This window comes from Capricornis sumatraensis, chromosome 3 (assembly GCF_032405125.1).
Source record: "Capricornis sumatraensis isolate serow.1 chromosome 3, serow.2, whole genome shotgun sequence".
Lineage (NCBI taxonomy): Eukaryota > Metazoa > Chordata > Mammalia > Artiodactyla > Bovidae > Capricornis > Capricornis sumatraensis.
In genome coordinates, this window is record NC_091071.1 from 18,257,635 (window position 1) to 19,411,067 (window position 1,153,433).

The 1,153,433-nt window shown below is 42.9% G+C and overlaps 4 protein-coding genes and 2 pseudogenes across 6 annotated transcripts; 3 read left to right on the forward strand and 3 right to left on the reverse strand.

Annotated features, from left to right (window-relative positions):
- Positions 1-56,246: 56,246 nt before the first annotated feature.
- HS3ST4 (heparan sulfate-glucosamine 3-sulfotransferase 4) lies at positions 56,247-541,071 on the reverse strand. Its single transcript, XM_068969257.1, has 2 exons — positions 540,356-541,071; positions 56,247-56,883 (listed from the first exon to the last, which is right to left on the reverse strand). The coding sequence occupies exons 1-2, from the start codon at positions 541,069-541,071 to the stop codon at positions 56,247-56,249; spliced, it is 1,353 nt and encodes a 450-aa protein (XP_068825358.1).
- Positions 541,072-808,350: 267,279 nt separating this feature from the next.
- Positions 808,351-809,848, forward strand: LOC138076760 (heterogeneous nuclear ribonucleoprotein A1-like; annotated as a pseudogene).
- Positions 809,849-1,007,968: 198,120 nt separating this feature from the next.
- On the forward strand, positions 1,007,969-1,021,495 carry ZKSCAN2 (zinc finger with KRAB and SCAN domains 2). The gene is made up of 7 exons (XM_068968785.1): positions 1,007,969-1,008,373; positions 1,009,374-1,009,560; positions 1,011,762-1,011,853; positions 1,012,183-1,012,309; positions 1,015,601-1,016,284; positions 1,018,077-1,018,568; positions 1,019,891-1,021,495. Exons 1-7 carry the CDS (start codon positions 1,007,969-1,007,971, stop codon positions 1,020,811-1,020,813), a joined length of 2,910 nt encoding a protein of 969 aa, XP_068824886.1. The 3' UTR covers positions 1,020,814-1,021,495.
- An 11,675-nt stretch (positions 1,021,496-1,033,170) lies between these two features.
- On the reverse strand, positions 1,033,171-1,043,296 carry AQP8 (aquaporin 8). Of its 2 annotated transcripts, XM_068968368.1 has the most exons (6): positions 1,043,212-1,043,296; positions 1,042,814-1,043,067; positions 1,039,802-1,039,928; positions 1,037,675-1,037,889; positions 1,035,331-1,035,465; positions 1,033,171-1,034,124 (listed from the first exon to the last, which is right to left on the reverse strand). In XM_068968368.1, exons 1-6 carry the CDS (start codon positions 1,043,221-1,043,223, stop codon positions 1,034,076-1,034,078), a joined length of 792 nt encoding a protein of 263 aa, XP_068824469.1. In that variant the 5' UTR covers positions 1,043,224-1,043,296; the 3' UTR covers positions 1,033,171-1,034,075. The 2 variants fall into 2 exon arrangements, with proteins under 2 accessions (XP_068824469.1, XP_068824470.1); XM_068968369.1 differs by lacking the exon at positions 1,035,331-1,035,465.
- Positions 1,043,297-1,075,871: 32,575 nt separating this feature from the next.
- On the reverse strand, positions 1,075,872-1,143,559 carry LCMT1 (leucine carboxyl methyltransferase 1). 2 transcript variants are annotated; one of them, XM_068968959.1, is made up of 11 exons: positions 1,143,366-1,143,559; positions 1,117,788-1,117,879; positions 1,115,602-1,115,723; positions 1,108,164-1,108,240; positions 1,105,775-1,105,836; positions 1,093,090-1,093,192; positions 1,086,268-1,086,388; positions 1,082,024-1,082,125; positions 1,080,700-1,080,791; positions 1,078,916-1,079,013; positions 1,075,872-1,076,035 (listed from the first exon to the last, which is right to left on the reverse strand). In XM_068968959.1, the coding sequence occupies exons 1-11, from the start codon at positions 1,143,470-1,143,472 to the stop codon at positions 1,076,013-1,076,015; spliced, it is 999 nt and encodes a 332-aa protein (XP_068825060.1). In that variant the 5' UTR covers positions 1,143,473-1,143,559; the 3' UTR covers positions 1,075,872-1,076,012. The 2 variants fall into 2 exon arrangements, with proteins under 2 accessions (XP_068825060.1, XP_068825061.1); XM_068968960.1 differs by lacking the exons at positions 1,093,090-1,093,192; positions 1,105,775-1,105,836.
- On the forward strand, positions 1,079,428-1,079,737 carry LOC138075523 (protein CEBPZOS-like; annotated as a pseudogene).
- Positions 1,143,560-1,153,433: the final 9,874 nt, after the last annotated feature.

Here is a 1,153,433-nt window from a genome sequence, read left to right on the forward strand (position 1 = left end):
AACAAGATGTGGTACATATATATAATGGAATATTTCTCAGCCATAAAAATGAATGGAATAATGCCATTTGCACCAACATGGATGAACCTAGAGATTATCATACTAACTGAAGTAAGGCAGACAGAGAAAAATAAATGTTATATGATATCACTTATATCAGTCAGTTCAGTTCAGTCGCTCAATCGTATCCAGCTCCTTGTGACCCCATGGACTGCAGCACGCCAGTCTTCCCTGTCCATCACCAACTCACAGAGCTTGTTCAAACTCACGTCTATCGAGTTGGTGATGCCATCCAACAATCTCATCCTCTGTTGTCCCTTTCTCCTCCCGCCCTCAATCTTTCCCAGCATCAAAGTCTTTTCCAGTGAGTCAGTTTTTTACATCAGGTGGCCAAAGTACTGGAGTTTCAGCTTCAGCATCAGTCCTTCCAATAAATATTCGGGATTGATTTCTTAAATGAACCTATTTACAGAACAGAAATAAACCAACAGATGTAGGAGGTGGCACCTTAGATTTGTTCCTTGACCTTTCAATATGTCCTTATCTTTCTGAGCAACTTATCATTTATAAGGCATAAGATGTCCCAGCTTGCTGCTGCTGTTGCTAAGTCGCTTCAGTCGTATCCGATTCTGTGCGACCCCATAGACGGCAGTCTACCAGACTCCCCGGTCCCTGGGATTCTCCAGGCAAGAATACTGGAGTGGGTTGCCATTTCCTTCTCCAATGCATGAAAGTGAAAAGTGAAAGTGAAGTCGCTCAGTCGTGTCCGACTCTTAGCGACCCCATGGACTGCAGCCCACCAGGCTCCTCCATCCATGGGATTTTCCAGGCAAGAGTACTGGAGTGGGGTGCCATTGCCTTGGCAATACTAAACTTATCTCCAAGATAATCTCTTACCCGGTCATGCTGGGCTTTTGTCCCATTTCTTTAAGCAGTACAAGCTCTTCTTTTTGCTGTATGGCTTTTTGCATGCTTGTCCAGCTATCTACATAGCTTTCCTCCCCATATGTCTTTCAGATACATAGTAAGAGTATGATAAATGGAATTGACTAAATAAAAATGTGAAATAAGCACATTTCTTTTTGAGTTCAGAAGACAAAAATATGGACACATGAGCAGCAATTACCCTATCAGGATTCTACTCTGTGCAGCAAGGAACTTGGGAATATATTCAAGCAGGTTCTTTTGACTTCTTGCTGGCAACGTCACAGAAAGAAAACTTACTCCATGGGAAAAGAAAGGAGTAGAGCAGATGACCACTGAGATTCTTCCGATTTTAAGAATTTGTATTTCTGGTATTCTACAAAATATGCTTAGGCAGACATTTTCAGTGTCTCTTAGAGCCCAGCATGTAGCTGGATTTCTAACCTTCCTTTTCTTCTAGCATTTTCTGAGATTCTTGAGCAGTGTGATGATTTCAAATGCAGATTTTTCCATTGAGGTTGTCATCAGTTAAGAGACATTAACAAGCATACTCAGGAAGAATTCAGTTGTAGCAATTTATTCTTTCCAACTTTGGAAGGCATAATTACATGCCTTTCAACGGGGCGGAGGGGGAGGTGGATGCCATCACTAAGAATCTTTTGTCCTAGAAATCAGGGTAGTTTGGAGGGAGGGCAGCTGGACTAGCGATGAAGAAAGTGGATTTGTCTTATAGATTCCATGCCTGCTGGTTAAGATTTTAGGTTGAGTTAAGATGAGAATCTTAGCTTAACTATCCAAGAAGTGTGGAAAATTTATAGTGCTCCAAGTCAGTGAACCTCAATTTCTTCATTTACAAAATGGGCAAATAAAGTCTGTCTATCTATCAGGAATGCTATAAGGATAAAGAGATAATATCAGTGAGAACTTCCCTGGTTACTCCGGCTGTTAAGAATCCATCTGCCAACGCAGAGGACATGGGTTAGATCCCTAGTCTGGGAAGATTCCACGTGCTTTGATGCTACTGAGCCCATGCACCACAGCTACTGAGCCTGTGCTCTAGAGCCCAGGAACTGCACCTACTGAGCCCAAGGGCCCTAGAGACCACGCTTTGCAATAAGAGAAGCCACCAGAATGAGAAGCCTGCACACCACAACTAGACAGTAGCACCCACTTGCTGTATCTAGAGAAAGTCCTCACAGAGCAACGAAGACCCAGTACAGCAAATGTAAACGAATAAATAATTTTTTTCCAAAAAAGAGACAATACTGGTGAATCAACTGGCAAAGAGCAAGGTACACACAGTAAGGGCCAAAAACATAAATGGTTGCTGCTGTTACATAAATGACATTAAGCAAGTTACTTAAGCTCTTTGAATTTCACTCTCTGCATCTATTACACTGAATGGTCATTATAGTCAGCCCTCTGTATTCACAGATTCCACTTCCATAGATTCAACCAGCCTTGGATCAGAACTGGTGGATAAAGAGGGCTGACCGTAGTCTACCTTTCTATGTAAGAGACTTGAGAATCTCCAGATTTGGGTATCTGCAGGGGTCCTGGAACCAATTCCTCATGGACACAGAGGAACAGCTGTATGCTTACCTTGTGAAAAGAAAGTGAAAGCATTAGTCGCTCAATGGTGTCCAACTTTAGGTGACCCCAGGGCTTCTCTGTCCATGGGATTCTCCAGGCAAGAATAATGGAGTAGGTAGCCATTCCCTTCTCCACGGGCTCTTCCCAACCCAGGGATCAAACCCAGGTCTCCTGTATTGCAGGCAGATTCTTTACCATCTGAGCCACCACGGGGTTTTATTAAGTCTTCACTGCTCTAGAGTATGTATGAATTCCCAGCATGCTGACAGGCTCTAAGTAAATGCTCTGAAATGTTGGTTAAAATTTAATCTGATATATAGCAACCTATACAAGAGGAAAGTTTAGAGTTTAGCAATATGATGTTCTTTAATCAAATTCTCAGACCAAAGATTGGCAAAATATAATTTTTCCATGCAGCCTTTACATTTACAAATTTACACCAGACAGGACTTAATTGAAAAATACCTCTCTCTATTTGGTTTCCGAAATATAAAAGTAGCTGAAAAGGCTATGACATTTTAAAATACTTCACGTCTCCCTGAGAAAATATATTTAAATGCAAAATACTTTGGGCTTCTTACTTTTACTAATGAGACTGTATAGGTGACAAAGATGGGGGGCAAGTCCAGGGTTGGCTGTTCTGATCAACTCCTGTTTAATTTCCTGGTCCTACTCTGTCCACACACAGTGGATAATTCACCAGGAAACCCACAATTAGACTTTGGGTTCTATATAGTGTGGGCGGCATATGTACTGTAGGTGTGAAATACTCCTCTCTTTGTACACATGTTACTTGACTTATCATCCTCTGGAATGTCCATCGCCACTGTCACTCTACTCATCCAAGTCCTCCCAGAAAAATCCCTACTTTGGTTTCAAATTTTAGCCCAAACAATTAACAATCTCTCTGTGTGTGCTCAGTTGCTCAGTTGTGTCTGACTCTTTGCGATTCCATGGACTATAGCCCACCAGGCTCCTCTGCCCATGGGATTTCCCAGGCAAGAATACTGGAGTGGGTTGTCATTTCCTCCTCCAGAGGATCTGTCCACCCCAGGGATCAAACCCATGTCTTCTGCATCTCCTGCATTGCCAGGTGGATACTTTACCACTGAGCCACCTGGGAAGCCCAACAATCACTCCATGGTTCATCAAACTAGAAGAGGTGTTTCAAATAACCTGTTTGAGCAGACAGGAGGTGCTAGTACAATTACCAGGAACTCTGGGATACAGTGAAGGACAGGGAAGCCTGGCATGCTTCAGTCCACAGGGTCGGAGAGTCAGACACAACTGAGTGACTGAACAACAAGTGATATACCTATATTAGGAGAAAGAAAAGAGGGAAGACAGTTTATGTTAGGTGGCACAAGAAAATCAACTCACCATCTACACAATGAGAGGGCAAAAAAAGTATAAAGTTGATAAATAAAAAACTATACAATAAGAATATTACCTTAAAATATAGAGGTTACCACCTAGAGAGCTAAGAATGATACTGGTTACAAGTGGAGATTTAAAAAAAGGGGGAAACGATTTAGCAAATGACTGTTGCTTTTTTATGGTCTATTCTATTCTTTTATACTTTTAAAAATCCATATTCATATATTGTTCTGATACGATAAATTAAATTGCTTTTCTCATGTGCCTGGATAGTCATTCCTGGGTATCTCTGGGATCCCCAAATATAGCAACACATTGTTTACAATTATGTTTTTATATTTAACTCTTTTTATCAAATACATGTTCCTCATTGGCAGGTATTAATACTCTATCTTAATTGTCTCAGTTACCCTAATGAGTCCGGCACACAGTAAGTACATAGAAAAAGATGGTTGAATGAGTTCCAGGGAACTGGGATTGGAGAAGGAAGTATATTGAAATGAAGCTTTCCATTTGGAACTTAATTAAATCATCATATTCAGTTCAGTTCAGTTCAGTCACTCAGTCGTGTCCAACTCTTTGCAACCCCACAAATTGCAGCACGCCAGGCCTCCCTGTCCATCACCAACTCCCGGAGTTCATTCAGACTCACGTCCATCGAGTCAGTGATGCCATCCAGCCATCTCATCCTCTGTCGTCCCCTTCTCCTCCTGCCCCCAATCCCTCCCAGCATCAGAGTCTTTTCCAGTGAGTCAACTCTTCGCATGAGGTGGCCAAAGTACTGGAGTTTCAGCTTTAGCATCATTCCTTCCAAAGAAATCCCAGGGTTGATCTCCTTCAGAATGGACTGGTTGGATCTCCTTGCAGTCCAAGGGACTCTTCTCCAACACCACAGTTCAAAAGCATCAATTCTTCAGCACTCAGCCTTCTTCACAGTCCAACTCTCACATCCATACATGACCACAGGAAAAACCATAGCCTTGACTAGACAGACCTTAGTCGGCAAAGTAATGTCTCTGCTTTTGAATATGCTATCTAGGTTGGTCATAATTTTTCTTCCAAGGAGTAAGCGTCTTTTAATTTCATGGCTGCAGTCACCATCTGCAGTGATTTTGGAGCCCCAAAAAATAAAGTCTGACACTGTTTCCACTGTTTCCCCATCTATTTCCCATGAAGTGATGGGACCGGATGCCATGATCTTCGTTTTCTGAATGTTGAGCTTTAAGCCAACTTTTTCACTCTCCTCTTTCTGAAATGTAATATTCATTCATACTGAATATTTAGTAACTTGGGGAGCTTCCCAGGTGGCACTAGTGGTGAAGGATTCACCTGCCAAAGCAGGAGACACAGGAGAAATGGTTTCCATCCCTGGGTCAGGAAGATCCCTTGGAGAAGGGCATGGCAACTCACTCCAGTATTCTCACCTGGAGAATCCCATGGACAGAGGAGACTGGTGGGCCACAGTCCATGGGGTCACAAGGAGTCAGACACGGCTGAAACGACTTAGCACACATGCAAGCAATACCAAACTGACAATAGTGCTCTGATGAATAAGGATACAGCTCCAGGAAATGGTGAAACAAGGGACCTGAGTTAGGCTAGTGGGGGTGACGGGGTGGTCAAGGAGGTCATAGAGGTCTTAAAGGATGATGTTCTGAAAACTGGAACTAATGGGTCGAAATAAATCAAATATAGTCACTTGTAAGAAGGCAACAAAGGATAGTCCAGGCTTTACATTCTGCTTCTGGTCTTGTTGCAACTTAATGACTCGGGAGAAAAAAAGGAGCTTTCAGCCAGATGTTTTCAGAGTTCAAGCCAGAGAGAGTTCAGGAGCCACAAATGTTGAAAGAGAAAAGGACTGCCGTAGGAAATGGTATAAAACACACCATTCAGTAAAAGGGGGAGGGAAATGGTGTTTACAGCTGAATATGTTGTGATTTCTCCCATTAGAAAAATGAAAGTTGATGCCCCTTCAACTGCTAGCTTCTGTCCTATTTCTTTTGTCTCTTTGGCAGGAAAATGTATGCTATTCTACAGTTTCTAATTCTTCTATTCTCTTTCTCTTGAATGTGCTCCATACAAAATTCTCTTTTTTTTTTTTGATCAGTAGTGACCTCTAATTTACCAAATCCTGGTATGAATGATTGGTCTCATTAGACCTGAACTCTCAGGAGCACTTCCCATCATCATTCATTCCATTCATCAGATGTTCTTTCTTCACTTGACTTTTCTGGAGTTTCCTCCCATCTCATTGGTTCTCCTTTTCAGTTTATTCTGTAGATGCTCATCTTTCCTTAACCTCTTAATATTGGAGTATCAAGAACCCAGTCCTCAGACCTCTTCTCTATTTGCACACAAACCCTTGGTTTCATTCAATGTCATGACTATTTCTGGTGACTCTCAGTTTTGTATCTTCGACCCAGAATTCACTCCGAATCTACAGACTCATAAATCAGGCTGCTTAGTCAGTATTTCTGTTAAGATGTCCAAGAGACATCTCAAACTTACCATGTCCAATGCTAAACTCTTGGCCTCCCCAAATCCTACTCCAAATACAACCTTTCCCATCTCATGTTGAGGTTATCAGTGTGGAGGACAATGAACATGCATCTTTATCTAACACTATTCAAAAAAATAAAATAGATCACGAACCAAAATGTAAAAGATAAAACTAAAATGTCTAGAACAAGAGAGGAAAAAGATACCTGTGATCTTGTGTTAGACAAAGATGTCATAGAATAGAACACAGGAACTCGAAATCTTCAATGATTTGAAGGAACTGCTTATGTTACAATTACTCAACAAAAATGCTTTCTAATTCAGTCTCCCAGAAAGCTGAAGATGCAGGTGGGGCTGAGATATGAAGGAGGGGATCATCAGAAGGCTTTAAAGAAAACATCAGCCCCACTCAACGGTCCTTCCACCTTCATCTTTATCCACTCAGTTCAACTCAACACATACTTAAACATGCCAGTGTAGAGCTGGTACTCTGCCAAAAGGGTAAGCACACATCAGAATCACCTGGAGGGCTGGTTAAAACACAGATTGCTAGACTCTAGACTCTACCTCAGACTTCCTGATAATGGAACTTTGGGCTGTGGGGCAGGGGTGTTGGGGGGGGGCGGGGTGGGGGAGAATTTGCAATTCCAAAATTCCAACACTCTCCTCTGTGATTCTGTGATGCTAATGGTGCTGTTCCTTCTCTGGGGACTTCACTTCCAGATCTGCTGCTCGAAGCTAAGGAATCTGGAATTGAAGATACAGTTTTTAAAAATGAAAAATGGTATTTCAAGAGAAATAAATGTATATAACTTAAAAAACAAAAGAGTTTGTAATTTCTTGTTAGATCAGTGATATGATGGAGCCAGCTTCTACTGGCTTGCAAGAGCTGATTGATGGTTTGAAATCCATTATGATGTGAATATTTACACCAGAGAAATTGTCAGACTCTACAAATGAGGACTTTGGTTTGTTTCCTAGAGAGCTCCTTGTTGACATTGGCCAACATGCTGATGAATCAGACAGAACCACCCAAGGTCAAATTCTAATTTTCCTGTGTCTGTTAATATGTGAACCTGTTAGCAAGGCACTTAATGTCACTAAGCCTCAGTTTCCCCATCTACAAACTGGCTCACTTACCTCTACAGTATTGTTGTAAAGATTAACTGAGGATAACATGAAGCATTTAGTACATGGCACATTTTTATGTTCCCATAGAAGAGCTACTATTTCATTATTATTGGGAGCAGACTGAAATATAAATGCAAATAAACAAGTTGGATACACGTCCTCATAGAAGGATGCACAGAGGGTCATCAGGGTGGCATGAAAGAAGATTGTAACTTCCACATTAGAAGGGGATGGTCAGGGGCATCTTCCTTAACCATTTTTTTAGAATCCAGTAGGATGGATGTATGAAGGAAGGAGAAGGGAGGGACCCAAGAATCTGGCTATCGGGGAGGAACCTTATGAAATTAGATAGGACTTGATTCCCACACAGTGAAATCCAGGTTCTGCACATTGTTAAAAATGTGTAAGATTCAGTTTGCCATCCCTTGATCATGTTGAGAGCCCTGTTCCTGTTGGCCCAAACTTCATAGCTGGTTGCTTTGACATTGGAGCTGTCTGCTCAAGACTTTCATGATGAAAATGAATGGGGTTTATGCAATACTTGACAGTTTACACAGGATCTCCACTTCCTTATTTCATTTTCACAAACAATGTGATAAGAAATATAGGCTTATTTGTTCATTCACCTATTTATTCAGAGACTGTTCAGTGGGCACTGATATTGTGCCAGGCACTACACAACACCCTTAACACGTTGCAGTGAATACGACCAATAGGGTCCTTGCCCACATAGAAAATGTGGTTTTAACCCACTCTTCATTCATTTCCTAGTTTAATTATCATCAGAAAAGTAAAACATGAGCTTATGATTAAGAAACACAAAGTCTGAGAAAGTGACATTTACCTTGATATCTAAAGGATGAAGGGGAATTAGCCAGTGATGTTGGGTAGGAGATACGTAAGAGGACTGCACGCCCAGGGAGAACTTTGTACCCAGGAAGCAGCAGAAACCGGGATTGTTGTTGATGTAAAAGAAGGGCAATGTGGCTAGAGATCAGGAAGCAAATAGGAAATGCATGACATCCGCCTGAGAGAAATACCACGGTACAGTTATGCAGGGCCTTACAAGCCAAGCTAAGGATGTGGGTCTTTATCTTAAAAAAAATTAAGGATGCTAAGCAGGAAAGAGCAACATGATCAGATCTGCATTTTTGACAGCTCTCTGTAGAAAAGGGAAAATGTCTGAGACAAAGTTTGGAAGGATATTCTGCAAGATTTCTTGATTCTTTGGATGCAGATGCTGAGAAAGAGGGTAAGGTCAAAAATGAGTCCTAGATTTTAGATGTGAATATCCAGGTGGGTGGGATGCTCTAGATGGAAACGAACACAGGAGGAATTCAGTTTGGGAACCTGGGGTTGCTGTGGGGGAACTTGGGACCATGTGCAGTATCTGGATAATGACCCCAAAGCCAGCAGATATCTGGGAATGGACCTCTGAGGAAAGATCTGGGCTGGAATGATAAACATCCAGAAAAGTAAAAGTGTATGCTGCTTGGTTGTGTCTGACTCTTTGTGACTCCGTGGACTGTAGCCCACCAGGCCCCTCTGTCCATGGAATTCTCCATGCAAGAATAGTGGAGTGGGTACCCATTCCCTTCTCCTGGGGAATCTTCCCAACCCAGGAATTGAATCCAGGTTTCCTGCTTTGCAGGCAGATTCTTTACTGCCTGAGTCAGCAGGGAAACCCAAACTTCCAGAGTTACCAGCAAATAGATGACAATGAAAGCTGTGAGTGTGAATGTTCTCTTCTGGAGGCAGGGAGGCTGGTGGAAGAAACAGGGTCTGGGATCTCGCCCTAAGTAATTACAGTGAAAGAGCCAGACAAGGAGAGTCAGAGAAGACAGAGAAACATGATGGGGAATGTGATGAGAAATCAGCCAAAGAAAGAAAATTTTTCTAGAAAGAGAAAGTGGTCAATAGTCCACATCAGTTAACCTGTAAGCAGTAAGCCAAGCCAGGAATGGAAAGAACTCCTTGGACCTAGCCCAACGGAGTAATTAGTGAAGGAAAGAAATATCTGGGGGACTGCTGAAGGCAGGGGGCCAGATTGGAGGAGATGGATCTCAAATGAAAGTGAAGAAGGGGCATCAGTGAATTCATTGAGACATTTCCTTTGAGTTCTTTGCTATGAAGAGGAAGCAAGAGAGGGTCAGTTACTAGAGTGAGAGATAGAGGACATTTTTGTCTTACATTCCCATTTTGTGCCCCTGAGGATGCCTCTCTGCATCAAGTAACAATGGCAAATCAATCAGCGAATTGATTTTTTTTTTTTTTTTACAGTTTGATTTCAGATGAATTTCAGTAAATAGACCTAGAGCCAAATCCAGAAGTCCAGGTCAACTAAAAAAATATTTTTTTTAAATGGAGTATTTTCTACACGGCAGGCTCCCCACTGGGTCAGTTCTCCACATTATCTCATTAATTTCTCACAGCTCACTAGGAAATCAAGTTATTCCAGTCTCCATTCACCAGCCATGGAACAGAGGCACAGGAAGGGGTCTGAAACTTGCCTAAAGTCACCCAGCTGGTAAGGGATGGAGTCTAAATTCAAGTTGGACCTGCCTGGCACCAAGCCCTGGACTCTTCATTGCCATGCTTGGGCTCACGTCCAGTGCACGGGAGAGGTCTGGAGTGCTATGCCAAAAACTGTCATTCTGAACCATTAGCAACAAGGGACAATAATACTTGAGATCCCAGAGTAAGAGTTTGAGCCTCAAAAAGCATTACGTAAAGTTTTTCTCTGATAACTGGGAAAGGTGGGCTTAAACTGAGGAGGTCTTCCTTCTTCTTCCCTGGTGGCTCAGAAGGTAAAGAATCTGCCTGCCAATGCAAGAAACCCAGGTTTGATCCCCGGGTGGGGAAAATCCAATGGAGGAGGAAATGGCAACCTGCTCCAGTATTCTTGTCTGGAGAACCCTACGGACAGAGGAGCCTGGCGGGCTACAGCCCATAGGGTCGCAAAGAGTCAGACACGACTGAGTGACTAATACGTTCACTTTTCCTTCTCACCTTTACTTAAATATACTATTTCCTCTCTCAGATTTCCGTGTAATTGTCGCTTTTCTCACTAAGTGGGGTATTTCTTTTTATGACGTGGAGTCACATAGCTCTGCATTTCAGTTGCATAGTAGCATTCCACTGCATTTCAGCACTTAGAGTTTTCATGTGATGTTGAGATGAGTAGCATCTAGCTTCCCCACCCCTCTTAGAAGTTAGATTTATGACATCAGGGAGTCTTCCTTTGCTCCAGCACACAGCAGAGTCCTTAAAACGTATCAGTGCTCCATAAACATTCATTGGATTAATGGATTGTGGGAGCATCTCAGCGGGCTAACGGGGATGAGGTGTCATCACAACCTGTGCCCTTGTTCTGGATACCCTACAATGCTGAGGTGAGCAAGATGTGTGTTCCCTAGGAGACAGTCATGAGGTTGGGAAAGAGAATGGTGGCTCAGGTACTTAGGTCTAGAGATCTGTCTTAGTAAATCAAAAAGGCCAAACAGCTAAGCCATGCTTTAAATCCCATGCTGGGGACTCCTGGCTGATGAAATTTGCCTCTGGATCAAAAGGACATTGAACTGGAATAATCAGATGTTTCTGCTGTGCTTTTTAAATGAAAGGCTTTTGGTGTATACGGCAGACTATGTACAAATGTCAAATCAGTCTTGATGGGTGGGGACACCATGATCAGGATGTCCAATCAGCTCCTCCATTCATTCTAGAATTCTCCCTGGCCCCGCCATCTCCTCCCTCTGCCTTCCTCTACAACATATGCTCAGACTCATAATTACGGAGTTGTTACTGTTGTTATTGTTTAGTTGCTCAGTTGTGTCCAGCTCTTTGCAACCCCATGGACTGTAGCCCACAAGGCTCCTCTGTCCATGGGATTTCCCAGGAAAGAATACTGGAGTGGGTTGCCATTTCCTTTTCCATAATTATGGAGTCTTCCTCATAAATCTCTCGCTAATTTGTCTTCCCCTCTCCAATCTCATTGCCCTAATTCAGGATCTCACTATTTCTTACCTAGACTTTCATTTCAGCCTATTGGTATCACCTGCCATCCCTTCACTCAGGAGAAATGATCTTTGGCAAACATCAGTCGGCGCATGTCACTTCCTTTATAATGCATATCAGCAGCTCTTGCCCTACAGAGTGCATACTCTCCAGGCAGGCGATGATGTCCCCTCCCCCATACCAAAGTTTCACTGGATCCCTCCCACTCCATCTCTGGCCCTTTCTCCTGAAGGAGAACGTTTGCTTTAGTCATGGGAAGTCCCTGGCATCCCCAATTATGAATATTCAAGTCACCATGCCTAGGAAAAGGCCACTTTCTCCACCCAGAAAGTCAGGGCCATGTGGCAGAGTCCTGCTTGTAAGAGAGTTTGGGGCAAGGCAAACGTCTAAGACGACCTCAACGGAGACAGGTTACCTTTTCTAAGGCAAGGAGGGGCGACAGTTGGCCTGGCAACCTGACTGAGGCCCCGAGGGAACAGAGAAGCCCTTATTTAAGGAGTGGTTTGCAGAAGGGTGAGCAGCTCGGAAAGTTTAGTCAGGCGTGGCAGCTGGAAAGTTCTAACTGATGTGGCAATAACAGTCAAGCTACACCCAGGGGGTGGGAAGGGGGGCGTGGTTATACTGGGTAAGTTCAGGGGATTTTCTGAAATTTCCTCCTCCGGGTCCAGTGGGCACCTCATTCCAGACCCTGAAGTCATAAAAGAGATGGGAGTGGGGGCGTCATGTCTCTCTGGCTGCTTCCTGCTGAACAGGGGCGATGACCTGGGTTCTGGAGCAGAGGATCACCCTAGGGCTCCAGATCCTTATTATCTAGCAAGGAGGTGAGGTTTGGAGGAGAAGCACTGTCTTAACTTGGTCCCAGGAGACGGCTCTAACCCGGTCTTGGAGGAACCTCTGAAAGAGATTGAACATACAGGGTCTGAATAAGAGAAGTAAGGTGATGAATACCAGGGGCTGTAAGAGTGGGGCTAGCCAGGTCCATTCTCCCAACTGTTTAGCCCATTAGTCGAGTTAGGGTCTCGGTTACTATGCCTGACTGATTGGCATAGTAGCAGCATTCTTCTGACAGGAAGACACAGGTTCCACCTTGTGGGGCTGTTAACAAGTCTAAAGCCCTTCTGTTATGCAATACCACTGAAGCCAGGGAATTAACCTGTTGTGGGAGAGAGGCTACCTTTTGGACATCTCAGAAGTCCTGGTCTGTATGTTCAGCTAGGCTCTTTAGGGAAGTCTGTGATATTCCCAGTGCGGGTTGCTCCCAGGGCTGTGCTCCCTGCTCCCAAGACTGTTAGGAAGGTTAGGGCTACTGTTGGCGACAGCCGTGTCCTATGTGGGTAGGCTGTTCTGACAGGGACCGGTGTCTCGTCTCCCGGGTATATATTGATGTCTGGGACCAGGATTGCCAGAGGGCAGGGGGTATCAGTGGGCTCTATTACTTTAAAGATTCTCTGGGGGCATAGAAAATGGGTGTTGTTGGGGACCCCTGTGGTTCTGTTCATTGTTAAGGTGTTATTGCATTCCCCTGGGGATGGGGTCTGTTAGGTCATTGGTAGAGTTGGTAGGGTTGATGCAGGTGGCCCGTCCTATCAATTCTATCTGGGTATTGAAGAGGCAGGTAGAATTGGAAGTGAATGTGGACTGATTTAAGTCAGTAATGACATATCCAATGGCTGAATAGCCCCATCCTTGTAAGGGGATGCAGAGCCAGCAGTCCTGGGTAATATTAGAGCCTGTTGTCTTGAGCAAGGAATGGATCATATTTGCTATGAGAGCGGGGTGTAGGGGAGGAAAGAGAAGGGGAAGTTGAGTGGGGGGGGCGGTGATGCTGGGATGCTGAGGGCACAATGGTCCCAGGCTGTACCGTAACACTGTGTCTTTGGTGGGGGGTGGGAGGTAGGGATGAAGATATTTTTAATGGTAAATTTTTGTCCAGGTCTTGGCCTCTCCTGAATATGTGGATGCTCACCTGGACTCTAGAGAGCTAGCATGTATCGTGAGGGTCTTTAATGGTATACGCTACTGGATTACATTGATTAATGACACAATTGTGTTTTGGTCTGAAATGGGCCAGTGGGGAGCTCAGGTATCCTGAATATGCCATGGTACAGCTCCAGTAGGGGCAGAAATAGTGAGGGGGTTCACCACTTGCACAGTCTGAATTGGAGCCCCACTGGAGATCTTTTCAGCACAGATATTTGGGGTTGATAGCATACTGCGTTTCCCACTGGAGGCCCTCACAGGAGCCCCAGATATTTCTGAGGTTAATGATTTGCCATGCATCAGAATAAAGGGTTACTTGTGACCCTTGTGGGACTCTGGTGGCTCAGAGGTTAAAGCGTCTGCCCACAATGCGGGAGACCCGGGTTCGATCCCTGTGTCCGATCCCTGGGTCAGGAAGATCCCCTGGAGAAGGAAATGGCGACCCACTCCAGTATTCTTGCCTGGAAAATTCCATGGACAGAGGAGCCTGGAGGGCTGCAGTCTATGGGGTCACAAAGAGTTGGACACGACTGAGCGATTTCACTTTCACTTCGTGACCCTTGTAGAATGGTCTGATTGATGACTTGCTGGTCTTTGGAAACCTGAAACGCCCAGCAATTGGTGCAGGTGAGATTAGTTGGGAGAGGGGTAACAATTGAAACGCACATTAGTATGGAGAGCTGAAAGAGCATGTTAAGAGATGCTGGGGGGAGAGTGATGTTAAGGGATAGCGCGGAAGGCATAGCACCCCTGGAGTAGGGCACTGCTGATAAGATAGGAGGCAATGAGGAGGATACGGGTGGTGGGAGACCAGGTTTGAGGGGTTGTGGCTATTAGGCCTATGGCGAAGGCTATTGATAAGAGGATGGCCACAGAAGAGGTAGAAGGGGAGGGCCCAACTGAGGTGGGGGTAGGGGCCTTTGGGGTTGGGAGTGACCTTAGCCAGGGAGAGAGGAATGTTCATTAGGGTGTAAGATGATCCAGAGGATGAAAGTATAGAAGTTGATCTCATCTGGGCTTAGGTTATGGAACATCCCCTGAAGCCAGATTTGGGAGACCAATGTGGTTAGGTCCTTGAAGAAGGTTCCCATTGGGGCGCTAGTCCAGAGGTCCTGTAAAGCTGGGTCAAGAACAGCTGAGAGTTGTCCAGGTCATTCAGTGTCCTCTTAGATGGTCGGCAAAGGCTGTTTCTGAGTGATTTTTAGACAGGTGGGCCCTGTGAGGGAAACTTGATAAGAGTTACTTGGGGATGATGGTTTGGGTTCAGTGGTAGCCCTTTTGAGGCACATGAGGTGTATCCAGGAGGCAGTTCCCTCAAGTTTGGCTGCATTGGGGGTAAGGAGAATGATTCTGAAAGGTCTCTGTCATTTTGGAGTTAGACCACTCTAGGGGTTTTCAGATAAGAGAGATAACCATGTCTCCAGTTTGTAGGGGAGTCAAAGGGGCTTGAGGATTCCAGAGTGCATTGCAGAGTTCGGCCAACAGTTGGGGGTGTATGGTGGTCAGGAGAATAGAAGGTTCAGGGAGAACCCTGGGTGTGACTATGGGCCTTCCATACATGATCTCAAAGGGACTCAGCTTGAGGGGCTTCCTTGGCAGGGTTGTACTTTAAGAAGAGCAATAGGTAGGAGTTTGGTCCAGTCCAGGTGGATTTTGAGGGTTAATTTGCTAAGAGTTTCTTTGAGTACCCTGTTCATCAGTTCCACCTCTCCTGAGGACTGGGGGTGGTATGGGATATGGAACTTCCAGGGGATCTGTAAGAACTGAACGATCTGTTGTGTGATCTTAGAAGTGAATTCTGGGCCACTGTCTGACTGGAGGGACGAGGGTAGGCCAAATCTGGGGATGATTTCTGCGAGAAGAATTTGAGCTACAGCTCGGGCTCTTCTATCGGCTGTGGGAAATGCTTCTAGCCATCTTGAGAAGGTGTCTATGATGACCAGAGGATAGCTGATCCGTTGAACCAGGGGCATATGAGGAAAGTCTATTTGCCAATCTGCCACTGGAAGGCTGCCTCGCATCTGATGAGTAGGGAAGGATGTGGGTTTGAAGTTAGAGTTAGGGTTAGTGTGTTGGCAGATCTGTCAGGAGTGTGGATATGGTTTGGGATTAACTGTTGGAGCACCTTGGTGGAGGGGTGGAAGAGAGAGTGTAAATAGGAAGGAATCTGGTTGTGGGTGAATCAGTCAGGGTTAGGGTTAAGACAGTGGGGGATTGGAGGGAGGGATGGGTTAGGGCTACTTCTTTGGCCTTTTGATCTGCAGCATTGTTGTATGTTGATCCTGACCCTTGGATCAGGACACTTGGTAACCCTAAGAGCCTAAGGCATTAAGGAGTTTGGTCGTATATTGGAGACAGAGTTCTCAGGTCAGACTGCAGAGAAGGAGGTCATCTACATATTGGAGGAGGTGACTGGGGTCTAGGTTAAGTGATTGTAGGTCCTTTTGTTAGGCTTGTCCGAAGAAGTGGGGACTATCCCGGAATCCTTTGGGGTCCCCTGCAATGGAGGATGGGGGCTGTCTTAGGTAGGAGTGCAGCCTCTAGGAGCTTGTGGATGAGGTCAGAGTTGATGATAGGTGACCCTTTTGGGGTAAGGTATCCCCTTTCTCTCCTTATTAGAAGATTTGAATGGAGTATGTTGCAGACATATTTAGAGCCAGTGTATATATCGACTTGCAAGCCTTTGGCAAGGGCAAGAGCCCGAGTGAGGGCTATTAATTTTGCCTGTTGGGAAGTGGTGTGAGGTGGTAGGGGCAAGGCCTCGATGGTCTCTGTCTAGGGGATGAGGTGGAGGTCACCTTGGATTATGGCATATCCTGCTGCAAAGGGTGGGGACTTTGGGGAACTACCATCATTGAACCAGTTAGGGGTATCAGGGTCTAGGATATGTTGGTTTGTTTGGTGTTGGAAGGGGTTTTGAGTAAGGTCGACCATTTGGCTACAGTGGTGTGTGGGTTGGCTCCTGTTAGAGGGTGTGGGCAATAGGCTGGCAGGGTTGAGTGGGGTACAAAGGGAGAAGGAGACCTGGGGGTCAAGTAGAAAAGCACGTAGGATCTGTACCCAAGATGGAGGAAGGGAGAGAAAAGCCTGGTGTGACAAGAGATCTCAGAGTGTGTGTGGGGAACAGACCATTAGGGGAGCATGTCTAGGGAGGTTATTAGCCTCAGGTACCAGGATCGCAATGGCAGCGATGGCTTGTAAGCAGGGGGACCACCTGTTTGTCACCATGTCAAGCTGTTTCGATAAGTATGCTATTGGAGCCCAGATGTCCCCAGTCTGTTGGCACAGGAGACCCAGAGCTTGGCCTTTGTTGATATGAGTAAAGAGAAAAAGTGGCCAGATGTACTCTGGCAAGTGGAGGGTTGGCACTAGGAGGAGGCTCTGTGTGAGTCAGCATATGGGAAAGGCCAGTGAGGAGGGGCTGGAAAGGGGTTCATCTAAGGGCCCCTCTGTAGCTTCGTACAGTGGCTTAGCGACGAGGGAGAAATTGGGAATCCAGATGCGGAAAAAGTTTAAGAGGTCAAGGAGAGACAGAAGCTCTCGTTTGTCCAGGGAGGAGGAGAATCAATTAGGGCCCGGATCCTATTGGGCAGGCTAGTCTGTTGCTGGTGTGTCAAGGAGAGCCCCAAGTAGGTGACGGTTGTCTGGGCCCCCTGAGCCTTGGATCAGGACACTTGGTAACCCTAGGAGCCTAAGGCATTAAGGAGTTTGATCGTATATTGGAGACAGAGTTCTCAGGTCAGACTGCAGAGAAGGAGGTCATCTACATATTGGAGGAGGTGGCTGGGGTCTAGGTTAAGTGATTGTAGGTCCTTTTGTAAGGCTTGTCTGAAGAAATGGGGACTATCCTGGAATCCTTGGGGGAGAACGGTCCATGTCAGCTGCTAGGAGATTTGGTTCTCAGGGTCTTGCCAGGTGAAGACAAAAAGGGGTTGAGACTGGGGCTGAAGGAGGATGGTAAAGAAGGAATCCTTAATGTTTAGAACTGTAAAGAAGGTCACAGCCGGAGGAATGGTGGACAGAAGGGTATAGGGACTGGGGACCACAGGGAATGTGATTACGGTAGCTTCACTGAGTTTTTGGAGATCTTGGACCAATCTCCAGGAACCTCCCTTCCCTACTGCCAGGATAGGGGTGCTGTGAAGTGAATGGGTGGGAACTAAGATAGAAGCTTGGAGAAGGCACATGATGATGGATTTAAGTCCTTTATTGGTTTCTGGGGTAGGAGCATATTGTTGTCGGGTGACTGTTATCGATGGGTCTTTTAGGGTGACTAGGACAGGGGGATGGTGGTCAGCTATGGTGGGGTAATCGGTTTCCTAGACCCTGGGATGCATGGTCGGTAGATCATGAGGAAGTTTGGGAGCTGGGGTCTGGGAGGATCCAGGTGCCACCTGCATACAGAGCATTGAGACTGAACTGAGAGGAGGTATAGTAATGGACACCCTTAGCTTGGACAGTAGATCCTTTCCCAGGAGTGGGATCAGGCACCGGGGCATTGTAAGGAAGGAGTGTATAAGGGTCAGTTTTCTGAATGTGCAGACTAATGGGGGACTTATTTTAGGTCTTATGGGGGCTCCAGAGACTCCATTTATTGTTACTTCAGATATTTGGGTCAGACCGGAGAAGGAGGTCAAGAGAGAGAAGGCGGCTCCAGTGTCTACTACAAAGGAGATCTTTTGCCCAGCCACCACTCAGGTCTGGGACACAGGCCGGGGGGCTGGAACCTGGGCCCCATCAGTGGAATAGTTCTCACGGGGTTGGACTGGGGGTCCAAGGGCAAGCATGGATCTCCCCAGGGGCGCCAGGGTGTCCCTGTGGGCAGTCCATCTTCCAGTGTCCCCACTGGCTGCAGGTCGGACAGGCTTTGGTGGGGGGCCGTGGGTTTGGGGATGCCTTTGTCCAGTGCCCCGGTTGGTTGCATCAGAAAGACGGTCCAGGAGGGGTCTTAAGCCCAGGTCAGGGAGGGTTTTGGCCGGGTTGATCCTGTTCTCTTATTGCTGCTGCCAGAAAGGCATGCTTCGCCCTTCTCTTATGGTCTTTTTCCTTTTTGGCTTCATCTTCTCTGTTTTTAAATACCTCTAGGAGGTCCTTTTGGGGAGTCTCGGGTCCCTTCTCCAGTTGTCTAATATCTGGAGCAGACTGGCTATTAAACTGGACACGGAGGTAGAGGATCCCAGTGGGAGTAGTGATATCTAAGTTAGTATAATTTTGGATAGCCTCCATGGCGGGCCAGGAACAAGGCAGGATTTTCATCTTATCCCTGAGTGACCTCTCTTACCTTATCGTAACTGACATGGGTATGGGCGTTTTTCTGCAGGCCCTCAATGGGGCAAGAGATCATGTGATTGAGCCTCCAGGTGCCAGGGTCATCAGGCTGGTATGTGCACTGAGGTTCAGTATGTGGTACCAGCGACTGGACTATGTTGGTCCTGGTTGTGTAAGCAATCGGCATGGGCTCAAGCTGCTTGCCACATGCGGTCTTTCTTGGCAGGAGTGAGGGTGGCATTAAGGATATAGTTTATATCACTCCATGTGAGATGACAGGCCTGAGTAAGCCTCAGGAATTCCTTTTTATACTTGCTAGGGTTTTCAGAGAAGGATCCCAGTTTCTCCTCTATCTGGCTCATGTCTGATAATGAAAATGCACGTGGACTCGAGTGTGGCCCTCCAGTTCTGCTACCTCTGTCAAGGGAAACGTGTGTTGGGTACATGATCGTGTGGTGGGGAGCAAAGGAAGGGGGGAAGGGGGTCTTGGGGAGTGTGGGGAGGGGGCCTCAGAGGAGGCCCCAGAGTCGGGGGAAGAATGAGGGTATGTAGGTCAGCGGCCTAGAGGAGGTGGGGGAGGGAATGAGGGCATGAGCGGTATGGAGGGGGTTCATCTGCGGGGTCAGACTCAGGGGCTGCAGAAGGTCGTGGTCAGCTGCTAGGTGCGGAGGAGGGTATCTTTTTGTTTAGGAGGCAAGGTGCGTAAGAACCTCGTGAGTGGAACAACTTTTGCATAAGGTCTACTCCGAAGAGCCCCAAAAGCTTGGGCATAACAGACCTCCAAACACTTGCCATTCTGTTTGAGGAAGTTGGTGAGGTCTTGGAGAATGTCGAAATCAAATGTGCCAAATTCAGGCCAGTGGTTTTGTTATCCAAATGGTATTGAGGCCAGATTTGCATGAGAAGCCGCTCTAGGTGATTGGCCTTGAGTTCAGTGAGTAAGAGCGGTTTGAGATTTTTGAGGACGCAGGCCAGGGGAGTCTTTTGGAATAGATTGGCCAGACCCCGTGATTGGTAGGCAAATAGAGGTTCCTACTGTGAGTCTGGATCATCACCCATGGTCAGAAGAGGAGTGTGTAAGGAGATCTCTGTATCGATGTGGGGCGTCCCCCACTGTCGATTACAGAGTGGCCGAAAAGCTGGAGGTCCCTGGGACCCAGAGAGGACCTCTAGAATATGTCTGGATCTTACCTCAATTTGGGGGTCGGTGGGAGTGGAGTGTGGCGTGGAGAGCAGTCAAATGGCAAGAGTTCCCCATTCCGGAGGTCATCAGAGGAAGAGGGGGAGAGCAGTGAAGCTGAAAGCCTGGGGGTACGCAAGCCACCGGTAAAACCTTAGAACAAGACTTGCACCACTCACATAGGCACAGGGCGTCCCCAGAGGGAACTTAGGAACCCAGGCAAGAAATGAGGTCGGCGGGTAGCTGTGCTCACAGGTCTCTGAGTATAGAAAGAAAGGGAGAGGGGAAGAATAAGGGAGGGTGCCTTGCCCCAGTCCTGCATTTCGGCACCAAAACTGCTGACTTATCAGAACTCAAATCAAACATTTAAATCTCCCTCAAGCCATCCCCCAAAGCCTAGGATAATTCAGCCTTATGCAGCTGACACTCAGACAATAATCCATTGTCTCTGATACCCCTGAAATTTTACAATGATCTCAGAACTCTCAACACATTCTGCTGCATTTATCTGCATGTCTGCTTCCCTCACTAGACTCTGGGAAACTTTGGAGGTTTAGGGAAATACAGGCTATGGTCTCATAAAGTTCTAAGTTTAAATCTTGGTTATGTCACAGCATGGCCCTGGAGTATTTATCTACCTTTACACTTGAGAAATTTTAGTCTGTTAAATGGGCTCAATAGTTACCAACTTGTATTCTTTCTATGATGGGGACTGTGTATAGAATGCTTAGCAACATCACTGCTTGGTTTAGCGTATCGCACCTAAAGCCCACAGAGGTAATACGATGAAAATTATCAAGGCACGTTTCATGTCCATTTATCTTCTCATCCCTACAACACAATGCTTGGAACAAAGGAGGTATTAAATATTGTGGAATGAACAAAGAAAGCTTTCATAGTGAGGTATGGGGACATATCCATGTCTTCTATCTGTACTCATGGACCGGAATTTCACCATCCAGCTTTGTGTTCTTCCAGGCACAGAAACTGGAGATTTGATATTTTCTCAATCAACCATCCTTGAATCCTGTCTGTACTTCAGGTTACTGTGCTGTATTCTTTCATGTGTAAGCCCCATATGAGCACCTCCTTTTGTATTTTTTTTGTTGACCATATGATATGCGGGAATACTAGTTCCACAACCAAGAATGAAATCTGCACCCCTTGCATTGGAATTGCAGAGTCTTGACCACTGGTGTTGGAGAAGACTCTTGAGAGTCCCTTGGACTGCAAGGAGATCCAACCAGTCCATTCTGAAGGAGATCAGTCCTGGGTGTTCTTTTGAAGGAATGATGCTAAAGCTGAAACTCCAGTACTTTGGCCACCTCATGCAAAGAGTTGACTCATTGGAAAAGACTGTGATGCTGGGAGGGATTGGGGGCAGGAGGAGAAGGGGACGACAGGATGAGATGGACGTGAGTCTGGGTGAACTCCGGGAGTTGATGGACAGGGAGGCCTGGCATGCAGTGATTCATGAGGTCGCAAAGAGTCGGACACAACTGAGCGACTGAAGTGAACTGAACTGAACCACTGGACATCCAGGGAAGTCCCCAAGCATCCCCATTTATAAATAAGAAAATAGATGCAGTGAAGGTAAGTAAGAGGTAAGAAGCACTGGAAGGGGTTAAAAACCAGGATCTGCCTGATTCCAGATTGTAAACTCCAGCTCCTCTAGTTAGCAGTAGCAGGATTTTTCCCAATTGGAAAGCTCTCCCAGGTTTCCCAGGTGGCCCTGCTGTTTCTTTGCAGAAAAAGATTCAGAGCATAGTCCATTATGCCGAGGCTGTTGCCTTGAAACATAAATAGTCACTCACTGTGGAACTGTTTGTTATGAAGAATGTGCAGACTGGAGAGAAGTGAGACATAAAATCATTATTTCATGCAGAAAGACATTGCCAAAAGGATAGAATTACTATATTAATTCTGTCCTTCAGCCCCCAGCTCATCTCTCTGCATAATGTCTTAGTCACAGAATGTATTGTTGGGGACTTTTCCACGCTGATTTTTTTGCAGAAATTGAATCATCCAAGACTTCCCATTCTATTCCCTTTCTATCTCTCTTCTGTTGGTCCTTCAAATCGTCTCCCTCCACTCCACCCTATTTCACCCTACTTGTTAGTCCCATTTCTTCCCACCAACCTCCCTTCCTTCCTTCTGCTACTCACTCAGATGCCTCCTTTATTCCTCCTTCTCTTCCTCCAAACCCCTCTGTGAACCCTCCATTTCTTCTCTCTCATTTTTCCATCTGCCAAAGGTCATCTTCTACAATAGGCTGGAGAAGCTCCCAGTGGAAATTCCACATTAGCCTTAAAAATGGTACTATGGCGAGGGTGCACATAGGGATCATTTAGAGACTCATCTAGAGACTCATCCTATAGAATCACCCTCTGGAGTCAACCCATATATTCATCATGTAAAGCTATCCTAGAGAACTATCCTATAAAACCATCATGTAGAGGCTTCATACAGCATCTCAGAGTTAGAATAACAATGACTAAGACAGCGGGGAGGTAAACAGCATCCGTTTACCTCTGTGTTTATATATCCATGAATCGTTCTTAATCCAAGACATTCTCTTCTTTTTTTGCCACTTCATTTTTTTTTAATTGAAGGATATTTGCTTTATAGAATTTTGTGGTTTTCTGTCATACATCAAGAATCAGCCATAGGTACACCCTTGTCCCCTCCCTCTTGAAACTCCCTTCCAATCCCCTCCCCACCCCACCCTTCTAGACTGTCACTGAGCCTTTGTTTGAGTTCCTTGAGTCATCCAGCTAATTCCCATTGGCTATCTATTTTACATATGGTATTATAAATTTCCATGTTACTCCTTCCATACATCTCACCTTCTCCCTCCTGCCCTCTCCCTATGTCCTTAGGTCTGTTTTCTATGTCTGTTTCTCCATTGCTTCCCTGAAAATAAATTTATCAGTACCATCTTTCTAGATTTCATATATATGCATCAATATACGATATTTATATTTCTCTTTCTGAGTTACTTCACTCTGTTTAACAGGCTCTATCATTCTTAACGGCACAACATGATAGACATTTCCAATTCAGTTAGAAATCCAATAGCTTGAGCTTCCCTGGTGGCTCAATGATAAAGAATCTGCCTGCAATGCAAGAGACCCGGGTTGGATCCCTGGTCTGGGAAGATTCCACATGCCACAAAGCAATTAATTCAGAGTGCCACAATTACTGAGCCATCATTCTAGATCCCGTGAGCTGTGATTACTGAAGCCCATGTGCCTGAGCTCAAGCTCTGCAATAAGAGAAGCCCCACAATGAAAAGCCCTCACACCGCAACCGAAGAGTAGTCCCTCCACAACTAGGGAAAAGCCTGCCCAGCAACGAAGACCCAGAACAGCCCAAAATAAAGAAATAACAATAATTTTATAAAAAGAAATCCAGTAGCTTTCATTTGATGTAGTTGGATGGATCTGGCAGGAAGTGTAAAGCAGGTCTGAACAATAACAAAAAAAGAGTTAAAATCATAATATCCCAAGTTGGATAATGTTTGCTGTCCTGTGGCCTCACTTCAAAAGATTTATGGGCTAATTGTACCAGGTGCATAGAGAGTTGTCATGTGGAAGAGGAATTTTCATGGTGGTCTAGCATGATCACGATTATCTAATGCTGTTCTACAATTTCTTTTAAATTAACACCAACTCTTACCATCACGAGTTGAACACCTGGTGTGTTGGGCACTGCTCTGGGAGTTTTAAATTTACCACCTCATTTAACCCTCATGGCATCTGTGAGAGGCAGGGCTGAGCATGTCCAGTTCAAACATTAGCAGAGGAAGCTCAGAAAGGGGAAGTAATTTTCCCAATGTTACAATGCTATGAAATATAAATAGTAGTTATAACTGTTGCAAGGAGGACACAAAATCGTCCAGATCAATAAAATGAAAATGCTACAAATATTTACTGAGAGTTCATAAAAGTAGACTGAAAAAACTGAGCCTTACTATGTTTTTGTCTGGCAAAATAATATTTTAAAACTATTAACTCTCCTAACTTATGAGTGTAAACAATTTCAACCCAAATCTGAATAATTTTCTCATATCTTAACAAAGTGATTCTTAAAATTTAAAAACAAACCTCCTGGAGCAGCTAGAAAAATATTAATAAACAGTGAGAAGAATGAATGTAAGTATAAACTAATAAACCAATTTACTAACAGAATGTGTTGCTGTTAAGTCGCTCAGTCATGTCTGACTCTTTGTGACCCCATGGGCTGCAGTACACCAGGCTTCCCTATCCATCACCATCTCCCAAAGCTTGCTCAAACTCATGTACATTGAGTCAGTGATGCCATCCAAACATCTCATCCTCTGTCATCCCCATCTCCTGCCTTCAATCTTTTCCAGTGAGTCAGTTCTTTGCATCAGGTGGCCAAGGTATTGGAGCTTTGGCTTCAGCATCAGTCCTTCCATTGAATATTCAGAGTTGATTTCCTTTAGGATTGACTGGTTTGATCTCCTTGCAGTCCAACGGACTCTTAAGAGTCAAAAGCATCAGTTCTTCAGCACTGAGCCTTCTTTATGGTCCAATAAAAAATCATTGCATATAACAATGTTATGCTATGACAATGTTATGTCATATGCTAATGAATAATGTGTGTAGATTATAATACTAATAAAACTAATATACTTTTTAAAGCATTATGGAACTGGTTCAAGAATGGATGCTTTGATCAAAGAAAAAAGCAGAGATGGCCCATGAAGAGATCAATATATATATGAATACATACAATATGATAAATATGTCATTTTCCATTCACAAGAGAAGGAAGACTCTTATTCTATATATGGTCCATCCACAATACATTTTAAAAAATGATAACAGTAAGAAGAAGAAAGACAAGCAGAAAGGAAACATTGAATGGCTGCTTGAATATATTAAACAAAATAAATAAGTAGATTAAAGCATTGTAATTTTGCAAGCAAAGGAGGAAAGGAGGGAAAGAAGGAAGGAGTGGAAACTAAAAATAATGAAAGATACTCTGGGTAATCAAATGTGGCACAGATAGGAAGACTTTCTGGTGTAACTCAAAAGGAAAAATAAAAGAATATATTGACAGATTTGATTACCTTAAACATTTTTAAATAAAATACTTATATCAAAATATAGAACTGAAAGACTAATTACAAACTGTGAGAAAGGTTTTACAAACAGAGATAAGATAGTTAAGTTTTTTTAACGTTTAGGTTTATTCCATTACCATTTATGTAACATTTTAAATATGCAGAGCTTTTACAAATCAATAAGAAATTATTGATAGGAAATTACTGATAGGAAAAACGGTCAAAGGGTATGAACTAGCTGTTCCCAGGAGGAAAAAAAAATACTTAATAAACACATGGAGTGTTGGATTCACAGCAGTTAAACAAAAAGCAAGAAACGATTGTGAACCGTGTTTCACTCATTGACTTGGGAGTGAATTAAAACCGCTGTTGATGAGAGTGTAAGGTGAAATACATGTTCATACAATAATGAAAATGGGCGAGGAGCTATGTATCAAAAGCCTTCGGAAACGTGCATAACACTTGACCCTGCAGTAAACATACGTGTAGTCCAACTTAATGAGTCTCCTAGAAAATGCATTCCAAATAAGCAACATGTACATCAATATGTACTTGGATGAAGATATCTCCAGCTAAGGGTGTAGATATTCACCTCAACCCGTGGTAGGCAGCTTCCGACATTCAATTCCTCTATCTTCTACTATTTACATCTCTGTGTCACCCCTCTAACTCCTTGCACTTAGCCACTTGCTTCTATAGCAAATAGAATATAGCAAAATGATGGGCTCTATCTTCTGTGGTTAAAGTTACAAAGACTGATGTCTGTCTTGCTGGCACTCCCTTCTCCCTTTTGCTTTCTGGATTGCTCTGATGAAGCAAACTACCAGGCTATGATTTATCCCATGCAGAGGTCCATGTCAAACAGGACTGAGGGAGGCCTCCAGCCAATGATGAGGAACTGAGACACTCAGACCACCAACTTGTACAGAACAGAATCCTGCCGACAACCACATGCATCTGTAGGAAGTGGGTCCTTCCCAGTCAAGCCTGTAGATAAGACCAAATCCCCAGTCAAAGAATCAAGGGGTTCCTTGATTATAGTCTATGAGGCCCAGCTAACCCATGCTCAGATTCCTGACCACAGAAACTGTGAGATCATAAATGTAGTTTTAAGCTACTAAACTTGGGGATAATTTGTTATATAGCAATAGATAGAATTATCTACATCTAGACACAGTTTTATTTATAGTGATACAAAACTGGAAACAATAAAAATGTTCCTTGAGAAGAGACTGAGTTAACTATGAAGGATCCAGATAACCATATACTGTGATTATATTAAAATTTTATTTATTGCTATAGGAAAAAGTTTATGACATACAGTAAGTGAAAAAGCAAGCTACCAAACAGTATATGCGATAGGAAATTATTTTTATAAACTCAATAAATCTGTATGAATGGAAACATACTGAAAGAATACACAAAGCTTTCCTTATCCCTTTTGGTAAGACTCTATAAATCTGTGGGTGGCTGGAAGGTAGCAAAAGATAAACAGCAGGAATCTCATTCATTCCTTAATTTCCATTTAACAAGCTACTGTGGGTTAAACGGTGAACACAAAAAAATTCCTTATCCTCATGAGTTTTAGATTTTAGAGGGAGAGACAGTTAACACATCTGTCCATAACATAAAGCCATGGGTTCAGGAAGGGATAAGTTTATGAAGTGGAGTGAATGATATAAATAAAGGGGCAGGTTTTCTTGCTGGTTCAGTGGTAAAGAATCCACCTGCCGAGGCAGGAGACACGGATTCGATCCCTGGTCTAGGAAGATCCCCATTTTGATTTCTTGATTTTTTCCCCTCCTTCCGTCTTATCTCATAGTGTCTGAATTGGGGTGCTTCTTGGTTTTTGGAAACACATCCAGCAGAACTGTTTCCTGACCCTACAACTCCTCTACAACACCTGCAGTGCTAGCCTCCGAAATTGAATCTACCCCTCATCCCAACATCATCCCAGTCAGGCCTGGCCTTCCTCATCCATGCTGTCCCCTGCTATGAAATGATGGAGGCCAGTTGCAATGCAACCTGTAAAGTGATGAGTACCTGAGGGTGACCCTATGGACAACGAGGGATACTCAGGGCTTCTGCTCTGGGTCCCTGTGTACAGCATGTTCAGTGTATAACCTAGGGAGCTTATGAGGTGGCCCTGCGTCCCTTAGTGTAAGTTTTGGTCTAAAATCCACTGGTTTCCCACCCAAACCTAGGCTGCACAGCAGAATCACCTGACATCAGAGAGAGAGAATAGAAAGACAGGGAGAGTGAGAGAGAGAGGCAGCAAGGGAGGAGTGCAGAGAGAGAGGAGAGCGGGAAATCCCCGAGTTTCACTCCAGACTCAGAGAATGGAAATCGGGGAGCAGAACCGGTAATCTTTATTTTTAATAAGTATTTCACGAAATTTTCAAGAAGCCTCTCTATGTCAGACATTTCCTTTGCCTGAATGGACTGTGGGCTCTCCTGGTGGCTCAGATGGTAAAGAATCTGCCAGCAATGCAGGAGACCCTGGTTCAATCCTTGGGTTGAAGACCCCCTGTAGAAGGGCATGGCAACCCACTCCAGTGTTCTTGCCTAGAGAATCCTGTGGACAGAGGAGCCTGTGGCTATAGTCCTTGGAGTCGCAAAGAGTCAGACACGACTGAAGTGACTAGCATGCGCGCAAATGTATTATATCCATAGCACCATTCAGGTGATCACACAGGTGAATCCCAGGTCCTAGGGCTGATCGTCCAGGAGGTGAATTACCCAGACTCCCCTTCATCCTCTTGCCTTCATCACAGAGGATGGAATTTCAGACATGGTCAGTGAATCTGTGGGAGGTCGTGTGAAAGACCGTGGAATTTTCTCACTGGGGATGACCACTGAGCAGTCTATTGGCTGCGCTCCTCAGCCACTCTTGTTTTTAAGCCCATACAGGCCTGAATTAATTTACTTAATCCATGTAACTCATAGACTGTAACAGTGTGCTAAGTCTATGTTGCAGGCTTCATGATGTTTCCTCAAAATCCATGTTAAAGTCCTTACTCCCATAAGCCCCAGTATTTGGAGACAGTGCCTTCAAAGAGGTGATGAAGTTAAAGTCCAATATGCCAAGGCGTCCCTGGTGGTCCAGAGGTTGAGAATCTGCCTTGCAGTGCAGGGGACACGGGTTCAGTCCGTGGTTCGGAAAGATCCCTTGTGCTGCGGGGAAACTAACCCCGGGCCCTGCAGCCTCTGAGCCTGCGATCTAGAGCCCATGTTCCCCAATAAGAGAAGCTACCGAAGTGAGAACTGGGGAGTAGCCCTCACTCGCCAAAGCTAGAGAAACCCCGCGCACAGCAGCAGACCCAGGACAGCCAAAAAATAAAACAAAATCCAATGCGACAGACGTCCTTTCAAGAAGAGAAGACGTGGAGGACGCAGCCACACAGAGAAACGACCCCACAAAGAGGCAGCAAGCGGGTGGCCAGCTGCGAGCCGAGGAGAGAGGCCCAGAGGAAAGCAGACCTTGTCCAAGCTCCCCTGCCCCTGACGCATTGCCAGGGCACGCTGGGCTCATCGTCTAGGGCTGCCATAGGCAAAATGCCGCAGACTGCCATTCCCCTGAGTGTCTGTGTCCTAATCTCACCTCCTTTTAAGGACATAGTGGATCAGGTCCCTTAGGACCTCATTTACCTTAATCACCTCTTTAAAGATACCGTTCTCCAAGTTCTCTCACCTTGTGAGGTCCTGGGGATCAGAACTTCTACATATGAATCTGAAAGGGATACAATTTAGCCCATAACAGAGACCTTAAGAAAGATAAGGAGAAAAACGGGGACTTCCCTGAGGGACCAGTGGTTGAGATGCCACCTCCCAAGGCAGGGGATGTGGGTTTGATTCCTGGTCAGGGAACTAAAATCCCCCATGCTGCGGGGCAAATAAAGGTTGCGCCACAACTACTGAGCCCACATGCTTTTTGCCCGGACACTGCAACTAGAGAGAAGCCAGCAACAAAGATCCCACATGCAGCAAATAAGACCTGACCCCACCAAATAAATAAATAGTTTAAAAAAGAAAGAAAGAGAAAAAGAAGAATACTGGCTTCTCTGGATAATGTGCTTTGGCCCAAACCCTGTACTGGGTACATCCAATTCTTGCAAAAGCTCCAGGAGGGAAACCAGATGATCTCCCTTTTAAAAGTGAAAGAGCTGAGTCGTGGAGAGTAAACATCCGTTCACCTCCAACCCCAGGTGGGCAGGGAAGGGCTTGCCTGGTCTGAATTTATTCACAGGGCAGCCCTGGGTCACCCTACCAGCCTCATCTCTAGGCTTTCACAGCTCCCCACCAGAACCAATTTTTGTAGAACTGGCCAGTCCCAACTGGGAAACTAATGGGACTGAGCTCTTAGGCTCGCAAAGGCCTGAGATTGCCGTGCAGAGCACTCAGCGAAGTGCTCAGACCTGGCAAATGCTCTAAACAGTGATGGCTCTGCTCATCACAATGATTATTTTGTAGCCTCGAAAACTCTGAGTGCAAGAAAAAGAGGTCATCAAATTGGTGATTTTACCATCTGCCTCTAGGTACCTTGGCCGACACAGGGAAACTGAACTAAGGATGTTTTCACACACATTAGCAGCCCTGGGATTGCAGTCCCTGGGGTCTCAGAGAGACGGACACAACTGAGTGACTGAACTGAACTGAACAGCCCTGGGAAGGAGGCATCGTTATTATATTCTGTGTAGCGATATCCCTAAAGAGGCCCAGATGAAAGTGCAGAAGTCCAAGCTTTGTCAGCTCACTTGAAGGGGCTCATCTCAGTAGGACTGACCATCAATCTCAGCCGCTGCCGCACCTCCACCCCTTATGCCTCACTGTGCTTATGCTCTGAGCATCCACATCCCTGAGATGTAAATCCCAGCAAGTCTCTTCTCAGCCAGGGAACACAGGACCTCATCCTGTGTCGCACCTGACTCCTTCTTCCAGTCTTCGCTAGTCAAATCTTCTCAGTCTTAAAAGGTCATCCCTGCAGGTCCGTTCCTGGGTCTTTTCTAGTCCCCTGAGGAATCTTCCATGTTGCAGGGTAGAGGAGAAATATTTAGTGGATATTAGCGCTGAGGATGGACCCTTCACACCCCATATTCTTTACTGCTCCTAACTGGTCCAGACTTTAGGGATGAGGGAGGTCATAAAAATGTTCATATATTTTTTTCTGTGTTTAATTCGTAAGCCTCCAACCCACCGTTACCAATAAGGAAACCGAGAGTGGTCTGGTGAGATGCTAAGGTCAATTAGCTCCTGAGATGAAGCCAGGATCAGAAATGAGTTCTTCTAAGTCCAGAGGTCCAATCAAGGATCATTTATGTATTCAACATAAATGAATGGAGCTGAAACAAAGAAGCAACCTCAATCCATTGATGGATAAATAGATAAGCAAAATATGTTCTGTACATGTGATAGCATATTATCCAGGCTTAAAAAGAAATCCTAACATATGCTGCAACATGGAGGGACCTTGAGGACATTATGCAAATGAAATAAGCCAGTCATAACTGGAAAAATACTGTGTGATTCCACTTATATGGGGTACATAGACTAGTCCAGCTCATTAGAGACAGTAAGTAGAATGGTGGCTGCCAGAGTTTGGGGAAGTGGGTGATGGGGAGTTCCTATTTAAGGGGCCCAGAGTTTCAATTTTGAAAGTTGAAAAGAGCTATAGAGATGGAGGATGATAACTCTTGGATGACATCATGAGTGCATTTAATACCAGTGAACTATACGTGTAAACACAGTCTAGCTGACAAATTTTATGTTATGTGTATTTACCAGAATTAAAATATCAGAAAAATACATGGACTAAGCACCTGCTGTGCCCTAGGTCACCTTCTAGTCACTGAGCATTCGGTCTCATCCCTGCCTTTCTAGTGGGCGGGGAGGGTAATGTGAATACTATGTTAAGAGGTAGGGAAAGTTAAAAAGTACGGGGTGAATGGTGGAAATTTTATTTTTTTGTTTTTTGAGATTTTTTTAAAAATGTGGAAACTTTTTTAAAGTCTTTGTTAAATTTGTGATGATATTGTTCATTTTATGTTTTGGGTTTTTGGCAGTGAGGTACATGGGATCTTAGTTCCCCAACCAGGGATTGAACCTGCACCCCTTGCATTAGAAGGCAAAGTCTTAACCACTGGACCACCAGGCAAGTCCAATGGCAGTTTAAATTTTTTGTTTCTGGCTACACTGGGTCTTCAGATGCTGCTTGAGCTTTTCTCTAGTTGTGGTGCACAGGCTTCTTATTGCAGTGATTTCTCTTGGTGTGGAGTGCCGGCTCTGGGGTGCATGGGCCTCAGTCATTGTAGTTGCTGGGATCTAGAGTACAGGCTCAACAGTTGTGGCATACAGACGCCATTGCTCAGGGCCACTTGGGATCTTCCCAAATCAGGGATAGAACCTGTGTCTCCTGCATTGGCAGGTGGGTTCTTTACCACTGAGCCTCCAGGGAAGCCCCCATGGGGCTTCCTTCCCGCATGAATAAGAAGGCAACCTTTGAGCTTGAAGGAGGAAGAAGAGCGAGGCTGTGGTTACCAGCATGAAGAGCATCCCAGACAGAGCAAAGACAGAGGATGAACAGGGCACTGGGGCACACTGGCTTGATACACAGCAAGAAGGGCAACATGAGTGAAGCAGAGGCTGGAATAGATGATGACAGAGAGGACGATAAGTCATGAAAACCACTGGAAAGACAAGGCTTTCTAATATGAGAAGGACAGGAAAGTCCATATCACAGACTCCATGGTCCCCATGGACCAAGCTGGTGATGTCCCCCCAGGATGGCTCAGGTGGGACTGTAGCAAACCAGAGTGCTTGCCTCACCTGAATGGAGGAGCCCCTACTCATATTCATTACAAACGCCCCCAAAGGAGAAGGCGAGCCTGGTGTTGCCTGATCTGCTTTTCAAAGGAAGCCAGAAATCTGGATTTTTATATGAACACTCCTGATTTTTTTTTTTTAATGTTAGCAAGGAGTTCCTTTTTGTCAGAGCACCATGTCTCCCCCTGAGAAACCTTTGATTATAGAATTGCAACAAATTGACCCAGTTTGAGGTCTTTGCATTATACAGGGTTGCCATGTGACCCTCCATCACCAGACCTGTCTGATAGATTTTAAAGCATTAGAGAAGAATCAGGCCATTATACTCATCTGTATTCAGACATGAGATTTAACCTCTGTCCATGCAGCTACCGGAGAAGGCAATGGCAACCCACTCCAGTACCCTTCCTTGCCTGGAAAATCCCATGGATGGGGGAGCCTGGTAGGCTGCAGTCCATGGGGTCACTAAGAGTCGGACATGACTGAGCAACTTCACTTTCACTTTTTACTTTCATGCATTGGAGAAGGAAATGGCAACCCACTCCAGTGTTCTTGCCTGGAGAATCCCAGGGACGGGAGAGCCTGCTGGGCTGCCGTCTATGGGGTCGCACAGAGTCGGACATGACTGAAGCGACTTAGCAGCAGCAGCAGCATGCAGCTACCTCCCTGTGTTGCAATGATCTGTGTATATGTCTGTTTCTTGTACTAATTTGTGAGCTAGTCAAGGCCAGATACTGGGCTTTCCTTGGTTTTGCACTGCTAGAGGAAGGCCACACCCATAATAGGAGTCCAGTAGAATTTTTTGAATAAAACCATAATGGTGAATGTAAAAATAGCTTGCATAGGTATTGAGCATAGAATGGAAAGAAAAGACACAAAAATAAAATGTAGATTGTGTTAGAGGTTGGCATGCAAGGAATTTATTTTCTTTTGTTTCCCAAATTCCTCACAGTGTTATTACACTGATTTTGAAACTGTTAAGGGGGGGAAACTGAGATGGTTGGATAGTATGACCGACTCAATGGACTTGAGTTGGAGCAAACTCTGGGAGATAGTGAAGGACAGGGAAGCCTGGCATGCTTCAGTCCATGGGGTTGCAAAGTCAGACACAACTTAGCAACTGAATGACAATAACAACAACAATGAGAGAAAATGTTACCAAAAAAAAAAAAAAAATCAATTAGTCTTCCAGGCCTCTCCTTCCAGAACTGCTTGCCTTGGGATACAGATTCTACTGGGGAGAGTTCTCTACATCATCCTTGCTGGCTTTAAGCACTTGCTCACATCACTGAGCTCAGAACCAGTACAACATTATAGTTGTATGTACAGAATTCATAATCCAGCCCAGCCCAGATAATTCTCACTAAATTTCCTGGATCTTTCTAAGAGAGGTTGTATGTAAGAACTACTGGTGTTTCTGCAGTGAGGACAAGCCTGGAGAGAAGCAGGGTCTGGGTGATGGGACAAAAAGAGATGACATGTTGACCTCATAGATCATAGTGGATGGCCTGCATACCATTTCTTAAGAGGTGCGAGTAACTGTGTGGGAAATCAATTCAGCAGGCAAGGCATCAAAGAGCAGAAGCCAAGTGACAATTGAACACTGGGGACAAAATACGTAATAAACATCCATCCACTTCTTTTTGAGCCTACCACTCCATGTACTCCATTTGGGGAAAGGGATGTGATTTGGGTATTTATAAGTGTGCCATCATAGGCAGATCGATGCACTGTGCCTGGGCGGGGGGAGGAGGGGGTCCCTGTAGGCTCTGAAGTGTGAACAAAGCACTGGTATAAGAGGCAGCAGAACTGATCAGTCCTAATTGAAATGACCTGTTTACAAAATCTCTGTCCTATGAATTAAACCAATAGAGTGAAGAGGAAAATGGAAACAACTGGTTACGATGGATTCTGGTACTGAAGACCCAGCTCAATCCTGCTGATCGGGTCTGACTACAGAGAATAAAGAAACTAGTAGTCAAGTGAGAACTCAGCCAACGGCTTTATGAAAAGCCAAGGCCCTCCTTGACCCCCTTCTCTCCACAGTGGGAGGGCATGGTTTGAGACTGACCCTAGAGTGGAGGTTTCCAATTCTACTCCTGATGTTTAGGGGTGATGTTGTTCTGTATAGCAGACCCAGAGATTTCCATTCCATGACTGAAAGGAAAGATGCTGGGGAACTGAGCTAACTCCTCCTCCAATAAGAGGCAGGTCCAAGAGATCAAGATCCAAGATTCATGTGAGCAGTGACTAAATCCATAGGCAAGTACTTCTCAGCACATGATATGCTCTCAACAGTTACAGTGGCTACTCTACCTCCCATGAGAAAAAACAAGGAAGATGGGTGGAAGCTCTGCTTATATCCTTTCTTGAAAGGTTGGAAGCTTTAAACAAACATTCCTCTTTCTGTAGAGACACAAAAATGAGGAGGAACATACCTACTGTGGATTAGACAGTGTCCTCTCTGCTTTGCAGGAATGCTACCACGCATCGAGGGGCCTCCCTGGTGGCTCAGCAGTAAAGAATCTGCCAGTGCACGAGACATACGAGATGTGGGTTTGACCCCTGTGTTGGGAAAATCCACTGGAGGAGGGCATGGCAATGTACTCTAATATTCTTGGCTGGAGAATCCCATGGACAGAGGAGCCTGGCAGGCTACAGCCCAGGGTCACAAAGAGCTGGACCCTACTGAAGCGATTTAGCATGCACGCACCACGGATCAAGTCCTTTCCAGCGCTCCAGTGTCTTTCCATATATTCTCTCATTTAACCCTCCAAACAATCTTATGAGGTAACTAAAATGAGATGAGTCCCAGAGAGACCAAATGATGCAGTTAGGAAGTGACCAAGCCAAACCAAGAACCCAAGGACGTCACATCAGAGTGTGGACCCTGCTTTGGAGCTGACACATGCAACCCTACACCAGCCCTTTGTCCTGTTTGACAGGTTAAACTTGAGGTTTGTCCCAGATGCCAAAGAAAGGTGGGTCTAAACTATATGCCTGCTTGAACCCAGAGCATGTTCAAATACATCGTAAAAAGATTGCTGCATGTAAACAGGCATAAAACCTTGACAGTCTTGTATTGGATGGACAGGTCAAAACTCACTCGAGAAGATCCCACAATTCCAGTTGAGACAATGCATCATGGTTCAGGCCTGTTATTTAATCTTAAACTCCAGTCACCTGATTGCACATGAGACCAGAGGAAGGCAGAAACTAATGTGCTGTCTACCTCTCTGGTCTGGAAGGTGTGAGTCTGCAGTTGGTGAGGGTGCAGGCTGCCCTGTTATCCGTGGTTGCACATTAGAACCACCTGGGATAAATGTTTAAAAGCATTTTTTTTCCCCACATTTCTTTAAATGTATTTATTTTTAATTGAAGGATATTTGCTTTACAGTCTTATGTTGGTTTCTGTGTGTGTGTGTTTGTCATTCAGTCGTCTCCTACTCTTTGTGACCCCATGGACTGCAGCCCCCCAGGCTCCCCCGTCCCTGGGATTCTCCAGGCAAGAATACTGGAGCGGATTCTCATTCCCTTCTCCAGTGTTGGTTTCTACCAAATATCAGAATGAATCAGCCATATGTCTGCAGGTTCCCATGTAACTGAGCTGAAGTGGAGCCCTGGCATAAAGGTGTTTTTTATTTAAGTTCCCCCATGGGATTCTAATGCACAGCAATTGTAGAGAAACACTGGGCTGGGAAATACATCCTAAACTGACAATTAGAATTAAAATCTTCCCCTAACCTAAACTTCATCTAGGATACCTGGGGCTTGACTGAGCAATGACACTTGAAATGGAAACCATCTGCCATTATTTATGGAGTTTAATTTCAGCTCATGATACTAATGCTGGAATCTGGGAGGAGGGCTTGGGAAGGGGAACTTGGGGGGGAGGGTGAAATTGAAGGATGAGGCCATACATATGGGAAGAGAACCAGCAATGCACTGCCCTTGTTTAGCAAACACACCCAGTGCTTAATGGTGCCTAATGGTGCCTGTAATTGATGTCTAAAGTTATTTAAAAATAAATTTACTAGAAAATAATTAGCAATTTTATAGTTCACTACTTCCTCATTTTGTGGATAAAAATTTCAGTGGTTTTGAAAAATCAGGCACCACAATACTGCAGTGCTGTGAAATCAGTTGCCCAAATGGAGGGAGACATGGATCCCCTAAAGAGATAAATACACTTAAAAATTGCTTGATTAGCTATTTTCATTCATTGGAATGTAAGCCTATCTTTCCCTCCACCACCACTCCTACCCTGCCAATCTCCCATTTAAATCTGTAATGAATTATCCTTAATCAACATCCCGGGAAAGTTGTAAGAAGGCTGTTTGGGGATGGCTTAGCTTTGACCTTGGGAGTTCTTAACCTTAGCAGAGGGAGTAGAGAAGAAAATTGTTTTCTCATTAGGCCAGACACATCTTTCCTTAATGAGCTTGTAGGAATATTCATTACCCCCCATTAGCTTACCTCGTCTTCTTTCTACCCAGCTAGCCCAGGGCTGCAAATAGAAATGGAAAGACAGAAATAAATCTACTAAAGATTTTGTTAAACATTTTACTAAAGAATTTGCCTGGACGTCTCTTTCTGGAGCCTTCTGCTCACAGCCAATGGGGAAAGGAGTTGCTATTGTTTTCAGTTCAGATAGAGGCTCTCCATGTCTTTTACAGACTTTCTTTCCACACCTGTGAAATGGGTGAGATAAGTCTTTCTTCTGCTTGTTCCTAAAAGTTTGGGTCCATGGATCTGCAGTGTCAACATCCCTGGAAGCTTGTTAGAAATGCAGAATTTCATACTCCTCAAAACTACTGAAAAAGCATCTCCAGAGATGTGGACTAGATATTTGCGTCTTGGTTAAGTTCTCAGGTACTTCTGCATGCTTGAGTTTAAGAACCAGTGCTTTACAGGAATGCTGTGAACAACAAATAAGATAAATGAGAATATACTCTTGAAAAAAAATTGAAAGATGCTCTCAAGATTGTGGTTATTACTGTTTCTGCTCATATTACAAAGTGTAAATGTCACAAAAATATTAGGAGGTTTAGGTCTAGAAGATTTATTCTGTAGCTTCTTCAAAATCGTCTATGTTGTTAAATTGAAACTTTTAGAGGTAGATGCACACCCTAAAGCAGGCTAATGCAAGACTCCAAGGACAAGTGGGGAATGGGATGAAGCAGGGACACACACCCTTCCCAGGAGCACTCCAATTCTGTATAAAAACCATGGAATTGTGTAGGCCAGAGACAGTGGTTCTGCAAGCTGAATTTGGTCTGAGGACTAGTGATTTGCATGGGATAAATGTTTGAACTGCGCAAGAAACCTGTGTTCCCAATATTCTTTTTATTGCTTTTCTTCAATTTTTGATATTATAGAAATCACTTGTTTAGGAATCTAGTGGGTGTCAGTCCAAAAGGTTCTGCCTCGTATTAGGTTTCCCGATCATTTAGTTTTATTTTCATATGACTGTTGGTTAGCTGTGTTTCACTGAACATTTTCATTCGTTGGATATCAGTTGTTGGAAAAACAGTTAAATATGACACTTTTTTACTGAATGTATTGTGTTTATGTCTGGGTATTTACTTATGACTTATTTTTGTTAGGAAAATATTATGGCTGCAATATCAACTTCTTTCAGCATTAACATTGTGTTTGAGATGTGAACTAAACTGTTTTAAAGTATCTTTTTCCTATTTTTAAAATCCACTACGGTATAACGTAGCAGTTAAGATTTGAGTTTTTAGAGTAAGACCAGCTTGGGCTCAAATAGTAGCTCTGTATACGGTAGTTCTGTATCTGGCTGTGTGACTCTGGAAAAATAACAACTCTTTATACCTCAGTTGTATTATCTGTAAAATGAGGTCAATAATTGCTACCTTACAATGCTGTTTTAAGAATCGATGAAACCATGTGCCTTGCCAAAAAAAAAAAAAAAATAATAATAATCAGTGAGATAGGAGGGACTTTCTTCTCAGTCCGGTGGTTTTTGCCTTCCAATGTAGAGGGTGTGGGTTCAATACCTGGTTGGGGAGCTAAGATCTCACAGACCTTGTGATCAAAAAACTAAAACATAAAACACAGAAGCAATATTGTAACAAATTCAATAAAGACTTTAAAACTGGTCCACATCCAAAAAAAAAAAATCTTTAAAAAAAAGAACAAATGAGATGAGAAATGAATTCAGTTCAGTTCAGTTCAGTCGCTCAGTTGTGTCCCCCTCTTTGCGACCCCATGGACAGCAGTATGCCAGGCCTCTCTGTCCATCACCAACTCCTGGAGCTTACTCAACCTCATGTCCATTGAGTCAGTGATGCCATTCAACCATCTCATCCTCTGTTGTCCCCTTCTCCTCCACCTTCATTCCCAGCATCAGAGTCTTTTTCAAATGAAGCAGTTCTTCCCATGTGGTGGCCAAAGTAGTGAAGTTTCAGCTTCAGCATCAGTCCTTCCAATGAATATTCAGGACTGAATTCCTTTAGGATGGACTGGTTGGATCTCCTTGCAGTCCAAGGGACTCTCAAGAGTTTTCTCCAACACCACAGTTCAAAAGCATTAATTCTTGGGCCCTCAGCTTTCTTTATAATCCAGATCCCACATCCATACGTGACCACTGGACTAGACAGACCTTGTTTGGCAAAGTAATGTCTCTGCTTTTTGATATGCTATCTAGGGTGGTCATAACTTTTCTTCCAAGGAGCAAGCATCTTTTAATGAGTTAATATCATGCTATATGTGTCATTTGTTAGTATCATTATTAATTTTAAAATTTATATAGTATAATATTGCTGCTATGTTTGTTCTAGGAACAGTATATTGTATCGGCAGATGATATCTGGTAGGAGAATGGTTCCTTATGAAATAAACCAATTTTCAAAAAGAAGCTAGTGGAGTCCAATAGTTTTCCTAAGTGACAGATCATTTGAGACATCTCCTCATGGTCTAATAAGATCACCTGGGAGAAGATGTTATCATTTCCCTCTGAGGAAGGGGGCTCTGTTTATTCTTTCTAGACACAAAGTACTTCGTAAGATCAAAAATGCAAAGGGGCGAGGGGGCTGACTAGAGTAAGGTCATCTGGGCGAGGCTTTCCTCAAGGTCATCCTTAGTAACACTGGTTAACCATGAAGAATAGTCTTTTTATTTGTATGAAATAGAATAATACAATGGCCATTTAAAAAAATAAAAAGAAAAAAGGAGGGATTTTGCAAATAGAATGGTCCTTACCCAGCAAGTTGGAGAACTATGAGGAAGTTCCTTTCTAGCAAAAATGACCAGTAGCCTCGCATATTCTGGGGGGCAGAAGGCCTTGGTGTAAGTTCCTGTTCTTCCTGCCCGCTTCCTATGTGGCTATAACCTGTTCACTGCCTGCGGAGGCAAGCTGGGAACAGGAAACTAGACAGAGTGGGAAAACTTCCTCTGCGGCGGATCACTTAACCTCTCTATCTTTTGTTTCTTTCTCTGCAGAATGGGAATCATAACTGAAATCTGAGTCCGTGGATGGAAAAACAATTTATAACCTGCGAAGACAAGAAGTCAGCCCCATAACTCATCTGTGTCAGTCCAGCAATAGCTCAGTAAATCTCTTTCCTCTGGGGTCCACATGGTGACAGAGAATGGTTGGTCTGGGAAAATGTCGCAGTAAGAACTTGAATGTAAAATCTCACCTTGGCTTTTCTAGAGGAGCCTAGAGATTCTCCAAAGAGGGAGATGCTCAACTGGATCCTGGGTGGGATTCTGGCACTGCCACCTATTAGTTACATGATCTTAAAGTGACCTCTTAACCCCTCTAGGCTCCAACTTCCTCATCTATAAAATGGAACGATATGACTACCTACCTTATAGGGTTGCTTCAAGTACAGAATGGCAACCCATTCCAATATTCTTGCCTGGAAAATTCCATGGACAGTCCAGGTGGGCTACAGTCCATGGAATGTGCCGGTCGCAAAGAGCTGGACATGACTGAACATGCACGAGCTTAGGGTTGTTAGGTAAAGTTAAGTACAGTAATCTATGTGAGGTGCTAGATATGTCTTCATTGGCTTGGTGAATATTTATTGAGTGCTTACTGTATGCAAAGCGCTCCTGTATTTCCAGGCGCTCAGGACAGAGTGGTAGACCACATCCAGGAGGGTCTTTGCCCACCTTCAAAGCCGCCCCCTCACCACTGGGTTAGGTTCCAGTGGATGAGACAGAGAGTGAGCAATCATGATTGTTCATCATCACCAATCATGGTGATGTACACTGTCATGTAACAACAGGCACTGAAAAGTGCTATGTATAAAAATAGTACAGGTTAAAGGCACACAACCCCAAGGTGGAGGGGTTGTGACTTTAGATAGAGTGGCCAGGGATGGTCTTTCTAAGATAGGGATCTTTGAGCAAAGACCTGGTGGAATGATGCCATGGGTCACGCAGACGTCGGGCTAACGAGCATTCCAGGTGGCGGCAACAGCACTTGACACTTAGTACTCAATGAACACTAGTTTAAAATAAAGGGAACAGATGGCATCTCATGCTTGTGCTCAGTTGCTAAGCCAAGGACTGGAGCCCGCCAGGCTCCTCTGTCCATGGGATTTCCCAGGCAAGTATACCAGAGTGGGTTGCCATTTCCTACTCCAGGGGATCTGCCTGACCCCGAGATCAGACTCACATCTCCTGAATTTTGGCAGGTGGATTCTTTACCACTGAGCCACCTAGATGGCATTTCGTCAGACATAAATGTGGGGATTTTTATCCATGATGATAACATGCTGAAAGGAACACTGATTGAGGTCTGGCGTCTCCAGGGCCTTGTCTCCAAAGAGATAAAAACTGTCTGGACAGTTTACCTTACCTTTTGGAGTCCTTAATGATGTTTTCAGAGGGAAAATCAGATGCCCATCCCAACCTGGCAAAATACACAGTGGAGATGTGCATAGCTCTGCTCTTTCATTTTTTCAGCCCTTCACAGGAGAGCAGTATGCTCAGCGGGTAAAGTAGCAACCATAGGAGAGTGAGATTAAGAGAAGGTAATGGGCCTGTTCACAGTCAAATATTGCATATTAACACACATGCATGGGATCTAGAAAAACGGTACAGACGAGACTGTTTCCAGGGTGGGAACAGAAACAGAGATGTAGAGAAAGGACACGTGGACGCAGGGGACGAAAGGGTGGATGAGACGAGCTGGAAGATCAGGTGTGACGTAAAGACACCAGGCTTCTCAGGTGGCACCAGTGGTAAAACACTGGCCTGCAAATGCAGGAGACCTAAGAGACATGGGTTCGATCCCTGAGTTGGGAAGATCCCCTGGAGGAGGGCATGGCAACCCACTCCAGTAGTCTTGCCTGGAGAATCCCAAGGACAGAGAAGCCTGGTGAGCTACGATCCATAGGGTTACAAAAGGTGGTACGCAACTGCAGCGGCTTAGCATGCCTGCACAGGACCATGTGTAAAAGGGATAGCAAGTGGTAACCTGCTGTGAACCACAGGGAGCTCAGCTTGGTGTTCTGTGATGACCTAGAGAGTTAGGACGGAGGGTGTGGGAGGGAGGTCCCAGAGGAAGAGATGTACGTATACATATAATTGATTCACTGCATCGTACAGCAGAAACTAACACAGCATTGTAAAGCAATTATATTCCAATAAAAAGCCCCCCCCCCCCAATAGATAATTATGTGGCAGGGAGTGCACTCAAGTGAACTCAGATGAAGGCTGAAATCTTTTTGCCTGGTGCTCTCCTCAGTAAATAACATGTTTACTCACTCATTGCATTCTTCATTCATCCCTGTGTTCAATATTTGCTGTATCAATCCTAAGATGCGGCATCAGTGGAAAAGAGCTGAATGAGACATTCCTACCCTATCCCCCCAAATGATGGCTCAGAGAAATAAATGATGGGATCTCCATGGCATTGTAGAGTATTTAAAATGCAGAAGATGGTATGGCCAATTCAGCAAGGGACTCATGGAGGGAACATTTCCATCAGGTCTTTAAGCATGAATACCATTTTGTAGGAAAAGAAAGAATTGTTGTAGGGAAACTATCACAAGTACAGGTAGAGCAGAAACTGTGTGGGATGATGACAGATCAGTGTGGCAGGACCACTGAGCAAGCAGTAGCCACTGAGTGGCAGACTGGAGGGCATGGTTTGGGCACAGACTGTAAAAATCTTTATGCGCTAATGAGGAACTTGGAATCTATCATGAAAATGAGGAACCGATAGGGAACCATGAAAAACATTTTATCGACTTGCCAGCATCTCCTTTTGGAATAATTCTCCCCCTTTCAATAATTATGTTTTCCTAATCATAAGGGCCAGGGGCTGGCTCTGTTTGGTCCCCAGGTGGGACTTAGGCCAGGCTAGGAGAGCGCTTTAGGTCCTTCGTCACAGTGATTGGTTCCCGAGTGGCCATGTGACCCATTTTTGATGGCGTTCTTAGGAAAATATGTTTTCTGGGGAATCGTTAAGTGTTATGTAGGTTGCACTGCAAGCAGTCATAGTCATATAATGTGAAAAGACTCTGAGAATAAGACTCTTAGAAGAGATCCGTGAAGGTGAAGGCAAAATACCAGAAAACAGAGTGAGTGAAGGAGAAAGGGTTGAAAGCGATGAAACTCACTGATATTATTCAACCCTTGAATCTCTGCCTTAAGCCAACACATTTTAGAAATCTTAGGTTCAATGAGCCAGTAAGTTCCCCTTAGTCCCTAATCTCATTCGAGTCATGCTGTCTGTCACTGCCAGTAAAAGAGGTGACTGACTAATGTAAGAGGCAGGAGTAGTTAATTAGCTGTTGTTCAGTTGCTAAGTCATGTCCAACCCTTTGTGACCCCACGGACAGCAGCATGCCAGGCTTCCCTGTCCTTCACCATCTCCCGCAGTTTGATCAAACTTATGTCCAGTGAGTCGGTGATGCCACCCAACCATCTCATCCTCCATTGTCCCCTTCTCCTCCTGTCTTCAGTCTTTCCTAGCATCAGGGTCTTTTCCAGTGAGTCAGCTCTTCGCATCAGGTGGCCAAATTATTGGAATAGGATGTTATCATTGGTTTCCCTTGTCAGCTTACATAGCTCCAGATTCAGAACTGATTATAAATAAGAAAGGGACTAAATTAGTGGAGGGGTGACCATTGATGAGAAGACTTCAGAAGACCATAAGGGAAATGTAAATTTTGAGTATAAATATGCCTTATCCAATTATTTGCTAAATCTGATAGTCCTAAGTGGAGGTGATGAGAAGCAGCTGAATTCTGGATATACTTGCTTTTAAAGTATATACAGAGGATAGAAGGAAGAGAAAAATGAGGATGAATATAAGTTTGGGGCTTGGAAAGACCAAGAAGCCATTTACTCAGATGGAAAGACATTGAGGGGGAACAGAAGTGGCTGGGTTAAAACATCTGGAATCTGACTTGAGTGCATCATGATTGAAACACCTTTTGTAATCCCCAAATGGGCAAGTCAAGGGTTTGTTTGATGTAAGAATCTGGAGTTCGATAGAGAGATCTGGGCTTCAAGTGTGGGATTGAGAGTCACCAGCATAGGGATGGTGTTTGAAACCATGAAAATATATGAGATCATCTGGAATAAATGTAGGTGAAGAAAGACTAAACCCTGGAAAATGAGGAACCAGAAAGTAAATTTGAAAAGCAGCCAGCAGTGTCGAGGGAAAACATAGAAAGTCAGTGATGTGAGACCAAATGAGGAAGGTGCTGTGTGGACAGAGGAGTGATCAGCTACTGAACACTGCTTATAGGTGTAAAGGGATGAATATACAATTACTCAAAATACATCAACTATCACTATTCTCAATATTTGTCCTTAACTCAGGATAGAGATTTTGGGAGTTGTTTACCCTAATGGGGATTGTTGACATCCTGACTGGGATTTAATAGGATTCCTCTAACTTGGAACTAGAAAAATTGATGCTTTTGAACTGTGCTGTTGGAGAAGACTCTTGAGAGTCCCTTGGACTGCAAAGAGATCCAACCAGTCCATCCTAAAAGAGATCAGTCTGAGTGTTCATTGGAAGGACTGATATTGAAGCTGAAACTCCAATATTTTGGCCACCTGATGTGAAGAGCTGACTCATTTGAAAAGACCCTGATGCTGGGAAAGATTGAAGGCAGGAGGAGAAGGGGACAACAGAGGTTGAGATGGTTGGATGGCATCACTGACTTGATGGACATGAGTTTGGGTAGACTTCAGGAGCTGGTGATGGACAGGGAGGCCTGGCATGGTGCAGTCTATGGGGTTGCAAAGAGTCAGACACGACTGAGCGACTGAACTGAACTGAATATGCAAAAAAAAAAAATTATTTATAACTACAAGCGTCTCAAGCCCCAGTGATGTTTCTTCTGTTGCTTGACAAAAAGCTTGGAGGTAGGTAGTTACAGGGTTACATGATTCAGCAGATCAATAACGCCAAGAAAGAGCCAGGCTCTTTTCTTGAGTCCTACTCCAACGTCCACATGTTGGCTATGCATGTACTCATGGTTACAGTTTGGCTGCCACGACTCTAAATCTACCATCCTTTCACAATAACAGTCAAAAGAAGAAAAAAATGAATTGCTATCCTTCCTTATCCTATCACTGGCCACTTTTTATTTTTAATCTTTAGAGATTATATTTCTCAAAGGCCCTGAGCTGTCTGTCCACTGCTCAATTCTCACTGACCATAAGTCTCCTTGCAATGGGGAATTAAATGAGCATAATTGCTTATATTGGTCATGGTTCATTCCTTGAACCATGTTGCGGAAGAGGTCCACTTTCTATATGTATATTGTCACATCTTTTCAGAACAAAACCAGGGTTCTATTGTCAAGAAAAAGGGGACTAGAGAGTTGTTGAATAAGCTATCAACAATGTCTGTCAAAATAATTATGGCCATTGGCCCCATAGGTTTGGGAGCTAGCTTATGACATAGTTGGAACAATGGGAGTAAATGAAACCATGCAGAACATCCACATAATGAGAAATGGACCAAGGATAGCAACCTCCACCATTAATGGGAGAAAAAAGAAAGAAGAGGAGGCACCTATGAAGGAGAAAAAGAAAGAGGGGGGAGAAGTTTGAGAGAGAGACGATATGGAAGATAAAGCAGGTGTGCTCATGGAGTGAAGGGGTAATCAACAGTGTCAAATGTTAAAGAGAGATTGAGTAGATAAAGGTTGAAAATGCCCTCTAAACTTGGCAATTGCAAATTTTATTTTTTCTCTTTATGGGTTGCAAAGAGTCAGACATGACTTGGTGACTGGACAACAACAACAGAAGCTGATAGCAGAGCTCAGGTCAGGGGTGTGAGAAGAGGAAAGTGCGAGAATGCAGAGGGTAGAATCTACTTTCCAAAACTTGAGCTCCAAAAGTAGGATGGTGCATGGGGTCTTAAAAAAGTGCTACAGAATGTTTTTGCCTTTAAATTAATGATGGTACCATCTGTTTTAGATTGACATTAAATGTAAAGACCAGGGAAGAGGGGGGTGAATAAATAAGGTACATGACCCCAGAGGTTAAGAACTGGGAATTCCAAGGAACTTCCCTGGTGGTCCACTGGTTAAGACTCCAAGCTTCCACTGCAGGGGGTGCAGGTTCAAACCCTGGTTAGGGAACTAGATCCCACATGTCATGTGGAGCAGCCAAAAAATTAAATAAATAAATAAATGAAATTAACAAAGCAAAAAAAAAAAGCTTTTAAAAATTGAACAATAAAATAGAAAAAGAGTTAGGGATTCAAGGCAAAAGTAGGACATGAGTCCGGAGAAGGCAATGGGACCCCACTCCAATAGTCTTGCCTGGAAAATCCCATGGATGGAGAAGCCTGGTAGGCTGCAGTCCATGGGGTCACTAAGAGTTGGACACAACTGAGCGACTTCACTTTCACTTTTCACTTTCATGCATTGGAGAAGGAAATGGCAACCCACTCCAGTGTTCTTGCCTGGAGAATCCCAGGGACGGGGAAGCTTGGCGGGCTGTTGTCTATGGAGTCGCACAGAGTCGGACACGACTGAAGCAACTTAGCAGCAGGACATGAGTCATGGGTGGAGGAATTAAGGATTCATACCGTAGCTAGCAATTTATAATTTAGAATATGAAATCTATCATAATGATAATAATAGCTGGCTTACTGAGCTCTTTCTTCCCTCCAGTCCCTCTTTTAAGTCCCTTAACTGTGTCATCTCCTAGTCTTCACTCTCTCCTTTGAGGTAGGCACAATTGTTGTTTCCATGTGATGGATGAGGGAAGGCAAGACCAAGAAGAAGCAGAGAAAGATGACCTTGACTTTCTCCATGACATCCACTTTCTTGACCAATCGAACACAGGGGAGGGGAATAGATAGGGAATAGAACGTTTGAAAAAAGGTGGAAATCTCTGAAACAAATACAAGGAGCCTGGGGGAAAAAAAGTTATCCAGGGAGAAATAAAGGAATGAGTAACAGAACTGAGAACCTAACTGAGATTAGAAACCGGGAGTTACAGAGACCCCCCATCTGCATTCTTTGCCAAGAGCTCCAGAGGAGAATATATAGGTGGTGGGATTCATCCTGGCTGGAGGACTGGTCTGTGAGTCTATGATTTAGACTCAGTGCTCAGATGTGCTGCCTGTGGCATAAACAGTTCCCATTTCATTTTATTTTTTTTTTGCTTTTTCTTTCCTCTCAGCAGGATGGCCAGCGTAATGAAAGCTCTTATTTCCAGAGCCCTTCCCCCAAGCATTCCCAGAAGCAGATCCTCTCCCCTGGCACCCTTTAGAAGCCCTTCTACTGGGATAAAAATGAAGAAATCTTTTCTTCCTGAAATGACAGAAGAGAAGCTATCTCCTGCTCCATCACACAGTCTTGCCTTTGATCGTTGAAGCCACGGTGGAATCTGTAGCCATCATCTCGAATGTTACTTGCTCTTTCCTCTTGGGATAGAAGGAAGCAAAGTGATTGCTAAATATGGCTTTTTCCATGAGTTATCAAAAAGAACACACACAACGTTTTTTAAACATACCATTTGTTGGAGTTTTTAAAAATTTTTTTATCATTCCCAAGGCTGTTTCCATGATCTTAGAAACAAAAGCTCATCCCCTAAAGACATGTACATTGAAGGGGAAATATCCTTTATTACACAGACACTGGTGTAATCAAGTTGCTAGCAAAGATATGGCAGAGGTGGGTCTGTCAAGGGGATTGGGGTTCTTGAATTTTTTTAGGGAAAAAAAGACTAACTCCTTCTATCCAGCAGAGAGCTGAGTGAAGGCTCCTCTGTACTGTCCCGTTTTTGCCTTGGTGAATCCACTCTCAGGGTGTGCAGGACGTGAAGTGAGAGGCTTTTAACCTTTTGAGAACTGCCGTCTGTCATTTTTCCAACCTGGTTCTAACCTAATCCTGCAATTCCAGCTCTTCTCATTCTCTTTTCTCTACCAGGATATTTTGTGTTTCTTCCAGGCAGGGAAAAGTTAAAAAAAAAAAAAAAAGTTAAACATGTCCAAAAAGCTTCATACCAGCTCCTCTCTTGAGTTGAAGTTTAAAGGAAGGACATATCCAACATCTTCTATAGCCCCAGAAGCCCTTAATAATCAAAGTCCAGAACTTAACATCCCCCGGGAAGCCATTCTAGCCCTTCTCACTTATTGACTGGGTGGCTCTTGTATCTTTCCAGACAGATGGACTTCTCCTTCTCCTATTAAAGCTTCATGAGGATAGGTCACCAGACTTCTTGTTCACAACCTTTCTCTTAACAGCTAGCACAGCTATGAAACAAATTCCTGCCAAATGATGGAATGGAATAAGTGGCGGGGATCTCACAGCCTACTTGGCTTGCTTTTTTCAGTTTTTAAATTTTTTTTTTAAAATGTTTACAGTGTTGTGTTGGTTTCTGCCATACAGCAACGTGGATCAGCCATAATTATATATATATCCCCTCCCTCTTGAGCCTCCCTCCCTTCCCCCATCCACCCCTTCTAGGTCATCACAGAGTGCCAGACTGAGCTCCCTGCGTTATATAGCAACTTGGTTTACTTTAACAACTATCACTGCCTAAAACTTCCCTCTTGAGACTAATTCAGTGGATTCGAGATAAAGCTGATTCCCTGTGGTCTCCTTGGGACTTCACCTTGCTCCTTATCCGTAGGTGCCTCTCCTGGTTGACAGATGAAACGTAGACTTGACAAAGAGCAGTGGAAAGATGTGTGCACTGGTCAAACACACACAGGTCTAGGTCCACACAAAGGTGTGTTCTTTGCAGAACTCTAGAACACTCATCCCTGCATCATTAGTATCTCAGAAGGTAGGGCCTCTTACTTTGGCAAAACCATTTAGAAAGGTTGGACTGTATCCCAACAAGGCAAGGCGGGGGCACATTCAGAATCAAGCACAAACTCAACCCTTGCTTCCTGAAAAAGTCTCCCTGTTAATATCTGTAGAAGTACCCACTTCTGAGAGTCATCTGTCAGACAAAGCTACTTTTAGTACCCTTGGTTGGTCTCCTTAATCTCTGATGTGAGAGTGTGGAAAGTGCATTGGGCTACAAGTCAGTATATCCAGGTTGGGAGAGTGGCTCTTCTGTTACCCTAAGTTAAACAATGCTTGCCTGCATGCTAAGTTGCTTCAGTCATGTCTGACTCTGCAACCCTATGGACCATAGCCTGCCAGAATCCTCTGTCCATGGGATTCTCCAGGCAAGAATCCTGGAGTGGGTTGCCCATTTCCTCCTCCAGGGGATCTTCCCAACTCAGGGAATGGACCCTTATCTCTTACATCTCCTGCATTGGCAGGTGGGTTCTTTACCACTAGCGACACCTGGAAAGCCCCAAGTGAGACAGGATGCTCCTTAATTTTGCATTGATAAAGTGAAGACTTAAGACAAGATTCTCCACAAATTCTCTCCAGAGAATTCTCTCCAAATTTTCTCCAGAAATAGAGACAAATTTCTCTGTTGGCCTGTATCTGGAGTCCCACATTACCTTATTCTAGTTCTCAGAGAACCCTAAAGGTTCTTCCTAACTTTCTATTGCCTCTCTTCTCAGAATAACCTGTCCTGCAGCTCCAGGATCCAGGTTCCCCAGGCACATGGAATAGATAATCTGGCATCTCTGCAAGGGAAGGCTTCTCTCAGTAGAGACAGTGAGATATAAGGGTGCTGGAAGATGAGAGCCAAGGATGAAAAATTAATTAGGGAAATAAGCTGTCCAGGAAGGAGCCATTCAGGACACCTGCTAGATAGTACTTCCTGGGGCCAGGCAGCTGAGAGGGGGATCAGCTGCTCTGGGTGTCACTGTGAATACAGATCATGTTTTCCCTTAAAGTCACCATCAAACCTGTTACAATATTGCTTCTGTTTTATGTTTAGGTTCTTTGGTCTCAAGGTAGGCAGAATCTTAGCTCCCCGACCAGGGATCAAACCCACACCCAGGGAAATCCCTAGATCTTTGCTTGATCTTGGACCAAGGGGCGGGGAATGAGTTCATGATGCTTGAGACTGGCTAGTGAGGTGTTAACCCAAATGAACTCTTTGTCTCACATTCAGCCCTACTTATATCCCACAACTGTCATAACAGCAGGATGTCATGGCTCCACTCAGAGCCAGAAAGAAGCTGTGATGAAGAGCTTCCTGACCCCCAAACACGCAGATTGTTCTAACTCTTGTCTACTCACGGCCTCAAGGATGAGCACTGACTGGTCATTCATTTTAAAATCATCCTTTTCCAAGTGGTCCAGAATGATTAGATGGAATCAGAGCTATTCAAGGAAAGCTGCTCAAGCCCAGGAGAGGTCTTTGAGAAGAGATTACAAAAATATGCTTTGAAACATTTCCTGCTTTTCTTTAGAACAGGCTGTACTGACACCTTCTCTCCCATAACCCACCAGGGCAGCAGCCTGTGTTGTGGTCTTACTGCAGTCATTACGTTGATATGCAACTTTGGGAATGTCCCTTAAATTCCCAAACCATCATAATTCCCATCTGCAAATTATAAGGTAAGACTTGTTGGTCATCCCCAACCTAGAGGACGTCTGTATCTAACTTAAAATGTGTGAATGTGTGTGTCTTCATTTTCACTATAATTGATTAACACATTTTCAGAAAAGTTGGATTTCTACTGATTTGAAGTCTTTCTTCCTATGTGAATCCACAAGTAGCCAATAGCCCAGGAAAGAGGGGCACCATCTGACCTTGGACTTAGGCAATGCCAAGGTGGTGGTGGTGGTGGTGGGGTCTCTGGAAGGACTTGTGTTCCCTATTAACGGCTTGGTTATGGTCACTTAGAGATACACAACTTTTCTTCTACCAAAGATTATCTTTCATAGCAATGTTCCTCATGCGTACTTCTCTCTTTTTCCCCCTTGCCCCCCAACCCCTGCCAATATCTGCCTTGTAGCTTTCTTAATTATCCAGTCTTGTATTTTTTACATTTTATTTTGCTAGTGTTACCTCTTAGTGTGTCAGCCTAACTCTAAAGCATAAGAATAGTTTTACAATTTGAGATGAGGCAAAATGCTGCCAAGTAGGGTCTTAGATGGCATGAGCTTAGTGGTCTTTCCTTTGCCTTAGTTATCACCACTACCCCTATTTCAGATTTCCATAGCACCGTGTGCACCCCCTTGCAACAGTGCAAACCTATGTATTTCATTTTTCCCGTATCCATCTTCCCCACTAGGCTGGGATCCCTGTCAAGGCAAGTCAGCTTTGCTATCAACTGCCTCTTGGTTACTCTACACATATTTGTGGAATAAAATCTGAATGAAACATGGTTGTCTCCGGACCACAGTTGGTTTCCTGAATCCAGGAACACTCAGGATGCTTGGCCGTCTTCCATTCTGGGACTCAAATTTCATGCATTTTCTTGGCCTTTATTTTTTGCCCTGATGGTGGATGATGTACTATTATTACCTTGAAATAACATATTGTCACAATTTAAATAAGTGGTTTCCAGTATCTCTTATGTGTGGAAATGACACAGCTTCACTCCCTTGATAACCTGGAAATCACATGAGCTCATCTCCCCCCCACCAGCACCCTAGTTTGTTACACAAAGAAACCGAGGAGGTCTCCCAAGCCCGCTTTCTTATGAGGCTTGCTCCCAAGCCTCTGCCCTGATTCTCAGCCATCTTCATCTTCCAGGTAAACTCTTAGGAGTCAGAGTTCTAGGCCCAGAATTCATAGCTTGGAAGCTTGAAAATGTCACCCCCATTTCCATCTCAAAAGGATCTGTGTGGCCCTTTGTGAATGAGCCTAGGAGTCTTGAAACATCTAAAAGAACCTTTTAGAGCGAAGAGCAAGAGAAAGGCCAGAGTGAGGTGGCCCCATCTGGGTATGGAGTGATGGCAGAAGGGGCCTGACCTGGGTACGGGGAAGGTTTCTCATTTAATTGCCTGAAATTCAGCCAGTTTTGAGCTATTTATAGAGGTTTTTTTTTTTTTTTTTCTTTTGACCTCAGCTCACAGCAAAATCAGTGGTGGTTCTCTCCCTCCTAGCATTCTTGTAATTTTCCCGTCTAAGTAAAGATACACCCTTGAAACACTTGTTGTTCTAGAAGGGCTATCAGGAATCCCCTTCTCTTCCTCCTCCTGCTCTTCCACATTCTTCATCTTCTTCATAATTATCATCATCACTACGATCAGTATCCAGTGTTGCCAAGGAAGCACTTTATTCTTTTCAAATACCTTCCCAACTGTTGATTCAATTTGGCCCTCACAGGCACTCTAGATGATATTCCAGTAGGGATTCAATATGCCCATTTTCAAGACAGGAAAAGTAGAGTTCAGATGGGGAAGACTACTTGCCCAAGATAGAGGCAAGGATAAAACCTGGCTACCTCTCTTCTGAAAGTAGTGAGACAGAAGTTTTTTTTTGTGGGGTGGGATGGTGAATAAGGAGGTGGAGGATGGGCAAACGAGAAGGGGCAGGTCAGACCAGGAAGATCTAGAAGGCAGAACCAAGGGACTGGAGTTTTAAAGATGTGAAACTCAGATGAAGACTCCCAGTACCATGGAACTGAGAGGACCACTCTTTCCAGAACTTAAAATTGGGTCTTGTTTAGTTGCTAAGTCATATCCAACTTTTTTGCAACCTCAAAGACTATAGATTACCAGGCTCCTCTGTTCATGGGATTTCCTAGGCAAGGAAACTAGAGTGGGTTGCCATTTCCTAATCCAAGGGATCTTCCCAACCCAGGGATTGAACCTGAGTTTCCTGCTTGGCAGGTGGATTCTTTGCTGCTCAATCACCTGGGAAGCCCTAAAATTGGGTCTGAGAGGCTCATAATGGTGCAGGGAATTTCCATCGAATGGCCACATCCTTCCAACTCTGAAGTGAGGGCTTCCATAGACAGTCTTAAGATAAATGGGGCTACTGAATGTTTTTGTTATTACTACTGTTGCGTTTTGAGCTGGGAGGTATCAGTTAAAAGGTCAAGGCATTCATACCTTTCGGGTACAAACTATTATGTGCAAAAAGCAATGAACATGAGAACAATGCCAGCCACACTATTTGGAAGGATGGATTCTCCCTTTCTCATCTCTGAACCACTTGCAGCCCCCTTTCCAGAGCTGTGAATCATCCATTCAAGGGAAGGGAGGAGAATAGAATGTTAAATACAATTTATGCTTTGCTAATTGAAATCAAATGCAAAATTCAGTCTGCCATGAGTTGCCATGCTCATGTTTAAGTAGGGTGGAAGTGTCATTAATCTGAGACCGTTTTCATAGGCTGACTTAGCTTTGATGGATAGGAAGCAATTCCTTTGTCAAGTTTCCCCACCAACGAAGGGGATGTGGCTTGGTGACTTGTTCCGAGTCACAAGAATCAAGCTTGAGCAGACACTGCCGAAAAGAGAACTCAAACGTGCCAAGTTGGCATTTCTCTTCAGAACCATGAGCTTTCACCCATATCATCAAAGAGATGCTTAAAACAAAAATTCTCCAAATATCAAGGCTTAGGCCTCTGCCTAGTTCTCCAGAGAACTTAAGCCTGCTGCTCTATGCAAGAGGGATAAATACTTAGGAGGAGTTTCCTACTTTGATTTCCCAGGTCAGAATGGCTTGTTAACCATGGCTAACCATTTAAAAAATGGATTTGCTTTTCCTAGCTAAGTGAGGATGCATACTCACTAGATTTCTTTTTTAAGCAGCATTTGAGGGCTTCCCTGGTGGCTCAGACAGTAAAGAACCTGCCTGCAATGTGAGAGACCTGGGTTCAATCCCTGAGTCGGGAAGATTCCCCTGGAGGAGGAAATGGCAACCCACTCCAGTATTCTTGCCTTGGGAATGTCATGGACAGAGGATCCTGGTGGGCTACAGTCTATGGGGTCACAAAGCATTGGACACGACTGAGCGACTAACGCTTTAAGGTCTTGACATTCTGGGTCTATAGGGATAGGTAGACAGCCAGGGAGGTGGGACATGGACAGCGGTGTGACTGAGGGGCTGAGCTAATGTGTGGCCATCCACTATTATAAGAGGTGCAGTGGGCTAGAGCAGTGGGCATTCTCACGGGCATGCATGCACAGGCTTAGTCATGTTTGACTCTTTGTGACCTTATGGACTGTAGCCTGCAAAGCTCCTCTATCCATGAGATTTTCTAAGCAAGAATATGGGAGTGGGTTGCCATTTCCTTCTCTAGGGGATCTTCCTGATCCAGGGTTTCCTGAATTGGCAGGTAGATTCTTTATTGCTGAGCCACCGGGGAAGCCCACTGGTCATTCTTAGCTCATGGAAAAATATCTTTAAAGTTTTCCTACCATGAGCTGCTCCTTTGACCTCCTAAGTTATAAGATTGCCCCTTACTTAGTTGTCATTGAACTCCAAAAGAGACCTATTCCTCCAAGGAAGCCATCAGTCCTAGGGACCATCTCATTCAGAAGTGATCCTCACAAAGGCATGAAAGCAGAGGAGGAAGGAGGATGAGAGGGACAAAGAAATACACAGGTGAGACTTCCCTCATTCTCAATTCCAGCTTCCATAACACTATTTTTGAAAGGGTAGATGTCTGAGCCCCACCCGAGAGTCTAACTCTTTAAAAATTCTGCAATGCAGCTTAGGACATTGCAGCTTGAAAATACCCCCCCTCCACAGCTGCCTCTAATACATAATCAGAGCCACTCCTTGCTTTGCTCATGAAGTTAGTTACTTAGTGTTACTTACTCAGTTTTGTTGGACTCTTTGCAACCCCATGAACTGCAGCCCACCAGGCTCCTCTGTGCGTGGAATTCTCCAGGCAAGAATACCAGAGTGGGTTGCCATTCCCTACTGCAGGGAGATCTTCCCGACCCAGGGACTGAAAACTGCATCTCCTGCGTTGCAGGCAGCTTCTTTACTATCTGAGCCCCCCGGGAAGCCCTTGCTCATAAAACAAGGCTCCAAATCAGTCATCCCACAGTACACTCTTCTGATCAAGCAGGCCCTGTCTTCTTTCAAATAGGTGTGGATGTGTACGTGTGGCACAGTTCTATTTGTATCTTCTTTTACTTTGGTGGTTTAATCACTAAGTCATGTCTGACTCTTGTGACCCCATGGACTGTAGCCCACCAGGCTTCTCTGTCCATGGAATTTTTCAGGCAAGAATACTTGAGTGGGTAGCCATTCTCTTCTCCAGGGCATCTTCCCAACCCGGGGATGAAACCCGCCTCTTCAGCATGGCAGGCAGATTCTTTGCCACTGAGCCACCAGGGAAATCCTTTTTACTTTTGTAGTAAAGGGATATATGCTGCCTTCAACTCAATAACTATTTTTTTAATCTGGAAAAAAATTGTCAGATTGTTTCTGAATCTTGCACATCAGTCTGTTCCTTGCCAGGATGGGTTAAGAGGGGAGGACAATGCACACTTTACAGAAACTGCTTCCTTTGTGCTATTTCAAGAATCATCCTGCCCTGCAGATAGAATTCCCTGGCAGAGTCGATAACCTGGGCCGTCCTGGCTATCCCAGAGAAGGGATACTCCCAGAATTCAGGGGAGTGGAGGTGGGAATGGAGGTAACCAATACAAACACACCATCAAAATCCATCAATCAGATTGCATTAAGCTTTATAACAACACAGTTTTCAGTTAGCGGGAGAAATGACAGTTTAATAACAGTTGAACAGATTTCACTCCCTCCCCCCACTCATACATATTTCCAATTTTGCTAGAACAGTTCCTGGTTCTGAAGATCTGTGAAGAGTGTTTTATGTCAAATGCTGCATTTTAATGGAATCAAACTAATGGGAAGGGACATTTGACGCAGCAGCCCTTGATGGGGGTGTCCGCAGACAGCCCTTACCCTCCCCCACCCCCTGACACTGGGTCTGACAAAAGGAGTCAGCCTGCTTGTTGCTGCCCCAATATGTGCCATCTCTGAATCGAGCGAACGAAGCATGAGATGACCACGAAGGGGAGATGGTGGGACAAAGAGAGAGATGGTGATCAATCCCCTGTGGGTTGGGTCGCTAAAGGTTATTCATGACAAAAGACATGCCAGCTCTCTGGTCCCTGCCCCTCTGGGGACCCTAAAGGACAGAGCCCCTCCAATAGCTTGTCTCAGATCCATGCTGCTGAGGGTCTCAGAGATGGAGACCTCCCACCAAGAAGACTGGTTTTCTTTTTTCACTCCCAGAGATGGCTTCATCTTTCCCAACCTCAGAGCTCTGGGCTCAGCTGCAACTCCCTTGCTCTAGAGCAGTCCTGTGAGCCTGATTCTAAGGAGGGCCTAGGCTAAGCTTCTTTACCACCCAGGATACTCATGAAGAGAGGGACCCAACTGCCCTTTGAAGGCTCTTAGAAGGAAGGCTTCCAGGGATGTCAGCTTTTTTTTTTGGTGAGGAACGTGCATGCCTCTGCCTTCATCAGATGAGGAGTGAGGAAGTCAAAGGGTTGTGGGATGAGACCTTTAAGGAGAAGGCTTGAGACATCTTAAGAGGGAGGATCTTGCTCCCTAGGAGTCCTGGAGCAAGCAGCCACAATTAGTATTCTGGCAAAATGCCAAAGCAGAGGTTGATTGAGCAGGGGGCCTTTGCCAGATATGGGGCTAGAACTCGGGCTTCTCAAATTAAAGTGAGAGGCCCCTGCCCAAGTAGAACTTCCCTTCTTCCTTATCATTTAAACAAACATTCATGCCACTGTATCTGACCTTGACAGCTATTTATCCTGTCTTCAGACTAGATTAACCAGCAGAAGACAAGAATTAGCAGTGGATTCTGGTGGCCAGCTGGTCAACCAGATGCTGCTACCCAGGCAGGCCTGGTACCCTATCAGCATGCCAGGGGATCCATATCTCTGCCTAAGCCAACAGCCTTGGAAGCAATCCTGACTGGACAAAGGAGATCTACTTGGCACCCCAGCAAGGATGAGGCTGCAGACCCTGGGGGATTCAGGACTCGGGTCAGGAGCCTCCCTAGCCACTTGCCAGCCTTCCCACCACATCGTGAGCCTCATTTATCACCCTCTTCCTGTTCCCACTGGAAATCTTGACCAGTCATTTGGTAAAACATCATGTTGAAGGGTTTGTAGAACTTCCGCAGTCTGTGGATCACATCCGGGTCAATGCGAGGATGAGTCCGACCCTTGCTCTTGCCTAAGCACCTGGGGGCACTGCTGTCTTCTGGCTTCTTTAAGCAAGGGAACCCCTTGGTTTTGTTGAAATAGAAATGTTTCTCAGTCACAACACGCTTGAGCCCTAGAAAATCCTGTACTTTGGCCATTTCCCCGGCGGGGTCCACTATGAGTCGCTCACCGCTGACGAAGAGGATCTGAGAGAGGGGGAAATACTGGAGCCAGTTTTCCAGATGCAGAGCATAGATCCCTATTCGAATGGCGCTCCAGGAGGCGTCGATCAGCCCTAGAGTCCGATTTTTGAAGGCCAGCACCTCGAAGGTGGGGATCTCGGGTTTCTTTGACAGTGTCTGGGTGTAGTCGGAGATGGCCCTGGTCACGGGGTTCCTCACCACCACGATGAGTTTGATGTCCTTGGCCATGGAGTGGATGCGCTTGGGAGCCTCGTTTGTCACAAAGTAACTTGGCGTCTTCTCCATGGTTAACTGTCCATCCAAAGTCTTGGGCATCACATTTCTAGAAGATGAAGGAAAACAAAAGAGTGGTTATTCGTATCCAGAAATAACTGAACTTGTCCCACGAAACATATATAAACAGCTCAATGGGGGAGCTACCAAATAAAATTCATATACACTCGGAAGTTCTTTTTAGACGTGTTATTTGCTCAGTTGTGTCCGACTCTTTGCGACCCCATGGACTATAGACCCCTGAGCTCCTCTGTCCATGGAATTCTCCAGGCAAAAATATTGGAGTGGATAGCCATTCCCTTCTTCAGGAGATCTTCCTGCCCCAGAAATTGAAGATGGGTCTTCTACACTGCAGGCAGATTCTTTACCATCTGAACCACCAGAAAAGCCCTTTTTAGACTATATGTCCCACTACAGTTCTGATTAAAGTATTTTCATAAAAGGCAGCAAAAAGCTTGTGCATTCATCCTTGGGAATGCTATACACCTGGCGTTTAAATTGCAGCTCTATCTCTTGCCAGTTATGTTTAACCTAGTCGGACTCTTAATTTCTCTGTGTATTAGTTTTATAATCTCTGAAATAAAGATAATGATAGCACCTACTTCACATGGTTGTAAAAGGATTAAAGGAGATAATGCTTTTAAAGCATTTAGCACAGAAGCTGGCATGTGTAAGAGCTTAATAAATCAAGGATAGGATTGTTGTAGTGGCTTTCAGAAAGTGTTTGAGCTCAGCAAGATCTCAGAGGTGATCTAGCCTAAGGGTGGGCAAACTACTACCTGCCTGCTGTTTTTGTATGGCCCACAGGTAAGAATGACTTCTCATCTTTAAAGTGAAGTGAAAGTGAAAGTCACTCAGTCATATCCTACTCTTTGCAACCCCATGGACTGTAGTTTGGATGGGGGGAAAAGCAAAAATAATAAGACTAAAGCTTTGTGGCACATGAAAATTGTATGTTCACATTTCAATGCTCATAAATAGTCATTGGAACATGGCCACTCATTCCTTTCTGTAAAGTCTGTGGCTGTTTTTTGCATCTACATCAGCAGAGCTGAATAGCTGCAAACAGAGACCATATCACATGCAAATCTGAACATATTCTCTAACTGGCCCTTTTAGATGTCATTTGCTGACCCCTAACCTAGATGAAAAGGTCCATCTCGTCAAAGCCATGGTTTTTGCAGTAGTCACGTATGGATGTGAGAGTTGGACTGTAAAGAAGGCTGGGTGCCAAAGAATTGGTGCTTTCGAACTGTGGTGTTGGAAAAGATGCTTGAGAGTCCCTTGGACTGCAAGGAGATCAAACCAGTCAATCCTAAAGGAAATCAACCCTGAATATTCACTGGAAGGACTGATGCTGAAGCTGAAGCTCCAATACTTTGGCCACCTGATGTGAAGAGTTGACTCACTGGAAAAGACCCTGATGCTGGGGAAGATAGAAGGCAGGAGGAGAAGGAGACAATAGAGGATGAGATGGTTGGATGGTATCACCGACTCAATGGACATGATTTTGAGCAAGCTCTGGGAAATGGTGAAGGACAGGGAAGCCTGGTGTGCTATAGTCCGTGTGGTTGCAAAGAGTCAGATATAACCAAGCAACTGAACAACAACAAACCTAGCCAAAGGGTTTCCGTGGTGGTTCGGTGGTAAAGAATCTGCCTGAAATGCAGGAGACTCGAGTTCAATTCCCGGGTCAGGAAGATTCCCTGGAGAAGGAAATGGCAACCCACTTGAGTATTCTTGCCTGGGAAATCCCATGGACAGAGGAGCCTGATGGGCTACAGTCCGTGGAGTAGCAAGTGAGTTGTATTCGGCTGAGTGACTAAACACACAATCGTCCAACCTAGTCCAAAGGTGTCTTTATGCAAATGCGGAAAATGAAGCCCAGAGACCGGGAATCAGGTTTTGTGACTTCAGCAAGTTGAATCACATCCAGAGCCTTATTATCTTCATTTTCAAAATCCTGAAACTTACCTCAAGTTCAGCTGAGAATGAAATGAATGACACATATCAATAGTGTGACATAGAGTGTGACAACATCTAGCACAGAACTGGTTTCATACATGGGATTTCTTCCTTCTTGGCTCCCAAGTTTGCTCAGTAAGGCCACGATAGGTCCCGCATGTGTGTGCTCAGTTGCTTCAGTCGTGTCTGACTCTTTGTGCATTGGACTGTAGCCCACCAGTCCCCTCTATCCATGGGACTCTCCAGGCAAGAATACTGGAGTGGGTTGCCATGGCTTCCTCCAGGGGATATTTCCAACCCAGGGATTGAACCCACATTTCCTATGTTTCCTGAATTGCAGGGGGATTCTTTACCGCTGAGCCACTGGAGAAGCCCGATAGATCGCACACCAGGTCCCATATCTCTTGGTTTCCTTCCCAGGGTTGCTTCTCAAACCCATCCCTCCATCCCTGTTCACCTTCAGAGTGGCCTTGTCTTACTTGGGAGCTTCAAGGGACTAAAGGAGTTTGATGCTACTGGTCCTCCAATACCAATGTGGCCGGTGTATCAGTGAGAAAATGAGGCTCAAGATCCTATTATACAGTCAATTTGCTGTAGGCGTATGTGGACCAAAGTTAATTGACGATAAACCCGTTTCATACCTGTTGGTACAGCAGGCCATCTGCCATCTTGTACTCCATTAAAGTCTATTCACTTCTGAGCCTTGCACCAAAGTGGTACATTTAGGATTACACAAGACCTCTTTGTTATGATGACACGCTTTTAAATGTCTCAGCTAATAAAACTTAATACAGATGAAGATCCCTCAGCTTCCCCTACCATAATTAAATTTATTTACTATCGCCTGTGTGGAGAAAGAATGACTTTTCTTTTATCTCTAATTCACATGCTCTGTCAATAATTAATTGCTACTGGGTTTTGAGCTTTCTCGGCAAGCACTTTTATTAGGCAAGAGGAATGTGCCTCTTGTCTAATGCAGAGATATTCACACGGAGTTTGATGTCGTTTGGGTATCATGATTGGGCAGTGAGCAGTTTTCAGATCAAAGCAATAGCTCTGGCCATAAGTAATCATACTCATCTCGAACAGACATCATCTCCCCAGTATTTCAAACGTCTTCACATTTGTGTGTCTCTTTGGTTTTCATCAGATTTAATTATGTTGCTTGGAGGGGCAGTGCTAAGGAACATAGTTTTGGGGGAGTCACACTTGTCTGATTTCAGAGTTCTGACTACCCATATCGCCTTGATGAAGTGACTAAACCAACCAGCATTCTTGGGCTTCCCTTGTGGCTCAGCTGGTAAAGAATCTGCCTACAATGAGGGAGACTTGGGTTTGACCCCTGGGTTGGGAAGATCCCCTGGAGAAGGGAAAGGCTACTCACTCCAGTATTCTGGGCTGGAGAATTCCATGAACTGTATGGTCCCTGGGGTCACAAAGAGTCAAATACAACTGAGCCACTTTCACTTTCACAAACCACTCTGACTCTCCATTTCCTCATCCAAAATATAGGGTTAATAAGTGAAAGTGTTAGTCACTCACTCGTGACTGACTCTTTGTGACCCCATGGACGGTAGCCCCCAGGCTCCTCTGTCCGTGGAATTCTCCAGGTAAGAATACTGGAGTGGGTAGCCATTCCCTTCTCCAGGGGAATCATCCTGACCTAAGGAGTGAACTTGGATCTCCTGCATTGCAGGCAGAGTCTTTACTGTCCGAACCACCAGGGAAGCCCAGGGTTAATGAGTCCCTCTTTTATAGGACTGTCGAGAAGCTAATACAGGTGACTCACTTTGAATTGTGTCCAACGAATGCCAGAATTTTAAAAGCTTAAGCCAGGGGCACACTATCATTGGGACAGCAATTATTAGAGAAGAGTAAGGAGAAAATATTTATGTTTAACCAAATGGAAAAGTTGAACAACATGGAAACTAAGGAACTGATATAGAAAAATAAAAAAGAATATTCTGATTCAAGCCCATATCGTCATACTTCCTGATCAAGGGAGCTGCTATTAGCTTAGCTGGAGGTAAACGAATATACTGATATCCCACTTTTATTCCAATTAAAGAGATTCTCTTAATTATGAAACTCATGTCATAGTATAAAAATACTAAATAAATGTTGATGTAAAAAATGCTAAAGATAGATATTTTTAATACATGGCCTTTTTAGAATTTTGCCCCTCAGTATACATACATTGCTCATTTATTTTGTTGCCTTTATTTATTTTTTTTTTTTAAGCTGCTAGGGTTTTCTTCTCATCTGGTCTCTGCTGTTGACTTCTTAGAGCTCAGTGTTTATCTTTACACTGACCTCGTTCAAATTCATCTCCTTCACTTCAGCTAATTGCTGCAGTCTGTCAAGATCTTTGTGGATCTGGAGTTTTTTATCTGAAGCATCTGAGATAAATGGTATCCAGCCTGTATGCCAGTGTATATAGGGGAGTAAGTGTGTGCCTAGTTCAGTGATCAATGCAAAAAAAACGGTATCCAGTCCTTATGGCTGAGACGGTAAAGAATCTGCCTGCAAACCGGGAGACCTGGGTTTGATCCCTGAATTGAGAAGATTCCCTGGAAGAGAGACTGGCAACCCGCTCCAGTATTCTTGCCTAGAGAATTCCACGGACAGAGGAGCCTGGCAGGCTACAGTCCATGGGGTCAAAAAGAGCTGGACACAACTGAGTGACTCACTTTTATTTTTCAAGCCAGTGTGTATATAGGGAAGTAAGTGTGTGCCTAGCTCAGTGATCGATGCAAACAGCCATGAGAGGAGGGGGCTAGAGAAGGCAACAGAGAGAGGAGTGGGGAACAGAGATGCCTAAATGGCTTTGATTGTCATGTTACAGATGGATACCACCATGCATTTGAGAGTTCCCGCATTTGGGGCATACATGGGAAAACCGTCTCATTTGTGGAATCTAGAAAAATGGTACAGATGAACCTATTTCCAGGGCAGGAATAGTTACACAGACATAGAGGACTGATATATGGACACGGGGTTGGGGGAGGGGACGGTGGGATGAATTGGGAGATTGGAATTGACATATATACACTGTTATGAATAAAATAGCTAGCTAGTGGGAAGCAGCTATGTAGCACAGGCAGCTCGGCTCAGTGCTCTGTGATGACCCTAGAGGGGTGAGATGGGGGTGGGAGGTAGGTCCGAGAGGGAGGGGCTATATGTATACTTATAGCTGATTCACTGCAGAAATTAACAGTGTTGTAAAGCAATTATACTCCAATTTTAAAAAAAGATACAACTATTGTTGTGTGAGATATACAGGAATTTTTGCCAGTAACAAGGTATCCAGTAGATGCTCAAAATCAATGAAGTAGCAGTCCCCCCTTTCCAAAAAAGATTCTGAATCAGTTATATTCATTCATTCATTCATTCCGTAAATGCTCGCATCCATAAATGGCAATATACTAGTGAACACAACAGAGAAGGCCCTTCCCCCCACAGAGCTTCTAGTATAACTGCTACCTCCGATAAAAGGAGAGTTCTCTATAGTATCACGTAAATAACTATTTTGATCAAAAGAGCAGGTATTATTACTTTTCACTTTTACAAGGAAGGAACCAGACTCAGAACCTGAAGATACTTTTTCAAAGTCTCACTGGGTGAGCTTATTCTTGGCTCCTAAGCTCAACGGCCAAGCAAATATCTACCCCAGCTCCTGGCAAATAGCAGGTGCTTGGTAAATATCTGCTGAGTGAATAGATGAGTAAGCCATTAGGCTCCTGTTCTAAGGCTTTGTTGTGATAGGTTTTGCTGCCCTAATGTCACCAATTCTCAGCCCTTATCCCCTCATCAATCTACTCACCTGGGTCCTTATTTCAGTGGCAATTTCTTTACCTAGAAATAGCTAGATATTTCTAGATATCTGTCTGTCTATCTATCTAGGTATTTCTAGATACCAGCTATTTCTACATCTAGAAATAGAGCCTCCCTCTTCCTAAAAAAAGAAAATAAAAAACAACTAGAGGAGACAGCTCTCTAAGGTGTGAGACCAACCCCTCCCCACAGGGGCTTTGAGAATCATCTCCTTCTACCGTCTCAGGAATTTTTCATCCCAAGTCTCCTTCTCTCTCCTGGTTTTAGGTAAGTTCTTTGCGACTGGATCTGACATTTCGCTCTGCCCTTGCTCCCACATCTTTATGTGCTTGAGGAATGGGGAGGTGACCAGTCGTGCCAGAGGGGAGTGAGCAAAGCCAAGGAGGTAAGAAAAAAAGGCCAGGGGGTGTGGAGGAAAAGATCATGAGGTTGGGGGTGCTGGCTCTTATGGGCCACGGGCAAGACACTGGGTTTCATTCCATATGTGATGAGAAACCACTGGAGAACGTGAAATAGGAGAACATGAGCTTTACATTTTCAGAGATCTTTCTCCAGCTGCTTTGCTGAGAACACACGGGTATGTGGCAAGAGCAGAAGGAAGACTGCCTGCTAAGAGGCCATTGCTGGAGGGCAGGTTGGAGATGAGGGGACAGGGCCACAGATGGAGAGGGAAAACTGGGAAGTAGCGTTCAGAATTGGGATGTCTTTAAAAAGTAGGGCCAACAGTCCTTTAGGATGGGTGGGATGTGTGTGAAAAGAGAGTGTCATAGAAGACTCCAAGACTGTCGGCCTGAGCTGATGATTAAGTAGTAGTTTATCAAAGTGGAGAACACTGGAAAAGAAGCCAGTTTCAGGGGAAGAAACCATGTCTGATTTTGGACTTGTAATCTGAGATACTCACATGGAGGAGTGGACACGGGAGTCTGAAACTCAAGGGAGGTTCCAGTTGGAGGTGGACATTTACATGACGTGTTCACAATCTACTTGCCAGAAAAGCAGGGTGAAGGGATGTCAGAGTCTCTTCACCTTCACTAGGAGAAGGCGGGACATGACCTTTGCCTATCTGGGGAGTCCTTCTGAAGAGACACAGGAGACACGGGTTTGATCCCTGAGTGGGGAATATTCACTGGAGGAGGAAATGGCAACGCACTCTAGGAGTCTAGCCTGAAGAATTCTATGGACAGAGAAGCCTCATAAGCTACAGTTCAAAAGGCTTGCAAAGAGTCAGACATGACTGAGTGACTAAGCACGCACCTGAATAGGAAAAGTGTTTAGACACTGATGTGCAAAAATAAATTTTAACTCCATCACCAAGATTTTCACCAACTCCTTTGAATTCCCAGGGTCCCTGATAACTTTCTGTGTTACACAGCTTAAAATAATGTCATCATATGGTTAGGATAATGTCATAAAGAGAGAAGGAAATGGCAACCCACTCCAGTATTCTAGCCTGGAAAATTTCAGGGACAGAGGAGCTTGGTGGACTACAGCCCCAGGGGTCCCAAAAGAATTAGACATGACTAAGCAACTGAACCACAAACATCATAATATGGTTGGTTCCCATGCCCTCCATGGCTAAGCTCAGTTTCTGGAAGACTTGGGCAATGTGTCATTCACCTGTGTATCCCCAGTGCTTGACACAGTCCCTACTGCACGGCAGCTGCCCCATAATGATGTGTGGTTGTTGGACAAATGAATGAATGACATACAAATGGAAAGATGATCCTTGGAAGTCAGGAGAACTGGGGCAGTTTGGAGGGCTCCTCTAAGTGGGTTTCTGGTGCATGGGGTTCAGTGTTTCTGAATTCCACGTCATCTCCTGTCTGAAGCACCCTGCACTGCAGCATGGACCATATGGTGAGGAAACACTGCATCTGTGCTTGGAATGGCTTGTTAACAGTATCTGGGGTGCCCAGAGCAGCCGTGACATCAGCATCAACACACCATCCTGAAGCCGAGAATCATCCTGCAAGATCACGAAGCTGCTCTCACAGCGCCAAATGTTTATGAGACACGAGCCAACACACTCTCCAAGCTCCTCCACCCCCGCTCTGCTGGTGGGGGGACTGGGCTGAGCACAAGCCCCATCTGGATGCAGGTCACCATCTGGGACAACAACTTTAACAACAGAGATCCCACAGTAGTTATCAGATGCTGTTTACTAAGTGCTGTTTGGAGGCTGAGAGTTCAAATTCTGACACCAGATCGAGGTCTCCAAGCACTTTCAGACACTGGGCTCTACAGCCTGGTGGTTAAAAAGCACAGACTCCAGATGAACCGAATCTGGATTCACTTACTATGACAGAGCAGACCCTTCCCAGGACAGACCTTCCCCATATCCTTTGCTTTAGCTCTTCTCTGAAGTCCCTAGATAATAGTAACTGATGCACATTTCCTGAGTTGTTTTACAGATGCTAAAATTCCCACCAAATTAGATGTTAACTACCAATACTAGTTATCTAGTTATCAATACTAGATAACCATGAGCACACAGACCCCAGGCTTCTCAGAGCCTAAGGCCTGGTAACATTAACGCCTGTGATGCCACCATCTGATTGGCTGATACTTTACCATCAATCAGAGAATTGTGCACAAGTGATCACATACCCTGTGGTCTCCCTCCTTCTCTTGGCCTTTAGAAATGCTTTCCTGAAACTTCTCTGGGAGCTTGGGTGTTTGGGGCTCTAGCTCTCATGGACCCCCTGTGTGCTGCGGTGCAATAAGCATTGCATTTTCCTTCCCCACAACCAGCACCTGGTGTCAGTAGGTCAGTTTTATTTTGGGTGGGCAAGTGGACCTAAGTTTGGTTCAGTAACATTATTAGCTGTATGACTCTGGGCAAATTACTAACCTAATATTTTGTGGCTCCGTAGCATAATCTGGGAAAAAAAAAAAAGCCGTCATATTGATAACACCTATTTCTTAGGGATTTGGGGAAGGTTATATGAGTTAATGGGCTTCCCCGGTGGGGCTAGTGGTGAAGAAACTGCCTGCCAATGCTGGAGATGTAAGAGACACAGGTTTGATCCCTGGGTCGGGAAGATCCCCTGGAGGAGGTCATGGTGACCCAGTATTCTTGTCTGGAAAATCCCATGGACAGAGGAAACTGCAGGGTTACAGTCCCTAGGTTTGCAGTCTGAATATGAGTTAATATCTGAAAGAGTGCCTCACAGATAGTAGGTTCTCAATACATTAGTTGTGAATTTTTAAAACAACTTTCTCAAAAAGGTACTACTATCCTCCCCACTTCAGAGGTCAGGAAACTGAGACTCAGTGAAATTAATCTGTTAGTCCAAAGTCACAAGAGGTGGAACTGCAATTCAAATCCCAGGTCCATCCTGCACATTAGCCCAAGCTCTTAGTTACTGCCTAGCAATGTTTCACCAAACAACAGAGGCTCAGCAAAGTTACATGACTGGCCCAAGGTCACACTGCTGGTAGATGGCAAAGCTGGATTTTAAGCCTCATTGTATGTGTTGTAAAGGTGGGCTGTCACTGACTCACCACTGGGAGTTACAGAAACCCAGGCCAGAAGCCCCAGAAATTCTTGTCAGATTAAACTCCATCGTTTAATTTGTGATATCTCTCTCTGGGGTGTCATCAATTGAAGCAAATGGACACCATCATGGACACCGAGGGAGAAGGTGATCACCCGTGTAAGATGTAGAGTCCATTCTCTCTGGAAGGGTCAGCAGCTGAGCCTGCTTGTGCCTTGCCTGAATCAGATGTACACAGGCACCTCACATTTTCCCAAATGCATTATCCAGTGGGATAAATGGTGCATAAATGAACAATATTTTCTGAGTCCTACTGATAAACTGTAACTCAAGAGAATGCTTGTTAGAGCAAGGGCATGAGGCAGGGCTGTCTCCTCTGCAATGAAGAAAGAAACTTAGAAAATCAATCAGGTATCTGCTACTTGCCCAGCACTGAGCCAGGCAATTTCACATATTATGCTGGCTCAACCTCACCAGTGCCATATGAATCCCTGAGCCCATTACAGAGATGTGGAAACTGAGTCCAAGAGACAATAAACTCTGCTCCGGACCACAGAACTAGACCCTTCTCTGCCTCATCCTGTTGAAGTTCATGCTGCTTTTCAAAGTCAACTTTTAGGAATCTTGAAATCCCTGAAGGTAAAAAGTCAAACCCTTGGGAAACCACATTTCTTATAAAGAAGACCCAAGAAAAGCAGCCTTTGCCAGCGCCGTGTGGCTAATGGCCAAATTGAAGCTGAGAAAGAAGGGATCCTGAGTGACAGCTCTGACTTAAGCACTAACTTGCCAAGTGGGCTTAAGACAGGGATTTTTCTGTTTCTGGACCTGTAACATGAAAGGGCTTTGCTAATACAAATGCTCTCATTGATTACATCCAGCTTTGCTGGTGCTTAATATGTCAAGTATACAGTGATGATAAAGCGGGCATGGTACCTGCTTGGCAACAGACCACGAGTTCCTTGAGGGACACACATGAATTTTCCACTTTTTAAAAAATTTATTTATTTATTTACTTATTTATTATTTTTGGCAGCTCTAGGTCTTCATTGTTGCACACGGAATTTCTGTAGTCGCAACAAGCGGGGACTCCTTTCCAATTGTGGTGCACGGGCTTTTCACTGTGGTGGCTTTTCTTGTTGTGAACCTCAGGCTCTAGGTGCACGGGCTTAGTTGCCCCGCGGTGTGTGGAATCTTCCCAGACCAGGGGTCGAACCCATGTCCCCTGCATTGGCAGGCAGATTCCCAGCCACTGGACCGCCAGGGAAGTCTGAGTTTCCCATTTTTGTAAAGTGACCTGTGGTTCAGACGCAGCATCTCTGCTGTGGGCAGAAGTCTCTTTTTAGACAAAATTGCATCTGCCTCCAAGAGAGAGAAGGGGCTGAGAGAAACAGTGTGGGTAGAGGAGAGGAGAGGGGGTAGAGAGGAGAAGGGAAGGATTAGGTGATTAGGAAGAAGAAAGAGAAAGAAAGACAAGAGAAAGGGAAGGAGTGGGAAAGGAGGAGGAGGAGGTGCCTAGGCGGTGAGGAAAGGCAAAGAATGTAACTAATTGGAGAAGAAAGAGGAAAGCATTCCAGTTTTGAATGACACACAACCCCCATGGTGGGACACAATAGCATACCCAGATCTCAGGAAAGCTAGTGCCAGGCAGATACAGATATGTTAGGATTTATGAAAGAAAAAGACAGAAAACCATTTCATTAATTTGGCCACTTCTTGTGCCAACTCTGTGCCGAGATCAAGAGAGAAAGTGAAGAGCGAGATCTCGTCCTGAAGAAGTCTTCATCTTCTAAAATAGCAAAGATAGTCTAGGAGGCCAATCCTTGTGTCTCAGGATTCACAGAGGTCCACGAGTTTCAGAGACGAGAATCATTGACGGAGGGCTGACTTGATTCCAGAGTCCACAATCACCTTCTTCAGAAGCTCATCAGCAGGTGGGCATCCTGACAAAGGAGGGTGACTCAGTGTTCAACTTTGGGGTTCCATCTCTGAACCACAGCTCACTTTGAGCAACATGTTTCATGTCTTTGAACCTCAGTTTCATCATCTGTCAAATGGGTATAATAACACCTCTTCCTCGTTCACAGGAAAAGGTGCCCAGCACAGCGCAAATATTGGTCAGTGTTCCCCCTTGTTATTACTGCTAGTGTAACATAGCACATGGTAGATACCAACAAGCCTGTGTGTTGAGTGAGTGAAGATGAGTCCTGCTTAAATTCCGAATCTAAACACCTATAATTGATTGCCTAATACATATGTTGTTGTTGAGTCACTAAGTTGTGTCCGACTCTGCGACCCCATGGACTGTGGCCTCCCAGACTCCCCTGTCCATGGGATCTCCCAGGCAAGCAGACTGGAGTGGGTTGCCATTTCCTTCTCTAGGGGATCTTCTTGATCCAGGGATCGAACTTACGGCTCTTGTATTGCGGGAAGATTCTTCACCACTGAACCACCTGGGAAGACTCCATAATACATATACTACTCTGTATATAATGACCTTCGTCACACAAACTGACTTCTCCAATGGGCATTGATACGACCCATCCTGAGAGCAACAAAAAGCTTCTGTTTGGCATAGAATCCAGGGAATTTCTAGAAATCTCATTTGCTGTGCCATCCCAGGGTGCCCAAGCACTTGGGAAGCTTCAGTGATAGACAGAGCTTGGCCACTTTATAGGGCCCATGCCTCAAACTGCACGAATCACAGGCTTGCTTCCATTTCTCCTTGTCATCTCTCCCAGTTCGCCCACTGGGCTTTAGCATCAACAGACCATCATATGACAGAAGCTGAATCGCTCATATGGTCTGATTTCAGAAAACACATATGGACAAAAAGCAACTAAGAAGTCAACAATCCCTTAAAATGAATTTGTGACAGAGTCTTCACCAGTGAATCTACATTTTTTAAATTGGCTATGTGTGTGCCTATGGGATTTTTAGATAAAGTTGACACTTACTGATTAAGTGTTTGGTATCTCTAGGGATGTGAAGGTCCTGTGCAATAATTCCCGAGCCCACAGGTTGGGAAGCAGGGCTCTAAAACCGAAGCCTTTGCTTACTGACAACCTCAGTTCCATCAGCATCTTCTTATCCACAATGCTCCCTCCAATCCCTCCTCTTTCGTTAGTGGCCCATCTCACTCCAGAGATTCGAAAGCAAGATGCTTCCTGATTTTAAAGGAACAGGATTATGGCTCACTTCACCTGCCCCTGCCTGGGGACGCCACCCAGAATGTACTTCTCTGATACTTTACTCACACACATTCAAAGAGGGCCCCGCCGCAGAATGTCACACACCAACTTCTATCAGCTGTTTTATTGTGGCTTCTTTCCTCGGGCTCAGCGTTTCCAAGGGCAGGTGCCACGATTAACTGATGATTACAGAGATGTCAGCATTGCCTGTCCGGGCATGGGGTGCTCACGATTTAACAGACGGTGACGGGAGAAGGCTCCTCTCAGGAAGGTGGCATTCCAGGTCTCTGCACCCCCACACTCCCAGCTGTGTGTCAGCTCAGCACTGCCTCGGGGATTCTGCCAGCCCTGCTTCCTTCTCACCAGCATCCTGCGGCTGAGCCAAGCCCTGCTTGTTCCGGCTGAGTCTGCTTCCCTCACCCTTATTTATGCACGTCTTAGCCCTGCTGCCTGGCTCTCTTCCTGGCTCTGCCATCCTCACACTAAAGGACTTTGGGCTGAGACTTCCCTGGCAGTTCAGTGGTTAAGACTCCACACTTCCAATGCAGGGATGCTGGGGATGTAGGTTCCATCCCTGGTTTGGGAACTAAGATTCCATGTGCTGCATGGCATGGCCAAATAAATAAATAAATGATAAAAATAAATACAGGACTAGGGAAACCTATTTAACCACCTCCAGCCTCAGTTTCCTCAGATGATGAGGATCCTAAGCAAGATCTATCTCAGAACATGTCAGGTTGAAAGGGCTGGTACTTATGATACTGCAGTAGGAGTGTTTGTGCCCCGCCCAAGTCACATGTTAAGTCCTCACTTGAACTGGGATGGAATATGGGGGTGTGGCCTTTCAGAGGGGATTAAGTCATAGGGTGGTGCTCTCATGGATAGGATTAGTGCCCTTGTAAAAGAGACCCCAGAAAGCTCCCTCCCTACTTCTGCCAGGTAAGTACATAGTGAAAAGAGAGCCCTCTCTGAACCTGGAAACAGGTCCTCAGCATACAGTGAATCTGCCAACACCTTGATCTTGAAATTCCTAACCTTCAGAACTATAAGAAAGAAATGCTTACGCCACCCAGTCCATGGTACTTTTGTTAAAGCAGCCCAAACAAATGAAGACTCAGCACAGTGCCTGGAAGGAATCAGCTGATCAGTACATGTGTTAATTACTGTTTCTGTATTTATGAACCCTATTTATTCACTGTGCATTCACAGAGAATGCCATGTTTGGGACTTGTGCTGACGGTGAGGTTATTTCATGTTTACCTCAGGTGCACCTTGAAACAAACTTTGTTTTTGTAAATAATTTGTACATGTCTCCTCCTTGTTGATGCAAGGAACCTGATCAGCTAGAGGGATAAGGCTCAGTCAAAGCACTCGATGTTTTATTGGTGGAAAAATGTTGCTCAGGTCAACTCATGCCTGGCCATGGACATTTGTAAATAACTCGATCAAGACAGAAACGTCCATCCATACTTGACAGGTGTGAATTGTGCTGGGAAGAAGAGTGCTTCATCACACGGCCAGGCACCAGCTCTAGTCTTGAAGGAAACTATTCCCTGTGATGAGAGACTGCAGCCCAGAAACCCTTTTTCTCTACGTTTGGCCAGAATGGCAGGACCTCCTATCCTACAAACTGCCCAGGTAAGAACCTTCCACGAATGTCCTTCAGATATGTCCTTCATAGAGTTGCATCCCCAAATCAAGATCTCTAGCTTCAGTGATGCACAGCACAATCATTAATAAATCAGTGCACCCTACCAGGCCTGTACTGAGACCCGACTTTCACAGCTTGGGGTGCATGAAATACTAAACAGATTTTCAAACCCATCCATCCGATCATATAACAGATGGAGAAATGACAGATAGGAAAGAAGATCACTGCACATCTAGAAAGATGTACACAAACACACACACAATGCCTCAAAGATTCTAATATTAGATCATCAGATATTCATACACACCCATCCCTTACAGAGTGTTTCTCTCTGTTTCTCTCTCTCTCCCTGGCCCCCACCACCCGCCCCCCACCACACACACACCCCTGCTTTTCCCATGACTGGCCCCTTCCCATTATTCAAGTCTTGGCTCAAACATCCCCAACTCAGAGGGCAATCCCCTTACCCAGGCACCATCTACATCACTCTGCTTCACACTGGCCTCTTTCGTTCACTTCCCAGGGCTCCTTGTGATCTGGCATTATCTTGTTTATGTGTTCATTTTCATGTGTTTGGTATGTCTGTCCTAAAGGAAAGTGAAATGAAAGTCACTCAGTCGTGTCCAACTCTTTTCGGCCCTATGGACTATACAGTTCATGGAATTCTCCAGGCCAGAATACTGGAGTGGGTAGCCTTTCCCCTCTCCAAGGGATCTTCCCACCCATGGGTCGACCAGGTCTCCTGCGTTTCAGGGGGATTCTTTACCAGCAAGCTCCAAAGAAGGAAGACAGCCTGGCACTCGTTTATATTGCTGAATCACTCAGCATCTCACTTAGTGCCTAGAATTGAGACACAGGTCACAATAAATATTTGCCCAAGAATTGGAAGAGATAAAGAAAGGAAGGAAAAGACAGAGCCCAGTTGGAAAGATGAGAAGGGAGAATAAAGAAAAAGAGGAAGGAAGAAAGGAGGTTCGGAGAGAGGGAGGAAGAAAGGATGGGAGGTAAGAATGGCGAGTTGGCTTCTTGTCATCATTCAGATCTTATATTAAATGCATGACTTTGGGCTGTTGTGAAAGCCATGAGTCACATGGAAATATTTAAATGTAAATTAATTAAAATTAAATTGAATTAAAGATTTAATTTCTCAGGGACAGTAGCTATATCTCAAGTGCTCAATAGCCACAAATGGCCAATAGCTACCGTGTTCGAAGGACAGCTCTAGCACATTCCATCATCACCTAATTGCTATTGGATGACACAGGTCTGGTCCATCAGCTATAATTTTTGTGACATCACATAACACATAAAATTCATCTCTCAGAGAGGCTCTTCCTGATCATTCTACCCAAAATCATGCCTGCTCCATGTCACTCTCTATCCCATTGTTCTGCTTTCTCTTCTTCACACTTTGTGGCTTTGGTCAAGATTTGGAATTATCTACTTTACTTTTTATTGGTTCACATGATTTCTGATGCCTTTCTATCTGAAACTGAACTCTTCAATGGCAGAACTTTGTCTTGTTCACTAGGTATTATATTTATCTTTAATAAAGCATGGTTTATAATAGGTACTTAATAAATAACAGGGAATAAATGGGTGGCCCCTCTGAATCGGCACATTCGCTTTCTTACACCCTTTACACTCATTTCATGCATCCACACAGCGGGACAAGGGAGGTGAAGTAAGGGCTAAGTTGGTGGCAGGTGGGCCTCCATCTCTTCACCACTAGTTAACGCGTCCATGCTTATTTGCTCAGTAGTGTCTGACCCTTTGTAATCCCACAGACTATAACCCGCCAGGCCCCTCTGTCTGTTGGATTTTGCAGGCAAGAATACTGGAGTGGGTAGCCATTTCCTCCTCCATGGATCTTCCCAACCCAAGGATCAAACCCTTGTCTCTTGCATCTCCCACATTGCCTGCACTGGCAGGTGGATTCTTTGCCACTGAGCCACCCGGGAAAGTGAGAAGGTAGAAAAGGCTGAGTGCTCATACCTGCTCTTGTCCACAGCCCAACCTCCTTCACTGAGGCTCTACACAGCTTGCTAGACTCTTCAGGGGCCGGACTCAAAGAGTCCTCACCAGGCTCTAGCACCTGGGGGAGGGAATCTTGGGACGATCCAGGTCCAGGGTGTGGAATCTGTGCTGCTGGCTGGACAAGGAGGGGCATACACAATGTCACAGCCTTCATTTCATGTCTGATCAATTGCCTACAAACTTCTTCCTCTCATATCTGTCTACCATGATCGGGCAGTCATTATATCGATGTGTTAAGATAGGTCCAGTTTTGGAGAATGTTTTCAGGGGGAATAAATATTCCCTTGCTGTTCTCTTTCTATGCACCTACCGAGACCCTCTCACGAAAGTCCCAGCAGAACAAGAGTCTGCTTTTGCTGAAAGATCCCAGCGAAGCACGGCATGGCCCTCAGATAACTGTGAATCTCATCTTCTGCTTGGCCTCACTCTGCCTGGTCTACAGAATTTCTGGTCCCACTCTGGATCTCAGCACACACTTGGTATGCTGCCTGGGGAAACAGGCTTCCCTTTTGCTTGTCAACCTCTCTGGATATGTTCTTTTTCAAAATTTTTTATTTAGTATTAGGGAATAGACAAGTAACAAAGTTGTGATAGATTCAGGTGTGCAGCAAAGGGACTCGGGCGTATATATACATGTATCCATTCACTCCCCAACTCCCCTCACATCCAGGCTACCACATAACATTGAGCAGAGTTCCATGTCCTGTACAGTAGATCCTTGCTGGCTGTCCATTTTAAATGTAGCCGTGTGTACATGTCCATTCCAAAGTTCCTAATTATCCCTTCCCCATAAGTTCTTCTTTTTTAATAACTGTATTTATTTATTTATTTATTTTTGGCTGTCTGGGCCTTCGTTGTGGCGTGGGCTTTTCCCTAGTTGTGTCAAGCAGGGGCTACTTTCTAGCTGTGGTGAGCAGGCTTCTTTTTGTGGCGGCCTCTCTTGTTGCAGAGCTTGGGCTCCAGGGCATGTAGGTTTCAGTAGTTGTGGGTCCTGAGCTCTAGAGCACAGGCTCAGTAGCTGTGGCGCACGGGATTAACTGTTCCACGGCACGCGGGATCTTCCCAGACCAGGGATCAGATTCATGTCTGCTGCACTGGCAGGCAGATTCTTTACCACTGAGCCACCAGGGAAGCCCCCTTACGTTCTTGTGACAGTATTAGTTGCTTGGTCCTGTCCGACTCTTTGTGACCCTGTGGATGGTAGCCCGCCAGGCTCCTCTGTCTGTGGAATTCTCCAGGCAAGAATACTGAAGTGGGTGGCCATTCCCTTCTCTGGGGATCTTCCTGACTCAGGGATCGAACTCAGGTCTCCTGCACTGCAGGCAGATTCTTTACCACCTGAGCCACCAGGTAACAAGCCACAAACCAGGGTGCCTCGAGCTGCGATATGTACGCTACTCTGATTCCAAGGGAATCAAAGTTTCCCTGTCCAGACCCAAATGTCTGACTTGAGAAATATAAACACCATTGCCTCCTTTCTGGATAGATGCTTTCCACCGCCTAGCGCTCCCCATCTGCCTGCAGCCACCCCTGAACCTCTTGCATCATTTGTCTCATAGCTTAGCCCTCCTGCACAGAGCCCTGTGTCTCCAGGTGAGCATGTACACACGTGGGAGTATGCTGACACAAACAGTATCCCACCCTACGTAGCAGTCTAGAATTTAGGCTTTCTACTCAAGAATACTTCTTGCGATTGTCCTTTATCAGTTCACATCCCATTTTTCAACGGATGTTGCATTCTGTAGCATAGGCAAACCACAACGTGCAAACAAAATATGTTTACTTCACCATTTCCCTGTACAGGGTCTTGAATTTTCATCAATTTTCCACAACAACAAATAAGGCTAAAGTGAGTACCCCTGCACATGCCTCTCTTTGCATGTACTTGTTTATTTTCCTAACAACAGCCCTACAGAAGTCGGACTGTTGAGTCATGGGAGTTTGAGTCTAAAGGTCTTCATAGATACTGGCACATTGCCCTCCATAATGGTCATGTCAAATCATGCTTTCAAATTCTGTGTAAGGGCCTCCCGGATGGCTCAGTGGTCAACACTCTGCAGTGCAGGAGGTGTGGATTTGATCCCTGGGTTGGGAAGATCCCCTGGAGAAGGAGTTGGCAATCCACTCCAGTATTCTTGCCTGGAGTATCCCGTGGACGAGGAGCCTGGTGGGCTACAGTCCATACAGTCATACAGAGTCTAACACGACTGGACACACACACACAAACTGTGTAAAAGCACCCTGTCCCCTCACCTAATTTCCGATTCATTTTCACACAAAGGAAAACTGAAAGTGAATGTTTTGGGATTAAAGCTCAGGGGTTCTTTTTTTTTTTTCTTTTGTATGTGTCCAGATTCTAAATACTCCTGATGTGCACGCTGACCTTCTTTATTTCCACCATCCTGGTGGAAACCACCCTTCAGGACTCAGCTCATACGTGATGAGACATCTCCCTGCTCTGGACTCAGCTGCCTGGTCTGTTTCTACCATTGACCCATCACACCATATGGCATGTATGTATTTCCTTGTCTTCTTTATCAGACTCTGAGTGACTTGGGGAAAATGCCAAAATAGGCTCTCAGGAAAAGATTAACACCCTGCTCTGTCCAGATGCTACAATAGGTCTTTGCCAGGAATACGTGTGCCCCTGGCGGCACCAGGAACAGGTGGAGTGTCATGTGAACTTTGAGCATTAAGGAATATTGATGGGAAAAGAATTCTTTGCAAGAATGAATGTGACTGGATATAAGTGAGCAGAAACAGGACTTCCCTGGGGGCTCAGATGGTAAAGCATCCACCTGCAATGCAGGAGACCCAGGTTTGATCCTTGGGTCGGGAAGATCCCCTGGGAGCTCAGCAGGTCAAGAATCTGTCTGCAATGCAAGAGACCCTAGTTCAATTGCTGGGTTAGAAGATCCCCTGGAGAAGGGAAAGGCTACCCACTCCAGTGTAGAAATGTCCCACATATATGTATATATCTATATACGGGAAATAAAGAAACAAAGCATGCAGCTCTCTGTTCTAAGCACAGGAAACTTAGTGTAGAGGTCCTGGGGTAGGAGTGTTCTTGGTGTGCACAGAGTCAAGGTGGAGGCCAGTGGGGCTGGAGACCACAGCAGAAGATGAGATCAGAGAGGGAATGGGAGGTCCAATGATGAAAATTCATTCTAAGTGTGACAGTGAGTCCTTGAAGTTTTTTGAGCAGAAGAATCACGATCTGAATTGTAATCTTCCAGGACCACGTGACCCGATGCATTGGAAGGGACTAAACAAAGATGCAGAAGCTGGGTAGCTCTGAGGAAGTGATTGCAGCAGGCCAGATAAGAGATGGTGGTGGGAGTGGTGCAGTGGGAAGACTCTGGGCATCCTTGGAAGAAAGAGCTAATACAATTTTGTAGATGGATGATATTTGGATTGTTAGGGGAAGGGAGGTATCAAGGTGACTTCAAGTCAATAGTCCTAAACAATGGGGCTGGAGGATTGAGAGAGGATTTGGATATGGAGTGGGGGGAGATCAGGAGCTCTGCTTCAGATATGTTATCCTCGAGATGCTTTGTAGACATCCACATGGAAATGTCAGGTAAGCAGTGAGTCCAGAAGAGATCTGGGTAAAGAAATATTTAAAAGTTGCCATATACAGATGGTATACACTAAAGTATATACAGAGATGAGAAAAGGTCCAAGACTGCTCTGGGACATTTCTACACTGACCTCACAGGTTGGGAGTGTGGGGAGATGGACAGGCCAGGAGATAAGCCTGGGAGGTGTCTCCAAAGGGACAGGGCATTTCTCCCCCAGCTCTCCGCCAATTTTTGCCTCCCAGAACTGTGATCCACTGTTAGGGTACCAGGACCATGCCCAGTTGCTCCCTCCCGTCTCATCCTCTACCCTGAAACGAATTACTGGCACCAGTTAATATTTGCTCTGGCTCATAAATACATAATGCCTACCACACGAACCTCAACTGCCTGTAATTGAGACTCACGCACATGCAGAAAAGATGGTGTGCATGGAAGATATAAATGACGCTGTCGCCCGAGGTTGCTGCAGGAAACAGGGCCACTGACATGGAAATTGCATTCCGCATTTACTACCTAAACAGCCTGCCTCCCTTTGCCACTGCCACCCTGGAAGGTAGAAGGAATTAGTTGTAAATATTTTACAGTTGGTAATTTGCAGGAGTAAATCACAGTTCGTTTTGCCAGAGAGTGAAGGGAACAAGCATGAAATTTTTTCCTTTTAGGGGTTATTTGTGATGTCATCGTCCTGATTTCATCCTGCATTTAATTTAGTCCTCAGCATGTTTATGTCTTTGTCATAGGGCTTCCCAGGTGGTGCAGTGGAAAAGAATCTGCCTGCCAATGGCACCCCACTCCAGTACTCTTGCCTGGAAAATCCCATGGATGGAGAAGCCTGGTGGGCTGCAGTCCATGGGGTTGCTAAGAGTCGGACACGGCTAAGCGACTTCCCTTTCACTTTTCACTTTCATGCATTGGAGAAGGAAATGGCAACCCACTCCAGTGTTCTTCCCTGGAGAATCCCAGGGACGGGGGAGCCTGGTGGGCTGCCGTCTATGGGGTTGCACAGAGTCGGACACGACTGAAGCGACTTAACAGCAGCAGCCAACGCAGGAGAGGCAAGAGATGTGGGTTCGATCCTTGGATCAGGAAGATCCCCTGAAGTAGGAAATGGCAGCCCACTTCAGTATTCTTGCCTGGAGAATTTCATGGGCAGAGGAATCTGGTGAGCTACAATCGATGGGGTTGCAGAGAGTCAGACACAACTGGGCGTGCGTGCACGCACATGCACACATGTGCACACACACACATAGTGTGAGTTATTCTGTTTCTTTTGTATGAGCAGGAGGGGTAAGGCAGGGGTGGGGTGGGGAATGGAAGCAGCATTTCTCTTAGTGCACCAAGACTGAGCCCCACTGGGTACCAATGCTCATCACCGAGCAATTTATTCATTCATTTACTAAGCAATTTCTCATTGATCACTAGATGGTCTGCTAAGTCCTAGAAGATGAAGATCAATACTACTGGTCCCTGTCATCAAGGAGTTCACAGTCTATTTGGGAAATCCCTGATAATACCTAAAACTTACTCATACCCACAATTGTTCAGTATTACTATTTATTGAGATCTTACTGTAAGTTCCAAGTGCTTTACAAGATTAAACCCATTTCACCCTTACAACAATCCTCTGGAGTGAAAATTACTTTTATCCCTATTTTACAGATAAGAAAATTGAGGCTCCAGACAGTTCAGTGACTGGTCTGAGGTCACACAACGAGCAGGATTTCAACAAGGGAGCTCCCTTAACCCCATCAATGTTTCCATTTGATATGTAAACAAGTAAGAGGAGGAGGTTAATTATGATTAAGCATTTATTTCATTTGCTTTATGATGTAGATCTGTGCTTGGTGGTTTCTACAACAAATTATTTAATTTCTAATTCTGGAAAATAAGCTCTATGATTTTATCCATCTTACCAAAAATGAGGCTCAGAGAGTAACCCCCAAGGATATCCAAGCAACATGCCACCAGGCTGAGATTTGAAGCCAGAACTTTCTGACTCTACACGAGGCTCTTTTCATTCTTCTGTGGGATGAGGGCTGCCGTAGACAAAGATCTTCAAGGCACCATGGGGCAGGGAATAACTAACCCGTGAGAGTCTGGGGGGATGGTGAAGAGCAGTGACCTAGTCTAAACTCTGAAGACAAAAAAAAAAAAAAAAATTAGATAATCAAGGCTGTAATGGCAAAAGAGGCAGCGACCAGCTGGAGAGCAGCACATACCGAGGTGAAACATCCTTGCTGGCTTTCTTTGCCTAAATTCTTGCACACGAGGCACTTCAAATCCTTCTGCGCCCAGCAGAGGAGATGACACAGTGAAGGCTCAGGAGAGAGGCTTGGGAGCAGTTTCCATGAGATCTCTCTCTCCCTTCACATCTGTGCTGGGGGACCAGCACCTGAACCAAGTTAGCCGGTATCTGGTTCTATTCTTTTCCGCTTACATTTTTGTTGTTTCTGAGCAGGTCATTGATCTGGATTTTTACCTGCCCTCACTGTTGTTAACTGTTGTTTCTGGTCAGTCACTCAGTCGTGTTTGACTCTGCGACCACATGGACTGCAGCACAACAGGCTTCCCTGTCCTTCACCATCTCCTAGAGCTTGCTCAAACTCATGTCCCTTGATCAGTGATGCTATTAACCATCTTGTCCACTGTCCTCCCCTTCTCCTCCTGCCCTCACTCTTTCCCAGCATCAGGGTCTTTTCCAATGAGTCGGCTGTTCGCATAAGGTGGTGAAAATATTGGAGCTTCAGCTTCACCATCAGTCCCTCCAATGACCACTCAGGGTTGATTTCCTTTAGGATGGACTGGTTTGTTGTTAATTACATTCCCGAAATTATCCAAAGGCAGGGGCTGAATGCACTGTCCTTGCTCTAAACAGAGTCTTGGTCTGAGTTTCATGATCATGAATGAAGCCCCTTCGGTATTTAAACTTCACACCCTTCAACATTCAACTCTTGGCTTTTCCTTCAAGTTATATGTAAACTTTTTGGTTCATCATTTAAAACACTTATTTTCAACAGGAGAAGTTTCTGGCTAGCTATCATAAATAGGAAATTTACTCAAAGTATGTACGAGGTGATTCATAAATAATAGCTTGTGAATAGGCTTGGAAATGGTAGGAAATGGGGAAATTTGAGAACACAGGCTATAGGACCTGATCTATAGTTTGTTTGTTTGTTTTTTTTAAGGCATCACCATAGGCTTGGGATAGATTCAACTGTCTCCCTTTCTCTATTTGATTCTTCTTTTGTTCCTTATTTATCTCCTCTCCTTCTTCAAAACAAAAATCTTCTTTTTAGGCTGCACCACAGAGCCCCTGGGATTTTAGTTCCTTGACTAGGAATCAAACCCCAGGCCCTTGGCAGCGAAAGCCCCGAGGCCTAACCACTGAACGGCCTGGGACTTCTTTATCTTCCTCGTCCTCTCCTTTTATATGCCAACCCACTAAAGATCCAAAGTCCTGGTAGAAAACATCTGTTGGCTCCAGTTTATCATCCAAATGAGTGACAGTCCCAAACCACATACAATGCAATAGAGGCAATCCTCTGAGTGCAACCTGGGATGCCTTAAAGCATATGACAGGTCAGAGGCAGTATCTGATTAGGGTTACAGAAGAAGCCTGGTTGTAAGCCACATAGAGGACGGTAGAGGACACAGACCTTGCAAAATTCTGGGGTGAACGTGTGTCTGGTGTGTTCAAGGAGGGAGGGGGCAGAGTGACTGAAAAGAAGTGTGAGATTGAAAGAGTGGGAGAGGATGGGGGCAGGAAAGCAGCGGGGTCCTGATAATGTAGAGCCTTTAAGGCCTTTGTAAGATCTTTGGATTTTGAGTAAGCGAGGAGCCTGGACCTTGAACTGCAAAGAGCTCAAACCAATCAACCCTAAAGGAAATCAGTCCTGAATACTCACTGGAAGAACTGATGCTGAAGCTGAAACTCCAATACTTCGGCCACCTAATGCGAAGAACTGACTCAATGGAAAAGACTCTAATGCTGGGAAAGATTGAAGGCAGGAGGAGAAGGGGGGCAAAAGAGGATGAGATGGTTGGATGGGATCACCGACTCAATGGACAGGAGTTTGAGCAAGCTATGGGAGTTGATGATGGGCAGGGAAGCCTGGCATGCTGCAGCCCAAAGTCAGACATGACTGAGCAACTGAACTGACCTGGACTGAACTGAGGAGCCTGGAGGAGGGCACGGCAACCCACTCCAGTGTTCTTGCCTGGAGAATCCTATGGACAGAGGAGCCTGGTTGGCTACAGTCCACAGAGTCACAAAGAGTCGGACATGACTGAAGCGACTTAGTACACATGTACACAAGTGGGGAGCCAGTACATGGCTTTGAGGAGAAGGACTTGGTCAGCCTTACACACTGGGAAGATCATGGGGATTCCTGTGTTGGGAAGAGGTTCTGGGGTAAGTACTGAAGGAAGACCAATTAAGAGGCTACAGAAATCATCACAGTGAAAGGCAATAGAGGCTTGGGCAAAAGAGTTGTGAAGACATGTAGCCAAAACATCAGCCTTTGCTTATAGATTGAATTGAGGCATGCAAGAAAGAGAAGAACCAAGGATGACTCTAAGATTCTTGTCCTAAATAAAAGGAAGAACAGAGCCAAGGTTTTCTAAAAAGAGAAAGAAGACTCAAGAGGAATGGAGTTTGAAGAGTTGAGAAACAAAGAACTTGCTTTTGGACGTGTTAATTTTGAGGTGCTTCTTAGATATCCAAGTGCGAATGTTGAAGAGGCAGTTGGATTTACAAATCAAGAATTAATATATCTGGATTGAGAGCTGTCGGTTGAAAACCAGTATACAGGAAATGCTTAAAGCTTTGAAAGTGGCTGAGCTCATAAAGGGAGTGGTGAAAACAGAGAAAAGTTTTGAGAACTGAGTCCTGGGTTCTCCATGAGCTCTGACTGAGTTTTCAAAAAAAGAGATCAGCTAATTCTTTAAGAAGTGCTCCCAGCTAATTCTTTAACAAGTGCTCCCAGCCCCCAAACAGTCATGTCTCAGTCATTTATAGAGTCAAAAGAGTGAGGCTAAGGAGACTTCATCTTACTGGCATATTGACCTTTGTCAACCAAGTCAATCACGAACAGCTTTAAACCTGGAGACATGTAGAGACTGGAATGGGTTGAGAGAAAGTCTGGGTTCTCAGGCTGTCATGAAGACAGTCTGGTCCCTGACATATTTAGGGAGGGTGACTGGTTACAGTTAGGGTACCAGAAGAAGGGACACCTTCATACAAGATAATGCTTAGGTCTACAGATGGTTTAACTGAAGCTAATTCATCTAAATCTTAATGAGCAACCCACCTAGTGGTCAGGTCATAAAATTCATACTTCCTTTGAGGAGTTCTAAAGCTAGTCAAATGTATTAAAAAAAAAAAAAACCCAAAACCCTCATTAACAGCACTTTAAGGTCTAAATGATATACTTAAAAGCATTCCAATTTAGCTTTGTGTTTGTAGTATATGTTTGTGTGTGTATGTATTTATCAAATTTGCACATTAAATGAAAGTTGGGCTTTCTCTCTATTGGTGTGGGCACTGTCTTATATTTTATCTACTTTCAAACACTTCACGTAGTTTTTAGTGACACTGATAAAAACTCAATTTTTAAAATGTGCCTTCCAGGGATAAAGAGTATAGGATACAGCAATGGATGTAGAGCACTCAAAGGTCTTGAGTTTTAAAGGATATGGTCATTAGGCGAACTGATTGTGTGATAAAATAGCATTAGATTAATTGAGCTGGGAAGGTTTGGGTTAATCATGTACCAAAGGTCTCATTCATGGAGATCAAATAAAGTAGTCAGACAGATTGTTTGAAGGAATAAAGTCAATGTATTTACAGAGATGACATCTGGGGATATAGGAGGTAGGGTAGGTAGATAAGAACTTCCTAACCAAGACGGCAAATGTAACTCCTGTCTATCTGTCCAATGAAGCCAATGGCGGGGGGAGATTACTCTCCATTACAGCTCTCGTGGCAATTTCAATGAGAGCCAGAGTGAGATCTGTAATTCCCGAGAAGGAAACTGAGGTGGAGTCACACAGATCTAAGTTAAATCTAGATCCTACATCATTTTAATGGTAGCAGTGGTGTGCTCTCTTGCAGTTTACATCTCGGGCCTCAGTTTCTTCACTGATGATGGTGATGATCAGATTTCTTTGCTATTGTGAGGATTAAACAAGGCAATTATGTAAAAACAGCCAACTTTGGGTGGCACAATTAGGCTAGCTACTGCCCCAAACTCATTTTCTCTTTCTTCTGGGCAGATAACTAGGGTGCACTTCTCAGCTTCCCTGACAGTTAACTGTGGTCACATGATTGAGTTCTGGCCAAGAGGATATAAGCTCAAGTGGTATATTCACTGCCAGGTCTGCCCCATAAAAGTTCCCCACTCATGATGTCCATGGTCCTTCTTCTCCTGCCTGGTGGATGTTTACATCCTAGACTAGTCTTAGCAGCTACGTGTTTACCGCAAAGGAGCCTCTATGAGCCTGAGCTCCTGAATCACTGTGTGGAGGAAACCTTTTCTCCTCTCGCCCAGTAATCTACAATCCCTTGACTGCTGTTGTAAGTATAAAATAAACTCCTATTGTATTAGCCTGCCCAAACAGAAACAGACAGATTCTGACACCTAGTAAGAAAGAACACGAGCAAATGAGCAAAAACCCAGAGAGAGTAAATCACTGAACATTGTACAACAGAGATGGCAGGTCGACATGACGCATGGCGATTGTCGGGTGGAGGTGCGGTGGATCTGTTTCGTTTGTACCAGATCTTGAATGGGATAATGAGCCTCACGCTGCCCCAGGGACAGCTGTTTCAAGGAATGGTATTTTGCTTTGCTTGATTTGTTACCATGTGAGGAAATGGATAGGAAGAAAATGGTAACAGCAGGGGATAAAGAAAGAAAGAGGAATGGTGGTGGGACTCACAAGAAACCCAGAGGCTTTTCCCTGCAGCAACACAGAGAATTCAAAGAACCACCATTTGTGAGCCTGGAGGATCAGTGACAAATACCCCAGCAGGTAGGGAATATCAGAACTCAGGATGCTAGGTGATGATGATGTCAAATACCTTGGAGGCCTTCTTCACAGAAAAATCCTTGCAAGACTGAGCCAAGATTACACAAACTGGATTTTTGCATGACTTTTGGCTTTCAAGTGTCATAGGCCAGTTTCAGAACTGTATATTGACCCATTCACCCTGAATTGAACCACTGTATGTAAACTAAGAGCGCTCATAGATGCAATATGCTTTTGTACTACCCAACTGGTTTTACTTATATCCTTGCAAGAAGGGAACAGATACCCAAAAAAGGTAATACTTTCCAAAAAACCCATGATATTGTGGTAGAGCCCCTCCAGTAGGGGTCACAGAAGAATCTCTTGCTTGTTAAGAGAATACAGTCTTGAGACACATTTCAAAAGGTGATAGAATATTGCAAAAAGGAAAAGGGGCAATCACATAAAGAATATAGCTTGGGGACTTCCCTCGTGGTCCATTGGTTAAGAATTCACCTTCCAATGCAGAAGATGTAGGTTCAATCCCTGGTCGGCGAACTAAGATCACACATGCCTTGGGGCAACTAAGCTTGGGTGCTGCAACTCCTGAGCCTACACACCACAACTAGAGAGAAGCCTGTGTGCTCTAACAAAGAGCCTGCACACCGTAACAAAAGATCCTGCGTGCCACAAGGAAGATCTCACCTGCCACAACTAAGACTTGATGAAGCCATAAATTAAGTAATTAAAAAACAATATAGCTTGTTCTACACGTGTATACCTGTGGCGGATTCATGTTGATGTATGGCAAAACCAATACAATATTGTAAAGTAATTAACCTCCAATTAAAATAAATAAATTTATATTAAAAAAATAAACTGGAGGAAAATCTGAAAACAAATAATATAGCTTGGTTATTTGGTTATGAAAAAAAGAAAAAAAAATCTATGAGATCACAAAGTAAAAAGTATATATCCATTTTTCTATCCATCCATGCATGCCTCCATCCCCACATCCATCCAATAACCATTAATTGAAGAACTTCAATACCTAAAATGGGCTTCCTTGGTGGCTCAGTTGGTAAAAAAAAATCCACCTGAAATGCAGGAGAGCGCCTGCAATGCAGGGAACCTGGGTTCCATCCTTGGATTGGGAAGATCCCCTGGAGAAGGAAATGGCAACCCACTCCAGTATTCTTGCCTGGGAAATCCATAGACCGAGGAGCCTGGTAGGCTGCAAGATTGGGGTTGCAAGATCGGACACGACTTAGTGACTAAACCATCAATACTTAAATACTATGCATATAATCGCAAAAAGTATCAGGACAACTAACCAGGAATCCTACAGAAAAGAAGACAATGGGACATAATAATTAATAATATAAGTAACCTACATAATGCTTCATTTCACCCATATGTTTAAATTCATGCATTTATTCCACAAGCTTTTACTAAGCACCACCCAGATTCTGGGCAGTGTGATGATAGCCACATTCTCGCCGCCACGGAACCTACTCTCCAGAGGTGATAGGGTGCGTGCGTTTCAGACCACAAACACAGGTAAACACATCACAAAATAAAAGACCAACAAATTATAAATTTTAATGAGGGAGGGGTCAGGAAACCTACCTGCAAAGGTGACATATTTAAGTTGAGATCTAAAGGAAGAGAAATGGGGTCACAAAGAGCTAGACACGACTGAGCAACTGAACTGAACTGAAAGGAAGAGAAAACAAAGCCCAAGAACAGTCAGAGGCTGTAGCATTCCAGGTATAAGGAGTAGCATGTGTTCGGGCCCTGAGTCAAGGATATAAAAAGTAGCCAACTGGCCACAGCATAACCAGCAGGAGAAAGGGTTGTAACACAAGGCTGGAGGGGAAGGCGGGGTCCAGGGAGGGCCCAGGAGTCTGGAATTCATTATGATTTGGGAGGCGAGTTCACTGGAAGCAAGACCCCAGTCCTTGTCTTCTTTGAAGGAAGAATTCAGCAAAAAATCCCAAGACTGTGAAACAGATAAAGGGTTTATCAGAAGCAAAGACGGGCTTCCCTGGTAGCTCAGCTGGTAAAGAATCTGCCCACAATGGGAGACCTGGGTTCGATCCCTCGGTGGGAAGAATCCCTGGAGGAGGGCATGGCAACCCATTCCAGTATTCTTGCCTTGGGAATCCCCATGGACAGAGGAGCCTGGCGGGTTACAGTCCATGGGGTGACAAAGAGTCGGACACGACTAAGTGACTAAACGCAGAAGCAAAGAATGGGTGGAAGGGCACTCAGGTGAACTCAGAGGGCGCTGTGCCCAATAGAAGTGGGTTGGGTTGCTTGCATGGGGCAGTCTTCTGGGCTGTCTTTGGCCAATCACCTTGCTTGTGCCCATATCTGGCCTGACTCAGAGACCCTTCCTGAATGTTCCTGTATATCTCTCAGCCAAGATGAATTCCAGCATGAATGTTTCCACGAGGTTGGCAGGACATAGTATGGGCTGGCAGCTCCTCCCTCCTTTGGCCCCTTACCTCCCCTGAGGACCTTTTTTTGCATGAATGTGGGCTGAGAAATCCCCTGGACCACAAGAATGAGAGAAATGTGATCACTTTGTCTTTGACCCAATCAGTGCTCTGCTGCTGCTGGTCTCCTATCTCAAGGGTCTGGATGACTGGATGCAGCAGCTCGGCCTGGGATCCATCTATCTCCCACTTCAAACAGAAAGCCCTTAAAGTAAAAGGATGCCTTGAAGTGGGTCGATTTTGAAGAGTCCACTCAAGCTCCAGTTGGGGAAATGGACTGGAGATGTGGGGGAATTTGAAAATAGAAGTGAGAGGCTATCTAAGGAGAAAGATGGCAGCTTGATCTTGGTGGTGCTGTTTACACAACTGGAAGATGGTTAGACCCAGCCCTCATCTCTTGCCTTTAACCCTGACTGAGTTGGGGAGCTCCTGCTGCCCTTTCTGCAAAATGGGGATAATTATATCTCCTTAAATAGCTCCTAAAACTAGTAAGAAGCTCTCAAGAAATAATGGGGTAACAATGAGAAGGCTAATGTAGGAGTTGTGGGAAGAACGAGGCTCTCCACAATGCCACGTGGTGGTTCAAGTACACTTTTTTCAAGACCTGTCCAGATGATTCCAGTTTAGTTGCGGAAATTTATGAGGCATGAAAATAATACAAGGGGATTCATTTTCAAAATCAGAGAGGAAAAGTTTTCTCCTTGTTGTATGGTTGGGAAGAAGTGGAAGTGAAGTGAATGTTTGTGACCGCATGGACTTTATAGTCCATGAAATCCTCCAGGCCAGGATACTGGAGTGGGTAGCCTATCCCTTCTCCAGGGGATCTTCCCAACCCAGGAATCGAACCGGGATCTCCTGCATTGCAGGCAGATTCTTTGCCAACTGAGCTATTAAGGAAGAGGTGGGAGGGAAGGTGAAAATGGGTGACTTAAACATACCATAATGAGCCCTGCTCTCCTCAAAACCTAGGGCAACTAAGTCATGTTTAGATGCCTTGGGGAACCATGCACTTGCTCATGGGCATGGATCTGGAGCATCTGAGAGGGCATCTGTGGCTGAGGGTAACCAGACTCTTCCCAAATGTGCTGCCACTCTGTGGGCTTGGAGCAAGCACCCAGTGTTAAGTAATCACACCTTTTCACACATAACACTGGGGAGGATAATGTGTTATGGGTACCACTGTGGTGAAAATGACATGATATAATAGATAGGAATGTTCTTCCCCCAGATATCTACTTGGCCCCTCCATAGTTTTTGCTCTTTCCACTCAGGGACACCCCATTCCTTTCTCCACTGAATTGTTGTTCAGTCCCTAAGTCATGTCTGACCCTTTTGCGACCCCATGGACTGTAGCCCACCACTCCTCTGTCCATGGGATTTCCCAGGCAAGAATACTGGAGTGGGTTTCCACAACCCAGGGATTGAACCTGCATCTCCTGCATTGGCAGGCACTGAACCACCAGGGAAGCTCTTTTTCACTTTCACTTTCCATCACAGGTTCTAGAGTCAGCACCTAGAGCTTCTACCCCACTAGAACTAATGATAATCAGGTAAGATACCCTGGGGTAATGGTGATTAACAAAGAGCAGTAGGAGTCACTCTGCTTAGCTGTGGCTGCTCTCCTAGTGATAGCCCCATGCTTATTGGTTGATCCAATTCACATCACTTCACTCTGTAAGCCAAATAGAGCTGGGAATTGTCCGTGGAGAAACTACTTATGGCCAATTCTCCACCACGTTTTTTTTTTTTTTTTTCCCCTGCCAAGGGAAATGCAGCCATGAATAGGATCAAGAACAAGACAAAGACATCCCTGAACAATAATATCTCAGGAGGAGGGAGGAACCCAGAGGTCCAAAAATATAATGTCCTGTGCCTATCCCATTCTGTTGAATTTTGAGAAGACTCTGGTTTCCCCATGCAATGATGCTCAGAACATGTAAATAATCATCAAGGACCTCAACATAGCATTTCCAGATTTTATCCAAAACCTTTGACCTCCCACGGCTCTATCACTTCTAATTCTATAACATGCATGCGTGCTAAGTCACTTCAGTTGTGTCCAACTCTTTGTGGACTGTAGCCCACCAGGCTTCTCTGTCCATGGAATTCTCTAGGTAAGAATACTGGAGTGGGTTGCTATGTCCTCCTCCAGGGGTTCTTCCTGATCCAGGGATCAAACCCGTGTCTTCTGCATCTCTTCCATTGTAGGTGGATTCTTTTACCACTGAGAAATCAGGGAAGCCCTGTCTAACATGCACCCTCCAGTAGAATTTAAGCTCCATGAGGGCAGGGGTTTTCATCTCTTTGTTCACGACTGTGTCCCCAAACCCAGAGCGGTACTTCTGGCAGATGCTCAACACATGTTTCTTGAAAATGAATTCTTGAAATGTTTGCTTCCTGGGTCTCACTTAGATTTGGAGTCCTTGGTTTGAATTCTATAAAATTCTTGGCGCATGATGGAAACTTCGTCAACACTAATTCCTTCTCTTCCTCCTTTCTACCTATTCTTGATATTGGAATTACTGGCTGGGATTACTGCAGTTACTCTTTGGGTAGCAACCCAAATATTCCATTATTAACTTCATTTTGGTATCTCCTTAGGACATGCTATCTTCCTTTTGCACCCATATCTGTGGCTTAGTAGCACCTCCTTCAGTTTGTTCTTTGCACAGGGGTCCCCAACAGCAAAGTGGAACAAAGGCTGGTCATCATGTGCACCTAAGGTGTCAGGAAACCAATGCCCAAGGACATGAATGATGGGCTTCAATAACAAACACCACCTTGGAAAGGCTGGAAGCAGGTGGTCATGTTCTCTGCTCCTCTAAGAACAAAACTGTATGTGGATCTGATCAGGCATGATTTCTATCCAGCAAGCGTTCACTGAATATCTCTATGTGCCAGGTCCTATGCTAGAGGTTTTCATATCTGTTGATTAATCCACACAACAACACACCTGACAACATCTACTGAAGTTATAGAGGCTTAATATGACCATAGATCAAGAGAAACATTTCATACTTCCCGTCTATTCCTCTTCTTTATTAGGAATTGGTTAATTATCCAGAAGGCAGAGTGATTTAAATGTGCAGACATCTGCATATAGACATTGCTTTTGCTTCTTTCTTTAGTTAGTTTCGTGGTTCTCAAACTTTAATGTGCCTAAGAAAAACTTTACGGGGTTGTATAATAAAACCTCATAGACTGTGCTTTAACGGTGATTTAAGGAATTCTCCAGGGTAATGCTCACTCTGGATGTTGAGCGAGTCTCACGTGCTCACACTAGAAGCTAGCCTAATAAATGCGACTTGACTCCATTCTATGACCTCATCTTTAACACAGGCTCCTCACAAGTTCCCTGATGCATTCTTAGGGTCAGGGGAAGGGGGCCCAGGCTGGCGGAGGATCCATCAGCTCTTTCTGGCACCATTCCACTATTCTTATAACTCAGTGTAACTGATTCTTTTTGTTGTTGCTTGGAGGTCTGGCATCTCCAAATTAAGATCTCTTACGACTATGATTGCACACTTTTTGGATGGTGGTACCAATCTTCTACACGGCTCCCCGGGCTCTCCATGGGGAGGGATGCCATGTGGCAGTGCAGGACCCTCAGGTTCCTTCTATGAATCTTGCCACTTTTATGTCTTTATGTTGGCATTTTGGGTGTCTTTTACTGATTCTCGAGGATGCTTCTTTTTCTGGAGGAAATTAGATGCACCCTTTCCAAGTTCCTCTGCAGAATGAAAAGAAGGGGCTGTTCTCTAGGTGGGGCCCTGAAGGCTTTATAAACAATCATCCCCAATATCTTTCAGCCCATATACCTCGGGGAATCCTGGCCAACGTGGACACAGCTCAATGATTAATGACTCCTCCAGGATGGATGAAAGGATCATAAACATCCAAATGCTGGGAGGTTTCATGTGATTTATTCAATTCTTCTTTTCAAGGAGAACTCTGGAACTGCAAATGGCTTCTAGGCAAGTCTTGCTCTCTGCATGCTCCAGTTGTGTGATCTAGGAAAAGTTTCTCAACTAACCCAACTCACAGTTTCATTTTCTGTAAAATTATCCATAAGAGAGTTGTGAAAATTTGGAAAAAGGAAAAGAAGGGACTGACATTCAGTGATGGCAGTGTGCCTGCTACTCACAGATAGAATTTCATGGAAGGACTATTAACAAAATTATGAAAGTAGAATTAATAATAATAATGAGAGGGGGGATATTTACAATGAACCTAGTACTAGGCCAACTGTTCTCTGTGCATTTTCTCATAGGGTTCACAGGGTCCTATCAAGTAGGCGGGGCTATTTGTCTGCAGAGAAACTGAAGCACAGAGAGGTTAGGCAACTTGCTCCAAGTTGCACAGTCCAAATCGTGGGGATCCAGGATTCAAACTACCAACACACTGGCACAAAAGCCCACATGTGCTATCTTCTCTCCGAGTATCATTGTTCCAATTTTTTTGCATGTGGAAAATAAAACTATGAGAGACAAAACAACTGGCCTCCAGTGACACGGCTTGTAAAAGGCCTATCCGGGGTCTGCCTGATCCTGAAACATGCTGCCTCTAGGATTTTCTGAATGGTTTTTATTTATCTTTGGCTGTGCTGGGTCTTCATCGCTGCACAGGCTTTTCTCCAGTTGCAGCAAGTGGGGGCTACTCTCCAGTTGTGGAGTGCGGGTTTCTCATTGTGGTGGCCTCTCCTTGCAGAGCACAGGCCCTACAGGGAGTGGGCTTCAGTAGTTGCAGTTTCCGGGCTCTGGAGCACAGGTGAAATAGTTATGGCACATGGGCTTATTGCTCCGTGGCATGTGGGATCTTTCCGGACCAGGGATTGAACTCGTGTCTCCTGCATTGGCAGGCGGATTCTTTACCTGTGAGCCACCAGGGAGGCCTGCCTCTAGGATTAATACACCCATATTGTCAAAGCCAGTGAAGAAGGAATTCATAGGGCCTGGACTCCATCTTAGGCCTGTTCATGCTGATCATGCTCGGCCACCTTTCCAATGGACTCTGAACTCTGTGTTTGGTGCCTATGAAAACAACAACAGAAGGGTAAGACCCCCTCCAGACAGGGGAACCTTGAAGATCGTATCTAGGTTACTCATCGCCTAAGAGAAAACATACACTATCACCCCTTCCTCCAGACAGGCCATAAATTTTTCTGTATCTATCAGAGTGTAACCTTGGGTTTATTGATTATTGGCTAATTGTTTGACTGTTTGAGCACATGAGCACATAGCACGTGAATGATGGGGTTATTGGGATTGTATTTTCCTTGGTTTATGTTAAGTCTCAAGGAATTTGGAGTGGTGGGTTCAGACACGTACACAGGGGGTATAAAAGATTTTCACAAATGCTGGTCGGGGTCCTTGGCTAAGAGGAGACTCTGCCTTGGGCCCGCTGGTGTAATAAACTGCACTCCACTATCTGCACTGTCCTTCTGAGTGAGTTTGTTTCCCGGAATGCGTGGCTACAACACCAGCAGACCAATCCCCGGCATGAAGGAAGCATTCAGCACACGCGAGCAGCCTTGCCGCTTTCCTTCAAGTGTCCTTGTCCTTCTAGCTGCTCTTCAGACACTCTCTGCAACGACACTTGGTGAGCTGTCCCTCTTCACAGACCTGCCGTAACCTCTCTGGCTTGGTCATCAAGCCCTCATCCTCCACCAGGCTTGACAACAGCTTGCAGAATCAGGCTGGATACACCTTCCGTCAGGTCTGACAGGTGGTACCTGCTCCGCTCTCAGCTGCCGCAGGCTGGGAGCTGCCCTTCCACCTTTCAGCTGAAAGAAGTCACCCTGCACCATCTGGAGATGCAGACGGTCCTGCTCTGATTTCTAGGGGTCCTTAGGCTGCTTCCTCATATGCACCTTCTCTGAGAGGTGCTGAGAGGTTTGGATAAAGATCTTCTAGGATGGAGAGTGGGGCTAGGACCACTCTGTTATACCTGCTGAGAAAAACTCCCAATTCTAGGGACATGTGTGTGCAGGTGTGCATGTTCGTGCATACACACACACACATTTACACAGACCACACACACAGACACGGAGCCTCTGCAGGAACCCTGGAGGAAATCTCCAAGCAGGCAACAAACAAGAGAAGACAGATCCTCAGGGCAGACCCATTCAGAAACAATTTGGCTTCCATTACTGGTGTGTCTTGACTACACCAGAAGAAAATGGCTGGATGTATTTTGTGGATTTACAGGATGTCTTTTGGATGGTTTGACATGAAATGTAGCCTACATGGCCTAAGAATAATTTACAATTTGGGGATGCTTGTAGAGATCCCAAATATAGATTTTTGCTCTAGAGCAGCTGAAACAGAGAAAGTGACAGGCATGTGTGATGGCTAATTGGAGCTGGCGTGGCATCCCAGCTCACCCACCCAGGATGGATAAAAGTGCGATTTCCCATCTGATCTGAAGCCCCTAACCACAGGGGCTGGTTTTTCATGTACAGCCTCCCCCGTGACGACCTCACACTGTAAACTCCTCCCTCATTCATTCATTGAGCATAACTGACATGGATGTGTTTGGGGCGTTGTACCTGAAGTTAGAGTTGAATGAACTCATCAGCCTCCCATTCACAGCACAATCAGCCAGCCAATACCATCACAACCAAACAACCTAAACATAATCCACAGTATCATCAAATACCATCATAACTAACCACTTACCTTGACAGCCAATCAATCATGACAGCCAATCAAACATCACAGCACAAAACCAGCCATCACCGCGGTTGGTCACTTCCTCAACCAACCATCTACTACAACCAACTAGACAAGATTGCAAACAATCACAACAATCCATCAACCACAACCACAGTTAATCAAAGACCATCAAAGCTAGTCAATCATCTCAACCAACTTCTAACACAATCAACCACCAACATAAACAACCAATCAAATACAGTCACCCTCACAACCCAACACCACCACAGTCAACTGACAGCTAGTACATTCGGCAGCCACCACTATTAGGTAACTTTTATTTAGCATTTACTATATGCCAGGAGGACTTCCCTGCTGGCTCAGATGGTAAAGAATTTGCCTGCAATGCAGGAGACCTGGGTTCAGTCTCTGGGTTTTAAGAGACCCTGGAAAAGGAAATGGCAACCCGCTCCTGTATTCTTGTCTGGGAAATCCCATGGACAGAGAAGTCTGGCAGGCCACAGCCCATGGGGTCACAAAAAGTCAGACACAACTGAGAGACTAGTGACTGACACTTGCACTTCCCATGCCAGGAACTGTGTTAATTGCTTCCTGTGGGTTGACTCATGTTATCCTACCTAACCCAGAAGCTTAGACATTACCGCTGTTGCTGCTACTACTACCACTAGTATGATATTACATCCTAATAGTTATACTATCCCCTGAGGCAGGGATCATCACAACCACTGATGTGGAAGGTGTGCTGGAGAGGTTAAGTAGTTTGCTCAGAGTCACATGGCTAGTAAAGGGCAGATCTGGAGATGGAATTCAGGTGCACTGGCTTGAAGCTGAACACTCAAGCACTAAATAAAATTTCTCTGAATGCTAGGCATTGTAGATAGACTGGGCACCTCCCTGAAGACCGGGGCTGTGCACCGCCACCCCACAAGAGGTCTGTCCTCTTGGTGGGGACATCTCTTGTCAACACCATGTGGGTGCTGAGCACTCCGCTAAGTCCTGGGAGAGGCAGCCCATCACCTTCCCTGGTGAACCCTGCATGTTCTTGCTGAGAGTGCCAAACCACCAGACTGCTCTGATAATGCTCAGGTACTGAGCCATTTCTCCAGCTGGTCACACGGGCAACTTAGTAGGTCAAGGCAACCATGGACCTGCTCATTCTCAGGGGAGGGCAGAACCTCGTTCATGCTCGCTTCTTATGGTGCTGGGCTCTTGGCTTTTGGTTCCTCAGTGGTAAAACCGAATGGGAAGCATTTATTCGGGGAGTGAGGGAGCCAGAGACATAGGTAGGTCTTGGATTTGGGATTGGCTCAGCAGAATGACAGGTGTTCCTTGGTTCCCTTAGGGAGCCTGGGTTCAGCTGAATCCCAATTCTGGTACCAGCTTGTCTCTTACGGGGAAAGGAAGGGTCCCTGGTGAGCAGGTGGTTCATTATGCAACTCTCTGGGGGCAACATGGGGCTTGTTCTAACCAAATCCAGGGGATTGAAATCATATTCATTGTAAGTAAATACATCTAGCCCCTCAGAGGTGCCCACTCTGCATGGCCAGCATCGTGCCTGCCACCGACTTGAATGGTCCAATCACATAAGCTCGAGCTCGAGCACCATCAGGTGTTTGTGAAAGAGATGCTGGCACACCCTTCATGATCCTGGCCCTTCCAAGTGTCACAAAATAAAAAAGTGTGGAAACTGGAACCCCCAACGCGTTTAAAGAACAGTTAGTCAACATGTTCCACGTTAAAGGCTTGGGAAAACATGCCTGTACAATCAAGGTTGTCTGGAGCAAGAAACTGAGTGCTTGACAGTGACAGCAGAGGGCGAAGAAAGCAGGAGAGAAGGAAGCCGCGGCTGCTCTGCATCTGGTCCAATATGTGCAGATGCCTGAGACCCAGCTCAACGGTGGTCAGGTTATCAGAAAACACAGGGAAGAAAAGCTAAAGACACAACTGAAGATCACTTGATGTAGAGAAAAGTGAAGGAAGGAACCCATATTTCTTAAAGGTCAAGGGCTTCCTGCATTTCATTCATTTGGCTACGAGTCAGGCATTGTTCCAGATATTTGGAAAACAGATGGCAATCCTTACCCTCACGGTGCCAACGATCCAATGGGTGCATCAGACAACAGAAGATAAGCAAATAAATATGCTGCACTTGTTTGTAATTATAAGGACTATAAAGAAAGATAAAACGGAGTATCGAGAGGGAGGGTTCAATGAGCGGGTGACATTTGAGCAGAGGCCCTGAGTGACGTGAGGAAACAGGCACTGGAATTAACTGGGGGAGTCAGCATTCCAGGCACGTCTCAGATAAATCCCACTGAAAGCTCACAGCCTGTTTTATAAACTCATTTTACAGATGAGAAGGTTGAGGGCCAGGGAGATGAGCTGATGGTTCTGGAGTTGGAAAGCTTGGAACTGCCAAAGCTGAGACTTGAACCTGCACTGGTCTGCGTTTCCATCAGCTGCTCTTTCAGCTACACTCAGCTGCCTGTCTGCTGCGACACTTCATTGAGGCTTCTATCAGTGTTCAGTTCCTCAAATAACCAAAGATAGATTCTATTTTGTTTGTTCAGTTGCGAAGTTGTGTCCAACTCTTTGGTGACCCTGTAGACTGTAGCCCACCAGGCTCCTCCGTCCGTGGGATTTCCCAGGCAAGAATACTGGAGCGGGTTGCCATTTCCTTCTCCAGGGGATCTTCCTGGGGTTTGACCCCAGGATCAAACCCACATCTCCTGCCTTGGTAAGCAGATTCTTTACCACTGAGCCACCTGGGATAAAGCTGGCTTAAAGAGCCAGGTCTCAGCTGACAGGAGACATAAAGGGGAGTGCTGCTGCTGCTAAGTCACTTCAGTCGTGTCTGACTCTGTGCGACCCCATAGACGGCAGCCCACCAGGCTCCTCCATCCCTGGGATTCTCCAGGCAAGAACACTGGAGTGGGTTGCCATGTCCTTCTCCAATGCATGAAAGTGAAAAGTGAAAGTGAAGTCACTCAGTCATGTCTGATTCAGGCTCCTCCACCAATGGGATTCTCCAGGCAAGAGTACTGGAGTGGGGCACCATTGCCTTCTCCAATAAAGGGGAGTAGAGATGGACAAAACATCGATCACAGAAGAGAGGAGAATGGATCTCTGTTCCTAACTTGACTTACCCAGAAACTCTCCATGTGCTTCACTTCTCTATATTACAAAATGTAGGTGCCAAGGTTAGGAGAACATTGAGTAGATTGCAGCTGTAAACTAAGAGTTCAATCAGTGGCAACTATGATGACAGATACAAACCTCCCATGTGTTCTTTGAGACCCAAGGATCACCCGCCTTGTTGAGATTTTCTGGATCCCTCCAAGCAGAATTCATCTCTCGTATTCTTGTTTTACAATTCCTCATTAAAGTATTTATTTATCTTTAAATAGATACATAAAGTATGCTTTTTGGAGGATGAGACTAAAAACTTTTATGTGGCTTTAAAGGTCTCTGCTATACCATGTGGAATTTTAATCAATGTCTTCATGGTTAACATATGATATACAATCAAAGATGCCCTAAGAATTCTTTTGTATCAGCATATATGAAATTCTGAAGGAAAAAAAAAAAAGAATTATCTGGAACATGAACTACAGGCTTTAAACAATCATTATAATAATTAAAAAGATTCTGCTCCTACCCCAGAAAAACAAGACAAAATAAAATAAAACCAGTGCTGAATACTCAAACTCTGCCTTCCAAGGTTTTAACCAGAATAAACTTGCTTCCTAACCTGCACAAAGCCATAAGTTACAGCATCTGGAATTCCACCATTCTTTCTGCTGTAATTGAGCAGCATACTTTATTGGTTAAGAACATGGTTTTAGAGGCAGGTTGATCCACCTGAGACCCAAATCCTAGCTGTGGTCCAATGATTGTTTTTCCTTTTCATTAAATATTTTATTTTTCTTCATTTAAAACTATTTGTTAAGTACAAAATTATATAAGAAGTGAAAAATTTTCAAATACAACATACAACAGCAAGAAATACATAGTGGGAAGTCCACCATTCCCATAGCATTTGAGGAGGTAGACTAGTTTCTGTCATTATTAATGTTGAAAGCTGGAAACCACCTTCATTTTCTTAGTTTGTGAAAAGGTTCATATGAGAAACTGGGCAGGCAGGAAAAAGAGAAAGGGAAGCTACAAAATTGAGAATTAAAAACTACATTTTTTATGCAATTGATCAAAGAAATTACTACCAGGAAACAAAATCAGACCCCCAAATTATTAAAAAATCAAACTACAGGCAATCCTATATTGATACAAGGCAAAAAGAAATGGACACTTTTGGGCAGGATGAAGTTTTAAAAGATGCAACGAAGCTCTGTACTATTAGAAAATGATGAAAGAAATGAATTCAGAAAATACCCAAAATATTAATAACTGGTTAAGTTTACGAGGAAAAAAGTGTCTAAGAAGGAAAGCCAAAGATTTACCAGATTAGAAATCTATTATCTGTTGACCTTGGGTTAGTTGCATAGCTTTTTAGCGTCAATTTTCTGACGTCTAAAGTGATGTCTAAATTAGGGCTAATATATATCTTTTTCATAAGGACTAATGAGATCATTTATATATAGCACAATGTGTGGTTAAAATAGCATTCAATAAATGGCAGGATATTATTATTTCTGCCCAGAGTGTGGGCCTTATAAAGGCAGTACCTGGGCCTGGTACTATTTACCAGTAATCTATAACACTGCTAAATCTCTGGATTCCTACACAGGGTCTGGTATATACAATACCCTCAATAAGTGCTTGCTGAATGAATAAATGAATGAAATCACTTTGAAAGATGCTACCTCATCTTTACACAGTCCTGTGAGATGGGTATCACTGATACGGTTCCCAGGGTTTGTTGTTCAGTTGTGTCTGACTCTTTGTGACCCCAAGGACTGCAGCACACCAGGCTTCCCTGTCCTTCACCATCTCCTGGAACTTGCTCAGACTCATGCCCATTGAGTTGGTGATGCCATCCAACCATGTAAAGAGACAAGATAATGGAGGTTTCCAGATAGGGGGAAGATAACTTGCCCCAATTACAGAATTGCTAGGGAAGAATCAGGACTTGAATCTAATTTTTCTGGAGCTAAACTCTCGCCTCGTTTCACCTCACTGAATTCCCTCCAGAAAATGCCAGGATGCTGAATGGGAGAGGAGCTAGTGAAGAGAGGATTCTCATTCAAAGAGTCCTATCTGGAAGCCCAGGAGCTGTGTCCCACTGGGTGAGCCCCTGATGCAGGGTCTGTAGGGAGCATAGCAAAGGCATTAACAACCGGGACTCAAGGGATTTATAAAGAACAAAGAAAACTGACAAACTCCGGTCCTTTGAATGGCAAAAGGAGGATCTTAGGACATTTTAAAAAAGTGATGGAAGCAAGATCCCTGTTCAGACCAGGGAGCATTAAATACTTCAGTCCCAATAATCTTGCAGGAGAAAGAAATGGGAGATTAACTGTGGTGTGAGGTTTGAGACTTGACTTCAGAAAGCAAAGCAAAAGGAAGCAGGGCTGGGGAAGTGAATTCCAGTGGAAAGGCTATTTCTAAAGGTCCCTGGTGGCTTGAGAAAGACCAATTCTCTAAAGTCTCCACAGAAAGCTCTTGGCTGGAGGCACTGAAGTAACAGAGAGGGATTAAAGAAATTAAGTCTGCTTAGTTTGGATAAGCAGGGCTGAAGGGGAAGTATAATCACCACTCACCAACATCTTAAGAAAGGAAATGCCTGGTGGGGATAGGGGCAGATATTGGGGATCTGGCCAGGAACAAAGGGATGAAGCTAAGCCAAGGGAAATTGGAGCATCAGGGCAAAGTTTAAATTTGGCAGGGAAGCCATCGCTCCAGGAGCTAGTAATCCTTTTGCTCTTCCTGAACATACAATGTCTGTTCCTGCCACAGGGCCTTTGCACTGTCACTCCTCTGTAATTCTGTATTTCTTTGTAATTCTCTCTTCCCCGGATCTGCAAGCTCATCTTACTTGTTCGCTCCCTCAGAGAGGCTATCCTGACTTCAAATCAAGTTAGCCCTCTAACCTCCTCCCAGCAACCATCAAATGGTTTTCTCTTACTCAGGGCACTTGTCACATGTGAAACTGTTGCCTTTATTTAACTCTCTATGGGATTATTTTTATCTTATCTGCACCAGAATATAAGATTGTAAGCCTCCATCTGTCTAGATCAGAGATTTGGCCAAGTACTGACCATGGGCCATATCTGGCCCTTCACTTGCTTTTGCAAATAAAGTTTTATTGGAACACAGCAACCCCCATCCACTTACATATCACCTAAGGCTAGTTTCACTTCATAAAAACCAAGTTGGGAAGTGTGACAGAGACCTTATGGTCTGCAAAGTCTAAAATATTTATTACCCAGCCCTTTACAGAAAAAGTTTGCCAACCTCTGGCCTGGATAGCACTGAATACTCAAGTGCGTGAGATAGATTTTATAGAATTGATGAACAGAAAGAAATCAAGGTGGGAAGAGGACAAAAGTCTATGATGCTCAAATCAGAAATATACAAATTAATGCAGCTCACTCAGTTTAAGACCGGAGAAGGCAATGGCACCCCATTCCAGTACTCTTGCCTGGAAAATCCCATGGACGGAGGAGCCTGGTGGGCTGAAGTCTATGAAGTCGCTAAGAGTCGGACACGACTGAGCGACTTCACTTTCACTTTTCACTTTCATGCACTGGAGAATGAAATGGCAACCCACTCCAGTGTTCTTGCCTGGAGAATCCCAGGGACAGAGGAGCCTGGTAGGAGGCCGTCTATGGGGTCGCACAGAGTCGGACACGACTGAAGCGACTTAGCAGCAGCAGCAGCAGTTTAATACATTTTTCCAAACACCCACTTGAGTGTCATGCACTGTGCCTACAGCTGGGGAAGAAATAATGGAAATATTAATAGATAGTGTTTGAGGGTTGGAGACTCTAAGAGTTGCTGTTGAGGAGAAACTAACAAATAAATTGGCATGATTCTGCATGCTGCAGAGGTACAGAGGATGTGTGGTCAGAGGGCAGAGGAAGAGTAGGCAATTACTCAGGCAAGGGAACAGAAGCAGGTGAGAGAGAGCATCACTGAATCCATGTCCTTTCACCTTGGCCTTGAACATCGTGCATAATGGCTTCTATTCATTGAGCATTTCCTTTGTGCCAGGCACTGTATACAGTCTTATCGCATTCATTCCTTACAATAGGTTAGGTTATACTGCAGTGACCACCGATGCCATGATTTCACTGTCTTAAAGTAGCCAAGGTTGATGTATTGTTCATATGACTAATGCAATACTGAGGGGATGGGGCTGAGTTGCAGTGTGAAGTCAGCACATAGGACTCCAGGGTGTCAGACACGCCACCAACTAATGAAGCGACAATTTTAACATGAAGCTCCAGTTTTGCTACCCCAGGGTATGAGAGGATGGAGAATCACATATCATTCTTAAAATCTTCTGTCCAGAAGTGGCATGCGCCATGTTTCATTGGTCCAAACAAGTCACATGACTGTGCCTAATGTCAAGGGTGCTTGAAATGCACCAGAAGGAGAAACAGGAAATAATGGTTGAGCATTAGTGATGTCTGCTGCTGCTGCTGCTAAGTCGCTTCAGTTATGTCCGACTCTGTGCAACCCCATAGATGGCAGCCCATCAGGCTCCACCGTCCCTGGGATTCTCCAGGCAAGAACACTGGAGTGGGTTGCCATTTCCTTCTCCAATGCATGAAAGTGAAAAGTGAAAGTGAAGTTGCTCAGTCGTGTCCGACTCTTAGCGACCCCATGGATTGCAGCCCACCAAGCTCCTTTGTCCATGGGATTTTCCAGGCAAGAGTACTACCAAAGTGTTAATCTACAAATGATGAAACCACAGCACAGCGAGGTTTGGTAGCTTGCACAAGTAAACACGACTAGTGAGAATGCAGTCTGGATTCAAAACCCAGTCTGTGTGATCCTACCACGTGTGCTCTTGACCAGGATGGCTAAAATGATCCTAAAGGTTGGACAAGAGCTTCTCAGGGACAGAAGGGGAAAGTTAAGACATCTTTAAGTCATCATCAAAAAAACAAAGGGTAAAAATCAGCCAGGCACTGAGAACTGATGGAACACGGCATGTGTGCCGAGTCACTTCAGTCGTGTCTGACTCTGCGACGCTATAGACTGTAGCTTGCCAGGTTCCTCTGTCCATGGGAATTCACCAGGCAAGAATACTGGAGTGGGTTGCCATGCCCTCCTCCGGGGGATCTCCCCAATCCAGGGCTCAAACCTACGTCTCATACCTCTTGCATTGACAGGCAGGTTCTTTACCAGTAGCGCCACCTGGGAAGCCCCGGAACACAGCATAGGCATCACTGAAGCCTGGAAATGAAACTCCATGAAAAACAACTGCAGTGATGTCAAGGCTTAGAGAATTCTAATGGAATATAGAGTGATTAACAAGATGCTCAGAACTCATCTCCTTAAAGGCAATGCTATGCAGACCCTATGGAATACGAGTTCTGCTAGTTTCTACCTCCCTCCCACTTCAAAGAATACATCCTCTGAGTTAAATGGCGTCTGCCTCTACTGGCAGTTCCTAAACAACTTGGTGTCCACTTCTTGGCTCCCAACTCTTGGCTCATGGCATTTCCCCTCCCTCAGATATTCTTCTGATTGCTTTCACCTGGATCAGTCCCCCTGGCTTCAAGACACAGTTTGGACACATCCTCCCTTGGAAGCTGAGCAGAGTGTGTGCCCCAGAGTGGACCTCCTATGACACCGTAAACTTAATCAACAGACCTAGGGCACAGGATTTGCAATGCCTCTTAAGCTCCTCAAGGGCCCAGACTGGGACTTATCCATCCTGGGCTCCTCTGCACCTAGCGGAGTGCTTGGCACTCTTGAGATGCTCATAAATGTCTACTGAATGAATGACTATATTTGGAAAGAACCCGGTAACCACTGCTTCCCAACCTTTGATGTGTATATTTACTATTTAGGGATATTTTAACACCATATTTTGACTTAATAGGGTTGGGTTGGTGCCCGAGATTGTACATTTCCAATAAGCTCTTAGGTGATGCTACCTGGTAGGTGTGGGTCCATAGACACACTTGCATTGGACACTCACACAAGGCTGTAGGGATGCTGAGGGTACCCAACCATATCCTCTCATCTCATTGTTTCCATAGATGCTTAACTGGGCAGAATGCAGCTGCCAGCACCTGCAACTTTTTGCTTGAGGTCTTTCTCTGGCTGCCAGACCCCACTCAGCCACATAGGGGGTAGACTGGAAGTGGCTTAGAATGAATACCTGCAGGAGAAGCCAACAATTGGTGACTGATGGGTATTGGTAAGTAAATACCCCAGCTCCCTCATCCTTGGTTGGAGGAGCCCTGATATGTCCTCCATGGTGTCTTCCAGAGTTGCCCTGTGGAACTATGCTTGCGTTACCCACACTGGTCACCTGCCTGATTATGGATTAGCTATTTGCTTTCTTTGCTTCTGTCCTACTCCACTCTTAGTGTTTCCTAGAATAACTGCCCAAATGAACCACTTGTGGTCTCAAATGAACCCTCATGGTCTCAGGAATGCTTGCAGAGCAAACCAGCTTAACTCAAATCTCTAAAACTCTAGCTATCGGCTCTGTCTGGCCTTGGGCTTCTGTTAGGTACTCATTCATTCGTTTATTCCACAAGTAGGCGGTAGTGAAAGATCAATCAGTAGTTGGGGAGAGGGAATAATTTTGGTTTTTATCCTCACGTTCCCAATTCCTAGCAGAAAACCAGACAAAAACATGTTTCCAGAAAATGTCGGTTGGTGAGGGAAGGACAAAAAGGAGGAAAGAGCTATTTTGCCCTGACTTCTTGGACATGGTGGATGGTGCTCTCCAAGTATGACGAGTGAGGCTGTCAAGTAGATACGTTCAATTTTCTCTTCTGCCAGTTTCTCAAAAGGAACTTGAATTCTCTGCTCTTTGGTATCCTCATCTTTAAAAGCAAGTTACCAGTAGGATTTATTTCTCATATAGTTATCATTAAGATTAAATGAAATAATGGGTGAATATCAACTCCCCAAACCCGACCACCTAACCTGCCTCTTGAGAAATCTGTATGCAGGTCAGGAAGCAACAGTTAGAACTGGACATGGAACAACAGACTGGTTCCAAATAGGAAAAGGAGTACGTCAAGGCTGTATACTGTCACCCTGCTTATCTAACTTATATGCAGAGTACATCACGAGAAACACTGGGCTGGAAGAAACACAAGCTGGAATCAAATTTGCCGGGAGAAATATCAATAACCTCAGATATGCAGATGACACCACCCTTATGGCAGAAAGTGAAGAGGAGCTAAAAAGCCTCTTGATGAAAGTGAAAGAGGAGAGCGAAAAAGTTGGCTTAAAGCTCAACATTCAGAAAATGAAGATCATGGCAACTGGTCCCATTACTTCATGGGGAATAGATGGGGAAACAGTAGAAACAGTGTCAGACTTTATTTTGGGGGGCTCCAAAATCACTGCAGATGGTGACTGCAGCCATGAAATTAAAAGACGCTTACTCCTTGGAAGAAAAGTTATGACCAACCTAGATAGTATATTCAAAAGCAGAGACATTACTTTGCCAACTAAGGTCCGTCTAGTCAAGGCTATGGTTTTTCCTGTGGACATGTATGGATGTGAGATTTGGACTGTGAAGAAGGCTGAGGGCCGAAGAATGGATGCATTTGAACTGTGGTGTTGGAGAAGACTCTTGAGAGTCCCTTGGACTGCAAGGAGATCCAACCAGTCCATTCTGAAGGAGATCAACCCTGGGATTTCTTTGGAAGGAATGATGCTAAAGGTGAAGCTCCAGTACTTTGGATACCTCATGCGAAGAGTTGACTCATTGGAAAAGACTCTGATGTTTGGAGGGATTGGGGGCAGGAGGAGAAGGGGACGACCCAGGATGAGATGGCTGAATGGCATCACTGACTCGATGGACGTGAGTCTGAGTGAACTCCGGGAGTTGGTGATGGACAGGGAGGCCTGGTGTGCTGCGACTTATGGGGTCGCAGAGAGTTGGACACAACTGAGCGACTGAACTGAACTGAACTGAAACATGCCTGACACAGTGCTCAGGAAGCAGTAGATTCCATGAAGTCATTATAATTAGCTTCATCCCAAAAGTCAACTCTAGTGCTAAAGCCTTTATGCTGACTATATTGTCTGAAAAAGTCCGAACAGAGGCAAGAGGCAGAGCTTGATATGTGGATGCTAAGAGGAAGTTCCCTTCCCTCCACCTGAACATAAATTGCTTTGCCTATCACAGTGGAGGTCCTGGAATCAGAGGGACAGACCTGCATTCAAACCCCAGCTCTGCTACTGGTGATTCTGGACAATTACAAAAGCCTCTCTGGACTCAGTTTCCTCATCTGTCTAATGGGCATAGTAATAGTACTCACCTTAAAATACTAAGATATTGTGATGTTTAAATGGCGTCAAGCATACGAAGTACCTGATAGATTATAAGAGTTGGTAATGCTGCTTACATTATTATCTTTTCTGTTATTCATATCAGACCCCTGGGAGTGACGGGGCTTTTAGTTCAGCCAGCATTTGCTCTTTTGTGAATCCAAGAGTCCAGGCTGGACTGGTTCTCCTTGCCTGCCAGCTTCAAAAGAGCACTTTATTTTTCAAAGGATAGGTTTGTTATGTTGTGAATTTGCATGCTGCCCAAAGCCCCCTGTGGCGCCTGTAAATCCAGATTATTCTGTTTATTCCTCCAGTCCCAGCTGCCGTTGATCATGTAGCGGTATCTCATTTATTATGTCTCTGACTTCCCAGGCGCCTGCTCAAGGCAGCCTTTGTGAACTCCAGCTGCCAATGCTGCCACCGAGTGATATGTTGATGGCGGCACCCGCGGTCCTGGTCAAGGGGCCTGAGAAGATGCCAGGGCTGAGACGTTCCCAGGAAAAGCCCCTTCGTTACATCCTGCCGGGCACCAGAAGCCACAGAGCTGCCTATTTCACTATCATTTCTCCGAATTAGTACCAACAGCTGCTTTCATCCTCATACAAGACAAACATAGTCGTTTTCCTGTTTTATTATTAACACATTCTGGCATAATTGCTTGGGCTCTCAACTGTGACCTGTTAGACATGCACTCAGCTGTGGAATTTTCAAGGGGAATATGACATCGTTGCTGAAGACAGCAATACGCCTGTTTCCCGACCAAATTTATTCGCTTGTAAGCCCCCAAGTCAAATCTCTTGTTGAATTTGTTCAAACATAAATTAATAGTTGAATTTACATAGATTTAATGTCTCATAATCTTTCTGGTCTGGGAATCTATATTCAAGACTTGATGCATCGGCTCAGATAGATCGCATTTAAGGCTGGAAATAATTTTAATCCCTCCAAAGCCCAATCCTTTTGCACATTACTAAACCAGAACAGCCAATCCTTTCCAACAAGGTGCACAAAACCCGCTGCCGCTGAAAAGTAAATACACATTTCTAGGATTTGGGCCATGTGCATGGATCTGTTTTAAAAAAGAAAAAATTAAAGCACAAACAAGTTTTGCAAGGGAAATGTGGTCACTTGTTATTCTTGTTTCCCCCCTGCCCCAGCAAGTGATGCAGACAGTGTTCATCATTGAGGGGCATTCAAACACACAAATGTCAGCTGAATGAAAATTCCTGTGTGCAACCAGTATTCATGGAGTCTGACATGTGCCAGTTCCCGGCCTGGGTGCTGAACGCATAGCAGAGAACAAACCCGATGAAGGCCCAGGTTTCCTGTCAATGGGGGAGGCAGACAAGCAAACCAACACAAATAAATGTGTGAGACGTGGCAGGTGGTGGTAAGTGCTCAGAAAGTAAGTACAGCAGAATAAAGACTAGACTAGAGTCTTTATTCTGGTGGGCAGGACACGGTGGCATTACAGCTTATTGGATGAAGGTGGCCAGCCTCCTGCAAAGGCTGCGTGAAAGGGGCAGAGAGCCATGCAGACAACCAGAGGTTGCAGGGGCTGATCATCATGGCCCTGCATCAGTCAGGCCTCACAGGGACCACACCCTTGTGTAACATCCATGTTGCTGCTCCTCCCAGCAAGAGGAAGCATCTATGTCCCCTTGCATCTGGGCTTGCAATTTGTCAGAACAAGACACACTTGCAGGCCTGCCTCCATTTACCCTCTTGGAAGCCTGAGACCACCATAATGCAAAGAAGTCCAGGCTAGCCTCCTGGAGACCTAGGTACCCCAGCAGCTGGACAAATCAGTGAGGTCACCAAGGACCATCAGAGGATTGCAGCTGCATGGATGATCCCAGGCGAGAGGAGCGGAAGAACCACTCAGGTGCCACTCCACCAAAACACAAGAAAACATAAATCAGTGTTGTTACGCAGCATTATGTTTTTAGGTATTTGTTATGCAGCAATAGCTTGCTGCAACAATGGAGGGAAAGTATCCCCAGAAGAGGCAGTAGTCATGCAAAGGCCCTGAGGCAAACTCTATTTACTGGTGGTGGTAGGGAGATAGGGGTGGTTCAGAAAACCACAAAATGGCCAGAGTGGCTAGAATGAAAGGTGTAAGAATTCTTAACCATTCTGAGTAATTTCCAAGGAATACAGAGTTCCAATTCTATGAACCTATAAAAGCAGTGGCTACTCCTGCCTCCTGCCATCCTCATATGTCAATAACAAGTGCTGCTTGAATTGAGATACTTTCTTGATAACTCATTTAATTCTCACAGCATCTTATCTGGAAAATCTCATTATGCCCATTTTAGAGAGGAGAAGTTTTATATCCATGTTGGCTTAAAACTCAACATTCAGAAAACTAAGATCATGGCATCCGGTCCCATCACTTCATGGCAAATAGACGGGAAAACAATGGAAACAGTGAGAGATTTTATTTTCTTGGGGCTCCAAAATCACTGCAGATGGTGACTGCAGCCATGAAATTAAAAGATGCTTGTTCCTAGGAAGGAAAGTTATGACCAACCTAGACAGCATATTAAAAAGCAGAGATGCTACTTTGCCAACAAAGGTCTATCTACTCAAAGCTATGTTTTTTTCCAGTGGTCATGTATGGATGTGAGAGTTGGACTGTGAAGAAAGCTGGGAGCTGAAGAATTGATGCTTTTGAACTGTGGTGTTGGAGAAGACTGTTGAGAGTCCCTTGGACTGCAAGGAGATCCAACCAATCCATCCTAAAGGAAATCAGTCCTGAATATTCACTGGAAGGACTGATGCTGAAGCTGAAACTCCAATACACTGACCACCTGATGGGAAGAACTGATTTATTAGAAAAGACCCTGATCCTGGAAAAGATTGAAGGCAGGAGGAAAAGGGGATGGCAGAGGATGAGATGGTTGAATGGCGTCACTGACCCTATGGACATGAGTTTGAGTAAGCTCCTGGAATTGGTGATGGACAGGGAAGCCTGACGTGCCACGGTCCATGGGGTCACAAAGAGTCAGACACAACTGAGCAACTGAACTGAACCGAGTGAGTGGAAAAACCGAAAATGGATCTAACTCCAAAGGCTGTGTTTTGACCTCGATGCTTCCCTGGTTCCTAACAGGCTCAAACAGTGGGGTAACTTCCTCCAAACTCACTGCCTTGACTGCAGCCATTCTCACAGTAGGAGTGAACCTGAGATGCTCTTCCTCAATCCAGTACTTCGATTGATGCCAACACCTTCAGCCTATTAGAATGTGATCTCTGGGGTAGAGAAAGCCCATTCAAGCCAGAGTCACTGTTCTAACCATGTAAACCTCAACATTATGCCCTACTGGATTCCTAGGCTGCCCCTCTCCTTCCCTAGCAAATCCACACAGATATAAGCACAGACTTCTCTCTGCCAGTCCCTGAGCTTGGTCTCTGCTTGCAAGTGCTATTGTACTTTAACAAAGCTTGCAGTCTCAAGCTACAGCCTCTGATACAACCAAGATTTCTAAGAAGGTACTATAATTTAAAGTAGATCCATAAAACTGGCTGGTCTGGGACCAGTAGTAAAGGTTGAAAAGAGGGAGATTTTTGGTCACTGATGGAGAAATAGATTATACTCAGGAATAACGGCTGAGGATAAACTATTAAATTTCGAGATGACAATATTTAAGCCTTGTGAACATCCCAGGGAGGAGTGTTGGCACCAAACTGAAGATACAGAGAATTATCTCAAAAAAGGAAGTGTCCCACAGGAACACTTCCCAAAGGAAGATAATACATTCTTTTTCAGCAGTGTAAAACCAAGCTGGCATCAATGAATAACGAGTGTGTGAAATAACCTGAGGATGCCCTTTGGGAATGTATTAGGCAATATATTTAAGAAAAATGAATTTCAACCACATTTATATCCCAATCAGTTGAGAAAAGTATCAGAGGCTCATGGTATATTGTTTCCTAACCACTTCAGTCCACTACATTGCCATGTTCCCAGAGGTCCAGGGGATATTTGCATAAAACTTCACGAGACCACAATCTGGGATGGGGCATGCAGGTCTCCAGTTAAGACTCATAAGTGATAATAACAAATTCCAATTGAAAGTATTCAGTTATTCATTCTTTTTTAAAATTTTATTGGATGAACACTGCTACGTATTCATTCATTCTTTTAGCAAACCTTTGCTGAGTATCTGTCATTGATCAAGCATAGCACTGTGTGCTAGAAATACAATGTCGTCCTTGTTCTCAGGGAACTATTATCTGCCATTAGGGGAGACAGCATGTTAATGATTGGAATCGAGTGTCCACCTCAATGTTCACTGAGCCCGATTTACTACAGCCAGGACATGGACGCAACATAAATGTCCATCAACAGAGGAATGGATAAAGAGGATGTGGAACATTCACACAGTGGAATATTACTCAGCCATGTACAGGAACAAAGTTATGTACATGCACACAGTGGAATATTACTCAGCCATGTACAGGAACAAAGTTATGTACATGCACACGGTGGAATATTACTCAGCCATGTACAGGAACAAAGTTATGTACATGCACACGGTGGAATATTACTCAGCCATGTACAGGAACAAAGTTATGTACATGCACACGGTGGAATATTACTCAGCCATGTACAGGAACAAAGTTATGTACATGCACACGGTGGAATATTACTCAGCCATGTACAGGAACAAAGTTATGTACATGCACACGGTGGAATATTACTCAGCCATGTACAGGAACAAAGTTATGTACATGCACACGGTGGAATATTACTCAACCATATACAGGAACAAAATTATGTACATACACACAGTGGAATATGACTCAACATATACAGGAACAAAATTATGTACATACACACAGTGGAATATTACTCAACCATACACAGGAACACAATTATGTACATACACACAGTGGAATATTACTCAGCCATGTACAGGAACACAATCATGTACATACACACGGTGGAATATTACTCAACCATGTACAGGAACAAAATCATGTACATACACACGGTGGAATATTACTCAACCATATACAGGAACAAAATTATGTACATACACACAGTGGAATATTACTCAACCATACACAGGAACACAATTATGTACATACACACAGTGGAATATTACTCAACCATGTAAAGGAACAAAATTATGTACATACACACAGTGGAATATTACTCAACCATACACAGGAACACAATTATGTACATACACACAGTGGAATATTACTCAACCATGTAAAGGAACACAATTATGTCATCTGCAGAGATGTTAAATGGAACTAGAGATGGTCACATAAAATGAAGTAAGTCAGAAAGAGAAAAACAAATATCATATATTAATGCATATATGTGGAATCTAGAAAAATGGTATAGATGAACTTATTTGCAAAGCAGAAAGAGAGACACAGATGTAGAGAATAAAATCTGGATACCAAGGAGGTAAGAGGGCATGGGATGGATTGGGAGATTGGGATTGACATGTATATGTGCTGTGCCGAGTTGCTCAGTCATGTCCAACCCTTTGTTTCATGAACTGCAGCCAGCCTGGCTCCTCTGTCCATGGGGATTGTCCAGGCAAGAATACTAGAGTGGGTTGCCATGCTCTCCTCCAGGGGATCTTCCCAAGCCATGGATCGAACCCAGGTCTCCCACATTGCAGGCAGATTCTTTACCATCTGAGCTACCAGGGAAGCCTATGTGTGTGTGTACATATATATATGTGTGTGTGTGTGTGTGTATATATATATATATATACTATGTATAAAATAGATAACCAGAAAACTAAAAAAATAGATGTGTGTTCCTTTCCTTTCTTGGAAGGAAAGCTATGACAAACATAGACCGTGTATTGAAAAGCAGAGACATCACCTTGTTGACAAAGGTCTGTATAGTCAAAACTATGGTTTTCCCAGAAGTTACGTATGGATGTGAGAGTTGGATCATAAAGAAGGCTGAGTGCAAATAATTTATGTTTTCAAACTGTGGTGCTGGAGAATATTGTTGAGAGTTCCCTGGACAGCAAGGAGATCAAACCAGTCAATCCTAATGGAAGTCAACCCTGACTATTCATTCAAAGGACTGATGCTGAAGCTGAAGCTCTATACTTTGACAATCTGATGCAAAGAGCTGACTCACTGGAAGAGACCCTGATGCTGGGAAAGACTGAAGGCAAAAGGAGATGGGGCGACAGAGGATGAGATGGTTGGATAGTATCACTGCCTCAATGGACCTGAATTTGAGCAAACTCTGGGAGACAGCGGAGGCAGAGGAGCCCAGTGTGCTACAGGCTATGAAGCTGCAAAGAGTCAGACATGACTTAGCAACTGAACAACAGCAGATGAGAACTAACTGTAAACCACAGAGAACTCTACTCAGTGCTCTGTGGTGGCCTGAACAGCAAGAAAACCTAAAAAAGAGTGGACACATGTATATGTGTGGATACATGTATATGTGTGGCTGATCCATTTATACGCATACACGTATACATATAAACAGGTATACGTGTGGCTGTTCATTTGCAGAACAGCAGAAACTAACACAACATTGTAAAGCAACTGTACTCCAATTAAAAAAAAAAATTTAAAGAGTATCCTAAGCCCGGGGGCAGAAACAAACTAGTCTTAGGCAGTCTCCCTGGAAGTCAGCCAGATCACGCTGTGAGGGAAAGAGTTGGGGAAAAAAGATAAACTGGAGAAGTTTCTTGGACTTAGTAACATGCTTTTTGAATCTTAAAGTATAAGAGTTAGTCAGACAAAGGAAATATGGACAGGCATCCTTCCAAGTGAACTCAGAAGCTCCGCATTCTCGCTTGAAGCTCAGAGTCAGCTCTGAGCTGGCAGAATACATATGCGGAACATGATAGTTGATGGACAGCGGGCAGGCGATAATATTAGAAAGTGAGAATACTCATATTACAAATGGCATTATATGCCAAGTCTAGGAACTAAAGCTTTTTTTTTCTGATTCCAAATGTCAAGAATTCATATAATAAGAACAATTAAAAACAAAACATATTCAGCTAATAAACCATGGCTTTTAGGGACCCAGCCTCTTTCTAATTTCCTTCCATCACTCTCACCCAGTTGGCTTTCACCTTTGTGGGCTCTCACTGTCAGATGGCTACCCAGCTCCAGGCATCACATCAACGTTCAAAATGGGAAGAAGGAGGGAAGGAGGTGGTACCCTTCCTAAGTGTCCTCTTAATCAAAAACCAAAAGCATTCCGGGAACTGCCTCCACAGATGTCTATTTACATCTCAGTGTCCGGAAAGTGCCACGGGGCCCCTATCTCGTTGCCACGAAGGATGGAAATGTCTGAGCTTTTCCAGCCACAAAAGTAAACAAGGAGCCGTTTGAGACTGGGCAGGCAGACAGTTGTGTCTGATGAGGAATTTTAAGCAAAAAATTTCATCTGTGGGAGGCAAAAACAAAAAGTGTTTCAGAAAAGAGAAATCTCTGGTAGTCCAGCAGTTAGGATATCTTGGTTAGGTTCTCATTGCCAAGGGCTCGGATTCAACCTGTGGTTGGGGAACTAAGATCCCACAAGCTTCTGGGCACAGGAAAAAAAAAAAAGGTATTTCTGGAAGATGCGGAGAAGCCACAAGTTTCCTGTCCTTAGGGTGTCCTGAGAAGTGAGGTGGAGTAGGAGCGAGGGGCTGCAGTGATACTTCACATTAAGCGAAGGGCATTTAGTTTGGAAACGAGAAGGCTGAGAGGAGACTGCTGAAATATTCAGTAAAAAGAATCAAAATCGAGAAACTAATGCAAGTTGCCTACCAATTTCTATAATTTTTCATAATAATATCCAGACAGTACATGAGCACATACAACGTAAATAGTTACGCTTTATCTTGTGACCCCTCAGAGGGAGAGAAAGCTAGGGAATCAGACTGAAAGTGCCAAAGTATCCATCTCAGGTGATACAAGTAACAACTGGCAGAAGTTGTCTCACCCAGGATTTTGGGCACCACAACCCTGACAACAGCTTATCTCTTCGGAAGACCATTAAAGAAATTTAATGGTACCTAGAGTATGTATGCGGAGAAGGCAATGGCAACCCACTCCAGTACTCTTGTCTGGAAAATCCCATGGGTGGAGGAGCCTGGTAGGCTGCAGTCCATGGGGTCATAGGAGTTAGACACGACTGAGTGACTTCACTTTCACTTTTCACTTTCACGCATTGGAGAAGGAAATGGCAACCCACTCCAGTTCTTGCCTGGAGAATCCCAGGGATGGAGGAGCCTGGTGGGCTGCCATCTATGGGGTCGTACAGAGTTGGACACGACTGAAGTGACTTAGCAGCAGCAGCAGAGTATGTATGATGCTTTAAAAATAATTTAGATTTTAAGAGCACAGGTTCTAAAGTCAAAAAGCATTGTAAGTCTCCAAATCTGTATAATCCTAAAGTGTTTGCAAGAATAATTTTGACTCTACACAAACTCCACCCTCGATGTTGACATCAGAACCCACTCTCCCTGTAGAATGGGACTGAACTCTTTCTAATGGCGGCTGTACAATACAAAATAAAATAGTTCATGTAAAGTCCTCAGCACAGGGTCTGGCACAGATTTAGGGTCCCATAAATGTCTGTTGAATACATAAATGAACAAAATAGTAAGAACCTACATAAGTAAGAACTTATAATAAGATCTTATAATTGCAGAACTACTAATAGGCACTGAACACTGTTCTAAGTCTTTGCAGGTATTAACTCATTTAAGCCTCTGAGATAAGTGGTGGTATTTTGCCCCATTTCATACAACTGCTTATACAATAGTGCCTCTGATGGACAAGAAAATGATTTATTATCTCTTGGGTGCCATCTTCAATGTCTGAGGACACCATCACACAGATATCCCTTCCAACCATGGCAGGGGCTCTTGAGACCACTGGTTTGATGTGGGTACACATTCTGATGCTCCGTGTCCCATACTAAAGACACCACCAGCTCATCAGCCAAGATTCTTCCTGGCAGGTGGAAGAAGAGACATCCATCTTCTAGACCACTCTTCCAAAAGCTAACACCCCCATCATCCAGAATCCTAGGCAGTCAGAATCAGAATGGCTCTGAGAAATAACCCATTCAGGTTGTTTCTGAGAGTTAGAAACACTGAGCCCCAGAAAGGAAAGGCACTTAGACAAGGTCACACAGCCAAGTAGCTGGCCCACCTGCATCCAGAATCCATTCCTTCTGGTGCTGAGGTTTCCATGCTGCTCTGTGCTGACTTTCTCAAATGATTCTTTCAGGTTTGATGGTCCTTCCTCCAGTTATGTCAAAACCCAAGAACAGAAGGTGGGGCCCCTTGGAGGAAAAGGTGGGAGGGCATTTGGCCCAAGTCACACATCTCTGATTGGGCTTCTGATGAACGCTCCAAATGAGATCACACATTCAGCACTGGTGATATATTAGCATGACTGAAAGAAAGGATGCATTCCAGGAGGGCAAAGATGAGGGCAAGAACCATGAAGTGCCTAAAGCACCAAGCTGAAGGGGGCTCCATCCTGACAGTGGGTTTTTCTTAAATTTTTCCCACTTCAAGCTTCACTTGCATCACCCTAGTTCTGGTACTGGAGCATCCTAAGCTTTAAACCTGAGTCCTGGGACCAGCTTCTGGTGTACTTCTAGGGAACACATTGAAAAATAAATCTTCTAATTACCTTGGGAAGAGTATGACTCTGTTGCATCCTAATTTCCTTAACAAAAGTTTTAAATATAAACATTTGGTAAATGTCACCACTCATCACCATTTTGACAGTTCATGTTTTAATGTAGCAAAATCTCAAAAAAAAAAAAAATGTAAGTGCCCCCAAGGGTCTCAGAAATGGAGACATTTCTAAGTTCAGAAATACTTTCTTTTCACTCTGAAACCTGTTTTTGGACTCAGACGTCCTGACTCCTGGCTCCCTGTCTGGCCTCCCTTTTCTATTCTGACACATCATTCAAACCACGTCCCTCTCACCTCATCCCCCCACCACGTGACTTCTCTCTCTCCATCCCTTCCCTGACTGCCGCTCTCTCTCACCCCTCATCTAATCCCACTGATGTATCTCTGTTTCATGTGCCTCCTCCTCAGATCACAAAGAATTTCATCCCCAGGGTTTGTGGAGCTGTGTGTAGGGGTGCCTATGGGGCTTCATGCATAATTAATGACGATTCAGCTACACATGTTTTCTATTAGCAATTCAGGCTCTTTTAGGACTTTTTAAAACATACTTTGCAATTCACCAAAATTCTGAGAGGCATTTAAATAGGAAAAATCCATAAAAGCACAGAATGTCGGAGGGCTCTGGAAGGAGGCTTTAATGAAGAATTTCTCCCCAGAGGGGCATTTCCTGAAATGCTTTTTGCTCTGTACCACAAGTTTCTCCAGACGAGTACAAGACTAAATCGCAGGTCTCCTCAGAAACAATGTCAATGGAATGCATTTTTTTTTAAAAAAATGGTCCCAGGTTACCATAACAACCAAGGTTCCAACATCCTGTTGACTAACTGCAAAGTGATATGATCAGGAAGACCAGAGCAGAGAACAAAAGTATCAGGTTGCTATAGCAACTGGATATACAGAAAATGGAGTTGTTTCAATAGGGAAGTTTTCAGTGCTAAAGTACATGCACAGCATCCTTCCAGGGTGAATGATCACCCAGGCAATTTTCACATTAGTCAAGTGTTAGTCCATCATTTTGTTTGGCTACCAAAGCCGTAAGGCAGGAATTTTATCAGCTAGCTATTGCTGCATAACAAATAATCTGAAAACTCAGTGGCATTAAATAATAAACCATTTCTTTTTCCCATGAGTCAATGGGTTGCCTGGGGAGTTCTGCTCATCTAGACTGAGCTCAGGTTATCTGTTTCAGGCTCATCTGATTTCAGCTGGGCTTGTTTAAGAGTCTGCAGTCAGCTAGCAGGCCAGCTGCAGGTTGGCCAGTCTAGGAATGTGTCAACTGGGATGACTTGCTTTGTTCCTTTCTGTCTTCACTCTTGAGCAGGCTGTCCTGAATTGTGTCTCATGTTGGAGCCGTTCCGAAAGAAAAGCAAATCTTAGAAGACTTCTTGAACCCTTGAGTCAGAACGGGCAGGCTACCCCTTCTACCACGTTGTATTGACTAAAACAAAGCACAAGGGCAGCCCAGATGCAAAAAAGTACAGAAACAGATTCCATCTCCTTATGGGACAGCCTGTAACATCTCATTGTAAAGGGTGTGCATAGAGGCAAGAGTGGAGAATTGAAGCCCTTTTTGGAAACAATATACCAAGATACCAAATTTTACACATGTGTGTGTACTTACTTCTGTCTGACTCTTTGTGACCCCATGGATTGTAGCAGGCCAGGCTCTTCTGTCCATGAGAATATCCATGCAAGAATACTGGAGTGATTGCCATTTCCTCCTCCAGGGGATCTTCCTGACCCAGAGATCCAATCAATATCTCCTGTGTCTCCTGCATTGGCAGGCAGATTCTTTACCAATGAGCCACCTGGGAAGCCTGTCAACTTTTATATATAACATACCCTTAAAATATGAAGAAGGAAATGGCAAACCACCCCAGTATTCTTGCCTAGAAAATTCCAGGGTCAGTGGAGCCTGGTGGGCTCCAGTTCATGGGGTCACAAAAGTCAGTCACAACTGAGTGCACATGTGCACACACCCACACTCCCTTAAAATCACTCACAAAAGTTGAACATACAAAGGCCAAACAATCCACCTGCATATCAAAAGTCATTTAGCTTCCATAGAGCAAAACGATATTATAAAATGCCAAATTATAGCTTGTGCATTTACATAATTTTTGACGATATATTTTCAGGATTTTGTACTTGCTCTTTTATTTCATTCCCTCCCTTCAAAACTGAGGAGAGTCAAGTGACCACTTGAGTCCCAGAGGGCATGTAATTGAAGCTGGGTCTGAGATTGGCTGAAATGTTCATTCATCAGCTGATGGGAAGAGACAGTTTGGTGACGTGATTAATACATGGGCTTTGGAGTCAGATTAGTAGTAGCAGTGTTAGTCACTCAGTCGTGTCTGACTCTTTGAGATCCCACAGACTGTAGCCTGCCAGGTTCCTCTGTCCATGGGATTCTCCAGGCAAGAATACTAGAGTGGACTGCCATTCCCTTCTCCAGAGGATCTTCCTGACCCAGGGACTGAATCTGGGTCTCTGCGTTGCAGGCAGATTCTTTACCATTTGAGCTATAGGGAAGGCCCTTACAGTCAGATTCAGTTCAGTTCAGTTCAATCGCTCAGTTGTGTCCGACTCTTTGCCACCCCATGAACCACAGCACGCCAGGCCTCCCTGTCCATCACCAACTTCCAGAGTCTACCCAAACCTATGTCCATCAAGTTGGTGACACCATCCAGCCATCTCATCCTCTGTCATCCCCTTCTCCTCCTGCCTCCAATCCCTCCCAGCATCAGGGTCTTTTCCAATGAATCAACACGTCACATGAGGTGGCCAAAGTATTGGAGTTTCAGCTTCAACATCAGTCCTTCCAATGTCAGATTGGGTGGGTTCAGATTTTCTCTCAAACTCTGGTTACATGAACTTGGGTAAAATAACCCCATAATTCCCAGTACTCTCAACTGTAAAATGGTATAATATTTTGTGGGTTCTCAGATACACTTTTCACATATTCAGTTCAGTTCAGTCGCTCAATCGTGTCCAACTCTTTGCGACCCCATGAATTGCAGCACGCCAGGCCTCCCTGTCCATCACCAACTCCCGGAGTTCACTCAGACCAACTCCCAGAGTTCACTCAGACTCACATCCATCGAGTCCGTGATGCCATCCAGCCATCTCATCCTGGGTCGTCCCCTTCTCCTCCTGTCCCCAATCCCTCCCAGCATCAGAGTCTTTTCCAATGAGTCAACTCTTCACATGAGGTGTCCCAAGTACTGGAGCTTCAGCTTTAGCATCATTCCCTCCAAAGAAATCCCAGGGCTGATCTCCTTCAGAATGGACTGGTTGGATCTCCTTGCAGTCCACGGGACTCTCAAGAGTCTTCTCCAACACCACAGTTCAAACGCATCAATTCTTCGGCGCTCAGCCTTCTTCACAGTCCAACTCTCACATATCTTTGAAATTGAAGTTGGGGTGCACCATATAATTGATGCCATGTTAAAATCACACATGAAACTGTTGTGCATCCAACGAATGGCATCTTAGGGGCGGCACGTGAGGATCAATGGCATCATAGTCATCAGTGGTGACTATGGTGGTGCCGTCTTCAAAGAGTTGAATTAAGCTAAGCTGACTGACCACAACAGTGTCCATCCCCAGTAAAGGCCACTAAATGAGAGTTGTGAGGAGGACGAGGAGAAAAGTCCACATCTGGCTAACATGTTGGAGGTTTAGGGAAGCAGACATACAATTATGTACAACCAAGTTGTGCATGGTTTGAGTGCTTGAAAGGGAAGGACGGTCTGAATCTGCTCTTCTGTAGTATCTTTTCAGGAGAAGTGAAGAAACTGAATTCCCTGATGACGGGGTGGTGCCAGCAGCAGTCTTTCCTGATTGCACAAAACTGTAACATCAGCCCTGGGAGGACAATATCGTCTTCCCATTTTACTGAAGAGGAAACTGAGAATCAGCGAGGTGGGAAGCAATGTGCTTGGGGTCATAAAGTCAATTAGTGGCAGAAAGACATTGAACTTAGATTTCTCTGACTCTAAATTGCCTTCGGTTATCTCCCCCCCACTCCACGCCACCCCCGGGACAGGAACAAGCAGAAAAGGGAGCATGGAGGACTCCATTGTTTTTCTGCTTAGAATTACTGTGTTTACTATCAACTGGGGCAGTAAGTCACTGCGGATCCAGAACCTCTCTCTAGGACTCAGAGGCAATAATTTGGTTGGAAGTGGGGCTGGTGATTTTGTGTTGTGAACTGAATATTTGTGTCCCTCTCAAACATCCCTTTTTAACATTCAAAAAATGAAGATTATAGCATCTGGTCCCAATACTTCATGGCAAATAGATGGGGAGACAATGGGGAGACAGTGACAGACTTTATTTTCTTGGGCTCCAAAATCACTGTGGATGGCTACTGCAGCCATGAAATTAAAATACGCCCGCTCCTTGGAAGGAAAGCTATGACCAACCTAGACAGCATATTAGAAAACAGAGTCATCACTTTGCTGACAAAGATCCACATAGTCAAAGCTATGGTTTTTCCAGCAGTCATGTATGGATGTGAGTGTTGGACCATAAAGAAGGCTGAGTGCCAAAGAATTGATGCTTTTGAACTGTGGTGTTGGAGAAGGCTCTTGAGAGTCCCTTGGACTGCAGTGAGATCAAACCAGTCAATCATAAAGGATATCAGTCCTAAATATTTAGTGGAAGGTCTGATGCTGAAGGTGAAACTCCAGTACTTCAGTCACCTGATGCAGAGACAACTCCTTAGAAAAGACCCTGATGCTGGGAAAGATTGAAGGCAAAAGGAGAAGGGGATGACATAGGATAGGATGGTTGGATGGCATCACTGACTCAATGGACATAAGTTTGAACAAGCTCTGGAAGATGGATAAGGACAGGGAAGCCCAGGGTAGTACAGTCCATGGGGTGGCAAAGAGTCAGACACAACTGAGTGACTGAACAAAAACAATGAAAAGTATATGTTGAAATTCCATACAAGGTGAAGACTTTGTGAGGTAATTAGGTCCTAAGGGTGGGCCTGTATTTATTTAACCTATATGCAGAGTACATCATGCAAAATGCTGGGCTTGATGAAGCACAAGCTGGAATCAAGATTGCCGGGAGAAGTATCAATAACCTCAGACACTCAGAAGACACCATCCTTATGACAGAAAGTGAAGAAGAACTAAAAAGCTTCTTGATGAAAGTGAAGGAGGAGAGTGAAAAAGCTGGCTTAAAACTCAACATTCAAAAAACTAAGATCATGGCATCTGGTCCCATCAATTCATGGCAAATAGATGGGGAAGCAATGGAAACAGTGACAGACTTTATTTTGGGGGGCTCCAAAATCACTGCAGATGGTGACTGCTGTCATGAAATTAAAAGATGCTGGCTCCTTGGAAGAAAAGCTATGACCAATCTAGACAGCATATTAAAAAGCAGAGACATCACTTTGCCAACAAAGGTCCATCTAGTCAAAGCTATGGTTTTTCCAGTAGTCATATATGGATGTGAGAGTTGGACTATAAGGAAAGCTGAGTGCTGAAGAATTGATGCTTTCAAACTGTGGTGTTGGAGAAAATTCTTGAGAGTCCCTTGGACTGCAAGGAGATCCAACTGGTCTATCCTAAAGGAAATCAGTCTTGAATATTCATTGGAAGGATTGATACTGAAGCTGAAACTCCAATACTTTGGCCATCTGATGCAAAGAACTGACTCATTGGAAAAGATGCTGGGTAAGATGGAAGGCAGGAGGAGAAGGGGGTGACAGAGGATGAAATGGTTGGATGGCATCACTGGCTTGATGGACATGAGTTTGAGCAAGCTCTGGGAGTTGGTGATGGACAGGGAAGCCTGACATGCCGCAGCCCATGGGGTCACAAAAAGTTGGACGTGACTGAGCGACTGAATTGAACTGAACTGAAGGGTGGAGCCCTCAAAAAAAGGATTAGTGCCCTCATAAAAGCAGTCTGAGAAAGCTCCTTGTCTCCTTCCACAATATGAAGTTACAGCAAAAAGACAGCTGGCTGTCTAGGAAGCAGGTCTTTACCAAATACCAAATGTGCTGGCACCTTCATCTTAGACTCCTCAACCTTCAGAACTGTGAAATAAATTTCGGCTGTCTATATGCCACTTGGTCTATGACATTTTGTTACAGAAACCCCAATGGACTAAGAGAGTCTGGAAATAATGTCTTCAGAGAAAACTTGTGATTTTTTACTTAGCTTTTATGTTATTTTCAGGGTGGTTGGGAAGTGTCAGTTAATAGAAAAATGAGGGACAAACTACTCCATCAGAACCATATTTCAGCCTGTCAAATGCTACTCAATACCCTCTACCTCCCAGATCCACGTGCTTACAAGGAGCTTCCTACCATCCCTGGTCCTTAGTACCGACTTTACCACTAACTGTTTACTACATTAAATCTCCTGATGCCCAAGTAATTTTTTTGGCATTCATTCTATCTACAGGTTTGAGGTTGAAGGAACAAATGTCCCTGAAGTTCACACTGCAAAGGAACCTCTTACCTTTGGACACAGAAAGACAGTAGAGTGAGACTCTCATTCCTAAGTGAGAAGCAAGAAATTACTTGCAATTTTGCAGAGCCAGTGAGGCAGGAGGAATTCAGCACTGTACCCCCACTGCACTGATGCAGGTGTATAGACAGTCTTCTGTTCGTTAACCTTTCACATGCAGAAACACGGGCAGCTGCTGGTGGCGAGTCTCATATTGGCTAGATTTCCATTTATCCGAGGGATAGACTTTTCTGCTGGGAGCCCATCCAGGTTTCTTGCAGATGTTCAGTAAGTAGAAAGAGAGAGACTGGAAAGGACAGAAGGATCCAGGAACAAAAGGGAAGAACCTGAGTGCACCAAAGGAGAATGAGGTGAAAACGTTTCCACTTTAGTTCATTTTTAATGTAGGAGAGATTCATTTCCTGTTAACAAAGATAATACAAAATGACACAAGGATAATATTCTTCCTCTCCAGGGGACTGTCTTGTTCAGTTGGAGCTGCTCTAACAAACTGCCATAGACTGGGTGGCTTATAAATAACAGAAATCCATTTCTCATAGACCAGAAGTTCAAGATCCAGCATGACTGGCTCCTGGTGAGAAACCTCTCTGGTCACAGACTGCCAGCTTCTCACTTTATCCCCACATGGTAGAAAGACAGTGAGCTAGCTTCTGTTCTATTATTTTAAAATAATTTTTTAAAGTCTTTATTGAATTTGTTACAACATTGCTTCTGCTATTTATGTTCTGTTTTTACTGTTTGTTGTTGTTTGAGAGGTATGTAGGACCTTAGCCCCCGATCATGGATTGAACCCACACCCCCTGCATTGGAAGGTAAAGTCTTAACCACTGGACCACCAAGGAAGTCCGAGTCCTCTTCTTTTAAGGGCACTCATCTCATTTGTGAGGACTCTACCCTAATTATTTCTTAAGGGCCCCACCTTCCAACTCGGAACATTCATTGGAAGGACTGATGCTCAAGCTCTAATACTTTGGCCACCTGATGCGAAGAGACAACTCACTGGAAAAGACTTTGATGCTGGGAAAGAGAGAGGCAGGAGAAGAGGGGGGCAACAAGAGGAAGAGATGGTTGGATGGCATCATGGACTCAAGGGACATGAGTCTGAGCAAACTCCAGGAGACAGTGAAGGACAGGGAAGCCTGGCATGCTGTACTCCATGGGTCACAAAGAATCAGACATAAGTGAGCAACTGAACAACAACCACCTTCTAATGCCATCATATTGGGATTAGAGTTTCAACCTGGGAATTTTAAAGGGACACAAACATTCAGTTCATCACAAGGATCACATCTGCTAAAATGTTCCCTATGTCTTGCAGAAAGAACACCCTTTGCCCCATCTCCTTTAACAAATTACCTTTGAGGTTTAGGGGCAAGAAAAGGAAGTTTTATATAATGGGTAAGTGTAATTTCCTGATCTCACAAATTTGCTCACTTCTCTCAAATTGTTCATGAAAACCCTTCAACCTCTCTGCCATTGCCCCACACAAAGGTGGTTGTCATAAGCAGCTCACTATTCAAGCAAACCTCCTATTGAGAGGGTCTTCCTTGCATCTTGCATTTTAGGGTTCATAGTGGAGACCACCCTCTATCTTCTTTATGAGATTGTAATGACCTGGCATGTTATACCCAACACTCAATTCCAGTGGTCACATAATATCCTCAGGAAAGTCATCTCAAACACACCCTCCAGACTGTGAAATTTCACTCAGCTGTTTACAACGGACAGAAACATATTTTATTAATGTAGATGAGATATAGATTGTTGTCTTATTTTATTGTCTTATTTTGTCCTTTTGCACCATAATGAAGAAGCTAGAACAAAGCTTTTTTTTAGCACTTGGTATCAAACTGACTTCTCTCTGGGCTTCGTTGTATCAGGCTAGCATCTGTATCCTATTTATGTTTGGTCTCCTATAACTGGGCTTCCCTGGTAGCTCAGCTGGTAAAGAATCTGCCTGCAATGGAGACCCCAGTTCGATTCTTGGGTTGGGAAGATCCGCTGGAGAAGGGATAGGCTACCCACTCCAGTATTCTTGGGCTTCCATTGTGGCTCAGCTGGTAAAGAATCCACCTGCAATGTGGGAGACCTGGGTTCGATCTCTGGGTTGGGAAGATCCCCTGGAGAATGGAACAGCTACCCAATCCGGTACTCTGGCCTGGAGAATTTCATGGACTATATATAGTCCATGGGGTCCCAGAGTTGGACACAACTAAGCGACTTTCACTTTCACTTCCGTATAACTAGGCTGGTGTGTAGAACTTAGAAACTGGGGGTCTTCAAGATCTGTTGAAACCCATGGGAAAATTTTTCCCTCACCTCCTTTTTTATTTCTTGCCTTATGGTTTAGTCTGTGCTGACTATCCAATCTTATTGCACTGTTCTTCTTTTATCAGAAAATATGAATTTTATTATTGACAACAAATACTGTCGGTAGTTTTCTTTTAAGCTCAGGGCTCATTTTGTTCAATTTTGATAGGTCATCCTGATAACCAATTCTGAATAATCAGAGTTTATTTCTCAGTTACTCTTTTAGATAAAAATGGGGCTCCAAGGAAACAATGGCTATTTCAGCTCACAAAAGGGAAGAGCCAAACTCAAGGTGAGGTTCATGGAACTCTAGAGTTCCCTGGGATATTTCTGAGAATTCACAAAATCAAGTCTAATTTCTTTTTTTTTTTAATATAAATGTATTTATTTTAACTGGAGGCTAATTACTTTACAATATTGTATTGGTTTTGCCATACATCAACATGAATCCGCCACGGGTGTACACATGTCCCCCATCCTGAACCCCCCTCCCACCTCCCTCCCCGTACCATCCCTCTGGGTCATCCCAGTGCACCAGCACCGAGCATCCTGTATCCTGCACTGAACCTGGACTGGCGATTCATTTCACATATGATATTATACATGTTTCAAGTCTAATTTAACAACATCATTAAGATGTTATTTCTCCCCCACTGTGTTGGTCTTTTTTACTAATGGTGCAAAAGCATCAGTGGATGAAACTCTCGATAGTTTTGCAGTAGTCACTTGTAGTTATATTTCTCACTTGCAAAAGAAACTTTTAAAAAGCCAGTAAGTTGATAATTTTAATACATGTCCACCCTTGGGTATTTGTCTTCTTAATACTCTTGTGACCAAATGGGAGGTGTGCAAAAAGAACTTAGACTACATATCGATTTTCTCAGGGGAAAAGGGGAGGAAAAAACTCGCACACCACGTTTTAAATTCAACCTGAAGTTCCCTTTACTACTGGGCATGAAATAAATCAGCTCAGAGCTCAGCTGTGTCCTGTCCGACTCTGTGACCCCGTGGACTGGAGCCCACCAGACTCCTCTGTCCATGGAATTTTGCAGGAAAGAATACTGGAGTGGGTTGCCTGCTCCGGGAGGATCTTCCCGACTCAGGGATCAGACTTACATCTCCTGCACTGACAGGCAAATCCTTTACCACTGTACCATCTGGGAAGCCCATGGAATAAAGAGCCAAATATATAAGAATATATATATATATATATTCTGGCTGTCATCTCTGTTCCTAAGCTTTCCCTGCTCTTTCCTAACTTACATCCTCCGCTGGATTTATTCCCCAGATCCTGATGCTAACATACAAGGATTCCCCACAGCCCATGAATCCTATCTAAACTACTCTGTCTGACTTCAAGCCTCTTTCTTACTTAGCTCTTCTTACCCTGTGTTCCTCCCGTCAGTCCTCAGTCCCTCCAGGCCATCACATGCCTCACTCTGGCTCCTGAAACGATGCTCGGTCCTGCTTCTGGGTCTCTGTCCATGGCCCACCCACACCTGGGCTGCTTCTGTTCTCTCCTGTGCATCCTCAAGACCTGCTCTAAACACTAAGACAGGTGTTGGAAACTTTTTTTTTTTTTTCTGCTAGTGATTAAAAATAGCCAGTATTTTAAAACCGAGTTTAGGAACTTCCCTGGTGGTACAGTGGATGGGACTCTGCCTGACAATCAAGGGACATGGGTTCCATTCCTGGTTCAGGAAGATCCAACATGCCATGGAGTAACTGCGTCCTGGCATCATAACTACTGAAGCCTGCATGCCTAGAGCAACCAAGAGTCACCCCTACTCGCTGCAACTAGAGAAAGCCCACTTGCAGCAACAAAGACCCAGAGCAGCCAAAAATAATAAATAATGTTTCTAAAAATTGAGTTTAATTTACAAATCCAGATTTCCATCATCTTTTGGAAGAGTGGGAGATTTGGCTACACTGGTTTTAACTTCCTGTATGACAACTATTGGCGGGAGCTGAGAAGTGGCTGGTTTCTTAAAAAGAGGACTGCATTGTCTGTGGACCACAGCCCCCATCACCCTGATGTGTGCGTAAACAGCCGCCCTGGTTTCCCCATGTACTTTATCAGTACTGCACCTAGCTTCTTATTTATTTCAGTACTGAACCTCACTGAAGCCATAAGACCTAATTTAAGGTCATTATCTCCATAAGGTAAACCTTAATTGTGTTTTGTTTTCCTGTAGAAGTATGGGGTATCAATTGCCAATGGAATATTCTAATTTACTGGGGTTGATTAGTCAGCCAAAATTTTGTTGGGGTCCAAAATCACTGCAGATGGTGATTGCAGCCATGAAATTAAAAGATGCTTACTCCTTGGAAGGAAAGTTATGACCAACCTAGACAGAATATTAAAAAGCAGAGACATTACTTTGCCAATAAAGGTCCATCTAGTAAAGGCTATGGTTTTTCCAGTAGTCATGTATGGATATGAGAGTTGGACTATAAAGAAAGCTGAGTGCTGAAGAATTGATGCTTTTGAACTGTGATGTTGGAGAAGACTCTTAAGAGTCCCTTGGACTGCAAGGAGATCCAACCAGTCCATCCTAAAGGAGACCAGTCCTGGGTGTTCATTGGAAGGACTGATGTTGAACCTGAAATTCCAATACTTTGGCCACCTGATACGAAGTTTTGACTCATTTGAAAAGACCCTGATGCTAGGAGAGATTGAGGGCAGGAGGAGTAAGGGACGACAGAGGATGAGATGGTTGGATGGCATCACTGACTCAACGGACATGGGTTTGGGTGGACTCTGGGAGTTGGTGATGGACAGGGAGGCCTGGTGTGCTGCAGTTCATGGGGTCACAAAGAGTCGGACACAACTGAGCGACTGAATTGAACTAGGGGTTCACAATTGGCTTCCAAACAACCCTCTCTATACCTGGCCCCAATCACACCACTAGCAATTTTCCCACAGGAGTGAAGCCAAATCAGATGACCTCTAATGTCTTTTCCAGTGCAACTCAACATAGTGCTGTGAACATCTCACCCACTCACTTTCTCCTTATCACATCTCATAACAGGGCTGAGCATGGGCTTGTTAGCTGGAAACGGCTAGGCCACACAGGGAAGAGCCAGGGGCTAGTCAGTGAACTAAAAGGTTGGGGAAGGTGTTCCTGTGATGCAGATGGAGCTCTAAGCTATGAGAGGAAGTTAGATTAACGAGAAAGCTCCAGAGAGTATTGATAAATTCATGGGAAAGTTCAGTATGGGGTAGAGGGGTACCCACAGAGCATGATGCGTGGCAGTGAAGATGATGCAGAGATGGGACAAGTATTGCAGGTAAGTATAAAAAAAAAAAAGTGGGATAGGGGAAGGGGTAGTTAGGGAGTTTGAGATCAAAATACACGGTAAAAATATACACACTGCTATATTTAAGATGGATAACCAACAAGGACCGACTATATACCACAGGGAACCCTGCTCAACATTACGTGGCAGCCTGGATGGGAGGAGAGTTTGGGGGAGAATGGATACATGTATATGTATGACTGAGTTCCCCTGGTGTTCACCTGAAACTACCACCACATTGTTAATCAGCTATGAAAGCGAAAGACTCCAATATAAAATAAAAAAGTGAAAAACAAGTAGACTTGCAGGTTTGCTGGCACATAGCCAAAGTTCAGGCCTAACAATCTCATCCTTGGAGAGAAAAAGAGACAGATAAGAGTAAAGTAGGTCTTCCCTGGACTGACAGCACCAAGAAAGCTATCATGATAGAAATCTAGATAGAAAGACCAAGCCAGACCCCCATTTGTTAAAGTTTCCTGTACACCAATGCCTGTGCTAAGCAATGTACAAAAGCTACTACTATCCCCATTTTAAAGATGAGAAGACTAAGTTCCAGAGGCACTAAGCAGCAACTTAGTATTGAATCCAGCAATTGAACCAGATCTTATTCCTATGCTGTTTTCTGTAACTTCTCTGAACTGGATCTGAGAATTTTAGTGGGATTTGGACTTGAGGATCCAGCTCTGAGACAGAAATCTAATGGTTGGAGAGTAGACACATGCTCTTTTAGCCACTCAGTGTTCATTAACCTCTGACTCCCACTTTCAGCCCATGTGATTCAAAGAGAATTCCATTATCAATTCCAGAAGGTAGAACACACCAGCCGGCCTACGAAAGTTCGGTCTCCTGGCCACAGGATGATTTGTTCAAGGATGAACGTGTGACGTGAACCAATCCAAATAGGGATGAATCTCAAGAATTTTATAGAATTTTGAGAGAAGGGGAAAAACGGCCCCTTTTTTTCCCATGGGACCTGAACCTTGACAGAATTTGAGACTTAAGCCGCTGCTTCCATCTTGTCACCATAAAATCAGAATTGATCAGAGAATAAAGGCAGCACACACAGAGATCTGAGCCCTGAGATGGAAGAAGAAAGAGAAACTGAGAAACAGTTTTGATGACATTGTTTGAGGCTGAGATCAAACTGCATTTGAAACCAGAATGACTCTTACAGTCTTCATATTTCTGAGCCAACTAGCTCCTAGTTGCTTAGAACAATGTGGCCAGATTTTCTGCCACTTACGATGAAAAAGTCCTACCCAAAATCTGGGTATGAAGTTAAATTAAAAGGATGCCAAGCTCCCAATGATCTGGCCAGGAAGTCTTCAATCCACCCTCCCTCTGGCCATAATTGTTCCCAGCTGCTGGTGTGTAGCCAAGACGGTGGGCGGAGGTCAAGGAGAGTTTGAAGAAGGAAGAGTGGTGTGGAGACCTGGAACTAAGTGAGTGTGGGTATTCTCTACCAGGGACGAGGCGTGCACTCTGAGCCAGGGCCACACCACACGGCTCAGCAATTAAGTACACACTGTGCAATGAACCGCCTCTTATTAGAGAGAGACAGTGCCGTATCTGCAGTCAAGCTCAGCCAATTTATTAGTGTTTTTTGACATGGCAAGTAGGCATCTGGCTAAAGGAGTCTGTGGAAATACTTTAATTAGACCCCAAAAGGAGAAAGACAAAAACCTTTGGCAAATTCCTACATAGAAAGCTGTTCAAAACACTGCATCACCATGGGACAGGGGTGGGTGTGTGTGTGCCTTTTCCATGAATAGAGAATGTGCTCAGAAAATAAAAACAGAGAAGAAAACAGGCTCTTGAAAGGATGGGGACATGTAATAAATGGTCCTCCTCAAGAATCAATGATAGCACTTGTGTTACTGAACATCTTTATGAAACATCATTGTAGAGTAGAAAACACCATTACATGACTACTAGAGAATTCTTCCAGTTAGCAAGGGGCCAAAGGGAAAGGAGAAAGAATCCCAGTGGAATTCTCAGACACTCAGTAATCAATGACGGATCAGCTCATTACAAATCCAGTCTGATCAGTTGCAGGGGGGTTTTGAATCTACTCTGCTCTTACGGACTTTTCTAGACCAAAGAGAATTAGAAATTGCCTCCTTGTTTCCAATACAGTATCTGCTAGAAGGCTGAACACATAGCAGGTGCTTAATCAATATGTGTCAGCTGTTATACCAGATCTCAGATAACAAATATGCCATTACTCTGTGTATCTTCCACCTTGTGGCTAATTAGAGAACCACGTTGAGACAGAGTCCCAGGGCCTGTCATGGCCAAGCGTCAGTGTTATGATTGATTGGCAATGTCTGCTATGAAGGGAGAAAGAAGCAGAGGGCAGTGCAAATATGTTGAGTGTCTGAAGACAGTACAACTGAGCAATCTGAGAGCAGGGAGCAAGGTACTCAGGTGAGAATGAATTTCAATGACTCGGTGACCACCAGGAAACTCTCAGAACAAGCATGGAAGATAACAGCAGTTGCGGAGCAGAAGTGGAGTCTACTCAGGTAGAAAAGTTTCCAATTAATGTGCCATTGGGCTTCCCAGGTGGCTCAGTGGTAAACAGTCTGCCTGACAAGCAGGAGACCCAGTTTGATCTCTGGGTTGGGAAGATCTGGAGAAGGAAGTGTATTCCGGTATTCCAGAAAGGAAATAGATTCCAGTATCTTGCCTGGAAGATCCCATGGACAGAGGAGGCTGGTGGTCTACAGTCTGTGGGGTCATAGAGTCGGACACGACTGAGCGACTAAAGAACAACACTGTGTCACTGGTGTCTACCCCAGGTTACCAGCCACAGCCCCCGCCGAGACTCCAGTAGGAGAGCATAGGTTAAATTCAGGCTCCTAGTACCTCTTACAGAGTTTGAATAGTCACGCAGTCTTTCCATGGAGGGCAGGACGGGGTTTCTCTACATTGGCCGTAAGGAAAACCCTACTGCACAGACTCAGGGCTCAGACAACAGTCAACACAATCACAAGTAAAAGAACAAGGATAACGGTAGAGCTTTGTGTTTTATGGATTTCAGAATGCAATACGTTCACTTGCCTCTTATTGTTTAGTCTCTAAGTCATGTCTGACTCTTTTGGGACCCCATGGACTGTAGCCCTCCAGGCTCCTCTGTCCATGGGCTTTCCCAGGCAAGAATACTGGAGTGGGTTGCCATTTCCTTCTCCAGGGGATCTTCCCAAGCCAGGGAACAAGCCCAAGTCTCCTGCACTGGCAAGTGGATTCTTTACCACTGAGTCCCAGGGAAGCCCTCACCATCCTAGACTAACTCACTTAATCCTATCAGAATCCAGTAAGGTGTCGTCACCATCATCACCATCTTTGCAGCTGAGGCCCGGAGTATTTAGGTGTTGCCTGCCTCACATAGTGAAGAACAGAGCTGGGAGCCGATTATATAGTGAGGAATGTTCGTGAATCTGTAAATGAATGAAGGAATTGGTTACTGAAGCCAGCCTTTCTGATCTATGTTTAGCACCTTGCCTATTTTTCCAACATTGGTACCTAAAGGATCCTCTCCGGTTCACTGTTAAGATAATGATTTGTGAAAACAGTTCTGCCTCTTTGGCCTGGTAGTTTTCTGTAAGAAAGCCAGATCTCACATCTTACGGATAGTATTCAAGAAAAAGAGAAAGAGGGGAGAAAAGAGAGACAGGGAAGGAAGGAAAAGAAACAGCCAGATACCCCAATATTCATCATCCCAAACCCATCACTTTGACAAGGCCTTTCATTGCCTTTGGATTATCTAATGCTGCCTTTTCACACATTCTGAGGTTCTGGCTGGCTATGGCTTATTCTTTAAACTAGAGGCTCAGGACAAGCTGATCTGAGGATCTTCCCTTAAAGTCCTGACTTGAAATCATCACACTCTCTCCACCTCCCTCCAAAAGGTCTGACCCACGACTTGCTCCCTACCTTGCAGGCTGAACCCAGACGATGGATGGGGGTCAAAGGATGCTCCCCTGGCACATGTTCATTTGACCTGATTGTCAGAACACCAGGGTCCAGCTCTACAGTTCTGGTTCTACGACCTCCCTCATCCCCCCTCCTTCTCTGAGCCTCAGCTTCTCCACCTGGACCAAAAAGGGGCTGGGTGAGACATTCCATGAGGATGCTTCCAAAGCCAAGATTCTGGAGTTATCTGCCTTCATGTGGAAGAAAGCAGAAGCAGACAATGTAAGAGAGGCAATTTCCAGCCCCACCCTCAACCCCGATTCTACCTTGGGAGCAAGAGGGCCAAGCAGAAATACAGCAATTCTTCAGCGCTGCTCTGAGGCTGAGACATGATGGACAGGAAAGAATCCTGTAATCACCGAGCAGGAGAGCACGCAATCCATTAAGACCTTTTAGTCAGAGCCGCCACCAAGCTGTCCACCTCCTGCTATGCCCGTGAGTGCTGTCACTCCCTGGATTTGATGGCTGAGGGGCCTGCTCCTGCTGACCCCTTTAGCTGACTTGTGTCGCCACCCTCCCCAAAGCCCACATTTAAGCCGACCAAAAGGTCTGCATGAAGCAACACAATCTAAAAATACTACCATCACTTGGGAGCCGATTTCCTTCTCTTCCTTTGACAAATGGAAAATCTCCAGGGGTTGCTCTGAGCTAATGCCCAGATAACACACCAGCAACCGGCACGTGTGCAGCCCCTAACACGGCCCCTTTCCCCTACAGATGAGGAAACTGGGCTTCAGAAAGGTGTGGTGGTTGAGACTTCCTTCACAGTTCAGTGGTTAAGACATCCCCTTTCAATGCAGGGGCTTCCCTGGTGGCTCAAATGGTAAAGAATCTGCCTGCATTGCAGGAGACCCGGGTTCAATCCCTAGGTCAGGAAGATCCCCTGGAGAAGGGAATGGCAACCCACTCCAGTAATCTTGCCTGGAGAATTCTATGGATAGAGGAGCCTGGTGGACTACAGTCCACAAAGAATCGGATACGACTGAGCAATTAACACACTTTCACTTTAATGTAGAGGGTGTAGGTTTGATCCCTGGTGGGGAGTTAAAATCCCACCTGCCTCGTGGCCAAAAAGCCAAAAAGTGAAAAAGCAGCAGCACTGTAACAAATTCAATAAAGACTTTAAACATGGGTCACATTTTAAAAAAAAATCTTGTTTTTTTTTAATTTGAAAAAAAGAAAGGTGTGATAGTTTCCCAGAAATCACACAGCCAAATTATACAGCTCAGAGAATCTCTATAATTCAAGCTCTCACAGGGCCATTTTCCTGCCCTGACACGTGTGACTCTCACTTTTCATGGTACAGTTTTCTCCTCCATCAGGACCTGATTGAATGCCCCCTTCTCAGGAAGGACTTCTCAGATTGCCATCCCTCTCTAGTTTAACTCTCTCTCATACTTTCTGGGCAGGACTGTGCCCTCTACCTTGGACCCCCTCTGACATGCCCCCCTCTTCTCCTCTGAGACACCCCATGATACAATGGAGACCCTGTTTGTTTCTAGGCTTCTGCGTCTCTCCTCTTGACACAAACAGACTGAGATACGTTACTTGATCTTCATGAGCCTTGGTTTTCCCATTTATCAAACGGGGATAATATCAACTTCACAAGATCATCTTCAAGGTTAAATATGACAACATACTGGGAACAACTCAATAAAATACACTTAATGCTAAGTGTAAACAGGAACACATCTTATAATATGAATCATGACACATACGCTGAACTTGACATCTGTGAGTACATGCATGCTGAGAATGCCAAGTTGATAAGCCGATCTTTGTTATCACGAAAGTTAAGAAAAAGCAATCAATCAATAAATGCCTGTATCACAGCTCATTATTGCGTGAAACACAAGGATATCTATTTGTGATTTTTTTTTAGGGCACTGGGTGCAGGGCATTGGCAGAAACTCAGTTTAGTGAATAAGGGAAGAGCCTCGAGCTTCAAAGAGTAGAAACACATGGATAAAGAACATGCTGTTTTGTTGCCCTGAGATGGATGTTGGAGCATCTCATAGACTTGACCTTCTCACTATGTATTCATGGAACCCATGACCACATTCTCCGTCCTCAGCTCAGGCTCCTTCTGGAGACTTTGGATTCTGATGGGGTCTCCGCCTCTAAAACAATGACTTGGTGCTGATCCACTTTGACTCCCATCCTTATCTTTCTATCTCATTTGGGTGGAGATGGCGACTCTCCTTGTGGCTCAGTGGTAAAGAATTTGCCTGCCAAGCAGGAGATGTGGGTTTGACTCCTGGGTTGGGAAGATCCCCTGAAGAAGGAAATGGCAACCCACTCCAGTATTCTTACATGGGAAATCCCATGGACAGAGGAGCCTGGCAGGCTACAGTTTATGGGCTCACAAAGAGTCAGACATGACTTAACAGCTAAACAATGAGCCATTCTTCTTACATGACCCCTTTCTTGATCACTAGCTCTCAAAAATTTCCCGCTTGGGTCATTGGCTTCAGTTCTGACCATTCAACTGCCCAGCTTTCCTGGCCCCTTAATAGAAATTGACAAAGATTTGCGGAAGAGAGGCATTTAGCCCCTGCAATGGTAGGTGACCGGAGTCCACTTTCCATGCTTGAAACGGGCAAGAGTTACCATCCTTCTGAAAAGTAAGAGATCTTGATGCATATTCTTCTCTTTCTCCCTCTCTCTCAATGGTGAGGAGACATTAAGATGTAAATCTATTCTGTCTGGTAAGGTATTGTGTTTACACTCCAAGGAGATATTTATTAAATGTCCAGTGAGCCTGAACCATGGAGATAGACAAGTCAGGCTTTTCAGAACTCTGGGCCCAAACCGTAATGCTTCCTGTCTATATGAATCAAATCAATCAGACGTTTAGCATGTAACTTCTTTCTGCGCATATTCAGCTGTTGTGAATTACAATCTATTAGGATGGCATTCAATTTAAGGACACTGAAGAGGAAAGAAACAGAGTCTCCATATACACCCTCACCAAATGGCTCTACAAAGTAGAAGATGTTTAGCAAAGGGACAGTGACAACTCAGAGGATTTTCTTATATGTGAAGTTTTTCTTCAAATCCTTAAGTTTTGGGGTATATTTACAGCCTTATTTCCAACCCCTAGAACTTAGGTAACCCCTAGAACACAGGCCACTTCTAGAAGTTAGGTAACCCCTGGAATGTAGGTAACCGCTAGAACTTAGGTAACCCTTGGAACTTAGGCAACCCTTGGAACTTACGTAACCCTCAAAACTTAGGTAACCCCTGGAACTAGGCTGTTGCCATTGATCTGCAGTTAAGGCTGAGACTTCCCTGGCAGCCCCTGGACCACCCAAATCATCACACTCACCAGCCCCCAAAGACAGTGCCCAAGTTTCTCCTAAATCATCATCATCATTGGTCCCATGCCTGCTATGAGCTAGGCAAAGTATGGTGCTTTACAATGGTCACCTCCCTTACCATCATAACTGGGAGCTGAGTTTCAGAGAGGGTAAACAACCTACCTGAAGCCACAGAGTTTCTCAATGCCAGAGCTGAAAGCTGGGGCTGGGCCAGTCCAACTTTAAATCTTGGATCTCAAGAAGCTGGGAGCCCCATCTCTCTTATTAGTGATTCACCTTAAAGGGTAATCTTGAATGATCCAAAAGACCAGCTCATAAATTTAAGATAGAATAACAGAGATGTAGCAAAACCAAGCTGAGTGACTCTGAATTCAACCTCAGGAACAAAATAGAACAATGCAATCTGATCTTCATCAAGTCCTTAGAGAACCTCTAGCCCAGGGGTTGGGAATGCATGTGACTCCAGGGGTCAGCTATGAGATATTAAGGAGCCCAGATCCTCTGCTGAGTGCGAGAACAAACACCCTTCTGTGGTCAAAGATACAGCCTTCATAAATATTCGCTTCTCTTGCCCTGCACACACAGCAGAATCACATGTCTTCACCTACTCATCCTCCCTCAGACATGATTGCTTTGACTAATGAAGTGTGGGAAGAAGTGGCATATGTCGTATAATATCCAAGGAATCTCCTGACACACTGCCCTTTGCTGGATTTTGTGGTAGCAGATATCTATGTTTCTAAGATGTCACCATCAGCTTCCATCCCTGAACCGCATTTCAGGCATACACCCGAGTTGATGGACGATAGACATATTTTCTGAATGAGGAATAAACACTCTGAATTATTGATGTTTCTGTTGTGATTGTTACTGCAACAGAGCCTAACCTATATTGTTATACTTGCCCAAACATCCATAGTAAATGCTAATAATAATAGTAACATATGAAAATTGAGAGATATATATATATTGGGAAAAACATATATACATGTAAGATTCTGATTTTCATGTCTCTAGACAAGTAAATTGGGTCCAGAGAGGTCCATACCTGACCCCAATGGTACATAGGAATACACATAGCAGTCTCTAATCAAGATCTTCTTGTCCTTATTGATTAGGACCACACTCTCTAAGTCCGATTTGGGTCTTTCTGGGAAAGAATAACCCATGTTCCCTTTTGTCATTGTTGTTCAGTCACCTTGTCAAGTCCAACTCTTTGCGACCCCATGGACTGCAGCACACCAGGCTTCCCCATCCTTCACCATTTCCCAGAGTTTGTTCAAATCCATGTCCATGGAGTCAGAGATGCCATCCAACCATTTCATCCTCTGCTGCTCTCTTCCCCCTTTGCCTTCAATCTTCCCCAGGATATACCTGGTCAATCTTTCCCAGACCCTTTCTCAAGGTCTTTTCCAATGAGTCAGCTCTTTGCATAAGGTGGCAAAGTACTGGAGCTTCAGCTTCAGCAATAGTCCTCCCAGTGAATATTCAAGGTTGATTTCCTTTAGGATTGACATGTTCCCTTACATCATCGCAAAGTCTGCTTCCTTCCTAAGATGCAACTATTTACATCTTCTGGAAGCAGATATATTTATTGTCCTCACCATGATATTTCTATGACTTGGGAGGTTCATGCTGGATGATAAAGCTACAAGTGTTAACATTCATTACTTGATCTCAGTGCTGTGATGAACACTGAAAATGACTTATCTCACTTAAACTTCCTAAATGAGAAACCTCAAACTTCCACCTGTTCTCACAGACCACCGCAGAAAGATGAGTCTGTCCACTTATGTGAGAAAGTGGGTTTTTGAGGGGTGTGTCTTATGTTGCCATGATATATTATACATGTAGAGGGCTTCCCTGGTGGCTCAGAGGTTAAAGCATCTGCCTTTAATATGGGAGACCTGGGTTCAATCCCTGGGTCAGGAAGATCCCCTGGAGAAGGAAATGGCAACCCACTCCAGTATTCTTGCCTGAAGAATTCCCATAGACAGAGGAGCCTGGTGGGCTACAGTCCATGGGGGCAGAACTGGAAGGATGCCAAGAGAGTATCATTCAGAGATGGGAGAATATAGCCCATAGAGGGAAAAGGGCTTGCCCAAGGTAACACAGCAAACCAGTGGCTTAGGACTTGAGCCTAGGAATCCAGTCTTGTGGTCTGTTTCCCTTTCTCCAACAAACCTCACAGAATCATCTGAAGGCAGCTAACAACGTGTGTTATATAAGATGAAGAGAGTTCAAGAAGGTAGACAGAGCATATTTTTAGTGAATCAGAAGTCCTAGCCTCAAATCAAATCATCTGCAGAGATAAAGGTCCCTACAAGGAAGAGAAGCGGCACAAAGAAGGACACAGAAATATCATCTGGTTTCAGGGTTCAAGAACCGTCAGAAGTAGCAGGGACCAACGCAAAGTGCAAGTCACGTCGTCTTCACAGTTGCACGCTCCAGCTGCTGTCACCATAGAACATACTGCTAGCGTCACATCTTTTGAGTTTCTTTCAGAATAAGTCACAACTCTGGTCTTGTGTGCGTGTGTTTTTTTTTAATATACACCGTCTCCTGACTTTTAAATGTTACCCCTCCCCACCAAGAGAACATTGTGCAAAACAGAAAACTTTGGCAACATTTGGAAAGCAGGAGTCTGGGTGAGCAAGCTCAAGGCAACTGGAAGGGGGAGAGGCAGAGGACAGGGTACTCCTGTCCCACTGGCTCACAGCTCCTTGTCAGCACGTGGAAGGTCTCTCTACCTTGGCCTACAAAGCTGGACACGATCTGCCCCCAGCTGTCTCTTCTCTGAATGCATCTCCCCCAAGTTTCCCCATTGCTCGCTCAGGCCCAGTCCCAGTGGACCTTCTCACTATCCCTCAAACACAACAAACTCATCCCCACCCAGCACTGTGATAGCTCAATGTTTGTTTTTCCCCCACATTCATATGTAGAAGCTGCAACCACTCATGCGACGGCGCTTGGACATAGGGTCTTTGGGAGATTATTAGGTTTAGATGAGGTCATGAGGGTGGTGCCCCCAGGAGGGAATTTGTGCCCTCAGTAGAAGAGGAAGATACGCAGAGCCTCCTATCTCCAATGAGAAGGCGGCTGTCTGCAAGCTCAGAAGAGTCTTGCCCAGGAACAAAACTGGCCAACATCTTGATCTTGGACTTCCAGCCTCCAAAACTGTAAGAAGTAAATGTTGTTTAAGCCACCTTGTCTGTGTTTTTGTTGTTGTTGTTACAGCAGTCCAAGGAGAATAATACAGGCACCTTTGTGCTTGCTGCTTTCTCCACCTGGAACTCTCACTGGGCAGATTCCACAGAGTGCATTCCTTTATCCTCTTCATATCTCAGAACAAATGCTGCCTTTGCAGGGAGGCCTCCACGGGACCTCCGCTTGAATGAGACTTCCTTGTTGTCACTCCTCATCACCTTGACCCTTCCCTGAACTTATTTTACATGCTCGTTTGCTTGACATTATTTCTGTTTTTTTCCTCATCTGTCTACCCCAGCAACAATGTAAATATGCTGAAGGTGAAGCATGGCAGAGCTTTTCCATTTCAGCATCTGCAGTGCTGAGATGAGCATCGATGGGTATCTCATTTATATCTGTTTAAGCAAAGAGGAAAAGAAAGCAAAGAAGAAAGGATGGGAAGAAGAGAGAAAGGAAGAGAAAACAGATAACAGAAAGAGAGGGGTAATAAAAAAAAAAAAAGGAGGCTACAGAAAGAAATCTGCCCACTGCAATCTGAGTGATCCTGGACATGTCATTTCATATCTTTAAGCCTCAGTGTCCTCCTAGATAAATAAATAAACACAAGAATACTGAATTAAAAGAAATACCCCAGGAGAAAAATACGAATAGATTTACTTGCCTGGGAAGGTAGATAAGATTTTGTGAAATAATGCTCACCCTCGTCAGGAAAGCTTGTGGGAAGACAGCTGTGTTACCCGTGTGGAGGGGGCCTAGGCAACCCACACAGGGCTCCAGCGCTTGTCAGTCTCTGCCTGAGGTTTGCCGGGTAATTAAAGGTACAGTAGGCAGGTGTCATTAACTTGTTAACCTGAAGTTTTCTCCCATCCCCGCCCCACTGGAAGAGAGCTTGCAAATGGGTTCTCGTGAACCCGGACTGACTTAGATGATTTCCTTTCAATTATTCTCCCCAGAGCTCTGCATATTTGTTGCACTCATTATTAAAATTCAGGGGCTGCGTTGTATTAATCTGCAATACCTTTTTAGATGAACACACTGAGGATGCCAGACTCCTTAAAAGTAACTGTTCCCCAAAGGAGATCCAGGACCTGCAAACTGCAAGGTCCCCTCCGTCCCAGCTCCCTGCTGCAGAGAGGGTCCCCCCCGGCCTGACATTTCCGGCTGAATTGTCCAAGTCAGGCAATTAGGTCTTCTGAGAAGCTGGATCTTTTGCAGGCTTCTGAGTGAGGGCTGGAAAGGCAAGGATTCTCTTAATGGCACACTGGAAATACAGAATGCAAGGCTCATGGTGAGAACGCTGACAGTGTACTTCCCCACAATTTGCAGAATGTGTTGGTATCTCTTGTCTCATGTATCACCAGGGTGGATATATGGGGTAGGTCTCGGCTCTTTCCACAGGGAGGGGAAGAGAATGCTCAAAGGCTCAAAGAATTCAAATCACTTAGCCAAGAGACTATGGTGAGGAAGAGGGGCTGTAGGCAGTCACAGGCAATTCTCTGACCTCTTAGCTGGGACCCTTTCTGTTTCAATTTCTGACGTAACCATAGCATCTTGCACAGGGCATGGTAAAAGGAAATGACTCAATACTTTTTTTGGAGTATAACTGCTTTAAAATGTTGTGTTAGTTTCTGCTGTACAATAAAGTGAGTCAGCCATACACATGCATATATATATATACACATATATATCCCTTCCCCTCCACCCCCCTCCCACCCCTCTAGGTCATCACAGAGCACCAATGAGCTTCCTGTGCTTTACAGCAGGTTACCATAGCTATCTATCCTACACGTGGTAGTGTATAGATGTCAATCCCAATCTTCAGATCATCCCACCCTCTCCCTCCCTCCCTGTGTCCAGAAGTCCATTCCCTACATCTGTCTCGGTTCCTGCTCCTCAAATAGGTTCATCAGTACCATTTTCTAGATTCCATATATATGTGTTAATATATGATATTTGTTTTTCTCTTTCTGACTTACTTCTATGAATGACAAGGCTCTAGGTCAACCCACAAATGACCCTATTTCATTCCTTTTAAAGGAAAGGAAAGGAAAGTCTCTCAGTCATGTCCGACTCTTTGTGACCCCATGGACAGTAGCCCTACCAGGCTCCTCCATCCATGGGATTTTCCAGTCAAGAATACTGGAATGGGTTGCCATTGCCTTCTCCAGGAGATCTTCCTGACCCAGGGATTGAACCCAGGTCTCCCACACTGTAGGCAGATGCTTTACTGTCTGAGCCACCAGGGTTCCTTTTAGTTGCTGAGTAATATTTCATTGTAGAGTATTCCAGGTGGCCCAGTGGTAAAGAATCTACCTGCCAATGCAAGAGACAGGTTTGATCCTGAGTTGGGAAGGTTCCCTGGAGTCGGAAATGGCAACGCACTCCAGCATTGTTGCCTAGAGAATACCGTGGACAGAGGAGCCTGGTGGGCTGCAGTCCATGCGGTTGCAAAGGGTAGGACGTGACTGAGCACACACATGCAATTCATTTCCAGGAGTCTATGCACCACATCTTCTCTGTCCGTTTATCTGCTGTGGAGCATTTAGGTTATTTCCGTGTTCTGGCTATTGTACACAGTGCTGCTATGAGTATTGGGGTACATGTGTCCTTTAGAATGATGGTTTTCTCAGGGAATATGTCCAGTATTGTGATTGCTGGATCGTATGGTAGTTCTGTGCTTAGTTTTTTCAGGAAGCTCCATACTGTTTTCCACAGTGACTGTGTCAATTTACATTCCCACCAACAGTAACTTGTGCTGATAACCATTTCCAGAAAAACAAGCAGAATTCATGTTATTATGTAATTTAGAGTGTAAGGATGCAGTCAATTCTGTTTATAAAGAGAAAATAAACACAGAGTCAATCTTCCTAATTCATCCTGGTTGATGGGGGTGATTTCAAGGTATGAGAAAACACACTCGTGCACATACATACACACAGGTGCCCCCTTCAATATGTGCTCAGGCACGCGCATACACACACATACACCCCTACAGGCACACAGGTCCCCCTCCAACACAGACACAAGCACACACATACATACACACACATTCACAACTACATCCTTCTGCAGATACTTTTCCCGATAGTTATCACCATTCTCCTTCTTCTTTTGCCTTGCCTCAGTCCCACAACCATATTTCCCAGGATGCAGGCTTTTGCATTCCATTTTCTTCACTTTTGCCATAGCTTATAAGAATTAGTCTCTTTTTTCCCCAAGATTTTCTTTAAATCCATCTACTTTAAAACAATCTTGGCTGCCTTTAGGTAATAAAGGAAAGTTTTCTATGATTATTGCTAGTGGAAGACCAGAATCATCTGTCACAAATGAAAGGCAAGCATAAAAATTAAAGAAGATGAGAACAAGAGAATTCTAAAGTTTGAACTGGATTCCATTATCTTCCAAGGTTCCCAGTCTTCCTCTTGGTTCAATAGGAGATGTTAGCAAATATCAGAGAGGTGTGAAAGTCATATTAGCACCCACGGCAATACTCTTGCTGATAAACTGGAAGAAAAATGAAAAGTGAGTGACTTTCTTTTGGTGGGTTGTGGTTGTTTAGTCGCTCAGTCACATCTGACTCTTTGAGACCCATGGACTATAGCCTGCAAGGCTTCTCTCTCCATGGGATTTCCCAGGCAAATCTACTGGAGCGGGTTGCCACTTTATTCTAAAAGGGATCTTCCCAACCCAGGGATCAAACCCGCTTCTCCTGCAAGTCTCCCGCATTGCAGGCAGATTCTTTATCACAGAGCCACCAGGGAAGCACTTTTAGTGGGAGGCAATGTTATTTAATGTTGCATCCTAGTACCAATTACAGTGTCACACACCATCACATTTGTGGGTGTGTTCACACACAATCAGGAGTATGGGTTTTATACAGTGAAAAGGTGATCTTGAGGGAGGGAAAGACACCAGTTGGCAAAAAACTAGATTGACCCTCACCAACTTCCCACTGAGATACTCATGGAAAAACACAACAAATGCAGATTTGCAGACAAAGAAGGCCAAGCCTTTCTGCAGCAACTTCTCAGTCACAGAAACTTAGGGCCCAGGGCCTTGTATCAGCTAAAAGCAGGAAAGCTCCCTGCCCTGCATGAGAGCTATCTCAGGAGGTGCCCATGTAGATGCTGTCATTATATTCCTCGAATCAGTGCATCCCTTGCTGTACCCATTCAGGACTATGACGCTCAGTTGGAGAACTCAGCCATCTGTCACTACTTTTAAATGGGAAAGGAAATAACAGGCAAGAAAACCAAAGCAGTAGAAAGTGTTTTCCATTCTCTTTCAAGAAAGGAATGAAAAGGAAGCATATCGTAGTAGTTAAAAGCACAGACTCCAGAGCCCCTTTCTTCAGCTTTGAATTCTGGCTCAAATACTTAATAACTGTATGGTCTTGGGTAAATTATACTGACTCAGTTTTCTCATCTGTCAAGTGGGGATAAGATTATCAACCTCATAGGGTTACTGTGCAGATTAAATAAATGTAAAAGGCTTTGAAATAGTGCCCAGTACCACCCTACTGTTCATTGGAAGGACTGATGTTGAAGCTGAAACTCCAATACTTTGGCCACCTGATGCGAAGAGCTGACTCATTTGAAAAGACCCTGATGCTGGGAAAGATTGAAGGCAGGAGGAGAAGGAGATGACAGAGGATGAGATGGTTGGATGGCATCACTGACTCAATGGACGTGAGTTTGGGAGTTGGTGATGGACAGGGAAGCCTGGCATGCTGCAGTCCATGGGGTTGCACACAGTTGGACAGGGCTGAGCAACTGAACTGATTGACTGACCACCCCAGTAAGCAATGTGTAAAAACAGAGACATCATTGTGCCATTGTGCTATCTGAGGCACCAGGGAAGCCACAGCATAAATAATCTACCTGACCCAGATTTGATCCCTGGGTCAGGAACATCTCCTGGAGAAGGGAATGGCTACCCACTTCAGTATTCTTGCCTAGAGAATTCAAGGCACAAAGAAGCCTGGTGGGCTACTGTCTGGTGGGGGGGGCGCGCGGGGGGCAGGTCTCAAAGAGTCAGACATGACTGAGCGACTAACACTTTCATTTTCATGGTTTTTCCAGTAGTCACGTAGGGATGTGAGAGTTGGACCATAAAGAAGTTTGAGAACTGAAGAATTGATGCTTTTGAATTGTGATGCTGGAGAAGACTCTTGAGATTCTCTTGGACTGCAAGGAGATCAAACCAGTCAATCCCAAAGGAAATCAGCCCTGAATATTCATTGGAAGGATTGATGCTGAAGCTGAAGCTCCAATACTTTGGCCACCTGATGCAAATAGCCAACTCAATGGAAAAGATCTGATGCTGGGAAAGACTGAAGACAAAAGGAGAAGGGGACAGCAGATGATGAGATCATTAGATAGCATCACAATTCAATGGACATGAATTTGAACAAACTCTGGGAGACAGTGAAGGACAGAGGAGCCTGGCGTACTGCAGTCCACTGGGTTGCAAAGAGTCAGACGTGACTTAGCAACTTACGTTTGTTAAATAAACTATACATGTGTGTGTGTGTGTGTGTGTGTGTGTGTGTGTACATACTACACAGACACATTTCTCTGCTTAAAGCATAGATAGAAAATTCCTCCTGAGTCTTAAAAAACCACATTGGCTGAAAGTCTTCCAAGATGCCAGAAATTCAGCTCAAGGTGGTATCACTGAAACAAGAGAAAATCTAAGAACAACTGCAAGTGCCATGTGGGAAATACAAATGAATCCACACAGCTAACCTGGGGAAACAACAGGCTTGAAGAAGAACTCTTCTTGTCTTTTCACGAAAAACTATCTTCTAAGTGCTGCCAAAACTTACACAGCAAGAAACAAAGATTTAGCATTCACACTCATGGAGCACCAGCAGAAAATGCCCATGAAGAAGACATACTCTAGGCAACAAAAGAAAGTTTCTGAAAGCAAAAATGTGTTAACGCTCTCTTTAAAGTTTCAAAATCATACACTCAATGAAATCAGAAATAAAGCAAAACCTATAAAACAAATAACTTCAGTGGAAAGCACTGTTTCTGATACGCTAGAATGGATGGAAAACAAGAATAACATCAGAGAATCAAAATGTGCATTAGGCCTGGTAAAGGAACAGGTCATCTTCGGTGGACAAAAATATAATCATTAATGTGAGAGGACCATCGGGATGTCATAAAGGTACAGAGAAACAGTAAAAGAAGATGAAAACATTGCAAGAGATGGAAAATTCACAGATGAACTTCTTTGTTCCTGAAGAAAAGGGCAAGACACACAAAAGCAACATTCACAGGTTTAGGAGGGCACCGTGGTGAAATGTTAGACACAAAGCCTGCATTAGCAGAGCTCACCATCCAGTATGGGAAGATCTTGGCAATGGGGTAAAATCCAACAGGGACAGTCTACACTCTTCATCCTTCTTCAAGTTCTACTGTTCTACTTCTGCACTCAACTAAATCAGTATTTTCTGAACTGAATCTCGGGGCAGGGCTGTGTGGACAATGCTTGCAATGCTACTGGCTCTTCTGAGTAAAAACAGTACTCTGGTCAAAGAAATTTGGACAAGAACATGCTAAATTAAACTAAAACCACATTCTTTACTGCATAGCTTTAACGCTGAGACACATTATGAATTTTGAAGACAGTGCAATATGATGCCACATTTTCCAAATTCAGAAAGGGAAGAGGTCATTTTTGGCTGATTCTTTGGACCATGATGCCACCCCTCTGCCATCTTTTTCATCTCTTGTAACAGCTACTGACATCTTCTAGACACGGCTCAGAAATGCCAAGGTAGACCCTGAGCAAGCAAATGCCAGGATCGTAATCTGTCAGGCTCTCAAGGACGTGCCCTCAACACTACACCCGCAGCCTTTAGAGCAGCTTGATATACAAATTACACATCCACACAAGCTGTCGGTGTGATTTTGCAAAAATCATGCTTGGGGAGACCACTGTCAGCCTCGCAGGAGAACACTGAGATCCACAGACTGGTTAGCCTGCAATCCTGTCCCAGAACTTAAGTACCTCCATTTGTTTCTCCTGCCACTCTAGCACTGATACCCACAGGCCATGGGAAAGCCTGGAGCAGCTGCTTCTGCCTGCCTGCAGCTTCACTGGGACATGGGTGATGTGTCCCAATGGTGCTGCATAAGCATCGTGTCTACCTGGGATCTTGCTCCAAACCAGCAGCCTCTGGTCCCACTAGAATCCATTTATCGTGTCTGTGTGTGTTCAGTCATGTCTGACTCTTTGTGACCTTACGGATTATAGCCTGCCAGTCTTCTCCATTCATGGGATTCTCCAGGAAAGCATACTGGAGTGGATTGCCACGCCCTCCTCCAGGGGACCTTCCCCACCCAGGGATGGAACTGTGTCTCCTGCACTGCAGGCAGATTCTTTACCACTGAACCACCAGGGAAGCCTCCGAGCATCATCCTAATTTGTAAACTTCCCATATCCAGCCCCACCCACTGGGCTGGATCATGGGATGCTGAAATGGATCTGAAATCCTCCTTTCTCCATCTCTAGTCCAGCCTTCCTCCTTTCTGTATGTGGTCCAAGTCTGCCTCTGAATAGCACGTGATGATGCCTTGAGGGTCTCCCCCTCCCCCCTGCCCCAGAACTCATTTCTCGATTTCTGCCTTTCCGCCTCCTCTTGCTCTCTTCCTGTGGAATGACGTGGTTGCTCCTTGGAGCCCCTGCAGAGTCCATGTAACAATTAGAGCAGTTCTGATGGAACATCTGGTGAGAAAGAAACAGGACTCACTTGGGGTGCAATTACCAGATGTAGGAAGTCTTGCTGGGTTTCTTCATCCAAGTAATACACTGTGCCCAGAACTCTGAGGCAGAGAGGAGCAGAGACCTTAGAGCGGGACTGCTTGGGTTGGATCTCTTTGTAACACCACTGACTAGCTGTGCGAATAGCGGCTACTCATTGAATCTCTCAGCTCTCAACTTCTTGATCTATAAATCGGAACTAGTCACAGATCATGAGGGCAACCAAACTGAAGACGGTGAAATTGGTTAAGTGATTCTTGCATTAATCCAAGCAAAAAGTAATAAGGATTTGAGGCAATGACAGAGAGGATGAAGATAAGGAGGCAGAATTTGTAAATTACTTAAAGGAGGTCAAATGGCACAATGTGGTGATCAAGTGACCATTGGCGGGCGTGGGGCTGTTGCTGCAAGAAGCAGAGGTGGGTCAGATGAGAACGAAACAATTCAAGTGTTGTTTCTAATTTTATAACTGGGGTAGTTGAGTAATAGTGTTAGTCACTTACGCATCCTCAGTCAATCAGTTGTGTCTGACTCTTTGCAACCCCATGAACTGCAGCCCACCAGGCTCCCCTGTCCATGGGATTCTCCAGGCAAGAATACTGGAATGGGTTGCCATTTCCTTCTCCAGGGGATCTTCCCGACCCAGGGATCGAACCCCAGTCTCCTGCATTGCAGGCAGATTCTTTACCATATGATCCACCAGGGAACTGGGTGTTAGTAACCAAGGCAGTTCATAAAAGAGGTTCATATTTGCTGTGTGTGTGGCGGGGAGTAGTGTATTCCCAGGAGTTCTGTTGTAACCATGATTATCTTCTTTCATTTTTCTCACCATATTGTGGTTACAATCCTCAGTTGAGGAAACTGTGTCTGTTACCTTCCTACTCTTCAAACCAGCTCCAGGAGGAAAATGTTCTCTTACTTCAATCATGTAACAAAAACTGAGCATCAGAGAGGGAAAGCAACTGGCCCACAATCACAGAGCACATCAGCTAGGATTTATTTATTTAATTTTTGGGTGATTTTTATACATTACTTAGTTTTTGCTTTCCAAGCTCTTTTTGATTTAAAATTTTTATTGCAGTATAGTTGGCGCACAATGCTGTGTTACTTTCAAGTGTATAGCACCGTGATTCAATTTTATCTATTTATACATGTTTTTGTTTAGTCATTAAGTTGTGTCTGACTCTTTTGTGACCCCATGGACTGTAGCCCACTAACCTCCTCTGTCCATGGAATTCTCCAGGCAAGAATATTGGAGTTGGCAGCCACCCCTTTTCCAGGGAATCTTCCCAACCCAGGGATTGAACCTGGGTCTCCTGCATTGCAGGCAGATTCTTAAACATTGGAGCCGCCAGGGAAGCCCATATCTATCTATCTACTTATCTATCTATATTCTGTTTCAGAGTCTTCAGTTGGGATTTCAACCCAAGAGTGAGCCTCCTTGAATAGTCAGCCTTCCAGTATTACACATTGCCTCTCAAATACACTCTACCAGAAGAGCCATTCTGAATATTATCATCTGTGCCATCTTCCTGCATGAAATAGTTCAGAGTCCTCTACGTAATTTTGTTTGAACCCTTCCTTGTATAAGCTACCACAAAGGTGTTTTACGTAGTATGCATTGGTCACGGCTATTTTACAAACCTGTGCGAGCAGGATGTTTGCATGGTGTGGTTTCTATGTCTAATGACAGTGTTGAAAGCTTCAACATGCACAGATAGATATGTATACAGGAACACATAGCAATACCATTTTAACATCAAAGTACACATGCCTTAGAAGAAGAATAGCCTATTTTTAACTCTCGGGCACTATTTGCTTAGCTGATAGCTAAGTGAAATTGGGGAGTGTTAGAAAGCTGTGAATACTGTTCAATATTAATATTATAGGTTACCTGGGAAAAGGGGATTTTATGGTATAAAATGAGACTACCCAAATCCAGCTAAGGGCTTAAAAAGTCCAAACCACTCTAAATATTGATTTGACTCAATTGTGCAATTTAAAATATTCCTATTTCCCCGGAGAGGAGTCATTCCTGAGGAAAATTGTGAAAATGGAATGTAAAAAAGAAGAGAGGCGAAAAAGTAATATTGCAGATCTGCCGCAGACAGAGTTCACTTTCATCTTTGGGGAAATATCTTTCTACCTCCCAAAAAAGAGAGTCGCAAATAATGGTTCTCCCAATGAAGCCATCCCAGCTGGATCATGCTAAAAAGCTTTTAGGAGGGAAGCAGTAAGTAAATTCAACTGTTCAGATGCATTTGGATGTAATCCTAAAGCAGGAGCCCGGGTAATCGCCAGGCCATCAACAACTAAAAGGATTGAGACTATTAGATGCGGACAACAGAGAAATAATGGATGTTAAAGAGGTTGGGAAACAGAAATGATTGCATTCACCCACCACATAGCTCTAAAGCTGACGATGGGAGAATTGAAGCTCCATTTTCTAACCGCTGAACTATTAAAATACACACACACACACACACACACACACACACACACAAATGCCAGCATCAGTCTTATCCTGAAGGTGGTTGAACAGTTCTTCACTGTTTTGAAATAGAAGAGGACTTTGGTTTTTTACTCATCTCAGAGTAGAAGGAGAAGGATGTCTTTCTTTTCTGCCAACAGCTCAGATTGGGAGGACTGGATGCTGGGGCATCAAAGGTTCCAGAACCTTGGAGTCAGGATGCTGGAACATATGGCAGGCAGGGACACACAAAATGTCTATCCATGATCTTAAAGGATTTTTGAAGAAGAGCCTGTTCTGCTTCTCCAGTCAAGCTTCTGCTACTTGCCAGGAACATCACGCTTCAAATATATCTGGGATCTTTGCAGTATGGACCCATAAAGGCTGCCCACATCAAATCATCCCAGTGTCTTGTTGAAATGTAGACTCTCAGACAAAGGTCTCAGTGTACCAAGACAGAATTGATTGATTTAGGGCAAGGATTCTTATGCCTTTGACCTTGAGGATTACCACAGTCATCAGTGGCATCAGAAGTTGTGGTCTGAGTGGGACAATATTAAATTCCAGGCTCCTTGAAGTTATGATATAGAGTAAGGGTCAGCAAACTACCGCCTCCTGGCCAAATTTGACTGCCCCTTTGGCAAATAAGCTTTTAATTGGACCACAGTCATGTTCATTTATTTTTGTCTTTGAGTAGTTGCCACAGAGACCACATGGTTCACAAAATCAAAAATATTTACTATCTAGCCCTTTACAGAAAAAGGCGGCTCTCCTCCAGGGTAGATCAATGCTTTTCAATCATTTCTATGCATCAAAATCATTTACAGATTTTTTTTTTAATGTCACTTCCCCAGATCTATTCCCACAGATTCTGAATCACCTCACCTGGGGTTGGAATGGGATAGAGGTATTATTTAGAAGGTGGTTCAGATGATTCAATGCACAGACAGGATGAGGACCACTGCTATAAAAGGAGACTGCACATGGTTTGTAAACAGGTTGAAAACAATTTGTTCCACAGTCCCACCTCCCCACAGCTGAGTGTCTTTGGGTAGCCTATGTAATGTGTGTGTCTCAGTTGCCTTATCTATAAAAAAAAGAGGTATCAATGATCAGCTGGTTGGCTGAAGTGTTATGAAGATTAGAGACAAGGAATACATACCTCCCAAGACACAGCTTAGCACCTAGGAAATCTACATAAATAGTGGTGGTGGTGAAAGTGATGGTAATGATGACAACTGTGATGGAGGGTGATGCCTAGGGCTTTAATAATGCAATTATGTGTGCATTCGTTAAGCACTAGCTGTGTGTTTAGGAAGGGGAAACCGAGATAAGTAAGATATGGTGATGACCTTCTGAAGGAGCCCACAGCTAAGTGAGCCAAACACATGCATAACACTATAACAGCAAAGAATATGGGCAGACAAGTCACAGAAGAAGAGAAACTCAATTCCAATAAATATACACAAACAAGTTCAACCTCAGTAATAATCAGGGAAGTGAGAAATAAAACGTGAGACATTTTCTCCCAGGATACATACAAATATTAAAAATACTGCAAATATTCTGTTTTCATGGAAGTGTAATTTTATAGACTTTTGAGAGGGTGAATAATCAAGTTAATATCTATCTTCTTTTCAAATCCTCTTTTTCTCTTCTAGGTGTCTCGTCTATAGGAATATATACGCACTTGTGTGAGTACATTCACTGTGGCATGGTTACAACAATAGAAACCATCCAAATAGCCCATAAGATGGGGGATGGCTAGCTAAGTCATCACTCTACACAATTTATTGAGGTTTTTTTTTTTTTAATGAGGAATGCATACAGGTTTAAAACAGACAGTCACCCAAAGTATTTTATGGTGACGTTGCAAAGAACAGAAAATGCCAAAAGCACACATACCTACACACAAAACAAGACTTAACATTTTTATCCTCTTGTGCGTATGTAAATTCCCGGACAAGATTCCTTCTGGGAAAGAAAGGTAGATTTAGAGTAGGACAGAGAAGATCTTTCACTTTACCTATACTTTTTGAATATTTAATAATGTGAATGAATGTATTCATGTACTTCTTATATACGTTTTAAAAATAAAAAACAGGACAATAATTCAAGATGGTAAGCATTATAATAGAAGTGTGTGTAAAGTATGATGGTGCTACCAAAAAATAAATTCTGATGGGGTGGCTGGGGAAGCAGAGATGCCGCAGAGCCAGGATAACACTGAGTTAGGTTTTGAAGGACAAGCCATGTGAGAAGTTGATGGTAGGCATCCCAGGCAGACAGGGGACCATGAGCAGGAGCTCTGGGCCATGAACATAAACACTTCCATTCATTTGTTCATTTATTCACTCAACATACATTTGCAGTATCTCCTCCTCTGAGCTCCAGAACATTTTGATTCTGGACATAGAGTGGGAAAAAACAAAAACAAAAACAAAAACAAAGGTCCTTGGTTTCATGTTGCTTCTGTTTTAGTCAGTCTAGACATTATTCTGTCTAGACATTCCAGGAATGCAAAGTCAAGTGGACCTTAGAAAGCATCACTACAAACAAAGCTAGTGGAGGTGATGGAATTCCAGTTGAGCTATCGCAAATCCTAAAAGATGATGCTATGAAAGTGCTGCACTCAATATACCAGCAAAACTGGAAAATTCAGCGGTGGCCATAGGACTGGAAAAGGTCAGTCTTCATTCCAATCCCAAAGAAAGGCAATGCTAATGAATGTTCAAACTACCACACAATTGCACTCATCTCACACACTAGCAAAGTAATGCTCAAAATTCTCCAAGCCAGGCTTCAAAAGTACATGAACCGTGAACTTCCAGATGATCAAGCTGGAGGTGGAAAAGGCAGGGAAGCCAGAGATCAAATTGCCAACATCCACTGGATCATCAAAAAAGCAAGAGAGTTCCATCAAAAAAGCAATAGATGTTTTTACATCTATTCCTACTTTATTGACTATGCCAAAGCCTTTGTGTGGATCACAATAAACTACGAACAATTCTTAAAGAGACGGGAATCCAAGACCACCTGACCTGCCTCCTGAGAAATCTGTATGCAGGTCAAGAACCAACAGTTAGAACTGGGCATGCGAACAACAGATGGGTTCCAAATCGGGAAAGGAGTACGTCAAGGCTGTATACTGTCACCCTGCTTATTTGCCTTATATGCAGAGTACGTCATGAGAAACTCTGGGCTGGAAGAAGCACAAGCTGGAATCAAGACTGCTGGGAGAAATATCAATAACCTCAGATATGCAGATGACACCACCCTTATGGCAGAAAGTGAAGAAGAACTAGAGAGCCTCTTGATGAAAGTGAAAGAGGAGAGTGAAAAAGTTGGCTTAAAGCTCAACATTCAGAAAACTAAGATCATGGCATCCAGTCCCATCACTTCATGGGAAATAGATGGGGAAGAAATAGAAACAGTGACAGACTTTATTTTGAGGGGCTCCAAAATCACTACAGATGGTGATTGCGGCCATGAAATTAAAAGATGCTTACTCCTTGGAAGAAAAGCTATGATCAACCTAGAAAGCATATTAAAAGCAGAGACATCACTTTGCCAACAAAGTGATCCATCTAGTCAAAGCTATGTTTTTTCAAGTAGTCACATATGGATGTCAGAGTTGGACTATAAAGAAAGCTGAGTGCCAAAGAAATGATGCTTTTGAACTGTGGTTGGAGAAGACTCTTGAAAGTCCCCTGGACTGCAAGCTGCTGCTGCTGCTAGGTCACTTCAGTCGTGTCTAACTCTGTGCGACCCCAGATGGCAGCCCACCAGGCTCGCCCGTCCCTGGGATTCTCCAGGCAAGAACACTGGAGTGGGTTGCCATTTCCTTCTCCATGGACTGCAAGGAGATCCAACAGATGAATTCTAAAGGAAATCAGTCCTGAATATTCATTGGAAGGACTGATACTGAACCTGAAACTCCAATATTTTGGCCACCTGATGTGAACAATCAACTCATTGGAAAAGACCCTGATGCTGGGAAAGATTGAAGGCAGGAAGAGTAGGGGATGACAGAGGATGAGATAGTTGGATGGCATCACAAGACGTGATGGACGTGAGTTTGAGTGGGCTCTGGGAGTTGGTGATGGAAGCCTGGCATGCTGCAGTCCATGGGGTCGCAAAGAGTCAGACACAACTGACCAAGTGAACTGAAGACAGATGGCCAAGATAGAATCAAACAAGTAAAACGCAGAGTGTGATGGTGAGTGCTATCTGGAGGGAAAGGTGACGGGAAGTGCTGGTGTAGAAATGGGGTCTCAAGTTGGCTTAAAGCTCAACATTCAAAAAACGAAGATCATGGCATCCGGTCCCATCACTTCATGGGAAATAGATGGGGAAACAGTGGAAACGGTGTTAGACTTTGTTTTTTTGGGCTCCAAAATCACTGCAGATGGTGACTGCAGCCATGAAATTAAAAGACGCTTACTCCTTGGAAGGAAAGTTATGACCAACCTAGAGAGCATATTCAAAAGCAGAGACATTACTTTGCCAACAAAGGTCCGTCTAGTCAAGGCTATGGTTTTTCCAGTGGTCATGTATGGATGTGAGAGTTGGACTGTGAAGAAAGCTGAGCACTGAAGAATTAATGCTTTTGAACTGTGGTGTTGAAGACTCTTGAGAGTCCCTTGGACTGCAAGGAGATCCAACCAATCCATTCTGAAGGAGATCAGCCCTGGGATTTCTTTGGAAGGAATGATGCTAAAGCTGAAACTCCAGTGCTTTGGCCACCTCATGCAGAGAGTTGACTCATTGGAAAAGACTCTGATGCTAGGAGGGATTGGGGGCAGGAGGAGAAGGGGATGACAGAGGATGAGATGGCTGGATGGCATCACGGACTCGATGGATATGAATCTGAGTGAACTCCGGGAGTTGGTGATGGACAGGGAGGCCTGGCATGCTGCGATTCATGGGGTCACAAAGAGTCGGACACGACTGAGCGACTGAACTGAACTGAACTGTGAATGTGCTGGGAGGCACCATATACGGAGAGCTGAAGGAGCTGGGAGAACTAGCTATGGAGACAATTAGGGGAAGAACATTGCAGACATTAGGACATCAGGTGCGGAGGACCTGATGCAGGGCTGAGCTTGAGTCCCAGTGACAATGAGAAGAGCATGCTGGGGCAGACCCGCAAGAGGACTGGGGGTCAGAGGGCAGACAGACGCTGGGGCAGGTCATGTAAAGCTTTGTGAAATGTGACAAGGACTTTGGATTCTTCCTGAATGATGGGGTCTCTGGAGGCTTTTGAACAGAGCAGTGGCTTGATCTGTTACACGTTTTAAAGATTCCTCTGGCTGCTCTGCTGAGAAGATTCCAGGGGCAAGAGTAGAAGTAGAGAGACTCATTGGGAAGGTCCTGTATTTGTAGGAGCAGCTAAGGGTCTGGACAACTGGGTCTGTAGGGACTGGATCATTCGATACAAGTGTGCGAAAGAGGATCTCGGCAGCCTGTGGACACTGTTGGTGCCTCTTTCTTTACGTGTGTGCACGCGTGTAAGTTGCTTCAGTCATGTCTTACTCTTTGCAACCCTATGGACTGTAGCCTTCTAGGCTCCTTTGTCCATGGGATTTCCCTGGCAAGAATACTGGAGTGGGTTGCCGTATTCTCCTCCAGGGGATCTTCCTCCCCCAGGGATCAAAGCCATGGTGTTTATGTCTCCTGCACTGGCAAGCAGATTCTTTACCTTAGGTATCAGATCCCTAATCCTCTTCAACAAACCTGCCCATGACATTGCAGAACCCAGGGTAAGAGTTCAAACCAAGACCTCTATTCCGTACGCCAAGGCATTTGAAAGTTTTAAAGCCATCTCATGGCAACCCACTCCGGCATTTCTGCCTGGAGGATCCACATGGACAGAGGAGCCAGGTGGGGGATCGCAAAGAGTTGGACATGACTGAGAGACTAAGCACAGCACATTACACAATTGTAAAACGTGCTCATTATAAAAGGTGTACTATTCTTGATGGCTTCATGATGACCTGGAAGACCAAGTTCACACTTAGAATCCTCTAACTTCTCAGGCTCCCTTGCCAATATATGACAGCACGAGGACAGCTGGTGCCTGGCTTATGGCTCCTGGATCCCTGCCCTCAGTCTGCCCCCCACTTTTCTTCCTCCAGCCAGCTCTGTGCCCCAACCCCCACCCACCCCCACCCCCAAGCTGTAGTGGCTTTTTGTGCATGTGTGGGCATGTTGCAACCTGCACATTAAAAATTGGTAGGCACCTGGCTTTACATTCCCTCTGGCTTTGGTATGCAATGTGTCCTCAGGAAGACAGATCGACGGAAGAGACAACTTGGGCAGGGAAATCCAGGCTCTCTGTTACCAAGGGAATGATCCAGGAGGAAAGTGCAGGCTGTGGTGAGCAAGTGCCATTGCCCCATGGTCTTCTTATCCCATGGGAAGACATGCAGTGGGAGAAGGGCTAAGTGGAGACCTCTCCACTGAGAGGTACAGAACCCAGGGAAAGGATACTTCTTGCATGGGCATCTTAATCAGGATGGTGAAGCTTAGGTCATGGCTTTTTATACCCCAGGGACACAGGATCCTTTGATTGTTAACCCTACTAAGAAGTTACCCAGTGCAAGGGGAGTTCCTAGGAACTTGAATTGTGATGGGAGAGGCTGAAGGAAAAGTTATGGTGCTGGTTTGTACTATCCACTGGTTCTTGAAGAGACTATGTCTTAACTGCTATTCTCTGGAATATTGGAGGTGCTCTGGTTCCAGTCCTTTCTTAGGACTCTTTGTTCAGCTATGCCTTCCATTCTGTGAGGCTTCCCCAATGCATTGCTTTCAAGGCTTGTATGGTTCAAGAGGTAAGTATGGTACCTGTAACCAAGGCACCCTACAGGATGCAGGTCATGTTACAAAGAATTTCATGTGTGAAGACTTCCCTGGTGGTCCAGTGGTTAAGACCCCGCCTTGCAATGCAGGGGATGTGGGTTTGATCCCTGGTCATGGAACTAAAATCCCACATGCTGCTGAGCAACTAAGCCCTCGTGCCACAACTAGAGAATGTGTGAACTGCACTGAAAGATGCCGCATGCCGCACCTAAGACCCAACACAGCCAAATAAGTAAATGAAAAAATATTTTTGAAAAAAGAACTTCATGTGTCACATGACAGCAGGTAAACTTTAGCCCATCGAAAATTGCAGGCTTTTAAACAGAGAGGTTGGAGAAGGAAATGGCAGCCCACTCTAGTATTCTTGCCTGGAAAATGCCATGGACAGAGGAGCCTGGCATGCTGCAGTCCATGGGGACGCAAAGAGTCGGTCATAACTGAGCAACTAGCACAAACAGAGAGGGGGCCTGGGCTTTTTTTGTTGGTGATGGTCTTTGGTTTTCTTTTCAATGTTTCTGGAGAAACACGGAAGGCGGATGGGAAGGGAAGAAAGTATGTCTGGCTTTCCTATCTCCAGCCGCACTTTAATCAGTGTCATAAAGAGAGGCGTTCACGACGAAGTACAAGCTGCACCTCAAGAAAGAGAGAAGAAACACGCAGGTGAGAAAGATGCCAGGAGATTAACGACGGGCTAATGAGCTCATTTTCAGACAAGACCTAAGAACACAAAGCTGCCTCCCTGGACCTACAGATTGGGCAGCGTAACATCAAACCCCAGTTCAATTCTAGAAAACATTGTGGAACAGATGGTTTTTGAGCAGAGAGAAGCCAACAGAGGTTCAGTGTGACCCAGCCATGCCAGACTCCTGTCAGCCCCAGTCTCCCCTGTCCTGTTTAGCGGTACAAACTGAAACGCTTTAGCAATAGGCCATGTGTTAAGATGCCTCAGCCTCACTAGCTGCTGTGCCCTTAATGGGGCCGCCATGAACTTGGAAGACATGCTTTGATTCCATTTAGCTGAAGCTTTTCCCTAAACCTTTCAGGTCGCTTAGTCTCTTGCTGGAATCAGTACTTCAGTCCACCCGCATAGGGTCACGAAATTACGTACCACTTGTGAAGTTATCCCTTTGAGAAAGTCTCCCTGAGGGACCGCCCTTAGGGGGAATGTCTGCTGTCTTTACCTGGCCAGTATCCACTTCCCCTGAGACCAGTAAAAGCCCTGTATTTGACCTTGAGAAAAGACCCTTCCTCCAGTCTCAGTTCCCATGCTCAGTGGAGTGGGAGCTTGGGGTGGGGGGGTGGTTGTTGACTTTGCCTCCATCTCCAGAGCTTCATATTTGTCATCTGACATAGGAGATACTACTGGTGAGTATTAGTCCCTGGTAGCTCAGCTGCTAAAGAATCCACCTACAATGCAGAAGACCCTGGTTTGATTCCTCGGTCAGGGAGATCCCCTGGAAAAGGGATAGGCTACCAGTCTAGTATGCTTGGGCTTCCTTGGTGGCCCAGACGGTAAAGAATCTGCCTGCAATGTGGGAGACCTGGGCTCGATCCCTAGGTTGGGAAGATCCCCTAGAAGAGGGCAGGGCAACCCATCCCAGAATTCTTGCCTAGAGAATCCCCATGGACAGAGGAGCCTAACAGGCCACAGTCCATGGGGTTGCAAAGAGTCAGACACAACTGAGTAACTAAGCGCATGAGGACAAGGTCAATGGCAAGATGATGGGTCAAGTGTGCACTGGCGAACATCCCTGAGGCTCACTCCGAGGAAGAGGTGGCATGCAATGAGACCAGTTGGGAGACTGTTGAGAGTTTTGAGAAAAGAAGATGGCAGTTTGGACTAACATACTGGCTGGAGTAAGAAAAATAAATTGACTCAAGGTACTTTTAGGAACTAAAATCAACAGGCTGGTGATGAATTGTATATGGGAGACTGAGGGAGAAAGAGATGCTGCAAATGACCCAAGCTTGAGTTTTGTGCAACTGAATGGATGCTGGCGACGTCACCAACAGAGGGAAACCTCTGAAAGAGAATCAGACTTGAGGAAGGGATTCGTGAGCAGCAGATTTGGAATATTCTGAAACTTTCTAAGAGGAACTGTTAACAGGTAGGTGGATATACAAATATGGAATACTGAGGATGTGTCTGGGTTGGAGATATTAACTTGCCAGTCTGTGTACATAGCGAAAGATATGCATAAGGGAAAGTGAGGAGAGAAGACAGAGACCAGCTTGGTAACTGCCCCCTCTGTGTTTACTCTGATAACTCTTTCTTTCCATGTTACGTGGATGCTGTTGGTTTTCCTCCCTTTCAAAAGGTACCTACCCATGACTTGTTCCTACTTAATTAAACCTTATCATCACCACTACTAGCTTCTGGGGATAGCAGTTTGACTTCGTTAACTACTTTCCATGGCACAATTATAACAATGTCTCACATAGGAATGGCTTAAGAGATCTGACCAGATGATAAGGCTAATCCTGCCTTTTTTTTTTTTTTTTTCTTAAATTGCTTCTCCTAATGGAGAGTCCCTCCACCTCCCACCTCAAGGAGCATCACCAGTTTTGAGATTACATATCAGGGCTGAAGCAGACAAGTTAGGTTATGTCTTGTGGATAGGGATCCAGGACATAGAACATCTTGGAGGCATTCAGGATGGAGAACAAGTTACCCTGGGGATATTAGTGAGAGGACCCACTCCAGTGTTCTTGCCTGGAGAATCCCAGGGACGGGGGAGCCTGGTGGGCTGCTGTCTATGGGGTCGCACAAAGTCGGACACGACTGAAGCAACTTAGCAGCAGCAGCATTATCGAGAGGATTGGCAAGGGAAAAAAACTGATTTACTCTGTTCCTCTGTGACCCATAGAATGAGAGCAGGATCTACGACTTACACCTCTTCTGTTCTTGGACCAGCCGAAGTCGGGTACAATAAACGGGTGTCAAATGACTCTGTGGATGATGATGAATATATGAAGTAGTGATGCAGCTTAGTTGAGGATGCTGAAGATGTCATTCGGGCATTCCATGCACACATCAGCCTTAAAAACTGCCTGGTGGCTGGCTATCTGCATTTAACACCCAGCAGAGTCCTGCCCTTGATATCATGATATCCATATCACGACCTCCAGCCAGTCCCTCCCTCACGCTGCCCTCTTCCCTGGAAACTGTGGAAGCCAGAGTCAGACAGCAGGGACTCCAGAAAGATCCCAGGGAAGAGACAAAAAGGTGAGACTCAGTCATCTATTGCAGCTCTCCCTGTCTTTTCTGAGATCACCCAGAGCCAAAATCTGATTGTGGAGCCTAGGACTCCAGACAGTGGGGCCAAGGATGAGAGAATATTTATTAAGCAAGACAGTATGCAGTGTTATCTTACCAGCCCCTTCTCCTGTCTTTGTCCATGTGACACTCATCTTACAACGGGATTCTCACCAGCTTCCTTTAGAGGTGAGGGAGTGGAGGCTCAGAGAAGCTGGGGTCAATCGCCCAGCCTATATGCTTCAAACTCCAAGCCTGTGTTCTTTCCATTAGACTTCGCAGCTTCTCTCCAAGCTCCTAACGAGCAGGTCTCATCTCCTATGTGGATGTGAGAGTTGGACCATAAAGAAGGCTGAAGAATTGATGCTTTTGAACTGTGGTGCTGGAGAAACTCTTGAGAGTCCCTTGGACTGCAAGGAGATCAAACCAGTCAGTCCTAAAGGAAATCAACCCTGAATATTAATTGGAAGGAATGATGCTGAAGCTGAAGCTCCAAAATTTTGGCCACCAGATGGGAAAAGCAGACTCACTGGAAAAGACCCTGATGCTGGGAAAGATGGAGAGCAAGTGGAGGAGGGGAACATCCTCAACAGAGGATGAAATGGTTGGATGGCATCACTGACTCAATAGGTACGAGTCTGAGCAAACTCAGGGCGCTAGCAAAGGACAGGGAAGCCTGGTGTGCTGCAGTCCATGGGGTTGCAAAGAGTCAGTGACTGAACACCACGACCACCTCATATACACCCTCCAGGGAATGTAAAGAGAACACCTGAGCTCTAGTCACTTTTTCCCAATTTATGATGAGGCTACTTTGGGTCAGAAAGCAAGTCAAGGTTCAAACCACTCCTTAATTCTATCCGCCTGGTGGATTCAACCAAGAGTCCACTATTGACGTGCTTTCTAAATGATTACTCTTCCTGCCCTTTTTTTTTTTTTTTTTTAAATTCAGGACCAATTTGCTTCTCTCTGCTTGCTGAGGATCTAACACTAGCCTAGCTGAAGTGATGTCATGATAGTCAGTGTTTGCCTGTGTACAGCCTGTTACTGGAGTAAGCCTTCCCCAGCTCCCCACCTGGCTGGAATACAAGCTTCCCTGTGTAAGTGAAGTCCAACCGTGATTCATTCATTTTTATCAGAACAGGTGATTCTAAACCTTTTCTGCTAGAAATGAATGAGACTTCTCTGCCCCTACTGCTGCATGGCTGGGAGCTGCCAAGATATCTGTAGATATCTGTATTCCTGGTTCTACTGGGAGGTCAATGTGCCTGGGTCTATACTTCGGTTCCTCGGCCCCTCATCTCAGCATCAGATCCCTCTGCTCCATTCCAGCAGCAAACCTGGGCAGGGAGCAGGGACTGGCAGTCCTGCTCCAAATGGAGCTCTTGGCTGGACCCTCAGTATTCCCACCTGCCTGCCTTCATAATATCCACAGCTGTCGCCTTCCCAAGTCTGCAGTGTAGGTGCCCATCTCCACGCTTGGCACTTTGCAGAAAACATGTTACTTCATTCTCTCAACAGTCCTTTCCTTCACAAATATTCACTCTGCATTTCCTGTGTGTGAGGCATGGCCCAAAGGGAGGCAGCAATGAACAAAAAGCAGGCAACTCTCGACTCTTCTGGGGCTCGTGTTCTTCAGTGGGCGAGCATCTCTTTATTTTTTTAATTAATTTACTTATTTTAATTGGAGGCTAATTACTTTACAATATTGTGATGGTTTTTGCCATACATCAACATGAATCAGCCATGGGTGTACCTGTGTCCCCTCCATCCTGAAACCCCCTCCCACCTCCCTCTCGACCCCATCCCTCTGGGTTGGCCCAGAGCACCAGCTTTGAGTGCCTTGCTTCAGGCATCGAACATGCACTGGTCATCTATTTTACATATGGATATGCATGTTTCAATATTGTCCCACCCTCGCAGTGGGCAAGCATCTCTTAAATGGGCTTTCCTGCTGGCTCAGACAGTAAAGAATACGCCTCCAAGTGCAGGAGACCTGGGTTCGATCCCTAGGTCAGGAAGATCGCCTGGAGTAGGAAATGTCAACTCAACCCGGTATTCTTGCCTGGAGAAATCCATGGACAGAGGAGCCTGGCAGGCTATAGTCCATAGAGTCTCAAAGAGTCAGACATGAGTGAGCACACAGACACCTCTTTAAATGGTACTGTAATCCTCATTTTTAAAGAGAAAATAAAGCTCAGAGTTTTCATAACTTGGAGCCTCACATAGCTGATAAGTATAAGAGATGGTACTCAAGCACTGGTTTCTAAGACTAAAACCCACCTTCCTTCTATTACATTGGACCACTTCGTGCTCATGGCAGGTCTTACTTCTTGAATCCTATGACTGAGGGTGTGAGATAGGATATAACAGCTTATGCTTCAGTTTGTACAGCTAGCACATTGCCAGTGAAAGTATTAGTCACTCAGTCATGCCTGAGTCTTTGCAATGCCATGGACTGTAGCTCACCAGGCTCCTCTGTCCATGGAATTCTCCAGGCAAGAATGCTGGAGTGGGTAGCCATTCCTTTCTCCAAAGGATCTTCCTGATTCAGGGATGGAACCCAGATCTCCTGCATGGCAGGCAGCTTCTTCACCATCTGAGCCTGGGAAGCCCCCAGGCATGTTCCCAGGAAAGCTGCAAACTGGCTCTGACTGACTCTAAAGGTCTCTGACTTAATCAGGTTATGCAGAGTGGAAGAGCATGATAATTCTAGAATATCTACAGCAGGCCTCCTGTGCGCATAGGCAGGTGTTGCTTTGGGGGCTTTATTTGCATTGATTCATTTTCTCTTCATAAGTAACCTACAAATACAGGTACTTTTAGGATCATTTCCTTTTTACAGCTGAAGAGTAAGGGATAGTGTGTGAAACGCTTCCCAGAGACACCGAGCTGGGAAGGGGCAGAACCGGGTGTGACCTGAGGCTGGCTGGGCCCAGGGCTAGTTCCTGGGCACTCCCGGCTGCGTGAAGATGAGACACAGCTGTTGTCGTGTTGAAAGAAGTCTGGATCCCCAGACGTCCCTCGGGCCATGCTAGCACATCACCCGCTCTCAAGCTTGGAGGGTCTTGATCTCATAAAGAACAAGAGATTTGAAGGACCAGGAATCTCATTTTGACAGACAGGCAGGAAAAAGGTGTACTTGGCAAAGAGGACAGTGTGAGCCAAGGTGTAGAATGCATCCAGGTTTCTAAAACACACAAGTCGGAGGATCATCACACCTTTGGTCCCTGGACATGGAAACGGGGTCACCCAACCAGGAAGAGCTCCTCTCTGGTCAGTCCCTTCAGGCCAACATCCTTCTTCTCTTAGGACTGGGGCAGAGATAGACCAGGGGACTCTCCAAGGCAGAGGCAGCTACCTACTTGGCAGGGCCCAATGCAAAGGAAAATGTGGGGACCTCTGTCAAAAATTATTAAAAATGTCAAGATGGCAATAGCAGATTATTAAACCAAGAGTGGGGCTCTTCTAACTGCAGGTCACAGGGACTTCCCTAGTGGTCCAGGAAAACACTCCTCGGATGCAATGTAGGGGGCCCAGGTTTGATCCCTGGTCAGGGAAGTAGATCCCACAACTAAGTAGATGCCACAACTAAGACCCAGCACAGCCAAGTAAATAAACAAATGCAGGGTGTAGTGGCCCCAAGCCAGGCCTGCCCCCGCGTCTCTCTGAGCTACAATGACATCATCACCTCCCTTATCTTTTCCTCAAGGCAGTTCTTGGAAATGAATATCATCACATTCAAGTTCCAGGTGAAGAAACTGAATCTCCAAAGCCAAGAAAGATGTGCTCAAGTTCTCAGAATTAATGAGTAACTGCATCAAGATCAGAATAATAATGAAAAGATAACCAACAGTTAACGTTTGTGGAGTTTCAGGACTCAAGGCCATTTCTCTAAGCCAACATCCACATTCATACACACACATTGCCCACTCTCTCCAGCCTGGAGCTCAGGGCTCCTGTGTCTAATGAAGAGCTGAGATAGTTTCATGTCTGGATTATAAAGTCTGGCCTAGACCACTTTGGTTTTTGCCCAGAGATGGAATCAACACATGTATTAACAGCTGTCCAGTGCCATGAATACCTTCCCCAAAGCTGGGTGAAGAGTCCCAACAGGAGACAATGGGTAGCATCTTTATTAACTGCTGTTGCTGCCAAGTCAGCCTCAGCCTCAGACTGGCACAGGGACCAGGCCATCATACTGCATCAACATAGAGTTGGAGGGCTTGCTTTTCTTGATAACTAGACAAGCTTCAGTTAGAGTTTTCTACTTAATTATCACAGGTTTTTTTTTTCTTCCCTGATAGCGCAGTGGTAAAAGAATCCGCAGTGAAGGAGACCTAGGGAAATGTGGGTTCAATCCCTGGGTCAGGAAGATCCCCTGGAGAAGCAAATGCAGCCCACTCCAGTAATCTTGCCTGGAGAATCCCATGGACAGAGGAGCCTGCTGAGCTAATATCCAAGGGGTCACAAAGAGTCAACCATGACTGAGTGTGCACACACACACACACATACACAAACATCACAATTTATAAAGCGAGTTTAAAAATACAGCCCCTTAATCATACTCATTCTGCTACCCTATTCAGTCTATTTGGTCCAAAACTAAGACTCTTTCTTATCCAGATCATTCCTTTCCTGTGTGGTGCCATCTAACCATACCCTTAGATGAGTAATGTGTTTAACACCAAAGAGTCAGGCATAATTGAACTTAGGTCCATCCCCTGGTTTTACCAGATGTGTCTACTCAAGCAAGTATTGCTGTGTGTGAGCTCAGTTGCTCTTTCATTTCTGGCTCTTTGTGACCCCGTGGACTGTAGCCTGCCAGGCTTCCCTGTCCATGGGATTTCCAGGCAAGAATACTGGAGTGGGTTGCCATTTCCTCCTTCAGGAGATCTTCCCGACCCAGGGATGAAACACACATCTCTTGCATTTCTTGCACTGGCAGATGGATTCTTTACCACAGAGCCACGTGGGAAGTCCCAAGCAAGCATTAAACCTCTCCTAAGCCTCACTTCATGGGAAATAGATGGGGAAACAGTGGAAACAGTGTCAGACTTTAGGTTTTGGGGCTCCAAAATCACTGCAGATGGTGATTGCAGCCATGAAATTAAAAGACGCTTACTCCTTGGAAGAAAAGTTATGACCAACCTAGATAACATATTAAAAAGCAAAGACATTACTTTGCCAACAAAGGTCCATCTAGTCAAGGCTATGGTTTTTCCAGTGGTCATGTATGGATGTCAGAGTTGGACTGTGAAGAAAGCTGAGTGCTGAAGAATTGATGCTTTTGAACTGTGGTGTTGGAGAAGACTCTTAAGAGTCCCTTGGACTGCAAGGAGATCCAACCAGTCCATTCTGAAGGAGATCAGTCCTGGGTGTTCTTTGGAAGGAATGATGCTAAAGCTGAAACTCCAGTACTTTGGCCACCTCATGTGAAGAGCTGACGCACTGGAAAAGACTCTGATGCTGGGAGGGATTGGGGGCAGGAGGAAATGGGGACAACAGAGGATGAGATGCCTGGATGGCATCACCGACTCAATGGACGTGAGTCTGAATGAACTCCAGGAGATGGTGATGGACAGGGAGGCCTGGCGTGCTGTGATTCATGGGGTGGCAAAGAGTCAGACACGACTGAGCGACTGAACTGAACTAAATTGTAGCCTCAGTGGAGAAGAGAGGAGCCTGGTGTGCTGCAGTCCATGGGGTGACAAACATTCAGACGTGACTAAGCAACTGAACAACAACAAAGTCCCAGCTCTCCAAGTCTGCTAAGAGTAAATTCATAAATGTGTAAGTTTGTGGTGATTTCAAGAAGTACATCTGATGGATATTCAAGTCCTTCCACAAGATCTGCTTTGAGGTTTGAAAGCTGCAAACACTCAAATAAGAAGTCACATTTAATGAGTGCTTGCAATATGCAAGGTACTGTTCCAAGTGCTTTATAGCCTATTTCTTTATGAAGCAAGGGCCATCTTCATCATCCCCATCCTACAGATGTGAAAACTGAGGTAAAGAGATGCTAATTCACCAAAGATGGCAACACCTTGAGGGGACTGGATTTAGGTGCAGGCAATATGGGTTCCATCGTGGTTATCTAGGTCATGAAGATTTTTTTGTATAATTCTTACTTGGATGCTTGCCACCTCATCTTAATACTGCTTCTGTTAGGTCCATACCACTTCTGTCCTTCATCATGTTCACCTTTGCATGAAATGTTCCCTCGGTGTCTAATTTTCTTGACGAGATCTCTAGTCTTTCCCATTTTATTGTTTTCCTCTATTTCTTTGCATTGATAGCTGAGGGAGGCTTTCTTATCTCTCCCTGATATTTGGAACTCTGCATTCAAATGGGTGTATCTTTCCTTTTCTCCTTTGCCTTTAGCCTCTCTTCTTTTCTCAGCTATTTGTAAGGCCTCCTCAGACAACCATTTTACATTTCTTTTTCTTGGGGATGGTCTTGATCACTACCTCCTGTACAATGTCACGAACTTCCATCCATAGTTCATCAGGCACTCTGTCTATCAGATCTAATCCCTTGAATCTATTTCTCACTTCCACAGTATAATGGTAAGGGATTTAATTTAGGTCATACCTGAATGGTGTCATGTATGGATGTGAGAGTTGGACTGTGAAGAAGGCTGAGTGCCGAAGAATTGATGCGTTTGAACTGTGGTGTTGGAGAAGACTCTTGAGGGACCCTTGGACTGCAAGGAGATCCAACCAGTCCATTATGAAGGAGATCAACCCTGGGATTTCTTTGGAAGGAATGATGCTAAAGCTGAAACTCCAGTACTTTGGCCACCTCATGTGAAGAGTTGACTCATTGGAAAAGACTCTGATGCTGGGAGGGATTGGGGGCAGGAGGAGAAGGGGACAACCCAGGATGAGATGGCTGGATGGCATCACGGACTCGATGGACGTGAGTCTGAGTGAACTCCGGGAGATGGTGATGGACAGGGAGGCCTGGCGTGCTGCAGTTCATGGGGTCACAAAGAGTCGGACACGACTGAGCGACTGAACTGAACTGAACTGAATGGTCTAGTGGTTTTCCCTACTTTCTTAATTTAAGTCTGAATTTGGCAATAGGGAGTTCATGATCTGAAACATAGCCAGCCCTTGCTCTTGTTTTTGCTGACTGTATAGAGCTTCTCCATCTTTGGCTGCAAAGAATATAATCAAATTGATTTCGGTATTGACCATCTGGTGATGTCCATGTGTAGAGTCTTCCCTCGTGTTGACAGAAGAGGGTGTTTGCTATTATCAGTGCATTCTTTTGGCAAAACTCTATTAGCCTTTGGCCTGCTTCATTCTGTACTCCAAGGTCAAATTTGCTGTTACTCCAGGTAGCTCTTGACTTCCTACTTTTGTACTCCAGTCCCCTATAATGAAGAAGACATCTTTTTTGGGTGTTAACTCTAGAAGGTCTTGTAGGTCTTCATGGAACTGTTCAACTTCAGCTTCTTCACCGTTACTGGTCAGGGCATAGACTTGGATTACTGTGATATTGAATGGTTTGCCTTGGAAACGAACAGAGATCATTCTATCGATTTTCAGATTGTATCCAAGTATTGCATTTTGGACTCTTTTGTTGACTATAATGGCTATTCCATCTCTTCTAAGGGATTCTTGCCCACAGTAGTAAATATAATGGTCATCTGAGTTAAATTCACCCATTCTAATCCATTTTAGTTCACTGATTCCTAAAGTGTCGATGTTCACTCTTGCCGTCTCCTGTTTGATCACCTCCAATTTGCCTTGGCTGATGGACCTAACATTTCAGATTCCTATGCAATATTGCTCCTTACAGCATCAGACTTTACTTCCATCACCCATCAGATACACAACTGGGTGTTGTTTTTGCTTTGACTCCATCTCTTCATTCTTTCTGGAGTTTATTTCTCCACTGATCTCCAGTAGCATATTGGGCACCTACCAACCTGGGGAGTTCATCTTTCAGTGTCCTATCTTTTTGCCTTTTCATACTGTTCATGGGATTCTCAAGGCAAGAATACTGAAGTGGTTTGCCATTCCCTTCTCCAGTGGACCACATTCTGTCAGAACTCTGTGCCATGACCCATCTGTCTTGGCTGGCCCTACACGGCATGGCTCATAATTTCATTGAGCTAGACAAGGCTGTGGTCCATGTGATCAGCTTCATTAGTTTTTCTGTGATTGTGGTTTTCATTCTGTCTGCCCTCTGATGGAGGGCAGCATCGTGTCGGGAGAGACTGACTGATGGGGAAACTGGTCTTGCTCTGATGGGCGGGGCCATGTTCAGTAAATCTTTAATCCAATTTTCTGTTGATGGGTGGGACTGTGTATCATTAGGAACATCACTAGAACAAAGCTAGTGGAGGTGATGGAATTCCAGTTGAACTATTTCAAAACCTAAAAGATGATGCTGTGAAAGTGCTGCACTCAATATGCCAGCAAATCTGAAAAACTCAGCAGTGGCAACAGGACTGGAAAAAGTCAGTTTTCATTCCAATTCCAAAGAAAGGCAATGCCAAAGGATGTTCAAACTACCGCACAATTGCACTCATCTCACACGCTAGCAAAGTAATGCTCAAAATTCTCCAAGACAGGCTTCAACAGTACATGAACTGTGAACTTACAGATGTTCAAGCTGGATTTAGAAAAGGCAGAGGAACCAGAGATCAAATTGCCAACATCTGCTGGATCATCAAAAAAGCAAGAAAGTTCCAGAAAAATATCTACTTCTGCTTTATTGACTACACCAAAGCCTTTGTGTAGACCACAACAAACTGTGGAAAATTCTTAAAGAGATGGGAATGCCAGACCACCTGCCTCCTGAGAAATGTATATGCAGGTAAGGAAGCAACAGTTAGAACTGGACATGGAACAACAGACTGGTTCCAAATCACGAAAGGAGTACATCAAGGCTGTATATTGTCACCCTGCTTATTTAACTTATATGCAGAGTACATCATGTGAAATGCTGGGCTCGATGAAGCACAAACTGGAATCAAGATTGCCAGGAGAAACAGCAATAACCTCTGATATGCAGATGACACCACCCTTATGGCAGAAAGTGAAGAACTAAAGTGCCTTTTGATGAAAGGGAAAGAAGTGAGTGGAAAAGTTGGCTTAAAACTCAACATTCAGAAACCTAAGATCATGGCATCTGGTCTCATCACTTCATGGCAAATAGAAGGGGAAACAATGGAAATGGTGAGACGGCGGAAATGGTGAAAATGGAAATGGCTCCAGATGGTGACTGCAGCCATGAAATTAAAGGACTCTTGCTCCTTGGAAAAAAAGCTATGACTAACCTAGACAGCATAATAAAAAGCAGAGACATAACTTTACCAACAAAGGTCTGTCTAGTCAAAGCTATGGTTTTTCCAGTAGTCATGTATGGATGTGAGAGTTGGACTATAAAGAAAGCTGAGTGCCGGAAAATTGATGTTTTTGAACTGTGGTGTTGGAGAAGACTCTTGAGAGTCCCACGGACTGTAAGAAGATCCAACCAGTCCATCCTAAAGAAAATCAGTTGTGACTATTCTTTGGAAGGACTGATGCTGAAGCTGAAACTCCAATACTTTGGCCACCTGATGTGAAGAACCAACTCACTGGAAAACACCCTGATGCTGGGAAAGATTAATGGCAGGAGGAGAAGGGGATGACAGAGGATGAGATGGTTCGATGGCATCACTGACATGATGGCCATAAGTTTGAGGAAGCTCTGGGAATTGGTGATGGATAGGGAGACCTGGCATGCTGCAGTCCATGGGCTTGCAAAGAGTCAGACATGACTGAGTGACTGAACTGCAACTGAATGTGGGTTTCAGACTTTGGGTTCTTGCGCACTGTAGGCAGATTCTTTATTGTTTGAACAACCAGGGAAGCCCATTGGGTTCTTAGTCAGAGCTTTTTATCCTTTAATGTATAGTACACACAGATCATCTGAAGATCTAGCTAAATCCAGCTTCTAGTTCAGGAGGTCTGGGTGGGGCTGATACATTGCTAACAAGCTTCCAAATGATGATGCTGGTCCATGAACCACACGTTGAGGGCTGTGTGTGAGCTCAGTCATGTCCGACTCTTTTCAACCCCATGGACTGCAGACTACCAGGCTCTTCTGTCCATGGGATTCTCCAGGCAAGAATACTGGAGAGGGTTGCTATTTCCTTCTCCAGGGTATATTCCTGATTCAGGGATCAAACCCATGTCTTGTTTCCTGTGTGATTCTTCAGAGTAGCATCAGTGACAGTGTCTCATGGGAGCTCCTTAAAAATGCCATTCATCAGGTCCCATCCCAAACCTGAAAGTCTGGGGGTGGGTGCAGTGATCTGTGTTCACCAAGCCCTCCAGAAGATTCCAAGGAAAGCTCAAGTTCTTAGAAATGCCAGGCCTCAGTCATAAGGCTCCCACAGATTCATCCTTTCTGGGCATCCATAGCTTGGCTATGGGAACACTGAGTGAACCTTCCTTTTGTCTCAGGACTTTGATTCTTGCTTGAACCAGGGAGACACAGCAAAGGATGCCAATGACCCTGAGTTTATAATTCGTGGAGCCCCTCTAAAGGACAGTACTTCCTTAAATAGAAGCCAGGGCTATCTCTGTTATACACATTTAATCTTCCACTCAGATCAAGATCAAGTGAGATAAAATTATCCCAGTTCGACTCAAGTCACCGCTTTGATTTCACTACCAATTATCAAAGGTGACTGCCACTGTGTTCTCTGGACTTGACATCCCTTCTCAGAAGTTCCCCACATCCTGGGGTTCAGGGATTCATAGACTTTGGGAGGATAAGGCTGGTGGGAGCTGGGTGTAGTTGGGGGGGGGGGTGTCAGGGGAGCAAAGACAGTGCGCAGCTGTTATCTGGAGCACCAGAAGTGTTTTGACAGTTTTTGAGATGGACATTAAATCACACACTGGAGAGAGAGTGAAGTGGGTGTCAGTCAGGCTGGGGATGGGGGTGGTACAGCTGGCGAGTAGCAATTGCAGTGACTGTGATGGGACTTAGAATGAGAATCATAAATCTTGATTATTCTCTGTCTCAGCTGATTTGATTCAATGCCGCAGACAGGGAGAGAGTTCACATCTCGCTGAAAACTGCAAAAAAACTGATTAAATGTACAAACTGATATAAATAGCCCTCGATCCATGTTAATGTTCACACTGTCACCACCAAGGAAAAGAGGTTGCATTTTGCAGATCGGGGATCTGTTTTGCTAAGAGGAGGCATGCTGGATCCCTGGGAGCCAGAGGGACCCACCGCCGTTTCCCCGTGTCTTCATTCCAGTCCCAGGAAATAGCTAGCTATCTCCGAGTTGCCAGAATGCTAGCTGCTCTTATAATGAAGGCAATTAGTACAGCCAGCCCTCCTGATTCTGAGTGCCCTCCTGTTAAAATTAGGCACCCTATAGAAAAATGGAAATGCAGTGTCGTTACCATAAAGCAATAATTAAGTAAACCATTCAATTATGGATGAAAAAAGGCACTTGGATTAATAAGAATATTGTATGCTTAAGAGCATTAAAATACCAGTGTATTACCATTTCTGCATACATAATGAATGAACTTGGGAGACCAGAATGATTAGAATATAAAAATACTAAATCATGGTGCCCTTCCTCATAAACCAATGTTGCGGCTTGGGGTCTAGGGGTGGGGAGTGGGGAATGGTGTGAACAGCACAAGACCACTGGACATTCCCACCATTGCTTAGAAATAGGGATTGAGGGGCAAGATGGGAAAAGAGATGAAAAAGAGAAATTGAGTAGCTGGCAGCATCCACTTGCAGGATGGGGCCGCAAGAGTTGTCAGCATCCAGATGACAAGATGAAAGGTAACTGTGTGGAGCAGGGGTTGCAAAGTCACATGCCCGCAGGGGCCAGACAGATGATACTAACAGGTGAACTGGGCCAAGTGAAACGTAATGAGGGTGAGGCGACTTAATGAAAGTCAACGACTCTCTGCTACTCAGCTCCTGCCATTTTTCTGCCACCAGGAAGCATGGGTTCAGTGTTGCCAGATCATCTGATTTTCAAGAGAACTTAGAAAAGCTGATGTTTGCCTGAAGTCTCCCAAGTAAAATGCTATGTGCGTGACACACCACATTGGTGAGCACCAGATATGGCTCCCGAGTCACCAGCTGTGATCCTTGGTGTAGTCTCAGGTGCTTAAACATAGAGGGTAGGGTCAGGAAATTGTGTCCTTTCCTGACCTTGTCAATGAGAGTGTGAGTGTTGAGGAGTGTTGAGTGTTAGTCACTCAGTCCTGTCTGACTCTTTGCAATCCCATGGACTGCAGCCCACCAGGCTCCTCTGTTCATGCGATTCTCCAGGCAAGAATACTAGAGTGGGTGGCCATTTCCTCCTCGAGGGGATCTTCCTGACCCCGGGATCAAACCCGGGTCTCTTGCATTGCAGGCAGATTCTTTACCGTCTGAGACACCACGGAAGCCTTATCATTAACTGTCTGTGTTACTCTAGAAAAATCGTATTGCCTCTCCAAGACTCAGTTTCCTCATGTGTAAAATAAAGTCTCCTGACTGTAAGTGCTCTGAGCACAATTATAATGTCTCTTTTGCTCACCTCAAAACTCCCAAAGTGTAGCAGCATGCCTGGCATCGAGCAGGTGCACAGAAAATGTCTGCTGAATGACTGAATGAGTGAAAGAATGAATGAAAGTCCTGCATCTGGTCTCCTGGGTTCTTACCGCCAGTTCTGACCAATCCCATTCCCCCAGCTCCTTGGCCTGATCAAAATACAAACTCTGGCCCCTGACTGCATTGCTATCTGTGAAATCTTCAGGCGGTCTCCTGTTTCTGGGTTAGGTCCTGTGCTGGGCACTGGGCACAGAGAGAGAGTGACAGCCCTGCTCTTGAACAGCATCCAATCTGGAGAGCTCAAATATCAAGTAAGCTTCAAAATGGAACACAGCGAGATCAGCTCTAAGATGCAGATGTGTGCAAGGCACCGTTTTGGTTTACTTTTTTGATCCAGGAGTCGAACTTGCCCTACTTTGGAAAAAGGACTCCAGAATCCTGGTGCTTCTACCTGACTTCTGCAAATTCATATTGGAAGTTCTTCTCCACTCCTTCCTGACAGTCCTTATCGGCATAACCCTGACTGCTCTAAATCTTCCCTTAGACCCATTTGTAGGAGTTTCCTTTCCTTCCAAATGCCTTAAAAAAAAAAAAAAAAAAAGGCTCTTGCCTCCTTCCACTCTTCAGAGCTAAACATCCTAAACCTAAATCTATATCCTAGCTTTATTCATCAAGGGACTGTAAATTCAGTTGCCTGAGGATACTTTCCACCTAGAAGGTCTCATAGCTCTGATCTCAGATAAACTCCATGAAGGGGTTGATGGCTTACAGGAAGAAGCATCTTCCTGGTATCATAAGACTTTCATTGTGCAATAACTCTTCAACAGAAAGTCTAGCTTTGACACAGCTCTGCCATAAAAGTGTTTCTACTTTTGCCTGATCTGCACACCTCCTGTTCTATCACTATGCAAATAATTTCTGGAATTTCAACTGCCTTTTATTTCTGACTGCAACCTGGCCAGTCTTTTTCTAGCTCATGGATTTCATGCTATATATCACCACGTGCAGCCAATATCAACCAACACACAGTACTGATGTTCTATTTTCCAATTCTTTTCCTGGAGCAACTAGTTAAGCAGGCACCCTGGTAGTCTGTCTCTCAAGTTATCTATCACGAGACAGTTTGACCCAATGTGGACCACTGCCTAGCAACGATAACCCTGCTAACAGCCTCTCACAGTGTCCCCATCCCTCAGCTTCCGATTGTTGAGCTGTCGTTTAGTCACCAAGTGATGTCCAACTCTTTTGTGACCCCATGGACTGCAGCCTGTCAAGACTCCTCTGTCCAAAATTCCTCTAGAATTTTCCAGACAAGAATACTGCAGTGGGTTGCCATTTTCTGCTCCAGGGGATCTTCCTGACCCAGGGATTGAACCCATGTTTCTTGCATCTCCTGCACTGGTAAGTGGGTTCTTTACCTCTAGTGGCACCTGGGAAGCCTGTCCTGTATGTTTTAACAAGAGTTCTAATCCAAGATCTGGTCTCCTTTTTCTGACTTCTTCAAACACATCTGGACCTTTCCTATGAATTTCTTATTTGATGTATTTATTCAATGAGCATTTATCAAACACCTGCTAAATTGCTGGCTCTTGAACAGGCACTGAGAATATAAAGAATGTAGCCTGACCTCTATACATGCTGGAGTGTGGGCGTAGAGACAAGTGCAAAATTATAATGCACTATTTCAAGCCCTGAAACATCATTTCACTGTCTCATGTGACTTCCACTTGTCTTCCCAACAGGGATATGTCAACAGAGGTTGTGATGTATGAAATCTATTGCTAGTGTATCTGGACATTTTCATAAACAATGGAAAAATATTAGCAGTGTGTGAGGAATAAAAAATTACAGCGGTAGAATTACACATTTTAAGAAGTCTTCAATTATGCTTAGAAGAGACTTTGCTAACCAAGTTTTCTCACCTTCTCGAATCTTGATTTTTTTGTTCCTTGATCTTCCCTCTTTATTCGAAGCTCTGGCTCATTGAATGAGACACAAAGTCTCTTTTTTTTTTTTTTTTTGCTACTGTTGTGTGTTATATTCTTCTCTCTCTGCTCCTCAAGTTTATACATTGGACAGGAGTCTTTTCCCCACATGCCACATGAGAGGAGATTAAGACATGAATCTCTGCCTCCTTGTTTTATGGTAAAATAGGATTGCCTGTGAAAACCACGCCCTGCTGGCTTATCTACTGAGACACAGGCCCTGTTGCCTTGGTTGATTAATTCTTGAGATTGACTTGGAATTTGTACATATCTCCTTCATGACCATTAAAGAGACATTAATTGATTTTTCAGGTGTAGAATCTACTCTGTTCTCCAACTTTACAGCCCTCTCAATCTTAGCCAGAAATTGCAAGGGCCATTTGGCCCTGGCACGGTTGTCATTCATCTTGGCTTGAGCAATACATGGGAAAAGAAGTCTAGAGTTTAGGCTCATGTCTGTAACTCATATCTCCACCTGATATACGCCTGATAATATTGGGGTGGCCCAAAAGTTCGTTCAGGCTTTCCTGTAACTTCTTATGGGAAAAAAAAAAAAACAACTGAATGAACTTTTTGGCCAGTGCAATATCTGTCCTAGATTAGTAAAACATAGATTTCACTTTCCTTTCCATTATACTCTCTGTTTAGTCTCCATTCCAACTACATTTCCTACACACACACACCAACACACGTCAGAATGTGACTAGGCAGTCCATCAGCCAAGCCCAGCTTGAAGTCATGTTTTACTGTCCCTGTTCACTTATTTTAAACAGCTTGGTTGAAATGCTTTCAAGTCATACGAGGGCTCTCCAGTAATGGTGGGTACCAGAGATCCCATCAATCTTTATTCTCCACTTTCATTTATATATCTCATCTGTGTGGCTGCTGGAGGAATCTGAATTGGCACTCCTCAGCCACAGAAAACCACTTCCAAGTTCCTAAGTATGCCATGCTATGCCTTCACTTGATGCCACTACACATGCTTGGAGACGGAAATGGCAACCCACTCTAGTATTCTCGCCTGGAGAATTCCATGGCCCGAGGAGCCTGACGGGCCATAGTCCATCGGGTCACAAACACTGAGACACGACTGAGTGACTCAGACACACAAACATGCTGATAGTCATGCTTGGCTTTCCTTCCTTCCCAAGCCAGGACTAAAAGCTGAGAGTCTGGTATAGGCAGGTCACTCTGATAAGCATTCAAAAGTAAAGAGACTTGCTGGCACCCCATCTTATAGAATAGGAAACTTGGGGCTCCAGAGACTAGGATAATTGTGTAATATCATGAAGCTAATAAACAGTAAATCCCAGATTAGAAATCAGACCATCAGCTCCCAAACACATCTTCCTTTCCAACAAGTTATCTCAGTCATGCTGCCTTATTCTTCAACACTCAGTTCAGATAATCCCTCCTCTGGGAAGGCTTCTTTGAGTTCCCATGGGCAGAATTAGTTGCTCCATCTTGAGCATCCTCACAGGATTATACATAACGAGCCTTTGTGAAGTTATCACACTTGGTTGCATTTGTTTGATTTCATGTAAGTGATGAGGAGAGTGAAAAAGTTGGCTTAAAGCTCAACATTCAGAAAATGAAGATCATTGCATCTAGTCCTATCACTTCACAGGAAATAGATGGGGAAACAGTGGAAACAGTGTCAGACTTAATTTTTTGGGGCTCCAAAATCACTGCAGATAGTGATTGCAGCCATGAAATTAAAAGACGCTTACTCCTTGGAAGGAAAGTTGTGACCAACCTAGATAGCACATTCAAAAGCAGAGACATTACTTTGCCAACAAAGGTCCGTCTAGTCAAGGCTATGGTTTTTCCAGTGGTCATGTATGGATCTGAGAGTTGGACTGTGAAGAAAGTTGAGCGCCAAAGAATTAATGCTTTTGAACTGTGGTGTTGGAGAAGACTCTTGAGAGTCCCTTGGACTGCAAGGAGATCCAACCAGTCCATTCTAAAGGAGATCAGTCCTGGGTGTTCTTTGGAAGGACTGATGTTAAAGCTGAAACTCCAATACTCTGGCCACCTCATGCAAAGAGGTGACTCATTGGAAAAGACTCTGATGCTAGGAGGGATTGGGGGCAGGAGGAGAAGGGGACGACAGAGGATGAGATGGCTGGATGGCATCACTGACTTGATAGACACGAGTTTGGGTGAACTCTGGGAGTTGGTGATGGACAGGGAGGCCTGGCGGGCTGCAATTCACGGGGTGGCAAAGAGTCAGACACAACTGACTGACTGAACTGAACCGAAAGGCTTTGGAGGGTGGGAGAACACATGAGGCAGGGTGCATGAGCAAAGAGCACAGGACAAGACTTCATTAGTTTAAAGAACTGAAGGAAGGTCAGTGACATGTTATTAAGACCAATTTGGAACTTCCCGACTTTCTCTGACCACCAGACAAGATGGAAGCACTGGCATTCTATTTCAGTGCAGTTAAGTGAGACAGTACGTGTGAAATTACTTAGGACCTGGAAGGTTCTAGAACCTAGTAGGTTCTTCACAGATTCCAGTTAAGCCTGATCAGCAGAATGTACCAAATTTTTGACTTCCTTCTTTTTCCCTTTTTATTATCTTCTTTCCTTTCCTTTATTTTTTTTCTTTCTTTTTGCAATAGAAACCCAATATCTAAATGCCTTGGGTGCCTAAAGTTTATGTCCTTGGAAGGAAAAAGAAAAAAGCAGTATGGTGAAGCAGTTTCCCTGGATATGGCCTCATAAACCCCCATCCCTATTCATAATTCATGAAAACAAAGTGTGAAGTCCCTGCAGGACATGGTCACATGATGGACAGAAGCTTTGGTCTTCATTGCCTGAAAGTGCAAATTAGAAAGAGAGGAGATGGCCTAGTCTCATGCCTGCACGCCTTCTGAGAAGTGGGGACATGAGAAAAGTGGGATGGGGTAGCAATGTTTTATTAAGTTCTAGGGCACTTTCAGATACTGCTTCCATAATATCTCTAAATTGTACCTGGCAACATTCCCATTTTGCAGATGTGTACAGAGGCTAAACCAGCCAACAGATGGAAACTGAGACACACAGAAGTCCCAAAGCTGGTAACTGGTCAAACTAAAAATCTGAATCCAGATCCAATGGACTTCAAATCTTCCCAAGGGTAAGATTGGATTGTGCAAATTTAAAGCAGAAGTAATAAAAGCAAATACCTCCAGGAGCCTGTGCAGGGCAAATGAGGGAGAAGCAGCCTAAGAGAAGCAGGAGGGGGCCTCATGAATATATGCTTTTGTTAAAAGGGGCAGCTATTAATTGGCTTCTATAAGTTATTGTCATGAGGCAAATGAGCACAGATCTTCCCATACTTCAAGAGAATCCTCAAATCCAAATAATTATGTAAAATCTCTGCTGTTAAAATGCTAGCATCTAACAGAGAAGGTGTACTTCCTAGGTGGCTCGTGGTAAAGATTCTGCCTCCCATTGCGAGAGACACAGGTTTGATCACTGGGTAGGAAAGATTTCCTGGAGTAGGAAATGGCAACCTGCTCCAGTATTCTTGCCTGGAGAATCCCATGGACAGAGGAACCTGGCAGGCTATACAGTCCATGGGGTTGCAAAGAGTCAGACATGACTGAGCACACAATACAGATAGACAGACAGATAGATAAACAGATGGATAGATAGACAGACAGATGGATAGATATATAGACTGACATATAGATACCCAGCCTCTGCAGAGACCAGAGCTGTATTAAATCCTCATTTAACCCAGTGGTTCTCAACTAGGTGTGGTTTTGGCTCCCAGGGAACATCTTCCAATGTCTGGAGACTCTGAGTTGTCACCACCGTGGGCAGGTAATGCTCTGTATTCTGGTTGATAGAGACGAGGGATGTTTATAAACATCCTACCATTCATACAACAGTCCCCCCACCCCAAGAATCATCCAGCGTCAAATGGTCATAGCACCAAAGTTGAAAAATCCTGAGTTAAATGGAGTCCCTGAAGCTCTGATCTCTGGTTGAAAGGTTTTTTTACCCAGCTAAGTCTTCTCTAGGTTTCATCACCCCTCACGGCAATCCTATGGCAGGGATGGCATGATATTTACTTGCTTTTCATTTGTTTTGCCTTGTTCCAGATCAAGCTAATTCTTATTAATGCTGAAGGTCTTCAGCTATACTTGCAAATCCAGCTTAATGTTCAAGTGTGTAAGAAACGGGAGCAATTCAACTCCAGTCAATAATGTAAACAAAGCCTGGTTTAGATAAACCCTATTACCAGGCCTGAAGTGGCCCAGGGCACCTCTGCTACTGCTGATTAGCGTAAATGCTAAACACAAACCAATTAACACACTCTAAGGCTGCTTATCTCCTGTCACTTAGCGCAGAAATAAAGCCCAACGCTAAATACACATATTGATTTAGCCATTAAATCCAACATCACTCAAAATAAAACTCATTATATTATTGAGTAACAACAAAGTCACTTCAGTTTTCAGGATGGGCCGTATTACTAAGAAATTTCACTTTTCCACTTTTTGATTTCTCAAACTATCTGAGTACTTCCTCCCAACATGGGTCTTAACCAGCTCTAGGACAAACACTGGAGAAGGCAATGGCACCCTACTCCAGTACTCTTGCCTGGGAAATCCCATGGACAGAGGAGCCTGGTGGGCTGCAGTCCATGGGGTTACTAAGAGTTGGACACAACTGAGCGACTTCACTTTCACTTTTCACTTTCATGCATTGGAGAGGGAAATGGCAACCCACTTCAGTGTTCTTGCCTGGAGACTCCCAGGGACGGTAGAGCCCTGTGGGCTGCCGTCTATGGGGTCGCACAGAGTCAGACACGACTGAAGTGACTCAGCAGCAGCATCCAGACAAACCTAAAAGGGAGAGTTTTGCATTCCCTTTAATGGGTGATCTTTGCTTTTAGCCCTAAAGAGGCACCTTCAGAAGGGAATCCTTTTCCTTTAAAATGCTATTTCAGCATAGACAAGGAAATTTTATGCTTGAAAGAAAGGATATTAAACGGGAAGCTGAACTGGGATATTAAACAACAAATACAAAAACCACAGGCATTATAATAAAAATGAGTTAACTTTGAACATTAACCATAAGCACTGATCCGATGCTTGTGGGCAAAAAAAACCCAAAAAACAAAAACCCTGCAGAAATATCTTCCTAGTTTAGGTGTAAACAGACTTAGGCATCTGAAAAACTAATCATGAAATCAATTTGAACAGGCATTTTAATTTATTCTGTATCAGGTGCCAAAAGCCCTGTTCCATGTTCTTTCATTTTCACAGTCATCACCTTTTACCAAAATGATTTAAATAGTGGGGGACCAAGCCCCAGTGAATGCTTTGTTTTACTGACCGTCATACGCCATATGATAGCTCGGAGTATTGGCATGCAGAGGACACTATTCCTTATAGGTAACACAGAAGACATCAGTCCTGAGTTATCTTAAGAAATACCTGCTTCTACAAGTCCCCGGTGGCACTAGTGATAAAGACTCTGCCTGCCGATCCAGGAGACATAAGAGATGCAGGCTCAGTCCCTGGGTCAGGAGACGATTCCCCTGGTACCCACGCCAGTATTCTTGCCTGGAGAATCCCATGGACAAAGGAGCTTGGCCGGCAATGGTCCATAAGGTTGCAAAGAGTCAGACATGCCTGAAGCAATTGAGTACTCAAGCATAGAAGTTAAGTGTCTGTTTTTTGGGTTGTATTTTCCTATAGATTTCATTTGTGACTCTTTTACCTTTATGTCTGACTGACAGGATTGGACACATGATCCTAGTCCTTGTAAATATCTCTCTACCAGATGCTGTTCTTACCAGAGCATCCTTGTAAAGTAGTTAATAACCAGTTCATTCATCAGCTGGTCTTAACACATGGCTCTGGTGTGTTACAGATTGATGGTAGAGAAATAAGTACCCTTACAGTTCAGGAACAACACATAATCCATTGTATCTCCTATTTATCCAACACACCTTATTGATGGAGATCTATTATACCCAAGAACCTTACTTATGAGGATAGCAAGAAGCCCTGTCTTTAGGGGGAAAAAAAAAAACCCTTCCGTGGGGACTCAGAATGATAAGCTGGAGTGAATATATGCATTTATCCCCTTTCCCTCTAGAAAGACCATTAAAATGACAGTAAGTATATGTTAAACCCCACTTTCTAGGTTTGTTAAATATGTATAGAAATACATACGGACAAAAAGAACTGGAAGGAGACAACAGTAGATGAGGAAACTGACGTGTCAGGATGGAAAAAAATTGGAACTGAGCACCCTCACTGGTAGGCATCAAAAAGAGGCAAGAACATTTGTTCCAAGGAAACTTGGGAAGCCCAGAGCTTGGGGGTTCCAGGCAGAAGGTGTGGGCACAGGGCATGGAGCTACCCACAGCACTGTTGGTTGAAAGTCTACGCCCTGTGCTGCAGTGCCAGGCAACTCATCTACCTCACTCCATCCCACCGTCAGATGCCAAGCTGAAAACACCTCCAACGTGAAAGAAAAGGAATCAAACACAGTCTGTGGCTTCAAAAGGGAGACACAATCAATGCAGTTCATCCGACTGTCCATAGTGACCAGTTCATGGGTGGGCATACTACAAAGTCGTTGCAATGAAAGTCACCCTTGGAAGGTTTTGAATTATTTTTTTTTTTGGAAAAAGCAAGAGAGTTCCAGAAAAACATCTATTTCTGCTTTATTGACTATGCCAAAGCCGTTGACTGTGTGGATCACAAGAAACTGTGGAAAATTCTGAAAGAGATGGGAATACCAGACCACCTAACCTGCTTCTTGAGAAATCTGTATGCAGGTCAGGAAGCAGCAGTTAGAACTGGACATGGAACAACAGACTGGTTCCAAATAGGAAAAGGAGTACGTCAAGGCTGTATATTGTCACCCTACTTATTGAACTTCTATGCAGAGTACATCATGAGAAATGCTGGACTGGAAGAAACACAAGCTGGAATCAAGATTGCCAGGAGAAATAGCAATAACCTCAGATATGCAGATGACACCACCCTTATGGCAGGAAGTGAAGAGGAACTAAAATGCCTCTTGATGAAAGTGAAAGAGGAGAGTGAAAAAGTTGGCTTAAAGCTCGACATTCAGAAAACAAAGATCATGGCATCTGGTCCCATTACTTCATGGGAAATAGATGGGGAAACAGTAGAAACGGTGTCAGACTTTATTTTGGGGGGCTCCAAAATCACTGCAAATGGTGACTGCAGCCATGAAATTAAAAGACACTTACTCCTTGGAAGAAAAGTTATGACCAACCTAAATAGTATATTCAAAAGCAGAGACATTACTTTGCCAACAAAGGTCCGTCTAGTTAAGGCTATGGTTTTTTCTTGTGGTCATGTAAGGATGTGAGAGTTAAACTGTGAAGAAGGCTGAGCACTGAAGAATTGATGTGTTTGAACTGTGGTGTTGGAGAAGACTCTTGAGGGTCCCTTGGACTGCAAGGAGATCCAACCAGTCCATTCTGAAGGAGATCAGCCCTGGGATTTCTTTGGAAGGAATGATGCTAAAGCTGAAGCTCCAGTACTTTGGCCACCTCACGCGAAGAGTTGACTCATTGGAAAAGACTCTGATGCTGGGAGGGATTGGGGGCAGGAGGAGAAGGGGACGACCCAGGATGAGATGGCTGGATGGCATCACGGACTTGATGGACGTGAGTCTGAGTGAACTCCGGGAGATGGTGATGGACAGGGAGGCCTGGCATGCTGCGATTCATGGGGTTGCAAAGAGTCAGACATGACTGAGCGACTGAACTGAACTGAACTGACGTGGACTATTTTTAAAGTCTTTGTTGAATTTTGTTACAATAGCGCTTCTATTTTCTGTTTTGGTTTTTTGATCATGAGGCATTAAGGCATGTGGGAATCAAACCCACACCCCTTACTTTGGAAGGTGAAATCTTAACCACTGGACTTCCTGGGAAGTCCCACCCTTGGAACTTTTACTGGAAATATTAAGTAAAAGATGCATTTGTCCTGTTGGGACTGCTAAACTGGTAGCATGCAAGCCTCCAGTTTCTAGGGGTCATCTTTCTCCCAGCAGAGCCTGCCTGAGAACAGAGTCAATAGGAGCTGGTCCACAAAATGAGAGAGACAGATTCATGATGAGTATTGTTTGAACACCAGGATCCAGCCATACCTGAAGCTAGGATAGAAATCAGCAAACACTTAGTGAGCAGTTACTATGTGTCAATCTTTCTTCTAAGAGTTTGACTTAGTATAATCAATTAACCCTCACCACAGCCCTGTGATGAAGGAACTCTAATTATCTGTTTTACTGATAAGAAAAGTGTTTGGACAAGTTAAGTAAATAGGAGATCAATGGTTCTAACTCAGGAGGTCTGGTTCCAGAGTCAACGAATTTAAAGCATATTATATAACCCCTGGTTGTTATCTCTGGGAGTCAATAAATCCCTATAAGTCAGTTGGACTTGGATTTCTGTCTCTTTCAAATGATAGAGACTTAACCAGTCTACTGTCTTGTCTGATGGGAGCAAGAAAGAAATCTCTTCTGATGGGAGCCTGCCAAGTATGTAAACATTATTTGTGTAAAAGGCCTTGATTTACCCTTCTCCTGTGAACTGTTTTCAAGTAAGGAATTCTAAGGATACTTCTGGGAATCCAAAGTCCTTTATCTGGAAACACCAAACTATCCAAATCTTTCTAAAGTTCAACTGTTCAGTAGCTCTTGTTTCTGGATTTTTCCTAAGATCTAAACCCACTGGTGTTGGAGAAGACTCTTGAGAGTCCCTTGGACTGCAAGGAGATCCACCCAGTCCATCCTAAAGGAGATCAGTCCTGGGTGTTCATTGGAAGGACTGATGTTGAAGCTGAAACTGCAGTACTTTGGCCACCTGATGTGAAGAGCTGACTCATTTGAAAAGACCCTGATGTTGGGAAAGATTGAGGGCAGGAGGAGAAGGGGGTGACAGAGGATGAGATGGTTGGATGGCATCACTGACTCTATGGACATGGATTTGGGTGGACTCTGGGAGTTGGTGATAGATAGGGAGGCCTGGCATGCTGCAGTTCATGGGGTCGCAAAGAGTCGGACATGACTGAGTAACTGAAAGCGAAAGTGAAGTCCATTCACCTATTTAAGTCTCAGTGCCCTCATATAAACTGGAGAAAATAATAATGTCTAGGAAGCGAAAGTCACTCAGTTGTGTCCGACTCTTTGCAACCCCATGGACTGTAGCCCACCAAGCTCCTCCATCCATGGGATTCTCCAGGCAAGAATATTGGAGTGGGTTGCCATTTCCTTCTCCAGGGGATCTTCCCGACCCAGGGATTGAACCCAGGTCTCCCACATTGCAGGCAGACGCTTTAACCTCTGCACCACTAGGGAGTAACTGAACTGAACTGAAACCCACTTTTCCACTATTCCTCTGGGTTTGTCAGCTGATCAGATTTCTGGTCAGCAAGGAATTTAGCTCTTAACCCTTTCCACTATTTCTGGTTTATTTCTTCTTATAATAAACAAACTAGACCTTTGCCTAACTTTGTCCTACTTGGTCTCATGAAATACATTTTAAGTGTATTGGACTATTTATTGTCCCAAGTGCTCTAGAGTTATCCTTAAAAAACAACATTTACAGGTTTCTACGTTAGTACCCTCCCTGCTTTTTTTCTATGCCTCCACTTTTCCCGGGTAATCTCAGCCATTTGCAAGGCTTTAATGACCAACTGCCACTGCTGCTGCTGCTGTGTCGCTTCAGTCGTGTCCGACTCTGTGCGACCCCATAGACAGCAGCCTACCAGGCTCCCCTGTCCCTGGGATTCTCAAGGCAAGAATATTGGAGTGGGTTGCCATTTCCTTCTCCATTAATGACCAACTACACACTGATAATCCCCAGACTTCACAGGGAGTTTTGACTCTTCTGAACACTACACCTCGGATTCCAATTCCCTACTACACACATGCACCTGGAAACTCCACGGAAACTCCACCAAAATAATTTGTTCCTTCCATGCTGCTCTAGAACCCCATTCACCTGCTCCTCTACTTACATTTCAATTCTGTTAATGGCACCATCAATCATTCAAGATTCTAAAACAGACAACTTGTTTTTTTCCATCTTTCTTGCCCAGGACCCCTTGTTCAGTTAGTTACCAGGTCCCGAAAACCCTTCTTTAAGGTATCCCTCAGAGAAAAAGAAACCCTCTTACACTGTAGGTGGAATGTAAATTCGTGCAGCCATTATGGAGAACAGTATGGAGGTTTATGGCAAAACCAATACAGTATTGTAAAGTAAAAAAAAAAAAAAAAGCTAAAAACAGAGCTACTATATGATCCTACAATCCCACTCCTGGGCATATACTGGGTTGGGCAAAAAGGTTGTTTGGGTTTTTGTGTAAAAGCTGATGGAAAAAATCCTAATGAACTTTTTGGATAGCCCAATATCTGGAGAAAATTCTGATTTGAAAATATACCTGTACCCCTATGTTCAGAGAAGCACTACTTATAATAGTCGAGACACAGGAGCAAACTAACGTCCATCAACAGGTGAACAGATAAAGATGTGCTACATACATACAATGGAATGATCGTATCCGACTCTTAGCGGCCCCATGGACTGCAGCCCACCAGGCTCCTCCGTCCATAGGATTTTCCAGGCAAGAGTACTGGAGTGGGGTGCCATTGCCTTCTCCAAATGGAATGATACTCAGCTATAGAAAGGAATGAAATGACGTCATTTGCAGCAACATGAATGGACCTAGAGATTATCATAGTGAGGAAAGCCAGACAACATATGATATCTCTCTGTGTAATTTTTAAAAATGATAAAAATGAACTTAAGTTACAAAAGAGAAATAGACTCACAGACACAGGAGACAAACGTATGGTTACCGAAGGGGAAAGAGCTGGAAAGGGATAAATTTGGAGTCTGGGATTGACATATATACATTGGTGTATATAAAATAGATAAACCACAAGGACTTACTGAATAGCACAAGGAACTAAATTCATTACCTTGTAATAACCTACAATAGAAAAGAATCTGCAAAAGGACAGATTTATATGTATGTAAACGGAATCACTTCGCTGTATACCTGAAACTAACCAACACTGTAAATCAGCTATACAGTTGAAATAATAATTAAATGAAGGGGAAAAAAGTAAAAAAATATCCCTCAGAGACGTCCTCTCTTCTCTCCCCTCACTATTTCTTGGCTGAGCTCTTGCTAAAAGCCCCCTTAACCTCCCCACACTCCTAGGTCCTTTCCATCCTAATCTGCCCTCCTCACTGTAAACAGCGCAGTCTCTCTTCAAAAAACATTTCGGGGCCTTGGAAAAAAAATGGCACAGTAGGTGCAAGCAGTCAGAAAACCCTTTCTTGAATGCCTTTAAAATGCCCTCAAACAACCAATAAGAGGATGGTGTGGTATCTTCACAAACAGGATAAAATCAATCAAATTCTGAATCAGGGCCGCGTTTATATTAATTGCAGTGTCTTTCAAAATAGGTTTTAAAATGTATCTTATTATATCACAAGCTTGTTGAAAAATATCAATTACTTTGTTATTGCCTAGAGAAAGATAAATCCCAATATTTTTTAGACCTTTTATTTGGAAGCAATTTCAAATTTAGAAGCTGCAAGAATAAAAACAGCACAAAAAAACACCTGTACTCAGATTCACATATTTTTAACATTTTGTCTCTTTTGCTTTATCATCTGCTCTATATAAATATTCACACAGACACACAGATTGATATTTTCCACACCAATTTTAGAGTACATTGTACGAATCATGGTCTTCAACCTTTAAATAGTTCACAGTCTTTTTCTAAGAATAAGAGGTGTTTTTATACATCCACAGTACAGTTATCCTCTTCACTAAATTTAACACTGATTCAATATTTTTTTTATCAAATCTACCATCTAAATTCCAATACTATCAATTGACCTAATGCTTTTCCATTCCCTTTAGTACAGGACCTAGTCAAGGATCAGAGATTACATTAATCTGTAACGTTTCCACAACCTTTCTGTATCTTTTATAACTCTGACATGCTTTGAAAAAGTATAGTCCCCTTTTGTCTTTTGAACAGAACTTTCCTTCATTTGGGGTTTGTCTGACATTTCCTCATGATTAGACAACCACTCCCCCATTGAATGCCATGTACGTATACCCTGCCCTTCTCAGGGTAATATGTCTGAAAGCCCAAACATGTCCAATGTAGCATTCAGGGTCTTTAAATTCTGACTCTCCCTAGAGTCCACATACCCATTGAACCCTGCCTGGCTGACCTCCCAAGGACTAGTCTTTGGAGAATCTTATCTGCCCATCATCCATTCCTTTGAGGAATGCCCTCCTTCAATTCCTGATGAATCTTCTTTATTTTCATAGAGGTAGACCCTCCTTCTCTTGTTTCAGAAATACCATCTGGGACCAGGAATGGACAACAAGGTCCTTCCTCTCCTTAGACACAGAAGTGCAATCAAGGGTGGGCACGTATCACTATGGAGAACAGTATGGAGGTTTCTCAAAAAACTGAAAATAGAACTGTCATATGATTAAGCAATCCTATTCCTGGGGTATATCTAGAGGAAACTATAATTCCAAAACAGACACGCACCCCAGTCTTCTTAGCAGCACTATTTACAATAGCTAAGACATGGGAACAATCTAAATGTTTATCAACAGAAGAATGGATAAAGAAGATGTCATACATATATAGGATAGAAGACTGCTCAGTCATAAAAAAAAATGAAATAATGCCATTGCAGCTACACGGATGAACCTAGAGACGACCACAGGAAGCAAAGTAAGACACAGAGAGAAAGACAAATATCGTATGATATCTCTTATATGTGGAATCTAAAATATGACAGAAATGCACTTATCTATGAAACAGAAACAGACTCACAGACACAGAGAGCAGACATGGTTGCCAAGGGGGTGGGGGTTGGGGGAGACAAAGATTGGTAGTTCGGGGTGAGCAGGTGCAAACTATCACATATAGGAAAGATAAACAGCAAGGTCCTACTGTACAGCCCAGGAAACTGTATTTAATATCCTGTGACAAACCATCATGGAGAAAAATATTAAAAATAATACATATGTATAGCTGAATCACTTGCTGTATACCTGAAACAATCACAACACTGTAAGTTAACTGTATTTCAGTTTAAAAGAGGATGGCACATATCCCAAGTTAGGCCATCCTGGACTTTCTCTGGACCTCTGGGACATCTCTTTTCTTTGAGCTTTGAGAATTGTGAGGAGAACTTATGTTTGGCTCTTCTAAGGAAGAGCATCTTATCACTACAGGGAGACTATTCCTAGAATGAGGGAAAATTAGCTATAACTTGAAGTGAGTATATGAGAGAGAAAGAGATAAGTGATGGCCTCATTTAGGAACCTGATTCCTACCATACCTTCATCACCCAGGACTTCCTGGTTACATGAGCTAGTACCTTCCTGTGTTGCTTAAGATAAGAGTGAGTGTCTATATCTTGTAAGATGCATTAGCCTGACTTTGTCACCTTTTCCACACTAGTCTGGGTTGCTGATGTCCAGCATGGTAACAGATTGAACAATAATACAAACCTTTGCTATTGTAAATCTACCTACAGACTAGATCAGCATTTCTTAGATTCTGTGTTCACATATTGCTCTACAGACTGTTCAAACCTGCTCATGAGCAGTCTGATAGAAGAGACAAGTACATTACTATCTGAAATTATATTTTAAACAGAAAGTTCAATATGAATTTTTGAAAGCCCTTAGGATGTGTCTAAAGCAGTTCTCAGAGGAAAACTCATAGTTCTAAATGTTATGAATTTTAAACTATACACAGGATAATAAATTACACTTAAGGATCTAGAAAAAGAATAAGATAAGTACAAGGAAAACAGATGGCAGCAATTTAAAAAGACAAAAACAGAAATTACTAGATTACAGAATAGAAGAAAAATACTTGAAATGATGAATACAATCCCAAACATAGTTTTCTGAGAAACCATCTGTTCACCTAATCAAAAGAAGAGAAAAATGCAAATTCACAATATTGAAGTAAGAATGGAGAAACAGTCTCAGATGCAGAAGCAATTTCATTATGCAAGAAAGAAATATATGTCCAGGAAGCTTCAGGAGTGAATTATATCATAACTCTAAGAAAAAAAAAAAAAAAAAGAAGTCTTGTGCCATTTAACATGTTACAGAACATTCTTTCAAAAGCATAATGTGACAGATGCTTAGAGAGAAATCTTAAAACACTTACCAGGGCATTTCAGTAGGAGAATTTTGCTAGTTCTCAAAGTTTGACTATGGATTCATCAAATGGACAAGAGCAGGAAGTACATCCCAGACAAAGAGAATTTGGGGAGAAAGACTTGGATTGTGAACATGCAGAGGAAATAAGCAGTCATCAAATGGTACAAGCCTGGGAAGAGTGGAAATATGGATTAAATGTAAGGACCAGGAAAGAAAAACACTCTGATAATCTGGAGTGTTTTATAATGGAGTTGATTTCTAATAATATCTAGATATGCTACTGATAAGGCCAGGAAAGTAGTCAGACCTGTGATATCAAGTATGCAGCACTAACTCATTATGATGAAATATGATGTGGGTAGCAAACATGTGAAGTAATCTTAGGTTACACTGCGGAAGTATCTGCCTGGAAAGAAGAAGATGACAGTCTGCATCTGCAGTGCTCTGGTCAGTACATTTTGATATACGTTTAGTTACAGAGTATTGGTTTTTGTATAAAAAGAGAGAACATATCCAGAGGAAGACTGGGATAATTAGTCACTTGATGGAAATTATTGTTTTGCTTTTTTAGGATAATTAGTCACTTGATGGAAATTATTGTTTTGCTTTTTCTCATTCTTTGAGGAGAAATAATTCATTTCTCCTTTGGGAAGCATTTGCCATCATCCCCCTCCATACACATATAACACCATCCTTAGCCCTTGTCGGGTCTCAAAATCAGGCAGGGCAATGGGAACATGATCCAGGCATGCCCAGCCAGTCTTGTCCTCCTGGGGAAAAAAAAGGAAATGATTAGATTTTAGGCTCTTGATCACCAAATTAACTCAAGATTTGAGTTGGAACTATTAGAAAAATATTCACTGGGTTTGCTGAGTTGAGGGGACATAAATCTGAGGCTACTAGGAGTCATTGTGACCATGAAGCCAGTGAGGACAATAAAATACACAAGAGACAGACAGAGAACAGTTCCTGATGCCATTGGTGAGAACCTTGGTCCATTCAGTATGAACTCTGTGTGTCAGTGACTCAGTCATGTCCGACTCTCTGTGACCCCATGGACTGTAGCCCTCCAGGCTCTTCTGTTCATGGGATTCTCCAGGCAAGAATACTGGAGTGGGTTGCCATTCCCTTTAATATGAACTCTACAGCTATACAAATCTAAAATGTTCTTTTAACTAGTTTTAGTTCAGTTTCTGCCATTCACCACCAAAAGATTTCTGGCTAATTCAGCATGCCGTCAGAGAAATGATTAATGGAACTGTTGGTTCTGAACTTGAAATGACACAGGGAAACCATGACTGCCCTTTTTAAACTCAAAAACAATGTCAGTGAAATCAAGACAAGGTAAGGATGACCTGCATTCATAAGCATTTACTTTGCACTTTTTGAGGTTTAAATAATACCATAAGACAAAAAACAAACAAACAAACAATTAATTTCTGAACTACTGGATAAAAAGAGGATTTTTTTTTTCTCTTTGGTGATATGATTATCATCTTGATAAATCATTTTGATCCAACAAGGTGGTTGAATCAAAGACAAATACACAAAATCAATACATTTTCTAAATCAAGCACTGTCTAATTAGAAATGAAAATTTAAAAAATCATAAACATGATAGGAGAAATACTTAGAAATGCATTAAACCCAAAGAATGTGGTTTATATAAAGAAATCTATTAATATAAAACTGTATTTAAGAATATCAATATACATATCAATAGATGGGAAGATACAGTATGTCCATAGATAGATGACAATATATTAATATTAATATATCAATTATTTGAAAATAACCTTATTAATTCAATGTAATTTCAATTGGATAAAGTTTTGCTAATTTTATAAAATGATATTAGGTTTTACATGGAAGAATAAATTTCCCAGAGCAGTCAAAAATATCTGTCAAGAAGAATAGTGAGGAGTGACTTCCCTTGTAAGGTATTAATACTAAAATACACTATGAAATTAGCATAATCCAAACAATGTGGTTTTGAAACAAAGAAATAAATAGATGGAAGGTGGCAGTGATGAGTAATATAATATATATATATGATATATATATATGTATATATATATGATATATATATATATATATGATATATATATATATATGTATATATATATATATATGTATCTCCAGTAATGAAAGCAGAGTTTTACTTAATAAATAGTGCTGACACAACTGTCTATTTTCTGGAAGAAAACAGAACCTATTATCTTATACTGTATATTAAATTTTTGATAGATTAAATTTTCTAATGTAAACAAATAATAATATAGTTAAATTCTAGGTTATAATTTAAAATTGTATGCATATTTCCAGATACTTAAACCACACAAAATACCCAGAAGCTCTAAAACTCTCTCCTGACACTTTTTATCTTGTCCTCAGTCTTATCCCAGACCTCTGGTGGAAGAAGATGGATACAAAACAGCCATAAAACAAATAGATGATTCTTAGAATCTATGAAGGTTTCAGGGGATAGTGTTGTCACCACCAATGCCTGCAGTGAATTGCTATAATTAATAATTAGAAGGCATTTGGTCCCAAATCCTATCTAGTCTCTAATCACATTTCTCTGCTAGTTCTCAGCCAAGGGGAAAATTTCCTGTATCATTATTTCTACTGAATATCTCCTGGTCCATCTTATCTACAAATATACCATTTTTTATAAGGAAGACAAACAAATCAACTGAAGCAAATGTGCTTCTTAACAAGGTGCCACACAGTCAGTTTCAAATGCATAATCCTGGTAGAGTCAGGGAAAATGGAAGAGAGGCATCAGAAGAAGAGAGAAAAATTTACATTGACTGTTCACCTACTATGCGTAAACTATTTTCAATATCCAAAAAAAAAAAAATCACACAAAAAACCAAAACAAAACAAAACAAAAAAAACAATGCATGTCATTATCCCTATCTTAGAATGAGGAGACCCAGCAAGTTTAAATAACTTGTTCAAAGACTGTGATAAGTATTCTGATGTGTCTTCCTGCCTGTTCTCTCCTTTCAGCACTCTGATTTCTCTTGGAGAAATCATCCACCCCCATTCTCAGTCCTTGTCTATCCAGGGATGGGCACATGGTTGAGGCACAGACAATCGCTTTGTTTCATCTCTTTGCCACAGTGATTGGGATAGGCATGGGACTCGGGTCAGTTCTATTAGAGCAAATTTTAAAATTTTGTTGGATTTGTTGAAAAACATAAATTTATTTCCAGTTGGGTAGCTGAGCTGGTAAACTATAAGGCTAGAGCTGCCAGACATTGCCCTGTGGACAATGTCAACCTAAGAACTGAACTAAAGAGATGAAAGCATTTTTAAGAACTAAGGCAAGAGGCAGAGTCTTGATTCTACAGTTTGAGCCCCTGGATCCAGCCATACCTGAAGCAAATGATGACTTTGGATTTTGCAAGTATAAATATCAATAGATTCCTCTGTTTACTTAAATCACTTCATGTTGGGCTGCTGTCTCCTGGGCAGAAAACATCTTGATTAATTGGGTCACCATGGAGCTGATTGAACCAAGATATAAATGTCTTTCTTTCTGACTCCAAAGGTCATAATCTGTCCACAGGGCTATGCTTTCTGGAAAAGCACTATTTATTAACTGGAGGAAAATAGTACAATTCACAAAATAATCTTCTGTGATTCCTGACATGCACTTAGCCTGCTGTGAACACTACACTGTCTTTGATGAATGGGATTAAGGAAGAACATTCTGGGAAAGTTGCTAATGGGATTTAAATGGTATTGAAAAAAAAAAATGAAGCTCATTTCCCAAGGACTTGGTTTTATTCAATAGGTAGGTGATACTTGGGTAAAAAGCACATGCTGAAGTGGAAAGAACGATGTAGTCTGAGTCAACAGAACAGAAAGGTAGTTCTGGTTTCACCATTCAGCTATGCGATTTTAGGCAAGAGAGGGTAGTTCTCTGAGCCTTAATTCTTTTTTGTTCTTCTGGCAGAGACTTTGTAAAACAAAAATAAGATTTTAGCTGTTAAAGTACTTTTATTATTATTATTTTTAATTGCAAAGGGCTATAAAGTAACATTATTAGATGTTGCTGTGGCATTTGGGTACAGTTTAGATTGCTGGTGCCTTTATTACAACATATAATAGTGAATTTTAGACTCAGCATTAAAAACAAATAACATAATTAAAGAAATGAATATTGGTTAAAAAATAAATAAGTAGGATCAAGTTAACTGCATTTACTAACAGAAGACATTGGTTCAAAGGCAGCATTGCAAAGATAAAAATGGTGACTCACAAACAGCATATATGATATTCTCATTTCATAAAGTACTGTATTAAATGGTAAGATATGTAGATATTGTCAAAAGATAGAATGGGCAAATAAAGAGACTAAATGAATATAATAAGATAGAAAAAATAAACTTAAAAGATTAAAAATACCAAACAAGACAATGCAGAATAAAAATTAAAACGTAATTAGGTCCTAATAGGGAAAAGAGGTGTGTATTATAAAGCTTAAGAGAATTAAGTAAAACAATATACAAAGAGAAACAGAGGGATTCTAAAGCAGAAAACGACCTGGATCTGTACATTTAGTGAGTCCATAATATGTTCGAAAAACTAGGCATTTTATATTCAGTACCTCATTTGTCCTAATGGCAACACTGCATTTTACCAACAGGGAAACTGAAGCCTGGAGTGGCTAACGGAGGCGCAGTGGCCTCACAGTAGGTGCCAGTGAGCTTAGATGGGAGCTCTTAAGTTTCCGTTTCTAAGGTATACTTTGACCCACACACTGCTTCTGAAACAGCTGTGGTTACATTTCAGCGCCCCCGCAAAGGCTGTTCCTAGGTGTCATTTGGATTTCAAGACAGAATTGATATCGTTCGGGTGTGAAGTTAAACGCACAATGGAGCCCAAGGGCCACCTCACGTTACTTTAGTAACCACCCTATTCTTCCCGGGGGAAACCAGCCGAAGGCAACTCTCAGCGCATCTCATCTCTGGGCGGAGCGCTTAACCCAGGCCTCAGCCAATCAGGTTATCGCAGTCTCTTCCCCAGCAGGGATGCCTCCAAGGCGGTCGGCTGACCCAAGCCAGGCCAACTGGAGCTGCCATCTCAGATTACAGGGCTTCCTTTTGAACTCAGAGCATCGGATTCTTGTCCCCACTCACCCCACATCACCTAGCTTGAATTAAACACAAAGTACCACACTGGCAGCACCCAGGTATCCACCCCAGAGGAGGGCCTGCCCAATCCTGGGGCACACAGAGTGCAGGGCGGCGCAGTGGAGAAAGAACGACAATGGCTTCGCGGCACTGCTTTTCCCTCAGCCATACCAACCGTGCAGCAGAATCACCCCCGTACTTTATAAGCATTTGAACTAGTGTGCCTGAGGGTTTCTCTTCAGTTCATTTCAGTTCAGTCGCTCAGCCGTGTCCGACTCTTTTAGACCCCATGAATCACAGCACGCCAGGCCTCCCCTGTCCATCACCAACTACCGGAGTTCACTCAAACTCACATCCATCGAGTTGGTGATGCCGTCCAGCCATCTCATCCTCTGTCACCCCCTTTTCCTCCTGCCCCCAATCCCTCCCAGCATCATAGTCTTTTCCAATGAGTCAACTCTTCGCATGAGGTGGCCAAAGTACTGGAGTTTCAGCTTCAGCATCATTCCTTCCAAAGAACACACAGGGCTGATCTCCTTTAGAATGGACTGGTTGGATCTCCGTGCAGTCCAAGGGACTCTCTTGCTGCTGCTGCTAAGTCGCTTCAGTCGTGTCCAACTCTATGCGACCCCAGAGACGGCAGCCCACCAGGCTCCCCTGTCCCTGGGACTGTCTTACTCACAGCTTAAAACTTATAGCAACATCAACCGGAAGCCATATATCCCTATTGTGAGAAGCCATTAAAGTAACCAAAAACATTTCTCACCCCTAGCCTCAAAGCCCGGACAAGATGCTGACTCTAACCGGGGGCCGTGGGTGTCACAGTCAGATTGCTATGGTCCTAATTGGGAGCTCCCAGGGAAGATTCCCTGGAGAAGGGCATGGCAACCCACTCCAGTATTCTTACCCGGAGAATCCCTATGGACAGAGAAGCCTCGTGGGCTACAGTCTGTGGGGTTGCAAAGAGTCAGACATAACTGAGTGACTACGCACAGTGGAGCACAGCTCAGCACAGCACACCTCTAACGACTTGGATGTTTCCTTTGAAAATTATGTGACTAAGAAAATAACAGATTCCCCTTTGTGTTGGTTTCAGTAGAAAGAGTCAGATAATCCTGGATTCAAATATTAGCTTTGTCACATACTAGAAGCATGCATGATCCACAGAAAGTTAGTGGCATTTCCCTCCCCCTGTGCCTTGATACATATTCCTCTACCTGGAACATTCTTCCATCCCTTTTCCACCACCACCTCCCTTTTGCCTGGATTAGCACTGGTCATCATCTAGATCTCAGTTTAGACATCACTTCCTCCAGGAAGCCTTCCTGGACTAATGTCTAAATCAAGTTCGCTTTATCCTATTCTCAAGGCACCTCCATTCTTTCCTTGTCTCTGCACTTGTCTCCCTATAATAATCATAATCAAAAGATAAATATCTGTCTCCTAGCAGGACAGAAGCCCCATGAGGCAGGGAGTGTGCCATAGTACTCACCACTAGATTCTCACAGTCAGGTAGAACAGTGAAAAACTTTTGATGAATGAACAAACATCTTAGTCTTTCCATTTTCTCCTTTGTGTAATGGACATCATTATAGCCAGAATTATAGGATTGCTAGGAGTTTTAACTCTGGATGTAGTTAGCCCATCAGATTAACTGGCACACACTGGGTGTTCAATAAATGTTAATCATCTTCTACTTCATTTACCTTTTTCAAGAAATTGACTTTTTAATTAATTTTTACATTAATTTTTATTGAAGTATAGTTGCTTTACAATGTTTTGTTAGTTTCTAGTTTACAGCAAGTTGATTCAGCTATACATATATCCCCCCTTTTTTGGATTTCCTCCCCATTTAGGTCACCATAGAGCACTGAATAGGGCTCCCTGAGCTAAAAAACTAGGTTCTCACTACTGTTGTTCAGTTGCTAAGTTGTGTCCGACTCGTGCGATCCCATGGACTGTGGCCCACCAGGCTCCTCTGTCCGTGGGGTTTCCCAGGCAAGAATACTGGAACAGGTTGCCATTTCCTCCTCCAGGGGATCAAACATGCATCTCCTGTATTGGTAGGTAGATTCTTTACCACTGAGTCACCAGGGAAGTCCCAGGTTCTCAATAGTTATCTATTTTATACATAGTATAATAGTGTATGATTCTATACATAGTGTAAAATATAATAGTATACACAGTATAATATCTATTCTATACATAATACATAAATAGTTCAAATGTCTCAGTTAATTCCACTCCCTCCCTCCTTTCCTCTCTTGGTGTTCATGTATTTGTTCTCTACATCTGTGTCTCTATTTCTGTTTTGCAAATAAAATCATCTATATAAGAAATTTGTTTCTTTTGGAGTCATTCTTTGCTATTCACTCATCTGATCTCCCTGAATGTCAGTAATAAAATCCTCAGTATTTCTTCAGAAATCTGTAACATCTCAAGGGTTAATAATAATCTTTCTCAGCATGACAGTAATTCCTGGGTCACAATCACCACAGAGAGCTCTTTTTTCCTCTTAGTAGCTGTCAACATGGAAATAAAGTGATTAAAACTGTTAAATATCATACATAATAAATAGCACCAATATAAAACTTAATGCCCCTAATATTTCCTTTGAGTTGCTACCTTTCACATTAATTGAAGCAAGAAATGTTCCACTTAGTTAAAATATCTACTTAGTATCCTGCTCATAAACACCTCTGCAGCCCGAGTTCGCTGGTTCAGTGGGTTTAAATTAGTTGGTATCAATGTTATTGATGATCCGAGGATTCAGGGAGCATGCTGAGGCCGTAATTAGGAGGGTGATGCTCTGGGTTTTCCTATTCTTCACAGGCATGGACACAGTTCTGCAGACATGTGTGGGTGAGCTGACCACAGCGCCTTACAACAAAAGTTACAAGGCTTTACGGAGACACTGGCATCCTAATAGAGCCTTTGCAAAAATGAATGGAAACTTCCCTGCTATGTGCTGGCGGCAGAACATTTTTATTGAATGGCTATTGCCATACAAGGCAATGGGCATCACAGTGGTTAAGGGCGCTGATCCCAATCTGCAGACTTGGGTTTGAATCTGCCTCTGCATTCCCTCTATATCCTTGAGCCCAATGCTTAATCTCTCTCATCGGCTGTTTCTTTATCTGCAAAATGGAGATAAAATAGCACCTGAGTCATGAGGTTGCTGTGAGGATTAAATCACTTAGCATAGTGACTGGCACATGCCAAACGTTAGGTATTATCATCATCATAATACTTGTGCGATGCAGTTTCATCTTCACATGGATCCTGTCAGATTGTATTATTATCGTACTAGAGGGCTCAATGGATTTAGAGCCAAACCATGTGGGTTCAAAAGTTTAGAATGGCCCAAATCTAGAACACAGACAACACGCAACGCCGACCAGGACGTGGAGCGACGGAAAGTCTCATTCATAGCTAGTGGGAATGCAAAATGGTACAGCGACTCTGGAAGGCAGTCCCAACAGCTTACAAAACGGAACCACTCTTACTACACAATCTAGCAGTCACACCCCTTGGTATTCTCCCAAATGAGTTGAAAGCTTACGTCTACACGAAGACCTTCACCCGGATGTTTACAGCAGCTTCTGTCACAATTGCTGAAGTCAGAAGCCACCAAGATGTACTTCAGTAGGTGAATGGATAAATAAGCTATGGTACGACAATGGTATATTATTCAGTTCTTAAAAAGAAATGAGCCAACAAGCCATGAAAAGACATGGAGGAAACGTAAGTGCATTTTACTAAGTGAAAGAAGCAAAATCCAAAAAAGGTGACATACTGTATGATTCCAACTACATGACTTCCTGGAAAAGACAAAACTATGGAGATGGTAAAAAGATCAGAGATTGCCAGGGGCTGGGGATGGGGGAGGCAAAGGAGATGAACAGACAGAGTACCGAGGATTTTTAAGACAGTGAAACTATTCCGTACAATACTACCATGGTCAATATGTGTCATTATAAATTTGTCCAAACCCACAGACTGTACAATAACAAGAATGAGCTATATTACGAATGTTCAATGATTGAAATGAAAAACATCCAAGAGGTTAAGTAGCTGTGTCACCTTAGACCATATACTCACTCTCTCCAAACCTCCATGTTCCTATCCACAAAATGGGAATAAACAACCCAGATGAGGTCAGTATGCATTTGAATTGGTCGTGCATCAGAAATCCTCTAGTTGAGGATAGGTGATCAACAAGTCAGTACTAGACTCAAAACTAAAAAGCATCGGGGATTCCACGTGGCCTCAGCTTGGGGAAGGGGCAGGTTACCAGAGGCACAGTCTAGGATGGTGGGGGCTGGAGACAGGCACCAAGCCAGCACTGACTGGAGGAAGCCAGAGTTGTTTACATTCCTAATTACAGGAACCAAGGCTTCAGCACAGCCAGGTGTCATTCCAACAGACAAGGTTAATAGGATGTGAACGGGCCCAGCTGCTGCCACTCTGTTCACGGACGTCAGGCGTGGAGGCGAAGTCAGATGAATTAGCCGGCAGCCAGGCCACACCGGTCAGCTTCAGAGGCTTGGAGGCACAGGTTAAAATTCAATCTTGCAGATCCTGAGTTTGTCCTACAACCTCCTCAAGGTTGCTGTAGGTCTGTTTCACAAAAAGGCACTGCCACCGGGGTGGGGGGCCTTAGCCAAGTCAGACATTTGGCCGCTGGCTTCCAATATGGTTCTCTTTCCCCTCCAGAGGTGAACTTTAGGGAGGAGAAACACAGGTGGCCATTAAGAGCAGCACAAGTTTCAGGGTCCAAAGCCTGGGGGACATCCCCGCCCCGCCACCTTCAACTTGTATGAACAGCAGCAAACCATTTAACCGTTTCGAAATTCAATTTCCTCATCTATAATAGAGGAATAATCCTTTTAGGGTTGCTGTGAGAATACGCTGCTTACAGACACATAGCAAACGAGCTTAATAAATATTAGTGAAAATTATTTAGCAGTAATGCTTTAATGGGCTACCTGGGCAAGTTCTGAATCTGGGCATCCATCAATCTACCATCCTTGCCCTGCCAGCCGGCAAGATGCTTTAACCAGCCCGATTAACAACCTGTTTCTGATCAATGATTTATGGCTTATGTTTCCCTGTTAATGAAATGTAATTGCCAAGCCTGAGATGTAACGCGGTGGCAAAACAAACCGCCATCTGAAAATTACATCCCAGGTCCCAGAAGAAAAGCTGCAGCAACAGGCCGGAATGTCTTATGATCAGAGGCGAGCGCTGCCAGGCCTCGCCTTCCAGGCGCCTGTTCTGTTCGAAGGTGGAAGAGACACTCCTGGCCAGTGCATTACTCTCCATAAAAATGAACGCTGTAACAGGACGCCAAATGGCTTCGGCTAATAGGCTTTTGAATGAGGACTAAATTTTATTCATAAGCATCCATGTCAAGACTAAAACAACATTTTTATGGACACCGGGAGCATAAACAGCAGTGCTGACTCAACCAGGTCTGTTACTGAATTGACTTGTTTGCCTCCGTGTGGCTGTTCAGACAGCGGGGGACTGGAAACCAGAGAGCCCTGGGCTGGGGTCCTGCCTCTGGCCTCTCCTGTTTTGAGATATTGGAGGCAAATTAACCAGAAACAAAAATGCAAGCACACCACCCCTGACCTTCAGTCTCATCATCTAGAAACGGGGGTAATAATCAAACTCACTTTCAGAGAGATGCTGCGAATATTAAGCTCACTTATTCATTCATCCATTATGCTGCTTTCCCATCTTGGTTCTGGGCACCCGACAGTCATCAAAATAGAAACAACACTGATCTCATGGAACTTACATTCAGATAGAAGAAAATGAGTAAGTATAATGGATAGTATGCTAACGAGAGGTCATTGCTAGTGAGAAAAATTAAAACAGAAGAAGGAGATTGGTCATGCCAACGGGGGTAAGGATGCAGGCAATTTTAAAGAGGATCGTCAGAGAAGGCCATCCTGAGAAGATGACACTGAAATAATTCTGAAGTGGTAGGTCTATAGACATCAGGACTCCAGCAAAGAGCCAGACTCACACAGTAAACAGTCAATAAATGGTAGCCATTGCTGTTGTTGTTACTGCGAGAATGGTGTGCAAATACATGTGTGAAAGCTTTCAAAACATCAAAGAACCATGCAAACCAAGTCAATGAATTTGTGCATGTAGATGTCCAAGTAGAATTTTGTCCCCCCTTCCTGCCATACAGATTGCCCTTAAGATGGGTGCCCTGGGCAGGAAAAGCTATCCTTGACCCCAGGAAGCCCCAGATCTCCTGACTCACTTGTTTATCAGTGGCTTCCCTCTTCTTCTGAGAGAATACCATATGGGATATTCAGATATTTGCCCAATGACTAAATGAGGCCAGGAGATGGGGACAGGCAGGGAGGAGCCATGGTTTTTCAATAACTACCTGAATTCTTGAGGACTTTGGGGGATGGGAGGATATGCTACCTTGGCATGTGAGCCCTTGAATTTCTAGAGAGTCCTAAAGTTATAAATTCTAGACTGTGATTTCCCCTTTCTGGAATCAAAAGACCAAAATTCAAATCTTCCCTTTGAAACTTAACAGTGTAATATTGGAAAATATCACGTACCCTAAAATGTGCATTGAAAGAGTAACTTATGAGGCTCAGAACCAGGACAGGGTAGAAATGGGATGTAAATGCAGGTTTTCTTGACTCAAAATCCCCTGCTTACATGGATTTAGGATGGTGAGGGCATCCCTCTTTTAAAGGCACAAGGGAAGATGCCACGCAGTTTGACCCTGCCTTAGCTATCTAACTACATTTCCTTCTAACAAAAAACTTTCTGATAACAAGAAGGCCATGAACTTGGGATTCCAAGAAAGTTATACTACGTAAGTGATTTGCCTTCGTCTGAGAAGAAGGAATCAGAGTGTTCTTATGTCACTGAGCAGATTAAAAATTATGTCGAGAGACTTCCCTGGTGGTCCAGTGATTAAGAATCTGCCGACCAGTGCAGGGGATGTGGATTTGACCCCTGGTCAAGCAACTAAGATTCCATCATGGGGCAACTAAGCCCTTGAGCCACAACTATGGAGTCTGCGTGCCTCCACTAGAAAGAAGCCCATGTACCGCAACAAAGATCCTGCATGCTGCAATTAAAGGCCCAACACGCCCAAAATAAATATTTTCAAAAATAAAATTAAAATTATGTTGAACAATGATTGAGCTAAATATGACCCTACCTCAATGCTAAGCACTTTGGGGATGTTACTGGCTTTCATTCTTGCAGAAAGAGTATTATTACCCCCATTTTGCAGAATAGGAGACTGAGCCTGGCAAGTTAAGATTTAGCCCAGGGTCATACAGTTAGAAAATTAGGGTTAAATCCAAGCATTCTGATGCCAGAGTCTATGCAATGGTATGCCCTACTCCAGCGGATCTTCCTGACCCAGGGATCAAACCCAGATCTCCTGCATTGCAGGTGGATTCTTTACCACTGAGCCACCAGGGAAGCCCTTCCGGGTATACAGTAGGTGCTTAATCAAGAGACACTAGTTCTCATCTTTCGGTAAAGTCAAACCCTATCCATAGTGTCTACACAAACTGCTCCTCCTCTCATGCCCAGACCTTTGTTTAGAACGGTCTTCCTGCCTGAAAGGCTTCTCTTGCTTCTCTCCCCAACAAAACAGCTGTACTGTTTATCACACTGAAAGGGAAGATCTCCTTCCTCGTGAAGCCAACAGAAATTGTGAAGGGATGACTTGGTGCACCTTAAACTCCAAACTGTCTACCTGCAGTGCAAGTACAGTGTAAGTTTTTTTGTTTTTGTTTTTTGCCTGCCTATGTCTCTTTTCTTTTTCTTCTAAAAATAAAACAAATTTTACTTTGAGGGAAATTTCACATCCAAATTATCAGTCCAAGTTCAGATTCAATTTAGTTGCTCAGTCGTGTCTGACTCTTTGTGACCCCATGGACGGCAGCATGTCAGGCCTCCCTGTCTATCACCAACTCCTGGAGTTTACTCAAACTCATGTCCACTGAGTCAGTAACACCATCCAACCATCTCATCCTCTGCTGTACCCTTCTCCTCTCACCTTCAATTTTTCCCAGCATCAGGGTCTTTTCCAATGAGTCAGCTTCACATCAGGTGGCCAACGTATTGGAGCTTCAGCTTCAGCATCAGTCCTTCCAATGAATATTTGGGACTGATTTCATTTAGGATTGACTGGTTGGATCTCCTTGCAGTCCAAGGGCCTCTCAAGAGTCTTCTCCAACACCACAGTTCAAAAGCATCAGTTCTTCGGCACTCAGCTTTCTTTATAGTCCAGCTATCACATCCATACATAACTACTAGAAAAACCATAGCTTCGACTAGATGGACCTTTGTTGGCAAAGTAATGTCTCTGCTTTTTAATATGCTGTCTAGGTTGCTCATAACTTTTCTTCCACCAAGCAAGTGTCCTTTAATTTCATGGCTGCCGTCACCATCTGCAGTGATTTTGGAGCCCCCCAAAATAAAGTCTGTCATTGTTAATAAAGTTAGACCAAGTGGTTTATCAGAAATAACTCCAACCCCAGGCTCCACGTCACCCAACCTGGGTCACCTAGTATACCCCAGAATGTTTACTAAAACTGTATTGGGATACATACAACTTTCCTCTGGGATGTCCAGTCTGGTAGTGTGTCAATCCTGGAGAGGCTCATGCCCATCTTTGCCCTTACTGAGGAAAGGCTTGGTAAGAATTAAGAATAAAACAGAAGGAGACAGATATCTGATGGTATTGCCTGAACTCCTCGATCCAGCCATACCCGAATCACTTAAATGATCCTATACATCTTTTATTTTTTTCCTAAAACCATCTCAAATTGGGTTTCTGTCACGTGCAACTAAATGACTCTTACTACACACACATCTTTAACATTTTAGCCTTATGGTTCATTTTTTTTGGTAATTTTTATTACCAAAAAATGAATACTATTACTTGTAAGAGAGTTAAGGGTTCTTAGTGCCTGATCACATTAATTAGAGTAACCTATTTAGCAGCCTTGGATTTTGATGCTTATAAATCTATGGTGTATGGGCAGAGATGAGGATATGAAGTCAAGTTCTAGAAGTTTACTGTGGGCCCTTTTCAAAGTCCATTCACCTATCTACGTCTCAGTGCCCTCATATAAACTGGAGAAAATAATAATGTCTAGGAAGTGAAAGTCACTCCGTCGTGTCTCTTTGCAATCCCATGGACTGTAGTCTACCACACTCCTCCATCCATGGGATTTTCCAGGCAAGGGTACCAGAGTGGGTTGCCATTTCCTTCTCTAGAGGATCTTCCTGACCCAGGGATGGAACCCAGGTCTCCGGCATTGTCGGCAGACGCTTTACCATCTGAGCCACCAGGGGAGTCCAATAATGTCTAGGACATTGGGTGTAAAAGTAAAGTGATAAGATGTATTTCTTGAGAAAGGCAAGCAGCTTCCCCTAACTCTGTCTCTGTCCACACAGCCATATGCATCTACTATTCCAGGCAAGTAAACAAGTAGAAATTAATTTATCTAGACAGACATGTCAGCTCTGCTTGGAAACACAAGGGAAGCCTGTTGGGCTGGCTTATACCACAGGAACAGGAAAAACACCACCCATTACCTACCACAGGGCTCTTGTGTGAATTATATGAAGCTTGAGAAAATCCTCTGCAAACTGCAAATCACTGCATTAACGTGTACCAGGAGACAAGTGTGAAATTCGCTCAGTCGTGTCCAACTCTTTGTGACCCCATGGACTATACAGTCCATGGACTTCTTCAGGCCAGGATACTGGAGTGGGTAGCCTTTCCTTCCTCCAGGGGATCTTCCCAACTCAAGAGATTAAACCCAGGTCTCCTGCCTTTCAGCTGGATTCTTTACCAGCTGAACTACCAGGGAAGCCCTAGACCCACGTAACCAAGGAATACAAACTTTCTGGAAGTCAGCAAGGGGCTACGAATCCTTCTCAAAGTCCAAACAAATCCCTGAGATGATGCTTTCTTTTACTGGGCAAATAAAGTACAATACAATGCAAAAAAAATTAAAAAATCACAGAGTGCCTTCTATTGGACATCACACTGAACTTTAATACATATCTCTAATCATCACAATTCATTCAAAAGACAGGTACTGAGCCCTTGTTATATACTCCTTAACAAAGGGATTAAAGACATTTTTAAAAAGAGAGATTAAAGAAACTGTCCCCAGAAACTTGGGTTTCCCAGGTGGTGCTAGTGGTAAAGAATCCACCTGCCAAGGCAGGATATGCAGAGATGCAGGTTTGATCCCTGGGATGGGAAGATCCCCTGGAGTAAGGAATGGGAACCCATGTCAGTATTCTTGCCTGGAAAATTCCATGGACAGAGGAACCTGGAAGGCTACAGTCCACGGAGCCACAAAGAGTCAGACATATGATTGAGTGACTGAGCACACACATACACACCCAGAAACTTAGATCAGTGTTGGGAAAGAACGTGTGAACAGCCACACAAGGAGAGAGTCTTATCTGGGGAACTGAATGAGACCCCCATGTAGTAGACACTGTCAGCCCTAGTCTGTATTCCTGGGACCCACTAGTAGAACCAGTGTCTGATGGGAGTTAATGCACAAATACCTCAGCTCCCTCAACCCTTGAGTGGGATGGGCTTGAAGTTCAAGCTCAACATAGGCCTCCAGAGTTGCCAGTAGAATTAAAACCCTACAGTGGTAACTTACCCATTATTGGATGTCTTCCCTATCTTCTTGCCCTCCCCCTGCTTCCCTACCTCTGTCTCCTAGAATCATTCTCCAAATTCACTATTTGCACTGGAGCTACTGTCTCAGGTCAGCTTCTGGGATAACCCAAACCAAGACATCTTATGAGATGAGAATCACTGCACCTGCTTTATGAGCCAGGGAATTGAGATGTAAGGTCATATGGGTGCCTCCCCAGTGCCCTCCCAATTGGATACTGGTGTTCACACCAGGTCATGTAGCTACATGCACCTCAGGCAAAACAATGGGAGGTCTTTCCTGAGATTATCCACCATCCCAGTGTTGACTACCACTGCTCATTTCTCTCCTGCTGATGAAACACCAGGTGGCATTAAGTGGTGAATAATTCTTCACTCATCTTTATTAATATGTACTGAGGTCCACTGAGTGCCAAGTGCTGACCTATGCCATGCTATAAATATTAAATCAGGACAAGGACATGGTCCATTATTTCAGAGGCTTGGTTGTAGAGATGGAAACAGATTCTTAACGCCAGATCATAGCTCTAGGAAGCAACTCAATGGAGTCTGAGAATGATATTTAGAAAGAGGGCCACAGACGTTCCTGGTAGTCCAGTGGCTAAGACTCCGAGCTTCCAATGCAGGGGGCCCAGACTCAACCCCTGGTCAGGGAACTAGATCCCACATGCTGCAACTAAGAGTTTACATGCCGCAGCTAAAGATACTGCACGCTGCAGCAAAGGCTGACGATCCCAAGTGCCACAACCAAGACCTGAAGTGCAGCCAAATAAGTAAACAAATACAAAGTTTTACTGATAAAGATTTACTGAGCATGGCCCCACCCATGAGAATAAGACTCTGTTCTCCCTTCAGTCAGTCTCTCCCATCAGAAAGCTTCCACACAAATACTAAAAAAAAAAAAGAAAGAAAAGAAAAGAAAGAAAGAAAGAGGGCCAAAAGGCCAGAAGGTGTCGTCCCCAGCTCTGGCAGGTGGTGTCACTACCCTTTTCCACCACCCTGTTTTACTTCTATTACTTCTAATACTAAGCTGCCTGGAACAGCAGAAGTGCTCAAGAAACACCGGACGGTTCCTGTTCTAGACTGTTTGGGCTGCTGTCACAAAATATCACAGACTGGGTGACTTATTAAAAAAAAACAAAACAGTTCTAGAGGCTGGAAGTCCAAGTTCAGGGTACCAGCATGGTCAGGTTAGAACCTCTTCTTGGATCCCGACTTCTCGTTGTGTACCCATACGGTGGAAGAATGAGGTGGTTATTCTAGACTTATAAGAACACTAATCCTACTCCTGAAGGCTCTACCCTCGTGACCTAATCGCCTTCCAGAGGCCCCACCTCCTATTACCGTCACTTTGACAGTTACAATTTCAACTTGTAAACTCCAGGGGTGGGGTACAAACATCCAGACCTTAACACTACCATCATCATTATCATCCCGTCATCATCCTCACCACCACCACCATCACCACCATCCTCATCACCATCATCACCATCACCACCACCATCATCATCATCATCACCATCACCACCACCACCATCCTCATCACCACCATCACTATCATCACCATCACCACCATCACCATCATCACCATCACCACCATCACCATCCTCATCACCATCACTACCATCACCATCATCACCATCACCACCATCACCACCACCATCATCACCATCACCACCATCACCATCCTCATCACCATCACAGCCATCATCTTCATCACCATCACCACCATCACCATCCTCATCACCATCACCACCATCACCACCATCACCATCTTCATCTCCATCACCACCATCACCATCCTCATCACCATCACGACCATCACCACCATCACCATCACCACCATCACCATCACCATCACCATCACCACCATCACCATCCTCATCACCATCACCACCATCACCACCATCACCATCACCACCATCACCATCATCACCATCACCACCATCACCATCCTCATCACCATCACAGCCATCATCTTCATCACCATCACCACCATCACCATCTTCATCTCCATCACCACCATCACCATCCTCATCACGATCACCACCATCACCACCATCACCATCACCACCATCACCATCACCATCATGACCATCACCACCATCACCATCCTCATCACCATCACCACCATCACCATCACCACCACCACCATCCTCATCACCACCATCACCATCACCACCATCACCATCCTCATCACCATCACCACCATCACCATCATCACCATCACCACCATCACCACCATCACCATCCTCATCACCATCACAGCCATCATCTTCGTCACCATCACCACCATCACCATCTTCATCTCCATCACCACCATCACCATCCTCATCACCATCACTGCCATCATCTTCATCACCATCACCACCATCACCATCACCACCATCACCATCATCACCATCACCACCATCACCATCACCACCATCACCATCCTCATCACCATCACCGCCATCATCTTCATCACCATCACCACCATCACCATCATCATCACCATCATGATCATCACCATCCTCATCACCATCACCATCCTCATCACCATCACCACCATCACCATCATCATCACCATCACCACCATCACCATCACCACCATCACCATCACCACCATCCTCATCACCATCATGACCATCATCATAATTACTGTCATCATTATCATTATTATTTAACAATTCCTACTATGAAGTAGCTTCTGTAATATGGGTAACAAACAGGGATGTGTTATCATATTTAAACCCCAAAACTGATCCTTTCAAGATGAAACTCAGACCCTCTATTCCCAGGCCCTCATATTGGCTAAATTATTTTATTGATTTCCCAGTTTTCTTATGATGTGAATCAAAATTTCTGACTTGCTGTTTCAGGCTTCTCCCATTCTTTCTGCGTCAGCCACTCTGGTTCTCTTTAAGTTCCTCAAAACCCCCTTGCTTCCACCCACCTCAAGGTCCCCATAACTGCTACTGCTACGCATGCAAGGCTCTCTCCCTTTCTGTGCCTCTTAGTCCCTGAGTTCTCTGTCTGAGCTGTGTTCAAGCTCGCAGCTTTTATCTCCCTAGCTGACTACTGCCCTGCCTGGACTCTCAGAATACATACTCATCTCTTCACTGCACCTTTCCTACAGCTGATTTTCTTGATTTGTTGATAATTTACTTTCTTTCTCCCTCCCTGAATCCTGATCTCCATGAGGGAAGAAAATACGAATGTCTCCTTTTGTTAAACATTTTAAGCACCTTGTTGGGTACACCATCTTTTCTTTAGAACCCCAGCAGCACTGCACAGCACTACTGTATGCAAGAGGCAAAGTTTACTATCCATACAATTTTTTGTTTCTTGGCCATGCCGCACAGCATGTGGAATCTTAGTTCCCTGACCAGGGATTGAACCCATGGCCCCTGCAGTGGAAGCATGGAGTCTCAACCACTGGACTCCCAGGGAAGTCCCCCATTATCCATAGTTTTAAAATGAAGGAGTTTAGAAAGGTCAAGTAACTTGCCCAAATCACACAGCTGATAAATGGCAGAGCCAGGATTTTTAATCAAGCAGTGTAAAGCATTAAGGTCTTCAGGCAACCCTTGGACAAAAAAGCATTGCCTGCCTCAGGCCTATACTGTCCCCCTTTCTTGATAAACTGGAGACCACAGGAAGTACTTTTCTCAGACTTGTCTTAAACATCTGTTTCTTATATAGCCCCAAACCACAGGATGTAGGAATCTATTTGCCCTGGGCTTACTTACCTTGGGTCATCTTTTCTGTGAACTAAGAATAGGGAATGATGGAACTCCCCTGCTGGTCCAGTGATTAAGAATCGGATCATGCAATGCAGGGGATGTGGGTTCAATTTCAGGTCAGGGAACTAAGATCCCACATGTCATGGAGCAACTAAGCCTGCATGCCAAAACTAGAGAGACCATGGGCCACAAGGAAGATCCTGCGTGCCGCAACTATGGCCAGATGCAGCCAAATAACTAAATAAATACTAAAAAAAAGAGAGAGAGAGAGAGAGAGAGAACTAAGCTCTAAAATGCACTTCTCTGGATAGTAGACTCTCTGTTCTGGAAACTGACAACAATGACCTAATCTTACTAGAACTGCATTTCCTGCTTTTCAGTCCCCATCCTTGTGAACACATCACATCTCTCATAACTGTCGGGGGTCTAGCACAGTGTGAATTTTAGACTTTCTCCCCTGCTGTAGTGGAAATGAAGGTTTTGCTTTCCCCACCTGTTTGTCTGGTGAGTTTACTCTAGGACAGTGATTCTCCACATATGACGCTGGACTAGACCCATCTACATTCCCCAGAAACCTGTTGGAAATGCGAGTTCTTGGGCCCCATTCTACCTACTGCATCAGAGTCTCTGCAGGAGGGGCGGGCAATCTGTGTCTTCATAAGCCCTCTGGGTGATTCTGGCGGAGGCTAAAATTTGAGAACCATCGACTGGCAAGACAGATTAAACCCCATCCTACCTTCCCTCCAGAGAAGGCAATGGCACCCCACTCCAATACTCTTGCCTGGAAAATCCCATGGATGGAGGAGCCTCGTGGTTGCAGTCTATGGGGTCAAGAAGAGTCGGACACGACCGAATGACTTCACTTTCACTTTTCACTTTCATGCACTGGAGAAGGAAATAGCAACCCACTCCAGTGTTCTTGCCCAGAGAATCCCAGGGACGGGGGAGCCTGGTGGGCTACCGTCTATGGGGTCGCACAGAGTCAGAGATGACTGAAGCGACTTAGCAGCAGCAACACCTTCCCTCCACAAGAAAAGCTTTCAGAAGGGAATGAGTCAAGTAACAGCATCAATAACGAGGTGAGAGCTCACACTGGTCAGACTGATCAAGATCAAAAAGTCTACAAATAATAAACACTAGAGAGAGTGTAGAGGAAAGGGGACTCTTCTACACTGTTGATGAGAGTATAAATTGGTGCAGCCATTATGGAAAATAGTACGGAGGTTTCTTAAAAAACTAAAAATAGAACTACCATGTGATCCAGCGATCCCACTCCTGGATGTATATCTGGGTAAAATGAAAACCCTAATTCCAAAAGATATATGCCACTCAGAATTCACTGCAGCCCTATTTACAGTAGCCAAGACAGGGAAGCAACCTAAGTGTCCATCAGCAGATGAATGGATAAAGAAAATGTGGTACACATATACTACGGAATATTAGCCATAAAAAACAATGAAAAATGCCATTGGCAGCAACATAGATGGTCCTAGAATTATCATACTAAGTGAAGTGAGGCAGCAAAAACAAATATATGTCACTTACATCTAAAAAATAGTACAAATGAGTTATTTACAAAGCAGAAACAGACTCACAGGCCTAGAAAACGAACTTACTGTTACCAAAGGTGAACGTGGGAGGAGGGATAAATTAGGGGTTTGGGATGAACAAATACACACCACTATATATAGACTAGATAAACAGCAATGATGTGCTGCATAGCACAGGGAGCTATATTCAATAACTTGTAATAAAATATAATGAAAAGAATAGGAAAAGGAATATATATCTATATTCTGTAAAATGGTATGTGTGTGTTTGTGCGCTCAGTCACGTCTGACTCTTTGTGACCCCATGGACTGCAGCCAGCCAGGCTCCTCAGTCCGTGGAATTTTCCAAGCAAGAATACTGGAATGGGTTGCCATTTCCTACTCCAAGGGAACAACCCAACCCAGGGATTGAACCTGAGTCTCCTATGTCCCCTCCACTGCAGGTGTATTCTTTACCCCTGAGCCATCAGGGAAGCTAAAAATATTATGGGAAAATCTAATCAAACATGTTGGCCAACAGATATATATACATGGCTTCTCTGGTAGCTCAGCGGGTAAAGAATCTGCCTGCAGTGCAGGAGATCCCAGTTCGATTCCTGGGTTGGAAAGATCCCCCTGGAGAAGGGATAGGCTACCCACTCCAGTATTCATGGGCTCCCCTGGTGGTTCAGATGGTAAAGAATCTGCCTGCAAAGTAGGAGACCTGGGTTCAATCCCTGAGTTGGGAAGATCCCCTGAAGGAAAGCGGGGCAACCACTCCCGTATTTCTGCCTGGAGAATCCCCATGGACAGAGGAGCCCGGAGGGCTATAGTCCATGGGGTTGCAGAGTCGGACGTGACTGTATCTACAAGACAGCTCACAGGATAGGGCTCAGAATATTACCTAGAGCCCTGGCGAGGAACTAAAGATCCTTGCCTTTGCTTACTGACGATTACCGCTTTGTCCTGTCAGACGGCTTTTCTTTCTTTTTGCATCCTGTCACTTTTCTGATTAAACTTATTCTTTGGCTAAAGTTCTTCCACAGACAAAAGGCAGACGGAGGACACGGGGAGTGAGGACCACAGGGTCCTGCTCCGCTTCAGCACCGCTTACCTCCCTCCACTGGAATGGAAGCTCTGTGAGGGCAGGGTTTTTACCTGTTTTCTTCACCCTTGTCTCCACGGGGCCTAGAATAGTGCCACCTACCTGGTGTTCAATAAATGTGTGTGTGCGCTCAATCGCTCAGTTGTGTCCAACACTTTGTGGCCACATGGACCAGAGCCCACCAGGCTCCTCTGTCCCTGGAATTTTCCAGGCAAGAATACTGGAGTGGGTTGCCATTTCCTTCTCCAGGGGATCTTCCCAACCCAGGGATGGAACCCACGTCTCCTGTACCTCCTGCATTGGCCGGTGGATTCTTCACCACTGTGCCACCGGGACGCCCATTCAATAAATAACTGCTGAATAGACAAGTGATCTAGAGAAGGCGATGGCACCCCACTCCAGTACTCTTGCCTGGAAAATCCTATGGACGAAGGAGCCTGGTAGGCTGCAGTCCATGGGGTCGCTAAGAGTCGGGCACGACTGAGCAACTTCACTTTCACTTTTCACTTTCATGCATTGGAGAAGGAAATGGCACCCCACTCCAGTGTTCTTGCCTGGAGAATCCCAGGGACGGGGGAGCCTGGTGGGCTGCCGTCTATGGGGTCGCACAGAGTCAGACACGACTGAAGTGACTTAGCAGCAGCAGCAGCAGACAAGCGATCATTGCAGACTAAGGACCAGGACTTCCAGCAATGGACACAGGTTTTGAAACAGAGAAGTTTTATTTTAATAAGAGACCTGTGGCTGGGGAGGCTGTTGGCCCCAGGAAGTAAAGCCGGGCACCTGTTCATGACAAGGGAGCAGAGGGCAAGGCAACAGAGGGTTAGGATGATCCTACACATGTGACCAGATGTTCCTCCAACCTGAGGCCTCTGAGCAGTCGTGGCCCCATCTCCTCCTTGGGGCTTCTGGAAGGCACAGGGATGGCTATTTGTCCAAGAACATTAAGAAGTTGGGAAGTGAAGAGCAGGGAACATGGTGACGTTGGAATGGTTCGTTCATCTCACGCAAACATCCTCCTACAGTCTTAGCTGGGTCCTAGGCCAAATGAGATGCTCTTTACTTTCCTGAAGGTGGCAGGTGTAGGCACAAACAAGGGCCATGGGGTACGTGGATAGAAATCCCATCATATATGTACATGTGTGTATGGATAACACAGGCACACTGGCATGCACTCATGAAATATCTTCTACATTCCCCGTGGAACATAACTGCAGCTGTTGATAAGATTTCAAGGTACCAGAGGCCAGTTTTTCAGCACTAATTACAGGTCACAACCATGGTGAGTATGTTCCATTTATTACCTATGTGATAGGAATTACTGTCATGTCCCCATTTTTTTCTGTAAGGAATTGAGGCTCCAAGATCAGGTAGTTCTCATAAGCGGAATCAAGCTTTGAGGCTGCACTACCTACCTTCAGGGCCTACACCCTCAGAAACCACACATACAGCTTTCCTGTGGAGGCTTGGCCCCTCCATTTCAGTCTTTCTTGAATGATAAGGCATGGTTACCTATAGGATGAGGTGGCAGACGAAACCTGTAGACCCACTCCTGTCTACACAGCAACCCTAGATAGATCACAGGTGAAAGCTCTCTGCTCCCTGGGCATTTATGACCTTCCTGAGTGGGCCTGGGACCCTGTCATAGAAACCAACTTCTCTGTCCTGTAATAATTACTCTGAATAATCACCACCAGAGTGCCACCCACCCTGAATTCTCCACTTAAGAGAGTGGCAAATTACAACCTCTAAGCCATTTCTTGTTTATGCAGAATTAAGTTTTATTGGAAATACACCCACATCTATTCATTGATGGGTGCTCTATAGCTGCGTAAAGGCTGTGACTACAGAGATGAGTAATTGCTGCTAAGACTGTTTGGCCACTGTAGCCTAAAGTATTTATCATTATGCCCTTTAGGGATAGTTTACTAAGCCCTACACTACTGCGTAATTTCCAAGGCTGGCTGAAGAGAAGAATGAGCCAATATTTTTGAGCACTTACTATTTATTTAGCCTTTAAAAACTCCTGAGAGAGTTTTTATTTCTTTTACTTAAAGTAAAAGTAACATTTCTATTCAGATAAAGTTCAATGTTGAAAATTCAAATTTTAAAAATCTGAGATTATATCTCTATCTGTCTATATTTGTGTGTTTATATAAAATTACTACCATCTGAATTTCCACAATGCAGAGTTAAATATCATTAACATTTGTTGAACAGCATTCCAGGCACACAGAGATATTGTATTTGTGTGTATGTATCTGTAGATTTACTAGGCTTCTCTAGTAGCTCAGAGGGTAAAGCATCCGCCTGCAGTGCAGGAGACCCGGGTTTGATCCCTGGGTTGGGAAGATTCCCTGGAGAAGGAAATGGCAACCCACTCCAGTACTCTTGCCTGGAGAATTCCATGGACGGAGGAGCCTGGTGGGCTACAGTCCATGGGATCGCGAAGAGCTGGACACGACTGTGTGACTTTCACTTTCTATGTGTAGATTTATATGTGTGTGTGTATTTAGACAAATAAGATCATGCTACACATGAGCTTTTGTAACCTGATTTTCACATTTAATAATGTATTTAAGAACTCTATGTGAACGAGAAATCAAATCAATCAATCGTAGAGGAAAACAACACTGAATATTCATTGGCGGGACTGATGCTGAAGCTGAAGTTCTAATACGTTGGTACCTGATACGAAGAGCTGATTCAATGGAAAAGGTTCTGATGCTGGGAAGGACTGAAGGCAAAAGAAGAAGCAGAAGAAAAGATGGTTAGATAGCATCACCATACCAGTGGACACAAATTTGAGCAAACTCCTGGAGATAGCGAAGGGCGTGTGGCAGTCCATGAGGTCGCAAAGAGTCAAGCATGCCTTAGCGACTAAACAATAAGACTAAACAATAACAACAACATATGGGAATGGATATCGATACAAATACAGTAAATAAAAGCAGAAGAAAGGAATTACTAAAACAGAAAGAACATTTTAACAAACTAGAAAAGAGAAGAATGATAGTGTTGGTAATCTCATATATTCCTTTAAAAAAGTATTTATTGAGTGCCTACTATGTGCCAGACTGAGATTATGACACAGAGGAATCCATCTACACTTCAGCCCGATGTGGGATATACACGCTTATTCTAATAACCCCATATTAAATCAGCTATATGAGGAAAAGATATCATGTACTATGTATGAGTAAGAGTCTAACTGGAGAAGGGATTAGAGCTCAGGGCTGAAGTATGGGTAGGCGTATTGAGCTTGTTTTTTGATGTGTTTTTCTTTTGAATTTTGATGTTTTGATAAGTTGGGGCCTTGCTGGCACTAGAAAGGATTGCTCCACCCAGGGTAACTGATTCCTAGAATTAGCAAACAATTCAGCCTAAAGCATGCCTTTCATATGCAAACCAAGCAATCTGAAGCTCACATCCCTCAATGAGGTCCTTTCTGGGCTCTCACCTGCCAGGCCTTTGTCCCTCTGCTCTAACCACCCTAAGGCCAGGTATCAGGTGACTAGGGACAATCGCTAGCCACAGAGGATGTGGAAACTATTCAAACTAGCCTATCCTAAACCTGCTTAGCCTGCTTCCCATACCTTGCTCATTCCTTCCTAGCGAAGAGAAAGTCATTCAGTCGTGTCTGATTCTTTGCAACCCCATGGACTATACAGTCCATGGAATTCTCCAGGCCAGAATACTGCAGCGGGTAGCCTTTCCCTTCTCCAACCCAGGGATTGAACCCAGGTCTCCTGCATTGCAGGCAGATTCCTTACCAGCTGAGCCACAAGGGAAGCCCAAGAATACTGGAGTTGACAGCCTATCCCTTCTCTAGAAGATCTTCCCCACCCAGGAATGAAACGGGGTCTCCTGCATTGCAGGCAGATTCTTTACCAACTGAACTATCAGGGAAGCCCATTCCTTCCTAAGGAAACCACAAAAAAAGTTGTTTTTCTTTCCACTTTTACAGTCTTTAATGAATTTGTTACAATATTGCTTCTACTTGTGTGCTTTCTGGTATCAAGGCATGTAGTATCCATTCTCCCCCAAACTCCTCTCCCATCCAGCTGCCACATAACATTCAGCAGAGTTCTCTGTGCTACACAGTAGGTCCTTGTTGGCTATCCAGTTTTAAATGTAGCACTGTGTACAAGTCCATCTCAAACACCCTAACTATCCTTTCCCCTCATCCATAAGTTGAAGGGAACCATGCATTCATTCTCTAAGTCTGCAAGTCCCCTTCTGTTTTGCAAATAAGTTCATCTGTACCATTTCTTTTTAGATTCCACATATAAAGGATATCATAAGATATTTTTCTTTCTCTTTCTGAATTACCTCATTCAGTATGACAACCTCTAGTTCCATGCATGTTGCTGCAAATGGCATTATTTCCTTCTTTTAATGACTGAGTAATATTCCATTGTATATAGGTACCATATCTTCTTTATCATCCCTGTTGATGGACCTTTAGGCTGCTTCCATGTCTTGGCTATTGGAAATAGTGCTGCAATGAACACTGGGGTGCATGTATCCTTTCGGATTACATTTTTCTCTGGATATATGTCCAGGAGTGAGACTGCAGGGTCATATGGTAGCTCTAGTTTTAGTTTTTCTTTCTTTCTTTTTAAGTTTTTTAAGGAACGTCCATCCTCTTCTCCATAGTGGCTGCACCAATTTACATTCCCACCAACAATGCAGGAGTGTTCCCTTCTCTCCATGCCCTCTCCAGCATTTACTGTTCATGGATTTTTTAACGATAGCCATTTTGAATGATGTGAGGTGCTATCTCACTGTAGTTTTTTTTTTTTTTTAATTTTTATTTTTACTTTATTTTACTTTATAATACTTTATTGGTTTTGCCATACATTGACTTGAATCCACCACGGGTGTACATGCGTTCCCAAACATGAACCCCCCTCCCACCTCCCTCCCCATAACATCTCTCTGGGTCATCACTGTGCACCAGCCCCAAGCATGCTGTATCCTGCATCGGACATAGACTGGCGATTCGATTCTTACATGATAGTATACCTGTTTCAATGCCATTCTCCCAAATCATCCCACCCTCTCCCTCTCCGAGTCCAAAAGTCCGCTATACACATCTGTGTCTTTTTTGCTGTCTTGCATACAGGGTCATCAAAGCCAATAATTAGCAATGTTGAACACCTTTCCATGTGCCTTCCATAGGGGAGTTTAAATTAGACTGTCAACAACTGTAACATCAGCTACTGCTTTAATTGAAAAATAAACAATACCCTTTCTCTTTCCTTCTATAGGCCAAGTATAGGACTGAGGATTTGAATTCCAAAGAAGCCAGCAGCTTGCTGTGATGGTAACAGGGTAACATTGGGGAATGAGTTTCTCAAATTCATTCAAGGGAAATTCAGACAACGTGAACGTGATTCTATAGGGGGGAACTATTGACATGTACACCCCATTATATTTAAAACATAACCAACAAAAATCTCCTTGAGCACAAGGAACTCTGCTCAGCATTCTGTAAAAACCTAAATGAGTAAAGAATTTGGAAAATCATATATATATATATATATATATACACATAAAACTGAATCACTTTGCTATACAACTAAAACTAACATAACTTTATCAACTGTGCTCCAGTATAGAATAAAAATTAAAAAAAAAGTGAAGAACAATTAAACAGGTAACGAAGTAAATAAAAACAAAAATACTTTGGGTTGGAGAATACAATGATGAACATATAAAGATCTCTTAGGTCCCAAGGCTCTTTTAGTTTTATTTATTGTCTCAGAATTTAGAGGAAACCAGTTGGGCTATGTTTAAAGGATTAATATACAGAAGGTGATGAGAACTGAAATGTGAAAACGGGCATGGTGTGCTCAGAGAACTAAAAGGATTTCAGTCTACTGAAACACCCCGCGAGCAGTGGGGAGCAGTGACAAGCTATTTGCATTTACACAGGGCAAGAGAAACAAAAGCATTAAGTATCTGTGATGTATCAAGGCTGTCCAGGCAAATTAGATCATCTTAGTCATGCTCCAACAAGTATGTAAGATGAGAATTAGCCCTTATTTTAAAAATGACAACTCTGATAATATATTACAAAATTGTATTAGTGTAATAAGAATATTAATTGTATGTGCTAAACTCTTAGTCTGTGCCAAACAACAGGCAAAGTTATTTACAAATATTTTCTCGTTCAGTTGGCCCATAAGGGAGCCAATTCACTAGGACAGGGGTCAGAAAACGGTAGCCCATGGCACAAATCCCCACTGTGAGCTAAAGATGGTTTTTACACTATTATGTAATTTTATTTAAAAAAGGAGATTTCATGAAATGTGAAAAATATATGAAATTCAAATCTTAGTGTCCATAAATAAAATTGGTTGGAACACAGTCACGTTCATTCATTTCCATGTGGTCTATGGGTGTCTCAGCACCACAGTGGCAGAACTGAATTGTTACAGAGACAACATGGCCCACAAAAGCCAAAAATGTTTACTGTCTCCAGTCTTTTAGAGAAAACGTTTGCCGGCTCGGGCTCTGGGAGATGGGGCAGGCAGTCTTCCTAGACCCATTTTACTAGTGGTAGAGTTTCAGCAAATTCTCTCTCTGGCTAGCTTTACATAGCCAGGATACAGGAGAGCCGTGGCTAAAAGCTAGTCCTCTGATTTCAGACACTGCATGTGTAAATGAGACTCCATACTGCCTCCAACTAACTGCTCCTTCCCAAATATGGATTTACAGGAAACCCCAAAACTTTCCTGGAGTTTCAGAGATGAGGCAAGTCCAGAGATAAACTGATACTCTTGCAGAAATAAAGGCAGAACATACAAACAGACAACTCATGCAGGATCAATAATAGTTGGAAGAAAAATATATATGAGGACTTGCAATAAAATAAACGTGCCATTAAAGACAGGCATAATGTTTAAAATGATAAAGCTGGGATACAGGAAATATTTGTAAACTTCACTGCTGTTGAGGGTATAGTTTTCAAGATCCTCATATACATATTTGGTGGAAATATAAACTAAGACAAAGTTTCTGGAAATTAAACTGGCAGCTTTATTCAAACTTCCCTCGTGCCCTGATAAAACTGGAGAGTTTCCTTTATTAAGTTCCTTTTATTTAGTAACTCCACCTCTAATCCATCTTAGGGACTTCCCTGCTGGTCCAAGGGTTCAGACTTCACCTTCCGGTGCAGGGGTGAGGGTTTGATTCCTGGTCGGGGAGCCAAAGTCTCACATGCCTCCCGGCCAGTGAAGCAAAACATAATCCAGAAGCAATGTTGTAATGAACTCAATGAAGACTTAAACAAAAAAAGAGTGCATCAGATAAATCCTATGAGATGCATAGAAAGATCATTGTTCACAGGTATCATAGTACACTGTTCATAAAACTGGAGGGGGGGAGAAGTCTAGCAAGAGGTAAATAAATTTACTGGCATATCACATTATTTAGCCATACTAGCCATTTTTTTTAAATCACGTTTTTGAAAAATACTTTATATATGGATTTTATTCTGAGTGAGATCAGAAGCCACAGAGAGATTTGACAGAAAAGGAACCTGCTTGGACTTAATATTTAATGATCTCTCCACCACATAAAAAATAACTCAGAGGAAGGGTGAGATGACTGATGAGAAGGCTATTGCAGGGAATCCCTGGCTATTCAGTGGTTAAGACTACACACTTCCGCTGCAGGGGGCATGGATGCGAGCCCCGGTCAGGGAAGCAAGCTCCCTCGTGCTGTGTGGCACTGCCAAAACAGAGAAAGAAAAAAAGGATACTGCAGTATTCTAGATGAGAAATGATGCTGCCTTAGGCCAGTGTGTTTATGGTAAAAAGAAGAATTCATCAAGATATTTTTCAAAAATAAGAGATGACAAGACTTGCTGACTTGTTACTGCACGTAACTGGTGAGCGCAGAAGTGAAGGATGATTCTAGGGTTTCTGACCTGAGCAACAGGACAAATGGAGTGGCTGTTTACCAAGATGGGGAAGCCAGCATCGGAGGAGGTTTGGGAGGAGATATATAAACAAAAGTGTGGTTTGGATGCATAAATCCCCAAATATTAATAATCATTACGGCAAGTTAATGTGATTCTGTAATTTTTTCTAAGGCTTTTTTTTATGTGGATCATTTTTAAAGTCTTCATTGAATTTGTTACAACACTATTTCTGTTATAGGCTTTGGTCTTTTGGCCACGAGGCATGGGGGATCTTGGCTCCCCAGCTGGGGATCAAACCCACACCAATGCACTGGAAGGCAAAGCCCCAACCACTGGGCTACCAGGGAAGTCTCGCTTTTGTGAGTCTGAATGTCAGTGATCTATGCCAAGTTATTAAAGGACCGGAAGTATACCATATTTTAATGACATTTTTCTAATGGTACTTATTGTAAAAATTATAAAATAATGCATTCATTAGAGAAAATGTGTAAAAATATATACACAAAAAAATTAAAATTGCTTATGATTCTCCCTCTCACAGATAACCACTGTTCTCTGTTGACTTTAGATCACAGATTTCATGCTATACTCTTGAAGCATGGTCCTCAGTCACTGCCAAAGGGGAGTTTCTTAGCTATCCTGAGCTATAAAGCAACTTCCTTTGGTGGCTTCGCCAACAGGATATGTTTCCATCTCCAAAATCGGATGAAAGGACCCCTCTGGAGGAACTTACATCATTTAGTTTCTGAGCTTCAATTTCAACATCATGTTCATGTTATATCAGAGGCCTACCTGAGATGCTGTGCTGCAGAGTGGCTCACTAGCTCAGTGCCTGCATGTCCTGTAATGCTGTTGGAGACACTGCAAGGCGGAGTTAAAAACAGCTTCAGAGGCCAACAGCCCTGGAGACCACGGAGGGCCAGCTTATGTCTCCCAAAATCCAATGTTAGAAAAAATAGGAACAACGAATTAGTTGATGACTGTCAAAAAGGTATTAAACACAGCTCAGACACATGTAAAAGTAAATTCTTGAAAAGGAAGATAGACAGATTATGGAGAAATATGGAGAAAATATACAATTTAAACTCCTCCCATCAGGTCATAAGTATACATAAGAACCTTCTCTGGTCACACTTGAACAAGAAACTGAAGTAAGTCTTGCCTGCTCACTGTCCTTATGAGAAAGCTGTCTTGTACAGCTAATGCTCAGGCAGACATAAAGTCTCCTCCCTTTTTTCCTGATAGTTTGTTTGCAGAGAGGGAAGGGCCATTTCTTAAGTTCTTAGGCACTGGCACTACAGTAGAGGCACTTGGGCTACAAGATCAAATAGCCTGAGGTTTCGCTCTGCAAGTCATTAACCTTTCAAGTCTCAGTTTTCTTATCTGTAAAACGGATATAATAAAAACCTACAACACTGTTGCATTCTTAAAAAGTACTCCATAAGGGTAGCCATTTGTGCATGTGTGTGTGATTGTCAAAGTATTCAAGGTTAGAGAAACCATCCCAATGTCAGATGAGGAAAATGAAAGGCAGGAAGTTCAATGGCAAGCCCAAGGTCACAGAACTAAGCTCTAGGTTCAGACTCAATGAGCTCCGAGTCCTTGGGGTTATTTCCTAGTAGGCAAGCAGGACTTAGATTAGGAGGAAGAAAATGGTGCTCTCCTTATGGAGAAGGGCCTTACAGAAGAAATAGCTGGTTTTCTTGCACTGGATTTTCTTCTATTGGACTCTCATAACCAAGAAAGAGTATCTCTTTTCTGAGCTTTAATAGGTAACTTCAGAGCCTCTGGTCTTGTCCCCTCCTTTGCAGACTATTCGTTTATGCCTATAACACTCCCCAGTTTAAAAATCCTTCGTGACTTCCCACCTCATAGGAAATGGACTCCAAATGCCTGTCACAAACTGGCAGTAACCTAATTTTCTAACCTTCAACTGTCCTGCTTTCCAGCCAGTCTGAACAACTGCTAATCCCTGTGTGTGCCCAGGGCCTTCCAGCGCTGCATCTCTGCCCTCCCCTGACAATAGAACAATCATTTTCTACTCTGTGGTCTTTACTTTTTAAATGAATATCCCTCCCGTGGTAGAGCAGGAGCTCTTTGAGGAAGGACCCACTTATAATTCATCTGCTCCTAGGTATCCTTCTAACAACTCCCAACAGCAAAGAAGAGGATGACGATGTAGCAGAAAGCTTAATAAATATCTGCTGGAAAAACAAGACATAAATAATAATATTAGTAACAATAATCGCTAAGAGTTTTTAAGTGTTTTTAACTATGTTCCTGACACTTTTAAATCAAGGATCCTCAGTCTCTAGGATCTAATGCCTGATGATCTGAGGTAGAGCTAATGTAATAATAGACATAAAGTGCACAATAAATGTAATGCACTTGAATCATGCCCAACCCCTAGTCCATGAAAAAAACTGTCTTGCATGAAACTGGGCCCTGGTTCCAAAAGGTTTGGGGACCACTGCTCTAAATGCTTGCCATGCATGACTCATTTAATCCTCACAGCCTCTGTGATGGCAGCTCTAGACATACTCTCAAGAATTCCCCCCATCCTGACATTCACACCCTGTATAATCCCCTCCCTTGAGTGTGAGCTGGGCAGGGAGACTTAACTCCTGTTGTAGAGAATACACAAAAGTGATGTGGCGTCACCTCTGAGGTGAGGTTACAAACAACTAGGGCACCTGTCTTGTTGGCACTCTGTTTTCTCTTGTCCTCTCACTTGGTCTCTTTGATGAACCAGGCTGGCATGTTGTGAGCTTCTTACACAGAGATTCATGTGGCAAGGGACCAAGGGAAGTTCCTGGCCAACAGCCCTGAGACCTGTAACTCAGATCCAACAACGCTCAAGGAATTAAATCCTGACAGTACCCTCTTGAGGGAGTCTGGAAGTTGACTACCTCTAGCCTTAAAATAACTGGAGCTCCTACTCACACTTTGATGACAACTTTGAGAGTGGCCCAGAAGCAGGACACCCAGGAACACCATGCCTAGATTCTTGACCAACAGAAACCATGAGATGTTGCACGCATGCACACTAAGTCACCAGTTGTGTCCAGCTCTTTGTGACCCTGTGGACTGTAGCCCTCCAGGCTCCTCTATCCATGAGATTCTCCAGGCAAGAATACTGGAGTGGACTGCCATGTGTTTCTCCAGGGGAATCTCCAGGACCCAGGGATCAAACCCACATCTCTTACTTCTCCTGCCTGGGCAGGCAGGTTCTTTACCACAAGCGCCACCTAGGAAGCCCCTATGAGATGATGATAAATGCCGTCTTTTCAAACCACTAAGCTTTGGGCTAACTTGTTACATAGCAATAGGTAGCTAATACAACCACTTAGGTACTCTTACTATCCCATTGTATGGTTGAGTAAACCAAGGCCTATGAATGGCTCAGGAATTTCATGTAAACTATGAAGCTAGGAAGCAGCAGTGCCAGGATATGAACACAGGCAATCAATCAGGCTCCATAATCTTCACTCTTGACCGTGATGCTGCAAGAAAAGCAGGGGATGAATGGAGGAATAAACAGGTGGATGGTTTTCTCCCTTCCCTCGTTGAAGTGGTCTGTTCCTCTCTCCTGAGATAGACCTCACTACTAATCTCATCAAATGGCACTTCAGCCCCTGACAGAGTACATTACTAAAAAGTAGCCCGTGCAAGAGGGTTTAGTCTTGGTGAAGGAGGTGTTCGTGCGGGAGGGATGAGAACAATGTGTGGAAACAGACTGCATGTGTTGAGGAACAATGCAATTATCCAACAGCTGTGAGTTTAGAGAAGGCTCCTAACAGATATATCACCTTATCAAGTCTAGTATGTTATGGGTAACAATTTTATTTCTCTTGAAGGCTGTAACATTGTCAAGTGAAGTATTTGGTGTCATTAATTTTTGTATTCCCAGTGCTTCTAAGAAGGGTGTCACCCTTTGAGGAATGAATGAGTGAATAAGTCAAGGGAAAATATGAATGGATGGATGGATGGATGGACAGATGGGTGGATGGATGGATAGATAGAATGAATTTATGATGATTAGCATATGGATTACTAAACCATGAACTTTAGTAATCCATATTCTTTAGCAATCCAGATTTTCTTTAATACCTAATTTAAATATAAAATGATTATTCAAAAGCCAAAACCTTCCCTTCACTCTGAAACAACCAGAAGAAGGGGAAAAGGAAGTAACATATATTGAGCACCTATCTATTCAGGACAGGAAATCACCCCTGAGCTTTGGGTTCCAAACACTTTGGCGCCGCCTGAGAGCATGAGAGAAGTGTTAAAATAACACGAACTCAGTCATTAGCAATTCAAATATTGGTGTGGCAGGTATATACTATACAAGATGACTGGTGGTAGTAACAGTGATCACTGGTAGGCGTCATTAGCTTCTGTTGGATAGTGACTAACTCCAGGCATTATTCCGTGCCCCTCACTTGTATTAACCCATTCATACCTCCCAGCAACCTTGTTTCATGAATTTTAAAGTTGAGGAAATACAATGCACAGAGGGGTTATAGAAGTAGGCCAAAGTCACACAGCCTGTGAGGGGCAGAGGCAAGACCTAAACCCGAGCAATTGGGATTTAAACTCTGTAGTCTTTATTTTTCTTTATTGAAGTATAGTTCATTTACAATGTTGTGTTAGTTTCAAGTATATGACAAGGGATTCAGTTATACCATGTTGCTGTTGTTGTTTAGTTGCAAAGTCATGTCCGACTCTTGGCAACCCCATGGACTGGTGCCTGCCAGGCTCCTCTGTCCATGGGACTTTCCAGGCAAGAATATTGGAGAATGTTTCCATATATATTTCCATTATAGATTATTACAAGATACTGAGTAGCTCCCTGTGGTATACAGTAGGTCCCAGGAATCTATACTTTTCAATACTACCTGACACCATTTATCATTAACAGGAATATGGGAAGGAGCCTGTATGTAGGACAGTTCAGTTCAGTCGCTCACTCGTGTCTGACTGTTTGTGACCCTATGGACTGCAGCACGCCAGGCTTCCCTGTCCATCACCAACTCCGGGAGCTTGCTCAAACTCATGCCCATTGAGTCAGTGATGCCATCCAACCATCTCATCCTCTGTCGTAGGACAATGGAGCACAAATGAAATAACTGACACCTGCTATCCAACCTCAGTGAATGAGCAGGGGTGACGGGGAATTGGAATGCTCAAGCCTCATCTGGAAGGGCAGTTCCTGTCCATCTTCCGCTGCCGGCAGCCTGCAGAGGAGATGGCTACTGTGTTTCCAGACATTTTGCTTTTCCAGAGTTGAGGGGAAATTTCCAGATTTTAAAATGTTGGGGTGGCACCAGCCACACAGAACACACCTGCAGGTGCCAAGCACCTGCACGCTGCCCGTGTGCCACCATCCTCATCTCAGGCCATGAGCCCTCCACTTCATCAGGAAACCCTTCCAATTCTGACTGTGGGATCGCTTCCTGAACCTGAGTTAAAATCTGCCCCTTCCAGTCTCCATCCCCTGAAAGAGCCTCCCACTTCTCCTATAATCACTGAGAGATTAATCTCTCTTCCTTCTGTCAGCCACATATTTTGATCATTGGAATGATTTCTGAGCTGACATAAATCTTATCCCATCTAACAGGGATGATAAAGCGTGTACCATATTCACAGGCGGATTAGAGCAGCAGAGGGTCACTGCCTCTAGGGCAGCCCACCCTGGCCCCAGGCCCGCCCCCCCCCCCAAGGCAGGCACAGAGGCTCACAGCCACAAACTCTCCCCAGAGGCTCCCAACCCCATCATGGGTCAGATATCTCAACCTTATCTTCTTTCCTTTCTCACCGGAGTCCAGGAGGTAATTCTCAGATTAACTCACTGAAATTAGGGCAAACCGGTGATACCCTTATTATGATCTGAATCAAGAAAAGTCTCAAGAAACACTCATAATGGTTATCTCTTACTAAGAGATAAGATTGATGGGCAAGTTTTCTTTTCCAATTCCTAACTTTTCTAAAAGGCCTTCCCTGGAGACTTAGTGATGAAGAATCTGCCTGCCAATGCAGGAGATGTGGGTTTGATTTCTGGGTCAGAAAGATCCCCTGGAGAAGAAAATGGCAACCCACTCCAGTATTTTTGCCTAGGAAATCTCATGGACAGAAGAGCCTGGTGGGCTACAGTCCATGGAGTCACAAAGAGTCTGACACGACTTAGTAACTAAAAAACACAATTTTTCTAAAAGAATATTTTACTTTTTATATCATAAAAGTAAAATATTATTTCAAATGTCTGATTTTAAAATAACTATAGAAAATATATTTCTTGCTCTGGACCAGCAGTCCTCACGCTTGAACTTGCCCCAGAATCATCTAGAGGACTTGTTATAGCTCAGACTTCTGGGACTCATTCCTAGAGTTTCTGAATCAGCAGGTCTGGGGAGGTGCCCAGAAGCTGTTTCTAGCAAGCTTCTGGAAAATGCTAAGGTTGCAGGTCCAGGAACCACATTCGAGAGTCACTGTTCTAGAACATTCTGAATAGATTTAAAGTTAGGTAGGGTACTGTTTGTTTCCTGGGTCTGCCAGACACTTTATTTCAGAATTGGAGGCCCATGAGCTTTTCTTCTACAGGGCTCCAGGCAACTTGCTTCAGGGACATCTCGCCCCTCCTTCACTGCCCACCAGCACCATTTCATATTCAGGAAGAATTGGGCAGGCATGTGTGTTTCAAGCCCATCTCCCTGCCAGCCATCTCCACCTTCCCAGAGCAGAGTGGGAGGACACGGATGTAATTCTCACTGCTACTCAATGTGCAATTTCACTGGAACTTTCAGATACTCATCATGTGGTCATTCCCTCGTCAAACATCAACCTGTCCCAGCTGCTGGCCCATACCTGCAGGGGCTCATGCTACCGGAAAGACAGAGAATCCAGTGGCAGGCTGCAGAGCACCCAGGTCCAAGGCTGTGGTGGGATACGAGGTACAGTCTCCCAGGGAGGAGAAGGCTTGATGCTTGAGTAGAGCCTTGGTAGAGCCACTCCATTCAGCCCTGCCAGGAGTCAGAGCATGGTTCCATAGGTTAATACCTGAGAAATATACTGGTCCCACCAGCTTTCTAGTGGGGAAGAATTATCACATCATCACACAGTGAAAAGAGACATACAGCACATTGGAAAAGCATGCAGACACAAGTCACAGCTGCATAAATTCAAATACCCAGCTCTAGTCTGTGATCCCTGTGTGACCCTGAACATGTCCCTTAGCTTCCCCCAACCTTTGCTCCTTCCTCTGTAAAATGGGTATAATAACCCTGCCGTCTTAATAGAGAACTATGAAGATTAAGGGGCTTCCCAGGTGGTTCTCGTGGTAAAGAACCTGCCCTGCCAATGCAGGAGATGGAAGAGATGCGGGTTTAATCCCTGCATCAGGAAGATCCCCTGGAGAAGGGCATGGCAACCCACTCCAGTATCCTTGCCTGAAGAATTCCCATAGACAGAGAAAGCTGGCAGACTATAGCCCACGAGGTCGCAGAGAGTGGGACATGACTGGAGCGACTTAGTATGAGCACACGTGAAGATTAAATGAGATCCTCTGGACAGGACACTTGGAATAGTACCATAGTACCTGGGAGGCACTCAGGAAATGCTAGCTACCACTTTCCAAAATAAAGACATAATAATATTAAATAACATGTACAAGGGAAACACTTATAATCAAGTATTTGTTGTTATTGTTTAGTTGCTAAGTTGTGTCTAACTCTTGCAATCCCATGGACCGTAGCCTGCTGGGCTCCTTTGTCCAGGAATACTGGAGTGTGTTGTCATTTCCTTCTCCGGGGGATCTTCCCAACCCAGGATCAAATCCACGTCTACACTGGCAGGAGGATTCTTTACCACTGGGCCACCAGGGAAGCATAATCAAGTATATGTGTAAATATTGGGCTGGCCAAAAAGTTCATTCAGATCTGTCTATAGCATCTTATGGAAAAAACCGAATGAACTTTTTGGCCAAGCCAGTATTTTGTTCATTATGATCCAGGATAAAGAATAAAATGCCTCAGGTTAGCCTAGTTAAGTGAGCGTGGTGTGGAGAGTGAGGAGGAAATGTTTCAGCTAGCAACATATTTGAAGACTCAGGCACGATGAAGAGGAAAGGACTTGCAAGGGAGAGTTTTGCACAAGACAGTGGTGGAGTTCTAAGCGCGAGGGTCAGAGTTACCCACAGAAGGTAATGCACAAACGTGTGAACTCAATAACTCTTGGGCATGAAATATCCCAAGCTGGGAATTCACACTACCTGTCCTGACTGTTAACATCAGTGTGTGGAAGGAGTCCGGCCCTGGAGGCAGCAGAGTCCATCTGCTCACAGCTTCATGAGTGGACTTGACTCCCTGAGGATCCAGGATGCTCAAGTTAGCATCCCGCCACCCCCGCGGCTCCTCCACTAAGAGGAGCTGACCTCCCAGACATGCAGCGTGGGGGTCCTCCCGCCTCCAGTTTTCCAACCCATTTCATACACAGAATACTTGGTACATATCTCTTGAGTTGAACCTATCACCCTTTTGGGAATGTTTTTATTTTACTGTAGGCAAAGGCACATAATATAAAACACACTGTTTTAACCGTATTTAACCGAGCAGTTCAGTGACCCTGAGTACACCCTCATTCTGTGCAACTCTCACCATCACCTATCTCCCCGACTTTCCACCTTCCGGTGGACATCAAGGGGGGTGGGGTTGGGATGGATTGGGGATCGGGACTGAAGCATGTACGCTACTTCGTGTGAAGTAGGTGACTGGTGAGTGCCTACTGTGCAGCAGAGGCAGGAAGAAAAAAAGAAGTGCGATCTGTTTGTAGGACATATGTTAAGTTAACCTTAAAAATGCACTCCAATATATAAACACTGTTTGACTCCACTTATACGAGGTATCTAGAACAGTCAAATTCATAGTCAGAAAGTACATTGGTAGTTGCCAGGGGCTGGGGGTGGAGTGGGCAGGGAGGATGGGGAATTAGTGTTTAATATGGATTCACCACGTTCTTTGACCTGTTATGATGTCCCTGGTGACCCTGTCAATGTCTTTAGAATAGAGACTCTGCCCAATTCATTTTTATGTTAATTAGGCAATAGGCTAATAGTGCTTAGCCTATTGCCTGGCACATAGTAGCTACTTTTAAATGTTTGTGGAATAATTGAAACAAAATGAATAAATGGTTAAGGAAAATGACATATATGGAACATCACGTCATTTGATAATGTGTCATCATCAAGATAACTGGTAACACAAAGTAATGTTGATAAGCTAATGCTACATAAAATGACAGGCAAAGAGGTGACAGGTATGTGAGGATTGAAGTAACAGGGGAAATATTTACTTCCGGACTGAAACTGGAAAAAGTAAGAAGTGTTATACTAATTATCCTTTATTGAGTGGCAGAACCCACGGGATTAAGAGTGCGGGCTCTGGAATCAGGTTGCCCATGATCAAAACCACTCTACCATTTCCTAGCCGCGGGATTCTGGACAGGTATTTAATATGCCTCACTTTCCTCTTCCACAAAATGGGGCATCATAGGGCTACAATAAGCACTGTATCAGCCAAAACACATCAAGCACTTAAAACAGTATCTATCACATGGTAAGTACCCATTGCTGTATATAATTTCATGATGACGAGATGTTTGACATATTTTTTTCTCAAGGTTCTTTAATTGTGTTGAGTGGTCCATATTCAAGAGCATCCTTTAAATGCTGTCTACAGAGCCCACTGAGCCACCTCACCAGCTCCTCCCCTCCCACCAGTCAGCAGCTCCCCAGCACGGCTGTCCTGAGTCAGTCAAAAGACCTCAGGTCTGCAAAGGACGGGGATGTAGGGCTAAAATGGAAGGATGATTGCCTCCAGCATTACAGCACTAAATTCTTTGATGATTTCCAGAATAAAATGCTGATGAAATCCCTACGGGCATACATACTGGAGTGTCAGAATCATTGAAGATATTCGGTCTGTCTAGGTAGGGAAATTTATAGGGCAGGCAGAGATAATAACAGCATCCCTGGGTGGAAGTCAGAAGGGCAGGCCTGAGGTCTAGCTGGACCTATAACTGGCTGAGGTTTCTTTTATCAGAACGTGGTACGAATAGTCCTGATATTCCTGGGCTGTAAAATATGCCAAGATTGTCCACAGGGGGCGGCACTTTAGAGAGTCAATCTAAGACAGTAATTAAGGAGGGGGTGGAAAGTCTAGGGGCTTTCTGGGTGGCGCTAGTGGTAAGGAGCCCACCTGCCAATGCAGGAGATATAAGAAACCTGGGTTCAATCCCGGTGATAGGAAGATCCCCTGGAGGAGGGCATGGTAAGCCACTCCAATATTCTTGCCTGGAGAATCCCACGGACAGAGGAGCCAGGCAGGCTACAGTCCATAAGGTCGCAAAGAGTTGGACACAACTGAAGCGACTTAGCATGCGTACACAGAAAGTCTAGAAACTGGCAAAGATGAACTGGTACAGGCATGGACGTACAGCCGGAGCACAAAGAACCTGAACTGGGCAAGGAAGGGCAGACATGTTCAGCCTTGCCTGGGGAAGGGCACTGCTTCATGGCTCATGAACGAAATCTGGCAGCTGAAGATTTAGACTGTGCCGCACCTCTGCTTACAACTTGGGGTACAGGGACGACGCCAATGTAATATCAAGTACGGGATTCTGCATTTGTTCAGAAGTCCACATTTGCTTTATAGAGCGCACCTGATCTTTATTCCTCTTGCTAACGCTGCCCCAGAATTTCTCCCTGGTATCCTCCCTGCTTTGCTAGGACTACACTTTTCTCTGCATCTTAGGCGGGAGGAGGAGTGTTGAGGAATAACAGCGGCTGTGGTCACAGTATCTGCTGCATGCTTATTCCATGCTGGACAGTGTTCTAAGTGATCGTACACATGTTAACTCATTTAGTAAGAGCAACCACGTGAGACAGTGAGGGAGAGATTCTTAGGGTTCACCATCACCTCCTCCACATCTCCCAGCCCCCCTGGGTTTGGTCAGTCACGCATCTCATTCTGAACGGAGTAGGACAATGTGTTTCGCTCCAGGCTGAGGTGCTCAGTGTCTATCCTGCCTTCCCCATGTTTTTCCAGCCTGGATTTCAGGGCCAGGAATTGCAGAGCAGTAGAACCAAATGATGGGCACAGCTGGAGCCCTGAATCACTACTTGGAGGAGAGCCCTCCTGGAAAGATATGAGACCCTCATCAGTCTGTATGAGGAAGAAATGTTTACTGAGGGGAGGCACCGATACTGGGTGTGTTTTCATGGGAAGCTAGCATGAACTGTTGACTGATGAAAACAGGTAGAGACTCTTATCGTGTCCACTTCACAGATGAGAACACTGAGGCAAAACAAAAAAAAGAATACACAATATGTTTAAGATCAAAAACCAGTGGCTGGTAGAGCTGTGATTGAACTCATTTACTGAGCTCTAAAATCTGTACTCTTCTCTTTTTTTTTTTTTTCCATGATGTTCATTTTTTTGCGGCCCTCTTTACCTTTTCCGGGACAGATATCATCTTGCACCAGTTCCAACACTTGCAACAGAGGGGAAAATCTCTCCTTTTTCCAGGATATTTGGGAATAAAATTCATGATTCTCTAACTTTTGTCTTCCCTGGGTGTACGTGAGAGCTACCCACACCAGAAGATGCTACTGAGTGTGTTCAAGAACCATTTTTCTGTAATTCCCTTCTTTTTTATAATCTCATACTACAATCACACCTGGCTAAAGAGAGAATTAGTGACCAATAACCTTGCAAATTATCTCAAAGCCTAACGAGTTTTATTTTCTAAATAGCACTACCATCATATCTTGCAATCTCTTTCACACTTTACCGAGCAAATATGCATATATAATTGGGAGCACGAAGGAGGTACAGCCAGAAAGTTAATGTCATGAACTTTTTAAGTCAAAGAAAACAAGTTCTTTGTCTAACTCTTTCATTTACTCCCGTGTGACCAGACGTAAGTCACATAATCCATGCATCAATTTATTCCTTTTTAATAAGACATTTATCTCACCAGATTGCTTGAATAATTCAATAAATAAAGCTTTGGACTTCTAGGTTTGAATGAAGACTAAGCTGAGTGAAAAAAGGCCGTGTACACAGACATATCGCCCTTCTCCTAGGTAAGAAACATACCCGGGTGCTTGTGCGTGTGCTCAGTTGCTTCAGCTGTGTCCGACTCTCTGCAACCCTATGGACTGTAGCCTGCCAGGCTCCTCTGTCCATGGGGATTCTCCTGGCAAGAACACTGGACTGGGTAGCCATGCCCTCCTCTTCCTGACTCACGGAATGAACCCACATCTGTTTATGTCTCCTGCCTTGGCAGGTGGGTTCTTTGCCACTAGCACCACCTAGGAAACCCATAAACTGTGTCAGGGAAAGTCGCACAGTCCTGTCCAACTCTTTGCAACCCTATGGACTATACAGTCCATGGAATTCTCCAGGCCAGAATACTGGAGTGGGTTGCCATTCCCTCCTCTAGGGGATCTTCCCATCTCAGGGATCGAACCCACGTCTCCCTCATTGCAGGCAGATTCTTTACCAGCTGAGCCACACGGGAAGCCCATATCCTGCGTAGTTATTATGAAGTCTCATTTTCATTATTTCTTGAGGGCAGGAAACACATCATGGACATCATGTGGAGGGCACTGCCTGGTTACAGTCAGCTCCAGTGAAGAGCTAACACTGATCTGCCCGCCTTATGAGTGAGACCATCTTAGAAGCATCTCCTGCAGCTCCAATGAGCTGGCTCAGCTGATGCCGCATAGATCAAAGAAAAATCTTCCTAACTGCCTTCTGCTTGATTTGTAGAATCATAAACCAAAGTATGATTGTCACCGAAGCCACTAAATTTGGAGGTAGTTTGGCAGCAAACATAGCCAAGACTGCCCATGGCTTCTGCCCCATCAGAGTGGTTATTATTCCGAACATTGACTATGGTCTCTTTAGGGGTCTCTCCCTAATTTGACTGTCTAGGATTTGCTCCCTGTGGAGTACCCAGAGTCCAGAATGGTGCCTGGCACATGTGTGTTAAGTAGCTTCAGTTGTGTCTGACTCTTTGTGACCTAATGAACTATAGCCCGCCAGGCTCCTCTGTCCATGGGATTTTTCAGGCAAGAATACTGGAGTGGGTTTCCATGCCCTCCTCCAGGGGATCTTCCTGACCCAGGGATCAAACCTGCGTCTCTTACATCTCTTGCATTGGCAGGTGGATTCTTTACCACTAGTGCCACCTGGGAAGCCCTGGCACACAGCAGGCATGCAAAGATTCCTCGCAGAAAGAACTGGACTGTGACTTTGAACCAGGCTGTGCTCTGTCTAGCCCTCAGCCAACACACCTGCAGTGAGGCTGCCTGACTGCACACAGAAGGAGGCTCCGATAGACTCCATCTGTCTCCACAGCTACCTGCATCTCAGAATTCACAGCAGCTCCCAGAAAACACTGAACTGAGCCAAACGACGAGCTCTCTTCCTTCACGCAGTTGTTTGGCGACATAAAGTACTAGTGTTAAGAGGGCTGTGGAACATTCGCTGATTTTTCATGGGCTACTCCGCTGCAGATAAAATTTAATTAAACAGATCCCTGCAGTCACATGCTCACCACCCCAGATCGAGTCAATTATTTTCCTTTCCTGGCCTTTCCGAGAGAAGAAGCAGGGGGAGGGGCTCAAGGTGGTGATGTGCAGTGCGGCTGAGACACAAGAGGGTCTCCTCCCCAAAGGAGGAGCCAGCGTAGGGGAGGAGATCTGTAGGAGAGCCAGGAGTGGGAATCCTGGCCAGCTCTGACCACAGAACACTCCAGACCCCTCATTCCCTGATCGCCTCCCATCCTCACCAACACTAGCCCCGTGTGGGCTCTGATGGTCTCTCTGCAGAAATACTGCCATAGCCTCCTTGTCTCTAGTTTCACCCAGATCTCCACCACCAAACCCACACTTAAATCAGATCCCTTGTCTTTTTATTAATTTTTTACTTTTTAAGACAAACTTAGCCTGGCGTGCTGCAATTCATAGGGTCACAAGGAGTCAGACACGACTGAGCGACTGAACTGAACTGAATCATACTATCTCTTGCTCCTGGAAGGCATCCACAGGAAATTAAAATCTTTCATACTCTGGCCTTGCCATTTCCTCTTCACACTGCGTAGATCTAAGGTGAGGGGGTCGGGTGGGGAAAACTGGCCAGTGAGACTTCATTGTTGGGTTCTAGGAAGGGTTTGGGGTGTGCTTGTGGGTGTGTGTGCTCAGCTGCCTAGCCATGGCTGACTCTTTGCAACCCCATGGACTGTATAGCCCACCAGGCTTCTCTGTCTATGGAATTTCCCAGGCAAGAATACTGGACTGGGCTGCCATTTCCTCCTCCAGGGCATCTTCCTGACCCAGCCATCGAACCTGTGTTTCTTGTATCTCTTGCACTGGCAGGTGGATTCTTCACCACTGTGCTACTGACAAGGCCCAGGAAGGGTTTTATCCCATGAAAAAGGAAACAGGGAGGTGACCTGTCTCTACTTCATGCCATGAGCATAGTTTTGAGAGAATGTAATGTTCCAACTTGGGGTGGGCATCAAAGGACCGCAAGACAACAAGCCAGCCATCCCAGGGGGGAAGCAGATTGGAGACCCAGGCAGAACCCTCACACTGGATGATATTTCTCAGTCACTGGACCAACTCTGCATTAGACTAAGAAATACATTTGTTGTCCATGCCTCCGTGTAAATATGTGTTACAATGAAACCTTTACTACCATTATCAATAATAATAACACATATAATGTACTGTGTGATGAATTACTTAACCAAAGAAATGGGCTACCACGCTGGCTTGGATCAACCAAGTTTTATCACCGTGGCCTGACCTCCCAGAAATGTTGCCCTTTCTCCCCAGATAGGGTTGGATAAACATGGAGAAAAGGAGAGCAACTTTTGGGTACACCACCAACACAGTCTGCCACAGACTCCAACTATGAATAAGATTTTGTCAAGAACAGCAGAAAAGATAATGTGTCTAGGCAGAGGCATTAATGTGAACAAGAGGATGGGGCTGTGTGAATTGCAGAGAGAAGTTTAGTGCTTAGGGGAGCACAGGTGGGTTGCTGCTTCTCCAGCCCCTCCAGATGAACTTGGTTATACTTTTCTCTATTCGACACCTTCAAGCACGTATGTCATTTTATTTTATTTTTTTCCTTTACAATACTGTATTGGTTTTGCCATACATCAACATGAATCCGCCACGGGTGTACATAAGTTCCCACTTCTGAACCCCCCTCCCACCTCCCTCCCCGTACCATCCCTCTGGGTTATCCCAGTGCACCAGCCCCAAGCATCCTGTATCCTGCATCGAACCTAGACTGGCAATTCATTTCTTAAATGATATTATACATGTTTCAATGCCATTCTCCCAAATTATCCCACCCTCTCCCTCTCCCTCAGAGTCCAAAAGTCCACTCTACCCATCTGTGTCTTTTTTGCTGTCTTGCATACAGGGTCATCATTGCCATCTTTCTAAATTCCATATATATGTGTTAGTATACTGTATTGGTGTTTTTCTTTCTGGCTTACTTCACTCTGTATAATCAGCTCCAGTTTCATCCACCTCATTGCGTCTATTTTCCCCCAAGACACTGCCAACTACAGTACCAGGCCCTGTTCATCTTATTCCTGCTGGTATCATCTTCTACTATCCAGTGCCTAACACGTACTAATCACTCCAATAAATGCTTGTTGAATAAATACATTAAATGACATTATCTCATTAGAAGTGCCCTGGGAGTGAAAAAATCAGACAGAGGAAGACAAATACTCTATGTTCTTCACTTATATGCAGAATCTAAAAACAAAACCACCACCAAACTCAAAGAAAAAGACAGCTTCAGTAAGGTAGTCAAAAGGTATAAATTTCCATGTATAAGGTAAGTAAGTGTGAAAGTGTTAGTTGCTCAGTTGTGTTCAACTCTTTGCAACCCTATGGACTATACCCCATCGGGCTCTTCTGTCCATGGGATTCTCAAAGCAAGAATATTGGAGTGGGTTGCCATGTCCTCCTCCAGGGGCTCTTCCTGACCCAGGAATCAAACCCGTATCTCTTGCATTGCAGGTCGTACCTACAAACCAATCAGACTCTAGATCTCGCTCTCAGAATGGAACTCATTTGTGTGCAGGGCACCTACTACATATACTATGAGTTCTCATCCCAGGAAGACTGATATTTTTTTTTTCTTTTTAGTGTATCTATATGAGATGATGGATGTTAACTAAACTTACCATGGTAATCATTTCACAATATATGTAAATCAAACCATTATCATTCTTACACGTGAAACTTACACACTGATGTATGTCAATTATTCCTTGATAAAACTAGAAGAAGAAGAAGAAGAAAAAGCTCCTTGGGAATATATCTATCACTAGATAGCCTGTGGGCAAACTCTTTGAGTCCAGGGACTAGGGGGATGCCTGAACAGGAGATAAATATACTTTGCATATTCATCTATTTACAGAGCCACTGTAAAGATTCCTAGTGGGAAATGCACTGTAAATGCTCACACCAAAGGCAATTGCTCACAACTCTAGGCTTGTATGGGTTTCCTAGGGAAAAACTATCAGTAAATGAACACTTGCCCAAAGAAAGAAAGGATGTTTGCCCACGGTGGACTGGAAATGCATTCTGAAGGCTATGAAGTTACAGACAAAGTTCATTACAACTTTAGGACAGTGTGTAGAGCCTGTCTTGACAAGTCTCTCAGCTCAGTGCCTTGGCCCTCTACAACACCCATGACCATTGGCCAACCAGCCTGTGTTTGAACAACTGCAGGGGGGGCCAGGGGTATCTACAAGGTTAACTGGTCACAGGTTCAGCAGATCGACAAGAGGAGCTTTGACTGGCAAGGGAGGGAAGGAGTAGGCTTTCCAGAAATACCCAGTTCTGAGTCCCTCTCATGGGGACCAGCCATTACCTGGTCTGGCCTGGGCCTTACAGACTTTCTGGGAGAAGAGCTGATCCTGTCCTTTGCTATGGGCCGTGGACTCAGCTCCTCATGCTGACTTCTTATGAAAACGATCTATTTTATAAGCACGTTCACAGCTTCATCCCACCCCAGGTTTCTGTCTTTGCCAAGACTCGGGCTCTCTGGCATTATACGTCAAACATTTATAGAATACGATTTCTAAACTTTTTCCCATAGCCCAGGGACTAAAACCTGAAGAACTGGAGGGACTTCCCTGGCGGTCCAGGGGCTAACCCATTCCCACTAGGTTTGATCCTTGGTCGAGTAAACAGATCCCATGTGCCACAGGTAAGACCCAGTGCAGCCAAACAAATAAATATTTTTTAAAAAAAAAAGAAAAAGAAAAAAGAGCTGGAGAACTGGAAACAGACTGATCAGGATTGAAATCTTGACTTTTCCTTTCATTTTTTCTCAGTTATTCCTCCATTCAGTAAATATTTTTGGAATGCTTGCTAGGTATCAAACACCCTGCCAGGTACTGGGCATGGAACAGGTCAGAAAAGGTCTTATAACTCTGCGTGTGTGTGAGGAAGGGGGGAGGGACTGAGTAGACAATAACAAACAGACTCTAATATGATGCTGAAGCTTCACCACCTGATGTGAAGAGCCAATTCATTGAGGTGACTCACTGAAAAAGACACCGATGCTGGGAAAGATTGAAGGCAAGAGGAGAAGGGGAAGACAGAGGATGAGATGGTTGGGTGACATCACTGACTCAATGGACATAAGTTTGAGCAAACTCCAAGAGACTGTGAAGGACAGGGAAGTATGGCATGCTGCAGTTCACAGGGTCACAATGAGTAAGATATGATTTAGCAACTGAACACCACAATGTGGTAGCTATCTTTATGACCATCTTAATCATCACCACCATTACTTAATGCATCATTTAGTATTAGGCTTGGCTGTGAATGATTGAAAACCCAACAATGGCTTAAACAAGATAGAGGGTTTTCTTTGACCTAAACTCTACAGGTCAGTTGTCCAGGCCTGGTGTGATGGCGCCATCATCAGCAGGAACCAAGGCACCTTCTTAGACTTGGCTCACTTGACTCTTGGTCTAAAGCAGTTGTTGCCAGTGCCTCTCTATCCCAAAAGCATTCGATATTTCAAACATGCTAACAGTTGGTGACTGCAAGCGTCTGAGATTCTCAGGGTGGTTGGTCCACATATGAAAGCCTGAAAGTGCTGGAGAAGTAATGCCCCCAAGAGCAGCCCTCAACCAATGGCAGACAGGTGTTGGTGTATTAATACCCCAGCTCCCCCACCTTTCATGCAGAATGCCTCTGATGCATGTGCTTCCCAGTTTCCCTGAGTTTCCCAGTAGGATGACCCACCATAACTGGTTCATGGACACACCATACACTAGCTTCCTTCCCTCCTGTTTCACTTTCCCATCCCCTATCAGTGTTTCCTGGGATCACTCGGCACATTAACTCACTCTCAAATTTCTGATAGAATCTACTCTTCTGGGAGAATCTCATCTAAGACATGGCTTAAAATGGTCACTTATGCTCCACCCATTTCATTCACATTTCAGCCAGCAGGAAGGAAGAAATAGTGAACAGGGATGAGCCCCTCCCTTTAAACAAAATTTCCTGGGAATTCCATTGGATACTTTTGTTTGTACCCCATTGACCAGGATCTACATGGCTTCTTTGGGTAATGAAGGAAGCTGGGAGGTTTAGTTCTTATTCTCAGTGGTTTCAGTTCCTGTGAGATTGTGCATTTATTACTAAGGAAGAAGGGGTAAAATGGTTCAAATAAGCCAGCCTGTCAGTGTCCAGGGGATAGGAAAGGCAGAGTTGTGTTGCAGTGTCAGCTAAGGACCCATGAGCAGGTGTCTGGGTTCCTGATCAACCATAAGCAGCATTTCACAAACACCTTGGTGCCTGCCTCCCCACCTGCTCCCCAACACAGTCTAAGCGGAACTTACTTGATCTCTCCAGTCCTGGGAGAAAAGCCAGAACTTAGCTACATCAAACCATGCCGGGATACAATTTGTATATTAAAATCACTCAAGCTGGTTTTTCCTTCACCTTCATTTTATTTTATTTTTTAATTAATTAATTTATTTACCTGGAGGCTAATTACTTTACAATATTGTAGTGGTTTTTGCCATACATTGACATGAATCAGCCATGGGCGTACATGTGTTCCCCATCCTGAACCCCTCTCCCACCTCCCTCCCCCATCCCATCCCTCAGGGTCATCCCAGTGCACCAGCCCTGAGCACCCTGTCTCATGCATGGAACCTGGACTGGCGATCTGTTTCACACGTGGTAATATACATGTTTCAATGCTATTCTCTCAAATCATCCCGCCCTCACCTTCAAGTGACACACAAGACCCCAGACCTCAAAGGGCTCAGATGATTCATAAAGAGGCACGACAAGTGCACTGAAAGGATATGGGATTGTTGCTGTTGTTTAGTCACTAAGTCATGTGTGACTCTTTTGCTACCCCGTGGCCTGGAGCCCACCAGGCTCCTCTGTACATGGGATTTCCCAGGAAAGAATCCTGGAGTGAGTTGCCACTTCCTTCTCCAGTGACTCTTCCCGACCCAGGGTCAAAGCCACGTCTCCTGCATTGGTAGGTGGAATCTTTATCACTGGGCCACCAGGGAAACCCTAATGAAGCATGGTAGGTGCATTAAAAAGATATGGGATGACATGTGCCTAATGACAAGGGAGTGGTCTAGGGATGAACGCCACAGAGAATATCAGGGATGCAGGAAATGGGGCAGTTTAAGGAAACACCCACCACACGCTTACCACATGCAACAAATCCACCGTCTGAAGACATTTAAACCCCCAACCACTCCAGGAGGTAGCTTTCACTATTGACAACATTTTAAAGAAAAGGCGAAGGCTTTGATAGACAGGATAGCCTGCCCTCAGTCTCACAGCCAGGAAGAAAGAGACTGAGAAAAACAGTTTTTAAATGCAGATGACAATAATAATACACATTTTAGCTCTTTTTTGTGTGCCAGGCACAGGGTTGAGTACCTGCCATGCTTTTGCAATCAAAGCCTCATGAGAGCATCTGAGGTTAAGTACAATTATTATTTCCATTTTACAAATGAAGAAACTGAGTTAGAGAGAGAGTTAAAAGCTTGAAAAGAATCACACCAGGATTTAAGATACGATCTTGTCCAACTGCCAATCAAATGTCTGAATCCCCTTTATGGACATGTCTGCCCATGGGGCTAGCATGTCAAGTTCCCACTTCAAGTTCAAGGTCGAATTTCAAGGTTAGTCTGCAACCTGAAGCCTAGAATCAAAAGTAGAACTCATATAGCAAGAGCCCATATAGCCTCGCTAAGCAGATTGAACTTCTTATAAATTGCCACTGGGGGTGTAGTACCACGTGACAGTTCCTGGGATTAGCAGGCTAGTGTTCTATTGCTGCGTATCACCAGCATGACACAGGAAGGTATTATTATCCCCACTTCATAGGTAAGGAAACCAAAACTCAGAGAGGTTAAGTGTCTTGCCAGTGTCCCCCAGCACGTAGCAGGGATTCACATGCAAGGTTACCTGATGTATCTAAGCATTGCAGATCCTGCCTAGGATAAGCAGAGACTTGTAGCACAGTCAGCTTTGCCCCTGCAAAGATTGGCAGTGGCTCCAAGTTGGTCTGCTGCATAGTCACTGCTTCAGGCCTGATCTAGGAACATCGACCGCTGACATCAGTCTCTAACCTAAATCCCCTCTCAGCTTCCAGTGCTATTCAGAACCAAGTAACGCTGGAAGGCCTCTGTCTTAGCAGCAGGTGGGTTTCAACCTTACAGAGGGAGGGATTAATTAGAAGACTCAACGGGATGCCCCTTGTATAGAATCCGAGCTTCCTACAAAAGCAACTTGAGCTGGAGTCCACGTGCTGCTCAGGACAACCAGTGCCTCCTGGGGGGCAGGGGTGGGCAAAGGAGTTGACCCATAGGCAGTGTTGTCAGTAATAATGGCAAGCGTGATCAAAGCAGGCATGGTGGAGGACCTTTCCTCAAGCTGGGCTTGGGTCAAAAGGCATCACATGTATGATTTTACTTAATCTTCAAGACAACACCAGGAGGTGGGTTTTACTGCACTTATTTGCAGATGAAGGAACCAGAGCTCAGCTGATCAGTGCATCACGCTGAGCACGACTGTTGACTCCAAAGTCCATGCCCTTTTACCTGCTGGGCTCAGGAATGCAGCTCGAAGGTGTCGGTCTAGATCTTAGCCTTCTCTGGCTTACAATGCCTCAACAACCATTGACCGGGATAAGTTTGAAATGACCCAACAGAACTGGTTTAAAAATCAACCTTTCAAGGGGGGAATGGGCAAGGTCAGGGTATGGGATGAAGAAATACAAGCTATTATGTGTAAAGTAGACAAGCAACAAGGATATTGGACAGAACAAGGAAATAAACCAATTATTTTGTAATAACTTTAAATGGAGTATAATCTATAAAAATATTGAATCACTATGCTGTACACCTGAAACCAATATAGTATTGTGAATCAACGGTACTTCAATATAATTTTTAAAAGTATTTACATAAGGGAAAATTTTTTTAAAGTAAACATTTCAGGCAAAGAGTAGTGGAATTCATACAGCATCAAACCAAGAAATTTGATAGTCATCATTCATTTGTTTATGCATCTGGTCATCCATCCATTCATTCATATATCCACATACTTGGCCATCCATCCAATTAATCAATTATTCATTTAAACATATGATCAATATTGCCCAGGTGTCCCCTATTCGGCTGCTACTCTGCAGGGCCCAATGGGACTCTGGGGCACAAGGCCTTTGTCTTCCCTATTTCTTTGATTAAAGGAAATAGCCACAGGCAGGCAAAGGGAAGCAGGAACCTGCAGACAGAGAACCACCCATTTTGGGTGATAAGAGACCAGGTAGCATAGAGGACGAAGAGTGGGAAAGGCAGGCATCTCCTGTGTCCAAATGTATGAACACACTTTTGCTCACTGTGCTCTCATTACCACAACACCAGACTTTTAGATAACAAGTACTCACCGTGCACTGACGCTATGACACTTCTGATCTAAGCGAAGTAAGGTTAAAAAAATGCCTCCTCCCCTGGGGAAAGGGGAGCTGGGATGAAAATCGGGGAAGATGATCCCCAAACTCTTCCTTCCCCAGTGAATATTCCACCCCTTCTCTATGACCTTCATAACCAGCTTGCCAAAGAAATCTAGGGCAGCAGCTCTTCACTTGCCTGCCTGCTCTCCCTCTGACAGCGTATCCTTGCTTAAGTAAACTCTCACTTGACTTTCTTAACCTCTTCGCTTTGTCTCCAAATTCTTTCATGACATAGGAAGAAGCTCAAATTCACTGGCAACAGTAAAACAAAGGTATTTTGTAAGATTGTAAAAAGTTCTTCATTAGAATTGTCCTCCAAAGGGATACGCACTAGAAGGCGTTGGTTTCTCTGGGGTTACTCGAGACTCTGATGACCATCCCTGTGTGCAAGATTCCCTCCTTGACCAAACTTGGGTCAAGCTGCCCATAGCTCCATGTTGATAAGACCTAACCTTGGGCTCTATCCTTGGCTCCTTGGCTCCAGTCTTAGCAAGAATGCTGCAGAAAAAAATTAGCAAAAATCTCCCACCTTTGATATCTGATTGGATGTCCCCTGGACATCTTATTACCCCAGCTTGTCTTCGGCAAGAATCCTGTTGAGTCAGTTTTGCCAGAGTGGCACTTACCCCTGATGTTTCCTCTAGTGATTTTTCCATCCACTAACCCCCACCTCGATTCTTGGCTCTAAATCCTTACTTGTCTTTTGTTGTGTTGGGAATGGAGCCCAGTTCATATTGAAGTTTCTTCCCCTAATTCAAAGGTCCCTAAATAAAACTTGCTTTCCCCTCTTTAAGTTCTATCTGGCTCTGGTTGGCTGTAACACATGGATGCCACGGAAGAAGGGTCCATGTGAAAGATTCATTTGTTCTCTCCAAAACAACTCACTAGGTGATACCTGTTCTGAAAAGCAATGTATCTCAGTGGTTGTGAGTCAGGGGGAGTAGCAAACACCATCTGGACATGGAAAGTCTTTGGGCTGATTGTCAACTCAATACTCTCATTGTCAGCGTCTGGCTTTTAATAACTGGCAAAGTCATAAATCTTTCTTTGTTCCAGTTTCTTCATCTGTAAAACAGACCTAATAACAACATCACTACAGACAGACCTGAAGATCAAGTCAGTTGATGAGTACCTAGCGCAGTGGCTGATACCCTGCAATGTTCAACTGATATTAGCAATGATAACCATCACTGCTCAGGTACCTACCACTATTAGCCACTGATATCCAGTATGAGAGAAAGGACTAGGTGATGGATGTGTATACCATTTGAATCAGAGGACATTAATGGAGTGCCGGGAATTTTACACAATCCCTAAACTCAAGAATCAATGCAAGTAATTAGAACAAGAGGGTAGAGTGCTCAATGCAGTGATAAGGCAGCACCAGGAGAAATTATTTCCAGGTTAGGAGATAACAGGTCTTCAAAGAACGAGGTGATGTTTGCCATCAGGGCAGGACTAGAGTTTATCCATGAAGAGGGGTCTGGAGGGCATTTTTTAAAACTTGAGGTCTTTTTTTTTGTGTGTGTGGCTGCTCTGGGTTATAGTTGCAGCACGTGGGATCTAGTTCCTTGACCAGGGATCAAAACCAGACCACGCATTATTCTCAGACCATGTTCCCAGACCATGCACTGGGAACATGGGGTCTTGACTTCTGGATCACCAGGGAAGTCCCTGAAAGGAACTTCAAGAGCAGAGCACAGCACACACCCACACACCCACAGATACACCATGTTTCAAAGCTAACATTGGCCATCATCCTTTACCCCCACAAGCCTCAAATCCAAAATGCTCTGAAAACCAAAATACATTTATAATGAATTTTTGTGAAAAAACCTGAGCTGATGTGATACAAAAATGTTTACCCTTTTTGTTTTTCCATTGGTGTGAATGATCATATTTCATGGCAGAATGTTCAAGACTCTGGTTATCAGTTGTTGCCCCAGAACCCATTGGGGATGTTATATATTTATTACACGGAGTGTGTATCACATGACCTTTCTAAAATTGAAATAATTCTAAATTTCAAAATAAGTCTGGTTTTCAATAAAATGATATTTAACTAAATTAATCCTCCTAATGTAGGTAGATACTGTTATCTTATCTTTTTGTTGCATGAATGAGAAAATTGACATATAAAAAGGTTACTAACTTGCCCAGACTCAAACAGCTAGGAAGTTTCAAAGCCAGGATTCAAAGCTGTGCTTTAAACCATAATTCTTAAATACCACCCTCAACCACCTCTATACACCATGATTAAGTAAGAGTGAGTGTGCTTAATTGTATTATTTTCTCATTATTCTTCTTTCCTTCCTTCTTTCTCCTCTCTTTCTATGCATTCCCCAGAAAGACTATATGTCCCACTGCATTGAGGTTGGCTTTAGCAATGAAATATTATATTAGGAGAGATTACAGGAGCAGAGGCTTTAAATGTGCTTCTGTGGTTTGACTTGGTCTCTCATACTCTCATGATTTATTATGGAAAAAGCCTGATCCAAGTAGCTAATGCATCTCAGAATAAGAAACAAGGAGACCAGACCTGTAGCCAGTCCAGAGCATGACACTGTCTTAGTCAACTCACAGACTCAAGAAGAAGAAAAAAAAAATGCTTATTGCTGTGAGGCCCTGAGATGTGGGGATTGTTTGTTACCCAGCATTATCATAGCAGTAGCTGACTCATTTTAATTGCTGAGCATGAGATACATAAGGCAGCATTTCCTGAGATGGGAATTTAAAGTTGATATTAGCCATCCTTGGAAGAAAAGTTTTGACCAATCTAGATAGCATATTGAAAAGCAGAGACATTACTTTGCCAACAAAGGTCTGTCTAGTCAAGGCTATGGTTTTTCTAGTGGTCATGTATGGATGTAAGAGTTGGACTGTGAAGAAAGCTGAGCACCAAAGAATTGATGCTTTTGAACTGTGGTATTGGAGAAGACTCTTGAGAGTCCCTTGGACTGCAAGGAGATCCAACCAGTCCATCCTAAAGAAGATCAGTCCTGGGTGTTCTTTGGAAGGAATGATGCTAAAGCTGAAACTGCAGTACTTTGGCCACCTCATGTGAAGAGTTGACTCATTGGAAAAAACTCTGATGCTGGGAGGGATTGGAGGCAGGAGGAAAATGGGACAACAGAGGATGAGATGGCTGGATGGCATCACTGACTCGATGGACATTAGTTTGAGTGAACTTCGGGAGATGGTGATAGACAGGGAGGCCTGGCGTGCTGCAATTCATGGGGTTGCAAAGAGTTGGACACAACTAAGTGACTGAACTGAACTGAACTGAACTGATCATGGGAAAAATCCTAAAAATAATGCTAAATATTTTGAATCCCATCCTGAAAGCAAGGAAGAATCTTCAAATGATTCTATAGAGAAGCATAAGATGATATGATTTGCTATCTAGATTGCAACAGTCATTTCCTGAAAATACACAGTGAGTCACTACCTTATCCCCCCATCACCACACATTTGTTGTTGTCGTTTCATTTCTAAGTTGCACCTGACTATTTTGTGACCCCAGGAACTCTAGCCCACCAGTCTCCTCTGTCCATGGGATTTCCCAGGCAAGAAGACTGGAGTGGATTGCCATTTCTTCCTGCAGGGGATCTTCTCGACCCAGGGATCAAACTCAAGTGTCCTGCATTGGCAGGCATATTGTTTATAACTGAGCCACCAGGGAAACCATTACCACACATTCACTTACTTAATACCTGTTAACAGCTTTCCATTGATCTTAGGATAAAATCCCAAATCCTTAACATAACCCAGAGTCCTTGGGTTTGGTCAACTTCCAAATGCATCTTGTGCAAGCTTCCTCTCCACCTGGCTCCACCTCCACTGTCCTTTTATCAGTTCTTTGAGTGTCATCATTCCTTCTCACCCCAGGACCTTTATACCTGCTTTTCTTGCTACTAGAAAAGCTCTTTCACTAACATTTTGCCTATTTAACTCCCAGATTAATGGTCACTTCCTTCCAGAAGCCTTTCCTGAGCTCTTCGGTAAGTCAAACTTCCCTGTTACAGGTGCTCTTAAGCCCCATGCATTTCTCTTGTATTTCACTTATAGAGTTGTAGTTTCACATTTGCTCATAAAATTTGATAAGTGTCCATCTCAGCCACTAAACTGTCACCTTCTTGAAAGCAGCGGCTGCAGCATCTTTTTCTCCCAGTTATCTTTGCATCCCCAGAATTAGCACAGCTGTGATACACAGCTGATGCTCAGTAAAATTCGCTAAATGAAAGAATGCTGTCGGATGATAGCTCAGATACCAGTGAGGACAATGGCTTATTGTGGTTGCCTGAAGCACGAGAACAGAACTAATCCTTCTTCCTTCCTTAGCCCTTTCAACTCCCTCTTGCATTCTCTGAGACCTGGCCAAGACAGATCCCTCACAGAGCAAGAGTGCAGTGGGAATGCATTATTAATCTGTTAGGATAAACTGGGAAATAGGACCTCTATACAGTGCAATATGATCTATCTATGTGGCAGGTGTTCATCGTGTCTTCCCCAACATCACCTCGTAATCTCACAATCCCAAAGACTCTGGTAATTGGATGAGGATGAAACCTCTGAATGCTGCAAACTCCCTCGACAGGCTGTCTATACCACCACCTTCAAAATCAATGCCCAAGAAAGGAGAGCTTCTGGAGCAGCAGAAATAGTGGCTGGCATCAGAACATGCTGTTTAAATCCCTTCGTGGCATTAAGCAAAGATGACCTGGATTTCCTTTCGGAGTGATGGGAAAATGGGATCTGGCAAAAAAAGAAGCCATGGGTAAGACAGATGATGACTTCATTTCAAATGTGTCTGTGCTTGGGGAAAGGACATCCCTGTTATTCACATAATATCTGTGAAATGGGGCTTCCCTTGTGGCTCAAACAGTAAAGAATCTGCCTGCAATGCAGGAGATCCAGGTTCAATCCCTGGGTTGGGAAGATTCCCTGGAGAAGGGAATGACTACCCACTCCAGCATTCTTGCCTGGAGAATTCCATGGACAGAGGAGCCTGGCAGGGTCACAAGAGTCCATGGGGTCACAAGTAAATAAATGAACTGAGTAAATAATTAATAATTACTAATAATTAATAAATCATATAATTAATAAAATAATCAGTACCCTAGGATCATTCTGATCATAAGATGGAAGACTGTATCTGAATAGAGGTCAAAGGAGGGGCAGTTAATGGTGGGCATGAAGGCCTCATAGAGAAGCTGGGACTGGAAAATGGGCAGAAAGCAAAGAGAGTGCTAGGAACTATGATATAAATTTGCTATGATTCAAAAATCAAGTGCAATGGCACCAAAGAGAGAATCTATTTGAGAGAGCATAAAAATCAAACTGGTGATCTCAGGATCGACAGGAGAAGAAATTGTCTTGACTGTTTTGGAAGGCACTCGGGCATTATATTTTAAGAATTGAGACATACATACATTTGCCGTACAAATCTTCTCAGTATATTCCTAGAGAAACACTCACCCAAGTGCAAAGGAAGGCAAGATGATGGGAAGTTCACTACAACACATTCATCACAGCAAAAACTGGGAGCAACCCAGCAACCCAAGTATTAAAGGACTGAGCTGACAAACTCATCTATGCGGTCATCTATGGGATATTAGGTAACAATGAGAAACACGTTAATACAGGTAAACATTTCTACAGCAGCACTATTTACAACAGCCAGGACAGGGGAGTGACCTAAATGTCCTTTGACAAATAAATGGATAAACATGTGGTACATATATACAATGGAATATTACTCAGCCATAAAAAAGAACAAACTTGGGTCACTTGCAGAGAGGTGGATGGACCTGGAGTCTGTCATGCAGAGTGAAGTAAGTCAGAAAGAGAAAAGCTATTGTATATTAACACATATACACGGAATCAAGGAAAATGGTGTAGATGAACTTTTTGCGGGGCAGGAACAGAGATGCAGAAGTAGAGAATGGATGTATGCACAGTGGGGGAAGGGGAGGGTGGGACTAATTGGGAGATTAGGATTGGACACATGCACATTACTAAGTGCATAATAGATAGCTAGTGGGAATCTGTCATAGAGCACAGGAAGTCAGCTTGGTGCTCTAAGATGACCTAGCAGGGTGGGACATGGGTGGGTGAGAGGGAAGTCCAAGAAGGAGGGATATATGTATACAGATTGCTGATTCACTTCACTATACAGCAACATTGTAACATTATTATTTTCAGATTAAAACAGAAATCCAAAAGATACTGTAAACAAGGTGCCAAATGACATAGCTAGCTTGTTATAATTATCCTAAACATACATATCTAAAATAACAATACTCTATATTGTGCATTTTTTGCTGACATATGTATGTGTGCAATGGAGTAGCAGGTGGCCCAATAAATGACACCCCAGATGGATAACAGCAGTCATCTTTGGAAATGAGGCGGGGACTGGAATTGGGTGCAGGGGGTCGTCAAGATTTCAGCACTGTTTATAATATTCTGTTCATTTCACAAGGAATAACAGAGGCAGACTAAACCAGTAAAATTAGACTTTTTTTTTAACCAACTTGTTCAAAAGTGTGAATGTGTAATAAAGAAACCAAGGAACTGAGCTGAGTGAAATTGCACTTGAAATTGCTGCCGAGAGAAAGGGGAAAGTTGCTCAGAGTGAGACTGAAGTTTCTTGATGCCTCGACGTGGTTCTGAGGCCTTTTATTGATGGCTGGGGTCTCTCTGTGGATATTCTCAGCCCCAAGGTACCTCCGGGTATTAAGGAACTTCTTACAAATGTGGAAAAGGAGACTGTTTCGTTATGGATCAGCAGCTTGGAGGTGGAGTGGGCGGGGGTGTGTGGAGAACAGAAGCCAAGGAGGAGGGAAATCACCGAGCCCTGAGATCAAGAAAGGTTCCCCAGGCACCTCTGCTGACACCGGGCTTACTGAAAGTTTTTATGCATCATCTGAAAGGGATTTAGAGTTAAATATCTAAAAGTACAAAGTATGTTGGAGCTCTGAGGAAGGAAAACACCACACAGATAAGGATAAACAAACTACAGAGCAGAAATGACCACAGGTCTGACCCAGTCTAATAATTCTCAACATCTCTCAGAGTTGTTGTTGAGGATTAAATAAGATCGCTCATGAATGCCCCAGGAAAATTGTAAAATGGTACACTAATGTTGCTTATGACTGTGATTATGTCGTAGCTGGTTTTACATCAGAATTTGATAACAGAGCTAAAAACAGAATCCTTAATGGAGTCTGGGATTCTATTCAGCCATCCACCCTGACTGGGAGTACTTTATAAGAATGATTTGGCTTTTACAAGTAATCAGCCTCAGTTTTTTGTTTGTTTTGGTTTTTTCAAAAAATAAAAATGCCGCATCCAAATTTAAAAGCTGGGGAAAGAGAATAAGGAAGAAAAAAGCCATCCATCGCCTCAAAAGGCCCTAATGTCACCCAATATTTGTTGTGTGAGTGATGGAATGAATGAAACAACGAACCCAGTTTTACCATTTTGTACAGTCCTATCAGTTTGCTGCATGAACTCACGCACCCTACATTGGCAACGTGGGTCTCAATCACTGGAGCACCAGAAAAGTCCCTGGCTCTACATTTTTATAATCTGCACGGTCCATTGACATCAGAGACAGTGCCTCATGGTCCTTCAGAGCCTTCAGAACTGTGCAGTATTTCCTAGATTTGATGCACTATAATGTATTTAATTCATCCTTCATGTTGGAACAGTTGACAAACCCTCCATATCCCTTTCCAGGGATTATCTTTGTACGAAGTGTTCTTCTACTCTTTAAGCCAATTTCCCAGTGCTAGGGAATTATATTTAATATCTTATAATAACCTATAATGAAAAGTTTTATACACACACACACACATATATATGACTCTCTTTGCTGTATACCTGAAGCTAACACAATTTTGTATATCAGTTATCAGTTCAGTCGCTCAGTGACGTCCGACTCTTTGTGACCCCATGGACTGCAGCACTCCAGGCTTCCCTGACCATCACCAACTGCCAGAGCTTGCTCAAACTCATGTCCATCGAGTCAGTGATGCCATCCAACCATCTCATCCTCTGTCGTCCCCTTCTCCTCTTGCCTTCAATCTTTCCCAGCATCACGGTATTTTCCACTGAGTCAGTTCTTCACATCAGGTGGCCAAAGCATTGGAATTTCAGGTTCAGCATCAGTCCTTTCAATGAATATTCAGGACTGATTATACTTCAATCAAAAAAAAAGAATACCCCGTGCTTAGAATACGGTTGATGGCGGTGGTTGGCAGGGGCTCCATTTCACAGACCTTATCATTAGTGTTATAGTCCTGGTTATTGTTACCATTTTGTGTTAATGAAGTGGATTGTCTTCTGAACTGCTTGGTTTATTGATTTAATGTTTAAGCTAAAGAAAGAAAACACTCTCCAGAAACTATAGAGTTTATGGTAAAAAGGAGACAGGGCAAAGAATACATGTTACCATAAATTTCAATATAAAATATTCTCCACAGAAATAATTCTATGGACAGACAGATGATTCAAAGGATGAATCAGCCTGGAATGATGAAAAAAGCTCTTTCAGTACTATTTGAGCAAAGATACAGAATAGCAGATGGCCCTTTTCCCTGAGGCCATCACGGAGCAGCAAATACAGTAAGACGTGCGACTGTAATCCTGTGATACTAATTGCCCCCCAAAATATACAGAATGTGTTCATTTGTTCCTGACTTCCTTCTTCCGAGAATTCTGCTATTGGCCAGGTTTTTCAAGATCCACTTTATATTGCTCACTTTGTGATGAATAATCTATCACCTCCTGTTTCTTCTCCTTCGATTCCCAGGTGTGGGGCCTCAGGTCCTATACTACTACTGAGTTTTGGAGTTCATCCACTGAAACAGTCCCCACTACATAAGACTTGCTGCCAAATAATTATGGGACGAAGTTACTCTTGGGGATTCCCAGGCACTAGTGGTAAAGAGCCCACCTGCCAATGCAGGAGACATAAGAGACGTGGGTTTGATCCCTAGGTCGAGAAGATACCTTGGAGGAGAGCATGGCAAACCACCATTCTTGCCTGGAGAATCCCATGGACAGAGGAGCCTGGAGGGATACAGTCCACAGAATTGCAAAGAGTTGGACACTGAAGCAATTTAGCATGTACAACGTTACACAGGGGGATTCTATTTATATCCTGAATTCTTTTGAATAGGCTAATGGTGTCCATTGGACCAGCCTGCTATTTGTTTACTGATTCATTCAGTAAACAATGATTCAACACCTATCGAGTACCATGCACTGCTACAGCTCTGAAGCTACATGAAAGAACAAAGATCCTGCCCTCAGGGAATTCCATACTAGGGCTGGAAGATGCACCATTAAAAAGGGAATCAATAAACAATGCAAGTACACATAGAGATGCTATGAAAGACACAAGACAGGGTATTGGACTGAAAGTAACAGGGGATGGAGGGAGACTGCTTTCCTATGGACGGTCAGAAGAGTGAGAGAAAGGCTCCACAAGAGAAATGAAGCAGATGTGTTCAAAGAACGGAATGGATGCCACAGGTTGGCTTTTCTGGTTGAAGTTTAAAAGGCAAGGGGGAGAATAGCAGGAGATGAGGATGGTGAGGAGGCCAGAAAGCAAATAACTTGGGTAGTAAAGGACTTGATAAAGAGTATAATATTCATTAAAATGAAGAGCTTTGGCTTTGTTCAGCACTTTGATCCATCTGGTCAACCTACCTTATGCTCCATTATCTCAAGAGAGCTGGAGTTTTCTCCTAAACCCCTCTTCCTATATTTGTTTAGAGCTCTTATAAATCTTTTTCCCTAGAGGATTGCCTCTGCTCTCCATGCTTCTAATCAAGACTTGCAGACTTGCCTAAAAAGGAGTTCTCTCCCAGCCCAAGGCACAGTGAGATCTGATTCCAACCTTCTGGTTCTCTCTGTAAATCTCTGCTCATAGCAGGGCTTCTCAACCATGTCTAATTCTGTTTTGCCTTTTGGACTTGACACCTTGGGCATTTTGAAAGCAAGTAAGCACACCCTAAAACCCTCTCCCTACCAAATGGGGTTCTACTTGGTCCTGTGCCTTCTTCCTCCCCAGTGGCCTTGGAGTAGATCTTAGCATGCCTTGTCCCAACCATGCTCTTCTTAAAGCTTAACTGCACATCACAGTGCTCCCAAAACAGTACTGTTAAGCTTAATCATCAGACTAATTCATTCGACTTAGTTCCAAATAACTGTTGGCTATTTCAAAAAATCAAATATGGAGATTTGTCATAATTGAGGACATTTAAAAATTTATGTTCAGACTTTGATAGCAATTTTCAAAGAGCAGTTCCCAGAATAGCTGGGAAATTGCCATGTAATTGGAATAAAGCTATGACCCCCTCAGGGGTCCTCTTGGAAGAAGGACCACATCTAAGTGGATGCAGAAGAATCAATGAATTTGTTAATAATTGGCCTCATTACCTACCTACCACCCACATAGCTGTGGTTGTAACTCTTGTAGTACTTTGGGGTCTAGATTATTATCTGGTAAATTAGGTATAAAACTGGGACAGCCAGGGCAGCAAAGCTATGTGAAATAGTCCTATTAAATATTCCCATTTTGGGTAACTGCTCCTTTCATGGCTTCCAGACATGAGTTTGGGCGAACTCCAGGAATTGGTGCTGAACAGGGAGGCCTGGCATGCTACAATTCATGGGGTCGCAAAGAGTCAGACACGACTGAGCAACTGAACTGAACTGAACTGAGACCCTTCATCATGCGGCTGCTCCATTTTCACCTGAAGCATTCAGTAAACCTTTTTTTTTTTTTTAATGTTATGAGGACAGAATTCTCTCCTCCAGTGCAGTCTGAGCAGTGCAAAGAGGCATATATACTGACCTTTTCTCCAGAGAAGGAAACCTAATCCCCACAGGACCAAGGGCAAGCTCCTCATGTGACTACTTTGATCAATACAGTGTCTACTTTAAAAACAATATTGTCAACGTTAAAAAATTAGAACTGGGTCTTCCTTGGAGGTCCAGTGGTTAAGACTCCACCCTTCCACTGCAGGGGACATGGGTTCCATCCCTGGTCGAGGAACTAAGATCCTGCATGCCGTGTGGCATGGCCAGAAAAGTAAATTAGAAGGAAACCCACAAAGTCAAGAACTTCAAAGCTTTCTAAACAATATTGCAAGTCCTATCCACACTGAGTCCACAAAGTTGGTTGGAAGGCGACCAACAGCTAATGTACAACAGCTAAAGCATCTGCTCCTTTTTGGTCAGGATGGGAGCTCCCACTATACCACTGCCCCACTTGGCCCAGTGAGGTGTATGCGTTTCTGATCTCTGCATGTAGGTTTCACAAGCCGAAAAATTCACAGCAGCAAACATATCTGATCTGGAGACAGAAGGGTCCACTTGATGCGTCCCTGAAATCACCACTGATCATTCATTAGGTGTCAGATATCACACTAGACTCCGAGGATACAGTTATGAGCAAGAAGACACAGTAGTTACCCCTGCAGACTTCCAGTTTAGCCGGTGGGGGGGGCGGGGGGTGGAGGGTGGGGCGGGCAGGGAGGGGATAAACAAATAGTTACCTGCTATTCCTTGTTAATTGCAAAGGTGAGAACAGTTTTCAAGAAAAACAAGACAGCACCATTGAAACAAATACAAGAAAAAAAAAATCTGCTTTCTCCAGGGAATCTGGGAAGCCTTCTCTGATACAGTGACATTTAAGCTGAGGTCTCAAGGACAAGGAGAAGTAGACAGGAAATGTGATAAATAGAGGGAGGAGAATTCTAGGATGAGAAAATACCAAGTACAGAGGCCTTCAGGCACGCAGGAGGTTGGTCCATCTTGGGAATTAAAAGAAGGTTTTCTTTTTGTTTTCATTTTTAATACTGTAGATAAAACCTGGGGAGGATTTTACCACTGTTTCTTAAGAACAGGTACCAGCTCCCTATCACAACAACGATCTTTCCAATATGCTCCACTGAGCAAGAGATAGGTGTGCGGGCTCCTGCCTGTGTCCTCACACACGAATGCATGAAACCCTGGCAGATGATGTGCACTTCTTTTTTTTTTTTTTTTCCCTAAAAAGACAATGAAATATATGTAACTCATAAGTCCCCAACCTCATCAGCCCATGACTACAAAATGAGATTATGCTCTTCTTTCAGAGGCAAATTATTATGGCCTGAGGCCCTCCAACTGTCTCCCAGCTGTTTCTGAGAGCTTCCCTGGGCCTCCTGTGTGTCCAGAATTATGTTTTTAGTTTCAGTTTGCTCTGAGCTTCTTGTCTTGCTGCGCCCATCTGTCCTCATTGGCGACTACTGCTGATGGTGTTCTCGGCTTTAGGGAAAGGATCTGTGGTTTAGGTCCAAAGGGACCACCTTGGTGAGCTTTAACACTTGCTAGGGCAATCTGAAGTGAAGAAGGAAATGGCAACCCACTCCAGTATTCTTGCCTAGAGAATCCTGTGGACAGAGAAGCCTGGTGGGCTGCTGTCCATAGGGTCGCACAGAGTCGAACACGACTGAAGCGACTTAGCAGCAGCAGGGCAATCTGAACGCAGAACCATCTTTGAAGCTGCGAAACTTGGCCAGAGCTGCTTCCAAACATCCAAGCTGCTTCCAAACACCCCCAGGAAACCCAGGCTGTAGTGATGCTTTCATCCTTCCCATCCCCTTCTGCCTCCTTGTGGCCAGAAGGCCGCTTATTCCCTCCATGGGCCCCTCAATACTGCAGAGCTGAGACTCTTCACTAGATGCTCATGTTCATGTTCAGTCGCTAAGTCATGTCCGAGTCTCTACGACCCCATGGGCTATAGCCCACCAGGTTTCTCTGTCCGTGGAATTTCCTAGGCAAGAATACTGGAGTGGATTGCCATTTTCTCCTCTAGGGGATCTTCCCAACCCAGGAGTCAAACCCACATCTCCTGCATTGGCAGGCAGATTCTTTACCACTGAGCCACCAGAGAAGCCCTCTTTACTAGATAATCTTGAGTAATGGCTCAATCTTTCTGTTCCTAATTTTGAATCTACAAAATGGTACACTCACCAATTTCACTGTCCCTAGGGGAACAGAACAGAACAAGCAAATGACTATAGAAGGATTCTGTACAACCTGAACAATAACCACAGAAGCCTCACACAACAGATCCGAGCTCTGCCCAGGTAAAGCTGTAATTATCATCTCAGTACCGACCAGACAGCACGGCACAGTGTAGCCCAGGGGGTCCTTAAGACTCACCATAATCTAGCCTATCGCCTCTTTCTAGCTGCATCGCCCACTGGAACCTGGTGCAAACCCACTGACTCACACCACTCAGATTTCATGAGCACACAATGCTTCCGGTGCCTCCATGTTCCACACATACTATTCTTCTGCCTAGAATGTCCCTTCTCTCTCCACATGGGCACATAAAATTATATAGGATTTCCCAAACTTGAAACTGAAGAGATCATTCAACTCAAAGTCATATAAGGAAAGTAAAAGTGAATTGACAGGTTAGTTTAACTAACCAGTCCGTGTTTAACTAGATCTGGGGCTTCCCTGACAGCTCAGTTGGCAAAGAAAACACCTGCAATGAAGGAGACCCCGGTTTGATTCCTGAGTCAGAAAGATCTGCTGGAGAAGGGCTAGGCTATCCTCTCCAGTATTCTTGGGTTTCCCTTGTGGCTAGCTGGTAACGAATCCACCTGCAATGCGAGAGACCTGGGTTTGATTCCTGTGTTGGGAAGATCCCTTGGAGAAGGGAAAGGCTACCTACTCCAGTATTCTGGCCTGGAGAACTCCATGGACTGTATAGTCCATAGAGTCTCAAAGAGTCAGACGTGACTGAGCAACTTTCAATCACTCAGGGTTCAAGAGAGAAGGAAATGGCAACCAACTCCAGTATTCCTGCCTGGAGAATCCCATGGACAAAGGAGCCTCGAGGGCTACAGTCCACAGGTCACAAAGAGTCAGACACAGCTGAAGCAACTGAGCACAGCACAGCATAGGGTTCAAATGATAGCACTGGGCAGAATTTCTCTTTGCTGCTCATCTTTTCCCCTGATATTGACTCTATTCGTACCCTCTATAAACTTAACACCCAGATCAGGCAGCTTCTAAATCTATTTTCTCTCTTGTTGGCAACCAACTAGACAGATGTTCAACTTTCCTATTAACCTAAAAAGCAGTCCCATAAAGGTAGCGCCTTGTCCCTAATTAGTCCAGCCTGGATGGCCAGCAGAATGCCCTTAATGTGCATTCCACCTGAGATGCTGGAGCTGGGTTAACTTCACAAATAGCACAAGCTCTGAGAGATTCCCATAATTTCAGTGCCACATGCCAAATACTGGGGGCAAAAAGCACAAGGATCTACTACTGCCACTCTTACAACTGTACTCTGCATTTTTCTTGTGAAAAACTCCTCATTGTGCTTCAAAACCCCATTCTGTAAAAAGTCTGCATCATAAGAAAAAAAATTGTAACCATGTATGGTAACGGCTGTCAACTAGATTTATAGTAGCAATCATCATGACGTGTATTACAAATATCAAGTAGCTATGTTGTACATCGAAAAATAACACAGTTGTCACTCTCTATTTGCAGAGGGGTGGTTCTAGGACCCCAGCCCTCCAGGATATTAAAATCCAATGCTCACACCCCTTATATAAACTGCCATAGTATTTGCATATAAACTATGCACAATCTCCAGTATATTTTAAATGATCTACAGATTATTTGTAATGCCTGAAGCAACATGGGCTTCCAACGTGGCCCAGTGGTAGAGAATCTGCCTGCCAATGCAATGCAAGAGAATTTGCGTGGGTCAAGAAGATCTCCTGGAAGAGGAAATGGCAACCTGCTCCAGGATTCTTGCTTGGAAAATCCCATGGACAGAGGAACCTGGTGGGCCACAGTCCATGGGTCGCAAAGAGTCTGACATGGCTTAGCAACTGAGCATGCAGGCGCTAAAGGAACATAAATGCTATGTAAATAATTGTAAATATAATGTAAATACTATTAAGTTGGCAGGGTGGCAAATTCAAGCTCTACTTTTTGGAATGATCTGGAAATTTTTTCTGAATATTTTGTTCTGCAGTTGGTTTAAGCCTAGGATATGGAAAATGTGGATACAGAAGGCTGACTGTATAATGTTATATGTCAATTATACCTCAATGAAAAATAAAAAATCATCTACCAAAGCTGGCACTGTATATTCTCGATTCCCATAATCCTCTATAGGGATCTTTTCTGTAGAATGTATCCCACTGGATAATAAAATATCCAAATCTGCTGCTGGGAAAGCCTCAAATGCAAAGGTGCGGCCTTATTCATCTCTTTATTCCCTGCATGTAGTATGTTCCTGGACTACTGAAAGTGTTTAGTAAGAGTTAAACAATGGATGATGATCTATATATTTTTGGCCCGAGGTTTTTTTTTTATTATTATTATCTTTATCAAATCGCTGGTTATGTTCATCTTGTGGTCAAACAAATCTTCCTAGCTCTGATCCTTTCACCCCTTTTATATGGACACATTCCAAGTTTGGTGTTTCTTCTCATTTGGTGAGAAGAAATGCATATTGGTGAGAAATTCAATTCATATTTCAGACCTAAACACCAGACTCTGCCTTGTTGTTGTTCGGTCACTAAGTCATGTCTGACTCTGCAACCCCATGAACTATAGCACACCAGGCTTCCCTGTCCTTTATCAACTCCCAGAGTTTGCTCAGACGCATGTCCATTGAGTCGATGATGCCATCTGCCTTAGCTCCTACTAAGTTTCAACTTCACTGGTGTGTTTCTCATTCTCCAGCTTGATCAGAGAGTTCTGAGTCCTGATTTCATCATTCTTCCTAATAACTCTTACACTTGGCTTGGTGTCATCTGTATATCTGATTAGTAGACCTTCTAGGTTCTCATCAAATCACTGATTAAAATGTTTACTAGGGCAGAACTCATGGATCATGAATAGAAGTCTTTCTCCAGGTGCAGAAGTATTCATCACATTTCAAGGTTCAGCCAGCCGGAAGTCCACAGAATGGTGCCATCGTCAAGGAAATACATCACTATCTTAATCATCAGGGACATACAGAGATGCTCCCTCAGTTATCCATCAGAAGTCATGACACCCTGGTACCCACAGTGCTTTGTTGGTGCCATAGATTGTTTTTAAACTTGACTTAATTTTTTTAACGTGGGAGATTTCACATAAAGCTCTCTATTTCTGCCTTTTAAAAAAGCCCCCAAGGGCCTTTCCTAATGGTCCAGGGGTTAAGAACCCACCTGCAGGGGATATGGGTTCCGTCCCCGGTTGGGGAACTGGGATCCCACATGCCACGGGGCAACTAAACCTGTGTGCCACAAGTAGAGCGTAGCCTAAGCCGTGGGGAAAGATCCCACATGCCACAACTAAGACCTGACAAAGCCAAAAAGAAAAAAAAAAGAAAAAAAGAAAGCCCCCCTCAAATCCAACACCATGGGGCCCAGGGCACCAAACTGCTGCCACCGACAAGAGCTCGGTATTGCAAGAAAACGTCCTTCAGTCTGCCACAGCCCACATCCAGACTCTTCATTTACCTGCCTGGCCCTCACCAGCATGGGAATTTACAAGCCCTGGCCCTTGGCATTCCTCCAATATGCTGGACCAACTGCCAAGGGCTTGCAAGAACACCAGGTGCAGGCTCCCACGTGGGTACCTCCTTCAAGGCTCCAGCAGCAGAAGAGCAGAGTGAACATTCCCAGTATTGAAAGCCCACCAGGCTGCAGTGTCGACTTTCTTTCCTAACAGTTGATCCTTAATGTTCTTTTTCATGGGCTTCCCAGGTGGCATTAGTGGTAAAGAATCCACCCGTCAATGCAGGAGATCTAAGAGACCCGAGTTTGATCCCTGGGTGGGGAAGATCCTCTGGGGGAGGGCATGGCAACCCACTCCAGTATTCTTGCCTGGAGAATCTCATGGACAGAGGAGCCTGTTGGGCTACTGTCCACAGGGTCGCACAGAGTTGGACACAACTGAAGCAACTTAGCACACACACACACGCACCCACATTCCTTCTCATGAGAAGGTAAAATCTCCCCCTCAACCTCCCTTCTTTCTCCATTAGACTGGATCTTATCCTCGGGCACCATGTTGGAAATCACGACCAACTCTCCCATTCACCAATGCCTCTATATTTTGAGGACTCTGCCTTCTGTCTCCCCCTGGTTGAGTGAGTCTTGTCTTTTCCCATGTAAATAACCTCAGTTCCTTCATCATTTTTATGGGTAACAGTTTCTAGATCCTACTTATATGCCTAATCATCTCCTCTTAACCCTGTGAATATGTAGAAGTCTTCATAGGGCAGAATAACATCAAAAACCAAACAAGGAGCAGACCCTTAGAAACAAGTCAAAAAGGTATTTATCTGAAAGGCAAGCACCTCCCGCCAGGAGTTATCACAGACTCTCAAGGTTGGAAGGAACCTAGGCAATCACCCAGCCGTTTCTAAAATAAATGTGAAGATGTCACAGCCACAGAAAACCAGGTGTGATTCACCTTCCTTGAGGTGATCAGAAGAAAGAGCGGATGGACTTGGACAACAAACGACCTCCTGATAACTGCCAGAACATTCACCACAGCATCTAAGATTTCTTCTCTGCCCTGAAAAACGGGAAATATGGATTTTTTTTTTCCAACTGTGCTAACCCTCACTTTCAATGCAACTGAAGGTGGAAAACCAGTGCAAGATGCCTCTGTTCAAGATGAGGCTTCACCTGAGAACCAATTATCAGCAGGAAGAGTGTTAGAGAATTAGGGAAACTAACCTCTTCTAATCCGCTGTCTAACAGGAACGTCTCGGCAGCCAATCAATAAGGGCTGCGGCGGAGGGGCACCTGAGGTCCGTCTTTGCGCGTTCACATAAGTAATTAAAGCTGGTTTAATGAGACTGCCCACGAGCTGGGTGTCGGAGAGCAGGAGGGGAAGACAGCAGCACGAGCCAGAGCGAGCTGGTGGGTGTGAACCACCCTGGAACCTCTCTGGCAAACGCGATGAGGAGCGCAGGAAACAGGCCCCTGAATTAAACAGAAAGGCTGTGATTGCCTGCTGCAGTTGACAGCCGAGGGAAGGAGAACCTGAAAAAGAATCCGCATTGTCTGAGATCTGCTCTCCCATCCCCCGCCCCCATTCCCATCTTTGCAGAAAACTTCTCAGCTCTGAAATTTCACCGACCCCTATGGAATGGTGGAAAGAGTCTAGACGCAGAAGCCAGACTGCACCAAGTTGAAAGGCCAGTTCTGCCAGTTCTATTTGGAGTCTCTTCTATCATAATCAAGTCCTTTCAGGTTCTTAGGCCTCAATCTCCTCTCCTGTAAAATGGGATCATAACAATACATACCTCTGAAAGATTTCGTGAGAGGTAAGTGGGATCATGCATTTATTTATGAAACAGAGTCACAGATGTAGAAAATAAACTTATGGTTACCAAGGGGTAAAGCGGGAGATAAATTGGAAGATTGGAATTGACATATCATGCTACTATTTATAAAGTATCAATAAATAACTAATAAGGACCTGCTGTACAGCACAAGGAATTCTACTCAATACTCTGCAATGATCTATATGGAAAATGATCTAAAAAAGAGTGGAGATATATATATATATATATATACATATATATATATATATATATACACACACACACACGTTGTTCAGTGGATATATATATATATATATATATATATATATATATATATACACACACACGTTGTTCAGTGGCCTAGTCGTATTCAACTCTTTTGTGACCCCATGAAATGTAGCCTGCTAGGCTCCTCTGTCCATGGGATTTCCTAGGCAGGAATAGGGGAGTGGGTTGCCATTTCCTTCTCCAGGGGATCTTCCTGACCCACGGATCAAACCTGTGTCTCTTGCACTGCAGACAGATTCTTTACTGTTGAGTCACCAGGGAAGCCTGCTCTGGAAGATAACATACTACTTTAAGGGATGTTTCATAAAAAGAGTTCCAGGTATTTTCACTACTGCTGAGCCACCGATCAAGTATACTTCAATAAAAATTTAAAAAATTAAAATGAAAAAGTGCCAAGCACAGTGCCTGGCTCCAAGAAGCATTTGCTCCATCACGTACGGTTATCATTATGGTTATGTTTCCCTCTTTATCTCAGGCTCCTCACCCTGGAAATAGGAAGAAGAACATCCCACACTAGGATAATGTTAGGTTGCTACAAGATATAGTGTATGAAGGGCTTAACTAGACCCAGCAGGAAGCAGCCACAAAAAACAGCAACTCCTATTCTTTCTCTAGGCTAAACACTGCAGACAGAACATCAGCAAAGAATTACTAGGTAGAAAACTGCTTTACAGAGTGCAAACACTGCAAATTTTAGGGTGGCAGGCAGAGATCAGGGGAATGAACTTTCAATACGGTGTTCTGCTCCTTTCCTTTCAAAAATCTCCACTCTAGAGAAACACAGCCTTTGGAAACCAAGTCCCATCCAGTAGAATCGTGTCCCCCACAACCCACCCATTGGAAGCAGCGAGGCGGCCTCGGCCTCGACACCTCTCAGAAACGGAAACCCTCGAAGGCAGAGCAGCTGCAGCCAGGGGTGCTGGCAGCTCCCAGGCAGAACCATCTGGCTCAATACACGTTCCACATCAATTACCTTTTGGCACTGAGCTAAACAAAAGAACTGAGAATCCTCCTGCATCTGAATAACAGCCTCCCTTTCTGCAGCATCCTCTCCCACCAAACAGAATCTATCTGCATATGCTGGGGCCACACGCATTCTGATCAGCTGGCCTGTGATTTAAGACCAGTTATTTCTCATCTCCATCCTGCATAATGAACTCAGTCACATTTTATTGCCAAACGGCTCTGGTAATGCCTCTGTAACTGCCCATCAAGGGTGCTTTGGCTTTCGGGAATAAAGAACGCATCTGAATTTCACCAGGATAAACTCATGAGCAGGTCAATACATCAGATGGTTATCATGGGTGCGTTGTACTTTATTTTTAGGCTCTGTTCCTACAAGGAAATAAAAAACGTTATCACCTGAGTATTTAAAAGTTAGGGGCCTAAGGGAGAGGATGTGGAGCATTTGGGAACTGTTTCTTTGTAAGGGGGGGAACAGACAAAGCAGGCCTTCACTGCTGGTAGGAAAAAAAAAAAAAAGCAGTGGGAGGGGAAGGCAATAAAAAGAAGGAAAAATCACTTACTCCAGCACCAACTTTGCACTTTATAAGGCCTTTTCCCCACCATGGGTGACAGTCAATCCTCCAAGAGTCTTGAACAATGAGTTTCATTTTACACAAGGGTAAACTGAGGGCCCTCCAGTGGAAGGGGGTGTTTTCAAGTCCCCACGGAGATTCTGGAACTCAGATGGGAGCCATGTTTCCAGTTCTCTCTCCTTCTAGACACATGGGAAACTCACACTCCTACCCCTTTCGGAGTGAGGTGTGACCCATGACTTATTTTGGACCGTACAACTTGAGCAAAGGGAAGAATTATCACCACTGGTAGAAGCTTGGATAGCCAGAGGACAATTCACGATTCTCTCTCTGCTGTGATCAAACAAATATTCCAGATGGTGGCCACCTGGCAACATGGGAGTGAGAGGACATGAGGCAGAGCTCCAGCCTAACCATGAGGGACACGCAAAAAGTGAGGAAGAATACTTTGCCTTTTCTTGCCCCCATGCCCCTGGTGTTGACTGTTACTCCAGCACAACTGAGCCCATCCTGACTCTCAACTCCTATGCTAAGCTCTTCCCTCCACTAAGTAAAGCCAGACACTGAGCTCAGATCTCCCACGTTAAGTTCTCGAGTTTTCTTTGGCCCTCTTTCTTCTATTAGGAGATCTTCACTTTTTAATTTTTCTATCCCTACTTTGTAGAATATGAAATTAAATTTTGGAGAAATTACTTGCCTGACAGCACAGTGTGGATGGGTAGCCTGATGATGTCTGCTTTAGCAGCAGAGCTTCTCTCAGCATCTTCTCCTTTTACTTTCTGGTCCCCACCTCCTAGGAAATCCCTTAGTCCGGGGATTAGTAGCACAGGCTGTGAAGCTGGATTCAAATATGACTTCGGGCAAGTATCTAATCTTCCTGAGCATTCGTGTCTTCATCTATATAAAGAGTACTAATAGTAACAGTATCTACCCCATGGGGTTATTGCAAAATGTGTGTTTAAGTGCTCTACACCCGTGGTCACCAACCTTTGTGGCACCAGGGACCTGTTTCATAGAAGACAATTTTTCAAGGGACCAGGAGGTAGGGATGGTTTGGGGATGATTCAAATGCATTACATTTATTGTGCACTATATTTCTGTTATTATTATATCAGGTCCACCTCAAGATCATCAAGCATTAGATCCCAGAGGTTGGGGAGCCCCACTCTACACCATTCATAGCAAGCATTAAGTGCCCAGTGTATGCTTCCCCTCACTCTCCTTCATTCAACAATACCATGCTTTTAGAGGATGCCAGCTTCCTTGGGGCACAGTTACTGCCAACTCAGTTCTCCCACTGTGTACACTCCCACCAGCCTGTTTTGCTGAGATGTCTACAACTCTGCCCTAAACGTCAACAGTGCAGAAAGGGGACCCCGTTCACAATATGCACCCTGAGGGTCCACGAGCAGACGTCTTCTGTCTGTGGGCCAAGGTTGCCTAAATTTTGTCCTCTGTTGCTCACTCAACTTCACAACCTATCGATATAATCATCTGTCTTGACGCTGTTATCACTACTTCAGGTCTCTAAGAACCTACATTCCTTTTTCTCCCATTTTCATTCATTACTCAGGGAGTCCCTGCCAGGTGCCAGGCATGGTGCTAGGTAGCTGGAATATACACGGTGATTCAGACACAAGCCCCCAGGATTCACGATGAAGCAAGGGAGGCAGACCCCTAGGAAAGCAAATCGAAAACACTTCGATCAGCACTTTTGATAGCAGATGCATATGGGGTCCTGGAGACATACTGCTTTATTCAACAAACATTTACTGAGCACCTATTCTGTATGTGACATTTTGTTCAACACTGAAAACACAGTGGTGGAAAAGCCAGGAACTATTTCTTCCCAATATTCACTGGAAGGACGGATGCCGAAGCTCCAATACTTTGGTCACCTGACGCGAAAAGCCGACGCATTGGAAAAGACTCTGATGTTGGGAAAGGTTGAAGGCAGGAGGAGAAGTGGATGACAGAGGATGAGATTGCTGGATGGCATCACCAACTCAATGGACACGAGTTTGAGCAAACTTCAGGAAATAGTGAAGGACAGGGAAGCCTGCATCCTGCAGCCCACGCACGGGGCTGCAAAGAGTCAAACATGACTGAGTGACTAAATAACAACAAATTTCTTCCCACATGGAGTTTAGGATCTAGTCTATGCCCCAGTATCTCTTCTCCCCAAATCCTCCCTATAGCCCATCTAGATGGCTTAGGCATGCCTGACTCTGCTCTGAATCCAAGGATGGGTTTGTAATCAAGACTTGGCTGGTGGGAGTTTGGTCACAGTTACTGGTTCATGAATAGGCATATGATCCAAGTGTCCATTGAGGGACAGCACCTAGACGTTTGCTGGAGCTACCGAAAAAAGAGGTCATTTCAATTTGCTGGGATTCTTACATTGGCAGGACGTAAAACCTGGAGCAACTAATATGTCTATCAATATTTAGGGAGGACCAGGCTAATGGCAAACCACTCCAGTGTTCTTGCCTGGAGAATCCTAGGGACGGGGGAGCCTGGTGGGCTGCCGTCTCTGGGGTTGCACAGAGTCGGACACGACCGAAGCTACTTAGCAGTAGCAGCAGCAGGCTAAGGCTGAAACCAGCAGCCAGGAAAAGAGATGAGGAGAGAAGGTCTTTGCTGACATCCTCTTAGCCAGTCATACTGAATGGTGCTGAATCTAGCCATACCTGAACACACTATTACATCTCGATTTTATAGTTAACTGAGGACTTTTTTTACTTCAGCCAGTTTGAAGGGGTTTCTGTCACTTGCAAACGAAAGAATTCTAATTCACTAGACAAAGAAAGAGAAAGTATATGATCCTGCGAAGGGAAAGCAGCATTTCCCCGCCTAGGACTCTGCAGATCTTCTATCAGCTAGAGACATGTGGAAAGAGAGGTTCGAGGGGCAGACAACTTAGTCATCCAGCGAGTCCACTGAATGGGGCTCAAGCACCAAAGCCAGAGGTTACAAACTGGTCCACGGACCAAATCTGACCAGCGAACAGGATCTATCATTTGTCTACATGTTTCCAGTTGTCCAGGCAGGACAAAGGCTTTGCCTCTTCTGTTCAGCTATATCCTCAGCACAATGAGTATGCTCACATAATTAATGTTCAATAAGCATTTACTGAACTGCTAGGTAAATGGATACTGGAATTGTGTGATTTTCAGTCAACATTCAGACTTCTAGCTCCTTTGAAATCTCAGGAAAAACATAGGAGAAAAATAAGCTGGGGCTGAGTTACAGCTACTCCCTAAAGACAGAAGCCATTCCCTCCACAGTCCTCACCACTCTCTTTTGTCTCATTCTGAACCCACTTCATTTCTATACATCATTGCTGGCATGTAAGCATTTGTGTTCTCTGATCTAAGCCATTATGAGAATTTTCCCAGTTAAGTCAACTTTAGTCCCTAAAAAGGGCGCAGCCAGACAGTCTGGTTATCACTTGCCTGACTAGTAAGAGAATCTATGGGTCTTAGGAAGTCAAAAATGTCACAGACTCATCCCATATTTTTCTTTGCATCCAACATTTCCAAAATGGGGAACATGAATCCTTCAAAATTCAAAATAACCTAGCTCAGTTCTTTTTCAGTAAGACCACAGGCAGTTTTCTTCTTAAGAGATTTACAAATGCTAGGTTGGTTATTATTACTGCATATTCCACTGGACCACTGTCTGCAAGGAATCAATGGGGAAGGCAGACAAGACACGTAGTTAACTGAACAGAGCAAGAAAATCAAATGGCTTCTCATTAAATTATTTGAAGACCTTATAGAATTCTGAATGGTCCCACTCCTGTCATGCAGTGCGGGGGGGGGAGGGGGGCACCCACTGACCAAATCACAAATTAAAGTCTAAAAGGTACCGACTTATTGAGATCCCAGGAAATGCACTAGTGTTCTTGTGGACACACTATCAGCAGCTGGGAGGCACTGCAGTTTGATGGTTAAGGGTATAGATTAACTGGGTAAACAAATCCAGGTTGGAGGTCTGGCCCTGTGGCTCAGTGTTAAAGAATCTGCCTGTGATGCAGAAGACCTGGTTTGATCCCTAGTTCGGGAAGATCCCCTGGAGAAGGGAATGGCTACTCACTCCAGTATTCCTGCCTGGAGAATTCCATGGACAGAGGAGCCTGACAAGCTACAGTCCATGGGGTTGCAAAGAGTCACACACCACTGAGCAACTAACTTAGTCCAGTATTCTTGCCTGGAGAATCCCATGGACAGAGGAGCCTGGCAGGCTACAATCCATGGGGTCACAAAGAGTTAGATACAACTGAGCAATGAACACTTTCACTTTTTTTTTTCTGTCACTGACTATCTGAAAGTTCTGAGCTTCTCAGCCCCAGTCTCCTCAGTTTCTATAAATGACAATAAGAAGAGAAAAAACTTCTTCAGTTGAAGCGAAGTTTCAATAAGGATCATGAGGTTGCAATGTTAATGCAAACACTGAGCAGAGCTTCTGGCACCCAGGAAATGCTGAGTACACATTAGCTATGCTATTCTAAAAAACAAATGGCATGAAAGCTTTCCCCGGATCAAGCAATAAACTCAGGCTCACTCATATATAGACCGATCTATTTGACCTGCCATTAGCAGGCATTCCACTAAGACCCAGGATAAGGAAGTGATCTTGGTATTTAAAGTCAACTTGGAGAAACACACACAAGAACAACAATTACCAGACCATTTTACAAGTTCATACAAAGGATGTTAAGAGCCTGGAGGATGAAATGACTCTGCCCGGGACAGACTGAAGTTCTTAGGCAAATCTAAAGCAGCAGAACATAGATTAGTGGTTGCCTGGGGGTAGAGGGTAGGAATGGGGATTGATTACAAAGAGCATGAAAGATCTTTCTGGAGGAAAACGAAATGTTCTAAGTAGAACTCTGTGATGGTTGCACAACTAGGTAAATTTGCTAAAATCCATTGCGTTGCACACTTAAGTGAATTTTAGTAAACCATATCTCGAGAGAGTGCTCTGTTGTTGTTGTTGGAGTATAATTGCTTTCCTCTCTCAGCTGGGAAGATCCCCTGGAGAAAGGAATGGCCACCCACTCCAGTATTCTTGCCTGGAGAGTTTCAGTGACAGAGAAGCCTGGCGGGCTACAATCCATGGGGAGCAAAGTCAGACATGACTGAGCGACTATCACTCACTCATTCATAACTGCTTGACAATGTTGTGTCAATTTCTGCTGTACAGCGAAGTGAATCAGGTATATGTACGCATAAATCCCCTCCCTCTTGGACCTCCCTCCCACTCCCCCTCAATCCCACCCATGTAGGTCATCACAGAGCCCTGAGCTGGGAGTGTTGTTAAAAAAAGAGTTCACAGAGGAAGTGCCATGTAAGCTAAGGCTGCAGGATGGGTAGGATTCACTATACAGAGAAGATTGGATTTCCTCCCAGGTCCTGGCACAGAAGCAAAGGCAGAGAGCCAGCAGAACTCAGCTGATCAGGGACCACAACATGGCAAGTGGAGGGAGAGATGGGTGAACAAGCAGAATGAGGGATCCCATCGAGGGCTGAACTGTGGGACAGCAGGCCTCCCAGGTCACAGCTGTATTCTCCCAGCCTCGGCAATGACCGGCCTCTGCTGTTTCACCTTCGATCTTTCGAGCTGATAGGGGACTCTGCCCTAAGCCAAAAAAGAAAAAAAAAAAATCCATGCTGACTGAAACCAGAAATCCCCTCACGGGACAGGAGAACAGAGTCAAGTGTTTGATTTCGCTGTTTCCCCAGTTGAAGCTTCCCCTTCACTGGTACTTGGGGGATCCGTAGCTTCTTTGTGGAAATGGCACAAGAGGTTTCTCGGCTGAATCCCCAGGTCTTCAGAGTCTGGGCTGCATTCAGCTTCTGTTTCAAGAGCGCCATGGTGAAATGTGACAGCAGGCTTCGAGCTCTCTGTACAGGCAGCAAGCAGGAGGAAATCAAGGCGCTCAGGAAGCTTTTCAAGATGAGAAAGCTGAGGCCAAAGCAGCACCTGATGTCAAGATTTCTCCTTAGACCACAATTTCCTCTCTGGAAGCCCCACCTGCCACCTCCGCAGATGGGGTAACAGTCTCTGACCCCCACCCTCCTAACCTATGGTGATTGGATTGCAGGTCCCAGCTGGGATAGTCACCTGACCTCATCAAAGGATGGAGAACCAAACTGATGTGTGGGCGTTGTTCTGGGCGGGTCAGTGGACCTGCACCCATGAGAAACTGACATCTGCCCTGGAGACTGATGGGAGTTCACCTTTCCCCCCACGCACCCATTCTGACAGCTGTCTAGTTTCTGAGTCTAGTTTTCCCTGAGGTTTGGGTTCAATTTATGACACCCCTGGGATTTATTAGACACTCTCGATGCTTCCAGTAAATTCTTATATTTTGCTTACACAAGTCAGAAATGGATTCCTCTCACTTGAAATCAGTGTCCTAACTGAGTCAGAGAGTGGTGGGTCCAAATCACAATGCAAAATTAACACCAGATTCCTTCTCTCCTGCCAGACCAGGGATCTTGGTGTTCATTACCCAAGATGGTAGAGGTCAACTGCTCATCAGGTCTGGGCACCACATAGAATTCACATGATTGTTTCCAGAAGCAAGTCCACCTCAAGTAAGACCTGAGAAGGGACTGCATTTTATAAGAGGGAAAGGTTGTAGTGAGAAATCACAAATAGAAAGACAAACCGGGAGAAGAAAGTAGGGTTTATCCTCGCTGGACTTTACATACTGCAACAATTTTAGTTTTGCAGTGGGATGATACAAGGAAACGGGCCAAACACAGGACAGTGTCTAGTACAAAACAAGTGCTAGTTACAATTAAATAAGAATGATTATCCTAAGGGTAATGGGGAGTATGGGGCTTCCCAGGTGGCTCAGGGGTAAAGAATCTGCCTGCCAATCAGGAGACACAGGTTCTATCCCTGGGTTGGGAAGATCCCCCGAGACTGAAATGGCAACCCACTCCAGGATTCTTGCCTGGGAAACTTCATGGACAGAGGACCCTGGTGGGTCTCAAAGAGTCAGTCACGACTTAGCAACCAAACAACAAGAGCAGGAAGCACTTGAAAGGTTGTTAACAGAGGCAATAGCTCTTTTAGATTCTGCAAGGTCCCCTGGATTTGGGGTGGAGGATGAACTGATCAAGAGCTTCAGAGGGCCGAGGAGGCAGGTGGAAGGCTACTGTCATCCCTACCATGTGAGAGGACAGTTGCTTTAACTAGAATGGTGTCAGTGGAGGGAAGCGGATATGTTAGAGACATGCTTAATGGGTAGAATTGACCAGACTGGGTGACAGACTGTTGAGAATAAAAGCACGCACTTTAGAGAGGGCTCTCAGATTTCAGACTGAACAACAGAGGGCTTGCTCATGTCATTTAACTGAGACAAACACTAGAAGAAAACTAAGTTGTGTGGGGAGGTGATAAGTTTCATCTCTGGGCACTTTGAATGTGAGATGAATGTGAAATAGCCAAGTGAAGATGTCAAGTAAGCATCTAGATATTGATGTCTGAAGCTCAGAGGAGAAACCTAAAAAAGGAAACATTCTGAGTCACTATTATTGCAAAGTGGGAGCCAGGAGTATGGATGAGATGTTCCAGAGGGGGTGCCCGGGGTCACGTTCCAGCGAAAGCCAATGAGATCTACTTAAGCATGTGGATACTGTAGCCTGCGGAGCCCTGCCCCCACCCATGCCTCAAGCCCCAGTTCAATCAATAGTTACTTATTGAATAAACAAATCAGTCAATCAATTCATGAGTGGGACTGAAAGCTGGAGCAGCATATTAGATCCTTCTGTGGAGACAGTGAGAGAGAACCATGGCCTGGAACCAAGTCTTGTGGTTCTTTTTTGTTTCTCCCATTTTTACTGGTAAATAATTGGCATGCATCACTGTGTATCTTTAAGGTGTACATGATGGTTTAATTAACAGATATTGTGAAATGATTCCCACAATAGGTTCAGCTAGCATCCATCTACTGAGATAGATACAATAAAAAGAAAAGAAAGAAATTTTCTCCTTGTGATGAGACCTCTCAGGATTTAGTCTCTCTCCTATACGTCATACAGCAGAATCAGCTAGTCATCATATAAGATACACCCCTGTACTTACTATAACTGAAAATGTCTCGATTTAGTCACTCTTCTCCAATCCCCCCCCCAATTTTGATAACCACAAGTCTGATCTCTTTCTACGAGGTGTCGTAGTTGCTATTTTGTTTAAAAGATTTCTCTATCTGTTGGCTGCGGTGGGTTTTCATTGCTGCACTTGGGCTTCCTCTAGCTGCAGTGAGCAGGGGCTGCTCTTCCTTGCGAGGCTCGGGCTTCTCATTGTGGTGGCTTCTCTTGCTGCATAGCAGTGGTTCAAGGTGTGTGGGCTTCTGTAGCTGCATCACGTCGGCTCCTGGGCTTGGTTGCTCCCTTGCATGTGGAATCTTCTTGGCAAGGAGACTGAACCTGGGTATTCTGAATCGGCAATAGGATTCTTAACCACTGGACCAAGCCTGATTACTGTTTTTTTTTTTTTAAAGATTCTACATGTAAGTGATATCATACAATATTTGTCTTTCTCTAACTTAGGTTACACAAAGAGTTGACTCACTGGAAAAGACTCTGATGCTGGGAGGGATTGGGGGCAGGAGGAGAAGGGGATGACAGAGGATGAGATGGCTGGATGGCATCATGGACCTGATGGATGTGAGTCTGAGTGAACTCTGGGAGTTGGTGATGGACAGGGAGGCCTGGCGTGCTGCGATTCATGGGGTCGCAAACAGTCAGATACGACTGAGTGACTGAACTGAACTGCACTGAACTAAACTTAGCTCACTTAGCATAAGACCTTCAAATGCCATCATCCATGTTGTCTCAAATGGTAGGAGTTCTTCATTTTTAAGGTTGAATAATATAAATATATATATATTTACATACCTATTCACCACATCTTTATTCATTCATCCATCAACCACTTAGGTTGGCTCATGGCTTGGCTATTGTAAATAAAGTTGCTAAATAAATAAAGATGTAAATAGCTTGGCTATTGTAAATAAAGATAAACATGAGAGTGAGGATATATTTTTGAATTAGTGTTTTCATTCCCTTTGGATATATTCCCAGAAGTGGAATTGGTGGATCATATGGTAGTCCTATCTTTCTTTCTTTTTTTTTTTTTTTGGTGGGTTTTCCATACTGTTTTCCATAGTGACTGTAGCTGTAAGCAATGTTTATTTCCTGAATTCTAGGCTCTCTCTCTCTCTCCCTCTCTCTCTCACACACACATACATACACACACAAAGAGCCATGTCTGACTCTTTGTGACCCCATGGACTATATACCCCATCAACCTCCTCCATCCATGGGGATTCGCCAGGCAACAGTACTGGAGTGGGCTGCCACTCCCTTCTCCAGGGGCTCTTTCTGACCCAGGGATCGAACCCTGGTCACCTGCACTGCTGGCAGATTCTTCACCATTGAGCCATCAGGGAAGCCCATATATAATATACATACATATATATATATGTGCATATTAAGATAAACACAGATGTAGAAGTTGCAGGTAAATGAAACATATCTGAAGTCTCACTCTCAAAAAGAACAAAAAAACCCAAAACTTGATTGTATTGTAGAAATCTGTTCATTATCATTCTTCCATTACTGTCTTTCTCTTTGATAGATACCTTAGGTTTCACGCACCAGAATTCTGGAAGTGCCAAGCTCTGAGCATTCCAGCATGGACAGAGTGAAACAGAAAAGAATCAGGCAAGCCTGCCTGGGAGAATATGTTAATAACTTTGTTTCAAGGCAGAAAATAGCCTTGAGTATTGTACCTTCCAACTAACGTCAGCTTTCTCTCTTAAGTCCAAAAGCTCTTAAAAAAAAAAAAAAAAAACCCTGCCACCTCCTCAAAAGAAATTTCAGAGAAGAGTTAACTGATTCTGAAGCATGTCACCCCAAAATGCCTTGGTTAAAATTCATGCAGCTTATGGATTTGTGCAATAGTAGTGAAAAAAAAAAATGGAAGAAGCAAGAATAATAAAAACAAAGTCGGTGAACTCGATGCAGCGGAGTCAGAAAACCTAATTTTTAAGGGTGGCTGCTATGGTCATCCAGCAAACGTGTTTCTATCGAAAAAGTTTATATTACATTCTAGATGCTGCCACTCCAATGGGCCCTTCAGAGGAAAACTGACTGATGGCCTTGGCCTTCTTTCATAGCTGAGTGGACCAGGGTGAGACCTAGCCCGAGGGCAGCCATTCTATACGGCAGCAGCTCTTAAATCTTAATGTGCAAAAGAATCACCCAGAAAATTTGCTAAAATACAGTTTTTGAGATGCATGCTCTGAGATTGGAATTCAGTATTGTGTATTTCTCTCAAGCTCCTCTGTTGTGATGCCGATGCTGCTGGTACCCAGGACAGGTTGCAAGCATTGTGCTTAGCAGCTGCTATTTCTGCCATGGCAGGGATGCTCAGGTATCCAGCATAACTAGAAGGGTGCCAGGCCACAGGAACTGCTCAATTAAATATTTGTTGACCACACAGTTCTCTCATAAGGAGTTGCATTGTTTAGACATAGCCAGTTAGCAGATAAGAGAAAGACCAAAAACATAAATACAGAAGGTGGTAGACACCATGAGACAACCAAAGGCGTAGGCTTGCATGTGGCCATATATGAGCCAAACTTTAGAGAGAAGAGGGAAACTCATCAGCACTGTCTAGGGTAATAAAAGCAAAGCCTAAAGATTCATTGACTTTCCTACAAATAGCAAATGCTGGAGAGCATGTGAAGAAAAGGGAACCTTCCCACACTATTGCGGGGGGTTTAAATTGGTACAGCTACTATGAAGAACAGTATAGAGCTTCCTCAAAAAGCTAAAAATAGAGCTACCACATGATCTAGCAATTCCACTCCTGGGCATGTGCTATGCTCGGTCGCTCAGTCATGTGACCTCATGGACTGCAGCCTGCCAGGCTCCTCTGTCCATGGGGATTCTACAGGCAAGAATACTGGAGTGGTAACGATAACCCTATATGCGAGACAGCAAAAGAGACACAGATGTATAGAACAGTCTTTTGGACTCTGGGAGAAGGCAAGGGTGGGATGATTTGAGAGAATAGCATTGAAACATGTATATTATCATATGTGAAACAGATCACCAGTTTGCTGCATGAGACAGGGTGCTCACGGCTGGTGCACTGGGATGATCCAGAGGGATGGGATGGGGAGGGAGATAGGAGGGAGTTCAGGACGGGGGACACATGTACACCCATGGCTGATTCATGTCAATGTATGGCAAAACCACTACAATATTGTAAAATAATTAGCTTCCAATTAAAATAAATAAGTTAAAAAAAAAGAATACTGGAGTGGGTTGCCATGCCTTCCTCCATGGGATCTTCCCAACCCAGGGATTGAACCCAGGTCTCCCACATTGCAGGCTGATTCTTTACCATCTGAACCACCAGGGAAGCCCAAGAATACTGGAGTGGGTAGCCTATCTCTTTTCCAGGGGATCTTCCTGACCCAGGAATCAAACCAGGTCTCCTGCATCGCAGGCGGATTCTTTACCAGCTGGATGAAACTATAATTCGAAAAGATGCATGCATCTCTAAGTTCATAGCAGCACTGTTCACAATGGAGGCAACCTAAATGCCCATCAACAGATGAATGGATAATATGGCATATATACAATGAAATATTACTCAGCCATTAAAAAGAATGACATAATGCCACCTGTAGCATCACGGATGGACCTAGAAATGATCATGCAAGTGAAGTAAGTCAGAAAGAGCAAAACAGATACCATACGATGTCATTTATACGTGGAATCTAAGATGTGACGCTAATGAACTTATTGACAAAACAAGAACAATCTCACAAATATTAAAAAATAGACTTGTGGGGAGGGATGGATTGGAAGTTGGGATTAGCAGATGCTATTATATACAAGAGAGATAAACAGCAAGGTCCTACTGTATAGCACAGAGAACTACATCCAACATCGTGTAATAACCATAATGGAAAAGAATATGAGACAGATACACACACACACACATATATTCATACATAACTGAATCACTTTGCTCTACACCAGAAACTAATATAACAGTGGAAATCAACTATGTGCTGTGTGCTGTGCTTGGTCGCTTCAGTCGTGTCCAACTCTGTGCGACCCCATGGACTGTTGCTCTGTCCATGGGATTCTCCGGGCAAGAATACTGGAGTGGGTTGCCATGCCCTCCTCCAGGGCATCTTCCCAGCCCAGGGATTGAACCCAGGTCTCCCACATTGCAACCAGATCGTCACCATCTGAGCCACCAGGGAAGCCCAAGAATACAGGAGTGGATACCTTATCCCCTCTCCTGGGGAACTTCCCAACCCAGGAACTGAACTGGGATCTCCTGCACTGACTGCAGACAGATTCTTTACCAGCTGAGCTACCTGGGAAGTCCAAATCAATGATACGTTTACATTTTTAAATTAAAAGAAAACAATGACGAACAAGGTGGAAAGAGGAGCAGATCTCATAATTACATGAAGCAGAAGACTTTGATCCACACCCTTTGCCTTATAGATATTTAGCTCCTGGTTTCACTGATAGTGAGAAGGAACCGGCCCTTTTACTTGGGTTCCTTTTATAACAAAGCTTCTCGGAAGACATTTATAGACTGAATTTAGTTCCTTTCCTCCCTTTCATTTTTCAGTTCAGTTCAGTCACTCAGTCGTGTCTGACTCTTTGCAACTCCATGAATTGCAGCACACCAGGCCTCCCTGTCCATCACCAACTCCCGGAGTTCACTCAGACTCACATCCATCGAGTCCGTGATGCCATCCAGCCGTTTCATCCTCTGTCGTCCCCTTCTCCTCCTGCCCCCAATCCCTCCCAGCATCAGAGTCTTTTCCAATGAGTCAGCTCTTCGCATGAGGTGACCAAAGTCCTGGAGTTTCAGCTTTAGCATCATTCCTTCCAAAGAAATCCCAGGGCTGAAATCCTTCAGAATGGACTGGTTGGATCTCCTTGCAGTCCAAGGGACTCTCAAGAGTCTTCTCCAACACCACAGTTCAAAAGCATCAATTCTTCAGCCCCCTCAAATATGGATTCTTTCCTCATCACTCCTCTACAATGATTGACAATCCACAGGGCACATTTAGGGCCTCACCTTCTCACACCTCCCAGTAGCCTTCAGGCACAAGTGGCTATGCCATCATTTTGAACGCTATCCGTTCTCAATGTGGGTGGCACCAGTTTTCCTAATGTCCCACCCAAATTATCTGCTCTTTCTCCTAACCTGGTCCTCATATTCTTCTTACCATGTTGAATCTGCCAGGACTCAGGCCTGGACCACTTCTCCCTCCACCCCATCTCCCTAAATGATGTCCTAAGTCCCATGACCTGCAAAACCAATTATTGCCAATGACATCCCCAATTCACTGATGTTCTGATCTCAGGTTGACACATTCCAGCACGTTCTCAACCACTCCATTTGTCTACTAGGCATCTCACACTTAACATATTGAAACAGAATTCTTTTAAAAAAAATTAATTGGAGGATAATTGCTTTACAATGTTGTTCTGATTACTGCTGTACATCAGTGTGAATCAGCAGTAAGCATACATATATCCCTTCTTGAGCTTCCCTCCCATCTCCGCTATCCCAGTCCTCCAGGCCATCACAGAGTACTGAGCTGAGCTCCCTGTGCGCTGAGTCTTCACTGCTACATGCAGGCTTTCTCTAGCTGTGGAGAGTGGGGGCTTCTCTCCAGCTGCCTGTGCAGGCTTCTCATCACAATAGCTTCTTTTGTAGTGAAGCACGGGCTCTAGGCTGGTGGTCTCAGTAGTGGTGGCACACAGGTTTAGTTGCCCCAAGGCATGTGGGATCTTCCTGGACCAAGGATGGAAACTGTGTCTCCTACACTGGCAGGGAGATTCTTAACCACTGGACCACCACGTATCTTAACCACTGGATATGGGTTGCTGGATAGATCAAGCCAAACCATGAGGTAGCATACCATTTTATTACATTTTTATTCTCCAGGAGACAAAGATGATTCTACTCATATTTTTATCATTAGCACCTGGTATAAAGTTACTAGCCCATGAACGTGTGTTGAATTGAACTGCTATTATTATTTGCCCACAGAAAGATCAAAGCAAAAGCTGATAGCAGCTCCCTAGTCCACAGTTAATGCGCCTACCCATCTGTCTCAGAAAGATGCTTTGACTTCATCATAAGATTTGGAGATCTTAAAGTCAGCATGTTTGGGTGAATCAATACATTTACAGCCCAGGGCAAAAGGGCTTTTCTGTGGATAATTTCTTGCTCTGAACAAGTTTGTTTCTTACCTGTTTGTTTTATCTTTGGAAAGGCATCTGAAGTTTATCAATAAAGGCGATGTTCATTACTTGGAGGCTTAGCCAGCAAAAGAAAATAGCTGTAGATTATTAGAAGTCTGTTTTCACCCAAAGATGTCAAATATTTACATCTCATGAACAACAACAGTTAAAGCTAAGTTATACAATGATGGGGAGTGGATGCCCAAAGCTGGTCCTTGGGTGTGGACAATGTAAGGATACCCACGTGTCCAATAAGCTCACCCCCATGATGCTCCAAGGCACATGTGAGAGTAACCCATATAGATTCAGTCTACACAGCCCATCTATGGTTCCCCAATCTGGTTCATAGCCTGGCGTGATTAGAAAAGTGTGATAATATGCTGCGTGTTTACTGACTGCCAGAACTATGTGCCTACTATGTGCCCTACTATGTGCCAGAACCAAGTGAGGCATCCTCTCAGCTCATTTAACCCCTACCTAGGAGGCATTGTTATCTCTTTTTAGAGATGTGGAATTGGAAGTTCAAGTAGGTTAACCTGCCCAAGATCACAAAATTGGCCAACAATGAATGGCTGTGGTTCCTGTATTGAAGAATGGATTCAAAGAACAACACAGCAACCACAAAGGACATGGTACATTTGACACAGGTGCATTTCAGAGACTGTGAGGCCCCACAGAGGATCAGATAGCCTCGCGCTTTCTTCTTGAGCCAGCATGGCCATATCTCAGCACACAGCACGACACTGCTGAAGGAGTATGTGTTTTGGACTCAACGTCTCGATTTGAGTTCTTCTGCTACTGACAAGCTATGTGCTGCCAAGAGATGTGCCCCTCTCCACCTCTGATCAGGCGATCACACGCTCAGTGGTTGTCTGGCCGATGACAGACCTGGAATGAATGATATTTCCACTTTTTCTCCTTCCTGCTTCAAGGAAGGCAAGATCACTATGATGTTTACCCTAAAAAGTGACACTAATAACTTCTCTTTCTTTTTTTTTTAACATGTCAGGCACCTAGCTAAGCCCTGGAGAGGTTAAATAGTTTACCCAATCTTAGTAATCTACCTGCAATGCAGGAGACCTGGGTTCTATCCCTGGGTCAGGAAGATCCCCTGGAGAAAGGAATGGCTACCCACTCCAGTATTCTTGCCTGGAGAATTCCACAGACAGGGGAGCCTGGCCGGCTACAGTCCATGGGGTTGCAAAGAGTTGGACACAACTGAGCGACTAACAACAACAACAACAACAGAATCTTAGTAATGGGGCAGGACTCTGACTTGAACCCTAGCCTATTTTAAGCTGGAGCACAAACTACAGAACCACCATGCTACACTGCCTCTCTCCCTACTCTCCAAGACAGTAAGTACTGAGAAAGCATACGCTTTTTTTCTTCATCTGTATTTTTCACAATAATATTCCCTAACCAGGCATTCTGTTTATGCATAATCACCAGGAAAATGTAAAGGTAGAAAGATCAGGAGACATCAGCTCAGGCTGTGTAAAAATCAGCCAGCCCGATCTGTTATCACAATGGACAGGAAATGACTAGAAGTTCAATATCATCTGTGGGGGTCTATTTTGGGTATTATGTTACCTTAAAAAGTATCCTTAGAACTCCAAACACATCCACAGACGTTACGGACCTGAAATTTTCATGACATGATTGTATTTTCCTTGACAACTCCTCCTGCATAAAGAAGAAGGAAAGGGCCCAGAAATGAAGAGAAGAGGCCAATAATTTTGTTACTTTTAAAACAGAATTGAGAAGCAGGTGCATTGTGCTCTTCTCACTCCAGGCCAGGTTCTCCTCTCCTCGCTGTGTCTTTGGAAAAGCAGCAAAGCAGATCGATCTGGCTCAGAGGTGGTGCTCTTCACAGAACCTATTCCAGGCATCTTGAGGGGCTACTGAATATTTGAAGGATCCAGGCTTCCACGGAGAGAATACAAAGAAGAATGAAACATGTCACGCTTTAGAGCAGCGGTTCTTAACCGTGGGCTACTTTGCATCCCGGAGGACATCTGACAATATCTGGGATCATTCTTGGTTGTCACAACTAGGGGAAAGGATGTTCCTGGCAGCTCGTGGAGAGACGCAAATAAATATGCTGCAATGCACAGGATGGCCCTCACAAGGAAGAGTGATTTGGCTGAAACGTCAACAGTTCCAAGTGGCTCAATGATAAAGAATCCACCTGTAAATGCAGGAGACACGGGTTCGATCCCTGGGTTGGGAAGATCCCCTGCAAAAGGAAATGGCAACCCACTCCAGTATTCTTACCTCGGAAATCCCATGGTCAGAGGAGGCTGGCAGGGCACAGTCGATGGGCCATAACAGTCGGACACAAATTAGCAACTAAACAACTATAATGTCAACAATGCCCAAATCAAGAGATCCCGATTTAAGGAAGTGTCTCTGTGTTTTAATTAGAAAAAAAAAAAATACCTGTGGCAGATTCATGTAGATGTATGGCAAAACCAATATAATATTATAAAGTAATTAACCTCCAATTAAAATAAATATTTATATTAAAATATATATATATAATTGGAAAAACAAGTTACCGTCAGCCTGTCAATGAAATGGTCTTTGTAAAATATACTCCTTTCGATTACTTCCTAAAGAGACTACACGGCTCCCTGCCTCAGCCTTACAAGGTGGTCTAAAGCCCTCAGCAGAGTGTGCAAGAGTCTTCACCACCCTGACTGGCTACCTTCTCTGTCCTATCCCAATAAGAGCCAAATGAGCTGGGCTTCCTGCCATCTCCCAGGATCGCCGTGAACCTGCAGTACCCCCCATGTCTCTGCGCACCACTCTCCCTCAGCCTGGGAATCCTTTCATCTCTTCACCTCGCAAAACTCGATTCATCCCTTAAGGCTTCGTGATGCCACCTTCTCCACCTTTCTGAAAACATTTTTTACCAAAGCTCATGGACCAAGAGATCAGCATTACCTGGGGATTTATTAGAAAAGTAGAATCTCAGGCCCTCATCCCAGATCTAGTGTCTCAGAATCTGCCATTCAACAAGACCCCAGGTGCTCTATTTATACATTTAAGTGCAAGAGAACTGTTGTAGGGAATGTGAGCTGTCAGCCACATCCTCTACACTCCTCTGTTCATTGGAGTTTCCAGGCAAGAATACTGGAGTGGGTTGCCATTTCCTCCTCCAGGAAATCTTCCTGACTCAGGGATTGAACCCGCAACTCTTGCGTCTCCTGCATTAGCACCATGCCATCTGGAAAGTCTGTCTATTTTATTTACCTTTGTATCACTGACATCAGAATACAAGGGACACAGAGAAGAAAACCAATGTATGATTCCTTAACAAATGAATAGCCTACCCATCCATTCCTCCTCCATCCCCGCTGGATGAAAAGCCTACATCTTCCTGCAGACTGCTGAGCCCGGCGTAGGTCCGGGACCAGCCACAGGCCTATGAGGACACCCTCTGCAACCCACCTGGTGGTTGTTGCTGCTCTTCAGTCATTAAGTCCCGTCCAATTCTGAGATCCTATGGACTCCAGCACACCAGGCTTTCCTGTCCTTCACTCTCTCCCGGAGTTGGCTCAAATGCACGTCCATTGAGTTGGTGACGCCATCCAACCATCTCATCCTCCACTGCCTCTTCTCCTCCCACCTGCAATCTCTCCCAGCATCCGGGTCTTTTCCAATGAATCAGCTCTTCACAACTTCAGCTTCAGCAAAAGTCCTTCGAATGAATTTTCAGGGTTGAATTCCTTCAGGAAGGACTGGTTTGATCTCTGTGCTGTCCAAGGGACTCTCAAGAGTCTTCTCCAACACAACTGGAAATCATCAATTCTTCAGCATTCAGCCTTCTTTATGGTCCAGCTCTCACATCACACACATGACTACTGGGAAAACCAAAGCTTTGACTATACGGACCTTTATCAGCAAAGTGATGGTCTCTGTTTTTGAATATGCTGTCTAGATTTGTCATGGCTTTCCTTCCAAGGAAAAAGTGCAATACTTAGAATTAACAAGATGCAGAACCCACTCTGTAAAAGCTCACTGAAACTTACTGTGTACCAAGCCCTATGCTTGGCAGTGCAGACACAATACCAAAGAAGACACACCTGAAGAGCACTCACACCAGAGTTCAGCTGAGTTATCAATCAGCGCATGCATGTGAGAAGCCAAGGGACCTAAGTCAGGGAGGGCACCCTTTGAAAGGATTAGCTGGAACCCTATATGTTAACCAAGGTCAAAACAGTGCCTACCCCATCAGCAAGACCAGAAAACGATTATGGAGTACTGGGTGGAAAGCTCAGTGAGTCTACCCTCAATAGTGTGGACTAGTTAGTCCTCAGGTAAACAATGTTTTAAATACTCAACTACCCAAAACGTTTAGCAGAGACATGGAAGACACAAAAGCATAAATCACATTTCCAGCAAGGAATACTACAATGTCTAAGATCAAAATTACACTGGAGTGGATTAATGGCAGATTTTATATCAGTGAAGAAGAGATTACTGAACTTGAAGGCATATGAACAGACAACCCAAAATGAAACACAGAGAGGGAAAAAGGAAAAGGAAAAAATCACTGACCTGTGGGTCAACTTCAAGTAATCTACTATACGTGTCGTTTTAGTTCCCAAAGTCAGGTGGACAGAAAAACACTTGGAAAAATAATGGCTGAAAGGTTTCCAAATTTGATGAAAACTGTAGACCTAGAGAACTGGGGCATCCTGGAAATCCCTAGCAAAGGAATAAAGAGCCCTGGAAATGCAAGGAAGGAAGGAAAGAAGGAAGGAAGGAAGGAGGGAGGGAGGGAGGGAAAGAGGGAGAAAGGGAGAAAGAAACAAGGGAGGGGGAGGGAGGGAAGAAGAAAGAAGCAAGGAAGGAAGGAAACACCTGGTCCCTAATTACTGGGGGCTAATATTCTGGAGAGGAGATCAGCAATGAACAAGGCACCTTAGGGCTGTCTTAGGTGGTGCTTACCTGGGCTTTCTTCCCTCCCTTATCCCACCTCCTGCTCCCCAGTCCCTGGCAGAGTCCAGAGAAGGTGGACAGGGTTGGAATTCTCCAGACCAGGATACCGGAGTGGGTAGCCTTTCCATTCTCCAGGGGATCTTCCCAACCCAGGGACTGAACCCAGGTCTCCCACATTGCAGGCGGATTCTTTACCGGCTGAGCCACCAGGGAAGATGGTGATGGGCGTTACCTTCTTTGCTTGACTAGTGCTTACTTTCCGAGCTGGATCTGAGATCTTCTTGAACATCAGCCCTCTTAGCCAAGACCGGTCTAGGTCTACCCTTTCTAGGCTCCTTAGAAGGCCAGACTGTGCTTTCCCAAGCCTCATCTTTTACCTGTTTCCTGTTGCATTTAGACAGGTGGCTATCTCTCACTCATTCATGCACTCACTTGGTATTTTCATTTTGAGTCCTTCTTTATGTAAAGTCCTGGGGACAGAGAGGTGAATAAAACAGATATAAAACAAAACCAAACCCTGTCCACCTTCTCTGGACTCTGCCAGGGACCGGGCAACAGGAGATGGGGATAAGGGAGGAAAGAGCGCCCAGGTAAGCTCCACCTAAGACAGCCCTAAGATGCCCCACCTGCCCAGAGACTCATCTCCAGGGCACTCAGACCTTCCCACCGCCCCTTCCGGTCTACCGTGGTGATCCCCATTTCTGCACACCCCCTAAATAAATGGGGTGGTGTTTTCTAGTAATTTGGCTTGTGTGATTCTTTAAGGAGCTATCGGGCATGGAAAGCGCCCGGACGGAGCAGCCTCCTGTGACTGATAATACCTGTCTGGGTTCCTCTGTCTCAAGGAGATTCATTCTGTAATTTCTGGGGCCTCAGAGGGAATGTCTTCGTATTTCTCAATACAATAAAATACAGTCACTATTCATTGGCTCCAACAGCTCCACTATCAAAGAGTCCAATATTATTACCAGGCATTAAGTTTCCTACAATTATTTTGTTTTATTCCCTATTTTGGTGAGATAAGCCATGCAGAATGGGCAAGTTGGGGCATCATTTGCAATTTGTTTGTGAGCTCCAGCCTGGAGCCTTATCTAAACTTCTTCCTGGGCTTTCTCACTGGACCTCTTGCTGTGCCTTCTATTTAGTAAGAATATTATAATAATGTTCTATCCCAGGGGTCAGCAAACTATGGCCTGCGGCAATTCTGGCTGCTTCTGCAAATATAATTTTCCTGAAAAATGGCCACATCTGTTTGTTTACGTACGGCTTGTGTAGCTTTCATGATAAAACAGTAGGGTTGACTAACTGCAACAGAGATCTCGGGCCGGTAAGCCTAAAATATTTACTATCAGACCTTTTTCAGGAAAAGATTGCCAATCCTTGTCCAACAGCTTAAGTTTCCAGTGTATAAGTCCTGTGCAAAAGTCCTTTATGCGGTTTGCGTCTTTTAATCCAGGGGTCCCCAACCTCTAAGTGTGTGCATGCTTGCGTGCTAACTCACTTCAATTGTGTCTGATTCTTTGCAACCCTACAAAGTTGCGAAAACTGTAGCCTGGTGGGCTACAGTCCCCCAGGCTCCTCGGTCCATGGGATTCTCCAAGCAGGAATACTGGAGTGGGTTTCCATGCCCTCCTCCAGGGGATCTTCCTGACCCAGGGATCAAACCTGCATCTTCGTTACCACTAGTAAAGTCGACTATACTAACAGGAGACTTCCTTACCTCTACTGCCACCTGGGAAGCCCTGCCACGGACCAGCACTGGAGTCAGATCAGTGGTGGCATTAGATCAGAAATAAAGTGCACAATAAATGTAATGCTCTTGAATCTTCCTGAAACCAGCCCCCCAACCCCTAGTCTGTGGAAAAACTGTCTTCCACGAAATCGGTTCCTAGCGCCAAAAAGGTTGAGGACCACTGCCTTAAGCCACGTAAGAGCCCAGTTTACAGATGAGACTCTCAAGACTGAGAAGTGATGGCCTCAGGGTCCCAGAAGTGCTACATAGAAGAGACAGGATCCAAGCCTTTGCTGCATCAGCTGTGTCTAACTGACATATCCACACGCCTCTTGAGATCTGAACTTGCACTGACCCTCACCAGCTAAGGGACCCTGTCAAATGAGGCAACTAAATTACTTTGTCTCACTTTGCACATTATTAGTTCAAAGAGGCCCCTGATAAAACCTAGTGGGCTGTTTGGATGAGGTACAGTAGGTAGAAACATACTGAGTCTTGCTTAAACATTCCAGTTGCTTCCCAGGTACGTATGTCCACCTGCAGATAGCAGGCTGTGTTCCCTGATGCTCTCCAGCTGGACACAGTCTGATAAGGCTCCTCCACTCCTTCGCTTCTCAAACCGTGGCCTGCAGGCTACTTAGGAGCATGCCAGAAATGCAGAATCTCGGGCCCCACCCCAGACCTACTGATTCAGGATCTGCTGGCCAATAGGATCTCCAGTGACTCAGTGGGGATTCGAATTCTCTTTTTTAACCCACACCCTGCTGAAATCCTGATAACACTGTCAGCCTCAGCCAATGTCAGGGACTGGAGCATCTCCACAATGTCACCACACCGGCCAAACAGACTTCTGTCTGGGCTCCCTCTCTTTAATCCTTTCCAAAAAGGGCACCCCAGTCTGTCTCCCAAGATGACATGGTTGGGCTCTGATGCCTTCCTGGGGGCTTGTGGGTCTCCTCTCCTAAGAATTCGCCCCTTTACACCTCTCCCGATCTCTTCCATACCTGCTGTGCTGTGGTTCCTGACACTGAAATGAGAACACACTCCTGGCATTGAGTATGATACTCCATCATGCTGGGGTGAGACAGGCCCCCTGGACACTGGTAGAGATGAGCTGATGCTGTCTCCCTACTTTCTTGACCTAGAGGGCTTGTCCTCAGCCTGGCTCATATTCCTGATGTCCCAGTAGCCTCATACCTGGGATGGGACACTCAGGAATTCCTCATGGGCAACGCAAAGGATATACGCCTTCACCTTAGGGTGGGCTGCCTCATCCATGAGGATCTGGAACGTGCCTCACAGAGCCCCAGCTTCCAGAACAAGGTCCAGGAAACAACATACCCTCATTCGTGCCCTGATGACTAACCAACCAACTTCCAGAATCTATGAATCCCAAAGCTGTATTTCTGACTGCAGGCCTGCCATCCCTTGCCTCCTCCATCCATCTCTCTCAAGCATATAAGAAAGAAAGGAGACCTCCCTGGCAGTCCAGTGCTTAAGACTCCCGTGCTTACAGTGCAGAGGGCATGGGTTCGATCTGCGGTTAGAGAAGATCTCACATGCTGCATGGTGCAGCCAAGAAAATAAATAAAAAACAAACTAGGAGACTTCCCTGGTGGTCCAGTGGTTGGGAATCTGCCTTCCAATGCAGGGGATATGGGTTCAATCCCTGGTTGGGGAACTAGGATTCCACATGCTGCAGAGTAACTAAGCCTGCATGTCGCAACTATTGAGCCCGCATGCTGCAACTAAGACCTGACATAGCTAAATGAATAAACATTAAAAATAAATTAATTACTTGATGTTTTCAAATTGTGGTGCTGGAGAAGACTCTTGAGAGCCCCTTGGACTGCACGGAGATCAAACCAGTCAATCCTAAAGGAAATCACTGGAAGGAATATTCATTGGAAGGACTGATGCTGAAGCTGAAGCTCCAATACTTTGGCCACCTGATGTGAAGAGCTGACTCACTGGAAAAGACCCTGATGCTGGGAAAGCTTGAAGGCAGGAGGATAAGAGGACGACAGAGGATGAGATGGCTGGATGGCAACACTGACTCAGTGGACATGAGTTTGACCAAACTCAGGGAGAAAGTGAAGGACAGGGAAGCCTGGCATGCTGCAGTCCACGGGATTGCAGAGTCGGACACCAACTTTTAGTGACTAACACTTTCACTTTCACAAGGCCCACAGACTGTAGCCCACCAGGCTCCTCTGTCCATGGGGACTTTTCAGGCAAGAATATTGGAGTGGGTTGCCATTCCCTTCTCCAGGGGATCTTCCCAACCCAGGAATGGAACCTGGGTCTCCTGCATTGCAGGCAGATTCTTTTTTTTTTTTAAATCTATTTACTTATTTTAATTGGAGGCTAATTACTTTACAATATTGTGGGTTTTGCCATACATCGACATGAATCAGCCACAGGTGTACCTGAGTCTCAGATTCTTTACCGTCTGAGCCATCAGAGAAGGCTGGTGCATGCCTCATGGTGTGGCCAAAAAAGTAAATAAAGTAAATCAGTTACAAATAAATTAAAATAAAATAAGGAATGGTGAGTTAGCAGTACAGCCAAGTGAAGCCAGAGAACACATCACCCTATGAACTTGACCTCATCCCTGCCCTGTCATCTGGTATCTCAGCTTCCCAGGGACTCAGCAGTGGCGAATGACACCAGGTCCAAGCAGCCCCAGCCAGGCTGAGCCCACAGTTTGCCAACCTCCTAAAATCAGTCAGATGTTCCAGCGCAGATGCCAGCCGGTTTCTCATCTCTCTCCCCACACCTATGATTCATCCTCCTCCTCCCCTCTTCTATCACAAACACACATCTGTTCCGACTTAGGATAACTAAAGGAAAATTAAATGAATCTGTTTTGTGTGCCTCCAAGGTTATTTATAGAAGACTTTAATACAGGCTGATACAAAAAGAAAGAAAGAAGGAGAGAAATAAAAATAAGTTATCTCCTCGGGAAGCCAAGCAAAGTTCAAGGAAGAGAAAAATAAGTCATGTCCTTCGGGCTGATGAAGCTGTATGCGTCTTTGGCTTATCACAGCCTTTCTTCCAGGTCCTGGGAAAATCAATGAGGCCTGTTGGATTTGGAGGGATCAATATTAAAAAGATGCGCTTTGCAATGCAGAACATGTACGCGGTGTGTGTGTTTCCAGGGGGCGCGTGCTGACGGAACCATCGTAATCCAGCCCTGGGAGGACTGTAAATATTGACTGTGGGGATAAGGGCATCACAGGTCCTTCTCCGCACTGTCCCTTCAACTCGGCACACTCTGTGCTGTCGCGGTGGCCAGTGGCCCAGGCTTTGGGCCATTGATGAACTTCAGTTTTCTTTAGTCCCTGCTTGTGAGGACATCTTTCAGAAATCAGCCAGAGATGAGATTTTATAATATTTTTTATTAGATTATAACCTATAAAAATGTTGAATGACTATGCTGTACATCTGAAACTAGTACCATATTTTAAGTCAATTATAAATAAATACAATTAGGTGAAAATGCTATTAGGGTCCTGCATAGCCTTGGGGACCCAGTATATTGTTTCCAAACAAGCACTTTCTGAAGTGCCATGTTACTGAATGAAAACACAGCATCGCTTTCTTTTCTTTCTCATGGTGGGAGATACAAAACTAGCCAGAAATGGTGTGTGTATGACATTAAAGAACACAGAGAGATGGTTCCTGGACATGAACAGAAAGAGATGGTGCCTGGAACCCTACAAAGAACCTTCATGTCCAACTCTGTGCGACCCCATAGATGGCAGCCCAGCAGGCTCCCCCGTCCCTGGGATTCTCCGGGCAAGAACACTGGAGTGGGTTGCCATTTCCTTCTCCAATGCATGAAAGTGGAAGTGAAGTCGCTCAGTTGTGTCCGACTCTTCGTGACCCCAAGAACTGCAGCCCACCAGGCTCCTCCATCCACGGGATTTTCCAGGCAAGAGTACTGGAGTGGGGTGCCATTGCCTTCTCCATCATGTACAATACCAGACAATAAACAAGTATGTAAGTACCTCTTCTAGAAAGAGAGAAAGAAAGAGAGAAAAAGACAAAAATAAAGAGAAAGAAAGAGGTGGGGAGGAAGGAAGGAAGAAAAAAAGAAAAAGAGGTGAGACAGAAAACTATAGGCCTCAGAGGAAATGACCAGAAGGGCTAGATCAACATTACTTTTAATCTGGGCGAGTAGGTACCATGTCCACCCCTAGACACTTTTCACTCACTTCCCTCCCTCCCTGCACCCCCAGAGCCATCCTCTGCTCACCAAACTTCCCTCCTGTCTGCTAGAACCAGTCCCGAGGTCCGGCTTCTCCACCTCTCCAGTATGGTCTTGGTTTAATCCCTGTCTCACATCTTCCACACAGTCACCAGCAGATCCTTTATGAAGACAGGCATCTTACTGTGTTTCTCTAGAGCCTGAAACCGAACACTTTTGGCAGTTCATTAGGAGTCGATTTGATTTTACCTTCGTCGGGAGCTATCCCCAAACACACATCCCCGACACCATCACTTAAGGTGTCTTGGGTTTGCACACCTCCATGCAGTCGCTCCGTAAACAACTAGCTGTCGACGTGCTCTTGCAGGACCTTCGCTCTGTTCTCATTTCCTGATTTCCTTCGGCAGCTATAAATGTGTTTGTTTTTTTTCCCTGATCCCACAGGATCCCTCCCCTTCAGTATTTATATAACAATATTATCATAGTATTAACGTCGTATTTCATATTTGCCTGTCTACCTGTTTCACTGTCTTCCCCACTGGAATACAACCTCTCTGAAGACAGTGATTTTGTCACGTTTGTGGCTGTAACCCCAACACTCTAGGATTACTTCCCAGCACATAATAATCACTTAAAATAAATTTGTTGAATGAATGAATACCTGAAAGTCTACCCCCGCCCCCAGGGGGATGAAAGGATAGATTGTGAGTTCACTGAAGTCAGAATTTCTCATTCATTTCACATTCTGGGTACAGGGTCTGGCACAGGGTAGGAATTCAAAAATAATGTTTGGCTAAATGGAACTGGCTTGAAAAGCAACTTGCAGGGGGAAACTTACTAATGGGGTCCTCAGAACTGCCTCTCCGTCTCTTTGTACAAAGCCAGATTAAAAGCTAAAAACTGAGACTGCCTTCCACACAAAGAGAAGGAAGTCTTCAGTGAGGCTCAAGGACAAAAGATCCCCAAGTCTCAACACCCCAAATTGGCAATTATGCTTCTCAGGCTTCACAGTTCTATTTATGAACATAAATCCTCACCTTATCTCGAGGAAACATACTGCAATGTCAACTCGATTTTCAAAGACCTTTATAGTCGCCACAACTTTGATATATACATTTTATTGTGGCACCATTTGCACTGCTAAAGTTAAGGTTGAGTCAGCACTTCTAGAAGGAAATCCATGTTCTGGGGATTTATAACTCAGCCATAAACACTTAGCTTTGGCTCTGGTGATAAAGAAAACAAAGTCTGCCCCGATGTGCAAAGATGTGTAAGTGAACCCAATGAATTCAAGGAGAAACCATGGATGTCCCTTTTCGGAGCTCTATCTCTAAGTCAATATGAAGGAGAAATTATCACTAACGAGGAATATAAGCTTCTTCCATTTCTAAAAAAGCAGAATCCAGTACATATGTGTGCTCAATTATGTGGACATCCTAACTCCTAATTAGTTATAGCCCTTTCACCCCACACCCAGGTGGTCACCATATCCTGGTGGGTCTACCTGCAAATCAGCTGGAAATCTTGCTGGCATGAAGCCTCAGTTTGAGCCTGAAAGTATGTACTTCCGTTTTTAAAATTTTTTTTATTTTTTTTTATTTTTGGCTGAGTGGCATGGGGGAATCTTAGTTCCCTGACCAGGGATTGAACCAGTGCCCCCTGCAGTAGAAGCACAAAGTCTTAACCACTGGACCACCTGGGAAGTCCTGAGTGCATTTCTAACAAGATCCCAGGCCTTGTAGATGCTGCTGCCCCAAGGACCAGTCTTAGTGAAGACCAGTGTTAGAGCCTCCAATATGTCCTTGGGCTTCGCAGGTGGCGCTAGTGGTAAAGAACCCACCTGCCAATGCAGGAGACCTTAAGAGATGCGAGTTCGATCCCTGGGTTGGGAAGATGTCCTGGAGGAGGGCATGACAAGCCACTCTAGTATTCTTGCCCAGAGGATCCCACGGACGGAGGAGCCCCACGGGCAGGCTTACAGTCCATAAGGTTGCAAAGGATTGGACACGACTGGTGCTACTTAACAATATGTCCCCACCTTTGCACCACCCCCTTCCTTAATGCAGACCTTCTCATTTCACATCTGGTCCATTTAACACCTGTTGCTCTATCTACTTTTCTGCAGCCCCATCTGCCTTTATTTTATTTCATCCTTCCTTATGCCACCAAGGAAGTTTTAGAGGAAAAACCAAAATCGTATCACTTCCCAGCTTAAAACATTTTATCATTCCACATTACCGTGCCTACATTATTAGGCCAGAATTTCTTAGCCATCCCCAGCCACGCTCCCCATCTCCCCCACAGAGAGGGTGATTCATTCTTTTCCTGGTCCTACCACTTCCCACACTCTGCCATTAAATCTGTCAGAGTTTCTAATTATTGACCCACGTGTCTGTCAACCTCGACTGACTGCGAGGTCTCAAAAGGCAGGAAGCACATTTTACTCAGCTCAGGGTCTACCAGTCAATAGGAGTTCAATAAGTGTTAGATGACAGGAGGAATTAATAAATTAGGGGCTTTATAATAAGAGCTATCATTTATTGAGCACTGCCTGTTTACCAGGCTCTGTGCAATAGGCTTTACATTTATTAAGCCATGGGTTTCCCTGGTGGCTCAGCGGTTAAGAATCCACCTGCCAGTGTAGGAGATGCAGGTTTGATCCCTGAGTCAGGGAGATCCCCTGGAGGAGGGTATGGCAACCCACTCCAGTTTTCTTGCCTGGGAAAGCCCATGGACGGAGGAGCCTGGCGGGCTACAGTCCATGGGGTCGCAAAGAGTCAGACACAACTTAGAGACGAAACAACAGCACCAAATGCTTGGAACAACCCTGAGAGTTAAATACAGTGCAGCCTACACTATGCAGGAGAAGGCTGAGGCTCCGAGAAGCTACATAACTATTCCAAAGATGCACAGCTGCTAAGGGCAAAACAGAATCCAAACTCACTTTGATTAAAATTCCAAAGTTCTTTCCCTTAATTGCCAAGCTATCATCAAAGACTGATGGCACAGACAAGTGAAGACAGGAATGAAGTCATGAATGACTTCTGTTACTCATTTTGTTTTCCTTGGGGAGCTGTGAAGCCAAGCAACTTTCTTCTCTCCCACAAGTCAAATGAAAGTACCCGGCTTGGATGGCCAAGTGCTTATATATAAGAACAAAAAAAAAGGTGACTTATGCCTCTGGTTTACTACTCTGACCTCTGGCAGCTCAAAATAAGATTTGATTTTTAGAAATCAAATGCCTCTACCTGTTATTTCAGCTCCTTGACACTGAGATGAAGGACATGAAGATGCTTGACCGATATTCCGGACCCAAGGATATTAACAGAAGTGAATGCTTTACCTACACATATCACTAAGGTGTGAGAGGCCAGAAATACCATACGTCATTCACTCACTCATCCATCCATCCATCCATCCATACATACATCCTTTCACTCACTTATCTTTCCATTCATTTCATTTTATTCACTTATCTATTCTTTGATCCAGCTTAATGTTGATTTTTTCATTCACTCAATATTGATCAAACCTTAGTGTGTTTTAAGAACTATTTAAGTCTGAATATATGGTAGGGCTGGAAGGGAGCTGTCAAAGGAATTTTCCTACAAAATTACCTCTCACCTGATACTTGAAAGATACATAAAAATTATTCAGGCAAATAGGTGCATGGATTAAAGTGTGTTACATAATGGATAAGAAAGGAATGAAGGTAGTTCTTGATATAAGTAACAACATGTGTGTGCAAGCTGTGCATGGTGGGTGGGGAGAGTCCGGCATGCTTAAGGCATGGAAGGAGGTTTGGGATAGCTAAACAGAAATCAGAGTACAGAGCACCAGGAGGAAGGGAGAACGATGAGATACAGAGATGTGGGGGGAAGCGAGCTCAGTCCTCTTCTTTGCTCCTAGTAATTAGAGGCTGTCAGTAGCTCGGTGGCTCTACAAGGGGTGCCCTGAGAAAGGACTATGTGAAGTTGGAGGGATTTGATATAACCATATTCATATGTACGTCCATAGCCTTTGTTGTTGTTTTCGTTGTTTAGCCATTAAGTCGCGCCCAGCTCTTTTCCAACCCCATGGACTACAGCCCGCCAGGCTCCTCTGTTCATGGAATTCTCCAGGCAAGAATACTGGAATGGGTTGCCATTCCCTTTTCCAGGGGATCTTCTTGACTCAGGGCTCAAACCTGTGTCCTCTGCATTAGCAGTTGGGTTCTTTACCGTTGAGCCACCAGGGAAGCTCGTCCGTATCCTTACAGATTAACAATTAAATGAAGAATCAGATGTGCATATAACACTCATATATAGAAGTATAAATACACACCTATACACATGTGTATCTATATCTATGTTTGTCTATGTGTCTACCAATCATTTTTGTCTTTCTGTAAAGCAACTTCAGTTCTGACCCTAAGCCTTTATCATATAAACAGAGTATAGCTGGGGGGTAGGGGGGATATCCCAGGTTCTTCCTGATGCCTTTCCCTGACCTAGAGGTCCAAAGCCACAGTGCTGGAAGTTTGAGCATAAGATGCTGATGACTCCGGTGATCTATCCAACCAGTGTGGCTGTTTTAGCACTGCCCTGCTGCCTCGGAGGTTCTCTGCTACGCCTGCAGCACACTCAGCACCTGAAATACGTTTAAAGCTGCCTGGGACCTCAGTTGCCTAAAAGTTCCATATCGACATTTTCTTGTGGACTCTAATGGTCTCCCCTGCATGCATCCAGGAGGTGTGGCCTCCTCTTTCTGGCACCCAGAGATCTCTCTCTCTCTCACCGCTTGGCACTTATTCTCCACGTAGATGGGCTGAAATGAGTGACTCTCTTTCTGGGATGGTAAGGCCCACTCTCTCCCCTTAATGCTACTTCATATCCCAAATCCCTGCTTCAGCTTCTGAACACAAAAGCCTCAAAGAAAGTGTGGAGCAGGCAACACTGGTTTTCTTCCTATCAGATTCCCTCCCCCTTTAAGCAATGAGTACTGAGTTGAGTAGCTCATTTACTGGGGCAGGACCAAGAGAGAGAAGAAAGAAAAGGCAAGACACTTGCAGAAAAAAGAAACATAACTGAAAACCATATTACCATAAACATGTGCTGTGGAGATGAATATAGATCAACCCACAGAGATAGAACCAGTAGATAGCAGACATATGCAGAAGATAAGATAAAAACAATGTTAATATGCTTGTATTTCCCATCTTCTAATCCCTGTAGGCTAAACTCATTTTCCCCATTTTCCCAAATTCTAAGGAAGCTCCTGCCTAGACAGACAGTTTGAGGGGGAGTTTTGTAATGGAAAAAATGATAGCAGGAGGCAGAGGACAAGAAAAGGCTGAGGGCAGAAAGGGCAGAGGAATATTGCTAGCTGGTTTACCAAGAGAGGTGCTGAATCAGCTCTTCTGTGTGAGACTAGGAAATAGAAGGGGAAGGAAATGAATGGAAGGGAAAGGAAAGGAAAGCATGCTGCTGAGCATTTCCTACCACACCATGGAGCTGGAGGTGGGATACTGCGCTGCCAGCTCCCATGGGGTTGGTTAAGTTTCTGCAGATGCTGAGAGCCTCACTCGGATGACTGTCTGTGGCCCTGGGACCCCATGGAGCCACAGTGAACATCCTGAGGGTAGAAACTGAGAAATGTGACTGAAGCAGGAGAAAATGGTGCAGGGCACAGTCTTCAAAAGAATGACATCGCATCAGTTCAGTTCAGTTCAGCCACTCAGTCGTGTCCGACTCTTTGCGACCCCATGAATTGCAGCACGCCAGACTCCCTGTCCATCACCAACTCCCGGAGTTCACTCAAACTCACGTGGATCGAGTCGGTGATGCCACCCAGCCATCTCATCCTCTGTCGTCCCCTTCTCCTCCTGTCCCCAATCCCTCCCAGCATCAGGGTTTTTCCAATGAGTCAACTCTTCAAATGAGGTGGCCAAAGTATTGGAGTTTCAGCCTCAGCATCAGTCCTTTCAATGAACACCCAGGACTGATCTCCTTCAGAATGGACTGGTTGGATCTCCTTGCAGTCCAAGAGTCTTCTCCAACACCACAGTTCAAAAGCATCAATTCTTCGGTGCTCAGCTTTCTTCACAGTCCAACTCTCACATCCATACATGACCACTGAAAAAACCATACCCTTGGCTAGACAGACCTTTGTTGGCAAAGTAATGTCTCTGGTTTTGAATATGCTATCTAGGTTGGTCATAACTTTCCTTCCAAGAGGTAAGCATCTTTTAATTTCATGACAAAAACTGGTTAGCACCAACTAGGTCCAAGATAGCATAATATTTGACTTGCAGTGGACCCTGGACCTCATCACACGTCCACTGTAACATATCAGCTAATTGACACACTCAAAGGCACCACAACAGTTCTGAGCCAACCATCAGAGACCAAAAAAGTGGGCAGTGGCTCAATTCCTGGAAATACCCACCCCTTCCACGAAATGGTTGGAATAATCCTCACACTCATTAGCCTATGAAATAACGCAGTCCATAAAAACTAACCACCCCATATTTCAAGGCCACTCTCACCCTTCTGAAATGGCCCAGACTGTCTGCCGAGTGTTTCCCTCTGAACAAATCCACTTCTTATCTATCACTCTGTCTTCTCTGAATTCTTTCTGTGATGAGTCATCAAAAACCTGAGCTTCATTCAGTCTTGAAACCAGGTGTGTGATATTAGTTAAAAGACCCATGGGTTCAAGTTCCAATCTGAGTTACACGCGTTCCAGTTCAGGGGCGGAGATGAACTTCAACTCGGGTTTTTCATCAGGATCCAGAAGGGGAGGAGGGAAAGCAACTACTAGCCATGGAAGAATGAATGCACATGGGCTCAAAGAAGCAAAGAGACTCGCCTACCACCACAGGGGCACACACCAAGCTCGTTCACTCCAGGGATGAACCTTGGGGTCCTGGTACTGTCTTCTAAGGAGAATGGATCAGATTTCAACAGTAGGGTACCATAAGGTCCTCCCAGATGGCTCAGTGGTAAAAAAAATCTGCTTGCTAACCAGAAAATGCAGGTTTGATCCTCTGGTCAAAAAGATCTCCTGGAAAAGGAAATGGCAACCCACTCCAGTATTTTCACCTGGAGAATCCCATGGAACAGAGGAGCCTGGCAGGCTACCGTCCACGGGGTTGCAAAAATGTCGGACACGATTTAGTGTCTAAAGAACAATAAGAAGCAGGTATCATTCAGGTAATAAAGTAGGCAGAACAAAACATCCAGAGTGTCACAGGCTGCATCTTCAGTCTTCCTGAATCTGCCCTTCCTTTGGTAAGAGCTACATCCCAGTGTTGCTGTGTTACATCAGTCCACACACCTAACTCACTTGGCACATAAGAGGATCTGAATCCACCCTATCTGTCTCCCTTTACAGCCCCCCTAAAAGCTCAAGAATATACATTTTCATGAGCTCGAATAAATGAAGTTGGAAAAAATAAAAACAAAATACAGAAAAAAACAACAGAGCCTCATCTTTTAAATCCTAATATAAACTCTAATAAAGTTGTGAAGTGAAATTGGCATAGAAACCAATTTCTGCAAATCTTCCTGCTGATAAGTTATTCATTCATTTATTCACTCATTTCACTTTGATCAACCACCAGAATTATACCACAGGGTGAAGGATGCTGGCTCTGGGAGCCAGACAAACACAGAATTTGAATAACTATCAGCTGTTTTCATTGATAATAAAAGTAATAAACACTACCATGCTCCAAGCCCTGTGTGAGTGAGGGGATTATAAAGATAAACACTCTGTATCTATCTTAGAATTGCTCAACATCCAGCCAGGGATGGAGATCAGTAAAGAAACTCTGTTAGAAATGTTTTCAACTACACGTAATAGAACTTCTAGTTAATTGTGGCTAAAACCATGAGGACATTCCTAATTTATTTAACAAGAAGATTGAAAGTAGGTGGCCCCATGCTTGGTCTGGTAGCCCTGTGATCTCCCAATTTGATGTGTATCTTTGCACTCCTGGCTTATTATCAAGAGGTTATTAGCTTGATAGAAACTAAACAAAATCTGGGGTTTCCCAGATGGCTCAGTGATAAAGAACCCACACGCCAAAGCAGGAGACACCGGTTCAATCACTGGGTTAGGAAGATCCCCTGGAGGAGGAAATGGCAACCCACTCCAGTATTCTTGCTTGGGAAATCCTATGGACAGTGGAGCCTGGAAGGCGACAGTCCATGGGATCGCAAAAGAGATACGACCTAGCAACTTAACAACAAAAACACAATCTTGGGACTGTGGGGATGATGAGAAAGACTGGAAATGTTTAGGAAGAAGAATCGGCAGTTCTTGGTGCAACAGACGTCAGGGTGAATGTCCCTTTTCTCTCTGCTGAGGCTGGAGGCTGCCTGAGACCCAGGCTCACTGTGGCACACTGCCTGGTCTCCCTGCAGACTGACTCAGATAAACACCAGGCACACAAGATGAAACTCCCCGAGCACATTCCGTCCCTAATGTGGTGTCTTGTCATTTTCAGAGTATCAGCTGTCACACATAGCGAGAGTTCTGCTGAAATGAGAAAGAAGGGAGGAAAAGGGAAAGAATCTGAACATAAAACTAAAAAAAAGATCCAAAACCTTGGTCTGAAGAACATATCATTGGCCACGGGGTCCTATTAACAAGACAGCCTCTCCAGGAACACACCTCATATCTTCCCCAGGCAGGAAGAAGGGGGAGGGAAGAAGCCTGGGCTTCCCTGGTGGCTCAGTGGTAAAGAATCTGCCTGCAATGCAGGAGAATCAGGAGAAGGTTTGATCCCTGGGTTGGGAAGATCCCCTGGAGGAGGAAATGGCAACCCATTCAAGTATTCCTGTCCGGGAAATCCCATGGACAGAGAAGCCTGGCTGGCTATATAGTCCATGGGACTGCAGAGTCAGACACAACTGAGCAAACACACACAGGCACAACTCTCCAGCAACCTGCCCCCACCCACCAATACCGCAATCCCCATCTAATTCAGCCCTCATCAGAGTCCTGTAAAAAAAAAGGCACAGAGGAATTACAGATTGCCAGCACAACTGTTGTCACACAACAACCAAAATGTGACTCTGGGATAGGAATCATATTTGACCAGCCTATGTTGTTCCCAAACTGTATCTATGGGCCAATATTTAAGAAAACCCAAAGGGTGAGCTCAAAATTCGCAACTGAGGATTCAACAGTATGTGAACCGAGAATTTCCAGATGTTCAAGCTGGTTTTAGAAAAGGCAGAGGAACCAGAGGTCAAATTGCCAACATCCACTGGATCATAGCAAAAGCAAGAGAATTCCAGAAAAACATCTATTCTGCCTTATTGACTATGCCAAAACCTTTGACTGTATAGATCCCCACAAACTGTGGAAAATTCTTAAAGAGATGGGAATACCAGCCCACCTTACCTGCCTCCTGAGAACTCTGTATGCAGCTCAAGAAGCAACAGTTAGAACCAGACATGGAACTATGGACTGGTTCCAAATTGGGAAAGGAGTACAACAAGGCTGTATATCATCACCCTGCTTATTTAACTTATATGCAGAGTGCATCATGTGAAATGCCCGGCTGGATGAAGCACAAACTGGAATCAAGACTGCCAGGAGAAATATCAATAGCCTCAAATATGCAGTTGACACCACCCTTACAGCAGAAAGCAAAGAGGAACTGGAAAACCTTTTGATGAAAGTAAAAGAGGAGAGTGAAAAAGCTGGCTTAAAACTCAACATTCAAAAACTAAGATCATGGCATCCGGTCCCATCACTTCATGGCAAATAGATGGGAAAACAGTGACAGACTATTTTCTTGGGCTCCAAAATCACTGCAGATGGTGACTGCAGCCATGAAATGAAAAGATCCTTGCTCCTTGGAAGAAAAGCTAGGAGAAACCTAGACAGCATATTAAAAAGCAGAAACATTATTTTGTCGACAAAGGTCCGTCTAGTCAAAGCTATGGTTTTTCCATAAAAAACCATACATTAATGGATGGATCATGTATGGATGTAAGAGTTGGACCATAAAGAAAACTGAGCACCAAAGAATTGATGCTTTTGAACTGTGGTGTTGGAATAGACTCTTGCGAGTCTCTTGAAAGGAGATCAAACCAATCAATCCTAAAGGAAATCAGTCCTGAATATTCATTGGAAGGTCTGATACTGAAGCTGAAGTTCCAATACTTTGGCCACCTGATGAAAGAATTGACTCACTCGAAAAGACCCTGATGCTGGGAAAGACTGAAGGCAGGAGCAGAGAGGAGGACAGAGGATGAGATGGTTGGATGGCATCACCGACTCGATATACATGAGTTTGAGCAAGCTCCGGGAGCTGGTGATGGACAGAGAAGCCTGGTGTGCTACAGTCCATGGGGTTGCAAAGAACTGGACATGACTGAGCAACTGAATGGAACTGAAAGAGAGCAAAATGAGGGCGTGAAGGCTAATAGAACCCTGGAGCACTATTTTTAACCTGACTATGCTGACTCACCCAGGACTCTTCTCACTTCACTTCTCTCTAACCTAGTCTTAGCTTCTTTTAATATTTACATAGATAGCTGGGTGGCAGATTTAATAAGCAAAAGGACCCTGGAATCAGATGACACTAGCTTCAATCCCAGGAGAATCTCTAAGCAGGGACTGAGATTCTGTTGGTCAGGGGTGGGGCTAAGAAGAATTGGTGGCAGGGGACAGGGGGTGGGGGCTGAGCCTAGCCCATCACTTCCTCTTCCCTGAAATAAGTCACTTCATCACTCCTCATGGGTGCTGATATTATATCTACTCCATCTCCCTTCCTTTCCCTTCCCTTTATCTCAGCCATTGCTATGGATGGAATGTTTACATGCATGCAAAGCCACTTCAGTCATGTCTAAGTCTGGGCAACCCTATGGACTGTAGCCTGCCAGGCTCCTCTGTCCATAGGATTCTCCAGGCAAGAATACTGGAGTAGGTGGCCATGCCCTTCTCCAGGGGATCTTCCCAAAGTAGGGATTGAGTCCATGTCTCTTGTATTTCCTGCACTGGCAGATAGGTTCTTTACCATTAGCACCACCTGGGAAGCCCAGTGGAATGTTTGTGTCCATCCAAATTCATATGTTAAATCCTCATCCCCAGTGTGATGGTGTTTGGAGGTGGGTGTTTGGAAGGTTATTAGGTTGAGGGTGGGGCCCTCATGAATAGCATTAGTGCCTTTACAAGAAGAGAAGCATGAGAGATGATCTCTCTCTGCGTCTCTCCCTCTCTCTGTCTTAAGAGAAGACAGCAAGAAGGTGGTTGTGAGCAAACCAAAAAGAGAGTTCTCACCAGATGTTGAACCAGCCAGCACCTTGATCTCGGACTCCTCAGCCTCCAGAGTTGTGAGAAGTAAGTTTCTGTTGCTTAGGCCACCCAGTCTTAAGTTTGTAGCAGGCTGTTTGTAGCAGGCTGAACAGACTAAAATAGCCACCATCTCAGCTGGGGTTTTCATCCTTCTCTAGGCCACTGCTTGCTCATCCATCTCCTGTCACTGGTCCCTTGACCACCCTAGTCTCTGCCCATGCTCTACAAATTCATCAGAATGATCTTTCTAAAACACAACTCGATCATGTCACTGCCCATGATTGAAACTCTCAATCATTCCCCACTGCCCTCATATACCGTGTCCAAACCTAAATTATCTGATCCTTGTCTACCAGCCAAGCTTAATATCTGGCCACTGCCCAGCTATTCTTCCTCCCAGTCATATTTGAACCCACATTACCCTGTTCTCTCAGGTCCTGCTGACTTTCTTTGTATACAATGTTCCCACTGCCCAGCGCGCATGTGCACGCGCGCGCGCACACACACACACACACACACACACACACACACACACACATGTGCGTGCACACCCTGCCTCCTTCATCCATCCTTCTTCTCACAGCCCCAGTCTCAGATACCTCCTAGAAGGATTTCCACTGGCATATACTCTTATTCTAAATTAAGTTTTATTGGAGTATAGTTGCTTTACAACGCTATGTCAGTTTCTACTGTACAGGAAAGTTAATCAGGCATACATATACATATATCCCCTCTTTTTTTGGATTTCCTTCCCATTTAGGTCACCACAGAGCACTTAGTAGAGTTCCCTGTGCTATACAGTAGGTTCTTATTAGTTATGTATTTTATTCATAGTATCAGTTCTGTATATTTGTCAATTGCAATCTCCCAATTCCTCCTCCAATCCCACTTCCTTGCCGTTATTGATTCTCTTCTCCGTCTTCCATCCTAGAGTCCAGGAGACCCATTTGCTCCTTCCTATAGCCCCACTGTCCAGTACGTGGCATGCAGTAGGTACTCAACAGATGCTTGCTGAGTAAATGTATGTCTATGAGACACAATGAAAGCCACACCAGAGGAAAACAAGGTGGTATGGGAGAAATATGTCTACAACTTTGCTCCTGTTAATAAAAAAGAGGCCCATCCATGACAGGACATCACAAACGTTACAAAGAACCCAAAGACCCTCCAGGAATATCTCTTCCTAGTAACTCCCAATCTGCTTTTTTTAAATTAGTTTAGTTGGAGGGTAATTACTTTACAATATTGTGATGGTTTTTGCCATACATCAACATGAATCGTCCATAGGTATACACGTGTCCCCTCCATCCTGAACCCCCTCCCCAACCCCATCCCTCCAGATTGTCAGAGCACCGGGCCTGGGTGCCTGCCCCATGCATCGAACTTGCACTGGTCAGGTTGCTTTCTGTTCAACTGGTCTCCCCCATATTGATATTTATTGACTAGTGACTTCTTTGTTTAGAGCTGGAACAACATCATTTTCATATTATACTGTTTTATTTCAGCCTAAATCAGGTTTCAAGTAAGAAATGACTCCTGTGAAACTAGGAGTCCCCTCTCCATTAGGACATTCTCGAGGCTCATGCCTCTAGAGCTCAGGGTTGCCCTGAGTTCATCTGAGAGGCCCCGAGAAAAAGCCATAAAAGTTTCCTAGTACCCTCTCACAGGTGCTCAGTAGTTGTTGAATGAGCAGATTGTTGATAAGCTAACGGGAGAACGTGCAAATTGACTTAGCTGCTGGGACGCTTGACTTAAGTACAGTAATTGGAAAGTATTTTGCAAAAAAAGAGTCTCGAGGCATCAACCCAAGAATGTCCATCATTGCCACTATATTCCCTACAGAAAACCTGATGACATCCCAAGGAAAGCATCCAGAATGGAAAAGAAACTGTGACCTAGGTAGAGAAAGGAATGAACTGTGGTTATTTAGGGCAGAAAAATAAATATTTGAGATGTTATGTTGCCATTCCCTTCAAAAGGGCTACATGGAATGGAATTTGGGCTCACCTGACAGGCTTCAGAAAGTAGAACAAGACCTCATGCAGGTGAAGACTGCCCTAGTTTAAAATCTGGAAGAAATGCCTTGCCATTCAAGCAACTTCCTAGTGGCTACTCTGGTGAATGATGGCGAGATAATCCCTGGATATCATTGAATTTGCTCAGAGATGGGATGTCTACACCTCAGTAATTCCATGAGGGGCACAGAGGACGTCTATCACTTTTGCCTATGAAATACTCATCACCCCACTTGCTAAGTGTACCCACAATTTTCATTTAGGGAATTACCCTTTCATTCTCCATGGCTGGGGCTCCAGAAGTGGGTATGGGATAATTCAAAATACCACATCATCATGGCCACAGTGATTGGCCCAATGAGTTTGCATGCTACCCAAGGCTGACCAATGAGATCCCTCCCTGGGACTTTGTCTGGAGGGTTTGCTAACTGGAAAGGATGTCAGCCTGAACCCAAGAATGTCCCTCTTTACCACCACATTCCCTGAAAAGCAGGAACAGTGAGCTTTTAAAAAGTTGAATAAGAATAAATATTTCCCCTACTTTAAAATCACCAATGGCTTCTCCTTACACTTAAAACCTAAACTCCTTCTCATGGGCACAGTCCCTGAATGATCGGCCTCTCTCACTTATGCTCACATGACTTTTCCCTTTGGTCACTAAGTCCCAGCCATAATAGCATCCTTTTAGCTCTTCAAACATCTCTGCCTCAAAGTCTTTGCAGGTGCTGTTCCTTCTGCCTACAACACTTTTCCCTGCATCAGAACATAGTAGGCTCCCTCTCACTGCATGTGAGCCTTCTTACAGGTCAACAGCTCAGAGAGATGCTCTGGGATCATGCTCTGCACTCTCTCTATCTCTGTATCCAGCTTTATGGCCTCCATTACACCATTCACTGCAATTATACACCCATTTCATTTGTCTGCCACAAGTCTCCTGCATACAAACTTTCAAGATGGGAGCTTTCAAAGATGTGAACGCAAGTTTGTATGTCCAATCATGTAAGTTACTTCTATTTGGGGAGGCATCGTTAGTTTTTGAGGCCCAGGACTCAAAGGTAGAATAGAACACAAAGGTTGCAGAAGCCATTCAGAATGCAAACTAGTGCTGCCATGTCACCTATAACGAGAAATAAAGAGCTACTATCCAGACATCATTGGATTTTTTTTTGTTTCAAGAGGGTAGATAGAATTGAATCCAGCAAGGAACCAGAACCAGAGCCATCAACCTCAGGCGAGAGTGAAACTGCAGCTTGCCCTCTGTCTCCTATGGCTGACGAGCTTTCCATGCTACTATCTCCCACCTCCTCTCCATCCTCCAGTCAGTAACTTTTCCTGCCTGTTCACTCGATGTCAGCCCCTGGATGCCAGCTGTACTGCACCACCATACTTTTTAAGGTACTGTACTGTAAGATTAAAAATGTTTTTCTCCACTTTTTGTGTGTTTGTTTTTTCATGCATTACTTGTGTGAAAAGTATTCTAAACCTATTACAGGACAGTACGACATGGCTGATTGTGTTAGTTGGGTACCTAGGCTAACTTTGTTGAATTTACAAACAAATTGGCCTTACAAACATGCTCTCAGAATGGAACTTGTTTGTATGTAAGGAACGTACTGTATGTATTTATATCTTTCCCCCTATGGAGATAAAGTCCATGAGATCAAAGACTTTACTGTCTCATCCAATGCTGTACCCCCAACACCTAGAACATGCCTAGTGCAAATGAGCCACTAGTATTTGATGAATGAAAGAATGAATGGATTTAGTCCAACTGAGAATAGGGACAAAATTTTTAAAATAATAAAAAAGGAAAGCAACTTTGGAAAATGGAGAGACAAGATTCCTAACCACATCTTTGAACACATGGATCAAACCATGGTTATCTTTACCTGTACTTGTCAGTTAAGCAAGCAAATAAATTCCTTTTTCAGCTTAAGCTGGCCTGAACTGGGTTTTTGTCACTTGCCACCAAAGAACTCTGACTTACACCCAGGGGGTACATATAGCTAGTGGTGGAAGCTGATCATGCAATCACTCTCTTCTGTTTCGACTCATATATTCCCCAAAACAGATTCGGACAAGTTTTGAGCACAATGGTTTAGACCTGTTTCATCTGTCACCTGCTGATAATTTTACATGGCTTAGACCCATGCCTTCTACCTGGATGTAAGATGAGACACCGAGGGGCTTACACTGAGAAAGGTGAAGAGAAGTCTGCCTGGGCCAGATATTTATTAGATGCAGCAGAATCAGACCCTGTATTCTTTATGTGTCTGGGGGCAATCTTACTCCTTTAGGGGCCATTGGCCCCCATACCTGCCTCCCCTTAAAAGAGAAACCCCATCTCAGAAACCCCAGTTCTGATCCAAAAGAGAAACAGTTAATCAGCTCTAGTCCCACACTGTACGTCAGTATTAGCACCTACTTCCTAACAGTCAGCCTGACGCTTGTTTCTTGGTTTGAGTTTCTGAATGTTCCTGGCTGGTTCCCTGAGTTTCTGCCTTGGAACCCTTCTTAGTGATGATAATAATAGTAAACACTTGCCTCTAGTTTACTACGTTCCAGGCTCTGTTCTGAGTACTTTTCTTGTTCTTAGTTCTTTTAACCTTCCCAACCATCCAATAAGATAGATATTGTTAGCAGTCCCATTTCCTGGGAGCAGGGAAAGTTTAAATGACTTCCCCATCATCACACAGCTAGTAGGTGGTGGGGTCAGGATATGAAAGCCAGGCAATCTGGCTCCAGAGCCTGTGCTATTAATATGCACACTGCAATACTTTAGTTAGATTGTAAACACCATGGCAGATTAGACTCCAAAAGGATGACACTTTTCTGACATTGTCACTCTGACATCCCTCTCACAGCACAGTCAGGCATGTGTTTCCTCCCCTTGAACCTAGAGTATGTGACACTATGTGACTTTGAGGCTTGATAATAAAAACACCATGCATTTCTGCCTTGCTCTCATGGGACACTTAGTCTTAATCCCTAGCACCATGTTGGCTTTGGGAGCCTAAACTGCCCACATGGAGACACTACAGGGAGCTATCACTTGTAGGTATTCTGCCTGACATCCCAGCTCTGGGCCCAGGTATAACCAGCATCATCACTAGACATGTAAGTGGAGATGCCTCCAGATGGTTCCTGCTGTGAGTCACTGAGCTATTTCCACCCTTGAGTCTTCTGAAATGAGGACCCAGACATCAAGGGGCAGAGACAAGCCCACCAAACTCCTGACTCACAGGACATGTGAGCCTAATAAAATAGTCGTTGGATGTCCCTAGGTTTTGTCACGGTTTGTCACATAGCAATAGTATTCAGGACATCACCTGCAATCACAACCTTGTATGTACTGCCCCTAGAGCACCACCTCTGAACAGTATCCGGCTCAGTTCCTAATATCCAATGACAGGTTCACCATATTCTGCTAGCCTGATATGTCACCCCATCATTCCTTGTTGGACTGCCTGAGTGCCAACAGCCACTCTCAATTACCTCTCTTGTCTCTAGCCAGATCTTCATGACACCAAGTGTTACCAGCTAGACTGAACTTGCTCCTACTTCCTGACCTCTCCGAGCTCGTCCAGACATCTGTTTTCTGTCTCATTCCCTCTCTCATTCAGGCCCATCCGTGTTCATGTGACTCAGTCATGGTTTAGAAATGAAGATAATCCAGTTTCTCCATTTGAGAGATGCAAAAACAGAGGCCCAGCAAAATAGTGGGGACTGATCAAGGCGGCAGGGTAGGAAGATGGGGAGCTCACCGCCTCGCATGAACAGATCAGATAAAATCTACAAGGTGGAACAACTGTCACTGAAAACTAACTGTAAACTAGCAGAATGACTCCTCTATAATCAAGTCTGCAAGAAAAATCCACACAGAATCTAGTAAGAAGGGAAGAAGGGCAATCAGGTCAGGGGAGGGAGCTCCGAGGGAAAGGGAGATGATTTGGTTACCTCCCTTCTGGGGTCTAGTCAGGGGAGGTGGGGCCTCTTGGCTGGTTGGAGGACCACCGGGGCTAACAGGAAGGCTGTCGGAAGCCTGGACTCCACCGTGAGAAGCGTGTGCACTCATCTGCCCCAAGCAGAGCGGAGAGGGCAAACAGAAACCTCACAACCGTTTGGCTCATTTCCCACAACTGCCTGGAGCCATGCCCCAGCCAGGACCAAGGAAAGCCTTCAGCCCCACAACAGCGCAACACTGGATCTCGGATGACCAACCAGGAGAGAGACTCGACTATGCACACAGAGGTGACCTGGTCCTGGGGCAGAGCCTGGGCAGGACATGGACTTATTCACACAGGGCATCAGAAGCAGCCCAGTTCTCTGCTGGCAGCTGCTCCGCCATAGCTCACGCCCTGATATACATCGAGGGGCAATGTGGGCCCCGCCTGCCCTGCAGTGTGGCTCCGAAACACAGTAGGAGAGGCAGCAGCTGTGGGGCGGATTGGCTGTGATGGACAAAGAGAATCTGGAATCGGGACACATCTGAGCAGAGCAAGGGATGCAATGGAGTCAGCTCAGACCTCTGTCTGCAGCTGACACAAGCTGAGAGCTGGCATAGCTCCTCACCCCCACCGTCCTTTGATGCTCCCTCTCTCTGGAACAAGGATCCCAGTGCTGGGAGAGGAGAAAACACACACTTAAGGAGAACTGAGTCACCTTGGGCAGAGAGAAGACACACACTTAAGGGGAACAGGGTCACTTTGGGCCCAACCCTCAAATCTTGTGCTCCAGCAACTCGGGATAACGCACACCGATAAGGTGCTAACAGCCACTGAGCAGAGGGGAAACCCGGTCTCATATCCAAGTCCAGTTCTAGCCTCTCCACCTCCAACCTCACCCCACCAGAAGTGAGAGCTGCCAGCAAACCCTGGGGAAAGACATGACTTGTGTCCATGTCAAATCCAGCTTTCCCACCGAAAGCACTGGGAATACATTATGTATGGGGACACTCTCACTTAAGAACACCCTTTCAAGACTCTACTAGGGAACTGCGTCACCTAAATTCACGTGGGCTCAGTGGCTCAGTTGTGTCTGACTCTTTGTGACCCCGTGGACTGCGGCCTGCCACGTTCCTCTGTGCATGAAATCTTCCAGGCAAGAATACTGGAGCAGATTGCCACTTCCTAATTAGAGGCAGAGTTAAGCAAAATGAAAAGGTAGAGAAACTGGTCTCAATTAAAAGAGCAAGAGAAAATTCCTGGAAAAATAAATAATGATGCAGAAATAAATAATTCATCAAATAACGACTTCAAAACATTTGTAATAAGAATGTTACCTGAACTAGGGCAAAGAATAGATAAATAAAGTGAATTTTTTTTAACACGGAACTAGAAAACATAAAAATGCCCCAGAAATGAAGAATTCAATAACCGAAAGAAAAATAAAACGCTAGAAGGACGGACGGGGGAGCCTGGTGGGCTGCCGTCTATGGGGCTGCACGGAGTCGGACACGACTGAAGTGACTTAGCAGCAGCAGCAGGACTGAATAGCAGGCTAAGTGATACAGAAGAAGGCAAAAGTGATCTGGAAGACAGAAAAAGGGAAATCACCCAATCGGAACAGCGAAAAGAAAAACAAATTCTAAACAATGAGAACAGTCTAAGAGATCCCTGGAATAATAACGAGCATGGCAGCATCCACGTTACAGGAGTCCCAGGAGGAGAAGGGAAGGGGATCAAAATGACGTGAGGAAGCTAGGGCTGGAAAATCCCCAAAGCTGAAGGAGGAGACAGACATTCAGGTACAGGAAGGACACAGAGTCACAAAAAGATCAAACCAAACAGACCCACACCAAGACACATCGCAACTAAAATAGCAGAAGGCAGAAAATTCTAAAGACAGTAGGAGAAAAACAAAGAGTTTTTCTCTCTCCTCCTTCATATGCAAGGGAATCCCCCAAAACACTATCAGCTGATATTTTTGCAAAAACTTTACAGTCCAGAAGGGATATATTTTAAATGCTAAAGGGATAAAACCTGCAACTTAAGATACTTGGTCCAACAAGAATATAGTTTAGAGTTGAAGGAGAGAGAAAGATCTTCCCAGACAAGTGAAAACCAAAATAATTCAGCAAAATTAAATCTATCCTAAAATAACTGTTAAAGGGTTTTTTTCTAAGTGGAAAAGAAGCAAAAATCCATCGGAAGGGGAAAACCCTACTAGAAAGGACAAATATGTAGTAATCAACCATTTAAATAAGGCAATCGGAAGATTAAAATAGAAAAATTCTAATAGCACTTATAAATACAATAAACAGTTAAGGGATAACATGAAGATATAAAATATAACATTAAAAATGTGAGGGAGGGGAGTAAAAGTGTAGAGATTTTAGAATGTGTTTGAACTTAAACTGCTGTCAGTTTAAAATAAGATGATATAGGTCAACATACATGAACTCCAATGGTAACCACAAATCAATAAACTACAGTAGACAAAAAGAAAAAAAAAAAAGAACAGACAAGCACACTACAAAAGAAAATAATCAAAATGCAAGGGAAGAAGTGAAAAGAAGAACTGAACAGAGAGGAACTGCGAAAACAACAGGGAAACAAGTAATAAAATGAGCGTAAGTACATACTTATCAATCACTATTTTAAATATCAATGGACTAAATGCTCCAATCAAAAGAACAGAGTGGCAGATTGTATAAAATAATCCTAAAATCCATAACCACAAAAGAGCCTGAATTGACAAAGCAATTTTGAGAAAAAAGAACGAAACTAGAGATTTGCTGAGATTCTCTCAGACTTCGGACTATATTACAAAGCTACAGTAATCAAAACAGATAGTACTGGCACAAAAACAAACATATAGACCAATGGAACGGAACAGAAAGATGAAATATAAACCCATACACCTATGGTCCATTAATCTATGACAAAAGAAATAAGAATACATAGCGGAAAAAAAGTCTCTTCAAAAATGGTGCTTGGAAAACTGGACAGCTACATGTAAAACATAATGAGATTAGAACATTTCTTCACAGCATATACAAAAACAAACTCAAAATGGATTGAAGACCTAAACGTAAGACCTAAAACTATAAAACTCCTCTAAGAGAACATAGGTAGAACATTCTTGGACACAAATCATACCAATATTTTTTTGGATTTGTTCTCCTAAAGCAAAAGAAATAAAAACAAAATGTGGAACCTAATTTAAAAGATTTTGCACAGGAAAAGAAATCATCAACAAAAGAAAAGGACAATCTATAGAATAGAAGAAAATATTTGCAAATGATAAGACTGACAAGAGGTTAATATCCAAAATATGTAAGCAGATCATACAACTCAATATTAAAAAAACAAACAATGCAATCAAAAAATGGGCAGAACATCTAAACAAACATTTTTCCAAAGAAGACATACAGGCAGACAACAGGTACATGGAAAGATGCTCAACACCACCAATTATCAGAGGAATGTAAATCAAAATGAGATACCACCTCACACCTGTCAGAATGGCTATCATTAAAAAGAATACAAAAAACAAATGTTGTCAAGGATGTCAAAACTGAAAACATTATACATTGTTTATGGGAATGTAAATGGGTGCAGCAACTAGGGAAAAAATTATGGAAGTTGCTCAAAAGAATAAAAATGGAACTACTAATATGATCCAGAAATTCCTCTCCTGAGTTTATATAAGGAGAAAACAAAACCACTAATTAAAAAAGATACATGTACTCCAATAGCCAAAGAGGCACGACTTACAGTAGCCAAGACATGGAAACATTAAATGTCCATCAACAGATGAATAAAGAAGATGTTGTTATATATAAACAGTGAATATTATTCAGCCATAATATAGAATGAAATTCTGCCATTTGCAGCAGGGTAGACAAACCCACAGGATATTAATGAGATAAGTCAGATATAGAAAGATAAATATCATGTATCATTTATATGTGGAATCTAAAAAAATTAAAACACATGAATACATACAGCAAAACAGAAACGAACTGGTGGTTACCAGTGGGGAAAGGAAAGTGGGAGAAGTAAGACAGGTATGGGATTAAGAGATACAAACTACTATGTATAAGAGAGATAGACAACAGGATATATTAAATATTATACAGCACAGGGAATTAGAGCCTTTATTTTACAATAAATTTTAATGGATCTGCTGCTGCTGCTGCTGCTGCTGCTGCTGCTGCTGCCGCCAAGTCACGTCAGTCATGTCTGACTGTGTGCTTCCCCATAGATGGCAGCCCACCAGGCTCCCTCGTCCCTGGGATTCTGCAGGCAAGAACACTGGAGTGGGTTGCCATTTCCTTCTCCAATGCATGAAAGTGAAAAGTGAAAGGGAAGTCGCTCAGTCGTGTCTGACTCTTAGTGACCCCATGGACTGCAGCCCACCAGGCTCCTCCGTCCATGGGATTCTCCAGGCAAGAGTACTGGAGTGTGTAGCCAGTGCCTTCTCCGTTTAATGGAGCATTATCTTTAAATGTTGAATTACTATGTTGTGCACCTGAAACTAATATGATATTGTAAATCAACTATACCTCAATAAAATAAACACTCCTGGGACTTCCCCGGTGGTCCAGTGGCTAAGACTCCACACTTCTAATGCAGAGGGCCTGGGTTGGATCCTTGATCAGGGAACTAGATCCTATGTGCAGCAACTAAGATCCAGTACAGCCAAATAAATAAATAAAGACATTTTAAAAATAAAACACTCCTATATGATATAAAGGAAAGTTCTTAAGAGATATGATCCTAAGAGTTCTCATCACAAGGAGAAATTTTTTTCTTTATTGTATCCATATGAGATGACGGATGTTAATTAAACCTATTGTGATAAACATCTCACAATATATGTAAATCAAACCACCATGCTGTATACCTTCAACTTACACACTGATGTATGCCAAATATTTCTCAATAAAAATGAAATGTAAATGCCTTTAAAAGAATAGCAGCAATCGACATTTATTAAATCCCTAATGTACATTACTGAATTTAACCCTCATAATTTAACTTATGTAATTAGTAATATTGCTGATCCCATTACACAGAGGGCTCAGAGACAGTAAGTCATTTTCAGTCATGCAGTTGTGTTAAGCTGCCTTGGTGTCCCCTGAGAGGTTAGATCTCGGAAGGTAGAAAACAAGATAAATTATGGATTCCAAGATGGAAAAACCACTGAGTTTTTCTCCAGGCAGAGGAAGAATCCACTTGATATTCCAATAAGTCTAGTCCAGATTTCCTCTACTTTAGAAATACACCTTTTATCCTAAATATATCTAGGGGAAAATGGTCCTTCCTCCTCAGTTGCTACGGTGGGTGTGACCAAGACAGAGGATTTGTGTTGGCCAGAACCCTCCAGTTTTTATTTCTCTGTGTCACATTCCAGGGCCCTTATAGTATGATATCCACCTTTGATGTGTGTACAATGGCTTCTCATGTTCTTTTAGGATGGCTTTTAAAAGAACATGCTTTTAGCATCAAACAAAGATATATAAACACAGGTCCCACTGTTCAGCAATAATAGTCGTGTGACCTGGGGCAAGCGGTGGACTAGGTAAGTTTCCATGCTGTCATCAGCGGAGAGGGATAATAAGACCCATGTCATGGGGTTGTTGTGAGTGCTAAGTGAGATAATGTAGAGAGCCTAGCACACAATACCCTTCACCCCAAAAATGACCATTACAGTTGTTATTATACACAGAAATGGAATGGGTCACTATCAAACAGAAATAAGCACGCTTAACTATATTCTATAAAAACCACCAAATGATCTCAAACTACAGTATTAATAATCCCTAAAATCCCATAAGCATTTCCCAGGTAGCTCAGTGATAAAAATCCCCTTGCAATGCAGGAGACACGGGTTCAACTCTAGGTCAGAAAGATTCCCTGGAGAAGGAAATGGCAACCCAGACCAGTATTCTTATCTAGGTAATCCCACTGACAGAAGCCTGGCAAGTTATAGCCCATAGAGTTGCAAAGAGTGGGACTCAACTGAGCAACGAAACAACAGCAACAAAAACTCTCACAAAGAAGCAAGCAGGCCAACTCCCAGATTCCCAGGTCTTTACCACACAATTCCAGCCCCTTGTTTCTAAGAAACACTTTACACTCATCATTCCCTGCCATCTCAAGACACTGATTACTCCATTTCAATCTTCTCTGGTCAGTCTAGGGACTGGAAGACCCAGCGTCTGACCTAGGGGCTGGAGGTGGGAGCCTTGACCTTCTTAAGTTCTGGTCTAAAATAAAAGAAGAAAATTTAGGCAAATGATATCAGAGTTCCACCCTTCTGCCAGACAGGAAAGTCCATAAAAGCCAGTGAGAAAAGATTCAATTGTAATCCGACTAATGCATCTCCAGAAGGGTTGCTATCCGCTGCAGAGCACTCCCCATTAAAGAAATCGATTTAGCATTCGACTTCTCCTGTGGCACATATTGAAGTGGGATCTGACAAGGATGGAAAACAGATTTGTGTTAAATACTGCCAATAAAGCTGGTAGCTCAAGGTTAGAGCAGTCGACAGAAATCCAGTGCTGTGGATACCCAGAGACCCTCATCTATCAGCCAGATGAGCCATATGTCTCGTTCAGGAAGGGGGACAGTTAACAAAATTGGGTCTGGGGGCAGGGGCATAGTAGCCTAAGATGCTGGTTTTGCATTAGGTCCTTAAAGCCTGAGCTTCCAGGTCTCCAAGGATCTTGCTGGTTGCTTTTTCTTTTTCTTTGCAGAGGAAAGCTTTTATTTCCGCTTGAACAGCATCCATTCAACTCCTTTACTATCAATAGCATCCACTTTATCTCAGGGAACAGCCCCTTTTCTAGTTCTAAGTCCATGAGATTTGGGTGGGATTTAGCCCACCTTTAGCTCTAAGGGTAGGCAGACATGTTAGCTCACCTTGTCCAATCAGAGCTAAATAGCATCTTGACCCCAGTGAATGCTTCCAGGAGGCACACTTGACCCACAAAGATCAGTCAGGGCCAGAGTGACTCGGTCTTGAAATTTATTGTTAAAAAAAGTTTAAATAAGTCTTCTTTCCACTGAAGTGGATGGGAAGACAGGAGGAAAACTTAAAAGCTTGTGGAAAATCATCTTATTATCATAAGAGAACAGAATCAGCCCAGAGAAAGACAGAGATAAGAGATGGAGAGACATAATCCAAAATCTGATTAGGTCACTGGAGCTCCTAGAATCAAGCTGTGTGTGTGAGTCACTCAGTTGTGTCTGACTCTTTGTGAACCCGTGGACTATAGTCTGCCAGGCTCCTCTGTCCATGGAATTCTCCAGGACAGAATACTGGAGTGGGCCGTCATTCCCTTCTCCAGGGGAATCTTCCCAGATCAGGGACGGAACCCAGGTCTCCTGCATTGCTGGCAGATTCTTTACTGTCTGAGCCACAGGGAAGTCCGTGAAGATCATTCCCTGGATTTTCCAAGTCCAAGATCTGTATGCTGGATTTTTCTTGGTTTTAAGCAAATTTGAAATAAGTTTTCATCACTGCAAGTAAGAAAGACCTCATGACTCCAAGGTCACTGTATGTTCAAGACGAGGCAGATTTGCTTGGACAGCATCAGCTCCCTGGGGAGCCCAGTTGAAGGCCACACTCAGCAATCAGTCACATCCTCAAATCAGATTCAACTTTTCAATATATTAAGAATACACAGGCACACTGTGGAAGACTGGACGATTCCTAGGAGAGCAGGGGTGTGTGTGTGTGTGTGTGTGTGCTCAGCTGTGTCCAACTCTTTGTGACCCCATAGACTGTAGCAGGTGTGTGCGTGTGTGTGTGTGTGTGTGTGTGCTCAGCTGTGTCCGACTCTTTGTGACCCCACAGACTGTAGCAGGTGCGTGTGTGTGTGTGTGTGTGTGTGTGTGTGTGTGTGTGTGCTCAGCTGTGTCCAACTCTTTGTGACCCCACAGACTGTAGCCTGGTGGGCATGGAATGTTCCAGGCAAGAATACTGGGGTGTGTTGCCACTTCCTTCTCCTGGGGATCTTCCTGACATAGGGATCAAACCCACATTTCCGCCATCTCCTGCACTGGCCAGTGAGTTCTTTACCACTGAGCCACCCAGGAAGCTGGGAAAGCAGATACAATGTCCCAAACCAAGAGAGCAGGTGCTGGTGATCCTCACATACCCTCTCAAACTCCCCACCATGTCCATGCAGTCCATTCAGACTTCCAGCAGTCAGAGCCTCCATCTTCCTGTGAAAGATGTCCCAGGCTTCAGAATTCTGCTTTCCCAAGCCCATGACAACGGAAATGCCTGGGAATTGAGCAGACCTTCCTCCACCATTTACTCACTCTTTGGTAAGGCTGATTCAGGGGCATTTTTGTTATGTGAACCATTTTTAAAGTCTTTATAGACTTTGTGACAATATTGCTTCTGCTTTATATTTTGGTTTTTTGGTTGTGTGGTATGTGGGATCTTAGTTCCCCAACCAAGGATCAAACCCATACCCCTTGCATTGGAAGAAGTCTTAGCCACTAGACCACCAGGGAAGTCCCAATTTGGAGGCATTTTTGACCTCATTTACAGGACTGAGTTTTAGGCCCCCAGTGTGACAGCTGGTTTACTAATGCACCCCAATCAGTTGCCTCCCCTTCCTCATCATCTCCCTACCCCCTTGGTGGTGTCCCCACAATTCCTAAATCACCTCCATGAGCTCCATCACTGTCACAGTGCTGCTTCTGCCTTGAGAGCAGGAATGTCATCAAATCTCTCATCAGTCACCTCTGTTATTGCCCTAATGGAAATTCTACGCACAAAAGCCTTTTTCTCTTGAGCTGCCCAATCTTTTACAAATTCCCTTTTGTGAGCTCCAGAAACTCATCTTTCCCCTCAGCCTGCATATCCCATGACACAAAACAAAATGCTGGAAGCTCTCATACCCCTCCCTCCCATCTCAAAACTTATCAATATATACATGCAGAAAAAAATAGATTTCTTCTAGAAGGGAATGCTGTGGCCACCCAAACAGGATGCATAAATACCAGTGCAGAGGCAGCAGGAAGCACTTGGCTGCTGCCAAAGCTGAAGTCAAAAGTTGGGGAGCCTGGCTTGCTGCTTCACCAGGGTCCGGTCTGCCCCCAACCCCCCAACTCACCTCTCACCACCTTCTCATCAGCATTTTATGTGGATCCAGACACACTGAATCAACTACTTGTGATTTCCCTAAAATAGGCGATGCTATCTCTTTGCTTGTTTCTTGTTAAATGCTGTTCTATCTGCCTGAAATATCCTGTCTTCTCAGAGGTTCCTAAGGACTTGATTGCTTGTCACTCCACTCAGACTCTATTGTTCTAGGACCTCCTCACCCTAAAGAGAGACAAATCTTGGAACAGGCTTCATCAGAAAACTGAGCTTCCTTCAGAACAGATGATCAAGATGGGTCTGATGATAACTTGGCCACGTGTTAGAGACAGGACTGCAGATTTGAATAACGAAGTGGTTCCCAATGTTCTGGGCAAACAGAGCGATTATATCAGAGGTTTTCCAGATTTTGTTAAGGGATACATAAATATGCTGCTGAGTCACTTCAGTCGTGTCTGACTCTGTGCGACCCCATAGACGGCAGCCCACCAGGTTCCCCCATCCCTGGGATTCTCCAGGCAAGAACACTGGAGTGGATTTCCATTTCCTTCTCCAATGTATGAAAGTGAAAAGTGAAAGTGAAGTCGCTCAGTTGTGTCCGACCCTCAGCGACCCCATGGACTGCAGCCTTCCAGGCTCCTCTGTCCATGGGATTTTCCAGGCAGGAGCACTGGAGTGGGCTGCCATTGCCTTCTCCATACATAAATATAGCAGCCAACTATTAAAACACACAGCAGAAAACACACTCCTCAAATTTCCTCCATTCCTTCTGATAACTTTAAACAAGGAAAGTCTAATGATCATTAATCATATGTCTTTAACACCTAATATTTATTAATCTCTCATTTTCAAAAGGCACAGCATTAATAATATTGTTTTCCTCTCATATTATATTTATAATTTCCCTTCTACTTCAGGTTCGTGATACCTTCGGTTTCTTTTCTATTTATATGAATGATGTAAAATCTTCATTTAAATGCAGATTCAAAATAATTAGAGATATTAAGTAAATGTTCCCAGGTAACGCTAGTGGTAAAGAACTCGCCTGTCAATGCAGGAGGAGTCAGAGACTCGGGTGTAATCCTTGGATCCAGGAGATTCCCCAGAGGAAGGCAAGGCAACACACTCCAGTATTCTTGCCTGGAGAATCCAAAGAACAGAGGAGCCTGGCGGGCTATAGTCCACTGGATTGCAAAGAGTCAGACACAACTAAAACGAATTAGCACACTACATGCACACAAATCAGTGTCAGATATGTGCACAAGTAAATGCACAGATATTTACACATATATGGGTAATACATTTCTATATTACATATATAACATAAAATGATATTATCCATATCATTTCCTATAGTAACTGCAGGTGGTGCTTGGATATGAAAAAAATCTGTGAAGTTGGCACCCAAATAAGTCAAGTTTAAGGACAAAACCTAGAAGAAGGAGCTGGAGCAGCTGACTGTAAGATGCCCTCCTTCCATGATACCCATGAAGGGTTTAGCGGGAGGAACCCAAGGGCAAGTGTACTTTAAATTCTCCAAAGAAGCATTAATTTGTGAAATGGGCTGAAGCTTGTCTTCCGAGCTTCATAAAGGGCTTCAGAAACCAGCTAATTTGAAATTTCCAATTCTCCCTCCTCTTAAGAGCGTCTTAGCAGAATTTTCACATTCCTGGATTATTTCAGAGTTGAAAAACTACTGTTTTAGCTACGTGTGGCTCCTCTGAAGTTCAAGACCAAGGAAGTTCCCATCCTGCCAAATCCCAACTGTGAGGCAGGACAAAGGCTCCACTGTCTTTGATAAACAAATGAAGCTAAACATTAAAAGGTGCTCTCTGATCCTCACTTAAAGAGGCAGCGCCAAAGCAAGCCAGCCAGACCTTCCTAAGCAGCTTCTGATGTCCAGGTTGAAAAGTAATGAGTGGTTAAGTTTGTCATTTTTATTCGGAAATGTGGTTTAGAGATACCCAAGATGGGGCTTTTCTCATCCTCGTCTTTCTGATCACTCCTTCTCACTCAACCAAACTCATTCAAATACATTTATCGAGCAGGCTTTCCTGAGCCCTGCACTATTCTAAATACCAGGGATAAACAAGGGGCCACAAAATACCTGTGCTCCAGAGGGCCTCGAAAGGGGAGACAGACAGCAAACACATATGAACATCAATAAATGAAAAGATGATTTCAGAGGCGGTAAGGCTCTTTAAAATATAAAATTTTGTTGTTTAATTGCTCAGTTGTGTCCAACTCTTTTGCCATCCCACGGTCAGTAGCCCTTCTAGGCTCTTTGGCCAGGCAAGAATACTGGAGAGGGTTGCCATTTCCTTCTCCAGGGGATTTTTCAGACCCAGGGATCAAAGCTGAGTCTTCTGTACTGGCGGGCAGATTCTTAACCACTTGAGCCACCAGAAGTGAAGTGAAGTGTTAGTTGCTCAGTTCTGTCTGACTCTCTGCGATCCCAAGGACTGTAGCCCACCAGGTTCCTCTGTCCATGGGGTTCTCCAAGCAAGAATACTGGAGTGGGTAGCCATTCCCTTCTCCAGGGGATCTTCCCAACCCAGGGATTGAACCTGGGTCTCTTGCATTGCTGGCGAGCCACCTGGGCCATCTGAGCCACCAGGGAAGCTCAAAAGAGAAGTCATCAAAATATGTCCTAGCAGGTGTATGTGTGTGTGTGTACATGGTGGGTGATTAGCTTGATGATCGACGATGATCTCTACAATATTTCATTCTGAAACTTGAATAATGAAAGGACCCAACCTTAAAAGATACGAGGGAAGAGCACTCCTGGTAAAGAGAGACACAGGTACAACAACCTTGCATTGAGAGCCCTTCAATTTCTCTCTTTTTTTTTTTCCTTTCAACTTTCCTCAAATATTGACCCTCCTCCATTCCCTCCACTTCTTTTCCCATGACTTAAAAATATGGCTCTCAATAGTTTTGATTCTTAGTCCCATCACTAAAATTAGGCTCAGTTTTCCCATTCATAAAATGGGAACAATAACACTTAAAGGATTGCTGTGAAAATATGATGGTAGATCTAAAATGCTCAGTTGAGGGACTTCCCTGATAGTCCCAGTGGTTAAGAATCCACCTTACAGAGCAGGAGATGGGGCTTTGATCCCTGACTGGGGAACTGAGATCCAACATGCCATAGGGAAACTAGGGCCACGCACCTCAATGAAGATCCTGTGTGCCACAACTACGATTTGATGCAGACTGTTGTTGTTCAGTTGCTAAGTCATGCCTGACTCTTTGCAGCCCCAACTGCAGCATGCCAGGCTCCCCTGCACCTTCACTATCACTCAGAGTTTGTTCAAACCCATGTCCACTGAGTTGGTGATGCCATCCCACCATCTCATCCTCTGTCACCCCCTTCTCCGCATGCCCTCAGTCTTTCCCAGCATCAGGGTCTTTTCAAATGAGTCAGTCCTTGGCATGCAGATAGCCAATAAAAAATAAAACTAAATTAACATAGAAATATTTAAAATTTAAATAAAATGCTTAGTTGACTTCCTGGGTAAACTCGACAATGGTTACTCATCACTTCAGTCTCTTTCCATTGCTTTCCTTGAACAAGCTTCAGAACACACTGAGGTTCACACAAACTAAACGACTAGTTTTTTGCAAATGCTGACCTGAATTTGGATTCTGAGTCTCTTCGAATGAATTTGAAACTGAGGATTGTGTAATAGAACCGGATGTAAATTTTATTTGAATTTTTATGGTTCCTGGTATTTCCTGTTACCCTTTCAATATCTAGAACATTCTATGCTCACTGTCTTCCCTATAGAGTTTTTTTTTTTTTTTTTTTTTCTTAGCAGGGATCCAAGGAGAGAGTCAGTTTGGCCTTTGAGGTTCAAAACATTCCTTTGAAGCTCAAGGCAAGGACTACAGTCTTGAGAAAACAAGGCTTTCTGAGTTTCAAGAGCCTATGTCCTTTGCGTTTCAAAAAACCAAAATCCCATGCTAAACAACAGACATAGAAGAATATGCTCATTGATCTGTGAGAATGAGGTCTTCTTCTGCCACAATAAAATCCCACAGGCTGGGGAGAAGTAGCAGAGAAGACACATAAGGATTAGAATACGGTCAGGGTGCCTATGGAAGCCAAACCCACTGGAATATAAAAGGAAAAACGCTGCAGATACGAGAGAATGGGGGCAACTCTTCCCTCCCGAGTGGAAGCCAGGAAAGTGACAATGAAACCAAGCAGGACCCCATGGGGCTCCTGAGCACAGACACCTGTCTGTGTCCCCTTCCCTGAGTTTCAAAAAGCAGGTTCAAACAGCCATCTAATCCGGGAAGGGAACAGCTGCAGAGACAAGAAGGAGCAGTCAAGAAACAATAGTGCAGGCTTGGGGCAGTTAGTCAGTACCCTTGGAGAAGGCTTGTTCAAACTACCGCACACCTGCACTCATCTCACACCTAGCAACGTAATGCTCACAATTCTCCAAGCTAGGCTTCAACAGTTCATGAACTGAGAATTACCAGGTGTTCAAGCTGGACCTAGAAAAGGTACAAGAACCAGAGATCAAATTGCCAACATCCGCTGGATCATGGAGAAAGCAAGAGAGTTCCAGAAGGGCATCTACTTCTGCTTCATTTATATGGTAAACTCTTTGACTGCGTGGATCACAACAAACTGGAAAATTCTGAAGGAGATGGGAATACCAGACCACCTTACCTACTCCATGAGAAATCTGTATGCAGGTCAAGAAGCAACAGTTAGAACTGGACATGGAACAACAGACTGGTTTCAAATTGGGAAAGGAGTATGTCAAGGCTGTATATATCACCTTGCTTATTTAACTTATATGCAGAGTGCTGCTGCTGCTAAGTCGCTTCAGTCGTGTCCGACTCTGTGCGACCCCATAGACGGCAGCCCACCAGGCTCCCCTGTCCCTGGGATTCTCCAGGCAAGAACACTGGAGTGGGTTGCCATTTCCTTCTCCAATGTATGAAAGTGAAAAGTGAAAGTGAAGTTGCTCAGTCGTGTCCAACTCTTAGTGAACCCATGGACCGCAGCCCACCAGGCTCCTCCATCCATGGGATTTTCCAGGCAAGAGTACTAGAGTGGGGTGCCGTTGCCTTCTCTGTATATGCAGAGTACATCATGTGAAATGCCAGACTAGATGAAGCACAAGCTGGAATCAAGATTGCCAGAAGAAATATCACTAACCTCAGATATGTAGACGCACTGCCCTTATGACAGAAAGCGAAGAACTAAAGAGCCTCTTGATGAAAGTGAAAGAGGAGAGTGAAAAAGTGGGCTTAAAACTCAACATTCAGAAAACTAAGATCATGGCAGCTGGTCCCATCACTTCATGGCAAAACAGACGGGGAAAGAATGGAAACAGTGACAGATTTTATTTTCTTGGGCTCCAAAATCACTGAAGATGGTGACTGCAGCCATGAAATTAAAAGACACTTGCCCCTTGGAAGAAAAGCTATGACCAATCTAGACAGCATATTAAAAAACAGAGACATTACTTTGCTGACAAAGGTCCATCTATTCAAAGCTATGGTTTTTCCAGTAGTCATGTTTAAACGTGAGAGTTGGACTAAAAAGAAAGCTGAGCATCAAAGAATTGATGCTTTTGAACTGTAGTGTTGGAGAAGACTCTTGAGAGTCCCTCAGACAGCAAGAAGATCAAACCAGTGAATTCTAAAAGAAATACACCCTGCATATTCATTGGAAGGATGGATGCTAAAGCTGAAGCTCCAATACTCTGGCCACTTGATGGGAAGAACTGACTCACTGGAAAAGACACTGATGCTGGGAAAGATTGAAGGCAGGAGGAGAAAGGGACAACAGAGGATGAGATGGTTGGATGGCATCACTGACTCGATGGACATGAGTTTGGGCAACTCCGGGCGCTGGTGATGGACAGGGAGCCTGGCATGCTGCAGTCTGTGAGGTCTCAAAGAGTTGGACACCACTGAGACAGAATTAACTTGGGGCAGGGTCCCGGCTTCCCTCAGCTCTTCTGAAAAACTAAAACTCCCAACAAATGAAAGTGAAAGTGAAGTCACTCAGTTGTGTCCGACTCTTTGAGACCCCGTGGACTGTAGCCCACCAGGCTTCTCCATCCATGGGATTCTCCAGGCAAGAATACTGGAGTGGGTTGCCATTTCCTTCTCCAGGGATCTTCCCAACCCAAGGATCGAACCCAGGTCTCCTGCAATGCAGGCAGATGCTTTAACCTCTGAGCCACCAGGGAAGCCCAACAAATAGAAAATGTTAACAACTTGATAAAGCACTCCTCATTCCAGAGAGAAGGTCAAAGTTCACCCATCATCACCTGACACTAGATGATGTTTGGATTGAAGCAATGTGGGCCCTGCACGCACCTGGATCCTTATCAGCATCCAGCCCTGGCTATAAGTCTTCTCACAGCCTCCCCTGGGTTAAGACACACAGTTCCGAGGGCATTAGCCTGCTGTGACCCACTTGGCCTGGCCAAGCAATAAAGCTATTCTTTTCAGAAAAAGTAAAAGTGTTAGTCACTCAGTTACATCCGACTCTTTTTGACCGCATGGACTATAGCCCACCAGGCTCCTCTGTCCATGGAATTCTCCAGGCAAGAATAATGGAGCAGGTAGCCATTCACTTCTCCAGGCGATCTTCTCAATCCAGGAATCAAATCCACATCTCCTTCACTGCAGGCAGACTCTTTACCATCTAAGCCACAAAGGAAGACCCCACCCCAAACTCTGTCTCTGAGATTTATTTCAGTGTCAGCTTATAGGGGCTGGGTTTGGCATCAAACAGGATTCAAGCGTTCTCCAGCACCCTCCTGAAGGTCAACACTGGCCTGGTGTCATGGATCAGGGCAAGAAACCAGGGTGCCTGGATCTGGAGGCTCTTTGGGGATAAAAGCTGAAGCCCGTGTCTGCTTTCCCAAATCCAAGTGAGCACTAGGCCTCACCATGTTAATGACTCTTCACCTGGACATCTGGTAAGGACAGCAGCCAGCATCCTGAATAAAAAGAAACCTGTCTCTATCCCAAGACTTGGCTTAGCACCATCTGAATCACCTCACGTGGACAAATCCCCTTTACAACGGCTCAGAGTAGTCATAAGCCCTCAAGATGGAATGATGACTCTAAAAATCAAGATGAATCAGCCTCAGCATTGATACTTCAGTGGGAATGAAAGGACCCCTGGTGAGTTTCCCCTGGAGCTAGAAGGACACTAAAACACGTCTTCATTATACAGTTGCAACCAAAAGAGATTTGCTGGAAAGACAACCCACCATCAATAAACTAATGGTCTAGAGAAAAAGCAGCTAAAAACTGCCTGATGTGAAGTTGGCATAGCTCTCCGCTTTTGCCTCTTTGTTCATTCACCTTCTCTCCTAGAACTGAAATGAAATTTCAGGGACATAAACTTCTGCAACCTAGAGTTAGATGGAGGGAGAGTTTCCCAAGCTCATTCCTTTCAGTAGCTGGACTCTACACTTCAGAAAATTTTCATGGGATGCTAACAACTAACTGGGAGAGGGATATGGCAGCCCACTCCAGTATTCTTGCCTGGAGAATCCCATGGACACAGCAGACTGGTGAACTACGGTCCATGGAGTCCCAAAGAGTTGGGCACAGCTGAAGCGACTTAGCACATAGCTAACTTGACAAAGCAAGGATGGAGGAAAGGTTCTCAAAGGTGTATTCAGTCCAGGGACAGGCCTCAGTACTGGGCTGCCATCTGAGCCCTGAAGCAGACGAAACACAAGCTGCTACCATGACTGAGTTTACAATGACTCTATGTAGATTCACACCAATGACAGTGAGGGACAGAAAGTAACTGCCTCTGTCTCCCCAGGGAGACTTAGGTTTGCGAAACCAAAACAACCTGAAGATACTAAAAACAAAACATTAATACAGGAATAGGGCAGTGGGAGGTACAAATTGTTGGGTGTAAGATAGGCTCAAGGATGGCTTGTACATCAAGGGAATATAACCAATATTTTGTCATAACTGTAACATGGAAAGTAACCTTTTTAAATGTTATAAACAAACAAAAATAAAATGGTATAACATAAGAATGTTGACCAACTAAAAAAATAAAAAGTAAAAATAAAATTCCACCAATGAGAAAAATAAAAGCAAATCATTAAGAAGCAAAAGGTTGATTGGCTGACTCTACTCAAAAAGTAGAACTTTCCATTAAAATTGCCCCTAAAAACCACTCTTAGAGACCAGATTCAGACTCTGAATCTGAATGACTTTTCTTATAAATGTTCATAAAATACAGTGCACAGTCAAAGTGACTTGTATTCAACATGAACAAGCCCTCCGGGTCACTGGGTTTGCTGAGGTCTGAGAATTCAGTTGTTCTAGAGCTCCAAGGTTCTAGAGCTCCTGGAAGCATTACTGCTCCTGTCCAGATGTTGGCACCCCAGTTCCACTCCCCAGGCCAGCCCCACCCAGCCAAAGGGAGCTTGGCAGAAAGAAGGCAGCCCAACACCTGCCTTCTAGCAATGTATCCTAAGGATATAACCATGCATCTGTGTGGAGGGTTAACTACAAGGATGCTCATCCCAGAATCAATTAAAATAATGAATAATAATTAGTGAAAACTGTAAATAACTGAAATACATGACAACAAGGTAAGGATTAACTACATTGTAAGATATCTATGAAGTTCGTGACATTGTACAGGAGACAGGAAAAGAAATGCAAAAAAGCAAAATGGCTGTCTGGGGAAGCCTTACAAATGGCTGTGAAAAGAAGAGAAGCAAAAAGCCAAGGAGCAAAGGAAAGATATAAGCATCTGAATGCAGAGTTCCAAAGAATAGCAAGAAGAATTAAGAAAGCCTTCTTCAGTGATCAATGCAAAGAAATAAAGGAAAACAACAGAATGGGAAAGACTAGAGACCTCTTCAAGAAAATTAGAGATACCAAGGGAACATTTCATGCAAAGATGGGCTCGATAAAGGACAGAAATGGTATGGATCTAACAGAAGCAGAAGATATTAAGAAGAGATGGCAAGAATATACAGAAGAACTGTACAAAAAAGATCTTCACGACTCAGATAATCACGATGGTGTGATCACTCATCTAGAGCCAGACATCCTGGAATGTGAAGTCAAGTGGGCCTTAGAAAGCATCACTACGAACAAAGCTAGTGGAGGTGATGGAATTCCAGTTGAGCTATTTCAATCCTGAAAGATGATGCTGTGAAGGTGTTGCACTCAATATGCCAGCAAATTTGGAAAACTCAGCAGTGGCCACAGGACTGCAAAAGGTCAGTTTTCATTCCAATCCCAAAGAAAGGCAATGCCAAAGAATGCTCAAACTACAGCACAATTGCACTCATCTCAGACGCTAGTAAAGTAATGATCAAAATTCTCCAAGCCAGGCTTCAGCAATATGTGAACCATAAACTTCCTGATGTTCAAGCTGGTTTTAGAAAAGGCAGAGGAACCAGAGATCAAATTGCCAACATCCGCTGGATCATGGAAAAAAAAAGAGAGTTCCAGAAAAACATCCATTTCTGCTTTCTTGATTATGCCAAAGCCTTTGACTGTGTGGATCACAATCAACTGTGGAAAATTTTGAAAGAGATGGGAATACCAGACCACCTGACCTGCCTCTTGAGAAATCTGTATGCAGGCCAGGAAGCAACAGTTAGAACTGGACATGGAACAGCAGACTGGTTCCAAACAGGCAAAGGAGTACGTCAAGGCTGTATATTGTCACCCTGCTTATTTAACTTCGATGCAGAGTACATCATGAGAAATGCTGGACTGGAAGAAACACAAGCTGGAATCAAGATTGCCGGAAGAAATGTCAATAACCTCAGATATGCAGATGACACCACCCTTATGGCAGAAAGTGAAGAGGAACTAAAAAGCCTCTTGATGAAAGTAAAAGAGGAGAGTGAAAAAGTTGGCTTCAAGCTCAACATTCAGAAAATGAAGATCATGGCATCTGGTCCCATCACTTCATGGCAGATAGATGGGGAAACAGTAGAAACAGTGCCAGACTTTATTTTGGGGGGCTCCAAAATCACTGCAGATAGTGATTGCAGCTATGAAATTAAAAGACGCTTACTCCTTGGAAGAAAAGTTATGACCAACCTAGATAGCATATTTAAAAGCAGAGACATTACTTTGTGGACTAAGGTCCATCTAGTCAAGGCTATGGTTTTTTCTAGTGGTCATGCATGGATGTGAGAGTTGGACTGTGAAGAAGGCTGAGCACCGAAGAATTGATGCGTTTGAACTGTGGTGTTGGAGAAGACTCTTGAGAGTCCCTTGGACTGCAAGGAGATCCAACCAGTCCATTCTGAAGGAGATCAACCCTGGGATTTCTTTGGAAGGAATGATGCTAAAGCTGAAACTCCAGTACTTTGGCCACCTCATGCGAAGAGTTGATCATTGGAAAAGACTCTGATGCTGGGAGGGATTGGGGGCAGGAGAAGAAGGGGACGACCGAGGATTAGATGGCTGGATGGCATTACTGACTCGATGGACGTGAGTCTGAGTGAACTCCGGGAGTTGGTGATGGACAGGGAGGCCTGGCGTGCTGCGATTCATGGGGTTGCAAAGAGTCGGACACGACTGAGCGACTGAACTGAACTGAAGATATCTATGGGATATTACATTGTCCTTAAATGTTCTATTTTGAAGAATATTTAATAAGGTAGCGAACTGCTTAGGGTAAAACATTATTAAAATTATATTACTGTGAATATGTACAAGGTTTGCAAATATTCACATGTATAAAGAAGTTCACCAGAATAAAACAGCCACTCTCTTAATAATGGCATCATGGCTGTATTTAAGCTTATTACATGTGAGGGTTCAGGCCAACTGCAAAGTTTGAGGGCATGGTCCCCAAGACTGCTCCCACTTCTGCCATCAACTGTAAGTTTGCTGGGTTGCTGGGCTTCAGTTATCCCCAGGTCATGCACACTTTTAATTTTATTTGCGAGAAACTGTGATTGTATTTTCACTATAGTATCTAGTTCTTTTGTTTGTTTGTGATTTCAAAAGGGGAGAGAAAAGACACAGACACATAGTGGCTAATTAACAATGTTTCTTTTATTCCTTGTTCTAGAGCTAATTACTCTAAAATTGTGTGGTAATGTCAATTAGTGCATGTAATTGTTCCTATTCTTTTAAATAAATTGAGTTATTGATGAAATTTAAAAAAGAAAAGCAAAAAACAACCAAAGAAAACAAAAACAAATAAACCTATCACCAGCCTCAGTTCCGTTCAGTCGCTCAGTCGTGTCCGACTCTTTGCGACCCCATGAACCGCAGCACGCCAGGCCTCCCTGTCCATCACCAACTCCCAGAGGTTACCCAAACCCATGTCCATTGAGTCGGTGATGCCATTCAACCATCTCATCCTGTATCACCCCCTTCTCCTTCTGCCCTCAATCATTCCCAGCATCAGGGTCTTTTCAAATGAGTCAGCTATCACCAGCCTAAGGTTGGGTAACTGACTAGAAAAACCTCACACTTACTGAAAGCTGGAATGCCCATGGTTACAGATGATACAGGGAAAGAATACAAAGTAAGATCAGCCAATCAGAAGAGATGCCAAGGGCAGAGTCCAGGAAAAGTGCCAAAAGGGAACCTTGCATTGCTTTCTCTCCACAGAATAAGGCTGCATTACTCTGGGGGCATCCATGTGCAACAGCCCTCATGGTATACTGTCAACCAAGAACATTCCCTTAGCCTCAATGTCAGCTTTTTGGTGGTTCCATTATGCAAGCATGACTAATGGCCCACGCCACTCATCTGTCTCCCATCTCCACTGGGTACAACCCAAAGCCTCCATCCCACATCACATCACATCACACTGTTGGTCTTTCTGGCATGGCTCATCCTCATGTGTGATCATCCCTCATCCTAAATCATATTGTTATACCATCCTGTGTGACCCAAGGTCCCAAGCAAACACATTCCATTAGCTCACCTCCCAGGAGTCAAAAAAAAAAAAAAATCAAGACTAGACTTCCTAGGCAAGGTTAAATTCTTCACTATACACTACAAGAAATATAAAGTCACTTAAACAATAATATCAAGGAGTATTCCTGTATTAGGGAACTAGTGTATTTGAAATCTGATCCTGAACATCCAGAGATGCCAACGAGCTAGTCTGAGCCCATCCTTACCACCTGGACCTGTCTAAATAGGTCTCACCTTTGTTTGCTTACACCTTTAAATATTCAATGGGGCTCTGATCCTCTGCCATTCTGTTGTTGCCATTTTTACTCTATTACAATTTCAATAATGCCAAAGGTACTAAATAGCCATCACTGCTATCCTATATTGATTCCTGACAGTGTTCCAAGATGGAAATACATTTTTAGCATAAGCAATTAAATATTTTCACCTAAGAATCTGTTCCGTATGTGCTATTTTAGCCCCATTTTGCAGATAAGAAAACTGGAGAATGAACCGGTGAAGCTCTGCATCCAAAAATCTCACTGCTAAGAAGAGACAGAGATTAGATTCAAACTCAAATCTGTCTCATTCCAAGCGCCCTTGACTTTGCTGTTGCACTCACAGCCCCTGCCCTGGGGATCACCATTCTCTCGTTCACAGTCCCCTCTAGTCCTTCATCAACCCAGGATGACCACCTAGGAAGCCAGGCGGCCACTCACCTGAGGCCAAAGATGAAGCTTCTACCAGCCACAACCAGTCCTTCATGCCTAACAAAAGAGCCCCTCGCCCATAACAAAGACCAGGAGACTTCTGTCTGGGTGCTGGACACCAAGAAAGATCTCCTCCTCCACTACACCCAAAAAACTACTTCACCTGGACTCAGATCACCCCCAAAATTCCATTCCCTTCTGGGTGTCTGTCCATTCATCCATCTATTCTTTGCTCTCAGTCTCTGACACCTAAAGACTAAGGAAATAAAACTAATTTGTCGAAGGACAATTTCATCATAATTTTACATGTCTAATAAACACTGAACAAATCTCAAATACATTCTCATAATGTTCGATATGCTGAGGAACTTCTTTTTCAGGTTACTTTTTTTTAACTTTGACTCTCTAAAGAGTCAAGTTGTGGTTAAGTTCCTTACTCCAAAATGTGTTTTAATTTGTACTGACAGATGAAAGGATATGAAAACACACAAAAAGGAGTGGAAAGTCTTGATCATAAAGTGAAAAGTGAAAGTCATTCAGTTGTGTCCGACTCTGTGCGACCCCATGGACTCTAGAGTCCATGCAATTCTCCAGGCCAGAATACTGGAGTGGGTAGCCTTTCCCTTCTCCAGGGGATCTTCCCAACCGAGGGATCGAACCCAGGCCTCCCACATCGCAGGCGACTTCTTTACCAGCTGAGCCACCAGGGAAGCCCCATGAAGTGAAAAGGTTTAGACAAATTTGGCTGCCAGGGGCTTTCATGAAATGAACTGGCCCTCACCCCTGTCCCCTGACTTTGGCTGTTCCTATTTATTTCTCTTTCCCACTAGAGGAGCTCCTCTGTGCAGTCCCTGCTTGTTTCCAAGCATTGCCCCAAAGGCGTTTTCCAGTCACTGCTTTGCTCCTGCTCCAGAAGCCAGCTGGTACTTCTCACTTACCTTCTTGACGGGCAAGCCATCTGTACCAAAATCAGAGCCGAAGAAGACAAACTGCCCTCATTCCACAGGACTTCAGGCAGAACTAGAGGAGACCACCCATTAAATACAGCCACCGCCTCCTCTCTCAAAACCACTGAGCTAGCCCAAAGTCTATAAAAATCCATTCTTGCAATCCTAACTCGAATCATGCTCTTTGTTTAAGAGACATCCAAGCAGAGCAAACCTCCGTATCGGGACGTCTCTATTCATTCCACATGCCTGTTCCTATTTTCACTCTATTATTTCATCTATTAATTTAGCAACCCAAGCGTTCTGTGAGTTATTTAGCAATTACTGGGGGACGCACAGGAAGAGGAGGAGGTTGACAAACACCCATTAGCACAGGGCCCACTAATGGCCCCATAATGCTGCCTTGCACTTAGCCAGATGAAAGCAGCTATACATTGTAAGGAATCTGAAAGGGTGTCACCAACCCTAATTAATTCTCAGTGCTCTGGGAGGAAAGGATTTACGCCCATTTGGGACTCAGGGAACGGCGCCCAGAGATGGTTGCATGTCAAAAGAAATAAACCTTAAATCAAATTTACCTTCCAGTCTACTGAAGTGGTTTCCAGTCTATTCGTGTCTGGGGCCCTTAGCTCATTAAACAAATATTTACTGAGTTGTTAGCCACGTGCGAAGGGGCAGGGTGCTAGGCTGTAGAGGAGGAAAGGCAGCCGAGAAGACATGATCCCTGACCACATGAAACTGAGTCTCAAGAAGCAAATCTATTTCATTAACTGGTTAATTACACAAGCATCCCTCTGAACTTGACGGAAGGCAAGAGGAGAAGGGGACGACAGAGAATGAGATGGTTGGATGGCGTCACTGACTCGATGGACATGACTTTGGGCAAGCTCTGGGAGTTGGTGATGAACAGGGAAGCCTGGCGTGCTGCAGTCCATGGGGTGGCAGAGTCAGACACGACTGAGCGACTGAACTGAACTGAACTGATCCCTCTGAGCTATACACAGAAAAGTCACCTCACGCTGAGAGGAGCCGGGTATAAGCCAGAGTCTCCCGGAAGAGAGACCTGGGTTTGAGGAATCATAGGGCTTCCCAGGTGGCACTAGCAGTAAAGAATCTGCCTGCTGATGCAGGAGATGCAAGAGACACGGGTTTGACCCCTCGGTCAGGAAGATCCCCTGGAGGAGGAAATGACAACCTGCTCCAGTATTCTTACCTGGAAAATTCCACGGACAAAGGAGCTTGGTGGGTTACAGGCCATGGGGCTGCAGAGAGTCAGACATGACCAGGCAAGCAAAAAGGATCCATTAGTAGCCACATGACCTTAGACTGCTTTTCAACCTCTTTTAGACTCAATTTCCACATCTACCGAGTAATGTTCACATCAAAATTCTGTCCAAAGGATTAAGTCAGTCAGTGCATGGTACCTGCCCCAAAGTAACTGCTGAATCAAAGTGAGGGGGTATAGTTATGATTACTACTCTCCAACAACCACCAAAACTGAGGATTCACTGCTCATTCAAAGACACACCAGTTAACCTGGAAGAAGTTTCTGAAATCTTTGAGAACTAATTGGACTTCTTGTGGTCTGGTTGCTAGGTCATGTCCAACTCTTTTCCTGCCAGGTAGCCTGCCAGGCTCCTCTGTCCATGGGATTTTCCAGGCAAGAATACCAGAGTGGGCTGCCATCTCCTCCTACTGGGGGTCTTGCTCACCCAGGGATCGAACCAGCGTCTCCTGCATTGCAGGCAGATTCTTTACCTATGAGCCACTGGGGAAGGTCTACTAAGTGCCTCTGTGCCTGGAGTCAACCCCAGGGAATTCGGCTTAGATGCTTGAGGCAGCAACAGTCACCCATCCTCCTAGGACAGGATCCTCACCTGAGGTTCTTCTGAAAGCAATGGCCAGGAAAGAGCAGCAGTGCTCTTTCAAAGCAGAGGATGGCTGATTTCGGGTGCCCTTTCTGAAGCCACCATGAGGAGCCCCAAGATAATGCCAGAGTAGAGTCCCCACCACTTAGCCAGAAGGGAGGGTGGTCTCAGCCCGTGGCCCAGTAGTGAACATTTTTATCAAGGGCTTGAATAAAGGCTGATAAAAATCTGCATGTGATACAAAGTTGGGACTTTACCATGTGGGCAATATGCTACATAACAGAATTAGGTTCCCAGAAGACCTCCACCAGCTGGTGTGAAGACTGAATTACACAGCATGAAATGTATCAGAGATCAATGCAAGGTCCTGTCCTCTTCCAACAACCATCTGGACAAGTTCTGAATGGGGAAGCAGGTGTGAATGCACCTGACTGGTATTCATTACCTATAAGCTCAATATGAGTCAGCAGTGTGATGTGGTTCTCAAAGGGCACTTTTGGTTGCATCACTTGAAGTCAAGGTCTAGAGAAAGGGAGGTGATATTTATGTTCCATTCCGCTTTGCGTTATAGGATTGAATGTTGTTCCCCTACATATTGAGCTTCCCTGGTGGCTCAGTGGTAAAGAATCCGTCTGCCAATGCAGGAGATGTGGGTTCGATCCCTGGGTCGCAAGATCCCCTGGAGAAGGAAATAGCAACCTACTCCAGTATTCTTACCTGGAGAATCCCAGGGGCAGAGCGAGTCTGGCTACAGTCCGTGGAGTCACAAGAGTCGGACATGACTTAGCGACTAAGCAACAACTCTTAGATATGAGCACTCTTGAGCACCTCTGGAATAAATGTAACCAGGGAGGCAATGGGGACATCAGATCACATCCTTTGTGGCTGAAGAAACCAAGAATGATTAGCAGACAGAGGAAAAGACTTGGAGTTGCACAATCATTATTTTCAAATTTGTAAGATGCTATAAAAACAGCAACAGATTTGGGCCAGGTGATGGTCTGAGCACTTGGCATGCAACAACTCTTTCCATCTTCATCACAACTCCATGTGACCCTCAACTGAAAAAGGAAATTGAGAGCGACATGGGTTAGGTGAATATTTGCCCAAGATCATACATCTGCTGAGCAGTGGAGCTTGGCTATGAGTTAAGTCTTTCTGAGTCTGGATTCAGCACATTAACCAAGATGCAACATGTTCTATGGAAGATATCCCTCTGGGAGACACATCATAGAATAAGGCTGATACATGGGATGCCTATGTGCCTGCTCCTTTGCCAAAAAGATCCTGACCATACAGGCCCTGACTTGGCCGTCATCACTTCTGTAGTGCCCAGAATGTAGTCATATCTGATAAACGTGTGAGGAAGAAATGACTGAATTAATGAAAAAAGGCAACCTGCAGGCTTGCATAAGGAATCTTGCTATTCTCGATAGCGAGAATCATCACTACTGGATCCTAGGGCTGTCGTAACAAAGCTTCACAAACTGAGTGGCTTAAAACAACAGGAATGTATTCTCTCGCAGTTCTAGAAGCTAGGAGTCTGAGACCGAGGTGTCAGCTGGGCCCCATTCCCTCTGCAGGCTCTGGGGAAGCATCTGTCCTGACTTTCTGGTTTCTGGCAATCGCTGCTAATCCTTGGGGTTCCTTTACTTATAGCTGCACCTCTCCAATTTCTGCCCCTGGCTCTGTGGTTCCTCCAGTAGTCAGGTACAGATGTGAGAGCTGGGCCATAAAGAAGGCTGAGCGCCAAAGAATTGATGCTTTCGAACTATGGTGTTGGAGAAGACTCTTGAGAGTCCTGTGGACAAGGAGATCAAACCAGTCGATCCTAAAAGGAATCACCCTGAATATTCATTGGAAGGACTGATGCTGAAGCTGAAGCTTCAATATTTTGGCCACCTGATAGGAAAATTCAACTCATTGGAAAAGACCCCGATGCTTTTCCAGTGAGTTGGAAAAGCAAGAAAGATAGAAGGGAGGAGGAGAAGGGGGCAACAGAGGATGAGATGGTTGGATGGCATCATTGATTCGATGGACATGAGTTTGAGCAAACTCTGGAAGATAGTGAAGGACAGGGAAGGCTGGTGTGCTGCAGTCCATGGGGCTGCAAACAGTTGGACACAACTGAGTGACTGGGCGACAAGCACTCTGGGGCATTCTCCCTTCCGGCCATGTGTCCCTAGAGCTCTTCTTATAAGAATCCAGTCTTCGGTTTAAGGCTCCCTTTAGTCCAGTATGTGTGTGTGTGTGCGCTCAGTCATATCTGACTCTCTGCTCTGTCCATGGGATTTCCCAGGCAAGGATACCAGAGTGGGTTGTCATTTCCTTCTCCACGAGATCTTCCTGACCCAGGGATCAAACCTGTGTCTCCTGCACTGGCAGGAGGATTCCTTACCACTGAGCTACCTGGGGAGCCCAGATATGACCTCATGTTAACTAATTCCACATGCAAAAGTCCTGTTTCATGATAGGGTCACATTTACAGGTTTGGGGTGGACATGAATTTGTGGGAACACTAGTGCAATCTTTGAATAAGATGAGCAATTTTTACTAGGTACAGGATGGCTCCACAATAGGAAAGATTAGGCAGAAGTTTTTTAATTTAATCATGAGGACTCAGGTTGCAAAATTAAAGTTCTATCTAGAATATCACCCTTTCATTCAGTAAACATTTACTAGTCCCAACTGTCTACCTAACACAAAGAAAATGTGGGTGAATTAGCTCAACATGAATAAGGCACCATGGATCCCTTGATGGGTCGCAAAGCCTGGTGGAGGAGATAGCACACAAAAGCACAACCAAAATATAACAGGGAAGTCTGCTCTGAAGACTTATGAAAGCACCGAAGTTTAAGTAATTATTTCAGCCTGAAAAGAAGATAGGGAACTAAAGTGGCCGTTCTCCAGGCAGAAAAAATATGGCAAAAAAAAAAAAAGAAAGAAAGAAATGTGTCTCCAGCCCAAGTTCCATTCTTCTTTCCTCCTTCTAGTGAAAACACATAAATTTCCTCTGGGAAACCACCCAGTCTCCTCTCTCATCACTGCTGACTGAGTAGACTAATCTCAACCAAGGCTCCTGGAGTTTCAGGCCAGTCAGTATAGCCCATGTTTTTGTCTAATCAGAGCCAATAAGAGACAAGGAGACAGTGGCTGAGGATGAAGGAAAGAGAGGTTTGGGTTCCACTCATTCGGTGCTATAAGAATATGAGATTTGCAGCCTCTGGAACCATCCTGCAACCTAAAGCAGAGAATCTAGAAGCTGCCAAGTAAAACAGCAGATCCTGGGAATGGAGCCGTTCACAAGAAGCACAGCCAAAGGCTGGTCCTGTTAGCATTATTTATGCCCCGAATCTAACCGTACCTGAAGCTAGATCCATCCATGGATCCTTTATTACAGGAGTCAATAGATATATTTCATCTTGCTTAAGTCTTTGTGACACCTACAGCTAAATGACTCCATTGAAACAGCAGTCCCTGATGCAAAAAATGATATGTCAGAAGTTACAGAGGCCAAAATAGCGGGTTTCTTTCTAGAAATGGTTGTGACCTTAGTTGTGGTTGATAAGTGAGCAAAGAGATGCTGGAGGTCTCATCAGAAGGGACTTTAGGTCAAGTGGGGTTTGGGTTTCATTCGGAAAATTTTACATCCCTTCCAATTCTGAAATTCTTAAATTTCTGAGTCTGCGTTTCAGAAATGTTTGCAGCAGAAAAGGAACTTCAGCCCAAGGGTAGTAGCCTTTCCTGAGTTACAGCCTCAGATCTGAATGTGCCTGTTATTTGGGCATTTTATCTGTACCCATCAATCTACAGGGAAGCAGGGAGTCCAGGGTAAGAATTAGTGCCCAGGGCCCCTGGAGCTCATGACCCTGAGCATGCTGGTCACACACGTGGCAGTAACCTTCACAGACTGCGTGTGCTACACCTCCATGGCTAAGTCGCCCCCATCCTCAGGTTCCTGCAACCCAATCACACTTAGGGATGCTGGGCATTTCCACTTCTGGGCTCCTGAGCAATCACAAGAGTAAGCAACAGAGCTGAAGCCCACAGTCACATCTTAACATTCACACAGTCCCTAACCCTCATACCAGGCTTAGCAGCTGCAAGTTACCCAGGGATCACCAGGAACTTATTCCAGCCGCTCCACACAGGATACATCTGTCTGTGTCTGGGGAAGAGATGGGACTCAGAGTCAGCACCCAGCAAGCAGACTGGACTGGGCACACAGACACCAGGAGATTGCTTGGCATTCTTATTAGTGGGTATCTAAGAATCAATGACAGGGACAAGGGGACAAATTCAGGTAAAAGTAACACTGCGAGAGTCTGCTTATCTGGACTTGTTTTGGTTACCTGGTTATTTGCCAGACAGTTACCTGAGTAATTCACCAAAATGTAGGTTTCATGACAGCAGTGACCTTGTCTTTTTTTGATGAACACTGTATCTCATTTTCTGAGTGATGATAAAGCAATAAAGCTCCAGGGGTGGGGGGCAGGGCACAATGGTCAAGCGGTAGTCTCAGTGTGTGTGTGAGACAGAGAGAAAATGAGCTTTATCCTTTCAATAATCCCAGGAGGTAGGCACAATCATTAACCCCTGGGACAAGTGAGTAAGCTGAGACAGAGGCTGAATAACTTGCACAAGGTCATGCGACTAGGGTTTCAAGCCAATATCTGAATCCAAAACAAAATTGGCTCCAGAGTCCACGCTCCCCTGATTCCTATGCTTATACTGCTTTCCAGCTGCCTGGAATGTTCATTCAACAAGTACTAATAGACTATTGATGACAGTCCAGGTACATTTCTAGCTTCTGGGGATTCAGCTATGAATAAAAAGAAGTCAGGAGTTCATGAAACATTTGCTGGCTGGATGGATAGATGGATGTAGAACGGATGGCTAGAAAGATGAATGGATTGATGGATGAATGAGCTGATGGATGGGTGAAGAACATGGTGAAAATTAGAAATATGGAAAGGATCTGTTGACTATTACAGGTGAGCCATCAATAAAAGAGACCATGGATCTCTCTTCATGCGTCTTTTTTCCTGCTTTTGACAGTGATTTGTCAGCAGAATGTATCATGCAGGCTCTAGGACCAGAAGCCTGGCTCCATTCCTCTACCATCTGTGTCATCTGGAGCAAATCACTTAACCCCCGGACCTGTTCCCTCACTTATAAAATGAGAATAACCCCAGCTACTCACACAGTTGCTGTGGTTTAAATGTTATTGCTATTGTTTGGAGCCCAATGCAAATGTTATCTCTTTCTCTGTAGCTTTCAATTCAAGTCAATTCAATGTTTATGAAATGTGTCCTCTTTGCAAACATTGTGCTGGGGGTTAAGGATATGACAGTACATTAGAGAAATATGGTCCTTTTATTCGAAGAAATTTTAGTTCAGCAGGGAAAACAGGAGAAAAACATACCAGATGAGCATTAAGAAAGGGACACTGTGAGGTGCTAGGGGATTGTTCAATCAGGGTAGAATTAGTCTCTCCTTGATGCTCCCATATTATTTCACTTGGTTTGGCTACTAGCGTACACATCATCTCACCTGTCAATCAAGGCTCTTAGAGAGAAGTGTACACAACCCTCAAAGAGGAATCAATTGTACCAAATGCGCATATGGATGGATGATGAACAGATGGAGGGATAAATAGGTGAATGGAAGGAAGATAGGGAAGATGGGTAGATGGACTGATGAATGGAAGGAAGGAAGTATTGACCTATGGATGGATGGATGAATGGATGGAGGGAAGGAGAGAAGGAAGGGAAGGAAGGAGGGAGGAAGGAAAGCAGGAGGGAAACTCTGAAGTGTGGATGCATCGATGGATGGATGGATGAAAGAAAGAAAGGAAGAAAAGATAGATGGATGTATGTATGGAAGCATGGATGGACAGATGGGCAGCAGGAAGCTGAAGCAACAGCCCACAATCACAGAACAGTCAGGACTTCACATAAGCCAAGTCTGTGGGCAAAGCACAGTCTACTCTGAGCCAATGTCCACATATTTGAAACTTGAATGGAACAAGAGGCTCAGATGTAGATCTGGGGCAAAGCCAGAAACTTCAAATGATGGCACGGGGAAGATGAGAAACAGGGTCCAGTAGTAGGAGATGATATTGGCAAAAAGAATTCTTTAGATAGCGGATTTAATGGGACATGCGTAGAACATGACAAAAATGGCCACAAATGTCTCCCACCCTTACAGAGGCTGCCCTTCCCAATATGACTTTGCAGCTCCTCTCATCAAGAGGTAGAATTTTTCATCTGCACCTTGAGTCTGACCTTGCCCATATGGTCAGTGGGACTTTAGCAAACGTGATACTAGCAGAAGCAGAAAAGCCCTTGAACTGGAATTCACTCTCTCACTGCTTTGGGAGCCCCATGGTCACTAGGCACCGCCAGGCTCACTAAATGTGCTGGAGAAGATATTCGCTTCTGTCTCAGCTCACTAAACATGACTCATGGCTGAGTCATGCCCATCACCCTGGTTGATACGAAGCCAATCATCAGGCATGGATGGGACCATCCTAAAGAGGCGGTTATCTGGTGGGTTGCCATCTGACTGCAGACATCAGGTGGCGGTGACCCATTAGTAGAAGAACCACTCCCACCAGCCACAGAATCAGAGAAAATAATAAAATAATGACCCTTTCAAGCCCCTGAGTTTGGGATGATGTGCTATGCTCTGAAAGAGCACTGACATACAGGGAATGGTGAGTAGCCACGGCCACCCCTGGACACTCCGCAAATGTGTGGATGAAGTTGCTCGTTTCTATTTGCTGATCCTGGGAGCCAACGGATAATTTCAGCAAAAGCCCTTCTCATTGGCTCGAGCACATAAGCTGACCACTGCTGGAATTCAAGAGGCAGCTGGTATGGATGTGTTTATTCCATCACTTAAAAGAAAATCCATGCATCTGTTTCTTTATTTATATACTTGGCTGCACTGGGTCTTTGTTGCTGCACACAGGCTTTCTCTACTTGCAGCAAATGGCGGGGTGGGGGGCTACTTTTCACTGCAGTGTGCGAGCTTCTCACTGCAGTGGTTTCTCTTGTTGCGGAGCATGGGTTCCGAGGCACCTGGGCTCAGTAGTTGCTGTGCAAGGGCTTAACTGCCCCATGGCATGTGGGATCTTTCCAGATCAGGTATTGAACCGGTGTCCCCTGAATTAACAGGTGGATTCTTAACCACGGGACCACCAGGGAAGTCTCTCCATCACTTTTTAACTGTTATTCAGCAAACATTAATGGGGAGCCCATAAGAGTAAAGCTCTGCAAAGAAAGGGAGGCAAGATAGACATGGGTCATGCCCCGACATGGCTATGTGATCTTATCAAGGTCTGGGAGCCAATTATTATCAGGGAGTTTTGAGCAGAAAGGGGGCATGATGACATGCCCCCTTTGTCTGGCCTGATCCTGGACCCTTAGCCAAAAATAAAATCCATCTACACCCTGCCTGCTAGCACCCAGGGAGGAGGAATGACAGTTGTCCTCATTTTGTCACGGAATGGTTAACACGACAGTCTCCCCTGTATGAGTCTGGATTCAGGACTCACTGTGTGTTAGTTAATTTCCAGGAAAAAGAGAGCTGGTAATAGTCAGTAGTTTGTAGGGTTTTTGCAAGGATTAAATAAGGTACACCTAGAGTACCTGGTCCTAGGCACAATATACGCTGTTTTTAAAATTTTATTTTGTTGGAGTATAGCTGATTTACAATGTTGTGTTGATTTCTGCTGTTCAGCACAGCGATTCAGTTATACATACACATACATTCTTTTACATATTCTATTCCGGTACAGTTTATCATAGGACATTGAATAAAATCCCCTGTATTGTACAGTAGGGTCTTGTTGTTTATCCATTCTCGATATAATAGTTTGCTCCTGCTAGTCCCAAACTCTCAATCCATCCTTCCCACACCCCCAGCCACCATGGCAACCAGAGGTCTGTTCTCTGTGTCTGTGAGTCTGTTTCACAGATAAGTTCATTTATGTCATATTTTAGGCTCCACATGTATCTCCTTATTCTTTATTACCCTTCTTCCCTGTCATCCTATTCTCACTCTTCACTCTATGAAGCTCCTGACATGTGGCTCTGACTTTTTCACTCCCAGATGGATTTCCTTCCCTACTTTAGATCCTGGGAAACCTCTTTGAGGCAGCCGTGAAACTTTCCCTCTCCAGTCCACTGCTGTGGGAACGTAACTGATAGATAGTTCTGGTTTCGGGATGCTCCACTGGTCTGGCCAGATTTCTATTAGAACTGTGTCAGTGACAAGTTCTACTCAGCCCTCTTTCTTTTCCTTGCCCTCTGCAGGCAACAGACCCACACTGCAATCTGAAAATTCCCCCTGCCATCTCCATCTGCCTTGCCTTTTTCCTCCACACACTCCTCTAAAACTCCCTTATGTCTCATCTTCTGACATCTGCTTCTGCTTCTTGCACGAGCTTCTGTGCTAAGTCGTTTCAGTCATGTCCGATCCTTTGCAACCCTGTGAACCGTAGCCTGTCAGGTTCCTCTGTCCAGGAGATTCTCCAGGCAAGAATACTGGACTGGATTGCCATTCCCTTCTCGAGGGGATCTTCCTGACCCAGGGATCGAACCTGCGTCTCTTACATCTCCTGCATTGGCAGGCGGGTTCTTTACCCACTGAGCCACCTGGGAAGCCCCTTCTGCTCCTTGGGAGGATCCAAAGTAACACAGCCTTTGACACTATATCCCACCCAAGTTCTCTGATTTCCTCTGTTTTTTGCTCCCGCAGGCAACAGCCTCCCAAACAACTGGAGTTCAAGACCTAGAGCATCCGGGAGAGATGTGCAAGAGTTAGAAGCATCAGAATACCTCACAGTCACATCTTATCCCCTCTACCTTAAAATACAGCTGAAACCTGACCACTCCCCCCACCACCCTCTCGGGCAGATGCCATCCGCTCCTGTCTGTGTGCTGCAGCAGCGTCCTGAGGCTTCCTGTCTCTGCACTAGACTCTCTGTTAGAATGAATACACCACTGTGTATGAAACGGACAACCAACACGGCCCTACCGTACAGCACAGGGAACTATATGCAATGTTTTGTAATAACCTATACTGGGAAAAAACCTGAAAAAGTACATGTATTTGTATACTGTTGCCATTTAGTTGCTCAGTCATGTCCGACTCTTTGCAACCTCATGTGTAGCCTACTAGGCTCCTCAGTCCATGGGATTTCAAAGGCAAGAATATTGGAGTGGGTTGCTATTCCCTCCCATGGGGATCTTCCCGACCCAGGGATCGAACCTGTGGCTCCTGGATTGCAGGCAGATTCTGTATCACTGAGCCACCAGGGAAGCCCATATGTATATATATGTGTGTATATATACATATATATGTATATATATATATATATATATATATATATATATATATGCGGGCTTCCCTGGTGGCTCAGCAGTAAAGAATCTGCCTGCAATGCAGGAGACCTGGGTTCAATCCCTGGGTCGGGAAGATCCCTGGAGAAGGGAATGGCTACCCACTCCAGTATCCTTGCCTGGGAAATGCCATGGACTGAGGAGCCTGGTGGGCTACAGTCCATACTAACACACAAACATATACATATTCAATATGTTTAAATAAATATAAATAAATGTATACAAATGAATCACTGTACTGTACACCTGAGACTAACGCAACACTGTCAGTCAAGTATACTTCCATTTTAAAAAATTAAAAACCAAGATGGTATGTTCCTATTCAAGTGGAGTCAGATCATGGATCCCCTCTGCTTAATGTCTTCTGACAGCTAGAGCTCACAACTTAGAACAAAGGTTAGAGTCCTCACCATGTTCAGAAAGGCCCTCCCTGACCTGCTCCAGCCCAGCCACATGCACATTTGACTATATTTACATTTTTCCTCTGATGTTTTCACCTCAGGGTTTCATCACTTGCAGTTCCTCTGTCTGTAAGTTTCCTTCTGAAGATACCATTTGGTTCAATTCCCTCTCTTTACTCAAATGCCACCTTCTTAGGGAGACTCTCACTCTCCACACTGCCTGAAATTCCACATTCCCCTCCCTACCCTCTTGCACCATTTTCCCACAACATTCCTCATTATTTAACACAGTTTATAATTTAATTATTCTGTCTTGGGTATGGTGGATCTCTCCCTAATAAAATGTAAATTCCAATGACTGCAGGTAATTTTGTCTGTTGACTGTTGTGTTAACAATACCTACTATGGTATCTGGCACATAAGGGAAGGAGGGAGGAAGGGATGGATGGATGGATGGATGGATGGATGAATGGATAAATGAAGGGAGAGCCAGAGATGGATGAATAGATGGAGAGATGAATGGAGGGAGAGATGGAGGAATGGAGGGAGGGACCCTGGAGGAGGGTAAGGGGTGCTGAATGAATAGATTCAAGAGAGATGCAGGGAGGGAAGGAGAGAGGTAGAGAGGGGTAGAGGAGGACTTGAGGGAGTGATGGAGGCAGGGGTAGAGGGATGGAGGGACAGAGGAAAGGAGAGGAGAAAAGAAGGGGAAGAGAGAAGGAAGTATGAGAAAGGGCCAGCCAGGTGCTGGAAGTACCACAAGGCTCATCAGAGAAAAGCAAATTGCTACCAGCAAGGACTTAACTGATGCCCATGGAGACTGAACCCATGTGTTTACCCTGAAAAATCTTCCACTCTGACCTAATGTCATTCATCCTTCAGGCCCTGATGTGAGTGGGATAACAGATTGGATGGCCTGGGACTTCCGCCTGTTCATATCCCAAAGATGGAGATGAACATGGCAAGAAGATCTGAAGCTTTACAGTGAGACAGACCAAGATCTGAATCCGGATCCTGTGCAGTCATGGCCAAGTTCCTTAACTTGGCTGAGCCTTATCTTCCTCCTCTCTAAAACTGAGATAACAATACATTTGTATCAACATAACAACAGGGATATTCTCAGAATTAAATGACACATATAAAAAGCTTGAATAATTCCTGGTGGCTCAGATGGTGCCTTCAAAGCAGGAGACCTGGGTTTGATCCCTGGGTCAGGAAGATCCCCTGGAAGACGGCATGGCAACCCCCTCAGGTATTCTTGCCTGGAGAAGCCCATGGACAGAGGAACCTGGCGGGCTACAGTCCATGGGTTGCAGAGAGTCAGACAAGACTGAGCAACACAGATATTAAAAGCTTAACACAGAGTCTGGAATCTATTAAATGCCAGTTACTCCCAGAGACAAGTTATTCTGTGTCTTAGATTCCCCGTAAGAAAGAAGGGGTTAATAACACTACCAACTCTGACACTCAGGCTTCCCAGGTGGCGCTGGCGGTAAAGAACCCACCTGCCAGTGCAGGATACATGAGTGACATGGATTCGATCCCTGGGTCAGGAAGATCCCCTGAAGGAGGGCATGGCAATCCACTCCAGTATTCTTGCCTGGAGAATCCCATGAACAGAGGAGCCTGGGTAGGGGGGAGGCCTATAGTCCTCGGGTCATAAAGTCAGACACAACTGAAGAGAATTTGCATGCATGCACTATTAGAGTCGCTATGAGGATGACGCAAGCTGACTGTGGGCTGTGAACAGCTTACAACTCAATAAATAAGCACCGTATTGCTGCTTCTGTGGTTAAAGATGATAAGCTTTGCAGATCTGAGATGTGTACCCAAGGTCCTGCAGATACTCTGGAATCAGCCACTCAACTCCTGAGCCCTCCCTTGTAACTAACTACCAGATTGGCCAAAAACTGCATTCAGGCTTGTCCATAAGATGCTATGTCCATAATGCTATGTCCAAACAACTTTTTGGCCAACCAAGACTCACAGTCAAAGAACTTGCCCAAAGTCCCAGAGTTTACAAGTGGCAGCACTAAGATTAAACCCACAGGTGAGGGAGGTCAGCCCTCAGCATCTTCACCCCCCAAATCTCCCAGGCCATTCTGACCATCCCCACACGCAGGGGAAAGTTGCCACAGTCCATCCTTCTCCACTTGTTCAGAGACCGATATTATTTCACAGTCCAGACTCTCTTCTGCTCAAGGGGAAATCAGTGAACTTGTACCATCCGTGCTGTTTCTCCATGGAGAACCAATCACCAGCCTGGACCCTGGTGCTGGGACTCAATACAAGCCCCGCCTGCTCCCCAGGAGCAGATGGCTGTCTCTAAAGCCATCTTTCACTGAGCTCCTTTCTGGTACCCTAGGAGCTTTCAGTAATTACTGCTATTATTCTTATGTTCAATGAGTTCATAAAATCAGAATGCCAAAGGTACAGTGGAAACACTCACACACAGAGAGACACACAAGCACAAATACAGACACACACAGACAGAGGCACTTAGATGCCACAGGGATTCTTAGAGGCTGAGACACAAAGAAGTTCCAGGAGCGGGCATCATTCTACTGGTGGGTCTGTCTACGCAGAGATCTTTTCATCTTGCTTTCTCTTCCAGGCAGATGCAGTGTTTATTAACCACCTTATCCACAACATACCTGCAAGGAACGTGGCAGGGGGGCAGGCGATGACCGCGGTTGACAAGGGTAATCCCTGTTTCTCTTGACTCCTAACCAGTTTTTAAAGCGGACAATACTACAGCACTTGCTCCTTAAGGAAATGGCTTACAAAGAGTTTAGCCTCCGGATGAAATGCTCGGGTTTTCTTCTGTTGGTTTGAATTCTGAACCTTTTCAAAGTGAGGGCTCACTAACTGGTTTCTGTTGATGAAGTCTTTTCCTCTCCAACCTAAACAGGGGTTGCAGTTCTTTTTCTTTGGAGACGACCCAGCAGGCTCTCCCTCTGTGTCAAGGTGCCGCTGGGCATCTGCTACAGGCTGACAGAAGGACATCTGTTTTCAGGGCCAGGGCCTCCTGCGGAGGGGAGGGGTGAGGCGAAGAAAGGAGCCAGTTGAGATGCCTGCTGTTCCAACCAGATTTAGTGTCTTACAAAGAATCTTCAATTTGTAAGAAAAAAAAAAAATCAGCCTCTTGGCATAGAAGTCATTGCAGCCACCCAAGTTCTAAGTCTGTTCCATTCTCTTTTTCAGGATTCCCAAGAAAGTGGTCCTGGCGTTCTCCATCCTGGCAGTATCCATACCTCGTTCAAGTTGGAGGCAGAGGCAATAGGAGCAACAAGACAAGGACATGATTGTAGATTCTGATCTAGATGATTCCTGTGCATCCGATACAAACCGTCTGAGGATCTTTACTGCTTTATTCTTCTGACATCTCACAAGAACACAGGCTTCCCGGGTGGCTCAGTGGGAAAGAATCCACCCGCCAATGCCAGGAGACTCAGGAGACACGGGTTCGATCCCAAGTGGGGAAGAGCCCCTGGAGGAGGGTGTCTCAGCCCACTTCAGTGTTCTCACCTGGAAAATCCCATGGACAGAGGAGCTTGGTGGGCTACCATCCACGGAGGTGCCAACGAGTCAGACATGACTGAGCGACAGAATATGCATACCAAAGAACACGCTGAAGGAGATACATACAAACCTGACTCTACATCCCTACCTGTCTGTCTATCTACTTTTCTGTGTGTACATTCTGAAAAAGTGAAAGTGTTAGTGCCTCAGTCATGTCTGACCCTTTACTGTATTTTACAGCTGAGTAAACTGAGGCCCAAAAGATACTTACCAAGCTCTTGTTGCTGGTCATGCTCTGCAAGGTTTAAGCAACTTGCTTGGATATGGGTGAGTGGAGATCCACTCAGCTCTCCCAACCTCACTCCCAATGTTCTTAAGCAAGATCCCGCTGACTTGCTAGTTCTTAAACGATCTCAGCATTCAATCAATCTAGATTTACTGAGCATCTAATATCTGCCAGGGCCTATGGCTAGTGAAAGAGATACTGGCTGAGTCCTAGGGATTAAAAGCCCCACAGAAAATGCATCAGTAGGCCTGTGTGCATTGAGCAGTGTGTGTGTGCGCGCAGACGTGCGCCTACATGTAACTGCTAAAGGTGAAGATGGATGATACACCAATCTAAAGCAGAGGGACTGCAGTGCAGCAGGATGTGTTCGGTTACATGAAAGGAGTCAGTCCGAGGAGACGTTCCTGCTGGTCTAGTAGCCAACACACCACGCTCCCAATGCAGGGGGCCTGGGTTCAACCCCTTGAGAAACTAGATCCCATATGCTGTAGCAAAGATCAAGGACTGTCAGTCTGCAACTAAGACCCAGTGCAGCCAAATAAATAAACAATATATTTTTCAAAAAAAGGAGTCAATACTACTCGCACAGGATCCTAAAGCCACACAGAGGGTACTACAGGATCAGCAGGCTGCGGAAGTATCCAATCTAAGGGGTGACTTAATTTCTTCCCTTCCAGCTCTGCCAATTCAACAACACAGGACAAATGACAGCTTGGCTCCTCCATCAATAAGGTTGTCTTTTTGTTTGTTTGTTTGTTTTAAATTTTTTATTTTAATTGGAGGTTAATTATTTTACAATATTGTATTGGTTTTGCCATACATCAACATGAATCTGCCACAAGTATACACGTGTTCCCCATCCTGAACCTCCCACCTCCCTCCCTGTACCATCCTTCTGGGTCGTCTCAGTGCACCAGCCCCAAGCATCCAGTATCATGCATCGAGCCTGGACTGGTGATCTGTTTCATATATGATATTGTATAATAAGGTTGTTAATGGCCCCGTCACCTTCGTTCACCCTAATCCTGCCCTGTGATTATCCTCTGTGAATCCTCCTTAAGCCTTTGTGGATTTCCCTAAAGCACTTCTATAACCTGGGCCCCAGAATCCAGGCTGGACATAAAGTTTAGGGTTTGACAAGTCTTCTTTACTCTTGGTGGAAGGCAGGATTTGAAGGGTGGATTTTATTTTACAGTTTGTTTTAACTCTATCAGAGAAAATACAGCCCGAGTTGGATATGTTACCTGCGACTCTGTGGTCGGGTAAGAATAGGTCCACTCCTTCCCTATGTGAAATGGATGAGTGAGCCTTCTGGGGAACCAGAAATCCCTAAATATTCATAAGGCAGGAATATACAGCTCAGAGAAACCAATGAGATGGATGTTCTGACCATTAAAATTCCTCTGCATGATCCCAGTGCATGGGGGAATAAACCTTACTGCCTCCTCTGCAATAAATGTTATCTTTAATATAGAAGAATAAGCCCTCTAAACACAAGGCAAGTCTCTAGCCCTTGAGAGAGACCCATGAATTACTTAGAAGTACAAGTGAGCTCACATCAATGGATGACACATAAGAAGTTTCAGATCATTAGGCTCTGTTATGGACTGAATCACATCCCCTCAAAATTTATATGTTGAAGCCCTAGCCTCAATACTTCATAATGTGACCAAGTTTGAAGTTAAGGCCTTTGGAGAGATGATTCCACTGAAATGAGGCCATCAGGCAGACCTGGATTCAATGTGACAGGTGTTTTTATAAGAAGAGATTAGGACACTCAGAGAGACATGGGGGGTTGTGTCCTGCACAGATGACCATGTGCAAAGGAAGCAAGATGACTGCCCTCTGCAAGCCGAGGCGTTGTTGTGTTAGTTGCCCAGTCGTATCCCACTCTTTGTGACCCCATGGACTGTAGCTCGCCAGGCTCCTAAGTCCATGAAATTCTCCAGGCAAGAATACTGGAATGGGTTACCTTCTCCAGGGGATCTTCCCAGCCCAGGGATCAAGCTCGGGTCTCCTGCATTGCAAGCAGATTCTTTACCATGTGAGCCACCAGGAAAGCCCTCAAGCCAAGGAGAGGCCTCCAAATAAAGTCAACCCTTAATCTGGGACTTCTAGACTCAAGAAGCGTGAGAAAATAAATATGTACTGTCTAAGCCCCCCAGTCTATGGTGTTCTGTTTTGGCAGCTGCAGAAGGCTAACACATGAGTCCAAACACTGGAGATCTTGCATAAAATGAGGATGCACTGGAGGAAAATTTTATGCACAAAGTTTCTATGTTCAGGTGACTTTAAAAGGAAAGAGATTTGTAAACCTCTATCTAGCTTAAATATATCTTTCCAAATGCACCCTATGGCACTTGTCTGTAAAATCAAAGTCATGTTTAATTTTAGTTGATGGCTTGATCTTTTATGGAATATTTTAAAAATATATATCCAACTGGTCAAAATTACAAGACTTTTAGAGGATCATATAAGAGAATACCTTTGTGCTGTCTTAGTGGACAGAGAAACTTCAATAAAAACTAAGAAGTTCAACTTATAAAAATAAACAATAAGAACTTCTGATTAAATTAAAATTAATAAGTTCTGTTTCTCATAAAACATCATTAAGAAAGAGAAAAGTCAAGCCCCATGGTGAAAAATACACCTCAAACACATAAAACAAACAAAGGATTCACATCCAGGATACAGTATAAAAAGAAAACAGGCTACATAAGAGAAAAATGAGCAAGATACAAGAAAGAAAAACATCTAAATAACCAAAAACATAGTTCCCAGTTCCACTAGAATTAGGGAAATGTCTAACAAAAGTGCAATAAACTACCACTACACATTTTTGGCAAAGAAGAAAAATTCAAACAATATCAAGAATAAGCAATATGAAGTAACAGGAATTCTCATACACTGCTGCTGAGAGTAAAAATGGATAGAATCACTTTGAAAAGCAGTTTCACATTATTCTCTGAACTTGAGGATACAAATACCCAATGAACCAGAAATTCTACTTTCAGAGAGGTACTCTAGAGAAACTCTTGAATACGCATACCAAGTAATGTTTCAAAAACATTCATAGCTATTGTGATATTGTGATACAATACGAAATAAATATTTTGATCTTTATTCTCAGCTCCTAGCCAGAGCTTCATAATCTTTATAATTTGGGGGTATTTGTATAGGGAGGTTGCTTGCTTGTTTCATTATTATTGTTTTTTGTTGTTGTTGTTAATTCTACCTGGACAAGACAAGATTTATATCATGGAATATTATCAAAACATAGAGCTCAAAAAGTGGTGGGCATTCATAAGGGCAGGTATTCATAACAGAAGCCAGATAGTTCTACTTTGCTTTTTTGTTTTTGTTTTTTTAGGTTGTTAAATGTTATCAGAGGGAAAGAAACAATGTAGCTGCTTAGAGGAAAGCATTTGTAAGGCACATTAGAAAAACTGATTATGAAACTGATTTTGTCCTGACCCTAAACAAGGCCAATTTTCTACTTCTCTGAGCCCTTGGTTTTCTCAGTTATAAAATGGACATCATTATATAGCTACTGTACAGTACAGTTATGAAAATGAAACAAGATTAGGGGCATGAACTAGCTTGACAGAATATGCGTGCTCAAATGCCCAAGTCGCTTCAGTCCTGTCTGACTCTTCTGTAACCCCAATGGCCTGTAGCCCGGGTTCCTCTGTCCATGGAATTCTCCAGGCGAGAATACTGGAGTGGGTTTGCCATTCCCTCCTCCAGGGGATCTTCCTGACTCAGGAACCCATCAAACCTGCCTTTCTTACAGCTTCTGCCCTGGCGGCTTCTTTACTACTGGCGCCACCTAGGAAACCCTGAGAGAGTGTGCCCTTATTTAATTACTTTTGTTTGCCACTATTCTTTTTAGAAGCTTGTGAAGAATTCCATTGTATCTGTGCTATCTGTCTCAACAAACTTTTGTTAAAACTGCCAATCCATTAGAAATACACATAGAGATGGAATTCATGTGTGATTTTAGAACAAGCGTCTTTTTTTCTCCAAAATTCCAAGCAATGCCGAAAAACACATTTTTTAAAGAATAAGTTCAAAAAGTCGAAGAATTCTGACTGATCTATTGGGTAAAATGCTGGAATAGTCCCCAAATTGCAGGAAATGGCTGTGTTTCAGAGAAAAGAGTGGTTGACACCTTCCAAACCTAAAATGAACAAGTACAAAAAGATGTAAGTCCCCAGGGATATTCCCAAGTTGAAAAACTAGGGAGTAACATTCAGAGCTGCCAGACAAATAAAGAGAAGATACATACACAGCATTCAGAGGTCTGCAGAGGTGGGGGAGAATTTTTAAAATGACATGAAAGCACTATGTAAAATTTATAACAATCCTGAAAATCCATGCAAAATGAATGACTTCATGGGAAAATATCATTTCCTGAAACTGACTCAAGAAGAGGTGGAAAACTCGAATAGACTAACAATTATTGAAGAAATTGGAAATGCTGTCAAAAAACTACTCAAAACGAGGAACTGGTGAAAGCAATTTGGAAGTAGCTATTAAAATTAAAAACACACATACCTCTCAACTCAGAAGTCCCACTCCTGGGAATCTATCAAATAGAAATGAAAGTACCAGTACACAGGATATATGTTAGGGTTGTTAATGCAGAATTATTTGTAGAAGAAAAAAGCAGGGGAGAAAGTGAATGACCTACATGGAAAATTGTAGAGTCATAGAAAAAGTGAGTTAGACTTTTATCAGCTGATTTGGGGCAATCTACAGAATGTATCAGGGGCTTCCCTAATGGCTCAGATGGTAAAGAATCTGCCTGCAATTCAGGAGACCCGTGTTCAATCAGTATGGATCAATACAAAATATACTGATAGAAGAAAGAGCAAGACACAGAGAAGCACATATAAGTGTATTCTGATTTTGCAAAACAATCATCAAAACAACTCCCTGTGTGTGTGTCTGCATAAATATCTATTTGTATATTTTATAAACATAGAGAAAGTTCTGGAAATGTACATCGCAGGCTGTAAGTATTGGTTATAGAATGAGGGTCAGGGAATAAGTTGCTAAGGAAAGTGGAGGGAAATTTTTAAAAAAGCAAAAAAAAGAAGAAACAAAAGATTACATGTAAATTAAGGATTGCATAACAACAAAACGTTTTCATGCTATGACTCTTTTGATATAGCATTAGATATACGTGTGCATGTGTGTTTAAGTTGTGTGTATTCATCAATGCAAAAAGTGAAAATAAAAAAACAAAAACATGAGTCAATGAAAAAGACACTAAAACAAGCTTTTCACAGGCTTCCCACACCTTTAAGATACAATAAAAAGCCCTATAATTTAAAAGGAAGGAAGCTTCTTAATCTTAACTCATTCTGTGACTCCTGATGGCAAAGCTGTACAAACAGGATACACAGACCAATGGAAAACAACAGCCTAGCCTAAGTGGGTTTCCCAGGCGGCACTAGCGGTAAAGAACTTGCCTGCCAATGCAGGAGGCATAAGAGATGCAGGTGTGATCCCTGGGTTGGGAAGATCCCCTGGAGGAGGCAATGGCAACCCACACCATTACTCTTGCTTGGGAAATCCCATGGACAGAGGAGCCTGATGGGCTACAGTCCATGGGGGAGCAGAGAGTCAGACATGACTGAAGTGACTTAGCATGCACGCAAAGCCCCACTGGTGGGCAGAAAAGCAAGCTCTGGGGCGATCCTCTCCAGAAATGAATGGAAGAACGCTGTGGCCATGGAGGACTCATTCCAACAATGAGGAGACTTCTGGCTTTAGTTCCAGCATATAATGAAAGTGATGGGCATGATGGGACCTTGGAAGTCATCACACCCATCCATCCAAGAAGAAAAAGTTGAACAAGTGAAAAATCAATGACTTCTCTTGGATCTATCAGAGAAGTGAAGTCATAAGGCAAACCTCCTTGTAATGGACAGGTGAGTCAACAGAGTTATGGTCAAGATCTGCTTGTCTGGAGCAATGGTAGGAACACTTACATGGTGATTTTGACAAATTGCTGGAGGCCAGGTATGGCCTCATGTGAGAGTGAGAGACTCCTGGGGACTCCAGTCTTAGGAAGTCTCTGATTCTTTAACACCAACTGGGTGTCCAAAATTTCAACTTAACTGTGACACTAACTACCCAGAGTTAGTGCAGCCTCCACAGGTTCATGGGCTTAGGCCAACAAGACAGCTCCATGTAAGGTATGGCCACAAATGGGGTACTCGGGCTACCCACACTTTTGCCAGCCAAATACAAATTTGATGGTTCCTATGACTGCCTTCTTAGAGTCTATAACTTGCTAGAACAAGTCACAGAACTCAGGAAAACACTTTATTTACATTTCTCAGTTGATTACAAAAGACAGAACTATTATTACATTATTACGACTGCCTTCTCAGATTCTATAATTTGCTAGAACAAGTCACAGAACTCAGGATAACACTTTTGCTTACCTTTTATCAGTTTATTACAAAGGACAGGACCTCCCTGGTGGTACAGTGGATAGGAATTTACCTGCCAAGGCAGGGGACATGGGCTTGATACCCGGTCCAGGAAGATTCCAAGGAGCAACTAAAGCCTGTGCACCACAACTACTGAGGCCTTGCTTTAGAGCCAGTGCTCCACAGCAAGAGAAGCCACTGCAGGAAGAAGACCACGCACCGCAACGAAGAGAGGCCCCCACTTGCCGCAACCGGAGAAAGACCGCACACAGCAACAAAGACCCAGCACAATAAAAAATAAATAAACAAACATTATAAAGGACACAGCTCAGGAACAGCCAAGTGAAATGGATGTGCAGAGCAAGGTATGGGGGTGACGTTTCCACGCCCAGTTTGGGGGTGACACTCTCCCAGTGCCCCAATGCATCCATTAACCCCAAAGCTCTCTGAACACCATGTATGTTTAAGGGTGTTTTGGAGGCTTCATTACACAGCCATGATTGACCCCTGGTAACTCAATCTCCAGCCCTGCTTCCCTCTCCCGAGGTTGGAGTGTGGGGCTGAAAGTTCCTATAATCACGACCTGGTCTTTCTGGAGATCAGTCTCCATTATGATGCTCTCCAGGGGGCCCCTGCCAGGAATTATCTCATTAGCACACAAAGGAGAGTAAACTCCAAGGATTTTCGGAGCTCTGCACCAGGACCTGAGAACAAAGAATACACATTTCTTTTTTAGTATACCACAGAGGATATAATACTACCAGAAACCCCAAGAGCATCTTACAGTGAGGAGCTGAGAAAAATCAGTTTGTGGTTCAAATAGCGGGGGAAGAAGTGGACCTAACCACAGTAGAATGTGTCCAGTGTGTGTGTGTATGTATATATATATACTCTCAGTCACTCAGTTGTGTCCAACTATTTGTGACCCCACGGATGGTAGCCTGCCAGGCTCCTCTGGCCATGGAATGTTCCAGGCAAGAATACTAGAGCAGGTTGCCATTTGGTCCTCCAGGGGATCTTCCCGACCCAGTGATCAAACCCACATCTTTGGCATCTCCTGCAATGGCCGATGAATTCTCTACCACTATGTCACTTGGGAAGCCTGAATGTGTCCAGAGCATGTACGTAACATAGGACAATTTTCTGGGGATGAAGCTGTATTTGAGTTTTATCCCACCTGGGGGAAGGGCATTCCGCACTCCTGGACTTTGAAGCCCCTGACACCTACAGCTACAGCAACGTTAAGTACAGCCTAGCCCATAGCCACATTAACATAAAATTTCACACTAAGGATCTATTCACCTCAGTTCCTATGCTGTGTTGTGCTTAACGTTCAGTCCTGTCCAACTCTTTGCAACCCCATGGATTGTAGCCCACCAGGCTCCTCTGTGCATGGGGATTCTCCAGACAAGAATACTGGAGTGGGTTTCCACGCCCCTCCTCCAGGGGATCTTACCAACTAAGGGATCAAATCCAGGTATCCCACATTGCAGGAGGATTCTTTATCAGCTGAGCTATCAGGGAAACCCATCTCAGTTCCTACTATCCAATATATCATGTCCAACTTTCAACAAAAAATTACAAGGCATGTGAAAAGACAAAGAATGAAAGAACGGATGAGCTTTAGGGATTCTATTCCTACCATTCACTACATTACAGCTTAAGAGCAAGCACATTTGATTATTTCTATAGACAGTGGGAAAGCATTTCATAAATTTCAGCCTTTATTTTGTTATGGAAATTCTCAGAAAAGTCTTTCCCAACTCAAGAAAGTATATCTACCACAAGTCTATAAAAACTGTCAACATTAAAAAAAATACTCTTGGGAATTCCCTGGCAGTCCAGGCGTTAGGGCTCCACCTTTCCACTGCAGGGGGCACAGATCTGATCCCTCGTCATGGAACTAAAATCTCGAGGCCAGGCAAGTGTCAGTGAAACATGGTGCCTGCCATATCAGTCAACAAAGGATGCTGGAGTATCAAGACGCTACAGGCATCACTGTAATGTGGTGAAAGTGAAAGTGAAGTCTCTTTGCGACCAGATGGACTGTAGCCTATCAGGCTCCTCAGTCCATGGACTTTTCCAGGCAAGAGTACTGGAGTGGGTTGCCATTTCCTTCTCCACGGGATCTTCCCAACCCAGGGATCGAACCCAGGTCTCCCGCATTGAGGGCAGATGCTTTACCATCTGAGCTATCAGGAACGCTCTCAATAACGTGGTGAGCCCTGAGGGAATTCAGGTTGTGCCCAATGTCAAGCCCACAGCCACCACACCCATCCCCAGTGGTGCACCCTGAGGGGACTCAGGATGGGAAAAAAAAAGGATACTGGCCCAAGATAGCTAAGCTGGGCATAAAAGGAATAACTTCAATGAGCCCAGACTCCTGCATCTTCCCATATATAGAAAAGTACTGAAGTCCTTAACTTGAGATATTGGGTTTTCTTTCGATATTTTGACTAGCTGATTTTTTTGTTGCAAAAACTCTGTAAACTGGCTCCTCCCTTACCTCTTCGGAGCTGCCCCTCAGAGCTATTTCAGGGGCTACTCTGAGGATGAACTTTTCAGTGAGTAAAGTGAAAAATCACTCAGTCATGTCTGACTCTTTGTAGACCCCATGGACTATATAGTCCATGGAATTCTCCAGGCCAGAATACTGGAGTGGATAGCTGTTCCCTTCTCCAGGGGATCTTCCCAACCCAGTGATCAAACCCAGGTCTCCTGCATTGCAGGTGGATTCTGCACCAGCTGAGCCACCAGGGAACTTTTCAGAAAGTCTGCCAAATAAAACATAATTTTCAACTTTTAGGTCATGCATTTTTTTTTTTTTTAGTCGACAAAGGAAGGACAAAATTCCTGAGATCATATTTGCTATATAATGTTATTCCAGAGTTTGAATGAAAGCAGTAAGACCTTTAAAGGAAATGAAATATTGGAAGAAAAAAAGGTGAGAGTCATTATTAGTGGAAGATATGATTGACTTGCCTTGTTAAATGAGGAAAAGCAAACAAATAAACAAACAAAAACATTCAAACTAATAATACAATCTTGTTAGGTGGTCAGATACTCTATAAATATACGAAAGTTGTTCCCTGTTCAGTACACAAACAACAGTGAATTAAAAAGATTAATGATAAGATGGATCTTCTCCAAACAAATGAGATATACAGGAAAAACCAGGCAAGAGCCAGAAGATGATGTAAAACCCCTAAGATCTTTTTTTTATGTAAAGCACCTAATTTTGATAAAGGTCAGGACTGCTGACCCCCGCGTGACTCTGTATTCATCCCTATGTGTAACAAAAGGTATATAAGCAAACCCAAAAATAAAGAAATCCAATCAGTTTCTGGAAAAAAAAAAAATATATATATATATATAAAGAAAATTGTGTAAATTTATAGAAGTATCTTAAAAAAGATCTGAATCAATAAGGCAAATAATTAAAATCATCCCCTGAAAGTATGTATTAGTTCAGTCCCCTATAAATTAAATTATCTACAGGATTTTAATCAAAATTGACAACCTATTTTTAAAGGAAATATTTTTAAAAATCATAAAAATTCAGTAAAAAGAAAAAAACAGTGGTAGAAAGATACTCTGTGTGCAACCAAAACACACGAGAAAATTAAAGTAATTTAATAAGTGTTTTGAAAGTCAAAGTGTTAGTTGCTCAGTCATGTCTGATTCTGCAATCCCATGGACTATAGCCCACCAGGCTCTTCTGTCCATGGAATTCTCCAGGCAAGAATACTACAGTGGGTAGCCATTCCCTTCAGGGTATCTTCCCGACCCAGGGATCAAATCCAGGTCTACTGCACTGCAGGCAGGCTCTTTACCTTCTGAGCCACCAGGGAAGCCCCAATAAGTGTGTTATTGACATAAAATTAGATAGATTAGCAAAGCAGAAGAGAGTCCAGAAATACAATCATGACTTGAAGGAAAGTTTGTAAGCCATGAAGGTGATATTGAAAATCAGAGGAAGCTCATAGAACCAACTTCAAAACTGGGGTTGGCATAACTGACTGTACATTTGAAAAAAATTTACTGATATTCTTCCTTCACGTTACACACACGCAATTAAAATGCAGATGGAACTTCCTTGGAGGTCCAATGGTTAAGACTCCGAGCTTCTTTTGCAGTGAAAAGGAAAAAAGAGGAATGAGTTTTTCTTTTCTTTCCTGAGAACAAAGAAGGTAACAGGGAGCAGGTCTGACCACTCCCAGTTTTCACTTTAACTGTTCCTAATCTGAAATCCATAACTCATTTTGCTTTGGGGCCCCCAGCTCTGCATAAGCTACATTTTGCACCTATTATGCTTTGCCTCTATGCTAATTACACCCTGTATCTGGTGTTCACCTATACAGCACTCTCTTTGCAGACCACCCCAGGCAGGTTTTCTCTTTGGGCATTATAGAAAGAAGGCCTCAGTACAATACACTAAAGACAATGGACCCAACTACCCTGCTACAGCACTGCCAGACTCAATTACTGGGTTACCTGATGCCAGATTACGACTATTTTTGAAAACTACACAAGGGAAAGAATACAAGATCCTTACACCTTTGTTCCTCATCACCGACCCCTGACTTCAAGCCTTCATCTTATATAAGCCCCTAGATCCCTGGTGGCTCAGAGGGTAAAGAATCAGCCTGTAATGCAGGAGACCCAGGTTTGATTCCTGGGTCTGGAAGATCCCCTGAAGAAGGGAATGGCTACCCACTCCAGTAATCTTGCCTGGAGAATCCCATGGACAGAGGAGCCTGGCGGGCTACAGCCCATGGGGTCACAGAGAGTCAGACACGACTGAGCCACTAACACTCTCACTTTTCATACTCCTCGTGGAAGGGGCAGCAGAGTGCTTGAGACAGGAGTCTACTGTGTTCTCCCCCGCTGCCAGCTGAGGAGTAAAGCCACCTTTCTATTTCCTCCAAACTCTGTCTCTGTATTTTTTATTCCACGGTGGGCAGAGAAAGCCAAGATTTTGGCAGCAACACGTTCAATGCAGGGGGTCTGGGTTTGATCTCTGGCCAGGGAGCTACGAACCCACATGACGAGTGATGTGGCTGAAACAAAATAGAAACTGCAGATGCATTAAAGACTTGAGCATTAAAAGCTAGATTAGAGGAAAATAAAGTATAATACTTTTATAATCCTGGGATGGAAAAATATTAAGCTGTAAGCAAGAGAAAGAATATAGGAAAAAGATGATTGATCTGACCTTGTGATAAATTCAAAACATCTGTTAGACCAAAGACTCTGTAAAGAAAGTTTCAAGGTCAGATTCAAGGACAAATTATTGCCATCATATATGACAGAGACAGGACATTGAAATCCATAATATTTCAGAGCTCTTACAACAGAATTTTTTAAAGAAAAAACAAAGACTACTCATTTTTTTTAATGGGGGGAAAGATACATAAGAAATTAATAAATGAAGAAATATAAATAGTAGATAAATATTTGAACAGATGTTCAAGTTTACTAGTAATGAGGGAAATGGACTTGACTCTTAAGCCATTGGAATGGAGACTGTTTAATATTATCAACAAGAAATGCAATTTGTTCCTATACCCAAGCCCCAGAACTGGCTGGGTTCCCAGTCTTTCTGCAATCTTTTTATTCAATGTGATCTTTAATCCCACAAGCTACCCAGTATCTTTCCGCTGTAGTTGTCCTTATGCTTTCTAGGTATATCTTCTGTACTACAACCTTAGATGACAGAGACTTCAAAGAATATTTGCTGCTAAGTTGCTTCAGTCATTTCCAACTCTGTGCGACCCCATAGACAACACCCACCAGGCTCTCCCAGTCCTGGGATTCTCCAGGCAAAAACACTGGAGTGGGTTGCCATTTCCTTCTCCAATGCATGAAAATGAAAAGTGAAAGTGAAGTCGCTCAGTCGTGTCCGACTCTTTGCGACCCCATGGACTGAAGCCCACCGGGCTCCTCTGTCCATGGGATTCTCCAGGCAAGAGTACTGGAGTGGGGTGCCATCGCCTTCTCCACAAAGAATATTTGGCAGTTCAAAAAGCCAGATTTTCTACTTGTATTATTCCTGTTGTAATGTGGAAAATTCTGAAAGAGATGGGAATACCAGACCACCTGACTTGCCTCTTGAGAAATCTGTATGTAGGTCAGGAAGCAACAGTTAGAACTGGACATGGAACAACAGACTGGTTCCAAATAGGAAAAGGAGTACGTCAAGGCTGTACATTGTCACCCTGCTTATTTAACTTCTATGCAGAGTACATCATGAGAAATGCTGGACTGGAAGAAACACAAGGTGGAATCAAGACTGCTGGGAGAAATATCAATAACCTCAGATATGCAGATGACACCACCCTTATGGCAGAAAGTGAAGAAGAACTAAAGAGCCTCTTGATGAAAGTGAAAGAGGAGAGTGAAAAAGTTGGCTTAAAGCTCAACATTCAGAAAACTAAGATCATGGCGTCTGGTCCCATCACTTCATGGGAAATAGATGGGGAAACAGTGTCAGACTTTATTTTTTGGGGGGCTCCAAAATCACTGCAGATAGTGATTGCAGCCATGAAATTAAAAGATGCTTACTCCTTGGAAGAAAAGTTATGACCAACCTAGATAGCATATTCAAAAGCAGAGACATTATTTTGCCAACAAAGGTCTGTCCAGTGAAGGCTATGGTTTTTCCAGTGGTCATGTATGGATGTGAGAGTTGGACTGTGAAGAAAGCTGAGCACCAAAGAATTGATGCTTTTGAACTGTGGTGTTGGAGAAGGCTCTTGAGAGTCCCTTGGACTGCAAGGAGATCCAACCAGTCCATTCTGAAGGAGACCAGTCCTGGGTGTTCATTGGAAGGACTGATGATGAGACTGAAAATCCAATACTTTGGCCACCTCATGTGAAGAACTGACTCATTGGAAAAGACCCTGATGCTGAGAGGGATTGAGGGCAGAAGGAGAAGGGGTCAGCGGAGGATGAGATGGCTGGATGGCATCACTGACTCGATGGATGTGAGTTTGAGTGAACTCCGGGAGTTGGTGACGGACAGAGAGGCCTGGCGTGCTGCGATTCCTGGGGTCACAAAGAGTCGGACACGACTGAGCGACTGAACTGAACTGAATAAAGTATCATGAATTGGCTGCCTTAAAACAACAGAAATTATCATCTCATAGCTCTGGAGGCCATAAGTCTAAGTCAAGATGCCACTGGAGGGCCTAACTCCCTCTGAACCCTGCAGGGAAGGACTTTGTCTTTGCCCGTTCCTGGCTTCTGGTGCCCCTGGAGCTCCTGGACTTGTGGCAGCGTCACTTCAGTCTCTCTGTCTTCATTTCCCCCTGGCTGTCTTCTCCCTGTGTGTTTTCTGTGTCTTCCTTTGCTTTATATAAGGACACGAGTCACAAGAGGTTAAGGACCCACCCTACTTTGCAAAGACCTCATCTTAACTAATTATATCTGCAAGGACCCTATTTCCAAACGTTGCATTCAGAGGTACTAGGGAATAGGACTTCAACAAATATTTTGGAGGGGGGACACCAAACAAATATTTTGAAGGGGGGACTCCATTTCTCTGCAATAAAGAGAATGAAGTATAAATACACACAGACATGGATGGCTCTCAAAGACATTATACCATTAGACCAATAAAGGTCACATAGGCATGGTTCCATTGATAGGATATTCTCAAAAAGATTGAACTTCATGACAGAGAACAGATCCATCAGTGGTAGGAGTTAGGGGAGAATGGGACAAGAAATATTTTTTTTTGGGGGGGTGTTACAGAACTATTCTGAATCCTGACTGTGCTGGTGGTCACATAAATCTTTACATGTGTCAAAATTCATGGAATTATATACTATAAAAGGTGACTTTTACTGCACGATAATTTAAGAAATAAAAATTTTAAAAGCCACAAGTTAGAGTTCTGTTAGACCTTCAGACTGTACTCCCAGAGCAAAAGGCTGATGCTTTGAGGATCATCCAAATATTTAGACTAAAATCATACCCTGTGTTCTTTCTGCCTCATAAAATCAGCCCCAAGCAGAACTAAATGATTCTGACATATTCCCAGCTTTACATGTATAGCCCAGGATTTGATAGTTTTTCCTCCATTGAGAACTGTAATGCAATATTGTTTACTCATCACATATCTCACAAATTGATGATTATAGAGTCAACCCTACAAAAACCATCGAAGTTCTTTTTAAATAAAGAAAAGGAATAATGGAAACTGAGCTGTTGTGATGTAATTAATACAGCTCAGATGCAGAAGCTGTTGCTATAGACAAATTTGTAATGATCTGAGCATTCCACTTTCATCAGAATTATTGTCTTTAGTCTTGCCCAATGATCGTGTTATTTTGCTCTTCCCACAGCAAAATACCTGCCACATAACACATAATGTGCATTTCTTCTTGATTCAGTCCCTATTGATACGTAGACTTATGTCCAGAGCAATGTATGACTTTTATGGGTGGTACTGTGCTGTGCTCACTCGCTCAGTCATGTCTGACTCTTTGCAACCCCATGGACTGTAACCCGCCAGACTCCTTTGTCCATGGGATTCTCTAGGCAAGAACACTGCAGTGGGTTCCCATGCTCTCTTCCAGGGGATCTTCCCTACCCAGGGATCAAACCCAGATCTCCCTCATTGCAGGTGGATTCTTTACCGTCTGAGCCACCAGGGAAGCCCTAGAATACTGGAGTGGGTAGCCTATCCCTTCTCTAGGGGAATTTCTGACCCAGGAATTGTACCAGGGTCTCCTAACTTGCAGTCAGATTCTTTTACCAGCTGAGCTATCAGGGAAGCCCTTTATGGCAGGCATGGAGGCCTATTCTTGAACAATTTCAGCCCATCATTCACCAAAGTGCATTGAGCCCAAAATGTGCCAGTATATTAGCATGGACATCATCATCATCTCTATCAGCAGCAGCAGCAGCACCTTGAAGAGCTGGCATTTATTTCTTTCTTACTCTCACTCTATACCCATGGGCTATCTGGCTGGCTGGTTGCTGAGTCCCATGTCTCCTCTTTCCAGGAACCAGCCTTCTGGTCACTTTGGTCAAAAAACTGAGGAAGAGTCAGAACATCACAGGTGGGGTCGTGGGGGATGTGCCATTGGAGGAAAATTGGCAGCAAAGGCTAATGGCTAAGAATGGTCTCTGGATTCATACCACCTGAATTTGAATCTCTGCTCCATCACTTCCTATCTCTACGACCCTGGAAAATAAACCTCTCTGTACCTCATGCCCTCATCTGTATAATGAGGGTCAATAACAATAACTGCTTCATAGAGTCGTGATGATACAGAGAACCGATGCTCAACAAATTACTGTGTTCTATGTCTGACACATTCTTAAAAGTGATGGAGACCACTTAGGACTTGAACTAAGGAGTAACAACATCTGCCTTCATTGCTTTCAAAACAGAACTCATTCTCGCTTTGCTATGGAAAATGAATGGAAGGGGGATACAGTGGGTATCAGGTGGACACTGAGGTCTGCTGTCCTTCCTTATATGCTAGGGTGGTTAGGCAGTGGAGGCACCTAACCTGGATTTCAAGTTTCTATGAAGAAATTTCATTAATCAAAAGTTACCAAAACGTTGAGCTGAGGATTTGTGAATCATCCTGACAGGAGCACCCAGCATATGTGTGTCACTACAGTTAGGGAAAGGTGTAGCCTGTGGGTATCAACGTGGGACAGTCAACATACAGATTCAGGGGAGCAGAGAGAGGTGATCATAATTCAGAAAGAGTCTGGTGGAGTAAGAAGTCAAGGCCAGGAGTCTGTAAGGACTTTCCGAGGGAAAGGATTCAGAAAAGAGATGGACAAAGGATTCAAAGAGAAAAAAGTGAAACTACAGAGATTGTTTCTCTCGTTCAGTCACTAAGTCATGTCCGACTCTTTGTGATCCCATGGACTGTAGCCTGCCAGGTGCCTCTGTCCAAGGGATTCTCCAGGCAAGAATACTGGAGTGGGTTGCCATATCCTCCAGCAGATCTTCCCGACCTAGAGGTCGAACTCACATCTCCTGCATTGGCAGGCAAGTTCTTTACCCCTGAGCTACCTGGGAAGCCCCAAACTAAAGGGAAGTAAGAACCTATTTATCATGAGAGGCCCTGCTGGTTTTCTCATCTCACCTTAGCAGCACTGATTCAAATTCCAGCTCCATCATCTACTTCCCTGACTCTGGATGAGTCCCTTACATCACCATCCTCATCTGTAAAATCAGGTAACACAGAACTCACCTGACACCTCTGTTGTGGACCATTCACGAGTGTGTAAAGTGTATAGATGAAAACACGTAGCCCATGGTCCCCAATTGCCCACCATTGTTATTATATCATCAAGGCCAGACCTTTTAACAACCTTTCTGAAGTGTCAGGAGCTATTTTTTATATGAGATTGTATGTCACCATCAAAACCAAACTGAACAGTACCTTTTGGAAGCAGTATCAACATATGATAAAGTTCTTGGTTACTGACTAGGTCTAGCATGAGTGTTGCAAGCACGCTAGCTCCTGATCTGCCTGTCCATACCCCACAGTTCTCCCACTCAACCCCACTCCCTTCTATTGAAGCAACAGAGACTGTCCACCCAAGTCCTCTGACTGTGCCCCACTAACTATGCTCCAAAGTCTTCTTTCAAAGGAAACTGAGTTTCAACTATCTCTGGGTTATTGGGATACGGGGAGGTGGGAAGGGGATATGGCAGTTTCAAGAGTAACCACAAAAAATAACAGTGATGGGAATTATGGAGCTCGTGCAACAAGGACAATGGAAGCTGGCTCTCAGTGGCAGAGGAGAAATGAGAGGCTCTTTCCTCAGTCAGCCCGGTCTACAATGTCATACGAGCATCCATGCTCACAGAGAGCGGAACAATGGGAAACGGTCACTTACAACTGGCCCTTCTGCATGGAATCAAGGATACTGAGCAAATAATAAACACGAAATGAAAGGGGCATAGCACCCAACCTGCCAGGCACCTGTGTGGAAAAGCAACCATACATTAGAAATCCCCAATGCAATCAAGTGCGAGTAGGGATGGGGCAGAAAAAGAGGAAGGTTTGGCATTATTTATGAGAGCCACAATCCTCGGCCACGTTCCAGGTTCCTTGGAAAAATATCCCTTGAGGGATTTCTCTGAGTTAAGTTCCCATTCTTTAGGAGTCCAAGGATTACCAGTTGTTTGACTCTAGGAGTTGAATGGGAAATTACTAGGTGAAAGGTCCTAGCTGAGTCCAAAGACTTTGTAATGGGCCAACAGACTCAGCATCTCTTTTTGCAGGAAAAGAGGATTTCCACATGAATCACTATACCTTCTTCATCCTCACCTACCACCAATTCTTGTTCCATCCTTAACAGAAAAACAGTAAAGTCCCAAATGACCTACTAGTAAAGTCCCAGACAGGCCTAGTTCTTTCCTGCCTTGGTGCCTCCATATGAAATTTCCTTTTCTTTCTTCACTTTGAAATTCTTCTGCATGCAGCAGGCATATAGCTTCTGAATACTCAGGAGACCCCAGGTCTCTGCAGGGGGTGTTGAACCAAGAATAACAGTTGTAATTGTTTTTAGAGGAGGCGCTGGGAGCAGAAAACTGGAAATAACCAAGAAAATAAGAATTTTTTTTTCTTTTTCATGAATCCTAGAGAAAGTTAGTTGAGCTAGAATTTAAATGTACTAAAGTGACAGAAATAGAAAAGAGAAATCCACCTATATCAGGGCTAAGAATTTCTAGAACGGTTTCATATGTCAGGTGATATTTGAACATCATCTCAAAGGCTGAGTAGGATTTCTCAAGGCAGTCAAGATGTGAGGTTTTCTTTTCCAACTGATATAGAATTTTCAAATTTCTGGTGCCATAAGGAGAATTTTTAAAAATATATACATAGATGCTCCTGACAAGAAACACACCTGGAACAAAGTAACTCAAAAAGATTGAAAATAAAAGGGCAAGATGTCAGCTAAATAGAAAAAAAGAAAATGGAATGAGTAATTTAAATATCAGAGGGGAAAAATAGAATTCAAGATAAGAGACATCATCAGGGACAGAGGAAGATATTTTATTAATAAAAGATGATCAGGTAAGAAGCTACAAAAGTCGTGGAAAGTTTTTCATCAAACAAAAGGACTTCAACATAAATACACGAAAATCATTTGGCATTTCAAGGAAAGACTACTTTTCCTGCTCTGATTTTCACAGATCAAAAGAAAAATATAGAAAGGATTTCAAATTAACAAGTCTGGGAAAACAGAGATATGTTCATATAAATGCTTACATGTATATATATATATGATTTGGACTCTTCTCCAAATTATTTTCTATTAGTTATAGTTGTTGTTCAGTTTCCCAGCCGTGTCCAACTTTTTGTGACCCCATGGACTGAAGCATGCCAGGCCTCCTTGTCCCTCACCATCTCCTGGAGTTTGCCCAAGTTCATGTCCATGGCCTTGGTGATGCCATTTAGCCACAGCATCCCCTTATGCCCTTTTCTCCTTCTGCCCTCAATCTTTCCCAGCATCATGGACTTTTCCAGTGAGTCAGATGTCTGCATCAGGTGGCCAAAATATTGGACCTTCAGCTTCAGCATTAGTCCTTCCAACAAGTATTCAGGGTTGATTTCCCTTAAGATTGACTGGTTTGATTTCCTTGCTGTCCAAGGGACTTTCAGGAATCTTCTCCAGCACCACAGTTCAAAGGCATTAATTCTTCGGTGCTCTGCCTTCTTTACGGTCCAGCTCTCACAATCTTTAGTTTAATAAAAACTATAGTATTTATATGCATATTTTAATATGTTGTAGAGAAGGAAATGGCAACCCACTCCAGTATTCTTGCCTGATAATCCCATGGACAGAGGAGCCTTGTGGGCTACAATCTATGGGGTTGCAAGAGTCAGACACGACTTAGTGACTAAACCGCCAAACCACCATGTATGTAAATGGACTTTCCAGGTGGCGCTAGTAGTAAAGAATCCACCTGCCAGTGCAGGAGACATAACAGACACGGGTTCAATCCCTGGGTAGGGAGGATTCTCTGGAGGAGGAAATAGCAACCCACTCCAGGATTCTTGGGCTTCCCTTGTGGCTCAGCTGGTAAAGAATCCGCCTGCAATGCGGGAGACCTGGGTTCAATCCCTGGTTTGGGAAGATCCCCTGGAGAAGGGAACGGCTACCCGCTCCAGTACTCTGACCTGGAGAATTTCGTGGTCTGTATAGCCCATGGGGGTTGCATGAGCGACTTTTCACTTCGCTTTTGGAGAAGGAAATGGCAACCCACTCCAGTATTCTTGCCTGGAGAATCCCATGGACAGAGGAGCCTGGTGGGCTACAGTCCATGGGGTCACAGAGTCAGACACAAATGAGCAACTATGCCGTAAAGCAGCGAGGATGTATGTAAGTACAATTGACCCTTGAGCAATATGGTGGCTTGGGACACTGATCTTCCCCCACAGTAAAAATCTGCATATAAACTTACCATTGGCCCTGTATATCCAAGTTTCCACATCCATGCATTCAACTAACCACAGATCATGCAGTAATGCAGAATGCACTTATTGAAAAACATCCATGTGTAAGTGGGCCCGCATCATTCACACCAATGCTGTTCAAGGGTCAACCGCGTGCAGGTCTCAACTCTACACATACACACTGTACCCAGAAGACATACATCCTTTAAAAATAAATTTACCAAAACTTTTAATGTTTTTTTCAGGCCATAAAAAAAAATCTCAAATTCAAAAAAAGCCAAAACTATTAAAGGTGCATTGGGGAATTAATGTGGTACATTTGGAAATTATTAACAAACAGACAAAGACTAAAAGTAAATACCATCATCACCAAACTATCTGTTTTGATACTGAACACTGTTTTCAGAATAACTCTTGGGTTAAACAGAAATCCTAAACTGAAACTACAGTCTGCTTAGAAGAACGGATAAAGAAGTCATACACGTATGCGGTAGAATATTACTCAGTCGTGAAAAGGAATGACCCGGAATCAGCTGAACCGAGGTGGCTGAACCTACAGCCTGTTACACAGAGTGAAGTAAATCAAGAAGATAAAAACAAACATCATATATCAACACATATATATGGAATCTAGAAAACCGGTACTGATGAACCTATTTGTAGGGCAGGAACAGAGACACAGGCAGAGAGAACAGATTTGTGCACACAGTGGGGGAAGGAGAAGTTGGGACAAACGGAGACAGCAGCACTGAAACATACACATCACCATGTGTGAAACAGCTAGAGGGAAGTTGCCGTGTAACACGGAGCTCAGCCTGGGGCTCCGTGATGACTCAGACAGGGGATGGGATGGAGTGGGAGGGAGGCTCACGAAGGAGGCTGATATGTATACACACGGCTGATTCACACCGCTGTACAGCAGAAACCAACACAACATTACAAAGCAGTTATTCTCCAACTAAAGATTTAAAAATGTGAAAAGAAAGAAGTGAACAGCTAGAATGCTTTGTATCTAAATGATGGAATATCGCAGCACTGAGGAAAATCTATAACAGTAAACGCTTGTATTAGAAAAGACACAAGACTGGAAATAAATGAACTAAACACTCAACTTGGGAAGCTGGAAAAGATCAACAAAACCAATACAAAATGGAGATGCGGACATAGAAATCAGACTTACGGACAAGGGTGGCGGGGGAGAGGGAGAGGGTAAGACAGATGGAGAGAGCAGCATGGACGCATACACACTAACACATGCAAATAGGGGTTCAATGGGAATTGGCTGCATCACTTAAGGAAGTCAAATTGGGGCCCTGTAATAACCCAGAGGGGTGGGAATGGGTGGGAGGTGGGAGGAAGATTCATGAGGGAGAGGACATATGTACACCTATGGTTGATTCATGGTGACGTATGACAGAAAGCAAACCAATATTGTAAACCAATCATCAATCAATTAAATATAAATATTTTTAAAAATGGAGGAGTGAAAAGAAATAATGATTAAATATAAGAGTAGGAATAAATGAAATAGAAAACTAAAGAAAAATAGGAGACTGCAGTAACGAAACTAGAAGTCAACTTTGTAAAAAGAGCAATAAAATAAACAAAATTCTAGCAAGACAGATCGAGGAAGAGAGCACAGAGAACTTCAAGAATGATCAAGGGTCTATAACTAAACATGTAAGGGATATTACTATATGTATATAAACTAGATATAAACTTACATCCATAAATCCATAAATCTGAAAATTCAAACTAAATCTTTTATTTGTTGTTGCTGTTTAGTTGCTAAGTTATGTCCAATACTTTTGAGACCCATTGATTGTAGCCCGCCAGGCTCCTCTGTCCATGGGATTCTCCAGGCAAGAATACTGGAGTGGGTTGCCATTTCCTCCTCCTAAGATCCCTCTTAGGGGGATCTTCCTAACCCAGGATCAAACTCACATACCTCCTGCATTGCAGGCGGGCTCTTACCGCTAAGCCACCAAGGAAGCCCATTTTATTACTAAGGATGGTAAGCTTACCAAAATAAATTCAAAAGTCTTTTCAAAACACCAAAGATAAATTTTTAAAAATTAAAAGTCAGCAAAATTACACTCCCAAATCACCAGACCTAGATAGTTTTATGGATGAGTCCTACCAGCATTCTCATAGCAAATAACCTGTACTTTATTGGGACAAATTTAGACCACTGAAAAAGACAGAAAGCTTTGCAAGCCATCTTCAAAGACAAACATAAAACTGATACAGAAACCAAACTGTATTTCACCAGAAACAAAAAGAACAAACCAATTTAATACATAAATATAAATGCCAAAAATTAAAACAAAGATCAGTGGTCTTAATCTATCCATGTCTTCACCAATAATATAACAGGATCAAGCAAGAGATTTCTCAGGAATACTAGGATGATCCATCATTAGGAGCTGAAATTAAACACTTTCATGAAATAAAGAAGAAACCCTATCTGACCATCTTGAAACATACCAATCACTTTGATAAATATCTATTTAAATTCCCAAGAAAAATTCACAGCAAGCTAGAAATAGAAGGAGATTTTATTTCACCTGATAAAGGATATCCAGCAGAAATCTATCAGAAACGCCACACTTAGGAGTGAAACAATATAGGCATTCCAATTAAGATGAAGGATTACATTCAGAAGTTTATTACCACTGTTATTATTCAAAATTCTTTGGGATATTATAGACATTGCACTTAGTAAAAAAGGGGGGAAAAAAACCTCAGAGGAGTTAAAATTATCAAGAAAACCACAAATTGTCCTTTTTTTGCTGTGTTTTAATATCTAAGAGGGAAAATCTACTAAAATCAACTTATGTTTTTTAATTAATAAGAACGTTATAAAGTGCCAGCAAAAAATCAATAGCTCTCCTCAACACCAATGAGAATTTACAATGGGAAGAGATCTGATTGTAATGAGAGCTGTATGGAATACCTAATTATACGCATTTTTTTTCTGTTGCTCAGTCACGTCCAACTCCCTGTGACCCCATGAACTGCAGCACACCAGGCTTCCATAACAATAGTAAAAACAACTACGGGGTGAAAAAAAATTACATGATTTTACTGAAGTACGTTAAAGTACTTAAAAGGTTAAGTATTAATCTTTTATTTTACTTATTTTATTGAGTATCATTTCAATGTAATCCCATGGAAAAAAATGTGAGTGTAAATGAAACTTAATAAACTGCTTATAAAATTTATCTAGAGAAGCAAATAGAGAGAATATGCCAAGACAAAAATCTGGTGTTAAGAGGCGGTTGGCACAGGCAAAGGTATTTGCCACTCTGGGCATTCGTATTAGCACATACAAGAAGCTGTAGTAATTAAAAGAATATGGTTCTGGGAGAGAGATGAATGAGTGGAACAGAATGGACAACACAGAAACAGATGGAAAGTTTGATTATGGTGTGAGAAACTCACTATCCAGAGAGTGACATTAGCAAGATGGGGGGCTAGGAGGTCCCCCAACAAAAACAGTGATTTCACAAGTGTTGTCATTTGTTTGTTGTTAAGTGTCGCTCGCTAAGTTGTGTTCAAATATTTCACAACCCCATGGACTGTAGCCCAGCAGGCTCCTCTGTCCATGCGATTTACCAGGCAAGAATACTGGAGTGGGTTGCCATGCATACCCTCTTCCAGGAGATCTTTCTGACCCAGGGATCAAACCCGCATTTCCTGCCCTAGCAGGTGGATTCTTTACCACTTGAACCACTAGGAAAGCCCAATGTAACAGGTACCCACCAACAAAAACCATTCTGGAAGAGCACTGGAGTAGAATTAAGAAATGGTAGCAACCCAGCCAAGAAGCACAAGAAGAGGATGATTGTGCAGAAAAGTGTAGATAGCATTTCACTTGTATTATTTCATCCCCTGGCTGGCACAGCCCAGTATCAAAAGGGATCTCCTTGGACACAATTCCACCCCATGGGAGAAAAGGAGAGCAGGAAGACTCCAGCAACCTTCTCTGCCACAGGATTTCAGCAAACCTTGCCACACGTCAGATGCCTCGCCTTCCCTGCGGAGAGCCCCGAAATCTTGGCCAAACACCCACACTGACCCCAGCTAGTAGAGGTGCCTGCAGTCCACGGCTCTGGGAGCCAGAGCCCCAGTTGCCACTGCTCACCCCAGAAATGAAGCTGTTCCACCAAACAAGCACCACCATACGTTCTACCCAGCCCACGCCCCTGCGCTCATTCACAGGTGAAGGTCTTTCCCCACAGAAGCCAATCCGAAAAGTCTGGAAGGAATAAGTCCTCATTCAAATGCACAAACACAGAAGCAAGGCTGCAAGGTACATGAAAAATCAAGGAACATGATACCACCAATAGAACACATTAGATTTCCAGCTGTTATTCAGTCCCTCATTCGTGTCCGACTCTTTGCCACCCCATGAACCTAGCATGCCAGGCTTCCCTGTCCTCCACTATCTCCCGGAGTTTGCTCAAACTCATGTCCATTGAGTCGATGATGCCAGCCGGTAACCATCTCATCCAGCAACTGACCCCAAAGAAACAGCCCTCTGTGAACAAAGAGGGGCTTCCCAGGTGGCACTACTGTTAAAGAATCTGCCTACCAGGGCAGGAGACATAAGAGACGTGGGTTCAACCTCCAGGTCAGGAAGATCCCTGGAATAGGAAATGGCAACCCACTCCATTATTCTTGCCTGGAAAATTCCATGCACAGTGGAGCCTGTCAGGCTACAGTCCATGGGGTTGCAAAGAGTCGGGCATGACTGAGCAACTACTGAGCAAAGGAACAAAGAATTTGGAGTAATTATTTTAAAGACGCTCAGCAAGCTACAAGAGAACACAGACAAGTCAGTGAAATCAGAAAAATACAAGAAGTTCAACAAAGAGTTAGAAATCACATACACACACAAGAACCAAAGAGACATTCTGGAGCGGAAGAAAACATTTAAATTTAAAAAAATGTAAATCCCTGTGAGCCAAAAGATACTGGAAACTTCCTTAAGTATTTCCAAACTGATGACAAATGGGGAAATGGGACTAAATAGCAAATAACAGGAGGTGTTAATACCAAAATGGTAGGCATTGTTGGTGCGTTAAGCCAACTCCTTATCAATGCCTTTTGACTCTTCCTGTCTTCACTCCAGCCATTATAAACTTCCTTGCAGATTCGAGGAAAGCTGTAGCTTTCTGATAACAAGGACAGATGCCACTGGCACGAATATTTTGTAATCAAGAAGGAAAAAACAAATCACACACAGAAAAAGAAAAAACAAAAATCCAAGAGACCCCACTGCTGACAAGACTGAGCCACAGAGCAAAAGCCAACAGCTGTACACCTCTAGGCTTCTTGTTGCATAAGGACACTCAGCCCCTCTCCCTTAAAGTAACTGTTAATCCGGTTCCCTGTTCCTTGCAGGGGACATTTTCAAATACCGGCAGTAACATAAAAGGAGCATAATAGGAATCACTAAGATAAACACAAGCCAACAGAAAAACAGGCAAAGGCCAGAGCTGGTCATTTAAAGGCAAAGAGAAACAAATGCGCATTGAATTCAAAAGACTAAACTCATAACAAAGGACAAAATAAACAGTGAGATGGCATTTTTCAGCCTTCAGATGGGCAAAAATTAAAGAGAGAGAAATATAGTATCCAATGTTGTCAGAGCACAGGGAATCGCTATCATTATTACATGCTATTCCTTGGCACAGCCACTTTGAGAGTCAATTTTTCAGCATCATTTCATCAAAATTTTAACTAGGCTTTCTTTTTGACCCTTGACCCAGCATTTCTACTTCTTAGACTCCATCTTACTGAAAAAAAAATGTTGTGCCCAAAGGTACATGTTTAAAAAAGATCATTGTTGGGTTGTTTCAAATATTTTTAAAAAATGGAAATACTAGGTGACCATCGTTAAAGGAAGGGCTAAATGAACAAACTCATTCAGCAACTGAACAACGTGAGGACAACTGTATGTATTAATGCAGAAGAATGGTTGAGATATGTTGTTTAAAAAAAGAAAGAAGACTTCAGACCTACTGGCACTCAGCAAATCATTTCTGAACCAATAAACATGGATGTCTAGTTGAATGAACCAATGATCCTAACTTGGTTTAACAAGCAACAAAACTGTAATATACCTTCGTAAGAGAACAGAAAGCAGTCTACGAGGATGGACAATGTGGTATTAGAAAGGAACACATATAGGGAGAATAATTAATGATGGGCCAGAGGGGAGGTGAGGCTTCTTGCTGCAGATAAGCTCAGGGATATCAATATAAAACTTAGATTGGAGGGAAATACTGTTTCAAGAATCTAGTTTCAAACTTCAGGAAGCTAGGCCAACTTGGGAGGAGAAGACATTCAAACCCCATGTATAGAACGGACTTTTGGACTCTGAGGGAGAGGGAGAGGGTGGGATGATTTGGGAGAATGGCACTGAAACATGTATACTGTCATGTCTAAGAAACGAATCGCCAGTCTATGTTCGATACAGGATACAGGATGCTTGGGGCTGGTGCACGGGGATGATCCAGAGAGATGGTGTGGGGAGGGAGGTGGGAGGGGGGTTCAGAATTGGGAACTCGTGTACACCCATGCATGGCAGACTCATGTCAATGTATGGCAAAACCAATACAGTATTGGAAAGTAAAATAAAGTAAAAATAAAATTTTTAAAAAAAGAATACAAGTAACAATTAAAAAAAAAAAACCCATTAGAATGAAATTCAAGCAGTGTCACCCCCGATCAACCTCGCATCAAGCAATCCCCATTCTTCAAATGATAACGCAGTCTAAGACTTGCATGATAATCAGAGAATCCTGCACAGGATGCCACAGGCTGCTGCTGTATTAGTAACAGGACTCGCTAACAGCCCTGACTGAAAGACTTAAGTTGATTATAGTTGTTAAAGGTAGAGGATCATCTGACAACCCCCCCCCCGCAACGATGTTTATTTCCAGACTCTCTGCCAGAGGAGCTGAGCTCACTTTGGTAGCTCATCTCGAAAGATAACCTCCTACCCCTCCTTCCCCCAGAAAAGCATGTCTCCTGGTATTCACACTCGGATGTAGCTTCCTTTACTCAAATCTGGGCTTACCCTGGGATTTCGTTTTGACAAACAGAATACTGTGGAAGTGATGCAGGTCTAAGACTAAGTCAGAGAAATCCTGAATTTTCTTGGAATGCTTCCTCTTAGGACTGTTCCCTGTTAGAAATTAGCGTTTTAACAATCCTGCAGATGTATTCTTGGGCTTCCCAGGTAGCTCAGGGGTAAAGAATCCTCCTGCCAGTGCAGGAGACATAGGTTCAATCCCTGGGTTGGGAAGATCCCCTGGAGGAGGAAATGGCAACCCACTCCAGTATTCTTGCCTGGAGAATTCCATGGACAGAGAAGCCTGGCAGGCTACAGTCCATGGAGTCACAAAAAGTGAAGACATGACTGAGGACTAGACCACTACAAGAAATTAACTGTCCTGGAAATGGACTACTTTCTTGAGACAGTCATAAAAATTCCAAGCCGTATGGAGAGGACATGTATAGGAGATCTGGCAGAGAACTCCCAGCTGTTCCTGGAGAAAGAGAACCAGGAATGGCTTTCTTGACATAAGAGAACCCATTTTGTTCTAAGCCATTTTGTGATCTAAGCTTGGCCACGATGCTTGCCCTTGAATGAATCTCAGTAATTACTGATCTGAAGGGAACAAAGAAATAAAAGAACACGGAAATGGCAGTCAAACAGTGGTAGGGTCCTGGTTTCTCCTGAAGGGGATACACATAATAATACACCTTTGAGTTCTGCAGGACCGAAGGCTCCGCCCCAAGTGAAGGATGCAATGATGTTGTTGACCCTCCTGACTTTGATCAAGTAAAGCTTGGGTTCTGTCGACCTTTGCCCCAATTCTATGCTGAATTCTCTTCTATGCTCAAAATTCTCTCATGAATATGAATGCACATGTTCCGTTCAACTCTTTGTCCAACTCTTTGCAACTCTATGGACTGAAGCCCACTAGGCTTCCCTGTTTATGGGATTTCCCAAGCAAGAATACTAGAGTGGGTGGCCATTTTCTTCTCCAAGGGATCTTCCCAGCCCAGGGATTGAGCCCGCATCTCCTGCACCTGCTGCACTGGAAGGCAGGTTCTTTACCACTGAGCCAACAGGGAAACCTGGAATATGCACGCACTCTTCCCTTAAAACTTGCCTAATATTACTGTTGATGAGACACTGTTTGGGGAAAGATCCCTGGAGTCCTCCTTACTTGCTGCAAGAAATAAATCCTTCCTTCTTGCAATCTTTGGCTTGGTTGTGTCTACTGGCTTAACATCCACCAAGAGGCAAATCCAGTTTTCTGGAGCTGCTTCATAGACCAAAATGAGAACTGCCCAGCTAAGGCAAATCAATCCACAGAACTCTGAGAAACAATGATAAACTGTTGTTTTAATCCACTAAATTTGGGGGTACTGAGGACAACCATTCACTTTCCAAGAAGACAACGGTCCTGTAAGAGGAGGGAATGAAAGTTCTGCTGGGGAAGTGCAGAGAGGCCTCCATCCTTTTCATCAAGACTCAGCCAATGGCTGATAGTTATGACTCCTGCTGCTCATCTCTTCCTATGCTAATTTCAGGAAATCCACTACTTCATAGATAGATACTATTCTGAAAGATTTTTTAAATTTAATTAATTAATTAATTTTTGGCTGCATCATTTGGCATGCAGGATTTTAGTTCTCCAACCAGAGGTTGGACCTGTGCCCCCTGCAGTGGAAGCATGGTGTCTTAACCGCTAGACAACTTAGGAAGTACCTGGTAGATTCTATGATCAGCACCATTTTCTAGATGAAGAAACTAAGGCTTTGGAGACAGGATAACTGGTTGCAGGTACTACAGCTGGCAAATAGTGGCGCTAGTACATTCAAAAGTACTGATTTTCTCAGGAAATACTAATGGAACACCTATGCGTAATAGAACTAATACAACAACCTAAGTTGCTCCAGTTTGTCTGACTCTTTGCAACCCCAAGGACTATAGCCCACCAAGCTCCTCTGTCCATGGGATTTCCCAGGCAAGGATACTGGCGTGGATTGCCATGCCCTCCTCCAGGGGATCTTCCCCACCCAGGGACTGAACCCAGGTCTCTTATGACCCCTTCATTGGCAGGCAGGTTCTTTACCATTAGCGCCACCTGGGAAGCCTGAGAACACCTATACGATAAGGTATATTTACAAAATGGCACTAAGCCTCTTGAGCACAAAACAGTCATTGGTCCCTGCAGATTCTGATTCCTAGGATTCTGGTGGTAGAATCATATTTCCATGACTTCCTAATTTAAAGAGGTTTAATAAAGCAAAGACACAAAGAAGGTTTTCAGGACTCAATTCAATGAATTTACGGGGTATCCAAAATGTGCCCATCCAGGTCCTATGTTCCGGGAATAAAAAGATGAAAAAGACACAGTTTCTGCCTTCAAAAATATCCCAGCTCATACTAGGGTAAGCGCAAGAAGGAAAAAAGAAAATCTACAGTATAGCATGATACATACAGATATCAAGTCGTTCAAAGTGTTTTTAAAGTAGAGAAGAAAAAGCCCACATTGTTTCAGTGTATCCATTATCCAAACTTCTTTTAACATAAACTCAGCTCTTTGGGTGTGAAATTGTTAGATTTCTACATCAACACTGCAAGTATTTCACTCAGCCTAAAAGAAGTGCTTCACAGCACCATATGTAACCCCCAAACTTAAGCCAAAGCCTCAAGACTCCTGGAGGTGACCTTTTCTTCAACAAAACCCAACCTCATCTGAGCCACTTCCCTGCCCACTAGAAAAGGGCATGGTCTGAAGCTGAACCTGCCATATGACGAAGATTCCAAAATGTCAAGGAGCCATTGACTTCCGTATTTGTGCCAACGCATCACAAATATGGTTTCTTATAGTGGTGGGGCTGGGCTCAGCCCCAAAGTGCCAGATGGTCCTGAGTACTCAGAATAAAGCCATCTGTAGAACAATTCCTTCTACGGCCGTTACAATTTGTACTGATTATAAGCCTCCATCAGAATGTGTTTAGAACTCTTATCTATGGATAATCCTGAGCCTCTTCATTACAGCTCTGGGTTTAGGACTATACTTTCAGCTGTAAGAATGGGAGAAACACATGGCATGAATATTCTGCTTATCACCCACTGAGGTAGGTCCTAACGTGCACTACACCGCCTTCATGGGAAACTCAGACGAGAGGACGATTTAGACCCACTTGTGAAAGCTAATCTAAAGATACAAGATGGTACATGGGAGTAACCCTGGTTTCGAATTATATGTGAAGGAATAAAATGTTAGAAGAAGAAGTGAACAGTGGGTTTTATTTGGCAAATGATTAGACTCTTCTGTCTAGGACAAAAAGCCTACTTGGCCACGGATGGCCTATGGATTGGGAGCAGCACCATAAGCTCACCCATGTGTAGTATTTACATGGGTGCTGCCTGTAACAATAAAAACTCTTCACTGTTTATTTGATCCAGGACATTAGGATGTGTAATATCTAGAATAAGAGGATATTCCCTAGGTGATGAAATCCTTTTCTGAATCAATTTTGGCCCCAGTAGGTTGATACATTATTTCCTCACCATGCTCAAAGCATTAAGGTACTCATAAAATGAGTTAATGACCCATTTAAAAATGCCCTTTATGGAAAAAAATCACTTTTCTATTCCAGGAAGCTGACATTACATTATCTTTATCATTACAATGTGATAGCATCTGAGAACTATTTACACGAAGGCACTGGCTAGGCTAGAAGTTACATGATGACCAACAATGTATTTGATATTGGGAGTAAAATAAAATATGAAAGTTATTTAATGTAACCTATCAAAACACTCTCTAATGGAACAGTTGAGACGTCATGCTGACAGAACCATACCACGTAGGGAGACTTCTGGGTCAGAGACGATTGCTTCTCAAAATGGCAAGAGGAGTCCTAAGCCAGTTGGAAATTTCTGTTGTAATAACCAAACCTTTCCGTCCAATATTTGCAACAGAGGGCTTCCCATAAAGATTTTTCGTATATTTAAGGAATTCTGGACAAGAGTCTTTTCTTAACTGTCTCCCTTACACCCTTCATATTCCAGTGAGTTATCAGGATGAAAGGGACGATCAAGACATCTTATGTTGCTGCAAAAAGATAGCAACCAAAAAGGACATGCTGGTTTCTGTTGATCAACACACCATAGGCAGTGTAACTCAACCATTTCATTCTGGACTGAAGCAATGTCTTATATGACAAATATTTCATACAGAAAATATTCCAGGTTCAGCTTCTTCTCTTCCTGTACTTTTCTACCTTTAATTAGTAGTGTTTGCCTTTTCCTTGTATAGGACTAGATCTGCCCTAAAACTCAGCCCAGGATCCCCAAGGCACACAAAGCTCAAAGCACTGGTTGGCTTTTGTGATCATTCCTTTATCAATAAAATTGGGGGACAGGACAAGGACAGAAACCCTTGTCTAAGACTTCCTAAGGCTGGCATTCTAAATCCTCGCTCTGCCAACTCATCACAGGCAAAACAGCAGAGTGATGAGTCCTGACCACAATGGCTGTTCTTCAAGGTCGCTGTGTTTTAATAAACATGAGATCAGAGCATAAAACCTTCTTCCCAGAAAAAACATCATGTAAGTAACCAGGGAAGGATCTCTCGAATGTCAGAGATCACTGAATCAGTAATTTTGTGCATGGGCCTAAAGACTATCATACTGAGGGAAGTGAGTCAGACAGAGAAGGAGAAATATCGCATGACATATGCCTTATATGTGGAGTCTGAAAAGAAATAATAGAAATGAGCTTACTTGCAAAACACAAAGAGACTCACCACCCTGGAGAATGAACTTCTGGTTTCTGGGGGGAAGGATGGGGAAAATGGATAGACAGGGAGTTTGGGATGGACATGTACTAACTGCTAAATTTTAAATGGATAACAAGGACCTACTGTATAGCACAGGGAACTCTGCTCAAAGTTATGTGGCAGCCCAAATGGAAGGAGATTTGGGGGGAGAATGGATACATGTATATGTGTAGTTAAGTCCCTTCGCTGTTCACCTGAAACTATCACAACATTGTTAATCAGCTGTGCTAAGTTGCTAAGTCACTTCAGTCGTGTCCGACTCTGTGCGACCCCATAGACGGCAGCCCACCAGGCTTCCCCGTCCCTGGGATTCTCCAGGCAAGAACACTGGAGTGGGCTGCCATGTCCTTCTCCAATGCATGAAAGTGGAAAGTGAAAGTGAAGTCGCTCAGTCGTGTCCAACTCTTAGCGACCCCATGGACGGCAGCCTACCAGGCTCCTCCATCCATGGGATTTTCCAGGCAAGAGTACTGGAGTGGGGTGACATTGCCTTCTCTGAATCAGCTGTATTCCAATACAAAACAAAAAGTTTTAAAAAATTAAGCTAAACATAATAATAATAATTCTGTGCATTTGCATCTGTGGGGGGTGGGGGGTGGATGGGAAATGAGAGAGAGGTGTTTTAATTTTGCTAAAAACCCCTCATAACTGCTGAGCAACTACTACTAATAGTCCTGAGATACAAAATGCTGGAAAAAAATATTTAGAACTAGAGGAAGTGGGGGGAGGGAGGTCTAAAAGGGAATTTTTTTTTTTTCATCCCTTTGTCTCTCATGAAAAGAAGGCCGTGGTAGAAGGAGAAAGAGTCTTGTTTTGCGAGATTTCCTTTCTTGTCTGGATGTCTTGATCCACCCAGATATTTCCAAACAGATGCATAAATAATATATTCCATTAAGTCATTATCTTTGTTCCAAGAAGTTAATCTTTAAAGATCTGTTTTTAAAGGATCAATACCAAAGAGGATATTCACAGAGTGCTGGATTTACATGTGTCAGATACTTTAATTTTCCAAGGCTCTTTGCAAGGTTGGTTCCTGTCTGGTAGCCGGTCATTAGGTTACTTGACAACCTCAAAGTGAGGATGTACCTAAACCGGCCAGACCCCCTTAACCGATGGTCACATTTCACAGTGCCAAGGCCAATCTGGTTCCACTTTATTTATGTAGAGCAGTGACACCTAGTGGCAGGGAAGGGAAATCACATCCGAATTCTCTGGTGATACCTCCCCATCCCCCAAGGGATTCTTCATTTCCTGTTGGGATTAGTGGCAGAAAAGTGACCCCAAAAGGGCTTAGGTATTTTATTGGTTGAGCACTGGTATGATTTTGAAGATATCCAGTGACTTATGACGACAGAGGATGAGATGACTGGATGGCATCACTGACTGGATGGACGTGAGTCTGAGTGAACTCCGGGAGTTGGTGATGGACAGGGAGGCCTGGCGTGCTGCGATTCATGGGGTCGCAAAGAGTCGGACACGACTGAGCGACTGAACTGCACTGAACTGAGTGACTTATGATTCAGGGTCAGCTCAGTTGGCTCGACCTATTCCAGCTTCTCTAGGAAAATGCAAATCCAGTATAGTGCTCAGAAATGGGAGGCTCCATAAAAAGACACAGAAGGTACTGGTGTTCTAAAGAAGGACCATGAGCAAATAGGGCATCACAGCTCTTCAACAGCCAACCGAGAGTACTGGATGATTATCCAGAGATTCTGGAGTGAACGGCACGCTGAGGACATTTTACCAGTACACAGAGATGGAAGCACGCACGGAAGTATGAATCGCCATCACAGACTCATTGGTTTTCTGCCATTAGGCTGTGAGTTCCCTGAGAGCTGAAACTATTATCTTCTCCTTTTGTTAAAACCAGCTACATGTGTCTGACAAATAGCAGGTAACAGTAAATGTTGAACGAACGAGAAGAGCGATAAAGAGAATGAATCAGTCAGCGAAGTACTTCTGGGAAGACTGCATAAGATAAGAAGCCTGCAGAATATGTCCACTAAAGCTGAGACAGCTTTTAGCAAACTTGATGCAGTTAAGTCATAGTACTAGCAGTTGATATGCACGGAATACTGACCATACACTATTCAAATCTATTCTCCTCTTGGCCTCCCCATTTAGCAGCTGGGAATCCAAGCACCCTTCATTCCGTCTAGGGAACTGAAGAGTTGGGATTCCAACCAGGCAACTGGCTCCACCAACCGTGCTCTTCCCCATGACACGATACTGCCTCTCTTCAACAAAAGTGATTCTTTAAGCTCTAACAGAAGCGTTTCACTTAAAATAAGACTTCTTAAAGTGTGAGATCCATTATTGCACTGAAAATATGATATACATAGATTACTGCTGCAATGAATCTGTTATATCAAAGGAATCAACCCTTACATACACCATGCAATGTATGGGCTATCCTGCTTGTGCAAGCTCCGTCACACAATCGTGTCCGACTCTTTGCGACCCCATGGACTGTAGCCCTCCAGGCTCCTCTGTCCATGGGCTTCTCCAGGTAAGAATACTGGAGTGGGCTGCCATCTCCTACTCCAGGATCTTCCTGACCCAGGGATGCAAACCTGTGTCTCCTGCATTGGCAGGCAGATGCTTTATCACTGTGCCACCTGGGAAGCCTGGAAATCCTGCCTGGAACATACACACACCCCCTTCAGATGGAGCCCTCCCCTACCCAAAGGCATTTTTTTTTTTTTTAATAACAAACAGATTTTACAAAAGATAAGTTCTTCCCTTCCTTTGCTCTCCCCTGCCTCAGACATTTTTAAGAACAAGGTCATATCATTTCTTAAGAGTTCCTGGAAAATGTCTACAAACTGAACCTCATAGATTTCTTCCTTATTGAAAAACTCCGACTCCTGAGGCCACACAGAACCCCAGCTTGTCTACTTAAGGCATTGTTCATTCAGAGTGAAAGGAAAGCAGGATATGGGTATACTTCACATTCAGAGTTCATACGTGTCTCATTTGAACGTGAATGAACTGTGTGGCATCCAATGAGTTTTCTGATTTGTTAACATTCTGCAGTGGAAAGATCTTAGTTGGCCTCAGTTCCCCAAATAAGGTCAGCTGTTCAAGAAGGAAATATAGTATCTCCCAAGCTCCATCTGTAATTATCCATGAACTGAAGATTAGAGAATCCATCAAGATTGGCATCAACCCATACTGAGTGGAGAAGATCTGAGGTTCCCAAGAGGGGCCATGAGCACGTAGCCACATAGCAACTCCAAATTCTCTTTCTCATTATTATTGTACCCAGTGTTACTGAAAAATAGCTCTTAGATACATTTGGGGGTGCACTTAGAGACCAAATCAATAGTCTCAAAGTCACCTTAACTATAAATTGTGCAGCCTTTCTTTCATCTGAATTCTTGCTACCTTGGGTTTTCTGTTCCGCGAACCCTTTATTCAAGAATTATGCAAGGCTATATTCTAGGTCTATTGTAATTTAGCATTTACAGTCCACGGTGCCTTTGGGACTGGATTACCTCCCTGCGTGATATTGTTTTTCATTTCTATGCTGACAAATACACCATTTCAACTGTCACTTAAGCAACCAGTTCAAGCTCTACTGTTATTTTAGCTCCATATTGTCAACCAGGTGGATTTATAAATGTGTTACCTGAAGGAAATGTTCCCCCAAATAGCAGAAGTGGAGACTTTATTTATTTATAATTATTTGTTAGATTTGTAAAAATGTTCCTGTTGCCGGAAAGCCTCTGGCTAAATACAAATTAAAACACTTTTGAATGTAGCAAAAACAGCAGTGGCATCATTTTAATTACCCATTGGGGGATGGCAGGCAACAAAGATGTATTTATTTATTTCTTCCCTTGTTTAATGTGACTGCCTGCTTAGGGATATGAACTTCCTGTCTGCGTGTCTGCCACACTGACTGCGTTGCCAGCATCCATTTGCCTCTTCTTAATAGCATCCTGTTTTTTTGTTTGTTTGTTTTGGCGGGGTGGTAGCAGGGAGGAACAGATTATTCTCTCTTATTTTGTAGCTTTGGGAGGAAAGGAATCCAGGATGACTCCCTCCCAGAAGAGGAAACTAGCTCTTCCTTCCTCCTAACCTGAACACAGTTGTGGTTTTTGCTGCCCAGCCTGCCAGAATATCCTTCCATCCATTTCCATTTCCTCAAGTCTTCTTTTTCATTTCTCTTGATGTTTTCCCACTAAGTTCTCTTCTGTTTACATGAGCCAACATCAATTTTTATTACTTGCAATCAAGAAACCCGACTTACACAGGAGGTTAAAACAAAAAGAAAAACAGCATGGACCACCCTTTAGCGCAATAGACAGTGTGTAGATTTATTTCAAACCCTATCAGTCTTGGGTCGGTTGGGAAACCACATTGTTCTTTAAAGATCACAGAGAACAGTCATTGACGCAAGGTTTTACCTTCATAAAGATCGGATTTTGACTTCTGACTTTGCCCATGCTGGACTTGAACAAGCTCCCTTAAACCTCTCCAAGCCTCAGTTTCTTCATCCATCAAATGGGGTCACTCTAATGGCTATATGAGAAAATGTGCATAAAGCACTTCTCTTCTGAGATAGCAATAAATAATGCTCAATAAGTGTTGGCTCATTTGATTTTTTTCATCATCTGTCAACTGAGGAATAATAATAGCCACACTCACTTGCAGAGTTATTTTCAGGATGAAATGTGCGAGACAATACTTTGAAATATATAGAGTCTACAAATATGAATCCAGAAAAAAATAGACAAGCTGCCCTCTGGCTCGTGCACAGAATTGAACTGACTCATATAACAAGGCAACACTGGCCCAGCGATTCCTTTGGTAAGAAATGTTTAGCAAGTAGCTGGAAGTTTTCATGCTCCAACAAAGGTGGGTAAAGGGGAATTTGCCCTGGGGACAAAGAGATATATTTTAGGAAAACTTTTTTTTTTCCTCCCATTGAGTCTTCTTATCCATAAACATGGACTATTGTTACATCGATTTCGTTCTTTTTTATTTTCATTCATGAGAGTTTTGTAGTTTTCCTTGTATAAGTTTTGCACTTATCTTGTTATATGTACACCTAAGTATTTCCTATTTTGGATGGAAATGGCACTGTGGTATTTTTTAATTTATTCTTTAATCGGCGTATAATTGCTTTACAATGTTACGTTAGTTTCTGCTGTACAACATGAATCAGCTCTGTGTGTGCACATATCCCCTCCCTCTTCAGCCTCCCCCGACCCCCACTCCCATCCCACCCCTCTAGGTCATCAGAGCACCAAGCTGAGCTCCTGTGCTATACAGCAGCTTTCCACTAACTATCCGTTTTACACATGCTAATGGATATACGTCAGTGCGACTTCTCAACTCGGCCCACCCTCTCATTCTCCTCCTGTGCCCACAAATCCACTCTCTACACCTGCGTCTCTATTCTTGCCTTGCAAATAGATTCATCAGCACCATTTTTCTAGATTCCAGATATACAGAAAGCTTCTCTTTTTAAAATTAGTTGATGAGGGTACATTTTAGACATTCAAACATAAATAATAATTTAATGAAAACCAACATGCCCATCACTCATCTTAAGAAATAAAACCTTGCTAATAGTGATGAAATTGTTCGTGTAGTTTTCCAATCACATTCCTTACCCCATCCCCTAATTTTTCTACATATGCATTCATCCCTGAGGGCTTCCCCAGGGGCTCAGTGGTAAAAAAAACCTGCCTGACAAGCAGGAGATACAGGTTCGATTTCTGGGTTAAGAAGATCCCCTAGAGTAGGAAATGGCAACCCATTCCAGTGTTCTTGATTGGGAAATCTTACAGAGAGAGGAGCCTGGTGGGCTACAATCCATGGGATCGCAAAAGAATCATATGTGACTCAGAGACTAAACAAAAATCCCTAAACTATATGTAACTATACACACATATAATTATTTTTGCAAATTTTAAAATTATAAGTAGAGGTGATATACTATCTGGATTCTTAGGAGACTTGCTTTTTTCCCCTCTAGCAACATTTTTTTGTTTCAAATTTTATTGCATTTGATTTACAATGTTGTTAATTTCGGCAGTGATTCAGTTATACACATATATATTCTTTTTTATACTCTTTTCCATTATGGTTTATCACAGGATATCGAATATAATTCCCTGTGCTATCCAGTAGGACCTTGCTGTTTATCCATTCTATACATACAATAGTTTACATCTGCTAATCCCAAACTCCCAAGCCTTCCCACTTCCACACTCCCCACCCTTGGCAACCACAAGCCTGTTCTCCTCAACGTTGTTTTTGAGATTCAGTCTTTGTCTGGTTTTGTTCAGTGCTGAACTGTATGATTTCATAGGAATGTATCATAGTGATGGTGATGCCCATTTGGATCATTTCCAGTTCCAACATGCTCTCATCCATCTCCTTTGTGCTTCAGTTCCAAAGTCTCTCTGGTCTAGTAGTTCTGAAATTTGAGTCCACCCGCATCATCTGGATGGCTTCTTAAAACAAAGGCTTCTGGGCCCCGCCCCCAGATTCAATAAATCTGAGATGAAACTCAAGAATTAAAACAGTACACAAGCCCTCGTGTCCCTGTCCTTTGAAGGAAAGGGCTTTGGCTTCGTCTCCATATCTCCCTTAAGTTTCAAAAGGCTGACTCAAGAGTTAAAGATTCAGTTCAGTTCAGTCCCTCAGTCGTGTCTGACTCTTTGCAACCCCATGAATCGCAGCATGCCAGGCCTCCCTGGCCATCACCAACTCCCAGAGTTCACCCAAACTCCTGTCCATTGAGTCTGTGATGCCATCCAGCCATCTCATCCTCTGTCGTCCCCTTCTTCTCCTGCCCCCAATCCCTCCCAGCATCAGAGTCTTTTCCAATGAGTCAACTCTTCGCATGAGGTGGCCAAAGTATTGGAGTTTTGAAGATTAAGAATGTGAAAATGTAGAAACAAAGAACAGCTGTTGTCCTGGAAAACTAGTAACAAGTTAGACTATAAATCTTACACATGGAAGAATCACAGAACTCACCGGTCCCTGAAAGGAATTAGATAAAGACCAGAGACACATACCTAAGTTGTTTTTATAGGAAGCAGACCCCCTCCAGATGAAAACAGCAAACTGCAAGAATACAGACCTCAGACTGGTTGAAACCATAAAATTGATGATAATTGAAACCTTGACTTTGATCCAACTGATCAGAGAACTGTGCCTGAACTGATCATGTGGCCTGCAGCCACCACTCCCACCACCAACACCCTTCTTTGAAACGTCATCCCCAAAAGCCAATGGGGAATGTGGGTCTTTTGAGCATGAGCTGCCCATTCTCCTTGCTTGGCGCCGAGCAATAAATGCTCCATGCCCCTTCACCACAACCCAGGGTTAGTAGATTGGCTTTAACACACACGAGCAAGACAAACCAAGTTTGGTGAAAGTGAAAGTCGCTCAGTCATGTCCGACTCTGCAACCCCGTGGACTATACAGTCCGTGGGATTCTCCAGGCCAGAATACTGGAGTGGGTGGCCGTTCCCTTCTCCAGGGGAGCTTCCCAACCCAGGGATCGAACCCAGGTCTCCTGCATTGCAAGCGGATTCTTTGCCAGCTGAGCCACAAGGAAAGCCCCAAAAGTGCACTTTGAACAAGTTCCCTGGGGAAGCAGACATTGCTGGTCCAGGGACCACACTTTGAGAACCATTCCTCTGGGTTATATTTAACAGGGGAAGTGGTAGGTCAGAGAATACAAACACCTTCATTATATATAGGCATTCCCATTCTCCAAATTCTCATGGACCCTGGAAAAATACCTGTGTCATTTTTTTTTCAAAGTTGCCAATTAGTGTTTCCCACCAGGCAGAAAGCGTCTCATACTGTATTAGCTTCATCAGACCTAGCGCACAGCACACTCCAAAAAGTGGGTTACGAATGGGTGAGTACTTGGAAAGCCTCCAAGTTCACCCAGAGCATCTTTACCCTGGAGGCAGAGAAAACCCCAGTGTGTGAGGCTAGAATATCTTCCGTGACAGGGACATGCTCGGTGACTCTATTAATTTCCTTGGAATCCAAATTCTGCATTTTCATCCAACAATCCTCTGTATATAATCCAAATGAAGCTCATGCTGGCCGAGTCTCAGCTGTTCTTCAGGGTTTGTATTATGTGAGTCCTCCTGCGGTGGGGGTGAGGGGGTCTGTCCTCAGGGAAGAGATAGAAACCCTCATGTACTGAGATTCCACTACATGTCAGGCACTCGATCTTGTTTAATTTCCATAGAAGTCTATGTTGCAGGCATCGTTATCTCCAACACGTATAGTTACAGTGGCAATAATAATAACATCAGGTACAGTTATGGAGTGTATCCTGTGTATAAAGCCCTCTTCGAAGCTCCTTGTATGGATCAACTCATTTAATCCTCACCACAGTCCACAGTATGATGAGCAATGGTTTAGAGCAATTAAATAATTTCATCCCAGGTGCATCCCTAGTCAGTGAAATCCTAATCTGTTTGACTCCAAGATTACCGATCCTTCCTTTTTTACCATCAGCATCAGCCAATTCACTTGTTCACACATAAACGGAATCCCAAGTTTGGGGAGATGCAATCTCAGCTTTATTTCTTTCTATCAATTCAGTTGAAATCAGTCCCAAGGATCCCAAGCCATTAAGGGGAAACACACAAAGAGTTATTTGAACAACCTTTTTTTTTTCCCCCAAAGGAAACTAGCTAGTTTCAATGGACCAGAATTCCAACTGGACAGCTATTAAGGATGGCAGAAAATAAACATGAAATTTAATTTGAAAATATATTTACCAGTACCCCTCTGTCAATCAGATGTCCACCTTGCGTTTGCAAGGGTCTAACAGCTGTGAACTCCAACTGAAGAAAGGCTCTCGGTACCAGTCAAAATTACTGTATCACAGACCATTCACATGCAGAAGCTGCTGCCTTTCCTGTATCTTATTTTTTTGTTTTGGAAAATACTGAGAGAGTCTTTGCTACAGATTTGTGTTATCAGACAAGATGAATGATCATCAAAATACAGTCAGCAAAATTTTAAAAATATGGATAAAGAAAAGATATTAATATCCTTTCTAAGGTAATCAGTACTTTTTGTTTGACAAAGAAATTGCCCACTGTTTATGGTTTATGCAAATAATGTATGTTAATGTCAAAGCTGCAGAGTATATAGCTTTGCATATAAGTGTTCGTGGAAAATACATGCCAATACATTTTAAACCTTTCCTCATACAAATACAGCGATTTCATAAATATACAGTACCTTGTTTTTAAAAATTTATTCTAATTTTATGCAATGCAAATCACATTAGAATAAATTATTTTTTGCTAAAATGGCAAAGTCAGCAAAATTACAGGGGAAAATAAAGTCCCCGCCATTATGTGCTCTTCAATTACCTTAAAATGAGCGCAACACCAAGATGAACAGAAGTGGGGAGAGAGACAAACAACTCAGTCAAAAACTGGGCAGAAGACCTTAATAGACATTTCTCCAAAGAAGGCACACAAATGGTCAGTAGATTCATGAAAAGATGCTCCACACCACTACTTATTAGAGAAACGCAAGTCAAAACTACAATGAGGTACCACCTCACACCTGACAGAATGGCCTTTACTAAAAAACCTACAATTAACAAATGCTGGACAGGGCGTAGAGAAAACAGAACCCTCCTACACTGTTGGTGGGAATGTAAGTTTGTGCAGCCACTAATGAAAAATAGCGTGAATGCTCCTCAGAAAACTAAAAACAGAATTACCATATGGCCCACCAATCCCACACCTGGGTATATACCCAGACAAAACTATAATACAATACAATATATGCACCCCTATGTTCATAACAGCCAAAACAGTCACAGTAGTCAAAACATGAAAACAACTTAAATGGCCATGTATAGATAAATCTATAAAGAAGATGTGGCATGTGTATGCAATGGAATACTCCTCAGCCATTACAAAGAACGAAATAATGCCATGTGCAACAACACAGACGCAACTAGACATTATCAAGTGCAGTCAGTCAGAAAGGGAAAGATAAATACCATATAACATCCTTTATATGTGGACTCTAAAATAAGGTATAAAAGAACCTATCTATAAAACAGAAACAGACTCACAGAGAGAACAGACTTGTGCTTGCCAAAGGTGTGGGGAGAGGGATGGATGGGAGTTTGGGGTTGTTAGCTGCAAACAATTCATTATAGAATGGATAGACAACAAGGTCCTACTGTATAGCACAGGGAGCTATATCCAATCTTCTGGGATAGACCACATTGGAAAAGAATGTGTGTGTGTGTGTGTGTGTGTGTGTGTGTGTGTGTGTGTGTGTGTGTGTGTGTATGTATCTGAATCACTGTGCTGTATAGCAGAGACTGGCACAGCCTCCCATACCCTCCCAAACAGCATTCACTTTGATGCTCTCAGCCAGCAGGCTTCTCAGTTAACCTAGGGATTCTCTGTGTTCATAGCATTAGTCTTGCCTTTGCTGCTCGGTGTATTTGAGAACCAACATGCTTTATTATGGGCTTCCCAGGTGGTGCTACTGGTAAAGAACCTGCCTGGCAATGCAGGTTAGATGTAAGAGACGTGGATTCGATCGCTGGGTCGGGAAGATCCCCTGCAGGAGGGCATGGGAACCCACTCCAGTATTCTTTCCTGAAGAATCCCTTCGACAAAGGAGGCTGGCAGGCTACAGTCCATATGGTTGCATGGAGTCAGACACAACTGAAGTGACTTAGCATGCATTCATGTGCTCTATTATGGATTGATGATGAAGACTTTCAGCCAAGATAACTCCTGAAGATGTGAGAATCAACCCTAATTATTACAGATGGAGCAAGAACAGGCCCTGATAGAGATCATTCTAACAGGGCCCCAAAGAAAGACCTAAGAGAAAAAGATGTATGTAACTGCAGAGAGTCACTAAGGTGAATCCTAACCATTTCTTCATTCATGGACCCACATATGTATTCATTCAGCAGGTAATTAACTGTGCCCCTAATATGTGCCAGATATGATTCTATCCTTGGAGATGTTGCAATGTGCATGTCAGAAAAGGCCCATGCCCTTGTGGAATTTAGAGTCTAGATGCAAATGAGTGAGCAAATGAGGACATGTGATTATTTCAAAGAGTGATGAGCAAACGTCCCTATCATGGAAGACACTCTTGATGGGGTGATGCGGGGGGGGACACTTCTCTGAGGAGGTGACATTTGAAAGAAAATCAAAATGAAGAAATGCAGCCAAACATAGGATGATCAGAGGAAGGTACTCAAGGTCTAGCCAGAGCCAAGGCCAGAAGGATGAGAAAAGTCAGAGTGGCCGACACAAAGAGGGGACAAGAGGGAGGGAGGCAGAGCACAGGCTGGGAAAATACCGGGGCCATGCTTGGTGGAGTCCCGGAGGCCATACTGCAGACTTCAGAGTTAATCCTAAGTGCGCAGGAAGCTCCTGAGCGCTTACCCTGGGCACTGACACTTTCTGAAATGTCACTGTGTGAAGAATGACATGAGAAGCAGGACGTGGGGAGCCTGGATAGAAGGCCACTGCCGTCTGCAGGATAAGAGATGGAGGTGGGCTGGACCAGTGAATCAGCAGTGGGCTGTAGACATGTGGACCGATGCAGGATATATTTGAGAGATAAAAAGACAGAACTTGCTGATGGATTGAAGGTAGAAGGTGAAACAGAAGAAGGAATCAAGACTGACTCAGTGCGTTTTTTATATCAGCAGGTCAGAAGACAGGGGGTGGGCATTTACTGAGAAAGGATTAAAAATAAAAATGATAAAAGGAAAGAAACCAAAAAAAAAGAAGAAAAAATAACACAGAAAGACACAGGTATGAGGGAAAGCGAGACATCCATCTGTCTCCCCCTTTACCCATCCACAAATGTCCCATGACTGCCCTCATCTGACACTCCTTGGTCTTTATTCAGAACTCAGGCCCAAAGAGAGGGATGTAATTTATTTACTGTCCACCCACCCTGCCCTGAAGATCCCCACAGGCACCCTCAAGTGCATGAAATGCTCCCATCAACTTTACACTTTCATTCCTATGATCTGCCTTCAAGAAGAGAAAACTAGTGTTCAGGGAGGTTAATTACTTATCCAAGTTCACGAAACTAACCAGTGACAAAGCTTCTCTGAATCGGCAGCTTCTGAAGACAATACTTGGTTGAAAAGCCAGCTCTACCGATGGCAAGTTCTGAGGGTTGCAATGAGTTTCCTCATCCGTTAAATGGAGGTTAATAACGTCACAGCAAAGTACTGTGAAGATGAAATGAGATGAAAGTCACCAGTCAACCTGGCACGTCGTAGGGCAGATTTACTCTTGAAAGTGGTGCTTGCAGATTAATTTTAGAACTTTAAAGTTACCCGATACAGGGGAGAAATCAAAATAGACTACATGCATCTTCAGAGATATTTGTTCTAAAATCTTTAGTTGTTTAAATCTGATTCCTTCAGTAAAAGAGTTCCACTCAGACAGAAACAAAAAGTCTGCTTTTTGATGAAGAGTATATTTTATGTTTGTTTTGTTGGTTTTTTTTTACAATGACAATTAACAGTAAGTTTCAAAGAAAAATCTTCAAAGGGATTTGAGGAACTGCAGTTGATTTCATAACTGTCAGTTCACGTTTTGGATGCCCAGACTCCACTTGAACGATGTCTGTGTCTGTCTTAGATGTTCCTGGGGGGGTGGGGGGGTGGAAACGGGGCATGGATGACCATCACTCCCTGATTATTGCTTGAATACAGGAGACACAAGCTCTGAGACTGTTGTGAGGCTGACCCCACACTTACATGATCAGAAGAAAGCCAGTCTCTAGGGCCGTGTGGCTCTATGTGTGGCTTCAAGAAAGAGACTGAGAGAGCAGCTACCTTGGATCTCAGTGGCTTTCTAACTCTTGGCTCTGGTCCCTCATTCCTGCTGAGTTTCCAATTTCGGATTCTAGCCTCCCAAGAGGTCTAGCTCTATTTCTTATTAAGTTCCACGTTACATCTTTGAATCCTTATAATAGATCTCCCTTTCATTTTCCCTTAGCCTGATATGAATGATCTCCTGTTACCTGCAAATAAAGGCATCACAAGAGATGCAGCTTTCACTAAGGTGGGAGCTAAAATCGTGGGTCATCACTGTCTTGAACGGCGCATATTCTGGAAGGCTTGAAAAGGGCAAGCGTGTCTATGCTTTATAAAGAGACAAATGGCTGAGAGAAATTATATATCATGGAAGGTATTGAAATCACTAACACAATCACCCCACTCTACAACAATGGCTTACCCATCCCTCCAACTTGCCTATTCAACTGCTTCCTTCATGACCCCCTTTTGGCTTTATCAAGACACTCACTTTGTCACTGGTTCTTGTACTATCTTCCCTTTCTTTTTGTGCCCCGCCTCCCGCTCATACTTTCATCTCTCTCTAGTTCCACAGTCCTGGGTCTTATTTCTGCAATTTTCTTGATAATATGCTTACTACCCTGTCCCTTCTCATTTCCCTACATTCACCAAGACAAAAATCCCAGCCCCAAATGAACCATAGTCTCCCCTTTTCCATGTATCACAGCCTGAACAGTGTTCCTCCCAAAATTCATGTTGAAATCTTAATTAAACCCCAGCACTTCAGAATTGTGACTGTATTTCGAGAAGCGTCTTTAGAGAGATAGGTAAACTGAGACCCTGGAGGTAGGTCCAATCCAATATGACTGGTGTCCTTAAAAGAGGAGAAGCTAGGACACAGACACACAAGAAAGAAAGACTATATTAAAAGAGAGAAAAGATATCCATCTGTAAGCCAAGGAGCGAGACTCTCAGAAAACCACCCTGCCAACCCCTTGACCTTGGACTTCTAGTCTTCAGGACTATTAGAACTAAATGTCTGTTATTTCAGCTGCCTCACCTAAGGTACTTTGTTATGACAGCCCTAGCAAACTGATTCACAATCCAAGTCCCTGAGCATCTGAGAGGTGCTGGAGAAAACTATACAACTGGGCAGGATGCATTCACTATCAACTTATGATCACCGCCAACCCTCCCTGGACCCTCGGCCTAGGAATTCTGCTACAGTTCTGAGTAACTTGCATTTCCACTCTCCTTAACGTGTATTTCTACTTTTTCTCAGATCTCCAAATATCCCCCACTACACCTTCCATCCTTCTTCATGACGACATTCATTCCTACTGCACACTCCAACAAGAGTCAGGAGCAGATGCATTCAACTTCCTACCTGTGTAGCCACAATCTCACCTACACCCTGCTTCACTCATGCTCTGGTTCCCATGGCACACTCTGCCCCTTGCCTTCGTAGAATCCTCTCTGCTTTCAATCATTCTACCTCAACCAGCTTCTCTCCATCAGTATCAATAAAAAGTGCTCAAGTCTCTTCCAGATTATATCAGTCTCCCCGACTATGAAGTGAACATAATTACAGCTCCCTTAAATAGCTGTTGTGAGCGCTATGTGCAAATATCCAGCATATGCCTGGAACACCATAGAAACATATGATCCTGCTTACATTCCCATCAGAATGGCAATGTCTCTGTGTCTCTCTCTATCAAACACACAGTCTGTCTCTCTCTATATATATATATATATAATATATATAGAGAGATTTATATTATATATTTACATACACACACACACACACATTTGGGGCTTCCCAGGTGGAGTCAGTGGTAAAGAACTCACCTACCGATGCAGGAGACATAAGAGATGCAGGTTTGATCCCTGGGTTGGGAAGATCCCCTGGAGAAGGGCATGGCAACCACTCCAGTATTCCTGCCTGGAGAATCCCATGGACAGAGGAGCCTGGTGGGCTATAGTCCATAGGGTCGCAAAGAGTCAGACACGACTGAAGAGACTTAGTATGCACAGTTCAGTTCAGTTCAGTTCAGTTGCTCAGTCATGTCCGACTTTTTGCAACCCCATGAATCGCAGCACACCAGGCCTCCCTGTCCATCACCAACTCTTGGAGTTCACTCAAACTTACGTCCATTGAGTCGGTGATGCCATCCAGCCATCTCATCCTCAGTCGTCCCCTTCTCCTCCTGCCCCCAATCCCTCCCAGCATCAGAGTCTTTTCCAATGAGTCAACTCTTCGCATAAGGTGGCCAAAGTACTGGAGTTTCAGCTTTAGCATCATTCCTTCCAATGAACACCCAGGACTGATCTCCTTTAGAATGGACTGGTTGGATCTCCCTGCAGTCCAAGGGACTCTCAAGAGTCTTCTCCAACACCACAGTTCAAAAGCATCAATTCTTCAGTGCTCAGCTTTCTTCACAGTCCAACTCTCACATCCATACATGACCACTGGAAAAACCATAGCCTTGACTAGATGGACCTTTGTTGGCAAAGTAATGTCTCTGCTTTTCAATATGCTGCCCAGGTTGGTATTTCTCCAGTGATCTACATATGTACATATATATATATATACATATTATATTATATATGAAACCTGTATGTCATAGATTTTGCATATAAGGTGGAAGAAATCCCAGTAGGTATTTAAAGTTTAAAAATAATTATTTTTGGCTCTAAATTCTGACACTCTGATGTAGACTGTGCTTGATGAGACCCCTAGGGAATAAAACACATTTTATGTTACATGAAGAGGGCAGAATGAGCTGTTTAGCATAAAACCAGTCAGGTTGCTGGGACTGCTTCTAGTGATGTACAAGCAGAAGCTGACACTATAAAGAGAATGCTTCCTTGGTTAAAGTAAAGCACAGGTCCTTTTCCAGACACCAGAGAGGGAGCACAAGGACAAAGGATGTAGGAAGCACCTCCCTGGGACAGTCAGGCTGGGGAGGATACACTCTGGAGTATAAGTATGAGCAAAAATCTCCATTAGAGTTGCTGCTCTGGGATGGAACCACCAGTCCCGCAGCCTGGATATCATCACCATGGAAACAACATTTGAACCCCCCTGGGCATCACCATCAAGAGAACCAAAATCACCAGCATATACAATTGTCATTGCGGATGCTCTAATCCTTGTCATCGGACAAGAAGGACCATATGCCCTTTGTCATCTATCATTACTGCTCTGACCTGGGTCCCTTCGCTCCGAGTCCAGTGTGCCCTGATACCCAAGGAGGAGGAAAAACCTTTGGTGCTTGCTGAGCAGCTCCTGGAGAAGCTGTGTGGCCAGCTGTGTGTTCAAGAATCTGGTGGGCACAAGTTCTGCAGATGTTCTTTGAAGTCAGAGCTATGTCTCAGGATAACACCAGGCTGATGGTGGTGATGCAGTTATTCAGCAAATCGAAGGGCTCCTCATCCACAATGGGCATGTCTGCAGAGCTGCAGAAGGTGGGCCTGTGTCAGGGTCCCCATCACTGTCAAGCTGGCAGTGTCCTACATCTGACTGTGGATAGGACATGGGAAGACTGAATTTGCTCACAAAGTATGCAGGCCAGGCCTGGGCTCTCCTTGGAAGGGTCCTGAGTCTGTCTGAGCTAGGCCACCTCATCAACAGGCCTCTCTACTATTGTCTGCCGTGCAGGGATGTGTGGCTTATCCAGGGCCCTCCCAGCCCCACCCAAACTCAGTGAGTTTCACTCTCCACTCTGCCCTGTTTCTCCCAGGGCTGCCAAGACACCACCAGGCCACCCACATTCTGTTACCAGGAACAGCGCTACTTCACGCCACCCTTGTTCCTTCCCAAATGGACAGCAAGGCATTCTATTCAAGGCTTCTACTGTTTTCTAGACTGTGTATAAATCTGATTATTTTCTAATTTAAACAAACACTGAGCAAGCAGACTTCCCTGGTGGCTCAGTGGTAAAAGACTCACCAGCCAACACAGGAGAGCTGGGTTCGATCTTTGGTCCACATGTCATAGAACAACTAAGCCACCCGGGTGCCACAACTGTTGAGCCTGTGCACCAGAGCCCAGGAACTGCAACCACTGAGCTCACGTGCCAAAGCTACTGAAGCCCAAGGGCTTCGCAACAAAAGAAACACTGCAGTGAGAAGCCCGTGTACTGCAACTAGAAAGAAGCCTGTGCAGCATCGAAGATCCAGTAAAGCTAAAAATTAGTAAATCAATAAAATTATTTTTAAAAAACTGTAAAAGCAAAAATACATAAAGAAATAAATAGTAGCCTTAAAGGCGATTTCCTGAAAGTCTTACTAATCCAATATATAATAAATCATCTCAAATGGTTAAAGGAAAGTTTAGATCGGGAAGAGTTGTGTAATGAGATTCACACTTCATTCCTGTGTTTCCTTTTACCTGTGGCCCTTCTTCCTTTTGGACAGGTAACAGTCATTGTCAAGGGGTGGTTAATCAGAGAGAAGCATGGAGTTCTTCTCCTGCTTTTGCCTTTGAAAAGTTTAGATCTTTGAATTATGAAAACATAAGCCCTGAGGGAAATCAGGAAGCAGAAAGGACAACGTGTAAGCACATCCTGTGAAGAGAAAGAATTCCCTGGGCTGAAAGAATCAAGGGCACAAATAGGACCACTGGTGCAAATTTCTAGGAATCGTTTTTCGACAAAGCAGGGATAGGACTAAATGTCACAAAGAAATTGGGATCTGAAATGCAAGTCTTCTTGAGAATGCAACTTGTTGTTAGGAAAGTGAAAGCAGGTACTTAGGGGAATACCATCAGGCCCACTTTCCCTTCCCCCATGTGGAGGAACAATTATTGAGACACAGGCACACCGTGGTGGGGACTGGAGGGAGCTCTCTAGCCCAGCGGTTCGTAGCAGGGGATGACTTTGCCCCTGAGTGAACACTTGGCAATGCCTGGAGATATATTTGGTGTCATAAGTGAGAGGGAGGTGTTGCTACTCACATCTAATAGGTAGAGGCCAGAGATGCTGCTAATGACTCAGCAATGCACAGGTCAGCCCCCAACAAAGAACCGTCTGAACTGAGATGTCAGTGGCAGGATTCCTAAGGAGAACGAGCTGCATAACTTGCAGGGCCCAGTGAAAACTAAAATACAGATCCAACCATGTTCAAAAATGTTAAAGTGGTGATGGCCGAGCATTAAACCAAACACAGGTCTTCCTACGCATGTGGACCTGAGAAAGGATACTGGCTGCATAACCATAAAGCTAGCCCTGCTGCTGAGAAGTTTATACAGACAGCCCTTTCATCATCGAAGGGCCAAGAGGCCACGCCCCTCAAAGAAGGTCTGGGAATGGCTGGGCTTCCCAGGGACAGTCCCCTGACCTACAGAAACTCCAAAGAAAAGAGGGGACCTAGATGTATCATGTACCAGGAATGCAGGGGAGGACAAAAACAATACAAGTAGATTTAGGAAGCCAGACTATGAAGCTTCAAATTCATCCAGTTAGAGAAGAAACATCAAGTATTCAAAGCTCCCTAACTGTGACTGCAGAAGTGAAAGTATGTTTCTGAAAGCAATTACAGAGAAAGAAATCATATTTAAAAGATTGATGGATTTAATCACATAAAAATAAAAATCACCTATAAGCTAGTAAGTAGCCTTCAAAAGGAAATGACAGTCAAGGGAAACCCACTTATGGCTGATCAGCAGATGCAGAGGCAAGAGTAGTACTATGTAAAGAGTTCTTATAAATCAATAAAAGGAAAATGCATTAGAAAAAATAGGCTATCAACCCCTCCCCAAACTGTAAATGTCATAATCAGAAATGTAGTAATAGATTTAGTACCACTAAAAAATTTAAACATACAAAACTGATAATAAAACATTTTTTTATCTATCATTTTGAAGAAAGAGCAAAAATAATCATAACCCTGAGTTTGGTAGAAGAAAAAGAAAGTAGAATACTTTTCACACTCTGCTGTTAAGTTTGTATATTGATATTATATATTGATAGGAGTTTTCTGGATGGGAAAAATACAATATGCATCAAAATGCTAAAATGATAGACTCTTTCTTCAGTAATTTCATCCATGTTCCTTAGTCCTGAGGAAATCTTCAGGCAAGTGAATTTAAAAATCAGTTAAACAAGAGGTTTCCTAACTTGTCTAAATTCTTTCAGCTCCTAAATAGCAGAACAGGTATTTGAACCCAGACAGACCTGCCTTCTCCAGAGGAAGGTACATCAAAAATAAGCAGGTAAGAGATGACACAGAAGGTCGATAAGCAACTCTCAGTGAGTCAAACTCAGGGCCTGGACCATCCCTCTCTGAACATGAGGTCAGAATCATCACGTGGGATGCGAGGATGGTACACTTCTAGGGATCTAAACATTCAGCAGGAAGAGGAACATAACTCAAATCCTTCTTACACAGTGGGCATTTCCTCAGGACTCTAGGTCAGGATCAGACTTTGTGATGAATATTGAATTCCTTGACCTGTCTGTTCTACAAACAGCCAATCTACAGCATGAATGAAAAACATCTCTCCCATTAGTAAGAGGCTTCAAGAAATGAATAAGAAATCACATTCTTTCAGAGCACCCCCAGAGCACGTGTCGAGTGGAGCTGAAATGACATCCGGGACTGCAGCTGAGTGATGACTGGATTCCATGGATGAATGACCGTAGAATCACCAGCATAAAACAGATGGGCCATGCATTTCCACAGGCAGAAGTAACTCTGATGATGTCATTAGAATTAACAAGGAATGGACACAAGACTTTCAGGGGGAGACTCGTGATCTTTTAGCACGTTTCATTTCTGGAAACATGCCTCTCTACAGACCACACATACATCACCAGAAACTGCCCAGGTCTCAGTCGGACCACGACCTGCTGTGGTGTGTGACACTGCCCTGGGAAACTCTTGGATGTCATGTAAAAGCAAAGGCCCAGACTCCAGTGGGTTGATGGAGGAAATCCTTCTGTGTGAGAACATACTGTTCACGTGTGTGCATGTGTGTGCTGTGTTTTCTGGTTCTTCCCAACTCTGCAGGATTGCAGCCTCTGCAAAGTGCAAGTGTTAGCCACTCAGTCGTATCTGACTCTTTGAGAACCATAGGCTGTAGGCCCGCCAGGCTCCTCTGTCCCAGGCATTCTTCAGCCAAGAATACTGGAGTGGGTTGCCATTCCCATCTCCAGCGGATCTTTTCAACCCAGGGAATGAACCTGGGTCTCCTGCATTTCAGGCAGATTCTTTACTGTCTGAGCCGCCAGGAAAGACCTGGAGCCCCCACCAATGGATCAACCTTACCATGTTTCTTAAGCCAAATTCTCCTGGGAAGATAATGGTCCTACCAACAGCTGGGGCCTGGGTGACCCTGGGCCGATCTCCTCTGACTTCTCCTCTCTGCCTCAGTCCTCCTGCCTCTTATGCAGGCCGTGCAGTCTGGAGTCCTGTAGGGATCCCCCTGTCTATACGCCAGTCCAGTTCACACCCTGCATAGTTCTCTGAAGTGACCCATGATGGAGGTAAGTCTGACTTCCATCCTCTAATCTGTGCCCTCTTCACACCCCCAATGCCAGCACAGCCTTGTCTTCAAGAATCACCACCCCTGAGAACAGCTCTGGATGAGAAAGACAAAGGCAGAATGTGGGAATGAAAACAGAAAGAAATCAAGACTTAACAATCAGATGCCAAATCGGGAGCTTTTACAGCATCACGTGGTGGCTAAATGCAAACACCCAGCAAGTTCTTTTCCCTCTCGCCTGTATTTTCTTTCTCATTTCTTTACTGAAGATCTTTAGAGCAGCACTGTTTATTATCTTGATACAGAACTGACATCTCTCATAGGAAATAAGCAGGCTCTCTCCTTTGCCAAACTATATCACATGTAAGCCAAAAAAGATGCTTGCCACCTACATACTTTGGGCTGGTAGAACATTTACTCTACAGGTTCTGTGACATTTTATAAACATCAAGTCATATGTCCCACCCAACACTGCTGGATCCATATTTCCCTGGTGAAGAAATGTTGGCCAGGAAAAGTTAACTGACTTCCCCAAGATGGTAGTGAGTACCAAGGCAAGGGTCTTTATGACTCCCAAGTTCCAGGCATCAGCTGGGCAATATACATTAATTCCAGACTTCATGCACCAGTCTCACCAGAGAAAAGAATTAATAACATCACAGATGCATAATTATAAACCATAATAAACAAAACTGGAGTTCTATCTCCAGCAGCAGAGGAAAAGCCAAATAAACGATGGTTCATCCATATATAATAAATTATTGTAGGCAGTAAAAATGAATATGCATAAATACATTTATGTATTTACAATATGTCCTCCATATGTTGATAAATAAAAAGAAAATAATATAGAATGGGTTATAAAATGTGTTCCTACTGTCATTCAAAGAAAAATAAAAGACAAATAAACACAGTCCAGGTTTTTATTTTTATTAATTTGGCTGCACCAGGTCCTAGTTGCAGCACACAGGATCTTCGGTCTTCACTGAGGCATGCAAGACCTTTAGCTGTGGCCTGCGGGACCTATTTCCCCAACCAGGGATGGAACCTGGGCCCCTGCACTAGGAACGCAGAGTCCTAGCCACTGGACCACCGGGGGAAGCTCCCGTCCAGGCTTTTAACTGCTATCTGATACTGCCCTCCCTCAGGTACAGACCATCCTGTTAGCCCACGCCTTAGTACAGGGATGAGAAAACCAAAACCATAGTCCATGGACCATATCCACCCTCCTGCCTGTCACTGCAAATAAAGTTTTATTTATTTATATATTGTCTATGGCTCCTTTCACGCTACAACAGCAGAGTTGATCAGTTGTGGCAGACACTGCATGACAGCAAACCCTAAAGCATTTATTATCTGGCACTTCACAGAAAAAAACTGCCAACTCCTATACTAGTTTATCCAGGAATCTGGGGGGTGCGGATATGCTGAAATTATAGCATCTGAATTCCATCTAAGTGCTGGTCCTCCTGTGAGAATTTTGTAGGCATCCCTCACTTCATTCTCTCAACAACCCTATGTGTTGTTATTAACCTGTTATTAACCTCACTTTGTGTAATAAGGCAGAACAAATATGACTCCATATTAGATCTGTTTCATTGTAACCTCTGTATTCTTACTGCTTTTACAAGTTAAGAACATCACCTATAGCTTGAAACATACAAGATAGGCCATTCTTGAGGCTCTGGGCTTTAAAGGTATTACACTTCTCCATTCCGAAATAAAAAGTTGCAGAATAGAGAATAATATGTTTATTGTTGGAGGTTTGTAGAAACCTTATGACTGGACCTACTTGGACATCTGCAAGAACAAAGGATTTCAATGCCAGGAAGTTTGAAGCAACTAACCATGCCCCTCCTTTTAATATAAAACAAGCCTGAATTATAACTTGGAGAAGAGGTTCCTTAGAACTCTATCAACCATTTTCTCAGTCTGCTGACTTTCTGAACAAGGTCGCTCTTCCTTGCCCCCAAATCTCATGTCTTGATTTATTGGCCTGTCATCCAGCCAATAGTAACTATGACCGTAAACTCAGTAACATTTGCAGATGAGGAAACTGGAGTTCGTGGAGGTTAAGTAACCCGACCAAAATTGCACTGCTGGTAAAAGAAGGAGCTGAGACTCAAACAGCTTTCACAGGCAAGGACGGGCTGACTCCACAATTAGCTTAAGAGAGATTCATCCTCTTGCTTCTCCTCCTTACCTTTTTGTTCCAGCCTCTGGCTTCATAAATAGAGCCACTATCTAACTTTATCTCTGCCTGAAGTCCTATAAATCTGTCATTATCTCTAACTTTGGATATAAATGATTAATAATATTAATCAGCTTGGACATCAATGGGAAGATTATGATACAGTCACAGCAAACCACAAGTCTGGATGGATGTCAGAGGTACAGAGGGCAGTTGATCACCACTGGAGCAGTCAGCTATCAATGGAAAGTTCTGGAGGGGGTGAGATGAGGGTCACCATCTGAGCCTTGATTCTGGAGGATTTTAAAAGATAATGGCATTGTAACATGTATACTATCACGTAAGAATCGAATCGCCAGTCTGTGTCCGACGCAGGATGCAGCATGCTTGGGGCTGGTGCACGGTGATGACCCAGAGAGACGTTATGGGGAGGGAGGTGGGTGGGGGGGTTCATGTTTGGGAACGCATGTGCACCCGTGGTTGATTCATGTCAATGTATGGCAAAACCAATACAGTATTGTAAATTAAAATAAAGGAAAAAAAATATTACAAAAAAAAAGTTAACAGAAAAAATAAAATAAAATAAAATAAAAATAAAAATAAATAAAAGATAATACAGTGGGGGAAAGGCAGTCCAGAAAGAAGGTATAGGGCATGCTAAGAGCAGAGTTGTAAATGGTTTCATGGAAGGCTTCCCAACATTAAAGGCACCAAGCCCTGCAGGACAGTGGGGAAAAGAAAAGGGGAGAATAGAAAATCACAAGTATATATTTAGCCTTTTGGTAAAGTCATGAACAAGCATTTACACAGTGGTATGTATATTACTGTATAATAAATTCTTTACATTTTTATTTCTCCTTTATATTATAATTAGGTCATACTGATTTTTTAATTATCCATGTGGATGTGTTACAATATCTATGAATTTCATTTCAGGGGGTCTTACAAATTATTTTTTTATAGAAATGGAACATTGAGTTTCAAATAGATGTTGAAAACCAACAGCCTAGTAAACTCAAGACTGAACTGAACTGACTGAGTAAACTCAGGGAGGAGTGGGAGTTCCGTGAGGCTGGAGCTGGGTGGAGAGGTGAAGATACGAGCTCTAAGGGGATGCACTGAATGAGACAGGAAGGAGGCAGATTATGGGAAAATCCTTAAGCACAGAGTCCATTTTACCTTGAAGCCAATGAGGCAGAAGCTTTGGGTAAGTCTGCAGATGCTTAGGGCCAGTCCAAGACCTTGGGAGAAACCCTACAACATGTTCAGATGGTCATTTTCTTTTTAATTTGAAATATATTTTAGTTTCCATTTTGCTCAAAGGGGGGCCTTCCCCATAATTGCATATGGAGGGCCCCCAAAACTCTAGACAGCCTTGCTTGGATGGCATTCATGCTTCAACAATGAGGAACAGGGACTTTCCTGGTGGTCCAGTGGCTAAGACGCCATGCTTCCAATGCAGGGGGTGTGGGTTTGATCCCTGGTTGGGGAACCAAGATCCCACATACTGTGCAGTGTGGCCAAAATATATAAAATAAATAAGTAAACATATTAAAAATAAATAAAGGAGCTCTTTTTAAAAATGGGGAACACAGAGGTATGTTTAAGCAAAGTGACATATTCCACGATGCAGAAAAATCACTGGGCACTCTTCTCTCTGTTAGGGACCAAACGACGGTCTCTAGGACCTGAGTCATGTTTACCAGAAAGAGACAGGATATGCGCTCATCCTGCCTGGCCAATCATGTAACGCCAGCTATTCCTGTAACTGAGACAAAGAACTGCCTGTATATAAGCCGCCATACTCCTTTGTTCGGGGCTCTTGTCGGATTCCCTTGTGTGGGATGAGACTTGGGCCCTAGCGCGCTAGAGATAAACTCCCTTCTTGTTTTTGCATTACTGTGGTGGACTTGCTCTCTCGGTCGGTTCGGAGATATGGGCTCGGAGCATAACACTCTCAAGGAGATAAATGTTCTTATTTCCCATTTCCCATTCCAGAGCAGTGAAACAGGCAATGTGGTTCAGATTTGCCTTGCAACAACCATCCACATTATGGACCCAGACACATCAGTGCATGGTCATCGTGGTCTCTCCACCATCAGGCTCCATCCATCAAGTCCTGCATGTCCGACTGTCCTAGGCACATTTCCCTCACAGAACAAATGAACTACTCCTGGACTGGAGGTAGGAAGACCAGTCTTTGCACCAATCCTAGCAGTTGCACACATCTATGTTTCTCATGCCTGTGTGTGTGCTAAGTTGCTTCAGTTGTGTCCGACTCTTTGCAGCTCTATGGAATGTAGCCCACCAGGCTCCTCTGTCCACGGTCCATTGGATTCTCTAGGTAAGATCTGGAGTGGGTTGCCACGCCTTCCTCCAGGGGATCTTCACAACCCAAGGACTGAACCTGTGTCTCCTGTGACTCCTGCATTGCAGGTGGGTTCGTTACCGCTGAGCCACCAGGGAGGCCCATGTTTCTCGTACCTTTCTGAATGTGTGGCTCCATAACCTGGGTAAAGGAACAACTCCACCAGCGCTCACTGCAAATTACAAACCATTCACTCTACTCCTGCTGCACCCCAGATTTTGTGGTAGATGCCAGAAAGCTGGTTAACAGGGTGGTTCCTGTGCAGCTTCCGGCATCTTTGCACACCATGTGCTAGTTAAGGGAACTTGTGCATGATGTGAAATGATTTCAAATTTGTCTTCACCATAAAGCAAAAATGGTGACAGTGAGAAGCTTCTGTTTCTGTCTGTCTCACAAGTTTTTCTCTTTAATTTTCCACTGTATTACATAATTATTCTATGAAGTAGAGTTTTCATAGGATAAGGTACAGTTCTTAAGTGTTTAGCTTGATGGGTTTGGACAATTGTGTTCATCCAAATACACTCCACTGGGAAGAAGACATGGAACACTTCCATCACCCCAGGAAGTCCCTTTAGGCCCCTTTCAGGTCAGTCCCCTAGAAAAAACTGCTGCTTATTTCTACGACTATGAATAAATATTTTCATACATGTATCTTTCATGTCTGGCTTCCTCTGCTCAATATCATGTTTTTTGAGCCATATTCATGTTGTCATGTGTATCAGTTGCTTGCCTTATCATTGTTGTTGAGTGGGATATATTCCATTTCCTCTGCATATCCACAATTTATCTATCCTTTTCCCCAATGATGGACATCTGGGTTATATCCAGAGTTAGGCTATCGTGAATACAGCTGCTGTCAGAAGGGCTGGGCAAACCTTTTTGTGGCCACATGATTATATTTCTCTGGGTAAATATCCAAGAGGGGAATTTCTGGGTCACTGGGTAAATTGATGCTTAACTTTATAAGAAATTAATAAACAGTCCTCTAAAATGGTTGTAACATCTGATACGTTCCCCAGCAAGCAATGTAACATTTCAGCAGCTGCTCCAGATCCTAACACTTGTTTTGCCAACTTAGGTTTCTGTTTTGTTTGTTTTTGCTATTCTAGTGATCGTAAAATGGTAATTCATTGTGGTTGGAATTTGTATTCCTTGTTGAGTAACAATATTGAACACCCTTTCCATCCACTTATTGGCTATCTGCACATCTTTTACAAACTGTATGTTCAAGCCTTTTGCTCATTTTAAGGTGTGTATCTGCACTGTAAAAAGGGTCGGCATTCTTTATACATTGTGTACATGAATTCTTTGTCAGATAGCTGTAGAATAAATATTGTTTATCCAGTCTGTGGGATGAACCATAAATGTAACCATATCTACCACCAGGAATTTCAGTGATAGGAACCAATAAAATCCTGCTTTTTAAAGGTCAACTAAATTGAGTCTATGGACTCTGTCCTTTGCAATTGGGAGTTCTGATCAGAGACATTGAGAAGTACTTACCCTCAAGGAGTAGACGTGAGGATTAAATGAGACAGTATGATAATACATAGAAAGTGTTTAACACAGCCTCCAGCACATAATAAACTGTTTTTTTTACTAATATAAAAAACAAACAAAAAGCAGCCCTTTCTATTATCAAGAAAATAGTATTTCCATAGGAGGAGAGACGCCAGAAGAAACTATGAGAATCCATGGGATAATCTTGTAATCGGCCATGAAAAGTCATATCAAATAAACTTTCCAGCAGAAGACTGGAAGATTATTAGGCAATAGAAAGACTTGGAAAGGAAGACGGCAGAGGGGATGCAGTTTCTAGGCAAAAGAAAGGGCAGGTCAATAAGATGAAAAAAGCTCAATAGGATTCAAAAACCTGCAGCATTCAGGCAAGGCTGCAGTGTGGAGAGCAGGCTGGAACATGATGGGAGATGAGGTTAGGGATGTAGGTGAGGTCAGATTATTGAGAGTCTTTGCCACACAGTGTTTGTGTAGACACCTAGTTTCTCAAAAGGCATCCACAGAGCAGCATTATCAACACCAACATTACCTGGGAGCTCACTATTACTAATCAAATCAAAACTGAAATTTTAAAACATTCCATGTGATTTATATTCAAATGAAGTCTGAAAAGCACTGTTGTAGATAATGAGAGTCATCTGAAGATTTGACCAGGAGAATAATTTGATGAGATTTACAGGTTAGGAATTTGGAGGCACCATGGAGAATGGTTTGAAGGAGGCTAGATCACAGACAAAAAGATCATTTAAGAGTTCACTGTGGTTAGAGCTCAGCAGATCTCAGGAGTTAGTGTTATTTTTGGTTGAAACACTTTCAGGACTCAACTTATATTTCCAGCATCCCTCCAGTACTGTTTTCTACGAACTTCCTAGAGACACTGACTAATATTTCTGTGAACCTGTGTTTGTCACTCAGTCGTGTCAAACTCTTTGTGATCTCATGGACTATAGCCTGTCCATGGAATTCTCCAGGCAAGAATGCTGGTATGGGTTGCCATTTCCTTCTCCAGGGCATCTTCCCAACCCAGGGATTGAACCTGGGTCTCCTGCACTTCAGGTGGATTCTTTACCATCTGAGCCATCAGGAAAGTCCTCCTAATCCCTACTAGCAATGATCATCATCATGAAATTCAGGGTTGTTTGACAGGTAATGAATAATCCCGGGCACTACAAAGGGTACCCTCTGCATGTTCCTTCCAACCCTCACAGCAACCTTGAAATGTTGGCAACTACAATAGACATGCATTTGTCTTCCTCTCCTGCATTCACTTTCCACTTAAGACCCGGAAAGACCCCCAATTTTCAGCCAAGTGGTTCTACCGGGACTGACACCACCCTTAGCTGGAAACTTAATGGTCAGTGGACTGGCTTCCCTGATAGCTCAACTGGTAAAGAATCTGCCTGCAATGCAGGAGACATGGGTTTGATCCCTGGGTTGGCAAGATCCCCCAGAGGGATAGGCTACCCACTCCAGTAATCTGGCCTGGGGCATGGAGTGGCAAAGAGTTGGACTGGACTGAGCGACTTTCACTTTCAATAGTCGGTGGTAATTGGTTCAGGGACAGTCATGTGATCTAGTGAAAGCCAATGAGAAGCAAGAAGATGTCTGGGGGTCCTGAGAAGGAGTTCCTGTTGGAGCTGCCCAAGGAGATGCTCACCTTGTCTATGTAAACTGTGATGGGAAGGTGAGAACCTGTGATATCTGGAACAATGAAAGTTATTTACACTACCAAGAGGGAAGGCACTCCGAGGTTAAAACTGCCACTGAAGACCACAATTACAAAAAATCACAAAAAATACAGCTAGATTCTCTAATGAGAAAATGAAGCCAGGACTGGTCAAGACACACCTGGGATGAGTTACTTCTGAAATTTTCTGCTAAATAAACCAATTCTTTGTTGTTATTTAGGCCAGCAGTTCTGTCAACTGTCACCAACAGTTGCCCAACTGACAAACTGCCATCATTTTCATTTTCCAACTAAGAGGCTGAAAATCAAAGAAGCTAAATTATCTGTTTGATCACACAGCAGATATTTAAAATCAAATCTGTCTCACCCAAAAGCCCATGCTCTTTCAACTAAGTTGTGATCCTTCTCAAACTTAACAATTTTTGAATTAACATGAAAAAACATAAGAGGAATAAGATTTAATTGAAAACTATATAATGCATAATTTATACAACCAAGGGGGAAAAAAATCACAGCTTGAGAAAGTATTTTCCATCTTTCACTCATGTAATTATTTAATTTTAACTTGCTAAGTCATTTGGGGAATATCTGCTGAAAGCCTATATTATATGCGGGCACTGTATTATAAATAGAAAAATGAATGAGAATGATCTTAAACATGCATTCACCAAACAACAAAGCCTCAAAAAAATAAATAAAGACGGATTTTTTTAAAAGGAAAAACAGACAAATCTGCGGTTAGAGTTGGTCGCATTAACACTCCAATCTCAGCAAATGATAGAATTACTAGACAGAAAATTAGCAAAGAAATGGAAGTTCTGAACAGAATCAGTCAACAGGTCCACGAACACATATAAAACATTCCATCAGACAAAGCAGAATGTGTGTGTGTATATATATACTCACTAGATACATAGATTTATTTAATGAGAATATATATTCTTCCAAGATAGATCACAGTCTGACATAAAATAAATCTCAACAAATTTTAAAGAACTGAAATCATACAAAGAATTTTCTTTGACCACAATAAAACCAAACTAAAAAGTGATAATAGAAAGATAACAGGTAAAGTCTCTAAACATTTGGGAAATATGCAACATGCTTCTAAATAATTTATGAGTCCAAAAGAAAGCTTCAAAGGAAATAAAAATTATATAACTAAATAAAAATATATCAAAATATTTGGGATGCAGCTAATGCAGAACACAAATCTATAGTATTAAATGCTTACTCTAGAAAAATGGGAAAATAACAAATCAAAAGGCTAAACTTCCACCTCAGGAAACTAGAAAAAGAGCAGAATAAACCTAACGCAAGCAGAAGAAAGCTATAATAAATGTAAGAGCAAAAGTCAACAAAACTAAAATAAAACAATGGAGAAACCAATGAAACAAAAATCTGTTTCCCTGGCGGGGGGGCGGGGGGAGGGGGAAATCCATAAAATTGGTAAAGCACAGGAAAAACTAACAAAAATAAAAATAGAGAAGCTACAATTCAACAATATCACAAATGAAACTGGGGATACCACTATAGATCTTAGAAGCATTAAAAAGATAACAAAAAAGGAACAACCACGTACAACATTACATTCATCAACTTAACAACTCAGAAGAAATGGACAATTCTTCAAAAACCAAACTACTAAAATCAATGAAGACGGAAAAGAAAGTTTGAATAGTCCTATAACCTTTAAAGACATTGAATACATGATTTTATCACTACCAGAAGAGGAAATCTCCAGACGCAGGTGCTTTACTGGAGAATTCTAACAAACATTTCAAGAACAAAATGCTAACTGTACATAATCTCTTTTCAAAAATAGAAGAGGAAGAGCCACTTTTCAAATCACTTCATGAAGCCAGGATTATCTTTTTAAAAAAAGATAAAGACAATACCAAATAGAAAAACACAGATCAATATTTCTCATGAATTTAGATGCAAAAATGCTTTAAAAATATTAACTAATTTGACAACATATAAAAAGAACTATACACCATGACCAAGTGGAATTTACTTCAGGTGTGCAAGGTCAATTCAAAAATCAATCAGAAAAAAAAAAAAATCAATCAGTACAATTCATCATAACAACAAACTGAGGATGAAAAAACAAATGTACCAAAATCATTGGACAAAATGCAACCCTGCTGGCTCAGTGGTCAAGAATCTGCCTGCCATTGCAGAAGATGCAGGTTCAATTCCTGGGTAAGCAAGATCCCCTGGAGAAGGACAGGGCAACTCACTCCAGTATCCTTTCTGGGAAATCCCATGGACAGAGGAGCCTGGCGGGATATGGTCCATGGGCTCGCAAGTGAAAAAGTTAAAAAGTGAAAGTGTTAATTGCTCAGTCGTGTGCAATTCTTTGCGACACCACAGACTGTAGCCTGCCAGGTTCCTCCGTCCATGGAATTGTTCAGGCAGGAAAACTGGAGTGGGTTGCCATTCCCTCCTCCAGAGGATCTTCCCAACCCAGGGATGACACGAGTCGTACACAACTCAGCAACTAAAACAATACCATTCATGATAAAAACTGTCAGCAAGTTAGAAATAGAGGGGAACTAGATCAACTCGCTAAAGATCATCTACAAAAAACCATAGCTAACATCATAACTGCTAAGAGAAATACACGCTTTTTCACCATTATCAGAAACAAGGCAAGATGTCCGCTCTCAACACTCTCATATGACATAGTACCAGAAGATCTGCTGCTGCTGCTGCTAAGTCGCTTCAGTCGTGTCCGACTCTGTGCGACCCCATAGATGGCAGCCCACCAGGCTCCCCCGTCCCTGGGATTTTCCAGGCAAGAACACTGGAGTGGGTTGCCATTTCCTTCTCCAATGCATGAAAGTGAAAAGTGAAAGTGAAGTCTCTCAGTCATGTCCGACTCTTCGCGACCCCATGGACTGCAGCCTACCAGGCTCCTCAGTCCATGGGGTTTTCCAGGCAAGAGCACTGGAGTGGGGTGCCATTGCCTTCTCCTACCAGAAGGTCTAGCTACTGCAAAATGGCAAGGAAATAAAAATAAAAGCTAACTAAATTAGGGAAAAATAAAACTACCCCTTTTCGCAGACATGACTGTCAACATAGAAAATCCCAGGCAATCTACCTCCAAAAAACTTCCAGAACTAATAAATGTGTTCCTCAAGGTTGCAAGATACAAAATCAACACACAAAAATCAATTGAATGTTCATACTAACCATGAATGTGTATAAACCAAAATTTAAAATATAGTATCATTCACAACTTCTCCAAAGAAAATAAAACACAGAATTATAAATTTAAGAAGACATGCACAGGATTTGTATGCCAAAAATTATAAAATACTAATAAAAGTAATCAAAGAACATCTAAATAAATGAAGAGGCATATCATGTTCAGGAATTGGAAGATTCTACATAGTAAACATGTCAAGTCCCACTAGTTGATTTGTATATTTAATGAATTCCTGTCAAAACCCACACAAGGTTTTTGTAGAAGTAGACAAATACACTCTATTTGTTTGGCAAATTTATTTGGCAAAACACAAGCACTGAAATATTTAAAACAATCTTGAAAATAAAAATATAGGAGGAGGAATCCCTCACTTTAAGGTTTATTATAGTAATCAGGACAGTGTGTATTAGTAAAAGGTGAGACACACAGGTCAATGAACATAACAGAAAACTCAGAAATAGATGCAAAAAGAAATACGCCCAATTGATTTTTGTCTAAAGTGCAAAAGCAATTCAAAGAAGGCAAGGAAGCCTTTTCAACAAATGATGTTGGAGCAATCAGACAGTTTGCATAGTCAAAAACCTGAAAATGGGCCAAAACCTGAAACCTTAGAGGAAAGTTAACTCAAAGTAGATCATGGACTTAAGTGTAAAATTATAACACTTTTAGAATAAAGACAGGAAAAAAATCTTTGAGGCTTAGACAAAGAATTCCTTTGAGATTTAGGTTAGACAAAGGATTTCTTAGACACCAAAAACCCAATTCATAAAAGAAAATTTTGATAAACTTCACCTCATCAAAATTACAACTTTTGCCCTGCAGAAGACCTTAGCAAGAAGATAAAAAGACAGTCTACAGAGTAGAAGAAAATATATGCAAATCACTTATCTGACAAAGGTCTAAAACTCTAGAATTTATAAAGAACATTCAAAACTCAGCATTAAAAATCAAGCAATTCACAGTTAGAAAGGCATGAACTGGAATTTCATTTCATTATAGCAAATAAGCACATGAAAAGATAATCGACATCATTAACCATCAGAGAAATGCAAATGAAAGCCACAATGAGGTGTCACCACACACCTCTTAAAAAATAGAAATGACTCAAATGTTGGCGAACATGCAGAGACACTGGATCACTCACACATCACTGCTAGGGATGTAAAATGGTACCACTCTGGACAACAGTTTGACAGTTTCTTAGAATACTAATCACCTGACTATCATATGGTTCAGCAATTGCACTCTTGGACAGTGAGGCCAGAGAAACGGAAACTTACATTCACACAAAAACCTGTCCATGAATGTTCACAGCAGCCTAACTGTAAACAGCCCAGAAGTCTTTAAACAGATGAACAGTCAAACAAATTGAGTTATAGCCATACCATGGAATACTGCTGAGCAATAAAAAAGGAATAAACTGTAAATATATGCAACAACTTGGATGAATCTCCAGGGAATTACGTGAAGTGAAAACAAGCCAACCTCAAAAGGTTACATGCAGCATGCTTCCATTTATGTAACATGCCTGAAATGACAAAGTTCTAGAAGTAGCGAGAACAGGAGCTGCCAGGGCATTGTGCGGAGTGGTGCTAGAAGAAACTGGGTGTGTCTGTAACAGGGCAACATGAGGGAACTCTTGTGTTGCTAGGAACTCTGCTATCTTTAGGCTGTGGACTCACAAATCTGTACATGAAATAAAACTGCAAGCAACTCAACATTTATGCACCTATGAATACACGCACACACATGAATGAGTTCAAGTGGAACAGTAAATCTAAGATCAACAGATTTCATCGCTGTCAGTATCTCAGATGGGATATTGTATTACAGTCCCTGATGGCTCAGATGCTAAAATATCTGCCTGCAATGCAGGAGACTCAGGTTTGTTTCTTGGATCAGGAAGATCCCCTGGAGGAGGAAATGGCAACCCACTCCAGTATTCTTGCTTGGGAAGTCCTATGGATAGAGGAGCCTGGCGGGTTACAGTCCATGGGGTCACAAAGAGTTGAACACGACTGAGCGACTAACACTTTCACTTTTCACTGGCAACATGCTACCAAGCTTCCATTTGGGAAAACTGCATTAACTGTCAGGTGTGATCTCTCCCTATTATTTCTTATTATTGTCTGTAAATTCACAATCATCTCAGAATAAAAAGTTTGATTTTTTTTTTAAGTGAGTGATCAGTCTCCACTCACTCATTGTGCAGGAGGTGGGATCAAAACCATCCCCAAGAAAAAGAAATGCGAAAAGGCAAAACAGTTGTCTGAAGAGGCTTTACAAATAGCTGAGAAAAGAGAAGCAAAAGGCCAAGGAGAAAAGGAAAGGTATATCCATCTGAACACAGAGTTCCAAAGAATAGCAAGGAGAGACAAGGAAGCCTTCCTCAGTGAACAATACAAAGAAATGGAGGAAAACAATAGAAAGGGAGAGAGTCTCTTCAAGAAAATTAGAAATACCAAAGGAACATTTCATGCAAAGATGGGCTCAATAAATGACAGAAACAGTATGGACCTAAGAGAAGCAGAAGATATTAAGAAGAGGTGGTAAGAATACACAGAAGAACTGTACAAAAAAGATCTTCACGACCCAGATAATCACAATGGTGTAATTACTCACCTAGAGCCAGACACCATGGAGTGAGAAGTCAAGTGGGCCTTAGGAAGCATCACTACAAGCAAAGCTAGTGGAGGTGATTGAATTCCAGCTGAGCTATTTCAAATCCTGAAAGATGATGCTGTTAAATGCTGCACTCAATATGTCAGCAAATTTGGAAAACTCAACAGTGGCCACAGGACTGGAAAAGGTCAATTTTTATTCAAATCCCAAAGAAGGTCAATGCAAAAGAATCTTCAAACTACTGCACAATTGCACTCATTTCACATGCTAGCAAACTAATGCTCAAAATTCTCCAAATTAGGCTTCAACAGAACATGAAGGGAGAATTTCCAGATGTTCTAGCTGGATTTAGAAAAGGCAAAGGAACCAGAGATTAAATTGCCAACATTCGTTGGATCACAGAAAAAGCAAGAGAATTCCAGAAAAACAATTACTTCTGCTTTATTGACTATGCTAAAACTTTTGACTGTGTGGATCAAAACAAAGTTTGGAAAATTCTTAAAGAGATGGGAATATCAGACCACCTGACCAGCCTCCTGAGAAACTTGTACACAGGTCAAGAAGTAACAGAACTGGATATGGGACAACAGACTGGTTCCAAACTGGGAAAGGAGTACCTCAAGGATGTATATTGTCACCCTGCTTATTTAACCTGTATGCAGAGTATATCATGCGAAATGCCAGGTTAGATGAAGCAAAGGCTAGAATCAAGACTTCAGGGAGAAATATCAATAATCTGATATGCAGATGATACCACCCTTATGGGAGAAAGAGAAGAGTAGCTAAAGAGCCTCTTGATGAAGATGAAAGAGGAGAGTAAAAAAGTTGGCTTAAAATTCAGTGTTCAAAAAATGAAGATCATGACATTGGGTCTGATCACTTCATGGCAAATAGATGGGGAAACAATGGAAAAAGTGACTGACTTTTTTTTTTCCTGGGCTCCAAAATCACTGCAGATGGTGACTGCAACCACAAAATTAAAAGACACTTGCTCCTTGGAAGAAAAGCTATGACAAACCTAGCTAGTGTATTAAAAAGGAGAGACATTATTTGATGACAAAGGTCTGTCTGGTCAAAGCTATGGTGTTTTCAGTAGTCATGTACGGATGTTAGAGTTGGATGATAAAGAAACCTGACTGCTGAAGAATTAATGCTTTTGAATTGTCTTTGAGACGGCTCTTAAGAGTCCCTTGCACTACAAGGAGATCCAACCAGTCCATCCTAAAGGAAGTCGGTCCTGAATATTCATTGGAAGGACAGTTGCTGAAGCTGAAGCTCTAATACTTTGGCCACCTGATGCAAACAGCCAACTCATTGGAAAAGACCCTAATGCTGGGAAAGACTGAAGGCAGGAGGAGAAGGGGACGACACAGGATGAGACGGTTGGATGGCATCACTGACTCAAGGGACCTGAGTTTGAGCAGGCTCCAGGAGTTGGTGAAGCACAGGGAAGCCTGGTGTGCTGCAGTCCATGGGGTCACAAAGATTCAGACGCAACTGAGCAAATAGACAATAGTCTCCACTCAACAGAAGCTCATGGTCTTAGAAGAGGACAAACATTTAGAGAAACAGCTAAACTTGAGTGTGATAACTTTTAAGTGTGTGCGATCAATGAAGGGACGAAGTGGATGTGACTCTGACAGGTGAGCTGACACTTTATGACATGTGAAGACATGCGGGGGAAACAGAACTGGAAGGGTAAAACTAATGTCCTGTCTCCACTGTGGACACGCACTCACACACACAGAAGAACTGACCAGACAAGCATCATAAAGGGGGGATTTTGCCCAGATAATGAATCTAGCGAAAGGTGCCACTGACTTGTCAATACTTTTTTAAAAAAGTAAGATGATATACACTATAGACATAAGGACACCAAAATAAATGACCACAGACCAGCTCCTTTCTGGAAAGTATTGGTAGCAAGATATAATTTGAGGCAAATTGAATAGCACCCCATAAGGGCTCTCTTAGGACAGGAAGCCCCAAATCAGTAACCAGTAAGTAACATCACAAAAGGAGCCTAATCCAGTCATACCACTTTGCCACCCAGCCACCAAACAGACAGAGGCACCAGAATTTTAACAGAGAAGATGCTGACTGGACTGCCTCAGTCCCCGAAGGACCTCCACATCCTACCTGAGGCTGTGGTCTCTTTGACTTTCTGATGCCAACTTCGATCATCCTCTTCCCCAGCTTGAGAAAACACTATAATAACAATAACAGTAACTAATAATTATTAAGTGCTAGTAGCAAGCATTGGGCTTCCCAGGTGGCGCTAGTGGTAAAGAACCCACCTGTTAACTCAGGAGACGTTAAGAGACTGGGGTTCGATCTCTGGATTGGGAAGATCCCCTGGAGGAGGGCATGACAACCCACTCCAGTATCCTTGCCTGGAGAATCCCATGGACAGAGGAGCCCGGCATGCTACAGTCCATAAGAGTCACAAAGAGTCGAACATGACTGAAGTGACTTAGCATTCAGCAGCAAGCATTAGTCAATGAATGAAACTCATTTAATGCATCATTTCACTTCATTATTCATGTTACGTGATCAAAGATAAGAATCCCAGAGGACATAAGGGCAAACGGAAGAAAACCCTGGAAAAATGTTGTGAAACTTTGGGACAAATAGCAAGCTGGAACATGACTGTCCACATTCGAGGACAAATTTAAAAGAGAATGAACACCACCTCCACCACCACAAGAGGCTTGTGAAAAGAACGTGGAACTTTGAAGGAGGATTTAAACATAACATACAACAAGCAGAGGAGGATCATATTTTCAAGAGAAACTGCTTGGGAAATTTTAGATACCATCTGCTTTTCGCTCTCAAGGAAATCACAGAAAACACAGACTTTGTAAAATAAGAAGAAATAATAAGGCAATTTACTGCAGGAAAAATAAAAGAGAATGCTGATAGAGTTAGGGGATTCATTCCAGAAAAGAAATAATGCTTTGCAGAATTAAAACATTAAAGGGGCTGAAGAGCTGCATTGACAATACAGGAAACGTCAGCACCTTGTTGAGCAAAACAAATTGAAGAAGCTCTTTCTGAATGCACAAGAAAAAGGAAAAGAGATAAAACTAATTAGAAATGACTTTCATAGTGATTCCTATAGATATGTTGATGACAATGATGCAAAATAGAGACCCTGAGGGAGAACACAGGACGGATGGGATAGAAACTATCTGACCACAGCCAGAACGATACAGTCGGTCCTCACTTCATACTGATGAGGCAGACACTTTTTATAAGCTACATTCTATAGACAAGGAAATGGCAACCCGCTCCAGTACTCCTGCCTGGGAAATCCCATGGACAGAGGAGCCTGGTGGGCTACAGTTCATAGGGTTGCAAACAGTCAGACACTGAGCGGTCGAGCACACACAGACGAGGAAACTGAAGCCTTAATAACCTAGGTACCTGCTTAGGATTATGAGGCTTAGGAACAGAGCTGAAATTCACAGCCAGAGGCTAGTCTGCCTCTGGAGAAGGGACAGGGAAACAGAGAGAGCAAGGCAGAGGAAGAAGAGAAACCAGAGGCACAAACAGAGGGAACTCAAAAACTACAAAATAGAAGGGCTTGTTTTTTAATCATAGGAAAAAAGTGAAAATACAGCTCCATCTGGACACACCTTGATACCGCACGAGTTGGTTCCAGGACCCCCACTATTGATACACAACAAAGCAAATAAAAGCTTTGCTTTCTGAACTTTCTGGATCCCTCTCCCACCCACCCAATCTTTCCCCAGCTGAGGATATGGAAGCTGCAGATGAGGACAGCCAACTCTATGCAGTTTGGATGAAACACTGCGGTAACCAGGAGACTGTATATGCAAGTAAACTGAAACTCCCTTGTTAAAGCAACAAAAAAGAAATTCTCTTGACTGAAACTAACCAAGGAAATGAAGCCCTTGTTTACCTTTCAAGAAAGAAAAAAATAAAGTCTACAAGAGAACTTGATCAAATAAGGAATGAATTAAAAATATAAAAATAAAAACCTCTCCTGTGGGTAAGGCATGTCAAAAAAGAACCAAACTCATGAATTGAGTGCTGAAAACATCTGCACGTGAAATTCCCCAGACCTCCAGCACAACCCAACACCTGGAAAGCACTGAGGGCCTGAGAAACGCTGGCTCCATCACGCCTAATGGTGATACAAGGGAGGAACTCTCAATAAAGTCAAGAACAGGGAAAGGAAATTGTCTCAAGTTTTATTTTAACATCATTCTGGGCATTTTTGGCAGCGTGAAAGTATAAGACAAAGCAACAGATAAATTTTGGAAAAGAAGAAGTAACTATAATATTATCGTTGGATCATACATACCGCTTAAAAATCCAGATTCCACTAAACTTATTATAATTGTTCAGTTGGGGGTCCACAATACTTATCATTAAGTTATTATAGATTAAATTATACATATAACTTAAAATCCACTAGCTTCTCCATATGGCAATAATATCCAGTTAAAAAACATAATACCTGATCACTGCATTCAGAAGAGCAACAAAAAAATCTTGAAATAACTTTATAGAAAAATACACACAACTCAGGTGAAAAATATTTATCCTTTGATGGAAAACATAAAGTGAATAGAATACACTGTTATACAAGCCAGGTTCTTAGATAAGACAACTCAATACTGTATCGATTGGTGTTAAGTCCTTAAACATTAATCTACACATTTAATACCACTGACTAAAATCCCAAAGTGATTTTACTTGAAACTTGATAACATGATTCTAAAAATTATCAGCAAGCAAAAGAAGATCAGAATAGTCCAAAAAACACTGCAAAAGAATAAGCGGAAAAGGTGCAGTCTTAGCAAATAAAATCTACAATAACAACAACAACAAAATTATTTCTAAGACCATAACAGAGGTAGCTCAATGGAATGAAATTTAAAGAAACACACACACACACACAAAAGAAAATGACCCAAATATATGTGTTAAGTGTGCCCTAAAGATATTTCAGATAAATAGAAAAGAATAATATTTTTAATATATAAATTCAGATAAAAGACAAGGTAACTTATAAATGAATAAACAATTAAAAATTAAATTACAAAAATAAACAGAAGAAAATTTAAATAAATATGTGTGCTTTCCTTCCCTGCTTTGTTTTTTCTTCATAGTTCTCACTGGTTTCGAAAATCTTACATCAGTTCTGTATTATTTTGTTTGCTATCTAGAATGGGGGTTCCCAGGTGGCCCTAGTGTTAAAGACCTCACTTGCCTCTGCAGGAAACACAACAATTCCTAAGGTGGGATGATCCCCTGGAGGAGGGCATGGCGACTCACTCCAGTATTCTTGCCTGGAAAATCCCATGGACAGCGGAGTCTGGCAGGCTAAGCCCATGGGGATGCAAAGAGTCAGACACAGCTGAAGAGTTGGACATAGCTGAAGTGACTTGCAAGCACGCACCCAAGATGGCAAGATTTTTAACTATTTATCCCCAGTGCCTTGGAAAGCTTCTAGTATGTAGCAACTGAGTAAAAATTACATGCCAACTAAATAACAAAGAATATCAGATTATGGCAAGTATATGATGTAAAAGAAATACACATAAAATATAAGACAAATTAAATTTTGTCTTCATCAAAAAAGCAAATAAAATTATATGACAGAAGGGTAAAATATCTGCAACCCTAAAAGCTGACTACCCACGATTAAATGACTAGCTTTCGTAAAATGGTAAGAATAAAAAAGAACAAAGATGATGTCCTAAAGAAAACATGCTAATGCCCAATACACATTTAAAGTGTGTCACATCATAAACACAAAAGAAATCATATAAAAAGTGAAATGTAATTTGTTTCTCCTTTGACTGGCAAGGAGTGATCATACTCTGGAGAAACTCTTGTGCCAGGAAGCTAAAATAAATTTTGGTATGACTTTTCTGGAGAGTAATGAAAATGCATCAAATTTTATATGAGCATGCCCATTTAGCAGCAATTCCATTTCAACGAAATTGTTTTACAGAAAGGCCTGCACAAATACGGTATCCAGACAAATAGGAACATGGATTTTTGATGCATTGCTATCATAATAATAAAATTACAACAACTTAAATGCCTCTGATATAAAATTAGGCTACATCAACACAACGGAATAAGGTGTGTTTTGTTACATACACTGGTCAGTCAGAACTACATGAATACTATCTGTGATAAGCTGGGCAAAAGACAGGAAGTTACTGAGCAGTATGGTCATCTTATCTGCATGCATGGTCATGTATGGATGTGAGAGTTGGACTGTGAAGAAGGCTGAGTGCCGAAGAATTGATGCTTTTGAACTGTGGTGTTGGAAAAGACTCTTGAGAGTCCCTTGGACTGCAAGGAGATCCAACCAGTCCATTCTGAAGGAGATCAGCCCTGGGTGTTCTTTGGAAGGAATGATGCTAAAGCTGAAACTCCAGTACTTTGGCCACCTCATGCGAAGAGTGGACTCATTGGAAATGACTGATGCTGGGGGGGATTGGGGGCAGGAGGAGAAGGGGACGACTGAGGATGAGATGGCTGGATGGCATCACTGACTCAATGGACGTGAGTCTGAGTGAACTCCGGGAGATGGTGATGGACAGGGAGGCCTGGCGTGCTGTGATTCATGGGGTCGCAAAGAGTCGGACACGACTGAGCGACTGAACTGAACTGAACTGATACAATTGGTCTCAACTTGTGGTTCCCCAGGGCAGCATCATCAGCATCACCTGAGAGTTTGTCTGAAATGTTAATGCTCAAGCCTTACCCCACACCTACTGAATCATAAACTTCAGGAATGGGATGCAGAAATCAGTGTTGAAACAAGCCTTCCAAGACATTCTAAATGCACACTAAACGTTGAGAACCAATAGCAAATTTTGAAAGACAGACACCAAACTGTATAGAAAAACTGCCTTGGGGTATAGTTTCAAGGGAAATTTCATTTTTCCTCTTTATATATTTTCATATTCCAATGATACATACTGCACTTAAAATTAGGAAAATTATTTCTATCAGAGAGAGAAAGAAGGGAAGAGAGAAAGAGAGTGGGAAAAAGATTAAGAGAGAGACATATGACTAACCGATAGAAAAATGGACAAGAGATTTAAATAGGTGGTGAGATTCCCACAAAAAGGCCAAAAAATTTCTAACAAAGGTATGTTTTACACACTCAATTTGACTAGAATTAAAAGAAATCTAGCAGTTGTTCCCATTTATCTGATAAGTATCATTAAGAAAAATACTAAAGCTGAATGAATTCACAGCTGTAGTGGACTCAAGAGGCTTTGGGCAAATGAGAAAGTACGGGGAATTTATAGCAAAAAGTGTACAACTGGTCATGTATTGGACCCAGTAACCCAAATTCTAGGGATTTCTCCTAGTTAAACATTTGAGGGTATATTTTTCAATAACAATAAAATATTGAAAGCATTCTAAATATTCTACCATATAAAACTGATTTAAAGAACCATGTTATACAGTGCTATTGTAACAATTATTTCATCAAAAGGATGGCATGACTATAGATATATGGATATAGAAATATAATAATATGTAGACTATCCAGAAAAAATATACCTGTCAACATTAAGAATTTAATATGTTAGGAGGTATTCTAAGAACTTTGTAACGGAATAATTCACTCAATCCTAACAACCATATGAGAAAGTAAAACCACCACTTTACAGCTGAAGAAATGCATTTGGAGAGTTGGAATAACCTGCCTAAGTCCACCAAGATATGAGTAATGAGGCCAGCTTGTGCTGTCAGCATCCACATATAACACATGGAATATGATTTGTGTTGTTGGTGATGATTCACGGAGAAAAGTCTGAAAGGTTAGCCACTAAAACAAGAACAATGGTTATCTCTGGGTCACAGAATCAAAGGTAATTTAAATTTTGTTTCCTTCCAGTTTATCTTTTGTCTCTGAAGATTATATAAGACTTGTAATAAATATTTAACTGGGAATATTTTTTTTGGTATATTAACAGAAAAGAATGAGTAAGAGCTCACTATGAGGGCAAGCCCTACAAAATCCAGCCAGCAGAGAAAGAACCTTTGAAAGGCATAGAGTTTTAAAAAGAAATGGTACTTTAAAGTAACAATGAGGCGCTGAATGTGGGTGGCATGGAAACCACTTATAACACCATCAGCTCACTTCAAGACTGCAGCTACCAAAAAAAAAAAAAGAAAAGTAAAGCTCAGGAAAATTGTGGTTCCAGGCTGCTGTGTGAAAATTAAAATGGCAATGTATCCTCACTGAAGAGACTCCTACAATTGGGGTATTCAAATTGCATAGGACCTCTCTGTTCCATATATACCACCACCAAGATTATACTTGGATTCTTCCAGAAAGCTTTTATTTGCTCATTCAAGAGCTCACATATGTTAATACCTGTGCAATGGAATCAACAATCTCAACTCAATGTCCAGGGAAATGGTGAAGGAGTAAGACAGGTGAGCATTCCTGATGCATACAGGTCTCCGCATGAGACTGTATCATATACAATCACGGCTCCAAGAGAGGACTGGAGGCAAACATCTGAATGATCGGGATGCTTCAGAACCTCATATGGCTCAGCGCGTCCCAAATGCCAGCAGTCAATGATCAGAGTTCTCCAATCAAGCCATCCTAGGGCACCCAGTCTCCTTTTTTGTGGGTGAACATGTCCTTGTAGATTATATGATTGCTCAAAGTTTTCACTGCCTCTCCTGTGGAAGGCTTATTTTTCTCCACCCCACTGGCATCGGGCTTCCTTGGTGGCTCAGATGGTAAAGAATCTGCCTACAATGCAGGACACTGGGGTTCAATCCCTGGGTTGGGAAGATCTCCTGGAAAAGAGATTCCAGTATTCTTGACTAGAGAATTTCATGGACAGAGGAGCCTGGTGGGCTATAGTCCACGGGGTCGCAAAGAGTGGACACGACTGAGCAACTAACACCACTGATGTCAAAACTGTCTGTGTGACTTTCTTTGGCCAATAAAATAAAAGTAGAAGTTTCACATAAACACTTCCAATCAGAAACTTTAAGTCCCTGAGTACCTACAGCATTCAGCTGCTATGTCCTCTTTGCTCTCTGCCATGTCCTCTTTGCTCTCTGCCATAAAACTATTGATACAGCAGCTCTCTCAGCCTGAATTCTAGAGCAAATAAGTTATGCAGCATAATTACAGGAGACCCAAAATGGACATGAAGTGTGAGAAATAAATCTTGGTGGTTGTTAAGCCAGGGACTTTGGGGCAGTTTGTTACTGCAGCATATCTCAGTATAAACTGACTTATACATTATCATATCCATGCTTCCATACTTGGAGATGCACTCAACACCAAGACTCACTTCTGTCTGCATTGTCAGAGATTAAAAAAAGCTGGCCTGTGTGCATCTTCTGTGTTGGAATTGAAAGAGTTTTCAACTCTCCTTTGAATTTGATGGTTTATGTCACTAGTCCCACTCTGGCACAAAATGGCAGGCTGATGTCCTTGTCCCTTCCATCTAGCCCAAGCTCATCATGCAATTATATCAAAAACCTCTCCTTTCTCTCAGGATGTCACACACCCTCTGTCACTCCTGTGATGACAGGATATGAGATGCAAGGGACAGCTTCCCCAGCAGAGAATGACGTGGCCTTCAGACAGCAGCCAAAAGATGACAAAACAGGAAATCCCTTGTTCCAGCCAATATCCTCGAGGGCCTGTGGTTTCTCCCACCTTGCAAAAAGAAATTTACAGTTTGAGTAACACTGTTTTCTAGGAATCTAGGATTCTGGCTGTTATTCATGGTTCTACCCATTGACAACAAAGCATAGCTGTCACTGGCAATAAAATGCAAGCATCTGCTTTCTGAATGGTTTTTGAGCAGTACTTTTGGACCTCTGCAAACCTATCATTGACTATTCAAGGGAAGACTTGGAAGAAAATGAAAATATAGGGAGCACTGGGAATGGTCAAGAAGCACCAGTCACAACAACAGGAAAAACAATAATAAAATGAGTATTAAATATAACACCTAATAATAGCTCGTGTTGGATGGCACACGGTGTTCCAAGGTCCCCACGTGCATTAGCTCTTTTGCCATTCCTAACTTACCTGAAAATAAGGTACAATTTATTATCCATACTTTAAAGATGACAAAATTAGGAGATTAAAAAAGTAACTTGCAAAGAATCATATCATAATTTAATGAAATATTTTAAATTTGAATGTGGATCTCAGCATCAGAGTCTGAGAACCAGTTCATCATATTATACTGCCTGAGATTAAGGATACAAATAAATACCGATACTTGGGCACTCTTCCTTATCTAGAATCTTCTTTCAAGGAAAGTAACGAAGATGAAGGAGAAAAATTTGCTATGTAGATGGCTTTGTTTTGAGTCCAAACAATGTACTTTTCACTGTATGATCCTGAATAACCCATTTCATCACTCCTAAAAGATGTTACCTCATTTACAGAATGAGGAAAATGATTCTCATTTTATAATATTGCAATGAAACTAAGAACTGGTAATGAATGGGAACAACTATAAACTCCAAAATGCTAGTCATTTATAATACATAGTTCATTTTTGCAACGCCATAATTGGTTGCTTAGTGGCAGAAATGAACTGATATTGACCAATACTATTAAAACAAAGGCAGGACATCTGCGTATAATATCAAATTCAGAGCATCCAATGTCTTCTAAACTGGAGGAGCTTGTAAGAGACCAACAATCCCACCAAGAACAATGATAAAAAAAATCAGTAACATATCAAAAGTCATTTGCTTGAAAGCATCAGAGTTTCTGTGGAAGCCAGAGTTTAAAATCCAGACCCCAGAGAACAGGAAAGCTCACTGAGGCGAGCCCATCTTTCTGAATGCTGAAGTTGACAGGGCATCTGTCAGTGCTTGCCACAAGTTACGAAGCAAAAAGGATAAGTAGGTTACAAGGGATAGAAACCAAAACAGATACAGGTAATTGTACAGGGCTCTGGTCAAAATAAGCTGGAGTTGAGGGTTGCCAAGTTAGCCAGAACTTGAGGAGCAAAGATCAGAGACAGAAGGAAAGAGCAGAGATCTGAGACCCATACTCAGTATCAGTTTTCTTCCTGAGGCATTTATCTATAAATGTCACAGCACAGAAGGTGAAGAAGCCAAACTAAAAGAGATAAAAAGGGGGTTTGACAGTCTCACAGTGCTAGAGAGACAAAAATTAGATTTGAAGACCTGCCAAGGGGACCAGTTCTATGAAATGTGATAAGCTCTAAGTTGGGACCCTAGCATTGAGGTTGAACAAAAGGTAGATGGGGCCTTATAAAGAATTCAATCCAAATTCAAGTCAGCTCTAACCATGATGGTATGAGATGATCTGTCCCCTGCTGCCTGCTAAAGAAAAAGGTGAATCTTCTCTGAAGAGCAGGAACACCATCCAGAAATTCTACAATTTGACATCCATAATAACCAACATTTAACTGAAATCACCAGATGTATCAAAAAGTAGTAGCCATGGGAAATAACTAAGCAATAAAAAGAATAAGACTCGGATTTTAAACTGTGATCAGAATGCCCAATAAAATAGATGAGACGTTAGACAAGTTGACCAAATAACTGAACTATATCTTTAAAAGTAAAACAGAAATTCTAGAGCTGAAAACTATAATAACTGAAATTTAGAACACAGAGGGCAGGTAAAACGGCAGATGGGACATAAGTGAGGAGAGCTGAAAGACACAAGAGTAGAAATACTCAAAATAAAGCACAAAAAGTAAAAAATGATGACAAGTACATAAAAGAAAATGAAAGATATATCTATCTATATCTATATCTACATGCTCAGTCATGTCCAACTCTTTGCTGCCCCATGGACTGTAGCCTGCCAGGCTCTGCTGTCCATGGGATTTTCTAGGCAACCTGGAGTGGGTTGCTGTTTCCTCCTCCAGGGGATCTTCTCAACCCAGGGATCAAACCTACATTTCCCATGGCTTCTGCATTGGCAGGTGGATTCTTTACCACTGAGCCACCTGGGAAGCCTACAAAAAGGATTATCATGTATTGTACTCGAGATCTAAAAGAGCAAAATAGAGAGAACAGGCCCAGATCAATATCTGAATAGTTAATAACTCAGAATTTTCTAAAACTGCTGAATGGCACTGAAGTATGGATTAAAGAAGTCATACAAAGGACACCAACCAAGAAAACCACACCTACGTATCTCATATATAAACGATTGAAAATGAAAGAAATCGAAACTCTCAAAGCATGCAGTTGAGGGTACATCTTCAAAGGAGCAAAGTTTAGACGAGCTGCTAATTTTTCAATAAAACAGTGAAAGCCAAACATACACAGTAGAGTGCCACCTTGAAAATAGAGAAGGAAACAACCGTCAACCTAAAATTTTATACTTAGAGAAAACATTCTTCACTAAAGAATTAAGTGAAATACATGAAATGAATTAACTGAATAAAGGTAAAATAAAAATAATTCCAAACATACAACACTTCAGAGAACTTACTGCCAACAAACCTTCACCAAGAAAATACTAGCAGGAATTATTCAGGAAGAAGGAAAATAATTTCACACAGAAACAAGAAATGCAGAAAAGAATTTAAAAGTTTTATATGTCATATGATTCACTTGCTCAGTTGTATCCAACCCCTGTCCATGGAATTTTTCAGGTAAGAATACTGGAGTGGGTTGCCATTTCCTCTTCCAGGAGATCTTCCCGACCCAGGGATAGAATTTCCATTTCCTGCACTGCAGAAGGATTCTTTCCTGCTGGGCCAGAATTAAAATACGTGACAACAATAACATAAAAGGCTAGAGGGGTAGAAGACGTTAAAGTATTCCATAATCCTAGCATTATTTGTGAACTGATTAATATTAGGCTATTAACAAAACTCCTAGAGGAGAATATAGGCAAAACACTCTCAGACATAAATCACAGCAGGATCCTCTATGATCCACCTCCCAGAATTCTGGAAATAAAAGCAAAAATAAACAAATGGGATCTAATAAAAATTAAAAGCTTCTGCACAACAAAGGAAACTATAAGCAAGGTGAAAAGACAGCCTTCTGAATGGGAGAAAATAATAGCAAATGAAGCAACTGACAAACAACTAATCTCAAAAATATACAAGCAACTTATGCAGCTCAATTCCAGAAAAATAAACGACCCAATCAAAAAATGGGCCAAAGAACTAAATAGACATTTCTCCAAAGAAGACATACGGATGGCTAACAAACACATGAAAAGATGCTCAACATCACTCATTATCAGAGAAATGCAAATCAAAACCACAATGAGGTACCACTTCACACCAGTCAGAATGGCTGCGATCCAAAAATCTGCAAGCAACAAATGCTGGAGAGGGTGTGGAGAAAAGGGAACCCTCCTACACTGTTGGTGGGAATGCAAACTAGTACAGCCACTATGGAGAACAGTGTGGAGATTCCTTAAAAAATTGCAAATAGAACTACCTTATGACCCAGCAATCCCACTGCTGGGTATACACACCGAGGAAACCAGAATTGAAAGAGACACATGTACCCCAATGTTCATCGCAGCACTGTTTATAATAGCCAGGACATGGAAACAACCTAGATGTCCATCAGCAGATGAATGGATAAGGAAGCTTTGGTACATATACACGATGGAGTATTACTCAGCCGTTAAAAAGAATTCATTTGAATCAGTTCTGATGAGATGGATGAAACTGGAGCCGATTATACAGAGTGAAGTAAGCCAGAAAGAAAAACACCAATACAGTATACTAACACATATATATGGAATTTAGAAAGATGGCAATGACGACCCTGTATGCAAGACAGGAAAAAAGACACAGCTGTGTATAACGGACTTTTGGACTCAGAGAGAGAGGGAGAGGGCGGGATGATTTGGGAGAATGGCATTCTATCATGTATACGATCATGTAAGAATTGAATCGCCAGTCTATGTCTGACGCAGGATACAGCATGATTGGGGCTGGTGCATGGGGATCACCCACAGAGATGTTATGGGGAGGGAGGTGGGAGGGGGTTTCATGTTTGGGAACACATGTAAGAATTAAAGATTTTAAAATTTAATAAAAAAAAAAAAAAAACAATTCAATGATTCATGTTTAACCCCTAGGGAATCCAAAAACTAATATAAGGGGCAAATGCGGTATTTTTGGAAAATGTTGAGCTAACAAAAAAGTAATCAAACACAGAAAGAGAAAGAAATATAAAACACTGGGAAAATTAAAATTAAATATTTATGTAAAAACAGCATCTCAGTAATTAAATTAAATATAAACAGTTTAAATGCACTTATTTAAGGTATGCTGAATTAAAATAAAAAACTATACACTGATTTTATGAGATATACCTTTAATATAAGAACACATAAAGGCTGACTATAAAGGGCTGGAAAAACGTACATCTTGCAAACACTAAATCTTGATGTAGCTATAGTTATAAAAGGCAAGGTAGACTTTAAAGCAAGAGATGTAACTAAAGATAAAGAAGTATATCTCACACAAATAAAATGACCAATCCTCCCAGAAGACATAAACATTTTAAATTAGTCTGCAACAAACAGCATAACACCAAATATGTAAAGCAAAAAATATATACCTAAAAGAAGAAATAAGCAAACACATAAATACAAGACTTTGACAAACTCTTTCAGTAACTACCAGTAAATAAATAGTAAAACAAGCAAAGCAAAACACCAGAAAAAAGTTTTTAAAATCTTAACATGACTAACACTAGTTACCTAAATGAAATACACAGAATGCTTCACTTAACAATGACATAATAAAACAAAAAATTTTCAAATGCATGTGTTTATTAAAATGTATCATATTCTGGATCATAAAGTAAGTCCAAGCAAATATAATTTGAGTATAATGTTTGATTATAATGTATAATTACAAGTATATTATATGTATAATGTATAATTCAGCAAAAAATAAATAATTAAATAAAATCTAGGAAATTAGAAATGTTTAAGGACTAAGCAATATATCTGTAAATAACCATGGTGAAAGAACTTATTAACACAGAAATTAGAAAACAGTTTCCTCTGAATCTTAATGAAAATAAAATTGGTAGAATGCAGCTAATGCTGTAATTGGAGGGAAATTTATAACCTTAAATGCACCTACTAGAGAAGAAGAAAAGCTGAAAACAATAATCCAAAATTTAGTTCAAAAAATTTTTTAAAGAGCCAAGTAAACTAAAACAGAAGAAACTAAATAATAAAGGCAAATTTAATACTAAAATAGAGAAAATCAAAGAAGACGGTAGTTCTTCAAAAACAAAAAAAAAATGCAAGTTCACAAACACCTAACAGACAGTCAACAAAAAAGAGAAAGAGCATCAATTACAGTATCAAGAGCAAAAGGAGCACCAAGTCACAAAAAACTAATAACAAAACAAATTCAGTAGTGCGTTGAAAGGATCATACAACAAGATTAAGTGGGATTTACCCTACATACGCAAGGATGGCTCAATATCTGCAGATCAATCAGTGTGATACATCACATTAACAGACTGGGGAATAAAAGCCATATGATCATCTCTATAAACCCAGAAAAAGTTTCTGGCAAAATTTAGAATCCAAATTTGTGATTTAAACTCTCCAGAAAGTGAGTATAGAGGGAATATACATCAATGTAATAAAGGATATGTATGGTAGGCCCACAGCTAACATCATATTCAAAGGTGAAAACCTGAAACCATTTCCTCTAAGATCAGGAACAAGACAAGAATGCTCACTCTCACCACTTTTGTTCAACATAATAGTGAAAGTTATTGACACAGAAAATAAAATATTTAAAAGGAATCCAAATTGGAAAGGAAGAAGTACAACTCTCACTGTTTGCACATGGCAGGATATTATACATAGGAAATCCTAAAAGATGCCACCAAAAAACTACTAGAACTCATCAATCAATTCAGTCAAGTTGCAGAATGCAATATTAATATACAGAAATCTGTTGCATTTCTATACACTAACAATAAACTATCAAAAAGAGAAATGAAGAAAGAAATCCTATTTACTGTAACATGAAAAGAATAATATAGCTAGAATAAATCTTAACTAAAGAGGTAAAAGATCTGTAGTGGGAAAACTATAAGATGCTGAAAAAAGAAATTAAGGACAACACAAAGAGATGGTAAGATAAACTGTGTCCATGGACTGGAAGAATATTGTTAAAATAAGTATACTACCCAAAACAATCTATGAAATGCAATGCAACCCCTACCAAAATGTCAATGGCATTTTTCACAGAACTAGAACAAATAACTCTAAAATTTGTTTGAAAACACAAAAAATTCCAAGTAACCAAAACCATCTTGAGAGAAAGCAAAGCTGCAGATATCACACTCCTTGACTCCAGGTTATACTGAAAAGGGACAGTAATTAAAACAGTATGATTCTGGCACAAAAACAAACATAGATCAATGGAACAGACAGACCAGAAATAAACACATGCACTTATGATTAACTAATCTATGACAAAGAAGGCAAGAATACACAATGAGGAAAAGACAGTCTCTTCAATAAGTGGTGCTAAGAAAACTGGACAGCTTCACATAGATGAAATTAGAACATTTTCTGACAACATATATGAAAGCACATTTAACTGTAAGACCACAAACCATAAAACTTCTAGAAGGGAACATAGAGCATTCTTTGACATAATTTACAGTAATATTTTTTGAATCAGTCTCCTAAGGCAAAAGAAGTAAAAGCAAAATAAACAAGTGGGACCTAATTAAACTTAAAAGATTTTTCACAGCAAAGGAAACCATCAATAAAACAAAAAGACAAGCTGTTGAATGGAAGAAAATATTTGCAAATGATATGACCAATGAGGGGTTACTGTCCAAAATATATAAATAGTTCATACAACTCAATATCAAACAAATAACTCGTTCTTAAAAAATGGGTAGAAGACCAGAATAGACATTTTTCCAAAAAGATATACAGAAGACCAACAGTCACATGAAAAGATCTCAACATCAATCACTAATAATTAGATATGCGAATCAAAACTGCAATGAGATGTCACTTCACAGCTGTCAAAATGGCTATCATCAAAATTTCTACAAATAACAAATGCTGGAAAGGATGTGATAGAAAGGGAACCCCTGTACACTGTTGGGAGGAAACATAAATTGGTGCAGCCTCTATGAAAACAGTATGGAGGTTCTTCAGATAACTAAAAACAGAACTACCATGTGATCTAGCAATTCCACTCATATATATATATATATATATATATATATGTGTGTCTGAACAAAACAAAACCACTGGTTTGAAAAGATACATAAACCCCCAATGTTCATAGCAACATTATTCATAAGACATCAAGATATGGAAATGATTTAAGTGTCCACTAACAGATGCGTGGGTAAAGAAAATGTAGTGTGTATATATATAATTCCATATATACACATATATATAATTCCATTTCCATATATACATATATAAATATATATAGTTTCATATATATTTATATATACATATCCATAGCCACATATCCATATATATTATCCCAAGCAAGAATACTGGAGTGGGTTGCCATTTCCTCCTCCAGGGGATCTTCCCGACCCAGGGACTGAACCCAGGTCTCCTGCATTGCAGGCAGATTCCTAATCATCTGAGTCACCAGGGATGTCATATATTATATATATGTAATATATATATATGTGTGTGTATATGTAATATATATATGTGTGTGTATGTATCATACATATATGTGTGTATATATACATATACATAATATATATAATGTATGTAATTATATATAATATACATATTATATATAGAATTTCATATATGCATGTGGAGAGGGAAAGAAAGCACGATAAGACGGGATAGAGGATTAAGAGGTAAAATAAATTGTCTACATGGATATATAATACAGCACAGGGAATATAGCCAGTATTTTATAATAACTTTAAATGAAATTTAATCTATAAAAATCCTAAATAACTACGTGTACAACTGAAACTAACATAATACTGCAAGTCAATTATACTCCAATAAAAAGGCAAAAAACAGCAACAGCATTAAAAATCCTACAGACATTTAAAAGATATTGTGAGAATATTAAGAACAATTTGAGAATTCAGATTAATGAAAACACTCCTAGAACAACAAAAACTTGAAAACAAGTCTGTGACATTAATTAAATAGTCCTCAGCTAAAATTGGGGACTTCCCACATGGTGCTAGTGGTAAAGAATCCGCCTGCCAAAGCAGGAGATATAACAGAGGTGGCCAGATAACCTGGGTCAGGAAGATCCCCTAGAGAAGGGCATGGCAACTCACTCCAGTATCCTTGCCTGGAGAATCCCATAGACAGAGGAGCCTGGCAGGCTACAGTCCGTAGGGTCAGAGTCTGACACGACTGCAGCAACTTAGCACGCAGGCAGCTAAAATTAGAGACCAAACAGGCCTGCAGGGAAAGTTCTCATACCCAGCCATACACTGACAATTACTTCAAACAGTTAAAGATTTAAGCATACAAGCATGCAACACCCATCTCCTACAAGAAGATGCTGTCTACTTTACTATCCAGCAGGAAGCAAACTCTCTGACCAAAGACAGCCCAGCCAATCAGAGGCTGTGGCAGCCCAACCAATGAAAAGACTCTATGCTTTGAACTTCCTGCTTCCTCCAATAGACTCTTTGGTTACTGCAGCCCTTGCCAACGCCCTCTTTTTCCCTATAAATTAAAGTTCCCCTACCCTGATCTCTTGGTTTGCCTAGGTCTGCCTTAGTTCATATATACTGAATTTCCTACTGGCCTATACTAGCATTTCCTCTGGCTAGTCCCAAATAAACTTGGTTTTGATAGTAAAGTGAAAGTGTTAGTTGCTCAGTTGTGTCTGATTCTTTGTCACTTCATGGACAGTAGCCCACCATGCTCCTCTGTCTATGAGGGTTCTCCTGGCAAGAATACTGGAGTTGGTTGCCAGTAAAATAACTGGCCATTGTATTACTAATGTTCACAGATTCAAGAAGAAATGGTAAACGTGAATAGTTCTATATCAATTAGGAAGTTAAATAGAAATTAAAACTTCCAAATATAGAAATCTCCAGGTCCTAATAGATTCATCAGTGAATTCTTACAACCACCTATATAATTAACGTATTACACAAAACCTTACTGAAAATAAAAAGAAAAATCAAAAACAAACAAACAAAATCAGGAGTACATGCCAACTCTTTAGGTTCCTGCTGCTGCTGCTGCTAAGTCGCTTCAGTTGTGTCCGATTCTGTGCAACCCCATAGACGGCAGCCCACCAGGCTCCCCGTCCCTGGGATTCTCCAGGCAAGAACACTGGAGTGGGTTGCCATTTCCTTCTCTAATGCATGAATGTGAGAAGAGTGAAAGTGAAGTCGCTCAGTCGTGTCCAACTCTTAGCGACCCCATGGACTGCAGCCTACCAGGCTCCTCTGTCCATGGGATTTTCCAGGCAAGAGTACTGGAGTGGGTTGCCGTTGCCTTCTCTGGAACTTTTTAGGCTAGCATTACCTTAAACAAATACGGAAATCTAGCATTACAAGTACAAGAAAGGAACATTACAAAGCAATCTAACAGGCATGGATGTAAATATACTAAATAAAAATTATCAAATGTATCCAACTAATTAACATAATAATATATCTCAATATGTTTTTTAAAAATCAATGCAACTCACCACATTAACAGAAAAAAAGGAAAATCATAACAGATGTATAAAAACTTTTTCCCGAGATACAATACCCACTCATGATTATTTATAAGCAAAGTACTGATATATTTCCTTTATCTAATAAAGAACAACTTAAAAACCCTACAGCAATTATCATAATTAAATTTGAGATGTTGAAAGTTTCCTCTCTTAAATAAGAAATAAGAACTTGCTATCCCCACTGTAATCCAACAATATGTAGGAGATAAAGTGCCATAAGACAAGAAAATGAAATAAAACGGTCTTATTCACAATTCACTGGTTCATATACATTAGAAATCCAAAGTAAGTAAGTAAGTAAGTGAAGTCGCTCAGTCGTGTCTGACTCTTTGTGACCCCGTGGACTGCAGCCTACCAGGCTCCTCTGTCCATGGGATTCTCCAGGCAAGAATACTGGAGTGGGTTGCCATTTCCTTCTCCAGGAGAATATACAAATTACAAGAAATGAAACAGACTTTGGACAATATCCAAAAAATCTACTGTATCTCTATATATTAGTAACAAATGATTAGAAAATGAAAAACTTTATTAAACATACCATTTGCAGTATCAGCAAATACTTACGGCCAAACCTAGCCAAAGATGTGCATAACCTGTACACAGAAAATTAGAAAACATTACTGAGATAAATTAAGACATTTGCAGAGATGGGATAATATACCACATTCATGGATTGAAAGAGTAATCAAAGTTGCCAATTCTCCCACAAATCAGACCACAGATTTGATGCAATTCCAATCAAAATCAAATATGTTACTTTTGTGGGAATTGATGCAATGATTCTAATATACATATATATGGAAATACAATGCATGCGTGCTCAGTTGCTCAGTCGTCTCTGACTCTCAGTGACCCTATGGACTGTAGCCCGCCAGGCTACATACACACACACACACACACACACACACACACAAATATATATTTGCACACATATACATAAATATATATATATACATACCACATATATATGTATATGTATACATATATATCATAACACATACGTATATACACATATACCACATCATCTTTGTCCATTCATCTGTAGGATAGCTTTTTGATGGAATTATGTGACAAAAAGGTCAAAATTGCCATTGATATTGATAACTAACTAGCGAACACAATCCTTAGCATTGCTATTATACTGTGAGATTCTGCCCAAGAATAAAGAAAAAACAGAGAAAAGCAGACATGATGATGATGATGACAGACAGACAGACAGACAAGAGATGACAGAAGGAGCCACAGACAGACAACACACAAATGACGGAAGGACAGAAAGAGAGAATAGATTATTCGTAGAGCCTGCCTTATGATGACATATTTCTGAGAACCTGGATATAACCACATCCAACTTGGACTTTTCAGTTTTGCAAGCCAATAAATTTCCTCTTTCGCTTGAGGCAGGAAGTTGGGTTTCTGTCGCATGCAGCCAAGAACCCTAACTGTTAGAATTTTCAAGGCCACTTCCAGCTCTAATTCCATGACTAGCACAATGCATTCCAAACTCTCCCAAATAAGCCTCCTTTATGGCCTAAGGAGAATGAACAACAGATTCAGGATTCAACCCTTTCATTCACAAACTTGATGGTTCTTTGAAGTCTCAAATATTATTTTTTAACAAAAAAAATCATGCAAATTTTCAAACCTATTCCATATTTTGTCTTAATATTAAAATACTTCCTCCATATCATGTTGTAAAATCAGCACACCAAGAAGATGCACCATATTATTTTGAAATTATCCATGTAACCCATACAGTACCAGATACTCCTAGGGGTGGCATATCCCAGACTTAAAAGAATAGACATAGGGAAGGGTTTCAGAGTCAAATTCCTGACGGGTCAGGCAGGTAAGAAAACGGGATACAGAAGAGAGTGAATACAAGCCAGCCAAAGTGGGACACTCAGCTTCACTCCACTGTTGCTACCAAGGAATGTCTTTCCAATCCTCACACGGGCCAAATACATCTGCAAGTTGAATAAAGTCTGGGCACAATCCCTTCCCCACCTCTGATTTTGAACGCATGTTGTTCTATTTTTTCATCTAAGACTCAGGCAATACTTACACTGTTGCTAACATCTGTTCTCCAAACACCCAATATTTTTCTTCTTATAAAAGATATTTCTTTCAAACAGAGATAAAGCATAGAAGCTTTGGCATATATTTATTTAGTGAAACTATATTATACTCTCTGAAAATCAGATGGCTTTACCTATGCGAATTCTAGAACGAAAATTACCCTATTCCAATAGGCACCTTCTTATTTTATGTGACATTTTTAACAGCCCCGAAGTTTCAACCTCAACCAGCAATGTTTGAATTGCTTTTAATTCAGCAAGCATGGAGAAGAGAATAATCTGGCAGCTCCTTCTTGATACGTGTCAGAGGCGGGATCTTCTCAGGAGAATGTGGCATTCATAAAAGTAATTTTTCCCATTCATTCTGCTGAGAGCATCCTCTTACAGGAGTCACGTGGCTGTCACTCTTGAGACAGAAACCAGCCTCTGAAATTACAGGTTTTGTTTTTTTTTTTTCTCTTTTTGGATAACTTCATGTAATCAAGAATTTGATCTAAACTATTAAAGGAAAAAATTAAATTAAAACTGACACCCATGACCTTTACAATTATGTGTGGCTCTTGTACAACACGCATTCAAAGGCGACTGTTTGCCTGATTTATTTGTAATACAATGTCCTTTATGGGGGACAAGATCGCATTGTTCAAGGAGTCCATTGTTAAAGTCAGGAAGAAGGTGTAATTGGTACATACTGAAAAAGTAAAGAATTATCTATCCTGTCGGCTGGAGGTCCTCCAGTATTTTAGTTACAAATCATTTCAGAATAATAACAATGGTGATAATGATAAAGATCTAAGTAGATTGAGTACTTAACATCTGCAGAACACTGCATTAACTGCTTCACACACATTTTTTATTTAATCCTCTCAGTGCTTTAGGGCAGGTATGGATAGTAGCCCTTTGATCCAAGAGGAGACTGAGTGAGACTCAGAGGACAGACTGGAAGCTGCCAGAAATTTCAGAGCATGGGCTCAAGTCCATGTCTGACGCCTGAGAATATGTTCATGACTCCTCAACCATCAGACTATGAAGCTGGAGGGCCCATCAAAAATCAACTACCCAACGCTCAAAACACTGCACATTAATACCAACTTCCTGATCTTTCTCCCCAAGTCTTGCCATTTTCCTGTTGACCCTCCCTCAGCTATCACCGCCTCCAATTTAGCTGCCCAAGCCAGAAAACCTAGAGACATTACTCAACTCATATTCTTTCCCCCTCCCTCCCTGCCCAAATTCAATGCAGCTCCAAGACTTGCTGACTCTACCTGTTTAATAGCAACTGTTAAACCAATTCACTTCTCTCGCATCTCCACCACCAGCAGCTTTATCCAAGCCATCGACATTTCTCCAAATAATACAACCTCCACCATCCATTCTGATCTGTGTTCAATATGTTCTTAGTATGCCTGACACCTTGAAGAAATACAAACACCATACTTCCTGTTTAGGATAATTTGATGGTTCCCTAGTATTCTCAGAATAAGGACCACAAACCCTATCTGGCATCACTAGCCCTGGGCCCTGCCTGCAGGAACCCCATCCCTCCCCACTTGCCTCGCCCACTTCCCCTCTTCCTGCCTGTGTGTCAGAAGTCATGCCAGAGTCCTGGGTTTCTCAAAGCTCTGTGCTCTCCCTCCTACCACAATTGTCATGCATGCTGTTTCCTCTGCCCAGAATTCTCTTCTCTTCCTCTTTACCTGGTTAATTTCTCTATGTCCTTTAAGTTCAACTCATTATCATTTCCCCAGGGAAGCTAACAGAGGGAAGGTTGGACCAAGTCCTCTCAGAGAACAATGGACCTCTCTGGTGAAACACACTCACCATAATTAAAATGTTATATTTGTATGTGTGACCACATGATGCCTGGCCCAATTACTGAACTCATTAGAAACAAGTTCTTTCTGAACTTCCGAATTAACAAGCAGTCAGAGGCAGCTTGGTGAAATGGTCGCCATCCATGTGTCAAGGTCAGGGACTGATGGATGTTGTGACTCTACTTACCAGCTGTGTGACTTTCAACAAAACACCTGAATTCTCTGACTCTCCATTTTCTCAAATACAAAATGAGGATGGTGTCCAACACCTACCCCTTCTTCCAACCCATGATGGTTGTTAAGATCAAATGAGGCAGAGAGATGGAGATACTAGCTCATCGATCCCGCCATGAGGTAAAGACTCAACTAGCATTTGTTTGAAGCTTACATATAATAATTTTGGATTCATTCCCAAGAAATCAGTTCAGTTCAGTTCAGTTACTCAGTCGTGTCTGACTCTTTGTGACCCCATGGACTGAAACATGCCAGGCTTCCATGTCTATCACCAACTCCTGGAGCTTGCTCAAACTCATGTCCATCAAGTCAGTGATGCCATCCAGCCATCTTATCGTCTGTCATCCCCTTCTCCTGCCTTCAGCTTTCCCAGCATCAAGATCTTTTCCAACGAGTCAGTTCTTCACATCAGATGGCCAAAGTATTGGAGTTTCAGCTTCAGCATCAGTCCTTCCAATGAATATTCAGGACTGATTTTCTTTAGGATGGATTGGTTTGATCTCCTTGCAGTCCAAGAGAGTCTCAAGAGTCTTCTCCAACACCACAGTTCAAAAGCATCAATTCCTCAGCACTTGGCTTTCTTTATAGTCTAACTCTCACATCCAAACATGACTACTGGAAAAACCATGGCCTTGACTAGACAGACCTTTGTTGGCAAATTAATGTCTCTGCTTTTGAATATGCTCTCTAGGTTGGTCATAGCTTTTCTTCCAAGGAGCAAGCATCTTTTAATTTCATGGCTAGAGTCACCATCTGCAGTGATTTTGGAGCCCCACAAAATAATGTCTGTCACTGTTTCCATTGTTTCCCCATCTATTTGCGATGAAGTGATGGGACCAGATGCCATGATCTTCGTTTTCTGAATGTTGAGCTTTAAGCCAACTTTTTCACTCTCCTCTTTTACTTTCATCAAGAGGCTCTTTAGTTCTTCTTCGCTTTCTGCCATAGGGATGGTGTCATCTGTGTATCAGAGGTTACTGATATTTCTCCCAGAAACCTTGACTGCACTTGGATGTGGTTGTGAAGCTTGTGCTTCATCCAGCCCAGCATTTTGTATGATGTACTCTGTATAGAAGTTAAATAAGCAGAGTGACAATATACAGCCCTAAGGCACTCCTTTCCTGATTTGGAACCGGTCTGTTGTTCCATGTCTGGTTCTAACTGTTGCTTCCTGACCTGCATACAGATTTCTCAGGAGGCAGGTAAGAGATTCCCATCTCTTTAAAATTTTTCCAGTTTGTTGTGATCCACACAGTCAAAGGCTTTGGCATAGTCAATAAAGCAGACGTAGATGTTTTCCTGGAACTCTCTTCCTTTTTCAATGATCCAACAGATGTTGGCAATTTGATCCATGGTTCCTCTGCCTTTTCTAAATCCAGCTTGAACATCTGAAAGTTCACAGTTCACATACTGTTGAAGCCTAGCTTGGAGAATTTGAGCATTACTTTGCTGGTGTGTGAGATGAGTGCAATTGTATGATAGTTTGAACATTCTTTGGCATTGCCTTTCTTTGGGATTGGAATGAAAATTGACCTTTTCCAGTCCTGTGGCCACTGCTGAGTTTTCCAACTAAAGAGCCTCTTGATGAAAGTGAAAGAGGAGAGTGAAAAAAAAGTACAAATTGTAGGTGGTCAAGAAGTACAAACTTCTGGGACTTCCCTGGCAGTTCAATGGTAAAGAATCCTCGCTTCCAGCACAGGGGGCAAGGGTTCAATTCTTGTTCGGGGAACTAAGATCCCATGTGCTGCACAGCATGGTCAAAAAATATAAATAAATTTGTACTTTTATACAAACTTCCAGTTAAAAGATAAATAAGCATTAGGGATATAATAAACAGTAGGATGACAATAGCTAACACTGCTGTATAGGGCTTCCCTGGTGGCTCAGTGGTAAAGAATCCACCTGCAAATGCAAGAGACGCAGGTTTAATCCCTGGGTTGGGAAGATCCCCTGGAGAAGGAAATGGCAACCCACTCCAGTATTCTTGCCTGGGAAATCCCATGGACAGAGAGCCTGGCAGACTACAGACCATGAGATCCCAAAGAGGGAGCATTTGACTTAATGACTAAACTACAACAATGGTGTATTTAAAAGTTGTTAAGAGAGTAGATCCCAGGAGTTCTCATCCCAAAAGAAAAAAAAAAAAAACTTTTTTCTTTTTTTAATACCTATATGAGCCAGTGGATGTTAATTAAACTTGCTGTGATCATCATTTCATGATGTATATAAACCAAATCATTACACTGTACACCTTAAATTTACACAGTGCTGTATGTCAATTACAGTTTAATAAAACTAGGGGGGAAAAGCAACTTGCTCAGCCATACACACGATATAATAGCATTTCTGTTTAAACAGCCATGAAGCAGGGCTAGAGAGTACAATATCTATGGAGAAAAAAAGACTAGACTAATATAACCTAAATACATTACTGGGATGGAGTTAGAGAGAAGGCTGGCAATGGAGATCAAAGTGAGAAGACTGCCTTATTTTTCTGAAAAGGATAACGTACTAATATGTGTGTATTAAGTAAATGAGATGTAAATCACTCCAACCAACTCCTAATCTATGAGCCTTGTGTCTTTCTAGTTATCACTATACCTATAATGCAGCCTACATTAGCAAAAGCACTCAATAGCTACATGTTAAATGATTAAAAAAAATACTGAAGGGATAGTCGGTGTGCAATGTTATATAAGTTACAGGTGTACAATATAGTTTCACAATTTTTAAAGGTTATACTCCATGTATAGTTATTATAAAATATTGGCTATAGTCCACATGTTTTACAACATATCCTTATGACTTATTTTATACATATTAGTTTGTACCTCTTAATCTCCTAGCTCTATATTATCCATCCCTCTTCCCCTCTCCCCACTGGTAACTACTAGTTACTTCTCTGTGAGACTGTTTCTTTTTTTATATTTACTCATTTGTTGTATTTTTAGGCTCCATATATTAAATGATATCATACAGTATTCATCTTTCTCTGTCTGACTTACTTCAGTTAGCATAATACCATTTAAGTCCATCCACGTTGTTGCAAATGGCAAAATTTCATTATTTTCATGGCTAGCAGTATTCCATAGTATATATATATATACTGTCTTCTTTATCCATTCATCTGTTGATGGGCACTTAGGTTTCTTCCATATCTTGGCAATTATAAAAAATATATTTTAAAGAATAAATTAGAAATACATAATGATACAAAAAGTGCCTTAAAGTTGTTTAACAAATTTGCTCATCCAAGTAGTTCAAAATCTCTGTTATCTATATAAGTTCTGAAAATGGCTAGTGATGTTGGTTGTACAACATTGTTAATGGACTTAATGCCTTTGAATGAGACTTTTAAAACTGGCAAATTTGATGTTAGGTATATTTTACTAACAACAAAAATGTTCACACGTATCTTTCTTCTGAGTGTAGAAAAAATAATTCACCTCCATGTCTGAATTACCACAAATTCTTTTATTAATAATATTTTTCACTCTCACCTCGCCCTACTCTGCAACAGAATAAATTTCTCCCTGAGAGTAGTTGCAGCTTCAAAATGGGTCCAATGTCTGGAAATCAGGAAATGTCATCATGCCACAGGCAGAAAAGAAAGCCTAGAACTGGCTTGATTGCCAAAACTCTGGTGGAAAGCAGCGATGTGATTTTCAGTGGCAACCACCGACAATGGAGTTGATGTTAAAACCAAGGGCAGTCAAGCCAAATCTCTGTGGTTCTAATTGCAAAAACTAGAAATATGGAAAATCCACAGCAGCTTTAAAAAACGGTACCATTCTGGAGTCTTAGAAGGTTTGGAAGAGAAGTCACAAGCTATAAATAAAAGCCGCAGTAAGTTAAAATGATAATTAGATTGGTGGAAAGAAACACAGTGGAAAATTGAAAAACAATCCTTTCACCAACAATGACATCTTCAGATGTATTTGAAGCCTACAAAATATGAAGGAAAAAAAGAACAGGATTCCTCTGATATAAGAAATTGACTAAATAGCTCCCAATCTTCCTTTTTTTTTTTTTTTTTTTGCGAAGAAAGCAGTAAGATGAGAGGTGGATTACATGTTCTTTGTGTTAAGTGGAGAAAGAAAATGCTGATGACAATGAAAGCACCTGACAAGAGACCCAATACCATTGAAACAGACAAGCTATTACCACAAGAGAGCTAAAATCTATGAAAAATATTTCTAAACTGCTAAGCCAATAAGACTGGCAGTTTGATTTCATAAACTCATGTTTGCAAAAATATATAGATCAATTTTATTTTCACCTATTTGGATCTTCTAATTTAATAAACTCTCATTGATTTTAAATGAGGTTAGAACATCAACAAAAAACTAACTGATATTTGATTTTCTTGCACTTGATTATCCAACATTTTCATTCAAGAACAATGAACTAGCCAAGCAGTGACAAGGCTCATCCTTCCTTAACTATCTAGAACTTTCTTCATCAATTTGGCTTTGAAATAATCCTGGGACAGTAGATATATTTGTAAACAGATACAGAGGGTATGCCATATAAACTGATGGAGTGTGATATATTCTTCTTATAAACTGAACCCAAAACTAGACTATTAAGGTGTGACAGTGGAGAAAAACCTAAGTGTGAGCTGGAGAGAACTGGTGTGAAACACACAAAAAGGGCAAGAGTCACAGAGAAAGACCCTGAAAAGGGAACTGGGAACCACTGAGACCAAGGGTCTAGTTCCAGGATGCTGGACCAACAGACACCAGCAAAAGATGGGGAGGTTTCTGTTTGGTGGTTGAGTTTGGTTCTGTTTTTCTGTATAGTGAGGTATTTTTGGAGGGAGAAGCAGGAGGGAAGGAGACCACTAATTGAAGATGAATAGAACTTTTTTCAGCCTCATTCAGTTCAGTCGTTCAGTCATGTCCAACTCTGTGACCCCATGAATCGCAGCACGCCAGGCCTCCCTGTCCATCACCAACTCCCAGAGTTCACTTAACCTCATGTCCATCGAGTCAGTGATGTTGTCCAGCCATCTCATCCTCTGTTGTCTCCTTCTTCTCCTCCCCCCAATCCCTCCCAGCATCAGAGTCTTTTCCAATGAGTCAACTCTTCGCATGAGATGGCCAAAGAATTGGAATTTCAGCTTTAGCATCAGGCCTTCCAATGAACACCCAGGACTGGTCTCCTTTAGGATGGACTGGTTGGATCTCCTTGCAGTCCAAGGGACTCTCAAGAGTCTTCTCCAACACCACAGTTCAAAAGCATCAGTTCTTCGGCGCTCAGGTTTCTTCACAGTCCAACTCTCACATCCATACATGACCACTGGAAAAACCATAGCCTTGACTAGATGGACCTTTGTTGGCAAAGTAATGTCTCTGCTTTTGAATATGCTATCTAGGTTGGTCATAACTTTCCTTCCAAGGAGCAAGCATCAGCCTCATTACCCTCCCCCACAAAAAAAGCCACCAAAATATACATAAAAGAAGAAAAAGAATTGTACGTAATCTTTAGGCATCTTCTCTTAGACAATAAAGGAAAACAAGAACACTAACTTTTTAAGTTGAAAGTATGACTCAGGTGGTCCAGACTTTGGGCTGTGGGGTCACAGGACTTGGATTAAGATCTTGACTTCATCACTGGCTAGATGTGAAATCCTGAAGAAGTTATGTGCATACCCAATAGCTCAGGTTTTGCCTCTCTCAATGCAGATAGTAACAGTTCCCATTCCACCAGGGTAGAGAAAGAAAAAAAGGAGTTTGTGAGGAAACTCACGTTGTCTGCAGCTCAGATGGAAGCCACGTGTGAGAGAAGTTTCTGTTCAAGAGAACTACTTGGAAGGAAAAATGGAAGCTCAGTGGAAAAAGGATGGAATTAAGAACCTGCCTTAAGGGTGGAAGAAAAAGCTGTAGGTGACAATGCAGAAATAGAGATGCAATTACTGCCATCCAGAGAACTGCTGGTGAGAAGGCTTCAGCAATCCTTAAAGCAACCGTGAGAGGAAAAGACTGCTTGAAACATCCACCAGTTCCAGAAAGGAACAATACCAGCTCACAACAGTTCCGGTCATCCTCCCGCCTCCCCCTGGGGCCCTTGCCAACCCTGGAGAAGGCAGAAACTGACCAAAATGATGAGCCAGGAGCTAGATGCTGGCCGCCCCCCTTTCATGATGGTCAGCTGCCTTGCATGTAGCAAGCCCCAGAAACCAAGTTCAAGACGTCAGCAATTGCACTGGATTGGATACTTTAGTTACTGATGTACATGCTGCTCAGTTGTGCAACTTTCAAAGGCTGTGTGCACACGTGCTAAGCAACTTAGCAGTTGCTTCAGTCATATTTGACTTTTTTCGACCCTATGAACTGTAATACTGGAATGGATTACCATGTCCTCCTCCAAGGGATCTTCCCAACCCAGGGATCAAACATGTGTCTCTTATGTCTCCTGCATTTGGCAGGCAAGTTCTTTACCACTAGCACCACCTGAGATTTCCACAGGGGCTGTAGGACCTTCAGTTACTGAATAGGTACCAGAAAGTCAGTAGGACCTTTCAGAATTTTCATCCAGAGGTAGCCACAGAACTAGCCCCACTGACTGAAAGTAAAAGTGAAAGTCATTCAGTCCTGTCCGATTCTTTGAGACTCCATGGACTATACAGTCCATGGAATTCTCCAGGCCAGAATACTGGAGTGGGTAGCCTTTCCCTTCTTCAGGGGATCTTCTCAATCCAGGGATCAAACCCAGGTTTCCCACACTGCAGGCAGATTCTTTACCAGCTGAGCCACAAGGGAAGCCCAAGAATACAGGAGGGGGTAGCCTATCCCTTCTCCAGCAGATCTTCCCAACCCAGGAAATGAACCAGGGTCGCCTGCATTGCAGGTGGATTCTTTACCAACTGAGCTATCAGGGAAGCCTCCACTAACTAAATCTAAAGAAACGAAACAATGCACAAATAAAGTCATTTTTAAGATGACAGCACACAGATCATGCTTATTTAACATAGTGGTGAAATGTTTGAAGGTACACAGTAATTGCTAAAAATTATTGTGTCCAATTACTGAAATTAAAAATACTCTAGGAGGAATCAATAGCAGAATATCTTAAGCATAAGAACAAATCAGTGAGCTGAAAGATAATATTGTGGAAATAACTTCTGAAGAGCAGAATAAAGTAAAAAGAATGAATAGAGCTGAGGATATTCTCAGAGACCTCTGGAACAATATCAAATGCACCAACATTCGAATTATTGAGAAAATTTTTGAAGAAATTATAGTTGAAAATGTCCCCTACATGGAAAAGGAAATAGTCAATCAAGTCCAAGAGGCATAAAGAGTCCCATACAGGACAAACCCAAGGAGAAACAGGCCAAAACACATACTAATCAAACTAACAAAACTAAACACAAAGAATATTAAAAGCAGCAAGGGAGAAGCAACAAGCAACATACAGGGAAACCCCACATGTTTAACAGCTTATCTTTCAGCAGAAACTCTGCAGGTCAGAAGAGAATGGCAGGATATATTTAAAGTACGAAAGGGAAAAATCTACAACCAAGATTACTGTACCCAGCAAGGATCTCATTCAAAATTGATGGAGAAATAAAAAGCTTTTCAGACAAGCAAGGAAAAGGCACTGGTGATCCACTCTAGTACTCTTGCCTGGAAAATCCCACGGACGGAGGAGCCTGGTAGGCTGGAGTCCATGGGGTCGCTAAGAGTCAGACACAACTGAGCAACTTTCCTTTCACTTTCCACTTTCATGCATTGGAGAAATGGCAACCCACTAGAGTGTTCCTGTCTGGAGAATCCCAGGGATGGAGGAGCATGGTGGGCTGCCGTCTGTGGGGTCGCACAGAGTCAGACACGACTGATGTGACTTAGCAGCAGACAAGCAAAAGTTAAGAGAATTCAGTACCACCAGACCAGCTTTACAACAGATGTTAAATGGACTTATATAGTCAAGAAATACAACAGAAGAAAAAAAGATCTACAAAATCAACCCCAAACAATTAGAAAATGGCAATAGGAAAATATATAACAATAATTCCTTTAAATGTAAATGTATTAAATGCACCAACCAAAAGACACAGACGGGCTAAAAGGATATAAAAACAAGACCCATATATATACTGTCTTCAAGAAAACCACTTCAGACCTCAAGACACATATAGATTGAAAGTGAGAGGACGGAAAAATATATTCCATGCAAATGGGAAGCAAAGGAAAGCTGGAGTAGCGATCCTCATATCAGACAAAAGAGACCTTAAAATAAAGAAGATTACAAGAGATAAGGACGGACATTACATCATGATCAAGGGATCAATCCAAGAAGGCATAACAATTGTAAATATCTATACACCATGAGAAATGCTGGACTGGAAGAAACACAAACTGGAATCAAGATTGTCGGGAGAAATATCAATAACCTCAGATATGGAGATGACACCACCCTTATGGTAGAAAGTGAGGAGGAACTAAAAAGTCTCTTGATGAAAGTGAAAGTGGAGAGTGAAAAAGTTGACTTAAAAAACTAAGATCTTTCTTAAGATCTTAAGAAAATTAAGATCATGGCATCTGGTCCCATTACTTCATGGGAAATAGATGGGGAAACAGTGGAAACAGTGTCAGATTTTATTTTGGGGGGCTCCAAAATCACTGAAGATGGTGATTGCAGCCATGAAATTAAAAGATGCTTACTCCTTGGAAGAAAAATTATGAGCAACCTAGATATATATTCAAAAGCAGAGACATTACTTTGCCGACTAAGGTCCGTCTAGTCAAGGCTATGGTTTTTCCAGTGGTCATGTATGGATGTGAGAGTTGAACTGTGAAGAAAGCTGAGCACTGAAGAATGGATGCTTTTGAACTGTGGTGTTGGAGAAGACTCTTGAGAGTCCCTTGGACTGCAAGGAGATCCAACCAGTCCATTCTGAAGGAGATCAACCCTGGGATTTCATTGGAAGGAATGATGCTGAAGCTGAAACTCCAGTACTTTGGCTACCTCATGCGAAGAGTTAACTCATTGGAAAAGACTCTGATGCTGGGAGGGATTGGGGGCAGGAGGAGAAGGGGACGACAGAGGATGAGATGGCTGGATGGCATCACTGACTTGACGGACGTGAGTCTGAGTGAACTCCGGGAGATGGTGATGGACAGGGAGGCCTGGCGTGCTGCGATTCATGGGGTTGCAAAGAGTCAGACATGACTGAGCGACTGAACAGAACTGAACTGATGCACCCAACATATGAGCACCTCAATACATAAGACAAACACTAACAGACATAAAAGGAGAAATGGACAGTAACACAATAATAGTAGGCGACTTTAACACCCCACTCACACCAACGGACAGATCATCAAAACAGAAAATTAATAAGGAAACACAAGCCTTAAATGATACATTAGATGAGATGGATCTCACTGATATCTTCAGGACATCCACTCAAATGCAGAAGAATACACCTTCTTCTCAAGTGCACATGGAACATTCTCCAAGATAGACCACATCTTAGGTCACAAATCAAATCTCAGTAAATTTATGAAAACTGAAATTGTATCAAACATCTTCTCCAACCACAATGCTATGAGACTAGAAATCAATTACAAGAAAAAAAAACTGTAAGAAACACAAACACATGGAGATTAAACAGCACATTTCTAAATAGCCAACAGGTTACTGAAGAAATCAAAAGGAAAATCAAAAAATTTCTAGAAACAAATGACAATGAAAACACGACAACTCAAAACCTACAGGATACAGCAAAAGCAGTTCAAAGAGGGAAATTTATAGCAGTACAATCCTACCTCAAGAAACAAGAAAAACATAGAATGGACAACCTAACTTTACACCTAAAACAATTGGAAAAAGAAAAAGAAAACCCCAAAATTAGCAGAAGGAAAGAAATCATAAAGATCCGAGCAGAAATAAAGGAAAAAGAGATGGAAGAAACAATAGTAAAGATTAATAAAACTAAAAGCTGGTTCTTTGAGAAGATAAACAAAATTGACAAACCTTAAGCCAGACTCATCAAGAAAAACAGAGAGAAGAATCAAATCAACAAAATTAGAAATGAAAGAGGAGAGGTTACAACAGACAATGCAGAAATACAAAGGATTATAACAGACTTATGAACAACTCTATGGCAATAAAATAGATAACCTGGAAGAAATGGACAGATTCTTGGAAAAGTTCAATCTTCCAAGACTGAACCAGGAAGAAACATAAATTATAACAACCCAATTACAAGCACTGAAATTGAAGCTGTGATCAAAAATCTCCCCAAAACACAAAAGCCCAGGACCAGACGGCTTCATAGGAGAATTCTATCAAACATTTAGAGAAGAGCTAATGCCTAGGCTTCTAAAACTCTTTCAAAACATTGCAGAGGAAGAAACAGTTCCAAACTCATTCTATGAGGCCACCATCACCCTGATACCAAAACCAGACACAGACAATACAAAAAACGAAAACTATAGGCCAATATCACTGAGAGACATAGATGCAAAAATCCTCAACAAAATTTTAGCAAACAGAATTCAGCAACACATCAAAAACCTCATACAGCATGATCAAGTTGGGTTTATTCCTGGAATGCAAGGATTCCTCAATATATGCAAATCAATCAATGTGATACACCATATTAACAAATTGAAAGATAAAAACCATATGATCATCTCAATAGATGCAGAAAAAGCCTTTGACAAAATTCAGCACCCATTTATGATTAAAACTCATCAAAAAATGGGTATAGAAGGAACCTACATCAACATAGTAAAGGGCATATATAAGAAGCCTACAGCAAACATTATTCTCAATGGTGAAAAACTGAAAGCATTCCCCCTAGGATCAGGAACAAGACAAGGGGGTCCACTTTCACCTCTATTATTTAACACAGTTCTGGAATTCCTAGCTACAGCAATCAGAGAAGAAAAAGAAAAAGAATCCAGATTGGAAAAGAAGTCAAGCTCTCCCTGTTTGCAGATGACATGATACTGTACATAGAAAACCCTAAAGATAGTAACAGAAAATTACTAGAGCTAATCAGTGAATTTAGCAAAGTTGCAGGATACAAAATCAATACACAAAAATCACTTGCATTTCTATATACTAACAATGAAAAATCAGAAAGAGCAATTAAGGAATCAATCCCATTCACCACTGCAACAAAAAGAATTAAATATCTAGGAATAAACTTACCTAAGGAGATGAAAGAGATGGGAATACCAGACCACCTGACCTGCCTCTTGAGGAACCTATATGCAGGTCAGGAAGTAACAGTTAGAACTGGACATGGCACAGACTGGTTCCAAATAGGAAAAGGAGTACATCAAGGCTGTATATTGTTACCTTGCTTATTTAACTTATATGCAGAGTACATCATGAGAAATGCTGGGCTGGAAGAAACACAAGCTGGAATCAAGATTTCCAGGAGAAATATCAATAACGTCAGAGATGCAGATGACACCACCCTTGTGGCTGAAAGTGAAAAGGAACTAAAAAGTCTCTTGATGAAAGTGAAAAAGGAGAGTGAAAAAGTTGGCTTAAAGCTCAACATTCAGAAAACTAAGATCATGACATCTGGTCCCATCACTTCATGGGAAATAGATGGGGAAACAGTGGAAACAGTGTCAGACTTTATTTTTTGGGCTCCAAAATCACTGCAGATGGTGATTGCAGCCAGGAAATTAGAAGACGCTTACTCCTTGGAAGAAAAGTTATGAGCAACCTAGATAGTATATTCAAAAGCAGAGACATTACTTTACCGACTAAGGTCCGTCTAGTCAAGGCTATGGTTTTTCCTGTGGTCATGTATGGATGTGAGAGTTGGACTATGAGGAAACCTGAGTGCTGAAGAATTGATGCTTTTGAACTGTGGTGCTAGAGAAGACTCTTGTGAGTCCCTTGGACAGCAAGGAGATCCAACAAGTCCATCCTAAAGGAGACCAGTCCTGGGTGTTCATTGGAAGGACTGATGCTGAGGCTGAAACTCCAATACTTTGGCCACCTCATGTGAAGAGTTGACTCATTGGAAAAGACTCTGATGCTGGGAGGGATTCGGGGTATGAGGAGAAGGGGTCGACTGAGGATGAGATGGCTGGATGACATCACTGACTCGATGCACATGAGTTTGGGTGAACTCTGGGAGTTGGTGATGGACAGGGAGGCCTGGCATGCTGCGATTCATGGGGTCACAAAGAGTCGGACACAACTGAGCGACTGAACTGAACTGAATGAAAGAATTCAAAGATGACATAAACAAACGGAAAGATATTCCATGTTCCTGGGTAGGAAGAATCAATATTGTGAAAAGACTATACTACCAAATGCAATCTACAGATTTAATGCAATCCCTATCAAATTACCAATGGCATTTTTCACAGAACTAGAACAAAAAATTTCACAATTCATATGGAAACACAAAAGACCCCAAAAAGCCAAAGGAGTCTTGAGAAAGAAGAATGTAACTGGAAAAATCAACCTTCCTGACTTCAGGTTATACTACAAAGCTACAGTCATCAAGACAGTACGGTACTGGCACAAAAACAGACATATAGACAAATGGGACAAGATAGAAAGCCCAGAAATAAACCCATGCACCTATGGGTACCTTATTTTTGACAAAGGAGGCAAGAATATACAATGGGGCAAAGACAGCCTCTTCAATAAATGGTGCTGGGAAAACTGGACAGCAACATGTAAAAGAATGAAATTAGAACACTTCCTAACACCATACACAAAGACAAAATGGATTAAAGACCTAAATGGAAGACCAGAAACTATAAAACTCTTAGAGGAAAACACAGGCAGAACACTCAATGACATAAATCAAAGCAAGATCCTCTATGACCCACCTCCTAGAGTAATGGAAACAAACACAAAAGTAAACAAGTGGGACCTGACTAACTTACAAGCTTTTGCACAGCAAAGGAAACTATAAGCAAGGTGAAAAGACAACCCTCAGAATGGGGGAAAATAATAGCTAATGAAACAATTGACAAAGGATTAATTTCCAAAATATACAAGAAACTCATATAACTCAATACCAGAAAAAAACAAACAACCCAATCAAAAAGTGGTAAAAAGACTTAAACAGACATTTCTCCAAAGAAGACATACAGATGGCTAACAAACACATGAAAAGATGCTCAACAGTGCTCATTATTAGAGAAATGCAAACCAAAACTTCAATGAAATACCACTTCACACCAGTCAGAATTGCCCTCATCAAAGTCTACAAACAATAAATGCTGGAAAGGGTGTGGAGAAAAGGGAACACTCTTGCACTGTTGGTGGGAATGTAAAGTGATACAGCCACTATGGAAGATGGTATGGAGATTCCTTAAAAAACTAGGAATAAAACCACCATATGACCCAGCAATCCCACTCCTAGGCACATACCCTGAGGAAAACAAAACTGAAAGAGACGCATGTATCCCATTGTTCAATAGCTAGAACATGAAAGCAATCTAGTTGTCCATCAACAGATGAATGGATAAAGAAATTGTGGTATATATAAACAGTGGAATATTCAGTTCAGTTCACTTTAGTCGCTCAGTCATGTCTGACTCTTTGCGACCCCATGAATTGCAGCATGCCAGGCCTCCCTGTCCATCACCAACTCCCAGAGTTCACTCAAACTACTTAGCCATAAAAAGGAAGACATTTGAGTCAGTTCTAATGAGATGAATGAACCTAGAACCTATTATACAGAGTGAAGTAAGTCAGAAAGAGAAAGATAAATACCATATTCTAACACATATATACGGAATCTAGAAAAACGGTCCTAAATAATTTATTTACAGGCCAACAATGGAGAAATAGACAGAGAACAGAATTTTGGACATGGGGAGAGGGGAGGAGAGGGTGAGATGTATGGAAAGAGTAACATGAAAACTTACATTACCATATGTAAAACAGATAGCCAATGGGAATTTGCTGTATGGCTCAGGAAACTCAAACAGGGGCTCTGTATCAACCTAGAGGAGTGGGATGGGGTGGGAGATGGGACAGAGGTTCAAGAGGGAGGGGATATATTTATACCTATGGCTGATTCATGTTGAGGTTGGACAGAAAACAGCAAAATTATGTAAAACAATTATCCTTCAATAAAAAATAAATGTTTTTTAAATGATTGTGTTCATTAGACATTTACTAAATGCCAGAGACTGGGGTCAATGCTTTCCAGGCCGCATCCCATTTGACCTTCACAGCAATGCTCTGAGTGAGGGTGTGGTTGGAAGAGGAACCATCATCATCCCTATTTTACAGAAGACTTGGCCACAGTCATGTTAATTAGTGGCATATCCGGAGTTTCTAGCAACTGTGCCAATTCTCTGCTTTTCTGGTCTTTTAAGATGACTACATAATACAATAAAAATAATCATTCTCATTTATTTAGGGTTTACCCTGTGATTTAAGTGGATTAGCTCAAATTTCTCTCCACAGGAACCCCCTATGAACATACATGCTTTATTGATGCTAAACCAAGGTGAAGAGAGTAGGTGACCCAAGCTTATCTACCCTGCGAAGGCTAATCGGGGATTTGAACACAGACAGCTTCCCAGGTGGCGCCAGAGGTAAAAGAACCCACCTGCCATTGCAGCAGACACAGGTTCAGTCTCTGGGTCAGGAAGATCCCGTGGAAGAGGCCCTAACAACCCACACCAGTATTCTTGCCTGGAGACTCCCATGGACAGAGGAGCCTGGCTGGCTGTGATCTATGGAGTCCCAAAGAATTGGACATGACTAAAGCAACTGAGCAAGCAGAGATGCAGCTGGGTTCCAAAATCCAGGCTTTGAAGTACTGTGATCTACCTCCTCTCTAAAAGGAGGAGGTATATTTTATAGTTTTACAAACTATAAAATGCTCCCTGAATGTCCAAAGGGACCATGATCACTATTATTACAGCTTGGCCATATGGGGAGAGCAGTTTTTGAACTGATGTACAGTAACAGGGGGCTTCTCAAGTGGCTCCGTCCTAAAGAGCCTGCCTGCCAATGCAGGAGCTTCGGGAGAAGAGGGTTTGATCCCTGGGTGAGGAAGATCCCCTGCAGGAGGAAATGGCCACCCAATCCAGTATTCTTGCTGGGAGAATCCCGTGAACAAAGGAGCATGGTAGGCTACGGTGCATAGGTTTGCAAAGAGTCAGACACGACTGAGTGACTGAGCACGCACACACAATAACGGAGGGCGCATCAGACAAAGGCAAGGGCAAAGGCCCAGAGGCAGGAGCGAACGTGGCAGGTTCTAGAAGCAGCGAGGGCAGGGCTGCTCTCACAGCGGAACTCATTCACGGGGGCAGGCAGGAGAGTGAATCAAACAGCGAAGAGACAATAAATCCATGAAACAACTGTTCACACTCGTAGGCTCGCTTACCTCCTAGGACACCCTCATCACTCACGTAAAGAAGAAATGGAGCAATAACCAACCCGGGGACCTCGGGAGGAAAGGAGTGGAAATGAACCCCTCCTTTGGCGACACCCAAGCCATAAATCCGCAGCCGCCAAGATGCCGAGCCAGCTCCGCGCTCGGGCGCCGTCCATCTTCCTCAGAGCCATCAGGAAGACCTCTTTTTTTTTGTAAGCTGCGGTGGGTGTTGCTGTCGTTATTATTGTTCTCTGTCTGACTTCATGCGGTGAATTGGAAACAAGTGAACTTGGTGGAAAAAGAGTGTGTACTCACCTCTGAGGACCAATCTGGATTTGAATGCCCCTGCTCTGAGAAGCTCAAGGAAAGCGGACCTTGTTGAGAATATCTGAAAAATGGTTTCTAGCACAGGACGTAGTTTTTTCTCTTGTGAGGGATAGTTTTAAGGTCAGATGGTTTGGATCCCTCAGGGTCCAGCACAGTCTATGCCTGTCAATAGAGCTGACTTTTTGCAACCCCATGGGTAGAGCCCTTAGAATTCTCTAGGCCAGAATACTGGAGTGGGTAGCCTTTCCCTTCTCCAGGGGATCTTCCCAATCCAGGGATCAAACCCAGGTCTCCCGCATTGCAGGTGGATTCTTCACCTGCTGACCCACCAGGGAAGCCCAGGAACACTGGAGTGTACCCACTTCAGTGGCATGCCTACCCCTTCTCCAAGGGATCTTTCTGACCCAGGAATCAAACCAGGGTCTCCTGCATTGCAGGCGGGTTCTTTACCAACTGAGCTATCAGGAAGCCCAAGCAACAAGTAAATATGAGCTTAATGTGGGCTGTTTGGGTAGTTGATTGCTTGATGAATGAATAAGTAAATTAATTAGTGAAATTATCTGTACAGAGGAAAGAATATAGACTTTAAGATCAGGCCCCATAGGCATGGATCCTACTCAACCACCAACATCCTGTTTGACTCAGATCAAGTCACTTAAGCTCTCTGAGCTTGTTAACAGATTTGTAAAAGGGAATAATGTTAGCTCCAGTGATGGACTTGTGTTCTCTGCCTTGTTTTGTTTCTTTCCGCCTCCATTTATTTTACTTCTTATAGAATAAGTTTGGTGACCCATCCCTCTCCCATCCTTGGTACTACCCCACTCCAGTACTCTTGCCTGGAAAATCCCATGGATGGAGAAGCCTGGTAGGCTGCAGTCCATGGGGTCGCGAAGAGTCGGACATGACTGAGAGACTTCCCTTTCACTTTTCACTTTCATGCATTGGAAAAGGAAATGGCAACCCACTCCAGTGTTCTTGCCTGGAGAATCCCAGGGACGGGGGAGCCTGGTGGGCTGCCGTCTATGGGGTCACACAGTCGGACATGACTGAAGTGACTTAGCAGCATTAATAACTCTACCCACAGCCAACAGGAGTGAATGTATAACCGTAGGCTAGGCCAACCAGTGGGTTCCATTCCCATCGAGAAAGTCATTGTCTCAAGGGAAGGACCAGGACTCAAGCCAGGCTAATCACAGCTGTATTAGTCAGGGTTCTCCAGAGAAAGAAAAACAATAGGGGGGATAAATAAAGAAAGAGAGAGAGACATGCATTTATATAGACACAGTGCCATGCCATGCTCAGACACTCAGTCCAGTCTGACTCTCTGCAACTGCATGGACTACAGCCCACCAGACTCCTTTACCCATGGCATTTTCTAGGTAAGAACACTGGAGTGGGTTGCCATTTCCTACTCCAGGAGATCTTCCCAATTCAGGAATCCAACCCAAGTCTCCTGCATCTCTGCATTGGCAGGCAGATTCTTTACCACTGTGTCACCTGGGAAGCCCAGACATGGTACAGACAGAGAATATGATAGAAATGGAGGTGGACACAGAGATGGAACTGAAGACAAAGACAGAGAAGGAGACAGAGACCGATTAAACTGATCTGATGAAGCCCACCCACATTGTGGTGGGTAATCTGCTTCACTCAAAATCTACTGGTTTAAATGTGGGATGGATATGTACACACTGCTATATTTAAAATGGATAACCAACAAGGATCTACTATATAGCACACGAAACTCTACTCAGTACTGCCAGCATGGATGGGAGGGGGGCTTTGGGAAAGAATGGATACATGTATATGTATGGCTGAGTCCCTTTGCTATTCATGTAAAACTATCACAACATTGTTAATCAGCCATCAGTTCAATTCAGTCGCTCAATCGTGTCCAACTCTTTGAGAGCCCATGGACTGTAGCATGCCAGGTCTCCCTGTCCATCACCAACTCCCAGAGCTTGCTCAAACTCTTGTCCATTGAGTTGATGATGCCATCCAAACATCTCATCTTCTGTCGTCCCCTTTTCTTCCCGCCTTCAATCTTTCCCACATCAGGGTCTTTTCTAATGAGTCATCCTTCATATCAGGTGGCCAAAATATTGGAGCTTCAGCATCAGTCCTTCCAATGAATATTCAGGACTGATTTCCTTTAGGATTGACTGGTTTAATCTCCTTGCAATCCAAGGGACTCTCAAGAGTCTTCTCCAACACCACAGTTCAAAAGTATCAATTCTTCAGGGCTCAGCTTTCTTTAGGCCCAACTCTCACATCCATATATGCCTACTGGAAAAACCATAGCTTTGACTCTACAGACCTTTAATCAGCCATAACCCAATACAAAGTAAAAAGCTTTTTTAAAATGTTAATCAGATCTTTAAATATTTCTCATTCCTGCTGTACTTGAGTCAAAAAGGATGTAAAAGCAGAAAACTCAGGGCAGGAGGTCCAAGGCTCACAGGGAGGGCAGGAGACAAGACACTGGGTTTCGAGCTCAGGAAACCAGCCACCGGCCATGCAGACCAGACAGGCTCAGGACTGACTGTCCCAAGCCATGTGGCCAAAGTCCCTGGAGAACTTAGGTGATGCCAGGAAGGAAATCCCTCACAGAGATGACTGTGCAGCCTTCTAACTAGTCTATCTTTCCACCTTTGAGCCCATACAGTCTGTCCTCAATACAAGAGCGAGAGTAATGATGTGGAAACATGAAGTTAATCATGTTTCTCCACTTGAAACTCACCAGTGTATTTCCACCTCACTCAGAATAAAAGTCACAGTCTCTCCACTGACCTTCCATCCCCTACACAATCTGCCTCTGTGATGAAATCCATCAAGCCCTCTTCCGCCTCAAGGTCTTTGCACCTGCTGATTCCTCTTCCTGGAATGCTCTTCCCCCAAATATCTGCCAGGCTTCTTCAATCACCTCCACTGTTCTCCACAGTACTCTCATCTTCTCTTCATAGTATTTCATTTAGTGATGTGTACAACGGACCCACTGTACATAGTTGTACTTTCTGCTGTATCCCTACTGCCTGGAGCAGTGCCTGACACAGAAGGCAAACAATAAATATTTGCTGGGGGGTGGGGCGGGAATCAGTGATTACTGAATCCTGGCAAAGCTATGGAGGTGTGAAGGGTATTGGCAGGTTTTGCCTAACGGATTCAAGAAACAAACAAAACAAAGCAGGGACAGGTAATGCTAATATATCAGCTGCGTCCACTGCCACGTGAGTTCAGCCCGCCAATGTGGAGACCAAGGTGCTTGTGTCAACAGAAAATTCTGCCCCACACTACAAGGGCACATCATAGATACATAATGCTCTTCAGAGAGGAAGGGTACAGGATGGCACTGATCCAGAGGGACACAAACTAAAATAAGGAAAACGTGAATTTCCCCGGTGGTACAGTGGTTAAGAATCCATCTGGCAATGTACGGGGCATGGATTCACTCCCTGGTCTGGGAAGATCCCACAGGCCACAGAGCAACTGATCCCTGGCACCTAGAGCCAGTGGTCCAAAACAACGGGAAGCCCATGCACCGTAATGAGCAGTAGCCCTGCTGGATGCAACCAGAGAAAGCCCACGCACAGCAGTGAAGACATGTGCGTGCTCAGTTACTCGGCTGTGTCCAGCTCTTTTCAACCCCATGGACTGTAACCTGTCAGGCTCCTCTGTCCATGGGATTCTCCAGGCAAGAATACTGGAGTGGGTTGCCATTTCCTCCTCCAGGGGATCTTCTCGACTCAGGGATCAAACCCAAGTCTCCTGCATCTCTTGAACTGGTAGGCAAATTTTTTACCATCCTGCCACCTGGGAAGACCTGAGGTGCATGTATCGTTAAAATTATGGTTTTCTCTAGATATATGCCCCAGAGTGGCACTGCTGAACCATATGGTACCATGAACTCATCTTTCATTTCTCTAATAAGCATAAGGCTAGGAGTATGCCAGGAATTCAAAGACAAATGGCCTCTGCCATCAAGGAATATGAACTGGGGTGCTTAGTTGTTCAGTTGTGTCCAACTCTTTGCAGCCCCATGGACTATGGCCCACCAGGCTCCTCTGTCCATGGAATTTTCTAGGCGAAAGTACTGGAGTGGTTGCCACTTCCTACTCCAGGGGATCTTTCCAACCGAGGGATCAAACCTGTGTTTCTTTCATCTCCTGCACTGGCAGGCAGATTATTCACCACTAGTACCACCCAGGAAGCCCCGTGAACTGGTAGAGAGATGGAACCAAAAGTAAGTGAATCCATCATCATGTCAGAGAAGAGTGTGGCGGATGAAAAGACGGCAAGTAATTTGGTTTATGGATCTTGCAGAGGGCTTCTGCAAAGGAAGAGTTATCACATCTGGGTTTTGAAGGATAAGCAGGAGTTTGCCATTGGAAAAAATGAAGAAAGGCATTCCATACAAAAGGAAGAGAATATGCAAAGGCAAGAGCTATAAATGAATATAAAATATCTGCAGATAAGTCCAAAAATTCAATGGCAAGTGACCACGGGGTGGGTGCCTGTATGCATGCGTGCTCAGTTAGATACAACTCTCTGTGACCCCATGGGCTGTAGCCCACCAGGGCCTATGTCCGTGGGATTTCCCAGGCGAGAATACTGGAGTGGTGTGCCATTTCCTCCTCCAAGGGATCTTCCTGACCCAGGGATCAAATGCATGTCTCCAGTGCCTGCTGCATTGGTGGGCAGATTCTTAACCACTGAGCCACCAGGGTACATGTGGTGAAAAGGGATGGCTTTCTGGATACAGCTGGAGATGGGGTGCCTAAGACTGCAAAGGTTTCATGTGCCATGCTGCAGACTTTAGGGTTGATTTTGCACCTAACAAATAGCCAGAGGAGGTCAGCAAGGAGGCAGGTAAGATGACTTGAACTGGTGTAAAAAGCACTTTTTCCCACTGAACCATCTAACAAGAAGTGATGTTTTTTAATGACAGAATCGGTGTCCTTTCAGCAACACAGCACTCTGCAGTCATGTGCTGCCTTCTTTTGTGGGAGGGCAAGAGCCAGGCAACAGCTACTCATCCTGCAGACACACGCCAGCTACACTCATTGTCCAGATCCATTCTCTAGAATCTTCGGTATTAACGTCCTGTGAACTGGGGGCCCATAGCAAAACCATTCTCCAGTATATCAAACAGACAGGGTGGCCAAGGCCTTCACAGAATAACAGAATAAAATGCGCTTCTGCTTCTGGAATCCTTGATGAATCAATCTGCCAGTTCGCAAACGACACATAAACACGGTGGGTGCAACAGCAGCTTAGCCACCAAGGTCCCTGCATAAATAACATCCTATGTCATCAGCGCTAAAAGAGAGATCTCTGGGAGGTATTGTCTTGAAGAAGAAAAATAATAAAGACACCAGATTTTTAAGCTACGAGCCAGGGCATTATGCAGCAAAGGTTTGCGTGTCCCTGGAAAGTCAGTGCTGCCCGGGGAAAGGGATGGTGGGTGAAAAGCACATTGTGATATGCAAACAGACTCTGCTGTCAGCCAAGTGGCCCATCAGGAAGATGAATGCAAAACTGCACAACAAACAGATCAAGAAAGTACCGTGTGCGCATGGAAGAAGCAGTCCTCCGTAATAACAGTAAATGCTTGCACAGCGCCCGCTGTATGTCAGACACCATTTGTGGCACTTGACATGTATTACATCATTTACTTCTCATCATGAGGTAGGAAGGTATCATTAATATTCGCTTTACAGATGAGGCATTAGAGACACAGAGAGGTTAAGCCACTTGTCCAAGGTCACACAGCTTACAAGCAACAGAGCTAGAAGCGAAACTCAGTCTGGAAGCTTGCCTTCAGAGTGCATAGTCAAAACCAGCATGGCCACAGCAAGGGAAGAGACTACTTCCTGCAAGTGGGAGACCTGAGTTTGAATCTTAGTCCCTTCAACGCTCTTGGTCTTTGGGAGAGTTGCTTAATCTTTTGAACCTTGATTTTCCCACCTGGGAGATGAAAACCCTGGTAGTGCTGATCCCCAAAGGTCTTGAACCAACTGAATGAGAGACTGGCTCACAGAGCACAGCCAGTGGATGTTGGCTAACATCCAAGCTGAGAAGCTATCCAAAGGGCTCTTCCTGTGGCTGCTTATTCTAATTTACGAGTTCACCCAATGAGCTTGAAAAACTTCCCAAAGTGACTCCTTTAACCTGTTCACCTTGCCCTCCAATCACTCTGGATCAAACCTTCTTCTTATCTACATAATGGCCATAACTATTACTCGTCCACAGTGTCAAAACCTTCAGATCCTGGTGTGCTCCTTAAAAAGTGGCTCCTTTCTCTAGGGCTCCCGTGAAAAACACCCTACAAGACTGATATTTGGAATGACAGTGCTGCCAGTGATAAAGCCAATCACAACAGGTTTTGAGTCACTTTTTTCCTCACCAAGATGCTCTGAGATTCATCAAAGACTTATTAGCAGGGCTCATTTAAAAGCCTGGACCACTCAACTTTGAAGTCATCACAAAACTTTTACTTTGTAGACTGCCAGTATTTCCTAGACATTTTCAGTATATCAACTTGCACACATCTCCACATTCATAAATAATTTCCTATTTACAAATTCAGCAATATGTATCAGGCTTTTATTAAGCACCTGCTACCATGCTAGGTCCTCGAGCTGAGAGAATTAATAAGATATGGTCCCTGTCTTCAAGGAGCTTTTAATCTCTTAAGGAGACACATTCATAACTAAAGTCAACACCATATTGCAACTGTTCCTTGAAAGTGAAAGTGTTAATAGCTCAGTCATGTCCAATTCTTTGCGACCCTATAGACTGTAGCCCACCAGGCTCCTTTGTCCGTGGGATTTCCCAGGCAAGAATACTGGAATGAGTTTCCATTTCCTTCTCCAGGGGATCTTCTCAACCCTGGGACTGAACCAGAGTCTCCCACATTGCAGGCAGACTCTTTACCATCTGAACCACCAGAGAAATGTTCTAGGGTATTATAAACAAAATGCTGTGGGACTGGACCGGAAGTAGCATTTCCATCTGCCTTGGGGAGGGGCCAGGTCATGGCCACAAGATATGAAAGATCACCAAAGCTCAGTGGTATCAATCATGAAGATATTGAAGCTAAGGAGCCTGGAAATCAGCTTGGACCAAACAGAGACACTTCTGAACATTTGCAGAGATGCTGTCTGGGAACAGAACTGGGGAAATGTGGGCAGATGCGGAAACTGACAGTTCTCTGTGTGACATTTAATTGCCCTACACCATATGCAAGTAGTTGCAGAACGTGTAAACTTTTGGTGTGTGGTGTGCATAGACATATTATGGCGGGTTAATCCAGTCTTTTCTTCTTCCTGATGGAGAGTCTCAATTCTTACTCCTTCTAGCCCCAGAACATTTCATAACAGTCCCTCTGATATCTTGTAGGTATCAGATCTACCTGCCTTCAGGAGCTGAGCACAGCGTCTCTGCCCTGGCCTGTCGACCGCTTACCCTGCCGCTGCCCTTTTGGTGTCCTCTGACGTCACAGCCTCCTTTGAATCCGAGGCTTGCCTTCGACTTGTAACATTACAGGTGTGAAACTGAAAATGTCAAAATTTTCTCACTCTCTCTCCAAAAGAATGGTGAGACGGTTAGAAACGATGAATTCCTTAGACTGAAATGTCTCTCACTTTTCAAACACTCCTTCTAGAATTCCAAAGACAGAGGGGCCTCCCTGGGCTCCGCTGGCTTTCACAGTTTACATGTCCATGTTTCGGTTGAAAGGTTGAGCTTTTGGATAAAAGTCTGCAAGAAGACAAAGTAACTAGTACTTACTCAAGCTCTATTATGTGCCTGAAACACACTAAATATTTTCTGCCCATTAAAACCCTACAAAGTAAGGATGAGGATTGAAGTGACAGAACTGACAAAAGAGAGGACCACAGAGGCTCAGCAACTCACCCAGGATCACGCAGCTCAAATGCAGAATTCGAAACAGTTGACTCCAAAGCATAAGTCCTTTCCAACATAACCTCTGGTAAAACGATGCCTAAATGGTACAGAAGTGATGTATTCAGAGTGACAGATACATGACATCAAGCGCATAATCTTTTCTTCAAGGTCTTGTTCAGTCAGTAAGTCATGTCTGACTCTTTGCGACCCCATGAACCGCAGCACGCCAGGCTTCCCTGTCCTTCACTATCTCCTGGAGTTTGTTCAAACTCATGTTCACTGAGTCGGTGATGCCATCCAACCATCTCATCCTTTTGCCTTCAATCTTTCCCAGCATCAGGGGCTTCTCCAATGAGTTGGCTCTTCACACCAGTGGCTTAGGCACCTAAGCTAATCTTGTCTGTGATAAGAGAAATCCAAGTACCTCCTGGAAGTATTTGTCATGACAAGAATACTCCGGATCGGGGATCAGTGAGCCACAGCCCTGTACCACATCTAGCCTGCTGCCATGTTTTGTCAGCAGAGTTTCATTTCATGCTACAACAGCAGAACTGAGTGGTTGTAACAGAGACTGCACAGTCTGCAGAGGCTAGAAAACTTACTATCTGTCCCTTTACAGAAAAGGTTTATCAACTGCCAGACTAGAAACATCATTCCGTCTTCCACTATAAGCTATTTGAAGCCAGAAGATAACAAAGGAGGAAGAGAGGGAGCAGAATGATGGAAAACCATCATTAAAAATGCACTAAGTACTGTGATGGTTAATTTCATGTGCCAACTCAACTGGACGAAGGCAGGCCCAGACATCTGGTAAAGCATTATTTCTGGGTGTATCTAGGATGGTGTTCCTGGAACAGACCAAATCAGTAGCTTGAGTAAAGAAGATCCACCCTCATCAAAGTGGAAAGCCATCATCCGGCTAGTTGATGGTCCTGAAGAGACCAAGAAGAATAGAAAGTAAAAGTGTTAGTTGCTCAGTTGCCTCTGAGTTTTGGTAACCCCAGGGAAAGTAGGCCACCAGCTCCTCTGTCCATGGAATTCTCCAGGCAAGAATACTGGAGTGGGTTGTCTTTCCCATCTCCAGGGGATCTTTTCGACTGAGGGATCGAACCCTGGTCGCCTCACGCATTGCAGGCAGATTCTTTACTACCATCTGACCCACCAGGGAATCTACATAAAGGTTAGACAAAGGGTGAATTCTCTCTTCTCGAGCTGGGACACCCATCTCCTGTCCTCAGACATCAGAGCTCCTGGTTCCAGGGTCTTCAGACTCAGACTGAATTACGGCCCCTGCTTTCTTGATTGTCCACCTTGCAAGTGGCAGATGCTGGGACTGCCTGGTCTCCATAAACGTGTGAACTAAAAATCAGTAAACAAAGGATGACACAGCCATCTAGCCATCAGATTATAGCCGCCCCGGCAGTAAGCCCTGGGGGAACTCAGGATGGAGGCAGGGTTTGCACCCCCATCTAGCAGTCAGAAACTGCAGCCACCCCTGATAGTGCACCCTAAGGAGACTCAAGATGAAAAGCACAGGATACTGACCCCAGAGAGCTGAAGTGCGTATCAAAGGAATGATTTCAATGAGCCCAGGCTTGGCACCTTCCCATACATAGAGAAGTGCTAAATTCCTTAACTTGGGAGTTCTGGTTTTCTTTGATTAACAGTGATTTTTTGATGTTCCTACTCCCTGATCTTTGCTGCAAAATCTCCTATATATGGTGCCCCCATGCCCTTGACTCTTCAGAAGCAGTCTCTCAGAGCAATTGAGATGCTGTGTCCCAGGCGTAAGTTCTCAGTTTTGTCTGACAAAACATAACTCTCAACTTTTAGGTCATGCATTTTTTTTTCAGTTGACATACATGAGAGCCAGTTCTTAAAATAAATCTCCCTTTATATGCATCTATAAAGACCCTGTTGGTTCTGTTTGTTTCATCCAAAACTGCAGTGGCTCAGACGGTAAAGAATCTGTCCACAATGTAGGAGACCCAGGGCTGTTTATCTGGAAAGCCTAATCAAGCACCAAATACAAGTGACCTATCAGAAGTGCTCAATATGACTGCTGCTGTGTTTCAAGCTGGGAACCAGCAAGAGAAGGACTCATTTACTCACTCAGCAAATATTTAGTGAGCACCTACTATGTACTGGATGTTGGAGTGGGGGCTGGAGAGACAATGATAAACAGAAACTGCATATTCTAGTGAGATACATACCTCATAATTTCCACCTCCAAGAATTTACAACTGTGTGAGCTATATAAATGAGAATAACACAGTGTAAGGAGGCTAATAAGAGTCTGAGACACTGGGCTTCCCTGGGAGGAAGGAGGAAGAAGCAACTAGATTTTTTTCCCCCAAAAGATGAGGAACGCTTTTGGAGGTAACATCTGAACCAGGTGCTAAAGAATAGTTTGCTAAGCAGAGAAGAGGAAAGGTGTGCCACGCAGTGAGAAGAGAACGTGCAAAGCTCCCGTGGTAGGAAATCACCAAGCACATTAAACCAACAGCCAGGAACCATCCTGAGGCTGCAGAGGCCAATGAATGGGGAAGAGCAGAGAAGAAAGTTACAATATCATGGGCTGTCTGGTAGGTTCTGCAGACAAGCTCCACAAATTCAATCTTAACTATCCATCCTGGTTCACATTCTGGCTGTAGGCTCACAGTCGGTGACTTCCATACTCAGCTCTCAAAGGCACCGTGCGGGCCAATCTGAAAACGCATTCAAAGCACTTAGAACTCTCCCTGATATATGAAGAGCACTGAATTTTTTCACTTCTATTGTTAATATCATCTTGTGGGGCTGACTCCAAAGGTCCTGCAAACTAAGCTTCATAAATTGCAACATTCAACCTCCACTGATCTGCAACTAATGGAGAGCAAAGTATCAGGAGACAGTAGCGAGATGAAAGGTATCAGCACAGGCTGTAGTGTAAAGGTGCGTTCCACTTAGAGTAGGCAGACCTCAAATCCAAACAGCACCATCCACACTAGGTGGCCTGAGCTGTGCCTTGATTGTGCCTCTGGCCTCTTGATTCGTAAGCTAGGGATGCTAACAGAACCAACTCCCTCTGTAGTTGGTGAGGACTGCAAGAGACGGTCAGGGAAAGCACAATGCAGAGATGTAGGGAGCAATCAATAAATGTTAGCTATTCCCTTACCATCTTCAAGGCCATCATTACACAAGGGAAACGAGCATACATTGTCTTCTTCACACTCTAGGAAGCCCTGATGGCAGAGCAAGGGCTTTTACTCATCTCTTGGCAAAACCACTTTAGATTCCAGACATCTCTAAGAAGAGAGAACAGCCTTCACGTGGTGGGAGGCAATGATGAATCCTGAAATCCTAAGTTCCATTTTAATAGTCAACGCTGTCTCATCATCTTTACTGGAAACTCCACTACATAAAACAATCAAATAATATTACCTTGTCTGTGTTTTGCTTTTAGAAGTGGGGCCAGGAAAAAAAAAAACAACAACAACTTATAATGACAAAAATATGGCAATGGAACTAGACAGAGAATTAGAGGCAGGATGGAGTTTGCACTGAAAGGACTGGGGAGAGGAGAAAGAAGTCCATCTGTAACTGCTTGGCGTCTTCTCCCTGCCCCCCACAGTTGTCAATAACCTTGTAAACGTTAGGTCTGTCCCCAGGCTAGTGAGGAATTACCCACAGATGGCCCCTTTCATGATCTAGGAGTGGAATCAATTAGAATGTTGTTTGCTTGTTGGAAGAATATAATCCAGCCTGTACTTCAAGCATCAACAGTTAAATACGTGCTGATTTAAAAATCAATGTGAAAGTCAAGGTTTCCTTTTCAAATCCTTTCCATAGGAGGGCAGTGGTGGCGGAACAGAGGGACAAAGCTTTGATTGGTACCACCTGCTGAATGCCCGCATCTCAAGGAGACTGCTACAGATTTCAGAGCATCACAAATGGAAAATGATTGTGAGAGGGGAACAATAGGCAAAATGCCAAGATCACCAGCCACTAAGGGGTCACGCCATGAGCCAGAAGATGCCTGGTCGTCCCTGAATCAAATAGCAAAAAGTCGCTTCACCAAGCCTTCGAGTCAGTGCTGAAGACTACACGGATAACCACCAAGTAATCTGAAAGATTGAAACAGACACGACAAGGGTCAAATCGGCATGACGTGCATGCACAGAATAAATGGAGGCGTGTGCGCACAGAGAGGGCTTTCCCGGCGGCTCTGCAGTAGAGAATCCGCCCACAATGCAGGAGCCGCTGGAGACACAGGTTCAAATCCTGGGTCTGGAAGATCCCCTAGAGCAGGGCATGGCAACCCACTCCAGTATTCTTGCCTGGAGAATCCCATGGACAGAGGAACCTGGCGGGCTACTGTCCATAGGGTTGCAAAGAGTTGGATATGACTGAAGCAACTTAGCTCATGCTCACACACACACACACACACACACACACACTCAAAACAATACAGAGCTACACAGGCACACAGACACACACACACAGATCTTATGCCAGATGCAGGTAAAATGGAAATGAATCTTGAAGTGAAATGATTCTGCCAGGACTTGCTTTGTTCCTGAGAGTTATTACCTGTTTGGGAAGAGCTAGTGCTCTGATTCTTGCTGGTTTTCGCTGTCGGTCCACACTGACGGCAGGTGAGAAGGAACGCCCCTTTTGTGTTCTAACCCAACAGAGATTTCAGCCTGGGATCACACATTCAAATGGCTATGGGAGCCCAAAAGACCGCACTGGTAAATGAAATGGGCCAGAGATCAACCATAGGGAGTGGTGGGGACTGTGGCAAAAATAAAGAGCACCTAACCATCTAGAGGGATTGCCACCACTCAACACCAGCAGACCACAACTGGGTAAGAACGTGGGCCACGTGTTTCCCACTGTTCACAATTTTTTAAGAAGACAGAAACCCAAATTTTTATGTGAAAACTCCAATTTTAAAATATTAGACATGGATTCAAAATAGTCTTAAAACCCTGAGAGCTAAACAAAGCAAATCCCTCACCAGGCTGGCAGGCCAGGTTCCACTTCACATCCAGTCGGCAAAATGTCTCATCCACTCCCTCCAGCAACATTCTGGCTTGTCAACTACTGGTCTGCTCATGCCCAATGGGACCCCCTACCCTGAATTCCTACCACCCAGGAGTTGGTCTTCTGATCACTGTGTTTGTTCACAAAACAAGGGAAACAGAGAGAGAGGTAATACAGCTACCCTCCTAGGGCCACGGGATCAGTCTGATTTCCCCAGGAGACACACTCCTCTTTCAAGTAAATAGCAATGCTGTGATGACTGGAAAAGAATGAATGACATGGGAAGGGTACGATCCACAGGAAAGTTGTGTGTTGTGTGTGTGTGTGTGTGTGTGTGTATCTATTTATATATATGTGTGTATCTATTTATATATCTATCGATAGATAGATAGACACATATATGGTGTTTTGTCCACTAATTGTTGGAACTCTTTTGTGACCCCATGGACTGTAACCCTCCAGGCTCCTCTGTCCATAGGACTTCCCAGGCAAGAATGCTGAAGTGGGTGACAAGTTCCTTCTCCACAGGACCTTCCCAACCCAGGGATCGAACCCACATCTCCTGGGTTGGCAGGTGGGTTCTTTACCACTGAGCCACCAGGGAAACCCATACATATATATATGTGTGTGTGTGTACATGTACCCATATATATATATATGTGTGTGTGTGTGTGTGTGTGTACATGTATATACAGTATGATTTCATCTCTGTTGACTGAAATGTGTATGGGAAAAAAAAGACAGGAAAGCCAAAAGTTTAGAGTTTCATAAAAAGTGTAGGCTTTTGGACGGGAGGGGAGTTTGGGGGAGAATGGCTACATGTGTAGGTAGGGCTGAGTCCCTTGGCTGTTCACCTGAAACTATCACAACATTGTTAACTGGCTATACCCCAACACAAAATAAAAAGGCATAGAGATGGCTAATGAAAAGATGTTCAACATCACTCATTATTGGGGAAGTGTAAATCAAAAATACAATGAGATATCACCTCACACTGGTCAGAATGGCCATCGTCAAGAAACCCACGAACAATAAATGCTGGAGAGGATGTGGGAGAAAAGGAAACCTTCTTGCACTGTTGGTGGGAATGTAAATTAATACAGTCACTATGGAAGACAGTATGGCGATTCCTTTAAAAACTAGGAATAAAATTACCATGCATGCGTGCAAAGTAGCTTCAGTTTGCAACCCCATGGACTGTAGCCCTCCAGGCTCCTCTGTCTGTGGAATTTCCCAGGCAAGCCTACTGGAGTGGGTTGCCATTTCCTTTTCCAAAACTACCATATGAGCCAGCGATCCCACTACTAGGCATATACTCTGAGGAAACCAAAATTGAAAAAAACGCATGTACCCCAATGTCCATTGCAGCACTATTACAATAGCTAGGACATGGAAGCAACCTAGATGCCCACTGACAGATGAATGGATAAAGAAGTTATGACATGTATACACAGTGGAATATTACTCAGCCATAAAAACCATATGCATTTGAGTCCGTTCCAATAAGGTGAATGAACTCAGAGCCTGTTACACAGAGTGAAGTAAGTCAGAAAAAGAAAAGCAAATATCATATATTAATGCATATATACGGAATCTAGAAAGATGATACTGATGCATTTATTTGCAGGGCGGCAATGGAGACACAGACATAGAGAACAGACTTACGGACATGAGCAGGGGAAGGAAGGAGAAGGTGGATGAACAGAGAGAGCAGCATGGAAACAGAGACACTGCCGTATGTGAAACAGACAGTCAATGGGAATTTGCCGCACGACCCAGGGAACTCCAGCTGAGGCTCTGTAACAACCTAGAGGGGTGGGAAGGAGTGGGAGGGAGGTTCCAGAGGGCAGGGACATACGTACACCTAAGGCTGATTCATGATGATATATGGTAGAAATCAACACAAGGCTGTAAAGCAATTATCCTTCGATTAAAAATAAATTGATTTAAAAAAGAAAAAGCATAGGCTTGAAAAACCTAGTTCTGCATCCGACTCCACCTCCCATCTGTGACATGGACCTGGTCCCTTCATCACCTGTGTCTCTGCTTCCTTATAAAATGAGAAGGCTGGGCCTTAAGCTTTAAATGTCTAATCTCTACTGTGAGGTCCACGGTGACACGGATGTGATTCTATTTGTCCATGTATCCTCATGGTGAAGGCACAGATCTGTTCAGACACCATAAGAAAGTAAAGACCAGGCAACGAGAGTCTGAGTGGGAGGTTCATCACTTCCTCACTGTGCAGCCCTACATGTGTGACTTAACCTCTCTGAGTTCCTGTCTTCACTGAGAAGCGTTTATTGAGCATTTGCAATGAGCCAGGACACGACTGAAGTGACTTAGCAGCAGTAGCAGCAGGCATTGTTAAGTACTCGGGCACAAAGTAGGTGCTTTGAGGAAAGCAGCCATGATTGTTCTACTGCCGGTATGCAGTAATCCAGAGATCGAAACCTCTCAGCCTATGACCCAAAATGCCCTGGCCCCCAGGTGTGTGTGGCTTGGCCCACACTATGGGTTTTGCTTCTTTTTGTTGAAACTAAATTAAAATTTAAGTTCAAGAGAGTACACAGACGGGCTTTCCTGATGGCTCAAAGGGCAAAGAACCCACTTGCAGTGCGGGAGACATGAGAGACATCAGTTCAATCCCTGGGTCAGGAAGATCCCCTGGAGGAGGGCATTGTAATCCACTCCAGTATTCTCGCCTGGAGAATCCCCATGGACAGAGGAGCCTGGTGGGTCCACTGGGTCACAAAAAGTTGGACATGACTGAGCAACTAAGCAGCACATAATACTATACAGAAACTTTTCCTTGGTGTTTTTCTTAAATTAGAAGCACTGACAATATTGAGCACCCTGAGCACCACCCCCTGGGTGGGAATGGACGGAGTAGAGTGGTGGCCGCCCCCTGGAGGGTGGTTCACTCTCCGGTCCCCAGCATCCTCGCCAGGCTCCCTTCACTCATTTTGACACCTCTTCGTTCCCACTGGGCATTTGCTTTGTGGTCCCTGGACTCATCCAACAAGAAAGGACGAGAGTCATCAAGAATGCAAAGCTAATGTTAAAGCAGAATAAGACTATGCACTTGACCGTGGCATTATATTAGCCGTAAGGATACATATTCGCCTGGCGTTAGGAGAAGCTGAAGTGACCTGAACCACTCCGAGAAAGTGCGCTATGGGAATTTAAAGCCAGCAACGAAAATAAAAGTAACGGAGTGAGCTATTTTTTTCCTCCTTTGCCATTCATGGAACTTCTTAGGGTTGATTTACAAACTTTTATTTTGAAAACTTTTCTCCTTTTTTCTGTCATTTCATATTTCTTCCTTCCACTGGGAAGTTACATGATGGAGAAGTCCATAATAGGCAGGATTTGGAGTCAGGAGGCTCTGCCCCAGACTGGCTGTGGCTGCCTGATGAAATTGATCCCCCACACACACACTGCAGAGCCTTACCTTCCTTACCTTTAAAATGGGATGACAAGACCCGTAAGAGATGCTGCGAGGACAAAGACGATGATGTACACAGAAGCCCATCACAGTGTCCCTGTTTGCAGTGAGTCTGCTTTTACGGATCATCTTTTACACCCCATCATTGCACTCCACATGTAAGCTCTGTGAAGTCAGGGGGTTCGTTTTCTTAGTCACTGGATTTCCAGTGCCTGGCACATAACAGGTATCCAATAACTATTTCTTGATGAAAAACATGACGTGTGTGTCCACAATGACTGATAGGTGGAATGATAAATATATGATACAGAGAAAAAAGTGAAAGTGTTACTCACTCAGTTGTGTGTGACTCTTCGCAATCCCGTGGACTGTAGCCCACTAGGCTCCTCAGTCCATGAAACTCTCCAGGCAAGAATATCAGAGTGGGTAGCCATTCCCTTCTCCAGGGGATCTTCCTAACCTTGAACCTGGGTCTCCTGCACTGCAGGCAGACTATTTACTCTCTGAGCCACTGGAGAAGCCCCATGATAAGGAGAAAAACTGGGTTAAAGGATGAGTAAGAAAGATAAGGAGAACTGTCACCACTCCTACCATCCATCTCTCTCCACTCCGGACACTGATCCAGGGTTTGGCCACAGTCTGCCACGCTTTTTTATCCACAATTACTAAAATCTTTACACATGTTATGCCCCTGGGTGGACACACTCATGACAATTCATTCCACACTGAAAGGTCACTTGTAAGTGACCTCGACTGTCGGGACACTAACGTGAAGATGTGACTCCGGATACCAGGAGCAATGGCAGGCACCGTCTTCCCACCTCATCCTCATAACCCTGGAGGTGGGTTCTGATGTTCTTCCAGCTCACAGTGCAAGAGAGGGGAGGCTCTGACTGATTCGCTGAACTCCCCAAGACCACACAGCTATGAAGCAGGGGTCCCTATTTCTGAACTCTGCCATTTGATTCAAGTTCAGAGATATACCCACCACCATGAAATAATAGTCCAGATAAGCCTGGGAGGGTCTTTGCATCATCCTGGGATTCTTGACTTGCTACTCAACGCATGTCTTATTCTGGTCCCGTTTTCTAAGCACAGCAGCTGAAGAACACATCAATCTGTTACCCAGTCTGGTAACTCTGAGCCACCTTTTCTCACAACAAAAGAGTGTGCCTGGGGCCAGTCAGTCATGGTTTAGCCACGTCCAACTCCCTCCTCCCATCATGGTGCACTCAGCAAAGTAACAGGCTTTGTCTGAGTTAGTCACTGATCAGTCTAGAAAGGGGTCCTCTACTTTTAAAAACCCAGATCCACAGGTTGGCCCACAATTACCAGGAGGCTTGCTATAGAGGGTTCCATCCACTAGGGGGCAACAAAACTTGGTTAAGCCAATGAGGATGTGCCCTCTGGACAAGCGGAGCAAATTTACAGAGATGCAGAGAAGCCAAGAGCCAAGGCAGGATCTAAAAGGGACCTGAAGACTGTCACAGACCTTCAAGTTAAGATGTTCCAGTCCTGAGTCCTACTCACAGAAGAATCTCACTGTCAAAGCAACAACAGCCTTTCTTTGGATCTGACTTAGAATCCGACGCACGTGCTCTAGGATTTCCCTGGTGGCTCAGTGGTAAAAAATCCGCCTGCCAGTGCAGGGGCTGCAGAGACACGAGTTCAGTCCCTGGGTTGGGAAGATCCCCTGGAGAAGGAAATGGCACCCTGCTCCAGTATTCTTGCCTGGAGAATCACACAGACAGAATAGCCTGGCAGGCTATACAGTCCATGAGGTCACAAGAGTCGGACACAACTTAGTGACTAAACCTCCATCACCTTGTGCTCTGATTCCAGCTCTAAACCCCATCTGTGTTGGCCCTTATTTCAGGGACCTTCGGGAAATCAGCATTTTCTGTCCCAGCTCAATTCTAACAATGTCAAAGGCAACCAGCTCCTCACGAATAGGTCTTGACAACCAGAGTCCCTCGGAAACACCTTCTGGGTGGCATTCCTGGATTTTCCCCAATGCCTTGGCACAGTAAACAGAAGCATCTTGCAGAATAAATGACTCTTTGCCAACTCGTCGCCACCCCAAAGACTATACAGTCCATCGAATTCTCCAGGCCAGAATACTGGAGTGGGTAGCCTACCACTTCTCCAAGGGATCTTCCCAACCCAGGGATCGAACCCAGGTCTCTGGCATTGCAGGAGGATTCTTTACCAGCTGAGCTACAGGGAAGCCATTAGAATAAATGGTGGAACAGAATTTCACACCAGGACTTGTCTCCTTTAGACACACACACACACACACACACACACACACACACACGTCTGCTTCCAAGGATTAAAACAACTTTTAATAAGATGACGGTAGCCTCTGGAAGCCCAGTGCCTGTGGCCTTGTCCTCTGCTATTTCACAGACGGTTTCTCACGATCCCACCCTGTCACGCTCCACAGACACGGCTGTGCTACCCGTCACTGCTATTTATTTCTTCTCCCTCTTCCATCTCTTCCCCTTAAGCTATTTCTCTTCTTTTATGTCTCAGCTTTTTTTCTGGGTAAAGGAGAGAACTGGCAGGATCAGAAGGTGGCCTTTCGCAAGGTTACTCTTACCTCAAATAATTCCGCGGCAAGTTCATGCACACACAGCGCCGAGCGGAAATACGTTCTGATCTCCGGTTCTTCAGTCGGAAAGTGATTTTACCAAGACCTACGTTCATGGCCACGGCAGCTGCCCATATGGCAGGGTGCAAAAAAGAACTTGCTACATCTTGCGTTCACCACTCGTGGCTACTTTATTCTCCCTGCGCTTTCCGATCCATCCAGCTAGCACCGATTTGAGTCCCGAGTTTCTGGTATCGGGGTGCCATCCCTTTCTAGGGGCCGTCAACACTCGATGGCCCATAGAAAGAAGCCAATGATATGCGCCAAGTTGGCAAAGGCAACTGTGATATTTTCAAACATGGGCTGGCACAAGCAAGAGCGATGACAGGATTGCTTCTTGGGGAAAACACACACACACAAAGGGTGCCGTTCTAATCTTGGCTTGGATACGGAGTCATGTGTGGTCTTAGCCTGACGTGCCTCTGTTTTCTCACCTGTAAAATGGGGTTATAGTATGGATTTTAAAGAAAACGACTTCAATGAAAGTGCCTGTTCCAAGTAGGGACTAGCCCACCCTTTCTCACCCTCCCCTTCTCTGGCAGCTCTGCAGATCAACTCCAGCCCAGATCAACTGCTGGGCTCAGGGTCTGATTGCTCGCGGGCACCTCCCTTCGATGTCCCAACACGTCCTCAAGAGAATTCATCATCTTCCCCCACGCACCTGCTCATCCTTCTGTAGTCCCTGCATCCTTCCCATCGCTGCATCACTGCCCAGGACCACCTTCCGCCCGAGCCTGTAGTCAGCCTGGAATCCGTGCTCTCCTTCACGAGTCCTTTAGATGCTGCCTCCTATTTCCTGACTTTATCCATTTCTCTCCATCCCTGCTTGTCTCTAATGCGATCCAGGCCATTACCTAGATGTGCTTTCTAACTGCTCTTCCTGTATCCTTCCTTGGTCTATCTCATCCATCTCTAAGCCCACACAGCTAGAGTGATTTCTCCAAACATTCAAACCTGAACAAGTCACTCCTTTGCTTAGAAATCTTCAGTGGCTCGTCACTACATAAAATACAGTCTGTTTACCGCCCTAGTTTAGGAAGCCCTTCGCTGTCTGACCTTCTCCCTCCCCCTCTGCAGCCCTACTTCTGGCCCCTTCGAGGCACGGAAGACGCGTTTAAGAAATGTTTATGGAGTGAGTAAGTAAATTCTGCCGTTTTAAGATCTTGACAAAGTGAATTTTTTTCTGTCTCCTGAATGCACTCTTTAGAACTCTGAATATGTTCCTTCCCTCTGCCTGCAAGACCCCAAGTTCCTCTCCCAACCACACCTCCTCATCTGGCTAACTTCTCATCCTTCCAATATTTGACCTAGACCTTGTCTGTCCTGTCTGTGCCTAGATCCCGGCACCCATCACAGTGCCTGGTACTTGACAGATATTTGATAAATGCATATAAAATGTGACACTCAATCAGAGATGGCAGCAGAATATCTGTTCTGGACCCCTGAGGGCCTGGGCTGGGTTTACCTTTGCCAAGTCCATTCTCACAACTGGCTGAAGCCTGTGGGGAAGAGACCTGGGAGGCTGCTATCAGATGGCATTTCCTATTGCCTGGGCCGTCTTCCACCCTGCAGAAGCAGCTGAGCAGAAAGCAAAACAACCTTGGAGATCACAAATGCTGTAATGTCCCGAAGGGCAAGTTTCTCCTTTAAATCTGAAGTTTCCTCCCGTAACTCCTGGGACTCAGATGACCTTGCCTGAGGTCAGAGCAGCCTTCTTAGGAGGTAGCTTGGCTTCCTGAGCTTGCTGTTGCTCTAAGATGGATAAGGTATGGCTGCCAGTGGGGTAAGGGTGTAGGAAGTGATGAGAAGCAGGTACAGGAGGCCGGCTTCTCAACTTTCCCCATCTCCTCTGCATCTTGGGCACCCGGGTGTCTGTTCCTGTCCCCACCATGCATTTCACAACCCTATAGGTTTATGAAAATGCAGAACAAACTCTGCATTTCACCATCGGCTTTTCCCAGGCTTTTGCTTGCATTAAATCCCTTGGCAGATACCTGCAGATGCCATGCCCACAGCATCCTCCTCACTCTGGCTCATCTTGCAAGTGGCAGCATCTCTACAGCCAATCAGACGTGCTCCTTCTTGTCTTTTTCTTCATGGAATACACCCTGGCCTCCACCCCTCACCTGCACCCCCTCTCGAATCAGACCTCCCAAAAGAGAACAGTGATTATGAGCGTGGACCCTGGAGTCAGACTGACCCGGGTTCCCATCCCGCCTCTTCCAATGACCTGGGCAAGTCAGCCAACCTCTCTGAGCTCCACTCTCCTTGACTATGAGAAAAAGAATAGTTAACTCATTGTACATACAGTAATGTACACACTTCAGTGTTATTCTCTCAAATCATCCCACCCTCTCCTTCTCCCACTGAGTCCAGAAGTGTGTTCTTTACATCCGTGTCTCCTTTGCTGCCTTGCACGTAGGATTGTTGGTATCATCCTTCTAGATTTCATATATACGTGTGAATATACAGTATTTGTCTTTCTGACTACTTCATTCTGTATAATAGGCTCTAGGTATGCCAAAGACAGTACAATATTGTAAAGTAATGATCCTCCAATTAAAATAAATAAATAAAAAAATTTTAAAGGTATATGGATAATAGCTACCTCAGAGGATTGCTGTGTGGATTAAATTAATATATATATAAAGCATGAGTAGCTGGCACATGGCAACCACTCGGTAAATAGTCTAATTAGGTAACAACGATTACGCCAGTGGAGCACAGCGGTGATGCCAGAACAGAGGCACAGGGTAGGCATTTAAGAGATACTTATTGAATGAATAAGTAAACTCTGCCCTTTATTTAAGATGCCGGAGAGCAATCTCCCCGGAGCTGGTTCCCTTCAGCCTTTCGGCTCAGTCTCCATATCAAGCAGATATGGACAAACCGCTCCACACAACACAGGCAGCTCTCAGGAACCACCCCAGCCCTGGTTCATGGAGACCCCAAGACTCCAGCTTCTTCTTGGATGATCCGCCACTCAGTTCAGATCCAGGCTGCACTGTCCAGGTCTGACGTATCCAATATGGTAGCCACCAGACACACGGGACATTTTAAATCTTTTTCCATAGCCCCCAAAATGAACTTTAATGCATCCTTCGCTCCACAAACAAAAAAATAACACAATTTATCATGCATTTACATTTGCATTTTCCTTGTAAGTAATAACGTTTAGTATCTTTTCAGATGGCCATTTGCCATCCATATGTCTGTTTTTAGTAAAGTTTTATTCAAATTTAGGGAATTCCCTGGCAGTTAAGTGGTTAGGACTTTGTACCCTCACTGCCAACGACCCAAGTTCAATCCCTAAGATCCCATTAAGGTAAAAAAAAAAAATTAAACTTAAATTCATTAGGCTAATTAAAAGTCTCAATCCCATTCACTAGACACATTTCAAGGGCTCAACAGGCACAGGGGACTGGTGATCACTATGTGTGAGCACACAGAGAATATCTCCATTGCGGCAGAAGGTTCTGTTGAACAAGGCAGGTGCGGGGCCATCTGAGTTAGATGGTGACTGCGGAAGAATGCACAGTGATGACTGGCTGAGCAAGACAGACTGCAGGAAAGTCACCAGAGGGAGCCTGGCCAGGCCCTGCTTTCCCCAGGACCAGAACTTCACCTGGGCTCTGACCCGCCTCCCTCTGACTCTGCTCTCTAGTCTGGAGAACACTCTGCATGCGTCTAATCACCCTGGCAAGCCATAAAAGCCCCTGCCCTGTCTGGCTCGGCTTCCTGTCCCAAGCCCCGTAGCTGGGAGGTTCTGGAGTTCGTCCATCTTGTCCCTGAGTCAGCACCACCTCTACAGCCGGCTTCCACAGACTATCCTAAGCCCTCTCTTCAGGGGAGGGTCACTATGATGGGCTGAATTGTGCCCCATACACAGAAGGGGCTTCCCAGGTGGCACTAGCGGTAAAGAACCCACCTGCCAATGCAGAAGACACGAAAGAGACGTGGGTTCCATCCCTGGGTCAGGAAGATGCCCTGGAAGAGAGCACGGCAACCCAGTCCAGTATTCTTGCCTGGGGAATCCCATGGACAAAGCAGCCTGGTGGGCTGCATCCAGAGGGTCGCAAAGAGTCAGAAGAAACTTAACTTCTGCTGAAGCAACTTAGCACAGCACGCACCCTACAAAAATTCTCATCAGGCTGAAGCTCTGGCCCCTAGTTACCAGAATGTAACAGTACTGGGTTGCTGCTGCTGCTGCTAAGTCGCTTCAGTCATGTCCGACTCTGTGCGACCCCATAGATGGCAGCCCACCAGGCTCCGCCGTCCCTGGGATTCTCCAGGCAAGAACACTGGAGTGGGTTGCCATTTCCTTCTCCAATGCATGAAAGTGAAAAGTGAAAGTGAAGTCGCTCAGTCGTGTCCGACTCTTAGCGACCCCATGGACTGCAGCCTGCCAGGCTCCTCTGTCCATGAGATTTCCCAGCCAAGAGTACTGGAGTGGGGTGCCATTGCCTTCTCCAAGGTAACTGTACTGGGTTACAGGGACTTTAAAGAAATAATTAAGTTAAAATGGGGGTGATTAGGGTGGGTCCCAATCCAATATGACTGAAGTCCTTCTAAGAAGAAAAGATCAGGACACAGAGAGACAGACAGACACAGGCATGCAGAGACCAAGGGACATTCACGTGAGCCCACAGAGAGAAGGTAACCGTCTACAAGCTAACGGAGACAGACCACAGGAGAAACCAATCCTGTCGGTACCTTGATCCTGGGCTTCCAACCTCCAGTACTATGAAAAGAACATGTTTCTGCTATTGAAGCCCCCACGGTATTTGGCATTTCCTTAGGGCGACCCAAGCTGACAAACACAGCTGCCTAGCAGGGAGTACCAGTCTCTTTCATTTACATCACCTTAGGCAGCTTTCTGAATCGCAGCCTGAGTTTCCTATTTATAAAAGATGGAAACGCCCATCTGCTATTTCCATTGGTTTCCGTTCCTCCAACTTATCACTTTTGCTCCATGTCTGTTTCCTCTACTTAAGGGAGTCTTTCCCTCCCTCCCCTCTTCAGCCACCAAACCTTTGCCTCCAGATCTCAGTTGACCAATCACTCCCCAACTTTCCATCAAAGGCCTGTTCTAAGCATGTAGCTCCTGTTGTCAGCTCAGGCATGGCCCTCTCTTCGCCTAACACCTGTTCTCAGTGTCTATGTGGTTAGTTCATTAACATCAATTCGCACAGCTAGACTGTAACCTGTAAGACAAGGGCCATGTTTTCCTGCTCATCTTAGCACCCTTGGACCTTGTACTGTGTCTAGAACATGGCAGACACTGTTGAATGAACAAATAAAAAGGCTACTGGGAAAATCAAATTAGATAGTCCATACAAGGCACTTAACACAGTGCCCAGTGCAAGGTAGGCACTTCCCAAATACCATCTGCTGCATCTTAGTGAATTCTTCAGTGAACAATGCTCTGATCATCTGCTAGTTAACTGTGTGACCTTATTTAGCCCCTGGTTTCCTCTTCCTAAGCATCGTCTCTGAACCATGATGACCTTTTTCCGCACCTTGTTTATACCAAAGGCCCCTCTTCTTCTCTGGCTACAACTATTTGGAGCCAGACAACCAACTACTATCATGCAAACCGCCCACTTTATCTGCCTTCATACAGCATCAAAAGCTCTGTACAGGTGGCTGCCGCCCTCCTGGCTGAGGTGGGAGGGGATGGAGGATGAGCTAATGGATGATCCCTTCTGAACTTCAGATAAAAGAGGAAAGCCAGGCCCATGTTTGATCCAGACCCTCTTAAGGACCCTGGTAGTTATGCCCACATGGAAAGAAGAAATGCGAGAGAAGCAGGCTTGACCTAAGGACAGAGGGAAAGATGAGACTGGGTGCCCTCGAAGAATTCTGATGATGGGTGAAATCTACCAGGCAATGGCAGTCTAAGCGCAGGTATTGATGGCAAATACAATCTGCTAGCATCCACCTGGTAGCTCAGACAGTAAAGAATCTGTCTGCAATGCAGGAAACCCAGGTTCGATTCCTGGGTCAGGAAGATCTCCTGGAGAAGGGAACAGCTACCCACTCCAGTATTCTTGCTTGGAGAATTTCATGGACAGAGGAGCCTGGTGGGCTACAGTCCATGAGGTCCCAAAAAGTCGGACATGACTGAGTGACTACACTTTCATTTTCACTTTCACGATCTGCGAGGCAGAGACCATTATTAACATCTGTAATCAGAAATATTACAAACAGGATCGATGATAAGATTGATCCTGGTATAGGATTGGAATGGTATAATGATTAGAGCACAGACACCGTGGAAAAGGGTAAGAAAGAGGAGGGAAGTGCCTGCTCTGTTCAGAATTTCTTATTCCATGCTCACTCAGGATGGACAGAATTGGGGAAGATGTGAGGAGGGTTCTCCAAGGAGGACTGTATTACAGTGGCCAAGAAGTTCGTTTGGGGTTTTTACACCATGGAACAACCCGAAAGAAAATTTTGACCAACCCATATCTCTCCTAGTCCATCTGGGGCCCGGATAATCTTTTCCCGACATCGTGGAAAGGCTGCAAGCTATTCTGGGAGCTCAGGGGAGGCGCAGGGGAGACAGAGTGCAGGGACTGTATGTGCCTTAGATTATCTCTGCGGAACAGACGCTATCTTCAAGGTCCCCACCGGGAGCATACAAATTAAACTTTTATTCTGAAATTTCAGTGTTCTCAACAGCATAATAGGGGCTGGAAACTCAACAAGACAGGTTCAGTCCTTGACTCCCCCGCGGTTTTGCTTCTCCTTTTTCTCCACCTGAATAAATACCCACACCCAGATGCTCTCCATCTTAGTGTCTACAAAGAAAGGCTGAGGAGTCTGAGATGCCCCCTACATCAAGCACTTTAGGAAATGCAAAGAAGGAATCCCATAACATAGGACAAGAGTATAATGGTTAGATATAAAATGAAATTCAGAAGGATGTCCCACCTGTTATATAACACAGTGATCTCAGCCCGGTGCTCTGTGATGACCTAGAGAGGCAGGATGGGGGTGGACAGGAAGGAGGGGCCATTCTCCAGGAGGGGACATTGCTTTCCAAGCTGTAAAGCAATTATCCTCCAATTAAAACCAAGTTTAAAAAAAAGGATGATCCACGTCATATGTCATCAAGGAAATGTGAATTAAAGAAACAGAGAGACCACCACACACCTATCAGGATGGCCCACATCTGGAAAACTGACAACACCAAACGCTTGCAAGGATGTGGAGCAACAAAAAAAGTTTCATTCACGGCTCGTGGGAATACAGAGTGCTACAGTCCCTTTGGAAGATGTTTTGGCAGTTACTTACAAAGTTAAACATCCTCCTGGCATAGGATCCAGCAATGGTGCTCCTTGGCATTTATTTACCCAGTGGAGTTGAAAACAAATGTCCACACAAAAACCTTCACATAGATATGCAAAGCAGCCTTCCCCACAACTGCCAAAACGTGGGTGTAACCAAGATGCCCTTCAGTAGGTGAACAGATAAACTGCGGTTCCTCCATACAACGGAATATTACTCAGTGCGCAAAAGAAATGAGCTATCAAGCCATGAAAAGACATGAAGGAACTTTAAATACATATTATTAAATGAAGGGAGCCAATAAGGAAAGGCTATATATACTGTATGACATTCTAGAAAAGGCACAACTCTGAAGGCAGTAAAAAGAAGATCGGGGTTGCCAAGGGTTGGGGACTGAGAGATGACTAGGCAGTGCCCAGAGGAGTTGGGGGGCAGTGAAAAGATATTATACAATATTATAATATCTGATGCATGGCGTTGGAAATTTGTCCAAATGTACAGCATCGTGAATGGAAGCCTATGGACTCTGGTAATCATGGTGTGTCCCTGCAGGTGACATAAAGGTACTATTACACTGAAGTTGTAACAACGGTACCATTCTGGTCGGGCGATGCTGACAATGGGGAAGGCAATGCGTGTGGGGGAAGGGAAATCGCTGTACCTCCTCAATTTTGCTGTGAATATAAAGTTGCTCTTAAAATGTCTGATTTTTAAAAGATGCAAAAAATGGCAATCAGTACATGTTAAAGTATAAATGGCAAATTAATTAATCGATTAATTAAAGTAAAACTTTAAAGTATAAAAATAAATGTGTGTGTGTCTTAATTTCTTTTTTTAACTATATTTTTTTATACTGGAGTACAGCCAGTTAACAATGCTGTGACAGTTCCTGGTGCACAGCAGAGGGACTCTGCCATACGTGTACATGTATCCATTCTCCCCCAAACTCCCCTCCCATCTAGGCTGCCACATAACATTAAGCAGAGTTCCCTGTGCTATACAAAAGGTCCTTGCTGGTTATCTGTTTTAAATATAGCAGTGTGTACATGGTGGTTCCAAATTCCCTAACTATCCCTTCTCCCTATCCTTCCTTACCCCCAGCCCTGGCAACCATAAGTTTGTTCTCTAAGTCTGTGTGTCTCTTTCTGCTTTGTAAATATGTTCACTTGTATTCTTTCTTTCTTAGATCCCATATGTAAGGGAATAAACCTTTAAAGTATAAAATTAAATATATTTTTATACAGAGTAGGACTCTACTACTATTCTTTTGGGAAAAGAAGCTCTTATGATCTCCTGCTTCAATGGCTTGAACTGGGATTACTCCTTTCTAGTCTTTTCAAAACCCGACTGGCAAGGCTGATGTACCTTCCCAGGTGGCTCAGTGGTAAAGAATCTGCCTGTCAATGCAGAAGACACAGGAAATGCAGGTTCAATCCCTGGGTCAGGAAGATTCCCTGGAGGAGGAAATGGCAACCCACTCCAGTATTCTTGCCTGGGAAATCCCACAGACAGAGAAGCCTGACAGGCTACAGTCCATGGGCTCATAGAAGAGTCAGACATGACTTAGCAACTAAATAACACAACAGTGTGGCATATATCAGTCATCCAACTAACTGAAAACCTACTGTGTGTCAGTCCCTGAGATCTTCTCAAGGCCCTACAGAGCAGGGGGCAAGTTCAAGGGAGGATATAAGATCCTAAACCAACAAAACAAGCAATATTTGGCTCTCAGAGTTAAAATAATCACCTTCAGTGTGCAATTACTATAGACCAGATATAGCCTCAAGTGTTCACCATAGCGAGAGCTGGCCTTTATAACACCTACTACGTGCAGCACTCTCTCCTACACACTTTACATATATTCACCCATTTAATCCTTGATAATTCTATGCTGTGCTCTTCTCATCTTATCTTATGAATGATAAAATGACAGCACAGATAGTTTAGTGAGTTTTGTCAAAGTCCCTCAACCAGAAGATGGCAGAAAGGCGCAGACCCAGGCAGTCAGGCCCAAGAGCCTAGGATGAAGGTAGGTATCACAACTGTATCTCATTTAAAGGTAAGGAACATAAGGCTCAAGGTAGTTAAATGTCTTGCCCAAGGTCACAAGCCCATAAGTGTTTGATATTTGAACCCAGGTTTCAAATGAAGTTGGAGGAGTCGCACGTCCCATCTTCAAACATACAACAAAGGTATAGCACTCGAAACAGTGTGGTATTGGAATTAATTTCATCTAACAGGGCTGCTTGAGTGAGTGAAGTCACTCAATCGTGTCCGACTCTTTGCGACCCCATGGACTGTGGCCTATCAGGCTCCTCCATCTGTGGGATTTTCCAGGCAAGCGTGCTGGAGTGGATTGCCATTTCCTTAGTCATGTGGGGCTAAACAGGGCATACATCTAGAAAGCATCATTTACATTGGGTTCTAGGTGAAATGTCCTCCTAGAGTTGTGCAGGGCACAAGCTGTTCAATCTTACATGACGACCCTGAATATACAGGAAAATGATTTTATTCAACTATAAACACAGGTAAGGGTTTGCTAAACTAACATAGGAAACACATGGCTAGGTAGCTACCCTCAGGTTATTCCTGATCTTATTAAATAGATTAGACATACTTTCAGGACAAGAGTTGAAAGAGCTATTCTAATGAACTTTTTGCTCCACTTGTGTCAACGAAACATGAAGTTTCACAGACTTTCACCATCAGGTGCAGAAAAGATAACATCAAAGCAGTTTCGCTTCTTTGCTGTGCTACGTTGTTAGGTCCTTTTTTAAAAAACCAGTGTTTTCCACTCCAGTGTAATTCTTTATCTTTCCTTATCTTTCTGCACCAGCACCAGTAATATCTGTTTCTCTAAGGATCATCTTTATTAACAAAACTGCTTCACTACAGGGAGAGATCGTCAGTTTTGAGAGGCTGCAGGTCTCTCTGCCTCCACAGGAAGGTCTGTGGTCAATATTGAATCTGAAGACCTGAGATGATCTTTGGGGTGAAATGAGAGAAGGAAAAGGGGTACAACTGGTTGCTATGTGACTCACCCCTTACAGGTTCCATCTCAGTCTCTCATCTTGTCCTTGCTCTCAATTCTTCCTGCCGCTGACTTACTCTCATTCAGACCCACCTTCAACTAGAGAGTTGGAACACCCTTTCTATTTGTAGATTTGTCCAGCATCTTCCTCTCCAACTGTAAAACCATCATCATCAACAACCACATCTGTGTCACTTCTCTGCTTAAAATTCTTCCAAGATCCTGTGGCTCCTGCCTGCAGTAAGGGTTATAGACTCAAATGTCTTTCAAGAGCAAAGAGGTCACATAAAGGAAAGAAACAGGCAGGCATTTGGGGGAGAATGGATACATGTTATTTGTATGGCTGAATCCCTTCGCTTGCTGTTCTCTTGAAACCAACACAACATTGTTTGTTAATTAGCTATACTCCAACAGAAAATAAAAAGTTAGAAAAAGAGAAAGAAACAAGCAGGTGTGTGTGTGTGTGTGTGTGTGTGTGTGTATCTATGCCACCCAGAGCTGTATCTTTTCCACACTGACATACTTTGTTTGCATATTAAAGATGAAAGAATATTCTCCACTTCCACAAAGAAATATGTTTTCTCCCTCTCTTTTCTTGAAAGAGACAGACCTCTCATTCTAGCTTTTGTTTTCCTACTTTTTAATAGAAACATAAGGAAGGGAAATATTTTACTTTCCTCTTTCTTCTCAGACAAACAACAGTGCAAGTGTGATGACAAAAGAAAACTGATATTCAGCTTCAATGTGGGGGATACGGTTTGGGAGGGCAGGACTGATGCAATGTGGAGGGTGTGTGCCCCGGCGGAAAAGAGCAGCCTGGACTGGACAGTCATCCCAAGGTGGACCCAGCATTGCTGGATTTTCTGAATTTTCCAAGAGAAGCTAGAAGTCTGGAGATCTGTGTATGAATCACCTAATTAAAACTGGGAAATGGGATTTATTTTTGAAAATCTCCATCCAGGCTGAACGAAGCAGAGCGGCAGGTCAAGTGTAACCTGTGACTTTCATTTTATAACTTCTGACCCAGAACACAAACGTGTCCTCACCTCCCCACACGACACAGTCTCACTCCATCACTCTCATGGCATAGATTATGGCACCAAATTGTGGGTGCCATAGATTTCCTAAAGGAACTCAGTCCTTAAGGAAATCAGTCCTGAATATTCACTGCCAGGACTGATGCTGAAGCTGAAACTCCAATACTTGGGCCACCTGATGTGAAGAACTGACTCCTTGGAAAAGACCCTGATGCTGGGAAATATTGAAGGCAGGAGGAGAAGGGGATGACAGAGGATGAGGTGGTTGATGGCATCACCGAATCGATGGATGTGAGTTTGAGCAAGCTCCTGGAGTTGGTGATGGACAGGGAAGCCTGGCATGCTGCAGTCCATGGGGTCGCAAAGAGTCAGACACAACTGAGCAAATGAACTGAACTGACTGAATGGGTGCCGTGGTTTACCCACCTTTGCATCTTCACATATGCACTTTCTTCTTACTCCTTTTCTACCTGGGAAAACCCCCTTTTCTCCAAAGCAGGGATGTCACCTCTTCAGTGAAGTCTTCCCTAACACTCCTGGCAGAGTTCATCACTGCCTCTCTAGGGCTCCCTTAGTACGCTGAACATTATGTCGTGTACACACTTTTCACATTGTTTATATTAATTTCTGTCTTTCTCAATAGCACGCAAACTTCTTAAAGCAAGAATCGTGTCTTACCCATCTCTCTGGCTCTGCTAGCGATGGGGCTCGTTGTAGAGTAAATCTGCGTGAATATTGCTTGGATGGATGGGTGGCAGGCTGGATGACTGGCTAGCTGGCTGGCTGGGAGGATGGGATGGATGACTGGCTGGCTGGCTGCATGAGTGGGTGGGTGAGTGGATAGATGGATGAGTGTGGGGGGCGGGGGGTGAATGGATGGATGAATGGAGCATAAATGAAGGCTCCTCACCAGGACCTTAGGAACAACTGTCAAGGATTAGTCCAGACACTGGCTTTATTTAAGTCCCTCAAAGTCACCAAGCTCATTCCCTTACCAGGGACTTTGAACTTGTTCTTTCTCTAGCTCTTTCCAAAACGAGCTCCTTCTTACGATTCAGGCTTCAATTCAGATGAAATCTCCTTTGAAAAGCTTTTCTCAATCACCCCAATCATAAGAACCACAACAAAGTCAATAATTATTACACTATTGCTCTTGTTAGTAATTCTCACTGAATAAAATTTGCTTTGCCTATATTTTTGTTTACCTGTGTTTTTTATGTCTCCCACCCACCTCCTTTAGAAGACTCCATGAAGATATTGCTATAGATTTATGTCCACCATTGTATCTGGAACATTGTAGATGCTGAATAATGTGAATGAAATGATTGCCAAGGGAGGAAATAATCAACTGACTGAGTAGAACCCACTTCTTTGGTGCTTTTAACTGGCCTTTGTGGCAAAACAAAACACAAAAACAACCACTGGGAATAAGAAATCTCTTGTCTTTATTAAAATTTTCTCTAGGAAGCCGTATATTATAGCTGTTGAGAGTCTGGGGTTTAGAACCTGAGGACAGATTTAAGATTGAGAAGAGGACTTGTCTCTTATCATCACTAAGTGACCTTGGGAAAACCACTTAACTCACTAAACCTCAGTTTCCTCATCTGTCAAACAGACATGATAATCACAACACAAACTCATAAAGTGCTTCTGAGGATTAAATAAGATCGTTGTGCAGGAAATGCACAGAACACAAAGCTGCCTAACACAATACCCAACGGAAAGGCAGCATCACCACGGGAGAAGAGCCTGTGAGGCCATGCTGCCCACTGAGTGCTACTGTCACAAGACCTGGCCTGTAAAACTAAGAAACCAACACCTGACTCCTTCCCAAAGCACTTTACTTACTGGGACTTTGCAAACCTCCACATCTCTGTGAAACCCCGTTGGTCTGGACAAATGCCTTGAATCACCCTCTGCGCTGTTCATGAGATTCAGGGTTCCCCACCTCCTGTCCGCTGCAGCCGAGGAGGTAAGGAGTCCACACCCAGTGCCAGCCTGATCAGAAGCAACCCATGCCAGGACGACACTTGTTTCCAGGCTGACTTCCTCTCGGCGGTGCCATCCTCCTGGGGGAATGTCTCCCGAGCCCCACTGCCTCGGAGGTCAGGCCATCATATAAGTGAATCTTCTCTGTGAGCCTGGCATATGTCAACATGGTATTTTGCTAAGAAAACTCATAAAGAGGATTGCCGGCTGCAATACGACACTCACTCTATAATACCGTCAGTCTAATTGTTTCCAGAAGCAAACAATTAAACGGTTTATGAGAAAAACTCTATCTGTAATTGTGTGGCCCCCGCACAGCTGCTTCCTAAGTGAGGCAGTTGGAGCGGAGTTGGTGCAGATATGAAAGTACAGTATGTATTTAGCAATATGGCACCTAAATGCATCACAGAAGACCTATCGGGGAAATAAACAGCATTCAAGTGTATTTTGGGAAGACAAATACTCGATACTTCATTTAATGTATGGTTTGCAGTTAGTGGTTAATCTCAAACAATGAAAAGAGAGCCTTGTTTCACGTGGCTATTGAGGAAATGCAGAATTGATTGTGAGGATGATTGAGGATTCTGAGAGAGCCCAATTCCCAAGCCAGCAATGCCCTTTGTTGCTTTTTTCCTCCTTCTTTTAAATTTGCCTATAATCCATTCAGACAAATCCTTTTATCAGGTTGATTTCCTCTCCTCATTATAACCAATGTGATTAATTGCTAAACTTTTCTCTCATTCTTGCCCAACTCTAAGATCTCATTTTTCATGTGCAGAATGGCTTTTCTTGTCCAAGTACACATATCTGCACACCCCTCAAAGAATCTCTATTTTATGTCTCCAGGTTATTAATAATGGTGTTCAATTGGCCCATTCGGCTGGTCACTTCCAAATGTGAAATATATCTAGAGTGGGCTGAGTGATGCTGGAGAAGAGCCCAACACCTTGATTTGATAATTAGTCTGCGTAATTAGTGACTGTGACCCTCAGAGTCTTTCATGAAAGTCCTCTTTTCATGACGTATTTATTCACAGAGTAAAAGGAACTGGGATGGCCCTTCCTAGTCCAATCTCCACCTGCATTTCCCGAAGCTGGTCTGAACTGCTCCCTGGCTTGGAAGCTTCCAAACAACCCCAGATTAAATCTTAGGATAAAAAAGAAAATAAAAGGAAATGGAAGCAGTAGAGCAGATTTAAAACTTACATGAGCCACGGAAACACAGTGGGGAAGCCATTTTTTTTAACAATCAAATGCATAACAACTTAGGGACTTCCTTTCAACCACCAATGGCAGCAGACCCGTCTTTTCTCACTCTAACCTCCCAGCAAACAGTCTAATCCTCATTCTCCACAAATACTACCACTGCGGGTAAGCCAAATAGCAGTGGAAAACATGAAAGGCAATTAGATTGAAATCTAGTCCTGCCTACTCCCCACAAGTTCATTTCTTTTTTTTTCCACTAAGAGGTTCTTCAGTCTAGTAACAAATATGATTCCTGTTTAGCACAGTGTGAAGCAGGAATGAAATGCAGGTCTGTTCGCACTATTCAGCTAACTTATGACATTTCAAACTCCTGAAAGGGAACTCGAAACACAGATTCCTAACAAAAACCCAGAGCGTTTTGCAATTATTTCTATGTACATAATCAACGTTGCTCCGGCGCTCCTGGAGCTTAATTCCTGGCTTTGTGTAACGTTCTTTGACATTCTGTGAGTCAGATTACAAGGATCCTCAGCTCGGTCTCTGCCACCTCCTGCCTTTGCCCAGTGATGGCCACAGTGAACGAACATCTCCATGACTGGAGAGTACAGAGGGGAAAATGAATGAAGCAAGGCACACGTGCACCAGCATCCACCAGCATCCAAACACACTTTCAGGGAAAAGCCCTCTTCTCAAGTGGACAGAGATGGCGATGAGCCATTTCAAACCAGGCTCTGGCCAGGACCCACAAAACACCTTCCTGTAAGGTCCTGAATCTCGGCATGTGCAGACACAAGGGATGGGGGGGCAGGGGCAGCTTTAAGCATCTTTCACCAATTCTTTATGTATTGCAGGGACATCAAGTGGCAGCCTCTTGGCTCCTCTTCAGCAGCCTTCCCACCACAGAACAGGGACTCCCTGCAAATTAACATTCTTCTCCTCCCGCCTGCCCTGCCCTCAAGTTTTCAAACATAACAACAATCTCAATGAAATAATGAGAGAGGTTCATTCGAATGCTGCGGAGGGAACTGCTTTATTGCTAAGGCAGCAAAGAGAACTAATTGAATCCACTGGAAAGAAAGAATTAGAAGGAAAGAGGAGAAAAGGAGAATGAAGTAGTAGGTTGGAATGATGAACACACACACACACACAAAGAGGCAGGACAGGTGAGTGGCAACCTAAATACTCAAGAGAAAGTGTGCATGTGTGAATGCAAAGAGCTTCCAAGATGGCAACACTGCTGAGGGCTGGGCTCACGAGTACTGAGAAAGTTCCTCAAGCACTGAACAGTCTGAGCTGTCCAAGAGCCACACCATATTAGCTGGAGCAAGTAATAGTGTACACCCAGACACAAAGGTAACATCAAGTCCCAAGAGCATGTATGGCGGCTAAAAAACACTGCAAAGTGTTTCGGCCTGCTGCAAAGCCTGTGACACTTGTTTTGTTTCATGGAAAAGGGAAGTCAGTCCGGGTGGGCTCATCACCTTTGACCCCTGGATAACAAGGTGATGCTATGTGACCTCCATGGTCATTAAAGACTATGAGGCTTCTGTGTGTGTGCTTAGTCGCTCAATCGTGTTCGACTCTGCAACCCCATGGACTGCAGCCCACCAGGCTCCTCTGCCCATAGGATTTTCCAGCCAAGATACTGGAGTGGGTTGCCATTTCCTACCCCACGGGATCTTCCAGACTCAGATATCGAGCCTGTGTCTCTTGAGTCCCTTGCATTGGCAGGCAGGTTCTTTGCCACTAGCGCCACCTGGGAAGTCCTTGGGGCTGCTACCTCTGTCACTAGAGGGCTCACCCTGGCCCTGAGCAGAAGTGTGAGGAGTCTGACTACCCTGAGGTCACCATGCTGTGCGGAAGCCCACATGGGGGCATCGTAATCAACCATCCCAGCTGAGCCCAGCCTTTGTGACACACCAGCCCAGGTCCCAGAAAAATGAATTAAGAGGCCTTCAGAGGACTCCAGCACCAAGCTATTCAGGTTCGCCCAGCTAAGGCCCCAGGCACTGTGAAGCAGAGACACGCCAACCTTGGGCATGGTGCGTTCCTTCCCAAAGAATCCACGAGCCTGATAAACTGCCTCCTGTCACACAGTACAAAACTCTGAGTTAGTCATACCAGAATAGCACGTGTTTATTCTCTCAGCTTCTTCGGAAAATAACCCATTTCTACGTTATTAGCCTTAATGTCAGCAACTGGAAAACGGAACTAATAATGTCTAAAGTTTTTGAAAAGCCACTAAAATATCATAATAACAACAGCAGTAACCATAATAACCTATCGACAATTGTTTAGAGCTCCTTATGTTTCTAGACCCATGTTACATAATTTAATTCTTTTAACAACCTCATGCAATACAAAGTTGTTATTAACCCTTTTAAAAATGGGAAACTGAGACAGAGAGAGAATAGCAGCCTGTTGAAACTCACACATTAAGAGACAGAATATGAATTCAAAACCAAAGGAGGCTTCTTTCAGCTTCTTAATCACTCTAAAAAAAACTGCTTATAGATAAGACAAGCATGAAGACAGTGCCTGACATGTATTTAAACTTGAGTAATGCTTTATTGGTGCAATTAACATTGTTGTTGCTGTCACTGTTGTTTAAGAATCTGATCATTAATAGACACAGACACAGGAAATACCAAGATGGGTTTTCCTGCTTGCCCTGTGTTAGCATCTACAGGTGAATTTGGCAGCGGTTTGTCCACTGTCTATAATCTGTCCCCTCCACAGAAAATGGGAAGAACTGTTCATATGGTACATTTCATATACCAAAAGGATTTCAATTTCATGCTGTACTGAACCTTACAAATGTCCCCCTTAATCCTGTTTTTATCCTAAACCAATACAAAAACTTTAATATTTCCTAATGGAGTGTACATTTATTCATTCCTACCAACCTAATGGCAATTCTTGAGAAGTCAGGCAATAGACAGTAAGATAAGCTTGACGCTTTGGTTCCAAAAGTTCAATCAGTTAACCTAGGACAGCAATCACTTCCTCAGAATGAATAATGATGTGGAATAATACTTGGATGGAGATAAACCCTTTTTGCATAGAAAATTGCATTATCATGGGCAGTATCTCAGCTGGATATGTAAGTTTACCAATAAGGATATTGCTTCATGCATTTTTATCATGGAGCTTTTTGATTCTGAGATTTCCAGAGGATTCTGCCTTGAGAGAGGAATCCTTAATGTCTGTATAATGTGTGATGCTCTCTGAGCTGTAGATGGGAGGGTGGGAAGGCAGGAGCCGGGCTCTGCAGCTTGTGAAAAACTGCCACCACACTCTCCCAGGGGTTCTTCATTCCACTCAGCAAGACGGAAAAGCGAGCAAGGCACAGAGAGACAGAGTTCTTTAAAGAAACAGCATTGAAAATAACCATCACGTCAATTTCAGCTAATGGGGCACAGTATGGGCTCATTTTAAAGTGAGGAGGAGTGGCATGCAACCATTAAGAAAGAAATGCTTATGCCATATGTAAGCATACCCGTCCAAGCAGAGCCAGGAGTTCTCTGGGGAGAACTCAAACACATCTCTCCCACAGACTTGGAACTTGACCTCCCACTGACCAGAACCCAGACCATCATTAAGGAAGCATAATTACAAATGAGATTAGTGAGATAGCAGCCAAGGTTTTTTCCACTGGAGCTTCAAAGACTCCTACTGGCAAGAGAGAGAGAAAGGGACTTAATTCCTGAATTTCACTAACTTCCCTTTCACAGGTGCAATCGCTAGAACATTAAGATGCATACACCTGCTTGCCAGCTGACACATTTATCTGTGAGCATCCTTTCAAACTCAGGAGGAAGCAAGCTAGGAAAAACCCTCTTGCCTTCCACCACTCCTGGCTATTACTGAGCTGGCTCAAGCAAGACTCCAACTATGAATTATCTACAAAGCTGGTGCCCCACTGAGAAGATACCCATGCCTGGGCATCGGAAGGAAATTGGAGAGTTCCACAAGACTCTTTTAGTGCTGGCTGGAAGACAAGTGTAGTGGCTCAGAGCGCAGATACTGGTGTCAGGAAAACCCAAGCTTGAGTCCTAGCCCTGCCACCCATCTCTTCTCTGTGTGCCTCAGTCCTCTGTAAAAGAGCGGCAAAAATGACATCTACCTGAGTAATGAGAATTCTATGGGGAAATGCAATATCCCTGAGCCAACGAGGTACTTGTTACTTTTTTATTTGGAAGCATAAATGCTCTGGACCACAGGTTTAGGGGCTTATCCTGCCCCATGTCCTGCTTGGAGACATGCAGACATGTTAAATATCTTGGTCTCTTGGCCTGTTACTGTTTAGTTGCTCAGGCATGTCTGACTCTTTTGTGACCCTACGGACTATAGCCTGTCAGGCTCCTCTGTCCATGGGATTTCCTCGGCAAGAATTCTAGAGTGGGTTGCCATTTCTTTCTCCAGAGGCTCTTCCAAACCCAGGGATCAAATCCATGGCTCCTGAATTGGCCACTCTTTACCACTGAGCCAGCAGGGAAGCCCCTATCTTGACCTGTAGAAGGCAGCAAAAGCTCAACTTTGCAATAGGTGCTGTCCACAAGCATGGTGCTGAAACAGATTTCTAGTTTTACCTTCAGGACTAGCACTCAAGGCTGTCTCTGACTATCGTGTTCATAAGACTCTACTTGGCCCGAAATCAATGGAAAGAGGACTTATATGAGTGTCAAGAATAATGCCCAGGGTGTTCCCACGTCAGAGACATGTTTCTCTCCCTCCTTTCGGATTATTTTAGTAAGTATTCATCACTTAGTCATGTCCAACTCTTTTCGATTCTATGGACTGTAGCCCACCAAGCTCCTCTGTCCATGGAATTCTCCAGCCAAGAATATTGGAGTGGATAGCCATTCCCTTCTCCAGGAGATCCTCTCAACCAAAGGATCAAACCCAGGTCTCCTGCATTGCAGGTGGATTCTTTACCACCTGAGCCAACAGAGAAGCTCAATGGTTAACACCAACTTTTGGTTCACAGTTTGATCCCCTCCTCACTTTCTATACACCTCATGCTCTGATCACTTGTAACTCTTCTTTCCTCTTCAAGCACCTCACATTCACTCATAACTCCATGCCTTCTGCTCACGCTGCTCTGACCCCATTCTTTGCCTAGCAAAATTCCTTCAAGGTCCAGATGACAATTTCTAGAAGTCATTCTCTGAACCTCCTCAGCCATATAAACCTATAGCACTTTACATCAAATTATTGCACTTGCAACACCATTTTGTGTTCATTTAATCACTTGAAAAAACAAAAGGTATTGTCACAAAAAGTAGGTACTGGGGATTCAGTGATGAGCAAGGAATAGGCACTGCCCTTAAGAAGCTCACTGTCTAATTAGAGCAGACTTGGAGTAAGCTTAGAACCAACAGGTTAAATGCATGAAACAGTGAAGTGTGTAGAACAGGCATATCTGATGCATGACAAGAGGAATGAAGAAGACTTTTCAGTGGAAATGAAATCTACATTAAGATCCAGAGGGTTACTTAATTGAAAGTAATGAAAGGATGAAAAGGAAAGGGAAAGCCAGTATACAGTGGAGATTTATGTCTCAAAATTTGTCAAATATAATACCTGACAAATTGTCCAATGATCCTATAGACACCAGGCTAAGATTAAATAATAGTTAAGTCAGAACTTCTTTTCACTGAAATCACATAGATCACTGCATATCAAATTTTAATGGTATACAAATAACTATGTATTATATAGTCTTTTATATAAAATTCTAGACAGTTCAGTTCAGTTCAGTCACTCAGTCATGTCCGACTCTTTGCAACCCCACAAATCGCAGCATGCCAGGCCTCCCTGTCCATCACCAACTCCCAGAGTTCACTCAGACTCATGTCTATCGAGTCAATGATGCCATCCAGCTATCTCATCCTCTGTCGTCTCCTTCTCCTCCTGCCCCCAATCCCTCCCAGCATCAGAGTCTTTTCCAATGAGTCAACTCTTCACATGAGGTGGCCAAAGTACTGCAGTTTCAGCTTTAGCATCGTTCCTTCCAAAGAAATCCCAGGGCTGATCTCCTTCAGAATGGACTGGTTGGATCTCCTTGCAGTCCAAGGGACTCTCAAGAGTCTTCTCCAACACCACAGTTCAAAAGCATCAATTCTTCGGCGCTCAGCTTTCAAGGCAAACATAAAACTGACATAAATTATATTTCTTAGGAGGGGACAGCAAAGGAACACAAGGAAACTTTCGGGGTGATAGAAATGTTTTATACCTTGATGGTACACATGACTGTACATATTCATCAAAACACGACAGTTTAACACTTGCATTTTGTGAATGGTATTGACTGGAAAGTATACTTCAATAAAATTGATTTTTAAGGGCGTAATAAAATATTTAAGGTGTATAAAAATATAGGACATGGCCCAGGATTCTGCATCTTTAATAAGCATCTCTAGCAAATTGGATATGGTGTACGAACAACCCTTTCAGAATGCTGATGGAGTACTCATCTACTCAGAGTCATATTCTGGACGGTCTCTGGTTGTGCAACACGTGACCAAGTGCAACACGTGACCGAGTGACCTTGTTCAAGGTGTTATCAACAAATATCTGTGGCCAATACTGTCAGTTGCCCTTTAGTCTTTCTTCCACTTTTAGCACTAGAATTCTCGTTTTTATTTGGGTACATAGCTCCCTAGCCAAAAGACTATTTCCCAGCCTCCCTTGCAACTAGACATGGCCATGGGATTATGTCCTGGCTGATGAAATCTTCAAGATTTCCGGGAAGACTCCTTTAAAAGGAAGAAATGTGTCCTGTATTTTCTCTCCTCTATTCCTCCAGCTTAGAATATGAATGCAATGGCTAGAGTCACAGCAGCTGTCTTGAACTCTGAGGCAGCATATTAAAGACAGAGAAACACCTGTTAAAAGGAGCCTGAGTCCCTGACGGCCGTGGAGAATTTGCAGACTGTGCTACAACAAGCTCAACTCTGGGATTTCTTTCATGTTGAAGAGAGAAACAAACTTCTGTCTTATTTTAAGTCACTGCTATCTGGGACGTTTCTACTATATGCACCTGAACCTCTTCTGTCTCATATATGCCATTTATTAATTTTGTATTTCAGTATTTCACACCAAGCTTGTTTCATTACCCAGTGTGCTGGATGACAGAATCAAATTTCAGGCAAATCCCTACACCCACTAAAAATACAACTATAAAAAATATCTGGGGTGTGAAGAAAAAGGAAAAGGAACCCTCCTACACTGTTGGTCCAAATGTACATTGAAAAGAACTATGGAAATTCCTTAAAAAGCTAAAAACAGAGTTACCATATGATCCTGCAACCCAATTCCTGGGCATGTATCTGAAGAAAATTCTAATTTAAACAGATACATTCACCCCAATGTTCACAGTAGCACTATTTAGAATAGCAAGACATGGAAGCAACCTAAAGGTCCATTGACAGAGGAATGGATAAAGATGTGGCATACATAATGGAATATTACTTGGCCATAAAAAAGAAACAGTGCCATTTGCAGCAACATGGATGGACACAGAGTTATCATACTAAGAGAAGTCAGGCAGAGAAAAACAAATATCATATGATATCACTTATACTTAAGTCACTCAGTCGTGTCCGACTCTTTGTGATCCCATGGACTGTAGACTGCCAGGCTTCTCTGTTCATGGGATTTCCCAGGCAAGATTAGTGCAGTGGGGAGCTATTCCCTCCTCCAGGGAATCTTCCCAAACCAGGAATCAAACTCCTGCATTGCAGGCAGATTCTTTACCGTCTGAGCCACCATATCACTTACAGATATAATCTTTAAAAAATGATACAAATGAACTTATTTACAAAACAGAAATAGATGCACAGACATGGAAAACAATCTTATGGCTACCAAAGGGAAAAGGAGGGAGAGGGATAAATTAGGAGCTTGAGATTAACATATACACACTACTATATATAAAACAGATAAAGTAACCAGGACACACTGTATAGTACAGAACTATATTCAGTATCTTATAATTACCTACAATGGAAAAGAACCTGAAAAAGAATATGTGTGTGTGTAACTGAGTCATTTTGCTGCATACCTAAAACCAACATCGCATTGTTAATCAACTACACTTAAATTAGAAAAAATGGTTAAATAAAGATATCTCATCAAAACTGGGACAAATGGAAATGTCTGCTGGGAATCCTAGTCGACCAAGGGCTCATTTTTAGTCAACTTTGTGATGTAGATAATTTTTTAAAAATAAATTCAATGTCAAATTAATTCGTGGATTCAAGGAGGTAGAGTATAAAGAACAGAGAAGATGAGCCTTCTAAAACAGGCATTTTAGACAGTAGATGGAATATTGAATTTATTGTTGAACATTTCTTTTGAAGAAGAATGTTGACAAAACTGAGGTGATCCAGAATGGAATAGAGAGGATGGTCAAAGGCCTAGAAAATGTCAACTAGATATTTAGACTACAATTTGGACTATCTAAACTGGAGAAGGGAATAATGGGATGGGATTACACAAATGATGGGGAAAATCTGAAAAGCTACCATGTTCTAGACTCATTCCAAGTAGCTAGAGAAGAAGGAGGTAGAACATGTGAGAGTCAACAGAAAACCCATCAAACAAACAAAAAAAGATTAACCGCCTTACAAAATATTGACTTCTCTGATATGCTGATTGATTAATTGATTTACTCTTCACCTTGTGCCCAAAATAAATATCTAACATTTTAAAATGATTATGTGATAACACTCTTCTGAGCACTTTATATGTATAATTCATTTGATTCACACAACACTCTTAAGTAGTTACTATTATTATCCCTATTTTTATGGATGAGCAAACTGAGAAAGAAAATTTCAATAACTCGCCCAAGGTCACAGAGACAAGAGGATGGATTCAGCAGCCAAGATTCAAAGGCAAGTGTACTGGCCCTCCAGGCCACGTGTTTATCATCAGACAGCTCCATTGCTTCTTCCTTGCTGAAATATGCAAGGCTTCCTATGACTGTCCTGTTACAGGAGCAGATCATAATAGTTAACTGCCTGGAATGCTAAGGTGATAACTGGGTATTGTGGACCCCTGACACCTTCAGTGACTTGGGATTTGGGGAAGCCCAGTGGGATTCCATGGAACTGTGGATACGCTGGGTGTGTAACGTGGAGAGTTTGATGTGAATGTAAACCTAACTGGAGGGTAGCTCAAGACAAGCATTAGACATCAGAGGCACACATGTGTCACAAATATCAAGGCTAGAGATAAACGATCTGAAATCCCTCTTTGGATATGTGACCAAGGAAGCCGTGAAGCACTCACATCTGAGAAGGTAGAAGGCAGAGACCAAGGGAGGAAGATGCTAAGGCTTAATCATGGATTAAGCCACACCCTGCACACAGAGACAGGAAAGAAAAGCCAACAGTAGCTAAGCATGGAAATAGCCTCAAGCTCCAGAAGACAATACAAAAGTCTTTGAAACGCTGGGAAGTGAGATCTCTGTTGCTGTTGTTTGCCTGGAATCCATCCCCTCTTACTCTTCCAACAGCTCCCTACATCTTCCTCTGGAAACCATCCCTCTCTGTCATCTTCTCCTGGTGTGGTTGACCCCACTCCTTGGGGAATACAAGGTTGCCCATGTTTCAAACCTGGTCAATAGGAAGAGTCTTTGCCCTGATTCCCCAAAGTTGGTTGAGAGTAAACATAAGACCCAAGTGGGTCCAGTGAGAATCAACACTGAAACATTTGTTGGAAATATTAGGAAAGACATTTTCCCTTTACTACCCAGGGGACCTAAGCCAGTAAGATGAACCCATGGAGCTACCAGGACCATCCTTGCTGCCCTGCAGAGAGCTTGTCCATAAACAAATCAACATGAAAGTAAAACCAAAGGACTGAGTGGGATGGAGAGGGAGGCATTTGTACATTAGATTCTGCTATCTGAATATTTACCTATATTCTCTGGATTTTTTGGTTATGTGAGCAAATAAATTCGCCTTTGCAGTTGGTTTCTGTCATTTTCCACTGAAAGTGATGGCCAGTATACGATCTGTTTCAGAGACCTCTTTCTTTATGTACCCATGCCTCTCTCTGCCGTGCTGTGCTGTGCTAAGACGCTTCAGGCGTGCCTGACTCTTTGCAACCCTATGGACCGTAGCCCCTCAGGCTCCTCTGTGCATGGGATTCTCAGGCATTAATACTGTAGTAGGATGCCATGCCCTCCTCCAGGGATCCATGCCTCTCCACTACATCAGAAACCCCTTGAGAGCAATAAATGTGCTTCCTCACATGGCAGCACCAAGCACAGGCCCAGGCACATTCTTGGCAAGAATAAACCTCACTGAATGATTGTGAACCAATTACATGAAATAATACTGGCAAGAGGGTGCTATAAGCCACAGAGCATTGTTTTTAACTATTATTTCAAAAAAAGATGATATAACAGCTTCTCTTTATTTTTTAAGCTTACCGAACCTGAAGTTCAATCCAGTTCATTAAGAAGTGGTGCCCTCAAAGTATCTGTTCAGCTACATATAATTCTACCCATCTTGGCTCACTGCCTTCCCCCCCTCCCTTCTTTCTGGAATGCACCCTTTAAGGAAATGGAGAGCTGGTACTCAAAATCAAATCTTGGCAAGGTACATGCTTTCTTTTATACAAAAGCAAAACAAAAAAGACTGAAGAGTACATCATTTAAAGTAATAAAAAAACAATTTATGATCCATCTCTGATGTTCAAATGCAAAATGGGATGGAAAAATGTCTGTGTATAATGAATTCTGCAACATTTGCTAAAGTCCTGCAAGAGAAGGAAAGAAGACAAATGATTCAAAAATAGAAATCTCTTCAATTCAAACACTTTTCACAAAAGGAAACCACACACACACACACACACAAACTGTATAGAATAATCAGAAATGTAATAGTGACAGACTCAAGACAGAAACTAAGAATCTATGATAGGCTCAATAATGAGAAACTCTCACACCTTTCAACTCTATTCCCTCATACACTCTCTCTTTCCCTGGATCTGAGCAAACAGAGATTAAAAAGTAAATAAGGAGAGGGAAGGAAACCCTATCCACTATAGCAATTAAGAATGCGGGTTTGGCTATTATGTATAAAACAGACCAACAGCAAGGTCCTATTGTGTAGCACAGGAAATACATTCAATATCCTGTACAAAAACGGATGTATATGCGTGTATAACTGAGTCACTTCACTGTACAACAGAAATTAACACAACGCTGTAAATCAATTTTACTTTAAAGAAAAATGTGGGTTTGTGCAAGCAAGGAACATGAGAGTCCCTGGCTCTGGCACTGCGACCTCAGACAAGTCACCCCACCCCTCTGAGCTGGATTCCTCATCTATACAAGGGTTAACACAGTAGCACCCTCTTAGGTTGGTGGGTTAGAGAGAAAATGGCATGGAGAGTGCCTGAAGTTAAGTGAAGGTCGCTCAGTCGTGTCCGACTCTTTGCGACCCCACGGACTATACAGTCCATGAAATTCTCCAGGTCAGAATACTAGAGTGGGTGGCCCTTCCCTTCTCCAGGGGATCTTCCAAACCCAGGAATCTAACCCAGATCTCCCGCATTGCAGGCAGATTCTTTGCCAGCTGAGCCACAGGGGAAGCCCAAGAATACTGGAGTGGGTAGCCTGCCTATACCTTCTCCAGAGGATCTTCCCGACCCAGGATCGAGCCAGGGTCTCCTGCATTGCAGGTGGATTCTTTACCAACTGAGCTATGTGCGTACCACAAAGGAATTCTCATTCTTTAACTCATCCTTTCATTGTGCGTGGCTTAAATCAGCCACCATGACATCAACAAGCCTTCTTTACAGGAAGGGAGCCCCCACCAGAACACCTGGTTGCCAACTGTGGCTCTAACTATGTATCCCACCTTAACCAAGTTAAATTCCCCCTCTTACAAAAGAGTCACTCAGAACCTAACATCTTTGAGGCTCATTCCATCTAAGAGGCTCGACCTGTTCAGAGCAGCCAAGTATTTATCTTACGGGAAGTGGCAGAAATGTGTCGTTGGCCTAGAAGGAGCCCTGAGCACTAGTTAAACAGTCTCTCCTGAGTCTCCTCTCTTCCTTTCTGAAGGAAGAGGTGCTGATACTTTAGTCACCTCAACCACAGGAAGAGGCCAATGCATCTTTGCTCCCCTGTAATCAAAAGGTCGGTGAACTCACACTTGAAATCTCAAAGAAAGCTTAAGTGGAAAAGACATCTTTCAATGACCAACATCATAATCCTCCCACGTCCTGCCATCCCAAATAGAGACATCCAGGGAGTCGTGGGCCAGAAAGCACTTTTCAGGAGACAATCAGCTTAAGACATCACCCATCCAATTCACTTTGACAGTGATGAGCAACGACACTGTTCCTTACAAAACAGGAATGGCAGATCGTCACTACGACAGCCAACTAACTATTGGCGAGGCTTTTGAGTCGCTTCTTTTTTTTTTCAAGTGTGTCATTCACCAAAAAGGAGACAGGGAAAGTGGGCAAGTTAAAAACAGCTTCCTATCTAATCGGAAGCTCGAGGTAATTAGCAGACAATTCTGAGACTTCATTCATTTGCTCACTTATTCCATAAATACTTAAGTATGAGGTTCTGTTCTGGATGCTGAGGATAGAGCAATAAACAAAACAGGTGAAAGCCTTGCTCTCAACGTATATGCTAATTAATTAAGTAATTAAGTAAGTACTAATGCCAAAATTAATTAAGTAATAACGCCGATCTTTTCCTATCCGTGTTTTCATTTTCTCTGGCTAAACATCTAAGAGTGATATTTGTTAAATTGCTGGATCACACAGTAATTCTATTTTTAATTTTTTGAAGAACCTCCATGGAAGCAACCTGAGTATCATGTCCATCAACAGATGAGAGAATAAAGATGATGTGGGGTGTGTGTGTGTGTGTGTGTGTGTGCATACACTCAAACGTAAAAAAAGGAATGAATTTCTGCCATCTTCAGCAGCATAAATGGGCGTGGAGGATACTGTGCTTAGGGAAATGTCAGAGCAAGATAAACACTGTATGTTCTCAATTACACACAGAATCTAAAAATAAAAACAAACAAATATAAGAAAAGAGAAACAGACCCACAAATACTGAGAACAAACTAGTGGTCACAGAGGGGAGATGGGTGGAGGGGAGGGGCATCACAGATGAAGGGGATCAAGTGGTACAAACCACTAGGTATAAAATAATTTACGAAGATGTACAGGACAGCACAGGGAATATAGTCAACATTATATGGAGCATAATCTACAAAATCTGCAGTCCCGATACTGTACAGTTGAGACTAATATAATTTTGTAAGTCAACTATACTACAAGGAAAATAACAATGATCAGGTAAACAAACAAGATAATCTCAAGCTCTGACAATTACCGCAGTGGGGATAAACGAAGAGCTATGACAGAAAGTGACCCGGGCTGGAAGGAGCAGGGCTACAGCCAAGGCAGGCAGGTAGGCTGTGCTCTGAACACTGCTAGAAGATACCATTCATACTGCAACTGAGTGACAAGGGAGAGAGAGCCAAGAAAAGTCAAGGGCAAAAGCCGCTGATGTCAGGCTTTCTCAAAGGGAGTGCTATCAGCATTTGTGCGGGATTGTTTTCCTTGTGGGGGTCTGTCCTGACCACTGCAGGACATTTAGCACCCCTTGAGCCCACCCAATATCTTTTTTTTTTTTAGTTAAATTAAGTTAATTATTTTTTGCTTCCCCAGTGGGTGCAGTGATAAAGAATCCATCTGCCAATGCAGGAGAGAAAAGAAATGCGGGTTCGATCCCTGGGTGTGGAAGATCCTCTGGAGAAGGAAATGGCAACCCATTCCAGTATTCTTGCTTGGAAAATTCCAGGTTCAGAGGCGCCTGGAGGGTTATAGACCATGGGGTCACAAAGAGTCAGACACGACTGAGCGTGCGCACACACACACACAAATACACATCGACAAGCTGATTTACAATGTTGTGTTAGTTTCAGGTGTACAGAAAGTGATTCATGTACATATATATATACACACACACATATAAACACATACAAATGTGTATACATATGTGAATCTATGCATATATATATATTCTTTTTCAGATTCTTTTCTCTTATAAGTTATTACAAAATACTGAGTAGAATTCCCTGTTTCCTATGCTATACAGTAGATCCTTGCTGCACAGAAACTTCTTAAAAAAATAAAAATAATAACAGCAAAAGCACCTAGGCCTCCTGAGAACTCATTGTAACTTTTTTTTTTTTTAATTGTAGCATAGTTGCTTTACAATGTGGTATAAAAGAGTTAACTAATGAGAACCAACTGAGTCGCTCTGGGAGCTCTACTCAATGTTCCGTAGTGACCTAAATGGGCGGGAAATCCAGAATAGAGGGGAATCTATGTAAACATTCAGCTGGCTCCCTTTACCGTCTACCACCCACCCAATAGCTACAGGGTCCCCTGTGTAGTCACCGGTGTAGCAGAAAAGGTCCCCACTCCTTTCCCCATAGGAAGGGCCATCACTCCCCTTGTTGAGAACCACTGATACAGCAGAGAACAAAGGCCAGGACCCCCAGTTAGAAAGAAGCCTGGGCTGTGTAATGAACAGGGAGAAGGCTGGCGTGCCTGGCACATAATGAGTGATGGGGAAAGAGGCGAGAGCTGACTTTATGGCCATAGACGCTTAGCTGCAGCAGGCTGAGTTTGCTTGCTGTCAGCTGGGGAGATTTCATGTAGGAGAAAGAGGATGAGCCGAGCACAGAAGTTACCCACACACTTTCTGAACCACATCAGAAAAGGGGACATGATTCTATGGGCAATTAGATAACAGTTTGCTGCCCCAGTGCTGCAATTAGCAAAGCTGGGAGGAGCAGAGGAAGTTGGGCAAACTACCACAGTTCATTAATCCTAAAATCTATGTTTTTAATTCACATTTTAACCTATCGGAAATTAAAATGTGTGTCACAGACATCATCACATATTGTCACTTCCCGAGCCTGTGTGTCAAAACCAACAGCAGCCTGCAAAAAAATTTCTGGGGACAAGAATGGAGTGTTCTCTAAGAAATGCTGCCAGGGCAACCGCCTGGGTGAATTAAGAACTATACCACAAGGAACATGCCAGAGAAAGACATTGCAAACTGAGGGTGGCTGACACGGGTCAAACTTTGAATAGGAAATGTTAAGGAGTCCATGGACCAATTTATTTCATTTGTTTTTTCACTGCCGTATGAGTGCAGGAGACTGATGAATGATAAATGTTTAAGCATAAGAATGCTCTTTCCAATAAATACACAATTTTAAAAATTCTAAATGTAAAAGTACGACTGTGACGGTTTAATTTGCAATGCTCTATTCCTAGTGATCCTAAGGGTAACAGTACTCAGGACAGATTCAAGGAAATCTGAGAACCTTTATTGAACATCCAGTGGGTGCCAAGAATTTTACATATGCTATACAACACGTAATCTCACAGCCACTGTCCCAAATCCACACAATGAATTTCGCTTCACAGACACTAATAAGCAACTTCCTGTGGTGTGCTTTCTTTTCTCACTTCAAATGAACCACGTCCAATATTTAAGGGGCCAAGGGCACTCTGTGGGGACAAGATGACCAAGAGTGACCATATCTTTAAAGACAGGTTCTAACATCATTTTGGATCATCACTCCAACCAGCCTTCTCACTCCGCCTTTGTGATGGTTCATGTTAAGCATCAACTTGATTGGGCGAAGGGATGCCTAGACAGCCAGCACAACATGATTTCTGGATGTGTCTGAGTGTGTTTCCAAAAAAGACAAGTATCTGAATCACTAGACTGAGCAAAGAGAAGCCACTCTCAGCAGGGTGGGAGGGTATCATCCATTCTTTTGAGGGCCTGAAAAGAACAGAAAGATGGAGGAAATGGACTTCCCTAGTGGTCCAGTGGTTGGGAGTTCGCCTGCCAGTGCGGGGGACATGGGTTCAGTCCCTGGTCTGGGAGGATTCCACATTCTGTGGAGCAACTAAGCCTGAGTGTCACAACTACCGAGCCTGCCCTCTAAAGCCCAGGAGCCACAACTCCCGAAGCCCAAGCACCTGGAGCCTGTGCTCTGCAACAAGAGATGCCCACGCACCACAAGCAGAGAGTAGCCCCTGCTCCTCGCAATGGAAGAAGACCCAGTGCAGCCAAAAATAAATAATTAAAAAAAAAAAACAACTCCACTTTAAAGAAAAAAAGATGGAGGGCAAATCTGCTTTAGGCTTGAGCTGGGATGCCCACCTTCTCCTGCTCTCTCACACTGACACTCCTGCTTCTTGGGCCTTCAGCCTCGGAATGACACCACCAGCTTTCCTGGGTCTCCGACCTGGAGGTGGCAGATCATGTGACTTCTTGACCTCTGTAATCACATGAAGGAAATTAACATCTTCCTATAAGTGATGTACAGACACAGATATAGGTACACAAAGAGATTACTCCAGCCCAACTCCAGACACAGATATAGGTGTAGGTAGAGGCATGCATTCAGTCTTCTTTAAAAAGAAGGCTGAGCACCGAAGAATTGATGCTTTTGAAGTGTGGTGCTGGAGAAGACTCTTGAGAGTCCCTTGGACAGCAAGGAGATCCAACCAGTCCATCCTAAAGTAAATCAGCAGGGGGGCAGTGGTGCAATGGATAAAATACTGATCAGAAGATTCTAAAGGAAATCAGCCCGGAATATTCATTGGGAGGACTCATGCTGAAGCTGAAACTCCAACACTGTGGCCACCTGAGGCGAAGAGCTGACTCATTGGACAAGACTGATGCTGGGAAAGATCGAAGGCAAAAGGAGAAGAGGGTGGAAGACGATGAGATGGTTAGATAGCAACACCTACTCAATGGACATGAGTTTGAGCAATCTCCAGCAGACAGTGGAGGACGGAGTTGCCTGGCATGTTGCATTCCATGGGGTCACAAAGAGTTGAACAAGACTTAGTGACTGAACAACAACAAGCAGGCATAGTTAGAGAGAGGGAGAGATCAAATACTGTTGGTTCTGTCTCTCTGGAAAACCTGAATACAGCTTTGGAAAATATCCTTTGATCTCTGCTCAGACTCCACGGGGAGGTGGTATCTCAGAGGCCACTCTGAGGCAGGAAGGGATGCAACCTGCACTCGGACAGATGGAGAATGTTTCCTAAGAATCATTGCAAACTGGAATGGAACTTAATGATTAATAATAAAAAAAATCAACTGTTACATAAAGATCTTAGGCAAAGAATTTGACCCATTAAAGCCTCTGTGCCTAGGTTTTATTCCTCGATCTCCAGTAATTAGTACCCCAACTTTCCTTTGGGGAACAGCCCTCCTTCCTCTTGGTCTGTGTTGTTTGGAGCAGGATGCCTCCAGCCCAGCTCCAGGGATGGCAGGACACCTGGTCTGTTTCATCAGGTTTACAGTGATTGGTTCAGGGATGGGTATGTTACCCATCAGGGCCAATGAGAATCACCCTTGGAACCTCTGCTGAATCTTCTTGAGAAAGCCACATTCCCTCTCCTCCACTATGGGCGGGCCATCTGAAAGTAAGCCTGGAACTATTGGCAGTCACCCCATGCAGGAGGCCTGTCTGAGAATGAAGCCAGCACAGAGCAGAGCAAAGAAGTAGAGACAGACAGAGCCTGGATGATTTTGAATCTCTGGATCCAGCTGTGCCTGAAACCACTGCAGGATGTTAGATTTTTCACTTAGTTAAACAAATCAATTCCTTTCTTGGGGGAGGATGATGTCACTTGCAAAATATGGAGCCCTGACTTACAAACATATAGGCATCCCTCGTTTTCAAAAGTTCACTGTATGCCACCTTGCTTTTACAAAAGACTGACACACAGGTATCGCAAAGAGTCGGACATGACTTAGCAACTGAAAAACAAAAGTTACCTATTTATGCTAACTGAAAGAAATTCTAAGAGGATTTTTCACTGTTACGAAAAAAGGTAAAAAGCAAAAATAACATCCAGGGTTTGTTTTACTGCAAGTTCAGCCAGTCTAGAGGCAGAACTCATCCCCTGCAGTGAGGGGGCACCACCAACCGCCCTCCCCGGGAACCACACTCAGCATCTCAGCCTCAAACCGCCATGTCTCTGAGCTGTGTCCATGAGCACCTGTGCTTTACCTTAATTGATTTTGCGCATCAACAAGCAGAATGTGTCCTAAGGTAACTTACTTCCTCGCTTCGCACCACTTCAGTTTACAAAAAGGTTTCATGCTCTGCTTTCAGCTAGCGAGGGAATCCTGTTCACTACTAGATCCTGGAGGGCTGGCGGGTTAAATGTTCAAGCAGGTAGCCTGTGTCGGCCTCTTACCTGAACTTAGGATGAGACTTCTTCTACAAGAGTGTAAGTGACTAGAGGTCATGACCTTCAATGCACAGACACCACTGTGCATTGAACAACATACATGGAGGACACAAAGTGTATTCACTGCAATATCCTAGGAAATCAGTTACATTGACAAGGGTTTTCTAGATCAAAGCCTGACTCAGAATTCACAAAGCACACTCCACAGTAGACAGGACTCCTGGTAAGGTCAGCCCTTCATAGCCTGGCAAATGTCCCAGGGAGAATAATGTAAGAAACAGAAGAAAACTCTACTGGGCCAATGAAGCTACTGGGCCCTTCATCATACCCATTATAAAGCCTGAAATTCCCACCATCAGGTGCTCCCTTTGGCTTCTAACACTCTCTCTCTCTCCCAAAGATTTCTGGTGGGATACGTTTGTGTCACATGGGAAGGGTCACCTGAATTCACTAGCTCACCTGTCCAGATCACACAAGGCTGCTCATTACACTAGCTGCAGCCTCCTAGAAGAATCAGAAAGGCCTGGGATTGTTGGCTTGTTTGTGGCTCCACCACCTTGTAAATTCCCTAAGGAAGAGAAACTGTATCTCCCTGGGCTCCACTGTACTCCAGCATCTCATATAGTGCCTGGAACACAAGCGCACAATCAATACATGTTGGATAAATGATTGATGGTAGACAGCCCTGAGGTGGGAGTTAGGACCTGGTTTCTGGTCCTAAACCTGCCAAGTCTACACACTCATTCATGCCATGCTCCTCTGGGGCCCTGGGTCCTCATTCCCACAAATGAGGAGGTGGGCCGCTGAGATCTGAGATCAAAGCCAGGAGTCCTGCACAGCTGGGTGTGTTTGCCCCATCATGCAATGTTACACTTTGCTAGCTATCTAAAAAGCCGGGAGATTTCATACGCAAATTCAGATTTGTGGGTTTTCTCTCAAAATGGAGGCTCTGGCAACACGGAGTCCACAGTGCACATACGGTGAAGGGCCAGCGAGAGTGAGGGTTGTGCCACTGGATGGATGGAGCCTGAAATCTCCCCCCTCCGCAGTACCCATGTGGTCCCTGCACTGAGGCCAAAGGTCAGCTGTTCATGATCACATGACTCTGTTTTTCTTTTAGTAAATAAATATCTATAAAGATAGACCAAGAGAGCCATGTTTTAAAAAATGTTTATAGAGAGAGCATGCTCCTTTGTAGGAGCGAATTTAACCTTCATATAATAATAATACATCCTCATACAATAACAATAATAATATATCCATTACCCAGGCAGCATCACTAGAGACACCAAGTACCATTCTAAGCACATTACATTCATTTAACCCATTCAAGGCTTCCCTGATCACTCAGTTGGTAAAGAATCCACCCACAATGCGGGAGACCTGGGTTCAGTCCCTGAGTTGGGAAGATCCCCTGGAGAAAGGAAAGGCTACCCATTCCAGTATTCTGGCCTGGAGAACCCCATGGACTGTTTAGTCCACAGGGTTGCAAAGAGTCGGACACGACTGAGTGACTTTCACTTTCAGCACTTTCATTTAACTCATTTAGTCCTTATAGAAACTTTACCTATGAATATGAGATAGATACTATGACTATCCAAGTTTTTAAAAGGAAGAAACAGAGGCTCAGAAAGGTTCCGTAATCTGTCTAAGATCACACGGTCAGTGAGCAGCCTCTAAGCCTGGAACCCAGGCAGCCTCCTCACACCCATCATATGCCACTGCCATGTGCTTTTAAGCTGAAAGGACCAAGCCTAACCGAGGCCAGACTTGTGTACTCACCTATTAGCCAATTTAGTCTCCTCTGCTTCCCTGCCATTTTTCAGAAAGGGAAACTGAGTCTGATGGGAAGTTATTTTTTTCCCAATTCTCCCAAAAAAAAAAAAAAATTCATACCAAAAAAAAAAAAAAATGGAGAGAGGACAGAGGCCACAATCCAAGCCAACCAACTTCCAGCATTGCTCTTTTTTCTAATACCAGGAATTTTAGTCCTAGAGCCTAGACTGGAAATAAATTCTCATGTAGCTTTTTCAGGAGCCAAGAGAACGGAGTGATTTTAGAAAGTCACTACCTCATTGCTACACAACCAGGCTTGAGGCTCACGGACCTGAGGAAACAAGTCCAAGTTCAGGGGGCGTCCAGTGTCGCCTTGCGCATGGGAGTCTCCTGGCCGACAGATGGCTCCCAGTGAGCTCCTTGTACCATGTGCTAAGATGCTTGAGAAAAGAGAATATGTAACAAACTCAGTTATTTGAGCCCAGGTTCAAGATGTAAAGAGTCATCACTACTCAGAGGTACAATAACCAAAGACACTAAAGAGTATCTCATATCACCAATGTATTGGCACTTCTAAAATAATAAGACGAGGGTGCCTCCATCTTGATAACCTCTAAAATACATCATTCACTGTTTCCAGTTCCCCGTATCTTGGAGGAAGAGGAAGTCTAGGCTCTAGAAATCCCCTCCATGGGATATTTCTCAGAGACTATCTTATTGGGAAGGCATCTTTCATCTATAAATCTACAAGATAAATACAGAAATCCTTAGCTCAGTATCAGTTTAGTATCAGAAAGTAACATCTTTACTACTACTATGGATGCTGGCAACAACGTTGTCGTTACATGGCTGTGTACTATGCAGCCAAGGCTTTCCTGGTGGAAAGTCTTACTAGCGCTACCCTGCAAAGTAGCATAACTATCCAGTAAAATAGTTACTATTGTTACCCTGCTGTAATTAATTAATGAGAAACAGACTGCTTGAAGGATTAGATGATACTTCCCAAGTCCCACAGCTAGGAAGCATCAGGAGTGAGATCTACAAGTCAAATGCATAGCCTCCAATAACCCACACAACCCTGCCTCCTTCCAGAAATCTAACTGACCTTATTCATGCAGGGGATGCTTTGGGGATTGTTCTTCCATCAGCCAAGACTGCATGAGCCTACTGCCAAAACCCATTTCTTACTGCCTCTTCAGGGTGTCAAGAGCCCCATGGGGTCACCCAGGCTCTGCCCATCCACTGTGCCACTCAGAATGCCAGCTGAAGGTCAATGGGTACCAGTGTGAATAGCCAAGAGGAAAAAAAGGTTGTTGTTCTCCAGTGCTTGTTAGCACGAAAATCATCATTCATTTCCTACTGTTTGGGTGGCAGGGTTACAAGGATCAGCCCAAAAGATGGCATATCAATGCAGTTCACCAAATGAGTCATCAGAATGAGAATATCCATTTATTGGAGCAGACACGTGTTGACAGAATTCATCCAATGTAAAAAGGTAGCTGATGTAAACTGCCTCCAAAACGTACCACCTGTTCGGCAATCTCTCCTGACGTTCATCTACTGTCCAGGGTTTGAGGAGGTGGGGGCGGGGGCAGGGAAGGCAGTGAGAGAAAGGAAAGGAGAGGGAAAAGCTACAATATTTGCTTTAGAATATTTCTTTTAAAGATGTAAGTTTCAAAACTGGAAAGCCTGATCCAGTTGCTTTGACTGCCACTTATTCCCTGGACCCTAAAAGAGGGCAGGCCATCTCTAGCAGGCCTTGTGGGTTTTGCAGTGTTTCTACCCCAATCTTGGATCAGGAGAGGCCAAGCGGAAATGCAGCAATATGATGGAACTGCTCCTTTGCAACCATTATGAAAAGTTTTATCCTTCCATAATAGACTCTAACCAAATGGCCTGCTCACTGTGGGACAGCAAAGTGACAAAAGTAAACCTCCTAACAGCCTCCAAGCAGGTCTTCAGGTTTGCTTGTAATGTAGGAAAGCAGCTTTATTTTCCCCAGAAGCTTACACTTGCCTGACCTACAGTCCGTGCTGGGATGGGAGTGCATTAAAGGGTTAACTCAGCAGGTTTGTGGGCCCCAAAACTCTGCACACTCCAGAGAAAAGCCTGACCCTTGACCATGCCCTGGGAGGTAAACTCAACCCTTGAAATAAATACTCCACCTGAGAAGGGTCTGTATAACTGGAACATGCCAAACATTGGAACATGCCAAACAGTTTATGCTAACACTGTGATTTACAGTGAACAGCTGTTTTTGTTTGGGCCATGCCAAATCAGCTGGACCTTTGGAGGGGCAGATCTTGGAGGCTGAGTAGCTATGGTCTTCACACAGGCACTCCAGGCCTAGGTGACTAGTCCCCAGCATGATTCCTGGACCACAAGCCTCAGTGAGCGTCCCTGGTTGGCACCACTTAGCACATCTGTCACTGTTGCTGGGAGAATGCGTGCTGTCTGTGCGGCTCCACTGGGAGGACACATATGGAAGCCTGGGTCTGGTTTCTCCTGGACTCTACCCTCTGTGTCTTTGTCCTTTGCTGATTTTAACATGCATCCTTTCAGGACTGTGAGAATAACAGCTTTTCTGAGTTCTGTGAGTCCTGCTTGCAAATCACCAAACAGGAAAGTGGTTTTGGAGATCCCCCCAACTCAGGAAGGGAGGGAGAACAGGAGGAAGGGAGGAAGGAGAAGGAGAAAGGAAGGGAGGAAGGGAAGAGGAAGAGGAAGGGTGAGGCAGGAAAGGAGTAAAATGAAACAAGAAGAAAACAAACCAAGAACTGTTCCAATGTCAAATCTCTTACTGTTTGGACTCAAAGTAACAACAGGAAAGAAAATACCATGTATCCAAGCTCCTCAAAAGACAAAGAAAACAGATAAAAATCAGAGGCTGCGGGAGCAAAATTCAGGGCATCGCTGATGACTCCAGCAAGCAGTCATCCATCGAGACTGCTTTGTCTAACTGTTTCCCCAGTATAATGACTGACCTCCGCCTTTGGGAAATCCTGACTATTCCCTTTTGATGAAAACACTCCACTTCAGAAATAAAACTTTCAGAAGTGATCTGGGCGAGACGAAAACAGATTATAGCATTGAATAATGCTTTTTTGTGGTCAAACAAGAGAATCAAATGGATTGCTGCCTATTTCTGCACCACCAAGGCAACTGCGCATCCACATTGAAGGCTCTGGCAAAGCTGAGGGAATACACTCCACGCCTGGACCCGATGCTGGAAATTCAGACCTCCATTCATACTCTTAACCCTTCTCAATTCATTGAAAACCACTTCAAGCAAAAATCATTTGAAAGAAATTACCTCTGTGTATTACACCATGACCAAAGAAAAATGTCCCACCCGAGACTCGATGGTCCCGAAGCAATAAAATTTTTGCTGAAGTGCAAGATGTAATAACTCAGGGAAAAGAAGTCCCCATGACGACAAGGAGGGGAAGGAAATGAGTGAGAATCTGGGGCTTCAAGTCTCTCATGAGAATCTGAGGCTTCAAGTCTCTCACAATACAAGACTCCACCACTTTGTACTTGGAAATCTGTCTTCGGGATTGAAAGCACAAAAAATAATTTCCTCTCTATCGCTTTCCTGCCTGCCCAGGTGGTATTGTTAAACCAAACTACACCTCATCTAAAGAGGATGAGAATCGGGGCACCAGGACAGAACTTGCCTCTATTCTATGTTTTGTGCATCTCTCGAATCAAAATAACACAGGTGAGTTATGGATCTGATGGCAAGACCGGTATTTCAGAGGGTTCAATGTGCAAACATGAGGAAGTTGTGGGCAGTAGAGAAAACCACAGGCTTTCACACCATGAGATGTCTGGGACATTTTCCAAACACTGTGTCCCATTTCTTTTTTTTTTTTTTTTAAAGTTTATGTTATTTTTATTTTATCACAATTTTTTAAAGGAGGGAAAGGCATGGTCCTAGAAATAAAAACAGTAATAGTTTCAGAGTTGACACACCTTCAATTATATTTGATCTCTTCTGTAATCCATATAATCTGAAGGAGTATTGGCAATTAATGAGTCAAAGTCTTTTGCTTTTTTAAAAGCCTACAGCACTCAGTATTCCCAGGTGGTATCCCACCCAAGTACTAACCAGGCCTCACTCTGGAAGTTTCCAAGATCAGACAAGATCAGGCATGTTCAGCGTAGTATGGCTGGAGACAGCAATGATTTGCTTTTAGAACAGGTGCACCTTTCCCTGGTGGCTCAGTGATAAAGAATCCGCCTGCAATTCAGGAGACGTAGGTTTGATCCCTGGATCAGAAAGATCCCCTGGAGAAGGAAATGGCACCCACTCCACTATTCTCGCCTAGGAAACCCCATGGACAGAGGAGGCTGGTGGGCTACAGTCCATTGGGTCGCAGAGTCGGATACAACTGAGGAACTAAACCACCACTGCTGTAGTTACAATATTGTATTACTTTCAGGTATACAGCAAATTTATTCCCTGTCCATCACCAACTCCTGGAGTTTACGCAAACTCATGTCCTTTGAGTCAGTAATGCTATCCAATCATCTCATCCTCTGTCGTCCCCTTCTTCTCCTGACCTCAATCTTTCCCAGCATCAGGGTCTTTTCAAATGAGTCAGCTCTTCGCATCAGGTGACCAAAGTACTGGAGTTTCAGCTTCAGCATCAGTCCTTCCAATGAACACTCAGGACTGCTCTCCTTTAGGATGGACTGGTTGGATCTCCTTGCAGTCCAAGGGACTCTCAAGAGTCTTCTCCAACACCACAGTTCAAAAGCATCAGTTCTTTGGTGCTCAATTTCTTTATAGTCCAACTCTCACATCCATACATGACTACTGGAAAAACCATAGCTTTGACTAGACAGACCTTTGTTGGCAAAGTAATGTCTCTGCTTTTTAATATGCTATCTAGGCTGGTCATAACTTTCTTGCCAAGGAGTAAACGTCTTTTAATTTCATGACTGCAGTCACCATCTGCAGTGATTTTGGAGCCCCCAAAAATAAAGTCTGCCACTGTTTCCACTGTTTTTCCATCTATTTGCCATGAGGTGATGGGACCGGATGACATGACATGACATATATATATACAGACGTGTGTGTGTGTGTGTGTCTGTATTCTTTTCCAGGTTATTTCCCACCATAGGTTATTATAAGATACTGAATATAGTTCCCTGTGCTATACAGTATGTCCTTGTTGTTAATCTATTTTATTTATAGTGGTATGTATCTATTAATCCCATACTCCTAATTCACCCCTCCTCTCCTACTTTCCCTTTGGCGACCATAAATCTTTTTTTTTTCTCCTATGTCTGTGAGTCCACTTTTGTTTTATAAACAAGTTCATTTGTATTATTTTCCAGATTTCACATATGTGTGACATCATATTAATATATTTATCTTCGTGTTTCATTTCTTTTTCAGAATATCCCATGAAAAAACTCCTAATTTCCTACTGAATTCTCCCAGCTTGGCTCCTTGGTCGTGCCCCTTCTTCTCCAGTCCTGTGGATTTTCATGATCCCCCCCAAATCCACAGTACTAAAACATTTTAAGGTTTTAGCTATCATTGCTGAGAAACAGCAGACACAAACACTGAAGATTCCTCTGCAATCTTGATTTGTATACCCATTTCCCCACTGAGTCTCTGAGTCCTTATTTCTAAGAGATTGTTGCTGTGGGCCTCCCAGTCCTGCACAGCCCAGAGACCTTCCTTTCTTATAAGCTTTATTCAGTTCAGTTCAGTTCAGTCGCTCAGTTGTGTCTGACTCTGCGACCCCCATGAATCGCAGCACGCCAGGCCTCCCTGGCCATCACCATCTCCCGGAGTTCACTCAGACTCACGTCCATCGAGTCAGTGATGCCATCCAGCCATCTCATCCTCGGTCGTACTCTTTTCCTCCTGCCCCCAATCTCTCCCAGCATCAGAATCTTTTTCAATGAGTCAACTCTTTGCATCAGGTGACCAAAGTACTGGAACTTCAGCTTTAGCATCATTCCTTCCAAAGAAATCCCAGGGCTGATCTCCTTCAGAATGGACTGGTTGGATCTCCTTGCAGTCCAAGGGACTCTCAAAAGTCCTCTCCAACACCACAGTTCAAAAGCATCAATTCTTTGGCGCTCAGCCTTCTTCACAGTCCAACTCTCACATCCATACATGACCACAGGAAAAACCATAGCCTTGACTAGACTGACCTTAGTCGGCAAAGTAATGTCTCTGCTTTTGAATATACTATCTAGGTTGCTCATAACTTTTCTTCCAAGGAGTAAGCGTCTTTTAATTTCATGGCTGCAATCACCATCTGCAGTTATTTTGGAGCCCCCCAAAATAAAGTCTGACACTGTTTCCACTGTTTCCCCATCTATTTCCCATGGAGTGATGGGACCAGATGCCATGATCTTTGTTTTCTGAATGTTGAGCTTTAAGCCAACTTTTTCGCTCTCCTCTTTCACTTTCATCAAGAGGCTTTTTAGCTCCTCTTCACTTTCTGCCATAAGGGTGGTGTCATCTGCATATCTGAAGTTATTGATATTTCTCCCGGCAATCTTGATTCCAGCTTGTTTCTTCCAGTCCAGAGTTTCTCATGATGTACTCTGCATAGAAGTTAAATAAGCAGGGTGACAATATACAGCCTTGATGTACTCCTTTTCCTATTTGGAAGCAGTCTGTTCCATGTCCAGTTCTAACTGTTGCTTCCTGACCTGCATACAGATTTCTCAAGAGGTAGGTTAGGTGGTCTGGTATTCCCATCTCTTTCAGAATTTTCCACAGTTTCTTGTGATCCACACAGTCAGAAGCTTTGGCATAGTCAATAAAGCAGAAATAGATGTTTTTCTGGAATTCTCTTGCTTCTTCCATGATCCAGCGGATGTTGGCAATTTGATCTCTGGTTCCTCTGCCTTTTCTAAAACCAGCTTCAACATCAGGGAGTTCACGATTCATATATTGCTGAAGCCTGGCTTGGAGAATTTTGAGCATTACTTTACTAGCATGTGAGATGAGTGGCCACTGCTGAGTTTTCCAAATTTGCTGGCATATTGAGTGTAGCACTTTCACAGCATCATCTTTCAGGATTTGAAACAGCTCAACTGGAATTCCATCACCTCCACTAGCTTTGTTCGTAGTGATGCTTTCTAAGGCCCACCTGACTTCACATTCCAAGATGTCTGGCTCTAGATTAGTGATCACATCATCATAATTATCTGGGTCATGAAGATCTTTTTTGTACAGTTCTTTCATGTATTCTTGCCACCTCTTCTTAATATCTTCTGCTTCTGTTAGGTCCATACCATTTCTGTCCTTTATCGAGCCCATCTTTGCCTGAAATGTTCCCTTGGTATCTCTAATTTTCTTAAAGAGATCTCTAGTCTTTCCCATTCTGTTGTTCTCCTCTATTTTTTTGCATTGATGGTTGAAGAAGGCTTTCTTATCTCTTCTTGCTATTCTTTGGAACTCTGCATTCAGATGCTTATATCTTTCCTTTTCTCCTTTGCTTTTCGCCTCTCTTCTTTTCACAGCTATTTGTAAGGCCTCCCCAGACAACCATTTTGCTTTATATACAGTTAATACACAAAACTGCACACATTCAACATATGCATCTTAATGAGGTTTTATGGGGTTTTTTTGGGGCCAGGCCATGTGGTGTACAGGTATCTTAGTTCCCCAACCAGGGATGGAACCCATGTCCCCTGCAGGGGAAGCTAGGAGTCTTAACCACTGGACCACCAGGGAAGTCCCTGCCCCAGAGATCTTCTCAGTTCCCATGAACACTTTGTAAACAGGAGGCCTCTTTTCCCAGACAACATAAAAACAAGAAGCAGCTTTCAATTAGCCAGGCTCTACCAAGGGACAGCTCAGGATAGGGACTTGATATAATTTTGGCTCAGATGGTAAAGGGTCTGCCTATAATGCAGGAAACCCGGGTTCAATCCCTAGGTCAGGAAGATCCCCTGGAGAAAGAAATGGCAACCCACTCCAGTACTCTTGCCTGGAAAATCCCATGAATGGAGGAACCTGGTAGGCTACAGTCCATGGGGTCACAAAAAGTCAGACACGACTGAACCCAATCAACAGTCCTATGGCAAAAGTATTATACTTTTCACTTGTAAGATCAAAAAATAAAGTTCAGAGAAGCCAGGCAACTAGCCCAAGGTCACACAGCTGGGACCGGGCAACCCTGAGATTTAAGCCTGGGTCAGAATTATGCTAAAACCTGACTATAAATCTACTAAAGCAGGTGGTGGGGGGAAGAAGAGGGTAGGGCATATGGAGAGAGTATCCTGGAAATATACATTTTAAAGAAAAATCTGATGAAAACCCAATCAGAATAAAAGAGTAGTTAAATTCAGGCGATAAATGATGTAAAATGTATAGCACACATTCTCAGGGTCTTCACGTGAAGCTAACCCTCCTCCCTTTAAGCTCACCCCAGTATTTCCACAAGGTCCATAACACTGAAGCCATACTGACGTTTTCATTTTAAAGGATGTGCCTCGGGGTCTGGGTATGCACATGCGCTTTTTGTCAGTTTCAGTTTTCCATAAAACACTTGAATGATCAGCAACCCCAGAAGCGGATCATAATTCTAGTCATGAGGTGTACCAACTGGCATAATTCAGGTTTGAAAAGGCTCCCTCTAAATGGATTAAGTCTGACTGAATGACGCAGGTTCTCCCTGGGTGTGCTTAGGGTGGTTGTGGACAGGCATTCGGAGCAATGGGGTTAATTCCTTCCAAGTGTCTACTTGAACCCCAATAGGTTTCCACCTCCCTGGGAGGACTCAGCTCAAAATTCCCAGGGGAAGCAAGGATGGGGGTGGGATAGAGTGGGAAGCTGGGGTGAGGAGGTATAGACTGGATAAACAAGGTCCCACTGTACAGCGCAAGGGTCTATGCTCCACATTCTGTGACCAACCATAACAGAAAAGAATATGAAAAGGAACATACATTTGTGTATAACTGAATCGCTCTACTATAAAGTGGAAATTAACACACAAATCAACTATCCTTCAATAAAATAAACTTCTAAAAAAATTCTCACCAAAAAAAAAAAAAATTCTCAATCAGTATCAATATTAGACAGTCGAGGTATTGCGTTTTTCTGATGAAGAGTTTTGCAAAATATCGTAGAGACTTGCTAATCTTTACTTTTTTCCATTATCTATTTTGATTGAAGTAATACACTCACAGGATGGTGCAGTGTCAAGGATTTATGCTAAACACTTCTCTGCAGCCTGTTTTTTCTCATCAACCATAGATCTTGGAGACTGTCTTACGCCTGTATGCACAGCACTGTCTCATTCTTTTTAACAACTACATTGTATCCCTTCTGCGGATAAGCCATAACCTACCCAACCAGTGTCCTCCTGTGTACACTTAGGTGGTTCTCAATCTATTGCGATTAAAAATAAAACAACTTGCACATGCCTTTTTGCTGGACAACTATTCCTCTGAACGGAACACAGAGTAGTGTTGCTCTTAACAACGGCATACACCTGTTCTTACAGAGATGCTACAATCCAACTTAAAAGTAAGGACAACAGAGAAATACAACTAGACCAAGGGAAAGCAGGCTCACGGGCAATGAAGTCTGTCCTGAAGACTGCACGGCACGTGGTTACTGCATCTATATTCTTTCTGAGAGAATCAGAGGGCCCGCGGCCAAGGACGATGGGAAGGTCTACAGAATCTAAAGAGTACTCTGCAATGTTTAAAATACACACTTCTTTTTGGAGGCACACAAGAGAAATATACATAGTAAACCTCACCTGCAGAGCACACTGCACGGGACATTAACATATACAATTGAGATACAACAGCAATCTTCAGTCATAGAGCAGACCTTGATCACTGCCAAAAACATTTCTCCCCTCACTGTTGAATGCTCTGTGAATTTCATCTGTGATTGAGATTCTAAGTGAACTCAAAGAATGTCATTTTTATGGGTGATGGCAGGGAGAACTGGGCATCTCCAGACACAGCTGGCGAGAGTATAAATATTTATATAAGCTTCCTGGAGGGAAATTCAGCAATGTGTACAGAAAGCTTTAAAATCGTGCTCACTTGCTCACCTTTTGACCCAGTAATTATATGTCCGTGTATGCCCTGGAACTTGTCCTCAGAAAGTGTGTGTGTGTGTGTGTGTTTTCTGTACCATTTGCTCACTGCAAGGCAGGGAAACACTGGAAGCAAGGTGAATGGAATGTCTGCCTGTAGGACATCAGGTAAATACATTATGATACACTCATACCATACAATGAACACTACACAGCCAATAAAATTCATGTGGCAAAGGAGTAGTTTGCAAACTGTGGGTCACAAATCCCTAATGAGACGTGAAACCAGTTTTTGTGGGCCATGGGCAGCTTCTTAAAAAATATTTATTTGGTTGTGTTGGGTCTTAGTTTTGGCACATAGGCTTAGCTGCTCTGGGGCATATGGAATCTTAGTTCCCTGACCAAGGATTGAACTTGCATCCCCTATGTTGCAAGGCAGATTCTTAACACTGGACCATCAGGGAAGTCCTCCCATGGACAGCTTTTTAAATAGAATAGCAGAGTGCACCACACAAAGTGTCGCTATGGTTTTAAGAATTTTTTGAAATACGTGTGTGTTTATTCTAGGTCATTATATGAAATATATCTCTTGCTGCAGGCAACCCAGGGATTGAACCCAGTTCTCCCACATTGCAGGAGGATTCTATACCAGATGAGCCAGCAGGGAAGCCCACTGCAGGATACAGTAAAAACAAAATTGAAAACCACTGTAGTAACATAATTTTCTTGCATGAAAATATGTCAACATTCTATATTTAAGTGGGGGAAAAATAAGTTAAAAATTATAGAGGATAATCCCAAATTTGACAAAATACCAACAATCAAATATATATGCATATATGTGCACAGAAAATAAACATCCTCTGGATAGTAATATTATGGGTGAAGGGAATTTTTCTCTGTTTTCCCTACATGCTTTTGATATTTTCTAAATCTCCTATAATGAACAATTATTATGATACAATGTGGGAAAAAACAGGCTATTTTCAAGTGAGGTTTTGCAAAGTAAGTGTTTCAAGATGCTCCTAAAAATGAGTCAATGGTAACAATAAATGAAGGAGGTCACCTGGCAACATTCCATCCTGTGACATCCTCCTATAAAAAATCCTTTCAGAAATGCTACATGCCAAAGCACTGGGGCCAGCAGCCTGGTCCTATGAGAAGGTTCATAGGAAAAATAAAATGATAGCAGTTCAGAAATCAAAGCATTCTGTATCGAAGTATACACATAAATGTTGTTTCCTTTTTAAAAAAAAAAAAGGAAGGAAGGAAGTAAGGGAAGGGAAATGAATAGAAATGAAGAATGAGAAGGAAAGAAAGAATCAAAAATACCTGATATCTTAAAAAGAGAGAGAAAGAGATAGAAAAAAAGGTTATCTTTAATATATAGTCACAAAAGATTTGACAGACCTTTCACTTTATAACTAGAGGTTTTGGCCACCAAATATCCTTCTGAGGCTAATAAATTTTTTAAATGTCCAAGAAGTCAATAATCCCTTTGTTTTAATTCATAATGAGGCAATGAAGTGGCCAATGACCTGACCTCTTTTCGAACCAGATGAGGAATTTGATAGTCAGTGCTGATTCAGGAAAATCTAGCTACCTGGAAAAAAAAGTGTGGGGAAGGGGCTTTAGTATGGAAGCATAATCATGCTATTTAAAATCTCCTGCTTCACCTCAGTGGTACCCCCGTCAGGCCTGTGGCTGATAACATTGCCAAATACGAAACAAGGAAAAGGCAGCTTTTCTGTATGAATTCCATTTCTTCGTTTTCCAAATCTTTCTCGAGTAGAGATGCGACCCTGAACTCATAATGATTCTCTTCTGTTGGGAGAAACAATGGCAGCTCTGGGATTTCTATTTAAGTAGGTGATGTAGAAGTTTACTCTGCTTGGAAGAGAATCCTTGCTGACGGAAATGACTGGTGAGAAGACTTAAAGCCACCCTTCCACATCTAAGTGATATTCTACCATATTTGGTTTTCTCTTTCTGATTTATAGGTGGAATCTAGAGAAATGGTAGAGATGAACTTATTTGCCAAGCGGAAATCGAGACACAGATGGAGAGAACAAACTTGTGGATACCAAGGCGGAATGGGGAGGGGGGATGAGTCGGGAGATTGAGACTGACGTGTATACACTGCTGCATATAAAGAGATAACTGATGAGAACCTGCTGTATATATAGCACAAGGACCTCTCGCCAGGGCTCCGTGGTGACCTAAATGGCAAGGAAATCTTTAAAAGAGGGGATATATGTATACATATAACTGATTCACTTTGCTGTACAGCAGAAACTAACACAACGTTGTTAAGCCACTATACTCAAATAAAAAAAGAATTTTTTTTAAGCCACCCTTCCTATTGCCACTCAGATGAGATGTGAATAACAAGATATGAAGAACAATGTGGTGACTCTGGAAGAGTGACATCACTTGTGGGTTGAAGGGGAAAAAAGCATTTCAACCTCACTAATTCTATTTTGGGAACAAGAGGTACAAAATTGTTAGACAGATGGACAAACCCATCCTTTTAGATGCTACTGTGAAAATTTGGAGCTGAACTCAAGTTGATTACATATGATTTTCAAAGAGTGTATTGGTCAAATTTATACCACTCTTTTCAAATCTTGGGATTTACTTGTGTTTTCCCAGCAATTTGCAAAGCACTAGAGACAGCAGACAGTTATAAAGTAATTATCCAATATTAGACAAATACAGCTGCTTGATTTTTTAGTGTAATCCAGTAAGGATTTGTGAAAAGAAACAAACAGATGCTTAAGGAGAACAACTGGTATTTAAAAAAAAAAAAAACCAAAGGCACCTGGATTCATTTGTCTAAACTGACAGATAACTGACTTCTTATTTTTAAAAATGTTCACATTATCCACTTTGCTTTATTGTGTTTCTTTTCTAGAGCTTTGCGTGTGTATCTCATTTAATCCTTATAACTAACCCATAAAGTACATACTATTAACATCCCCATTTTACAGATAAGGAAACTGACTCACAAACCAGTTCAGTAATTCATTCAAGGTCACACAGCTCATACTCACAGCCAAGCTGTTGGCTCCAAAGCACACGTTACCTGACTGCTCCATATTTCCAAGGCAGTCTAAACACCTGGCACCTTAATTCTTTCTCCCCAAAACCACTTTAAATCACTTGTTAAAATACTGTGACCTTTCCCAAGTCACTGTATATCCACATGCCCTTGCTGGGTATTGTCTGAGAGACCAAGGTAATTTCCCAGAAGGCCAGCATCATTCCTCATGAGCTGGAAAGCAGAGCAGAGTGAACCAAAAGAAAAGGAACATGAGGCATTCATTGGGCATTCTGTGAACTGGACATAAACAAAACGGTTTTAATAAAGGCCTGGCAAGTGAGAACATACATCGTCACCTTGTACCTTGGTAGACAAGATGACCCTGCGCATAGAGTCTCAGAGATATGAAGATGTATTTTATGTCCTGGCTTTTGTACCCCCCAAGAGCTGACAGAGGTCTGCAAGTTTTAACAAAAACAATTTGCATTGTGGGGTACACAGGGTGACAGGCTAATTTTAGGGTGGAGTTAGTTGGTTAGCTTTATTCTCTGAAAAATCTGGTTATGTCAGCCCACTCCCAGGACAAATTTGCCAGACAGTTATCTAATAAACTCGAATTTTCCAAATAAGCTACACACTGCCAAAACACAATGTTGACAACAAAGGGCCTTTTTCCTTAGCATGGAATAAAACTGGGTGCATTAAGGCAACCTGGTCAGACAAGAGCACGAAGACACACAACGGCTCCACAACAAACCTTCCTCCCAGCCTGACATTTCTTGTCAAGAGAAGGGAAACTTTCACTGTAAATATGCATTTGAATCATAAAACAAATCCACCCAGCACTTTTGCAGAGAATGAGAGGAAGAAAAAGAGGCTCCAGGACAAATGTCTAAGTAAAAATTATAAAGTGTTTTTAACTCCTCTCACCTCTCTTCACAACACCCTCCCTCCTTCTCTCCCACTCGCCTCTTGCACCGAGTGGTACGTACACTTTACACAGAATGTCAGCTGTAATTCAACAGCGTCACTGTTAACATGGAGCAGGCAGTGGCCAGAAACAGCCTCTCCAGGGCTGTCTGCAGAAAAAGACACTGACTGGCTTTGATTTTCTAGGCAGCGGTCAACTGCACACGGTCAATCCACATGTAAGCACAGAAATTTGTTCCTGACTCAGGTGAGATGGGAATGCTAATTCATTTGGATGAGATTTGTGAAAAATATTCCTTTCAGTGAAAGAAGGGTATATCTCACTGCTATGCAGACATGTGCCATTGGGGTAGGGGGTGCAAAAAAGACTAAGGCTAGCCCAAAAAAGGTAGTTAGCCCAAATAAGGTAGTTCTTCAAGGCAACCCTCAATTCAGAATATAAGGGTGCCTCAGGGATCACCACAGTTAGACTGCGGTTAGTTTCCAAATCCCAGTCTGTAGTAACCCACACTGAAGTCACATTTAAAGACAAGAATAGCATCATGCCACCATCAGATGTGTATCTATCACATCTCTCTCCTCCAAGCCTCTGTATACTGTTCCTCATGCCCAAAACATTTCCCTCACCATTGGCCCTTAGCTTAAAAGGCTAACCCCTACAGGTCCCTTACTTCTCAGCTTAACAGTTTCACTTCCCTTGTTTTACCTTCAAATGTGCCTGGCAGATAGCAGTGATGAACAGATTGTTTTAGAATAAATGAATAGGACCCATTTGTGGCCAGTGGGTATAAACAAGATACACTAGATTCTTCTAGAAGGGATTTTCTCCTTAATGAAGGCAGGAGCTATCTGGAGAAATAGCCTTTTTGACACTTTTCCTCCCTCCCATCTTTGCAAACTCTCAGGCGAGAGTACCTAAAGCTGCGGCCATCTTCAGATTACACTGTAACAACCCACGGTTCAAAATCCAACAGGCTAATATGGCAGCATGGAAGGACACAAACAGCCTGAACCCTTTATAGCCTGGTGAACTGCTGACTCTCTCCTGGGACTGTCCCCCTGGATTTTTTACTAAGTGAAATCTAAATATCCTAAGTCAGTGGTTGTTAGAATTTTTCTCTTACAGACAAAAGGACCCAGACTGCCACAATCTGCACTTATTAACCTAAACTGCGACCAGCATTTGCTTGTCTAGACCATGAGGCCCAGAAGGATGGAAGTGTCTCACTGTTTACCATTTCCCTGGCATCTACAACACTTGGCAAAGAACCAGTTGCCTTAAACATTCATTAAACGAGAGACTCATTTTCCTCACACCCGCCTCCCCTGTTCCCAAGAACTAACACTCAATGCTGACCCATTTCTATCTTTCTGAACCTTTAGAGATGTCTTTGATGTTGGATCTGGCATCTCTCAGCTCTCAGAATGCTATGACACATCTGAAAAAGTCAACTTTTCTTCAAGCTTTGGAGTAAGTCAAACGGATATTTTTCAGACTTCAATTTAGAAAATGTCTTAGTGACATTCAACATAGTAGATCATGCCTTCCTTTTTAAAAACCTTAGTGCCAAAACTGCATTTGCTTTCTTTTTATTGAAGCAACATTGACTTACAGACTGGAAGAAAACATTTTCAAATGGTAAAACGGACAAGGGGTTAATATCCAAAATAGACAAGCAGCTCATACAGTTCAATAAAAATAAAAATAAAAATAATCCCCCCAAATGGGCAGAAGACCTGAATAGACATTTTTCCAAAGAAGACATATGAATGGCTAACAAGCACATGAAAAAACGCTCAGTACCACTAATTATTACAGAAATGCAAATCAAAACATTAATGAGATATCACCTCATACTGTCAAATGGCTATCATGAAAAAGTCTACAAACAACGAATGTTGGCAAGGACATGGAGAAAAGGAAACGTGTACACTGTTGGTTAGAATGTGAATTGGTGCAGCCACCATGAAAGACAGTATGAAAGTTCCTCCAAACACTAAAAACTACTATATGATCCAACCATTCTGCTCCTGGGTATATATACAAAAACCACAAAAACAGTCATTCGAAACGTATACCCCAATGTTCACAGCAGTACTATTTACAAATGCCAAGATATGGATGCATTTGCTTTCCTATCATTCCCTTACACTTTTCTTTCTTTTACAAGTCCGTCTTTATTTATTCCGCACCAAATTTCTAAGCCTTCCTTTCTAGCCACCACATGCTTGCACAATCATCACTGACCATGCTTTTAACTTTCACCTTTATGTTGATAACTCGCAAAGTTATACCTCCTAGCCCTGCCCTCTCCTCTGAGCTCAAGCTACATGTATCTAACTCCACTCTGATATCTATGTATAGATGTCTCATAGAGAGACCAACTCTCCAAACCTCTAATAGGTTACAGCTCTTAGTAAATGTTCAAACAGCACTCCCTTCATTATAGTCTTTTACGGTACTGGATACTGTTCTTTCATAGTACTCATCCTGCTCATAATTTTAACTTTTTGAATATTTATTTATTTGGCTGCGCTGAGTCTTAGCTGCAGCACACAGGATCTTCAATCTTCGTTGCAGCCTGTGGGACCTTTAGCTGTGGCATGCAAGCTCTTACTTGTGTTGCAGCATGTGGTATCTAGTTCCCTGACCAGGAATCGAACCCCGACCCCCTTCACTGGGAGTCACTGAAATACCAGGAAGTCCCTTCTCATTTTAATTTTATTTACCTTGATTGATTATACCTCTCTTCTCCACTGGAAGACAAGGGCCACAAGCCCAAGAATCGACTGCTTTTACTTACCTTTGTGTCTCTAGCCCCAAGCACAGTACCTGGCACACTGAGAGGCAATCAATACGGAATGAGAAATGCCTGGAACCATTTCTGGAAAGCACGTAGATTAAAAGGAGAGATAGAGGAGTCAAACAAGTTAAAATCCTGGGCCCACAGAAAGTCAAGGTGTGTCACCTTAGACATATCATTTAGAGTCTTTCTTTAAATTTCAATTTCCTCATCAGTAAAATATGGACAATAGTAAGGATTCATAAGACGATCTCCCTAAAACACTTAATACAATGCCTGGAACACATAAGGCAGATGTTTCCATTACTATGAAGTTTATCCAAGAACAATTAAAACTCAATATAGCATGGCTGAAGCAATACAGAAGAGTATCTCTTATCCAAAGGTTTCCATCAGGCTCCTCCAGTCCTCCTGGTTCTTCATCCTCAAGATGATGCTCTCCCTACGTGGGGCCAAATTTCTGCTCAACTCTTCCATTCGCATTCTCATCCACAGCAAAGAGCATCCTTGTAAGGACCTTCCTCTGAAGTCATACCCAGGATCTGCTCGCAAATCCCACTGGCATGAACTTAACCTTGTCAGCCACATCAAGCAGAAGGAAGGCCAGGAAACACGGTTTTTATTTCAGATTGTCACGTGCCCAGCAAAAATTGAGAGATGAATAGCAGTCTCTTTTACAGCTAGACAGTGAAAGGAAAATTCTTACACAGAAATTGGGCATTTTATGTCAAGGAGTGCCTCCATAAAAGGTGATGTGGATGAATGAGACTGCGGAAGCACCCTCCACGGAAACACATCTGGTCACAGTAATGGGCACATAAATGCATTTGTTGGATTTTAATGAAAACCACCACCACCATCTCACTATGTGAACCTTCTAAATCCCTGGGCCCCGGACTCCAGTGGAAGTATTCAGTTCTGGTCTTACCCAGAAGCATCTTTCAGAGGTTCATCCCGTTGTCACTCATATAATGCCTGTCTTGAGATTTGCTCTCTGAGTGATGCCCAATGCTAACAGGTGCCCAACTGGACTTCTCAGGGGGCTATGGGGCAGTCTTTTGCCCACGGAACTCCCCCCTACACCGGCCCAGGGCCGGTCACCAACAGAAGGATGGTGGCTTTGCCTACCTGACACACTGAGGGCTCCCCCACCTGTCACTAACCACCACCTCGAAAATCTAACCTTGCTTTACAGCTAAAGTAATCCTGTCCCTCCACTTAAATTCGCTTGGGACAAGTTAAAAAAAGGAATCTTTGCCCTCCCTGTGAATCCTCAAGACTGAGAGAAAAAAAAAAAAAAAAAAGATTTTGCCACAGTTCAAAGAGAGAAAGGAAGTATTTACTTTTCCCCCCTGTACGCAGAAGGGAAAGCAGCACTGATTATTATTTTGATAATGGAAACTAAACTCTAAATAAGATCATCCAAGAAGGATAACCATATTCAAACTGCCTATTTTCTTTCATCTCATGGAAATGGTACATGGAATCACCATCCTTACTATTAAAAGCTTTTTATCAAGACGCCTGGGGGCACAAAGGGAGCTGATTTTTACTAAATCTGTAACATGACTTGGGGACGACATGGAGGTCTCTCCCAAGAACTCAAAAATAAGATCGCTACCTGACAGCTTATCAAAATATATCAAAGCATATCAAAATTTTAAAAGTACATCCTCCTATTTTCTCTACAGACGTACACATTCAAGAGCAGAAGGGTATCCTCCACAGCCTTGTTTGTAAAAGCAAAGGGTGGAGGTGACAGAGATGTTCACAAAGAGTGGAGAGGTTAATTACATATGATCATATAACCCTACTGAGAACACATAATGTCAAGATTACAAAACACCGAACTCAACCTCTACAGGGTGTTCACAATCGGGCGAGATAGCTAGTGCAAATGCACGCCAGGAAGCCAAAAGGTCTGGCTTAATCATTCCCTTGCTCTGTAAGTTACTCAAGATCTCTAAGCCAGAGGATTTCATCTGAAAAATGGGCTAATAAGAGGACCACCTCACAGGGTCCCGTAAGGATGAAATACTTAGCCTACAAGATGGTGAGCTGCCATGTGGTATCTGTTCACTCACTACAGATTTGTGGCAGTCCTAGCCGTATCAAGGACATGTCATCAGTGTCAGCAGACGATATCAGTCTCCCCATCTTCCTCTATCCTGTGTGAATCAGTCAAAAAGAAGTAAACATAGTCATCGGTAAGCAATGGTGCCCATCTGGGAACGAAGCTGGCATTGCAGACAGGAAGATGTGAGCGCTGGGGAAAAGAGAAGTCTTTGGCTTTATTTTCATCTATGTGTTAGTGTTTTTTTTTCTTCTAAAAACCAGTTCATGTTACTTTTATAATAAAGTGTTTTGGTTTTTTTTTTTTTTTTTCCCAAGATTGGCCTCTAAGAATTAAACGTTAATTGCATCTCTTCCTGGATGCAAGCAGAGATACATGAAGTCCCCAGGGAGGGGTTTCTGAGTCTCAGGACCTGATGCAACGGGATTGAAAATAGTCACATATCTAAAGAAAGGATGTGACTGCCTATGGGCTGGAGGTGGGGATGGCACCGAGTTTTCCGGAAGAATAGGGACAGCAGAAGTGGCAGGATACCCAAGCAGCTCACAGGGGAGAGGAAGCCCGTATACTCTGTTTGCAGATGTGTCCTCCGGGCCCTTGACTTCACTGAATTGAACGCATCTCCCAGCCCACATTCATGTGTTGAAATCCTAACCCCTAAAACTCCAAAATATGACCCTATTTGGAAATAGGTCTTTCTTTTTAAAAAAAATATTTATTTGGTTGCATTCGGTCTTAGCTGCATCATGCGGGATCTTTTGGGGCAGCAGACTCTTCAGTTAGCACCTGGACTCTCTAGTTAGGGCGTGACAGCTTAGAGGCCCTGAGGCATGTGGGATCTTGGTTCCCTGAACAGGGATGGAAGCCAAGTCCCCTGCATTGCAAGGCAGACTCTTAACCAATGGACCACCAGAGGAGTCCCAGAGATAGCGTCTTTCAAGAGATAATTAAGGCAAAATGGGGTCATTAGGGGGAGTCCTAATCCAATATATCTAATGTCCTTATAAGAAAAGGAAGCCTGGACACAGACACACGGAGGGAAGACCATGTGAGAACACAGGGAAGAGAAGACAACCATCTACAAGGCAGAGAGAGAGACCTGAGAAGAAACCAACCCTGCCGACACCTTGACCTTGGACTTCTGGGCTCCAGCACCGTGAGAAAGCCCACTTCTGTTGTTTAAGCGCCTCACTGTATGGCATTTTCCTACGGCAGACCTGGCAAACTAATACACTCTGTTAGTGATTCTTTTTCCATACATGAATATTACATTTTCTATGTGCAAATCCATCCATCTTCCCCTTTATGGATTCTGGGTTGTCACTTTCTTTTTTAAATCTTGATTTAAAAGGACCCTGCCACCCCCACATTACGAAGATATATCCACACCGCCTTCTTATCATTTTTGTCACTGCTACCATTGCTACTGTTATCCTGCAGTACCTCTTTTGTGTTGTTCCTTATCTGAAATGTATTTCTGTAACTTGGGTGTGGTCAGGCCCTAACTCTGGGGTGGCCCATTGTCTGTATTACTTTTGTGTTCATAAAACTATTATCGAAGTGGATTTTGGACACAAGAAAACATTCACGATACACATTTAGGTGAAAAGAGGAAATAATATTTAAAAAACACATTTTTGAAGTAAAATGAGTCATAGATACTTTGTAAGTATTGCAAAATGTATGAAAAACAGATACTAAATTATTAGCCACAGTTATCTCTGGGTGATAGGCTTTTTAAGTTTTCAGGACTTTCTAATTGACTTTACCAAAATAATATTAATTTAAGTGAAACCGTACTGTGTCTGAGATTGCTTTTGCTTATAAGGACACTAATCATTGGATTAGGGTTCACCCTAATGACCCCAATTTGTCTTAATTACCTCTTGAAAAGACCCTATCTCCAAACAGGGTCCTATTCTGAGGTCTTGGGGTTTTAACATATGAATTGGTGGGGTGGGAGAGCAACATAATATAGAATATATTATGACCATCATAGAGAATTCGATGGTGAGACCCTGGGATTCAGACCCACCCATGATTGGAGCAGGGTGACCTTGGGCAAGCTATTTCACTTCCCCTACCTTAGCTTTCTCATGTGTAAAATGAGTATAAGAACAGGTGGTCATAGGGCAGTCATGCAGTCTGTTGTTTGGGAAGAGAGTGTTCTTGGTGGGAATAGCACCCGTTCAGTCAATGGCACAGTAATGTCCCTGCCAACTTCAAAGAAGGGCAAAGCTCCAGGAACAGCAGGAAGAGAGGCAATTCCATAGGCGTGGTCCGTGAGGTGTGGGCAGTGGAGCAAGACATAAAGCTGGAATCGAGACAGCAGCATTGACACACACATGCTACCGTGAGCAAAATAGATAACCAGTGGGAAGCTGCTGTGCAACACAGGGAGCCCAGCCTGGTGCTCTGAAGACCTAGAGGGCGGGATGGGAGCGGGAGGGTGGGGGCTGGGGGAGGCTTGAGACGGATATGTACACACACGGTTACAACTGATTCAAGCTGCCGTACAGCAGAAACCATCACAACGTTGTAAAGGCATATTCCTCGAATTAAACACTAAATTTAAAAACAGAAAATAAATATATGAAATAAAATATTTCCCTTTGAAAAAGAAGTATTATTAAAGCTGGGTTTAAGGAGGAGCGAGGATTAGGAAGGTCTTTTACTCCACACCTTGCACTTTTATAAAGACTAGGAGTATTCATGTCACAGAGAGTTATAACAAGGGGTGATGTGATTACTAAAATTCCAGCCTAAGTACTGTTCAGGAAAACACTTTCCCAAAGGCAGCTGTGAACCCGGGGGAAAGGGGGGGACTTTATTCATCATGAACAAGAACGTAACCACAATGCTCCTGAGCAAAACAGCCTCTGCCACCAGCCCCTCCCTGAAGAGACATCCGATAACCAGAGTGGCAGGTGGGAAATACCCCGAAGCAAAATGCAGGCAAAGAGATGCCTTCCCTCCCTCACGCAGCTTTGAAATAGCCAAGGCCGAAGGATTTTTTTTTTTTTAACCCCTTCCCTTTCTTTTTAAAAAAATACACAACCCAGGGCAAATCTCATACCTCTGCTGCCCTGGGGAAGGGGTAGCTGAGTCACTGGGTGTCTGAAGCTGCCAGCTCACAGCAGGGCCTGGAAAATCAATACCTCTCTCTGAAGTTATCCCAAGTGCTGAGACCTTTAACCAAACTCCAGTAGGCAGACACTATCAACAGTCTTTCACGGTATCAGAAGATGCAGGTTTATTTTCCCAAACAGCCTTGAAATGCAACAACAGGAGCTGTTCTCTAAGATGCAGGCATGCGGAATTCAACAGCGGAAGTGGCTTTCGACTCTGTCTGCCGACAGGAATAAGAGACAGCTGGACTGTGGATGGAACACTCTCTCAGTATCACAGCCTTCTGGCCAAAAGAGCACGCCCTAAATGCCTATGCTGGCATCCTGCTCACATCGCTAATGACGTGTGTATCTTAGGGTATCGTTCTTCACCTCTCTGTGCCTTAGTGCTCACCTAATATCAGGTCCCCCAGCTCGAAAGGGATTGCTGTGAGGATTAAATAAGAGGGACATGCAGGCACTGGGGTTTTCCTTTAATCCTATAAGCACTCCAAGGAAGTTAACAGTTGTTATTAAAGAATGCATAATATGCAAAAGAACAATTGCCAGAAAGGAGAAATCACAAAGGTTCACTTCCCAGCTAATCTATTCGTCTTGAAATTCTGCCTTTTTCCAAACTAAGAATTTTGGAGAGGTCTTCAGACTCTCAAATCACAAGGAATCTGGACTCTTCCAGAGCTGAGAACCTGGACCCTCTGAAAACAAGGGTTCAAACACACTCTGTTAGGTGGAAAGGCTAACAGAGGCTGGATGTATTTATGGCTCTTCCTAATTCATCCATCTCTTTTACCTCCAGCAGTGTGCGTTAGTCGCCGTCGTGTCTGACTCTTTGCAACCCCATGGACTATGGCCTGCCAGGCTCCTCTGTCCATGGGATTCTCCAGACAAGAACCAGCAGGCAAACCCTTACAGGGAAGTGTTTTGTGGCTTTCTTTACTGAGTGGGGGGGGTGTGAATGAGGAAAGAGCTAGACTTCCATTCCCACAGATGATAGGGGAGGGATCTTAGGGGGAAATATCACTTTGTGCTAGCGAAAAACCCCAGACAATACACAAGGTACCTATTTTTAAACAAAACACCACGACCCTAGATTTGACCCAAAAAAGTTTTTCCCTAAAATGTAGGTTTATTTTCATAAGTCTTTCAAAAGCGTAAAAAATTAAATCACACCTAATTCTCTAACACCGGCTTTACCTTAACTGCAAAGAGGGAAAATGACACAGAATCAGGGTTGATCTAGAAATTCTGGGCTATCTAGTTGTTACATGAAGGCTGATGAAATGCCAAATCATTTCTCCCTCTCAACTTGAAGGGAATCTGGGCAGGAAGGCTTCATGTGATGAAACGATTTCACTTGCTATTTGAAGAATTTTCTTGTAAGATATACAATCCCTTTAAATTTTCCCAGGCAGCTGCTAGAGGTTGCTAAGGAAATGATGGAAATAGAAAATATTCTAAATAAATAATTAGTGATTTCTGAGGAGCAGGTTCTTGAGATATTTTTTTCAGGCTGTCACACATCATAGGCACCAACACTCGACAAGTGTCCTGTCCTGCCTTCCCTCCCTCTCTGTCTTCTCCCCTTCCTTCCTTTCTTTCTATGTTAAAGAAGATAACGTAGATAACTCGTACGGATCCCCTGTATAACCTAGGGAACCCTACTCAATACTCTGTAATGGCCTATACAGAAAACAAATCTAAAAGTGGATATGTGTATATGTATAACTGCTTCACTTTGCTGTACATCTGAAACTAACAGAACACTGCAAATCAACTATATTCCTATAAAAGTTATTTTTAAAAAGAGCAGTGGAATCTTCAAGCAGTGAGCCACAGAGGGAGCTTTGGAGTCACACTGTGCCCACCTTGGTGGAAAGACACAGATGAAGACCCAGGCCCCTCAACCCCACACAAGTCAGCAGAGCACTTGCTGTATCTGTTTTATTCTGTTGTGCTTCGGCAAAAGATTATGTCTGAACAGAAGAATCTTGAAACAGACATCTGTTGTTTTGGCACCAGCATCATTTCCTTTCCTTGATAACCGAATCCTGGTTCTGCTTTGGGAAAATGCCCGCATCTCATCCTCCGTGCCCCCAGGAGAAGCAGCCCGCCTCTGCTCCAAAGAGGCATGTACCTCAAGCCTTACACCCGCTCTGGCACAAGGGTTGGTGGCAGGATGTCTGTGCACGACCCCATAAGAGGGAATGAGGCATCAGCAGACACTTTGGGGACAAAGATGGCGCATTTTCCTACTGCCTTTGGGGTGAGAAGCCTGGGCTGGCACCCACTGCCATGCACAAGGGGACAGATTCTCAGCAAGCAACCAGCCACCTCAGAGGCAGCGGAATCCAAAAATGAGACATCTGCTGGGACTTCCCCAGCAGTTAAGACTCTGAGCTTCCACTGCAGGGGGTACAGGTTTGATCCCTGGTCAGGGGACTAAGATCCCACATACCACACAGCACAGCCAAGAAATTTTTTTAAATTCAAAAATGACAGATTTGTTGACATTGTTTCAGCCCAGCTTAGGCCATTCCTGGGCTTCCCTGGTGGCTCAGATGATAAAGAATCTGCCTGCAATGCTGGAGACCCAGGTTCAATCCCTGGGTCAGGAAGATCCCCTAGAGAAGGGAACGGCTACCCACTCCAGTATTCTGGCCTGAAGCATTCCATGGACAGAGGAGCCTAGTGGGCTACAGTCCATGGGGTCCCAAAGAGTGGGCCACAACTGAGCAACTTTCACTTTCACTTCCCAGTATTCTTGCCTGGAGAATTCCATGGACAGAGAAGCCTGGCAGGATACAGTCCATGCGGTCACAAAGAATCAGACACAACTAAGCTACTAACACTTTCACTTTCACCTTTTGAGGCCATTCCCACCCAGGACTTCTCAAACATATAAACCATTAAATTCCTTGTTGGTTCATGCTTGGTTCAGATATTATGTGGAACTTATGCATATTATAACCAGGAGAACCCTAACCAACAGAGTTCCACAGCTACACTTCTAAGCACTGGGAAAGATTTTCTTTAAACATGCTCTAACAGATTATGATGGGGACAGTTTCTTCCTCCTGGTGGAGGAAAGGAAAAGAGACTAGAAACAGATATGATCCCAAAAAATCTAGGAGCATCAATGTCAAGAGTTGAAGGTAAACTAAAGGCAGACTCTCACACAGCAATGCATACATGAATGAGACCAGTGAGTACTGAAAAGCATTCATATTTTATTCTAAATAAGAAACTCAGTGGTTCCGGGTAAGGTTACGGGGTTTTTGTTGGCTGAGATCACCGTGCAATTTTCAGAGTCTAAATGGGTAGTAATCTATTTAATACCTGGCATATACATTATTATAATAATTTCTAACATTAAATATCTTAAATATTTATGGAAGCATGGTATGTTCATTTTGTTTGTCCATATTCAGATATTCATCGCTAATAAGGAAAGAAAAATGCCACCTGGCAATATACTCTTTGCATCCAAAAACAAATCTTAAAAATTGGCTAAGAAGGGGTAGAGAAAAAAGATAGCCAACTGTGTTTGAGTTTGTTTGTTTTAAACATTCTCTAAACATCTGTTTTGCCTGTTTATTGTTTACTGAATGTGAGCCTTTTATAAAGGCTCTTATTATGCAGGGGCAAAATACGTGGGATTAGCCCACACTGGAAGCAACCGGAAGTCACTCAAACATCTTCTAACTCAGGAAAAGCCTTGCTTTGAGATCAGTCTGTGTCACATGACCACCACCTAGTGGCGGGGTGCTTAAATAGCAGGAATAGCTGACAGTTTCCTAAACATCTTTTAAATGCACCCCAGCACTGTCCTGGTCTTTTTTTTGGGGGGTCATGCTCATTTTGATCAGAACGAGATCTTCCCTCCAGGATAGTGGAATTAAAAACCAGGAAATTAAGAAACCAGACTCAAAGGATATGAGTCTGAGCAAACCCCAGGAGATAGTGAGGGACAGGGAAGCCTGGTGTACTGCAATTCATGGGGTTGTGAAGAGTCAGACACAACTTAGCAACTAAACAACAACAAGAAAGCAGAAATCTGAGTAGGATCAAAATAACTATGGAATTAAGAAAATATTAATGATGACACTGTTTTATCAGCACTTTCCAACGACTGGAGCTCTTACCACGAGGAGTGCACAAAGTAAGTCCAGGTGAAAAGTGAAAGTGAAATTCGCTCAGTCGTGTCTGATTCTTTGTGACCCCATGGACTATACAGTCCATGGAATTTTCCAGGCCAGAAGAGTGGAGTGGGTAGCCATTCCCTTCTCCAGGGTATCTTCCCAACCCAGGGACTGAACCCAGGCCTCCCACATTGTAGGCGGATTCTTTACCAGCTGAGCCACCAGGGAAGCTTAGGAATACTGGAGTGGGTAGCCTACCCCTTCTCCAGGGGATCTTCCTGACCCAGGAACTGAACCAGGGTCTCCTGCACGGCAGATTCTTTATCAGCCAAGCTACCAGGGAAGCCCTGGTAAGTTCAGGTAGTTCAAGATACAGTCATATTGAGGAGAGACAGTTGAGCAGAGGCCCGAATGAAGGGCAGATGCAAACTGTGCAGTTATCTGAGGACAAAGCATTACAAGTGGAGGAGGCAACAAGTGCAAAGGCTCCGTGACAGGCAACGTGTGGCTTCTTGCAGCACGCACAAAGCGAGGAGATCCGTATGGTTCAGGCAAAGAGGCAAAGACAAGAAGGCTCTTGACTGTGGGTAAAGAGGTGGGCAGGGATCAGGTTCTTTAGGGCTTTATAAATCATGATCAGGACTTGCAATTTTCTTTTCGGTTGATAAAAAGCCATTGGAACATGTGAAGTAGGAGAGTGATGTGGTCTGCTTTATGTCCTAAAAGTATCACTTACTCTAGTCAATGTGAAGAGCAGACTACTGAGGTCAAGGGCATTAGCAGAGGGACTTCCCTGGTGGTCCAGCGGTTAAGAATCCACTTTGCAATGCAGGGGAAACAGGTTCGATCCCTGGTCGGGAAACTAAGATCCCACGTGCTGAGGGTCAAATAAGTCCAAAAGGCATAATACTGAGGCCCACACACCCCAGAGCCCGTGCTCTGCAACAAAAGAAACCACCACAATAATAAGCCCACACATCACAACTAGAGAGGAGCCCCTGCTCGCCACAGCTAGAGAAAGCCTGTGCACAGCAACGAAAAGCCCATGAGCCAAAAGTAAAGAATTAATTTTAAAAAGAGTGTCACCAATACAGTATATTAACACATATATATGGAATTTACAAAGATGGCAATGACGACCCTACGTGCAAGACAGCAAAAGAGACACAGATATAAAGAACAGCCTTTTAGACTCTGTGGAAGAAGGCAAGGGTGGGATGAATTGAGAGAAAAGCATTGAAATGTGTACATTACCACATGTGAAACAGATGACCAGTCCAAGTTCAATGCATGAAGCAGGGCACTCAAAGCCGGTGTACTGGGACAACCCAGAGGGATGGGATAGCGAGGGATGGGGAGGGGGGTTTGGGACGGGGGGACATATGTACACCCATGGCTGACTCATGTCAATGTATGGCAAAAATCACAATACTGTAAAGTAATTAGCCTCTAATTGAAATAATTAATCTAACAAATAGAAAAGAGTGTTAGCAGAAACAAAGCTAGAAGTCTACTGGGCAAGAGCCGTGTGTGGGACCAAGCCAGACTGACAGATACGTAGACAGGTAGGCAGCTACCTATGTATACAAACACAGATGTGTGTACGTACATATATCTTCATCTGGTCAAACACATTTATCATAATGACATAGTCTTCACAGATACAGAAGAAAATTATTATTTTAATATTAAAAAATCAATATAAGTAAGTACAGTTTTATGGCAAAAAAAAACTTAAGACTGATGTTTAGAAAATATCAAATTCTTAACAGAAGTAGAAAATGAGGTACATTTTATGTGTCCTTCTAAAATATCCTGTGACCTCCTAAAATAGTTCTATGTTCCACACAAAAAGCATTGCATGTGTGCTAAGTTGCTTCGGTTGTGTCTGACTCTGCAATTCTGTGGACTGCAGCCTGCCAGGCTCCTCTGTTACGGGATTCTCTAGGCAAGAATCCTGGAGTGGGTTGCCGTTTCCTCCTCCAGGGGATCCCCCAGACTCAGGAATCAAACCCATGTCTCTTACATCTCCTGCACTGGAGCGGGCGGGGGACGGGGAGGTTCTTTACCACTAGCACCACCTAGGAAGCCCAGCAAAAAGCATTATGCCCACTCAATTTATTTCATCCTTCCAACTGGATTCCCTTCTGTATGGAAGATAATAAAAAGAGGTCAAGTATGGCCACATCCTTGTGTAAATTACTTTAGCAAATACTTTAGCAGATGACCCCAGACTCATTCTCCCCTCCTTCCTGGACCCAGAGACATTCACATTGTTCCTAGAATCCCCTGCAGTTCAATGTGGTCCTGTAGAGGAATTCTCACCAGGAGAAAGAGCAAAAGTCATGAGTGTCATTTACTCCACTTGCTTAAGAGAAAGTTACTTCCTGAACTTTGCCCTCTTTGCAACTATTTGCTGGAAGGAGAAGACTCTTGAGAGTTCCTTGGACTGCAAGGAGGTCCAACCAGTCCATCTTAAAGGAGATCAGTCCTGGGTGTTCACTGGAAGGACTGATGCTAAAGCTGAAACTTCAATACTTTGGCCACCTGATGCCAAGAGTTGACTCATTGGAAAAGACCTTGATGCTGGGCGGGTCTGGGGCAGGAGAAGGGGACGACAGAGGATGAGATGGCTGCATGGCATCACCAACTCGATGCACATGAGTCTGAGTAAACTCCGAGTTGGTGATGGCCAGGGAGGCCTGGCGTGCTGTTATTCATGGGGTCGCAGAGTCGGACACGACTGAGCGACTGAACTGAACTGAAATGGGGTAGAGTATCAGCTCTGAACCTAGGAGAAAAATCCTTTAAGGCAGGGGTTCTCAGTAAACCACAGGCAATTTTGCTCCCCAGGGACACCAGGCAATCTTTGGAGGTATTTTTGGCTGTTCAGATGGTGGGGGTGGTAGAGGTGAGAAGTTAACTATTGGCAACTGGGAAGGGCAGCAGTCAGAGGGGCTGCGAAACATCCTACAATGCATAGAACAGCCCTCCACCACGAAGACTTTCCTGATCCCAAAAGTCCACAGTGCTGAAAGTTGAACAGGTTTACTATAAAGCAACCTTCTTCAAACTCTGTGCAAAATAACTCCCCAAGTGTCTTCTTAAAAATATAAATTCTGAGGCTTCTGTGGTGGTCCAGTGAGTAAGAATCTATCTTGCGATGCAAGGTACAAGGGTTTGATCCTTGATCCAGGAGGATCCCACCACATGCCTTGGAGGAACTAAGCCCAGGCGAAACAACTACTGAGATCCAGCTCTAGAGCCCAAGAACCACAACCGCTGAACCCACGCCCTACAACTACTGAAGCCCATGTGCCCAGAGCCCCAAGCTCTGCAAAAAGAGAAGCCACAGCAGTGAGAAGCCTGAGCACCACACAAAGAACAGCCAGCTACTCACCGCACCTAAAGAGGGCTGCAGGCAGTATGAAGACCCAGCACGCCAAAACCAGATAAATACATCTTTCTAAAAATTGTAAATTCTGCTTCAGAAAGTTTGCGGTGGAATCTAGGGTTCTGCATTTCTAACAAGCTCCCCAGGGGATGGCAGAGCAACAAGATGGAAAGAATGGAACTTGAGTCTCTGATTGGTCTTCCTGAGCACGGGCACCCCAGCAGTCCAGACTGGAGTACCCAGGGGATGCTGCTACTCAAACATACACGCCCACACACCTGAACTCACAGTTTTCAGCTTGTGTTCCTCCTGAGAGGCTGGTCTCAGGCAGCACTGATTGCTACAAACTCTGAATATTGACATTTCAATTTGAATATTGAATATTCTATTTGAATACTGAATTTCAGAGAAAAATCATCTATCTTATGTAAAGCCACTACAGGTTGAGATCTCTTTGTTGCAACAGTTCACTTTTTCCCCTAACTAGTACAGTGTGTGTACGCATGTTCAGTTGTGTCTGACTCTTTGTGACCCCTCGGCCTGTAGCCTGCCAGGCTCCTCTGTCCACAGAACTCTCCAGGCAAGAATACTGGAGTGAGTTGCCATTTCCTTCTCCAGGGCATGTTCCTAACCCAGGGAGAGAACCTGCGGCTCCTGCACTGGCAGGCAAAATCATTACCACTGCACCACCCGGGAATCCCAGCTAGTACAGTGACCATCTGCCAACAGCCAATGGTGACGTCTATGCTGCTGTTTGGCAAGATACCTCAAGAGCCCCAGAGGTGGTATTTTCCAGAAAAAGAGGAAAAGGAAAGGGAAGAAAAGGAACAAGATGGTAGCTTCTAGAGGGCTCTGGAAGAGTGTTTTGCTGCTGTAACAAATGACCCCAAACTAATTGGTGGCACACACTGGAAGTCAGAAGTCTGAAATGGGTCTCCATAGGCTACAATCAAAGTGTCAAGAGGGCTGTATTCCTTCTGGACCTTCCAAGGAAGAATCAATTTCCTGGCCTTTGTTGTAGCTTCTGGAAGTGGCCTGAATTCCTTGGCTCCTGGCCCCTTCTATCTTCAAAGCCAGCAACAGCGGGCTGAGTCCCTCCCGTGCTGACCTCCGTCTAAACCTCTCTCTCTCACCCCCTCTTCCATCTGAAGGACTCCTGTGATTACATGGGGGCTCATCCAGATAATCCGGGATAATCTCCCCCCTCAAGGTTAGCTGTTGAGCAATCATAATTCCATCTGCAACCTTAATTCTTCTTTGCCACGTGATGTAGCATGATCACGGGTTTTGGAGATCAGGATATAGCTATTGGGAGGATGTGTTATCATGCCTTCCACAGCTTAGAAAGTAGGCTAGTCAGGCAGCCAGAAGGTGGGATGTTACTGTGCCCACCTGGTAAATGCAGAGAGGGTGCAGAGGGAAAAGGGATGACAAGCCATTTGGGAGCAAAACGAGAGAATCTTCTGGTCAGTCCCGAAGCTCACCCCCTGCAGGGCAATCTTTAAAAGCACATGGGCTCTATGGCTTTTTATGTTTATTTTCAGTGTGAAAGAATGATGCCTCAGTGGTCATGAGTCAGGTAAAAGAATTACGCAGACAGAGGTTCTCCAGGAATTCTCTGGATCTTCATGCAGTCTGCCCTCACAATGTTTGATATCCATGGTATATAACAGTTCCTGTAAATTAAACTTCTTAATCTAACTTTACGATAAGAGCGCCTGTCCCGTATTTCAGGGACTCCCTGGAGTGCAACATTCCAGAAAACCAATTACCTGGGGGAGTTCATGGAAACGTGTGTGGATTAACAACTACAGAGTGGGGAGAAAGCAGATGCCAGCACATCACCATGATTCTGCCCTTGCAACGTCACTCGGGGCTTATTAGAAACGGATGTTCCCATTTTAAAGATGGGAAAACAAAGGCTCATAGGCTGAATACTCTCTAGGCACCCAAAGCAAAGTAGACACAGAACTCAGACTCCAACCTTTAATTTCTGATTTTAGGTTCAGCTTTCTTTCCTAAATATCACAGAGCTCCAAACAGGCAAGCGGTCCTAGGATAAAGGCACTCAGACTGAGGAAATGACTCACACGTCCTCAGCTCCAAATCTCCAACCCTTTGCTGAGGCCTTAACCTGGACGCAGAACGGTGGATTTACACCTATCATGTGTAACAAATCGAACACAGCCTCCACTTAACTGTTCGATTAAATGGCAATTATGTCATTTTGATCATGCATTTAGAGAAAGATAATACCAACTACTCTTGGAGCATAACAGCCTATCAGGAGCAATCCAGGCTCTCCTAAAACTTTGGCAACTATAGCAACAAAGGCCAGGAATCAAAGGCCACTTGTTAACAATGGAAAGGGGCCTGGCTTGGGAAGGCCTGTGGTGTGACCCCATGACTGTCACCTGCCCTACTGAAGTCTCATTCTCTTGATTTTGTAGCACTGGGATAAGACGGTACCTACTTCATGAAGCTGCTGTGAAGAATAAATCAGGTAATGTGGTGTGCCGGCAGGACCTTTAGGGGAGACTGTCTAGCCCACACAGCTTGTTTGAGTGGGTTTCTCTTTCTTGTACCCAAAATAGTCTTGCAAAAATAGTACGTGAAAGAACTGAGAACAATTCTTAGCCAGAGTTCCCAAGGAGTGTGAGTGTGTGATTTCTTTGCAGAAGCCTGGAGTTTTATAAGAAAATGGCAGAGAAGGTACCCCTTTCATTCAATAAACTGTCACTCATTCAGAATTGGTGATGAATAAGCCACCATCATGAAGTGCCTACCTGTGCCAGGTACTGCTTCTGGCTCAGAACCCTGGCAAGAACACGTGGGACAAGACCCTGCTCCCATGCACTTGATCTTCTGGGAGGGAGAGCGAAGTCATTCGGATGATTTGGGAAAGCAATACATCCCCTGAAGAAAATAAAATGGTGGAACAAGCTCAGAAGTGGAAAAAGGCCTTTAAATTAGGTAGTATGGAGAGGTCTGTGGGGGAATCTGAAATGTGAGCCAAGATCTGAAGGACAGATAACCAGATACCTGCACTGTAGTAGTGGGATTGCGGGGGAGGAGGGCAGGGGGGCAGAGAATTCCCAGAAGAGGAAAGAGAGAATTAGGTTGTCCTGGAGCTTCCCTGGGGGCTCAGTAGTAAAGAATCTGCCTGCCAATGCGGAAGGTATGGGTTCGATCCCTGATCCGTGAAGATCCCACGTCATGGAGCAACTAAGCCCAGGCACCACAACTACGGAGCCTGTGCCCTAGAGCCCTCGAGCCTCAACTCCTGAAGCCTGTGGGCCCTAGAGTCGGTGCTCCGAAACAAGAGATGCCACCACCACGAGAAGTGCATGTACTCAACTAGAGAGTGGCCCTGCCTGCCACAGCTTAAGAAAAACAGTCCTCAAAGCATCCTCAGCACAGTCAAAATAACTACATTTCTTAAAATTTTAAAAATAAAATAAAATGCCCTTAAGTGAGAATGAGCTTGGTCCCAGAAGAGAAAAGGAGACACTTCCACAGTCCGTTTTGGGGGCAAACCCCCACATTCAGCCTGTCCAGTAGGCAGGCCATGCACACATGGGAAACCAAAAGCTTCCAGCCCAGAAATTCCGGCATTTACTATTTACTCCCAGGAAGCGGGAAGACCGCCCTTCCAGTGCAAAACAGCTTGGCGGCAAATGAAAAGAAACGCTGCGTGTTTGGAGCCAAACACCTAGGTCTGAATCCCAGCTCCACATCTTGACCAAGTTCCTTGACTTCTCTGTGCCTTGGTTTCCTGACCTGTACAACGTGACTGATCACAGTACCTGTCTCACCAGGCTCTTGGAATGATTGAAACCACCGCTTGGGGCAGAGCCTGGCACCCACAATATGTGTCCACCCCTGAGATTCTTACCATGTTGCTACTATGATTCTTTCAGGTTCAAATCTTAAATCATCACCTCCCCATTTCATTAAATAACCATCACTTGTCTGTGATTCATTTTTTGGTGTTGCTTTCTAACAACAGGAATGCACCTAAATTTACTCATTTACATCAATTCAACAGTTAATCTACACTAGGAATGATTCTTGCTGTTGTTTAATCACTACGTTGTATCCGATTTTTGCAATCCCACCAATCTCCTCTGTCCACGGAACTTCTCAGACAAGTATACTGGAGTGGGTTGCCATTTCCTTCTCCAGAGGATGTTCCCAATCTAGGGAATGAAACCGTCTCTCTCTTTTTTTTTTTTTTTTGGAACTTATTTATTTTTTATTGAAGGGAAATTGCTTTACAGAATTTTGCTGTTTTCTGTCAAACCTCAACATGAGAAACCATGTCTCTTGCACTGGCAGGTGGATTCTTTAACACTGAGTCACCAGCAAAGTCCCTTCAGTCTGGGATATAAAGCAGTCAGTACCAGCCCTCTATGAGGAATTCTAACACTGTTTACGAACCTGAACAGTAGTAATTGTCTTACAATCCTCCCTTCAGTTAAATAAAAGGTAGAAAGTAAGGGAATCTTGTCTTTGAAGTACAACATTTTGGCCATGTTCATAGAAACAGTATCTTCAGACCACTCTCAAACACACCTGACCTAAACGTAGTAGCAAAGATAGCCAATAAAAAGTGGGTAGGGAAGGGAAAGAAAGAAATGCTATCCCAGAGAAAGAGGACTCCTTCTAGTTACTGTTTCCTTCTCTGACACCCCTCACTAAAGTATTAAAATTTCGTTCTTGCAAGTCCTTTGCAAGTTTTGCTAAATTTATCCCTGGTTATTTTGTTTCTTTGCTTGGTTCTATAAATAGGATATTTTCTCTCATTATATTTTCAAAATGCTTGGCATGGGCATATAGGAAAACTATAGATTTTGCATAGTAATTTCCTTACCAGTCACCTTAAAGAATTCCATTATTATTTCTAATAGTTTTATGCATGGGAGTGGAGATTGCTTATCTTAGGTCATCCAAAAAGAGATGAAACTACTAGCAACTGGTGATAATTCTATCATCTCCGTTCTTATTCTTTTTCACCTCACTGGATTATCTATTTATTCCTGAGTAATGGTAAATAGCAATGATGATAATGGGCATTCTGATCTTGTTCTGGATTTAATGGTGATATTTCTAGTGTCACACCATTAAATATGATGCTGGCTTTGGGTATGATCTGATTTTATCAGCAAATGTTCTAAAAATCAGGAATAAATGCTTAGCTTTACCAGACATTTTAGCATCCACAAAATAAATAAGATTTTTCTCTAAGTGAAAAGTATGAAGAATAAACCACACAATTTTTTAGGTTTCCCAAGATCAAACCATCCCTCCATTCCTAGAATAAATGGCACTTTGTCAGGACTTTACCTTGTAATGCGATCACTTAATTGTCCATTTCTCCACTTGAGTTCTTCAATCACTGATGACTGATTTATGTCTGACACATTGCTGACATTTCATACATGTTTAATGAATAAATAACAGCACTAAAAAGTACTCTCAACCTCCTCAAACTAACCACTTGTACCTTTTTCTGACTTAAAACAGTGGGAGAGATCATAAACCTTTCCCAGAGTGGATCTTCAGATGTTTACTGTATATATGGTGTTAAGTGGTCCCTAAATCTTTTATCAATAGAACCCTTGAATATCTCATTCTTTACGGGGAAACTCTTCCTTCTGGTTTCAATGGGAATAAGCCTCCTTCCCTACTCCCATCACCACCCCAAGCCAAAGGGGTGGCTACATTGCCCGGGCCTGATGAGAGCACCACACAGATTGTTTAGGAATGGGCACATGACCCAATCTGGGTCAACAGCATCTCCACCAATTTCTTACAGAAGCCCTTAAGAAAAAAAGTTTTCCAAAAGAATTGATAAACCAAAAAATGCTTGTCTAGGGTTGCTGCTTACCGTCTTGCTTCAAGTGTAGTGAGACAACCTGAGAATGAAGCAAGGTACAGCAAACACAGAAAAGACCAGAAAGAAACGGAGACCTGGATTCAACTTTCCCTGGAGCCATCACCCCTTAGACTTTCTAAGTAATATACCAATAATTGCCTTTCTGGATTTACAATAGTTCAAGCTCAATTTCTATCACTTATAAAATAAGTGATAGAAAAAAATCAGGCCTAATGCATGTGCTGCTCTGTTTTCCTGCGTATGTGCTTTATACATTCTTAAATAAAGGTTGAAAGAAAAAAAGTTTTTTAAAGGAACGCGATCCTAACTAGCGTGTGTTAAAAATCAACCGCCTGCTTTTAATTAATGGCAAGATAGGCAGAAGCGCTCCCTCAGTGAATTATAATTTCAGATTGAAATTCCCAAGACAGTTATAGAAGAGCTTGTTAAACCGCAGAAACCAATAGAATCAAGAAATTACTTTAACAGGGTGGTGGTTCCATCAGTTCCAGAGATAGCATCCATTATGCAAAACCAAAACCTTTAAAACTTTCTGTCGTGCAGCCCTAGCAATCCCTCATTCACCTGAAGTCTCACAGCTTCTCTCCTGACTCAATTTAAAAGTAAAAATGACTGGCATGATTTACAAAAATAAAAATAAATAAATCATGTGATGGCTGGAGAACTCCCTAGTGAAAACTGCCTCAAGACAGGGAGTTCTGCGGGGTCTGTCTGAACCATCCTGCATTCTCAGAAGCTTTCAACTCTGCTGAAAAACTGAAGACAAGCATGGCCTTGGCATCCTAAACTCCTCTATACCTACCGCGGCAAGTGACATCAATTTCTATCATAGGCTATAAAAATGTCAGAGGGCCAACCCGGAGAGCCTCACCAGCTCCCTGTCCCATCCCCTTTATGGGAGAATTTTGGCTTCACTTGCCTCCTTAAGTCAGACTCTTCTCCTTCAGCTCAAGTTACAACAGACACAATTCTGGAATTTGGTTTTGATTATTCTCTGGAGAGCTACTTAAGAGATGCTTCAGGGTTGGAAATCCCTCATTCGGATATAATCTTGAAATAAAAGGCTATGTTCAAATGAAAAATGCATTACAGCATCTCTTTAGGGCCTTCTGTACTGATGGGAAGGATAAAAGGAAGGAATGGAAGGAAAATGAAGAAGAAAAGCAAAAAGAAGGAAAATGGGGGAAAGAGAAAAGAAGGGGAAAGGAAAATATATTATGTCATAAACTGTGTAGGGCACTTTGAATGTCATTTAATTTCATTCTCACATCATTCCCTTGGAAGGAAATACTATTGAGCCCATTCTGCAGATGAAGAAATTGAGGTTTGGTGATACTAATTCATCCAAGGTCTTACAGTGAGGATGCTGTATGACAGGTTCAGAGATACAAATACACATTCTAAAGCACATTTCTTCTAGCCAACTAGCTTCTTTCCTCCAAAGAGTCCAAGACAGAAGTTTGTTCTAGAACCAAAATATGTTAGTGACTGAATGGACCTTACGGAGATTATAACATCTCATCATGTAAGTGGGTTTCTCTGGTGGCTCAGTGGTAAAGAATCCGCCTGCCAATGCAGGAGACATAGGAGAGGTGGGTTCAATCCCTGGGTCGGGAAGATCCTCTGGAGAAGGAAACGGAAACCTACTCTGGAATTATTTACTGGGAAATCCTATGAACAGAAGAGCCTGGTGGGCTAAAAATCCATGGAGGGTCACAAAGAGTCAGACGCAACTGAGCATGCATGCATCATGTAAACAACAGAGAAGGAAGGAAGGAGGGAAGAAGGGAAGAAGCTATTAAGAAAACTGACATCCAGTAAAATTAGTGTGTGGCAAAGAAAAACCTAGAACCCAATTTTTCTAACTCTGAAGTCTTACTCTGTTCACAGGACCAGAATCTATTTTACTGGTGCAACTGATCAAATGGACCAAATACAGGCACTCCTGATTAAGCAGTAAACAACTGAGAATTTTCCCACCCTCAAGAAAATGTTTGCAGGGAACAAAAGGGAAATTTATTTGTAATTGTCTTTTTCTGCTCCATGCTCCTGTTTATATCCAGCTTCCTTTGTTGTTGTTGTTACAATATATCTGAGAGACTTCCCTCATGCTGTTGCAAAATTGGTTAAGGGGGAAAACATCTAAATTGAAAGATTGCACTTAAGCCACAATTCTGGCAACTGCAGAAGGTACTGGTATGCCAGTTACTTTCAGAAATGAGTTTAAACCAAAGGTCACTAACCAGTAGCCAGCTGGCTGTAACCAGCCCACAGATGTGTTTTGCTTGTCCCGCAGTGCTGGCCCACATGGCACTTTTAAGAAATCTCAATCTGCTGCCAAAGTTAAAAACCAGGCCACTTCACATCAAAACCCAGATTTCCAGTTTCTCTTCCCAAGTGGAAGACAGGGTTCCCCTGATGCCACATTTGCAAACGGAAGAGGAGTGGCCGGAACAGAACAGTGGCTGCCCTTTTGGACAGAGTGTCTGTGGCCCAGTTTCTCCCCACCTAGTCTATTTCACTCGAGTGTATTACCCACATGAGCCCTGAAGGCATCTGATGAGTGACCCTTGGTTTAAAAGGTTAAGCAGATGTAGCTTGCAAAGCCCATAATTATTAGTCTTTTCCCAAACACATCCCCAATAAAAGCCTCCAGTCAATGTTATGGCAGCTGTGAAGGGATATTCATTTTTTTAGAATATATATTCACTTTTATTATTTCACTTATTCCTCTCAACAACCCTGCAAGGAAGGAATTACTCAGATAAACTGAAGCTGAGTGATATTTAAGTCAGTTATCCAACCCAGATCATTCAACTAGTAAGTTGCAAAGCTGAGTTTTGAACCCAGTTTTGCCCAGTTACAAACACTGTAGAATGCTTTGAAAAGAATGCTTTGAGAAGTCATGAGGTTTGTTTCTACCTCAGGGCCTTTGCACTTGCTGTTCCCTCTGCTTGGCAACCTCTCCACTCAGGTCTTCACATGGGAGGATCTTACTCATTCACGATACTTATACCACGTCCAGAGAGGTTTTCCCTGATCACTGATAACACACACACACACACACACACACACACACATGCACACGAATTACTTTCTATGCCCCTGCTACTCAAAGAGAGATCCAGAAATCAGCAGAATCAGTATCACTTTGGAAATTTGAAATTCACACTCTCAGGTCCCTCCCCTAACCTACAGAATCAGAACCTGCATGTTAACAATACCCCCAGGTGATTTGTGTGCATTTAAAGTTTAAACAGCACTGCTCTACAGGAGCACTGCCCAATGGAAATAAATACAACAGGAGTCACACATGTGATTTCAAATTTTCCAGTAGCCACATTAAAAGAGTAAGCCACGTTAAAAGACCTGTTTGTTGCTGTCTCCCCTTTCCCCACTCCCACCCCACTAAAATGTCAGTTCCAGGAGACGAGGTGCTTCATCCATCTTGTTCACCCTTGTATCCCCAACACCTAAAACAGTATTGGAAACAGGGTAAGTATCATTAAATGTACCATTGTAAGTATCATTAAATGAATGAAAGGAGGAAGGAAGGAAAAGATTTTGCTAGCACTCTACCTACCAGTCTTTAGACAACCGCGGCTTCAAATCTCAGCTCAACCCCTGAACGGCTAAGCAACCTTGAGCAAGCTGTTTTCCCCTCTGAGGGCCAACTGTAAAGCAGGAAGGCTGCTCTTTTGCTCACAGCTTCATCATGCCACCTAGATGTGGTTACACGTCTATAAAGCGTGAACTGCCATGATGACACATGTTCAGTGCCTTACCCGGCCCTCCTTCCTTCTCTCTCTGAACACCTCATCTAAACAATGCTGTGGACTACACTCCTCTCGGCACCACAAGCAAAACTGCTGAACCAGCTTCCCCGGGCTATTTCCCTCCAGCCAACCGGATGTGTGTCCTAACTGCGGGCAGTGAAGACATCTTGACCTCATGGAGGGTCACTTCCCATTGCCTTACAGCTGAGAGGCTTCCAAAGCCATGAAGTCACGGTCACTGGACAGCCTGTGATCTACAAGGCAGACCACGGCTCATGGCATCTCCGCCACATTGACGAGTTCTGCCACGGCAGCCACTTGGCTTGCCACAAGGCCCCACCCCTTAGAGGACTGTAAGGTCTGCCCAGACAGTGTGTATCAGCTCCTATTGAAAAGCATATTGTAGCTTTGTCCTTTTACTTGGGGGTGGGGGGTGTTGATCTACCCCCATTTATTAATCACTGGCCTGTGTCAATCCACCAAGTGAGGCTTGCTGTTCCATAGCTTTAACACACATCCTAATCCATCAGCCTATCTTGCCCTGCAAATCTGATGCACACGTTCTAATCTCAAACATGTTTTTAAATCACAGCAGGTCCACAGCATAGGCGAAAGCAAAACCCGGATTTAGACATAACCGGAGTGACACGGAGGAAATAAAACCCGGGCTGCTTAGTTAAATGCGACGAAACTCTCGCCAGCTCTGCTGAAAGCAGCCCCAGTTTCTTCTTGCTCTCCCTCTCGCTGACATCACAACCACTGGAATCACTCGCAGAATCAGTAGGCTACTGGGAAGCATGTTGAAAAGAAAAGGAAAACAAATAATGGGAAAAGGGGATCAAAACCTTTAATTAACCTGTGAATCTCCATTCAGGCACACAGTAGAGTAAGATTTCAGATAAAACACATACCATACTATAACCATTTAACGGGGAGGTACTATAGCCATTTAAGTAGAAAAGCCACCATTTGAAAGACTGGAACCAGGAAACCAGGAAGAAGGGTTTCTGCTACTGGTTTGAATCACTGCCACTGCTTCCCTTCTACCATATGGTGAGGATGCCATCCCCTCTTCCTACATGGGAGGGAGAGGGAGAGAGTGAGCGTGTGCTCAGTTGTGTCCAACTCTTTGCAGGACTGTAGCCTGCCAGGCTCCACTGTCCATGGAATTTTGCAGGCAAGAACACTGGAGTGAGTTGCCATTTCCTCCTCCAAGAGATCTTCCCAACTCAGGGACCGAACCCACATCTCCCACATTGCCAGGCGGATTCTTTACCACTGAGCCACCTGGGAAGCCCGTGAAGAGAGAGGGGAGCTAAAGAGATGGAGTCAACAGAAATCCCTAAAATGCCCTCAAAGCATGGCTGAATCTGTTAAGGCTGGAGAGCTATCCTAGGATCCGGAAGGTTTCTGGGAGTCTTCTCAACATCCAGATTTGGGTGGAAAATGACTCCTCGACGTTAGATAGATTCTCCTGCAGTAACTGCATTCAGCATCACTAACTGTAATAAGGACTCACCCTGGGTGTGATGCTGGGGCAGCAGATGGAAGATACAGAGATATCACATGGTCCTCTTAAGTGAGGATCCAGTGAACCTAGTTCCATTTGCATCTCTTAGTCCTATGGGATGCTGAGTCCCAAATACCACCCGTGATGGCTGAGGGTGGTACATGTGGTACATGTTGGAATAAGATCTTCAACAGCCATGTCCTATGAGCGAGGCAATTTACACACCTCCTTTTCCCAGCTGCAGTGTAAAAGAATGTGGCATCTGTCAGGATCATCTATCTTTTCATTCAGAGAATGCTCCCGACCCTACAATGGGACCTCCTGACATGCAGTCCACATTACACCGTTCATCAACTTTATTTTAAGTCATCTGAATAAAACACCTCCTTCTCCATTTCCAGCTGCCAACCGAGCAACCGAAACACATGTTGGAAAGATTTGATCTTTATTCCTCCCTCTCCCCCAAAGGGCATTTGACACTTCTCACAAGATATACAGCTTTAAAATTAGAATGGGAAAAAGCCATGGTTACCCCCTTAGAGCCACCTTTAACCCACAGCAGAAACCTGAACATTCCTACAACCAACAATTTAACAACTGAAACCTTCCCAGACATCATACCCCATTTTTTTTTATTTTGCTGTTGTTGCATTAATCATCCTAACACCTTTTTAATTATAATTGCAAACTGGAAGCCATGGCTTGTGATGTTATAAATACTGATTTTCCAGATAAATTAGGCATTTGCTGTTTTATGTTTTGATAGAAAGGGACTGTTTGAAGCCTCCTAAAACAGTGCAATTAGTTCTCTCTGTTGAAACAGACAAGACATGAACAGACACATTTGCTGTTTCAGTTTAATGTGCTGGAATGTTTATGCCTAAGTGTACTTCTCTCAAGCTTTGAAAGCATAAGGCATATTTTTAAAAGGCGAAGAAATCAATCACAATACACACATTTATTATATATTTCCAAAGTTAAGTTATTTCTCAAACTTCCCCAGCCTGTAATTTAAACTTAAAAAGCATGTCTCTTCTACAAGAAGGCGACCTGTCAGGAAACAATCCTTATTTTACCTATTGGCTCTGTTAAGATGATAACATCACTTTAGCTGACAAAGCCTGTGTTTCTGGTTGACAATTGCAATTAATTACTGAGATGCAGCCGAGATGCAGCCAGCCATCCAGATCTGTTTTCCAGAGTGATTAAAAAAAAAAAAGAGGAAACAGGGAAGGGCAAGGGAGAACGCTGGTGGATTAATTTATTTTACCTACACTTAACTTACTACTTCTCCCTTCCCTCGCTGCTGGCAGACGGTGGAAAAGGAGGGATATTAACAAACAACTCACTAGACACAAGCTCCAATCTGTTGCAATGAGGCACCGGTTAGAAAGGGCTCAGGTGCAGGGCATGAAAACTCCTAGGGCATCAACTGTCATGTAGACACAGATAATCCTGATGCAAAACTAACCTGGGGTTCAAGCAGCCCAAGAGGGACGGAAAGTTCTGGAGGTGGGGGGCATCCTGAGTCTTTAGGAGAACGCCCAAACTCGCCAGCATCATCTTTTTAACTGTTCCCGGTTCATTCTGCTCTAAACTGAAAACACTTAAGTTGGATTCCAGCCACGCAAATGCGTTTGAGGGCGATCTTGAGAGATTCCAGGAAATCCCAAAGCCCTTTACTCAATCCAGCTTGTCCAGCTCCATTCCTCGGCGTCCCCAACACAGAAGCGCACCGCCCCGCAAGACTGGGTTAGGAAACACCCCGCGGACACGAGGGCTGGGGATTCCCAGACTCGGAACCAGGCAGATTCCGAAAAGAGCTCCCTGGACGAGGAGTCTGAGGCAGGCAGAGCAGGGGGACCCCTCTCTCCTCGCCCTGGAATAAAGTGATCCCTGGAGAGCATCCAGCCCTGCCCGCCGTTCCCCCCAGGCTGCCCCGCCAGGGTGCTCAGAGCCCTCCGGGGCTCACGGTTCTCGGAACTCGGCCCAGATCCCCAAGGGCAGGGGGAGCGGCTGTTTCCCGCGTGGGTCGGTCCCCACGCGCCCATCCCATCCGCCGAGCCCGGGGTCCTACCTGTACCACTCCAGCCCCTTCTCGTAGTTCCTGTCGAAGAAGTGCGGCTCTACGCCCACCGCCCGCACGTCCGGGTGCACTCGGATGGCCTCCAGCAGCGCGCGGGTCCCTCCTTTCTTGACCCCGATGATCAGCGCCTGGGGCAGCTTCTTCTCGCCGTAGTCAGGGGTGCTGACGGCGTTGCCGCTCCCGTTGGCCGCCCTCCGGCCTGCGAGCTCCTCGTCCGTGGTGCTGGACTCCGGCACTTCCCTCTCCAGCAGCGCGCTCTGCGCCGTGACCATCTCGCCGGGGGTCAGCGGGGTCCGGAGCCAGGCGTCCCGGGCGCCCCCGCTGCCGCTCGCCAGCCCCCAGCCGTCGGCCCCGGGGGCGGCGGGCTGCCTGGGGGGCTCGGGCGGCTCCCCACGGCTCGCGTTGTCCGGCGGCGGCGGCGGCGGCGCGGGCGGCTGCGAGGGGGCGCCGAGGCGCACGGGGGGAGGCGGCAGCGAGGGGGGCGGGGGCTCGGCGGCGCCCGGCGGCTCCTGCAGCGCCAGGGGGAATTGCAGGGAGCCCGAGCCGCCCAGGAGGCTGTAGCACAGGTAGGTGACGGACAGGGACAAGGTGCACATGAAAAGCAGCTTGCGCGCCGGCGGGCCCTTAGCCGAGACGCCGGGTGGCGGCGGCGCGGCGAGAGACGGAGGCGGAGGCGGAGGCGGAGGAGGTGCGGGCCACGGGGCCATCGCGGCTCCCGGCTCGCGGCGGCGGCGGCGGCGGCGGCGGCCCCCGGCGCTGCCCGGACATGGTTTCAGCCGCCGCCCCCGCCGCCGCCGCCGCCGCCGCCGCTGCCCAGCCGCCCCGGCTGCATGAAGCGACGCCGCTGCGCCCCCGGCCCTGGCCGCTGTCCCGCTGCGCCGGGGGGGAGCCCGGCCGCATGGCCCCCCCTCCCCGCTCTCCTCGCGGCGTCCGGGGGGCCCCCCACCACCCCCCTCAGCCTCTGGCAAGGGGACCGAGGGGGGCGCGCGGACCCGCCGGCTGCACCTGCTCCGTCTGCAGCGCCCCCGCTTCCCCGGCTCCGCCGCGGCTCCCGCTCCAGCTTCTGCCGCCGCCGCCGCGCGCTGTGGCAGCCCCGAGTTCCTTCCCCGCTGCTAACTTTCTGCCGGGAGAGCGGAGAGCCGCGGAGGGGGCCGGGCGCGCGCCCCGCGCCGCCGAGGGAAGGGGGAGTGCGCCTCGCGCGCGCCTGTGGAGGGGGGCGCGGGCGCGCGGGCGTGCGCTCGGGCTGGGGCACCCGGGGAAGCGGAGATCGCGCCCCCAACCCCGCGCGCCGCACGCACTCGCTGGAGGTGTTCCCCGCCCCGCCCTGCGTGCTTCCCCTCCCCTGGGAGCCCGGGACGCCGGGTTCTCCATTCCTCTCCCGGTACTTTTGAGGGTTGTAGAGCCGGACGCCCGCCGCCGGTGCTGCTCACCGGCGAGCTGGGGGACCCGAGGGCAGCGACCTCTCGCTGCCCCTTTTCCCCCGGGACTCCGAGCAAACTCGGCCCATCCCCCGACCTGCCCTTCTCTCACCCTGGATAGCCTCCTGCCTTTGGTCCAGGAGTGGTTTCTTCATAACAGCTCTCTCATTCCAACTTCCATCTTTCCATCCTCCCCATCTTATCCTGAAGCTCCTGACGGGTGGAGCGTTGACACAAACCCCCAGGTTTCTCTACTCCCAGAGCTTTCGCGTCCGTCCCCGCCACCGGGTGACTGCGCATTCTGCTCCAAAAGATGAGGCTGTTCCCTCATCCACACCCTTAACCACAGGTACATCTGCGCCCCTTGGAGGCGTTGCCACTAAAGGAGTTAGATTTCCCTGGACTGAAATAGACTGTGACCATCATCGCTCTAAACACCTTATAAGCAGAGGCAAGTTGGATGGCAGGGTGTCTGTGCATCGCTTCACTGATTTTTTTTTTAAAGTATATTCTTTTCAGCGAAATTTCCACACCTCACGTCCCTCTCCTGGGGAGGTAATGGTAAACATCAAAAGGCTTTGGAAGATTCAAAACTAGACTTGCTTCTCGGAAGTGGGGGAAATCGGAGTCTGCAAAGGGAAGATGAGGCAGAGTCATTAACGGAGCAGCTGTAGGGAACTCTGCGTCCTCGGGACAGGGTTTGGCTCCGCACACACCCGCGAACAGTATCTCCCAGGGGCTAGCTCTCGGGACCCCATTCACCCTGCCAGCCACAGCTGGGCGCCTGGCAGGTCTGTCTGTTTTCACCTGGCGGCTGATTTGGTTGACATCTCCGGTTTTTGTTTGATCGCATAATAGGAACAACAGCTGAAAGAAAATGTATATAGTGTCTAAATATTAACCAGATACCTAGTGCCAGAGAGGGGAAGAAAATGTTAATCAAATAAGATGAAGAACGCGGACTTTTCCCTGAGTGAACAAAAGCTCACTGCTGCTCTCAGCTGGACACGAGTTTCCTTCACTACAGCTTTAGTTCAGATAAAGATTATTCCTTTATAATATATATATTTTTTATGGTACACGGGAGACCTCTGAAATGCAGAGTCTGGTGTCCTGTAAATCATTCCATGTAACTACTGATGCTTTTTTCAAACACCACAGGACTGTATTACTGTAATGTTAATGGGAAGAAGCCAGCTAGGGCTAGGAGAAACCACAGGCTTGATCCATCCCTCTTCCCACTGGGAGGCCCCCGTGGCAGCAAAGTTTGCTGCTGCTAGGCCCCCATCTCCCTTCCAAGGCCCAGATACCAGCCTTGAAACGGATGCTCAGCATGCGGTCCTGGGCCACCCCATAATACCATTCCCAAACTTTTACATCTGCCGTCAGCAATCCAAATGAACCTGCTAGGCATCTAGCTTCACTAAACATGTGCTTTCTCGTTCAGAAAGGTTTTGATAAAAGGATGTTACGATTTAACTCAGAGGTATCACACTGGTGACCAGCAAAGCCGAATGTGGCTCGCACAGTGATGTGAAGAAATTTCAACTATCTGCAATATTTAAGCATAAAGGGCCTTCCACCCCCCAAAATCTGGACGTGTGGTTTCTGTTGAAATAGCAGATCCAGCAGCTTTGGGCCCCACAGCCAGAGCTGAGAATTCCTCTATAGGTGGGGCATGTGTGCCCTCTTCTTCATGAGGCACCCGGATTGCCACCCTACATTTATGTTACTTGCCTGGATGATGCTAATGAGGAAATTTCCTGGGATCCCTTTTCCCTCTTGTCCCCAAATAGTCACATTTTAATGGAAGACTCTTGAAGGAAGAGAGTGCCACTAGTAAGACGACAGGTCCCCCAATGGATGGGAGGAGCTGATTTGGGGGACAGAGGAGGTTTGAAGGTTTCTCACTTAGGCAGTTGTCTATTTTTTTTTTCTAGTCTTGATCCAGCTTTTCTGGGAGTGAGTTCTTGGAAAACCTCCGATAAAAAGCAGAAGCTATCTACATAGGGAGAACTCAGGCTTCATTCAGCAATTCCCAGTGGATCTGGAGACCAGATAGAATTTCTTTTTTCTTTTTGCTGTTTCCACTGCCAACACCCATGCTCATTCAGGCCTATCCAAGTGTTTGCGATATTCCTCCAAATGCTCTCCAGGCCTCCTGTGAGCCTCAGGAGCGTGTTTCTATCCATCTTAGGCAACAGTTTTTCTGAGACAGAGCTCTGCAGATGCCCTGTGACTCAGAACCCCTCCTCTCACTCCCAGACTAATAAGTTCGAACCTCTTAACCTTTGCACTCAGAGTGCCCTTCTACCTTTTACATATCACACATTCATTGCCAAACCAAACAGCACCTACCATTCAGACATGCACAGTGAATCCTTGTTCCATCTCTATGTGATCAGACAATAGAGTTAAAGCTGTCATTTGCTAGCTAAGTGACTCTCGGACAGGTCATTTCACCTCTATGAGCCCCATTTTCTGCATATATAAATTATAGACAATTAGACTCACTTCAAATGGTTTTTATAGAGAATCAAATTGACTTACAGGGCATATGCAAAAATATCTGGCTCCCAGCCTGCATGTGGTAACTACCAATAATCATTTGGATCTGAATATTGGCTCATCCATGTCAGGCTTCTTTTCCTATTAAAACCTTATTCTTGAAAAATGTGTACCTTTTCTTTTTTTATTTTTATTTTAAATTAGGAGCACAGTTGATTAACAATGTTGTGTTAGTTTCAGATGTACAGCAAAGTGATTCAGTTATACATATACATGTATCTACAGTCTTCCCTGGTAGCTCAGACGGTAAAGAGTCTGCCCGCAAGGTGGGAGACCCAGGTTCAACCCCTGGGTCGGGACAATCCCCTGGAGAAGGAAATGGCAACCCACTCCAGTATTCTTGCCTGGGAAATCCTATGGACGGAGGAGCCAACAAGACTCCATGGGGTCTCAAACAGTCGGACACGACGACTTCACCTTATTCTTTTTCAAAAATTTTCCCATTAGGTTATCACAAAGTATTAAGCAGAGTTCCCTGTGCTATATAGTAAGTCCTTGTTGGTTATCTGTTTTAAATATAGCAGTGTGTACATGTCAACCCTAAACTCCTAGTCTATCCCCCTTCACCCTTCCCCTCAGTAACCATAACTACGTTTTCTAAGTCTGTGAGTCTGTTTCTGTTTTGGAAATAAGTTCATTTATATCATTTTTTAGATTCTGCATATAAGCAATATCATATGATATTTGTCTTTCTCTGTCTAACTTAACTTCATTTAGAATGACAATCTCTAAGCCCATCCATGTTGCTGTAAATGGCATTATTTCATTATTTTTAATGGCTGAGTGATATTCTATTGTATAAATGTACCACATTTTCTTTATCCATTCATCTCTTGGACATTTAGGTGTATTCCTTGTCTTGGGCTTCCCTGGTGGCTCAGCTGGTAAAGAATCTGCCTGCAGTGTGGGAGGCCTGACTTTGATCCCTGGGTTGGGAAGATCCCCTGGAGAAGGGAAAGGCTACCCACTCCAGTATTCTTGCTGGAGAATTCTCTGGACTGTATAGTCCATGGGGTCGCAAAGAGTCGAACATGACTGAGCGACTTTCACTTGTCTTGGCTATTGTAAACAGTATGGCAGAGAACACTGGTGTGTATGTATCCTTTCAAATCACATTTTTCTCTGTGTGTACACCCTTCCTTCAAATTCAGCCGAATGTGTCAGCTGAAGTTCACTTTCTTAAGCTGAGCAGCTGCCTTGATAATGCCAAGTCCAGTGCTTTTGATAGTTTTTTGGGCTTTTATAAGCAATAGAAACTAACTCTGGCCAACTTTGGTTTGGTTTGTTTTTTAAAAAATAAAAAGAAATTGACCAGAAAGATATATAACTCACTGAGGGAGTTTTTAAACATCAACAACAAACAAAATGCAACAGTCAGCTCTGAAAAGACAATAAATGGAGTGGATAAGAGTATTGTGCCATCACCTTCATTTATCAACTATTGGTTCTCTGTGGGCCCAGGGAGGCGTGTGTTTTCTCAGCCTCTTGAAGTCAGGTGTGACTCTGTGCCACGTTGGCTAATGAAACAAGAGGAACTGACACAGCCTCTTCAGGGAGAAGCTTTGGCAGCCAGTGGGAGATTTCCGCGTGGGAGTGATTTTCCTGCCTGGCAATTGTGCAAGAGAGGGCTTGAGGCCCTCTTCGCCACCATCTACTCAGTCTTCCACACTGAGAAAAGACAGTAAAGATCCAGCCCCGGATCTCTTGTTCCTCAATCACTAAGTCGTGTCCTGCTCTTTGCAACCCCATGGACTGCAGCACTCCAGACTCCCTTTGTCCTTCAGCATCTCCCAGAGTTTGCTCACATTCCTAACTTGAGTCAGTGAGTATCTAACCATCTCATCCTCTGCCACTCCGTCATCCTTTTGCCTTCAATCTTTCCCAGCATCAGGGTTTTTTCCAATGAGCCAGCTCTTGGCATCACAAGGTCAGAGTATTGGAGGTTCACCATCAGTCCTTCCAATGAATATTCAGGGTTGATTTTCTTTAGGATTGACTGGCTTGATCTCCTTGCAGTCCAAGGGACTCTCTAGAGTCTTCTCTAGCACCACAATTCAAAAGCGTCAATTCTTCAGCTCTCAGCCTTCTTTATTTTCCAGCTCTCACATCCATATGTGACTACTGGAAAAACCATAGCATGATCACTTGTAGCATGAATGAAATATAAACCTTGCCTGTTTTCAGCTCCTGGGACATAGGGGTTGGTTATGAATACAGTACAGCCTGGACTATCTGACTGATGAAAACATACATATTATGAATATTCTCTGCTGTTGACCAAAATGACCTCCACAAGCCAATATTAAAATTCCCTTTCACAGAGGTGGATGAGTGACAGATTAGAAGTTTACATTGTCCAGTGGTGTAAACAGAAGCTTTACCTCATATACACAAAATATATTTCCCCATTTTGCCTTTTACCTGTCAACAAAACGGATACCTGTGGAAATCCAGAGGTAAAGCTCCAGTCAAAGCAACGTAGTGCCAAAAAGGAGCATCATATTCTTGTAAAAAAAGCGAAAGATTAAAAAATCATAATAATGGTTACAAACTTACAGGACCTTGCCTTGAAAAAGATCTCCCACCGAAAATCAGGAAATACTTAGAGCTGAAAGTGTTACATGACAAAATCTGGTGGATGGAATTCAGCAATACTTATAAGAAAGATTATATCTTCAATATACTTATCCAAAAAGAAGGAAGATTAAAAGGAAATGAGCTACGTGTTCAACTCAAGAAGCCAGAAGAAAAGCAAGAGAGTCAAGTAAGGAAGAACTGAAATAATAAATTTATTGCTGTGGTTTGAATTGTGTTACCCCCAAATTTATATGTTGTAGCCCTAACCCTCAATGTGGCTATATCCAGAGACAAGGTCTTTAGAAAGTAAGGTTAAAACACGGTCATACTGGTAGAACCCTAGTTGGATAGGATTGTGTGGCTTCCCAGGTGGCACCAGTGGTAAAGAACCCGTTTGCCAGCGCAGGAGAGTTAAGAGATGCAGGTTCGATCCCAGGGTCAGGAAGATCCCCTGGAGGAGGGTGTGGCAACCCACTCCAGTATCCTTGCCTGGAGAATCCCATGGACAGAGGAGCCCAGCAGATTACAGTCCATGGGGTTGCAAAGAGTCAGACACAACTGAAGCTATGTGCATGTGTGCATGTGGCCTCATAAGAAAGCCATACAGCTCAGTTTCTTCACACACATGTAAACTCCCCACCATCTGAGGACACAAGAAGAAGGAGACCTTCTGCAAGCCAGGAAGAGAGACCTCACTAGAACGCAACCGTGCCGGCACCCAGATCTCAGACTTCTAGCCCCTAGAACTGTAAGAACATACATTTCTGTTAAGTTACCTGCTCTGTGGTACTTTATTGTGTTAGCCCAAGCTAAGACTTTATGGTTTGTAAATAGGTTCTGGTACCAATTCCAATGTGTGTAAGTTTTTCTCAGGGGGAGAGATGCTGGGGGGCAATCCCCACATCAACAGGAAATTCTGTGACACCAGCTGGGTGCTCTGTAACTCAACTGATTCTGACACCATCTTCCTAGAGATGCCATCAGCTGCCACAGGTGAAGGGCTTAGCCCCACGAGACCTACCCCACTGCAGATGCCAATCACAAATTCAGGTTGTTGCCAGTGCTTCTGACCCACTGGCTATAAGTCAAAGGTTCCCAAAGACCCCTCCTCAGGTTTGATTAATTTGTTAGAAGCATTAGTCGCACAGTCTTATCTGACTCTTTGGGACCCCATGGACTGTAGGCCACCAGTCTCCTCTGTCCATGGGATTCTCCAGGCAAGAATACTGGAGTGGGGTTGCCATTCCCTTCTCCAGGGGATCTTCCCAACCTAGGGATCGAACCCAGATCTCCTGCATTGCCGGCAGATTCTTTACCATCTGAGCCGCCAGGGAAGCCTAATTTGTTAGAAAGGCTCACAGAACTCAGACAGACATTTTACTGACTATGTTACCAGTTTATTAGGATACAATCCTACAATCAGGAACAGCCAAGTGAAGAGATGCTCAGGGCAAGGCCAGGGGCAAGAGCACCGAGCTTCCCTGCTCTCTGAGTGTTCCATTCTTCCCAGGTTCACCAACCTGGAAGCTCTCCAGACCTGCCTTTTTGCGTTTTTATGGAGGCTTATGGACCAAGGAGCCTGGAAGGCCACAGTCCACGGGGGTCACAAAGAGGTGGACACAACTTAGCAGCTAAGCAGCCTCAGTGCTTTACAGTCTGGACTGATTAAGTCATTGGCCATTGGCGATTGATTCAGCCTCCAGTTCCTCTCCCCTACCTGAGGCTGGAAGGGTTGGGAGGATAGGGCAGGGACTGAAAGTTCCAATGCTCTGTGCTTGTGGTTTGTTCCCCTGGCAACCAGGCTCCATCCTTAGGCTACCTCCGACCTTTCCAAAAGTCACCTCACTATAACAGAACAAATGACAGCTTTATTGCTTGATATTGTCATGAAGATTCCCAGGATTTTAGGAACTCTGTGTCTGAAACCAAGGTGGGAATGAAATACATTTTTAAAAAGATTTTTTTGATGTGGACCTTTTTTAAAAATCTTTATTTGAATTTGTTACAGTATTGCTTCCGTTTTATGTTTTGGTTTTTTGACCGAAAGGTATGTAGGTTCTTATCTCCCCAACCAAGGTTTGAACCAGAACCACCTGCATTGGAACGTGAAGTATAAACCCCTGAACCACCACGGAAGTCCCTTTATTTCTTTTATGACTTACGGTATCTCAGTCTATCTCCTGGTTTTCTAACAAGGATCCCTTCTAGCTAAACAGTCATAAAAGTAAAAAAAAAAGATGGGCACATTACTAGAATCCCACTCTGTCATTAATAACTGTCATCAAATGGTATGAAAAAGCCTCCCAGGACCAACCCACTCAGGTTTTCAGGCTTCCTTTCAATCTTACCGCTTTCCATTGCATTCCAAAACCACAAATGGTGTCGGCAATATACGGCTTCAGCCTTTCAGGCATCTGGTGTCATCAGGCAAAGAGACAATAGCATCTCTTGCCCTCAGCCATTGGAGATGTTACTGTAATACTAGATTTCCTTCATTATATAGCCTACCCACTCATTGTCTTTCGCTCAGCTACTCTTTTTTCCTTTTATTTTTCCATTTTTACCCAAACTTTTCCACCTTTGGAAGGGACTGTAGTTTCAGCCACTGCTCTGGTCTGGATTGAAGGCAGCAATACTGGTCTAGCAAATGCCTCTCTTTCAGTTCCACTTCTGTTCAGATAAGTGATATACAGGCACAGAGCTAGCAGGCTGTCTTTCTCCCCAGACAGTATAGCTATGTCCCTGTATGCGAACTCGCTTCAGTCATGTCTGACTCTTTGCAACCCTCCAGGCTCCTCTGTCCATGGGCTTCTCCAGGCAAGAAAACGGGAGTGGGTTGCCATGCCCTCCTGCAGGGGATCTTCCCAACTCAGGGATGGAGCCCTCATCTCATGTCTCCTGCATTAGCTGGTGGGTTCTTTGCCACTAGCACCACCTTGGAAGCCCTAGTATAGCTATACTTACTATTAATTCCACTTTTGCTGGGTGGGGTGAAGGCACAGCCTGCCTTATCAGGCCTTTAGAAATTCTATCTGACATAAGGTTAAAAATGTAGTTGCAGTTTTTTGCTTATGAATCACCCCCATCATTGCAGCCCTGGTCCTCTGACCACTGCATCAAGTAAGCAGCAGGGAAAGTTCAGAAGACATAGGGAAGAAAAAGAGAAGTATAGCCATAGTGACCAGCATTCTCCCTGAGGTCATACTGAGGTAGGAGATAGACGAGCCCCTGGGCTAGACAGCTGATGTTTGCCAAGTGGAGTAAAATTGAAATTTTGTTCTCACCCAGACACACCTAGGACACTCCTAGGATTAGCTTTAGTGGTAGAAGCTGAGCTTTGCTAAAGTAAAGAGATAAAATGACCACTCCTGAGGTCAAGGAAGACTTCCCTGTCAGTCTATGCACAGGAAGGCTCCTCAGCGATCAAAAGGGCAGGGTACCTCCCCATAATAAGTGTGGACATACACCCATAGGCTTCTACAGCGGGATCCATCTTAGCAAAAAGTTGTGCACATATCATGGGAAGGGTTGAAGGACAAGTCAGGTGTGAAGAAACAAACAAGATAATTGGCCAAAGGTAAACAAAGACCCGGAAGGACCATCCTGTATCAGTGATTTGTAACTGAGTGAGACTTGTGCAGTCGTGTCCCATGGACAGTAGCCCACCAAGCTCCTCCTGTCCATGGAATTCTTCAGGCAAGAATACCGGAGTGGGTTGCCATTTCCTTCTCCAGGGGATCGAACCCGGGTCTCCTCCATTGTAGGCAGATTCTTTACCATCTGAGCCACCGGCAAAGCCCATATCAGTGATTTAAATCATACCTCATCCCTTTACTGCGCTTCCCCATTCCAGAGGCCTGCACTCCTCTCCAGCTGGATATTTCTGCTTAGCTTCAGACTTACTGCGCTCCTCCTCCTTAGAGAGGATGCCCATACCCTTTCTCTGGGTGTGTATTTCTGCCTAGCAATACATTGTTTCTCTGTGTTCTCCCCTGTACTTTGTGCTGTGTCTCTCCAAGATCAATACCAGCATCCTTCCCCACCCCCTCTTCCCCAGATCCAGCAGAATAACCAAGAACTCCATCCACTGGGGACATGCTTTTAGCTCCACGCATGTTCATGTTGAGTCTGAGCACACTCTTGTGAAGGTGTTTGTTTTTATAAACTTTCTATTGGGCTTCCCTGGTGGCTCAGTGGTAAAGTATCTGCCTGCAATGCAGGAGACCCAGATTCAATCCCTGGGTCGGGAAGATCCCCCAGAGAAGGGAATGGCAACCCACTCCAGTATTCTTCCGTGGAGAAGTCCAAGGACAGAGGAGCCTGGCAGGGGTTGCAAGGAGTCAGACACAACTGAGCAACTAACACTTTCACTTTCATTGCCTAGTTGCTATTTCTTACTGATTAAAATGATAAATCATTTTAATAAATAGTTTTAATCACTTAATGATAAAAGCCTCTAATGTAGTAAGGACATCAGATTTTTCATCTTTCATATATATTCAATTATTAAATTATCAGTTTGCTTTTATCAGTAAATTGCTTTTTAATGTTTTTAATTATTTAAATTTTTCATTTTTAAATGCACAATCTCCCTGTTATTTCCTCTGTAGTTTCTACCTTTGGTGGAAAACCATGTCCCCAACATATGTAAATGTACATTTTCTTCTAGTACATTTTTTGGTTTATTTTCTACATTTAAATGTTTAAACCATCTGAAATTTATTGAAGTCTTACATGAGGATCTAACCTTATTTTTTTCTTCGCTTTCCTAGCACTAGCTATTTTCCAACAATTTGAAATGCCAATGTCACATAATAAACCCAGAATGTTGGAGTTTTCTCACCCAGAAATGTAGAAAGCAAATCTCCATTCAATCTTCTTTTATACCTCTTATTGGACATCTATAACTTTATTGACATAAACCCTACACAAATCTTTGGGTGCGTGTTTCGACAGCCAATTCTGCTTTGTTCAATTTTATAGTTTCTTGCTGTCTTTTTGTTTCATTCATTTACTCATTCTTTCAGTTGTCATTTTGAAGAGACTAGCAGTCTGGGTCCTGGATTAGACATGGAGGATAAAATAGTGAAGCAGAAAGCAGTGTCCCTGTTCTCATGAAGGCAGAAACAATTACACAAGCAAGTTTAATAAAGCTAGGCATTTAAAAGAGAAAAAACACAAGATATTATGGAACACATTGTTGGAGATTTCTAATTAGTATGTGGGCTTCCTTGATGGCTCAGCAGTAAAGCATCAATCTGGAAGGCAGGAGATGCAGGTTCAACCCCTGGGTCAGGATGATCCCCTGGAGAAGGAAATGGCAACTCACTCCAGTATTCTTGCCTACATAATCCCATGGAGACAGAGAAGCCTGGTGGGCTACAGTCCACGGGGTCACAAAAGAGTCAGACACAACTTAGCAACTAAACAATAACAACTAGAATATAGGCAACAGGAAGCCTTCAAAGAAGAAATGACATTTAAGTCCAAGTATAAAGGGAAAATCGAATGAAGCCAGGTAAAACAAGTTTATTTTTAGCATATGCAACACCTCACCCACTTCATTCATTATACATACACTTAGCAAACTAAATTGAAGGTAACTTCCCTAAGAGAAAGGAAGTTGTTTCCCTTATCTGCCAAAAACCTCCAGCAAACATTATAATGAGACATGACAAAATATTACAGCTGAGCCTTTAACGACAGGAGTAAGACAAGTATGTCTGACATCACAGATCCTATTCAACCTTAAATTGGGGTTCCAAGTGAATGCAATAAGACAAGAAAGAATAATAAAAAACACAGGAGGTGGGAAACCAAAAACAAATTATCATTATTTGCATACTATGTGTCCGTTAGCAAAAAAAAAAAAAAAAATATGGAAATCTACAAACAGAAGAGATTGGCAAGATTGCTGAGTAAAATTCAAAATACAAAGAGTAATAGCATTCTAATATATAACCTGGATACAATTAGAAAATAAAATTTTAAGAGAACATAGCTTCCTTGGTAGCTCATCTGCTAAAGAATCTGCCTGGAATGCAGGAGACCCCAGTTCGATTCCTGGGTCAGGAAGATCCCCGAGAAAGGGATAGGCAACCCACTCTAGCATTCTTGGGCTTCCCTGGTAGTTCAGATGGTAAAGAATCTGCCCACAATGCTGGAGATTTGGGTTCAATCCCCGGGTTGGAAAGATTCCCTGAAGAAGGGAAAGTCTACGCTCGTCAGTATTCTTGCCTGAAGAATTCCATGGACAGAGGAGCCTGGCAGGCTACAATCCATGGGATTGCAAAGAGTTGGACATGACTGAGTGACTTTCACTCACTCACTCTTCAGAACCACAAGAAAAATCCATTTAGTACTTATAAATAAACTTGATAAAAGGCAAGCAAGTCCTTTATAGAGAAAATTATACAGCTATTTAGAAGGGCATTGTATTAGTCTCCCACATGCATGCTCGGTCCCTCAGTCGTGTCTGACTCTTTGCGACCTCATGGACTATAGCCCACCAGGCTCCTCTGACAATGAGATTTTCCAGGCAATAGTACTGGAGTGGGTTGCCATTCCCTTCTCCAGGGGGTCTTCCCGAATCAGGGATCTCCTGCATCTCCTGCATTGGCAGGTGGATTTTTTTTACCACTGAGCCACCTGGGAAGGAAGCCCTGTTAGTTTCCTAGGGCTTCCATAACAAAGTACTGCAAGCTACGTGTCTTAAGATGCAGCTTATTCTCTCACAGTCCTGGAGCCTGGAAGTCTGAAATCAGCTTGTCAGCAGGGCCATGCTCCCTCTGAGACTCTCACCAGAATCCTTCCTTCCTGCTTCTTTGCATCTGGTGGTGACCATCCATCCTTGGCCGTCCCTGGCTTGCAGCCACATCACTCTGATCTCTGCCTCTGCGTGTCTCTGTCTTCATATGGCACTTTCCTCTTCTTATAGGAACACCAGTCATGTTGGCTTAGGGCCCACCCTGATAACTTCCATTTTAACTTACTTATATCTACAAAAGTCTTATTTCCAAATAAGTTCCCATTCTCAGGTACCAAAGGGTAGAACTTCAAAATATCTTTCGGTGAGATACCATTTAACTCACAACAGGCATAAACATGTGTGCATAAACAAACCTACACATTTCATTTGTTCATTTATCATATTTATGAATGAAAAAATGCAGTACTGTAAAGATACCATTTCTTACCATTAGTCAATAAATTCCTAGTATTTTCAAACAAAATCCCAATAGGATCACATGTAGATATGGATTTTGTATATCTTAATAAGTTATTTCTAAATTTCACTGGAGTTATGGAAGCAAAATGACATAAACTTTGCTCTTTGAGAAAAGAAAAGAAAATGTGTAATCTGAAAAACTAGTCTCCCTTTAAGAAATAAATTTAAAGAAAAATTTTATTGGAGTATAGTCGCTTTACAATGGTGTGTTCATTTCTCCTGTACAGCAAAGTGAATCAGCTATATGTATATATATATATCCCATCTTTTTTGGATTTTCCTCCTGTTTTGATCACCACAGAGCACTGAATAGTTCCCTGTGCTATACACAGGTTTTCATTAGTTATCTATTTATACATAGTATCAGTAGTGTATACCTGTCAAATCTCAATCTTCCAGTTTATCCCATCCACCTGCTTTCCCCCTTGTCATCCATACCTTTGTTCTCTATGTCTGTGTCTCTATTTCTGCTTTGTATATAAGATCATCAGATTTTTTAATTAAATAGAAAAATTAAAATAAACTTCTTAGTCTGAAAATTATTTCATTTGTGCAGGTACTATGATATAAAGTCTTTCCATATTCTGATAAGAAAGCTAAACTGACAACCTTATGAACTAATCAAGGAGCTTAGGTTTGTTGATATTGAACTAGGATGAATTCTCAAGTAGGAGTATTGCAAGTATAAATACATGTGACTTTATAATCTGATCTCCATCATAAGTGACAGGCTTGAGCCTGTGTATTTTCTTGCCCTTCCGTGTACAAAGAAAAGAAGTCCCTAGCTGTGAAGTAATTTTTATAACAGAGTATGTCTTTACCTATGTGAAAGGTAAATATTTACATGTGCATGAATGTTGAAATGTGCAAAATACATTCTCCATAATTATGAGAAGCCATAAAACGTGACTCATGTAGGAGAAAGTAATGACTGCTGTCAGTGAACTCATTTCCGATGAACTCACTGCATTTTTAAAGACCTTTTTATTTTACAATAATTTCAGAATTACAGATCGGCATCAAGATAGCACCAAGTTTCCTCATATCCTTCATGCAGTTTCCCCTAAGGCCGCAGCTTACATGAAACAGGGTTCCTGTGTCAAAACGGAGAAGCTAACCTTGCTACAACACTACCAACTAAACCGCATATTTTATTCGTATTTCACTATTTTTCCGCTAATAATTTTTTCCTGTTCCAGTAGCCGATTGTGTTCCATTTTATTGTCATGTCGTCTCTTCTGGTCTGTGCATTGAAGGAGGTCATTGAGAGGTTGTGACCACTGGTGACCCTGGAGCTGGACTCTGGCAACTGGAGGCTCCTCACCCTCATCCTTGTCCTTGGAATGTGTGTTCTGCTCACTGTTCTCACAGTTGGAGCCTTTTTCAAGGACGCAGCCTCTAGAGAGTAATGTGTTGTTGAGGCTGTTTGGAGGGTGTACATGCTGCTGCTGCTAGCTGCTAAGTCACTAAGCCCAATTAGGTTCTCTATATAAACCTTTAAGATTCTCGAGGGCAGGTGTAAAGATTTACTCACATTGTGGCCACTCCAGACAATCCTTGTAAATTTCCTTGCTTAATACACCACCAATCTGGAGTGGCTGCCTCTTTCTCTGGTCTCTCCTTGCCCTCTGTGTAATGGGATTAGTTTCAAATTCCACCCCAGGGGAACTTCGGAGGCTGTGAGCCAACACCGAAGAAATTTCTCAATCTTCTCTTGTCTTCCATGACCTTAACACTTCTGAAGAACACCAGATGGGTATTGGGCTTCCCAGGTGGCACTAGTGGTAAAGAACCCGCCTGCCAATGCAGGAGACATAAGAAATGAGGGTTCTATCCCTGGGTCAGAAAGATCCCCTGGAGGAGGGCAAGGCAACCCACTCCAGTATTCTTCCCTGGAGAATGCCTTGGGCAGAGGAGCCTGGTGGGCTATAGTCCATAGAGTCACAAAGAGTCGAGCAGACTGAAGTGACTTAGCACAGATGGGTGTTACGTAGAATGCCGCTTGACTTGGGATGTTTTTTGTCTCATGATCAGTTTGGAATTATGGCTTTGGAAGAAGAAGACCACAAAAGTCAAGCACACTCCTTATCACACCCCATCAAGGTTTCAGGACAGCACCGTGACTTCCTGGTGATAGTTACCTTGAAAACGAGATTCACATGGTGTCTGCCAGATTCTCTGCTGTAAAGTCATTTTCCTTCTTTGTAGACTCTGTTTTAGAAGCGAGTAACTAAGTCCAGGCCGTGCTCAAAAGAAGAGCAATTAAGTTTCATTTCTTGGATGGAGGACTATCAAAGATTATGCAAGCATATGTTAAAACCAGCACAAAAATTAATAATTATTTGGGGGGAGATATTTGAGGTTATGCAAATATCCTTTTTAAAGTTCCATCCACTAATTTTAGCATTCAGCAGTGGCTGTTACCTGCAGCAATTATTACTGTGGTGGTTATGTTGATTTTCTATTTCTCTCATTTTTTTTAATCTTTATTAATTGGGATTTTCATCTATGGAAGACTTATCCTTTTGCTTCCATTTGTTTGTTTATTCAGTTGTTTACTTACATCAGTATGAACTCATGGTCATTTATTTTATTCTTTGATCTCACAATCAGTAGAATCCTATATAACTGTAATTTATTTTGTTGTTGAAAATGTTCCAACTGTAGTCACTGGGAGTTCTTTCATGTTGACTTTCTGTGTCCTTTGTACTTGCTCTCACATTTGTTTACTGTTGTTGTTTGACATTTCCTTACTTCTTTCTGACCACTTCAAGGTGCTCCAGGCTCACCTATCTGTCTATATATGTACATGTATGTATGCATGTGTGTATCTATCTCTATTTGTATAGAGATACGTATGAATATAACTTATATATATATATATATACGTGTGTGTGCATGCTCAGTCGCTTCAGTCATGTCTGACCCTTTGTGACCCTATGGACTGTAGCCCACCAGGCTCCTCTGTCCATGGGATTCTCCAGGCAAGAATAGTGGAATAGGTTACCATTTCCTTTTCCAGGATATCTTGATGATCCAGGGATCAAAACTGCATCTCCTACACTGTAGGTGGATTCTTTACTGCTGAGCCACCAGGGAAGCCCATTTATATACATATATATATATATTTATTTTTTACAAATAGACATAAATATATATTTATATATTTTTTTAACAATTCAGTTCAGTTCAGTTCAGTCGCTCAGTTGTGTCCGACTCTTTGCGACCCCATGAACCTCGGCACACCAGGCCTCCCTGTCCATCACCAACTGCGAGAGTCTACCCAAACCCATGTCCATTGAGTCGGTGATGCCATCCAACCATATTATCCTCTGTCGTCCCCTTCTCCTCCTGCCCCCAATCCCTCCCAGCATCAGGGTCTTTTCAAATGAATCAGCTCTTCACATCAGGTGGCCAAAGTATTGGAGTTTCAGCTTCAACATCAGTCCCTCCAATGAACACCCAGGACTGATCTCCTTTAGAATGGACTGGTTGGTTGGATCTCCTTGCAGTCCAGGGGACTCTCGAGAGTCTTCTCCAACACCACACTTCAAAAGCATCAATTCTTCAGTGCTCAGCTTTCTTTACAGTCCAACTCTCACATCCATACATGACCACTGGAAAAACCACAGCCTTGACTAGACGGACCTTTGTTGGCAAAGCAATGTCTCTGCTTTTCAATATGCTATCTAGGTTGTTCATAACTTTCCTTCCAAGAAGTAAGAGTCTTTTAATTTCATGGCTGCAATCACCATCTGCAGTGATTTTGGAGCCCCCAAAAATACAGTCTGCCACTGTTTCCCCATCTATTTCCCATGAAGTGATGGGACTGGATGCCATGATCTTCATTTTCTGAATGTTGAGCTTTAAGCCAACTTTTTCACTCTCCTCTTTCACTTTCATCAAGAGGCTCTTTAGTTCTTCACTTTCTGCCATAAGGGTGGTGTCATCTGCATATCTGAGGTTATTTTTACAAATAGAGATATATAAATACATGTCAAAAAATATATATATTAAATATATATCTATTTTACAAATCTATTTGTAACATGAAATGAAAGTTAAACTCACTCAGTCATGTCTGACTCTTTGAAACCCCATGGACATGGAATTTCTCCAGGACAGAATACTGGAGTGGGTAGCCTGTCCCTCCTCCAGGGGTTCTTTCCAACCTAGGATGGAACTCAGGTTTCCCACATTGCAGGTGGATTCTTTACCAGCTGAGCCACAAGGGAAGCACAAGAATACTGGAGTGGGTAGCCTATCCCTTCTCCAGGTGATCTTCCCAACCCAGGAATCGAACCGGGGTCTCCTGCATTGCAGGCAGATTCTTTACCAGCAAAGCCAGGAACAATACCCCCTTACTCAAGAAAGCATCAGTCTTTTTGCTTTACTGACTGGAAAAGGCCTGGATTAGGGAGGGCAATCTGCTTCATTCATTCTACTGATTCACATGTTAGTCTCATCCAGAAACACCCCTATGGGAATACCAAGAATAATGTTTGAAAAAATATCTGGGCACCCTGCTGCCAGTCAGGTTGGACCATAAAGTTAACTATCACATCACTAATGTAAAATAAATTATCCAGCTTTTATTCTCAGCTCCTCTCAACCTCTCTGTCAACCAATTCCACATATAAACTTTGAAATTTCAGACTTATCATTGCTAAATCAATATTTTAAAAATATATCTTCTTTGCTATTACATGTGTTTTCCATCTATGTCTATATAATCACATATTCTCAATGCATACTATGTTGAACTTCAATTATTCATTCCAGTCCTTTTATATTCCCTATACTTGAGGTATTTCAATTTGACTCTTGGTTTTCTGGAATACATTGTTCACAGGGTTTGAACTTCTAACTGGGGACCAGAACCTGGCAGAGTGCCCAATTAAATATAGTCTGCTTTTATATAAAAGACAACAATTGGTTGTTGCTCTCGACACAAGGGATTCTCCAGCCATGATTAGATCCAAACAAGTAAACAAACCCAACACACTTTTCATAAGAATATAGACATGTACCAAAATGCAATTCATTCAGCCCACCAGTAAATAACACAATTAAAACACATCTTCATGTTCTATGGTTTTCTGGTTTTGTAATTACAAAATGAAATATGAATACACAGTAGTGAATTTAGCAAAAAATAAATCCAAGAAGGCAGATGTAATTGGAAGCTTCTCTATTAACAAATACTGAGCTTACAAATTCTCAGAGATACCACAAAAGAGAGTCTACCGCTGGCTGATGATGTGATCCTGTTTACCCTGATCCTCATGGTACCTCTCAGCCTACACTGTACTTCCCATGCTTCGACTTGGTGTGGAGATAGTTTACAAATATTATTGAAACCATCGTATCTGATAAATAGAAAAGCAGCAGCAGGGATATTGAAAAAGTTGCCGAGAAAGGGCACATGATTAAAAAAGAATAAAAGAGATTTCTGGAAATAGAAAGCAAGAGAAGGAAGAAGGTGGTCTGTGTGCATGGCATGAATTGAGAGTGTGAGTGATTTTGAAGTGAGAATGAATTGTGCAAGAAGAGAACTGTGGCTATGAAACCTGGTGTATTCATCAAGAAGAGTGAAGTTAAGTCAGAAAGAGAAAAACAAATATTGTATATTAATGCTATATATGGAACTGAGAAAAATGGTACTTATGAACCTTTTTACAGGACAGGAATAGAGACTCAGATATAGAGAAGGGATAGTGGACACAGTGAGGGAAGGAAAGGCTGGGTCAAACTGAGAAAGTTACATTAATGTACATACACTACCCTGTGTAAAATAGCTAGCTAGTGGGAAGCTGCTATATAGCACAGGGTGGCCAGCCTGGTGCTCTGTGATGACCTATGGGGGTGGGATTATGGTGGACGGGGAATGGGCCAGAGGCTCAAGAGGGAGGGTATATATGTGTGTGTGTGTGTGAGCGTGTGTGTGTGTGAGCGTGTGTGTGTGTGAGCGTGTGTGTGTGTGAGCGTGTGTGTGTGCACGCTCAGTCATGTCCAACTCTTTGTGACCCCATGGTCTGTAGCCCACCAAGCTCCTCTGTCTGTGGGATTCTCCAGGCAAGACTACTAAAATGGGTTGCCATTTCCTCCTCTAGGGGATCTTCCTGACCCTGTGATCGAACCTGCATCTCTTGTATTTTCTGCATTGGCAGGGGGATTCCTTTTACCAACGGTACCACCTAGGAAGGCATATATATATATGTGTGTGTGTGTGTGTGTGTATTTATGGCTGATTCACGTTGTCGTATGGCAGAAACCAACATAACATCGTAAAGCAATTATCCTCCAATTAAAAAAAATTTAAGAGCGAGCAAAGCTATTTGACTGAGTGAGAGAAAGAAGTTAGCTATCCATCCGCCTAGTGTTCATTGTTGACAAGACTTGATATGGAGAATTGAAGGGCAAAGTAAGTCTTAATAGGCCTTTCCTGACTCTTTTGTGTCACAGATTTTTCCCACCAGGGCTGAAAGCATATCTGAATCAAGACACCATCAACGTGAGTGGCGAACTGGCACACAAGGACTTCAAATTGCTAAAGAATAATGTATGACACCTGCAAAGATTATGCAGGAAGAGACAAATACCTGCCTTAACAGATTTCCAAGGAAGACAAAATTTATCTATTTGGGGAAAATAAATCTGTTGGAAAATATACATGTAAGAGGGAGAAGAATATGCCTGCTTTTCAAGCTTCAAAGAAATTGATTCACGTTCCTGTTAGGCAGAAACGCAGTGGGGATCACAAGTTTAAATCTTTCTTAGTTACTTTGGAGTTGAAAACATATGAGCTTACAATATCCTTTCAGAACCTAATTTATCCTGGAGTATAGTCTTGTTTTAAGTAACAACTGTTAACAGTTTGATTGCCACTGGTCTCTCTTTTTTGTACACAAATAAAAATAGGATTCTACAAAAAAAAAATATTACTTATCAAATTCATTTTGTCACAAATTTTTAGGAGACCTTTTAAAAGTGATTTGTTTATTCATTTTTGGCTGTGCTGGGTCTTTGTCACTGCACAGGCTTTCCTCTAGCTGGGCTGAGCTGGGGCTACTCTCTAGCTGTGGCGTGCTGGCTTCTCTTGCTGCAGAGCAGGAGCTCTAAAGGGCAGGGGCTTCATTAGTTGCAGCTTTTGGGCTCAGTAGCTGTAGCTCTTGGGCTGTGAGCATAGGCTCAATTGTTGTGGCACTCAGGCTTAGTTGCCCTGAGGCCTGTGGGTTATAAAACATTTAAATCCTTACTTATTTTGGTACTCAGTTTTCCCCAGATCTGTCCAGTGGGATCCCCTTTAAGTAGAATCATGTGTCCTTTTGATAAATCCTTGTAACTTTTATTTTGTTTTTTCAGTACTTGCTTACCTCTTGGCACAATAAAATTTTCCAAGTTCTTGGATGTTCTAGTCCTGTAATTAGTACTTCCTCCAAGGATTCCTGGTCTTCTTTGGTGGGAACTGGAAACTAAGATCTGGGCTCTGGGTTTATTTGTTATCACTGAGATGTCATTGCTTTTAGGTCTTTTCAGTTGCCAGAGCTATGAAATTTTTATATTTATTTGTACATTAGAAATCATGAGTTGATACTGATACTCCCTCAAATTACAATCCAATCCTACCAAGTTCTACCTTGCTTCTCCATACACCCCAGTGAGAACCATGGCTCCCAAATCATCAACACACTTACTCTTTTGCACAGTCTGGCATCACACAAAACAAAGTTTCAGAACTGCCACAACCATGTACTATGGAAAACATATCTAATAATAAAATGTTTGAGATTAATTTATAGGTTTTTGTTTCTTAGATCGATGGTCTATAGTAAAAGTGCCTGTTAAGTAGCTTCAGTCGTGTCCAACTCTTTGCAGCCCTACAGACTGTAGCCCGCCAGCCTTCTGTGTCCATGTTCTCAAGGCAAGAATACTGGAGTGGGTTGCCATGCCTTCCTCCAGGGGATCTTCCCAAACCAGGCATTGAGCCTGAGTCTCTTACCTCTCCTGCAACAGGTAACACTTGGGAAGCCCATAGTAAAAGTACTATACGTAAAAGTTACATCCATTACTATCTTCCTCTGTAGTTGATTGTCTTAAATTTGCAAAAAAAAAAAAAAAAAAGAGAGAGTTCATTTGTCTCTTTTTGCATTCAATTTAGGCTTTGCTTTTTCCATTATGATGATTAAATTTTATTTTTGAATATGTAGTGCATCCACATTCATTTGTCTACATTATAAGAATACATGACATTTACATGCTATTCTTTCACATGTGTCCCTTCCCTTGTTTTAGTCTTTTGGCAGTTAAATATATTGTAATTATATATTATTACATTTAAATGTAAGATATTTACATTTAAATATATTTAATATATTTATTAAATGCAATTTAAAATATTAAATGTTCACTATTTACCCTTTTGCTTAAATTTTCCAGTTATCTTTCAATTAACTGAAGTTCATGTTCAAATAGATTATTCAGAATGGGTACAAGGGTACAATATTCCCTGAATTCTTGCATATTCAAAATTTATCTACAGCAGAGGTTTTCAACCTGAAATTTTTATTGTTTTGGGCTGCGTAAGTTGACTTAAAGCTCAATATTCAGAAAACTAAGATCATGGCATCTGGTCCCATCACTTCATGGGAAATAGATGTGGAAACAGTGGAAACAGTGTCAGACTTTATTTTGGGGGGCTCCAAAATCACTGCAGATGGTGACTGCAGCCATGAAATTAAAAGACGCTTACTCCTTGGAAGGAAAGTTATGACCAACCTAGATAGCATACTCAAAAGCAGAGATATTACTTTGCCAACAAAGGTCCATCTAGCCAAGGCTATGGTTTTTCCTGTGGTCATGTATGGATGTGAGAGTTGGACTGTGAAGAAAGCTGAGCGCTGAAGAATTGATGCTTTTGAAGTCTGGTGTTGGAGAAGACACTTGAGAGTTCTTTGGACTGCAAGGAGATCCAACCAGTCCATTCTAGAGGAGATCAGTCCTGGGTGTTCATTGGAAGGACTGATGCTAAAGCTGAAACTCCAATACTTTGGCCACCTCATGCGAAGAATTGACTCATTCAAAAAGACCCTGATGCTGGGAGGGATTGTGGGCAGGAGGAGAAGGGGACAACAGAGGATGAGATGGCTGGATGGCATCACTGACTCGATGGACGTGAGTTTGAGTGAACTCCAGGAGTTGGTGATGGACAGGGAGGCCTGGCGTGCTACGATTCATGAGGTCGCAAAGAGTCGGACACGACTGAGCAACTGAACTGAACTGAACTGAAGTCTTTGTTATGTAGGACTGTACTGCACATAGTAAGAAGTTTATTAGCTTTTTGGGGCCTCTAACAATTAGATATCAGTAGCACTTTATTTATTACCCCGCCCCTTACTACCCCCTCTTCCCGTCTTGACAATGGGAAAGTTCTTTAGACTTTGCCAAATTGTCCTGTAGGGTTTGGGAAGAAACCGCCTCAGCTGAGAACTATTACTCTACAGCCTAGACACATGAAGGACAGCTTGCTGGATATAAAGCCTTTGGTTGGCACTTTCTTTCCTTGAGATCCCTTCTTCCCTTGAATTGTTTGTTGCTCTTAAAAAGTCTGATGCCAGTCTAGTTTTCTTATTCTTATAAATAAATTTGATTTTTATTTTACCTAGAAACACAAAGGACTTTTTCTTTGTCTCTGAGATTTAATAATTTTACTAGGATTGGCTTAGAATTGATTGTTCCAAGTCAGTTTTCCCAAGACCACTGTGGTACCATTCAAAATGAATGTTTTTCAATTTTTTCCAGAAAGTTTTCTTGAATTACTAGTTCTATTCAGTTATTTTTTTCTTGGAGAAGAAAATGGCAATCCACTTTAGTATTCTTGCCTGGAAAACAATCCCAATTTTTTTCTACCCAACTCCCAAACCCCAGAATCTCCAATTGTGTGTAGCTTGGACCTTCTTGGCCTATCTCCCATTTCAACTATTTGTTGATTTACTGCCTCTTTTCAACGTTTTTATTAAATTTTCACATTTAAATGCATTCTTGCAAGACACCTTCTATTTTAATCTTCATTTCTTGAGATACTTTTTTTCCCTTAAGTTTGATCCAGTTTCTCTTTATTTCTTTCTATGTTATGTCTATTTCTCTTCTTAGTATTTGGGTTTCTAATTCTAGGTGTTTTTAAAAAACATTTTCAAATGCTTGTTTAAAATAATTAAATGTGGAGTGTTATGCTATAGTTTTTCTCCATGTGTTTGGAAGAGATGAGGAGAAAAATTTTATTAACTGAGATGTTAAATTTTTATTAACTGAGATGTTATGATTCACTTTATCTGTTTTCTTCTTACAGTTTAATGAAAAAATTTTCCTGTTCCTAGATATTTTATGGACAGAATTCCAAGTTTTAGAGAATCTACTTCTGACAGTATAAATAATTAAATGCAATTTCTTTAACCAATAATGTTACTGGGAAATAAGAAATGTATTCTGTTTCTTTTTCATATATACAAGATCCTTGCGATTCCTTTCTAGTTTCTTTACTTCTTTGTTCCTTCATTGCCACATCTTTAAGGAGTATTACCTCTTTTCCAAATTTCTGATTCTCCCATAGAACCAGTGCTTTCATGGCTGACACCTCCAGAGCCTTTCACTTTCTTTTTTTTTTTTACCTTTATTATTTAAAATTTATTTTTAAACTTTTCATTTTGTATTGGAGTATAGCTGATTAATAAACAACGTTGTGAAGTTTCAGGTGAACAGTGAAGAGACTCAGCTATACGTATACATGTATCCATTCTACCCAGAGCCTTTCACTTTCAAGCTTCTTGCTTATGGCCAATGCTCAGAACCATGAAGTCTGAGACCTGTATTTAGTATTTTAGCATTTAGTACTGAACTTATTTTGGAGGATGATTTTACCTGTGTTTCATATGCCTCCCCCATGACTCTCTCCTCCTTTTCATCAAGTCTCTTAAACCTTCTAATCTGCCATTGTCCTAAAGACTTTCAGTAGTGGTGGACCTGGGTTGGAATTTGATGTTTGTTTTTTTTTTTTTATGAACATACAGATAATTTAAAGGTTATGGTAGTCTTTGTCTTCTTGTAATGCCAAGGTCTTTGTTAAATGTAGTTCTGCCTGTTCTTCTTCCTGATTATACTTATTGGAGGGAGATGACTGATGACTGTGGAGAGATTTGGATTCAGAGAGCTATAATTATCTTTCAGACCCTGAAAGCTCTTCCTATGATTTTACAAGTACCTATTTTCATGTGCTTTTCCTTCACATAATATTATCAGTATTATTCTTCTTCTCAATATGATGGTTGAGGAGGGTAGTCCATTGTCAATTTCATTTTAAATTAATGAATTCTAATGCCTTTGCCTACTGGTCATCTACATTTATTTCTAAGTATATTGTTTATTTCTATCCTTTACCTGTTTATTAATTGGGTTTACGGAGCTCCTTCTTCAGATTAATCATGTGTCTATTTTGTGTGTTGATAATATTTTTTTCTGACTCATCTTTCAACTATGTGTATAGAATTGTTACTAAATGGAATAGTATATAATGTATTTTTGAGACCTTGCACATGAATGCAAATGTTTCTTTTTCTTTTTGTTTTCACTCATGAATGGGAGGAGCTTGTTTGACTATAGAATGCTTATCTCACATAATTTCGCCCCTCATCTCAATCTAAAGACATAATTTCATTCCATCCCAAAATTGCAGATGAGTGGTTTAATGCAACATGACCCTTTTTTTCTCTTTCTTCCTAGATAACTAGAAAAATTTATTTATTTATTCTTTAAATTTAAAAACTTTCTCAATATGTGTTATGGTAATATTTTTTATTGAAAGTGTTAGCTGCTCAGTCATGACTCTTTGTGACCCCATGGACTGTAGCCTGCTAGGTTCCTCTGTCCATGAAATTCTCCAGGAAAGAATACTGGAGCGGGTAGTCATTCCTTTCTCCGGGGGATCTTCCCAGCCTAGGGATCAAACCTGGGTCTCCTGAATTGCAGGCAGATTCTTTACTGTCTGAGCCACCAGGGAAGCCCTTTGCCTTATTACTTTTGCCTAGTATAGGATGTGTGCTTTTTTGATTGAGGGTCTTTTTAACTTCAAGAAAGTTTTTCTTTCATATCTTTAAATATTATTTTCCCCCTGTTCTCTGTTCTCTCCATCAGATATGGCAGCCATTCTTATAGTGGGAATCTCTTCCATTTCTGGAATCTTCTCACTCATTTTTTCTCTCTTTCCTTATGTCCTTCTTTCAGAGAGAATTTCCCAAGAATGGTTTCAACATTATTGATTTCATTCCCAGGAGCAGAAATTCTATTTTTTTATTGTTTCTAAGCTTCATTTAATCTTGAGGGAAATTCATCCTTTTCAAAATATTTCCTTTATCTATTTCTATTTATTATACTTCAACCTCCCTTTTCATCTTAATCTCTCCATTTATTGTATAATTTTTTGTTTACTGGTTGATAGAAGCAAACAATTTCCTGAACTTTTATTTAGAATACAAACACAACTGATAGTTTACAGGGTATGTACTCTTTTAAAGACCCTTCCTCTGACTCTTGATCTTAACATTTCTGTCCACATGCTGTATAATCTTAAAAAAAATAAGGCTAAGCTAAATGGTTGAGATATACGTTGTTCATATTTCTACTTCTGCTTATTCATCAAGGAACAAGAAATTTATAGCTTTTCCTCTTTGCTACATGTATAAATTTCCTCCTTAGTTCCCCTGAGTGCCCATCAGGTTGCAATGTGATCTATTCCTTCGTTCTTTTCTGATGTTGGAGAGTTATTTGATGTGCAACCTTTGGCCACCTTTTTAGTTTAATATAGCCAACTATCATTAAACTTTCTAGTTGAAAAAGCCAATTATTCTTAAATATTCTGGCATCCTAAAGAGGGATATTTTAGTGCCACTCCCTCATTGTCCTCTACAGTATTTAGAATTTATTCCTGAATAGAATAAATTTATTCCTATTTCTGCATTTATGACTAAAAATCTACAATCTTTACCATGGCCACTCCACAGCTCATTTCTCTGCAAATGCAGATTTTATGTCACAGCTGATGCTGTGTATGGCGACTGCAGCCGTGAAATTAAAAGACACTTACTCCTTGGAAGGAAAGTTATGAACAACCAAGACAGCATATTCAGAAGCAAAGACATTACTTTGCCGACTAAGGTCCGTCTAGTCAAGGCTATGGTTTTTCCTGTGGTCATGTATGGATGTGAGAGTTGGACTGTGAAGAAAGCTGAGCACTGAAGAATTGATGCTTTTGAAGTGTGGTGTTGGAGAAGACTCTTGAGAGTCCCTTGGACTGCAAGGAGATCCAACCAGTCCATCCTAAAGGAGATCAGCCCGGGTGTTCTTTGGAAGGACTGATGCTAAAGCTGAAATTCCAGTACCTTGGCCACCTCCTGCGAAGAGTTGACTCTGATGCTGGGAGGGATTGTGGGCAGGAGGAGAAGGGGATGACAGAGGATGAGATGGCTGGATGGCATCACTGACTCAATGGATGTGAGTTTGAGTGAACTCCAGGAGTTGGTGATGGGCAGGGAGGCCTGGCATGCTGCGATTCATGGGGTCACAAAGAGTCAGGCATGACTGAGCGACTGAACTGAACTGAACTGATGCTGTGTAAGGGCATTCAAAGGCTCTGAATACTCTAGTTAACAGTTTCCATATGAGGCTCTGATGGAAGAAAGTCCAAGTTTTTGAGATTTCTTGAAATGTTTTTCCGCTAATGATTCCACCATTATACCTACGGGCTTTGAAGGTTTGACTCCTGGGTAGCCTTCCTTTTTTGCTTCAGGTCATTGTATAATATTCCTAATTCCCAGTGCTACTGGAATTCTCCATCTCCTCTTGAGTTTTACATCTGTCTGGAATGGCTAATCAGAAGTCATTGTATTTCTACCATCATAACTCAGAATGAAGTAGGTTGTGATTCTGTCACTCTGCTGTTTAAAATCCTTCAAGAGGTTCCAACTGTAAGTAGTGTGAGGCATAAAAGCCTTACATGTGAATTCTTTACAATATGGCACCAGACTGTCTCTTCAACTTCATTTTTATTCACCTGCTTCCGTGTATCTTAAATTTTCAGCAAGCTAGATTATTAATCCCTTTTTCTAAATATGCCTGGTAATTCCAAACCTCTTCATTTTGATCATATACTGTTTCCTCTGCCATGCCTTTCCTCTCTTGGATCAGTGAGAAATTCCCATTTATCCTTTGGAGTGGAACAGAAATGGGTCTCTTCTTTAAAAATTTTTAAATTTTATATCAGAATATAATCAATTAACAATGCTGTAATAGTTTCAGGTCAACAGCAAAGGGACTCACCCATAATATATATATGTATCCATTCTCCCCCAAACTCCCCTCCCATCCAGGCTGGCACATAACATTGAGCAGAGTTCCATGTGCAATACAGTAGGTCCTTGTTGGTTATCCATTTTAACTATAGCAGTGTATACGTGTGGGTCCCAAACTTCCTAACTATCCCTTCCCCCATCCTTCCCCTGCCCCCGCTCCAGCATTATTCTCTAAGTCTGTGAATCTGTTTCTGTTTTTTAAGTAAGTTCATTTGTATCATTTCTTTTTAGATTGCAGGTATAAGTGAAAATATCTCTTCTTTGTTGTGCACCCAGATGCTCAAAGCTAGATGAATTGTACCATTCTGTGGCCCCATTGCTGTGGTCTGAATGTTGTGTCCCCTTAAAATTTGTATGTTAAATCCTCACATGCAATGTGATGATACTCAGAAGCTCTGCCTGTGGGAGGTGATTTGGTCACAAGTGCAGAGCTCTCATTAATGGGGCTGTTGCTGTTCAGTCACCCAGTTGTGTCCAACTCTTTGCAGCCCCGTGGACTGCAGCACATCAGGCCTCTCTGTCACCATCTTCCAAAGTTTGCCCAAGTTCATGCCCATTGCATCAGTGATGCCATCCAGCCATCTCATCCTGTTATGCCCTCTTCTTCTTCTGCCTCGATCTTTCCAAAAGCTGGCTTAAAACTATTTTTTAAAAAACTAAGATCATGGCATTCAGCCCCATTACTTCATAGCAAATAAAGGGGGAAAATGTGGAAGTAGTGACAGATTTCCTCTTCTTGGGCTATAAAAACACTGCGAATGGTGACTGCAGCCATGAAATCAGATGATTGTTTCTTGGCAGGAAAGCTGTGACAAACCTAGAGAGTGTGTTGAAAAGCAGAGACATTACTCTGCCAACAAAGGTCCATATAGTCAAAGCTATGGTCTTCCCAGTGGTCATGCACAGTTATGAGAGCCAGATCGTAAATAGAGCTGAGTGCCTAAGAATTGATGCCTTCAAACTCTGGTGCTAGAGAAGACTCCTGAGAGTCCCTTGGACAGCAGGGAGATCAAACCAGTCAATATTAAGGGAAATCAACCCTGAATACTCATTGGAAGGACTGATGCTGTAGCTGAAACTCCAGTATTTTGGTCATTAACAGAGTAGTACTTTTATAAAAGAGGCCCGAGGGACCTCCCTAGCCTGTCTCAGGGAAATTATTTTCTAATAGAACATTTCATTTTTCCTTCTTTTTATTGCCTCTGTTCTCTGTCTTCAGAATCCCAATAAAAGAAATAGCAGACATCCATGCAGCTTTGCATTTCTTTCATTGTTGTCGTTCAGTCGTTAAGTTGTGTCTGGCTCTTCGCGGCCTCATAGACTGCAGCGTGCCAGGCTCCTCTTTCCTCTGCTATCTCCTGGAGTTTGCCCAAACTCGTGTCCATTAATTTGGCATTGCTATCTAACCATCTCATCCTCTACTGCTTCCTTCTTTTGCCTTCAAATCTTTCCCAGTGTCAGGGTCTTTTCTAATGAGTCGACTCTTCGCATCAGGGGGCCAAACTACTGGTGATTTAGCTTCAGCAATAGTCTTTCCAATGAATATTCATGGCTGATTTCCATTAGAATTACATTTCTTTCATACATTCCATACATATTTCTTGCATGCATTCCATTATTTGCTTTTGGCTCAGGTCTGAGAGATTCCACTGACTTTATCATCAGATCATCAACATGGTTGTTAAACATAGTCATTCTCTTCTTCAACGTGTTTTTAGTGCCAAACATATTTTTAATTACCAGGTACTCATTTTTGTTCTGATTGCTCCTTTTTCGCAGCAGCAGTCTGTTATGACTTATGTGTGTGCCATCTTTCCAATCTCACTGGAGTACTTTGTTAATGTTTTTTAAATTGTTTTTTCCTGCATGATCTTTATTTCCTAAAAGCACAATTATTTTATTTGTGAATTTTAACATTTCTCGGGAGAAGGCAATGGCACCCCACTCCAGTACTCTTGCCTGGAAAATGCATGTGACTTCTTTTCCTCGCATGTTTGTTGACCCTTGGTTGTTGATTTGTGCTTATGAAGAAAGATCTGGCTATTAAGTAATGAGCATTTCACTTGGATTTGTATAGATCTGTTCCCCTGAAAACGTCTCCCTTGATGATTCTGTACTAGTAGGTGAGATGTGAGAACTGGAAAACCATATTTAAGAGTTGTTGACAAGGAGTCAGTAGGCTGTGGATAGCAAGTCAGAAAAAGAAGGACTTGACTTTAGCAGTGGGTTATTTTGCTGTATTTTTGTTGAGAAAGGTTGCCTTGCCTTTCTTTTCCACTAGTTATCTAATGTGTTCCAGAGTTTTCTAGAACTCCACTTTGCTTCCCATTCATGATCTTATACTCAAATAAGGAGGCATCTCCACATGAGTAAGACACTTTCTTTAGAGTGCACAGCTTGGATTTTTAAGTGGGGGCCACAAGTTATCTGCTATATATATTTGGGAAGAAGTCAGAGAAAAGAGATGGCATCCAGCTAGCCCAGACTTCTTAGCTTCAGTCCTTTATATCAAATGTATTCAACATTTATTTATTTAATAGTATGACCAGAGTTTTAAAAAAAAAATACAGTTAGAAATTCTGCCTATCTCTGTCCCCATGCACCTTTGCAATGTGACTTTGGAACTCCCCCTGGCATGAGCTGGAGTCAATTTCTCCACCCCATTGAATCTGGGCTTGGCCACGTGACTTGCTTTGTTCAATAGGACTGTTAAAAAAGTGACCTGAAAGAGAGACTTGAAAATCTCTTGAACATTGGGGCTTATTCTCTCTTGCTGCTCTTGTAAAGAAGACAGATGAAAGGCCAGACAGTTAAAAATACATTCTTTTACATATGAATTCTGAGATATCAAAAGCAACAGCCCTGGGAAGAAGCCCAAGAGGCTATAAGGAGAGGCATGTGGCCCATTTGCCTTTATGACTCTGATCAATGGCCTGTTAGACATTAAGCATGTGAAAAGAGACTTCCCTTGATTACCCAACCAGCAGCCAATCCACAGCTGACCACGGATGCTTGAAAGAGTCCAGCAGAGATGAGCTGCGCTCACACAGAGAAGAACTGTCTGGCTGATTCAAATCATGAACTGAATAAAGAGTTTTTATAGGTTTCTTGTTTGTTGCTTTGTTTTCACTAAAACTCCTTTAAAAAGGTGAGGAACTCTTAATGGTAAACTCAACAGCTGAGAAACAGGATGACGGTTCAATGGTAGGTGAGCGTTATTATTTAAAGCCATTAAGTTTTGGAGTAGATTGTTATACAGCAAAAGCTAACTGATACAAGTGCCAAATTGTTTTAGTATTCCAGGTACTATGCATACAAAATAAAGTAGGTAAGGCCTCTGCCCTCAGATGGTAATAAACAAATAAATGAGGAAGACAGTTTCAGAGAATAATATACATTGTAAAGGAACGGAAACAAGACGATGTGACAGAGTGACTGTCTAGGGTTGGAATCTAATATAGATATTGTGATCAGAGAAGAATTCTTTGAAATACTGAAGTGTGGGTAAAGATCTGAATAATAAAGAGGAGCCAACTGTGAGAAGGTCTAGAGATATTTGTTCCAGACAAAGGAAACACCACTTGCGAAGGCACTGAGGTGGGAACACACTTCACATATTAAAGGTTCATCAAATTCAACAAGGCTATAATAAAGTGAGGAAAGGAGAGGCTGAGTGAAAGACGGTGACGTCAGGGAAACAGACCATGTGGGAGGAGCTGGACTATACTTAATGTACAAATTACCTTAATGCTTGTCCCACATCTCATCCTTGTGCTTTATATTTGTGGATTAAGAGCTTGGAGCTTTTTTTGTTGTTCAGTTGCTAAGTCGTGTCCAACTCTTTGAGACCCCATGAACTTCAGCACACTAGGCTTCTCTGTCCTTCGTTCTCTCCCTGAGTTTGCTCAAACTCATGAGTCAGTGATGCCATCCAACCATCTCATCCTCATTGGCCCCTTCTCCTCTTGCCCTCAATCTTTCCCAGCAACAAGGTCTTTTTCAATAAGTTGGCTCTTTGCATCAGGTGACCAAAGTATTGGAGTTTCAGCATCAGTCCTTCCAATGAATATTCAGGGTTGACTTCCTTTAGGATTGACGGGCTTGATCTCCTTGCAGACCAAGGGATTCTCAAGGGTCTTCTCCAACACCGCGGTTCAAAAGCATCAATTCTTCAGCGCTCAGCCTTCTTTATGGTCCATGTCTCACAGACTACTGGACAAACCACAGCTTTGACTATAGGGACGTTTGTCGGCAAATTGATGTCTCTGCTTTTCAATACACTGCCTAGGTTTGTCATAGTTTTTCTTCCAAGGAGCAAGCGTCTTTTAATTTTGTGGCTGCAGTCACCGTCCACAGTGATTTTGGAGCCCAAGAAAATGAAACCTGTCACTGTTTTCACTTTTTCCCCATCTATTTGCCATAAAGTGATGGGATTGGATATCCGTGATCTTCATTGTTTGAATGTTGAGTTTTAAGCCAGCTTTGTTCACTCTCCTCTTTCACCTTCATCATTGGCGCTTTTAAAAGATTCCTATGAGAATGATGCCTCTTCCCTCCAGCATTTTGGGCTACAACTTCCCATGATCCATTTTCATCAATCATATCCATCTGCTTTTCTTCTTCTAGGATTTCTTCAAAATGTCCTCCAGCTGCCTGGCTTTCTAGTTTTCTAACATTATTATGCATTAATTTTTTTAAAAAAGGTATACTTGATTTACAATATTCTGTTAGTTCCAAGTGTACCCAAAAAAAGCAATTCAGTTTTATATATATTATATATACTCAATTTTCAGATTCTTTTCCATTATAGATTATTATGAGGTATTGAATAAACTTCCCTGTGCTATAGTGCAAGTCCTTATTGTTTGAATCAATTCCTTTTAAAACATAGAATTGTTGGTCTTTTGTTTTGTTTTTACATATTTCAGGATCTTGGTATACGTCAGTCAAGTCAGTCTTTAATTGAAATTCTTTTATTTCATTTAAGAATTTGTAGCTTTTTAAGCTTATCTTAATCTCTTTTTGCTATTCTTTTTATCTTTGTTTCTTCTCCTTTCAGCTTGTCTTTAGAGTGGCTGGTCAGAGGTGAGGCCTCATCAGTTTATTTGCTCACTACCCAGTAAGTATTTATTTGGCATCTTTTACCTGCAAACAGAATTGAAGTTCTTTCTCCCCAACCAGTTGTCCTTGAGGGCCTTGCTTGATTCCAGCTGACTGACAATAGCTCATCAGAAAAATCTCATTCTGAGACACTGAGGAAACCCAAGGGTTAATTCCTCCCTGTACCTTAAGTTTCACTGGACACTTCAGGTGTTTCATTTCCTGGGGGGGGGGGGGGGTGTTGCTTTTGATACATCAGAATCCATATGCTAAAAAAAATGTATTTTAACTCCCTGGTTTCCTTCCTATCTATCCATCTGTCTATCCATCCATCCATCCACCTATCTATTATCTATCTTCTGTTCATGCATTGGAGAAGGAGAGGGCAGCCCACTCCAGTGTTCTTGCCTGGAGAATCCCAGGGACCGGGGAGCCTGGTGGGCTGCCGTCTCTGGGGTCGCACAGAGTCGGACACGACTGGAGTGACTTAGCAGCAGCAGTTTATGTATCGCCATTAATTCTGAGATGCCATAAGTCAATTGAGGATGGCACACAGGATGTCCTACCTTGGAGGGATGGACCACATTACACCATTGAGAGCAGAAGATCCTTTGCCCCATAAATCAAGAATTTGGCCTTCGTTGGGTCTTTTTCAGCATTCCAAAGTGCAAAAACGGTTGCCCATTCTGCTGTTGCCTTATGGGAACTCTATTCCTTTATTAAACTCAGAATCAAGAGGCCAAACCATCTTGAAAGAGAGAAAAGGAGGCCAACATCTTCTTCTCTGCCTTGGGGCCACTCCATGTGCTATTTCTTCAACCTGGGACACCCTTCTCCTTGCTCCTCCTCCTTCTCCAAGTCTCTTACTTATCCTAAATCTTACCCTTCTGATCTTGGCTTTTTAGACTTGGCATGCGGGCTTCTCTAATGGCTCAGCAGTAAAGAATCTGCCTGCAATTCAGAAGACAAGTTGTTTGTTCAGAGAGCCTTTCTTTCCTGCTTTTCTAATTTTCCCTACCTTCCCACCCCTAAAAGTAGAGGATGCTGCTGCTGCCCTGCCCAGTTCCCCCTCACTGGTAGGGTGTGCACCCATCAGTTGCTGTGCATGTTCATTGCTAAAATGGAGCTGCCTTGCCTGGGAAGTTACTCCTGACCAGGCGAGAGTGAGTGGCCAAAGGCTGTATCCAAGCCTGGCCGCCTGGCCTCAAAGTGGACCAACCTTTCCAGGGTATTGGGCTAAAGTTGGTCTCCAGCTGAGACCCCAACTTTGCATAGTTTTCTTCTCCGGTTTTGTCCTGCTCCCTTCACACCCCCTCTCCAGAAAGCACTCTTCCAATAATTCATTTCTACCAGGGTCATCTCAGGCCCCACTTTTAGGAATTCTTACTTTAGCCACTTGCATGCATGTGGGCTTCTCTAATGGCTCAGCCGTAAAGAATCTGCATGCAATTCAGAAGACACAGGAGACTTGGGTTCAGTCCCTGGGTGGAGAAGATCCCTTGGAAGAGGACATGGAAACCTACTCCAGTATTCTTGCCTGGAGAATCCCATGGACTGGGGATACTAGGCTATAGTCTACGGGGTCCCAAAGAGTTGGACGTGTGCTGAGTTGCTCAGTCGTGTCCAACTCTTTGGGACCCCATAGACTGTAGCCCACCAGGCTCCTCTGTCCATGGGGTTCTCCAGGCAGTAGAGTGGATCCCATGCCCTCCTCCAGGGGATCTTCCCAATTCAGGGCTCAAACCCGTGTCTCCTGCATCTCCTGCATTGGCAGGTGGGTTCTTTACCACTGAGCCACCTGGGTAGGTGTCAGTCACGTAGGAAGCTTTATTTAAGAGGTTTATCTATTTACATAACTGAAAACAAATTTTCTCTCTGACCCCTGAACATCTGACCATGGTGGAGATTCACATGGGCAGACACAAATGTGAATGGCATCCCCGGAACTAGCCACACAGTAGCTCCCACAGCCTAAGGCGCATAAGAGCTTCTCATCTGGGAAGTGGAGGTGGGGACAAAAAAAAAAAAAAAAGGAGAGACACTGCACACAAAGAATTCACCCTGGAGGCAGTGCTGGCATTTCAGAAGCAGAGCTGTTTGTCTGACCTGATAAAAAGTGCTATTTTTTTAGAGGCTTTAGTAAAATCATTTAATCTAAAATTCAATATAAATGCTACTCTGTGTTAATCTTTGAGAACCAACAAGTCAATCCCAGAGCTGTTCTTTCCCAGAAATGAAACTAATTTGGTTAAAGACAGGGTTTTGGGGGGTTTATTTACCAGAAAGTTCAAAGTTCAAAGACATGATTAAGTATCTTTTCCCTAGTGTAACCCCTCGGGAGCCACAGTAACAGCAGAAACTAATAAAACATGATGAATTCATGTTTGAAGAGCCTATGGAGACATTGACTAATGGCATGAGACCTACAGAATGGGGTAGAAATGAGTTTATATGCAAATATTGTTAAACACCGGTCCCCTGTTGCTTACATGTTCAGTACTTAAAATTTAAGACTATTTGAAAATGACTCTGAGATGTAACAATTGTGAATTTGTACATGAGGTAGCTTGGGGGGAGCACGAACTGAACTCACACATGGAATTGGATGCTGAAATTTGTAGATGGTGAATGAACCAGCTGACCATTGACCATTGACTTGGCATATGTGTGGAAACTCACAAAGTGATTTCAAATCTTTACGACTGTTGCTGTTCCTAATGGAAGTACAGAGGTAGAGGAAACAAATGGTAAGTGTGGATTTCAGCAGGGGTCCCCAACCTGCAGGCCACAGACTGGCACCTCTGCTCAGATAAGTGACAGCATTAGATTAGAAATAAAGTGCACAATAAACGTGATACACTTGAGTCATCCCAAACCATCCCCTGCCACCCCCGGTTCATGCATAAAATTGTCTTCCATGAAATCAGCCTCTGATGTCAAAAAGGTTGGGGACTGCTGATTGAGGACATCCAAGACCTCATATGGTTTTTCCAGTGGTCAAGTATGGATGTGTGAGTTGAACTATAAAGAAAGCTGAGTGCCGAAGAATTGATGCTTTTGAACTGTGGTGTGGGAGAAGACTCTTGAGATCCCCCTGGACAGCAAGGAGATCCAACCAGTCAATCATAAAGGAAATCGGTCCTGAATATTCATTGGAAGGACTGATGCTGAAGCTGAAGCTCCAATACTTTGGCCACCAGATGCAAAGAACTGACTCCTTGGAAAAGACCCTGATGCTGGGAAAGATTGAAGGCAGGAGGAGAAGGGGACGACAGAGGATGAGATGGCTGGATGGCATCACTGACTTGATGAACATGGGTTTGAGCAAGCTCTGGGAGTTGGTGATGGACAGGGAGGCCTGGCGTGCTGCGGTCCATGGGATCGCAAAGAGTCGGACACGACTGAGAGACTGAACTGAACTGAAGACCAAAAGTCTTGCAGCTGTCAAGTTACTACCATAGTGCATCCCTGTCAGTCACCACGGTGGCTGCTTTAGAAACTGATTTTCCGATGTACAAATAAGGAAACAAACGGACTAGCATTCTGTCTTAAGGAAGTCAAGATGGAGCTTAGACATCTGTTGAACCAGAATCTGAAGAGGGTCAAAGTGGCCGTTTTCCCTCTGATTTCCCCAACTTCCCGACCTGCAGTTCAAGAAGCCATCTCTTTACAGTCTCAAGCAGGCTCGTCTCACCCAATCCCTTCACAGTGTGTGTTCGCTTTTCCTTCTGCATCTTTCTTTGTATTGAAGGCATCATCATCGTCTTAGTTGCTGAAGCTTCATACCTAGGCCTTTGGCTCCTAAACCCTTATTTCTTATTCTGCTATATTATCCTCAGGGCCACTATATCCATAGTCTGTTGGCTGTGATTCCTTGACCTCCTCTTGGGATGAGACCATCACCTTCATACTACCTGAGTCATTTGCAGGCCTGGCCACACCTTGGATCTTTGTATTGCTCTGAGTCTTTCCTCGCCTAAGAGCATCATTATGGGGAACCACTGGGAGAATCCTCTACTTTGCCACTACTATCTATATTTCCCCCTACACCACCTTGTGCTGATTTTTTCTTACCACCTGAAGCATGTAAGATTACCTGTTTTGACTCTTTTATCTTGTTTGAAGGAAAAGAACACCAAGATCTGTGTGTTTTCTCCCAGAAAGCATAGATATATACAAGGATAGAGATTTTCTCAAGGAAAAAAAAAAATATGTTTGCAAATCTGTTCCTTCAAGACCTATGTATTTAAAAATCATTCTGTTTTTCTATAAAAAAGATTTTTAACGCAGACCATTATTAAATTTGTTATAATGTTGCTTCTGTTTTAATTTTTTTTTTTTTTTGACCATGAAGCATGTGGAATCTTAGCTCCCTGACCACACCCTGCATTGGAAGGCAAAGTCTTAACCACTGAACCACCAGGGAAATTCCTAAAAATCATTCTTGCTAGACTTTTATATTCCTATTACAAAATGTATAGAGAATCTTATCCCTCTGTATTCCAAATAAGATTCAAAAAGTTTGTGTTTGAATAGGACATAAAAGAGGAGGGGACCCTGTCTCTCTGCTGCCCATGAACAAAGGCTCATCTGTAAGCTAAAACAATCATGCTGAAATCTGTCCCACTGCTAAGTGAACAGAAGTAGCTCTGGGGCCCAGGGCTGTCCTGATTAATCCAGAAGACAGGAACAGTGTAGGTAAGATACAAACTCCAGGACATAGTGGAAGACAGGGAATCTGGCATGCTGCAGTCCATGGGGTAGCAAAGAGTTGGACAACGACTTAGTGACTGAACAACAACAATATTACCTGAATAGTACCTAGTATTGGGTTTGATAGATAAACCCTTGAACCAGTTTTATTCTTTTAATGTCTTATCATGTTTATTTCCAGCTTCCCAGGTGGCTCAGTGGTAAAGAATTCACCTGCCAATGCAGGAGATCCAGGTTCAATCCTGGGTCAAGAAGATGACCTGGAGGAGGAAATGGCAACCCACTCCAGTATTCTTGCTGGGAAATCCCATGGACAGAGGAGCCTGGCGGGCTCCAGTCTGTGGGGTCGCAGAGTCAGACACAACACACAAGTGCGCACTCACACGAATGTTTATTTCATTTCCAACAAATGGGGTAAAAGCATGCTATTGGCTGGCGAGAAGATGTAACCCTTATGTTGACCGTCCCAGGATCGAACCTAGGTCTCTGGCACTGCAGACAGATTTCTTACCCTCTGAGCCACCAGGAAAGCCCTATGTTGACCTACCCTACATTTAGTATGAATTCTGAAATCAACCCCATTGGTCATAGCTTCTCCTTCTACCTCTTTGCCTCTCTTTCCCCCTGGAACAGTCTGTCAAGCCCAGAAGCTATAATCTCACAGCTCTCTGATCTCACATGTCGTCGAGGGTCAGTCACTTCCCTGGTTCTCATGAGCATCCCCCATGCCCTTGCCTCCATGAACTTCTGTTACCTCTGCCCATTACTCATCCTGAGTATGCCACTCACCACCCCTTCAATATCTAGAATGTCAGGCAACACTTAACAAAGTCATAAGAGTTATTGGCTCTTTATCTGCTGGGTCCTTTGGTAGCTCTAACATCCTTAACTTTTCCCTGGTTGACTACATAACACATTCTTAAAGGAGCGCAAACCTATTCTACTCTGATCAAGGTACATATTCCATTACCACCTCCAGACTCTACAAAACCATATTTTGTGGGGACCAAACCCATCCAACGTGAGTTTTCTCAAAATCTCTCTTGTCTACATCAAACTTATATTTGTATTTGCCTCTCTTTTTTTCTTTCTCACCTCAAATGAAGAAATCTCCTTTGGTATTATCTAATAAGGTTGAAAATGTACATAGTCTATGACCAATTTTTTTTTTCCTATCTGTCTCCTATTTTCCTATTGACTGACTGTACTTTTTGCTGCTGCTGCTGCTGCTAAGTTGCTTCATTCGACTTAGGGGTCTATGCGACCCCATAGATGGCAGCCCACCAGGCTTCCCCATCCCTGGGATTCTCCAGGCAAGAACACTGGAAAAGGTTGCCATTTCCTTCTCCAGTGCATGAAAGTGAAAAGTGAAAGTGAAGTCAGTCAGTCATGTCCGACTCTTCGCGACCCCATGGACTGCAGCCTACCAGGCTCCTCTGTCCATGGGATTTTCCAGGCAAGAGTACTGGAGTGGGTTGCCATTGCCTTCTCCTGTACTTACTTTTTAGAGGCTCTCTTTCTTTATTAGGGGCCTGAGACTGTAGATAGAGCTATGCTAATTTTGTAGATTTCTTTCCTCCAGAATCTAAACCTTCCCCTAAAAAGACACAGAGGGGCTTGTCTGGTGGCTCAGTGATAAAGTCCCAATGCAGGAGACACAGGTTTCATCCCTGGGTTGGGAAAATCCTCTGGAGAAGGGAAATGGCAACCCACTCCAGTATTCTTTCCTGCAAAGATCCCACGTGCTCCAAAGCAACTGAGCCCACCCACCACATCTATTGAGCCTGTATTCTAGAGGCTGGGAGCTGCACACCCTAGAACTCCTGTTCTGCAACAAGAGAAGGCACCGCAAACCACAATAAGAAGCCCACCCACCACAACTAGAGTGTAGCTCCCACTCTCTGTAACTAGAGAAAAGCTCATGCAGCAACGAAGACCCAGCACAGCCAAAAATAAATAAATAAACAAGTAAATAAATAAATCTAAAGATCCCACATGCCACAGCTAAGCTCCGGCAGAGCCAACTTAAAAAAAAATCAATATTTTTTAAAAAGAGACACAGAGGTTAGACACTGACATCGTGGAGCTCAGCGTTCAGTGGGGAAGCTAGTGTATCCCTTACAAAGCAGCATCAGTCCTATACTGGATGTCTACTCAGGGTATGCTTGTGGCACACAAAAATGGATTAGCTCTCTGGGGGTGGAAGAAAAGCATTAGAGACAAGGTATAGCTGAGCCAGGTCTTACAGAATTAGTAGTTGAGTAGACAAGATGGGGAGGTATCCATTCAATATCTGTTAGATCAGCAAATGAAGGGCATATCACATGGAGAAAACAAGCTGTGCAGCCCGAGTGACCAAGTTCACTACTTCAGTCTCTTCAGGAAAAGTGCCGACTCAGGGTAGCTAAATCAAGAGGGAGGAAAAGAGTGGGAGCAAGTGGGCCTGAGAGCTCAGAAAATAAAGAGTATACTGAAGGAAAAGTTTTAGAGGAAGGAAATAATATTAGTATAAGCAGAAATTATTGAAGAGCAGAAAAACAAGAGAATTAAAAACTAATTACGTGTACACCGGTGGCAGACTCATGTTGAAGTATGGCAAAACCAATACAATATTGTAAAGTAAAGAATAATAATAATAAAAACAAAACTAATTCCAGGGACTTCCCTGGTGGTACAGTGTTTTAGAGTCTGCCTTGCAAAGCAGGAGACATGGGTTCAATCCCTGGGGAGGGAACTAAGAACCCACAAGCCTCGGAGCATGTAAGCCTGCTCGCACAACCAAAGAGTTCGTGTGCCACAACAAAAGATCCCACATTGGGCAATGAAGATCCCACTGCCTCAGCCAAGACCCGATGCAGTCAAATAAATAAATAAATATTCTTTAAAAACGAATCCCAAGAGTTGTTTCTACACAGAAAGAAAAAGCAAGGAAAGAGAGGCAAGAAACAGGATGAAAAGGAAGCAGAAGTTGGTGGAGGAAGGATAGACAAAGGTCTTGCAAGTTTAATCAAGGGGAAATGGAAACTACAGAGAAAGTAAATTTACTGAAGATGTATTTACAGAGTGCTTAATACTTGCCAGGTCTTGGAGTAGCTGTTGGGAGAAAAAACAGCTGTATAAAGAGATACGTCCTCTGCCTTGGAGGAGCTGAATTTTGGATGAGGAAGTGCTTCTTTAAACATATAATTATCATCAGATGAAAATATAACTACAAATTGAAAGTGGTAAGGAAAAGTAAAGAGTCCAATGAGAGGTTATGGCAAGATCAAAAATTAATGTGAGTCTGGGTGCTGTATCATGAAAGGCTTTTGAAGTTTTGACATTTAAGCCAAAGTCTGGTGAAGGAGAATGAGTTAACCAGGCAAGAAGCAACTGGAAAAGCAATCCAGGAGGAAAACCAGCCTGTGTGAAGGTCTTGAGGTAGGAAAGAACATGATTAAGTTCAAGTAACTGGAAGCAGGTCGAGGGGTAGAGCAAACGAAGGGAAGCAGAGAGTTACAAAGACTTACAGGTAGGGTGACCACCCATTCCAGTTTGGCCAGGATTGAAGGGTGGGGGTGGGGACTTTCTGCTTCAAAACTGAGACAGTCCCAAACTAACCTGGATAAATTGATCACCTTATTTACAGGCTTTATTCAAGATTTGGGACCTTAGCAGAAGAACAATACAGTAGTTATGGTCAAGGCAGCTGTAGTGAAGATGGAAAGACATGGATGGGTTTAAGAAATATTTAGGGGTAAACTGATAGAACTTGATGACCAAATGACAGCCAGGGAAGGAAGCAGGATAGAGGGAATAATCAAGAATGAACTGACTTTTTTTTTTTTTTGGCTTTAGAAACCAAAGGAATATGCATAATAAAGAATGAAAACACAAACGAATAACACTAAATTTGTTCACTGACATCAATTGTCAAATCAAGGTTCTCAACTTTATCACTATTGAGTTACAAAGGTATACATTTTGGCACCTTCCATCTCTTCCATTCCCTGCACTTGAAATGGAAAGGAAGCCTGATGGAAACCCAAATGTGCTCCTGAAAGAATTCAAAAGTTAGTTTCAACTTTTAAAGAAGGGGGAGTGTTCCTCACCCTGGTAAGGGGGTATGACTCAACATAATGAGAAAAGAAAAACAGGAAGCCTTCAATACAGAGTGCATCCATCTCACATTCAGATGGCATGTCAAGGAATGTATCATTCTTGCTCCTCTGCCCTCCCCAACTCTCAGACTTCAATATTTAACCCAGAGGAAATTGTAACTGAGTTATGAAGTCCTTTCAAAACTAGATATTTGACTCATCTGTTATAGGAGCCTTATAAAAAGCACACTGGATGCCTGTAAATTTTATAATTATGTTAATTCAAACTCAAAGACACTCCCATGAATTTTTAAAAAAATATTTCCAGCTCAGATCTCAGAGTTTGTTCTGCCTGCCTTTGAGATGTGGGGAATATTTGCTGTATGCACTAAATTCTCTTCTTTATCTGCCCATGTCAGGAGAGCACAGGATCTGAATGAAGATGAGCACAGTAAACCAAAGAGAGTTTATTGAACACATAGACTTAATCCAGGTTCAAAAGCACAGTCCCAGTGAGATCTAAATCAAGTATCTGGACAGATGAGAATTTGCCTTCCAATACCCCAGAATCCCAAGTGGAAGGATGACTTTTTTTTCTTTTTTTTTTTTTTGACATGGGAGCAGAATGCCAAGGCTGGGATGGGCCATCAAAATCATTCAGGCCAATCTTATATCTTTGGCTTATGTTTCAAGCAATTATCTACTCATTCATTAGTTTAACAAACAGTTGTTGAACACCTACTGTACATGAGACATTCTTCTAGCAATCTCGGATATGTTAGTGAAAATAGAAATCTTTCCTCTCAGTGACTTTAGATTCTAAAGGAAGGATTTAAGTAATAAGCAATAAGAATAAGCAACACACATAATGAATGAATAAGTTTTACAGTAACATCTGGTGGAAGGTGAAAACAGTTCCATAACAACAACAAAAGAAATAGGAGGGCAGGATAACTGACAGAAGAGTGATGGTGAGAGGAGGGGCAGGTTTCAGTTGAAGCAAGATGGTTGAGTAGCTCTCCTGGTGAAGATGATGCTTGAAAAAAAGATTTGAACAAGGTGAGGGAGTCAGCCATGGAGATCTTTAAAAGGAAAACCTGGTCGATTGTTGTTGATTTCTCCAAGGTAGTCCGGAGTCATTTAAATGGGATTTTTAGCCAAATGCACCACTAGGCTCAGAAGCTGGCTTTTGCTGAGGTCCTACCCATAAGTCACGTGACCTGATCAATTTCTTCCTTCATACTCTAAACTTAGCCCACCACTCTTACAAGTTTCATGCTTCCAGAGCCTCCTCTCCAGCCCTTCCGCTTTTCAGCTTGATGGGATGTCATGAACTTGCCTGTTTGCATGTTTATCTACTGTATGAGTCAGTAGAGAAGTTCAGAGACTAGGGCAAATCAAGATAAACTCGGACCCATCACTTAACACTGACTGTCCTTGGGCAAGTTATTTAACCTCTACTATCTCAATTTTCTTATCTGTAAAAGTGAAATATTCTCTATTAGAGTTATCATTAGTATCATCAGAGAAATTGTAGACCACTTAGCATAGTGTTTGGCAACACAATAGTGAAAGTTCCTCAGTCATGTCTGACTCTCTGCGACCCCATGGACTGTACAGTCCATGAAATTCTCCAAGCCAGAATACTGGAATGGGTACCCTTTCCTTTCTCCAAGGGATCTTCCCAACCCGGGAATTGAACCCAGGTCTCCACACTGCAGCCGGATTCTTTACCAGCTGAGTCACAAGGGAAGCCCAAGAATACTGGAGTGGGTAGCCTATCCCTTCTCCAGCTGATCTTTCTGACCTAGGAATCAAACTGAGGTCTCCTACATTGCAGGCGGATTCTTTACCAACTGAGCTATCAGGGAAGCCCTAAGCATGTCATTAAAGGTAATACTTCTTGGTGGTACTCACATCAATGCCATCTCTTTCGGGCAAGCTCCCGCTCATCTTCCATGCTAGTGTACTAGTGCCCAGGTTAAAGTCTGTCATGAGTAAGTATGATTATGAGCAATGGAATCCAGTCCATCCAAGAATACCTGGAAAAACATGCCTGAAGTCCCACTGGAGAACTCAGCCTCTGGTTGGTAAATAGCTATCCATTTATCCACCAGAATAAGAAGTTTAAACACAGAAACAGTAATTGGATTTTATCCCTCTTTTTTTTTTTTTTTTGCCCTGAATTTACTATTTTGGATAGAGAGGAGTAGCAAGGTAAGGAAAATGTTTTGACAAAATTTTCTTTCCTTGTAACTGGCTATTAAAGGAGACCATTTCTTACCCAAATTATAGTATTTCCTGGTCCTCTTTCAAAATGTATTCTTTGTCTAAAATTAAAACATAATGATAATAATAAGATTAATTCTCTGGTGTGTCAGGATGTAAGATAAGGGTAGGATGTGATTCTATATATAGCAGGACTTCATAGAAAGAATCAGTTCTCTGATCCCAAATGCCTTGCAGTGTGGGAAGAAAGTTAGGTACCAAATTAAAAAGATTTTCTCCAAATCTCCTTTCTTACTTCATTTTGAAGTTTCAGAATTGTAACAGTATGGTGCTCAGACTCTGTTAGTAAGCATTAGTCTCTGGTGGCTAATGGGCAAAGTCCATAATTATCTGGGCCTTCTGGATGTCCCAGTGAGAGCCAAATGGTTATGACCTGCAGACATCTCTGAAGTCTCTTAAAGTTGAGAGGCTTTGTGTAGAAACCACACGCTGAGACAGGGAAAGTGGCAATGTGATCATTCTTGCTGTGGGATGGTTTGGATACAGATGTTAAGGAAAGAGGTTCTGGTTATCTCACACTTCTCTATATCCAGAGTTGACAAGTCATGGTTTGTGGGCAAAATCCAGCCTATTGCCTGTTTTTTTAAGTAAATTTTATGGCTGGTTGTAGTGGTGGTTGTAGTCATTGTAGGGGTTGTAGTGGTGACTCCTCTGTTTACGTGGTCTCTTGGCCTGTCAAGTATACGTCCACAGCTGAAGAGAAATCGTACCAATTTTCCACTTTCCTGGTGGAAGTCCATGATCTAGAATAAAGGCTGCTGCTGCTGAGTCGCTTCAGTCGTGTCCGACTCTGTGTGACCCCAGAGATGGCAGCCCACCAGGCTCCCCCATCCCTGGGATTCTCTAGGCAAGAACACTGGAGTGGGTTGCCATTTCTTTCTCCAATGCAGGAAAGTGAAAAGTGACAGTGAAGTCTCTCAGTCACGTCTGACTCTTTGCGACCCCATGGACTGCAGCCCACCAGGCTCCTCCGTCCATGGGATTTTCCAGGCAAGAGTACTGGAGTGGGTTGCCATTGTCTTACCAAACTATAATAGCCCACAGGCCAGTTCTGGCCCACTGTTGGCTTTGTCAATAAAGTCTTATTGGAACACATACATACTCATTCATTTATGTATTATCTGTGAGTGCTTTCAAGCCATAACAGCAGCATTGAGTAGTTGCAACAGGGGCCTGCTAAGCCTAAAATATTTATCATCTGATTCTTTGCAGAAAGTTTTGCCAATCCCTCATTCTGTATGAATAAAGTTTTTTGAAGAATTTGCACCCAGAGAAGCTTGTGAGAGAATTAAATCATCACCACGTATGGCAGTAGACACCTGCAGTCACACTCAGGCGAATCTGGGGACTGGCCCTGGGCCTCAAAGCAGCAAGCTTGTTGCAGCAGAAAGCTATCATCTCTCACATCAAATTAAATCTGTGGTTGTGAAATGCATGGTTCTTATAGTTTTGTTTAATTTTTTCAAGTTTTTTTCATTGTTTTATAACACCGTAAGAACTAAAAGAGTAAAGAATTTTTACCAAAATGCCTATTTGTAAATATTTAACTCACATTTGAATAAAAATAATTTAAGTGACACTAGAACTCCCAGAGAAGTTTTGTAAGGGAAGCTGTACATTCTTCAGGTTTGAGAAACACAGGGGAAGAAACTTCTCCCTCACAGCTTTGCACTGAATTCCCTGGGCTCTGTTTTTATTGATTTCTTTTAGGCTGCACTGGTCTTCACTGCGGTGCATGGACTACTCATTACAGCGGCTTCCCTTGTTGCAGACCACAGGGTCTAGGTGCTTGAGCTTAGTACAAGGGCTTAGTTGCTCCATGGCATGGAGGATCTTCCCAGGCCAGGGATCAAACTTGTTTCCCTTGCATTGGCAGGTGGATTCTTGACCACTGTTCCACCAGGGAAGCCATCCCTTCTGTTTTGTCTCTGCTCTAATCTACATCCTTTAACCAGTGGCCATCAGACTTTTTCTATAAAGTATAGAGAGCAAATATCATAAATGATCTCTATTATTAATATTTAGCACAAGGCATGAACAAATGGGCATGGCTGTATTCCACTAAAACTTTATTTATGGACACTGAAATTTGAATTTCATAGAATTTTCACATGGCATGAAATCTTCTTTTGATTGATTTTCAATCATCTAAAAATGCAAAGAAACCCACTCTTAGCTGAGCCGTAAAATAAAAAGATGAGGGACTGGATTCCGTCCACAGTCCACAGTTTCCAGAATCCTGTTCTTCATTTTTAATCAAGTATCTTTTTAACAGTACATTTTATTGTATTCCTGCTTAAAATCAACACTTGATCCTGTGTTTCTTATAGGACTAAGTCCATTCACCTAAGCATAGCATTTGTTTAGGATATTTTTTTCTAGTTCCACATCTTTCCATACTCCTCCATGAAACCTATGCTCTGAACACACTGACCAAAGTCCCACATTATTCTGTTGTTGTTTTAATGTCACCTTACCTTTCTATATGGTCTCATTAGTTCAGAATACCTTTCCCTCGTTCTTCATCTGGCATGGAACCTAAATGTTCTTCCTGACTCATCTCTTCTAAACAGCATCTAACCGAACGCAGAGCTAGCTGCTCCCTATACAGTACCCAGTACCCCTAATATAGAAAGCATTTACAATATTGAATTCTAATCGTTTATCTAAGGGTTTAATTACCTGGATCACAGAGCCTTTGACAGCAGGAATTACGGCAATCCCTATAACCTAACATCTAACATAGTATTCTAACACCAAGTAGATGTACTACAAAAATTCTACTTAATGAATGCTCCAGCAACTATGAATAATAGAAAAAATAAAAGCTACTATTTATTGAGTACTTCTTATGCTTCTGTTATGACACTGTACTGAGAATTTTGCATATATGATCTGATATAAGTTTAATGTGCTTTTTTTCCTCCTCCTTGATTTGTTTTTACTGGGTCACACTTTTGTAATTTCGTAATATACTTACTAGACACTCAACAGCAGAATTTTAGGCATCAGAGACAGGCTGATGGGGGAAATACATGGATCAGATCCCATTGGCTCTGCTTCATGATTAAGCCAATTCCATCTACTTGCTCAATAGCAGCCCCATGTTCTCCAAGGAGGAAAAGTCTCCCAAGTTCTTACTAAAGAAAAAATAAAAATAAACTGCTGACATTTCAGCAGAATGCTGCTTTGTTTTTGTGACTGGGCAAAATTAGGGGTATGTCCTGCTTTAGTGGAGTTGCTGGAACATAAATGAAGCCCAAGTTGAGTTAAAGAGGGCCCCAGGGACCTGACTGTGCATCCTCCCCCTGGCTGAGGCAAGAAAAGAGTCCCTTTGTTGGGCAGTGGATGCTTTCCAAATTTAGTGAGTCCTTAATGACTCTTCAACCACATTACATCCTAAGGATAATTAGTAATGTTGCTGCTCGGCGGTTCAACACCAATCAATCAACGAAGATACACAGAACATGCAATAAATCCAGAATCTGAACCTGCTCCAGGGAGGAAAAGACATCTCCTTCAAGGTTCAATAAAAGAAGTCCATCCTTCTGGGAAATGGATAGAGAGGGGCAAAAATTAAATAAATAGAAGGCCCTTGTTAATTTTTGTACAGTCACAGTTTGTTTGTCTTGTTCTCCAATTGTATAGGATAAATGGTATGTATGGGGAAACATAATCGGTGCAAAGCAGGTAAGATACAGAATTTTTCTGAAAACCTGATATAGCACCAGGTAGCATTTTTTCTAGCTACCTGTTCCAAAGCTACTTTTCAGAAACATTCTCTGTGTCCTTCCTAGTCCCTGGCATGAACTATGCTAGATACTGGGCCAACTGTACACTGACTCAAGTATAATGTCTGCCTTGGCACTGTCTAGGCCAGAAGAGTCTTCCAAAAGGTAAATGGAGAGGGGAGTTTCAACTCTTCAGGGGATGTTGCCGAGCAAGGTTGAGAAAGATGATTGTAAAGAAATGCTCAATGGATTTAACAACATGAAAGCAAAGATGAAGTTGGTTGAGGAGCCTGTGGAAAGAAAAGTAATGGGGGGAAAATGGTTTTTGATAAAATTTATTGTGCAAGTGGTGTTGGAGAAGACTCTTGAGAGTCCCTTGGACTGCAAGGAGATCCAACCAGTCCATTCTAAAGGAGATCAGTACTGGCTGTTCTTTGGAAGGAATGATGCTAAAACTGAAACTCCAGTACTTTGGCCACCTCATGCGAAGAGTTGACTCATTGGAAAAAACTCTGATGCTGGGGGGGATTGTGGGCAGGAGGAGAAGGGGATGACAGAGGATAAGATGGCTGGATGGCATCACTGACTTGATGGACACGAGTCTGAGTGAGCTCTGGGAGTTGGTGATGGACAGGGAGGCCTGGCGTGCTGTGATTCATGGGGTCGCAAAGAGTCGGACACAACTGAGTGACTGAAGTGAACTGATTGTGAAAGTCAAAACAATATTAGCTATAGTGTGCAGGAGAGGCTGAGATTCACAAGAGTCTTTTGTGAGTTTTTTTTTTTTAATAAAAGAGTCTTCTCTATTTAAATTCCAAAGTAATTCCTGTTGATAATTATTGATCTGTTTACTGTCCTTATGATTTTCTAAAATGTCATACAAATGGAATCATATAGCGTGTCCCTTCCTGAGTCTGTCTTCTTTCACTTAGCGAAACATTTCAGAATCATCAGTGCCGTTGTGGATACCAATAGTTCTTTCCTTTTTATTACTGAGTAGTAACCCATTACATGGATGTACCACTGTTTCTTCATCCATTCTCTACTTAGAGGGCATCTGCATCATTTCCAGGTTTTGACAGTTATGAAGAAAGCTGCAATAAACATTTACATAAGTTTTCCTTTGTCTTGGGTAAATCCCCAGATATGGTATTGCTGATCACTGGATGTTCAATTTTATCATAAACTGCCAAGCTGTTTCTAAAGTGGCTATACCATTCTGCTGGATGTAATTTTTTTCAAAAATTAGTGAATGAAATTAAAATGCATAAAGCGCCAAAGACAAGAACCTGGTACAGAGGAACAGAATGAAGATACAGAATGGAGTGGGGATAGGCGAATCTTAAAGATTCCAGAAAAACCAAGGGATGGGATCCAGAGAACAGAAAAAAGCGAAGGCAGGCCTTACTCAGGGAAATATCACCTTTCTCACTGTGAGAGGAGAGAGGGAGAGAAGGTTGGTGCAGACATTGACTTGTTCTCAGAGCTGAGAGGCAGTTTCCATCACTGAAGCAGAAACTAGCACAAGAGGAGAGGAGGTTGAAGTTCGAGAAGACTGGAGAAAGATTGAAAGCAATCTTTGCAGAATGTAGAAAAACAAATTGCCTAGAGAAATGTAGTGAGATGTACAGGTGGCGTTGGGTGGGTAATCAGTGCTACCAATATGCTTGTTTGGACAAAATGAGTTTATGATATCAGCCAGAGAGTAACTGAAAGGCTTATAATTAATCTGAAGCTGGACAGACAAGAAAGTGAAGACAGGTGGGAATGCTGGATAGGAAGAAAGTCAAAGAGTTGTTTCAACTATTAACCTATTGTTTCAGCTTCTAGCTCACCTGGAGCTGGCTTTGGTACTCTGCAAGTGACATTTCAGCATGGCCAACTGGCTTCCTATTAGCCAGTACCAACAGATAGAGAGACAGAAAGAGAGAGAGAGAGGACAGAGAGAAACAAAGGGAGGTCTAGAGGGTGACTGCAAGGCTGGAGGTGGGAGAAGGGATTTGCTTGTACCTGTATGCCTATTGTTCCTCTGACCATCACCCCAGCAATGCTTCTTCATGTTGGCAGTGACACTTCCTTCCTGAAGCAGCAGCTGAAGCCAGTTTGCAGCTTTTCCAACACTCTCAGACCTGGCTTCAAAGCACCCTCTCAAAGACAGCAGTACCTGCCAACCAGTTCCCCCTCGTCAGAGATCTGGGACCTAGCACCAGGGGACCCCTCCTCCAAGCTTCTGTGTTTTAGCAATTCCAGCATCTTCTCTTTGTTTTCTCTTTTAGTGATATTAGCTGCTTCCTGCAGCTATTCCTGAAAATGAGAGAGTTTAGCCTTTTCAGTTCTTTGATACTCATTAATACTTTTTCATATTAAATTATTTACACTCAACTAAGTCACATGGTGCTTTTCTTGAATGTGCTCTGAGAGATATAGGAAACATTGAACTAGAGGCACCTAAGAAGTGCAGGAAGAGTGTGCACTCTCAAATTAGGAATTTTTAGAGTGGAAGAGTTGGAAGTGATGACAAGGTGGAGGGTGCTTTGGTCAGAATAGATGGCTGAGATGGAGAGGAGGGCAAGGGTATTAGAGATGAAGAAATCATAGACCTGACATGCATGGCAAACCCACTGAAACCACCTCAGAGATGCTGGCTAGGGCTGGGATGGAAAGGAAGAATGTGTGCCAAGAATTAAATGAGTCAAAGGTGGTCAAAAGGTACAAACTTCCAGTTATAAGAAAAATAAGTACTTGAGATATAACCTACAACATGAAGACTATAGTGAAGACTGTTGTATGGTATATCTGAACATTGTTAAGAGAGTAGATCCTAAGAGTTCTCATCACAAGGGGAAAAAAGCATTTTCTTTCTTTTTGTATCTGTGTAAGAGATGATGGGTGTTAACTTACTATGGTAATTATTTCACAATATATGTAAGTCACGTGATAATGCTGTATATCTTAAACTTATGCAGAACTGTATGTCAGCTGTATCTCAGTAAAACTGCCGAAAAGATGAAATAAATAACAAAGTCCAGAATGACATTAGATGAATGGAATGTGGAAGGGATAGGAGATCAGAGTTGAGTGACTTAAACTTTAGAAGAATAGTCTGTTTTTTAATGAGATGAAGTTATAAAATTTTACTTAGAGGTCTGGGAGATGGTAAGAGACAGAGGAACCTGGTGTACTGCAGTCCATGGGGTCACAAACAGCTGGACACGACTTCGCAACTGAACAACAATGAATGCAAAGACTTGAATAAATGAAAAACATACACCTAGAAACCTGAAGGGAAAGACTCAGTTATCTCCAATTATTTCTAATCTTAATCCCAATGAAACTTCTTTAGACTTTGATGATAAATTTCTAATCCTCATCTATAACAACATCATGCCAGAAACAAAGAATAAAACTTTTGGGGGGCGGGGGGAAGGTAATGAGATTCAGTAGACTCTAACATGTACTATAAAGCTAAATTATAAAATGGCAAATTGATGACAAAGGAATACACAGATCAATGGAACAAACTAGAGTCTAGAAATAGATCAAAGAAAATTACATGGAAGTTTAGAATGTGATAAAGACAGTATTTCATATTTGTGGTGATAATAATTTGAAGACAATTGCTTAACCATTTGTAAAAAATGTTAGACGTACACAGGTGAATACATACATAAAGAAAAAAAAAAAACTTTCTCTTTAAGTTACAGAAATAACGTTAGCAATAAGTGGAGACTGACTCGATAACTTGAGCCTGCGTCTGCCACCTAAAAGCAGTCCCTTTGGTCAGGAATCTTAATGGGGCAAGTGACAGAAAACTAAACTCAAGGTGTCTTAAGATAAAAAAGGTTCATATACACAACTTAAGAGCTCAGAGATGAAACTGGGATATGGCCTCCTCAATAGTTTGAAGTTGTGTCATATGAATCTCTTTCTTACAATCTCTGACGGCCGCTCCGTTAGCTTCATTCTCCAGTTCTACCACTTGGCAGCAGGCGAGATGGAGACCAGCATTTCTAAACCCAGCTCCTCTCAGCCTTAAGTATAGCAGAAAAGAGGGCAAATTCTCTTCCAGGAGCAGCTCAAAGTCTTATTGATTCTCATTGGCTCCAACTAGGTCACATGCCCATTCATGAACCAATCATTATTACCAAGAAAACACAGAGCTTCTATTGGTCAGATCTGGGCTAGGATGGTGGGGTAGAGACACTTTAACTCCTTTCAAGTCTCGTGGACCAAGAGTCAACAAATGATGATGGAACTCAGGGGTCTATTACTAAAAGAAGAAAATAATAGCTTAAAACAAATAAACTAACAACATCAACAACAAAAACAGCAAATGTCTTCTATAAAAACTAGTATGGTTGGGTTCTCCTCTTTAGTTCAGTTCAGTCACTCAGTTGTGTCTGACTCTTTGCAACCCCATGGACTGCAACACGCCAGGACTCCCTATCTATCACCAACTTCCGGAGTTTACTCAAACCCATGTCCATTGAGTCGGTGATGCCATCCAGCCATCTCATCCTCTGCTGTCCCCTTCTCCTCCTGTCCTCAATCTTTCCCAGCATCAGGGTCTTTTCAAATGAGTCAGCTCTTCGCATCAGGTGGCCAAAGTATTGGATTTTTAGCTTCAGCATCAGTCCTTCCAATGACTATTCAGGATCGATTTCCTTTAGGATGGACTGATTGGATCTCTTTGCAGTCTGAGGAATTCTCAAGAGTCTTCTCTGACACCACAGTTCAAAAGCATCAATTCTTCAGTGCTCTCATTTTTTGTCTGTTTGTTTGTTTTCCTGAACCCCTCCCTAGTGTCCTGGAGTTCTGACAACACTTGCCTGCCTGCTTACATTAGGTGTGTATCTACGACATGACTTCCCTTAGCTTCAGGTGATTGGATAAAGTACTTTATCCTTAAACATCCTCTTAAATGAGACCAAACTCTTTATCTGTAGGAACAGCCTGGAGAATTTAGATGTAATGATTCTTACTTATTCTTGACATCAGCATTCTTTCATTCAGCAAATATTTATCAGACATGTTCTATGTGTAGGAACTGAGCACACAGTGGAGAATAAGGCAGAGAAGAGGAATTCATTCAAATGTTACATTAAAACTTCAATTTGTATTGAGATGCATCACCCTTGGTGGCCAGCCTTTCTTGCCTGTTAAGAGTACCCTGTGTATCTGACATTTTGAGACCCCATGCATTGTAGCCCACCAGGCTTCTCTCTCCATGGAATTCTTCTGGCAAGAATACTGGAGAGGATAGCTGTTCCCTGGAATTCTTCAGGCAAGAATACTGGAAAAGATCCCTGGGGATCTTCTCAACTCAGGGATCAAACCCGGTCTCCTGCATTGCAGGCAGATTCTTTACCATCTGAGACACCAAGGAAGCCCATCGCTCCCTGGTTTATTGTCCTGTCTCCACTGGCCCAACTTGAAAGTTTTAGTATAAATTATCCCTGGTGTATGTAGGTATGAATCATTTCACATCACTGTGGTGAAAATGTCCAGAATACTTACTGATTCTTTAATTTTCCTTTTCAGTCTCCACGAGTCTATCCCACTCATGGACATTGTACTCCAAGCCAAGACAACAAAGCAGGTTGACTGGTTTTGAATGGAAGTCCATCTGTCAGCCACATGGTTTCAGAATGGGAGCATTCATCCCTGAAACACGTACATGGCAGTGACCAAAGGGTTGTATGCAAAGAAGCTGATGAAGAAAATGCGAGTTGAGCATACCAGGAGCTTGCCATCCAGCTGGAAAGAAAGGCATGTCCACATCTGGCAGCACAACAAGGAATAGCATAATGAAAGACAGATAGTAGCAAGAACAAGGAGTTGTGGAAATGGAAGCATTTTCTGGCTGGGTTTGGGAGGGCTCAGGATTGGAGACAGGAAGAGTTGCTTTTGGAAAGTGGGCTCCGTGAACTTGAGCTTATGGAATGGCTATTGGGCTTTATCATTTATTCTAAAAGTTTTGCTCCTTCTTGTTAATTCTCTGTAAACTCTGAGCTTCAGTTCCAGAATATCAACTGCCAATATACACTGAAGATAGAAAACATTCTCAGGCTAGTAGTGTAACAAATTTCCCCAACACTTAGCAGTTTAAAACAGCACACATTTATCTTCTAACAGCATCTATGGGTCAGGAGTTCAGAGCAGCTTAGTTGAGTGATTCTGATTCAGGATCTCTCACCAGGTTACATTTAAGATGTCAACTAAGGCCATGGTCCCTGAAGGTTTAAAGGATACCAGAGAATCTGTTTTCAAACTCACTCACATCACAGTTGGCAGGTGGCCTCAGGTCCTTTCTGCCTATTGGCCAGATATTTCGTATCCTCACCATATGGATTTCTCCAGAGAGCTTCTTGAGCATCCTTACAACATGTAAGCTGGCTTTCCTCAGAGCCAGTTATCTGAGACAGAGAGAGTAACGATGTAGTCACTGTGCTTTTAATAACCTAGTCTTCGAAGCCACATGTGATCACTTCTGTTTTCTTGTATTCATTAGAAGCAAGTCACTAAATCCAGCTCAGACTCAAGGAGAGGGGAGTTAGACACCACCACTTGCAGGAAGAAATATCAAAGAGTTGGACATTATTTTAAACCACCACCATACATCCACGCCTTTGATGACATTGATGCTATGCTCTTTTGGGTAGTATGGCAAAGAGGCTAAAAAACACAGGCTCTAGAGTCAAAATGCCTAGGTTGGAATCTGAGGTCTACCGCTTATCATTTCAGTGTGACTTTAGGCAAATAGGGCTTCCCAGGTGGCACTAGTGGTAAAGAACCTGCCTGCCAATGCAGGAGACATAAGAGATGCTGGTATCAGCCCTGGGTGGGGAAGATCCCCTGGAGGAGGGCCTGGCAACCCACTCCAGTATTCTAGCCTGGAGAATCCCATGGACAGAGGAGCCTGGCAGGATACAGCCCATGGGGTCACAAAGAGTTGGGCGCAACTGAAGTAACTGAGCTCACTCTTAGGCAAATAACTTCTTGGGCTTCAGTCTCCTTTATCTTAAAAATGGTAATAATATTAACACCTACTTCGTATGGTTGTTATGAGGATTAAATGAGTTAATACATGTAAATACCATATGCGTAATACAGACAAAGCAGTGATTCCCAACTTTTTTTAGCACCAGCGACCAATTTCGTGGAAGACAATTTTTCCATGGACTGAAGGTAGAGGGGGATGTTTTGGGATGATTCAAGTGCATTACATTTATTGTGCACTTTATTTCTAATCTAATGCTGCCACCAATCTGATAGGATGTACCAGTCTGCAGCCCAGACACTGGAGACCCCTGATATAATGTACATAGAGGGGCTTTCCTGGTGGCTCGGTTGTGAAGAGTCTGCCTACCAATGCAGGAGACACAGTTTGATCCCTGATTTGGAAGGATCCCATATGCCTCGGGGCAACTAAGCCCCTGCAACAAGAGAAGCCCTCGCAGTGAGAAGCAAATAGAGAGTAGCCCTGCTCGCCACAGCTAGAGAAAAGTCTTTGCAGCAACAAAGACCCAGAACGGCCAAAAATAAATAAATAAGTAAATTTATTAAAAAAATATATATAGTACATAGAACAGTAACTGACACACACGGAGTGCTCAAAAATGTTATATTATTATTATTCACTCTCATTTCCACTGAACTCCTGTTCTTTCAAGACTAAATTTGAATGCTTCCTCTTCTTCTAAGTTATCCAGATCTCCTGGGCAAATTTTCTCCTTCCTACCGCTAAGGTACTCTAGCATTTTGATTATTCTTAAAATTGGTACTTTTCAAACTGTGTCATCACTGCTCAATTATGCCTCTGTGTCCCCCACCAAATGGTGTGGCCTGTGAGGATAGATTTAGATCTTTTTAGAGGCAGATTCTCTGGGACAGGTAAGAAGGCAAATTATGAGCAGCCTGTGGGAGACTCAATTTTTCACCCCAGAGTTGGGGCCATCAGAAAAGAGAGGACTGAGTTTTTATGGAATGTGGTTTCCCCACCATAGCAGCCTGAAGTTAACACCAACTGCTCCCCAGGGCGGCCTGGTAGAACATTGGCTCCGGAAGAGAATCCTCTCTATCAGCGCTCTGACACCGGGAGCCTGGGCTCTCATTATGTTTTCAAACACTTCCCGGGGGAACTGTTAGCAGGCTTCACATACAAGAAAGTGCATTTTCAGGAGCATGTGATAATCTGGAAATGTCTTTATGCAGGGGAAGAGCAAGTAAGGAGGAGGGATGACTTCAAATTTCCTGGGGACCCTTCTTTTTGCACAGTGAGGTATTAGAAGGACTCAAATGAAATCAAAACTGTGCCCCTTCGTCCAGTATGCCACAATGAAGGGGTGGGGACTGAAGAGGACTCAGGCTGTTCTCAACAGAAAGTTTCTTGTGTAGAAGGGCTTTTATCAGCCTTTCCATCATCCAAAAATAACAGACTGTTTTGCTATTTTAAGTGATGGTTAGTGAATTCCCTGGCAGTCCTGTGGTTAGGACTCCGCGATTTCACTGTAATGGGCCAAGGTTCGATCCCTGGTTGGGGAGCTAAGACCCTGCAAGCTGTTCCTGCAGTCAAAAATGAACAAATCAATGGACCTATGGCTGTTCCAAGCTCAGACTTTCATCTCTGTTGACTCCACATCACAGATGTAACAGGCAAGTACATTTCCTCTTTCCCCAGCCAGTAACACTGTAACATTGAAAAATATAGCCTAGGACTTCCCTGATGGCCCAATGGTTAAGAATCCATCTGCTAATGCGGGGTACACGGGTTCAATATACGGTCCAGGAAGAGTCCACATGCTACGGGCCGCCTGGGCCAGTGCAGGTGCAGCTACTGAAGCCCTATAGCCCATGCTCTGCAACAAGAGAAGCCTCTGCAATGGAAAGCCTACACACCACAGTGAGAGCCGCCCCTACTCTCTGCAACTAGAGAAACTCCATGTGCAGCAATGAAGACCCAGTATAGCCAAAGAATAAATAATTTAAAAAATAAATAAAAGACTGTAATCAACATAATCAAAGTTTGCTTTAAAAAAATTTAAATTAAAAAATTATAGCCTAGATTCCAGAAGATGTATGAGGTGGAAATAACTGATGTTATTTCAATGGAAATAATTCATGTTATTATGTCCAGATCATTCTGAACATTTTCAAAAGCAGCTTTTATCTAGTTGAAGGGTGTCCTGAAGCCTCCATGTCCATATTAGGGGCCTTGTTAACATCTGTTTTGGCTTGCCTACACCATCTCCACTAACTCTCCTAGGTCATAAATTGGAGTAGAGGGACATCAGTTGATAACCCTCATAACATCTGCCTCCAAGAACGGGTGTGTAACATGGACCTGACCTGTCCAATCAGAGCTTTCAACCACCAGAGCTGAGGTGAAGGATGAAGCGTAGATGTGTTTGTCCTGATTTACATCAAACTCCTGGATCAGGTCATACCTGAAATCCACCAAGCTACATTGCAAACTCCCAAGTTACCTGCCCTTTTTAATTATTTTATTGATTCAAGCCATTTTTACCTGATTGGATTCTTTCCCTTGAGACTCCAGACAGTACTGACTTACATGGTAGAGAAAAACAGAATAAAAAGTATCAATCACTGTTGCCCTCTTGCTCTATACATCAAACATCTATCTGAAATTTTTGTACTGGAAATTCTTCCTGACAGATAGCAACACTAATAGTTTTTAGTATCCCTTAAAACTCTGAGGAGACACTTTTATAAGTACTTTAATTAGAAGATTTTTGAAAAGTGGGTTAGCAATATATATCAAGAACCTTAAAAAAGCAACCTTGTCTACTATATCTCAAGAATTCCACTTTTTAGACATCCAACCTAAAAAGATTATTTACTGGGTTTATGATAAGAATACCTGGGAAATTAGGAAAGACAAGAATCTCATTTGCTATACACTCCCAGTTCTCACAGAGACTAGAATGTCATTCAGGATTAGATCATTCAGGATTTTAATACTGTTGTAAACCCTATGTTATCTTGACATATGCTCAGAAACATGTTGCTTCCTACCCTCTATGATGGTAAATTACTTATACTCTGTATTTAATCTATACTATTACTGCTAAGTACCCTCTACTCATGGGCTCCCCTGATGCTCAGTGGTAAAGAATCTGCCTGCAATGAAAGGAGCTACAGATGTCTGTTCAATGCCTGGTTTGGGAAGATTCCCTGGAGGAGGGAATAGCAACCCATTCCACTGTTCTTGCCTGGAGAATCCCATAGACAGAAAAGCCAGGTGGGCTATAGTCCACAGGGTCATAAAGAGTCTTACAACCCTTATATAAAGGACATGACTGAAGCAACTTAACACACACGCAGTCTCTATTCAGCTTCTTGTTACTCTGTAGCCTTTGCTTAATCATGGCTTTCCACCATCTTATGGCATCATCGGCCGCTTCCAAGTCTGGTGCTGGTCTCTTTCTGTGTGTCTTTTAGCCTCTGCTCCCACTACCTACTGCTGACTCTCTCTGGCTGATGTATGCTTCCTACTGACAATAGGTCCTACTGACCTATGGTCCTGATGGGTAAAAGCTCCTATTGAACCCTATCTCCTGTTGACCTATGGCCTCTGCTGACTCATGACTCTTGCCAACTCTCAGTTTCTATAGACCCACAGTTCTTTCTGACCCATGGCTTCTGTTGACCCTTTGCTTCTATTGTTTCATGGATCTGGCAGAACTATAACTTCTGATGACCCTGACTCTTGGCCGCTATTCACTTAGGTCCCCTGCTGACATATGCCCTTTGCTGAAACATAGGTCCTGCTGACCAGTGCCTTCTGTTAACCCATGACTTGTAGTGGGAAGATCCAACCCTTCAGAAGATTCAGGGTTTCAGAAAACTAGATCTCAGTTCAGGGTAGGCCTGGAATTTCGACAAAGATCTGTAGGCCTGATTATGGAAACTGCCCAGTAGTGATCTGTAACACTGATTATGGAAACTTCCCAGTGGTGCATGATCCCTGCCCATACTTTTTGTGCCCTCCCCAACCCTCCTCAATTGACTCCATTGCCCATTTTCTATCATAAGGTATCTGAAAGAGACCATGCAAAATCTTCCAGCTCTAGGCTAGTGAAACTGGGCTAATTTTTGCAGAAAATCTCTAATTCAACTTCTTTAAAGCCTGCTTTCTCTGTGAAGCCCCAGAGAACCAGCTTATGCAGTGTGTGAGCACTCTAGAAAAGTTTATCTTCTATTTAAAAAAGAAAATAAGTTTCTTAAGTGGAAATACTACCTGAATAGGAAACATTAAAAAAGAAAGACAGAAAGAAACACAGATTTATAGGATTTCTGGGATGAGAGAACGCTTAAACTTTGAATCCTTCCTCTTTTGTATGAGTGTCTTTACAAGATCCTGTCTAAGAACAACCCAGTCTCTCCTTGAATGCCTCCAGTGAACACGAGCTCATTAATTCTGGAACTAGACCATTCCATTTTTGCATAGTTTTATTATGACAAAGATTTCTTACCCTGATTTCAATATCTTTCTCCCTGTAGTTAATTCAGCCCTATGGGCCAATGGGTTTTGAGAGGGATGGGGGTAGCTGAATTTCTCATATCGTAATTCTCCAAGTATTTAAATGGAGACTGTTGAATCATTCACTCATTTATTCACTCACTAATTTATTATTTAGTCCCCAACAACAAATAATTATTTGGCCCCAGATGTCAGTAGAACCCAGTCTGAGAAACATTCTATAGCCCATTCTAATACATAGAAATGTTACTGTTTCCAAAGAAAGGATTTACCTGACATGAAGGATTATTTTTTTCTCAAAATGAAATATGCTTTAGGATTGAAGAGAGAGAATGTCAGCCCTGAAATCATTTTTCTTTTCTCTAAATTTACCAAAGAGCATGAAAATGAAGCTCTTATCTGTCGACATCATAGTCTTCTAAATAAAGTCTTCATAACATTGTTTTCTACCTCCTTGTACTTATTTGGATAAGGATGGTGAGGAACTCAGTGCCTGGGGGCTGCACATAAAACAAAGACAGCCCTTTGCTCAAGTCTTACAGTCAACCTCAAAAGATCCTCTGTGTATTTCCTGGCTGCCTCCTGTTTGGGCTGATTTCTACCCTGAAGGTGCGAAAGCTTAGCCCAGCATGTTTGCAATCCATAGCAGAGTCTGTACTAAAACTCTTTGCTTGGGATTTCTAGCCACCTGGCAAATCCTACTCAAGGAAGTATTTGCTCTTGTTACTACTCTTGCTGTTAGATGGGTTGAATGCTAATGATCAGAATATCCTTTTCTATGCATAAGATGACAAGTAAATGCGGATGAGTTTATTTTCCTTTTAATGGTAAATGAAAATCTAGGGATAGTATTTGCCAGAAAAAGAACTAGTGATGTCTTTAATAGATAAAGGACTCTGACAAATCCATAAGAAAAATCTCAAAGTCCTACTAAGTAATAAAAATCAAAGTAAAACTTTCAACATTTTAATTCACAAAATTATCAGATTTTTAAAAATCAGTCATTTATTTGGGATTCAGTATAACTGACCTACTGAAGGGAATGAGAATTAGCACAAATTTCTTACAAATCCAATCTGGAATTATGTATAAAGAATTTTAAAAATAATTGATACCCTTTGGAGCAATCATTCTTCTTCTAGGAATTTATGCTGGGGAAATAACTGGAGATTCAGAGAGAGATTTATATACAGAATTTAGTCAAATCATTTATAATAGAAAAAATAGGAAATATCTAAATTGTTGAAACTATGCTACATTCTATAGTGAAAAAATATTCAATTATTAAAATTATAATTTTGTTAAGATAATTTAAGAAATTGCTGTCAATCTTATGTGATTAGTAAAAATACAAAAAATATTTTATTTAGTATGAAATTTATGTAGAAGGAGCTTGGATCCAGTGGGGAAAGAAGCATCAGATTGATAACAGAGATTATTTGGGGTTGAGGAATAATGAGTGTTTCTTTGTCACTATCTTTATCTTTATAATTGTTCTAGTTCTTGAACAATAGACATGTGCCACTCTGATAAATCAAAAATTGTGAAATATTTTTAAAATCTAGAAGCAGCAGGTCTGGAGGGAAGATCACTGAACTTGGAGAGACTGAGAATCAGAATCTAACTTCAACTTCTCAGGAAGAATGGACCTTGAGTATTCTACTTTATCCTCTGGTAACTCAGGTACTAAGTGGGGAAAACAGTGCTACTTTACAGAGTTGTCCTGATAGTTAAGTAAATAGATGCACCATGATAGGTATGTTGAGGCTGCCAAAAATTGTTACATAATTAAAAAATTGAATCTGGGGTGTGGGGAGCCTGATGATGAAACTTCCCTGGGAAGGAAAAAGCTTACCTAGACACTATCTTCTGCCTTTTCTAAAACCAGATCAAATTGCCAACATCTGCTGGATCATCAAAAAAGCAAGAGAGTTCCAGAAAAACATCTATTTCTGCTTTATCAACTATGCCAAAGCCTTTGACTGTGTGGATCACAATAAACTGTGGAAAATTCTTCAAGAGATGGGAATACCTAGACCACCTGACCTGCCACTTGAGAAACCTATATGCAGGTCAGGAAGCAACAGTTACAACTGGACATGGAACAACACACTGGCTCCAAATAGGAAAAGGAGTATGTCAAGGCGATATATTATCACCCTGCTTATTTAACTTCTATGTAGAGTACTTCATGAGAAACGCTGGGCTGGAAGAAGCACAAGCTGGAATCAAGATGGCCGGGAGAAATATCAATAGCTTCAGATATGCAGATGACAGCACCCTTCAGGCAGAAAGTGAAGAGGAACTAAAAAGCCTTTTGATGAAAGTGAAAGAGGAGAATGCAAAAGTTGGCTTAAAGCTCAACATTCAGAAAACGAAGATCATGGCACCTGGTCCCATCACTTCATGGGAAATAGATGGGGAAACAGTGGAAACAGGGTCAGGCTTTATTTTGGGGGGCTCCAAAATCACTGCAGATGGTGATTGCAGCCATGAAATTAAAAGACGCTTACTCCTTGAAAGGAAAGTTATGACCAACCTAGATAGCATATTGAAAAGCAGAGACATTACTTTGTCAACAAAGGTCCATCTAGTCAAGACTATGGTTTTTCCAGTGGTCTTGTATAGATGTGAGAATTGGACTGTAAAGAAAGCTGAGTGCCAAAGAATTGGTGCTTTTGAAGTGTGGTGTTGGAGAAGACACTTGAGAGTCCCTTGGACTGCAAGGAGATCCAACCAGTCCATCCTAAAGGAGATCAGTCCTGGATGTTCATTGGAAGGACTGATGCTAAAGCTGAAACTCCAATACTTTGGCCACCTCCTGCAAAGAGTTGACTGATTGGAAAAGACTCTGATGCTGGGAGGGATTGGGGGCAGGAGGAGAAGGGGACAACAGAGGATGAGATGGCTGGATGGCGTCACCAACTCGATGGACGTGAGTTTGAGTAAACTCCAGGAGTTGGTGATGGACAGGGAGGCCTGGCGTGCTGCTATTTATGGGGTCGCAAAGAGTCGGACACGACAGAGCTACTGAACTGAACTGAACTGAGACACGATCTTGTATGAAGTCCTTAGCTGTGTGGATGAAAATGTTGCCTGCCATATCAGCAAACAGAGGATGCTGCAGCCATCAAGCCAGCAGGCACTCCAGCTAACCTCAACAGTGTGCCCTGAGGGGACTCAGGGTGGAAAAGAACAGGATACTGGCCTAAGGTGCATATAAAAGGAATGATTTCAATGAGCCCAGACTCCTGTGTCTTTCCATACAAAGAAAAAGCAGAAAATTCATTAGCATGAAATATCTGGTTTTCTTTAATTAACAGTAATCTACTGAAGTTCCGACTAGTACCTGGTCTCTGTTACAAAACCCCCTATATATCCTGGCTCCTTCCTTATTCTTCAGAGCAGTTCCTCAGAGAAGTCCTCAGAAAGTCCACCAAATAAAATATAATTCTCAACTTTTAGGTTGTGCATTTTTTTTAGTAGACAGTTTCAGTCCTGAATTTACCACTTACTGCTCTGAGATCTTGTGCAAGTTACTTCATCTCTCTTGGATTCAGTTTCTTTATCTGTAAAATGGGGAAGAGTAATAGTACCTGCTTCCCAGTATCATTTGGGTCAATGAGATAATGCATAAGGAGTTAGCACCCTATAGCTTGTGTTGCAAATTGGCCCACCATATGTTTCATTTCTTCTTTTAATAAAGTTTTATTAGAACACAGCACACCCATTTGTTTATTACCTAGGGCTGCTTTTGCGCTCCAAGGCAGACTTGAGTTGTGACAGAGAGCACATAGCCCACAAAAGCTAAAATACTTACTGTCTAGCCCTTTATAGCAGAATTTTGCTGACTCCTGAGATAATGTATATAAACTACCTAGAATGATGTCTGTCACTCAGAAAATGCTGCTGCTATTATTATCAATGTTATTACTATCATTATTGATTGATTCCTCTGCTTAGAAATAATTCTGAAAAATCCAATTCCGTTTCCATCAATATTAGACCAAATGAATCCCAGATGGCTAAGTCATTCTTGCTGTCTCACTCTTTAAAAATGATTTGACCAAGAGTTTCCAAGGAATTCTTCTGCAATACATCCCAATACATATCTATCATCACCTTTAGGAAAATATCTCGTCTCCTAGCTTTCCCTTTCACTGATTTTCCAATGCACATTGTATTTCCAATCGAGACAAAGAAGTTTTATGATTCTAAGTCTCTGCTGTTTACTCAGGCAGGATCTGGTCATAGGCATCCTGGGACTCCAGGAGCTCAGCCAGTGTTGACAGGGAGAGAAGGGGGCATCAAGAAAACTGACCTCACCGTAGAGCTGGTCCAAATGTACTGGCAGCAATCCCAGGTTAGGTTGAGAATGATCTGAGGAGCCCAATTCAGTGAATTTGGTGAAATCACGGGAGCCCAGGCAGCAGGCAGGACCGAAAGTCAGGACAGAGAGGGGGCAATGGCACTGGCTGGAGAGCTGTCCAGTCAGCTCTCAAGTGTCTCCTGGGGAAACCGAGGCAAGAGATGCTTTATCTGGATTGGGCCAATGTGGGAGAGTAGGAGCCACCTGTTCCATGAGCCTGTGAATGCCCAGGTTCACTGTAGACTATCCAGATACCAGGTGTCAGCCCAGCTCATTGGCTTAGGATGAAATCATAGGTGAGCTGCCAGGTGAGACATGCCAGAATTCCAGAGGAAAAAAGATGTGCAAGCTCCATCCTACACATCCTGACCTTTCCCCTTCGTCTCTCTCAGTTGCAGAACTTCACCCACCCACAATTCTTTTTTTTTTTTAATTAACTAATTTATTTTAAAATTTGGAATATAATTGCTTTACAATGTTGTGTTAGTTTCTGCTGTACAGCAATGTGAATCAGCTCTATGTATACATATATCCCCTCCCTCTTACTCCTACCTCCCACTCTTCCATCCCAGCATCACAGAGCACCGAGCGGAGCTCCCTGTGCCATACAGCAACTTCTCACTAGCTGTCTATTTCACACGCGATAGTGTGTATGTGTCAATGCTTCTCTCTCAATTTATGTCACCCTCCCCTTCCCTTACGGTGCCCACAAGCCCTGCAAATAGGTTCATCAGTACTGTTTTTCTAGATTCCATATATAAGTGTTAATATACAATAACTGTTTTTCTCTTTCTGACTTCCACCCACGAGTCTTGATTGAACCTTCACAAAAATTATGGAGATCATAATGGACTTTTGATCCTGGTGAAATTCACACAAAGTTCCTCCTTCCCTCTGAAACATCTATTAAGCAATTTAGGTAATTCATTAAGCATTTAGGTCACAGGTTAAACCTGAAAAATTATATTTTTAGCAAGTTCCCAAGTGGTATTGGGGCCTCCCTGGTGACTCAGATGGTAAAGAATCTGCCTGCAATGCAGGAGACTTAGGTTCAATCCCTGGGTTGGGAAGATTCCCTGAAGGAGGAAATGGCAACCCACTCCAGTATTCTTGACTGAAGAATTCCATGGACAGGCTACAGTCCATGGGGTTGCAAAGAGTTGGACACGATTGAGTGACAAACACTTTCAGGTGGTGATGATGTAGGAGATAGGTGGACTCCAAGTTATGTGCTAAGTCATTTCAGTTGCGTCCAGCTCTTTGCAATCCTATGGACTATGGCCCACCAGGCTCCTCTGTCCATGGAATTCTCCATGCCCTCCTCCAGGGGTTCTTCCCAACTCAGAGGTCAAACCCACATCTCTTATTTCTCCTGCATTGGCAGGCAGCTTTACCACAAGCATTTACCATGAATACCACCTAGGAAGCCCAAATGGCCTCCTGTTTCCATTTCATGGGTATGAAGAAGTGGGCTTCACCTTGGATACTCACAACTGTTGCATTTTCTGAGACAAGAGATAGGTAGGCTCCAGTTAAGGCATTTACAATCAGCCTCCTGTTTGCCTTCTGAAATGGAAGAGACAAGATCAACAGGATAAATTGCCAGTGCTTTTCTCTTGTAAACACCTTAAGGTGATAGTCATGGCAATAGTCAAGGTAATAGTCATGGCAATAGTCAAGGTAATAGTCAAGGCAATAGCCAAGGTAATAGTCATGGCAATAGTCAAGGTAATAGTCATGGCAAAGACAAAGAGGGGCAAAACCCTATTTGAGTAAAGGATTGAAGGATCTCTATCCCCCGCCCCCTGTTTTGGGACAAGGGAAACACTACACATGTGCAGAAATACTCCTTGTGGGTCAAAATTCAGGGGATAATGCCAAATCATAATGGCTCTTGCTCCTCCCAGAAGCCTGCACTTTGATATCCATCTTGGCTGAGAGGTACATGTGCACCCTGGGGGAGGGTCCCAGGGTAAGTCAGGTGTGAAAAAGAAACCAGATAATTGGCCTGAAGGAAGACAAAGACCTGGAAGAACCAGCCTACATGAATGACTTAACCACCTCTTTACTGCACTCCTCCTCACTAGCAGGCACACCCACAACCTTTCCCTCTGGAAAACATCACTATGTAGAGAGTGCAAACGTGCAGCATCCTGGCCAAATTTTGCTGGCAGATGGATATTTCCTGGATTGCATGGTATTTTTTGGAATTTAGAATTGATTGACAAACTTAAAAGTTGGGATGTTTCTACCTCTCTTGAAAAATTGGAAGATGAGCACCACTGGGGTTCCCTCTGGGTGAGCATCTCTGCCTTGCTTCTATCTTTTACTAAACAAACCATTTCTCTGAGTGCTCTCCCACTATGTCTCTAATAATAAGCTTGGTACCTGCATTTACAGTTTCTGCCTCTGTGATAAATGCATTTTTCACTGGGGGCAAAGATCCAGGGATAATAGCTTATAGCCTCTAGTTCTTACTGGTCTGGTGGCTAGGATTCCTGGCTCTCATCCAGGCTACCCAAGTTCAATTCCTGGGTCGAGAATTAAGATCTCACTTCATACCACCACTGACTGCTGCCTCCCAGAGACCAGTGTTAGTGCTTCTGATCAAAGGACCATACTTGGAGAATAGAACTCTAGGAAACAACATATGTGCAAAACAAACATCCAGAGCTAAAACCATGATCTCCAGTTCCACTGAATATCAGAATCCTGAGTAGGTGCTATTTAGCCATTTTACAGGGGCTTCCCTGGTGGCTCAGCAGTTGAAAGAGTCTGCCTGGAATGTGGGAGACCCGGGTTTGATCCCTGGGTCGGGAAGATCCCCTGGAGAAGGAAATGGCAACACACTGCAGTATTCTTGCCTGGAGAATCTCATGGAGGGAGGAGCCTGGTAGGCTACAGTCCATGGGGCCACAAAGAGTTGGACAGGACTGAGTGACTTCACTTTCACTTTCACAGATGAATCAAGGGAGGTACAAAGATAAAATGGGCTGGCTCAAGATGAAATGCTTAGGAGCAGTAATTCTCAACTAGAGAAGAAGTGGAGAGTTGAGGCATGAACCAAGAGCTGCAAACAGAAATGCCTGCAGAGACCATGCGGACAGCCTCAGTGAAAGCCTGGGAGCTGGGAGCACGTGTAGTTTATTTCCAGTTGTCATCATGTGAGAACCCCAGTGGTGCTCCTCTTCCAATTTTTCAAGAGAGGTAAAAACATTCCAACTTTTAAGATTGTCAATCAATTCTAAATTCCAAAAAATACCATGCAATCCAGGAAATATCCATCTGCCAGCAAAATTTGGCCAGGATGCTGCACGTTTGCACTCTCTACATAGTGATGTTTTCCAATCCTATGTGCATACATATTTCCTAGAGCCCTTTTTAAAATATAGGCTCTGATATAACAGGTCTGGGATGGACTTGAGCTTTTTAATTTCTAACAAGCTCCTGCATGATGCTAAGGCTGCTGCTCCAATGGAGTACAGGCTGAATAGCAAAGAACAGAGCTACTCAGTGTATGGTTTGTGGAAAGACAGCAACAGCATTACTGGGGAGCTTGTTTGAAATGCATATTCTCAGCCCAACCCTAGAAATACTGAATACAAATTTCTGGGGTTGGGACTTGGAAGTCTGTTTTTATTAAAACACATCCTACAGATGATTCTTCTGTGTATTCAAGTTTGAGAAGCGCTGAATAGATCAGCGGTTGTACTACTTTAGTGTGTAAAGGAATCCTTGTGATTTAAAACTATTGATGCCTACAGCCTTTTAAAATTGATTTAGAGTGGAGCTGGGCACCAGGGCTTTTAGAACTCAGTTACATTAGTCATATTGGAACTCAGTTGGAACTAATATGCAAGCAGGTTTGAAGACCTCCACCCTAGGAGTTCACATCAGATTCTTCTGTGCATTTGGTCCAAACTGGAGAAATAGAAATATATTTTTTGAATAGAGAGGTGATTTCAGCTGAAGCTTGGGAATGGGAGTTGCATTTTCATGAAGTCCATTTTTCCTGCCCGGCAGCCCACGTATCTGGGAGGAACTGCTGTGAAGCTATGTAGGATAGGAGCCCTGACTTTACCCCATGTGCTAAGAAGCCAGCACCACTGCTTTCCCCGCCACTTCCAAATTCTTCCCACAGTCAAGACCTTACTGAGAAATGAAGCTACATCACACTTGGCCAATTGGAGGGTGACAACCAGCCAATGCCTGGAGTGGCCAGGGGCCAAAGTAACTGAGCCACAAATGGCCCATCTGGTCAGGAATCAAAGCCTGGCTTTGGTGCTTTGCCTGATCGTGTAGTTATAATGCAAGCCAGTCTATTTTCTGGTTTTATAAGTTAATTCATGGACCAGTTAAGTGTCTGAAATAGCAATATTAATCACAGTGAGAATGACCATATGAATTCAGCTCCTGGGATGTTGTTCAAATGCTCTGGCCTGGACTGTCTCTAAAGATTCGTTGAGCTTGGAAGAAAATGGGACTCATACAGGGCTTCAAAACACAGAGGAAAAACTGATATCTCAGAAGGAATCCCAGAGGAAGATGGGCCTATTTCCAGTGGCCGAGGATGGAGCAAAAGGAGAGAGCAGTAAGTAGGATCATAGGGTCACCAAGCATTCAAACCGACAGAATGGGAGCTACAGCAGATAATCTGCAATAGAGAGGAAATGAAACAAAGAAAGCAGGTTCTGGAGGCAGAATTTGGAAAGCATCCCAGCGGGCCATAGGATGCAGGTGGAATGCCTGCGGTGAGTTGATGGACTGGAAAGGAGATGCTGAGGACAATAAGCCTGCTTGGACAAAAGGACAATAATCCTGTTTAGACAATATCTCTCATTACCTCCTTCTACTGATATATTTGTCAGTTGGTGAACAAATATTTATTGATCCCCCACTGTGATCCCGGAGAAGGCAATGGCACCCCACTCCAGTACTCTTGCCTGGAAAATCCCACGGACGGAGGAGCCTGGTGGGCTGCAGTCCATGGGGTCATGATGAGTCAGACACGACTGAACGACTTCACTTTCACTTTTCACTTTCATGCATTGGAGAAGGAAATGGCACACTCCAGTGTTCTTGCCTGGAGAATCCCAGGGACGGTGGAGCCTGGTTGGCTGCCGTCTATGGGGTCGCACAGAGTCAGACACTACTGAAGCAACTTAGCAGCTGCAGCAGCAGCAGCACTATGATCCAGGTAATGGGTTAAGTTGGATTGCATTCTCCACTTTCACTGGTGAATAGTTTTAACTTGAATCAGCATGTTCTAAAGATTCATTCATACATTTTACAAATGTATCTTCTGAATTCCAGGTACTGTGTTAAACACTAGAGATAAAATAGCAAAGAAATCATACTCTAAAATTTCTTCTACTTTCATGGAGATTACAGGCTAGTGGTGGAAGCAAATTATAAATAAACAAGTGAAGTGAAAGTCACTCAGTCATGTCTGACTCTTTGTGTCCCCATGGACTATACAGTCCATGGAACTCTTCAGGGCAAAATACTGGAGTGTGTAGCCTTTCCCTTCTCCAGGGGATCTTCCCAACCCAGGGGTCAAACCCGGATCTCCCACATTGCAGATGGATTCCTTACCAGCTGAGCCACAAGGGAAGCCCAAGAATACTGGATAGGGTACCCTATCTCTTCTCCAGCAGATCATCCTGACCCAGGAATTGAACTGGGGTCTCCTGCATTGCAGGTGGATTCTTTACCAACTGAGCTATCAGGGAAGCCAAAGGAACAAGTAAATATTTTTCAATACCATGAAGAGAAACTAGAGAGTACTAACAAAAAAAGTTTTCTTTAAGAAAATCTTTCTTTTAGAGGCTTGGATAAGTTTTCCAGAAGGAAAAACATTTAGGTTGATAGCTGAGGGGAGAATGAGAGTTAATTAAGCCAGGGCTGTAATAAGACTCTGGCAAATGAAACAGAAAGTACAGAGGCCCAGGGGCAGGGAGGAGCATGATGCTTTCAAAAATGGAAAGGGGGTTGGAACATAGTGAATAAGGAGAAGGAACCAGCTCTTGCCAGGACTAGTGTGCAATGAGAAGGACATGGAACTTCATCCAAGAGGATACCATTTAAAGGCTTTAACCAAACAGCATTTCCTGAAGAGTGAATCTGGATAAATTCTTTGAGTTGTTGATGTTGATGACACAACTGTCCCTGAAAAAAAAAGAATTTTGCCTGAATTCAAGTTCTCTTTTGATAGGGAGTTCTCAAAATGTCCAGGCAATGGAAGCTGTCATTTTCCAGCAGTGAGTGCCCCTAGCTGGCAACTAAATTCAGATTTCTTAACATCAGATCCCCGGATGTTTAGGGGGCTGATGTACCTTCTGATCCTCTTACTCAAGAAATACAGCCAGGACTAAGTGACACTGCTGGGCTCACTGAACTCATGGCTTCACCATGGAGTAGTTAGCTTTGTATTTTTAACAGTATCCCTTGGGGGTACTGTGTAGAGGAGAGAGTAATGGCTCAAGAGCAAACGCAGATCAGTGCATTTTCTCTGTGTGTTCATGTATTACAATGGCTGAAGTAGATCTGGGATATTAGTATGTTCTTGCTGTGTGTATTTGTCTGTTAGAGTGATTGAAATGTGTTTATCATCTCCTCATTCTGGTTTCTCTATATATTTGTCCGCTGTAATGGTTGAATCAGATTCTTAGTGTACCCTTGAGGTAGGTAGGTAGATAGATGAATAGATAGATAGGAGGGAAGGAGGGAATAAGACAAGTTAAGATAGGTGGATAGATAGATGGACAGCTATCAATATAGTAGATACCAATATAGATGGATATAACTACCACTTTCTATCTAGGAGAACCTGAGCACCCCTCTTTGCCTCAGTTTCCCCATCTGGATAAGCTGGAGATAATAACAGATCCTAAACAAGAGGGTTATTGTGAGTCAATACACAGAAGCCCCTAAAATATTAGCTGGCATGTAGTAAGTGTGACAAGTGATGACCATTATTTCATGACCATTATCTCATTGAATTGTCATAAATATCATAAATTCAAGGTGGTGAATACTATCCTTATTGTACAAATGAGTATATCTAGGTTCAGAAAGATTAAAGGATGTTCCCAGGTGCTACTTCACTATGTTCCCAAAACTCATCACTGTTGTACTGCCTCTTCCTTATTCCTGCAGATTAGATTCATTGAACCCCACAGAATACAGCAGTGAGTTGTCATTTCCTCCTCCAGGGGATCTTCCCAATCCAAGGATTAAACCCTTGTCTCTTATGTCTCCTGCACTGGGAGGCAGGTTCTTTACCACCCGGGAAGCCCAAATCCCAACCACCCAGATCAAAAACCACGCTTGCTATAGATACATATTGGGCTTCCCAGGTGGCACCAGTGGCAAAGAATCTGTCTGCTTATGCAGGAGACTTTAGAGGCGCAGTTTCAATCCCTGGGTTGGGAAGATCCCCTGGAGGAGGAAAGGGCAACCTGTTCCAATATTCCTCCCTAGAGAATGCTATGGACAGAGGAGCCTGGCAGGCTACTGTTCATCAGATCTCAAAGAGTCGGACATGACTGAGGGACTGAGCACATACACGTAGGCATTGAACTTGCCAAGTTAGATTTTAGACTCCTTCCCAAGTTGGCCTCTGCACCCTTTTCCATCTACCTGGTATTCCAGTGGACCGTTGTAACACCGAGTCACACAGAATTAACCCAAGAAGGAGCTAAGCATACCTCATTGGTGCTCAACTCAAGGTAGGTCATGTATTTTAGGCCCTGGTGTCAGCAGGTAGCATAAAGGACAGAGTCCCTGCCCTCTTGGTGCTTAGCCTCTACTGCAAGAGAGAGATAAGTGAAAAAGTAATATAACAGGTACTAACAAGTGCTATAAAGAAAGACAGAGCAGGAAAAAAGATAGCACCATAAAATTCTTCAATTTCCCTTAAACTGTTGCTCTCTGTCTTAAAGCAATCATTTCTTGTGACCTGCCATCTGACATGCATGGTCTCTCCAAGTGGCCAAGACATTTCAGTGCAGACAAGAGAGTAACACTTAAAAGATCAACTCCACGGAACAGATGGCTTAGTTATTTCATGCCAATTAAATCAACCATTCAGCTGTCTGATCCAATGCTCGCTGATCAAGCTACAAGGAGCCTCTTAGGCTGGTGCAGATATCTGATTGAATGTAAAAGATGCTAATGGAGACAGACATGAGGGTCATGCAGACAATAGGGCATATATTGAGAAATAGAAATTATACAGTGGCATCGTGGGGTGGTAGAGGAGTAAGGGGAAATTGCAGAAGGAGAGATTGGGGTTAAAAAAGTTTTATGTGAAGAGGATAATGTTGGGGGGAGATGTGACAAGGGCAATTATTCAATCCATTTAGACAAATGTTATTGCACAAATGTACTTACTTTGTGCCAGGCTCTGTGTTCAGCCCTGGAAAGCAGGACAAGGAAATTTAGAAGTACAGAAGAGGGGACTTCCCTGGTGGTCCAGTGGTTAAGACTTCACCTTCAAATTCAGGCGGTGTGGGTTCGATCTCTGGTCAGGGAGCTAAGATGCCACAGGCCTCATGGCCAAAACACCAAAACGTAAAACAGAAACAATATTGTAGCAAATTCAATAAAGACTTTAAAGCTAAATAAGTAAAGACACATAAGATACTGCAGGTGTGCTAAGTCACTTCTGTCGTGTCTGACTCTTTGTGATCCTTTGGACTCTAGTCCATTAGGCTCCTCTGTCCATGGAATTCTCCAGGGAAGAACCCTGGAGTGTGTTGCCATGCCTTCCTCCAGGGGATCTTCCTAACCCAGGGATCGAACTCTTGTCTCTAATGTCTCCTGCATTGGCAGGGATGTTCTTTACCACTAGCACCACCTGGGAAGCTCCATAAGATATTATCCCTGCCTCAAAGGAGCTCATAGTCTAGAGTTAGAGGCAGGTTCAGAAACAGAACGCTGTTTGGGATTCGCAGATGTAAACTATTATACGTAGGATGGATAAACAACAAGGTCCTATTGTATAGCTCTGGGAACTATATTCAATATCTTATGATAAACCATAATGGAAAAGACTATAAAAATGCATATATATGTATAAATGAATCACTTTGCTGTACAGCAGAAATTAAAACAACAATGTAAATCAACTATACTTCAATTTAAAAAAAGAGAGAGAAACAAAAAGCTGTGGTGTGAAGTCCAATGATAAATAGGCAGCCATGTGGTCCTGGGTGCAACCGGAGTCTATGTTTATTTTTTTAAACACTCGATAAGAAATTGACTAGTAAGGAGATTGACTGGCACATCCTAAAACTCCCTGGGCAGTGACATCACATGTGATAAGAACCCAGACCCTGTGAAGTCGCTGATGCTGGACCACTGGATGGCTATCCCACAGTGGCCATCCAGAAGGCCCCGTGTTCCCACACTTTGAGTGGAGTTGGCCCAAAAGCGAACAATTCCTGCTGCATCAGTCATCTTGGCAAGGGCTGAGTCCTTGGATATGAGGATTTGAGAGGCAGGCCTAGACTGAGATGATCAGGGAAATTTTCTGTCTTCTTTCTGTGATTATAACATTATGAAAAGAACTGAATCTCTTCCAGGGTTGAGCACAACCTTCCCCTACCCTCTGGCAGCAGGAAACGGGCTGAGGCAGAGTTACTGAGGAGGGCTCCAGGCATGGGTGAAGAAGGGTTTAAGTTATTCTTTCTGCCGTCCATCAGTAGGGGCTTCTCGGGTGGTGCTAGTGGTAAAGAACCTGCCTGCCAATGCAGGAGACGAAAGAGACATGGGTTTGATCCACTTGGGTCTGAAAGATCCCCTGGAGGAGGGCATGGCAACCCACTCCAGTATTTTTTCCTGGAGAATCCCATGGACAGAGGAGCCTGGCGAGCTACAGTTCACAGAGTCACAGAGAGTCAGAGAGCCAGAGAACTGCAACTACTGAAGCCCGTGGGCCCTAGAGCCCATGCTCCACAACAAGAAGAGCCACTGCAAACAGAAACACACACACCAAAGCTAGAGAAAGCCCTCGTGCAGGAAGGAGGGCCAGCCAAAAAAATAATAATGATTAATCTTAAAAAAAGCACAACCTGGCACTTCCCTGACAGTCCAATGGTCAAGACTCCATTCTTTCAATACAAGGGGAGTGGGTTCATTCCCTGGTCAGGGAACTAAGGTCCTACATGCTGCGTGATGCACCCCAAAAAAGAAAAAGAGTGTACACTAAATAAATAAATAAAAGTTCAGTTCAGTTCAGTCGCTCAGTCGTGTCCAACTCTTTGCAACCCCATGAATCACAGCACACCAAGCCTCCCTGTCCATTATCATCTCCCGGAGTTCACTCAGACTCACGTCCATCAAGTCAGTGATGCCATCCAGCCATCTCATCCTCTGTTGTCCCCTTCTCCTCCTGCCCTCAATCCCTCCCAGCATCAGAGTCTTTTCCAATGAGTCAACTCTTCGCATGAGGTGGCCAAAGTATTGGAGTTTCAGCTTCAGCATCATTCCCTCCAAAGAAATTCCAGGGCTGATCTCTTTCAGAATGGACTGGTAGGATCTCCTTGCAGTCCAACGGACTCTCAAGAGTCTTTTCCAACACCACAGTTCAAAAGCATCAATTCTTCGGTGCTCAGCTTTCTTCATAGTCCAACTCTCACATCCATACATGACCATTGGAAAAACCATAGCCTTGACTAGATGGACCTTTGTTGGCAAAGTAATGTCTCTGCTTTTCAATATGCTATCTAGGTTGGTCATAACTTTCCTTCCAAGGAGTAAGCATCTTTTAATTTCATGGCTGCAATCACCATCTGCAGTGATTTTGGAGCCCCCCAAAATAAAGCCTGACCCTGTTTCCACTGTTTCCCCATCTATTTCCCATGAAGTGATGGGACCAGATCCCATGATCTTCGTTTTCTGAATGTTGAGCTTTAAGCCAACTTTTTCACTCTCCTCTTTCACTTTCCTCAAGAGGCTTTTTAGTTCCTCTTCACTTTCTGCCTGAAGGGTGCTGTCATCTGCATATCTGAGGTTATGGATATTTCTCCCGGCCATCTTGATTCCAGCTTGTGCTTCTTCCAGCCCAGCATTTCTCATGATGTACTCTACATAGAAGTTAAATAAGCAGGGTGACAATATACAGCCTTGACGTACTCCTTTTCCTATTTGGAGCCAGTGTGTTGTTCCATGTCCAGTTGTAACTGTTGCTTCCTGACCTGCATATAGGTTTCTCAAGAGGCAGGTCAGGTGGTCTGGTATTCCCATCTCTTGAAGAATTTTCCACAGTTTATTGTGATCCACACAGTCAAAGGCTTTGGCATAGTCAATAAAGCAGACATAGATGTTTTTCTGGAACTCTCTTGCTTTTTCGATGATCCAGCAGATGTTGGCAATTTGATCTCTGGTTCCTCTGCCTTTTCTAAAACCAGCTTGAACATCTGGAAGTTCACGGTTCACATACTGCTGAAGCCTGGCTAGGAGAATTTTGAGCATTAAAAGTATTTTAATGAATTAAATATTTTAATGAAGTATTTAAAAAGAATTTTGAGCAAATAAAAGTAGAGTATGTATTTTAAAGAACTTTAAAAGCTATACCTATCACAGTGTGTATCTGGTATGTACTTTATGCATGTGTGCTCAGCTGTGTCTGACGCTTTGATATGCCATGGGCTATAGCCCTTTAAGCTCTTCTGTCCGTGGGATTCTCCAGGCAAGAATACTGGAGTGGGCTACCATTTCCTCCTCCAGGGGATCTTCCCAATCCAAGGATGGAACCCTTGTCTCCTGTGTCAGCAGGTGGATTTTTACCACTGTGCCATCTGGGAAGGCCCCCTGCTGAAATGCAAATATTAAAAAATATATGTTGGAAGCGTTAGCTAGTGCCATGGTGGCAATCCTTTTGAGGCATATAAGTGTATCAAATTAACTCACTGGACATCTTAAACCTACATGCTGAAAAAATTAACCAAAGGCTTGATATCCAAATATATAGAGATTTCTCCAAAATCAATAAGATATAAACACTGAAACAATAGAAAACTAGGCAAATAATATAAATAGGCAATGTACAAAACAGAGAAATGCAAACAAAACAATGTTTAATCTTATGAGTAACCAAGAAAATGTAAAACAAAATAACAATATTTTCCTGGGTTTTTTTTTTTTCCACAGTGAAATAGAAAAGTTTAGGCAATATTAAGTGCCTGTGGACAAACATTTCCATACAATGCTGACAGAAAATCAATCTGGTAAAACTTTTCTAGAAAGTAATGCAATAGTACATTAATTTTTTAAAAAAAGAAATGCATCTGACTCCCTACCAAGAGATTTGGAATGGATATCCTTGGCAAACTCATGGAGCAGAGTGGTATATATAGTTGGATAGGAAGGAAATATAGATCTTCCTCAGCTTCCAAGGTTTACTTTCTGATACCCATATACGTGGGTGTTCCTGCTTGCTTAGTTGGGTGTGACTCTTTGTGATTCCATGGACCACAGCCTGCGAGGCTCCTCCATCCATGGAATTTTTCAAGTGAGAATACTGAAGTGTGTTGCCGTTTCCTCCTCAGGGAAGTTTCCTGACCCAGGGACTGAACCCATGTCTCTTGTACCTCTTGCATTGGCAAGCAGATTCTTTGCCACTGTACCACCTGGGAAGCCCCATACACCCATAATAAGTTGAATATGGCTTCCCATGTGGCTCAGTGGTAAAGAATCTGCAGCCAGTACAGGAGACAGAAGAGACTCGGGTTCCATTCCTGGGTCCAGAAGATCCCCTGGAGGGGGAAATGACCACCCACTTTAGTATTCTTGCCTGGAAAATTCCATGGACAAAGAAGCCTGGTGGGCTACAGTCCATGGGATCACAAAGAGTTAGGCACAATTGGGCACATGAGCCACAAGTTGAAAATGCTGTAAGTCAAATATGCATTTAATACAGTTAAATGACCATGCAAAATTCTGGACTGGATGAAGCACAAGATGGAATCAAGATTTCCAGGAGAAATATCAATAACCTCAGATATGTAGATGATACCACCTTTATGGCAGAAAGCAAAAAGGAACTAAAGAGCTTCTTGGTGAAGGTGAAAGAGGAGAGTGAAAATGCTAGCTTAAAACTCAACATTTAAAAATCTAAGATCATGGCATCTGATCTCATCACTTCCTGGCAAATAGAAGGGTAAACAATGGAAACAGTGGCAGACTTTATTTTATTGGTCTCCAAAATTACTGCAGATGGTAACTGCAGCCATGAAATTAAATGACACTTGTTCCTGAGAAGAAAAGCTTTGACAAACCTAGACAGCATATTAAAAAGCAGAGACATCACTTTACTAACAAAGGCCCATATAGTCAAAGCTATGGTTTTTCCAATAATCATGAACAGATATGAGAGTTGAACCATAAAGAAGGTTGAGCACTGAAGAATTGATGCTTTTGAACTATGGTGTTGGAGAAGACTCTTGAGAATCCCTTGGACTGCAAGGAGATCCAACCAGTCAATCCTAAAGGAAATCAGTCCTGAATATTCATTGGAAGGACTGCTGCTGAAGCCAAAGCTCCAATACTTGGGCCTTCTGATGGGAAGAACCGACTCATTGGAAAAGACTCTGATGCTGGGAAATATTGAAGGCAGGAGGAGATGGGAGGACAGAGGATGAGATGGTGGGACGGTATCACCAACTCAATGGACATGAGTTTGAGCAAACTCCTGGAGATGGTGAAGGACAGGGAAGCCTGGTGTGCTGCAGTCCATGTGGCCTCAAAGAGAGTGAGTAGTCGAACATCACACCTTAGCCTACCTTGTCTTAAATGTGCTCAGAACACTTACATTAGCCTATAGTTGGGCAAAATCATCTAACACAATGCCTGCGTTATAAAAAGTGTTGACTATCTCATGTAATTTATTGACTACTGTACTGAAAGTGGAAAACAGAACAGTTATCTGGGTCCACAATGACTTTAAGTGTATGGGTTGTTTACCCTTTTGGTCACCTGGCTGTCTGGGAGCTGCAGCTGCCACTGCCCAGCATCAGGTAGAGCACCATGTCGCATCTGGCTAGACCAGGAAAAGAGCAAAATTCAGAGTACAGTTTCTATTGAATGCCCATTGCCTCAGTACCATCATAAGGTTGAAAAACCGTAAATCAAGCCATTGTTAAATCAGGGACTGTCTGTAAACAGCAGTAGCAGAACACTTAAATGATAGTGTGAATGCTATGGAGCTGTGAAACAAAGGCAGTAAATTTATAAATGTTTATCTGGAAATATCCTCAGCACGTATTGTTCAGTGGAAAAGTAAGTTGCAGTAATATGATGTATCAACATATAGCATGATACTATTTCTGTTAAAAGAAAGTCGCACAAAGGCAAACTGTATTTTTAAAAGAATGCACACTCATTATACAGATGTAGATGACATAGACACAGCTGTGGGTATAGCTTTAGACGCTGACACAGACAAAGATATATACATAATTCATGTAGAATAATTGGAAGACTATACATCAGACTGATATCAAGGGCCACCTCAAAAGTGGCAATTTGGGTGTGTGGGTAGAAGAATGAGAAAGGGAATTTTCACTTTGTATTTTGTATATATCTGCCTTAAATACACACACATGCTTTGGGTAATTATGATAAGAATGTATCCAGATAGTCTGCCACTAGAAAAAGAGGCACATGGAAGAGGCAGGGGGTGGGATAAAGAAAGAAAGGAGAGCGGGAATAAAGGAAGGAAGCAAGGGAGATAAAGGAAGATGGATGGATGAGATTCTGAGGAATTTGCATGAAAGTGATGAAATTGTGCTTTTATCCTTGAATTGGGAAGAAATCACTAGAGGCTTATAAATAAGTAATGGGTGTTCTGAGATCTGTAAGTCATACATGGGATCAAGTGATTCTCAGGCTACCTGGAGATAAAAAAAGGTTAGAAACGTGTTGGAACCATTCAAAACGACACACGCACCCCAGTGTTCGTTGCAGCACTGTTCATAATAACCAATCTATGGAACAATCATCTGCAGAGGAGTGGGTGAAGCAGATGTGGTACATATAGATAATGCAATATTATTCAACTACATGAAAGGAACAATACTGGGTTATTTGCAGAAATGGAGGTGGACCTAGAGTCTGTCATGCAGAGAGAAGTAAGTCAGAAAGAGAAAAATGTAGAAATCAAGAAAAATGGTTCAGATGAAGCTATTTCAGGGCAAGAACAGAGACACAGATGAAAAGAAGAGGCGTGTGGGCCCAGGTCAGGGAGGAGAGACGGGATGAACTGACAGGTCGGGACCGAGGTATGTGCACTGCCATGCGTAAATCAGCTGGTGGGGGCCTGCAGCATAGCATACGGGGCTCAGCTGGGTGCTCTGCGGTGACTGAGATGGGTGGGATGGGGTGGTGGGGAGGGAGACCCACGAGGGAGGGGATATAGGTACACAAATGGCTCATGCATTTTATTGTGCATTGTGTTAGTTGCTTCAGTCATGTCCAACTCTGCACGTGTGTGTGTGTGTGTGTGTGTGTGTGTTAATCACTCAGTCCTTGTAAAGAAGCTATGCTGCTAAGTCACTTCAGTCGTGTCCAACTCCCTGTGACCCCATAGACGGCAGCCCACCGGGCTCACCCGTCCCTGGGATTCTCCAGGCAAGAACGCTGGAGTGGGTTGCCATTTCCTTCTCCAGTGCATGAAAGTGAAAAGTGAAAGGGAAGGCGCTCAGTTGTGTCTGACTCTTTGCAACCCCATGGACTGCAGCCCACCAGGCACCTCCATCCATGGGATTTTCCAGGCAAGAGTACTGGAGTGGGGTGCCATCGCCTTCTCCGTGTAAAGAAGCTATATCCTAATATAAAAATTAAATTCTTAAAAAAATGATGAAGGCCTGAACTAGGGCAGTGATCCAAGAAAGCTTCTTGGGAAAAGGTTAAATTTCCAGGCGGGACAGTTTAAAAGCTTCCGATGAAGATGGGGCACAGAGCTGTGGAAAGGTAGAAGCGAACTTCAGCTTAGCACATTCTGACGCAAAAGTCCCTTCTCTTAGCATCTATGCTGAATGGTGACTTTGTTATTGTTTTCACCACTTCCTCACTATTTTGCCTAGAAGGCCCAGAAAGTCTGGTGAATACTTAACAGTCACAGCTAGCATCCTCTGGTTTCAAATTCTGTGTTCTTTCAAGATATCTTTGGACTGAATCGGCTTCTTTCTCATAATTCCCTGTGATCTGTTCACTTTCGCTTCCATTTCACAGGAAGAAACTCACCAGGCTGCATCTGAGAAAATGTTGTTTATTGTCAGTGCTAAGGGCACAATGGTAAAAAAAGAAAATTAAATTTTCAGTCGATTGTGAAAATGTATTACTTTTAGTTGTAAAGTTTAATTCACTAGAATAACTTTATTTTGTAATAAATATTCCTAAGAAACTTTGCTAGCAGTGGTCCAGTGGCTAAGACTCTGCACTGCCAATGCAGACAGCCCGGGTTTAATCCCTGGTTGGGGAACTAGATACCACACACTGCAACTAAGAATTCACTTGCTGCAGCTAAAGATCCTGCATGTCACAGCTAAGAGCAAAGATCCCATGTGACACAAATAAGATGAGGCATGGTCAAATAAATAAATAAAAATAAATATTAAAAAATTAAATAAGTATTTCTAATTTTTTTTAAAAGAAAAGATTGTTCACTTACTGTCTGGAGGAGCTAGATTCACAACTAGGTCATTGAATGTCAAAGATCATGTTCCTCCTTACATTGCCCAAGAATCAACCTTGTAGCCTGCTACTATAACAGAATCATTGTCTGCGATAATAATAGCATTCATGTGCCATTTATTCAGTGAGGAATTGTGGTGGATGTTCTTTTGAGTGCCTAGCCAATCCATGCCTCCCTCTCTAAGGACCGTGCTCACCAAAAAGCCCTGGTCCCAGAGTCCTATTTGTGCCATGTGCTTCCAGTTCCTTATGAGTGAGTGAAAGTCGTGTCCAACTCTTTGCAACCGCATGGACTATACAGTCCATGGAATTCTCCAGGCCAGATTACTGGAGTGAGTAGCCATTCCCTTCTGCAGGGGATCTTCCCAACCCAGGGACTGAACCCAGGTCTCCCACATTGCGGGCAGATTCTTTACCAGCTGAGACTCCAGGGAAGTCCGTTCCTTAGATGGGGCTTCCAGTTCCTTAAACTATAGATCATCAAGCTTGTCCCAAATGGTCGTGCTACGTTTCTTTCTCACGAATGTTTGGAACTGGGGCTAGGAGCTATAGGTCATCTACCACGGATTCTCTACACGAAGGTCATGTAATCCCAGAACTGGGGGTGCTGTGTTGGGGCAGCTATTGGTGATTATGTATGAGCAAGAAGAAGCAACCAGTCTTAAGAAAGGAAAGTGAATCAGACTCACTGAGAAGAGCAGAGATGAGAAGCCTGTGGGACTCCGACCAGAGAACCAGAGCATGGCGGCCTTGGTTCTTTGATGTTTTCTAGTTCATCATGGGGGTTTCCCAGGTGGCCCAAGTGGTAAAGAATCCGCTGGCAATGCAGGAAACACGAGAGACACCAGTTTGATCCCTGGGTTGGGAAGATCCCCTGGAGAAGGAAAGGGCAACTCACTCTGGTATTCTTGCCTGAAAAATTCCATGGACAGAGGAACCTGGTGGGCTATGGTCCATGGGGCTGCAAAGTGTCAGACATGACTGAGCAACACACACATAATTCACTATGAGATTCAGTTGTACATGAGTTTCCTGAAATATCCTGTTTCCTTATGTGCCTTGCCCATACATATTCCTCCATTCACCTTTCCCTTCATTTATAGAAGTTGGATCTATGCTCATTGGTTCAGAGGAGAGAGGCAACAGAGTGGAAAAATCAAAGTTACCAAATTCGTCTTCTTGTCTTGGATTTTCTTTTCAAAATCAATGTCTCAGGTACTCTCAGGCTCAGCAAAGAAGAGCAGTTCCCTAGTCTGGAGGTGGGGTTGGGGAGAGGGTAAGCATAAGAGTTCATTGTCTAGGGCCCCCCAAAAGGGTCCTATTCCCTCCTTCCCAGTCACACCAGCAAGACAGCAGCTAGACTCCAGAGAGGAAATGGCTTTGCCGTGGTTAGTTTTACCTATCAATTTGACAGGCTAAGAGATGCGCACACAGAGGTAAAATGTTATTTCTGGGTGTGTCTGTGAAGGTGTTTCCAGAAGAGATTAGCCTTTGATTCAGTAGAGTGAAGAAGAGCTGCCTTCACCAAGGCAGGTGCGCATCTTCCAATCCGTTTAGGGCCTGAGTAGAACGAAAAGGTGGAAGAAGGGTAAATCCGCTCTGTGCTGAGCTGAGACATCCATCTTCTCCTTCCCTCAGCCATCACTGCTCCTGTTTCTTGGGCCTTTTCTGACTCTGACCAAGACTTTAGGACCTTGCTCCCCTGGTTTTCAGAACTTCAGGTTTGTACTGGAACTACACCAACAGCTTCCCTGGGCCGCCAGCTTGTAGATGGCAGATTGTGTTACAGTAAGTCTCCAACTTGCAAAACTTCAAGTTCTGGGCTTTCAAAGATGTGAATGTGCCTTCCATCGGTGTCAGGCATGAGTCTGCAGCTTGTCCTCTGTCTCCTATCGCTGATACTTCTGTTCTACCACCTTCTACCTCCTCTCCCTCCTCCAGTCAGTAACTCTTCATTTCATATAGAATGATATAATCTATAATAGTTCATTTTATATATATATATAGTAGTTGCATCTACTAACCCCAATCTCCCACTCCTTTCCTCCCCAGCCCTCTTCTCTTTGGCAACCACAGGTTTGTTCTTATGTCCATGAGTCTGTTTCTATTTCATAGCTATGTTCATTTGTGTTATGTTTCAAATTCCATATTTAAGTGATATCACATGGTATTTGTCTTTCTCTTCTTGACTTACTTTCTTTGCTTAGTATGATAACCTCTCCTTGTATCCATGTTGTTGCAAATGGCAGTATTCTGTTCTTTTTTATGGATGAGGCTGGAAAATCCCACGCACAGAGGAGCTTGGTAGGCTGCGGTCCATGGGGTTGCGAAGAGTCGGACATGACTGAGCAACTTCCCTTTCACTTTTCACTTTCGTGCATTGGAGAAGGAAATGGCAACCCACTCCAATGTTCTTGCTTGGAGAATCCCAGGGACGGGGGAGCCTGGTGGGCTGCCATCTATGGGGTCACGCAGAGTCGGACACGACTGAAATGACTTAGCAGCAGTAGCAGCAGCAAGGCTTGCCCTATTTTTAATACACAAGTTTGGAAAGTAACTTCAAGAATACATCCAGTGGAAAGTGCGATGGTTTGAGAACCTCTTCCTTTACTTGTTTTTCACTGGTCTTGGTTTTAATGTGAATTTTGAAAAGGAAAAGAAAATCTCCATTCTTTGTTCAATTTAATTTCTCTCAAGCTATGGTGACGGGGACAGTCAAGGACAGGGTTCCCTTGGACCTGGTTCCTGAGAGTCCTCCAACAGTTGGAGCTCTCTCAGGACCCAGTGACAAGGCTCAGAGCACTAGCTCCATCAGATTCCTTGGACTGACAGCTTGGGAAATCTCGGGACTTTATTTACCGAGAGTGGTCAGCCTCAAAAGGTTTTCTCCAAGTGCCAGTCTCCCTCAGCTAGTTAAGCCAAATGTATTCAGCAGAGGACTTGACAGAATATACTGGCCTGAATTACTGTGAACAAATTACCCGAGGCTGTTGTACACTCCATCATCTATCCACGCCATACTCTGAGAACTCGATTTTCTGTTTGGGAGATAGTGAGGGCATGACTTTGCATAACAAAGGCAGAGCGGGGTGCCGCCTGCTCTGTCTGAGCTGCTAACTTCCGTGAATCATTCATTAGCAGGGTTGGTGCATCTGAGAGGGAGAAACACCGAACCTGATTAGAAGGAGAATTTATCACCCTGCCTGGAAGAGTAAACAAAACACAGGAGCTGTCCATCACAGTGGGCTCTGATGCCACCTCAGCAGCCAACATCTGCTCCACTGGCTGAGTGTTCACCTCAGGAAGGGAAGAGCAAGCAGGCTGTAAAGCACTTTTCCAAATGGACCAGAAGTGCCTAGGGTGCTGTGAGTTCCAGAGCAGCAAGGTAGTCTTTAGGAAAGAGGCTGTGTTAGTGTTACTGACCCACCCATGTTCCTGTGCCCTCCTATACATGCCTCTCCTCGTGGGAGGGCTGTGCATCCTCGTTCCAAAGACATCAGCCTTTGTCATGTGACTAACTTGGGCCACTGAAATGTAAGCAGAAGTGATTCTTCCAAATGCAAGCTTTGAGAGACTGTGTGGTTTACCACGCTGCCTTTCCCTTAGCCATGCATGCCGCATGGACCGACCCCAACAGAAGCTGCTCTGTTAGCCTGACTCCGGATGAAAAGGCAGTGCTGCAAGACGGCAGCTAGCAGTGATGGACGTACAACGAAAGCCAGAAATAAACACTTGTGGTTATAAGTCACTGAGGTCTGGGATCATTACTATATACTACAGTAATTTGGGATCATTACTATATTACTATCATTACCATGCTATATTACTATAGCATCTTCTAGCCTAGCCTGACTGAAAACATATCTATCTAATTTCCTTCCCATACATCTGTTTTGTGTTGCATTCTGTCATAAATTGCACCAAAGTGGTGCCACTGTTTTGTAAGTTTTGGTGAAACAAATCCTCTAGTTTTTATAATAAGTACAGGTGTTTCTGGGCTTCTCTGGTGGCTCAGCTGTAAAGAATCCACCTCTGTGATACACAAGACGCAGGAGACATGGGTTTGATCCCTGGGTTGGGAAGAATTCCTGGAGGAGGGTATGGTAACCTACTCAGTATTCTTGCCTGGAGAATCCCATGGACAGAGGAACCTGGAAGGCTACAGTCAATAGGGGCACAAAGAGTCAGACACAACTGAAGTGACTAAATACACACAATTGGTGCACAGGGCTACACAGGGACAAAATCTGGTGGATCCAAAAAAAGTCCTTAACTGTAATCACCACATCTAGATACTGGGTCCAGCTTATCATACCTGACTTATGTTTCCAACAACTGATCACTTTCAAAGAAGGTTTTTTGTTGTTGTTTAGTCAGTAAGTCATGTCTGACTCTTTTGTGACTCCATGGGCTGTAGCCAACCAGGTTCCTCTGTCCACAGGATTTGGCAGGCAAAGATACTGGAGTGGGTTGCCATTTCCTTCTCCAGGGGATCTTCCTGTCCCAGGGATCAAACCTGAATCTCCTGCATTGGCAGGCGGATTCTTTACTGCTGAGTCATCAGGGAAGCCCATTTAGGAAAGTCATCCCTAGCTAAATTTTACATTACATGTGTACTAACATTTCTTTCACATTGTGTTATGCTTACTTTTCACATTTAATTTCTTAATCTATTGGAGTTTTTTTTTTTTTTTTTGGTGTATAGTGTTAAATGGGAATTTAAACTTTTTTCCCAAATAGTTAACCAATTGCTTCAGAGTAATTTACTGAAAGTTTATCATCTTTTTACTTATTTAAAATGCCAATAAACCTGTATAATACATAGTTATTTGTACTTAAATCTATGTCTTTGTTTTCTGTTCTGTTTCAAAGATCTGTTGGTCTTTATGTGAATGACACTGTTCCAGTAGATTATGCCTTCATAACATGTTTAAATACCTACATGTATCACATTGTATTTCTTTTTCAAAGTATTCTTTGCTATGATCTTATGTCTTCTAAGAAATGTGCTATTATTTTGTCATTCTCCTTGCTTTTAAAAACTATTTTGGTATTTGTATTGGGATGTGCTTAAACTTCAGAATAATTTCGGGAAATCAGAAGTCTTTATGAAATTCCATCTTCTCTCCGAAACCTTGATAGGTCTCTTTATTATTTGGCTCTCTTTATTTTTAAGTCTTTTTTCACATCCCATAGCCAAGTTAATTTTTCATAAGAATGCCACTCTTCTATTTTAAGTTTAAACCTAGCCATTTTATTTTTAGATCTTTATATGAATGGCACCTTTTGATCCATTCAATTTTCTCACTTTCTAAAGGCATATTAAAAGTTGCTAATTTTATATTATTTCTCTTGTATTTGGCCACATTACTGAGCTTTCATATTAATCCCAATAGATTTTAAATTAATTTTCATGGGTTTTCAAGTTAGACTTAAATTGTTTAAATTAGTTTATCTTAGTAAATTTAAATTGTTCTGCCTTTCCAATATATAGACTGATACTTTCTCTTTTCTTGTTTTATTCAGTTGGCAAGAAGCTCTAGAGCAGTGTACAGTATGTTTTTCTATAACTGAATTATTTTTAAAAAACACACTGTAAAAGTTTCAAAGATGCATTGTAAATGTAGAGCCCATTGGGAAAAAAGATAATTGTGGATCTAGAGAGTTTTAGGTTTACAATTATTTTTTGTCCTGCAAGAATTTAAAGTGTAATGCTTTCTATTTTTGTAATTATAAGCTAAAAATGCCAACTCAAAGTTGACAAAACCAGACCTAAACATTTCCTTATTTGTTCTTCATTCTACAGACTCAGCTATTTCTTGTTCTCCCCTATCATCCATGAGCTTGACTTTGAAGTTTTGACTGGTATTCAACAACCAAACAAAATAGTGCAATACAAAGGAACAGTCAGTCTTTAAAGCAAAGCAAGTGGGTGTCTCTGGCCTAAACAATAGCTTTTTTCTCTGCGTATGTACAGCAAGTCCCCTACGTACAAACCTTCTGGTTTTGAACTTTCTAAGATGCAAACATGTATTCACACGTGTGATCACATAAATTAGTGCAAGCATCTGGCATACATTGACATGTGTGTGGTTGAGCTTCTGACTTTACTATACAGTACTGTATGTTATGTCCAGTCACTCAGTCATGTCTAACTCTTTGCCACTCCATGGACTGCAGCACATCAGGCTGTCCTCCACAATCTCCCGGAGCTTGCTCAAACTCATGCCCATTGAGTCAGCGATGCCCTCCAACCGTCTCGTCCTCTGTTGTCCCCTTCTCCTCCTGCCTTCAATCTTGCCCAGCATCAGGGTACCGTAATACAAGCCAGGATGTTTGCAAGCAAGTATAAAGGAGGTGGTGATATAGCTGGTACTTCTAAGAAGTGCCAGCTGATGTACTATACTATTGTACTTCTCAAGATAATGTACTATAAGGTTAAAAATGTTTTCTTTATTTTTTGTGTTTGTTTTTAGGTACTATTTGTGTGAAAAGTATTATAAACTTATTACATTATAGTACTATATAGCCAACAGTGTTAGTTGGATACTTAGGCTAACTTCATTGGACTTATGAACAAATTGGACTTAACAAACACACTGTTGGAATGGAACTCATTAATATGTAAGAGACTTACTGTGTTGAAAATGGAGATTTCGTTGTAACTTTAGTGGACTGCATGGTACAAACTGTGTTCCCTAATTAACTAGTCATGTTTTATCCAATTCTTGTTATGAAATTTTATTCTTTTGTGGAAATGCCTATAATAGTGATAATTTCTACCATTCTTGTCTTGCCCTTCACTGCAGTGGAGGAATCTCTATCTTACTTTATACTGTTAAGTACAATGTTGGTAATATCTGTTTTAATATGGCCAATGGTTAACAACTTCAGGTATAATCTCTGTTTAAATATGACAAAGACACTAAAGATGAATATTTACAGCAAAAATGAGTGAATAAAACTGACAAAGTCTTTAATGTGTAAATCTGGGGAGAATTTAATTCAGTTACAGGGTAAGTGGATCTATGGGCACTCAGTTGTGTCCAACTCTTTGTGACTCCCTCGACTGTAGACTGCCAGGCTCCTCTGTCCATAGAATTCTCCAGACAAGAATATTGGAGTAAACAGCCGTTCCCTTCTCCAGGGGATCTTCTCAACCCAGGGACTGAACCCACATTTCTTGCATTGGCAGGCAGATTCTTTACCATCTGAGCCACCGGGGAAGCCCAGATGGATCTAAATGAATAAAAATTAAGACTTGCTTGCGTTTCTGTTTATGTTGATTCATGAAAGCCAAGGGCACCAGAAAAAAATCAAAACAACTTTTCAACAGTCGAATACTTCCCCTGGCTCAGATATGAGGTGGCTGTAACCACAGAGAACTGGTCAACCCTCCTTCAAGGACTGCCCAACACATCCCCACATTCAGTGGGAGAGAGAGTGGAGGTGGATGGAACTTGTGGAGGTGCTGTCTCCAGGAGAAAAGCACCAGCAGTGAAACAGTAAGAGTCTGATAGCAACACGTGACAGCAACTGCTGCTTTACATGTATTCTTTCAGCTCAGAGGTGTGTAGAAGCTGGCAGTGGGTTTAGGAAGAGGCAGTCACTTCAGAGGACAGGACTTCATGAGGAAAGGAACTGAATGCAAACAGGATTTGACAGGAGAGCTGCATCCTGCCTCTTGCTGGAAGTTTGGGAAGATCTTATCAGTTCCAATCCATCATTCTCCCTGACTTGGGTTTCTTCAGTGGCTCCCTGAGGGTCTTCCTGCCCCTTCCCTTGCCATCTCCCATAGTCTATCTTGCAAACAGAAGCCACAGAGATTGCTTTGTGAAGTAAGTCAGAAAGACCTTGTATATTTGTTAATATAAAAATATTGAATATTAACACATGTATGTGGAATCTAGAAAATTGGTATAAATGAACTAACTTGCAAAGCAGAAATAGAGGCACAGACATAGAAAGCAAACATATGGGTACCAAGGAGAGCGCGGTGAGGAGAGAGAGATTGGAAGATTAGGATTGACACATAATTATTATGTATAAAATAGATAACTAACGAGAATCAACCGTATAGCACAGAAACTCTGCTCAGAGCTCTGTGGTGATCTAAATGGAAAAGTGTGTTAGCCACTCATTCATGTCCAATTCTTTGCGACCCCATGGACAGTAGCCCTCCAGGCTCCTCTGTGCATGGAATTCTCCAGGAAAGAATACTGGAGTGGGAATCCATTCCCTTCTCCGAGGGATAGATCCCTGAATTTCCTGACCCAGGGATCAAACCTGGGTCTCCTGCATTGCAGGCAGATTCTTTACCATCTGTGCCACCAAGAAAGCTTGATCTACATGGGAAGAGGGGATATGGGTATATGTACAGCTAATTCACTTTGCTGTAGAGCAGAAACTAACACAACATTTTGAAACAGCTGTACTCCAATAAAAACTGGTTTTAACTTTTTTAAAAAAGTGTAAGTCAGATCAAAATGCTGTAGATGGCTCTCATCTTATTTGTATAAAAAATTCAAACTCCTAACCATTGTCTCAGAGCCCTAGTAGTCAAACCCTATCCACCTATGTGTCTGAGTTCCCATCCTAAGCACTCGCCCCTCTCATACACTGCTTCAGCCAAGCACGCCTCTTGCTCTTCTTCAAACTCTCCAACAAGCCCTTTTCCAGCTCACGTCATTTGTTCCTATGGTTCCTTCTTCCCCGGGATATCTGCCTGGGTTGTTTGTTCAGTTCATTTGCGCTTCTGTGCAAATGCCAACAACTTGGGGAAGAGCAATTTACCTCTCTTCCACTCTCTTCCTTGAGACTGCTCTTCTTCTCTTCCACAGCGTATTTGTTAATATGATTTTCCTCCCCCCACTAGGAAATAAGTTCCACATGAGTGAGAGCTCAGTTTCTTTTGTTTGCTGATATAACTGCATTGTGTAGAAGAGTAATTCGTGCAGAGTAGGTGCTCAGTAAATATTTGATGGATGGATGAAGAAATGATGGGTAGATGGGTGAAGGATTGGAAGGGATTTAGATATGTAAGGGTAAACAGTGAAAACAAGAGCTTTTAAGGTGGTGTTTTTATGAACTCCTGAGCCTGGAAAGATTTCTTCTTTTTCAAGACTAAGAAAAGGAAAAGGGAACACGAGGGACATATTAAAAAAAAATACTGCCAGCCTAATACCCTGCCTTTGTAGGTAATGGTTTTCATATAGTCTTTATGCTTATAGAATTTTTTCTTTATCCTTAAAAAAAAAAAAAGATAGCTCAGAGTTCTTTTTTTTTTTTTTTCTGTTAAATTTGCCCACAACTAGCTGGAACCTGGACATCAGTGGGTTTGGTTCTTTCTTCTGTTCAGGTGGGCTGTTTTCAATTTTGTCTTTGATTATTATATAACATGCATTGTCTCTCTTTCTCCCAAGGACCAATTCTCGATGTCGTGAATCTCCATCCTGTAAGTTGTAACAGTCTTTATTATGGCTTTCCTTGCCTTCTAAAGCTTCCTAAGTTTTGTGTCCTATCACACAGATTTAGCTTTCTAATGTCATTTAAAAGTCTACACTGTCATTATTGGTTTTCTTGTAATTTCTCTTTATCTCAGCCTAAAATTTCATCACAGACTGCTGTGATATCATCCTATCTTTCTACTTTCACTTCACAGAGAGTGAAAAGTACATGTTATCTAAAATGTGCTTCCTTTTTTTTCTTTTTCTAAAAATATCTCCTTTTGAATCCTATATTTTCTTTCCTCTTTTCTGTTGAGATATCTTTCCATGAGTCTCAGGTTGTTTCTTTTTCTTATTTTTTAGGCTTGATAGAAGATATTTTGATCCTTGCCTAATATCTCTGAAAGATTGTGTGAACCATCTCCTTAAGTTCTCTCCTGTCCATCTGGATGCTTCAATAGCATCATGATTCTTTTCATTAACAGTTACAGGATTTAACAGACTGTACAGATTGGATGAGAATCTAGGTGCTATACAAGGTCTCTGATTTACTTTGTACTTGGTAAGGCTACTGAGCTGGGCACCCGTTATCTTTTTTATAGTCTATGAATCTTGACCACTGCTTCAAGTAGGCACAGTGATTCCACTGACCTTCCCAGCTGTGCTGCCACCTCGATTGGGGAAATCATACGGTGTCATGGAAAAGCCTTGTGTCTTCCAGCATCCCATTGGATGTTGCTATCTTTGACCATGGATGCAGCAGCTTCTTGACTGATAAATGAAATTCATACGTAGTTTTCCCCTGACATACCATGATTTATCGTTCCTTGGACAGCTCTTCTCCACATTTAAAGAGCAGTGCCATGTCCTTCTAACTTTCCAAGTCTCTTGTTTACGACTTTTGCTGCCTTTCTGTAATAGTCAGGCTTCTCTGGAGAAACAGAACTGATAGGATGCATATAGATATGTAAGAGGGTTAGTGTAAGGGAACTGGTTCACATGATTATGAAGGCCGAGAAGTTCCATGATAGACTGTCTGCAAACTGGAGAACTAGGAACGCTGGTGGTGGAATTCGGAGTCCTAAGGCCTAGAACAGGGGAGCTGCTAGGGTAAGTCCCGAAGTCTGAAAACCTAAAAACGGGCTCTGATGGCTGAGGGCAGGAGAAGATGGATGTCCCAGCTCAAGAAAAGAAAGGATTCATCCTTTCTCTGCCTTTTTGCTTTATTTGGAACATCAGCAAATTGGGTGATGCCCACCCATATTGGTGAGAACAGACCGTCTTTACTTAGTGTGCTGTTTTCAAATGCTAATCTCTTCCAGAGACCCTCACAGACACATCCAGAAATAATGTTTAACTAGCAATTCAGGCATCTCACTGCCCAGTCTAGCTGACCCATAAAATTAGCTGGCACACGTCCTTTAATCTAGTCCTAATTTCTTTAACTCTAGGAGAAATTCCCTGAAGTTTGTAGAGTTTATTTGCCATCTTCCTTAACTTTCCTTTGCACTCCTCTTCGTGTCTTCCTTGGGTCATTTTTGGCAAGACCTTGAACACTGAAAGAAAAGAGAGAGGAATTAGACCACTGTTTCTGGATCTTCACTGTTTCTGGATCTTCTGTGATTTGGTAGAAAATTAATAAATCCTTATTGGATGTGTTGATAGGTGTACAGGACCCAAGAGATTGGGTGCTTTTCCCAAATTCTCACAGATCATCTGTGATCTGTGATTCTGATCCCTTTCATAAGGTTCTTGTTTAGATTTTATTCATGCTTCAAAGCCTGGATTAAATATGTTTTTTTTTAACCCGGTAAAGCTTTTTCTGTTCCCCAAGGTCTAAAGTAGTTTTTCCCACACTGAGCTCCCAGAGTACCTTTCTCTGTATCTCTTTCACTACTTTGATTTTTGTGTTATATTTATTTATGGACCTTTCTTACATCACCTATACCTATACAAAATAAAAATACTTCCTCTTTAGATGGAGCAGACTTTGATACCCTCTAGCATCTTTACAGGGCTTAAGAATGGAAAAGGAGAAGCAAGTTTGAATTAAGTCAGCCCATACAATTGCCTTGCAACTTTCCCAAATGTATCCTGGAAATTCCAGCCATCTCATGAGCAACAGGACACATCTGAACTGTTGATCTAAAACAAGGGTTGGCAAGTTTTTTCTACAATAGACCAGATAGTAAATATTTTAGGTTTGCAGGCATTAGAGTATCTGTCACAACCACTCAAGTCTTTTGTAATAGTGCAAATGAACGGGTGTGGCCACATTCCAATAAAACTTTATTTACAAAAACAGGCAGTGGCCCTTGGGCCATAGTTTGCCAACCCCTGTTCTAGATCATGGACTTCTAGGCAGGATTCTTTCTTCTCCTGTGAGCATTCACTTGGCAGGCCAGTTGACCACTGTGGAAGGAGGCAAGGTTTCCCCTACAATCCACCAAGCACCACATCTGCACGTGTGTAGCGGTCATCACCAAACCACAGCAGAGTGGGTTGAAAGTTTGCCAGAGTTTATTGAGAATTTGGGGTTTCAATGGGGTTGAAAGTGGGGTTATTGAAAGTTTGTTGTTGCTGTTGTTTAATAACTCAGTCATGTCCGACTCTTTGTGATCCCATGGACTGTAACCCACCAGGATCCTCTGTCCATGAGATTTCTCTGGGCAAGAATACTGGAGTGGGTGCCATTTCCTTCTCCAGAGGATCTTCCCAACCCAAGGATTAAACTCACATCTCCTGCATCTTCTGCACTGGAACACAGATTCTTTACCACTGAGCCACCCGGGAAGCCCATTGAAAGTTTCGTGGTAGCATTTAGAAGAGAGTTTGCACTTCCAATCAGATGTTATCAAATTTTGTGGAAGAAGTGACCTATTTCTCAATAAATCAGTACGGAAACATCTCATAAAACAAACTTTAGAAAATTCAACAGCAAGCACCACTCTGTGGCATATTTTAAAGAGGTCCCATCTGTGATTTTTTCCCAAGCTAACACAGGTTCCAGCTAAGGCAGCTGTTTGCAGAATCTTATGACAGCTAACTCTGCAAACTGACCTACTTCTTCCAAATTCAGCTTTGGAAATTGCATGGTTTGAACAAGCCCTGTGTGTGACAAGTTTCTTTTTCAGAGACTGCAACCTGACTGTTATTTCATTATTGCCAACTTTGAAATTTCCCTTGGTGATGTCCCAGGTCTTATAGGAAATCTTAACGAAAAGATAGGCAATCAATAAAAAAATGGTCACATGCTGAACATGAATGAGGTTTTTCTGGGTTCCCATCACATCCTCCCAGGCTATGTATCTTAGAACCAGATTCATTATTAGTTCATTCAGTGTTATCCACAAATCCTAGTATTAAAAACCAGAGACATCACTTTGTCAACAAAGGTCTGTATAGTCAAAGCTATGGTTTTTCCATAATTATGTATGGATATGAGAGTTGGACTATAAAGAAGGATGAGTGCCAAAGAATTGATGCTTTCAAACTGTGGTGCTGGATAAGACTCTTGAGAGTCCCTTGGACAGCAAGTAGATCAAATCAGTCAATCCTAAAGGAAATCAGTCCTGAATATTCACTGGAAGGACTGTTGCTGAAGCTGAAGCTCCCATACTTTGGCCACCCAATGTGAAGAACTGTCTCATTGGAAAAGACTCTGGTGCTTGGAAAGATTGAAAGCAAAAGGAGGAGGCAGCAGAGGATGAGATGGTTAGATAGCACCAGTGATTTTGAGTGAACTTCAGGAAATAGTGAAGGACAGGGAAGCCTGGTGTGCTACAGTCCATGGGGTTGCAAAGAGTCAGACATGACTTAGGGACTGAACAACAGCAAGGACATAGAAGCTGCTCAATAAATGTCAGTGCAGTGAATACGTGCATGTATGAGTGAGGATGAGAAGAAATAAGGAGGAGGACAGATAAGGAAAGTGTGGGTAGGAGGGAAGTATGCTTACTTTAGTTTCTCAGGTACATCAGCTCTATTCAATCATTTAATTATTCATACATTGATAAATATTTATTGAGCACCTTCTTTCTGCCAAGTTATCACATGATCATTGGTTATCCTCCACCACTAACAGGGGCACAAAATCTGTTTGGCCAACACTGGAAATGGTTTCACAGAAGCCTTGTGCGGGAATTGATTTTCAAATGAAAGCTGCAAATTTGAATTTCGAAAATGACTCTTATTTGTATCCGTGACTGTGTCATTAATAAATATTAGATATTTTCATGTCATATTACTGTTGTTGCAGATATATAGAAATATCACTGATGTTCTTCCTAACTTTAAAATGAGTTAGTAGGGACATTCCTGGAGTTCCAGTGGCTAAGATTCTGAGTTCCCAATGTAGGGGGACTAGGTTTGGTCCCTGATCAGGAAACTAGGTCCCATATGTCACAAATAAGTGTCGGCATGCTGCAATCAAAGATTCCGCGTGAATGCAGTGAAGAGTGAAGATCTCATGTACTGAAACTATACCCTACACAGCCAAATAAGTAAATAAATATTTTTTTAAATATAAAGAATAATAAAATGAGTTATTAGACCTACTACAGGGCTTCTCTGGTGGCTCAGCTGGTAAAGAATTCACCTGCAATGTGGGAGACCTGGGTTCGATACCAGTTCTTTTTTATTTAATATGTTAAATATGTTAAATGTATGTGTTAAAAGCACATATATTACCATATTACAGATTTGGGGTTCTCTTTGTACCTTGGTAACTGTATTTCAATGTAATTAACTTCCTTTATGTATTTCATTTTATGTACTTAAAAGCACTATTTTGAGAAAGAGTCTACAGGTATTACCAAACTCCTAAAGGGGCCCATGGCATAGAAAATGGTTAGGAATCTCTGTCTTAGAATCATACAACATTTTTACTTTAAGAATCTCAAAGCAAAGTACATGAAAAGATCTATTAATCTGCCTTAGATCTGCATGGAAAAGAGAGTGGTTAAAATTGCTATTCCTTTCAGTTGCCTTTCCAGTTTTACTAAGGTATAACTGACAGATAAAAATTGTTTATATTTAAAAAGTACTAGTTGACATTTTAAGATATATATGCATTGTGGATGATATCACTGATTCAATGCACATGAACTTGGGCAAACTCTGGGAAATGGTGAGGGACAGGGAAGCCTGGCATGCTGTAGTCCATGGAGTCAGGAAGAGTCTGACACGACTTGGCAACAACAACATTGTGTATAACCACCACAATTATCCATCACCTTGCATAGTTACCATTTTCTTCCTTTTCTTTTTTTTTAATGACAAGAACACTTAAGATTGGGAATTCCCTGGCAATTCACTGGTTAGGGCTTTCCCTGCAAGGGGCACGGGTTGGCCCCCTTATCAGTATGCCCCTTCCCCCAAAAAAACAAAAACAAACAAACAAAACACCTAAGATCTACTCCCTTAGCAAATTTCAAGTACCTAAGTATCTTAAAAGTTTGTTTTAATTTGAGGTGTAGATGATTTACAGTGTTGTGTTAGTTTCAGCTGTACTGCACAGTGATTCAGTTACACGTACATATATTCTTTTTCAGCTTCTTTTCCCTTATAGGTTCTAATATAGTGTTGTTAACTATAGTCATAGTGCTGTACATTAAAAGGGAAAATGCTGGTCAAGGGCATGCAGTTTCAGTTATGCAAGGTGAATAAGTTGTAGGGATCTACTAATTTACTAAGATTTGAATGCTTTCGAGTTTTTTGAAATCTTTGGTGGTCATCCCTTAGAACCAGAATGAAGAAACCACCAAGAGCATGCAGTGGAATTCTGGATTCAATCCTGAGCTGAATTAGGGAGAGAGGCATTTTTGTTGTTTATTTTTGCTCATTTGTAGCACATCTGTATAGTTTTATATTTTCAAAGCATTTTATTAATCACTTCTATGTGTTTGAACCAGAGGGTAGAGATCTCTGATGTCCTCTCTCTACCATGTTGCTTAGAAGTCTTCGATCCATTTTGATTCTGTTGCCAGAATGGAGTTTCTAAGAGGTGAATTTAATGGCTTCTCACTTCCAGCAGAATGAAGGAAGTGGCAAACCTGGCTTCATCCAGTCTTTTCACTTTGATGACTGACAATTCCCTTCCCTAACTGCATGCTTCAGTCATATTACTTTATTTTCTCTCTTCTCATAATGTCTGATGAGTTAATATCATGAGTGAATACTTAATGCCCAGAAAAAAAGTTGTCTCTTCTTTTTAGCTTTCTGTGATGCGAATTAATTACCCTTCATCTGTGTTTCCAAGCACTACAATTAATATTCTATTAAAGCATTTACTATAGCCCACCAGGCTCCTCTGTCCTTGGAATTCTCCAGGCAAGAATACTGGAGTGGGTAGCCATTCCCTTCTCTAGGAGATATTCCCAACCCAGGGATTGAACCCGAGTCTCCCTCATTGCAGGCAGATTCTTTACTGTCTGAGCCAATAGGGAAGCCCAATCACATGATATCCTAGACTAAATGTCTTTCTTCTCCATGTAACAGTAAGCCCCTCTAAAATATGATGATTTATTCTTTATCTTTGGAGTCCCATGACCTGCTATACAATAGGTGTTCAAATGCATGTAATTTGTTGAATTACAGCATGTCAATTCATCACTCTCTCTGAAAGCATGTTTCAGGTGTATGTTCCATTTCATTCCCTTGGGGCAGTTGATCAAACTCTATAGAGCAACAGAGAACTTGAAATAGAGTGAATTAACTTTGATTTAATTCACAGTCACATATTCTCAGGCTAGGAAGACATACTAACAGCTATGCAGTCCAATCATCCAGCCATCATACTAACATTCTCTGCAACTTCCTAACCTAGCAATCACCTAGAATTTGACATCTTCTAGTTGGCCTGTCTTTATCCCATGCACACACGGTAACAGCTGGATCTCCATTCACTCTCTGGGACCTTCCAACCCTTCAAAGTTCAACAGTATTGAAAAGGGATTTAGAGTCCAGTGGTCTCAGATGTCTTCTAGCCTCCAGTCATTCCTTTTCCAAGCTAGCAGATGATGGATGAGTTCTATTCATTTTCGACTGTAATTTTAAGAAGGAGAATTGGCTTCACAGGTAACACTAGTGATAAAGAATCCACCTACCAATGCAGGAGATACAAGAGACACAGGTTCCATCCCTGGGTCAGGAAGATCCCCTGGAGGAGAAAACAGCAACCCACTCCAGTATTCCTGCCTGGACAATTCCATGGACAGAGGAACCTGGTGGACAGCAGTCCATGAGGTTGCAAAGGGTTGGACGCAACTGAGCACAACACAACACTGTGCCCTTCCATGCTGATTTCTTTTGTATTCTAGAAGAAGCTCCTTATCTCTCTTGTCCATGGATGGAATTCTCTCCTAGTTCAATTGCAAATGTGGATTTCAATCCTATTTTTACATTCCTTTGATGAGACCGATGAGAATTTGAGAAAGGAGGCCAAAGTGTAAGGGTTAAATGCTTGTTCCAATAAAGAAACTAGGGCAGACACTTTCTCCTACCCTCATCCTCATTCTTCCTCAGAAGGGATAAATGCTAATCATGTGTGGTCAAAGTAAAAGGTATGGACTGGGACATGTTTTCTAATGAGCAGAGGTCATACATGGTGAAGGTCATACCCCCTCTCCTTTATGCTTCTGTGAGACCGGCAGCAAGTTTACTCTGGACATCTCTGACCTTCTCATCACCTGAGCATATTTGGACATTTTCACCTTATTGAGGGAACTTCAAGATGTGAGTTTGGGGCTTTACAGGAAAGAGGGAAACCCTGTGAGCAATACCCTTGACCGTATATTGTAACCCCACTTGTTGGAACTTATGAGCTGATTACAGGACACATGTCCTGATGATAAGATTGAAATGGCATTTGACGTCCAATGGTCCCTGGATGGATTCCCAAGTAACTCAGTGGTAAAGAATCTGCCTGCCAGTGCAAGAGATGCAGGAGACACAGATGCGATCTCTGGGTCAGGAAGATCCCCTGGAGGAGGAAATGGCAGCCCACTCCAATATTCTTGCCAGGAAAATCCCATGGACAGAAGAGTCTAATGGGCTACAGTCCATGAGTGGCAAACAGTCAGACACGACTGAGCTACTGAGCATGGATTTACAGGCCCTGGATATAACTCCATCCAGAAGAATCTATCAGATGGCCCAGGGAACTCGACCTGAATATACCTAGGACAGATACTGTAGGCCTAAATAAATAAAGGATAGTTTCCACGTGGAGCAGTACCCATATGAAAAACTTAGAGAAGATGAAGCTTGAAAGGAGGATCCTTCAGTGCCAATGGCCCTCTGGATTCCAGTGGATGAGGAAGTCAAGGGGAAAAGTCACTAAGGCTTTCAGAAAAATCAGAAAACGTGAACTAGCTTCAGGGCTGGAGAGACTCTCATGGCAGAACCTTCACATGCTGGAATAATATTATTCTTTCTATAAAGAGAATTGGTTTTTGCCTCAAAATCATCTCTCTCTATCATGCTTGCTTTGGAAATCAAAAGAAGTGAGGGTGTAATGCCCAGCACAACAAAATAGACATCTGCCACTCATGGTCACGCACCATCAATTCAGCCAAATAACTTCATTCTCCAAATGCATAATACCTCTTACATTTGGACAGCTGTCACCAAACAGACAGGGACTCAGAGCCCTTCCCAGACAAATCCTTCTTTAGCAGAGCCAGGTGGGGGAAGAGGTGGGCTCATTTGGAGAGCTGAGATTTCATCTCAGGGGATTTCATTTCAACTTTCAGAGGACACTGACCACGTGTGCTGCTCTATGTCTTTGTTTGTGTGGTTCCTGGGCATATAGAAGACAGTAAAGAACTGTGCTGGAAAGGAGACAGCTGCGATATAGTAGGAAAAAAGAGCTAGGTGCCAGAAATAAAATGAAGAGTGTAAACAGACCTGAAATGTACAACCTATTCTTGTATCATCCACAGACATGTAAAATGCAATCTCCAAATTGAAATGGACACATGCACTGGGTTCTCATTGTCCAAGTGCCAATGCAAAAAAAGAAAAAAAATTCTAAAATAAAACCTTTGAGAAAATACAGGATTAAGTCTCTAATCTGAACTGCAACTATAAAAATTAGAGGTAAAAGCCAGAGACAGTTTAAAGAAATGGTGTCCCTCCAGCTACATTCACTGTTACACGGGCCCTTAATGTCATTGAATACCAGCTCTACACTAAGAAGCTGTGGAATCTGGCACAAGTAACACCATCTCTGCCTCTCGGTTTCCTTATGTGTTAAATGGGAATAATAAAACCAATGTGATAAACCTTAGATGAACCAATATTTCCAAATATAAGTCCAAAAGATTGAAACAAATAGTTTTGTTTATTCAAACCCATCCCAAGAGACTGGGAAATTACAAATTCTACTTCTTATCACTTGTTCCATTGTTCCATTGCAAGAATTTAGTACTACAGCATGTGAGAGGATTCTCTCCCTCCTGGGATGAGGACAGGGATAAGAAAATTACAAATTAAAATGAAGCATCAAGTAATAAGAAGAATCCACTTCCCCAGAAACTGTATGAGGTCTTCTCAGTTGCCTAATCATTTTCCAAAGCCTGAGACCACTGGAGGGAAAGAGTGGTGGTATGTGGCAGTGAGGAGGATGGATGTTGTTGAGGACTGGCCTCCCCAGCAAGTGGAAGCCTCAGCCCGTCATCTGAAAAGGAAAAGTGTATCATGGGAAAACTCCAAGAACAACTAATGGTCTCCTCTGTGCCACTGACTTTCGTTTTCTCTCTCTTTGGACCACATATGGAGCCACTATTCCAATTCTGCTAACTTAAATCTATGCAGCCTTTTGTGATGGATACAGTCGTACATGGGAAAGTCAGCTTTCTCACTGAATTCTCTCCCAGTTGGAGGATTAGGAATTATTATACCCAATTTACAGGTGAAGAAACTGAGATTCCAAGGAAAAATCACTGATCAATGCTATTAATACATGGTTAATAAACAGAGGAGTTGAGTGTCTCTGCAGTAGGCTAGTAGAGGTTTTGTGATTTCACGAGTCCTTTTCTCATCCTCATTGAAATAGACATTGTGGTTATTTATTGTATCTGCTCTCAAGGTGAACCTGAGCCTGCCACTCTTCAGTAACTTCTTCAAGCCCATTTCTCCTAATGAAAAGTAGCAGCAGGAGTTCAGGAACACAATTATGAATCTCCATTTACAGATGGAAATCAATGAAGCTTAGATATTCAAGGTTATTCAAGATTCAAGAGAGAATAGGAATGAAAATATCTAGCCAAAAATGTCAAATTGAGATTCATTCCTTTTGATAAAGCTCCAATTACTAGCTATAAGATGCTGGGTAAGTATCTTAACTTCTCTGAGCCCTCACTCTTAATCTGCACCATGGGAATAATACTACTAATCTTACACAGTGTTCGAATAAAAATAATAAACAGTGATTATTGTTGAGGGTTACCTTATGCCGGGCATTATCTAAGTGCTTCTTACATTCTCCATCTACTGCTAAATGCAAGATTCTACCTCAAGGATGAAGGAATAAGTTTCAGTAGACTGACACTCCTACAGAAAACAGCTATAAACTCAGGACAAAATACCCCCACGACAACCACCTGAAAGCTCTAGAGCATAAACAAAGGCAAGAGATTTTGGAGGAGAGTCAAAACTTGGAAGGAACAATCGTGATAAAGTGAGCTTCCCATTGAGGATGAGGGCTTTGCTCTGATAGCACACTCCAATCCCAATTTAGGGAATCTAAAACCATAGAAAACCCAATTTTCTGGTCTAAGGAACAAAGGGATGGAAACTGGAGAAACTATGACTGCTGAAGCCCAATGGAGGGAATCTCCAAAAAAGGAGAGAATCAGAGAAGAAGAACCCTAAACTCTGTATAGAGATTCTGCTCCAGGCTGATGCATGGACCAATATGTATGGGCTACAAACAGCCCAGCTAAATATACATTATGAAAACTGAGATTGGAGTTGCCACCTACCTAACCAAATTAATGCAGGCTATATACATTAATAATCTTTGGAGAAATATAACTGAAATCACAGCATTTACAAGGATCAGAATACAACTCTGAGCTATTCAACATATGCAGAATAAAGAAAATGAGACCCTTTCTTAAAAAAAGAAAAAAGAACTCTAAAATGGTATAAATATACTCCACAGGTAAAGGAAAGTATGCTCATAATGAATGAAAATATAGGATAACTCAAAAGAGAAACTGAAATATGAAAAAGGATTGGTTGGAGATCGTAAAACTAAAACCATAGTATCTGAAATTAAAATTTATTGGATGGCATTAATAACAGAATGGAGATGACATAGGAAAGAGTCAGTAAAAGTAAACTTGAAGAGAGGTCGATAGAGATTATAAAAAATAAAGAAACAAAGAATACTAGAAAAAAATGTACAGAGATCTGCTGGGGGTAATCGAAAGATCTAATATATGGGTTTTTAGGGTTGCTGAAACAGTGTAGAAAGAACAGAGCAGAAAAAATAATTTAAAGAAATAGTGACTGAAAACTTGCCAAATGTGGTGAAAGACATACGTTTATAGAATCAAGAAGGTCAGCAAATAAAACAAATATGAAAAAAACCCAGCCTAGGCAAGTCATAATCAGACTGCTGAAAATCTATAACTACATCCTGGGAGCAGTGTCAATCTAGAGCTCATCTTTCTGTAGGAGTGTGCGTCCTCTGAAACTCTTTTTGTGGTTTGATTGCTCAGTCATGACCAACTCTTTGCGACAGCATGGACTCCTGCTAGTCTCCTCTCTGTCCATGGGATTTCCCAGGCAAGAACACTGAAGTGGGTTGCCATTTCCTCCTCCAGGGGATCTTCCCGACCCAGGGACTGGACCCGCGTCTCCTGCATTGGCAGGTGGATTCTTTACCACTGAGCCACCTGGGAAGCTCATCTGTTTAATCAGAGAAATAACTTGTTGCACATATTAGCTCTACTTCTCATTATTCTTCACGACCACCTTAGAGGCTATGATTTTTCCTGTTTTACAGATAGAGGAACTGAGGTACACACAGATGACATTCACTGCTTGGTATCACATATTAAATACGTGGTGGGAGCAGAACTTGAAGCTGACTCTAACTTCAAAACCCATACAATTAATCATCCTGATTAGGTTCCATCATGTAGGAAGTTAATAGCTGTGAAAGTATCAAGATAGTGTCTTGTTTATGAAAGTGAAACTGTTAGTTGCTCAGTTGTGCCCAACTCTTTGCGACCCTATGAACTGTAGCCCATCAGGCTCCTCTGTCCCTGGAATTCTCCAGGCAAGGATGCTGGAGTAGGTAGCCATTCCCTTCTCCAGGAGATCTTCCCAACCCAGGGATGGAACCTGGGTCTCCTGCACTGCAGGCAGGGTCTTTACCATCTGAGGCACCAGGGAAGACCAACAGGTGCCAAAAATTTTGATTACAATCCTTCCTTTCTTCCTTCTGCTTCTTGGTGGCATTTGCTGCTAACATCTTCAATTAGTCAATATTTATTTATTCATAGTGTAGCTATTCGTAAGTACCGTATTCGTTTCCTGTAGCTGCTGTAATAAACTGGATGGCTTAATACAACAACAACAAAAGTATTCTTTCATAGATCTGGAGGCCAGAAGTCAGAAATCAAGGTGTTGGTTGGGCCCCACTCTGATTTTTTCTTGCCTCTTTCAGTTTCTGGCACCTCCAGGTGTTCCTTGGATTGCAAATATGTAACTTCAACCTCTGCTTTTATTTGTACATGGCCTTCTCCTCTGTGTCTTTGTCTTCTCTGCTGTCTTTAGTACAGACACTTGTGTTAAGATTTAGGTTCCAGAATGGTCTTCTGCATTGCAGGTGGATTCTTTACCATCAGAGCCACCAGGGAAACCCCCTAGGCAGACATTAATCTACTTTCTGGCTCATTTGTTTTGTCCTACTGAACATTTCATATAGATGGAATCAAACAATGGAAGCATTTGTGAGCAGCCTGTTTCACTCGGCATCATGTTTTCAAGGTTTATCCATGTTTCAGAATGTATCAGTACTTGATTGCTTTTTATTGCCAAGTAATATTCCATTGTATGAATAGATCAAATTTAATTAATCCATTCATCAGTTGATGGACATCTGGGTTGATTTCACTTTTTGGCTACTACAACAACACTGCTATGACCATTCACATAAAGTGTTTGTGTGGACACATGTTTTCATTTCTCTTGAGTATATATAAAGGAGTTGGATCTGCTGGGTCATAGCTGACTCTGTGTTTAATTTGGAGGAACTGAGAATATGAAAAACATTCTCAGCAGTAATGTATGAAGGCTTTGGTTTCTCATATTTCACTTACACTTAACATCCATCTTTTTTATTATACATGAGTAGGTGTGAAGTAATATCTTAAAACAGTTTTAATTGCATTTGACTGAAGGCTAATGATGTTGAATAATTTTTCGTGTCTTTATTGGTCCCTTGTATATTTTCTTTGGAGTAATATCTATTCAGATCATTGGCCTTTTCTTAAAAAAATGAAAATTGGCTGGTCTTTTCCACTGCATCACTTCCTTGGCAGCATAAAAGCTCTTCATTTTGATCAAATCCAATTAATCTATTTTTTTTCATTCTTCCCTTTGCTGACTTCAGGTCAGGTGACCTGACCTGGGTGATCTTCAGGTCACCCATAATGTTTTCCTCACAGCTTTTATGTTTCCATGCCCAGGTGGTTCAGTGGTCTGCCAATGCGGGAGACACAGAAGATGTGGGTTTGATCCCTGGGTCGGGTAGATTCCCTAGAGGAGGAAATGGCAACCCACTCTATATTCTTGCTGGGAAATCCCATGGACAGAGGAGTCTGGAAGGCTACAGTCCATGGGGTCACAGAGATTTGGACATGATTAAACACACACACATGCAGGATATTTATTTATTTGTAGTTATCCTTGGCTCTTTGCTCTCTCCCACTAGACTATTAGCCCTCTGATGGCAGAAACTTATCTATTGTGCTCACACTTCCATCCTCCCTGCCTAAAATAGTCCTTTCCCAAAGTAGACATTTCATAAATATTCTGCATAAATAGACATAAGATGATTTGTACTGTCCCAGCAAAAAGCAGGACTGTGAGGGATAACACATTAGCCATGAGAAAAGTATAGGGTTAAGTGGTAAGTTTGTTCCCCCCTCCACCAAAAAAATCAGTTTCAGAAACAGCCCCTGCACCCTCCTCCATTCTCACCTAGAACCAAGGCACTGCGAATTCTGGGGAAGCAAAGACTCTTGCTCAGAGGCTGCCTGGGACAGGGCACTGGCTGCTTGCATGGAAATGAGGCTGAGCTGTGTTAGGCAACATCTGCTCATTGAAACGAGCCAAAGACATCAGCAGCCTCACACAGCTTTATTCCAAGGACTGACAGCCACTGCGCATCCCTGAAGGGCTCTCACGTGGATATGGTTGATAGCAAACCCTATAGTTGCTCAACTCTGCAAGCTAATGGATTATTGTTAGGCCATTAGCATTGCTTACCTCCTGTACCACATTCCAGGCTCAGTCCTCTCTCTGCACATCACCATCATCCGCAGGGTTTGTTTTCAGATGGTTTCCTTTCCTAGTTAACTCTGCAAAAAGAAGGCACTTGGCCCATTTCACTCGAAAAGAAGGCTCTTCATTGGCCCATTTTATCTTCTACACATCTCAGGTCTATAGTGTCCTCTTATTGTAACAATTTAAAGGAGACTCCTGGAATGGTTTTATGTCAGAGAATATTATTACAGATGTAATTTTAATGGGAAGAGTGATGTTAACAAAATGTCAGTCCCTGATACATCCAGGTGTGGTCAGAGGGGCCTTTCACTTCTAACCTCAGTTTGGTCCAGTCGTTTAACTGAAATGCACCAGGGAGTTCTTTGGTGGTCCATCAGAAACCTCAGCTTTTCAGTTGGTGGAGAAGGAAAGCATAGACTAGACTGCGACTGGCAGATCTGAGAAAGATCATGAAACTTGTATAGGTTGGCCTCGTCTATGATTAGTTTTCCTTTCTTCTTCTGCTTCATATTCCATTTTCAAGCCAGAGCTGGTACCTTCAATCTGGTTGCTACCACCAAGCTCTAAATCCTATTCTCTTTGGGCCAGTAGTTCTCATTATGGAGACCACGCATTTGAAATTTCAAAAGCTCCCTTCAAGATTCCAATGTACTAAAGTGCTAAAGTGAAGAGCCATGCTTAGCTCCAGATGATGGCAGGTGACGTTAAGAAGGAACTGCTTTCCAATAGTACCACTGCCTACGGTTGCCTGACTTCAAACACTAGCTGATAGAGGGATCCGAATCAGTTTGTCACTCTCTTGCAGAGTGTCAGCCTGTCAGTCTTGTAGAGTGTCAGGGTCAGCCTGGGTTCATGGTGGTGCTCCCATCTTCCATCATGCCCTATCTTGGTTTACTTCTCCTTGCTACTCAGTTTCTGAGTACCTAAGTACCTAAGTTTTTGAACTGCAGTGTTGAAGACCCTTGAGAGTCCCTTGGACTGCAAGGAGATCCAACCAGTCCCTCCTAAAGGAGATCAGTCCTGGGTGTTCATTGGAAGGACTGATGTTGAAGCTGAAACTCCAATACTTTGGCCACCTGATGCAAAGAGCTGACTCATTGGGAAAGACCCTGATGCTGGGAAAGATTGAAGGCAGGAGAAGGGGATGACAGAAGATGAGATGGTTGGATGGCATCACCGACTCAATGGACATGAGTTTGAGTAAGCTCAGGAAGGCCTGGTGTGCTGTAGTCCATGGGGTCACAAAAAGTCGTACACCACTGAGCGACTGAACTGAACTGAACTGAACTGAAGCACATCTAAGGGATCTAGACAGGCTGGGGTTGAACTTGTGGCTAAAGCTGAGTCTATGCCATTAAGTAGGATCACTGACAGGACTGTGGCATGGCCAGTCAAACTGGAGTTTCAGTCTCTTGAATGAAATAAAAACTGGGTGGAGCCCTGTGTGCCAGAAGTGCTGCTTTCAGGCCCTGTGTGCACTGAAAGATCACCTGGGACTCTGAACCTGATACCTAGTGACTGACTACCAGCAACTTCTGTCAAGGCAGTCTTCTGCAGTGGCTTATTGCATCAAGCTCTTCCAGAAGTTAATATCAGCTCCATTCTGTTATTGATAAATCCATTCCAGGTTGAAAGAAATGTATCAGTTATAAGGAAGATAAAAAGCAGAGCAAAGAATAAATCAGTTTCTTAGATTTCTTTTGATGTCATAGGATGATGGTAGAAAATTGGGACTGGCACTGATAAAACTGACTTGGCACAGACAGGAGGACTAGATAATGTAGACAGAGCCCAAGGCTCTATGACTTCCTTCCTCAGCACTAATTCTTGGAGGCATCTGTAAAGGATGGGGAAGTGATCATTTAGGCCATGGTGTCAAGTCCAGTCAGCTGGGGAATATCTAGGAATCAAATGGATGTGGTTACAGAAGAGTAAATAGGGCTCCAGAGAGTTATGCTAAGTTTGAGTTTGAGGTGAGCCTAGGGACTTCCCTGGTGGTCCAATGGTTAAGAATCCTGCTTGCAATGCAGGGTACACAGATTTGATTCCTGGCAAGGGAACTAAGACCCCACATGTAGCAGAGCAACTAAGCCCATGAGCCTCTACGACTGACCCTGGGTGCTCTGGAGACTGTGTGCTGCAACAAAAGAGTCCGTGCACCTCAAGGAAAGATCTCTCATGATGGGACAAAGACACCACAGGCTTCAATAAGACCCAAGAGTCAAATAATCAAATGCATAAATATTTAAAAAAATAAATTAATAAAGAGCATTAACAGTATTACTGAGCATTTAACAGTATTTAATAGTATTTAGAGCATTTAACAGTATTACTGGGAGGTCAATCAAGCCAGAAGCCCTGTTGCTTGAGTGGATTAAACATTGAGTGAAATTCCATATTCCAGAAGTTCTGCCTTCAATACTCTGTGGGCAACTAAGGATCTCCTGGAACTCTCAGTCCAGTGAGGGGTGTCTGATTGCTAGCAACAGAGCCTGGGAAGGAACAAGGATGAGGGAGGCAGTCAGAGGCCCAGTTATTGTGTTGGCTCTATTTTCTGAGAATATGAATTCATTCTGCTCCCTAACAGTCTGGGGGTAGACTATTAATAAACTCTGTGCCCCAGAGGAAGTCTCTCTGGTACTGGGGCATGTTCATCCAGTAGGTGGGAGGTCTTTGAGACCCCAAATTTGGAATCTGGGGAAAGGTAGAGGTGGGACCTACCAAAGATGGGGAGCCAGGGACAGCCAGCTCTTTCTCAGCGTGTGTAAGGTTACCCTTCTGGTCTTTCTCACCCCTTCTTTCTGAGCTCCTTTCTGTATTCAAATTCCAGCTAACAGCCAGACTCCACAGGGATGAGAGCTCTCTTTAAAGGCAAAAGTAAAGACCTCATTAAATCAGGGAATGCAGAGAATAGAATGAATAGGAATGAAGCACTTTCAGCTACCCCTCAGGAGGCCCCAGTAGAATAGCACTTCTCAGTGGAAAGCATTAGCACCAAGCTAATTCCTTAATGGACTGCATCTCTCTCTACAGTGCCCCCAGAGGCCCAGTGGCACTGATGGGGGGTGGAGGAATTTAGACCCAGCCCTCCCCCGCCCCAACTCATTGGAAAAGACCCTGATGCTGGGAAAGATTAAAGGCAAAAAGAGAAGGGGCGGAGGTTGAGATGGTTAGATGGCATCACCAATGTAATGGACATGAATCTGAGCAAACTACAGGAGATAGTGAAGGACAGGATCCTGGCAGGCTGCAGTCCGTGGGGTCACAAAGAGTCGGATGAGACTTAGCAACTGAACGACAGCAGCAACCTCCCTCACCCCCACACTCAGCCTCAGATGCAGCGTCCCAGGACTGTAGGAAAGGCCAGGCAGGGAAAGACCTGGAGAATTTTACTTCCAACCACTCACATGCTCTCCCAGAGAGCTGTGTGGAATCCTCCTAGCAGGCCGGGCTTTTTGAGTTAATAGATTATAAAAAGGAGAAGTGAGGAATGGTAAAAAGAAAAACAAAAAGGTAAATAATTTCAGTTGTCCTGATGACCTGGGAATCTAGATAAAGAAAAATCTCTGCTTGGGCCAAAAGCGCTCTTCATTAAAGAGAATGAGCTCTTTCATGTAACCTGCTGGTACTGAAATCTGGAGCCCCATGAAACCCGGGACATCAATAAAGACAGCATGATGGAGTGGGAAGCAATGGGATTCAGAGTCATGGAACCTCAGTTTGAATCCTGACTTCATCGCTAAATTGCTGTGGGATATTGTTCAGCCTCCTTAGGGGTTAATAATTTTGCTATTTGTAAGTTGGGGATAATAAATACCTATCTCATGAAATGAAATGATATCTATAAACATGATCAACTCTGCTCCAGTGAAAGGTGGACATCATCACAAGTCTGTGGCACTTTAGGTAGTGCAGGAGACCTTCCTGATAATGATTTAATAGCAGATGTTGAGATTTCTCTGGTGGTCCAGTGGGTAAGAATCTGCCTTCCAAAGCAGAGGATGCTGGTTGGATTAGTCTTAGTCCAGGAACTAAGATCCCACATGACAGGGTCAGTTAAGCCCATGTGCCCAGCCACTGAGTCCACGCACTCTAGAGCCGAAGTGCCCATGCTTCAAAACTAAACAAGCCTGCATGCCACAAGTAGAAAAGCCCCCATGTGCTGCAACTAGAGAAAGCTGGTGTGCCTCAATGAAGACCCAGAGCAGCCAAAATAATAATAATAATAATAGACGAGACAGTAGGCCCAAAGTGGAGTCACTTGTACTAAGCCCCACATCAGCAAACCTAGACTCAGCTAACGTTTCAGCTTTCCCAGAAGTGGAATCTTAAACCAGCCACTCAGGAATCACATGATGAGAATTAGCTAGGTCATCTCCTGATAAACCCCTGCCATTCCAAGTAGGAAAGTAACCTTGCAATAACCAACTGCCTCTTTGTCTTATCCAACTTCCTTGCTCATTTTGCCTACAAAATCCCTTGCCTTGTACAGCTCTTTGGAGCTTCTTTCCATCTGCTAGATTGGATGCTGTCCAATCTGTGAATCGTTGAATAAAGCCAGTAAGATCTTTAAAATTTACTCCGATTAAATTTTGTTAACGTAAATAAAAATTTTAATCATTTACTATATGCTGGGCCCTGTGCTCTAAATCTGCATGCATCAACATATTTATTCCTCTTAATGATGTTATGGGTCAAGTACTCTTTTTTTATGCCCATTTTACATGTTAGAAAACAAAGGTTCAGAATATATAAGCAATTTGCTCAAGACCACATACTTAGTGAGGAGTAGAATTGGGACTTGACTTTATCATATGCCAAGTACCTCTGTGCCACATTGCCAACCACCCAGATAAACAGAGAAGCAGGATGCCCCATGGTTTGCCATGCCCACCTGGGGAATAGAAAAACGCCATAACCGCACAAGGAGTACACGGTGTTTAGGACTGGAATTACCCCCGATAGTCTCAGTGTCCATGACAGCAGCTCACCCACTTAGTGTCGGGCATATGTGCTAAATGATATTTCTGTTTTGTTGTATTTATGTTAAATCTGTGACAGACATGTAAGGTGGCACCCAGGGATCCCCATTACCTGGTGTCACACTCTGTAGAACCCCTCTTCCCAAGTGTAGGCTCAATCTAGTGACTTACCTTTAATGAATAAAGTAGCAACAGTGATGGAAAGTAGGTTTCCGATATTTGCATGTATTAATCAGCTTTGGCTGCATAAAGAAATAACACAGACGAGTGGCTTGAACAACAGACCTTTATTTTCCCACAGTTTTGGTGCCTGGGCTTCCCTGGTGCCTCAGAGGTTAAAGCGTCTGCCTCCAATGCGGGAGACCTGGGTTCGATCCCTGGGTCGGGAAGATCCCCTGGAAATGGTAACCCAGGGGTATTCTTGCCTGGAAAATCCCATGGACAGAGACGCCTGGTAGGCTACAGTCCATGGGGTCGCAAAGAGTCGGACAGGACTGAGAGACTTCACTTCCCTTTCTGGTGCCTAGAAGACCAAGTTCAGATGGCCACCTTCTCACTGCATCCCTTCATGGCCTTTCCCCTGGTGAGTGTGTACGGAAAGAGTGAGCCAGCTCCCTGGTGTTTCTTCTTTTAAGGGCATTAATTCTATTGGATCAGGGTCCCACCCTATGACTTTATTCAACCTCAATTACCTCCTTACTGGCCTTACCTTCAAGGTGGGGGGTGGGGCCATAGTTAGGGCTTTCAAATGTGAGTCTGAGAGAGAAGGAGACACAGTCCAGATTACAACAGGGGAGAACAAATCACCACAGAGAGAAGCTTAAAGCCACAGACACTTATTACCTCACTCTTTCGGGGCCAGGACTCTGGGGTAAAGCTTAGCTGGGTTCTCTGCTCTACATGTCATGAGCTTGAAATCAAGTTGTCGGTCAGGCTGAGTCCTTGTCTACAGATTCTGGAGGAAAATCTACCTGCAAGCTCACTCTTGCTGTTGGCAGAATTCAGTTCTTGTGGTTGTAGAACTGAGGTTCCTGTCCCCCTGCTAGCTATCATCTGTGGGCTCTTCTCAGCTGCCAGGGGCCCCCGCATTCCTTACCACCTAGCCTCTTTCATCTTCAAGTCAGCGAGAGCATGTCCAGCCCTTCTTGTGCTTGAATCTCTGACTTCCCTCATCTCTGACCTTGAGACCAGCCTCCTTAAATATACATGTGGTATCTACCCTTCTAAAGACCTCCTGTGATTAGGTCAGTTCCACCTGGATAATCTCCCTATCTTTAAGTCAACTGATCTGAGACCTTAATTACTTTGCAAAACCCTTTTGGCCATATGATGTAATAGAACCATGGGAGTACTATCCCATCATATTTGCACTCCTGGGTCCTACAGGATGTGTACACCAGGAGAATGTCTTGTAATTCTGTATTCCACAGTCACCTCCAAGAAAACATGATGACTTCTGTCTTGCTCACACTTTCTTTCTCTAGTTTTATTCTCATCTCCCTCTGCTAAAGCAAGTTGCTCTGTTGTGAGTTGCCCTGTGGAGAGACTCATGTGGCAGAAACTGAGCACAGCCTCAGTCCCACAGCCAGTGAGCATGTGAATCCCACCAACAGCCAAATGAGTGAGTTTGGAAGAGGACTGCTAAGTCACTTCAGTTGTGTCCGACTCTGTGCGACCCCATAGATGGCAGCCCACCAGGCTTCCCCGTCCCTGGGATTCTCCAGGCAAGAACACTGGAGTGGGTTGCCATTTCCTTCTCCAATGCATAAAAGTGAAAAGTCAAAGTGAAGTCGCTCAGTCGTGTTTGACTCCTAGCGACCCCATGGACTGCAGCCCACCAGGCCCCACCATCCATGGGATTTTCCAGGCAAGAGTACTGGAGTGGGGTGCCATTGCCTCCTTTCCCCCTATTTGAGCCTCACGGTGAAGCCCTGACCACACCTTGACTGTAGTCCCATGAGAGATGCTCAGCCAGAGGACCCACCTAAGCCACACCTCAATTTCTACATGCTGCTACTTTAAGCTGCTGAGTTTGGGGTGGTGGGGGGGGCCAATTTCTTACACAGCAGTGTATAACTACTACAAGATCTTTTAACAGAAGCAATGTAATAAGCACTATATACGTATGACCTCTATTTGGGTTATTTCCAAGAAGTTGAATGAAGAAAGAATGATATCATACCCAATAATGTTTCACAAAACATGATTTATATAAGTTATACATGAAGATACATGGCTTACCATGTTGTTGTTTAGTTGCTAAGTCACATCCAACTCTTTTTGACACTGTGGACTATAGCCCACAAGGCTCCTCTGTCCATGGGATTTCCCAGGCAAGAATACTGGAATGGGTTGCCATTTTCTTCTCTAGGGGATCTTTCTGACTCAGGGATCGAACCCACATCTCCTGCGTTGGCAGGCAGTTTCTTTACCATTGAGACACCTGGGAAGCCCCGTTTCTGTTTAAACCAGGCAGTAAATCTTTTCCATGTCTCATGAGTGACTGCAGGGCCATATAGAAAGCAGTCAGGATTCTCTAGTCTCTAAATGGTATAATCCATCAATGATTAGCAATTGGTACCTGGGTACCATCTGGCATCTTGCGGCTGTGCCCAGAAGTAGTATCTTCATGTTGGCAAGACATACACCATGAAACACCTCCCAGGGAGAAAATAAAATTTACCAGATTTGGCTCCTTTATGAAAGATAACAATGTGAGCCCACCTCTAACATTTACAAGAGTCAAGAGCAAGAGTAAAAACATAAGACCCTTATACCATACGCTAAACAGTTACAAAAAGAAAGCCTAAATAAAATACGCTCTACTTTCATAATAACAAGGGCAAGTTCTCATGCAGAATTCTCAAACCCATTCCATGTATGGGAAAAGCCAACTCTGAGCCCTTGGCCCACCCTCAGCTCTGTTCTACACCACATTCTCATGTATAAGCCTGTGGATACCCTAGCCTGCATGTCCAAGACCATCTACACTCTGCTTCAAACAGCCCTCAGGCCTCGAAAGGCACATACCCACACAGCCCACCCTCTGGAACACAGACCCAGAAAAACTCCCAAACAGGCCTTGAATGTGAGCATGGCACCATTTGAAGAAGGAAATGCAGGATTCTGATGAGCGGAGCATGGTCTAGGAGAGCACTGTCTCTGGATACCTATGTCCTTTGGCATGTTAATTTGTTGTTGTTGTTGTCGAGTATAGTTGATTTACAATGTTGTGTCAATTATTTCTGTACAGCAGTGTGACTCAGTTATAGATACATGTACATACATTCTTTTTCGTTGTGGTTTATCACAGGATATGAAATGTAGCTCCCTGTGCTCTACCATAGGACCTTGTGTGACAGTTTTTCTTACTGTGTGTGTGTGTGTGTGTGTGTGTGTGTGTGGTGGGGAGGGGAGGTAGGCAGAGAGAAACCAGACTGGGGCCTCCAAAGCACAGGGATCCCTTTAGCCCAGCTCTGAAGACAGACAGGATAGATTTTCCAGTGAGGTTATGTCAATAACAGACGTGGTAGCTCAGCCCAAAGTAAGCACAGCCCTGCGTGAAGTCACAAGAGAAAGGGAGATGGCAAAGGCATCCAGACAGGGAGGAAAGCCAGACTGTCAGGGAGACAGCCTCAGTCGCTGGTCAGGGAAGAGGAGCTGGAAGGAGGGGCCAAGTTCTCTCAACCCAGACGCTGAGGTGCCTGATGAGATGGATGAGCTTGCAGGTTCCCGGATGTGGTCACCAGGACAAAACCAGACCAGCAAAATGGGGCGATTCCGTGTCCAGTGTCCCATGTCGTTTATCTCAATTAATGGCATGCCAAACCACTCAGCTCTCCTGCGCGTGAAATCTGCAAGGTGCCACGTGAAATGCACTTTCCCTGTGAACATTTTCTAGACCCTTCTCCAGGAGAACCAGCAGCCTTCCCTGTCCTGCCTTCTAGATACATTACTCACAGGTGCAAGTCCACAGAGATGGCAAGAGAGGCCAGGCAGCTAGGTAGGCAAGCAAGTGGATATTTGAATCCCAAAGATCTGGGTTCCGATCGCAGTTCCTCCATAACGTTGTGAACCTGTCTCAGCATTCGTGTCCTTACCCTTAACCTAAAAAAAATTAGTGCTCATTTCATAGGATTGTTATAAGATTTAAAGGCAGTAACAAGCAATAAGTATTGAGCCACGTGCCTGGAATATAGTGAGAGCTCAATAGGCTTTGGTCACTATTGCATTAGAGTTAGCTCTTCACGAAACTGTCTTCCACCCTAAATTATGATCTCCTTAAGGTTAATGGCAATAGCTTATATCTCCAGAATCTGTCACAGTGTTTGTTTAAAAAAAAATGAAAAAAAAACTCATTTAGAGTCCATTCTACGCCAAACACTGTATGAGGCTGATAATAAGCCATGGCTAAGTATAGATTAGCCAAATCAAATAAAGAAATCAAGAGATTGTAACTTATAATTAGGAATTTCCCAACTCTCAGTTAAGCCCACAAAGTATCTATAACTAATCTTGAATCTTCCTTGTTTGAATGTTAGGTTTTTCCCTCTCACTTTTTAACCTCTTGGGGAAAGGAAAAAGTTTTTTTTCTTTGTTTTCAAACAACTTGATATTTTGAGTGGGTCTACAAGACAAGACTTCCCCTTGGGACTTCTCTGGTAGTCCAGAGGCTAAAACCTCTACCTGCCAATGCAGGGGACTGGAGTTTGATCCTTGATCCGAGAAGATTCCACATGCCACAGAACAACTAAGCCTGAGCACCACAATTACCGAAGCCCACGTGCCTAGAACCTGCACTCCATAAGAGGAACCGCCAAAATGAGAAGCCCATAAGAAGCTCACGAACAATGAGAACCAATTTGAAAGTAGCCCCTACTCACCACAACAGAGAAAGTCTTTGCACAGCAAGGAAGAAGGCGCCCACCAGGCTCCCCCATCCCTGGGATTCTCCAGGCAAGAACACTGGACTGGGTTGCCATTTCCTTCTCCAATGCATGAAAGTGAAAAGTGAAAGTGCAGTCGCTCAGTCGTGTCCGATTAGTATCAACCCCATGGACTACAGCCCACCAGGCTCCTCATCCATGGGATTTTCCAAGCAAAAGTACTGGAGCGGGTTGCCATTGCCTTCTCCAAGGCCTAGTATAGCCAAATAAAATTAATTAATTTAAAAAGAAAAAAATTTGATAAAGACAGTAAAAATGATTTTAAAGAGAGTTCCCCTTGGACGTCTCCCATTTCCCTGATCTCATGTGGGCAAAACTGTTATCTGTCTTTCGGTGGTTATATCAGCAAAATAGCTCAGTGGGTGTAAAATCACTCCTTTTCAAGAGGCAGTGCTGAGCAGAAACATATTTATAAGAGTCACAATACATATTCACCACGTTACTTCCAGCAGCATTGCCTGTGTGGAAAGTACCTCTACTGATTACTGGTAAACTGCCACCAGAATTGATTTCCACATTTCATTTATAAGCATTAATGCAGAAGGTTAAAAAATAAAAGATAGAAGGAGAAAGAATGCATTATGTTACCTGTCTCTTCGATTTGATTTGGCTAGAATGCCTCCGCCATGAGACCAGGTTGATTTCACCCCGGGATCTCAAGTTCCTAGGATGAGAAAAATACCTGGCACAGAGTAGGAATTTGATAAGCACTTGTTGCATGACTGAACGAATGACTAAGTGAATGAATAAATCCTGCCTGAATATTTTTACTACACTTGTCACCTTTGCTGATACCTGATCCATAGAAGTGTGATCTGCTCAGATCTTTCATGGACTTGTTCTGGTGAATTTTGAAAACATGCTCCTTTCAGAATCTGAATTCATTTTCAAACTACTACACAGAGAATATCAACTCCTATAGCTAGATGAGAGGATGACGCCTCTGGGCTGGCCTGCAGACATGGTGGAGTGTTAATTTCCTGTGATCTGCTTGCCCTGTCTGCTAGAGGTTCCTGCCTGAATGTTGTAGGCACCATGTGTATTGAACGCTCCTTTAACCTTCTGAGACACGTGGAGTTCCAGTCACGTGACTGAGAAGGTTTTCTTCTGGAACAGCTCCTTGGTCCCCCTTTCCTATCATGTGTTCTATATCTCTCTAATTTAGCTCTTCCCATCCCCCACTCTGGGTAGCAAAGGACCTGAGAATACGTGAGGAAAATTAGAATTAGCAAAACCTGAAAATCATCAGGTCTGGAAGAAAGTAGACAAAGATGTATTCCAAGGATTTAAGGATAAGGTTTTCCCCTTGGGAGGGGCACCTGGCTAATATCAGGAGAAATGCAATCCTCTGAGAAAAAAAGACACATCAGTGGATGCCTGTGATGGCAAGATGTTTGTATCAGGCTGGAGGGGAAGGAGGAGATTCAGGTTGTCAATTTTTAAAAATGCACAAGGTGAGTGTTGCAAATTAGGTTTTACTGGGCACAAAATGAGGACTTCAGGGACTTCATTGGTGGTCCAGTGGTTAAGAATCCACCTTCAAATGCAGAGGACACTGGCTCAATCCCACGTACCCAGAACTGAGATCCCACATGCCACTGGACAACTAAGCCACAATGCCATGACGAAAAATCCCACATGGTATAATGAAGACCCCACATGCTGCAACTAAGACCCGGTGCAGCTGAATAAATAAATAAATACTTTTTTAAAAAATGAGGACTGCAGCCCAGGAAACAACACTTCAGATAGCTCTGAGAAATTGCTCAAGGAGGCATAGGGGAAAGATCAGTATATATGTGATTTTGGTGAAGGGAGAGTACATGTGATCTTATTTTCCCAGAAGGTTTCTGCTCCTCTCATGAGCCTTTCTGCTAGTCATAAGAAACAGGTAAAGGGTTTCAGTGCTTTTCTAGATATGAGGAGCTACAAGAATTGGGCTCCTAAAATTGGCTCCTGAAAATATCTAATTATCCAAAGACCTGTCCTGCCACTTCCAGCCCCCCAGCTCCTACCCTGGCTGAGCACAGAGTATCTCATTTCTACCCTCCACCCTGAACTCCTTTCAGGGGTGTTAAAAATCAGCAGCTGCAGCAGCACATGGTTTAACCCTTGTAGCGGCAGAGGCAAGTGCCCGTTTGTAGTTGACAAGGTAGAGGTAAACGGAAGAAAAGTTAGTGAAGGACTGAGCTCTGGATGCTCAAGGATCTACAGGGCTGCACGTGCTGAGAATGAGAATAAAACTTGCCTCCAGGAAGCTCAGGTGTGCGTGTTCAGTCCTCCTTGTGATCCCATGGACTGTAGCCCGCCAGGCTCCTCTGTCCATAGGATTTCCTGGGCAAGAATCCTGGAGTGGGTTGCCATTTCCTTCTCCAGCAGATCTTCCCAACCCAGGGGTCAAACTCATGTCTCTTTTGTCCCTTGTGTCTGCTGCATTTGCAGGCAGATTCTTTACCACTGTGCCACCTAGGAAGCCCCTCCAGGAAGTCCATCCTCTCTCAATTCCTAGTCCCAACTTGGAGTAACAAGAGCAGATGTCAGGGTGGACGACAGAGGAGAGCTAGACACAAAATGACCTTCAGAGATCAGACGAACATGGTCAACAGGCACATGAAAAGATGCTGAACATCACTAGTTATCAGGGAAATGCAAAGTAACACTGTGAGATATCCCCTCCCACCTATGTGGATGGCTGTCCTCAAGAAGGCAAGAGATACCAAATGTTGATGAGAATGTGGAGAAAAGGGAACCCTTGTGCACTGTTGGTCAGAATGTAAAATGCCACAAGGAAAACAGAATGGAGGTTCCTCAAAAAATTAAAAAGAGAGCTACCAGCCATTCCACTTCTGGGTATACATCCAAAGGAAATGAAATCACTATCTCAAAGAGGTATCTGCATTCACATGTTCCTTGCATCATTATTCACAATAGCCAAGATATGAAAATGATCTGTATGTCAAAGGATGGATGGATAAAGATGTGGTATATTTATACAATGGAAAATTGCTCAACCCTGAGAAAGAAGGAAAATTCGCCATTTTTTATAAATTGGGAGGGACTTGAGGGCATTATGCTAAGTAAAACAAGCCAAAGACAAATACTGCAGGTATAATTATAAGTGAAATCTAAAAAAAGAAGTCAAATTCATAGATTAAGAATCTGGTTGCCAAAAGCTGGGAATAGGAGAAATGGGGAGAAGTTGGTAAAAGAGTCCAAATTTCCAGTTATAAAATGAATCACATGGTGACTAGAGTTGAAAACACTGTATTGTATAACTGAAATTTGCTAAGAGAACAAAACTTAAATGTTCTCACCGAAAAAAAGAAAAGAAAAAATGTGAAGTAATGGATGTGTTAATTAACTACATCAGGGAAATCCTTTCAAAATGTAAATGTGTATCAAAATACCATGCTATACACTTTTAAAATCTTATAACTGTATATGCAATATACCTCAATAAAGTTGAAATTAAAAAAAGATCCAAAAATCATTTAAGGTGGACATATTTGCTGGGATTGGCATTATTCTTTGTTTTATGGTGATGTCGGGCTTCCCTCCTAGCTCAGTCAGGAAAGTATCTGCCTGCAATGCAGGAGACCTGGGTTTGATTCATGGGTCGGGAAGATCCCCTGGAGAAGGAAATGGCAACCCATGCCAGTGTTCTTGCCTGGAGCATCCCATGGATGGAGGAGCCTGGCGGGCTACAGTCCACGGGGTCGCAAGAGTCAGCCACGACTTAGAGACTAAATCATCACTACTACATGGTGATGTTGTTAGGGACCAAACGACGGACCTGAGTCATGTTTACCAGAAAGAGACAGGATATGCGCTCATCCTGCCTGGCCAATCATGTAACGCCAGCTACTCCTGTAACTGAGACAAAGAACTGCCTGTATATAAGCCGCCATACTCCTTTGTTCGGGGCTCTTGTCAGATTCCCTTGTGTGGGATGAGACTTTGGCCCTAGCGCGCTAGGAATAAACAAACTCCCTTCTTGCGTTTGCAATACTGTGGTGGACTTGCTCTCTCGGTCGGTTCGGAGATACGGGCTCGGGGCATAACAATGTCACGTCACCATTGCTTGTCTTCTGACAGGTTTCTTGCTATGAGGCAGGAGAAAGAGAAAAGATAGTTTATTCCAGATATCTCTCCTTAAACCTGAGCCACCCTAGTACCAGCATTAACAGATATTTATTTTACAAATGCAGTCATTTAAACAATGTGGTACATCAGTTCAACTAGACATAACAGATAGCTTAGATTATACTCCACTATATGTGAGAATTCAGTATATAATAAAGAGAGGAAAAATAGGGTATTGAATAATTTGTATTGGGATAAATGATTAACTATGTGAAAAGTCTCTTCAATGTTATGCAATAAAACAAATTCCAAATAGATCAAAGAGCTATTTTTAATCAAAGCATAAATAAATTATAAAAAAATGAATACTTATCACCTTCTGCAAAGAGGAGTGTCTAGATTTAGAAAAGAGTTTTAAAAATCACAAAGGAAAAGATGGGTAGATGTGGTTACAAAAAATTGAAATCTTCTGCCCATAAAAAAACTAATCAAACTTAAAAGGAAAACAACAAACAGGGAAACACATTTGAAGCAGATATAACCAAAAGGAACCATGTACCTATACATTTGAATTAACACAAATCTTTAAGAGAACAGAGATACCATGGATGAATGGAGAGAGGGCTTAAACAGACATTTCCCCAGAGACAAAAATGTTACTGTTTAAAAAACATGGGAAAATGTTCAATATCACTACTAATCAAAGCCATGCAAATAAAACCAATCACATTTTATGCTTTTTAAATTAGCTGGTGTTTTAAAATGGTAATAGGTATATTAACACAAGTGTGGCAAAATGGGTATTTTCTTAGCATTTCAGATCAGAGTGTAAATTGGCCCAGCCTTTTTTTAAGAGAATAATTTGTAAATGCATATCCAGTGCCTTAAAATGGTCACAACATTTGATCCAGGAATTACACAATAGAGTGTATCGCTTAATGAAGTCACTGGAAATACTGGTGGTGGACTGGGAACTGAGAAGGGGTGAATGTATGCACCAAGATTATCGGCACAACAGCATAAGTAATAGTGAGATAAATTCTTTTTTAATTTAAATGTTTCATTAGCTAATCTATGTCATAATCTTAGCATGAAACATTATGGAACTGTAAAAATGCAAAGTTCATAAAGTCTGTATAATATGGAAAATTCTTGTGAAAGTCTGTATAATATGGAAAATGCTTGTGATATAATAGACACTGAAAAAATGCAGATAAAAATTGCATATAGGGAATGGATATAATTATGTTAAAAAAAAAAAAAACTAGGCATAATAAAAGCCCAGAAGAAAAGACATTAAAATGTAAATAGTGGCTAAGCATGGATGGTCAACTTATGGATGTTTCTTTGTTTTCTTTTCTACGTTCCAGGAATTTACTCTTTTTTCCAATAATATGAGAAAAAAATGCATTTATAAACATGCAATATTTCTATTCCCTTTGGGCTCTTTGGTGGCTCAGACAGTAAAGAATCTGCCTGCAATGCAGGGGACTCGGGTTTGATCCCTGGGGTCAGGAAGAGATGGAAATGGCTAATCACTCCACAGTCCATGGGGTTGCAAAGAGTCAGACATGACTGAGTGGTTAACACTTTCCCTTCGACATCTTGGGTCATTATGGATGTCAAACATTTGTTTCAGACAAAAGGCGCCTTTGGAGAGCTTTGGAATGTAGTTCACGTACAAGGTAATGCCCAATAAGACACTGAACATAAAATCTCTGTCTTAGTTCACAGGCTGATATAACAAAGATCCACAGACTGGGTGGCTTATACATAAAAGAAATTTATTTCTCACAGTTCTAGAGGCTGGGTGTCTGAGATCAGGATGCCAGTTCTGACGATGACCCTCTTCTGGGAGGTGAATTTCTTCTTGTGTCTTCACATGGCAGAAAGAGGGCAAGAGAGCTCTCTGGGGTCCTTCTTATAGGGCACTAACCCCATTCATGATGGCTCCACTCTCATGACCTCTTTCCCCTCCAAAGCCTCAATCCTTCCCAGTGTAACCGAAAGTGGGGTCCAGCTGCTAGGTGCTCAAAAGCCAATATAGAAGCCAGGTTAGTGGAAAGGAAAGTTTGCTTTATTTGGGATGCTGGTAACCAGGAGTGTGGGGTGGGGGTGGGAATGAACACCTGTCTGAAGGCTGACCCCCACTGCCCCCACCAAACACACACACACACACACACTGATGATCAGTGAGCAAGAGCTTTTATTGGATGAAAGAGGGGCCTACTTGTAGAAACAATATAGTCAGCTCCGACAGTCATCTCGAAATTAGTCATTGGTGGTCTGACCAGCAGCATCTTGACTTTCAAGTAGAGTAAGTCTTCAGTTCCACGGTCAGTTTGTTCCCATTTCCTTGAGGCCGATTCTCAGAATTGTGGCAGCTTATGTCATAGCTAGCTACAATGTGGTCATCATGTAGTTAACTTCTTGAACTTGGGGGTGGGGTGGGGTTTCAGTATCTAAAAGACAGCTCACGGCGAATGGCTCAGGATATTATCTATTGCCCTTGAGAAGGAAATAAAGGTCCTTGACAATGCTTCATGACTACATTATTATTATTTGGCATCCTTTGACTGTTTTCCTTTGTTTCTGCACTTTTCTCACTTCTCTGATCAAATCCATTCTTTGGCCAAAGTTCTCCCACAGATGAAAAGGAGGCAGAGGACATGAGGGGCAAGAACCATAGGGTCCTGTTCCATTTCCCCAACACCATCACATGAGGGATTAGAATTTCAGCATATGAATGTGGAGGGGTGGGTGGACATGAACATGCAATCTACTGAAACCCTCCAGTGCAAAATTGAGGTAGAATCAGAGTGCTGCCCGTAAAGTGATACTCAGTAAAAAGCTGTAGAATGAGCAAATCACCGAGTGCTGATAGCTAGCACTCACTGAGCACTCACTAGTACTCTTTGGCACCGTTCTAGTACCTTTATACATTTAAGCTCATTCAGTCCCCCAACAACCAGGAGATAACCTTGACAAAGCTCTACAGAGTTGTTTTTGTTCAGTTGCTAAGTCATGTCTGACTCTTTGTGACCCCATGGACGTGGCATTATGCCACATTTCCATGGCCTTCACTATCTCCTGGACCTTGCTCAAACTCATGTCCATCGAGTCGGTGATGCCATCCAACCAACTCATCCTCTGTCACCCCTTTTTCCTCCTGCCTTCAATCTTTCCCAGCATCAGGGTCTTTTCCAATGAGATGGCTCTTCCCATCAGGTGGCCAGAGTACTGGAGCTTCAGTTTCAGCATCAGTCCTCTCAATTAATATTCAGGGTCGATTCTTTTAGGATTGACTGGTTTGATCTCCTTGCAGTCCAAGGGACTCTTTAAGAGTCTTCTCCAGCACCACAATTCAAAAGCATCAATTCTTCAGGGCTCAACCTTCTTTATGGTCCAATTGTCACATCCATTCACAACTACTGGAAAAACCTCAGCTTTGGCTACACAGACCTTTCTTGACAATGTGATGTTTCTGCTTTTTAATATGCTACCTAGATTTGCCATAGCTTTTCTTCCAAGGAGCAAGCATCTTTTAATTTTAGGGCTGCAGTCACCATCCACAGTGAATTGGGAGTCCAAGAAAATAAAATCTGTCACTGCTTCCACTTTTCCCCCTTCTATTTGCCATGAAGTGATGGGATGCCATGGTCTTCACTTTTTGAATGTGGAGTTTTAAGCCAGCTGTTTTCACCCTCCTCTTTCACCTTCATCAACAGACCCTTTAGTTCCTCTTTGCTTTCTGCTACTGGAGTGGTACCATCTGCATATCCGAGACTGACAAAGTTGATGCCTTTAAACAATGGAAGTTTACTCTCTCACTGTCCTGGAGAAGTTCAAAATCAAGGTGTTGGCAGGGTTGTTTCCTTCTGGAGGAGAACATACCATGCCTCTTTCGGACCTTCTGTGGCTCTGGATATCCTCTGGTTCCTTGACTTGTAGAGGACTCATTCCAATCTCTACCTCCATCCTTAATGTGGTTTTCTCCTCTGAGTGTGTCTCAAATCTCCCTCTCCTTTCTTTCATAAGGACACCAATCATTGGATTTAGAATCCACCCTAAATCTAGTATGATCACATTTTTAACCCTTAATTATATCTACCAAAACCTTATTTTCAAATCAGGCCACATTCATAGGTATTGGAGTAGGACATAGTTCAGCTCCCTACCAGGTTTTACAAAAGAAATGGAAAAGTGTCAAGAATCCCTGGAAAAAGACTAAGTGGAGGTCACTTGAGAGAATTTTTTGTGTTAAGTGCAATCTAAATTTCAGTCTCCACCACTGAACTATGAGCTCCTCGAAGGCAAAGACCTTTTTATTTTATGTTCCCCAGGCTTGGCATATTGCCCAATGACACTCGGTTAATATTTGCTGATTTGAGCTCTTAAATCTGTTCTGGCTGTCATAACAAAATACTGTAGACGAGATGGCTTAAACAACAGAATTTTCTTTTCTTACAGGTGTAGGGGCTGAAAGTCTGAGATCAGGATGTCAGCAATGGTTGGGTTCTGGTGAGGGCTCTCTTCCTGGCTTGCAATCAGCTGCTTTCTCAAGGCATCCTTATATGGTGGGGAGAAGAGAGAGAGCTGAGCTGAGCTCTCTTTATAAGGGATCATGGGGCTTCCCTGGTGGCTCAGTGGTAAAGAATCTGCCTGCTAGTGCAGGAGACATTGGGTTCAATCCCTGGCCAAAGAAGATCCCTTGGAGAAGGTAATGGCAACCCACCCCAATATTCTTACCTGGGAAATCCCATGGACAGAGGATCCTGGTGGGCTACAGTCCATGCTGTCTCAAAGAGTAGGGCATGACTTAGTGACTAAACAACAGCAACAAATCCCATCATCTGAACCTAAGTATCTCCCAAAGGCCCCACCTCTAAATACCATCATTCCAACATTATGAATGTGGACAGGACACAGACACTGAGGCTATAGCAAGTTTATAGCCAGTTGAGAGCCAGAAGTCCTTTGGAAAAGAGTACTCTACCAGCTGTTATAAAATTTTCTTCTTATGTAGAGAGATCTGAGAAATGGAGTATCTGCTGCCACATCAGTAAACAAGGATGTCATAGTCATCGGTGATTGCAGCCCTCCAATGTGATGCTCCCGATTCCTGAGGGCACTCAGGGAGAAAAGAATACCTACCATCCAACAGCCCCACTACTCCCACTCCCTATGATGAGCCCTGAGGAAGCTCAGGATGTGAAAAACACAGGATGCTGGCCCCAGACAGCTGAGGTGCTTATCAAAGGAAGGACTTCAGTGAGCCTCTTGCATCTTCCCATACATAGAAAAGTGCTATATTCCTTAACTTGGGTTATCGACTTTTCTTTCCTTAAAATTAATCTTTTGATCTTCAGACTACCTGCCCTTTGTTGCAAAACTTCTGTATAACCTGGTTCCTCCCCTCACCTCCTCAGAGCAGTTCTCTCGGGGTTAGTTGAGATGCTGTGTTCTAGGCTTGAAGTCTTAAAAATTCCTACCAAATAAAATGTAACTCTCAACTTTTAGGCTGTGACTATTTTTCAAGTTAACAGATCCAGCCTCAGTGTTAGATATGGGATGAATACACTGTTGTCGAAACTCACCCTTCCTTTTCTTGTGCACACGGAAACTTTCCTGCCTTCACCCTTCTTAAGAACACTATAATCTGTAACTATACAAGATCAGAAAGATCAAGCATGCAAACACAGAGCCAGAGTCAGGTTCACATGTGGAAAGTTGTATGCAGATTCCGTGGAACCCTATACCAAGGTCACGGGATTAAAGCCTCTGGAACTGACCAAGCCCCATAACAACTGTTGCCATGAGCCTCCAGATCAAAACTAGCCAGTTCCCTGACCCCATGTTAGGTAAAATTACCCTGGGTTGCCATGCCCTACTCAGGAGAATCTTCCCAACCCAGGGATCAAACCCATGCCTCTTATGTCTCCTGCATCATGAGGCAGGATCTTTACCACTAGTGCCAACTGGGAAGCCGATAGCATCCTAAGCAGTCACTGATGCCAAATTCCAGTGGAATTTTCTCTCTTGAAGCTATAAAAATTGGCTACTAGCCCAAGAAAGGGGTTGGCTCTCCCTTGAGCTGGTCTGCTGTTCTAACAGCATCTCCCACTCTGATAAACTTTATTCTCCTCTCATTCTGCCATATGTCTGAAAGTTCTTCTCCAACTTGTGCACAGACCACTACATGCTGGTTTGAAAACCAACCCAAGATTAACATCCTAACCATGTACTCAAGTGGAATCTCAGAAATAAATGTTTAGGCCAAACGGATTACTCCAGCAGTTTTCCAGAACGACTGATAGTCTACATGCTGCTTTTTCAAAGCATCCACCTAACCAGAGATGATTATATTTGGACATTTCTGTTTATTGTCGTCCTCCCTACTCCAAATTGTAAGTTCTATTGGGGAAGAGAAGATCTGTCTTATTTACTGTTGATTCTCCATTCCCTCATAAATAATGAGGATCCCAATAAATAGATAACTGATGAACAGACCCACCTGATCTCTCCCACCACCTACAAGTGATGGAATAAGTTAAATGTGGTGAGAAATATGGCTAAGACACAGAGGGAAGGCCGTTCAAAAGAGGTGGCATTTGAGTGGTATAATGCTGTGATTTGTAATGTGAAAAATGTATTTGGTCTTCATCCTCAATCCTGGCTAGCAGTTCTCAAAACCCTAGGAAGTTCCTAGTTTGGAGAGTGATAAAGTGTCTATTTTTATGTTAAGGAGGTGACTTCTGGACTACACCTAAGACTGTGGCCTGCTTGCCAGGGGAAACAAGACGTATTAGAGAGTTAGAATTTACAGTCCCACTCCTTGACCTCCCAGGGATGAGAAAGGGGCTGAAGATTAGTTCAGTCAGCCATGGCCCATGATGGTGATAAGGAAGAACTGACTCCATGTAGAATCTGTTTCTTTCACTTTAACTTTTGCTTCCCATTGCTTTTGTTTACTGAAAGGATACTATTTACACGTAATGGCCTGCCTCAGGGAACCCTGCCCCTCTGCCTGAATATCAAATCCAAATGCCTTTGTTCAGGACCCTGTCCACCTGTGGATGGCTACAGGAATGGACGTGAACACATCCAGTCCCCAAGGCTAGCCATTTCAGGAGATATTTGCAAGATCAGTGGGCTTTTTACTTTACCTCCTCACCTCTCCCCTCTCTGTTCTGTAAAAGAACCTGGCATCCAGACCCCAATAAGGTGGCTATTTTGAGACGTTAGCCTTCCATCTTCTCAGTCAGACTTTATAAATGACGTCATGTTCCTTGCCTTAGCACCTTGTCTCTCAGGTTGACTGGCCTGGGTTAACTAGCCTGTCATGCAGTGAACAGAGCGAGCTTGGACTCAGGAACATGATATAATCAATCATGCCTTGGTAATGAAGCCTCCATAAAACCCCAAAAGGACGAGGTTCAGAGAACTTCCAGGTTGGTGAACACACGGAGATTTGGGGAAAGTGGTGTGTTTGTAGAGAGCGTGGAAACTCTGCACCCCTTTCCTAAACCTTGCCCTGTGCGTCTCTTCCATCTGGCTGTACCTGAGTTAAATCCTTTGTAATAAACCAGTAATCTAATACATAAAATATTTCTCTGATTTTTATGAGTCACTCTGGCAAATTAATTGAACCTGAGGAAGGGGTTGTGGGAACCTCTGATTTACAGCCAGTTTGTCAGAAGTACAGGTAACAAGCTGGACTTGCGACTGGCATCTGAAGTTGTGGGGGACAGCAGGACTGAGCCCTTAACCTGTGGAATCTGACTATATCCAGGTAGACAGTGTTGGAATTGGGTTGAACTGTTGGACCCTAAGACGATGTCCGTAGATTGGCTTCTTGGATGTATGGGAGGAGCCTCCCCCACAACCCCCAACACTGGAATTTAATGGACGGAACACAAAAGAGGTGGAGTTCTGAAGAATGAAGGGGATGCCAGGCAATGATATGGGAACAGAGTTCTGAGCAGAAGGAACAGCCAATGCAAATGTCCCGAGAGAGACCAGTTTAGCATTTTCAAGGAAAGAAGGGGAAACCAGTGTGGCCAGCCAGGGCAGAGGAGCAGCAGCATGGGGTGGATGAGATGAGGCCAGAGAGACAGGTGGGCGGCACGGCCTCTAGGAGCTGAGGAGCTGTGACGCTGCTCCTGCTGCAGCGGGCAACTGTGTAGGGCCTGGAGCAAGGAAAGGTGGGGAGAGGCCTTATTTCTGCTTTAGAACCATTTGAGTCAGTGGGTCTCATGTGTGTGTGTGTGCTCAGTCATGGTCTGACTCTTTGCGACCCCATGGACTGTAGCCCACCAGTCTCCTCTGTCTGTGGAATTTTCCAGGCAAGAATACTGGAATGGGTTGCCATTTCCTCCTCCAGGGGATCTTCCCAACCCAAGGCTCAAACCCAAGTCTCTTGCATGTCTTGTGTCCCCTGCATCAGCAGGCGGATTCTTTATCACTGCACCAACTGGGAAACCCTCAGTAGATCTGAACTCATCGTCAAAATTCCACGTGTTGCTAGTTTGGTATTGAGATATGCCCTCCGATTAAAGATCACTGCATGTGCTACAGAGGCCGGCAACAGGGAAGTAAGACAGCAACAACGTGCAGAGAGCGCTTGTGTTAGAAGACACACTGGCTGAAACCTCCCATCCTGGTCAAGCTCCACAGTAGCCATTTGCATGAGTTGTTTTATGACAGGAGGTCCTAGTAAGGAATATGGAACTAACAAGCCACCACCAATCAGAATCGTTTGGGAAAAGTCAAAAGAAAATGTCACATGTCCTACCAGCCTCCCAGAATCCTCCTTGCTAGAATCCATCTTGGTTGAACCACCAGGAAAGACCCTGAATCAGAATGATTGGCCACATAGAACCTAGAAAATATAGGACCTAGAAACTAAACTAATTCTATCAACAAACTAAATCTATCTAGGTTGAACCACCAGGAAAGACCCTGAGTCAGAATGATTAGCCACATAGGACCTAGAAACTAATTCCATCAACAAAAAACCTGGGACTGCCAGCCACATGGTAGAATAGTTCTCCTGGGTTCCCTGACTCTACTGCTCTTCACCCGGGTACCCCTTCCCAATAAAGACTCTTGCTTGGTAAGCATGAGTGTCTCCTCAGACAATTCATTTCTTAATGTGAAACAAGAGATTCTTGGGCCCTGGAGAGGGTCCCCCTTTCTGCAACATTTTCAGTTGCCTTGAGTTCCTGATGCAGGAATGGATCCTCTGAAAAGCCTTTGCATTAAAACTCACAGAACTTCTCTGCTGGTCCAGAGGTTAAGAACCCACCTGTCAGTGCAGGGGAGCAGGGGACACAGGTTCAACCTCTGATCAAGTAAGATTTCACATGCCGTGGGACAACTCAGCCCATGCACCACAACGGCTGAGCCTGTGCTATAGATCCCCGGAAATGCAATCACCAAAGCCGGCATGCCCTAGAGCCCATGCACCACAACAAGAGAAGCCACTCCTGCAATGAGAATTCCATACGCTGCAATGACGAGTAGCCCCCTGGCTGCAACCAGAGAAGGCCTGCATGCAGCAATGAGGCCCCAGCACAGTCAAAAATTAATGAATGAATACAAAAACTCACAGATGCTGTTATGGAGAGAACTGTGTTCCCTCCAGTTTCATATGTTGAAGCCTTAACCCCCTGTGTGAGTCTGGAGATAGAACCTTTATAGACGTAATGAAGATTAAATGAGGTCATAAGGGCAGGCCTCTCATCTAATATGATCCCTGCCCTTTTAAGAAGAGGAAGAGACACCAAGGATGCCTGCAGAGAAAAAGGTTATGTGAGGACACAGCCAGAAGACAGCCATCTGCAAGGCAAGGTATGTATCGTACATTTTTAAAACTTAATTCTTCTGATGCCTCCCCGTCCCCATAAACAGCCTGTGAGCACCTGCCCAGCTACACCAAAGAGATAAGGTTGTTTTGTGTCATAAGTTCCCCTTCTCGCCCTCCTCTGAGTGGCCTAGTAGTAATGGTGTGTTAGTCGCTCAGTCATGTCCAACTCTATGCCATCACATGGACCATCACCCGCAAGGCTCCTCTATCCATGGGATTTCCCAGGCAAGAAAACTGGAGTGGGCAGCCGTTCTTTTCTCCGGGGGATCTTTCCCAGGGATAGTATCTAGGTCTTCTGCACTGTAAGTAGATTCTTTACTATCAGAGCCACCAGGGAAACCTGAGTGTGACCTAGTGATGTTCAAACGCACCAGTGAACCCCCCTCATGCTTCTGTAACTCCACCCTGACCCCCAGGAAAGGTACTTCCTACAGGTCCCCGCCCCTCCCTGGCATCCTCCCTGCTTGGATGAACCAGCTCTCTGGACTCTCCTCCCATGTGTCCCCCTGTACAGTATGCCACGCCTCCCCTTCTAGTGATCTCCAGTGGCCTCGGCCTGCAATGGCTTGGAGCAGGGCCTGGGTTCCCTGCCAGAGATGGGCTGGGTTGTGGCGGTAAAAGCACCAGATCCTAGTCAGTCACTAGACCAATAATCAATGACAAGGGCCCTGGCCCTTCAGCTCTGCAGAAAAGAATTTCCACAAAGATGGAAATTAGCGAAGCAAGTATTTATTAGGAGGAGAAAGAGGACAGTACATGTGGATAGACACACGACAGACTCAGAGGGAGAGTTGCTGAGTTCCGTCCCTGTGGTAGTTGGAATTACTTTTCTGTGGTATTTCTTCTGGGTTTCCTTCGGCCATTCATTTTGATTTGCTTGGCTCATGGTCGATATTTGGTGTTTTCAGGATTCTCTCATGTAAGCACACGCATCTCTTAGTCAAGATGGATTCTACCACAAAGGCCTATGGGTAGAACATCCCTTGTCATGACTCCCCTTTAGCCTCCAAGGAGCCTTTTCTGCACATATGTGGTTGGGGAGGTCTACTGACTTCTGGGACAAGAAATATGTGGTCAGTGCAGGCTCCAGCCTCCTCCCTTAACTGCCCTGAGATTCTTGTCTTGGATTTTCAGTCAATAGAGAATGAATCTCCAATTGTTTTACCCTGGGTGGAGGGGGGCCCATCTGCCTCCTGCCTCACTAGCACACATCAGTATAATAAATCTAATTTCCTATGCCTAACCAAGTATAATTTCCATGGCTGTGTTGGAGTGACCCTTAAAGACCCCACAAGGGGACTTACATCTCCAACCACAAGACAAGCAGGAAGGCTTCAGGAAAACCCAATCTCACTGACACCTAGACCTGACTTTCAGCGTCCATAACTGTGAGAAACAAATTTCTGTTCTTTACACCTAGTCCCTGGTTGTTTTGTTATGGTGACCCTAGCAAACAAATACAGTCTCCAATCATACACACATCCTCCCCAAAGCCCAGTGTCAGCACATCTTACTTCTTCCTGGTTTGTCTGAAACTGGAGAGGGCTCCCTGAACCTGGGACTTGGGATGCTAACCCCTGGAAAGGCCCAGACAAACCAGGAAGAAGTTGGCCTCCCTATACTACCACAACCTTCCCACACCAGGCCCTTGGGAAAGGACAGGAAAGAGAAGAGGAAAAGTTGGCTTCAGAGCCCCATGTTCTGTTGCTTATCATCTGGAACACAGCGACGACCCACCCAGACCTGTGAGCAACAATGTAGAACTTCACCTGGCCTGAAAAGGTGAAGCAGAATTTAAAGGTTTCAATTGAGAAATACTTATATCTATTAATGCATATATATGGAATTTAGGGCCTTGTGGCTCAGTTGGTAAAGAATCGTCCTGCAGTGCAGGAGACCTGGGTTTGATCCCTGGATTGGGAAGATCCCCTGGAGAAGGGAAAGGCTACCCACTCCTGTACTCTGGCCTGGAGAATTCCATGGACTGTATAGCCCATGGGATCCCAAAGAGTTGGACACAACTGAGCAACTTTCACATGACACATTACATTACATGGAATCTAGAGAGAAGTTACTTATGAACCTATTTGCAGGGAAGCAATGCAGACACAGACATAGAGAACAGAATTATGGACACAAGGTGGGGGAGGAAGGAGAGGGTGGGATGTATGGAGAGAATAACATGGAAACATAGACACTACCATATGTAAAATAGATAGCCAATGGGGATATGTTGTTTCACTCAAGGAATTCAAACCAGAGCTCTATAACAACCTAGAGGAGTGCGGTGGGGAGGGAGGTGGGAAGGAGATTTGAGAGGGAGGGGACATGGGTATACCTATGGCTGGTTCTTGTTGGTGTTTAGCGGAAAGCAACACAATATTGTAAAGCAATTATCCTTCAATTAAAAATAAGTAAATTTAATTTTTTTCAAAACAGAAATACAGTCTTCAGCGCATGCCAGGTGCTCTACACACAGTGATCAGGGCATCCTTATACAACCCTGTAAGCTGGGAGCACTATTATCCAGTTTCACAGAGGAGGGAAGCAAGGTGCAGATGGAATGACTGGTGCCAGGTCACACACTGTGGCTGACGCATCACTGTGTCAAGAGTCTCGGGGATGCCTCTTCGCACGCTGGTGATGGTAGGACAGTGCAATGCATCAGTAAATCTAAGCAACCAGGGCAACCAGTGTGAGAGGTACCTTGGTTTGTTCTCCACAGACGCATGTGGCTATGACCTTGATACTAGACGGCAAGAAGCTTCCCAGGGGTATCTGTCTGGCACGCCAGATTGGGTGGTATCCCAACAATCTCAGTGGTTGTTAAGAGGCTTAATGAGGATAACTCCTGCAATGCACTTAGCAGAGAGCCTGGTGCAGAGTACAGAGCATTCAGTGAATGCAGTAACAATAATAATGGGTTTCCCCAGTGGCTAGTAAAGAATTTGCCTGCCAACGCAGGAGACTCATGTTTGATCCCTGGGTCAGGAAGATCCCCTGGAGAAGGAAATGGCAACCCACTCCATTATTCTTGCCTGGAAAATCCTATGGACAGAGGAGCCTGGCGGGCTGCAGTCTGTGGGGCTGAAAAGAGTCACACAACTTAGCAACCAGACAACACAACGGCAATAAAAATAACCACCACAGCCACCAGCCCCTTTTCGATGTCAGTCTCTGCATTAGCTTTAAGCGTTTACTGATTTTCCAAGCAAGTATTCAAGAGCGAAGTGATCTTCCAACTCAACACCTTAGACAAACTTCAACTGAATAGTTTCAAAAGACAAGGTCAGAGCACCCTCACACCCTGGACCAGCACTTGAGAACAAAAAAAGCTGCCTGGTTCTCATGATGGAAAAACTCCGCCATTGAGTCTGCCCAGCCCACCGGAGAGCAGTAACCTATCCCATCTCCCATTTCAGAGATAACGCCTTAGAAGCTCCCAGTTTATTTACAGCAAACGTTGAGCTGCTGGTCCTCCCTGATGTAAGTGAATTTCAAAACACTTTAAATTCAGGATAAAGCAGTGAAATGGGAAAATCTTTACACTCCAATAAGACATCATTACTGGCAAGCATATTGCACTTTCAATATCAGACTGAAAACCGCCAGTGCATGAAAGGGAATGAGGGCATCTGTGTGGGCATCGGGCAGCTTGATAGATAGGACTCTGCTGGGGAGGAAGATGCTCTGGGGGACTCCTGATGAAGGGCTCCCCCTGCCTTTCTGGACTGTTAGAAGTTTCTTGTGTGTTTTTTTTTTTTTAATTTTTATTTTTACTTTACTTTACTTTATTTTGGTTTTGCCATACGTTGACATGAGTCCACCACGGATGTACATGAGTTCCCTATCCTGAATCCCCCTCCCACCTCCCACCCCATATCATCTCTCTGGATCATCCCCGTGCACCAGCCCCAAGCATCCTGTATCCTGCATCAAACATAGACTGGCGATTCATTTTTTACATGATAGTATACATGTTTCAATGTCATTCTCCCAAATCATGCCACCCTCTCCCTCTCCCTCAGAGTCCAAAAGTCCGCTCTACACATCTGTATCTTTTTTGCTGTCTCGCATACAGGGTCATCATTACCATCTTTCTAAATTCCATATATATGTGTTAGTATACTGTATTGGTGTTTTTCTTTCTGGCTTGCTTCACTCTGTATAATCGGTTCCAGTTTCATCCATCTCATTAGAACTGATTAATGATCGCACCGTTTCAAGCCCACATCCTGGACCAAAGGTAGGGGAGGGGAGCGTAGCTCCTGTTTGCCTTCGTGCAGTTCTTCTAGGGGGTGTTCTGTTTATCAGTAGAGGGAGATAAAGGAGCAGGTTAGGCAGGGATCATTAGCATTTAGATTGCACAACTAAGGAACTGATGAGTGGAAGAAACAGGCTGGGAGGGGAGACCAAGAGTGGATACCACGAGTCCCTGAAATTGATCAGCTGCCCTTAATGGACATCTCAAGAATGGAAAACTCCAGGAAGAAAGGAGGGAGGTAAGGAAGAAGGGAAGGAAATCAGAGCAGGATGGAGGGAGGAAGAGAAAACAGGAGAAAGAAGGACAGAAGAGAGAGCAAAGAAAAAGGGGAAAAGTTAAATTGAGAAGGAAAAGAAAAGGAAGGCAGTGACAAAGAGGGGTATATTGCCTGAGGATGCCAAGCACCACGTAGGCATCCTCCGCTTTATTCTGTGAGAGAAGGATCTATTGCCTTCATGTGTTAATAAGGAATTGGAACTCAGAGAAGTTAAAGTTCTTTATGCTCACAAGGCAGACTCCAATCCCACGCTGTTTGCACCCCACCATGCCGTTTGGTCTTTCTGTTTTCCCTGAGCCAAATGTTCAAGAGCACCTGCTCATTCAAGGCCATTAAGAGTAGCAGGAATGCTGACCATCACTAATTTTCTGCTCCGTGTCAGATGCTGTGCTGGATACGTTTGAATAGTGTCTCATTTAATACCATTTAATAACACTATTCCCATTTTACAGATGAGGACACAAAGCCTCAGAGAAATACAACTGAGGCCAAACAGCTACTCTGCCATGGAGCCAGAATTCTCACCTGTTGTGTCTTAATTTAGAACCACTAACCTCAGTTCTAGTAACAACTCAGCTATTTGAGTTGTCACTCTTAAGGAGTGACCAGGGGAGTTCTCCTGTGGTTGCTGAATAATTGTGTCCTCAAAGATGTCCATGTCTTAATCTCTGAAACTTGTAAATAGGGCAAAGAGGATTCTGCAAATGTCGTTAATTTGGGATTTTGAGATGGGAAAATTTTCCTGGATTACCTGGGTGGGCCTATATGACAAAAATCCTCATATAGGAAACAGGGATGCAGAAAGGTTAGGGACCGAGTCAAGGAGATTTGAAGATGCTGTGCTTTTGGCTTTGAAGATGAAAGGGAGGGTCACCTTTACAAGCTGGAAATGGCAAGGAAACAAATTCTCTTCCAGACCCTCAGAAAGAGAGCAGCTATGCTAACACTTTGGTTTTAGCCCAATAAGATTCATTTTGAACTTACTTTGTGTCATTTTAAGCCACTAAGTTTACGGTAATTTGTTGTAGCAACAGTAAGAGGCTAATAAATGTTGAGGCAGTCCAAGCGCAGGTTAGAAAAGAATTTCCAGATGCAGAGCATTTTGGAAGGAAGTGAGTTTATTAAAAACGAAGAGTAGAGATAACGTGAGCACTGAGAGCACAGTGGGCTGACCTCCAGACAGACCAGGGAGAGTCGACAGTTTTCGTCGGTTAGTAGTCAATTTTTAGAGCCTCAAGACGAAGAAAATTCCTGCTGGAAGATTGACATTAGCTGATCGGTTAGGACTTCCCTTGTAGCTCAGTTGGTAAAGAATCCGCCTGCAATACAGGAGACCCTGGTTTAATTCCTGGGTTGGGAAGATCCCCGGAGAAGGGATAGACTACCCACTCCAGTATTCTGGCCTGGAGAATTCCGTGGACTGTATAGTCTATGGGGTCGCAAAGAGCTGGACATGACTGAGTGACTTTTACTTTCACTAGGGCACAGGTACCAAGGTGGGCATTTCTGCCAAATTTGGAGTAAGGAAGCTTGTTAATGATGATCAGGGGGCTTTTGGGCAATGGTTACAAGGGGTTCAGTCAACTTTGGAGGTGCCCTTGGTTCTGGGCTCTGCTTCTGTGGCCTTGGTACAAGGCTTGCACCTGTGGCCTGGGGGCAGGACTCAGTAATACAGAGCTTCCGTTTTCTTATCTGTCAAACAGAAATTATAATCTTGGATCTGCCTATTCCGTGTGGCTTTGATGTAGATGCAATGTCTTGGATCCTTATGTTGGCCCTGAACATCAATGTCAGTGCCACGCCCTAGGACATCCCACAAGAAAACTATGCTGCCCATACTAACTTCGCCCTGCCCAAAGAGGGCTGTCAGCTATACTTTCCACATCTCAGTCCATATTCCTTCAGAGCTCTGTGCTGCTTGTTTGAAAAAATAACCAGCTGGTCTGCTGGACTCGGTGAAAAATAAAGTCAAACACTAAAGAAAACAGTGCCCCAGATGGAGAGAAACTGAGTCCTGATGGCATTGTTTGAGCTCCTGGATCCAGCTATGCCTGAAGTCAATTCACGCTTGAACTTTTCAGTTAGGTAAGCCAAGAAATTCTCATTTTGCTTAAGCTGGCTTGAGTTGAGCTACTGTCACATATAACTTAAAGCATTTAGGCCATCTACTATGTCCCAGGCCTGGACCACAAAGCTATGATGTAACAGTCCTATACAGTGGGATATCTGCCTTTAACACGTGAGAAAACCTAAGCACAAATTAGTTAAGCAACTTGCCCAAAGTGCAATAGGTCATAAGTGAGTAACAGTAGCATTCTAATCAAAGTTTGAGTCCAAAATCTTCATTCTTTCCCCAGCACTAATTTTTAAACTTTCACTTAACTGGAACACAACTTGGGGGACCATAAAGTCAAATCGAAAATACTATTTCTCTCAGGTCTTTTACACTTGCACTAAAAAGAATAGATCACAGTTGTTGTTAAGTCCTACCATAGATCCTCTTAAAATCTCCACTGAAAATCTTATTAAGTTTTCTGTTCAGAATGTAATGCTTGGTAGTAAAAAGATACAAGCTCTTTGTGAAACAGTTTGTAGCAGAAAATACGTTGTAAAAGCTGTGGGCTGCCAGGTAGTCGCCAAAGGAGTCATTTCACTTAAATTCAAATAACATCTAGAACACTTAACAGCTGGAGATTTCTGTTAGGAAGGGGTTTGTTTGTTAGTTTGTTACAATGTAAGGGAGATTGAAAGTTGCAACTAGAATGGCTGGAAATATTAACCTTTAATCCACAAATCATCTCCTTCCACCTCACCTCAGAAGGTGCTTTCTGTGTTTGTCTGATCAGCTGGGTTTTTGGTTGCTCATTTGATCTGGACCTGGGTAGGTGAGAGGGGGTCTTTTTGTTCTTTCAATCTAATCTACAGATCATAAACTCAAGTGCCAATAGGAATATTTAGATGAGTGAGAAGTCAGAAGTGTAGTCTTTTTTCCAGAGACCCTTGATCTACTTCCTTTCTTTCTAATCTTCAAACACGGATGATTACTGTTCACATTCAAAGTAAAATATGGGGTCTTGACACATGCAATGTGTCAACGTGTCACTCTACCTTTCAATGTTCTTATTTTTAAGGACACCTAGAAACAAGCATGGATGGAACCAGGATTCAGGGATGAGGAGACAAGCGGGTTAATGGTGGGGCTGAGACACACTGTGTGTGACTGGGTCGCCAGGGATTTAGCTCTACTCTGCTCGATCTTTTGGAAATGAGGCAAAGTCAAGCCAGAAATTTGGAAGTCAGTGAGAAAGCCGCCGATTTTTCAGTGTTAACCTAAAATTATTTTTAAAATTGCGTTGGCCAAACAAAAACCTGCAGGTGGCTGAATACAACTTGTGGGCCGTTGGTTTGGGGCAGTTGGTGTACAGAGGAGAACTGAATAAAGCCAAGAATGGCTTGATGAATTTTTATTTTAAAAGGAGCAGAGCTACTTCCTTGCAAAAAGAGATCTGAGATCTCTCTTCCCAAAAGAAGGGATAGCAATGGGGAGTTTGGGGGAGAAACTATAGGTATCATCTATATTATAATGTGTAAACTCTTAGAAAAAAGGTGGAAAGAGGGGATTATAAGACGCTTCTTCTTATATCCAGTAATGTAATTCCCTTTGCTGCTCCTATAGACGGAATCAGTATGTATTAAATTGCCTTTTTTTTTTTTTTTGAACAGAGGTTGAAAGTTTTTTTGGCTGCACCATGTAAGGGCTAGGTGGCCTTGGACCCAGCATGTCATACCTCTCTGTGCCTCAGTTTCATCATCTGTAAAATGGGATTCCCAAAGACACCTACCTCTTGGAGTTAATGTCGGCAAAACTCTTGGCAGTGCCTGACCCTTTCAAATTCTCAGTGTATGTTAGCCATTATTACCTCATTTACCTTGGATAAACTGTCTAAACTCTTGGAATTTCTCTTTGCTCGTATTTCAGTGGGATATCTTAAGAGATCTTCCCCTTATAGGTATAACAGAATTAGTCTGTGGTACAGTAGAAATTAAAATAACATTGTGAAACAACAAAACTTCAATTTTAAAAAGAAGAAACATCTGCCCCTATGGGAGGATCATTAAATAGCCTGGTATACAGCAGGTCCCCCCCCCATGTATTAGTGGTTTCAGTTACCTGTGGGCAACTGCAGTCCAAAAATACTAAATGGAAAATTTCAGAAATAAACAATTCACAAGTTTTAAGTTGCACACTGTTCTGAGTAGTGTGTTGAAATCTGCCTGTTCGGCTCTGTCCTGCCTGTGACATGAATCACTCCTTTGTCCAGAGATCCTGCCTGCTGGAGACTTAATAGCTGTCTCTGTTATCAGATGGACTGCCCTAGTATGGTGCTTGTGTTCAGGGTTCAAACCCTTGGGTGTAAAGTTCAGTACTCTCCACATTCCAGGTGTCTACTTGGAATCTTGGAAAGAACCCCCCACGGATGTGGTGGCAGCTATTGTATATACAGCCTTTAGCACAGTGCTATGCACGTGTAGACGCTCAATTCATTGTTCCCAATGTCCCTGACTCTCCTCTTCCTCCTGTTTCCCTCTTTCTTCTACTCTCCTCTTTTTCCTTCTTCCAGGGAAGCTCTGCTAAAGGCTGCTTGCAAATATATTCTAAAAGGTAGGCTGGGAGCAGATCATGCAGCAGAGAGTCCATGGCCGTGGGTTTTATTTCAAGGTAATGGGGAGTCATGGATGGTCATTAAGTAACAAGAAGGTCTGCAACAATTCTGAGTGAGTGTGTGTGTGTGTGTGTGTGTGTGTGTGTGTGTGTGTGTGGAGGTGCAGAGATCAGAAGAAGGATAGGTTGGATGAACAAAGAGAATATATCCTCCCTGGGAGGGGTTTGAGGAACACGAAAGCCTTAACATCTAACAGACCGCTAGAAGAGCAAGGATGGGACTTCCCTGATGGTCCAGTGGTTAAGAATCTGCCTCTAATGCAGGAAACAAGGGTTCAATCCCTGGTCCAGGAACTAAAAATCCCGCATGTTATGGGACAACCAAGCCCTTGCACCACCACTACTGAGCCCACGCTCCAAAACAGCAGGAGCCACCAGTGAACAGTCGGTGCACCATAACTAGAGAGGAGCCCCTGCTCACTGCAACTAGAGAAAGCCCGGATGCAGCAATGAAGACCCAGTGGAGCCCAAAATAAAGTAAATAAATTAGAGAAAAATTTAAAGGACGAAGTTTCCATGAAGATCATGTCCGTCTTGTCATATGTCCAGTGCCTGTGGCAAGACCTGGCATATGGTCAGTGAACACTTTCTGAATGAATGCATGAATGGATGCCAGGCCAGAATTCAGACAAGAAGTTGAGGCTGGAAATGACTATTTTAGAGTCTTCTCATATAGATCCATTAGCTGAAAGCACACAACTTAACGGGGCAGCCCAAGCAGAGAGTGAAGAGGCAGAGAGGAAAGGAGGTTCAGGGAAAGATCTTCCTGGGGAAGATGCTGACAGATGCTGTAGGTCCTTATACCAGGGTTGCTGAGAGGGGAAAGAAGAGTCAGCAAGGTGAATGTACACCAGAGAGATTATCAGAAAGTGGGCCTTCTGTTCTGAGGCTGAGAACCGTTATATCAGCCTTCTGAGAAGCTACAGCTTGGAATCCTAGAAGGAAGGATGAGGGCCCGCTGGCACCTGAACAAGAAAAGAGATGCAAAAAAAGCAACAGAGTGAAAACCTCCCTGGCTTGTTAAATCCTGCTGGAAGCAAAAGAAATTCCAGCAGTTTCCAGGAAACTGTTGGGAGGAGGAATTGCCCTCCCCAAGACAGCGTGACACCCACATCCCAGTAAGGCCAAGACACCTTGCCAGGGTGTCCTGGAGCAGGACTGCCAGCAGCAGTGAAACCAGTCTGCCAATTAAATATTGACCCCCATTGTCTCACTCTGTCCCTCCCAGTGATTCCAAAGATTCCCACATTCCCCCTGGGTCTGAGCTGCTTGCAACAAAGTGAGAGTATCCTGTTGGCCAAAAACTTTGGTATGATATTACAGAAAAACCCAAATGAAATTTTTGGCCAACCTGGTAATTTCCCACTCACAACTATGATCTTTGCTAATCTTGCTTGGTCTTTCTTGACTGACTTTGCTCATAATTGACTCATCTCCTTGCTGTCTTTCCTGGGTTACCCCCAAGATATTGGAGGTAGAAGGAATTTCACCCTGCTATAAACAGGGCTTGAAATTGATCTTCAGGAAACAATGCTGTTATTTCTTTTTAATTGTTGTGGATGCTCTCATGTTTCTTTAGAAAGGAGGAGGAAATATCCTTGCTGGCTCCATTGGAAGAGAGGGAGGGAGACATAAAATATTCTAGTCCAAAGATTTTCTTGAAAAAACAAAAGACTATTTTGACCTTTACCCCCAACACAATCCCTGTTTTCAGGTCCCAGAATATGGTTGTTGTTGATCAGTCGCTCAGTCATGTCTGACTCTTCATGACCCCATGAACTGCAGCACGCCAGGCTTCCCTGTCCACCACCAACACCCAGAGCTTGCTCAAACTCATGTCCATTGAGCCGGTGATGCCATCCAACCATCTCATCCTCTGTTGTCCCCTTCTCCTCCTGCCTTCAATCTTTCCCAGCATCAGGGTCTTTTCTAATGAGTCAGCTCTTCGCATTAGGTGGACAAAGTATTGGAGCTTCAGCTTCAGCATCCGTCCTGCCAATGAATATTCAGCACTGATTTCCTTAAGGATTGACTGGTTTGATCTCCTTGCAGTCCAAGGGACTCTCAAGAGCCTTCTCCAACACCACAGTTCAAAAGCATCAATTCTTTGGCACTCAGCTTTCTTTATGGTCCAACTCTCACATCCATACATGAGCATGAGGTCTTAGTAAATGTTTGGTCAAGCAAATTCATGCATTCAGAGGGCATTCACTCACAGACAATGCTTATTATGGGCGAAATACAAAGATTTCAGACTTCAAGGTCAAAAACTATTCTTCCAGCTGGGTGTTCTATCTCTTGGAGTGAAGTCACTATTCTCACCAAACCAAACACCCAAAATCATTACTGACATCCCTCCTGCTTCTTCATTTAGTTGCTCACCAAGCTATTGGTTTTTACTCCACAAATTCCTTCCAGATCTGCCCTCATTCCTGTATCCCCACTGTCACTGCCTTCCTTTAAGGTTTATCATCTGGAGCTAGATAGCATCATTACAATAATTGTGTCTCTCCTGGTTCTAGCCAGGAGGAATTTATTCTAGTAACTATACCCAATACATTTGCTAGTTATCTTTGTCAAATACAGTTAGATGATTATTCTCATATGTAACAAATGTGATTCCTGGGAATCACATTTTTTCTCAGAATAAACTGTAAACTCCTTACAGAACTTTCCAGTCTCACCCCCCAGCTGCTTCTGCCATTTCAGTCTGTGTCCCAACCACTCTGAGCTATTCATTGCTCCTCAAATGCATCTGATGTTACAATGTTTGTGTATATTTCCTTTCCTTTCTCTCTTTAGTTTGAAGAGCATTTTATCTTCTAGAATCTCCTTGCCAGTCCTTCCTGGGTCTCAGACTTGGTCTCACTCACCCTAACTCCACTTCGCTTATGTCCTAAGTGTTGAAGCAAGTGATCCATCATCCTTTGTCCTTTGGGGAGACCTAAGACATCTCTTGTATCTTGTAAGAGAGGACACAGTCCTTCTTGATGGAGTCTATCTCCACTATTTCTTTCCTGAAGTGCTCCCAAAGTGGAAAAGATAAGCAGTATTGTGTCCATTAGATATGTGGAAGGAGACAGTCTCAGGCAGGAGTTGTCTCAGCAAGGCAAGATGTAGAAAGTAGCACAGACGCACTGTCTCTGTAGCTTCTTGACTCATTCACCAAGCATATCTACAAGGAACCACATAGTACCTAAGAGTTTTTCTTACTCAGAATTCCAAGGAAATAAAAAACAAAAAAACAGCTGTCAGTGGGAGCCTAGGATGATCTGCTCTGTCCCGCCAGCCAGCAAGCCTGGTGATTCCTTCTAGAAAGTTGTACTGTGTGACGTCCTGTGTATGTGTTCGGTCCATCAGTCATGTTCGACTCTCTTGCCACCCCGTGGACTGTAGCCTGTCTATGGGATTTCCCAGGCAAGAATAGTGAAGTGGTTTGCCACTTCCTGCTCCAGGGGATCTTTTTGATCCAGGGATTGAACCTGCATCTCCTGCACTGGCAGGCAGGTTCTTTTACTACTGCACCACCTGGGAAGCCCATAATAGTCATTAGCCATTTCCTAAGAGGCAGAGAAAAGACTTTTAGTCATTTAAGATCTGGGACTTCCCTGGTGGCTCAGATGGTAAAGAATCCACCTGCAAAGCAGGAGACCTGGGTTCAGTCCCTGGATTGGGATGATCCCCTGGAGAAGGGAGAAAACCCACTCTGGTTTTCTGGCTTGAAGTATTCCATGGACAGAGGAGCCTGGCAGGCTACAGTCCATGGGGTCACAAACAGTTGGACATGACTGAGTGACTTTCACCTTCTTCATACTCAATTAGAAATAAAGATGTAAATCTGGAGTTGCAAACTCGTATACCTACATAGGCCCATCACCACACATATGCAGAGACACACACCTGTGTTCTGACCAAGCTGAGGGGAGATCTCAGGTCCAGTCCAAAGGGAGCTACCACCACTCAGTTCAGCTCCTCTTCTGTCCCTCCCAAGAGAGCTGGCCTGCTATCACAAGACTCTACATGCCTCTGGTGCCTCAGATGCTAAAGAATCTGCCTGCAATGTGGGAGACCCCAGTTCGACCCCTGGGTCAGGAAGATCCCCTGGTTAAGGGAATGGCTCCCCTCTCCAGTCATCCTGTCTGGAGAATTCCATGGGCAGAGGAGACTGGCAGAACTGCAGTGTCTGGGATTGCAAGGCATCGGACATGACTGAGTGACTAACACACACAAAGACCAATTAGAAATCTAGATTTGTATGTGAAGCTTCTTAATTTTATAAAATTTGAAAATAACATTTTAAAAAGTTAATCTTCGGGGAGCTGAAAAATGCATGTTGTTAGATTAGGTCCATGAGCCCTCAGATCTCTCTAGTCTGTTCCCCCTCCTTCTCCAAACAAAACATCCTAATACTCAGCACCGATGCTTCCAACCTAAGTAATAGAAATACACTAAGGTCTCTGACTTACAGCTGAAACAGGCTAGAAAGCAAACCCAGTAATGTTGAAAGGAATGTTCTGAAGGAATCTCTGAGCCTTGTTCCAGCTGTCAGAATGAGGCTCACGTATTAAGCATTCTGAGGACCTCACAAGACGACTTATAATTAAGAGCTAAATTATATATGACCAGCTGGCAAATTAAGTATGTTGGGCCATAAAACAATGATCAGTCAGATCAATTTAAGAAAGCGAGATTGCTTCATTGTCAACCCTAAAGCTGCTTCTTATCCGAGCCTTCTTAACCATTTCCTACCCACCAGGTGGTATTCTTTCCTTGATTCTTTGAAATGAGCCATGTACTCCTTCCTAAAGTACCTCAGAGGAAGCACAGAAAATCTGGGGGCTCCTCACACCCATCCTTTCCATTCCCTCTTTGAGTGGGATGTGCAAATTTGCTTCTCCTTGGAACAGCATCTTGTACATATGGCATGTTCTTGGAGGAGATGTGCCTGCATCTCAGGAACTCACTTGGGGCCAGGCTGGCACTAGCATATGGCCTTCCCTATCAGAACTGGAGCAGCAGGGCATGAGACTTCAGGTCAGCAGTCAATAGCATCTCAAATCTGGCTACTATTGTGTGTACATGAAAACGAGGAAGGATTTAGATGTATTTAACCCTGATTTTTCTGTTACTATGCTGAAATGTGAAATACTGGGAGAGATCTGAAGTTTTCCATGTTATATATAAACCTTGCTGGGAAACTAAAAGCATCTCTCTGCTGCTGCTGCTGCTAAGTCGCTTCAGTCATGTCCGACTCTGTGCGACCCCATGTACTGCAGCCCACCAGGCTCCCCCATCCCTGGGATTCTCCAGGCAAGAACACTGGAGTGGGTTGCCATTTGCTTCTCCAATGGGTGAAAGTGAAAAGTGAAAGTGAAGTCACTCAGTCGTGTCTGACTCTTCGCGACCCCATGGACTGCAGCCTACCAGGCTCCTCCATCCATGGGATTTTCCAGGCAAGAGTACTGGAGTGGGGTGCCATTGCCTTCTCAGATCTCTCTACATACCCCCAACTCTATTGGCTGCCCAGCACCCATTCAATTGTCTTTTGATAATATTACCCTGATTTCCTTTTGGAAAAATTATCTCTTCCCCACTGTCTTAGGGACTATTTTTCCAAATGTTTTATCTTACCCTCGTCAGAGTGAAATACTGTGTCATTTCTTCACTGGTTCATTTCACAAATACTCACTGAGCACCTACTTTGTTTCAAGCACTGTCCTTGGTGCTGAAAATATGGATTCATAATTAATAGTCAGTGTCTTCTCACTTTTCACTTTATGAAGCTTACATGCTAGTGTACAATCTGGTTTCCTTTGACATAAGTGGGACTAATTGTCAAGTTCCCTCTATGGAATAAAGATCTTATACAGAATGACACAATGACTAAAAATGATTGGACACATCTATTCCAATATACCTCCAATAAAACACTCTTGTTTTTGTTTGCTAATATTGATTTTTATTGCTTGTAAGCAAAGAGGCTCCACTAACGTTGGAGCTGTTTCTCAGTCCATCTGGCCACTAAGTTGCCTTAGGTACAACATCTTACCAAAATCTGGAGTTTTTTTTTTTTTTAATCATGTTGATAAAGATGATAAAACAAATTAGTTGAAAATAACTGAAGCTGGGCTTCCCTGGTTGTCCAGTTGTTAAGAATCTGCCTCGCAATGCAAGGGACACTGGTTCAATTCTTGGTCCGGGAAGATCCCATATGCCACGGGGGAACTAAGCTCGTGGGAAACAATTACTGAGCTCAAACTCTAGAGCCACAACTACTGAGCGCCCTACACCTAAAGCTTGTGCTCTGCACCAAGAGAAGCCCCTGCAATGAGAAGCCCGTGCACCACAACCACGAGAAGCCCCCACTCACCACAACCAGAGAAAGCCCACGCGCAGCAACAAAGACTCACCACAGCCCCCCAAATATATAAATCTTTAAAAAAAAAAAAACCAACTGAATTCATGCTGTAGAGAACATTACATGCAGTTTGACACTCCCTATCTCTCTCTCTTTTGAATCCCCATAGAAATCAAGGGTATCCAAAACACAATTTTAATGATAATTGTTGGTATCTTCTCACTAGGATATCGATGCTGTCCTTAGGCAATGGAGGCTAGAAGTATGCATGCTCTAGTTCTTGCCTATCTTGGTTTCTTCCATATTTTAACTTATCCACTTTTCCACCCCTCAGTGACCGGCATCGCTTACTGTTTGGAGCATGCTTTAGTAATTGTTTTTGTATCAGTGTATGCATGCTAAGTCGTTTCAGTCATGTCCCAACTCTTTGTGACTCGATGGGCTACAGTTGAGGCTCTTCTGTCCATGGGATTCTCCAGGCAAGAATATTGGAGTGGGTTGCCATTTGCTCCTTCAGGGAAGCTTCCCAACCCAGGGATTGAACTGTCTCTTATGTCCCCTGCATTGGCAGATAGGTTCTTTACCAGTAGCACCACCTGGGAAGCCCTCTTGTGTCAGTGCAAACATCCTAATGGCTTGTCTTTCCTTCTCTCTGTATAGTGTAGCTTCATGGGAGTCATGAAAGGAAAGTGACTTTCTGAGATGTGCTACTAATGCAGCCTGTCTCTTTCTAAGCTGAACGGCTACATGGCAGCAGAACACAGAACTTGATTTGGTTATTTTCAGAGTCTAAGCAGATAATGAAAACAAATAAATATAGAAAGACATGGGGCACTCTAAGGTGGTGGGAGCCTGGGTATCAGAGAGTATGTGCCTTGCCTTATAGAACCAGCCACCTCTCAGCTGTTGCCATACAGAAATGCGGGGTCAGAATTGCCAGATCTTCCCAATCTTAAAAAAATATTTATCTATTCATTCATTTATCTATTTTTGGTTGCTCTGGGTCTTGGTTGCTGCATGTGAGCTTTCTCCAGTTGTGGTGAGTGGCAGCTACTCTCTATTTGTGGCACATGGGCTTCTCATTGCAGTAGCTTCTCTTGCTGCTGAGCATGGGTTCTAGAGTGTGCCAGCTTCAATAGTTCCTGCACGTGGGCTCAGTGGTTGTGGCTCATGGGCTCCAGAGCACAGGCTCTGTAGTTGTGGTGCATAAGCTTAGCTGCCCTGAGGCATGTGTGATATTCCAAGACCAGGGATCAAATTGATGTCCCCTGGACTGCAAGGCAGACTCTTAACCACTGGACCACTGGGGAAATGCAGGTCTTCCCATTGTTCAAGAGAAGTCTTGAAATCTGGACTTGTGGGTAAATCCAATTTTTGGATTTTGATGATTAACTAAATTGGAATTAATGCTTGAAGAACAAACAAGACATGTTTGTGGATAGATTTTAGTCTAGGCACTCGGTTTTCAGCTCTAGATCTTTCTTCATCTCTGCGATGCATCCCATAATATATCAGTTTCCTGTGCTTCTGGCTACTTTAAACTTTATGCTTTGTTCTTCCTTATTCTCTTGCCTTGTTTGAAATTAATAACCTTATTCCAGACCACTTGCTTTATGGTGTCGCTCTAGGAATTACCCCACACTCTGATCCTTAGTTGCCCTTTGACTTCATTCCAAGCCTGAGGATGGTTGGCCAAGCCTTCCAGCCTCTGGCCTCTGCTTGAATGCTCTCCATGACAGGGAATTTACTACTGCCCATCAGCAGATTGCATCATATGAAGCCATATAATGTAATGGAAAGCCTGCAGATTTTGGAGTAAAATAAATACAAGTTCATCCCAGCTTGGTTACTTAGCCTGGGCAAGCCACTTTCATCTGTTAAACAAATACTCATCTGAGGAATTTAATGTGATGACATTGGGCAGCATGGTGTCCCTTTCACATAGGAAGTGCGAGGATCATAGCAGTGGTTTCCAATCTATCATTTCCTGTCCATTGGTCTCGGGAATGCCCTCCTGAGTATATGTCAAATCTCCCCGTCACATTGTGGTCTTTCAAAAGTAAGACCCATGTTCCTATCTCCCCGTGCGTTTTCTAGACTCGATGGAATTGGTCACTTCAAGTGTAGAGAGACCCCATATGGACATTAACCCCAGTCATTCTTGGGTTTCACACAAGATGGGGAGGTGTTTATGCAGTCAAGATTATTTGGAGAGACAGCAATGAGCAGTCCTGATGAAAGCTCTTGGTTCCTTCCCCAGGAATTGAACCTGGGTTGCCGGGAGGAAAACCAGGAATCCTAGACCACCAGGGTCTAGAGGCTAGAAGAAAATTTCCCGTGGCTGTTGCCCCCATTGAAAGCAAGAAGGTTTCATAGGAAAAAACTGTAAAAATAGGCACAAAACCTATTATTAAAGACAGCATGATGTGTGGGAGAGCACACAGAGAAGCAGTGTATATATGTAAGTCAGAATCGAGGCAGAGAGACACACCCAGTGAGAAAGTGTACGGGCACCCTCTGTAAAGAGGAGGAGCGCAGTAAGGAGGCAATTCAAATCACTTATATAGGACGTCCTTCCGGGTCTTTGCTTACCTTTGGCCAATTATCTTGTTTATTTCTTCTCTCCTGAGTGCTCCTAGGACCCTCCCCAAGATGTGAGCATGACTTCTAGATGAACCCCACCCAAGAGCCCTGTGGGTTCATATCCACACCTATTATGGGGTAGCACCCCCTCCATTTTTGACCCCCTAGAAGGCTTCCTGAGCATGTGCAGACAGGAAAGGTCTTCCTTGACCTTAGGAGTAGTCATCTGATCTCTTTACTTCAGCAGAGCTCAGCTTCTGCCATTAGCTTTGTCCTTGGAGTATCTGGGTGAGAACAAAGCTTGAATTTTACTCCACTTGACAGACATCAGCTGTCCAGCCCAGGGGCCCATCTATCTCCTGCCTCAGTGATAGACAGGGTCTTCTGGAAACCTGTGTGGGGGACGGAGAATCTACCAGGGGAAGGGGTCGTCTCAGGAAGAGGTTCTCAGTGGAGAGGGTTTCATTCAGTTCCAATGCTCCAATTTGAGAGGCAGAGGTAGGAGTAGGGTAAAGGTCTTTCTCAGCACTGGGATGTGTGTCCACAGCACCTGTGGACGCATGCCCAGCTGAAGGCAGTGCATCAACAAATGAGCACAAGAAGAACAAAAGGAAAAGAGCTGCTCTGATTCTGTAAAACACGGGGATCCAGGGCAGGATGGTTTGGAAGTTCATGAGACTAACTGGACCATGAGGGTGAGAGAGTGTTCTCATTGACACAACCTTTGCTTCTCACCACCGCCATCCCCAGTAGACAAACCCCTCTCAAGATTAAAGGAATACTGGCTTACGCAGTGCTTTACACATGAGACTTGCAATAATTGCTATTATTCGGTGTGATGGCGTGTGGCTTATAGCGTCTGTGACTTGACAATCAAGTAATGAGCTATTGATGAAGGAAATGAGCCTGATGACAGCTGGGGCTGGAGACCATTAATGTATGAACCTTTTCCTGCTGATATTATCACCTGGGACTCTTTGATAATAGCTAATAATTATAATCACATTTATTGAGATGTTACTCTTTGCAGGGAGTGCTTTATACGGGTTATCCCATGTACGCCTCACAACAACTCTATGAGAAAATTGTTATTACTGTTCTCACTTACAGATCAGGAATCTGGGCAGATGAAAACAACACACTTCCACTCAGTGTTAGAAAGTGCGGGCTTCCCAACGTCTAGAGAGTTTAAGAGACACAAGTAGAGAAGTGACAAAGTGTAATAGGGAAGAACAAATCTAACGCCACATTAGATCTTTTCTTTTACTTTAATCTTTTTATTCTATTGCTTTTGCTTTGAGTTAAGAACGCTGCCTATAACTTGAGATATACAGCATAGTCCATTCTCAAGGCTCTGATTTTTAAGGGCAATACACTTCTCCATTCATAGAGAGATAAAAAGTTGTAGAACAGAACAACATTTGTCTTGCTGGAGGTTTACAGGAACATCATGAACTGACCTATCTGAACAGGTGCAGGAACAAAAGATTCCTGCCCCAAGAAGTTTGTAACAAACAACCACACCCCTCCCCATTTTAGTATAAAAGAAGCCTGAATTCTGACTGAGGTAAGACGGTTCTCTAGGACATCCACCTGCCATCTTCTCAGTCTGCTGTCTCTTCAAATACGGTTGTTATTCCTTGCCCCAACAACTCATCCATCTCCCAACTTATTGGCCAGTCTTGTGTTGAGAAGAACAAGTTTGGACTCAGTAGCAAGAGTACATGTGGTCCATTGAGCTCTGCTTGTCCTCAAGGAGGGCTGATGTTCAGACTGGGCAGAGATGTGCTGGAAGCATCCTAGGTGGGGAGTCCATAGAGATGGAATCCTCTACTTGACTCTCCTTTCCTATGGTTATAGGGAAAGGGCAGTGTCCATGCCTTCATATTAACGTGCTTGTGAATCAGATGGGGATCCTATTACAAGGCAGACTCTGAGTCGGGAGATCTGGGGTGAGGGCCAAGATTCTGCTAAGCTTAAAATCCCCTGCTGCTACTGCTAAGTCGCTTCAGTCGTGTCCAACTCTGTGCGACCTCATAGATGGCAGCCCACCAGGCTCCACAGTCCCTGGGATTCTCCAGGCAAGAACACTGGAGCGGGTTGCCATTTCCTTCTCCAATGCATGAAAGTGAAAAGTGAAAGTGAAATTGAAGTCGCTCAGTCGTGTCCGACTTTTAGCGACCCCATGGACTGCACCCTACCAGGCTCATCCATCCATGGGAGTTTCCAGGCAAGAAAAGTGGGAGTGGAATGCCATTGCCTTTTCTAAAGCCCCTAGGGGATGCAAATTCTGCAGGTCCACAGATCACATCGTGGGTAGCAAGGATCTAGGCAACTCTGAAACAAGGGAGCCTGTGGTTAAAGAACTGACCTTGTGGGGAAGGAGTAGCCTAATTCTGGTCTCAACTTATTCTGCCACTGAGCTAATTCAATTCTGCCAAATCAACTCATTACTATATTAGCAGAGGGGACAGTCACAAGGAAATGAGGCCCCACAACCACTCACATGGATCTTTCCTTAGTTCCCCAAATGAAGCTAAAATGCTTTGCCATCACACAACTTTAAAAAATTGCACATTCAATGTAGCAAAACCACAAAGTTAATAAAGCTAATTTTTTAACGTCAGTTTAATGTGATGGTAATATGTTTAATATTGTGGTAAATCAGCACCTATTAAGTGAACAGGATATAAATTACTATAGACAAATCTCTTTTCCTTTTAGCAGTGTCCCTCTGATTTTTAGTGTGAAATAACTGCAAAATTTATTTTTGTAAAGCTCATGATGATGCTATGTGGCCTTCATTTGATTCAAAATTATATTTTATCTGTTATGCTTAGCTCTCTCATTTTTGCATTAACCTGTGACAATGAAAGTCATATGTTATTGCTTTCATGATGACAAATCAAAATTTTCTTTTAATAACATTAGAAGCCAAAGTCCTCTCTCATCAAAATGTCTTTGGATTGCAAAAAGGAATCTTTGCTTTTATTCCTGACAAAATAGTTCTAAAGGAATTCAAAGACCAGAAGATGCAAAATTATGTCATCTTGTTTGTTAATTTTTGGGTTTTTTTAAACGTTTATTTTTTTATTTCATCAAAACAGTATATTTTTACTTCCTATTTCCTCATGTGAGAATATAGATAGAGTATCAGTTCTGTTTCCATCTCTATTTCCCCAACTTCTTCTGAATTGTTACTTTTATAATGTCATATTTACAGTGTTTACATTTGGTTCTACAATGGTGATTAGTCCTCTGAACTTTATCAGTAGATTGATTCTGAAAATTAAAGATCAATAGTGATTTCATTATTATGACTGTTTAAACGTGGCTCACTACACAGCATTTCTATGATAAATCTTCTTTCTTGTATGACTTTTCATCTGGAGTTCAATTTTTTTGGAACTAATTACTTTCGGCATATTTTAAATTTTGTTCAACCTCTTCCACAAATTTGGTATTCTATCAAGTCCTCCTGTTTCCCTGGAGAACACCCCCTGAGCCTCACGTGTCTGATAATGTCTTTATTCTACCATTTTATTTATTGATACTTTAGTTATGTACTGTATCCTAAACGGAAATGGTTTTCCCTCCAAAAGTCAAGTTCCTAATGTCTCGAGTTGTTGGTGAGTAGCATAAAGCTGCCTTTTTGTTTTGAATTTGGTCATTACTTCATTGCTACTCTTCCCTGTCATTCATCTCTTGGTCAGATGTTCAGGGCTCCTGCGCTGATCTGAGGGGTTTTGGTTGTTTTGTTGTTGTTGTTGTTGTTTTTCCATTTCTGTGTTTTCCCATTCTTCTGAGATATTTCCCAGATCATTTTTCCAACTTTTCGATTGAATTATTTTCTACTCTGGTAAATATATCTTTACTATCTGGGAGAAAATTTCTTGGTCTGTGTTTATTCCATTTTCTTGGTCTGTGTTTATTCCACTTTCTTGGTATGTGTTTATCCCTAACCCTATGCCTCGTTTAATATTTTCTTAAATCTCTCTGAGGATGTACCTTAGAGTCTGGGTATGCTCCCTCCTGTTCTTTGCAAGATTCCTGTTCCCCCCAGAATCATGTTGTGTGTCTGCCCATTTTGATGTGGGAAGGTCTCTCATTTGAAGACTTTGAGCTCTGTAAGCTCAAGAACAAGTCAGTTAAACTCGATGAGAGCCCTGTGGCATGAATGGACCTTGCTCATTTTGCCAGTTTGCTCTAAGTGAGATCAGGAGGCAAGTAAATCCTAACCTGGTGAGTCGCTAAATAATCAAATGTAAAAGACATTTCTCTGGAGCTTTCCAGTTTCTCCAGATGAGAATACTCCTTTTTAGATGGGGAACATGTGTATACCTGTGGCAGATTCAGGGTGATGTATGGCAAAACCAATACAATATTGTAAAGTAATTAACCTCCCATTGAAATAAATAAATTTATATTAAAAAAATAAAAAATAAAATAAAAGTATTGGAATGGAAGTCAAGCTTCCAAGAATTATGTCTTCCAGAGTGAAGTGGATTTTACTGTTTCATATACAGACTTTTTTTTTAATGAACTTTTACATTTTATTTTGGGGCACAGTCGATTAGGCAGTTTCCTAGGTGGCTCAGTAGTAAAGAACCCATCTGCAATGCAGGAGACGAGGGTTCAGTCCCCAGGTTGGGGAGATCCCTTGGAAAACAAAAAGGCAATCCACTCCAGTATTCATGCCTGGAGAATCCCATGGACAGAGGAACCTGGCTGGCTACAGTCCATGGGGTGGCAAAGAGTCGGACACGACTGAAGTGACTGGTCAAGCATGCATCGTCGATTAACAATGTTGTGATAGTTTCAGGTGAACAGCCAAGGGACTCAGCCACGCACATACAAGTATCCATTCTCCCCCAAATGCCCCTCTCATCCAGGCTGCCACGTAACATTGAACAGAGTTCCATGTGCTGTATAGTAGGTCCTTGATGGTTACCCATTTCATTAATCGCCTTGTTTACTACCCTATGATGGTAATCTTTACCCTCTTCTATACCTGGAATTTCATAGTTCAGAGACCCTTAAATATGTGGAAGGACATACTGGCTCCCTCCTCATTTAAATCTCCTTCCTCTACTTATGCTGGGCTGTGGCTTTCTGGATTCTGCTTCCCCAGTTTTCAATTCTTCATATCTTATCCATCTTCCAGAAATTAGATGAAATCATTCTTCTGATGATTCTCTTTTATATTCTCATATCATGAATATTGAGATGTTATTTTCATTCCTATAGTAACATTTTATGGAGGTATTTGGGAGAGGGAATTTTGTCAAACAGTCAACTTCAACCAGAAGTCATTATTCTTCCTTTGACATCAGAAATGCCAGTCTACTGGCAGCCTGATCTGCTTCCCTAGATCGTTAAAGGTAGGTGCTTCCTTTAACTGGCACCAGTGATTACTTGGTGTCAATGAAATTATAAACCATATGCAAAGACAGTACTTGATCATAAGAGTATGTGTCAGTTAAGATGGTATTTCCATAAGTAATAAGTGGCCTCAACTCAATGTGTTTAAACTATAAGAAAATGTATTATCTCATATATCATTAAGTCAGGGGGAGGCAAGACCCATAGTAAGTAAAATCAGGACTCTGTTTACTTTTGACGTTTGGTTGGCTGCTTTTCTCTGTATGTCGACTCACATTAGCTTCCACGTGGTGACAAAATGGCTTCCTGCGCATACACAAGGTGATTTCGGGCATGAACACAAGATGACTTCCTGTATGTGCAGAAGGTGGCTTCCTTCATGGACACTACAGGCAACGAGGGAAACTGCTTTCCCTCTTTTGAATCCTGTGAATGAGAGAGGAGGGAAAAAAAACCTTACCCCAACCACAAAAGAGAAAAGTCATCCTGGCAGTCTTAAGCCTACCCTACACTGTGAAGTCACCAGGAATGCTAGTTTACTTCAATCTGTGTTTCTGAAACAAATAATTGCAAGAGAAATAAGATTGCCATGATTTGCAAAAAGAAACCTGAATCTGCTTTGAGAACGTGCGCTGAGTGAGACGTGGGCATACCTGAAGGGTAGATGGGGCTTTGTAAAATATGACTGGGAAATAGGACACAGGATGGTTCAGTACAGGGCCCACCACTGGTGGATGACCAAGGACATGCTTACACTTTAAATTATTAGTGCCGGCATGACAATGTACCTTTTAAGTATCCTCAGAGAGAACCCTCAGGCACCCGACAACACATTTATGAAATGCCTTATAACCCTCACCACACCACACTTTCTCCAAGGAACAGGTCTTTCCATCAGTCACTGCCTCTATGCTCCCTACAGCAAGTAGACTCAATGTGCCCTCTGAAATGAAAGTTGCCTGGGGGGGTCTTTTTAAAAAAATATTGACTTATTTATTTTTTTTGGCTATGCTGGATTCTCACTGTTATGTCTGCTGTCTGTAGTCATGGAGAGCAGGGCTACTCTCTAGTTGTGCTATGCGGGCTTCTCATTGCGGTGTCTTCTCTGGTTACTTAGCAAGGGCTCTAGAGCATGCGGCTTTCAGTCGCTGCACTTGGACTCAGTAGTTGCAGCTCATGGACTCCAGAGCTCAGGCTCAGTAGTTGGGGCTCGTGGGCTTAGTTGCCACACAGCATGTGGGATCTTCCTGGACCAAGGATTGAACTAGTGTCCCTTGCACTGGCAGGTCGATTCTTAACCACTGGACCACCATGCAAGCCCTGTCTTGAGGATCTTAATTGCTGATACGGAGAGGAGAATCCCCATCAGAGTTTTGAGTCAGCTTTCTGGAGGTAAAGCCATGATGCTGTCCCAATCCTGGAGACATTTAAAAAAGAGTGACCGTTATTACTATTCTCCAACATTACCATTCCTTTCTACTGCCTGACTTCAATTTATAGCTCATGCTCAGTTCTTGATCACGCTGCTATCTGCCTCCACCTCTTATATTAATATGGTGTGTGGGAGTAATTCATCGTCCAACGTATTACAAAAGTGTCAACCGTGCTAGGTTCATCCAGGCAACATTAAAGTTCAATTAAAACAGAAACTTGCAGAGTATGTGAATGTTATCTTACCTAGGCCCAAGAATAATTTCTCAGACTTTGAAGGTCCAAGTTCTGTTAGTAAAATCAGAAAAAAATTATGTAACTTGGGAAAGCTGCTCTGAGCAGGTCAAATTTGAGTGACTTTGCTTTTATTCATGGATTTATTCCACACAAGTTCCTACATGTCTCCTATGAGAAAGCAGCTGGATGAGACCCTTAGGGAGACCTAGATGCTCTCCACCCATACAGTAGTGTCTTAAATTGTTGTTGTTTAGGCACTAAGTCATGTCCAACTCTCTTGCAACACCATGAACTGTAGCCTGCCAGGCTTCTGTGCCCATGGAATTTCCCACTCAAGGATACTGGAGTGGGTTGCCATTTCCTTCTCCAGGGGATCTTCCCAACCTAGAGATCGAACCCACATCTCCTGCATTGTAGGCGGATTCTTTACCCACTGGGCCACCAGGGAAACCTCAGTGTCTTAAATAAAGTTCCTCAAAGACACAGACTACTGAGATGGAGGTCTATTAGAGGTGCTCTTGGAATTAGCACCTGTGAAACAGTGAGTGAAGCAAATTTGACAAAAAGAAGAAATTAAACAACAATGCAATTGCACCAAAGGACTGAGCTCATTCCCACAGGGAGCTCTGGAGGCTGGATGGCCTTTTATCATTATCCTGAACTGAAGGAAGGAAGCCAGCCAGTGTGCTTCATCCACTTGACCAGTCACTGGAATTTCACAGCTCCTGAGGAAAGGCCATAACTTCTGGCAGGGCAGCTCCCTTCAGCAGAAAACAATTCTGGCAGAGTGACTCAGCTGTGAGCCATCCGCAGCCAACATTCCCAGAAGCTGAGGAATGAATGCTTTGGTTCTGAGGGGAATCTGTGCAGTTGCACCCCAGGGAGTGGAGTTAGAAATGTATAGCTTGACTTCTGGTCAAGGGAGAATTATAAGGTATGTGTCTTAAAGATCTACTGCTATTCCAAACACATGGCAACAAACGACAAAATGTGGAAAGTAATTAGTGAACTTCCTTGGTGGTACAGTGGATAGGAGTCCCCCTGCCAATGCAGGGGATGTGGGTTCAATCTCTGGTCAGGGAAGATTCCACGTGCCGTGGAGCAAATTAGCCCATGTGCCACAGCCAAGCTCTAGAGTCCATGAGCTGCAACTACCGAGCCGGCGTGGCCCAGAGCCTGTGCTTCACAACAAGAGAAGCCACTGCAATGAGAAGCCCGTGCACCAGAACTAGAGAGTTGCCCCTGCTCACTGCAGCTAGAGAAAGACTTCACACAGCAATGAAGACTGGACACAATCAAAGATAAACAAATAAAAAGAATCTTAGGTTTTATAAAAAGTAACTAGTAAAGATATGCTTTCATATAAGATAGAAAAACAAACATTTTAAGGATATATTCATATATTTAAAAGTGAAAATGTTAGTCACTCTTTGTGACCCCATGGACTGTAGTCTGCCAGGCTCCTCTGTCCATGGAATTCTCTGGCAAGAATCTCCAGGGGATCTTCCCAACCCAAGGTCTCCTCCATTGCAACTGGATTGTTTACCGTCTGATCCGCCAGGGAAGCCAACATATATTTGACACGTTGCCCTAATATGAATGCTCTTCCTGGGCCCAAGATGAGTCTTCATTGCAATGAGATGACTTTCTACAGTAATTAGAGCAAAGTTTCCTTACTTGTATCCTATGAGAGTGAGAGCAAAAAATCAACCTCTCCTATAACCACAAACTTAAAGTCTTACCCTCTAGTCTGTGTCACCCCAATCCAAAACCAGTAAAGAATCATTATCTGTAGAGCAGAAATGGAAGGTACTAAAGGGGATCCTGGAGCAGTCAAAAGGCAGGTGGGGGTTTGGCTCCTGTGAGAAGATGGAGACTAAACATTCCCCACAACAGGAAGGGGACAAGAGCCAAGATTACTGTTTCAGTGCAGGAGATAGACTCTCTTTTCCCACCTCTGAAAGAAAGCTGGAAAAGCTGAGACTTACTACAATGAGAGAGTGAGGAAGTCAGAAGGGAGTAAACACAGCCTCTCTCCAAAATTTAGATAAGCAGCCCAGTGGCTCAGTAGAGGCATCTCTGTTAGTCCAGTATGATCAACATGTACCTTAATTCAACAATAGAAAATCCGGTTGTGGACCAGGGGTTGTGGAGAGCCAGCTGCAAACCTGGAAGCAGAGAGGAGTGAACACAGAGAAAAAGAAGAGGGGAAAAACTTTTCACTGCAGATGAGGCAATAATACAGAATAATGAAGTATTCAGTGAGATCTAATATTAAGAAAGAGATCCTATAGAGTCCACAATGAACAATCAACAGAGTGGTGATTAATAAAAATAACAATAAGCAAATAATAGAATAACCTGAAGTTAATGTTAAAATAATGTTCCAGAGGGTGCTATCAGCATCATGGTGGCATAGGAAGCCCCTCATTTTTGTCCCCCTCTCTCCCAAACAACAACAAAGATGCAGTGGCCATCCATGGCCACAGGTATCTTCATGGAGCTGCAAGATTCAGCATCATATGAGGAGCCGTACCCATGTGCGTGGGATAACGTGTGGGTGGACCCTGGTCCTGGCTATGGATCTGCTGTGGGCCATGAATTGGCTCCAGCCCCTCTCCGTTGCAGCCCATGAGCCCCCAGTAAACACCATCTTAGATAATCACCCACAGATAAGAGAGTCTTTGCAAAAGTCTAGGTTTCAAGAGGAGAGGTTCCAGTACACTGTTGGGGGAAAACAGATGAGATGCGATGCACCATAGTGCATAAGATGAACAATTTTATTGGGGTACACATACAGACACACATGGACACACACACACACACACACACATTTGAAACTGCAAGGAAATAAATTTAATTTAGTTTTTCACCATATATGCAAAATTAGAAATAGTCTAAAAATGTAAAAGGCAAAGCTATTCAATCTTTTAGGATCAGTATAGAAGAAAGTCTGTCTAGGTAGTAAGGCATTTCTTAACCAATATAGAGAAATTACTAAATATAAAGGAAAATACGAATAATCACAAGTACATTAAAATAAAGTATTTTGTTTACCACATTTCACTAGAGAAATTGGAAAGGTAGGTCTCAACTTGACATTTGTATAAATCTGGATTTTATAGTCACTTGGAAATGGCAATTCTGAATTTCCAAGGATTATTTTAGAACACTATATGCTCTTAAGCAAGTTCAAGTCTTTTCCTCAAACTGGACTTATACCCTTACTTTTTTTCATAATAAGGCTTTGTATTTGTCACCATTAAAAGTCTGAATTTTAAACAGAACAAAAGAATATGTGGAATATATGTGTGTGTGTATGTGAAAGTGAAAGTGTTAATTGCTCAGTCATGTCTGACTCTTTGCTATCCCATGAACTGCAGCCAGGCTCCTCTGTCCATGGAAATCTCCAGGCAAGATTACCAGAGTGGCTTGCCATGCCCTTCTCCAGGTGATCTTTCTGGCTCAGGGACAGAACCCAAGTCTCCTGTGCTGCAGGCAGATTTTTTTTATCCATAAGCCACCAGGGAAGCCCCAATATAAACTCTGCTGCTGCTGCTAAGTCACTTCAGTCGTGTCCGACTCTGTGCAACCCCATAGATGGCAGCCCACCAGGGTCCCCCGTCCCTGGGATTCTCCAGGCAAGAACACTGGAGTGGGTTGCCATTTCCTTCTCCAATGCATGAAAGTGAAAAGTGAAAGTGAAGTCGCTCAGTCCTGTCCGACTCTAGCGACCCCATGGACTGTAGCCTACCAGGCTCCTCCATTCATGGGAGTTTCCAGGCAAGAGTACTGGAGTGGGGTACCAATGCCTTCTCCAGAATAAACTCTAGACTGATAATAATTAGCAAGAATTGGTGAATTGAAAGTACTACTAGAGTATCGTAAGATGCAGACAGACAAAAATATTTTTTCATTGAACAATAATTAAGAAACATAGAGAATAAGTTGATAGTCTCTAAAATACATCTAACAGAAAAATTTTAAGTATAGAATAAAGTGAATAGCAGAGTAGGAATATTTAAAAAGACGATGGCTGAGAATTTTCTGGATTTGCTGAAAAATGCACCAAATCCAAGTAAACTATGTGAAAATGAATGTTCATCCAGATACATCATAGGGAAATTTAAGGACATCAAGAAATATTGGCCTTTAATGGGGGAAAAAAAAAACAATTTAAAAAGGTAAACTCACTGCTAAGAGAGTAATTCTACTTCTGGTATTCATTCTTAAAAACATAAAAATAGAACTACCATATAATCTAGCAGACCCACTCCTGGGCATATACCTGGAGAAAACCATAATTCAAAAAGACACATGTGAGGAAGAGGGTAAAGATGGCGGAGGGATAGGATGGGAAGACCACTTTCTCCCTCACAAATTCCTCAAAAGAACATTTCAACGTTGAGCAAATGCCACAAAACAACTTCTGTAGGCTGGCAGAGGACATCAGGCAACCAGAAAAGCAGACCGTTGTCTTCAAAAACAGGTAGGAAAAAATATAAAAGACAAAAAAGGAGACAAAGGAGGTGGGGAGGGAGCTCCGTCCCGGGAAGGGAAGCCCGTCCCGGGAAGGGAATTTTAAGAAGAGAGGTTTCCAAACTCCAGGAAACACTCTCCCTGCCGAGTCTGTGGCAAGCCTTGGAAACACAGAGGGCAACATAACAGGAAGGGAAAAATAAATAATAATTAAAACCAACAGATTACAAGCCCAACAGTAACTCCCCCAGTGGAAAAGCAGCACAGACGCCTGCATCCGCCACAAGCTAGTGGGAGCAGGGCAGGGAAGTGCGAGAGGCTCAGGCTGCAGTGCTTTGTAAGAATCGGGCAGGAACGCCCCACGCGCAACCAGAACGATCTAACTTGGGCTAGCAAACCAGACTGTGGGATAGATACCGCACGAAAAGCTCAAACATAAGACACTGCCAGGACCGAGCACAGAACAAAGGACAGAACGGAAAAAGCCGGCTGCAGACCATCTCCCGCCAGGGACAGGCAGCCAGAGCCATAAGGACTGGAAAGGGGCAATTGCAAACCCGGAGAGACTTTACTTACCAAACTGCAAGCAGGCTTCTTTGCTAAGACTTCTGGGGGTGCTGGACAGTCACCATCTGCCTCACAAGGGGCGCCAGCGGTCCACCCAGAAAACTGAGCAGCAGAGGCAGAAAAGGCGACAAGTCGCAGCAATCACGCTCGCCAAACTTCTGAGCTACTCGGACCTGGGAAGGGCACAAAACACAGTCCCAACCAAACCTGTGCCTCTGAGGGCTACCTGAGCGCTGAACCTGAGCAGCTTAGACCGGGGAAGTGCACGCAGCCTAGGGCCGGCCTCAGACGGTTCCCGGCTGAGCATCGTATAGCCGAAGCGGTTTGTGTGCCGCGAGAAGGGACAGGTCAAGCGGGGCTGAGACACTGTGTGCACATGACAGCACTATTTATTTGCAGCATCCCCCCTCCCCACAGCGTGACTGAACTAGTGAGCCTAAAAAACCAGCATAAAGAAGAAGTTAAACAGAGGGAACCGCCTTGGAAGTGACCCCACACTGCCCACAACATCAGAGAAGGGCCAGATATATTTTTACTATTTTTAAAATCATTCCTTTTTTTTTCTAACGTTTTTTAAATTGTTGTCTTTTATTTCTCCTCTAATTTTTATTTCCATAACCTACTATTACTATTAAAAAAAAAGACTTTTTTTTTTTTTTTTTTTTTAAGGCAAACACCATATATAGTCTTTGGGTGGTTGTTGGTGTTTCTTTTTCTTTTTTTTTTTTTAATAATTCTTTTTTTTTTCCCTCTCTTTTTTTTTCTTTCTTCCTTTTTCCTTCTGCTTCTTTTCTTTAATATTGTATTTTTGAAAATCCAACCTCTACTCTAGATTTTTAATCTTTGCTCTTTGGTTTTTGTTGTCAATTTTGTACATTTAAAAACCCAAACTTCACTACCCAATTTTACCTGAGAGCAAGATTACTGGCTTGACCACTCTCTCCTCCTTTGGACTCTCCTTTTTCTCCACCAGGTGGCCTCTGTCTCTTTCCTCCCCCATCTCTTCTCTATCCAACTCTGTGAATCTCTGTGTGTTCCAGACAGTGGAGAACACCTAAGGAACTGGTTACTGGCAGGATTTGTCTCTCTCCTTCTCATTCCTCTCTCTTATCCTCCTGGCCACCTCTGTCTACTTCCTCCCTCTCCTCTTCCCTGTATAACTCCGTAAATACCTCTGAGCGGTCCAGACTATAGAGCGCACATAAGGAAGTGACTATTGGCTAGCTTGCTCTCTCCTCTTTTGATCTCACCACATCTCATTCCAGTTACCTCTAACTACCCCCTCCCTCTTCTCTTCTCCTTGTAACTCAGTGAACCTCTCTGAGTGTCCCCCAATGTGGAGAAACTTTTCACCTTTAACCTAGATGTTTTATCATCGGTGCTGTATAGATGGAGAAGTCTAGAGGCTACTGTAAAAATAAAACTGAAAACCAGAAGCAGGAGGCTTAAGTCCAAAGCCTGAAAACATTAGAAAACTCTTGAATTCAGGGAACATTAAGCAATAGGAACTCACCAAATGCCTCCATACCTACACTGAAACCAAGCTCCAACCAAGGGTCAACAAGTTCCAGAACAAACAGGAACACTCCCCTGAGCTTCAATATACAGGCAGCTCAAAGTTATTCCAAAACCTTTGATGTCTCATAACCCATTACTGGTCACTCCACTGCACCCCAGAGAGAAGAAACCCAGCTCCACCCACCAGAACTCCAACACAAGCCTCCCTAACCAGGAAACCTTGACAAGCCACTGATAGAACCCCACCCACAGTGAGGAAGCCCCATAATAAAGAGAACTCCACAAATTACCAGAATATAAAAAGGCCACCCCAAACGCAGCAATATAACCAAGATGAAGAGACACAGGAATACTCAGCAGGTAAAGGAACAGGAGAGTTGCCCACCAAACCAAACAAAAGAGGAAGAGGTAGGGAATCTACCTGAGAAGGAATTCTGAATATTGATAGTGAAAATGATCCAAAATCTTGAAATCAAAATGGAATCACAGATAAATAGCCTAGAGACAAGGATTGAGAAGATGCAAGAAAGGTTTAACAAGGATCTAGAAGAAATAAAAAAGAGTCAATATATAATGAATAATGCAATAAAGGAGATCAGAAACACTCTGGAGGCAACAAATAGTAGAATAACGGAGGCAGAAGATAGGATTAGTGAAATAGAAGATAGAATGGTAGAAATAAATGAATCAGAGAGGAAACAAGAAAAACAAATTAAAAGAAATGAGGACAATCTCAGAGACCTCCAGGACAATATGAAACGCTCCAACATTCGAATTACAGGAGTCCCAGAAGAAGAAGACAAAAAGAAAGACCATGAGAAAATCCTTGAGGAGATAATAGTTGAAAACTTCCCTAAAATGGGGAAGGAAATAATCACCCAAGTCCAAGAAACACAGAGAGTTCCAAATAGGATAAACCCAAGGCGAAACACCCCAAGACACATATTAATCAAATTAACAAAGATCAAAAACAAAGAACAAATATTAAAAGCAGCAAGGGAAAAACAACAAATAACACACAAGGGGATTCCCATAAGGATAACAGCTGATCTTTCAATAGAAACTCTTCAGGCCAGGAGGGAATGGCAAGACATACTTAAAGTGATGAAAGACAATAACCTACAGCCCAGATTACTGTACCCAGCAAGGATCTCATTCAAATACGAAGGAGAAATCAAAAGCTTTACAGACAAGCAAAAGCTGAGAGAATTCAGCACCACCAAACCAGCTCTCCAACAAATTCTAAAGGATATTCTCTAGACAGGAAACACAAAAAGGGTGTATAAACCCGAACCCAAAACAATAAAGTAAATGGTAACGGGATCATACTTATCAATAATTACCTTAAACGTTAATGGGTTGAATGCCCCAACCAAAAGGCAAAGACTGGCTGAATGGATACAAAAACAAGACCCCTCTATATGCTGCTTACAAGAGACCCACCTCAAAACAAGGGACACATACAGACTGAAAGTGAAGGGCTGGAAAAAGATATACCACACAAATAGAGACCAAAAGAAAGCAGGAGTGGCAATACTCATTTCCGATAAAATAGACTTTAAAACAAAGGCTGTGAAAAGAGACAAAGAAGGCCACTACATAATGATCAAAGGATCAATCCAAGAAGAAGATATAACAATTATAAATATATATGCACCCAATATAGGAGCACCGCAATATGTAAGACAAATGCTAACAAGTATGAAAGGGGAAATCAACAATAATACAACAATAGTGGGAGACTTTAATACCCCACTCACACCTATGGACAGATCAACTAAACAGAAAATTAACAAAGAAACGCAAACTTTAAATGATACATTAGATCAGTTAGACCTAATTGATATCTATAGGACATTTCACCCCAAAACAATGAATTTCACCTTTTTTTCAAGTGCTCATGCAACCTTCTCCAGGATAGATCACATCCTGGGCCATAAATCTAAACTTGATAAATTCAAAAAAATCGAAATCATTCCAAGCATCTTTTCTGACCATAATGCATTAAGATTAGATCTCAATTACAGGAGAAAAACTATTAAAAATTCCAACATATGGAGGTTGAACAACACACTTCTGAATAACCAAAAAATCACAGAAGAAATCAAAAAAGAAATCAAAATATGCATAGAAACTAATGAAAATGAAAACACGACAACCCAAAACCTGTGGGACACTATAAAAGCAGTGCTAAGAGGAAAGTTCATAGCAATACAGGCATACCTCAAGAAACAAGAAAAAAGTCAAATAAATAACCTAACTCTACAATTAAAGCAACTAGAAAAGGAAGAATTGGAGAACCCCAGGGTTAGTAGAAGGAAAGAAATCTTAAAAATTAGGGCTGAAATAAATGCAAAAGAAACAAAAGAGACCAAGCAAAAATCAACAAAGCCAAAAGCTGGTTCTTTGAAAGGATAAATAAAATTGACAAACCATTAGCCAGACTCATCAAAAAGCAAAGAGAGAAAAATCAAATCAATAAAATTAGAAATGAAAATGGAGAGATCACAACAGACAACACAGAAATACAAAGGATCATAAGAGACTACTATCAGCAGTTATATGCCAATAAAATGGACAACGTGGAAGAAATGGACAAGTTCTTAGATAAGTACAATTTTCCAAAACTGAACCAGGAAGAAATAGAAAATCTTAACAGACCCATCACAAGCACGGAAATTGAAACTGTAATCAGAAATCTTCCAGCAATCAAAAGCCCAGGTCCAGACGGCTTCACAGCTGAATTCTATCAAAAATTTCGAGAAGAGCTAACAACTATCCTACTCAAACCCTTCCAGAAAATTGCAGAGGAAGGTAAACTTCCAAACTCATTCTATGAGGCCACCATCACCCTAATACCAAAACCTGATAAAGATGCCACAAAAAAAGAAAACTACAGGCCAATATCACTGATGAACATAGATGCAAAAATCCTCAACAAAATTCTAGCGATCAGAATCCAACAACACACTAAAAAGATCATACACCATGACCAAGTGGGCTTTATCCCAGGGATGCAAGGATTCTTCAATATCCGCAAATCAATCGATGTAATTCACCACATTAACAAATTGAAAAATAAAAACCATATGATTATCTCAATAGATGCAGAGAAGGCCTTTGACAAAATTCAACATCCATTTATGATAAAAACTCTCCAGAAAGCAGGAATAGAAGGAACATACCTCAACATAATAAAAGCTATATACGACAAACCCACAGCAAACATTATCCTCCATGGTGAAAAATTGAAAGCATTTCCCCTAAAGTCAGGAACAAGACAAGGGTGCCCACTTTCACCGCAACTACTCAACATAGTTCTGGAAGTTTTGGCCACAGCAATCAGAGCAGAAAAAGAAATAAAAGGAATCCAAATTGGAAAAGAAGAAGTAAAACTTTCACTGTTTGCAGATGACATGATCCTCTGCATAGAAAACCCTAAAGACTCCACCAGAAAATTACTAGAGCTCATCAATGAATATAGTAAAGTTGCAGGACATAAACTCAACACTCAGAAATCCCTTGCATTCCTATACACTAATAATGAAAAAGTAGAAAAAGAAATTAAGGAAACAATTCCATTCACCATTGCAAAGAAAAGAATAAAATACTAAGGAATATATCTACCTAAAGAAAATAAAGACCTATATATAGAAAACTATAAAACACTGATGAAAGAAATCAAAGAGGACACTAATAGATGGAGAAATAGATCATGTTCATGGATTGGAAGAATCAATATAGTGAAAATGAGGATACGACCCAAAGTAATCTACAGATTCAGTGCAATCCCTATCAAGCTACCAGCCATATTTTTCACAGAACTAGAACAAATAATTTCAAGATTTGTATGGAAATACAAAAAACCTCGAATAGCCAAAGCAATCTTGAGAAAGAAGAATGGAACTGGAGGAATCAACTTGCCTGACTTCAGGCTCTACTACAAAGCCACAGTCATCAAGACAGTATGGTACTGGCACAAAGACAGAAATATAGATCAATGGAACAATAGAAAGCCCAGAGATAAATCCACACACATATGGACACCTTATCTTTGACAAAGGAGGCAAGAATATACAATGGAGTAAAGACAATCTCTTTAACAAGTGGTGCTGGGAAAACTGGTTAACCACTTGTAAAAGAATGAAACTAGATCACTTTCTAACACCGCACACAAAAATAAACTCAAAATGGATTAAAGATCTAAATGTAAGACCAGAAACTATAAAACTCCTAGAGGAGAACGTAGGCAAAATACTCTCCGGCATAAATCACAGCAAGATCCTCTATGATCCACCTCCCAGAATTCTGGAAATAAAAGCAAAAATAAACAAATGGGATCTAATTAAAATTAAAAGCTTCTGAACAACAAAGGAAACTATAAGCAAGGTGAAACGACAGCCTTCTGAATGGGAGAAAATAATAGCAAATGAAGCAACTGACAAACAACTAATCTCAAAAATATACAAGCAACTCCTGCAGCTCAATTCCAGAAAAATAAATGACCCAATCAAAAAATGGGCCAAAGAACTAAATAGACATTTCTCCAAAGAAGACATATGGATGGCTAACAAACACGTGAAAAGATGCTCAGCATCACTCATTATTAGAGAAATGCAAATCAAAACCACAATGAGGTACCACTTCACACCAGTCAGAATGGCTGCAATCCAAAAGTCTGCAAGCAATAAATGCTGGAGAGGGTGTGGAAAAAAGGGAACCCTCCTACACTGTTGGTGGGAATGCAAACTAGTACAGCCACTATGGAGAACAGTGTGGAGATTCCTTAAAAAATTGCAAATAGAACTGCCTTATGACCCAGCAATCCCACTGCTGGGCATACACACTGAGGAAACCAGAATTGAAAGAGACACATGTACCCCAATGTTCATTGCAGCACTGTTTATAATAGCCAAGACATGGAAACAACCTAGATGTCCATCAGCAGATGAATGGATAAGAAAGCTGTGGTACATATACACAATGGAGTATTACTCAGCCATTAAAAAGAATTCATTTGAAACAGTTCTGATGAGATGGATGAAACTGGAGGCGATTATACAGAGTGAAGTAAGCCAGAAAGAAAAACACCAATACAGTATACTAACACATATATATGAAATTTAGAAAGATGGCAATGACGACCCTGTATGCAAGACAGCAAAAAAGACACAGATGTGTCTAACGGACTTTTGGACTCAGAAGGAGAGGGAGAGGGTGGGATGATTTGGGAGAATGGCATTGTAACATGTATACTATCATGTAAGAATCAAATCGCCAGTCTATGTCCGACGCAGGATACAGCATGCTTGGGGCTGGTGCACGGTGATGACCCAGAGAGATGTTATGGGGAGGGAGGTGGGGGGGGGGGGTTCATGTTTGGGACCGCATGTACACCCGTGGTGGATTCATGTCAATGTATGACAAAACCAATACAGTATTGTAAAGTAAATTAAAGTAAAAATAAAAATTAAAAAAAAAATAAAAAGGACAAAAAAAAAAAAGACACATGTACCCCAATGTTCATTGCAGCACTGGTTACAATAGCCAGGACATGGAAGCAACCTAGATGTCCATCAAGAGACAAATGAATAAAGAAGATGTGGTAGATATATACAATGGAATATTCCTCAGCTATAAAAAGGAACAAAACTGTGCCATTTGCGGAGACATGGATGGACCTAGACACTGTCATACAAGTGTTTATATGAATATATGAGACCTATACTTTTTGTATAAAGGAAAAAAATCATTATTTTTTGCTCCTTTCTTCTGCCATTGTTTTCCCCCTTCACCTACCAAAGCTATTGTTATTCCCTAATTTAAAGAAAAAGTACAAAATGTGTGCACCTTATTGTACCTAAATTTTATTTCATAAGAAACAAGGAACTACAAAATATTGACCTTTAGTTAATTATATGCATTCAATAAAATATTCATATGTAAAATTAAAAAAAAAATTGGCCTTTAAGTTACCAGAGGAAATAGATTACCCACAAGAAAATGACAATTACACTGTCAGCAGACTTCTCATCCACAACTATAAATGCCAGAAAACAATGGAGTAAGGTATCTTCATACTGTTCATACTGTTATACAGTTCATGGGGTTCTCAAGGCAAGAATATTGAAGTGGCCTGCCATTCCCTTCTCCAGTGGACCATGTTCTGTCAGACCTCTCCACCATGACCGCCCGTCTTGGGTTGCCCCGCAGGCATGGCTTGGGTTCATTGAGTTAGACAAGGCTGTGGTCCCAGTGTGATTAGATTGACGAGTTTTCTGTGAGTATGGTTTCAGTGCATCTGCCCTCTGATGCCCTCTTGCAACACCTACCATCTTACTTGGCTTTCTCTTACCTTGGACATGGGGGTATCTCTTCACGGCTGCTCCAGCAAAGCACAGCCACTGCTCCTTACTTGGATGAGGGATATCTGATAAGATACCAAAAGAGGAACTCCCCAGGTCATTAGGTGCCCAAGATGCTACTAGAGATCAGAGAAGAAATAACTACAGAAAGAACGAAGGGATGGAGCCAAAGCAAAAACAATATCCAGTTGTGGATGTAACTGGTGATAGAAGCAAGATCCAATGCTGTAAAGAGCAATATTGCATAGGAACCTGGAATGTCAGGTCCATGAATCAAGGCAAATTGGAAGTGGTCAAACAAGAGATGGCAAGGGTGAACGTTGACATTCTAGGAATCAGTGAACTAAAATGGACTGGAATGGGTGAATTTAACTCAGATGACCATTATATCTACTACTGTGGGCAGGAATCCCTCAGAAGAAATGGAGTAGGCATCATGGTCAACAAAAGAGTCCAAAATGCAGTACTTGGATGCAATCTCAAAAACGACAGAATGATCTCTGTTCGTCTCCAAGGCAAACCATTCAATATCACAGTTATCCAAGTCTATACCCCAACCAGTAATGCTGAAGAAGTTGAAGTTGAACGGTTTTATGAAGACCTACAAGACCTTTTAGAACTAACACCCAAAAAAGATGTCCTTTTCATTATAGGGGAATGGAATGCAAAAGTAGGAAGTCAAGAAACACCTGGAGTAACAGGCAAATTTGGCCTTGGAATATGGAATGAAGCAGGGCAAAGACTAATAAAGTTTTGCCAAGAAAATGCACTGGCCATAGCAAACAGCCTCTTCCAACAACACAAGAGAAGACTCTACACATGGACATCACCAGATGGTCAACACCGAAATCAGATTGATTATATTCTATGCAGCCAAAGATGGAGAAGCTCTATAGAGTCAACAAAAACAAGACCAGGAGCTGACTGTGGCTCAGATCATGAACTCCTTATTACCAAATTCAGACTTAAATTGAAGAAAGTAGGGAAAACTGCTAGACCATTCAGGTATGACCTAAATCAAATTCTTTATGATTATACAGTGAAAGTGAGAAATAGATTTAAGGCTCTAGATCTGATAGATAGGGTGCCTGATGAACTATGGAATGAGGTTCATGATATTGTACAGGAGACAGGGATCAAGACCATCCCCATGGAAAAGAAATGCAAAAAAGCAAAATGGCTGTCTGGGGAGGCCTTACAAATAGCTGTGAAAAGAAGAGAGGCGAAAAGCAAAGGAGAAAAGGAAAGATATAGGCATCTAAATGCAGAGTTCCAAAGAATAGCAAGAAGAGATAAGAAAGCCTTCTTCAGCGATCAATGCAAAGAAATAGAGGAAAACAACAGAATGGGAAAGACTAGAGATCTCTTCAAGACAGTTAGAGATACCAAGGGAACATTTCATGCAAAGATGGGCTCCATAAAGGACAGAAATGGTATGGACCTAACAGAAGCAGAAGATATTAAGAAGAGGTGGCAAGAATACATGGAAGAACTGTACAAAAAAGATCTTCACAACCCAGATAGTCATGATGATGTGATCACTAATCTAAAGCCAGACATCCTGGAATGTGAAGTCAAGTGGGCCTTAGAAAGCATCACTGCAAACAAAGCTAGTGCAGGTGATGGAATTCCAATTGAGCTGTTTCAAATCCTAAAAGTTGATGCTGTGAAAGTGCTGCACTCAATATGCCAACAAATTTGGAAAACTCAGCAGTGACCACAGGACTGGAAAAGGTTAGTTTTCATTCCAATTCCAAAGAAAGGCAATGCCAAAGAATGCTCAAATACCACACAATTGCACTTATCTCACATGCTAGTAAAGTAATACTCAAAATTCTCCAAGTCAGGCTTCAGCAATACATGAACCGTGAACTCTCTGACGTTCAAGCTGGTTTTCGAAAAGGCAGAGGAACCAGAGATCAAATTGCCAACACCCACTGGATCATGGAAAAAGCAAGAGAGTTCCAGAAAAACATCTATTTCTGCTTTATTGACTATGCCAAAGCCTTTGACTGTGTGGATCACAATAAACTGTGGAAAATTCAGAAACATGGGAATACCAGAACACCTGACCTGCCTCTTGAGAAATCTGTATGCAGGTCAGGAAGCAACAGTTAGAACTGGCCATGAAACAACAGACTGGTTCCAAACAGGAAAAGGTGTATGTCAAGGCTGTATATTGTCACCCTGCTTATTTAACTTCTATGCAGAGTACATCATGAGAAATGCTGGGCTGAAAGAAACACAAGCTGGAATCAAGATTGCTGGGAGAAATATCAATAACCTCAGATATGCAGATGACACCACCCTTATGGCAGAAAGTGAAGAGGAGCTAAAAAGCCTCCTGATGAAAGTAAAAGAGGAAAGCGAAAAAGTTGGCCTAAAGCTCAACATTCAGAAAACGAAGATCATAGCATCTGGTCCCATCACTTCATGGGAAATAGATGGGGAAACAGTGGAAACAGTGTCAGACTTTATTTTTTTGGGCTCCAGAATCACTGCAGATGGTGCCTGCAGCCATGAAATTAAAAGACGCATACTCCTTGGAAGAAAAGCTATGATCCACATAGATAGTATATTCAAAAGCAGAGCCATTACTTTGCCAACTAAGGTCCATCTAGTCAAGGCTATGGTTTTTCCTGTGGTCATGTATGGATGTGAGAGTTGGACTGTGAAGAAGGCTGAGCACCAAAGAATTGACGCTTTTGAACTGTGGTGTTGGAGAAGACTCTTGAGAGTCCCTTGGACTGCAAGGAGATCCAACCAGTCCATTCTGAAGATCAACCCTGGGATTTCTTTGGAGGGAATGATGCTAAAGCTGAAACTCCAGTACGTTGGCCACCTCATGCGAAGAGCTGACTCATTGGAAAAGACTCTAATGCTGGGAGGGATTGGGGGCAGGAGGAGAAGGGGACGACCGAGGATGAGATGGCTGGATGGCATCACTGACTCATTGGACGTGAGTCTGGGTGAACTCTGGGAGATGGTGACGGACTGGGAGACCTGGCGTGCTGTGATTCATGGGGTCGCAAAGAGTCGGACACGACTGAGCGACTGAACTGAACTGAAGGTATCTTCAGTGCTGAGGGGAAAATAACCAAAACCTATAATTTCATACGTGGGTAAACATAAAGGAAAAATACAGGTATTTTCCAATATCAGTGACTAAATTAAGTACTGCCTATAGTTCCTTCCTTTGTAACTCATCCAGTAAAGAACCGCCTGCAAAGCAGGAGACTTCAGTTCGATCCCTGAGTGGGAAGGATCACCTGGAGGTGAGCAATGAACCCTGGCTCAATTCCTGGGTCAGGAAGATCCACTGGAGAAGGGATAGGCTACCCACTCCAGTATTCTTGGGCTTCCCTGATGGCTCATATGGTAAAGAATCTGCCTGCAATGTGGGAGACTTGGGTTCGATCCTTGGCTTGGGAAGATCCCCTGAAGAAAGGAATGGCTACCCACTCCAGTATTCTGGCCTGGAGGTTTCCGTGGACAGAGAAGCCTGGCAGGCTACAGTCCATGGGGTCACAAAGAGTAAGACACAAATGAGAGATTTTCACTTTCGCTTTTTCATAGGCCCTTCTGGGCACTCACAGAAAGACTGTCAAAAGGCATAGTTCAGGAAGAAAGAGATAATTTTTTAAATTGTTATTGGAGTATGGTTGCTTTACAATGTTATGTTAGTTTCTGCTGTACAGCAAAGTGAATCAGTTATACACATACATATATCCACTCTCTTTTTTAGATTTCCTCCCCATTTAGGTCACCACAGATCAGTGAAGTAGGTTTTCATTAGTCATTTATTTTATACATAGTAATGTATGTAACGGAGTAGGCAATGGCAACCCACTCCAGTACTCTTGCCTAGAAAATCCCATGGGTGGAGGAGCCTGGTAGGCTGCAGTCCATGGGGTCAGGAAGAGTCGGGCACGACTGAGCAACTTCACTTTCACTTTTCACTTTCATGCATTGGAGAAGGAAATGGCAACCCACTCCAGTGTTCTTGCCTGGAGAATCCCAGGGACGGGGGAGCCTGGTGGGCTGCTGTCTCTGGGGTTGCAGAGTCGGACATGACTGAAACGACTTAGCAGCAGCAGCAACAGTGTATGTAAGTCAGTCTCAATCTCCCAATTTGCCCCATTTCTCCCATTCCCCACTTGGTAACCATAATTTTGTTCTCGACATCTGTGACTCTATTTCTGCTTTACTAATAAGTTCATCTGTACTATTTTTCTCAATTCCACATATAAGTGATATTATATGATATTTGTCTTTCTCTTTCTGACTTACTTCAGTCTGAATAACAGTCTCTAGGTCCATCCATGTCTCTGCAAATGGCATTATTTTGTTCTTTTTCACGGCTGAGTAATATTGCATATTATCACATTATCATATCTTCTTTATCCATTCCTTTGTTGATGGACATTTAGACTGCCTCCATGTCCTAGCTATTGCAATAGTGCTTCAATGAACATCAGGGTGCATGCATCCCTTTGAATTATGATTTTCTTCAGCTATATGCCCAGGAGTTAGACTGCTGGGCTATATTTTTAGTTTTTTAAGGAACCTCCATACTGTTCTCCATAGAGAACAGTATCAGTTTACAGGCTGTATCAATTTACATTCACACCAACAGTGTAGAGTTTACAGTCCCACCTTTTCTGCATTTATTATTTGTAGACTTTTTGATGATGGCCACTCTGATTGGTGTGAGGCAATATCTCATTGTAATTTTGATTTGCATTTCTCTAATTAGTGATGCTGAGCATCTTTTCATGCATTTGTTGACCACCTGTATGTTTTTAGAGAGATGTCTATGTAGGTCATTCAACCATTTTTTGATTAGGTCATTGTTTTTCTTGATACTAAACTACATGAGCTGTTTGTTTATTTTGGAGGTTATTCCCTTTTCAGTTCCTTCATTTGCAAATATTTTCTCCCATTCTGAGGGTTTTCTTTTCATTTTCTTTTTGGTTTATTTTGCTAGGGCAAAAACTTTTAAGCTTAATACAGTTCCATTTGTTTATTTTTGTTTTTATTTTTATTATTCTAGGTTGTGGGTCAAAAAAGGCCATGCTCTGATTTATGTCAAAGAGTGTTCTGCCTACGTTTCCCTTAAAGAGTTTTGTAGTGTCTGGCCTTACATTTAGGTCTTTAATCCATTTTGAGTTTATTTTTGTGTATGGCATTAGGGAGTATTCTAGTTTCATTCTTTTATAAGTGGCTGTACAGTTTTCCCAGCACCATTTATTGAAGAGGTTGTCTTTTCTCCACTGTACATTTTTGCCTCCTTTGTCATAGATTGGGCTACCATAGGTGCGTGGGTTTATCTCTGGAGAAAGAATTTTTGACCTGAATCAGGCAGTCAGTAAATAAACATTTATTGAGCATCTATTATGTATCAAACACTGGGCTTGACACTGTAGGTAAATGACTCCTGCCCTACAGAGTTTATTCATTGTTGTTCAGTCACTAAGTCGTGTCCAGCTCTTCGTGACCCCATGGACTGCAGCACCCCATGCTTCCCTGTCCTTCACTGTCTCCTGGAGTTTGTTCAAACTCATGTCTATTGAGTCAGTGATACCATCCAACCATCTTAACCTCTGTCATACCCTTCTCCTATCACCAATCTTTCTCAGCATCAGGGTCTTTTTCAGTAGTTGGCTCTTCCTATCAGGCAGCCAAAGTATTGGAGCTTCAGCTTCATCATCAGTCCTGCTGATGAATATTCAGGGTGGGTTTCCTTTAGGATTGACTGGTTTGATCTCTTTGCAGCCCAGGGGACTCTCAAGAATCTTTTCTAGCACCTCAGTTCAAAAGTATCCATTCTTCGATGCTCAATCTTCTTCATGATTCAACTCTCACATCTGTACGTGACAACCGGAAAAACCATAGCTTTGATTATATGAACTTTTATCAGCAAAGTGATGTTTCGGCTTTTGGTCTACCTTTAAAGGACTAAGTTGAAATGCGTCTCAAGCAGAAGGAATGGATGGTAGAAAGGTCTATGGGCACGAAATCACATGGGTGTTGTAAGGATAAGTAATCAAGAGTTGAGGTCAAATGGCTCATGGTTGAAAGAGCTGAAACTGAAAAGAATGACTGAGTCCAGAATACTCTTAAAGGCAATGGGGATCCATTAAGAGTTTTTAAGAGTGATTCTGTTCAGTTCAGTTCAGTTGCTCTGTCGTGTCCGACTCTTTGCGACCCCATGAATCGCAGCACACCAGGCCTCCCTGTCCGTCACCAACTCCCAGAGTTCACTCAGACTCACGTCCATCGAGTCAGAGATGCCATCCAGTCATCTCATCCTCTGTCGTCCCCTTCTCCTCCTGCCCCCAATCCCTCCCACCATCAGCGTCTTTTCTAATGAGTCAGCTCTTAGCATGAGGTGGCCAAAGTATTGGAGTTTCAGCTTTAGCATCATTCCTTCCAAAGAAATCCCAGGGCTGATCTCCTTCAGAATAGACTGGTTGGATCTCCTTGCAGTCCAAGGGACTCTCAAGAGTCTTCTCCAACACCACAGTTCAAAAGCATCAATTCTTTGGCGCTCAGCCTTCTTCACAGTCCAACTCTCACATCCATACATGACCACTGGAAAAACCATAGCCTTGACTAGACGGACCTTAGTCGGCAAAGTAATGTCTCTGCTTTTGAATATGCTATCTAGATTGTTCATAACTTTTCTTCCAAGAAGTGTCTTTTAATTTCATGGCTGCAGTCACCATCTGCAGTGATTAAGTCCTGGTAGTTTCAATTTGGTATCAACATGGGTTGTTAAAAATGGGAATATAGAATGTGTGAACCCCCAAACCCTCCTTCCAGGGAGATTAAAGATGTCAGCCCTTTTCTGCATATCATCTAATACATCTGAATTTTTCCTGTTCTAGTTATTGACTATCTTTACATTTTGATGCTGTGGGTCAGAAATGGAGAGAGTGAAAACAGGGTAAATCCCAAATGAAACAGTGACAAACTAAAACAAAAGGGTAACTTCTGACCTTTAGTCCATTTTGTTTTCTGAAGTGAGATGTGCACATGAATTTGTTTCCCTAGCTACCACGCAGAAAATAGAAGATGCGGTATTTGGTAATTTTATGGCCATTAGGATAATAAAGTGTCACAGAAAGTTATTGCATTTTAAGACAGTATTCTCTTTCATGCACAGACTCTGGGGAGCAGGAAAAGATGAGGAAGACATTATATGCAGAAATAGTTTGTGTGTTTATGGGTCATTTTAGAAAAGTTCTGTATTACTAGGCAAAATGCTAGTCAGCAGTGGCTGTATTATTAATATATGCTATGCTCTCAGGAATTAGCCCACAACATAGCTCCTCTGAAGGTAGAAACTATGTGATGAGTCTGATACTGGAAGTTCTTCATCAAAAGCATATAAAACTGTCTGGCCAATTTGATTTTGTGTTGGAGCGAAAAACAGACAATGTAGCAAACATAGACAGGAGCTTTCAAAAGAGGTTATGAAGGACTAAAGAGTATTTGTTACTGTAAATAGTTAGGGAGTGGAAATGCTTCACTTTTGTCTAGGGAACCTAATGGGTTTTACATTCCGAAAATTGCAAATTCAGTCATGGTAGCTGAATGAGAAGAAATTAAAGGGAAGTAGTTTTTATGAAGCTAAAAGTTAACTTTACAGGTAATCCAATCTGATCCTTGGAATCCAAGTACTTCCTAATTACAATCACAAAAAGGGGAATGGGTATGCCAACCACTGTGACAGCCTTCTCCAGGATTCTATTTGAGAATAGAAAGTCCTTCCTTGCATTCTAACTGGGACTTGAGTAGATTACTCAACCCTCAACTTATCTTAGGCAATACTATAGAGAAACCTTATCAGATGAAAACCTGTCAAAGAAAATGTCAACCATGCCTACTCTTTTTGTAATCTATCTCACCACCATTGGGTAAGTCTTTCTAACATTTCAACATGTTGACATTGCTAATATTCTCTACCATCCACTGGTTTATATCCTTAGAATATAACCTTAGAATAACAAAACCCTTTAGAATAACAAATATGCCTCCTCCGATAACCGCTAGACCATTCAGGTATGACCTAAATCAAATCCCTTATGATTATACAGTGAAAGTGAGAAATAGATTTAAGGGCCTGGATCTGATAGATAGAGTGCCTGATGAACTATGGAATGAGGTTCGTGACATTGTACAGGAAACAGGGATAAAACCATTCCCATGGAAAAGAAATGCAAAAAGCAAAATGGCTGTCTGCGGAGGCCTTACAAATAGCTGTGAAAAGAAGAGAGGCGAAAAGCAAAGGAGAAAAGGAAAGATATAAGCATCTGAATGCAGAGTTCCAAAGAATAGCAAGAAGAGATAAGAAAGCCTTCTTCAGCGATCAATGCAAAGAAATAGAGGAAAACAAAAGAATGGAAAAGACTAGAGATCTCTTCAAGAAAATTAGTGATACCGAGGGAAAATTTCATGCAAAGATGGGCTTGATAAAGGACAGAAATGGTATGGACCTAACAGAAGCAGAAGATATTAAGAAGAGGTGGCAAGAATACACGGAAGAACTGTACAAAAGAGATCTTCAAGACCCAAATAATCATGATGATGTGATCTCTAATCTAGAGCCAGACGTCTTGGAATGTGAAGTCAAGTGGGCCTTAGAAAACATCACTATGAACAAAGCTAGTGGAGGTGATGGAATTCCAATTGAGCTGTTTCAAATTCTGAAAGCTGATGCTGTGAAAGTGCTGCACTCAATATGCCAGCAAATTTGGAAAACTCAGCAGTGGCCACAGGACTGGAAAAGGTCAGTTTTCATTCCAATTCCAAAGAAAGGCAATGCCAAAGAATGCTCAAATACCACACAATTGCACTTATCTCACATGCTAGTAAAGTAATGCTCAAAATTCTCCAAGCCAGCCTTCAGCAATACATGAACCGTGAACTCCCTGATGTTCAAGCTGGTTTTAGAAAAGGCAGAGGAACAGAGATCAAATTGCCAACACCCACTGGATCATGGAAAAAGCAAGAGAGTTCCAGAAAAACATCTATTTCTGCTTTATTGACTATGCCAAAGCCTTTGACTGTGTGGATCACAATAAACTGTGAAAAATTCTGAAAAAGATGGGAATACCAGACCACCTAACCTGCCTCTTGAGAAATCTGTATGCAGGTCAGGAAGCAACAGTTAGAACTGGACATGGAACAACAGACTGGTTCCAAATAGGAAAAGGAGTTCGTCAAGGTTATATATTGTCACCCTGCTTATTTAACTTCTATGCAGAATACATCATGAGAAATGCTGGACTGGAAGAAACACAAGCTGGAATCAAGATTGCTGGGAGAAATATCAATAACTTCAGATATGCAGATGACACCACCCTTATGGCAGAAAGTGAAGAGGAGCTAAAAAGCCTCTTGATGAAAGTGAAAGAGGAGAGCAAAAAAGTTGGCTTAAAGCTCAACATTCAGAAAACGAAGATCATGGCATCTGGTCCCATCACTTCATGGGAAATAGATGGGGAAACAGTGGAAACAGTGTCAGACTTTATATTTGGGGGCTCCAAAATCACTGCAGATGGTGACTGCAGCCATGAAATTAAAAGACGCTTACTCCTTGGAAGAAAAGTTATGACCAACCTAGATAGCATATACAAAAGCAGAGACATTACTTTGCCGACTAAGGTCCATCTAGTCAAGGCTATAGTTTTCCCAGTGGTCATGTATGGATGTGAGAGTTGGACTGTGAAGAAGCCTGAGCGCTGAAGAATTGATGCTTTTGAACTGTGGTGTTGGAGAAGACTCTTGAGAGTCCCTAGGACTGCAAGGAGATCCAACCAGTCTATTCTGAAGGAGATCAGCCCTGGGATTTCTTTGGAGGGAATGATGCTAAAGCTGAAACTCCAGTACGTTGCCCACCTCATGCGAAGAGTTGACTCATTGGAAAAGACTCTGATGCTGGGAGGGATTGGGGGCCGGAGGAGAAGGGAACAACTGAGGATGAGATAGCTGGATGGCATCACTGACTCAATGGACGTGAGTCTGAGTGAACTGCGGGAGATGGTGATGGACAGGGAGGCCTGGCATGCTGTGATTCATGGGGTCGCAAAGAGTCAGACATGACTGAGCGACTGAACTGAACTGAACTGATCTTTCCGCTACATTCACTTTTCCCTAGAGTACTCTCTGAGCTCATTTTACTGCACAACGTGTTTGTGGTTTCTGCATTTACCTGAAAGTTACTTCAATTGTGTCCAACTCTTTGCAACTCCATGGACTGTAGCCCGCCAGGATCCTCTGTTCATGGAATTCCCCAAAGCAAGAATACTGTAGTGGGTTGCCATTTCCTTCTCCAGGGGATCATCCCGACCCAGAGATCAAACCTGGGTTTCCTGGATTGCAGGCAGATTTTTTACCATCTGAGCTACCAGGGAAGCCCCATGTGGGAGCATCTGTGTTTGAGTCATACCAAACCATTCATGCTTTTCAGGACATGCCAGTCTTCTTAGTTACCTGTTTCACATGATCCCTGAGCTAGGTTGAGGAATAGAAGAGTGTGACCTGGGCTACTCAGTCCCTTCCTAACCCGTCTCACAAGCAGATACATGCACGTCAATGTTCACAGTAGCGTTATTTACAATAGCCAAGACATGAAAGAAAACAAGTGATTATCAACAGATGAATACATTAAAAAAGATGTGATATGTGTGTGTGTGTGTATATATATATATATTTACGTGTATAAACATACACACATTTGCATGTGTATATATAGACACAAGCTGGAATCAAGATAGCTGGGAGAAATATCAATCACTTCAGATATGCAGATGACACCACCCTTATGGTAGAAAGCAAAGTAGAACTAAAGAGCCTCTTGATGAAAGTGAAAGAGGAGAGTGAAAAAGTTGGCTTAAAACTCAACATTCAGAGAACTAAAATCGTGGCATCTGCTCCCATCCCTTCATAGCAAATAGATGGGGAAACAATGGAAACTGTGACAGACTTTATTTTATTGGGCTCCAAAATCATTGCAGATGGTGACTGCAGCCATGAAATTAAAAGTCACTTGCTCCTTGGAAGAAAAACTATGACCAATCTAGACAGCATATTAAAAAACAGAGACATTACTTTGCCAACGAAGGTCTGTCTAGTCAAAGCTATGGTTTTTCCAGTAGTCATGTGTGGATGTGAGAGTTGGACTATAAAAAAAAAGCTGAGCACCAAAGAATTGATGCTTTTGAATTGTGGTGTTGAAGAAGACTCTTGAGAGTCCCTTGGACTGAAAGGAGATCCAACCAGTCAGTTCTAAAGGGAATCAGTCCTGAAGATTCATTAGAAGGACTGATGCTAAAGCTGAAACTCCAATACTTTGGCCACCTGATGCAAAGACTCATTGGAAAAGACTCTGATGCTGGGAAAGATTGAAGGTGGGAGAAAAGGGGATGATAGAAGATGAGATGGTTGGATGGCATCACCAGCTCGATGGACATGAGTTTGAGTAAGCTCCAGGAGCTGGTGATAGACAGGGAGACCTGGCATGCTGCAGTCCATGGGGTTGCAAAGAGTCGGACATGACTGAGCGACTGAACTGATACACACACACACAGACACACACTTTGCGAGCCTATGGACTGTAACCCACCAAGATCTGCTGTTCATGGAATTCTCCAGGCAAGAATACTGGAGCGGGTTGCCATGCTCTCCTCTGGGGGATCTTCCCAACCCAGGGACTGAACCCATGTCTCTTATGGCTCATGCAGTGACAAGTGGGTTTTTTGCCAATACTGCACCCAGTAAGTCCATATATACATACATGCATTTATATATAAAACTCAGCAGTGGCCACAGGACTGGAAAAGGTCAGTTTTCATTCCAATTCCAAAGAAAGGCAATGCAAAAGAATGCTCAAACTACTGCACAATTGCACTCATCTCACATGCTCATGAAGTAATACTCAAAATTCTCCAAGCCAGGCTTCAGCAATACGTGAACCGTGAACTCCCTGATGTTCAAGCTGGTTTTAGAAAAGGCAGAGGAATCAGAGATCAAATTGCCAACATCTGCTGGATCATGGAAAAAGCAAGAGAGATCCAGAAAAACATCTATTTCTGCTTTACTGACTATGCCAAAGCCTTTGACCGTGTAGATCACAATAAACTGTGAAAAATTCTGAAAAAGATGGGAATACCAGACCACCTAACCTGCCTCTTGAGAAACCTATATGCAGGTCAGGAAGCAACAGTTAGAACTGGACATGGAACAACAGACTGGTTCCAAATAGGAAAAAGAATACATCAAGGCTGTATATTGTCACCTTGCTTATTTAACTTCTATGCAGAGTACATCATGAGAAATGCTGGACTGGAAGAAACACAAGCTGGAATCAAGATTGCCGGGAGAAATATCAATAACTTCAGATATGCAGATGACACCACCCTTATGGCAGAAAGTGAAGAGGAGCTAAAAAGCCTCTTGATGAAAGTGAAAGAGGAGAGCAAAAAAGTTGGCTTAAAGCTCAACATTCAGAAAACGAAGATCATGGCATCTGGTCCCATCACTTCATGGCAGATAGATGGGCAAACAGTGGAAACAGTGTCAGACTTTATTTTTCTGGGCTCCAAAATCACTGCAGGGTGCAGCCATGAAATTAAAAGACGCTTACTCCTTGGAAGAAATGTTATGACCAACCTAGATAGCATATTCAAAAGCAGAGACATTACTTTGCTGACTAAGGTCCATCTAGTCAAGGCTATGGTTTTCCCAGTGGTCATGTATGGATGTGAGAGTTGGACTGTGAAGAAGGCTGAGCGCCGAAGAATTGATGCTTTTGAACTGTGGTGTTGGAGAAGACTCTTGAGAGTCCCTAGGACTGCAAGGAGATCCAACCAGTCCATTCTGAAGGAGATCAGCCCTGGGATTTCTCTCGAAGGAATGATGCTAAAGCTGAAACTCCAGTACTTTGGCCACCTCATGCGAAGAGTTGACTCATTGGAAAAGACGCTGATGGTGGGAGGGATTGGGGGCAGGAGGAGAAGGGGACAACCGAGGATGAGATAGCTGGATGGCATCATGGACTCGATGGACGTGAGTCTGAGTGAACTCCAGGAGATGGTGATGGACAGGGAGGCCTGGCATGCTGCGATTCATGGGGTCACAAAGAGTCAGACACGACTGAGCAACTGAACTGAGCTGAACTGAACTGATGTGTGTGTGTGTGTGTGTGTGTGTGTGTGTGTGTGTGTCTATATTTGTAGCAACATGGACAGACTTGGAGATTATCATACTAAGTGAAGTAAGCCACACTGCAAAAGACAAATGTATGTTATCACTTACATGTGGAATCTAAAAAAGATAAAAATGAACTTATGTATAAAACAGAAACAGACTCAGACATGAAAAATAAACTCATGGTTACCAAAGGGAAAGAGTGGGGAGGGATAAATTAGGAGTATAGGATTAACAAATGCATATTATTATATATTAAAAAAGCAACAAGGATATATCATATAGCACAGGAATCTATATTTAATATCGTATAATAACCTATAATGGAAAAAATCTGAAAATATATATATGTTTTATATAATAATAATCAATATATGTCATTTATATGCATATGTACATATATATAACTGAATCACGTTGTTGTATGCTGGAAGCTAACACAATATTGTAAATCAACTATAGTTCAATATTTTCTAAAGTCATGAGTGAATATAGGTAAGAAAGCTGAGTCTCAGAGAGGTTAAATAACTTACCCACAGTCACAGAGAGTTATCAATGGAACTGACTGGAATCCATGACTATCTGATTTAAGTAAAGCCATCAATCATGCAGAAAGTGCCCATTCATACTAAACTAAACTTACAGAAAGCTAACCATGTATTTCACTTCAGCAATGACAGGTCGTGTAAAAGTACTTGAGGTCGAGTAGATACTTCTCTCTAAAGAAATGTGAACTATCCAGAGGCTAAGAAAGTTTCCAGGTTTTGATTATTTTTTGAGTATGCTAGGCCTTTTTATCTTTGAAGAAGAATATAAGGATGAAAAAGCATTCACAGGTTTTTTTCAGCCTAATTGAAATATTCTCTACATCAAATATGCTCAATGTAGTAGAAACTACAGATGTTATTGCTTTAATTTTATAACCCAATTATTCTTTTATTTCTAGTTGTCTTCAGGATAAATTAACTCTTATCAGCTATTCAAATAGGTAATTATCATAAAGCTAAATACCATACAACCTCATAATCCATGTCAATTTATAGACTAAACTGAAGTAAAATCACACTCTGGAGTTACAGGAAAGGAACTCCAGATTTTTATTATTTCTCAACATTTTATCCCAGAACACCCAAATGAAATTTAACAAGGAGATGATTTCTTTTTGTGAATAAAAGGATCTAGAATCAGTTAGCTCTTTTTACTGTAGCAAAATGAATGCTAAACTTGAGGCAAAATATAATAAGTTTGGATACAAGATCTATAATTTATCAGCTATATGTCTTTGGTCAAATTATTTTATCCCTTTGAGTTTCAGTTTCCTTTTCTCCAACAGAAAGATTAGGATATTTTATCCCAAAGATGATCTCTATCTATAAAATCTCATGTCCTATGCTTCTAATAATGCTGTAACACTCTGGCCAGAATGTCTCAAGACTTAAAGCTTTGTGGTAATAATAGATGATAAGGTCAAGTCACATAATCTTCAAGAATAAAATTGTATTCATCTGCATCACCTCAGGGCAGAGCCATAATTAAGGAGAAGAAAGTGAGACACTCACATCAGAGCAAAATTTAAGGGTGCTCCCCAAAACTCAGTAATCAAGATGAACATTATTTTAATGCAATATTTTTAATCAAAATTAGTGCAAAAATCCACAATGAACAAATATCAAATATTTCAAAATGGGATCAATACTCAGAAAAAATTTGTATTAGTCAGAATAGGCTTGTTTATATTTCAGTTTTTTAAAAGCATAATTGTCATATCTCTGGTGGTTTGACTGGTAAAGAATCTGCCAGCAATGCGGAAGACCTAGGGTTCAATCCCTGGGTCAGGAAGATCACCTGGGGAAGAGAATAGCAACTCACTCCAGTATTCTTGCCTGGAGAATTCCATGGAGAGAGGAGCCTAGGGGGCTATAGTCCATGTGGTCCCAGAGAGTCGGACACAACTGAATGATTAACACCTTTACCTTGACCTTCTGATATCTCAGAGGCAGGAAGCAACATTTACAACTGGACTTGGAACAACAGACTGGCTCCAAATAGGAAAAGGAGTACATCAAGGCTGTATATTGTCACCCCACTTATTTAACTTATATGCAGAGCACATCATGAGAAATGCTGGGCTGGAAGAAGGACAAGCTGGAATCAAGACTGCCAGAAGAAATATCAATAATCTCAGATATGCAGATGACACCACCCTTATGGCAGAAAGTGAAGAGGAGCTAAAAAGCCTCTTGATGAAAGTGAAAGAGGAGAGTGCAAAAGCTGGCTTAAAGCTCAACATTCAGAAAACGAAGATCATGGCATCTGGTCCATTCTGAAGGAGATCAGCCCTGGGATTTCTTTGGAGGGAATGATGTTGAAGCTGAAACTCCAGTACTTTGGCTACCTCATGCAAAGAGTTGACTCATTGGAAAAGACTCTGATGCTGAAAGGGATTGGGGGCAGGAGGAGAAGGGGATGACAGAGGATGAGATGGCTGGATGGCATCACTGACTCAATGGACGTGAGTCTGAGTGAACTCCAGGAGTTGGTGATGGACAGGGAGGCCTGGCATGCTGTGATTCATGGTGTTGCAAAGAGTTGAACACGACTGAGAGACTGAACTGAACTGAACTGAAGAGTATAAGATGTGTAGGAGAAAGTGGTGATGATGTTTGTAAAGCAGTTTAAATTAATGGTGATGAACAGACTAATGGATTTTAAGTAATCTTAAGTTTTTATAAGAAATACTGTATACATATGTATGGAGAATGAAATGAAAATGTTGACACTGCAAACAGAAAGACCAATTGTAAAACAGAGTACCATAGGAAAAGATGAGACCAAGAACTGATATCCAGAGTTGGCAGGGAGCAAGACATAAGACAAAATGTGATCGCAGTTTAGGAGTTGAAATCGAGAACATTTGGTGACCATCTAGACCTGGAAGAAATCAAAGCTTACCATGACATTTCTAACTGTAGAAATTAAGTGGATGGTGATGTTATTAGTTCAAGTTCAGAACGTAAGAAGGTGAGTACTTTATTAAGACAATGAGTTCATTTTGTTACATTAGTGGTAAAATACCTGTAGACATCTGCATGGACTTGTCCTGTGTGAGTCTGGAACTCAGTGGAGTGGGGCAGGCATTGGCTTCCTTGGGACTCAGACTTTTTCTATGTTGCTCCATGAAGGAGAAAATTACTCCTGGACTCTGTTCAGCTGCCCCTAAATTGACATTTACTCTCCTCATGAATATCCTCCAATTTTCCCTCAGCTAATTCCCCCAATTTTTGCTTTTTCTATAAATTGAAGTTTGAATTATAGACTCAAACTCCAAGTGCTCATTCTATTTGTCAAGGGCCATCTTAGGCTTACCATCTTTTTCATACCCTTCACCCAGAGGCAGTTCCTGACTCTATACTACTCAACAGTTATCCACTGCTCTAATTTGTTATCTCTCCTTTCTCTCTTCTCAATAACTCCTCAGCTGCCATATTTTGACCGCTTCTCCAGTCACTGAACTAACACTTTCCAAGGTCACCAAAGAACTCCTAGTTGCTAAATGTAATGTTGTTGTTGCTAAATCACTCAGTCATGACTGACTCTTTGCAACTGCCTGGACTGCAGCACACCAGGCTTCCTGGTCCATCACCATCTCCTGGAGCCTGCTCAAACTCATGTCCATTGAGTCAGTCAGCCATTTCATCTTCTGATGTCCCCTTCTCCTCCTGCCTTCAATCTTCCCCAGCATCAGTGTCTTTTGCAACGAGTCAGTTCTTCACATCAGATGGCCAAAGTATTTGAGCCTCAGCTTCAGCATCAGTCCTTCCTATGAATATTCAGGATTGATTTCCTTTAGGATTGACTGGTTTGATATCCTTGCAGTCCAAGGGACTCTCAAGAGTCTTCTTCAACACAGTCCAAAAGCATCAATTCTTCAGGCTCAGCCTTCTTTCTCATCCAATGCTCACATCCACACATAACTACTGGAAAAATCATAGCTTTGACTGTAGGAACCTTTATCATCAAAGTGATATCTCTGGTTTTTAATACACTCTTTAGGTTTGTCATAGCTATTCCTTCTAGGAGCAAACATCTTTTAATTTCATGGCTGCAGTCACCATCTGCAGTGATTTTGGAGCCCAAGAAAATGAAGTCTGACACTGTTTCCACATTTTCCCCATCAATTTGCCATGAAGTGATAGATGCCATGATGCTTGTTTTTTGAATGTTGAGTTTTAAGCCAGATTTTTCACTCTCCTCTTTTACTTTAATCAAGAGGCTCTTTAGTTCCCCTTCACTTTCTGGCATTAAAGTGGTATCATCTGCATATCTGAGGCTGTTGACATTTCTCCTGGCAATCTTGATTCCAGCTTGTGATTCATCCAGCTCAACATTTCACATGGTGTACCCTGCATATAAGTTAAATAAGCAAGGTGATAATGTACAGCCTTGTTGTACTCTTTTCCCAATTTTGAACCATCTGTTGTTCCATATCCAGTTCTAACTGTTGCCCTTGCATACGTTTCTCAGGAGGCAGGTAATGTGGTCTGGTATTTCCATCTCATTAAGAATATTCCACAGGTTTTTATGATCCACACATTCTTTTTTATATTATAAATATAATGCAAGCATTAGAAAAGTAATAGTAGAGCTGATTTTTCTAGATTGGGGGATATTAGGGAGAGGCCAAGAAAAGATGGATGGTTTTTATTTTATCCCTCAAAGCTACTTATTAGGATACAAGCCAGGTTGTGTGAAGGAGGCAATACCACCTCAGTCTCACTCTTGGTTACCGCAAGAGGAAGAGTTTTATAAAATATGACACTATTATCCAGTTAACAGTTGCTTAAACCAGCATTGAAAGTTTCCTGAATTGAGTCAATCAAAGTGGGTCTCTGAGGACCTGGAGATGAGATCATAATAGTGAAAGTGAAAGTCGCTCAGTTGTGTCCATCTCTTTGCAACCCCATGGGCTATACAGTCCATGGAATTCTCCAGGCCAGAATATTGGAGTGGGTAGCCTTTCCTTTCTCCAGGGGATCTTCTGGACCCAGGTCTCCTGTATCGCAAGCAGATTCTCTACCATCTGAGCCACCAGGGAAAGCCAAGGAGACCAGGGAATATTAGGGAAACCATAATTTTCTGGTCTAAATAGGCAAGTTCATTGAATCAAAGAAATGCTCATTTAGGATAAGATATTGGTGACCTGTTTTCTGCTATATGAACTGGAAAACAGAAATGGAAGGGTGGACTCTGATTTTAAAAAAAAAAACCCCTGTATACAAATGCCAACTAAAAATTGACACAGGTGGCAGAGTGGTAAAGAATCCACCTGCCAATGCAGGAGCCGCAAGAGATTTGGGTTTGATCACTGGGTCAGGAAGATCCCCTGGAATAGGAAATGGCAACCCTCTCCAGTATTCTTGCCTAGAAAATTCCTTCACAGAGGAGAGTGGTGGGCTACAGACCATGAGGTCACAGAGAGTCGGACGTTGAGCATACACACACAACAATAACATCTACCTCTATTAGGGTTAAATCATGAGCTCCTGCAGCTTCCAACCTGCAATACACCCTGAAAGGAATTCAGAGTGTTCAGGAGTGAGGTGCTCTGTACTCTGGGAAAAACCAGCAGAATAGGACTTCAGATAGATAGTTTCAGGAGAAGATTTTATGAGCCCAATTCTTATAGTTCATCATGTCTAGATGAGCAGTAAAATTATTAATGGTGACATCTGCTCCTTGTGGCTAGCAGTAACCTTTACAAGGCTAGCAGCAGCCTTCTGCAAAAATGTATGTTTGATTACATGTAACTGCCTCACCAAACTCACATATATACTGACATTTCCCCCACCTCTTCAGAGTAGTTTCTTAGAGCTATCTAAAATGCTATTTCCCAGGCTATAGTCCTCATTTAAGTCCCCCCAAAAGCTTAATTCACAGCTCTCACATTGTGCTTTTTTTTTTTTTTTTTTTAATCAACACAGAGGAGAGGAGAGGGAGAGAGAGAGAGAGTTATAACAGTGTGTGCTGCTGGGTCTAACTGCTGTTTTGTTCTTAGTGGCTGAAGGATTCCCTAACACCCTTATGGAAAACTCTCCTTTTCAAATAAGCTAGATTGATTACGAACATAAAATTGTATATTTTTGATCAGACAATACAATTCCGTAGCTTTGTTTCTTTTTTTTAGTAAAGCAATATAATTTAGCCAATTTTCCAGGTCAATAAATATAAATCTACAAGGGCTATATTTTATTTTTTATAAACATATCATAATTCATTTAACAAGTTCTTTTTTTTCTAATCAGTATTAAGTTTTCCAATATGCTCATTCCCACAATGAACATCATTGAATATAATTTTTTTTAAATATTTGTGCAATTATCTTATTCCCATAAACTCTTTGAAATCAGATTGCTGGCAAAAAAAGATATTTTCTTTGAAAATTATTTACACATTGTCATACTTCCCTCCCCCAAATTATATTACTTTGCACTTCTTTTCAAAGTGATTGTGAGATACTGTTTTTCTAAAATTATTACCAACACTAGATTTTGTAAATAGCTTCAGTATTTGTAATCTGGTGGAAAAGTTCATGTTACATTTTAAACTTTTAATTTATATGATAACCAATGAAAATGGACATCACATGACTATCAGTGATTGGTATTTCTTATTTTGTGAGTTGCCTTTTGACCAGTTTTGATTTGGGAGTTTATAGTTTAATGTTGATTTGTAAGCAATCTTTACATATCAGAACTCTGTTATCTAATTTGCAACATTTTTTCCAGCTTTGTAATTTTTTTCCTTTGATTTTTGATCTTGTATTTATATATACTGAAAGAGTGAAGTTATTTTTAAAGCCTCTGTAGTCAAATTTCTCAACTTTTAATCTTTTCCTGGATTTCCTGCTTATGAAATGAAAGGCAATAGCTTTCACCCATATTTTATTCTGGGACTTTTATTTTTTATTTTTCAAATATTTGAACCACCCTAGTTTCTAACTTTTTGGATTTTCCACCCACAGCCATTTGTCCCTGAAATTCTTTCATTCTATCTCTATAATATCTTTGGAATGTATCCCCTTGTTCCACCTCCAACTTCCTTACATTGGCCAAGAACTCATTATTTTTGGCCTACATTATTGCAACAATCTCTTAACCAGTCTCCCTGCTTCCAACCTGAGAATTCTAAAATTCAATCCCAGATGTTGGCAGAGCAGTTTTTCAAAAGCACTCCTGGGGGACTTCCAGGAAAGATTTTGATTTGAGCATAGTCATTTAAGGTTTTTTTTTTTTTTTCTGCAAAATTTCCATGGAAGATGCTAGCTGAAGCAGTTTGAACTACTCTACAATTTTCAGAGTGCAACTCTGGCCATATTTTTTAGTTTCTCAGAATTAGATTAAAATCCCACTAGGATCCCATGCTTCAGAAAAATAGGAGCTTTGGTGTTGACTTGTATTGCATCTTCTGACTTAAGACCTAAAACACAGCTGACCATTTAAGGAGCCCTCAGAGCAAGAGGGATTTCTATGAGTTTAATAATATTCCCTCCATGACGAAGAAATTTACCAAATATTTGTGAACTCCTTTGCATTTCCAAGCTTTCTTGCAGTTAGGTTTGAGCCATGTGATTGGTTTTTGTCAACAGGCTATGAAGAAATGTGAGACATGTCATGTCCAGAGAGAAGCAAGAGCCAACATATGGTTACTCTATTTTATTTTTTCCCTTTGCCATAAAATTGTCCAGATAGAAGCACTTTATTCATCCCGTGACCGATAATAAAGATGATGCGGGTTAAAATTGCAGTTAACTCACAGTGAACTTGAAATAGGAGTAAGGATCAAATCACTGAGATTTTGACATCTTTTCCTTCTGAAGCATAACCATATTTCTAAGAGACCATGGCAAAAACTGTAGGTCCTCTTAAAGCATAAGCTCTGAACAAAGCTTTGTCTAGGATCTCAGTTTTATCCTTGAGATGATCTTTACCCTGAGGCCATTTCTTTTATTGAGATCTTTCTGCTGTCTGGACAGTCTAGGAATGAGAAATAGTTTTACTTTTTAATTTAGAGGTCCTGGCTCCTTTGTATTGTATTGGCCAAGAACTTCACTCGGGTTTTTCCATATAATGTAACAGAAAAATCCAAACGAGCTTTTTTGGCCAACCCAACGTTTCCTCCAAATTGTTGTTGAAATTGAAAACTAAAGAGTTCCTTTTTTGGATCATCTCTTTCCGTTTGCACTTTGTTGTGTGTAGCTAAATAAAATCAACCAGTAGTTTCAACATTCTTCCTGGGACTCTTCTTAGCTGAAACTATAAATTTATTACATATAGTACAGTGTCACTTCTATATTGTTAATCGAAGAATTCACAGACAAGCTCAGATTCAAAACGGGAGGAAATGGATTGGGGAAGGTGTCAAAGAATTTGTGGTTATCTTTCATCTGCCATAATTCTCTCTCTGGCCACAAATACATTCTTCTCACATGATTTTCAACAAGCTTTGGAAAACACAAGAAACCAGTCTGAAGACCCCAGCCCCACCCTGAGACACTGGCCCCGCTGAGTACGCCTGAGGTCCACGCCCGACTCGGATTCTGTCTCCGGGCCAACTCCATGGACTCACTCACCCATTCTTTCTGAGAACTCGCCTCCCAACGCAGACCAAATGTTTGAACTTTTGCTCCTGTCCCATATTTAAAGATCTGGAGACCCACCAGGCCTTTTCCTTTTCCCTTGAAGAGTAAAACCCCTGCCCCATAGCTCAGTTGGTAAAGAATCCACCTGCAATGTGGGAGACCTGGGTTCAATTCCTGGGTTGGGAAGCTCCCCTGGAGAAGGAAATGGCAACCCACTTCAGTGTTCTTGCCTGGAGAATCCCATGGTCACAGGAGCCTGGTGGGCTACAGTTCATGGGATCGCAAGAGTCGGACACGACTTAGTGCTATCTTTCTTTCTTTCTCACATGAAAAACACACTTATTCTCTTTTAACACCTCCCAAGTCCCACCTCTTTATGGCATTGACTCAAATTCCAAGTTGTTGTAATTTAAATCATGTCCTGGTATAGATGAGACTCTTTGAATTTGGTCATGAGTATGTTTTCTCTTGACCTGAAGGCCTACACATTAAAAAACTAAGCTATCTCCTAAATATACCTCCATGCAACAGAGAGACACAAAAAACACTAAAAGTGGTGATTTGGGGTGCACACAGAAGTTGTTTGTCTAAAGCAGTTCTGAAATACATCCAAGAAGGTGTTGTTAGTACCTTGATTTGGGCCCAAGTTTTACTTACCAGTAATGGTTTTCCACCCTTATGGCAGAAAGCGAGGAAAAACTAAAGAGCCTCTTGATGAAAGTGAAAAAGGAGAGTAAAAAAGTTGGCTTAAAACTCAACATTCAGAAAACTAAAATCCTGGCATCTAGTCTCATCACTTCACGGCAAATAGATGGAGAAATAATGGAAACAGTGAGAGACTTTATCTTCTTGGGCTCCAATATCATTGCAGATGGTGACTGCAGCCATGAAATTAAAAGACACTTGCTCCTTCGAAAAAAAGCTATGACCAACCCAGACAGCATATTAAAAATTTTATGGAGACATTACTTTGCCAACAAAAGTTCGTCTAGTCAAAGCTATGGTTTTTTTCAGTACTCATGTATGGATGTGAGAGTTGGACTATAAAGAAAGCTGAGTGTCAAAGAATTGATGCTTTTGAACTGTGGTGTTGGAGAAGACTCTTGAGAGTCCCTTGGGCTGCAAAGAAATCCAACCAGTCAGTTCTAAAGGAAATCAGTCCTGAATATTCATTAGAAGGACTGATGCTAAAGCTGAAACTCCAATACTTTGGCCACCTGATGTGAAGAACTGACTCATTAGAAAAGACCCTGATGTTGGGAAAGATTGAAGGCAGGAGGAGAAGGGGACGACAGAGGATGAGATGGTTGGATGACATTACCAACTCAACGGACATGAGTTTGAGTAAGCTCTGGGAGTTGGAGATGGACAGGGAGGCCTGGCATGCTGCAGTCCATGAGGTTGCAAAGAGTCAGACACAACTGAGTGACTGAACTGAATTGAATGATTTTCCATGGTTGTTGGTTATACCATCTAAGACCATTCCTTTCCATAAGAAATTGATCAGGTATACAATTGAGTAGACTTCTCAGCCTTCTCCTGGAAAGTTGAAGACTCATAATTTTAAGCTATTTCTGTCCCTTTTGTAAGTTGCCAGTACTTCCACAAATTTAATTATCTTAAATATTATGTGAGTTTCCTATAAATTGTACTAGGCTTTACTCCATTAGACAAAAACAACACTCACAAATCTCTTCATGATGGGCTCTCTTTGGCTTCATTTTAGAGTCACAGTGCTATGAAACATTTTAAAGATGTTTAGAAGTCTTTTTGTTTAGTTGAGAGACTGCAAGACACGCCTGTACATGTTTCCTTAGTATTAGCAAAGGATCTGGGTCTCATCCTTGAGATGATCTTTATCCTGAGGCCATTTCTTGTATTGAGACCATTTTGCTGTCTTGAGACTTGGAAAGAGAAACAGTTTTGTTGAACCTACGGGTCCTGGCTCACTTATATTTCCTCTAAATTACTATTGAAATTGAAAGCTAAATGAGTTCACCTCTTTCCATTTGTCTTTTTTTTTATACATAGCTGAAGAAAATCAACTGGCAGTTTCAACATTATTCCTGGAAATCTGTTTTCCACATTACCCCAGGCAACAATGTTGTCATACTTTTCACCATTAAAAAGAATATATATCCTTTTCACTCCAGTCTCTAATAACAAGTTCTTCACTTGCCTTCAAGGAGTCAACTTCACAAAGACTCCCTGAGGCTCTTCTAGTTCTTATCTACATCTCAGTCCAAAAGACAATGTCACGTACCTTAGCGAGGTTGGTGTTTTTTTGTTTTTGTGATGATATTGTTAATGACAACACCCTGTTGCAAGTGTCAATTTACGATCTGATCTTTTATTGTTCTATCACCAACCACTACAAATCTTTCAGGCGTAAAACAAAAACAAGCTTATTATGATCATAATTATTTGGATATGGGGTTCAATTAAGGTAAAACAGGGACCATTATTATTTGTCTCTGCTATAAATACAGAAATAGATAATTAATGAAGTTCTTCTGCCCTTACTCACAGTAATATGTGGGGCAGAAAACTTTTAGTCCATAGGTTTAGGGATAAAGATGTAGAGATCTTGGGCTTTGTGACTAATGTCATGATTGAATGGGACTTTCAGGCAGCCCTCTTCAGAGAGTGTGTGTATATATAGAAGGAAAGGAAGTGAATATCCATGAAAAGAAGATGGACTGTGGAGCATAGTTTTATATTTACAATATTCGTTGTTTCTTCCTCAGAGAGGATTGTACTTCTCCATTTCATTGATACCTGATAGACCATATAACTTTCCTTGGCCATGAAATACAAGTAGAATTGAGGTGTGCCATTGTGCACAGGAATTTTACTGTTACCTTAGAATCCTTGCCTTCTATCTCTTCCCTCTGCTTTGAGAGTGGCATGTCCTTGATGAATGTTGCTTCTTCAGCCTTGGACCTGGAGTGAAAAAAAATGTACAGCAGCTGATTCATGATGGACATGTAATGTGAGCTAGAAATCAACCTTTGTTGCTGGAAGCCATTGAGATTTTGGACCATTTGTTATTGCAGCATTACTGACCTATGGTGACTCGTATTGGAGAAGGAAATGGCAACCACTCTAGTATTCTTGCCTGAGAAATCCCATGGTCAGAGGAGCCTGGTGGGCTACAGACCATGGGGGTCACAAAAGTTGGATGCAGCTTAGTGACTAAACCACTATCACCATTTTCAAATTAATTAATAAATATTTCTGAAATGTACAAGATTCAATTTCTAATGCAGTAAATATTGATAGATATCACCCACTAAAGCAAAACTCTGAGGTCCTCAATAATTTCTGAGTGTTAAGTGATCCTGGGGGCTTCACAGGTGGCTCAGTAGTGAAGAATTTGCCAGTGCAGGAGACACAGGAGACTCAGGTTCAATTCCTGAGTCAAGAATATCCTCGGAAGGAGGAAACGACAATGCATTGCAGTATTCTTGCCAGAAAAATCCCATTAACAAAGAGCCTGGCAAGCCATAGTCCATGAGATTGAAAAGAGTAAGACACAACTGAGTGACTGAACACATAGGCATGCTGATCATACACTGACCCTCTGGCTCTCTCTTTTCTGCTGCAGCAATCATAGAGACTGCCTGCCTGCCATGATTCCCTGTGTAATTATGGGGAGAAAAGACCTATGTGGACTTTCATCAAATTTGTAATATAAACAATAACTCAACATTTTTTTACATTCATTACAATTCAGTTCAGTCACTCAGTCGTGTCCGACTCTTTGTGACCCCATGAATCACAGCACATCAGGCCTCCCTGTCCATCACCATTTCCTGGAGTTCACTCAAATTCATGTCCATCGAGTCGGTGATGCCATCCAGCCATCTCATCCTCTGTCGTCCACTTCTCCTCCTGCCCCCAATCCCTCCCAGCATCAGAGTCTTTTCCAATGAGTTACTTCGCATGAGGTGGCCAAAGTTCTGGAGCTTCAGCTTTAGCATCATTCCTTCCTAAGAACACCCAGGACTGATCTCCTTTAGGATGGACTGGTTGGATCTCCTTGCAGTCCAAGGGACTCTCAAGAGTCTTCTCCAACACCACAGTTCAAAAGCATCAATTCTTTGGTGCTCAGCTTTCTTCACAGTCCAACTCTCACATCCATACATGACCACTGGAAAAAACATAGCCTTGAATAGATGGACCTTTGTTGGCAAAGTAATGACTCTGCTTTTCAATGTGCTATCTAAGTTGGTCATAACTTTTCTTCCAAGGAGTAAGCGTCTTTTAATTTCATGGTTGCAGTCACCATCTGCAGTGATTTTGGAGCCCCAGAAAATAAAGTCTGACACTGTTTCCACTGTTTCCCCATCTATTTCCCATGAAGTGATGGGACTAGATGCCATGATCTTAATTTTCTGAACGTTGAGCTTTAGGCCAACTTTTTCACTCTCCTCTTTCACTTTTATCAAGAGGCTTTTTAGCTCCTCTTCACTTTCTGTCATAAGGGTGGTGTCATCTGTATATCTAAGGTTATTGATATTTCTCCCAGCAATCTTGATTCCAGCTTATGCTTCTTTCAGCCCAGCGTTTCTCATGATGTACTCTGCATAGAAGTTAAATAAGCAGGGTGACAATATACAGCCTTGACGTACTCCTTTTCCTATTTGGAACCAGTCTGTTGTTCCATGTCCAGTTCTAACTGTTGCCTCCTAACCTGCATATGGGTTTCTCAAGAGGCAGGTCAGGTGGTCTGGTATTCCCATCTCTCTCAGAATTTTCCACACTTTATTGTGATCCACACAGTCAAAGGCTTTGGCATAGTCAATAAAGCATAAATAGATGTTTTTCTAGAACTCTCTTGCTTTTTCCATGATCCAGCAGATGTTGGCAATTTGATCTCTGATTCCTCTGCCTTTTCTAAAACCAGCTTGAACATCTGGAAGTTCACAGTTCATGTATTGCTGAAGCCTGGCTTGGAGAATTTTGAGCATTATTTTACTAGAGATGAGTGCAACTGTGCGGTAGTTTGAGCATTCTTTGCCATTGCCTTTCTTTGGAATTGGAATGAAAACTGACCTTTTCCAGTCCTGTGGCCACTGCTGAGTTTTCCAAATTTGCTGGCATATTGAGTGCAGCACTTTCACAGCGTCATCTTTCAGGATTTGAAATAGCTCCACTGGAATTCCATCACCTCCACTAGCTTTGTTCGTAGTCATGCTTTCTAAGGCCCACCTGACTTCACATTCCAGATGTCTGCCTCTAGATGAGTGATCACACCTCGTGATTATCTTGGTCATGAAGATGTTTTTTGTAGAGTTCTTCTGTGTATTCTTGCCACCTCTTCTTAATATCTTCTGCTTCTGTTAGGTCCATACAATTTCGGTCCTTTATTGAGCCCATCTTTGCATGAAATGTTCCCTTGGTATCTCTAATTTTCTTGAAGAGATCTCTAGTCTTTCCTAGTCTGTTGTTTTCCTCTATTTCTTTGCGTTGATCACTGAGGAAGGCTTTCTTATCTCTTCTTGCTATTCTTTGGAACTCTGCATTCAGATGCTCATATCTTTCCTTTTCTCCTTTGCTTTTCACCTCTCTTCTCTTCACAGCTACTTGTAAGGCCTCCTCAGACAGCCACTTTGCTTTTTTGCCTTTCTTTTCTTTCAGGATAATCTTGATCCCTGTCTCCTGTACAATGTCATGAACCTCCGTCCATAGTTCATCAGGCACTCTATCAGATCTAGTCCCTGAAATCTATTTCTTACTTCCACTGTATAATCATAAGGGATTTCATTTAGGTCATACCTGAGTGGTCTAATGGTCTTCCCTACTTTCTTCAATTTAAGTCGAATTTGACTATAAGGAGTTCATGATCTGAGTCACAGTCAGATCCTGGACTTGTTTCTGTTGACTGGATAGAGTTTCTCCATCTTTGGCTGCATAGAATATAATCAATCTGATTTTGGTATTGATCGTCTGGTGATATCCATGTGTAGAGTCTTCTCTTGTGTTGTTGGAAGAGGGTGTTTGCTATGACCAGTGCATTTTCTTGGCAAAACTTTATTAGTCTTTGCCCTGCTTCATTCCACATTCCAAGGCCAAATTTGCCTTTTACTCCAGGTGTTTCTTGACTTCCTACTTTTGCATTCCAGTCCCCTATAATGAAAAGGAGATCTTTTTTAGGTGTTAGTTCTAAAAGGTCTTGTAGGTCTTCATAGAACCATTCAACTTCAACTTCTTCAGCGTTACTGGTTGGGGCATAGACTTGGATTACTGTGATATTGAATGGTTTGCCTCGGAAACGAACAGAGATCTTTCTGTTGTTTTTGAGATTGCATCCAAGTACTGCATTTTGGACTCTTTTGTTGACCATGATGGCTACTCCATTTCTTCTGAGGGATTCCTGCCCACAGTAGTAGATATAATGGTCATCTGAGTTAAATTCACCCATTCCAGTCCATTTTAGTTCGCTGATTCCTGGAATGTCGACATTCACTCTTGCCATCTCCTGTTTGACCACTTCCAATTTGCTTGATTCATGGACCTGACATTCAGGTTCCTATGCAATATTGCTCTTTACAGCATCGGACCTTGCTTCTATCACCAGTCACATCTACAACTGGGTATTGTTTTTGCTTTGGCTCCATCCCTTCATTCTTTCTGGAGTTATTTCTCCACTGATCTCCAGTAGCATATTGGACATCTTCTGACCTAGGAAGTTCTGCTTTCAATATCCTATCATTTTGCCTTTTCATACTGTTCATGGGGTTCTCAAGGCAAGAATACTGAAGTGGTTTGCCATTCACTTCTCCAGTGGACCACATTGTGTCAGACCTCTCCACCATGACCCGCCCCTCTTGGGTGGCCCCACAGGGCATGGCTTAGTTTCATTGAGTTAGACAAGGCTGTGGTCCTAGTGTGATTAGATTGACTAGTTTTCTGTGATTATGGTTTCAGTGCGTCTGCCCTCTGATGCCCTCTGATGCCCTCTTGCAACACCTACCGTCTTACTTGGGTTTCTCTTACCTTGGAGGTGGGGTATCTCTTCACTCCATGCAATTACCTTAGGAAGGTTACAGGTACCTAGGGCAGGAGATAGATGGACCCCAGGCTGAACAATTTTTTCTCTGTAACAGAAACTCCATAAAAGGAGGAAGATGGAATAGTCTGAGCCCTGCTCAAATAAGAGATGAAAGACCACATACTCCTCATCCTCGAAGTTAAGGAGACCTCCCCAACTATACACGTGCAGAAACGATCTTTGAGGGTCAAAAGCAGAATGGGCATCACCTCATAGTAAGTGATGTCAACCTACCCATAAACCTCTTCACTAGAATCCATCTCTTAAATAAGAGATGCAAACAAACACAGGGAGAAACCTGAGATATACCAAATACAGACTCAGAACCAGGCAAATCAAGTGATTGATGGAAAGAAAACCTGAGGAAATGTCCCATGAAATTCAAATGCCACGAGGGTGCAACACAGCAACTCCCTCTCTGAGCCCAGCTCTGTGTTTATCCACATGAACTGTAGTTTTTTTTCTTCCTAATAAACAGTTTACTTGTTTCACTGTTTTTTTGTCTCCGTGAGAATTCTTTTCTCCAAAGCCAAGGGGTCAGGGCTATGTCACTAATCACTGCTCTAGTGGTTAGGATTTGGTGCCCTCACCACCACGACCTGGCCTCAATCTCTGGCTGGAAACCAAAATCTTTTTCAAGTCACTGCAAGCCAAGGCCACCCCAGATCACTAGCATATAAGAGTCTATCTACTTGGAATTCTTTCTCCTTCTCTTTACATGGAAAACTACTTATCATTAAGTGGAGGGTGAGAATGTCATTTATTTTGTGACACTTTGAGCTTCTCAGGGGAGAACACGGTGTCTTTTTTTTATTTTTGCATCACTCATGCCTTGCATAGTACCTGGAAACCAGCAGGAGATTAAAAAAAAAAAAATTGAATGTTTTTGCTCCACTCTAAGCCCTTGAAGTGCAGTCAAAACAACAACTGAAAAAGCTAAGCCAGCTCATTTAAAAAGTCACGAACAGGAGATAATGTTTCTCTTAACTTCTAACCCCTTTCCTTTTAAAACCATTGATCATTAAGTTAGTCGTTACATAAATAAATTTTCCAGGCACGGCACCAGGGACTGGGAACACAACGGCAAACAATACACATTCCTTGCTATGGAGGAATTTAGAATCTAGTGTAATTCTTAACTGTTTGCACTTACTTTCATTTCTTTGCCTCTGAACTCCTTGCTAAATAAAGCAACACTAACTAATGCCTCACCTTACATTTTGGACATTGATCTACAAGATGGCTTTTGGCTTCTCCACCTCCTCTGGCTTTGGACTATTCTACAATTTCTAAGAAATTTCCATTTTATTTATTCATGTTTTAATTGGAGGAAAATTACCTTACAATGTTGTATTGATTTCTGCCATACAACACCACAAATCAGCCATAATTATACACACGTCACCTCCCTCCCCTGCCCCCACCGCACCCCTCTAAGTCATCACAGAGTGCCAGGCTGGGCTCCCTGTGTTATATAGCAACTTCTTCCCATATTTTACAATGGCACCCCACTCCAGTACTCTTGCCTGGAAAACCCCTTGGGCGGAGAAGCCTGGTAGGCTGCAGCCCATGGGGTCACTAAGAGTCGGGCATGACTTGAGCAACTTCACTTTCACTTTTCATTTTCATGCATTGGAGAAGGAAATGGCACCCCACTCCAGTATTCTTGCCTGGAGAATCCCAGGGACGGAGGAGCCTGGTGGGCTGCCGTCTATGGGGTCGCACAGAGTCGGACACGACTGAAGCGACTTAGCAGCAGCAGCAATGTATATATGTGGATGATACTTTCTCCCTTTGTCCTACTCTGTCTTCCCCGTACTTTGTCCACAGTCTATTCTCTATACCTGCATCTCCATTCTTTCTCTGCAAATAGGTTCATCAAGGCCATTTCTCTACATTCCATATATATGTGTTAATATACTATATTTATTTTTATCTTTCTGACTTACTTAGCTCTGTATAACAGGCTCTGAGTTCATCCATCTTCCTAGAGCTGACTCAAACTCATTCTTTTTAATATAAGGCTGAGTAATATTCCATTGTATATATGTATTACATCTTCTTTATCCATTCGTCTGCTGATGGACATCTAGGTTGCTTCTATGTCCTAGCTACTGTAAATAGTAGAACTTTACATTTTAACCCTGGGAAATTATGAGAACACAAATGCAGCTCTCACCCTTGATGGTATAGAGGAGGTGGTGGGCGGCGGGGGTGAAGCACACACATATTTTCCCCACCCATCTTAGGTTCTCTGGCTGGGACCCTATAAATTAGACTGGCAAAAGGCAGATCAACAAGAGAAAAACAAAGAGAGATTTACTAACAGGGGCATTGTTGAAGGCACCCAGTGATGAATAGTGGAAAGGGGTGGTTGGAATTTGGGCTTTACACTATGTTAAGCTATGATTCATGGGGTCGCAAAGAGTCGGACACGACTGAGCGACTGAACTGGACTGAACTGAAGCTAAACAAAGGAGAAAGAGTTTGGAGCTCCTGAGAAGAAGAGATGGGAAGGTGATCAGGGAAAGCATGGCAAACAAGGCTTGTTTGATAAGATCTGTCATGCATATTAAGTTGGTGCCATCTCAAGGGATGAGTTAAGATCTCCTCTTCTTAGTAGGAGAATGAGAGTCCTCTCTACAAATGGAAATTTCCTTTGTAAATGGAAATTTCCTTTAAAAAAAGGAAAACTTGTACCCTGTTTTCAGAGCTTTCCTTGCATCTGCTGGCTCTCAATGGCTTTTAGCTCAAAATAATCCATATGCCAAAGAGGCATATTTTGAGGTGGCATATTCTGGTACCCTTTACTAGTAACCCAGTTTTACCAAACTTAGGCTTCCAGATGGCTCAGTGGTAAAGAATCCACCTGCCAATGCAGGAGATGCAAGAGGTTCAGTCCCTGGGTTGGAAAGATCTCCCGGAGGAGGAAATGGCAACTCATTCCAGTATTCTTGCCTGTAAAATCCCACAGACAGAGGAACCTGGCTACAGTCCATGGAATGCATGACCCTTATGAAAAGATTTTCAAAAAAATATATAACTATAGATGTTTCGGTTCCAATCTCCCCTATGAGTTGACTTAGTACTCGACCCACAGTAGCATTTGTATTGTTTTCTCCACCTGTGTTGGGCCCAGTAAGAATGCAATCTGGGGGTCTTACATCCAGACAATAAATTTTCAAATTGTCCTTTCCAGCTTTGCAAGTGCAAGGGAGATAGAAGACTGAGAAGAGAGGGATGAACAGCCAGAGTGAGCTGTCAGTTTCAAGAAGGTCACTGAGTTTGCTCAGGCTGCCAAGTTCCTGGGATTGTTCCCAAACTCCCACAGTGCCGCTTCAATTTGGCTTCAGACAGTATGCCATAGACTAGGATCTCTGGCTCATTCTATGGAACCAAGCCAGATTCCTCTGGGGTTTCAGATGCTCTATGGGTGTTAACTGGGCATCTCAAGAAGTCACATTCTTGCTTTCAGCCTCCTCATTGATATTTTCTGTTCAGAAACAAAAGCTGGAAATCGTTTATTATACTCTGAGTTCCATCCATATTATACTCTGAATTCCATCTTCCTGAGTTTACTCAAGCCATCTTTAAAATCCTCAGAACGGCCAGACTGAGAGGACTACAGCCTCTATTGCAGTCTCCCATGGTGTCTAATGCACTTCTAGAAGCATTACCATAGTAATAACAATGAAAAATAATAACGTTGCCACTGGTTAAGTTTCCAGCTGGATTTGGGCTGGATCATGCTGATTATATTCCAACAGAGAGCTGATTTCAAGATTCATCCTGGCTTACAAGTTGGATACTAAAAACTCTCTTAGCATATTAGCTTGATGTTGAGTGAAAGGTTCCTATTTTCAGTGAAATGAGGCAAATGTTGAGAGAAAAGCCAGAAAGGACAACAGAACTGAAGCAGGAGGTAGATGGGCCCCCAAGGTAAAGCAATTGGAGATTCATCCCCTGCAGGACAATTGAGAGAGGAGGCTGGGCTCTATCCAGATAGAAGACAAGAGACCACACATTTTTCTAATTCTTGAAGTCAAGAGACCTCCCCTACTATATATGCACAGGAAGGTACCTCAGAGGTCAAAAGGGGAATGATGCTAACTGATGCCAAGCTACCCACAGACCTCTTCAAGGGAATCCATCTTGGCTAAGAGATGTGTGTGCACACAGGGAAGGATCCTGAGATGTACTATATACAGGCTGTGAACCAGGCAAATCAAAATGTTTGGTCAAAGGAAAACCAGGAAGAAATGCCCCATGTAAGTGATGTAAACTCCCATGATGGTGCGACTCTTTCTCTGAGCCTGCCCTTGTGTCTGTCCACACATACTGTGCTCTTTTTTTCCTCCTAATGTGTACTTTACTTGTTTCACAACTTCCCGTCTCTGTGGGAATTCTTCTCTGCAGAGCTGAAGAGCCAGGGCGTTGTCACTAACCAGTGGTCTAGTGGCTAGGATTTGGTGTTCTCACTGCTGCAACTTGACCTCAATGTCTGGCCGGGAACCAAAGGCCTGCTTCAAGCCACCTGAGATCAGAGCCATGGCTTCCATGTCCCAGAACCAAAATAGGGGAGAAGGGAAAAACAGGCATGAAGAGATGCTTACATTCCCACAGAGGCCAAGTTTATTTCATAAATCAAAAAAGTAACATGAATAACTAAAGGATCATGAAGAGACCATATGAATGTTTTAGTTTTAACTCCCACATCTGATTCTGAGGCAGGAGCTAGATGAGCCCCAGAACTAGCACCTGGAGTTCATCCCCTGCAGATGGAAACTCTGTAACCGCAGGATAACTGGAGAGGTTAAGCCCTGCCCAGATAGAAGACAAGACACCACATAGTTCTCGTTCTCAAAGTCAAGGAGACCTTCCCGACTAAAAAAGCCCTTTGGAGGTCAAAGAGGGAGTGATGTCAAGCTAACCACAGCCCTCTTCCCTGGACTCCATCTTGGCCAAGAGATGGGCACACACTCATGGGAGGATTCTGAGATAAATCAAATATGGACTCAGAACCAGGCAAATCAAAATGACTGGCCAAAGGAAACCCAGAAGAAATGCCCCATATAAGTGATTTAAACTGCCATGAAGGCAGGAGTCTCTCTGCCTATGTGTCTATCCATAACCCACTGCACTCTTTTCCTCCTAATAAACATGTTTCTTATTTCACCACTTTCCCTCTTTATGGGAATTCATTCCTTCAAAGCCAAAGGGCCAGGACCTTGTCACTGACCACAGCTCTAGCACCCTCACGGTCACTGCCCGACCTCAGTGTCTGGCAAGGAACCAGAATGCTGCTTCCAGCTGATGCAGGCCAAAGCCACTGGAGATCAATTCCTCTTTCGTACAGGGAAGCTAGTTAGTATTGACTTCAACAAACTGGAAACTACAGAGCCATTGAAAATGTGAGGATAACTTCTTGGTTTATGGAATTGGAAGTACCAGCTCAAGACCTAGAACAGAAATTCTCAACCTTGGCTACACGTTAGAATGACACCAATACCCAATCTTCTGCTAGACCAGTTACATCAAAATCTTTGTGGATGAAATCTAATCATTAATATTTGAAAGCTCCCCCAACAATTCCAGATTGGAAAGTTAAAGTTAAGTGGAGAATCTAAAATGAATAGCAGATATATTTTAAATGGATAACTGACAAGGACCTACTGTATAGCACAGGGAACTCTGCTCAGTGTTATGCAGCAGCCTGGATGGGAGGGGAATTTGGGGGAGAATGGATACATTCATATGTATGGCTGAGTCCCTTCGCTTTCCACCTGAAACTATCACAACATTGTTAATCGGTTATACCCCAAAACTAAATAAAAAGTTTCAAAAAATTAAAGATTAAAAAAAAAAAAAAACGCGAAGTGAGCAGCAGAAAATGGAAAGTAAAACTTAAGACAGTTAAAGATCCAAGAAAGAATAACAGAGGCTTAGCTGTGCAGGTGGGGGTCAGCTAGACTGTTTAACGGGACAGGACCAAATGAACATTAGTATTTGTAAGCCTCTGCTAAGATCCCCATATTATTTTCTGGGTCTTACCTCACTGAGGGGACACAGAAAGATCCATTTATATTCATTCATCCCTTCTTTAAGCAACCATTTACTGTCACCTACATCACTTCCAGCATTGTGGTGGATGGTGGAGCTACAGCAATTAATGAAACCTAAACGTATCCTCCAGAAGTCAATCACAGCAGAGAAACAACTAATTATGGTCATCAGAGTAAATCTTCTGACAGACAAAATTAGAAATTGCTGTGGGAGCAGTGAGGAGGGAGTGATACAATTAAATCAGACTTATGGCCGTGGAGAACCAGAAAAGACTTCAAGGAAAAGGTAATTTTTGAGCTGAGATTTCATAAGTGAGTAGAAGTTTTCTGGATAGCAGTAAAAGGTAGAAGGAAGGAGGCAAGGAAACCAGAAAGAAAGAAAAATCATATATATGAAGAGTTTGTTTTGACAACTGTGTCAGAGTGATTATGACACAAGGTAAAGGGTAATAAGAGATAAGATTGAAGAGGAAAGACAGAGCTAAATTTTGGAGACCATTGACTGGAGGAGTTTGTACTTTGTGGGCAATGGTACCATTTACCAAAACATGGAACAGAGGAGAAAGAACAAGTTAGTAAATAAAATAGGCTCAGTTTTTGACATGAAGTTGCCCATCCTACTTTCAACAATTGAAAGAAGACTCTCAACTAACATTATTTCTCTGAAGGGTATATAAAAATAAGTCTCTGAGTTGCTTTAAGATGGAGACAGAAAGATCCTTGGGAAAGGATTCAGTTACTTTTCATGACAGCAATCTGAAACTATTAATAATGATTTTTACATATTAAATTATTTCTATTTATTTAGGGTCAGTCATTGAGTTTATAAAAACCAAGGACTATGAACTCAAAGGACTTTTGGGCAAACAAGTGATCCAGATCAGGAGGTTACTAAAGTGAAAGAGAAAGTTTAAGTTCTATCAAAAAAACTAAACTCTTACTTAGCTCCAAATGTTTTTTCCTGAGCTTTAATACAGGGTCTGCATTGCCAGATCTTCGTATATTCCAAAGTAAGTCAAACTTTTATGTACATGGATTCTTATGTAAACTCTCCCATTCTTACATATTGACAAGTATTTCATTAAAAAAAAAAAAAGTACACTGTGTTAGCTGGCGGAATTCATTCATAATCCCAGAACTCTTAACATTCTTGAAGCTAAAAGTTTACAATTTGAGATAACTTTTGTAAGGAGTTCCAAAAGTTTCTTTCAGTTACAAAATTAACTCTTGTCATTGGCCTTAAGTCTCATTCTTCCAAATTTCTCAGAATCTACGCTGTGCCAGGAATTTAGGAACGAGACCCTGTTCGATTCATCCATGTCTTTTGTTATTTTGCTGATTTCAATCATAGCCCCATTCAGTGTTCTTGTTTCTGAACAAATACTACAGATGAGTCTATGTTCATAGGACAGTAATTCTATAGATATGGAAAGTTTGTAGCTAAAGTTGCTACTATATCAGGCCATCTAAAATGAGTATGATATCCTCACATTAGAAGAAACCAGAGTCAGATAGATAAAATGTGTGACTCAAAGATAATAGAAAGAGTTTCTGTCAAAGTGAATTTGAGAACAAGCTTTGTGGAGTATCTCATGCCTGGGCTGAGGGCTCATTGTGTGTTTGATTAATCTGTTCTTGGTTGCAGCAGTTATCTATTTCTGCATAACATACAACCATAAAATATCAATGGAATACCTTAATAGGTAATTATTTCTCACTCATGTGTCTGCAGGTCTGCTGGAGTTCAGTTGTCTTCAGCTGCACTCTAGTGTAGAATCTAGTTCTAGAATCTAGTTCTAGATTTCAGGTCTGGCTCAACTCATCTGACATAGCTCTGCTCCCACTTCTGGGGCCCAGGCTACCTGGGAAGAATAGTGGCTACCTGAGGAGCAAGCAGAAACATATAATGCTCTTAAAGATGAGCCCAGGCTCACAATTCATATGCTATCATTTCCATCTATATTCCTCAAGCCAGACAAGTCATTTGGCAAAACACAACTTTAACGGAGCATCAAGTACACAGCCCCATAGAGATCTGGATGGGAGGAAGAAATGAATATACACTAAATATTAATCATATCTATCACGGTATTCACTGAGGAAATATATCGATCATGGCACTGCATCAAGCACTTCATTTTATTAAAAGCAATCTTCACAAGAGCCCTGTTAGTATACATAATCACCTCCATTTTAAAGGTAAAGAAATTGAGTCTCAGAGAGATTAGATAAGCTGATGAGTGGCACACACACTTGCTAGTAAGTCTGTTACCAGAACAGACTTTGAAAACAGATCACCTGTGCACCTTGTAACACTGAGCCTTTTCTCTCTTCCACATCTAGAAGTCATTACCCATCTTCAGAAGTTCAACACATTTTTGAGTCTTTGAAATGTATCACTGGTATCAATAGTTGATCTTTGCATGCTGGACAGTCAGTCATGATCAAATCCCTGTATGGGCAAACCCCTGTGGTTACAAGACATAAAAGGAATAGAAGAGAAAGGCAGACAGGACTGTGGCAAGAAGACTGGCTTCTTACACAGCAGCAATCCCATCCATATGTTCCTAGTTAGAAATTCCAAAAAAAAAGAAGAGAGAGAGAGAGAGAGAAAATGTAACTCTGAGCCAAAATAATGTGCAACCATTCGGTGACATGACAGCTGTTTCACATTACAGTTTAGCCTTTGAGTAGAATCATAAATAAAAGAGAACACTTATTCTCTTAAAACACAGTTCCAGAGGCCATATAAATAAATGGAACTGATTCAACATGGAAGTTCAAATAGAACTGAAAAAAGACCATGACATTAAGTCAAATGCTATTCTCTCTCCTTTGTACTAACACAGACTCCTAACCAGAAAGGGCAAGACTTGGCAAAGGCACTGGCCATAAAGGGATGTGCGATGAATTAGATCCTGAGTCAGAGATCATTGATTCCTCTGATGTTCTTCTTCTGATAAGGAGGTAGCCTAATCTTCCTATCAGCTTTTATTGTACCTTAAATCTTAATGCTGGGTTTCCAATTTGGTCCTCATAGAAAGTTGCTGTTCTGATAATTTTCTGATTTCATTGACTGTCTCTAGAGATGGAGGAATCTCCTTAATCTAACAAATCTTTTTCCCTGGAATTAAACCCCTGGATGTGAATTTGTTTCATTCTCTCTGTTAAGGATGACTTCCAAAAAATTCATGAAGGACCTGCTGATAGGCCTGGCTTTGCTGTCCACAAGCAAAGACTGACCAATCACTGTGCTTTCCTAGAGAATCTGCATTGCTGCATCTTTGAATGTGCCAAAAGAAGTTGTATTTTTATGTAAATGGATTTTTATGTGAACTCTCAGCTGGCATTTTCATCATTAAGGGAAAATTACAAGTAGCTTCAGACTCTCAGCCCCCATCAGAGGTCAGGAGGGAAAGGGTCTAAAGATACCTAATGCCAGATATGTCAATATCAGCATCACTTTTAGGTATCTGTCCCTGAATACTGCCTTCTCCGTGGCTAGTGAGGAGCACAGTAAACAACTATGGTCTAGTCCAGGGAGTCAGAAAACTACCATCTGTGGGCCAAATTTGGCTCACTGCCTGTTTTTATAGATAAAGTTTTATTGAAACACAGTCACGATCATTTATGTTTGGTCTATGCTGGTTTTGTACTGTAACAGCAGAGTTAAGGACTTACGACAAGAGACCATATGGCCCACAAAGCCTAAAATATTTACCATCTGGCTATTTGTAAAAAATGCTTTCCAATCTTGGGATAGTCCTTTGGCTATCTCAGTTCAGTTCAGTCACTCAGTCATGTCCGACTCAACAACCCCAAGGACTACAGCACAGCCAGGCTTCCCTGTCCATCACCAACACTTGGAGCTTGCTGAAACTCATGTCCATTGAGTCAGTGATGCCATCCAACCATCTCATCCTCTGTTGTCCCCTTCTCTTCCTGCCTTCAATCTTTCCCAGCATCAGGGTCTTTCCTAATGACTCAGTTCTTCACATCAGCTGGCCAAAGTATTGGAGCTTCAGATTTAGCTTCAGTCCTTCCAATGAACAGCCAGGACTGACCTCCTGTAGTTTGGACTGGTTTGATCTCCTTGCAGTCCAAGGGACTCTCAAGAGTCTTCTCCAACATCACAGCTCAAAAGCATCAATTCTTTGGCACTCAGCTTTCTTTATGGTCCAACTCTCACATTCATACATGACTACAGGAAAAAACCATAGCTTTGACTTATACAGACCTTTGTAGGCAAAATAATGTCTCTGCTTTTTAATACACTGTCTAGGTTTGTCATTGCTTTTCTTTCAAGGAGCAAGCATCTTTTAATTTCATGGCTGCAGTCACCATCTGCAGTGATTTTAGAGATCAAGAAAATAAAGTCTGTCACTGTTTCCATTGTTTCCCCATCTATTTGCCATGAAATGATGGGACTGAATGCCATCACTTAGATATCTAAGCAGAGAATTGTTCAGGTTCCTGAGCTGAGAATTACCTTCTGCACAGCTCACTGTCTATCAGTTTTTAGGGAAATATTCTATCTTCTAATTTGGGTGGTGATATCATGTGTTTAAAGCTTAGATAATATATCAGTTTTAAGATATGTCCTAAGATATATTTATATATCTTATATTTTACATATGCTTATATATATAAATGTATATTCTTGGACAATCTTTCCATTCAGAGGTTGGATCTGTGGCCCTTTCTCTTGAATCTAGGCAGACTGGTAACTCACGTGTAACAAACAATGTGGCAGAAGTAATGCAGTGTGACTGCTGACTCATGCTCGTGTTCAGCTGTGTCCGATTCTTTGCAACACTTTGGACTGTAGCTTGCCAGACTCTCTCTGTGGAATTTTTCAGGCAGATTTTCAGGCAAAATACTAAAGTGGGTTGCCATTTCCTTCTCCAGGAGATCTTCCCTACCCAGGGATCAAACCCACGTGTCTTATGTCTCCTGCATTGGCCGGCAGGTTCTTAACTACTGGCACCCCTGGGAAGCCCCACAGCACCATGCTGATATCTGACTACAACTGATAGAGACCGCCAGTTGTGCCTTGCCTGAATTCTTGACCCATAGATCATGAGAAAACTTAAATGGCTATGTTATCTTTTATTGTGGTTTAAACAAAAAACAATAAATTTACCATCTTAACCATTTTTAAGTGTACAGATCATATTGTTATACAACAGAGCTCTAGAACATTTTCATCTTGCAAAACTGAAATACTTATTAACCATGAATTTTCCCTCCTCAAGTCCATAGCAATCACCTTTCTGTCTTCTGTATCTATGATTTTGAGGATTTCAAAATGGATGGGAAGAATCATACAGTTTTTGTTCTTTTGCGACTGAGTTATTTCACTTTGCATAATATCCTTAAGGCTCATTCATACTATAGCATGTGAGAGAATGTCCCTTTTTAAAGGCTGTGTGATATTCCATTATACAGATATTCTGTGTTTTCTTTATCCATTCACCAGTCTATGAACATCTGAGCTGCTTCTACTTCCTGACTATCATCAATAACTGTGATAATATCTGTTTAAAATTCTGCTTTGAATTCATTTGCATATATACCCAGAGGTGAGATTGCCAGATTATCTGATAAGTCAATTTTTAATTTTTTAAGGAAACTCCATACTGTTTTTCAAATTACCATTTTATCTTTCTATCAACAGTGTACAAGGTTCACTTTTCACCATATCCATGCCAATACTTGTTAACGCTTATATTTTTGATAATAGCCATTCTAACAGATATATAATGATGTCTCATTGTGGTTTTGGTTGGTATTTTCTTATGAGTAGTAACACTGGGCAACTTTTAATGTGTGTGTTGGATATATTTTTGCATACATTTTTGGAGAGTTGTCTGTTCAAATTCTTTGCTCAGTTTTAAATTGACTTCTGTTTTGTTACTGTTGTTGTCGAGTTATAAAAGGTAGCACATCATATACCCTTTCAGATGGACAATTAACTTTCCAAGAATCTTAAGATGTCTGGGGGATCGTCTCCATTAAACAGTAAGATTTTCAAGAAACCGAGGGATGTCTTCCCACAAGAGCCTTGTAGGAAGCTTAGGGTAGAAAAAGACTTATTTTAAACAGATTTGCCATGTGCCTTTTGCTAGTGGAGGAGATTATAAGTTGATATAAAGGAATTTCTTCACATTTCTAAAGGAATTGTACTAGATGTAACTGAAAAGTCCGTAAGGGCACAACATTTAAAAAGGACATTAGCCCCCCAATCTTGTATAGGAAGAAATCAGGCTAAGCGGTTTCCTCAATTGAAAACATGAACAGTACTCACAGAAAAGGAAGAATGATCCTGAGAAAGAAGCACAAGTGTGGAAGCATCACACTTCTTAATTTCAAACTATATTACAAAACTATAAAGTAATCAAAACCCTATGCTACTGGCATAAAGACACATAAAATCAATTGTAACAGAATGTGATAGAATCAAGAACCCAGAAATAAACTCATGCATATATGGTCAACTAATATTTAATAAGGAAACTAAGAATATTCAATGGGGGAAAGATGTCTCTTCAATAAATGGTTTTGGAAAAACTGGATATTCACATGTAAAAGAACGAAGGTGACGGTGAAGGTGAAGTCGCTCAGTCGTGTCCGACTCTTTACGACCCCGTGGACTGTAACCTACTAGACCTCTCCATCCGTGGGATTCTCCAGGCAAGAATACTGGAGTGGATTGCCATTTCCTTCTCCAAGGGATCTTCCCGACCCAGGGATCGAACCCAGGTCTCCCGCATTGGAGGCAGATGCTTTAACCTCTGTACTGGGCCCTTATCATAAATCACTCACAAAGTTAACTAAAAATGGATTAAAAGCTTAAATGTCAGACCTGAAACCATAGAACTCTCAGAAAAAAAAACAGAAGGGGAAAAATCCTTGACATTGATCTTAGTAATAATTTAATGGATATGACACCAAGTACATGAGCAACCAAAAAGAAGTAAACAAGTGTTACTATATCAAACTAAAAAGCTCTGAACAGCAAAAGAAATAATCAACAAAAGAGAAAGACAGTCTATCAATAGGAGAAAATATTTGCAAAGCATCTATTTCACAAGAGTTAATACCCAAAGTATACAAGGAACTCACACAACGCAAAAGCAAAAAAAGCAAAAAAACCAATCAAATAATCCAATTAAAAATGGGCGAAGGACCTGAATAGAGATTTTTCCAAAGTTACTCAAACAGCCAAACAGGTACATGAAAATGTACTCAGCATCAGTAATTATCAGGGAAATGGTAATCAAACCCACAATAATATCAGCTCACACCTATTAGAATAACTATTATCAAAAAGACAAGAGATAAGTGCTGGGAAGGGTGTGGGCAAAGTGAACTGTTGTACATAGTTGATGGGAATATAGATTAATGTAGCTAGCATGGAAAAACAGTATGGAGGGTTAAAAAAAAAAAATAACTGAAAATAGAACTACCATAAGACCCTGCAGTTTCACTTCTGGGTATATATCTGAAGGAAATGAAATCACTATTGTGAAGAGATATCTCTTCCCCATGTTCAGTGCAGCATTATTTATAATAGTTAAGACATGGAGACAACCTAAGTGTCCACTGATAAATTAATGGATAAAGAAAATGTGAACACACACACATTTACTCAGCCATAAAAAGAAGGAAATCCTGCTATTTGTGACAACATGGCTGAAACTTGAGTGTATTATAGCAAGTGAAATAAGCTTGACAGAGAAAGACAGATGCTGTATGATCTCATTTATTTTGTTGTTCATTGCTGTTTATTCACTAAGTTGTGTCCGACTCTTGTGACTCCATGCACCATAGTCCGCCAGCAACTCTGTCCATGGGATTTCCCAGGCAAGAATGCAAGACTGGGTTGCCATTTCCTTCTCCAGAGGATCTTCCCAACCCAGAGATTAAACCCACGTCTCCTGCATTGCAGGCAGATTCTTTACCATTGAGCCACAGGGGAAGCCCCTATCTCACTTATAAGTGTAATCTAAAAAAAAGAAATTTTTTTAATATTCAGGAGTAGAGAGCAGATTGGTGGTTGGCAAAGATAGGAGTGGGTGGGTGGGGGGTGGGGAATGGGTGAAGGTAGGGGTCAAAGTGTACAAACTTCCAGTTTTAAGATGAGTAACTTCTGGGGATATAATGTATAGCATAGTTAACTGTACTGCACGTTTGAAAGAAAGTGAAAGTTCCTCAGTCGTGTCTGACTCTTTGTGACCCCATGGACTATATACAGTCTATGGAATTCTCCAGGCCAGAATACTGGAGTGGATAGCCTTGCCCTTCTCCAGGGGATATTCCCAACCCAGGGGTCAAACCCAAGTCTCCCGCACTGCAGGCAAATTCTTTACCAGCTGAGCCACCAGGGAAGCACTGCACATTTGGAAGTTGCTAAAAGAGTGGATCTTAAAAGCTCTCATTGCACACACAAAAACTGTAGCTATGTGAGGTGATGGATGTGTTAACTTTATTGAGTAATCATTTTGCAATATATCATATATCAAATCATTATTTGATATACCTTAAACTTACAAAATACTATATGTGAATTATATCTCAATAAAGCTGAGAAAAGAAAAACAAGGAAGACTGACTCAAAGTGTAGAAACAGAAGCTCAGAATATGAATAGCAGAGCCATGCAGAACAACTCCCAATGTACAGCCATTCGCTTCTCCAGGGGATCTCCCTGACCCAGGGATCAAACCCAGGTCTCCCACGTAGCAGGCAGACTCTTTACTGTCTGAGTCACCAGGGAAGCCACCCCCAAAGTATAAGACTGAGTGCAAGGAACTGACATTTGCCTGGCTAGAATTCAGAACTGTGATGGACTGGTGGCTGGTACATATCTGTCTCCCACACACAGCTTTTTAAACTGAATTGCCTATTGCGGTCATTTTATCCTTAGATCACCAATGTATCTTAGAAGTGCAATAAGGCAGATGATTTGTCTCTCTAAGTCTTTAAATTTAGAGGACACACCCTGACCGGGATCTACTGTAGATAACAAAATCCTGAAGTCTGAACCTGATACCAACTCAGGCTGAACTACCATCTAATAGATAGCATCAGCTTTCAGTCATGTGAGTGAATAAACTTTGGAAAAAATAAAGCATTATAAAAAAGGGGAAGTATATTTGAAAAGGGGCCAAATAGAAATTACAGGAGAGTAGCTTCCCTGGTGGTTCAGACATATTAAAGTCTCAATGATAAGCAAAAATGGAGATTAAGGAGATATGCTTGACACCTTTGTAATTTAGCAAACTTAAAAGCAAGCTTTTTTGGACCACAGTGACATCATCTATTGTTTAAAATAGCATCAGGCAACTCTCCTTGCTTCCTGAAGGCCAACCAAAAGCTGACCTCACCACCCCGCCTCACTTGTACCACATACTGAGACTGACCAATGAAAAAGTGACCCAGAGGCCACCTTTGTGTTCACTTTTAAACATGGCTCAAAGAAACTGTTAACTTCTCCACATTGTGAGTTGGAGAGCACTATTTGGGTCACCAGTTGAGCAGCACAGTCTGCCACGCTCAGTCACCCTCTGATCCCAGACTGAGCAGCAGAGGCACGGGTAGGACGACGTAGAAAAGAAACTACCGGTTTGCCAAGTTTATCCTAAACCCGAGCCTATCTTAAGATGTTTGCAACGATTCCTTTAAAAAAAAATATTTATTTTAATTGGAAGATTAGCTTACAATACTGTAGTGGCCTCTGCCATACATCAACATGAATTAGCCACAGGCATACATGTGACCCTCCCACCTCCCTCCCCACCCCATCCGTCCAGGTTGTCACAGAGCGCTTGCTTTGGGTTCCCTGCATCATACATCAAACTCCCACTGGCTATCTATTTTACATACAGTAATGTATATGTTTCAACACTACCCTCTCAGATCATCCCACCCTCTCCTTCTCCCACTGTGCCCAAAAGTCTGTTCTTTATATCTGTATCTCCTTTACTGCCCTGTCCATAGGATCATTGGTATTATCTTTCTAGATTCCATATATATGTATTCATGTATGACATTTGTCTTTCTCTGTCTGACTTACTTCACTCTGTAAAATAGGCTCTCGGTTCATCCACTTCATTAGAACTGACTCAAATGCATTCGTTTTTATGCTAACTGCTACTGCTAAATCACTTCAGTCATGTCCAACTCTGTGTGACCCCATAGACGGCAGCCCACCAGGCTCCCCCGTCCCTGGGATTCTCCAGGCAAGAACACTGGAGTGGCTTGTCATTTCCTTCTCCAATGCATGAAAGTAAAAAGTGAAAGTGAAGTTGCTCAGTCGTGTCCGACTCTTAGCGATCCCATGGACTATAGCCCACCTGGCTCCTCCGCCCATGGGATTTTCCAGGCAAGAGTACTGGAGTTATAGCTGAGTAATATTCCATTGTGTATATGTACCACAACTTCTTTATCCATTCATCTGCCATCTTTATCCATTCATCTGCCATCTTTATCCATTTATCTAGGTTGCTTCCATGTCCTAGCTATTGTAAATAGTGCTGCAATGAACACTGAGGTACAAGTGTCTTTTTCAGTTCTTGTTTCCTCAGGGTATATGCCCAGTGGTGGGTTTGCTGGATTGTATGATAAGTTCTATTCCTAGTTTTTTAAGGAATCTCCATACAATTATAATAAGAATACTTTTAGTCCTTGCTATCTTTCTAAATTCCATATATATGTGTTAGTATACTGTATTGGTGTTTTTCTTTCTGGCTTACTTCACTCTGTATAATCGGCTCCAGTTTCATCCATCTCATCAGAACTGATTCAAATGAATTCTTTTTAACAGCTGAGTAATACTCCATTGTGTACATGTACCAAAGCTTTCTTATCCATTCATCTGCTGATGGACATCTAGGTTGTTTCCATGTCCTGGCTATTATAAACAATGCTGCGATGAACATTGGGGTACATGTGTCTCTTTCAATTCTGGTTTCCTCGGTGTGTATGCCCAGCAGTGGGATTGCTGGGTCATAAGATAGCAATGACGACCCTGTATGCAAGACAGGAAAAAAGACACAGCGGTGTATAACGGACTTTTGGGCTCAGAGGGAGAGGGAGAGGGTGGGATGATTTGGGAGAATGTCATTCTATCATGTATACTATCATGTAAGAATTGAATCGCCAGTCTATGTCTGACGCAGGATACAGCATGCTTGGGGTTGGTGCATGGGGATGACCCACAGAGATGTTATGGGGAGGGAGGTGGGAGGGGGGTTCATGTTTGGGAACACATGTAAGAATTAAAGATTTTAAAATTAAATTAAAAAATATTAATTAAAAAAAATAAAATATGATAGCTCGAAAAAAAAAAAAGAATACTTTTAGTCCAAATTAGTGTCTGCTGTTATTTACTACCTGTGGCAGGAAGATAAACTTCTTGGTTTTGCTTTATCAAACCCACAAGAGAAATCAACCCCTTGTGACTGAGGAAAGGGAAAAGGGAGGAAACTGAGATCTGGACCTAAATAGCAACCAAGTAACAACCAGAATTAGTTGTAAATGGTATTTTACCCATGTTGCTTTTAGAAGTCATTTCAAGACGGAAGATAGGGGACTTCCCTGGTGGTCCAGAGGTTAAGGCTTCATGCTTCCACAGCAGGAGGCATGGGTTCAATCCCCAGTCAGAGAACTAATATCCTGTGAGCCATGTGGTTCAGCCAAAAAGGACAAAACAAAACAAAACTGAAATCACTGTGACTTAAAAAAAAAAGACTGGAGGCAATTAAAGGAGTGGGGATTAAAGGCATCTTCACCTCTGTGCCTGTGCTGGGTTCAATCTTGCCAACTTTACTCACCATCTTGTATAAAATAGCTGGGACGTTGTGGGGAAAAAATTAGCAAGGAGGAAGTAGGAAGGAGAGGGACATTGGCACATTTAAGGTCACTGTAATCGATGACATCACCGACTCAATGGACGTGAGCTTAAGTGAACTCTGGGAGTTGGTGATGGACAGGGAGGCCTGGCATGCTGCAGTTCATGGGGTTGCAAAGAGTCGGACATGACTGAGCAACTGAACTGAACTGAAGGAACAAGAACGAAGTAGGGATCCTGTTAGGGAATCTATTAGTTTCAGCAGTATTTTTTGCCAAACCCATTGCCGGCCATGATCCTGCTTCCTCAGGACAATTACAAGGAAGAGCATCTGGCTTGCTTCTACAAGCAGAAGTACACCCCTGAAAATCAAGGGGGACTTGAAACTGGAAAAACCAATTATCAATGGTGATCACTATGAACCATGCATGTCTACATAGGAATGACAGTTCTCTGAAACTCAAACACCTTGTCATTTGCACACCCAAGTCACAGGACACCATGAGCCCCACAAGCAGTTTCGCTGAATATCAAATTTTGCATTTCAGGCACCATCCTCTCAGGGGAACCAACCAACACAGAAAACATCAGTGCAGACACATGCACGGTTTTATCCACTAGAGAAGCTTTCTACCAGTACCACAGGGTGAAGTAGCACAGCAATAGTGGCAGGACAGAGAAGACGGAAACAGAGGCGGGGCACAGAGACACTTTACCCAAGATATTAAAAGACCCAGGGAATTAATGGGGAAAAGAAAGATGGAAATGAAAGACGCAGCACAAGAAAAAAGAGAAAAACTAAATAAGTCATCAGTCTCATAGTTTTCAGAATACAAATCTTTTGCCTCATTAGCTAAGTTTATTTCTAGGTATTTTATTCTTTTTGATGCAATGGTAAATTGGATTCTTTCTCTTTCTGACCTTTTGATGTTAACGTGTAGAAATGCAATGAATTTCTATGTATTAATTTTTTATCCTGCAACGTTACAGAATTCATTGATGATTACCAGAAGTTTCCTGGTAGTATCTTTAGGGTTTCCTATGTGAAGCAAGTCCCCTACATAAGAACCTTCAAGTTATGAACTTTCAATGATGTGAACATGTGTTTGCATGTCTAATCATGTAAGTTAGTTCATGTGCATCCTCTACAAGTGATTGTGCTCTTATGTACTTTACCGTACAGTACTCTATGGAGTACGGTAGTATAGTATCTTTATTTCAAGTGCAGAATGTCTGGAAGCAATGGTAATGTAGCTGGTACTACTGTACTTTTGTAAATCTATTATAGTACAAAACTATGGAGTAGATTGTGTTAGTTGGGTGTCTAGGCTAACTTTGTTTGACTTACAAACCAACTGGACTTATGAATGTACTTTCAGAATGGAATTCTTTCACATGTAGGGGACTTATTTTATAGTGCCATGCCATCTGTAAACAGTGACAGTTTCATTTCTTCATTTTCAGTTTGGATTTATTTCTTTTTCTTCTTTGATTGTTGCGGCTGAGACTTCCAAAACTATATTGAATAAAAGTGGCAAGAGTGGACATCCTTGTCTTGTTCCTAATCTTAGCGGAAATGCTCTAAATTTTTCACCATTGAGTATGATGTTAGCTGTAGGTTTGTCACATATGGTCTTTATTATGTTGAGGTATATACCCTCTGTACCCACTTTCTGGAGAGTTGTGTTGAATTATGCCAAAAGCTGTTTCTGCATCTATTGACATGCTTGTATGGTTTTTATAATTCAATTTTTTGATGTGGTATATCACACTGACTGATTTGTGGATATTGAAAACTCCTTGCATCCCTAGGATAAGTCTTGCTTGGTATATGAACCTTTAAATGTATTTCTGGATTCAGAATGCTAGTGTTACTATTTTGTTGAGGATTTTTGTGTCTGTGTTCAAAGACCTTTACTACAAAAGCTAGAAGATGCTGTTAGAAGAAATTAAATATGACACCAACAGATGGAAAGATATACCATGTTTTTGGATTAAAGGAATCAATATTTTCATAGTGACTATACTGCTGAAGGCAATCTACAGAGTCAAAGAAATCTCCATCAAATTACGAATAGTATTTTTCAGAGAACTAAAACAAAACATTTTTCAGTTTGCATGGAGACAAGAAAGACCACCAAATATCCAAAGCAATTTTGAGAAAGAAAAACAAACCTGGAGGAATTAGGCTTCCTGACTTCAGACTATACTACAAAACCTCAGTCATCAAAACAGTATGGTACTGGCATTAAAAAAAAAAAAAAAAAGATATACAGATCAACGGAACAGGATAGAAACCCCAGAAATAAACCCATGAACCTAGGGTCAATTAATCTGTGACAAAAGAGGCAAGACTATATAATAGAGAAAAGACATCTCTTCAATAAATGGTGCTGGGAAACTAGACAGCTACATGTAAAAAATGAAATTATAACATTCTTTAACACCACACACAAAAATAAACTCAAAATGGATTAAAGACCTAAATGTAAGACTGGATACTCTAAAACTCTTAGAGGAAAACATAGGCAGAACACTGTTTGACATAAATCACAACAATATCTTTTTTGAGTTGTTTCCTAGAGTAATGGAAATAAAAGCATAAAGAAATAAATGGGACCTAATTAAACTCAAAAGTACAGCAAAAGAAACTGTAAACAAAACAAAAGACAACCCACAAAAACAGGAGAAAATAATTGCAAGGGATGCAACCAACGAGGGATTAATCTCCAAAATTAACAAACAGCTCATGCAGCTCAATATCAAGCCCCCTAAAAAAGGCCAAACCAAAAATAGGCAGAAGACCTAAATAGATGTTTCTCCAAAGAAGACATACAAGTGGCTGAGAGGCACATGAAAAGATGTACATCACTGCTAACTATGAGAAAAATGCAAATCAAACCTACAATGAGATCACTTCACACCAGTTACAATGGCCATCATCAAAACTCCTATAAGTAATGAATGCTGAAGAGGGTGTAGAGAAAAGGGAACCCTCCTACACTGTTGGTGGGGATATAAATTAGTATAGTCACTATGGAGCACAGTATAAGATTCCTTAGAAAACACAAAAATAGAGCTACAATGTGACTCAGCAATCTCATTCTTGGGCACATATCTGGAGAAAATCATGGTTGAAAGGATATGTGCACACCAATGTTCATTAAAGTGCTGTTTATAATAGTCAAGACATGGAAGCAACCCAAATGTCCATTGACAGATGAATAAATAAAGATGTGTAAATGGAATATCACACAGCTATTAAAAAGAATGAAATAATGCCATTTGAAGCAACATGGATGGACATGGAGATTATCATACTAAGTGAAGAAAGTCAGAAAAGAAAGACAAATATATGATATTGCTTATATGTGGAATATTTTTTAAAATTATACAAATGAACTTATTTATAAAATACAAACAGACAGACTTAGAGAACAAACTCTGGTTACCAGTGGGGAAGAGTGGGGGTCAGGGATACATTGGGAGTTTGGGACTAAATATATTTAGATACATTTCTGTATCTAAAATAAATAACTGACAAGAACCTGCTTTACAACACAGGGAACTCTGCTCATTATTCTGTCATAATATAAATGGGAAAAGAAGTTGAAAAAGTATAACTGTATAATTCAGTTATATGTATGTATGTATAACTGAATTACTTTGCTGTACACCTGACACAATACTCAATTACACTCCAAAATAAAATAAAAACTAAAAACAAACAAACAAACAAAAAAAAGACTTTTAAAGCCCAGATAAGATAGAAAGAAATTTACAGATCAAGGTAGAATAGATCTAGAAATATACAATCAAGTGTTCCCTGGTCTGTCATGTGTCATTAGGAATCTCATATACAAAAATTTATACAGGAAAAAATAATGAAGATGACCTAAGAAATCCAGATTTGTTTGATTCTTTATTTTGCACATAAACATCTCATTGGCCCAAAACTGTTTATTGAAAAACATTAGTCATTCTCTATTGAGTTGTATTTAACCTTTGTTGAAAAAAAAATCAATTGATTAGGAGACTTATTTTTCAAAACTGTAGTCCTTGTCATGTAGTATTGTAATTATTAGTTTATATCTCTGATCCTGCCTTGAATTCAGCACAGGGAAAACTGCCTAGATCACTACTATAATTCTCACAGCATCTTTTTTTTTTTTTTTTAATGAGGACCATTTTTAAAGTCTTTATTGAATCTGTAACAATATTGTTTCTGTTTTATGTTTTGGTTTTTTGGCTCTGAGGCATGAGATCGAACTTGAAACCCCTGCATTGGAAGGTGAAGTTTCAACCACTGGATCACCAGGGAAGTCCCCCTCATAGCATTCTTGAAGTAGATATTTAATGAATATGAATGCTAAAAGGGGCAGGGGTGGGGGAGGGCAGCCAAAGCTCAAAGTCTTTCTCTACTATTTAAATTTGCTGCCTTCCTCTCTCCCTCTGAATTTCACAGCCTGGAAGGCGTCCAGGCATCCATAATTCCTCCCTCTTCTTTGCCCTAATTCTCCATCACTTTCCTTGCTGACATTGCCTCCAAATGTTTCTTGTGTTCATCACTGTCTTCCCATCTTTGGTATCTCTGCCCTAAATCTTTATATGACAGTTTCATAATGCCACCTTCCTTTTTAGTTGCCAGTGTGATAAGAGCCAAAACAAGATAAATTTTATCATGTGCTTGTGTCATAGTATGTAATGGCTCCTCATCACCTACAGGGCAAAGTTCAAGGACAGGAATGGTCCAATACTGGACACTGTCAGGGCTTAGCCCAGCTCCCCTTGAGTCTCTTCTGCTTTCTAAGTACCTAGCCCTCCTACCAGCTTCTATAGGCTTTGCTCCTCAGGGCCATAGCTTAGACTCTCCCTGGAGGATTGTCCCTGCATGAATGGACCCTCTGTGCCCACAGGTTGAGAGAGTCAGAAGTGACAGGGGAGTTTATCAACTGACTGAAACCAGAGTAGGGAAACCCAATTTCCTTGCTTCAAGTAAAGGCCAACTTTGAGGTGTAACTTACACTCCAGAGCTCCTCTGCAGGATTGAGTTACGTCTAGGACTTTGCCTGATGTCACAAACCTACTTGGTATACTTGTGCAGAACAACCCCTCCCCCTAAATTAATGGTTTGAAACAACAGATATTTACCTCATACAGTATCTGAGTGTCAGGAATCTGGGAGCAGCTCACCTGGCTGCAGTCAAGCTGTCAGCTGGTGCTGCAGTTGTCTGATGGGGGTAGAGAGCATGCTTCCAAGATCACTCACATGGTTGTTGGCAGAAGGCCTCAGTTCCTTGCCAGATGGGCCTCTCTGTAGGGCTGTTCACAAGACATGGCAGCTCTCTTCTCACAAATCGAATGATCCATAGAAGGAGAGAGCTGGTAAGTAAATGAGAGAGCACCCAAAACATAAACCTAATCTCAGAAAGGCCATGCTATCATTTTTGCTAGAAGCTACTGGTCACACGGATCAGTCTTGGTACAACGTGAGAAGGGATAGCAAAAAAGGATACCAGGTAGTGGAGAATTGCTGGGGTCATCTTCGACACTGGATACCACAGATGGTTTCTCCCTCTTCTCTACCCTGCTCCAACCATTCTCTTATCAGATTTTCCTAACATTGCTTCTTAATCAGTCACTTGCAGATAAATCCTGTCCTCAAGTACTGCTTCTGTGGAAGCCAATCTAAGACTTTTTGCAAAGTCATCCATAATATCATCCTTGTCTCCTTCTCCAACTTCACCTCTTGCCAATCAATGTGGTGTCCTTAATGTAACAGCAATAATAAGATGATTCTTGAAATCATCTGTACATGGCATGCAATCTTTCTATGCCCTTCCTGAGATCTTAGTTATCTTTTTAGCTCTATCACTTGCTACAATTAGATATTTGTCAAATGAATGAATGATTGAGTGTATCTTAAAATATTCTTTATCCTTAATTTGCTGTTACTGATTAGATGGAGGAAAGGATATAGCTTTGTTCTGTCACCTCAGGCAAAGCGAAGAATCTTTGGAAGTGCCTTCCAAAATGGAAATCAGAGAACCCATTCATTCATTTATTCAATCAACAAGTGTTGAAAGTTTACTGTGCGCCTGGTTCTTTCCTGAGCACTGGGGATATTGTAGTAAAACAAAGTGACTAAAAGTTACTTTTAGGAGCTTACACTCTACTGTAGAAAATAGTAACAGCTAAAAAGAATTGAGTGTTACCATAACCCAGGCATTGTCATATGGATATAGATATAGGTTATAAACATAGGTATATATCTATATATCTCACTTCTTTGATTCTTACACAACACTTAAATAATCTTTATTTAATTCTAACAAAACAGGTAGTTCTCATTATTATTTTCATTTTGCAGATAAAAAGAATAATATGCAGAGATTATGCACACGTGGAGTTCAATCCCAGTGAGCAGTACTAAAGAAAACATTGTGAAATGACACATTAAAAACTGTAAGTCAGATTTTGTCAGGGGACTACTGCAATGGGAGCTGTAGAGGGGAGAGAGATGAGATTGAAATCTGAATAAAATGAGGACAAGTAGATTTATAGCTAAGGATCAGGGCAGGAGTCAGTGGGTGAAAAATTATTACAAAGAAAATAGTAGGATTTTTGCTGCAGGCAAGAGTGATAAGATATGAACAGTGGAGGATGAGAAATTTGATCAGGTATCAAGGATGGGGGATTTTTCACTAAATTGTCCCAGTAGACTTCTCCCTGTCCAGTTCAGTTCAGTCACTCAGTCGTGTCTGACTCTTTGCGACGCCATGAATCGCAGCACGCCAGGCCTCCCTGTCCATCACCAACTCCCAGAGTTTACTCAAACTCATGTCCATCGAGTCGGTGATGCCATCCAGCCATCTCATCCTCTGTTGTCCTCTTCTCCTCCTGCCCCCAATCCCTCCCAGCATCAGGGTCTTCCCAGTGAGTCAACTCTTCGCACAAGGTGGCCAAAGTATTGGAGTTTCAGCTTCAACATCAGTCTTTCCAATGAATACCCAGGACTGGTCTCCTTTAGGATGGACTAGTTGGATCTCCTTGCAGTCCAAGGGACTCTCAAGAGTCTTCTCCAACACCACAGTTCAAAAGCATCAATTCTTCGGTGCTCAGCTTTCTTCACAGTCCAACTCTCACATCCATACATGACCACTGGAAAAACCATAATCTTGACTAGACAGACCTTAGTCAGCAAAGTAATGTCTCTGATTTTGAATATGCTTTCTAGGTTGGTCGTAACTTTCCTTCCAAGTGTTATGCCCAAGGTCCAAATCCCCAGAACTGAGAGAACAAGACATCCACAGCAATGCAAACGCAAAAATGGAATTTCTTGCTAGCTCGAGCCAGGTCCCCAGCCACATCCAACACAGTGGAATAGACCCAGAGCCCCGAGCCCTGGATTACAGCAGTATTTATAGGTTTAGGACAAAGACAGGGAATTGGCAAGGTTGGATTGGTTACAAGGGTTTTTTTGCATCTACTAATTGGCTAGATTTTCGCGCGTGTGGGCTTTCTTAGGAGATTTCTATCCTCATCCCGATTGGCACAGACCAGGCTATGGGGAGCATGCTGACAGGCTGAGTCCTCCCATCACCAGCGGGGGTAATTTTGATCCCGCCTTGGCAGTGTCTCAGCTGTTTCCGGGATGCTTGCTCCGGCCTATTTCAGTCACAGCCTCTATCAGGCCTCAACACAAGGAGTAAGCGTCTTTTAATTTCATGGCTGCAATCACCATCTGCAGTGATTTTGGAGCCCAGAAAAATAAAGTCTGACACTGTTTCCACTGTTTCCCCATCTATTTCCCATGAAGTGATGGGACCGGATGCCATGATCTTTGTTTTCTGAATGTTGAGCTTTAAGCCAACTTTTTCACTCTCCTCTTTCACATTCATCAAGAGGCCTTTGAGGTCCTCTTCACTTTCTGCCATAAGGGTGGTGTCATCTGCATATCTGAGGTTATTGATATTTCTCCCAGCAATCTTGATTCCAGCTTGTGCTTCTTCCAGCCCAGCGTTTCTCATGATACACTCTTGCAAATAAGTTAAATAAGCAGGGTGACAATATACAGCCTTGACGTACTCCTTTTCCTATTTGGAACCAGTCTGTTGTTCCATGTCCAGTTCTAACTGTTGCTTCCTGACCTGAATACGGATTTCTCAAGAGGCAGGTCAGGTGGTCTGATATTCCCATCTCTTTCAGAATTTTCCAGTTTCTTGTGATCCACACAGTCAAAGGCTTTGGCATAGTCAATAAAGCAGAAATAGATGTTTTTTCTAGAACTCTCTTGCTTTTTCCATGATCCAGCAGATGTTGGCAATTTGATCTCTGGTTCCTCTGCCTTTTCTAAAACCAGCTTGAATATCTGGAAGTTCACGGTTTACGTATTGCTGAAGGCTGGCTTGGAGAATTTTGAGCATTATTTTACTAGTGAGTGAGATGAGGGCAACTGTGCGGTAGTTTGAGCATTCTTTGGCATTACCTTTCTTTGGGAATGGAATGAAAACTGATCTTTTCCAGTCCTGTGGCCACTGCTGAGTTTTCCAAATTTGCTGGCATATTGAGTGCAACACTTTCACAGCATCATCTTTCAGGATTTGAAATAGCTCTACTGGAATTCCATCACCTCCACTAGCTTGGTTCGAAGTCATGCTTTCTAAGGCCCACTTGACTTCACATTCCAGGATGTCTGGCTCTAGGTGAGTGATCACACCATCGTGAGTATCTGGGTCATGAAGATCTTTTTTGTACAGTTCTTCCATCTATTCTTGCCACCTCTTCTTAATATCTTCTGCTTCTGTTAGGTCCATACCATTTCTGTCCTTTATCGAGCCCATCTTTGCATGAAATATTCCCTTGGTATCTCCAATTTTCTTGAAGAGATCTCTAGTCTTTCCCATTCTGTTGTGTTCCTCTATTTCCTTGCATCGATCGCTGAAGAAGGCTTTCTTATCTCTCCTTGCTATTCTTTGGAACTCTGCATTCAGATGCTTATATCTTTCCTTTTCTCCTTTGCTTTTCGCTTCTCTTCTTTTCACAGCTATTTGTAAGGCCTCCTCCAACAGCCATTTTGCTTTTTTGCATTTCTTTTCCATAGGGATGGTCTTGATCCCTGTCTCCTGTACAATGTCATGAACCTCTGTCCATAGTTCATCAGGCACTCTGTCTATCAGATCTAGTCCCTTAAATCTATTTCTCACTTCCACTGTATAATCAGAAGCGATTTGATTTAGGTCATACCTGAAGGGTCTAGTGGTTTTCCCTACTTTCTTCTCCCTATATCTGGGCTAAATGCTCCCAGGACAGAGCCCAAGGGCAAGGTCCAGTGAGAAAGAGTACTCAGCATAGCTTGACATGAGTTAGGTCAAAGGGAGAATCCTTCAGCAGCGTTCTAGAATCTGTATCTTTGTCTACTGTAATCGGTGAGCGGAAATGAAACCGAGCAGGACCTTGTGGGGTTCCTGGGCACAGGAGCTTTTCTATTCAGCCTCCCTGACTCTCCCTGAGTTCTATAGGTCAGATCCAAACAGTTGCTAATCAGAGGAGAGAGGGGATGCAGAGACAAGGGAGGAGCAGCCAAGAAACAATAGTGCAGGGTCCCAGAAGGGTCCTGGTTTGCCTTAAGGGATACATGAAACAACATCCTTTAGCTCTTTATAGAAGAGCAGGCTCCCTCCCCACAAATGGAAGAAGTCAGCATTCTCCATTGCAGAGAAGACCGCCTGAGGCCAGATTAAAGGAATTAGAGAAGCTCATCAAGAGATTACCTGAGATCAGATTAAAGGAGTGGAGGCCCTGCACATACCCTAAACCCCACCTTTAAACTATGGCTATAAAACTCCTCATCAAACTCTCCTGGGTTGGGACAGAGTTTTAAGGGCACAAGCCCACTGTGACCCCCTTCGCCTGGCAAAGCAATAAGTTATTCTTTTCTACTTCACCCAAAACTCTGTCTCTGAGATTTGATTCGGCACCAGAGCACAGAGACCAAGCCTTCATGATCAGAAAAGTATGAAAAATGTCTTGACATGGCAATACTAACTGCAAATCTGTCTGCCTATCTGGCTTCCCAATGTGTCTCTTTCTAAATTCTGAAAGGGGAAAATAATGAAACTGTATTGAGATCTAGTTAACCTAGAATAAAACTGCCACTTGGAGCAGGAATCACCTAAGAGGCAATGCAGTGGAGAGGTCAAAGTGGGAGTCAGTAGTCAGGCTGAGCTAGAAAGAACCTGTACAGTAGTATGGTCCATGTCCTCATCTGCATGATAACAGAGCTGAGAAATGTGGTTCTAAGATTCTTTCCTCTGTTCCCTTGACAGCAACCTTAATGATCTAGCTATTAAGATCCCACCACCTTTACAGCACACAACCTTGCAATATTTTTTATCATCCTGCATACCTATCTCCCCTGCTTAACAATAATCCCTGTGTACAATGAATGCTCCCTTACACACCATGATACACCATATATACTATTCCATCTTGGTCATGTTTTCCCATAAAGAATGGGTCTCTATATCCAGGAGATTCCCTTGCAAAGGCTCCTTCAAGTTCACAGAAGGAATGAATAAAACAGTCAAGATTTAGATGCAGGCCTGCCCCACTCCAAAGCTGGCACTCTCCACGTACATCCAGTGACTCAGAAAAGAGCAATTGCTTAAATAGAATTCAGCTTGGTCAGCATATCATTCCTGATAGCCTACTTCAAATATTTATCCCTCAGAGACAAACACTCTGACACACTCACTCACAAGTTCAACATTTACTTTTCAAAACACCCCAGATGGTATATTTCACATTGAAATCTGTCCTCCTGGGAGCAAGGCAGGTCCTGACCTGGATTCTCAGCTTGAAAACACCATGGGAATATACTTGAGAGGATTTAAAATAACAAGATTTCACCAATATTGATACTTTAATTTCTTTAGATTCATGGCAATTCATTGTATTGTTCCTGGCATGCCTTTACATTTTAAATTGCTAAATAATTTTGAATACAACAGGCAGGCATTTTTTCCCCATGGAAACTGGTTTCATTGAAGATTCATGTAGCTTCAACTTCCTGTGATATCTTTGTTCCCACAAGTCTACAAGGGTTGGGATTCCAACAAGAAATATAATGTACTTGGAAGAGATAAATGAGAATTTACAGAAGTGACCACTTAGAAAATAGTGGACAGAGATAAGGGAAATTAATGAGGGTGATATGACAGTTTAAGACCAGTATTAGTGGAGTTCAGGTCTTCTGAGCACAAGCCACCTATTCTCATTGCTTGGCCCTTGCAGTAAGCCTTTCTCTGCTTTAAAGAAAAAAAAGACTACTATTAGCAAGAAGCCATTAGCACCTTGAGTGTGAAACAGTAAGGAGAGGGAGCATGTAAGGAGACCTAGTGAGAGCCAGGGAGAGATCTCCAGAGAAGAGCCCAATCTCTAAACATCTGCAGGCTGAGCAAAGTGGGGAGGGGTAGATATCTGTCTCATCCCACCTTCCTGTCTCTTGCTGGTGCTTCCCATTGGACTTACACAATCAGGAGTTGCACATAAGGGAAAGTGGGTGCTGCAAGTGCCAGGGCACAAAGCAGGGAGAAACTGAAGAGAAAGCTGGAAAAGCAAAGTGAAATTCTAGTTCAAAAGTCAACCTCTTTTGCCTGGGTCCATGCTCTTCAGAAATCAAATGTCAGAAAAGGGACAGTAGAGGCTGAATGCAGAGTGTGATCTGTCTGCTATTCTGGGTGTGAGTAAGCATCCATTTGGCTAAAATAGAAAATCTTCCTCTTCAGTAACCAATGGTTGGATGGGTACATTAGCTTTGCTTTCCATAAATGGGAAAAGTCAATCAACAATGTATAGAAGAGAAAGAAGTGAATCAAATGCTATAATTAGGAAGCATAGCATAACTGAAACAGCCATGCACTTTACCTCTGAAAATTCAAATATGTGGCAGGGGTGGCCAACAGGGAAAAAGAAACTTTAATAAGGCAGGATGTTCTGCCCATCACACACCCCATAAGCTTAAGTATGGAAGTGAGAATAAAATAGATGACATTAATCCACTGTTCACCCATCAACCTCAGTTCCCCTCAGCCCTCTCATGGTGCAAGCACTTGCCCCTCTACATTCTAGTGCATGTAGATAGTCACATATATTTTATTACACATTTAATATGTCTGTGTATGTTAATATTTATGCATATGTGCAAGATTGTACACAGAAAATCATGTGGACTATTCTTTAAAAGCAATTTGAGAAATTTTCAAGTGTCTTTGGATCTGCAATCAACACTTTTGCAAAACTGTAAAATCCAATGAAAAGATTTTTAAGAACTAACTATTTTATTTTGTTTTCTGTTCACTGACTTTAAAATCTCACTCCTGCATAAACTATGACTCTTCTGTTATCCCTTGACCACCAGATAGGAATTAGGAAAGGCGTTTAGGGAAGATCCATTGTGGAAATAGGTATAGAGAGAGTGAAAGCAGATTTTATTATAGAACACGGAATTAAAGCTTTCTGAAAAAATCTAGTAACTTAGTAACTTTTGTTTCTGTATATAAAAAATTTTAAATTCTTAAGAATGCTTTTAGAAGGTGACAAAAAGTAACCCTTAATTATACAAAGGGAGCTTCCCTGGTGGCTCAGCAGTAAAGAATCTGCCTAATATGCCTGCCAATGCATAAGTCAAAGGAGACCAGGTTTGATCCCTTGGTTGGGAAGATCCCCTAGAGAAGGGCATGGCAAGCCACTCCAGTATTCTTGCCTGGAGAATCCCATGGACTGAGGAGCCTGGCAGGCTACAGTCTAGGCTGTTACAAAGAGTTCGGCGTGACTGAAGCAACTTAGCATGCAATTATACAAAGAAATTAAAAATCTAAGTATTTATTGGCCATTCAATCATAAAAACAGCTTTTTATGGATAGGACCTTTTTTTTTTTTTAAGTCTTTATTGAATTTGTTACCGTATTGCTTCTGTGTTTTTATGTTTTGGTTTTTTGGTCACAAGGCCTGTGGGATCTTTGTTCCCCAACCAGAGATTGAACTTGTACCCTCTGCATTGGAAGGCAAAATCTTAACCACTGGATCACCAGGGAAGTTCCAAGGACAAGACTTTTAATACTGGATGCATTTAAGCTCCCCTAGAACATACTTGGGGTTTTCTGGTGAACTTTGATCTCAAAATCAGCATAGATTATGTGATGCTATAGTAACAGGTATGCCCTCAAACTTCAGGGGCTTAAACAGATAAGGGCTTATTTCTCTTTTTCCAGCTTTATTGAGGTATAACTGACAAAAAGTGTGCATATTTAAGGGATGTAACATGATGATCTAATATACGTATACACTGTGAAATGATTACTACAATCAAGCTAACACATCTATCACCTTATAATTATCTTGTTTTTGGTTTTTTGATGAGAACACTTAAGGTTAACTCTCTTAGCAAAATATTATACAATACAGTATTGTTAACTATAGTCACCGTGCTATATGTTACATCCTCAGCAATTATTTATCTTATTAATATAACTGAAAGTTTGTACCCTTTGACCAATACCTCCTTATTTTCCCCCACCCCACAGCCCCTGGCAACCACCATTCTACTCTCTGGTTCTACGAGTTCAAAGTTTCTAGATTCCACATATAAGTGAAATCATATGGTATGTATCTTTCTGTGTCTGCCTTATTCTATGGACCATGATGTCTAGTTCACCCATATTGTTGCAAATGGCAGCATTTCCTTCTTACCTTTGACTGGGTAATATTTCACTGTGTACATGTATCACCTCTTCTTCACCCATTCCATCCATCAATGGACACTTAAGGCTTATTTCTCACTCACGCATCTGGGGGCTCTGCTCTCTGTCATCTTGTCTTCTCTTTAAGACTAGGCATGATGAAGCCCCCCCCCCCAATATCAAACACTGCAGGAGAGTCTCACAATAGTAATCAAAGGTTTGTACTGAGTGACACATGACTAAAAATCATATTTCACTGGTCAGAATTGTTCACATGGCTCCACTCAATGGGGCTAAGAATAGCAAGTATCAGGCATCCAGAAGGTGGAGATTTCTTTTTTTATTTAAAGTTGCTCAGTCAAGTTCAACTCTTTGCAACCCTACCAACTATACCGTTCATGGAATTCTCCAGGCCAGGGTACTGGAGTGGGTAGACTTTCCCTTCTCCAGGGATCTTCCCAACTCAGGGACTGAACCTAGGTCTCTCCCATTGCAGGTGGATTCTTTACCAGCTGAGCCACAAGGGAAGCCCTTGTGGAGAGTCAGAAGTACTTGCTGTTTAGAATTACCAGCTACCATATTAATATAATGCCCTTTCCCATTTCCTGAGAATAGCAGGAGGGACCTGGGAATCTGAACAGAGTGGAAAGCTGGGATCATCAGATTTCATGGTCAACAAATTCAGAGTTAACCAGTTATATCACTGAACCTGTGCCCAAGTCATCAGGACAGTACCATTTAGAAGACTGACAATGTGCTTGTTGATGTCACTTGTCAGGGTTTTGGTAACTTAACCTTAGCAATACAGTCAACATTTTAAAATCATGAAACTCCATAGAAATGTATGTGACATACACACACATATCTATAAACTTCTATGGTTTTTCCAATAGTCATGCATGGGGAGGGAGTTGGACAATAAAGAAGGCTGAGCACCAAAGAAATGATGTTCACCGAAGAATTGAATTCCGGAGAAGACTCTTGAGAGTCCCTTGGACTGCAAGGAAATCAAACCAGTCAATCTTGAAAGAAATTAACTCTGAATATTCAGTGGAAGGACTGATGGTGAACCTGAAGCTCCGATACTTTGGCCACCTTATAAGAGCCGACTCATTGGAAAAGACTTTGATGCTGGGAAAGATTGAAGGCAAAAGAAGAAGGGCGCAGCAGAGGATGAGATGATTAGATAGCATCACCGACTCAATGGACATGAGTTTGAGCTAACTCCAGGAGATAGTGAAAGACAGAGAAGCCCCCAGTCCATGGGGTCGCAAAGAGTCGGACATGACTTAGTGACTAAGAAATAACCACAACATAAACTTCATACTTGTACTAATGTGCTAATTTGTTATTAATACGTATGTTACTGAACACAGAAATATAGACCTTTAAAGGATGAAAAAAATAAATTTATGGTCTAATATTTCCCACCCAATATATTATCTCACACTCTCCTTGGAATATTTGCACTCCACTTTGGCGACTCTCTCCCTTACAGAACCGAGAGGTTTAAGCCACATTCTCAAGGAGGGGAGACTAACAAAGAAGGAGTATGCGGCTCCATAAAATTATGTGTAACCTCAGCTATAACCCTAAAATTATAACTGTTAATATCTTGGTACATTTCCTCTCTCTCTCTGCACAGCTACCCACACATGGAAGTATTTTTAAAAAGAAACTATAATGGACAAACTGCTTTGCAATCTCCTTTCCCTACAGAACACATTGTGAACAATATATTGCATATTCTTTTACATAATTTTTATAACTTTTATCATTTATTTCAGCAGTAATACATATTCATTGTGAAATATTATTAAATGTATATAAGCAAAGAGAAAAATAAAAATCACCCATTTTCCATTACCCAGATGTAACCATTTTTGGAGCCTGGCAAGCTACAGTCCATGGGGTCATAAAGGTCAGACACGACCGAGTGACTAACACTTTTTCAACCACTGTTAATACTTTGCTGTTGTGGGTATTTTTGTCCAGTTTCTTTTCAGTATATTCATCCAGTTCCAGTTTAGTCATTCAGTCATGTCCCACTCTTTGCAACCCCATAAACCACAGCACACCAGGCCTCCCTGTCCATCACCAGCTCCTGGAGTCTACACAAACCCATGTCCATTGAGTCGGTGATGCCATCCAACCATCTCATCCTCTGTCATCCCCTTCTCCTCCTGACCTCAATCTTTCCCAGCATCAGGGTCTTTTCAAATGAGTAGCATCATGTGGCCAAAGTATTGGAGTTTCAGCTTCAACATCAGTCCTTCCAATGAACACCCAGGACTGATCTCCTTTAAGATGGACTGGTTGGAGCTCCTTGCAGTCCAAGGGACTCTCAAGAGTCTTCTCCAACACCACAGTTCAAAAGCATCAATTCTTCGGCGCTCAGCCTTCTTCACAGTCCAACTCTCACATCCATACATGACCACAGGAAAAACCATAGCCTTGACTAGACGGACCTTTGTTGGCAAAGTAATGTCTCTGCTTTTGAATATGCAGTCTAGGTTGCTCATAACTTTCCTTCCAAGGAGTAAGCATCTTTTAATTTCATGGCTGCAATCACCATCTGCAGTGATTTTGGAGCCCCAGAAAATAAAGTCTTACACTGTTTCCACTGTTTCCCCATCTATTTGCCATGAAGTGATGGGACCGGATGCCATGATCTTAGTTTTCTGAATGTTGCATTTTAAGCCAACCTTTTCACTCTCCTCTTTTACTTTCATCAAGAGGCTCTTTAGTTCTTCTTCACTTTCTGCCATAAGGGTGGTGTCATCTGCATATCTGAGGTTATTGATATTTGTCCTGGCATTCTTGATTCCAGCTTGTGCTTCTTCCAGCCCAGCGTTTCTCATGATGTACCCTGCATATAAGTTAAATAAGCAGAGTGACAATATACAGCCTTGATGTACTCCTTTTCCTATTTGGAACCAGTCTGTTGTTCCATGTCCAGTTCTAACTGTTGCTTCCTGACCTGCATATAGGTTTCTCAGGAGGGAATCACATTATGTGTACCTTTCTGTACACTGTTTTATCATTTTGTATGTATCATATATGCTTCCCAGGTGGCAGAGTGGTATAGAATCTACCTGCTAATGCAGGAGGAGTGGATTTGATCACTGGGTCAGGAAGACCCCCTGAGTAAGAAATGCCAACCCACTCCAGTATTCTTCCCTGGAAGATCCAATGGACAGAGGAGCCTGGTGGGCTATCGTCCATGAGGTCACAAGGAGTTGGACATGACTGAACAACTGAGCATGCACACACATGTGTTGTTTATATGCTTCCATATAATGAAGTGCTTTCCTACAACAGCATTGGAAGGGCTCTACATGACAATGTTTCAAAAACTGCTGTTCTCTGAAGGTTGTTCTAAAAGATTCTAATAGGTACATTGAGAAGAAAATGTTCGGAAAATACTGCCTATTTGAATTGTTATAATGCACATTTGCTATTAAAGTCTCTGAAAATCCTACAACTAAAGAAAATATTTAACTTTGTTTAACATGATGTTTCTAAAATTTATTCAAGCATGACTCACTTTTTTGAGACGCTTCAAATAACATCCTTCAGAGCAGTGCCAATTACTCTGTAATTATATTCCAGTCCTGCCTTCTTAAACATACAAGTTGTCACAATTATTAACCACAAATACCTGCACTGTAATGAATACTCTTGTTCATGCCCTTCGTATATTTTAATATAAGTTTAATAAAGCAGAATTCTCAACTTGAAGCTATGCAGATTTTGGAAGTTTCTTTCCTGACAAATCACTTTCCAGATATGTTGAACTTATTTATACTCCTATTTCCATACAACCATGTCAGCACTGGATATTATCACTAAAAAAGTGAATAAATACGTGCATAACTAGTCTTCCTATTTTCACAGCAATTAATGTTTATTAGAGAAAATTTTTAAATTAATATAAGAAAAGAGAGAAAGGTAAATTACCTATAATCCACAACTCAAAGCTAATCACTGTCAACATGGGTGTCTTTTTAAAAACAAGCTCACAATTATGCAAATTCTATATCATACTACTTTACAGTTAATATTATGTCTATAAAATGTTATTTCTTTGCTTAAATTTGCAGTTGTTTTAATACCAGCAAAGCAGAGCAGTTTTTCATGTTTATTATCTCTTGGTTTCTTTTAAATAATTGTTTATTCATATCTTATGTTCATATTTCTGTTGAGATCTTTATGCTTTTCTTATTGTTTTAGGGGTGCTATTTATATATATATTTATAAATTTCACTATGTTTCAGGTTTGTTGTAAATATTTTCCCCAGATTAATGTTTAGTTTTCAATTTTACACATGAAGCTTTTTCCTTCAGAAATTTGTGGTTATTTATAGCTTTTTTCTTTAGACATTGGTCACATAAAGACTAGAAAAGCCTTCTGTTCTTCAATATTGTATCATTTTCAGAAAATCTGAATAGACCATCATTAGTACAGAGATTGAAACAGTAATCAGAAACATCCCCTCCAAAAAAACATTCAAAACTAGATGGCTTCACAGATGATTTCTCAAAGAAGATGTAATACTTTACTTTTCCAAACTATTCAAAAAATTTGAAGAGAAAGGAACACCTTATGGTTCATTTTATAAGGCCAAAGTCACCCTGATGCCAAAACCAGATAAAGACAACAACAACAACAAAATTACAGGTCAATATATCTGATGACAGAGAAGGCAATGGCACCCCACTCCAGTACTCTTGTCTGGAAAATCCCATGGACAGAGGAGCCTGGTGGGCTGCAGTCCATGGGGTCACAAAGAGTTGGACATAACTGAGTGACTTCACTTTCACTTTTCACTTTCATGCATTGGAGAAGGAAATGGCAACACACTCCAGTGTTCTTGCCTGGAGAATCCCAGGGATGGCAGAGCCTGGTGGGCTGCCATCTATGGGGTCGCACAGAGTCGGTCATGACTGAAGCGACTTAGCAGCAGCAGCAGCATATCTGATGAACATAGATGAAAACTCCTCAACAAAGTATTAGCAAGTTGAGTTCAGCAATACATCAAAAGAATATGCTATTCACCATGATCAAGTTATTCCAATGATGAAAAAATGATTCAACATCTGGAAATCAATCAATGGAACACACCACATTAACAAAGGAATGTGATAATTTCAGTAGATACAGAAAAAACATTTGACAAAAATCCAGCACTCATTTATGATATAAAAAAAAAGCTCTCAATAAAATGGGTATAGAGGGACATACCTCAACATAACAAAGGCTGAATATCACAAACCCACAGCCAACGTCACACTCCATGGTGAAAATCTGAAAGCTATCTGCCTACGATCAGGACAAGACAAGTATGCTCACTCTCACTACTCCTATTTCACATAATGTTGGAAGTCCTAGCCAGAGCAATTAAGCAAGAAAAAGAAATAAAAGATATCCAAATAGGAAACAAAGAAGTAAAACTCTCATTAATTGCAGATGACTTGATTTCATATGTAGAAAACTCTAAAGACTCCACCCCCCAAAAAAATCTATTAAAAATAATAAATGAATATACTAAAGTTTCAGAGTTCAAAATCAATGTATAAAACTCTGTTGTATTTCTATGCAATAACAGTGAGCTAGCAGAAAGAGAAACTAGGAAAGTAATCTGTTTAAAATCACACACACACACACACACACACAAATATCTTGGACTAAATTTAACCAAGGAGATGAAACACCTTTACACTGAAAACTGTAAGAAATTGTTGAAAGAAATTGAAAAAGACACAGAAAAAATGGAAAGATATTCTGTGCTCATGGATTGTAAGAATCAACATTATCAAAGTGTTTTATTAACTAAAGCAAATTCTACAGATTCAGTGCAATCCCCATCAAAATCCCAAGGACATTTTTTCACAGAAATATAACAAAAATTTCTAAAATTTATCTGGAGCCACTAAAGACCCTGAATAGTGAAAGCAATTCTGAGAAAAAAGAACAAAGTTGGGGATATCACACTCCCTGATTTCAAACTATGGCTAACAAACACATGAAAAGATGCTCAACATCACTCATTATTAGAGAAATGCAATTCAAAACCACAAGGAGGTACCACTTCATACCAGTCAGAATGGCTGCAATCCAAAAGTCTGCAAGCAATAAATGCTGGAGAGGGTGTGGAGAAAAGGGAACCCTCCTACACTGTTGGTGGGAATGCAAACTAGTACAGCCACTATGGAGAACAGTGTGGAGAGTCCTTTAAAAATTGCAAATAGAACTGCCCTATGACCCAGCAATCCCACTGCTGGGCATACACACCGAGGAAACCAGAATTGAAAGAGGCACATGTACCCCAATGTTCATCGCAGCACTGTTTATAATAGCCAGGACATGGAAACAACCTAGATGTCCATCAGCAAATGAATGGATAAGAAAGCTGTGGTACGTATACACAATGGAGTATTACTCAGCCATTAAAAAAGAATACATTTGAATCAGTTCTAATGAGGTGGATGAAACGAGCCGATTATACAGAGTGAAGTAAGCCAGAAAGAAAAACACCAATACAGTATACTAACACATATATATGGAATTTAGAAAGATGGCAATGATGACCCTGTATGCGAGACAGCAAAAGAGACACAGATGGGTAGAGCGGACTTTTGGACTCTGAGGGAGAGGGAGAGGGTGGGATGATTTGGGAGAATGGCATTGAAACATGTATACTATCATGTAAGAAACAAATCGCCAGTCTATGTCCGATGCAGGATACAGGATGCTTGGGACTGATGCATGGGGATGAAGGTGGGGGGGGGGGGTTCATGTTTGGGAACGCACGTACACCCGTGGTGGATTCATGTCAATGTATGGCAAAACCAATACAGTATTGTAAAGTAAAATAAAGTAAAAATAAAAATTTAAATAAAAAAATAAAACCAATAAGCTACTATGAAAAAAAAAAAGAATTCACCACCTTTTAGCAGTGTGTTTTGGCAATATATAATAAAAGCCATACAGTGTGAATAGACTTTGATCCACCCTCCCCTTTTTAAGATTTATTCTAAAGATTAGAATAAAAGATTAAATTAAATTTACCTAATCTTAATAAAAGATTAGTAAAACATAAAAAAAATAAAGTCATAATAATAAAAATATGATGATATTGACAGAAAAACAGAGCAATAGATCAATGGAACAGAGTTGAGAGCCGAGAAACAAATCCACACATATATGGAAAATTAATTTACTACAAAGCAACAAAGAATACGTAATGGAGAAAAAACAGTCTCTTCGACAAAAGGTGTTGGGAAACCTGGACAGCCACATTAAAAAAAAAGAGAGACCCTAGATCACCATACACAAAAATTAATTCAGAGTGTTTTAAAGACTTGAATGTAAGACCTGAAACCATATGGATTAGAGATCTAAACGTAAGACCAGAAACTATAAAACTCCTAGAGGAAAACATAGACAAAACACTTTCCGACATAAATCACAGCAGGATCCTCTATGACCCACCTCCCAGAATATTGGAAATAAAAGCAAAAATAAACAAATGGGACCTTAATTAAAATTTAAAGCTTCTGCACAACAAAGGAAACTATAAGCAAGGTGAAAAGACAGCCTTCAGAATGGGAGAGAATAATAGCCAATGAAGCAACTGACAAAGAATTAATCTCAAAAATACACAAGCAACTCCTGCAGCTCAATTCCAGAAAAAATAAACGACCCAATCAAAAAATGGGCCAAAGAACTAAATAGACATTTCTCCAAAGAAGCCATACAGATGGCTAACAAACACATGAAAAGATGCTCAACATCACTCATTATTAGAGAAATGCAAATCAAAACCACAAGGAGGTACCACTTCACGCTAGTCAGAATGGCTGCAATCCAAAAGTCTGCAAGCGATAAATGCCGGAGAGGGTGTGGAGAAAAGGGAGTCCTCTTACACTATTGGTAGGAATGCAAACTAGTACAGCGACTATGGAGAACAGTGTGGAGATTCCTTAAAAAACTGGAAATAGAACTGCCTTATGACCCAGCAATCCCACTGCTGGGCATACACACTGAGGAAACCAGAATTGAAAGAGACATGTATAACCCAATGTTCATTGCAGCACTGTTTATAATAGCCAGGACATGGAAGTAACCTAGATGTCCATCAGCAAATGAATGGATAAGAAAGCTGTGGTACATATACACAATGGAGTATTACTCAGCCAGTAAAAAGAATACATTTGAATCAGTTCTAATGAGGTGGATGAAACTGGAGCTGATTTTATAGACTGAAGTAAGCCCGAAAGAAAAACACCAATACAGTATACTAATGCATATATATGGAATTTAGAAAGATGGTAATGATAACCCTGTATATGAGACAGCAAAAGAGACACAGATGTATAGAACAGTCTTTTGGACTCTGTGGGAGAGGGAGAGGGTGGGATGATTTGGGAGAATGACATTGAAACATGTATAATATCATATAAGAAAGAAATCGCCAGTCTATGTCCAATGCAGGATACAGGATGCTTGGGGCTGGTGCACTGGGATGACCCAGAGGGATGGTACGGGGAGGGAGGTGGGAGGGGGGTTCAGGATGGGGAACACCTGTACACCCATGATGGATTCATGTTGATGTATGGCAAAACCAATACAATTATTGTAAAGTTTAAAAAAAAAAAAAAAGACCTGAAATCAAAAACATCTACAAGAAAGCACAGGCAGTATGCTCTTTGACATCAGTCTTAGCAGTATCTATCTATGCACATACCGTCAGGCAAGGGAAACAAAAGTAAAAATAAACAAATGGAATTACACTAAAAAGCCTCTTCACAGCAAAGGGAACCATCAATAAAACAAAACTACAACCTACTGAATGAGAAAAGATATTTGCAAAGTGGCGAGAGTGGTAAAGAATCTTCCTGCCAATAAAGGAGACACAACAGATGCAGGTTCAATCCCTGGGTCGGGAAGATCCCCTTGAGGAGGAAATGGCAACCCACTCCAGTATTCTTGCCTGGAGAATCCCATGGACGGAACAACAAACAACCTGATTAGAATCGGGCAGAGGAGCTTAATAGATATTTTCCAAAGAAGACATACATCTGGCCAACAGGCACATGAAAATATGTTTAACATCACTAATTATACAGCAAGATATCACCTCACACTGTCAGAATGGCCATTACCAAAAAGACAAGAAATATTAAGTGTTGGCAAGGGTGTGGAGAAAAGGGGACATTCATACATTGTTGGTGGGAATGTCAGTTGGTACAGCCATTATGAAATAAAGATTCCTGAAGAAATTAAGAACAATACTACTACATGACTCAGCTATCCTACTTCTACATATTTATCCAAAGAATAAAAAAATACTAATCCCAAAAGATATCTACACTCCCGTGTTCATCAAGGCATTATTTATGATAACTAAGATATGGAAAAAATTTAACAATATTTGAATAGTAAAGATGTTATGTACAGCTGGGACATAAAAGCAACCTAAATGTCCACTGAAAGATGAATGGATAAAGAAGATGTGGTATATATATACAATGGTATTGAGATCCTTTAATGGACCAGAACCTGGTGGTCTGGAGTCAACGATAAGGAAGTAAAAGAGAAAGAGAAAGAGGCTGATATTCCTTGGTTTACACAGAAAACCAATAAAGCCCTTGACACGGGGCTTGCATTGCTTCACGTAGGCACAAGGCGCCCTCTCACGAGGATCTTGCAAGCCAGGTCAAGAAAGTGAGCTCAGTGGGCTTCTGCACTCCAAATAATTAGCCTGAGACAGAGAAAGAGAGAGAAAAAAGAAAGACACGGGGAGCTAAGTTCTGCTGGAACAAGAGTGTTTATTCAACATAGTGTAGGTATATATACTGTCTTACAAGGTAGCTTTGTTCAGCAAAGATAAAGATCAAAAGTCCAGACTTACAAATTATCAAGGAAACATAAGGCAATCCATATCAAAGAAAGAGGGTTGTAAATAATCCCTTTTACCATATGGTTCATAAAAAGAAAGAGGGTCGTAAATAGTTACTTATCACCATATGGAAAAACTAACGAAGGAAATGCATGCATCCTTCAGCCCCAGGAGCAGTTTGAATATTCAGGGATTAATAAGGAACAGAGGATTCATGACAGATCCAAAACAGCACACAGGAAGCCTCCTGTTGAATGCTTCCTGACACAGTGGAATATTACTTAGCCATAAAAAGGAATGAAATTGGGTCATTTGTAGTGATGTGAATGAACCCAGAATCTGTCATACAGAGTGAAGTAAGTCAGAAAGAGAAAAACAAATGTCATATATTAACACATATATATGGAATCTAGAAAAATGGTACAGATGAACCTATCTGCAGGACAGGAATAGAGAGGCAGACATAGAGAATTGGCCTGTGGACAATGTGGGGAAGGGGAAGGTGGGACAAACTGGGAGAGGAGCACTGACATATATACAGTACCATGTGTAAAATAGATAGCTAGTGGGAAGTTGCTCTGTAGCACAGGGAGCTCAGCTCGGGGCTCTGTGATGACCTAGAGGGGTGGGATGGAGGGGTGGGAGGAGGCTCAAGAAGGAGGGGATATATGTGTGCATAAAGGTGACTCACTTCATTGTATAGTACAAACTATCACAACATTATAAAGCTTTGGTTGTACTCTAAAAAATCAAGAAGTTTTACATATATGTGTATGCATACATAATATATATACAATGAAATACCACTCAGACATAAGAAACATGAAATCTTGCCACTATGACAACATGAATGGACCTTGAGGGTGTTATACTAAATGAAATAAATCAGACAGACAAAGACAAATACCTCATGACTTCACTCATATGTGAAATATAAAAAACTAATAAAATCGAAATGAACAAACCAAACATGTAGAGATACATAGAACAGAGTTATGGTTAACAGATGGGAAGAGGTTGGGGGGAGGGAAAACTAGATAAAGGGGGCCAATAGCATGGTGATGTACAGAAAACAGATTTTTAGTGGTGAGCCTGTTGTACCATGTTACAGAAGTATCAATAGAAATACAATGAACTGGAAAAGGTCAGTTTTCATTCCAATTCCAAAGAAAGGCAATGCCAAAGAATGCTCAAACTACTGCACAATTGCACTCATCTCACATGCTAGTAAAGTAATGCTCAAAATTCTCCAAGCCAGCCTTCAGCAATACGTGAACCGTGAACTTCCTGATGTTCAAGCTGGTTTTAGAAAAGGCAGAGGAACCAGGGATCAAATTGCCAACATCCGCTGGATCATCAAAAAAGCAAGAGAGTTCCAGAAGAACATCTATTTCTGCTTTAGTGACTATGCCAAAGCCTTTGACTGTGTGAATCACAATAAACTGTGGAAAATTCTTCAAGAGATGGGAATACCAGACCACCTGACCTGCCTCTTGAGAAACCTTTATGCAGGTCAGGAAGCAGCAGTTAGAACTGGACATGGAACAATAGACTGGTTTCAAACAGGAAAAGGAGTACGTCAAGGCTGTATATTGTCACCCTGCTTATTTAACTTCTATGTGGAGTACATCATGAGAAATGCTGGACTGGAAGAAACACAAGCTGGAATCAAAATTGCTGGGAGAAATATCAATAACCTCAGATATGCAGATAACACCACCCTTATGGCAGAAAGTGAAGAGGAACTAAAAAGCCTCTTGATGAAAGTGAAAGAGGAGAGTGCAAAAGTTGGCCTAAAGCTCAACATTCAGAAAACTAAGATCATGACATCCAGTCCCATCACTTCATGGGAAATAGATGGGGAAACAGTGGAAACAGGGTCAGACTTTATTTTGGGGGGCTCCAAAATCCCTGCAGATGGTGATTGCAGCCATGAAATTAAAAGACGCTTACCCCTTGGAAGAAAAGTTATGACCAACCTAGATAGCATATTCAAAAGCAGAGACATTACTTTGCCGACTAAGGTCTGTCTAGTCAAGGCTACGGTTTCTCCTGTGGTCATGTATGGATGTGAGAGTTGGACTATGAAGAAGGCAGAGCGCCAAAGAGTTGATGCTTTTGAACTGTGGTGTTGGAGAAGACTCTTGAGAGTCCCTTGGACTGCAAGGAGATTCAACCAGTCCATTCTGAAGGAGATCAGCCCTGGGATTTCTTTGGAAGGAATGATGCTAAAGCTGAAACTCCAGTACTTTGGCCACCTCATGCGAAGAGTTGACTCACTGGAAAAGACTTTGATGCTGGGAGGGATTGGGGGCAGGAGGAGAAGGGGAAGACAGAGGATGAGATGGCTGGATGGCATCACGGACTCGATGGACGTGAATCTGAGTGAACTCCGGGAGTTGGTGACGGACTGGGAGGCCTGGCGTGCTGCGATTCGCGGGGTCACAAAGAGTCAGACATGACTGAGAGACTGAACTGAACTGAACACTTAAAATTTACATAATGTTATAAATCAGTGTAACAGAAACAAATTTTAAAAGTAAATTAAGTATTAACAGCTAAAAGAAGACTGTATTATTTTCTTACACTATTAATGGTTTTACATCTTCGATCCAGCTGGAGAAGCAAAAAGCAGATGCCAAACCCAGGAAGATGAGATTTATGCATCCTTTGATTTACATTCAAGCCTTGCCCACATGATTTAGCATAGCATAGCATATCATGCTATGCACAAACATCTCTCAAATTCCACCCGAGTTCTTTAACTTTTGTGGTCCCCAGAATATTAAAAGTATACCATGTCTTTCTCCTTATCATCTCTGCAAATCTAAATATCCTGTTGACTGAGACATGTTCTTTTTGCCAGCAAATTCTGTCCATTAACTCTACTCAGTGAGGGTGCACATGCATGCACACACACCCAATATGTTCAAGTACATATACCCTTTTAAAGAATCTCTCATCATATATCTTTTCATCGTCCTGTTATTCAGTCTAATACATTTCCTTATTCTGTTTAAACAGATTTGTGCTGATCAGCACTACCCATCACATAGCATCTGATATAATGAACACAGTGCTTGGATGAAGTCTCAGGAGGGGAAATGGTGAGATCAGCTTTACACATTAATGAATCTGACTACATAAAAATTACAAACTTCAGCTAATAAAAAAATACAATTAAAATAAATATTTAATATCACTAATAATCAAAGATGTTTGCACTAAAATAATAATGAGAAACATTTTTCATCTATAAAATTAGTAGAGATTAAAGAATGATAACACCCAGTGTTTGCAAGGGCAGAAGCAAAGATGAGGTTGCCACAGTGGTTGGGAATATAAAAACTTACACTACATTTCTGGGGGCCAAGTGGGCAGTATCTATTAAGAGTTTTTAAAGATCATTTGTCTCAGTACTTCTATTTCTAAAATACTGACCTATAGAAATAATCATAAGTATGCAAAGCGACTTTTGCAGAGTTTTCATTGCTGAATCATTTGTGATATCAAGGGGAAAAAAGACAATAACGTTAGTGCACAATTTGGAGTTGGTTAAATACATTTTATGCATCTACACTGTGGGTACTGTGTAGCTATTAAAAATCATGTTGCAAAAGAAAAATTAATGACATGGAAAAATGCTTGCAATATACTGTTTGGTTAGTGATGGTGGTATGAGAGCTGTGCAAGTGAGGAGCTGATGCCAGGAAAGACACAAGGTAGTAGATGCCTTTAATGAGCTTAACTGGGCCCGTTCAGAGACAGGCTGGAGGGGAAAATGTGATATAAGGAAACAGTTTGGGAGTCTGGAGCCCTATCCGTGAGTCAGCTACAGTCAGGGTACATATAAAGAGACAGGGACAGAGAAAAGCAAGGGAAACCTTAGTGATTATTTCTCAAATTCTCTGTCACATATGAAAATTCTTCTTATGGTCAGGGAATTTTTTATTAAGACTATATCTTTAAAAATTTTTATTTAATTTTTGGCTGTGTACTGCTTCTTGGGCTTTTCTCTAGTTGCAGTGAGTGGGGACAACTCTCTAGTTGTAGGACAGGAACTTCTCACAGCAGTGGCTTCTGTTCTGGAACAGGGCATGTGAACTCAGTGGTTGCAGCTCCAGGGTTCTAGAGCAAGGCTCAGTAATTGTGGCACATGGGCTTAGATCCTTCTGGGTCAGGGATCAAACCCACATCTCCTGCATTAGCAGGCAGAGCCTTTATCACTGAGCCACCAGGGCAGCCCTGGTCAGGATGGAGATGAACTTTGTTCCCATCTGTGTACTCCCCAACTTTGATTCAAGCCTCTTGAAGATTCTGAGAAGGAGGTACTTGTTGTCCTATATATAGAAACTATAATACACTGATGAAAGAAATCAAAGATGACACAAATAGGTGGAGAAATATACCATGTTCGTGGATTGGAAGAATCAATATAATGAAACTGAGTATACTACCCAAAGCAATCTAGAGATTCAATGCAATCCCTATCAAGCTACCAAAGGTATTTTTCACAGAAGTGGAACAAATAACTTCACAATTTGTCTGGAAATACAAAAAAAAAAAAAAAACTCAAATAGCCAAAGCAACCTTGAGAAAGAAGAATGGAACTGGAGGAATCAATTTCCTGACTTCAGACTATATACAAAGCTACAGTCATCAAGACAGTATGGTACTGGCACAAAGACAGAAATATAGATCAATGGGACAAAATAGAAAGCCCAGAGATAAATCTATGCACCTATGGATACCTTATCTTTGACAAAGGAGGCAAAAATATACAATGGAGAAAAGACAATCTTTTCAACAAGTAGTACTGGGAAAATTGGTCAGTCACCTGTAAAAGCATGAAACTAGAACACTTTCTAATAGCATACACAAAATAGACTCAAAATGGATTAAATAACTGTAAGATCAGAAAGTATAAAACTCTTACAGGAAAACATAGGCAGGACACTGTCTGGCATAAATCACAGCAAGATCCTCTATGACCCACCTCTCAGAGTAATGGAAATAAAAACAAAAATAAACAAATGGAGCCTAATTAAATTTAAAAGCTTTTGCACAACAAAGGAAACTATAAGCAAAGTGAAAAGGCAGCCTTCAGAATGGGAGAAAATAATAGCAAATGAAACAACTGACAAAAAAAATTAATCTCCAAGCAGCTCATGCAGGTCAATACGAGAAAAATAAGTATCAATCAAAAAGTGGGCCAAAGAAGTAAACAGACATTTCTCCAAAGACAGATAGATGGCTAACAAGCACATGAAAAGATGCTCAACATCACTCATTTTATCAGAAAAATGCAAATAAAAGCCACAATGAGGTACCATCTCATTCCAGTCAGAAAGGCTGCCATCAAAATGTCTACAAACGATAAATGCTGGAGAGGGTGTGGAGAAAAGGGAACCCCCTTACACTGTTGGTGGGCACAGCCACTATGGAGAACAGTGTAGAGATTCCTTAAAAAACTGGAAATAGAACTGCCATATACCCAGCAATCCCACTGCTGGGCATACATACTGAGGAAACCAGAACTGAAAGAGACACATGTACCCCAACATTCATTGCAGCACTGTTTACAATAGCTAGGACATGAAAGCAACCTTGATGTCCATCGGCAGACAAATGGATAAGGAAGTTGTGGTACATATACACAATGGAATATTACTCAGGTATTTAAAAAAGAACACATTTAAGTCAGTTCTAATGAGGTGGATGAAACTGGAGCCTATTAAACAGAGTGAAGTAAGTCAGAAAGAGAAACACCAATACAGTATATTAATGCATATATATATAACTTAGAAAGATGGTAACAATGACCCTATATGCAAGGCAGAAAAAGAGACACAGCTGTAAAGAACAGACTTTTGGACTATGTGGAAGAAGGAGAGGGTGGGATGGTTTGAGAGAATAGCATTGAAACACGTATATTACCATATGTAAAACAGATGACCAGTGCAAGTTCGATGCATGAAGCAGGGCACCCAAAGTCAGTGCTCTGGGACAACCCAGAGGGATGGGTTGGGGAGGGAGGTGGGAGGGTGGTTCAGGATGGGGGGACACATGTACTCCTGTGGTTAATTCATCTCAATGTATGGCAAAAACCGCCACAATATTGTAAAGTAATTCTCCTCCAATTAAAATAAATTAATTAATTTAAAAAAAGAAAATAACATCCCGTTTCACTAGCTACAGGGAGTTCAATTGTTTGCAATCAACACATTGGCTAACAGACTCTATTATAGTTGCAGTGCCCATCATATGCTCAGTGTTTTAAATATGTTTATCTCATTTAGTCCTTCTCTACCATCCCAGCATTACCAAAAAAATGTGAGGGGTCTGACTGCTCACTGTTCAAAACCAGTAAACAGGCCAGATTGGTGAAAAGGAAAGTTGGCTTTATTTCAGATGTTGACTACTGGGGGAGGGAGGTTGGTGGACGTCTGAACTAAAGGCCAACTCCCCTCCTCGACCTCTGGCAAGCAGTGGGGCAAGAGCTTTTATAGATGGAAGTTAAGGGGGACTACACACAGAAAAATAGCACAGACAGCTCTGACAGTCATCTTCAAATTGGTCATCAGCATCGTTTTGGTTGTTTTAGGTACAGTTAGTCTTCAGTTCCAGGGTTTGCTTTTTTCCATGTCTTTGAGGCCAGTTCTCAGAATTGTGGCAGCTTATGGCATGGGTATGGTCTGGTCATCATGTAGTTACCCTCTTCCGCCTGATTGGGGTTTCTCTATCCATAAGACAGCTCACAGGATATGGCTCAAAATATTATCTATTGCCCTTGAGAAGGAACTAAACGTCCTTGACTATGCTTAATGACTACATTATTATTATTTGGTCTCCTTGACTGTTTGCCTTTGTTTTTGTATGTTCTCATTTCCCTGATTAAACTTATTCTTTGACTAAAGTTTTCTACAGGCAAGAGGCAGGAAGAGGACATGGGGGAGGGAACATAGGATCTTGCTCTGCTTCACCAGCTCTTCAATAAGTAAGTGGCAAAGCAAAAAATGTATCCTCAGATCTTTAAGAATGCCAAACTCATTCTCAAACCAAGAGCAAGCTTCTACTCTTCTGTAACCCTCTGTGTTCTAGCTACAGAATGAGCACTTCGGAATAGAAAGATATCTGAATTTCCTTCCATGTTAAGTAAGTAGATAGCTCTGTGTCTTGGAGGATCTTGCCCAACACTATAGGAAATTCAAGAAATCTCCATTGGGTGTCTGACCTTGTAGCCATCTTTCTATCATTCTAAAAAGAAGCTGGTGAAATGAGATTAATGTAGAACCTGTCAGTGACCTGGGGAGTGGACCACAAGGCCCATCAGTATTGCCCAGTACTGGACAGGCTCTGGAGTTACTCTTGCTAGCCCTAACTCACATTCCCAGGAGGTGGTTTCCCACCCTGCCTGCCCTCAGCCAACTGAAGCATTGCCCTCTGAAGCATCTTTTTCAGGTGGGCTTCCAAGGGCTTTGATGGAGAAGCTGAAGCAGCAGATTCCCGTGAACGAAGTATAGGAATAGTGCTGGGGAAACAAGCTGCTCTCCCAGCCCTGTTGGGCTTCCCTGGTAGCTCAGCTGATAAAGAACCAGCCTGCAAAGCAGGAGACCCTGTTTCAATTCCTGGGTTGGGAAGATCCCCTGGAGAAGAGATAGGCTACCCACTCCAGTAGTTTTGAGCTTCCCTGGTGTCTCAGACAGTAAAGAATCCACCTGCAATATGGGAGACCTGGGTTCGATCCCTGGGTTGGGAAGATCCCCTAGAGGAGGGTATGGGAACCTGCTCCAGTATTCTTGCCTGGAGAATACCATGGATAGAGGAGACTGGCGGGCTATAGTCCATGGAGGCGCAGAGTCCAACACGACTGAGCAACTAAGCACAACCCAATCCTGTTGCCAACTGGATAATCCCCACATAAGCCATGGGACTGTTCTCAGCTTCTGTTTCCTCCCCTGAGAAATTTAGGACTGTGATTCAGACAAAAAGCAGTAATGCTAGTGGAAGCTCTTTGAAAAATGAGAAAAGCATTGTACACATGTGAGGGGCTATTATTAATTCAGAGAGGAATTGAAGAATCTAAAACTGTCTTGCATTTGAATAGCGTTTCTTATTTTGCAACGTGCTTTTCTCATTTTGTCTTCACAGCCACCATGTGAGAAAGTAGGGCAGTTATTATTATCTCCATTTTATAGATGAGGAAACAGAAGGAAAAGTGGCGATGCCAGCCCTGAAGCCAGGCATCCTGATTTCCAACCCCAGATTCATTCTTATATATTTGCAAGTAATTTTCTCCTATCCATCGTGCAGACGTTAGAGTACACCTGTCAGCAGTGGGGTTGGGAAATTGTCAGCAAGATCTAAACCAACAGAAGGATGGTTAGCCTACATTGTTCATTTTGGACTAACGTGAGCTTTCTATGAAAAAAGGATGTAGAGTTCTGGCTTTTCTCCATTGCAATGGAGGACAGGTTAAAAACCAGAAACAGACACATGCTGAAAGCTAGAAGAGATTCGGCCTACCTTTTTTAGAACGTGCACCCCACACCTGTCATCTTTCTGCCAGCCTAAAACTCAAGGGTCAGCATCAGCAGTGCGGTCTGTGTGGTCTGCGCCAGCCTCAGGCCAACCCTGGAGCCATGCCACAAAAAATTCACGTCTAACTAGGAAGAACAGGCTGAAGACTCACAGCCAAGTCTGAATTTTATCATCTCCATGTTAACAATTATGAAGAGGACATTTTAAGTGCTTTGACTTTTAAAGGCATTTTTTAAGTTATTTATTTATTTATGGCTGTGCTTGGTCTTCGTTGCCGCACAGGCTTTCTCTAGTTGCGGTGAGCAGGGGCTACTCTCTAGTTGTGTTTGGGCTTCTCCTTGCAGTGGCTTCTCTTGTTGCAGAGCATGGCTTTCGGGCACACAGGCTTCAGGGGTTTCAGCATGTGGACTCAGTTGTGGTGCACAGGCTTAGTTTCCCTGCGGCATGTGGGATCTTCCCAGACCAGGGATTGGCCCTTGTCTCCTACATTGGCAGGCAGATTCTTTACCTCTGAGCCACCAGGGAAGTCCATGCTTTCATAGAACACTTCTGCACTTACTGGGGTTTCCAAATAAGCCTGTAGGTTAGATTGATGCCACTCTTAGAAATAACTTAGATGCAAAGAACATGCATGCTAAGGAGGTTTTATCACTTGAGTCAGAAGCAAACCCAACTGTCCTTTTATATGACTGTGGTTATTGTCCAACATACTCCCTTGAGTACTGGCCATGTGACTGGTTTAACCTCACAAATGTATATTACAGTTCCAGACCTGAAGAAGCTCCATGTGTTTCTATTGTCCTCTTTTACTCATGTGACCCACTCCAAGAAGAGCGTGCCCTAGAAAGTGGCTAATCCAAAAAGAATGAGGAAACAAAGATCATATATTAATACATATATGTGAAATCTAAAAAAATGGTGTGAAGTAAAGTGAAAGTCACTCAGTGGTATCTGATTCTTTGCGACCCCATGGACTACATGGTCCATGGAATTCTCCATGCCAGAATTATAGAATGCTGGAGCAGGTAGCCGTTCCCTTCTTCAGGGGATCTTCCCAACCCAGGGATTGAACCCAGGTCTCCTGCACTGCAGGCGGATTCTTTACCAGCATTTGCAAAGCAGACACAGACTTAGAGAACAAATGTATGGATACCAAGGGGGAAAGGGGTTGTGTGGGAGGAATTAGGAGATTGGGACTGACATATATACACTATTGATACTATGTATAAATACACAACTGATGGCAACACACTGTACCGCTCAGGAAACTCTGCTTAATGCAGGATGGTGACCTAAATGGGAGGGAATTCCAAAAGAGAGGGGCTATACATATATGTGAGTTGACTCATTGGAAAAGACTTTGATGCTGGGAGGGATTGGGGGCAGGAGAAGAAGGGGGCAACAGAAGATGAGATGGCTGGATGGCATCACTGACTCGATGAACACGAGTCTGAGTGAACTCCGGGAGTTGGTGATGGACAGGGAGGCCTGGCGTGCTGCGACTCATGGGGTCGCAAAGAGTCGGACACGACTGAGCGACTGAACTGAACTGAACTGATACATATATGTATGTCTGATTCACTTTGCTGTGCTATAGAAGCAAACACAACATTGTAAAGTAACTATACTGCAATAAAAGTTAATTAATAAAGAAATGAATGAAGAGACACATGGAGGGGTTCTGCTGCTGCTGCTGCTGTAAGTCGCTTCAGTCGTGTCTGACTCTGTGCGACCCCATAGACAGCAGCCCCCCAGGCTCCACCATCCCTGAGATTCTCCAGGCAAGAACACTGGAGTGGGTTGCCATTTCCTTCTCCAATGCATGAAAGTGAAAAGTGAAAATGAAGTCGCCTATCCCAGCCTAAATGCTGATGGTTAAAGCATGGAGTCTAACCTAGCAAAACTTAAAAAAAAAAAAGTCATGGATGAATAAGCATGAAATAAATGCTGGGTGTTCTAAGCCTGTACACTGTGGAATAGTTTGTTATGCACAATATTGCTGCAAATAGTTGACTGACAGAGTTGCCTTTAAATTTTAGAGTCCATGTAGATTTTTAAAAAGGATTCTTGATTTTTCACTGGTGGCAGGTAAGAACGTCTCAATATATAAAGCCAGAAATGCTCTATTTCTTTATCTTTCTTAAAGCAAACTAATTATACCAGGCATATATATCACCAGCCAAATGGAGAAGGGGCCAACGAGGTGCCCAGTTTTGCCCATACTCCTTCATTACTCTGGAATTCCACCAGTATTATCACTGTTGCAGGCAAGTTCAGAAGTTAGTGGTGAAATGGGAGGTTTCACTTTTTACTGATTGACATCATCCCTTACTTGACTGGGTCAGGCTAAGTGGAAAGTCCTTAGGTGCTGTCGAATCGGATGGTAAGAAGAGTTGGATGATAATATACTTTAGAGAGTTTACAATGAGTCCCAATGATCTCAGGAATGCAAAGATAACTTTATGTTTCTCCATTCATTCAGGACTTCTTTGATGCCTCTCAAAGATATTTATATTTTTGTTTGTTTGGGCCCTGCACGTTTCTTATTAAGTGTATTATTAAGTTATTTCCAGAGGTTCCTCATTGCCAAGGATAAATGCCAAGTCCTTTGAGTGCCTAGAAATGGTCTTTATTTTCTGACCCCTACCTCCTTGGAAGAAAAGTTATGACGAACCTAAACAGCATATTGAAAAGCAGAGACATTACTCTGCCAACAAAGGTCCATCTAGCCAAAGCTATGGTTTTTCCAGTAGTCATGTATGGATGTGAGAGTTGGACTATAAAGAAAGCTGGCAGCCAAAGAACTGATGCTTTTGAACTGTGGTGTTGGAGAAGACTCTTGAGAGTCCTTTGGACTTCAAGGAGATCCAACCAGTCCATCCTAAAGGAAATCAATCCTGAATATTCATCGGAAGGACTGATGCTGACGCTGAAACTCCAACCCTTGGGCCACCTAATGCAAAGAACTGACTCATTAGAAAAGACCCTGATGCTGGGAAAGATTGAAGGTGGGACGAGAAGGGGACAAAAGAGGATAAGATGGTTGGATGGCATCACCAACTCGATGGACATGAGTTTGAGCAAGCTTCAGGAGTTGCTGATGGACAGGGAGGCCTGCTGTGCTGCAGTCCATGGGGTCACAAAGAGGTGGACATGACTGAGTGACTGAACTGAACTGAACCTACCTTAGCAGCCTTATTTCTCTTCCTGATGGCCACTCTTCTGAGCCACATGATGTTTCATTCATGGTGAATGACATGAATCTACTATTATATTTCCTTGCCTTATGCTTTTATAGCTACCTCCCTCTTTGCTTTGGATATTCCTCTGGCATCACCTGCTTATGCTTGAAAGTCTACTTCTAATAGCATCTCATCTTTAGTAGGGCCAGGAGTCAGATGAGGCAAGAGAGGTACCCAGGACACAAAATTTAGAGGCACTCAAGATCAGGTAAGTGGCTCCTTGTATTTCATGCTCCAGGGACCTCATGCACCCTATCCTACTCCTGACCCTGCTCTTTGATGCCTTCCCAGTTGTACTCCACACCTTCCGCAAGGATAGATCCTTCATGTAGACTCCATCCCTTTTCATGCTACAGTATTTTCCACAGGGGATTGTATTTTCTTAGGACAGAGACCATGCTGTCTCATCTCTGTGGCACCAGCATCCTGCCTGGTATAGTATATTTTATGGATAAAAGTAAAAAATAGCCATTATGTTGTTGTTCAGTCACTCAGTTGTGTCTGACTCTTTGTGACCCATGGGCTGCAGCACACCAGACTTCCCTGTACTTCACTATCTCCTGGAGTTCGCACAAACTCACGTCCATTGAATTGTTGATGCCATTCAACTATCTCATCCTCTGTCATCCCCTTCTCCTCCTGCCTTCAGTCTTTTCCAGCATCAAAGTCTTTTCCAAAGAGTGGGCTCTTTGGATTAGGTGGCTGAAGCATTGAAGCTTTAGCTTCAGCATCAGTCCTTCCAATGAATATTCAGGGTTGATTTCCTTTAGGATTGACTGGTTTGATCTCTTTGCAGTCCAAGGGACTCTCGAGTCTTCTCCAGCACCACAATTTGAAAGCATCAATTCTTTGGTGCTCAGCCTTCTTTATGGTCCAACTCTCACATCCGACCTGACTACTGGAGAAACCGTAGATTTGACTATACATACCTTTGTTGGCAAAGTGATGTCCCTGCTTTTTATACATGAGCATTTATTTTGTATCCAAAAAGGTTCTAAGTGCTTTAGTTGAGTTGCAGCTAAACCCCTCACAAAGGCCTAAATAGATAATATTATCCCAACTTAATAGCTGAACAGACTAAAAGAAGTGAAGTACATTGCAATATCACACAATCTAAAGTGGTAACAGCTGGAATTTGAACCCAGGTCCTTCTGATGCCAGACCTTGTGTGCATAATAGAAAAAAAAATGATTCATCACTAACTTAAACTGAATAAGAATCAAAAAGGAGAAGAGCATTTTTTGGTTATGTTAATCAAGATCTAGGACCATCACTGCAAAGGGCAGTGAGGCTTGTGAGAGGAGGTGACTCTTTGACATATTGTCCTCCTGGTGAATGAAGTCCTAAAATGCTGACTTTTTCTCCAAAGGCACCAACATTGGTGGGAAAGACGATCCTAAGTGCTGGTCCCAATCTAGAAATGTAAAAACAAAACCAAGACTACTGTTTTGGATGGCATTGACCAAGGACAATTATTGCCCAGAGGAATTTGAACCCTGTTGATAATCCAGCCTTTGGCCACCTCATGCGAAGAGTTGACTCACTGGAAAAGACTCTGATGCTGGGAGGGATTGGGGGCAGGAGGAAAAGGGGACGACAGAGGATGAGATGGGTGGATGGCATCACTGATTCGATGGACATGAGTTTGAGTGAACTCCAGGAGTTGGTGATGGACAGGGAGGCCTGGCGTGCTGCAGTTCAAGGGGTCGCAATGAGTCAGACACGACTGAGCGACTGAACTGAACTGAACTGATAATCCAGCCAGAAAATTCTGCCTCATTGGCAGTGGATCCCTTGCCAGTCAGGAAGTTAAAGAAATATTGTGTCTCCTCCATCAACCCAAATCCATCAGCCCTGAGAGATGAGCCATGCAGCTGGTATGTCATTGCTTCGTGTTCTGCAGTGTTACTTCCTACACCAGACAACTCCCTTGTACTTCTGAGTTCTCTGCTATTCACAGTGTGCAACTAAAAAACAGGTAGCTAAATCCTAGGCAGAAAAATATTCTTCACCACTATACCAGTGGGAAATTGACCAAACTAGGGATTCCAGACTCAAATACATGTAACAAATGAATGGCCAGCTGGGGACTAGGGCAAACTAAAACCTACATGTTGTATGATCATGTCCTTCTGTTTTCTGTATTTCTGATGCTTTGACATCTTGGGAGATCCTATTAGAAGTAGTTTGCCTGTGTGCTCAGTCGTTCAGTCATGTCTGACTCCTCGTGACTCCATGGACTGTCACCTGCTAGGCTCCTCTGTTCACGGAATTTTCCAGGCAAGAATACTGGAGCTGGCTGACATTTCCCTGGGCTAGTCAGTTCCTAAAGATAGTAAAGGATTTGCCCAATAGCATGCCTTTCATATGCAAACAAACCAGTCCAGAGCTCACACTTCCAAACCATCTCCTTCAAAAGGCTGTTACATTCTGAACCACTAGTGCCCTGCACTAATCACCCCAGGACCAGATGCTAGACATCTAGAACAGGCCCAGAGACCCTTGAAAGTATTCACACTGGCTATTCCTATACCTTCTTATCTTGCTTTGCCTTGCCTTGTCTTTGCCTGCAGATACCATGATAAGCTTCTGACTCATGTTTTCTTCCCACTTCCTCTGTCTGCTGATCAACCCTGGTGCTTCCCTGTGCTCCCCCTACCCAGTGGCATGGCGTGGAATACCCCCTCCTCTGTGTGTAGAAAGCTATCTTTCAATGACCATTCTCTCCTAATCAATTGGCCTCACTGTATAGAAATAATAATACATCAAACATCCATTTTAAAACACATGCCCCTGTACAGGGGAGAAATCTCTACTCATTTCCAGCTGATTGTTGTCAAACAATAATCTTCCCAATATTATAGACATTCTGAATAGCCAGAAACCTGATTTTATTTACTTCTTAAATTTTTATTGTTTAGAAGTAATTCAGACATAAAATTCTGTGTGGTTCATGCATATATTCAAACAATTGAAAGCTGAGGAAAACAAAGGCAGAGGAAATATAATAGGCAGACACAGGGGCTGCAGATTGTAATCTATGGTTTTCCATGTATTGGCGCTGTGCAGGCCAGAGTGAACACATAGTTTTAGCTCTGAGACATAATCTCTTTGATCATTACAAAAGTAAATATTTTTCAAGCTTTTCTAACCTGACTCCCTGTAAGAAATATATTCCACATTACAACACACACACACACATGTCTGTCTATCCACCCAAAATAAAAATGTTACTCTTCCTATGTGTTAAGCACGTTGACATTTTCTATTCTATTCTATTCCATTTACTTTTATGTATGATGCTGGTTGCTACCCACTGTTGCATTGATTTCACAATTTGTCAGTGGATGTTAAACTGCGGCTTGAAAATAAAAACCCTATACATTTAGAAATTAGCAGGACCAGACCACCATATTACAGACGAGGAAACCAAGATTAACAGAGTAATGGAATTTGCCCAATATTACACAAGATGAATAGCAGAGTCAAGCATGGAATTAATTACCATCTTCCAAATATGTTCATATTCCTAAATAAACAGCATAAACATGTATCAGTGTGGGTATGGATATCAGTCAGGATTCAATGGGAAAAGTGCCACTAGAATATACATACACACACACACAATCTAATCGTACATAGCTGAAGTCAATAAACAATTTCTGGAAGGCTATTCTGTTCATGTTTAATGCTAAGTCCACAAAGGCTATCACAGGCTAGATCTCATGAGCTCTCTGACCTCACTTCATCATGGACACACATATAACTCAGGAATGAAGGCAGATCCAGGAGAAGTCTTATCTCAAACCAAGGACTGGAGGCAGCAGACCAACATGAGCTGCAAAATGGCTGCTGCTGCTCATCAGCCCTGCACATCTCCCAGGAAAGTCTCTCTGTGGCCCACCCTCTCATTAGCAACTTAGAAAGTATATTCACGGCTCACTTTTAAAAACTGAATATCATTTCTTCAGTTATTAAAATCAAGAATACATGGTATCTGCAGACGAGAAAAACAGCATACTTTGTTTTTATTACTCTCCCTTCTTTCTCCCAGTTAGTTATTGTCTGAAAATTTAAGCTCGAGTTTTTATTTTCAAAACGATACTGTTTTGTCAAGAGACTCATTTAAGGTTTGTTCACATTTGCATGCTGTTAGTTGACGACAATTATGTGTCTTAACTCTATGTTCAACTGATTCCATCACTTTCTGCCAATTCTTTTAGCCTCAAATTTGCTTCTCTAAGGTTTACTTCCTTTAATTCATCAGTACATTAGATTGGTAAATTTTTTGTGGAATTTATTTATTGGCTTGATTTTAGTAAAATACTTTCCTCACCTTGCATATCTAGAAATTATCCTTCTATTGCATTCAAATTTGAGGAAGAATTTTACGACTTTTTCTCCTCAGAACTGTGTATATGGTGTGTTCTCCAGGTTACACTGTTAAGTGAAAAAGCAAGTTGTTAAAATGTATGTATACAATACTACCACTTACACAAGAAAAAAGGAGATATGAACGCACACACATGTAAACATGCAGACTCTCTCTCTAATTAATGTAATTATGTAATTAATATGGGTTGAATACATATATATGTTCAAATATGTTAAACTGTGTTAAATCACATATGTGTTAATGTAGCACTATTGACTGCATGTTGAATTATGCTAAATTAACATAATATATTAGTGATATCATACAAGTGTTATAACAACATGCAACATATGTTGGTTATATGATAATTATACATATATTATGATATGTATATTCTATGACATCATGTGTTAAATATGTTAAATTAACACATATGCATTAAGAATAGGATAAACCTGAACATTTAACATGGTTAAATTAAGAAAAGCTATGGAGAACAGTATGGAGGTTCCTTAAAACTCTAAAACTAAAGCTACCATATTGGTAGCAGTATGATAGCATATTGGTAGCAATCCCACTCCTGGGCATATACTCTGGGAAAATCATAATTCAAAAAAGACGTATGTATCCCATGTTCGTTGTGGCACTACTTACAATAGCCAGGACATGGAAGCAACCACCCATCCACGTAAATGTCCATCGACAGATGAGTGAATGGTATATATACACAGTGGAATATTACTCGTCATAAAAAAGGAATGAAGGTGGGTCATTTGTAGTGATGTAGATGAATATAGAGTCAGTCATACAGAGTAAAGTAAGTCAGAAAGAGAAAAACAAGTGTCATATATTAATGCATATATATGGAATTTAGAAAAATGGAACTGATGAACCTATTTGCAGGGCAAGAATAGAGATGCAGGCATAGAGAATGGACTTGCGGACACGGTGGGTGAAGGAAAGGGTGGGATAAACTGAGAGAATAACATTGACATATACACACTACCATGTGTGAAATAGACAGCTAGTAGGAAGTAGCTATATAGAACAGGGAGTTCAGCCTGGTGAGCTAGATTACTTAGATGGATGGAATGGCAGGGAGGTGGAGGGAGATTCAAGAGGGCAAGGATATATGAATGTGTATGTTATATATGAACAATAACTTTAAAAAGAGAGTATTATAAACCTTTAAACTTTCATAAGAGTTTCAGAAAGCCTGTTCACCCAAAATGAAAAATGCTTGCATTTTATGAAAGATGAGTTAGCCATTATTTCTAGAACTTTTCAGTGGACATATGTATTTTTAAGATAAAATATATCATCAGTTTATGAAAAATCCTTCTTTGTTATTGCTATTGTTCTTTTATTTTATATTATTTGTTCATACTCCTTATTCAATTTCCCTTTTAATCAGCCTTATTTGGTGAAAGTTCTAATATGGCCCTGGATTTTATCACCAAACATGGTGACTATGTTTTTCATGAGCTCTACATCTTTCCACCTGAAAGCTTCTAAAATATTACTATCGAATCTTATGCCATAAGGCTGATAAAAGTAGCTCATCTCTTCTCAGTTACTAGGGTTTTTTCTTCTTCTCCTTAATGCTTAAAGGATTTTTTCTCCACCCTCATGTCCAATGTCACTGGAATGTATGTTGGTCACTTGATATCAGTGTTTCTTAGTTGATGTTGTGTCCTTCTAATTTTCAAATGTAGATTATCCTTTATTCAGGGAAGGTTTTTTTTTTTTCTATAATACTATAGTTTTGTTGTTGTTGTTGTTACATTTGCTCTGTTCTCTTTAATCAGGGCTGCCAATTACACATACATTGCAACGTTTTTGGCTTCCAAACCTTTCAAACTCTGTTCTTTTTACTCCATTTTATTCACTTATCAAACTTGTTTATGTTCCTAACTGTATTTTTAGAAATGTTACCTCTTCTTTGTGATGCTTCCCGCCATTGCTTCCCTGGTGGTTCAGATGGTAATCAGCCTGCAATGTAGGAAACCTGGATTCGATTTCTGGGTTGGGAAGATCCCCTGGAGGCGGGCATGGCAACCCACTCCAGTATTCTTGCCTGGAGGATCCCCATGGACAGAGGAGCCGGGCGGGCTACAGTCCATGGGATCGCAAAGAGTCAGACACGACTGAGAGGCTAAGCACAGTACACAGCACCATGTATTTTATTTACTTTATGGTTTTATTTTTCTTCTCTATTTTTTTCTTAATTTCTTCTAAGTTACTTTTTCCCTTCTCTCTTTTAATATGTCTTCTTTGAGCCTTTGTATCTGTTACTTGATTTAAAAAAAACATTTTTTTTTTTACTTCCTAGAGAAGTGTTTATATAAACTTCCCCTAAATTGCTACATAATTTCTCTTGGCTTTATTTCACATTTGCCTTGTATTTTATTTTCTAATTTTTCTTTATCTTTTAATGAGAATCACATTTTTCTAAAAAAGCTCTGAGATAAAGAATGGTTTGGAGGACAGGCTGGAAGGGTGAGCTATGGCAGCTGGTCACTCAGAATTAGGTATTCTATCTTAGAATGCTTTCTTACCAGTTGTGTTATTTAGCCTTCTCTCCCTTCTATCAAATTTCTCCCTTCCTTTGGTAGTATCTCTGCCTGTGTGTGTTGAGAGAGATTGTTCTATTTAGCTTGTAGGGATGTACAAGCTTGACTACGTTGTATGACGTATCTTCCAAGTTTTCATCTTATGATTTAATGTTTATTTTTCTTCTCTTTCCATCTCTCCTCCTCTCTTGTAAATATTATATGTCTTCATAATTTCTAAGTCACCCCCTACCAGTGTGTGACATTTGAATGGCCTCATCTTTACAGACAACAATATTTGGCACATATATTTGGATAACTCTGCATGATGACCAAAACCTCTAGAGGTTTATATTCTCTACATGTACAGTTTTTATTTTGGCCCAATTTAACAATATTCTTCATACGTTGTAATTTGGAGCTGCAAATCTTCCCTAGTTTTATTGAATACAGAATTGTATTTATTGCTTTTCTTTATTTTTGTTTTCCATTAGTTTTACCCAAGAGAGTGGACAAAAATTCTTTAAATATATAAAAGATTTTGAAGAGTCTAGATTTGTATTTTAGAGAGATCATTTTGGCTCAAACAAGAAACACTGCAGAAGATGAGGTAGCAGGAAGGATGCAGGGAGCAGGAAACAGGAAAACCATTGAGAAAACTAATGACCCCATGCAAAAGAGAGATGATGAGGTCTGAGAAAGGTCGTGAGTTGAGAAAAAGGAAGTAGGCAGGAAAAAGATGTAGAGCTTGGGGGTCATCAGCTTATTGATGATAATTTAAATGATAAAATTAGGTGGAAGCCTGGAGAAGTTTCATAGAAGAGAAGTCAGCTAAGACAGAACTCCTTGGAATAAACTCTTTGGAGTAAAAAATGATGGAGGAGCCTACGAAAGAAAATGAGAAGTAGATGCTTGAGAAGCAAATGGAAAATAAAAAGAGGACTACTGAAAAGGCAAAAAGTGTCTCCAATCAAGCTGAGAGTTTGATAAGATAAGGTCTTAAACGTTGACATTGGACTTAGTCACATGAAAATCATTGATAACCCTCATGAGAGCAGTGGCAGAGATGGAAGGGGAAACTCAGTATCAGGAGGTTGAGGTGTGAATATCAGGAGATTTCAAGGTAGGGATGGGAAATACAAAAAATCTCTCAGAGAAGTTTGATGGTAAACAGGAAGATACAGGATATAGGGTCAGCTTGAAGGAAACTTCTTGTATAGTAATACATTAGCACTAGAGCTTTAGGGTACCCCTATACCCACAATAGTTCACATTTATACAGAAGTTCAGCTCAAAGAGGTTTTTGCATACATAATCTCATTTCACATTCACCTCACTGAGTCACCTCAATTTTATTGATGAGGTAACTAAGGCTGAGAGAAATAACAATGAACTGCCTTCCCAAAAGGCACAAGAAAGAAACAACTGAATCATTGCTTTACTTCACTCAGTATGACAATATCTAGGTCCATCCATGTTGCTGAAAATGGCATTATTTCATTCTTTTTTATGGCTGAGCCATACAGAGAAAGACAAGTATCATATAATATTGCTTACATGTGGAATCTAAAAAGAAATGGTACAAATGGACTTGTTTACAAAACAGAAATAGAGGAACAGATATAGAAAACAACCCAGAGGGGAAGCTGGGGTTGGGGGGCAGATAAATTGGGACATTGGGATTGACATGTACATACTACTGCCTATAAAATCAGCATTCTTTGGTAGCTCAACTGGTAAAGCATCTGCCTGCAATGCAGGAGACCCTGGTTCAATTCCTGGATTAAGAAGCTCTCCTGGAGAAAGGGATAGGCTACCCTCCCCAGTATTCTTGGGCTTCCCTGGTGACTCAGATGGTAAATAATCCACCTGCAACACAGGATACCTGGGTTTGATCCCTGGGTTGGGAAGATGGGGAGATCCCCTGAAAGAGGGAATAGCAACCCACTTCAGTATTCTTGCCTGGAAAATCCCATGGTCAGAGGAGCCTGGCGGGCTACAGTCCATGGGGTCACAAAGAGTCAGATATGACTGAACAACTAAGCACAGCACCTATAAAAAAAATAGCTAATAAGGACCTACTGTATAGCACAGGGAACCCTTCTCAATACTCTATACTCACTACTCCTATATGGGGAAAGAATCTTAAAAAGAGTGGATATGTGTGTGTGTGTGTGTGTGTGTGTGTGTGTGTGTATAACATTATATATATAACCAATTCACTTAGTACGATAGAAACTAATACAACATTGTAAATCAACTATACCCCCAATTAAAAAAAAATTTTTTTTTAAAGCATCACTTTACTACATCTTAGGCACAATCCCACATCTCAAGTCCTGGATCAACCTAAGTTTCAGCATCCTTGCAAGGAGCAAAACAAAGCCAACATGTTACCTGAGCCCAAACTTACCATGCAAATTGTTTGATTGAAATCTTTACTTTTATTTACAATGGAATAAAACTGACTTCACATTAACTTCTCCAGAACATTTTCTCTGCCCATGCAAGGTTGATACTAGTTAATTACCTGAATTAAATATTTTACAGCCTAAAAGGCTTCTCTGTACTACACGATTTATAAATATTCATTCTTCAGAAAGCAGGATGCGAGAGAATGTTGGTTTCCAGTGGCTGCCTTTGTAGCAAACTATTGAATAGTAACCCTCTGAGGCAGCTTCCATGCCTGAGTAAAATGTTTTTGGATCCTCAAATCCCTTATAAAAAAACAATTTCTTCAACACAGAACCACTTTTTGCTGAGCCACTAAATAACTTCTCCCTGTCTGTATCAGGGACAGCCTTAAGGTGATATGATAGATGCCAAGCAAATAATCGATCAATACACTGGTTTCGGTCTCCGTCTATCAGTTGGGCATTGTGTGGACTAATTAGATGATAAAATGTGATGAATGTGTATTAAACTCAGCCTCTCCCTGGAAGCTCCCAGGGGTCCTTCCCCATTTTCTAGCTGACCTTTTAGAGCTCAACTTTATTGTATGTGAATGCAATTAAATCAGTTTGTCAGATATTTGCATTAGTCTGGCTTGTTCAGAATTCAATTATTCAGTGTCACTTTACTGCCCTTCGGAGGCTTGTGGACTGGCTCATTTTCAAGTAGTGGATAAAGGCAGAAATGGCTAGTCTTGTCAGGATTCAAGCCAGTGAATGCCTTCCATCAGCGATAGTTCTGAGATCCAGCTTTGCAGATCCTTTCTCCTCCCAGGTCTCCGGAGAGATAATGATTGGGCTCTCAACACAGTTGAGCTTTAATTATGACTCTGCTGCTTACTAGAAGGATGACTTGAGTAAGTTATTTAATCTGTGCCAGCCTCAGTTTCTTCATGTGGCAAACAGAATCACTTTACTTTAGGTTTCCTCCAAAGTAGACCCCAAGAGTCATACTGGCATGCAAAAGGAGAAGGGGGCAGCAGAGGATGAGATGGTTAGATAGCATCGCTGACTCAATGGACATGAATCTGAGCAAACTCCAGAAGATAGTGGAGGACAGAGGAGCCTAGAGAGCTGCAGTCCATGGGGTTGTGAAGAGTCGGGCATGACTTAGCAACTGAACAATGAGCAAGTTTGAGGGGTGACAGCAGCAAACACAGGTAAGGCAACAGGGCAATGAGACAGGGATGGAGAGCAGCAAACGTGAGGTACCTTAGTGAGCAGGTTACTGCTGCAGCTGGTGCTCAGTCCTGCTGGGGACCTCTGGCAGATGAAGCAGAACTTTCACCAGAGTTGTCCCTCCCAAGAGCCAAGGAGCTTGGACATATCTCCGCCAACTGCTGTGCATTACTGATTGAGAGCTGCTCCAGGGTGTTAACCCTCTGGCACTTCAATGAGGCTCCCCAAAATAACAGTGGCCAAACATCCTCCTGAGATGAGTAAAAGCCCTCAAGCAGAGAGTCATGGATGCTTTCAGTCAGAAGCCGTGTGGACACAGGAATACAGTGGCTCAACAATGTCACCCACTACAGGGATATGTCCCAAAGTGGTAGTGCATGTCAAGTCCTTTGTTCTATGACTGGAACAAAATAAAGCACTTGATGTAATAGATCATTTCTGGAAATATGAAAATGTAGGAAAACAGCTTTCCCCAACACAGGTATCAAACTGTGATTTTAAGTGTATGGCAAAGGGAAAGCCACTACATTATATGCTTTCCTTGATGGAGTAGATGGTAAAATCATGGAAGACTTTCTGAAGGACATGACATTTGTACTAGATTTTCAAGGATGAATAGGAATTGATGGAGTTCAGGGCAGGCTGCTTTGAGACATGGATTATTTTGAACTGAAGGCAACCAAGACCCAATAGACCTAGGAAGAGATTTATTTTAACCTCTCCTTGGGTGCCTAAAAGAAAGTGAAGAGGAACTAAAGCTTCTTGATGAAAGTGAAAGAGAAGAGTGAAAAAGTTGGCTTAAAGCTCAACATTCAGAAAACCAAGAGCATAGAATCTAGTCCCATTACTTCATAGAAATAGATGGGGAAATAGATGTGGAAACAGTGGAAACAATGGCTGACTTTATTTTGGGGGGCTCCAAAATCACTGCAGATGGTGATTGCAGCCATGAAATTAAAATATGCTTACTCTTTGGAAGGAAAGTTATGATCAACCTAGACAGCATATTCAAAAGCAGAGACATTACTTTGTCAACAAAGGTCTGTCTACTCAAGACTATGGTTTTTCCAGTGGTCATGTATGGATGTGAGAGCTGGACTATGAAGAAAGCTGAGCGCCAAAGAATTGATGCTTTTGAACTGTGGTGTTTGAAAAGACTCTTGAGAGTTCCTTGGACTGCAAGGAGATCCAGCCAGTCCATCCTAAAGGAGATCAGTCCTGCGTATTCATTGGAAGGAATGATGCTAAAGCTGAAGCTCCAGTACTTTGGCCACCTCATGGGAAGAGTTGACTGACTGGAAAGATCCTGATGCTGGGAGGGATTGGGAGCAGGAGGAGAAGGGGACGACAGAAGATGAGATGGCCGGATGGCATCACTGACTTGATGCACATGAGTTTGGGTAAACTCCAGAAGTTGGTGATGGACAGGGAGGCCTGGCGTGCTGTGATTTATGGGGTCACAAAGAGTCAGACACAACTGAGCAACCAAACTGAACTGAACTGACTGCCTAAAAATACCAAAGATAAATGTTTATGCCAGGAAGACTTATCTGCATGGCCTGGCAAACATTTGTTTCCCAAACATCTATCCTTCTCATATTCCTGTGTTTTATTCCTGTGTTTCCTTCCCTTTGGGAGCCCAGACCCCTATCCCCTTCTCCTTAGCTCATGACGGCATATAAACCTTAATTACCTGATTGCTAGGGAGCCTCTCATGTCTTGATGAGGCTCCTGTATGTACGAAATTAAGTTTGTTTTTCTGCTGTTCGTCTGTTCTATGTCAATTTAATTGTCAGACCAGTCAAAGAACCTAGAAGGGAAGAAGGGAAATTTTTTTCTCCCCCACAGCATTCACCAGGCACACATGTGGAATGCAGACATTCTAAGCAGAAGGAATGGCAAACCCGATGATGCAGAGATGTGGCAACGTATATGTTTGGTGACCTGCTTATAGTTCAAAATGGCTAACGTGTAGGAAGAAGGGGAGTTTTATGTCTTGATGCCAGGATTCAAGTCATGAGACAAAGTTTACATTATTCATGGGCATTGTATATAGCATCCTATAAGCAATAGAGAGTCACTGGATCTGTTCCATAAAATTTGTAATAGAGAACCCACCTGCCAATCCAAGAGACGTGGGTTTGATCCCTGGATCGGGAAGTTCCCCTGGAGAAGGAAATGGCAACCCACTCCAGTAATCTTGCCTGAGAAATCTCAAGGACAGAGGAGCCTAGCAGGCTACAGTCCATGGGGTAGCAAAACAGTCAGACACGACTTAGCAACTAAACAGCAACAACACAATGAGCAGCAGAGAGTCATTGGATCTGTTCCATAAAACTTAGAATGGACTCCTGGGTGACACACAAAGAAATCCATTTATAATAGAAATAAATAGGTTAATAAGTGTGGGTTCAAAGATCTTCTGCACAGGAATGAGGGAAAATGTAATATTTTATGTGAAAAGTACTTCAGGGTTTTCTTTGAACCAGCATGTTACGTGACTTCAAAGGAGGGAAAACAAAAAACAAGCTAATTCAAACTTAGATTGCCTTCATAGAAATAATGTAGGATCCAGATTAAGGGTGTGATAGAATCCTGCCTGTTCTGCACCTTCTGAGAAGCTCAGAAAGTAGTTGTCCAATTTTAAATGATATATCTTTCTAAAGAGACACTGGTTACACTGGAGCAAGCCCAGCAAAGAGTGACCAGAATGTTAGAGTCTAAAAATCATATAAGACATGGAATGGTTGAAAGAACAGAGCAGGCAAGCACAGAAGGTAGACACACAGAACATCCATGAACTGGCTTCTGTTGTGAGGAAGAGATTACATCTACCCTGTGTGATTCCAGAGCCAAAAGATTCAAATCCCATTTGAAATGTGTTTCAAGCCAGTAGAAATAATCAAAGCCATCTATTGCTGGCATGACCAGCCCTGGGAGGGAGAATGTTCTCGCTCCTGGGGAGTGGTCAGTGGTAAATGAGATGAATTATGTGTCTAAAAACTCTCTTCAGCTTTTTGAGTCTGTGGCAAGGATACCTCTCCAGGTGTCCCCTGCTGGAGGCTCTCCACAGAAGAAGGCATTTTTCAGGGCACACCACAATGACATCATTCTCAGAGGTTAAAAAAACAAAAGACATTCTGTATGAATGGACTTTTTTTTGTTGTTGTTTTTGCATGTTCAATATAGAAGTCCTTGTTCCTTTGGAGGTCACGGCCTTTGGATATGCACACAACCTTTGAATTGTGCTTACTAAATTATAGCAGGGGACTTCAGCACCCGAGGAATTTTGACTTTCTGGGCTTATAAGCAGTCATTTTCAGCTGTACTCCAGACTTAATTTTGCTAACCATAATTGAGCAACTGTAAAATACTGCTATATTAATGTTTTGAAGCACTGGGCTTGTCTCATTCTAACTTGTAATTAATTTTGCTTGCCAATTATCTATTTGAAATAAATTTGTGTCTGAACAGCTATTAAAAAAAAAAAAAAAGACAGCATCTCTGTGTGGCCAGCTGCAAAGTTGGATTAAGGAGAACAAGAGAAAATGAGAAGTTTCTTTTTGCTGTACAAAGGAAAGAAAAGGCATTGAGTAACAGCTATCCACAAGCATATAACGTTGGTAATAACAGTAGTAGTAGCAATTGTGGTTGTTTAGTCAAGAAGTCATGTCTGATTCTTTTGTGACCCCATGGACTGTGCCCTGCCAGGCCCCTCTGTCCATGGGATTTCTCAGGCAAGAATACTGGAATGGGTTGCCATTTCCTTCTCAGAGGATTTTCCGGGCCTAGAGATCAAATCCACGTCTCCTGCTTGGCAGGCGGGTTCTTTACCAGTGAGCCACAGGGGAAATCCCAGTAGCAGCATTAGCAGTGGCCAAAATTTATCTTATATAAATTTAATTCTCATAAAAAATCTATGCACATCTAAGTGAAAAAAAGGGAGAAAAAGATCTCTGAACTTAACCACTTTACTAGATGAAACCTCTTGCTATGAACAGTATTCTGTGAACCTTGATGTGGTCCTATGAAGACCCTTTTTGGAGAAAGAAAAGGAAGTACTTCCCACTTAGCTTGTGCTTAGTCACTCAGTTGCGTCTGACCCTTTTTGACCCCGTGGACTGTAGCCCGCCAGGCTCCTCTGTCCATGGGGATTTTTCAGATAAGAATACTGGAGTGGATTGCCATACCCTCCTCCAGGGGGTCTTCCCAACCCAGGGATTGAACCAACGTGGATTCTTTACCATGTGAGCCACCAGGGAAGCCCACTTCCCATTTAGAGTTTGGTCTAAAAGCAAATCTTTCCTTTAGACAGCAGAAGGCACTTTCCATGAAACATTATACAACATCCCTCTGGAAACAATAATTCAGGGGATTATAATTGAATCCCTCCTATAAAAGCACAGGTAAGCTTTTAAGCATCACTTAAGGTGTACCTGAGCTGAAACTCCAATACTTTGGCCACCTCATGCAAAGAGTTGACTCATTGGAAAAGACCCTGATGCTGGGAGGGACTGGGGGCAGGAGGAGAAGGGGACGACAGAGGATGAGATGGCTGGATGGCATCACCGACTCGATGCACGTGAGTTTGAGTGAACTCCGGGAGTTGATGATGGACAGGGGGGCCTGGCGTGCTGCAATTCATGGGGTTGCAAAGAGTCGGACACTACTGAGCGATTGAACTGAACTGAACTGAAGGTTCAGAGAAGGCAATGGCAACCCACTCCAATACTCTTGCCTGGCAAATCCCATGGATGGATGAGCCTGGTAGGCCGCAGTCCATGGGGTTGTCAAGAATCAGACACAACTGAGCGACTTCACTTTCACTTTTCACTTTCATGGATTGGAGAAGGAAATGGCAACCCACTCCAGTGTTCTTGCCTGGAGAATCCCAGGGACAGGGGAGTCTGGTGGGCTCCCATCTCTGGAGTCGCACAGAGTAGGACACGACTGAAGCGACTTAGCAGCAGCAGCAGCAGCAGTAAGGTGCACCTGTTAGATCTTCCTGCTCCCTTAGCTCAGACCATCTAAGTAATCATTCTCCTGAATCGTGGTACCAGATCGCTAAGTTACTTTGACTTCCTGCTTTGCCCATTTGGCTCATCTTCTGGATTAAGCACCCCACCAAAAATGGAAGCATCTAGTGCCAGTCCCTATTCCTCTGTCCCACTGGACCATCTACCTGCAGTTCTGATGAAGCCGCAGATGCTGCACCTTTCTGCTGAGGGTGAGGGGGCTTCCCAACACATTCTTTTCACGAAGCTGATCTGCGTTTTCATGTACTGATGTCAGCAGTTCCAGGGTAAGCTCCTTTGTGTCACTTCCACCCATGCAGGTCCACCTGTTGCCCCAGCATGCTCACTGGTTTCTGTTGATTTGTTACACCACAATTGGAGATGAGCCAAAGGGCAAGTGTGTCTTAATCAAGGTTCCTTCTGTTATCTCAAACCAAAAAAGGGAAATGAAAATAATGCAGGAGCGTGGCTTGGATCTGAAGGCTAGAGAGTACAGCCGAACCTCCCAACAAGGGGCTGTCTCTCTTTCTCTCGCCCTCATCCTCCCCATATACCCCTCGTTTCCCACCTTATTCCTTCTCTCCCTTCCTCACACCCTTTCTGAGGCCAGATGGCCTTTCATCTCTGCTTCCATATGCCCACTTTATTCCCCCTCGAAGACTATCTTTGGCTGACTTAGAGAGCAAATGGCCAAATGTAGCTGCCCTACAGCTTCCAAATTTGCATATTCTTGTTTCAAAATGACCAGCAAAGAGTAAATTACAATTCTAAATCCAATTCTAAGTTCCTGGGAGGAAGAATGGGCTTTCCAAGTGGAGCTAGTGGTAAAGAACCTGCCTGCTAACGCAGAAGACATAAGAGACAAGGGTCTGATCCCTGGGTTCAGAAGATCCCCAGGAGGAGGGCGTGACATCCCACTCCAGTATTGTTGCCTGGAGAATCCCATGGACAGGGAAGCCTGGTGGGCTACAGTCCATGGGGTTGCAAAGAGTCAGACACCACTTAGCATGCACTTAGATGCAACTTAGCATGCACTTAGATGCAACTTAGCACATGCACAAGCTCCATTTAAGGTCAGTGTCTATCTTATCAATGTAGCATAGGGCAGGAGTACCTGGCTCGAAAATAGCTCCTCAATTCCATCTCTGTGAGGTGGGTGCAACGGTTCTTCAGGAAGAGGAAATACTGGGTGGGATGGGCTTTATGCCTCTGGCTTTATATCTCAATCACAAATCATCTTGGAAAGCTGCCTTCCACTTTGGCTAGTATTCTGAGATCTCCTTAATTTATTGGCAAGCCTTATTTTAATCTCTTCTACCAGGCATTTTGCTGATTCACGGAGGAAAACAGATCCTGTAAATTAAGTTTCTAAGAGCAAATAATTTCCTAGAAGTAGATTTTCATGCTAGTAGGATGGGTGGAGAAGGAGAGGCGTTAGGAGAGTTCATGGGAGAAAGCTCAGGAAAGGTAATATTGTATCTTAGAGATTAGGTTGGTTGGTTTCCTTTAAATATTATGGAATCTAGTAAGTTAGTCTCCATCAAAAAAGAGTGAGTCATCAACAACAACAACAAAAAAAAGAGTGAGTCAGTCAAGAGACCAGATACATGTACAAGCCTTAAAAGAGGCAGGATAGAAAAAGATAATTTTCAATGAGATATCAAATTATAACTTCTCAAGTGTGCTAGAGTCTTCAGAAATACAGAAGGAGCCTAACATAAAAAATTTGAGTATACTTCTTTCTTAGGCAGGTGAATTTTGAATTTATTTTCAATTTTTTTTTCACAGGGGCTATAAAGTGAAATCTTTGTTATGTATGTTTGGGAAATGCCTGGGTGTAAGCCTGCTTACTGCTGGAGAGGTGAGACAGTGAAGAAGTTAAGGACAAAATCAGACAAATCTAGGTTCTAATCCCATGATTTAGTAGTACTAACTTCTCCGAACCTCAGTTGTTATCAAATTAATATTGTAGAGATTAAGATTGTAAATACATATCTGGTGTATAGTCAGTGCTTAATGTATCATGCCTTTAGAAAAATTTTTTTAAATTTAAGTTTACTTACTTTTAACTGCAGGATAATAGGTTTATAATGTTGTGTTGTTGTTGTTCAGTTGCTAAGTCATGCCTGACTCTGTGACCCCCTAAACTGCAGCACACCAGGCTCCTCTGTCCCTCACTATCTCTTTGAGTTTGTTTGAACTCTTGTCCACTGAGTCAATGATGCTATCTAACCATCTCATACTCTGCCACCCCCTTCTCCTCTTGCCCTCAGTCTTTCCCAGCATCAGGATCATTTTCAATGAGTTAGTTCTTCACATTAGGTGGCCAAAGTATTGGAGCTTCAGCTTCAGCATCAGTCCTTCTAATGAACATTCAGGGTTGATGTCCTTTAGGACTGACTGGCTTGATCTCTTTGGTGTACAAGGAACTCTCAAGAGTCTTCTCCAGCACCACAGTTTGAAAGCATCAGCTCTTCTTTTAGTCCAACTCTCCATGACATTCCTAGACACTAGCATACCTCTCCTTTAGGCTGCTTTCCACCTTCATCCCCAAGTACATTCTGCATCCCTCCCCTGGGTCTGAAATGATACTGTGCTGGTTTCTGCCATATATCAAAATAACCATAGATAGACATATGTCCCCTCCCTCTTGAACCCCCTCTCACCCCATCTCACCCCTCTCCCACCCCTCTAGGTTGTCACAGAGCACCGGATTTGAGCTCCCTCTGTCATACAGAAAATTTCCACTGGTTAAATAATTTTACATTTGATTATGTATATGTTTCCATGCTACTTTCTCAATTCATCCCACCCTCTCCTTCCCCCACTGTGTCCACAAGTCTGTTCTCTATGCCTGTGTCTACATTGCTGCCCTGCAGATTGGTTCTTCAGTACCATCTTTCTAGATTCCAAATATATGTGTTAATATATTACAATGGCATCACTAACTCAATGGGCATGAGCTTCAGCAAACTCAGAGGGATAGTGAAAGACAAAGAAGCCTGGCATGCTGCAGTTCTTAGGGTCACAAAGAGTTGGACATGATTTAGTGACTGAATAACAATACAATATTTTTCTCTTTTTAACTTAATCTGTGTAATAGGCTCTAGGTTCATCCACCTTATTAGAACTGAGTCAAATGCATTTCTTTTTTATGGCTGAGTAATATTCCATTGTACATATGCACCACAACTTCTTTATCCATGAATGATGCCTTTTAATTCTATAGTTGTAGTTATAATTATTTATTATCTGGAGGAAAACATTGTGCTGTACAGAACGACAAAATGTAGCCAATATTATTGTGCTTGCTTGGATCTGTGATTTCTCCAGGGCTTTTCTAATCCCTTCCTCTCCTTCCTTGTGTTTAAATATCAAAACCTAAGACCTCCTTTCTGCCCGTGGACGCCGCGGAGAAAGCATCGTTGAAGTCTTCCCCGCCTCCACTGCCGTCATGTCTAAATCAGAGTCTCCCAAAGAGCCCGAACAGCTGCGGAAGCTCTTCATCGGAGGATTGAGCTTTGAAACAACCGATGAGAGTCTGAGGAGCCATTTTGAGCAATGGAGAATGGTCACAGACTGTGTGGTAATGAGGGATCCAAACACCAAGCACTCCAGAGGCTTCGGGTGTGTCACATACGCCACGGTGGAGGAGGTGGATGTGGCCATGAATGCAAGGCCACACAAGGTGGACGGAAGAGTTGTGGAACCAAAGAGGGCCGTCCAAGAGAAGATTCTCAAAGACCTGGTGCCCACTTAACTGTGAAAAAGATTTTTGTTGGTGGCATTAAAGAAGACACTGAAGAACATCACCTGAGAGGTTATTTTGAACAGTATGGGAAAATTGAAGTAATTGAAATCATGACTGACCGAGGCAGTGGCAAAAAGAGAGGCTTTGCTTTTGTAACCTTTGATGACCATGACTCCGTAGACAAGATTGTCATTCAGAAATACCACACTGTGAATGGCCACAACTGTGAAGTGAGAAAAGCCCTGTCTAAGCAAGAGATGGCTAGTGCTTCATCCAGCCAGAGAGGTCGAAGTGATTCTGGAAACTTTGGTGGCAGTTGTGGAGGTGGTTTTGGTGGGAATGACAACTTTGGTCATGGAGGAAACTTTAGTGGTCGAGGTGGCTTTGGTGGCAGCCGCGATGGTGGTGGATATGGTGGCAGTGGGGATGGATATAATGGATTTGGTAATGACGGAAGCAATTTTGGAGGTGACAGAAGCTACAATGATTTTGGCAATTACAACAATCAATCTTCAAATTTTGGACCCATGAAAGGAGGAAACTTTGGAGGAAGAAGTTCTGGCCCCTATGGTGGTGGAGGCCAATACTTTGCCAAACCATGAAACCAAGGTGGCTATGGTGGCTCCAGCAGCAACAGTAGCTATGGCAGTGGCAGAAGGTTTTAATTACTGCCAGGAAACAAAGCTTAGCAGGAGAGGAGAGCCAGAGAAGTGACAGGGAAGCTACAGGTTACAACAGATTTGTGAACTCAGCCAAGCACAGTGGTGGCAGGGCCTAGCTGCTACAAAGAAGACATGTTTTAGACAATACTCATGTCTATGGGCAAAAAACTCGAGGACTGTACTTGTGACTAATTGTATAACAGGTTATTTTAGTTTCTGTTCTGTGGAAAGTGTAAAGCATTCCAACAAAGGGTTTTAATGTAGATTTTTTTTTTGCACCCATGCTGTTGATTGCTAAATGTAATAGTCTGATCATGACGCTGAATAAATGTCTTTTTTTTTTTTTTAATGTGCTGTGTAAAGTTAGTCTACTCTGAAGCCATTTTGGTAAACTACCCCAACAGTGTGAAGTTAGAATTCCTTCAGGGTGATGCCAGGTTCATTTGAAATTTATTTACAAACCTGCTTGGTGGAGAAGCTGTTGTCTTCAGAACCTTGGTGTAGTTGAACTGACAGTTACTGTGTTGTGACCTGGAGTTCACCATTAAAAGGTCACCCGTGCAAAGTCATGGAGTTTTTTTAATTTTTATTTTGGTTATTAATGATTGTTGGCACATCCTATGCAATATATCTAAATTGAATTATGGTACCAGATAAAGTTATAGATGGGAATGAAGCTTGTGTATCATCCATTATCATGTGTAATCAATAAAAGATTTAATACCCTCTTGAAAAAAAAAAAAAAACCTAAGACCTAGAGCCTAATCTCTCATCATTGCCCAAGTGACTATTTATAAGACAAATTAACCATATTGGCCTCAAGATTCATCCTTCGATGACTCTCCAAACTCCTTAGTATGGGATACAAATTACTTCAAGATCTACCTATTTCTCTAGCCTCACTTCCTCACTTCTTCACAGTTTATACTCTTGCAATAATACAGTATATAATGATACCTTGATCACATTATGTTCCTTCATATTATACTTTCACACATGCAATTCACTATACTTAAACAATGAGTGGCAACTGACATGGGACTAACTAGTTCAGTTCAGTTCATTTCAGTCGCTAAGGCATGTCTGACTCTTTGCAAGCCCATGAATCAGAGCATGCCAGTCCTCCCTGTCTGTCACCAACTCCCAGAGTTTACTCAAACTCATGTCCATTGTGTCGGTGATGTCATCCAGCCATCTCATCCTCTGTCATCCCCTTCTGCTCCTGCCCCCAATTCCTCCCAGCATCAGGGTCTTTTCCAATGAGTCAACTCTTCGCATGAGGTGGCCAAAATATTGGAGTTTCAGCTTTAGCATCAGTCCTTCCAATGAACACCCAGGACTGATCTCCTTCAGAATGGACTGGTTGGATCTCCTTGCCATCCAAAGGACTCTCAAGAGTGTTCTCCAACACCACAGTTCAAATGCATCAGTTCTTCAGCATTCAGCTTTCTTCATAGTCCAACCCTCACATCCATACATGACCACTGGAAAAACTATAGCCTTTACTAAATGGACCTTTGTTGGCAAAGTAATATCTCCGCTTTTGAATACACTATCTAGATTGGTCATAACTTTTCTTCTAAGGAGTAAGCGTCTCTTAATTTCATGGTTGCAGTCACCATCTGCAGTGATTTTGGAGCCCAGAAAAATAAACTCTGACACTGTTTCCACTGTTTCCCCATCTATTTCCCATGAAGTGATAGGACTAGATGCCATGACCTTAGTTTTCTGAATGTTGAGCTTTAAGCCAACTTTTTCACTCTTCTCTTTCACTTTCATCAAGAGGCTCCTTAGTTCCTCTTCACTTTCTGCCATAAGAGTGGTGTCATCTGCATTTCTGAGGTTATTGATATTTCTCCCAGCAATCTTGATTCCAGCTTGTGTTTCTTTCAGCCCAGCATTTCTCATGATGTACTCTGCATATAAGTTAAATAAGCAACGTGACAATATACGGCCTTGATGTATTCCTTTTCCTATTTGGAACCAGTCCATTGTTCCATGTCCAGTTCTAACTGTTGCTTCCTGACCTGCATACAGATTTCTCAAGAGGCAGGTCAGGTGGTCTGGTATTCCCATCTCTTTCAGAATTGTCCACAGTTTATTGTGATCCACACAGTCAAAGGCTTTGGCATAGTCAATAAAGCAGAAATAGATGTTTTTCTAGAACTCTCTTGCTTTTTCCATGATCCAGCAGATGTTGGCAATTTGATCTCTGATTCCTCTGCCTTTTCTAAAACCAGCTTGAACATCTGGAAGTTCATGGTTCACATATTGCTGAAGACTGGCTTGGAGAATTTGAGCGTTAATTTGTGGCGTGTGAGATGAGTGCAATTGTGCGGTAGTTTGAGGATTCTTTGGCATTGCCTTTCTTTGGGAATGGAATGAAAACTGACCTTTTCCAGTCCTGTGGCCACTGCTGAGTTTTCCAAATTTACTGGCATATTGAGTACAGCACTTTCACAGCATCATCTTTCAGGATTTGAAACAGCTCAACTGGAATTCCATCACCTCCACTAGCTTTGTTCATAGTGATGCTTTCTAAGGCCCACTTGACTTCACATTCCAGGATGTCTGGCTCTAGATGAGTGATCACACCATCGTGATTATCTGGGTCATGAAGATCTTTTTTGTACAATTCTTCTGTGTATTCTTGCCACCTCTTCTTAATATCTTCTGCTTCTGTTAGGTCCATACCATTTCTGTCCTTTATCGAGCCCATCTTTGCATGAAATATTCCCTTGGTATCTCCAATTTTCTTGAAGAGATCTCTAGTCTTTGCCATTCTGTTGTGTTCCTCTATTTCCTTGCATCGATCGCTGAAGAAGGCTTTCTTATCTCTCCTTGCTATTCTTTGGAACTCTGCATTCAGATGCTTATATCTTTCCTTTTCTCCTTTGCTTTTTGCTTCTCTTCTTTTCACAGCTATTTGTAGGGCCTCCTCAGACAGCCATTTTGCTTTTTTTCATTTCTTTCCCATGGGGATGGTCTTGATCCCTGTCTCCTGTACACTGTCATGAACTTCCATCCGTAGTTCATCAGGCACTCTGTCTCTCAGATCTAGTCCCTTAAATCTATTTCTCACTTCCACTGTAAAATCATAAGGGATTTCATTTAGGTCTTACCTAAATGGTCTAGTGGTTTTCCCTACTGTCTTCAATTTAAGTCTGAATTTGCCAATAAGGAGTTCATGATCTGAACACAGTCAGCTCCCGGTCTTGTTTTTGCTGACTGTATAGAGCTTCTCCCTCTTTGGCTGCAAAGACTATAATCAATCTGATTTCAGTGTTGACCATCTGGTGATGTCCATGTGTAGAGTCTTTATCACACACCTCTAATAATTAAGACAACTTGATATTGGTTTAAAAAAATCAATAGAATTCAACAGTGTTTCAAACAGATCCCTGTTTATATGGAAATTCAGTTTGAGTTAAAGGTGATACTTTATACTCAATTCATGGTATTGGGACAATGTCATTTCTTCTTTAGAAAGAAATTTAAATTCTCATCATACACACACACTACATATAAATATAGATCCCAGATAGAAAAAATGCAGTGTGAAAAGTAAAGCTATTGAGATACTACCTGAAAATGCAGGAAACTATGTTTGTAATCTCAGAATCCAGAATGACTTTTTAGGCAAAGCCCATAAAGAAAGATTTACTGTTTTGACTAAATAAAATTTAAAACTTTTTAAAGTCAAAGGAGAGTATAAACTAAATTTTTAAAAAGACAAATTTCCTCCTCCAAAGGATCTTCCCAACCCAGGAATCAAACCTGCATCTCCTGCGGCTTCTGCATTGGCAGGCTCATTCTTTATCACTGAGCCACTTGGGAAGCCCAATACTTAACGTAGTCGTGGGGATTTCAAATATCAGTTGGCTCCTGTCTCTTAGCAACACTCGATATCCTTGGATGTCTGACAGCCACAACCCTAAGTCCAGGCTGGATTCTTGTCCAATTCTACCAATAAGTCCTCATATGTAAAGTGTTCTGCACAGTACCTGATGCACAGTTAGAGCTCACCCAGTAATAGTAATATGCATATTATTATAGTTTTGGTACATTAAGTAGCCATTAAAATAGAAATACGTTCATCCATGAGAACTGAAATGAAATGACCTTTTGAGACTCTTTTTTTAACATCAAAGTGAAAAAAGAAAAAAAAAACTGCATAGACCTCAACTTCTGGCCAAAATGGAATACCAGAGACCACATTTATTCTCCTACCAAAAACACCTGAAAATGTACATAACATATAAAACAACAGTTTGTAAGACACTGACCACCTAGCAGTGAAGAGTAATCCAAGAGAATGGAAGCAAAAGAGATAAGAATCTGTGGGCTGCCCCTAAAGCAGAAGTACTAATGTTCTATTATTTTTCTGAGTTACTACTATTCTAACATTAGTTACTAATACTGAGTTACTAATGTTCTAATAAGATTTTATCATTTTCTGTGTTACTAATATTCTAATATTTTTGCCCAATATTCTCAGATCATTAACTATATGATATGTAAAACCAATAATAATGATTGCGTGTGTGTGTGTGTGTGTGTGTGTGTGTGTGTGTGTTAGTTGCTCAGTCATGTCTGACTCTTTGTGACCCCGCAGCAGACTGTAGTCTGCCAGGCTCCTCTGTCCAAGAGATCTCCAGGCAAGAATACTGGAGTGGGCTGCCATCTCCTTCTCCAGGGGATTTTCCCAACCCAGAGATAGAACTCACATCTTTTGTGTCTCCTTCATTGGCAGGCAGATTCTTTACCACTGTGCCACCTGGGAAGCCCTAATAATGATTATGTTGATGCAAAAAAAAAAAAAACAGCACAGCCTACCACTTGAGAGTAATGCTTTATTTGTTGGACAAAACTTTGTACTTAACTCCAGGAAGAAAGTTAAGAGTTTGTACTTAACTCTGGGTTTGGAAGAAACTGCTTCCAAAGAGGTAAGGGAGGAGCCAGGATATACAGAAGCTTTTGCAACAAAGACCAGGTAGTAGTAGGAACATCAAAATATTACTATTAATTAAAGAAAACCAGGTATCTCAAGGTAAGGAATATAGTGCTTTTCTATGTATGGAAAGATCCAAGAGTCTGAGCTCATAGAAATCATTCCTTTGCTATGCATCTTAGCTTTCTGGGGCTAGACTCCGGTGTTTTCTCATCCTGATTCTCCTCAGGATGCACTGTTGGGGGTATCTGCAGTGGCTGATGGCTTGATGGTGGACATCCTGTTTGTATTCTGAGTTCCATCAGAGCTCACTACTGGGGCCGCTGTAATGTGATGGCTTGATGGCGGCAACATCCTTTGTTTACTGATATGTCAGGCAATCTTTCTTATTCACAATTATAAAGAAAAACACAATGATTATAAATACATCATGAAGACTGACTAGGCATTATCTCATTTAATCCAGAGAACTCAGGTGGTATGTACTATGAGTATAGGTTAGGAAAGTGAAACTCTGAGAAGTTAACTTACAACTGGCCCAGCGCTACACACCTAGGAAGATTCAGAGCCAGAATTTGGATCAACTGACTCTACATAGAAGTTGGTTTGTGGAGACAGCATGAAGATGCAGAGACAGGTTCTGTAAGTCAGACACACAAGCTGGAGCAGGTCTAGAAGGGTCCTTTGAGGCCTGTGCTTCAAATTGTACTAGGCATGTGTTTCCCTGGTGGCTCAGCTGGTAAAGAATCCGCCTGCAATGCGCGAGACCTGGGTTTGATCCCTGGGTTGGGAAAATCCCCTGGAGAAGGGAACAGCTACCCACTTCAGTATTCTGGCCTGGAGAACTCCATGGACTGTATAGTCCACGGGGTCACAAAGAGTTAGACATGGCTGGAGCAACTTTCACATGGATTTAAAGAACAAGGAGAAGAGCCCTGGGAATAAGAGTGAGTTGATATTAAGCCAAAGATCTTGTGAGATAAAATTTTATTCAACATTTCATGGGCAACGCTGACCTCAGAGCATGAGCAAAAATAAACCAACAAGAAGCAATTGAAATTATTGATCGCATTAGAAGATAGGAGGAAGGGGACAGTAAGAAGCTAGTATGGTAGCACTTGCGGTGAGAAGAGGGTGGTGAGGTGGGATGGCATTTTGATAAAAGCCCAGTATCCTGACAATTAGCCCCATAGTTAACGTAAGATAGCCCTAGGGAGGACACAGAGCTGATCTATAGGTGGAATTGTGAATCCTTGTTTGGAAATGGAATGCAACCATAGAGAGAAACAAGGTCATCAAGAAAGGTCATAAGAACATAAAGATGTCATTTTTCCCATTCTTCTGTGTTGTTGTTTAGTCGCTTAAGTCATTTCCAATTCTTTTGTGACCCAACTGGCTATGATGCGAGGCTCCTCTGTCCATGGGATTTCCCAGGCAAGAATGCTAGAATGGGTTGCCATTTCCTTCTCCAGGGGATCTCCCCTACCCAGGGATCAAACCCATATTGCCTGCATTACAGGCATGTTCTTTACCACTGAGCCACCAGGGAAGCCCCTTCTCTATGTATACCTGAGTTCTATCCATAGATCCCTTGAAGGTCCATAGGCCTCAGATTACAAACTCTGCTTTAGCTCCATAACACCCCAGAATACCTCCAAGTCATTAGTTTCAAGACCACAAAACTGAAATAAACCTATTCCTGGAGCTCCATGAGGGTAAAGTGAGGGTAAAGATCTCATTCATCCTTGGATCACTGGTATCTGATAGTTCTCAGGTATACAGTAGGGGCATAACAAAGGGTACCAGATATACAATGCATGCATTGTTCAAGATGCTAATGGGACATGAACAGGATACCCCAATTGGGTTTTATGAAGACTAGAGTTAGGATATCAGCAACTGAAGCCACCAGAGAAATGTCAAAATCTGCCTCATGGGACAACAGAAAAGGCTAGAGGTGGAGTTGGGGGAGATCTAAAGCCTGAATGAATCCAAAAAACACAGTCCTAGGGGATGGAAGACAGAGTCAGTCAGGATATTCCTCCACGGATCACTCCTTGAGAAAACTCAGGGATCCTTCCTTATTTGTAAGCCTTCATGTGACTTAAACACAAGCTTCTCAAACACAACTAATGTCTGAGAAAGCAGGGTTTCTTTCCCATTAAAAAGTCTCCATTGACTGCTGCTAAGTCACTTCAGTGGTGCCCAACTCTTGCAACCCCATAGACAGCAGCCTACCAGGCTCCTCCATCCCTGGGATTCTCCAGGCAAGAACACTGGAGTGGGTTGCCATTTCCTCCTGCAATCCATTAAAGTGAAAAGTGAAAGTGAAGTCGCTCCGTCGTGTCCCAACTCTTACCAACTCCATGGACTGCAGCCCACCAGGCTCCTCCGTCCATGGGATTTTCCAGGCAAGAGTACTGGAGTGGGGTGCCATTGTCTTCACCATTGATTCTATTGCTTTGCAAATAAGATCATCTATAAACACAGACAGAGAGAACAACAAATGTATGGATACCAAGGGGGAAAGAGGGGTGGGGTGGAAAGAAATGAGACATCAGAATTGACATATATACACTACTGATACTATGGATAAAATAGATAACTAAAATCAATAATGATAAATAGGTAATGAGAAACTACTGAATAGCACGTGGAACTCTACTCAACGTGTGACCTAAATGGGAAGGCAATCCCAAAAGGAGGGTATATATGTGTACATATGGGGCTTGCCAGGGGGCGCTAGTGGTAAAGAATCTGCCAGCTAATGCAGGAGACAAAAGAGACGCGGTTTGATCCCTGGGTCAGGAAGATCCCTGGGTCAGGTCTCTTGCTTGGAGGATCCTGTGGACAGAAGAGCCTGCTGGGCTACAGTCCATAGGGTTGCAAAGAGTCGAACATGACTGAAGTGACTTAACACACATGCACGCACCCACATGTGGATACATATAGCTGATTCACTTTGCTGCACAGTAGAAGCTAATACAACATTACAAAGAAACTATACTCCAATAAAAATTAATCTTAAAAAATAGCCCCTGTTGGCATCCACTGGATGATTAAACTCTGATGTAATTCTCTGCAGGAGTGACTTGCATTTCCAGTCTTGCAGGCAGGAGGTCAAGTGTCCTCCTCCTCCAGTGCCCTACACCTCAAAGGTCTTGAAAGTGCCTTGTTTGTTCTGAGACGAGATCCCCCCACCCCCACACCCACGCTCTGGAAGCCACAGCTTCTTAACTTTATGCAGATTATGCCGATAAGTAAAAGAGGCTTCAAACTAAGTGTGTTGCTTCCCCTTCCCAGGGAGAAAGTACATTCTTTCCGCACTTCGGTAGCCCTGGACCCAGAAGGCATACTTCTTCACAGTGCCCTCTAACTGTGTGGGGAGCACTGAAGTGGTAATTACCTTAGAAAGTGTTTTTTCCATGTCTTTGGCTGCAGAAAAATAACACACTGCCTCTCTTTCTATGCATCTCACGGAATTATGTAAATAGACCCAAAGCAAACCAGTTTAAATGATTATAAAATGGATTTCTAAGTGATATCTGTTACCAGACAAGAATACTAAAACGCTCTGCTCTTTCTCAGCCACCAAGATGAAAGGATAAAATATTTAGTAAAGGGTGCTTCTCGGATGGAAGATGGCTTCTGCACGAGGGGCTCCTGGGGCTTTGCTGACTCGATCATCAGAGACCCAAGGATGTGTGAGTGATGCCTTCCCCAGGCTCTGACCACATTTCACAAAATGACTGAAGGAAGAAAGTTGATCTAGAGAATGTGTAAGGGACTCACCAAATGGAAAATGATTTTCAAAATTGAGCACACACAAAAGCACATGAAAGACTATTAAAATGGGATTCCTGATTCAGTGCGTCTCAGTTGGATCTCAGAAATCTTCAGGCTCCCTGGTGATGCTGGTGGCCCATAGACCACACTCTGGGTAACGCTTGCTTAGAGGAAACAAAGACAGATTTCAGCCCAACATTGGCAAGTTCCTTGCCCCATATTCTTGAGGATGACCTCTCACCAGCTCCGAGACTTGTGAAAATGGGGGCCCTGCCTTTATAGACCTCAGCTCTCCAGTCAGTATATCTTCTCTCACCAAACACAGTGATTGTTCCAAAAGTGGGCTGGTGACCCGTTAGATCCCCCATGGATGCTGGAAAAGGGATATTCTTTCCTTCACTCCAAGATCTTAGATACTATGGACTGCGTGATTCTGAAGCTACACATATCTACTTCATGGCCAATTGGAAAGAGATTGTCTAAAACTGAAAGAATCTGGGGGTTGAGGGAGGGGGTAAAGGAATGAAGAAGAAGGAAGGAAGAAAGAGAAGGAGAAAGATCTGACAGTGTTATCTAAAGCCCTGGATCCAGTCTTGCATAAAAACTAGCTGACATAATGGACTTTGCTGGTGAGTCCAGAAACCCCCCTCCCACTTTTTTTGGACTTAAACCAGTTTGAGCTTTCAAAAGAAAGTTTCCTCACAAATATATGTTCCTTTCAAAGGCTATAGAAACTTTAACTTAGGGTGTCTGCCAAAGACCCCAGCATTGAGTGAAAAGAGACCACATATCCTGACTCGGGTGACTGTAATCACATGAATAATATGACCCACCAAGTCCAGCCTTGTTCATCTCAGCTCAGATAGCACACAAGTGACCATGCTCGTGCCTCTCACCTGTTGAGTTTTAAAATGACTCTCCTTGAGGGTGTGGGGAAAAGAGAACTCTCCTATACTGTTAGTGGAACTGTAAATTCGTATAGCCAATTTACAAAAAACTAAAAATAGAGTTACCAAATGATCCTGCAATCCCACCCCTGGGCATACATCTGGGGAAAATTATAATTCAAAAAGATACAGGCACCCCAATGTTCACAGCAGCACTATTTACAATAGTCAAAACATGGAAGCAACTGAATGTCCCTCAGCAGATGAGTGGCTAAAAAATATGTGATAAAAATATGCAACAGAGTATTATTCAGCCATAGAAAATAATGAAAGTCTGCCATTTGCAGCAAAAATGGATGGACCTAGAGATGAACTTTGTCTCTCTGGCATTCGGACAGTTTAAGTTGCTATGTCATGTTCCTGCCCTCAGAGAGTCCTCAGGGCTTTCAACTCCGGTCCTTACCCTAAGGACCAACGACGAAGCCCGCGCCTCCGCACCCAGCACACACTCCCTGCAGGCGGATGCAGCGTGTGAGCTGCTTCTCCACTGGTAATTGCCATTTGGCGCGAATTCTGTGGTGATTTTTTTTTTCTGTTTATGCTGCCCTCTGAGATCCCAAAACTCATCACTGACCCAACCTGTGAGAGGGTTTCCTATTGTGAGGAAACTTCTCCTCATTCACTACTCCCTCCCCAGGAAGGATCTCCTTTCCTGAATTATTTGTCTCTATTTTCGTCTTTATCTTTTGTCCTTCCTCATTTTGAAGAGATTGGGTTGCCTTTCTGGGTATCTGCGGTCCTCCACCAGCATTCAGAAGTTGTTTTGTGGAAGTGGCTCCACGTGTAGATAATCTTCTGATGTGTTTGTGGGGGAGAAAACGGTGCATTTGTGGGGGAGAAAGCAGTGCTCCCTTGCTATTCCTCCGCCATCTTGGTACCGCCTCCTAGAGATTATCACACTAAGTTAAGTAAGAGAAAGACAAATGTTGTATGATATCACTTATATGTGAAATCTAAGAAAGATACAAATGAAATTATCTACAAAACAGAAATAGACCCACAGACATAGAAAACAAACTTATGGTTACTAAGGGGGAAATGGAGGGGGGATATTAGGAGCTTGAGATAAACATATACACACTGCTATATATAACTCAGTATTCTTGCCCTGAGAACCCCGTGAACAGTATGAAAAGGCAAAATGACAGGATACTGAAAGAGGAACTCCCCAGGTCAGTAGGTGCCCAACATGTTACTGAAGATCAGTGGAGAAATAACTCCAGAAAGAATGAAGGGATGGAGCCAAAGCAAAAACAATACCCAGTTGTAGATGTGACTGGTGATAGAAGCAAGATCCGATGCTGTAAAGAGCAATATTGCATAGGAACCTGGAATGTCAGGTCCATAATTCAAGCAAATTGGAAGTGGTCAAACAGGAGATGGCAAGAGTGAACATCAGCATTCTAGGAATCAGTGAAATAAAATTGACTGGAATGGGTGAATTTAACTCAGATGACCATTATATCTACTACTGTGGGCAGGAATCCCTCAGAAGAAATGGAGTAGCCATCATGGTCAACAAAAGAGTCTGAAATGCAGTACTTGGATGCAGTCTCAAAAATGACAAAATGATCTCTGTGCATTCCAAGGCAAACCATTCAGTATCACAGTAATCCAAGTCTATGCCCCAACAAGTAATGCTGAAGAAGCTGAAGTCGAACGGTTCTATGAAGACCTACGAGACCTTTCAGAGCTAACACCCAAAAAAGATATCCTTCTCATTATAGGGGACTGGAATGCAAAAGTAGGAAGTCAAGAAACACCTGGAGTAACAGGCAAATTTGGCCTTGGAATATGGAATGAAGGAGGGCAAAGGCTAATAGAGTTTTGCCAAGAGAACGCACTGGTCATAGCAAACACCCTCCTCCAACAACACAAGAGAAGACTCTACACATGGACATCACCAGATGGTCAACACCAAAATCAGATTGATTATATTCTTTGCAGCCAAAGATGGAGAAGCTCTATACATATAGTCAGCAAAAACAAGACCAGGATCTGACTGTGGCTCAGATCATGAACTCCTTATTGCCAAATTCAGACTTAAATTGAAGACAGTAGGGAAAACCACTAGCCCATTCAGGTATGACCTAAATCAAATCCCTTGTGATTATACAGTGGAAGTGAGAAATAGATTTAAGGGACTAGATCTGAGAGACAGAGTGCCTGATGAACTATGGACAGAGGTTCGTGACATTGTACAGGAGAAGGGACCAAGACCATCCCCATGGAAAAGAAAGGTAAAAAAGCAAAATGACTGTCTGAGGAGGCCCTACAAATAGCTGTGAAAAGAAGAGAAGTGAAAAGCAAAGGATAAAAAGAAAAATATAAGCATCTGAATGCAGAGTTCCAAAGAATAGCAAGGAGAGATAAGAAAGCCTTCCTCAGCAATCAATGCAAGGAACTACAGGAAAAAAACAGAATGGGAAGACTAGAGATCTCTTCAAGAACATTAGAGACACAAAGGGAACATTTCATGCAAAGATGGACTCAATAAAGGACAAAATGGTATGGACCTAACAGAAGCAGACGATATTAAGAAGAGGTGGTAAGAATACACAGAAGAACTCTACAAAAAAGATCTTTATGACCAAGATAATCACGATGGTGTGATCACTCATCTAGAGCCAGACATCCTGGAATGTGAAGTCAAGTGGGCCTTAGAAAGCATGACTACGAACAAAGCTAGTGGAGGTGATGGAATTCCAGTAGAGCTATTTCAAATCCTGAAAGATGATGCTGTGAAAGTGCTGCACTCAATATGCCAGCAAATTTGGAAAACTCAGCAGTGGCCACAGGACTGGAAAAGGTCAGTTTTCATTCCATTCCCAATGAAAGGCAATGCCAAAGAATCCTCAAACTACCACACAATTGCACTCATCTCACACACTAGTAAAATAATGCTCAAAATTCTCCAAGCGAGGCTTCAGCAATACATGAACTGTGCACTTCCAGATGTTCAAGCTGGTTTTAGAAAAGGCAGAGACACCAGAGATCAAATTGCCAACATCCACTGGATCATGGAATAAGCAAGAGAGTTCCAGAAAAGCATCTATTTCTGCTTTATTGACTATGCCAAAGCCTTTGACTGTGTGGATCACAATAAATTGTGGAAAATTCTGAGAGAGATGGGAATATCAGACCACCTGACCTGCCTCTTGAGAAACCTTTATGCAGGTCAGGAAGCAACAGTTAGAACTGGCCATGAAACAACAGACTGGTTCCAAATAGGAAAAGGAGTACGTCAAGGCTTTATACTGTCACCCTGCTTATTTAACTTCTATGCAGAGTACATCATGAGAAACGCTGGGCTGAAAGAAGCACAAGCTGGAATCAAGATTGCTGGGAGAAATATCAATAACCCCAGATATGCAGATGACACCACCGTTATGGCAGAAAGTGAAGAGGAACTAAAATGCCTCTTGATGAAAGTGAAAGTGGAGAGTGAAAAAGTTGGCTTAAAGCTCAACATTCAGAAAATTAAGATCATGGCATCTGGTCTCATCACTTCATGGGAAATAGATGGGAAAATAGTGGAAACAGTGGCAGACTTTATTTTGGGGGCTCCAAAATCACTGCAGATGGTGACTGCAGCCATGAAATTAAGAGACGTTACTCCTCAGAAGAAAAGTTATGACCAACCTAGATAGTATATTGAAAAGCAGAGACATTACTTTGCCAACAAAGGTCCGTCTAGTCAAGAATATGGTTTTTCCAGTGGTCATGTATGGATGTGAGAGTTGGACTGTGAAGAAGGCTGAGCACCAAAGAATTGATGCTTTTGAACTGTGGTGTTGGAGAAGACTGTTGAGAGTCCCTTGGACTGCAAGGAGATCCAACCAGTCCATTCTGAAGGAGATCAGCCCTGGGTGTTCTTTGGAAGGAATGCTGCTAAAGCTGAAATTCCAGTACTTTGGCCACCTCATGCGAAGAGCTGGCTCATTGGAAAAGACCCTGATGCTGGGAGGGATTGAGGGCAGGAGGAAAAGAGTACGACAGAGGATGAGATGGCTGGATGGCATCACCGACTCGATGGACGTGAGTCTGAGTGAACTCCGGGAGTTGGTGATGGACAGGGAGGCCTGGCGTGCTGCAGTTCATGGGGTCACAAAGAGTCAGACATGACTGAGCGACTGGACTGAATGGAACTGATATGTAACTAACAAGATGTATAGTTATATATATAACCAACAAGAACCTACTGTACAGCATAAGAAACTATACTCAATATTTTGTATATATAGGCTTTCCTGATGGCTCAGTGGTAAAGAATCCACCTGCCAATGCAGGAGACATGGGTTCAATACTTTTGTTGGGAAGATCCCTGGAAAAGGAAATGACTAAACAACAACTTACATATATATGTAACAACAACGTATATATGTATGCATGGTGATGGTTTTGTCACTAAGTCGTGTTCAACTCTTGTGACCCCATGGACTGTAGCCTGTGAGGCTTCTCTGTCCATGGGATTCCCCAGACAAGAATACTGGAGTGGGTTGCATTTTCCTTCTCCATATATATGTATATATACATTTATATATATATATATATAAAACAATATTATGTACATATATATGTACATGTATCTGAACCTCTTCACTGTATACCTGAAGCTAAATAATTCTCCTTTTAAAGGGTGCCCCTATTTGTCAAGTTGATGATCCCATTTGCTCTCTGGGCCAGGCCTCTTACACATTGTCTTAATTTTTCAGATGATCAGAAGTGAGATCCTGGGATGCCACACTCCTGTTCTCTGAGGAATATGACACCTCATCCATCCAAATTAGCTCATCTTTTCAGATAGATCTGGTTCACCACCTTCTGCAGAAACCAGTGGTTTCTACAGGACTCACCTTAGGAGGAATTCACTAAATTCCTTTTAATGCCAGAGCATCACCCCAAGGAAAACACTTCTAATTGTACCTGCCCCTGCCAACTCTGGATCAAATTTCCAGTGTGAACATAGGAGTACCATTATGTTTCTGACACCGTGGGTCAACCTTTTGGAAAAATTCCACAAATGCTTGCTATTACTCACATTACTTGGCTTATCTTGCTGTTACTCTCTTGAGAGCCTCTTCTTTCTGCCCATCCTACTTGTCCCCTCTTAGCGTAATTTCTCTTTGTCTTTCCTCTAAAATGCTATTATATCATCAGTTTCACTTCTCCTTCTCAGATTCCTTCCATTCTGTTCTGACCTTTCTGCCACAGTCAACTGCTTAATCAGTTATTTCAACCAGACCAACCCCACTCCACACTTTACAGCCTTGTTCCTCAATCACGTCCATAATCCAAACCTTGTGAATCAATTTTCTTAGCCCTTAAGGTACTCCCAGGCTAATGTGTAGTGGTTAAATGTTTGGGCTCTGAAGCCAAACTCTCAGCGGTCAGTGCCCAGCTTGACCCCTCATTCATTAATTAATCTTCCTGGGTTTTAGTTTTCTTCATCTGTGCAAGGGGTATTATGACAATAATAGTAAATGCTTTGTAGGTTTGTCATAAGTATTAAATGACAATGAAAGCAAAGCATTAAACAGTTCCAAGTGCATAGGAGGCATTCCATGTAAGTATTAGTCTGTAGTACTAATACAGATATAGAGAAAATATCTCACCTTCTTAATCAATTAGAAAGTCATGCTCGATTATCATATTTTACACACTGCTGTAGAGTTTAATCTAATACTTCAAGGTTGAGATTTCATTCTGTCCATTCTTTTAACTCTGATATGCAACCCTATGCCTGATACATTGTAGGTACTCAATAAATATATTCAATGAATGAATCAATTAATAATAACTACCATTTAATGAGAACATACTTTATACCAAGCACTTCATGTATTTTATGTAATCGAGAATAGATATATGTATATGTATGTCTGAGTCTCTTTGCTGTCTACCAACTATCACAACATTGTCAATCAGCTATACTCCAATAATAAGTGAAAAGTTAAAAAAAAACCTGTGAAGTAGGTGCCACTTTCTCAACTTCAGTTCAGTCGCTCAGTCATGTCTGATACTTTTCCACCCCATGGACTGCAGCATGCCAGGCTTCCCTGACCATCACCAACTCTTGGAGCATACTCAAACTCATGTCCATCGAGTCACTGATGCCATCCAACCATCTCATCCTCTGTCATGCCCTTCTCCTCCCGCCTCCAATCTTTCTCAGCATCAGGGTCTTTTCAAATGAGTCAGTTCTTTGCATCAGGTAGCCAAGATATTGGAGTTTCAGCTTCAGCATCAGTCCTTCCAATGAATATTCAGGACTGATTTCCTTTAGGATGGGACTCTCAAGAGTCTTCTGCAACACCAGAGTTCAAAAGCATAAATTCTTTGGCACTCAGTTTTCTTTATAGTCCAACTCTCACATCCATATATGACTACTGGAGAAACCATAGCTTTGACTAGACAGAGCTTTGTCAGCAAAGTAATGTCTCTGCTTTTTAATATGTTGTCTAGGTTGGTCATAGCTTTTCTTCCAAAGAGCAAGCATCTTTTAATTTTATGGCTGCGGTCACCATGTGCAGTGATTTTGGAGCCCCCCCAGAAACAGTCACTGTTTCCATTGTTTCCCCTTCAAGTTGCTGTGAAGTGATGGGACTGGATGCCGTGATCTTAGTTTTTTGAATGCTGAATTTTAAGCCAGCTTTTTCACTCTCCTCCTTCACTTTCATTAAGAGGCTCTTTAGTTCTTCACTTTCTGCCATAGGGCGGTGTCATCTGCATATCTGAGGTTTTTTATATTTCTCCCAGCAACCTTGATTCCAGCTTGTGCTTCATCCAGCCTGGCATTTCACAGGATGTACTCTGCATATAAGTTAAAGATGAGTAAAATTGAGTTTTGGAAAGGTTAAGTAACTTGAAATCTAGTTAAGCCGCTCAGTCGTGTCTGACTCTTTGCGACCCCGTGGACTGTAGCCCACCAGGCTCCTCAGTCCATGGGATTCTCCAGGCAAGAACACTGCAGTGGGTTGCCATTTCCTTCTCCAGGGGATCTTCCTGACCCAGGGATCGAACCCAGGTCTCCTGCATTGGAGGCAGATGCTTTAACTTACCCAAATATAAATGTGAGAGCTGTTACCATTACATCAGCTTTTTCCAACCTCTTTTCTACTCGTGGTGGTGGTGGTTTAGTCACCAAGTCAAATCCGACTTTTGTGACCTGCCATGGACTATAGCCTGCCAGGCTTCTCTCTCCATGGGATTTCCCAGGCAAGAATACTAGAGTGGGTTGCCATTTCCTTCTCCAGGAGATCTTCCCAACCCAGGGATCAAACCTGTGTCTCCAGCATTTGCAGGCAAATGCTTTACCGCTGAGCTACCAGGAAAGCCCTTGATTCATGGACCCCTCTCGTAAATAAATATACTACTGTAAACCCTTAGGGATTTTTAATCATTTAAGCATTTATACATGTGTCTTCTTTTTTTAAAAAAATTGGTTCCTTATAGGAAAGTATTATTAAGCAGCATGCTCTAAAGATAATGCTACAGTCTTTATAACATTAAAACAAGTGTTGACTTGTCCCCATTTAACTTGTAATATAAAGCTGGCAGATTTACCTTAAATTATTTATGAAAGAAAATAAGTCGACTTCAGAACAAAGTTTTACTATGTTGCAAGGCATCAACAAAAGACAGAAACTCCTTTTATGAACTGATGTTTAGAATTCTAAATTTTATGCTGAATTTTAAAAAACATATAATTGTTGTTCTAACCCATAAGCCACAAGAAAAGGTTTCCAGCTGATGTTTGCAAGCACTTCTCTGCAAATAACACATTGCAGGTGTGGAGAGTCAATATTCTCAATAAATGAAAGCGAAATTGTATATAATTGTCACTATGTTTTCTACTTTTTAACTGTAGTTTTGAAGGCCATTTTGGCGCACCATATCAGACCTTTATCAGATGAATATGACTTGCAAATCTGGTGAAGATCAGTCTGAAGTAGATCTTCTGATGTATTATCATATCTTTCTTCCTGGTTAACTTGCTGCATTTCTGTATCACCCTGCTGTATACTTCCTCCTGTTGAATAATGGTGTACGCTACATGATCTATTGCCTGGGTGCAAACAGCCAAATCATCTCAGCCTGACCCTGAAGCTCAGCCTGGATTGCTTGGTCAAACAGATAACAGGGATGATCAGGCTCCCCGCTTCTCTTGGTGGGAGGGGCTGCAGCATGGGACTAATGGAATCTTCCCAACCCTGGAAGCTGCTGCTCCTGCTAAGTTGCTTCAGTTGTGTCCAACTCTGTGTGACCCCATAGATGGCAGCCCACCAGGCTTCCCCGTCCCTGGGATTCTCCAGGCAAGAACACTGGAGTGGGTTGCCATTTCCTTCTCCAATGCATGAAAGTGAAAAGTGAAAGTGAAGTCGCTCAGTCATGTCCAACTCTTAGTGACCCCATGGACTGCAGCCTACCAGGCTCCTCCATCCATGGGATTTTCCAGGCAAGAGTCCTGGAGTGGGTTGCCATTGCCTTCTCTGAACCCTGGAAGAAAGTACTACAATTTCACATGGGCCTAGATGTCTCCAAGGGCTGAGAGCTTGCATTACCAGACAAACTCTGGCAGTGCCTCATGGTCTGTCAATTCCCCCACTGATATGACAAAAAGGAAGGCAGGATGGACTAAGAGACTGTCATACAGAGAGATACAAGTTAGAAAGAGAAAAGCAAATATCATATATATGTGGAATCTAGAAAAATGGTGTCAGTTCAGTTCAGTTCAGTTCAGTTCAGTTCAGTTCAGTTACTCAGTCGTGTCTGACTCTTTGTGACCCTATGAATCGCAGCATGCCAGGCCTCTCTGTCCATTACCAACTGCCGGAGTTCACTCAGACTCACGTCCATCGAGTCAGTGATGCCATCCAGCCATCTCATTCTCTGTCGTCCCCCTCTCCTCCTGCCCCCAATCCCTCCCACCATCAGAGTCTTTTCCAAAGAGTCAACTCTTCCCATGAGGTGGCCAAAGTACTGGAGTTTCAGCTTTAGCATCATTCCTTCCAAAGAACACCCAGGGCTGATCTCCTTCAGAATGGACTGGTTGGATCTCCTTGCAGTCCAAGGGACTCTCAAGAGTCTTCTCCAACACCACAGCTCAAAAGCATCAATTCTTTGGCGCTCAGCCTTCTTCACAGTCCAACTCTCACATCCATACATGACCACAGGAAAAACCATAGCCTTGACTAGATGAACCTTAGTCGGCAAACTAATGTCTCTGCTTTTGAATATACTATCTGGGTTGGTCATAACTTTTCTTCCAAGGAGTAAGCGTCTTTTAATTTCATGGCTGCAGTCACCATCTGCAGTGATTTTGGAGCCCAGAAAAATAAACTCTGACACTGTTTCCACTGTTTCCCCATCTATTTCCCATGAAGTGATGGGACCAGATGCCATGATCTTCATTTTCTGAATGTTGAGCTTTAAGCCAACTTTTTCACTCTTCTCTTTCACTTTCATCAAGAGGCTTTTTAGCTCCTCTTCACTTTCTGCCATAAGGGTGGTGTCATCTGCATATCAGAGGTTATTGATATTTCTCCCAGCAATCTTGATTCCAGCTTGTGCTTCTTTCAGCCCAGCATTTCTCATGATGTACTCTGCATAGAAGTTAAATAAGCAGGGTGACAGTTTATAGCCTTGACGTACTCCTTTTCCTATTTGGAACCAGTCTGTTGTTCCATGTCCAGTTCTAGCTGTTGCTTCCTGACCTGTATACAGATTTCTCAAGAGGCAGGTCAGGTGGTCTGATATTCCCATCTCTCTCAGAATTTTCCACAATTTATTGTGATCCACACAGTCAAAGGCTTTGGCATAGTCAATAAAGCAGAAATAGATGCTTTTCTGGAACTCTCTTGCTTATTCCATGATCCAGTGGATGTTGGCAATTTGATCTCTGGTTCCTCTGCCTTTTCTAAAACCAGCTTGAACATCAGGGAGTTCATGGTTCACCTATTGCTAAAGTCTGGCTTGGAGAATTTTGAGCATTACTTTACTAGCGTGCGAGATGAGTGCAATTGTGTGGTAGTTTGAGCATTCTTTGGCATTGCCTTTCTTTGGAATTGGAATGAAAACTGACCTTTTCCAGTCCTGTGGCCACTGCTGAGTTTTCCAAATTTGCTGACATATTGAGTGCAGCACTTTCACAGCATCATCTTTCAGGATTTGAAACAGCTCCACTGGAATTCCATCACCTCCACTAGCTTTGTTCATAGTGATGCTTTCTAAGGCCCACTTGACTTCACATTCCAGGATGTCTGGCTCTAGATGAGTGATCACACCATTGTGATTATCTGGATCGTGAAGATCTTTTTTGTACAGTTCTTTTGTGTATTCTTGCCACCTCTTAATATCTTCTGCTTCTGTTAGGTCTATACCATTTCTGTCCTTTATCGAACTCATCTTTGCATGAAATGTTCCCTTGGTATCTCTAATTGTCCTGAAGAGACCTCTAGTCTTTCCCATTCTGTTCTTTTCCTCTATTTCTTTGCATTGATCGCTGAAGGTTTTCTTATCTCTTCTTGCTATTCTTTGGAACTCTGCATTCAGATGCTTATATCTTTCCTTTTCTCCTTTGCTTTTAGTGTAGATGATCTTATTTGCAAAGCAGAAAGAGAGACACAGACATAGAGAACAAACATATGGATACCAAGAGGGAAAGGCAGGTGGGATGAATTAAGAGACTGGGATTAACAGACATATATTATTGATACTATGTATAAAATAGATAACTAATGAGAGTGTTTTGCTCAATCTTTTCTGATTCTTTGTGACCCTATGGACTCCTATATCCATGGAATTCTCTAGGACAGAGGAATACTAACGTGGATTGACATTTCCTTCTCCAGGATATCTTCCTGACCCAGGGATCAAACCTGGGTCTTCCCATATTGCAGGGAGATTCTTCACCATCTAAGCCACCACGGATGCCCTTAATTTTGTAAGAAACCTCCAAATTGTCTTCCAAAGTGGCTGGTACCATTTCAAATTTCCACCAGCAACGAATGAGAATTCCTAGTGCTCTAAATCCTCACCAACATTTAAGGTTGTCAGTATTCTGGATCTTGGCTATTTTAATAGATATGTAATGGTATGTATTGTTTTTTAAATTTGAATTTCCCTGATGACTAATGAAGTAGAGCTTCTTTTTATATGCTTATAGTCATCTACATGTTACTTAATTTTTAATGCATAAAACACTTAATTAATTTTTAAATAAATACAAAGGACAGATGCAAGGTAAATACAGAAAAATAAATTGTATTACCACACACCACTAGAAAAAGAAAAAGAAAAAAAGAAATTCTATTCAAAAAGAACTTCAACCAAATAAAAACAGATACATGAATAAATTTTATTCCCTCCAAAAGGTGCTATTTATAAAATTTTATTCCTAGTTATGAATAAATAAACCTTATAAAGTGAAGGTATGGGTCATAACCCTGGATAAGAAAGCTAAAAATACTGTGAAAATGTAAACTTACAACAAATTAATGTGTAGAAACAATGTAGTGATTATCCTTACATCTCTTACAATACAGATGCTTTCATTATTCTTGTTGTTCAATGGGGAAAGCTGATGCTTAGTGATGTTAAGTAACTGACTAAAGTCAAAAGAGCCAGTTAGTAGGAGGGCTGGATTGTCTAACACTAAAGTCCTTAAGAAATCTGCCATATTGTTTTCCAAATTCAAGTAACATCCAAGTATTAATAACATTCCAGTGAGTTTTTTTTTTAGTGCAGAATGGCATAAAAATGTTAAAATGTAATCTTGGAGAACATTTTAAAAAGAAATCTAACATGAGATCAACAATTAGTTCTACCAAATAATTAAAATATATTGCAGGACTACAATAATTAAATAGTATAGTATGAATGGAAGCTTGAATCATGGATTGAAGAGAGGCCCAATTACTGCCAAGACCTAACTGAGAGTCAGCAGGGGGCCCATTCAGACTGTGGTAGGACAAAGGCCATCAGAAGAATTCATTATACAGATGGTCAGGGAGGGCAGATCAGGTGAAAGACAGAGGACAGAAAGAGAGAAGTTCATCAGGAGAATTAAGGTTCTTGCCCCAGTTAATATCTGAAGGTAAAGCTCATTGTCCAAAATTGCTCAGTGGCAAAGTGAAAGAACTGGGTTGAAAGATGATGAATATACTCTGAGAGCTACAAAAGAATGGGGACCAGCCAAAGGCTTTCATGGAGACAATACAAAAGAGACGGTGGCGCTCCATAGTGACTCACTTTGACCTCTAAAGTTTGCGTATCTAAAGGGAAATAGCTTACTTTCCAATAAGCACAGGTAACTGGGAGTCCATCAAAGCTCATCACAAGTTGAAAATGAGGTGCCATGAATGCCTCATAGTTTTTTAAATTTTTATTGGTGTATAGTTGATTTACAATGTTGTATTAGATTCAGGTATACAGCAAACTGAATCAGTTATACATCTACATACATCCACTCTTTGTTTTTTGTTGTTGTTTTGTTTTCAATCCTTTTCTCACATAAGCTCCTACAGAGTATTGAGAAGAGCTCCCTGTGCGATACAGCAGGTTCTTACCAGTTACTTCTTTTATGTGCAGTAGTGTGTATATGGTAATCCCAATCTCCTAAGGGGGGAGGGATAAATTTCATATTTAGACTTTTGGCCTTCTTTCAAAGTAAGGTAAATAGACAAAGACTCAGAAATAGGCAATGTTGACCTAAAGCAGATAGAATGCCAGATATTTCTTCACCAGTGGGTTTGAGATAAGCAGAGAACTGCAGTCTAGAATCTGCCACTCTGGTGAGCCACATGCAAGATGCCACTCAGCAAGGGAAGAACTCTTTTATAGAGAGGAAAAGGAAGTTGGGAGTGCTGTAGTAAATAAGAAGTTCATAGCTTTCCATTGGCTGTCCTTGAAAGGGAAGAAGAAGAGTCTTTCTTCTAGTTGGGCTCTACTATTGGCACAGGATGTGAGAGCTTCCCTTCTGGTCTCCCAGCTCTCTTGTATATTAACTTTTTAGAGGGAACTAAGTAAGTAAGTGAAGTCGCTCAGTCGTGTCCAACTCTGCGACTCAATGGACTGCAGCCTACCAGGCTCCTCCATCCATGGCATTTTCCAGGCAAGAGTACTGGAGTGAGTTACTATTTCCTTCTCCAGGGGATCTTCCCGACCCAGGGATTGCACCCAGGTCTCCCGCATTGTAGGCAGATGCTTTACTGTCTGAGCCACTAGGGAAGTCCTACAGGGAACTGATAGAGTGCAAATGTTTATTTTTGAATTTTAAAGTTGTTTTCTGTGCTGGATTTCTTATGTGCTCCTGTAGATCTTATTTTCCCTTTTCCCTCTCATCTTGACTACAAAAGGCTAAGCTATATAGACCTCATTACACATACTCCTGCCCAAGGTTGGGACTAGGATGAGGGGAGTGAGGAGCTGAGAGTACAAAATTTAAGGAAGCCCACGCTATCAGGGCTGTGCAAGTGCTCCAAGCCCAACCCTGAATTTTCACAACCCTATGAGTGAGTGCAGTCTCAAATGTTGACCCCTTGATGCCTCACTTTCCTTACCTTAATCTCAGCATTAGAAGTGAGTTCCGCTAATGAAGAGTCCTGGAAAGAAGTCAGAAAGAGGATGGAGACTTTCCTGGTGGCCTAGTGGTTGAGAATCCACCTTGCAAGGCAGGGAACAAGGGTTCAATCCCTCATCAGAAGCTAAGATCCCACATGCCATGGAGCAATTAAGCCCATGCACCACAACTAGAGAGTTTATGCATTGCAGTGAATAGCCAAATAAATAATAAATACATATGTATATGATTAATTCATCACCCATACTTCAATGTTTAAGAAGCAAAAAAATGAAGAGGATGGACAGCGAGGTCATATCATTTATCACCTGGGTCTTGCCCTTAGAGGTCACACTAGGCCAGCTATTGTACTGACAGGTCAGCACTACAGCCAGGGTGACTTGCTCTCCAAAGCTCTGGCTCCTTCCACTTGTCTGTAGGGTGCTAGAGACGGAAAGTCAGCTGAAACTAGCCCAGATGGGAGGACTGTCTTTCATGGTTCCCTTACATTCATGCATGCATACAAAGTCAATTCAGTCTTGTGAACTGTCCCAAAGAGTCATGTCACTCTGTGATACTATGAACTGTAGCCCACAAGGCTCCTCTGTCTATGGGATTTTCCAGGCAACAATACTGGAATGCATCGCCATGCCCTCCTCTAGGGGATATTCCTGCCCCAGGGATTAAACCCTAGTCTCATGTTGCATTGGCAGGTGGGTTCTTTACCTCTAGCACCACCTGGGAAGCCCTCCCCCTACACCCACACATCTATAAATCATCCCTTTGTAACTAAACTCTCCTTGAATAATCTTATTCTGAGTATGTCATTTTCCTGTTGAGACTCCATCTAATATATGTTCCTCACTCAAGCTCTGCTCTTATAGTGTACTATAGTGTACTATGAATTAATATTTTATGAACGTTTTAATTATTTTGTGAACCTTGTAATTATTTTGTGAATAATCCAATGATATTGCATTGTACCTTTTTACATTAAAAGCATTAATTATGTAGATGGAAATATTTCTTTTTAAATGCCTCATTTTTTGCATGACTGTTTTCACCTCAAAAAATAAAAGTGGTCCTGTGCTTTCTTAACTTCCATGAGATCCTAATCTGTAAAATTTTTTCCAACAACAGTGACACATCACGATTCAGAAAACGGGCTTTGGGATTAGATGCAAGTCCCAGCTCACCTCCTTGCTAGCTGAATGACCTTGGGTTAGTCACTTTCTGTAGCAGCCATGCAGGCTCCAGTTGGTCCTTCTAAATTTGGATTTTTCCCTCTGATAATATTTCCCATTTCAGTATCTGAGCCCAGCCCCTGTATTGAGTTGTGGCTCCAGTTGGGACAGCACCCTACTACTGTGATATAACACGCTAAATCTTGTCTCTTTAAATTGAAGTTCTCAGGGACTTCCCTGGTGAACTGGGACTTCCCTGGTAGCTCAGATGGTAAAGAATCCACCTGCAAGGCAGAAGACCCAGGTTCGATCCCTGGGTAGGGAAGATCCCCTGGAGAAGGAAACGGCTACCCACTCCTGTATTCTGGCCTGGAGAATTCCATGGACAGAGGAGCCTGGCAGGCTACAGTCCATGGAGTTGCAGGAGTCGGACACGACTTAGCGTCTAGGCCAGTGGGTAAGACTCCGCACTCCCAAAAAAGAAGGCCCAGGTTCAATTCCTTCTCAGAGAACTAGATCCCACATCCCGAAGTGAAGATTCTGTGTGCCACAACTAAGACCCAGTGCAGTAAAATAAGTAGATAAAAATAAATTTTTATTTAGAATAAATTAATTGAAGTTCTCAGCTCCAGGGAAAATCACACACACCATCAGCTTCCATATTTGTTCGTTGGCACCTTTCCTTGCCAACTGACAGCAAACTGGATACACCTGAGGGAAGCAAAGTTGGAGACAGATTCCGGGGTGGGGGCAGGGGGCAGGCCGGCTGAAACAACAAAACGGGAGTTATTTTTGAAATGTTTCCTTTGCAAGCCCTCCCACTCACTGTAATATCTGGCTGAGGTGTGAGTGGCTGATTCCAGCAGGTATCAGTAACAGATGGAGCAGGCTAATTATGTCTCTTACATGTGAGTAGAGATAAAGGCGTTAATTGCTAATTGTACACGTCTCCTGTTTCCCCACCGCAGGGCACTGGGGCAGAGGCCACTTCCCAAACCAAACACAAACATGGCCTGTGCCTGTGGCTGAAGAAGAGAGTAGAAAGCAGTTGGAGAATGGCATCCCCGAGATGGCCAGTCCTTCTCTAGACTGGCAGTGAAGGAGCAGAGTCTTGAAATGAGAAGAGGCCATTTGCATCTCCCCATGCCCCGGGGCCAACGAGGACCCAAACAATGAAGGCTCAGCTAATGAAAGCTCAGCGTGGAGGTGGCAAAGTGCTGCTTCCCCACCACGAAGTTACATCTGGTAATTGTAGCCAGTGTGCTTTGCAGGGAACTTAGCTCCTTGAGAATCCATGTAGTACTGAGGTCTCTACACACCAGTTTGCATGCCCCCCTTGACGGGATGCTGAAATTACTGCCACCTTGAATCTCCCTCCATCTTCTCAGCCTCAAGACCATATCCACTGGTAGTCCCAGGATTTTCATCTGCTGGTTGTCTCTTTCAGGGAGTCATCCTTGCCTTGTTTTCAGTAGAGGAGATTTGGAGAGGTGGCCGGATCATACACCCTAGTGTGACAGAACTCGCCATTCTAGACACAATGATTGGCCCAGTAATGGTCATGTGGCCTGAGTTCAGCCAATCAGAAGTACTCCCAACACTTCAGTTGAAATTCTTGAGAAGAAATGGTCTCTGGGATTGCTATCCTTAGAGATATTGTAAGCCACTAGTGGCCCCAGTTTGTTTGTTTTTTCCCACCCTGAGTGCAGCAGATGCTGTCGATGCCTGCATCATATTCCCTTGGCCCACTGGTGTTACCTACAGCTGTGATGGGTTGTCTCATACCTCAAGCTTCTGAATCTTTCTCCTTGTCATCTGAAGGCTTTTCCTGGTACCCCAGGACAAATCTCTGCAAACTTGGAGTGTGAGAGAGCTGATACAGTCTTCTGCCAATGAAGATTGGAAAACAGTAGATAAACACCCTAGTGTCTCTGCCTCTGGTGGTATGATCCTGAGCATGCCCCACATGGTCTCTACAAAAATCCCAGCACAACTTGCCCACAGTGGTCACCTGCTCACCTGTGCCCCCTTTATTACCTTTTCTCCTGTCTCTTTCACCTTCCCCGTGGCCTCACTTGTGCTTCCTCAGATTACTTCCTGTGTTAGTCCTATGCCTTGGAGAATCCACCTGCCAATGCAGGAGACGCAAGAGATGCAAGTTCAATTTCTGGGTCAGGAAGATCCCCTGGAGTAGGAAATGCAACCCACTCCAGTATTCTTGCCTGGGAAATTCCAAGGACACAGGAGCCTGTTGAGCTACAGTCCTTGGGATCACAAAAGAGTCTGACATGACTTGGTGACTGAACACACAAACACACACAAACAGTTTATAGGAGAAAACAGAGCCAAAGGTCATCACTGAGCACCTAGATCCAGCCATTCCTCAGGCGCTAACCCTTTGAATGATGCTGTTAATTACAGTATCACATTTTCCTTTTTTGTTTGTTGTTTTTATCTTTGTATCGGATATTTTTTTAGCTAATTAGCATTGGGTTACTGTTAATTGTTAATAATAATAAGGATACTGACTGACTTGTGGATATCAATTATACCTAGTGTTGGTGTGAAATTCATTTTTCTTCCTTTGGAATTAGTAAGCCAACCATGGTGATGGTTGGCTTTCCCAAGCCTTTTCTACGGCAAGCTTTGACCATCTCCCTCTCCTTACCCAGAATAGGATGACAGAGATAGAACTAAAACCCATCAGATTTGTTGTTCACTTCAGTCCCTCTGGGCTTCCCTTGTGGCTTAGCTGGTAAAGAAGCTGCCTGCAATGTGGCAGACCTGGGTTTGATCCCTGGATTGGGAAGATCCCCTGGAGAAGGGAAAGGCTACCCACTCCAGTATTCTGCCCTGAAGAATTCCATGGACTGTATAGCCCATGGGGTCACAAAGAGTCAGACATGACTGAGCGACTTTCACTTCACTCAGTCCCTCTACTTGCACTGCACCTGCCCAGAGCCCAATGCTTGGGCACAATAAATGCTGGCTGAATTGAATGAAATTACTTAAATGTGACTTACTATAAATTGTTACTGACCCTGCACATGTGGGCTACTGGCAAAGCTGCTAATTAATCCAACAATCATTCAAAGGCAATCAAGTTTCATTAACGTGGGTTCTGGCCTCATTTCTAGAAGCACATTTGGATTGACAACTGTGGCCTGGCAGCTTGAGCAGACCCTTCTGGCCAGTGAAATGTGATGCTTCATGGAAACTCTACTCCCTGGCAATTTAGGAGGTTCAGTCAGTGCCCCTTTCCAACCAGCCTTCTCTACTCACAAAGAAAAATTCTGTGCCAAGGTTTCTGTCTGTCTCAGCAGCTTGCTCACCTGAGTTCTCCCCAGCCAGCTTCTTCCACAATTTTACAAAGGGAGGCATTAAGCCTTGTGTGTTTCCACTCTTCACCACAAACTGCAGAATCTGAAAGCAAAGTTCTGGGCAAAAGATGGATAAATATGCTTTGGACACAAAAGTTAATTATTTACAGTTCAAGATAAGTGATCTTTGCTTTTCAAAGGTAGAAGTGAACCTGAATAAGGAGTACAGGCATTTTTTAACTATTTTTGCCATTTTTCTATAAAATTAAAATACATAGAAGTTTTAAATACTGAAAAAAAATAAGTTCAGCCCATTCCAGTACTCTTGCCTGGAGAAGTCCATGAACAGAGGAGCCTGGAGGGCTACAGACCATAGAATCGCAAAGAGTCGGACACGACTGAGTAACTAACACTTAATTCCTGTCACTGATAGTGATTTTTCCCTTATATTTTAAATATTCTTTTGGCCATTTCAATTATTTGAGCCATCTTGAACTGCAGATCTCACAAGAAACCATTTAAAAACCCTGTTCACCAGTGAGTGGAATTTAGTTTCTTATCCATACTTCAATATGCGACCCAATCCTATTTCTAGGCACATGAATCATATGCAGACTTTCATTCCAGGAACTTCTTGATCTGTTCTTGGCTTCTTGCTGCCACTAAACAGAATAACAGAATAACTCTTTATTTTAAAGTATGTGCCACTAATAGTCCACTTATTAAGAAATAAGCATTTTTGCCCAGCAGGACTTATTCTGAGCCTCTGAATGACCAAGTATTTCCTGGTGGTTCAAGTTGAAGCTCAGCCAACCTCCCTAAGTAGTCTATGACAGCTCATCTTTCAAGAGGCTTTTCTTGTCCCTTCCCCTAAAGTGATTTTACAGAATTCACTGCAGTTTTGGAATGTCAAATGTATTATGTGGACTGAAAATAACAAATATACAGGTAGTGAACACTGTTCTTTCAGGAGAACACATTATCTTAGGTGGGCAGAGAGAGGAAGGGTCTCCCTGCCTTCCATGCAATCATCCATTTTTTGAAACAAATACTTATTTAAGAACCTGCACTGTGACAAAAATTGTTCAGGACACACAGGGTAGGAATAAGAATCATCATCTCCATCCCTGATTCATATTTGTCATGTCAGGATTTCCCATCAAGGGTTATAGATATTCTGAAGTTTAATCCCCTTAACCATCAGGGCAGCTAGGAGGGTCTTAAGGCGGGTATAAGCCCTTCAGCTGGGTCATCTTAAACACAAGCAGCCTCAACCGTTTTCCCCAGGTACTGTAAAAATCAGATCATTTTCCATGTTTCCTATGACATGGTAAGATTAAGAAATGCTAGAGAAGTCAGAGAATTCAAGAGATAAAGCAAATTTTCTTTTTTCCCCAGGTTTATTGAAAAATGATTGACTTACATCACTGTATAAGTTCAAAGCATAGAGCATGATGGTTTGATTTACCTATATTGTAAAATTATTAACCACAATAAGTTCAACTAACACCCACCTTCTCATAGAGATACAGTGAAAAGAAACAAAAGAGGAAAGGAAATGGCAACCCGCTCCAGGGACAGAGGAGCCTGGTGGGCTGCAGTCCATGGGTTGCAGAAGAGTCGGACACGACTTAGCAGCTAAACAACGACGTGACGTCTGTTCACAGGTAAACCATACAGTGTACAATATTTACTTTGTCTTTTCCAGTGCATTTTGTTTTCCCTGGAATAAAATGATTTTCTGGTGTTTTTTTATTGGTTTAATTTTCTATTTAAGTGAAGTGCGTGAGTGAAGTCACTCAGTTGTGTCCGACTCTTTGCGACCCCATGGACTGTAGCCCACCAAGCTCCTCCATCCATGGGATTCTCCAGGCAAGAGTACTGGAGTGGGGTGCCATTTCCTTCTCCAGGGGATCTTCCCGACCCAGGGATCAAACCCAGGTCTCCTGCATTCAAATCCAAACATTTCCCCAATTTTGTAAATCTCTTTTCAAAATCTTCTGGTACATTGGGTATTGTGTTAAATGTTCTCAAAGAAATCACTCCTGAGGACTTCTCCAACAATGTGGGTCCCATGCTCTCTTGGCCTGAGTCCCCACTACTGTCACCCTCAGGATTCCTTCTGATTCTGTCTTGTGTTGGATCTTCTGAATCTTAGACCCCATGAATGTATTTATTTTATTCAAAAACCACATTTTTTGGTAAAGGATGTTGTGCAGTAGTTTTCCAATAAAAGGAGTTTGGGAGGTGAAAAAAAAAAAAAGGAGGAAAGGAAAATGGAAAAAAAAATTTGTTAATCATTCTGTTTATAACTCTTAGTACTCTTTTTTATTTCTCTTTTAGACCCTTATATTTATTTATCAAGTGAACAGTGCATTTAAAAATCATCATTGCTGGCTGGTTCATGTCTTTGTATGGCAGAAACCAATACAACATCGTAAAGCAAGTAGCCTCCATTTTAAAATAAATTTTAAAAAAATAATCATTGCCCAAAACTCTTAGTATTATTTAACAACTTTCCCATATCTTTTGCAGCAGTGTTAGCTAAATGCTTCATGTCATACATTACATCCCTAGTACTTATGACTTGAAGTTTATACCTTTTGACCACCTTCACACATTTTTTTTTTCACTCTTGATTCCCTGTCTCTGGCACCCACCAATCTGTTTGCTGTATATATGAGTTCAGGGTTCGTGATTTAAGATTCCACATATAAGTGAGATCATATGGTATTTGTCTTTCTCTATCTGACTCACTTCACTTAACATAACACCCTCAAGGTCTATCCATTACTGAATAATGACAACTTTTATGAGTACTTACTATGCATTCGGGCTTCCCTGGTGGCTCAGATGGTAAAGAATCCGCCTGCAATGGGGGAGACCTGGGATGGGAAGATACTCTGGAGGAGGGTATGGCAACCCACTCCAGTATTCTTGCCTGGAGCATCCCCATGGGCAGAGAAGCCTGGCAGGCTACAGCCCGTGGGGTCACCAAGAGTCAGACATGACTGAGCGAATAAGAACAGCACAGTACATATTCCCTTTTCTTTTTTTTTAATTTATTTTTGGCTGCACTAGGTCTTAGTTGCTTTTGTGCAGACTTTCTCTAGTTTCAGAGAGCAGGGGCTACTATTTACGGTACGTGAGCTTCTCATTGCAGTGGCCTCTATTGTTGCAGCGCACGGGCTCAGTAGTTGTGGCCCACGGGCTTAGTTGCTCCGAGGCATGTGAGCTCTTCCCAGACCAGGAATCAAACCTGTGCCCCTGCATTGGTAGGTGTATTCTTATCCACTGCATCACCAGGGAAGTCCCGTATTCATTTCTACTCCAAGGACTTTACACATATTACCTTCTGTTCTCCTCATAACAACCCTATAAGTTGCATAATGTTATTCTCATTTTTCAGACAAGGAAGCTGAGACAAAGGTTAAGCAACTTTCTCAAGTTTACACAGCTAATAAGTGACAGCTGGGATTCAAAGTCAGACTTTCTGGTCCTACACCTGTGCTCCTTATCACCCCACTGCACTGCTTCTGCAAGATTTAATCATAGTGCATGACGGTAAATTCTGTAACTTACTCATGCCTAAAATGCTATGAGTACACAGAGGAGGGCCTAAGCATCTCTTTCTGGGAGAACTGAAAACTTTACCGTAACATCCTAAATATTGGCTGACAGAACTTGACACCGAACAACATTTACTGGATTTCAAAACAAGACTTTAGAAAACACAGAATTAAAAGTTTTTTCTCTGATTAAGGACCACTGTGATATAATTATAACATGAATCAGACTAACTTAAATGTAAATAACAGCAGGACCACAATGCCAGGAGCTATGAAATCAAAATGTCAACACAAACCTTTCTTGAACAAAAGCTTATAATCCTGATAGTCAAACCACGTACTTCTTTCTGTCCTCATGTGGTACATGTGTGTTGTTGACCTTTGGTGTGAAGTTTTGTCTGCATTTAATTTTTGGATTTCTGGGACATGATTTGATCGATTTTTGTACTAACCTATTCCCAAGTACTTATCAGAAATTTCGGTCAGGATTTGGTGAATTTTAAGATTAAGAAATATCCTGCCTTCTTTTCTTATACTAGTCTCTTCTTCACTGCCACTTTATTTCCTGACATGAATAAGTGACCCATTTGCTTGAAACCCTTCAGGAGTCCCACACTACTCACAGGGAAAGTCCAAGGTCAATTCGTTATTCCACGGGGAGAAGAACTAACATGATCCTGATTATCTTTCCAGCCTGGTTTGCCATCATCTGCACTAACAAATCCTAGTCTTCAGCCACACCACATTTTCTTCCTCTTCCAACATTACAGCCTCCATTCTTACAAGTTTCTACAGCTTTTTATATGTTATCTGTTCTGCTCGGTGTCTTTCCCCTACAGATCCAGTTGAATAACCCCTATTGCCTATTCTTACATCAATACAAAGCTCGAAAGTGAAGTCTTTCATGATCCTTTGCACTCCAAGTCTTGAGCAAGTTTCTGTTAAATATTTCTCTATGGTCCTTTGCACAGTATATCTATATCTTATCTATCTATATGTCTGTAAATATATATGTATCTATATTTCTATTTAAATAGATAGATGATAGATCTGTATAGAAATCTACATACGTATATATCTATAGATATAGATAGATGGATAGATATATAGATAATCGATAGATAGATATTGACAATCTTTTAGGACACTGTGGGCTTCTCTGGTGGCTCAGCTGGTAAAGAAGCCGCCTGAAAAGCAGGAGACCTGGGTTTGATCCCTGAGTTGGGAAGATCCCCTGGAGAAGGGAAAGGCTACCCACTTCGGTATTCTGGCCTGGAGAATTCCATGGACTGTATAGCCCATGGGGTGGCAAAGAGTCAGACACGACTGAACGACTTTCACTTTAGGATACTGTATTTGCATGATTCTGAATTCTTCCTGGAAAAAGCTTCCCACAGATGCATCATCTCTTAGCACAGGGATTGATATGGAGACGACATCAATGTTTGTTGAATTAACATTTCTAAGAAAGTGTGACAGGAGGAGAAGAAAAATAAAACATTGTTTCACATTTTTTTAAAAAAAGGAAGCGTGAGACCTGAGCATCACCGGAGGAGGAGAACTCAAACATAAACTAAGAAGAATTTCCTGAAAGCACGAACAGTGAGCTGTCCGATTGAGAGAGCCTGTGAAAGGAAGAGAGAGGAGAACTTATGCTACTAATCTTAATGCAAGCCTGGGGCAGAATAAGGAAGATTGCTTGGATGTCGGGGAGAAGGTGCAATTCTAGTAACAAAGTGAAAGAAATCTGGCTTTGAAACAAGGGATCCAGAGTGAAAGAAGAATTAAAATATTTATAAGGATAAAAGCAAATGTTGTATTATACACTAACCAACAGGCCACACAGCCTCTGAGCACATCTCCAAGGCAAGGCTTCTGAAGTTCTCTCTGAAGAGGCAGAGTGTGTATACGTACAGCTTGATACACCATCTCTCTCCCCAACAAAACTGGAAAGTCTCCTTTATCACAGCACATATTTGTCCTTGCTGTATCCAGCAAAGTCTTTTTCTGCTGAGCTTAAAAAAAAAAAAAAAAAGAACGAAAAGAAAGCGGGAAAAAATAGGAAAGAGAAATCCTATTTAACCAACTTGCAGAGGTTATCTCCTGATAATTGAGCTTGGAACGAGGCAAGCTGCCTTCTCTTTGCCAAGGTCATGCATGTCTCTTGGCTAGGTATCAGGCAAGGGGCAGGAGTGCAATGCAGGGTAAGTGGCCTTCCTCAATCATGGCTGCTTCAGAGCCATTTTAAAGAGAACGCTTTCCTTGTGGAATGCTTAATAATCTTTGCAGCCAAGAGGATGACAGCTAAGATTACAAACTCAGAAAAGAATCCAAGAAAAACCAGCCTGCTCCAGCCCCGGTGATTCTGTAGCCATTAATCGCAGAGACATCACCTGAGGGAGGCTGGTGCTCGACACAACGAAAAGAGAAAACCAGGCCCTAGAGTCCTTTATTGGAGAGCTGGCTGCGTATAAATGAGGCAAATCTGGGTAAAATTGCAGAAGAACCAGCCCAATGATCTGGTAGCTTCCATACTGCATTGTCCTCCCTCCCCCCACCCATTCACAGGTGGGTTGTTGTGAAAAGAAGGAATATAATGTTCCTTCAATGTTTACCAAAAGCCCTAGGGACTTTGATATATTTTATTTCATTTCATTCTCACAATAGCCCTGTCAGATAGGCATGATTATCTTCATTTTCTAGTTGAGAAAATTAAGTCTCCGAAAAGCTACCTTCTCAAGGCTGTGCAACTAGGAAGGAGAGGGGCTGGTTTGAACATAGACTTCCTCATGGTAAGAAATATTTCTTCTCTATTTATGTTATACTGTCTAGATCCTGAGTTGGATAATAGGGATACAGAGGCCAAAAAAAAAAAAGATACCATTTTTAAGCCTCAGGGAACTTAACAGTCTGGAAGAGAAACAGGCATATGAAGAATTACATTGCAATGTAGTAGACCGAGTTAAAATTGAAACTCAGTACTAAGTACAAAAAAATGAGCCAACCTTCTGGGAGTGGGAGCCTGAAATGATACCAAAATGAGATGACTCCTAAGATGTCTCCATCTTACTGTGAAGTTCTAACCTAAAATCTTGGACCTTTCCATCAAGAATATGTGAGTACAGAAGAAAACGAACACATCTGACGTTTATTGAGCACTTACTCTGAACAGAGAAAGAAATGCCTGGATGTCATCCTATGTAAGTTGGACCCCTGGTCTCCCTTTTGGAAGAGAGATAAGAGAAACTGCCACCATGTGCGCCATATCTTAGAATTGATAAGGATAAATTAGGATAATTAAATCGTGTAGAAATTCCACCAGGAGGACTTCCCTGTTGATGCAGTGGCTAAGAATGCACCTGCCAGTGGAGGGGACGTGGGTGCAATCCCTGGTCTGGGAAGATTCCACGTGCCACAGAGCACCTAAGCCCATGCGCCACAGCTACCAAGCTGCCCTCTAGAGCCCGCGAGCCACGACTACTGAGCCTACGTGCTGCAACTACTGAAGCCCACACACCTAGAGCCTGAGCTCTGCAATTAACAGAAGCACTGCAATGAGAAGCGGGTTCACTGCAGTGAAGAGTAGCCCCCACTGGCCACAACTAGAGAAAGCCTACCCACAGTCCAACCAAAAATGAAAGCAAATAAATAAATAAATTTTTTATAAATTAAAAAATAATAATAACACCAGAAATCCCACTAGGAGATTAAAGACAGAAAGCGCACTTTAAGGGAGTTTGGGAGATTTTTGTAAGCTGATGACCACTCAAGAAAAGAAGAATCCAGTAGCCTAGCAACCATCAACACTACCTTGAAGAAGACCAGGAGCATTCAACCACCAGGGACACTGAAGCTACAAACTCTCATAGTTATAAAATACAAGACAATAGATATGGGGCCTGAATCTCATTACATGAAGTCAAGGGGTTAAGAGTCCTTGAAGAATAGCATTTCTACACATAGCCAAGGTAGGAATATAGGTAAAAGGGGAAAGAAACTAGGTGAAAGAGGGCATTATACCAAAACCTGAGATGAATTACCATATTTTACTGTTATCACCCTGCTAATATATGCATGATTTAAACAGTGCTGTCACAGTCCTGGTTAGACCATTCAAAGGAGGAGGAATTAATGATGTAAGCCTAGACAACTGCCCAAAAATGAGGGGAAAAGGTGGTCTTCTCTCCTCTCCACTTCTCTGATTATGAAAGTGTAGCCCACTTTGTTCCTGGGGCTGTGGTCCCTTGCTATCCTATGCTAATAAACTCACTCACTGCCTGACACTGTCTCACAGTGAATTTCTGTGTCCAGTCTAAGAACCTGAGGTTCAGTAAATCCTGACACCAAGTGAACAGTTTCAATTAAGAGCCAGCAGGCTTGAGTCCCCTCCTAAGTCAGGGATTGTGGGTTCACGTCCCAGTCTGAGGTGCCCCTGGGTTCGAGTCACATCTGAGAAGCAGTGTGGTTTCAGAATGACCACACCCACTAGGACCTGATCAAATGTACGCATACTAAAGAGTATCAGGACATCCACTCTTTTCTAAAGGCAGGAGAACACGGGAAAAACCAGGACTGAGGTAGACTTACCATTTCCTAAAGTACCCCCAAAACGGAAAGTTTCTATTGTTTGGGAAGTGAGAAGGTTAGGATAGCTATTATGTTGAGAAATGTGAAAATTAAGAGATGGTGTCAGAGGACAAAGTTTTAGCAGTAAAGTAAGACCAGTGAATCCCATGGCCTCTGGCAGGTCTGCAAAGTCTTTCTTCCTGAGGAATAATGACCTCAGATGTGTCCCTTACTACCTGTGAAGGCAACATTGCAATCCTCTCTCATTCAAGGTTTCGTCCCAATAACTAAGAGAAAGAGCGGGAGATGAACAGGATAGACTGGAACACTCCCTCACCAGCTGAACCTCAACTCTAGCTGAACCTTGCCCAGCTGCTGTGACCTCTGTGCCTGGTTTACTTCCTGACCTTTCTCCCATTAAATCCCTCTCCTCAGCCCAGGCTGGAGCTGCATGGAGTCTGGAGTGAAGTGATCATTTCCCAATGTTATTACTTATGGGCTGTGTGACCACAGAAACTTATTCAGCCTCTTTGAGCCTATGTGTCCTCATTTATAAAAGGAAATTATTTCAGTTAGCCTCTTTTGCATCCTTAATATAATACACCAAAAACACAGCAGCTTAAAAAAATAAAAAAACCCACACAGCCATTTTGGGACTTCTCTGGTGGTCCAGCAGTTAATGAATCCATCTTGTAATGCAGGGGACACGGGATCCATCCTTGGTTGGGTAACTAAGATCCCACATGCCGTGGAACAACCAAGCCCATGCACCACAACTGCTAAGCCCACAGCATGGCAATGAAGGAGTCTGTGCACTGCAGTGAAAGATCCCGAGGGCTACAAGGAAGCCCCAAGGCAGCCAAATAAATAAATACTCTTAAAAAAAAAAACAACCTTCTTAACTTATGGTTATAGGTTGGTAATTGGGGTTAAATTCATCTGGGCAATTCTGGTCCGAGAGGTACTCACTCATGCATCTGGGGTCAGCTGCCAGCTGTTTGAAATTGGCTGGTGGTCAGATAGGACAACAGGAGCCACTGATCTAGGAATGTCTCATCATGTAGCAGCCTGGCCTGGGCTTGTTCACATGGCAGCTCAAGTTTCCAAGAGGAGCAAAAAGGCAAGTCCTGAGGCATCATCACTTCTCAGGTCTCTGCTTGCACCCAGGCTATCAGTGACCATTCGTGAGAAGAGTCACATGACCAAACCCAGAATCGGTGTGGGAGAGTGCTACCCAAAGGCATGAGTATGGGGCAAACATACAAAAATCATGAGGCCTAAACCCACTGGGGCCACCTCTGAAATCAATCTACTTCCAGGATAATTATAGGACATTTGAAAGGAATAAATAACACAAGGCAAAACAAAAAATTACTCACAGTTTCTGGTACATAGTAAAGGCTCAGTGAATGTTATCTATCATTGCTGTTGTTGCTGGGGTGGGAGAGGGGTGGTGAGAAATACTGCTCAAATTTTTGTAAACAAGAGAAGATTTCCATTCTGAATTACAAAAGGAAGGAATTTTAAAAGAATAATTTCCTGTCCTCTTAACACCCTCACTCCCTCCCAAGAAAGGGGGAGTGATTTATCTAGTGGTGAGCTTCATTTCTCTGATGGGGGGTTCTTGATGTCATGGCCTGAAAACGGAACCATAAACCCTGCTTGACTCATAGATTAACTGAAATGACATATGTAAGCATGACTCGTAAAGTGTCAATCATGATATTAACACAAAGTGAGGTGTAAATGCACCACTGCAACATGGCATAATAATCCCAATTACCATTTGTTGAGTGCTTACTACGTTCAAGACTTTTACAGGCATCATTTTGTTTTATCTTCCTGATCATCTTGGCTAAAATACGTCTTCCTTTAACCTTAATTTATGACATAATTGAGCCTCAGAGAGCAACTTGCCCAAAGTCACACATCTGGCAAATGGTTAAGCCAAGCTTCAAATTAATTTTGCCATCATCATCACCTCCCACCCACCCACCACACACACACACATTCCACACACACACACACACACACACACACACACACACACACACACAGAGTCAATGTCTGGAGACATTTTCTCATCACAGCTGGTAAGAGGGTAGAGATACTGACATCCAGTGAATGGAGGCCAGGGATGCTGCTTAACATCCTACAATTACAGGGCAGCCCCCACAGTGAAGAATTACCTAACTCAACATGCCAGTACTGCAGAGGTCAAGAAACTCTGCTTTAATTCCTGTTAGTGATGGAGGATAGTTTGGCAATGAAATTAGTAGACTCCTAAACTACATTGCTTGACTCCTCTTACTGTGCGATGCTGAGCAAGATGTTTAACAACCCCATGCTTCAGTTCCTCACCTCTGGAACAGGGTTAACAAGAGTTCCCACATCACAGGAGTATTGTGAAGATGAACTAAGTTACACATGTATTTGGGATAGTGCCTGACATTTAGCAAAAGCTCAATAAATATTCACCATTGATGGATTAAGAAGCCATGTGCATTGTAACCTCTCTCTCCGGCCCATCTCTTCCCAACCCTGCTCACACTTCATGCTCATGATGACTGAGGACTCTGAAGTCAGACAGCTTGGATTCCCTGGTCGATATCCTGACTGTTAATTTGATGGCTTAGGGAATAGGATTCTAAGTGGTCAAAATCAGATAAGGTACACTTTCTTCAAATAACCTTATGAAACTGGTACTATTTCACAGATGAAATTTTGGAGGGTTCATTCATTTGCCCAAAGATCCAGCCAACAAGTGGAGAGTCAGGATTCAAACCAGACCCTAAAGCTGGTACCTGCCACCTCTTGAGGAGCTGCCACCAAAAGCTTTCAGTGCCATCACTAGTGGATTTAGAGTCGAGCCCTTCCTCTCCATCTACAGAGAGAACGAATCTGCAGGCGTAAGTCAAACGCGGTGCTGTCACTTAGTAGTGAGAACTTGAGACAATAACATAATCTCTCTGAGCTGTCCTATATAAAAAGATCTCAACTTTGTTGATTGTTGATATCAAGCACTATTTAAAGACTTTGAGGAAATTTCAGGAAGTAGATGTCCCCTTAGAATGCCTTAGAAAATCCATCTGTGAAGCTAGATTTAGTGGCTTTGAATAAAGTATAAATGGTCATTTAGCAATCCTTGAAATTCCTCCATTTCTAGTCTGACCTTGCCCAGTTATGGGGGTTTATGGAGCAGGGTTGATGGCCAGGCATGTATCTGAAAAATGCCATATGGCTACCCATGGACCATTCAACTGTGTCTGGGTCATAGCACACAAACGTGAGAGGAGAGGAAGGGTCATTTAATAGGACTATTGCACTCTCAACTTTACCGGTTCAATAACTTCCTCAGCATTCTCAAGAAACTAATATTCCCCAGCTTGCTCTCTTCACTGAACTTTTTAGGTAGCTCTGACCTCTTAGCTGTTTCTTGGAGACTGCAGGTGAACCTCACTTATTCCTCCCATCTTCCCTGTGAGCCTGTAAATTCTCTTTGATTCTCCAGAACTGTGCAACTATAGATGAAGCACTGCTCTCAAAGTAAGAATTTCTAGGCATGAATGGGCCCTGATGGGGTAACTCCGGAAAAACGACTAAAATTCTCTGAGCAGTGGTTCCCTCATTCATAAAGCAGAAACTAATTATATCAGTGTCAAGAGCAATTGGAGAATAAAATTGGTTTAGTTATTGTTAAAGTGCTTTATAATGTGTATAAGGTATAATATGCTATGATTATTTCTTACATAGGTATTGCTTTTGCTGTCATTTATTAAGCCTTGCTGATATACCATGAACTGGAAAAGAACTTACATGCATTAGCTCATTTATTCCTCGCAAACAATCCTACTACATAGGACCCATTGTTGGCCCCATTTTAGGGCTAAAGAAAGCAAGGATGGAAGAGGTTGAATAATTTCTCCAAGTCAGTAAATGGTAGGACCAGTATTTGAACCTGGTCTCTCATAGTTCAAGTCTCTGTTCTTACACTATGCTATAGAGTCTCTGGTTCTCTCCAAAACAGAATAAAAGGGTGAAAAAAAAATGGAGGGAACCAAAGTTATTGGCACTGAGACAATTGTTCTTTCTTTTGGGCTTTAGGAAAACAATATGTGGTGAAGTAAACAGACAATGTCTACAGACCACTGAGTTGCAAAAGAGTCTATAATCCTCAGCTTTATAAGATAAACATCCTTTTTTGACAGCTGGCTCAGGGGTTTAAGAGATGTGTCTCCATATCATAGAACTAGTAAATAAAGGAACCAAGACTTGGACCCAAGTTTTCTGGGACAAATTCCTACCATCTTTCCACTATTCCAGAATAAATTAAAGCTTGGTTCAGCCGTTTGCCAGTTGTGTGACAATGGACAAGTTACTTAAGCTCTCTGGGGCTTCCCCGGTGGCTCAGTGGTAATGAATCCGCCTACAATACAGCAGACTTAGGTTCAATCCCTGGGTCAGGAAAATCCCCTGGAGGAAGAAAATGGCAACCCAATACAGTGTTCTTGCCTGGAAAAGCCCACAGACAGAGGAGCCTGGTGGGCTACAGTTCATAGGGTCACAAAGAGGTGGACACAACTGAGTGACTAAACAACAGCAAAAGGAAGGCATGTCATCAAGACCAGGACCATCAGGAAGATAATAAAATGATGCACGTAAAGTTTTTGAAGGTAGAGAGCACCCAAAAGATGATTGCTGGAAGTATTATACCACATTACTTCAATATGTTAGTGCCTCATTTTTGTATCATGATTAATGATATTTATACATTATGCTGAATTTTTTGAACTTTTTAATTTTTAATAGTTATTATATCATATGGTTCACACTGCATATGCACAAATCTTCCAGCTTTATTGAGATAGAACTGATGCATAATATTGTGTAAGTCAAAGATATATAATAAAATTATTTAATAGATGTATATATTATGAAATGATTACTGGAATAGGGGTAGTTAGCATCTAGCACCTAAAAAGTTACTATTTTTTGTATGTGTGGTGAGAACTTTTAAGATCTACTGTCTTAGCTGCTCTCATATATTCAGTACAGTATGGTTAACTGCAGTCACCATGCTGTACATTACAATACCAGTAATTATTCATCCTATCGTCATTGGTTCAGTCACTAAGTCACGTCCAAGTCTTTGCAACCCCACAGATGGCAGTGCGTCAGGCTTCCCTGTCCTTCACTATCTCTCAGAGTTGGCTCAAACTCTTGTTCATTGAGTCAGTGATGCCATCCAACCGTCTCATTCTCTGTTGCCCCCTTCTCCTCCTGCCCTCAATCTTTTCCATCATCAGGGTCTTTCCCAATGAGTCAGCTATAGCTGGCACTTTTTACATTTTGACCAACTCCATTCATTTTTGCTACACGCCCTTGCCCCTGGCAATCAGCAATCTGCTCTCTGTTCCTATGAGTTCAGGTTTTTAGATTCCACATATAAATGTTCCAAATATAAATGATCATGCACTGTTGTGTTTCCATCTCTGACTTGTTTCACTTAGTATAAAGCCCTCAGGGTTTATCCAGGTACTTGTAACTGGCAGAATTTCCTTCCTTTTATGGTTAGGTACAATTCAATTGTGTGTATATACCACATTTTCTTTATCCATTCATCCATGGATGGACAAACACTTAGATGGCTTTCATGTCCCAGCTGTTGTAAATAATGCTGCAATGAGCATGGAAGTGCAGATAGCTCTTTGAGAGGGGGTTCACTTCCTTTGGATATATATCAGAAGTGGGTTTGCTGAATAATATGGAAGTTCTAGTTTTAATTTTTTTAGGAACCTCCATGGTGGCTGTACCAATGTACATTCCGACCAACAGTGCACAAGTGTTCCCTTTGCTCCACATTCTCCCCAGCACTTACCTCTTTTTTTTTTTAATCATAGATATTCTACCAAGTGGGAGGTGATATCCCATTGTGTGTGTGAGTGTGTGTTTCTTTGCTTTTCAATTCCAACCATAGATTTATTGTCAAGGATAATAGAAACATAGGGAGAGGGCCTACAGAACCTTTCCAGTAACCCCTGAATGCACACTTAAGACCCCCTAAAAGGCTGGCCCAGAGAACCCATTATAAACAGCACAGGGCGCGGAGTGAAGAAAGTCTGGTTTGGTTGCCACTCAGCCATGTACAAACAGGAATTTAATGAGTCACTTCTGTTGCCTGGGTCCCAGTTTCCTCACTTGTAAAATAAAAGTCTTGAGCTAGTTGACTTCAAGATCACATCCAGCTCCAGCAAGCTGGAATTCTGGGATGACAGCACCTTCCGAGTGGACCGTGTGATCATCTGGATTTTGAAGAAGTTACCTGCTTATCACAGTACCGTAAAAGCCTTCCTGGCAAATCCCAAATGAAAACCTTTTACTCTCCCCTGGAACCTCCCCACCCCTCAGCTCGCCTTTATCCCTGAAGGTAGAGAGCATGGCCCAAGGAAACATTTAGCTCCAATTCCATATATGTATAGATAGATAGATAGATAGATAGGTTGGTTGCTTGACTTCTCATAGAATTACCCCATTTGTTCTGTCTACAAAACTAAACTCTACACTAATGACAGGATTTTTTTTTTTTAACATGAAGAGCTAATCATGTTCAACTCCTGCTCAAACATCTATCGTAGTTGTTTATCACCTACTGTAGCAAACACTGTCGATTGCCAACTCTGCAATCATTTGTCCCCTTTCCCTACTTTCTCTCAGGCCCGATTTTGCTCCACTACCCTCTACCTGGCCATATACTTCAGAATGGGGTCTGTCTCCCTCCAAGGGGCGAGTCAAGGTTAGAGTGAGCCAGTCATGGTGGTTGCATTCCCCTTGCCAGTGAATGGTTTAGGATTGGGCATATCATGCAGTTTTGGCCACTGAGCCATGAGGATGGGTTGATGGGAGCTTTTGTAAGGAGCTTTTTCCTCACTGATTAAAAAGATACATATCAACAAACAAACAAACCTCTCCTTTTCAGTCATCTTCTGATCAGGAGAAGAGAGAGTCTGAGGATAAACCATCATACCAAGGATGGCAGAGCAGAAAGGTGGAAGGAACCTAGGTCCTTAATGCTAAAGTTGACCATTGTGCTTTGATTTGCATTTCCCTGTTAGTTAGCTCAAAGAAGGCAATGGCACCCCACTCCAGTACTCTTGCCCGGAAAATCCCATGGATAGAGGAGCCTGGTGGGCTGCAGTCCACGGAGTCGGTAAGAGTCGGACATGACTGAGCGACTTTACTTTCACTTTTCACTTTCATGCATTGGAGAAGGAAATGGCAACCCACTCCAGTGTTCTTGCCTGGAGAATCCCAGGGACGGGGGAGCCTGGTGGGCTGCCGTCTATGGGGTCACACAGAGCCGGACACAACTGAAGCGACTTAGAAGCAGCAGCAGCATTCGTTAGTTTCTTGAGCAGCTTTTGGTTACCGGTTGGCCATTTGAATATCTTCTTTGCAAAAACATCTATTCCAGGCATTTTGCCCATTTTTTTCCCAATCAGATAATTTGTGGTTTTGTTATTGAGTTCTTTATATATTTTGGATATTAACCCTTTATCAGATAGATGGTTTGAAAATATCTTCTCCCGTTCTGTAGGTTGATGATTGTTTCTTTTACTGTGCAGAGCCTTTTTCGTTTGATGTAGTCTCACTTGTTTATTTTGCTTTTATTGCTTGTGCTTTTGCTGTCATATCCATAAAATCATTGCCACCACCAATGTCAAGAATGTTTTTGTCTCTGCAACCTTCTGGGAGATTTATGGTTTCAGATCTTGCATTTAAATCTTTAATCTATTTTTAGTTAATATTTTACGAGTGGTGTAAGATACGGGTCCAATTTCATTCTTTTGCATGTGAAAATCCAGTTTCCCCCACACATTTTTTGAAGAGACTACTTTCTCACCATTGAGTATTTTGGCTCCCTTGTCAAATATCAGGGGGACATTAGTTGATGCATGAGTTTATTTCTGGGTTCTTCATTCTGTTCCATTGGGTCCTCTTTGTATGTCTTTGTTTCTCTGTCTTTCTCTCTCTTTCATTAGTCCAGGTAAGAGTTGTCATCTTGTTTACTTTTTCAAAAGTAATTAACCTCCAATGAAAATAAATAAATTTATATTTTAAAAAAACTTGACTTATGGTTTTGTTAATCTCTTCCACTGTTTTCCTATTTTATAGTTTACTTATTTTTGTTCTAATTCTTATCTGTTCCTTCTTTCTGCTAGCTTTCAGCTTAGTGTATTCTTCTTTTGCTAGTTCTTTGGGCTATAAGATTACAGTTGAGCAAATCTGCAGAGTGGGCTCCACAGTCACTCCTGGCTGGGTAGCATCTCAGGCTGTTCTTCCCAGGAGGCTATTGCCACTGGCTAGACTATGTTCAGGCAGGGCTGTAGGCAGACCAATGCAGTCAGATAAGACCATAGGCTGTGCTCTGCAGTCTGCCAAGACCACACGCTATGCCTCAAAGTTGGGCAGGACCTAGGCAGGGCTTCATGACCAGGTGGGCTGCCTGGCTATGCTCCACTGCTATACAAGGTGACTGGCTGGAATCACTGATTGGGAGGGTCGTCTATATACTGCTTCTGGCCAGGGCTAAAGACTCTCCTCTGTAGTCAGGCAGTGTTGCTGTTGCAGTACAGTCTGCCTCATTAGGACTGGATCACTTCACTGGCTGGGCTCCCAGTACAGGCAAGGATGCAGTGTGTGTTGAGCAATCAAGCAGGATTATAAGTTGAGCTACGCTGTGGGGCAGGGCTGTAGACTGAGTTCTGCCTCTCTATAGTACTGTAAGCTGAGTTCCAAGGATGCCTAGGATCACTGCCCAGGGCCCCTGGTTGTATAGAATTAGAGACTATACTTAATAGTTGGGTAGGGTCTCTGGCATAGAACCTGCCCAAGCATAGCTGTAGAGTGGGCTCTATGGCTGCCTGGGTTGTGTGGCTAGGCTTCCTGGTTGGGTAGAACTGGGGACTAGGCTGAGAAGTTGGACAAGGCTGCATATTTGCATTCCTGTCGGGGCAGAGCCATAGGAGAGCTCCACAGCCAGGAGAGCTCATTGACTGGGAACTCGAATCAGATAGAACTGCCAACTGAGCTCACTGGCCAGAAACGGTCATCAGCGTGGTTCTGCATATGAGCAGAGTCACTGCTCATGATCTCTCCTCAGGTTTTGCTCCAGCAAGTATATGAAGACTGATGACTATAAGCCTTGTCCCCCTTCTCTGCCTCTATCTGATCCCTGATAATTAAACCCTGCAGATTCTCCTGTGACCATCATGACTCAAGACACCGGTGGGCCACCTGGGAGATGCCCGACTATACCGAGAGAGCTGAGTGTCCACCTTGGGTTCTCTTTTTCCCACTTGAGGAGCCAGAAGGCCAGAGGGACCATTAGGTGTGGCAATGTGCTGGCCTGGGAGAGGAGCGGTGTGGTCTGAGTGTAGCCACTCCTCTTACTTTCTGATGTGGTCCCTCTCTGTCTCTGTGATCTAGAGTGTCCTTCAGATTCACGCCCACTTCTAGGATTTTCACAGTGCTGTCTTGTCTATGGATCTTCTTATGAAACAGATTGAAGTCAGGAATTGACCTACATTGCCATGTTGATGAGGTCACTTACACATTGTGCTTAAATACATCATTTCAGTACATCTATGTGACAAGCTGGGGTTACAGCTCTCTTTTTCAGATGATGACATTGAGGTGGTAAATAATAATGACACTTGTTCAAATCACACAAATGGTAAGTAAAGAATTAGAGATGCATCCTGGTCTTCTGATCTCAAATAAAGAATAATTCCTATTGTACTGTGCCAGGCATTGAATACAATGTACACAACCTCTTCATTCATTTATTTACTCAACAACTATTGAGTTATCCCTCAAGTTTGAAAGTGAAAGTTGAATTCAATTTTCTTCTCACGTGGGGTCACCTTTTCCAGTCACAAAATTGAATTTCTTATGGGTGATTGAAGCGATCTCTCCAAGAGGCAAAAATACATTTTATTCATTTAAGATATTATTAAGCACCTACTGTATGCTGAGAAATATGCTGTCATACATGCTATGATATAAGTGCTGTGAGTGTGTGTGTGTGTGTGCTTAGTCACTTCAGTCATGTCCAACTTTCTGTGACCCCATTGACCAGAGCCTACCAAGCTCCTCTGTTGATGGGATTTTTCCAGCAAGAATACTGGCATAGGTTGCCATGCCCTTCTCTAGGGGATCTTCCTGATCCAGGTATAAAACCCACGTTTCCTGCATTGCAGGTGGATTCTTTACTTGCTAAGCCACCTGGGAAGCCCCAGTACAAGTGCTTTGAGGGAAAAAATAGAGTCACCATACCAACCTAGAGACATCAGGAAAGCATCCATAGAAAATGATATCCAAATTGACTTGTGAATGATAAGTAGAAGTTAGCCAGGTAGTAGCTTTTCAGGCAAAGGAAAGCATGTACAGAGAAGTGTGGTGCATTAGAAGAAGCGGTAGGAATTCCTGGAAAGCCAGATTACAGAGGGGAATACAGAAAGTCGGGCAAGAGAGGAAAGATAGGGGCAGAACTTTGCAGATTTGCTATATAAGGTATGCCAAGGAGTTCTTACTTTATTTGAAATCCCTTGGGAAATCATTTGGAGATTTTTAAGGCAGAGGTAAACGAATCAGGTTACTGATCGACTTCCTGATAATCTAGAAATATCACTGAGGCTGTCTTGAGGATGGTTGTACTAGAGCAGGGGAAAGACTAGAAAGGGTGAGACCAATTAGCATTGTTTGCAATAATCCAGGTGAGAGATGATAGTGGCCTCTGAGTAGCAGTAATCATAAAAAAAAAAAAAAAAAGGATGGATTCCTGGGATATTTGGGAAACAGCATTGACAGTGTCTAGCAAATTAATGAGTTAAACTGATCATTTCCTCCTCTCTGCTACTGTCTCAATATTTGCACGGGCAAATGAGTAGAGCTCAGCCCTGCCAGATCTGAATTTGGAGAGCTACCAGAAGATAGGTGGTGGGGTCAGTTCTGAGGATCCTTCAAAACGGTGAGTTTTGACTGCTGAGCATCTTTCCCATAAACATACTGGAAAGTCTCCTAGCCAGAGGGCCAGTAGATAAAGTATATAATGGGGGTCAAGGTCTCCTCGGGGATGACAGTTGATATATCAGCACTCTTATACCAATGGGGCCAGCAATGGCCCACAGCAAACTCCTCCAATCTGGAATTGGCTAAATTGGATGCCTGACAGCTTCAAACTCAAAGACAGAGCCTGCATCTCAAACAGAAGAAGGAGAATTGTCTAAACGCTTCGATTTTTGTAATTGAAGCAATTGCATGTCATTTTACATGCCAACTTGCTGACAGGATAACCAGTTTGAGCTGAGTGTGGGAATTCAATTATGTATCTTCTGTCTGTATCTTGGAAAGAAAGCCACCCGACTGGCCTGTCAAACATCCAGCATGTTTGCCTGTTGGAAATTGCTATCTCTTCTTGACACAAGAAATGTCTCCACAGAAGAGAAACCTATTACATTTTACAAAGCTAGCATACCCTATCACAAAACTTGACAAAGAAAGCATAGAAAAAGAAAACTACAGGCAAATTTTATCTATGAATATAAATGCAAAATTCCTAAATAAAATACAAGCGTATGAAATATGGAAATATAGCACTAGAGCTTTTCCATTAAAAACTGAAGCAAGGCAGTATGTTCACTATGACCTTAATTATTTAACATTACTCTGGAACGTCTGGCCAATGCAATAAGACAAGAAACATAAATAAAGTTTATACTTGTTGAAAAGGAAGTAGTGAAATTTTGCATTATTTTCATATATCTATCTAGAAAACTGAAGCAAATGAACTGAAAAACTGAAAAAACTTTAGCACTCACAAGAGTTAATTAATTTCTCTTCTTGGAATTTAATCTGAAGAAATATTCAGAGATTCAGAGCTTAATAATAGAGTCTTATCCCAGCATTATTTTTATTAGTGACAAAAATTGAAAATAATTCAAATACCTAATAAGGGCATGATCAAATATTTTAGATCCAATGATGAAATATAAAGCCTTTAAAAGTTTTACTTGAAAATAAAATAAAATATTAAAAAACTTATACTTTAACAAGTATTTAACAACATGAAGAAATGCTCATTATCATGAAACTAAGAGTAAAATTTAGAGAAAAATAATACAAGCCTAAGTTCAGTGTGATTCCTCTTAAAAAGTAAATATGTATATACATATACCTATATAGAAAATATATTGGAAGGATGGAATATAGAAATGGCATTACAGTTGTCACTGGGGTTTTTCAACTTTTATAGAATTTACATGAATCAGTCTCACAAATTACACTATATATATGCTGGTGGTTTAGTAGCTAAGTCGTGTCCACCTCTTGCAACACTCTGCCAGGCTACTCTGTCCATGGGATTCTCCAGGCTAGAATCCTGGAGTGGGTTGCCATTTCCTCCTCCAGGGGATCTTTCCAACCCAGGGATGAACTCAGGTCTCCTGCACTGCAGGCAGATTTTTTTACCAACTGAGCTACGGGGGTAGCAAAGGAACTTTTGGTTTGATGGCAGTTTAGTCACTTAGTCAACTATACACTCTCTCTCTCTCTCTTCCTATATACATATATATATACACATATATATATACTATAAAACACACTATAAAATTAGGAGATTAAGTCAGGTGATATTAATGGTCCCTGCCCTTCTGTTCTTGGCATTAATGTGACAATTTTCTATGAAAATCTGATGCTTTAAAGCATAAAAGGATCTGTGATCTTATTATCCCCTATCAACCTGTATTGGACTGTCACATAATATCAACTAACTTCTCTCAGAGATTCTGGGCATCTGGCCTTCCTGGACACAGAATCAACGTTCAACCTTATCATTCACAAAGACCTTTCTTACCTAGCCCACTCTGAGTTCAATTTGTTACACAAAGCATTGTTTGCCATACTTGGTGCTTCCCCTGGGCCCCTCTCACCAACCCTGATCAAAACCACATCTGAGATGAGCTTCCCAGGTGGGCTTATCTTCCAGCATCATTATATCAAGAAGCACTTGGATTCCCAGGTCAGGACCCTCCCCTGGGAGATCTACCAACTGCAGGGCTCTGTATTTACTTGGGATCTGCCTTGATAGATTCCTTATCTGAATTTTCCCTTATGGTAGATAACAACAGACCCTGCATGGACATCAACCTAACCGACCAATACTAGGGATTAAGTGCAAAGGATCTGCTCTAGTAGAAATATTTTACCTACTAAAAGTGTCCTGGAGTAGGAAAACCTTGGGGATTTACTGAGCTGAAGAACTTTAGAGAAACTATCCAGAGACAGTAGCTATGAATGTCCCATCCACAGGAGGACAGCAACACCATAAACCAGAGATGAAATCAAGGATAAAAACAAGACAGAAATTATGCAGAAAAGCCTGGACACAGCTGCAGACCCAAGACTCAGTTTCAGTCATTAGCTGTGGACATGTTGTGATGGATAAAAGCAAGGGACACAGGAACACAAACTCAAATGCCCAGTGAGTCCAGGAAGTAATCTGAAAAAATGAAGCAGGTCACCAGAAGAATGCATGTCTCTATGTGGTAATTTTGATCTACTGCTACCAGATCTGATTTTTCTTTTTTCTTCTTTTTTTAAAATAAAAGCTGTGTGCTGTGCTGTGCTTATTTGGTCAACTGTGTCTGACTCTTTAAGACCCCATGGACTGTAGCCCACCAGGCTCCTCTGTCCATGGGGATTATCCAGGCAAGAATAAAACCTAGAGCCCCAGATATTTGTGTAAAATGCTTCCCAGGTGGTGCTAGTGGTAAAGAACCCACCTGCCAATGCAGAAGATGTAAGAGACGTGGGTTCGATCCTTGGATTGGGAAAATCCTCGGAAGAAGGAAATGGCAACCCACTCCAGTATTCTTGCCTAGAGAATCCCATGAACAGAGGAGCCTGGTGGGCTATGGTCCATAGGGTCACAAAGAGTTGGACACAACTGAAGCAACTTAGCGCACACACATGCTTAAATTTTTAAATGTTGCCAGATAATATTGTGAATATTATATAAATAAAAAACAAAAAATTTGCAGACTTGATTAGGTCATTGGAGCTCAACTTATGACTTCTGATTAAAAGTTAGAAAGTTGGAAGGACATAAGGAATTAATTTTTATAACACTGGCATATCCTCAACTAAACCCAACTAAGAAATTTTCGTTCTTAAGAGTGTAAGAAAGGAAAAATCATGCTTTTATTTGCTCCAAATAATGATCCATCGTGCCTCAGGGTGTTGCGAGGCAGAAACTGTCACCCCCCCAGCCTGAGCCCCACCTATTCCCCTATACCTAGGCATCTGGTCAGTCCCCAAGGATTGAATGTTCACACCTAGGGAAACCAATTTTGAGGACTTAGAGGTACAACAGTAGTGACAGCAGAAATCAGAACGCCATCAGACTTCTAATAGCGTCTGACCCATTGATAGCTTCTTTGATCTTTTCTAGCCACAGAAGACTTCTGACACTAACAGTGTGGGGTTTTTTCCCCTACACCAACAACCAATTTTCCAACTTTCCAGACACCAGCTGGGTGTCCTAGAATTTAACTCAACTGTGACACTAACCACCTGGAATAAGCATCAGGAGAAAGCAATGGCACCCCACTCCAGTACTCTTGCCTGGAAAATCCCACGGAGAGAGGAGCCTGGTGGGCTGCAGTCCATGGAGTCGCGAAAAGTCGGACACGACTGAACAGCTTCACTTTCACTTTTCACTTTTCATGCACTGGAGAAGAAAATGGCAACCCACTCCAGTGTTCTTGCCTGGAGAATTCCAGGGACGGCGGAGCCTGGTGGGCTGCCGGCTATGGGGTCACACAGAGTGGGACACGACTGAAGCAACTTAGCAGCAGCAGCAGCAGCAAAGGGCTCACAAGTTAAGATCTCAGCCCCAAAGACTGATGCTAGTTGCACCAGGACTTTTGATGAACTGGATATATATTCAGGGAGTTCCCACAACCTCCTTTTCAGGTTCAATCATTTTCTCTAACAGCTCCCAGAAGTAAAGGAAAGCACTTTACTTACATTTACTAGCTTTTATAAAGAATAAAAATGAAGAGGAATAGAGAGCAAAGTCTGGAAGGATCCTGAGCACAGGATCTTCTGTCCCATGGAGTTGAAGTGCATGACCCTCCCAGCACTTGAAGCTCTCTGAGCCCCATAGTTTAGAAGTTGTTAATGGAGGTTTGGTTACAAAGGCATGATTGATTAGATCTCTTGCCATAGGCAATTAACTCAATCTCCAGCCTCCCTCTCCTCCCCAGAGGACTTCTAATCATGCTTTGGTCTTTCTGGCCACCAGCCCCAATTGTGAAGTTATTTAGGAACCCCAGCCACCAGTCATCCCCTTAGCATACAAAAGGATACTCATCACTCCAGGGACTCCAGGGGTCTTAGAAGCTCTGTGTCAAGAAGACCAAACATTTATAATAACGTATGTTCCTACCATCCTCTATCACTTGGAGGGTTTTAGGAGCTCTGTACCAGGAACTGGGGACAAAAATCAAATATATATATATATATATATTTCTTATTATATTATGACATCACTAGAGCTAATCTGTTGGACTAGCTCTAGGTGATCATTGTCTATTAATATGGGTCTCCAGGGAATGTGCACTAGTCCAAGTCAGAGAGATACGTCCTCACTGAGAACAGTGGGTTTGTCAACTTTCAAAATTCCCCGTCTAACTCAAGTTTCAGATGTATATTGACCAACACATGGTCCATAATTTATCTCAGAGGCCTTCTGATCCTTTCTTGGAAGCTTAAGAAATGTACAAAGTATATATCTCCATGTTGTTGGCATGAGTAACATATATATATATATTTCACCTGAAATTTCTTCCAAAAAGGGAAGCCAAAAACCAGCTATAATTAAAGAAATCATAAATTTCTCCAAAACTGAAGGACTTGAATTTTCAGGTTAACATACCCTCCTGGCACCCAGCACAAGGAGTGAAGACTCACATCAAAGCTTATTTTGATGACATTTCAGAACAATAGATAAACTGAAGATCTTTCCGGGAAGGAAGAAACTAAGACATTTTCCTTCATTAGGAGTGTGGGAAAGGAAAAACAGGTTGTATTTTAAAATATGAACATTACAACAACATCTGGAAGCCAGAACACTCTAGAGAAACACTTAAAAATCTGAGGAGAAATAATTACTAACCTACAATTTTGAGCTAACCTAGAAATCTATTTGTGAAAGTAAATAAAAGTCAGTTTTAAATATTCAGAATCTCAACCAGTTTCCCTTCTTTTCACATTTTCTCAGAAGCTACTAAAGAAAATATACCAAGGAAAAAGAAGACATAAAGCCCAGGAAAAAGGTGACACAAAAAAAGATGTCAAGGAAGTTTCCAAGATGGTGGTGAAGATTCAGGACAGCATCTGTATAAATGGTCGAAGGAATGATGATCAAAACTGGAGCAAGAGATGGAAAATTCCAGGGGTCACAAACACAAGAATCTGGAAACTTACCGAATACAGTTGATACTAAATGAGTTTTTTAGAATTTGTTGAATAATTTGAAAAGGAATAAGTATGTAGAAAACTAAGCAGATAAAGTTTAAAAGGAGACAATTATTAACTCCTGGAAAAATTAAAAGTAAGGAACTATAATCATAGGATGACCATATGGTCTATCAGAGAACAGTATTTTTATAATCATAATAATGTAAGAAACTATTTAACATAAAATTTTGATATAACCATATTGAGAGAGTGAGGGAAGAGGGAGAGGAAGGCAATAAAGCAAGGATTGGAGTAGTATAAGAAAGCCAAATTCTTGTGTCCCGGGGTCTTGCAAAGCCAAATATTATTTTTTAATTAAAAATCTTTAAAAATCAAAAAATGGCAGAATAAGCATTTAATTGATAAATATGAAGGTTCAGTTCAGTTCAGTTCAGTTGCTCAGTCGTGTCCGACTCTTTGCGACCCCATGAATCGCAGCACACCAGGCCTCCCTGTCCATCACCAACTCCCGGAGTTCACTCAGATTCACGCCCATCGAGTCCGTGATGCCATCTAGCCATCTCATCCTCTGTCGTCCCCTTCTCCTCCTGCCCCCAATCCCTCCCACCATCAGAGTCTTTTTCAGTGAGTCAACTCTTTGCATGAGGTGGCCAAGGTACTGGAGTTTCAGCTTTAGCATCATTCCTTCCAAAGAAATCCCAGGGCTGATCTCCTTCAGAATGGACTGGTTGGATCTCCTTGCAGTCCAAGGGACTCTCAAGGGTCTTCTCCAACACCACAGTTCAAAAGCATCAATTTTTCAGTGCTCAGACTTCTTCACAGTCCAACTCTCACATCCATACATGACCACAGGAAAAACCATAGCCTTGACTAGACAGACCTTAGTCGGCAAAGTAATGTCTCTGCTTTTGAATATACTATCTAGGTTGGTCATAACTTTTCTTCCAAGGAGTAAGCATCTTTTAATTTCATGGCTGCAGTCACCATCTGTAGTGATTTTGGAGCCCAAAAAAAGTCTGACACTGTTTCCACTGTTTCCCCATCTATTCCCCATGAAGTGATGGGACCAGATGCCATGATCTTCGTTTTCTGAATGTTGAGCTTTAGGCCAACTTTTTTGCTCTCCTCTTTCACTTTCATCAGGAGGCTTTTTAGTTCCTCTTCACTTTCTGCCATAAGGGTGGTGTCATCTGCATATCTGAGGTTATTGACATTTCTCCCGGCAATCTTGATTCCAGCTTGTGTTTCTTCCAGTCCAGTGTTTCTCATGATGTACTCTGCATAGAAGTTAAATAAGCAGGGTGACAATATACTGCCTTGATGTACTCCTTTTCCTATTTGGAACCAGTCTGTTGTTCCATGTCCAGTTCTAACTGTTGCTTCCTGACCTGCATACAGATTTCTCAAGAGACAGGTCAGGTGGTTTGGTATTCCCACAAATATGAAGGTAAATATTAGCAAAACTGAGATTTTAAAGTGATTGCCTTTCATAGACTAGTCTCAAAGCTGAGATAAAGGTGAGTGGTGACTACCATGTTTTGTTAAAATGTTTGTAATATTATATGACTTTTTGAATTATGTTTGTGTGTTGCATTGATAAACAATGTTAAAGCTTAAAAAGATATTTAAATAAGGAATATAGTCTTTTTTACATTATGATTCTCAATTATTACCTAAAACATCTCTACCCATAGCAAATATCCTACCATTTATTCCAGTACTGGTCAAGACCACTGAAGCCCTAGGTCTATCACTGACCTTTCTGCCTTTCGGTCTTACAAATTTTACTATCACTAAAATGCTCATAATAATCTTCCTTCTAAAACTCTCTTCTTCATCTGGGAAGAAGTTAAGGGAAAAATGTTGGAAGAGAAATGCAAAATAGAACAAGTTGGAAAGATGACAAGAATGATGATTTAACTTAAAAACAGCCAACCCATTAAATGTGGTATAAAACTGTGGAAAATTTGCTGTTGTTTAGTCATTAAGTTATGTCTGACTCCTTTGCAACCCCATGGACTATAGCCTGCCAGGCTCCTCTGTCCATGGGATTTCCTGGACAAGAATACTGGAAAGGGTAGCCATTTCCTTCTGCAGGGGATCTTCCCAACCCAGGGATTGAACCAGGATCTCCGGCACTGGCAGGAAGATTCTTTACCACTGAGCCACCTGGGAAGCCCTTGGAAAAATTTGCTAGTTGCCAGAAAGTATCCATTTTCCCCTCCTTTAGCAATAGAACTTGATTTTTTTAATTAATTTATTTTTTATTGAAGTATAGTTGATTTACAACATTGCATTAACTTCTGCTGTACAGCAAAGTTACTCAGTTTTACAAATACATATGCATTCTTTTTTATGTTCTTTTCCGTTATGCTTTATTCCAGGATATTGAATATAGTTCCCTGTGCTATACAGTAGGACCATTAAATCAGTAAACCAGCCATTAAACCATTGATGTCTTTGTTGCTGACTCTGGCCTCTTCTTTAGGTCTTGAAACTGGGCAAGCACAGTCCTGACAGGCCTTTGGGGTGCAGCCCAACAGTATGGTAATCCCTAATTGCATCCAGGTAGCTACAGATGGCAGTATTTCATAGAATTCAATTTTATTTGGAATGGCAATGCCTTCTTTCAAGACTGCTTTTCCCCACCTCCCTTGAGGCCAGATGTGACCCTACAATCACATTCTAGTCAATGAAATGTAACTGAAAGTGTGGGTTGGAGAAAGGCAGCTCTCTCAAATAGGCCATCCACCCATTTGCCTTCCTTTTCTTCCTTCTCCCCACTGCCTGGTGATAATTAGAGCTCCCTCAGGCATCGTTGACCATGAGGTGCCCTTCATAATAAAAGTCACACACTGGAATGGCTTATATGTACCAGGAACATAAAAGGAGCTGAATCAATAATGAAGATGTCTCCCCAGACTTGAGTGTTGGCCTCCAGACTTCTTTTACATAGGAGAGAAATTAACTTCTCTTTTTAAATCAGTTTTAATTTTAGCTTCCTGACACATGCAGCCAAACCTAATTCTAACTGATACAGAAATGATATCAAGTGTATGTTTAATTCTTCTATAAATGTCTCCAAAGGGACTGTATTCCTTTAAGAAATGTTTTTAAAGCAATTTTTATGGGAGACTTCTAATATGTGAACTGAACTCAGCTGCTAAGAAAAACTATCATGGAATTATACAATGTATCAATAATCTCTTCTAGGAACACTAAGTTCACTGGAAAAAGTTATTCAAGTAGAGAAAAAAGCTGAGGCAAGTAAAGCAAGGGGAAAAATTCTCTTTGGATGGGTAAAAGAGAGAAAATAAAGCTTTTGACATTGCAGGGAGGAAGAAACGCTATGTTCTGCCTAAGCAGGGGCTCTTGTATTTTTCTTTCTCCTGAAAGCTTTGATCTTAAAGTCTCTGAAAAGAGGTTAAAGAAGGAAAGACAGATAGTGAAAGTGTCAAAGATCTGCTGACTGAGCAAGGAAGTTCCAGGCAGTAAAAGAGGGAAATCTCACTAGTATGCTCAAAGCTATGAGCAACTGATGGGGGAAAAGAAAGGGGGAAAAAACACCTGGGAAAGTGAGCCAGTGGAAGCTACTAGGAACCTTTAGTAACAACCTTGCCTGTCTGATGGAAATCTGAGTTAGTCCTGGGAAGCCTGGATACCAGGTAAGGGTTCATTGTTGTTGTTCAGTCCCTAAGTTGCATCCGACTCTTTGTGACCCTAAGGACTGTGACTCCTCTGTCTATGGAATTTTCCCAGGCAAGAATACTGAAGTGGATTGCCATTTCCCTCTGCAGGGGCTCTTCCCTACCCAGGGATCAAACCCAAGTTTCCTGCATTGCAGGTGGATTCTTTACCATTGAGCCACTGGGCAGTTGATAAAAGAGTCTACAGTTCCCTGGGTGAGGCCTAAGCTGCAGATGGAAATACTTAGGACCCACTCAAAGAGATTTTGATGTAAAGATCCCCCAAGTAGCTCCAATGTACAGCTAGGGTTAGGAGTCCCTGGAATTGTTGTTGTTCAGTCACTCAGTCGTATCCAACTCTTTGTGACTCCGTGAACTGCAGCGCAGCAGGCTTCCCTGTCCTACACCATCTCCCAGAGTTTGCTCAAACTCATGTCCGTTGAGTCAGTGATGTCATCCAACCGTCTCATCCACTGCCACCTCTCCTCTTTTTGCCTTCAGTCTTGCCCAGCATTGGAGTCTTTTCCAGAGTGGGCTCTTTGCATCAAGTGGCCAGAGTATTGGAGCTGCAGCTTCAGCATCAGTACTTCCAATGAATATTCAGGGTTGATTTCTTTAGGATTGACTGGTTTGATCTCCTTGCTGATCAAGGGACTCTCAAGAGTCTTCTCCAGCACTACAATTTGAAAGCATCAGTTCTTCAGCTCTCAGCCTTCTTCCTTAGGCTTCCCTGGTAGCTCAGCTGGTAAAGAATTGCCTGCAACGCAGGAGACCCTGGTTCCATTCCTGGGTTGGGAAGATCCCCTAGAGGAGGGCATGGCAACTCACTCCAGTATTCTTGCCTGGATAATCCCCATGGACAAAGGAGCCCAGCAGGCTACAGTCCATGGGATTGCAAGGATTTGGACAGACCTGAGCGACTAAGCGCACATACACAGCCTTCTTTATGGTCCAGTTCTCACATCCATACATGACTACTGGAAAAACCATAGCTTTGACTATGTAGACCTTCGTCAGCAAAGTGGTATCTCTGCTTTTTAATACACTATCTAGGTTTGTCATAGTTTTTCTTCCAAGGAGCAAACATCTTTTCATTTCAAGGCTGCAGTCACTGTCTGCAGTGATTTTGGAGCCCCAAAAAACAAAATCTGCCACTATTTCCACTTTTTCCCCATCTGTTTGACATAACGTAATAGAACTGGATGCCATGATCTTCATTTTTTTAATGTTGAGTTTTAAGCCAGCTTTTTCACTCTTCTCTTTCACTTTCAAGAGGCTCTTTAGTTCCTCTTCACTTTCTGCCATAAGGGTGGTGTCATCTGCGTATCTGAGGTTATTGATATTTCTCCTGGCAACCTTGATTCCAGCTTGTGCTTCATCCAGTCCAGCATTTTGCATGATGTACTCTGCATATAAGTCAAATAAACAGGGTGACAATATACAGCCTTGATGTACTCCTTTCCCAATTTTGTTCCATGTTCGGTTCTAACTGTTGCTTCTTGTCCTGCCTACAGGCTTCTCAGGAGATAGGTAAGGTGGTTTGGTATTCCCACCTCTATAAGGATTTTCGACAATCTGCTGTAATCCACACAGTCAGAGGCTTTAGCATAGTCAATGAGCAAAAGTAGATTTTTTTTTTTGAATTCTTGCTTTTTCTATGATCCAACAGATGTTGGCAATGTGATCTCTGGTTCCTCTGCCTTTTCTAAATCCAGCTTGTATATCTGGAAGAAGTTCTCAGTTCACCTACTGCTGAAGACTAGCTTGAAGGGTTTTGAGCATAATCTTGCTAGTGTGTGAGATGAGTGCAATTGTGTGGTAGTTTAAACATTCTTTGGTATTGCCTTTCTTTGGGATTGGAATGAAAACTGACCTTTTCCAGTCCTGTGGCCACTGCTGAGTTTTCCAAATTTGCTGGCATATTGACTGCAGCACTTCAACAGCATCATTTTTCTTAAACTGCTCTCAATGTGCTTTGCACAACACAGCAACCAAGTTCAGCTATTGCCTATCAAAATAAAAATATTCATTTTGTTTAAAGTTATGTTTATTGTCGTTACGTGTATGACATAATTACAGCTTACAAGAAGTTTCTCTACACATTGTCTTATGCAATTAGCACAGCATACTTATAGAGTTACCAGGAAAGTAAGACTCAGAAGGTTAAATGATTAGCTTAAATCCCAGGATACATCTTCTGTTTTCAAATATTGGACACATAATTTAGTATGCACTTCCACTAACTGATGCTGAGTCAGGACTAAATATGGAGAACTGTGATTTTCTGTTTCACTGGTCAAAAATCAGTTTCCCCCAACATGATGTATAGGTATGAACCAGGAGAGAAAATAACCCCATCCGAGATGACTTTCCTGGGATACTAGTGAAAATAAAGTGTAGGGTTCATTTGTGATTGGTTAGGTGTGTCTGAGAAAAGCAAAAGTAATTTTTTTTTTGTCTCCTGCTCCCCTGCTAGAGCAACGTCCACAATACTGGTTAAATCCTCAGTCTATCCTCCTTTTCTCTCGCCATTTAGTTTAAGATTATTGTTTTTATAAAAAAGAGAACTCTCTTTTCCATCACTGCTCACAGAGAAACTACTGAAATTTCTTGTCATTTCAAAACCATTTGTCTACTTCTTCAGCCCTCATCCAAGTCAAGTGTGTCATGAATTCTGGCAGCTGGAAGCAATCTCAGAAGGACTGACCATCAAGATTAGATTCAGAGCAAGTTATATATGTCAGTATTGTAGTTTATAAAGTATCTTCCATGTGCTCTATGTAATTTGAGCCTTAGAATAATCCAGCATCACAGCCATTAGCATTATCCTCAATTTGTGTCTAAGAAAACCAAATCTGAGAGAGTTAAATGCCTTAAGACAGAAAGTAATGGAGCTGGAAATTAAACTTAGAAATTTTTTTCTTACCCCAAACGGCAAGCTTATACTACAATACTACATTAAATTAAAATGTCTAACTCGTCTCTATATTAAATCAGTTAAAGCCAACTGTTTAACCACAATGAAGAAGATACTTTTTATTTTTTATTTGCCCATGTTATATAAACTGTTTCAGAAATTTAAAAAATAAATCCTCAAAGGCAAGAATTACATAGAAAATATAAAATACTTTATAAATATTAAAAATACATAGAAATACTATTCTTACTACATAAAAATCTTTTAAGATCAAGAAAATATTCTAATTCCATTATAAAAAAGCAAAGATCATGAAAAGGCAACTTGGTATAAGAAAAATATAAATAAACATGAATATTCTATGACACTGATAATCAAATACATTTTTAGGGACATGTGGTCATCTTTCACATTTGGAGTCTAATTACTGAGTAACTGACCAGGGCCTATGAAACCATCAGGTACTCTGATGGAAAGGTGAAAGTCCTCCCGTAAACTATCTTTTGGAGTGTGCATTGACACAGTGGTTCTGAAAGTACAAAATAGCCTGGAAATGTGTGGTAATATGGGTCAGTTCAGTTCAGTCACTCAGTTGTATCCGACTCTTTGTGACCCCATGGACTGCAGCATTCCAGGCTTCCCTATCCATCACCAACTCCCGGAGTTTGCTCAAACTCATGTCCATTGAGTCAGTATGCAAGTTACTCTAACCATCTCATCCTCTGTTGTCCCCTTGTCCTCCTGCCTTCAATCTTCCCCAGCATCAGGCCTTTTTGAAAGAGTCCAAAAACACTAATACCAAAAAATTTGGGGTTAATATTAGCACCCCCCTAAATTTTTAAAACTCCCAGTACGCATAAACTAGGATTGACAATTAAGTTGCTATCATTATGTCCTTTTGTAAGGGAAAACTGGCCAGTGAGTATTAGACTCACAAATCTGGATGTAAAATCAGCAATGGACCCACTGTCCTAAGGCGACAACAGAGCCTCCAAGTTGTAGCTGACACTTACAGGAGGATATTTGGAAGGAACGGGAAGACTGCTGGCACACAGCTGAGAAGACAAAGCACGGACCTGTCTCATTATATCCCGTTAGGAAAGGGTTAAATATGGAACAACCTTTAGATGATATTTTCCATGAAGATTCTAAGACTATAAACATTAAAATGGATGAGGATGAAAGTCCTTTCTTAGCACATTTGTACTGGTTCTATACCTTATGATCATGAATGGCATACTGGCTCGTTTATTGGAAGTTCCCTAAGATATCATGACTTCCAAAGTTGTATTCTTTCAAATGTTACCCCCAATCCTGAGACAATACATAGGTCTACCTTGGGAATTTTTTTGTGTAATGTTTATTATGTGAAAAGTTCATTTACCCAGAAGTTGCTATGTAACATTGGCACTATAATTGACTCACTCTCTATGACCTCATTGAGTTAATTTATAACATCATTTTTAAGTTATTTAATTTGGCTTACAAATCAGAAAACATCAAGACAGCACTTCCTTGGTGGTCCAGTGGCTAAGGCTCCTCCCTCCCAATGCAGGGGGCCCAGGTTCAAACCCTGGTCAAGGAACTAGATCCCACACGCTGCATCTAAAGGTTCTGCATGCCTCAACTAAGACCCGGTGCAGCCAAATCAATAATTTATTTTTTATAAAAGGAAAACATCAAGACATACATGTTTACTTTCTTCCATAGACCTACTGGAGGGAAGGGAGAGAATTCTAAGTTTTATTTCTAGATAAGCCAAGTAAATTTACCTTCTTTCTATATATGATAAGAATTATGGAAGATTTCTGAAAAAAATCTGCTGTTACCAGAAGAAATTTTGGAAAGTGTCCAGCAACTTTAAAGTGGCCAGAAGTGCAGGGTTAGGCTAAACCAACACCTCAAGGGTACCCAGGCATCCAGAAAACAGGCTGCCAAAGCACAAGGAACCCACCAATCTTTGCAAACATACAACATACACGTAAAGCCAAGGCTTCCCCAAAGAAATCCACCTGCCAACGCAGCAGATGCAGGAGTCATGGCTTCCATGCCTGGGTTGGAAAGATCCCCTGAAGGAGGGCATGGCAACCCACTCCAGCAATCTTGCCTGGAGAATCCCATGGACAGTGGAGCCTGGTGGGCTACAGTCCATGGGGTTGCAAAGAGTCAGACCCAACTGAATCGACAGAGTACACGCGCAGCTAAACCCAATCACATGCTTGTATTTCACATATGGCATTGACACCTAAGCTGAAACCACTGTATTCTAAACAAGGTTAGAATTGACACCTAAGTTCAAACCACTGTATTCTAACCAAGGTAAGCTTCAACTTCCTTAGGAGACACTCTTGTGATCAAAGAAATAAAGTCTTGTCCCACTGTGGAATTTGCTTTGGGGTGTCCTTACCAAAACACCTCAACATTTCCTTGGTTACATTAGAAAGCCTCAGGTAAATCTAATATGATGCTGCTCATCACCTTGACCTTAATATACTGGATCACATCTGTGTACTTGACCCACCTGTGTCAGTCAGAATCTTTCCTCTTGGCAACTGGAAATAGGATTAAGACTCCCATCTCTGATGACTAACTAGCGGAGAGCTATCAGCAGTGATTATTGCCAATCCTATATGTGTTATCTATGGCTAAGTAACATATTAACCCCAAACTTGACAGATTAAATAGTAAACATGTTATTTCACAGTTTCTGGGGATCAAGAATTCAGAAGGCGCTTAGCTGTATGGTTCTGTCTCAGGGAGTCTCCTGAAGTTGTAGGCAGGATGTCAGCTGGAACTGCAGCACGAGAAGGTTGGATTGGGGCTGAAGAATCAGCTTCTGAAATGACTCACTCACATGGATGTTGGCATTTCCTCCCCATGTGGATCTGTCCACATGGCTATTGACATGACATGACATGACCTTCCCGGATCCATAAGAGACCAGCGAGGAAGCCATGATACCTTTTTGGTCCTAGGCTCCTAAGTTACAAAATATCATTCTGCCACATTCTATTCATTCAAAGTAGGCCACTTAAGTTCAGCTCACACACAAGGGGTGGGGAACTAGGCTCCACCTCTTGTCAAAGAACTGGAGGACATATTTTCAATCCCCCTCCCACCCCCACCGAAGCATATATGTAGAGAGAAACAGAAGTGAGTAAATGAGAGAGAAGTCTGCTGGGTTTCCTGACTCTAGTCTACTTCTGAGACCAGCTGCACCCATGCTCTTGGGTTTTATAAAACACTACTGTATTTTTTAAAATTTTGTTTATTCATTATTTTTGACTGTGCTGGGTCTCCATTGCTATGCACAAGCTTTCTCTAGATACAGTGCATGAGTTTCTCATTGTGGTAGCTTCTCTTGTTTCAGAGCACTGACTCTAGAGCTCATAGGCTTTAGTAGTTGTAGCTTATGGGCTCTAGTGCACGGGCTTAGTTGCCCTGTGGCATGTGGAATCTTTCCTGACCAGGGATTGAACAGGTGGATTCTTAACCACTAGACCACCAAGGGAATCCAACACTACTGTATTTTTAAAGACAGATTTTCTTCCTGAAGTTATCTTGAAGTGAGAATGTTAGTCACTCAGTCGTGTCCAACTCTTTGGGACCCGGTAGACTGTAGCCACCACGCTCCTCTGTCCTTGGGTTGCCATTTCCTTCTCCAGGGGATCTTCCTGACCCAGGGATCAAACCCGGGTCTCCTGCATTGCAGGCAGATTCTTTACCATCTGAGCCACTAGGTACCCTCCCCGATGTTATCTTAGATTGGTTTTAATTACTTTTCAACCAACAGAATCTTAATCGCTAGATGGATCCCACCAATTAAAAACTTTGATTCTTTTGTCGATTCTGCTTAAGCTACTCTGCTCACTCACACAAAGACCTGGGCATTGATTTTTCACAATGGATATACCCAAAGCCACTTATCATTCTTCCAAATGACCCCCACCTACCAAAAATTGCAATAACCACGTGTACCCTTCTTCCAGCCCTGCCCCTACCCTGTTCTGGATGCCACCTTGTATTATAAGAAGAGAGAAGATAGAATAAAATAGCAGAATGGAAGATCTTCCAGAGCACATGTGGTCTGAACAGTAAGAACAGGATTTCTGAGAAGGGCGTGTCCCTGAAAGCTTGAGTTCAAAGTCACCTGCAACCGAAGGCAATAACAACATTAATGTCTAATGAATGACCTTAGTCTTTTGCTAAAAGTGTCTCTCTTTACTCAGTCTCAACTATCTGGGCAATATTTCATTAAGTATATTGCTGGGAAAAGAAGAGAGGTCTCCAAAATCTCCAAGTAGGAAAAAATATGGTTAAAAATATAGCAGTACATACTGATATAAGAGAAAACCCTCTCATTACTAACCTGCCGAGAGGTTACAGGTTCTGGGGTGACAGACAAAATAAATTGGAGATTAAGGCTTTATGATCGCTTGTTTTGTACTACCTGAGGCAGAGAGATGTTTCTGGTGGGTGCCAAGATTCTGGTGATTGGGGAGGTTCAGTGCAGCATGGATAGGGAAAAACATCACACTATATCAAAGTCATTGACAAATATTTCTCAAGAGGGAGGAAAGGAAAAGGATCAATATTCCTAGATACCTTCTGGTATGGTTGACATTTTGCTAAGTGATTTTATGACTGCCTACAGACCTAGTACTTTGGCCACCTCATGCGAAGAGTTGACTCATTGGAAAAGAGTTTGATGCTGGGAGGGATTGGGGGCAGGAGGAGAAGGGGACGACAGAGGATGAGATGGCTAGATGGCATCACTGACTCGATGGACGCGAATCTGATTGAACTCCGGGATCTGGTGACGGACAGGGAGGCCTGGCCTGCTGCAATTCATGGGGTCGCAAAGAGTCGGACACGACTGAGCGGCTGAACTGAACTGAACAGACCTAGAGTGTGTATTCATAGTAAATCCTGGGGGAACACAACCAAGATCTCCTCTTCCAAGCCAATGCAGGGACTTCCTGGTGGTCCAGTGGCTAAGACTCTGCACATCCAATGCAGGTGGCCCAGGTTCAGTGCCTGGTCAGGGAACTAGATCCCACATTTTGCAACTAAGAGTTCTCATGCCGCAATTAAAAAAGATCCCACACGCCACAAGTAAAATCCCACCGTGTGTAAAATAGATAGCTAGTGGAGCTGCCATTTAGCACAGGGAGCTCAGCTCAGTGCTCTGTGATGACCTAGAGGGCTAGGATGTGGGGTGGGGTGGGAGGGAGGCTCTAGAGGGTGAGGATATATGTATACATATAGGTGATTCACATTGTTGTAGAGCAGAAACTAACGCAACACTGTAAATCAATTATGTTGTTGTTCAGTTGCTAAGTTTTATCCAGCCCTTTGCCACCCCATGGACTGCACCACACCAGGCTCCCCAGGTCCTTCACTATCTCCCAGAGTTTGCTCAAATTCACGTCCATCGAGTTGGTGATGCTCTCTAATCATTTCATTCTCTGCTGCCCCCTTTTCTTTTGCCTTCAATCTTTCCTATCATCAAGGTCTTTCCCAATGGGTCAGCTCTTTACACCAATTTTAAAATAAATTAATAAATAAAAGAATTTTCATATAAGTTTTTTAAAACAAATACCTGCCTGCTGCAACGAAGATAAAAGATCCTGCGGGCCACAACTAAGACCTGACACAGCCAAGTAAGTAAATAAATAAATATTGGGGGGGGGGGGGGCAAAGCAGTCCACCTGGGAATATAGGCTGCTGGAGGCTCACAGTTGTACCTCTTACTAGAAACTGTGATTAGTTACAGGGAACTACATCACCCAAGGTCACACACCGTCCCAGGGGACGGCATTTGGCCAATAATCCTTTGGATCAAGGGTTCAAAGGCTCTTCATCTCTCTCTCAACGTGGGACTCTGGAAGTCTGTCACAGGTCAAGTTCTTGTCCAAGTTCTGGAGGCCTCAGCTGCAAGCACATTGCAGGTCAGCTCACCCCTCTGCCCACTTTTTCACAAGTGTATCTCCCCAATAAGCCTCTACCTGTAACCGTCCATCTCAGAGTTTCCTTCCAAGGATACTACCTAAAGCGGTACTGTGATCTCCATTATCCAGATGACGAAAACTGAACTGCAGAGTTTCATCCACACGCCTGTGGTCATGCAGCTGATGCTGGAGCTCTGATTTGACCTAAGACTGTCTTGTTCTAAAGTCATATTGTTCCCAGGTGAACTCTCCACCAATCATACATTTAATATCTTTCCCCATTTTTCAGCTTTAATGACTGGAAGACATCCTGAAGATTAGACCTGAAAATTCTTACCATTGCAGTGGGCTGCCGGCTTTGTTGTAGCAGTCAGTACAAATTTTATTTGTATATTAGTCTCGCTATATCTAGACAATGCGAACCTGTCTCTAAAGGGATCCCATTCTAAGGGAATGGAGAAAGCAGTTTGTCACTTTGAGGTCTTACCTGAGGATCTGCCCACCATCATTGCAGCTACTCTAGTCTTCTATATAATTTTGCTTAGTAGACTATATGTTTTTCAGTTTTTCCAGCAGGACCAAAGCAAACCTCTGTATTCTCAATTGCAGTAAGTTATTTCTGGGCACTTAGGGAAACGGAGAATGAGGAGCAGCTCCAAAGCATAAAAGGGAGACATGTGGAGAGCAATGTCCAGTTCCAGATTCGTCCAGCCCAACCCATCAGGGTTGTAGGCAATGGGGATGAGGACCAGTGGTGTCTGGGGAGGCATAGACACATTGAGAGTTGTGTCTCCAAACATTGAATTTCTAATACAGTGACCAGCAGAGTGATTTATTAGACTGACCTCACAGATCTATATCAGATAAATCTCACCTTCACATTAGGATCAACAAACCCAGAAATTGCTTTAATATTAGAGAAAAAAATGTATACTTTTTATGGCTGCCTTTGTGAATCTCATACAACCAGTGACAGAGAAATAGTTCAGTTTTCTTTCAGAGAAAATGGAAAGAGATTCTCTGCTTGGTCTTATCTCCATTTTAAAGTGTCTTGGTTCTTTTGGTTTATGTTTATTTTCCCATTACAAAAACAAATACCATGGCCAGTTGTGTAATAAAACAGAAGAATATAAGCTAATAAGTAAAAGTTCCCTTTTCATTATTTTCCAAAGCCACTCCTTGTTTTACCAAAAGTTTTCACTTTCGTCTCGGGTTCAAAGGATTTGTTAACAAAATAAGCCACTTATTCTATACAAATTAGTAATACCAGTATTTGTTAGAGAATTATCTAGGTTACTTTCAATATAAAAGGAAAGAGAAATAGAAAGAGCAGAGGATACATCATCAAATTGGGTTTTGACCAAAATCCAGATTCAAACAACGCTGGGAAGTTCTGTGTCACAGCACATCTGGAGTCTCAACTGGGAAAAGGTCCCAGGCAGCGAATCTGCTCTGTGGATGAGACTTCAGAGAATGCAGTTTTGTTCTGGTTTATAATCCCAGGATACAAATTGATATCATCATCAATCTGTGAGCAAATTACAGCTCTGGTTTCATGTTAATGCTGTTTGTTTTGTCTTGTAAAACTTGGAATGTTGTTACACACTGGGGCTTGGTTGGCCAGGGCCCCGCCAAGGGCTCAACAATTTCGAGGTTTGTCCCCTGTCTTATCCATGGTGCAGCAAGTCTTGCACTGCAATGAAGCGTAGCCCCTGTTCACTGCAACTAGAGAAAAGCTTCCATACACCAAGGAGACCCAGCACAACCGAAAATCAAATCAATAAATAAATATTTTATAACTAGAATCATATTATACACCGTGTTTTACCACATTTTTCTCCCTGAATGTATCATAGAGACCCTTCCAGGTCAATCAATTGAGATATAATTTTGTTGTTAATTTTTTTGTAAATTGCTATACAGTAAAACCAACATTCTTAGGAGTCTGCAATTTTATGAAGTTTAGCACATCTATGCATTCATATAACTAACCACTGCCACAGTAAGGATATACAACATTTCTATCACCTCAAAAAGTTCCCTTGTTCTGCTTTGTAATCACACCCTGCTCCCTGCACCCCTAATCTCTGGCAACCACTAATTTGTTTGCCAGCTTTACAGTTGTTTCATTTCAAGATTATATCAATCACATTGCATGTAACCTTTAAAGTTTGACTTCTTTCACTCAGCATAGTGCCTTTGAGATTCATCTAAGTTGGTGTATGTATCAATAGTTCACTTCTTTTTATCACTGCGTAGTAGTATCCCACTTCAGTATTCTTGCCTGGAGAATCCCATGGACAGAGGAGCCTGGCAGGCTACAGTCAATGCAATCGCAGGAGTCAGACACAACTTAGCAACTAAACCACCACCAGTATCCCAGTGTACAGAAACACTAGCTTATTTATACTCTTTTTTTTTTTTTTTCTGTGCTGTGCTGTGCTGCGAAGCTTGTAGGACCTTAGTTCCTTGAATGGGGACTGAACCCAGTACCATGGCAGTGAAAGCTTGGAGTCTTAACCACTGGACCACCAAGGAGTTCCCTATACTTATTCCTTTTTAATGACTGTAATAGATTCCTCAGTGGGTACAGAACGATGTATTCAACCAACCTTATGTTGAGGAATATCCAGACTGGTTTTGAATTTTCCCCCAAAGATTTGAATAAAGATCCTTGAACATCTATTTTAATATAGAAGCGATTTCTTTAAATAAGATGATTCTTAAATGTTGGGTTGCTAGGTAAAAAGTGTGTGTAGTTTATTTTTAACAAATATTTTATTTTTTCCAGTATTACTTCTTGTCACATCTCCTATTCCCACCAGAGATATATGAAAGGATTTTTTCCCTCACATTTTTGTCAGCTTGAGATGATTTCTCTTTTTAGCTCTTTTTCCCCAATTGATGGTTAAAAAAAAAAAAAGTACTATCTTGTGTTAGCTTTAATTTACATTTCCTGAACCTTTTGGATTCCAACTGGTCATTTGGAGACCTTCATTTGGAGACTGGTCATTTGGTAAGAGGTCTAATTATAGTCTTTTTGCTGAATTTTCTTTTACATTATTTACCTGTTTCTTCTTAGTTTATAGGAGGTCTTTGCATATTAGGAATATTAATACTTTTCTACCATATGTGTTATTGAAAAAATTCCTCATCCTATTGTTTGGCCTTTAATTTTGTTTTGTTCTTTTGCTGTATGTTTGGTTTGGTTTTTAATATAGTCAATGGGTCTATCTTTTTCTTCTTGGGTTCTGGGCTTATAGTCTGGTTTGATTGGAAAGTCATCCTTTATCCAAGTTTTTTTAATGTTTTAAATATTTTTCCCCAATATTTATTTCTCTTAGTGTGTACAAACACCTTAAGAGTGAACTATTATCATTTCCATTCCTCTCTTACAGATAAAGGGTCCTGGGCTTGGAGGGATGGTGTTACCTGCTCAAAGATGCACATCAAAGAAGGGGCAAAACAGTGACTTGGACCGCAGCGGTCCCGGAGAGAGCCCAGGGAACTTAACCACCAAGCTTGCCCTCTCCTTCATCAGCTCCAAGTCAGATGCCAAACTGTCCTTAGGAAGTGTTGTCCTTGGTCTTCTACACAGACCAAGAAAAAATAAGTAACAAAGCTGAGTGCTGAAGAATTGATGCTTTTGAACTGTGGTGTTGGAGAAGACTCTTGAGAGTCCCTTGGACAGCAAGGAGATCCTACCAGTCCATTCTGAAGGAGATCTGCCCTGGAATTTCTTTGGAGGGAATGATGCTGAAGCTGAAACTCCAGTATTTTGGCCACCTCATGCGAAGAGTTGACTCATTGGAAAAGACCCTGATGCTGGGAGGGATTGGGGGCGGGAGGAGAAGGGGACGACGGAGGATGAGATGGCTGGATGGCATCACTGACTCAATGGATGTGAGTCTGAGTGAACTCTGGGAGATGGTGATGGACAGGGAGGCCTGGCGTGCTGCAGTTCATGGGGTTGCAAAGAGTCGGACACGACTGAGCGACTGAACTGAACTGAACTGAACTGTACAAAGCAAAAGGAGTAGGATAAGAGCCCATGGCCACTCAGCAATGCAGCCAGTACCTCTGATGTCAAAACCACAGCTTCAGAAGGTAACAGCGAGGATAGGACCTGTGCGAGGGCAGTGGGAAGAGAAAGGGCAGCTATTCATTTGCTTTGGGGCTTGGGGAAGTCATGTACACCAGCAGTCCCCAACCTTTTTGGCACCAGGGACCGGTTTCATGGAAGACAATCTTTCCCTGGAGTGGGGTCAGGGGATAGTTTCCAGATGATGCAAACGCAGTAGGGTTCCCACTTCTATGAGAATCTAATGCCACTGCTGATCTAACAGAAGGTGGAGCTCAGGCGGTAATGTGAGTAATGGGGAGCAGCTGCAAATACAGACGAAGCTTGCTCACCAGCCCGCTCACCTCCTGCTGTGCACCCCTGCTGCTAACAGGCCACCCACTGGTACTAGTCCATGGCCTAGGGTTGGAGACCCCTGATGTACACAGTGGAACCAACACAAAGTTTGGAATCAGACAGACCTGGGAGAATAGCATTTCTGCCTCTTACTAGCTGAGTGAACCAGGTCAGGTCAGGTTACTTCATCTTTTGAGCTCTAGCTTTCTCATCTGTAATATGGCAGTAATATTAATAGTATTAATATCTGTTCTCTGAGAGAGGGTATGATCCTGTCATGATGCATGGCACATAGTAGGTGATTAAAGATGTACTTTTCTCTGTCTTTTAAAGCAAACACTGACCCTGGCTCAAGCAAGGACAGCCCATCTTGCAAACCACGCTTTTCACAAGTTTAAGGAAGCAGAGTTTTGAATCCAAAAAGCACAGGGCCATGTAGACCTAATAGGCATACAGCCTTTAGGCATAATAACAGTTAATATTTACATACGCTTGCCTTGTGTCTTGTACTTTGTCAACTCATTTAATCTTTATGACAACCCTGTAATCTAGGTACAATTATTTCTTCATATTTACAGGTAAAGAAACTGAGTCACAAAGAGATTAGGTAACTTTCTCCAGACCATGTAGTCTGTAAATGGAAGAGCTGAGATTTGAACACAGGGAGTCTGGTTCCAGTACTCACAATGTAGTCAACATGCCATGGTATGTACAGTCCTCTATATTACACCATACCACACCATCATATCACACCAGACCATACTATACCATGTGTGTGTTAGTCGCTCAGTCATGTTTGACTCTACAGTCCCATGGACTGTAGCCTTCCAGGCTCCTCTGTCCATGGAATTCTCCAGGCAAAAATACTGGAGCGGTTCGCTACTTCCTCCTCCAGGGGACCTTCCCTACCCAGGGTTGAACCTGAGTCTCCTTCACTGCAAGCAGATTCTCCATCTGAGCCACCAGGGAAGCCCAAACTACATCATATGTCTATCCAAATGCAATACCAGAGCCTCGTGATGAACTAAGGAGGATAAACTGAATGAACTGGGGAAATGGGCTAGCTGACGTATGAGCTGAGAATGAAAACTGGGCATTGAGGTCTCCAACAAACTAGAGCAAAGATTATCCTGTGGCCTCCTGTCCTGCTGAGTCTAAAGTGTCCCTTTTCATTTCAAGCCGTGTGAAAGACCACTCCTCTGACAGCTTCCTGTGGAGCAGAAGCATCTGGTCAGGATATTCTGTAAGCAAGCGGCAAAAATCAGCTCTAGCTAATTTAATAAAAAGGTAATTTAATGGAAGGATTTATGTAGAATCTCTGAGAATTGAAGGAAAAACTGAACAACCAGAAACAATGTGAATTGGAACCATTCTGGGTGTCAAAGTATCAAGAACTAAGGACTAATCTCTTCTGGATCCCAACATGAAGATGAACAAACTTGTCATTTCCCAGCCCCTATGTTACTCTTCTCAAAATCCCAGGAAGAGGGCATCTGATTGGGCCAGCCTGGGGCTTGTACCCACCTGTGGTGAGAGGAGGACATGGCACTAAGAAGCTGCTGCTGGGAACCCTGACAGCCCAGCAGTTAAGACTCTCATAGTTCCAATGCAGGGGCTGTGTGTTCAATGCCTGGTCGGGAAGCTGAGGTCCTGCATGCCGGGTGGTGTGGCCAAAAATGTTAGAAAAACAGAAAACAAAACAAAACCCTGCTGCTAATAACTCACAGCATCTTATTCACCTAAAATTGTCTGCAATTTTGGTAGACAGTTGCTAGCCCAGGAACAACATCTCATCTCAAGATCCTGAGTCTCCCTTTGACTCTCAAACAACAGAGATAGAAGTCAGAGGATGCCCCCCATTGCTAGCACCCAGTGGGATGACTCTGAAGTATGTCTCAGGTGGGACTAGTCCTCATTACCCAAAGTGGTAATCTACTTATTTGCATATTTATACTGTTTCTTTACCCTTTCCTAGTCTCATTTCCCGCCCCCCCCTCCCGCCTTCTTCAAAAGTGCACCTAATATCATCTTCCAAATATCATCTTCCATATCTACCCAGGGTCTGTTTTGGCAGAAACCCAAATCAATACAAGTACCACATTTGACAGCCCAACAATACAGTGTATAGTGTGGGGAGGGTAGTTACCCTCCTCCCAAAAAAGCAGGGTGCTCTCACCAAAAGAAAAGAGAAAAGATGTTGGAAAGAAAAACAAAAGGCTCGAAGCTCAGGCAGGAAGATCTTAGCTTTCTCTAAACAGACACACCACTTCAGAATCATCACCCAAATCTCTGTCTGCCCAACAGAGTCCATGTGAATCAACTCCTCTTTGTTCCTCTTCAAAATCCTCAAGGCCAGAGCCGAGATACTCAGACAAAGGAAAGTCCAACTCAGACACTTTAATGCAAAAGAAGAAGGCCCTGGAGACCTGTAAATCAGGAGGCATTACTGTTGTCATGGACAGTAAGTGGGAATGTATCTGACCATCTAACCTTCTATGATGAGTAGACATCAAATTGCTCCTTGTCACTGTGCAGACCCTTAGATCATTCTGTAGCATGTCCTGGGTACTGAGTAGCCGGGAGGTTGTCCAGCCTTATAAAGCACAGACTACACTTAAGAATTCATGATGATAAGAAAAGAGTCATAAAATCAGGACCCAAGGGAGCAATCTCTGAAATCCTTAGGAATTCAGCAGGAATCTGACTTGGCTCCCGGCTGATTATTTAGTGCATAGGAGCTGAGGCTGCTAATGGGAACTGAAGAAGCCTCAGACCTATTCTAGAAAGTATTCAGAGGGCCCATCACTTACCTGGATCATAGATTTCCCTTAATGTGCAGAAATGTTAACACCCCTTGCTCCCAAAGAGCTCCATTGTTGTTCTTTAGTTGCTCAGTCATGTCCGATTCTTTTGTGACCCCATGGACTGTAGCCCGCCAGGCTCCTATGGGATTACCATGGGATTACCATGGGCCATGGGATTACCCAGGCAAGAATACTGGAGCAGGTTGCCATTTCCTTCTCTAGAGGATCTTCCTGATTCAGGGGTCAAATCTGCGTTTCTTTCATTGGCAGGAGATTCTTTACCAGTGAGCCAACAGAGAAGCCCCAAAGAGCTCCATACAGACCTATAAACAAACAATTATGCCAGAAACAATATGCATTTATTCAATGAATATTTATTGAGTTTATATTTATGTTAAATTTATACTAAATTTTTGCTCACACATCTGTGGGTCAGTTGGGTTTCAACTGATCTAGGTTGGGTTGGATTCAGGTGTGCTGAACTTGTCTCTCCTTTTCTCTGGGATGAGCTGGACTCTTAGGACATTTTTACCCCATAGTAATGACAGGAATGCAAGAAGGCCAGTCCTAATATACAAGTGCACTCCATCGCTGTGCCTGTACATGTCCACTAACATCTCAGTGGGCAGAGTAACAAGGTCAAGAGCCAGGAAAGTGAATCCCACCCCCCATGAGGCCATGATAGATGGATAAATAATACTGTTACAAAGGAGATGAAAATAGAGGCTAATAATTTAATTTATTGCAGCCTTGTGAAGATCAAAGGAAATGAGCTATGTCTAGAATCACCCACAGGTAACAGAAAGAGCCAACAGCCATGATGAGGTTAGAGAAACACACAAGAGGGGTACCCAATCCAGCTTACAGGGGTCTATGTAGCCTTTCATATGACATAAGGGTTCTCTTACACTCCCTACCCTAGTAAAGACCTACCCTCAAACAGAATGAGACAGTTACAGATGCCAACTGCTGGACAAAGGGAATCAAGGGCTAATGTTCTTTATTCTCTTTATTCTTTAATGTTTTATTCTTATTCTTTATTCTCAGATAAAGCCAGGAAGATATTGGTGGCCACCAAAGGAACCTTCAAGCAAGCAAGGAAAGAGTTGTAAGCAAGCAGTTGGTGCAGAAACCAGGCCACAGGAAATGAAGATTTTAAAGACATAGTTCCTATCTTAAAAATGTATAGATACTTATTCTGAAACTTACTGGAGATGACAAAAGAGAAAGAAAGAGAAGAAAAGGTAGAAGAATGTACCATTCCAACCTCAGGGCATTTATACATGCTTTTCCTTCTACCTGGGATGATTTCCCATCAGATCTCTCAGAACTGATTCCTCCTTACCCTCTAGGTCTCAATTCAACTGGCGCCTCCTCAGACTTACCCTGACATCTCTCTCCCCATATAAAGCATCCCGCCCCACCCCCTGTCACTCTCTAGTACACACTGTTTTCTTCACTGCATTTATTAGTACCCATATTCGTGTTTTGCATTTTGTTTGTTGACTTGCTTATTTTCTGTCCTCCCCTTTAGAGTGGGTTTAGATACCTTTGTTCTGTCTTATTCACTGTACCCCAGTGCCTTCAGTAGTGTCTGGGATATAGTTTCTCATAATAATTGTTGAGTGGATAAATTGATGAAATAATCAATGAATAGCTCTGAAAATAGTGAAGAAGAGAAGAAAGTGGCATGAAGCAATAGATGATATAGATAAAGAAACAACAAATATTAGGAAAGAAATAAAGAGAATATAGCCAAATTGAGAAACGCAAAGAAAGCAGGTAAAGAAAGAGAAAAAGAAATTGATGACTTCTCTGGCAGTCCAGTGGTTAAGACTTTGTTCTCCAATACAGGGGGTGTGGGTTCAATCCCTGGTTGGGGAGCTAAGATTCTTCATGCCTCACAGCCAAAAAGTTAAAACATTTAAAAAAAAAAAAAAAGAAACAATATGGTAACAGAATTCAGTAAAGACTTAAAAAATGGTCCACATCAAAAAAACTCTTTTTAAAAAAAGGGAAGGAAAAGAACTTCAGAAGAAAATTGCAGAGGGAACAAAAGAGTTAAAATCTGCAGCTGATGCTCAGATGCTTGGTGTCTGAACAGGATGATCAAGGGGAAGAGTGCTGAACAAGGGTCTTGCGTCTCATTTGCATCCCTTTATCCATCAAAATCTGACCAGGAAGCAGAGTGGGAAATTGCTACACATGTTGCATTCTTGTTTGTGCTAAAAACTATTACAATAGCTCAGAACCAGCCCTGCAGGAATAGAAAGGTCAAAAGACAATCTGTTTCTTGTAAATAAATAATAATAAATTACCATGTTTGAATACACTCAGGAAACCCACTGTGCGGCAGTGCCATTCTGGATTAAAATCTCTTGGTGACAGCCCAGGGGCTTGGGGCCCAGAAGGCCCCTACTGTTTGCTTGAATACCATCCCCCATTTTCATTCTGGCAAATTACTACTTCCTCTCCATTTATTCCTTTTCTCCTTCTGAGATTCCTACCAGAATTCTAATTCCTAACTTTTCTCTTTTCTCACAAAGATGTATCCCTGCCAAATGCTTTATGGTGACTTCATTGGCTGAAACCTTCAGTTCACTAATTTGTTCTTCAGCTGTATTCATTCTGCTGTCTAACTTACCCACTGACAATATATTTTCCATTTTTTTACAATATACTTTTCATGTCCCAAATCTCCAAATGGTTCTTCAAAACATCTTTTTTTAATTTATTTTATTTATTTATATTTTTGGCTGCACTGGGTCTTCACTGCTACTCACAGCCTTTCTCAAGTTGTTGTTCAGGGGCTTCCCATTGCAGCGGCTTCTCTTGTTGTGGAGCACAGCCTGTGGGGTGCTCAGGCTCAGTAGCTGCAGCTCAAAGGCTCTAGAGCACAGGCTCAGAAGCTGTGGTGCACTGCTTTAGTTGCCCTGTAGCATGTGGGATCTTCTCTTAGCAGGGATCAAACCCATGTCTGCTGCATTGCAAGACCACCAGGGAAGCCCTCTTCAAAATTTCTTATTTCTAGTTTATGTTCCTAAGATCTCTGCTTATTCCTATCAGGTTATTGGTTTCCCTTATTTAAAAAAAAAAAAAACCACCTGTCTAATTCATTATTTCTGCTTCTTATGGCATAGATTATAGAATCTAGTGTCTTGTTATATTTTCCTATAAGATCATATTCTTTGGAACTATCAGGTACTTTGGCTGTGACGAGTAAAGGGAGGGAGTAGATGGGGTTAGTGGCAACATCCTTGACCCCACTCTGTATTTTTTCTGGTAAACAGGGTTGTGGGAAGGATATTTCAGGTCAGAGAGGCTGGTGTAACAATTCCTTCACAGTCCTTTCCTTTATTGCCTCTCTATCCCTCTCCTCTCCTGGGAATAGGCCAGGTTCTAGGCTGCAAACAATGCTGCTCTCCACGAGCGGCCACCCTCTGTTGGGAATATCCAGAGGCCAGCCAGCTCACCAGCAGTCCTTGCCATCAGCATTCCACCCCCACAGAACTCCAACCATGGCTGGCTATTATGCCAACTGCCTCAGGCTAGCCCTGGGCTAAGGCCCCATTTCCCTGCCTGCAATAGCTAAAAGGGGACCAACTCTTAAGTTCTCACCTTGCCTACCTGTCATCTGTGGCATCTGAGCCTCTTTTAGTACCAACACTCTATCACTTTCACCCTCTCCAAATGATTCCATAGTTTTAGTTATATTCTAGGACCCATGATATGAGAATTGGACCATGAAGAAAGCTGAGTGCCAAAGAACTGATGCTTTCAAATTGTGGTGCTGGAGCAGACTCTTGAGAGTCCTTGGACAGCAAGGAGATCAAAGCAGGCAATCCTAAAGGAAACCAACTCTGAATATTCATTGGAAGGACTGATGCTGAAGCTGAAGCTCCAATACTTTAGCCACCTGAGGTGAAGAACTGACTCATTTGAAAAGACCCTAATGCTGGGAAAGATTGAAGGCAAAAGAAGGGCACAGCAGAGGATGAGACAGTTGCATGGCATCACTGACTCAATGGACATGGATTTGAGCAAACTCCAGGAGATAGTGGAGGACAGAGGAACCTGGCATGCTGCAGTCCATGGAGCCACAAAGAGTTAGCCATGACTTAGCAACTGAACAACAACAGGATCCATGAATCTCTCTCTCACTTCTGCAACATCTCCGGGATTAAATTCAGAAAGGAGTGAAAAGTCTTTATCAATTCCCCATCTTGGCTAGTCTATGCTTCATTCGTAGACCAACACACACACACTCAATAAAGCGTAATAGTTGGGAACTCAGGTAAGCATATTTGCAGGACAAATTTTCTGGAAATGCTGCAACAATAAATAGACTCATCTTAAATTTTGATAGAAATTGTTCAAGTGCCTTCAAAATGGTGTACCAATTTGCCCTGTCAATCTCAGTGCCAATTCCCCTGCAAAAACTGTATACATGGAGTATCACCAAACATGTCAACGTTTACAACAAAAATATATAGAAAAAAGCCCTTGTTCCTTCAGTGTGCTGTACTTCAGTAATGAAGAAAATTGGCTGTTTTTTAATATATTACAGCATTTCTTATACTAGTTAGAAAGAGCGCTTAACCTAAATATCATCTAAGTGGCTTGTTAAATAATTTGTAGAATATTCAACTTATAGAAAAAATAACAATGATAAGGAAAAATACTCTAACTATAAGTAAACAAATAGGAAATAAAACAATAAATATGAAACCGTTATTTTTAACCTCATACAATTGGGAAAGATCTAAAAATGTAATTGCTTCCATGGTTGGCAAAGTCCCAGTACTGCTTCTGCTAACACTAATTCAAATAAAAGTGATGACCTCTGTCATATACTTTTGCCCCAAATCTTGCCTTTCCTACTTTCCTACAAGCTACTGAAAAGGTAGCATTAAAATCTTTTCTACCACCTATTTTCTTACTTTCTCTGAACTTGACACCCATACTCCCTAAATTCTTGATGAGAAACAAGGTAAAGAGAGAAAGAAATCAACTAGAATTCCACTTGCCAAAGTTTAGTCCTCCAAGCATTTGACACACAAGAGGTTACCTAGTGTCATTTTTTGTCATTTTTTATTGGAGTATATTTGGTTTACAATGTTGGGTTAGTTTCTGTTATACAATAAAGTGAATTAGCGATATGTATACATATATCCCTTCCCTCTTCAACCTCCCTCCCGCATCCCAACTCCACTCATCTAGGTCATCACAGAGCACTGAGCCGAGCTCCCTGCGCTATAATGCAGGTTCCCACTAGCTATTTATTTTGTACATGGTAATGTATTTGATGGAGAAGGAAATGGCAACCCACTCCAGTGTTCTTGCCTGGAGAATCCCATGGATGGAGGAACCTGGTGGGCTACAGTTCATGGGGTTGCAAAGAGTCGGACACAACTGAGTGGCTAACGCACGATGTATTTGAAAGTCGCTTAGTCGTGTCTGACTCTTTGCAACCCCATGGACTGTAGTTTGCCAGGTTTCTCTGTCCAGGGAATTCTCCAGGCCAGGATACTGGGTTCCCTTCTCCAGGGGATCTTCCCAATCCAGAGATCAAACCCAGGTCTCCCACACTGCAGGCAGATTCTTTACCATCTGAGCCAGCAGGGAAGTGGTAGTGTATTTATGTCAATTCATCCCATCCCTCCCTTTCCCCTTCTCTATCTGCATGTCCATTCTCTGTGTCTGTGTCCCTATTCCTGCACTGAAACTAGGTTCACCTATACCATTTTTCTAGATTCCATATACATCAAGGGAAACCATGAACAAGACAAAAAGACAACCCTCAGAATGAGAAAATATTTGCAAACAAAGCAATAGACAAAATGCTCGATATTAAAACAAAAAAGCAGGCCAACCAAAAAACATGGCCAGAAGACCTAAAGAGACATTTCTCCAAAGAAGACATACAGATGGCCAACAAACATGAAAAGATTGAAGTCGCTTAGTCGTATCCAACTCCTTGCAACCCCATGGCCTGTAGCCCACCAGGCTTCTTGGTCCATGGGATATTCTAGGCAAGAATACTGGAGTGAGTTACCATTTCCTTCTCCAGGAGATCTTCTCGACCCAAGGATTGAACCTGGGTCTCCCGCATCATAGGCAGACGCTTTACCGTCTGAGCCACCAGGGAACAACCTCATTAATTATTAGAGAAATGTAAATCAAAACTACAATGAGGTATCACCCCACATGGTCAGAATGGCCATCAAAAAAAAATCACAAACAATAAATGTTGGAGAGGGTGTAGAGAAAAGGGAACCCTCCTACACTGTTGGTAAATGGATACACTATGGAGAACAGTATAGAGGTTCCTTAGAAAACTAAAAATAGAATGAACCACCTAGTGTCTTAATATGGTTCCTTTGAAGGCAGTGATATCTGAGGACTTGAGTACTTACTTGGAATGTAACCCCTGGAAGCAACAGTAAGGGGGTGATGAGAATGAGGCAGGAAAAGGGTAACCATCCCAGAGGAGCAGTTCTGAGCTGGTTAATGCGGTGGGCAGCTGGGGGTCAGCCCCACTGAGGCCTTGTGGGGAACAGTGTTGCACCTCAGGACTGTCTCTATGAAGGAGAGGTGGCAAGGATCTTTGTTCACTGCCTCCCATCCCTTATCCTTTGAGGGTTATCTAGGGGCTCACTAACTTTCTTGCTCTTCCAGGCTATCACGTGGCTTCAGGAAAATACACTGAGGTGTGAGTGTGGAGATGAGATATTAGCAGAATGTTGAAAGCCTCCATGGGAATGGACCTCCAGCACCAACTCTGCAATCAGTGGTGAGCCAAGGGCATGGAGCAGACGCACAAGACACATCCACCCAGTCCTACCCTGGGCCTCTTGTGACTGTGATTAAGGAGGAGCTCGTAGTGCAGAAAGTTCTTCCAGCTCTTATTAAGGTCTTGCTTTTTCCAACATGGCTACTCCTAAAGTAGCTGAGAAAACCTTGGCTCAAGAAAAATACAAGTATCTCGAACCAAGACAAGACTCATTGCTGTTTCAGTTCCTGGAAAAGTCTTCTTGACCCCCTAGTGTGACTCTGTTCTCTCCTTAACTCCAGGCCCTGAGTCTGAGGGGCCCAGCTAAAGTTCTACTGAAATTACAAATAAATGACTTAAAATGACTCAAACCATCTGTGTCCCAGTTTCGTTCCTTTTATGCCTAGGTAATATTTCTTTGTGTATATGTACCACAACTTCTTTATCCATTCATCTATCCAATCATTTAGATTGTTAATTGTAGAGACCTGGATGGATCTAGAGTCTGTTATACAGAATGAAGAAAGTCAGAAAGAGGAAAACAAATATCACATATTAACATATATATGTGGAACCTATAAAAATGGTACAGATAAACGTATTTCTAGGGCAGGAATAGACATACAGACCTAGACAACAGACCCGTGGACAAGGGGTATTGGGGGAGGGTGGGATGAACTGAGAGATTAGGCTTGACATATATACACTATCATGTGTAAAAAGGGACTAGATCTGATAGACAGAGTGCCTGATGAACTATGGACGGAGGTTTGTGACACTGTACAGGAGACAGGGAGCAAGACCATGCCCAAGAAAAAGGAATGCAAAAAAGCAAAATGGCTGTCTGAGGAAGCCTTACAAATAGCTGTGAAAAGAAGAGAAGCAAAAAGCAAAGGAGAAAAGGAAAGATATACCCATTTGAATGCAGAGTTCCAAAGAATAGCAAGGAGAGATAAGAAAGCCTTCCTCAGTGATCAATGCAAAGAAATGGAGGAAAACAACAGAATGGGAAAGACTAGAGATCTCTTCAAGAAAATTAGAGATACCAAGGGAACATTTCATACAAAGTTGGGCTCATAAAGGACAGAAATGGTAGGGACCTAACAGAAGCAGAAGATATTAAGAAGAGGTGGCAAGAATACACAGAACTCTATAAAAAAGATCTTAACGACCCAGATAATCATGAAGGTATGATCACCCACACTCACCTAGAACCAGACATCCTGGAATGTGAAGTCTAGTGGGCCTAGGAAGCATCACTACAAACAAAGCTAGTGGAGGTGATGGAATTCCAGTGGAGCTATTTTAAATCCTGAAAGATGATGCTGTGAAAGTGCTGCACTCAATACGTCAGCAAATTTGGAAAACTCAGCAGTGGCCCTGGGACTGGAAAAGGTCAGTTTTCATTCCAATCCCAAAGAAAGGTAATGCCAAAGAATGTTCAAAACTACCCCACAATTGCATTCATCTCACACACTAGTAAAGTAATGCTCAAAATTCTTCAAGCCAGGCTTCAGCAATATGTGAACCGTGAACTTCCAGATGTTCAAGCTGGTTTTAGAAAAGGCAGAGGAACCAGAGATCAAATTGCCAACATTCACTGGATCATGGAAAAAGCAAGAGAGTTCCAGAAAAACATCTACTTCTGCTTTATTGATTATGCTAAAGCCTTTGACTGTGTGGATCACAATAAACTGTGGAAAATTCTGAAAGAGATGGGAATACCAGACCACCTGACCTGCCTCTTGAGAAATCTCTATGCAGGTCAGGAAGCAACAGTTAGAACTGGACATGGAACAACAGACTGGTTCCAAATAGGAAAAGGAGTACGTCAAGGCTGTATACTGTCACCCTGCTTATTTAACTTCTATGTAGAGTACATCATGAGAAATGCTGGGCTGGAAGAAGCACAAGCTGGAATCAAGATCGCCAGGAGAAATAGCAATAACCTCAGATATATGATGACACCACCCTAATGGCAGAAAGTGAAGAAGAACTAAAGAGCCTCTTGATGAAAGGGAAAGAGAAGAGTGAAAAAGTTGGCTTAAAGCTCAACATTCAGAAAATGAAGATCATGGCATCCAGTCCCATCACTTCATGGGAAATAGATGGGAAAACAGTGGAAACAGTGCCTGACTTTATTTTTCTGGGCTCCAAAATCACTGCAGATGGTGATTGCAGCCATGAAATTAAAAGATGCTTGCTCCTTGGAAGGAAAGTTGTGACCAACATAGATAGGATATTCAAAAACAGAGACATTACTTTGCTAACAAAAGTCCATCTAGTCAAGGGTATGTGTTTTCCAGTAGTCATGTATGGATGTGAGAGTTGGATGATAAAGAAAGCTGAGCACTGAAGAATTGATGCTTTTGAACTGTGGTATTGGAGAAGACTCTTGAGAGTCCCTTGGACTGCAAGGAGATCCAACCAGTCCATTCTAAAGGAGACCAATCCTGGATGTTCTTGGAGGGCCTGATGTTGAAGCTGAAACCCCAGCACTTTGGCCACCTGATGCAGAGAGCTGACTCATTGGAAAAGACCCTGATGCTGGGAAAGATTGAGGGCAGGAGGAGAAGGGGACGACAGAAGATGAGATGGTTGGATGGCATCACCAACACAATGGACATGGGTTTGGGTGAACTCCAGGAGTTGGTGATGGACAGGGAGACCTGGCGTGCTGCAGTTCATGGGGTCACAAAGAGTCAGACATGACTGAGCGACTGAACTGAACTGATGTGTAAAATAGATAGCTCGTGGGAAGCAGCTGTATAACACAGGCAGCTCAGCTTGGTATTCTGTGATAACCTAGGGAGATGGGATGAGGATGGGATGAGAGAGAGTCTCCAGAGGAAGGGGATATATGGATACATATAGCTGAATCATTTCACTGTACAGGAGAAACCAACAGAACATTGTAAAGCAATAATATTCCTATTAAAAAAGAAAAAACTCTGTGTCTACAAAGTAAGGTGCTAGAACTCAGATAAAAGGCCTCTGTTTTTCACCTATACCAAAGTCATCCAATTACTAAGACCTTCTGCTTCCAAGAGCTGACTTTGGCCTTGGGGGCTCCATCAGTAGCACCTGTTACCCCACATTGTTCTTTTCCTCAATAACTAGTCCTTTTGTGGAATTATCTTCATTTATTTTTAATAGTTTCTTTTTTACCCTTGTGCAGAAATTTTAAGACTTCCCAGACAGCTCTCTATATGTTGAAAATTCAGGGATGTCAGTCATGCCTTTTCCTTCCCATATGGACTCTAAGCAATTTGAGGAAAAGATGCAAAGACCCAGAAAAGGATCAAGAGAAGGATGAGTTTTTACTTACAGAGTTGAATTGGAGAGCATGACATGGCTCCCCCCATAAATCTGCATGACCTACATGGTCCAGTTTTACCCACCTAGTTACAGGCTGAGACGCTGCAGCAAACACAGAAGAGGCTGCCTGGTCTTTAAAAGGAGAAAGACATTCAAGTAAATAAAATCTTTAGAAAAGAATATGAAGGACTTCCCTGGTAATTTAGTGGCTAAGAATCCACCTGCCAATGCAGGGGACACGTGCTCAATCCCTGGTCCAGGAATACTTCACGTGCTGAGGAGAAACTGAGGCCAAGGGCTCCACAGCTACTGAGCCTGCACCTTAGGGCCCGTGCTCCACAACAAGAGAAGCCAGCACAATGAGAAGCCCACGCACCTCAACCAGAGAGTAGCCCTCGTTCACACCAACTGGAGAAGCCAGAGCACAGCAATGAAGACCCGGCACAGCCACAAAGAAAGAAGTAAACATTTTTAAAAAGAATGGGAAGAAAAGCAAGTACTAGAAAAACAACGGAGATATTATCCTCAAGATATTTTGCTTCTCTACCAATCAATTTCTCACTTGATAAGTGAGCATCTACTTACTATCCCAAACGTGTGTTTCAGTGACTGCTAGAACAATCTAGCAGCTACAGTGAAGACTAGATGTCCCTCCTCTGAAATGTCAAATATTTAAATTGATTACTAAACATTTAATAATACAATTCCAATGTTATTACACAAAAAAGGAGAGAGGGGAGAAAGGCCAACATGTGTGGTACCTGGAAGGAAATAGGTCCAAAAAAGGAAGGAAGAGAGACAGAAGGAAGCAGGGAGATTCATAGAGAAGAAGAAAGAGAGGGAGACGTGGAAGGAGGAAGACCATGGACAGAAAGAGGGAAGGATGGAAGCCTGCCCACTGGAATGCCCAACAGGAGGTAAGCCCAGGCTTGCCCAAGTGCATATGTTTCCTCCCCACACTTATTAAAAAGCAAAAGAGTTATCTGAGCCACCTTTCTCTACAGGCTACAGGCCGGAATAGAGAAAATAGGAATGGTACCCACTTAGAACCTGCTGCTAATTTCCTTTAGACCTTGAACTTATACTAGTTAGGATGTCTGCTTCAGAGGCTAAAGAAAATCACCAACAGTAACAGAAGGTTTCATATGCAGAACTTTTGAAATACCAATAATCCTAAGAGGTCCCCAGTAAGCTCTCTCCTCACTGCACTCCTATATTTATACAAAATGGGGCATATTCCCTATTGAAAAAACCCAGGCCTCCTTGGACATCTCCAGGCATGTCTACCCACCCGCCCCAATTCTGAGCACCAAAGGCTGCCTCTGAGAAATCATTATTCATTGCACACCCATCCGTGTGAGAGATTTGTCACGGCTGCAGAAACACTTGCATTCTCTGCACATCTTCATGCCTTTGGGAACCCTGACCACAAAATGAGTTGATTTTAACTGTGTCTTGCGGGGAGGGTACCTATTTTTAGCAATTATCTTTGGAGTCCCTGAAATAAAAGCTTCTGAAAATTAATGATTTTCACCAAGGTGTTGGCTTCTTTATATGCAGAGTTCAGCTGCACAAGATCACAGTAAAACCAGGCAGATAGGATCAAGGGAAGAGTGGTTTTTCCAAGAAGAGGATACAGAGAGGGAGATGGTACAGGATAAAGAAAAGAACTAGGGACACAGACTTAGGAAGTGTTAGTCACTCAGTCATGTTTGACTCTTAGTGACCACATGGACTGTAGCCCAAGTTTCTCTGTCCATGGAGTTCTCCAGGCAAGAATACTGGAGAGGGTAGCCATTCCCTTCTCTACCAACTAAATACTAAATGACCACGGGTGAATCACTCCCTGTCTCTGACTCTCGGTTGTCTTTTTTTTTTTTTTTTAATGGAGAAATTATATGTGAAGAAACAAAAATGAGTCTCCTTAAAATTTGACCTTGGAATTTCTCCTAAGAAGAGAACTGATCTAACTTTTCATAAGATCATCTTTCAGTAGGTAGTTCAGTGTATAAAATGAGACATTCTATCCCTGGGGGTCCAGGGGTTAGAACTCTGCCTTTTCACTACTGAGGGAGAGGACTCAATCCCTGGTTGGGGAACTAAGATCTCACAAGCTGCATGGCACAGCCAAAAAAGGAGAGCAAGACATTCTAAGCAATACAGATTAATCAGGAGCAAGTATAAGGGAGATCTAAACTTTTTGAATACGAAATGAACAGGAATTTAGCATTAAGTCAGCTAATAGGAAGAGTGGAGAAACTCAAAGGACAGGGAAAGGGATTTCAAGTAAGGTAGGGAACTGATGTTAGAAAATAAGAGATGACCAGTTAAACATGAGTGGAATGATGTCTATCATTTTTCACAACAAAGCAGTGAAAAGCATATGCATGGTTCTCTTTCACCCTCAGCACTAGAAGGCTTCCTGTTCCCTTTAGAACTCACCAGAAGAGAGAGCACCATTTGCCTGGGTTCCTGAGTGACTATATGGGGCTAAGCCCTGCTTGGCAGTAATACAGGGGCACGCCATTGTAAGACACAGAGTTTCACTGTTACAGTAGTATAACCTAGTTTCTTCTGGGTCTCCTTCCCTGCTTCTAGCATAAGTCCCCCCAACAACTTCTAGAAAAAAATGGGTTTCCACCACATATGGGATTGAGATTGGTGCTGGTCCCATTTCACTCTCTTCACTGCTCTATCTGTGCTGAGGGAGTAATGACTTCTGCAGATCGAATCCCCAGGTATCCCTCACCTGTTAGATAGAAGCCGCCAATAGGAGGTGACAGCAAGAGCTCAGAGATTGAGGGGAAACAGATGGTGGGGAATTTACTCCTGGGCCCCAGCTGGGCTCTGGTTCTGCCCACCTACCACCACCAATCCTGGATGGTTGGCCCCCTCCCACCTATAGCATTTCCAGGTTCTAGTAACACTGCTTCTCCCCACATCCATCCCCCACAGTGGTGATGTCTCCCCACTGTTGCTGTTCCTGTGTGCTGTGTGATTGGCTCCTTCCTCCTGCCCGCACCTCTATAAAGAGAGAGTACCATTCCTCTCTCCAGGAACTCTGATGTTTACAAGGCCAACACCAATTTTATTTACATTTCAGAGGACGAGGTGAACCTACTGTGCTGAAGGACGTAAGAATACCCAGACAATCGAATACAAATAATGACTTTAAAAAATTATATTAAACCTAGAACACAGGATGTATGGTACACATATGGGTCTGAATTGAAGAAATAAAGCTTTTGTTTCAGTGAGACATCTGAGCACATTATATCTGTCCATTTCACACTTGCCTTGAAAAAGCTGTCGGTCCTTAGTTGGCATAGGCTATAAATGGAGGAGATTCTCAGTATCTCCTTAAACAAATCTCTTGTAGATTTCATCTCAGCTTTAACAGAGGCTCCTTGGGATGGGGTTGCAGGGAACTTGAGGTGACATTGAACTCCTGGGGATATTATTTTTACTTCCCTTACAAAATCTCCTAAATAAGAGAACAGATATCCATCAGGCCCTTCCATCTCTTCCCTTTCCCTACATAGGTCTCACATTGCCCCACAGAGAAGGTGAAAATCTTCATGCGTGCTAAGTCACCTCAGTCATGTCCAACTCTTTGCAACCCTATGGGCAGTAGCCCAACAGGCTCCTCTGTCCATTGGATTCTCCTGGCAAGAATAGTGGAGTGGGCTGCCATTTCCTCCTCCAGGGAAACTTCCCAACCCAAGGATCGAACCTGTGTCCCTTAAATCTCCTGCATTGGCAGGCAGGCTGTTTACCACTAATGCCACCTGGGAAGCCCATAAAAAATCTGAGGGCTTTCTTTTTCTGATATGTTATTATTTTCCTGGATATCACTTTTTAAAAATGTTATTGGACTGCTTAGTTGATTTACAATCTGTTAGTTTCAGGTGTACAGTAAAGCAACTCAGTTATACATATACATATATTCATTTTTTTAAAGATTCTTTTCTTATATAGGTTATCACAGAAGACTGAGTAGAGTTACCTGAGCTTTCTTTTCTTCCCTTACTCAGACACTGAATCAGGCACCTACACAATGAGCGGGCAGCATCTAATAAAAGCGGAGAAGCCAAAATGCTGTGATTTGGTATAAGCATAAATTAGATACCAAATCATGTTTGATGAGGTAAGAGTAGACTTGAGGATCTAATCATTGTCAAGGAGGCATGCTAAATATTGACGGAGTAATTCACGAAGCAGTCTACGGGAAAATGGGAAACTGATGCTAATGGTAAGAGTGAGGTATGTCAGTACAAGAAGCAACTCCAGAACTCATCCCTCAAATAGAATAAGATGTGAGTGATGTCCCCTGCGGCCTGCAGTGTAGGGCACTCATTCCTCCAGAGTCTAGAAGACAATTCAACAAAGATGAATCCTTGCAGTTCTTTGGGAAACTCTGGTAGCTACCTCTATCCCTTCACAGACATTCATTCTCTTGTTGGTTTTAAAGACACAGTCCTCTAAGCCAGGCTTACGATGGGCTGGGCTGTCCTTCGATGAAGTGGGGAAATCTAAGAAGAGCTGCGACACCTTCAGATGGCCCATCTAGCTAGGACTGTTTAACAAATTTGCTCAGTCCTGCTGCTCTCAGTGAGGCCAGACAGAGGGAAAGAGTGAAACATATTATCCTTTCTGACATAAGTGACTTTTTTTAAGGCTGTAATATATTTTATTGGCATATAATTGATTTATAATATTGTGTTAGTTTCTGCTGTACAATGAAGTGACTCGGCTCTATGTACTTATATGCATATATCCCCTCTCTCTTGATCCTCCCTCCTATGCCCTCCCTCATCCCACTCATCTAGGTCATCACAGAGCACCGAGCTGCGGTCCCCGTGGTATACTGCGGGTTCCCACTAGCTAGCTATTTTACACATGGTAGTGTATTTATGTCAAACCTCATCTCTCAGGTCACCCCACTCTCCTTGCTCCACCCCGTGGACATAAGTGACTTTTTGATAGAATTTACAAATATACAATCTAATGTTTGGGGCAACCCAGAACTCTCTTTGAACACAAGACTCAGATCATTAACTAGCTATTAGGCATCAAGAGATAGGAGAATGTGATGAGAGAATAGCATCAAGAGACATGATAACATACTGTCTAAATAACACCATAATGTCTGAGACCCAAGTACTTGGGTATCAGCCACCAGTCTGTCACTTGCTAGCTGGGTGATCACTTCACTTGGATGAATCATTTCAGTCCTACGCCTCGGTCTCCCATGACTGTAAAGCAGGGAGAATACGAATACCTTCTTCGTTAGATTGTTCTCTATATTAAATGAGTTCGTATCTTTGGTGTCTAAAATAATGCATAGCACATAGTAATATTCTTAAGTACTTGTTATTTTTAACTCTGGATAGCCCATAGGCAACTCAAATTCAAGTGTTCAAAATGGAAATCATCTTTTCATTTCCTTTCCTTTCAAAACACACAACATTTCTTCCAGGCATTCTAAGTTACTGATCTTATGAATAATTTCAACATTTCCCCAGGACCAAAACTCCATCTCTTAAGACTTCCCCTTCTCCTCCTACTTCCCCACAACTGGTAACCAAATACAGCTAATTCTGTCTTTGATGCCAGGAGAAATATCAATAACCTCAGACATGCAGATGACACCACTCTTATGGCAGAAAGTGAAGAGGAACTAAAAAGCCTCTTGATGAAAGTGAAAGCAGAGAGTGAAAAAGTTGGCTTAAAGCTCAACATTCAGAAAACGAAGATCATGGCATCCGGTCCCATCACTTCATGGCAAATAGATGGAGAAACAGTGGAAACAGTGTCAGACTTTATTTTTCTGGGCTCCAAAATCACTGCAGATGGTGACTGCAGCCATGAAATTAAAAGACATTTACTCCTTGGAAGAAAAGTTATGACCAACCTAGATAGCATATTCAAAAGCAGAGACATTACCGACTAAGGTCCGTCTAGTCAAGGCTATGGTTTTTCCTGTGGTCATGTATGGATGTGAGAGTTGGACTGTGAAGAAGGCTGAGTGCCGAAGAATTGATGCTTTTGAAGTGTGGTGTTGGAGAAGACTCTTGAGAGTCCCTTGGACTGCAAGGAGGTCCAACCAGTCCATTCTGAAGGAGATCAGCCCTGGGATTTCTTTGGAAGGAATGATGCTAAAGCTGAAACTCCAATACTTCAGCCACCTCATGAGAAGAGTTGACTCACTGGAAAAGACTCTGATGCTGGGAGGGATTGGGGGCAGGAGGAGAAGGGGACGACAGAGGATGAGATGGCTGGATGGCATCACGGACTCGATGGACGTGAGTCTGAGTGAACTCTGGGAGTTGGTGATAGACAGGGAGGCCTGGCGTGCTGCGATTCATGGGGTGGCAAAGAATCGGACACGACTCAGCGACTGAACTGAATTGAACTGAACTGATACCTGTCCTATCCTTGCTGTAACCTTCTACTGTAGCCTCAGTTCAGACCCTACACTGGACCACTGAAATGACCCCACAATTCACTTCCCTGTTTTCAGTTTCATCCTGATCATCATCCCCATCCCAATCCAATCCTTCCCACCACTCCTGAAATCACGTCCCTAAAGTGCAGATTTGAGTGTGCATGTTAGGCAGGTTAGATTAGGCTGGGCTACATAACAAACTCCAAACCTCAGGGGCTTAACACAATGGTTTATTTCTCATTTACATACCAGTCCAATGTGAGTTGTAGGTTTCTTCTCAGGGTCCCAGGCTGCTTCTCTGTTTTAATTATGTCATCTGCAGCTCATGGCCTGGTAGATAACAGCTAAGCCTAGACCCCAGTGGCTCAGCTGGTAAAAAATCCCACCTGCTAATGCAGGAGACACAAGAGACAGGAGTTTGATACCTGGGTCAGGAAGATCCCCTGGAGAAGGAAATTGCAACCCACTCCAGTATTCTTGCCTGAAAAATTCCAGGAACAGAGGAGCCTGACTGAGTGCACACACACACACAAGCCTAGACCAGTAATTCTCAAACTGATCTCAGGATCCCTTTACAGCCTTAGAGAAATTTGTTCATGTGGATTAAAACTAGCAACTTTTACCATATTTGAGATTGAAACAGAAATTTAAAAATTTTCTAATCTATTTGTTCATTTAAAAATAACTAACTCATTACATAGTAATAGAGTAAAATACTTTTTATGAAGAATAAAGTAAAACAAACAAGTAAATAGAACATTTTATTCCAAAACAAAGCAGTTAGCAAGAAGAGTCATGTTGTTTTGCATATTTTTTTCAAATCTTTTTAACATATGATTTAATAGAAAAGAGTGGAATTCTCCTATCTGCTTTTGTGTTCAGTCTGTTGCGATACGTCGTTTTGGTTGAAGTAATAAGGAAAACCTAGCCTCATACAGACGTGTAATTTAAAAGAGTATTGTAATAATGTTTTCAGATAATTGAGGATATTCTTCTTTGAAACAATCCTCAAACTTGACAAGTGCTTATTTTCTTAAGGGTTATTTGCAATATAGACAATGAAATCCTATCAGTGAACTTTTCCCATTCTGCTACATAAAATATATCGGTCAATCATACAGTTTGGAGAGTCTTTTACTTGCATGGTTTTGCAACATCATGCATTGATCATTTGGAAACTATTGGTTCACTAAACTACGCAGAACTTCAAAAAAGTGACACATATTATTATGCAACATTTAAAAAATTACATCTCTTAACATCACCCATTTCATCAGAAATGTCTTTAAGAATTGGGAAGCTGTTGAGCTCATGTTGGCACATACACATTTTTCAAAACTCTAATTTTCTCTTGGAGGATAAACTTTATGATCTGCTATACTGTCAGTTGCTTTCCCTGAAGTCATAGATTTCATTCATTCTCAAGAAATACCCATATCTGAATAACCATCGTTTATCTGTCATTGTTTTTCAAGAAAAAACGGAGTTACATTTAAAAGCAACTAGATCATTTGTTTTCCTAAGCTGTATTTTGAAATCAAAAATTTAGCAAGAGGAGTGGCATTATTTTCCATCTTGAAAAGTCTCTTTAATGTTGGGCTTGCAGATCAATTGCATAAGCACCTTTTCTCAAGACAACCATCTTACCTTAATTGGCAGCAGAAATGCTTTGTACATGCATCCCATTTCATCACTGAGAATAATAAAGAAACTCAAGCCTCAAGAACTTAATAAAATTAATCACTCTTACTACTACCCCAAGGATATTTACAAGTGAAACTGGCGTACTTTATAATTTAGGTGGGTAGCGATAAACTGGCATTCTTTATAATTTAGATGGGTAGCGATGAAGAATACAGTGACTACTGATAAGTGTTTGTGCCACTGCTTTGAGTTATCTGAGTGCCAGTTTTATTATGAAATAGTTTTTACGTCAGTATGACTATGAGATGCCCTGGGATCAGTTTTCCACACTTTGAGAACTCTGGCCTAGTCCACTCTGATTAATACAGTATTTTATACACATTCCTGCCTAATCAGCTTCCCATCCCCAACAGCAGTGCTGCTCAGAGTTGTTTCATGAACTGGTGCCAGTCCACAATGCACAACGAAATGCAAAAGTTGAGAGTGAGCATTTAGAAACTTTTATACTAAATTTATGTCTGTAGAACCTGACCCTCCCCCCAAAAAATACAAGGATGTTTTGTACACCTTTGTTTTTTGTTTTCTAACATTTACTCTTATTATATTTTACAAAATATCTATGACAAATTAAAATTTTTAAAGGTATTAATTTCCAAGTAAGAAAATAAAAAAATTTTTAATCCCATTTGTAACAGAGCCAATACCATACAGTCTACATTACTGGGGCTATGTACAAGGTCTTCATATCAGGAAGTAATTCCTCTCACTTTATTCCTCTTTAAAACTGCTTTAGCTCTTCAAACTTTTTCCTTTCTGTGTAAATTTTAGAATACGTTTGTCTGTCATCTGCAAAATATATTTCTGCAATTTTGAGAGAAGTTGTGATAAGCCTATCAATTTGTGGAAAATTAACATCTTTACTACGTTAAAGCTTTCAATCAAGGAACATGGTATGTATCTACGTTTATTAAATCTTGTATTTCTTTCATCAGCATTGGGTAATTTTCAGTGTACAAGTCCTGTACATGTTTATTATGAAGTATTTTATTTTTGAGAGGTTATAAATGGGATTGTAGTTTTAACTTTAGTCCCCACATGTTCACTGCTAATACATAGAAACACAATTTTTTTATAGTTTTAAATGTTTATCTTGCATCTTGAAACCTTTCTGATTCACTTATAAGTCCTAGGAGTTTTGCTTATTTGTAGATTTGTAGGGACTGATTTATTTTTTCTTTTCCAGGCTGTATACATTTTATTTCCTTTCTCACCATTGTATAGGCTAGCTCCTTCGGCATTATATTGGTTTCTAGTTTGATTCTGTTTTGATTGTAGAACACAGTCCATATTATTTCACTCAAACTTGTAAAACTGTGATACCAGTAGACTGTAGTAAGTTATGTATATATACTGTAATACCAAGAGCAGCTACTAAAAGACTATACAAAAGATGTGTACACTGAAACATTACATATGAATAAAAATGGAATTTAAATAAATCAAGAAGACAGGAAAAATAAAATAGAGAAACAAAACCTGAGGGAACAAACCAGAAACAACAAATAAAAAGGTAGACTTAAGCCCAACCTTTCCCTTCTCCAGGGGATCTTCCCAACCCAGGGATCAAACCCAGGTCTCCCACATTGCAGGTGGATTCTTTACCAGCTGAGTCACAAGGGAAGCCCACATTAAATGTAAATGATCTAAATGCTGGAGAGGGTGTGGAGAAAAGGGAACCCTCTTACATTGTTGGTGGGAATGCAAACTAGTACAGCCACTATGGAGAACAGTGCTGAGATTCCTTTAAAAATTGCAAATAAAACTGCCTTATGACCCAGCAATCCCACTGCTGGGCATACACACCGAGGAAACCAGAATTGAAAGAGAAATGTGTACCCCAATGTTCATCACAGCACTGTTTATAATAGCCAGGACATGGAAACAACCTAGATGTCCATCAGCAGACAAATGGATAAGAAAGCTGTGGTACATATACACAATGGAGTATTACTCAGCCAGTAAAAAGAATACATTTGAATCAGTTCTAATGAGGTGGATGAAACTGGAGCCTATTATACAGAGTGAAGTAAGCCAGAAAGAAAAACACCAATACAGTATACTAAGACATATATATGGAATTTAGAAAGATGGTAATGATAACTCTGTATGCGAGAGAGCAAAAGAGACACAGATGTTTAGAACGGACTTTTGGACTCTGTGGGAGAGGGAGAGGGAGGGATGATTTGGGAGAATGGCATTGAAACATGTATACTATCATGTAAGAAACGAATCTCCAGTCTATGTTCGATACAGGATACAGGATGCTTGGGGCTGTTGCACAGGGATGATCCAGAGAGATGATATGGGATGGCAGGTGGGAGGGGGATTCAGGATTGGGAACTCATGTACACCCACGGCTGATTCATGTCAATGTATGGCAAAACCAATACAGTATTGTAAAGCAAAATAAAGTAAAAATAAAAAATCTTAATTAAAAAATAAATAAATAAAATAAAATAAATGTAAATGACCTAAATATACTAATAAAAGAAAGAGATTGGTAGGCTAGACTTAAAAACATGATCCAAGTTCAGGTGAAGTACAGAAAACTTGCCTTCCTTTACATTTCGTTTCCTTCTACGATTTGCAAATGTTTTAAATATTTCCTTGATATATATTTAGAATTACATCCAGTTGTGTTATATTTTTGCCTCAAATGTGAAACATGATTTGGAACACCCAAGAGAAGAATGAAAATCTATTGTATTTCCTATATTTTTTCTTACTTCTTTTCTTCCTTGCTGGTATTCTAAGAGTCTTACTTTTATCATGTCCTTTCAGTTTAAAGAATTTCCTTTAATCATTATTTTAGGGCAAGTCTGCTGGTGACAAATTCTCTTTGTTTTCTATCATCTGAAAATGTCTGATTTTACTGTGATTCATGAGATGGCTGGATAGCATCACTGACTTGATGGACACGAGTCTGAGTGAACTCCGGGAGTTGGTGATGGACAGGGAGGCCTGGCGTGCTGCGATTCATGGGGTTGCAAAGAGTCGGACACGACTGAGCGACTGAACTGAACTGATGAAATATACTTTCGCTGGGTATAGGATTCCAAATTGCCAGTTACTTTATTTCAGTAATTTAAAAATGTTATGCCACCTCTCTCTGAACTCCATGGTTTCTGATTAGAAATCTACTATCATTCAAATTCTTTTTCCCCTACAGGTAAGGTATCTTTTCCCTCTGGCTGCTATCAAGTTTTTTCTTATGTCTTTAGTTGTCACAGATTAACTCTGCCATGTCTTGGCATGGATTTCTTTGGGTTTAACCTTTGGAGAGTATATTCATCTTCTTAAATCTGTAGGTTTATGCCTTTTGCCAAATTGGACAGTTTTCAGTCATTATTTCTTCAAGCACATATTTAGTTCCATCCTTGTTTTGCTCTATTTTTGGAACATTATTAGATCTTTTTGCTATAGTCTTACAGGTTCCTGAACCTCTATTTTTTTCAGTACATTTATCTCTGTTCAGATTGGGTACTTCCTATCATTCTATCTTCCAGTTCCCTGATTCTTCCATCTATCTCTTCTACTCTGTTATTAACCCATTTCCTGAACTTTTTACTTCAATTATTATGTTTTTAAGTTCCATTATTTCCATTTGGTTCTTCTTTATGTCTTATATTTGCTAGGACTTTCTATTTTTTATTTCTTTCAAGCATGTTTACAATTTTTGTTGAAGCATTTTTATCATGGCTGCCTCAAAATCTTTCTCAGATAACTCTAACATCTCTATTATTTCCGTTTTGGCATCTATTAATTTTTCATTCAGTCTGAGATCTTCCTGGTGCTTGGATTGATGCATTATTTTCAACTGAAACCTGTATGTGTTCATATTATGACACTTCAGATTTTAAACCTTCTATTTTGATTGGATTTTTTCTGATACTGTTTTGGAAACAAAAGAGGGCATGCCCCTCAATTCCTGCCAGATGGATATGTAAATACAGGTTCTCCTCTTGGTCTTTGGGTTGACATCCATGTATAGGTTTCCTCATTACTGTAAGGGGTGGGAGTAACTGCTCCCCATATGCTCTCAATGGACACCTTGGTGGGAGTGGCCTTGTTACTTCTGATCAGTGATAAAGATTTAGGCCTCCTCTGGCACCACCCCAGAGGGTACAGGAAGAGGAGCCTCATTACTGTCAGATGAGAGTGGAAGTTCAGACTCTCTACATGGTCTCCATTGATACTACAGGATGAAGATGGGGGACTTGTTACTGGCTGGCATAGATGAAGCCCCAGCTTCCTTATCATCCTTCTCTGATATTACCCATTGTGGGAGCTGTGGTACTAACTAGAGTCTCACAAAAGTCCAAACAAAGGCTCCCCACTCAACTTTTGCCAGTGTGGTTGGGCCACAGTTTTGTGGTGTTTGCCTGCACCAGAGCACTTATTATCTAAAGTTCAATCTCTTGGAACTTCCCTGGTGGTCCAGTGGTTAAGACTCCATGGTTTCAATGTAGGGGGTGTGGGTTTGATCCCTGATTGAGTAACTAAGATCCCACATGCATGCAATGTGGCTAAAAAAAGTTACAAATCAAAATAGTCTTATCACTTGCTGGGTTTCTCTTTTCCTGAGCCTTTGGCTAGAGAGATAAGGCTTTTATTCAGGTGTGTTTTGTTTTCTTTTGTTTGTTTTTCTGCCTCACTAGAACTTCTGGATTGCTGGTTTCTTCAGCTCCAAGTCTGGGATGTGGGGTGAAAATAAAACCAAGTGAACTCACCAATATGTTGCTCCCTGGGTCCTCAGCCAATCTGGTTTTTTCTCTCCACTTTTCAAAGTCTTCTGATACTTGTTTTATATATAATGTCCAGGAATTTTAGTTTTACTTAGCAGGAAGATTAGGGAAGAGTACCTCTACTTAATCTTTCCAAAAGTAGAAAATCTGAAACCAGTTTTCCTGGGGGGAAAAACCCATATGAAAAAGAAATAGTCTCTTTTACACTCTCTCCTTTTCTCCCTCCTTCCCACTGAAGTTGTAAGATCCTGGATATAACCTTACAGTCTTTATTTGTACTCTTTTAAACATTTACAAATGCACAATACACACATGAGCCAGAGTTTTGTCATGGTTTTTGCAAAAAACAAAATCATATTCTATATATTTCTTATGTAACTTGAAATTCTCTTTAATAATACATAATGAACATTCTTTCAGGTCAATAGTTATTCATCTAACTCATATTTTTTCATAGTTTTGTTAAATTACCTAATATTTCATGATATGGAAGGATCATGCTATCTATTTTCAATTTTATTGTCTCAATAAATAAAATTTATACAGGATAGGTTACCAAAAGCAGGGCCAATTAAAACAAAGCAAATGGTATGTATATTTTTAAGTTAAACAAATATGGCATGGTTATGGTGTCAAAATGACTCATGATTTGCATTTTCACCAATGATACATGAGAACACATATTTCTTCCAGCATCCTCACCAGCTCAAGGCACTTCCCCTCATTTCAGATTTTTGCCAGTCTGCCATGGGTAAAATAGTATTAATACCTTATTTTGATTGCCATATATTTATTGGCCACTTGGATGGTCCCATTCGTGCTTTTTTCTATTTTTCTGTTGGCATTAGAATATTGTTCATCAGTTTGTGACAGCTTACTCTACAGTCTTAACTGTCATATGTATTACAGATATGTTTTCCTAACTCTAACCTATTGCCAGAGCATTTGTGAACATTTTCCTTATCACACTTACAACATTGCATTTTCCTTCTCTGACAACTGCTGCCTCTGCAAAGGCTGTGCCCCTTAAACTAAGGACCATTTGCTCAAGTCTGTAGCCCCAGTCCTAAGCAGTAATCTGTGCATAGTAGGTACTCATAGGGTATTTACATTGGTTGTTGAATTTCCATCTCAATAAAAGTATCCCTTCATGTTCCCTCTCCTTTGTGCCACCTGAGTGACACATTAATTACAGATGTTCCATTAAGTGTCACCCTAAGCCTCAACAATTACAACCTGAAGCAAACAGCCCAGACAAAATGACAGCATGCTCTTCCCCAGAGCTGCACTGTGGACAGGAGGAAGGACAAGAAAATTGCACAATCTGCTTGAATTTAGATGGAAGAAATCAGTTCATATGGGGCACTGTGGGAGAGGGGAGGGAATGTGCTTATTTGTTATTCCAGGTTATAAAGCCTGTTTTGGTGTTATGTGTCATTTAGAGAACAATCTGACATTCAGATGGTTCAAAGCTTTTATGCTGAGTGATCTGCTTCTGGCAAGGGAGTGAGATAAAGGAGGAAGAAGTAATTTCTCCTCAGTCTTATGGACTATGCTCCATCCTCCAGCAAAGGGGGAGACTCCTGGTCAGCCAACACTGCCAAAATAAAGGGTGACAAAAAGCGGAGGTTGGATGAATGATGAACGGAGGAGGCAGGGATGTGTGGAGAACGAGAAGCAGACAAACAAGACTTCCCTGGTGGCCTAGTAGTTGGGAATCCACCTGCCAATGCAGGGAACACAGGTTCGATCCCTGCTCCAGGAAGATCCCACATGCCTCAGAGCAACTAAGTCCACGTGCCTCAGTCACTGAGGCCACACTCTAGAGCCCACAATTCACAACTATTGAGCCCCCATTCCTACAGCCTGTGCTTCACAACAAGAGAAGCCATTGTGATGAGAAGCCCACACACCGCAACTGAGAGTAGCCCCCGCTTGTCACAACTAGAGAAAGCCCATGGGTAGCAACAAAGACCCACTGTGGCTGAAAATAATAAAATAAATAAATAAGAAAAGAGAAACAAAAATTATTTTAAACAAGAAGTTGAGGAAGATGTGGAGGAAATAGAGGGGAGATGTGTTTGAGGAACTGACTGGACAGCAGTTTGTGGGGATCACCCAGAGATAGAAAAAAAGAACCCGGTCTCCAAAGTGGAACACATATCAGTTCTAATCTTACCTGTGTTACTTACTTATTCCCTTGCCATGTGGTCCAAACTAACTGGTCACCTAAATGGCACATGAACTCACAGCTGTGGGCACCAGACCCTCCTCTATCTCACATTTCTGTGTGTTGTTGACACTACGCCACTCAGACAGGATTCAAATCCAGCCAAAAGTCAGACTGGGACTTGAACCCACAGGCTAGGACTCAAACCCACTGTCTTTTAATTAGAATCACTCACTTGGTCTCAGGTTCCTTATGAAGCTCAGGTTCCTAATGTCTCAGTGTAAAAGGAATTCAGTGAGAGAGAAAGTAATAGGTAAGAAGTGGATGTATTTGGAGAGACACACATTCCATCGATAGAGTGTTGTCCAACTCAGTGGAACGGTGAGGGTGGCCCTGGAAGAAACACACTGCATAGAGTGTGGGCTGTCTTAGAAGGTGAGAGGCCCAGAAATAGGGAGTGGTTAGCTTTTATGGGCTGGGTAATTTCATAGGCTAATGAGTGGGATTCAAACTATTTGGGGCAAGGGGTGAGACTTACAGGAACTGAGCCACTGCCCACTTTTTGGTCTTTTATGTCAGCCTCAGAACTGTCATGGTGCCTGTGGGTGTATCATTTAATTAATGTATTACAATAAGTATATAATGAGGCTCAAGGTCTACTGGAAGTTGACTCTTCCACCATCTCGGGCATAATTGGTTCTAACCACTTTATGTCCTATCCTCAGTGGCTACGCTCAGTGCTGAAGAATTGATGCTTTCAAGCTGTGGTGCTGGAGAAGAATCTTGAGAGTCCCTTAGGACAGCAAGAAGACCAAACCAGGCAATTCTAATGGAAATCAGTCCTGAATATTCATTGGAAGGACTGATGCTGAAGCTGAAACTTCAATATTTAGCCACCAGATGCGAAGAATGGACTCAATGGAAAAGACCTGAAGCTAGGAAAGATTGAGGGCAGAAGGAGAAGGGGGCAATGGAGGATGAGATAGTTGGATGGCATCACTGACTCAATGGACATGAGTTTGAGCCAATTCTGGGAGACAGAGAAGAACAGGGAAGCCTAGCATGCTGTAGTCCATGGGGTCGCAAAGAGTCAGACATGACAGTGATGGAACAATTCGCTGGTATGTTATTCTTTTAAAGGTTGTGCCCTGCCCCCTTCCCTCCTGTTTCATTGCCACAGAAAATCTCTCTGTATTCCATTCCACACCTGATTGTTTTGTGTGTTTGACTGCTGTTGCTGGAGTGGAGTTTTCTGCTAGGCTGGGCTCTTAAGTGGAGCAAGATTCAGCCTTTGTTTCTGGAGGTCACTCTAAAGTACTCAGGATAAAAAGTCTAGTTTTTCCCAATTCCATTTCCATAGCAGATCCTTGCCTCTGAGATCCTGATGTTAGGAGAGCCCAGATGGCTACATCATGCAGCCAATCCCAGAGAGGCCATGCCTGGCCTTGCCAGGGCATCCCCTATCGGGCTAATTAAATGTTCCCAGGGAGCAGAGACATGCTGCCCCTTATGGCGGCTCCTGCAACAACCACGTGATTTGAATATAGTGGGCAAAAAGGGAAATGGTTCCAGGCAGAAACACTGTTCAAAATGAATGTGATTCATGTCTCACAGGAAAGTGAAATGGAGATAACACTCATAATACATGTTATCTGGGAAAACTTTTAATTAAAAATATCCAAGAACTGGAACTTCCCTGGTGGTCCAGGGGCTAAGACTCTGAGCTCCGAATGCAGGGGGCCCAGGTTTGATCCCTGGTCAGGGAACTAGATCCTGCATGCTGCAACTTAGAGTTCACCTGCCGAAACTAAAGATCCCTCACGCAGCAATGGAGACTGAAGATCCTGCATGCCACAGCTAAGACCAGGAGCAGCCAAACAGATAAATAAAAATATTTTTTTTTACTGTGAAAGAGCTATATAGAGAAAATATCAAAAAAGTAAGTGAGGAAATTGAAATACTCCCAATTAGGAAAAGTCACTATTTTAAATAGGTGCCATTTCTGCCTGCTTTGGAGTGAATGTTTGCAATACCCCTAAAGTCATAAGTTGAACTCTGCTTTCTTGTTTTTTGTCTTTTAGTCTTGCCTTTTTTTTTTTTTTCTTTTTCCCCCACCACACCATGCAGTTTACTGGATCTTAGTACCCTGACTAGGGATCGAACTCATGCCCCATGCAGTGGCAGCAAGGATTCCTAACCACTAGACCACCAGGGAAGTCCCTTATGTTGAAGTCAATCCCAATTTTGATGCATTTGGAGGAGGGACTTTGGAGAGGTAATTGGGAGTAGGTGGTGTCCTCATCAAGGAATGAATGCCCATATATAAAAAGGAAGAGAGAAACGAGAACTATATTTCTCCACCACGTGAAGCTAGCAAGAAAGTGGCCCATTTCAAGCCAAGAAAAGGTCCTACACCAGAACCAGACCAAGGCCAGTACCCTGATCTTGGACTTCCAGCCTCCAGGACTGTGAGAAATAAATTTCTGTTGTTTGAGCCACCCAGTCTATGTTATTTTCATATAGTAGCCCAAGCTAACTAAGAAATTCCTTTAATCCCTATAGAATTGTAAGTATTAACAGTTAGAATTGAGTCCCGGTATTTTTGGAACTTAGTAACTTAATAAAAACCTTCACCTGGGGGAAAACATATGCCTAAGAACAGCCAAGAAATCTTGAAATAGAAGAACAATGTTAAAGGACCACATATCACAACAGATTATGAAGCTGCAAGAATAAAACAGCAAGACACTAACCCAGGAATAGGCCAGTGGCTTAATAGAACACAATTTGAGTGCCCAAAATGGGCAGATCAGAATTCAGTGTGTGGCAAAAATGGAATTTCTCACTGATGAAGGCAATAAATGGTGTTTGGTGCAATTGTCTATTTATTCAGGAAAAAAAAATTAAGCTAAATTCCAACCTTACACCAGACAGAAAAATCAATTGAAACAGTATTAGAATCTAAATAGAAAAAATAAACACTAAATGTACCATAACACATTTCCTTATTACAACAGTCCTAAAGGATAGCTATTTGATCCCCATTTTGAAGATGTAGAAACTCGGGCTATGGACAGATCAAGCTGCTTATCTGAGGTCACACGAGGTCACATGCCAGCAGTTCATAAGTGAATCACAGACACTTTTTTCTCCAAATGAACCTATTAGGTGAATTCACCTTACAATTGTCTTTTGATCTAGTTCCTAACAGTCATTTGGAGGTGGCAAATGATTGTCACCTCCAGCCTGAGACAGAGCCCAGGCAAAGAATCTGATGAGACCTCAAGTTCAAGAGAAAATTCAGGGACTTCCCTGGCAGTCCAGTGCTTTCAATGCGGGGGGCATGGGTTCCATCTCTGGTTGAGGAACTAAGATCCCACATGCTGCACTGTGGCCAAAAGAGAGAGAGAGAGAAAAAAAAAATCAGGTAAAGACCTCCAGTTTCAAAACTGAAGTTTCTACCCAGTGAGGGAAGTGAACAGGAGCCATGGAGAAGAATGGGGGGATTTTGAATCAGAAATAGTAGTCTTCAGGTGCTTTAGCATTGTAGCTTAGTGATCTGAGTAGAGATTGTCCTCCGGGAAGATGGGCAGGTGCCTCCTAAAGAGACTGAACTGGGTGGGGGTGGGGAGACAGGGAGGGGCCAGAGGGCTGCCGCCCAGCCCATTCATTCTTTACAGAGAGTTTCTCCCATGGGAATGGAGACTCAGTCACTGCACACTTCTTCCACCTGTGGCCCAGGACTGAGAGAAGAGCTCACTGATTACAGGTCAGTGACACAGCACCCCATGTGTTCAGTGCTCTGTGAGGGTCTCCAAGCGGTGCTGTAGAAGACAGAGGTGTATACCACTGACTCTCCCCAGCCCTAGCTTCTACTGCCTCACAGCTGTCTCCACATGCGTGCATGTGTGCTAAGTCACTTCAGTCATATTCAACTCTTTGCAACCCCTTGGACTGCAGCCCACCACCAGGCTCCTCTGTCCATGGGATTCTCCAGGCAAGAATACTGGAGTGGGTTGCCATGCCCTCTTCCAGGGAATCTTCCTGACCCAGGGACTGAACCTGTGTCTCTTAGGTCTCCTGAATTGGCAGGCAGCTTCTTTACTGCTAGTGCCTTCTGGGAAGTGCCCAGTCTCCTCTAGGCCCTCCTATGTCTCCAATACTTCCCAATTGTCTGTTTTAGTTTCCATCCTATCCTGGATTACCTTTAAGCCCCTCTCTGTCTGCCCCTGGCACACAATTTTCCACAGTCACTCCCCTGAGCCTCACATTCAAAACAGTCTCCTCATGTCTCTTCTACTTGCTACCTAATTCACAGAAGAAAGAACTCCTTCAAGAAGGGCTCAGAAAGATATGTATGAGTTTTCCAGGCAGAAGATCAGAAAATGGAATTCCAGGAAAAATTGACAGGGAGAGAACAGAGGGAAAGTGCTCTGTGGACAGTAAACATTCAGAAGTGTCGACTGGCATGGAGGTCTGCGAGGTGGACACCAACCAAGTTGTGAAGGACCTAGTATTCTGTGCAATCAGGAGTTGAGCTTCATCCAATAGGAAATGGATAGTCATTGCAAATGAGGTTTTAGAAGGCATGAGCCCTCTCTTCTATTGGATTTACAAGATACAAAGGACATCCACACCAATGGCCTATCACCACACCAATGGCCTCTCATCTTGAAAACCCTAAAGATGTAAGGAGTCTAAGACCCTCAACAGCAGGTTACTTCAAGTGATTTTGGATATAAGGTTGGTGTTATCTGTGTGTGTGTGTGCACGCTCAGTCATGGCCAACTCTTTCGCAATCCCATGGATTATAGCCTGCCAGGCTCCTCTATCCATGGGATTTTCCAGCAAGAATACTGGAGTGGGTTGCCATTTCCTCCTCCAAGGGGTCTTCCTGACAGGGATCGAGCCTGTGTCTCTTGCACCTCCTGTATTGGCAGGCAGCCTCCTTACCACTGGGCCTCCTCCACTCCTAGGAATCTCTATTTCGGGTGACTCTGGACAGCCATGCTGCCAATCAGTGCCTCGCATGCTGCTCTCTGGATACTGCTGCTGTCTTCAGACCTATCCTCCAGGCGCCCCCCTAAGACAAACGAGGACCTCAGCTCCTGCCTTTGCTCAGGACAAACTTACCTCCATCACTGGTCGATGGCAAACACTGCTCTCATATCCTGACTTTTCGACCCACTGCTCATTTCAACTCTGACAAAGATAGGAAAGCATGGCAAACAATATTCCTCTCTCTCAACCAATCTCTTTCTCAATCTCTCTTTATCTCTCTCTCTCTGATTCACTAGGGCTCACTCCCATCTAAGTCTCTCTAAGTTTCTATGTATCTCTATTTCTGTCTGTCTCTTTCCTCCTCCTCCTCTATTCCTCTCCTTCCTTCTCTCTCTCTTTAATCTTTTTATTTTACACACATGTGCACAGAACATTTTTCACAGTTTCATTATTTTAATTCAGTTTGTGATGGGTTGATTTTTAAATTACTGGTATAGATAATCAATGCTAAATAAAATTGATAATAGCTAATACTGCACCCAGCACAATCTGTTACTGACTAAAAATTGACAGAGGAATCAAACTTTATTTTTTAAAAAATTTAGATCTGCAAATTGTGACCTAGGGGAAAAATGGACTTAATAGAATTAAGGACTATTACACAAAATAGAAGCCAGAATCTGTAAAATTTGCTATGGATAATACCTAATCAATACATCAAATTTTGTTTCAAATTTTAAATGGAGAAGAATTGATCCAAATGAAAATGAGTTCAGTGAGAGTTAACATTTCTGGAAATGGTTTAACTTGTGCTGTGGAGAAAATTGATAAGGGATTAAATTGGCTTAATAGAATTTACTCCAGAAAACACTTTCTGGATGAAAAGTCCATCTGAGTTGATATAATGCTAATTAAAAGTCTTGGATTCAAAATGTTCTCAGGTCAAAAGAGCAGGAGCAAGTCTCTTAAAATCAAAACAAAGGGGTCGTAACATCCACTGGTATAGCAACAGGCTTACAGGGACACCACCTCAGGCTACTTCATTTTGCCTGGAAGCAGACCTTTTGATCTCCTAAAATAATTTTAAAATGAAAACCATATGACTGAAGGAATAAGTTAGTCACATGGAAACATGTGAGCTTCTTAGGTCCCAGAAATATTAGCAGAACAGAAAGTAACATGTGAAAATATGGAGAACAACATTTGTAAAACTAGGATCATAGAAGGACTACTCACAGAGATGAGAGGACCACGTAAGACAATCCCTAAAATGCCTTTGGCTTCCCAGGTGGCTCAGTGGTAAAGAATCCGTCTGCCAAAGCAGAAGGCTCAGGAGACACGGTTCAATCCCTGAGTCAGGAAGATCCTCTGGAGAAGGAAATGGCAACACACTCCAGTATTCTTGCCTGGGAAATCCCATGGCAGAGGGGCCCAGTGGGCTACAGTCCACAGTGTCACAAAGCGTCAGACACAACTGAGAACTAAGCATGCACGTAAACTGTGTTTAACTCCAGACCAAGTAAGACAGCAACAAGTGCTAGTTCTGTGCCAGTAGTAACAGCAGCATAGTAGTCATAGTCCAACTGATGGCATTATTGGAGAAGCTACACAGATTTACATATCAGTCCTAAAACTAGGTTCAATTTAGGGAAATTTCTTAGACTTCCTGCTCTCCTCCTCAAAACCAGCTCCAACCAGCTCCTTCTCATTTCCCAGTGCTCATCCAGGTGCACACAAAGGCACACACCCCCCACCACATGAGTATGCAAAGCTCTGCTGTGGTCTCTTTGTTCCAGCTGTCCTTCTTCCTGGAATGCCCTCTCTCTCTCATCCCTACCTGAAAAATATTCCTGTGTCCTTCACAACCCAGCTCAAAGGTCATTTCTTCTATGAATTTTCTATTGGCTCTTCTACTATGCTCCCAGAGCCTTTTATCCATATTTTATCAGCTCATATTTTAAAAATTAAGTTGCTATTTCCCCCTGAAACTGAGTTCCTTGAACATCTTTCTCTTCTTGGGTCCCTGGCAGCTGACACCCAGTAGACACCCAGGAAATGTTTATTTGGGCCAGATTTACTAATAACACTCAAATTAGGATAAATCTTCCCTTTAGAGAGATTCATTAGGGTAATCTGGCCTATTTGGCAGAGAGAATTAGATTACAGTGCCTTCAAATAGGAACACCTCTGACTAGTAAGTGATGTTCTGATGAAATGCCCATCTAATGCTAAAAGAAAAGTTCCAGAACATTCCACAGAGCTGTGCAGACATTTACCTGTGAAGGCTTGTGACCACTGCGTTTGCAAGAAGTCCCAAGTCAGCAGAGATCTCCTCACTGATACAGTCAAGGAGACTCGAGGGCAATGCCCCCTCAGCCCCCCACCCTCGTGCACATAGCTTCAGAAACCCTGGAGAATTTCACCACATGGACATCTAGAATGGTTTGATGCCAGGTGATACATACTATTCCGAATTACCGTTGTGGCAAGATAATTTATTGAGATGTTAATGTGTTGAATTGCAAGAACAAAAGTGTGTTTTGTGCTTTGGAGTGTGAACTTCTTCCTCTCTTAGTCTAAGAAGGCAGCCAGGCTTTTGTTATATTTTTCTTCAAAGTGTTTTCAGAGCAGAAAGTCAAAGCTCCTGAAAGACAACATCTCTCTCTGGCCTTTGTGAAAACCTCAAATCACGGAGAAGATGATGTTGGCCATTCTGGAGGAGGATGGGAGGATGATGAATAAGAGGAAATGCTGAAGGAGAGTGATTCCAGCAAAACAAGAAAGAGACGGGATCCTCAGTAGTGGGATTACCAATCTACATCCCCGTAGAGCCTGAAAGACTTGGTAGAACTTCGTGTGGTACATCAGGGGGGCTGGGCTTTGAACACCCCCAGACTTTCATCTTTTAGGATTTAATAAGCTCTTTGGCCACCTGAGGTGAAGAGCCAACTCATTGGAAAAGACCCAGATGGTGGGAGAGATCGAAGGCAAAAGGAGAAGAGGGTGGCAGAGGATAGGATGGTTGGATAGCATCACCGACTCAGTGGACATGAATTTGAGCAAACTTTGGGAGACAGTGAAGGACAAGGAAGCCTAGTGTGCTGCAGTCCGTGGGTTTGCAAAGAGTCAGACATGAATTAGCGCCTGAACAACAACAACAACAGACTTTCAACCCCAATCAAGATTTTCATGTGAAGGCAAAAACTGGAGGCTGAATGTCCCAATTTCAAGGTGCCATTTGAGCTTATTATTACAGTTGAAGAGTATTGACTAAGATTAGAAAGAACCTCCCCAAACACATTTGCTATTGGTGTTTAGTCACTAAGTTATGTCCAACTCTGCCATCCCATGTACTATAGCCCACAAGGCTCCTCTGTCCACGGGATTTCCCAGGCAAGAATACTGGGATGGGTTGCCATTTCCTTCTCCAGGGGATCTTCCTGACCCAGGGATCAAACCCATGTCTCCTGCATGGCAGGTGGATTATTTACCACTGAGCCACCTTACTTCACCTAATTTTTTGCCTTCAGGGAAAGTCAGAAGAGTAAAGTGACTCTCAGTAAAGATAACATACAGCTCCCCACCAGCTAAGCAGATTGCTGGTTCAGCAAGGAATTTAAGAAAATAAAGAGGAGTGACATTTCTTGCATAACCTGGATGGTGCTTGTGAATCATTAGCTACATCATATGAATGCCTTGATGGAGAACACATGCAGCACCTGGCCTCTTACACTGGAGGCGCCTCCCAGATGTGTTCTTTCTGACAAGACAGCTCCTGCAACTTCTCAAGGGCATTGCAAACATGTCTGTTTCCTCCTGGCCTGGAAGCTTCTATGTGGATGCTGACTTCCCTTGAGCGTATTACAACTGGACCCACATCAAAGTCCTCAGTTTCAGAACTTCCCTGGCAGTCCAGTGGTTAAGACTGGTTTGGTTCCTAGTTAGAAAATTAAGATCCCACATGCCGCAAAGCCAAAAAATAAAAAAATAAAAAATTTAAATCCTCAGTTTCACAACCAGCATTGAGATTTAAGGAACTCGTGGGTGAGTGCTAATATTTAAAGTTCCAAATCTCCTCAGCTTTTTTCATTTTTCATAAAGTTTTCATTTTCATAATATAGTTCATTTGACCAATAAATATATATTTAATGCTTATTGTGACTCAAGCACTGTGCTAGGCCCAGAGCAATGGGGCACAGCTATTTCTAAATAACAACACATTCTATCGTATTCTCATAGGGGCTGAGTTAACAACTGATTCCCTGGGAATTGTACATTGTGTGTTTATAGCAACAAAGCAAAAGGAAGGAGCTTTGTCTTTTGGTCCAGATATTTTGAGAACTTCATTTGTCAAGGGCAGTGACGGCTATCTCCCCTGAAGTGGATGACTTCTGAAATCATGGTGGAAAGTTAGAGAGAATATCTGTACTATATCAGCACATAACATCACTGCCTACCTGGTCCTCTGGCTCCCAAACTGGGTGACATGTGATTAGAAGAATCCTGAGGGACTTTTTTTAAATATATTGGTTTCCAGGTCCTACCCCAAACCAATAAACTCACAATCTGGGGCCTGCCAGACTTAAATGTATTAAGCCAGCTCCCGAGTGATTCCAAAATACTGATGTCTGGATCCTAATTTAAATCATTGGTATGTGGCCTGATAAGGCATTTTTTATGTATAACAACAACATAAACATTTTATTATTTCATTGAGTGTCTTAGTTTCTTAGTATCACAATGGAATGACGAGGAAACAAGAACAGCTCCCCTGCAAAAAAACCACATGAGTCTTCAAATCTGACAAAGAGCAGAGACTTCAAGGCAAGTGATGGGGAGAGAGGGAGAGGCTTCACAGAAATGCCGTCACAGTCCCAGCATCATGCCTCTCCAGAGCCAGCTGGGCTGGAGGCGGGGAGGTGGAATGGTGAGGAGGTGGCGCTGTTGCAGCTGTCCTTGGCACTTCTGCCTGGTGGCTGATACACAGGTGCTAATCGGGCATTTTAAAGGCTCTCTTCTTGGACTAAAATGTGGCCCCTGGATTGACAATATCATCTGGGAACCTATTCAAAAGGCAAATTGTCACACCTCATCCAGTAGTCATGTACAGATGTGAAAGCTGGACCATAAAGAGGGTTAAGCACTGAAGAATTGATGCTTTCAAACTGTGGTCCTGGAGAAGATTCTTGAGAGTCCCTCAGACTACCAGGAGGTCAAAACAGTCAATCCTAAAGGAAATCAGCCCTGATGCTAAAGCTGAAGCTCCAATACTTTGGCCACCTGATGTGAAGAACTGACTTATTGGAAAAGACTCTGATGCTGGGAAAGATTGAGGGCAGAAGGAGAAGCAGGGGACAGAGGATGAGATGGTTGGATGGCATCACCAACTCAATGGACATGAATTTGAGCAAATTTCGGCAGATAGTTAAAGGACAGGGAAGCCTGATGTACTGTAGTCCATGAGGTCACAAAGAGGTGGACACAACTTGGCGACTGAAAAACAACGGCAAACCCTGCCCAGCATCAGAAACTCTGAAGGCAGGGTTCAGCAATCTGCATTTTAACAAGCTATCCAGGTGTTTCTGAAGCGTGCTAGAGTTAGACAACTATTGCTAACAGTTGCCCAAGCCAGAAACCTGGGAGTAATCCTCATTTCTTCTCATCCACAACCTCCCCACATTTAGCTGAGCCTGTCTATCCTAATCAAAAACGCATCCCAAATTCTAATCTTTATCACCACTATTCTGGTCCAGATGGTCATCATCTCCTGCCTGGGCTGCCACAACCTCCCAAAGCAGTGGTTCTCAACACTCGCTGCACACTGATGCCTGTACCCCATCCCACAGGTTCTGTTTAAATAGCCTGGGGGCAGAGAAGCAGCTGGGCATCAGTGTTCTTTAGAGATCCCCCCACCTCCTGCCACAGGGGTGTGTAACATGCACCCCGGGGGGAAACCCTCTGTCTGACATGGTCTTCCCCTCCCACTTCTGCCTTTGTAGAAGGGCTATTGCCAGGATCCAAGCCCAAGGGGTACCATTCACAATGCAGTGCATATAAAGGATATCTCCTGGGTGGTACGTTGGGGCAGCCCTATTCTCTCCTAAAGGTGGCTCAGTGGTAAAGGTGGCCTGCTAATGCAGGAGACACAGGTTCAATTCCTGGGTTGGGAAGATCCCCTGGAGAAGGAAATGGTACCTCTCACTCCAGTATTCTTGCCTGGGAAATCCCATGGTCAGAGGAGCCTAGCAGGCTACAGTCTATGGGGTCGCAAAGGAGTTGGACATGACTTAGACACTAAACAACATTCTCTCCTAAGCAGGAGGAAGGATCTTCTCAAAACATAAATCTTATCAAGTCTCTTCCCTGCTTAAGCCCTTAAGTCTTGAAAGTCTTTATCAAGGTGTAAATGCCCTGCACCTTCTAGCCCCTGCATGCAACCTCATCTCATCTCCCAACACTATTCTCTCCCCAAACTGGCCTTAATCAGTTCCTGAGATCCACGAGGTCCTTTCCTACCTAGATCTCTTCGTGCAGCTTGCTCCCTCTGTCCAGAATGTGGTTTCTCCACTGGCCTCATGGCTGACATCTTCTCAGCCCTTGGGTCTCGGGTCCAGTCTCCTGTTCAGAGTCACTGTCTTTGGCCCCCGCCCTTTTTTCTCAATTATTCTTTGTGTCAGTCCCATGGTTATCGTGATTTTTTTTTTTTTTTGGAGGGGGCTGTGCTGCGTCTTGGTTGCTGCGTGCAGGTTTTTGCTAGCTGCCGTGAGTGGGGGCTACCCTCCAGTTGCACTGCTAGTGCTTCTCACTGTGATGGTTTCTCTTGCTGCAGAGCACAGTCTCTAGAGCACTCAGACTTCAGGAGCCATGGCTCAAGGGATAGCTAGAGCATGGGGTCAATGATTGTGGTACATGAGCTTAGCTGCCTGCAGATCTTCCTGGACCAGGGATCGAACCTATGTCCCCTGCATTGGTAAGTGGATTCTTAACCACTGGAACACCAGGGAAGTTCTGCTTGTTGTCTTATAGCACTTCGCATAACTTTTAATTGATTCATTTATCAATTTAGTTACTTGTTTCCTGTCTCTCTCTCTCTTTTCTCAGCCAGCCTAGTTTAGATTGAAAGATCCGTGGAGTCAAGGATAATTTTTGTTTTGTCCACCTAAGCACACTACCTGACACATAGTGTACAAGAAAAATTTGTTCAAAGAATTAATCATTCCTACCTAGATCTCTTCATGCAGCTTGCTCCCTCTGTCCAGAATGTGGTTCCAAGAAATGGTAAGTCCAAAAAAGTTTCCGAAGTCTGGACCTCCACAGAGAACACGTATTAGAAACAGGAAACTGGAACCCTAAATGGCCTGAGCACAAATTCAGGAAGAAGGACCAAGGTGTGATTCCAATATTGCAAACTAAGGCTGGAGAAAATAGCCCTAATATGTGGATATTGAACCCTTTGTTGTTCAGTTGCTACACTGTGCCCGACTCTTTGAGACCCCATGAACTGAAACATGCTAGGCTTCCTTGTCCTTCACTATCTTCTGGAGTTTGCAGAAACTCAGGAAGAAGGGCCAAGGTATAATTCCAATCTTGCAAACTAAGGCTGGAAAAAATAGCAGTGATGTGTGAATATTGAACCCTACTGGTAGAAAAATAGCAGAAGAGAATAAGAAATGACAGCAACCTAGGGGACCGTAGAAACATCAGTAGATATTTCTGGGAACAGAAGTTACAGCTGCCCAAGCAATGCCAAACTCCTCACAACAGGGACTGCATGTGTCCCAGGACTGAGGGGTTTGCAGAACTGCTATTCCCACAATTTCCCTAATACACACATTGAACACCTTCTTCTATGTGCCAGGCACTATCATAGATGCTGGCTTAAGGGCCATGAGAAAAACAGACAATGAGCAAGCAGAGAGTCTAACAAGAAAGCTAGATAACAAACAAGGAATTTGGGTATAAGAAATTCAAATTTTGTGGGGCTGGAAGTTTATATAATTCAGGGAGGAAGGAATGTCCTCTTAAAAAAATACAAAACTACAAAAACAGAGCCAGATACAAAAGTAAATATCTACGTATGTGTCAAACTCACAGAACTATACAGCAAAAAAGCATATATAGGGACTTCCCAGGAGATCCAGTGGTTAAGAATGTGCCTCGCAATTCAGGGGGTGCAGGTTTGATCAGGGAGCTAAGATCCCACATGCCTCATGGCCAAAAAACTAAAACATAAAACAAAAGTAATATTGTAACAAATTCAGTACAGACTTTAAAAATGTTCCACATCAAAAAAAAAAATCTTTTAAAAAACCGTATATGTAAATTAAAAAATAAATTCTGAACCAAAGCAAATATCAGTGTATGGCAGAGAAACGCACTCAATAAATGTTATGTTGCATTACCATCTCCAAAGCAAAAGGCAAGTATGTACTAACAATGAGTAGAGAAATCACAAAAATTTGCCAATTTTTCAGTTCAGTTCAGTTCAGTCACTCAGTCATGTCCGACTCATTGCGACCCCATGAACTGCAGCACGCCAGGCCTCCCTGTCCATCATCAACTCCTGGAGTCCACCCAAAACCATGTCCATTGTTTCAATGATGCCATCCAACCATCTCATCCTCTGTCGTCCCCTTCTCCTCCTGCCCTCAATCGTTCCCAGCATCAGGGTCTTTTCCAATGAGTCAGCTCTTCGCATGAGGTGGCCAAAGTGTTGGTATTTCAGCTTCAACATCAGGTCCTCCAGTGAACACCCAGGACTGATCTCCTTTAGGATGGACTGGTCGGTTCTCCTTGCAGTCCAAGGGACTCTCAAGAGTCTTCTCCAACACCACAGTTCAAAAGCATCAATTCTTCGGTGCTCAGCTTTCTTCACAGTCCAACTCTCACATCCATACATGACTACTGGAAAAACCATACCCTTGACTAGATGGACCTTTGTTGGCAAAAGTAATGTCTCTGCTTTCGAATATGCTGTCTAGGTTGGTCACAACTTTCCTTCCAAGGAGCAAGCGTCTTTTAATTTCATGGCTGCAATCACCATCCACAGTGATTTAGGAGCCCAGAAAACTAAAGTCTGACACTGCTTCCACCGTTTCCCCATCTATTTCCCATGAAGTGATGGGACCAGATGCCATGATCTTCGTTTTCTGAATGTTGAGCTTTAAGCCAACTTTTTCACTCTTCTCTTTCACTTTCATCAAGAGGCTCTTTAGTTCTTCACTTTCTGCCATAAGTGTGGTGTCATCTGCATATCTGAGGTTATTGATATTTCTCCCAGCAATCTTGATTCCAGCTTGTGCTTCTTCCAGCCCAGCGTTTCTCATGATGTACTCTGCATAGAAGTTAAATAAGCAGGGTGACAATATACAGCCTTGACGGACTCTTTTTCCTATTTGGAACCAGTCTGTTGTTCCATGTCCAGTTCTAACTGTTGCTTCCTGACCTGCATATAGGTTTCTCAATAGGCTGGTCAGGTGGTCTGGTATTCCCATCTCTTTCAGAATTTTCCACAGTTGATTGTGATCCACACAGTCAAAGGCTTTGGCATAGTCAATAAAGCAGAAATAGATGTTTTTTCTGGAACTCTCTTGTTTTCTTGATGATGCAGTGGATGTTGGCAATTTGATCTCTGGTTCCTCTGCCTTTTCTAAAACCAGCTTGAACATCTGGAAGTTCACAGTTCACATATTGCTGAAGCCTGGCTTGAAGAATTTTGAGCATTACTTTACTAGTGTGTGAGATGAGTGCAATTGTGGGGTAGTTTTGAACATTCTCTGGCATTACCTTTCTTTGGGAATGGAATGAAAACTGACCTTTTCCAGTCCTGTGGCCACTGCTGAGTTTTCCAAATTTGCTAACATGCTGAGTGCAGCACTTTCACAGCATCATCTTTTAGGATTTGAAATAGCTCAACTGGAATTCCATCACCTCCACTAGCTTTGTACGTAGTGATGCTTCCTAAGGGTCACCTGACTTCACATTCTAGGATCTCTGGCTCTAGTTGAGTGTGAGTGATCACAACCTTCATTATTATCTGGGTCGTGAAGATCCTTTTTGTACAGTTCTTCTGTGTATTCCTGCCACCACTTCTTAATATCTTCTGCTTCTGTTAGGTCCATACCATTTCTGTCCTTTATTGAGCCCATATTTGCATGAAATGTTCTTTTGGTATCTCTAATTACAAATTCTTAAAAACTGACAAATGCCACAAACCACAAAATCCAGAAAAAAAAAAGTATATTTCTTTCTCTACGTATTTAACCTCAAACTTGTTGGTTGCTTCTTTGTATGAAGACAATTTTGTATAATTTTCTACAGAGAGACTAGGTATTAATTTAGTATTTCTTCCAGGATGGTTGATTAAAATTTATTTCTTAATTAATTGTTTCTTTAAGCATCATCATTTTTTAATTGGCATGTTCAGTAAATTTTGAAAGCTGTTTGTCTTAGGTTGGAAGACTTCTATTAAGTTGCTTTCATATGTAAGTTTTAAGATTTGGAAGACTCTTCTATAGAAGAACTTTTATCAGTGCACATTTCAAACTTGGTTTCTCATTCATTATCCATATAATTCTGGTGCCAGGTACTAAAGGGCACATTTCAAATACTGATTTAGTCCTGGCTCTGCACTATCATGGCACATCACCTGTGAGTTGTTACAGTAGGCAGTAGAAGTAAACTTGAAGGAAATGCAATGGAGAGGGCAAGTCAGAGCAGACACAGACATGAGTCTTAATGAAATGCACTTAAAATATTTTACTATTGAGGAGCATAAAGATGGCGGAGGAATAGGACGGGAAGACCACTTTCTCCCTCACAAATTCCTCAAAAGAACATTTCAACGCTGAGCAAACTCCACAAAACAACTTCTGTAGGCTGGCAGAGGACATCAGACAACCAGAAAAGCAGACCATTGTCTTCAAAAACAGGTAGGAAAAAATATAAAAGACGAAAAAGGAGACAAAGGAGGTGGGGAGGGAGCTCCGTCCTGGGAAGGGAAGCCCGTCCCAGGAAGGGAATTTTAAGAAGAGAGGTTTCCAAACACCAGGAAACACTCTCCCTGCCGAGTCTGTGGCAAGCCTTGGAAACACAGAGGGCAACATAACAGGAAGGAAAAATAAAGAAATAATTAAAACCAAGAGATTACAAGCCCAACAGTAACTCCCCCAGCGGAAAAGCAGCACAGACGCCTGCATCCGCCATTGGGAAGTGGGGGCAGGGCAGGGAAGAGCAGGAGGCATGGGCTGCAGTGCTTTGTAAGAATCGGGCAGGAACGCCCCACGCACAACCAGAACGATCTAACTTGGGCTAGCAAACCAGACTGTGGGATAGCTACCACGCAAAAAACTCGAACATAAGACACCGCCAGGACCGAGCACAGAACAAAGGACAGAACGGAAAAAGCCGGCTGCAGACCATCCCCCGCCGGGGACAGGCAGCCAGAGCCGTAAGGGCTGGAAAGGGGCAATTGCAGACCCGGAGAGACTTTACTTACCTAACTGCAAGCAGGCTTCTTTGCTAAGACTTCTGGGGGTGCTGGACAGTCACAATCTGCCTCACGGGGGACGCCAGCAGTCCACCCAGAAAGCTGAGCAGCAGCGGCAGAAAAGGTGACAAGTCGCAGCAATCACACTCGCCAAACTTCTGAGCTACTCGGACCTGGGAAGGGCACAAAGCGCAGTCCCAGCCGAATCTCTGCCTCTGAGGGCTGCCTGAGCGCCGAACCTGAGCGGCTTGGACCGGGAAGTGCACGCAGCCTAGGGCCGGCCCCAGATGGTTCCCGGCTGAGCATCGTAGAGCCGGAGCGGTTTGTTCGCCGCGAGAAGGGACAGGTCAAGCGGGGCGGAGACACTGTGTGCACACGACAGTGCTATTTGTTTGCAGCATCCCCCCTCCCCCCTCCCCACAGCGCGACTGAACTAGTGAGCCTAAAAAACCAGCAAACAGAAGAGTTAAACAGAGGGAACCACCTTGGAAGTGATCCCACACAGCCCAAAACATCAGAGAAGGGCCAGATATATTTTTACTATTTTTAAAATCATTCCTTTTTTTTTTCTTTTTTCTTTTTTTTCTAACTTTTTTTTAATTGTTAAGTCATTTCTCCTCTAATTTTTATTACTATAACCTACTATTACTATTTAAAAAAAAAAAGTTTTTTTTTTTTTTTAAGGCAAACACAATATATAGCCTTTGGATGGTTGTTGGTGGTTTTTTGTTTTTTGGGTTTTTTGTTTTGTTTTGTTTTGTTTTTGTTTGTTTGTTTGTTTTTTAATAATTCTTGGTTTTTTTCTTTCTTTCTTTCCTCCTTTTTCCTTCTGCTTATTTTCTTTAATATTGTATTTTTGAAAATCCAACCTCTATTCTAGATTTTTAATCTTTGCTCTTAGGGTTTTTGTTGTCAATTTTGTACATTTAAAAACCCAAACTTCACTACCCAAGTTTACCTGAGAGCGAGATTACTGGCTTGACCACTCTCTTCTCCTTTGGACTCTCCTTTTTCTCCACCAGGTGGCCTCTATCTCTTTTCTCCCCTATCTCTTCTTTATCCAACTCTGTGAATCTCTGTGTGTTCCAGATGGTGGAGAACACCTAAGGAACTGGTTACTGGCAGGATTTGTCTCTCTCCTTCTCATTCCTCTCTCTTATCCTCCTGGCCACCTCTGTCTACTTCCTCCCTCTCCTCTTCCCTGTATAACTCCGTAAATACCTCTGAGCGGTCCAGACTATAGAGCGCACATTAGGAACTGACTACTGGCTAGCTTGCTCTCTCCTCTTTTGATCTCACCGCATCGCATTCCAGTTACCTCTAACTACCCCCTCCATCTTCTCTTCTCCTTGTAACTCAGTGAACCTCTCTGAGTGTCCCTCAATGCGGAGGAACTTTTCATCTTTAACCTAGATGTTTTATCATCGGCGCTGTATAGATGGAGAAGTCTAGAGGCTACTGTAAAAATAAAACTGAAAACCAGAAGCAGGAGGCTTAAATCCAAAGCCTGAAAACATTAGAGAACTCTTGAATTCAGGGAACATTAAGCAATAGGAGCTCATCAAATGCCTTCATACCTACACCGAAACCAAGCTCCACCCAAGGGCCAACAAGTTCCAAAACAAGACATGCCACTCAAATTCTCCAGCAACACAGGAACACTCCCCTGAGCTTCAATATACAGGCAGCTCAAAATTATTCCAAAACCTTTGATGTCTCATAACCCATTACTGGTCACTCCACTGCACTCCAGAGAGAAGAAACCCAGCTCCACCCACTAGAACTCCAACACAAGCCTCCCTAACCAGGAAACCTTGACAAGCCACTGATAGAACCCCACCCACAGTGAGGAAGCTCCATAATAAAGGGAACTCCACAAATTACCAGAATATAAAAAGACCACCCCAAACGCAGCAATATAACCAAGATGAAGAGACAGAGGAATACTCAGCAGGTAAAGGAACAGGAGAGTTGCCCACCAAACCAAACAAAAGAGGAAGAAGTAGGGAATCTACCTGAGAAGGAATTCTGAATATTGATAGTGAAAATGATCCAAAATCTTGAAATCAAAATGGAATCACAGATAAATAGCCTAGAGACAAGGATTGAGAAGATGCAAGAAAGGTTTAACAAGGACCTAGAAGAAATAAAAAAGAGTCAAAATATAATGAATAACACAATAAATGAGATCAGAAACACTCTGGAGGCAACAAATAGTAGAATAACGGAGGCAGAAGATAGGATTAGTGAAATAGAAGATAGAATGGTAGAAATAAATGAATCAGAGAGGAAACAAGAAAAACAAATTAAAAGAAATGAGGACAATCTCAGAGACCTCCAGGACAATATGAAACGCTCCAACATTCGAATTATAGGAGTCCCAGAAGAAGAAGACAGAAAGAAAGACCATGAGAAAATCTTTGAGGAGATAATAGTTGAAAACTTCCCTAAAATGGGGAAGGAAATAATCACCCAAGTCCAAGAAACACAGAGAGTTCCAAATAGGATAAACCCAAGGTGAAACACCCCAAGACACATATTAATCAAATTAACAAAGATCAAACACAAAGAACAAATATTAAAAGCAGCAAGGGAAAAACAACAAATAACACACAAGGGGATTCCCATAAGGATAACAGCTGATCTTTCAATAGAAACTCTTCAGGCCAGGAGGGAATGGCAAGACATACTTAAAGTGATGAAAGACAATAAACTACAGCCCAGATTACTGTACCCAGCAAGGATCTCATTCAAATACGAAGGAGAAATCAAAAGCTTTACAGACAAGCAAAAGCTGAGAGAATTCAGCACCACCAAACCAGCTCTCCAACAAATTCTAAAGGATATTCTCTAGACAGGAAACACAAAAAGGGTGTATAAACCCAAACCCAAAACAATAAAGTAAATGGTAACTGGATCATACTTATCAATAATTACCTTAAACATAAATGGGTTGAATGCCCCAACTAAAAGGCAAAGACTGGCCGAATGGATACAAAAACAAGACCCCTCCATATGCTGCTTACAAGAGACCCACCTCAAAACAAGGGACACATACAGACTGAAAGTGAAGGGCTGGAAAAAGATATACCACGCAAATAGAGACCAAAAGAAAGCAGGAGTGGCAATACTCATATTCAATAAAATAGACTTTAAAACAAAGGCTGTGAAAAGAGACAAAGAAGGCCACTACATAATGATCAAAGGATCAATCCAAGAAGAAGATATAACAATTATAAATATATACGCACCCAATATGGGAACACCGCAATATGTAAGACAAATGCTAACAAGTATGAAAGGGGAAATCAACAATAACACAATAATAGCGGGAGACTTTAATACCCCACTCACACCTATGGACAGATCAACTAAACAGAAAATTAACAAAGAAACGCAAACTTTAAATGATACATTAGATCAGTTAGACCTAATTGATATCTATAGGACATTTCACCCCAAAACAATGAATTTCACCTTTTGTTCAAGTGCTCATGGAACCTTCTCCAGGATAGATCACATCCTGGGCCATAAATCTAAACTTGATAAATTCAAAAAAATCGAAATCATTCCAAGCATCTTTTCTGACCATAATGCATTAAGATTAGATCTCAATTACAGGAGGAAAACTATTAAAAATTCCAACATATGGAGGCTGAACAACACACTTCTGAATAACCAACAAATCACAGAAGAAATCAAAAAAGAAATCCAAATATGCATAGAAACTAATGAAAATGAAAACACAACAACCCAAAACCTGTGGGACACTATAAAAGCAGTGCTAAGAGGAAAGTTCATAGCAACACAGGCATACCTCAAGAAACAAGAAAAAAGTCAAATAAATAACCTAACTCTACAACTAAAGTAACTAGAAAAGGAAGAATTGGAGAACCCCAGAGTTAGTAGAAGGAAAGAAATCTTAAAAATTAGGGCAGAAATAAATGCTAAAGAAACAAAAGAGACCATAGCAAAAATCAACAAAGCCAAAAGCTGGTTCTTTGAAAGGATAAATAAAATTGACAAACCACTAGCCAGACTCATCAAGAAGCAAAGAGAGAAAAATCAAATCAATAAAATTAGAAATGAAAATGGAGAGATCACAACAGACAACACAGAAATACAAAGGATCATAAGAGACTACTATCAGCAGTTGTATGCCAATAAAATGGACAATGTGGAAGAAATGGACAAATTCTTAGAAAAGTACAATTTTCCAAAACTGAACCAGGAAGAAATAGAAAATCTTAACAGACCCATCACAAGCACGGAAATTGAAACTGTAATCAGAAATCTTCCAGCAAACAAAAGCCCAGGTCCAGACGGCTTCACAGCTGAATTCTACCAAAAATTTCGAGAAGAGCTAACACCTATCCTACTCAAACTCTTCCAGAAAATTGCAGAGGAAGGTAAACATCCAAACTCATTCTATGAGGCCACCATCACCCTAATACCAAAACCTGACAAAGATGTCACAAAAAAAGAAAACTACAGGCCAATATCACTGATGAACATAGATGCAAAAATCCTCAACAAAATTCTAGCAATCAGAATCCAACAACACATTAAAAAGATCATACACCATGACCAAGTGGGCTTTATCCCAGGGATGCAAGGATTCTTCAATATCCGCAAATCAATCGATGTAATTCACCACATTAACAAATTGAAAAATAAAAACCATATGATTATCTCAATAGATGCAGAGAAGGCCTTTGACAAAATTCAACATCCATTTATGATAAAAACTCTCCAGAAAGCAGGAATAGAAGGAACATACCTCAACATAATAAAAGCTATATATGACAAACCCACAGCAAACATTATCCTCAATGGTGAAAAATTGAAAGCATTTCCCCTAAAGTCAGGAACAAGACAAGGGTGCCCACTTTCACCGCTACTATTCAACATAGTTCTGGAAGTTTTGGCCACAGCAATCAGAGCAGAAAAAGAAATAAAAGGAATCCAAATTGGAAAAGAAGAAGTAAAACTCTCACTGTTTGCAGACGACATGATCCTCTACATGGAAAACCCTACAGACTCCACCAGAAAATTACTAGAGCTCATCAATGAATATAGTAAAGTTGCAGGATATAAAATCAACACACAGAAATCCCTTGCATTCCTATACACTAATAATGAGAAAGTAGAAAAAGAAATTAAGGAAACAATTCCATTCACCATTGCAACAAAAAGAATAAAATACTAAGGAATATATCTACCCAAAGAAACTAAAGACCTATATATAGAAAACTATAAAACACTGATGAAAGAAATCAAAGAGGACACTAATAGATGGAGAAATATACCATGTTCATGGATCAGAAGAATCAATATAGTGAAAATGAGTATACTACCCAAAGCAATTTACAAATTCAGTGCAATCCCTATCAAGCTACCAGCCATATTTTTCACAGAACTAGAACAAATAATTTCAAGATTTGTATGGAAATACAAAAAACCTCGAATTGCCAAAGCAATCTTGAGAAAGAAGAATGGAACTGGAGGAATCAACTTGCCTGACTTCAGGCTCTACTACAAAGCCACAGTCATCAAAACAGTATGGTACTGGCACAAAGACAGACATATAGATCAATGGAACATAATAGAAAGCCCAGAGATAAATCCACACACTAAAGACAATCTCTTTAACAAGTGGTGCTGGGAAAACTGGTCAACCACTTGTAAAAGAATGAAACTAGATCACTTTCTAACACCGCACACAAAAATAAACTCAAAATGAATTAAAGATCTAAATGTAAGACCAGAAACTATAAAACTCCTAGAGGAGAACATAGGCAAAACACTCTCAGACATACATCACAGCAGGATCCTCTATGATCCACCTCCCAGAATTCTGGAAATAAAAGCAAAAATAAACAAATGGGATCTAATTAAAATTAAAAGCTTCTGCACAACAAAGGAAAATATAAGCAAGGTGAAAAGACTGCCTTCTGAATGGGAGAAAATAATAGCAAATGAAGCAACTGACAAACAACTAATCTCAAAAATATACAAGCAACTTATGCAGCTCAATTCCAGAAAAATAAATGACCCAATCAAAAAATGGGCCAAAGAACTAAATAGACATTTCTCCAAAGAAGACATATGGATGGCTAACAAACACGTGAAAAGATGCTCAACATCACTCATTATTAGAGAAATGCAAATCAAAACCACAATGAGGTACCACTTCACACCAGTCAGAATGGCTGCGATCCAAAAATCTGCAAGCAATAAATGCTGGAGAGGGTGTGGAGAAAAGGGAACCCTCCTACACTGTTGGTGGGAATGCAAACTAGTACAGCCACTATGGAGAACAGTGTGGAGATTCCTTAAAAAATTGCAAATAGAACTACCTTATGACCTAGCAATCCCACTGCTGGGCATACACACCGAGGAAACCAGAATTGAAAGAAACACATGTACCCCAATGTTCATCGCAGCACTGTTTATAATAGCCAGGACATGGAAACAACCTAGATGTCCATCAGCAGAGGAATGGATAAGAAAGCTGTGGTACATATACACAATGGAGTATTACTCAGCCGTTAAAAAGAATTCATTTGAATCAGTTCTGATGGGATGGATGAAACTGGAGCCGATTATACAGAGTGAAGTAAGCCAGAAAGAAAAACACCAATACAATATACTAACACATATATATGGAATTTAGAAAGATGGCAATGACGACCCTGTATGCAAGACAGGAAAAAAGACACAGCTGTGTATAACGGACTTTTGGACTCAGAGGGAGAGGGAGAGGGTGGGATGATTTTGGAGAATGGCATTTTATCATGTATACTATCATGTAAGAATTGAATCGCCAGTCTATGTCTGATGCAGGATACAGCATGCTTGGGGTTGGTGCATGGGGATGACCCACTGAGATGTTATGGGGAGGCAGGTGGGAGGGGGGTTCATGTTTGGGAACACATGTAAGAATTCAAGATTTTAGAATTAAAAAAAAAATAAAAAATAAAAATAAAAAAAAAAATAATAATAATAAAATATTTTACTATTGGGCTTCCCTGTTGGTCCAATAGTTAAGTATCCACCTGCCAATGCAGGGGACATGGTTTCAATCCCTGGTGTGGGAAGATCCCACATGCCACAGGGCAACCAAGCCTGTGCACCACAGCTACTGAAGCCGATGTACTCTAAAGCTGGCAAGTTGTATCTACTGAGCCTGCATGCCTAGAGCCCATGCTCCACAACAAGGGGAGGCTCTGCATCAAGAGAAGCCACCACAATAAGCAGTCCATGCAAAGTGGATAAGGAACTAGGATTCAGAGGATGTTTGGCTTTGGCTTGGCTACAGCCTTCAGGCATTCAAGTCCTATTTTCTGAGGATCTCAGAGCTGCCACATTGAGGATGGATTGAAGGGGCCAACAGCAGAAGCTGTTGCAGTAATCCAGCCTAGAGGTGATGGTGGCTTAGACCAGAAGGGGCTGGATTCCGGATGTATTTTGAGGGCAGAGTTGACTGCATTTACTGATTGGATAGGAAGAAAGAGATCGAGCCCTGGAGTGGGAGTACTGACTCCAAGACCCTAGACTACCAGAGAACTAACCCTGAAGTGAAGTGAAGTCGCTCAGTCGTGTCCAACTCTTTGCAACCCCATGGACTGTAGCCATCAGGCTCCTCCGTCCATGGGATTTTCCAGGCAAGAGTGCTGGAGTGGATTGCCATTTCCTTCTCCAGGGGATCTTCCTGACCCAGGAATCGAACCTGGGTCTCCCGCATTGCAGGCAGATGCTTTACCATCTGAGCCACCAACTAATCCTAGGGAGTATCAAATATTGAGAACTCACACATATGAAACCACCTGAATACAAGACCCAGCATCACCCAACCACCATAGCACCTGTGCAGGATGCCTCATCTAAACAACAAACAAAACAAAAATACAAACCAAATCATCAGCAGACAGGATTACCACCTCACTCAGTCTTGCCCATCAGAGGAAAAACAAACAAAAACTCAGCACAAATCTCACCCTATATGAAGCTTACACAAACCACTGGACCAACCTTAGGAGGGTAGAAACCAAGAGGAAGAAAGAATTCAACCTTCTTAAAGGAAAGAATTCAACTTTCCTTGAAACCTGGGAAAAGGAAACCTCAAACACAATAAGTTGTTTTTTTTTTTAAGCAGAGAAATACTGCACAAATGAACAAACAAACTAGAAACCCAGAAGTCCAAATAAATGAAGAAGGAATAGGTAAACTACCTGAAAAAGAATTCAGGTTAATGATAGTAAAGATGATGTAAAACCTTGAAAACAAAAAGGAGAACATGCAAGAATCAATTAACAAAGACCTAGAAGGATTAAAGAATAAACATACAGAGGCAAACAACACAATTACTGAAATTAAAAATACTCTGGAAGGAATCAACACCAGAAATCTAAAGCAGAAGAACTAATCAGTGAGCTGGAAGAAAAAATGGCAGAAATAACTTCTGAAGAGCAGAATAAAGTAAAAAGAATGCAAAGAACTGAGGATAGTCTCAGAGACCTCTAGGACAATATCAAATGCATCACATTCGAATTATAGGGGTCGCAGAAGAAGAAGAGAAAAAGAAAGGGTATGAGAAAATTTTTGAGGAGATTATAGTTGAAACATGGAAAAGGAAATAATCAATCAAGTCCAAGAGGCACAAAGAGTCCTATACCAGATAAACCCAAGGAGAAATATGCCAAGACACATACTAATCAAACTAACAAAGACTAGCCATAAAGAAAGAATATTAAAAGCAGCAAGGGAGAAGCAACAGGTAACATACAAGGGAAACCCCATACACTTAACAGCTGATCTTTCATCAGAAACTCTGCAGGCCAGAAGGGAATGGCAGGATATATTTAAAGTACTGAAAGGGAAAAATCTATAACCAAGGTATCTGGAAAGGATCTCATTCAAAATTGATGAAGAAATAAAAAGCTTTTCAGACAAGCAAAAGGTAAGAGAATTCAGTACCACCAAGCCAGCTTTACAACAAATGTTAAAGGAACTTATATAGTCAAGAAATACAAGAGAAGAAAAAAGATCCACAAAATCAACCCCAAACAATTAAGAAAATGGCAATAGGAACATATATATCAATAATTACTTTAAATGTAAATGGATTAAATGCTCCAACCAAAAGTCACAGAGTGGCTGAATGGATACAAAAACAAGACCCATATACATGCTGTCTACAAGAAACCCACATCAGACCTAAAGACACATGTAGACTGAAAGTGAGAGGATGGAAAAATATATTCCTTGCAAATGGGAAGCAAAAGAAATCTGGAGTAGCAATCCTCATATCAGACAAAATAGACCTTAAAATAAAGAAGATTATAAGAGATAAGGAAGGCCACTACATAATGATCAAGGGATCAATCCAAGAGGAAGACATAACAATTGTAAATATCTATGCACCAACATAGGAGCACCTCAATACATAAGACAAACACTAACAGACATAAAAGGAGAAATTGACAGTAACACAATAACAGTAGGAGACTTCAACACCCCACTCACACCAACAGAGAGATCATCAAAGCAGAAAATTAATAAGGAAACACAAGTCTTAAATGATACATTAGATGAGATGGATCTCATTGATATCTTCAGGACATTCCATCCAAATGCAGAAGAATACACCTTCTTCTCAAGTGCACATGGAACATTTTCCAGGATAGACCACATCTTGGGTCACAAATCAAACCTCAGTAAATTTAAGAAAATTGAAATCATATCAAGCATCTTCTCTGACCACAGCACTATGAGACTAGATATCAATTACAATAAAAAAGCTGTAAGAAACACAAACACATGAAGATTAAACAACACGTTTCTAAATAACCAATAGGTTACTGAAGAAATCAAAGGGAAATCAAAAAATTTCTAGAAACAAATGACAATGAAAACACTACAACTCAAAACCTATGGGATACAGCAAAAGCAGTTCTAAGAAAGAAATTGATAGCAATACAATCCTACCTCAAGAAACAAGAAAAACATCAAATACATAACTTAACAACTGGAAAAAGAAGAACAAAAAAAAATTAGTAGAAGGAAAGAAATCATAAAGATATGAGCAGAAATAAATTAAGAGAAAGGAAAGAAACAATAGTAAAAATTAAAAAACTAAAAGCTGGTTCTTTGAGAAGATAAACAAAACTGACAAAACTGTAGCCAGACTCATCAAAAAAAATGAAAAGAGAGGAGAATCAAATCAATAAAATTAGAAATGAAAAAGAAGAGGTTACAACAGACAATGCAGAAATACAAAGGATTATAAGAGACCATTATGAACAACTGTATGGCAATAAAATGGATAACCTGGAAGAAATGGACAGATCCTTAGAAAAGTTCAATCTTCCAAGACTGAACCAGCAAGAAATAGAAATTATGAACAACCCAATCACAAGCACTGAAATTGAAGCTGTGATCAAAAATCTCGCCACCCCCCCCACCAAAAAAAAAGCCCAGGACCAGATGGCTTCATGAGAGAATTCTATCAAATAGAGAAGAGTTAATGCCTATCCTTCTAAAACTATTTTAAAAAACTGCAGAGGAAGGAACACTTCCAAACTCATTCTACAAGGCCACCATCAACCCGATACCAAAACCAAAGACAACACACACAAAAAATAAACTGCAGGCCAATATCACTAATGGACATAGATGCAAAAATCCTCAACAAAATTTTAGCAAACAGAATTCAGCAACACATCAAAAAGTTCATACACCATGAGCAAGTTGGATTTATTCCAGGGATGCAAGGATTCTTCAAAATACGCAAGTTAATCAATGTGATACACCATTCTAACAAATTGAAAAATAAAAACCATATGAAAATCTCAATAGATGCAGAAAAAGCCTTTGACAAAATTCATCACTCATTTATGATTAAAACTCTTCAAAAATGGGCATAGAAGGAACCTACTTCAACATAGTAAAAACCATATATGATAAGCCTACAGCAAACATTATTCTCAAAGGTGAAAGACTGAAAGCATTCCCTCCAAGATCAGGAACAAGACAAGGGTGTCCACTTTAGCCACTATTATTCAACATAGTTTTGGAAGTCCTAGCTACAGCAATCAAAGAAGAAAAAGAAATGAAAGGAATCCAGATAGGAAAAGAAGTAAAGTTCTCACTATTTGCAGATAACATGATACTGTACATAGAAAACCCTAAAGACTGTATCAGAAAATTACTAGAGCTAATCAGTGAATTTAGCAAAATTGCAGGATACAAAATCAATACACAGAAATCACTTGCATTTCTATATACTAACAATGAAAAATCAGAAAGAGCAATTAAGGAATCAATCCCATTCACCGTTGCAACAAAAAGAATTAAATATCTAGGAATAAACTTACCTGAGGAGACAAAAGAACTGTACACAGAAAATTTTAAGACACTAATGAAAGAAATCAAAGATGACATAAACAGATGGAGAGATATTCCATGTTCCTGGGTAGGAAGAATCAATATTGTGAAAATGACTATACTACCAAATGCAATCTACAGATAGGGATTCAATGTGATCCCTATCAAATTACCAATGGCATTTTTCACAGAACTAGAAAAAAAATTTCACAGTTCATATGGAAACAGAAAAGACCCTGAATACCCAAAGCAGTCTTGAGAAAGAAGAATAGAGCTGGAGGAATCAGCCTTCCTGACTTCAGATTATACTACAAAGCTATAGTCATCAAGACAGTATGGTACTGGCACAAAAACAGAAATATAGACCAATGGGACAAGATTGAAAGCTCAGAAATAAACCCATGCACTTATGGGTACCTTATTTTTTTAGAAAGGAGGCAAGAATATACAATGGGGTAAAGACAGCCTCTTCAATAAATGGTACTGGGAAAACTGGAAAGCTACATGTAAAAGAATGAAATTAGAACATTTCCATTTCCTAACACCATTTCCTACATTTCCTAACACCATACACAAAGATAAACTCAAAATGGATTAGAGACCTAAATGTAAGACCAGAAACTATAAAACTCTTAGAGGAAAACATAGGCAGAATACTTGATGACATAAATCAAAACAAGATCCTTTATGACCCACCTCCTAGAGTAATGGGAATAATAACAAAAGTAAACAAGTGGGACCTGATTAAGCTTAAAGGCTTTTGCACAGCAAAGGAAACTACAAGCAAGATGAAAAGACAACCCTCAGAATGGGAGAAAATAATAGCAAATGAAACAACTGACAAAGGATTAATTTCCAAAATATACAAGCAACTCATACAACTCAATATCAGAAAAACAAAACAACCCAATCAAAAAGTGGGAAAAAGACCTAAGCAGACATTTCTCCAAAGAAGACATACAGACGGCTAACAAACACGTGAAAAGATGCTCAACATCACTCATTACGAGAAAAATGCAAATCAACCTAGAGGGGTGGGATGGGGAGGGAGATGGGAGAGATGTCCAAAGGGGACATGTTGAAGTTTGACAGAAAACAACAAAATTCTGTAAAGCAGTTATGCTTCAATAAAAAACAAATAAATTGAAAAGAAAGAAGTCCATGCACCCCAACAAAAAGTAGCCCCCGCTCATCACAACTAGAGAAAGCCTCCATGTGGCAATGAAGACCCAGAACAGCCATAAATTAATTAAGTAGCTTACTTTTGCAAATTTTCAAAAGGCTTATGCAAGTAAGGGGGCCCTAGTCTAGCAAGTACTGGGGTTGATGGAAATGGTTACTGTTGTATTATATGTTCAGCATCCTTCCTCCCTTCCTTGAACTGAATCCATCTTTCAGTTGTTTCAGACAAGAAAACATTCTTCTAGGTGATTTGAAGTAAACATGTGAACTAGGCAGGCAAGCCAAGTACAAATACCCCATGCCACTGGTTACAATAATTGGTACAGGGACAACCAATTGATCTGAGAAATGTCAATTAGCATCTTCTCTAGTTTGACACATGGTTCTGGGAGAATGATGTACTTACTGTCTCTGTGACTGTGGGCTATAAGGTTACTGTAAACTAGAACTAGAACTTCAGTGGTACAAAACGCCAAAAGGAAGAAAGGGGGAAAGAAGGTGGAAGGAAGGAAAGAAAAACAGGAGGACTTCGCTGGTGGTCTAATGGTTAAGAATCCACCTGTCAATGCAGGGGACACGGGTTCAATTCCTGATCTGGGAAGATCCCACATTCCATAGAGCAACTAAGGCAGTGCGCCAAAACCACTGAATCCCGTGTGCCCTAGAGCCTGTGCTCTGCAACAAGAGAGGCCAGCACAGTGAAAAGCTCATGTACCACAACTAGAGAGTAGCTCCCATTTGCCACAACTAGAGAAAACCCTCTCAAAGCAATGAAGACTCAGAGTAGCCAAAAATAAATAAATAAAAAATTTTTTAAAAATTTTTAAAGAGGAGTGAAGAAGGAAATGGCAACCCACTCCAATATCCTTGCCTGAAAAATCCCATGGACAGAGGTGTCTGGCCAGCTATAGACCATGGGGTTGCAAAGAGTTGGACACAACTTATCGACTGAGCATGCATGCATACTAAGTTGAGTTTCCCAGTAAAAAGCTCTGTGTTGTGGACTTTGATCAGTGTTCTCATCTGATCTTCAAAACTCTATGAAATAAGGAATGCTTTTGGCAATTAATTTTTTAATTATAAAATACATACTAATTGCACAAAAAAAATTGTTTGCACTGCTGGTAGTTGGCAGATCCGGACTCTGAATGAGTCTCTAACTCCCAGGACCAGAATTGTGCCCTAGTTTCCTTTTCCTGTCTTTTTAGTGGTCCTGTCTCCTGCCCATTCTCAGCTCTGTTGTACCATTTCTCTATCCCGTCTAAGCCTTTGGTTTCAGCTATGAATAAGCGCCTACTTCAATCATGAATAAGTGATGGCCTAAAATACTACATTTTTGCAAATAAAACTCAAAACTGAGAGCTGATTAAGGGCAAGAATACATTATTTTATTCATCTTGGGATCCCCCAGCACTTAGTATGGCTTCTGATTTAGAGTAAATGGAGATTAAAAAGTGTATAAATGAATAGACATTAAAAAAAGAGGAAGTGGATGGAGATGGGGGAAAAGAGGAGGAAGAGGAAGAGGCAGTAGTAACAGTTAAGGTAAGGAAAGATGGAAGACAGACAAAACGCATGACAGAACTTCAGCTCCAATATCCACCATAGTTCTATCCATGAGGCCCACAGTCTTGTTTCTATGTGACTCAGGAAATTCCCTCTCTGCTTAAACAAGTTTGAGTAGCTGCTCCTCACAAGGGAAAAGGACCTGACCATTCAGAGTGTGCTGCAAAGGGAGTTAACCTAGTCTATGGAGTTGGGAAGGAGTTCCCTAAGAAAGTGATCTTTAAGCTGAAACTGGAAGGGATGGTGGGCAGTAACCTCCAAACCATTCTAATTTTCAAGTAACCCAAAGCTGCCAGGTTGGCTTCAGAATAGAGGATGAGGTCTGATGGATTTAATGAGATCTCTGCTCCCTTCGAGATGAAGAGAGCCCAAAACAGTGCAAGAATTATTCTCCTCCATACATGCAACTTTGCACATGGACATTCACTAGAGCTGAGAAGTAAGACAGAACATTTGTACCCTCTAAGGTCAGGCTGTGTTTCAGCATCTAAGCTTACCTGAGGCTCCAGCCTCTACCCTCAGTCACTGGAAAGTCGTGGTCCTGACGCGATATCAAGGACCAATACCAGAGGATAAAGGGGGGTCTGGAGGGATAAAATGGGAAGTTGGGATTGACACATACAATAAAATAGATAACTGATAAGAATCTACTGTACAGCATGGGGAATTCTATTCAATATTCTGTAATGGTCTATATGGGAAAAGAATCTTTAAAAAAAAGAGTGGATATATGTATATATATAACTGGTTCACTTTGCTCTACACCTGAAACTAACAACATTATAAAGCAACTGTATTCCAATAGAAATTTTTTTAAATAGATAGAAAAAAAGGACCAATTCAAGGAACACCATATAGAATCATAAATTAACGGCTACTACCGCAATAGTGATGAAAATAAACATGATGCATATTTTACAACAGTTCTGTGCTATTCCCAGGGAGAGTTCTACTCATATATTATTATTTTCCTATAAGCATAATAACCTTTTGTATAGCTCTTACTTATAATTTGTATAAAACTTTTGTATACAGATCTTTTCCCCACCAAAAAGGCAAAGAATTACACTTTCTAGTCACTTTTCCTGTGATATCATTTAAATTTCTTATCCCCATTTTGTTGATGGAATATCCCCTGTTTATTGATAAGAAAATGAAGGTGCAAAGAAAACCAGAACTGAAAATATGAGAAGGTTCAACAAGAGAGAATAGTTATGTGGCATGAGAATCATTCAGAACCTGAAATCATTCTTGGTCACAATCAAACTTAATAATATTATATTTCACAATTTTTAATTAATTTATTTATTTTTGGCTGTGCTGAGTCTTCGTTGCTGTGTTCGGGCTTTCTCCAGGTGCAGCGAGCAGGGGCTGCTCTCCAGTTGCAATGCACGGGCTTCTTGTTGCAGTGGCTTCTCTTGTTGCAGAGCACAGGGCTCCAGGGCTTGTGGGCTTCAGTAGTTGCAGCATACAGGCTCGGTAGCTGTAGAAGGCAGATTTAGTTGCTCCACAGCAGGTGGGATCTTCCTAGGCCAGGGATCGAGTCTGTGTCCCCCAGGGGACTCTTAACCACTGGACCACCAGGGAAGCCCACCATATATTTTGAAATAAATTTCAAAAATGGAGAGAAGCTTATGGTTCAACATGGCAGGCAGAGTGTCCCCAGTCTTTCCACATCCCATGCCCTTCATGAGGTGTTAGAAGAGGGGGTATACCAGAGAAATACACTCGGTAATAGAAAGGAAAAGCTGAAGACATGATAAAGGAACAGCATGTTTTTGGCAACAAGTTAAAGGGACCATTAGAAACTCCAGGCTTTAAAAATTATAAGAAAGTCATGGTATAAATATCAAACTAATTAAATGTGGCATGATTTTAAACAAACTGATGTTAAGAATAGGAAATCTTTAAACCTCAATGCTTTTGTTATTCTTATTTGAGCAATCCAAGGGCTGTGACTTTAGATTGACAGGGAAAAACATGTAGTTGTAATCCAACCCTTGGTCCAGGCATGAATGATAATTAAGTCATCATAGTAATGAGGATACTGGTTTGTGTTTAGTTTTAGTGTCAACCTATTGGCAAAGAATTTGACTGTGTTTGAAGAACAGGATGTAGCTGTTAACCATCTTGGCAATATGAAAATAGCAGGGGAGCAGACAGGGGATGGGAGATAGGAGGATAAGCTGAGGCAGAAGGAAAAAGGAAAGGAAGCAGTAATGTCCTCATCTCACAAAGAATGCAAGAAAATAACACTGATGAAATAAGAAATGGGAGGATAGAGAACAGCATTTAAACTATATTATAGAAAGTAACAAAGGTAATTTTTTAGGATCTAAAAGCAAATGACTAACTATTGGGAGGAGAAGGATAGAAGGGGGAGTGTCCTTTACCTGAGCTAAATTCTCATCTTTCATAGAAAAGAAGAGATTAAAAATTGCCTGCAGCAGATAAACCAAAAAATAGAGATCTAAGTGTATTATTTAGAGTTTCAGTGGCAATAAACAGAAATAAAGTTACCTCTGGAGAGAAGACTGCAGGTAGGGTGAAAAGCTGTTGCTTTTTGTCAATAAGTGTGTCTGTATTATATGACTCATCACTATGTATGTATATTCCTTTGATTAAAATTTTAAAAATTTTAATAGATAAAATTCTGGAGATGGATTCTCTGAATCAATGACAATGTTGTGATAATATCGTTTCATGATGTTAGAAAAGAATGGAGCTGACTTAATAGTGCCCTGGGGAGCAGTGGTATCCCCCACAATACAATTCTGTGAACATTTATTGAGTAAATAGATTCTCTGTGACAGGACCTCTGTTAAGCCATGGGGAGGATAAAAAGATGAATTAGACATGGTTCCTGCCTCCAGGAGCTTACAGGAAAGTAAAAGAAAAACATGAACACACAAGATAAGGCAGAATATACTAAAGGCACATAGTTCCATCAAAACACAGTGGGGTGGGGGAAGAGAAGGAAAGGTCGGTTATGGGAGGCAATGGGGAAGTATAGCTGATGCTGTCAGAGCCCTACCCATACCCTCTTAGCTCTCTCCATCCCTGGGTATACTGACAACATCCCAAAGAAAATACCTGTAGTTCTTCACATGAGGGTTAAGGGGATCTATACAAAAAAAAAAATACCGTTATCTTGAGTCATCCTGGACTATAGCATCTCACGATGATTGGTAGGTTAGTAAAGAAATTCTCTGGCCACAGGATTGTGGTCCTAGTAAATAAAGTACTTTCTGAATTGAAGTGAAGAATGGGTAAAATTTGGACAAGCAGAGAGCATTGCAAACAAAGAGTATAAGAAGCAGAGACAGGGAAGGTAAACATAGCTTTCTCCATGGAATTTCCCATGGCCTCTGAATTCCTCTATTTATTTATTTATTTTTGGTCATGCTGGGTCTTCACTGCTGCTCTCGGGCTTTGTCTAGTTGCGGCAAGCAAGGGCTGCTCTCTACTTGTGGTTCGTGAGCGACTCACTGCGGCGGGCTCTAGGACATGTGGGCTCAAGTAATTGCAGCCCGTGGGCTCAGTTTCCTCAACGCATGTGGATCTTCCCAGACCAGGGATTGAACCTATGTCCCCTGCATTGGCAAGTGGATTTTTAAGCACTGGACCACCAGGGAAGTCCCCAAATTTCTCTTTTGAAGAATTCACCTATCACTCTTAGAAGTATTGGGTTCATATCCTGTCTTCTGCAGCTGGGTAAGAGTATGAAACTAAGAACTGAATTATTTCATAATTGCATCCCTAATAATTACTCAGCATCTAGAAAATGCTCAACAAGTTGATGAAATGGGAAATCACAAAATGAGAGAAAGAAAGGGGAGAGCCGGGATGGAAGGTTAGTGTACAAGTCCACTCTTTGCCCTGAATGGCTACCTTCCTTCCTGTAGAAATGGCAACTGGCATCTTATAAGAGGCCCTCTCATTTCAGAAACTCAGCCTCTGGTCGAGTGCCAAATACAAATATGGAGACAGAGTTTTACATGAAGTAGAAAAGAGTAGCTTTACTGCTTTGCCGGGCAAATGAGGCCACAGCAGGATAATGCCTTCAAAACTGTGTATCCCACCCTGGAGGGGGTGGTGAAGAGTCTTATAGTGTTCAAGGAACAGGACATGATTCACTCCTGGACATTCTTCTGGTTGGTTGGTGGTGAGGTAATTGGAAGTCAGCATCATCAACCTTCTGGTTCTAATTGGTCTATGTGCCTGTGGGCAGCATAAAGTTAACTTCTCCCACCTGGCCTGGAGTTTCAATATCTGCAAAACAGCTCAAGGGACATGGCTGAGAATATTAACTATAGTCCTTGAAATTGCATATGCATGCTAAGTTGCTTCAGTCGTCTCTTACTCTTTGTGACCTCATGGACTGTAGCCCGCCAGGCTCCTCTGTCCTTGGGATTCTCCAGGCGAGAATACTGGAGTGGGCTGCCATGCCCTCCTCCAGGGGATCTTACCAACCCAGGGATTAAACCTGCATCTCCTGCTTTGGCAGGCAGGTTCTTTACCAATAGCTCCTCCTTGAGAAGGAACTAAAGGTCTTTGACTTTGTTTAATGGCTAAAGTATTGTTGTCTTTCTTTTATCTTCTCACTTCTCTGATTAAATTTATTGTTCCTCTAAAGTTTTTCTACAGACAAAAGGCTGGTGGAAGACATGGGTGAGGGTCTGTTCTGGGAAGGCCTCCCAGGGTCCTGCCTGGTTACACGTTCCCCGTGACTATTTGTCTTTGGCCATTTCTCCATGCACCACCCTTCTCACAACCTGTTTCTCTCTTCACTGGATTCTTCTTTATTTCCACTCATCTCTCTACATTTGATACCTCAGACTATCTCTGGCTTCTTCACTCATATGTGATCTAGAGTCAGATTTGCCCCTTTGATCAAAAAATATTGAGTTCTTACTGTATACCAGGCAACAGACATAATTTCCGTCTTCTCTGAACTTACATTCTCCTGAGGTAAGCAGATACTCGTGCTCAGAAAATATTACAGACTGCGTTTGAGTGATATGGAGGAAATGGACAAGATGTTACGAGGTAGAATAATAGGTTATCTAAATTAGTCCCATGTTGTGGGGGAAGGGAGAGTTATAAAAGACTTTTCTGGGGGAAGTGACATTTAAGCTGGGATCTGGAAGAAAAATAGCAGTTACTCAGGTAAAGGGGGAAATGTTTGAGAGATACGCTGGAGAACTTGGACCAAACCATTAAATCATTCAGAGCCTTACAGACCACATTAAGCTTTGCCATAGTAATAAATATCAATGGCTTACAACAGCCATCTATTTTCAACTAGTGCTTTATGTCCATTGTGGGTCTTGTCTTCATGTTGCCTTCATGCCTGATGGATCAGCCTTTATCTGGGCTGATGCCAGTCTTATAAAAATGGGAGAGAGAAAAATAAAGAGCTCTTAAACCTTCTGCTTAGAAATAATACATATCATGTTGACCCTCATTCCACTAGCCAAAGCAAGTCACTTTTGTGTTCAATAAGGTAGGAATATATGATCCTCTTACATGGGGGGGAGGGGGTCCCTTCAAGTCACATAACCAAGTTTATCATCAGAAAGGTAGGGGAGTAGAATCCTCTGCTAGGGCAGGACATCAACTACTTTGAACACAAATACAATTTCAGATGAAGATTTTATTCTAAGAGCAATTGAAAGTCATTGAAAGGTCTTTGTGGTAAGATTCATTATTTTAAAAAGATCCACTATAGTGTGGATAATGGTTTGAAGAGGGTCAAAATTAGCTTTTGGCTGGCTATCATAATGGCAAAGCTGGAGCTTCCCTGGTGGCTCAGACAGTAAAGAATCTGCCTGCAAAGCAGGAGACCCAGGTTTGATCTCTGGGTCAGGAAGATTCCCTGGAGAAGAGTATGGCTACCCACTCCAGTATTCTTGCCTAGAGAATCCCATGGACAGAGGAGCCTGCCAGACTACGGTCCATGGGGTCACAAAGAATTGGACACGGCTGAGCAACTAACACAAGCGGGTTCAAAGCTGTACTTTTTGAGCTTCCCAGGTGGTGCCAGTGTTAAGAAAAAAAAAAAAAAAAACATGCCTGCCAAAGCAGAAGATGTAAGAGACTTGGGTTCAGTCCCTTGATTGGGAAGATCCCCTGGAGAAGGGCACGGCAACCCATTCCCGTATTCTTGCCTGGAAAATCCCACAGATAGAGGATCCTGGAAGGCTACAGTCCATAGGGTTGTAGAGTCAGACATGACTGAAATGACTTAGTGTGCACAGTGAGGAAGAGAGAGGAATCAACAATGTTGCCCAGATTTGAGTCTCCCTACAGTCACACCATAGTTACCTACTCATTCATAGCCACCCTCTTCTCTCACTATCCGTGTGTACCATTCTGCTCTCCATCCCAATCCTGCCACTGTATCAAGTGATTTCAGTAAACATTTGAGCAACCCATCTATCTGCCTCCCAAATCTTGTGTGTGTGTATGTGTGTTAAGAACCATGAACATGAGATTTTCATCTTAACCAAGTTTTAAGTGCACAATATAGTATTGCTGATAATAGGCAATACACCATATAGCAGATCTCTAGAACTATTAATAATTCATCTTGCATTTTAAAAAAAAAACGGCTGTTATTGAGGACTCTAAGAATAGAACACACTCTACACCTCAGTCACCTACTTTACTCTCTGTTTACAGGGCAGCCTCCAGGCTTTTGGAGAAGGACTTGGCAACCCACTCCAGTATTCTTTCCTGGAGAATCCCATAGACAGAGAAGCCTGGTGGGCTACAGTCCATAGGGTCCCAAAGAGTCAGACATGACTTTTACCAACTTTCAGTCTTTTACCAAGATATATACTTTTGCTGAGTGCTAAAAAATTGATGCTTTTGAACTGTAGTGCTGGATAAAACTCTTGAGAGTCCCTTGAATAGCAGGAAGATTAAGCCAGTCAATCCTAAAGGAAATCAACCCTGAATATTTATTGGAAGGACTGATACTGAAGTTGAAGCTCCAATACTTGGCTACTTGATGCAAAGAACTGACTCATTAGAAAAGACCCTGATGCTGGGAAAGATTGAGGACAAGAGGAGAAGGAGTGACAGAGGACGAGATGGTTGGATGGCATCATGGACTCAATGGACATGAGTTTGAGCAAACTCAGGGAGATAGAGAAGGACAGGGAAGCCTGGTGTCCTGCAGTTCATGGGGTTGCAAAGAGTCAGACACAACTTAGCAACTGAGCAACAATACTTTTGACTGCATGTACTTCTTAGCCAAAAAAAAAGAAAAAATCATATATAAACTAGCTTCTCCTTTCTCTCTTCAGAGCAGTTTTTCAGAGTTGTCTCCCAGGCTGTGCTCCTCAGTAAGATCATGAATAAAAACTTAAATTCACAATTATCGAGTTATGTGTTTTTCTTTAAGTTGACATTATGACAACAGAATTGAGTAGTTGTAACAGAAACTGAGGAGAAGGTAACGGCACCCCACTCCAGTACTCTTGCTTGGAAAATCCCATGGACAGAGGCGCCTGGTGGGCTGCAGTCTATGGGGTCGTGACTGAGCAACTTCACTTTCACTTTTTACTTTTCTGCATTGGAGAAGGAAATGGCAACTCACTCCAGTGTTCTTGCCTGGAGAATCCCAGGGACAGGGGAGCCTGGTGGGCTGCCATCTATGGGGTCGCACAGAGTCGGACACGACTAAAATGACTTAGCAGCAGCAGCAGCAACAGAAACTGTGAGCTTCCTAAGTAACTCAGCAATAAAGAATCTGTCTGCAATGCAGGAGACACGGGAGATATGAGTTTGATCCCTGGGTCGAGAAAACCCCCTGAAGGAGGAAATGGCAACCCACTCCAGGGTTCTTGCCTAGAGAATCCCATGGACAGAGAAGCCTGGCAGGCTATAGTCCATGGAGTCGCCAGAGTCAGACACAACTTAGCAACTGAGCATGGGCACGCAACAGAAACTGGCTCAGAAATCCAAAGCAATTGCCCAAGACCCCTTGTTTCACCATTGCATCCATATAACCAAACTTGGCATATGGCAAGCCTTTGAAAAATTATTTGTCCATGTTACTCTCTCTCTCTCTCTCATTCTCTCTCCCCTATAAACTAACTGTCAAGATTGTTTTTTTAACTTAGGTTTATGATTCAGTAGAATGGATTCAGTAAGTCTTGGAGACAATGCCCTTCATGGAATGTTTCACTAGCACCAGGACACTTCATCAAAACAGGGCTCATTTTACTTTTCCACCAGTAAGTAACTGCAAACAGAAATGGCTCTCCACTTCTCCAATGAGCAATGGTCCTCTGGGAGACTTGACAGTCTCCATTTAATTACCAGTAACAGTTAGATGATTTCCTCTGGGTGTTACTGTGTCTCAGTCGGGAAAGTCACTCACACAAACAAGAAGAGGAGGTGTGTTCACTGTTCCCAAGGCTGCTCACCCACACCATCAAATCAAACAAAAGGAATTTTACTTTCGGTCTTCTTTTCCTCTCATACCGTCACATCTCCTCCTTCTGAAAAAAGTTTCTGTTCATTTGGCTCCAGATTACCTCAAAAGAATGAGTCCTTTTCCAGCCTGTGGAGAGATACCAAGAAAACAGCTACAAATTTAAAACAAAGCATTTTACCTATGTCAATCCTTTCCAAAGTTTGTCAGTAACGCAAGACAAGCGTGAACCTGGAATGAGACATATAGCAGTCTCAGGGCCACTGGGGAAGAAACTGGTGAACATCATGAGTTATAATCTTCCAAGGTTCCACCCACTCCTTGGAGGCTCGAATAGCCCCCTTCCTTAGCACGGTGTGATTTTATTAATAGTTCTATTAATCTCCCTCAACTGCTGGGGAGATCCCAGACTTAGTTCTTGGGCGGCTCCCAGGCAATTATTCAATAACTGATTCCCTCTGGCTCCTGAGGAATGTTAGTTCTTATGCAGCATAATCTGGTTTCTGCAAAATAAGACCAATCTCTTCATCTCTTATCTGTTTTTACAGTGGTGCTCTGAGGAGACATTTTGGTGAGATGAGTAACTGGGTCGTGTTGCACAGTCACTCAGTCATGTCCAGCACTTTGCGACCCCATGGACTGCAGTATTCCAGGCTTCCCTGTCCTTCACTATCTCCTGGAGTTTGCTAAAACTCATGGCCCCTTGTATATAGAGGTCAGGGTTTGTATATAGAGATCAAGGTTTCTCAACCTTGACACTTTGGACGTTTAGGGGAGGATGATTCTTTTGCTGGGAAAGATTGAAGGAAAAGGAGTAGGGGGCAGCCGAGGATGAAATGGTTAGATATTATCAGTGACTCAGTGGGTGTGAATTTGAGCAAACTCTGGGATATAGTGAAGGACATGGGGAGCCTGGTGTGCTGCAGTCCATGGGGGCACAAAGAGTCAGACATGACTTAGAGACTGAAAACAATAACACAACAACAATTCTTTTGGTGGGGGCTGTCCTGTACATGGTAAAAGGTTTCGCAGGATTCATGGCCTCCACCCTCTAGATAACGGCAGCAGACCCACAACCCCACGTGGTGGCCTTGCCTTTCAAACCAAGCTCATCTGTAGCTACCCCTCCAGGCTCCAGTGCCTAACCTACCCTGGTTCACTATGTTCTAACCCCACTGTCCGGCCTTTAAACTTGTTCCCAAATTTATATTTGCTGCCCCTCTGGCTGAAAGGTTCTTCTCCCAGATCTGCACATGGCTCCTTCCTATCACCCAGATCTCAACTCAAATCATCACCTCCTTAGAAAGGTCTTCCCCAATCAACCTTCGTAAAGCTGCCTATCTTCCACTCTCCACCCTATATTCCATATATCATTGCCCAGTTTGTTTCCTTCATAGCATTCACTAGGACTTGAAATCATCATATTCATTTATTTGGTCTGCGGTATTTTCCTAGACTATAAGCCATGAGAGACCGTGGTCCATCCTGCTCTCCTCTGCATCCCCAGAGCCTACCTAGAGATTACATATAGTAGGCATTCAATAAATAGTTATTAACAAATGACTCAATGAATGAATAAGTAAGATTAAGACCTAAGTCTGCAAGGACTTTACAGGATTCCTTCCAAGAGCCCAACAGAATTGGATTTCAAGAGAGAAATTATCTACCATGAGAAACCATTCCTGGTTAAGAATATATTTCCTGCATTCAGACACCAGTTCTGCCATTCATCAACTGTGTGACCTCAGCCAAGTTGCTAAGTTCTCCAACTCTGTTTTTTTTATAAATTAATTTTTAAATTGGAGTATAATTTTACAGTGTTGTATTAGCTTCTGATGTACAACAATGTGAATCAGCTATATGTATACATATATCCCCTCCCTTTTCTTTCTGTTTTCTTGTCCATAAAATGGGAATAATAATGGTCTCTTCCTCTAGGATGGCCTCAAGTATTAATTGAGATAATAAACATAAAACTCTGAGTGGTATTTTATACTTATATATAAAAACTCACAGAGTAATCACTTCATGGGAAATAGATGGGGAAACAGTGGAAACAGTGTCAGTCTTTATTTTTTTGGGCTCCTAAATCACTGCAGATGGTAATTGCAGCCATGAAATTAAAAGACACTTACTCCTTGGAAGGAAAGTTATGACCAACCTGGATAGCATATTCAAAAGTAGAGACATTATTTTGCCAACAAAGGTCTGTCTAGTCAAGGCTATGGTTTTTCCAGTAGTCATGTATGGATGTGAGAGTTGGACTGTGAAGAAAGCTGAGCACCGAAGAATTGATGCTTTTGAACTGTGGTGTTGGAGAAGACTCTTTAGAGTCCCTTGGACTGCAAGGAGATCCAACCAGTCCATTCTGAAGGAGATCAGTCCTGGGTGTTCTTTGGAAGGAATGATGTTATAGCTGAAACTCCAGTACTTTGGCCACCTCATGCGAAGAGTTGACTCATTGCTGGGAGGGTTGTGGGCAGGAGAAGGGGACGACAGAGGATGAGATGGCTGGATGGCATCACCGACTTGATGAACGTGAGTCTGAGCGCACTCCAGGAGTTGGTGATGGACAGGGAGGCCTGGCGTGCTGCGATTCATGGGGTCACAGAGTCAGACACGACTGAGCAACTGGACTGAACTGAACTGAAGTACCGTGTGTCCAGTGTGTGCTGTCGCTGCGGTATGGTGTTTTATCAATCAAGAATCTTTCAGAATGACGGCAACCACTGCAGCACACAGGATTCCAGCGCCTCCCCATAAATCTACTTTGAAAGAGGAGAAGCAGCCCCACAGAACTTTCTACCAGGAACTTTTCCCCTAAAGCTATTTCCTTCTAGTTAAATTTGACTTTATCTTGGGCCCCAGCAGAAAACTACTTACGTCGTAGTACCCTTTAATAGACCAGAACAATATAATTGCCACCTCCTAGCATTCTCTTCTCCAGGGTAATTCAAATGCCTTGAATGCCTAGTTGCTTTTCCCTCTTTCTGATCTTTTATATTTATTATTCTCAGCTTGGAAATAGATCCAGAAGAAGGAGGAGAGCTGCTGTTGTCTTGGCAACTGTGAAGGGATGGACAACCAAGTTTGGATGAAATAAGAAAAGTGGAGCTGTTTTTGTTTTTTCATTTTTCTTTCTGATCAAAAACATCTCTTTGCTTTGAAACAGAGACACATGGCTGACACTGCCATTTTTGTATATTGCCTCCTGATCTCCCCCTTTCTCAATCCTCAATGGGAAGGGAGAATTATCAAACCATTTGATGGGAGAAAGTGCTTGATGACACCTCAGTTTATTGCCACTTTTAAGGCTTAGTTTTGTATTCATCTAACAAGGCACATAACCTCTCTTCCTAGTTTCTCTTTTGGTTTACATTATAAACAGTTGGGCCCCTACCTATTCCCTGCTGCTGCTGCTGCTGCTGCTGCTGCTGCTGCTGCTGCTGCTGCTGCTGCTGCTGCTGCTGCTGCTGCTGCTGCTGCTGCTGCTGCTAAGTCGCTTCAGTCGAGTCGGACCTATTCCCTAGCTAAACATATTAATTTCTAAAGATCAGGAATAGTGTTTGTTCCTTATATTTTAAAAAAAAATCATTTTTAATTACACAAATAAAATAACACCATACAATAACTTCAACAATCTATGTGCACACCCACTACATGTCACCACTAATTCCACATCAACACACACATATTAATTTTTGTTGACATAAACAGAATTATATCACAGGCACTGTTTTCAAAGTTGCTTTGTGTACGTCATGTAACACAGATATTAATAGTATGGTCCCTGTCTCCTTTCATTTTTGTTATCATTTCCAACCCTTTATTTTCAGATTTTATGTATATATTTTTACCTTGGCTTTTCTCTTATAAGTAGCATGTAGATAATGTTAATTTAATGATGTATAATAATTTAAAATAATGCTACTTTAATCAAGCAGAGTGGCAATTTAATAGAATGATAAGAGCATAGCCTTAAGCATCAAAGAGCTTGGGTTTAAGCCTGGATTCTGACTTTAAGCAAATGGCTAAGTCTTTCTTAAGCTTCAGTTTTCACATTTCTAATGGGAGAGTAAAAATAGAACCCACCAAGCAGACTTTGAGCAAACTCAGTGGGGTAGGGAAGGACAAGGAAGCCTAGTGTGCTATGGTCCATGGGACCACATAGTCAGACACACTTAGTGACTAAACAACAGCAAAGGAGATTTCACATGCTTTATTGTCATCAGGAGTACACACTGCAGCAGCACCTCAGGAGGGCAACACAAGAAAAATATAAAAATTGAAGAATATATATACGTTCTTTAACTTGAAGTGATTTTTAAAAATTTTATTTATATTTTGAGATAATTTTAAGAAATAATAGTTGTAATAATATTGTAAATATAACTGTAAGCAATAGTATACACGGACTTCCCTGATGGCCCAGTGGCGAAGACGCTGTGCTCCCAATTCAAGGGGCTCAGGTTCGATTTCTGATCAGGGAACTAGATTCCACATGCCACAATTAAGAGTTTGTATATCACAACTAAAAGATCACTCGTGTCACAACTAAGACACAGTGTAGCCAAAGAAAGAAAGAAACAGTACACAGAGATCCTATGTACTCAGTTTCCCCAGTGATAACACTTTGAAAAGCTATGTAGTACAATATCACAGTTAAGATACTGACAGAGACTCCATCCATTCATCTTATACAGATTTCCCACTTGTACTTATTTGTGTGTGTGCACACACATGTATGTATATACATATCTATATATTTAGTCATATAAAACTTTATCACATTCGGGTTCATATATCCACCACCACAGTCAAGACATGAACAGTCCCGTCTCCAAAAGAATTATTATCTTTGCTTTTTCAAAAAATATTATTTATTTATTTGGCTGGGCCAGGTCTTAGTTGCAGCATGTGGGATTCAGTTCTCTAACCAGGGACCAAACTTGGGCCCCAGCATTGGGAGCACAGAGTCCCAGTCACAGGACTACCAGGGAAACCCCTCTCTGCTTTTGTACGAATAAAAATAATATTCAAGTTTCTTAGATTTGATGATATTTGTAGTATTAACCAGGTTTTTTCCCCCTTTGCCTTTTTATAACCACTCCCACCTCCCTCCCACCCTCTACCCACCCTACCCCAGTCCCATCCCATCCCTAAACCACTGTAATCACTAATCTGTCTGTAAAGGGAATGATACATTCTGTAGTCTTTTAGGATTGACTCTTTTCATTCAACATAATTCCTTAGTTACATCCAAGATGTAATGTGTACCAATATCCTTTTTTATTGCTGAGATGTGCCTTGTTTTGGAATGCATAGCAAACCACCGTCGGCTGAATTATTTACCTGTTGAAAGTCATCTGGGCTGTTTTTAATCTAGCAATGCAAAGTCTGGAAATGTATCCCTCAGATACAGTGACACAATAGTAAAGAAACAAAAGAAATCCAAAATTCGTCCGTGAGGACCTGGTTGAACAAACTGCATTAGTTCTCCATAATGTATATGCATCTTTGTAGAGATATTCCTTATATTTAACAGATAGAAGAGTAAATCTAGTATTTTCTTATGTGCTCTTTTAAGTGTTACTGACAGCAAGGGAGGTGGAGAGACAGTGTTTTCATGTTTCTAATAATACCATTCTATAAATTCTGTATTCATGTCCAATATTTATCTCTCTCATATTGCATTGGCCACGTTCTCACTAGAATTGTGATTATCAGTAGCTAAAGCAGGCATCCATGTGTTGCTTAATAACAATGTTTCTAAAGATTCACCATTAAGTACATTTCCTATATACTTATGTGACTATTCCTTCTATTTCTAGAGTTTTTGATCATGAAAAGATGTTGCATTTTAGCAAATGTCTTCCCAGTATCCAATGAATGATTTTCTCCTCTAGTCAGTAAATACAGTAAGTTACATTGATAGTAACATTCATCCCCGAACTTGAATTTCTCAAATAAATCTTGGTTAATCAAGATGAATTTTTAAAATATACCATTAGATTCAATTTTCTAGTTTATTTTTATAGTTTTTGTCTCTATATTCACAAGTGATATCAGCCCATAAATGCATTTTCTTGTCTTGACAGCAGGAATAATATAGCCTTACAAAATAAGACTGGTGGGTCCCCATATTTCTTCCATGTTCTAAAATATGTCAGTGACACTCGGCAGAACTTGCCTGTGTGCTCAGTCACTTTCAATCATTTCAGTCACTCAGTTGTGTCTGACTCTTTGCAACCCCATGGACTACAGCACGCCAGACTTCCCTGTCCATCACCAACATCTGGAGCTTGCTCAAACTCATCTCCATTGAGCTGGTGATGCCATCCAAACATCTCATCATCCTCTGTTGTCCCTTTCTCTTCCTGCCTTCAATCTTTCTCAGCATCAAGGTATTTTCCAATGAGTCAGTTCTTCACATCAGGTGGCCAAAGTATTGGAGCTTCAGATTCAGCATGAATCCTTCCAGTGAATATTCAGGGTTGGTTTCCTTTAGGATTGACTGATTTGATCTCCTTGCAGTCCAAGCATCAATTCTTCGGTGCTCAGCCTTCTTTATGGTCCAACTCACATCCATACATGACTACTGGAAAAACTATAGCTTTGACTAGATGGACCTTTGTTGGCAAAGTAATGTCTCTGCTTTTTAATATGCTGTCTAGGTTGGTTATAGCTTTTTTTCCAAGGAGCAAGCATCTTTTAATTTCATGGCTGCAGTCACCATCTTCAGTGATTTTGGAGCCCAAGTCGCTTTGTGTGAAAGTCACTCAGTCATGTCGGATTCTTAGTGACCCCATGGACTATACAGTCCATGGAATTGTCCAGGCCAGAATACTGGAGTGGGTAGCCTTTCCCTTCTCCAGGGGATCTTCCCAACCCAGGAATTGAACCCAGGTCTCCTGCATTGCAGGTGGATTCTTTACCAGCTGAGCTACTCTTTGCAACCCCATGAACTATAGCCCACCAGGTTCCTCTGTCCATGGGATTCTCCAGGTGAGAATACTGAAGTGGCTTGTGATGCCCTCCTCCAGGAGATGTTCCCAAGATCCTGCATCCAATCCACCTGCACCTCCTGCATTGTAGGTGGATTCTTCACCTGCTGAGCCATCAGGGAAGCCCCAGAACTTGCCTATATAACTACAAAGGACTTGTGTCCGGGATGATAAGGAGGGAGAGCTGGTTGGAAGATGGACCTCTAACTATCATTTTTATTTTAGTGGGTGTTTCTGTTGGTCTTCTTGGGCCAATTTTTGAGAATTTATATTTTTCCCTGAGATTTTTAGTCCATTCATCTATGTTTTCAAATGAGTTGATATAAAGTTATATAGTTGAATAGTTGATATAAGATATATAGTTATATAGTTGAATCATATCAAACATGCATTCAGTATATGTGAATTCAGCTATACATGCCCCAATTTTTTTTATTTTTTAAAGAAAAGAGGGAGCCTGGTAGTTTAAACCATGTGGACAATACCTCTGGTTATTCTAATTATAGAGGCTATGCCTCACCTGATAAAGATGTGACTCTACTGTTCATGCAGCCAGTCTGTTTCTACATTTGAGTATTTCCCCACTCAAGCATGAGTCTACAGGTTAAAGGTATTTTTTAAGTTATTGACTTATTTTTGGTTACACTGGTTCTTTGTTGCTATGTGTGAGCTTTCTCGGTTGTAGCAAGTGGGAAGTACTCTCTAGTTGGCACAAGGAGGTTTCTCACTGTAGTGTCTTCACTTATTGGGGAGCATGGGCTCTAGGCAGCAGGGTTCAGCAGTTGTGGGTCATGGGCTTAGTTGCTCTGCAGCATGTTGAATCTTCCTGGACCAGAGATCAAACCCATGTCCTCTGGATTAGCAGGTGAGTTCTTAACCACTGGACCATGAGGGAAGTCCACAGGTATTTTTCATATCAGTTGGCCACTAATCAAATAAGCAGGGATGAGATTCAAAGATGAAGAAAAATATTAGATTTTTGCAAAAGCATATCTGTCTCCAACCTGAGCACAACTTACAAAAAAAAAAATGTCAATGACAATTTTTATTACATGCAGTTTTTATCTCACCTCCTGACTTCTGTAAAGCTGCTATACAAAGTAGTCTCCTAATTTGAAAAATCTCCTCTGTATCCATCCTACATCTTTCCTAACACTGTGTGTGTTCTCTCTCTTTGCCTTGATCATGCTTTCAGAAAGTTTGTGTGTTTTTTTCAGTCTTTCAAAAAATCTAGCTTTGGGTTTTATTGATCATCTCAATTTTTTTCTTGTTTCATTTGTTTCTGCTTTCATTTTTTATGAACTTGATACATCTGTTTTATATGTAGGTTTATTTTGGTTTTGTTTTCTTGCCCACTGCTGATGGAGTGTAGTTTGAGATTTCAAAGGGAAATAGCAGTCCATCAGTTTCACATCTTGGAATCTATCCTAAAGGAGGATTCACACATTTGTCCAAAGAGAAAATATAAAAATTTTCTTTATATGCTATTGTTTATAACAAAAAAAAGAAGAAAACCTAAAAGTACATCAATATGAATATAACTTACTAAACTATGCTATACGGAAACTATGGAATAGCACACAGCAGATAAAAAGAGGAGAGTTTTGTGAATGCTGCTTAATTTTTTTCCCTCTCAATACCTATCCAGTTGTCTTTAAGCTTTTCATTGAATAATATGACTTTTCTCCCCTACTTGGAAATGCTATCTCCATAATATACTAAATCTTCATCTGTTCTTAGATCTATATTTCCATACTCTAGTCAATGCCATGGAGCTATCAATCTATTTCTCTTGTCTATATATCACTGTTATAAATTTTATCGCTTTATAATGTATTTTAATACATGATGGAACAGGTTATTTCTCATTACACTTCTTTTAGAGAATGTTCCTGGTAATTGCCGCAAGTTTCAAGAAAAAACACTATTGAAATTCTGATTGAAGTTGCATTGAATTTATAGATTTCTTTAGTGAAAATTGACATCTTTACAATTTTGAGTCTTCCTATCCAAGTGCAAGGTTTGACACTCCATTAATTCAAATCTCTTCTTTTATGGCCCTCAATAGAGGTTTATAGTTTTATTCATATGGATCCTTCACATTGCTTGTTAAGTTTATCCATAGATATTTTATAAGCATTGTCTCACAAGTATATGGAAACAGGTATATCCAAAACTAAACTTTTAATCTACCTCCTGAAATCTGTTCCTTCACCAGGTCGTCCCCAGTGCTATTAAGGCACGTGTATTCACATGCTGCAACTGCCAGACATCTGAGTCTCCCTCAACCTCACATCCAACTCATAACCAGGTCTAACCATTCTATTTCTAAAATATACCTCAAACCCGCTGACTTCCCTTTACACTACCACTCTCTTTGTCCAAGCCCAGCCACCATCTTAACTCATTTCAATGACTTCAAAGCTGCTTTCTCCATGTCCTCTCCTTTCTTCCTCCAATCCAATCTTTTCATGGCAGCATTTTTTTAAAGGTAAACTCATCATATCACTCTCATGCTTAAAAATCTACAATGGCTTTGCATTGCACTTACTGCAATTCAATGTCGTTAGCAAGACAGACAAGGTCCTAAATGATCTGGTCCCTAACCAGCTCTTCAGCCAGATATCCCACCACTCTGCTTCTGAGCCATTGGACTAACTCCAGTTCTTCAAATTATTGGTTGTAGTTGATTATATTATTATTTCTAATTCTTCACTTCATCCATCTAAGAGAATTATATATATTTGTCCCATTGATATTGAATTTGCCATGTGATTTACTTTGGCCAATAGAATGCAGGCATGTGATACAAACGGAGGCTTTAAATGAAGGCATGGTTTGGCTTGTCCTCCTGCAAGTTGGCAGAACAGTACACTATGATTAGCTGCTGGTCACAGATTGAGAGACAAGTGCAGCAGATATGAGCCCATCCCTTACACTATAATTGTTTTGTCCTAAGCAACCCCTTGAGCAGAACAAATTTGCTGTTTTAAGCCACTAAGATTTTGGGATTGTTACACAGCATTCATCACAGCAATAATACATTAATGCACTAAGTTTTTTCCTATATCCAGGACTTGATATAGGATATAAGTTTCTATATCAGGGACTTTGCTTAATGTATGTTCTTCTCTAGACTATAAGTCTCATGATGGTTAAATCTGTTTCTATTCTGTGTACCTCTGTAAAGACAGGGCCTAGTATAATACTCATTATGTGGTAGTGGCTAAATAAATACTCATAAAATAAATTATCAGAGGTATTACAGATACCATCTTTGATGTCATTAAACTTTGTAACACTGTTTTAGGTATTTAACTGGTTTATCTGTCCTATTACCAATAATTTGACTGAACTCTCCTATTGTTCCTAATCACTTTTCAGTTGATCCTTTCGGGTTGTCTGTAACTAAAGTCATGTCATGTAGTTGTCATCTGATAAATCATGGTCCCAATAAACCATACCTCCCAGTATTTACACACTTGCCCTTGATTCTGGGCAAGGCCTGTGACCTATTTTTTTGATTGGTTGGTTGGTTGGTTGGTTTTTGATACTTTTTATCTTTATTGACATATAAATACTGTGAATGCAGGGAAACATGTTTATAAAATACCAAAATGCTATAAATTAATAAAGCAATAATAAGGTCCCAAAAGAGATATACAGAAGTATAAAAACTGTAACTTTAACACATAAATGTTTTGGTAAAGATTCATTTGGAAATTAGTCCATTTTACTTTCTTTTTTATTTATTTTTAATTGGAGGTTAATTGCATTACAATGTTGTATTGGTTTCTGCTGTACAACAACGTGAATCAGCTCTAAGTTATGACTTGCTTTTAATCAAGAGACTACAAGGGAAGTGACATTGGGCCAACATTTAAGGAAGCCTAGAAGATTCTACTTTCATGTTTTTGAGAGCTCACACCCATCTTGTAAGAATCTGGTTCATCTGTTGGAGAGATCACATGGAAAGGCCAGGGAGAGAGACACACACGATAGCAGGTGGGAGGAGGGTGTGGAGAAGGGGAGGAGCCACCACAATCAGCAGAATTTTGAACAAATGAAATGGCTGTTGTCCTAGGCCACTGAGTCTTGGGGTAGTTTATACACATCAATGGATCACTGAGACATCTGTAAATAACAACTTTGTGCCCTCAGTTAAAACTGCTGTGTTACTTGATGTTCTGCGCTTAGTCTCTCAGTCGTGTCCAACTCTTTGTGACCCCATGGACTGTAGCATGCCAGGCTCCTCTGTCCATGCGGATTCTCCAGGCAAGAACACTGGGTGGGCTGCCATGCCCTCCTCCAGGGGATCTTCCTGACCCAGGGGACCAGACCCGTATCTCCTGCATTGCAGGCAGATTCTTTACTAGCTGAGCTACCAAGGAAGCCCACGTTACTTTATACGCCCATCTAAATATATTGACTAGAGCTTCTCAGGTGTCTCGGTGATAAAGAATCCGCCTGCCAATGCAGGAGATGCGGGTATGGTCCCTGGGTCAGGAAGATCCCCTGGAGAAGGAAATGGCAATCCACTCCAGTATTCTTGCCTGGGAAATCCCATGGACAGAGAAGCCTGGAGGGCTACAGTCCATGGGTCACATGACTGCATGACTAAACAACAACAGTAAATGTATCAGCTAGTCTTTGATCCCATTTTGTGATCCATCCAAAAATACGTAATAAATTGCAGTATTTGCTTAGGAAAATAAAGTCAGAGAAAAAAACCCATCAAGCTATTCATATTGGTTATTTCAAGAGTGTGGAATTATGGAGGAAGAGGCTTTCAATTTTCAGTATATTTTTCTGCAATGTTTGAATTTTATATCACAACATGCATTATTTGCCTCATTTTACTCCTTACTTTAGAGGAAATTTTTTAACATCTCACAATTATATGAACACTGGCTTTCTTTCTTTTTGCTATAGGTGTAAATGTGTGCCAGTTTTACATATTTTATCATGTTAAGTATATGTATCTTTATTGTTATGTAACCAAATGTTTAAAAATCAGCATCTGATTTTCAAATGTATTGATTATCCATTTTTCATTTATCTAAATTAAATATTTTGTATCCTTTGATCTGTTAACCTAATATTTATGGTCATCAGGTTATATATCAAATCATCCATGTATTACTGATTGTCCTGCTAAAAGAAAAATCTTAATACAGTAGGGGATCTGCCATAGGAGAATTCCATGAAGAGGGATTGGGGTTTGAGAGAGAAGCAGATCAGCGTCCCCAAGTTCCTTCCAAGTGGCCCGATAGACAAGGAGTCCACATATGCAGAGCATAAGCACTTTCTGAATTCTTCAAAGAAAAACCCACCTCACACCAAATGCCTTTTAATCACAATCCACATTCACTGCCTGAGCTGCAGTAATTTTCAACTGTGCTACCAGAACCCAACCAACTACTTCAAGCAAACACCATAAAAGATGTTGTGTTAGAGAAAGAGAGGTATGAGGCTAAATAAACAAAGGAACTAACCCCAAATGAAATAGAGTTAATACAAGAATCAGAAGAGGAATTCTAAAATAAGTATAGTTGATACACTAAGAAATATTTGAGTAGATATTACATTCCTAAATCAAAATTAGACTGCCAACAATAAAAATAAGCAGAATTCTTGAAAGCTAAATCATGAATACTAAATTGAAAACCCAACATAAAAGCTGAGTAGCAGGACACATGAAGAACACAGGAGCAGGACACATGAAGACCACTTTGGGGATCCAGAAATTAAAGCAGGTTTTTCTCTGGAATGTAGCACTAAAGTAAAATTAAGAATTTCTCTACACCTGACACTCTCTTCATCCATCCAACATAGCTCGAAACTTTGAAGTCACATTGTTGAGCATGCACTTGAAGCAGGAAGACACTCCTGAAGCCTGTCACTTCACTTTCAAAAACCTTTAAATAAAGTTCTTAAATTATTAATAAAATTGAACATAAAAATAAAATCTTTCATTGAAATTTGAAATATTACATGGAGTATGCTAAAATAAGACTTTTCCATGGTTGGAGGTGAACTGGGTGACTAATAATGACCAGGAAAATCCTGACGCTTCCCTAGGACCTCTCTCAGGGTTCTAGAATGGGTTTGAACACACAGCAGCAAACAAGAATAAAACTGTCAAATGATTACCCTACAATCCTGCTGGTTCCATCTAATGGCTCCATTTGGTTTTCAAACTATAGAGTACATCAGAAACTCCAGCAGAGCTTGTTAAAAGTAGATCCGGAGGCCCCAAGCCTCAAAGAGTCATACTCAGGAGGCCTGGAGGAAATGCAGCAATCAGTACTTTAAACAACCCCCACCAAATAATTCTAACCAAGTTAACTTGCTCACCACACCTTAAATAATACTCTTCAAACCCACAGCCCAACCTACAATTGCTTTCCTCTGTGTCTCAACGCAAGCTTTTCATTTCCCTTAAAAATCCATTTCAATAGCCCGAAATGCCATTTCTTTAGCAAAGCTCTCCTGGATCCCCTTCTGGGCTCCTATTTTCTTCCTGTACTTGGGGGCATTTGTAACCTCCCCTAAATTTTAGCACTCTGGTTAAAGTCATAGGCTTTGGATTAAAAGCCTGGGGCTCAGGTCCCAGGTTTGCCACTTTACTAGCCATGTGACCTTGACCAAATCATTTAAATGTCACAAGCCAAAGCAGCAGTTGAGAACAGGGAGACTAGAAGCCCAAGAGCTGGAATGAGAATTTCACATACAATAAATCCAAAGGACCAGAGGTGAGAAATGAGGTTAGAGCAGCAGAAGATGTGAAGAGTTCAAGCCAGGGACAAGGAAGGGAGAAGAAAGAAAACGCTGAGGTAAAGAAATCAGCAAAACAGAAAGAAAGATAAGAAATCAGCTGAGAAAGGGGGAGAGATTTGGGTATAGAGCACTGGCAGCTGGCTCATGTGACTCACAGGACTCAGGAGGGCCACTGTACACACTTCTCCCCTGATCCTCCTTCAGGGACATCACCTTGCACTTAATTTCAGCCACTGCCGTGTTTACACTGGTGAAACCGGCAAATCTTGCAAATCAGAGTTGTTGGTTTTTTTAAGCAAGTTGGTTGTCCAACCTGTCCCAGCCCACCACTGAGTCTACCTGAGGAGATCAATTGTTCTTAAGCATCCAGTTTTGTGAGTCATCTTTTTTGGCAGGCAGGCTCACGCAAACAGGCAGAACAAGCTCACTCAAATGTCCATTTGTTTTTGTTCAGCTGCTAAGTTGTATCTGTCTCTTTGCAATCCCATGGACTTCAGCATACCAGGCTTCCCTGTCCTTCACTATCTCCCAGAGTTTGCTTAATTTAATGGCCATTGAGTTAGTGATGCCTTCCAACCATCTCATCCTCAGTCTCCCCCTTCTTCTCCCACCCTCAATCTTTCCCAGCATCAAGGTCTTTTCCAATGAGTCAGCCCTTTGCATCATGTGGCCAAATGGCCACTGAGGGGAAAGGAATGAATGCACAGGTGCATGAATGAATTTTCCTGAAGGTGTTCCTAACGTGAATTCCTAATGGAAAGGAATTATAAGTATTTTAGTAATTGCAGCTTTTCAGGTGGCAAATGAGAGAGGCATTCCCTACAGACTGCAGTCAAGAACTCAAGCATCATTATTCAATCACAGACACCTCTTCGTGAAGCAAATAAATAGATATTTCCAGGGAATTTGGCAAAGCCAATTTTTGCAGCCTCCTTTCCCTTTTAGCAAGGAGAGTGGGAAAGTTCATGATGGAAGTTTCTCAGCTGAATGAGTCATAAACAAACACAGACTGGACTCCCCCACTAGATGAAGACTCTCTGATTGTTCCAGGATCAAATACATTAATACAAATCTGAGGTCTAACAGATTTCAGACCTCAGCAGTCTCTCTGCACTCTCTCCACCAAAACCATTTCAGCTGACTTGATCAAGGAATGTGTTAACTGATTTTTTAACATTTGGACAGGAAGTGGTAGTGGGCATATGGTTAACTTAAGCCAAGACTGGATTACGATTTAGCTGTGAGAGCCATAACATACTTTCTGCCTCTTTGCAAGTGTGCTAAGTCACTTCAGTCATGACCAACTCTATGCAACCTATAGACTGTAGTCCTCCAGGTTCCTCTGTCCATGGGATTCTCCAGGCAAGAACAGTGGAGTGGCTTGCCATGCCCTCCTCCAGGGGATCTTCTCAAGCCAGGGATGGAACTCACGTCTCTTATGTTTCCTGCATTGGCAGGCAGGTTCTCTACCGTCAGCGCTCCCTGGGAAGCCCTTCTGCCTCTTCACCTGATCCGTAACCATGTAGTTAGTGTAGACTGAATGCGGATTGGTATATGCTTTAGAAAAAGCCAAGGATGTACCTAGAGATTATCATGCTAAGCGAACTCAGAAAGAGAAAGACAAATACCACACGATGTCACTTGTATGTGCAATCGAAAATACAGTGCAATTCAACGTATCTATGAAACAAAAATAGACTCACAGATATAAAGGATGACTTGTGGTTGCCAAGTGAGGGGAGGGGAGGGAAGGAATGGGAGTTTGAGATTAGCAGAGGCAAACAATTATATATAGGATGGATAAACAACAAGGCCTACTGTATAACATAAGGGACTATATTCAATATCCTGTGACAAACCATATTGGAAAAGAATATGAAAAAGAAAATATGTTTAACTGAGTTCACTTTGCTGTACAGAAGAAATTAACACAATATTGTAAATCCACTATACACCAATAAAATTTTTTTAAATTAAAAAAAAAAAAAGCCAAGGGACTTGCCTAGATTCCTCAACTCATTTTGAACTTTCCAGATCTTTATTTTCAGGAATCGTTGTGTAACTCACTAAATAATTTTAGTGTACACTTTAAAAAGCTGGAAAATGTGAATGCATCCTTTAAGTATATCTATTATTAGAGCAGCAAGACAATAAAACAATTGCAGATAGAGCCTAGGTTGCGACGTTTGACACCTACAGGTGCTCAATAAGTACTTGGTGTTGAGTGGATGTGGAGGAAAGAGAAGAAGAAAGCTTGCAGGAAGGCTCTCTCTTATCCTTTTTCATCTTAGACCAAGTGCTCAAAAACAAAACATGATTAGTTAGGAATCAAATGTTCTCCTTCCTGGGAAGAAGGCTCAGAGAAGGCAAAATGAGCAGGATGCTGTAGGCAGTTATACTGATTAGGAAATTAGGAAGCAAAATAATCTCTTCTCATCAATAAGTGAAAACAGGTCATTAGAAGCTTCTTGTGAAATGTGAAGACCATCTCCTGTGAGGACTGTTAATGCTCTAAGGTTCAAACAGCAGAAGCTGAGTCCTATTTGGGTATGAATTTGGGTTTTAAAACATATCCTTCTCCTGAGTCCTAGTAGTACAATTAGAATTAAATTAAATTGGATCATGAACATTTGAACTGTATAAAGAAAAATACCACATCATATTTAAGCATTCATATTTCTTAAAAGTTTTGCTCTAACCCTTCCATATTTTTATTTTTTAATGAAGTATAGTTGACATATATTAGTTTCAGGTGTACAACATAGTATCTTGATATTTTTATAGATTATATATTGGCTATATTCCCTGTGCTATACATTACATTCTTGTAACTTATCTGTGTTATACCTAACAGTTTGTACCTCTTGATCCCCTTTACCTGTTTCCCCTCCTCCCACTCCCTCCCTTCTTGCAACCACCCATCTGTTCTCTGTATTCTATTTCTTTTGTTACGTTTGTTCATTTGCTTGTTCTTTAGATTTTGCATATAGGTGAAAACATATAGTATTTTTGGAAAATTTTAAGTGTTTATATTCATAGTCAATTAATTATGACATTTTATTTAGAGGGTTTTTTATTTTCAGTGTAATTGGCTAAGGTTTGCAGTAGAGACTAAGGAAATGAGCCTCTGATCCACCCCCTTCTCTGAGAACTGCCTTTGCTCTTCTGGACCTCAGCCTCAGTGACTTTCCTTTGTGAAAGTCTTGACTTTTCCCTGATTTCCAGCATGGCTGAGTGGATCAGCATGGACACTGGCTCAGGCTGGGACAAATTCTCTCTGGAGAATTTGAACTTGGGAAACGAGGAACAGACTCTAGGGAGGGTGGGAGGATGTTTGAATGCTAGACACATAACTTGGGAGTTTGGGGCCAACTAAGGGTTTATTTAACTTATATGCAGACTATATCATGTGAAATCCTGGGCTGGATGAATCATAAGCTGGAATCAAGATTGCTGGGAGAAATATCAACAACCCCAGAAATGCAAATGATACTACCCTAATGGCAGAAAGTGAAGAGGAACTAAAGAGCCTCTTGACGAAGGTGAAAGAGGAGAGTAAAAAAGCTGCTTAAAATTCAACATTCAAAACACTAAGATCATGGCACCCAGTCCCATCACTTCACAACAAATAGATGGGGGAAAAAATGGAATAAGTGGCAGATTTAATTTTCCTGGGCTCCAAAATCACTACGGATGGTGACTGCAGCCATGAAATTAAAAGATGTTTGCTTCTTGGAAGAAAAGCTATGACAAACTTAGCATATTAAAAAGCAGAAACATCATTTTGCCAACAAAGATCCATCTAATCAAAGCTATTGTTTTTCCAGTAGTCATGTATGGATATGACAGTTGGACCATAAAGAAAGCTGAGCACCAAAGAATTGATGCTTTCAACTGTGGTGCTGGAGAAGCTGGAGAGTTGGTTGGATAGCATAACCGACTCAATGGATATGAGTTTAAGCAAGCTCCAGGAGACAGTGATGGACAGGGAAGCCTGGCATGCTGCAGTCCATGGGGTTACAAAGAGTCGGACATGACTCAGTGACTGAACAACAACAACAAATGTCTGTAAAAGTGGACCGAGCCAGTTTAGTGCAAGAGTATAAAGCACATATGCCGAGCAAAAAGTAGAGATGGAAACAAGAGACCTGAGAACAAGAAACAACTTCCTGGGCTCCCAATGGCTTGACAGATTCTGCTTCTGGCCTCCCCAGGTTCTAACTGTTCTTATGTGAAAAATTCCAGCATTCCTTCTAGAAAGTCTTTTTTAACTGAAGCGAGTTGAAAGTGGGTTTCTGTCACTCCTCACCAAAAGCAGCAGAAGCTAAGGATTCTGACACAGTTACTCCTAGCTCCTGGGAAAACCTCGCTCATTTGTCCAGCAGCCACAAGTCAGGCATCACCTGTATCCTATGCTATTGTTGTTGTTGCTCAGCCTGTGACCCCATGAACAGCAGCACACCAGGCTTCTCTGTCCTTCACTATCCCCTGGAGTTGGCTCAAACTCACATCCATTGAGTCGGTGATGCCATCCAACCATCTCATCCTCTGTCATTAGGCAAGAACAAAACAGAGGTGTGTCCTGGAGCGGGACGGGCGCCTGGATCCTAGTCTCAGGTCTACCTCAGTCCAGCCGTGTGATCTGGAGCACACTGTACACCTCACTGTGTCTTTGCTTCCTCTTCTGCAGTATCCCAAGTCCACCTCTTTCCATCTGCAAGGTGCTGAGTGGGTCCTCAGCAGATACTGATCTTCTTCCATTAAAGTGACAGTTTCTCTAGGAAATGTGGGGTTTAGCTCCTCGATTGAGCTGATTTTTTCTTTGAGACTTTGAGCTCTCAAAATAAAGATCTTAAAAAATACCCAGAGTATTTCATGCTCATTCAGGGTCCATTTCAAAAGATGGAGCCAGGCTGCCTGGCAGCATGGATCTACTGCTTGTCTTGCTGCAAGACAGAAACGAACCAAATAACATGAAGGGACATGATCAGGGAGTGGAGGGTTTTATAAGCTTTATAGCATTTAATTCTTACAAACAATCATATTCCTAATATACAGATGAGGAAAATGAGTCCAGAGTAGCTTCGTAACTTTCCCAGGTGTCACAGGCGACAACTCGGAGGGCCAGAACTATACTGAGTGATCTTAACCACTGCTCTCAATTTTCCCACTGCCTGCAGCTTGATATACAACCCACCCTTGACCTTTGTAGAAATTCTGCTGTCCAGACCTTGTTTTTATGGTTTTGATATGACTCACTGATCTTCCAGAAAGCAAGCAATGGGGAAATGGACCACTTTCCCTCATCCAGATATGAAATCCTTCCTGACTGTGACTGCTGTCTCCATCCCTTCACCTCTCCATTATCAGTCTCCTCCTCTGGAAAAATAAGTTTTAAAATAACATCAACATTGGCAAAGTGTTCTGAGAATGACACAAATGAGCCATGGGAAGCACTTCAGGAAATGTCTAGCAGATAGTGAACACCTGAAAAATGTTGGTTATTAAACATAGCATCTGCTTACCTCCCTTCCCCTGGCATAAGTGGCATCCTTCACTTTTAATCAGATTTACACCTTTATTTAGCAAGGAGATCAAACCAGTCAATCCTAAAGGAAATCAATCCTGAATATTCATTGGAGGGACTGATACTTAGGTTGAAGCTCTAAGACTTTGGCCACCTGATGCAATAGCCAACTCACTGGAAAAGACCCTGATGCTGGGAAAGATTGAAGGCAGGAGGAGAACAGGGTGACAGAGGATGAGATGGTTGGATGGCATCACCGATTCAATGGACATGAACTTGGGCAAACTCTGGGAGGTGGTGAGAGACAGGGAGGCCTGGTGTGCTGCAGTCCATGGGGTCGCAAAGTTGGACACAACTTGGTGACTGAACAACACCCTTATTCATTTATTCCTTTGATCCACAAACAAGTATTAATAACCATGCTATGAGAGCACAGACATGGATCTAAATCGACATTTCGAGCTAGGGAAGTGAAGAAAGAGGGAGGGGTGTTCAGAGAAAGGATAATGTAGATTAAAACTAGGATGCAGGAGGCGATATGGCACATTTTAGGGAACAAGTAGCTCATTTTGAGACATAAAGTTAGAGCATATCATTCTTAGGATCAGAATGATTGATAGTTTTCCATATCACTCACAGTTGTGATATAAGCTGAAGTCATCACAAGGAATGGTCTACCAGACCTCTGATGATGTGCCTCTGCCCACTTCTCTCTGTCCTGCTCTCCTCCAACCCACCAGCCTTCTCACAGATCCTTGAAATCACCCCCAGGGCCCTTGCACTCACAGCTCCTCCTCCAGGTATCCGCATGTCTCGCTATCTCAGCTCCTTCAAGTTTTCATTCAACTATCACCTGAGATATATCAGTGAGATATTCCCTGAACACCATCTTTTAAACTGTCCCACCCTCTCCTCTCACCCCCTACTCCTTTCTTGCTTTAAGTCTCTCCACTGAACTTATTGCCTTCAGATAGGCTCCGTCTGTCTACCCAACTAGAATGAAGCTCTGAGATTTTGTTTCTGTTCACTGTTACATTCTCAGCACAAAGAAAGGACTGTTCCTGGCACCTGATAAAGGTTTACTGAATGAATGAATGTGGTCAGTCACAAAACGGCTAAAACAAAAGAGAAGTTGTCAAGAGCCAGATCACAGGGAGGCCTGTGGGCTAAGACAAGGAGATAGAATCTAAGCTTAAATCCTGTGAGGAAACATGAGGGGTGACAGCAGGGTGTGGTGTGATCAGAGTCACACTGTAAACAATCTTTTAGACTAGGGTGTGGAGAACAGTTCGGACAGGTAGTGAGACCATTTCAGAGACTAAAGCTGTGATCTCCATGAGAAGTCAAGAAGGCCTTAATGGAGACTGTGAGCACAAGGATGGGGGAGAAGGAGCAGAGTGACAGGCATCTAAAGGGAGAATCTGCGGGGCCTGGTGACTGGCTGACAATGGCAGATACCTAAGGGGGGCAGGCGGCATCTTAAATGACTCCTTTGGTTTCTTTCAGAGAATATGAGTGGCAATTTGAAGGAGTGAGTTTGATTTTGCATTTATTGAATTTTATGTGCCAATGAAGATGCCCAGAACTAGTCAGAGATTTGATGTTCAGTGAAGATCTGAGTTAGACCAAGGAATCTCATTGCATAAATGGTAGCTACAAGGGTTCCAGCTGAAATCGTAGGTCCTGGAATTGTAATGGAAGCCTTACGGTGGCACCCTACAGTGTGGGGGATGAGAGATGGTAGGAAGTATCAATAAAAATGGATAGGAATCCAATGGGAAACAGATTTCACTCTCTCTCCAGGTAGAACTTGGAATGCATTGTTCCAATATAACCCCCTATGGTAACTGACCCTGCATAATAATTAGGCACAGTGCTATTGATCAATTACATTGTAGGTGAATTTGGTCTTGTGTGCTAGCATAGGAAACTAACCATCTGCTGTATAATACTGTTTCCCTGATAAAATGTATAGCCCATTCACAAGCTGAGGACTGCTGATACTACAAGATGAGAAATCTTCATAGCAGCCCACATTTTTCAGAATTCCAGCTGTACCTTGTGAATTCTTCCACGTAAAGGACAACTGTTTCATAAAATGTGAGTGCTTCTAATTCCCAAATGGGTTGCTGATGCTGAGGAATGTAGATCATCTACATATCACAGCTGAAGCTCTGAGATGGGCGGGATCCTTGAGCAGTAGAGCACAGAGGAAACAGAGGTGAGCTCCTAAGGCATGATAACTGAACTCTGGGAACACAAATATCTGAGAGTACATTATAAAACTTGGTAAATATGTTACACACAGAGTCTGTGGAATTCAGAGTGCAGGATCTGGATAAAACAACTGGCTATAAATAGTTGGGATCTTTACTTACTTCCACAGCCCACACCCAGATCCTGGTTTCTAATGGTGGCGGTTTAATCACTAAGTCATGTCCAACTCTCTGCGACCCCATGGACTGTAGCCCACCAGGCTCCTCTGTCCATGGGATTTCCCAGGCAAGATTACAGGAGTGGGTTGCCATTTCCTTCTCCAGGGGATCTTCCCAACCCAGGGATTGACCAGGTCTCCCACATTGCGGGTGGATTCTTTACAGACTGGAGCCACCAGGAAAGCCTTGTGGGATCTTTGGGTTGCCACTAAAAAAAAACTCAAACTAACTTAAGAAAAAGGAGAGAGAAAGAAAGGAAAGGAAAAGAAAAGAAAGGATGGAAGAAGTTAGGAAGGAAAAAGAGGGAATGCTATTGGCTAACATATCTGTAAAGTCAGGGGAAAACTTCTACAGCTTCAGGCATTACTGGATCCTGAGTGATGCTTTCTGGTCAGTTTAGCTTTCTACCACCTCTTGACTGATTTCTTGTGTGTTGGCTGCTTATCCAGCAAGCTGACCCTTCACAGAAGCAAGATGGCTGTGATTCGTTTCAGGTTTATGTTTTATTTTCCCAACACGTTTACAGAAAGAGGATGCCTCTTTTCCAATCACTCTAACAAACGGGGTGAACACAAGTGATCAGACGAGCTTGGGTCATGTGCCATCCCTAAAATGACACTAATACACAGAGAGAATAGAATCCATGTCAGCCACACCTGAGTTACATGCAACCTGAAGTAGGAGAAATAAGTGATTCCCCAAGGAAATTATGGATTCTATTACCAGAAGGAGGATTAGATGCTGGGCAGCAAGAATACCAGATGTCTCAGGGGAACCAGGCTGGAGAAAAACCTTCCTTAGGGGCTTCTCTTCCCAGAAGGCCTCTTTAAGGGCTGATCCAAAGGTGTTAGTGATCTCAAGGAGTCAAAAATAAATAAATAATTTCACAGTAAGTGTAGAGAGAATGGATTTGACTGAGGACATATCTCCCACCTATGAACGGGAGAATGCCTATCGTCAACCTTTCTGTTTCACCCACCTTCTTCTCCTACAAGACCCAACAAGTTGACTTTAATACCCAGCCTTCCCCTGTGTCCAGTGTCACATTGATCTCTGCTGTTACTTGGCAGAATGATTGAGAAGGAGAAAATAAGAAATGAAGTTCAGCAATTCTTGAGATTGGTGTTGAGTATGGAAACAAAAGTTACTTCTGAAACTTGCAGGTGTGCCTTTTTTTTAAATTTGGCTGCACTGGATCTTAGTTGTAGCACACAGGATCTTTAACTGTGGCATGCAGGATCTTTTAGTTGCAGCATGTGGGATCCAGTTTCCAAACCAGGGATCAAACCTGGGCCCCTGCACTGGGAGCCAGAGTCTTAGGCACTGGATCATCAGGGAAGTCCCTACAGGTGTACTTCCACATAGAGCCTACCCCCACTTCCCCTCACTCTAGAAATTCATACTGTGTGTGGCTCACCCTCAGGTCATACTTCTTTAAAAAGAGAAATTGTTATTCTACATGCACGGAGATTGAATGATAGGGCCTGCCACATTCTCTGTTTTCTGTGGCAGGGAAAGGGGAATGGGTTGGAGCAAAGAAGGGCTGGGGTGGACTCAGCTCAGGCACCGGCCAAGGGACCAGTGTCAGTAGTTGGTTTAGTAAAGCAGGCTGTACAGGTCACAGGATGGGTCTAAGATGAGAAAAGTAAAGTCCTAAGTAGTGACAGGGATACCAAGAAGAGGCAAATAAGGAGTCTAAAGACACTGCATGAAACAACACAGGCTCCAGAGTCCACAATCCAGTTGTTTTAACAGAAGTGCTACAGCCAGGTGGGGAGAGTGCGAGAGTCGGTCCCTAGAAGTAATTCAGGCTCAAAGACAACAAGAATTAACAAGGAGAGAGTGCACAATGAAAGCCAAGTAGGTACATATTAATGTACGAATGGATTCATGTAGATAATACATGGGACTCTGGAGTAGGGCCAAGGTCATGATGCTTGGACATTCCTCCATAAATCTAAAAATGTAGCCCTTTAAATTCAACCTCTGATATCAACCAATAATATGTTCAAAAACCTTCCTAAGTCCTACTCTACCGAAGCCAACTTTATAGCCTGATGTTCAAATAGTGTTTTCCCACTAATTCTTTATTAAACTTGTTTCTTGACTTATGATCTGTCAACAAAGGGGTTGTTGTCTCCTAAAATATGGATTCAGCTTTTTTAAGGTCCACACCTTGGCCGGGCACTCCTTTAAGAAAGCTGCCTCTTTTGATGGCTATTTTTCTGCTGAAACAGATCATCAATTCTTTCAGTCTGTGTTCTTGTCATGCCTGAAGCATTTATGCCTTACTTAAGCCTTTCATTATAATCAGCTGCCCTTACTTTGCTATTCCCTGCAAGGGCTTTGCCTCAATCACATAAGCATTAGAACAACTGCCCTTTTAGCTATGGATCAAGTTTTCTTTGGGGTGCCCTATGTAAATGAGAACACTTCAAAATGCTAATTTATAATAAGTCAAAAGTTGACTGACAGAGTAATAATACTACTGCTATGAGTGGACTGTTGAGAGGCTGAAAGAATGGATCAAGAAAGAACACAGCTGGGAAGAAGAGGTGAACTGATCAAAAGCAAGGACGGAAAAGGAAGAAAGAGAAACACAGGCAGTGGTTGCCATCAGAGCTGTGGGGATGCTATTAGGCTGGAACCAAAAGGGAAAAAGACAGATTTCTCTGTTACTGTCATGACAGCTGTATAACAGAAAACGATGTAAGATTTGGAAGTCTCCAGGAAAAACAAATGAATTTGATGGAGTAACTGATAGGATAAAGCACTTTTAAAAACTATGTATATGAGAAAGGCAAGTATTACAAATAAAAAGGACAAAAAGGAAGGATAATGGGAAATTTTTCAAGATAAGAAATATAATCACTGTATGCCTTTTGACTCTTTATATCAATAATAGATATTGTTCACCAGTATTGATATGATTAGTTTACCCTTGAACTACACAGTTTGAACTGCATAGTTCCATTTATACACCAATTTTTTTCCGTAAATATATACTACAGTACTACATGACCCATGGCTGGTTGAACCCATGGATGTAGAACCATGGGCACACAAGGCCAAATCTACAGTGATACATGGATACTTGACTGTATGGTGTCAGCACCTCTAATCCCCATTTGGCTCAAGGTTCAATTATATAAACAGTGACATCACTATAGTAGAAGGATGGGAGATAGGGAGTGTAAGTGAGCTAAATCCTCAACTATTACTTCAGGATGTACATAAATAATACCTGAAGTTGATACATCAAAAAATAAGTAAAGGAACTTATTATTTGGGAAACAGCTTGAAGAGTTAGAAATAGTTGCCTTCAGAGAACAGGAAAGGAGGGTGGAACAGAGATTGTTGCTTCTCATCACAGTTCTTGTGTTATCTAACTATTTTTAGTGAGCACAGGACTTAGTGTCAGGGAAAGTTTTACCAAGGACCTGCCCTGTGCTAAGTATTGTTGTTATTTAGTCAGTAAGTTGTGACCGACTCTTGTGACTCCATGGAGCCTGCCAGGCTCCTCTGTCCCCGGGATTCTCCATGCAAGAATACTGGAGTGAGTTGCCATTTCCTCCTCTAGGGCATCTTCCCGACCCAGGGATCAAACCCATGTCTCTTGCATCTCCTGCATTGGCAGGCAGATTCTTTGCCACTGAGCCAAACAACAAACACTTCTCTGGCTTACTGCCAAATACTAAGCACTTTACATTTATCAACTCCTTCAGTCTCTGCAACAACTTGATGAAGTGGTTAATCTTATTTTGCCCATTTAACAGAAAAGGAAATTGAGGCACAGAAGATGAAAACCTTGCCTGAGGTCACAGTTGAGAGTGGTTGAGCTAGAATTTGAGCCCAGGTAACCCAGCTCATAGCCTCTGAACTTTGCCTGCTCCCTAACAAAACCAAGGCATAGATATTATTATCTCAACTTTGGAGATGAGGAAACATGGGGAGAGAAAAAGCCATTTTCTAAGATCACATAGATAGTGGATAGGATCTATATGACTATGGGTTTGATTAACTTTAATACTAACGCTCTGTTTCTCCATGGCATCATGCAACTTTGTGTTTAAAAAGGTGAGCCAGTTGTGAAAAAGGCAAGAACGTCCATTTCTGCCACTGCTATGTAATATAGTGCTGGAAGTTCTAGCCAGTGCAGTAAGGTAAGAGAAGAGAAAGGGTGAGGAGAGAGAAGAGAAGAGAAAAGAGAGAAGCATACTGATGAAAAGAAAGAGAAAAGGAAGAAATAAAGTGGCCCATATTTAGAGGACATGATATGCTACATAGAAAATTCCAAGGAATCTACAAAATACAACTAGAATAAATGAGTTCAGCGAGGTGACAGGATATAAGATAAATATTCAAAACTCAGTTCTATTTCTACATATTAATAATAAACATATAAAAATCAAAATTAAAACTACAATACCATTTATAATCACTCCTCTCCACCCAGGTGATACTTGATGTGCTGAGACATGAAGAGTAAGGAGTCTACAGAGACTAAAGCAGGAATGACCAAAGTAAAAGAAGTAACACGGGCTCTGATGAGATGGCATGAGTTTGAAAGTGTTCCAAGAACTAGAAAACAGTCCAGTACAGCTGGAGCAAAATGAGTAAGATGGGAGAATGGACTGAAGGGAGTTTGGAGAGAGACGCAGGGGCCATGGAACCTTGAAAAGGCATAGTGAGGCATCTTCTCCTTGGGAAATAATTGAGGGGAAATGAAACAATTTGATTTCACTTCAGATTGAATGATCACTCTGGACACTCTGTAAAGACAGCTTTGGAGAGGAGCAAGAATGAAGGCAAGAAAAACGGGTGAAGATCACTGAAGCAAATAATCCAGGAAAGAGACAATGGTGCTGATTCTGGCTAAGACAGTGGCAGGAAAACAGGGAATTAATGAATTTTGGAGGTAGAGTCAGCAGGACCTGTTGATGGACTGAAAAAAGAAAGAGAACAAGGAAAAGGGAGGGGATCAAAGACAACCCCCAGGTCTTTGGCTTCGGCAACTGGAGAAACAATTATGCTATTTGCTAAGATGATGAGAAACATGGCAGAAATAAGTAAGCAGAGGAGCAGAGCTGAGAAATCAAGTTTTCAGTGTGGGACATGGTAAGACTGAAATTCCTAAGGGACAATCAAGTGAACATTCCAAGTAGACTCTCTGGATCCAAAAGAGAGCTGAGATACAGGCTGAAAGGGGACAGCTTCAGCATATAGAAGGGGGGTTCTTGACTCTGGCTGCTCCATAAATTACCTAAAGGGCTTTTCAAATGTGCTACTGCCCAGACGCTACCACCAAATCAACTAAATCAGAAGCTCTGGAGGTAGAAACCAGGCATCAGACCTTCTAAGGAACACTTGGATTTAGAGATTAGAGGAAGGAGAAGGGACCAGCAAAAGAAGATTGAGAAGAGGCCAGTGATACAGGAAGATGCCCAGGAGCTATGGCTCATGGAAGCTGGGGTATATTTCAAAAAGGAGATGAAACATTGCTACACCGGGCTGTTATGATAATTCAATGAGCAACACAGGCAAAGCACTTTGTAAATTTTTAATTGATAAACACTGGGCTTCCCAGGTGGCGCTAGTGGTAAACAACCTGCCTGCCAATGCAGGAGGCAAAGGTGATGTGGATTCAATCCCTGGGTGGGGAAGGGTCCCTGGAAGAGAGCATGACAACCCACTCCAGTATTCTTGCCTGGAGAATCCCATGGACAGAGCAGCCAGTTGCAAAGAGTCAGACACAACTAAAGTGACTTAGCACAGCACAAACAAACATTAGATGAGGTATTAGCACCATCTAAGGAGAAAACTTGACTTCCCTGGTGGCTCAGACGGTAAAGTGTCTGTCTACAATGTGGGAGACCCGGGTTCGATTCCTGGGTTGGGAAGATCCCCTGGAGAAGGAAATGGCAATCCACTCCAGGACTATTGCCTAGAAAATCCCATGGACAGAGGAGCCTGGTAGGCTACAGCCCATGGGGTCGCAAAGAGTCGGACACAACTGAACGACTTCACTTTCACTTCCACTTAAGGAGAAAAATTACTCTCCTCCTGGTACAGTAGTCCTACCTGGGCCACAGAGGAAGGATATTTCCAACAAACCTGAACCTTAGATAAATGCTGGCAAGGGAGGTCTACCCCTGGCACTTCTTACACTTATAAGAAATAATAAAAAATATTATGGCTGTGAGGATTAAACAAATTTATACCCATTCTCCTTAGCTCAATGCTTAGCATTTCATCATCAGAGTAATAATAATAATATTATTATTTACTCTAACAATACTAAATTATTTCTAATAATAAGCATTTATTTCATTACTTAGTATTATTATTAATGCAAACATAGTGCTTTCTATTTGCTAGGCAAAGTTCTAAATGCTTTACATATACTTACTCCGTTAGTATTCCAAAAGGTTAGCTACTGATTTGTTGTTGCTGTTGTTAACTCCAAATGATTTGTTAATTCCAAATGATTCGGTTTCCCAAGTGGGCACTAGGGGCTTCAGCATTCCAGAACCATTGTTCTGATGTGCAGGTCAATAATGGCCTCATGAGGCTTCTCTGGATGTGGCAGAGAAGATAGGATCTGTCCTGAGGGAAGTCTATGGGCCTCCAGCACCATGAGTCAATTCCTAGGACCACCTGAAGGACAGCAGGGCTGTCCTATAGGACAACTGTGTTCCATAGTGATGTCTGAATTCCTTCATGGAGGCTATGTCACAGGCAAGTTCACATCTGGGCATAGAGACAATTTCATCTGGGTTCTTCAGCTCAACTACCAATCACTCATACATATCAGGTACTTAAGCCTCTTGCTGGCTTTGGAAATAGAGATGGTTTTCCCCATTCTACAAGAGAGAAGACAGAGGCTTAGGTTAAAAACTTGTGCAAATTCACACAACCAATTAGGATCAGAGTCAGAACTCAAATTGAATACCCTAAATCCACACTCAGACCTTCTTGTCTACCATGCTAATCTTTTTTTTTTTTTTTTTTTTTTACCAAGTTTTAAGGAGTTGGAGCTATGGCCAAACTAAAAGAAATCAGTGACAAAGACACCAGAAGAGACCACCTTCAATACACTAAGGGGAAAAAATGGGCAAGGAATATGAACAGGTAATTTGCAGAAGAGAAACACAAATGCCAAAAAAAAAAAAAAAAAGAGGTAAATAAAATATAAATTTAAAAAAATATATGTATATTATTTTACACTCATCAGATTCATTTTAAAATGTAAAAGTCAGAAAACAATAAGCACTAGAAAGGATAATGGGAACAACCCTTAGACATTGCTGTTGGGAGCTGTAAACTGGCGCATAGAATCCAGAGAAAAAAGCAAGGCATCTAGAAAACTTAAGAACTCATAACCCCATGATTCTACTTCTAGGTATTGCTCATAGAGAAACCTCTCTCGTTTGCATACAAGGAGACACGTATAAGGATGCTTCCTACTGGCAGCATGGGACAAGGTAAACCATTTAAATGTCTCTTTATCAGGGAATGAACACATAAGATTGTGTATTCGTTCCATAGGACACTGTCTAGATGTTACAGTGAGTAAACTGGATCAAGGTATACATCATGAATGAATCTCAAATGTGCATACTTGACTGAAAATGGCAAACTGGCAGAATAGTACATGAAGTACAATATCAGCGAAAGAAATGATTTTTAGAAGCAGAGGTTGTAGGGATAGTGCAGAGTGAAGAGGGAATGTATTTGGAATCAGAGCCATCTTTGGTTAAAACTCCTCAACAAATCATTTCCAAAGTCTCCCCATTTCTTTCTGATACCATCTTTACTTCTGTCTTCCTTTTTCCCCCTTCCAGTTTCTCTCTCTCTCCTAAAAACACCTAATCTAATTTCCATGAATCAGTTTCAGAGAAACCGTAAATTCTCTGACATCATAAGTAAAGCTTTGTATTTCTAAGTATTATCCCTGGGGAATGGGTCCATAGTTTCCATCAGATTATCAGAAAGGTCAGTGTCCCATTAAGATTAAAAATTCAGAGGAAAAAATTTTTTCAAAAAAACATGCAGTTCTGATACTGTTTCCTTTGTCTATCATGCCCTGGGAGTAAGAGTTATTTCTCGTCAGACGAAAAAAAATAATAGAGAGAGAAAATGTAAAGTGATTTGTTCTGACCCTGTTTCCACTAGCCCCCTGCCCTGGGAGAAAATGCCCCGCCTTTGGAAACATAAACGTCTCCATCCTCCCCAGGCCTCCCATCCATCATTACAGGCAGGCACTGGGCAACAGCAGCCGGCCTCCTTCACTGCCACTCATCAGATGACCCTTTCCATCAGATGTCTAGCTCTGGCCAGTTTGTTGACAATTATGAAGATTTTTTTCCAACCCAGCCAAACAGCCTCTGCACCATCAAAGCTCTCCAGACCTGGAGAAACTATAAGAGACCAGGAAAGCATAACTTTCTTTGTAGAGGACGCCCACGCAGAGGGCCCAGACCCAGGTCCAGACATAGCTACAGGGGCTCCCCAGGGCTCCTCTGTAACCTGGAGCTCTGGGCCCCACAGTTCCCTAAATTCATAGGTTGTCTGGAGAGACCAGTGGGATGAGGACATTTAATACATATACCTGGGGTGAGCTGAGGGTCAGCCAGGCGGCTCTGCTGAGCTTGGCTGGCTTGCTCCTGTGGATGTCAACTGGCTATCAGCTATCTGGATTAGCCTCTGCCAGGTGTCCGGGCTCTGCTTTGCTCCAAATGTCTCTCATTCCCTAGCACTCTAGCCTGCGCATGCTCTTACGGCAAATAGGAAAGTACAAGACAGCACGCACTGAGCCTGCACTAAGCCTCTGCTTGCATCATATCCAATAATACCCCTTTGGTCAAAGCAAGTCACAGGGCCATGCCCAGAGTCAAGGACAGGGCTTGATATCCTGCTCACAGTGAGCAGGCTCTGCAAGCCAGGGGTCAGGCTCTGCCTTTTATCAGGGATGTCTTTTCAATTTTTTGAGCAAGTAAGAGCCTACTTTTCACCTATCTGATTAGTGAAGGAAAAAAAATAATTTTTGTAACACTGTGTGTTCCAGGCACCATTTAAATGAGGATAGGAGTGTTAAGAAGGGATGCGATGGGGCTTCCGTGGTGGTTCAATTGGTAAGTAGTCTGCCTGCCAACGCAGGATACAGGTTCAGTCCCTGATCTGGGAGGACCCCACGTGCCACAGAGCAAGTAAGCCCATGTGCTACAACTATTGAGCCCAGAAGACGAAAATACGGAGACCACATGCTCCGGAATGAAGACTGCATGCTCCTGAACGAAGGCCACGTGCTTCTGAATGAAGACTACTGAAGCCTGAGTGCCCTGGAGCCTGTGTTTCATAACAAAAGAAGCCACCACAATAAGAAGCCCACACATTGCAACCAGAGAGCAGCCCCCACCCGCCGCAACTAGAGAAAAGCCTGCCCAGCCAGGAAGACCCAGCACAGCCAAAAATACATAAATGAAATTATTTACCAAAAAGAAGAAGAAGAAGAAGGGATGTGAAGAAGGAGAGCAAATAAGCCTCACTGAAATCCTGGGGAAGAGTCATACTGGGAGAGGGAAGAGCAAAGCAAAGATGGGCTCCCAAGGGAGAGCTGGAGCCAGGGGAGACTACAGGATTTGAAGGCAGAGAGATGAAAGGGAGACCAGGCTGTGTAGGGCCACTGTAAGGAGTTTCTTATAAACTCTTGCACCTTTCTAGCATTTCAAAACCAAATGTGTGTGCCTTTCAAAACCATAATTTTAAAGAAATACAGACAGCAAAAACAAATAACAATCCTGAGCTGCTCTCCAAGATTCCAATATTAGTGGACTCTATGAGCATTTTCGGAGAAGGAAATGGCACCCCACTCCAATACTCTTGCCTGGAAAGTCCCATGGACGGAGGAGCCTGGTGAGCTGCAGTCCATGAGGTCGCTAAGAGTCGGACACGACTGAGCGACTTCACTTTCACGCATTGGAGAAGGAAATGGCCACCCACTCCGGTGTTCTTGCCTGGAGAATCCCAGGGACGAGGGAGCCTGGTGGGCTGCCGTCTATGGGGCGCAGAGAGTCGGACACGACTGAAGCGACTTAGCAGCAGCAGCAGCATGAGCATTTTATCCTAATTCTCGGCCACCACATCCTCAAGCTTCCGGGAGCCTGCGGAGTATCATCATTGTTGAGCACAGGCTGCCCTCTGCTGTTCACTTTTGGATGCGCACCCACGAGTATCCCCTGAAGCAGCAAAGTCATTGTCCCAAAAGAAGGCAGATAAGCCGTTGTCAGAATGCCTCGTCTTCCTTGCCAGCAAGTTTGATATCTCAGGAAACCCTTGAAGGACAGAATACAAGAACAGGTCTCCCAAAGCTTTGCACACTCATTTTCCATCATATATTACACTTTTGAAAGGACTCAATTAACTTGTCAACTTGCTCATTTGGTCCTCCACAAACACGTGCAGGGCAAGCAGTGGGGCCTTGGTAGCCCATTTTGCAGGTGAGAGGACTGAGGCTTCAAGAGGCTGTAAAACTGGCACTCAGTCCCATTAGCCAGTGCATAGTAAACCAGGGTGAGAGTCAAGATCCTCCAAGCCCACTCCAGCACATCAGAAGGGCAGCAAAGAGGAGATGATTTGTTCACAGTCTAAAAATATGAAACAGGAAACAAAGATCCTTTTTTTCAGGATAAAAAGCTGTGACTTGTCATCATACCAACCAAACCTCCTTCTGATGGTCTCTTCCTGGCTTGATCCAAGTCCCATCACCGGCCCATAGTGATTCTCTGGTTTCTGATATGAAGGTTTTGCAGCTTTTGACAGAAGGATGGAGAGGTGGGAGAAGGATGTGACCCTACACTGTGGCCCACGTCACTCTGTACCTCTTGAGGAGCATTTTCTAACTTTAATCTGTGCTTCATTCCAGAGCATCTCCTACTTCTCTATCTATCTCCCCCCCCCCCCGCCCCGCCCCAGGAAGTAGCAAAAGCTTCTAAGACCCATGCCCTCAGGGTAGAGTTACAGAGATACCAAGAGAAAGAAAACCATGGGTGCTCACTTGTTAGATTTTAAAATAAGCGTTTGAAACTCACAGCAGAGAAAATCATTTGAGAGAAAGGGTTTCTGTTTCTCCAAACCCTAGGCTTGGGGTGTCCGTTATGAAGGCCCTGAAGAACCCAGGCATCAGACTTAGGTCACAGACCACAAAATTAAAGGGTGAAAGGTTATGTTTTCCTGCCCTGGAAAAAGAGGACAATTCTCAGGAATAGTGAGGGAAAGAAGGTAGTTGAAGCCTGACAGTCTGGAAGCTTTATCCAAGGAGAAACAAGCTAGAAGACACTTCGCAGAAGGGTTTTTTGGAAGTCGCGTGCTGTGTGGAGTGTCATGTAAAACTCTCCACCGCTTCCCGACAAAATCTTCAGTAGGATCTGCACTGCCTACTAATGCTTAGTAAAGTGCGACTTACTTTTCAGGGGGTGTGAAAAAAAACAAGTGCTGCGTTACCCGTACCTTAAGGTGAAAACTGAAGTGATACATAAGGAGAAGCTAATACACCAACTGTTGGAACATCCTTGGCCTTGGGAAGTTCAAACCTGAGAGAATGAAATCTCCTTATCAAAGCCATCATTAAAACATAATTTGAAACACATGCTAAAGGCTATTCTAGAAATACAAAATATTGTAGGTACATATTGGAGACAGTAACTAGCTCTACCTGGGAAACTGAAGAACATTTCACATTTCAAGGTGAAATGATAGCTTGACAGATGGAGAAGGAAAGAGAAAATCGTTCTGTTAGAACTAACAGAACAGTCTCAAAATAGTCACGTTTCTCTTGACTGGGTAACGAAGTAAACGAGGGCAGAATCTTAGGAAAATTGATTAGATTAAATAAATAAATAGTCAATGAGTTAGAGTGCTAAAAGATAAAATACAGATAAAAAAGAAAGCATGAACTACCTTGTAATTGTGAGATTTGATTTAAAGAAGAAAGTATTAAACTAAGCAAAGAGGTTTATGTTAATGATGACAAAAGTACAACCCACATGAAGATCTAACCATCATCAATGTTTATATGCCAAATAGCATAGCTTCAGAGTGCTTACAGCAAAAACAGCAGAAACTATAAGAATTAGACAAAAACACAGTGTAAATGTTCATTCAATTCTCTCAGCCCGTGACAGATCAAGTAGATAAGACATTCATAAGGACATAGAGCTTACAAACAATACAGCTGATGAAGTTGAGCTTACAAATACAGGCATAAAGATGAATATGATATTCAGCCAAAAACTACTTGCTGAGCATCTACTATGTGCTTAGCACTCCTCTAGGTGTTCAAGGTACAGACGTGAATAAAACAGAAATAAATCCCTGTGCTTGGGGACTTACATTACAGTGCAGAAAGAAAGACATATGATCATTGGGCTAAGGGGATGGCAGCCAGGGTTTTCTACCATAAAGTTAATATTCCTTTTGTAAACAATATATTCCCTTTCGGGAGATACTCCAAGATGGTATAACTAGCCTGTTTCTCATCATGCATGTATTTACCAGTTTTAACATTCATTAATGACTCTTACCTAAAAAAAATTATTGCTCTGGTTATTGCCAAATGGTGATTTTCTAGTTCCCTCATGGCTTCTATTAATAGATTTACTAGTTGGAATTCTACTGTAAGCAAAATGTTTCCCTCCTCCCCATTTATTCATATAGTAACATCTATATGGACTCATGGATTCTTATTTTATTCTTCATCCGGTACTATCATCATTTATTTTGTTGTTCAAACTGTCCCAGATTTGGTCAGTGGGAGACTCTTAAAACTGACTCCTGAGTCCTTTTCCCATATCCCCATCATCTGAGCACTTTCCTTGCTTGCTGGTGTATGATATTCCAAGTTCATACTGTATTTTCCCTACACTTGCCTTGGAGTCACATATTTCTCCAAGACGTCTTGACTCTTTTCATTGGAGAATGGGATTTAGATACCAAGATATGAGTATTAGGTGTACTCATCATTACTGGGTTGTCACTGCCATGAGACCATCTCACACATTAGATAGAAAAGAAAGACATGTATATATACATAATACTATTTACATAAATAATATATTAATAAATCTATTTCTGTATTTTTCTACCCATATTTAAAACCATGAATTCACGTGGATATGTCCAGTTCCAATCCAACACCACTGGATTTATTCAAGCCTTTCCTTTTTCCACATTTTCCCCCTGTTTTTCTGGCAGTGAGAAGCTTGTCTCTCATTTTTCACAATATATTTCCTCTGGGATACACATAAGACAGTTTCAGAATTGTTATTTAAAAACACATACACACACAAATTGAAGAGTTCCGTTTCTAAAACATAAAAAGACTACTGGTGAAGTCGTCAGTCCTGTCCGACTCTTTGCGACCCCATAGACTGTAGCCTACCAGGCTCCTCCGTCCATGGGATTTTCCAGGCAAGAGTACCGGAGTGGGGTGCCATTTCTTTCTCCAGAGAGGATCTTCCCAACCCAGGGATCAAACCCGGGTCTCCCACATTGTAGGCAGATGCTTTACTGTTTGAGCCAGATTATTGGGTAGGTCTTTTTTATGTTAAAAAAAAAAAAGAGAGAGAGAGAGAGAGAGAAAGAGGAGAGAAAACTAGAGCCCAAAATATGCACTGAAGAAGGATGCCACAGGTATAAAAACAGATCTTTTCAACAAATCAGCAAGAAATCCCAAGTTCACAGATAAGAATCTCTCATTGCTTTTCCAGCTGGATGAGAACCTCCCATGTGATGCTAGTTTAGCTGAATGTAAGTCTGAGTTGAAAATTGCTTTGGCTCGCGAATTTGAAATCATTGGTAAATTGCTTTGCAGGGACTTTTAGATTCATCCTCCATATTAACTTTTGTCTCATAATTTCTTTTCTTTCCTTTTTGTTGCCCATTTGTACTGCACTTTGGGACAAACCATCACAGATTAGTTTTCAGTGGTGTGTTTTCAGTGGTTTAGTCTATCTTGAGGGATTTCTTTAATGTCAGTGTGCTCGTTTCAAGATCTTTAGTGCTTCTTTTTCATATCAGCCTAGAAAATGTTTTGTGAATGCTATTTCTTGCCCAATAACTCTTAAAATATGAGCTATTTGTATTTTAAAGTCTTTCTGTCCCATATTTCCTATTTCCCTGTTTCTAGTGTGTTAGTTTTTTCAGTTTACTCAATTTGTTACCTACTTTTTAGTAACGTTATTTCCCAAATATTTTTGTGATTCCTGAAGGTATGCTTACCTTTCAGTTGACAAAAAGAATAACCTAAGAGCTCCAAGAAATTTAAAAAATGTAAAACCAGTTACCCATACAAGAAAAAATGATCATAATATCATCAGACTTCTTAACAACACTGACTATCAGAAGACAGAGAAGCAATGTCTATGAAGTTTTGAGAGAGAATTATGTGGAGTCCAGACTTTTAGCTCTAGTCCAACCTATGAAGAAAACTAATACCATAAAAAAGCTTCAAACCCATGAAAGAGAAAATTAACCCCTAAAAAGTGACAGTTAGTTGGAGAGGCAAAAGAAAATGTTAAATTCTATAATTAATAGTTTCAGAAATATTCAATAAGAAATCACATTAAAAACACATTAAAACCACATTAAAGGGCTTCCCTGGTGGTTCAGTGGTAAAGAATCCACTTGCCAATGCAGGAGACACGGGTTCAATCCCTAATCTGGGATAATTCCACATGCTGTGGAGCAACTAAGCCTGTGAGCCACAGCTATTGAGCCAGTGTCCTAGAGCCCAGGACCCACCACTACTGAAGTCCGCAGGCCTCTGCAAAAAGAGAAGCCACTGCAATGAGAAGCCCAAGCACCACAACTAGACAGTAGTCCCCACTTGCAACAACTAGAGAAAAACCCACACAGCAATGAAGACCCAGCACAGCCAAAAATAAATAAATAAAACTATTTTTTAAAATCCTATTTAAAACTCCTGTTAAGAAAAATAATTATTAAAACTATTTAAACTTTAAATAATTAAAAATTGGAAATTTATATAATTTGCCAATATATGGACAGCACAGAATCACAGAGCTAAAAGCCTGAATTTATGATCAAACTAAGAGACTCTCAGAATGAACATAAAAGAACAAAAAAATTAAAAGTCTTCCATAAATAAAGTTCAGAGAAGTAGAGAATAAATACAGAATTTCTGCCATTTGTCTGTCAGTAGCTCACAAAAAAGGAACACAGAAAATGGAAGGGATAAAATAATAAAAGAAATAATAAGGGAAAACTTTCCCCACAGTAAGGAAATGTAAATTTATGAATAGCCTAACTATGCATAAAATGTTATAAAATAAAGTCATTTTTTCAGACATTCAAGGATTCAGAAAATTGATTCTCATTCTTTTTTTTAAAAAAAAGCCCTCATTTTTTCAAAAAAAGAGGAAAACATAGCATCTAAGATACAATGGCTCTAACCTAGTAATACATAAAAGGAGACCCCTAGACATTTGTGTAGCAGGTTGCAAAACAACTAGTTTAAATCCAAGGTGGATGTCAGCAGGCTCTGAGGGAGCTGGAGATGTCTTTGTGAAAAAAAGACCATACTCAGCAGAGAGTGGAGTTGGACATCTGTTAGAAACATGGTCATGCTTAGGGAAATTATAAAGACAAGCTTCTTGAGCTACAGAGAGAAAAACAAAAAGAAAGGCAATTAGAAATTCCAGAACCACTTTCTCCCAAAGAAAGCTATATAAGGAAGTTAGGGTCTAAATATAAAGCCAACCTAAGTGTGAAGTGATTTTTGAGCAATTGATGGATTCTAAGAAAAGATAATCCAATTTATTTTGATACCATGGAACATCTACCTTCAAGCATACATGTTTAGCAACATAAGCTCCTATTTTCCTTTCAACAAGTCCAATCATAGTACTTAGCTCTGGAATGAAAGATATTTATATTATCATATTTATAATATCATGATAATACATCTATTTATTCATTTTCAATTATGTCTGTGCTAAATCTATTAGTAAAATGTAAATATTATGAAAGTGGCAATACACAGAAGCTGGGAGGCAGAGGAAAGCGAAAAATGCAGGAATACTAATTTCTATATCTCTGATAGTATCAGAAGATATTATCTGAAGATAGATATTGGAACAATAAATTAAAGTTTGTAGATCATATTAACATTAGAGGAATAATTTCTAGAACTATAAATAATAAAGTAGCTAGTTAAATTTGGAGGTGGGACTTTTAAGATTTCCTTTTCTTTTTTTTTTTTTTTTTTTGCCTGTTGACAAAGATTTATTCACTTTATTCCTTTGTCTAAAGAAATTTTCCATAGGTTTGACAGTATTATCACTGGTTTCACAAAGATATTATGGCATTTTTTTTGTTTTTTTAATCTGGAGCTATTTTACTTTTTAATTTTTATTTTATATTGGACTATATAGTTGATTTATTAATACAGTGTTGTGTTATTTTCAGGTGTACAGAAAAGGGATTCAGTTATACATCTACAGATATCTGATCTTTTCCAATTCTTTTCCCATTTAGGTTATTACAGAATATTGAACAGAGTTCCCTGTAGGTCCTTGTTGGTTATCTATTTAAATATAGTAGTATGTATGTCAACCCCAAACTCCCAATCTGTCCTTGTCTGCAACCTTTCCCCTTTCATAACCATAAATTTGTTTTGTCTGTGAGTCTGTTTCTGTTTCATGAATACAATCATTTGTATCACTTTTTAAAGTACCACATATAAGCCATATCATATGATATTTGTCTTTCTCTTGTCTGATTTACTTCACTTAGTATGATCATCTCCAGATTCATTCATATTGCTGCAAATGGCATTATTTCATTCTTTTTAATGGCTGAGTAGTATTCCATTGTGTAACTTTCAAAATAGAGCTTCAATAAATACTGCCTGTATATAACAAATAAAAACAGTAAAAGTATAAAAAATTATTTGCTATGAAAGTAACAAGCATAATAATTCAAAAGAGAAATGGTTCAAAAGTAGATTATGCTGAGGAATGGAGTCCGGGGTCTGGAAAATCTTGCTTTTCATGTTATGCCTCCTTTCAATATTGCTTAGCTTTTTCCCCCCGACATTTGTGCTCTAATTTAGTGATGAGCTTTTAATGTGTTAAAATATTAGGGCAACCACTGAAGAATAGAAGAGGATCTATAACTTCTAAAAACCCAATATGAAAAAAAATGAACCAAAGAAACTCAATCAATGCAATAATATGCGGCAGAATAGGGGAGGGAGACAAAGAGCAAGGAAGTGTTGTAAACAGAAACATAAAGTATGATGGGGATAAAAAGATTCAAAACTTGAAAGGCAAATGGATCAAGTTAATCTATTGTATTAAATGAGAGAAACATATTAATTTAAAAAATAAATTGACAAAAGCTTTGGCTATGTTATATATAGCTGCTGCTGCTAAGTCACTTCAGTCGGGTCCGACTCTGTGTGACCCCATAGACGGCAGCCCACCAGGCTCCCCTGACCCTGGAATTCTCCAGCCAAGAACGCTGGAGTGGATTGCCATTTCCTTCTCCAATGCATGAAAGTGAAAAGTGAAAGTGAAGTCGCTCAGTCGTGTCCGACTCTTAGCGACCCCACCAGGCTCCTCCATCCATGGGATTTTCCAGGCAAGAGTATGGGAGTGGGGTGCCATTGCCTTCTCCGGTTATATATATAGCAATAAAATTCAAATCGTGAATTCAGGGAGGACCTTAAGAGAAAAAGAATTGAGAAGAAGATAGAACAGAGAGTTGTATATTCTTAGGACCACAAAAATGAGGTGAGCCCAAACCACAGCTGAGTCTAGCCAGGTTCAGCCAGGGGTCCAGCTGTGACTGAATGGGGCCAAGGCCATGTCTGACCGCCCAGAGTGTTATGGGCTGAATTGTGTCCCCCTCCCACCACCAAATCATATGTTCAAGTCCTAACCCCTAATACTTCAGGATGTGACTGTTTGTCAAGATAGGGTGTTTTAAGAGGTGATTAAGTTAAAATGAGGTCATAAGGGTGTGTCTTGATCTGGGATGACTGGTGTTCTTCTAAGAAGAGGGATAAGAGACAGATACACACAGAAGATCACAAGAAGACAGGGAAAAGACGGGTATCTACAGTCAAGGAGACAGGTCCTGAAGGAAACCAATCCTATGGAAGCCTTGATCTCAGACTTCTAGGCTCCAGAACCATGAGCAAGTAAACCTCTGTTGTTCAGGGCACCCAGAGTGTGGTAGTTATGGCAGTCCTGGCAAATGAAAACAGAGGGTCTCCTTTTTTTGATAATATTAATAATTAGAAAAGTCACATGCCAATGACATGGACAGAATAAGCAGTAATTACCAGGAGAATAGCATATGGTCTAGCCAGTTCCACTTTAGCAGAAGGTCTGGTGAGTGGTTTGGGAGGTTTATGAGCAATTAGCAAAGGATTAAGAGAGAGAGAGATGGGCTTGGGATATAAACTCAAGGAAGCTGGGCTTGAAGAAGGAAGTCACAGGGCCTGGACTCCCTCTTAGGCCTGTTCATGCTGATCATGCTCAGCCACCTTTCCAATGGACTCTGAACTCTGTGTTTAGTGCCTATCAAAACAACAACAGAAGGGTAAGACCCCCTCCAGACAGGGGAACCTTGAAGATCATATCTAGATTACTCATTGCCTAAGAGAAAACATACACTATCACCCCTTCCTCCAGACAGGCAATAAATTTTTCTGTATCTATCGGAGTGTAACCTTGGGTTTATTCATTATTGGCTAATTGTTTGGCTGTTTGAGCACATGAGCACATAGCACGTGAATGATGGGGTTATTGGGATTGTATTTTCCTTAGTTTATGTAAGTCTCAAGGAATTTGGAGTGGTGGGTTCAGACACGTACACATGGGGTATAAAAGATTTTCACAAATGCTGGTCGGGGTCCTTGGCTAAGAGGAGACTCTGCCTTGGGCCCGCCGGTGTAATAAACTGCACTCCACTATCTGCACTGTCCTTCTGAGTGAGTTTGTTTCCCAGAACGCGTGGCTACAACAGGCTGAAGCTGTGAGCCTGAAATTTTTAGCTACTGCAGCCCTGTTCTTTCGCTGACATGGTCAGAACTAAGGTAGAAAACGTTGGCAAATCCATGCTGCCTGATCCTATTATCTGGTGACTACTGATTAGTAGAAGGAAACCCCCACTAACAATAAGCAGGCTCATTGGTTTTTCCAGTAGTCATGTATGGATGTGAGAGTTGGACTGTGAAGAAGGCTGAGCATCGAAGAATTGATGCTTTTGAACTGTGGTGTTGGAGAAGACTCTTGAGAGTCCCTTGGACTGCAAGGAGGTCCAACCAGTCCATTCTGAAGGAGATCAACCCTGGGATTTCTTTGGAAGGAATGATGCTAAAGCTGAAACTCCAGTACTTTGGCCACCTCATGCGAAGAGTTGACTCATTGGAAAAGACTCTGATGCTGGGAGGGATTGGGGGCAGGAGGAGAAGGGGATGACAGAAGATGAGATGGCTGGATGGCATCACGGACTCGATGGACGCGAGTCTGAGTGAACTCCGGGAGTTAGTGATAGACAGGGAGGCCTGGCGTGCTGTGATTAATGGGGTCGCAAAGAGTCGGACACGACTGAGCAACTGAACTGAACTGAACTGATTCTCCTGATGGCTTTGTGAACTAGTTTACTAGCAGCTGGATAGTCATCTGCCTTATCTGCTTTTCGTATCCTTCCCTTTTTTACCAAGAAAGTTTGGGCCTAATTAAAGAAATGAGGATATATAGCAGGCAATCAACAAAGTACATCAATAATCTCCAATTAAAAGACAAAGACTCAAAGTAAGGATAGGGAAATAGATCAGTGGAACGGAATAAAGGCAAGAAGACTCACACCTACTCAATCCACTTATTTTAAACAAAGGTGTCAAGTCAATACAATGAAGAGAAGAATTTTTAACAAATGATGCTGAACAATTAGGGAAAAAATAAAAAGAACTTCCTCCCTCTGTCTCCTTTATACACAAACATGAATTTTAAATGAACCATAGACTGAAATCCAAAAGGCTCAAAGTCCTACCTTTTTAGAGTGAAACACTTGAACAGAAACATCATATATCAATAAACACTGGAAAAAGTGCTCAACATCATTATTCATCAGGGAAATGCAAAAAACGGAGACTCACTGTTTCTATGTCCTGCTATGCAACTATGGGCTGTGCATTCCTAAAAATGAAAAGAACTCCCTTAAATGTGGGAGATGAAAGGGATGGAAAAATCAACACTCTCATTCTTCTTTTTTAATATTTATTTGGCTGCCCAGGGTCTTAACTGCAGCACGCAGGATCTTGATCTTCACTGAGGCATGCAGGACTCTTAGTTGTGGCATGCGGCCTCTAGTTCCCCGACCAGGGATGGAACCAGGCCCCCTGCATTGGAAGCACAGAGTGTCAGCTGCTGGACTGCAGGGGAGTCCCCAGCACTCTCATTCTTCTTTAGGAATGTAATTGGCACAGCTTTTGGGAGAGCAATTCAGCAGAACTTAACATCATTTTATGCAATCGTCTTCGACCCAGTGATATCTTATACCCAATGATATAGGGATAATCTAAAAAGAACTCACCCCTGTGCACAAAGATGCCTAGACAAAAGTATTCACTGAAGATTTGTTTGGAGTGAAAATCTAGAAACTCTCTAAAATATTAGCCCATAAATATGGGGAAAGGTCAAGTTATCGTGCATCCATTATTCATATGAGAGAGGCAATTGTTAAAATGACAGAGTAGATGCCTACTTACTGACATGGAGAGACTTGCAAGGTATATAGACCTACTGCTAAGCAAAAAGAAAGAAGTCACTGAACAGTGAAACTGGCTCTATTTACATTATTAAAGACTAAACTCTGGGAGATAGTGAAGGACAGAGAAGCCTGGCATGCTGCAGTTCATGGGGTCACAAAAAGTGACTGAACAACAACAACGTCTTTAAAGACACGTAAACAAAAGCAAAAGTTAATTTCTGGAAGGATGCACATAGGAATGTGGCAATGTCCACCTCTGTGCACAAAGGGAGTAAGGATACCTTTCATCACTTTTCACTCTTTCTGTTATTTGTTTATAACTAGGATGAATTACTTGTTACCAATGTAATTATTTACAAAATAATACAATAAAAACTGCTTTTTAAAGTACTGAATATTAATTATTAACGGAACTAACACAAGATTATGTGCCACACTCTCTGCTAAAGAGCCTTACGTACCTTTTTTCACTTAATCTCACAAAACAAGCACTGGTACTTGTTTTTTTAACTTTCTATTTCATCCTGGAGTATAGCCGATTAACATTGTTGTGATACATTCAGTTCAGTTCAGTTCAGTCGCTCAGTCGTGTCCGACTCCTTGCGACCCCATGAATCGCAGCACGCCAGGCCTCCCTGTCCATCACTAACTCCCGGAGTTCACTCAGACTCACGTCCATTGAGTTAATGATGCCATCCAGCCATCTCATCCTCGGTCGTCCCCTTCTCCTCCTGCCCCCAATCCCTCCCAGCATCAGAGTCTTTTCCAATGAGTCAACTCTTCGCATGAGGTGGCCAAAGTATTGGAGTTTCAGCTTTAGCATCATTCCTTCCAAAAAAAATCCCAGGGCTGATCTCCTTCAGAATGGACTGGTTGGACCTCCTTGCAGTCCAAGGGACTCTTTTAAGAGTCTTCTCCAACACCACAGTTCAAAAGCATCAATTCTTCGGCGCTCAGCCTTCTTCACAGTCCAACTCTCACATCCATATATGACCACAGGAAAAACCATAGCCTTGACTAGACGGACCTTAGTCGGCAAAGTAATGTCTCTGCTTTTGAATATGCTATTTAGGTTGGTCATAACTTTTCTCCCAAGGAGTAAGCGTCTTTCAATTTCATGGCTGCAGTCATCATCTGCAGTGATTTTGGAGCCCCCCAAAATAAAGTCTGACACTGTTTCCACTGCTTCCCCATCTATTTCCCATGAAGTGATGGGACCGGATGCCATGATCTTCATTTTCTGAATGTTGAACTTTCAGTTAACTTTTTCACTCTCCACTTTCACTTTCATCAAGAGGCTTTTTAGTTCCTCTTCACTTTCTGCCATAACGGTGGTGTCATCTGCATATCTGAGGTTATTGATATTTCTCCTGGCAATCTTGATTCCAGCTTGTGCTTCTTCCAGCCCAGCGTTTCTCATGATGTACTCTGCATAGAAGTTAAATAAGCAGGGTGACAATATACAGCCTTGACGTACTCCTTTTCCTATTTGGAACCAGTCTGTTGTTCCATGTCCAGTTCTAACTGTTGCTTCCTGACCTGCATACAGATTTCTCAAGAGGCAGGTCAGGTGGTCTAGTATTCCCATCTCTTTCAGAATTTTCCACAGTTTATTGTGATCCACACAGTTTCAGGTGGACAGCAAAAGCATGCAGCCATATGTATACATGTATCCATTCTCCCTCCAACTCCCCTCCCATCCAGGCTGCCACATAACATTGAGCGGAGTTTAACACTGGTACTCATTTTTTATTACATGAGAAAGCTGAAGCTTAGAAAGTTTGTTGGTAGTACAATTGCCCCTGAAAAATCATCTGAGGAGTGATTCTGAAAAAAAAAACTCTGGTAATTGGACCTCATGTCAGATCTACAGAATCAGAATTTCTGTGGATGGTGTCCAAGCATCTGTATTTTGTAGTTAAAGCTCCCGACAGTGATTCTAATGTGCACAGGGTTGAGAACCAATGACTGACATTGATTCTCAGTCTGAGGTCATATTGCTTGCAGCTGGAAGAGCAAAGGTTGGAATTCACTGACACTTCATATGCAAGAAATGATAGAGATAGAGATAAAGAGATGGCAGAGATGTAAAGATATATATACTGAATTTTTTTTTCAGCTATTGAGAAAGAGCATCTCAAGCATAAAACGGTCCATGCACTAATTCCTCTTCTTCATTCTCCAGAACCCATCCTCTGAATCTGTCTTCTGCAGTGGTCCCTGAAACTCCTGCAGGATGATGTTTCAAATAGTTAACAACCAGACACCACAGGCACAGACCCATCAGAATGGACCCTGAGCTCAGCACTGGAGCAAGAGTCAGGCTTTCAGCTTTTGATCAATGAATCCTAGAGAGCTGAGGCGGTTCCAGGGAAAACAGCAGTAGGATGCCACTTAGCAAGCTCAAGACAGCAGCTGTTTACTAAACAACATGGAAATTGTTCAATATTTTAACAACTAATACAGTAGTAGCACCAGTGTCTGTCTGCACCTAGACTAAGGTCTGAGGGTTTGGCGTGGGGTCGGGGGGATGGATGGGGGGTGGGAGGCATGGGCGGGGGTATTTTTGAAGGTTGTTCTACGATGGTCTGCCTATCAGGCAACTATTTTATGTCTCTACCCAAAGACTGCTTATTGACTGTCGGGAGGGAAAGTAAGAGGCTGGCACACAGTCTGTGATCCACACTGAGCTGCCCCACCAGCTATTGTGTGCCTAGCAGCCCCGGCTCCCAGCCCAATTCATTCCCAGCTCCTAGGGGGTTTGTCACTTTGCTGGTTATTGCTATGTTTCCATCCTGAAGTGGCAGCTCCAGTTGTGTTTCCCAGATAATTTCAAAGATGCTAATTGCCACCTGCTGATTTCCTGTATAAACACTGTACTTTACACATGAGATTAATCAGAGAGCTGTGGACTGTTCTGAGGAAACGTGTGTATGTGTGTGTGCATGAGTTTCATTACTGTGGTGGATTTAAATCATCGGCAATGTTTGCTCACAAAGCTGCATTAGCAAATGACAGGGAAAACAAAATTACAAAATACCATAAACTGCAAGTTCATAGACTGTATAAACAACTACTCGAGTCAGCCGACGATGCACTGACTAAATTCTAGAACCGAGCATGGGGAAGGTAGCCTCTCTAAAGGAGACTTTGACTCACAGATGCTTATGTTTCTAAAAGAAGCCAAACCTGAAAACATTGTCAAAGGTTTCAGAGAAAGTACATTCTCTTTAAATTCAAGATCGGCCTTGTGTCAAATCCTAGCTCTTTCAGTGACTACTGTAATATTCATGCAAATTACTTGGGTCTTCAAACCTCCATTTCCTCATCTGTAAAATGGATATTATAATATCTAAGTTACCTGAGACAATATGTATCAGGCTTAATTGCATGTTAATCAGAAATGTATGGATTGGGACAGAAATTTAATTCAAAGTGGCCTCAGCAAAACAAGAAATTTATTGGCTCAAAATATTTAAAAAGCCAGGCCTCTGGCTTCAGGTTTATGAGCCCAAATGATGACTATGGAACACTTTGACACCCTCTCCACTTTCTGGCCCTGCTTTCCTCTGCCAGACCTCATTCTCAGGAAGACTTCACTTATGGCAAGCTAGTAGATTAGCCAGCAGCCCCATACATATGTTTTATCCTCTCAGCAACCACAGAGAACTGGTATAGATTGCATTTCACTTGGGAAATGACCCACTAGCCCATTCTCAGATCACATAGTTGGGTAGGGAAGTGTCTACTCACATAGCCCTAGTCAAGCCCCAGAGATATGCACAAAACTAGTCACATGTATGATAACACAGCTGGACTTCTGACCCCAAAATCACTGAAGGGCAGCCAGCCTCATAAGTTGGACCATAAAGAAAGCTGCATGCCAAAGAATTGATGCTTTCAAACAACGGTGCTAGAGAAGACTCTTGAGTCCCCTGGATAGCAAGGAGATCAAACTAGTCAATCCTAAAGGAAATCAACTCTGAATATTCATTGGAAGGGCTGATGCTGAAGCTGAAGCTCCAATACTTTGGCCACCTGATGTGAAGACCTGAATCATTGGAAAAGACCTTGATGCTGGGAAAGATTGAGGGCAGGAGGACAAGGGGTGACAGAGGATGAGATGGTTGAGTAGCATCACCAACTCAATGGACATGGATCTGAGTAAACTCCAAACAAATAGTGAAGGACAGGAAACCCTGGCATGCTGCAGTCCATGGGGTCTCAAAGGGTCAGACACGACTTAGTGACTGAACAACATAAGAAGGAAAAATCAGTATTCCATAATCAGAATCTGAACCCCAGATTGATACTCACCCTTCTGTATAAGCAGACGTGCTGAGTGACAAGACAGAGAAATTTGCTCAACTCAGAGATGCTGGTCAGCCCTCTCTGCACATGCTCACATGGGATGAGATGATTTCGGTCCTAGGCCAACAGTGTAAAGTGGTAGTTCACAGACTCAAACCCAGGCCCTTTGGCCAAGGTAGTCATTTGCCATTTTCTGTTTCCAAGCATCTCTGAAAGCTGACTGTATTTCCTACAAGAAACTCTCACAGTATTCCAGCCAGTGGTCCTGGTCTCCACCTAGTCACTTTGTCCCTTTATCTAGCCCCATCCCCACAAGTGGGGCAAGATGGGGTCCTCTACCCCTTCATTTCCATTGTCCCTCCTTCTCAACTTCCCCCTTGATGAACAGGGTCTTCAGAGTGTGGTAATGTATCAAATTTATCCTGTGATAGTTGGTCAATATTAGCCACAGGATTTCATGGTCTTTAGGTATCCTGCTCTTAAAAAAAAAAAAAATTAAATGTGAGAAATCAAGGCAAATGGGTCTTATCAGGACAGATTTAAAAGAGTAGGTGCACAAAAAGTCTAGAGCTCTTGTTAAATAAGAATGGAGGGATGCCAAGATAAAGGGGACTTCTTGGTGTCTATGAAAGTAAAAACTTAACCTGATTGAAAAATAATACACACAAAACAGAAATGTTGGTAGCAGCCTCTGGACTCTGATGCCCTTCCTGACCAGCTATGAGGAACATTAAAGTCCTTTCTATAATGAGTTGAGTTTATTTGCCTTTCTGGTCACTCGGTTAAAGTACCAGAGATAGCTACAGCATAAAGTCACATGCTCCTTAGCACAGCTCCTGATTCGGACCACCCGGATCTTAACCCAAGGTCCTCCACTCCACAGCTAGAATGCCGTAGGCGCATTACTTAACTTCTCTGTGCCTCCATTTCCTTGTTAGGAATAATAGCATCTGCCTCCCAGTGTTGGCACAAGAAAGAAATTAACTAACATCTATATAGTAACTAATTCAAACTAAACCTGGCTCATAATCAAACTGAATACACTTAGCTGTTCTATAAGCAACAACCTAGTCTCCCTTCCTTCAGGAAACTAAGCTCCTTGTCTGTATGTACTTGGTTGATTGGGTAATACCTCAGGACAGTGTTAGGTCTCTCTATGGACTCACGGAGGCAAAGCTGAGGTACCATAGGGATGTGACTTGCACGCACGGAGCTTTGCTTTCCTTACAAATTGCTACTTGCTTTTGTCCACTTGATTTTCTGATTGGCAGGGATTTTTCTTCTGTTTGACAATGCTGGAGTAAGCGCATCCGTTGGTTTACTCTGAAAGGGGGGAAAGGTCGGCAGCAAACTTTTCTTGCCCTTAGGCTGAAAAGACTTGGCACATTAAATTACAAGAGGTGAGCTAAGCTGGTCACAGGAGGGCATAAATGGACAACAGACTTTGCTAACAACTAGGAAGCAGCATCACAAAGCAGTAGCAGGTGCTATCAAAGCTCCAGAGGCAAAGGCTGTAGAACCCGGAAGGGCTGTTATCCAGGCATAGAGATGAGGGTGGAGACTACTTGATGGGCTGGCACAAGCCAACTTTGCCTGAAGGCTTGTTTGCAGCTCTTGTAGCTCGAGGTATCTTGTCACCTTTGCATTCTGGTACTTCCAACCTCCCTCCTTCACCAACTTATACACTTGGGTCACTCTGGTCTCTTGCCTGTACTCTACTCAGTCACCTCTAGAATTGCTTTTATCAAGTCAATTCCTACTCATTCCTCAAGCTTAACTAAATTTCAGTTTCCTCCAGAAAGTTTGTTGCCCACTTCCAAATCCTTTGAACTGATGGCTCTCTTTATCTGATACAATCAGGTGGAATTAAACACTGTCTTATGGCACTCCTTACACTCAAGCCTTATAAGACAGCAAACATCATTGGTTTTACCTGGGTAGCATCTTTTATTCTTCCCTCTGGTAGCAATACCTACCTGATTTTTTTCTTTGGGAAAAAAAAAAAAAAAACCTTCCAAACTCTTGGTCCACATGGCTGTTGGAGGAGCTCATCAAAAGGACATGACCACCAGGTGACCTCCGAGCTAGACCAGGGCAATCAGAGGCTCTTCAGGCCCTTGCCCTGTCCTTGAAGTATAAGTACACATCCTGCCCTCCAATCATACAGTGAGAGCTCTTCAAGGATACAGGCTTGAGAGAGTAATGTGCAGTAGGCCAACTAGACTGAATACGTGATTGAACCCAATCAAAGCCTCTATATAAACTACTAAGATTCTAGGGTGGGTACCAAGATCTACTCATCCATGGGCACTAAGACAAGCCATGTATGTAAGTTCTCTCACATGCTACAGTGAGGAGGGTGCTGCAGTGTGGAGACCCTCCAAATGCTCCTGCCCCCAATCCTGGGGAGAACCCTGTAGTCTGCAAGGGAGGGTGTCGGGGAGATTTCCGCTAATGCCTGTTGCACGAGTCCGGTTGGGGTGGTGACCCATGCACATGGACTGCAGTCACTCTTCAGCCCAACACTGACACCATCTAGAGGGAAACGAGACTGGACTGCAGTTGCGAGATGGCTGAACTCAGCATTTGGTGATCACTTCCAGCAGGTGCAGTGGTAAAGAATCTGCCTGCCAATGCAGGAAACTCAGGAAACACAGATTTAATTCCTGGGTCAGGAAGCTCCCCTGGAGATGGAAATGGTAACCCATCCCAGTATTCTTGCCTGGAGAATTCCACGGACAGAGGAGCCTGGCAGGCTACAGTCCAAGGGGTCACAAAGAATCAGACACAACTGAGCCACTGAGCACACACACAAACACACTTGAGCTCTGGTCATTAGCCCTTTGCACTGACAGTTGGGCTGGTCTAAGGGGATTGACCCCACAGCTTAGAAAATAGGAAGCTGAGGGGTGGCTGATCATGAATAAGCCCTTGTGGAGTCAGGATATGTGCAGAGTCATTTGAGTTTGCCTGTAAGAGCTTGAGTCAGTCCTCACTGTCCTCCACATCCTGGCTCAGAATGTGCCAACACCCCAGGGCAACCAGAAGTTGATGTGGCCTAGGTGCAAGCCCTAGCAGCTGATCCTTCAGTAGATACAACAGATGGGTGCACAGGAAAAGTGACCACAGTAGTGCCTGTGTGGGATGGTGCATTGCCAAGGATAACTGGATGCCCCTGAAATACAGTGACTTGGTTAACGCTGTAACAGCATGACCTGCGTGTTTAATGCTGTAACAGCATGACCTGCGTGTTCCAAATATTTCTGAGGCAGCTGCGAAAGTCTAGGGTTATCCACTGGAGTTCCCAACTGGCAAGGGACTGGAGACTGATTGATTATACTGGCCCCCTCCCTCTGAGTGAGGGCTCTAAATATGCCTTGTTTTGTGTGGATACTGTGTCTCGCCTAACCCAAACTTTCCTCTGTCACTGTGCAAACCAGGCAGCCACCACTAGGGGATTAGAGAAACTGACTACCCTCGTCAAAAAAAAAAAAAAAAGCAGTGATCAATGGTCACCTTTCAAAGGTCATGATAGGCAAGACTGGGGAAAAGACTATGACATCAAATGGAGGTCCCACCCCCCCATAAGCCACAGGCAGCAGTGTGGGTAAAAAAAAGGAAGAGGAAACATTAAAGAAGCAGATTAAATCACTTACAGGTGAAACCTCACTGGTCAGGTGGACTAAAGTACTGTCCCAGCCTTTAATATAGTTGAATGACAACCAGTAGGGTCTGTTGCCCCATCTGCCAGTAAGGGGACCCCTGCCCCAAAACTCAATGCCCTAAGGGTAGGCAGTCTCTGGAGGCAGACATTGCCCTGACTCCCCCATCTGGATCAATGTGCTGAGAACATCAAGCCCTGCTGCACCTGGGAAGGGTGCTATCTACTGCAATCTGTGAGGGGACATCCCACTGGGATGGGTAGATTCCTTCACACCCCTGGGTGAAGGGGAACTACTCAGTCTCCACCAGGATCCTGTTGTCTTGCTGCAGGCCAGACCAGCTGAAATGCACTCTACCTGGAATGGAACATGTACCATCAAAGAGGGGAGAAGGTGGGGCAATTCCCACCCACCCCCATCCATCTCCTCACACCTGACAGTGCTACCTACCCCACAAGCACAACCGCGTCACATTCTAAATGCTGCAGCCGCATTAACATCCAAGGGTCAGGCCACAGTTGTAGTTCTTACAGAAGGGGAAGACCTCACCATGTAAGTTCCTACTATGTTTCTGTCTCATTGACCTTGGTCTTCTGCTGCTCCTGTTGTTTCCAGTCATGGGATGGGCACCTTATGGAGATACCCTTCTACAGTGGGCCCACCTGATGTCCGGTGAACCAATCAATCCACCTGTTAGGTATGTGGGCAGCTACTCCTCTCAACTCGTCAGGACTGGCATAGTGGGTATCACCACTTCAGGGAGGGGACTGGAAGGTTCTAAAGCAGTAGCTTAAGGAATGACAAGCCAGGACTAATACTCTTCATTCATCTGATATCACCAACACTGTTCCAGAACACTGGCCCCCACGATCAGTAACACTGAACAGGGTACACTTTTTCTGTCAATCAAACTACACAGCCAGGCCATCAAACTGCTGACAGGAAAGGTCCTAAAAATATCACTGGAGTCATGGGTGGTTCTCAAATTTGGTTTGTACTCAAATGTTTGCACTCAAATGGTTTGCACTCAAATTTGGGGTGGGTTCACTTGGGTCCATGCCAGGTGGCGGACATTTGAGCACCTGGGCAACTCAATGTTGGAAACAGAAAAATCACTCTAAAAAGAAAGGACCCAGACTTCTCTGGTGGTTTAGTAGTAAGAATCCACCTGCCAATGCAGGGGACATGGGTTCAATTTCTGGGCCAGGAAGATTCCATACGCTTCAGGGCAACTAAGCCCATGTGCCATAACTACTGAGCCTGCACACCCTAGAACCTATGGCTCTGCGATAACAAAAGCCACATCGATGAGAAGCCCACACATCACAACTAGAGAGTAGCCCCTACTCCCTTCAACTAGAGAAAGCCCACATGTAGCGATGAAAACCCAGAGCAGCCAAAAATAAAATAGAAAAAAAAAAAAGATAATACCATGGATGTGGGGGCTATCACTGAACTGTGTGGTCATGCTGTCACATTCAGGGCTAGTGACTGATTTGGCACTAATTGGTCACACCGTGTATCTGCCAGATGACCTGGAATGTGACCCAGTGGCTGTGTGGCTCAGGTCTTTGGCCATGGCTTCCACCTGTGGTTGGGCTGCTGTGACCCTGGGTTTTCCTGAGCCCAGGGGAGAATCCACCCAGAGTAACAAAAGCTGCCAAACTCCCTGTGGTCAAGGCCAAATGGGCACGTCCTGTTTTCCACTGGTAACACTCCATCTGGCCTCCATCTTTATCCCCTCCATTGGCCTGGAGGACATCATAGCACACAGAAGCCCTTACTAAGTTCACCCAGAAACTCTTCTATGACAGCTAGCAAAGGCTGTCCTTACTAGACACTCAAGTGTGTCCAGTGAGAAAATCCATCCTACAAAATAGGATGGCCTTGCATGTTGTTACTACAAGGAGGCACCTGTGCCATGACCCAAGCTAGATGTTGTGTGTTCACACCAGATGAGTCAGCTAATGCAGAATCTTTAACAAACCTCATGAGGACACAAGCGCTTGCCCTGAGTGATCCGACCCCTAACCTGCTGCAGCTGCTGCTGCTGCTGCTAAGTTGCTTCAGTCGTGTCCGACTCTGTGTGACCCCATAGACGGCAGCCCACCAGGTTCCGCCATCCCTGGGATTCTCCAGGCAAGAACACTGGAGTGGGCTGCCATTTCCTTCTCCAATGCATGAAAGTGAAAAGCGAAAGTGAAGTCGCTCAGTCATGTCCAACTCTCAGCAACCCCATGGGGGACTGCAGCCTACCAGGCTCCTCTGTCCATGGGATTTTCCAGGCAACAGTACTGGAGTGGGGACCCCTAGCCTAGGGGGCTTAATAAACCAATGGCTCAGATCATGGGCTTCTTGATGGGAAAGACTGTCACTTATGCTGAGAATCATTATCTTGATGTGTGTTTTCTCTTGTATGTGCCTCTACAGCTGCTGTGGCTTCTGCCTCTAGTGCAACCAGATCACCACCCACCAAGCCGCCTCCCTGCTGGCGACACTGCTTGCCGACCACTCAGGGCCCCCACTGTGGAAGTGTTAGAGGAGGTCACCAAGAGAACATGACTGCCAGTTCACCCATGAGCTGGACCCCAGTAATCAGAGGCTCCTCACTCCCTTCCTTTATCCTTGGAATGTATGTTCTGCCCACTGCCACAAAGTGGGGGCCGTTTCAAGGACAGAGCCTTGAGAGAGCAGTATGTTGTTGAAACCATCCGGACAGTATTCATGACTGAACCCTATTAAAGCCTCTACATAAACTATTAAGATTCTGGGGCTGGGTGCAGAAATCTAGTCATCTTGTGGCCCCTAAGCCAAGCCTTATGTGTCAGTTTCCTTGCTTGTTACACCCACCACCTACCTATCTGGAGTGGCTGCCTCTTTTTGGTCTCTCTTTGTCGTCCATGTACAGGGACATGTTTACCGACCCAGAAGTGGCTCAGAAAGCTCAGCTCCAGAAATGGACGTGTGGCCCAGGTCTAACCATCAGGTATTCCATCCCCCTGGTCACAATGATTGGTTGAGGAATGGCACATTACCCAAATCAACCAATCTCATCAATGTCAGCCCCAGGATTTTTGCTCGATTGGGAAAAAAGTAAAAGAGCAGGTACCAAAAGACCAACAGCTACCATAGGATGGAGAGAACCTTTATGAAAATAAAGCCAAGTCAGAAGAAAGCAGAGCTGAATAAAGGGAGGAATCGGGATACCTGAGGGCATAATCTGGATAGAGCTATGCCTGAACTTCAACTTTCCCTGGACATTTCAGTTAGATGAAACTAATTCCCTTCACTCAACAAATATTTATTGAAGGCCTACTGCTCCAAACACTAAAACACATTAGTTAACATTTTTTTTAACTTAATATTATATAAACTAGATTTCTTCACTTGCAACTGAAATAGCTTTGGTCAAAAAAAGACTTCATGTTGCTTAATTCCTGCATTGCCATTTAGCATCCTTCATGCGGATGCCTCTTTTTCCTACATAGATCATGAATTCATTAATAGAGACCCTATATTATATCTCTCTGTATCACCAACTATGGTATGTACATAACTGTAAATAACTGACAAATCATTTGTTAAGTCAATAAATAGAGGCTACATTTATTGGGCATTCAAATCAAATAGCCCAGTTCACAAGAAATGTCCAAGGAGACTAGCCAGTGAGTTCTCATTAGACCCTGGATTTCAGGAGGTATCAGTGCTCCATGAGCACAAACATAGCATGATAATAAAATCAACAATGATCTACAAAAAAGGAACATATCACAGTCAGAATGTATGCACGTGCCTACCTCTGCTCTCAGCCCAAATTCCTAGAAATGACCCAAGAAAAAATATTGTTCAATAATAAATACATAACATTGATGAAAATCAAGAAAAAGTATAGCAAGGACCATAAATTCTGAACAGAAGAAAAAAAGAGCTAAAAACATGCATAGAAAGGAATTGGCCGTGAAGATGGAGTGGTTTCAGGGATGATCCAAATTCAAAACAAGAAGCAGTGAGCAGCGAATCGTGTATGGAGTAATCAAAGAATCCAGTTCAAAGCAACTGAGTGGTCAGTCCATTCACTGAGACTTTCACACTCCTGGGCAGTAGGTAGCAACCATCTTTTCCTACAAATCAAAGCCATGACTGAACAAAAAGGAGGAAGACACCTGACACTGCCAAAAGTATCTTCCAACTCTCAGGAGAAATGAGAAATACTCAAACCAGAACAAAAACTATCAATTCACTCTACCTGGCAGCACACCAAGTCCCTTCTAACACTGAAAACAAGTAGATACATTATCAACAGGTGAATACTGAATGTCAATCAAACATGAGTGGTTTGGGGTGGTGGGGGGACAAGAATTCCCAAATATAATGCAAAATTTAATCTAACAGTTCTTTCACTATCTTCCTATTAATCTCTTAACAGCCTTTAATAAAAACGGCCCCTTTCTCCTTGAGACACCTGTTTTCCTTGGCTACTATGACCCCACACCCAAGTGGTTTTCCTTCTACTTCTCTGGCGAGCTCTACTCAGTCTGCTCTGCAAGATTCTTCCATGAGTTAGTTAACCACGGCTGCTGTACCAAAACACCACAAACTGAGGGATCCAACAGAAATCTATCATTCATGGTTCCAGAGGCCAGAAGTCTGAAATCAAGGTGTCAGCAGAGTCACGCTCCCTCTGAAGGCTCCAGGGAAGGATCTTCTCCAGGCCTCTCTCCTAGCTTCTGCTAGTCCTTTGACTGTGGTAGCAAAACTCCAGTCTTCACATGGACTTCTCCCAGTGTGGGTGTCTATTTTCAAATGTCCCCTTTTTATAAGGACAAATGTCATAATGGACTTTTGTCCATTATGGGCCCCCCTAGTCCAGTATGATGTAGTATTAACTAACTACATCTTCAATAACCCTATTTCCAAATAAGGTCACATTCTGAAGTACTGCAGGTCTCTACTTCAACATATGAATTTTGCGAGGGACAAAATTCAACCCATGACAATTCTCCTTCAGTCTGCTAAACGATGGGGTGCTCTAGGGCATGAACCAAGCTTCACTTTCCTTCAATATCTATGTGTGTGCATGTATATGTGTGCTCAGGCATATCCAACTCCACCTATACTCTTTCCTTATATGTTCTCTTCAAGTCTGATGGCTTTTAATACATGAGGATGACCTCCAGGTTTATATCTTCACCAAGGCCTCCCCCTTGAGGTACACCACCTGTCTACTTGACACATATCTAATAAAGATCTCAAAATATCACATCCAAATAAGAATTAGTGATTTTCCCATCACCGTGCATGCATGCTAAGTCACTTTAGTCTGTCCAATTCTTTGTGACTCTATGGACTATAGCCCATCAGGCTCCTCCACCCATGGGATTCTCCAGACAAGAACACTGGAGTGGGTTGCCATGCGCTCCTCCAGGGGATCTTTCTGACCTAGGGACTGAACTCAAGTCTCTTAGGTCGCCTGCACTGGCAGGCAGGTTCTGTACCACTAGTTCCACCTGGGAAGCCCCCCTTCCCACCACCACTTCACTCTAAAAAAACAGGCCCCTACGAGTGCTTCCCATATCAAATACTGTAGTGCCATAAACCCAAATACCCTCAAACAAAAAATCTAGGAGCCATCCGCAATTCCTCTTTCTCTTATGCTCCATAACCAAGCTGTTCCAGGCCTGCCAGTTCTACATTCAAAATATATGGAACACACCCATTTCTCTCCACTTTTGCTGTCACTCCCAAATCTGAATCACCATCACCTTTTGCCAGAACTAAATCCAGAGGCCCATCTGGCCACTCTTCCTCCAGCCTTACCTCACTCCAATTCACTCTCAACATCAGCCAGGGTGATTTGTTAAAGTATACATCAGATCTTGTCACTTGCTAGTTTAAAATCCATAAATGTCCATTTCTAGAATCAGTTACCAGGACCAGCAAGACTCCTGCAACACAGTCTGGCCCCTGCCTGACACCGCATCTCACTCTGGTCCCATTCCTCCCCTTGCTCAGCATGCGCCCACCACACTTGGTCTTCTTTCAGCTTTTATGTTTTTGTTTTAATATATTATTTTTTTAATCTTCTGGCTCTGCTGCACAGCATGTGGGATCTCAGTTCCCCAACCAGAGATTGAACTCATGCTGCCTGCACTGGCAGAGCACAGCCTTAACCACTAGACTGCCCGGGAAGCCCCTCCTTTCAGTTGTGTGAACACTCCACACTTTCCTTCCTCCAGGTCTTTACATTCTCTTGCCTTTTCTCCTTTCAGAAACGCTCTTCCACTAGCTGCATATCTATGGTTCCATCTCATCCTTCAGACTCCAGCTCACAAATATCAAACCTTAGAGAAACCTTTCATTGATCAGCCTTTCTAAAGTAACCTCGGCCTAGTTACAGTCTATTCCATTATCTTATTTTCTTCATAGCATTTATAACAATCTGATGTTACGCTATTTATGTTTCCTCATATGTTATTTTCCTCCTTCTCCAATCTCTACCTAGAATGTAAGCGTCCTAAGGGCAAGACTCATTTATGTCTTTCACCACTGTATCTTTGGTATTCAACACTTTACCTAGAACATAATTAGCTTCAATATCAAACCAGTCAATCCTAAGGGAAATCAACCCTGAGTGTTCATTGGAAGGACTGATGCTGAGGCTGAAGCTCCAATACTTTGGCCACCTGACGCGAAGAGATGACTCATCAGAAAAGACCCTGATGCTGGGAAAAACAAAGCGCAGGAGGAGAAGGGGACAAGAGAGGATGAGATGGTTGGATGGCATCACTGACTCAATGGACATGAGTTTGAGCAAACTCTCGGAAGACAATGGACAGGGAAGCCTGGTGTGCTGCAGTCCATGGGGTCACAAAGAGTCGGACACAACTTAGCAACTGAACAATATGTGTTTAAAGGATGGGTGCATGAATAGAAAAATTAATAGACCCTAGAAATCATCTTACTCAACTCCCTGTATACTGAGTACTCTCTCAAATACTGTTTCCACAGTGGATCTGGCCCAGGAGTCTATACGGAAGCAGATTTTCTCCCAAAGACACAGAGATGCCCTCACCTTCCTACAGAACAGGCATACTTTCCACTGCCTTCCTCATCAAGTTCAAATGCTCTCCACACCTGTGTGCACAACTTCATCTTTCATCACTTCCTTCCCCTAAGCTAAGGTCACAGGAAGGCACACTCAACTTCACACCACTACATGAAAATACCACTCATGCTCATGGTTTTGCCTCTCTTTGGAATACTAAACATCCCTCAGCTTCCCTCTATGAAGGTTTTCCTGGTAGCCAGAGAGGCTATACTCTGTACTGTCACAGGCCTTCATGCATCCCTCCACCACATTTATTCCTGTTGTTTAATCACTAAGTCACGTTCGACTCTGTGCCCGTCAGGCTCCTCTGTCCACAGGATTTCCCAGGCAGGAATATATGACAATTCCATGACTAATTTTCCCCATTTTACTGTTAATACTTCAAATTAAAAAGTTATGTCTCAGTTTATCCCACCAGTGCCTAGCATAGCACCTCACAGCGATGCAGAGAAAAACCACTGACTATTACATATGCATATCAAGAAATAATTGAGAATTTTTCATTATTGTATTACTCAATGTGGTGAAAAGAGCTGGAACATTTAATTGGTTATTATTCTGTCAACTATCTGACCATCATTAGCAAACCAGTGGGAAAGGCACTTCTTAATCTGTGAAATGGAAATTTATTTCAATTAGTTACAATTTGGTTAAGAAATCATATTTGAAAATATTTAGACTATGTCTGAAATAGACACACCAATATAAACATACTCAACTTTTTCACTTTTCACTTTCAGCTTGGATTTTTTTTAACTAAGCATAAGCACTGATAGAATTTCTTGGAACTATATTAATATAAACTTTATATACAATTAATGTTCACTTTTATGGTAACCCTACATTAAATCTCTTTGGCCAAAAGCAAGTTATACCTGCTCTAGTTGCTGGCTAAAGGCTGGCAGATCAGCACCATGGACAGAGGGAAATCGTGCAAAAGGTGACTCCAGGGCTACTTGTAAAATAACAGCTGTGATAGCAGATGTACTACCAAGGAGAGACTGGTGCGAATGTTCCTCCGGGTATCATGGGAAGAGCATGACATTAGGGTTTGGGTGTTAAGAAAACAACCACTCTGCCAAGATGGTTCTGAGTAGCATGATCTGCTTCATTTATTGACCCAGATTGATTCACTACTTTTCCAATAATTTGCTCTTCTGTTCCCAAGGTGCCAACATTTTCATACTGAAGTAAATGTAAATACCTAACTAGAAAATATGAAGAACATTTGTTCTTTTTACCTGTCCAGCATCTATGACCCTTTTTTCCTTTACAAACCACCTTTCAAACAAATAAGATGTCTTTAATAGATGACACTACAGAATTTTTGATACTGTTGGGAAGCATTTATGATGATATTGAAGTTATGTTTAAGGTGGAAGTTCCTGTCTTTTAGTGGTACATCCTGACAGTTACAGATGAAATAATATGGTATCTGGGATTTGCTTCAATATAATCCAGGATTAGGGGAGTGGACAGAGGTATAGGGAAGACAAGACTGGCCATGAATCGCTAACTGTTAAAGGCAGAGCATGAAAACATTAAATTCTCTCTACTCTCTTATATGGGCTTTCCTGGTGGCTCAGACAGTAAACAATCTGCCTGCCATGCAGGAGACCTGGGTTTGAGCTCTGGGTCGGGAAGTTCCCCTGGAGAAGGAAATGGCAATCTACTCCAGTATTCTTGCCTGGAGAATTTCATGGACAGAGGAGCCTGGTGAGCTACAGGCCATGGGATCACAGAGTCGGACACGACTGAGTGACTAACATACATGTACGTTTCTGTATGTTTGAAGTTTTCCATTAAACACATACATATAGATGTGTATGCATGTGTCACCGGAAGACCCCACACACAAAAAAAGTGATTCCTGAAGAATGTATAACCCTGCTCCTAACAGATAATGCAGGGCAAGCCTTAATACCCTCTGCTCCAAGAGTACCTTTAAGGAAGCTGAGCTGTAACTGTCCACTGCAGACTTGAAACAGAGCTATAACACTCCACTGCTCCCTAATGTACCTGAGCTGCTTGTGACACTTGCTTCTTCTAAAAACACCAGATGGCTCAAGGAGCTTATAGAAGACCTTATTTCTTAGCTGACTCAGAATTGTGGGTGGCCACTTAAGTCTGAAGTAACCTTGAGCAGTTACATCACCTCACTGAGGAGTCAACGTCCTTAACTCTAAAACAGAGGGTATGCCTTGTAGGATTTCCATGAGAACTAAATTTTGCCTAGTCAGCTCTTACTCCTCCTTTGTTTCTCATCTCTAGCTTCACCTCTTCAAGAAACTTTCCCAGACCATTTCCCTCTAATACACACAGACTCTCAGCACCATGTTCCTCTCGTTGGCAGTACCTGCCACAGTTACAACTATCCATTGTGTAACATCTGCCTCTCTCAACAGCAGCAGGGGATGCTGTTTTTTCTCACCACCTATCACCATACCTGGGAAAAGAAAAAAAAAAAAAAAAAAAGAGGCTCAATAAAAATTATTTTAAAAAGACAAAAGAAATGAAGTAAAGGAAAGTAAACTTTGTAGACAGCTGTGTAAAGACAACTTCTGGTATATACTAGATGCCCAGCAATGGTACCCCATTCCAGTACTCTTGCCTGGAAAATCCCATGCATGGAGAAACCTGGTGGGCTGTAGTCCATGGGGTCGCTAAGAGTCGGACACGACTGAGAGACTTCACTTTCACTTTTCACTTTCATGTATTGGAGAAGGAAATGACAACCCACTCCAGTATTCTTGCCTGGAGAATCCCAGGGACAGCGGAGCCTAGTGGGCTGCGGTCTATGGGGTTGCACAGAGTCAGACACGACTGAAGCGACTTAGCAGCAGCAGCAGCAGCAGATGCCCAGTAGAGTCTCACCTAATGTCTCTTGGCTGTTAGAATTTGCATGTCAAGATTTAACTAAGACTTTCTCTGAGAAAAGCCACTAAGTTCTATTTTCTAAAAGGCTATCTACCCAAGTCCCCACCCCCAGAACAGGGATTTTTTTTTTTTTTTTTTTTTTGCTTTGCACGCTGAGGTATACCAAATGCCTAAAACTGCCTGGCACCTAATCAGTAAAAGGATGGAGAGAAGGATGGATGGGTGGGCACTGTTCAGGGGTTTCACATAAGTTGGGTGACTGGACAACTCCCGGCACCAGCAGGAGGAAGCTACAGCCCGTTGGAGGGACTCTGAGCCAGAGAAGACATCCCCTCCGAAAATTTTTGCATCCCCCTCACCCCCGCCGACTTCCCGGGTGCCGGAGACAGTAAGAATCTCCCAGGCGAAGGGTAGACCCTCCCGCTGCCCTTCAGGCAACTGATGGGAACATTTACAGATGCGGATATTCACAGCAGCTCCCACAGGGAATGAGCCAGTGCGGCGCCATGTGCCCCCGCGTGGGCTGCAGTCCCGCCGTCCGATCGCCTCACGCAGGAGTCCCGCCAGCACGCGACAGGGCCCAGAGCGTCACGGAACCCTCCGCCAGGCAAACGAGTTCTCACACCGCGCGACAGAAATAACTTTGCACCGCCTTGTCAGTAGCGCTCCTCCACCTCACAGTCTCTCCACCTCACAGTCTCTCCACCTCACAGTCTCCCCGCCTCCCAGATTCCCCGGCTGAGCGAGGACGCCCACTCCCCTTTCTCGTGCAGTTCTACCGCCTCCAGCAAAGTGCCTGTACTGTGTCCCTCCGCCCCGCGGACGCAGCGCGTAAGCTCAGCCGCGCCCCTTCTCATTCCTAAGGTGTTTCAGCAGCGAGTCACTGCGCTGCGCGCTCTCGCGAGAGTCCACAGCACAGCCCCCTCCCCCCAGCCCCTCGCCGGCGAGGGAGCCTCCCCTGAACCCCATGGCGCACGGGCGCGAGCGGCGCATGCGTGGCCGCGGCTCCCAGCGCCCCCCGCGCAGTCCGGGAACAGCGGACGAGCAGCCAGTGAGGATCCCGTAGCCTCTATCCTGCGAAGCGTCGTTTGGTCCCCGCAGCTCCTTTCCCTTAAGGGGCAGGGCCGCTTGGCGGCTCTCCTCAGCGTGCGGAAGTTTCCTGAGGACGGCCCAGGCCACCTTGAGCCAGAAAAGCCAAGCGCTGGCCTCGGATAACGCCGGCCCCTACCACCCGCCCGCAGCGGCCTGGGCTCGCCGCCGTGCCCCGAGTCTCGAACCCGGAGCCGGCAGGGGCTTGCACACCCGGCCCCACCCACTCGGGGCCTCGCCTCCTCGGGCTCGCCTCCCCGGGCCCCTGACACACCCCCTCCCGGCCCCGCTGACGGCCCCCGCCCTCCTGTCCTCGGTCCCCTAGATTTTCTGGTCCTCTAGCCTCGCTGTTGCAGACATTGCACTAAAAGATGAATCCTGAAAAACCACATCGCGGGGACATATATTGTGGCGAGAAGAGGCCGAGTTTTGGGACCTTAGATTACAAGTTCACCTTTTCAAGGGCCTGGGATAGATTTGAGTAATCAGCCTAGGGTACCCTGTTCCTGCTGACACTGCCGTTTTCACCTCCCTTCCTTCCCATACTTCCAAAACCATTAGCAGGCGGTTCTCAGAGGTTTGACTTCCTTGAGTCTCCTTCGAATCAGAAGTAAGGCTGACCTCCGGGTTAGAGCATGGCTGCATCCCTGGACCCTCAGACCAACGCGCCCCTGGAGGTTGAAGGATGCCTCATAATGAAGGTGGAAAAGGAGCCCGAGTGGATATCGGAGCCCATTCTGGAAGGATCGGATAGCTCTGAGTCCGAGACCTTTCGCAGATGCTTCAGGCAATTCTGTTATGAGGATGTGACTGGACCCCATGAAGCTTTCAGTAAACTCTGGGAACTTTGCTGCCGGTGGCTGAAGCCAGAAATGCGTTCCAAGGAACAGATCCTGGAGCTGCTGGTGATTGAGCAGTTTCTCACCATTTTACCGGAGAAGATTCAGCTGTGGGCACAGAAACAGTGTCCGGAAAGTGGAGAGGAGGCGGTGGCCCTGGTTATACATTTGGAGAAAGAGACTGGAGGACTAAGACAGCAGGTGAGAGAGGCTTTTCCAAATTTTTATGTTTAGCAAGGAGAGGGTGGAAAGGAAAGTGGACAAGAGATGCATTGCAGAAAATGCAGATCACAGAAGGATAAATAGTAATGAAAGACCTTTAAAGGGGATCTACCTAAAAAGGATCAGAATTTCATATTAAATAGGAAAAAAGCTTTGGTTGAACTATTATCTTGCAAATGACACTAAACATTATGCATCTGAGTATTTGTTTTAAATCTTTGCATAATGTTTCCCCAAAATTTTGAGAGAACAATACATTATGCTTCACAGGGTTTGACTTCTGCAGCTTGCTCCTAAAGAGGGCTGTTTTGATCCCTCTCAAGATAAAAAAATAAAGGACTTCATCAGTTATCCCAGGGCCTCCTGTAATCCTTTTATATTCCAGTCCAGTCTCCTGAAGTGCCGTCAGTGTCATCATCCTTGTCACCCTTCTCCATTTTAATCTCTGATCCTTATTGTCAGTGACTTTGCATGCTCCTCTAATTGTTTTTCCAACAGCCCTTTCCCTAACCTCATGAAATCCTGCAAGATTTGCACTTTCACCTGGCAAGGGATTTGCATTTATGTAAAGACCTGTCTATTAGCAAGTTGCTGTGCTGGTCAGAAATAGACACTCAATGTCAAGATTAATTTTGTAAGTTTTCATTTCACTAGTGAATTAGTGTTCTGAGAACTTTCACTTCTCTGTGAACCTAATAGTATCAGAATACTCAGTATTCTGATAACAAGGAGGTCTGTATTTTACTCTTAACAGATTTTCCCTCTCTGTGTATTCCCCCCTCTCCTGTTCCCTTCTGCCTAGACTTTTGGATAGCACTATGGACCCGATGTCCTCAGAGGTCCCATTGGGAATAGAATGAAATTTTCACTCCTTCTCACATCTTCTGTCCTTCTTTGATATCTTTCATGGTGGAATTTGGCCCTGATCTGGCCCTCTTTTCCTCCCATTTTCCATTATGGCATCGCCTTTATTTCCCAGGTTAGCAGTCCTGTGCACTCGGAGAAGCAAGCCCCCCTTGGAGCAGCCTGGGAGGTGGCAGACTTTCAGCCAGAGCCAGTGGAGGCCCAACCCAGAGTGACGTCTCAGGAGGAAGCTGAAAGCCTCCACTCAGGACGCCAGGAGCAGCCGAACCGAAAGAGAGAGCTTCGACCCTTACCTCAAAATGGTAAGAAGAATGTAGTGCATGCCCTATGCAGAGACCATGGCAGATTTGTTTTGTAGCCCTAACATTCTGACTTGTTCACTGTAGGGCCCTCTCGATACATACTTGAAAATAAATTGAATATTTGGGGAGAAAGACTTCATTAGCTTCAAGAGTTAGGAATATGGGTGACGACTCTTTGCGACCCCATAGACTGTAGCCCACCAGGGTGCTCTGTCCATGGGGATTCTCTGGGCAAGAATACTGGAGTGGGTTGCCATGCCTTCCTCCAGGGAATTTTCCCAAGCCAGGGAACCCAGGTCTCCCACATTTTAGGCAGATTTCTTTACCGACTGAGTCACCAGGGAAGTCCAAGTAAAAGGGATCTTAAGATGAAATTTGAGAAAGTTTAAATTGTCCAGACTGGCCTTAAGGTCTCCTAATATTATTTAAGAGTCTGCATTCTGCAGTCAGCTTGTGGGTTTTAGTCCTGCATGTATATAATTTCTTGGCTGGCTATAAACACCTTGAAAGATTGGAAGAGGTAATGAGATTTATTTTCAAAAGTAATTCACAGTAAGGTATCACAGAAGTGACATGTGAGAGGGATAAGACTTCGCAGAGATGGGACCACTGATGTTCATGTCTGCCCTGGACATTAATGAATCAAGTCAGATACAAGGAAATTAAGACTCATCCTCCCCATCCCCGCAGTGTAGTGTCAGGCTTAAAGAGAGGAGTGGAAAGATCACTGGACCTAGAGCACAGTATAAAAAAGCATGGGTGTATATCCTTTCCCTGCCCTTCTTTCTTTGTGATCTAAGCAAGTAATATTAATCAACCTCTGTATTAATGCATAGAGATTAAAAGATTAGGCTTTAGAGGAAGACAGTCTGGGTTCAAAACCTAATTCAGCCATTCTTTATCTGTGTGACCTTGGTCAAGTTGCTAAACTTTTTAAACTTTCCATTCTGTCATCTCTAAAAGGAAGATAGTAAGATTTTAGCATAGATTAAAAGAAGCCTCGTAAAAAAGTCAGTGCATAATAGTGCTCAATAAATGTTAGTTTCCTTTCTCCCATAATGGCATGGTTATTTTTAAACTTTCAAATCTATCTGATTTACACAATCCCTCATCAAGAGGCAAGATTCACTGCTACGGACACCACCTCCTTATCTGTCCTGAAATTCATGTTATGATAGAATGCTTTGCAAGTATTAATGGTTTCTGGATTCTTTAATGTTTGTTCGTCAACATCAAAGTTCCTGTGTTCACATGGATTAGATGCTGTCAGTTACTTTACCTGGTAAATGTATAGTATTTCTGGGTTTTGCTATTCCAGGGTGATAAGGAGTTCCTAAAATGGGAAAGTTTGTCCTGTGGAGGTTCTTACTGGGCGTATGGAGGACAGGAAATTTGAGGGATAAGTACCTCAGAAAGGCGAATACCTTCTAAAAGATGACATAGGATTTCAGCCAGGTGTGCCAAAGGGAATAATATGTTTCCAAGGAAGTGGTTCCATTTGGTTTCGTAGAAAGTAGTAAAGCAAGCTTCTGAGTTCTTGGTCACAGTAACATTTATTTTTGAAGTTTTCCTAGATAATGCTAGGGCAGAAGTTAGACTGCAGATTTTCTTATACTATGTAAGTTTATTTCTTTTCCTTCCACCTTTCTGGGGGTATGTTTGCCTTTAGTATTCAGTACTGTGTGTCTATATTTGTTAACTTAATAAGGATGATATTTACTCAGAGGGGATGAATTTATGCTAGAGATTGCAAACTGGTAACTCATGTGCCAAGTCAAACTTGTTTCTCAAAGAGTTTGGGAATGGAGGTTTTGTTTGTCTGTAGTTCTCAAGGTTTAAGACTTGAGATTGTACATAAAAATCCAGCTTTCTAGCTTCTCTTGAAAAACGTTAGAAACTCTGGCTATGGCAGGGCCATAGTCTAACAGGGAGGCATCACCCAGAACCAAACACTGGACCTGTGCTCTCCAGTTCCCCACAGTCCTCACCTCCCCTCTTTTCCTGATGTACTTTGCCTGCTTTCTTCCTAAAAGCATCTGCATTTGTGAGCCCTGCTCATGGTTTGGAGCATTGTTCTGAACTCATTGAAAAAATGACCAATTTTTGTTGGTTTTTTCATATATGCTCATCCATAAAAGGAGAAGCAGAATGAGTAAAAGGGCCAGAGCCCACAGCACTAATAGTTTCTTTTCTTCTTACAGCTCGGCCTTCTCCCTGGGTTCCTTCTCCTGCTAATGAATGGAACACCATAGATCAGGAAGTAACAGCCACAGGAGTTCCTGTCAGGTCCCAGGTAAATTGTAACAGTTTTCTCTGGCCTAACTTCCTAGGATATTCAGTCACAATGATTTCTTCAAACCTCTGTACCCACTCCAAGAGACTTTTCCCCCATTGTTCCTTTTCCAGAAAAGACTGCACGCAGCCTTCTGAGTATTCAGACTCCTTGCTGGGTCCTCTCTCTTATGATTCTTTATAGTACCTTTGCTTCATTTGATACATAATGTATACTTGGTTCTTTGATTTCAGTTTTTATCTAGGGCTTTCCTATCCTTCATCCGTGATCATTCATCCTTCAGAACCTATATGGTTATCTTGGTAGTCATTACTCTTAGTGTGTTACAGGGACCAGTGAAAGATGTCCACACGGCAAGAGGTTTTTCCTACAAAAAGAGTGTGCATCAGATTCCTGCTCACAAAGACCTCTACCGGGATATTAGAAAGGAGAGTGTTGGGAACATGGTCTCCCTGGGTAAGGATTCTATCCCTTTGCAAATAAAAGATGTGAGGATTTCTAGTGTATTCACTTCTACTGATAGTAAAATAGTTATAAAAATGTTGTCATTTTAAGGGCCATGGGTTTTCTAGTCATTTCTGTGCTCTAGCATACCATGCTCTCGTACCTCACTCATTCCTCTCTTCCAATTTATATTATAGATTTATGCATGTTCTTATGATTTAGTGATTAAAACATTAGAGAGGTTTATAGCTGATTGTCATGTTATTTAAATATAAAACTCACCCACATCCACTAGACTAAAAACTCTATAAAATCACAAGGTATTTTTAGGATTTGTTTTTGTTTAACATACAGTAACCCCAACATTGTGCACAGAGCCTGTCTATGGGTGATACCCAGCAAATACTCATTGAATGGATAGAAATCTGATAAATGGAAGAAAAAAAGTGATTTAAATACAATACCCATGTGAATTATTTAAATAGCACACATTTTTACAAGCACACATAACCACTTGTTAAGTGTAATTTTACAAGCAAACTTTTGAAGAACTGTATCATCTGCTTTAACAGCAGGGATAAATATGCTTCATTCATATGTAAGCTGCAAGTCAAAGATTACTTATGAATAGAATGAAAGGCCTAAAATGTGTACAATACACACTATAGATACTACAGACCTGTGTTGTTTAATAGAGTAGCCACTAGCTACCCATGGCTATTTCAATTTAAATTTATAAAATTAATTAAAATCAAATGAAGTTTAAAATTCAGTTTCTCAGTGGCAGTAGCCATATTTAAGTTATTCAGTAACTGTACTGGACAGCACAGTTACATAACTTCATCACAGGAATTTCTGTTTGACAATACATGTAGACACTAAAGTATAGAGATTACAAAATGGGCCATGTCAAACTGAATGAATGAAGATAAACCAACAGTTGTTTATGATCAGAAAGCAATTAAAGCACTTGGAAAAAATTGCCAATTTAAGATGATACCAATGACACACCAGTAACAAAGCACTCTTCCCAAAACAGCAGGACCCTTGATTTTAACTTTCACTTAGGGCATCCGTGCTTCATTACTGACCATTCATCCTTCAGAGACTTGTGTGGTTATCTCAGTAGTCATTGCTGTTAGTTACAGAGACCAGTGAAAGGTACCCACGTGGCAAGTTGCCCACACAATAGGTGTTTCCTAGTGTTGCCTTGGATCTCACAGCATCCAGACCTAGTAAAATGATGGATTAGAGGCCTTAGTGAAAGCTGCCATGAGTGGGTTAGAGACCATACTCTGCACCTTCAGCTGTAGCCCAGTGATTCCATGTGTAATAATTATATATGGAAAAGCTCAGGGACACCTCGCACAGTGTTTTATCTTAGATTGTAAACTAAAGGCCCGTGAATCTAGCCTGAAAATTTATTTGGGCCTTGCACAGAGTTGTAACTTAAAATTTGTTCATAAATCTGGATTCCAGCATCTCTTAAAAATACTACCGTCAGGCACATCTCACACTGCAGCAGGTGACCAGAGCAAAGTAGAGGAACTTGTGCTGAACGGCCAGGGCTCTTACGCCAGCCTGCCTGGTCCTTGTAGATGTTTGAACTTCCATTGTCCGTGCCCTTCTCTCATGTGAAAATGAAGAGCAGATCCTCAGCCCCAGAGTTCTTTCAGCAAGGATTTGATTTAATGCTGCTTCTCTAGGAGGCGCTTCCTTGATAGCTCAGTTGGCAAAGAATCTGCCTGCAATCCAGGAGACCCCGGTTTGTTCCTGCGTCAGGAAGATCCCCTGGAGAAGGGATAGGCTATCCACTCCAGTGTTCTTGGGCTTCCCTTGTGCCTCAGCTGGTAAAGAATCTTCCTGCAATGCGGGAAACCTGGGTTCAATCCCTGGGTTGGGAAGATCCACTGGAGAAGGGAAAGGCTACCCACTCCGTATTCTGGCCTGGAGAATTCCATGGATTATATAGTCCATGGGGTCGCAAAAAGTTGGACACGACTGAATGACTTTCACTTCACTCTCTAGGAAAATTCAATGAAGTTCTTTTGTGTTTCCTATAGAAGAAAACTAAATGTTATTACATACCTATTAGACATTAGATACGTTATAGATGATCACTTATTTAATATTCTTAGCACCTTGTTGGGATTCCCAGGTGGCTCAGTGGTAAAGAATCTGCCTGCCAGTGCAGAAGAGACACAGGTTCAGTCCTGGGTCAGGAAGCTGCCCTGGAGGAGGAAATGGCAACCTATTACAGTATTCTTGCCTGGGACATCCCATGGATGAAGGAGCCTAGTGGGCTACAGTCAATGGGGTCACAAAGGGTCAGATGCAACTGAGCATGCATGCACTGACCTTTGGATAGATGATATTATTCCCTAGGAAACTGAGGCTCAGAGAGATTAAGAAACTTCCCCTCGTCAAAAAGTAAAGTTAAGTGGTAGAGCTGCTACTGCTAAGTCGCTTCAGTCGTGCCCGACTGTGTGTGACCCCAGAGATGACAGCCCACCAGGCTCCCCCATCCCTGGGATTCTCCAGGCAAGAACACTGGACTGGGTTGCCATTTCCTTCTCCAATGCATGAAAGTAAAAAGTGAAAGTGAAGTCGCTCAGTCGTGTCTGACTCTTAGCGACTCCATCCATGGGATTTTCCAGGCAAGAGGACTGGAGTGGGGTGCCATTGCCTTCTCTGAGTAGTGGAGAAGTGGTGGAGCTAGGATTCAAATTTAAGACATTTTGATCTGCACAGTACTGTAAGGTAAAAAATTCAAGTTGCTTTCCTATTATTGCATCTCTTTCCCATTAATTTTGCTAGAGTGTCTCCAAAAATTCATGACTTCTCACCTCCCACAGCCCCAGTGTGTGTGTGGTGTGTGTGGGGGTGTGTGTGTGTGTGTGTTGAGTGGGGGATTGAGGAGATACAGGGAACAGCTGTAAGCACACTTTATAAGTAATAAACACCAGTTCATAGGAGCATGCTGTGAATCTAACAATGTTAGATACTTGAGAGACAGTCAAAGGTAATAAGTGTTTCTTACCCATAAAGATTTTCCTTTAAGAACTAGCTGGGGAAGGAAGTGGTACATACATGAGGTGTGAAACGGTAGTGTAAGTTAGTAGGTGATTGTGAGGAATAACTCAGGCAAGAATCTAGTGTGTACTGTCATGGTTGAGGAAGGCTTTAGAAAAAAGATGAACTGGATGAGATCTTTAAAGGATAGCTGTGAACAAGGGGTCCAGGAGAGCATGCTAAGCAGGACCTTGGGGCATGCAGTCATGAAATGTGTTTGTCTCACTGTAGGAAGCACAGCGTCTGCAGCTAACAAGATAGCCCGGCTGGAGCCGAGAAAGGAGCCATGGACCACAGGTCTGCAGTCCTCTAATAAGAGGACTGTCCTGCGAAGCAACTACATCAAGGAAAAGTCAGTTCATGCTGTTCAGATCCCTGCAAGGAATGCAGGGAAAACATGGAGAGAGCAGCAGCAGTGGGGTCTGGAAGATGAAAAAATCGCAGGCGTGCATTGGAGTTACGAGGAAACTAAGACTTTTCTTGCAATTCTCAAAGAGTCTCGCTTTTATGAAACACTTCAGGCTTGTCCCCGAAACAGCCAGGTATATGGTGCTGTGGCTGAATGGTTGCGAGAATGTGGCTTCCTCCGAACACCAGAACAGTGTCGGACCAAGTTCAAAAGTCTGCAGAAGAGTTACCGAAAAGTGAGAAATGGCCACGTGCTAGAACCCTGTGCTTTCTTTGAGGACATGGACGCTTTGTTGAATCCTTCAGCTCATGCTTCATCCACGGATAAGCCAAGGGAGATTCTGTCTCTTCCCAGACTGAAGAGAATTGGCATCAGTGCTAAAGAGCAGATCAATTTGGTGGAGGAGGAAGAAGCTGCAGAGGAGTCTGATGGTGATGAAATGGGCGTTGAGTTTATCCGGAAGCCTGAGCTTCATGGTGCCCCTGTCATATTTCAAAACCTGAGTGGTAAGAATGGTGCTTTTATTCTGGTATGAGAATGGATGATGTGGTCTTGTGGAAAAAGAAGTAGACCCCCAGAAGTGACCAAACACAGGGAATTCTGACACACACACTTGCCACTCATCACTGTGATTGGCCACATAACTGAAAGTGCTCCTAGGTGTTCGTTGCTGCCCCCAGTGCAGCAACAGCCATGAAGGATTCTTTCTCAGGTTAGAGCACAGCATGGATTTTGAGTATTTGGAGTCTGTGGAAGGAAAATAAATGGAGTCCAGGGTACTAAGGATCTAACATTATTTAAGAATTGTTATAATACAGTCAATTGTGTTAGATTATAGAAGTCAAGGACCCATTATCAAGGATAGCCAGTAAAAGAATGTGTAACCAACAAAAAAAGAATTGAAAAAAAATGAAATTCTGAAAGAAGAAAGGAGAGAAAAAGGAACACGAAGTAGATACAACAAATGGAAAGAAAAAAAACAGGATGGTAGGTGTGTATCCACATGTCATTAATTATAAATTTAAAGGACAGGTTTTTCAGATATATTTTTTTAACTATATTTACAAGAGATACATCTTTAATGTAAGGACACAGAGACATTAAAGTTAAAAGGATAGAAACGATACTATGCTAAAGAATGATGTTGAAATTTGGGGACTGGGAAATGGAGAACTAAACCGCCAGTTGACAGTCATTGCGTGACAGTTGACTTATCATATAACTACTAGAACTCAATTTTCTGTCTTTAAAATATGGCTTAGATTACGAGCCTAGTTGTTAGTGTTAAATGAAATAATATGGATGAAGGCATTCTGCAGATGCTAAAATGCAACAAAACATTGCCTGGTGTCACAGTTATTTGTACCACCTTATGAAAAAGATGATAGTTTCTTAGATAAAATGGAAAAATAAACCAGACTAGGAGAGCTGAGACTGTAATCATGATTGTACCTATTCAAAGGAAACAAATCTCAGGGAAAAGATGGGAAAGTGTATTACACACATACAGGTATTCACCATTCTGGAGATCCATAAACATGAGGGTCAGACAGTTTCAAATGTGGGAATCCAGTGAGACTGAAGGAAACCCGTGAGGCAGAGGTTAGAAAAAGGACTTTACTACTACAGATTACAAAACACCCCAAAAGCATGTTTACCTATATTCAAACATACTCTTAAAACTTTAATTCTGCTATAAAAGCAGGACATCTGCTTCTCTTACAGATCATTTCATCTCTTGAAGTAGAGGACTCAGTAACATCAAAAACTACTCTAGATATAGTTCTCCTCTTCAAAGAAGATGAGCTAAAGAGCTGATAGCAACTCTCACGTTGTTGGGTGTCTTAGTCCATTATTCCTAAAAAAATTTTTAAAGGCAGACAGCTGACTCCTTAATAACCATAGCAACAGCAGATTTAGGGGCTACATTTTTATTCTAACAGATAAATTTTGAGATCAGTATATCAATTTTAAAATCCTTTGGGGTTTTTGACTAAATAGATTTGAGAATTGATATCTGTACAGTTTGAGTCTTCCTACCCAGAAATATAGTGTCTCTCCATTCTTTGTAATTCTTTTATGTCTTTCAATATAATATTATATATTTTTTATTCAGACCTTCTCCTTTCTTGCAAAGCTTATTCCAAGACATATCATTGTTCCAGGGAATGGGATTTGTTTTCTTGTACTTCTTATATTTTGTAATGTATGAAGGCTACAGGCAACTTATGTCTTTGAACTTTACCCTTGAATGGCTGCAGACACCTTGTATCTTTGAACTTTATCCTTGAATGGCAGGTGTGCACTGGGGCTACGAGGAAACCAAGACTTTCCTTGACATCCTCCATGAGACTCGGTTTTACGAAGCACTGCAAGCCTGTCATCGGAAGAGCAAGTTGTATGGGGCCGTGGCTGAGCAGCTGCGTGAGTGTGGCTTCCTCCGAACTCCGGAACAGTGCCGGACCAAGTTCAAAAGCCTTCAGAAAAGTTACCGCAAAGTGAAAAATGGTCATGTGCTAGAGTCCTGCGCATTCTACAAGGAGATGGATGCTCTGATTAACTCGCGGGCATCTACTGCTCCCACCAGCTCCCCAGAAGAAGCCCCATCACCCTCAGTTCAAGAAAGAGAGGACATGGAAATTGAACCCCAGGAACCTACAGTCTGGGAACCTGAGGAGGACTCCCAGGAGGCTCTTGTTGAAGACTCTGGCAGTGAGAGAATGAGTGAGGAAGAAATCACGCAAGAACCAGAATTCCAGGGACCTCCAGGTTTACTGCAAAGCCCAAGTGGTAAGGATCACTGGGGCTCTGGGGTAAAGGAGGAGTCAGTGGGATTACTGACAAATTAGGAGAGCTGGCACATCACATGTGCATGTCTGTTCATTAAACAATATTTGTGTGTCCTGTGCCATTTGAGGAGAAGAGTAAAGTAGCAGTGAATAAAACAGTCCCTGTCCTCATGGTGCTTCTTTTCAAGGGAGGAGCTTACGTTTTCGTGATTTAGTCCTTGGGATCCCAGCCTTGGTTTTTGTGTGTAGGGGGAAGATACTGTTTTATATCTCCTAGAAATACTGTTGGGAAGAACTTGGAATTATATGTGAGAAAAACTCAGGCCAAGGAGACATGTTGGTACGCTCAGAGCAGAAATGTCTGTTATGTGTGATATGCATAAGAAAAAGGCAGAGACAGAAAGACTTTATTCTGGTTCTGAGCTCCACCTGTGGGTGTCCCACCAACCACTGAATGCCCTCACAGGCATCTCACCAGCAGCCCAGCCTTAAAAGTTTGAAAAGGAATATCAACACCTTCCTTCCCACAACATGGCTCTTCCTGGTGCCCTCCCATAGCACATCCGACCTGGAAAGGTAGGGATGTTTTTTGATGCCTTCTCTTTCGTTTACATCCAGGCAGATGACATATTTTCTCAACTGTTGGGGAATTTGCATCTGCCCCCTCTTTAGTTGCCATAACCACCAGTTTAGCATTTCTCTGTCTCTTGCCTAAACTATTGTAAAAGTCCGCAAACCAGTTTTCCTCATTAGACTTGTGTTAAGCTTCCACAGCCATCCTTAATCTGAGCTTTTTAACCTTACCTGTCATTATTTTCCTTCCTATACTCTATGCTGGTTCAAAACAAACATTTGAAAAGGGAGTTCACACACGCTCTTTGGTGGTATTTTTATGAAAATTTGTAGTAGGCAAGATGAAATTGTTGACTCTGGAACTGGAACTGCTGAGTTGATAACTTTGGAAACAAAGTCCTGTACCATCTCTGGTGAACCTTGTATTTTAAGATGAGCTCCAGACCTGTCACCAAATTACCAAGTTCCGTGTAAGCCAACTGCTAGGCTGTAACTTCCTCCAAGGCCCAGATGGACCCAATCAGAACACTTCCAAAGATGACGTGATAAGGGCTTCTTATGTAAGTCAGTGGATTCACTGATGACTGTCCATGGGACTGAAAGAAAGTAAGGCCCAGTGAATCAGAAAAGAGTCCCCCTTGCCTGAGGTCAGTGAAGCACACAGAGGCCTTAAGGTACAGGGCCTGTCAGCTGTATTATTTATATTAACCCAGAACTGGTCTGAAATTTTTATTGTCTTCTTTTTTTCAGATTTTGAAATTGAAAGTAGTATCAAAGAAGATGCAACACGGGTGATCTGTAAGGACATGGAGCAGCATAGGGCATTCATAGAAAAGTCTAAAAGGGTCATTTCCCAGAATGTTGATCCAGATAAATATCATAAAAGGGATTGCATCTCAGGAAGACAGTGGGAAAACCTTCATGGAATCCGACAGGGAAAACTGATGCCTCAGCCTCGAGATTTGGGGAAAGCCATAGTGCATCAGAGGCCTCTCGTGGGGAAGAGGCCCTTCCGGCTCCTCAGATATGGAGAAAGCTTTGGAAGGAGTGCGCGTCTCATGTGCCGCATGACCCACCAGAAGGAAAACCCTTCTAAGTGTAGTGTCTGTGGGAAGTGCTTCGGTAGAAGCAGGAGTCTAGTCCGACACCAAAGAATCCACACGGGAGAAAAACCTTTCAAATGTCTCGACTGTGGGAAAAGCTTTAATGACTCCTCCAACTTTGGTGCCCACCAGAGAATTCACACAGGAGAGAAACCCTACAGATGTGGAGAGTGTGGGAAATGCTTCAGCCAGAGCTCAAGTCTCATTATACACCAGAGAACCCACACTGGAGAGAAGCCCTACCAGTGCGGAGAGTGCGGGAGGAGCTTCACCAACAGCTCGCACTTCAGTGCCCACCAGAGAGTCCACACCGGCGAGAATCCCTACAAGTGTGTGGACTGTGAGAAAAGTTTCAATAACTGTACGAGATTTCGCGAGCATCGGCGAGTACACACCGGGGAGAAGCCCTATGGGTGCATCCAGTGTGGCAGACGTTTCAGCAAGAGTTCTGTGCTCACCAAACATCGGGAGGCTCATGTGAGAGAAAAGCTGCTGCCACCCCCGCCAGCATTCTGCTCCCTGGAGAACCCCCTCAAGGGCAAGACTGATGAATTCAGGCAGACTTTATGATGATGAGCTCTTCTCTTCCTAAACGTCCCCTTAGTCATTTTACCCTGATCTCACTCTCGGAAGCAATCCTTTCTTAGCTAGAAAGAGTCATTGCCAAGATAAGCTTGAGAGCATAAATAAGCTAAAGGCTTGGATCCTGTTCTCACCTCTGCCTCTTACTTGATTAATCTGTTCCTCTCCTTCTATGTGTCTCAACCTTTTCCCTTTAATAAAGTGAAGAAGATACAGGGTCTGAGTGCAGAGGGAAATTCTCTTCAGTATGTCGAGGCCACTGCCGTGGGATCGCTAAACCCAGCAATATGCAGAATCCTTCAGCGCAGGGGAGACTTGTTGCCTGCCAAGGAGATAAAAAATGTTCAAAGTCATTTTCATTATCCACCACATGTGATCCCGGATGCAACTCAATCACAGTTTCCTGTTTGGGTAGAAATTTCAGGAGCCTGATAAGAACCACATCGGATCTGTCTTGGTTTTGAAGGTATGCACGAAAGGAGATTGAAGATTTTTTCGTTCCCTTCAGGAGTCTGTTTCAGTGTACCTTTTTTGTGTCAAGAAGTTGATCTAAAGAGCTCGGGTAGTGTTTCTGTATTGTCACTGAAACAATGCCCTGCCCTCCATAGAGACAGGATGCAACTGATCACCCATTGTCCTTTGTAGACTGACCCTCTCTGTACCTGAAGACTGACATGCCCTTGGCTGTTGCCTCTCCAGCCTAGGCATAATCCAGTTCCCTTTACTGTTTCTTGTAAGTCCTACACTTACCTCTTCGTTGTTCTGGGTGCCCTTGTCTGACTCTTCTGAACTACCATGCCTTCCTCAGACTGAGTAGCTTGCATGCTCCTGGTGTGTCTCATTAAAGTGGAATTCAGAGACTTTCCAGTTCTGAATGTGTAACTGCTCTGGTTTTTATCTAGAATATGACTGATAGGTGGCAAATTTTCTGCCTCCCAACCCCACACTTATATATAATGTTATATAATTTTAGATAGTTTTCTAAAACTCTGAGGAGCCAGGGAAGAAGTGAGTTAGAGACCTGAAACATTCAGTATTTCAAAGACCAGTTGGGCTCCTTAGCCCTGCTTTAGATCAGGTAGTCACCTTGGTCCAGACCAGCACTCCAGGGCAGTTGGTTAAGTATACCGTTGTCTTTTTTTGAGGCTAGCCCTTGTTCATGTGGTCATAAACCTGTCTGTAGAGCTGAGTAATTTATACAACTCTACAGCTCACTGATTGAAGGTGGAAATACTTTCTGACACTTCCAGCCCAGAACACTTACTGTTTTCCACACTTAACTGTTGGTCTGAGAAGTCTCTTTGACAACCCCCAGCACTGACCCAGTAACTACTGAAGGAAGAGTTCAAATGGGGAGATAGTTCACTTACAGATGTTGCAGATAAACACCTGCAGATAAACATCCAAAGCTGTTACTTCAGGATGCGACCAGTGGCATTTATACCCTTAAGATGACGGTGACCTCAGGGGACTTTGCTTTGGGAAAGGAGAAGTCACAAGTTTAGTGGAAAAATAACCAGAGTCAAGGCTGTGTGTAGATCATTTTTTCACTTTTCTCCTTTTCTTTGTCAGATGCTGTCTTATTAGAAGACATCTGAGTATGTTGGAATTTTCTGAAACTTAAACAAGGAGGATATAGGCAGGAAGGAAGGAAACCCAACCTATGGTGTCAGAATAGGCTGTGGCCTGTTGGAAGGCAGGTGACTCAGGTAGACGTTGATAAGTGTTTCTTTCTGACATTCGTTAGGAGCATTACGATTGTCCACATCTCCCTAGGTTGATTTCTGCTGTGTTGTCCAAATTATAAATTCCTAATAGTTTAGCGCAGTTTCATGTCACTAGTGTGCCCAGCACAGAGCGGTGTGTGTGGTGCCAGTGGGTGTGTGCTTGTATTGTGTAGATGTTCTGGAATTCCTTCTCTAGAGAAGATGCACATTAATAGAAATCACCACTTAGTAATAGGTACCCAGGGTTCATCATATCAAAGCATGATTCAGGAAAGTAGATGATTTACTATAAGTATTAATTAAGCACGGTTATGTGTAAGGCTATGTTCTAGGCACAGTGAGGGATATAAAAATGAAAAAAGGCTTGGTGTCTGTGCTCAAGAAACTTGCAACATGGTGAACGAACTATTGCAGCAAAAGATAATGCCAATTACATTCGTGTCAGTTATGGAACATTATTTGTTCATTAATGAAAGAGCCACCTTCTCTTGCAGAAGAGTTTTTCTCAATGCCTAAAATCGTATTCTCTACCTCCGTCTCTTAAATTTCCCCAATGGCCAGAAAGGCTCAGGAACCATTCCTTCTCCAAGTGGAACAATCCAATTCTGTCTGTCATGTCTAGGATCATGCCGAGGTGGAATTTGGGTCCCCTTACCTATTCTCAGTTGTAAGTGGGTATTTGGACTTGTATTAAATTAACTTAATGAACTTTGCTTCTATAGAAGGAGACAGTCCTACCCACCATCTTAGACCAAGGCTGTTGGTATTTTATCTTTTATCAGGTTGAACATGAAAGTCAAAAGTGAAGTCACACACTGATTACTATGTCTCATATCACATAACATTGCCTTCATGACAATCCGTAGAAGTTTTTTTTCCTAAGTTTCAGTAGCAGGGAAAGCTCTGATCCTAAAGCAAAAAAAAGTTACCTTACAAACACTGTGACTTTTTTTTTTTAGCAACTTACTACTATTCTTTCTTTGTTCTGGCTGCTGGAACAAAGAAACTTACAAAAACAGAACTTGTAAGTCACCTCAGCCAACCACTTAAACCTGTATTTACTTAATCCTGTCTTATATCTTTAAAAATTACCCCATATCCTATTTTTTTAAAGTGTACATAAGTAGTCATTTTATTCTCTGACTTCTTAACCAAGACCCTTTGGAGCCTGGCTGTATCCCTGCGTGCGCTTACTGTGTTACTCCCACAAATACCCTAATTCTTACTGGCATTTTTATTATACATACAACCTACTTTATTCATCTGGAAGGAAACTTTTTTTTTTTTAAGAGGAAAACTTCACAGTATGCTTAAAACAGCTCAGGGCAGCCTGCCACATAGAATGAGCCTTAGACCAGAAGCTGTAGACAGGTTTCATTCTTGTCGCTACCACTTTCTGAGTGTTGTTGGACAAACCAGTCTCTCCTGGGCCTGAGTTCCTTATCTGAAGAGAAGTTGAGCATGATTGCCAAGACCACTCCAGCTCCAAGGTCCTGTGAGGCTGTGGGGCATCGGAAGAGAGAAGTTATAAGACCAGGCCGCCACCCTGGCTCAGGGCTGCAGGCAGCATTCAGGCCATACTGAATCCATCCCATGAGTCCATCCCATCCTTCAGCAAGAGGTTGCTGCGAGCAGTCCAGGAGCATGCTCAGTGAGGAGAAGGACAAATCACTCATGTTCAACAGCAGGCGATAGACAGTGGCAGGTAGCTGCAGTGAAGAAAGCCGATTTGGGGACCTCTGGTGCCCCATGACAGATGAACCTCAACTCTGAGGGAGCCGGGGACACCCCAAATGCAATGCTAAGCCCTTACCTCTGAATGCATTCCTAATATAAATGTATGTCCACTCATTGTTTTGTGTGAATGTTCACTTAGATGTCTTCTTGAAAACTTGTATGTGAAATAAATGTTTAAATAAATGACTCCCATTGGTTTTTGCCATAATTTGAAGGCTGTCTCTATTAAGGAAAAAGAGAATTTATTCAAAGGTAATAAAAGCTGATTCTCAGCTAAAGAGAATCTCAGTCTCTTTTCCGGTCCACTGTTCTGCCCCACAGCTAGCAGGGGTCTCGTGTGAGCCCACAGCTATTCCCCTGCAGCAGTCCTCTGACAGCTGTCACTGCCATTGTCCTAGAAGACGCTTGGCTCTAATTCCAGAGTAGATTAGCTTTGGAGGCACACACTGGCTATATGCTCGGTGGGGCACTCACAGCCTCCCCTGGTGGAACCAGTCAATGTGATTTCCCCAGACCCACTGCTGCTTTTGGGTCACTATTTGACTTAAAGAGTTCCAATAGCTTCCACTTAGCCCTCCCCATAGCAGCTCCAACTCCATAGGTCACTGAGTCAATGTAGAGATTTTGCCACTTGTTGAGAATGTTTTTCCAACTATATTCTTAGAAACTGAGAGAAGAACCGCAGGATGAATTTCAAGCCAGCTCACCTAAATATGAGGTGGATTCCAGACAGAGTCTCTCCCACCTAGACATTATAAGCAGCCGACTGCAATAGCACCCACCCAAGGTTCTCAAGAGAGATAACTGCTCAGGGTCAGTACCTGAGAGTCCCTGTACATTTTCTATACTTTCCTTGAGCAACTGGCCATGACCTTTTTGGAGGAAACAAAGATAAAGTCTCAGAATATTCATCTTTGAGTTCTTCCACAAGATTATCTGATCTTCCATTTCTCTATGGAGATTTAGGTCTGTGAACTGACTCAGAGTTAGGTAGCTGAGAGATATTAAGTCTCAGGCATCAGGAGGTGGGGGTGTGGGAGGCATTCTCTGATGGTCCAGTGGTTAAGAATCCGCCTTGCAATGCAGGGGACACTAGATCGATCTTTGGGAAGATCCCACGTGCCATGCGACAGCTAAGCCCACACACCCTAGAGCCTGTGCTCCACAACAACAGAAGTCACTACAGTGAGAACCTGTGTACTGCAGCTACAGAGAGTGGCCTCCACTCACCACGGCTGGAGAAAGCCCATGTGCAGCAACAAAGACCAACTGCAGCCAAAAAACTTCTTTTTAATCTCTAAGGGGAAAAAAGATCTATTGTAAGGCTACACATTTTCAATTCCTACAAACCAGTTAAGACATTTAGATTTCAAAGAAAGAAGAATGAATCCTTTGTGTTTCAAACACCAAAAGGAACACAGCTAATCACAACCTCCAAACTCCATGATGGGTGCAGGGATTTGGAGGGAAAGCAGTGGTTTGGGGCCCAAGACTGGCAAACTGCCTACCCTGCTCTGAGGTGGTAGATGTGTGGCAGTGTGGGAATAGAGGGGATGGGGAGGCTTGGAAGGCCAGCCTTAAGAGTTGGTTGGATACATGGCATGGAGCCATGGAACACGCAGGTGTGCTTGGAACCCCTCTTGCTAGAAATCACCCCAGCTGAGACAAGTGTGACTCAGCCACAGAATGTGCCATCTCTGGGGACCACTGCTGACAGCCCCAGGTGGTAGACAGACGAATGGCAGCCGCAGGGGCCACACTGTAGAGAGTTAGGACCTGAAGATCAGGGAGCGAGGAAAGGATAAAGCAGATGTGGTCTATTAATACAATGGAATATTAGCTAATGCCATTTGTGGCAACCTAGAGATTATCATATGAAGTAAGCCAAAATCAAACGTGGTATAACTTATATGTGGAATCTAAAAAAATGATACAAATGAATTTATTTCCAAAACAAACTCACAAACACAGAAAACAGGATTACCAAAAGGAAAGGGTGTAAGGAGGGGGTAAGTTAGGAGTTTGGGACTAACAGATATACACTGCTAAATGGAAAATAGATAACAACAGCCTAATGTATAGCACAAGAAACTATATTCAATATCTTTTAATAACCTAAAATGGAAAAGATTCTGAAAAAGAATATCTGAAATCACTTTGTTGTATGCTTGAAACTAACACAACATTGTACCTCAACTATAATAAAAAAAAATTTTTAATTTTAAAAATAAAAAGTTAGGACATGAAAGTAGAAGATTGGCATACTTCCCTTTTGGATTGTTTAAACTCAGAGTTCTTGGACAGTCTTCTGAGGGTAAGATGCAAGAACGTAATACTAGGCCCCTCAACAACATAGCATGTGAGGTCTCAGGCCAATCCTGGCAGAAGGAAAAGAATCAGTACTTGCACTCCAAGGGTCTAGAGCAGTACATGCTTCCCGCAGTAGAAAGAAACACTAGAGAGTATGTCCAAAATCCTGGATTCTAATTGAGTTCTGCACTTAGATCACTGTGTGATTATAGTCAAATTATTTAGTTAGCCTCGATGGATTTAGAGGTTGGACAACATGAGTGGTCCCCAACATTTTCCCATCAAGAGGTCCAAAGATCCTTATGTGAGGGTAACTGAGAAAATACATATGTGCAAAGCCCATTCAGAATCTCCTTGTCAGAGATCCACCCCCTTGCCATGATTCTGATATCTGCAAGTTTCAAAACCTTTGATTAGATGACCATAAATATAAAAACCACCACACTGTCCACTTCCAAGCTTTGAGACAGTGTACTAATGCTTTATGAACATTTTATTTATTCTCAAAAGCATGCTGAAGGAGATTTTCCATTGTACAGGGAAGCAAATTGAGCCTGAGAGAAATTAAATGCCTTCTTCAAACATATACAGCAGACAAGCAGTTCTCAGACAAGTTCTGATATTTAAACCTGGATCTTTCTTAAAATCCAAACTCGTAGCAACTGCGTTTTACTACTGTCATAGAATTTCAAGCTCCAGCATCCTCAGATTCTGTGACCTCATTGTTCCTGAGAAGACGAGAGGTGGGGTAGAGGTAAACAGGTAATCTGTTTCAATTTTGGATTTGGCTCAGAAAAACATCTACTTCTGCTTCATTGACTACACTAAAGTCTTTGTGTGGATCACAGCAAACTGGAAAATTCTTAAAAATATAGAAATACCAGACCACCTTACCTATCTCCTAAGATACATGTATGCAGGTCAAGAAGCAACAGTTAGAACCAGACATGGAACAATGGACTGGCTTAAAATTGGGAAAGGAGTATGTCAAGGCTGTACATTGTCACCCTGTTTATTTAACTTCAGTACAGAGTACCTCATGCAAAATGCTGGGCTGGATGAATCACAGGCTGGAATCAAGATTGTTGGGAAAAATATCAACAACCTCAGATATGCAAATGATGCACTCTAAAGGCAGAAACCTCCATCCATAGTTCATCAGGCACTCTATCAGATCTAGTCCCTTAAATCTATTTCTCACTTCCACTGTATAATCATAAGGAATTTGATTTAGGTCATACCTGAATGGTCTATTGGTTTTCCCTACTTTCTTCAATTGAAGTCTGAATTTGTCAACAAGGAGTTCACGATCTGAGCCACAGTCAGCTCCCAGTCTTGTTTTTGCTGCCTGCATAGAGCTTCTCCATCTTTGGATGCAAAGAATATAATCAATCTGATTTCGCTGTTGACCACCTGGTAATGTCTCTGTGTAGAGTCTTCTCTTGTGTTGTTGGAAGAGGGTGTTTGCTATGACCAGTGCATTCTCTTGGCAAAATTCTATTAGCCTTTGCCCTGCTTCATTCCATACGCCAAAGCCAAATTTGCCTGTTACTCCAGGTGTTTCTTGACTTCCTACTTTTGCATTCCAGTCACCCATAATGAAAAGGACATCTTTTTTGGGTGTTAGTTCTAAATGGTCTTGTAAGTCTTCATAGAACTAAAAAGCCTCTTGATGAAAGTAAAAGAGGAGAGTGAAAAAATTGGCTTAAAGCTCAACATTCAGAAAACTAAGCTCATGGCATCTGGTCCCATCACTTCATGGGAAATAGATGGGGAAACAGTGGAAACAGTGTCACATTTTATTTTGGGGGCTCCAAAGTCACTGCAGATGGTGATTGCAGCCATGAAATCAAAAGATGCTTATTCCTTGGAAGGAAAGTTATGACCAACCTAGACAGCATACTCAAAAGCAGAGACATTACTTTTCCAACAAAGGTCCATCTAGTCAAGGCTATGGTTTTTCCAGTGGCCATGTATGGATGTGAGAGTTGGATTGTGAAGAAAGCTGAGGACCAAAGAATTGATGCTTTTGAACTGTGGTATTGGAGAAGACTCTTGAGAATTCCTTGGACTGCAAGGGGATCCAACCAGTCCATTCTAAAGGAGATCAGTCCTGGGTGTTCTTTGGAAGAACTGATGCTAAAGCTGAAACTCCAATACTTTGGCCACCTCATGTGAAGAGTTGACTCATTGGAAAAGACTCTAATGCTGGGAGGGATTGGGGGCAGGAGGAGAAGGGGAGGACAGAGGATGAGATGGCTGGATGGCATCACCGACCCAATGGACATGAGTTTGAGTGAACTCCAGGAGTTGGTGACAGACAGGGAGGCCTGGCGTGCTGCAATTCATGGGGTCTCAAAGAGTCGGACATGACTGAGCGACTGAACTGAAAGGCAGAAAGTGAAAAGGAGCTAAACATCCTCTTGATGAGGGTGAAAGAGGAGAGTGAAAAAGCTGGCTTAAAACTCAACATTCAGAAAACTAAACTCATAACATCCACTCCCATCACTTCATGGCAAATCGACGGGGGAAAGTGGAAACAGTGGCAGGTTTTATTTTCTTTGCCTCCAACATCACTGCAGACAGTGACTGTAGCCACTAAATGAAAAGACGCTTGCTCCTTGGAAGAAAAGCTATGACAAATCTAGACAGCATATTAAAAAGCAGAGACACCACTTTACCCACAAAGGTTCGTGTGGTCAAAGTTATGGTTTTTCCAGTAGTCTTGTACAGATGTGAGAGCTGGACCATAAAGAAGGCTGAGTGGCAAAGAATTGATGGTTTTGAACAGTGGTGCTGGATAAGACTCTTGAGAGTCCCATAGACGCCAAGGAGATCAAACCAGTCAATCTAAAGGAAATCAATCCTGAATATTCATTGGGAGGACTGATGCTGAAGTTGAAGCTCCAGTACTTTGGCCACCTGATGGGAAAAGCCAACTCATTGGAAAAGACCCTGATGCTGGGAAAGATTAAGGGCAGGAGGAGAAGGGGGCAACAGAGGATGAGATGGTTGGATGGCATCACCAACTCAATGGACATAAATTTGAGCAAACACTGGGAGACAGTGAAGAACCGAAGTGCTGCAGTTCATGGGGTTGCAAAGAGTCAGACAGAATTTAGCAACTGAAGAAGAACTGCAGCAGAATGAATTTGAAAGTCATGAGGATCAGCTTATGCCATTCTTTCAATGAGTACTCAGTCCCTTCTATACAGCAAACACTAAACCAGATAACATGGAGTCACAAAGAGGAATTAGCATCGCTCTTCCTCTTGAGAGCTTATGGTCTAGAAATTGACATGGAGACCCGGACTTGCAATCCAATTACAAGTTAGGAGTGAGAAGAGTTGTAATACACATCCTCTGTCCCTCTCCTCGTGGGGGGAAGAGGCACGTAGGTGACAAGGCAGGAGACATACTGTCCCTTATTCAGCAACAGTAACATGACAAAGATCACGTGAACCCTGTGTTTCTCAGGTCTACTACAGCCTTTTACTTTTCTGTATATTCATTCTCTAATTTTTGAGAGTTTGATATTGAAATTACAACTAAAAATCTTAATTTACCTACTTAAAATATAATTGTAATATATATAGTGAAACTATATGTAACTTTGTTCTGTATTTTCCAAGTCTCTTGTAAATGTGTTTTCATACTTTCATCATTTAAAAAAAAATAAGAAAGAGGAAAAAAAGAGAGAGAGATCATGAACTCTGCAGTCAAATGTACCTGATCTTAAATTTTGGCTCCACTTATGTACTATGTGACTTTGAGTAACATCTCTTGAAATCTGTTCCTCTGGAAAACAGGAAAGAGTAAGAGTTCCCTGGTGGCTCAGATGGTAAAGAATCCACCTGCAATGCAAGAGATCTCCCCCTGGGTCAGGAAGATCCCTTGGAGAAGGGAAGGGTTACCCATCCCAGTATTCTTGCCTGGGAAATCCCATGGACGGGAGCCTGGCGGGCTACATTCCATGGGGTCACAGAGTCAGACACAACTCCTACCTGTATTCATTTCCTGAGGCTGCCATGAAAAATGACCACAATCTTGGTGACATAAAAAAGAGCAGAAAGGCCTCCTCACCATTCTGGAGACCAGAAGTCTGAAATCAGGGCATCATCCATCCACACTCCCTCCAAAGGCTGCTGGGAAAAACCCTTCCTCACTTCTCGTAGCCCTTTTTGGTGACCCTGCTACTATCTGTGCCCCACAAGTCTGCCTCTATCCTTCTTCCATATACGCCTTCCCTGTGTCTCTGCGTCCTTTTCTGTCTCCTATTAAGTCACTCTCCTGGGAGTTAGGGCCCATTCGGATCCAGTATGCTACCTTTCTTTGCGTCTGCAAAGCCCTTATTTTCAAATAAGGTCACTTTTTTTTTTTAAATCTTGTGGCTGCACCACATGGCATGTGGGATCTTATTCCTCCCCCAGGGATCAAACCTGTGCCCACTGCAGTGGAAGCGCAGTCTTAACCACTGGACCACCAGGAAAGTCCCAAGTAAGGTCACATTGTGAGTTCCAAGTGAACATGAACTTTGCGGGAACACTCTTCAACCCACATACCTCACAGAATTATTGTTGTGAGGAGTAAATGAAATAATACATGGAATGCATTCTGCACAGTGCCGAGCACACAGTAAACACTCAATAGATGTTAGCCGTACACATGTATGTGTGTGTGAGTCTGTGGATATTTATACATGTCTATACAACTATTTTGTTGCTTTTTAGTATGTATATATTTTTGGCTGCACTGGGTCTTTGCTGCTGTGCACAGGCTTTCTCTAGTTGTGGAGAATGGGCTTCTTGTTACTTCTGATTTTATCAAACTATTTCCTCCCATCTCCCCTTTTTTAATGGTGATTATAGCAAGCTTTTCCTGAACATTTACTGTATGAAAGATGCCATGGTAAGCCCTTCTCATGCGTTAACTAATTTGACCCTCACAGAATGCCTGTTGCTAAAGAAACTGAGGCTCAGAGAGTTTAAATAAATTACCCAGGCAAAGTCACATGGCTAAGAAGTGTGGGGAAACTGGGATTCGAACCCAGGTTCAGCCGACTCCGAGGTCCTAGTTCTTAAGTGAAGTAGGTCCATCAAGCGTCATGCTGGGTCTTGAATTTGCCTTCATCAAGTTCTTTGCCTTCCCTCTCTTCCCTTGGATGTGTTGAGCACATCTTTCGCCATCCCTTCCTATCTCACCCTCCTCCTTTGAACTGCTAGATACATTACAAGCTCTTACTGGACGTTCTTCCAGCAAAGACTCCTCCTTTCCTGACTAACCCTAATGGCTCTTCCTCATCATTTGAAGTTTCTGTTCTATTACTGCACAATTCCCCTACTCAGTGGTAAAGAATATGCCTGCCAGTGCAGGAGACGTGGCTTCAATCGCTGGGTCGGGGAGATAGCCCGCAGAAGGAAATGGCAAAGCACTCCACTATTCTTGCCTGGGAAATCTCATGGACAGAGGAGCCTGGCGGGCTACAGTCCCAGATGTGACTTAGTGACTAAACAACAATAAACAGTCCTTTGTTCTTAACCCCAAGAGTTAATGTTTAAGTGTAACTGTATGTCTTTAGATCACACAGTGTAAGAGCCCAGCCTCTGGAGCCAGACCACTGGGGTTTGAACCTCAGCTCTGCCACTTCCTGAGTGACCCTGAGTAAGTCATTTGACTTCTCTGGGCCTCACTTTCCTCCTATGCAACATGAAAAATAATAAAATAATAACAACAATAGTATGTACCTGTACAGTTGTTGTGAAAATGCAATACATTACCACATGTTTAGAACACAAAGCAGATCCTGGCATGCAGGAAGTGCTTGATAAGTGTTAGCAGCTTTTTTTTTTAATGTGAATGATTTTTCAAGTCTTTATTGAATTTGTTACAGTATTTCTTCTGTTCTGTGTTTTGGTTTTTTGGCCAGGAGACCTGTGGGATCTTGGTTCCTTCCCCAGCCAGGGGTCGAACCCACACCCTCCTGCATTGGAAAGTGAAGTCCTAACTAGTGGATCGCCAGGGAAGTCCCACTAGCTATTTTTATAATCACTTTCACATGTTTTTTCTTTTTAATTTTTTGGCTGCGCTTGGCCTTTGTTGCTGTGTGCAACCTTTCTCTAGTTGCGGTGAGCGGGGACTTCTCACTGGGGTCGTGTCTCTTGTTGTGGAGAACAGGCTCTATGCGAGCAGGCTCTGTAGTTGTGCACAGGCTTAGTTGCTCTGCAGCATGTGGGATCTTCCTAGACCAGAGATCGAACCCCTGTTCCATGCTTTGGCACGCAGATTCTTTTTTTTTTTTTTTTTAATCTTTTGTTCTCTTTCTTTTAAAAAAAATATTTATTTTTAATCAAAGGATAATAATTGCTTTATAATATTGTGTTGGTCTCTGCCATACATCAACATGAATCCGCCATAAGTATACATATGTCCCCTCCCTCTTGAAACTCCTTCTCACCTCTCTTCTCATCCCACCCCTTTAGGTTGTTACAGAGCCCTCCCGCCGCCAGGTTTTTACAGACCCAGCCGTGGTTTGAGTTCCCTGAGTCACACAGCAAGTTCCCATTAGCTCTCTATTTTGTATAGATCCTCATAGAGAAGACACACACTCTACTTGTAAGGTATGAAGTTTGGAATGTGTCGTTTTATTCTTTTTTATCTTTAGTTATTCTTTATACTCTTATCTTTCATCAAATACCTCTGTCTCCCTAGACTTGTGCTATGACACACTACATATTTCCTTGGGAAATCCTTGCAGCTCTGGGCCACCCCCATATCCACCCTCATCCTCAGCTAAAGTGCCATGAGTGGGTAGATTCATGTCCTGGACACCCCTGGGAACTAAACCAGACCCTCGAGTCTGCAACAGGCTTTTCCGCAGGGTCTTGAGGTCTGTGATCTGGAACAAATTTTGAGTCCAAACAGGACTCTAGAATGGACTTAGCTCCAGACTGAGTTCCCGTGGGTCTGGCCCAGCCTGGACTTTTGCTTCCTCCCTAGCAGTGTCCATTTCTGAAAGGAAAGGCCAGCCAGTGGGCACACAGAAGGAAATATTGGACTATTTATTGAAAAGCTGGACTGACAGCTCAGGCAGCAGGGAAACAGACCACAGAAGGCCCTTTTGTAACAGAGAAATCGGGGAACAAGAGAAGGAGAAAGGGGATGAGGGGAATGACCTGAGGCACACTGAGTCACCTCTTCTACTCCTGGGACCTTCCCTGCCAGAAGCTCTTCTGTTGTGCTGTTTCTACCTCCCTCTAGGTGGCGCTGGCGACACATTCCCTAGGCTGAAGTGTCTGATGAGCACAAAGGAATGCGAAGGACCTAGCACCTCTGAGAAGCCAGGCCCAAGTCAGGGGAAGCATGTCAGCCACTTATTGGAGGCTCTGCCCCGGCAGGGAATTCAGAGCTGTCTGGTCTGTGGTCCAGGATGGGTCCACCGAGGGTCCCTAGGGCAGCAGGAATTCCACCATCTCAGTCTCACCGTCCCTTTAGGATTAGACGAATTTTCGCATCTCCAATGAAGAACCTACAAAAAAAGGTGGCTCAGTGAGGTCTCCAAGTCTCTGGAAGAGACTTAGTCCTTCATCACATGTCTCCAGGTCTAGAAGAGATGCCTTCCTGGGCCTTTCCAGCCTTAATACCCAGATCTCCTGGGGTAGAGGGAGAAATTCTCTCCTGTTGGGTTTCCAACCCCTTTTCCTGAAGATCCTCATCTGTACCATTTTGAAAACATCAGAGAATGATTCCTGATGCTTTTCACTAAGCCATAGGCCAAGCCAGGACTGCAGATGGGCAGCAATGCAAGCAGTCTAGATCAGCCCAGCCCAGGGCCTGTCCCTGCCCGGACAGCGGGCTCTGTACCAACTCGCATCCCTACACAACTTGAAACAGAAAGGACAGGACCCTACGGATCCTTGAGGCTCACAGATGACAGCTGGAGGAGAAGCAGTCAAGCAGATATTATCCTCCTGATAATAGCATCAACCTTATCCATTGCACACAGTCAGGGAGCACCGCTTACAATGTGTCTTATATGAATGGCATCTCCTGACATGCATGCTCTTGGGGGCACCATTGACATGATTTTCTATGTGGATAGGGTTCCCTGAGTTGTATGATACCCCTGTGGGGAGCTATTCCTCCCCTACTCTCAGTCAATACAGTTGTTCAGGAGGGGCTGACCTCACCCTAACTCCAGGATTAGGCTCATGCTCAGACATAGTCAATAAGAGAGCTGGCCCCAGGGCTACAGAGACCAATTCAGAGGGAGACATGGCTCACACCGGGCCAGTCCAACCCAGAGAACAGCAGTTCCAGGACTTTTGTAAGAGCTGTTGTTCCTCCGGTCTTAGTTATGGAGCTGCTAGGATGGAAGCCTGGAATGCCTGGTGGGCATCTTTGCCTCTGTTGGAGAGGCTTTGCCTAAGCACAAAGCCTACCCAGAGGACAGTAGAGCCTGTGAGAAAGGCCCAGCCCTACAGACATTGTGTGAGCTCTCACCAAAATCAGGGCTAGCTGTAAACTTTTCAGTTATGCCAGCCAATGAGCTTCTTTTTATGACAAAAGCTATGTTCCAATGGATTTCTGTCACTTGCAGCCAAAGGTCCCAGAGTCACAAACTTTGCCTCTTCTCTGCTCTCAACCCAAGCGAGACCCTAGCTTCCTACCCCTTGATGCCCTGGGAACTATCCCCATGCCCTAGATGGGCCATGACCCCGTGTCACATTCCTACCTGATGAGCACTCCTACAAGCAGGCTGGCCAGGAGGGGCCCCAGCCAGTAGATCCAGTGATAGTCCCAGTGGTTGGCCACCATGGCAGGGCCAAAGGCCCGGGCAGGATTCATGCACGCTCCAGACACAGCACCCCTGCCAACGCCCAGCACACTCGTCAGCAGAATGCCAGCCAGGGAGCCTCGACCCACCCTGGTTCATTTCCCCTGTGTGGGCCTATATCACACACTACCCGGAAACCCTCTCTACCCTATGATAGCATGGGCGTCCGGAAGTTTCCCAAGAAGACACAGGTGAAGAGACTTCTAACACGAGGAAGTGAAAGGCTTGACTCCTCCCTGGGGTCCTCCCTAAGGTCTGCCACTCCCCCGACACCCTTCTGGAAGAATGGCCAGCAAGCAGTGCCAGCTCAGTGTCGGCAGGAAGGAAAATGGACCTACGCCTTCTCCAGAGTTGACAAAGTCAGGCAGCTCTTAACTATATGAACTTCGGGGTCAAGTGGATCTAGATTTAGAACTCTAGAGATTTCTAGGAGTGACATTTGTTTCACCTCTCTGTGTTTCAGTTGAGGTGAACGTGCATACCTCATAGGTTGTTATCAGGGATGAATGAGACAACACATACAGAGCCTGTGTTTCTCATATAATTCATTGCAAGTGTTAACTCTAACCCAGCTGACCTGGTTGAGGTCTTCGTTGTGCTGCAAGCTTGGGGCCCAGCATCTCCCACAGGGCGGGTGTTCCCCAGGAGCACCTCTCTAGTCCTGGTGTCTGTACCCTCGCCCCACTGACTCAAGCTGGGGTCCTCACTCAGGCCTCACCCCACAAGGACGCCGCCTGTGGCCAGTGGTCAAAGCCTGATGAATGAGTCAAGAAGTTTGTAAGTGAACCAAGAGCCACTAGGGGGCAGCAAAGCCCTGCTACCGCTCTACACACCTATTTTCCTCAGGCGCCACCTCCCAGAAGATGACAGGATCAGAGGGCAGAGCTAGGAAAGGCTACACCTGGTTAGGAGCTGGCCTTCAGGAAGGAGTTCCCTCATCCCCCATTTAGCAGGGGCTCTTGTCCCAGATCTTTCACTTAATTTGCCACTGCCCAGTGACCTTTGATGTTTCCTGGTGGCTCAGATGGTAAAGAATCTGCCTGCAATGCAGGAGACCTGGGTTCCATCCCTGGGTTGGGAAGATCCCCTGGAAAAAGGAATGGCAACCCACTCCAGTATTCTGGCCTAGAGAATTCCATGGACAGAGGAGCCTGGCGGGCGACAGTCCATAGGATCGCAAAGAGTCAGACACAACTTCGTGGCTAACACACACAATGACTTTAATGAGGGGCTTCCCTGGTGGTTCAGTGGTAAAGAATCCACCTGCCCACACAGGAAACGCTGGTTGGATCCCTGGGTTGGGAAGATCCCCTGGAGAAGGAAATGGCAACCCACTCCAGTATTCTTGCCTGGAGAATTCCATGGACAGAGGAGCCTGACAGGCTATAGTCCCTGAGGTGGCAAAGAGTCCAACATTACTGAGCAACTAAACAACAATGACTTTAAATAAGTCACCTGTGTCCTCTTTGAGCCTGTTTCCTCAGGTGTGCTGCTGCTGCTAAGTCGCTTCAGTCGTGTCCAACTCTGTGCGACCCCAGAGACGACAGCCCACCAGGCTCCCCCGTCCCTGGGATTCTCCAGGCAAGAACACTGGAGTGGGTTGCCATTTCCTTCTCCAGTGCATGAAAGTGAAGTCGCTCAGTCATGTCCAACTCTTCGAGACCCCATGGACTGCAGCCTACCATGCTCCTCCACCTGGGGGATTTCCCAGGCAAGAGTATTGGAGTGGGGTGCCATTGCCTTCTCCAGACCTCATGTATAAATGGGGAGAAATAACCCTTTGTCTCCTTAATGCCTTCCCAAGCCTACTGAAAGGCTCTTGATAAACAAGACAATGGGTGTAAAAGCTCTTTGTAAGTCTGAAGCTAAAATCTGGCTACCTGCTGGCCAGATAAACGCAGTCTACAGAAATGATTTCTTGATACTATAAAATTAGGAAATGCACATAAAAATCCAGTCTTCTGACTTCTCTGGAATGAAATTTAAAAGGTCACCCCAAGCCCATATTCCCACACATTGATAACTTATCAGAGGTGCATGGTGGGGGCCTCCTAAGACTCCATAGTCCCCACCACTCCCTGTCTGCCTCCTATGGCCCACTTCCCGGGTTAAACTGTCTGCATGGCTTCTATTCGCTACCGAGCCTGTGACCCTCAGGGAGGCTCTGCAGGCCTGCGCTCCTCCAGGACCAAGCCTTGGCCCAGGGCTGAGCACTGCAGTCCCACTGCCAAGCAGCACTCACCCTGCCAGGATGTCCACGGTGACAGAGAAGCCGATGCAGAATGGGGCCAGAGGACCTAGCGTCTTCTGGTTGATGGCGCCCATGCACACAGTCAGCGCCAGCAGTGTCGTCAGGATGATCTCCGCTACCACTGCCCCGGCCACCTGCTCCGACTCCTGGACTGTCACAAAGGCCGCCCCGGTCGCATTCCAGAACCTCTCCTCGGGACTCACCACCTGTGGAGAGCAGTGGTCAGCCCCACAGTGGGGGTGGAGGGACAGCTGGGAACTGGGTTGGTCCAGGGTTAGAGAGTTCACACGCTTTAAAGCCAGGGAAGGGTCCTGTTCAATGTGCAGCCAGACATATCTGGAACCACATCCCAGCTCCACCAGTTCCTACCGTGTGGCTTCACCTGAGCTACTGGACTTCCCTGAGCCTCATTTTGCTCATCTGTAAAAGGGGGATAACCTAGTGGTGGCCCCAGGTGTTGTGAACCAGAAGCATATGAAACTTAGATGACCTTTTTTTGAAAAGAATATGGAAATACCTAATTTTTACAAATTTTGCAAACACATACATACACTCAGGTGAACACATTGCCAGCCCCCTAAAAGACCTCTTTGAAGGGATGAGAAGGGCCATGGAACTTAAGCTCATTGGCTTCCCAGGAAGTCGGCCTCTGGGTCCTCACGACCCCTGGGAGGGCAAACAAGCTTCTGGACCCAGAACTCAAATCTGGGCCCTGCTGCACCTCAGCTCATCTGAACTTGGGCAAGTCACTGCCTTCTCTGCCCCTCGGTGTCCCCCTCTGCAAAGTGGGGGTGCTGATCATAACAGTTCCTGGCCCAGGTGGTGGGTGCTCTCTAAGGACGGCTGCTGGCTTCTGGTCAAGTTGGAGATTAAATGAGAGGATTCTGTCAAGTGCTGGGCAGGGGTGGGGGGGTGGTGGGGGAGCTGGGGCAGAGAGGAACACTCAATGAGCTCACTGCTGCCCTGCACTTGTCTCCATCATGTCGGATGAGTCTGCAAGTGGCTCAGCCTGAGGGAGAGTCCAGGCATTGCTTTCCATGGGGAATCGGAGCAGTCCCCACTCTAAACAGGCAGGGCAGCAGGGTCTCAAATGGGGCGTGAGGTTACCAGGGCAGGGAAGATAGCAAAATGAGGATCAAGACCAAAGTCTGCAGTGGGCAGCGCTTAGAGCCACAGTCCAAACCCTAGCCAGGCTAACAGGCACCCCCTTCACTCCTACCCACCCCAAATTCCCCCCCCCCCACCACAACCCAAACAAAGCCTTCATGTTGAAGGACTCCTGGTTAAAACATAAGAAGAGCAGGAAAGAGAAGAAGGAAAAAAGAAAGTCAGGTGGGCAAAGAGAGACAAAGAAGTCCATGCGTGGAGTTCAGTGTATAACCATAGAAATTTTGTGGCTGAGAGGAAGAGCTAGCCTTTCTCTTGGAATGGGAGATTTCCAGTAAATTAAGTGTTAATTCCCATCAAAGGTAGAGTAACTCAGTTTAAAGGCAGGCAAACTAGAGAACACACAGAGAAGTTAGTTCAGGAGTTTCTCAAGGAGAAGAACCATATGCATCCCAAATCCTCAGCTGGTGCTTAGTGAGATGTTTGTAGAAGAAATGAACAAGTGTGTGAATGGATGAATTTTAAAAATCAGCATTATCTAAAGCCACAAATGGACTCAGGAAGAGAAACTTCCAGTTCTGAATTCTGATTCCTGGTCTGTCCAGGGAGGGCTGTATCCAGACATGGACAGAACAGGGTGGGTTTAGAAAGAGTGTTCCCTTCCGGGTAGAAATTTGGTGGGCTTCCCTGGTGGCTCAGATGGTAAAGAATCTGCCTGCCAATGCAGGAGACCCAGGTTTGATCCCTGGGTCGGGAAGATCCCCTGGAGAAGGAAATGGCAACCCACTCCAGTATTCTTGCCTGGAAAATTCCATGGACAGAAGAGCCTGGTGGGCTACAGTCCATGGGGTCATGAGAGTCAGACACAACTAAGCAACTAACAAGTTTACTTTCAGTCCCATTGGAGGCAACAGGAAAATAATCAGACAGTCCTCACTCCCCACCCCTACACACCCCAGCAGCCCTGGCAGAGCCAAAGCCCCCAGCCCAGCATCCTGGGGGATCACCAACCTTAGCCAAAGTGGCCCCGATCAGCCCCCCACACAGCTGGGAGATCCAGTAGGGAAACAGCATCGTCAGCTTGAGGCCTCCGACCAGCATGGCTGCCAGGGACACCGCAGGGTTGAAGTGTCCACCGCTGTTGCCCAAAAAAAGCAGAAGGAGTCATGAGGCCAAGGCTTAGAGTCTGGGTCCCCACAGCACCCTGGGTGGCCCTGCAGGGCCAACATCAGTCAAGGGCAGCCCAAACAGAAAACAGGCGCCAGATCATCCCCACTTTCCCTGAGGTGCAGGGTGGTGGAGGGAAGGTAATGAGGGGGGAGGGTAGAAAGGGAGGGCAGCCCCATTCCTGTCCTACCCCCAGACCCAGGATGGCCCAGAGGAAGAGCGTGATGGAAAAGCATCTCTCAACTCCTTCTCAACCCCCGCAGAGCTGTGTCCAGCCCTTCAGAGCTGTGGCCACAGAGCACAGCGAGACCCCAGGCTTCTAATGCATAGGCCAGGAGAGGTATCCCGGCCTCCCCATAAAAGTAACCAGGCCCTGAACAATAGCCCCTGACTGGTTGAACTGCTCAACCAATAAAAATCCTAGTTTGGGTCTGAAAGTGTGACTAGCGTTGTGTGTAAAACTTGAGGTTAAAGTTTCCTGGAAATGGCACTGGTAATCGGGAGTGAGGTTAGAGGTTCATGATTATATTGGGGGTTGGGATCTGGGGTTTGGAATGTGCAGGGAGGTTAAACAAAATCGAACCTAGGTCAAATGGCTGATTCAAGTTGGCTCCGTGGGGCAGTTCCGTTGGTCCTGGGTAAAGAGCCTTTCTCTTGAGCAAGCTGCTCAACCCATCTGAGTCCCAGGGCTGGGAGGCCCCTGAATACCCTGCTACACCCACTGGCATCCTGTCCAGCCCCACACAGATAGAAGAGCTGTCCTGAAAGGCTGACTCAACAAGCCCTCAGGAGCATGGGATGGACACTCCCAATAAGAGGGACAGTGACCCCAAGACCCCCCATGTCTCCCCAGCTGTTCAGAGCCCACTAATGGGTCTGCCCACTCAGCGGGCACAGGGCAATGAGCTGAGACTGGACAGAGGACCCTGGCTCTGGACACAAGACTTGGCCCAACATGCCGACATTTCAGGACCAGCTGCCCCAACTTGTTTGGCCAAGTTCTGCACACAAGCCCTCGGGGAGCTTCCTGCAGGGTCAGGAAGCACTAGCTGATCTCAGACTCAGTCGATGGAGAGGGGCCTCAATTCGGGTCTATGACCAAGCTTAGCCTGGGCTCTGCCAAAGCAGAGAGGTGGGGGGTAGGGGCAGCCTCCCTCCAGAGACTGCAGAGTTAGAAGCCTGTCTGCCATCAGCCCCTCCACCAAATCACCCAGTCCAAAAGGCGTGAAAAACTCATTCAGAGCATGGCTCAACCAGGAGAGGGCTGGAACACCACACATGTTCAAGAAACTCACTTCCCACTCATTAACAATAAAACGATCATCCATTGTTTACTCACTAAAGGCTTATTGAACACCTACTCAGCACTAAGTGCTGTGCTGGGTGCTCCAACAACCTCAAAGTCGGTGCCTGGTTCGTGGCAGGTACCCAGTAAATATTTGTTGACAAAAAACAGATGGTTGGATGAAAGGATGGCATTTCAGACAGGCAGTCTCCTGCAGCACAAAGCAATGTCCTCCCTGGTCAGCTGGCGTGGGTTCAAACCCCAGCTTAGCCACGGAAGAGCTGTGTGACCATGGGCAAGTGATAAAACCTCTCTGTGCCTTAGTGATCCCTATCTCATAAACTCTGTTGCAAAAATAATTAATACATGTTCCTATAGAGTAGTGGCAGATAGTTGGTATTCAACAAATATCAGCTATTTTTATCATCTCCCTTTTATTCCACCTAACATAGGCTCAGTTACTTGCCCTGGTCACCCAGCTAAGCAATGAAGAGAAATGTAACAGTTCTCTTTCCATTCTGTTTTTCTGAGAAACAGTATTTTAATTTCCTTACTCAGATCATTTTTCTGTGAGAGATTAAATACAAATGAACCAAATTCTAGATCTCCCTGCCAGACACCCCATCCATTGGGCTGTTTCTCCTGGGAGTCCACGACCTCCCAGTGGAGCCTCCATTCAGGGAAGGGCTATGCAAGGGGAGCCCCTTGGCCCTCCCTACCCCCCTGGTGGGTTCTTCTGTGAAGCATTGCCTTCCCCTAGGTTGGAGCAAAACCCTGTCCTAATGGTAACAGTGGGCTTTCCAGGTAGCTCAGTGGTAGATAATCCACCTGCCAATGCAGGAGGCATGGGTTTGATCCCTGGATTAGGAAGATCCTCTGGAGAAGGAAATGGAAACCCATTCCAGTATTCTTGCCTGGGAAATCCTGGGGACAGAGGAACCTGGCAGGCAACAGTCCATGGGGTTGCAAAGAGTTGGACACAACTTAGCCACTAAACAACAATAACAAAGGTAACAGTAACACAGCAAGCAACAGTGATTGGGCGCTTTCTATGGCCTAAGCACTTCACAATATTTCATTCTCGCACCTCCACCAGGAGGTGCTGAGTTTAGGCAACAGACAGCTTGGGTTTGCCTCCTGGCTCTGCCCGGGGTCCTTGGACGAGTTATCTGACCTATCCCCTTCACAGTGAAAAAATGGGATTAATAATAGTACCAGCTGCACAGGGGTGTAAGGATTACATGAATTGCTATACCCAAAGTGCTTGGAATAGTTCATGGTAAGCATGAGCACTATACCTGCACTGGCTTGAGAAATAAGATTTAGAAAATACTGTTCCCATTTCATAGGTGGGCAGTTGGGTTTGGAGAGTGACTTAACCAAAGCCGCAGAGCTCATGGACTGAAGAGCCAGGATTCTAACCCAGGCAGTCTGACCCTCCAGCCCACATTCTTATCCATACTGTTCTCGGGATCCTGGGTGTGTGCCGCAGGGTGCTTGCCCACCACGCCACTCCCCGCCCCTGGCTCCCCCCAGCCGGCTCCAGGCTGAGTGCCCAGAGCTGTTCCCACCTGATATTCCCCAGCGTGGCAATGATCAGCCCCAGGGCCAGCCCGTGGGCCAGCGCTGGCTGCAGCCGCCCGGTGTCCGGCCCGTTCTCAATGACCGACAGGCAGCCGATGAAGATGAACAGAGCAGAGCCCAGCAGTTCCACCAGGCAGGGCTGCACCAACCGCTCGTACCAGCACCCATGCCACCGGCCCCTGTTGCTGGGCTCCTTCACCTTGACGCTGCCCGACTCCAGGTCACACATGGGTGCAGCTGCCTGCGGAGGTGGGCAAGAGAGAGAGAGGGAGCCAGATGAGAGAAGAGCCCAGAAGGAAGCCCCCAGCACCTCCACCTTTAGTGAATCCTCAGCCACCCGCCTGGAGAGCCAGGCTGCAGAGGAAGAGGCCAGGAGTGGACGCACCTCTGTAAACATTGGGGCGGAGGTAACTCTCGGCGGGATTCTGTCCTGCCCTGGCTGGGAAACCCACACCTGCTGTCCCGGACAGGACACTCTTATCTCCAGGACCCGGGCTGCCAGCCCACAAACAGGCTCTGCCCCTTTTAAAGGGCTCCAGACGCTCCCGAGGGTGCCGAGAAAGCAATAAAGACCAGTGGGAGGTGGCCCTGATGTCATGGAGAGGAAGCCTTTTTTAAAAAAATCTCAGCTGGGCAGGGCAGGGGGGTGGTCAAGGATTGCTGAGCTTTCTACCAACAAAGGGAAAAGGCGTTGTCTTCACTGCTTCACCTGGAGAGGACTCTAGGTCTTCCCCAGCAGGAGATCAGAGGTCCAGAGGGGACCCGCATGCGTGAGTGAACACGAGAGGCTCCCACCAAATCGGGACCACACATGGGAAGTAAGGCTAAACTCAACCTCAGGGATATTTCCCACCAATTTCCAAGGACATCTCGTATCTGAGGCCCCGACACCTTCACACACTCACACTGACAGGCTGATGCAAGGCTGAGGGTGTAGATGGGTGACCGTCCTGGGAGGTTGCAGAGGCAATGGTAAAACCCACAGACTTTGGAAACAGGCTGCCTGGAGTTCAACCCCAGCTCCTCCATGAACTACTGAGTAACCCTGGGCATTTGCTCACCCTCTGTGTGCCTTAGCTTTCCTCCCCTGTGTAGTGGGATGATAGTGGTGGGGCCAATGAGACAGAGTTGTGTGGTTTAAATAAGTGAAGTAAATGACCACCCTGGTGGTCCAGTGGTTGAGTCCACCTTCCATCGCAGCAGAAGTGGATTCAATTCCTGGTCGAGGAACTAAGATCTTGCATGCCGCAGGGCAACTAAGCCTGCGGGCCACTCCTACTGAGCTTACGCACCGCTATGAAGACCCAGCATAGCCAAAAAAAATTTTTAATTAAAAAAAAAAATGAGTTAAGATCATAAAGTGTTTAGACACAGATGTTTATGATAGACACAGGATAAGTGCAATACCAGTGCCAGCTGCTTTAGAATATGTATTTATGGGAATTGATATTTACTGAGAACTTTCTACATGCCAGGCACTTGGTTAAATACCTTATACATATTATCTCATTTAAACCTCACAATAACCCTATGAGGTAGGTACTATTATTACAGCCACTTGAACAGATGAGGAAGTGGAGATTCAGGAAGGTTAAGTTCCCCAGGATCACAGAGCTTTTGCGACAGCAGAAGGCATGGGCTAAGTCACAAAAGGACAAATACTGTGTGATTTCACTTATATCAGGTACTGGAATAGACAAATTTACGGAGACAGAAAGAAGAGTGGTGGGCCTGGGAGAAGAGGAGAATGGGGAGTTATTTTTTAATGGATACAGAGTTTCAGATGGAGAAGGCAATGGCACCCCACTCCAGCACTCTTGCCTGGAAAATCCTATGGACGGAGGAGCCTGGTAGGCTGCAGTCCATGGGGTCACGAAGAGTCAGACACAACTGAGTGAATTCCCTTTCACTTTTCACTTTCATACAAATGGCAACCCACTCCAGTGTTCTTGCCTGGAGAATCCCAGGGACGGGGGAGCCTGATGGGCTACCGTCTATGGGGTCGCAGAGTTGGACACGACTGAAGCGACTTAGCAGCAGCAGCAGCAGAGTTTCAGATGGGAAAGATGAAAAAGTTTTAGAGATGGATGGTTACACACCAATATGAATGTATTTAATGTCACAACTATATGCTTAAAATGGTAAATTTTGTGTTATACATATTTTATCACAGTTGGAAATAAAAACTTGTATGTTAAGCCACTACACTCACAATTTTTTAAAAAATATTGTGGGTTAAGCCTTTCTAAAGGGATGGCTGGATGGCTGGATGATGGGTGGGTGGACAGATGATGGAAAAGATGCATGGAAGATGGGCAGATAGGTGGATGGACAGATGGAAAGAAGGAAGGAAGGAAAGAAGGAAGGGCAGGGGAGAGAGATGGGTTTCCTTATTCATCCATTCAGTAAATATCTAAATATCTACTGTGAACCAGCCACTGTCCTAACAGCTGGTAGGAAGCGTAGCAGTGAACAAGAGAGGCAAAGATGCTGTTCAGTGTTTATAACTACTATCTGCATGTTGGATATAGTCACAGAGAAGTAATATCTGGGGTAAGAGAATTTTAATGAAAATCTCCACCACTAACTGATAACTCATTATGTATCTAACGCTGTGCTAAGCACTCTGCACGCATTTACAGCTCAATAAGTCCTATGACTTCTTATCCCCATCTTCAGATGATAAAAACGAGATACAAAGATGTTGAAGAACCTGCCCAAGGTTGTGTAGATAAAAAAAAGTATCTACTTCAGGACAAAAGCAGATACATCCAGACAAAGTTTTGACAATTTGCTGAGAACTCGTTTCAGCTCGCTGTCAGGGAACATAGTGCCTCTGTTGAGCATCTGCACGTCTTGGAAGGTTTCAGGGCTGCTCTCTTGCTGGTTATCTTGAGACTTGTTCTCTCCCTGCTTCCCACCCACAGCACATTGTACACATTGTTTCTTACTCCCTACCTGCTCTGTCCCTGAAGCATGGGATAGCGGTGTAACCCTCAACTCCCCATCTCCCTCACTCTTTGCTCACGTCCTGCCAAGCGCTGCTTCCAGAAGATTCCTCTCCTATTTTCACCCAGGCCTTCATCAGTTCTTACTTAGGCTCTTGAAAAGAAAATCAAATGTTTATTATACACCTGCCAACTATAGACCCCTGGACACCTCTTATGCATTCCCTCGATAGTTAATATTCCCAATAATCTACTATTCTCTCACTTTACAAGTGGGAATGCCCAGCGGGTATTACTATAACAACTCCTCATCTGGTCTTCTTGCTTCTTCCAATTTCTTTTTTTGTTTTTTTCAATTTTTCAATTGAAGTGTAATAGATTTACAATGCTGTGTTAATTTCTGCTGCTCAGCAAAATGACCAAGTTTTATATATATATACACACACACACACACACACACACACACAATCTTTTTCATATTCTTCTCCATGATAATTTATCCCAGGATATAGAATATAGCTATACAGTAGGACCTAGTGGTTTATCCATTCAATATATAATAATTTGCATCCACTAACCCCAAATTCCCAGCTCATCCCTTCCCCCCACCCTTGGCAACAAGTCTGTTCTCTATGGCTGATGTCTCAGCCAATTTCAATCCATTCCTCTAAAACTAGCAGCCAGCAGGGCCGAGTTTAGCATTTGGGTCCAGGTTTGGGGATCAGGTTTCTGGACCTATGCACCCAGCTATTCTCTCTCAGTCTCAGTTTCCTCCTCTGTAAAAGTGGGCTAATGGTGGTACCCATCCCCATAGGATTGATGTGTGGATTGAGACAGAGCCTTTAGCACAGTGCCCAGTTCAAAGCAGGAGCCCAGTAACCAGTAGCTCTTATTATGGTTTGCATTAGTCAGAGTAGACTCAACTGTGTAACAAATAACCACCACCACCACCCCCAAAATTTCAATGGCTTAACATAGTGAAAAGTGATTCATTATTCGCAGAATAACAGCAGGCCCTTCATCACATGGTGACTCAGGGAGCCGGGTTAGTTCCAACTTGAAGATCCACCATCTAGGTCCTCAGATTTTCTCCCACCAGGGTCCCCCGTCCCTGGGATTCTCTAGGCAAGAACACTGGAGTGGATTGCCATTTCCTTCTCCAATGCATGAAAGTGAAAAGTGAAAGTGAAGTCGCTCAGCCGTGTCTGACTCTGAGCAACCCCATGGACTGCAGCCCACCAGGCTCCTCCATCCATGGGATTTTCCAGGCAAAAGTACTGGAGTGGGGTGCCATTGCCTTCTCCGCAGATCTTCTCCACCAGCCAGTAAATTCAGGAAGAGAATGTGGAGGATTGTGCAGAGGGTTTTGTGGGGTAGACCTGTGACTCAGTCATGTCCAACCCTGCAACTCCTTTGACCAGGCTCCTCTGTCTATGGAATTCCCCAGACAACAATACTGGAGCACATTGCCATTTCCTTCTCCAGGGAATCTTCCCATCCCAGAGATCAAATCCAGGTCTCCTGCATTGCAAGCAGATTCTTTACTGTCTGAGCCACCAGGGAAGTCCTGCGGTAGACCTAGAAATGGCAAATACCACTTCCATTCCAGCTGATTGAATAGAACTCAATCACACGGCACAGAATAGTCTGGAAAGGACTCCCCCAGTGGTCCGGTGATTAAGACTCCACGCTTACACTACAGGGGCACGTGTTCCGTTCCTTGCTTAGGAACTAAGATCCCACACGCTGCGTGGCATGGCAAAAAAAAAGTCTGGGAAATCCAGTCTGACTGTGTGCCTAGAGGGAAAAAGAGGCATTTTGTGAGCACTCAGATATTTCTACCACGTGGTGGCTATTGTTGTTTCCCAGCCTGTCGATCTAATCCTATCTTTCCCTGACTTCAAACTTTCTAGCACCTTCTGTGGCAGTCAGGGCAAAACCAAACTCCCATACCAGTCATATCTGGACTCAATTCCTGCCACACAAATCATAAAGGATTTGTCAGAAGAGCCGTGCCCCTCATCCCCTCCCTGCCCAGGCCATTCCTTCTGTTGGAGCTCTCTTTTGCTCTCTTGGCCAACTTCTGCTCCTAACTCAAATCTCAGATCAAATATTTGTCCTTTCTCCTGGACCAACTACATGCCAAGTGCCCCTCCCCCGCTAGGGCCAGGCTTGGACTCAGGAGCTACAAAACCAGTGGTCTCCTCAGAGAATCTGAATGTCATTCAAGCAGAACAACGTGCCTCCACAACGTGAGAATTTTTCTGTGCCTGGGGTCTGCATGTGCAATGTGGTGGTCTCCCCAGACCACCAGGATGACTAGTAAGTACACTGGGGAAATGGTACCATCCTAAGAAATGGTTTTACTGGAAAACTCTTCAGCCTTCCAATCCCAGGTCTGGTTGACATGACCAAAGCCTCTAATTTTTATCTCTGCTTGGATGGCAACATTTTAAGACATCTCTGCATCCTTAGGTACCTGTCTGCCATCTACCATCAGGTCTAAACAGAGTATAACAGCAGGTTGCCTTTTCCCTAACAAACCACTTTCTCCTCCTTTCTCATATTGATGGCTGCACTATTGTGGCGAAAATGTAATGCTGGTGCCATGGCAACCACCTTGGGATCATGAGGTGCAACTTGCTAGACGTGTGAATCCTTGATGACATCACCAAGGCACCAGACAGTCCCAAGACCAGCTACTCCAGACTTCTTGTTAAATAAATACACACTTCCCAGAGAACACCCCAAAGAGAGTGAATTCATAAAGGGGCTGTGGGATATTTTAAATTTTCAAGGAAAATAAATTGATGCTCAGTATCTGTCAGACACAATGTGAATTACTAGCTAAGTAGTTCACAATTTTCTATTAGATGGTCCTACATTCCTTTCAATGACATCATATCTTTGCAACCGGGTTTTATGGGGGTTGCTGTAAAAAGAAAAGTACCACGTGAAAACCAGCGTGGGAAGGAAGTGAGCTTGGCAGTGTTCAATCCGATTTCAAGCCCTGAGAAATTGTGCAGCGCTCCAAAGGCATACATATCCCATGGTAAGCAACTGTAGTATTTAAGAATGAAAGTTATTAAAGAGTACAATTGGTTATTTGTGTTATTAAATAACAATTGAGCTATTTAATTATAGTTATTTAAGAATGAAATAAAATATTTTTCCTTTCAGTATATGTGAATTTTCTTTAATGGTGACTAAGTAGTTAGGCCATAAATGTTGTGTTTTTTTGGACCTAACTAATAAATATAACTATTATATATTCTTTCTGGCCAAGGAACGCAGTGAACCAAGAAAGTCTGAGAGCCTCTGAGTAAATAGTACATGTCCTTCTCTTTCAGGCACTGGGGGCTGAATTTTCTATCTTTTGCAGCAGAGAACATTTATTGCTGATAAGCTCCATCCCAGTATACCAAAGATACTGGGCTTTCAGTTTAATAATCTCTTCTTAAAACAAGTCACTGTCAGTAGTAATGCAGATGCTTGCTCATTCAGGCTGATCATGAGATCTGTGCTCTCTGGACAGTCACAGAAGCACACAGCAGAACAGTGACCAGCCCGGTTTTTGGACTCTTTAATCAATGGAAACTGATTAGAGACCAGACAAGAAAATCAGGCAACGCTTTACTGAGAATCCCACTCCAGCAGGAGGGAGTAAAAACAAGTAAAGTGTCCCCTTGCTCATTCCCAGGTGGGGAGCTGGGGGGAGGGTGGTGAGCCAGTTCCTTAAATAAGGTGAAGGTAGGGGTGGATTGGTGCGTCGGGCCAGAAGGGCAGCTTAGGTGGTCTGCCCACCCCCTTAGCGGTGCTGTGTGCAGCTGTAAACACAGTACCCTGTTTTGCTCCCAGCACCTCAGAAGTGGCAGTTAGATTTTGGTCTTTTTATATCTTTTGTGTCCTTAATTCGGCCCAACAGTGCATGCACGGGGTTATTGTTAGTCCCTTATATTTGTTTCTTTGTATTTTATTGCTCCCGGAGACGTTTGTCCAGGAACAAGCACCACAGCAAAGAGTCTCAGGTCCCAGCCTGTCTCAGAACTCCTCAGTGTCTTCTGAAACTGTGCCTTTATTTCTATTTAAATACCTCGGCCAGTTGTTTGCAGCTGATTGCTCACTTGGAGCTCAGGGCAGGTTGGTTGGTAGAAATGAGTCTGGTTTTCACCTTTCTGGCTGCTTGGATCACAGATTTAGTTTGAACCTGAGCATCTTCCTTCCCTGGAGAAGCCACCAGCACCCTATTTTCTCCCCTGCCGTGTCGAGTTCAAATATCAATGTCTTTGGAGTCACTAGTAACCAGAATCAGACATGCGGGCCACGTTGTGTCGACTTAAAAAATGCACAAGGTGAGAGTTGTGAGTTTAGTTTTATTGGGGGCAACATGAGACTGTAGCCTAGGAGACCCCACCTTGGCTCTGAGAAGCTTCTCCAAAGAGTCAGGGGGAAAGGCCAGCATATATGTGATTTCAGTGGAGGGGGAATACACTGAATCAAGGACGTATTTTCCCAGAAGTTTCCTGCTGTCTCATGAAGGTTTAGCTAGTCACGAGGAACAGTCATCAGCATGAAAGATTTTAGTGCTTTAGAGGAGATACAAGGATTGGGCTCATAAAATCAGCTCCTGAAAATATCTAACTATCTGAAGACCCGTCCTGCCGGATTTTACCCTGAGTACAGACTGCCTCCTTCTGCTCTCCACCTTGAACTCCTTTCAGATAGTGTTGGAGGTCAGCAGCTGCAGCAGCGCATGAGTTAATCCTTATAGAAGTAAATGAAGAAGAAAATGGCAGACTACTCTGTATTCTTGCTGCAAGAACCCCATGAACAGTATAAAGCAAAAAGTACCCATTATTGCTGTTCAGTCGCTCAGTTGTGACTGACTCTTTGCAGCCCCATAGACTGCAGCACGCCATGCTTCCCTGTCCTTCACCATCTCCCAGAGCTTACCCAAACTCAAGTGCATTGAGTAGGGGATGCCATCCAACCATCTCATCCTCTGTCATCCCCTTTTCCTCCCGCTTTCAATCTTTCCCAGCATCACGGTCTTTTCAAATGAGTCAGTTCTTCATATCAGGTGGCCAAAGTATTGGAGTTTCAGCTTCAGCATCAGTCCTTCCAATGAATATTCAGGACTGATATCCTTTAGGATTGACTGGTTTGATCTCCTTGCAGTCCAAGGGACTCTGTAGGGTCTTCTCCAACACCACAGTTCAAAAGCATCAATTCTTTGGCATTCAGCCTTCTTTATGGTCCAACTCTCACATCCATACATGACTATGGGAAAAACCATAAATTTGACTAGATGGACCTTTGCCAGCAAAGTAATAGCACTGCTTTTTAATATGCTGTCTAGGTTGGTCATAGCTTTTCTTCCAAGGAGCAAGCGTCTTCTAATTTCATGGCTGAAGTCACAATCTGCAGTGATTTTGGAGCCCAAAAAAAAAAAAAAAAAGTCTGTCACTGTTTCCACTGTTTCCCATTCTATTTCCCATGAAGTGATGGGACTGGATACCATGATCTTTTTTTTTTTTAATGTTGAATTTGAAGCCAGCTTTTTCACTCTCCTCTTTCATCAAGAGGCTCTTTAGTTCTTCTTCACTTTCTGCCATAAGGGTGGTATCAGCTGAGTATCTGAGGTTATTGATATTTCTCCTGGCAATCTTGATTCCAGCTTGTGCTTCATCCAGCCCAGCATTTCTCATGATGTACTCTGCATATAAGTTAAATAAGCAGGGTGACAATATACAGCCTTGACGTACTCTTTTCTCGATTTAGAACCAGTCTGATATTCTATGTCTGGTAATAATGGTTCTGTTCTAAAAGTGCCCATGACAAGCGCCACCTTGTAGCTGAAAGTCAGAACTCTTTACAGCCAGAAAGTCACTGGGCTGAAGGAGAAGTCCACTAAGTCTCAGTGTTGACAGGAGGTCATTTGCTTACCATCTGCGTGTTTGGGGCAACAATGAAAATGGTAGTGATGGACTTCCATGGTCGTCCAGTGGTTAAGAGCACGTCCTCTGCAGGGGCCATGGGTTTGATCACTGGTCAGGGGAGTTCCTCATGCTGTGCAGGTAGGCCAAAAAATTTTTTAAAAAAATTTAATGGTAGCAATAATGTCTACCATTTGCTGAAGAACTTGACACTATGAACATATTTCATACAAAAAAATCAGAATGTTCCCATGTTGTCATTTTTTTGCTTTTATCATTGTATCTACTATTTGGACAGTAATAACTATTAAAATTAAATAACTATACCCAGTGGCTCAGCAGTAAAGAATCCTCCTGCAGTGCAGGAGCTAGAAGAGACATGGGTTCAATTCCTGACTCGGGAAGATCCCCTGGAGGAGGGCCTAGCAACCCGTTCCAGGTTTCTTGCCTTGAGAATCCCATGGAGAGAGGAGCTTGGTGGGCTATGGTACATAGGGTTGCAAAGAGTCAGACACAACTGAAGTGACTTAACATGGCACAGAAGAAGAAATCCAAAGTGCCAACAAACATGAAAAGAGAATAACCAGGAAAAAACTCAAAGGAAACAACAGAAGAGAAAATTTAAAAACATGATTAACATCCCATACTGACAAAGAGGGAGAAAATGGGCAAAACCATATATTTCTGGGAAAAGTGTACAAAGCTACAATATTTTGTAACACAATCTTGCAATATACATGAAGTCTTTAAATTCAGCTACTGCTAGACCCAAGGAGGCTTATGTTTGAAAAGCGATCCTATAATAACAAAAACTCTAGAACATTCTTGATGGTACAGTGGATAAGAATCCACCTGCCAGTGCAGAGGACACGGGTTTGATCCCTGGGCTGGGAAGAGTCTGGATGCCGTGAGGCAACTAAGTCCACGCACCGCAACTCCTGGAGCCCTTGCTCTCTAGGGCCCGTGAGCCACAGCTAAAGAGCCCCCTGTGGCTCAGCCACTGAAGCCGGTGCACCTGGAGCCCGTGCTCCTCCAGAGAAGCCACTGCAATGAGACGCCTGCACACCGCAGTGAAGAGTAGCCCCCACTCACCGCAACTAGGTAAAGCCCGTGCGCAGCAGTGAAACACCCAGGGTAACCAAAATAAAGAAACAAACACTTACAAACACACAAAAGCTCCAACCGGTGAGGGACATTGATTTCATTATTCTTTATTGGTAGCAAAATCTGAGGACTATCTGAATGGGCACAATGCTGGAAACAGTTGAACTAAATAGGAACCATCTACCCCAGAAAGAACACCTACTTTCAGTGGCCTGAACATCCCATTGTTTCACTCAGCATCAAGCCTCTGGACAGTCTGTTTCTTTTACCCAAACTGCTCCCTAATGCTGACAAAATCTTACTCATCCTTCAAGTCTCAAGATATGATAATGTTTTGAAAAGGTGTAAGAGAGAAAGCATCATGAAAATGTAAATCACATGGACGGGCCAGCAATTGAATGAATCTCACAAAGGGAAAGAAGTCAGACACGAAAGAGCGCAAACAGAGGAACAGAAAGTTCAAGGGTAAGCTCTGGGAGGTAGTGACTGAGACGGGGCACGTGGAGACTTCCCTGCTCCATCACTTTCTGTTTCTTGATTGGGTTCTGGCTAAGGGTGAGTTCACTTTGTGAAAATCCATCAAGCTGTTAACGATGTTTGTACTTCTCTGTATGTACATTGTACTTCAGTAAAAAAGTTTAAAATAAACCCAATCTATTATATTTTAGGAAGTCACCTTCCAGACATAACCCAGAGAAAATCTGTAGGTGAATCAATGGCACCTAAGAAGAAGACACTGAATCTCTACATTGTTGCCTACAATGTTTAATCCCCATAAAATACAAAAATGTGCACATTTAGAAATTGCCATTAAGAATTAGAAGCCTTGGACTTTGCTGGTGGGCCAGTGGTTAAGAATCCGCCTGCCAATGCAGAGGACAGGGGTTTGACCCCTAGCCCAGGAAGATCCCACATGCTGCGGAGCAACTAAGCCCAAGGCCCGCAGCTACTGAGCCTGTGCGCCCGAGATCCTGTGCTCCATAACAAGAGCAGCCACCGCAGTGAGAAGCCTGCATACCACAACTAGAAAGTAGCCCTCGCTCGTGGCAACTAGAGAAAAAGCCCTTGCAACAACAAAGACCCAGTGTAGCCAAAAAAATAAATAAATAATTTTTTTAAAAAATCAAAAGTCTTCACTCTGCTGTTTGTTACTCCAGTAATTGAATTGTCATCAATAGCAATACAGGTTAACAGCCAGCAAGACCTCTTTCAGGCCTTGTACTGAGCATTTAACAAACATCACCCTGTTGGCTCTCATGACAGTCCTGTGAGGTGGGTGTTGTTCCCACTGTGCAGCTGAGGAAACCGCAGTTCAAAGATCTAGTGGCTCACTAAAGGTTAGAGGTGATTAGGGTCAGAAATAGTTTGCTAACTCCAGAGCCTATGCTGTTACAGGCAAAATGTCTCTGTAAGAGGTGAAAGTGAAAAAAGTTATGAAAGTGTGCATCGTTCGGTCATGTCTGTTTGCGACTCCATGGATGGTAGCCTATCAAGCCCCTCTGTCCATGGAATTCTCCAGGCAAGAATACTGGAGGGGGTTGCCATTCCCTTCTCCAGGGGATCTTCCCGACCCAGGGATTAAACCCAGGTCTTATGCATTGCAGGTGAATTCATCACCATCTGAGCCACCACCAACTAGCAAAAAAAAGAAACCAGAAATATCTTTTGAGAGACTCATTTGGTTTTATATTATTTCTAAAAAAGCTTTATTGAGGTACAACTTATAGACAATAAATTACGGGTCAAGTGTACCACTGATGCTTTGACCTATGGTACATCCATGAAACTAGCGCTGCCATCAATTAGTAAACATGAACGTACCATCTTCCCAAGTTTCCTTCTGACCCTGTTCCTGTTCTCAATCACGAATCTGCCTTCTGCCACCATAACCTAGTTCGAATTTTCCAGAATTTCCTAGAAATAGAATCTAATTTATCGAGAACTCGTGACAGAGGAGCCTGGTAGGCTGCCGTCTCTGGGGTCGCAGAGTTGGACACGACTGAAGCGACTTAGCAGTAGCAGTAGCATTTGCAGCAGTGATTAACAGCGAGGAAGGGGGAGAGGAGCAATATAGGGTTGGGGAGTGGAGGTACAAACTGTTGGGTGTAAGACAGGCTATGAGGATGTACTGTACAACATGGGGAATATAGCCAATATTTTGCAATCACTGCAAACAGAGTGTAACCTTTAAAAATTGTGAAAATCTTTAAAAATTAAAAAAAAATAGAAATAGAATCAAATAGCATGTGTTCTTTTTTATCTGGCTACTTTCATTCAGTGTATTTATTTTTGATTCATCTCTCTTGTTGTGGGTCCAAAATTAATTTCTTTTCGTGGCTGTGTAGTATTCTATTTTTTATCCATTCATCCTGAATGGACATTATCCCAGTTTGGGGATGTTACCAGTAAAGTTGCCATGAACATTTTTGTACAAGTCTTGGTTGCTGCTGCTGCTGCTAAGTCGCTTCAGTTGTGTCTGACTCTGTGCAACCCCATAGGCGGCAGCCCACCAGGCTCCACCGTCCCTGCGATTCTCCAGGCAAGAACACTGGAGTGGGTTGCCATTTCCATCTCCAATGCATGAAAGTGAAATGCGAAAGTGAAGTCACTCAGTCGTGTCCAACTCTTTGCGACCCCATGGACTGCAGCATACCAGGCTCCTCCGTCCATGGGATTTTCCAGGCAAGAGTACTGGAGTGGGTTGCCATCACCTTCTCTGCAAGTCTTGGTAGTAATATATAATTTCATTTCTCTCTCTTTTTTATTACTTATTTGTTGTTGTTGTTGTTGTTGTTGTTGTTGTTGTTGTTTTGGCTGTGCTGGGAAAGACCTGCTTTCTCTGGCTCCGCGGTGACTGGGGGCTACTCTCCGTTGCAGTGCCTGGGCTCCTCATTGCAGTGGCTTCTCTTGGTGCGGAGCGTGGGCTCTAGGTGCACAGGCTCAGTAGTTGTGGTGCATGGGTTTTAGCTGCTCCTCAGCACGTGGAATCTTCCCAGACCAAGGATCGAACTCATGTCTCCTGCACTGGCAGGCAGATTCCTATTCACTGTACCACCAGGGAAGCCCACTTCCACTTCTCTTGAGTAAATACCTAAAAGTAGAATGGTAGGTGTGTTATGTAACTTTTAAGAAACCATCAGATTGTTTTTCAAAGTGATTATAGATTCCCTTATGCAAGGCTTTTAGTTGCTAATAGATGGATAGTGGTATCTTATTGTGGTTTTAACTTGCATTAATTATAACTAATTTTGTTGAACATCTTTTCATGTATTTATATGCCATCAGCCTATCTTCTTTGCAGAAATGTCTGTTCAACTGTTAAAGCCATTAAAAACATTTTTTTGGTTCTTTGTTTTCTTATTACTGATTTTGGATAATACTGTCTGGAGACTGTCAACTACATATTGGCACTTGCAAAGATCACTTGCCATCTACCTCTACAAATATTAAAGCATATGCTGCTACAGCTGCTGATTTTCAGTACTACCTGAAAGGAGCTCAGTGTGGAGAGCAAAATGAGGTCCTCTGTGCTCAGGGAAAAAACTGGCAGGACAGGCCCTCTGATAGATATTTTCAGGAGCTAATTTTATAACCCAATTCTTGTATCTCCTCACATTTATAAAAGCACTAAAATCCTTCATGGTGATAACTATTCCTCGTGACTAGCGAAAGCTTCATGAGACCAGCAGGAAAGTTCTGGAAGAATATGTGCTTGATTTCATGTATCCCTCCTTCACCAAAATTAAACATATACTGACCTTTCATCCTACCTCTTTGGAGCAGTTTCTCGGGGCTATTTGAGGTGCTGTCTCCCAGACCACAGTCCTCATTGTGCCCCAAACAACAAACTTGCAGCTCTCACATTGTGCATTTTTTTGTGAACAAGACAAAGACTTCACCAATAATGTGTTTGGCAGCTTTTTCTCCTAGTCTGTGTCTTGTCTTTTCATTGTCTTGTAAGTCAAACTCACTTGGGTTTATCTCACTTGTGAAAACGAACTTCCAGATAAAAGAACTCTGCACTGGGGCCGAGTTAAGGAAAAGGTCTTGGCCTTAATTAAGGATCTTCTCCAAATTTATTTTATTCTCTGTCTTCTCCTTCTCCAGATTTTCTAACTTATTCAGAAAATCTAGCCTGAGTAGAAAAATATGCTTTTCTCAAAAGTTTAGAGTAGTATTTTACCCCAATAATAGGAGAAAAATTGGATGGTAAGCTTAGGGATAAGGTGAAGTTGATAAACAGCAATAAAAGTTAAGTGTTAAGACCTGTTTAAAAAGGGTCTAGAATTCTGTGACAAACTTAGAGAAAAACATTCAGACTTGTTTTTACACTGAAAGAGGGGAAAAAATTATTTGGTGGGTTTGAAAATGGCTGAGCCTAACTCCTCAGACGTAATTGGGTGTAAAACAATTAAAAGCAGCAGAATAAGTAAAATAGTGAAACTTCTTTGATTTTGCTTTTATTTTTATGACTTGTTGTAAAAGTGAATTTCTGCCAGTCAAATGTAACATTTAACTCCTGACTCTAATAAAAGTGGCAGATTGCAAATAATACCACCTTTCACGAAACATAAAAATGATAATATTTATATATTTCTCAAAATAATATTGTATAATCATATTAAACATAGTTTTCCAAACAACATATATTCCTTTCCTCACCTCCAGCCCCCTCTCCGGCCTCCAGAAGGTCTGCTTGTGTGTCAAACTTGATTGACTGGTTTACACCTGTCTGTTGAGGTCAGCAGGTTCAAGAGAACTTGGTAGGAAGGAGAGCAAGGTCCTTTTTTGTGATACAGCTAAGTCCGAATGCCATTCTCCCTCCCTTTATCCGCTCTGTCATATATAAAATTTCAGGCACAGAACTAAATTCAAGACAAATTTATTGCATGGTCCTTTGCTTTAAAGGATATTAAGCAAGAATCTAGTTTTAGAAGTTTATTTTTATGCTATAAACTTCCTATAACTCACTGAAAATTAACAGAGACCAGGGAGATGTCTAGGAGGGCATAGGTGACGGTAGTTATATATGCATGTGTGTGCCTATGTGTTTTGCGTGATTCTGTGTGTGTATGTGTCAGAGAGAGAGACAGATGGAGTCCTTGGAAAGGATTCCCAGGCTGGCTCACACACCACAATATTGACACTTAGCACTGAATATTCTTGGTTGGGGGTTTCCCTGGTGGCTCAGATGATAAAGAATCCACCTGCAAAGCAGGAGACCTGGGTTCAACCCTCGGGTTGGGAAGATCCCCTGGAGAAGGGAACGGCAACCCACTCCAGTATTCTGGCCTGGAGAATTCCATGGACAAAGGAGCCTGGCAGGCTACAGTCCACGGGGTTGCAAAGAGTCGGACATGACTGAGCAACTTTCACTTCACTTCACATTCTTTGTTGGGGGGCTGTTCTGTGCATTGCAGGATGTGTGTGCTCAGTCACACTGTAGGATAATCCCCAGCTTCTCTGGTCTTATACTTCCCAGAGTTGTGACAATTAAAAATGTCTCCGGATATTGCCAAATGTCCTCAGAGGTGGTGGAGTGTGGAACATAAGGGAATTTGAGTTACCCAATACCCACAAGGTGCTGATGAAGCCCCTGTAAGACCAAAGGGCCCAGACCCCAGCATTCAGGGCTGAAATGTGGCATTTGAAGGATGATGACCTCAATAATTGCTCAGATATTATTGCTGGCAATGGGGCCCGAACATCTTATGTTGCTTTATAATGTATCCGGCAAATTCTTACTGATTTCTTCTGTTTGCAGAGCGCTGCACTAGGCAAAGTCTAGGAGGCATGGGGTAAAATATTTCCTTTGTTTGGAAAAGAAGGGAAAAGTTTTCCCAATTATAAGTGGTTCTTTTCTAATTTAATTTTTTATTCAGGTAAAATACACATAACACGAAATTTAACATTTTAGGGCTTCCCTGGTGGCTCAGCGATAGAGTCTGCCTGCTAATGAGGGAGACACAGTTTCCATCCCTGGCCCAGGAAGATCCCACTTGCCATGGAGCAGCTAAGCCCATGCCCCACAACTACTGAAGCCTGCATGCCTAGGTCCCCTGCTTAGCACCAAGAGAAGCCACTGCACTCAGAAGCCCACACACCACAATTGGAGAGCAGCTCCCGATCACCATCATTAGAGAAAAAACTGAGGTTTTCTCCCTAGTTATAACTAAATGAAATTTACCATTTTAAGGATACCATTAAGCAGTGTTAGGTACATTCACACTATTGTGTATCTGTTGCTATTATTCATCTGCAGAACTTTCTCAAACTGAAATTCTGTCCCCGTGAAACACTAACTTCCCATGTCCCCCTCTCCCTGCCCCCACTAAGCAACCACCATTCTACTTTCTGTTTCCGTGAATTTGACGATCCCAAAGACCTCATATAATGGAATCATACAAGCTCTGTCCTTTGGTGACTGGCTTGTTTCACTGAGCATAACGTCCTCAAGGTTCATCCATGTGGTAGCAGGTGTCAGAATGTGCTCCCTTTTAAAGACTCTGTGATATTCCACTGTATAGGTAGACCTCATCTTGCTTATCCATTCATCTGTTTATGGATATTGGTCTTACTTTCACCATTTAATTATTGTGAATAATGCTGCTGTGAACATGGATGTAATAATTCTTTCTCGATTGCTTTCTTTTAAAAAGGCACTTGTTTTCTTAAAATTACGTCTGCGTTTTTCTCTGTCACTGCTTCTTTAACAGTCTCTCTCTCTCTCTCTCGCTCTCTCTGCTGTCCTATCCCCATTGTGGATATCTGACATTAGTGTCTACTTAAGATCTAATTTCTCCTTCTTTTGGTAATCAGTTCAGTTCAGTCGCTCAGTCGTGTCCAACTCTTTGTGACCCTATGGACCACAGCATGCCAGGCCTCCCTGTCCATCACCAACTCCCAGAGTTCACTAAAACTCATGTCCATTGAGTCGGCGATGCCATCCAACCATCTCATCCTCTGTCATCCCCTTTCCTCCTGCCCTCAATCTCTCCTAGCATCAGGGTCTTTTCCAATGAGTCAGCTCTTCTCATCAGGTGGCCAAAGTATTGGAGTTTCAGCTTCAACATCAGTCCTACCAATGAACACCCAGGACTGATCTCCTTTAGGATGGACTGGTTGGATCTCCTTGGAATCCAAGGGACTCTCAAGTCTTCTCTAACACCACAGATCAAAAGCATCAATTCTTTGGCGCTCAGCTTTCTTTACAGTCCAACTCTCACATCCATACATGACGGAAAAACCATAGACAGACCATTGTTGACAAAGTAATGACTTTGCTTTTTAATATGCTGTCTAGGTTGGTCATAACTTTTCAGCCAAGGAGTAAGCATCTTCTAATTTCATGGCTGCAGTCACCATCTGCAGTGATTTTGGAGCCCCCAAAAATAGTCTCTCACTGTTTGTACTGTTTCCCCAACTATTTGCCCTGTTTCCCCAACTATTTGGGAAGCCATGAAGTGATGGGACCAGATGCCATGATCTTAGTTTTCTGAATGTGGAGCTTGAAGCCAACTTTTTCACTCTCCTCTTTCACTTTCATCAAGAGACTTTTGAGTTCCTCTTCACTTTCTGCTATAAGGGTGGTGTCATCTGCATATCTGAGGTTATTGATATTTCTCCCGGCAATCTTGATTCCAGCTTGTGCTTCATCCAGCCCAGCGTTTCTCATGATGTACTCTGCATAGAAGTTAAATAAGCAGGGTGACAATATACAGCCTTGACGTACTCCTTTCCCAATTTGGAACCAGTCTGTTGTTCCATGTCCAGTTATTACTGTTGCTTCCTGACCTGCCTACATTTCTCAAGAGGCAGGTCAAGTGGTCTGGTGATTCCATCTCTTTAAGAATTTTCCACAGTTTATTGTGATCCACATAGTCAAGGGCTTTGGCATAGTCAATAAAGCAGAAATAGATGTTTTTTCTGAAATTCTCTTTGGTAATAGCATCTTGATTTCCTTGAGAGAACCACAAGTCTTCGACTCTCTGTTCACACAAAATGGGCTTCCCTGGTGACTCAGACAGTAAAGAATCTGCCTGCAATGCAGAATACCTGCATTCGATCCCTGGGTTGGAAAGAGCCCCTGGAGAAGGGAATGGCAACTCACTTCAGGTATTCTTTCCTAGAGAATCTCATGGACAGAGGAGCCTGGCAGGCTACAGTCCATGGGGTCACAGAGTTGGACACGACGGAGCGACTTTCACTTTCACACAATTTTGGTAGAGCTGTCAGCACCGCACCCCCCACCCCCGCATCATTCAGCTCCCCAACCCTTCAGGGGCATCAAGCCAGTGAGACAGTCCATCTCCAAGACCATCCTGACTGGTTGAGCACTGAGCATATGATTCAAATCAAACCATTAACATGCAATCCTGAGAATTTCTCTGAAGATTTTGGGGACCTTTATTTATTGAAAGTCCTCTTTCAATAAAAAAAAAGAAGTGCTCTTACTCTGGGGTTACTGAGGGGGACAGTAGAGGCCTGGAGCCACTAACCACCATCTTTGTCACCAGAAGAGATGAGTCCTACGAGAACAGAGCCACGTAGAGGAAAATAAAGCCAAGAGGGAGACAAGACTGATGACATCCACATTATGGCCCTGATCCAGACACTCTGGACTGTCTTCTTAGACCTTTTCCTTTCTGAAGACAGTCGGAGCTGGGTTTCTGTCACTTGAAAGAGAAAAAGAAAGGGAATGAAGCAGGAGAAATGAAGGAAGGGAGGACGAGAGAGAGGGAGCAAGAAAGAAGGGAAGAAAGAAAGAAGCATCCTGCTTCACATACTCTTTCCTTCCACAGTTACTATTTGCTTTTCAGAATTCTTGAAATCTAAGCAAGCAAATATTTCCTTGGTGTTTCAGGACCACAGAGAATTGTTCCTGTTCACGGGGCGGAGGGGTTGGGGTGGGGCTACATTTCAGTCACCCTGTGACACACCTATCCATCCAGAAAGGAGATGACCAAGAGATAATGTCTCGTGAACTTTACAGTCAAATCAGGGAGGTGTGTCAGGCACAAAAATAACTGTTGTAAAGGAAGAATGGCAGAGCAAAAGCCACCTTCTGAGGAACTTCCCTGGAGCTTATGGCTGCCCCCATGTTGACCTGACCCTGGGCCAACAGACAGCGTGCGCTGTCTCTGTCGCCATGCCAGAAATTATGACTGTCAGAGTAGTCACCTGCATTCCCATTCCCCTTGGGAGTGCAAGTGCCAAGGTGAGCATTACACATCGTCATTATCCTCAAAGGGAAGGGAAGGGTGGCAGGACCAAGCAGGACTCCGGCCAGCAGCCCATTGCAGCAAGTTCAAAGGTTATGGTGACCTCTGTTAGGAACTACAAGGTCTCGCCCACAGGGTGGGCCAGGACTTTCTGGGCTGGGGCAAGAATGGAAGTCAAGTGATGCTGGCCTGTAATGAGAGCAGGACCGCAGGAGTCATGGGGTAGGAATGGATGGGAACAAAGCCAAAGGTCAAGGACTCAGCTGGTATACTCCACAGTCAGGAGCTGGCTTGTTACATAAAGGAACAGAAGCTGTAGGTGTTACTGTGTGTCCTGGGAGGGTTAAATTAAGGCCACAGGTCTGAGGGTACCTGGATATAAATACCCTGGGCATAGTGAGTTCCTGCTTTATTTCATTTAGTCCTCCCAACTTGTGTGAGGCAGGGTTTATCACTACAAACCCATTTTACAGATGAGAGAGCTGAGGCCAAGAAAAGAGAAGGGCTTGGCCATAAAATGCGGAGCTGGAATTTAACCAAAACTGCTTCCAAACTGGTGCCTTTTTCATTGTCTGAACTTGGTGAAATGTCATCTTACGATTTTTTAAAATTCTTTAGGTGTGGCAGCTCACTCTGCAAACTATTCTATATTATTTTTTAAATGAAGCAAAGATGAATATTTTTAATGATAAAAGGTACAATTCACAAAGAAGATAGGCATCATAAACCATTAGATACCTAACAACAAAGAAACAAAGATACATAGAGCAAAAATCAGAAGAAATATAGGGAAAAGGAAAAATTTATAATTATAGACATATTAACATTTCTCTGAAAATATTTTATCAAGTACAGAAAAAATAAGATTAGGAGCATCTTGAATGATGTCATTAATAATTTAAATATGATATATATCTATTTATATTGATTTATATGAATCTTATGTCCTACACAAATAAATTTAAAATTTTGTATCTCATACATTGTTATTAGATGTCCATAGGACTTTTGGAAAAACTGGCAAAAAGATAAACATTCCTAAATTTCAAAGAGCAGAATCCTTTTTTTGTGTGTGATTCAGTTATACACATATATTATTTTTGAAATAATTTTCCATTGTAGGTTATTACAAGATATTGACTATAGTTCCCTATGCTATACAGTAAACCTTTGTTGCTTGTTGCACATCTATTTTTTTTTTAATTCAAAATCTTCTGCTAACTATTTTATTCCCACAATCAGGGTTACACATACCTATAGACAGAATACAAATGGATAGCACTTGTTCAGCTATATTTCTCAATTCTAAATACCCTTATCTTTGTGCTTAGGAGAAATAAAAACAATCCTATCAACCTGAATAATAAGAGTTTTACCTTTGATATACACATTTCTTTCAGGTAAAAAAGCTTCCAGTTAAAGATAAGCCATACATTGCTTTTGAAGAAATTCTACATGTAGGGCTGGGCGTAAATAACTTGCTGGAGTCATAATATTCAGTTCCTTGATAGCTGATAGGCTTTTAAAATGAGTCCTTTAAAACCCAAATATATACATGGAAGGGCTTCCCAGGTGGTACTTAGTTGTTCAGTTGTCCGACTCTTTGTGACCCCATAGACTGTAGCTCCTCTGTCCATGGCGATTCTCAAGCAAGAATATCAGAGTGGGTTGCCATGCTCTCCTCCAGGGGATCTTCCCAACCCAGGAATCGAACCCAGGTCTCCCGCATTGTAGGCAGATTCTTTACCATCTGGGCCACCAGGGAAGCCCTCCCAGGTGGTACTCGTGGTAAAGAACCTGCCTGCCAATAAGGAAGACATGAGACCTGGGTTCAATCCCTGGGTCAGGAAGATCCCTTGGAGGAGGGCATGTCAAACCACTCTAGTATTCTTGCCTGGAAAATCCCATGGACAGAGGAGTCTGATGAGCTGAAGTCCATAGGGTCACAGAGAGTCAGACACGACTGATGCGACTTAGCACACACACATGTAAGCATATGCATAGAAATATAAATTGGGGTTCAAAATCATGGATTAAAGATACTTAAATAGGAAAACTGGTTAGGCTTATTTTTTAAAAAATAAAATATTTATCTCATTCTGTACTTCAAAATAAATTCTAAATGAGCCAAAATTTAACATGTAAAAGAGAGGTCCATTTCTCTATAAGTATGGAAAGACCATATTGTTGAGCTGTAGAAAAGAAAAAATACCTTGTCCAGTTCTTTGACAAAACCTTCTGGTCATGCATCTGTGATTTCATATGGTTGGAGCATTCATTGTCTCCCTGGGAGTTGCAACTTTCTATAAGTTTGCTTCTGACAAACCAAGGAAGGAGGCATATGCAGGTTTCTACAGAAATTATGATTCTATGGAAGATTTTGAGGACATAAGGAAAGCTAGTATCTTTCAGAGTGAAAAGGGAGTTTTGAACATAAAGAATTTCTTTGGGTTGAGTTCCATAGAACTTTGTCACTTACCTATGTTTCTGAACTATGAAATGATAAATATCTGAGCTAAGGAATAGTCTCTCTTGATAAATAAATGATTAACAAATACTATGGACACTAAAAAAAAAATCTAAAAAAGGGATCATAAAAGCCCTAAAATAAAACATGGGTAAATATTTTTGTAATCATGAGAGGCTTCAAATGCATAGACATCTATTATACTGGAAAAGGAATCAACCTGAAACAGATAAAATATATAATTTCTAAACCAAGAAAGAAAAAAATGATGAGCATAGACAAGAAAAGTGAAAAACTGGGGAAAATTCTGCACATAAATGGCAAATGTCACTGCCCTTACTGGGTAAAGAGCTGGGTAAATCAACGTGAAAAAATAACCACAAAGAAAAATGGGGAAAAGACACAAACAGGGAATTGGAAAAAATAAGTTCACAATAATGTGTGAAAAGAGAGTCATGGTAACTAAAGAAGTGTAAGAACATCAACGAGATGTCTTTTTTTCACTTATTTGAGTAAATTCCAGGAGACAGTAGAGGACAGAGGAGCCTGGTGTGCTGCAGTCCATAGGGTTGCAAAGAGTCAGCCATGACTTAGCAAATGAACAACAACATCCTTTGGAGGTAAACAGATAAGTGTGAAAAGATTCATACAGAAGGATTGTGTATAATTGCCACATATTTATAATATTGAATTAATATGGAAGCAACATAGATATACGTTCACAAAAGACTACTACTTAAGTAAGTGGCTTTTTATTTTATTTATTGGAGTATAATTGATTTATAAAGTAGTGTTAGTTTCAGGTGTTTGGCTTTTGGAATACGATGTAAGAAGCCTTTCACACTTCAAATAGTTATCAAGTACAAAATATCCTCTTGATCCACCGAGTCTAAAATATTAATTATCTGACCCTTAAAAAAAATTGTCCCGCCTCTATTGTAGATCTCTATGTGTGCTGTGCGTACAGATCTCTATATATTGTAAAACTTTGGGGTAAAAATAGTTTATAATACAGTATGTAGCATATAATTCCATTTTTAGGTAAAATCAAATACACATATTAGATTGGCCAAAATGTTCATTCAGGTTTTCTATAAGATCTTATGGAAATATGTGTCTACACAGAGAAAGAGAGAGAGAGAAAAATTAATACTTCTATAAATTTCTGTGAACAGTGACTCTAAATGTTGTTTATTCCTTGGTGGATTGAGTTATCATTACAATTATTATTAGTAGACAATTGATTGACAAACCCCAGCTATACTGTACATGTTGATAATTAATGATTAAGCATTAAAAATAAAATTTTATAGGAAATATATCTTTTAATGAGATGGCTAGAGCAAGTTTTGCTTATTTATTCAATGAGTTCATATATCCCAAGATGACTCTAGCTTATTTTTGTAAGACAGGGCTCAGCACCAACTCAATTTCTATTTTTCATTTTTACAGTAGGCAAGGAGAGAGCTTTCACAAAAACAAATAGAAAGAGGTTTCTATAGCAGTGCTACACATTTCTTTGAACACCTTTTGAGTTATATGACAAAAATAACCTATTCTTTAAAAAAACTTCTTTCAAATCTATTGCTTTAAAAAAAAAGTTCAAAGCATGCTAAGCTATTATATCCCCCTTCAATTTGGTTGAGAGCAAAGAATCTTTCAAATCGAAAAAAGGACTTATTTGATAGTTGGTCATTATTATTTATTCCCTTTCTCAGCGCCAGCCAGTACCAGTATTTCTAACTGTTCCCCCCTCTCCCAGGTTTTAATTCCCAGAGCAAAATAGCAGCACAGATGTGAGATGGGGGAGAAGGATGCTCTTTGGAGAAGTGGGAGGGCATGGAGAAAGGGGGCAGATTGTGCAAGGTGAGGCCCTGGATATGGATTCCCTTCAAACAGCGTTTCTCAACCATTGTTTTCCATGATCTCCCCTCTGTGGAGACTTTTTTAGCTATTAAAAAAAATTATCACCCCTCTATTAAGCACTAATACCACAGGTAATCTTTCATATCTGTGTGTGACTCCATGGACTGTAGTCTTCCAGGCTCCTCTGTCCACGGAATTCTCAGCAAAAATACTGGAGTGGGTGGTCGTGCCCTGCTCAGGTCTCCTGCGTGGATTGAAGGTGGATTCTTTACCGTCTGAGTCACCGAAGCAGCCCACTAATGCCACAGATAATATTTCATATCTGTTTACATACTGTGGTTCTTTGGAGGGCTAATGCTGCTAAGTCACTTCAGTCATGTCCGACTCTGTGTGACCCCATAGATGGCAGCCCACCAGGATCCCCCGTCCCTGGGATTCTCTAGGCAAGAACACTGGAGTGGGTTGCCATTTCCTTCTCCAATACATGAAAGTGAAAAGTGAAAGTGAAGTTGCTCAGTCGTGTCCAACTCTTCTTGACCCCATGGACTGTAGCCTACCAGGCTCCTCTGTCCATGGGATTTTCCAGGCAAGAGTACTGGAGTGGGGTGCCATTGCCTTCTCCAGGAAGGCTAATAACCACCCTCTAACCCTAAACCTGGGCTTCCCTGATGGCTCAGTGGTAAAGAATCTGCCTGCCAATGCAGGAGATTCAGGTCCAATCCCTGGGTCGGGAAGATCCCTTGGAGGAGGAAATGGCAACCCACTCCAGTATTCTTGCCTGGAGAATTCCAAGGACAGAGGAGGCTGGCAGGCTACAGTCTACAGGGTTGCAAAGAATTGGACAACCCTAACCCTAAGCAATTTTTGCTCCAGTGGGGGCAATATCACCTCCGTTGAGAATGGATGCCTTAAAAGTATGCCATGAGCACCCTGGGACATCTCCATGACCTCCCAGAGGAAACATTTGCCTCTGGGCAGCACACAGCCGGTCTCTTCTAAATGGTCCCACACTTACAGTCAGGTGCTCACTACTTCTCTTTCATCACCCCGCCCCCCAACCCCCGCCTCCAGGGCCCACTCACCGGGCACATCCTCAGATGTCAGCTCACACATCTCTCTCTTTCCCCGGAGCACCCTCCTGGGCTTGCCACAGGGTGCTAAAATAGCCAAGTTTTTTGTTAGTGGGGAGGCGGGGGGCACTAATGGCTGGTGCTCTGTGAGTGCAGATAGCATGCCTGCCATGTCCATCATTAGATCTCAATACATGGCACACAGCTTGACACAGAACAAGCATTTGTGAAGTGAGAAAGGGAGTATTTCCTATAAACAAAGGATGTCCCAGTCATCAGCGGATTGCAGCCACCATGGATGGTGAGCTGGTGAGCCCTGAGGGAACTTGGGAAGGAAAAAACACTTGCCATCTAGCAGCTATCAGATTGCAGCCACTTCTTGGAGCAGTCTCTCAGAGCTATCTGAAATAGTGTCTCCCAGGATACAGTACTCATTTTTCCCCAAATAAAACTCACAACTCTTACGCTTGCAAATGTTTTTCAACAGCAGGAAACATTCAACTAATACTTTGCCTTCTCCTCCCAACCTGCACCCCCACCTGTATGGGTTAGCTACTGCAGGGTAACAAACTATCCCCAAACATAGTGGCTTAAGACGAGAACCAGGCATTTAGCTCACGATTCTGCAAGATGGCTGGGCAGTTCAGGTCAGGGCTCCCTTGTACTTCTGCGATCAGCCAGTGAGCTGCCTGAGGCCTGGGTCTGGGGAGGGCCTCATCCAGACAGCTCATTTCAGCTCCACGTGATCTTCTCATCCAACAGACCCACCCCAGGCTTGTTTTCATTGTGGTCACCACGTGGTTCCCAAGAACAGTGAGAGAAGGTGAACCCCAATGCACAAGCAACCTGCCAAGTCGCTCATGTTTTCTTTTTTTTTTTTTGACCATGCCATGTGACACATGGGATCTTTATTTCCCCACCAAGGATTGAACCTGCGTCTCTAGCATTGGGAGTGGAGAGTCTTAACCGCTGGACCACCAGGGGATTCCCCACTCACCTTTTCTTATCACCCTATTGGCCAAAGCAAATCATGTGGCCGCTCCTGATGCAAGCAGTGGAGACAGAGACTCCAGAAGTCTTTAGGGCCATTCTTTGCAATCTACTGCGCTTGACCAGCATCAACATCAAATCTGCCTTTGTGCTTCCTTTTCTCGTGAGTTTACTGTAATGTTCCATTTAGCATCATTTCACCAAGGCCCCACTCCCTGGTTCCCACTCCTTAAGAACCACCCCTATCTCTCCCTTCCATAATAGGTCCCCTCTCCTTATATCTCTAAATTATCTTTCTTCTGCTGTCTGGAAGCCATGATCCACCCTCGGGTTTCAGAGCCCAGCACTCAAACTCACCCACAGTTGGGACACAATGGGTGGGTAAGACCAGAACAATGGGCTCTCCTTGCATTCACAAAGCTCTCCCTGGTCATTTAATTACCTACCACTGAGTTCAGCAAGTTCTATTGGCAGATAGCACACAACAATTTCCCCAGCACTGGGCTTAGCAAGCTCTTGGATCTTGTTCCCCGACTCCCTGCCTTTCCTCCCAGAGGTTCAATGGGTCTGGCCTTGAGAGGTACCCCCTTGCAAACAGCACTTGCAATACTGCAAGAGCTGTTGCCACTGGAGTCGTTGCTTTTCTTCAGATTGACAAGGTGTGAAACAACACGTGTTATGAACCACAATCATAACCTACTGGGGTGTCCATCATTGGTGATAGGTCCTGAGGCCCTAGCATCTGAATCTCAAATATTTTCATAGAGAGGTTAAAAATCAAATGTGCAATAAAGGTATGATTGCATCATCGTGTGAAGACCTGGTGACAGTCTTGAGTCAGTTGAGTCACATGAGCAATTATTGTGTTTTATTTGTTCACTTGCCCTACTGTTTCTTGTGCCTCATACAGAGAACGTGCTTGATAAATACTTGCGGAATGAGTAAAAATGATGACAAGTTCACACAAGGACCATAAAGGCAAAAACGCAGGATGCTGTTACAGCCCCAGGGGATATTTACACAGGGTGATGGGGAGGTGATGTTTAATCTCAGCTTTAAGGGTGAAGGCTGACTCAGGAAAAGGAACAGCAGGTGCAAAGGCCAGCAGAGGCAAAGGGTCATGATGTGAGTTCTTGAGTGCTATGATCCCTACTCGTCTTGTGTGAACCGTATAGGACTTAAGCTATGTTAAGCGGTTCAAAAGGGAGTCACGGGGCTTCCCTGGTGGTCCAGAGGTTAAGAATCTGCCTGCAAATGCAGGGGATATGTGTTCAGTCCCTGGTCTGGGAAGATCCCACATGCCATGCAGTAACTAAGCCTGTGTGCCTCAACTACTGAAGCCAGAGTGCCCTAGAGCCTGTGCTCTGCAATGAGAAGCCCCCCTGATCTCCACAACTAGAGGAAGCCCTCACGCAGCAACAAAGACCCAGAGCATCCATATACAAAACTTCTAATCATCTTGTTTAAAAAATGGAGTCACAGTGGCCAATGAGAACATCCACGTTAGTTGTTTTGAAACGTCCACAGTAGGAGTGTGAAGAGTCCTAGAAGGACAGACTAAGAGCGTTATCTTAGAAATGTGATGGGCAGCGTACCTCACTGGAGCAGAGACCAAGACCTCCTCCCCTGGGGGAACTTGACTCCTCTGAGAGAGGTCACTGAGCCGAGTGACTTGCAGCCACTTTGCTGGAGGACCTGACTCTGCTCTGGGAGCCTTTCCAGATGGAAGCTGCCCGACTCCCTGTCGGAGCAGAAGGTGACCTCCCACTCACACCTACTGTGACTTGTTGCCGGTTGGGGGACAGCTGAGATGACTCCTTTCAGGACTTCTTGGAGTGGTCTGCTATCCCTTTTCCCTACCTTAAACCTGTGTTGTGTGCTATAAACCAAGTGATTAGTGAACTGAGTAATAGCTGTGTTTCTTACATCTCCAGCCCCCTAACTGCAGGGCCCTGTGGCAAACAGAGTTTGGTAGGTTGGCAGAGCTGGGAGGAGGTCGTGGTTAGGGCAGAGAGGCACAGAGGTGGGGGAGCCCAGGAGGGATGCCAAGTCTTGGGTCTCATAGGCCACAGGAAGGAGCTGGATTTCATACCAAGAGGAGGAAGTGAAGTCGCTCAGTTGTGTCTGACTCTTTGCGACCCCATGGACTGTAGCCTACCAGGCTCCTCATCTATGGGGTTTTCCATGCAAGAGTACTGGAGTGGGCTGCCATTTCCTTCTCCAACCGAGGAGGAAGTGGGGCTTAAAGGAGAGTTTTTAAGGAGGGTGTGGAATAGTTCATTTGATATTGGAAGTAGCAACCTTGGAATGAAGCTCTGCCTCTGGAGTAGCCTTGCTTTCCTATGAAGACCTCTGCCCTCCACTGGGCTGGCCCCGATAAGCATTTTCATCTGGACCACTCAGTCTATTTGACTTCCCAGTTTTCGTCAAAGGTTCTGACCTCAAACTTACTGCCATGGAATCTCGTATAAAGTATCCAGTTTTGAGACATTATTTTAGCACATCAGTTCTGCGGGCCTTTCATTTTTCCCAGGTTTCCTAGATCCTACTCTTGTATGCGCCACAGCATCCCAGAGCTATGTACCTGGACTGCGCTGCTTTGGTCCAGAGTAATTTCACTTCTGTCATCAGCTTGCATCAAAGGTACCTGAAGCAGGAGCTGCAAAGCCAGGCTCCAAACATTCCCAGATCCCACTGATGATGCTCTGGAGAAGCATCCTGGGTCTCTGTGCAGGAAGGTGTGTACCTCTCTAGAGTATGCAGCTGGCTGTGGTTTTATGGAAGCGGAATCATATTTCAATCCTCTCTGAGGACTTTGGGGGAGTCAAATTTGTAGCCCACTTCCAAGACCTGTGTGAGACAATAAAACATGCGCATCTCTGGGCCTTTTTCCCCCCTCTAAACTCACGTTCCAGCTGCCCAAGGGCTTTCTAGGTGGCTCAGTGGTAAAGAATCTGCCTGCCAAGGCAGGAGATACGGGCTCGATCCCTGGGTGGGGAAGATCCCCTGGAGGAGGAAATGACAACTTCTTGCCTGGGAAATCCCATGGACAGAGGAGTCTGGTGGGCCACAGCCCATGGGGTTGCAAAGAATCTGACATGAGAGTGAGCACACACCTGATCTCTCCTCTCCAGCTCCCTCAAAGCATTTATTTTTGCCTTATGTGTTAATGTAGTTTTATTAGTCACCTCAATTCCTTTTGTGGAATAAGGGGGGATATAAAAAGGCAGAATAAAATTATATATCCTGCCTATGACAGGCACTTTATTCATGACCCTCCACGCTTCCTCTCCTCCCCTTAAAAAAAAAAAAAGTAAAAAACTCTAAGATGAAAATAGAGTTTGACTCTGCTTTGGACTTCATAAACTTTCCGATATTACGCAAACATAGTCTCTGTGCAGGAGAGCAAACGCAATCAAGATGACTCCACATCGGGTGGCTGATCACCTGAAAGCTTTTGTTTCTCTCTCTTTTGCCCATCTTGCATTACAAAACCCAGAAAGTCAGACATTTTATTTCCCAGTCCCTCTTGCAATTGGACCCAGTTTTAGGGTTGCCAGATAGCAAAAATTATTCATATTTTTATTTATATAAAACAACAAAATAACTGGGGATACCCAGTTAAATTTGGGTTTCTTATGGGACATACTTACACTGAAAACAAAAAATCTGTGTTTACCAAAATTTAAATTTAACTCATTTATCTCATTTGGCAAGCCTACTCAGTTCTTATCATAAGGTATAGATGAAAGTATGTTTGAGCACATTTGGGGACCACTTTATTCTGGATAAAAAGAGACTACTAAAGAAAAGACTTCTCTTTCCTACCGTGAGTGCAAGTGTGATGCCTGACACTCTAGCAACTACTTTATCATTATGAGGCAACATCAAAAAATGAAAGCCAATACACTCAGCAAGACCGAGCACAAAGAGCAAACCCAGGTCCTTGATGGTATTCTTCAACCAATATTACTGAAAGCATCCTAGATACCCACTGGTGGTGGTGTCTTTTGGGTTTGTTTAAGTGTATTTGATGTATAATGCTGTGTTAATTTCAGGTATATGGCAAAGTGACTTAGTTATAAACATATATTACTTATAAATATTATATATAAATATATTGTTATATATTTTTTCAATTCTTTTCATTTTTATAAGATACTGAATAGTTCCCTGTGCTAGATACTAATAGGTTTATTTTATATATAGATATAGTAGTGTGTCTCTATTGATCCCAAGCTATCTATGCTCTCCCCCCTCATTCTCCTTTGACAACCATAAGTTTGTTTTCCATGTCTGTGAATCTATTTCTATTTTATAAATAAGTTCATTTGTTTCATTTTTTTTAGATGACACATATAAGTGTCATGTCTGTCTTTCCCTATCCAACTTACTTAGTATGGTGATCTCTAGCTCCATCCATGTTGCTGCAAGTGGCATTATTTCATTTTTTTTTAAGGCTGAATAATATTTCACTATGTATATATACATCTTTTTAAATATAGTTAAAAAAAAATTTTAGCTACCTCAAGCAACATATGGAATCTTTGATCCCAAACTAGGGATGGAACTCGTGTCCCTTGCGTTGGAGGTGCAAAGCCTTAACCACTGGACCGCCAAGGAAGTTCTTATGCCATATCTTCTTCATCCATTCATCCGTCAATGGATATTTAGGTTGCTTCCTTGTCTTGGCTATTGCAAATAGTGCTGCTACGAACATTGAGGTGCCATGTATCTTTTTGAATTAGTTTTCACCTTTTCTGGATACATGCCCAGGAGTGAGATTGCTGGATCATATGGTAACTTAGTCGCGGTGTTTTTTTAACATTATTTCTGCTAAATATTCAAAATCCTCACTAAAACTTCTGCAGAAAAAGATCACTCTTCATTAACGGCACATAGGGCAGCCCCCAAATGGGAAATAAGCGAATGTAATAAATGTGAAAAATTTATCAGAAATAAGGGAATGAGGCATCAGGGCAGCCATGGGGGAATTTTCTATGCTATTTGGGGCAAGGGGAGAAGGGAGATATATATATATATATATATATAAATGCAGCAGTCAAAAGCACAAGTTCCAGAGCCAACCTGCCTGGTTTCAGATTCAGTTTCATCATTTATTGGCAGTGACAATATTTCAAGGAGAGAGGTGGTCACCCGTGTCAGATGCTACTGAGAAGCTGAGACAGCCAAGGACTGAGAAAGGGTCCCTGGATGTGATGGTTTCAAAATCACTATGTCCTTCCCAAGAGCAGCTTCACTTAAGCAGTGTGTGTAGAAAGGATTACAAGAGGTTTTAGATGAGTGGGTGGGAGAACAGGAGAGGCAGTGAGTGACTATAAATCCTAGGTGAAATCAGTTCCAAGCTCCAATTCAAAAACTAAAACCACACTTTGGAATGCATGTCTTGGTTATGGGAAGTACTGGGGGGCAGGGAGGGCGTGAAAGTGGACCCCTGGCGAGATCCTCTAAAGTGCTGGATCAGCCATTCCCTCTTGCCGTGCTGCTCAACGTCAGTACTTCCAAATGTATCACTTTTGCCATCTCTGCTGCATTCATTTTAAAATGAAATTTATAGGTACTTTAAGGGATATTTTATAACACAACCATCAACAGTAACGGTGTATCCTTAGCCTTGAACAGAACATAATCCATTAAAAAATGTAAGGGAAAACAGAAGTATAACTGAAGCCAAGCAAGGTTTTAAAAACTTCAGCCAAATGCTACTGCTGCCATAGTTGGTGAAGTGCTATAACACTCTGACCTTCACTTAGGATCAAAACCAAAACCAATGCTGAGGAGGAGGTGAGGAGGAAGAGGGGTGGGTTGGGAGTTTCAGGTTGGCAGACGCAAACAGTTACATACAGACTAGATAAAAAACAAGGTCCAACTGTATAGTTCAGGGAACTAGATCCAACTGTAATGAACCATAATGGAAATGAAAATTAAAAAGAATGTATACATATGTATAACTGAATCACTTTGCTGTACAACAGACATTAATACAACATTGTAAGTCAACTGTATTTCACTTAAAAAACAAGACCAAAACATTAGGAACAACGCTAACATGGTAGGGCAAACACACATAAAAATGAAACAAGTTATAAAAATGTACGGACCCTTACTACTGATAACGTGCTATGAACGTTTTCCATTCTATTCCTTATCTTTTAAAAATAATGGACTTGATTCCCCAAATGGATTCACCATCCATTAACGGACAGTACATGGTTTCAAAAACAATGCATTAGTAAATATGACATTAGTGTTGAAGATCCATCAGTACCAGCCTGTGATCTTTTCCTTGAACTAATTCTCAAGATCTGAAAGATAAGTGAAAAGCAAGTAACTTCCTCACTGGGTTATTCAATGTTATTTCACACTGTATCACCACCCACTCCCACCCACAAGCACACTGTTGTGTAGTGGGACGCAGGTCACACTCTAGGGAACACTGATCTCTGATTCTGCAACCTCTAGGAGAGGAGAGGGCTGGGGGGCTGCCTTGCTGCCATTCTGCATACTCAGGTTCAAGTTCACAGCTCACTCACATAACCAAGAATGTTATCAGGCATGGACAGGCCTTATGATTCTGAATCTCCAGGGACCCTTTAATCTGTACTAGTATCGTATCTGTATTAGTTTCTTACTGCTGCTATAACAAATGACCACAGACTCACCGGCTTACAACGATACAAGTTTATTCTCTTCTTGTCCTGGGAGTAAGAAATCTGAAATTAGTTTCACTGGGCTGAAGTCCAAGTGTTGGCAAGACTGGTTCCTTCTGGACACTGTGAGATATCCTCTTGCCCTTTTCAGCATCCAGTGGCCACTTATATTCCTCAACTTTCGCCCTTCCCTCATCTTCAAAGTGTATCACTCCGGTCTCTGCTTGTGGTGTCACACAGCCTGTTCCTCTGACTCTACCCTCCCTTCCTCCCTTAAAAGGAAGGACTCTTGTGATTACATCTGGCCCACCTGGATGCTCCCACCTCAAGATCCTTAACTTAATCACATCTGCAAAACCCCTTTTGCTATACAAGGTAATATACTCTCAGCTGGGAGGATTGGGAAGGGACATTTTAGAGGGTCATCATTCAGCCTGCCACAGTGACCAAGGTGAAGGAGGACTTGAGCAGGCAAGGGCAGAAACGGGAGCAGAGACGAGCTCCCACCTCTGGTCAAGAGGCCAAGCGCAAGGCCAGGTGCCACACATAAAAGCACACGGGAGTAAATCCCACAATGGATGCAGGAGCTGAGTCTGTCTCATGGGGAGTGGGCCAAGGTCAAGGTCGGGCTGAGGATCTTTGGTTCCAGCTGACAAAGAGGGGAACCACAGTACCCCCAGGGGAGCAAAGGATAAACAGCAGAGGACCAACACACCAGCAACTGGCAACGGAGATTTATTTAAACTGTTAGCCAACAGGAACAGGAACTTGTACAACCACTCCAGTAAACGAGGCTTCTCGGAGAGTGGCGGAGAATGGCAGCCGGGGCTTCCCCACCACTCAGGAAACTTGGAGACCCAGCTCCGGAAAGGTCGCTGGCTTCAGCTCTGGCTCAGCACGAGTCTTGAACAGATCAATAAGTTATTTCCTTCAAACCTGAGGGGAGGAAACGCACAGATGCTGAGAAGGGGCTGTCACAGGCGGAGGCAGAGAAAACAGTCAGAGGTGGAAGAATGTGACCCTGGGGCCCCAGGTCCACAGGGACCAGCTCTGGGGCAATGGCTGCACATTCAATTACTGCACCCGGGCCTCCTGGTTGTGTAAGATAAGATTCCACAAGGAAACAGGAGGCTGGATAAGACAGTGTTTACTGGCGGTTTAAAAGGGATTAAGAAATGTTATAGCGGTTTATGGGCTCTCCAGTAAAACCCACAAGTCCATTCTTTAAATGCTGAACTTTTTTTTTTTTCTGAATTAATACCTTTCATTCAGACTTGTTTAACGAGTTCATTCTTGAGTGTTCTGCTTTTACCTTAAATACACTTGAAAATTACTACTGGCCCATTTTAGGTGAGAAAGAAGTCAAAGGGTTACTGACTAGCCTTAGCAATTTCACCCTTTTCTCTTTGAGTCAAATTCAGTAATAAAAAAGACTGGTGTGGGCAATTTATTTCTTCACATATCTAGTAATTTTTTAATCAAATACTAACCAGTCCATCCTAAAGGAAATCAGTCCTGAATATTCATTGGAAGGGCTGATACTGAAGCTAAAACTCTAATACTCTGGCCACCTGATGTGAAAGACTGACTCACTGGAAAGGACCCTGATGCTGGGAGAGATTGAGGGTAGGAGGAGAAGGCGATAACAGAGGATGAGATGGTTGGATGGCATCACTGACTCAGTGGACAAGGGTTTCAGCAACCTCTAGGAGTTGTTGATGGACAGGGAAGTCTGACCTGCTGTGGTCCATGGGGTCGCAAAGAGTTGGACATGACTGAGCGACTGATCTAAACTGAACACGGTGGGTGGTAAGCTGAGGAGACTCTGAATTCTGATATCTTCCTCTGAAGAGTGTTGAATTTTGTTTTGGCAGGCGATTTATTATTGGAGAATCATTCTGATTTTCCAGAGTCTTGGCTGTAGGTTTGTTTGGTATCAATCTGTTCGGATTTTGTCTTACGGCCTATTCTTTAGGAACTTGGTCTTTTAAATGTTGAACTTCGAGCAAACACAGTTTGTCCTCTATACACATACAAGTTAAGTACAGTAAGTCCCTTACATAGGAATGAGTTCCATTCCATTCCATTCCAAGAGCGTATTAGCAAGTACAATTTGTTCATAAGTACAACGAAGTTAGCCTCCATACCCAACTAACACAACTGGCTATATAGTACTGTACTGTAATAGGTTTATAATACTTTTCACACAAATAATACATAAAAAACCAAACATACAAAATAAACATTTTTAATCTCACAGTACAGTACCTCGGAAAGTACAGTAGTACAGTACAACAGCTCACATACAGGGGCTGGCAGTGAGTGAAGAGGCAAGGAGAGTTACTGACGGAAAGGGGCAGGGAAGTGGGAGGCTGTGGAGCTGGAGGACTGTTGGCAACAGGAGACGGAGGGAAAGCTGCAGTGTCGCTCACACCTGACGCTGATGGGACGCACGCTCGCATCTTTAAAAGTTCGCAACGTGAAGGTCGTATGTAAGTGACTTACTCTACTGATACCACAAGTAGCCGGGTGAGAAGTGGGGAAAAGAAGCCCCTTACATGGAAAAGCTCAATGCATCATTACTTGGCAGAATCTAGAATTAATTCTATACAAGTCACCTATATTTTTTAAAAGTGTAAGAAAATTAAGTAAATGCAGACAGAGCTTCACGACAGAATATTTATAAAGCCATGAAAATTATGCTCATGCAGAGTTTTTAGTAGCAAGGGGAAATGCTTATGTTATAATATTAAGCTTAAAGAGATCCAGAATCAAGGTTACATAGATAAATTAAACCCCACTAAAAACAAATCCACAGCTAGAAAAAGAACAGAAGGGAAAAGCTGCCAGAGGTTATCTCTGAGTGCTGGGCATATGGGTGATTTTTTTTTTCTTTGCCATAATTTTTTTGAGAACTTTCCAAAGTCTCTGCTTAAAATTATACTGTTTTCAAAAATGGGGGAAAACAGCAGTACAAAAACACAGTAATAAATGATTCTTAAAATAAAAAATAAATGGATTTTGTGGACTGAACTGCCCAGCTGGGTAAATTTATAAACTGGTGGAAAGATAAGCCCAAGGAGGATGATTAACAACCTGGAATCTTCACACAGGAGACAATCTTTGACTCCCCTAAGCTCTTTGTTTTATATTCACTACTTGCCTAAGGCAGTATGTCAGACAGAGCTACAGGAAGTCTGGGAGCACTTTAACAGCAAAGGCCAGAACTGGGATCTAAAACTATCCCCACTGGGCTGGAGAGGCGCCCAGGGGAAGTGCAGTCAGCGAGGGGCAGCTGTGAAGGAGGAACTCGGTCAAGATCAAGGCAACAAGGCACTGAGACAAGGCTCCGGGCTTTGTCCCCACGGCCCGACTCTTCCAAGCCAGGGGAATTCACCTCCAATATAAAAGAAGATGAGAGAGAGAAATCCAACCCACAGCTGCACGGGTGTTAGACAGAAACAATGACCTGTGTGTCTTAACATGCAGCAAACCTGGTTACAAGCAGATCAAAAAGCTGAACATTGGACCCTTTCATTAAGATGATTTCAAGACTCAAGGTCTCTCACCATCCAGTTGAGGAAATTCCACAAACAGGGCTGTTGGTTGGTTTTCATATATGTGGTTTATTTAAACAGTTCTCCTGGGTTTTGTGCTATAAAAACAGAGGATATAACTGCTGATTCTCTATGTTCACAGATCCATGTATACGAGCCCTAGTTCTTCCTGGGTAGAAAATTCCCATTGAGTGTTACACTCTCCGGAGACAAAAAGTTCCCTAGAAAAATTCCAATCAATATAAGTGAAGTCACCTACCTAGTTCGCTTCCTCCTTTGGTGGCCCAGCAAAGGCAGTAATGCTGCATGAGCTGTTCAAGAAGCTCCATTTCATCCAGGAATTCAAGGGACTCTATTCTGTGGAATGAAAAGATAACAGTACAAACGTATCCAATTAAAAATGAAGGCCATGACGCATACTGCCAGGCAAGCGTTCAGGATAGACTACGTGAAAAGAAGTGGGCTACAGAATAGTACATATGGCGTGGGCCCATTTTGGCTTAATTTTTGAAAAGAAGAAGAAGAAAAAAAAAAACTCCATAAGCAAAGTCAAAAGTGACAGATGACAAACTGGAAGAGAATGTTTGTAACACAAATGACAAGGGGGTAGATTTCCTGTTATATAAACGAGCTGTTACACTTCAGTAAGAACACTTTTTAAAACTTATTTAAAAGATGAGTAAAAGACCAGATCACTGGCAAGGAGAAAAACAAGGGCTTTTCAATCTCATTTATGTGAAAAGAAATGTAAATTAGACCAGGACTGCTGCCATGTCCTGCCCGCTGTCTGCTGTACCCAGTGGGGTTCTGCTCCAAGACCTTGCTTCAGATGGCATGGATTGCGCTCCGGAACCACTGGCAAAGAAGATCTTTAAAGGAGTTTTAGTAGTGGAATCTGAGGACATTTTTGGTGTGTGTTTTTTGTTTCAAAAGATGAACACAAGCCAAGATTTTAGGCAAACGATGAGCAAGAAATTTCCCTTCATCTTGGAAGTTTATTACAAATCCATTGAACACTGTGAATGGAATGTATAGAGTCAGAAAGCAAGATGAAAAAATATGGTTGAATGGCAAAAATTAGGAGTCTGATTATCGATCAAAGTTTGCTCTATTTCATAGGATAGGGCAAGATTAAAACTCCAAAGCTGACATGGATGGATTTTAGAATATTTAAGGTTAAATGTAAATTCTAATTAAGCTGGAGGTTTTATTCTTTGGACTAACTGAAGAAACTGACGGAGGGTTTCTTTTATTACATTTTAAACGGAGTTTTGTCTACTACTCAAAATAAAGTGGTTCTCCTTAAAAAAATGTGGTGCACCTGAAACTAATGTTTTCTGTCAATTATGTCTCAATTTGAAAAACTGTTGTCATTAGCATATATCCACACATCAATATAAATACCAGGCACCACTAAACAGGATATGGTAATCTGAACATCTTGACATGCAGAGATAAATATAAGCTATTGTTAAGCTTTTGAAAGGATGGTGATTTACAGACAAATACATGTATCAATCTACTGATTCAAAAAATACAAATCTATAGGTTGATAAATATTTATAAACACATAGAAAAAGAATATACTCCAATTTATTCATAGCACACAACTGCTCTATACTTCATGCACTTTACTTGAAAATTGTTTTAGAACAACAAGCATGTATTTCTTTTATAATGAGGGGGAAAGTCCACTTAAAAATCCATAAGCAGACTCCCCACCACCACCTTAGGCCCCCTTGGGCAATGTGACTTTCCTCCTTTTCCAAAACACAGGGATTGTGCAAGATTTCCACTGCAGAGGTCTAACTGCTTATTTTGACTAAAATAATCTGTTTGGGCATAAACCTTATCTTGGCTAATAGCTAATGAGTTACTCTCAAGGAGCTAGCAATGTTTAATCGATGTTAGCAGCAGTTAACTTGTTTCAAATAGGTCTAGTTTGGGGTTGGGTTTTTTTTTTTTAAACATTAAAAGGTATGGACAATGATGCCTTTCATTCACAATTATTTGCCATGGAGCAGACTCTTGTCAATCCCATACCTGATCACTTCGGCACGAGGCAACCTGCTGTACAATTCCATCATGTCGATGGCTGACGCTGACTCCCACCCGCTGGACAGGAGCCGTTCTCTCTAAAATGTGGGGCGGAGAGAAAGGGAGACAACAGGAGCTGTCACACGACTGACCGGAGGCGCTCTTTGCACACACAGCTTCCCTCGGAGGGCTCCTCTTTCAAAAGCCCATTCTGGACCCTCTCATCTGTCTTTTCATTTTCCCCATTTTCTCTACTCAACAGGTACTGTTACAATGGGGGCACCGTAAAGTATAATATTTAAAGAGAAATAAAGGAAGAAACTGTTCTATATAAGCAACAGGTTTTTAAAGGGCCCTGGTGGTAATGACACAAGTCATGTAAAAACTAAGCCATTTAAAAGGGGGTAGGGATAGGGAAGTGCCTCTTCACCAAAAAAATTCTAGATTTTGGGGGAACAATTACAGATTGCAAGAATTTAAGTCAAGTACAAAGTGGGAATCATGTTTGGATCCTGATTCAAATACACCAACCATGAACAATTTTTCAGATGACTGGTAAAAACCAAGTATGAACTGGGTGGGTGTCAGCTGCTATGAAGGAGCATGTCAACTTGTCAGATGTGATCATGGTACTATCATTATCTTGGGCAGAGGAAGGTCCTTACTGGTAGGAGATTCACACTGAAGTATTTATAAGGGAAATGAAACAGTGTCTGGGATTTGCCTTAAATATTCCAATGATATGCTCAGACACTCAGTCATGTCTGACTCTTTGTAACCCCATGGACTGCAGCCCGTCAGGCTTCTCTGCCCGTGGGATTATCCAGGCAAGAACACTGGAGTGGGTTGCCATTTCCTCCTCCAGGGGATCTTTCTGACCTAGCGATTGAACCCACATCTACTCGTGAATCCTGAACTGCCAGCAGATTCTTTACCACTGAGCCACCTTTCCAATGACACCACCAACAAAAATTTGGGGGAAGGGGTAACAATGTAGCAATGACAAAATATGATTAATTACTGAAGCTGGGTGGTGGGACATAGGTGTTCGCTTTAATTATTCCCTCTACTCTTATTTTGTTTGAAAAACAGCATAATAAAAAATTAAAGTAACAGGAGACAGGAAATGTAAACTTGTATTTTCCACGCCAAGATGGTAGCACAGGGCTTGGGTCTCCCTTGCACGATGAACCAGTGGCCCACATGGAGCCCTGGCTGCCCGCAGGCAGGCACTCCAGAAGGACCCTCACTTTCTCCCATCTGTGTAGGGAGGAGGCCCTTTCTCAGTTGGCCAGGGTACAAGAGGACGTCTGGGCCTCTGCCTTCTGACCTGTGACTCCAGCGACTTGCAAGTCTCCACTCCGGCCAGGTCACACTGTCGTCTCCGCAGGTTCTCGATCATGATCTGCCCAAACCGGTCACCCATGTTCACCTGGGAAGGGAGAGGGGAGGCTGGGCACTGCCGCAGGGTCTCTCTGCTTCTTAAAACATGCAAAATAAAATAACCACATCCTACTGCTAAGCAGTCAAGGCTGGTAATACCCAGCGCAGGTCATGGAACCCCAAGTGCAGTGCTGATGGAGTACAGCCCTCAAAAGGCAACTGGGCAGTGTTCCTCCATTGTAAACACTCAGCCTGGAACCAGATAACTCCACTGCCAGGAGCCTGTCTCACAGGTAGACTTGTGTGTGTATGTGAAGATGCAAGAACATTTACTACAGCACTAATGTATGATAGAAAGGATCTGGAAAGAACTGAAATACCCATTGCTTGGGGCTAAATAAATTCTGGCAGGTTTATACCATGAAATACCATACAGCCGTGAAAACATGAAAACATAAAAAGAAGACAGACAGATATGAGATGGTTCCTAAGATAAACTCTCGAAAAGTAATTTACAAAGGAATGTGTATAGTATGCTCCCATCTATCTTTAGGGGGGAAAAAAAACCTCTCTTCACATTTATATACGCACAGGAAAATTCTAGAATACAGCAAGTTTGTTTCCCAGGTTACAGGCTGAAGTCTGTGATAGATGAGAGACTTTTCTTGTTTACCCTTCAAACTATATGACTTTTTTTTTTTTAATTTTGCATGTGGCATTACTTTCTGAATAAAGAAGAAAGGCAATGCCAAAGAATGTTCAGACTACTATACAACTGTGCTCATTTCACATTCTAGCAAGGTAATGCTCAATACCCTTCAAGCTAGGCTTCAACAGTATCTGAACCAAGAATTTTCAGATGTATTTCAAAACAGGATTTAGAAAAGGCAGAGAAACCAGATATCAAATTGCCAACATCCGTTGGATCACAGAAAAAGCAAGGGAATTCCAGAAAAACATCTGTTACACTGACTACACTGAAGATTTTGACTGTGAGGATCACAACAAACTGTGGAAAATTCTTAAAGAGGTGGGAATACCAGGCCACCTTACCTACCTCTGAATTTATTAAAAAAAAAAAAAAGGTTTAAAAAACTTCATGTACATATGTGTGCAAAATGGCTGATGCATGTCAATGTATGGCAAAAACCACTACAATATTGTACAGTAATTAGCCTCCAATTAAAATAAATAAAAAACATCATGTATACATGTGTGCAAAACAAAATATTATGCACATTAATGTAGCACACACACTGGTACTTTGTCATATATAAGGTATCAAAAATTCAGCACTTTAACAATATATGAAGTGATTCCCTAATCCTCTCCAAGTCAAGAACCAATGTTACTCTTTTTTGGGGAGGATGCATAGAGCTTATGTGGCAGTAATGATATGATTGCAGACTATTCATTCAGAATAGAAGCATATTTATGGGCACAAACTCCTTCATTTTATTGCCTTGGTTTGAATATTGGCAAGATATTTAATAGCTGTGAGCCAAGATACCTAATCCCTTGGTTCAAACCCTTATCTGTAAAACCAGGATAGTACTAGTACCTACCTTGTGGGCTGTTGTAATGATTAAACAGGTTAATATATATGAAACTCAAAGAAAAGCACCAGCTATATAAGTAATCAAATTCTAAGACTCTGAAATCATTATTACTGAAATAATCATCATCCATGTTGTTTTGTCATATAACTATTAATTAAATAACAACATAAGACATGACCAATTGACGAACATAAGGCTGATGATTCTGTACTTGTCAGGAAATAAATGAATTAAAAGTTGATTATTCACAAAATGAAGGTGGTGGGCAGGGTTTAAGCCCTTTGAGAGACAGCTGCAGTCAACATACTAAAAACTAGTACAATCTCAGCCCTGCACCAAAATGACAGGGTCTCTGGCCAAAATTTATTTAAACCCTTATCTCTCACGTGATGTTGAATAAAAGAACACACAAATGAAACAGTGCACATCTGAAACGTGTGGAAATGTGGGAGGTGAAATTCCTTCTTCCCAGGTATGGTGTCCCCAAAACAGAGACAGGTCACCAGGATTTATCCACGTTGATTGTACAGACTGACGAGGCCAGCAGCCATTATATTCATTTACCAGGTCAAAAGACTACGTCTGCGGCTTCCCTGGTGGTCCAGTGGTTAAGAATCTACTTTGCAGTGCAGGGGATGCCAGTTCGAACCCTGGTCTGGAAGATCGCAAGTGCCTCGGAGAAACTAAGCCCATGAGCCCCAACCACTGAAGCCCGTGTGCCCTAGAGCACACTCCACAAAAGGAGTCACTGCAACGAGAAGTCTGAGCCCCACAGTTCAAGGGTAGTCCCCCTCCGCAACCAGAGAAAGCCCGTGTGCAGCGACGAAGACTCAGTGCAGTCAAAAATAAATACATAAATATTTAGATTTTTTTTTAAAAAAGACTGAATCTGAGGAATGCTACCAATTAAAGAGAGGAAAAGAAGAAAAATCAACCAACCAAAAACCACCTATACCAGAACCTGGGCTGGGTCAGGGGTGGGGAAGACAGGAGACCAAGGTCCAGCCCCAGACCTGTTTGTAGCTACGTGACATGGGGCAAGGCCCTGCACTGCCCTTATCTGTAATAACATTTGAAAATAAAACAAAAAGCGGTAAAAATAAATAAATAAATAAAATCAATAAAGCGAAACTATAATAAACAATAAAATTAGCTAACATGTATTGGCACTGCTCATCAGGCCACTGCTGTTCAATATCTCAGGAGTTCCCACAATAATCCAGAGAGGCAAATCTTCTTTTTTTAATGAATGCACTTGCCAAATTTAGTCTGGATTATTTAGACCTGAGAGGCAGGTATTCTTATCCCTGGGGATTCAAGAGATCCAAATAATAACTGAGTTAATAACAGCTTACTTAATGCTGTCAATGCTTGTGCACCTGTTAACTCGTTTATGAACTATGAGGTTGGGGTACTATTATCCTCATTTTTCAGATGAGGAAATAGGCACAGAGAGGTCAAGTAACTTGTCCAGATCACAGAGCTAGGCAGTCTGTCTCCACAGCATGAACTCCCAACCACAGAGCAATTCTGCTGCAGGTCACACAGACGCAAGACGAATTATTCCAAAACACTAAAACATAACCCTTTAGGCACCTGATGAGAAGAGAACAGCGAGCCATAGGCCAGACTCAGTGATTTTAGAAATTAGGAAAGTGAAGTGAATTCTCCAGGAATTCAGTCCTTGGAATTCTCCAAGCCAGAATACTGGAGTGGGTAGCCTTTCTCTTCTTTAAGGGATCTTTCCAACCCAGGGATTGAACCCAGGTCTACCCCATTGCAGGAGCTGTAGCTCACTGAATGAGCTCAGCTCAGCTCATTCCAACTGAGCCACAGGAAATGTGACAGTAAAATCCTAGATTTCTAATCTCTCTTGAAAAATTGGGAGTTCAGGCAACTCTAGGCTCACTCCACATGGCAACAACTGACTGGCACTGAAAAGCAGGCATCCGTGAAACGGGACGTGGGTGTCCCAGGTCACCACAGGCCCCACTACTTCACAACGCACGACACCTGGCCAGCTTCTTCCGTTTACATCACTATCTGTCTCTGAAGGCATGTGAGTTAGCTACCCCTACCCTGATGACAGCCAAAATTCCCTCCATCAAGATCTATGACTTTATAGTAAACAACTTCCTTAAAGGCCAAGATGGAAGTTCCAGAAACTCTAGATAAAAGTTTGCAGGCAGTCATGAACTCAAAGATACTAGGTTTAGGGCAGTCATTAGGAATCCACCCTGGAATGCAAGAGACACCAATTCAATCCCTGGCCCAGGAAGATCCCACATGCCGCCTGACAACTGAGCCCACGTGCCACGACTACTGTGCCCTCGCTCTCGAGCCCATGCTCCGCAGCAAGAGAAGCCACCACAACAAGCCCTGGAACCATAACTAGAGAGTAGCCCCTGCCGGCTGCTACCAGAGAAAGCCCATAGGCAGCAACAAAGACCCAGTTCAACCAATAAACCTCAAGAAAGGAAAAGAATACTAGGTTTGCTGAAACTGATTAACAATGGAGCTACAGAGGCAGAAGGAAAATAATAAGGGAAAGCGTATTCCAAGGGGGCTCAAGAGAGAGAAAGCCACCCCTGGAGTCCTGCACAGAAAGTGGATTTCTTGAGCTTCCTCTTACCTGTTCGTAGTTTATGAACATGGCAGCCTCAAAACTGTTGGCGGCCCACTTGAGGAGGTTTGCAGACTGCTCCGGACTCATGTACACCAGCACACATTCAGCTATCAGGAGGGTTGGCAATCTTAAGGGAAGAAAAAAAAGGCACATAAAGATGTTTTCATCCAGATGGGACTCTCTAAATGCACTCACATTGTAGTTCATACCCCAGTGCTTTCGGTCAATGTCACATGACTCTAAGTTTTACAATGCAAAAAGGTGAGTGATCAGCAATCATTTTTGTCTTGCAGTTGAAAATGCAGACTATAAAAATGGCTACAGGTTCTTCCTAACTGTACATCCACACTGTGGCATGGTGCAGGCAGAGTCTCCCACTCAGGAGGCAGAGTTTATTTCCCTCCCCCTGGAATCTGGTCAAGTCGTGTAACTTGCTTTGGAACAGCAACAAATGTGATACCACCAGAAGCTTGGAAATGACCTAGACGCTGGCACTTGCTCTCTTGCTGTACTTGGAAACCTGAAATCACTATGGAAATGAACCCAAGCTAGCTTGCCCTAGGAGGGGAGGTCCTGTGGTTGAGAATGACGCAGCTCCACTGACCAATCTGTTCTCCACACGTGAATGAACCCCAAAGAACATGAGCTAAACCTGGCCCCTAGCAGATGAACCACCCAGCTAAGCCCAGGCCAGGTTAAAGAAGCCTATTTGGGAATTTTTTGTATGATTTTTGCAACTTCTTTGTAGACTTGAATCATTTAAGAAATGAAGTTAAACATATTTACATATATTTTGTAAAAGGTAGCCATTAGCAACATTAGAAAGAGGATTAATACTTTTCAAAATATAACTGAAAGAAAAGCAGAGAAGACAGCCCATAAAGGAAAAGAGAGACACAAATGAAGCCACAGGGGAGAATATGTAATCTGAATACTTGTCACACCAATTTGTTTTCATCTATTTCATACATCTCCAAAGTGAGGCAAACTTCCTATGAAGATCTGGTCCGATTTATACACAATTACTTCCATGACCTACCAGCACATTTTCCAAACAGCTGGCTATACAGCTGCAGCTGTACTCAGAGTCAGATGCAGCTGACTCAGGGGCTTAATATGTGCCAATTTCTGCTCAGCTGTTTTCACATGTGCTACCTGATCTTCAAAACCATTGTGTGAAATAATTTTTATCACAGTTCATAAATGAAGACACTAAGGCTCAAAGAGACTAAAAAAACAAAACCCCAAAACCCTGCCCTCTGTTAAACAACTAGTAAGCAGAAGTAAGCTTCTTGGCAGGAAAGTTATGACAAACCTAGACAGTGTGTTGAAAAGCAGAGACATCACTCAGCTGATAAAGGTCTGTACAGTTAAAGCTATGGCCTTCCCAGTAGTCATGAATGGTTGTGAGAGTTGGACTGTAAAGAAGGTGGAACGCCAAAGAATTGATGCCTTCAAACTGTTCAGTTCAGTTCAGTTCAGTCGCTCAGTCATGTCTGACTATTTGCAACCCCACAGCCTGCAGCACGTCAGGCTTCCCTGTCCATCACCAACTCTCGGAGCTTACTCAAAACTCACGTCCATTGAATCGGTGATGTTATCCGACTATCTCATCCTCTGTCGTCCCCTTCTCCTCCCGTCTTCAATCTTTCCCAGCATCAAGGTCTTTTCAAATGAGTCAGTTCTTCACATCAGGTGGCCAAAATATTGGAATTTCAGCTTCAGCATCAGTCCTTCCAATGAATAGTCATGACTGATTTCCTTTAGGATGGACTGGTTGGATCTCCTTGCAGTCCAAGGGACACTCAAGAGTCTTCTCCAACACCACAGTACAAAAGCATCAATTCTTTGGTGTGCAGTTTTCCTTATAGTTCAACTCTCACATCCATACATGACTACTGGAAAAAACCATAGCTTTGACTAGATGGACCTTTGCTGGCAAAGTAATGTCTCTGCTTTTTAATGTGCTGTCTAGGTTGGTCATAGCTTTTCTTCTAAGGAGTAAGCGTCTTTTAATTTCATGGCTGCAGTCTCCATCTGCAGTGATTTTGGAGCCTCCCAAAATAAAATCTCTCACTGTTTCCATTGTTTCCCCATCTATTTGACATGAAGTGACAGGACCAGATGCCATGATCTTTGTTTTCTGAATGTTGAGTTTTAAGCCAACTTTTTGACTCTCCTCTTTCCCTTTTATCAAGAGGCTCTTTAGTTCTTCTTCACTTTCTGCCATAAGGGTGGTGTCATTTGCAGATCTGAGGTCATTGATATTTCTCCTGGCAATCATGATTCCAGCTTGTGCTTCATCTAGCCCAGCGTTTCTCATGATGTACTCTGCATATAAGTTAAATAAGCAGGGTGACAATATACAGCCTTGACATACTCCTTTCCCGATTTAGAACCAGTCTGTTGTTCCATGTCCAGTTCTAACTGTTGCTTCCTGACCTGCATACAGATCTCTCAAGAGGCAGGTAAGGTGGCCTGGTATTCCCATCTCTTTAACAACTTTCCACAATTTGTTGTGATCCACATGGTCAAAGGCTTTGGCATAGTCAATAAAGCAGAAGTAGATGTTTTTTTGGAACTCCCTGGCTTTTTTGCTGATCCAACAGATGTTGGCAATTTGATCTCTGGTTCCTCTGCCTTTTCTAAAACCAGCTTGAACATCTGGAAGTTCACAGTTCACATACTGTTGAAGCCTGGCTTGGAGAATTTTGAGCATTACTTTACTAGCGTGTGAAATGAGTACAATTGTGCAGTAGTTTGAGCATTCTTTGGCATTGCCTTTCTTTGGGACTGGAATGAAAACTGACCTTTTCCAGTCCTGTGGCCACTGCTGAGTTTTCCAAACTTGCTGGCATATTGAGTGCGGCACTTTCACAGCATCATCTTTCAGGATTTGAAATAGCTCAACTGGAATTCCATCACCTCCACTAGCTTTGTTTGTAGTCATGCCTCCTAAGCCCCACTTGATTTTGCATTCCAGGATGTCTGGCTCTAGGTGAGTGATCACACCATCATGATTATCTGGTCGTGAAGATCTTCTTTGTACAGTTCTTCTGTGTATTCTTGCCATCTCTTCTTAATATCTTCTGCTTCTGTTAGGTTCATACCATTTCTGTCCTTTATTGTACCCATCTTTGCATGAAATGTTCCCCTGGTATCTCTAATTTCCTAGAAGAGATCTCTAGTCTATTCCATTCAATTGCTTTCCTCTATTTCTTTGCATTGATCACTGAGGAAGGCTTTCTTATTTCTTCTTGCTATTCTTTGGAACTCTGCATTCAAATGGGTGTTATCTTTCCTTTTCTCCTTTGCCTTTAGCTTCTCTTCTTTTCTCAGTTATTTGTAAGGCCTTCTCAGACAACCATTTTGCCTTTTTGGATTTCTTTTTCTTGGGGATGGTCTTGATCACTGACTCCTGTACAATGTCATGAACCTCCGACCATAGTTCTTCAGGCATTCTGTCTATCAGATCTAATCCCTTGAATCTTTTTGTCATTTCCACTGTATAATCATAAGTGGAAGCTAGAAAAAACTTCTGGAAGTCCCCTGGACAACAAGGAGATCACACCAATCTTAAGGGAAATCAACCCTGAATATTTGTTGGAAGGACTGATGCTGAAGCTGAAATTCCAGTATTTTGGTCATCTGATGCAAACAGCTGACTCACTGGAAAAGTCCCTGATGCTGGGAAAGATTGAGGGAAGAAGAGGGTGTCAGAGGATGAGATGGCTGGATGGCATCACCGTTGCAATGGACATGACCTTGGGCAAACTTCAGGAGATGGTGAGGGACAGAGAGGCCTTGCGTGCTACAGTCCATGGGGGTGCAAAGAGTCAGACTTGACTGGGTGACTAAACACCAATAACAACAAGCAGAAGTAAAACAGGGATCCAGGGTGAGATCCCAAGACTTGGGCTCTCTTCATCCTGAGCGGGCTCCAGGCCACTGGCATCAGCTTTAACTAATCTCCTGCTGACCTCCCCGAACCCACATGCTCCCAAGAAATCCAGCAACACACCCTTCAAAGTCAAGGGTGTTTCCTTCTGCTAAAAGAATACACACTACTTGCTCAGCATTGCTAATTATTCAGTTCAGTTCAGTTCAGTTCAGTTCAGTCACTCAGTCGTGTCTGACTCTTTGCGACCCCATGAATCACAGCATGCCAGGCCTCCCTGTCCATCACCATCTCCTGGAATTCACTCAGACTCATGTCCATAGAGTCCGTGATGCCATCCAGCCATCTCATCTTCGGTCGTCCCCTTCTCTTCCTGCCCCCAATCCCTCCCAGCATCAGAGTCTTTTCCAATGAGTCAACTCTTCGCATGAGGTGGCCAAAGTACTGGCTAATCATTAGAGAAATGAAAATCAAAACTACAATGAGGTATCACCTCCTACTCACTCAAAAGTCTACAAATAACAAGTGCTGGAGGGGTGTGGAGAAAAGGGAGCCCTCCTGCACTCTTGGTGGGAACATAAGCTGGTGCACCCACTATGGAAAACAGTATGGAGGTTGCTCAGAAAACTAAAAATAGAATTACCATATGATCCAGCAGTCCCCCTCCTAGACATCTATCTGGACAAAACTACAATTCAAAAAGATACAGGCACTCCTATGGTCAAAGCACCACTATTCACAACAGCCAAGATGTGGAAGCAACCTAAATGTCCACCAACGGAAGAACGGATGAAGATGTGGTGTATACACAATAAAATACTACTCAGTCATAGAAAAGAATGAAACAGCAACATCTGCATCAGGACCAATGCAACCAGAGATCATCATACGAAGTGAAGCAAGTCTGAAGAGAAAGACAAATACCATATGACATCACTTATACGTGGAACTTAAACCATGGCACAAATGGACCTATCTATGAAACAGAAACAGACTCACAGACACAGAGATCAAATCTGCGGCTGCCAAGGGTACAGGGGGCGAAGGAGGAATGGACCGCGAGTCTGGGATTAGCAGACGTAAACAAGTAGATATAGAATGGATACTCAGCGAGGTCCCACTGTACAGCACAGGGAACTATACTCAGTATCCTGGGATAAATCATAATGCAAAAAAATATAAATAAGAACGTAAATGTGTGTATAGCTGAGTCACTGTGCTGTACAGCAAAAACTAACACAACACTGTCTATCAACTATACTTCAGTTAAAAAAATAAATTTAAGAAAACACACCATATTCTGCAATTTGTGAACCATGTGAGGGTCTCCCCAAAGGAAAAAAGAAGTATACATACTCTTGGCAATGTATGGACCTTACTTCTGAACACGCAAGTGAGACAGATTCAGACAGTAAAGCTGGAGTGACAAAGCCCATTTTGACATTTGGGCTGGTGGGGACGTCAATCCTGTGAATGACAACCTAGTTGATGATTCCAGAAGAAGTGTGAGCAAGAGCTTCAGTACGCTGAGATGACAGCCATCGCCACGCCGATGCGTCAGGAAGATCACTCTTCCACCCTCTACACTCCCCTCACCCTCCATCGCCAAAGCTTATCTGTATTTGTATCTGTCCTTGCCCTCCGCTTCCCCTCTCAGAAGATTGGGGGGTGTTTCTCTTCCCTCAAAGGCGAGTTAACTCAGTCCATGCTCCTCTTCCTCCCTTCCCTGTCCTCCAGTGATTTCCCTCATTGCTCATTTCTCATTGCTTGCCGCTGATTCCTCGCCTTCAATTTATTTTTTTAAAATAACTTTCCCTTTCCCGTCCCTTCCTTGCAAACCTCTCCCTTGAGTGTTTCACCTCAAATATCCTGGAAAGTGTTATCCTCACCTATGGCAGACCAAGCAGACACGCCTTTTCCTCCCACTAGCTCTTCATCCACTTGACCAGCATCACTGTGCTAAAACCACACCTCCCACTGCCCTCTTCTTCCTCCCAAAGGTACCCACACTCAAGAATCCGGTGTGCACCCTTCTGGTCCATTTTAAAAACACTTCCTTGATGTATACACGTAATCACAAAAATACAGTATTTGGGGGGAGGAGCTGATTTTACACATTTGGTATCACACTCTGCATATAACTCTGCCATCTAGTTTTTGAAAACTCAACATTAAACTTTTGAGCTCTCTCCAAAGTCATGCATTTTACGCATCATTCATCCATTCTCCTCCTGATGGACATTTCAGTTGTTTCTGGTTTTCTGCTACTAAAACTGAAAGCCACAGTGAACATCCTCCTCGTACAAACATGTAGACCTTCTCAGGAGAGACACACCCAGACATGGAACTGCGATATCACACGATACCAGCAATTTTACTAAATTCCAGACTGCTCCTTGCAATGTCATACCAAGATCACTTCTACCAGTGGTATATGACCATTCCTTTCCCCCAGTATCCATGCCAACACTTGATGCTGTCAGACTTCTACCTTTCTGCCAACCTGGTGGTAGTAAAACAGAATTTCATCTGATTACTACTGAAGTTCAATACCATTTCAACATGATACCCAGTTTCCTCTGAGCTGTCTGGTCATCTATTCTTTGGCCATTTTTCCACTAGACTTAAAAAAAAAAAAAGTAGCTATTCTTTTATATGTTACAATTATATGTTTCTATGCATACAATTATCTTCCCTCAAACTTATGATATTAGGAATCAGTAATTTACAAAAGCGGTACAAGCGATTCTCATGGGAAAACAGACTTAGGGAACACTGCTTAAAAAACTTCAGAAAACTACTCTAAATAGCAATGAAATGATAAAGGTTACAGAGGACAAAATGGTATATGCAATTACGCTGTACTTCCAACTGGCCCTATCCCCAATTAGCACGAAATCACAAACGTAAGAGTTAAAAAAAAATCTCACTGTGTACTCATGTTACATTTCTTTAACTTCTCTTCCAGGTCAGCTGTATCTCGGAGATCTGCTCCAATGATGGCGTATCTTGTTGAATCCAGCATGTGCCCATCTGTAAATGCAAGAAGAGATGGTAATTTCAACAGAAACTGATCAGGAAGAGATTGTAACTTCGATGGATGTGGATTTTTCAAAACGAAAGTAATGTACTGTTTTTCTCCACTATAAAGATGCATGCTCATTATGGGGGAAAAAAATCAGAAGTGAAAATTAATGAAAATCATACCTTTCAAAGATAACTATTAGTGTTTTAATGTATAACATTCTATCCCTTTTTCTATGTGCTTAAATTCATATACACAACTCAGACACACACCCCCCTTTCTCCCCCCTCAAATACACACACACACACATACACCTTGCACAATAAAAGAAAATGGGACCACCCAGTACTTGTTCTGAAAGCTTTCCCTATTTAACAACAGTATCAGGAGCAAATGAACTTACTTACAAAACAGGAAGAGACTCGCAGGCTTAGAGAATGAACTTATGGTTGCTGGGGGGGAAGACGGGGGAAGGCGTAGTTAGGGAGTTTGGGATGGACATATTCACACTGCTATATTTAAAATGGACAACCAATAATCACATACTATACAGCACATGGGACTCAGTTCAATGTTATGTGGCAGCCTGGATAGGAGAGGAGTCTGGGGGAGAATGGTTACATGTATATGTATGGCTGAGTCCCTTTGCTGTTCCCCTGAAACTATCGTAACATTGTTAATCGGCTATATTCCAGTATAAAATAAAAGGTGGAAAACAACAACAGTACGAGGGACAACGTTCTCTGTAATGATTTCACAGTGCTTCACTGAGTAGATAAAACAACTTACTTAGCCAATCACTCAGTATTAGGCAGTATTTCCAAATTTATTTCATCTGAAGCATTGCAATGAATATCCTTATATACATATTACAAAGGACTTGCCCAGTTATGCTGGTTATGATGAGCAGAATCAGGAGATCAAAGAGGAAGTCTATTTCAATATTGGTACTAATTGCTCTCAAAATGTTTTGTCAATTTGCAAGGTATTACATTTAAAAGAAAACAGTTCTTGTACTAAAGAATTTACAGATAAAATAATATTTTGTTGTTCAGTTGCTAAGTTGTGTCTGACTCTGCAAGCCCATGGACAGCAGCATGACAGGCTTCCCTGTCCTTCACTGTCTCCTGGACGAAGTTTGCTCAAATTCATGTCCGTTGAATCGGTGAGGCTATCTAACCATCTCATCTTCTGCCACCCTCTTCTCCTTTTGCCTTCAATCCTTCCCAGCATCAGGGTCTTTTCGAATAAGTCAGCTCTCCACATCAGGTGGCCAAAGTATTGGCGCTCCAGCTTCAGCATCAGTCCTTCCAATGAATATTCAGGGTTAATTTCCTTGAGGACTGACTAGCTTGATCTCCTTGTCCAAAGGAGACAAGAGTCTTCAAGAGTCTTCTCCAGCACCACAGTTCAAAAGCATCAATTCTTTGGCATTCAGCTTTCTTTGTGGTCCAACTCTCACATCTGTACATAACTACTGGAAAAACCACAGCTTTCACTATACGGACCTTTACTGGTAAAGTGATGTCTCTGCTTTTTAATATGCTGTCTAGGTTTGTCATAGCTTTCCTTCCAAAGACTGTCTTTTAACCACCATCTGCAGTGATTTTGGAACCCAAGAAAATAAAATTTGTCACTGCTTTCACTTTTTCCCCTTCTATTTGTGATGAAGCGATGGGAACAGATGCCATGGTCTTAGTTTTCTGAATGTTGAGTTTTAAGCCAACTTTTTCACTCTCTTCTTTCACCCTCATTAAAAGGCTCTTTAGTTCCTCTTCACTTTCTGCCATTAAAATGGCATCATCTGCATATTTGAGTCTGTTGGATATTTCTCCCAGCAATCTTGATTCCAGTTTGTGATTCATCCAGCCAGGGATCTCGCATGATGTACTCTGCATGTAAGTTAAATAAACAAAGTGATGATACACAGCCTTGTCATACTTCTTTCTCAATTTTAAACCAGTCTGTTGTTCCACGTAACAACTTTTGCTTCTTGACCCACATACAGGTTTCTCAGGAGGCAGGTAACATAATACTCCCTTTAAGATATTCCAACAGAGGTTGGATGAAATGGTATATATTGTGATTCTCAAGCTTTGGCAGGAATCAGAACCATCCAGAGGACTTGTTGAAACAACTGATCAGGCTCTACTCCCTGAGTTTCTGATTTATATTTTTTCAAAATGTTAGTTATTCAGTCACTAAGTTGTATCTGACCCTTGGTGACCCCATGGACTACAGCATGCCAGCCTTCCCTATCCTTCATTATTTCCCAGAATTTGCTCAAATTCATGTCCATTGAGTCGGTAATGCCATCTAACCATCTCATCCTCTGCCTCTGCCACCTTTTCTTCTTGGCTTCAATCCTTCCCAGCATCAGGGTCTTTTTGAAAATAGAAATCCATATTTCTAGCAAGTTTCCAGATTGTGTTGATGCTGTTAGTGTGGAGCTGGACTTTTATTTATTTTTTCAATATTCATTTAAGTGGCTGCACCTGGTCTTAGTTGCAGCATGTGGGATCCAGGTCCCTGACCAGGGATCAAATCCAGGCCCCCTGCATTGGAAGCATGGGGTCTTAGCCACTGGACCACCAGGGAAGTCCCATGGGACTACACTTTTAGAACCAAAGGTAGATGAAATGAAATTAGGCAATGGTACATGGAGATCAGAGATCAAATTGCCAACATCTGCTGGATCATGGAAAAAGCAAGAGAGTTCCAGATAAACATCTATTTCTGCTTTATTGACTATGCCAAAGCCTTTGACTGTGTGGATCACAATCAACTGTGGAAAATTCTGAAAGAGATGGGAATACCAGACCACTTGACCTGCCTCTTGAGAAACCTATATGCAGGTCAAGAGGCAACAGTTAGAACTGGACATGGAACAGACTGGTTCCAAATAGGAAAAGGAGTACATCAAGGCTGTATACTGTCACCCTGCTTATTTAACTTATATGCAGAGTACATCATGAGAAACGCTGGACTGGAAGAAACACAAGCTGGAATCAAGATTGCCGGGAGAAATATCAATAACCTCAGATATGCAGATGACACCACCCTTATGGCAGAAAGTGAAGAGGAGCTAAAAAGCCTCTTGATGAAAGTGAAAGAGGAGAGTGAAAAAGTTGGCTTAAAGCTCAACATTCAGAAAACAAAGATCATGGCATCCGGTCCCATCACTTCATGGGAAATAGATGGGGAAACAGTGGAAACAGTGTCAGACTTTATTTTTTTGGGCTCCAAAATCACTGCAGATGGTGACTGCAGCCATGAAATTAAAAGACGCTTACTCCTTGGAAGAAAAGTTATGACCAACCTAGATAGCATATTCAAAAGCAGAAACATTACTTTGCCGACTAAGGTCTGTCTAGTCAAGGCTATGGTTTTTCCTATGGCCATGTATGGATGTGAGAGTTGGACTGTGAAGAAGGCTGAGCGCCGAAGAATTGATGCTTTTGAACTGTGGTGTTGGAGAAGACTCTTAAGAGTCCCTTGGACTGCAAGGAGATCCAACCAGTCCATTCTGAAGGAGATCAGCCCTGGGATTTCTTTGGAAGGAATGATGCTAAAGCTGAAGCTCAGTACTTTGGCCACCTCATGCGAAGAGTTGACTCATTGGAAAAGACTCTGATGCTGGGAGGGATTGGGGGCAGGAGGAGAAGGGGACGACCGAGGATGACATGGCTGGATGGCATCACGGACTCGATGGACGTGAGTCTGAGTGAACTCCGGGAGATGGTGATGGACAGGGAGGCCTGGCGTGCTGCGATTCATGGAGTCACAAAGAGTCGGACACAACTGAGCGACTGAACTGAACTGAACTGAACATGGAGATTCATCAATCTAGTCACATTATTTTTGTGTAGCCCTGAAATTCTTTTCAATTTAAACTTTCCATTTTTAAAGATAGATTAGAATAAAAAGGAAATTAAAGTGCTTATTTACTCCCAACACTGTTTGCTCAACTTCCTCAAAGGTACAAACCATGGAAGGAGCTGGGACATTCGACAGCCACCCTGCATTACTGCTGAGAACTCAGTTCTCTCCTGAGAACCCACAGCAAAAAAGCGTGAGGAAGGAAGCAGCACGTGAACTGGTTTTCCCTTACTTTCCTGAGAACCCTGCTGAGCTAGTTCAAATACACTTGGCCACATCCCATAAGCTAACAAGAAATACCTTCTAGGAACCTGCTAGATGTCAGGAAACCACTCAAGGACAAAGCCAGGAGACCCAGGGTCAGTCCCGGGCACTGCAACACTCAAGTCCAGAAAATAATATAAAGGATGTGAAGGCACGTGCTTGCCCTGCTGTGAAAACAAGCAATGACTCTCAAATGCCTGTGTGCCTTCTGACAACACAGATATTAAAGCTGAGGTTTTCCATCCCTGACCACAAAAAAAGAGAGGCCAAGAATGCTGAAGCATGTGGTTCCTTCGGACCATGCAACTCACAAGAGAGCAGTCTTGGTAAGAGATATGGATCTAGAGGTGTAGGCAAGGGGAAAACTGCACATGGTCATGATTACTCTTAAAAATTGAGCATAAGGCATGGCAGAGTTGCAAAGGGCAATGACCTAGTGTGCACCCAGCAGTGGCCCAGCTGTGTTCCCAGGTAAGCTGGCATACCACCTGGGAAGCCCTAGACACAATGACCCCAAGATATCATCAACAATATAATCTGATGCTCTAAATCACACAAATGCCACACCTGTCATGATCCTCAGAAGTCAGGGGCTACTCAACCTGTGCAGAAACAGAAAGTCTGTTATCTGCCCTTGAAGAATGCCTGACCCTCATTTCACAAGAAACAGAAACAAGATACAGGCCCAGGGTAAGTTTCAAGGGAGGTATACTATTCTTGGACTTCCTAGGTGGCACAGTGGTAAAGACTCCACCTGCTAATGCAGGAGACTCAAGAGACTTGGGTTCAATCTCTGCGTCAGGAAGGCCCCCAGGGGAAGGAAATGGCAATCCACCCCAGTATTCTTGCCTGGAAAATCCCATGGACAGAGGAGCCTGGCAGGCTACCCTCCATGGGGTCACAAAAGAGCCAGATGTGACAGCGCACATTACTATTCTAGGAAAATGCACCATTTTTAGAAAATCTAACAGTGGCAAGAGACCAAAAAAACAACAGAAAAACCTTGGTGCCGTTAGAATGTTTCTGAAAACAGATAAGAAAAAGACCTTCTCACCAAAATGAGATTCGGAATCCTTTCTTTTATTTCTATATCCTACTTCCGAAGAGAAAAACAGAAGGGGACTTCAAAGCATTTCGTGTGATATTCACATAAGAACAACTTTCTAAGGGAATAGCTAGGACCCACCCAATTCTGGAAAGCAAATTAACATTGATTTAGAACCTTAAATTGCTACCAGTAGCTCTCTCTGTGATCAATCATTACAAGACTGACTTCTAAGAGGATTTAAGAGGGAGAAGTCCTGAAGACATAACACCATGACATGGTTTTTTTAAAAAATTAAGAACAAATTAATACCAGGCCAGAATGGCAAGACAAGTATAAAAATCCTATTCCTCAGGCTTGGTCATCATTTCATTCAAGCAGCAGCTTCAACTTTGTCCCTAGGGAACACTGGTGGTGTCTGGAGACATTTTTGGTTGTCACAACTGGGGGATGTTAGAGGCATCTAGTAGGTAGAGGTCAGGGACGATGCTAAAACATTATACAATGTGTGGGACAGCCCCCCAACAGGGAATTATCCAGCCCCAGATGTTAGGAGGACTGAGGTTGAGAAATCCTGTGCTAGACTTACACACAAAAGTTCGAAGATCATTAGTTGATGTTGAAGTTTAAAAAAAATCTGATTATTCCCAGATAGGGGAAACTTAACATGCTGTAGCTTGGGAACAGGATATGGTTCCCAAGATGAAAATTCTCTGGATTGCATCAGCAGAGGAACAGGCTTTGGAGTCAAAACAACCCTAAGAGCAAAGTTCTATTCTGCCAGTTCCCAGTCACATGACATACCACTCACGCCTCTTTAAACATAAAATTCAAACAAGGGCAACCTCATGTGGCTATATCGAACATTAAGGGTGATGTAAAAGTGTGAGCTCCAGGACTTCCACGGTGGTTCAGTGGTTAAGAATCCACCTACCAGTGCAGGGGACATGGGTTCGACCCCTGGACTGGGAACTAAGATCCCACATGGTGCAGGGCAACTAAATCTGTGTGCCACAACTATGGAAGCCTGTGCTCTAGAGCCTGCAAGCTGCAACAAGAGAATCCACTGCAATGAACACCCCAACGAGAGCAGCCCCCGCTTGCTGCAATGAGCAAAAGCCTACACGGAGCAACAGAGTCCACGCAACACAACAAAGACCCAGTGCAACCAAAAATAATAATTATTTTTTTTAAAGTGCAAGCTCCATGGTTTCCAAACTGTGTACCCTGAGGTGCCCTGGGACAGCACAACCAACTTGGCAGAGCAGGATGTTTTAATAAATTTTTGAGGGAAACACAGAAACCCTCCACATGGATCAGACACAGCAAACCACCAATCCAAGCAGTCACAGTGTCCACTTGAGACTTCTGCGCACTCACTTTTAATGACACCCTATCTCTGCAAAGTTGACCTCTGTGATTAAAAAAAAAAAAAAACACACACGCCACTACTGCTCAAACATCACTTGCAATGTTGCAAGAGGAACAGGTGGTGGTCTCCCAGCTGCTCCCAGGTAAGGTCATGATGTGCCTGACAGGAGCACGTATCCCATTGGAAGTAACTGTGGTTATTTAAGAAGGAAATTAAAAGAGCATTTGTTCTTAAACTGTATGCGGCTTTTTTCTCCAAATGATCAAGAAGCTGTTAGAGTATAAATGCTTACAATGCTTCAGCCTAAACTTATTAATAAACAGAATTGTTGATATGTTTTGTAACCTAGGGTCACTATGAAAAGTTTACTGAGGCGCTTAGGGCGCTGTGATCCAAGGAAAGTAGGGACTCCTTGCCTGACCTAATGCCTGAGATGTCACGGAGGTCTTCTGTGAAGACCAGACACAGATGATTAAATCTAGGTAGGTGCTGAGAAGATCCACCCAGATGAAAAGTGTTAGTCGCTCAGTCGTGTCCAAGTCTTTGCAACCCTATGGACTGTAGCCAGCCAGACTCCTCCGTCCAAGAATGCTGGAGTGGGTAGCCATTCCCTTCTCCGAGGGATCTTCCCGACCCAGAGATCAAACCCAGATCTCCTACAATGCAGATGGATTCTTTACCATCTGAGCCACCAGGAAGTCCCCAACCCAGAGGAACCCAGCCCAAACTGGCAAGCTGCAGGATGGTGAACTAAACAGACAGTTTTTATTTTAAGCCATGTGCTTTCCAGTGGTTTGTTTCAGAGCAAAAGCTCACACAGGCTTTAATTATCTGCCTCATTAAGCTCATGCCTACAAAAGGATAGGCTTCCCTGGTGGCTCAGAGGTTAAAGCGTCTGCCTACAATGCAGGAGACCTGGATTCAATCCTTGGGTCAGCAAGATCCCTTGGAGAAGGAAATGGCAACCCACTCCAGTACTCTTGCCTGGAGAATCCCATGGACGGAGGAGCCTGGTGGGCTACAGTCTAAGGCCTCGCAAAGCGTCGGACACGACTGAGTGACTTCACTTTCACTTTCTTTCTGCAAAAGGCATGAAGAAATGTAAGATTTACATGATGCAACAGGGTACACACACACACACACACACAGAGAATCCACAGTGCATACGAGTCATGATCTCTTCCATCACCTCCAAGTCAGCATTTCAAGAGAGATGGGTTCCTATGTCAGCTGTTAAGCTGGAGTGAGGCCCATCGATCTCATTCATTGTACGTCTTCAAGGACAGACGCATTATTAGGACTGCAAGGTGTTTTTAGGTCTACAGATTTTCGAGAACACTTCAGTTTAAAAAAGGCGGGGTGGGGGGGCATGTCGTAAAATGGATTCAGCCTCAAGTGGATTTCTGGACCACATAGAAGTTTTGCTGGTCAGTCTGTCCATCAGTCCACCTGGTAATACTTATTGAGCTCTCACTATGGCCGGGGCACTGAGTTTTGAGAATAAGCAAATGAACAGGGAGATACTGTCCTGCTCGCATGGGGCCTGTGATCTAGCAGGGAAGATGAACACTGGGCAAGTGTGGAGAGCATTACAAAGATGGAGGTGGTCTTCTGGGAACAGGATCCCACTTCCCTTAGAGCAGAGTCCCGATTTCTTGACCTGGCCTACAAGATCCGAGGCTTCAGGATCCTACAAGTCCCTGATGGCTTCATCACACCGCCCCACTGTGAGGTTCAGTCACACTGGGCTTTCAGCATCCTTGCACGCTCCTCCTTTGCCTGCACTTGCCTTGACTGAGAAAACCTTCTCCGTAGAGTTTCTCCTTCTTAGGATTCAGTTGAAATGCCTGATATTTGGAAATGCTTTGATTGGGCTGCCCTTTTTATTTTAAACTCATCCAGTTCCACACAGGAGTTGAGATGGATTACAAAAACATAAAATGTTCGTTCATTCAAGCCTTCAGGTACATGTTTATTCCATTAACAATCTCTGTGTCTCAGGCACTGTTTTGGGTGCTGGGGATACAGTGATGAATGAGACAGGAAGGGTCGCTGCTCTCATGAGGCTTATCCCCTCAGAGAGGGAGACAGTGAGTCATAAACCAAATGAAGAATCAAGGTAACATCAGAGTATTAACCGCTATGAAGAAAAGAGGACGGTCAATCTAGATAGTGTATTACAAAGGAGAGACATCACTTTGCCAACAAAGGTCCATATAGTCAAAGCTATGGCTTTGTAAGGAGATCAAACCAGTCAATCCTCAAGGAAATCAGGCCTGAATATTCATTGGAAAGACTGATGCTGAAGCTGAAGCTCTAGTGCTTTGGCCACCTGATGCGAAGAGATGAATCATTGGAAAAGACCCCAATGCTGGGAAAGATTGAGGGCAGGAGGAGAAGGGGTGACAGAGGATGAGACAGTTAGATGGCATTACTGACTCAATGGACATAAATTTGAGCAAACTCCAAGAGATAATGGAGCCTGGTGTGCTGCAGTTCATGGGGCCGCAAAGAGTTGGACACAACTGAGCAACTGAACAAGAGAAGAGTATGACGTGGCAGCTGAAATGAGACACGGAGCTGAAATGAGGCGTACGTGACGACATAGAGCTGAAATCAGACGTACGTGACGACATGCAGCCCATCAAGCAAAATTAGGGCGAAAGAGTTCCAGACCAAAGGGAGAGGGGAAAAAAGGTTTGAAGATGAGAGCGAGCCTGGCACAGAGAGGATAGCAGGAGGGGAGTGGGGCGAGATCCTAGTTACTGTGTTTGAAAATAAAATGAGGAGCCATCCATTTGACCAATTAACCATGTGGATTTCAGCTCTGGGAAGATTTAAGCAGAAAAGTCATAGAACCTAATTTACTTTTTAAGAACTCATCCTGATTTACTTTTCATTGTGTATCCATTTATATACTTTTAATTTATTACCCTATGAATACTTCAGCTTAAGAAAACATCTATCATTAATTCTAAGACGCATATTTTTTTAACATTTTAACACGTCTGAAATCAGGATGCATCTAACAGTTGTTAATGTATCTGTTTAATTTGTCAACACTCTTTCTTATTGATAGACAGTGGTGATTCTTAAAATGACAGACCTACAAGTTTGAAGAAAAAGGATAATTTTTTCTTACTTTTATTATCACCTATCACTTTTCTCAGATTTTCATTTGCATTTTAATTTTTATTTATTTTTTATTCAATTTCTCTTTTCTCAATACAATGGCAACATCAACAACTATAAAAGACTAGAAAGACAACAACTATAAAGACTGGAAAATTTACCCACATTAAGACACAGAGTTAAGAAAACAAACAAGAATAAGAAAAAAAATCTGCAATTAAAAAAAAACTGACAAAAGGCATTTATCAAAGAACTATCTTTATAAGCGTTCCTATAAACTGGAAAAAAGGTAACATTGCAACTGAATAAAAAATTGGGCAAGAGAAATTTACAAAGAAATTCCCAAAGGCTAATGAAATGAAAGAAAGATAACTCACTAGCAATCAAAGTTATATAAAATTTTAAAACAATAGGACATCATTTCAGCTAATCAGACTGGCAAATTTCTACCAATATTTTAAAATATTTAATATATGAAAATATCCAGCATTAGTGAAGATCTAGAGAAAGAGTATCCTCATCTACTCTTAATGAACACATAAATTAATAAAAAGAATTCTGAAGATCATCCTGGTAGTAGCTCTTAAAATTCACATTGCACAATCCTTCAACCTAGCAATTCCTGCAAATATGCACATATACATGTGTCTTCTACAGCACTGTTGAATATAGAAACATAAAAAGGCAGCAATCTAAATGACCATTAGTGAAAGTGAAAGTCACTCAGTGGTGTCGAACTCTTTGTGACCCCATGGACAGTCCATGGAATTCTCCAGGCCAGAATATTGGGATGGGTAGCCTTTCCCTTCTCCAGGGGATCTTCCCAACCCAGGGATCGAACCCAGGTCTCCCGCATTGCAGGTGGATTCTTTACCAGCTGAACCACAGGGAAGCCCAAGAATACTGGAGTGGGTAGCCCATCCCTCCTCCCGCAGATCTTGTCAACCCAGGAATCGAACCTGGGTCTCCTACATTGCAGGCAGATTCTTTACCAACTGAGCTATCAGGGACCATCAGTAGGGACTAGATTAAATAAAATGGAATTTCCACACAGAGGAAATGGCTATAAAGCCACTAGAAATAATAAGGAAGGATTATATACACTGACATGAAAAGACAGTCATGATTTAGCAGGACATGAAAAGAGCAATTTATACATACAAAACAGTATGTACAAATTATTTATTTTATTAAAATTACATATAAACCTATATTCATATATAGAAGCATAGATCATTCATTCAACAAATACATGTTAAACTACAAGATATTCATTCAATGTGTTTAGACATTCATTCAAGAAAAATCTACTGAACCTTTTATGTACCAGGCATTGGATTATATTTATGTGTATACTTTATTATATGTATATTCACCCTTCTCTGGGTACACTGTTCATCTATAGGAGAAAATACTCAGAACACTGGTTATCTTGGATAAGGGGAAGGATTATGGAAGGTCCTCTCTCCTTTGAATGTTTCTAAACTGACGGATCAAAGTTCCAGCAAAGTAGTAGACAGTTCACTACAGATAATTGTTCTGACTCAAATATTAACCAAAAATATAGAAAATTATGATAGGCAAAGTGTGGAGAAAGCAAATCGGCCAGCAAATGACAAAGCTTGAACAGTTCCTACTTATAATCTGTATAAAGGAAACAGAGGACGGGGGAGATATTATTTTCTGTGGAAACTTTCTTAGTAATCTGATCACTAGTCAGTGTCTAAGGCACTGTGGTTGTGTGAAAGAGAAGGCGTACCTAGTTATCTGACATTTGTTGTGCTATCTACGCCACCCATCCGAGAAGGCCATCCTCTCTAAGCACATTTTCTGACCTGAATTTTTAATAAGGCCCTTGAACGTCTCTATCAGATACAGATTGAGAATGACAGAACATTCTGGAAGAGTTTTCCTATAATTTGAGAGGCTTTAGAAATGAGGGAAGTGTTGTTTGCAAGCATTCATACTTAAAACCTAGAGGAAGGGACTTCCCTGGCGGCCCAGTAGCTAAGACTCCACACTCCTAATATAAGGGGCCCAGGTTTAATCCCTCTTCAGGGAACTAGATCCCACATGCCACAACTAAAAAGATCCTGCATGCCGCAGAAAGATAGAACATCCTGAGTGCTGCAACTAAGACCCGGTATAGCCAAATATACAAATTTAAAAAAAAATTGAGGGGAAAAATGAAGGCAGGGGCCAAGCAGGTGACATAAACCAGGAAGTAGGTCCAGTGTGAGACAAGAGCGGGTGGTGGGGTCAGAGCTGGGGAGGACATGACCTATCTTACCAAGGCAGCTGCTGCCCAGTGACCACCATGCAGGAGTCAGGGTCTGATGTTTTCCAAGATCTGATATTTACAAGCAAAACTGGAAATCAAGACTTTCATGAAAAATCTCCTGTTTTTGAAATGCTGACAACTAATTTAAATTCTCTTTAAAAAAAAAGATTTAGGATTGGGGACCTACGGACATCTAAGATGAGTCATACCAAGTGAGTGAAAGTTGCTCAGTCATGTCCGACTCTTTGCAACCCCATGGACTATACATACAGTCCATGGAATTCTCTAGGCCAGAATACTGGAGTGGGTAGCCATTCCCTTCTCCAGGGGATCTTCCCAACCCAGGAATCGAACTGGGGTCTCCTCCATTGCAGGCAGATTCTTTACCAACTGAGCTATCAGGGAAGCCCAAATCGTACCAAAAATCATTTTAAATTTCTTCCTGGTTAACAGTGGTGGAAGAGAACATTGTAGCAACAGAAGGATAGATGTAAGTGTGCACACACACACACACACACACACACTAACTCACATTCGATCTTTAAAAAGAAAAGGGGAAAAAAGAGCTGACATGGTCCTACAGCCCAGGTTGTACGACTCAGGTTATGGATACTTGCCCATTTGAAGTGTGTCCTCTGAATGCAAGTCTAAAATGGGTTTTGATAGGAGAGGTTTCAGTCTGCAGAAGATGGGAAAAAGAAAGATGAGGCAAGTAGCTCATTTACCACTAAAACACAGACACTCATACAGACACAACAAGCAGATATTGGGTTGGCTAAAAAGTTTGCTCAGGTTTTTCTATCAGATGTTACAGAAATATCCAACATACTCCTTGGCCAATCCAATATCACTAGTGTTCAAAGGAAGGACCATGCCAAACGGTCATCTGTTTAATCACACTTGACCTTAGACACATACAGTAAAAGTCGAGGGGATATGAGTCTCAGGTTAGGTCAGCTAAGCTGAGAATCTGCTATCAAATCACAAACGGATCACAACACACGTACTTAGAAACAGCTACAGAAAGGCTAGCAAGAATCGTTCAAATGTTCCAGTATTTTTCAAGTCATCACTATTGTCTTGCCTCTACTCAAACAGAGCTTTTTAAGATAGCTTATTATTTCTCACAGACAAACTAAAAATATTGACTCTTGAGACCTAAAGTTTAGTAACATTTATGTGATAACTCCCTCAATCAAGAATCTGCAAAAAACTAGGGAATTCCCTGGTAGTCCAGTGGTTAGGACACTGTGCTTCCACTGCCAGAAGCCTGGGTTTGATCCCTGTTTAGGCAACTAAGATCTCATAGGCCATGGTATGGCCCCCCCAAAAAAAGAATATGTGAAAAATCAGAAATCAAAGAACCAAGTTCAATATCCCAACAACCATACACAAATGTCAATGCTTTTTAACCCCAGAAAACCACCCTGGGCCTTGAGCCTACCTGCCCTGATTTCACTCAAGAGTTCCAACAAGTTTAGTCACACTCTGTATTTAGTCACACTTCGTAGTGTTCCCAGAACATCAGAATTACATTATAGCACCTTCAAACCATATTTAATATAAGATATAATTTTATATTTAGAAAGGGTAAAAACTTATTTTCATGTGCACACAGTCATATCTGACTCTTTGTGACCCCTTAGACTGTAACCCTCCAGTCTCCTCTGTCCATGGAATTTTCCAGTCAAGAATAATGGAGTGGGTTGCAATTTCCTCCTCCAGAGGATCTTCCCGACTGAGGGATCAAACTCATGTCTCTTGCATCTCCTGCAGTGGCTAAAGATACAAGGATAAACTAAAAAAATAAAGTTTGAAAATGACCTCCAATTCTCTCTGGATGTCTACAGAATTAGACATCTCTAAAGGATAAGCAGAAACTTTTGTGCTTATCAAAAATTTGATTAAATGTAAGAATTGGGATTTTATTTATATGACCACTATAAAAAGGAGAGTGGACGTGCAGGTTATAACTGCTGGAAAACCTTAACCTTGGTCTTGAAGTCAGGGTTTAAATTTCAGTTCCACCCCTTTCTAGCTAGGTGACTTTAGGCAAATTAACTAAACTTCTCTGAGCCTCAGTTTTCTCATCCTGTAGAAAGGGGTCAATGATACCACTTAATTTACAAGTCGGCTCTGCAGACTGAGGAAGACCATCCAAGTGAAGCATTTAACGTGGGGGAAGACAAAGAAAAACTCTTGGCAAAGATTAGCAAACTCACCACTTACAACTTGGCAAATTCCTTGAAAACTGAACCCAGAATGGCCCCTGTAACATCTCTTATATAGTAACTGTAACTTCAGCCTCCCAGTCATTCATTCAGAAAATTCTGAATGGACTTCCCTGATGGTCCAGTGCTTGAGAATTCATCTGGCAATGCAGGGTACATGGGTTCAATCCCTGGTCCAGGAAGATTCCACTAAGCCCAAGTGCCACAACCACTGAAGTCCAACTGCCCAAGAGCCTGTGCTCTGCAACAAGAGGAGCCACCAGAATGAGAAGCCCTCAGAACACTAGAGAGTAGCCCCTGCTTGCCACAACCAGAGAAAGCCTACACAGCAACCAAGACTCAGCACACAAGTATATATATACATATGCTATTGTTACTTTTTACAAAACGAATTTTACTACATATCTATTCTGGGGCCAGGCACCTTTCTATATCCTAGGGATAAAGAAGTAAGCAAAATACACACCAAGATTCAGATTAATACACAACACTGTTAATCAACTGTCCACAAATTTTTTAAAATTCAGATTACTAATCTACTGTAAGTCACTTTTTTGTTAATGTTCAGGGGAATTACATAAAGAGAGAGAAGAGTCACAAAGGACGGTATATTTCCTGTTGATGACTGCACAATACATTGGAATGAGGGTCCTGGGGCAAGAGAGAGAGTAGGGAGGGGATGAAATGTGAGGTTTCCCACATCCAGATCTGTGGTCTCCCAGGAGCTGGTTCTGAATCCCACCAGGCTCTTGCTTCTGGCCAAAGCCACACTTACTTGATGCTGTGCAGCTTTCTCGTGACTATCATCGGAAAGTCGATTTCAAAATATTTTCTTGGTAGAAGATCTTCATCCTGAGGAAAAAAAAACAGAGAGTAATCTTTATACAAGGTTTCCCCAGTGGCTCAGTGGTAAAGAACCTGCCTACTAATGCAGGAGACACAGGTTTGATCCCTGGGTCAGGAAGATCCCCTGGAAAAGGAAATGGCAACCCACTCCTGTACTCTTGCCTGGGAAATCCCATGGACAGAAGAGCCTGGTGGGCAACAGTCCATGGGACACGACTTTGAGCACACCTGCAATTTTTATATAATTATTACTCATACATTTACCGATCCCTTTCATGTACCAAGTCCTAGGGACCCAGAGAACAATGGCGGTGCTTCAGGATTTAAAATCAGGGTAATGAGGACTGTCCTGGCAGTCCAGTGATTAAGACTCACACTTCCACTGCTGGGAGCAAGGGTTTGGTCCCTGTTGGGAGAACGAAGATCCCACATGCCTCAAAGAGTGGTCAAAATTAAAAAATTAATTAAAATCAGGGGAATGATACAGTCAGAAATGTTCTCTCCAATTTACTTGGTCTCAACATCAAGAACGGATGGAGGGGGAAAGGAGATTATTGTAGTCATCCAAGAGAGAAGTAACGGGGAGTCTAAACCAGGAGAATGGTCACACGGATGTTATGAGGTGGTCTGGAAGGAGGACAGGAGAGTATTTCTCAAAAACTCAGCTTGACACCTATTAGAGAGGGTCAAGAAACCAATATGGTGGGTTGTAACCGGCAAACTAGGGGTGAAATAAAATAAAGTAATATACATCAGAAAATTTCACATGGAATTAGGGTCAGCATTATTTTGTGATATATAGTGGGGTGGGGTGGGGTGAGGTGGCAAACAGCAGGTACTCTGGAGCCCGGGGGTGGGCGAAAGGTTCAAATCCCCACTCCACCACTTGTTTGCTGTAAGGCCTTGGGACAGCCACTAAAATCCCTGGGCCAATGTTTCCTTGTTTGAAAAGTAGAGAAAACGAGTAACCCCTCATAGGGTTGTGAGGATTCAAGAAGAAACACATGAGTAACACTCAATGGAGCCTGCCCTTAGTAAGCATTGTGGGTGCCCTTATATCTTGTGTGCACAGACATATGTACATAGATTTCGGGCCTCGCTAGGGGTGTACAGTTTTTTTTTACTGTGGCTATAATTTTAAAAGGTGTGAAACACACACACACAGCCCTGCTTCCCTCTTTTGCTTTTTCTCGCTTCGTCAGTGGTTATACCCCCATCCAGTCACCTACGGCTGTGCTATGATTCTCTCCAGCTTCTCCTCCCTGTCCAATCAATAACTTAGCCCCAAATGTATGCAAATGGGTTTCCCCAGTGGCTCAGAGGTAAAGAATCCACCTGCAATTCTGGAGGCACAGGAGACTCAGATTCGACCCCTGGGCCGGGAAGATCCCTTGAGGAAATGGCAACCCAGTCCAGTATTCTTGCCTGGAGAATCCCATAGACAGTGGAGCCTGGTGTGCTACAGTTCATGTGGTCCCAAAGAGTCGGACAAGACTAAGCGACTGCACACACACACACAAATATAGGCAAATATGAAATCACTATGTAATAATACTATGAAACTAACATAATATTATGTCAAACTATATGATATCACTTATATATGGAATCTAAAAAAAATGATACAAATGAACTTATGTACAAAACAGAAACAGACCCACAGACACAGAAAACAAACTTATGGTTATCAAAGGGGAAAGAGGGAGGGATAAATTGGGAATTTTATATATATATACACTGCTGTGTGTTTAGTCACTCAGGCAAATCTGACTCCTTTCGACCCTCTGGACTACAGCCCGCCAGGCTCCTCTGTCCATGGGATTCTCCAGTCAAGAATACTGGAGTGGGTTGCCACGCCCTCTTCAAGGGGATCTTCCCGACCCAGAAATCAAACCAGGGTCTCTTGCACTGCAGGTGGATTCTTTACCAGCTGAGCTATCAGGGAAGCCCATATATACACACTGCTGCTGCTGCTGCTGCTAAGTCGCTTCAGTCGTGTCCGATTGTGCGACCCCAGAGATGGCAGCCCACCAGGCTCCCCCGTCCCTGGGATTCTCCAGGCAAGAACACTGGAGTGCGTTGCCATTTCCTTCTCCAATGCATGAAAGTGAAAAGTGAAAGGGAAGTTGTTCAGTCGTGTCCAACTCTTAGCGACCCCATGGACTGCAGCCCACCAGGCTCCTCTGTTCATGGGATTTTGCAGGCAAGAGTACTGGAGCGGGGTGCTATGTAGAAAATAACAAACAAGGACCTACTGTAGAGCACAGCATACTATACTAAATATTTCATCGTAACCTCTAAGGGAAAAAACATATATGTATAACTGAAGCACTCTGCTGTAACACACTGTAATTCAACTGTACTCAGATGCATCTTCCGCTGTGAAGACAAAAACACCACCTCCATTTGCCTGTAGCAGCTCATCACACCCTAAGACTTAGCAAGAAACAACAACCTGGCCCCACAACCTGGCCAACATACCCAGAAAGGGGCTGATATCCAGAGCCTGGTGGGGCTTCTTTGGTGTAGAACAGGACAAACAAAAAGGTGGGGTAAGGATGATACCCTCGTTTCTGACTTGAGCGATTCGGCAGGTAAGAGTACCATATTTTAAGACAGTAAGGAGAGATGGCCCCTTCATGGATCACCACCTTGTTGTGGGAGAAGGGGCTTACGTAACTCAGTGAAGTTATGAGCCATGCCATGCAGGGTCACCCAAGATGAACAAGTCAACGTGAAGAGTTCAGACAAAACATGATCCACTGGAGGAGAGAATGGCAATACTCCAGTATTCTTGCTGCAAGAATCCCATGAACAATATGAAAAGGCAAAAAGATATGACACCGGAAGATGAGCCCCCACCCCTCAGGTCGGAAGGTGTCCAATATACTACTGGAGAAGAGTGGAACAAACTCCTGCAGACAGTGAAGAACAGGGGAGCCTGGCATGCTGCAGTCCAAGGGGTCAGAAAGAATCGGACACGACTTAGCTACTGAACAACAGCAAATGAGAGACGGAGGACAGGTAGGAAGTGGGAGCAGATCTGCCCAAGGACAGAGTGATGGGGGCGGAAACCGTGAGCACGCACTTCCCGGTAGGAAGGTGACCCCTAAGGGCAAGGAACAGAATGAGGAGATCCACCCACATGGAAAAGGGTCCTCAGTTAAAATTTCAGGGGATCTGGTTTGGGAGAAGGAGGGGAAGAAGACAGAATGAGGAAGAAGGAGAGGGAAGGAAGAAGAAAGGAAGAAACAAACAAAACAAAGGGATAAGATGGCTTCCTGCCATCAGAGGAAACCTGGGCTCACCCACCCTCAGCCGTTCACTCTCGGAACTGCAACACACACCTGCTGCATGACTGCAGAGAACGGCTAGGTAAAAGCTGTCTGAAGATATTCGGAAGATATGTTGAAAGGATACACTGAAATGACTTTTGCTAAGAAATTCTACAACAGCTTTCAAGAACTTGTACTCACGAGGTACGGAGCAATAAGAACACCCTAAAATTGGGACTTCCTGATGTTCCAGTGGTTAAGAATCTGCCTGCCAAGGCAGGGGACTCGGGTTCGATCCCTTGTCCAGCAAGATTCCACATGCCATGGGGTTACTGAGCCCATGCACCACAGCTACTGAGCCGGTGCTCTAGAGCCTGAGCTCTGGACCAAGATAAGTCACTACAATGAGAAGTCCGCACACTGCAACTAGAGAAAGTCTTGTGTGCAGCTGCGAAGACCCAGCACAGTCAAAAAAGCTACTATAAAAAAAAAAAGGCCTAAAATTCCAGAAGACCACAAGGACAATCCAAACCAAATAAATGAAGGACAGCATTGAGTCCTACATCACTTCTTACTTTTTAAAGCGCTTTCCCAGGCACTTGGGCACTTGATCCTCCTAAGAACCCTGAATAAGGGATCACTGTCAAAAGAAAGTTTCTAAAAAGCACACCAGGAGATTTTAACAAACAGCCATCCTCTTTCTTAGCTTTCAGAAAGGGGCAAAATGGCTCTGGCAAGTGATGCTTCAACGTTTCATTCTGCGATTCTCTGTGGCCCTTCCGACACCACTCCCAAGTAGCTCACAGGGCACAGGAGGCAGGGAGACACCCAAAGCTGAGCATGGCCACTGGGAGGCAGCCAGGAACAGCCATGAAGAAGGGGGGTTCCTCAAAGATCCAACGTGATCAACTGCTTCACAGGTGGCCAAAATTGAGACTGCTTTCCATCCACACCCAAACCTCTGGTTGGGCAGAAACAGAATCCAAGGGCCACCAAGAACCAAGGCCCCTCTGTGATGACATAGAAGGGTGGGATGGAGGGGTGGGAGGAAGGCTCAAGAGGGAGGGGATACATGTACACTGATTCACTTGGGCTTCCCTGGTGGCTCAGACGGTAAAGAATCCGCTTGCAGTGCGGGAGACCTGGATTCAATCCCTGGATTGGAAAGATCCCCTGGAGGAGGACATGGCAACCCCCTCCAGTATTCTTGCCTGGAGAATCCCATGGACAGAGGAGCCTGGCAGGCTACAGTCCATAGTGTTGCAAAGAGTTGGACACAACTGAGGGACTAAGCACAGCATAGCTGATTCACGTTGTTGTACAGCAGAAACTAACACAACATTGTAAAGCAATTATACTCCAATTAAAAAATAATTTTAAAAAAAGAACCAAGGACCCTTACAGGGTTTCACTTGCCCTTTATTTCTGGCTCATGACAAGATCAACTTTCCCTATTCTTGCCTGCTGCCTGAAGACGGGCCTCTGTGACTGCTCAGTCTTGAGCCCCTGAGATTATAAGGAATGCGCTCACACGGTCGTGGCCCCAGAAAGCCTGTGACTTTGCAGCTGAGCCTCTGCAGGGGCAGCTGGGGGTGCCGTCCCAGGTGGAAAGAGCCCGAGACATCACGATCAATGGAAAGATTTCCCTGCTCTTTTATAGAGGCACATACAGCTCTAAAGCAGGGATTAGCAAACTTTCTGGCAAGAAAGTAAGCAGTTCGGCCATGGCAGACCCGAAGATCTGTCGTAACTACTCAGCCCTGCTGTCCAAGTGCCAGAGCAGCCATAGGTAAGATGTAAATAAATGTGCGTGGCTATATTCCAATAAAACTTTATTCACAAAACAGGTGGCAGGCTAGATTTGGCCTGTGCAACCTTTGCTCTAAGGTAGCAAATAAGATAATATTTGTCTTAAAAAGAAGAACTGAAGATTTTTTTAAAAAAATCCTTCAGATCAATATAATTATCAAATAATTACAGATTTCCAAATTCCCACATAGGACCTTGAGGCCCTGTGCTAGTCCCCTTTCTCGCCTCTTTTTCTTTTAATAATTCTATTTATTTTTGGCTGTGCGGGGTCTTCACGGCTGTGCGGGCTTTTCTCTAGTTTCAGCATGCAGTGTCTACTCTCTAGTTGCTGTCTCTTCTCCTGTTGCATAGGACAGGCTCCCGGGCAGGCAGGCTTAGTTGCCGTACATGGGCTCAGTGGTTGGGGCACCTGGGCTCTAGAGCACAGTCTCAATAGTTGGGGTGCATGGGCTTAGCTGCTATGTGGCACGTGGGATCCTCCCGAATCATGGATTGAACCCGTGTCTCGTGCATTTATTTGGCAGGTGGATTCTTATTCACTGAGCCACTGGGGAAGCTCCTTGTCTTTGTTTCTTGCAAGGGGCACACATACCTCTATGTACCTTGCTCAGAAATTAAAATCCCAGATTTATTAATGATTAACCCACCTACAAGATGGGGGTAAAAGAAAAAAAAAACATGGCCAAGTCCAAAGGGTGTCAGGTCGAAGGAGGGATCTCTCCAGAGCCCGTATTAATGCCGGCAGTACACACTCTTTTACACCGCATTCTGTTCCAGTTGCTTCCACCACACCAGGGTCACAGTGTTATAGGGGCACAACTAACCCAGAGAAAAGACCCCTGAAGCGACCACAGGGCTGCATGCAGAGGAAAGAGGAAGGAATCGGGAGTTTGATGAGCTGCAGGCCAATGTTGGTCCACATCCCAGTGCCACTGGCTGTCCAATTTGGGGGAAGAACTTCCAAGACCCCGTATTCCCCATCTGTGTAAGCTCCCCCACAGAGCTCTCATGTTAATTCCTGAGGTCACGTATGTAACCGTACTTCATAGGGACTTCCCTGGTGGCTCAGTGGTAAAGAATCTGCTGGCCAATGCAGGAGACACAGGTTCAATCTCTGATCCGGGAAGACCCCACGTGCCACAGAGTGGTAGCTGTTGAGCCTGTGCTCTAGAGCCCGGGAGCCACAACTCCTGAGTCTGTGCCCTAGAGCCCCTGCTCTGTAACGAGAAGCCCCCACAGTGAGAGGCCCAGGCCCTGCATCCAGAGAGGAGTCCCCACTTGCCGCAACTAGAGAAAAGCTTGCAGCAGCGAAGACCCAGCACAGCCATAAATTAATAGATTAAAAAAAAAAAAAGCACATCATAAATATCAGTTATCTTATCCAGAAGGAAGAATGCAGCGGCAAATGATTAACAACACCAGGGCCATGTTGAGGCCACTGATTTTTGAGTTAAAAAAGGTTGACAGCTCTTATGACCAAAGACCCTCTTATCAGGTGACAGGGGACAAAACAGATAATGCAGGTTGACTTCTGCCTATACCCTCTGATTTATCTTGTTCTCTGTCTGCACAAAATCTGGAGAATGCACATACCCATTACTGCCACCTGATAGAGGAACCAAGAAAAATCTGTACAAACCTACCAAAAAGAAAAATGAAAGAAAGAAAAATGCCACCAGTGAGATATTTGTAGGGAAAAGGTTTGGTGATAAAATCCAGTCCAGGAATCAAAGATCAGAACTTCAGTCCTGGGTCTGCCACTAACCAGACCCAACTTTCCTTTACCTGTGAGTGAGTGTAATCACACCTGCCCTTGAACAACCCCAAACAGAAGAGTTGAGGAATCAAATCAGAGAATGACTTCAAAAAGGCTTTGGATCATGTTATCTTTACCCAGTCTTGTAAATCTCCCAATGTTACTACCTCAGACACTGTTATTCTAACAATAAAATCTTCAGTTCTCATCAAAATTACAAACACACGTGTGTTTTTGTCTCAGCAGTTCTACTGGTAGAATTCTTCTCCTGATACATTTCCACACATGCAGAGGAAAATGCACCCAAGAAACTGTATTATAACCCTGTTTGTGGCAGCAAAATGTGAGCATCAACCCGCATATCTTCACTAGGGCCCTGGTGGGATGAAGTACGGAGCTGATCGAAGTGGTGGGGGATGGGAGACAGGCTGTCACCCCATTTTAATCTATTTTTTCAAGTTTTTGAACCAGGTGAACATCTTCAACAAACTAAATTAAAACGACTGAAGAAAAGGGGGGAAATTTACCTTTAACATCCAGAAGGTGGTATCCATCCCGGCCCCAAGATTTAGAATTTGACAATTACATTCTGTCTTCCGTAGAAATGCCTTTGTAAGCTGACTGACGCCATGGACTCGAGCAAAATATCCTAAGTGACAGACAGAGAAGCAAGCTATCACTTGGTGACGACAGGAATAATCCGTGCAAAGCCCACAGTGCTAGGGAGAGCAGAACAACGCTGTGCCCTTCTTCAGGGTCAGGAGAAACAATGACTTCCAAATTCTTCCTTTTAAGAAAAAAAAAATAAGTATAAACTACGTAATGGTAGTTTAAGAAAAATAAAATGCCCTGTCCTGTTACTTGGGAAAGACGAGTGTCTTTTATCAAGACATCTGATCCAAATGTCCTCTTGGAAAGGTGCTTTTTCACGGCTCCAGGGGAAGTTAATGAGTACTCTGCTAAAACTTGTCTGCAATGCAAGAGAAGCAGGAGATGCTGGTTTGATCCCTGGGGTTGGAAGATCCCCTGAAGGAGGGCATGGCAACCCACTCCAGTATTCTTGCCTGGAGAATCCCATGGACAAAGCCTGGTGAGCTACAGTCCACAGGGTCCCAAAGAGTTGGACACGATTCAGGGACTGAGCACACATGGAAAATAACATTTTCAGGTCAGGAAATTGAGTAGATGAACGTCAAAGCAAAGAGAGCCATGATTCTTCTCTTGTTGCTTTCACCTCCATCCTGTGTGGGTTACAGCCTCTGTGTTTACAAAATGGCATCACCAACATGAGGGTGGCAGAGCGGGGAAGTGCAGATGCCAGCAAGTGGTGGCCTAATTAATGGATTTGTTAAGCTCTAGGGTGAGGAGCTGGAACAAAGGAGACGGGAAACCCAGAAGGGAGACAGGAAGATAGCAGCTGTCTGCTCTAATGGCCTGATACTCAAGGTGTAAATGCTTTAAGAGCAAAATTTGAGAGTAGCATTCAGAAACTTTGGCATCTGACAGAGAAATTTTAGTGAATGTGCTGATAAATAATTTGGGGAGATTCCTTAACAGTCCAGTGGTTAGGACTCTGTGTTTCCACTGCCAGGGACCAGAGTTCTATCCCTGGGCAGGGAACTAAGATCCCACAAAGCTGTGTGGTTCGGCCAAATAAATAATCAATTGATAACCCCTGCATGACTTATAAACAAACAAATACTTTGGGCTTGTGTTTGCATTTTATTTTTCTAGTAAATCATCTTTTTTTTTTTTTTTTGCTGCACCGTGAACCATGCAAGATCTTAGTTCCCCAATCAGAGCTCAAACCCGTGCTCCCTGCAGTGGAAGGATGGAGTCTTAACCGCTGGACTGCTAGGGAAATGCCTCTAGTAAATCATCTTTATTGTATTCTGCAGAATATCATCCACAATGGTTTCAATTTCAGGAAAAACTGTCCTCACCTCAGATGTTTGGGCAGTGCCCTCCTCCTGGGCTGGAGGTCCCCAGTCTAGAGATATGGACCCGGGAAAGGAAGAAGGAAGGGGGCTGCCACGTGGCCTGGGGCTACGAAGAACGGCGGCTGCCTGCCTCCAGAACATTCCCTGGGAAATCTGTCTGGACAGCAGCGGAGGTGGGCTTCAGGAAGGCTTCTTGGCCAGGCCTCGCCCGGACTAACTGCTGCCCAATTTTACCCTCAGTTCAATGTTAACTACCAAGTCCTTCTCTTTAGAAACCACCATTTACACATTTCTTTGCAGTTCTTACAGAACCACCTACAGGACCCATCTTTAGGGCCAAGATTCCCCCCTACCCACAAGAATCATGGTCAGTTTTTCAATCTGGCTGCAACTAAGTCACACTCCTGTCTCAAACCCTTTGACTTCCTTGCTGGAAATTACTTGCAGAACCTTACAGTGTTACTAACAAAATAGGGCAACAACAACAAAAATAACCCCCTACATGAACAGACAGCTCTCAGTAAAAGATATGTAAGTGGCTTTTAAACATAGAATGAGTTTCAACCACACCTTAAAATAAGAGGAATGTAAAACACCATTTTTCATGTACCAGAGAAATAAAGATTAAAAATTTCATAACACTCTGTGCTAGTGTGGAAGTTGGGAAACGAGCACTCTGGTGGAGACAGTACACCCCAGAACTCTCTTTTGAAGAATGCATTCCTAGAACCCCAGGGATTCATGAGATGTAGGGAAGGAAGCTGGGCACTTGCCTCTGTTAATTTCAGGCGCCTTCCTCTCTTTAGAGAGTCTCACCAAATGCTGGATGTAAGGGTCCTGCCAGTAGCCAATGCTCACTGCAAACCTGAAAGAGATGGAAAAGGAAACAGGTGATTAGAGAACAGGGTCAGGCCAGGTTCCACGGGCAAGTTCCCAGGAACCAGGTCAAGGATCCAAAGATTCATCTCTGGCCAAATCATGCAACTGTAGGTTATCATAATAAGCCAGGTCAGAAAAAGAAAGATAAATGCCACGTGATATCACTTACATGTGGAATCTAAACTATGACACAAATGAACCTCTCCATGGAACAGAAACGTTTGCCAACAAAGGGCCGTCAAGTCAAGGCTGCGGTTCTTCCAGCAGTCGTGTTTGGATATGAGAGTTGAACTATAGAGAAAGCTGAGCACCAAAGAACTGATGCTTTTGAACTGTGGTGTTGGAGAAGACTCCTAAGAGTCCCTAGGACTGCAAGGAGATCCAACCAGTCAATCCTAAAGGAGATCAGTCCTGAATACTCACTGGAAGGACTGATGCTGAAGCTGAAACTCCAATACTTTGGCCACCTGATGCAAAGAACTGACTCATTGGAAAAGACCCTGATGCTGGGGAAGATTGAAGGGAGAAGGAGAAGGGGACGACAGAGGATGAGATGGTTGGATGGCATCACCGACTCAATGGACATGAGTTTGAGCAAGCTCCGGGAGTTAGTGATGGACAGGAAAGCCTGGTGTGCTTCAGTCCATGGGGTCGCAAAGAGTCGGACACACTGAGTGACTGGACTGAACTGAACTGATGGAACAGAAACAGATCATGGACATAGAGAGCACTCTGGTGGTCGTCAAAGGGGAGGGGACTGGTGGAAGGATGGAGAGGAAGGTTGGGGTTAGCAGATGTCGGCTATTACATATAGAATGTATAAACAACAAAGCCCTACTGTATGGCAGAGAATTATATTCAATATCCTACATTAAACCATAACAGAAAAGAATATTTTGAAAAAGAACGTATGTGTAGGAGTATACACACACACACATATATATGTATAACTGAATCACTATGTTGTCAGCAGTAATTAACACACTGTAAATCCACTACAGTTCAATTTTTAAAAATGAAAGGTTAAATAACATTTAATGCTCCAGCACAAGTTTAAACAGACTCATCCATCCATCCACCTTTACATTCACAGTCACTCCCGTCACACTTCCCACCACAGTCATTTCTTACCTCTCTCTTCCCGCATATCACTAATTCCTTTCCCAGGACCCTAAACAGCAAGTAAGCTCACCTCATATTTCATACAGCTCTTCGAACATTTATTCACACAGCAAACTCACTGGCCGGAGCTAGTCAGGTAACTCTGCTCAAACAAGAGTTTTGTGTCCAGGGGAAGGGAGACCCAAAAATAAAGAGCAAGTATCACTAATAACTACCAAAGGATTTCTCCTGACTGTCACAGTCTTTTCATGTCCCTTAAGGAGGCTGCAGTGGAGAAACCAGGAACCAGTAAAACAGCTACAATCTGGAAAGTGCCAGGGAGCCTCAAGGTTCTCAACCCTAGTCTACACTATAAGCAACGATAGATGCCATGGTCCAAGCCTGGGAGCTAAAGCCCTGATTACCATTGGAAATCTCCTGGCAAACATAAGTGGAACCAGCCTCAGGATAAATGAGAAGTCAGGGAAGGAATCTGGATCCCTAGGGCCATACCACACCCCCCAGGGGCCCAGAGCCTTCTCTATTCTCTACCACACAATGAAAATTTAGTGAGATAATAAATGTCTTTACCACTTACATCAAATTAAGTCAGGCTTCTGTTACTTACAACCTTAAGCATCCTAAGTGATATCCCACATGATACATCCACTCCACACTGCCTGGTAAGTAACCTGAAACTTAAAGCATGCGTGTGTGTGTGCGTGCGTGCGTGTATGGTGTCACCCAATTAAGTTCTAAGCTCCCAGATGCAATAATTACATCTTTTCTTTTCTTCATACCTACCAACAAGGCTCATGGGCTCAGTCCCTCAGTCATGTCCAATTCTTTGTGACCCCATTGACTGTAGCCCCGCCAGGCTCCTCTGTCCATGGGATTTCCCAGGCAAGAATACTGGAGTGGGTTGCCATTTCCTACTCCAGGGGATCGTCCCAACCCAGGGATCAAACCTGTGACTCCTGAGTTTCCTACACTGGCAGGCAGATTCTTTACCACTGTGCCACCTGGGAAGCCCCTACCAACAAGGCTTGCTGCTGCTGCTGCTGCTGCTGCTGCTAAGTCGCTTCAGTTGTGTCCGACTCTGTGCAACCCCACAGACAGCAGCCCACCAGGCTCCGCCGTCCCTGGGATTCTCCAGGCAAGAACACTGGAGTGGGTTGCCATTTCCTTCTCCAGTGCATGAAAGTGAAAAGTGAAAGTGAAGTTGCTCAGTCGTGTCTGACTCTTCGCGACCTCATGGACTGCAGCCTACCAGGCTCCTCTGTCCATGGGATTTTCCAGGCAAGAGTACTGGAGTGGGGTGTCATTGCCTTCTCTGACCAACAAGGCTTACTGCTGCCTTAATAGCAACAGCTGCTGACTTCTGTACAAACATGGCCCCCAGTCTCCTGCATCCATGTCTGCACATCCAAAACCATTCACAAGGAAGCACACATGAGAAACACCCAAAATACTAAAGAACACAATCTGCTAAAAGCCCATACTGTCCAAGGAGAACAGCAGACCAAGTTTTACAAAGCAAAGTTGCTCAGTTGTCTAAAAGAGTGCTTCTCAGGAATTCCCTGGAGGTCCAGTGCTTAGTGGAGAAGGAACCCCACTCCAGTACTCTTGCCTGGAAAATCCCATGGATGGAGGAGCCTAGAAGGCTGCAGTCCATGGGGTCGCTAAGAGTCGGACACGACTGAGCAACTTCACTTTCACTTTTTACTTTCATGCATTGGAGAAGGAAATGGCAACCCACTCCAGTATTCTTGCCTGGAGAATCCCAGGGACAGAGGAGCCTGGTGGGCTGCCGTCCCACACAGAGTCGGACACGACTGAAGCGACTTAGCAGCCAGTGCTTAGGTGAAGAAGGCAATGGCAACCCACTCCAGTACTCTTGCCTGGAAAATCCCATGAATGGAGGAGCCTGGTGGGCTGCAATCCATGGGGTCACTAAGAGCCGGACACGACTGAGCAACTTCATTTTCACTTTTCACTTTCATGCACTGGAGAAGGAAATGGCAACCCACTCCAGTGTTCTTGCCCGGATAATCCCAGGGATGGGGGAGCCTGGTGGGCTGCCATCTATGGGGTCGCACAAAGTCAGACACAACTGAAGTGACTTAGCAGCAGCAGCCAGTGCTGAGGACTTCACTGCTCAAGGTGAGGGTTCAATTCCTGATTGGGGAACTAAGATACACATCTCAACCAATAAGAGTAGTGATTTTTGAACAATGAGTTGCGATCCATTCATATCACAAAATCAATGTAATAGTTTGCAAATCTCTATTTTAAAAAATGAAGTAGAACACAGTAAAGCAGAAAATAGCAGTACCATACTATATTGGAGAAGCCAGGACTGTTTTTGTGAAACTTTTGTTTCAATGTGTGTTGGGTATATAAGCGCTATGAAAAAAGTGTTTTTGAGAACTCCCTGGCGGTCCAGCATTAGACTCGCAACTCTGAGCTTCCACTGCAACAGACATAGGTTCAGTCCACGGTGGGGGAACTAAGATCTCACAAGCAATTACCAAAAAGAAAAAAAAAAAGAAACACTGATTTAGGAATCATTTCTCGCCATCTAGTGGTAAAAGTCATATGTGCAGTTGAAGCAAGACCGGTAGATGATGTAGATGTGATGAGAATACACATCGAACTGTTCCTGCCCCAACATCCAGGACAAGAATCCTGTCGACAACACAGAACCACTGTTGACTACTCCCCACAGAGAAGGCACTTGCTCCACCACCAAGAAGCTCGAACTGCTGAAAAGCTGATCAATTTGCCTCCCTCCAAGTGTTCCCTGCTGGATTCATTAGTGGCCTCTTGGATAACAAGGAGCAGTTTCTATTCCTTCCAACTCTGCATTATCAGCTGATTTAATGCTATTGATTCAGTCCAGTAATGTTTATTGAGTGTCTAGCAGTATTTATTGTCTGCTAAGTGCCAGGCATTGGATTACAGTGGTGAACAGAACAGAGAAGTGACAGAGACAGAGATCATGACAAACAAGGGATGTAATTATACGGTGAATGGAGGAGCTAGAGTAGAGGTTAAAGGGAAAGCCTCTCTTTCAGGGCATGGCTGAGCTAAGTCCTAGAGAATTAGGGAAGGCCAGGAGAAGGCAATGGCACCCCACTCCAGTACTCTTGCCTGGAAAACCCCATGGATGGAGGAGCCTGGTAGGCTGCAGTCCATGGGGTCGCTAAGAGTCGGACACAACTGAGCGACTTCACTTTCACGCATTGGAGAACGAAATGGCAACCCACTCCAGTGTTCTTGCCTGGAGAATCCCAGGAACGGGGGAGCCTGGTGGGCTGCCGTCTATGGGGTCGCACAGAGTTGGAAACGACTGAAGTGACTCAGCAGCAGCAGCAGCAGCTGTGCAAAAGGCATTCAAAACAGGAGGAACTGCAGGCAGAAAAGCTCGGGGGCGGGGGTGGATGCGGAATGTTCCAGAAGCAGGAAATAGGGAGGGCTGGAGGAGAGTAAGAAAACAGGAGAAACCGGAGAGGAGGTTGGAGAGAGAACCAGACTCAGGTCATACAGGGCCTGGCAGGAGCCTGGGATGGATCCTCACAGCACATGGGGCATGGTCAGTGATGTATGGCAGTACAAAAAGGTGGGGCAAGGCACGGACATAAGCCAAGGACCGCCCCCCAATCACTTGGGGAGACACACGGACATAACCCAAGGACCCCTGATCACTAGTTCCCATGACTCCTGCTTCCTAAGGTTACCATCACATGTCTCTCCCCAGTCCTCAAATCCAGATGACTGCTAGTGGTTACCATGCCTCAGAGTTAAAAAGGATCTCACAGCTTAGCCTGGCAGAGCAGCCAAGATAAGAAGACTAACACACTGCTGGGAAGAGGAAGCAACCTAAGTGTCCATCACAGAGGAGAAGATAAAGAAGATGTGGTCCATACAAACAATGGAATATCACTCAGCCAAAAAAGGAATGAAACTGGGTCATTTGTAGCTATGTGGATGGACCTAGAGACTGTCACACAGAATGAAGTAGGTCAGAAAGAGAAAACCAAACATTGTGTATTAATGTATATATGTGGAATCTAGAAAAATGGTAGAGATGATCCTATTTGCAAAGCAGAAACAGAGACACAGACACAGAGAACAAACGTATGGATACCAAGCAGGGGAAGGGAAGATGGTGGGAGGAACTGGGAGATTGGGATTGACACACGTACACTATTGATACCATGTATAAAATAGCTAATGAGAACCTACTGTAGAGCTCAGGGAACTCTACTTAATGCTCTGTGGAGACCTGAGTGGGAAGGAAATCCAAAAGGGAGGCGATGTATGTATATGTAAGGCTGATTAATTTTGCTATATGGTAGAAACTACCACCACAATGTAAAGCAACTATATTCCAATGAAAATTAACTTAAAAATAAATAAAAAATAAAGTTAAAAAAATAGTACTGAACTGTGACGAACCGCTTTGACTACAAGGGACTCACCAGATGTCAACATTTAGCAATAAAATAACTAAGGAGAGGAATATTTGCCATTTTTAAATGATGCTATTCTGTTTCTTTTTAAATTAATTTTTCCCATTAAAAAATTGATATTGTCTTTATAACAAGAGCAACAGTAAGTTTGGCCATGATGCAACTGATACCTTGTGCTGCAACTACTGAAGCCCGAGTGCCCTAGAACCCACGCTGCACAGCAAGAGAAGCCACTGCAATGAGAAGTCTGCCCACCACCACTAGAGAAAGCCCGAGAGCAGCAACAAAGACCCAGTGCGGCCAAAAAATTAATTAATACAAAAAAGAGCAACAGTAACTTTGGACTTCATAAACAAACATCAAAGCCAATTATTACACTAGAAAAATAACGCGTAACAAGTCACAAGGACTCATTAATAAGGGAAAAAACAAGTATCACAGAAGAATGGGTAAAGAACAAAAATGAACCACTCACAAAAGAAGCAACGGGCCAGTGAATCCACAAAAAGCTCAGCCTTACTGATGATCACAAATAAAAACAAAATGAAGATGAAAGCAAAACCAGAGAGCAGCAGTGCTCCTATCAAACCTGAAATAAAACTCGTTTTCAGTAGAACCTGGCTTGGAGAGGGATGAGAAGAGGCCCCTGGGGCACCACTGCCCAAACTGGTAACTGGCAGTCATGCTTCAAGGCACTGTGGCAACAGGTACAAAAAGCCAGTTACGTATGAACACAACAGCCGACAGTCCCAGTTACAGGGATTTTATCCTTAGGAAATAATTAGGAATGAACACAAAGATTTTTTTTTTTTATAAGACCACTGAACCTGGACTTACAGTATCAGGTCGACAAGATAGGCTACAAGATTACACGGCCAGGACACCCCTAAGTTTGTTAGAATGGACGCATAAGACATATAAAGTAGGTAGTGAAATGTTGACAGCGGGGATCTCCCTGGTGCTGTGCACCTAGCTGTCACAGCCACAATCGCACTCGTTTCCCAAACTCAGAAAACATCCCTTCCATCTGAACATCATGATTTCATGTTTCAAACTCAGAATCGAAGAGTCAAAAATCTCAGATTTGGAAAGACCTGAAAGAGTCACTCAATCTTCATTCAATTCACTACTGCTTTCAAAATGTTTATGACACTCACGTACCACCTAGTCACAGAAATATGTCTTTTTCAAAAATTTATTTTACTGAAGTATAGCTGATTTACAATGTTATGTTAATTTCTCTTGTACAGCAAAGTGACTCAGCTATACATATATCTATTAATATATTCGATTTCATAATCTTGTCCATTACACTTTATCACCGGATACTAAATACAGTTCCCTGGGCTATACAGTAGGACCTTATTGCTTACCAATCCTATATATAATAGCTTGTACCTGCTAACCCCAAACTCTCAATCCTTCCCTCCCCCACACCCTCTCCCCAAAGTAGTATGTCTTTAAATAAACTCAATTTTCTCAGTACTCAGCTCTGATGTGCTACCTAATATTTCCTTCTAACACACACTGTAACAAATACCTAACTATTAACATTTAAAACATCTATCTCTGTCCCACCTAAAACCATCTCACATTCCTCCCGTGGGAAACACTGATCTGGCCCAACCACCTATTCATTAAAAAAACATTTATTGACTCTGTCCTACTCGCATGAGTGTCGACTGCAATACTGGAAAATTCATGGAAAGTTGTGAAACGCCCTCCAACAGGGATTTCTTCATCTGAGGATTCAGGGAATGGGAAGGGACCCTCCCTGCTGTCTCAGACTAGCAGGAACAAGGCAGCAGCTGGTTTGTTTCACTTCTACAGACTCACCATGCGCTTACTGCGTGCCAGGCACTATTCAAATGCCTGACAAACAGAAACACATAGCACCCTCAAAACAACCCTAAGTAGTTTGTTCAAGCTGTGGAACCTTCAGGGAAATAAATTTGACTACTTTACAAACCTACTTACCCACGTGGATTCAGACCCCACCCCCAACATTTCAGGGCTTCCCCAGCAGCTCACTGGTAAAGAATCTGCCTGCAAGGCAGGAAACGCAGGAATTTCAAGTTCAATCTCAGGGTCAGGAAGATCCCTGGAGGAGCGTGTGGCAACTCACTCTAGTATTCTCACCTGGAGAATCCCAAGGACAGAGGAGCCTGAAGGGCTACAGTCCATAGGGGTGCAAAGAGTTGCACACAACTGAAGCAACTGAGCATACACGCCCACCCACTGTTTCAGGTGCTTAAATGGTACGTATTTGTCGCGCACACGTATGTGTGCGTGTGTGTGTGTTGTTTCACTAATTATAGATGTATATGTATGTGTGAACGAAGAAGGCAATGGCACCCCACTCCAGTACTCTTGCCTGGAAAATCCTATGGATGGAGAAGCCTGGTAGGCTGCAGTCCATGGGGTCGCTAAGAGTCGAATATGACTGAGCGACTTCACTTTCACTTTTCACTTTCATGCATTGGAGAAGGAAATGGCCACCCACTCCAGTGTTCTTGCCTGGAGAATCCCAGGGATGGGGGAGCCCGGTGGGCTGCCGTCTATGGGGTCGCACAGAGTCGGACACGACTGAAGCGACTTAGCAGCAATAGCAGCAGCATGTATGTGAAAGCTGCTCAGTTGTGTTTGACTCTTGGCGACCCCATGGACTACACAGTCCATGGAATTCTCCAGGCCAGAATACTGAAGTGGGTAGCCATTCCCTTCTCTGGGAGATCTTCCCAACCCAGAAATCAAACCCAGGTCTCCCACACTGCAGGCAGATTCTTTACCAGCTGAGCCACAAGGGAAGCCCATAGATGCATATGTAGATATGTAATTCCATATATATGCAATTGCAAAAAAAAAAAAATCAGTGAGTATTTTCAGCATTAATTTTCAACTTTGGGGGACTTTCCTCCTGGTCCAGTGGCTAGGACTCTGCACTCCCAATGCAGGGGACCCAGGTTCGATCCCTTGTCAGAGAACTAGATCCCACATGCCCCGACTAAGAGTTCTGATGCTGCAACTAAAAAAATAGATCCCTTGTGCCGCAACTAAGACCTGGCACAGCCAAAAAATACATAAATAATTTAAAATATTGCTTTAAAATTTTTTTCAAGTTTGGGATTTTTCGTTTTTTTTAAAACAGAGAAAGGTTTATTATAGGGACAAGCAAGGAGAACAGGTGGCTCATGCTTAAAAAAACCTGAACTCTTCAGTTAGGGATTTTAACTGTACACTGCTTGTGGTCTTTAAGTGCAAGAGTTAGTCACTCAGTTGTGTCCAGCTCTTTGCAACCCCATGGACTATAGCCCAACAAGCTCCTCTGTCCATGGAATTCCCCAGGCAGAATACTGGAATGGGTAGCCAGTCCCTTCTCCAGAGGATCTTCCCAATCCAGGGATCCAACCCAGGTCTCCTGCCTTGCAGGCAGATTTTTTACTGTCAGAGCCACCAGGGAAGCCCTGTGGTCTTTAAGGTACTGCTCTAATTTTTAAATTTATTGTTGTTCTTTTACATCTTTTAGTTGCAGTTTTTGGTTTCTATTTCCTGTTGGTTTCGTTCTTGGTTTATAAATGGAAGACAGGAAGCAAAGTCTTGAGGGCAACAGACTCTGTACCTAAACAGAGTCTGGATTCGCTTCCTTCTTGGGAACTCTGGAAAGCTTATTGCTTGCCTGAGTAGATCAGCAGACCTTAAGGGATCAATCACCTGAAAAACTTGGTCTGAATAACTAAGGAGCTCACAGGATAGTTTCCTCCCAAAGACTACTGGCATGGCCTCTTGGCTTCACGTAACATCTAATTACTTTACAAGGAGTAATATGATCTATAATCTACCGTCTTGCTTGCAAGAAGTCACTGAATAGTGGGCAAAGTGTAAACAAAACAGAAAAGGAACCTACATTCACAGAGAGTGAAATAAGTAGGAGAATCAAGTCAGCCCCCTTGGTGTAATGTCCCACATCTGACTTTTTAACAACAACAACAAAAAAAACAGAAAATGTAATTAATATAACACAGAACATAGTTACAGGATGCCATGGACCTGAATAATGCTAAGTTTCTAACTCACTCCCAGTCAAAACCCTAGCCATCTTTTTTTTTTAAAGGAAACAACTGATTCTACAATGGAAACACAAAGGATCTAAAATAACCCAAACAAACCTTCAAAAGAAGAATGAAGTTGGAGAACTAAAACTGCTTAATACTACTTAATTTTAAGACCCACTACAAAGCTCCAAAATCACTGCAGATGGTGACTGCAGCCATGAAATTAAAAGACACTTACTCCTTGAAGAAAAGTTATAACCAACCTAGATAGTATATTCAAAAGCAGAGACATTATTTTGCCAAATAAGGTCCAGCTAGTCAAGGCTATGGCTTTTCCTGTGGTCATGTATGGATGAGAGAGTTGGACTGTGAAGAAGGCTGAGCGCCGAAGAAGTGATGCTTTTGAACTGTGGTGTTGGAGAAGACTCTTGAGAGTCCCTTGGACTGCAAGGAGATCCAACCAGTCCATTCTGAAGATCAACCCTGGGATTTCTTTGGAAGGAAAGATGCTAAAGCTGAAACTCCAGTACTTTGGCCACCTCATGTGAAGAGTTGACTCATTGGAAAAGACTGTGATGCTGGGAGGGATTGGGGGCAGGAGGAGAAGGGGACGACCGAGGATGAGATGGCTAGATGGCATCACTGACTCGATGGACGTCAGTCTGAGTGAATTCCGGGAGATGGTGATGAACAGGGAGGCCTGGCGTGCTGTAATTCATGGGGTCGCAAAGAGTCGGACACGACTGAGCGACTGAACTGATAAAGCTGAAGTAATCAAAACAGCATGGTCTCAGCATAAATGCTCAAACTACCGCACAAATGCACTCATCTCACACGCTAGTGAAGTAATGCTCAAAATTCTCCGAGCCAGGTTTCAGCAATACGTGAACCGTGAACTTCCAGATGTTCAAGCTGATTTTAGAAAAGGCAGAGGAACCAGAGATCAAATTGCCAACATCCACTGGATCATGGAAAAAGCAAGAAAGTTCCAGAAAAACATCTATTTCTGCTTTATTGACTATGCCAAAGCCTTTGACTGTGTGGATCACAATAAACTATGGAAAATTCTGAAAGAGATGGGAATACCAGACCACTTGACCTGCCTCTTGAGAAACCTATATATAGGTCAAGAGGCAACAGTTAGAACTGGACATGGAACAACAGACTGGTTCCAAATAGGAAAAGGAGTACATCAAGGCTGTATACTGTCACCCTGCTTATTTAACTTATATGCAGAGTATATCATGAGAAATGCTGGGCTGGAAGAAGCACAAGATGGAATCAAGATTGCCGGGAGAAATATCAATAACCTCAGATATGCAGATGACTCCACCCTTATGGCAGAAAGTGAAGAGGAGCTAAAAAGCCTCTTGATGAAAGTGAAAGAGGAGAGTGAAAAAATTGGCTTAAAGCTCAACACTCAGAAACGAAGATCATGGCATCTGGTGCCATCACTTCATGGCAAATAGATGAGGAAACAGTGTCAGACTTTATTTTTCTGGGCTCCAAAATCACTGCAGATGGTGACTGCAGCCATGAAATTAAAAGACACTTACTCCTTGGAAGAAAAGTTATGACCAACCTAGATAGCATATTGAAAAGCAGAGACCTTACTTTGCCGACTAAGGTCTGTCTAGTCAAGGCTATGGTTTTTCCTGTGGTCATGTATGGATGTGAGAGTTGGACTGTGAAGAAAGCTGAGCGCCGAAGAATTGATGCTTTTGAACTGTGGTGCTGGAGAAGACTTTTGAGAGTCCCTTGGACTGCAAGGAGATCAGCTCTGGGTGTTCTTTGGAAGCAATGATGCTGAAGCTGAAACTCCAGTACTTTGGCCATCTCATATGAAGAGTTGACTCATTGGAAAAGACTGTGATGCTGGGAGGGATTGGGGGCAGGAGGAGAAGGGGACGACAGAGGATGAGATGGCTGGATGACATCCATGGATGGATGGCTTGATGGACATGAGTTTGAGTGAACTCCAGGAGTTGGTGATAGTCAGGGAGGCCTGGCGTGCTGCAATTCATGGGGTCACAAAGAGTCGGACAGGACTGAGTGACTGAACTGAACTGAGCAAGTCAAAATCAACATTATCATCATCAGTAAAAATAGGCAAGGGCTTTAATAGGTAATTCACAAATGAAGATGTAGGAGTAGCCAATAAGTATACATCTGTCATCAAGGAAATGCCATTGAAGGACATAATGAGATGCTATTGCACACCCACTGATGAATGTTAAATGAGGATATGGAGCAACCGGAGCTTTGACACATTGCTGGTGGGAAGTATAATCTGATAAACCACTTTGGAAATTAGTCTGCAGTTAAATGCATACTCACCCTATGACTAACCAGTTCTACTCTTGGATCCAAGAGAAATTAAGGCTTATATAAGAACGTTCATTGCAGTCTATTCAGAATGGCCAAAAACTAGAGACAACTCAAATGTTCATCATCGGCTGAATGGAGGAATAAATCATGGTGTGTTCACACAACACACAAAGGAGCAAGCCATATTACACTGACAAAGATTCTCTCACTGACCAAACTCTAGCCAGGCTCCACTGAGCCCTCCTGGACTAGACCTTGATCTTGGCCTACAATATAAAGACCTGAGGAAAAGCATACTTTCTAACAGCTCAAGGCCACACCCCTAAGGATGTCTCCAATCCCCCTTAGGGTGTCGACCTGAGAAAACTCAAGAAGAATTTACTGTTTGTTCCACGCCACACCTGAAGATAGAGCCTTGCTGTCTCCCAGTTAGCAAATCCAGATGGTTTCACATGGACTAACCCCCCCTTTTCACACTTTCTATAATTTTTCTCTGATTCTCCTGACTCCTGGCTCGTTCCCCTGCTTCCTCCCTCATTCTCCCCTTAGGATACCCTCTATGCAAATCAGAGTTGAATTCAGTTCATGCTGGATTCTTTTCCCTGTTGCAATAGTTATTACTTATTAAAATATCTGACCTTACCACTTTAACTGGCATCCAGCTTTATCTTTGACAATGTGCACAACATGGATGAATCTCAAAGACCATCTTGAGTGAAAGAAGACACAAAAAGAATGCATATGATTCCATTTATATAACATTTTAGAATTGGGAAACCTGTGAGAGCCCAAATCAGAAAAATGGTTGCAGGGTTACCAACCATCTCTAGTTGGTAAAGAGACCAACTAGAGATACAAGGGAACTTTCTGGAGTCTCAGATGTATTTTACATCTTATTTCAGGTGGCAGTGCACAGATATATGCAACTGCTCACACTCATCAAACTGAACATCTTACTCTGTATAAAGTATCTCCCTCTCCTTGCCACCCTTCTAACAACATCTGAGGGAGCTTTCCCTGGTTGTTCAGTGGTAAAGAATCCGCCTGCCAATGCAGGAGATGCAGGTTTGAGCCCTGATCTGGAAAGATCCCATATGCTGCACAGCAACTAAGCCTGTGTGCCACAACTACCGAGCCTGGGCTCTAGGGCCCAGGCTCGGCAACAAGAGAATCCATGACTGTGAGAAGCCGTGCACCGCAACTAAAGAGTAGCCTCCACTCGGCGCAACTAGGGAAGAGCCTGCGTAGCAACAGACACCCAGCACAGCCAAAACTAAATAAAGCTATAAAAAACGGTCTTTAAAAAACAGGACTATCTGAGGAAACTCTCGAGGGGAAAAAGATGGAGGATGTAGCACATCCTCCAAGTTCCTTCTGCGACGCGCACTCGGCCCTTGCCTAAGAGGACCCCACTTTGGCTTGAGGCAGCAATCTGCCCCATTAGGTGCACACTTTCCTGCACCCAGGAGCGGAGCCGTGTGTCCTAACCTTAGCTGATGAGAAGCACATGGAAGTCTACAGGGTAGGCCTTCCCCAAAAGCTACTGCTTTCCTGATGAAAAGGGGCAGTTTTTAGACACAAAATGTGTCTCTTGCTAGCATTCCTTCATTTCCCTTCTTCCTAGACCACAGCTGCTCAAATGGACTTAAAAAATTCTGATAACCCTGCTATAAATCTACCCTTCCCCTGTGAAGCAAGCTATGGAAGCTCTGAATCAATTCACAACTGAGTAATTTTGTTACTCAGAAGTTTTCAGACATAAAAATGAAAAAAGAAAATTTTTCAACTACAAGAATGACATATGCATTCAGTTAGTTCAGTTCAGTCGCTCAGTCGTGTCCAACTCTTCACAACCCCATGAACTGCAGCACACCAGGCCTCCCAGTCCATCACCAACTCTCGGAGTTCACTCAAAGTCACGTCCATCAAGTTGGTGATGCCATCCAGCCATCTCATCCTCTGTTGTCCCCTTCTCCTCCTGCCCCCAATTCCTCCCAGCATCAGGGTCTTTTCCAATGAATGAGTCAACTCTTCACATGAGGTGGCCAAAGTACTGGAATTTCAGCTTCAGCATCAGTCCTTCCAATGAACACCCAGGACTGATCTCCTTCAGAATGGACTGGTTGGATCCCCTTGCAGTCCAGGGGACTCTCAAGAGTCCTTTCCAACACCACAGTTCAAAAGCATCAATTCTTCGGTGCTCAGCATTACTGCATTAAAATATATATAAGAATTTGGCATATGATACAAAGGACATTTCAAATCAGTGGGGAAAATACAGACTACTCAATAGATGGTATAGGGACAACTGGTTAATAATTGGAAACAAAATTAAGGTAAGGGCTTCCCTAGTCTAGTGGTGAAGAATCCGCCTTGCAATGCAGGGGACACTGGATTAATCCCTGGTCCGGGAAGACCCCACGTGCTGCAGGGCAACGAAGGCCAGGTGCCAAAACTACTGAGCCCAAGTGCCTAGCGCCTGCAACCCACAACTACTGAACCCACATGCAGCAACTACTGAAGCCCTCACACCTGAGTCCACGCTCCATGACAACAGAAGCCACTGTAAGAGACGCCTGTGCACCGCAGCTAGAGAGTAGCCCCCGCTCGCCCCCAACTAGAGAAAGCCCACGCACAGCAAGGAAGACTCAGGGGAGCCAGATAAATAAGCTTTGAAAAAAATAAGTTAAAACTGCCATCTTATGATGTACAAAATAATAAAGATAGATGAATGATCTAACCATAAAGCCAAAGCCACAGAAGTGCTAAAAGAAAATGCTATAAGGATTGAGAATGGCCTTTCAAAGCTTTACCCAAAAGCCACAAGCCATAAAGTTACATTGTCAAGACTACAACCTGAAGAGTCACCATTTCTGTATTATGAATGGACAGTACAAGCTACACTGAAAGACAAGCAACAGCTTGAAAGAAAACATTGCAACAAATAGTGAAGCAATGGATCACTCCTGCAGATACAAAAGGTCCTTACAAATCAGTAATAAAAATACAAATAACCAAACAAAAAAAGACAACAACCCAGTAGGGCAGTGACAGAGGAGAGTGGATTCTCACTATAAATATCCACGAGTGTGAGCAGACAGACAATGTTCAGTCTCACTTGTGATTTTAGAAATGCAAATTAAAAATAGGAAAGCAGCTTGGCATTTGCCTTCAAAATATTTCAGATCAGAAGCTGGGCCCTGCTCTCTGGGGTACAGCTGTAAAGATGCAATCCGTAGGCTGGTCAGGCCAGGGCCCTCAGGAAAACACCGGCTTTCCTAAGAGGTGATCTTGTGACCTGCTTTCATGACAGTGGGGGGGGGGGGGTTGGGGTGGGAGTGGATTTTTGGATTCAGTTGAGAAATCAGATGAACTTCTACAATTTGCACAACAGAATTTCAGCCTTACAGGCCCTGGTCTGGTTTCTAACACAAACAGACTGCTGAAAACCAGCAAAGCAGACCACCAGAATTCTAAGACCTCATTAGGAAGTATCATCTTGAGCGCTTGTATTCAGGTCTAATCATTTTCTAGGGAAGGAAATGGCAACTCACTCCAGTACTCTTGCCTGGGGAAATCCCATGGACAGAGGAGCCTTGTGAGGAAAAGAGTCGGACCCGACTGAGTGGCTGAGCATTAATCACTTTAACCATCCAACACGTTTGCTACGTGTCTATACTGTGGAGGGCACTAAAGTAGACAGGTCCCTGCTTTTTCATTCTGAGGAAAGACAAACATTAAACAACATGTCTGAACTACACCTGGGCTGATTCCCACCAAGGAGACACACAGAGTGTCACAAAAACATGGAACAGGGGCTACATATTGTCTGCAGGTGCCCGAGAGGCCTCCTTGAAAAAGTCATTATCTGACACAAGCCAAAAGCCTCGGTGCCATCTATGACTCCTCAGTCTTACCGTGTATCTGATCCGTCAACATGCTCTATCAGCTCGGCCTTCAGTGTATCCAGAATCATGGATTCCCAGCATCTCTACCACTACAATCCTCATCCAAGCCCCCAGCGTCTGACTTGAGCTATTCCGAGGGCACGTCTCCCTGCCTCCATGCTGCCCCCTACAGCCTGTTCTCAACACAGACGCTGAGAAGATCCTGTTCCACCCCAAGACCCTCGGCGGCTCCCATCTCGCTGACACTGAAAGCTGGGTCCCCACAAGAGCTCCTCTCCTTCTCTTTCACCTGGGTCTTTCTACATCTGGACCAGCTGGGCCAGCTCCTTCTCCAAGGCCCTCGTACCCTCTGCCTGGGACACTGCTTCTCCAGCTGTCCATCCTTGGGCTCACTTCCTCAGCACTGACCTTCTTGGTGGGACTGTCCCTGGGCATCCCAGCTCACGGGGCAACTCCCTCCAACACTCCTACAGCAGCGCCCACCAGTGCAGGTGCCAGGTATGTTGCTGGTTTGTTTCCTGGCTGCTTCCCCCATTACATGCCCCGTAAGAGCGCCGCTTGTGCCTGCTTCATTCACTGCTACATCGTCACTACCACAGGGCCTCCGTAAACCGAGCAGGGTCTCAATAAAGAACATCAGGTGGAGAAATTAGTCTGAGGGATGACGTGGAGCTGATCAGACAAGGGAGGGAGGGAGAAAGCATTTCGGGAGGGGCTGGCCTACTGAAAGGCCCCAGGGAAGGGCAGGCACAGGGCATGCTGTAGGAACTGGAAGGGAGGTGGAGAGAAGGGCAAGAGTTAGGGGAAGCAAAACTGGAGAAGCAGGGTGGAGCAGGCAGGGCTGGGTGGACCATGTGAGGAACTTCGCTATTTCTCTAACAGCAATAGCGTGCGCGCGCTCAGTCGTGTCCGACTCTTTGCAACCCCATGAGCTGAGGCCCGCCAGGATCCTTGGTCCGTGGAATTTTCCAGGCAAGAATACTGGAGTGGGTTGCCATTTCCTACTCCAGCAATAAAAAGCCATTAAAACAGGGAGTGACATGGGCCCGGGCACCTTTCCCAAACCTCTGGCTTCGGTGTGAGAACTGTTTGGGGAGGGAAGCACCACTGGGGAGCTCAGCTGGCAGATTAGATTAGTGCCCTGGCTCAGATCACGGATGACCTGAGTGTGGACTGAGACAGCAGCCGTGGAGGTGGAGGGAAGGAATAGATTCCAGAAATATTTTCCAGGTACATTCTAAGGTCTGAGTAATTGATCGCAGAGAAGGTAAGTGAAAGGGCAGTTCCATGATGACTCCAATCTTTTTCACTCGTGAGCCAAGTGGAAAGGGGCACCATCCACTGACTTGGGGGCAGGGGGTGGGGGAGGGATGGCTCTTCAGAAAATTGGGGAAGATGATCTAGAGTGCAGTTTCGGAAATAATGAATTTGAGGTCATTTTGAAAGTGAAAGTTGCTTGGTTGTGTCCGACTCTTTGAGACCCCCCGGGACTGTAACCTACCAAGCTCCTCTGTGCATGGAATTCTCCAGGCCAGAATACTGGAGTGGGTAGCCATTCCCTTCTCCAGGGGATCTTCCCAACCGAGGGATCGAACCCAGGTCTCTGGCACTGCAGGCAGATTCTTTACCAGCTGAGCTACCGGAAGCCCGAGGTCATTCTGAGACAACCAAACAGAGATTTCTGGTTGGCAGGGATAGATCTGGAGCAGTGTGATTTGATCAGGAAAGGTGAGGTGTGTCCTACCACCGAGTGTCACGTTTTACCTTGTGGCGGATTGAGAATCAAAAAGGTTCAAGTAACAAAGTGACAGGGTAACATTTGTGAGTCTGAAAAATCACCCTGGCCACGGCATAAACACTTGGGACAGGGGAGGTGGCCAGACTAGAAGCGGGCAAAACAATAAGGACGTTCTGCGCCAGGTCAGGTGAGCAAGGGCTACAGCCAACAGGGAGAAAACGAAACAGACTTTCCATCCGTTGCCAGTCTGTCTCCCCAATAGCTGCTGGGGACTTTTCTTTAAATTTGTATTTAGCTTTGACTGGGGTAGGTCTTCAAGGCTGTACCCAGGCTTTCTCGAGTTGCAGCAAGCCGGCTTCTTGTTGCAGTGGCTTCTCTTCACGGGATCTAGAATGTGGACTCGGTAGTTGCAGCTCACAGGCCTAGCTGCCCCACAGCATGGGAGATCCTCCTGAAGCAGGGATCGAGCCCGTGTCTCCTGCACTGGCAAGCATTCTTAACCAGTGGACCACCAGGGAAGCCCCTGGGGATTTTTCTAAAACACAAACTCAAAGCATGTCAGTTCCCCCACTTTAAAACCCTCAGGAACTTTCCTGCTTTGTTCTCTGACAACCTCCCCAGAATTCTTTCTACCTAGCCCCCACCAGAGGTCAAGGTCCCCTAACACTCCAATCTCAAGAGCTTCAATCTCTATGCTCTTCAACGTCTCATTATCTTCTGCCTGGCCAACACCTATCTTTCTAAGACTCAACTCCTCCCCGATGAAAATAAAGAAGAGTGGTGCTAACCCCCAGGAGCGGGCCTGGCGCCGCGAGCCAGGCTTCACTGCTGTTAGATGCTTGCCTGGTGCTCACAGAGGCCACGCTGTCCTCGGCTGGAGAGAAACAATCTCACAGGATGACCTGCACAAGGTCACACTAAAACAGTGATGAAGGCAGACAAAACTAGGACTCCTTCAGACAAAACCAAGGCCCGCTACAGGGTCCCAAATACTCCTCTACCCCAGCTGATGTTCAGTGACTGTGGCTTCTTTATTAACCACAGCGTGTCTGACTCTAGTCACACCGCCTCCTTCCTTTTTATATAAATTTTGTAATTCATCTTATTTCTGTTTTTTTGGAGTTTACTTCAGGCTGTGCTAGGTCTTCATTGCTTTGCGCAGGCTTCCTCTAGCTGCGGTGAGCAGGGGCTACTTTGATGTGGTGCTCGGGCTTCTCATCGCAGTGGCTTCTCTTGTTGCACAGCGTGGGCTCTACGAGCGCGGCCTTCAGCGGTTGTGGCGCTCGAGCTTACTTGTTCCGCAGCATGCGGGATCTTCCTGGATCAGGGATCAAACCCATGTCCCTTATATTGGCAGGTGGACTCTTATCCACTGCACCACTAGGGAAGTCTGTCACACCTCCTCGAAAAGACTAAGCTACCTACGAAATCACAACTGTCTCTGCCTCTTGCGAGCACCCAATCCTGGGCAAATCCCTGCTTCCTTGAAACACCCCCACCAAATTATCCAACCAAAGACTAAATCCTGTAAGTTCTTTCTAACACCCCTTATGGAGAGACCCCAAAGCTCCCCATGAGGTGAGATCTCTCTCACGAGAATGAGTCATTAAATCCGTTTACCATAAAAAGGAACAAAATTGTGCCATTTGCAGAGATGTGGATGGACCTAGAGACTGTCATACACAGTGAAGTCAGAAAGAGAGAAATAAATACTATATATTAATGAATATATTGGGAATCTAGAAAATAGTACAGATGAACCTATATGCAAAGCAGAAACAGATACAACTGTAGAGAACAAACACATGGACATCAAGGTGGGAAGAGGGGGTGGGACGAATTAGGAGACCGGCATATAGACACCACTATGTATAAAGCAGACAAATAATGAGAACCCACTGTGTAGCACAGGGAACTCTACTCAGTGCTCTGTGGGATCTAAATAGGAAGGAAATCCAAAAAAGAAGGGATGCACATATACATATGTCTGAGTCACTACGTGGAACAGCAGAAACTAACACAACAGCGTAAAGCTACTATGTGTGCGCGTGTAGCTGTGTCCAACCCTGCAACCCCCGGGACTGTAGCACACCAGGCTCCTCTGTCCATGCGATTTTCCCAGCAACAATACTGGAGTGGTTGCCAATTTCTCCTCCAGAGGATCATCCCGACGTAGGGATCAAACCCGAGTCTACCTGCGTCTCCTGCATTGCAGGGAGGTTGTTTACCACTGAACCATCTGGGAAGCCCCTAAAGCAGCTATCAGTTCAGCTCAGTTCAGTCGCTCAGTTGTGTCTGGCTCTTTGCGACCCCATGAACCACAGCACACCAGCCCTCCCTGTCCATCATCAACTCCCGGAGTTCACTTAAACTCATGTCCATCGAGTTGGTGATGCCATCCAGCCATCTCATCCTCTGTCGTCCCCTTCTCCTCCTGCCTTCAACCTTTCCCAGCATCAGGGTCTTTTCCAGTGAGTCAGCTCTTTGCATCAGGTGGCTAAAGTACTGAAGTTTAAGCTTCAACATCAGTCCTTCCAATGAATACCCAGGACTGATCTGCTTTAGTATGGACTGGTTGGATCTCCTTGCAAGAGTCTTCTCCAACACCACAGTTCAAAAGCATCAATTCTTCGGCGCTCAGCTTTCTTTATAGTCCAACTCTCACATCCATACATGACCACTGGAAAAACCATAGCCTTGGCCAATGGACCTTTGTTGGCAAAGTAATGTCTCTGCATTTTAATATGCTATCTAGGTTGGTCATAACTTTTCTTCCAAGGAGTAAGCATCTTTATATTTTATGGCTGCAGTCACCATCTGCAGTGATTTTGAAAGCAGCTATACTCAAATTAAAAGAAAAAAAAAAAAACCCTGTTTAACTAAATTAGATATATTTCTAATGGTCTCTGCTAGAGGACACTGACAACTCTCACGGTAGGAAAGGATGGTAAAGTTTCTAGCAGGGAAGTTAACTGAGTGCCAATCTGAAGGCTTCCAGTTTCTGTGACACAATACCCTGGCATCACCCTGGTTATCTTGAGGATGAAGGGAAGGCGGAGTAAATCAAAAGCTGGAGGAAAGTGAAAAATGTCTGATTTAAGTCTCTGGAAAGTGGGAAAAGGAGCTAGCCAAAGCATCATACTGGAATGAATGAGTCAGCTCTGTAAGGGTGCAGATGAGGCTGGCTGACACGAATCCACACAAGGCCAAGTTGCCCTGTTGTGTAATTTCTACCAACAGTATTCAAGCTGGAAATGGAGAGTCTGGTTCAATCCAGGGTGTGAGGTTTACTAGGATGAAGGGCAAGGGAGATAAAGGCACTGCCAAGAGAATTACCAGGGAATGGACTATGAACTCTGAGCCCAACTGACAGGCAGGAGTCAGTCAGATGCTGACTATAGGGAAGCTGCCCCTATAGGGAAGCATCTAAAGGCTGGAGAAAACCATGGACGTCCCAGGGTTTTGAAGGCAGAGCAGAAATAACTGATCAAGCATGCTGAAAAGAGACTGGGGTTGAAGGGTGCTGCACTGTTCATCTGTAAGGTGGTATACACAGCACCTGGAAATCCAGGGGTTATGGCAGGAATGGTAATAGAGGCGAATGAGCAGAGGTATCACTGCAGGCAAGGTGTTCAAGAAAGCAAGTGCCCCGCCTACAGGGTGGGTCCTACACACACACACTGGAAAGTCAACTAGGATGATGGCATGAACTGAGGCAGAGGAAGGCTTGTGGGCCAGGTGCCCAGGTCGTCAATGAATTAGGTGAGTAACCAGCAAACAGATAGAAAACAGTAATATGGAGGAGAGGATGCGGGGACATGGGTCTCAAAGAAATGAGGGGAGGAGACAAAGGGCAGTAAGGACACAAATTTTGACCGTCCTAATGCTAGGACCCTGAAGAAGGAAATGACAACCCACTCCAGTATTCCTGCCTGGAGGATCCCATTGACAGAGGAGCCTGGCAGGCCATAGTCCATAGGGTTGCAGAGAGTCACATACAACTGAATCAACTAAGCACACACGCGTGCTAGGGCAGCTGGGGTATGAGAAAACAGAGGTGTGACTTTGATTCAAGTAAACGATGCTCTCGGGGAAGGGCCAGGGTCAGTGCAAAGAGAGGGAGGGAACGACTAAAGAGAGGCTAAGGAAATAGAGGTGGCTGGTGATCAGAGCAGTAATTTCAAAGGACTCAGTGAGGGCTGCAGGAGGGGGCTGGGGGTCAAAGGTAAACAAGAGTGGGAAACTGACGGAGGGGCATAGGGCGAAGTGGGCAATAGGAGAGGAGGAATGGGGAGTGGGGGTAAGTTAGCAAGAATGCTGAGTGCTTTATAGATAGCTGTGGAATCAGATGGGATTCTTAGACAGAAACCTAGTATACCTGATCACAAGAGCTCTAACTATTGGACTGTAAGAGGGACAGAGTCTGTGGTAGTGACGATGATGAAGACTGGGGACAGTGGGATGCTGCTCATGGCAACGACTACCAATTTTGAACACCTACTATGTACCAAGCACTGCTGGAGGCACTCCACATTTAATCCTCACAACAGCTCTCTAACACCAGGAAGGGCCCTGTACCAAAGAAGAGAGCAAATTAAAACAAAAACAACGGGGACTTCTCTGGTGGACCAGTGGTTAAGAATCCACCTTCCAATGCAGAGGAACTAATGGTTTGATCCCTGGTTGGGGAACTAAGATCCCACATTCCACACAGCAACGAAGCCCACAAGCTACAACTAGAGAATCTGTGCACTGCAATCAAGAGCCTGCATGCTGCAATGAAAGATCCGGCATGCCACAATTAAGATACAGTGCAGACAAATTAATTAATTTTAAAAAAAAAAGAAAGAAAGAAACAGCAGAGCAGCAGGAGCCCTGGGGAGCTAACTGGCTCTTTGAACATTATTTTAGGGATCTTACAGCTATAACTCAGGGTGGCAGGAACCAGTCGAACCCATAGCTATTTCAGTAACTTCAAACAAATAACATTCAGACTGGAGGCAAATTAAAACTAGCAGTAAGAATTTACTTTAGGCTTTTCTTCATGCCAGATCCTGTGCCAACCTCTGCATGATCTCATTTAATCCTTAATCCTCCCATCCAAAAGGCCAGTGACTATTACTACCTCATTTTCAAGATAAGGAAACTGAGGCAGAAACACAATAATGTGCCCACAATTCACACAAGGAATCCCTACTTAACAAGATAAATCTGTGTCAAGACTTATGGGTTCCAAACGTTACAGGGAAGACGCAGGTCACAGTATCACAGACTTTGAAAGCCCTTGAATCCCGCAAAGCATCTTTAAAACATTAACTTATGGATTCTCACCATCTCATTGCATGTTTTTTTCCAGATGAGAGAAAACCTGGTGCACCCCGCCCCCCAAAAAAAAGGCTCTGAAGGAATGCATCCAGATGGCAAACAGGTCTGGTTTTTATAGACCCAAGACCCATCCCGGAAGGTTCTGATTCAGTGGATCCAGAACTGGGCCCGAGTAACTGCATATCTTTTAAAAGCTTCACAGGCTATGCTAGTGTGCAGTTCAGGCTGGGAACCACTGCCTTAGATTCTCTGCAGTTCCAAACCCAAACTTTCTCTACAATGTTGAGAGATGGCTGAGGGCACTAAAAACCGAAGCAGAGAAGAGCTGAGATTATAAAACTATCCAAGAGACAGCCAAGGAAAGATATGCTCTAGTTACATTATTTCTCTGTATTTTTTGTGTCTGAACTATTTTATAGCTAATTTGCTTCTTTTTAAAATCATTTTTATTGGAATATGGTTGATTTATAATGTTGCATTAGTTTCTGCTGTTACAGCAAAGTGAACCAGTTATACATAGACATATATCCACTCTTTTTTAGATTCTTTTCCCATAAAGGTCATTATGGAGTACTGAGTAGAGTTTCCTGTGCTATAAAGTATGTTCTTCTTAGTTATCTCTTTTATATATAGTAGCTAATTAGCTTTAAGTAAGCAAGTTGGCCAGACTTCCCAGGTAGTGCTAGTTGTAAAGAACCCCCCTGTCAATGCAGGAGACCTAAGAGACACGGGTTCAATCCCTGGGTCGGGAAGATCCCCTGGAGAAGGGCATGGCAACCCACTCCAGTATTCTTGCCTGGAGAATTCCAGGAACGGAGGAGCCTGGTAGGCTACAGAATTGGGGTCACAACGAGTCGGACACAAGTGAAGTGACTTAGCACACACACGAGCAAGCAAGTTGGCCACAAATGTCACCAACAAATATTAAATAAGCCAGTCATTACCAATTGATATTAAGTAAACCTCTATGGGGTCGCGCAGAGTCGGACACAACTGAAGCGACTTAGCAGCAGCAGCAACCCTAACCTGCTCTTGAAAAGTATTTTATTTTCCTCTGATAATTCGGAAGATACTTCTGATTTTCTTAGCAAACAGCAGCCAATATGAGAAAAACTGCTCTTAATTCAACAGTGCCATGGATGTAGTCAACAGCAACCAAAAGCTGGAGAAGAAATAAGCTGGGTATAGTTCATTTAAGTTCACAAATTCCACCAAGAACTGCCTTCATGCCTTTAATACTTATGAATGTATTTATTTATGTAATCAACCACCACTAACACCTAGTACATGCCAGACACTGTTTTAAGTGCTTTACTAATATTGAATATCATTTCATCTTTACTTAACAGATGACTGAATATCATTTCATCCCCACTTTATAGATCAGGAGATTGAGACAGAGAGTAGTTTAGTAGCCTGTGCAAGTTTCCACAGCCGGGACCAGCGTGACAGTCTGGCTCCAGAGTCAGTGTTCTCAATCACTATGCTTGGTCTCCAAGAACCTACACAAAGCGCCAGCCCTAACCCAAAACTTTGGTTTTCTGGACTCAGTCCCTACAGGGCCCCAGCTTCCAAAGCATTTATTCAGTTCCTCTAACAGTCCATGAGCCTTCTTTGCTCTGCCTGAACACCCTCCTACATGCTTATTCTCTCTCTTTTTTTTTTCAGATCTTCTGTTCCCAGCTCAAACATTATCAACTAAATTACAAACTCTAATGGTGCACTGTACTTTTCAGCACACAACACAAAATTGTACTTATGCTACTTCCTGAGTAATTACTTGCTTCCTGCCTTTCCCAAGCAGGCAGGTGAGTTCAGACACCATGTCAATCTTGCTCATCTTTTGTTCTCAATCACTGAATACCTATCAACCAAAAGGAAAAGCCTGACACAAAGTAAGCTCTCAACAATTTTTGCTGAATGAATGAAAGAGTAGCATACACTCAAGCCTCATGTTTTCTTTTTCATGCTTTCAGGTACTTGATACATACCTCTGCTCACAGCGTCCCCCACACAGCCCTCACCACACCCCTAAAAGTGTAGACTCCTATATCACACAGGTAACAGCTCTGGAAAATATTGGCTCTGCACGCAAATATTAAGTGGCCCTGGACAGGTCATCTCCCCCATTAACTGGCCTGAGTTTCAGGTGCAGAATGGGGATCATGACAAGTCCCAGTGAAACGTAACCTATGAAAGAGGGAGGACCTGCACTGCTCATAACCCATCAAAACTGCAGTTATTACTTGCTTCACGTGTTTCCAACAAAAATGTGGCTCCGAGAAGGCCAAGCCCATGTTTGCCTGGTTCGGCGCCATGTCCCAGGCACAATAACCCCAGGCTTGTACCGTGCCTGGCAAACGGCAAAAGTTGGACAATTAAAAGTTAAGTAAGTGAATTCCTGCTCTGAGCATTTCACAGATGTCACACGAGTTGACCGACGCCTTTTGGCGTAAAAGTGTATTCCTTAGACACAGCCCTTACCCCCGACCTAGGCCCCAGACCCCCGGAACGCTGGTCCCTAACCCCGCGCCGAGCAAGGCACCTCTTGCATATAGAAGCATCTTCGCAAGTGCCCCGCACGCCCTCGTCGTCCGTGTCGGTAGGGGAAGAACAGGCGGTGAAAGAGGGCCTCCTCAGGCTAGCAGCCATGGGTGTGGAGGTTTCGGGGTGGTGCGTCCACCGGAGACATGGAAGCCGAATCGACGGACGCCTGAGGAAAGTGTGAGCGGGAGAGAAAGCAGGAGAGAGGGGCTGGGCTCCACCAGGCTCAGCTGGCGCAGCTCAGTGACGCCACCCGCGGCTGCCCCAGCTTCCCGCTGATTGGCCCCTCTATGGAGATGCTCATTGGACAATTTCCCACCCCTCAGCCTGAGGAGATGCCCATTGGATCACTCCTTTGGCCCCGCCCACACAACCCGGAAATTCCCTGAGGGAAGAAAGTAAACTGAAATTGACGCAAGAGAGCACCGCAATGCTCTCCGGGAAGTGTAGTCTTCGCTGCTTTGGAAGGCCACTTGGTTCCCACAGCTAGTCAGGGAATTTTATAACTGTAATTAACTCAAGGCGGAAGAGCTGGCAGGATCCTCAGCGTTGTGTGAAGGACAGAGTATCCAGCCAGAAACAAGTGTCAGTGTTAACAGTGAGTTGGGGCTCAGTCTTATTCAGCAACTCAACAAATATTTATTGAGTGCCTACTCTGCGCCAGTCACACAAAATCACCCTAGCTACATTTCAAGTGTGTGTGTGTGTGTGAAGTCGTGGTGGTGACCAGGTTGGTACAGTCAGAATGAATCCCAGGAGTTGGATGGGAGTCGCAAAACCTAGAAAAAGCTCACTTTTCCGGCAGACTTAAACGCAGGAGGCTGTACCTTTGGAGCTACCGAGAGCCATCCTGCTATCTCATATCGCCTGAGAATGATGTTTATTGGACCGACCCATGGAGTCTGGAGGACTGTGTGCTCAGTTGCGGGTGACCTGGCTTTGCAGTGTGGGAGCTTATGGGAACATCACCAGAACCTGTGACGCTAATCAGTCAGAAGAAGCTGAATTCAGAAAGATGAAATAAACCGTTATCCAGCACTTGGAGCTTTCATCCTGAGCTGAGTGTGCATTATTTCTCCCTACCCATCACCACCTGATAGAACGTCAATGAAACCATTATATTCTTTCTTCGCTGGCCCAGTATTCCAAGTTTTGGGCCTGTAATGTCATAGCTGTAGCCTATTGAAAAGTCTATCTTTCCTCCTTTGAACTACTTTCGCACCTTTCTCAGAAATTAGTTCAGCATATTTGCGTGGGACTATTTCTGGGTTCTGTGTTCATTGATCCATGTATCTATGTCTCTGCAAATACTACACAGTCCTGGTTACTGTAGATATACATTAATAATAATAAGTTTTAAAACAGTGAACTGACTGCTCCCATTTTATTACTTTTTCAAAGTTGTTTTGGCTATTCTAGTTCCCTTATCTTTCCATAAAATTTTGGATTAAACTTGTCTATGTCTAGGAAAAAAGGCATACTGGGTTTTGATAGGAATTACATTAAATCTATCAATTTGGGGAGAATTGACATTTTACTATGGTTTGTCTTCAAATTCATGACCATGGGCATATCTCTGCATTTATTTAGACCTTTGATTTATTTTATCAGTGTTGTAGAGTTTTCAGTATACAAGTCCTGGACATACTTTATTAGATTTACACTTGATTATTTTAATTAGTGATTGTAAATGTATTGTAATTTTTGGCATCCACATGTTCATTGCTAGTATCTAGAAATACCACTGATGGTTATGTTTATTTTGTATCCTGTGACATTATTGAACTCAAGTACTTTTTAATAACTTCTTGTGGCATGAGGCCTGCAATTAGAGTTCTATTGTTTTTTCTTCTTTTTGCTGTACCTCACAGCATACAGGGCTTCCCTTGTGGCTCAGCTGGTAAAGAATCCACCTGCATTGTGGGAGACCTGGGTTCGATCCCTGGGTTGGGAAGATCCCCTGGAGAAGGGAAAGGCTACCCACTCCAGTATTCTGGCCTGGAGAATCCCAGGGACTATACAGCCCATGAGGTCACAAAGAGTCGGACACAACTGAACGACTTTCACTCACTCACTCACTCTCACAGCATACAGGATCTTAGCTCCCTGACCAGTGATCGAACCCATGCCCCCTCCTGTAGAAGCTCAGAGACATAACCATTGGACTGCCAGGGAAGCCCCAAGATTCAACATTGAGAGCTGTTCTAACATCTAGTAAAGCTGAGAGGGCCTCAAAGGGCTTAACTGCAATTGCCCACTCCCTCTTCTCCCACAGGTAAAGTTCCCCTAGCCATATTATCCTTCTTATCATAGGAACCAGACACAGTACCTGCTCATTCCCAAGTAGCAGACTTCAGTTCTGTTCAGCCCGCTAAATTATTCAAATAGGCAGGAACCAGGGCTCATTCCCATTCTTTGGTATTACAAAGTCTGCTTCCCAAGCCCCGGCTTGTTCATTCTGTTCCCAAGCGCAACCCCCTGTGTGGCCCTGCATGATTTGTGGTGTCTTCCCCTGCACTGTAGGTAAATGTGGCTCATAAATTGCTGTCCACCTCATCTTTTGGGGTCGAGTGTTGAGTGTCAGCCAACACCATTAACCTAGGGTTGGAGTCTCTCTTTCCCTGATGGATTGAAGGAGTAAAACAATTTACATCACAAATAAGATGGTCTAACTCAATTGAGGACACCTCGTTAGGTTTAACTATGGGTTCCTTTGCTAGTTAACTGGTTTGCAAGGCAGCAGTTACTATCTTGGATGTAAGTGCCAGTTGCTGGCCAGCTTGGGCTTTAGCTCATGTTCTGTTCTCTCAAATGGATTTTGCCATCTCTTTCCACTCTGTGGTCTCATGCTGGCCAACTAGGCAGAAACTTATCATTAATTGACCATATCCCAGAATGAGGTGCCATCGAGTGTGGCTTTTGTCTGGCAGGTGGTCACTGAGGCTCCTACTTGAGATCGGAAACAACATAAAGTCCTAACTGATGGATGCTAGAGTTCCACAGCACTTTGCTTACTGTGTCTAGCCTGATGACTGTCACTGGCTGCTTAGGGCAGTCATAGGGACTCTGTTTGGGAAAGTAGTGCCCCCCTGGGGCACTTGTGTTTGTAGTCCTGGGGATGAACCTTTGTGTTGTTTGTATAAAGGAAGGAGGCCATGACCTCAGGAAGATTTAAGAATGACCACTTGATTGACTCCTGAGTCATTGCTGTTCAGCCAAAGGTAGTGACTTTGCCCATCTCCTGTGCTGCAGCTTCTCTTGGGATTATTGTGTGCTCTCCTGACACCTAATGGTTTGGAGGTGCACACCCATGGCAGTTCATGGTTGGAGACCTGATTAAAAAAAAACAAAAGTAGGGGGAAATGGGCATTGATACTCAACTGCTCTCTCAGTGCCACACCCCCAGTCAACACCTGTGAGTTTTGCTTCCCATTGTTACTTACCAGCATGCCAAAGGACTGATCTTGTCATCTAGGGCTTGAGGTCCCCACCCAGCCCATAGACAAAATGATCTTACTGGATGTGGATTCTAACACTCTGGAGGTGGACTGGCATTCTCTGGAGGAAGGGAATAGCCTTCTATAGGGCCTGCCATCCAGCTTTCTTTCCCTAGAACTACCCAGAAACCCTGCACCACCTGTGATTGGACGGAGACAGAAACAAAAACCTGTGACATTAGATGGTTAGAAATAAAAAATGTCCTGAGACACTGTGTTCCAGGGGTTTGGGGGAACAGTGAATATGGGGGAAGAGGTAGGGCCGCAGCAGAAGATGCTTTTGATCCACCAGCTTCGGGACTATGATCTTTCACTGACTCGCTGCTGCCTACCCCGGTGTGGCACAAAAATCCATGTCACTGGGGTTATGAGCAAAAACATTCGTGGTGGCCCTGTGTCACAATGAAGGGATTAATTCAAACCTGACTTAAGTCAAGGTTGCTAAACTCTATAACCGTTGTCATGAGAGAGGCCCTAATCCTGAAAATACTGATCTGAGAGATTCTCTGTAGAAAAAAAATAATAATAATAAATGCGAGCAGGGTAAAAAGACCCCCACTACCCCGGGACTTCCCTGATGATCCAGTGGTTAGGACTCTGCCCTCCAGCATGGCTTCAATCCCTTGTTGGGAAACAGGTTCTGCATGCTGTGGGGTGTGGCCAAAAATTTTTCAAAACAGACCCTCCCCTGTCAAGCATATCCAGTGGCAAAAAAAAAAAAAAAAAGAATGAATGAAAGAAACCTAGATACAGGGGGAGGTACCAAAAGATTCAATTAAACAAAAATTCACCATTTGACTCAAATGGAAAACCAAAATTTACTAAAAATACCTTTTATGGCAAAAACACAAAGGGAGCTGATTGGCTTTTGTGCATCTGCAATATATAGCTTTGGGACTAATTTTAACATCTGCCAAAAATGCAACAGTTGGCAAACTTTTACAGACTTTATACTAAAGCATCAAATTACAGTTATACCTAGTGTAATAACCATGCTTTCTAGTTCCTGTATTTAATGCTTTGACATCTGAGGCCTTGCTCCTTTTGGAGGAACTGCCCTGCCAGGGTTAGCTAATCCCTAGAGATAGCAAACAACTCACCTGTGAGTGTACATTTCACATATAAACTGGCCAATCAGAGCCCACACTCACAACCCCCTCCTCTATGGGGTTTTTATAATCTAGACCACTATCCCTCTGCTCTAATTACCCCAGAGACGGGCACCAGACAACTAGGGACACCACAGTGCCCCAGAGCCCACTGAGATTATTCAAACTAGCCAATCCTAAACCTACTTGCCCTGCCTCACCTTCTCCTTCCCATGGAAACCATGAGAAAGACTCTTGCCCTCGCCTGCTCCTTGCTCCCTCTGCCTCCTGATGGACCCTTGTGCTTCCCCAAGTGGCCCTCCATGGTGAGCTAGGCCTCCTGTTTATCAGGATCTGTAGGCATAAAAAGCTTTTTTCATTTCTATATCTCTGTGTCTTACCATACCTGATTAAAATGAATCTCAGATACTCTTAAAACACCTGCTGCTGCTAAGTCACTTCAGTTATGTCTTACTCTTTGTGACACTAGGGACTGTAGCCTGCCAGGCCCCCCTGTCCATGGGATTCTCCAAGGAAGAATACTGGAGTGAGTTGCCATGCCCTCCCCCAGGGGATCTTCCCAACCCAGGGATCGAACCAGCATCACTTATGTCTTCTGCACTAGGAGGTAGGTTCTTTACCACTAGCACCACCTGGGAAGCCCTAAAACACCTAAATTTAAATGTACTAAATATTTTGCTAATTATAGATGTGGCTGCTAAGTTTCATTCAATGCCGATTTCAACATCCTTTCAGCCAGTTTGTCGTCATCTCCAAAGGAGCACAGTACATTTTCACCTTGTTACCCACAGGGTCCCGAAACAGCTCTGCTAAGACACACAGTCTTTGCAGACAGTCTTAATGCACCCACCTTTCTCCAGAAGTACAGGTGTGACATTGCCTGTATTTTATTTTATTAATTTTTATTTGCAGTATAGTTACTTTACAATATTGTGTTAGTTTCTACTGTGCAGCAAAATGAACCAGCCATCCACATACATATATCTCTTCCCTTTAGGATTTCCCTCCCATTCAGGTCCCCACAGTACCTGAAGTATGTCCCCATCAGTTGTCTGTTTTATACACAGTATCAATAGTGTGGGCTTCTTAGGTGGCACTCGTGGTTTAAAAAAAAAAAAAAACACCACCAGCCAGTGCAGAAGACAAGAGAACTGGGTTCAGTCCTTGAATCTGGAAGATCCCCTGGAGGAGGAAATGGCAACTCACTCAGGTATTCTTGCCTGGAGAATTACACGGACAGAGGAGCCTGGTGGGCTACAGTCCATAGGGTCACAGCATACACGCATGTCAGTAGTGTATATGTGAGGGATGACATTACCTTTATGACGTCCTCCTTTGCACACATTTGTTTGACACACTTGTTAAGGACACACGAGTCCATCTTTTAGTCCTTTTTGGATTCTTGGGAAAACATATCTCTTGTTTTACAAATTTTACTTAAGCCCGTTTATGCTGTTACTTTTAAATGAGCCCACCTTGAGTGGAGACCCCTCCAACAACAGGCTCTAGAACCCAAAGTCAACAGGCACTCCCCTTAGTGCCCTCAGAGACTCCTTCAGTGAAGAGGTTTTAGCAACTTCCCCTCCTGCCTCATGGAGTTTCTGGACTGCCCATGTTGTCTATAAGTCATCCTTGGGCTTCTGATGCAAGAAATTGCCCTCTTTGGCCCTGTCTCACATACCATCAGAGCAGGAATAGCTGGCCACACATTGAAAACTGTGTCTCCCCCAGACCCCGAGTTTCCATACCCAGCTGCCCATGATTCCTTGACATAGGAGCAAAGGTATGGGTCCCCAAGCTCAGCATGGGTAGCAGGCCTCCTTGCTACAGGATGGAGCCAAACCTGGGCCGTCTGGCACATCTTACTTGTAGGTGGGCGTGGCCTCCAGTCATCAGTCCGTTGCCAGATGCCATGGAGCTGGAAGATGTCACCTCTCCCTCAGGCCCTTTGGGATCAGCTGAGTGAATAGCAGTGAGTTCAGACACTTTATGTTGTAGAGGACCATCTCTTCCTCTTGGTCAAGCACCAACTTCGCTGCCTGGGAAAGGGCTTCACCTACTACCTAAAAGTTTCATCGTCAGCAAGGTTTAGACTGACATCAAGGGACTTCCCCAGTGGTCCAGCAGTTAAGACTTCACCTTCTAATGCAGGGAGTATGGGGTCAATGCCTGGCTGGGAAACTAAGACCCCACATGACTCACGGCCAAAACACCAAACATAAAACCAAAGCGATATTCCAACAAATTCAAGAAGAACTTTAAAAACAGTCCATATTAAAAAAAAATCTTTAAAAAGCAAACAAACTGATGCCAAGGTATCAAACAGTCAATTGTGGTATGAAGCCATGAAATCAAGTGTTAAGGGTTTTTCCCTGAGATCTGATCAAATCAGAGGTCTTCAAACGACCTGACTTCAAACTCCCCTTCCTTTCTGCTCCCACAGGTAAGGTCCCCCAGCCAAGCCACTCTCCTTATCACAGGGACTAGGCACAGTTTATCCCCAAGAGCAGCCTCCAGGTCCCTGCCAGCCTGTGAAGTCATTCAAACAACCCTCCAGAGGGGGAATTAAAGGTATCTCCAATCTCTTGTTCCTCCAAAGTCCTCCCTCTAAAGCCCCTGCTTGTTCACTCTTTTCCCAAGTGCAGCCTCTCTGGCCATACACGGTGTTGGAATGTCCTTCCCTGGGCTACAAGTATAAGTATAGTAAAGTGCTGGAGGGCTTATCTGTTCAGTGTTGGGCCCTCACCGTAACTCTAGAGCGGGAATGCCCTTCCCCACAATGGGTGGAAAGGAAGTAAATGAGACACTTCTTTGATCTGCACTCTTTGGGAAGCGTTATCCTGCTATGATCAAGCTCGTGTGCTTGAAGTTATCCGGGTAATAGTCTGTCTGGGTTTGCAAGAAGTCACATGTAGCTGGAGGGTGGCCTGTGGGTGGTTGAGGAGTAGGAAGTAAGGCTACTTTGGTAACCTTTGCTTTGGTTACTTTGTTAAAGTTTGGCTCCAGGCAGTGGGGACACCTAAGGTAATTAAAAGCTGGGAAGTATCATCAGATCTTTACGTTAGAAAGTTCAGCTTTACCGATGTCTGCAAAATGGACTCAAGGAGACCCAGGAGTGGCACCAGCAAGACCTGTGAGGAGCCTACGGTACTAGTTCATGGACGAGACAGGAAAGGAAGGAATTGAGGGCCATTTGGTAGTTGGTTGGATATGGAGCAGGGGAGACAAAAAGCTCAATCATGACTCTGATGCCTCTTGCCTGGGTGACGAGATGGACACGGGTTTTAGGAGATGATAAAAGGAACGGAGGAGGATTCTGAAGGAAGATCCTGAGTTCCCCTTTGGACACGTTGATTTTGAGAAGCCCACGGACATCCTGACAGAGGTGTCCAGCAGACAATCAGATAAGTCAGTATGGAGTCAGGAGAAAGGGGAGGTCAAATATAGGCATTCAGAAGTCATCATCAGCATCCAGGTGAAAGTAGAGGGGATGAGCTTGCCCTGAGACCACAGGGAGGTGCAATTAGCTGAAGGTGGTACCTTAGAGAACAAATCTATCAAGAAGTTGTCCAAAGAACCTGCTGTAGAGCACGGGGAACTCTGCTCACTGTTAGGTGGCAGCCTGGATGGGAGGAGAGTCTGCGGGAGACTGAATACGTGTATGTGTATGGCTGAGTCCCTTTGCTCTTCACCTGAAACTATAGCATTGTTAATCAGCTAACCCCAATACAATATAAAAAGTTCAAAAAAAGGTATCCAAAGAAGAAGTCCCAGAGAAGAAGCAGAGAAAGAAGAGTCTGATGTTAGGAAAGGAACTTAAGGAGAGTGGCATCTCCAAAAGAAAGAAGGTGGAGAGAACTTTTAAGAATGAAGATGGGGCTAACATTTACCAGATATCACCGAGAGTTTAGGGAAATAAGAAGACTGCTTTCTAATGCATTAGAAGGAAATGGCAAACCACTCCAGTATTCTTGCCTGGAAAATCCCATGGCCAGAGGAGCCTGGCAGGCTACATAGTCCATGTGATCATGAGAGTCGGACACAACTTAGCGACTAAATCACCACCACCACTGAGAGTTTAGGGAAATAAGAAGACTACTTTTTAATGCATTAGAAAATACCTGGGACATTGAGACAAGATTTTGTGGTGCTTTCAAAAAGAAGTCCGTGAGGACTTCCCTGGTAGCAGAGTGAATAAGAATCCACTTGCCAACGCAAGGGCCGCAGGTTCGATCCCTGGTCTGGGAAGATGCTTCATGCTGCAGAGCAACTAATCCCGTGTGCTGCAACTACTGAAACCCGCATGTCCTGGAGCCCTGCTCTGCAACAAGAGAAGCCACCACAGTGAGAAGCTGGAGCACCGCAACTAGAGAAAGCCCGCACAGCCACAAAGACCAAGCGCAGCCATAAATAAAATAATTTTTTAAAAAGTCAGTGAGAAATGAGATGGTGGGGAAGAGTGGAGAATTTTTTTCAGAACCTTTGTTGTGAAAGATAAAGAGAGATGGTGGTAGCTGAAAGAGCAGAAAGGTAAGGATTGCTTGCTGGAGTGACTTGGACAGGCGCTGACGCTTAGGGGAAAGAGGCATAAGATAAGGCCGGAAGGAAAATCAACGGAATGAAGTCTTTGAAAAAGTCTGAGTGGATAGTTTCTGGGGCACAATGGAGCGATTAGACTTTAACTGCAAAGCTGGATCCCTTGTCTTCTACAAGAAAAGCGGGGAAGTAGAAGTGGAGGGAAGTGAGTAGATGGTTAAATATAGGAAGGCGGTGTGGGAAATTGGGAGTTCCTGACTGCTGGCCTCTAGTGTCTGCAAGAGGGCATAAGACATACTTCAGGAAAGCGATGACAGTTTGGGGTGGTTCTTAAGGAAATGGGCAAGAGAGTTGGTTATGGCCATGATCGTTTTGGGGGATACAAACTGCTTAAATGATGATTAATAGGAGCTAGTTAAAAGAATTAGGGTACATCTACACAGCAAACTAACTGCTGCTTTTGAAAAAGGGTAAGAGGGAATTCATTCACACCCGGAAAGATCTCTAAGGTGTAGTGTTTGTTTAAAAAAAAAAAAAAAAACCAAGTCAGAGAACATACACAAATATGCAAATATTTCTAAAAAGCCTGAGAGAATACAGTTTACTAATAGGGTAGTTTCCCAGGCAACGAAGGGTTTTCCAGGTGGCGCTAATGGTAAAGAACCCACCTGCTAATGCAGGAGATATAAGGGATGCAGGTTTGATTCCTAAGCCAGGAAGATCCTCTGGAGGGGGTCAAGGCAACCCACTCCAGTGCTCTTGCGCAGAGAATCCCATGGACAGAGGAGCCTGGCAGGCTGCAGTCCATAGGGTTGCACAGAGTCAGACACGACTGAAGGGACTTAGCACAATAGCAACAGGAAATGAAAAGAGGAGTGGGACTTAGCCAGGAAAAGTAACCTTTCATTCTTAAAAATGTGATGCATC

What these genes read in the sequence shown, in the direction of transcription:
- HS3ST4 (XM_068969257.1), bottom strand. Translation starts at nt 541,071, where the DNA reads ATGGCCCCGTGGCCCGCACCTCCTCCGCCTCCGCCTCCGCCTCCGTCT. An exon ending in AAGGGGCTGGAGTGGTACAG is followed by an intron (nt 56,884 to 540,355) that starts GTAGGACCCCGG and finishes TTCATCTTCTAG; the next exon opens with AAATGTGATGCCCAAGACTT.
- ZKSCAN2 (XM_068968785.1), top strand. Translation starts at nt 1,007,969, where the DNA reads ATGGCTGCATCCCTGGACCCTCAGACCAACGCGCCCCTGGAGGTTGAA. An exon ending in TCGACCCTTACCTCAAAATG is followed by an intron (nt 1,009,561 to 1,011,761) that starts GTAAGAAGAATG and finishes TTCTTCTTACAG; the next exon opens with CTCGGCCTTCTCCCTGGGTT. An exon ending in TTTACTGCAAAGCCCAAGTG is followed by an intron (nt 1,018,569 to 1,019,890) that starts GTAAGGATCACT and finishes TCTTTTTTTCAG; the next exon opens with ATTTTGAAATTGAAAGTAGT.
- AQP8 (XM_068968368.1), bottom strand. An exon ending in GCCACGCTGGGGAATATCAG is followed by an intron (nt 1,039,929 to 1,042,813) that starts GTGGGAACAGCT and finishes TTTGGGCAACAG; the next exon opens with CGGTGGACACTTCAACCCTG. An exon ending in TCGGGGCCACTTTGGCTAAG is followed by an intron (nt 1,037,890 to 1,039,801) that starts GTTGGTGATCCC and finishes TGCTCTCCACAG; the next exon opens with GTGGTGAGTCCCGAGGAGAG.
- LCMT1 (XM_068968959.1), bottom strand. Translation starts at nt 1,143,472, where the DNA reads ATGGCTGCTAGCCTGAGGAGGCCCTCTTTCACCGCCTGTTCTTCCCCT. An exon ending in GATGCTTCTATATGCAAGAG is followed by an intron (nt 1,117,880 to 1,143,365) that starts GTGCCTTGCTCG and finishes CATCTCTTTCAG; the next exon opens with GTTTGCAGTGAGCATTGGCT. An exon ending in CCTCGTGCCGAAGTGATCAG is followed by an intron (nt 1,079,014 to 1,080,699) that starts GTATGGGATTGA and finishes TTCATTCCACAG; the next exon opens with AATAGAGTCCCTTGAATTCC.